The sequence below is a fragment of the Scatophagus argus genome, chromosome 3 (assembly GCF_020382885.2).
Source record: "Scatophagus argus isolate fScaArg1 chromosome 3, fScaArg1.pri, whole genome shotgun sequence".
Taxonomy (NCBI): Eukaryota; Metazoa; Chordata; class Actinopteri; family Scatophagidae; genus Scatophagus; species Scatophagus argus.
This window is the reverse complement of record NC_058495.1, coordinates 558,359-1,686,421: the sequence shown is the minus strand read 5'-3', so window position 1 is coordinate 1,686,421 and position 1,128,063 is coordinate 558,359. Positions and strand designations below refer to the sequence as shown.

Sequence of the window (1,128,063 nt, the reverse complement as noted above, 5' to 3'; positions counted from 1 at the left end):
GCCTATAAAAAGTATCCACTCCCTTGGATGTTTTCCCGTTTATTACTTTTATAAAAGGATTTATGAATAATATAATTTCGCTTTTTTGACAACAAAGTTACAAAAAAACTCTTTAATGTGAAAGTGAAAACACAGTTCTGTGAAGTAATGTCAATTAATTAAAAATATATGATGTAAAATGAGTGACTACATAAATATTCTAACCATTCACGTCAGTATTTAGTAGACGCACCTTTGGCCACAATCACGGGACTGAGTCTGTGTGGACAGGTCTCAGTCAGGCTTGCACATCTGGACACTGCATTTTTACTCCATTCTTCTTTGCAAAATTGTTCAACTGTGTCAGGCTGCACAGGGATTGGGTGTGAACAGCCCTTATCAAGTCCAGCCACAAATGTTCTATTGAACCGAGGTACAGGCTTTGACTGGGCGTCTTCAGAACATTCATCTTGTTGTCTTTGGCTGTAACTATAGCTACCATTAGCTCAGTTAGCTAAATTGGGGATAGCATCAGTGGGCAACACCTCTTATGTGGAGCCTAGATATTTTGACATCTTACCTAGTGATTGATGCGTTCACGTATGGCGTATGCTTTATGATGTTGCAATTAAGCTTGAATTTGGAAGGTGTATGACTGCGTTTTTATGTTTAGTAAGGAAAGGTGTAGAGTATTTATTTCCTTTGTGATTTTGTTTTATTTACTAATTAGATCAAATTCGAAGAGAGCTAATGAAAATGAGCAAACTCATTGGTTGTATGCATCTCCCAGCATATACTACAGGGAGCCTTAGGACAGCTAGGTATTATGAAACAGTGATATCCATAAAAGTCTTTTTTTTTCTCCCCTGCTTAACAACTGCCGCTGGCAGGCTGAGGAGGGCAGTGTTCGTCTTCCTACTGCTGGCACGGAGTCTGCTGACATTTTCACTCCACAATAATTCCTCTGAATATCTCCATATGGTTTAAAATCCTCTGTGGTCTCTATGATGCCTTTTAGTGTTTCCTTTTCTTGTCACTTCAGTACAAATATAAGAAAAGAATAGAAAAGAAAAGATGCTTTTAAAATGAGGTTGATTTTCTTCTGCTTCTGCTTCAGAGAAAGTTGAGAATGATGGGAATTTGCCATTTGGGAATGATGTCACACTGTGTGTATGTGCTTTTGCACCACAATTTTTCACATTTTTTGGGGGGGGAATAAATAGAGCCACTTTGTTCTAGTCTCGAAATAAATAATTTTCTTGTCCACAGTTTTTAACAAAGTGGTGACCCTTGCCTCAGCAATGCTTGGTAACAACTGAGCCTTTTTTATGATGCCTTTTTTCACACTCAATCATCATACTACCAGCAGTTTGCCAGTTTGTTGCCCCTGTCCCAACTTCTTCTAAATGTGTCGTAGGCATCAAATTCACAAAATGTATATACAATGCAAAATCAATGAAGATCATGAGTTAAAACATTAAACGTATTCTCTTCGCCCTTTTTTCGATTGAGTATTCTTCAATAATGTATAGCAAATGATTGCATTCTATTTTCTTTAAGTTTTACACTGCACCTCTAATCCAACTTCTTTAGAATTAGACGAACAAAAACCCAACACAATCAACAGCTCTATATATCCCACCTAACACTCATATTAGATTCTAGTTTTCAAAATTTTCAACACCTTTTATGGTAATGAAATATAGAGACAGTACACTGATTGTACCTACTTACAGCAGTCGACCAACTGCTCCTGTTGGGGTACGGCAACACCGCTTGGACAATCCACACACAGAACTGCAGTAATACTAGAACCAATAATGTGAAAGGTCCACTGATACCCAGAAGATGGTTCCAGTTTACAGTTTGTTTGATGTGTTTATGCTAACTGTATGGTTTAGAAGGAACTCCACTATTTATTTTTTATATGTAATATTTTCAAATATATTCAATTTAGAATTTCCTGCTGTATTTCTCTATATGCAGACAGTGCTTGTGCTCTAAACAGACTCATTAGTGTGTTTGTTTTGACTACAAAGTTATTTTTTGCAATGCTTATGTGTGGGAATGCACTGCACAGTTTTCACCACCAAGTGGCAGCTGTGAGCAAGTAGGAGGTAGAAGTCAGAGAAGAACTACTTCTGTATTTTGTGGTTGTTGTTAGCCCACCATTGTAGGGAGAAAGAAAACTTAGCTAGTAACAGAGAAAATGAGAGGGTAGAGATTAGAACTGGAAGAAACTGTATGCTGACTTTTGTCCTGTTAAATTCATAAATAAAGTCACTACTGTGTAGCGTATCTGACTGCAGTGATACACTGGCAAGTAAACTCAGAGCTTCATAGCATGTAATTGCCTGAAGGAGGAGCATCAGTCATGTAAAATGTGCATTCTGGAGATGATGATTATTTGAGTTTTCTGATTTCAAATATTGCCACTAACAGCTTAGACGCACATTGTCTGTCATTTGAATACAGATGAATCTTAAAGGGGCACATTTATTTTATAATAAAAATGTTTGTCAACTTTTATTTTTTAGTTACAAATACATGGACTGATGCCACTTAAACAGCATTCATACCATACTTGTTTTCCTTTATACAAATGCACATTTTAATATATACACTATGTACACTATACAGACAAAAGGCACCTGACCATTTCACCACGAGGGACTTTGAAGACAATGCATTCTAAATGCATAGACAACTTTGCAGCTTTAACTGCTTCCACAAGATTTTGGAGTGTTTCTGTGTGATTTTTGCCCATTCATGCAGTAGAGCATTTGTGAGGTCAGACACTGATGTCGGACCAAAAGGCCTGGCTCACAATCTCCATTCCAGTTCGTCCCAAAGGTGTTGGATGGGGTTGAGGTCAGAGCTCTGTGTGTGTGGGCCAGTCAAATTCTTCCACACCAAACTCATCCAACCATGTCTTTATGGACCTTGCTTTGTGGACTCAGGAACAGTCATTCTGGAATAGAAAATTAATCATCCCCACACTGTTGGCACAAAGTTGGAAGTATAGCATTGTTCAAAATGTTTTTGTGTGCTGAAGCATTAAGATTTTCCATAATTGGAAATAAGGGGCTGAGCCCAACCACTAAAAACAGCCCCATAAAGAGGCGTGTCTGGATACTTTTGTCTATGTAGTGCACTTGAAATCATTATAGTGTACATTAAATCATTCTACATTCTACAACATTCTACTACATGACCGAACTCTCTCGATAAACTGTTTTGACTGTACTTTAAACTGTCATGATTTATGTTCTGTGGTTGAGGAGGTCTACATATTGATTCCGCAAATAGAGAATATACTTCAGTGTCCTCTGCCACTGGATGCCAAACTTTCACTCTGGTGTGTTTTTCTTGTATCTCCTTCCGGTGCAGACTTGTCGACCATGGGAGTAATGCTGGTGGGGATGTGCCATGTCGGAAAGCTCCATCCTTACTGTAACAGCCAGCCTGAGGTGGGCTGATCCCCAGTGTGTGGGACAGGACAGGACAGGCTGCTGCACGTCTCTGGCACCCTCTTCTTCTGTTCAGATCTGTACTGCAGCTCCTCACTCTCAACAACAGCCTTAATCAAATCCAGTCAGAAGCAGTTTGTTTGGTTTGTGGTTTCTGCAAAGTGGGAAACCCCTTAAGATTCATATCATTCTTTAATAAAACACAATTAGTTGTGTTTAGGGGTGTCCGACCCGTAACCGGTGGATTGCTGGTTCGATTCCCCGTCCCGGTGTCCATGGCTGAGGTACCCTTGAGCAAGGTACCTAACCCCCACTGCTCCCCGGGCGCTGCATACGGTCGCCCACTGCATATTTGCTGTGTGTGTGCACGTCACTTGGGTGGGTTAAATGCAGAGCACGAATTTCATTGGAGTGAGTTCCCTCCAATGACAAGATATGTCACTTTCATCTCTTTCATCTCTTTCATCTATTTACATTAGTTATAATGCTGAACTTCTGACTTGTATTTGTGCACTGGTTTATAATGTGTGTGTGTGTGTGTCTCAGGTGTGTGTGGTGCAGCTGGCCAATACCAAACCCATTATTGTCTATTATTATTTAGGATTTGTCTGCTAATATTGTGGCACAAGCAGATGCGAGCAGATGTTCTTTTAAAATTGCAGTATCCAGTTTTTAGAACGAGGTTGAAAGTTTGCATGCCTTTGAGGCACATTCAGAGTAAAAAATAATTTACTTACTTCTGTTTCGGCATCTTTCTCTCTAGCAGGTGACCGCGAGGATACCAGGAACAGTATTAGACTTTGAGCTCTCCTCCCTGGTTGATTGTGGGGAGTGTGTTCTCCTGTTTTACCTCAGCTATTTAGACACTCTGGAATGTGAGTCATATCAGTGATGCCATCAGGACGCAGCCAAAACCCACTCGCTGACAGCTGACCCAAACCAACACTGTGACCACAGTCCACTTTAAACTACAAGACTTACATTTAGAAGTGACAAAATGTGAGCCATAGGCAGCGTCTCTTTTTAGTGTTCTATCAACACACAAATGTAGATATTCGGTTATTTCTCCATCTACACAGTCACTAAAATTCAGTAGTGCTCATTTTCTCCTACAATATGAATGACACGTTTCAGTATGAAAACATATTACATTGTTGTAATGATGTTTACTGCTTAACAATAAAGGACATAGCATCCAGTCTCACATTCCTAAATTACCACAATGTGCAAGTCCCAATCAAACACATGTGTAACATCGTTCATCATTCAGAGCGCTGATAGTGAGAAAACACATTCCTGTGTTTAACATAATGATTTGGTTCCTGCTGCAAGTTCCAGTTCATTGGGTTTATTGTGTAAGTAACCTCTGCTCTGTGTGTCGACATTTTCATTTACAGTAAAAGTGAATTTCTAAATGTTTGTGCTGCGGAATATCTTAAAGCAGTAAAGACTTCTCTGATAAGGTAGAAATTATCTTTCACATAGTTTGAGCTTAGCGAGAACATGCAAGAGACAGATGCTGATATATGTGTGTTTGAGTTGGATGTGATGTACTATAAATCGCAGTCGTTGTGAAATGCTTCTCTATAGTGTATACAGTTGGAGAAAATTTGTTTTCTTTGCACGACAGTCTTAAATGGTGTGAATGGTGCACATCAGTATTGTGGAACAGACTGCATAGTCATCAGTAGTGTAGGTGCATCCACACATGTCAGGTGTATGTGAGATTTCACGTCCAGACTCTGTTTACATGGATGGTGTCTTCACTACGCATTTTCCTCAAACTGCAATATTTTAACCCTGGATATAATTTTGGACAACATCATGATTTTGAAAAGATTATTACAGCAACTCACTATATATTCGACACTGTATCAAAGCAATTAATGGAATAGCGATGAAATTTAATCAAGGTTTTGTGTATATGGGCACAAATTGTCCAGTTCAACAAAGGTTAAAGATGGAAAATGTCCAAGTACACAAACCCTAAAGATTAACTGTTATCAGTGTTTTACAAAGTGATTTTTTTTTATAGACATATAACTGAAATAACAATCTTTCCCTAATGCTAAACAAAGTGAATCCTACAGGTAAAATTCCATGACTGTCTGATGAACTGAAAATATCTACTTTTCCAACCACAGACCAGAAACCCTGAATTCTGGTGTGAGCGTTCTGGACTTTGTATCCACTCGACCACCTCCCTCGTGATTCCAGTGCGGCTCATAAATGTGGTGTGTCAAAGACGCGTGGTGCGAGCACCAAAGATAGTTGTGGTGAGAGTCATGAAAAAAGATTAAATGTAAATCTAAGTAAATGAATTCCTTTTGACAAAATGTTGGTGCATTTATACTGAAAGAATGTGACATAAATGAGCCCTGGTTTTTATGATCTGCTTGGACTGCTGGTGAACTCTGCATCGTTTCATTCAAATCATCCCCATATTCTGTGCTTCAACAATGTTTTAGACTTGGGTGATTTTCTTAAAGAACATTTTTACATTTTGATAAATTTGTACTTTGCTCAGCCTTCCCAGGTTGCACCATTTGGCTGTATTTTATAACTAACAAAAAAAAAAAAAAAAAAAAACCCAAAACACCAACACCAGTTTCATATGTCATTTTGGCTCAAAGGATCAAAGACGTACAGGATTTTCATCAAGGAGACCAGAGTTTATATCCTGTGTACAAAAGGCAACACTGATCTTTTCAAACTTACATCCATGACTTATCAAATGTAAAGTATTTCAGTTACGTCATGTAAGTAACATAAATTACATCATATGTGTATAATAAAGCTATTTTAACGCAATTATCTTTGATCTTGATGTCCAAACCTAACCAAACTGTGAGCGTAAAACAAATGACCATGCTAGAGCCACATGATGAAAGTCACCTGGCTTTGTCCTTTCCTGTGTGTCAAATACATGGCGTGAAGTGACATGCACAACAAGGCCATTCAATGAGATCACACTGAAATAATGGGGTGTGGAGACCTGATGCAGTCCACTCCTCATCTCTGCCGGGCTCTGCAAGGCTACATTAGCTGTTACTATCAACACATCTGAGTCTTTGACATAACCGTCTGCAATTGAGTTGCATCGTGGTCAATGCAGATACCAGGTTTTGACGCTGAATTAAAATGTGTGGACACCAGCTGGTCTGTTTTGCTCAGAAAAATGTGGCAGAAACCAACACTTAATTCCAAATGTTTTATAGTTGAAGCTAAGAAAACTCAAGCCACAAGTCAGCTGTAGTGGTGGTGAGCAAGTTTGTTAGTCCACCTTTGAGAATGTACCACAGTCCAGTGGAGCAGAAGTGGAATTCCACGTCTGCAATTATTGAACAACAGGGTGCAAAAGAAGTATTTGAGCTGGAAAGGAGGAACAAGTGGGAGGAGTGGGCAAAAAGTCAGGTGATGGTGAAAAGTTAGGAAACAACTAATAGAGCACTGACTCATAGCCAAATCCATTTTCATGTCTCTGTTTACTTTATTCTGAAAAAAACAAACAAACCCAAAACAACAACAGATAGGGCTATACTGTGAATGAGATGATACACAACATGGAGGTAAATATTAGAGAAAGGAAGGGAATAGTAAATAAATGCAGGCATCAGAAGGACAATTGAACAGTCAGCAAACTTGTGTTCTTTAGTACAGGAGACAGCACACAGTACAGCACATCCTTTAGAGTCAACTGTACAACAACTCTCTCATTCACACAAAATCACAATGGCACTGAACAAAATAAATGTACTGGGTATATCCTCAATCCAGGTTACTTGGAAACAGGCACATGTGGTTTCTTACAAAGGGTGGCATAAAATTGGCTGAAGATCCTTTGTTTAAGAAGTAGTACTGTAAAGTAGCTTCAAATTCATTTTCAGAAATCCAAAAGTAATAAAATAAAGGCATACAGAACTAATGACTGAGAAGCTATGGGAACAAATCTCTCTCAGATGGGATGGGAGACTAAAACAAACCCATGAAGTCAAAAACATACATGTGCACAAAGAGGAGTTTTAAGACACTGTAATAAAACATAGATGTAGTAAAAAAAAAAGAATGAAAGAAAGAAAGAATAGAGTAGGTGGTATATACACTGGGGCATTTTAACATGTTATAGGAAGTATGTCCTGAATGATTCTCCCAAAGTCAACAAAACAGACAAGACGAGACAAGGATATCATCTTTGTCAGTCCCCTTGAAACAACTATTTAATAAAATCTTCCCAAACATTTTTGTTTTAAATTCCACACTTATTTATGTTGCTGCAATATGCATGCTGTTGCTGTTCATAAATTCTTTCTTTAATGTCATCTGTTTGTCTGTTTTGAACTCCTCAGTGAGAGGGTTTTGTCTGTTTTGCAGAAGCTAAACCATGGCAAGGCCAGAAGACTCTCCCAAACTACAAGTACTGCTCCCTTTTCTCTGGTGGGGTACTTTTAACATTTGGTCTGCAATTCAAAAAGGAAAAAAAGACACATTTCAGTCAAAGTACAGTCAAAGCTGGCAAAATAAAAATACATTTACAAAAAAACCCAGAGGTCATAGGATATAAGTGTAATCATAAATCAGCACAACAAAACCAGAAAGACTTTCAACACATTGTTAACTTCTAGCCAATAATGGGACACCAGGCTGTGGGAAGTGCAGAAGAGGGTTGACAGGCTGAACTGAAGACCACATCATTTCTTAAATAGAAGATCTGATCACCCAACCTTTGAGAGTTTATATTTACAGGAAAGGCTCAGAAGGTAGGTGAAAAATGAGAAAAGCCAATGCATCTTGGTTCCCATTAAAACCGATAAGGTGCGGATATAGTACTCAGAGAAAGGAAATGTTGTACTGTAAGAGATCCAAATTTAAGTTCTAAGAGGTAAAAGGACAAAAGGGGGAAGACAGTGGTTGGACAGTCAGACAGTCCTCGATAAAAAGGCAGGAGCTGATCAGTCAGGGAAACTAGTTTCACTCAACAACTCTGCCCTGAATTAGAGGAGAGAAGAAGACATTCAGAGAAGAACAGGATTAGAGGACACAAGAGGACATGAGAGACACATCAAGACCTCTCAGATTCTCACAACAGATATGAATTGTTAGAAAGAAAACAGATTCCCTGTGATTATAAAGACGTTAGAAGAAAGTGGATGGAGGTGATGCTGCATGTCAGCTAGCAAATAATATACAGTTTACAGACATTATATGAGATTACATGATGGGCTGATTGATAAACATGAAACACATTACATTAAGTCATTCCTCTGGCTGAACTTAGGATAACTGCTAGTTTGTTAGCTGTTTTTAAGGAATAGTTGGGAAATAAATGTTTTCTTGCTTAGAGTTAGACAAGAAGATTCATACTACTCTCATGTTCATATGCTAAATATGAAGCTAAAGCCAAATTTACCTACAGCTTACCTGACTCTGATGACTTGGTTTTAATTTGTTACTGCTTGCATGTGGGATATTTAATGTCACATTTGTACAATGGGAGGAAGTGGACATGTACATCTTTATATAACTCAAACCTCCAGATTAAAAGCTGTGAGAATGCATCAACGGTGTAATTACTCTCACTGTCAGAAGGGGGAGACAAAAGTATGGGACTGGAGGTTTAAGATGTTTACGTCTTGTTTGTTTTTTTTACCTTTACACAGAGCCTGATACCCCAGTTGCTTTCAGTCTGTATGCTATGTTAAGTTAACTGACTACTAGCTTTAGCTTCAGATAAACATAAGAATGAATCTTCTCATGTAACTCCTAGCAAGAAAGCAAATAAGCATGTTGTCAAATTATTACTCTAAACGTGTATATTTTTTTCCTTTGGACATAGCAAAGGTAGTTTTATTAGACTTGTTGTTGAGCAACCCCCATTCAAAGCACAGCTGCTACTGGCAGACCTGTGTGGCCTGATGGTCCTCTTTATTTAAAGGGCACAAGGAATTTCCTAGAGCCTTAGAACCCCGACCTCTCCAGTCTCAGAATAACAGAGCACTCCACAAACAAGCGTCTACCGAGAAGAGAGGGCTGCATGATTAGGAAATGGGGGGACTGGGAGGCATTCTAAGAAAAGTTAATGGCTTTATTATCTGGGATAGAGATGGACCAGCTCTTTTAGAGACACAAATGAAGGCAAAATGATGTAGGTGGGGGAGTTCAGGAGCCAGTTCTATACACACTGTTGAGTTTTACAAGCTGTAACGTGGGGCCGGTTTGCTGCTGACATCTGTTGCATGTGATCATCATGAAGTAGTCAGTGGTCAGTTCCACTGCAGTGAAGTTATATATGACATGGTGTATCTTTATTTTATTTACAACACCATTCTAGCTTATATATATATGTTTATCAAAGCAATGTCTAATACTGCTCTAGTGTCTTATAAATTATGATGATTTTACTTGTGTAATAAGTACAAATAGCTTAGATTTTAGACGTTGGTTATATGAGAGCCTGTGAGATGAGGGAATGTATGAATCTAGATTGATGTTAGTAAATGGAGTTTGATGATATGCACTGCTGTGAACCTCCTCTCATTTCTTAGTGTTGTGTAAAATGGTGAAATGATCATTAACAGCACACTGTGTACAAAGTAAGCAAACACCTTTTACTAATAGTTCACCTCCACTCCTGCAGATCAGATTGTGTGTTCATGTGCAGCTTTCATCATGTGATTCTTCTCTGTTACAAAATGGCTACCTAAGGCCTTAATGATACAGGACACTGAACACACCTTGTTTTTCATTGTTATTTTGATTGGTTAAAACACACGTAAGCTGCCTCCATCAGGCCACAAACAATGAAATCACATCCTGTGTATTTTAGCTAGAATGTTGGTTTAAGCAACCTGGTGGGAAACTACCAAAAACTACCACTTGGTGGATATTTTATAGACCTTTATAAAACTTATATAGACTTTTATAGATTTTTTAGACTCATTGTGCTTTCAGTAGACTACCTTTGGGCCAAAAAATGAAATAATGAAGAAATTAACAGCTCCTCACAGAGATCTTATTCTGAAATCCTAAACTTTATCAAAATGTTTGCTTTGGACTAAGCTCCTCAACCTTTTCATCAAGCACAAGTTGACAGTTAGTTATATCTTGCTCATTTTTAGCTTCAAAAATAGCATTCCTCTCTCTTGCTTCAATTTAGGTACTGCTAACTGGATGGTCACACCACATAGTTCTTTACCTGTAACTATGCTTTAACTCTAAATGATTTGTTTTCCTGCATGAGATTAAAACACTCAATAAATTTTTGTACATTGGTTTGGGGCTCTCCCTTTACACAACATGACTGCAACAGTGGAGTGTGAGTACACAAAGCAATATGGAGGCAAATTATTGATGCAGCTCCAACCAGGAAGCAAAGGACCTGCTAATAAATGTTCAGCAGTGCTGGTACGTCTACCTCCAGGTCTGTTCTCTCTAGGTATCTGCTGGTAAGGTAAACCTTTGGATTCACTTTAAATTAAGTTTTGCTGTACTAACAAACAAATGTTTTGTTTTGTTGTATATCTCACAAAATGGATGATTTCAGAGTGTGTATAGCTGGGGTATGATTTCAACATCAGCACTAATTTCAAGCTGAACAATGACATTAAGGCACATGTGAGGTTTCTATTCACATGACAAGCTTCTAATAACATAAATTATTTGGGTGACTGACATGAAATATGTAGATTGTCTGCTCACAAGTAATTAAAGTGTGCAGCTTCTCTAGCCACAGAAATACATCCTATTGGTAGGTAATGTGTTTGTGTGTAATACTGTATGTGCACTTTAAGAGTATCTGTACACATATGCCAGTGTGTGAATACTACATGACTACATGAGTGTACGCATCATAGTCTGTTTGTGATGCTTCATTTTAGCAGGTATAGGTATAATTTGTTATAAAAAGTTGCGGTGATGACAAACATGTCCGATGCTCTCTGTTTGGGTGGCTGGTGGAAGAGAAGGGGTTTTACACGTACTCCCTGGCAGTGGAAGGCTGTGACTGGCGGTAATATTGCTGCCCACGCATATCGTCTTTTGAGCACGAGCAGCACAGCAACGAACCACCCAGAACTGTCAGACTGGCTGCTGCCCAGCCTACGAAGAGTGCTGAGCCAAACTCATACCTGTAGAAGAAGGGGAGAAAGTGAAGAAAAGTTGTAAAGATGTATACAATATGGCTGAGAGTATCAAAGGGTTTACTGTTTTTGCTTCTTCTGAGATGTTTTGATTTTTCAGTGCTGATGCACACAGCCAGTGGGTGTTTGAATGATCTATATCAGTTATAATTATGAGTTACTTACAACGGAAGCATTCCTTGTTTATCTGCCATAATTAGAAACTAGTAGGAGCTCAAGAGAGTCGGGTTTATTAGACACAATTCTCAACTGTTGGCAGCTAATGTTAGCTGTTTTCAGCAGCATTATCAACAACAAGGAACTATTAGCAACTAATGCTTGTTTATCAATCTTAATTAGCAAATGGTGGCAGCTGAGCTGCATGTGTGCAAGGAAATGTTAACGGCTTAACCTAGCCATCTTAAATAAGTCACAATTAGAAAGAGTTAGCGTTAAAGCTAGCCATGTATTTTGATAACCTACATTTCTGCAGGACTGCAGGAACCTTACAGTTTTGGTTGTTAGGCCCTTAAACAGACCTTCATTCTCATATAATATTTTCCAATGGTCCTGTAACTTTAAAAATGACTTGTACAGCATTGAACGTCAATCGCTCTTGAATCCAAGCCTCACAACTACTGTAACTAGTGTACTGTACAGCATTGATTACGACCAGTGGCAATGATAGTTTGTAAGTATAGAACAAAAGATGGCAATTTTTTTAAAGTCAAATGAGTGCTAGGCTGCAGTAGTGGGCCGTGCATTTGGAACCTTAGTCCACCTCTTACTACAACCACTATCACATCACAATTATATAAAAAACAAAACATCAATACTATCCAAAAACGTAATATGACAAGGCGTGGCTTTAGAGAGAGGAATTTTCACAGTTAAGACAACTCCAAACCTCTACACTACAACCACAGCTGTGCCATGTACATCATCTGGAGCAGTTCAGAACTGCTAGTCGCACTTGGCTGTGACTTTTGCTCTGACCGACCAATCAGAGGAAGGAAGAATACTGACGCTTCACAGGGCCAGCTAGGAGCGAGGATTCTGAAATCTGATTGGTTAAAGAAACAGTCAATGGCTAATATAGTCTAAATTATGTGGGCCAGCACTACTGATTCTGAAGGCCCTGGGCAGATTAGGCTGACATGGCAACACATAGAGGCTGAAATCTGATTGGACAAAAATCGAACATCCACATACACATACTGGAAGCGGTGCAGCCAAGACTAATGCTACGAAATGAGGAGAATAAACTGTTGGGAATAAATGAATACAATTTCATGGAACAAATATTAGAATTTAGGTTGTAGATGTAGTTCAGTGCCTGTGATAGTGTTTAGGCCAGCAGAGAAGGCCTTGCTGGCGACGACGACCCGCTAATGCTAGGCTGCATAGCTAACTTCAGGCTGGTCTAGAAATTTGAGTTTAAGCTGAGTTGTCAAATAGTTGAATAAATGAGATAAAGAGAGAGTGTGAGAGCAAACATGCATGAGAACAAAATGAAACATCAACCTAACTATTTTAGTGCTGTTATGGAGCCATCAAGACCAACATCTTTCTTTGTTGTCAGTTTTTTAGCTCCACCCCACAACTGTTCATCTCAACGTCATTTAAAACAAGCAGCAGAACTTTTTCATCTGTTATTTGTCAAATTTGTCATACTTTTGGTCATTCCAATATGGATTTTTGTTCCTGGGCTTAGTCCTGGGATTTTTTTTTTCTTGTCACAAGGCGTAAAAATATTGTGCTTACTTGGTCTTTTTTTGACAAATAAGGGATGTTATCTCTTCATGACAATATTAAATAGTGGTTCAAATTTAAAGCAGGTGCAAAACACTCTTTTGAACAGCCTTTGAACGCTACATACACGCTTGCTGAAAAAAATGTTTAGCATTTAGGCCTACCATCAGTTATTAACAAGGCTGTAGTGCTTGACAATCTCAAATTGTAGAGATTTTCCCTGTTGAGTTCAAATTGTAAGAACAATGTTTCTCAAAGCATTTGAGGGGCAACAGCATTCTGATCTAAAGTAAGTTCTTTCACGTACCTGGCATTGGGCGGTGTATTTGGGTTGAAGAACTGATAGGACACCTGAGTGGCATACCAGGACACAGACACTAGTGTGCATAGACCTGTGAAAGTTGAAAAGATTAACAAGAGTGTAACAGTTCTTTGTATCAATTAATCCTGTGTTCTCACTGACTTATGTCTGCGGTCCATGGTCCACGCTTCTAAAATGACCACTTCCTGTTTACAGCAGAGACTCTAATTACCCAGAACACTATCCATGAGACAATCATGCAAAAAAAACAGATCACTGTTTCTAAATGCGCTGGTTGCGGGAGATACTGCACTATATTTTTAACTTAGTTGCAAACTAAGCCAAATTTTAAGAGAATAATCACACCTGCAAGCAGGAAGAGAGCGCCTCCGGTCACAGCAATGCGGGTCTTAGTAGCTGGGTTGTTATCTCCCACCTTAGTGCACTTCATGCCCACCACGCTGACGATGATGCCAATAAAGCCCAGAAGTACTGACACCACCATGAGGGCCCGACATGTCTGGATGTGGACTAGGTAAAAAAAAACAAAAAGGAGGAGGCAGGGGTCACAGTGGGGGGAACAGAATGGAGAATTATAGTGAAAAGTGAAGGAAAGGGAGTAAAGGGAGAGATTGGACAGTGGTGAGTAGAAGAAAACACAACTAGTCTTTCAGCAAGCATTTCTGGACATTGAAGTGATAATTATAAGGGAATGAAGCTCCACATGCCATGCAGGCTTGATTTCAGACCACATGTATTTAAAACAGAAAGCTCATTAGGGAGCGTCCACCACTGCCCTGTTTTCCAGCAGGGTGATTACGGCTTTTTCATTTCCGAGGCGACTTTCTTGGCCAAGCTTTCAGACCTGAAATGATATTCCAAATCTTCTCAAGATCATTCCACTAAGGTTCTCTAAAACCTAATATGCTGCCCACACAGGCCTCAGCACACACATAACTTTGTGGGAGGACCATATTTACCCATATTTACACTCGCACATATGTATAAATACATAATATCTGTAGGTGGAACAAACACAGACGAAACACACAGCTCTCTCTCACACGCAGAGCAGCTGTAGGAGGGCCTGCTTTACATGTTTCACACAGTGGGATTACTGTGGCTTTGTCACAAAGCAAGACTGTTTTAATGGGGCTGTCGCCACAGCGATCAGCAGCCTCAAACACAGCATGAACGTGTTAATGTGAAAGCAGTCTTGAAGATACTGTCAAAATACTGACAGAATATGTCTTATTTAGACCAAGCGAGGGAATTGTCGAAATCCCAGCAGTGGTAGAAAACATGCAAAGTCCAATATCTGGATTCTAACATCGGAAAAAGCTGACAAAAATGGCATTTAACCATTACAGAGCTTTTCATACAGGTTTAACAGGCATTAGCTGTCATAAGAGAAAGGAAAGAAACTATATAGAAGCCACAAACACAAAAGAGACTTGAACCTAAAAAACCAAAAAAAAAGGTCTTCGCTGAAGGTCCAATACTAGTTTCTTTCCCCAGAACTTTCAACTGCATTTTATTGTCTCCAAAGTTTGGGTAAAAAACTAGTTGCAGGACCTTGAGTTGTTTGTTTTTCCTTATTTTTTAACTAATGTTAAAAGATCAAGAGGAAACTTTCATTCCAAAAATTGTTGAACATTTTTCATTAAATCAGAATACCACATGTGGTTAAAATAATAATAATAATAACTTTAAAATATACTGTTAAGCAACAGACTGAGCGGGAGCCTAATGTCAAATCTGTCATTGTGACAGTAAAACACACAACATCATTCATTGGTGCAGTAGTGAAGCAGCGTTTCAGAAACTGATCTGAAGGGATTTATGATTGGGGGAAGAGGATGGAGCAATCTTTGAAGTTTGATTTATGGCTCCAGAGTGCCTTTTGATGAAATATCTGAATAGTCTTCAACAGAGAGAGGTTTGATTTTCTTTCATCCTTTCTGGGCATTCCTCTTTTCTCCTGAGGGCATATAGGGGTTCAAGTTGATGCTAAGTTACGCCACTCTGACCGGTTTCACTGTGTGACAAACCAGAAGGGCATTTGGGGTGAAGGAGAGCCTAAAGGAGGGAGGGAGATAGAACTAGGCTGGCTCACCCACTAAGCTTTTTCTTTCCTGTTCCAAGGTTGGCAGTGCCAGCCACAAGCTTTCAGTGAGTGTGTGTGTGTGTGTGTGTGTGCGTGCTTGTGTGTAGGCACTGTAAGGTCCCATTGTGAGGTCACTTCTGATTGTGGTATGTAATATCTGTTTGCCTACTCACTACCAACTCCAGCCCTTTTCTAATCTACTTCCACCTCAAAGTGAAAACACAAAGTCACTAAAACTAACTTGGCAAAACTGAATTTTCCTCAACCACACACAAGTATACAGGGTGGCGTCCCAAGTATTTTAAGTGGTCAAGACCAAATTACATTTACAAAGACAGCACACGGGAAAAAAAATCTTCGAGTAAGACTGGATGTAGTTGATGTAGTTATTGCTCAGTATGTGGGAACAAATACATCACACAACCTTATTTGCTCTTTTGGATGGAATGGTTATGATTAAACCTGAGCACCAACCTATCCAGGTATTTTTTGAGAGTAAGGCTGTTATATTTTTTTAATAACAACAAATTCTACAAAAAAAATCAAACCAGCGATGAATTTATCCTGCTAATAAGTACTGTGTGTGTTTCACACAGCCTGGTATATCTTCTTGTTCCTAAATGCCACAGAGCTCCATTGTTGTCCAAAAACTATTAAAACACACCGGTGAGATCTGGTGTTACAATGACATGTTCCTCCATTTCCATGAACACATACACACACACAATTCCACACAGTCGTGTTGCCCCAAATACTCAACAGTCCAACTAATGTGTATTCATGTGCGGCTGAAGATAGTCCAAAACAAACTTACTGCTGTTTGAGTAACATTCGCTGAAAACCACCAGTGCCCATCTGTTTAAGCTAATTACTAAAATCAAATATTTGTTTAAAGATTGCTGGTTTTAGGTTTTTTGGGGGCAGAGAGGTTTTGTTCACCATAAGAAACAAACATATTAATACCAGCTTTATCCCTCAATAAGTGACAAATAACAGAACTTGATGTGTATCCTGAGAGAAACAGTATTAACAGTGCTCATTTTACAGTGCAGTGTCCCCATCTACTGACGTTCAGGCTGCATTCAGCAACATGAATGTACAGTACAAAAACCTGACACAAAGTTGTCCACAAAAACACCTTTTCACTCTTTATCAATAATATGCATACAAGTTAATGGTATCATTTGACAGAACGGATTGACATAGGTGGGTCACCGTGTCACGAAGATGATGATCAGATGTGTCTGCTCTGAAGAGCTGTCCTTTCAGCACCACTGTCCACACACTTCTGACCATAACAGCCAACCTTCTCAACCATGTATTATCGTGATCATCATCTCCTTTTTGAGCAAAAATACTCAGTAAACCTTCAGTAGGTCTGACAGTTTCCACTACGATGGCTTGGCTGCATCATTAAAGGGCAGCACAGTCTGATGAACAATTATACCCACCATCACATGCTGCCCCTGCTGTGAATATAGCCTGTGCCTTCAAAACTCAAATCAGCGTTAGGGTTGAATCAAACCAACACCAGAGGAGTGTTTAATCAAGATTCAGACCTAGAGTGCCTTCTCTGACCCCAGACGCATGATTGGATGCTGATCTGCTCCATTTCATAATCTGTCTGAGGAAACACCTGTGACCGATCATGAACGCTCGGTCACGATGTTTCTGTTTTGCGTTCATTCAGAGGTACACAGGCTTAACTCCTCAGAAGGCCTTTCTTCAGGGCTTGTCTTCAGTTCGACTCTGTGCTCGCTGGGTGTGTTAATGGACAAATGGAACAATGTGTGTGTGTGGGGAAGACAGAGCACATTCTGGGAATATCTCTGGAGTTTGGCTCAACACTGGCCTTTTCTTCTCTAACAGCTCCCATTCATCCATAAGGACAATACGTTGTTCTCATTGCCGCAATAGACCAAAGGAGATTGGAGATCAGCTTGAACTCCACAGAACGCCACAGAAAATGTTTTGATATAAATGACTCAGTGAGACAACAAAATGTTTTCAAATTGCCTCATTTGCTACCTCAAGGCAAGTGTGCCACAGCAGGACTCGTAAGCACATTGGTCTCAAGCCACTAGGAAAAACAGACAAACTCAAAGAGTTCAATTATTTTGTTGAAATGACTTCTGTCTGAGCACCCCCCACCCCACCCCCAGACAGTAGATGGATGGATTCCTATAATCTGTGTGCCATTAATTATGAGTCACTAGGTCCAACTTACAGATTGGACATGACAGGGGGCTCATATTCAGAGCTAATTTATGTCTGAACCACACATTCCTGACCCCCTCCCACTCCTCACACATTACATTACATTTCACAATATTTTGGAGTTTTAATTGAACTTCAAAAGAGCAGCATTTTAAGTGAGATTTACAGCCTGTAAATTGAATGTGTCGAGGGATGGCTTGGGGACTTTTTTTGCTGTTGATTAATGTGCATGGTTATTTACAATTACTCTTGTTATCTGTAATACAAAACCATAAATAATTCTCAGGGTAATTTGGGAAGACAAACTGAAGGCAGAGATTTTGGCTGGACCGCTCTTTGGTCACCCTGGCTGAAACAGCCGAAGTTCACAGCCCAGAAAGAAAGCAATGTAAGAATACAGTGTTAAGTATAGAATATGATTCAAAGAATTAGAGAAACCTTTCTTGGTGAGGCTTTACTAGATTATTAGCTTACTTGAATTTGATTCAAACGTGAGCATATTTTGGTAATTATACCATGCTTTGAATATGCTAATTATCAAAAACACATAATGTAGCCTGTGTACAGGAGCATATAATCCTTTAGGAAGAATTTTTAACAAATAGCATTACAATAGTTCTCAAACAGAGTGAGATCAGGGTTAACAGCCAGTGATAGAACAAGCCACTACAAGTTAGTTAGATTGTGCCAAGCCAAATTCAAACATTGTACTCACTGTCCAGCGAGAGCATGGAGTCAAAGATCTTGCACTGCACCTGTCCTGTACTCTGCGAGGCACAGCTCATCCACAGCCCTTCGTACAGACCCACAGCCGTGATGATGGCATCACCAGCGTATGAGGACTGCTTCCACTGGGGCAAAGCAGTGGTGGAGATGATGCCAATCCAACCACCCAATGCCAAGAAATAACCCAGCAGCTGGAGACCTGAGTTGGCCATCCTTATCTAGCTCTGTCCCTCTGTCTGCTCTTGCTATTTCACTCCCTGTTTCACTTGCTTTTTGTGTCACCTGTTCTTTGAGCAGTCTTTGTGGGCACGTCTGTAGCAATCCTGTTATTTCTTTCACTTTTGTCTTCACTATTTGTTCCCTCTGAGCATCCCCTCCTGCCTCTTTGCTTTAACTGTCATCTGCAGAGCTTGTCTGTAGAGTGCGCCTCTTTCTTTCTCTCCAAGTCCTGGGCTGGGTTTTGCCCGTCAGCTGGGACAATGAGTAGATGCCTCCCCTGAGTCCTGTCCTGTCTGATTCCTTGGTCTCTCTCAGGCTCAGTCAAAGTGAAACAAAGACTTTCTGGTGGTCAGTGGTTCAGTTCATCAAGCATCGTCGCTGGGCTGCCTCATTCTCTGCATGGCTTCTTCCAGTTCACTCTCTCTGCTGCTTGCTTACTTTCCCCCACTATAATCTTTCCATCTGCTCCAGGCTCAAGTGGCTCAATGAAGGGTAGCTGGAAAAAAGTAAAAAGAAAAAAAAGCTGAACATAAAAGTGCTTAACAGGCTGACCACAGAGGGATAGGGTGAAGGGCTGGGCTGTGATTGGACTCCTCTGTGTTGTAGCAACGCCTATTGGGAGGGAAGAGAGATGGGCTGGTTGGGAGAATAATTACTGTTTCAAACAGAGAGGAAAAGAACAAGAAAAAGATGTAGCTTGCAAAGAATAGCATTGGTAAAGTCATAATAACAAGTTCATTAATGGATAGGAACTGTGATTTTGAATCTGTATCTTAATCATTCAGTCAAACCCTTGAACAAAATGTCCACTTGCTGCTTTACCTGGTGTTGGATGCATTGATCCTTTAAAAGTTTGCCAGCCCCTGTTGGGGGTGTGGAGGAGGTGGTGGTAAAGTGCAACAAACACACGTAAATCAGCATCTAAACAATGCTTGGCTGAAAAGGACGTGTCACATCCAGACAGGATCACTAGAAATTATGGGCCGCCAAGGCAAGCCTCCCCCCATCACCATGGCAACCACAACAAATGAAGAGAGAGACAGAGTGGAACTGAGCTAGAGTTCACCCAACTGTACATCCTTACAAGTTGTAAATGCAGACACACTCCAGTCTTTTGTGCTTGTGGAGAGCGAGGAAACCTGTTTTCCCACAGTTGTACGCCCTGTGAGCTCTGCTTCAACTCAAGTCATTAAATTGCCTTCAATTCACTAACTAACTAACTAACTAACTCAATGATTCTATTCTGTCAATTAGACTATATACACACTCAGCCTCAGAGACATAGCTGCTTTCTCACATCTGTAAGAGACATGTCTCACCCCGACCCTACACACACACACACACACACACACACACACACACACACACACACACACACATAGCCTGTCTACACAACAACCGTGTTCTTGCCTATGGACACTTAAGGTTTTTTTCAACAGACTTTGGATATGAAAATTACCTACGGAAGAATAATTAGTAGAAATGCAAAGAAAGGCATGAAGAAAAGCAGGATGTTGTTGGTGGTTTAGTTTTTCTGGATTAATAAGCATCCATTTCTCTCCACCGATTTTTCTCGCTTGTTCTCCTATTTTCTGTTTGCCATCTCTGTTTCTTTTCTTACATCTTCTACCAATTTAACTTTGAACTTGAACTTCACCAACCATCACATCAAAAAACAGCAGAACACGTGAACATGCATGTGACCTCACTTATTCGGCACCATGCATGTGTTTAAAAAACCTTCACTACACACGCATATGCCTAAAGTGCACACACATGTATTTACAGAAACAGCCATACATGGAGGTCTCCCCACGGTTCAAACCCTGCTCCAAGCCTTTCTCATTCACACTATTCTCACATGTTTTCCTTTTCAGGATGCATGTATGTGTTCAGATTTGTGGTGACTAATGAAGGGTGTGATGTATGGGGTAAGTTGTGGTCAGAGCACAGAGGTCAGCTGAGCCATGGAGGCGAGAAGAGATGAAAGAGAATCAAAACAAGTGGTTGGGTCTAGTGTGAGTGAAGGGGTGGGGGCTCTTACAAGGCTTTGGAGGTCTTTCTGATTTTGAATCATAACAATCATAACTGTCAATATCTGTACTCACAGTACTTTAAATAGCTCTCTTGATCTTGTGATAAACATTGATCTGAAGCTCAAGGCTGTTTGGTAAAGAGTTTTCTAATGAATAATAAATGTAGCAATGTCTGAAGAATATGAATTTCAAGCTTAACTGAACAACTTCAGCATATTTCTACCCACTTCCGGTTATGCATCACCCTCTTCTTGTTTAAGTCCCTTCCTTTCAAAGTATAGCTATAGATACAGATAGTTCAGTTTGTTTAACAGATTCTGGTAAAAAATAATGGTGCAGTTGCTCTTTCTTTATTAACTTAACTCATGACTTGGGAAAACAAACATGCTAGTTCCAAATGCAGCCATATTTTATTAACAATGTGACTGAAACATAGCAATGACAATGAAGATGAAGATTGTCAGAGCAGGGTTGAAAGGTTTCTGTCAACATTTTGATATTTTTTTTTTGCTTTACATGACTCTACAATAACTTTTTGGGGCCTTTGCAGAGAAGTTTCGAGCATCCAGTATTTGATACTAATTTTTTATTTTTTTAGGTTTAGAGGAGCTGGTAGGTGGATTTTGTTTGGACAGAGGTAGGCAAGTTGTTCCCCTTTTCAGTCTTCATGCTACTGGCTGACTAAGCTATGTGGCTACTGGTTGTAATTTCATATTTAGCCCAAATACATTCATCTAGCTCTTGGCAAGAACCGTAATTCCCAATTTCTTTAAGTTGGGGTGAAGGCTTTTATTATGGTAATTATCATTTCATCTTCCTTACAATGTGTGTGTGTGTGTGTGTGTGTTGTATGTGTGTGTTGTGTGTGTTTTTTGTATGTATTTATAAATAAGGTGTTTACTGCAGTACAAATTTTTTTACAAGAGCGCAAAGTTCTTCATAGATCTGGCTTTAATTCTGCTCTCAAGTGCCTCAGATTGATGCATTTAGCTTAAAGAATGTGCAGGATTTGTAAGTAATGGAGTACCCCCGCAATCTCAGTAACAGCATTGTCTTTTTGGCTGAAACCAAAAGTCATGACTACAAAATGCAAAATGCCATGTCTCTTTCGCTTTCATTTCCATTTCACTGCTGAGTTGGTTTGGTAAAAGATAGGTATAATTACAAATAAAGCTTTTAGGAACATTTCCTGTTCACTTCATTTGATTTTACCTCAAGATTCCTGTACTGTCAGCTGTCAGTTTGGGCTCCACCATTGTTACCAGTGTGGATACATCCTGTCTCTTCTCTCAGCTCTTATCTAGTTGATATGATGGAACCCAAACAGGAAACTAGCAAATGTGGTTAGCACAGTCTCATACCCATACAGATACAATTAAGACATCAGAGGCCTATCAGATTAGCCTGTGTTGTCAGGGTTACCATGAGACACATGTGGACATGTAAACAGTATTGGAGAGGAATTATGTAACACAACAGGCAGGTTGTGGATTAGTCTATTTGAAGAAACACATTATTCAGTGAAGCAGTTTCACTTTGATGTCACATGAAGGAAATTAGTATGCAATCATACATCTGGAAGATACTATATAACTGATATCATTTGGAATGTACACTTGCCCAAGAGTAACAGTATTCCCAGAGACCTTAATTACAGTAACCTATAATTATAATTACAGAATGTCAAGCCTTTCCTGTTAATGTTTTTCACCCAGAGAGACCACATGAAAAGATGGTGAAAATGAATAACGAATGTCTGTACCCCCAAGGAGAACTCTTCTGGTCTGGCTCAAGTGCCCCTGAAGAGACTGTTGGCTGTGCTCATTATGGAGCTGAACAGGGCATCTTTTACCCAAAGTAGACAACAGCAATAAAGTGCTGCGACACACAAAAAACAGCTTGGGGAATGTAGAGGAGAAAAACAGTTTGCTGAGGTTATTGAGGTTTCTAATGTCTTAATTGCTTTGATTATGCCATTTGAACACTTAAATCTTAAAAATACTGTGAGAGGTTGACAGGAGCCCTTTATACTGAGGCAGATTGTTCTACAAATTTTTTTAACCCAGTGTTTCCTAATCTCACTATGGCTGACCTTGGTTTTGCATCAGGTTTCAGATCATCTGTTGGATCAGTGCTTTCTGGTGATGGTAGATTTTAAATGTGTGACTGCTAGGGAAGAAATGGAAGGAGACCCCATCCTTTCTATCGTGTCCCCCCATTCACCCTACAACCGACTTATCCTCTGTCACCTTCCTATCTTTCCATCTTTTCTTACTCCTCCTCCTTTCTTCCAACTCCCTACCAGGGGATACATGGTTCAATGGGTACCGTCTGTTACTCCATCTCTCTGTGGTCTCTCCCCACCTCTCTCCCTCTCCCCAGATTTTCCAGACCCCTGCAGCACTAAGCTGAGCTTAAGAGTCAGCTGAGCTGATCAAAGACCGTAGCCATGTAGTCACTAACAAGAGGAGAGAGTTCCCAACGACACTGGACCTCCCAAGGGTTTCCACTGCCATAGACCTACTGTAACGAGAATTGACATGGAGGGACCCGAGCTGATTATACACTCTGTCTGCATGACTGCATTAGTAGTCGTGTGCTGGACATATGATTACTGTCTGCTTTTGTGAGAAAACATATTTATTCTTATGGAAGCTGATCTGCGTTCATTTTGTTTGTTTGCTCTAGTGATTTTAAATCTGCAGAGAGGGCCGCCTTCCATTATCCAGCATCCCCCCTAGTGTGTAGGAAAGGCCTAGATGTTGTTCCCACCACTCTCCTCCCTCTTCCCCTACCATCCCCTCCTTCTTCTCATCACATCAACCCTTTCCAGTTCCCTCCACATGCTCTGCCCCCCTTATTAATGCTCTAATTAGTCCTAGCGTGCCTTCCCTCCTCTTCCTTCCCTGTTTGTTACCCATTGCTTCTTTTGTAATTTTTTAACTGTGTATACTGTAGCCCTGCTGTTTGTACATGTTTGACTAGGCACTTTGTGTTGGAAATTGAAAGTGGCATCTGAAAATGGTAAATAGTTTGATATTTGATCTGTAATGATGCCTTCAAAATACATACGTAGTACTTCTGCATTACATATCTGAAAAGGTTAAAGTAATGGTGTTTGGACTGGTCTGCTGTCACTATAACTTCTGGGAGAGAAACAAATAGTGATCTATTAACTACTATCCAGCATGGAAGGATGTAATAGCGAATAAGACCTTTAGTCATTACTGTTTGTCAAATATAAAAATGCAAAGTAAAAGATATTGTGTGATCTATAACAGCTAGTATTATGGACTGATAAATGTTTGTTGCTTTGCCCTCTCTCCCTCAGTCTTTGTCTTTGTCCATCTTCCTGTCCTCCACCTCTTGGCACCCTATTACCCACCTCCCATTGTACCATACTGTTACTGGAACCAAATCTCTTGCACCTGCATGTCCAGACTCTATCCGGTTCCCTGAATTCCTGAGGCACTCTGCTGATCTGATCCTCCAAGAAAATCAAGGAGGTGGAGAGCAGGAGGAGAGCAGGAACTTTTAGTGGTGCTGCAGTGCTGGTGGTAATGGGGAGGGCTGCTCTTCTGAAAATGGGTGTGCATTGATCTGGAGCCGGAAGGTTCTTTATTGTAGCCGAAGGTTAACATAGGGCTCTGGTAAATGAATGCTTTTAACAGGCTGCTCAGAAAAAAAACATTTTGGTCTGGAGTGGGGCCTCTGAGTTCCTCTGTAGCCTACAGCTTCCTCTCACCATGGAGTGGGTCCACCTTGGGGCAGAAAGTCAGATGGATTTCAGAAGAAACGCTTAATCCAAGGATTTTAATATCAATTTAAATTGCATGAAACTAGGAAGCCCAAATGAAAACTGTTAATTTTTCTATGATTTTTTCAAAAATTCTTATGAATAATTAATTGATACATAGAAATTTAAATGGATCAAACAGTATGGTCTAGACCTGCTTTATTTAGGAAGTGTCATGAGATAACTTTTGTTTTGATTTGGCACCATATATATAAATTACATTGAATTGAACTAACTAAATAAATTATAACACAGATTTGGCATAATGCAATCAAATGGTTAGGAAGTTCCTGCATTCTCTGAGAATCTTCTTTTAAGATTCTTGTACATTAGTTGGTTATATAACCATGTTCTCAGAGTACAATGGGCGTATGCTGCCATTATGTTGAGGTTGAGCTACCGTCAGCATCAGTCACTTGTTATTCAATTGCACAATGTGTTTCATATCAATTCAATTCAGTTTATTTATATAGCGCCAATTCACAACAAAGGTTATCTCATGACACTTTCCAATTAGAGCAGGTCTAGACCAAACTCTTTAATTAAATTGTAATACGGAGAACCCAACATTCCCCCTTGAGCAAGCACTTGACCACAGTGGCGAGGAAAAACTGCCTTTTAGAAGGCAGAAACCTGGGAGCAGACCCCGGCTCAAGATGAGCGGCCATCTGCCTTGACCGGTTGGGTTGAGAGAGAGAGAGAGAGAGAGAGAGAGAGAGATAGAGAGAGACAAAGGGGGGGGACAGGTAAGGTAGCCAATGTAGAGAAGCCAGTACAGGAGAAATATGATCTCTCGTGCTGGTTCTTGTGAGTAATCTTGCTGCAGCGTTCTGGAGGTAATGGTATCAGAACTGTCACACACATGCCCAGTCAAGAAACAGCCTCTATTTGGTCAGCACTCAACCCAAGGCATCACAGTGGACAGCTAACAATTATGTTAACAACAACAGTATCTGCTTTCCACCCTGACAATGAATAAATACACCAAATAAAGTCTCCAACACTACATTTCAAGGCTGGATTGGAAAATTTCTGAAAAGAAATATAATCACGCTGAAGCTAAAAAGAATGGCACATTGGAATTAAAATATTAAATTAACATTTTGTGTTAAAGTTAAATGTTTTAATTGAACCCCAAAGGAGCAGAGTACTTGACTCCATAAACTGAGTTTAATAAGATTCTTTTCCTGAAATTGACTAAGAAATTTCCACGAATTACACACAAGATAAACATTAGAATAGAGTCACTAAGGAGAGAGATGTCCAACAATGAGTCTGGATGGCAGGTGAGCACAAGTGGTCTCGATGAACTAAAACAGCTGATCTAGCGGCGCAGCGAACAGGTAAGGTTCACAGATGGGGAGATCAGGAATCCAGAACCGGAGCAGGTGCAGGACAGGAAGGGCATGGGCGAGGATGTGAACCTGGGCACAAAAATTAATCCAAGAAAAATCTCAAATGGAGAAATAATCAAAAAGAGATAGCCTGACATAGATACCAAACTGTTGATGGTACAATCGAAGGTGGAATGGATGAGCTGGTTCTTATAAAGAAAGAAGACAGGGTGGAGGTTAGTGTGCAGGTGAGTAAACAATTGGTAGGTAGGTCAGGACTACCCAGTTCTGCTCCAGATTGGCTCACTGCAAGTCACACACCCACACAAACAGAGAGACAGAGAGGGGAGAAGAAGGAGGGCAGGAATACAATCGAAAAACAGTAGGACCAAAGTATAAAGCTAACAGTATCCCCCTCAATGGCCACCACCAGGCAGATGACCAGACTTCTCAGGATGCAGACAATGGAACTCAGAGGTGAGCTGGAGGTCCAAAATGAAAGAGCAAAGAAACCCAGAATGTTTCTCAGGGCCAGAACCTTCCAGGTAATGTAGGTCCCTACCCTGCTGCCTAATGTCTAGCAACCATTGAACAGTAAATGTGAGGTAACTGTCAATGAGCTGGGTGGGTGGTGAGGAGAAAGCAAAGTTGGCTGGAAAGTGGTTCAATTTGGAACAGATGAAATGAGGGATGAACTCTGAGCGAGGCAGATAACTTTGATCTGACAACAGAATGCATGATGATTTTAACAATAGGAAAGGGTCCTAAGGGTTCATGGGGTCACAGTTTTCTAGAGTCTATCTTTAAAGAAATGTATTTAGCCCATAATCAAACTTCCTGACCTACTTGATAGTTGGGGGCCAGTACCCATCAATGATCTATAATCCTCTGGTTGGCCTATGAAGTGCATAGTAGAGCAGCCCTGGCATTTCTCCAGACCTTCCTGCCATGGTGAAGATGATGCACTTAGGGCACAGCCAGATCTATATGAGGGGAAAAGGGGAGGTAAGTGACCCAGGGATGCCTAGAAAGGTGAAAGACTGGTAGTGGAGGTGGTCAGGGAACTGTCTCAGGGTAGATATTCAATCCAGGAGGCAGGACTAGTGGATGCCACACACCAATGAGCCAATTCGAGGTCCAAGTTAGCTCTTTCCTAGGAAGCTAACTGGGATCCCCGGTCAGACCCAGTAGTGTCCGCCAGCGGAATACCATGGAATTGAAAGACATGATTCACCTGTAATTCAACACTCTATAGGGCTAACAGTAGCTTGGAAAGAGCAACAAAACTGACAGCGTTGGACAACCTATCTACAGTGGTAAGGATGACTGAGTTATCTTTAGAAGGTGGAAGTCCAGTGATAAAATCAAGGTGATGTGAGATCAGTAGGAGGACGGTGAGTAGCCTTGCTGTGGGCACAGATGGCACAGATGGACACCTACTCACAAGTGTCTGTTTCCATGGAACCCTCCCAAAAATTATGCTTGACGATGGACAGCATGTGCCCAATCCCAGGATGGTAGGCAAAATAAGTGTGAGTGTGTACCCACTACAGCACCAGGGACCAATCATACAAACATATAGATGGCCAAGGGGGCCAATACCAGGATCTGGATCAAGTTGTGGAGCCTCTTGAACCAACGATTCAGTTTCCCACAACACTGCAGCTACCGCAACACTGAGAGGAAATCATCATTAGAAATTAAGAGAAGTCAAAGCGGCTTAAGAATAGATACCGCCTTGCTTGCCTAGAGTTCAGCCTTTTAGCAGATTGGATATAAGACAAGTTTTTGTGGCCTATCCAGACTAGAAATGGGATCCCAGTTCCCACCAGCCAGTGTCTCCACTCTTTTAACATCAGTGTAAGGGCCAACAGCTCACAATGACCCATGTCACAGTTGTGCTCAGTGGGGGTCAGGAGGAGAGAGAAAAAGGCACATGGATGAAGTCTCCGCTGAGAATCAGCAAGCTGGAAGAAGACAGCACCCATTCCTGTATCTGCGGTGTCCAACTGAACCACAAACTGAGTGTGGTCTGGCTGGATGAGAACTGGGACTGAAGTAAACAAGATCTTTAGCTCAACAAAAGCCTTGGGAATCCATTTAAAGTTTGTCTAGGAAGATGTCAGTTTGGTAACGGGAGCGGCTACTATGCTGAAATTTCTGATGAACCTTCAATAAAAATTTACGAAGCCTAAAAATCATTGCAACTGCTTATGGTTCTGTGGTTGCGGCCAGTTAGCCATCGCCTCTGTAAGTCACACACCCATGCACAGAGATAGAGACAGAGGGGAGGGAATTGAGGGGAAGAACACAGTGGGAAACACTAGGAACAAGGTATAAACCCTTTTTAAACATTTTATTGACTAACACATGGTCTCCCCAACAAATTATTCATAAATGATATAACTGAAAATTATAGAAGCCAACTGCACTTTTGACATAATGTACACATAAAAAGAATTGCTTTTCAAGGTTTTGTTTATGTTATGTTAGGGCTACTGTCACTTCCTGCTCTCAAAATCTGCATGTCGAACAATAAAAAACACAGTTTATGACTAAGTAAAGTGAAGGACTGTAAAAAAAAAAAAAAGATAGTTGTGGTTTCTGGCCATCAACAGAGAAGATGAGAATGGTTAACTATGGGATCCAGCCAGTTCACATGGGTGCATCTCTGGCAAACTCGTCAACACGGATCAGTTAATAATGTTCATGAGTAAATGTAAGCTGAGCAAAGAGAATCCTAAAAGAGTAATAGTGATAGTATAACCAAAGTTTTTACAGTGAAAAAATGGCTGGGAACAGAGGCTATTTTATCATAAATAATTAAATTCAAATTGAGCTGACCCACTGAACCTTGTAAGCAGCAAGAAGTTAACAATAACAAAATTAAATAATAATAAAAAGATTAATATCGTGTTCTTATTTTATGCTATTAAATTCCCAAAGACCTCAGAATTTGCATTTAGTCCAATGCAAACTGAGTACTCCGTTAGCTGAAAAAGAAAGAATTCTCAAATATCTCACTATATTTGGAACAACAAACACCAGGTATATACGTAGAGATACATGTTGCATCGCTATATATATGCTGTTAAGCTCACTGTTAGTTTGTAGTGGGCTTTTTGTTTAATTTTTGTTTTGTATGTTTTGTTTTTTCTTTTACTGTTTAGACCCAAACATAAATAAATAAATAAAAGAAAGAAAAAGAAAGGAAAACAATTTATTTGATGCATATCAGTTCTTGAGACTGCTACTACTTAACTACCACATAACAAATTCATTCGCTTCATACCCAGTTTTCAAACATTTAATCGATATTTGATGTTTACCAAATGTTTGACAGAGATGTTAGAAATCAGTGAAGGTTGCAATGGATTGTTTTAGTAATCCATGATCTTTGAACACAATCAGCATAGTGAGGAAGGGATCACCTGTCGCAGTCATGAGAACTTCAATGTAGTGATGGGGTTTTAGTGCATTTCTATGGTTGTGTCAGAGTGTGTGTGTGTGTGTAGTCTACTGTAGGCGAGCGCAACATCAACAGATGCAGGTAGTGGGAGGTAGGAGCAGAGGCCTGAGGGTGAACAGCTGAAGGTGACTATAGAGAGATTAAAAAGGGAATGTGGGACTTAATCCACTGTTATAGAGCAGTGCTCTGAGTCTCAACTCACTGAGAGAAAGCAAAGAAAAGACAAGCATTCCTCCCAGCCCTCACGGCACAGCACACAGACCAGGGGCTACAGACGCCATTCTCCTGCCATCTGGCCTTAACCAAACACTGAACAGCCCCTCAACCATGATCTACTCTGGGCCCAGCACTCCTCAGACCCCTACGACCTCCACACACTCTCCATCTTCACCACCCTCTCTACTGCCTCCGTTTGTCAGACACTCTGAGTCGACAGACTGAGAGACTGGTGCTGCAGTTTCACTGTATTTTCTGCACTGTTTAAGTAAATACTGCTTCACCACATACTTGTACTGCTGCACACATGCTTTTAATAGATTTTTTATGTTTTATATTTTTTATATATTTTTTACTTCTATTTTTATTAGAATTCTTTGGCCTGTAGACTTCTAACCTTGGTTGGACACAATTTCCCCCAGTGATCAATAAAATATTTCTGATTCTGATTCTGATTGCCCATTTTATGGCAAAGTGTAGGGGATTTCAGTTGTACTTAGCAGTGTGTAAGTGCAATCACAAATTGATTTTCATATATCTTTGACAAAACAATCTCAACACAAGGTCTACTACCTATCTTTTTCAACAACACCTCATGGTCTTCCTCCATAGACGTTTGTTCAGTTTTCAGCACGGCTTTTCTCAGTTTAAATAGCCGTCTATAATTATTAGCAGCACAATGTACTTGTATCAAAAGTAAAAATACTTGATAGGGAACTGAGTTGCCTTTGTCAGAGATATAGTTTGATGACTTAGTTAGTAGTTATTTCTTTAACATTCACTTGAAGCAGCATTTAAAGCTGTAGCGGGTTGAAGTGAAGCTCATTTTAACAGATGAGGGTTTTTTTTTTAGGTAGCCTAACATGTAACAATGTATGCTGTTTTATGTCATCACGTATTTTGTAAAATTTACATCTTCAAAGTAACTAGCAACTATAGCTGTCAAATATGTAGTGCAGTAGAAAGTACATTCATTTCCAAAATCTAGTGAAATGTAAAGTAACATACAGTATAACAGAAGGGTGCCTTCATCACTTTGAATCTCTTAATTGTCTCCTCTCTTTTGTGTTTCTTTTCACATTACAGGAGAGAAGTGAGTTACATTCCTGTCTACTCATATTCAAATATGTGCCACCTGGTTGAAACTGGCACGTTTTCACGCATCCACCAATCGTTGGTCAGGGACTCCGTGTAATGTGTTGGAAGTACACACTCAAGGGTTAACACTCCGATGGGATGGCCATGACCTGGATCCAGTACAAATATTGAGTAGCAGCAAAGTGGAAGTTTGAAAGATCTTTCATAATTCTGAATGGAGGAAATGAAAATCTAGTTCCCTGCCTAGTTTGTAAATGACAAAATAAAATGAAATTTGATTTTTTTTTTTTTTATGTCAGCTTGACTGCAAACTCATAATGCACCTTTGTCCAAATACGGTACATTAAGCAAAGATAAACTCTATGAAACCTTTATAAAGCACAATCTATCACAAGCAAAGTTGCATTCATCTTGTGGATACGTGTGATACAGTGTTCTCTGGCTGGGAATGTTTACCCGACTGTTTAGATACTAGTGTCTACAAAACCTTTCTCACACTCTTTGCCACTTTTTTATTGGCTGCAATTCCAAAAATTTCACATGTGTCTGCTGTCTCGTGAAGGAGGATCTCCCCATCTTTGTCTCTTTAACTTCCACTTTTTGCTTCCAAATCCTCTCCTTTCCTCTCTCTCTCTCTCTCTCTCACACCAACTCTCCTTTTCGATCTGTCTCTCTGTAAGTGGGTGGCTGTGAGTCAAGTATGACCCAGTCTGACTTCACCCTAATGACCAGTACAGACATCTTCAGATAAGAGAAATGAATCTCCAAGAATCACTGCTGCTCACCTGAGGGCTTATGGGTGCTAGCCAGAGCACCTGTAGACCTAAAGAGGAAGGTACAGGTGAGCGGGAATGGGGGCAGGATATCCCTTGAAGGAATAGTAGTGCTGTGTCAGGATGGACTTTAGTCTCCCTGAAATACCACCCAGGACTGCTAATGCATTCTAACAGGTTAATACTTCATGTATGGCAGTACTCAGCATATGACCACAGACTACTGGACCTCTGCTTTCAATCACAATGAAATGGTGCGTGTGTTTGATACTGTGGAGTGTCTGGAATTCATAACAAATCATAATCTTTACATCCTGTTTTATGAGATCCAATAAAAATGTCATTTAGTGCTGTACTCAGGTCCATTATCTCCACTATGCTATGAAACATGATGTTTTGCAAATAATCAGCTGTACTGCTGAGGCACAATCTATGATCTAAACTAAATAGTCCTGTCATTACACTCCAAGACACAGGACTGAAATTACTACATTTATGACGAGGCCTATGAATAACTGCACAACTAACTCTGTATCAGTAATGGCCAGTAAACAGGGTCATGTTTTGAATTGTGATTTATTGAAACACACACAGTAGTATTTTTATTCTACAGATTTGCCTCAAAGGGCTTTTCTCTGCAGCATTCTTACTCCCAGATATAAAGTATAAGTAATTTGCAGCTGATGGGTTGAAACAATATTATAATGTGGTTTAGAAACAGACAGTCCAGTTTGTAACAATATGTTTTCCTGTAACATTGTAATTATATGGGGGTGGTGGGTCAAAATGACAGTTAAGCTTTTATTTTGGAAACAAACATTAACATGGACTTCTTATGTCTGAAGATGCTACAGTGCAACACTTTATTTGCCCAGGCTGAATTAAAGTGAATTACGCGAGAATTCTTGTCCTTGTCCTTGTCCTTGTCCTTGTCCTTGTCCACAACTTGTGAGGGTTTGCGGTGAGTCAAGTTTGATTAGTAAAGTGAAGGTACAATACAGCCACTGCCATAAAAAAACAATACAACAGTTAAACCAGCCATCATTAGCTAACCTCATGGGGTTTCTCAACTTAGTTACTAGGGATGGAAAGTAACTAAGTACACAGTACAAATTAGAGGCCCTTTACTTCAATATTTCTATTAACTTTTACTTTTTACTTCTACATCTCAGAGGGAAATATTGTCCTTTACTACACTACACTACATTTATCTGTGATTAAATTATCATATCATATCATATCAGTAAGGCCTTACTGGTCCTGAAATTCACAAGCTACAAGCTTATTCCTTTATTCTTGCAGTAAATAAAGAAGCAGGATAAAAATTAAATTGAATTAACTTGAAAATGTAAATACTAATGATAATTAATACATTAAAATTAGCTCACAATTTCAAAGCTGTGACATTTAAGTGATGAAAATATTATTGCATCAATAATTATAATCCAGTAATATAACAAACATTATTCAGAAGCATTCCTGCATATCGAGTGCTTTTCGTTTTGTGCTTTTCAGTGGTATTTCTACTTGCATATATGCATGTGAAACACTTACAGCAAAGAGATTTTAAAAAAGAAAAAAGAAAAAACTTAAAACTTGTTCAAGACAACATGCTGATTTCTTTGTGTGATCTAATTTTAAAATGCTCCAAAAACCTTCATTTACATATAAAAATTATGAAAATAAAAATGATCGTGGAGAAATCCCTCAGACCCCTCTACCTGATTTTGGCTACCATGTCATGTACCATGTCAGCTTTCGTGCTACTCTACAGTTTGCTGGTCTTCTATCTGTCTTCCTACACAGCTATACATTCTCAGCATCTTACTGGACCTCTGCTTCCCTCTCAGCTGTGGTCCCAAGCCCAGACCGGCACCGCTGAGATCCCAGTCCTATAGGAGAATAAGGAGACAGTTCATGGTGAAGCTGAAGTCATCGGCCAGGCATCTGTCAGAACAGCCACAAAACAATGGAGCCCTCTGTCCCACTAACACAAGGTTTTAGGCAAGAGGCAGGACAGCGCTGAGATGGACCAGCAGCAGCAATGGAACTGACAGCTACAGTTTGACCTTGTCTTGTACTGTAACACCTCACAGTCCTCCACAGTCAGAGGGAGCCTGTTTGAATAAGGTATCTCCTCCACTGAAACGGGATTTTGTTTTAGACATAAAGCACACAATTCTTCCAAAATAGCACCCTCAGGATGACTGAGTTCTACACACACAAACACATCTCCCAGAGTGCTGAGCAAGGGTTTACAGAGGTAAGTAAAAGGCTGATCTTAAAAGTAGCGGCCAATGAAAAGTTTCCTTTGGATGTGTTGCTGGTAGTTAGAGGAGCAGCAAGACGGAGTTCATGTCAGTCCTTGATCGCCTGCAGTTTAATTCTCCTCTCAGGAGAGTCATGGTCACAGTTAATCTCAGCTCAGTGCCCCACTGTGCCTGAACCTGACCTGCCACCTTCGTTTCCATGCCTGCCACATTGCCATGGCAACAAGGACTGACCATGTGGCACACAAGAGCAGCAATGCGCTCACACAGTCCGTGGTGTTTAAAGAGGAAAAATAAAGAATTTTTAATGCAATGAAAATGTATTGACGTATGGTGTGGCTGTAGGCAGAATAGTCAGAGAAGGCTGTACCAATCACAGACTAGACCTCTGTTGTCTACTGTAACACCCCCCCCCCCTTCTCTCCTACTCTCTTTTGGAGAAACAATGGTCAAATCCTTAAACCGCAAATACACAGAAAAACAAAGTGGCCTGTGTGTGTCTCTCCCTCTTTCAATCAAACAAGAGTAAGAAGATACAAAGAAAGCACTGACAGTATACCACACACACACACACACACACACACACACACACACTCTGCTATGGAGCAGAGGGATCGTGTTCATGTATTCTGTGCTGTAGGAGGTTGGGAGCTGGTTTACGCCCGACAGCTGAGTCCATCTGCCCTTCACATTAATCACATTATGAGCTCAATCAAACTAAAATAAGCCATTTTCTGAAGGTGAATCAACTGTTAGAAGATGCATGTGTATTGATAAGCTACTGACAAAAGTACTGGGACAGACCTCTTTATTGTTGAATTCAGGGGGTTGTTCTTCAGGGGTCGGGCTCGGCCTCTTAATGCCGGTGAAGGGAAATCTTAATGCTTCAGCATCCCAAGACATTTTAAACAAGGCTATGCTTCCAACTTTGGGACAACACTTTGTTGAAGGTCCTTTTCTATTCCAGCATGACTGTGTCCCAGCACACACAGCAAAGTCCATAAAGACATGGATGGATGAGTTTGATGAGGTTGAGGTCAGAGCTCTGTGTGTGCAGGCCAGTCAAGTTCTTCCACACCAAATACCTTTGGGATGAACTGGAATGGAGAATGCAAGCCAGGCCATTTCATCCAGCATCAGTGCCTGACCTCACAAATGCTCTACTGTATCAAAGGGCAAAAATTCCCACAGAAACAAAAAATCTTATGGAAAGCCTTCCCAGAAGAGTGGAAGCTGTCATAGCTGCAAAGCTGTCTGTGTATTTAGAATGTAACGTCATCAAAGTTCCTTGGTGTAATGGTCAGCTGACCCATTATTTTTGTCTATATAGTGCCTCTGTCTCTGTGTGGGTTTGTGTTGGTGTGTTGGCGTGTTGGTGGGAGGGTGGATGTGCAGAAATGCATTGCACGCATGTGTTTCAGAGAAAGTGTTCTGCGTCAGCACTGACTGCACTGTTTGAACAGAGTTGAAGGAATTTTTCACTAAACATTTGAGTCACACACAGTCTGCAGTCTGTACAAGATTTCATATGTAGGATGGCAGTGGTACTATCTCTATACTCAAACACCTCTGTACTCTTCTCTGAAAGAATGAACAAGGACAATCCAGGAATAAAAGATATAACAGATCATAAAGGAACCATATAGGCTGCCCATGTAAATTCAAACATGAAATTATAATCTGTCATCACAGTCTCTATTGTGTTTATTTCATTCCATCTACACCTGTGGTTCCCAAATGTTGGTGACTTAAAGCAGCTGTAATGGATATTTAGATAAACCTACAGATAATGATCACCTGAATGTGCAGCTCTCCTTTGCCTCACAGGGTGTTAGAATGACTTTCACCTCATTGCTTAGCTGGAGCTTGTTTAGCACCAAACAGGAGAAAGACACAGCTGGACACTAGCTGGTGAACATAGTGAAGCATTTAAGCAAGAATTCTGAAAACAGCTAAAAGAGAGCAAATATTTGCCTCTAAATAATTAGCTCAGAATGACTAATCAAAATTTACAATGTAGTTTTATGCTTAATGTTTGGTCATGAGAAGGGTATCAATCTTGTTATTTCTCAGAAAAAGCTAAATGTTATTTTTGTTTAGGGTGACAATATTCTATATATGATTTATTTGATTATTTTCTTAATGCACTAAAATGTAAACAGCATTTTAATGTAACTGGTCAAGGAGCTTATTTTAACTCATTTATGTGTATATGTATTGGGTGGTTTCATTCAGAACAATTTCTGCAAAGTAAATTGCCACCATAGCTGTCAAATAAATGTTGCAACATATAATGGTAAAAATATTCCTCTGAAATGCACTCTAGTATAAAATGTTATAAAGTGAAAGTACTGAAGTAAAGTACGTATAACTAATAAATGTACTTTGTTACTTTCCACTACTGGAAATGATGTGCTTTCTGTCAACTGTGCCACTGTAGAGAAAACAAAATGATTTAGAGAACCGGTAATAAATTACCAGAACAAAGAGCACTTTGGCTGTGAATTACGCAGGCTGAAATCACAGCATGGCAGGATAGCAGCTAAACTACGCAGAATCTTAAAGTGGAGTTTTTGCATCCATGCTGACACCTAGTGACAGCTTTGAGTACTGCATTACACAGTTTAGAAACATCACTTTTATTTCATTGATTCAGACAGATGATTTAAGTTCTCCTCAACAGAAAAAGTCTGCTCATATTAACCCCCACTCTTTAACCAACCTGTGCTTTGTTCCACAACATGATATCACAAATAACATACAACTACAGAAAATTCAGGTTGAACATTACTCTTCAGACACAAAGCTTGTGGATGCCAAACAAAGACAGTTACAGTGATTTAGGCACCAGGCACATTTTCAGTTCACAACACAACATTTTAGTGACGTCTGCTGTGAAACAACAGTGTCTTTGTATTCTTAAGTTATGGCTGACTTTTTTTTTAACAATCAACCCTTCACTCACCTTTCATTCAATCACCCACAGAAACGACCTTGTATAAAATAGTAGACAAACAGACAGCACGTTGACAAAGTCCCAGGTGCTGTTAGATCACAGCTCATCCTTATTGTTTTGAGAGTCTAAGGCTGACGTGGCATCAGCTTTAGCTTTTTTAACCTTTACTGTCTTTTTTGCAGCAGGTTTTGCATCCTTTTTGTTCACCTGCTTGGTTTGTGTCTGTTTTCCATCTTTTTTAGCAGCAGGTTTGACTTTGTCTGCTGTCTTGCCTTGTTCTCCAGCTTTGGCTTTTGCTTTAGGAGCAGCTTTAGCTTTAGCTTTAGCACCTGTTGTTGTTTTGCTGACTGGTTTCTCCTCTGTGTTGTCCTTTGATGAGTCAGCTGGTTTGTCAGTCTGCGTGTCTGCTGGTACACCTGACTGCTGCTCTGCTTGTTTGTCAACTTGTTTACTGTCTGATTTTATCTGGTCACTTTGCGCAGGAGGCTCTGGTGTTGAGGTGTCAGTCACTTCCTTTTTCATGAACTCTTCATTCACAGGGGTAGAAAACATCTTCAGCATATCCTGAGCTTGGATTCTTTCCTACAGGACAGAAAAGGAGACACAATGCAAAATGAGCCAATTAAAATCAAAACGTCAAACTAGAGCCAGGTAAAAACTCGTACATGTATACATGTAGGATGAACAATCGCATGTTACACCTCCATGTAAATCTGTATTTATTTCACATTTGCTGACTCTTATGTGTCTTTGCCATGACAAATGCCCCATTGTGTGTCTTATATTAGATTTTAAATTTAGACAGCTACAGTTATTGTAATTTCCCTTATTACTATAAGGTTAATAATTTGACTTTTCTCTGACAGATCAAGAGGGGGAGTTTAATCTTTATTTCAGCCTTCTCTTTCAGGCAGTATTGTCAAAAAACTGGAGCAAATTTGGCAACTGGCACAATGTCTGAAAAATTAGGTTTTAATTAGTGTACAGCATATTAATGAAAGGTAATTTACAAAGACAAAGTCAATACTATTTAATGAATTTGGGAAAGGGGACCAGTTTTCAAAATTGTTGTATTTGTCTAATTATAGGACATAATTACACTGTATGCAAATTTCAATTAAATTATTGCAAAACAATCAGTGAATTTAATCAAACTTTTTTTTTACTTTACACATGAATGGAGGCTGCTGGTAAAAACCACAGCAGCAACAGATCATTTCTACCTTTTCCTCATGAGCAGGATCCAAGGTGAACCACAGTGCCACAGCACACCTTTGACCCTTGGTGACAGCTTTGACACCGTGAGGGTTTTCCTTCCCCGCCCCAAATCCGACCACGCGGCCGCACTGTGGATGCACCTCAGCCTGGAGAAGTAGAAAAATATAAACCGTGCAATATTTAATATCAGTCAAGCTTGGCATTCATTCATAAACTGCACATTTATAAAAAAAAATATATAGAGAAAAAAAGCTGAAAATATACCGTGACTGTTTTAGCATCCAGCTCAGTGAAGATGAACTCTCCTCCTTCAAAGTCATCGTTCAGATAAAGGATGGCACTGGGAGGGGGGGAGGGGAATTAGTATTTTAAGTGTGTGTCTCATGGAAGGATCAACTGTGCAGTGTACTCACCTGTAGTCTCTGTGTGTGTATGCAGGAGGCTCCTTTATGCACTCGTTCACCTCGGAGACCAGCAGACAGTTGTCCACATGAACAGGATGGCTCAGGTCCTCACGGTCCTCCTGCTTCTCTGATCAACAGTGCAGAGCAAATTTACACCACTTTAGGCCACAACTCTGAACCCCTGCAAGGAGCACTATATTGTAGACTACATGGATGAATTCTTAAATCTAGGCAAAATTAACAATGGATTACATAAGTCACTAATAACTGTGTGTTGTGACAAAACCACAGAGAACTATGAGCCATCTCTTCAGTTCCCATCAGCTCTACAGACCTCTAAACAAGCTCTAACAAACCCACTTTACATCTATACACCGACACTGCACCAAGCAGCAGACAAAGTTAGCTGAACTGAAGATGAGACGGTGGAGACCAAAAACAGGACGGCATGTGGTAGAGCCACACCACATCAGGTTCTTAGTCCAGGCTGTCTATGATGTCCTTCCCAGCCCATCCCACCTGCACTGATCGACTGATACAACAGTGGGGACCCTAGAGCACATTTTGAGCTGCTGTCTTAAGGCTCTGGGGGAAGGCCGATACTGCTCGCAGCACTGCCAGGTACTTAAGACCATCGCTGAGTGCAGCTGTAGTGCCATCACCAGCGGTCGGAGGGCTAAACCCTCAAAGCACACCATCAGATTTGTCAGAGCCAGACAGAAGCCACCGAAGACCTCCAAAGGAACATCAGGGCTGCTCGACACCACATGGGACTGGCAGCTTACTGTGGACCTGGGCAGGAAGCTTAGGTTCCCCCAGCTTTCACCAAGACCACCCTCAGATCTGACAAAGTTCTGGTGTGTGAAACAACTAAGAAGATTGTAAGACTGTCGTGGTGGAGCTCACGGCACCATGGGAACAACAAAGAAATGGTGCCTTCGAGAGGAAGAGGGAGAAATTGGAGGGTCTTGTCAGCGACTGCCACAGATAAGGCTGAAAGGCAATGTGCTTACCTGTGGAGGCAGAGGCCCTGCAGAACAGTCTCTCTCCAGAGCCAATACTGTACTTGGCATCACAGGAGAGAGAGAAAAAGAAGAACCACCCAAGACAACACAGAGGCTGCAGCCTCTATGTGGCTCTGGATCAAGAGGGCAAATCCACATGAGAGTGCTTCTGAGGCACAAATTGAGGCTTTATCAACCTTAGCTGGGTCCCCTGAGAGAGGGTGTCTGATGTTTGATGGTCCAAGGAACATGCCCCAGCTTGGCATCAAAAGATGCATCACAATCACATGAATTGACAAGAAAGTGCAAGTCAACCATCCAGCAAAAACAATAAACATGCAGTCTTCCATTTTTGATCAAGTCCTCTCCAGGCCACTTTGTGACACCTACTCTAATGTATGGTATTATTTTTTTTCAGTTTGTCTAATCCTGCCTTAAATTACCTGAATTCCTAAAGGCTGGCAGAATAAGTACCAGCCAATAACAGCACAGCAGTACTTGCCACAGTAAGGATGGACAAACTGTTGTGGGTAAAAAAGCAACACATATGGATGTCACTGTTTTGTGACCTGCTCTAGCCTCCACAGCAACAGGAGTGTAGAATTTGGATCCATTGCATTGCTATACAAAACTTACAGAAATAACGTCTGAGTTTTGAATTGAAAAATGAATAACCTATGTACTAAAATCAATTATCCAGGCGGCTAGCATTATATAGTAATACTGAGGTAAAAGAAAACAATTGCACCCTGTTGTTAACTGCTTATGAACAAACATACTTTTTCTTGTTTTTAACTGAGTTTGTTTAGGGACGGGGGTGCAATGGTTGGAGGGAATTGGAAAATTTATTTGAGTTGTTTTTTATTTATTACTGTTCACATAAAAATTATGACTCATTTTCCCACTTTATGAGACTAAATTTATTCTGTTGATGGAGATCACAGATATAATAGATCACTTTAAGAACAAACCCCCTGAAAAGACTAGGACCAGTCTTTTCTTCAGACACAAACACCAACAAACTGTCCCTGCCTGACTTACCATCGATGGCAGAGCGACAGACCAGGTGGGAGTAGGAGAAGTAGAGCGGCGTGTCCAGATGGAAGTATGACTCCAACATCTTCTTCACCTTCTCGCTGAGGTCGAAGAACAGACGAGCGCTCTTCAGTGGAACCTTCCCCTCCTGTCCGAGCTGTAGAAGATGGAACCAAAATTTAAGAAGGAGTTTGGTCTAGACCTGCTGTACTTGGAATGTGTCATGAGATAACTTTTGTTGTGAACTGGCGCTCTATAAATAAAGTGAAATGAATTGAATTGGACTGAAACACTATTTAACTGGAAAAAACCAATGTACGCGATATGGACAAAAGTACTGCTGATGGGGTTGAGGTCAGGACTCTGTGTGTGCAGGCCAGTCAAGTTCTTCCACACCAAACTCATCCAACCATGTCAAGCAAAGTCCACACTTTGCCTTGTGTACTGGGGCACAGCCACGCTGGAATAGAGTATAAGTTGGAAGCATAAGATTGTCCAAAATGTCTTGGTGTGCTGAAGCCTTAAGATTTCCCTTCACTGGAAGCCAAGCCCAACCCCTGAAAAACAGCCCCACACCACACCTGAGTTCACTTATAAAGAGGGCTATCCCAGTACTTGTGTCTGTATGGTGTAAGTCTTAAATTAGTTTTCATGAAAAATTCTTGATGTTAGTATGCTGAAAGCATCTGGGTGGCTGCTTTGTAATGAGAGCATCACAGTCTGGCTGAATACTTTAGTTATAATATGCAGCTATTTCGTAACAAACACTCATACAAAATGATGTCTTGACTCACACAAAATGTCAGGGTTTGCCTTTTTTGTGTCTTGTTGTTTTTTCTCCTTTTTATTTTCTCTCCTCCTTCCTGGTTGTGTGAGTTGAGTCTCCCTTAAGGGACCAATCCGGAGCTGAGCTGGGCGTTCCTGTTCTCCCTCACCTGCCTGTTGACACACCTGCCTCCAGTTCACCAATGAACCACCTTTAATCAGTCGCCTTTTTAAGACCATCCTGCTGTCTTAATGATATCCAGATCAGCTGTCCTTGTGTAGTAAATTTTTTCCCTGTGAAGACTGACTCTGCGTTTACCTTATCCTGTTTTTCTGCTCTGCCTAGGTTCACCTGCCCACGCTCTGCCTGCTCGTGTACTGTCCGCCTTAAATCAACTTAGTCAGAATGCTTTTGTTGGCTGGCGTTTATTCATCTTCTGTAAGGAAGACCTCCTCTAGTTCAGTAAATACTTGTGTTTTACCCACTGTTAGTTTCTGTGTGCCCTGCTTTTGGGGTCCCATTTTTGGAGAAACAACACAAAAGTAATTTATCTCAGTCATCACAAGCCTCTAGAAGAGTGTGGTGATGTCTGCATCTGTTTTTAGTACTGTGCTGTGTTGGGATGTTTCTGGGTCATGTAGCGCTTGGCTTCACTGTGACTACAGTGGGAGACGAGGAAAGACCGGTGTGTTTACTGTGTCTAAACATGCTGGCAGCGGACAGCATGAAGCCAAATAAATTTTACCTGTGGAGTTTTTTCAGCGAAAACGTGCCGAATATTGCCAACAATCATCCCGCTTTGCGAATGCTACTTCAGTAAACCAGTGAGCACTGTTAGCATCATAGTATTACATATTATTAAATATTATTACATATTATTATTACTATTATTTATAGTTGCGGCGGAGAGTGGGTGGGGGGGCGCGAATTGTTTTCTTCTTGATGGGGGGGGGGCGCGTAACAGAAAATAATTGAGAAGCACTGGTTTACAGCAACCTAACTATTGCACGTATTATGCCTTTAAGTTGTGCTTTATGGAGCAGGACTTCAGACCTTCACAGCCTTCAGGATAGTGACTCCTTGGAACATCTCACTGGCAGAGTGGGGGGAGTGCTGTCCCCTGTATCCATCACCTTTCAGAGCAGCTGCCTGAAAAATATACACAAGACCAACTGTCAAACATGATGGTACACATAATGAGAGCTAACAGACATCAGCTGACATGAAAAAAACTGCACTGCAGTGCCAACCTCTACAAATAAGAACATCGTTGGCAGAACTTGACAGGTTTCATCTTTCCCTTTTCATATTATGTCAACTGTTAAATAGCTTAAAATTGAAACCTTATCGGAGCTGTAGTGATAACCTCAGAATTTCATTTTCTTAAAGTACCACAGTGCTGTTTCCCTCATGTTTATAACTTTGTATTTCTACTATTTTCAAAAGGTTCCAACATTTTTAGATATTTAAATAAGCTTAAACAAGCTATATTTGTACAGACTTGAAACTTCTTCGGGATAAATGAATTGTGTGATTTCATTATCATAGATGTGATAATAATATAATGATCTTTAAATAGTACTGAATAAAATTTCAGTATTTCAGGCCAGTTCAGAGTTTCTGCAAGCTGAATTTCATACTTTATTGAAATGCACTGTAAAAGCATTTACAGTGTTGAAAAGTTAATGAAATTTCTAGTGAACAGCCAAGAAAATGAAAATCATTTCAAGCACATGAAGTTTCTTTTCAGAGTTTCTTTGTTAATTAGCTGTTGTTGTTGGCCACAGTGGAACAAGGAGTAAATTCAAAACTCACAAACACATCGCTTTATAAAGACGGTATGGCTACTGCTGGTGAAAACAAGGCTGATACGAACAGAGATGTTGACCACAAACGCAAGAAGCTAAAAAGCTCCGCAGAACAGCAGAGTGGTGATTCTCTGTCATTATGAGCAGCCCCTTTCACAATACACATCAGATCCACAGACAGTATACAGATACTGAGTCCTACCATCACATCAAATACCAATGGAACAAAGGCACACTGTTTAAGCATTTCTTGTTTTTGACTTAGTGCCTTGTCTGTATTTACCTATGCCATTTTGTTTATTTTTTACATCTACTTAACAGCTTTGTAGGGCAACAAAGTTAACTCAGTAAATTGTGAGTGATTCTTGGGATTGGCTCACATTGGAGAGGCGTTGCAGCTCCCTGCACTCGTCGTCACTGGTGACCCCATCCAGCAGCACCCGCTGAGAACCGTTCAGCTGCTTGGCGGTCATGGTCACCTTGATGTCATCATGCAACGTGATGCCTGGAGGAGAGAGAAGAGAGAAAAAGTCTGACTGTCAAAGACTTTAGTTTAGTTATTACCGTAGTTTTACACTGTAGCATGTTTAGATACAAAACATTAAAGACTAAATCATGACATTATTGGAAATAAATGCACCATCATCTCACTAACATCTGAACCACTAGAAACCTGGGTGAAATATTTACCATCCTGCGGAGCTAAAAGCTTGGCCATATCTGAAGAATCCTTCTTCTTCTCCTCAACCAGAGTCTCGATCTCCTTCATCAGGTTTCCTATTTCCTCTGTGATCCTTGCTGCAGTCTCTTTGTCGGCTCTGAGACACACAGATAAGCTGAATGACATATGACTGTATACAAAGGTAGAGACCGTACGTTCATTGTAACAATAATGTTATTTTAATACAATTGTATAATTATTAACTACTGCCATGCACGAATGTGTGTGAGGAATTGTCTTCAGTCTTACTTCTGCTTATCTCTCAGTTTCTTAGGCATTACAGTTTCAGGAGTCCATGTGTCCTGTATACAAAATGACAGTAAAGGCACAAGTCAGTGGTCAGCCTGCAGGAAACCACCGCGTTAAAGGAGCAAAGCGTAAAGGATAACAAATGGTTCATTCACTCACTGGATCTACGAAGGTGATTCCGAAGGCCTCGTAGCCAAAGTAGAGCAGCTCTTTTTCCAGTATGGACTGCTGAATGTACTGTTTCACCACCTGGAGGTCAAAAATCAGTCAAACCCTGCTTGACTCTACTGTCTGTATCAACAGAGCAGAGAGGAAAAAGGCATTGGAAGGACAGAGGTCGTACAGATATTTCCAGATGAAGAAATGACATGATGTCACACGAAATGCCGAAATATTTGTGGACTAGGTGGAGTTTTTTGCCCTGGCCTTTGTCTCTCAGGCTTCACGCTGACTGAGCTATGTCCGAACAACCGGCCTTTATTCAATAATTGTTGAGGGGCACTGTGAGAAAAACATTGGTTTGATATTTTAACTTTAGGCACAAGGTCCCCACATGAGAAAGAAATAATAATAATAATGATAATAACAATAATGATAATATTAACAACAATAACAATAAGAATAGAAGAAGAAGAAGAAGAAATACAAATTTGACTTTCCAATTCGTGCATTTCTACTTTATTTAATGACTTTATTTTATGACTGTACATATGTATGAGTGCAAGAGACTGCATTCAAGTTGTTTCAAGGGTTTTTCTGGGTGGAGAATGCATCGCTGTTGTATGGCACATGCCTACGCCCTCAGATTTTTATTCCAAAACTGACCACAGGTTAGAAAGTGAGTTCAGCTGTGAAAGCAAGAGCTATACGCAGCCAGAGACATAATCACTTAGTCATTAGTGCTGGTTAACATCCGTAAAAACAAACTAGAAATACTGTATAGCATGCACATTTAGAGCATCAGGCATTAAAATATTACTTATTGCTTCTTCAAAAAGCAGCAATCATTTGTGCATGTTAGATTACCCATCAGTGCTCTTTAGCATGCTAATGAAGGCTATTTGTTTTTCAGTATATGTTGCACAGGCTGGTGTACTGCTGACAGATTAGCATAACAAACAGCTAAAAACAATAATAATAATAAAGGTGATAATTGCAAAATGTGTTTGGATAAAAGCCTGTCCTGTCTCCTCTACGGACTGTACCTGTCTGGGTAGTATGGTTTGTGCCTTGTCTTCACCCAGCACGGCAGAATAATAAGCCAGGTTCTGGTTCATCACCTCATCATCAGGGTGGAACAGCAGGAAGGTCTTAGCACACTCTATGGCCTGCTCATACTTCTCACCTGGAGAGAAGCAGCGGAGTGAACAACTGGTATGAGGTCTCCAAAAACGTATTACTATATTTTCTGAATGGCCAAAAACATTTTGTCTTCACGTCTTCTGTAAATAAAATGACAATGACCTCATACATTATCCATATGCACCTAATGTATCTGACTGTGTGAGTAATCAGTGATGCTCTAAAGCTTGAGGATTTAGGGTGTGACTCCACTTCCAAAGACATAACAGGGTTAAAATGCATATAAAGTCATTAGTACAGGCTGAAAAAAAAGACAGTGTGGTGCCACTCACTGTTGTAGTAGGAGAACTGCAGGTAGTTGAAATGCGAGGGGAGGAAATTCTCGAAGGGTTTGTCTCGGCCAGTATTCGAGGCCAGCTCTACTGCGCAGTGCTGCTTACAGTTCAGTACCTGCATGTAGTGGTCTGACACACACACACACACATTTACACAAAGGAAAACGGTCAGCAAATTCTCAACCTTCATAAGACTCTATCAAACCCCAAGAATGCACTGTTTCACCTGTTATGGTCTGGAAGAGGTCAGCGCTGTACTCCATGTAGTTGTATCCGTCGTAGTTGTAGGCTCCTTCACACAGCGCTCTGCACTCCTTATCGGCAGAGAAGTACTCGTCTACAGCCACCTCGAAGTGTTCGGCCGCCAGCCCAAATGAGTCGTCGCTGTAGTATCTCTTCCCTAACAGGAACTCGGCCTGACCACAGAGCCAGTGGACATTAAGAATACATGATTACTGGTGTCTTGTTTTATTTGTCTGTTTACAGATAAACCAAATAAATTCAGAAATACTTGTTCATGATAACAGATTTCTATTTGACATTAATAATCTAAATTTGTAAAATAATTAGCAACTAAGGTTATCAAAGGGGCTATAAAGTAAAAAGTGCAATATCTGTCTCCAAAATGGACTGTAGTGGAAATACAAAGTAGCAGAAAATGGTGATACTCAAGTAAAACACAAGTACCTCAAAAAATCTAGTACTAGAGTGAATTGTATCATGATTGTTACTCTAAATTTTGATACTAAGACTTTCGGTTTTATTGCAAATGTACTACACTTCAAATATCTGTGATATGTTTCCATGATTACTAATAATCAATATCAGCCCCCCTGAAAAAAACATGTTGGCTGATCTCTTGTGGGTATCCAATCAGATTGCTTATGTTGTTGCAGAAGGGTGAATTACTGGTGCTATCACATATAAAAGTGTCTTTTCTAGTAACAGCTGGCAAGTATTTCAGAGATGATCAGTCCCCTCTGAAGACTGTCTTCGAAGATAATAGGATAAAAATGTCTCATCAGAGACCTAAAAAAACAGTCTCACCATATGTGTCCCGGCCTCCAAATCCTTGAAGTCCTCTTCCTGCACTCCGGCCATCATCTTGTAGTACTCCAGGTTCTGTCTCATCTCCATGTGATCCGGGTTGGCCTGGAAAAATGTGTTGGCAGCAGCCACTGCCTTGTCCAGCTTATTGATCTGAGAACACACACACACACAGACAAACAAGGATTCAGCTCATACAGATACATCACACAAGTACATCAACTTCATCAAACAGGCTGAACACAGCTTTAGCAGAATCAATAACAGATAAAGAAAGTGTTTTTCTTTTCATGGGCCAAGATTGTGGCATCAGGCTAGTAAGGAAGATGCTGCTATCTGTTTAACTGTTCTTGAACTGATATGTTTTATCAACAATCCTTGACTGATGAAGCCTTAGTCACTGTCTTACAAGGCAATCGGGAATGATCAATCTATTAGCAAAGGCTCTGAGGACCCTAACAACCTGGACCCTTCGACACCAAACCACCTTCTCACATGGAAAAGGAAACTGATTTTTCCTCCACGACTGTTTCATCAAAGTACCACTATGGAAATAGAAGATCTTAACAAGCATAGTACATTTTGCATTTATTCTGGAAAAGGCGGTCCAAAGAACGCCTTGGTGCTTTACAGGGAGGCAAAAGTGAAATGAAACATAGTATTACCACAAGGGACAGCGTTTTGATCAGATGCCACTGCCATACGAAATTCCCAGATGATTGTAAAGGTAATCAAAACGTTTAGCTTTCCATGTATATACATAATTGTTATTGTTATGTCTTGTACAGTCATGAACAGCTATGGGGTGGTTGTGTTGGTGTCATTTCAATGGTTTAGGGTAGCCATGTTAGTCTTTATATTTGCTGTAAGTGAAGGACTAATTGATTGAGGTGTAGCAAAGTTGGAGGGCTACAGTCTTAGACTATGACGTGGGGTAATGTGTTTACTAGATTTAATAGATCAGCTTTTGCTACACTTCAAAAATGAATCGACTGGAAGTTCTACACCAGAACCACATGTACGCCACAGACCAAAACAAATGGTGTGCCAACAGTGCAGTGTGAACAGATGAATTTTCAGTCTGCTACAGAAGATGTGTGGAGCTTCTGCTGTCCTGGTGTCGATCAGGTGGTGAATAAGAGTCCATCACTCTCCTGTTAGCTCTGGTTTGGCCTCCACCAACTCCTGAGAGGAATATCTGGCTTTTTAGCTGCTAAATACTCCACTCCATGCGTCAGCTGATCAATCAAGTTTGAAATATAATACTGTACATTCAGCAAACAAGTCCCTCACTTCAAAATAATGAGCTTGGTTATAAAGGGCTAATGTTATAAAGGCATACAGAAATTTGTAGGTTATATTGACCCTAACTGTGACCTGTAGGAACTGTAACCACCAATCCCTTCACCTGTCTCTCTCATTTCATTGGCCTGTAATTAAAACAAACAAGTAGCATTTTCACATCAGTCACCAGTAAACTGGCTTACAGCAGCAATCCAATGGAAATGATCAACAAAGATGTCATTGCCAAAGTTTTCAAAGCCAGAAATCTAGTTTAGTATTGTGTTTAGTATGATGTGGACAATTATAATAAGAATGATTATAGAATTCAAGGGGTGGTTCTATTTGAGATTATTTTTTCCAATTCAAACCATTATGTTGTCTGATTAATACACACCAGATGTGTTTATTATGATGTTGCTTTCAGAAATATTTTTGAACATGCATCTTGCTTGGTCCCTCTTACTTTACAGCTAAAGGTACTCCAGGGAGCCAGCAAAGGATAATGTCTTGGCAGAGAGTTTATGGGGAGAATTTGAAGAGAACTTGAACGCAACTATCCAGGCCTCCACAAAAGCCGACGTCCTAACGTCAGACTCCATGGAAGTCTGACTCCACCTTAAGACGTGGCATGGCTGTCTTGGTTTAGGGGGGGTGGGGGCATTTACAGTATGCAACTCCACATCTGCTCAAGCTTGAATGGGATTACAAATAAAATGCATTTAGGCTCACTTTGTTCTGGGCCTACGTGTTTTGAATAAAGTTAGACTGGAAAAAAAACGGACGTATTTGTCATGCATTTTATTATGGAACAGCACTGATTCCATTCACTAGCTTTGGACCTTAAAGCTTATTATTATTAAAAGCTATATACCTTAAAATACGCCACTTGTAAGTAATTATACGGGGTCCTCTTGTTGAACTCCAGCTGAACCTCTTCGGTGACTTGATGAAGAGTTGGTGAACCCAGTTTCTCAGTTTCACAGGAGTTAACACAGTCTGCCCGTTTCAGGATTTTATGGAAGAAGCCCAGATCCTCCACAGACCCGGTCCCCGGTATGGGAACTCCCAAGCCGGCCACATGATCACCGAAAGCGGTCTGGTTGGCGCAACTCAACCGGCACTGAGCCTTCACCTTGCGGACCGTAGCTTTGTTCCTGAGCGCCTTCTCCATATTCAGAATAACCGACAACCAGTCCCCCTTATAGTAGGCTTCCACCGCAGTGTCGAAGAGGAAATCATAGGGCTCCAACACGAAGCGACTGCTCACATCGGTGTTCGAAGTGCACAGTGGAAGGAAAAAGCAGAAAAGTATTAGCGCATAACGGAGCCCCATGATGTCCAAATGTCCAAAGCTCTGCAGTGGGACAGGCGTCCGAACCAGAGAGTGCCGCGGCGGAGAGAGGAGCTGGGACAACTTCTTCCTCCGAGGTTCTTGGAGGTGGGGTTTGACCCCCCGTAACCTCCCCCCCCCTCCCCTCCCCCTTCCACACACACACACACACACACACACTCATCCATCATAATCATCCTGTGTTAAAAGCAGTTTAACACTCTGCAGAATCCCAGAAAATCTAAGCAAAGATCATCAATATCCACATTGTAGTCAACACCTATTCCACCAAGCTGTTTATCATACTGACTTCCACATAGAGGTCCAAGTTTGTCAGGAAGTTTAGTTGAACTCTACGGAAGGTACAGATCACAAATAATAAAAATAAAATAAAACATAAAAATCCGACTGACTTTATTCTACTGAAGAAATTGTGTCACTGGTTTTAAGGAAACCGTGTAGCTTTGTTGTTTTGCTATGTCTACTCTCACCTGTGGGAGTTTATAACCCTGACAACTCAAAATGAGAGCAGAACAAACAAACAAACATCACCTGGAAAAAAAACTCAGTCAGTCAGTTAGAGCTTGATGCAAACTTAAATCTGTCTTCTTCCATGGCTTCCAGGTGCATATAGACCTAACAGTAAAATAAATATCACAGATATGAACAAGATATTCCCATATTCTGATATTTTGTTATCAGTATTACAACAACACATCACTTAGCCCAATTTTATTTTATATTATTTTAATGACATTCTCATTTTGGTATAATAAACATGTTTTCAACATTTACAGAGCACCAGTAAACTGAACTTGTCAGTGTGCAAGTCAAAAGGCACACTCTCTGACTTGTGGCGAATGGTTTGAAACAACATGATAAAGGAAAACAACTTGTTAAATATGCTTCTACTATCATTAAGTTTGGCTGGAACAAATCTTGTGCAAGTGCACCAGAAATCATGGGAGAAAATTCAAGTCAACCCTATTGAAAGTCCAGTCCAGCTTTCCTGTACCCGTACTACCATACCATTTCATATGCAACAAAAAGATTAAATGTGTCTCAAAACATAGTATGTCAAATGTAGTATGCCAAAATTAACAGGATGACCTACTGCAGCCAGCATTCTTTTCTGGCTGCTCTGACCCACAATCTTCTGCAGAGCAAAAGATAAATCCCATTGATCGAAAGACTAGACAGATGATAGCTCACTGACAGATGGTAGAAGCTGCAGATGACAGTGCACTCAGATAAGTGTAACATATTATTTATTTGTGACGTTCATTTATAATTAATACACAGATAGACGAGTGTTTAAGGTGCATGACCAAGTTGTATGCAACCTGCCACAGAACAGTGCGTAATAAAAGTAAAGAGAAAAATGCGATTTAGAAGTATTTCGTCTAGTCTCTGCAGCTCTATGCAGGGTGTAAAGCGGTGTGAAAAAGGTGGCACAACAAGGCCCACTGTTGCACGTGGCAAAGATGCTATCTCTGCTTCTTCGGTGTCTCCACAGTGACGTATCTCCTCTTGTTTAAATGCTCTGTGGCGAGGCCGGGCTTATTTTTAAAGTGCCTGAAAACAAATCAAGCAAAGTAAGAATGAGAACAATGAAACATACATAGCTGAAGAGGTGATTTTAATGTCAGTGGGAACCAAGGTGGCCTGTTTAAAATGTAAATTTGTGATAATGAATAGATCCCTTTTAATGTATTTTATACAGGCACAAATCAGGACTACCATTTTAGATATAATGGGGCGGAGACTTAGGACCCCGTGAAGCCTCCAGTAATTTGGTCAAATATTAGCTGGTTACAAAACCAGCAGGTGGAACGAAACATTATATTTCACAAAACCAGACTTTGTTGTAAAACAGAAAGAAGAGAATATGGACATGACGGTCAGCCTTCCCAGTCAGCCAGACAAAACCACCACAGGTAAGAAAAACTCACCAAGTGACTTGCTGTATTAAACGTCATGTCAAATCTCTCCACCTTACTAAGCATTAGAAGCACACTGTCTACGTTACTATGGACGTATTTATTATGTTTAGCTACATTTAGCCCAGCGCACAGTTAACCTGTGTGTCTCAAAGCTGTGCTCGAACAATCACAGCTGTAACATTACACAATGTTGAAATTACTCAAGAGTTTCGTGATAACAGGTGTGTTGTTCCACTCATTATATTACATTACATTATATGTCATGTATGAATAACGATTTGTCCATATTAAATGATCGTTGTAGCCGTTGTAATCGTGCAGCGCAATAAGAGTGATACTAACAGTTGTCAGTAATATTGCTCCCGGTGTTTCAGTTACATGCCTGATATAACAGTGATGTAACTGTGTTTTGCACAGTGACCCTGGTTGAGAACAGCAGCGCCCCTGGCGGGCTGGAACTGGTTAGTTCCTACCAGACCAATAGAGTGGGCGACCCCATGGACCTGGTGGCCCTGGCAGCACAAGTACAGAAGGTGAGGACGGAGATATATTTTTGTCTTTATCAGTACTGTCGAGCGATTTAAAAAAAAATAACCTACTTAACTATGTGCTCTGTGATTAATTAATCGCATACATGAATTTTTGCTGTGAAAGTATTTGAAATGTCTCAGTTCAAGTGAATTTTGGCAGATGGGGGGAATCCATGAACAGTTGGCATAGACCTTATGGTTCAATGTCTCTTTCACTTCAGAATCAGAGCATTTTTTTCACTGTCCATATTCACACTCCCTTAGATGTCAACACTATTTCTCCAATACTCCATGTGCCAGTATAGCTGAAGTCAGCTTGTAAGTTGTGTCAAAAGATGCTGTCTGTAAAACCTCTGCTAATTGCCTGTTCCCGACCTGCGAAACTGGTCTGCGGTCCTTTGCAAGAGATCCATTTTGCAAGAGAGTTAGCACTAACATCAGGGGCTGTGTGAGCTCAGGCCTCCAGGCTCACTGCAAAATGCTTTGTGTCGAGGTGATATTTCAGGTTTGAAATACTCTACAAATGCAGAGAACAATGCTCTTGCCAACAGTTCCGTCTGTGTGGTTTGTAAATGTAAATGTTCCGTTCATGGGATAAAGGACCTTCTGGCCCGATCATGTTACAAAGCCAGCGTGGCCAGAATGGGTCAAAGGGCACCGGAATGTGATTAATCAGCATTAATTTTTTTTAATGCGTTATTTTTTCTATGATTAATTAATCAAAATTATTGCATTATTTTGACAGCCCTAGTTTGTATACTCAAAGTGTCAAATTATGGACAGTAACAGTCCTAAGAATATTTTCAATTTGTTTTTAGGGAGATGATTTCATTAAAGCCAACGCCTGCAACAAACTGACTGTCATTGCTGACCAGATCAGATACCTACAGGAACAGGCGAGAAAGGTAAGGACATCAGCAAAAACACCAGTGCACACAGACAACCTTGTTATAAATGTGCCAGTGGTACACAAATGCTGGAGTTACTCCTGTCTTTTGCATAAGATGCACAAGTGTAGACCATCTAAAAAGGGTTTTTGTGGAATGTGATCCACACAAGACAAAATCCCAAAGAGGTCATGCTCATGTGATCATAATACATGCAAAATCTCAATGGGTAATGTTCAGATTTGATGAATTTTTGCATCCTGATGTTACTTTACAGCAGCCTGTATGAAAATAGAGCAGCAGTGAAAAGAAAAAAGGAAGAGGAAAAACATTTGAGTATGTCACTTTACAAAAAAGAAGTCAAAGCTTTCAACTCAGTACACATATTTTACTTCTTTCTAGGTTTTAGAAGAAGCTAAAAGAGATGCTGACCTCCATCATGCTGCCTGTAATATTGTGAAAAAACCAGGCAACTTCTATTACCTCTATGAGCGGCCATCAGGACAAAAATACTTCTCCATCATCTCACCTAAGGTTGGTATTATACTGACTACTATCAGGTTGTTCAACTGTCTTTGATGTTATGTTGCCCCCGTGTGGATGTGCAGTGTTACAAAATGGCCAAAGCATAGGCAGTTTAGGTTGTATTTGACTTGTTGACATTGTATGAATGACATTTGCAGGTATTGACGGGGATTGTAGTTGCTATGGAATTTATAGAATGACAAGAAGCTTAATGAACAGGGAATACATAAGTTTCATTTAGAGTGTAATGTGCCAGAAAATAATGAATTACACTTTATAGACAAAAGTATTGGGTCACCTGACTAATACACCAACAGGGACATCAATGGCATTGCATTTTCAATGCACAGACACCTTTGTAGCTGTAACAGCTTCGACTCATCTGGGAAGACTTTCCACAAGATCTTGGAGTGTTTCTGCAGGAAGTTTTGACCATTTGTGCAGTAGAGCATTTGTGAGGTCAGACACTGATGTTGGCCTACAGAAAATCCAGAAATATGTACTCAAATTTTTAAAAAACACAATTTTTAAAAACACATGGTTGGCTTGTGGGACTCCTGAGGCAGCTGACGGGTATCGGAGGGCCAAGCGTGCGACAGCCCGAGCGGTTGCGGAAGCAAAAACTCGGGTCTGGGAAGAGTTTGGGGAGGCCATGGAGGAGGACTATTGGTCGGCCTCGAGGAAATTCTGGCAAACCATCCGGCGCCTCAGGAGGGGGAAGCAGTGCCCTGCTAATACTGTTTACAGTGGAAGTGGGGAGCTGCTGACTTCGACTGGGGATATTGTCGGAAGGTGGAAGGAATACTTCGAGGACCTCCTCAATCCTGCTGACGTGTCTTCCGTTATGGAAGCAGAGGCTGAGGACCTTGAGGCGGGTCCATACATTGCCCAAGCTGAAGTCACTGAGGTAGTTGGGAAGCTCCTCGGTGGCAGAGCTCCGGGTGTGGATGAGATTCGTCCTGGGTACCTTAAGGCTCTGGATGTTGTGGGGCTGTCTTGGCTGACACGACTCTGCAACATCGCATGGCAGTCAGGGACAGTGCCCTTGGACTGGCAGACTGGGGTGGTGGTCCCTCTTTTTAAGAAGGGGGACCGGAGGGTGTGCTCCAATTACAGAGGGATCACACTCCTCAGCCTCCCCGGGAAAGTCTATGCCAGGGTACTGGAGAGGAGAATCCGGCCGATAGTCGAACCTCGGATCCAAGAGGAACAATGCGGTTTTCGTCCTGGTCGTGGAACACTGGACCAGCTCTATACCCTCCGCAGGGTGCTTGAGGGTTCATGGGAGTTTGCCCAACCGGTCCACATGTGTTTTGTGGACTTGGAGAAGGCATTCGACCGTGTTCCCCGTGGCATCCTGTGGGAGGTGCTCTGGGAGTATGGGGTCCGGGGTCCTTTGCTAAGGGCTGTGCGGTCTCTGTACTCTCGGAGCAGGAGCTTGGTCCGCATTGCCGGCAGTAAGTCGGACCTGTTCCCAGTGCATACTGGCCTCCGGCAGGGCTGCCCTTTGTCACCGGTCCTGTTCATTATTTTTATGGACAGGATTTCTAGGCGCAGCCAGGGGCCGGAGGGTGTCTGGTTTGGGAACCACAGGATTTCATCTCTGCTTTTTGCAGATGATGTTGTCCTGTTGGCTTCTTCAGGCCAGGACCTTCAGCGTGCGCTGGGGAGGTTCGCAGCCGAGTGCGAAGCAGCTGGGATGAGAATCAGCACCTCTAAATCCGAGGCCATGGTTCTCGACCGGAAAAAGGTGGTCTGTCCCCTTCAGGTTGGAGGAGAGTTCCTGTCTCAAGTGGAGGAGTTTAAGTATCTCGGGGTCTTGTTCACGAGTGAGGGAAGATGGGAGCGTGAGATTGACAGGCGGATTGGTGCAGCGACAGCAGTAATGGGGTCGTTGTACCGGCCCGTCGTGGTGAAGAGAGAGCTGAGCCGCAAGGTGAAGCTCTCAATTTACCAGTCAATCTACGTTCCTACCCTCACCTATGGTCATGAACTTTGGGTCATGACCGAAAGAACGAGATCTCGGATACAAGCGGCTGAAATGAGCTTTCTCCGCAGGGTGGCGGGGCGCTCCCTTAGAGATAGGGTGAGGAGCTCTGTCACCCGGGAGGAGCTCGGAGTAGAGCCGCTGCTCCTCCACATCGAAAGGAGCCAGTTGAGGTGGCTCGGGCATTTGTTCCGAATGCCCCCTGGACGCCTTCCCGGGGAGGTGTTCCGGGCATGCCCCACCGGGAGGAGGCCCCGAGGAAGACCCAGGACACGCTGGAGGGACTATGTCACTCAGCTGGCCTGGGAACGCCTTGGGGTCCACCCGGAAGAGCTGGAGGAAGTGTCTGGGGAGAGGGAAGTCTGGGTATCCCTGCTCAAGCTGCTGCCCCCGCGACCCGGTCCCGGATAAAGCGGAAGAAGATGGATGGATGGATGGAATTTTTAAAACAAAATGGCCTCTACAGGCAAAAATCAGTATTTAGTATGACGTCCCTTGGCACTGAACACATCTTGAACTCTTTTGGGGAGTCTGTCTTAAAGTCTTCTAAAGTAGTCTTCTGGTACATTACTTCAGTGCTTCCCAGAGTTCGTCTTTAGATTTAGACTGTCTTTTATTTCTTTCTCTGTTCAGGTGATCCCATACTGCCTGTATAATATTCAGGTCTGGATTCTGTGGATGACTGTCAGTATTTTATCAGCTACTTACCAAATGGATTGTTATCCATTGTTATTGTTATTGTTATGGATTGATTGTTGGATTGTTATCATGCTAGCATCATGTTACCATGCCAAAACAGGCCAGAAGGAATGGCATGATGAATTAAAACTTCTCTGTACTTTTTAACATTCATGATCCCATCAATTCAGACAACATTACCAACACCAAAGGCAGAAATGTACCCGCAAACCTGGACAGACCCTCCACCATGTTTGACTGAAGGCAGAAAGCACTCATTCTTGTTCTCTCTCTAGCTCTTCTTCTCAAATATTGTCAGTGATTGGACCCAAAAATCTCAAACTTGGATCTGTCACTGCATAATACACTTTTCCACTGATATCCAGAGTTGTGGGTTTGTGAACTAAGATCTTAATTTCTGTCTTTGACATGTGAAAAAGTGCTGCTCATCTCACCAGAGTATACTTTCTTTGTCCACTCTTGAAGGAATGGGGTCCAAGTTGCCCTCATTCTTTTGTTGGTGCATACAAACTTCAACATGACATGTCCTGGACCCCTATAGATGAGGTTGAGAAGAGGGACTCGGAGATTGCCATTCTGGACAAACTTCTCAGCCAGCAGACTGCCTTACCACCCTCCACAGGACCCAACTTCAAGGGGCTCTCTGATTAGAGGACTGCTGGACAAAAGACTGGAATTTTATAAGGACACTGTGTGGAAGCTAACTCTAGTCTTAATGGACATTCTATTAAAGTGACAAAAATCCATACATGGGTTGGAATCTGATATCAAAGGATCTGTCACAAAGCATCTCAGTGACTTTAAGTGCATAATCTCCTGATCCTGAAACAGAAAGTTGTAGAACTTTCTGTTTGTATACATATCAGTAGCTGATATTGGATGTACACGGTCAAAACCTAAAGGATGCTGTTTGAAATCTGAAAAATATCAAACTGGGCTACTCTGGCAAGCCTGAGCATTGACTTTTTAATGTTTAAAAATGTTTACTTTTATTATTATCTTTTATCAAATCTGTTTCACCCTTTTGGTTATCTTTCCATCAATCATCATGGCTATGAAAAGGTGCCCTGACATTTTTTGTAAACAAACAAAAGTTCTGTTTATATTCCATGTTTTTCACCAAAAGGCATTGTGTGTATCTGGGAGGGGGGTTCATCAACCCGATAAAAAGCAGTCTCTGCAAAACTTTAATCTTTTGTTTTTTTTAATGATTCGCCATTTACATCCATGTTAGCTGCTGGCTGCATTGTTCTTCATTGCCTCTGTTGATGTGTTTCCAGTAACAGCTGGAGATCAGCACATAGCATAAAACCAAAACCAGGATGTGAACTGTGTGTATGATTTTAAAAAGAAAAGAAAGAAATGTGGACACCATGTTGCTCAGTAGTGGTACTAGTGGTTAGAAAGTTCACAGGGTGCCGTTAATGTGGCCTACATTCAGCTGTTTCTGGAACTTAGATTTATATAGCAGGAAACTTTGGTGGAGCCATCTATCAGTGAAATCCTGTGCAACTTATGAGATCAATTATATATTTTGTCTTCATTTATAAACTGCAACCAATAAGATGTGAACTGTTTTGACTGTATTTGGTAAATAGAATGACAAAATATTTAATTTTACAGATTTGCTAAATTTAGGGACAGAAGTTTCAGAACTTTATTTTAAATCAACTGTTTCCAAGCAATTTAAGTTTAAGTAGAACTGGAGTTATTAAAGTGATGAGAAATACAAAGATTTTGTTAAAACTCTGCTTTTCTTTTAAATTCAAAACAAAACCATAAGATGCATCACAGTTAGGTGTGAGTGTTCTTCTGTGAGGATGTGATTGTCAGTAAATAAGAATTTATGTGAGGCAGAAGCTGCCAGTTATCTGTGGCGATGTTGAAGTGCACAGCATCTTGCTCCAACCTGATCTTCAGCAGCATGTGAGAGTGGGGTGGGAGGAAGATGAGCACTTTGAACTCTTTTTCATCACGCGGGTCTGATATAAGGTATGGGGAGAAGTGTTTCTCCACCAAGGTGATCAGAGCTGCCTCCTTCAGCTGGCAGCAGAACAGGCTAATCGCACAATCCGACGGGTCCTTCTCTCTGCGCTCAGAGCTCATCTCATCCCATAAATCCTCGAACAAGCTCAGCTTGCCATGTCGTCCCCAGGCTGGGGGAGCAGGCGGAGATGTGAAGACCTGCTGGAAAGACACACGGATGTCCGGCAGGATGGTGAGCCAGGACAGCCCGTCCTGGGTGGTGAAGATAGCGCTGGCATGGAGGGTAGTGGGGTAGGGTCGCCTGGGTTTTAGCCTCAGTCTCACCTTGGGTGGTGGTCTCTCTCTGAACAGACATGGGACGCTGATGTCGCTCAGTTCTTCATAGTGGTCATCTGTGAGGTTGAAGCGCAGGCGGATGCTGAAGAGCTGATCAAAGCGGGAGTCATCGCCTCCAATATGAGTCAGCTGGTAGTTTAAGATGATTTCTGAGGCAAAGCCAGAGTCATCAAACTGAGCTCTGTAGACTTCGAGGACTGCTTTCGCCTCTCCCAGGCAGCTCTCTGGCTCATTCTGGCTTTTGTCACTTTCTTGATCAGTTTCTTCTTGTGGCTCAGGATGGCCCTCAATCAGCTTGAATATGGCTTTCTCAGTTTGGTGAATGGTTAGAATGCCCGTGAGCCCCTCGCCTTCGGCCATGATGCAAGACAATGATCGCTTCTTGACCTGCTGCCCTCTCTCAGCCAAACCCTGTGCCAACACACCAGCCAGCTTCTCTCGGGACAGCGTGGTCAGGAGAGTGTAGTAGAGGCGGCTGTGGTCCTGGATATCGATGTCTCCATAGTGGCAGGTGAGGTGCTGAAGGACGTCTGCCAGGGGAATGAGCAGGGAGTCCAGGCTCGGGTGTACGAGGAGGTGACGGCAAACCCTCAGCAGGTTGTTCCCCAGACACCAGTCACCGCTCGTACAGAGGGAAGAGGAAGATGAAGTGCTGACCCTGGCCAGGAAGCTGAGCGTGCTGTGCTGGAGGATTTCTCCTTCTTCTGCCACTCTTGCTAGCATCTTGAGGTGCCAGCTGAGGTCTTGTAAGGTGAGCTGGGTGAGTGGGGCCTCAGTGATGACTCTCTGGAGACTCTTCAGGAGCCCTACAGCCCAATTGGACTCAGTGATCTGAGTCTGGGTCTGGTCTGCCAGGTTAATGAGGTGCGGGGCCAGGTAGGTGTGGCGGAGGTAGAGCTTACAAAGCTTCTCTGCCAGGTTGTTCGAGTAGCGCTCGATGTGGCAAAAGTAGAAAAGGAAGAGGAAAGCAGCTCTGAAGAAGGTAACAATGATCTCTCGGCTACCTCCATATTCCACAATGTGTAGCAGTGAGCAGAGGTGTTCAAAGAGGTAGGCCAGACCCCTGCCCTCCTCCCCTTCCCCTTCCCCTTCCTCCTCCAGGTGGACCAGAGACAGCAGGTTGAGGCGGGCCAGCATAGTGTTGCTGTCGTTGAACACAGTGGGCACCAGAGTCGAGGCCAGTCGTGGTGTCAGCAGCACAGGGAGGGTCTCGTCACCATCACCGCAGCTGATTGGCCGATTCTCAGGAAAGTGCAGTATACAGTCCATGTAGAAAAGCCTCTCTTGTGTACTCAGCAGTGGGTGCTGGGATAGCACGACCAGCCGCTTTAGCATGAAAGCTTCATCTTCAGCGCTGAACAGGCTATCTGTGAACGCACACTTCATCAGCAGAGTGGTGTGAAGGAGGCAGACCTGGAGGGAGGCAAACAAAGACTGACTATCATTTGCTTCCTTGCTGTGAATTAGTCAGGAAGACTGATACCACTCTGGCTTTGGTATGGTAATTATGAAACTGTAGCTAGCAGCTGGTAAGCTTAGCTTAGCATAAATACAGTACAGTATATAGGGGGAAACCACTGACTGGATATTAAGATGGACAACATGACAGCCGCCCAAAAGTAAAGCCAAAACATCTTTACTGCCATCAGGTGGCTGCCTCCAGAGTAGGTTATAAATCCCTCCCCCTCAATGTTAGCAGATGGGACATGACCCAAACTTAAAATTTTAAGGTTTCTGTTATTTTAGGTCATTGATGTGTGGTAAAGTGTTAATTTTACCGACAAGTTAGGTTTCAGTAAGTTATCTGATGTTGTAAAAGGGAGGTGAAGGGAGTTGGGCGGATGTATGAGCAGGAACTCAGTACCACGGTTCCATTACGCAATCACTGCTGCACAGACTCTGGCTCCAAATGATGTCAACAGCAGAAGATGGCAGGCCTTGTATTTGGGCTATTTTGGCTTCACTTTTGTACAGTGGGATAAAGTGTGGACATACCATCCATCTCCATAAATATCAAAGGGGGAAGACAAACACACCACTAAAAATTATTATGAGGTATTTCTATAGGCCAAAACTTCAGGTGTTACCAGGGAAACAGAGTTACAGCTTTCGAAAAAAACTTTCCATTTTGATTGCAAAATGCATGAAAACATAAATTAATGGTCTTAATTCTTTTTAATTATTTGAGGCAATAAAAGTGGGTGCTTCCATAAAGGCAACTGTCCTCTGCTGTGCAGGTTAGTGTTAGGGTTAGCAGGTTCTAGTCTCCATGTCGTCCATTAAATCCTGATAATAGACACCATGCAAACACAATATTTTCTACTGTACCTGCTTCACATTAAAAGCACCCATCTGGCTGAGTGACTTTTGTTGTGAAGTCGCTCCCAAAGTTCGTGCTACTAGAAATGGCACGTAGCTCATTAAAAATGTGTCTGCAAAAACAGGATCACTGTCATTTTCTGAACTTTGCATGCAGAGAACAGTTTCAAATGTTGCATGGTGAAATGAAACTGGCAGCCAGATCTTTGAGAACAGATGCTGACTATTTTTAAATGTAATTTTTCAACACTGTGAGCACTACTAACTGAATTCAGTTCACATCCACAGCAATAAAGTGGATGCAGAAAGTGTTTGGATCATTTTTTTAAACTGGGGTGAGACAAAAGTCCTACACAGAACATCTGCTCATAAATAGCAACAAATGATTAAAACACATGGACACTCTTTTCTCTACTTCATTTCACGTTCTAACCTCGCTTGTGCCCAGCAGTCGCAGCAGCTGTGATCTGAGTACAGATGGAGGGACACCAGGCACCATGGCAACCACTTCTATCAGTCTATGTAGCAGTGCAGCCTGACACAGAGGAGTGAGGAGGTAAGACTCCTCCAGGAGGCAGGACAGGACTGAACGCAACTCCTTGCAATCAGGCCCTGTCTGAAGAGTGGGCACTGTACCCATGGGTCCAAGGACAAGGGAAGACAGTATGGCTGAGTCCTCATTATTGATCGGGCCCAAGTCTTGCTCTGCTTCCCATGCAGCTGATGTATTTCCTCCCAGAAGAGCCTTAAGATGCTCAGCAACAGCTCCAGGTTCCTGGGTGAGCTGATACACAGCATTCCTTAACACCAGAGTATGAAGTCCTGCACAGGCCTGATGGAGCCACGAGGCTTCTCGCTGCCTGAGCCCACTTAAGAGCTCAAGGCGCTGGGAGAGAAGGCCTGGAGAGCAGGCCTCCAGCTCCCGCAGGCAGTCACAAGCTGTGGCTCGTAGGGAGCGAAGGGCACCATCACCTTGGAGATCAGTGGTGTCCTGGGCTATCTGAAGGAGCAGGTCCACGAAGTCCTGAGATGCACGGGAACGACTGCTCACGCAGCAGGTGCAGACAAGCACAGAGGTGAGGGCTAGTAGGAGCTGACAACGAAACTGGACAGACTTGGGTGGACACTGGATGAACACCGACATGAGTTCCAGGGCTGTCTCCTCACCCACTGAGTCTGAGGTACACAGCAGAGTTGGGTGCTCACATAGAGGGGACAGCAGGAGCACCTGGAGTGGGCGATATGCAAGAAACATGGACTGTGATCACAATGCTATAGACCAGACACGTTAGCTAGAAACTGAAATCATCAGCAAATATAATAAGAAATACTTAGAAACTTCACAGAGAGAGAGAGAGGGAAAGAGAGTAATCCAAACAAGAATACAGTTAAATGATTTCGGAGAAGGTGCACAGGTGTGTTCACGTGTGTTACTACTGTCAATCACTCCATACATAATGGAGTCTCAGTTTCCCAAAGCCCATCTTCATATTATTTATTTGGTCAGTCCAAAACCCAAAGAGATCCAGTTTGTGAACACAGAAGAACAAGAAAACCATCCACTATTTATAATTTAGAAGCTGGAACCATTGGGGATTATTTTATGTTGTCTGACTGTCATAAACAACAACACGTTCTGACTAAAGCTGATGTTCTCTGAATAGCCTCATGAATTAGCACCGGGCACAGAATGCAAGCATTGCAGCACATTTATAAACGATGGACTGGAGATTAAATTATTGCACATTTCACTGTTTTCAGTTTTTTACTTTATTCATCCATTTATTTATTTTACCTTGACACTGTAACTGGCTCTATCATCTCGCAGCTCACGGAGCAGCTCTGCCAAGAAAGCCTCAACTGTTGTCCCGGAGAGGAAGTGAGACGGACTGCGGGAGAAAGCAGAGATCCTCTCGGCCCAGTTCACCGCCATTACTGCTCAAATCCCAGTTATCTGCTCAGTAATTCCGTCCAAAGTCATTGCAAACACTAAACGATAACTTAAATGAAACAAAGTTCTCCCAGGACGCAAGGGTATACCACTAACTTCCGTGTTGTGTCACGTGCACGTTGAGCGTTAACAAAGATTGTCTGTAACAACAGATGACCGATGACAGGCTACGCCAATGGCATGAAACGGTATACACTTCCTGTTTTCTAAGTGGGCGTGGTTTCTCCATCCCCATCGGTCATTTTAACCATAGAGATAATAAATGATATATTATGTCTGTGATTTTAACGCTATTACATTTCTGAGGTCTATTGGCTATTCATGCACGAACAATTCAACACTATATATTGTCCTCCATTTAAAAAATATTTTTACAAATTTTATATTGATGCTCGTTTTTATTTACTAGCGTATGCTCGACAGACGACCAGACCTCGCGAGATTGTGTTTCAGAGAAATCTGATGAGTCTGTCCTAAAAATAATGACTTTTCAGTGTCAGAATGATGTGATATGTGGCTGTGGACATTCGGTCCCCTTGGTGCGGAGCAGGGATATAATTGTCGTCCAATAAACCATTATTTCATCTAATTTTCCTTCAAAATTTGATTGAGTCGGACATATGCCTGGCTTTATGACTAATTATGAGAATTGATCCTACTGCAGAAATTAAAGATAATTTGTAAAGCAATTAAAAGAAGTACAAAAACAAAAGGAAAGAAATCCGTTCACCCTTTCAGTGGGAATTGGTGTAAGGTCTTTTATTCCAGTATATACTAGAAAATGTGATCAGAATGAAAATGATTTATGTTATTTTTCCTTCTCGTAAAATAGCTGCTATTTTATGTTCTGAACTTCCCAGGTATACACTTCGTCGTACTTGTTCCTTCGCTGTGTTCATAATGTTGTTGTAATTAGGGCGGCAGGGGGCGCGGCTGAGCAATGTAGCAACTCTCTCATAACAGAAGAAGAATAAAATTACCAATCAGATGCGTTTTTCCAAACTCAACTAGGAAGTCCCTTTAAGGCGCCAATTTTGTATCGGTGAAATTGAAATTGTCTTGTTGTGTTTTGTCTGGTTTATGCGAATTGCTACAATGACTGAAAACACCTTCCCTGTGTACAGTGCGGATGCTATAGTGAACTTTTATCGAACAGAAGTTCTCACTGGTCAAGAGGCAAAACACTTTACCAAAAGCGACCTGACTCCTTCTCCAAAGGTAACGTCCGTTCACTGATGATAGCGTCTGTTGACTGAAGTTGAGGATTTGACCATGATGAGCACGTCTAAACGTTTTGACAGAAAGCAGTGACACGTTAACGTTAAAAAGAAAGATGAATAACCTGAAATGCTGTAAGATTTGATATCTTGTGTGAGTGAAAAGGACCAGATATAGGAAAGGGCTTTTCTCCATTACAGTTTTTTTGTTTTCTTTTTGTGTGTATACTCTGTGAAAAAGATTGCATGGATTACTGTTTTGTTTCCCAAGAGAATTAGTTTTTGTTTGAAAGGAACGTGAAGGTAATGACCACTTTATTTTAAAATGCAATATAAATGTAACAATGTAAACAATGTAACCCTAAACCTTCCTGACTAGAGAAACAGTAAACAAACAGAAAGTGTATACAGTCCATAGTGAAGTCACAGAAATGCTGCTTACCTCAACAATAAAACAGGATGCATTTATTTAAGTCTCTTTGTTTTATAATAAGCGATTATGAACCGACATAATGCAGACATTATGTGGACTGAGCCTGTGATTTTAGGTTTTGCGCTCTGTGAGTGAGGACAGGAAACTTGTCGAAAGTGTCGAAGTATGAATACTTTCACAATGCAGTATATACGTATCATATCTATATAGTTATCACTAATAATTATCATTGTTTTGTTTTCCAATTGCCCATAAAATAAAATTCTCCATGTAATCACTCAATGTCTCACTCACAACACACAACAATATATTCAAAATACAAGTACTTCAAAAGCATACTTTAGTACAGTAATAGAGTACATTGTACTTCTACTGTATCACTGGTTATTCTGAATTTGGACACTAAGATTTTCATTTTACCTCAAATGTATATTGGTTACAAATATCAGTTATCAGTGTCCCTGATCACTAATCACATACAAACACTTTGTATTTATCATATTGAAAGTTTGTTGTGAAAACAGAATATTAAATCCTCGGGTGTGCATAAAGTACGGCCATCGACTTCTTTTTAAAATATAGAAATGAGAAATTTTTCATTTGGAAGAAAATACATAACATGCATGCCTACCAGCTCATAACAACAACAGCAAATTCATTCTGAACTATTGTGATAAGTGATTTATTGTTTTAGTTATTTTTTGAGAATCAAACAAAGTTCTCTGGTTCTTTCTTCTCCAATGTGAGAATTTTCTTGTCGCCCTGGACTGTAAAATTGTTGGTGTTGCTACATTTAAGCGTTATTTTCACTATAAAGTAATAATTTACTGATTATTTTAATGATTGAGAGTTTTGTTTGTGACATATCAGAAAATAGTGAAAGGGACCCAAAGTCCAAAGCCCCCAAACAATTCATTTTAAAATTAGTTATAAACTGTCAGCATTCAGGCACACGAGATGCTTTCTGAGTTTCACCCACAAGTCCTCTATGGTGAGAGAAACTTCAGATCATGAACACATTAACAGAGCTGTTTTCTCTCCTCAGCCAGAGGCAGTTCAAACTTTGTACATGAGAGTGTTGCATCTCCTGTATCGCTTCAGACCGGAGTGTCACTCCATGGTAAGTGCTGCGTTTGTTGCTAACATGAACCTGTTTATATCCAAGCTGGCAGCACGGTGGTGCAGTGGTTGGCCCTGTCACCTCACAGCAAGAGTTCTGGGTTTGAGTCCCGGTCTGGGCCCTTCTGTGTGGAGTTTGCATGTTCTCCCTGTGCCTGCGTGGGTTTTCTCCGGGTTCTCCAGCTTCCTCCCACAATACCAAAAACATGCACATTAGGTTAATTGCCTACTCTAAATTGCCCCTAGGTGTGAGTGTGAGAGTGTGTGGTTGTCTGCCAAGCTTACATACAAGTTCATTAAGGAACTCTTGATCTCGAGCAGTTTCATGTATTTTTCTTTCCTATTATAGTGTCATTATGAAACAACAACAACAAATGTTTATGTAGGGAACGATGTGCTGATAGTCGTTGTCTTTCCTTGTGTAACAGGTTCCACTTTTGGAGAACATTCAGTATCCGGTGTACCATGAGGGGGCAACTGCTATCACCAGTGTCTACATCCGCATGTCAGTTCTCTTCCTTTTTCTCCTGGATGGAACACAACATGAACTGAATGCAGATTCAAAGATGATGCACATTTCTCTCTACAGTGTATCCATCTATTTCTATCAACACTGTGTATGATTTATTTTTTCCTCAGGCTGCAGTTCCTGCCTATGTGCTTGGTGTATGACTTTTCACTGAATGACCTCCTTGCTCCAAGTAAGTATTTCTTTATTTTTTAAATCTGGTCAGTGGTTTTTTGTTTTTGTTTTTTTTTTAAACTATATCACACATTTGCGCATCTGATGAACTCGTCAGATAAAAACTTGTACTGGCCTCGTTCTTCCTTTACAGAGAAACAGAGGACTCTGACCATTCTGAGTGCCATCATGAACTTTCTTCATTTCCGGAAGCAGAGGATGGAAGTGATCCTGGAGAAGCAGGCCAAATTTGTATGTGAGATTCATATACTCGTGTGTGTGTGTGTGTGAGTGGGTTGCACATATCGTAAAGGTCACCCTCTCTGTTGTTAGAGGTCAGACATGGACCGGCTGCAGGCTTACACCAAGGGCAATTTAGAAGCAGAGAAGAAGATTGAGATGCTGATGTAAGTCTTGGATTACTATTGTCTTGTTTTTGGCGTATTGCTGCTTCCATCTTCTTTAATGTGAGGTTTTTGCTGCTTGTTTGAGATCATTTTAAATGTAATGTTTCTGGATTTCGGACTGTTAATCGGACAAAAGCAAATGAAGAGGGACATTTAATGGTGCGTTTTATTCCATTCTTAAGACTGAACAGTTAATCATTTCATTGAAAACATATTGGGCAGGTTAGCTGATAGTTCTGATTTTTGGTTGCAGTCTTAAAATACTTGAATGATGATGTTTGTGTGGTCATTTGAAAACAAATGCCATGATTACAAACTACTCATTTCACAGTTAATCGTGTTTTCATTATCATTAGCGCTGGGTTCTTCCCACACGGTAAAGAAAAGTGAAAAAGATGTTCTGTTTTCCTAAACATGAAACTTGTAAAAATGAATTGATCATATGAGCAGAGTGATAGATGTTGCTGAACGGAAGGTAAGAATTATGATGTGAATGTAAACACATCCCTACACAGAGCTCCCTCTGTGCCTGTATGTCACAGCCTGCAAAACAGCTCGCTCCAAGCGTTTCTTAATCTGCTACCAAAGTAGTTTGTAAGAGACTGCAGCAAGATCTCTGAACTGTATTTATGTGTGACAGTGAATAACTAAGGCTGCACAGACAACAGGAAAATCAGTGTAAACCTAATCAACTCATTTTTCTTTCTAGTTCATAAAAAGAGACAAACTATGGAGGGAACAATAATATACAGCATAGTGTACAATATGTAATGGAAAATAATGAATATAGGCAGCACCAGTATGTTCTTCTCCTATTTGAGCAGATGTGTTCGTGTCCATGCACTTAGAATGTCATGTCGGTGTAATGAGCAACTGTCCCAATACTTTTGTCTATGTAATGTATTTCTGCTAAGATGTCAAATTGTTTGGAAACATAAGTATGGAATTTTGCAAAGGGGAAATGTGTAGAAGCCAGAACATAATGAGATTCTTGTCCTTTACGTTTATCAAAATGACAAAAGTATCCCTTTGCACACTTTCCCACATGTTGCCGTTTGTCATCGTTCAGGATTATCCCTCCAGAACAGCAGGCTGAGGCTGACGAGCTGGCAGCTGCTCTCTCTGAGCTGCAGGCCAGCACCATGCATGAATGCCAGGAAGTGGTATGTGGTTATGAAACTCTAAACGATTAAACCTGCCGTTCCATGTGCTCTCAGGTGAAATAAATGCTCTCCTTTCAGAATGCTAAAAATGAGAGCATCGCAGAGTGGAAAAGCAGCATCGCAGAGAAGACTCAGAAACTGGTATGTGACATTGGAACGCCATTGCAATTTTCTGAGCAGGAGTGCGCACAGAATGAACACAGCGTCTGAACATTGTCAGGAGGATCAGTGTTCATGTGCGTGCTGTTTGCATGTGTGTGTGTCAGGCCCAGGTAAAGGTGGACCTCAGCAACCTGAAAGAAGACATCGGCAAACTGAAGTCTCAGATTGTGGAGTCCCCGGAGGAGCTGAAGAGTCAGATGGAGAAGATGAGGGAGAACGTCAAGAATATTAAGAATTCCATCGTGAGTAGGAAACAAACTCCGAAAAGTTTGGAGATTAGGCTAGACTGATATGTGGAGCCATTTATTCAGCTGTGCGATGCTTTTGATGGCGCCGATTTCAGGAAGAAACAGATGAGCGTGTGGTGGAGCTGCAGAACATGGTGCAGGGCGTGACGCACACTGAGGCGGAGATCCAGCAGATGTACAACCTGCTGCAGGACCTGGAGAGCAGCATGAACAACAGCAAACAGCGGCAGGAGGAGGTATGAACAGAGTGAACGTGCACTGGATCCACAATGAGCCCTGATCAGTGCAACCCCAGCACACACATCATGGTCATTTTGTTGGATGGAGCAGTAAAGAAATAAAAACCTAAGAAGAACTTCAGGTCACTTTGGACTCTGGGGAACTGTGATGAGCATTTTTCACAATTTTTGAACTATTAGTCAATTAATAGAAAAATAATCAGTAGATTACTCAGAAATGAAAATAGTTTCATTGCAGTCCTGTACTATGCCAAAGGTAAAAGCAGTTTGTTGCACATAATTGCTAAGTATACATGATCTCTGAATCCTCTGAATCCCATCAGTACACAAAGACATATAAAGTTGAAGTAATGAAGTATGTTTATGATACGACTCAACAATTTCAGTTCTATATTTATATAAACTTTGGGAATGTTTTGAAATTGGTCCATTAGATAGCCTCCGCCGGCAGCCACCAACACAGCTGCAGTGGCTGCAAAATAATCCTTGAGGATGACTCTGATTGTCCACTGAACGTGCAATGTAAATAAAAAAAAGAAGAAAAAAAAAAAAAATAAAAAAAAAAAAATATATATATATATATATATATATATTATTTTGACTACTTGCATTCAGGTGTCTGACAACATGACAAAGGATTCCTAAAGAGAAAGATTAACTGCAACAAGTCACCTCCCACAAGATTTCAGAGCGAGACAATGTACCAGCACATACTGTTAAATTTGGTGGGTGGAAACACTATGGTCTTTTCTTTTCAGTTTGTCATTGTGCAGTTATGCATTATCAACCATTTGTGTGTGTGTGTGTGTGTAGCACCAGGAGTTGACGGCTCAATATGAGAAGAAGCAGAAAGAGCTCAAGAACCTGTACATCGAGGAGAACCAGTTGAAGCGAGCTCTGGCCATGAAGCTGGACAAAGAGTCTAAACAGAACATCCGCAGGCAGAAGAAGAGAGAGATGAAGGAGCAGCATGTTCAAGATGTGTTGGGGTATTTCATATCACGATCCAATACAGTCTCAAGGAAGGAAGTCAATGATACTGCTCTGTGATCTTAAAGTTTAACACCAAATGTGACCTGTTCTCCAGGCAGTGTAACCAAATCCATCAGAAGCGTGAGGAGATGGCTGAAAGAATCCAAGAGATCTCTGGTGAGACGCAGCAGCTGAAGGCCAAGATCCAGAGCCTGAGAGACGTCTGCAGCAAAGAGACGGAGAGAGCTCAGGTACGAGCGGGACACCTGTCTGTCTGTCTGCCTGACGCCCCCACGTGTTATCCTCTGACACTAACGTGTTTCACTCCATTGTGTCCAGGCTCTGTATGACACCCTGTCCACTTCAATGGATGAGCTGCACAGAAGGATTGAGATGCACATTGTGGACCTGAAACGTGATGTCACCAAGATGTCCGCAAACTTCTAAACGGATCATTTTACATGTTCGTCATTGTATTACTGTGTGCTATTACTTCTCTGATATGTCTGTTTTTACTGTTCTGACCACTTGTTTCCCTTTTCACCTTTTACTATTTAAAATACAAATAAAAAAAACTACTAACTAATGAAAGTATATGCTGCCGTCTGTACTATTAGTTGATAATAAATCTAATCAGCCCAGTGTGTAGCTCAAAGGCTTCAGAATAAGCAAATATTCCATTCAGGACTGGCAAAACAGTAGGCAAGTTGGGTTTCTTAGTCCCCAAAACATTTTCGCTGTATTCTTCACAAATGAAACAAGCGAGGGGCTGGTTTTAAAATGTTAACAAAACACAAACGAAATGACCCCATACAGTTTGTCTGATGTGTTTCAGGTCCCCAAAAAACCCTGAGCTCCTACACTGATTTGAAGATGTTACACACCATGTACATGTACGTGCATTTCAGCTTGTCCTTGACATGTATTGTTCACGTGTTTTCAGGCATTCACACCATTCAGTTCACTCCTGATAATGTCTTCAAGATAAAAATATGGTAAAACAAGTTATTTTGTTGCAAAGAAATACTTCAAATCAGAAAGTATTTATTAGATTTAAGACAAACTAGTATTTTGTAAATAACAAATTTAGCAGCACCTGTGCGGGTGAATACATTCATCAGTAGTGTTCAACAAATGAAAAGAATGTTGTGTGCTTCAGGATGATGACTTATGGTAGGAGATCCTCAGCATGTCACTGGTCCAGGAGGTGGATTGCTCTCTGATTTGGGATCAGTCTTGTGGGTTATAAATTCTTAATTGATGTCTTCATGTGTCCTTTTTGGGTCTGTCTTCTGAGTTAGGACTTGACTTGCTGGATTTCTTATACGTGGCCAGCTGAGCTTTGTACTCTTTGACCTGAGTCCTCGCCGAATGCAGCTCCTTACGCAGCTCATTGATTTCAGTAATCAGAGTCACATTCTCCTGCAGAGCAGACCAATAATGATTTCTTCAGTAAGTAAGAAATAATGAATGCCATGAGCATTAAACTAAACTGTTTTGATAATTTTGAGAAAGATAAGAAGTGAATTGCTAATGACTAGTCAGAGGAATTGTCCAATCAGTGTTCAATTCAGTTTCAATTCAATTTATTTATATAGCACCTTATACAATTAAAATTGTCTCTAGATGCTTTACAGAGACCCAGACCCTGAACCCCCGAGCAAGCAGACAGTGGCAAGGAAAAACTCCCTTTTAACAGGAAGAAACCTTGAGCAGGACCCGACTCACAAGGGAGAACCATCCTGCTGATAGTCAGCTGGGTGAAGGGTGGGAAGAAGAGGTAGACAGGACAGAGAGGATGAAAGAGAGAGAGAGAGAAACATACATGCAGTAATCATGATGAGTTCTCTGCCCTATAATTTACCTTCATGATCTTGACATAGATTTTGTCATGCTCCTGGGCAGATTTGACCAGCCTTGTCTTTAGGTTGCTAACAGTCCTCTCCAGGTGATCACGCTGGCCACAGAATGCCCTCTGAATGTCTTCGTCCATACTGCTTTTCTCCACCTTGGAAACAGTACACACACATGCTTTACATAGTCCCTGCATTTGTGACGGTGTATGTAATGTATGTCTCTGTTTGTGAGTAAGAATGACCCCTGCACTCTCACATCTCTGTGAACCACTCACTCCATCAATCTGTGGCACATAGCGGGCATAGATCATCTTCACACTGTTCTTCAGTTTTTTTGGCTCCTGGATGAAGCCAACACAGCTATGGAGGTCTGACTGTAGCCGCTGAAGATGTGTCTCCAAATCTTTCACCTGGCCACACAACAGAAGTTTCAGTGAGTACATTCTAAAGTAAGAGTCTTTTTGAACAAGATGCCACCATTCAGCAAGGACACAATAGGTTCATCCCAGATGAACTGTGCCTTGCATGGAAAACGGACAAGAGCAGGCGGCAGCAGCAGCGGGCGGAGACGAGAAGCTGCCGTGTGACCGTTTCCAACAGCCTTCTATTAATCAATCAGTCAAACTTTATTTGTATGGCACTTTTCATACAAACACAATGTAGTCCAGAATGCTTTACACTCCAGAAATACTCACATCCCGTTAGATGTGATTCCGATTCATTAAAATCAGATCCGCAGTCTCTAGTTGTTTTGATTATGTGAGTGAAAGCCTATTAAAATACTACACCGGTGATCTGTGATTTCTGTACATGGTTAACTTCCATTTTACACAAAGTCATGTAAGTGAGAATCAATAAAATCACACACTAGAGTGGCATTATATTGCTGTTGTTTGGTAAAGGAGTATTGGTATTTCTTCGCCCCCAGCAGTATTGCAGGATCTCTTTGTAAAATGGCTTTTGTTGCCAGTAGGAACACAAAGAATTATTAAAGTCGTGTAAAAAGAGACGTGATGTGAAAGAACTACAAGTTGAGAGCTACAGAACAACATTGTTATTATGATGAGAATGCTTAAAATCTAACTTCAACACATCTGCAACATTTGACAATACCAAATAACTGTTAATAAAAGTTGGAAAGTAGCACGTGCTATGAAAGCCGGGAACGGCCTTGGCTGTAATCAATTTTTTAATGTTGTTGCCTAAAGAATTTGCATTTGGGATGAAATGCCTGTTCCAGACTAACGTTCGGTCACTTGAAAATGAAATGAATGAGGAAATGAACAATGAAGTGAGCATATAAAGACTGAAGAACAGTCTGATTAGTTGAGTACACCTTTGATCTGCCAGCTTGAATCAGTTGCTACAGTTGTCAAGACATGATGAGTTCTCATAATATGAAACTAACGTTTTATCTCATTTATCTCATAATGAGATGATTAACCTGCTCCCATAAGAAAACTTAAAAGCTTTATCTCGAGATAACACAACAATTCACTTGTGATCTCAAAGCTAACGGCTTGAAAAAAGAAAAGCATTTGTGTCTGTTCTTAGCTTCCATAACACACAGCATGCATATTATAATCCTAATGTTACAGCAGTGTAGAAAGCAAGTGTCAGGTATGTTGCTCACTTTCTGCATCTCCTTATGCATGTCCTTATCTCTGCTCGTCAGTTTGAGCCTCAGTTCAGAGACGGTGAGCTTCAGCTGAGTGTTGCTCCTGTCGATCTGCACCAGCTCCTCCTCCAGCTGTCCAACAGCAGAAACATGACAGTCAACAGTGCACAGGCTGTTTATCTCCACATAGGAGCACACAAGTGTCATCTGGAACGCAGCTGTTACATGCTGATACCAGTGGAGTCCCCTTATTTTATCATATTTTAATAAACAGTAGTTTTGACCTTCCATTAGTATGTATTAGTATGTAAAAAAAAGAAAACTGACTCATAATTTAAGTAGTTAAGGGGTTTGTTGGTTTCGTGAGTGTTTTAATGAAACCTAACTATGTTCTGTATTGTAGAATATCTTTATTTTAGAAAACCTGTTCCATCACACACACACAGACCTGATGGATCCGTTCCTTCTTCTCATTGATGTCATCTTGTTGAGGCTCAGTCTGTTTCTTCAACTCATTTAACTGGACGTCAAGAACAAACTTCAGCTTCTCCAGTTCCTGGTTCTTCTTCTTCAAGCTGGAAATGGTCTTATCCTGTGTGTGTGTGTGTGTGAAAGCAATTTAGAGGAAGAAATTTACTTACTCTTTTACTAACAAAATATAATACTGTTATGACTCAGCAGCAGGACTTCATCTGAGAATTAGTCAAAAAAAGGTTAAGGAGGACCTAATATTTCTTGTATGTTGAAGCACATTCTGAATATAAAGGTTTTGCTTGTCTGCCCCAAAAACAATCAAGTCTAAATGAAATCATGTATCAGCCCTTTTGGAGAGCATCAGGATCTTATGATTTTATTTTTACCTGTTTAAGTAGAATGCATGTATCTTTTTTTCTTGCTTTACAGATACTCAGTTGATCAAATGTGTTTTTTCTAGTAAACACACTCAAATTCAAAATATAATATCACAGCAGAGAGTAAAAAAGAAAAAGTTCCGCTCCACTATTTTGTTAATGTCATTTCAGAAAATTCTAATATAAAGTGTTTGGCTAGTACTGAACCAAACTTATCAGCTTCAAGATAAATCATGACTTTTAAAAGGTTTAAAACAAAAATACTGAATAAGCAGAAAAAAAGCAAAGGGTAAAGTGTTGTGACATAGGATGTAAAAGAATTGAAACATTGCTGGACTTGAATCTGATCTATCTGAATGTTGGAAGCCCTGATCTCAGCCACCTTGTCCTGATTGGTCTTTTCATGTCCAGATATCTGCCTCTTCAGGTCCTCGATGTCGCTCTCCAGGGAGCGGATTAACCCCAGCAGCCTCTGCCGCTTCTTCTTCAGTTTGTCTATGTCTGCGTCCCTGTCATCGATCTGTCTCTGCAGACTGAAGAGCTGCGATCACACAGTCGGCCACCAAAAGGGAGAAGAGACACATGCAGTGAGAGACTACATGAAAGGCGGATGAGGAGAAAGAAATGGGAAAATATGCTTCTCTAACCTTTTGCGTCATGATACCAGCTTCTCCTTTCAGATTTGTGTTTGTCTCTTTCTCAGAGTGCAGTTTCCTCTCGTACTTTATTTGAATGTCGTGGATCATTCTCCCCTCATCCTCCTCTACTTGCTTTATGATCTCTTTAAACTCCTGAATCTGCTGCTTCGCATCCTCCTGACACTGCACAAAATCAAAGTAGGACAAAAATCATGGACACATGGAGTCCCTGCTATTTCCTGTGCCATCATGTGCTCCTTCCATCTAACCTGAGCCAGGAGTTGACTCTTCTCGTGCAGCTTGGCCTCACAGAGCTGTGCCAGCTCCTCCAGGGACTGGACTCTGCTCTCCTCTGCGGCCTTCAGCTGCTTCTCATAGTCTTCCTGCATCCTTTGATATTTATCCTGCAGATCCTGGTACCTCTCATGCTCCACAATCAGCTTCTGGCTGTAGGACAACTCTGCATATGAGCGATTTACAGACAGACAAACACACTGACTGATCCTTGTAGAAATAAAGATACAGAATACTGTCTCTGGATTGTACTGACAGTGATCCTCTTTTTACCTGCGTCCTTCAGCTCTTTGGAGTGTTTCAGAATAAGCTCTGCAGAACACGCCTGGTGCTCACCTTCCCGCTTTTCTATTTCTATTTTCATGGCCTATAGGTACAGCACATATTATGATTAAACAATACAGGTCTTAAGTTATACAATTCATTCCAAAGACAAATGCAAACTCCAAAGTCAAAGTCGAGCCGTGTGATAGGTGATCAGCAGACCTGTTGCGTTGTTTTCAGACACTCTATTTGCTGGGTAAATTTGTCAGAAAGCTCCTTTATCCTCTCATTGTGGTTCATGTCCTTCAAGCGGAGCTGGTACTCGTTCTCCATATGCAGCTCCTCCAGACGCATCTTAAGCTCCAGCATGCTCTGGGTCTACAACACAGACAGATAGGAACAAAGAGGCCAAATGTCATTTGTTTGTCAAATTAAATCTTAAAGGCACATTACTGTTAAATGCAAGTGATTAGAACAGTCACCAGAGACGCTTTGAAATCCGATTCAAGCGCCCAGCATGCCCTGTCTGAGACTCATCTGTAGAATTTGAATTGCATTTCAAACCACCTCCAAATGTGGTCTGGATCTGATATGCAAAACTCACATTTCATGTGGCTAATTTCTGTCCAAACTTTCTAAACTCAATCTGAATACAATCTGGATATGCCAAGAAATGGATTTGGGCTGGAAATCTGAACAAGGCCTACACTACCTATCAAGCTAAATGAGATCCACTGAGGCCAATTTTGCATGTGGAGAATGGAGACCAAAATGCACACGTACACACCAATGCATACACACACACACACACACAGACCTTCTCTTCCAGGTCTGACTTGGCGACAAGGATCTCCTCAGTGTGCACGATCTGCCTTTTACTCTTCAGTCCTCTGCCCTCCTTATCAATGATCCTCCACATGAACATACAGCCATCTTCAGACACTGTCAGCAGGAACTGATCATCAAACGTGATCAACATCTGAGGACACACAAAGTGAACTTTTTTATTAGTTATATAAAGGTTGACTGACAGTATTCAATTAACATTTAGAGTTGAAGGATTTCTGTTTCTCTGTCAGTTTATTGTGTGTATTGTTTGCATCAACATTTAGATCAACCTTGGTGACAGGGCCACAGTGAGCCTGATACGTGAGCCATTCCTTCTGGATGGGTAACGGGTATTTTATGGCTCTGATGGATCCACTAGAGGTCCCAGTGAAGACAACCTTGCCAGAGTGAGACACTGCCACAGTGGTGTGAGCTACCTCATCAGCAGGAACTTCCTTCAGGACCTGTGGAACCAGTGAACAAGGTGTCAAATGGGGAACACAGTCCTGCATGTCCATGGTCAAAATAATTCATTGGAAAGATGAAACCAAACATTCTGAGGAGGAAGAGTAAGAAGGAGGAAGATCAGGGTCTCTCATTCAAGTCAGTAGTGATTCAGCTTTAACTGGTGGTTCCCAAACATTCTGACATGCGAATGTTTCACAAAAGCAATATTTTATTTTGGTTTATTTTTCCAAACTTCCGAAAGTTGCTTTAATCAATATTTTCACTAACCATGTATCAGATGCTAACATTCATTGTGAACTATAACATGTCTAAGTATCATCTGACTCCGCAGTTGCCTTGTTGTGGTGCACTCTCACTGCTCTCATTAAAATCATTTTTGGACACAGATGATAAATGTTTTCACAGTACACTAGGTGCACAGTGCCAAACCCAGAAACTAGCTGGTGAACACAGTGAAACATTTAGCAGCTAAAGAGTCAGACGTTTTTCTCAGGAGTTGGTGGTGGAGACCAAAACAGAACTAAAAGGGGATCCATGTCAGCTGGTTTTGAGAATAAGCTACTGTTTGCTAACATGTTTGTCACAACGACTTCATACAGTGATATTATGTCAGTGTTGTCACCTCCCAATGCCCAAGAGAAGAGAAAACACAGGTTTAGTCATTTTTATAATTTATGGAAACTCGATGCACTAGTGTGTTGTTGTTGTTGTCAGTGACCTGACAATCTCGGATCTCCTTCAGAGTGAGGTCTGTTCCCACAGCCAGAATAGTCTTGCAGTCTGAAGAGAAGGCAACATCTGTGTAGCTGCTGGACTGCAGAACGCTCTCAGACTCACGCTTGCCGGTCTGTGTGTTCCACTCATATACTGCACCATCCATCCCACATGACACCAGCCGGAAGTCATCCTGGCTCCATTCAATACCACGCACCTGTAAAAAGAAAGGTAGTTGTTGTTTTTGGAGTGGCATGGTTATTGCTTCTCAGTCGTTCCACAAATATGACCTTTGTCTGTCTCTGGTCACTGCCCTACCAAAAGAATACTCACCTTTCCATTGTGGCCCTTCAGGTTGAGAACGTTCTCAAAAGATGTAACAGAGTATATGTGAATAACATTTCCACTCACAGCCGCAAACATGTGGCCACCATGGCTAAAAGAGCACTAAATTGTAGAGAGAGAAAGTGAAAACAAAAAGAAAAAGTTAAGATATCAGAGATTTAGATGCACTGAGTAAACACACACAGATACTTATATGCATATAACCCACCTCTCTGCAGCCACGCACAGTGAACTCCTTGAAGGTGCGAATGTCATCAATAAGCAGGTTCATCAGCCGCAGTTTGTCTGAAAAGCCCACCAGGATGAAGAGGCCAGTGGGGTGCAGAGCCACACTGTGCACCTCCTCCTGGAACTCCTTATAAAGCTCCAGCACTCTAGTTACATTTCACAAAGAGAGCAAATGAAGTAGTCCTCAGCATGCCATACTTACTGCTATGTGAGGTCTGTGTACATAAATAACACTGAACAAAGGACTTGATAAGTCACTTTCCTAAATCGTGTTTAAATAGCGACAGTGATTGTCTGTTGAAAAGCAGAACTTCACCCCCTTCCAGATAAAGGCTTTACATTGATTTATATGGCACTTCACTTGTCAGGACACTACATAAATAAAAAAAATAAAAACACCAATGTCGCTTTCCAGAAATCATGACCCAGTTACTGAAGATATTCCACAGACCTTGCAGTTTCATGTAGAGCTGCTTTCTTCTACTGAACTACACTGTATCATGGAACAGAAGGAAACATGTATCTACTTCCTGATTTTAGGTTGAACTGTTCAGTTGTGAAGAAAATACATCACTCAGCATAGATAAAATAGCAAAGGGCTTGGGCGTGATTTTGTCTCTTACTTTGTTTCATAATTCCAGATGCGAACAGAGTGATCTTGAGAGCTGGTGGCGACGATGGGCTTTCGAATGCAGACGGACAAACCAGTGATGGACTTAGAGTGGAAGGACTGCAACAGGAACTCAAAATGTGCAGGTTCCTCCTGATGGACAGAAGTACAGATACAACTCAGAGGCAACATAAGGATCTAAAGGAGCAGTTAAAAGCAGGAGGTAAAAAAGCAGTGAATTGGAAGACAAGAGGAAGAATGTGCAGAGGAAGCACTGGAAGGGGGAGAGGGGACAAATGTGCATGAAATAAAGACTTAAAGTCACGGTAACAGCGCTGTACTTTGAGCCAATGTTCAAACATTATCTGTGGCAAATTTATGGCAACCATTACAGCAGTTGTTATTTAAGTTTGGACCACAACAGTGAACAGAACAACAATGCCATTCATAAAGCCATGCTGCTAACATGGATAAAAAGAAAAAAAAAGACAGAAAAGAATGATTGAAAAAAGAGTGATAGTACTTACTATAAGAAAATGTGTGGGGAGAGTAACAAAGTCATCTAAATGACTTGAATTAAACTTTTAATTGGTGACTAGCTGTTGGCTTTGGTGACATAAACACTGGCAACCTGCTGTGCTAATGTAGTTGTTTCACTGAAATTAATGAGGAGGCTGTGCTTTTTTTTTTTTTTTTTTATAGCTCTGTTTGAACTGTCAGTGGCGGTGATGGCAGAGCTGACCATGTAGACATGTACCTTGTTCATCTCCACGGAGGACAGACTGAAGCTGTACAGCTGTCCTCTGTCTGTGCTGATGGCTAGAGTCTCCTCTGATGGACTGATGCACATGGTGTCAATCTCCTGGCACTGAGCTGGGGCTAGCTCATTGTCGTATTGGTCCATAGGGATCTGATAGAAAACAATACAGGTATGGTCTTTGTGAAACATCCACTGAACCTGTGGCACCACTGTTAAATACACTGTACTAACCTTTGACCTTTGAGCCTACTAGTTGTGTGACACTGTCTTGATGATGTCAGCTATTGGGTGGCATAAAATTGCCTTCAGCTCCATAACTCAGAATCATAAATTGTATTCTTCAGTTCCCCCGAATACCAAGGGTCAAGGCATCAGCAAATGAGACTGAGGCCTTGGTCATTTGTCTACTTAGCCTGCTGCCAGAAATCTGAGGGTACTATCTGATGAAGATTCAAGCTTCAGATCAAAAAAGTTGTCTGGTCCTTTTTAAGCACATTAGAACCATTTCCAGAATTAAAAAGTCATTCGTGCAAGTATTTTCTCCAGATTTGATGAGTGTAACTCCCTCCTTCTGGGCATAACCCAAAAGTCACTCACTCACCCCCGACTTGTTCAGAGTGCAGCAGCCTTCTAAACGCTTTTAATAAATGACATCACATTACTCCAATCCAGGCTTCTTTCCATTGGCTCACTTTTATTGACCATTATTGATCATTTGTTCCAAAGTCAAAGCTTAAATCTAAAGGTAACCATGCTTTTGCAATCAGGGCTCTTCAGCTTTGCAACACCCTGCCTGAAGAGATAAAGCTTGTACAATCAGGGACTTCTTTAAAAACATCTTATTATTCTTTTAATTAGGGCCCAGACACCAAGGGTGCAAAGGCCTTACTGCAATTCAAGGAATGTTTTATCTCTATTATTCCTCTGTAAAAACTGCATTTTTGCCATATTCAAAAACTCCTCAAATTGCCTCATATCTGGTTAGAAGAACCTCAAGACCCTGATGATCTTTTCAATATGAAGTGGGGTGGTTGGTGACATAAGCTACCTCCAAAACATCACTTGCCTCCAGCTCAGCCACCCACAGAATTCAGTTGTAATAGCTGGGTTTCAACCTGTAGAGGACAGTTGCTATGCATATTTATAACCCAAAATGGAGAATTCAAACTTTTCATTAAAATGTCAAGATTTGGACCTGAATCAATCAGTAACACTACTAAATACCTATTTAAATTGATTTTCAACAGAACAAAAAGTGGTTTAGGGGTTTAGTTACTCTGACTCTATATAATGAGTTTTTGTGGAAAGGACTTGCCGTGGATGCACAGCTAATTTCCACACTTTGTCATGAAATGGCAAGTTGCTGTAACTCAAGCGTGCAATGTCCAATCTGCACCAAACATTAGGTATTGGATAAGAGTGCAAATATCCATACACCAATGTGACAATATTCACTTATACTCATAGCGCCGCCTACAGGCAACAGGTCGTGATGGCCTCCAGCCCTGACGTGTGCGAGGGCCCGTTCAGTGATGTTTGCAGATTTAATTTATTTTATTATGGTTATTTGTATTTATTTAGCATCTTTTACTTAGTAAACTATGTTTATAAAAGTTCTATTGTTACTATTATTATTATTATGATGATGATGATCATTATTATTATTCACCCGTATCTCCCTGCTTCTTCTGAAAGTGTCCTCCTCACGCTTCTCAAAAAAGCAGACAGTGCCGGAGCCCAAAGAGCATGCAAAGCCCTTTGAGTAGGAAAGAAGGGCTGTGATGCGAGGAGCACTCTGACTTTCATCCACATCAGCGTGTTTGAACTTCTTCATCTCCACCTGCCTGCAAGTGAATAAAAGTAAAAGTTTTATTGCTACTGAGATTAACAAAACACTTAAAAACAAATCTTTTCCAGTCCGACAAAATATGCTTACTAGCTTTTTCCAGAGCTTCCAGCTACATCTCATGGTCTTTATCAGCAGGATGAAATTTACACAGGTCTCATCGGGATAGTTTGGCTGTTTTTACATGTTAAAACTGAGCTGTTATTACATGAGTGAAGTTCCACGCTTGGATGTTTGTTTTTGTCAAACTATTGTGTGAGTCTTGAGACAAGACAAACCTTATAACAAGTAAATTAAATAATGTATATTTAAAATCTGCATTTACTGCTTTTGAATAAATTTAATGCAAATTGAACAGGTGTTTCTTTGGGTGTTATTCCCATGATGCCATTTCAACTCACCGTGGCTAACCGTAAACTCTTATCTTACCCATCCTACACATTTACTGTATGTGGCATATGAGTTTATAAAACAGCCTGTGGGTAAACAATGTTGTCTCAGTTTCTGACCTGTCAGCCTTAGAAGCCATGCTAATCTCTCTTCGCAACTCTCCAGATTCAAACACCAGCAGTCTGCCCGTGTCCGTCCCAGCAATCACACGGTCCTCTGTCATCCAGGTATGACACAGGAAGTTAATGGACTCCACCTTTGGGAAACTGCTCTGTTTCAGGGCTCCCTCTGAGTAGCGGAACAGCTTGAACACACCAGTTCCACTCACACACAGTTGCATGTTGTTGTAAGGGTTGAAGCTGACCTGACGGGAAATCAGAGTAATACAGTATGTTCAGATCATGCATCAGTGCACATATAAGAGCTGTGACTACACTGATAGAGAATGGGTCACCTTGGTAACAGGATTATTTGAGTTACTGGTCTTCACTGTTGCCAGAACTTTATGTTTTTCCCAAAGCCAGAAGATCAGCGTCCATTCTGGAGCACCCGATTGGCCTATCAGGTACTTGGAATCAGGGGAGAAAGCCATGCAAACAAACTCCAGAACAGAGGTGTCTCCTGCAGTCAAAACCTTCCTCTTTCTGCCCTGCTCATGCTGCAGGTCAAACACTGTAATGGTGGCCTTCTCACCACACTCTGACACTGCCAGGTAACGGCAGTTGGCACTGATGGCAAGAGCACGCATACCCTGACTTTTCTCTGAGCCTTTAGAGACAATACAAATAGAAACAACTGGTATGAGAAAAACAAAGCTCAAACGGTATAAACAGGAACTCATTAACAGAACTAACATTAGCAAGGTGGGCAAAATAAAAGAAAAGACTTACAGTTTCAAAGAAGATGTCTAATACTTAAAAATCATTCAGCCTACCTGGAATGAACCGCTGGCATCTCTGGACGGTGTTGTAGCACACACAGTTGTTTCCGCTAGGGAAAACGACAGTTTGTTCATCAAAGAAACATAAATTGTTACTCACACCTGTCCGCAGACCGAAGATAAAATGAGACTGCGCGACAACAGTGGCCATTTTCAAGGTAAATTAAAGGTGTCCAATCGGCAAACGGACTTTAAAATGACTAAAACCCACAAAGACTCTTCACACATAACAACTACCCCACCAATAAACATGAATTCTGGCTTTCAAAATACGAGTTTTGAATGCCAGAAAGGAGCACACATAGGACAAAACAATTATGCTAGTGTACGAGTCCCGTCGCTAGGTAACCCAGAAAATCCCGCGAGAACAAGACAACTTTTTCCCACTAACCTTTTCATGACACGCGTCATCTCGCGGGATATCGGCGGTCGTCTATTGCCGTAACTCTTACACTATCTTATTATCCAGATACTTTCCCGAATTATGTTTCATAGGGAAATACTGTACTCTTAATTCCACTAAATTCCCTTGACAGTTATACTGCTAACTTTGTAAATAAGATTTTACAGACAAAACTATTAAACTGATCACCTCTAAAACAGCTGGAGAAGTAGATGTGAATAATGTGATCAGCTATTCTGTATTGGGCTAGTCAGGGGCGCAGTGATAGGACAGCACATTGGAACTTAGGTCACTCATGAGGACATAAGACAATGCCATCGTTAATGAAATCAAGATATGGACAAAGTAAGTAACTAAACCAGGAAGGATTATAATGTTTTGGTACTAAAAGAGATATTATTTTAGAAAATGATAACTGTTAAATTTAGAAAGTAAATGAAATCATGTTAAACCAGTCACTTGTTAGACTTACAGTATTACACCTATGATGCATGGTGCGACATGCCTGAGGTTTTCAAATACCTGCTGTTTGGATCTGGATCAGGCGTTTGACATATCTTTTTCACAGACATAAATACAGGACAACGCTCCAGGCGTGTTTTAAGGTTTTAATGGCATGATTCAGCAACAGTGGTTTTACGTTCAAAACCCTCAGTTCAACACAGCAACGACAGTACAACCACCTGATATTTAACACATTGTACTGTGCAGATGCATGTCCAGAATGTTCCAGAGGCATGGATAATGCACACTCTGTGGTAACAGATTTTCCCATTGGGAGCAATACAGTCTGTTTTAACTTGAACATTTGCTCTGTGATAAGCCACGGTCATTGTGTGTCACTTCCCCGAGACACACTCACAAGCTTCTCTATAAAACTAACAAAAAGGAATGATATTATTGTTATTATATGACCAATCTTTCGCAAATTAATGCGGCCCATTTCAAAATTCTAAATACTTGCCAAATGATGCATTTGGGGAACCATTTTTCTCTCTTCTTTATGCTAAAGTTTCCAAATTTAGCAGCATGAAGTTTGAAAGGCAACCCTTTGAAAGGCACCTGTACATACCAGTGGTAACCTGAGACAAGTCCTATGTGTTAGAGTGTGAAGTTAACATTCAACCTCAGCATATCATGGCCAAATAGTTTAGCAGGTTAAGTGTAAATCTGCTTTCCTCAACAGCCTGTCGTTAACAACAGGTTCAGGCTGCCCCGAACAGCTGAACAGGTTTTTGTTGTCATTGCAACCAGCAATCGTTTACCAAACAATCCTGACGCAACATCTGCTTTCTTACTGGTTCTGAAGATTGGCCATATCACATCTCTCAGTTGTGGAGATTTAGGTGTTGAGCTGTTTCCATTATTTTTCCATTTTATTTTTTGCATATACAAAAAACTCTGATGCTGTAACTCCATGTCACATGGTCAAAAACTTTGGAACAGGTATGCTGACCTTTAGTTGAGATCGCTTTGTCAAAGAAAAAAAAAAGGTTTAAAGGTCTAGTGAGTAGGATTTAGCGAGAGCAATTAAGTATAATGGGTGGTTAGCACTGTCACCTCACAGCAAGAGGGTTCCAGGTTCGAATCCCGGTCTGGGCCCTTCTATGTGGAGTTTGCATGTTCTCCCTGTGTCTGCGTGGGTTTTCTCCGGGTACTCCGGCTTCCTCCCACAATACCAAAAACATGCACATTAGGTTAATTGGCTACTCTAAATTGCCCCTAGGTGTGAGTGTGAGAGTGTGTGGTTGTCTGTCTTTGTGTGTTGGCCCTGCGATTGACTGGCGACCAGTCCAGGGTGAACCCCGCCTCTCGCCCGTAGTCAGCTGGGATAGGCTCCAGCTCCCCCGCGACCCTGACGGATAAGCAGTATAAAAAATGGATGGATTAAGTAGAATACTGAAAATTATGTTTTCATTACCTTAGAATGAGCCTTTAATATCTTAAAGAGACAGGGTGTCATTCATGTTACTTACTACAGTGGTCCAGAACAGACTAAACAAACACTGGCTCTAAAGAGGACCTCTTGTGTTTTTATCCACCGCCTTAGAGGAGACTGTTCAGTCGGTTGCCATCTCCAACCTCATTGCTAGTTGCCACTAAATCCTCCACAGTGAACCTTTAAGCCTGACTGTCACTATTTAAGTTTGCAGGTTTTTTGAATGCCAGCATACCGCTGACAGATAAACAACTGGATGCAAATAAATGATAGATATGAAATGGCTGAATATTGGTTATGTTAATGAATAAGCAGCATGAATATCATTAATCAACACTGAAGCATCCTGAGGGTTGTAAAGTACACACCAATTGTGTTCTCCACATTTAAATGTAGTCGACATTTCATGTGACACATTTGAGCTAGACATGCAGATTTAAATGATTGAAGTACATGGAAAAAAAATGCAGTTTACTTTCAATTCCTATCATTTTTGACCTGTTGGCCACTGGAAGTCAATACTTTTCACAGACTATTTTACGTCCCTTTAAGGTTTAGCTTATTTCAACATTTTCACATTGAGAACTTTGTTGTGGAAAAACATCCATATTGGATCATATCAAAGTTTGTGCAATAAAAGATTTTGTAAAAAACATGTAAGCATGAATTTCCTTTACATGCAATAAAGCCCATTTCTACACTAATTAGCCTTCTAGACTAATATCCTTTTATATTTAAAAAAGGTTTGAGGAGAATATAAGCTACAGTATAATACACTATACACATAAATCTGCTTGTTTTGTGACCACTGTTAAGTCTTCGTTGTCCTCAAGAAAGGTTGTCAGATCATCTCAGGGCCAGCAGGAGGCAGTCCTGTTTAGCAGGAGATGATGAGGGCGTTCAGAGACTGCTGACTCTGTGTTCGCTCTAAAGGTCCACCAGCAGACAGAATCTCACACACAGCCAACTCATGATAGAGCGCATTGAGCACCTCCAGAATGTGGGCTTTGCCTGTACAAAAACAAAGCAGATGTGCCCACCAAGGGAATTATTTTACAGACAACCCAACAAGAGTTGTAATCAATCCCCTGAGTAACTGTAAATTTTAATTATCACATTTCACAGGACTTGGATTTTATTGGGTGTGTGAGCTTTACTCACCATGTTGTGGGTCACTGCAAGACTCCAAAGTGCTGAGCAAGATTTTCCCAAGAGACCTTCGCGAGACATTCTGAAACAGATAGAGCTGTCCTCAGATGGCTATCAGGCAATTAACTAGTGCTTTAACAGGAGGACCTGTAACAGAGATGCTCTGACACATGTTCAGCAAGGGAAATTTATTTGCTCTCAGAGCTATGATCGGTCTTTTCCTGTTCTTAGGGTTAGGTCACAAATGAATGAACAAATATCCAAGCAAGCTAGTTAGTCCTATGACAAGTACGACAAGTTTGCTGATTCAAGAGGTCACAGAGGACTTTTTTTAGCGAATGATAGATAGATTTAGAATAAATTCAGTATTCAGTTAGTGAACATGTTAAATTTGCTTTTTTCCCTCAACAGCCAACCCAGAAAAATTATTTTCTATGAGTATCAGTAAAGAGTTTCAATTCAGATGATGGTCTGACTGCTGCTTACAAGATTTTGCATAATCAAAACAATATGTATGGCCTTTAAAATTTTAAAAAGCATGTTGACTGTTAGCACAACACCTTGGTTGATAACAATTTGAATCTCTTCAGACGCAGTCATGCAGTCACCCTGTATGATAACTAACCAGGTCCCTGAGCTGCTGGAGGAGCTGCAGGATGTCCATTAGCTTCTCCTCCACCAGTGACAGACGGACTCTCTCCGTCTCCAGCATCTGCAGCTCCATCTGAAGCAGCTCGGTCTCCTCTGCCTTCTGCTGCAGCTCCTGCAGGAGAGAGTCCTTCACCTGGAAGACACAATGCAAACCAGTAACCTCCTTCTGCCTACACAGGGTCGGGTCTGACCCTTACCTTGACCTAACTATAATCTCAACCTAACCTTAAAGCAAGTCTTTACCCTAATATTTAATGATTTACTGTTTACGTACACAGTCTTAATGACAAGTGCAAGGATCAAAAGTTCTTGACTTGAAAAGAAAACCAGATACCGTAATCCCTCACACTGTATCACTTGAGCTCACTTTCAGTGTATATGCACTATCTATACTTAAAATACAAAACATTCTAAGAGCAAGACTCTATATAAAGACTGAAACCAACAATGTTAGTCCAGGAAATCCTAATATAATAGCCATATGTAATAATATATGTAACAGTAACACATGCATATCATATCAAAAGTTACCCTAACAGGAGCAAATAATTTAATTTTTGGGAACTATTTTCAGCTGTGGATTAATATAGATATGTTTTAGTGAATATTTACTGAGGAGTAACGGTGTATGTGACTGAGTACAGTGTGTGTGTGTGTGTGATCATAAAGGAAGGAAATAAAGGAACATGTCATCCAATGTCAAAATGTGGTTCACTTACACGTTTATGCAACTTTTCGGACAACGGTGAAGCTTTGTGGAACAGAGGAATGAAATATATCAGGCTTTGGAGACATACTCACTACTTGTTAGGATACTTGTTTTTGGTTTGGATCTTCATGAGATTTGTGGAAATGTTTTTGTAGGATGAACGCAGCATCTTGTTGTTACAGGAGCAGTTGAATATGTCACTCTGTCTCGGAAAAGTACCATTTTTACTCAACAGCCCCACTAAACACAATATAAATATACCCAGTGTAAATGTATGTCAAATGTTGAGGTTAGAGTGAGTTTTCAGCCAACATCGTGTGGGTTTGCCTGCCAAAAATCATGGAAATCCCAGCAGTGCACCTTTACATCATAACACATGAAAGGACAAAGGTCTAACCCCACATATCGTGCACATAAACAAAGCCTCACAGTCAGGACTTTGTTTAGTTTGAACTTTTCCTCTCTGAGTGCTGCGATGTTCTGGGAACACATTACATCACTGTTCCCCTTCTCCTGTCTTCCTGTGTTGTGAAAATACTGCTCAACTGTAGCAAGAAAGCTTTAATTCATGATATTCATATGTGTCATGTGGGACAAGGGGGAGTGTTTTTGTGGTCAGCTCCACTAAGAAACAGCTGCAAACACACCCACACCCACTCACACACATAGAGGGAGGCTCTGGTACCGCTGCTGGTGGTTTGGTTAGGTGGAAGCTACACGTGTGGTTTTGCCTTTGAAGGCCTCTCCTTTCATAACAACCTTCACAAGTCCTCTCTAATCTACTTTCATACCTTAAATACCACCATGAAATGACCACGATGTAATGCAACACAGTACATTGTCCAGAGAGAGCAGTTTCCAGAAACCAGGACAGAGGGTGCTGTAGTAGGCCACCCAGGTGTGATGGTGGTCAGTGGTGGTTTGTACCTGGTCCATGTCTAACTCTGCTTGGCTCTCCTTCAGCTCCAGCTGCTTATGCAGCCTGGTCACCCTCTCCAGAAGCTCCACGACAGCACTGCAGCTCTCCTCACTCCTCAGGCTCCCAAAATTAGACATCAGCTTCTTGAACGCCTTGTCGTCGCACCTGATCAACAACACAGATCCAGAGGACATAAAGTCTATCAGTCTCAGAACTGCAAGAGCAGGCAAAAAGGGTCAGAGTCTGACAAACACTGGGAGAATGATATGTCTTACCACTGCCCATGCAGCCATGCCTGAGCAACAGTACATTGTTTCTCAATGTTTTAATGTGTTTTTAGTCTTTATTTAAGTTCTGTATCGCATGTCAACACCAAGCCTTCTCACTCCACATAAAAATACTACATCTGGTGTTTAAGTCCACCTTTCATGGTATCCTCTACCACCAGTGTATGAATGCTTGTGTGAGTGGGTGAATGCCGGCTTGTATTTGTAAAGTGCTTTGAGTGCTTATTTAGACTGGAAGAGCGCTATATAAGTACAGTTCATTTATTTGATTTGATCTGAGTGTGTCTACAAGTGTGAACCCTGGGATAGATGTTGAAGAGGCTGACTGCTTCTGACCTATAGCACTTACAGAAAACAGGTGGCAATACCTACCTGTGTGAACTTTATATACTGTATATTCTCACATGAAGGAATCCATACAAAATAATAAATTCTAAAGGACTAACACTTTCACTCAGGCTTAAACTCTGTAATTATTTTTTTTAATTCATGATAAATCTGTTGCATTATGTGTAATATGAAATGGAGTGACAAATGGAGAGAGAATTATCACCCAATGCTGAAGCACAACACGCTCTTTAATATCAGTCTATTGCTTTCACGGAATGTTTACTATGTGGTTCACTCTCAACATTGTCATCATGAAACCTTGTTTTCAGGACCCAAACATTTTTTCTCAAACAAGCCTGCATTAATCTTATTTCCAGCTAACTATAACTGCCCAGCACCAAACAGCAGGCAGACAAAACGAATAATGAAGCTATAGTGAAGAAAGCGAAACTAGCAGCTAAAAAGACACATACGTATTTATACCAACTTTGGAATACAAATATGTCAGGACTGGACTGACTATGTGAGAACAGCCAATCAAATGACTAACAAACAAACAAAAGAAAAATTAGATCATGCGATATGACATCATGAGACACCGTGAGCGCACGTCTTAAGAAGAGACAGAGACAAAGTGACAACAGCTTTAACATTAGATAAGTATGCAGTTAAAATGAGACATTTTACTAGTTATGTAGACTAATTATGCATGATTAGATATAATTAATCTCTTTCGAGAGCCTCTCTTTATACAGGTGTTTGTCATTTGTGCGTACTTTATAGATTTCTGATGATGAAGGATTTACAGATGACATATGAGAGAGGAAAGTGACAAATAACGACATCTTCCTTATCCTCATCCCCACCCCAGAATACTCCATGATTCCCATTACCTTTAGATAGGAAACTGAGGCATACCACAAAACAGTATTATATATGCCTTTAGGTAGCTGTAACTTGGTGCTGAGTGATGATATGGATGTGCAGTACCTTTCCCCACAACAGGACAGCCTGGTCAGGATCCTCTTCACCTCGTCCACCTGCCTCCGCTGGTCTCCGGTCCACTTGTCTTCCTCCTCGTCGGAGGCAGCCTGGCCTTCCACTGAGCGAAACAGTTGCTCTTCCACTAGACACCACCGCACACCAGCATCGTTAATATAACCACTCCAACCACCATAAACGTAGAGGCTGGCAGCTATTGTGTAGTTACTCTCTTTATCAAAAGGAGAAGTAAACTGCTATTTAGCAAAAGTAGTCTATTGTATCCCATTCTGTATCAGAGCATTTGCACCATTAGTCAACAGATCTATGGTTTTATTAAGTAGATACAGTGTGCAAGGGCAAGTGGTCATTTGACTCTCTTTTCATGAATATAAATAAAAAAGAATTCTCTGATAATTCCTCTGACCCTTGTGCAGTAAAGAGATGTTGTACTTTCATTAGCAGCTTACTCTTATCTGGGGTTGTCACAGCACGCCCTGTCGGAGAACAGCGGCCACGTTGTGTGTCTGAGTAACATCTCTGGCCCGGCCTGCCGCCACCACTCAGCTGCTGCTCTGTCCTGGTACTGCTTGGTAACTGTAGTTTTGACACTTCCGACCTGAAAGAGAACACCTTAAGTTCAATACAGCTGTTTGACGGCATGGTTTCTGCAAATACATGACCGATCTTTGCTGCTGTGAGTGTCTCTGCACATGAACCGACACTGACCAATGGGCTAAAACTGGTCTTCAAATCTGGACAGATGAGAAAAGTTTAGTCCAAATCAATTTCCAACATAAAAGAGAACACATCAAGTAACACAAGGCAGTGTGTATTAAGCCACATCTACAACTGCCAGGATAATTTTATAGAGGCCTGTGATGTTGTATGCCAAATCTGGGTGGAGTAATTGAAGCCAGACATTGTATCTTTAAGGCATTTTTATAGTAATGTGGGTCAGTGGTGGAATGGTGCTGCTAATGTGCAGGAGTTAGATTGCAAGACGTGAGGTAAAAGCGCAATTGCTGACACTGGATGAGGGCTTTAAACACATGAACAGTTTTCTAAACTCTGTTACATATCTTTTCAAATCCACATGAAAAGATAGCTAACACTTTTATTCTACATGTCAAGTTTTCATTTATTTCAAAGGCAGATTCAAACATTTGCTCCTGAAAAAAAAAGAATGAGACTACAGTTTGTTTGGATCAGTCATTCTGTAATGGTTTGAATTTCCTACGTTTCTCTTTCTGTCTGCTCTTTTGTGTTGGGGGAAATCCGATAGGGGGCCTTCATAAATCTCAGAATAAGTGTTTCCAGATGATGATGTCTTGCCAAAAAAAAAGGACAAAATCTCAAAAATTGGTCTTACCAGGCTGACTTTCTGGAAAAAAAGAAAAATATCACAAAGAACTCATGCTTATGTCCTGTTGATATGAGGCAGACTATCCCGTAAGACAACATTATACTTTGCCTCTGTGTACTATTTGAGGTTTTTTTTTTTTTGTGCAAAGCTGCTAAGAAACGACTGACTTCGCTGACGGTCAACAACTGCAGCATGATTTCAGGCAATCAATCAGAGAGTCATGTTTAAGTTAGCGGGGGCCCACGATGGAGGAAAGAAGGAGTTAGTTTGAATGCAGCTGCTGGCCCTCATGAGCTAACATGGAACTGGTGCACTGACGTGAACACACAAAACTCTGCTGGTTGCTGTGGAGACGCTCACACTCAGGAATGAACTAGTGGAGGGCTTTTTCAAATGCAGGCTTTGGTGTGACTAATTGCAATTTAATTGACAGTGGCTGCAGCCTGTGTCCAGTGAATACTGTAGCAAGGCCACAGCTTCTGGCTCACACATTTGACATTTTTTTTACGCTAATATAAAGAATGACCTCCTGACTGGAGATCCCTGAGTACCGTGAAGTGTTTGGTGATGGTGCCGAGCATAGGAATTCCAACTGGTTGAATACAGACACCCGAAAGTAGCTCATACAGACATGGTGGATAGTGGTCCGATTGTGGGATGCAGCAGACACTGACATAATTTGATCAGCATTTCATTAGACAGGCATCATATCTCTCACCAATGGACCAAATGGAAAAGCAGCATTGGTGGGTTTGACCTGCCAAAACAAAAATATCTATTCATTTGCTTATTTTGCTGAGAGAGGGAAATAGAGAAAGTGAAATACAATGCGGACTTCAAAGAGCAATATAAGTGTCTTTTTACATATGAGTGAGTGATGATAAATTGTTAATGTTGAACTCGAGCAGTTTCTTTCTGCAAGAACTTTCTGGAATATGTTCACAGTATACACTAATACAAACGTTTTCCATCTTCTACAGCGAGTGAGGAAATTCCCCACATTTTGTGCACAGAAACAACTTGAACATGTGATAACTAGAAGTTCCATACCAGCGATATATTGTGAAAGGATTTGCTCATAGTGATGAACTCACAGAGAATTCTAACTTGACAGAATTCTGCTCTATCACGTTTCAGCTAATTAGTTTTGTCATTTAACTTTATTCTTCGGTTTAGTCTCACCATTCTCATTTACCATGTTTACAGCAGCAGGTAACTTGTCAGTGATTCTCATTGTGCAATGCCGACCTAGTATCATTTGACACACAACGTTAGCCACTAGTTACAGACGAGCTGGGGGAGACCAAAACAAAGACAAAAGGAGAGTGTATACTGTGCTTGCATTCCCTAGATTGGATAGACACATGATTTCAAACTAATGCCAATGTTTCTCTGAGTTTTAGCTTTCATTAGCTAATTGGTTTAATATCACATTTAAAATATGAGTCATGAACCCTGCTTCCAGTAGCCAAAAAAAGCTATTTTCCATAAAAAGCCCTGCACTGTTTGCTAGCTGTTCAGTACCATATAGACAGTAAAATTGTTAGCAGTTTAAGAGCTGATATATTTCAGTTAGTGGAGACCAAAGCAAAGCTGGCAGTGAGTGAATACTACATGTACATGTGCAGTTGGTGGGAAGATTCACAACCTCAAATGAATGTTAGCGTTGATTCACATCTGCTGGTAGTAAAGGAACTTGTGAGCACTGAAAACTTTATAAGGGAAATGTTAAAGCTACAGCTGTGAAAGCTTGCTTTGGAGTACTTCTACCCCCCCAGTGGCCAAAAAAAGGGACTAGTGCTGCTCTACAGTAAGGTTTAGTGTTTGGTGTCAACTGTGTCAATTAGAAAAGAATAGAAGTAAGGAAAACTACATTTTCAAGGGCCAACAAGTTAGCTGGAGAATCAAAGAGGAAATGCTCTACAAATGGAGCAGACAGATAATCAATAACATCTTCTGAACTGTCTGTATGGCTTTTCCCTCTCTTTTATCAGGTCCCTGTATAAAAGGCATCCTTTGGCTTATCTATGGCCAAAATTAAATTGGCTTGACATTTAAGTTCTTGGCAGAGAACATGCACAAATGGTTTATATAAATATGGTGAAACATTTTGCTGCCCTAATTATTACTACATCCATCAAAGCACTCACACAGGAGTAAACTTCCACATGAAAAAAGCTCTATTGTGCTATGTAAGGGCATTTCTAATTGTTTTATTATTATTATTCCTATTAGCTGAAGTCTGCAGCCTTTCTTTTGGCCGGGGGGGTCCAACAGTTTGTTGTTAGAGCCGGGACATCCAGACTCCTCCACACACACACACACACACCCATCACTGCTCCCTCTCATCCACTCCCTGAGGAGCAGTTTCCTCTTACAGGCGTCATTGTTCGATGACAGTCTCCTTTCTCTGTAAAGGTAAAAAATGAGGGCACGCTGTAAACCCGAGCTTGAACCTGAAGTTCAGTGCTTGTTGGTGCCCTGCAGCATGAGGGAGACGGGTGAGGGGTCATGTTTACATAGCTGACAGTTATTAATCAAGTCCTCTGGGGTCACACCCATACAGTCACTTAGTGTCTGGGATACAAAAGCAGCTTCAGAGATTTGGTCATTGTTTAGCACTAGCTGAGGACTTTATCCAAAAGCCAATAGCTGTAACACTTACAGATGGTAGTTAAACTTTTCATGACAAGCAACGTGCAAGGAAACCCCCAAAGTCAAATAAATGAGGGTATTAAAAGCAGAGGGAAATGTAGAGGGAGACATGTCCAACATGGGTGGGTGGCATAAGTTTATAAGATATTTTGTGTGTGTTGTGATTCTGCTGATGCCAGCATACCTCCAAACCAGAAAGACAGGGAGAGGGGGCAGTGGTTCAGTGTGAAAATGAATCCATTTGGCAGAGTGAGATTTTGAAGGCTGTTCAAGAACAACAGTAAGGCGGCAGCACCAGAATGCCACTAGTCCCACACATCCCTTGAGTGGCTCCTTTCCACATTATTTAAAGGGGAGGAATGCCATGGTAGCACCTGCTCCACACAATGCTGCAGCTCTTGTGTGGGGGCAGATAAATGGTCTGCTAGCCCTCTGCTCTCAGGCGCCATGCAGCGAGCATGAAAAGGCTGGGAGATTATGCCTCCCCTGGGGCCTGCCTTCAGAGGGCCAAGGGTTAGAAGCGTGCAGAAAAGACGTCTGCAGGAGTGCTGATAAAACAAAAAGTGAGTTTTAAACGTGCACACTTAGGACACATGTGCTTGGGTATGCTCTCGTGAAATCTCTCAACTATGCGAACAGAGACAACTGGAAGGAAGAGCACAATAAAAATGAAGAAGCTCTGGGTGAAAGATGAGCCAAGTTCATTTTAATGAGTGGTTTTGCATCTCTATATCTTCATTTTCTGTTTTAGGAGCAAAAAAGAAGGCGTAAAGTTGAATGAAGCCATGGCTCTTGTGTGGACCGTGAAAAACATGTCCATCATTTCACCACCGTGAACAAACAGTTTGAGTGTTTGCATCTTCCTCCAGATGGTGGACTCTCCTCCCCCTCATTTCTTTTCGTTCCTCTCACTGTGCTTCCTATTGTCTGACCCCTCAGGCCTACAGAGCTCTATAGGCTACACTGACTGATTTAGATCCCCTTTACCTTCTGGAGAAAAAAAAGCTTAACTAAAACTGACACAGTACCAGTATACAAAAACTTTCTTGTGCTAATAAACTCCAGTTTAGGGTGTGACTCCCATCTGATTCTCAGCATCTGTTGAGGTCTAGCACACAATCCAAAGAAATTACATACATGTTATGCAATAACACCCACACATCTTAAGTTTCATATCGATTACTGCATTTTTTAAACCAATGGGATGTTGACGGAAAGTTGAAAGAGCATTTTCAAGATGAAAAAAAAGGGAAATCAATTTAACATGTATATCCACAGCCTATCGTTTTTGGACTGATAAAACAAGATATAGTGTTAATTATTAATAGTCTTAGAGGTGCTGGTAAACAGATTTTGTCCGGCTAACTTTTTCCCTCTGTTTCCAGTGATATGCTAAGCTAAGATAACTAGCTGCTGGCTGCAGCTTCATGTTTGCCTTGCAGACATGGGAGTGGTATCAATCTTCTCATCTAACTGTAATATGTGAACTGGACAATACACTTTGTAGAGTGTGGATCAAATAAATATTGATGAGACTGGGTTATAAGGTATCATAAAGATTGGACTTTTGTCAACAGTTTGCGATTGTGAATCCCCCACAACCAAAACAGATTCTCTGTAGTACCGACATAGATACGCCAGTACTCATAAAAGTGCAATTGTTGATCACACACACACTCACAAAAATTGTGAATCTTCTGCAACCACAAGAGGTTGCTGAGCATAGAGTCAGAAATGTGCACAGAAAATATTAGGCTAACGGGTCCAGAAGCGTGCGAGATTAGCTGCAGATGGACACACACATGGACACACACAGGAGCAGTCACCCATTCTTTCACTCACCACCCAGCCCTGTAACTGTTCATTTCATTACTTGTCACAACAGCTTAGAAATAAGCCGCAGGGATAAAGTTGCTTTCAGTCATCACAGCAGACCCCTTGACACCTGCAACTCTATATGATCCAAGATACCTGACATCGTGACGGCACACTGAAAGAGCAGTGACTTTAATTTTGAAGTAACGATGAAGTTACAATTTATAAGCAAGTTTGAAGAAGGACAAAAAAAAGCATTGCGTCTCACTGGGATCTTAAAGCACATTGCCTCAACTGGCATGTCTCTCTAACTGTGTCTTTGGATGGGATGTGACTGAGCAAGAAGTAAGGCTTTCAGTGGACATATTCATGGGGCTTGGTTGCTAAGATCCACAGGATGGGGCTGCCTATGTGGTATTGTTCATTGTTCAAGGGTCAGTCAGTTGAGCTTCTCTCTCAATGGAGCTTTCTCTTGATAAGTCAGAGCCTTTGTTTTGTTGAATTATTTGCTATTAGGGTGTCAATGGAAGGGTAGTGAAAGGACTTTGGAAGGCATTCTGCATAGATTAATGGAGTTTAGTTTTAAAAGAAGGGTTTCCAAATTTTGTTATTTAGAATCACCTAAAGGCAAGTAGAAGTGCGAACCTCAGTCATATGGGTCTGGTTGTGAGTGACTGTATTGAGTTCATCTTAGAATTCAGCATTATATTAATAACTGGGTAAATGTTACAACCATTAAGAGACTGCTGCCTAAGAAAGAAAGACCTCCAGACATCGACTATATGACTGGACATTAAACCAGTGATGTTGTACTTTTAAAGTCCAATTACACCCTTATTTCCACCAAAATGAACAGTTTCAACAGTAGCAGAGCTCAAGCAAGAGCGACCTGCCACACACAATGCCTGTTAAAGAAACTACAACACAACAAGATTGAAAATTGAAAGAGTAAACCACATCAAGCCCTCATACGTTTTCCAAACATGAAGCCAGAAGTAAACAAAGTATTCTAGGAGGAGTTATAATTAATTACACTTCACTCTTTCCACACAGCCTCTCAAATGCAATAACCCGCAAAGCGAAGCCCCTCTTTATCATGATGTGATGAACAGCACAACACTTGTTTTGCTCAGAGGTGACAGCTGGCCAGGCATAATGAAGATGTAAAAAGGTCTTTGTCTCACCTATGTACTCTCTATGTCTCTCTGACCTTGGGGTATTATTTCCTTTGATGCATCGATGTGGCTCCAATGTAAAATTGCAGGAAAATCTGAAGAAATATCCTTATTTCTACATAAATACATCAAATACGAATTGGTATCAACATGTCAAAAAAAATTGTGCTGCAACTGCAATCTTTCTTTCCAGTGGGTCAGAAGCCAAACTTTTAGAGATTCTGAGGTCACGATTGCAACCCCCACCCTCACCTACAGACCAACTTACACTGTGTTCAGAGTTAGCGCTCAATATTAAATAAACAATTATTAAATAAATAATCCATAAACAATAATATACGTGTTCCACGATTTACTGTGATTAAGGAAAACTAATAGGAAAATAAGATTAAGGAAAATAATGATTTGCTAAATAATTTAAGCTCATCATTAGAAAATGTTATTTTATCATCTTTCATGAAAGTTTTCTTTCTAAATGCCCATTTTCAAAAGTATGCTCTTATTTCATAATTAGACTTGCAATTTCATAAAATAATCATGACTTTAAGTACATTAAATTTGGATTCATAATGGTAGGCTGCGATGCTGAGCCGAAAGCAGCATGTTGAACATCAGGAACAAACCTTACTATTGGACTGACAAGTCAGGACAACAACCCAACTCAAACAAGAACATCATAGGATTAACATCAGACAGCTAACAAGCATGATAACAACAAGAACAAAAACTGGTAGTCACGGAGAAGTTGATAAATAATCATAGAAGACATTCAGTGTTGAATTTCTTATTATGGATTTGTTTTCTAAATTCTTGACTGCTCACTTTCTGCTGCTGCTCTGTCTCACTCACTCAACCACACACTCAACATGCGTCCCACTGCCGTATTCAGCCAAAGTGCGTGGAAAAGTTGCTTCAACACTATGGTAAGAAAGAGTCCATACCACCGCAGCCCCAGTCAAGGATGGACTTTACATGGGTTGCACCAACCAAGTGTAGTCTTAAGTATGTAGTCTTGTGATCTGCGTGATCCAGTGATATGCATCCGTGTGAATGTCCACACAACTATGGCTATGGGTGTGTTACTAGGTGTGTTACTATAGTGTGTGTTATTAGGTGTGTTACTATAGTGTGTGTTACTAGGTGTGTTACTATAGTGTGTGTTATTAGGTGTGTTACTATAGTGTGTGTTACTAGGATACATTATTAACAGTCACCTGCTGTCTTCAGCTTATCTGCAGCTTACTCTGTTATGCAGGATCAAACAAAAAGAAAAGGCAATTTCAAGGACATTTTGATAAGAAAGTAAATGTGCTGTACAGCAAGCACTGACTGGTTGTCAAGTGGTAGCGGCAAAGTGTGAACAAACGCAATAAAGCCTGTAAGCAAACATGGTTGTAAACAATCCCTATTTAAAATCTTAATAATAATGGCTTTGCAAATGTTTTATGAGGAATTAAATGCCCACTTTTGTTAGAACTCAGGGATATAACTAGACTGTTTTGGTGAGAAACACTGTATACAAGCATTTTTTGTTAATGTGTGACAAAACTCCACAAGGTGCAGGAAGGGTAACTGCTCCCAGCAACGGCTACCAATACCTTCCACTCTCAACAAGAAACTGGCTAAGGTGAATATAATTTTGGCCTGAATTAAGTGAAGCAAAAAAAGTGATTCACTTGGATTATCAGCATGTCACAGCATAAAATTTGTATAATTTCACGTGATGTGACCTCAAAGAGTAAAAGCTTTTAAAAGACTGCTGTGTAAAGATAGCTAAAATACTACATGAGACATGGTGCTTTTACCTGTGGTAAAGGAGTTCTGATTCCAGCTGGAGGATGTGTCGCTGCAGCGCTGGGACATGACTAGCCATAGTTTCCAGTTCCTTCACTTTACCCAGGCTGCTGAGCAGCACCTGCCTGGCTTCCTCCACCTTCTTCCTCAAGCCCACCTGCTCCCTCTTCAGGGCTTGGTTACAGTCTTCCAGGGCAGCCACAGTCTCTTTAGAGCTCCACAGTTCCTGCTCCAGTTTCTGATTACACAGCATGGCTTCCTCTACCTGTCGGTCTCTGGAGCTCCCCAGCAGCTCTATCTCATGGATAATGTTCTGCAGGTCCTTCAGGTTGGTGTAGGAGCTGCCTTTCAGGCTGGTATTGCTCATACTTCTCTGGGAAATTTGCTTCTGGTGGGCAACAAAACAGCCTTCCTCTGGTTTGTGTTTGGAGTGGCTTTTCCATAGTCCTACCTAAACAAAAGTGCAACAGGTGACTGGAGGGGACCAGATCAAGATATTCCCAAAAATCAATATTGCACCTGTTTAGTCCCATTCCGGTAGATGAGACTAAACAGGTGTTATGTTGGGATCTCCATCTATCAAGAATTTAAGTTGGATGGAATGTCTTTATTATACATATATATGTATATACTCTTCAAGTCAGCAATTATGTCATTATTCAGGGATGTTGGATTCCTCATCTTTTAACAGACCACTGATTCTGTAAATAAAATTATCAATACAGGTTCACAGGTTTCAGCGCCATTCTCCAAAGTGAGAGGTTTGTGAATTGAAATGAATGCTAATTAATTCAGTTCAGTTTATTTATATAGCGCCAATTCAAACCAAAAGTTATCTCATGACACTTTCCAATTAGAGCAGGTCTAGACCAAACTCTTTAATTAATGCATCAGCCCCTGTAGCTGCTGTTTAAATTCCTCCAGGCAGACAGTTGCTTTGCCTCTCAAGTTTAGCTCAGCCCCCATACACACTATCGGACCATTTGGCCTTCTTTAAAAGGGCAGCAGAGAACAAAATTCTTCTATAGGAACTTTTTTATTAATCACTGAGGCTATATAATAATGTGTAACTAATAGATATACTCACTGCTGCTTTATAGATCATTTATAAGGCATTAATAACAACTTTTTGGTGTTGCATTGCTTGTCTTGGGGCCTATGTAGGAATATTAAGTGGATGAGGGGGGGGGGGGGCATAAGCAATCCTGTATCATGAAACAAGGACTGGTTTTGGCTGCCTGCTGCCACTATTTTTGTATGATCCAACTGATTTATTACTAAACATTCTAAACACGTTTGTGTGATCAGCCCTCTTGCTTAGCACATATACTACGCATAGCCTGCGTTACAAGCGCTCTCACCTGCAGTGCCAAACAGCGGGCGTCACTGCTCTGAAGCGCGGCTCGCATGTCCTCAATCAACTCCCTCAAACTCACATTCTCGTCTTCCAGTTTGGATATGCGATCCTCTGCCTCCTCCAGCGCCACGATCTCCTCATAACACTCTTTGGTGCAGTATCCGAGCCTGCAGCCGGAGGCGTGTCGTCCCTCCAAGAACGGACAAGATCCACGGTTCACACCCACAGACAGCAGCTTCTCTCGCCGCCTCAGAGGGCTTCTCAGGCGGATCTGAGTCTCTATATGCTCGCTGTCCTTCCCGACCAGCAGCCGGCCGTTCTCGTACTGACACCCGGCCTTGGTGCTGAAGTATCCGCACAGTTTAGCGTGGAAGTGTCGGAAGGTGAGCTCGTTGGGTAAATGATCTAAAATACCGATACATTCGGTGTCCTCCGAGTCTTTGTTCAGTCCCAAAACTTCACACAAGATATTAAAGTCCTCCACAGGGATTTTCTCCCTACCTTGGTAGTCCATATGATGGAAAATCTCCTGTAGGTATTGATCTAATCCCGTAGCCAAAACTATTATTTCGTTCTCCACTCCCCGGTCCAGTCCGTAGTGATACGCCAGAGTGCTGACTATCCATTGTGTCCTGCGCGCTGGTCGGCTGTATGGATCAGTGCAATCTATCGCATCCATCGTTTTTTACCGAACATCATATTTCCTTAAACCGAACACTTAGTTTCTTCTCCTGACATCGCCCTACGTGTGTTTCGTGTGCATCCCCTCAGTAGAATTCTCTGAGCAGAGTTTGCGGAGCTGAAATGAGGCGTGTGTTAAGACGGAGCAGATTTGAATTTAGCACTGCCCCCCCCTAAAAAACCAGGGGTCCCAGAAACCAAGAGTCAGCAACACACACATAACGGTCTCAGTGACGTTTGCTATAATTGCCACCAGGTGTGTACACTTTTTTCATGTACTTAAGTTAGACCTTGGTAAGAGATGCCCAAGAGACTAACAGGCTATGGAACAGAACTATAGCCTAATGATTTTTTTTTTTAAGTGAAGAATGTTTATAGCACGTTTTGTCTTTTCCCCCCCAGATAACTATGTTATCCAAATATAAACATGACTTTTGGGGCGAGCTTTGTCTCATGTCATGAATCCTGAATGAGATTCTTTGTGTGATGCTAAGTTGGAGTTACACACACGTGCCATGGCTTCTTATAGCGGTTGATTTTCATGTGAGTTAGCCTGCTGATGCACAGGCTTATAGTACAGTAGAACCTTAAGCTTTTTTAAGCTAATAGTGTTAACGCCCTCATTTTACGTGCAAACTATTTTTAAGCTGAACTACAAGGAAAACAAATCCGAGTCCTTTGTTTTCATAGCGTAGAATTCGTAGTGTGTAGTCCAAACCGTGCACGTGAGTGTGGACGTTACACACCTCACTTCCTTCACCACAGTGGTTGTCATGGCGATGCGTCGCGCTCACAGAAATCACATAGCAAGGCTGAAGTTTGCGTGACAGATTAAACCACTTAAACGCTTTAAATCTGCACTTTTTTATGAAGTTAAACGAGTTAGCGGTCTGGAACGTATAGTTCAGGTAAAGTAAAATCACAACAATAATAAAAAATACCTCCTGTATTTTACAATGAACTCGTGGGACTTCAGACGTCAGCGTTAAATGCGGAGTTTTCATATCAGGATTGACAGGAGCTGAGGTGAGCGCACAAGAGACAAAAAGTAAAACATTGCGTTGTTTGATTATTATCTTACTGATGTCAGTACCAAAACATATAGTTGACGGGGAAACCGTTAATTATTTTTCCAGAATCTGCGAACTTATATTATTGATGAAAAGCACGCGACCAGTGCTGGTTATAACTAAGAGAAAATACAAAAAGTGCTGTCAAAGTCTCATTTTGCGCTCACAATAAAACTGAATACATTGTACAGCATGTTTCCATCAAACTTCCATCAAGGAACTTATTGACAAAGAAGGCATCTTAAATGAAATCTGAACTGCCAGTTATTTTGTAAAACTATATTTTTTAAACTTTTTAAAGACTTAATCAATGCATAGAACCCATGTAAAACCACTGAAGATACTGTATTATATCACATTGAGATATTTCAGCTATTAGATTTGCCCCAGTATGTTGTAAACTCATAGAAATCCCTTGAATTGCCTTTCATTTCCACATGTAAACCAGTCCCAACATTTATAACTCATCAGTGCAATTACTGTTACATAACGAGAATTAATGTTAATTAATAACATTATGATTAAATTAAATTAAATCAATTAATTATATAAAATAAATACATAAAAATAAATTAATTGGTTAAAAATGCAAATTAATAGGGAAAGAGGTCATTAAAGTCAAATTCATTTCTGAATGAATTGGATTAATTGAAGTATCTTTAGTTTTCACTAAAATTAACTGATTTAATTAGTATCTCTGCTACCATACCAAACACCTTGTGTTTTGGGGTATCAAAGCATTAACACATCAGTATTTTGACAGATTTTCTTATTTAATAGCGGCTATATAGGACAGGTATGAATTATTAAAAGTGGTTGGAAGGTGAAACAATTAGCTCTTATTTTTATGAACTTCATATGAAATGTTAGCAGAAAAACTGATTTCATTTCTTACTGTGTTTTCATGCTTTGGAATCAGACCGCTTTACGAACATGTTAGAGACAGGTCTTTGTTCACAGTCAGTCCGTGATAAAGAGGAAGTTATGGACAAAAGACAAGCAGATGTCCCTGAAACGGATCCCATGGAGCATGGTGTCGAAAATAGGTCAGGTTCAGATGAGGATATTACAACACACGGAGATGACAGCTCCTATTACGTCACTTGGACAGTTTACATTGCCCTAGCTGTCCCAAGAGGTAAGTCTAAAACATGTAAACAATTAGCGTGAGCTCCACAACAACACTGAAGTGTTCGTACTAAAGACTAGTTGATGTGGTGATATTATTGCGATGAAATTTACTACAAGTGTAGTGTAAAAAACAAAAATTACTGATTAATTTCATCCTTGATCACATCCACAAACATCTGTCCCTTTTTAGGGGAAGAAGTTGATGTCCCTGAAGCTCCTGAAAAGGCCAAGAAAACAGTCAAAGATTCATCTACTGGTTTGATGAAAGCCCTTAAACCTCAGAACTGCTATCATATTAAATATAAGTTGCCAGGTGATACAGAGACAGTCAAAGTGGACCTAATAACATTTGGGCCAGTAGCAAAAATGTACAAAGAAGATGAGTTTAAGGTAATCTGATGTGACGTGGTTTGTGTGTGTGTGCATGTTTCTGTGTGTGGGTCCATGGAATGAACGATACATGAACATCCTTAATGAACAACAGTAAAGCACCTACACTGTCTAGAGTTAGAGTAAATGACCCATCACTGCACAGGGGTTGTTATTGTCATAACTGGAATGATGAGCTTCAAAACAGCCTTCTCTTGACTAAAATTTAGAACAGTAAGCCTCTAATACAAAGTCAAATGTGTGAATTTTCTGGCAGATTCTGAGAACGTGGCACGAAGGAGATCAGACATGGGTTGGTTGGACCCAGAATTTCAGTGTGAGAGTCAACAGGGACATGTTGATCAGTCTACTTCCTCATAAGAAGATCAAGCTCCAGATATGGAACAGTAAAGATAAGTTGTCCAACCTTGCCCGCTATGACAGACTGAAAACCTTCAGACTGCCACAGGATCAGCCTGAAGATGCAACAGACATGTGTGGTGAGCAAAAGTTTCAACTTGCCCCAAAATGCCCAAACATATTGTGTGTTTTCATGTAAAATGATATAACGATATTGATATGTTCACGGCAAAGGTAGTGTCGAGGCTATGATAAGCAAACTGAGAACCTTATGTGAGAGGAAGTCAAATACATCCCAAAAGTACACAAGTGAAATACTGTTTAATTCCAATTCAGGTGTGGGCTCAGAAACAGGTAAATCTACAATTTTTACATCAATAATTACAGAATCATAATGGAGAACAATGATGCTGGTGTCTATTTACATATGTTTACATAATTTCATGTTAATATAATTTCATGCGAGCTATGATATTTCTATTTTATTCATAACTCTTAGTATAATATAACAGTAACTTGGCTCTTGGCTCACCAAAACAGGATTTAATAAACCCACAACCACTGCGTTCAGCCTTGAGGGTATTACAAAGAATGGGATTGCCTCCATTGAAATCAGTCCCATTTGTTTGCTGGCAGGTGAGTCTACTTTCAATTTATACACTCTACCTCTGAAACACTGTTTTCCAACTTTTGGTCTGGGGAAAAGAAATCTCTGTTTGCAACCCTTTTATTGTTAATCATATTTCCCATTTCAACCTTGGGGTCCACTGTCTTTATTCTATTTTTACAGCCTCAAAGTGGTAAATTTATCTGATAATTCGCTTGAAAAAAAGGCATGGATGAAAGGAAAGGCGAAGAAAATAAATGCATTATAAGTGTAGCAGGAAATGAATCACTGTGCAACCCCTCAGATTTAATTTATTACCCCTTTATGTTTCATTGTGTTTTGGGGTTTGGGACAAAATGCAACGAAATTATAGTCATATGATGGTCAAAGATGTTGTTTTTTTAAATTAGGTATCACTTGTTTTAAGGGTTAGTACTAACTTACTAATTAAACTATAAAATAGAGTCACAGTGGTTCTTTAACATTAATGTACTGCCATAACAGTGTATGATAATCATCTGTTTGTTGGGAATGTTGGGCTCTCTCTATTTCACAATTTAATTAAAGAGTTTGGTCTAGACCTGCTCTAATTGGAAAGTGTCATGAGATAACTTTTGTTGTGAATTGGCGCTTTATAAATAAACTGAATTGAATTGAAACTGAATCTCAGTTTTTCATGTTAAAATGATAGCATTTTCTAATCAGTAGTCAAAAAAACAAAACAAAACAAAAATAAAAACCAAACCAAAACAAAACAAACAAACAAAAAAACAGGACACAAAACAGGACACCTGATGAGAATATCATTGATTTTACAGGTATGGGACCATAAATCAAAGTATATGACAAATTAAAAGTTTGACCTGATGATGGTGCTAGATGAAAAGTCATAGGTTACAATAAATAAATAAATAACAATAAAGTTGAATCTAATCTAATCTAATCTAGTACAATTCATCCTGCGGGAACTGTCTGTGCTAAATTTCATGGAAATCCCAACAGTTATCAAAACATTTCACTCAAAGCTAAAAATGTCACTGACAGTCAAGAAAAAGTAAGGGGATAACCAAAGTCATTAGGAGTAATCCCTCTTTATCTCTGCCAAAGCTCATGGAGATCTATCCAATATTTGTTGAAATAGTTCAGTCTGGACCAACATGGTAGACCCTACTGTCATCCTTAGAGCCCCTGTCTGTAGCAAGGATTGTAAATTTTAAAATTTCAAACACTATGTTAACCAAGTTAACACTTTGCAGTCTCTTATTTTTCTGACTTCCAGGTGAGACCACACTGACTGAACACTTCCCAGTCTTTTCATCTGGTGTATTTGAGGTCATGTGCAACATCTCTCTGGATAGACCATTAATATCTGAACAACTCAAGGCTGCACTTAATCCACTGGTCATCAGAATTTTGTCAGCCACTTCACTGCCTTCATCCCCTGTCCCTTTCCACATCCTACAGGTGTGACTTACATCCAACTTATTGTTCATTAACAAGGTCACAATTCAGATGTGACCTGTGCTGTACGTGTATGTTCAACATGTTTGCTCCTCATTCACTACCTAGGTTTTATGAGTTGACAAAATTTGATTTGCAAGCTTAGATATTAAGGAGTGATCTTGATTTTTAAATTTTCATTTTCACAGGAAAAATGTGTGCCTGTATACTGTCAGTACAAATTTCATAGCTTGAGAACGCACAGAACGCACTATCACAAGCATGGCACCAACATCTACTTCAGTGATGTGAACGTGATCCTGACTGGCTTGATGAGTCCTGAAGAGCTCAACGAGACCCTCTCTGGTTCACCTCTGGAGATAGAGGTTCATGATCGTGACAGAAAGTTGGAAAAAACAGGAAGCACGATCACTAACTCCCATGGTATTGCAAGTCTAAACCTCTCTGAGCTGCTCCATGGGAAGACAAACCTCAAGGTGCGCCTACCAATCAAATGCTGCCCTCCACCTCCACTGTTGGACAGGAAGCAAAGTGCATGCAACAAAAAGTTAGCAGACAGAGCAGGCACCAGTGAGTCAATGCTACAAGGCCATTATATTGAGGCCAATTCTCAGCTCAAAGTCAAGGTTGAGATAGCTTGTCCACTCAACATTAAGAGCGCAGGTTGTGAATTGGAGTTCTGTGATGGTCGCTTTGGGCGCATCATCTACCTCTTTGATTACAACAACTTCGCTGTGATGACCAAGCTGAGGTCCATGATCCTCACGATCAATGCATCAGCTTTCCGCCTGGACTCACGCTCACCGGAAAACATTGAGAAAGCCCTGTCAAATTACACAATGAATTTCAAGCATGATGAGAGCAAGGACCTGGATTATGTTACAGGATTCCACGTGCTAGATAAGAGGACCCACATCTTTGTTCTTGAAGGGTTGAAAAATAATGCAGTGAAGAGAATCTGGGAGGCTGTTCCTACAAAGTAAGCAAATGAACCCTATCTTGCCCTAACAAACCTTGCTAAGTTATCAGCTGTGCTGTCTGCTTGTACAGAGTGTTTAAATTGTATTGACAATTCTGCCATCTGTGTGATGTTTTGCAGACTAAGTGGGAATGAGGAGGAGCAGGTGAAAGTCCTCTACAACTCAAACCTGGGTTTCTTGACGCGCATCTATGACTCATTAGATGTGGGTCTGAGTCCCATCTGTTTGTCTGAACAGCTAGAGGCCATCATGAGCCAGCCTCTGGTCTACATTAGAGGCATGGTCCCACAAGCCTGCTTCCAAGCCTTGTCAAGGTATAGTGAAATGACCATGCCTTTTAAAATTAAAAATATGACATTTACTGCCACCAGCTATTGCACTAAAGCACCACACTGCTCACAAAATTCACTGTAATTCACTAACTGTAAAATGAAGTAGTGCTGATCAAACATGAATCAAGATTCTGTTACTGCACAGCCTCGTTCTCACTTTAAAAGTTTGCTGCTATATTATTGTTTAAAATTTCATATATCTAACCTTATATGGACCATATTTGTGATTTGCATGTTTACTAAAAACCTTGAATATTTTACATCACAACAAACCATGCTATTATGTTTAAAGCTTCATCATCAATTGTTTTCACAGCACTGATATATTATCACTATAAATTGTGTTGCATGATTTCTAGTTGAGCAGCTAAAACCAGTCAACACTGTATCCTCTAAACTCTTTCATGAATATACCGGAAGTTGACACAATATATACACTATATAGACAAAAGTATCCAGACGCACCTTTTTATGGGGCTTTTCTTCAGGGGTCAGGCTCGGTCTCTTACTTCCAGTGAAGGGAAATCTTCATGCTTCAGCATACCCAGACATTTTGGACAATGCTATGCTTCCAACTTTGTGGCAACAGTTTGGGAAAGGCCCTTTTCTATTCCAGCATGACTGTGCCCCAGTGCACAAAGCAAAGCTCCATAAAGACATGGTTGGATGAGTTTGGTCTGGGAGAACTTGACTGGCCCACACAGAGTCCTGACCTCAACCCCATCCAATACCTTTGTGGGATGAACTGAAACAGAGATTGCGTACTGGGCCTTGTCATCCATGAATGGGCACAAATTCCCACAGAAACATTCCAAAATCTTGTGGAAAGCCTTCCCACAAGAGTGCAAGCTGGTATAGCTGGAAAGCTGTCTGCATATTTAGAATGAGGTCTCATTAATGTCCCTGCTGGTGCAATGGTCAGGTGCCCCAATGCTTTTGTCTATATAGTGTACATGGGACTCCATGTATAGTTTTGGATAAAATGTCTACTAAATGACAACAGAGTTTATTTAATTCTGAGAAATATTTTGCCTAGGTTAAGCCAGCTTTGCAAAGTACAGCAACTCACGGATGTGGTGCAGTACAACCTCTTCCCCTCAACTGACATGATTCTCAGCATGAGCAAGGAGTATGGCACTAAGCAAAGGGAACAAAAAGTTGTTGCAGACACTGTGGTGGACATTCCCTGTCTGCCTGTCCAGATGAACAGACGCACGCCGCTCGACACTCACAACAGAGAGTACATGAAGCAGCTGCTGTTCAAACAGTGCAAGGACTTCATTCAGGTGTGTAGGATTAAATCGTTCTGAGTAAAGCCCGACTAATGAACAGATCCACTCATGTGTCAGGAATATTTTCCAGGACAATATAAGAAAGGTGCAAGAGGAAAGTGAGCGGTTACGTAAGCCAAAGACTGCCGTATTAAGGATGGACCGGTGTGCAGCCAGGCCAGTTCACAACTACAGCATCCAGACCTACAACTCAAATGAAAGAGCCAAGGAGCTGCTCTGCAAAAAGATGGCCCAGGTTTAACTATATCGCTGTGTTTTGAACTTTACCACTGTAAACACCACTGCATTAGTTCTTCTCGACTTCATTATCAGTATACAAGGTAATGAGGTTCAGGCCAGAGGAGTTCTGTATAAACAGCTCTCAAGATCTTAACACATCATGTGATAATTCTGTCATAAATAGGTAGCTGCTGAGCTGTTCAGCTTAATAAATGTGCCTGTACAATATAGGCCTAGTTTTGTACTTAACTGAATGTAACAGGTTCAACCAGCAACATACTGGACTTACTCAACTGAAGGCAGAATGAGCATCAAACATCACGGCAGTATCAATGGTGATACGTTCACTTATTGATGTACATACTGTAGTGTACATAATGTAGTGATTTGATTGCCTAGTTTGGAAAAAGTGAACAAACCGAATCTTAAACCTCAACAGGAGGAAACAACCAACAAAGGATTGTTATTTTAAAGGATATTTTAGTTTTACATCCCGCAAAAGTACTATTTGGTTTACTCTCCCAGCTTTCAGCCATGTGTTTATATCATGCCACTTTGTATCTGCTTAATGTGTAATGCTTCAAATACTTCTTTAAACTGCATTACCCCACATTAGTAATGTAGCATGTGCAAACAGTGCCATCCATCGTGGTAATCTAGTCCCTAGTTTACCATGATGGATGGCAAAACTTAAGCAAGAGCCTACTAATACAGTAGATGTTTGTTTTAAAACAGATGTAAACCAATGCCCAACCACATAAGCAAATAACAATTACATCCCTTAATCTAAGCTAGTATTCAAAAACTGGGAGCAATAAAAACAATCTACATGGTGAAGTATTTGAGTACTTTGAGGATCAAGCTTGTGTTCTTTTTCATGCTTTTCAAGATGCCAAGAGTTCAGTGATGAAGAACCTAAATGTACTGTGCTTTAATCTGGTGATAACTTCAGATGCCAGGGCAGAGGTATACCTACAGTCAACAGTATCACAGTGCTACACTGGATCCAGGAGAAGTGATTCCTAAAAAAGATTCCTGCTTCACTGCCGCCTCTATGCTTTGGTTAACAAGTATACGCAGTGACAAGTCCAAAGTGCACCCTAAACTCCCAGATGAGGCTCGTGTGGAGGAGCTGAGGAAGGTGATGTCACTCTTCGTCTTCCAACAGTGTGGAATTTCGCAGGAATAGGAATGCTCGGTTTATTGGCAGTCTCATGACTCATATGATAGCACACAGTACTTTTTATGGCTGGTCCTCTTTTTCAATGACTCAATAATGTATAATATGACGTGACTAATAGCATTAGCCTTGCTATTCTATCCTAGCTATACAGTGAAAGGTTGTGTACGTAACAGAGGGGTGAGTTAATAATACTTCTATTCATTGTGCATCCAGCCGTGGAGAGAGAACATCCTTCACGCCAACACATTGAAGCCAACCCTTTCACGGGATATATGGGCCTCAAACCAGCACCATGAGGACTTTCAGCTCTACAGCAAACCGCCCCCTTTCTTCAGCTCATCTCCTGTCAGCATTCACCTGGCTGGTAGGCTGTACTGCATTAGTGTAACATAAAACACTTTTGACAGCTAAAAGTTTCTTATGTACCGGCCCATGTTGTTGTATGATAGTGATTTTTTCTTTTCCAGTGAGAGGTGAGTAACTCGCCCAGTGTTAACAACTAGGTATGATATTGAGAGATTTCCCCTGCAGACACTAGCTATAAATTTCAGTATATGGTGACAGAATCAAAGAGAAATGTGCTTACAGACTCACCATTTTAGCCTTGAAATTCAGCAGACAAACAAGGGGAAATCTGTCATAAAAAACATGGAAATTTCTCAACCAACAGCCTCCTCAATATACCATATTGTCAAACAGCCACAAGTTGTCACTTATTGCTGCATGGCAGACTGTGAGACGTAGCTGCTGTCTGGTTATTCCATTCCATTACAAACAATTTGAATATTTAGTGACCCATTTACTTCCATTTACTTCTTAAGTCCTAAAGAAATGCTTGAGATCTTTACATACATTACATTTACATGAAATACCAACCGACAATGATTCAGAGGCAGAAGATCTTATGTATCTCAGCAAGCCACCAGGTTGCGAGACAGAAATAAATGGCAGCAAATGGAGCCAGTTCACAATGCCACAACACTCAAAAAACTATATAAACATTCACATCAGTACAACATCATTATTGTATCAATTTGGTTTTCCTTTTCAGATCTCACTGTGTCTTGAGTCCTATTTTTCTGTGATTTTTTCCAGAAAACAAAATCACTTTCTTTCAAGCACCATGATCAGAAGTATTGATGTATAAAGTATGAGAGCTGATTTGAACTATGGAGGTAAATTGATGATGCGTTTGTTTGAAACAGAGGAGAAATACTGTATGTAAGTGATGGAGTGGAAAGTGAATCACAGCTTTGACTCGAGTGTAAATTTGTCGCTATCTGTTAAGTGGAAATTGTTATATGCGGACAGCACAGTACAGTGGTTAGCACTGTCACTTCACAGCAAATGGGTTTCAGGTTCCTGGTCTGAGCCCTTCCATGTGGAGTTTGCAGGTTCTCCTTGTGCCTGTGTGGGTTTTCTCCGGGTACTCCTGAAGATGGCTGCATGTTCATGTGGAGGATCATTGATAAGGAGGGCAGAGGACTGAAGAGTAAAAGGCAGATCGTGCACACTGAGGAGAGCGTATGTGTGTGGGTGGGTGTGTACGTGCACATTTCGGTCTCCATTCTCCACATGCAAAATTGGCCTCAGTGGATCTCATTTAGCTTGATAGGTAGAGTAGGTCTTGCTCAGATTTCCAGCCCAAATCCATTTCTTGGCATATCCAGATTGTATTCAGATTGAGTTTAGAAAGTTTGGACAGAAATTAGCCACATGAAATGTGAGTTTTGCATATCAGATCCAGACCACATTTGGAGGTGGTTTGAAATGCAATTCAAATTCTACAGATGAGTCTCAGACAGGGCATGCTGGGCGCTTGAATCGGATTTCAAAGCGTCTTTTGTGTCTGATGAAATCACTTGCAGGCAGCATGGTGGTGCAGTGGTTAGCACTGTTGCCTCACAGGATTCCAGGTTCAGATTTGGTCTGGGCCCTTCTGTGCAGAGTTTGTATGTTCTCCCCTGTGTGGGTTGCCTCTGGGTACTCCAGCTACCTCCTACAATCCCAAAAACATGCACATTAGGCTAATTGGCTGCTCTACATTGCCTGTAGGTGTGCATGTGTGGTGGTTGTCTGCCTTTGTGTGTCAGCTCTGTGATTGACTGGATACCAGTCCAGGGTGAACCCCGCCTCTCACCTGTAGTCAGCTGGGATAGTCTCCTCCCCCCGTGACCCTGATGGATAAGGGGTTAAGAAAATGGATGAATGGATGGATGTCATTAAAGTCCCTGTTGGTGTAATGGTCAGGTGTCCCAAGACTTTTTTTCTATATAGTGTGTTATGCATTCACATAATAATCCTTTCCCAGTTAGTTTACTGACTGAAGTATAAATATCATGTATTAAACCACTAAGTTCTAGGTTACCAGAAGAATTGCCATTTATGTCTAAAGTTAAATTTGTCTTTGGACACCTTGCAGCAGTTTAGATTTAGCCATGCCAGTCTCCATTCTAATGCTGCTGGGACATATGCAACAAGCTATCCATGTGCCATTTCTTTTCAGTATGTAGATGTGAGTAATTGAAGCCCATCTGGCACAAAGTGACACTGTTATCAATGGTACCTTGCTATATCCTTGCTTTGTTTTCTGATAAAACTCTCCATAATATAAGAAGAAAGAGTGTGCGTTGGCTGTAATTAGCATCTAGCAATGCACCAAATTTAACAGTCTAGGAGAGTCCAAGAGTGGACATTTTACTATACCCATTTTTCTAAGGGGTTTCTCAATATTGAAGACTATTATCAGTGTGTTTTGATTGAAACCCCAGATGGTGGCTGTTTGAGCCAGTATCAGCTTTTTTATGCTGAGTAACACACTTGCAAAGCACACTGGGGAATAGGTTTGGTTGGAGCAGAATCTCAGTGACACCAGCAGCAAACAAAAATGATCTGTTTATGTCTGTCTTGTTGTAATTTATTTATCTGTTAAAGTAAAAATCAGAGTTGTAACTCATTTATACAAACGGTGAAGTATAAAACCTTAAATCCACACAGTTAAGTGGGTGTGTTGTTCCTCAGGTGACCTTCTGCAGCAGGAGCAGTTCGAGGCAGCCAGGGCTCAGTACGATCGCTGGTTCAAGAAGCTGCTTCCAGGCAGCAGCACCAAACCGCCAGGCAACAGATCCTTCCCAGAGTTCAAGTGTCACATGGGAGGAAAGTCAGAAAGAACTCAGGATATACTGAAAGATGAACCCAAGAAGTATTCACTGAGGAAACCAGGCATGATGTTGAAGGTACTGTATTTTCATTTACTGAAAAGACTCAGTTTTGGACACAGCTGATGACACAATGAACACACAAACTGTAAGCCCCAGCAGTATGTGGACAGCAGTGCAATATCTGATGTGACTCCGTGTCATACCCTTCACCCAGAAATCTGTAGGAAATCGGTGTGACTCCAGCGATAAAACACCTATTGTCACGATGAACCAACAAAACTGCTGACATACTTGGGTGTATACTATATGAAAGCAGTGAGTTCTCTACCTTAAGGATATATCACGTAATACAGTCATCTTTCACATCAGAGTCATGGCATCTGCTTTCACCTTTTATGAATTCAAAGGCAAAGCAAGAGACTTTGTTGACCCAAAGGCCACATGGAATTCTGTTTTGTCCTCCGTACTCTGACAATGTTATAGCATACGTCATAAGACTGCTTCTTGCTTCTAGAGCACAATATCAGGTCTGTTTCATCAAACTATCACACAGAAAATGGAGAATGACTGTGTTCTGGTGTATAAAAACTGAAGACTATGCACAGAAAGTTTAAGGTATGGGGGTTTAATAGGGATCCTGTGCAGATATTCTGCCCCCTTTTGCACCTTACAAATGTTCAATTTTTTTAAACCTGGAATAACTTCATAAACCTGCGATAACACTTTCCTACAGCCCTGATTCCAAAAAAAGAGATTATTTGCTAATCCCATTTGACACATTCTCAATTGAAAATGGTACAGAAACAATATATTTGTTTTACCTCATCGACGGTGTTTGTTTTTGTAAATATATGCTTATCGTTAAATTGATACCAGCAATGTTGGCATTGTTACCTAATAACAAGAGGGTTCCAGGTTCAAATCCCAGTCTGGGCCCTTCTGTGTGGAGTTTGTATGTTCTCCCTGTGCCTGCGTGGGTTTTCTCCGGGTACTCCGGCTTCCTCCCACAATACCAAAAACATGCACATTAGGTTAATTAGCTACTCTAAATTGCCCCTAGGTGTGAGTGTGAGAGTGTGTGGTTGTCTGTCTTTGTGTGTTGGCCCTGCGATTGACTGGCAACCAGTCCAGGGTGAACCCCGCCTCTCGCCCGTAGTCAGCTGGGATAGGCTCCAGCTCCCCCGCGACCCTGACGGATAAGCGGTATAGAAAATGGATGGATGGATGATTGCTTTAATAGTAGAGAATGGGTTTTATTTATTAGTTGTGTTTCTGGCCATCTGATGTATGTTAGTCCAATATTCACCCTCTTTTAACTCTGCTTTGGTCTCCGCCAGCAATCTGGCTCTTTAGCTGCTAAATGCTCCACTATGATCTCTAACTGCTTCTGTCTGCTGTTTGATGCTGAGCAGGAAGTGCTCTCTCTCTGAAAACAGCTGCGTGCTAAATCTGAAAACAATGCTATGAAAGCTGAATGAGCGAACTAAGACAGTAAAGCTTGCGGGCTGCCCAGCTAAACAATAAGCTGAAACTCACTATAAAGCTTCAGATTCAGCAGCTGTTGGCTCTTTTTTCTCTCACAGCCTTTGCCTCAACTGTATGTGATGAACTTGGGTGACAACAAAACAGAGGAAAAGAAGACAGTGGCTCTTGCTCCAGGCCCCTGTATGGACTGCAGCCTAAGCAGCAAAAACAACGCCATACCCAGATACAGCTCCCTGTCCAACAAGCACCACTGCCTGTCAGTGGGGGTTTGAATTTTTATTCAAAACATGAAATTCAACAATTACCCGAGAAAACAAACACAGGTGTTTGTGTTCATGTGTGTTATGTTCTGTTTGTTTGTTACAGTGGATTCTGTAAGCAGCGTTCATTCCTGTACAAGCGGAGCTCCCTGCCTCTAACGGATGAGGAGAAGACTATCTTCACTTTTCAGAAGTGTGCACCTAACAAGAAGATGCATCAGCTGTCCAGCCTTTCAGCAACATAGAAGCCAGAACCCCCAAAGCATCTTATATACTGTACCAACTTATATCAAATTGGCTCAATAAAGCTAGTATCCTGTGCAATAACTTATTATAGTACCAAACCTATAGAGCACTTCAGAGAATGACCATTATCCAAAGCTCTCAGCTATTATTTTTGAAGCCATGGTTAATAATACACAGGAACTAAAATCATAAATCTCTTAATTTATTAATCAAGTGTATGAATAATGTCAAGTAAAGTAATTACCAGTGGAAGAGTAGACACAAGTCACTGGGACTATGAATTGAACTAGTCGCATATTGTCCAAACAGAAGAGAGGAGGCAGTATTATGGTCATATGGGAGAACTCAGTATGTTCTTTCAAGAGGGTGAGAACAGACATAGGCTCTTTTCTCCAAGACCTCCTTGGCGATCTTCTTGATGTTGGCATCGTTGTTCTCAGGAGAGTCTGGAATGGATTGAAACGGGAATTACAAAACAAGCCACTTTCACTGGTTAAATACAAAACACAACGTTGTCATCTGTCTGGATCGTGTCACCGGATAACTCTGGATTACATACAGGCCATAAAAAAAAAAACAAAAAAACATGTGCAGTGTGAAAATGAAAAGCAGCAGGGGGTTTGAGTGTTGGTATGTGGGCTTTGGTGGGGAAATTCTGCAACACATGCAAGTCTTTTGTTCTAGAGATGCAGTGAAAAAAAAAAACCCGGTGAGGGGCTGTTCTCAATTACCGTTCTGTGTTGCACTTACGTTTTTGCAACTGAGTCATCAAGTAGTTGTTCTTGAAGAAAGCGTCGCTGCAGAATGTGTTCGCAAGCAGCACCTAGGGAAAAGAACAGCATTCATCGGTCAAAACCTGTAGACATGAATCCAACTGCAAAAGACAGAAATGAAGACTGAATATGACACAGGAGGCAGTTAAAAGCACAAAATGTCAGATTCAATCAAATGTGAAGTGAGACAATTACAAATATTTGTTGGTGCAACACAACTGAAAACATTACGCACAACCTTGTCGAATTAGCCTCTTACTACATGTCGCTGAAATAAGAAAAATTAACACTGAACATGACCACAAACAAACCTTAAAATTAATATTGGAACCAAAGTGAATGAAAGCTTAATGACCGAATAGTTGTTGTTCACGGAATTCAGAACTCAGTTTGAATTTTTAATCTTACGATCCTCAAACAGCAATCATAGGAACGGGATTTGGTTTGACAGGATCTCTGTAGTCAGTGTGTGTTTTAAATAAAACAGGAAGGTGGGCCACTGCATGTCTGCTGACATTTATGCCTGCAGGTCCAGTGGAGAGGAATACTGCAGGAGGAGCTGTCCCTTTGAAACACAGAGGACAATACTAAGCATTCACTGCCTTCTTTAACTCTCTACTGAGCATTTGTTTCCTCTTGTTTGTTCGACATCACCATCTCTGATTACACACAGTGCAATGAACGTGAAGCAGCCTCTACAAAACAGTTATACTAGCAGCGACTGATTTGAGTTAACAACCCGGAGCATGTGCACACAAAAGGCCTAATTAAAGATATTTGCAAACAAAACAGAAGAAGAAATAAAAAAAAGGAGCACAGAATAAGAGGTGACAACATGTGTGTGACATGCTGCTGTTGCTGCTTTCATTGCTTTCAGTAAACCGCAACTTGCTGCATTACGTAAAAGAAGCCTATTCTAATTAAATAACAAAGTGTGTTTTATTAAGTCTGACGCCTTCACTGATCTTAATTAAGAGAGGGACTACTTTCTGAATAATCACATGGTATAGTGTAATAAATGCAACAACAACAAAATGAGACTGTTGTGCATCACTACTTTGAAATATATATATATATATAGATGGACAAAGTGTCTCCACTTCCTCTCACTGTCCAAAAATGAAACCAATATATCCCAGATACAAGCGCTGCCATCTTACACTGGTGACACTATTTGTCAGACCTAACCGATCCATCAAACAGCTTAGTTTGATTCTTCGCCATGTGCTCTAACTTTAAAATGACACTATGTTGAAATGCAGAAATCACATGACATTTGTAAGAAATGAAAAAAACTAAACCACCATCTAGTGGTTGTGTTGCTAAGCTGATATATTAGCTTAAGTTCAGAAGCTGTACACTTCATGGACAAAAGTATTGGAACACCTGACCATTACACCAGCAGGGACTTTAATGATATTGCATTCTTAATACATAGACAGCTTTACAGCTATAACAGCTTCCACTCTTATAGGAATTGGAATTAATTAATTAATTGGAATTAGATACTGGAGTGTTATCTTCCATGAGATATTGGAGTGTTTCTTTGGGAATTATTGCCCATACAGGCAGTAGAACAATAGTGAGGTCAGGCACTGATGTTGGACAAAAACACCTGGCTAGCAATCTGTTCCAGTTCATCCCAAAGGTGTTCGACGGGTTTTGAGGTCAGGGCTCTGTGTGTGTGTGGGCCAGTCAAGTCAAGTTACACACCAAACTCATCCAACCATGTCTTTATGGACTTTGTGCACTGGGACAGTCATGCTGGAACAGAAAAGGGCCTTCCCCAAACTGTTACCACTAAACTGGAAGCACAGCACTGTCCAAAATGTCTTGGCAGGTTAAAGCATTATGATTTCCCTTCACTGGAAAAAAGGGGCCGAGCCCGAAGTAAGTATGGAACTGATGAGTGTAGCAACTGGATAAGGTGAATGAAAAATGGACAAATGGAGAAATGGATTCAAGGTAAACATTAATTCCAGGCAAGTCAAGGAAGTCTATAGCCTTTGAAGATGTGAACATTGGATTCAACTGGAGTAAAGTTCACTGTACATAGCTGGACTTATAACGGTTAGAACAAGACTTTTATCTCACCTCGTGGTCATGATTCCTAAGGCCGATGCTGATGGAGCGGGTGGCTCTGGACAGGACAGCTGTCATGGCGTACAGGTTGATCAGCACATCTGCGACTCTCTTCAGGACAAGCTGTTCATCCACTATAGTCTGACAACATCAGCAGGAAAAAAAAAAAAAAAAACACACACATTTAATTGTTTCCAGCCTCAGTAAGATGCCTCTACTTTCCTGTGTAACTGTAATGCAGCGGAGAAAAAAGTAATCGTTTTGTTATTTATGAGGTAATCAAATCATTTTCCATTAAAGAAGACAGGAAAGATACTTGCAAAATTTGTTCTTGGCTGATCTACATTTGATGCATACTAGGATTGGTACCAAAAAGACATATGTGTTCAGCTTTTGTCTTTTTTTTGTGTGGATGGAACGCTCACTCGCTGCTTCTTAGGAAACACTTTGGATTTTACTCTTAAATTCTGATTAACTACTCTCTGTGGAAGGATTATTGAAACCCCCTATTATCAAGCTGTCCCAATAAGTCTCTTTAAGATTCTCCAGCTCACCCAGAACGCTACTGCACATGTAACAAAAAGTACTATGAGTAAGAAAAAGCAGTATAAGAGATCATATTTCTTTACATCTGCTCCCTGTAAGAATCCAGATTAGAATTAATCTTGAATCTTGCAGGTTCCATGAATAGTGGTTGGATCACCTAATGTGGTCCTGCTTGATGCCCACAACTACCATTATATTACCATTAGAGATTGCAAGCCAGGCCTTTCTGTCCAATTTCAGTGTCTGACTGCTTCACCGCATGAAAGGGCACAAATTCCCACCAAAATATTCCAAAATCTTGTTGAAAGCCTTCCCAGAAGAGTGGAAGCTGTTATAGCTGTGAAGCTGTCTGTGTATTTAGAATGTGACGTCATTAAAAACCCTAATGGTGTAATTGCCATATGTCCCATTACTTTTGTCTATATAGTGTCATTGAACATAAAGACAGGAATAGCCTGCTCTACCTCCACAGATGCTGCTGCCTCCAGTTTCTCCATCTTTTTCTGTGCCAGAATTTCCTTAAAATATTTTAAGTGTCCCAGGTGTGATCTTGGTTAAAAAGAGCAACTTAAACAACAAGTTGTTGACCACTAAACTTCAAGGGCTTCTTTACACTTATATAAGCTGTTTGAACTGAAGATTTCTTCTTCAGCAGCTGACGGCAGTGTAATATAATTCCTCTGAGGGAAATTCTCATGCTTTCGATCATGATGGAAGAAAATGATAGAGGAAGTTGGGATATGGAAAGCTGTCCCACTTCCAAGAGGTTCATAGCTTCTTTGGGAATGCCATGATTACAAAAGCACAGTCATGGAAGGAAAAGAGAATAAAGCAGCTGTCTTAACAGACTGCCGGCACCTCAGAAACACCGATAGAAAGATATGAAGTTCACTGTTGTCATGAAGGAAGAGCTTGTACATTCAGCCATTTGAGACAATTTTTGAGTTTGGTTCAAAGGACCTGGAAATATCTGAATAGCTCTTCTTCCAGAGTGTAAAATCAAACGTTACCTTTCCGTATCTGTACAGCAGGCTCTCCACGGTTGATCCGAAAAGGCTGACATTCTGTTCCAACTTCTTTGCACTTTCCTGACAAAGACAAAGACAAAACTCCTAAGCCTCGTGAAAACAGCAAAGACATCTCACAGAAAACGTAACCTGTACAATTCTTACTGTCAAGCTGGGATGCACCACTCCGTCTTTTCCTGTCAGGCCGAGGTCCACTGAATACGTCAATGAGTTCTTCAGTTTTTTGCCAACCATGCTCAAAGCCAAACCTATGTTCCCTTTTTTCATCTCCCTGCAGGCAGAGCAGAGGAAATCAGAGAGACTGGCTCTGACTGACTCTTCTGGAAGGCTGAAAGAATCTGACAACCTAACAATCTAATTATCTCCCTAAGTTGCTAGGCTTTTACCTTTAAGGTTACGGTTTATGTATTCAACAAAAAGACATTATTATATACATGTACCATATTATACTATACAGACAAAGGCACCTGTCCAATAGAGCAACAGGAAATTTTATGACATTGCATTCTAAACACACAGACAGCTTTGCAGCTATAACAGCTCCCACTCTTTTGGGAAGGCTTTCCACAAGACTTTGGAGTGTTTTTGTGGGAATTTGTGCCTATTCATGCAGTGAAGACTGGCTCGCAATTTCTGTTACAGTTCATTCCGAAGAAGTGCAGTGGGGGCTGAGGTCCAGGCTCTGTGTGGGCCAGTCAAGTGCTTTCACACAAAATTCATCTAATCGTGTCTTTATGAACCTTGCTTTGTGTACTGGGACACAGTCATGCTGGAATAGAAAAGGACCTTCCCCAAACTGTTGCCACAAAGTTGCAAGCATAGCATTGTTTAAAATGTCTTGGGATGCTGAAGCGTACAAAAGGCACTGAGCCCAACCCCTGAAAAACAGCTCCAAATCACACCTGAATTCAATAATAAAGAAACGTGTCTGAATACTTTAATCTGTAGCAGACTATATAGCTTTATGCAATGTTCATATTCTTACTTGATTTTCCCTGTGAAGACCTTGCCAGCATACTGCATTCCAGTGAGAGCAATGTACATCCTCAGGATTTCATTGGTCCCCTGAGAACAGACAACCGAATCTTAAAACGGCACACTATCAGTTTCAAATCTATTATATAAAGCATTGCAGCCCCACATAAAAAGTGGTATCTGTGTGTGTGTGGAGATGTGTACTGTGGGATAGTAAGGATCTACACTACATTTTTATGTCTCAGTGCCAATTTGCCCGATCAATAAAAGTACAAGAATGACTTTAAAATAACATTTGACATAATGTGAAACTGTGAAATTGATATAATTTCAACAGATCCTTAAACTGTGAAAACTACAGAGGAACTGTGTTAAAACGTCTGCAGGTCCCAGTACAGAGAGAATCCTTGACACTTGGGACTTAATGATTCCAGAGTCAACTGTGCCACCTGGTGGTCACAGACAGAATAGATCACCTCATCAAACCAATGACTGTATTATGTTTTAACTTAGTATTTTACAAGTATTGAACTCCAGATTCCCCCAGCAGTCCCACCCACCTAAGATTTGGAATATTTTGTCTCCAAAATGATCATCTAAATCTTTTTTCACAGATTTCTCTAAACACATTCTATTAGAACGGAATTTATTTCTTGTCTAATATTAACATTTTTAGCTCAAAAACGTATGTAAACTCACGTCCTATCCGATAAATATGACAAGGACATGACCTCTGGTGTCTGTGCTGGTAATAATTACCTCAAAGATGGGCAGTATGCGACAGTCTCGGACGTAGCGCTCATAGGGGTAGTTCTTCGTATAACCCAGACCTCCAAGGACCTGAAGAGCTTCACTGACACAAATCCAGCCTCCTTCTGAGCTGAACACCTGAACAAAAGACAGAGAACACACATTATGCAACATTTTGTCTTGCACTGATTTTATAAGAACAGCTTTTAATGACTATCCAACCTTGACCATGGCAGCCTCTATAGAACAGTCTGGAAGCCCCGGTCTGTCCATCATCCCCGCTGTCAGGTATGCCATACTCTCCATCACAAAGGCATTAAGAGCCATCATTGCAAACTTCTCCTACAATAACAAGCAAACACACAACTTATTCACCTGTGGCCAGGCAGAGAAGGGAGTAGAAGGGATTCTTCAGACTGCAATGACGGAAAAAAAGTCCAACGTACCTGAATCATGCCGAAATCAGCCAGGCTCTTGTTAAACTGCTTTCTGGTTGCAGCGTACTCGGAGGTCAGTTCTACAGAAAGCCAGACAGAGAGGATGTCAAACTGAGGAGACAAGAGCCCGAATGGTACTGGATTTTTCAGGCTGATGCTGACACCCTACTAGGGAGTGATAAAGACCAGTATGACTGTATCAGTGGATATAAATCTCACACTCCAGTACTAACAGGCCACTGTCTTGTGATTGACTGATATGATTTTTTTCAGGGTTGCTGATAACACATATTTGGAAAAAAGTTTAGAAAAAATCGTGATGGAATGTAACTGAATGTTTACTTAAGTACTGTCCTCAAGTACTCGTATTTTACTTATGACGTATTTCCATTTTCTGCTACTTTATTCTTCCACTCTGCTACATTTTGGAGGCAAACATTGTACATTTTACTACACTACGTTCACTGCGATCTGTCTCTACTACCGTTTATTGATTGACATATTGGTCAGGGTCTAGAGGATACATTACAAAACTCACACATGTAAGCTCTAAGGATATTTACCGATCAGTTTTTTTATCATTCCAGCTGAGGAACTACCCATACTGAACCTCCCCGAGTTCAGGATGTTCATGGCGATCTGTCCGACAAAAACCAAAAGTTTGGTGTAAGAAGAAATATAACAATAGAGATATAGTCTTATCTTATCTTAGTCTTACAAATAAAGTAAATCTTACCTTGAATCCACCACCCACTTCTCCTATTACATTCTCAACTGGCACTGGGACATTGTCAAAGGACACTTCACAAGCTGAAAAAGTTCAAAACTTTCATAAGTCCACCAAGACCACTCCCATACGTTCATCCGCTTATCCAAACTCGTGAGAGGCTTACTGTTGGAGCCCCGGATGCCCAGTTTGTCCTCAGGCTTCCCGCTGGTGATGCCACCAAAAGCTCTCTCCACGATAAATGCAGAAATTTTGTCTTTCTTCACGCCATCTATGACCACCTCAGTCCTGGCAAATACTGTCATAATGTCTGCCATGCCTCCGTTTGAAATCCATATCTGATAAGATAAGATAAGATGAACTTTACTGACCCTGCAGTGGGGAAATTCACTTGTCGTGGCAGCTCACAAGAACAGAATAAGAGTGCAAAAAGCAAGAAGTGTGCAATAACAGTCACAAAAAATCTAGAGATAATTAATTAACAATTTACAAGTAAACACACACAAATCTGCATAAGGAAGGAAAAGGATTAGACTGTTGAGTTGTACAGTCGACACAAACAGAAAGACACGGGATCTTTGGAGTTTAGGGCAAAACGCGAGAGGATTTGTAAATTCGAAGCGCACATTGAACATTTGCATGCTTGATTCGTCTCACCTTTGAACCGTTGATGAGGTAATGCTTTCCATCTTCTGACAGGGTCGCACGTGTTTGAATGGAGGCTGCATCGCTCCCACTGAAACGATACAATTAGAGTAAGTTAAGCTAATGAAACCATATACTGACACACAAAGTACCATGTCACAATTTTTTTTAGATTGCATTCTATTCCTATATTTACAGCTAAATTAAATAAAAAGACACAAAAATCCCCCAAAGCTAATGTGGTTGCTGTTCTATCTATCTCATCGACACAGATGAACACACAGGGCCAACAGACATGCAATTATAGGAAGAGATGTTAAAGATGCTGTTAGCGACACACAGTGGCAGCCCATACAGTTAATAGGCATAATATACTTCCAAACAGAGGTATAGATGGACAGCTGTTCCCAAGGATCATTGTTGCACCTCCTGCTGTGGTCCTGCTTGACACCAACTGCTATTATTAACATTTAGTAATATTTCCACATTCTTCTTATTATTACTACTAGTACTACTATTATTGTTGTCATTATTGTTTTTAATATGTCCAGTACTCTACTATCATTGCTGTTGCTATGTATCTTTGTCTGTGTGCCCCGTCTCTCCCTCGCCCTCACTCTCTCTCTCTCTCTCTCTCTCTCTCTCTCAACCGGTCAAGGCAGATGGCCGCCCATCTTGAGCCGGGGTCTGCTCCAAGGTTTCTGCCTTGTAAAAGGAAGTTTTTCCAGTTGCCAAGTGCTTGCTCATGGGGGGATATTGGGTCTCTCGGTAAACTAAACTGAAGAGTATGCTCTAGACCTGCTCTAAGAGGAAAGTGTCACAAGACAACTTTTGTTGAGATTTGTGCAATACAAATAAATTGAACTGAACTGAATTGCAGAGGGACACCATAAATGAGATGTGAGATTTCAGTGCCTTTACCTTCCTGGCTCTGTCAGACAGAAAGCTGCGATGTGTTCTCCTGAGGCCAGTTTGGGCAGATACTTCTGCTTCTGGGCTTCGTTACCTGCAATCAGGATCCCCTGAAACACCAAACAGCTAACTCACACAGAGGATACTAAATGTGTAATCACAGACTACACTTTCTCCTCCACATCGCGGACATACAGATGATTAGTCGAAATATGAGAAGAGGTCTTTCTACTAGAAGAGGGTTTCATGTGCTACTCTGTTACACTGTTTTATTTTTACCTTCAGTCCAATGGCTTGATGAGCAGCCAGTGTTACAGCAATAGAGCCATCTAATGAGATGATCTCTGCCAGTCGTGCATACATGGTGTTGGACAGTCCAAGACCCCCTGGGATGAAATGAAATATATTGCCTTCAACTTGTGCCCGTAAGACATGGTTGAGCTATTACCGCATTTCTAATGCATGCAAGAGGAGTTCTGGCAAAACATGTTTACAAAATCATCTACTGGAGTATATGAAACCTACTGAAGACAGGCAAGTGTTTCTTGCAGTTGTTTTCACTGCAGTGCTACAGATCGTAGATAAATGTACATATGACTTTGTTTTATTCAAACATGCATACATGGAGAGATATGTGTTTCACAGTTAGGAGTATTCACACAGTTTGGAATGAGTGGGAAATAGATAAACTACCTAGCTAAAGTGATCAGCATGTTTTGTAATTTTTTTCCTAAAATGTATTTAAATCTTATCTTAGTATTTTTGCTCAAGTACATCTAGGGAATGGGAATCTAACATCTGCAACAGCAAATTGGCCATTTCTAGAGGATACCAGCTGTACACTGTCACTACCCTCTTAGCTTGGTATTTTCAACCTGTTCAACTCAGTATTAACTCAGTTTAACTTCATTTTTAACATGGTCAATATACACTGTTGTCGACTGTAACCAGGCTAACGCTGAACTTGCACTCTACTAGCACAATTGGCGTCAGATCGTACTAATCTTACCATACTCCTCGGGAACCATGATTCCGAACAGCCCAAGCTCTTTCAAGCCATTTAAAGTCTCTGGAGGGATTTTTGCTTCTCTGTCAATCTTTGCCGAGTCAACTGAAATCACAGGCCAAAAAACAAAAAACAAAAAACAAAAAACAAAACAGGCAATTCATCTAATTGTTCAGAAGCAACACAATGCAAGATTCTAATTCACTCATATAAATGCATGCAGCAGGGTGGTAACAGCATTTTCCATTTTATTTAGCTTCTTTATTCTTCTATATTTTTTCTCTCTCACCTTCCTCACTGAAAAATTTTTCCACTGGTGCAACAAGCTGATTGATCTCCTCCACTTCTTCATTTCCAATTTCTGGATAAGGGAATACCTCCGCCTGAAAGACAAACACACCATCACACACTTCTAGAGGGTCATAAATGATGACTGAAACGGGATTAAGGAAAATATGATGCAAATTAGCTCCATTTCAAACAACTACAACAGTTAGATACAATTAGATACCTAAATATCTAATGACATCATCAGGAATTATACCGATTATTAGTATTCAAGGAGACCGATAAGCAATAGCTGGAACCAATACACATTTGAAGTTAAAATAAAATCTTAGTGCTGACATTCAGAACAACCAGTGATGGTTTTCTTTTGTCAAATGCTTCGGTACGGTTTTGAGGTGCTGGTACTTGCCAGTTACTCATTTTCTTTCACTCTACTACATTTTAGAGACAAATATTGAACTTTTTATTCTGCTACATTTATTTGTCAACTTAAGTTATTAGTTACTTTGGAGATTCTGATTGTTAGTCCAAAATCTAAATTAAATATTATCATCATTAAAAACAACATTTTTTAAATTAATCTATTTTATCAGCAGACAGCACACAATATAACTGGGGTCGTAGTACTGTTGGGGTCAGGTTAAGCACCAGAGAAGACTGCTGGCTGGAGTTAAGGATACTGTCTGTCTGGTTCAGAGGAAACATATCAACTGTTCACGCCACTAAGCTTCAACAGACTTCATCTGCTCATGACTAGAATCTCAGTTAAAAATCCACTCATATTTTTTTCAGTCACGTTACCTTGTTTACCTGACCAAGGAACAAATCCTTGGCAAATGCGAGGTTCCTTGAATGAGTTTTAATAGACCTCCGCTGCTGAAGACGCAGCACGTCTTTGCCAGCACTTCTCACATTACAGGCGAGCAGTTGCTTTCCGATTTGAACAGATTTAGACAAGAGCACGAATCTGTTTGCGTTCATCATAATTCTGGCACAGACTTCTCCTTCTTGTATTCCCAATTCATCTACTTTACACAACCACAACCAGCACCTTTCACCCCTTTGTGTCTCATGCTGATGACGTAAAAGATAGTTAGATGATACCTTCAAAGACTCTCGTAAACGGTGATGTTCATTTTAACAATTATGAATAGCCTAACTGTTAACATTTTACAGCATATCCGTTTGACAGCATATTTGAAGACATTAAAGTGCAAAAGAAAACGAAAAAAACCCGTCAGAAATATGGAATTATTTTGGATATTCATTAACTGAACTTAAGCTAGGTTTATTGTCTTTAACTAACTAACCAGGCGGCACAGTGGTGCAGTGGTTAGCACTGTGGTTAGCAAGAGGGTTCCAGGTTTGAATCCCGGTCTGGGCCCTTCTATGTGGAGTTTGCATGTTCTCCCTGTGCCTGCGTGGGTTTTCTCCGGGTACTCCGGCTTCCTCCCACAATACCAAAAACATGCACATTAGGTTAATTGGCTACTCTAAATTGCCCCTAGGTGTGAGTGTGAGAGTGTGTGGTTGTCTGTCTTTGTGTGTTGGCCCTGCGATTGACTGGCGACCAGTCCAGGGTGAACCCCGCCTCTCGCCCGTAGTCAGCTGGGATAGGCTCCAGCTCCCCCGCGACCCTGACGGATAAGCGGCATAGAAAATGAATGGATGGAACTAACTAACCATTCCCTGCACTGTCTGTGTTTGTGTGTGAGTAGTTCATATTTAATCAGCTCACTGTTACATTATTATCAAATGCAAAGCATACCATTAGGAATTTTTTAAAGGGGCACAAAATTTTCCACATTGGGCCCCCCCGTCCACACGCACCCCACCTTCACCCAACCACCCTTAGCTATAATAGCAAAACATAAGCTTCTGGCCATTAGCCCTGTGGTGACACACATGGATTCTCTGACAAGCATTTCAAAATTCATTTTAGACCCATGCAGTCCTCTGTTTTGCATACATATATGCAAGTGTAAATGGTGGCAGTGACTGATAATGACATCTAGTATGCTATCCTGAAAAAACACAGCTCTGCCGTTCCTATTATCCTTAATGCTGCTGAAATGTTAAGCTAGCCAAGTCATTTGTTTTACATTAGTAGCATCATGGTCATTTGTATACATGCTGTCACACGTCAGATCCTCAAGCCGGGCTCTTCTGGATGCTCAAGAGCCTCAGCTGAAGAGTTAATGTGTTTGGGCTTTATCCAAAGAAAGAAAGAAAGAAAGATATTTCTTGTTACAAACCCTCATTTCTGGATCCCCCTGCCTGAGGATCTCAGTCAGTCAGTAGAATAAACAACATCTGTTAAACTGGTCGTTAAAATGTAACTAAAAACATCCCATCTTATCATGATTATTATTGTTGTTTCTAACCATACTTATTTTCTAGTATTATACATGTAGTCAGCTGGGATAGGCTCTGAATGCTGTCATAATGTTTAGTAAATAAACTTGAATAAATAATTTTTTAGAAATACTCATCCTCCAAAATGTTATCAGACAGAAACCATTCAACATAATATTGTATCATGCCTTTTTTTATGTACAGCAGGCTCACATGCTTTTAAATAACTAAATTTGATTGCTTTAATCGTAGAGAATGGGTTTTATTTGTGCCTTCAGTTTAGATTCTGTTCAAAATCTACGCTTCAGCTCCCGTGTTAAAGACTTTACTGCCAGCAAGCTGATGCTCTATTACTAATTCCTTATGAAACTCCTTCACCTGCTGACAAAAAGCAAGAATGACAGCAGAGGAACAGCTGGATCACACTTCTAAATCCAATTTTGGTATTAGTGCGTTTGCTTTGTATTTTTCCTATAATAACCTTCTATCATAAACAGTGGGAGTTGAGTAGTCCCACACAGAAATTAATATCATTTCATCAATATCACAGTTTGATCAAGACTTTGCTTAATGTAGCTTGCAGGATTGAATTTGATAGATGAAGAGGACTGACTTCACTTCAGAATCAGAATCAGAATCAGCACACACTTTATTGCCATTGTAAGTGAAGAGGTTTCACATTACAAGGAATTTGTCTTGGTGATTGGTGCATACATAGAACGTAACAAGTAACATATAATTGAAGAATAAAATAATAATAAAAAAAAAATAGAACAAAGTAACACAAAATAAAATAAGTGAAATAAATATTTTTCTGGAGGGAGTTCAAAAGTGAGGTAGTGCAGGGTGGAGTATAGTGCAAGTGGGTGAGGTAAACAGTGCAAATGAACAGCAGGTGGATAATGACATGAGCAAAATCAATTACTAAGGTGCAGGGCAGCATGTTAGTCAGTTGGTGTTCAACAGTCTAACAGCACAGGGGAAGACACTTTGTGTGCTTTATACAATATATATTATACTATTATATGTTGAATAGATGTATACAAAATGCCGCATGGCTTGGATGAGTCTACAACACGGAATTTGGAAATGGTTGTTGCATGGTGGTGCTGGAGTGCTTGTGGAAGGCCCCAATTTGGAAAATTTAGTCCCGCTGTCCATACTTCCCAATGGCTTGCGTGATCTGATTGCTAGATCAATGGCTTTTTAAATGGGGGTTTGCGGACCCCAGGAGTCTTTTCAGAGTGGGACGAATAATTTGAACATCTGAATGCAAAAAATTTATTTTATTTTTTATTTTTATTATATGGTCTAATTTGTGTCCATTTAGGTGTGTCCAAAGTCTTGATGTGAAAACGTTTTGAGAACCACTAGGTAAGATCAAGCGAAATATCTAGCGTATCTTTTGTCCTATATGTACGTGAATGCAGCATGATGTATCGGCATGAGAGCACATGCGCGTGGACTTGCGTACCGCCCCTTAGAAGAAACCCCCAACCAACAAAGTGTCCACTGGTTATTCCACCAGTTTTGTAGCGTCTCAGTTTAGTTTGAGCTTACTGAAGAAATACAGGAGTTAAAATCTCAATAATTCGACGTTTTGACTTGTTTTCTGAGTTCTGAGTCGCCGTCTTCTTTAGTTGCTACGAGGAGAAGAGAGGACACTGAAGTCACATTTACGTTAATTCATTCATCCACAACAATGGCAGCACAAGATTTTAATTTCTTGCTTGCGACGGATTCTTACAAGGTTTGTGAAGCTGTTTGTGACTGTTTCTGTTCTATCTCGGGCTGATGGTATGCTGATGAAATTTGAATGACGTTCAGTTTATTCTGGGATACAGTTAGACACAAATTTCGTTTAGTACTTCAGTAAACTAAAGTGCAATTCATTGAACATGAAAAATATCGAGGCATTTTTGGTCAGTGGAATGTTTTTACTGTCATACAACGTTGTAGTAGAGACACCAGCAGTAGTGATGTACATTGTTCTGTGTTTTTTTTGTTTTTGTTTTTTACTAAAGTTACTAACGCCCTGTTCTAAACCATTTGATCAAAGTTTAATCCATGAAGGTTTATCTGAGAAGATTTGACCTGGCGAGGAATGGGTGTGTGTGTGTGTGTGTGTGTGTGTGTGTATACACTGTTCAGCTGGAGTTTCGTTATTGTCATGCCAAATATATTGCCCACATCTTACCAAGCGAGTTTGTATAAATGTTGGTTTGATCAAATTTTCCAAACTTTGTCTTGGTGTTAAAAAAAACAGACTTCTTTTAATATAGTCATATTTGCTCGAAGAATTCACAAACAAGACTAAGAATGTGGCCCAGCACTTGGTCAGATCTACCAGGTGATGAACCCAAAAATGAATATGGAATGTACTGTGACTAAATGGAGTCAGTACAGTCCACCAGTTAAAGCTGTGTAGTTAAGCTTAAATTATGCTTACAAACTAACCTTTATCTATCAGTGTAACCACAGGGGTCCATCCTGTCACATTCTGTCGTCTGTCCATGCCCACAAATCTGTAACAGCGACGGCATGCTTGTGTGCACATTTACAGTACACACCAAAATGTATCTACATTTCCTCGCAGAAAACCAAGTAAGACCAGAACCACATGCGTGTCCCCTGTCAGCCCTGCTGTCTGGGTGTGTAATACCCAGGTGTATAATAGTGGTTAAATCTGTTGTGATGCATTTCCAGTAATGCAAGTCTCCCTAGTCAGCTGGGCGGTGGAGTTTTGTGTATTGCAGGACCCAGCCTGTTATGATCAGCTTTCAGTTTCTTTTCTGTCAATCCATAACTTAAACCCTGTTCTGAGTCACCCCACTGCTTGGCTAAGCTATGCTGATATATACAGTAGCCTGTGCTCAGCCCAGTTGAGTTAAATGTCAGATGTCGATGTTAGGTCACATTCAAAGTTTTGCACGGCGGCCAAATGGCAAAGGTCTGACCGACCAGTGTTTTTATTAGCTCCAGTGACTCCTGAAAACAAGTCCAAAGCAGCAACACAGCCAAGAGGGTTCCTCCAATGTGTCTGTCATCACAACCACATAACAGAAACTGATGTGGTACATAGTGATGAGCTTCTCTCGAAGTCCACTGGGGTTACTGCGTTTACACGGCAGCACTTTGGATGATTTTAAAATAAATTATACTGTCTTAACATGAACATACCCCCAGTCACCTCCCATGTAATCATCATTTTATCATTTTTTTTTACTTCAGTTCTATTACTTTTTCACTGACAGTTACATTTTAGCCACAGAAGTGACGGTCCAGTACAAGAACATGTACTGTTGGTGTTGATCAAATTAAAAACAAAGCACCTTCCATGCTTCAACCATGATAGCCTTTCCTTAACTCATCTGACCTTGATTATTTAAATGAGCCCAATGTTTCAGTCACACGTACAGTACATACAATCCCTTTTGGATTTAAAGGTAACCGCACACACGGCAACAAGCTGGTACCTACTAGTAGACAATTCAAAATAATTGCTTAACTCATTAAATGTGTGGTCTGTTGATGTAGAGGAGCCGCTTGTTGTCCTTCAGGGTCAACATTATCTTTCATATAAATCTAATAATTTCTCCTGACAGTAGCAGAGATACTCTTTATATTGGACCAGGTTCTGCGCCTTCCATTAAAATAAGCTGCAGGGACGTCTGTCTCTGTGTCTCATGTCTGTGACAGTGACTGAGTGTGTGTTTCAGCTAGGGACGTCAGATTTGTTTATTTTGCTTTCGATATCCCAAATAACCAGTTAGTTATGGCCCGCACACTGAACATTGCAAGGACCATATTGATATTGCTTGACTATTATTAGGGCCCAAGCACCAGCCGCTGCCTTGCATTAATTTCAGAAATTAGTGAATGCATTAATTCATTATAGTAGGGGTGTTTTATAATCCAGATTATACCAGACTTTTTTTTTGGTTCATTGTATACAGGCACAGTTGACATACAGTCAACACATGCCTCTTTCACTATAGTTTCCACTTATAGTAAGTTTAAATTTGGACACAGGTAAGATGGCTGCCAGATGTAGTAATGTCTGGCAAACTATTGACATTTTCCCTTAAATCTCAGATGCTCACCTTCTCTGTAGCCCTGATAGGACTGTCTTATGTACGGTGTGTATACATCCTACAATGCCCAGATTTCACCAGCTGCTCTTACATAACTGGATCCTCTCGGCTGTGATAATGCTGGTTTCGATGTGGCGTACCTGAATACGTTCTTTTACATTTGAGCACTGGCCGATCGTCTACATGTGACTTGAATGTGTGTTTTGTTTTCAGTTGAAATTGTGTGTTGTGTAACCTGTCTAATAATTAACAGCTGTATCCAGTATGCACCCACTGCACAGTCTGAGAGTACTGTGCACTTTAGCTTTCTCTAATATTCTGAGGAATTCACTGAGGTCTGATACGTCCTCGTGCCTTGCTTCTTGCAGCTCTAAATACTTAATAAGGGTTCAAGCCCAGAAGGAGCTGAAGCCTTCTGAGTTTGTCTTGGTTTAATATTAGGGTTTGAGGATATTGCATATTGTCTTATACTTATTATTTCATTATTATTGTTAATATTTGTCTGCCACAAAAGCTCAAATTGCTGTGAGCTAGAAACATGAAATTTTGCATAATCACTGGAAATAATGGGTGTGTGCTAAGAAATTTGCACACAATTGGCCAGATGGTGGCACTGTTATTGAGACAAAAAAATGTTCAAATGTTCATAATCTCATTATTGCAATAATTGGAACCCACTATGCGTTGTAATGTTGAAACTAGTGTGTGATTGGTCTCACTCCTTTTTAAGCATAATTATTTTATTATAATTTTTTAACAGTTTCTTGTATTTCTCTGTCATTCAGTACTGTGCTGATATTCAAAAAAGGTACCGTTGGATACCAGACACTGGAACTGGTATCGATGTTGGTTCAAAAGTGAAATGGCAGCCAAACAGCCGACTGTTTCATAAGCACTGGCTGTTGGCTGGAAAGGCCACACATTCAAATGTTTCCAGCCAACTACTACTGCTGTTTCAATTCATGTCACCATCACGGTACTTCGCGCTGTGATGGTTAAACTTTGCAATTAAACCACCGATCACCTGTAGAGAATATCAGGAATAGCCACCTCTCACATGTCAAAGGAAAACTGCTTAGTGCACAGAAGGTCTGTTCTTGCTGACAGTCTGTTCATGTCTTGCACTGACATTCTGAGTCATCTAACGAAGCCTTACTTGTATAAAGCATCTATATGATCTATATTATATTTCTCTATTTATTTATGCAGATTTTCCCTTAGATTTTATTAATCCTCTCTTTGAGTTGGAGGGAAGGAGGAAAGGAGAGGGGAACTTTAAATAGGAGGCAGCATGAGGCAGAATGTAAAGCGAATGCTTCTTGATGCTATTTCTTCCACTGATTGACTGGTTGTTGCTGATTATTATTTAGTTAGTGCTGCAGGAGCACAAAGAAAGACTTGTGCTTTAAACTGGCATCATTCCTCCTCACATGGATCCAGGAATCATGATTACTGTAGTTGCAAGTGTCACATTGAGCAGACAGTTCTTCACTTTTCAGCTTATCATTAGTGTGCTAACCACGGGTGTTAGAAAATATTGATAAAGTATTGATTTTTTAATAAATAGTTAACATGCAAAGAGTTATGGCTGTGGTTAATTTAGTATTGTGAGTAAATCCCTGACTCTTTTACTCTAACTGAGGCAAGCACAGGCATATGACATATGGACTTGTTTGCAGTATTGCATTACATCACAGTATATTGAATCATAACCCCTATGTTGTGATGTGATTGTATCACCAGATTGTTGCCGATTCACAGCCGTCATGTTAATTGGGGATTCAATCCGTGCAATGTGACAATACAAATCTGTTTAGTGTGTGAAGAGAAGAATGTGATGAATTGCTGTTGTTAGCTGTACATCTTTAAACATGATGTGTTTAAATCGTATGTAACATTGTAACATTTTATGCTTGATTTCTGTGTGTTTCCTATCTTTCAGATCACGCATTATAAACAGTATCCTCCAAATGTCAGCAAAATCTACTCCTACTTTGAATGCCGACGCAAGAAAGGCTCCCAGTTCAATGAAGTTGTGTTTTTTGGTCTTCAGTATCTGTTGAAGAAGTACCTCACAGGTATATATACATTCACCTCCTCTGATCTGAAAAAAAAAAATCATGTTTACGTGCACTTTGCTGCTAGAGAGGATGTAAGTGAAAGGACGACTGTAATAAAACTGCTATCCAACAGCATTCCTGTGTACACTCAAGCATAGAGGTGGACGGTATGAAGAGTATATCAAACAAATGATATGTACATGCTTTAAGATATGGATTTTGACTTTACCTGCTGACCAGTAGAGCAGGCTTTGACATCATACCTCTGTACCAGGGTCTATAATTACTACCCACCATAAACCAAATGCAGGTAGACTCTCTGTGCAGCAAGTAAATCTGGCTAGGCTTTCTGCCACAATGGCTGGTAAGTATTTGAACCAATAGCCATGTAAGAAAAAGTCTGACGCATTTTGGTGTTGCTAAAAGGTTGCTGTCTGTGTGGAAGTTTACGCACACAGGCATAGCAACTTCAAGGTAAACTCCGAAATCAATACTCAAACTTTCCTTTGTTGAAGTACACGCACCACATCTGTCATTACATTTTTGTTTTGTCACCACAACATTTTCAATAATTACATGCTAAAATCAAAGCAATATCCCATTCATTTTGACAGACAAATTAAAAAAAAGATCATAATAATCGAATTAATTTGTTATCAGCAATCATCAATGTGTTCTTGTAGCTAGAATGAGCTAGAATGGCCTGGCAAATCCAATCCCATATGGAAACAATATTGATTTGTATGCTCTGATCTAAGGTGACTATTTATAAATGCCTATGGTTGCACAGGTGAGGCAGTTTTCCAGTTGAAATTCTTCATGTGACTGAGGTTGTAAATTGGTGTGTTCTTAAAAGGCCCAGTGGTGACAGAAGAGAAGATTCAAGAAGCTAAGCTCTTCTACCAAATGCATTTCAGACAGGCTGTGTTTGATGAAGAAGGCTGGAGGAAGATCCTTGAGGTATACAAAGAGATTTTCGAAACAGATCGAAAGAGAGACATTCATCATCATATGTCTAACCTGAAGTAAATGTGCTTATTATTGTGTCAGAAACATGATGGCCGTCTTCCTATCCGGATCAAAGCTGTCCCTGAGGGCAGGATCATACCAAGAGGCAATGTGCTCTTCACTGTGGAAAACACAGATCCTAACTTCTACTGGCTCACGAACTACATTGAGGTAATCTCAGAATTGTGATTTTAGTGTTACAGTGGAAATACTGCTCTGCGCTGGTTGTCCCATTGTTTTGTCTTTGGAAAAGTGGAAGAGCTACCCTGAGTATGGCATGCCCCTCGAAATTTCCACAGAGTTTAAATTATTTCAACTTTGACTTTATTTACCTTTGGCCATTTGAAGCGCAACCACTAAGATAACAGCTGTATGTCACATACATTATATAGCCCACCCCCTGAAAAATAGGCCAATAAAGAGGGTTGTCTGGATACTTTTGTTTATGGAGTGTGACCTGAAGCAACACATGAAAGCAGGGGAGGTAAAGTGAAAAGAAAACTTGCCTAAAGTCTATAAAACATTAAAAAACCTACCATTTTCTTGTCAGGAAAGTTAAAACCAAAATGGTAGCACTCAAATGCGGCGACCAGCTTAGTGAAAAGATATGGAGTTTATGGCTCAGGATAATATACAATATATCAGCAAAAGTATTGGGATGGGACTGTTTTCCAAGGGTTGGGCAAGGCCCTTTACTTCCAGTGAAGGGAAATCTTAGTGCTTCAGCATCCCAAGACATTTTGGACATTGCTGTGCTGCCAACTTTGTGGCAACAGTTTGGGGAAGGCCCTTTCCTATTCCAGTATGACTGTGCCCCAGTGCACAAAGCAAAGTCCATAAAGACATGGTTGGATGAGTTTGGTGTGGAAGAATCTGACTGGCCTGCCAATCTCAGGCAAAGCACACAGTCACCCAACTGGCATCAATGGCTTAATGCAGGGATAGGCCAAACCAGTCAGTGTACAGCAGTGTGTAGATACCAATTAGTTGGGTTGAAATCAAACATAATTTTTAATCATTTGAATCATCTCGCCCACCTCAGCAAAACTAGAGGAGCTAGAAGTGTCAGGATGTTGAAGTTATCAAAGAGATGTGGTCAATTTAACAGAGCAGACACAAACAGGGAGAACGACTCCATCAAGACTTTCAGTACACCTTCACCCAAAGAACTGGACACTTTATTCACAAATCCAGCAGGAATAAAAACGACTCTGTTCTAAAAGTAAAGTCTGACTTCCTGTTCTAAATATCCTTTATCCAACAGTCCTAACCTCAACCCCATCAAACACCTTTGGGATGAACTGAAACAGAGATTGCAAGCCTGGCCTTTTTGTCCATGAATGAGCAAAGATTCCCACAGAAACACTTCAAAATCTTGCAGGAGGCCTTCCTCAAAGAGTGGAAGCTGTTATAGCTGCAAAGCTGTCTATGTATTTAGAATGTGATGTCATTGAAGTTGGTTGGCTGTTGGTGTAATGGTCAAGTGTCCCAATCATTTTGTCCATATAGTGTATCTCAGGCCCTATTAATGTACAGACATGGTGTCTGCTCCATTTAATCTCACCAAAAAATGTTTGACACACTAACAACGAAACTAGTAAATAGCCTTAAGTTGTGTGCGTGGTGTATAATTGCAATCCTTGAACCAGCAACAGTAACATTATTATAGACTCCTTATGCCTACTACTGACAAAATTAATTGCCTTGTCTTAAACACCTTGCTTTAGCCTGAAAATGACAATTTACATATTCCCAAAATGCATTCAAATCCAGGATGTAAATTACAGTTCCAGCAAGAATTACATAAGAAGTACATCTGATAGGAAATTCAATAGTTTCAGTACTATAGTTTCAACTACATAACTCAGTAGCAACTAGGAAGAAGGAACAAGGATATCTTTGTGTCTGCTATGTTAAAAACAAAGTTCCGTTGTTGATTGAGAAAATGAGTGAGAGCATGAGCAAGCCAGAGACCAATGAGAGGAACTGCAATGACAGAAATAAGTCATTGAGGGACAGGAAAGAACTTTCTTTTCATTGCAGATTCATTTTAAACAAGAAATAAATAACCATCAAACACTTAGAATCATCATTAGCGACATCACCTACTATGGAGACAAGTGCCCAGGAGTTTTCAGTCTCCTTTTCCACCCCATCATTACACCCAGTCAGCATTAAAGTCACACAGCAGTATACAAACATAAGCAGGGTCATGATGTTTCTTATGTTTATTAATCTGTCTAAATTTCTGGGAACGGGTCACAAAAAGGTTCTTTGAACAGAGAATGACCAGACCGGAGGAAACGTGATACAAGGACCAAAATGAAGTGATAGTGTAATATATCGAGAGTACATATAATTTACTAATTCAAAGAAGTGATAATGGTGTGAAGTGCATTTAAAAGAGTCTCATGTGAATTTACTAATGTTTTCATACTCCTATATATAAGTTTTAGGCAGTGCGATATTTACTGGCCTTGGCTTGAAGAGTCCAGAAACAAATTAAATGAATTTGCACAATACTGCTCTAATTGTACATTTTTACATTTAACTGGGGGTAAAAAAATGCTAGACTCTTACAGTAGCAATCTCTGTCCTGTGACCTCCTAGCCCCACTTCATGTAAAACTTACAGTAACTCTCTGAGGTTACTGAGATACTGAGATTTGGACTTGACAGAATCAGTACTGTGGAACTTACCATTTAATCTTCATTTTACTCTTCACTGTCTTTCTCTTCAACTGGCCTTTCCCTTATCTTTTGACCCTTTTGTTTATTTACTCCAAATTACTTACCATCTGTTCTCTTGTCTTCCCATGCTCTTTCCATTTTAACCACCCATTCTGCTGTCTGAAGACCATGCTGGTCCAGATGTGGTATCCGATCACAGTAGCCACCATATCCAGGGAGTTTAAGAAGATCCTGGCCAAGCACCTGAAGGCCACCTCAGGGAGCCTGGAAGGCTTGGATCTGAAACTACATGACTTTGGCTACAGGGGAGTCTCCTCACAGGAGGTCAGGAAGACTTTCTGTATTTGTCTTTATCTTAATAAGCAAAGCAAATGGAACTTCTTCTTTTACTTGTGTCTCTTGCTGCTTTTGATATTGTACTATCCAAACAGTTATTTCCACTGTGACATATGAATTATTACATAATCATATCCCTCTGTCTACAGATAAATCAATCAGCTCAATTCCTCAAAATTCGTGTTGATCTTGTCATACCTGCTTTGTGGCTTTATGGCTGTATCATGCTGATGTTAGTGTCTTACAACTGAGCCACTGAGTTGGTGAAATTTTATTGTAAGAGAATTCTACACTAACATTGTCATAGGTTGCACTTCAACAAGCGTGTTTTTGATAGCATGAAGGCAGACTATTGCCAATGCAATGTTGACTTAATAACTGCGTAGGTCTTTATAGTAGAGTTGTTCAGTGCATAAAGGAACAAATCTTTATCACTCATTCCTCAAGCTGATTTGTACTGATTATAATGGAACTCATCTCCCTCTCTGTTGGAGTATGGCATGTTTTCTGCATGCGAACCTTTTCCTAACCTAACAGGACACTGTGATATATATTATGAAGTTCATGAAGTTGTCAAATTCAGCATGTTAGTACTGGCTTATAAGCTTCCTGAAAGCAACAAAATTCATAGAAACAATCAGGATGTAATAACCCAGTTACAGATTGGGTGCTTACTAATTTGTGAACCTTGTAAATGGAACTCAAAGATACGAAGTGATTTCATAGTTTCAACCCTCTGTTCTCCAGTCTGCAGCATTGGGTGGAGCAGCTCACCTGGTTAATTTCTGCAGTACAGACACAGTAGCTGGGCTGCTGATGGCTCAGCGATACTATGGATGCCCGATGGCTGGCTTCTCCATTCCAGCAGCAGAGCACAGGTACAATACACACAAATGCATGCGTCCACACAGAGAATCAAATGATGGACTTTCTGTGGCAACATCATAATTGATTAGAAAAAGGTTTTGCTTGCAGCTCAGTTATTTTGGCTTTTAATATAGAATAATTGTTACTAATATGCACAGCTGAGTTTTCATTGAACTGTGATGTGTGCTCCATCGGGGGTTGTATCTTCAACTATTAGAACCAGTATTAACACCTTAACCATCAAAAGACTGAGTTCATCACTCCCTTCCTGTCATCCAGTACCATCATCTCCTGGGGAAGGAGCAGGGAGAAGGAGGCATTTGAGCGAGTCTTGGACCAGTTCTCCTCAGGCCCGGTGTCAGTGGTCAGTGACAGTTATGACATCTTTAATGCCTGTAAACACATCTGGGGAGACAAGCTGAAGGAACGAGTGATGGAGCGCAGCCAGGACTCATGTCTGGTCATTCGGCCTGACTCAGGAGACCCTGCAGAGACACTTATTGAGGTAAATAACAGGACAGGATTGGATGGTATCAGGCAACAGAAACAAAAAACCCAAAACTTTATTTGTCATATGTACACAAGTCAACAATAAAATTAAATGTGTTGGACGAGAAATAGCTGACACAGCCAAAAAATGCTCATTCTTAAACAAATAGATAAAAAATAAATATGCTAAAAAAATCAAGATAAAAATAGACTAAAATAATAATTATATTTAACATTTGTAGTCAAATTCCTGTTTTAAGAGGGAGTGTGCTGTGAGGTGAGGTAGTGCGTATAAATGTGTCTGATGGTAAATATTCAGATCTGAGGGTTCAGAATTCTGATGGCCTGGTGTAAAAACTGTCAGGAGAATAGTGTGTTGAATGACTGTGTTCCGGCTGAGAACCATGGTCTGAGACTTAGAGGTGCTGATCCTCATCTGAGCCGCTTTGCACTTGGCTGCAAACCACCCCAGTGCAAGCTTGAGGTCACTGTTTGATGACACCAGTGGGACCACATCATCCGCAAAAAGCTGAGATGGAATCATAAGTCTGCCAAACCTGACATCCTCCCTAACTTAGCTGCACCTAGAAATTCTGTCCATAAGGATTATGAGCAGAACCGATAACAAGGGCAGCCCTGGTGGAATCCAACCCTAACAGGGAACGGGTTGACTTATTGCCGGCAATGTGAACCAACCTCTCACTCCAACAATACACAGATTGAATAGCCTGTAGCAACAGGTCATACACCCCACATTCCTGGAGAACCCCGAGAGGATACTTCAAGGGACGTGGTCCACAAAACACATGTAGACTGGTTGGGAAAACTCCCATACCCCTTCCAGCACCCTTGAGAGGTTATAGAGCTGGTCCAGTGTTCCACAGCCAGAGTGAGAATCACATTGTTTCTCTTCAGTCTGAGGTTTGACGAACAGATTGGCTCTCCTTTCCAGCAACCATACACTCAGAGAGGCTGGGGAGTGTGATCCCTTTGTATTAGGAACACACCTTCTGGTCCGGTCCCTCATCTTGAAATGGGGATCACCACCCTGGTCTGCCACTTCAAAGGCACTGTCCCTGATATCCACGCAGTGTTGCAGAGGCATGTCAGCCATGGCAGCCCTACAACATCCGAGCCTTGAGAAACTTAGTAAAGATCTCAGTGAAGTGCTGCTTTCCCTTCCTGAGTTGCTGGAGAGTTTGAGTTTTTTCAAGGCCAACCGAAAGCCTTGTTCCATGATCTCAAGGAACTCCTCTCATATCTGGGTTTTTGCTTCTACAACTGCCCTAGCCCTGCATTGTTTGCCCTGCCAGTAGCTGTCAACTGCCTCAGGAGTCCCACAAACCAACCATGCCCTGTAGGAGCCCTTCTTCTTCTTGATGGCAACCTTCACCCATGGTGTCAACCCACAGATTTGAGGATTGCTGCTCCAAACAGCTGCATCAGCAGTGGTCAGATCCGCTGATACGATTACAGTGTCGATCATCCACCTGCAGCCCAGAGTGTCCTGGTGCCAAGCGTACTTATGTTGGAACATGACGCTAGTGATGGACAAATAAGCACAGAAGTCCAATAACTGAACACTGCTCTGGTTCAGATTGAGCAGACCATTCCTCCCAATCACACCCTGCCAGGTCACACTGTCATTGCCCATGTGGGCATTGAAGTCCTCCAGTAGAATGATGGAGCCCCCAGTAGGGGCATCTTCCAGCATCTGTCCCAAGGCCTCTAAAAAGGGCGGGTACTTTGAACTGTTACTTGGTGCATAAGTACAAACAACAGTCAACTTTGCCTAACCCAGAGGCGCAAGGATGCAATCCTCTGGTTCACCAGGGTTAAACTCCAACTTACAGGCAGAGGGCCGGGGGGCTATAAGTAAGACCACACCTGTCCTCTGCCTCTCACCAAGAGCAACTCCAGAAAAGAGGAGAGTCCAGCCCCTCTGGAGGAGTTTGGTTTTAGAGCCCAAGCTGTGCTTAGCAGTGAGTCCGAATTTATCTAGCTGGTATCTCTTGACCTCACGAACAAGCTCAGGCTCCTTCCCTACCAGTGAGGTGACGTTCTATGTCCCAACAGCTAGCTTCAACAACCAGGGATCGGATCGCCAAGGTCCCCACCTTTGTCTGCTGCCCAAGCCACACTGCATTTAACTCAGCATCTACAATGGTAATATGCAGGTGACCACTTATTGGTTGTTTTCCAGAAGCCACTATCAGCTCTATAGTTTTGCAGATATTAAGAGAGAGAGGCAGTTGTCCTGACGCCAGCCAGTAAGAGTCTTCACCTCATCTCTGTAGGCTGTCTCATCATTGTTTGTGATGAGGCTGTGATGATGGTTTGTGTCATCAGCAAACTTGATGAGGGTCTTTCAGGTGTTTTTGGCAAAACAGTCATTAGTGAATGGAGTACAGAAGGAAGCTGAGCACATGGCCGCTGTTAAGGATGAGCCAGGAGAAGGTTTGGCTGCTAGTTCTCCCTACCTGAGGCCTGTCAGTCAAGAAGTCAAAAGTCCAGCTGCAGATGGAGGTTCCCAGTCCAAGATCTGTGAGGTTAGATGTCGGTTTTGAGGTAAACTCACTGCCCTATATTCAAACTGACAAGATGACTGCAAACCAAACCATTACAACAGATGTTCAGGTGACAGGTCTATAATCATTAAGATTTTTAGTGGATTTCTTTGGCCCAGAAACAGAAACAGCAGACTTCAAACAAACCAACCATTTGATCTAAAAGAGATCTGAGTTAGAACAGGGGCATGCCCTTCTGCATACTATTGCAGGCTGAGAAAAATCAGGACCTTTAATCAGTCTACTGTTCTGCCCTACACAGCAGGTTATTAACCTTATGTTCAATAATTAACAAGAATAGGTTGAGACCTTTTTATATGACTGGATCATATAATGTAAATTAGGCAGTAAATGGGCAGTAAATTTTGGACTAGTAATCTATCTTTTCTGTAGTTGTCCCATTAGTATTTGAAGTATAAGACCATGTGACACGGTTAGTGTATGTTTGAGTTAAGAAGTGCAGCTTTAAGAACACTGCTTCTCACTCATATCGTAACATGATTTGAAAGCCAGCTTCTCCTAATAATATAACTAATATATAACAACTGTGATTATCTATAAACTCGCCCTTAAACTGTTTATGTCTGTGGATCTCTCGTTTTTCCATGACTCACTGTTACTAACTGTTACAGTGCTTAACCACCGCCTTCAGTGGTTTGCCAACAAGGGATGAACCCACTAGCTAGTAAAAGGCTGCACCTATACTAAATCCTTTATTTTTCACTGGATACATGGCACACAAGCACACGCAGCAGAGGATATTCTATTAATGTAGACAATGTAACATATTTTTTGATTTATGCTTGGTTGAAATACTTGAAAATACAAAAAGTGCACTTTGCCACTCAGAAACTTTTTTTTTGTTCCTCATCAAATTAGTGTTTATCCTTTCAACAAGAGGGTCAAAATTTGTGTCTTTTCATACAGATGGAAGCATACAGATGAAGCTGATATAAAAAGGAGTTTTATCTAGACTGGAACTTTTGCTTCTTCTTAGTTCTTCTTCTAAAGTGATTACTAGTAAATGATTCGTTGTAGACTAACTATGGTTGTAAGATGTTCAGATTGCTCCAGCCTAACACCTACATGTTTGAATCAAACTCAAAAATAAAATCACTGAATTGCCATTTACAGGTCATCAAGATTTTGGAGGAGTGTTTTGGCTGTTCCCTGAACTCTGTGGGGTACAAGGTGCTGCCTTCTTACCTGAGAATCATTCAGGGAGATGGCATTGATCTCAGCTCAGTGGAAGAGGTGAGAAAAACTTTGTTGTCAGGGTTCATCTTGAATCTTATTTAATACATTATATTTTTGTTTGTGCTTCTGTTGCAGATTTACATCTACAGTTTCAGTTTTGTTATCATTACTTTAGTTATTAGAAACACCTTTACTCTTGCTTTCTGTTCTCTTGCTTTCTCATATTCATGAGTGCTGTCCTATAAAAGAAAGAGATTGTCTCTGTTGAAATCCACTATGCCAGTTCTTCAGGTCTTTGTTTAATTTATAACCATGTTTTTTCCCTTAAAAAACAGATTTCTGCTCAAAATGTTTAGTTGATTATTAGTTTGATTTCCTGAAAAATGCTGCATTATATTGTATGTACATTCATTCCTGCTGCTGTACTGCCAACAGTAAAGCTCCTGAAACTGAAATTATTATCACCCAGTTTCAAAGCAAAAATAAATCATGCTGATGCTTCTTATATTGTGTGTCTAGATTCTCGAGAAGCTGAGTGATGAAGGCTGGAGTGCTGAGAATGTTTTCTTTGGTTGTGGCAGTGCTTTGCTCCAGAAACTCAACAGAGACACACTCAGCTGTGCCTTCAAATGCAGCTATGTGGAGACTAATGGAAAGGGGGTAAGTGTGAGGCTCATGCAGCAGTTTTGCTGCGAGAGGTTTTCACATTTCACTCTCTGACTTTCCTGATTAATTACAGATGATTGTTTAGAAATATGTATGCAGAACTGTTATTGATGATGACCAATAACAGTGGCATCATCATAGGTAAAGATGCACTTTTACAGACTTCTTGCAGATTTACACACTACACCCTGGTTCTGACTTTTTTCTGATGTGTTCTTCCAGATGGATGTGTACAAGCAGCCAGTGACTGACCCATCCAAGGGGTCGAAGAGGGGTCGATTATCACTACGGAGGAACTCTGGCGGCTTCTTAGAGACAGTAGAGAGAGGAGCAGGCAAGCCTGAGGAGGTTAGTCCCGGCATCTCTGTTTGTACTAGTAATCAAGGACCTATAGGGCGCACCAGCAGCATGATGGCTGAGATGCATGTTCAGTTCCAGCCAGGGACCTTTGTTGCACATCATGACCCACTCACTCTCCTTTTGTTTTTCTGTCTATTCGCTGTGCAACAAAGGCAAAAATGACTGAAAATAAAATACACTGGACAGCTGCAACTGGGAGTTCAAGCCTTTTATGGTCAACAGAAGCAAAGATTAACACCGTATTAAAACCACAAGCCACAATGAGCAGAAGCAGAAGCTTCACAATGCTGAGGAAAGTCACTTCAGCTAATTTCAATCCGTGTGAAGGAATGAGACCAGTTGCACCCTTATTTCAGCAAAGTTTTCATCACTTAGATAACATCTGTAAACCACATAGTATATACATTGGAGGGCTGAGAAGAATGACCTCTGTTCTCCTCCAGGACCTTAAAATACGTTCTAAAATTGCCATTAAATACGTTTTCAAATGCATAAAATTTGACAAAGTACAGATGCTTGAGAGAATTTTGCCTGAGACTTAGACACATTTTAGACTAGGATTTGTTTCTGTTGGTCTGCTCTGTTAGATCTTCCTTTCCTAGCTCTTAAATGAGACACAGCATAGGTCTTGTCATTAAACTTCTTCCTCCTGTACTCAGTGATTTATCATTACATGCTCTGTGTTCTTCAGGACCTCTTGGTGACTGTTTTTGAGAATGGCAGCCTGGTGAAGGACTACTCCCTGGAGGAGATCAGGAAGAACGCTCGCCTTAGGGACGAGGAGGTGAACCCCATCCTGCACAACGCCGAACAGGAGCTGTTGCACAATCACATCATTAACGGGATTCATTAGATCGAGCACAAAGCATCTTACAATGAATATGACACATTTAACAAGTGTTGAGTATTTAACTGGGCATGCTGAATGGGAGTAAAAAAGTTGTTCCTCATAGCAGTCAAAACCAAGCATTACCACCCACACCTGTCCTGAGGAAGCCAATGATAACACTGTTTTCAGGTACATCAGCTGCTTTCACTCTCACTCAGTAATGCGTGGGCAAACAATTACACTGCACTGTCATTTACATGACCAGATTTGAAGCTCAGGGTCAAATATGATAAGCTAAGTAAATCTAAAAATAAGAAGAGTAACAGTTTAAAGATACACTTTCTCAATCTGGGGGTGGTTGCTGAACCCTTGAACAAAATTAGGGTGTGTCGCTTTGAACACATTCCGCGGTTGATATGCAGTAATTGAGCATTTTCAGGCCAAAATGACGTAAAGTTATAAATATTCATTAGATTTACTTTTCTATGTATTCTTTTTAGAGAAAAGCCTTTGAAGCAGCATTTTGGACCACAGACACTAGCACATACTATGGCAAAATATGAATGTTAACAGTATTATTGATTACACTAATAGTGCTACATCATTATGTATGGGTTACACTGAGTGCTTGATTTACAATAATCAATTTGAAGCTGGGATGAGGGACCTTTTTCAACGTCCAACACTTTCAAGCCCTTGCCAGACAAGTTCACAATATGCTGATTAAGCCTTTCACAGCCACATAAATGGTTCTGTGCTTTGCAGTAGACTGGAGTTTTTAAATCTTGTGTCTATGGAAAATTTCTGGCACACCAGTGATAATATGTTTTCAGTAAAAACTGGTTTTCCAAAGCAGACTAGAGGAGCATTTCTAGCTATAGAGTAGACTACAGCCATGGGCTGCATGCTACAGCATGGAGGAGTACTTTTTGAAGCCGATTACATCATAAGCACATCTGCAGTGTTTTGGTAACTCTCACTGCCAGAAGGGGGAGACATAATTTGCAGTTTTGTATCAGAAGAACAAATTAAATCTTCAGCCCTACCTTTCTGCTCTCTGAAGATGTTCCAACCCTGACTAGTAGTGCAACATAAATGAAGTGTATTGTGCTGAGCCACCACAGTTTGGACAAGGAAACAAAGTCAGTGAAGCTTTTTTTTTTTCTGTTCCATGATTTCTGATGCATCTGGCCCACAAAGCAATAGAATCCCCGTGTTCAATAAAAAAAGACATGATTTAAGAGATAATCATGATAACAAATTCTGTAAAATATATAAATTAAACATTCATTTGTTAAATATTTTGTGATTAGTTAAAGTCAGTACTATTAAATGTTGTTATTATGAACTGTTATTTCATCATCCATCCATACATCCATCTTCTATACCGCTTATCCGTCTGGGTCGCGGGGGAGCTGGAGCCTATCCCAGCTGACTACGGGCGAGAGGCGGGGTACACCCTGGACTGGTCGCCAGTCAATCGCAGGGCCGACACACAAAGACAGACAACCACACACTCTCACACTCACACCTAGGGGCAATGTAGAGTAGCCAATTAACCTAATGTGCATGTTTTGGGATTGTGGGAGAAAACCCACGCAGGCACAGGGAGAACATGCAAACTCCACACAGAAGGGCCCAGACCGGGATTCGAACCCAGAACCCTCCTGCACTGAAGCGAAGCACTGTGTAGACACTGTGTTATGCTTCTCTCAGTCAGTATATTTGTGGACATTATTGTCATTGTTGTGTTTTTTGTTTTGTGTCTCCGTGCGTGTTTTTGTGCACATCAGAGAGAACTTAGCTGGTGTCAGTCTCAGACCAGGTCCGGTTCCACCTGAAATATTGAAGGTTTTGTTTCGCCAAAACTGGGCAAGGGCTCCACATGCAGTTGACAACAACACTGCTGTCATGAAAGAGTTAATGGGGAAAAAGTCATCATGAAATACAAACAGATTTTTGAAAGTCTTGAAACAAGAATGGTGAAAGAACATTTTATTATAATGATAATATTATACTATTAATATAATATTATTATATAATGATATCATTATCATTTTTAAAATCATTTTGCAAATTATAGTTTTATTTATATATACTACTTATGATTATTTATTTGCACTATAACATAATTTATTCATTCATTTGATATTGAACACTTTGGGGTTTGGGGCTTTTTTGAACATTTTAGATGCCTAAAAGGTATTTGGCGTAATTTAATTTCCATAAACGTAAGTTAATAGTGGCTTTGTTCTCTTGACAGAAAGCAGTGGTGGCAAAGGCACATTTTTCTTTTCTTTTTCCACTTCAGCCAAATTTCCTAATGTCGTCTGTTTAATTGAGTTCATTGAGGGCGCTAGTATTTGTTTGTCCTGATGAATTACATTAGTGAGGATGATATCCTGTAGCAACATAAATCTATCTGGAGACAGTTATTTATTGTTGATGTTAGTTTTTCAGCTTTTTTGACATTTTGAATTGGTTTCCAGTTCAACAGTGGTGCTGCTATGAAGGCATACAATAAAGGCACATTGCACTGTTCCTCATTCTGTCAGCATGCTAAAAAGGTGGCATAAATCTGTATGTCCATGAAATAATGGCGAGGTACTAATGTGGAGATGTGACGACTTGTTAAGTAAAATTTAAATTCTCGTGCATTGCAGTTAAATTAGTATTTTATGAAAGTTTCTGATGCTGATCACCCCGAAAACATATCTAAACATTTGAAGGAATTTGATGCACACAAAGTAGTTTGTAATTTTGACTGTTTTACATAATCAACCTAGAACACATAAATGATATTGATGATGCATTTCTATTCATTCAGGTTGTTAGTGTGAAGTTACAGTGATGATGCTTGTGATTTTAACAGCAAGAAACTGCATTTTATTTTGATATTTCAAACCAAACTTTTACATTTTTAAAAGTAAAACGATGTATCTATATCTATATCTACAGATCTATCTATCTATCTATCTAAAGAGAGAGAGAGAGAGATCTATATCTATAGATATATATGTGTACATATTTTAATTCTTTTGGTATCCTTTACGGGTTGCTGTTTTGATAAATGAGTCATTTGTTTGGGCAGATAAACTGTAGAATGCAGACTGGAAGCCAAACTGCCTTTACTTTAAGGTAGGCTAATTATCATGTAGAAAAATGTGGATGTGATTTGGTATTATCAGCCTGGATTGGGGAAACACCTATGTGGGACATCTGTTAATAAAATAGATACTGTTGAAGAGAAGTTAGGGAAAGTCAGTTTTGATTTGCTCATGAACCTTCGCTCTGAAGGTTGGATGGATTCATTCTTTGATATCCAGTGCGACTCACCAGTAATTTTATGATGAAGTCTTAATGTACCAACATTCCATCAACCTGACTTGTCTTTTTTCTAAGTGTCTTTATGAAATGTCTTTCAAGAACCACTACACAAGGAGCATTATAACTTCAAATCGAAGGCACAAATAGGCCGATATATACCCGCATATCTACATGTAAACTATGCTTTAGAGCATTCAGGCCTGCCCCCAAGATGAACTTTACCTTTTAGAAAACATTTAACCCTGCTGTATTTTTATGCATTGAACAAATGACTCCAAAGCTACTGTTGCCTTCTTTTCTTTCCTCCATAATTTTGGCACTTTTAAGGTGTTGGTCTTTCTTGCTCTTGTTTCATACCTTTTTATTTTCTGTTTAAGTGTTTGTCTTTTTAGCAGTCAGCAGTATGTTCAGGTCCCCACTGCAGACCAGAGCCTGTTTTCTCATGGTCAATCAGTACGGATTAGTGGTGAAGTTGTGACGCAGTTTGCTACCAACACTTGACAACACATGGCTTACCTCTTGTGTAGCACTAATCATATGTGTAATTATATTTTGTAAATACACTTTTGAATGAATTTCTTCTAACTGATATGTATCTTTCAAATGTTCTGTATCTTTGATTTTGATTGTTTTACAAACTGAGATTTTGTAAGATTAAAAAAATACCAAAAATGTAATACACATGCATTCTGCTGTGGTGAGTTATTTTGCCAGCTTAAGATTTGCAAAGCTGTCTATAAGAGGGAAATGATGATAGAGAAGTTATCTTTGATCAGGAGATGTTTTTTGACTCACACAAAGCACAAATTTCAAGGTCTGCCTTCTTTCACCTGTGCAACATTGCAAAAACATTGAGAAAAACTCATGTTAGAGATTATATTTCTCCTGTATTGGCTGTCTATAAAATTCTGAATGGAATTTAAAATTCTCCTCCTTACATACAAAGCCATTAATGGTCAGGTACCATCTTATCTCAAAGAGCTCATAGTATCTTATTATCCTTATTATCCAATCCAAGAGTAAGCTGAAGTAGATTGGGAACCAGGGCCTTATCAACCTCCTCTACTAAGGAACCATCTTCCGGTTCCGGTCCTGGAGGCAGACACCCTCTCTACGTTTAAGAGTATACTTAAAACTTTCCTTTTGATAAAGCTTATAGTTAGGGCTGGCCTATGCTGGCCCCTGGTTATGCTGCTATTGGCCTCCTGCTGTGGTCTTACTTGACACTGACTGCTATTATTACCATTTCATCAAATTTCTACACCATTATTATTATCTTTTATTATTATCTACCATTATCTTCTGTAACAACTGAATTTGCGTTTGGTTTTGAATGTATTTCTCAATACCTCAACGCAGTAAGTCCTGTGGGGAATTGAAGGTGTATGTACAAATGATGGATAAAAGCAGAGATGGAAGACAACAGTGAATGAGAGGTGCACTTCTCTTTTGAGCCAGAAGGGGGAAGCAGCAAACAAAGCTTGAGTTGATACATGGAGCTGATGAAGCAGAGGTCAGGAGCAGCTGAGAGTTCTGCATTGAAGTTTTTGTCCAGCTGTGGATGCAAAGAACCACTAAATTAAAAACAACCCAACACACAAACAAACAAAATGTTTAGGCTACCTGCATTTGACTTAAAGTGTCAACCCCAATTACCAGAAATGACCAGTTGTTGGAATTTGTTGTATATCCCTATTAGAGTAACAGATAAACATGTTGCTCATCAATGCAAATTTCCAATGTTGTGAGCAGAACAAACACTTACATGTAGCTTAGCTTAACATAGCTTATATGTGGCACATTCCTATATTAATATGATTAATCACATCACCACAGAGTAAACCTAAGGACAGGTAGTGTTCCATCATGGGAAACTCACAGTGCTAGAGCTGCAACAATTAGTCAGTTTATCTAAAGAAAACTAGCTGTTAACTATTTGGATAATCAATGAATCATTTCAGTCTCTTTTCTTTTCAGCAAAAATGTCAAACATTTGCTGGTTCCAGCTTGTGAAATGTAAGGATTTGCTGCTTTTCTTTGTCATTTCTGATACTAAAAGGAGTAAATGAAGAGTCTTTGGGTTTCGGACTGTTGATTGGACAAAAGAAGCAAGCTGAGGATGCCACTTTGGCCTCTGGAAACCTACAAAGGCTGCACAAACTTTTCTGTTATTCTGTTATACACCGTTTCTATTATTATTCTTGCCGTTTCAGAAGCAGACACAGTCATGCGTTCTCTCCAAGACGTTGGCATCTTCTCTTTCTTTCTTTCTTTTTTTTTTTTTGGTGTAGAGACACAGAGGAAGTCAGATGGTCTGAATGATTGCTCCCCTGTTCATCATCAGTGCCTTAGTTCACATTCAAAATTTAGCTTCATTTTTATAGAATTTCTCAATACCTTTGCTTCTGTCTTGTGGTCGTGCACTTACTGAAATATGGTATTAGATAGAAATGTTTCCAATAATGTTTCAGTCATCTTTAGTTGGTTCCCTCCAAATCTGACCAAAATGCGCTAGCAACTATAATTGACCGTGGCCTCTCAAAGCCAGTGAAGATAACTTAATCTTGAAACTAACAAATCAGTTGGTATTTAAATGCAATAATAATAAGATCTGGTAATAATTTAGATTCTTCTCATTGTCAACAAATCTGAGGGAAGGGTGTAAACTTGCACAGACACATTCCCTCATTACCATGAACATACACGCTTGTTTATTTTTACATGTACTTTTTCCACATACACGAGAAGCGGCTTGTGATTGGAGGGTCACCGGTTCGATTCCCCCACCGGACAGACAGGAAAAATTTGGGTGTGGTAGAGTGATTAATGCGATAAATGCTGCCAACCACCTCCCATTAGCCAGCTGATGTGCCCTTGAGCAAGGCACTTAACCCCCCAATATGCTCCCCGGGTGCTTGATGCTGCCCACTGCTCCTGTGTGTGTTTCACTGCATGTAATTTGACTGGTGTTGCATGTGTGTGTTCAGCTAAGGATGGGTTAAATGCAGAAGAAAAATTCAGTGTGTGTATGTAAATAGATATATACTATCAATAAAGCTGATTCTTCTTCTTCTTCTTCTATATCTTCACTAAAAATGTACCTGAACCTGTCTTTATATAGCAATGCATACAATTCTGTTTGTTGTTATGATAAAGCTACAGTTGTATGTTATTTATCACTTATCTGTCATTACACACAATGAAACCAGAAGCGCACACCCACTCACGCACGCACGCACACTTTCTTGACACCTGATTGGCCGGCTGTTGTCATGGAGATGACAGGAAACGTGAAGTGACGGGCGCGAGAGGAGGCTGAGCTGGAGTAAAAGCGGGAGAGTGTTTATGATGGAGAGCAGAGCGGCTGGACTCAGCCCACAGCACGTTGTCCCAGGCTGGACACACTCCTCCTGTCCTGCGCTCTCGTCCACTTTGCGCTACGGTCTTCTCCTCTTCTTCTTCTTCTGAGTCCAGATATGCCAAGTTGATGGGAAGTTGGAATGACTCGTTGAGCTGACTCTGTTAGTTGCTGTCTCAGCCTGGAGGATGGAGGTGGAGTTGGAGAGTTGTTGGCAGCGTGTGCTCAGGCTGCTGCTCCTGCTCTGCTTCGTGGCTCTGCGCTGCTCGGCCATCGAGACCGGTAAGACTTAAAGCAGAGGGTGGAGAGAGAGGAACGCGGCTCGTTGTCAGTTTGCTGATGTTTGGATGATGTTTAAACCCGGCCGACTATCAGCAGGATGGTTCTCCCTTGTGAGCTGGGTCCTGCTCAAGGTTTCTTCCTGTTAAAAGGGAGTTTTTCCTTGCCACTGACTGCTTGCTCGGGGGTTCAGGCTCTGGGTCTCTATAAAGCATCTAGAGACAATTTTGATTGTATAAGGTGCTATATAGATAAATTGAATTGAATTTAAATTAGTGCACTCACAGCGCACAATAACACTTTTTTTCCCGTTTGACACTAAATACCTACATGAACATTTGGATGTTGAGATAGACCTACTGCGGTATCTTATCACTGACCCCTATAGGCCTGGTAAAAGTAGTCTGGTATGATAGAAAGCTAAGGTCAACCACAACATAGTGGCACTGTTACAGAAGTATTATTTTTTTATTACAGTTTTATTCCTCGTATCCAGCAGACAGATAATACACTTTGTAGCTTCTGCCTTCTTTTGTTTGAAGAGCCATACCAGCGTGTTCAGAAGAGATCGTGTATTCTTCACACAGTTTACAGTTGTGATTACATATAGAATGGACATTTATTATCAAAAAAAGTTGTGTTATTCTTTTGTCGCGATGCACTTTAAATGCATATTGAAAAGTCTGCATTAAAAGTGCATTAGAATTTCAACAATCATGATCAGATGCTTGATGTTCACCGTGCATACGACCACCTCTCAGATTGCAGATGTGGCGCTTGCTGAGTCACTCTCACCTATATGCCTTTGTAGAAAATTCTACTGAAGTACAACATTTGTATTATCAGAAGCTGTTGAATGATGACATTATAGATGATGATTATCCGTCAGGGTCATGAGGGGCTGGAGCCTATCCCAGGTGACTACGGGTGAGAGGTGGGGTTCACCCTGGAGACCAGCAGTCAGGTTGCAAGGCTGACACACAAAGACAGACAACCATTCACGCACACACTCACACCTAGCGGCAATTTAGAGTAGCCCATTAACCTAATGTGCATGTTTTTGGTATTGTGGGAGGAAGCCGGAGTACCCGGAGAAAACCAACGCAGGCACAGGGAGAACATGCAAACTCCACATAGAAGGGCCCAGACCGGGATTCGAACCTGGAACGATAAATAGACCCATTAATACAAATTGTCTATTATGTGACTGATAATATATCAGTCTGATATATATATATATATATATGAAATTATAGATTTTTTTTTAATGTTAGAAATCGGTTCTAAAAAAATATTGCATCCCTGTGATGACATTCGATGATGTTCAGTTGTTTTGGTTTTTAATTTTTGATCTGTCAGCTGTATAATTTATTACCTTGTTTAGCACACAGAACAGACTGAATAAGTTTCAGTGTTTCAGTGACATAATGGAAGCCTGAGTTGAGTCACTGGTGTTAGGATAATACAAGGATAGACAGTGGGCCTGCTGCCCTTTTCCACACAATGCTGTCTCCGAGACATTTCTCACTACAGTGTGTCACCCAGGCCCTCATCTGCCCTCTGCATTTTCTTTTCTCTGAAATACAATCCATTTACAATCATAGCTTTTAACAAGAGTTTTTAAAAAAGAGAATTTTCAGCCTGCAAAAATCTTTACTGGGGACTCGGTGTCCTCTGATCACCCATGTTTTGAACAGTGTCCCCTATGGCTTTCTATTTACTAATGCGGTGCAGAGGGGATGAGCTGTTCCCACCAACAGGGGCTCCCAGGCTTTGGGACATTCCTGGAGGTCAGTGCAGGAGGATCGAGTTGTCTCCCAGGGAAACAGAGCTAATAAACTCCAGTGGTGATTGTAAATTTTCTCATTATTTGGCCTGCAGCCCAGAGGCAGGGGGCAGTGGGTGGCTGGGTGGGGGCTGCTGGAGCCGGATCTGCCCACCCATCTGTCCTGGTCCTGCCTGTGAATGAGCAGTGAGCTGCTCTTCTTGATGTGTGTGAGTTTGTACTTCTACAACAAACTCTGTGTGACAAAATAACTCAATAGCTTCAATGGAATTTTAATGTAGTTGACCTTTCAACAGCATTTTAGAAGATTCTCAGTTATCCAAACCATCCTATATCTTAAAGAATGAAGTCAAGGGCAAGGGTGAGTCTTTCCATGTTAACCACGTTAACTACTAATAAAAAACTGATACTGAGAATCAATACAATAAGCAAACACAGTATCCCAATACTAAAGTGAGTACTTTTTTAAAACTCCTACAGTGGAGGAATGTTAACAAAATAAGGGAATTATATACTGTTTGGAAGAAATCTGCTTAATTTGTTTAACTCGGGCTTGGGTCTCATTTTAACTTCACAAAAAAGGGATTGCAGATTTTGTCCCCCATCACTTAGATTGTAGGCAAGTTAGGAAGGGATCTTCAAAGCCCCCCGCCCCCCGGCTTCAGTGGGGTAAACAGGAAGAATGATCACAGCAAGCAAAAGCGATTTCAGTATTCATATGGGCACCTCACTGTTGTGAAGACAGACCTGAAAAACAGTGAACCTAATCTTTAACATTATTAATTAGTTAATTAAACATATAGCATAATAAAGAGAAGAGCAATAAAATGCCAACAAGCACTGGAGGTCGAGGAAGAGTACGGTCAATATATATATATATATATATATATATATATATATATATGATAATTCTGAAATTATGCCTTCTTATTGCATCTTTTGTCCGATCAACAGTGCAAAAAATGTAAAAACTATGAAAATAATTAACTGATTACCAAAATAATAAAATAACTTTGTTCTATCAATTAATCGATTAATCAGTTTCCTCTGGCTATACTGACTCTTCTGAGATAGTGGTTTAATTTCAGCATTATCTTGACACATCAGACACAGAAGTTTTCTCTTGATCACAACTGAAATGTTAAATTATCGGAATACCGGGTTCTGCACTCAGCAAAAGAATGTCTGAATGACCAGTTTGTTCTGTTCCTTGTCAGTGAACGTGGTGGACTTCTGTGGCCAGACAATCCGGGGTGATGGCATGATCGTCAACTCACATCAGGAATCTAAGAAGTATTACTTTGTTACAATGGGGACTGACTGCCACCTCACCATGCAGGCCAGCACCCCTAAAGACAAGGTTCAGTTTCACTTCCGCTTCTTCCTGGTTTACAGTTTACTACGAGTGGCCCCTCTGAGTCCAGCCCCTGTCCTCCCAGAGTCTCCTCGTGGCTCTGCCCCTCTCAACCCCAGACTGGAGCCCACCTCTGGTGAAAGCTCAGGGGATCCGTGTCATGCTGGCTCATACGTTCAGTTCTACGATGGACGAGACAGGAGCTCTCCTACCCTTGGACCTCCTCTGTGTGGGAAGAGCCCTCCTCGGCCAGTGCTGTCCACAGGAAACTACCTGACCCTGAGGCTGGTGACCAGGGGGACTCAGCCCAGAGTCGACTTTGTGGGGGACTTCACCTCCTTCAGACTGGGTAAAAAACACACAGACATGTCCATCTATGTCACGGATGCTTAATGTCTTACAGGCATTTGAGATATGAGATACACGTACATAAACCAATGTATGACAATGATAAAATACTCATGTCCTCAAATCAGAAAATAATGCCCTGCAAGATGTGTGGTTATATAAAATAATGGTCCTCTATTATTTTATATAACCACACACCTTGGAGTGCATTATCAGTTTCTGTCGATAGCCACTTACCTAAAGGTACAGTCAATCATCATCCATTAAGTTTATAGCACTAAAACTAACCTATCTAAGTTTAACACATGGATACATGGTTAGTTTTGGCTGTGAACGTTAACTGGTAATGTAGCATGAAAGATCAGTATTGTTGCTAAGGTTTCCTGTGAACTATTCTTTTCAGGTGTTTGTTCACTAAAACTATGTGTTCTCATCCTCATTGGTTAATATCAAATAGATTTTTCTGGATGCCACTGAACAGTGTTTACTGAACACAAACAGACTTTAGTCTAAAAGATAGGTCAAGTGAAGTAGAGAGGCAGATTAAGCTTTAAAGACTAACAAAAGACTGTTTCATCAACTGTAGTGCCTAGGTGAGTCAAAAGAATTCATTAAATAGGAGTCAATCAGTGCAATTTGTATAGAAAGTTATTTCTGTGACACTAAAACTTGAACTTCAGCAAATCCCTTTTCATACTCATCCATCTATTTTGTATACCGCCGCCTTTTCATACTCATATACTCCTAATCAAATTTGGCATTAACAGACAAAAAAGTACCAAAAACACCACCTACCTAAACATGCTGCTGACTGACTACACCCATTCATGGAAACAACATTTCCTGATGGCTGTGGCTGTTCACAGGATAATGCACCCTACCACACTGCAAAAAATGTTTCCAAAATGGTTTGTGGAACACAGCAACAAGTTCAAGGTGTTGACCTTGGAGTTGACCTCCAAATTCTCTAGATCTCAATCCAATTGAGCATCTGTGGGGTGTGCTGGAAAAACAAGTCTGATCAAGACTTAAGGGATCTGCTACCATAGTGTACCTTACAGTGTCTAGTGGAGTCCATGCCTGGATGGGTCAGGACTGTTTTTGTGGCAAAAAGGAGATCTACTCATTATTAGGCGGTTGGTCATATTGTTTTCATATTGTCACATACAGTGTCATCTGTGGTTGCTCATCGTGGACTAAATAGAGCATTTATGGTTATTTTCTCCACCTAACCCACAGCATACATAAAAGTTGACATAAATAAATAACACAAGTAATCATGTACAGTCTGTGGGACTGTAAGTGCACAACTCTGACGTACGGATCGAGCAGCTGAAATAGTTCAACTGAAACCCCAAACCATCACAAAGACATGCACAGTTCAGCTTTAACAGCATTTAGCACAAGTATCCGTCACATAGGTTTAAATTATTCATTACCCTGAAGGAACAACAGATCTATACATAATGCCATTCAACAACATAAACTGTACAAAATCAACTAAGCACTCTATTAGGAGTATTCAAAAATATTACCGTATATTATATATATGGAAATACATATTGCCATATCTAGTGTTGGTGATTTGGTGGTTGGTTTGTTACAAATTAATTGTTCTCTACATTATGTCCAATATTTTACAACTTAAGTATATGATAATATTGTTCCTTTATTTTATGCTGGTTTCACTTAATTTCTGTACACTGTGTACACTTGCACTATACTTGAAGATACTTGAAACTTCAGCTGGGCAATTTATCATGCACGGAATTTTACCTCATGGTTACGTGGACATCTAGCTGACAGTTCACAGTGGCATAAAGTAGTACACAAAACTAACAACAGAAACATCTGAACTGCACCGGACTTGAGGCACAACATAAAAAGCTGACTCATGGTTTGTTCATGTACTGCAAAGAGGCACTGAGATCTGCAATATTAGCGTTTTCTTGTAAACAGTGTTACATTGATGAGCTCTGAGAACAAAGTCCATGGGAAATAAAATTGGAAAACGTGTTGCATCAGTGAAAGTAAATGTAACTCTAAACTACATGTATGAAAAATGTAGATGTACACTGTTGCACCAGGCTCATTATTATAGTTACAAGATAATAACATATATATAATGACCTTTATAATAGCCATTTGTGGAACCGTAACAGCAGTGTCACTGATAAAACAGTAAGTTATCAAGTGCATGTAGACAAGTGTTTCACAAGAAACATAGCACTGCTCCAGGAGAGGCTGGGAAGAAGAATACTAGTCACTAGCAAACAAATTGAGGATTGAAATGCATTCAATATGTTTGTTAGTTTGTTTTTGCTTTAAATCTGCATCAAACTCCGCTCACATGTTTTCATGGCTGACAGGATGTTTTCTCTCTTCCCATGATCCCTCAATTATAACCTCCTCCTTCAGGTTTTAACCAATCAGAGTGCAGCAGTGAGCCTTATTTCACCTGCAGGAATGGGAAGTGTATTCCTCTCAGTTTGGTGTGTGATGATAAAGGCATTGACAACTGTGGGGATGGAAGTGACTTGGAGGAAAACCTGACGACAGGTTGTAAAGGTCAGTTATGCAATGTGGTGACACACACTGATATTTAAAGATATACCCCCTGTTTTTAGTACAGCATATTTAGTGTCTCACAGTTAATGCTCCAAAAGGAAGTTTCGAACTTCAGTGTTGTGTTGGCAGGGTAAATTACTGAATTTGCTATAAAAATGTTAATGAGGTGTCTTTGCAGTACAACAAAATATTCTATCATTTGACCCAAATATGTCCTTCATCAGCAGGTCAGCTTTTACCTCCTGAACCTCCACCGGCAATAGCAACCCCACGGCCACCTTTTGTGAATCCACCCACAGTGCCAATTGGCTCACATATGAACTGTGGCATGCCAGACAGTGCTCCCAGTCATGAGTCAGGAACAGGTTAGTGACCATTGTGACATGTTACATATTCCTTAATTCAGCTGGTGGAAACAGTATCCTCCAGCAGAAATCATAATTTCTTAGTTAGTTTGTTTGTTTGTTCGTCTTCTTCCACTTATCCGGGTCCAGGACGGGGCCAGAAGTCTCAGTAGGAAAGCCCAACCCATCCTCTCCCCAGCCACTTCCACCTGCTCATCCAGAGAGATACCCAGGCCAGACAAGAGATGTAATCCCTCCATTGTGTCCTGGGTTTGCCCTGGGGTCTTCCCCCGGATGGACATGCCCAAAACAGCTCCCCAGAGAGACATCCGAGAGGCACCTCAACTTGCTTCTGTTGATGTAGTGGAGCAGCAGTTCTACTCTGAACCCCTCCCGGATATCCAAGCTCCTCACCCTGTCTCTAAGGCTGAGCCCAGCTACCCTGTGAAGGAAACTCATTCCAGCTGTATGGAAGCTGGAATGATCATATTTGTGATCGTGTTCTTTCGGTTACTACCCACAGCTTGAGATGATTGGTGAGGGTTGAGACGTAGGTTGACTGCTAAATTGAGAGCTTTGCCTTTTGGATCATCTCTCGCCACAACAGACTAGTACAGCATCCACATCACAGCAGACGCTACCCCAAGCTGACTGTCAATCTCCCGCTACATTTTCCCTCACTTGTGAACAAGACCTCAAGATACTTGCACTCCTGCACTTGGGGCAGCAATTATCCTCCGACCCGGAGGATATCGACTCTTTTCGGGCTGAGAACCATGGCCTCAGACTTAGAGGTGCTGATCCTCGTCCCAGCTCCTTCATACTTGGTTGCAAACCATCCCAACACAATCTGGAGGTCACTGTTTGATGACACCAATAGGGCTGCATCGTCCGCAAGAAAGCAGAGACGTAATCCTAAGGTCACAAAACCTGAGACCCTCTGCCACTTGGCTGCGCCTAGAAATTCTGTCCATAAAGATTGTGAACACAACTGATGGCAAAGGGCGACCCTGGCAGAGTCCAACTCTGACCAGGAACAAGTTTGACAAGTTACCGGCAATGTGAACCAAGCTGTCACTCCAACTATACAAAGATTGGATGGCCTGTTGCAACAACAATACCGTCGTGGAATATGGGGCAAAACCATGGGCAAGTGTACCCTGCCTGGAGGGTTACCAGGGCCCAGCCTGAACCTGAAGCAGAGACATGGTTATGCTTATGTTCTGCAGTGGGTTGGTTGGTAAACAAATTAACTTAGTTCCCATTTGGATGCAAAGTTTCCTGATGACAGGGCATAAAACTAATGGAGGTGACCAATGAGTTGTTAATTTCACCCAAAGACTCCTAAACCAATAAACAGTGATGGATTCTCATGGCAAAGAGCAGCCTTTTGAGTGATCTCTCTCTATTCCAGTGCCAGAGGTGCAAACACATTGTCTGGGCCAGCCTGTCAGCTTCTGATTGCTTTTAAGACCTTGCCAAGTCTGGCCTAAGAAAGCAGCTATTCTTCTGTTCAAGTGAGAGTGAGACAAGAGGATTCGCATTTGCCTGCTGTGCAAATTGCCAGCTGTTTGTTAGCGGAGATGCATTTCAATACACCCCGGACAGTCTGCCACAGGGAGGAATCACAGACTGGATGGTGCATTAGTTGTTGATGATGGTTGAATTTGTTTTATTTTGTAAGTGTGTGAATGCCGGAAATCTTAACAGTGAGCTTCAGGCACATCAGTATATAAGGTTTATTTATTGCTTAAATGGCTGTTACTGCCAACCCCTTACAGAGTATGTACAACATCCATGTCAAGACTGTTAGCTTTAGGTATGCTAGAAGACATAATTTGTTATTAATATGTTTGGATTTGGACCTGTATCAGACACACAGATTAAAATGATTATGGGCGAGTTGTATTGCTTCTGGATTGTTGGTGTTTGTAGACACTCTTATGGCAGTTGTATGCAATCTTCCCTTCTTTCTGTAGCTCTCAGCCCCAAGCCCGTTACTAAAGACATAAATCTTGATGTAGTTCTAAGTGCAGTTTTTGTTCTCATGTAGGGGTAAATTTAATTTTTGTGAACTACTACTATTACTACTAGCACCTCTGTTTGCACTAATGCTAGCACCACTGAGGCTCTTTAGAGATGAACTCCTCCAAAGGACCGGTCTTATGTCGACAGTAGGAGGGCAAAGCAGAGAGAGAGAGTGTCAGTGTAAGGCAAACAAGGAACAGAGGAGAGGTCCGACCGATCTGTGGCAGTCTCAGTGGTGAATGGTGTGCAAGCTTTCCTCTGTCTGTTGCAGTTTGTAGTGGTAGAATACTACAGAGCTTGAACTCTAAAAATGTCTACTTGAATACTTGTACTTGAATTTGTTTCCGTATGGGAATAGAATGTGCATTACACAGTAAGTCGCTAAAATTATATAAGTGTTTTCCACCTGTATAAATTAAATATGGATGTAAATAAAAATAACTGTATTTTGCTCTTATCCCCAGACTCCCCAGTCTCCCTATCCCTATTGGTTCTCTACATCCTCCTGGGTGTGGTGGTGGGCAGTGTGGTGCTCTGCTGGTGCTGCTGGTCACCTGGCTGGTTCCTGTGGCGCGTCAGCATCTGTCGCTTCTTACCCTGCTGCAACTCGGCATGTGCCTCCTGCCAGCTCTGTGGCCACAGCTGCACGCACAGAAAGGAGCGACTGGCAAAAGTCACCCCACACACACCTGTCAATGGGACCTCAACAGGCACGGTGGCCGCCACCAACAGTGCTGATGAAAATATGCCCATGTCGGCTGTTTAGAGCAGAGAGTCTGTTCAGTCTGGGCATATACGCTAGAGATGTGGGTACAACGTCTTTATGCTGAGCTGTGATCAAAGGTGAACATTTACTGCATTAGGCAGGGAAATAGCACCAAGAATCTTATTAGTGAAGGTTAGACTGATGTGGTCCAGTATAGGAGGCTGACATGAGCACAGCTGGACAGCTTTGGTTAAACCGGGGTTTGCATGCTTTAACAGTGATAATGCAGGTGAGAGTGGTGTGTTTATATTATAAGAAGGTAAAGCAGGGTACAGTATGACTATGGCCTGTAGAAAAGTAAGAATGTATCTGAAAAAGAAAGGTTTTTAGATCGCAATATTGTTAGGATCATATTGTTAGTGTTAGGATCTCTTGAAAAACATTTTGTGTTCACAGCACATTTCACCTGTTTTGAAGTTATCTCGTACATGTTATGATGGCAGTACATTCTGTTTAAGAAGCTGTCAGTTTTCAGAAGACACAGTAAAAAGTAAGTGTGAGTCGTTTTTGGTTATATATATGTTTATTTCTTGTGAACATGCTTTACTTAGAAGTAACAGTTTAGCCATGCAGTGAAAGTATCACGTGCAGTACACAGTGTTGACCAAAACTTTTCCATGGACACGCTCTGAGGACAAAGCCCCAGTACTACAATGTCACCACCCGGTGACAACAGCTGTTCTCCCTTGGAGAAATTTCTTCAGATTTTCCACTCTCCTCCCAGCAGTCTGCTGCTGTCCCACATATAAACCAATGTGAAGTTCTGACAGTGGAACACAAAGTCATTCAGTGTCTTGTCTGCTTGGAGGTAATTAAAAAAGTATGAACTTCAAATGTGCTATTGTGTGCACAAAATAAACTTTGACAAATTGCAACAAAAAACTGTGCTAATTTATCAACCTAAAGTCCAGACAAAACTGCATTTTAAGAATATCTAGCTTCCATATTGTGACTTATATCTGAGCGAAAGGGAATAGGTGGGGCATCCTATATGGAAGAATTTGATTTGAAAAGTAAACCTGTAGTGACAGTGTATGCTCACGGGGCAGCATTATCAGGGAGAGAGAGAAGAGTTCTATTGTATGCTCCACGCAGTTGCTGAAGCAGTCCACACTGAAATGTCCTGCACATAATCTTGTGCTGTCACAGACACCACCTTTCTCAGAGGGAATATATTACAGCTAGCAGGCCAGTGCTTTGGTTTATGACCACACACCTGCAAATGATATGCAAAAGACATAATGACACTCACATCACCCTCAACTGTACATTTTGTGCTAATTATCAAATAGTAGCATGTCAATGTGTTAAACATAAAATGAAGAATATGATAATATTTATTTAGAGTGAAAGGCTAAAAAAGTATAACAGAGACAAGAAAGTATAGAAACAGATACCACTATTTCAATGTCAACTTTCAATGGTTTACTTGTTGGCAAAGAGCCTCCTTGACTTCATATAAAGCAACAAGTACTGTGAGGGGCAACTTGCGTTCATGTGTCCACCAGGCAAACTTTCTTTGTGGCATCCTCTAGATGGAGTACCTCCATAACCTTTCCTCTCCTCGCTACATTATGTATTGTGTAACTACATTACACAATTACTTACTCTTTTTTTTTTTTTAGGGATTTTGACATGTGTTCTTGGTAAGGCATAAAACCTTAAACATAATTAGTTTCTGACCTCCGGGTTGCCAGGCTGCAGCACACTGAGGTATGCAGACTTCTTTATGTGTCTTGCTTTCTGCTGAGACTGTACAGCAATACTCATGTATCTGTATACCTATCAAACAGCACACACACACGACACCAAGTACATTACAGATCCTCTCAGCTCTCACTGACTCAGATGTTCATATGCATCACTCTTTGGAGAAGGTCAGTGTTTGAGAAAGATGGTCTTGCTAAGAACTTTTAAGCTTGCATTTAATAAGCATCTAAAGGTTAAATATGCAAGATCCGTTGCCAATAAATAGAGATCACTTTAGAGCACCAGAGCACCAATATCTCAGACCAAAAGAATGTCTTTCACACAATAAATATGTAAAAACACACACTATTTGTGAAACCTACATCAGAGTGTTAGGATTTGGTATTTTCTGGTATTTGTCCACTCTCCCTCCCCTTCCCTTTCCCCCTCTCTCTCTCTCTCTCTCTCTCTCTCTCTCTCTGTGTGGTGGGTGTGTGTGTGGTGTATCTCACCGGGAGCCAATCCTAAGCAGAGCAGGGCAATCTGGTTTCTTGTACGTGGATTCCTCTGTCCTGCACACCTGTTCATCGTTCTCTGCAGTCAACGCCACCCTCTTCCTGCCCTGCCCCTCCACTATCGCCAGGTTGTCCCTGCTTCTTAGTGCTATTGTGAATGGCCTCTCTGTCTGTAAGTTTTCATTCTCTGTTTTTTTGTGGCACTAATACCTTGTCTGCTTTTTTGCCCAGGTTCACCTACTCTCCCCAGCCTTCCTGCCTCGCTCTGCTGGACTGCCTCAATCGACTGACCTTTCTGTAAGACTCACCTGTTCACCAATCCTTTGTTCTCTCAGACCGTGCGCACTCACCTGTCGCCCGACATCCTCAGCCCCTTTGGAAGTATTAGTCAGAGACCCATATTAGCTAGTATTCATGGACTCTTGTTTAAATATTTGGTAAAACTTCAGTTTCTGAACTGTTCCCTTTGTCTCTTGTGTCTTGCTTTTTAGGTACCAATTATTGTAACCTTAACACAGACCTTAAAATTAGGCATTGCTGGTCAAATTTGAATCAGGATTCTGTTACTGCATAGCCTGTTTAATACTTCAAATGTTTCAGAAACTTATTGTAGTGTACCGTTTAGCTGTTATTTTCCTTGTTAAAGGCTTTTCTGGGAGTTTTTCCTTAGTCGATGTGAGGGTCGAAGGGCAGAGGATGTTGCTGATGTTATGTGAAGCCCTTTGAGACAAACTGCTTGTCAAAATGGGCTATACAAATAAAGTTGTCTTGTCTTGTCTAATAAGTTTCTTACCAGGCTGCCATGTTGACTCATAATCACTAACAAGCACGTACAGCTGTCCCAGCTACCAAAACAAAGAACAGAGAAGTTTGTGATACATCATTCTCTGTTCAGTATGCCATTACTTTACTATATCTTTACATAACATTATTGCTGCTATATTAACTTTCAGTATTGTACATATTTAACCTCTAAAGGCACACATACCGGATTTATCAGTTGCTGTTTGTGAGCAGTCATCAACCCAAAATATCAGTATTTGATGACCTGGGAATAAGACTCAGATTTCAACTGTCTTTTTCCAAAAATGTGCTGAACACAGCAAAATAATGAGAACATAAAAAAAAAAAAAATACAGACAGAAGGCAGGTGTCAACAGATCAGCATTACACACTTCTAGAGGGTTATTGTTTTTTTCAGGAATTCCTGCATAGTATATGTATATGTATATATGAAGTATATGAATCTGACTGACTTTATATGTAATGTGTTAAATAAACTGCGAGAATGAGTCAAACATTATTAAAGCTTAGATTGTCATATACTTGGAAATGTCATTGTATGTTTGTTTTCTGGCTTTCAGCAGCCTCATTTGCAGCAGGCAGATAGAAAAAAATCCCCACTATACACTATCTGCTCAGCAGCAAGCAGGAAACGGACACAGTAAGTTAATAACTGGTGAATATGGTGGAGCATTTAGCAGCCACATACTTCTTCCAGGATCTAATGGAAACCAAACAGGGCTAAAATTAGAGGAAACAGTGAACTTATGTTCATCATGTTGCTCTGTGTCTGCTGGATGTGTAACTAGGCAACTGTTTACTGATAGGTTCACCACAGTAACTTGTTTGTAGTGTTTCCTCCTTCCCCAAATGGCCAAAAACAAAACAAGCTAACAAAAAAACATCAGTTAATACAGCTTTAAAATGGGGTCAGCACTTACAGATTAACAGTGCAATGGTCTCACTGTTAGTCTTTTGTTGTTATGTACATACTGTAGCGTTTTGTTGTTGCAAAGTAGAAATGTACTGCTATTTACTGTTATCTACATTTTCTTCATAGGTATTGATAGCTGCTTTTGGGAATAAACTAAACATCACAATTTATGACATTTTCACCCACATGTCAGTGAAGCTAAACACTACGTACACCGAGGGACAAATCCAAACACATCATCAGAGAGGAGTCAAGTTGTGTGAGTTTGTCACGTTTGTCCCACCTGCAGCTCAGAGACAGCTGTCTAAGATAACTAATGTGACTGGCACCCTGAAAGCAAAGCCTGGGGGAGGGAGGAGGGGGCTGCAGCTCTGTTTGTGTTGCCTCTGGTGGTATCCACTGGCAACCTTTCAAGTCAAATCCCGGTTTCTATGAAACACTGCAAAAAAAAAAAAAAAAAAAAATCTTTCGCAACCCTTCTGTCACTCTGATTTGTCTTTCTGTAATTGTCCTTTTGATCCCTAGTTAAACTGCTAAGTTGTGCAGCTAAAGGGTTCATAATTTTAAAAGTGCTTACACAAGACAAACTTTCTACAGACACATTACTGCCAGAAAATGATTTTTGACCTCTTGAAGCAGGCAACACTTTGACTCTGTTTGCCTTGCTTTTCATTAGCTAAAGAATTTTTCTACCCAGCTGCATAGTTTCACAAATGTATAAAGCTATACAGCAGGAAAAAGAACATTTAAACTGTATTAAATCCATCTTATCTGTAGAATTGAGGTTTAAGATAAAAATCTTAATGCCTAAAGCAACTAAAACTGATCCTTAACTGAGCACAGAGAAGCCCTAAGTGCTGCCTGTACTATCCAGGGTTATATTGGCCTCCCACTCATGTGTGTTCACGTGCCAGCGTCATTGTTCCATTGTTGCTGTGTTATCTCAGTGAGCCATGCTGCTGGATCTATTGCTTGGCTGAACCATCGCTTGACCCTATAAAATCTGCAGTCAGCCATCAACACAGCAGGGGTTCAGAGCAAACAATCAACAGCGCAGTGCATCTTAATGAGTATCTCAGGTTTACACACATTGTTAAGCGTACTTTTACACCTGGTGTTCGCCTGGAACTCAGTGATAATGGATTTACTGACTGTGAGGGCAACCTGAGGCAAAGTTAACAGCTTAAGGATGCAAGTTTTTTCCCTGGGTGTACATATGTAGAACTTACAGCCTTGAGTCTGTGTGGATATAGGTAGCTACAAAGCCACATGCAACATTAATATTGCATTGTACTGTATTCAGGTACTGGAGCTCCAGAGCCCTGGACTTGTGCATTCTAGGATAAAGCAACTGTTAATGTTAGTAGCTACACTTGTGCTACTAAACAAAATGTTTGCTGTGGATGGAGGAGTGAGCACAAAGGAACATGACAGGTTGGTTTAACTGCAAAGCAAGTTTTTTTTAATTTAACTTAAACTTTTAACTTTAGCTTCAGGGTCTGGCAATTATGTGGATGTTCTTTGACACACACCTCCCACCTAAACATTATGGAACGACCCCCCCACCCTTCAATGCACAGGGCCCAGAGCATCCAACATTCTGATGCCGGTGAAAACAAAATACTTCAGAGGTCCTGTGTCCCCTTCTCAGACAAGTCAGAGCTGTTTTGGCAGCACAAAGGGGGTGTACAAAAATAATAAGCAGGTGGTAGCTATTAATGTTGTGGATGATTGGTGTATATCCCTGACAATACAATTTATATATATTAACATGATAAATGAATAAACTGTTACCAATAAGACACATTTCATCTATTCAATTCAATCAATTCAATTTATTTATATAGTTCACAACAAAAGTTATCTCATGACACTTTCCAATTAGATCAGGTCTAGACCAAACTCTTTAATTAAATTGTAATATAGAGAACCCAACATTCCCCCTTTACCAAGCACTTGGCGACAGTGGTGAGGAAAAACTGCCTTTTAGAAGGCAGAAACCACTGGGCAGACCCCAGTTCAAGATGGGTGGCCATCTGCCTTGACCGGTTAAGTGCTTCATCTAATACCCTAACCCCATTTTTATTATGAAATTTGTACGATTAAAACACAGTTAGACGTGCAAAACACACCTGCTGCTAAAGAGAAACAAATTATGCAAAATTATGTCAAAGTACTTGAGAGAGAGAGGCAGATTCCTCAACAAATAAATAAGTAAGTGTGAAGAAGCACCAGGGATGATAGACAAGGTTGAACGTGGCAAAACTGAGGAGATTGGCACGTTTCAAACAAAACTTTAGTTAGCTTAACCTTTAAGTATCATTAGCAAATCCTTTTAAATAGATTGCTCGTATTACAAATTGCAATTTTCGAATTGCTGTGCTTAAAGTCAAGAACCTGTAACTGCCGCAGTCTAATTTGAAAGAAAATCTTTCTGTGTTCTGAAAAAACGTTGGGCTTTTATTATTTATATGTATATATATATATGGGTCTATAACCCTGACTTTGGAAGTGGTTGTCAGAAACTCCATAGGTGTCACAAGGTTGATGGGGGAACATTTTATCCCCTTGTCCCCCTATAACAATTCATTAAGTGGTTACTGCAAAGACTACCTGAAAACTAGTTAGCAAAATGAGCAGATAAGATAAATAGTTGATAATAGCTAAAAGCAAAGGCTGAGCTAAAAGTTATGGATAAACTAATGAAATAGACAACCTAAAGTAGCATAATGTAAAAATGCTTCCCTGGATTTGCCACTCCATGTGTTTGGACTATGAATGCAGTTCATACTAATGCAAGTGTAAACCCAATAATCAATTTTATAAAATGTTGTAACATCCGCTATTATATTGTGTTTTATATGATTAATAGTTAAATAACATCTAGTTTGCAATAAATGAACACATCTGGAAAATAAATAATGGTTTTGATGAGGGGATACTGGAGTTCATTGGGCTGGACCCTGAGGATACAAAAATAGATTGTAAACCATACAGCAAACAAACCAGCGGGAGAGAAGACATAACAAATCAAATAAAATATGATAAATAAAATATCACCTTTATTGTTATGAAAAAAGTGTTGTATATACAGTATTAAAGTTTTCAGCAAACATTGCTCTCCTTGAACACAGGATGTAGGTGGAGTGGCAGATCATATACACCCACCAGACAACAGGTGGCGTTACACAACAGTTTACCACAGCCAGACAGTATCTCAACACAATGCTGTCTTCACATACTCCTCATAACTCCTAACTTCAAGTTCTGAAGTCCTAACCTTTGACAAAATGGACCCTGTAGAGCATAGTTTTGTCTGTCTGCTGTTTTCCTTTTGTCTCTGAGAAAGACAGGCATGCGTAATGGATGTTTTATTTATCTCAGGGTTTTCATGTCTTGTATCCTGACAAGATTCACATTAACCTGTAGATCACTGTTTGATAAAGAGGATGAACTTATGACACATTTGTCAGTTCTTCATGTTTTGTCCATATCTGTCCATGATTTGTTTTTTTTCCATTTGAGTTATGTCAAAACATGTCAGCTCTTCCATGTAGGCTGTCACTGGGGCCTTTGGGGATCTTTCATGCCCAGTGCGTATAGGTACACAGATAAACATTTCTGACAGCATCAGAAGGCGTATTTAATAAGCAGCACAAAACAGCAGGCAGCTCAGCCACTTCTAATTTAGCTGTCTGTAAAGCTTCAGACTATGCACGTGTTGCACAAGTCAGTGGTGTAACAATGAATATCTCAAGTCACTTGGGTTTCACCCCTTTAGGAAGCATGCAGACGGTTGGCCATGCTCCGTTGACTGGGTCTATGAGTCTTGGAGAGGGTCATTGTCTGGGTTGTGGCCCCATTTTCACGAGCCTCCTCCTCCTCCTCCTCCTCCTCCTCTTCCTCCTGGCTCTTAACACTGTGCTGGAGCTCAGCTTCAACAGTCCTCCGCTCCCGTGCCAACATGAGGATCATCTCTGTATCCATCTCCTCACCAGAGGTGAAAGGGTGACACACGGTCTCCACCAGACCGATGACTGTCCCCAGCACTGCGAACACTGAACCCACCAGGTAGACCTTAAGCAAACCACAGCTGGGTTTCTGACTCAGCATCTCTTTGGCGAAAGGGATCAGCTCCTCCATGTTTCCAGTTTCACTGGTTCTGCTGAATATCATATGCAGACCTTGATTGATCTAGATTAAAATGAAAAAAAAATGCAAATGAAGAATGTTTTTTAAAAACTCGTATCTGAGGCACAGACTAAGTCATTTTCAGATGTGCAGAAACGTCCTTTGTCTGTTTCATATCGTTCTAAATGCAATGCTTTTGCCTATTTAAACTAGGGATCAGACTGGTTAATTCATTTAAGATATTGCTTTGGGCTCTGGGAATTACATATCAAATATCAACTCGGCAATAGATCAGCACTTTAAGCTGATCACTTTAATGGATTTACATGTTATAAAATACATTTGACATTTGAATATATTACAATTTAAGCCACAGTTTACTAGGTTAGAGAATAAATACAAAAATAAAATCATTTCCTCTTAAAACAACTTTACGTGTCAGATTTTATGGTAGACTACATGCAACTCCTAGTTATTTGAAAATATACCAATATAACAGCAATCTAATTTCCCATTAACATACAGCATACACACTTTTACTACTGATTTTTCAAAAGAAAATAAAATAACTTACTGTGATATTTGTTTGTTCTAGTCACAGGTTCACTCTCGGCTTGAGTTTGAGTTTAAGGCAAGAACGCACCTTTACTAGATACTGTGGTCATTTATAGCCCCATTCTCTCCACCCACACAGTGACAGCAGCTGAATATTCATAGAGCATGGAGGCTAGTCTCTGGAGAATAAAAAGCACAGCTTTGAGCCAGAAACTTTGACCCAGTTTTGTTTAAGCTTATTTACACAGTCAATACTTTCACTCATGTTCCCACTAATACTGCTTTAGGGATTGTCTAGTATTCAGAAGTGAGTTCCAAGCGACTGCTATACTTTGAGCTAAATTTACAGTGTGTGTATATTGTAGCATGTTCACGAGTGAAGTTATGATGAGGAAGCTGTATAGCCAATATCTCTTTCGATGTTGGTATCTCTCAGTCAGCTTCTACAAGATACAAGATACAAGATAGGTTTATTTGTCACATACACAATCATACACGGTACAATGTGCAGTGAAATTCTTTGTGTCCCTGCTACCAAAAAAATAGGTAAATAATAAAAAAAAAGAAGAAAAAGAAAAGAAAAGAAAAAAAATAATAAAATTAAAATTAACTTTAAAAAAAGTGAAAATGTGCATTATTTACATGAGCTTCTAACGAGAAATGTTAGTACATTTCTGCAAATGTCTCCATTTGCTGATGCTTATTAAGTTCATTTATTTATGTATTGTCAAAGTGGTGAAGATGATTGCTTCATTTTTCGTTATTTATGTTTTGGAGGAGGAAAACTGAACAGCTTTTTTTTCTACACTATGGTGATCTGTAAGAGGACAGGCCACATTAAGAAAATTAACAAATGAACTGGAATATAAAATTATCACTTTCAATTCACAAAAATGTTTCTTGTGTAAAAAAATAAAGAAGCAATGTCTTTCAGGTTTGCATTTTTGTAATTTTCTCATTGACATTGTTGATACTGGTCAGTACTCCATAGCCCTATATCCAACACAAGTTCCTAAACCAGCAAATGAAAGATAATTAGAACTATGACTTCAGTTCATTTTCTGCTGAATATGTTTTAAGGACTAATCCAAATGATGCCACATGAGTTCATTTCAGTCAAAGGTCAAAATTATGTCAAAAGAGAAAAAGAAAAAAAAACAGGAATAAACATGTGATGTGTCTCAGTTGTCTTGTTGTCAGACCAGCACAGTGTGGCAGTAGTAAAGCCATACAGCCGTGCAGCTGACCACTGGGCTGATGGAGTCCTCCACATCAACAGCCACCAAATAAGGGGAAAGGTCATGTCTACCCAGTTACCCTGCAGCATTTCTGCTACTGCAACCCTGACGCTGTGAACTGTGGTCAGAGTGGAGCTGTACAGTATAGTACACAGTGAGGCCCTCACGTACCACATGTTCTTCATGGTGACTAATATGGAGCAGCACAGGAAGTGCAGAAATGTTTGTTTCTGAATCACGTCTGCTGATATCAGGGAAACACTATCCCTTCCTCAGTCTCTAGGCCAGCTGGGGAAACCTCTGACAGAGGAGACGTATCATTACATTCACTCTCATCTTTTATCCTCAATTTATCTTGCATGTTAAGTAGAAAGGGGACCTTCTTTTCTAAACACTTTCTAAACTATAATTTCTGATATTAATTCTCATTTATTGGGCTGATTTGCCTCTATTCATAATACTATTCAGATCCATAATAGACTTTTTTAGTGCATATTGACATAGGTGTAGCAGCTCTGGTTCTGTCCATGCTGGCACATTGGGAAGGAAAGACACACCAATATGGAATCATCATTACAGTCATCAGTATCAGTCACACCTGTGTATTTCCTGCTATTACAAATCAAACTGACTGTCTTGTATAAACTTAAGGCTATGTCTGCAACCATGGCACAAGTGAGATATTCCACCACTGATATTCACTAAAGCACTGTTACACCATCTCTGTGCAGAGGGCAATCATGTCTGTGTAAGGGCCCTGTGCCTTTACACATGACTAGTGCAGCTTTGCTTATCATTCAAAACAAGCACAATTCTTCTCAAAGAAGTGTACCTTGCAAATGTGAGAAGTAGATGATCAACTCCCTGCAGTTCAGATTTCCTGAATAAAGACCACACTTAACAGGGCCTAAGAAGTCACATGACCTCTGGTAGAATGTGAAGGCCTGAGCTGGAATAGGCCACTGTGGTAGCACCCACTGTCCTGTAAGAAAGTCTTTGTTAGTTGATGTGTTTGCTAATGTAGAACTGTAAATCTTATCAGTACAAAGTGCCTTCTTTTTGTCAGTTAAGTCTTGCAAAAAAAACAAATCTGCATTAACTGAACAATGGATTTTCTGTGTCTTAACATACTATTCCTCAAATACTTTCCGTTCCAAAGAAATCTGGTGGATGTTGCTCTGACACTGCAAACTATTTACAGGTCATGTTGCTTGGGTGGGGGAAAAATATCTGCAAGTGCACCAACTTGCAGACCCACTGGTGACTGCAGAGGAGCTGCTTCACCCCTGCCAGTTAATAAATGTATCACCGGTAAGGAGCATTTAAAAACAGGGAAAGATGATTCTGCTGCTTTCTGAACAATGTTGGGGCACTCAAGTCCAGTGGGGGAAATCAAGTCTCCATGTGTGTGAAGATATCTACCAATGTTCTGGTCGTGCAGAGACAAGCACTGTGTCCTGTTTTACATTGTGTTGAAATTTCATCCATTACAGCAGGGCGCCCTTTCCAATCTGCATGAATGAGATTCCCCCTGGACAAGAGGAATCCATGGGATGTACATCACTCTGACAGAGAGATGAGTATCGCTCCACAGTATCAGTTTACGTGCCAGAGTGTGCAACTGTCGGGAGCACAGACTTCTCTGATGGTTGATATAAGCCATTGTGGTAGTATTGTGTGTCCTCACCAGCACATAGAGGGCCCCAGACCTGGAACCCTTTTGTGGTGAGGCAACAGTGGTAAGCACTGCATCACCGTTGTCACCTGTTTCCCTAAGACAAAATAAGTGAACCTAAATTTGTCCACTCAGATCGACCGTGTGCTAACACAAAATATAGCTTCCTGCTCCGAGCACACCAGCAATGGCCAATGGCTCATTAGGACTGAGTACCATTCGATTTGAACCTGTACTGATACAAGTACCTTTGTTGGTACTTTACATGGTTAACAAAAATGTAATTTCATCTGTAAAAAATTAAGTCAACAGCTATTTGAAAACACTGGCATTACCTCAGGATAAGTTAAAAAAGCTCAATTACCCCCAGCAACAGCTTAGCCAACTAGCTGATTAAAAACATGATAATGTTGAAGTTGTTCATACCTCACTTAAAGTTTTGCTGACTGATCGTACTGCTGGCACATAAATGGCATATGGCCTTTGAACTTTAATGATATTGCTACTGCTATAAATAGTACTGGCAATATCGGGATACGCACCAAGCATCAGGCACACTCAAAATATCAGGCAAAATCAGAATACATTTTTCTAGCATTGATCTAACACTCTGGAAGGGGCTTTAGAGGGAGTCCCTAAGAGGACTAAGGAGCTGGTCATTGACTTTGGGAGGTCCAGACCAACACCGCGACCAGTCCTGCTAGAGTAACCCGAGGTGGAGGTTGTGGAATCACACGAATACCTCGGGCTGTGGCTGGATAATAAACTGAACTGGACAACACACACCAGCCATCTGCATGGGAAGACACAGAGCAGGTTGTACTTCCTAAGGACACTGTGGTCTTTCAACATCTGCAGCAAAAACTGCTGTGGATGTTTTGCCAGTCTGTGGTTGTCAGTGTCCTCTTTAACAGTGTGGTGTGCTGGGGAGGCAGCACATCCAAGAAGGACACATACAGACAGGATAAACTGATCAGGGGGGCCGGCTCTATGGTCAGCATGAAGCTGAGGACACTGGACAAACTGCTGGATATTATGGACAATGCCAGCCACCCCCTGCACACCGTCATTAGCAACCAGAAGAGCCTGTTCAGTAAAAGACTGCTCCTTCCCAAGTGTAGGACCAACAGACTTAAGAACTCCTTTGTCCTTCATGCCATCAGGCTTTACAACTCCTCACTCGGGGGGAGGAGGAGGAAATAGAGGGGGAGGACATAAGGTACAGAGGACATAAGGGAAGGAGTGGAGCCACACACTGTGCCATAACTTATAAGCTATATACATATACAGTTCTCTATATTTATTTTATTTTTTGATTTCACTCTTATCTCTGTCTTCTACATTTAGCTAGAGTTTTCTTGTCTTAATTTTAACATATTATTATCCTGTTTGCAAATAGTTGTTGTTTGTTTCAATTTCAATTTCCCTGAGGGAGTCATCCCAAAAGGATTAATAAAGTGAAGTCTAAACCTAAGTCCAAGAGCAGAGAAAATACAACACGCCTTTGACTGACATTTACACAAGACAAGACAAGACAACTTTATTTGTATAGCCCATTTTGACAAGCAGTTTGTCTCAAAGGGCATTACATAACATCATAGCAACATCCTTTGCCCTTAGACACTCACATTGACTAAGGAAAAACTCCCAGAAAAACCTTTAACAGGGAAATAATGGAAGAAACCTCAGGGTGAGCAACAGAGGAGGGATCCCTCACCCAGGACGGGCAGACGTGCAATGGATGTTGTACAGGCAGGAAAGCAGTTAACAACATGAGATATGGGATAGATGGGGAATGTTCAGTCAGGCTGATGGAGGCAGATCCTGGTGGGCAGACTGGGCTGTGACCAGGGAAAGCAGGAGCAGCAGGTTGGTTGATGAGCAGGGACGGCTGGCAGGGTAGAAACACAGGGAAGGAGGTGATGCAGGTGGAGGTTGGTGCCGGTGGATGGAGCTCTGGAGAAATCAGTGAAGACGCAGAGAGAGTGTGAGACACCAAGGCCAGACTACACAGTAATTCAGTTAAATTCAATTTATTTATATAGCACCTTATACAATTAAAATTGTCTCTAGATGCTTCACAGAGACCCAGAGCCTGAACCCCCGAGCAAGCAGACAGTGGCAAGGAAAAACTCCCTTTTAACAGGAAGAAACCTTGAGCAGGACCCAGCTTGCAAGGGAGAACCATCCTGCTGATAGTCAGCTGGGTGAAGGGGGGGAAGAAGAGGTAGACAGGAAGAGAGGATGAAAGAGAGAGAGGCACAACATGCACTCAAAGCAAGCAGATAAAAAAAAAAGTCTTTATATCAGGCAAGAGTTCAGTACACAGAAAATCAGATTAGGGTAAGATGTGTGTGTGTTTGCGTTTATGTATGAGTCTGCAATCCATATTTTACTTAATTAGTAACTGCATTGACAACCTCCTGTGTAGAAACACTAGTCTGTTACCAAGAAATAAATTGCAGCTGTAGCTATCCAGAGCGATTGCAGGCATGACGGTACTTGTTTGAAGTTGTACATGCACAGTATCCTGTGTGTGCGACTTGAGTCAGGAGACACACCCTGTACTTGGACTTAGTCAGTGTGTCTGGAGAGAATGGAGAAAAACATAAGGTGTGTGTTCCATTGGCCCTCTGGCTATGATGTCTTCACACAACACACTAAAGCTAAACACTACCTACAGGGCATGTATTGTGGCTGGAAAGAAATAGTGAGTTTGTCTGTGTGAGTGTGTTTAACACCCCAGAACTGTGTTCTCTTCTCAATGGAACAGTAATAATATGAGCATGCACAATGGTTGATAATGATTATGCTAAAAATGTTTGGTTGATGATGGCACCAGATGGAAAGTCACTGTGCCACCAGAGGGCTTCATCATCTGGCACCCTAAATATTGGATATATACAAAAGTTTACATATTTTTTTAGCCTGCACATTAACAAAACTGATCATTTTTAAATTAGCTCTACAAATGAATGACATCATTTGATCTTACACTCTGATTGCGTTTTATTATACCTTTAGTCTTTGTTTGCAGCTCCTACGTGTCTGTGTTGGTGTCTGCCTGCGTATCTATATGCGTGTGAGTGTGTGTGTGTGTGTGTGTGTGTGTGTGTATGCGTTGATTCATGGACTGCAGGGAGTGGTGGTGAAGGGTGTGACTCTGACACACACTGTATCATACCGTCCAGGTGAGACGGTGTTTATAAAGCAGCAGCCTGGCAGCAACATACAACTAAATACAGCAGATAACACAAGTGAAAGACTGCCAGGTGAGTCTCATATCAAGAAATACAGTCACCTGGATTTCAATGATTGTTTTTGCTTGCTGATATTCTTCTGTTTTCTCATCTTTTCTAGGATTTTTCATAGGAGGAACACAACATGAAAATACTTGTACTTGTGGCTGGTAAGATTTCCATCTTTTCTTTTTTCTCTCCAGTTTTTCTCTAGCATTTTTTCACAAAGTTTGTCCTAGAACTTTCACTTTAAACTTTCACACCATCCACACACACACACTTTGAGCTGATCGTGTGTAGGTTTTCCATCCAAACATCCAAACATTGCCCCAAATGATCACTCCATTTTCTAGCAGAGGGGAGAAACTAACATGAACAGAACTGCTGCTGTGGGTTGGAATGAAAAGCTGCATACTCTGTGTCTCTCTGGTCATGACGGCACATGTTTAAAGAGCTGCTAACCCTGATCTCATTAGTCTGGGTCTGCTTTAGAGCCAGACTAAGTTCAGCAACATTATGAATGGCAATGAACAGAAGCTCTTTCAGCGGTCCATCGATGTAGAGGACTGAGCTAGGTAACAGATTAAAAACTCACGTTGATGCTTATGCTATATTTATAGCTGGTTTGGCAAAAGTTTGATGCGATTAACTGACTTTACTGTGTCTGCTATGCGTTAATAAAATAAACAAAAAACTTTTAAATCCACATGACACAGGATATTCATCAGCCACAGCCATATATTGCATTCCGTTAATAGTTTAAAGGCTAGAAGCGAAGGCAACCAGATTTCATTAAGGCTGCTGAGGACGTTTCACCTCTCATGTGGAAAACTTCTTAAATTCTAAAAACTGATGGGGAGTCCCAGGTATTGAACCTCCAGCGGGGTTGTTACCTCCTGTGCTGTCTGTGCGTCTGTGGAGTGGTTGCTTTGTTTTGCCTATGTATAGGTCAGAGCACTCCTCACTGCGTTTTACAGCATACACCACATTGCTAGTTTGTGACCAGGTATTTTGTCCTTAGGGTGAACCAGTCTTTGTCCGATGGTGTTGCTGGGTCTAAAGTGTATCATGATGCTGTGCTTTGAGAAAATCCTTCTGAGTTTCTTGGACAATCCCACCATATTGGGAACAACAATGTTTTTTCCATCCATTGTTCTGTTCATCACTGGCTGAGGTCTGGTTTTCCATATCTCCTAGATGATTTGACAAAGACACACCCAAAGCTTGGGTAGCCAGATGTTTTTAGTGCTTCTCTGATGTGTGTGAGTTCCTTTTCTATCCCCTCTTCCTTGGAGGAAACACTGTCTGCTTGGTGGTGTAGGGTCCTGATGACTTCAAGTTTGTGATCAAGTGGCTGGTGGAAGTCAAAGAGTACGTACTGGTCTGTGTTTGTGGGTTTTCAGTAGACCTCAATACGCAGGCTTCCGTAATCATCAGTGAGCACCACATAGTCCAGGAATGGTAATTTATTTCCTTTCGTATGCTCCTTGTTGAATTTGATATTGTCCACTGAGTTGATGTGTTCGGTGAAGGCAGAGCAGATGCACTTTAGACCTGAAACACTTTAGACCCAGCAACGCCCTCAGACAAAGACTGATTCACCCTTATGACAAAATACCCAGTTTGGGTATTTTTGGTAAACTAAGCAATGTGGCGCACGCTGTAAAATGTCGTAAGGGAAACCAAACCAGCGCTGCGCATGTCAGAGCACAGGAGAGCTAGCTCGTCAAGACTCGACTCAGCTGTATATCTGCATCTAAAGGAAAAGGGACACTCCTTTGAGGACTCAGATGTTCACATTCTGGACAAAGAAGACAGATGAGTTGAGAGAAGAGTAAAAAGAGACCATCTATGTCCAGATAGAATGACCATCGTTGAAAACACCATCATTTATGTGACCCCAACGACTCACATGATGGAGGGGGACAATGACTCACTAATGAGTCACAGCTTGGCTCATGTTTCTCACATGATGGCAGGAGGTGTCAGTAACGCTCAAGAACACCCCCAAGTTGACAACCCTGCCAGAGATTAAATACCTCGGACTCCCCTTCAATTTTTAGAAATGGAGAAGCCTTTCGGATCAGAGGTGAAACATCTTTAGCAATGTAAAGGAAATCCAGTTGCTGTTGCTTCTAGCAGTTTAACTACCATGACCCAGATGCCTGCAGGACTCATGCCTTTAATAGTAATTTTGTGTCAATTCACATCAGAGAAAAGGTTTGTGCTGTTCGAGTGCTGTGTGCAAAAAAAAATGTTGTTGTATTGATATCATACAAAGGGAAATTGATGTATTTGGTGACTGATGTTGTTCATATAGTTACAACACACTGTAACATTACATTTGCTGTTGTGGTGTCCTCCTCCTCACAGCCATAGCTGCAGTATCACAGGCCCAGACTGACTGCTCTCAGGGGGCTTGTTACCCACCCAGTAGTGACCTGCTCCTTGGCAGGGTTCACCAGCTCCGTGCCTCCTCCACATGTGGCCTGTCAGGCTCAGAGGTCTACTGCACCCCATACCAACAGGTAGGAGAGCAATCCTGTGTTTAAAGGACATTTCATGTCTTCAAAAATGTGAAATGTTTTGGTCATTTTTTAATATAAAAACATTTCATGCTTCCAGTTTCATTAATGTGAAGATTTGGTGCTTTACCTTCTGATTATTTTTCTAGTTTAATTTTAATAATTTTGAAGTTTAGACTGTTAGAAGGTCTTGGAAGGACTGTGAAGGTGCCAGTTTGAGTTCTGGGTAATGACCACATTTCTCGTTATGTTCAGAATTTTTACAAATCAAACCAGCAGCAGATTAATCCAGAACTATTTCAAAGTGAAAATAGTTCAAAATGAGCTCTACCTAAACCAACTAAAACAGTAAAATCCTGCACTTTACTGCATGAGCCAGTACAATCTGATATCCTACAGTCACGGGACATATTGTACTGAAGTGAGTACTTTTACTTTGAGGGCATTTTCCTGCAAATTCGAACATCTTTATTTACGTACAATTTCTATATGTAAAAAGTATTTGTACAGTGTAGTATTAGTACCTTTACTTAGTAAAAAGTTCAGAAAAAGTTACTTCACCTTTTTCCCTGCCGTTAGGGAGAAAGATACACCTGAATTCACATTTGTTTGTGAGGCAGAAAAAGTGAGAGAGCAGGGAAATAAAGAACAGTTACATTTCTAAAATACTGATATTGGCTTCATTAAAACCCATATCAGTTAAATCAGAGTACATACTCAGTCACTGGCTCAGCCAGCTGTGTTCACCTGGGCCACGCGTGGGTCTCCATGTGAGGTTTGCACCCCCAGGAGTGGAGTGTTGCAGAGGTCATGGTGAACAGACGGACGTGCAGGATGGAGGCTGTCATTGCTTTGGCCGGAATGGCTGCTGTCCATTTGTGAAACAGTCTGGTGTCAGTGCCAGTGTATCATGTTGCAACTGTACTCTTTGACCGACGTCTGAAAAATCAGCCAAACCTCCCCTTACTGGATTTACATGCTGATTTTGAAACAAGACTAACTTTCCAGAGCAGAGGACATGAAATTAGCAAGATTCAAGTTGCAGTTTTTATTTTTGCTCAGAAACAAGAGAAAGGTGCTTCTAATGTGAGATAAAAATCCTTTGTTTCTCTAAAGATGTAATGTATAATAAAGTGGACCTCCGTTATAAATTTTGCTGAATTTTCTGCTCACATTATCCTAAATGTTACGTGCAAGTGCACTGGAACTGCTTAATCTAGCTGTAGTTTAAATTTGGTAGTGTGTGTCTGCTGTGCTGTTCCCCAAGAATTTTTAAGAGATTTTTAATGTTTTAGCTTTGTGATAGTGTAAAGATAAGAGAATGGTGCAACACACAGCATGAGGGCAGCAAAGGTCAGGAGCTGGACCGTTGCCCAGTAGTTCCTGAATATGGTTCAAGGTACAGCTGTAGGGGAGACGGGGTTAAGCTGAGCCACAAATTAAGAAAGTATAGTTCACATTAGTCAAGGCCTCTTGATTCAAGCACACCATCGTATTACTAAAGTTATCAATCTGTTCTCTGAATTAAAATAGGTAAGATTTGGACATAATTATATTTTAATCAAGTCAGCGTAAAATACAAAACAACAACAAAGACAACAAACAAAAACGTTTTTAGAATTGTGGATTTAAGCTACTGTGTCAAATTAGAATGGAGCCTGTGGGCCAAAATGTTACAGTGACGTTGGGGCAGGTTGAGTCAATGGCTTAATTTACCTGCATAAGTTTAAACAGGCTACATAGGTACACACTAACCCGTGCATTTCAGTAGTGTTATAGGATTTTCTACAGAAAAGATCAAGATGATGAAGCAGCACAAATGAAAGAAAGAAAAGGAAAAAAAGAAAACAGAAGTGCAGTTTTACTGGATGTTCTATAGAGAGCAGCAAGGCAAGTCGGAGGGCCATTCTGTGGGTGGCAAAGGACCACAAGATAGAAACAATGGCATAAAGAGGTAGCTCAACAAAAGAAGCAAAGGTAAAGTCCCCAGAGGACGATAAGCCAGACTCACCAGTTTTTTGAAGATAACATAGAGTTTGATTTTGCCATCTTCATCAACAAACTTGCAGACCGAGCACACCTTTGTACAATTTTGTCTCCCACATGGCTTCAAAGCCTGCATTTCACAAGTGGAGTGTTTTTTCTGTCCAGTTTTGTAAATCTGTAAATCTGCAAGGGGAGATTTATTTTGAAAATTGACCACAATCTCTTTGCAGAGTCTGTATCTGCACAACTCAGTCCAGTTTGTGCAGCTTGATGGTCCATCAATAACAGACTAGCCACATATGTTAAACAGAGCAGGGCAGAGAGACACTATTGAAATATGCTGTGTAGTGGAATCACAAGCATTGTGTACAATGGCTGGCATCAGTGCCTGTGGCCACATGGCAGCTGGAACGCGAGGCGACTGTGTCCGGTGGAATCAAACGGCAACGGGCTCAAAATAAAGAGAACTAGCATTTGAGTTAACAAGCAAGAATGGCATTTCTATTCCAGAAAACTGTACCCACTAAAAGGCTATTACCCCCAAGAGGGCCCAAATTACCCCATCCCCAAGCTCATTTTAGCCCTACGCTGGAGCAAGCTGTGCAATAGCACTAGTTTATTTTGATGAGCTTTTGTTCTGAAATCATAAAAATTTAGACAACTTGATTTAATGTTAAAAAGAAATCAGCATGTTGAATGAAATTCCTCATCTGGAAAGTAGCTAGAAGCCCCTGCCTTCAGACAAATGTGGAGGAGAAAGTCTGCAAAGTAGAGAACAGAACAATAAGAAACAATAAGAAAATGTTTTTAGGTCATTATAACCATGTCTGTAAACAAAAAGTTGGAAAAACTAGAATAGAAAATGGATAAACAAAAACCAAAATGATAAAATGATGGCAACAGCAATTAAACAAGTCCACTGGGGACTAAGTACATATTTATGACAGTCATTTAGTAATTATCATTGCTCTCTTGGCGCTGAGTTTACATTTTGTAAAGGCTGGGTTGCTTGCTTGGGTGTTGTACCTAAGTCTTATAACGGTAGTGAAAACCCAGGACACGTAATAGATACTTTATCCTTTTACTGTCAAACAGTAATAATATGACCATGTGTCGCTTAGCACGGATTCCATTCCTGGTGAGTTAATATGAATTAAAATGTAACCTGAGCTTCCTGTGTGACAGATTTTACTCACGATTTTATGTCTGCTATAAACTTCACACCCTGTCTTAGAAACAAATACTTGTTTATGCAACAGTCAGCGCACATGCAAACAGCATGTGTTTGCATGTGCGCTGCAGGTGACACACCGTACCAAAAGCCAGAAACCTGGGGGTGTGGGGGCGGGGGAGCCACGTTGAGTCACTTTTAACCTACATATACAAAGTCAAAGAAAATCTTTCTGTCAATCTTTACTGCAGTAAACTGAGATGAAGTAGTGGTAAAACTGATACGAAAACACTCCCGAACACTTTGAGAGAGTTAAATCTTTAACACGTGAGATAGAGAGATAAGATACACTGCACTGCAATAGGGAAAGAAAGATTTACACACTTTCAAATTGAATGCACTGAAGTTAAAGTGAGATCATTTTAATGGGACCCAAACAAGAGATGCACACAACACATATTCGGTTTTCATTTGATGTTTTTGTTAGTATCTTTTTTGGTCCAACTGGACTATACAAACAGAAACAAACAACATCTGTACTGCTAGAACAGTGCAGTGCAGCACATTAAAACATTAACACAATAGAGTACAATTAAAATCCTGCCTCCAGCAGGAAACCCGCCTTACAATCTTTCTGTTGTCTCACACATATTAGCTTGACATATTTCTTTAAAGTTTTCATTTCCATTTCTCTCATGGTTTCAGGTAGTTTAATCCACCTTTGACAAGCCTGATAAGAGAATTCTCCAATCAAGTATCTATCGCTTACCAAATAAAGTGACCATAAATAGCTCTTGCTTTCTTCATATCATGTACATTATGACATAAATTGCACAGGCCTTTGTCAAAAGGTGTCATTCGCAGACAACTACCCTAAAGTGAAGTCATAAAACTGAGCTCAGTATATTGAAAGTGAACTGGGCTTTATTTGAGTGATGTGTTTGACCCTCGGTGGTGAAGAGAGAAGGTGATGATAATTCAAAGACTAAGTTTCTTTAAACTCCCACCACCGTTTGTTAAGAGAGTTACGGTCATACCTTCAGCGTCCTGTTTCGCATTCATGTAATTGAATTAATTTACTAATTACCATTAACTGCCAATGTTTTGCCAGTGTTAACAATATCCTGGAGATTCTTGGGGATTTATTAGCGTTGTGGGAGCACTCAGACAAGACATGCGAATTTGCATCCTAATGTGGATGAGTGAGTTGAGACACGTAGCTGGAAGGGAAAACATTATCAAGGCCTTCATGTTGTAACAGTCAGTAACCCAGAGGGAACTTTTACCTACAGGGACAGCAGCCATAGTCTGTGTGCCAGAGTGGCAGCCATGTCCAGAGTACCAGTACAGAGGGGGAGCTAATAAATATTGACTGCCCAGCTGTCAGTGATATGAGCACTTATGTGGGGAATTGTCCAAATGTATACATAGACAAAAGCACTGGATGTCTCCATAAACAGCACGTACCTTATCGGACTTGGATTAACAACAGCTCCGTTAATGTTAAAAGGAAAAATTTCACCCAAAAATTCAAATTTGGGCTAGATGTTACCTGATCACTTGAATTTAATTCCTGACATTGAATTTGTGTGTTTGTTTGCACATCTACATGCAGTAATACTTTGATTGTTTCAGGGCTCAGTAAACAATAAAATCAAATGTATTGAAATATTGGAATAAATTATTGAAATATTAGACATTTATAGTCATTGAGTGAAAGTTTAGCAACTTCAACTTCATTCTCTCAAGTGGACAAATTCTATATGAGACAATTAACTCCATGTGGTCCCAATCCAAGATTCACTGGGGTCACATTAAATCTATTAAAAGCATGGTCAGATTTAAACTAGGGCAACATTTGTTCTCCATCTGTGACTGGGGCAAAGTTCGCCCAGGTGGTTGACCAGCTGTCACCAGCCCTGTCACAACACAACATAGAGCTTGGAATGTTAGTTATCAGGCTTCCCATCTGAGGCATATTGATTTTCCTTCAACTTTTTGACCTGTTTGGTGATACAATTTATCTACCTAACAGCGTGGAGGCAAAGAGACACATTTGGGAGTTGGTCTTAGGTTCTTGACACTCACAGTGATATAAACTATACGTACATACAGCAAATATTATAATGAAACTCTACAGAAAAGTCCAGTTACTGATGTGGATGTTTGTGTTTGTTTTGTTTAGAGGAGGATGAAATGTTGTCCATGTGACTCCAGGAACCCCAATGGTCAGCTGGCCCATACTGTTCAGGATCTCCTGTCCACTTCTGGACCAGATCGATGGTGGCAGTCCAAGAAAGGTGGGCAAGGACAGGAACAAGGACAGAAAGAAAGAAAGAAAGAAAGAAAGAAAGAAAGAAAGAAAGAAAGAAAGCATGAAATACTGTATTTGATTATCGGCGGCAAAGCTAAACCGTGACCTAAGCAGTGTCCTCAGGCGGCAGGACACAAACAACATCCAGTCTATCTGAACATTTAGGTATTTTCCTGTGAACATCTGTTAAAAACAGTGAATCCTACTCACATGTACAGTGTTCCTGATGGAAATGCTGTTGCTCTTGTTTGTCCTGCAGAGGTTAATCCAGTCACCCTCGAGTTGGACCTGGGCAGCCTGTTCCAGCTTGACAACCTGGTGCTCAACTTCAAGGTTTGATACAGTCTGCAGTCACCGCTGGATCACATTATTCTGTTCACTTCTATCTTCTCTGTTTAAAATCTGATTAACTACTTTCCAAAAATAGTTCTATATTTTATAGTATGGAACACATTCCCTTACAGACACAATGTATTTGTATCTTTATTTGTCATACATATTGAACCTGTATACATATACTACATATACATATATATTAAACCTGTAACTATCTTTTCTTCTTTTCAGGGTCCTCGTCCCAGTGAGTTTATTATAGAGAGGACATTGGATAATGGCAGGACATGGCAGCCTGCTCTCTACTTGGCTACAAACTGTCAAAAAGCTTTTCCTGACATCCCCACGACAACACCTCTGAATCTGGATGAAACATACTGCTACACACTGCCCCCTACTGGAGCAAATCCATACCAAGATCACACAGTGAGGATAAATAATTTCTTGTACCCTGGCTGATTATAAAATTCTATTTGCAAGGCAAACAGTTTTTATTATTATATGGCTGAAGGACAGACAATCAGCAGCTTATTTCGTTTTTTCATTTTCTTCACGTTTCTCTTGAGTGATACATATTCTGAGGTGCCCGAGAGGTTTACATTTAAGTACATTCTTGCTGCATAAAAAATGTTTTCACTGCTTGCAAGCAGAACACATGGCCAACTGAGTTCAAGTTAATCTGCTCCTTTTATAAATCTTCTCCAGGTCCAATTCAGTCCTTTGCGTCAGTATGCTTATGTGCCAGCTCCTAACAGCCGGAAAATTGAAGGTAAGTTTCTGTCTGTCATGCATTTGTTCCTAAATCGTGGCTGATGCAGTACAGGTCAGGGTAAAGGGCTGTAGTCCACTGACTGACAGCTATCTGATCCACAGATGTGTCTGGGTTAACGGGGCTGAGGGTGAGGCTGACAGGGCTTGGCGATGTGCCACGTCTGCCAGGAAGGGCTCTCAGTAGATTCTATGCCCTCAAGGAGATGAGGGTGATGGGCAGCTGTATGTGTCATGGACATGCCAACCGATGCCTGCCAGAGACCTACAACAACCCACTGTCCAACAGCATACAGGTATCCAATTCCATTCCAATTCAGTTTATTTATATAGCGCCAATTCACAACAAAAGTTATCTTGTGACACTTTCCAATTAGAGCAGGTCTAGACCAAACTCTTTAATTAAATTGTAATACAGAGAGCCCAACATATGCAGCTGTTTGAGGATTTGGAGGTTTTTTGGAGAAAAAAATGACTGTAGGACATTTTTTTGTTGTATATAGCTGTGTTCTCCTGCTTCTATTTCTTTTCCAAAGTTTGGCTAAACACATCCTCAACCTACAGTACAGCATGCCTATACTGGACCCTCAGATATGAGACTGATATTGACCTTATCATTGTACCATCAGGATGACAGCAAACAAGAGGACATTACAGAATGCCAGTATTATTTTCAGTCTAGTAGCTACAATGATGGCTCAGAATGGCTCAAAATTTACCACAAATCTGTTAGAATCAGGGTTTCTTTTTACAAGAAATTTTGCTGAACAGTGTGATGCTGAAAACAATGTATGGGTACCCTCAGTATAAATGAAACAAGTCTATTCAGGCCCTATGGCTAGCTGCTTGAGTCGATAAAAACTTTCTGGCCACTGCTGACATTGATCCTCATGCATGTTCAGATCTGGCACAAAGACAACATGCTATTTCTGTAACGATGTTGTTCCAACGTCTTACTTCTACCTACTTCTGACATAGGTTGTTGTTGTTGATGTATAATCGAGATGAATTTCATTTTTAAAATGTGTGCTGGGATAGCTTTTCAAAGTAACAAAGTAGCCCTCATCACCACAGATTCACAGAGTCAAAAGCAGAATTTTCATTAAACATCTCTTCATTAACCTTTTCTCTCTTTCAATTTCCAGGTGAATCCCCAGTGTGACTGCCAGCACAACACAGCAGGTGTGAACTGTGAGCGCTGTGCTGATCTCTACAACGATCTGCCCTGGAGAGCTGCGGAGGAGGGCTACACTCATACCTGCCAACGTAAGACATCAGCCATACCTGCTACACATGTCTGTACACAAGGGTGGCCATGATGATGTCATGGCTCACCATAGACTGTAGAAAAACATGGATGCAGTTTTGTAACGATACCCAGGTTTCTCAAGGCAAGTGCCACAGCTGAGTGTGAAAGGCTCAGCTAGATGTCAAGTCAAGCAAAATACACACAGAATATATTTTATTCTGAGGTAAAAATACTTAATCAATGTAATAATACCTCTCCAAATGCCATCAGTGTAGTACATGTTTATACCTGACCCCTCCTCCATTTCAAAAGAAATGTATTACCCGCTCTTGCCGTAAAATAACTAACAGAAATGGTCTACCATGGATGGCCTGCCAATATTTTGTTTTCAAAAGACAATTTGTCCACACCTCAAATCAAATGAAGAATTATACAAATAAATGTATATAAATAAAGATATCCCAGACTGTTTTGTTTTGCGGGACAAGACTGACCCACAATGTTCTGATATTTGAGTTACATTTTTATAGGTTGTTTGCTCTTTGTTTTTTGTATGTAAAGTGTATTTTTGATGCACAGGAGGTGTTTTAAATTGAATTTACTATTGTTATTTCCTCTCTCCTCAGGCTGTGACTGTAACAACCACGCCCAGCGCTGTCGTTTTGACCAGGCCGTGTACGAGGCCAGTGGGCGGAGGAGTGGAGGTGTGTGTGAGGGTTGCATGCACCACACCACTGGGCCAAAGTGTGACCAGTGTGCCCCAGGCTACCAGCCAAACCCCCGTAGCCAAATGGACCGTCCTGATGCCTGCATACGTAAGTGGTTCATTGGTAAAAATAAAGTTAAAATGAAGTTCTCACCTCAGCGTACCAAATGCAGCACATCAGAATCTGGCAGTAATACGCAGGATGAAGCATCTATTTTTGTGTGGATGCAAACTTTGATGAGTGGCTTATGTTTGTGTTGTCCTTGTTGCTGGCAGGCTGTATTTGCAGTGCCGAGGGAACAATGGATGGGGGGCGGTGTGACGACAGCACAGGCTCATGTCAGTGTAAAGTGAATGTTGAAGGTACCCGCTGTGACCGGTGTAAGAGAGGCTACTATGGCCTAAGTGCCTCCAACCCTCTGGGCTGCTCCAGTGAGTGATCTAACATACTTTTATATAACACTTAATAAAAGCACTGTCTTCTTTTATCAACTCCCTCTGTTTTCAGTTAACTGTTAACCAGCTTGGTCAGGGAAATGTACTCACTACATGTTCATGAACAATAATGGACAAAAAACAGAAAAACATTTAGAAAAAAATTTTGTGACTTAGAATTTTCTGTGCCTTCACTGAAACCCTTTTTGTACTATGACAGTTTCTGCATACAAATCTGATCCAAATGTCCATTGTTTCTTCCTAATGCTGATGTTGCCCCTGCCATCCAGAATGTTCCTGTTCCCCCGATGGGTCCCTGTCAGATGTATGTGATCTAGTGACCGGCCAGTGTCCCTGTCGTCCCCATTTCCATGGCCTCACCTGTGACGTGTGTTCAAAAGGCTACTGGAAACCATTCCTGTCAGGACGCTGCGAACCCTGCAGCTGCGACCCCACCAGGTCATACAGTGATACATGTGACCAGGTATGAGCTCTATCCACCCACGTCAAGTTGTCCAATTGTTTGTTTTTTGTTTTGCGACGGCCCAGTGGAAGCAATTTTCATTTTCATCGTGAAGGTGACACTACTCTATAGAGTACAAAGGCCCATCATCCCCTTCATATCGCCCTTAATTGAGCAATTATTGCAGCTCTAAAATTGTTGGGAAAAGACAGCAGGCATTTCCCACAATGTAACTATGTTCTATCAACAAAACTAAAACATTCAATAAAATGCCAGTGGTCTGTAAATTCTAGTAAATGGTACACAGAAATATTTCCTAGTCCTATATCAGTATCTTCAGTATCTATCTATCTATCTATCTATCTATCTATCTATCAGAATATTAATAAAACATATAGATAAATGTCGATGAATGAGATATTTGATTGTGTTGCTGCTGGATCATTGGTATGAAAGTAGAATGTCTTTAAGAGTAATGACGCTAAAAGCAGCTGTTTCCTTCTTTCCAGGTGACAGGCCAGTGCCAATGCAGACCAAGCTTCGGAGGCCGAACATGTACTGAGTGCCAAGACAACACATATGGAGACCCTCTCTTAGGCTGCAAACGTGAGTCAGCCCTCTGTGACTACTCCATTTATTGTTGAGATGTAGTCAAAACGCACATGACGGAGGTAGTGTAGTTTGTCTGTCTGAATCAAGTTTAAAGCACGTAACATCACAACAGAACCATTGAGTCCGTTTATACCAGAATACTCGGGTCAATACTGTCACTAAAACACGACTCAAGCCTGCAGCTGTAGGTCCACATGGTAGCTTCAGTCAGTTCTAAGGTGGGCCTCTTCATGAGTATTCTAATGAACATACACTTAAACACAAATGCACAAAATGTGTCTGAAAATTCAAATTATAAGTTATTCTTGTTTAGGACGATGCATGTTTGACCTACACTGTTCCAAAATTCAGCACACACAAGCCTCCAGTACACTAACACTGAGAGAAGACTTAAAGCTAAAGCGAAATAGGAGACATCTTGTGTTCAGCAGTTAAGCTTGTGAAATAAGAATTGTTTGCATATTCATACATTCTGTAAGAAATGGGTGCCATTTCAAGGATTTTAATTTGATAATTAGTATTTTTTTATGCTGTACTAAAGCCAGAAAAGATTTCTGTATACCTGAAGTGAGTGTTCACCTGAGGCTGTCTTCTGATCTTCTCTGTTCCTCTCCAGCATGCCGGTGTGACACTGAAGGAACCCTTCCAGAAGTTTGTGACAAACAGACAGGAGCCTGTTTGTGTCGGCCAGGTGTCACTGGGGCCCGCTGTGACACCTGCAGCTATGGACACTGTGACTCCTTCCCAGCCTGCGAGATATGTCCCTCCTGCTTCTTCTCGCTGGGTGCCCAGAGACAGAACCTCAGCTTATCTCTGGAGAGACTCTCCCCCAGGTTACCTTCTCGCCCAGGAGGCGCTGGTGATCTTGGAAACTTTGGTCCTCGAATCCGTGCCCTGGAGGCCAGATTAAACCTGATCCGAAATTCCATCTCCCTTCCTCCAAGTATAGCCAGACAGACTGATGATGCTCTTTCCCAACTGAACAAGCTCAGGTGAGGGACTCAGGAAAGAGTTTTTTTTTTTTAAATCAAACACTAAAAGCAAACCACTAAAAAACAGTAATCAACTCTTCCTAGCTTTTCGATCACTGCTGTCAAAGTGTTTTCTGACCTCCCAGAATGTTATTATTTTTTCACACTATTCGGACGAGAGGCAGGGTACACCCTGGACACACAGAGATGGACAATCACACACACTCAGACCTGTAGAGTCGCCAATTAACCTAATGTGCATGTTTTTGGGATGTACCTGGAGAAAACCCTCTCAGGCACAGGGAGAACATGCAAACTCCACACTGAAGGGCCTGGACCCGACACCACCATGCCGTGCCCTGTTCTCTTGGATTGAAACTCACTGAACAGCTTTTGTTTTTGTCTCATAGGGACCAGGTGGATGAGATTAACAATGGCCTTTCACCACTAGAGAGAACTCCTGGTCTGGACTCAGAACTGGACAGACTACGTGCTCTGCTGGACCGCCTCACTGTGGAGTACAAAGCCAAGAAAGATTCCATAGACAACTCCATGAGTTCCAACAATGCAGGTCTGAAACACAGTGTATGGAACATTGACTGCAGTTGTTAGTGGCTCTAAACAACATTAAAAAGCAACAAAAATTGTTGCCAGTGCCACTACAAATTTAATTCTTCTAGTAAAACTTGAAAAATGCTTACTTACATACTTAACATCAGTTTGGGCAGAATGACTGAAACATCTCAACATCAACACCAACTTTTGTTTCTCAGACAGTCTGTGACAGCATGAATATATGTTGAATTCTTTCTTTTCAGGAGCGTTTTCTGCCATCAAGAACGCCTATGATGAGTCTACAGATGCAGCTAAGAAAGTGGATGCCAGTGGAAACACAGTGAAGGAGTCAGCTGATGTCAGAAAAGAGGCTATGGACCTACAAAACCAAGTACAGCCAACCAACACCAGAGATCTGGACAAACTGAACCAGAACTTGGCCTCCCGACCGGACCTCACTCCTGCTGCCAAACAGGTCAGTAACTACCAGGCTTAATTTCATCAACATGATGTGGTGCAGATCAATCTGTTTATCTGTTCACATCTTTGTCTGTATCTATTCAATTTCAATTCAACTCAATTCAGTTTATTTATATAGCGCCAATTCACAACAAAAGTTATCTCATGACACTTTCCAATTTGAGCAGGTCTAGACCAAACTCTTTATTTAAATTGTACATAGAGAGAGCCCAACATTCCACCCATAAAGACTCTCCAGCTAATCCAGAACGCTGCAGCACGACTACTGACAAGAACCAACATGAGAGATCATAATTCTCCTGTTCTGGCTTCTCTACATTGGCTACCTGTAAAATTCAGGATAGATTTTAAAATTCTCCTCCTCACTTATAAATCCCTGAACAGTCAGGCACCATCCTATCTTAAAGAGTTAATAGTAGCCTATTATCCCACCAGAACTTTGTGTTCCCAAAATGCAGGGCTACTTGTGGTTCCTAGAGTCCTCAAAAGTAGATTGGGAACCAGAGCCTTTAGTTATCAAGCTCCTCTACTATGGAACCATGTTTTGTCACCTGGTATTACACATGACGGAGGTATGGGAGAGAGGCAGAGGGGGTGGGGTGTGAGAGAAGGAGCACACAAGCAGAGATGCATAGCAGCAGTAATAATACCAGAAGTATCGGAAATGTAGATAATGATAATGACAATGAAGTATACAGAAGGTATTATGGTGATTTTGATAACAATAGAAGTAACAATAATGGTAGTAGCTGTACTGAGTTGTAACAGAATTAAATCAGATTATGACTAAACAGTAGTAATCGCAGTAGGTTTCGAGCGGGACAACCGCAGGACCGCAGCAGGAGGTCCAACCACGATTGATAGGAATCTGCGGGACACGAAAGCACAAGGACTCCAGGGAAGAAATTGAGTTAGTAATATGCATTAATGGGACATGAATGTGTGCAGAGGGAGAGGGAGAGGAAGAAAGAGCTCAGTGCGTCATGGGAGGGCCCCTGGTAGTCTAAGCCTATAGCAGCATAACTAGGGGCCGGCCTAGGCCAGCCCTAACTATAAGCTTTACCAAAGAGGAAAGTTTTTAGTCTACTCTTAAATATAGAGAGGGTGTCTGCCTCCCGGACTGAAACCAGAAGATGGTTCCATAGTAGAGGAGCTTGATAACTAAAGGCTCTGGTTCCCAATCTACTTTTGAGGACTCTAGGAACCACAAGTAGCCCTGCATTTCGGGATTGCAAAGCTATGGTGGGATAATAGGGTACTATTAACTCTTTAAGATAGGATGGTGCCTGACTGTTCAGGGCTTTATAAGTGAGGAGGAGAATTTTAAAATCTATCCTGAATTTTACAGGTAGCCAATGTAGAGAAGCCAGAACAGGAGAAATATGGTCTCTCATGCTGGTTCTTGTCAATAGTCATGCTGCAGCGTTCTGGATTAGCTGGAGAGTCTTTATGGATTTACTGGGGCAGCCTGATAGAATGGAGTTACAGTAATCCAGTCTAGAGGTAATGAATGCATGGACTAATTTTTCTGCATCTTTCTGACTCAGGATGTGCCTAATCTTTGCAATATTGCGGAGGTGAAAGAATGCAGTCTTTGAAATATTCGCTATGTGTGAGTTAAAAGACATGTCCTGGTCAAAGATAACTCCTAAATTTCTTACAGTGGAGCTTGAGGCCACAGCTAAGCCATCTGGCAATGCAATATCACTGCATAATTTGTTTCTAAGGTGTTCGGGGCCGAGAACAATAACTTCAGTTTTGTCTGAATTTAGAAGTAGGAAGTTGCTGGTCATCCAGTTTTTTATGTCTTTAAGACATGCCTTAAGCTTGACTAGCTGATTTGTTTCATCTGGTTTCATTGATAAGTACAATTGTGTGTCATCCGCATAACAATGAAAATGTATGGAGTGTTTCCTAATAATATCACCAATGGGGAGCATATACAGGCTGAATAATATTGGCCCAAGGACAGAACCTTGGGGAACTCCATGACTAACTTTTGAGAGTGTGGACGATGTATCATGAACATGAACAAATTGAAATCGCTCTGATAAATAAGACTGAAACCAGCTTAATGCAGTTCCTTTGATGCCAATTAGGTGTTCCAATCTGTGCAGTAATATAGAGTGGTCAATGGTGTCAAATGCAGCACTAAGGTCTAACAGTACAAGGACAGAGATAAATCCCTTGTCTGATGCCAGGAGGAGGTCATTTGTGACTTTGACCAATGCTGTTTCTGTGCTATGATGAGCTCTAAAGCCAGATTGATATAAGTTATTATTTTGAAGAAAGTCATATAACTGATGGGTGACTGTTCTTTCAAGGATCTTGGAAAGAAATGGAAGATTAGATATTGGTCTATAGTTGCTTAAAACCTCTGGATTAAGTGTGTGTTTTTTAAGGAGAGGTTTGACTACAGCTACTTTAAAGGACTGGGGTACATAGCCTGTTATCAGGGACAGATTAATCATGTCTAATAGACAGGTGCTAAGTAATGGTAAAGCTTCTTTGAGAAGGTTGGTAGGGATGGGGTCTAAGAGGCATGTTGTTGGCTTGGATGAATATGCGAGTGAGTATAGCTGATGGGGATCGATAGGTGAAAAGCAGTCAAGATGATTATCTGTTTCTACTGTTGGTTCTAAGACACTAATGTTTGATGTTACATCAGGATCAGCTGAGGTCAGTAGGTGCTGAATTTTGTCTCTAATGTTTAAGATCTTGTCGTTAAAAAAGTTCATAAAGTCATTGCTGCTAAGGGTAGCACTATGGCTCTCTGTCAGCCTGGCTACAGTGCTGAAGAGAAACCTGGGATTATGCTTGTTATCCTCAATTAATTTGGAGTAATAGGCTGCTCTGGCAGTCCGTAGGGCCTTCCTATATAATCTAAGACTGTCTTGCCAGATTGAGCGAGATTCAATAAGTTTGGAGGAACGCCATTTCCTCTCAAGCTTTTGCACATTTTGCTTTAATTTGCGAACCTCTGTATTATACCAGGGTGCAAGTTTCTTTTGCTTTGTGAGTTTCTTTTTTAGCTGTGTGCCACCTTTAATTTTCCTTCTCTTTAGAAAATGCTCAGTTTGTACAGTGTGGCACTAAAGGAAAGGCCATTGGGAAAAGAGTGCAAAAAAGAGTGCATGCCTTTCAGAGCATGAATATGGTCCCTTAAGTTCATTATAATGTGTTCTAAAGGGTTCATCGTCAGGGGAGGATTAATATTCTCAGTCGGTTTCAAGCGATCAATGTCTGCATGTTTGATCCACTTAAATGAGAACTGTCTCAACCCTTAATGCCTAATGTGTGTTTTGTTAAGCCATAGCTTCTATATTTTCTCTGTAAATCATTACTGTGCTTTTTCAGGTGTGTGGCAGTGTACGCTTAGAGCCCTGCACCCCTCTCCAGTGTGAGGGTGGAGAGTTATGCCCACCAAAGGAAACCCCACCTTGTAAAAAGGGGGAAAAGTGTGTGGGTGCCCTGCCTCTGGGTAAGAGGGCTGACACTGACGCTAAGGATGTGAAAAACCAACTGGACGCCCTCTCTGGGAAGATCACAGAGGCTGCAGAGAAGGTGAACACACACACACGCTCCGATGTGTAAATGCCACTTCTGTTATTTCCACAGGCACATCACAAAAGCATAAACATTTTTAGATTTTTAAATAATATTAATAATATTAAATAATAAATAAATTAAATAATATTTCTTTCTTAAATCATTTCATAGCTCCAGGAAACACAGGAGAAAACCAACCAGGTGAGACAGTCAACAGAGAAGCTGTCCAGTAAGATGAAGCAGGCCAGAGATGAGCTGGAGCAAGACTTAAAGGAGACACGTGACGTTGTAAAAGACCTTAAAGACTTCCTGTCGGGTAAGTTTTACTGATACATGAAAGGGAAGATCACTTGATTTCAGTAATAATGACCATTTTGTCTTCAACATTTCCTGTCTGTCTGCCCAGACCCATCTTCCAATCTGACCCAGATCCAAGAGGTGAGTGACTGGATCCTGAACGCCAAACTGCCTCTCAGCCTGGCTGCTCTGAAGAGGAAACTGGAGGAGCTAAAGAATCTGGCAGCCAACCTTCCAGACAGCACGGCGGTGCTGAACGAGGCCGAACCACAGCTGGACACAGCAAGGAAGTTGCTGCAGGAAGCCCAGGATGCCAGGTGAGCCTCCACACTCCAGGACCAGATTACTGTTATACACTTATGATGTTTTCTCATACAGTTATCAGCTTGGCATATTCTCTGCTAGAGAATTTCTGCTTTTGGTAAGGCTATGTTCAGAATAACAAGTCCAGAATGATCACAATTATACTTCCATGTCCCATTTTGAAAATCTCAATTTTCACATTTAATCCAAAATTATTCTTAATGCCAGAAGGCTTCATTTAGGTGCACTTTAGTCTCACAGAAATAGATATCGAGTCTAAATCTAAAAACGCATCTTCAGCCTTTGTCTCCTCCTCCTGACGAAAAGTATGAGTGCACTGTTATGTCTTTGAAGTGGTGATAATGTCACACTGATGTCAAAGATTTTTTCTCTGGTTGCACATTGACAGGGACACAGCAGTGGGAGTAAAGGCTGATGTGGACGGGTTGTTGGCAGGCTTCGGCTCGGTGGAAGGCTCCCTCTCTGATCTGGAGGACAAACTGCAGGACAGCATGGATCTCACAGACAACCTGAACAACATCCTGACCAAGGTAGGAAGCATGGATACATCAAACAGTGGATGACATGGTGGCACTGTGATTCTTATCAAAGTTGCTTGTGAAACATAACTTTAGTTTCAGAGTGTTTCTCTCAATGCAGGCCAAAGACCAGCTGAGACCAGTGGAGAAGGCTCTGGATGATGTATCGACATTGATAAAACCGATGAAACCTCAGCTGGAAGAGCTAAAAGACCTGCTGCGGAATGGTGACCAGCAGGCCCAGGATGCACTGGAAAACGCAGATAATGCTGTGGATGAAGCATCTTCTGCCAGTGAGGTGAGGGATCTGCTGTAGCTGTTCAATTCAGTTTATTTATAAAGCGCCAATTCACAACAAAAGTTATCTCATGATGCTTTCCAATTAGAGCAGGTCTAGCAGGTCCAAACTCTTTAATTAAATTGTAATACAGAGACCCCAACACTCCCCCTTGAGCAAACACTTGGCGACAGTGGCGAGGAAAAACTGCCTTTTAGAAGGCAGAAACCTCGGAGCAGACCCCGGCTCAAGATGGGCGGCCATCTGCCTTGACCGGTTGGGTTGAGAGAGAGAGAGAGAGTTTGAAATATGAATATTTACTTTTATGAGTGGTTGCTTTAAAATCAGTACTTGTGATAATGGCGAAGAGTATAGCTACCAGCAGTCGCCTGTGTCGTGAACTGCTGTTTTGTTGCCACGAGAACTTAGTCTCCTGTATTCATCAAAAAATGACTACAAAGACTAAAATTGGCTGAAACATTTTAATGGGGAGTTATGTTTCTAATTCAAAGGACATACATCATGGCCCTTTCACAGTGCATTTCAGCAGGAAATGTCTGCATTTGGAATAAGTAAATGAAAATGTCCTGGAAAAGCATGTGCTGAAATGTGTGGGAACCTTGTTAAAGTTGCTTTTTAAAGGCGTGAGTTAAATTTGGAATGCATAAGTCTGCAGATGTCTTCATAAATGTGCTAATACAAATATGTCTGTAGGACCTGTTGTCTTTGGAGAAGGAGCTTGGTCGTCTTAAAGACAAGGCTCCATCCAGTGGCTCAGGTGGAGAGGCAGAGCCATTGGAGGAACGTCTGGCGAAGCTGCAGCGTAATGCTGGAATTCTTGCCAACACCACTGAAGACATGATGAAGGCTCTGGAAGGTAATACTACACACAACGCAAGTCAGTGTGTGGCAAAAAGAAAAGCTTCAAATCAAGTTCTGTGAGGACGGAGGACTTTCTGGGCTACTCCTAGTGGTGACTCTGCAATGCGTATCTTAGACTTTTTTTGCCCTCAGATTCTCAGAGGTTATAAGTAGTCTACTTGGAGGGGGGTGGCTGACAGAACAGCTTTCTGTAATTTAGCAGACAGTAAACCTGGAGAAAAAGAAATTATTGGATTTTTTTTAATTTAATTTGTTCAGTTATGTTTGCTGTTATTCATTCAAAGGTAGGTGTTTGTTCCAAATATATGCTACAACATGGTCTAAATGTTTTGTTTTTGTTCTCTTGGCCCTCATTTCTGGCAGGAACACTAAAACCCACAAACTCACAAACCCACAGACACAAACTTTTGTTCTTAAATTTTTAAATTCTTGGTTTTCTGATACACAAATTCAAAGAAGTTGTGCCTGAGTTAGACACTATGATATGTTACATCCAGCTGCAGAATGCTGAATTATCACTCCCTGTACTCTTATCTTGCTCCAGGTAAAGGAGAGTCCCTCAGCGGGCTGCAGGATGAAATCCTTCGCAAGTCAACAAAGCTTGAAGGACTGGATGCAAAGCTTAAAGACCTCTTGGCACAACTTCGAAAGAAAGCTCACGACCTCAGGACCTGCCAGGGCTGAAAGTCTTCATCCCCAGCTGCTGTTACGACAGCCCTGCACGCCATTCATACCCTCCACTGTCAGAAAAAAAATCTTGACTTTATTTTAGAAAAATTCCTGCAGATCTGTGAAACACTGCAATAACATCACACCTCATCACTATCTGTAAAAGAACTGTAAGCAATGTAGGGAATTATTATCTGGGGATGAATGAGACAGAAGGAGAGTTAAGGGAGATGTAAATGACTGCTGCTTATCACAGAATAACTCCTGGAATACACTGAGAATTAAAGACATGTGTTGATGGTACTGTAGCTTCTGTTATTACTACATTCTATGGATACATCAGTCAATATTTGGTCAAAAACATTGTGATATTAAGAGTTTTCATCATTTATCTTGCAAAAGGCTACAACCATGACAGAGCAACACTTAGCCAACTTATTTGTTATGTATTGTATTTGGCTTTGTAAGAACTGGAGAGAAAGTGATTGTTACATTATCTATTTGTCTGGTTTGCATCTGCTGTTTTTTGCAGAATCCACAGTATTCAAATAAAAGTTACTACATATTTATTGCGAAAATAATACAAAAAATATGTATGTGTACGTCACTACATTTGTGAATTCAGAAGCATCCATGACAGAAGTGCTGACAGTGTCTTTACATCAGCTTGTGGCACTTCATGAGTTCAGCTGTTTGACAAGAGAGCAGCTTGTGTACATGCTACAGAAAACACAGCAAACACCCAGCAGTGTGTCAGGGACTCCACCATAAAATAAAGTTTATCTCATTAATAAAATGACAATTTTCCAACCATCATCTTTGTAGATTTCTAATCCAAAAATGAAAAAAACAAAACAAAAACAATATCATCCATAAACCTGCAACAGTCCCAACACTACAGTCAAAGGAACATTCCTTCAAACGGTGAAAATAAAGTAAGTTATATAAGATATAAACCATGACTCTAGTTGGTTCTAGAGCCTGAAAAAGCTTAACAGCTTTATAAAAACTGAGAAGCCATTAGAGGTAAAGGTACAGCCATGTCAGTCTCAAACAAACTCCAAACAATCATATTAGCTTTCACATTGCATATGCCAGCTAAATCTATTAAAAATAAATACATTTACAATGGATGACATTTAGTAACTCATTGACAGTAACATACAATATATAATAGTTTTGAGAAAATAAATGTCATCAACTTAACAGCATTTTGCATGAATTCAAAATGATGAATTTCTGCCTGTGTCTGTTTCACTGTGGTGTCCATTGCCCACAAAGAGTCTGTGTACACTGTAGATACTGTGTGTGTCTGTTGATGGAATGTGTTTTCTGAAGCACGGACCAGAACAGGCATGAAAAAGCTGGGCAGCAGGCGTATCGACACCTTCACGCCAAGATGGATGTCACTGAGTACCATCAAGTAAAGAGACAATCTGGAAAAAGAAAGAGTTAAATGAATTGTCAGTTACAGGTTAGTTTGAGTCCGTAATCTGTATAGCTGGCATCTACATTGTGTGCTCCTTCTCTCATGCCCCACCCCCCTCTCCCTCTCTCTCCTTGTCTGTCTCTCTCTCTCTCTCTCTCTCTCTCTCTCTCTCTCTCAACCCAACCGGTCAAGGCAGATGGCCGTCCATCTTGAGCTGGGGTCTGCTCCGAGGTTTCTGCCTTCTAAAAGGCAGTTTTTCCTCACCACTGCCACCAAGTGCTTGCTCAAGGGGGAATGTTGGGTTCTCTCTATTTACAATTTAATTAAAGAGTTTGGTCTAGACCTGCTCTAATTGGAAAGTGTCATGAGATAACTTTTGTTTTGAATTGGCGCGATATAAATAAACTGAATTGAACTGAATTGAATCTACATTCTGACAGACAGAGATGGCTCTTTACCTGCATGAGATTTATCTCAGACTGGACAGCCATTCACATGACTGAACACACTCCAGACTGAAGTGGCAGGTCCTTCCTCTGAGCCATAGCATCCAGACTGCAACACATCACACAATCAGGATTCATTAGAATAACTCAACGACAAAGACAAAATCACAAGTGATAAGATCAACAGCCAACTTTCTCTGGAGGAAAAAGGTGTTTCCTATAATTGTATACATACTGAAAAAACAGTTCAACAGTACGATATATATATATTGTTTAATCAAGTCAGTGACATATATATATATATATATATATATATATATAAATAATTTGTCAGTACAGTTCTCATAAAAATTATTTCACCTCTATGTCAACATTAGTAATCATTTTGGAAGCAATGGATGATATCATTGCACATAATGAAAAAAGTCTTGGATTTTTACTTAAAAAACTTTCAAAACAAATAGATATTAAATCTTGCTTGACGGATTAGGATTCAAGGAACTTTATTGTCATACCAGCTCACATTCACATGTTTATGGTACAAAATTAGGACTCAGGTCCCGGGAGCAGTAAGTGACTATAAAATATAAAAAAATATAAAAATATAAAGTGCGAATATAAAAATATAAAGTACGACATCGAATATAAGCTAAACAGAAAATAGAATATAAAAGAATATAAAACTAAACATTTAAATAAGCTAACCTTAAATAAGAAGCCGGTTTTAACATATAGCAGCCTAAGTATGCATGTGCAGGTGTGTGCAGTATGAGGTAGTCCAGAAAGTAGTCCTTAATATTGCACTTGTGAGTCCTTAGTATTGCACTTGTGAATATTTCACTTGTAGGTTAAAGTGTTTGTAGTGCAGGGGTCAGGGGTGTGTGTGTGTGTGTGTATGGGTATGGGGGGGGACTACAGGACATGGCTGGAGTTCAGCAGTCTGACAGCTTCGGGGAAGAAGCTGTTCCTGAGCCTGGTGGTCTTGCTCCGGATGCTCCTCAGCCGATTATCCAGTTTACCAAAAGCTAATGCTTGTAAACTGTTTGCTGATTAGTGAAATCATACACTAGGTGTCACCATGGCTCTTTACGTACATGATACTGATATTCTTATGTCCAAAGAAAACAAAGATCTGGGACAATGTGGAATAGTTAAGTGGTTCAAAGTTTCATTTCATTTAAATTATACAATTTGGTATCTTTTCTAAGAGTTATTTTTTTACGGAGGGTCAGTTAGTCAGTTAAGTTAAAAAGACTTAAAACAACTGAAATGGCAAAGAAATCTCTTGGACATAATGTGAAAGCTACTTTGACCTCTACCAGCTTTCTCTATCCATATTACTACAGTACTGCATCAACCTTTTTTCCTACTCTTCAAAACATGCCTAATTTTCTAGTGGCTGGAACAAGGCAGCAGCCCTTACCTCTTGGTTGGCCTGAAAGAAGTGTCTCTCTCTGAATGGAAATTATTGACCTCTCTTGTGTCATCAACTGTGAGGACATTGCCAGGCTCACTGTGACTGGCTCTCAGAGGTGGATGGACATCTCTGTCCACAGCATGAACGGGATTCCCATTTGGGTCGAGGGCATCACCCTCATCGTGGCAGGGCCCCAGCATCTCAAGGTCATTCTGGGAGGAGGACTGTACTATGATGTGGGGCATGGAGAGGGGTGAGGGGGAGGGCTCACTGTGGGATAACTGCAGTTTCTTCATGTGGTGGACTACAGAGGCTGCATTGAAGGCTTGCTGTTGGAATTGTGCACACAAAGAAAGAGGATCATAATGGTGCTACACATCACAATACACATCTTTACTTGACATCAAGTATACTGGTACAGTTTGTAAGCTTTGTAATGATATGATTAGACATGTCTAATGTAAATATAGCATCTACAGCTTTTGACACACAGGCCTTTTCCTGTTGCATTTAGTCCTGGGCTAAAAACATTCTTAGAGCCTTCTTAGCGACAGGCTAAAAAAAGCTTTCACACTGACAGAATTGTGGCACATTGCTAAGACCTTTAGAGTGCTTGGTTTGTTTCCACTTGACATTGTAGGGTTATTCCCGACCTTATTCCTAAGGTTACATAGTTTTCTTAGTTCATTTTAGCTTTTAATGATTGACTGATGGTCTTAATATAAAATGCTTTCCCCAGACAGGCTGTAACATTTTTTCCTTATAGAGAACAGCAGGTCTGGTGAGTCTGAATTGATGATGGGTGCAATAACGGTGACAAGTTGTCATAGTGTAAAAAACATTATAATGTCTATAAACATTTGCTTAACCACCATTGCAGCATAATCCTCTTTGTCACTGTTAACATGCTCAGTATGTTCCATATGCTCCATAAGTATGGCTACATAAAATTGTTTTTGTTTTATATTTGTATTTGTGTGATTAGTTTACAGCACAATGGTAAAATAAATAAATAAGTAAATAAACTATAAATAAACAAAAAGCAATGTATTTGACAAATAAAGTAGTCCAATAATTGTCACGTACCTTCCATTTGGATTTGGCAAAGTTTCTCTCCATCTGTTCACAGACAGACTGATGAATGTCGAGGTCCTTAGCTGCATTTCCAGCAATCCTTTAATCAAGTCAGTGACAGTGAATTTGCAAAACAAAAACAAAAAAAATGTGTGTGTGTGTGTGAGAGAGAGAGAGAGAGAGAGAGAGAGAGAGAGAGAGAGAGAGAGAGAAAGAGAAAGGACTAACCAGGGGTGTCTGAGTGCCTGCTCAGTGAGGAAGCGTTTTGTGGGGTTTTTCTCCATCATATTCCGGATAAAGTCTTTGGCTGTTGAGACAAGGCATGGACAGCCGTTAGAATTTTGCTGCGTACAATATTAAACATTTGGTCACATCCAGTGACATTACATACACTGATCAGCCAGAACATTTATACCACCCGCTTAATATTTTCTAGGTCCCCTTTGTGCTGCCAAAACATCTGTGACCTGTCAGGGGGAGGGACACAGGACCTCTGGGGGTATTCTGCAGTCACCAGGATCAGAATGTTGGGTCCTTTGGGTCCTGTGCCTTGAGGCTGGGGCCTCCAAGTGGAAGGGCCTAACTAGCAGTAGGGTGGATTCAGCTTATTTTGGTGCATCCCACACATTGTCAATCAGGTTGGGAACTGGGGAGTTTACACTGAGGTACACTGAGGGACATTTCCATGAGGGGGGTATATTTGGTCTGTAGCGTTTAGGTGTGTATGTCAAAGAACATCCACATGACTTCCTGAACCCCAGGTTACCATCAAGAACTGCATTGTAGTAGTCTGCATCGATTAACGTTATTCACTTCGCCTGTCAGTGGTGTTAATGTTGTGACTGATCAGTGTGTGTTTCCATTATATAACTTTTATTTTACTGCTACTGTCATGTAAGATAATCCTTTATTGATCCCCAAAGGGGAAATGCGAGATGCAACTGTGACATAACTCAACTTTCAATTTTAATTTAAAACTTAACCCAGAAATTGTAGGCAGGTAAACAGATATATTTAGAAAATCTGAATATCAGGACTGAGCATAGTTCTTCAGTTCCTCATCCTCACCACAGGATGGCGACTGTAACACACAAACTACATCAGTCTATGCTGCCTCTCTGAACTTATTCTGTAGCCATCACATAAAAGATCATCTGATATCAAGTAGAGGCTGATGTGAATGCCTCTGCGGAGTCCATCAAATGCTGATAATGGACACCTCATATGTCTCTCATTATATGTTAGCCTTGTAACATTTTCTCTTCATCAGTATGTTCACGTTTTAAAGTCAGGTAAGTGTTTTTTTGTTTTTTTGTTTTTTGTTTGTACATTTCTGTTCAGGAAAAAAGGTCAAATTAATCCCTCAGGCAGGCAAGAACTGTCCTTGTCCATTAAGTATCTACAGTAATCATATATGACCTAATCCAAACAGGTCAAACCACTACAGCTGTCCTCAGGAGATGATGTGAGCAGGTATGCAGATCTATATTGGGTTAAGCTCTAACCATATATAAACGGGTCCTACTCTCTCCTTAGCTAACACTAAGGTTAAACATAGCGATAACAAGACTTTCATCACTTTCATGAAACAGCCACAGCAGCAGAACTAGTGGAATAGGGTGATACATCTTTATGAAACTTAAACTATAACAGAACAAACAGAAAAGTAGTTAGTCAGACATTAAACCCCAATGGCAATGCTCAGAATCTTGTTGTTGTATAAATATTCATTATAGTCTCTTTAATAATAATAATAGTAAGAGGAGCACTTTACCATGTGCTCTATATGTAGCAGTCAGATTACTACTGTTTAGTCATAATTTATTTTAATTTATCTATCACTACTATGACTACAGCTAGGAGCGGGGTCTGCTCTGAGGTTTCTGCCTTCTAAAGGGCAGTTTTAGCTCCCCATTGTCGTCAAGAGTTGGGTTCTCTTTATTACAAAATTTAATTAAAGAGTTTGGTCTAGACCTGCTCTGATTGGAAAGTGTCATGAGATAACTTTTGTTGTGAATTGGCGCTATATAAATCAACTGAACTGAATTGAATTGAATTAATCCTGGCTCAGGTCCGACCTGATATTTGGATCACTGAATGTCAGTGTATAAACAATATTAAACTCCAAAGGAGAATGTGCAGTCAGATTGGATCTCGAAACATTTTTAAAGTAGTGGAATGTGAAATATTTTCTGCTGTAATTCACACCTGATTCAGAGATGTCATCCCAGAAGGGTGAATGAAAGGCGTACTCGGCTCTCATGATCTTTGAAAACAGACGGGTCTCATTTTCTTCAAAGAATGGAGGGTAGCCGCAAAGCCTGCAACAAAGAGACATTATGTTTAGATTTCAGATCTCTGGGGCTCATGGGCATTGCATTATACAATTCCACAAACCAAACTGATGGAAAAAAATAGAATTTTTCAAGTATTAAATATTTACAGAATATCCTCTGGCCATAACACAGTACCCACAAATGATCAAGGAGACATTTAACTGAAAATAAATTCTCAAATAATAGCTCCAGAGACAACAAATCCTCTTACTTCTCCGGTCTGCTTGTGCATGAACACATACAATGTGCACTATGTTATTGTTGCAGAACAGAACTCACAGGATGTAAGTGATAACTCCAATGGACCAGCAGTCCACTGCTTTGCTGTAGGGTTTCTGGGCCAAAACCTCAGGGGCTGTAGAATGACATACACTAGTGATTCTCATGCAGGTAACAGAGCAAGAACAACCGCTGTTCAAAGTGGATTACGTTTGTCATTAATGACCCCTAATATTTATGTTACTGGTATTTCAGCTGTTAACCTAAACACTTGAGTTTATGACAAAACTGCTATAATCCCATAAAGTTCAATGTTTTCTGGAAACTTACATGAATTTGTCTGGATTATCTTATTCTCTGTCCCCTCCATGAAAATCACACTGTATTAAAATTTTTATGTCACAGATGATATCATGAATCATTTCAACTCCAGTGACACAGCAGTCCTAATGGAAATTAAATATGACTGACAATAAAGCCCTTTTATCTTTTATCAATTAAGTATTTGATACATTTTAACATAAAACATGTAGATGTGTTGTGATATACTGGTAATGACAATAACTGTAATATTAAAAAAATGAAATACTGATAACATGTTTAAAAACACTCCCTCTGATTACAAACACAACAAATATGGATGCCTGAACTGACTTTTTCTTTCTCTTTTTTGAAAACTGATTAACTACTCTTTGACTTTCTCAGCTATTCGATGCGCACTGTTTAATGGAACTTAAATGCTTCCTCTTATGACGATGAATTTTCTTTGTGCCACAGATGCACAATATAAATAACAGTTGATAGTAATTTAACTCTGTGAATATGTATGTCCCTCCACAATAACTCACCAACATATCCTGGTGTACCACAGGCTGTGGACATCACACCATGATCCAGGGTCTTAGACAGGCCAAAATCACTGACCATGATCTTAGCGTTCTCATCTGTGTTATAGTACAGCAGGTTCTCAGGCTGCTCAGAGACACAGAGAGACGAAAAGAGAGAGAGAGGAAAGAGAAAAAGGTCAACCGCTGCTTTGTGGACAGCTTTTTTGTAGGCTTGAGTGTGCGTTATAATCATCGCCACCTGCTAACTCTCCATCCTGATCGGATATGTTGGATTAAGTTAGCCACATCCTAACCCCGCTTTCTGATCTATTTCGCTCTAAATGGAACCATGTTTGACAAAATGTGAGAAGCCGTGTCATTTTCTCATAAGCTTACATACTATCAGACTTCTTTTTGAATCTTGAGGAGTCCCCCTGCTGTTGGAAAGAACGTTTAAGGTGCTACTGCTTTGGCTTCACCTTTTTCATCTCGATTCACCAATAGGATTATGACCGTCATGATATATTTCATCTGTCGCGGTTATTCGTCGAACCATTCCAGTGATGAGTGTGTGTATAAGTGTGTGTCTTACCTTAAGGTCCCTGTGTACTATGCTGTTTTCATGCAGGTAGCTGACAGCCTGCAGGACTTGTTTGATCACTTTGCTGGCATCTCTTTCTGTGTAAACCCCCTTGTCTAAAATGTGATCAAACAGCTCTCCGCCTGACACCCTGCACACACACAAATACACAAAGGAAATCATCAGTGTTTCTATATTTCCAGGAATCTTATTGCCTTGTTCAATCCCTTTGACCTGCCACTTGGACAAAAAAAAACTTCTCTGAACCAGGTTTTAAAATTTAAATGAAGTTTCTGTATGTGTTGATGTGTACTTGAAATGATGCAAAAATATTTAGAAACTCTTCTGATAGGATGGCAAGCCATAAAAAACATGGAACTTCAGGTTCTGTCTGTATCTATTTTAATTCTGTTACTACTCTGTACAGCTACTACCATTATTACTGTTACTAATACTGCTATCATAATCGCCGTAGTATCTTCTGTATACTTCATTATCATTATCTACAGTTCCAATATTTCTAGTATTATTACTGCTGCTATGCATCTCTGCTTGTGTGCTCCTTCTCTCACACCCCACCCCCCTCTCCCTCTCTCTCTTTGTCTGTCTATCTCTTTCTCTCTCCTGCTCTCTCTCTCTCTCTCTCTCTCTCTCTCTCTCTCTCTCTCAACCCAACCGGTCAAGGCAGATGGCCGCCCATCTTGAGCCGGGGTCTGCTCCGAGGTTTCTGCCTTCCATAAGGCAGTTTTTCCTTGCCTTGCTTGCTCAAGGGGGAATGTTGGGCTCTCTCTATTTTACAATTTAATTGAAGAGTTTGGTCTAGACCTGCTCTAATTGGAAAGTGTCATGAGATAACTTTTGTTTTGAATTGGCACTATATAAATAAACTGAAGATCTGTCAAGATAGTATGGAATAAAATGTGAGACGTTTATTATCAGTATTGTTCTGCATGATGCTGAGTCCACTTACAGTTGCATGACCAGGTAATAATGTGTTCGACTTTCATAGAAATCCTCAAGTCCCACCACGTTCTCGTGCTTTATCCTGAAATAGTAACAAAAAAGTTGAGGCATCACTGTCTTAAGTGGCATCTATTATCTGTTTAAAATGTTGTTACAGGCCTGTACTTCAAATTTGGCTTAACTAATTCAGACTAACATGCTATTATGAGGCTAAAATCATCTAAGATTATTTGTTTCTTTGAAAACAGTTTGGGTATTTGTGAATCATAAATTAAGTTATCTTGTCTACTGCTGCTCTCTTATTATTAAATAAAGGAAACTGGAGTACTGAAATTAAACCCTGATCAACATTTATACAATTGGCTGAGTGCTGACCATGTGACCTTGTTTTATGTGTTTCTGCTTTGTTATGCGTGTCATTTGTTCTGGATGAAACTTCACCTGACTTTCATCAGCATGGGCGTGAGTACACAGTGACTGAAATTTCAGTTTTGCGTGAGCTGACTTTATGTCTTTTTGCTCACAGTTTCTCAAACTAAATTTGGTTTGGTTCTTTTTCAGTGAACAAACTTTCATTTTGTTGCGTGTTTTATCAAGTATGGTTAACCCTTCGTTATGATGAATAAACTGTGGTAATCAAATGGTAAAAGGACTGTACTTATACAGCACTTTTCTAGTCAAACCGACCACTCAAAGCACTTTTGTATTACTGTCATATTCACTCATTCAGATGAACAAAACAGATCAGGAGATCAGTTCTCAATAACTTGCATTTTCTCACCTAATATCACAATTACATCAACACTGTAATTATGTGAAAGTGCTCAAAGAACCAAAAGATCCAGACAGATGACTCAGTTATCCAGTTAGAAGAACAAAGAGTGAAGCCGCCAGAATGGGTTCTTTACTGGCAAAGGAAAGAAGTATTGACTTCATATGGAGCAGAACACAATGAAAACTAGCATATGCATGTATGTATGTATGTGTGTGTGTGTGTGTTTTACCTTCTCAGTACTTGGATTTCATTCTCCAGGTTGCTATTAGCAAGATGTTTTTTCTTCAGGCATTTCAGGGCATATAGCTTTCCCGTATTCTTCTCTCTCACCATAAAAACCTCCGAAAAAGAGCCACTGCACAAATACAGAGAGGGACACATAAAATGAAGTGTTGGTTAATCAGAATCAAAATTCCTTTATTTATCCCTGAAGGAAAATTCTTTTTCGTACAGACATTGCACTTGCAGTTTTCCCAACCAAAAAAGAAAAGTGAAAAGTATAAAAATAGGATAAACAAAAAGAAGATACGTATAAATCTAAAAATACAGGTATTTACATGTGTTAAAAATCTAAAAATACAGGTATTTACATGTGTGAAACAATATATACATTGTATATATAAAAGTAAGTGTGTCCGTCACAGTGCAGAGTTTGAAGGGAAATCAGTCTGCAGAAATTCTCATATTAAACTATAAATGACACAATCATTTTTCTTTGTTGGTTGCATTCCTTCACTATCATTCCGGTTAAACGCACTAGTTGTTGTCCTGGTTCAGCATCTCTTTACGTCAAGACAGAGATATGAGTGTTTTAAGGCTAATGGACAGTTATTTGCAAATACTTCTCAACAGAAAATGACTAATTACCCTTGATGTGTGTGTTATTAAATTTGAAGCCTTTGAAACAGAGTCAACAACTGAGGACATTTTTTCATGTTTCTTTGGTCAAGACTTTACTTTTAGCATTAACACAAAGTATACTATAAGTTATCTAAAAAGTGCAACCTGTTTGATGTTAAATGAAGTCTAGGTGATGTCAGTCTGTTGAAGCCTATGTTATAAAACTGAACACATAAACCTTTCTTTTGTTGTTAGTGTACGTGTTTGATTTTGGTTAATTTTGTGCCCCTAAAACCCATGCTATTTTTTTTAATCAATAAAAGGTTGCTGCTCTAACTTACGTGACAAACACAAAATCCCATCATCGAACAAGCTAATCTTAAACAGCAAATTAGCTGACCAATGTGCAGTGTTGGCATTAAACAGGACTATTTGCTAATGGTTAAATGCTAATGTTAGCTTAAATTGTCTGACACTGAAGATCTATTTGCCCAGTAATACCTGAACATTTCACTTTTTGTGTGTCTTTCTTGGATTTTTCAGTAGCAATGTTTATGATTTGACCGTCCCTTGTTATATTTTGCTTCCATCTTAGGTGCTGATTGCTGTGGTGTCTCTTGCTTCAGTTAATTTGTCTGCATAGGTGCTTCTAAGCACTAATTGTGTTTTGTTCAAATGTGCTCAACATTCATTTACTGTGGTGTTTTTCATATTAGGTGTTCATATCTGGCACTTAAATAATTTAGTCATTCTTGTGGTGTTTCTGCACTGCACTTCCCAAATAAACAACTCAGGCTTTGAACAGGCTTCAAAAAAGCAGATGCACACAGGTGCTCTCAATCTGCTGCCTGAAAGTTGCTGAGCACAGTCTTTTTGGCAACACCCATCTACCTCTCTCTTCCTCGCTTTTTAACTGTCACACACCTCAAATCCTCAGGTTTCATTCACAATTCCAAAAAGCTCAGTTAGTCTGTCAGTCTAAATCATCATCATCATGGCAGCCCATAATACAGGTGTGTTGACTCAGACCCATTTCTACCTCATGTCTGCGCACACACACACCTGCACCTGCTTATACAATCCCCCTTCACATACATTCAGTTCACTCATACACCAATATAGTCAGTCAGACTCCTAATCCAATAACGAAGTGGTGCTAGGATGTTCCCGCACTGCTGTTCTGACGTCACTGCTCAAGAAGCACACACACTCGCACACACACATGGGCTCATGGGCCTGACTCATTCACAGCCAGTCCAGGACGGAGAGCTTTAAGCAGCTTTGAAACAGCAAGACAGCTCTGTTGGAGCACCACCTATAGCTGACAACCATTTGCTACTGACCAATGACACAACTGTATGTAAGCCTAAATACTTTCTGGCAGGGGCCGAAGAGAAATACAGTTTACTATATTCAATGATCAAACTTAATTTAAGGACTATGCCAGTGCTTTTTAACTACAGGTCACATATAATCACTTATTAATACTGGTTTGTGCAATGCTGACTTTCCTGATTTTCATTACTTAGTGTGGTTTGTTCCTTCCCGTCCATGCCATGTCTGAAGACATTATACATCTGTGTTCACCGGCCGAGTCAAGTCTCTCATGACTGGTCAACTGACTGTGACATGTAAAATCAGTAGAGTGTCTCTTCAAATAAAAAAATAAAAGCTTTTTGTATAGACATATTATGTTATATACTCTATATGTTATATACTCAGTCAACTAAAGTGCTGGCAAAGCATAAATTGGTATTACTACTGAAACTTAGGAGTCACACAGGCATAGGTGTCAAAAAAGCTGTTTGTTTTGCTGCAAAGCTGTGATCGTGATCTTTATATGATTGACTGAGTTGCACTAGTGGCAGGTGCACTAGCAACAGGTTATCAATGTAAAGCCGTTCCCTAGCAGGTTCAGCTGTGAATAGATTATCCACAGTGTGTAAGAGGCTCCATTGATAAACAAGCTTATAGGGAGGTGGTGAACGGGATTATCCTCATACCACCCTGGTCACAGCCCTCTGAACTTGGGCAAAATAATTTAATCTTACTGTAATAAAGACGTGTGTCCCATTCTTGATGATAGTTCATTTTATTTACTGTCTCTGTGTTCATCTCTCCGTGCCTTTGTAGCTTCTAACAGAATCTGTGTTTAAACTTTGGTTTCTCTCCTGTGTCCCTGTTGGTACTTGGCCAGCACATGTGTATGAAAATGGGCTATAGCAGCACGGCTAGCTGAGCTAACTGACCGACATCACAGTCAGCATGAATACACTTTCCTATCACAGGCTTGTGGGGAAAAAAGTAAGCCGTCGCTCTCCTTGGCTCGACCTGATTTCTTGCAAATGTGACCACACTTTCCCACCATGTGCTCAAATCAAATCACAACTGTTCAAATGAAGTTTTCTGCAAATCTGTTCAACGGGCCACAGAACATTTTTCACTAACCGCCTTTAAGAGTGACTTTTTTTTGCAATTTGCAGCATTGTTCAATTTAATGTCAAAGTAACTAAAAGATTTGCAAGCTGCATTCAACTGCTAGTGAATGTCGACACTTGCGGGACTCGTCCTCCTCCTCTTCAGGTAACATGCTCACATTTCTTTCTCATCTGTCTTTATTGTCATCAGCAGTACTTACGAGCCCATTTTCCCCTTGAAGTCAAACACATCCTTGATGTTACTGATGCTTTTCTTCCAGCTACAGATGATCTCCTTCCGCCCCATCTTGGCTCTGACGTTGCCGTAGACTCCTGAGGCACAGATGACATGAATTACTTACATTTCTTTTTTTTTAATAGGTTAAAAAACAATCAGAAATCAGATGCAATCACATGAATGGAAAGCCGACATTCATTCATTCATAACCCGTCAGGGTTGTGGGTGGAAAGCCAACAGTGTTGATTTAACTTGCAGTGATTTTAAGTTGATTGGTATCACATTTCTTTTCAAGGATCAAGGATCAAGGAACTTTTATTGTCATACCAGTTCACATTTACATGCTTATGGTACGAAATTAGGACTCAGGTCCCGGGAGCAATAGAAAAAATATGAAATAATAAAAAAAAATAAATAATATGAAATGAAAAGTTGAATAAAAAAATAGAAATATAAGCTAAGTAAAAATAGAATATATAGGCTAAGAGACAATATATAAAACTAAACATTCTGAGAAAAAGAAATAAATAAATAGGAAGCCAGTTTAGCATTTTGACAAAGGTGTAATTTAACATGTCTCTGTCCCTCAAATATGAAAATATTAAACTCTAGTCTCAACTCAACTCAACCTCTGTGTCACATCCGAGGCACGTGATTCTTTGAAGGAAATGTGCAGTACGGAAAAAAGAAAAAAAAGCAGAATCAGAAATTTGGTTGGACAACTGATAAATAGATAAGAAGCAGATTTATCTGTCTCATCCTCTCGTTTTCTTACTTTTAATTTAAACATTGTTTTAAAAATAATCAATCATGAAAATAACTGCTAGTGGTGACCAATCAGTTATCAACCACACAATGGTCAAACACACCCGATAAACAAAGCCAAGGGGGGTGGGGGGAGTCATAAGTCCTTTCCTGGTCCTAACCTTTAGCTGTTCAACACCACCTTCCCCTTGAGCTCTGATTACATAAACAGCAGCATGTCCATGACTGAGGTCAGTCCTCACAGGGTAAAGCCCATTTGTACCTATCAGTTACACAGGACTCAAAAGGCAGAGGATTAGGGAGGTAAATAGAAGTGGTTAGTTAATCTTCCCAGACTTCCCTCCTAGTGTCTGTTGAGGGAACAGTTTAGCAGCTGATTCCCTGACAGGACAAAAAACTGGGTCATTTTATAATCTTGCTTCAAAGGCTAATGAGCTCCAAAATTAGTTGCTGAAATGCAGCAAAATTAGGGAGCAGACATCCTAAAAGTGATCTGGCAAAGTGTGAAATTCATGACAGAAAGTCACTGTCACATTTTTCATTTTATTACATTCTGATTATGTAAAAAACGACAGGATATTTCACAACCACTTTGTATTTTGACTGGAATCTTTATATGCTAAACCACATGATTCCAAGTAAATTTAATTTAAAAAAAACAAACAAACAAACTGAAGTGCAGGCTTACAGTTTCACATTTTATTCACGGAATTTAGTGAGTGAAACATTTATTTGTTTGTTTCTAAAGTTCTGAACGTTACAGCTCCTACTGAAGATAGTTTCATCTGTTTCTAATGATTCCAAACATCAAAACAACAAAGAAGAGTTTTAGTTTGGTGGGCTAATCTTCTTTTGAAAAAAATATAACTTCCACAAACAGACTTCGTGTCCACAGTTAGTTTCTTATCTGTAGTGGTTCGATTTTAAACATCAGTTACACAACTCTTCATGTGAGCATAAGGCACATTTCGGACAAAAGAAGATTTAAATGATTCCATACAACTTTGCATTAATCTAGTCCCAAAGGCGTAATAAAGAAGAATGAAGTGTTTACCTGGGGAGCGGCGTGCAGGTGGATGAGCTGAGGTCTCCCTGGGTGGACCTGACTGTTTCAGGTAGTCTGCTGCTCTTCAAGTGCAGGGGGGTGGGGTGGGGGTGGAGCCTCGTCCATTCAGGTTGTCAGACTCAGCAGTCACACAGCATATGCTGAGTTCAAAGAACCTAAACTGCTGCTGCAGAGTGATGTACGTGTTTACATCCACTATCCAATGTTAAAATCATATTGAAGTGGTATCAAAAGTGAAACTAAACAGTTGAGATTTTGTTTTACTTGTCTTTTTAGTGATGTCGTTCTCATGTTGTTAACTGCTTTCCTGCCTGTACAACATCCACTGCACGTCTGCCCGTCCTGGGTGAGGGATCCCTCCTCTGTTGCTCAAAATGCTGTAAAAATGGGCTATACAAACATTCCACATTCTATTCCTTATGGATGCATTCTCGAGTTCTGAACCTTTGTTTCACTTCCACCCTCTACCACCAGCAGAGGTCCCCATTTGATGAGATAATGTTCCATTTTGTATGTTAGAAATGAGAATCTCTTTTTCATTTTACAGTTGTTGGAGAAAACAAAAAAGGACCCGTTGAAATATTGGTCTTTCAGTAGGCTGCCTGTGTGATTCTCTATACCCTGTGGTTATTTTCAATACTCATAATACTCATACAGCTCCAGTGAAGCGCCTTACCAGACCAGTGGAAGCCAACATGCAGTACAATCTAAGTATGTATTTAACTTGCAATATTGACAAAATATTTAACCATCTCTATCTATGTTTTAGATTTATTTTAGTTTCTAGTTTAGATAAGATTTTTGTTATTTGTACATTTTTTCTCTTGTCTACTTCTTTGAGTGTCTTTATGTTTTGTTATCTTTATGTTTTATGTAACAGAGTCATAACCCATTCGGATTACTCTGCTGTATTGTACATATTGTCTCGTGAATATTTGACAGTTTGAATGGGGTTTCTATGTGAATTTATAAATGACTGAGAAAATGATGTTTTAATGGGATGAAATAATACTCAAAAAAAAAAAAAGCAGAGTCTCAGCAGGGCCATGAGAGTTTCAGCTTTTTGTCTGCCTCCAACCCTTTACTTTAAGCTATGGGTGTCACATGCTTTTTGAGACCTCTCACACTATTCAATTAACTTCAATATGGACTGTCCTTTTAGGCTCTTCCCAAAGGGATAGGATCACATCAGAGCCTCAACTGACACAACGCTATACAAAGTCTCACAAAATAGTTAATATGCCCTATACAACACATTTTTATGTGTACAACATCGTCAAAGTTCAAGAAGCACTACTTGACATAGAATATATAACTAGCTGCTTATTATAGTTGAATATATAACTGTGATTACTACTATGGCTGCCCATCTTGAGCCGGGGTCTGCTCTGAGGTTTCTGCCTTCTAAAAGGCAGTTTTTCCTCGCCACTGTCGCCAAGTGCTTGCTCAAGGGGGAATGTTGGGTTCTCTGTATTACAGTTTAATTAAAGACTTTGGTCTAGCAATCAATCCTGGCATTGATGGATAGCAGAAATGGAATGAAACATTTAATGAAATAATGAATAATGAAACATTTTTTGTTTAAAAACATAAACGAATAGCACACAGACTTATCCAGAGACTGTGACTGGTGCTTCAGAGTGGGCTCAATGGGGAACTGTATGCTGCGCCTTAAACCATAAGCTTTTAAACCAGTATTTCAATTTTAATTCAATTCAGTTCGGTTTGGCATTGTTGCATCAGTTCAAACTGTTGATGCTGTATCACATGCTGCTCTCCTTTGCATTACTGGATCGTTGCTGTTGGATGGAGAGAGATAATAACAAAATAATATTTTTGGTGTGTTTTCTTCAAGAGCTGACGTAAGCCAAATTGCCATATCAGTTTGTCAGTTCAGCATGACCGTCCACAGTTTGAAACTGAACTGTAATTATGGTACAAGACTGCATGTTCAGACATGTGACATGATTATGCTGCATTCATACATATCAGAAAAACATTAATGCCCAATGTAATTTATTTGTTATTTATTGTTGTTCCCTATGGAAATATAGTCAATAACATACATTAATGATATGAAAAAGACCTAATCACCAGATTCCATTTCACAAGAAATGGCTCAAAGTTCAACAGCTCATTCAAAAATGGAAAAAAAGGAACACATGAACTATTCAATTCAATTCAATTCAGTTTATTTATATAGCGCCAAGTCACAACAAAAGTTATCTCATGACACTTTCCAATTAGAGCAGGTCTAGACCAAACTCTTTAATTAAATTGTAATACAGAGAGCCCCACATTCCCCCTTGAGCAAGCACTTGGCAACAGTGGCGAGGAAAAACTGCCTGTAGTGACCAGTAGTGGATTACACGGAGGCAAGCTGCCCAGGACTACAATAGGTGGGCACATACCTGCAAACAGATGGCAGATGGCATTAACTAGAATGGGAAAACATGTGTTCTCCTTGGACTTGCATTGTCTGGTTTTACACAACCTGAAGAGCATGGAATATTTGCTAACAAGGTATAGTATCTCAAGTCTGGTGGACATGAGGAAGTTGTACTCATTTATATCTGTGCATACATAAATACACAAAGGGAAAGCTCAAACACATGTGGTTTCAGAGTACAGAAGCACATTATTATTATGATTGTGATGATTAATACTTACTCATCACATATATTTTTACTTCACAGCATCATACAACAGCAAGATGTTGTGAAATTAAATAATTAAACATTAATCCTGTAGCAGTTTACCAATGAAGTGAATAAAGCCAAACTCACTTCCTTCCCTGGTACCTTTTTCTGCAGTCACCTTTAATCTCTGTCCTCACATGCATTGCGTTTTTAACAACAACCTACCTTGCCTTACCTTGTTTCAAAGTCTTCTGTGTAGACACTTTTTCTTAATAATTCAGTTATATTGGAGGATTATGGAGGATTTGATTTCACTGGTAGGAGAATCTGTTGTCATCCATTATCTTGTGTGAGCCTTTTTACTCGCTAATAAAATATTAAACATATATTTATTTTTCAAACTTTTAACTGCCTCCGGTCTCTTAGCCATACACAATGGCCGCAGACAGAATGAAATTGCTGTTTTCAGTTATATAGGAGGATTTAGTTGTTTGAAATGAGACTGGAATATTTTGCTGTCTAGTCAAGACTTAAGGGAATAAAATTTGAATGTCCTCAGATATCTGTTGCTGATATTTTGTCCATACGCATGTGTTATGATATATCCCTTAGATATTATCAGTTAGCCAAGGATGGAGCTGGTTGGAGTTCATGATAGAATATATGCAGATCTAGCTCTAATGCAGCATTGGTCATCTACTATATTCCCATTTTAAAGGCTCCCTCAAAAGAAACCTTTTTTTTCTAAAAAAGAAGAGACAGAGAGAGAGATAGAGAGAGAGAGATTGTACAAAACAAATATCTGAATCTCGATAAAGAGATGTTATAATTATTAGGATTTTTGTGTGTGTATGTGTGTCTCTAGGTGTATAATGGTTATGGTATCAGTCTGGCATGGATGCCATTTGACAGACGCTGCACACCGTAGTCCATGTAATGTTTTCCAGTGTTTGGATGATGTGTATTTCCCTGAAACTCTCAGTTATGCAGCACAGTGTACCTGTAGGCACTATGTATGTACTAGTTGTATATCTTTTATGATATATCAATAATAATAATAGTTAAAAAAAAACAACTTCTTGTCTCTATGATGTAAGTCTGACATCTACACTCTAGTCTCCTAATACTGTTTAACTCTGATGTCTTGGCAAGCATCTTTTGCTCAAACAAGTCTGAGTATTTTCAGGATATGTTATCAATACATTCTTTTCAATAAGCAGTTGTTCTAGTTAGTCAAGCATGTCTTTATATTCAGTTGCCAGACTGAAACCCTCGGGCTGGAAAGTCTCAGTGAACTGACTGTGAGCTGATACTGCCTCCTTGTGGCAGAAAAAAATGCTCCTAAATAAAGGGCTGATGTACAGTTGATGTCCAAATCAGTAATTAAGTTATAAGTTATAGTAAAATATTTTTAGGTACTCTTTGGGCATTTAAGACTGCAGAGTAACAAATTAATAAGTATTAAAATAATAATAATAAGAAGAATCAACTTTTATTGGCAGTATATATATTTTTACATACGCACATACTGAATTTTACTACTGCATTTATCCCATTCTTAGTTGAACACACACATGCAACACCAACACAAATTACATACAGTGAAACACACACAGGAGCAGTGGGCAGCATCAAGCGCCCGGGGAGCATATTGGGGGGTTAAGTGCCTTGCTCAAGGGCACATCAGCCGGCTAATGAAATAACAAAAATAGTTAATTAATGTACTTGTGCATTAGATTAAATGACTGGGCAAGACAGAAATACTTTGAAATTATTGTTTTAGTCATTTTTCAAACAAAAATACCAAACAGTTCTCAAATGTAAGGATCAATGTACACTGAATATTTGGATTTGGATTTCTGGAGTCCTCAGAGATGTTTTTTGTGCAGTGGTTGCTGATATTGCATATGTTTTCTCAGCTTTTGATCATTCACAGTAGTAGCCTGTCAGAAATTTACAAGGCTAAATAACAATAACATTTTCTTTGCGTCATTTGTTGAAGATTTCAAACAAATATAGCTTTGTTTTTCTGTGGTTGTGGAAGGCATTTTCTTTGTGTTCTTGGCATCAAAGGGATTAGTTCATTTTCAGTGTTTATGCTGATTTAAAATTTTTGCAGATTATTTTCTTGAGAAAATGTATGTATACAGCTGAATATGATGTCCATTGCTGAATGTCTTTGGTTGCTTATTTTTTTTTCATCGCTGGTGTGAATGCTAGATGCATTTAAACCTAAGCCAGCAAAGCAGTTTAGCTCCTAGCCATCGCTCAGTTTCTGACTTTTTATTCTTTGATTTTTTTGTGAAAAAATAGATCATTTAGGCAGTTATTGAAATGAAATTATATAAGATAAGAAGAGGGCCCTTCTATGTGGAGTTTGCATGTTCTCCCTGTGCCTGCGTGGGTTTTCTCCGGGTACTCCGGCTTCCTCCCACAATACCAAAAACATGCACATTAGGTTAACTGGCTACTCTACATTGCCCCTAGGTGTGAGTGTGAGAGTGTGTGGTTGTTTGTCTTTGTGTGTTGGCCCTGCGATTGACTGGCGACCAGTCCAGGGTGAACCCCGCCTCTCGCCCGTAGTCAGCTGGGATAGGCTCCAGCTCCCCCGCGACCCTGATGGATAAGCGGTATAGAAAATGGATGGATGGACAGCACAGCCAGTCTTTAGACTGGCTTGAGTTATTGGGTGTTGTTTTCACAGACTACAGACTAATCTCTCTCCCAGTGTTCCATGTTTGTGTACCTAATTTGATTTTTTAAAATTTTTTTTATTGGATGTGAAGTCGATCAAAGTCATCTAAAGAAATTAGCACAGCATGGTGTAACGCTCTGCAGTAAGTTCTGCCCACTGAAAAGAACATTTTGTTTGTATATATAGTCATTTTGACTAGCTAAGAAAGAGTTTCACACATCGCTATATTTGGGGTTGGTTCATTTGTGATGTATTAAATTGTACTGGCACAGACTCAGCAAAAACTGAACTACAATTACTTATAGTAATTGTAGTGGCAATTCTGATGTGAATGTTTTGGGTTTAAGTTTGAGTTAATGCATTCGTGGATCAGCGGTTAGGGTGTCGGACCCGTAACCGGTGGATCGCTGGTTCGATTCCCCATCCCGGTGTCCATGGCTGAGGTACCCTTGAGCAAGGTACCTAACCCCCCACTGCTCCCCGGGCGCTGCACGCGGTCGCCCACTGCCCCGGGTTTGCTGTGTGTGTGCACGTCACTTGGGTGGGTTAAATGCAGAGAACAAATTTCGTTGGAGTGAGTTCCCTCCAATGACAAAATATGTCACTTTAATCTTTAATCTTTAATCTTTAATCTTTTAATCTTTAATCTTATATAATTTTCTGCAGGTCTCTCTCCATCCAGATCTACATGTTGAATTGTATCTGGCCCACTGACAAACCCAATGTCTACTGTCAACATCTGCCCATGTTGTTCTTCTATGTAGTGCTATTATAATTAACTTAAACAACATATCAGCTAAAAACAAATACATCCATCCATTTCCGTCAGGGTCGCAGGGAAGCTGGAGCCTATGCCAGCTGACTACGGGTGAGAGGCGGGGTTCACCCTGGACTGGTCGCCAGTCAATCGCAGGGCCAACACACAAAGACAAACAACCACACACTCTCACACTCACACCTAGGGGCAATTTAGAGTAGCCAATTAACCTAATGTGCATGTTTTTGGTATTGTGGGAGGAAGCCGGAGTACCCGGAGAAAACCCACGCAGGCACAGGGAGAACATGCAAACTCCACATAGAAGGGCCCAGACTGGGATTCGAACCTGGAACCCTCTTGCATTGCTAACCACTGCACCACTGTGCCGCCCACATACAATACATAGTCTTCAGAATTGCAATTATAACAACCTGTCATGTTTGTCCTTTGTAATTTATGATGTTTATTGCGTGTATGTTTCTCTCTCTCTCTCTCTCTCTTTCATTCTCTCTGTCCTGTCTACCTCTTCTTCCCCCCCTTCACCCAGCCGACTATCAGCAGGATGGTTCTCCCTTGTGAGCCGGTTCCTGCTCAAGGTTTCTTCCTGTTAAAAGGGAGTTTTTCCTTGCCACTGTCTGCTTGCTCGGGGGTTCAGGCTCTGGGTCTTTGTAAAGCATCTAGAGACAATTTTGATTGTATAAGGTGCTATATAGATAAATTGAATTGAAACTGAATTGAATTATAGTTCATAAACTATACAAGTCATCTTAATAAGCTTAAGTGAAGTTGGGTAGTATGCAGTACTGAGTATTATGAAATTTGAGTGCAGTTTGCAACAAATAAAGTTTCAGGTTTCAGCTTTTGATCTCACATGTCTGTCAAAAGCTGTAAGGAAATATTTGTTTGTCTGGAGGATGATGGTTCCATAAAGAAAGAAAGAAAGAAAGAAAGAAAAGCTCCTTGCTGGTGCAGTGTTTCTCCACTAGAAGATACAAAATTCAAAGGTCAGCTTTGGGATATTTTCTATTGTTTAGCAGACACATCTTCATTCCAGAGAGAATGGAGGTCCTAGCATGCTCTGGAGAGGAAGGATGGTGGTGGCTGGAGAGAGGTAGATAGATAGATAGATAGGTAGATAGATAGATTTAAATTACTTAAAGAAATAATTTAGCCATCATTTGGTCACAATTTGGTCAATCGATTATTTATTTGGGCTATTTTAATCCAGCAGTGAAGCTTTTATTTTGAAAGCTAAACCGCATTGATTCCGGTCTGGTGCTGTTTAATCTTGTTTTCTTTTGACTCAGCTGGATCATCAGGTGGCCGTTCATCTATTGTGCTCACAGCCTGATCAAACTGATCCCAGAGCTGTATTTGAGCACCGCGGTCAGCTCCGAGCCCAGCCTCTTCCTCCTCCAGGCAACAGAGCATCAACTGATCACCATTTCCTCCTGTTGTCTCTCTGTGCGACCCCTCCCCCTTTATATCGGCTCTTATGATAAATCCCTCTTGTGTGCCAATGACTGACAGACTTCAAAGGCTTGAAAATCAGGCAACCAACTACACTCTCCAACACTTTGCTTTTTCTGGCTGAGCCTGCCTTGTCTGACGGCGGTGTGTGTGTTTTTTTCCTGGAAAGCAACAGTGTGAAGCGCTGATCGGTCAGGGTTAGGTCTCCACAGCTGCCTCTCCTGGGTCTCTCCCACTGTAGCGAACACTGAAGCTGATCGGCATCTTTTTTTTTTCTCCCCGTTTTCTACTTTTGTAGTTTAATCTTTGCAGCAGGAGTAGTCTAAATCCAAGCCCCAGCAGCATGTTGGATCCGTCTTCCAGCGAGGAGGAAGGGGATGAGATAGTGGCGGTGGAGCATAAAGAGGTGGCGGCCCCGAAGAGCCTCGGAGGAGCCCGTCTGTCCCCGGGCCGAGCCGCCGACGGCCACGGCAGCGGAGGGCTCCAACCCCGGGGCCGCGGGTGCGGCGGTGGCCGACCTTCCAGCCCCAGCCCATCGGTAGGTAGCGACAAGGAGAAAGAGGATCTGGAGAAGATGCAGAGAGAGGAAGAGGAGAAGAAAAAGAGACTCCAGCTGTACGTGTTTGTGATGCGCTGCATCGCATATCCGTTCAACGCAAAGCAACCTACTGACATGGCCAGGAGGCAGCAGAAGGTAAGATCAGAGGGGAAAATGAGGAGACAGAACCCAGAGGCAACTTCACAGCCGTGTTTTAGATACACCTTTCACTTATAGAAGGGATAACTAAGATACATGACACCAACTGTTGCTTCCATAGCCGCTCCATGTCGCTGGGTGCTTCTCAGTCGAGTAAGAAGCCCTGCAGTCTGAGACAGTGTTCCTCACACAATAAATCACACGAGGATCCGATCGTTGGTACTTGGGAGAAAAGGTCTCTGATCGAATATGATGGATAATATGCAGTCTGAGATGATGCTGGTAGTTACACTACCTCACTGCACATAAAGCCTCTACGAGAGGCATGACAGTAACTCCACAAGAGGCAAGTCTATCTGTTTGATCGAACATCCTTTCCCTTCTTTCTTCAGCCGACATACTGGAATGATGTTGACAATGCTGCACACAAAGGGTTAAAGCATTTTCAGAAAATATGTGTTAATCCAAACTAAAAGCAGAGAGCAATTGGCAACATAAGGCGAGGCTAAAGGATGATGACATGAGAGAGGGAGACAGAGAGAGACAGACAGACAGAGAGAGAGAGAGAGACTCGTTTCCATCCATTGTAGTAGCTCTTGCATATGTGAATTGCCTCTGGATATAGAAGCATCAGTGCTGTCCCCTCCGTCTGCTGGTCTCAAGCTGAGCTCTTATTAGAACAATCTAATCCACAGGAGAAACAGCTCCTCCACAACACTCCTCAGACATCCTCCATCTGGGAGGGATGTCTCTTTATACAGTATATCAGCTTTAATGTCATATACCAACACAGTACTAGGAATAATAGATTACTGCGTTAGTTGGGCTGTAAAACATTTTAAAGATGCCCATATGCTATGTATTAAAGCCCTTATGAATGATATGGGAATAGAGACAGAGTCAGACAAAAACTGATGGACATATTAGTATAAAGAATATAAAAGAGAGTTGGAGACACTGTTCCTGGAAGACCTACCTGCACTGGAAGAACATGCATTCAGTGACAGTGTGCGTCTGACCCTACACCCTGTCTACAACAGTTGTGTGGTGCAAGCAGCATGTTCTCCACCTGTGTCTACACCCAGGGATCCCTTCAATTGCATAACTCCTATGCAATACTCAGACAAGTTTAAACAGCACTCAACACAACACATAGTCACAGAAGTTGCTGTTTGTATGTCAGTTGTAAGAAAAAAATAAACAAAACAAGACGTGATCCGTTACAAGGAGACGGCTGAAGCGTAGCTGTTTGGCCGATGTGCATGAGACAGACATCTGAAACAAAGGCTGAGCTCTGACTGAACAAAACTCTCCATCAGTCAACTTTCAGACATTAGGGGACAGGAAAACGAACAGATACGCAGTCACCATCATCTCCACCCCAGAATCTTTATAATGGCTAGCATGTAGCTTTAGAATAATCACAGTGTTGAACTTCATACAAACACATCATTTGGCATACAGCGATTATTGCTTTAGAGATAACAGCAGTCTTATGACAGGAAAAGTAATTGACCATTGTCTCTCCCATGTTTCATTTTTTAAAGTATACCAGATTATGTAATACCACGGTATAATAATCAGCAGATATGTCTATTCTGGCTACACACATTTGGCTAAAATAGACAGCCTTTTCTAATCAGACAATAGGAGACTTTCTTTTTTTGTATAATGAAGGATATATGACATCATGTGATTTAACAAGCACGTTTTGAACTTTAAGAACAGTTTGAAGTAGCCACAGTAGCTCATTTCAGTCATTCATAATTTCCTAATCTTTATCCACGGCCATTCATTCAGATGAAGAATGGTCACAGAGCCACACCATCACTGCTCATGTGCATTAGTGCCTTCATGGATTCAAAGACAGAATATAAAGACTAATAATGGTATAGTGTAATGGTTGCATCCTGATAGCCACATAAAGACCACAGTAGCATTGCTGGTTCACTTCCGAATGGGGACTTTTGTTGTATTTCATCCCCCTATTTATTTATTTATTTATCCCTTTGTTATTTATGTGTGTGTGTGTGTGTAAGTGTGTAAAGAGTAATACTTTGTTTGAGTAATATAAGTTTGTTTGACAGTTGAAGGTGTCCTGTGAGTTTTATAGGCATGTCTTTTAGAATGGTGGAACAGAAAAGGCTGACTCAGCACACTGTATCTGTGGCTTCATCGGAGTGACTGCCTGGAATCTTGACATCATTGTGAGGTTGCTAGGCAACCTGCTAAGACTCCAAGAGGTTGCTGTAAGGAAACTAAAAATGTGGGTCGCTGTTTACCAAGAAATACTTCCAGCACATACAGTAACTCATTGTAAAGCCACCAGCTGCTGTTTGTGTTTGAATTGAACAAGTGAGAATCATTGTCTTAACTGGTGTGTTTTTGAACTTTGGATGGAGCCAGGTTAGCCTCTGCACCATCAACCAGGCCAATTATAAATCCTATCCCCTTTTCTCAAACAAGGGAAAATACATTAAAACAAAGTACCCTTTTGGTGTAGGGAATTCCAGCAAGTCTCTACAGAGGCTTTGAGAGTCTTTTTCAGGCGAGCCTGGAGATCGGTCTGCTTGAAATATGTCACTAGTGACTTGGCCGAGTCAGTCAGAGTGGTTAGCTCTTCTCCATTCATATCCTCCTGGAGTAGTTTGGTGAAGGTAGTGGACAGGACAGTGTTTAATATATGGGCAGCACAGCTCAGTCTTGTCACAACATGCAGGACTGCAACTATATTTGCACCCCTGTCTGTCATGTAGATCTATTTGGAGTAGAAGTGCCCAGCTAGTGCCCCTGTACCCCAGCCCGCTCCATTGTTTCACCCCCTCAGCCCTATGGCCATTACAAACATCCTGTGCAAAAGGCAGGCCCTCCAAGTTGGTACTGAAACATTCTCATTCCCACCTCATCACAAACAGCAGCTTGGTCAGTGGCCCTAAGTTTCAAACTTTCTTCAAATGCTCTTCTTAGCCCTGTAGTGTCACTTTTACGCATATATTTTGACATATTATCACTTTTGGACCGTTATTAATTGTGAAACCTGAAACAGCAGTTTTATTAGCTTTAAGCACAAAATTGCATGGTTAGGTATAAGACAAGGAAAAAATCCTGGTTTTGGTTAAGATAAGGATGAAAGCTTATGTTAATAACATATGTAAGTGTCATATTTTATACAACTTATATTTTTTAGGCATGTCACTTAAGTAATGTAATCAGTTCAAAACAAAGCAATATTTGGTTGCACATGGGACTCAGACCCTGATCTCCAGCAGGAAAATCGTTCATCTGACCCAACTGCCTCAGTCACCTCCTCATTGAGACTTTTCTCACATTTTATACTGCTGTACTGGACAGGTGCCTCCAGAAATTATGATAAAGGTGATAAAGGGCCCCAAACAGATAAGGCAAAGGACAGAAATACACATTATTAGATAAATCAGTTCTCCATACAAAACTTTGGAGCTTCAGTTCATGTCATTTAAGCTCCACTACTTTGCCAGAGATATTCTTAAAAGCCATAGACACCCATCTGTGCGCAGCCTGATGTTCTTTAAGAACTGCCTGAACTTAAACAAGGACTTTTGAAGGTCTTTGAATGATTGGGACTGGATTCTTCTGTAACTGCACCAAGCACTGGAGAATTTCCCCAACCTAAAAAGAGTCAGAATGTTGTGTGAAATTAGATATACATCACCAGGGGTAACATGTTGGTTGTGGGCAGGTAGTGTTAATTGTTATTGTTAATATTAAACTAAGATATCTGCTAATTAATGAAAACTCATTGATTGATGTTTTCTTTATTGGCTGTGGTATATGAAAACATATATACACTGATCAGTCTCAACAACAAAACCACTGACAGGTGAGGTGAATAATATTGACTGAAAGTTTGGGCCACAGCATTCATGTGAATGCCACCTATCCAAAGACCCACCTGCAGGGCAGTGCACCATGCTACACTGCAGAAACTGTTCAGGGATGGCAAAGATGACAAGGCATTCAAGACATGCCCTTCAAATTTCCCAGACCTCAATCTGATAGAGCATCCATGGGATGTGCTAGAACTTCCACTGTGGGGCCTCCATTGATCAGACTTGGCTGTGACCTGCCGAAGCATAGACACAGGACCTCTGTGGTTGTTGTGCGGTGTCTGCCAACAGGATGTTGGCATCGGATCCTTTTTGTCCTGTGGGGGGCGTTGGACTACATCCCATGGATGTTTAATTGGAATGAGACAAGGCCAATGCCTAAAACTCTGTGTGTTGTTCCTCAGTTTTAATGTTCTGACTGATCTGTGTATGTCTGTAGTGTAGCATAAATAAAAGGAGTATTAGTTAATGAGTAATTAAAAAAATTTAAATTAAAATTAAAAACTCAGCTGAAACGTCAGAAATGTGACCAAAGCAGTTAGTTGTTTATGTAAATTGTATTACATTTTATTAATCCTATTATTCTGTATTCCGTGACTGTAGTTGAGTTCATACATGGAAGAGCTGATAGGAATACATGAGTAATCTGCAAGTATGTCACTTGAGTCAGGATTTTTATTTATTTTTTTTTTTACTGAATGTAAAATGGCTCATGTGAATAGGTGACAGTTCTTGTAGATTTCAATATAAAGATCTGATTAAAAAAGGGACTCAAAAGTAAAAAGGGAATGTTGCCTGGAGGAATAACAGGACATAGAAACAGACCCAGACCACTGTCCAGTTTTTGCAGTATGAAAAACACATTTTCCAAAATGTCTATTCCATTATTGGACAAATCGTTAAATGTCTCGCCACAGGTACCTGGTGGTAGTTACCTGTAATGATGTTCAATCAATTGTTTGATCAGCATTGTGTGTGTGTGTGGAGATACAGTCACTGATTGGCATGTACCATAAATATAATCTTGAGCAAGATCCCTGGTTGTATAATGATCCATTATTTCTATCAGCATGAAATGAAATTGTGCTTTCTAAGGCATGACACAAAACAATAGAATGCTAATGGAATATTCTTCCTGCAGCTATACCACAACACACCACAGAAGGCTCAGGGAAGTGCTGCTGTAAATCATACAAACTGAGATATCATCCTGACTTGCAATTCTCCCATCAGTGGAGAGAACAGGCAGCAGCCATTAAGATGGATGAACGCACTGCTGTGTCTCTAACAGAGGTCAGCACACAGCTCTGGTCAGTTATGTTATCCCATCCCATAAAGTGCTGACACTTCATCATGTCCAAAAATTTGGCGGTCTGAAGCAGTGGAGGGAACCGTGACTGAAGGACATCCAAGTATCCACTGCTGTTTTGTCATATGGGATTGACCCTCAGACGCCACCCTGTCAGCATCAAGGAATTGCTAAAAATTAGTTAAAAACACTACCTTCCAAATGTTTAAATATTTATTACAGCAAAAACAGTTCAACTGTGAGGTGTGTTAGTTTAGAGAGTTGTGCGGCATTTTAGCGCACTTTGTTCAAAACAGTCTGTGGCTGACTGTGCTGTTCTACACGTCAGAATTTCGGCATGCAGAGACGCAACAACTGTCTATTAAGTACATTTCCATCAGAATCAGAATTCCTTTATTCATCCCCGAGGGGAAATTCTTTTTTGTACATACATTGCACTAACAATTTCCAAGAAAGTGTCAGGTTTGGGCTCAGGCAGGACTCAGACGCAGAGACGGTGTTAAGTTCTACAGCCTTTATTATGATATGGCAGCAGGGAAATACCTCTTGGCAGAGAGAACAAACCAGAGAGCTATGTAAACTCCTGAGGCGCGTCTTCTCTACAAGGAGACGCATGGCTTTAAAATTTCATTTTCTCCGAAGAGAAGAAACCAAAAGGCTATGAAAAATTACAATTGACTTAAGCAATTATTCCTAGGAACTAAAAGTAACTCCAAATGGAGGCAAAAACAAAAGACTGGATAATACTACAGTGAACAAAAATCACTGAGGGGAACCCACATGGAAAGGAAATATATGAACATATATCCAAATATATGCACAATATATGTTGTATGTATTGTGCCATATGTAGGGTCATATATGTGCATGTATGTGGATATATAGGAAATATATGTGTCATATATGACTTATATATATCCACATATATGCCACAGTCAGGTGCATATATGCCATACATAATGCCTATATCTTACATTATTTGCAAATGATGTAATGTGCAAATATGTTCAAACAAAATGTATTTATGATTGTACTTATTGCAGCATGCAGCAGTTTTTAAAGTGGCCTCACACTCGATCATCTGTCATCAACTCGATCCGTACTGCGGCGACGGGCAAATACCGACTCATAAAGCCAAACCGAGACACCCGGCTTAGAAGGCTGTAGGGCTCCAAAGTGTGACAGAGTGGAGTGGGAAAGCCGCAATGCATTGTGGGCTTTGCGTGCAACTGAAAAGTGTGCTTACGCCAGCTGCATGCGTGACGCTGCTCTTGTGTTCTGCTGTTTTGTTTAAACAAGTTAAAACATGATGCAAACGTGCTGCGTCGTTAACTGACACAATCGTTCACACGATCGCTTCGGTCAAAACAAACGATGGGCTGAGATTTTTCTCATTTCCAACAGGAAAGCAAAGCCAAGAACCTCGGCTGATCCTGGTATCTCCATGCAACTGGCCGCTGTTTACATTCATAACAGCTTTTTATCTTTTTTGTTGAAATTTTGCTAAATGAGTTCATTACAGGAAGTGGACTTTAGAATATTTTATGCAACCTAAGATTGTACTGTTGTCATATATTTACATATATATGTATAGTATATATATGAACACCCACGGATGAAACGCACTGGCACAAGATAAGGGAAATGCAGACTGTTTGAACACATGGAGGTAATGGGAAACGTGGATATGGGTAATCAGGGAAGACAATCAGACTGTTGACACATGAGGAAGGGCAAGTGACCTGAAACGAGAGGAGAGTTAGTTTTTCAAAATAAAACAGGAAATGACGACACATAAACTCCAAACAAGACCTCACCACAGTGTGACAGAAAGAAAGTGAAAAATGTAAAATAGGATAAAACTAAAATAAGTATAAAATATAAACATATCAGGTATAATATAGGTAAAATATCCACCTGTCTTTGTGCATGTGTTTGTGCACAAAAAACATGAATGGAAATAGTACATATTAAAAAAAAGGGAAAAAAATCAGAAAATAAAAGTTAGTCTGCGCTGAAAAGGTTGTTGCATCAATAAAAACAAAGAGTGACAAAGAATAAAACAGGCTTAGAAATGATTATGTACATGAAGCATGTGACTTAAATGTTAAGTTTTTGCTCCACTGGAGAGGAACCTTCCTTAAATTAACACACAAATTGAACATAAGTGCCATTTATTCAAAACTAAATAAGTGTCATGCTTTCTGCATGATTTTAGATCCTTTGGGGTGTGACTTGCACTTGTAAATGATGTTGTTTAGTCGCGCCATCTCCTTCTGCAACAGTCCAATGGAACTGAAGAATTAGAGCCACAGAATATAGATGCATCCAGCTCCTAGTATTTGCTTAACAGTCGACTTGAAACACACATTAATTCGTTTTTTTTGTTTGAGATTGAGATTTGAGATGGATGGACACTTAACAGTTGACCAGCATGAGGTGCTTGTATTTCTACATTCTTACTGCATCATCTCTCTGTCACAGTGACTCAAAGAACGTAACTATGGCGACTGTGTGGCTGTAGTCTCCTACTCAGTAAAGAAAAAAGGCAAAATGTCCCCCTGTTGTTCTATATCAGAAAGTGAATGAAAACACAATTTCTGGAAAATAATAAAAGCTCCCTATGGCCTTGTATTGCACAATGTAAACATGTATGCAACAATTCTATGATTTGATGAAATCTGACAGTGAATTATAAATCAAAATGCCATAAGTATACAGTAGGATTGCTCTTACAACTCCATCTTTATGGGTCTATAAGTGTTTTCCACAGTGCTTTTGAACAACCCCAAATGAAACGGCTTAATAATAATAATAATAATATTAATAATAATAATAATAATAATAATAATAATAATAATAACTTTAGATAGCATTCTTTCCAGGCTAGTTCGTGGAGTTCGCAGCACGACTACTGCTGTATCACTCAAAACTTATTTTTAGTTTTAGATTTATATATCAAGATGATGCAGTTTTGGTATCCTAGGTGAGTTTCTTCTGATCCTGTCAGCAGTACTATGATACTTCTGGGTTCTTCTATTGATATCTGCAACCAAGGTAAGAAATATAAATACAGCGTTGGATCAGATTTTCTCAGATAAGTTTACAAAAAATGTTTGAGATTATTGTTTATTCAGTTTCTTTTTTTCAGCTGCCCCTAACAAATACTGTTTCTCCCTATTCCTACATGTAATGTACATGCTAAATTCCATATCTTAGCAGGGGAAGCAAGTCCAGTGAGTCAAAGGATTGCAGTTACACTATGTAGACAAAAGTATTGGGGCACTTGACCATTACATCAACAGGAACTTTAATGACATTACATTCTTAATACACAGACAGCTTTGCAGCTCTAACAGCTTCCTCTCTTCTGTGAAGGCTTTCCACAACATGTTAGAGTGTTTTTGTGGGAATTATTGCCCATATGGGCAGTAGAGCAATGGTGAGGTCAGGCACTGATGTTGGCCTGGCATTCATTCTCCATTCCTGTTCATCCTAAAGGTATTTAGTGGTTTTTGATATCAGGGCTCTGTGTGGGCCAGTCAAGTTCTTCCACACCAAACTCACCCAACCATGTCTTTATGGACTTTGCTTTGTGCACTGGGACACAGCCATGCTTGAATAGAAAAGGATCTTCCCCAAACTGTTGCCACAAAGTTGGAAGCATAGCATTGTCCAAAATGTCTTGGTATGCTGAAGCATTAAGATTTCCCTTCACTGGAAGTAAGAGGCTGAGTCTGACCCCTGAAGAACAGCCCCGTCCCAATATGTTTGTGTATATAGTCTACACGCAGACATGTCAGAAGAGAGACACAGTACAGGGGAGATGCAACTACGACACTGAAAAATGAATCGCTTGTAGGCTTTGATGAAAGCCGCTCACAAAGTAATCCTTGTTTAACTTGCCAAATGAGAGTTACTATCAAGAAACAAAAGCGGATGAAAAATACTGTCGGTTAGCCTGTTAAACAGAAGAAATGTTTCCTCACTACCAGAGAAATTATTCAAAAAACCCATGAATGTTATCAGTTGACCCTAAGCCCTGTCCCTTTGTGGATGGCTGCTGTTTCTCAGTCCAGCTGTTGGATCTGACACGGAGCCCACACTGTTTCTAAATGAGCTCCATGAAGATACTGTATGTAATATTTGGATTTCAGCAATTTCAGACAGAAGAAGACAGAAGGCTCTACAATGTGTGTCTGGAGGATATTTGGTGTCAACAGTTTGACATTCAGCAGCTTAAATGGGGTTAAAATGACAAAGATAGAAGCTAAAGCCCACAGTGTAACAGTGAACCACCACATCACCTGGTGATCAATACAGAAGTTTTCCTAACAGTCACCCAAACCCTTAATTCACTGCGTTCGATGTGGTAGTATTTTAATTTCTTCTCACTTCTCCGATGCCTGACCTCCCTCTCACTCCTCTCCCACTATTTTTCACATCTAACGCAATGAATTAAGGCTTTATTTTGATCAAACAGGAGTTAGTGGTTGTTGGAAGAGTTGAAAGACAAGTCAAAGTGGTTTTGATGAGTCTCATTTTGTTTCTGGTGGGTTTAGCTTAAGATGTGTGTTTTTTTCTTAATATAGTCTGGTGTATTTGGCGGGAGTGTCATAGAAGCTTTTTGTGGTTTAGGAAAAAGGATTTTATTTTTTAATGTTGTAAGACCCTTAGACTCCCAACCTAAAACTGAATAAAATTTGAGTGGGACACAGCAATAGTTGTGGGACCCTGGGCAGAGCTGGCTGACTCTATGACTGGCTAGTTTCAGCTCAGGAGTCAACTTAGTGAAGGGTCAATTGGCTAACAGGCTAACAAAAGCTACAGAATTCAGTGTGATATTTTTTTGTTTTGTTTTGTTTTGTTTTTGCATTAAATATTGCAATTATAGTCAGTCAAACTTGTGATAAGACAACCCTTTGAACATACATCCATCCAGCCATCCATCTGTTTTCTGGGCCCTTTGAACATAGTAGGTCATTATATCTACTGTGTTTTAAACAGTGCTAATGGTTAAACAGTGCTATAGGTGTACGGGATAGTACATGTATGTATAGGAGTATATAATGTCAGGTAAAGATTGGCCTCATGTTGAGTCCATATTTCATACAGAAGACACTAGTGAGTGCAGATCACCCCTACAGTGCTCACTAAAGGTCTTGTTATGTTCTGTCAGTGTCAACATGTTATTTTGCTGTCACCATCACTGTTTCACTGTATGCACATCATTGTCCCCATGAGACTGTCCTGCACTCTGGGGAGTGTGTGATGAAAGACATTTTGGTTGGATGTGCACTGAGGGGCTTTTACTTCACCATCACATATGGAGTGTGTGGGTGTATTTGTTGACACAAATAACCCTATTATGATTTGTTCTCTTAAAAACAGCATTGTATAGCCAAGTAATAAATAATTTCTTTCATTCTGAAAGCTATAGTGCATTGACATACTGAGAAATGAGTTTCAGTTTCAAAAGAACAATAATAAACAACTGCAAACTGAGGTAACGTGGCTTGAGATCATACTGTTGAAATTAAAGATTGAAGATTAAAGTGACATATTTTGTCATTGGAGGGAACTCACTCCAACAAAATTTGTTCTCTGCATTTAACCCACCCAAGTGACGTGCACACACACACAGCAAACCTGGGGGTTAGGTACCTTGCTCAAGGGTACCTCAGCCATGGACACCGGGACGGGGAATCGAACCAGCGATCCACCGGTTACGGGTCCGACACCCTAACCGCTGATCCACGACTGCCCCACACTGTCAAAAACTGCTTCAACTCGTTGGTGCTCCTCTCCACGGAAGTCTTTAGTAAAAGGCGAAAGACTTGTGCGCTATGAAGAGAAACCAGAGTAGGTCCAGAGGTCCAGAGGTCCAGAGGTGTTGACAGTTGACAGTGTTGAGAATCTTGAGAAAGTGTTGTAGATAATTTCATCGTTGATGCACAAAGACTGAAGGCAGATTTAGTAAATTGTGTTAAAACACAAAGACAGTTAGAAGGGCACGTTGTTGTGCTTGCGTTAAGCTGTACACAGTCTCAGTGTCATGGTCGGAATGGTGGTGCTGTGGTTGGGATCCGAGTTTGAGTCCAGGTCTGGGCCCCTTCTGTGCAGGCTTTGCATCTTCTCCCTGTGTCTGCACAGGTTTTCTCTGAATGCTAATTGTTGGCTCTACATTACACCTTGGAATGAATGTGTGAGCTTGTGCGATTGTATGTCTTTGTGAGTTGACCCTGTGATTAACTGGCCACCAGTCCAGGGTGTACCCTGCCTCTTGCTTCATAGGCTCCAGCCCCCTGCAGCCTTGCATGGATAAGTGGTATAGATAATGGATGGATGGGTGAATGAAGCTGTTGAAAAAAAAATATTTTCATAAGAATATTACTGTAAAATATAATGAGCACTGTTTGCCTTATTTGACGAGTATAGCAATAATATTTGACATGGATTTAGAGTCAGTGGCTCACATGACACATTTCACATAACAATATTGAAAGCTATTGAAATAAGTCTAGATTTTTTCCCCCATAAAAATATGAATATAAAATATAAGATACACTAAATCCATGAAAATGAAATGAAGAAAAACTGCAGTTCTCCATTCCCTATCCCGTTTTCCAACACAGATATTGAATACAGAGAAGAAGGTGCATGTTGCTGTGTCTTGTTGTAGTGCTTCCAGCCTCCAGCCATAAAAGCACAAGTGCTGTCTGGCAGCATTTCACTCAGGATAACTTGTAAAGTGTGCAAATGTAATGGTACCATTGACATAAGTAAGACTGTTTTTCTTTATTTGTTTGTGTGTGTGTGTGTGTTTGTACACGTTTTACCTGTAGTTGTGGGGACCCACTTGACTGATGAGGACAAAATGCAAGTCCTCTCAATGTAAATCATAAGATATTAGGGTGAAGACTTGCTTTAAGGTTAGGCTGAGGTTAAGCTAAGGGTTAGGATGAGGCAAGTGATGTTTAACAATATTGTTTATTGTTGTCCTGGTTAAGCCTCCAGGAAATGAATGAAAGTCTATATAATGTACCCAAAAGTGATGGAAACACGGTGTGTGTGTGTATTTGTGCTGATGTCATTCTTTTTTGGAACATCATGGCATTATGCTGCTTCTTCACAATTAATGGGACATACATGTTCACAAATTCATTTTCATTTTTTTTCCTCTGTCCATCATTTACTATTTTAGCAACCACAGTTAACACGATCTGTTGATATTTTCTGGAAAAATGTTGCTGCATTTAAAGTGACAGAAATTAAACAAGAAGGCAAACGGAAACATGTTATCTTTATCCATAAATACGGTGACCAATGTCAGCAAACTGCAACTTAAGAAAACACAGGCAAATAGACAAAACACAAGCAAATTAAGAAAGCATCTTCAATAAGATACAGTATGTGTCGCAGACTGACCACATGCTGCAAAATTTCATTGTGTTTTTGATCAGATTATTTAAATTGGCAGGCTAATAATTAAGAAAAAGGTAAGCCTAGGTTAACAAGCCATGTCTGCAATGATGTTTGAATCATACCATCAAAATGTTAAAACAACAACAAGGAACAACAAGCATGTAAACCTGTATAGTCTACACTGCAGTTTACATTACATCATTAAAGTACTCTTTCAGGTTTAACATTTGTTGTTACCATTACGCCACCCTCTTCTACTGTGTGATCGAAATACAACGTCACATCCCACAATGACGTTTTCATCATAATGAATCATTTTGCCCCCACACTGAACTCACTCAGATGAATGTTAGAATGTTAGAAAAGCGAACTTGGAAGTGGCAAATGCCTTCAGTAGGTCATGCAGAAATGATTATACAAACATCGCATCCCAGCTTTGGCTTCATTCATCACTGACAAAAGAGAAAACCAAAAGATCCTAATTTTGAGAAGGGAAGAGAGGGTGAAAGGACTAAAACAATTTCAGGTCAACTGATATGAGTGCAGAGAACACTTCAAAGACTCTTGAACCCAAGCCATTCAAAAACATCATTTAAACAATCTGTAGTGGTTTAAAATGCAAAGCCATTTAGGGCATGTCCAACTCTCTTTTGCTTGTTAAATGGTGTATAATCTGGTTGCAAAGTAACACACAACGGGCCTGTGTTTAGTCTCATAATTAATCCAAGGTTTGTTTTGGGCCTATGTTAAAGATGAATTTAACCGACCAAAGTGTCATCTCCCATTTCCTATAAAATTGCTATTTGAACAGTTTTGCTGAGGGACAGGTATGTGCTTCTTAGACCCCCAGTCCTCTGCCTATTGAGCAACCTACCTTAACTGTTTTGAGGTTTACATATTTAACTGTGGAGGATGAGGAGGAGGGCTGCTGCGCATCATACGCATGGATCGCAGTCCATTTGAGTCTCTAAACTGGAGACTTTGCATCAGGTAGAAGATAGAGCCCAGTGTCAGAATCAGTCTGTGGGTTACAGGAGGAGATTTAGAGAAAGACAGGGAGTCAAAGTCTAATTTGACATTCTGTGTTTAGATCACATTCTGGAGCTTATACGCCTTCTCAAACACATTTGCCAGTCAGCTGGGAAGTGGGTGGTACTGCACTGGGCTTGAGATGCTGTGGGCTGAAAAGAAATGAAGCCATGGCTGTTCCTTGTTCCAAAGGTTTCTTTCATTTTTAAACCTGTCTCTTGAAGACTTTGCAGTTTGCAGACCGCAGTTTGAAATTTGTCCCTGGTAAAACTGCTTTGAAGACAGAAATAAGCCTTAAGTTAAATTTAAGAATGATAAACCCAACACTGACATATTATCACCTCATGGAGTTGTACAGCAAACGCCTCTGCAAGTTATTCTCTTACACATCCACGTTTGGATTTGGTTGTGTTTGTGGCTGCCTAGAGTGGAAGTAGTACTCTCATCTTGTACTTAGGTAAAAGTAGCAATATCACATTGCAGAAACACTCTATAAATAGGATTTGTAAATTGTAAAATAAATGTAAAAGTACAACTGTATTGGCATCAATATTCAGAATGGGATATTTTAATGTGTGAACACCACTGATGTTGCAGCAGTTTAAAACTGGAGCTAATTTCAACAACTTGAAATTCGTTCGTAATAAAACTATTATAATAAAAATATTACTATGTTTTATATATTACTATATATAGTATATTTTATATACTATAAAATATTACATCTTATGTTACTGATCACAATCTGCAAATAACTAGTCATCGCCTGTAGTCAAATTTCATGAGTGTGCAGGTGATCTATATTGTGAAGGTCATTTGGTCATCATTTCCACTTAAGACATGCTGTATATCAGTGTGAGGCAAACAACATACCCATCATAAATAAACAGGAAAGAGAAGAAAAGGCACCTGAAAATACACCATCAAGAACAAGGCTGAAGTGCCAGAAGTAATTCATACTTTAGGAGAGAGGGAAAGGACGACAACGATGATGACAGAAAGTGTCAGATCTATTGTTGAATGAATTTGTGTATGTTAGTTCAATTTTATAATCCTGTTTTCTAATTTAATCCAGATGTTAAGAATACTAGAATCTGAAGCCCAAGAACAAGAGACTCAAGACAGAGAACAAAAATCAACATGTGACAAAAGTGAGTTGAGCTGACTGCCAAAAGGTGCGCAGGGAACTTCTAGGGAACTTCCAGGGAACTGCCAGGGAACTGCCTAACACTAACCCTCACCTTTTTACATCAACTGCCAAACAACAATAACAACAAAATTATAGACTTAAAAATAAACAAAACAATAAAAGGTATAATATAATAATAATACAAAGATGCATGGTTCTCCTGAATGCTCTTGAACTTCTAATGATACTCTCAGTGTTATATATATAAGAATGTTGATGAGTGCAGGTTTAAAATTAAAGGACAAGACAAGACAAGTCAAGTCAACTTTATTTGTATAGTCCATTTTTACAAGCAGTTTGTCTCAAAGGGCTTAACATAACATCAGCAACATCCTCTGCCCTTCGACCCTCACATTGACTAAGGAAAAACTCCCAGAAAAACCTTTAACAGGGAAATAATGGGAGAAACCTCAGGGTGAGCAACAAGGACAACACACTGACTAAATTGTTAGCGCAAGGTTTTGGTAGTTCTTATAATTCATATCAGCTGAAGAATGATTTGATGACTTTTAAAATGAATAACATGGTACTCTTCAAATTAACTGCTGAGATTGGAAAAAAAAAAAAAGTGTTAAGAGTTTGCAAGTTTGCGAGTTTCCAGGTTAGCCATATGTATCAGGAGAAGAAATGGAGGCAGTAAAATTACCCATACTACCCAAACTGTGTGTTCTAAGTAGTTATATTTCATCATTTTGACTGTTGTCACCATGTTGTCATGTTTCCAAATGTCAGAAAAATGAAAATTGGTTGTGTCTCTAAGCAAAATCTAAATTTAAGTTTTATCTTGAATACCAGTTAGCTAAAAAGAAACTGTAACTGTTTACACATGCCCACATATCATAAGGGATAAGAAATAATTACTATACTATTATTAGGATAAAGAGTTGAATATTCATCATATAACTCTGATCTCACTGATTATCTTGCAAAAAGCAGCTGCAGAAATTCTGACATGTAGACATATTGTCCCTGTCAATCATGTCAGCTAATTGCACTGGCTAACAACCAATCAATTTCTAATGAAGCTCCATTTTCAACTATTGTGCTTTGCCCCAAATCTTTTAATCACTATCTGTATCAGCTGAGCGCTAAACAACTTTTAACTGCTCTCTGGAGGATGGATAATCTTGCTGAAATATGACACATTTCCAGTCAGTACTGATATTCACCATTGATTCTTCTGTCCCTTTAGCTAATGGGAATTAATCAGAGAGCCTAAACCCTTACACTAGGAGCCAAATCTGTGAGAAGTATCTGCAGAACATTATTTTATTGCTGTATATTTATAGTTCATGGGTTCTTCTGTTTAGAACATTCATGTTTCATTCACTGTATTTCTGTTGTATTTTGACACTGATTATTAGAGTTTGAAGCTAGATTCATTTCTTTTAAATGAAATTCACACTGAGGATGTAATGAGACGCAATATATCTGAACTTTATTTCTTCAAGGGAGGTGGGAAATGAAATGTTCATGGTGATTCTGAGTCATTTAAGGCCCTGTGTCCGTATAGCTTTTCTTCTGGCAGAAAATTGCTGGCAGCGACTGAGGAGTGCTGGGATGTAGGCCTTGTGCAGTGAGAGAAGAAAAAATGCTACATGTTGGTTTTGACTGACATAAGCTATGTAGCATACTTAATGCTATGTTACACACACAAAAAAAACAAGTTTACAACTCTTGTAAGGAGGGTAATCTGTGTTCTGAACTCTTTCAATTTAAAAAGTAAAAACAAAAAAAAAAAACTTTCTGCAAAATATTTCATCAAACGCAGAGGCCATCTTATAATGTCTGTATGAATTTCACACATTTTCCCAAAGCAAGAATTCTTCTTTTTGGCTCCTCTTCTCAGGAATTTTTGAGCGGTAAAGGCTCAGCAGCAGTAGAGGCTCCTGTAGCTGTTCACCAGCAGAAACTTTCTTTGGCCAGTGTTATTTAATGTTTCAGTCATACCCAGAAATAATCTTTCCCGTTGGTCAGTGGAAACAAGTGAAACCAAGACTTTGTTTATCCTGCTGTGTGAATCACAGATGTGATGTCATCATATGATCATATCTTATATAATTTGAGATCTCCTGCTAATACTCACTGCAGTTAGGGTGCACGTTTGAGCAAACATTGCACAAAATAGGTGTTGTCACTAAGTGCCATTAGTTACCCATTTGTGGAGTCGTTCATTTATTGATATTCAACATTCAATTATATGTTGAAAAGCTCTGATAAACCCATAGTGTGCCACCTGCCCTGCCCACCATCACACAGAAGACAGAGAATTTGTGCCCAGCTGGTGAACCTGGTGGAGCCTGATGGAGACCAACTAAAGATATAAGAAGAGTAAATACTGAACTTATTTTAATCAAACTTTCAGAAACGTGACTTTGAATGGATGCTAATGTTGCTCTGAGTCTGCTGGATGTTTCCTGTATTCAGGAAATGATTAATTCAGGTTTCACTTTAATATCATGAAAAGTTAAAATAATAACAGCTAGTGCTGTGTGTAGTCTGTATTTAATGTTAGATAAGTAGGCTGTAAACCCATGGGTTCAAAAAGGGCTCTAGTAAAGCTGTGTTGATACACCTACTTGTCATTCTGTGTGATGAAAACATCTCCTTTAATTAAACATGGTCCATATGAGGCCTGTGGTTTGCTGTATAATAAACTACCTCAAACACTGCTGATGATATTATGTAAGACCTGAGAACATGATGCCGACGATGATTCTGTAGATAAACTTTACAGTAATGTGCCATACATGCAAACAAACAAACAAAAAAAGAATAATAAAAGATTTAAATAACTTACATTTAGACTTTTAAGATCCCTGTCTCTGTAGGCAATTTTCTTTAGCCTGTACATGACAAAATAAAATGAGACTTTTCTGACATCACACATTCACACATATCACACAACCTGTTTTATTTTTCAGGCGTCAAAAGAGAAATACCAGTTCTTAATTGGACTAAAGAGTGATAGTATAATGCTTTCTTGTTCCTTCCTCTTTTTTTTTTTATTTACGTTGCTTTGCTTTCCTAATCAGGCCGCGGGGGATTAGCATACCCAGGTGAGACACTCCACGCAGTAACACAATCAGGCCATCTGTCTGCTTATTTTCTGCACCACAATAGGGGCTCTGATGAATCCACTCTTTTCTCTCTTGTTTCGCTGCTCAACACCTCTGCTTCACTCATGTTTTTCACCTTCTTTTTTTGTCATTTTTACCAAATCAGCATGGCCTGAAAGGAGCACTTTACTGATTTTATACATCAAAGACTCTTTGTTGGGGAGTTCTTCTGCAAATTATTAAATTATTATGTTGTGTAAAGCCTTTTGTGGCTCTTGAGGAAGCTACACGAAGTCTGAAGCCTCAAATGATGTTACTTGAGTTAGTGTTGGTGGAATCTGGAAACTGCATGTTTGAAAATGAAGTGAAGTGTGGGTGCGGAGTTAGAAAGAAATGAGCTTACCAGACTTGTGTAGCCTGCTGCTCATCTCTGCTTGAAGCTAGAGGCTGAACACTATCTCCTAGAAATTACATTTGTATAAAAATAATTTGCAACATCCAATATGTGCTGATCAGTTAGGGCTGTAAAAATTCTTATCACTAGCTTTGTACCTGCGCTACACAACCAGAGGAATCTGTAATCTATAAGACAACAAGTGATAATCTATTACAAGATTTTTGCTTTTTGGTTTTCCCAAATTAGCCTGTGATAAGAGAACTCCTTATGCCAGCCCAGTCACAACAAAAAAGACCACAGACAAGGGGAAAGCCATAAAAGCACATCTTAAACAGTAGCATGTCACCCCTTATACTCAAGCTGAGAATCGACTTTTCCTCTAACACTACCTGCTTTCAGTACCTGGGTGCCAGCAAACGCAAAAACCAGAATGTTAAATAAAGGAAAACCTTTTTGAACTCTGTCATCAAAGGCTTACAGCACTGTTGTATGTGTGTGTGTGTGTGTGTGTGTGTGTGTGCCTGTTGTGGAGACAGATCAATAGGGTCTGCATAATTCATGAGGACAGCATGTAGGCTGTTAATGATCATGAAAGCCTTGTCAGTTGGCCTGTTGTGTTCATGTACAAACACACACATGGAGCACACAGATGAACATAGTCCACATGCTTTGGTGTACTGAGGTCCTTTGACACATCCACTTATAGAAAGCAATGAGTGTGGTGTAATTAGGCTGGGGGTGAGTCATCACAGCCATTTAATCTATTGAGTCTCTAATATGATGCTCATCATCACCATCTGCAGGGCCACAGGGCAGTTAGCTTGACGGGTCTCTGCAAAGTTTCCATCAGCAGTGATGTCATATCAAGAACAAGACAGGAAAAATGAACACACAAGACATGGGCACTTCTATACCACCAAAGCACTTGGATTAAGTCAAGCAACATCTGTAGAGTAGCTGCTAGAACAGTAATTAGGTGGCTTAGGATAGCAGCTGAAAACTAAACTGGTAGTAGGTTACAGGCTACAAATTCAAGGTCAAACAACGACAAACAATTTATAAATGAAATAGACCCAGGACATGCTGGAGGGACTATGTCACTCGGCTGGCCTGGGAACGCCTTGGGGTCCACCCGGAAGAGCTGGAGGAAGTGTCTGGCGAGAGGGAAGTCTGGGCATCCCTGCTCAAGCTGCTGCTGATGGATAGGACAGTCACAGAGAGTTACAGAAAATGGGGGGTGAGACAGAGGGGAAACAAAGACATGCAGCAAAGGACCGCTGGCCTGCTGCTATGAAAGGATTTCAACCCTCTGTACATGGGCGGCCCACACTAACCCACTCTGCCGTGTGTCACCCTACTCGCTTGCTTTTAAAAAACACAGAAATCCATCCATCCATCCATTTTCTATACCGCTTATCCATGCAGGGTCATGCGGGGGCTGGAGCCTATCCCAGCTGACTACGGGCGAGAGGCAGGGTTCACCCTGGACTGGTCGCCAGTCAATCGCAGGGCCAACACACAAAGACAGACAACCACACATGCACATACTCACGCCTAGGGGCAATTTAAGGTAGCCAATTAACCTAATGTGCATGTCTTTGGGATTGTGGGAGGAAGCCGGAGTACCTGGAGAAAACCCATGCACAGGGAGAACATGCACACTCCACATAGAAGCCAACTGGAACCATGTGGCACTTTTGTCAGGTACGGGTAGCTGAGAATTTACCCACAGTGCATGTTACTTTGGACAATAGCATCTGCCAAGTGATTAAAGGAAGTGTAAATCTCTAGATAAATGTAATCTCTTTCACATTTGCATGATATATATTCATAGTGATTTATTCTTCAGATTCTGTAAAATAAGGAGCACTGTAAAAGACAGAGGAATAGAGATATCCTGTTTTTCAGCATCTACTATAACTCAAGCTCCAAAACCACTGGATGCCAAATTTCTCTTAATGCAACTTAGTATGGAATATTTTATTAGAAGCTTTCCTCCTTGGTAAGTAGTGAGAACATTTTTTTTTATCCGAAAGGTCAAGGTCAACTCCACTATGATAATAAGAAGAGTGCTTTTGACTCATAACACAAAAGGGTAAAAAAAAAAAATCACATCACATCTGTTAAAATGCAGTCCATGGAAACTGCTCAGGATTAACTGAACCAAAGACCATGTACCAGATTGTTTAGAACTACGGAAGATAATTGACACACATGCTGGCCGTGCCTCTGTTTGCTGATGACTCACTCCTTATATTAATTTGTGAGCAGTGCTAGGTTAGTAAAAATTTGTCTAAATTGAAAGCACTACGCTTTGTGTTTGACATTCACAGCTCAAGAAAGCTAAGCACAGGTTTATTTAATGCCACTGAATGGGAGAAATAGAGTATCTTTTGGCATTCAGCGCCTGATGGCCAGTTAGGAAAATTTGGCTGCATTTCAACTTTTGACAGAATGACTTTACCAGCATCTGATCTTGTGCCAGTAATGAGTGGGTGGTGTGTTTTGAAGCTGTCTGAATACAGCGTCCATACACTCTCAATCACAGTATAATTGCTCTGAGACAAGATTTTGGACAAGTGTGGTATTTCATTTCACATGATGGATTTTAAAGCATTCTTGTGGTTTTGCAGTTTCTCTTAAGATTTCTTCAAGGCCCTTCCAAAGTGTGTGTGTATGTGGTGTGTGTGTGTGTGTATGCTCTAAGCATTTGTGACTGACTTGTATTCATGTGAAATTATTGTGTGTGAGTGTGTGAATACCAGCTTTCACCCTGATGAGCACTTCCTCAGCCTTTACTATTATTTGAAACCTTTACTGGTTTGCTGTGCAGTGCGTAATCTGGGATTACCCATCCATTTGATGTTATGTCATCACCAGGGAGTTCAGCATATTCCCTGCCGCAGGAGGGAGAAAGGGTTAACGTCAATAGTAATATCTGTGAGAGCGGTGGCTCTGCTCTGAGCCCGTCCCATCTCAAAGGATGAGCCCAGCCACACTGCGGAGGAAACCCATTTCAGCCGCTTGCATTTGCGATCTTGTTCTTTCTACTTACCACTACCCACACCTCGTGACCATAGCTGAGAGTTGGAAAGTAGATTGACCAGTAAAGTGAGAGCCTTTGGGCTCAGCTCTCTCTTCAACACAGCAGACCAGTACAGTGTCCACATCACAGCAGAAGCTTGCCCTGATCTGCCTGTCAATCTCCATTTTTTCCCCCTTATTATAGCTAGTTAGCTCGCTAGTTTTAAACTGAACCTCCTCCTGCTGCTGCTTTAGATAATCCTACAATCCTGAAGCATCAGCGTTTCCCATACAGTAGCCTACATACTTGTGCTCTCTTCTAGTTTGAAGTTGTAGAAGTTTTTTAAAATTTGCATTTGGAAAAAACTTTCTGCACCTAGTCCCTTTTGAAGTGAAAATTATGGTGAAGACTTAGAATTAAAATGAAGTAATATTTGTGATTTTTTAAAAAAAAAAAAAAATTATACATGAAAAATAATTTTAGCAGGTACATTTTCATTTATTTATTTATTTTTTTTTCATTTGGTGTCATCTTGTGAAAAGTAAGAACACAAGGTTTAAATTGAGCATGATTTAATTCATCGGTTTAACACAGGAAGCTTATCACATATATTACAAAAGCCATTTGAAACCTTTAATGACTGAAATTGAACAAATCATATCACCACATCAGCCTAGTCTCCGGTGACTGTGTAACATTTGAGACACTAGTTAAGAAACATTTTAACTGGTGTTGTCAACATTAGTAACAGATGCTTGTTTTTTTATAAAGCAACATTTGACTATGAAGATATGTCATTTCAAATTGTGCTAATATGTAAGTTAAATGTTTACATTAATAAAATGATAGGAAATTTAACCAAGTAGGGTCCCTGCTGCTGAATAACAAGGATACAAACATTTAGTTGTTTAGTAAGCTTACTTGTAATCTGCACAATCCTATTTAACAGTTTAAATCTGAGGCAGTTTCTCCTTGAAAAGAATGGCTTGAGAGCTTGTTCTCATATTGCCTCAAGGAAAGTGAATAAATTGTGCATGCGTTCATGGTAACTCTTCCCCCTTCCCTCCTGTGACACTCAAAAAAAACAAAAAGAGATCTAACTCTCCTCGTGTACAACCCTGATTCCACTAAAGGAGGCTGCGTAAAATGAAAATGAAAACAAAATGTAATGATTTGCAAATACCTTTTGCCCTATATTCTATTAAGTACAGTACAAAAACAAGATCATATTTAATTTCAATTTCAATTCAATTTATTTATATAGCACCTTATACAATCAAAATTGTCTCTAGATGCTTTATAGAGACCCAGAGCCTGAACCCCCGAGCAAGCAGACAGTGGCAAGGAAAAACTCCCTTTTAACAGGAAGAAACCTTGAGCAGAACCCGACTCACAAGGGAGAACCATCCTGCTGATAGTCAGCTGGGTGAAGGAGGAGAAGAAGAGGTAGACAGGACAGAGAGGATGAAAGAGAGAGAGAGAGAAACATACATGCAATAAACATCATAAATTACAAGCACAAACATGACAGGTTGTTATAATTGGAATTCTGAAGACTATGTATTGTATGTATTTGTTTATTAGCTGATATGTTGTTTAAGTTAGTTATGATATCACTACATAGAAGAACAACATGGGCAGATGCTGATAGTAGACATTGGGTTTGTCAGAGGGCCGGATGAAGTCCAACATGTAGATCTGGATGGGGAGAGACCTGCAGAAAGATACAGAGAGAGAAAGAAAGGGAGGGAGAGACACAAAACTACGAGGAGAACTGGACACACAGTTAGTGACATAAAATAAAATTAAAATTAAATTGAAACTTTGTTTTTTGTAATTATACACTTAAATTTGTTGCCTGCACCACTTCCTAAAACAGTTGAGACATAAGTGCGACGACACTAATTGTTGGAGTTTTGAAAGTGAAATTCTTTCATATTTTTGCCTGATGTATGACTGCATTTGCTCAACAGTCTGAGATTTCCCTTGTCACATTATCACTGCCAAACAGATTCATTGGTAACACGTGGGAGTATCATGATCCTCAAAAGGCTTAGGATTTCTGAACAATTCTCACTGCAATATTGAAAGGAATTTATTGATTTCACCATCTGCAATCCATAAAAATCATCAAAACAGTTAGAGAATCTGGAGAAAATTCTTCATTTAAGGAAAAAGGTTGAAAACCAACATTGAATCCCTGTGAATCCCTCATGCGGTACTGCATTAAAATCTGAAATGATTTTACAAAGGGCATTACTACATGTGCATGGGAACAATTCAGAAAACCATTGTGGGTAAACACAGTTTACTGCTGCTTCTATAAAGACATGTAAAGACTCTATCATATGTTACTGGCACCCGACCTAGAGGTAATCTGGACCGTCAGCAAGGGTTACATTAGGAAGCGCTGTAGGAAACATATGTGCAGACTGTGAATCGATTGAGGACCAAAATTAGTGTCTTGCTCCATTGCTCATTTATTTCTGAAATACAGTTCCATTCAATTCTCGAACACATTATCTCTATGTTACTTTGTATGTATTTGTATTTGCATGTTGGCACCCAAACTTTTGATAAATTAGATAACAAATGGTGTGAATTTATGATATTAATATAAAATGCTTAAAGGAAAATTAACTGGCTTAACTCAAAATACAAAGATGTACCAAGATAATATAATTCAAAATACACACTCCAATAATTTAATCCAATACCTATAGTGATTCATAACAGCTTTACTAACACTAATTCAACACTAGCATAATATACACAAAACATTTCCATAACAATCTTATGTTACACAGTGTCTCACGCACACTATTGCACTCAGCAGTGCCTCACAATATGGCACAACCACGCCTTTTTAACAGAACAGGATATGTGAAACCAATCTAACAACTTTACAACACATTTTCATATGTTACAAAATGTGAATATCATTTACAGTTACAAAATGAAGGTGTAAAACTGAAATTCATGGACTACACAGCATGATGAGGTTTGCCACAACTGTTCTAGTTAAAATTTTAGCCCATCATTAACAAAAAAATGTGATGGTTGGTGAGGTTTAAACAAATAGCATTTCCATACTGGTATACATGCCAAAAAAAAAGCCATATATCAACAACATCCCAAAAATGCTAATAACCACGCCGAATTCAAATGGATGGAGGAAAAGGTCGTCCAGATTGTTACCATCATTAAGTTTTGAAGCGAGCATCTGTGATGTTTTGGGTGTGTTAGTGTTTACAATAAACAATAAAGTTTATCAATTTGAGCACTGAACGTCATTGTGCTGCGTTCAGTGGAATATCGGTTGAAAGGGATAGGCAAATCATTGCCTTCTGTCTTTACACAGCATCTCAACTATTTTGGAATTAGTGCTGTGGCTACGTTATCTGGCAAAGTGAATTTGCTCCTAAAGAAACCTACTGCTTTCAGGCTGTGATGTCACCTGTCATCTCAGCCTGATCCAGTTACACTCCAGCAGCCACACTGGCAGGAGCAATTACTGGCAGGTAGATAGCACTCGATACCAGACACACACACCCACACACAAATGCATATGCACTGAGGCAAGCATCTGCTCACACAGTGACACACATGCATCCACACAGACACAACTGCACACCATCTCCATTTTCTAGCTCTCAGATGGCAGCCGTAGCGACTGGTCATCCCCCACTCACACTAGACACTCTGTTGACACACTGCACTGCTGTCTGTGTTGCAAATTAGTGTCTTCGATCTTCAAATGTTTCCTGAAGGCAGAAAAGAAAAAAGAAAAGGTTTAATTAGGCCAACAAAACAAAGCTTTGAAGTGTTAAATGTTTGCATAAGAATGTTTTATTCAAATACTTTTTAGGGCAGTGGTCATAAATTACTACTGTTGCTGTGCTCTGTGCACTAGTCTTACTTAATCACAAATATGTGTCTCTTTATTTCTGCTTTGTGTAGAACCAGAGAGAGCTCAAGTCCTGACACCATCTCCAGGCTTACCATCGATCAACTAACTGCTGCAACTCAATCATAGATGTATTAGAAATACTGGATACTGTAGTCAAAGCTAGTGCCCCATTCATTCCAATGAAATTTGCTTCCTGGGTGTATTTTTCAGGCCTCTGTACTTTTGGCACCATGATGCATAAGTCCTCTGTCACAGAGGGTTAAGAGCATGATGCTGAATTCCTCTTATCATTTTTTTTCTCCTGCTGTCATCTTCTCCCTGAGTGGCAGTAGAAACAAAGCATTACATTATAACAGATGCCTCTTAACATGCACAACTGGAGTGGAACAACACTTTCAGGATAGATAGAACAGAGCCCAAGAGAAAAAAGCTATTTGTGCTAAACAGTGCTGCACTACCCAGAGACATCAACAGTCAATATGCCAGTAGACTCTAAGGCCTTTAAAACTTGGTCTCCATTGCTACATAGCATGTAACAAGCTAACCTGTCAGCCCACTCATGGCATACAGTCATACACACTGACATGTGAAATGTACTCTGCTAGTCCGGGTTGGAGTGAGAAGGAGTGGATGTCAGGTCTCATGACACTGAAACAGACAGAGCAGACAGAGATTCAGTTTCACTTTCAATTTATCTATATAGCACCTTATACAATCAAAATTGTCTCTAGGTGCTTTACAGAGACCCAGAGCCTGAACCCCCAAGCAAGCAGACAGTGGCAAGGAAAAACTCCCTTTTAACAGGAAGAAACCTTGAGCAGGACCCGGCTTGCAAGGGAGAACCATCCTGCTGATAGTCAGCTGGGTGAAGGGGGGGAAGAAGAGGTAGACAGGACAGAGAGGATGAAAGAGAGAGAGAGAGGGACATACATGCAATAAACATCATACATTACAAAGGACAAACATGACAGGCTGTTATAATTGGAATTCTGAAGACTATGTATTGTATGTATTTGATACAGCATCTTCCCCAGCAGTCAAAGAATCTCAGCATTTCTTTTGAGCTTTGCCTGCTCTGACCATATATCACTGTTCATTACATGTTTAACCGTGCAGTTCTTGGATATATGGTTAGAAAGAACACTAGAGGCTTTGAGAGGCTGTAATCAGCTTCTCTTGCACTCCCCAAGTAGAACAAATGTTTACGAAATAAAATCAGCAGGGGACGAGAGTTTGTCGAAGTCCGACAAGCTTGTTGACTCGTGACATCTGCTAACGATCACTCAACTGTATAGCAAGTGAGTGAAACACAGTAAGTGTTTGAAACAGGTTTGCAACCTCTATATTTTTTCTTTTTTTGTATTATCTTCATAATTAACAAATAACAGCAAAGATGCTGAGAATTGTTAATGTTAAATAATTGTTTACATCACTTGGCATCCTGTGAAAGCACTCCATAGACATTCTCTCACCTTATGTGATTAGACAGACATGGCTGAATGGTATCTGATGTTAACCACAGCATGAGTGTGAAAAACGCCTGTGAGCCAAGCATGTGCACATTTTCCAGTTAATTTCCTGAGAAAACCTTGTTGCCTTGTCTGAATGTCAATCTCAGATACCCAGAGCTGTCAAGTCGTCATGATAGCCTGAGCACAGCGTATTTTAGTAATTTAGTTTTAAAAAATGGAGTTAGCTCCAAATCAATTATGCTGTAGAAAGACATACATTTTAAAATATGTAAAATGTGGTAATGTTTGTTACTCTACGTTATGACTGGGACCTTTGGAGGACACTCAAGAGCTGTGCATGTTTTACTGTGTCTTTACTTTGTACTGTCCAAAAATTTATATACACTGTATTGAATTGACACTGATTTTTTTCAAACCTAACACAGAGGCTGCAGAACAATGTGAGTTAGAATATGCATGGCAAACTAAATTAGAGATGCAATGGACCTGTATCTCTATTGGTGGTCATATTTCTAAATCATTTCAAATAATTAAAATCAATCTACAGCAGCGAAGATACAGGAGTAAAACAAAGTACAGTGTGTTCACACGCACCACCAGCTATGCCAAAAAAAAAAGTCTTTCCTGTTCAAAAAGTGAAATTTCTTGTGGGAGCCTGGTACTGTGGTGTGTTGGTGTGTCTATGTCATGTCACATAATAAATATAAAGAGCCTTTAGGTTATAATTTCTGTTTTAGTTAATGACGAATCTGAAGGAGTGACTAAATCCAGTGAGACAGCAAACTGACCTACAGTCTACTCACCAGCTGCACATATTTCCCTCTGACCTCATCTTTAACAATATTTAGTCATGCACTGCTGTATTATGGATAAACAGTAGCACACAGCTGGTTCTGCTGTAGTTCAGCTCAACTTTGACCCCCATTAAGGAAGATGTAATCTCATACCACTTCCTCTGCTGCAGTAGCCATGGTAACGGTTACTAGGGCTGCGGACGGGAACTGGCCAATGGGTGTGGAGTCTTCTGGCGTGAAGGGAGCTTCTTATTGGCCATTTCACTGCAGGGCTGTTGCATTTGTTGATTCAGTATGACATATTATAATATGTTATTGGGCACATAAAACATCACAGCGTGTACATGAATAAATCTCATCGTGTGTCTGTGTCTATGACTAGACTGTGAGGTGTAACTTGGGGATCACACAGTGGGATTCAAACTACAGTTACTAGTAGAAAACCAGTAGGCCACTTAATATTATAGACACACCGGCAGCCAACCTCTAAGGACACTGGAGCTTCAAAATAGATCTTTCAAATTAAAGCTCAGTGCAGGTTGTATTTAGAATTCCTCTCCTGGCATTAAACCCATTGAAAAGTTATCTTGGTTCGTCAAATTTACATATTTAGTTGAAGAAATGTCTTAAAATGGCTTTGACATAACACAGATCTAAATAGTCCTTGCCTCTGTCGTGCTCACTTGCAGCTTACAGCATTTACCTGCTCACTTTCTACTCTGCTCATCAAACACACAAACCTTGTTTGTTTTCTGTTCTCCTAGCTGCTGATAACTACACAGTGGTAATATAGGAATAATTTACAAGTTTGGAATCAAAACCAATCCAAAGAACAACCCCAAAGTCAGAATTATCTAAATGAAAATAATATATCATCTAATTCAGCAGCTAGCTGTTGCTATCTATTCTGAGTCCAATTTGCTGTAATTTTCTTCTTCAGCGCCCATATGAAAATTCCTGTCAGCATTTGACATGAATGAGCATGTAACTTGTCAGGCTAATGTTGGTAAGATAGAACACAAGGAAATGAGCTAAACATGCTAGTTTGTATTTGATGTGTTTCCAGAATAAATGGATGGACAGCATTGTGTTTCAAAATAAGTTTTGTGGTAAAACCAACCTATATTTGTGTAAAGATCTTAAAATGACTCAAGCAAACCTGAGTTTTCTCCAGACATTTGCCATTCAGATATTCAGATATACACTGTATTAGACAAAAGTGTTGGGACGCCTGACCGTTACACCAGCAGGGACTTTAATGATGTTGCATTCTTAATACAGAGACAGCTATGCAGCTATAACAGCTTCTTCTCTTCTGGGAGGGCTTTCCACAAGATTTTGGAGTGTTTCTGTGGGAATTATTGTCCATACAGGCCGTAGAGCAATAGTGAGGTCAGGCACTGATGTTGGATGAAGAGGCCTGGCTTGCAATCTCAGTTCCAGTTTATCACCAAAGGTGTTCGAAGAGGTGAGGTCAGGGCTCTGTGTGTGCAGGCCAGTCAGGTTCCACACCAAACTCATCCAACCATGTCTTTATGTAGCTTTGCTTTGTGTACTGGGACACAGTCATGCTGGAATAGAAAGGGACCTTCCCCAAACTGTTGCCACAAAGTTGGAAGCATAGCATTGTCCAAAATGTCTTGCTGAAGCATTAAGATTTCACTTCACTGGAAATAAGGGGCCTATCCTCCTGAAAAACAGTCCTGTCCCAATACTTTTGTCTATGTAGTACATGATAATAAATGAAAACTCACCATTTCTCTTTTTTGCAACTTTGAAACCTAAAACTGAACAAAATAATGAAGTTTACCTACTGAAGCTACACCTGACTTTTCCTCTGATACCCCTCATTTCAGAATATTACTGGTACACTGCAGTTCCAAAGCTATGTATACAAAGCCTACTGATTAGATTTCACTATTTGGTGAATTGTTGTGATCCTGCAATTTTATCTTCCTGTTTCTGTTTTTCCAAACATATGTCTGTCTTGTTTGTGAAAATTAATTTTGCAACTTAGATCCATACAATCCAAGCTTGTTTCTCTGTGCTATCTGCTTTAGTAAACTGCTTCTTGTTAGTTGGGTAAGTTGGCCACTGTACTTGTAGAACACTGAAATAGTTCTGGGAATCTAGCATCAACATTTAAGACTAATAAAGCAAAGACAGAAAGTAAAAAGAAACAAAATTAAAATTTGTTTAATTGCAGACCATCTTAACAGTACATTACACTTTTGCATGCTTTGAAAAAGACAAAACAAACAAAACGTATTGTTTGATTTTAGTTATTAAACAAAATATTCCTCTCGCTTTAGTTTTGGTTTTCATTACCTACAATGACCTCTTTGTCTCCTGTCTGTTCATTTCTCATTTAGATCAGTAAGCAGCAGCTGCAGACGGTCAAAGAACGTTTCCAGGCATTCCTCAATGGAGAAACCCAGATTGTGGCTGATGAGGCTTTCATCAACGCTGTCCAGAGCTACTATGATGTGAGTCTGTTTCATATATTTCACTCTGTCACCATTATACCCACAAGACATATATTTAATGTTGTTTTATCTCTTGTACATACAGTATATATATGTATATGTAGTTTGTATCTGAGCTCCCTGTTGAGAGACTCTTCTCTGTAGAATCTATTAAATACTATATGTTAATTCTATATGATTACTTATACGTAGGTAAGGTATATAAGTAGCAAATTACTATTTACAAGCAGCAGAATGCAACCTTTATGTCCCTTCAGATGTCTAAATTACAATTTGCTAGGTTTTAAGTTCCTGTTGTGTCCCTCCTCTTCTTTAAATGCATCTTTCCAAGCAGAAAAAGTAAAAATAGGTTGAAAAGTATCCAAACCTCAGTGGAGATATCTTGTCTTGGCCCTGATAAATGATGCAGGGCATGCATTGAGCCCCCCAAGCAGTCTTAATAATGTGCTCCCAGATGATCAGGATTCAGTGGGCTTGATCCACCCCAAAATGGAAGAGGGAAATAAAATTTGATGAAAAAAGTCAGTCATCTCACTTTTTGAACAGTCTAGATTGTCCGGTTCACAGTCAACTGAATAAGCTTCAGTTCTTGGATTTTTCTGTATTAAGAGGCTAAAATAAGAAGTCAAAGATCAAGGTCCTCATGCTTTTTATTACTGTGAACAGAGACAAAATAAAAAGACACGATGTGTTTACTTATTGTATATTAAATCAAATTGCAGTCTTTTCCTAATCTTAAATCTGTTTGTAGCCTAAACTCAGATGCAGTTCTCAGTGTGTGGGGTCTGGTCTGGCCCACTTACATGACCTTTATCCATCCTTTATCCAAAAACATTGCACAGAAGTGAACTGTCACAATGAATCGGCGTCTCTGACGCATAAAAAGCTGAACCCCGATACAGAGTGAAAAAACGGGCAGGCAGGCGAGGTGGAGGTCCAAAAACAATAGGTCTTTATTTTCTAAAGCAAACTCAAAAAGCACACTTACTGTGGCATGGGATCTAACGAAAAAATCTGTGGCAAAATCTCCTGGCAAAAAACATGACATGGCAAGACCAGACTAGGCATGGCAAAGGTTTTCTGGCAATACATGAAAAATTAACACAAACGCTCTGACCAAGGAGGCTGGGAAGACAAGGACTAAATAGACATGACAACGAGACACAGGTGACACACATTAGGAGAGAGAAAGCAATCAAGAAAACTAAAAGCAAAGCTACCTAAAAACAGGACACACGGGGGAAGTGACGCTTTTCAAAATAAAACAGGACATGACAAAAACCTTGAACATAATACATGAAAACACATGAGAAACAAACATGAAACATGGCACGTGGACTCAAACATAAAACATGGAAACACAAGAAACCTGACACATGGATTCAAAAACAAAAGGACAGAAAACCAGGACGTGACTGAAACCTGAACTTAAAACATGAAAAACACATGAGAGACAAACATGGAACATGGCACGTGGACTACCAAAAATCAAAAAACAAAGCATAACCAAAATATCATGACATGAACATAGTATGTAAAGAACGTAACAGAGGGTGTTGTGGGGGGAAAAGAAAAAAAAAAAGATTGATTTTCATGAGTTTGTTTGAGAATCACCTGTATGGTCATTTTGGATGTTTGTACTATTGTTGACTTGTATTATTATGACAGATTCAAGAAAAAAGTGAACATTACAGGGCTGTTGTATTAGTCTACATTAGTTCCAGCTAAAAAAAAAAAGCTAGATTTAGTCTGTAGTTCACCGCTGACTTAGCTGGTCTTTTTAAGTCTACAAGCAGAGCTATGTTCAAGTGAACCCTTCCCACTATGTTCACATAACTTAGGAATCACTGCACAACTGCATCAAGAAAAGCTCTCTGGCTACTTCCTATGCTCTTTCAGCCGCTCCTTTCATGGTCCAAGTAAATTTTGGTTGGATTTTTAGGTCAGTTTTGAAAGTAGAACATAATGTAACTACATAACTACATAACCATAAGCTAGTGCTAAACTGAGATAATGATTTGCATTCATTTGGGAAATAGCATAAGTATAGAGATAGTGTCTGAGCGTAATTACCTTGGCATTTGACGGGGTATTTATTGTAGCTTGAAGCATCGCATTAACACTCTAATTGCTAAATTCCAAACAATACTTTCTGAACAGAAAAAGAAAGTTTCTCTCTTAATCAGAGCAAAAGAATTATTGAAAAAATAGTTTTTTCTACATTCTTCGAATGTAATATTTGCAAAAAGTCCCACTTCTACATTAAAATCACTGGATACTGTTAGCCATCTTTGACTGTGAGGTGCGAGACAGCGTTAGTTTTTATTCATCTAAGCTTTAATACAGATGATAACTCTGAAATCAAATATGTTGTTGTTGCACATTTCATAAATTAGAACTGAATTTATCATATCAGCCACGTCAAACACAAGCTCATTTACAGTCTTTCTGATATGAATCAGCTTGAATTAAGTAACTAAATTAGGTAAAATGTCATTCTGTTGCAATGCATGGTATATATACTGTATATGAGGAATAATCTACAAAAGGGTTTAAACGAGTACAGGTTGTAATTTCTTTTACTTAACAGGTAGATGTTATAATTTACTATTATATTTCCAAAATCCATAATGCGTTGCATTACTTTGTTACTGCCAAATTGTTTTTATTGTATTATGGCACTGTGCATGTGTTCTAAAAGCTGATCCAGGAACAAGTGTTGCAAAGGAGGACGTGTAGATTTGAGTGCACTGTTGGGTGCTAGAATAAAAACAAGGCGAGCACCTACGTTGGGTTGCTAGTGCTGACACAATGACTGACTCTTCCTTATCAGTTAATGTGGCAGCACAAGCGAACCAAATGAGAATGTCGTGATATTTAACAGATGAAACTGGTGGCACAGGTTATCCAATTCAATTAAAACCTAAAGCTCTCAGCTTGGCTTTACCCTTAGGCTAAAGCTGACAGAGGCAGACAGAGAGAGAGAGAGAGAGAGAGAGAGAGAGAGAGAGAGAGAGAGAGAGCTAGGGAACAGACAGAAATAGAAAGAACGGAAAACAGAGGCAAAGGGTCACAAAGAGCTTGGTGGTGTCGACAGCTGATGACAGGAATTTACCACCCAACAATCACAAGCTTGTTTACAGTCTTTCAGAGTCAGCTTATACTCAGCACTGAAAAGTTTGGTTTGTGTATGAAATTTTTTGTTTGTTTTTACTGGTGTGATTGGAGGTGAACAGAATTTCATTTGTGCTTTTCACTGTGAAAAGTCTTGAAAAATGAATTGGAAGAGCACTTGGAGAGCACAAACCTAAGCCAAAGTCAACAGTTTACTCTTATATGATATATAGGCTGCAAGCACAGCCACTATACTGGATATGTCTGGATATATATCTAATATACAATTATATCAACATGTGGTTAGGTTTACACACCAAACTACTGAGTTAGGTTTAGGAAAATATCATTGCTGGAGTTAAAAAAATAGGCACTTTTGCATGTGAGTGTATGTTACACAGAGATTTCTAGCAGAAAACATTAAAGCCTACCTACTTCCATGTGCCAAATGCCCTGTCTTGCAATGTTAATGACCGTGAAATATAATTTATGTACCCCAACGGCCAATGCTGCACCCTTCCAAGCTTCATGAAAACTGTCCAGGAGTTTTTCCATCTTGCTGACAAAAAGAAAAACAAATTAAACTTGACCAAAAATACAACATTCTGACAGAAGGTGGGTGGGTCGACCTCCGCCTCCCCCGGTCTGTATTTCAAAGTGTCCTTGAGCAAGACACTGAACTGTAAATGTGTATGTGTGAATGCGTGAATGTGACAGTACGCTTCGCGTGGTCAGTATAAGTACAGTACATTTAAAAGTAAAGGATAACTGCAGTAAGGTGCATATGTGTTACTCGGCCTATGTTACAAATGTTACAAATCACAAATGTATGAATGGAAAAGAAATATGTAAGAAGGAGAGAGAAAGTCGGACTAGCAGAAGGCTCGGTTTTAGCTACTTAATTGTTTTTCTCAGTGAGGCATGAGTTGTGCGGGCTGATGACCACAACAGATGGTGTTCCTGTGTTCTGTCACAACATGAAGGGGGTGAGAGGTATTTCGCCATGATGCTGCAGCTTTACCAGAATCCTTCCCCCAAAGTTTGTTATATGTACGGTATATATAAATCAGAAATATTTTGGATTGAGAAAAATAAAACTGCTTGTCTGTCACAAATTGATTGCAGGTCTTCCTAAAAAGTGACCGTGTGTCCCGGATGGTGCAGAGTGGTGGTTGCTCGGCCAGCGATTCTCGGGAGGTTTTTAAGAAGCACATAGAGAAGCGGGTGCGCAGCCTTCCTGAGATTGACGGCCTGAGCAAAGAGACAGTGCTAAGCTCCTGGATGGCCAAATTTGACACCATCTACCGAGGTGAAGAGGACCCCAGGAAGCACCAACAAAGAATGACGGCCAGCGCCGCCTCCGAGCTCATCCTCAGCAAGGACCAGCTGTACGAGATGTTCCAGCAGATCTTGGGCATCAAGAAGTTTGAACACCAGCTCCTCTATAATGCCTGTCAGGTCAGACCTCAGCTTAATATATCATCAACAACTTTGCATTTTGGAATATATGTGTGATGTGTCTTTTAATGTTTCCTCTTCAGTTGTTAATTCCAAGCCCTTATGCCCAATCTCTGGCCTAATATCTCGACTGGAATTTGAGAACGTCCTTGCCTCAAATCTCAGTGTTGAGTAGCAGATCAAGAGTGCTGTTTTACCATGGATTTTATTTCAATTGGTAATTCTGCGATAATAAGACTGAGTTGTCATTTCATTTCGCATTTCGCATTGGCTGTTTTTTGTTGTTTTTTTTGTGGGAGGGGTTGTTGTACAGTATGTTTGTATGAATCAATCAGTTCTGGCTGATGTATAAATCCAGTTGATGGTATTTTCAGCTCATAGAGAAGCTGCTGGTGGGTTGGAGGAGCAGGTAACTTTTGTGACTTGAGAGTTATTTCTGACAGATGATGACCGTAAGGCACTGGCATATTAAGATGACCTCACCATTTTTAATCCCACCTACAAAGCTGTGAATAGCTATGTTCTTTTTTCAACCAGGAAAACAGTGGCTAATACGGATGCACACACACCTCTGTGATGAGCAGCAGTGGTGCAACAAATGCAGTTACTAGTTTAACCACTTTCTGACTAACATGGTACACTGTCACTTACATTACCATAACTCATCTGCCTTTTTTTGTGGAAACCCTACTTTGATACTTGTTACGTTTTTGTTTGTTTGTTTGTTTGTTTTTTTGTTTTGTTTTTACAGAGAAACCATTCCACACTTCTGGATAATCATTTTCAGCAAATAACTCCACATAAAAGAAAGCCAAAAGAACCAGCTTGCTCTTCACTGTAAATGACTTTAATATTGAGAGCATTACTTGAAATCCACTTAAGAAAACAAGACACAAGTGGCTCTTAACTACTACTGAAGAATTATTTCTGTACAATCTACACTGAGTCCTCCATTCAGCCTTCAGTTGTTTGTCAGCAGCATCCTGTAATCTGAAAAGACAGCAGTCAGCCACACTAGGTTCACTGAGGCGATTGCGAGATTGCGTCACTATGCTGATAAGGCAAAAAAAGTGAACTTCTCTTTTAAAACATGTTACATTTTTTCATGAGCAGAATGAATTAGTATGTAGAGGCTTTTTCAGCTTTTGTGGCAAACTAAAAGGAGGGAAGCAGTCTGAGTATTTGCCAACATGTATATGAAACAGCCCAAAAGCCATTTTGTATTGGCCCTAATGAAGGACGTGCATTCGCTGAGATGCATAGCCATGTTTTAACTGATAGAATAACCAGGAGATAATAACAGCTTTAATTCATTTCCCTGTTGGGTACCTCAGACCTCTCCAACCAAACAAGTGGTCTCCCCAAACTGAAAAGCACCAGAAGTAACTATTTTCATACCCAAGCAGCACTCCTTGCTGTTTTGACTGATTGTTTAGTTAGTGGTTTAAACAGTATTTTCAGAATTAGTCAGTACTTAGTGAGGATGTCAGGGACTCTGATATTGGGTCAATACAGACAAGTCCTTGTGAAGTTTATAAAGCTACTGTTGTGAAAATTGTTTTATTCACCGAAAATCTAAAAGGTATAAAACTGGGCGATATTTACGTGAGCATGTATTTAATAGCGCTTCAGTTAATTTCATTATTTTACATGTACTGATCAGTTTTTGGTTAATAAAATGTAATTCAAATGTCCACCCCATAGATGTATAAAATTCATTTTGACATGGAGAAGAAAGAAAGAAAATCATCACAATTGAGAAAGTGGGACCAGCTAACGGTTGGAACCAAAAAAAAGTGATTGAACTTCAAATGAATGAGCTGGTTATTGTTTTATTGAAAATAGAGAGCAAAGGTGCGCCGCATAATAACTAAACAAGATCTGCTGTTTGTGGTCTCCTGAGAAACAAGGGATTTACAATGGTATAATAGGTTCATGGTGGAAATAATCTTAGCAGTTAATTAAAATCATATTTGATCAACAAGGCAGTCTCTGAAAATCAATATTTTTGAGTCAATTAAGCAATAAATGCAGAAAAAAGATGCAGAAAACATATTATAAACATTTTATATATATATTACAAATATTGTACAGTGTCAACATTCAAGCATGTTGTATAATTTATGTGACACAACAGACTGTGAAATGTTTGTAGGCATAAGCTGAAAATCTTGTGGGTGCACAAAAACACTAGAAACTGGCAAGAGAATCCAAGGATTAAATATACACTACAAACTGTTACATGCTAAATGCCACATTTTTTTATTTGGTTTATGCTGTTGCTATCTATACAACTTATTTGGATTCTCTCCCCCAAAATATATATTTTCCAACATTCAGATGCAATATGTACTGCATTGCCATTCCATCCTAACCAGCTTCATCAGATTTTGTGAGATTGGAAAAACAAAGCATAATACTTTACATTTGACAATGGAAAGTCATTAAATATAATTGCAAGTGACGTGTCAGATGAGGTGGTTTGAGCATCTGATTAGGATGCCTCCTGGGCGCCTCCCTTTGGAAGTTATTTGAGCACGTCCAACAACTGTACTACTTTACTTGATTTATTTTTACTTAAAGTACTACAGATGATATTATAGTAGTTCATAGTTAAAACAACCTTCGAGGTGAATTACAGTATTTTTAAACTTGGGGCCTATGTCTACATATTTTAGACAGTAAATGATATTTACTAAAAGTTTTGGAACTGGTCCAGTAGATTGCCTAAGCTGACAGCTACAACAGGAAGTGTCAGACAGCATTATACAACTTTTCCTCTCAAAGACCCATGGCTGAGTATTTAACTGATTTCAACAAGCGCACTTCTTGCAAGATTTCAGTGTGATATTTCTCCCTGAGTGAGTGTTTCTGGTCAAAAAAGGATTTTATTATTTAACAAAAAAGTCTATCTCTGGGTGGTTAGCACTGTCGCCTCCGAGCAAGGGTTCCAGGTTCGAATCCTACTCTGGGCCCTTCTGTGCGGAGTGCATAGGTAAACATGCACATTAGGTTGATTGGCTACTTTACTTTGCCAATTAATTATATATTTGTGTGTTGGCCCTGTGATTGACTGGCCACCAGTCTAGGGTGTACCCCGCCTCTTGCCTGTTGTCAGCTGGTATAGGCTCTAGCCCCCCGTGACCCTGACAATTAAACAGGTAACAGAGTGCACCAGGTAGATGCTTAGAGTAATAATATCAGCCTGTGGGTGGCACGAACTTTAAGTGGACATAACGTCGATAGTCGAAGCTCCTCAAAGGATTGTGGCATTGATCTGCTCGATTAATTCCAAAAGTTTCCAAAAGTTTGAATCGTTTACACACCAAAATATGTGTGCAATGCCCAATTTCAAAAATACACAGAATTTCAAGAAGTGTGTACAGTGTAAAACAGTCTTGATTTATCTTAATTTAAACCTGTATTTAAGAAACCGATTTTGGTTTTAACAGTTTAAAATTTAATACAGTGAAACACAGCACCACCTCTACCTAAAACTTATAATATAATAGATAACAGAACTGACACAGGACACAAATCAGGTTCTAAATTAATCTTGATAATTTTGCTGGAATTTGCTGGAATCTGCATCCAACAGGTGTTATTTTCTGGCCACTTAGTGTGTATCCTAATATATCCTAAAAACCTCTTTCCAGGGCAGACTATAGAACAAAAAGGGTAATTTTTCTCTTTTCTCCTTTTGTAATGAACAATTTCTAGGGTAACCACTCTGAATTAATGAGCTGTAAGCTGAGAAACCTGCAGCTGTCTCTTGCAATACAACTCTAAAAATAGACATGCGTAAATGGAAAATAGCTGGTCTTATTGGCGATGGCGAGGCTGTTACTATGCATTTCTGATGCTGAAGTCCCAAAGTCCTGAATTAGTCTCCATTTTAGTGTATTACATTCTAATTTAACACGTGTGAAAGCTTGTCATGCTCTCCGGATCCATCCAACAGCTGTGGAGTATTGTTGTATTGGCCACTTAAGTCTGATGTTAGGGGAAATTTATACTGATCTACCTCAAGGAAATTCAATCGAATGCAACTGGACTTAGTTATTTGTCTTTGAAGACGTTTCACCTCTCATCCAAGAGGCTTCATCAGTTCATGCTCGCTTAGTTATTTGTCTTCAAAGACAAATAACTAAGTCCAGTTGCATTCGATTGAATTTCCTTGAGAAAACCATGACCTGGATGAATGAGAATATTCACAGGCCTATACTGATCTACCATAAACTGTAAAAGAAAATTTGTGGATCCCTGGTTTACCATAATTGAAAGAAGATGGGCTATTGTTAGAGACATTCTAACCCCCCCTAATATCTTAATCATATCCAGAAATAAAGCCTCCTGTTTTCTTTTCTTATTTGCTTTATTTGCATTACTGCAATTATCTTTGATAAAGTGTATCTAAAGTGCACTTAACCAAGCATGTCGACATTTTTGGTAATGCTTATATTTGTCACTTTTTCAGTGTAAACACACTACATATTCAAAGCCTCTTTTGAATTACAAAGTCTGCAGTTAGAACACAGCTAATGACCTCCCAATCCAGACAGGCTTTTATTGAGGAATGTGTGCAGAATTGTAAATTTTAATCAACTACGCAAAATCAGAGCAGTAGTTCCATTAAAAAATATTAAAGCAGTGCAGCAGAAGTGGCTTTGCATCATGACTATATTCTTGAACTGATAGGATTAGCATTATGGAAATATATAGCTTGAATGTACAATGTTATTTTATATTGTTTTCTCCCAGCTTTAATTTAGGATGGACCTTTATTAGCACCCAGCATCCAACAGTGGACTCAACATGAGTGGTTTCAAACAATCAATCAAACTAATCCTTAACAAAAATAATTAAGCTCAAACTTAAGCACTCCAAGAGCTAAAACTTAAATAAACACAACATTAAGCAAAAGCAAACACACAGATTAGTAGTGTTGTTTTGCGGGTTAAGATATAAAGAGCTGCGGGATAGTATGAACAGGAGATGTGGCTCTGAGCATATGTTGAAAAAGCTTTGTGTAACATATTTCTTCTTTCTAAATCTCTTCAGTTAAAAGTAAGTTTTGACCTATGTCTTTATTTAGCTGTTTTCTGGTGTGGGGTTTTCCTGTTTCCTGTAATAACAGCAACTGAATACTTTGGGACACCAGGGCATAGAAAATTGTGATGCATTTATGGTTGAACAGTTACAAACCCTGGTTAAGATTAAGTTTTATTATGTGACTTGGTTGTTGTAACTACTATACCTCTGTAATGAAAACATGAAGAGAAATATGTAACCTTTTCGAGATATGTGTAGGCCAGCTATTTGTCTAGCATCTAGGGCAGTCTATACAGCACAGCATCACGTTTTCTCCACTGGAAAGCTTTCATGGAGGTCACAGTTTATCTACAATACAGGCATGTGTTTTCTTCTCAAACATACGCTCATATCCTCATGAGCCACCTGCCCAACCCTACAGTCCACCAGTGCTGACAGTCCTGTAAAGTCATCCCAGGAAATCACAGACAGACACAGACAAAGATGAAAAAAAACTCCTGTTTCTAGAAAATACGAACTTCATTGATGTCACATTGTTGTGCAAATATTTTGTTCTTTTTCTGCATTTCAAAAGAGGATTAAACTGTTTTTAGACATATTTGTGAAAACAGTATCTTAGACTTGAGCGTCTGACTTGGTGTTTCCCAGAGTGAGTGGGACAGTATAGACATATGTGGAATGTAACATATACAGTACATTCAGTTTAGTTTAGTGAGCTTAAATAATTGCAGTTTACAAAGTTTTCCACCATAGCCCAAAGGAAGAAATTAGAGAATTTCACACACAGAAATGTGTTTTAAACAGCATGTTTTGGCTTTACATAGCATTAAAAAAGTCTAAGTGCTGCGTTCATAGATGAGGTTAAGCAATAAGTTGCCCCAGTTAGTTCAAACATATACAGTAGTGTGCTCACTAACATGGCATAACAAAGTACTTTAATCAGCATCAAAACATTCTGATTTTCTTGGCCTTTAATCATCTATATAACCAACAACCCAATCTAACCCTCAGGTATGGAATCAAAAACATCATTAATATAGCAAGGTTAAATCAAAAGCGTGTTAAGGCTTGTTGAGATCCCCCCAGGTAAATGACAGAAGAAGACAGGGTAGAAAAGAGACAGGACTCGGGTGTGAACTGTTCAAGCAGGGGTGGTGACTACAGGGAGGCAGACAGGAAGGGAGGCCCAGGCATTACAAGAAACAAAGACATTTCCACTAAATGAGCTGTTTGTTTTCCAGTTATCAGCGTGGAGAGTAAATATTGTCTTGTTGGTGTGGGAGCTGCACTCTGTGGTTAATAACTGCCAATTAAAATCCAACAGTTCCAAGCCATGGTTTAATTAACTCATCACATACAAGGCGTATGGTTACTCTGAGCATTCACTAGTAGTGGAGATGGCAGTGAAGCTTATTATTATTATTCCACAGTATGTAAGGCTTTCTGAAAGTACTAACAGATGGCTTTGGTGAGTTAAAAGATGCTAGTAAGTTCTGTACAAATATTTTTATGTGTGTCAAACACATGCTCATCATTTGAGGAGGCTCTAAATCCAAACCCACAGCACAGTGTCGAAGCTAATACCTTGATCCACATTGTGATCTTGAAAATCCCTCCACTTAACGAGATGTTAAAACATCCTTTGCCATACAAAATTAAGTCTTGAATTTTGTGCTACGCAGGAGGCTAATGCAGAGTGAGTATAACCTGGAGATAACCGCAGTCAGACACAGTCAAGCACAGATTCAGGTTATGGCAGCTGGGATTTGTCCCCTGCAGTCATCTTTTGTCGCCTGTGGCTCAGGTCAAATGCCTTTGAAGAGGCTGACATATGACTCCCTTTCCCGGTGTGTTTAAAAGCAAGGTGATGCTGCCCTCATTAGTGGAGTGACTAATGTCTGGCCCACGCACAAGGAGCCAAATACGGATCTCTATAGAATCAAAATCAGAATCAGAATCAGCTTTATTTGCCAAGTATGTGTGACAATACAAGGAATTTGACTCCAGATTTTTCTCTCTCCTGTGCACCATACAAAATACAAAATAACAAATAACAATAATAATAAAAATGAAGAAAGTATTTACAAGAAAAAAAAAAACAAGATATAAATATAAACCAAGCACAACCAAGAGATGTGTAAATATGGCCTGACATTGTTTGGGTGTACTTTCCTACAGGTAGAAAGTACAAAAATACTTTATCATAGTCATTTTTTGTCTTTTATGCCAGTAATTGACCACTAAATGGTTTGATGTGTGTTCTAACCAAAGAAGAATGATATATTATTTTTTTTTAGTTTGTCTCAGTTTTATGTGTTAGTTTACTTTTTTTTACCACAAGTTTACAAGAAAAAAACTCTTTAATGTCTCTTTAAGTGAAAGCAGATTTCTATAGAGTAATGTCAATTAACTAAAAATACCTAATGTGAAATAAGTGATTGCATAAATATTCCCCCTCTTTAAAGTGACTGACCTAATTCAGCACAGGTCCAGCCAACTGGTGCTGCAGTAGAGATGCTGCTGATTCTGATTTTATTCCTGGCTACAATTACACCATAAAGACAAAATCACACTCCAAGCAAAAGGTTACATTAAAATTAAATTCATCATTAAAATATGGAAGGAATATGGCATGTGTAAATGCCTAGCAGGCTGTCCTCATAAACTACAGTATAAGTGACTGTGCAAGAAGTTAACTAGACCTTACATACTCTTCATATTTTATGCCTTCACAAGAATTCCCTCATAGTTAGTGTCTATACCAAATTATAAACTACAGATATCTTTAGAATGTCTAAATAGCCTACATCACATAAGTAAATGTATGAATTATCCTTAATGAGAGTAGGGAGAGTGCATTTTTTTTGGAGAAAAACATCTACTGTTACACAGTATCATGTCCTGTTTTACATAAGACAAAAAAACAAAAAAGAAAATATATGTGATGATATATGATGATTTAAATATATTTTATTGAATTTGAAAATGAGCATGAACATTCTGGAGCTGGAATTTATAATATAACTATGTTGCAGTGGTAGGAAACTTTACGTGTGTAGAACTTTCATGTGTTCCCCTGTTTTGCAGTCCTTCTTTGCAGGGCAGAGTGAGTTCTTGATCAGGGCCAGACTCAGATTGCTGCACTACCCTTACCAATGCTGCTGAAGCTGCTGTGTGGGGAAGGTGTTCTCGCTTTCGCCCTTCCCGAGCGCTCACCTCTGCGGCCGTATATAATGTGCTCATAGGGATGACATTCTTGTTCTTCTTTTGCATGTATGAGGCAACAGTGGTGTCCTGAGTCAAAGCAAACTTCGAAAAGATGACCTCTCTCCCCCTTGTTGTAATCGGAGCAGGTGGCAGCTCAGGTTTGTTCCATCTCACAGTGCCAACCATTGTGATTTTCTTCTTCAGGAGTGCCTGACCAAGCTCATGAGAGGTGAAGAAATTGTTACACATCACATTGTGTCCTCTTAGCCCTTCTGTCATCTCTAACACAGCATGTATGCCTTGTTTTCTCTCTGGAGCCCCACCAGCTGGCTTCCCAGTGTATACATGCATATTACAAGCATAACTGGAATGCGCATCACAGGCAACCCATAACTTAGTTCCATATTTTCGGGGCTTGCTTGACACGTACTTGCGGAAAGGACTCCAATTCTCAAGAATTCCACTGTTTTTGCCCTGGGCTGTGTTCTTGCGAGAAAACAATTTCCCCTTTTATGTATGGAAGTGCATAAGAAATTAAAAAAGGAAATCTGATCTGAATATGACAATTTGATATCACAATCAATAACATCAGGGTTGTACATGAGAGGTAGCTGTTCCACCCACTCGTCCCAGACATCCCTGATTGCTGCCTGTTTGTCAGTGACAAACAGGCAGCATCCCATTCATTGTCAAATCTGGTGCGTAACATTTCCAGGGACATGGTGGCTCGAAATATTGGTCTTCCCATCTCAGTGTTCCACAGACTAGAAACAGCCTCACCTCTGGACTTGTACACACCAACCACTATTAGAAGCCCCATGTAGGCATGTAGGTCAGTCACACCCATGGTCTTCCATTGCTGACCGTAATGATCCCCTCCATGTTTGTCATTGCAAGGACAATTTTTTTAATGGCTGGAGGGAGGAAGAGCTGGAGTCATGGAGTCATTCAAATGACATTTTCCACTGTCATCCTGCTCGCAACTTGATGTGGAAGTGAAGACCAACAGATAGCACTCTTTTTCAACATAAACCTCTGCCTTGCTGCCTGCTCCTCTCCATCAGTCATCAGAGGGGCTATAATTTTTCTTCCATGTTGTCTTCCTGATCTGACACATCCTCCTCCAAATCACTATCAACCTCCTCATCTTGGAAGATCAGATCAAAGGCCTGTTGCATGCTAAGTCTTCTGGGCAAATGTGGTGGGAACACAGACAATTCTCGTGACAGTGTCGAGGTCCCCCTTGAGCTCTGTCACCACTGTCCCATAAAACATGGCCTGTACAGTTTCACGGTTGCCATCTATCAAACCATCATTTTCATTGATTTGACCCACGCTGGTAGATTTAAAATCTGTCTCAATAGATATGGGTCAAATTTGACCCAAAACAGCCTCAGTGTATAAAGATTTGTAGCACCTATACAAAAGTATAACATTTTGAAAATATTTTTATTTTTGTGTATTTTGGGTCACTTTAGGAACAGTCATCAAATTTCAGGCTAAAAAGAATGACATGTGGGTTTTTTTGTTTGTTTGTTTGTTTTAACTACTGTCAAATGTAAAAATGGGTCAAATTTGACCCCAACAATATGTAAGGGCTAGTGAGGGAGGCCACCAAGCAGTCCTGAACCGGGTCGGGTACCTGCAGATAGTTGCTCAAAAGGGAGGGTTTTAATGTTGTGGAATTTTACGGGCTGGTATATCCAGGTGGGTAGTTAATTACATACGGGTGGGAATCAGGTGAATCAAAACAGTATTGTAGCCTGCAAAAATATGATATAAGCCAAAATATGTCTGTGAAGATTCTCAGTCATCCAGGTCATATTCAATCAAAAGGCTGAAGCAAGGCGTCTGGACTTGTGAAGATTAACTTGCTTCTAATCTTAGCAATATTACGAAGGTGAAAGAAGGCAGTCTTAGAGATCTGTTTAATATGATGGATAAATGACATGTCCTGATATAAAATATAACGCACAGGTTCCTCAGTCATACTGGAGTCTAAAATAATGCTGTCTAGAGAGAGAATATTATCAGCTATCAACTATTCTAGTTCTGAGATGTTTGGGACCAAAAATAATGATCTCAGTTTTGTCTCAGTTTAATAGTAAAAAATTGGAATTCATCCAGTCTTTTATGTCCTTAGGACATGCCTGAAGTCTGACTAGCAGCTCTGTTTCTTCAGGCTTTAAGGATAAGTACAGTTGGGTGTCATCAGCATAACAATGAAAATTTATGAACCCTGAACCCTGTGGAACACCGAGGTTAACCCTTAAATGTGAAGAGGAAACATCATTAATGTGAACAAAGTGAAATTTATCTGATAAATATGATCTAAACCAGCCTAGCGCAGTCCCTGTGATCCTAATCTCGTGTTCTAATCTGTGTAATAAAATGCTGTGATCTACAGTGTCAGATCCAGCAGAGCAAGTATAGAGACATGGTCATGACACAGGTCATTAGTAACTTTAACCAGTGCTGTTTCTGTGCTGTGATGGGCTCTGAAACCAGACTGAAACACTTCAAACAGACTGTTCCTATGTGGGTGATCAGTTAACTGACCACCTTTTCAAGTATCTTAGAAATAAATGAGAGGTTGGATATCGGTCTATGGTTTGCTAAGATGTCTGGGTCAAGTGAAGGTTTTTTAAGTAAAGGTCTGATAACAGCAGTTTTAAACACCTGTGGTACATAACCTGTTGTTAAAGACAAGTTGATCTGATCTAATAAGGAAGCGCCAATCAGAGGAAAGTCGTCCTTGAGGAGCTTAGTTGGGATGGGGTCTAAGACACATGTACTTGAGTTAGATTTATTAATACTGGAGGTCAGCTCAGGGAGGTCTATGGGTAGGAAGGTGTCCAGAGGTGGATTAGGGCTAAAAGAGGTTTCTAAAGATGGCAGTATATTGGCTATCGTGGATAGATCTTGATTGATTTTTTCTAATGTTAGTTATTATATTGGTGAAGAAACTCAAAGTCTTCACTGCTAAGATCTGCAGGAATACAAGGCTCAACAGAGCTGTGACTCTTTGTCAAAGAGAAAACATGGGTTGTTCTTGTTTTGCTCTATTAATGATGAATAGTAAGCTGTTCTGGCTTTATGAGGTGGCCTTTTATACGTCAATAAGCTATCTCCCCAGGCCCTCTGGGATTCAACTGATTTAGAGGAGTACCACTTCCTTTCCATCTGTCTTGATACCTGCTTCAGCTAGCCTCCTATGATTTGTAACTTTCTTTTTTAGTGGGGCAACCATATCTAAAACTGTGTGTAGAGTGGCTGCAGTGTTGTTGACAAAGCAGTCAATTTCTGCAGGAGTAATATTTAAACCGGTGTGCTCTGTTGTACTGGCACATGGTGCTTAAGGGAGCTGTGATGGGGTTGCATCCCTAAATCTGTCTACACTATGATGTGGGTGTGATTATGACAGTGTGCTGGTTCATTTACTGTCTGAAGGAAACCTATCGAACCTAAGAGTGAATTAAAGACTGACTTAGTGTCACAAAATGGCAGCGTCGCTGACGCAGGAAAAACTGAACCCCGATGCAGAGTCACAAAAGGGGCAGGCAAGCGAGGCAGAGGTCCAAACTTGTAGTCTTTTATTATTAAGGCAAAAAAACAAAGCACACACTTACTGCGGCAGGGGATCAAAGAAAAACTGTGGCAAAAAACTCCTGGCGTAGCATGGCAAGGCAAGAACAGAACAAAGACCCTGACATGAAACTGGAAGACAATGTAACGCTATGACACAGGTGACTGGGAAGACAAGGACTAAATAGACAAGACAACGAAACACAGGTGAAACACATCAAGGGAGGAGAATGCAATCAGGTTTAAACAAAAGTAAAGCTACATGAAACAGAGACACACAGGGGAAGTGACGCTTTCAAAATAAAACAGGACATGACAAAAACCTTGAACATAATACATGGAAACACAAGACACACATGAAACATGACACATAGACTCAAAAACCAAGTGACAGAACCCCAGGGCGTGGCACTTAGGACTGTCAGAGTTAACATCCATATGAATGTTAAAGTCACCCACTATAATGACTTTATCTAACTAAACTAGATAAGAAGTTTGAAAACTCAGACAGGAACTCTGAGTAAGCAGCAGCAGGTGGGCGATAACAACTAATAAAACTGGCTTTTCTGACTTCCAGTTTTGGTACAGTATGATTGTAACTATGCTGCAGCTAGATATCTGTCAATTTTTGAATTTAGGTTAAAAAATAGATCAATAAATGAATCCTAATAATAACAGATAAATGGTCAAATGGAAAAGGACAAACTGCATGCTTTTTGCAGCCATGTTAGTTGTACCATTAGTTCAAACAGGCCAGTGAACGCCCCAGAACAGCAAATGAGATGATTATTCTCTAACAAACTGTCCACATCATGTAAAGCGCAGTGGGGTCAAAAAGCGAGGCACATCCCTTTTGATCAATGTGCCTGTGGCAGTAATGATGGCTGGAGCCAGGAGACAAATTGAATTGCAGGTCATCGCAGCGGATATATAGTGAGGCAAGAAGAAGAGAGTGGGTGTTCTTTCCTTTTTATCAGATGGGATTTAGCCATTAGGGCTGTGGTGGAGTGAGCAGCCACTGAAAGCCTTTAAATGGTCAGAATGGACTAGAGATAACACACTGGAAGGCATGGTGAGTGCTGAAACAGTGAGTCCAGGAATCATAGAAATAATCAATGATGATTTCACTAATCAATCAAAGGGTCTGTTTATGCAAATTACAAATTTCTTCAACAGCAGCAACCCTTTTCAGAAGTCATCTCTTTTACTGTGGATGTAGTAGTATAACATTTTTATTGGAACTACTTCTTATGGAAGGAGTATGAAACACCTATGAATAACAGGACAGTGTTGCTGCCAAATTTTATAAATACCATTATTCAATGCTGTGAGCACCACAAACGATTCATCTGGGTGTAGATCTCCATACCTAGACACCTAAAACTATGTGCATGGATAATTATTGGTAGTATTAGAAAGAAAATATTTTTGCCAATTCCAGTTTCCTATAGTGTTTTTCATATCATTGCAAAACTTTCCACCAAGCTAGCATCATGGTTCTATGGGTGAAAATGTAATATTGCAGCTCAGATAAATGAGATGGACTTAGAAAACAAAGTGGGTGAAAATTACTTGCCCTGCTTCACTGTCATCGAATTCCTGATTAACTGTGAAAGTCATCTTTCAATGAAAATAAAACAATTATTTCATTCCTGTTCATCAAACCTGATGATTAGCAGTTTTAATAAAAAGGATTTATATATTTATATCTCCTTATTTATATTATACCAAATGTTATATCTTTTAGTGTCTTACCTTTCTCGGGGCAACAATATTAAATAACAAAAACTAAAAAAACAAATATAATGAATAAATAACCAAATAATTAATTAAAAAGTGGATTAACTAGACTGTCCTTACAAGAAAACTGACTGAATCTACTGTACAAACGTCTAAACTGATGTTTACCTCTAGTTCTATTTCAAACACTAGAAAACATTAGACAAATATAAATTTTGTCTAAGCTCAGTTTAAATAAAACTATCTACTACTAAACTACTACTATCTACTACTAAAATAACAGCACTGTGAGACCCTTAATGGCAGCAGTGTCTGTTTAGCCACACTTTTCACACAACCTGTGCCACAGTCCCAAGGAGGGGACAGGCTTCTGTGAACTAAATTAAATTTACAGTAAACAAGACGGTGTGGGACGCACAGTATTGCTGTGAAACCTTTGTATTTACTGGGCATATTTGCTCTGAAAACACAAATGACAGTGGAGAGACCAAATAACCCACAGTTGTGTTCCTCATCAAAGAACTGCTGCTGTCCTGGTCAAACAGAGACCTTGAACACTTTGAAGTACATCTCCATGGTTAGGCTCAGCACTTGGCCTCAACACTGTGTGTGTGTATGGGTGTGTGTACTGATGCTGACATGTACTGAAACATTTAAATGGTTGCATGTATGTGAGCACTACACAGACACACAAACACTCCCTTGTGCCCTTTATCCTCTTGTATGTGGTTGCCCTGGCAACTGTACACAGAGGCTACAGTTTATCCCCCTTTCTTTGCCATGCCAACACTTGTCTGCTTATCTAAATTAAGGGCGAGTGATTGCTTTCCTTTTAATCACTATCGAGGTCTGGGCCTGTTAATCCATCCAGAGGAGGTAGCAACCACTGTAAATCAAAGGGGAGAGGAAGGATTAGGGAGGAGTAGAATGACATTAATAATCTAACATTGATGCTCATGATGAACATCTGTCAGTATTCTTGGTCAAATTATAAACTGTTTGAGCCAGGTATGATACGATTACCTGTCATTTTGCTTAATCCTCATCCTACCAAAGTAGACACTACTCGAAGAAACAGCTGTCAAAGCAAAATGTTATTTCTTCTCAAAACATGAATTATGTAATTAATATAATATAAAATAGTATTATTTCAGGATATTTTTGGATTTGTTCTTTAATACAAACTGCACATTTTATCCACAGTTAAATTGTACAAGCAATATTGGTACTTAAAACTTTATTTATTATATAAACTATATTTATTTATTTTATTATTTATAAACTATATTTATTTTCAAGAATTTCCCTCCAGGGATTAATAAAGGAATTCTGATTCTGATTCTGATTCTGATTTACATTCAAGGATTCTGATATTTAGTTTTCAGTTTGTTAGCCTGATTCTTTAATTGGAAGCCCAAGAACAAACCGGAGAGATCTTCAGTTCACAGAAGTACAATTTATTTAGGTCACAGGTAAAGTATGGCAGCGCTGGGCTCGGAGTTACGGAGCTCTTGCAGGATCTCAATCAGAAGGAGCCTGGATATTTGATTGTAGTTTGCATTTGTCTTCTTGGACTGGGTCTACCCAGCACAGAGGTTGGACTTACTCGCAACAAAGGGTCATTGGCCAGTTATCTCTGAGGTGAACAAGCCAACCACTGTTCATGTGCACTTCCTGAAATGTGATATCAAATGTGTGGATATTGTTATTGAGGCGTGTATCTACTGTAACAGACCTAGAAAGATTAGAGAGGATCTTGCAGGTACATCCAAGGACACACAGTAGGTTACATGAGTTCAGTAAGAAAATACAAATCTAAAGTGTACACAGTAAAGGCCAATTAAAACAGGTTATTTATAGTAATATTATAGAAAACATTTTTGTGTCATATTTATATGGGGAATCCAACTGGGGTAATGGTAATCCCAAAATAAAATAAGTGAAATAAAGACACAGTCATTCAACAATGAATGGTGCTTACAAAGAACTATGTACACGACATGCTAAAGCCAGGTATATCACATGATTTGACTCCTGCTGTGTTCAGTGCATGCGGACATGTAGCTGGAAGAGTAGATTTTCCAGTCGAGTGTAACCCTGATTAGATTTATAGTACTCGGAAATACAGGATTCCTTGAATGCATCGATAGTGTATCTGTCTGCTAATTAAAATCCAGAGTGTACCTGAATGCAAACTTGAACTGCAGGTCTTGGGTGTGAGAGCAACGACAAAAAAATAAAATAAAGGAAGAAAGTTCCATGCTGCCATGAAGCACACTGTTCTCCGGTTATGATTAGAGGGGTTTTCATGAACATTGTGATAGAACTGCTGTTAGCAGTGAACCACGAACAGGTACCTCCCTCGAAGACATGGGGTCTGTCGTAGGAGGGGCTCCGCCGGAATGTTTCCCTGAACTTTTAGAACAGGAATGTCCAAACTTTTTGCAAAGAGGGCCAGATTTGGTGAGGTGAAAATGTGTGGGGGCCAACCGTTCAGCCTAACATTCTTTGAACCCTTAACATCAAATGCAAATGAGCTATTTTATGAATTTTTTATTGCAAATGGCTTACTTTTTATTTCTTCACACAGAACACAAATAATTCTAAACAAGTTTTTATCAAAATCACTCTGCCTTTCATATTTGAAGACCGCATAAAATGAAGAAAAAGGCTGTCGGGGAAAAAAAAAAATTGGGAAGATTAAACATATATAGGTTCATTTGAAACATTATATATTATTCACTATTAAATGCTCACTGTAAACCTCTAAATTCAAAACGTGAACAGGAAAATAACACTTATATACACTATAATAACAGTTATCCTGTTCAGAAGTACAGAATATTGAGGGCCATGTGAATCCTTGTATCACTCGCTCTTTCAGTTTTCAATTGACCATCAAAAATCAAAAAACGAAAATATACCATCCGATTTTGAATCAGATATCAAAAATGAAAAAGGCCGGTGTTTTTCATTATTTCAAATTTAGATGCGGATCAAAAATATGAAATGGAAAAACGGCTGCCGGACCGAATTTGATTTTATTATTTCATTTGTCGAGTTTATGAGACCCGCTTTGTCAATTGAAAAACAAAAGAACAAATGATACACGGATTGAAATGACTCAGTGCATGTTCAAGCCTGCACATAAATGTAAAGTGTAGTTTTGATCATCACAAAAAAATCAATTCACTGAAATTTTAGAATTTATTCACCTCAGAAGACTAAACAAATAACTTGCCTTCACTAACGTGAAGGGTGATACTGAGATCTCGACTGCAGTAAATATGCCAGACCTGGCTCCAAAACAGTGGTTTTCATGTGCAAGATGTCACGCAGGTGAGAGTCCCTTTGTCTCGTCCTCACACGCTTTTTGTTAATGTTCATAACCGAGAATATCTTCTCGCACAAGTATGTCAAGCCAAACAAGCTCAGCATTTTCTTTGCAAATGTTCGAATCTCTTGGAACCTGCCTTCATCCAGCTGGCGGGAGCTCTTGTCAACTTTGTTGCTGCCGACTGTGACACTTGGCGTCACACTGCAGCTCAGTGAGCTCCAGCTGCAGGTGGTCTGGAGTGTCATAAGGGTCCACGGAGAAAGGAGAGGAAATCCCCAAAGCGCTGTTGAAACTCTGCAGTGAGAGATAAGATGTCTGCTGCGTACTTCCTCATTTGCGCACTGATATTGTACTGATATTGTATTGTACTGGTCATTATTATATGGGAAATATGTGGTATTGGGCTGCGTTTGTGACAGGTGCCTTTGGAAAAGTAGCAGCTTGGCCCTTGATGTGTGCAATGTGCTGCAGGCCAGTGGAAATTTGAACACGGACCAGACTTTGGACATGTCTGTTTTAGAACCACCTGAGGGTGTAGCAGTCTGCCGCTGAAGGAGCTGCGCAAAGCCTCCACTGTCTGATGCAGAGGGTGAGAGGTGTTGTCCATGATGGATGTCAGCTTGGCTAACGTCCTCCTCTCACCCACCTCCTCCACAGAGTCCAGTGGGCAGCTCAGGACAGAACTGGTTCTCCTGACCAGCTTATTTAGTCTCTTCCTGTCCCGGTCCGTGCTCCCCGGTCCCCAACAGACCACAGCGTAGTGAATAGCAGAGGCTACCACAGAGTCATAAAAAGTCCTTAGGAGGGGCCTGCACACTCCAGAGGACCTCAGTCTCCTCAGAAGGTGGAGGCGACTTTGGCCCTTCTTGTACAGGGCATCAGTGTTATGTAACCAGTCCAGTTTATGGTTGAGGTAGAGACCCAGATACTTAAAACTGTCCACCATCTCAATGTCCGAGCCCTGGATGTTCACTGGTGTAAGTGATAATGTCCTTCTCTGGAAGTCAATCACCATCTCCTTTGTTTTACTGGTGTTTAAGCACAGATGGTTGCGTTCACACCAGTCCACAAAGTCCACGATGACTGACCTGTACTCCGTCTCATTCCCCTCAGACACACAAATAGTGGGAGAAAGTAGAAATACCCAAAAATTCTACTTAAGTAAGATAACAAAGTATTTGTACTTCGTTACTTGACACCACTGGATGAAGTAATGACTGAAGTTAACTCTGAGAGGTGAATAGGGGAGAAGCTGTCCAAACATACTTTAGGTGTGGAGGTTGCTATAAGAGAAACTCTATTTGGTGGAGTATTACTGCCAATCCTCACTCTGATGTTCACAATCTTATCAGTGAAGAAAGTTAAGAAACCATCACTTTGTATCACGTTGGATTGATCTTGTTCCTTTCTATTAATGAGGAGTAATATGCCCTTCTGGTGCTACGAAGTTCTTTTTTATACATTAACAAACTATTTTTCCAGGTTTGACGGTCTTCTACACATTGACTGGAATGTGATTTTCTTTCCAGCTGTCTAGTTTTCTGTTTCAATATGTGTATCTTTGAATTATACCAGGGAGCTACTCTCTTCCGGTTAATGACCTTCTTTTTCAGAGGAGCTATGGAATTAAGGGTCCCAAGAAGTGATGTTGCAGTGCTACCTACAAGAAAGTCTACCTGTGAGGGAGTGAAATTGGCATAGTTGCCCTCCATTGTATTAATGTAGGTTGTAATGGCAAGCTCTGCTGGAATGAGTTCTTTAAATTTAGATACAGCAGTGTCAAAGACATCTGCTGTAGTGGAATTTTTTCCAGGAAAGTACAGTTTGCTAAAATAAATTCAAATGTTATTAAGGAGTGGTCAGACAAGACATGATTTTGGGGAAAAAGTGGAAGGTGGTCAGCCTCAATGCCTTATGTTAGCACCAGGTCATGATATGATTAAAGGAGTTAGTGGGTTTATTTAATCTCTGGGAAAAGCCAATTGAGTCTACCAGTGATTTGAAAACAGAAGCCAGACATGAATGTTAAAGTCTCCCACTACGATTACTTTGTCTGAGTTTATTGCGAAGTATGATAGAAAGTCAGGGAATTCATTTAAGAACTCAAAGTAAGAGAGAAGCCTTAGCGAAGAACCTAGCGATCTGACTACATCTATAGGCAGATCGATACAGAGGTAGTTTTCTAACAAGCTTGAGGACTAAGAGTCTTCCTATGAAGAGGCAGACAGAGCAAGCCTGGAAGCAGGGGGCAGGCAGAAGTGACTGACTCACAGGAGACCCTCGGGCAATGATCTGCAGCGGAAAAAGACAAGTCTTTAGCAAAAAATCCCACAAGGGAAAAAGGCTAACCTATGTGTACCGATGTGTACATATCTGTAGATGACTCATGGGTACAAAAAAATAGTAGTGATTGCAAAAGCTACCATGTAATCCTTACTGGCAACTTTGACCAAGCGTATGAATGAAAAGTGCTTTCTGCCTCTGACAAGCCTATTATTCTTTCTGACAGCACAGCCTGTTTTTGTTCCGAGTTCATCAAATATGACAGCCTGATCAGAGGGCCTTTCCTTCACAATATGACACTTTAGGTAGTCCACTATCATCATTCATAGAGGCACCTGTCTAGTATAGTGAGAAAAGTCACTATGCCACTCTTGCCATATCCACCTGACTGTTTAAAAAATCTGTAATTTTACTGTGTTGTAAAACACATTTTACAATCATCCAAACCAGAGAGAAAGAAAATAAAACTCACCACTGTGGCATGTCTTTCCACTGACTCAGGTTTGATCAAAATAAACCCTTAAGTCACACAGGAAGATGTGAAAATGTTGGGAGAGGGGCGAGAGTGAAGGTGGACATCAGAAAAGCAGTGCAGGAAAACTGTGTAGAGCCAGAATATTTACATCTAAAGCAGTGATTTAAGGATTTGCTTCTACCAAACCAGTTAAGATGAATGTTAGAAAGAACAACAAAGACTAAATTTAGATATTAGATATTTTTTGCATTTTTGTGGCTTATGTTTCAGTCACCAAGCGATGTGGTGGTTCACTGTTACACTGTGATCTGTGGGCTTTAGCTTCTATCTTTATCTTTTAGCAAAGGGTCAGTTAGGGACCAACTGTTCTCTTACTCGTTGGAGCTTTTAAGTTGCTCATTAGTTTTGTTTTGGTTTTTTTTTAATAATGAATTATTTTTTAATAATAATTGGATATAATCCATTAATCTGTTAATTATTTCCACAATGAATCAATTAATTGTTTTTGCCATCAAATTTCAGAAAATAGTGAAAGATGCCTGTTTAAAGAAGTTATTCACATTGCTTGTTCTATTTGACCGAGAGCCAAAAACCTCAAATACTGTCATAAATTATAAAGAAAAGTCACAAATCCTCACATTTGAGAAACTGGAACTACTGAATGTTTATATTTCTTGAAAAAGATTAAAAGAAAGATTAAAACATTTCACTCTGTGTCACTGGCCTCTGTAAGCAGCATGGCTACTCTTGGCCAACTGGAACAGGAAAGTATTGACAGATGGAAGCAATAATATCTCCAAGAGGGCAATTTTCATTATGATTATGGGCACAAGCAGGCCTGCAGGACAAAGTCTGCTGTATATAAATATTAGTATGAATACAGACTCCTTTGTGTGGTTTGGAAAAAACAGAAACACAAGAAACTCAAAGCTTTGACTCATTGTGGTTTGTGCTTTTAATAGCAAATGTATAGATAACAAATTAAAAATACTGACTTTATAAATGTGTGCGCAACCTTTACATCTCTTTACGACGCACTATTTTTGCAAGAAAAATGTTGATAGTGAAATTTATGAGTTCCTAGTGGTTATTTAGTAAAAATGTGTGAGGGGAAATTTGTTTCCTAAAACATATTCATTTAATAAGTATGTTAATAAATACAGTGCTTCAAATGGAATAGAAAGGTGGGAATACTCCAGCAGCTAAATGAGATGTGGCTTTACAAAAGATGATGCACTTTCCCTTTGAGAGTCTTGTCTATCATTGTGAATCCTTTTCAACAGGGACATTTTTTGCACTATTTATATTTTGGTTTTTAGTCAGTTGTGCCAGTTGTCCAATCCAAATTCAGACGTTAAATTACTACTATTGAAGAACACACTCTGTTGTGGTTCTGTTTGTGAAGTGTACTGTCTGTGTTTCACTAGCTGGACAACCCTGATGAGCAAGCAGCCCAGATCAGAAGAGAGCTGGATGGACGATTGCAAATGGCGGACCAGATTGCTCGGGTAAGAGCAATGGATGAATGAGTGGATGGATGGATGGATGGATGGAAGGAACTAACTTTAAAATACATGAAAAAATACTCATTGTCGAACACTTAAGATCAAGGGCCTAATTATTCAGATTTTAAAAAATGATTTAGTGATCTTTTTTAATGGTTTTTGATTCACATAAATCTAGATTTCTTTTTAGAACATATTTTACGAGTTGTTTTTGGACATCGGCTGGATCATGGTCATTCATTTTCTGCTTATCTTCATGTTTTGGACAGCATGGCGGAAGGTTTCCAAGGTTTGCATCTAGAGAGATGGAGGCTATGTACATTGAAGAGCTGCGATCCTCTGTCAACCTGCTAATGGCCAACCTGGAGAGCATGCCAGTGTCTAAGGGGGGAGAGTTCAAGCTGCAGAAGCTCAAACGAGGCCACAACACCTCCATCATGGACATGGGCCAAGAGGACGAGAACACATTGTCCAAATCTGATGTGGTGCTGTCCTTCACTCTGGAGGTTGGTGAACTAGGGTGAAGTTGTTTGTGATGCTGTTTTTTTTTTTAAAATTTTTCTTATTTTAACGGTGTGCATTAAACAGTGTAAGGACAGAAGACGTGTTAGAGACTGTGATCTTTCTGGTCAGAAGAAGGCATTGGTTAACTCCCTTTTAGACTGAATGATAACTTGTGTGCAGTACCACGCCAGTGTGGGTTGGCACAAAATAAAAAGGACTCAGTCTTTTGGTGGTTTAATATGTATCTATCTATGTATCTGAATATTTCTTCTGTGTGCCACAGTGATCTTAAAACATTAGATGACATGGCAAGCATAATAACTTTAATTCACAGGAGCTAGGAGCACAATTCAGTGAATGATTTGCAGAACAGACTGTGCTCCAACATGCTTCTTGAGAGTTTCAAAGAGTGACAGTGCTTCTGTGGCATCCAGATGTATACAGTCTAACCATATGCTCTGCCTTTGACCTTGTACCAGTGGAACACAGCTCTGGGATCATTAATATGCACAATAAATTTCATAGACCAAAAAAGTGGTTTTACAGAAATAGTTGTAGCATTTCAGAAATTAAATACAACATAAAGTTAACCTATGGAGTTTTTTTTTTCTGAGCGAATGTCAGAATAACAAACTTATTGAATGCATTTCCATCCTATTTTAAAACGTACAATTTTTACATCCATGTCTGCTGGCTAGACATTTTTATTGCTATGTTTTCTGGCACATTACCACCACAGACAATCAATAAAATAGTATGAAAGTGTACCATGTTTGTAGAGACCTACACATTAAAAACATTGCTCCATAGTGCAGTTAATGTTAGCACTGTTCAGCAAAAAGCTCCACATGGTAGCTTTAGTGTCCACGTCCTTACACCCTTATGTAATGTCCTGCAGAATATATGGTGGTCCTTTCTACACATTTCTACAATTTCTACTTATGCATTACTCGTTACACATTTCTACACACATCAAAGTATCACAAAGGCCCTCAATCAGGGCGCTAAATGTAAGGTTGATGCAAAGAAGCTGAAAGGTTTAGACATAAAGAGTCCCGTGTCCCATGTCTCATGTCCTGAAGGGAAGTGGCAAAAAATTTTCTGAATTTGAAATAAGCCAAACTACTGTCATATAAATCCTCCTCACAGTGTTTTTGCGTGGATGGTTTCTCACCATTAGTGTCTGGGGTTGCTAATGAGAAGATGTCTCCCAAGATTTCTAGTGACTGACAGACTTAGAACCTCTCCTTAATTGGTTGACAGACAGGTCAATTTCTGCATTGAAAAGGAGAGGGAGATGAATATGGATCTCTTACTGTTCATGAAAAATTCCCCTTCCATTCCCTTTCTCCAGCTTCTTTGGGTGTTTTCCTTCTCAAAGATCTACAAAGTATGGCAGTCCAGCAGCTGCCCACCCCATGATTATTTTACTGCCTCTCTGTTCATTGTTAATTTTCCATCTCTTCTAGACTATAAAAATACAATGTGGGTGAGGTGAGAGAAATTCTATCTTTTGTACAGTGAATGTTTTCATTTGCCTGGCAGCACCTGCCCACAATTAGAGCTTCTCTTGCTGGGGTCTGGCAAAGCTCAGCAGACATTTACTCAAGATGGGCTTCAAGTTATGCAGACTTTGACAATACTCCAATTCAGTCAGCACAAACCCTTTCTAGATTTTTTTGTAGCAGCAGCTTGTGTCTTCCTAATGATTTGATATGTATACCCACTGCTCACTGCAGGTATTTTACCAGATTCAAGGTAGAGTAAGACAAGCTGACAGCTAAGTTCATTCTCTTATCAGTTTGCATGTACATGTTATTTCCAAATTGGGATACTGCAGCTTTGACAATAACAAACAAATAGAATCAGAATTCAGAATTGTTATTGATCAGAATCTTGGCTACTTTCATTATTGTTTTGTGATTGCATAAATGCTGAACTATTTCTTTTCTTCAGTTTTGTTTTCAAACGTAACATTTTTGAGGTAAACAGGTCAGAATGCTTTGCAGAATCTTACATTTACAACACAAGATTTTTTCACATTTTCTACTCTTATTTTACTAATGTGGTCAGGCTCAGCTGCTTCCGAGAGTTTTCATTAAAACCTCATGACCAGTGCAAGCATAAGATGTGTCAAATATAACCTATGTAAATATGTAAAACTCATGACATTTCAGTCCTAAATAGTATATATATTCAAGGTTCATCAGATGAAGTCCAGGATTAAAATTAAAAAGAAGAATAGGCTAATTGTTAATGCAAATGACTGCTAAGTGGTAACGGTTGTGCATATGACAAGAACTTGAATGTGATACTGCATTACACAATACATTAGTCATTTAATTTCCAAAAGTTCATTGTTCCCACTGAAATGACAAAAAGAGAGAAACAATTCATGGACAAAAGTTCTCATCTTCCTGTTTATCCTATTTCAGTTGGAGGGTGACAAAATTCTGTAATAATGCCCATACCTGGTAAATAATTTTGTCGAACTTCAGCCCCCTCCAAGTTACTCTTTGGAGTCTTATTGTGTCTTTTATTTCAGTCGGTCATATAACAGATGTGTTGGTATTAACATACCAGCTACTACTCACCCATCCTGCCCCCATTTTTGTGTGTAACATGTCAGTATGTGTTGCAGGTGGTGATCATGGAGGTGCAAGGTTTGAAGTCATTGGCTCCAAACAGGATTGTTTACTGCACCATGGAGGTGGAGGGAGGGCATAAACTGCAAACAGACCAAGCTGAGGCCTCAAAACCCATGTATGTACACTGCACACACACACACACACACACACACACACACACACACACACACACACACACACACACACACACACACACACACACACACACAAAGTAGGTTTTCATGCCTAATGGGGACATTGCCTAACTTGCATTTTGTCCCCATAAGGTAGGTGAGTCCCCACGTGTAGCTGTGCAAACAGGTTTTTGTCCCCATGTGATCATAAAAACACGCACGCACACACACACACACACACACACACAGTTGTGTTCCCATCACTTTTGGGGACATAACATAGACTTTCATTCATTTCCTGGACGCTTAACCACCTGCTAACCATAACAATAAACATTACTTACCTTATCCTAACTTTTACTTTAATCTAACCCTAACCTCACCTAACCCTAAGGCAAGTCTTCACCCTAATGTTTAATGATTTACATTGTGAGGACTTGTATTTTGCCCCCATAAGTAAGGTGGGAGTATGGCAGGTCCTTACAATGTGACTGTGTAAACAGATTTTTGTCCCCACAACTACAGGAATAAGCACACGCACACACACACACGCACGCAATCTGCTTATCTGCTTATCCTTAATGTTGATTCACGTCACATGTTGTGAGACGCTTTGTTGAAAATCATGTACTACCATCTGCTGGTGACACTAACTGTATCTCTTGACTGTGTGCATAAATGCTCTCTGCAGTGTGCTGTTCCTGTAGTACTCAGTGTGATGTATATCCGTGCAGATTCTCAGTCATTCAGATCATTGTTGTCTTGAGTGTTTGAAGCAAAGGCAACTGGACCTGCTGTTAGGTTCCTGCAGACATTTCACTGCTCCTCTGTGAAATGGGGAGTCCCAGGTATTTGACTTAGTGTGGTTGTCACCTTGGAGGCGGTCCTGAGGGTCGTTGACAACCCCCGCCATCGTGTGAGTCATTAGGGTCACATGAGCCAAGATGTGGCTCATTTGTGAGTTAATTTTCGTTAGGATCACACGGGTCAAGGTGTGAATGGGGGTTAAATCGTCAGTCCATACTGGTTCCTAAGAGGTTGTCTGAAGCTGAAAAAATCACGATGGTATCATCGGTCCTCTCCAGTGCGAAAACACCTCCTTCTGATCTCAGCTATGTAATTCAGAATTCTGGGACCTATTTAAATAATATTAATATGCTATATGTATATATGCTTACAATATTTCTACATGTGTTTTAAAAAACATGTTTATTTCATCAGGGAAAACTCAAATCAAAATTGAATTGAAAAAGCAGTCATATATGCCCCAAAAAACAGATCTTAAGTGTTAAAAGCAGTGCTGGGTTTAAGTTAATTTGTAATGACTCTGGGTGTGCAAGTCTGGCCAAGTTATTTCTTGGCAAAACAATATATTATTGACAGCACAGATTAATACAAGTGCTGTGGAATTATGGAAATTGTGTGCATTAGATTGTGAAAACACTACACACTCATGAGTGCAGGTAAAAGGTTTGATATCAGTCTTCTAACCTCTACTCTTGAATCTAGCTATAGGTTTACAAAGTATGTGTTCAAGACATGATCTGAGATCTGTGAACATGTGGTTTGTTGTTGAATTCATATACATGTATAAGTCTCTGAATATGCTCGTCAAATGTCAGACATTGAGATATCTGAAATTTTTTAACTAGGTGCAAATATGCACATTATTTATTTGTTATTTATTTATTTAGCCTGTTGTCATGTCAGGAACTGGTTAAATGAGGAATTATCATCAAAAGAAAGATTACAATTACTGTATTGTCGAATAGACAAGCAGAATGTTCACAGTCTGTGTAGTAAAATAGATTAAAGGACCAGAATGCTTCCTCCCACAGTTCCAGAAACATGCACATTAGATTATTTGGCCTCTCTGCATTGCCCCTTGGTGTGAGAGTGTGTGACTGTCTGTCTTTGTGTGTTGGCCCTGTGATTGACTGGCGACCAGTGCAGGGTGAACCCCGCCTCTCGCCCGTAGTCAGCTGGGATAGGCTCCAGCTCCCCTGCGACCCTGATGGATAAGCGATGTAGAAAATGGATGGATGAACTTTACCTTTTCCTTTACTCAAACTTTTCAGTTTGACAAAACCCTAAAATAATTCCACTAAAATTTACCATCTCAAAGATACTATGGGCATAAAACTGGAATGTATAACCAAAGAAACACAGTTATTAATTAACAGTTGAATAGAGAAAATGCCAGGTATTAGTTCTTAATACTCGCACAGTCATTAATTCCTTTAAGGTTAATGCAGCTCGCCATTGTCAGCAGAAAGAATCCTCCTATAGCCTGCACACAAGTGAGCACAACAGTTAGCACAATATAGTATAGTTTCATTTTTGCTGTTTCACTGTTCGTAGAATTAACACAACACTTTACAATAACTATAACAACCATTTTGAGCTAAAATGCTTCTTCTTGTTATCTCAGTTTCAAAATAATACAGATCTGACTTTCCACATTTTGTACTGACTAACTGACAAACACCTCATCACATCAACCATTCTTTGGCCTACTTAGAACAGATATAATGTTTTTTTATTGTTATTGCACAAAGTACAACAAGATTGAAATGCCTTAAGGTGCAAGAGAAAATAATGAGAAACATTAAAAAACTATTAAAAAGCTGCATCTAAAACTATAAATAAGAAATATTCAACAGAACAAAACATTCACATTCTGCGGGTATTGCATGATTCATCATTGTTGCACAGTGAGTATTCAAGTTCATTGAGTATATACAAAATATTCAAGCTTTTGCAGCATTCAGTGTGGTTATGGCTCTGGCATAAAAACTGTTCAAACTGTCAGTTTGTGCTTTCAAAGTCTGCCGGAGGGTAGCAGTTCAAACAGAGGATGACCATGGTGAGAAGGGTCCCGGAGAATGTTCAGTGGTTTCCTGAGGCAGCGGGAACTGAACAGATCTCCCAGGGAGGGAAGAGGGCAGCCGATAATCTTTCGGGCCATTGTGACGGCCCTCTGGAGTGCTTTCTTGTCTGCAGCTGTGCAGCTGGAGAACCACACGAGATGTGGTAGGTCAGGATGCTCTCTATGGAGCAACGATAAAAGGACACGTGTTAGTGTTAGGTGGTTCTTCCTCAGTATTCTCAGGAAGTGCTGTGTCTGCAGTGCCTTTTCAACAATGTCAGTGGTGTTGACGCTCCAGGTCAGGTCGTCCTCTATGTGGATACTGGAAGATACTGGAAGAGGCCTTCTCCACACAGTCCCCGCCAATGAACAGGCTGAATGTCCATTTTTTTCTTCCTGTAGTCTGTGATCAGCTACTTAGTCTTGGAGGTGTTCAGTTCAAGGTTGTTTGCTGTGCACCATACTGCTCCACCTTATCACAGTATGCAGACTCATCCTACCCAGAGATGAGCCCCACCACAGTGGTATCATCTGCAAACTTAATGATGCTGTTGCTGCAGTGGGTGGGGGTGCAGTCATGGGTGTAGAGAGTCAGACATACTCTCACCTTCTGGGAGCGATCAGACAGGAAGTTGTTGATCCAAAGGCAGATTGAGTCAGATAAACCCAGGTCTGACAGTTTGGTCTCCAGCCTGTTAGTGGTAGTGTCCTGATTGGTTTCACTTTACAGTGATTTTCAAAACAATATAACACAAAATTCAGCTCAGCCCTTCAGCAACAAATTCTTTTTGCTCACCAGCTAACTTTAAGATTCAAAGATGCAAAGAGATTCAAAGCTTTTATTGTCATATGCACAGAAAGGAAACAGGTTTCTCTGTACAATGGAATTCTTACTTTGCTGTCCACACTGAAGTTTAAAATAGGCGATTTGAGAAGAGCATGCAAAAGTAAACATAAAATATAAACTATGAATAAGTAAGGTAAAGTAAAGCTACATACATAAATGTGCATGTGTGCTACATCAGCTGCTGTGCAAAATTCAGCAGAGAATGAATTGTTGTCCAAAGCTGTCAAGAGGTAAACAGCAAGGTACATGTGCAGTTATTGAATATTAAGGTGTGTTAAGTACCTAATTCACCAGGATAATCCACTTAATGGAGAAGAAACATCCAAGCATTCATTTTGATGACATCTTCTCTCACAACAACCAGGCTACAGTTTAAGAGGTTTCTGTATATCAAAGTACACGTATTGTAAAGGGCAAACACACCTTTCCAAACATGAAAGCCAGCTTGAAAACACAGAGGTGGTGTTGCTTTGACAGTAGCTAACTGCAGTTCCAGGTTTCATCCTCAGAAGCTGAGATTTGAAATGGACTTACAGTTTAACTTGAACCCATTTTCTATGCCCTATAGGAATAATTCATTAGAAGTCATCTGAGATTTAACTTAAAGTTTCCGTTGGTAACATTGTAGAAACCAGCTTACCAGAGTACACTATATAGACAAAAGTATTGAGACACAAGTCTTGAATTTAGATGTGGTATGGGGCTGTTTTTCAGGTGTAGGGTTAGACTCCTTACTTCCAGCAAAGGGAAATGTTAATGCTTCAGCATACCAAGACAAGATAAATTGCTCTGAAATACCTGCTTTAGGCAAGTCTTTAGGTCATCTGTGGGTCGACTGAACAAAGCAAGGAGTTTAAAAACCCTGCAATTTTCAGTTTAGCTGGAACTGTGGTAAACAGAAGCTAAGCTGGTCAGATGCTCGGAGACACACAGTCCTTTCTTTCTTGGTGTTGTACTTGTGTTTTTATGCGTATTGGTGTGTGTGTGTGTGTGTGTGTGTGTAGTTGGGGCACCCAGGGTGACTTCACCACCACCCAGCCGTTACCTGCTGTGAAGGTGAAGCTGTTCACTGAGAGCACAGGAGTGTTGGCTCTAGAAGATAAGGAGCTGGGGAAGGTAAGAAATGACAGTTCTTCTACAGGTTTGTTATTTCAACTGACACAGCTGTTCTACAGTATATATTGTATAGCTCATATACATTACTTATACATTATTTAACTGCTCCAGGTTGTGCTCCATCCGACTCCCAACAGTCCCAAGCAGTCTGAGCTTCACAAGATGACAGTGTCTAAAGGCTGTCCAGACAATGACCTCAAGATCAAACTGGCCATTCGTATGGATAAACCACAGAACATGAAGCATTGTGGGTAAGTTATTGAAGCAAGACTCCAAACTTCAGGGATTTAAAACTGGACAAAGGTTATTATCTCGTAGCAGTAAAATGTAATTTTGTTCTTGTTTAAACGATGCACTGCTCACTAATAGTCTAGCCTAGTCTAGTGTTGATGAGCATGAATTGATGAAGCCTTTTGGATGAAAGACAAAACGTCTTCAAAGACATATAACCAAGTCCAAGTGTGTTTGAGATAGCTATGACCTGGATAAATGAGAATACCCACAACACACTGCTCACCAAGTGTTTTATGTCAAGTGTCTGTTTAACAACAGCCCAAAAGACTGCCAGAGAAAAGCGCTATGACTGTGTGTCTCTAGTATTGAATATTGGTTAAACATGGGTACGTTTTTTTTTTTCCTAGTTCAGGGAAACCACCATGAACATGTTACCAGGGTGGTACTGCCTGTTGTTCTGCAACAGAAGTCTCTCTTCTGGAGGAACAATACAAACATAACCTTTTGGTTATCAGCTTAAAAGGGTGTTGAATCTTTGTGCTCTACGTGAACAAATCCACAAGCTCATCTTGGTTTATGTTACATAAAGTTCTATGCTGATGGTTGGGATCAGGAAGTTACTAAATGGGACAGGAAAGTCTTCCTATTCTGTGGGGTACAACTTTAGGTTGATGTGAAAGTGTCTTATTGCCATTTGCTACAATATAAATATGTCTTCAACTGTGTGATAGTGCCCACTGAAGTAAAAGATGATGTTTTGCTACCCTCTTGTGGTTAACAGTTGTTACTACACAGTCTTGATTTTCAACTGCCATAAAAGTTGTAATATGTTAAATGTAATGAGGATAGGGCCTCTTAAGCATTTTATGTGGAGCCCATTTGATAAGATTCTGAACTGTGTAATTGCCTAAAATTTACATTGCATGGCTAAAGTGGTGACAGTAAATACTAATACAGTTATTCCTACATACTAAAATTATGGGATGCTCATGACAGTAAACCATTTCCTCAGCAGTAATTTGACTTGTCAATGCAGGAATTAATAATGGGTGCATTCCATTTAGCAATTATCAGGTGTTGTGCATGCTTACTCACTGGACTCACTGGATAACTGGACAACTGGAGCTGCCCTTTTCTTTTGCCCTGGGTTTTGGATTTAGAGTTTGGAGTTTGTTCAGCTTACATATTTTCTGTGCCAATACCTACAAGTGCGGTATTTCGGAGCAGCCAAGAACGCTAAGTCTATTAAGTGTGTGAAAGTTTACTGTTCAGAAGCCATCCCAAGTATTTACTCAGACACTGCAATGCTGAATCCAACATGACAGTTTTAACTCCTTCATGTCTGTGATCTGATCCTAAAACCAGCCTGTATACCAACATCTCGGTTGGTGTAAAACAGTAGACTATGATAAGTTGTGGTTTACACTCTGAATCCCGCTGCCTGTTGGTGTTTTTCAGACATGGGACTTACTTCCTTTCTACCTGGTAGGTACCTCACAGGTCTCTAGACATTACTCATGGCTAAAAGAACTTCTGTTGTGTCTCTGTACACATTCAGTGGTCATAACTGTGTCAGAATCCGTGGTGTTGCCACCTCTGAGCATAACAGGCACAGGTTCAGCTTTGATCAGACAAGTTTCCTTTGTCAGAAAGGTCTGCATCATTTCTCTGCTAATAGGGGCTCGACAGCACTAGCAATGCATCACACGAGTGAGTTTAATGACTGTGTAAGTGGCAGTCTGCAGTACTCTGAACTGGAAGGCAAATACCAACCTGAGTTGACTTGTGTGGCAGTGTTTTAGATATAGTGGTGCAGCACACTTCAGGCTTCAAAGCTTTATTCTTCTGTCTGTAGCTGTGATGCCCCCTTCCCTACATATGCTCTCTTTTAGGGGTCTTGGAGACGGCTGCTGGGCAGCCCTGTAAGATACCCACACTGCCTCCCTGTACCATGATACTGATCCCACACAGGACAGGGCCCTCATGTCAACTCATAGATGCTGGTTTATTTAGGACGACAGGCAGAAGCAGCCCTGGGAGGGACTGAGGGGAAAGACATGCTGAGGCAAGCTGAGGTGGGCTAAACAACAAGACCGACAGTTAGGCTTCAAGCAGCAGAGACAAATCAACCTGGAGTCCTCGCCCTCAGATGTTCTTTTACAACAAAACCCCTTTCCTCGTCCTTCTCATTGCGTCTTGTGTTTTCAAGTCAAAACCAAAAGAAAACTCAACACAGCAAACCTTAGTGCGTTCAGATTACATGCTTACATTTGTATGATGTTACATATGTACCTAGTAAGTATATTGCGAAGTTAAAATAAGTCCACACTGCCTTTTGGTTTCACACAGGAACCAAACCCTGGTCTCCTGGGGGGCAATACTTGTTTTCCTGGGATGTTGACAGAATCAACCAATCACAGCACCTCTGAAGCATAGCCTAGCCCTTTACTCTAATGCTGACCTTCTTGGGTTTGATATCTAAGAACATTTATTTTCTATAGCTGGATCAACAAATTTCCCATTCCATTGCTTTCTTGGTGAAAGTTCTGTGTTATGTCAGTTAAAGGCATAACGTGCAACAATCTCTCCACCTCACTTGACCACTTCTGTGCTCTCTCTCTTTGTCGCTTGCACTCTCTCTTTTTCTTCAGTTGTGAAGAAGTAGCCAGTTTGAATTATGTGTTATGTGTATCAACCATATCATGTCAATGAAGTCATTCATTTCATTCATTTGGAAGACAAACCCCAGTTTCCATGGTTAAAGTTCTGTGTTCGACCCATCTGTCCACCCTGACATCCTAGCTTGACTTGACACAGACTGTATCAAAGCTGATTTTAACCTTATCTTACTGTTCTCACTGGGAGAATGAATTAGTCCTTATATTCACATCATTAATCATATAATTTCTCTAAAATGTGTGCAGATAATTTCTGAAAGCCAATTATAATTTCCCCCAAAAATGACAACAATGTTTATTGTTTGTTGTATTAGGTCAAATTTATTGTGAATGATTTTCACAATATATCCCATGAAAGTTAGGAAACGGCAACTTATTGACTATCTATGCTCATTCATTGGTTATAAACGGTTATTAACATTTCTTCATTATTACTGTTACTGCAGCTCTCTTTCCCATAGCAGACAGTTGTCATCTTAAACAGGTGTTGCTGATTAAAGTGATAACAGCTGCATTCTATTTCCAAAAATGGCATGGTTGGTGACATTACAGTGCTGTAATTTTATTTGCCCCAAGAAAGCTCTGTCAGCTACGACACAGAGCACCAAATGAAAGAAATGAAAATGATACGATTCTTTTTAAAAATGTGATGTGTCTGGTTGCAGTAATGGTAATTTACCAGGAGAGGTTACTAGATGCACTACACATCCGCTCTCTGTGTCCTTTCTGTAGACGTGACCTGGTGCATTCACTGCTGTTATTTCAGTTGTGACAGTGCACAAAGCAGCAAAACATTTCATTCAGTCTAAATTAGTATTTTTTCAAATCCCACAGGTACCTTTGGGCCATTGGCAAAAACGTGTGGAAAAGATGGAAGAAAAGATTCTTTGTGCTGGTTCAGGTAAGCACAGACAATGCTTTCAATAGATTGTACTTTCTGGTTCCCACAAAATGGTCAAACTACTGTAAAACACAACAACAAGTGGTACATTGTATACAATAGGTTAGCTGTTTGAATGAGTGTAGTCCCTTCATTCTATAGGTTGTTACTTTGCCAGTCAAGAAAGGAAATTTATTTCTCCTGAATTACAGTCAATTGCAACTATGTTAGCTGCTAGCCTTAGTCCAAACTGACGGTCTGGATGCCATGTGGTTTTTCTTCTCTGCAAATAAAATTATTACAGATATACAGATATTTTGACATGTCTTTGTTAAAATTTTCAGAATGATAATGAAACAATGGAAAGCATTGTTCCTGTAATCTGTTTGGAGCATACTCAACTTGATATCATGTAGAACTGCACTTGACTGAAATACAACAGTGCTTACCAAATTAAATTGATAATTGATGTAATATTTTCTTATATGTTGTGTTCGAAGCGTTTATGCTGCTTAACCAGATGTAGTAACCTGGTGCAGTCAACTTGACTAGAAATCCAGTCAGAGGTACAGCCAAGGTCACATGGCCACAGGGTTGGATCCTTTACCAACCAGGTTCTTGAAGTCTGTTAAACTGGCCATTTCCTTTGTTTAGAGATAGACAAAAGAATCTATGACTGCATCGGTGATGGACTGGTTAAGGTATTAAAGTGATATTTACAGTGCCAATACTCCAACTGGAGAACATTTCTGAACAGGTATATGGGCAATGTTTGGACTTTGCTTTCTGTTGTACTTTTAAAACCTCAAGACCAGACTTGGACTTGAAGAGAATGCACAGTGAGCTCCAAAATCACACTCAAGATCAAACCCTGAGTAGCCTTCAACATCAGCTCTGCTTTATGGCTATTATATTTTGTATTGGCCACATGTTGTGTCTGCAGTAAGAAAGAGAGATGCAGCCAAGCTGTCCTCTCTCGGCTGTCACAGGAATGATGGAGAGGCCAAGCAGGCTTTTGTCAGGAGATGGGGTGGTGGTGGTGGTGGGTGGGGGTGGTTGGTAGCAGCCATTTCCTGGTGGCTCTGCATTGGGAGATGGCCAGCAGGGGAGGGGAAGCTTGTCTCTTGTGTGTTGCAGAAGATATGTCTCAGAGCTACAAGTTGACAGGGGATTGACAAAGTCGAGTGAACACTAGCTGGCCTAACACTTGCAGCTAGAAAAGCCTGAGTGCCGCCAACTTGAAGCCTCTCACTTGCTCCCAGCTAAATATATAGCAAGTGACAAATGCTGGTCAATAGACTGCACAGTTGTGTGTGTGTATGTGGGTGTGTGGGTGTTTATGTCTGTCTGTTGATGTGCATGGAAGTTTGTCTTGAGGAGCACAGACACTGTTTGGATATTGCTGCGTGTGTTTGCGTGCACATGCACTTTTTGCTGCTGTTTTAGAGATGTTGCTTTTTTGTTGTTTTTGTTTGTTTGCTTGTTTTTTTGCTCAGTATCTCTTTTGCACGTGCAAAGAAAGTAAATACTGACCGTTGACATTTTGTTACCCGTGCCTGTCTTTAATATTATGCATTTTGATGTCTTTTTTCTTCATTTCTCAAATATTCACTCAGTTTGACTATTCTTTCGCTGCAAAATATTCACGTTATTTCATCGCGACGGAGTGATGAAGCGATTGCTTCCTGTGTTAAATAAATGTTACTTCCTGTTTGGACACCTTGATTTAAAGTGGAAAATTGTGTCACTGTCATCAGAAATGTATCAGACTGTGTAAATGAATGTGAGACACAACTTTCAGATTACATTTTTGAACAGAAATTATACGGTGGTCCTGCTAATCTTAAATCGATGCCACAGGAAGGGAGCATTAAAACTAGACTGTTTACAGTATATAGGATGTATTTCTTGTTTAAATGTGAAAAAGAAACACCTGTAAAGTCATGGATCACAGCTCTTGTTGAGATTATATTTCACTTTGAGATGATTTCTTCAATTTAAAAGGAGCATATTTGTACCCTCTGCTACAAATTTGATGCCTGTTTGAGAAAGGTTACTCTACAATCAATATTTGGAATTAAAGACTAGTTTAATATGTTTCTCCAGTGATGTAAAGTCATGCATATAATTCATACAAGGTCTCAGTGGTTGGTATGGGAGTGTTTAATGAGTAAATCACATCACTGACTTCTGGGCTTCTTTAGGTTCACGTATGCTGAAACTTTCACCAGACCCAACATCTGAGTGTGGTATTAATGTCTGCTTAGTGTGAGCCCAGTACGCACACACTTTGTACTGATGCTGCTGGATAGTGAACTTCCCTTGGATCAATAAAGTATCTGTCTATCTGTGTAGCTGTGCAGAGTGTCTGCTGTCAGTGGGGGTTCTTCCCATGACTGTGCAGCCAGCTCAGCAAACAAATGACCAGTGATGAAATGTGACTAATTCCTGACTGACACAAGTACTGTAGCTGAGAACAATTTTGAGGTACCTGACTTGAGTATTTGCACATAATTAGGAGTATCTGACATGTTCAACATCTCAGCTTCATTTTCTTGCTTTTCATCCACCGCTTCTCTCTCTCTCTTTCCTTCCTCCACATCTTCCACTTCTCCCTCATTTCCCCATCCTACTCGCTCTTGTCTGTTGTTTAGCACTTGACCATCATCTCTTCCTTTCTCATCCTCCAGTCTTCCTCTCTGTCCTAAAATAACCTCCTCATCCTCCATGCTCCTCCTCCTCCTCCTCTCTCAGTTCATAATCAGCACAGTGGTTGTGGCCTGAGTCACCCCTCCTCACAGCATCCAAAGCAGATTACAGATCAGCTAAATCTTGTGTGTTTATGGTGGACCGAATTTAATTGCACATATGTCCAGAGCTGTCTTTCAGTTCCCTTCGGTTCAGGTCATGTCAATTCAGTTGCTTTTAATTAACTTAAATTCAGCTCAGTTCCCTTCATTTTATTACATTTAACTTTTTTTTCCACGTTAGTTTAAGTCACTTCATTTTAACTTTCTTAACTTCAGCTCAGCTTCTTTTCTTTTTTTTTCTGTTCAATTCAGTTTAATTCAAACAATTTCAATCTAGTTCACTTAACTTCGACTTGCTTCATTTAACACATTCAAATTCTTCACATTTATTTAGCTTCAATTAATTTCACTTTCTGTTCTGTGTCCTGAACAGTAATTAAAAAAATATATCAGTATCTGTATTTATGTGTATTGTTGGTTCGTAAAGAAGTATTTCATGTATGCAAAGATGGTCTGTCTATGCTGGAGAAAGACACTAATATTTTTGCAGTTGGTGTTATATGACCAGACAATACAGAAAACGGTGAATAAATGAGCTGGATGGTGCTTGGATTTGGCTAATCCATTTTGAAACAGGGAACCGTATGACAGGCAGTTAGTAAAAAGCCAACTGTGTTACAGCTAAACACTATAATATTTTTCTGAAAACATTTGAGGTGAGAAATAGACAAAAATGTTGGTGATGTTGGATCGAATTTGAACAGAAGTGTTTTACAGTTTGATCTATACGGCAATATGGCAGTCGCTTCCTGTTCACAGACTTTCTCTATATAATTTAATAGTATACCAAATTATGTTTCTGAAAACATTTTAGGCAACAAAAAAGTGAATGCAGTAACAGAATCTTGGTTCAGATTCAGTCAGCACTTCCTTGTGATCGTTCTGATCCGAGTTCGGTGAGACGAATTTCCCTCTTGTTCCTGTTTGTGTCCATGGAGAAGGGCACAAAAAATGTACAATGTGTAGTTTGCACAACAGACTTTGAGCAGACAAAATGTCGAGATGGTTATCCTTTGAAAATCCACATTGTAATGAAACAAAGCTGGTAGAGAATTGACCAAGTTTCTCCTTAATAAATACTAAAAGAAGCTTTAGCTTTTGGTTTCTGAAGTTTGTTTGTGAACAAATATGCCACATCTAGCAAATCATCAATCACCAATATTCACGTCCATTTGTTCCCGGTAATGATGTGAATATAAACGACTGGAGCAATTGCCTCCTTCTTCCTTTCTCATTCTTCATCACTGTCTCTCCTCCTATCTCTCTTCAATACCGACTGACAGCTCAGAGAGAGAGCGAGAAAGGAAGCTGGTGTTTTGGGGTATGAGCAGAGGGGGGTCGGTAGTTTAGACGCAGATTTGCCACCGTGGTATCCTGGAGGCTGGGGAGCTTGTGTAGCATTGGTTGAGTTCCCTCCACCCTTTACTCTGCCTCAGGTCTCATCAGTGTTCTCGTGGGAAATCTCATTTGTCACACACACACACACACACACACACACTCACACTCGCACACACAGAATGCAGCTGCAGCTCGAGTGAGAGCTGCCACTTGCAGTGGCAGAGGTGGCAACAGTGGTGGATTGGCCAGGCCTGGTGATTTGTGATGACAAGCTGGTATGACTGGCAGCTACAGTAGCAGCAGGACAGCTACTGCTAGGAATCGAGTGTCACTACACTTCCTGCTACCAACACAAGGAGCAATGACAAGACCACAGTCCCTAACCTAAACTAGGGTTTCACTGATATATGGGTCAGTACTGGCCCTTTATGGACAGGACTGAAAGTGTGAAGTCCGATTAGGTTCTAGTGCAGGTTACATAACACCACACAACATGAGAGTGATGAATGGAACAAATAGCTCATTATGATTGTGGTACTTAAGGAAAGCCCACTGGGGTCATTAAGAGCAAAAGTCCATCCTCTGAGAGCATGTGTGTGTAGCAAATGAGATGTGGGTGAAGTTCAAAAGTCAGTCTGAGAGAGGTGCTAGAGGTAAGCTCATTGGAATGTCCAAAATGGAAAGGGTGCATGAATGTGATCAGTCTAAGTGAAATATTTATATGAAAATGTTCTGTGCGAAAGTGAAATTTTAGGCATTGGTGGTACTAGAGGAAATGCTAAGGAGTTGCTAAAGGCATTAGAATTTATCCACGGTGGATAATACCTGCAAACAAAGACAAGCCAAGTTTAATTCTATGGTCCCTAATTCATTTTTAGACATGAACCTGATCAAAAACGATGGAGTTGGTTTGCATGTCTTTCTCTTGTCATCTGGCTGTGTAGCTTGATTTAATCAATCTTGGTCCAAATAAAAATATGCTTCATCTTGTACATTTGAAGATGTTTTTCAACCCACCCGACATGCTTCATTAGGTCTGAGGACTGTGTCAAGGTGTTTAATGCCACATTTGTGTCATAAAGTAGTTAATGTACGTACAGTTTTCCTAACCCTTAGAGTTAAAGTCACATCCAAATTGTAATTATGACAAGGGAAACTATTTTTAGCAATAGCAATAATATACATATTTCTGCATTATGATGTGCTTGAATATTATTTTGGATTTTTGGCCTACATAAATCAAGTAATGTTTAAATAAAGTAATTGTTCTGCACAGTCATAATAATTTCGTTTTGTTTTAGTCCACAGTCCCAAAAACATGGAGATTAGGTTAACTGGCTACTCTACATTGCCCCTAAGTGTGAGTGTGTAAGCGTGTGTGACTGTCTGTCTTTGTGTGTCGGCCCTGTGACTGATTGGCAACCAGTCCAGGTTGCACCCCGCCTCTCGCCCTGTAGTCAGCTGGGATAGGCTCCAGCTCCCCCGTGACCCTGACGGATAAGCCGTATAGAAAATGAATGGATGGATGTTTTAGTGGGCAATTGGAACACCTATTTCCCATCCATATTCCAGTGAATTGTGCATTAATGATGTCAGTAAAGTCTGGTGAAATGTACATTCGAAACAGAGTCTCTGGACGTCTGCAGAAAGCCTGCTTGAGGATCCTTGTGGACTAGATGAGAGATGGATTTGTAAAAGGGTAGTGAAGTCTGAATATTGTACAAGTTACCTCATGACAGTTCTCATAGCAGGACTAGACCATAATCTGTAATACACAGAAAGCTTGAACAGCCCTGAGATAAGCAGTTAAACGGGGTTATAGTGTTACAAGGCTTCTGGGTTTTTTTCAAACTGATTCAATTAGAATATCCATTTGCATTCATATAAAAAAGATGGCTGTATATTCTCTCTTTCTCTCTTGTTTGTGCTCTCTCTTTCTCATACACACACACACACACACACACACACACACACCGATATACACACAGAAAAACTCTAATTATTGCTGGTCATGAACACACATCTTTGCTTATATTATAAACACTATATTCAAGTTAACCTTCCAATTCAGTCACTTCACTTTATTATAATGTGATTATCATAACACATAATGCTCATATCTGACATTAACTCTCTACATGCACCTCGAGTGACCACTTGTGATCGGATCTCACTTCATCACTCTAAATGCAAATAGACTCGTATGTCTGTGATGAATTTATTATAAGATTGAAATAATTAAGAATCTGGGCGGCACGGTGGTGCATTGGTTAGCACTGTCGCCTCATAGCAAGAGGGTTCCAGGTTCGAATCCCGGTCTGGGCCCTTCTATGTGGAGTTTGCATGTTCTCCCTGTGCCTGCGTGGGTTTTCTCCGGGTACTCCGGCTTCCTCCCACAATACCAAAAACATGCACATTAGGTTAATTGGCTACTCTAAATTGCCCCTAGGTGTGAGTGTGAGAGTGTGTGGTTGTTTGTCTTTGTGTGTTGGCCCTGTGATTGACTGGCGACCAGTCCAGGGTGAACCCCGCCTCTCGCCCGTAGTCAGCTGGGATAGGCTCCAGCTCCCCCGGATAAGCGGTATGGAAAATGGATGGATGGATAATTAAGAATCTGTAATAGACAGCGTTTTGCAAAATTCATCATGTTTCTCCCAAACCAGCAATTTAGAGAAGTAGCTTATATTGGTTATTATTTACTGCCTTTGCAAAATTGGACATGCCAGGACTGTTGTCTTCTACTCAGTTCAATTCAGTTTATTAGCCAATTCACAACAAAAGTTATCTCATGACACTTTCCAATTAGAGCAGGTCCAGACCAAATTCTTTAATTAAATTGTAATACAGAGAACCCAACATTCCCCCTTGAGCAAGCACTTAGCGACAGTGGTGAGGAAAAACTGCCTTTTAGATCTTAGACATAATGCCAAGACATTGGGTGCGTTTGAGCATGGTGGACAGAAAACTGTGCCCCCGCTTCTGGCGGGGATCCCGACTCACCTGTGTCGGGCCTTGGCTCTACCTCCTCGGCGGAAGCGTCTCCGCCGCCGCGGCAAACGCGGTGGTCGGCTGGTGAAGCTTAAGGCCTGGCTGGCAGGATCTTCGATCATCTCCCGGACAGAACTGGGATTAATTCATCCTTTCGTTGTGCCCCGGCGTTTCCTCGACCCCATCGGTGCCTGCCTTGTACCTGTCACCGGATCGTTTGCGGGACTCCAGCCTCGCCGCTCCTGCCCTCCTCGGCTTTCCCAGGGCGGGGTGAACCTCCGGCTCCTGAAGACGCTACCACGGTCTCGCAGATCCACCGAACCGCAGCCCCCGGCGCCCGCCAGGATCGGCCTGGTGAACGCCAGATCTCTGGCGAACAAAACGTTTATTTTGAGGGATTTCTTCAACTCTCGCGGCCTGGATTTTCTCTGCGTGACAGAGACTTGGATCGGTCCCGGTGAGTGCAGCCCTCTGATCGAACTTTTACCGTCCGGCTGCTCTTATTTTAACTCCCCGCGGACGTCGGGCCGTGGAGGAGGAACGGCGACTGTTTATAAAAATGATTTTAAATGTAGGCAGCGTGTCGTCTCATCCCCCTCTTCGTGTTTTGAGGCACATTTATTTTGAGGCTGTTCTTAATCCCCCCCAGGTGTGCATAGAGGCATCCCCCAAAATGTGCAATAGTTTCCTGCAGTTTTTTATTGACAAGGTTACTACTGCAAGGGCTCTCATCCCTACTACTGCATCTGACCCCTCTGACCTTGTCCCTTGCTCGGCTGTATTTGATTTGTTTGAGCCTGTGTCCCTGAAGGCCTTAGAAGATGTGGTTGACCGGATTAAACCATCAGGTTCTCCCTGTGACTCTATCCCGCCCCACTTCTTTAAAGATGTTTTCCCCAGTATAGGGCAGACGGTTCTGGCCATTATCAACAGCAGTCTGTCTTCTGGTGTTGTCCCCCAAAGTTTTAAACATGCTGTGGTACAACCCCTTCTCAAGAAACACAGTCTTGACCCTGGTGTGCTAGCCAATTTTAGACCCATTTCCAAACTGCCTTTCATTTCAAAAATCCTGGAAAAAGTTGTGTATACTCAATTGAAATCATTTTTGGATGAGCACGAGGTCCTGGAGGTATTCCAGTCCGGATTTAAAACACTACATAGCACAGAATCAGCTCTATTAAGAGTTTTTAATGATATCCTTTTGGCAAATGACTCTGGAGACTATGTGACCCTTCTACTCCTTGACTTAAGTTCAGCTTTTGATACCGTGGACCACAGCATTTTAGTGCATCGGTTGCAGCTAGTAGGCATCTCTGGTACCGCCTTGGACTGGTTCAGGTCCTACCTGGCAAACAGGACTATGTGCGTAAGCCTTGGTGGTTCTGAGTCCCGCTCTGCTCCGCTGTTATATGGGGTTCCACAGGGTTCAATTTTAGGGCCCCTGCTTTTCTCACTGTACTTGCTGCCCCTGGGTTCCATCCTGAGAAAACATGGTATCTCTTTTCATTGTTACGCTGATGATACCCAGATCTATGTGCCACTGAAGAAGAAGGACGGGTTTTCCTTGAAACCACTTCTGTTATGTCTTGAAGACATTAAAGCCTGGATGTCTTTGAACTTTTTAAAATTTAATGAAAATAAAACAGAAGTGATGGTGTTCAGTCCCAGTGGCTCTTGTGAACCACTTCCTGTCGACTTAGGCCCCCTGCTGCCTTACAGGAAGCAAACAGTTTCAAACCTGGGTTTTAAGATGGACAGTGATTTTAAACTTGACCGGCAAATCGGTGCAATAGTTAAGTCCAGCTTCTTTCACCTTAGGCAGCTGGCAAAGGTGAAGCCTTTCCTTGCACAAAAGCACTTTGAAACAGTAATCCACGCCTTCATTACATCGCGGCTGGATTACTGTAACGCACTTTATCTTGGAGTCAGCCAGTCCTCCCTCGCGCGTCTCCAGGTAGTGCAAAATGCTGCTGCTCGCCTCCTAACTGGAACACGTAAGAGGGAGCACATTACTCCCATTTTAGCCTCTCTCCACTGGCTGCCTGTGCACTTTAGAGTCCATTTTAAGATTCTTTTATTTGTTTTTAAATCCTTAAATGGTCTCGCCCCGCCTTACCTCTCTGAGCTGCTCCGCCCATACACTCCTGCCCGGTGCCTCAGGTCATCTGAACAGTTGCTCCTGGAGTTACCAAGGGCTAAACGGAAGCTCAGAGGGGATAGGACCTTTTCTGTTGCTGGTCCCAAATTGTGGAATGACCTCCCATTATGCATTCGACAAGCCCCTTCACTGTCCGTTTTTAAAACACGTCTTAAGACCCATTTTTATTCCTTGGCTTTTAATCCAGCATGAGACCCTGTTTCTGTTTTTGCTTTAATATTATTTTAACATTGTTTTATCGTATATTATTGTTTTTATATTGTTCTTTGTTTTATATGTCTTATTTCATGTCTTATTTTATGTACAGCACTTTGTGTCAGCTGCAGCTGTTTTTAAAGGGCTTTATGAATAAAGTTGAGTTGAGTTGAGTTTTAGAAGGCAGAAACCTCGGAGCAGACCCCGGCTCAAGATGGGCGGCCATCTGCCTTGACCGGTTGGGTTGAGAGAGAGGGAGAGAGAGAGACAGCACTACCACTTAAATTTTATTTACTCAGTTTTTTAATTCTTCTTTCCACTAAATAAAATGATTACATTCTAGTTGGGGCAACTTGTAGCTAATCATTTTATTTGAGGAAACCAACTGCCATAAATCTTTTAAGTTGCATTATCACAGCACAAACACAGATATCTGATTGAGCTGAAACAATTTATTTAGTTGAAGGCTGATAAAAATTTAATAAGTCACATCAGTTGATTCCATTTACATTGTTGGGGAAACCTGTAACGTAAAAAAGAGCTACCTGGACTGGACTGTAACTGCTCTGCTAATCCCTCAATAATTCTGTCATTAAGGACAGAATTACATGGAAATTGCTTCTGTAAAGGGTGTTTATATAATTGAAAATGATTTATGTTTAAATAATTTCTATCTAGCTAACCCCAAAGAAAAAAGTACATTAGCTCTAATTTCAAAGAGCAGGTCTAGACTATTCTCTTTAATTTAACTTTAATACAAAGAGACCTAACATTCCACCATGAGCAAGCATTTGGCAACAGTAGCAAGGAAAAACGTCCCTTTAGAAGACAGAAACCTTAAAGAAGACCCCAGTTCTAGGTGTGCAAGAACTGTTAGTTCCCATCACCCCACCACTCCGTCAAATTACAGTAAATGTACAAATTATAGTGGTTCAGATAAATCCTTAAATCTGTAAACAAAGAGATCAATGAAAAAACAGCTGTAGTAGACAGTAAAAATCACAGCACAGGAAGAGATTAAAAAAGTGATCATACATAAGACAGGACAATCAAATGACTTGCTGCCATCTTGGATGGGGAGAATGCATAGAAAAAAATGCAATGTTATTAAGAAAATTGTGAGCACTAATAGAGGCACACTAACAAATAATATCTAATAAATAAATATCTAATAAATTTATAAATAAAATGACTTACTTAATGATCATTTTAACATTGGCCGCTCCATGCTCCATCGTGTTACTTGTCATTTCACTCTAACAGCCATGCCATTGCCCCAAAAAGCCTCTAATTACCTTTCCTTTTCCTTATCCTTTTTTTTTGGAGACATCATTAAATGAGTGTTGTGAATAGTAGATTATCTTTTGGCTGTATTTTGTAAGTTATGTTTATATGGCAAGAAAGGAATTAGCAGACAATGGTGACCTCATCTAGGTCATGAGAGAAGACATATTGAATGCTGTTCTGGGTAGTATTTGCACATTGGTGCAGCATGGTTGAACCTTGCATATGCCAGCTACATATGGATGTTTTATTGAATGTGTGAATATACATGTTCCTACTGTGCTTCATTAGACTGCTTACTTTTAACAGTTACAAGGTGGTTCTGGTTTAATTTGTCCTTAAAGAACAAAATGTGACTTGCTTTATATACTATTGCTTTACAGACCTTCTGTGATAACAATTTGCTAACAAAGACGTCTGTGTAAGCAGGAAGAAAGTAATATTACTGTTTGGGTTTTAAAAAATGATATTTAAAATTACTTAACTCAGTATACTATCATGAATAAGTGAGGCATATAGCAATAGAAAGTCATAAGCAGAGAGCACACGTCATCATTTTAGGTCTTGTTTGTTAATTTAGACAACCCTGTTTTATCTGTTAGGATTATTCTTGTGGAGTTGGCCTCAGAAACTGTAATAGTCAAAACATTTATTTATTTTTTTTAATTATTATTATTGTTATTATAGATTAATATCACATGATGGCCAGCTGCACTGAGCATAGGACACATCTCATTCCAAAACGGATTAAGTTAATTTTTCCGTCAAAATTCCAAACAAAATACCCCATAATGACAAAGTGAAACAAGTTAGTTTGATTTTTTTTTTTTTTTTTTTTTTTGCAAATTTATTAAAAATAAAAAAGCAAAAATATAACATGTACATATGTATTCACACCCTGTGATAAATACTTTGTTAAAGCCCCTTTGGCAGCAATTACAGCCTCAAGTCTTTTTGAGTGTGATTTTATTTTTGGGCAGTTTCTCCCACTCTTCAATGCAGAACCTGTCAAGCTCCATCAGGTTGGATGGGGAGCATCGGTGCGTAGCCATTTGCAGATGAGATGCTCAATAGTGTTCAGGTCTGAGCTCTGGCTGGGCCACTCAAGGACATTCACAGAGTTGTCCCAAAGCCACTCCTCTGTGATGTTGGCTGTAGGCTTAGGGGCATTGTCTTGTTGGAAAATAAACCTTCGCCTGAGTCTGAGGTCCAGTGCACCCTGGAGCAGGTTGTCAGCAAGCATGTCTCTGTACATTGCTGCAGTCATCTTTCCCTCGACCCTTACTAGTCTCCCAGTTCCTGCTGCTGCAAAACATCCCCACAGCATGATGCTACCACCACCATGCTTCACAGTAGGAATGGTATTGGCCAGGTGATGAGCAGTGCCTGGTTTCCTCCAGACATGACGCTTGTCATTCATGCCAAAGGGTTCAATCTCTGTTTCATTAGACCAGAGAGTTTTGTTGCTCATGGTCTGAGAGTCCTTCAGATGCCTTTTGGCAAACTCCAGACGGGCTTTCATATGCATTTTGAAATGGTTCTCCTTGAAAGTTCTCCCCTCTCCACAGAGCAATGCTGGAGCTCTGTCACAGTGACCTTTGGGTTCTTGGTCACCTCCCAGACTAAGGCCCTTCTACCCCCATCACTCAGTTTAGTTGGGCGGCCAGCTCTAGGAAGAGTCCTGGTGGTTCCAAACTTCTTCCACTTACTGATTATGGAGACCACTGTGCTCTTTGGGAACTTTAATGCGGAAGAAATCTTTGTGTACTCTTCCCCAGATCTGTGCCTCGACACAATCCTGTCTCCAAGGTCTACAGACAATGCTCTGACATGCACTGTCAACTGTGAGAGTTTATATAGACAGGTGTGAGCCTTTCCAAATCATGCCCAATCAACTGAATTTACCACAGGTGGACTCAACTCAAGTTGTAGAAACCTCTGAAGGATGATCAGTGGAAACAGGATGCACCTGAGCTCAATTTTGAGTGTCGTGGCAAAGGGTGTGAATACCTATGTTCATGTTATATTTTTGTTTTTCATTTTTAATAAATTTGCAAAAAATTCAAATTTGTTTCACTTTGTCATGATGGGGTATTTTGTATAGAATTTTCAGGGAGAAATTTAATTTAATCTATTTTAGAATTAGACTATAACATAACAAAATGTGGAAAAAGCAACGTGGTGTGAATACTTTCCGGATGCACTGTATGTACAGGTTACATACAAGTTATTATCATATCCACATCCTTTGCTAATCTGATTATCCTGTTGGTATTTGACCACAAACTCAGCTAAACAGAAAAACTGCATCTATTTAACTGGTTGCTGCTGCTCTCTACAAATGAGAAAAGAAAAAGAGGAACATCAGATTATTGACCAGCCACTAACAGAGACAATAAATCCACTGTCATTCAGCGGCTTACTAAAAGTTTACTAAAGGTTTTTCTCCTATACTTCTTAGTTAAAGAAATAGTTAATTATCTCAGGTAATGCACTTAATGCATCCTGGAATTGAGCTGTTGTTAAGCTAGCTTAGCATAAAGGCAAGGCAAAACAACAAATAAACCTACCAAGACCCCTAGAGCTGACACATTAAAAATCATATTTTTCACAATCTTCTCATGCTTTCTCTCTACACAAGTAGATTTTGCTTAGTTTGTTCAAGCTCGAGATTTATAGTTTTTGTGTTGTTTTTATACAAAACAATGGAGATGAATGGATTTTAGCCTGTGATTCTCACAGCATTCAAACTATTACCAGCAACATATATTTCCAAAAACAAAATCCTTTTTGTCTGGATAATCCATGGGCATCACTGTAGCCAGTGATACAAATCAATTTATGGACATTTCTGTACTTTCTGAAATAATGAATCATTAATTGTGAACATGATGATCAATAAACTAATAATGTTAAACATGCTAAACAATAACTTCACATGATTAGCTTGCCATTGATACTGTTTACTGAGGGGGACCCTGATCCTTTCATCTTTGATGCTCCATCTACACCAGTGACATGCGGTGAGGTTTGTGGTTGGTGAGGCACTGACTTTCAAAGTCAGATTTACAAACATATAATTCTAAGAAAATAGCATAAATACACAATTCAGTCTAAGAACTGTAAATTTATAGTGGCTTGTATGATTTCCATTAGTGTTGCTCTGTCCCTTTCTTGAAATATGTGTCTCGGCACACCTAGTTTATTTGCTTAATTCACTTGTTGAGTTTGGTATACTCAATAGGCAAGGCACAGGCAATAGATTTCAATGGTGTTGAATAAAATAAATCAATTTATAAAAATTCTCCAGTCCTTTTTTTCATCTGTTCAGGAAGGTATTGCCAAAAAGAGACCATTTCAATTTGCAGTTAGACCATGTAAAAACTGTGGTCCAACATGTTTCAGAAACGGCCAAGCTAGCGAATAAACAGTGTATTGGATTGTTTGGTTGTTGATGTTTTAACTTTAGCAAAAGTAAACCATGTATTAAACTCTCAACCTTCAGACTCACGATCAGCCCCGTCTGTGAGGCAGAGGTACTGGCTGCCTCACAGACGGGGGTCACAGCAAGCTTTTTCCTTGTGGATTTTCGTCTGATCAACAAAACTTAAATATTACACACATACATGAAATACATTACCACGGCTCTGCACTGTATGTATTGTATACTGTATTGTATTTGAATAGAAAATACAGGACTTCAGCGATTTTGACTATAAAAATGATCAAAACTTCTTCTGCATTCATTTTCGTCATGATCAGGTTCTGCCTCACCTGCCTCCCCTGACTGCACGTCACTGATCTCCACCTTCTTTGACTTTTCTCTGAAATATTCTTATACAGAAATCCTCCTGAGTTGAGTTTTGGGGTTCAGATTCAGATACAACACTGAAAAAGTCAGCTTTCAAAAACAAGAAAAAAAGTACAAACATCTGGTGTATATTACTTAAACAAAATCATCTACCAACAAAACAAGAAAATTTAAGATTTTCTAAAACAAGTAAAAATATCTAACCACAGACCCAAGGGGGCTGGACACCAAGGTAATGCCATCCAAGGAAGCTATATCACCAAATAATTTGTTTCTAAGATGTTTAGGGCCCAGCACAATATCTTCAGTTTTGTCTGAGTTTAGAAGTAGAAAATTGCAAGTTAACCAGGTTTTTATGTCTTTAAGGCATGCCTGAAGTTTGGTTAGTTGATTGACTTGATCTGGTTTCGCTGATAAATATAATTGTGTGTCATCTGCATAACAGTGAAAAAGTACTGAGTGTTTCCTAATAATGTCACAGAAGGGGATCATCTATAGGGTGAAGGGTACTGGTCCAAGCACAGAACCTGATGGACTCCGTGACCAACTTTTGTGTATTTTGCGGTTGGAAGGTCTCTGGTGTTAGTCATGGTGGCAATCCTTGAACCCACTGTTGGACACCGTGGGCGAAAGGTGACGTCAAGCTGAGGAAGGAGACCTACAGGACATGGTTGGCTTGTGGGCAACTGACAGTTACCGGCAGTCAAATGATGCAAGGTTTGGGCAGTTGTGGAAGCAAAAAACTTTGGTGTTGGAAAAGTTTGGTGAGACTATGGAGAAAGGCTTTTGGTCGAGAAATTCTGGCAAACTGTCCGGCAACTCAGGAAGGGGAAGTGGCACTTTGTTCACACTGTTTACAGTGGGAGCTCTCTCCTGGGGCGGAAGTTGTTGGTGCAGTTAAACAACTCTGCAGCAGCATTGCCCTGGGGGTAGATGAGATCCTTCCTGTGTACCTCAAGGCTCTGGATGTTATGGGACTGTCATGGCTGACACGCCTCTGCAACATTACATGGTTCAGGGACAGTGCCCTTGCAGTGGCAAACCAGGGTGTTGCTCCCCCTTTTGAAGAAGGGAGACCAGAGAGTGTATTCCAACTATAGAGGGATCACACTCCTCAATATCCCTGGAAAAGTCTAAGCCAGGGTGCTGGAAAGGAGAATCCGTCCGTTAGTTAAAACTCAGATCTAAGAGCAACAATGCAGTTTTCGTCATGGCCAGGGAACACTGGACTGGCTCTACACTGTCGTAAGGGTGCTGGAGGGGTTGTAGGAGTTTGCCTAATCAGTCCACATGTGTTTTGTGGACTTGGAAAAGGCTTATGACCAAGTCCCTCGTGGGCATTCTGTGGGGGGTTCTCTGGGAATATGGGGTAGATGGTCTGTTGTTACAGGCTATCCAACTAAGCAAGAGCTTGGTTTGCATTGCTGGCAGCAAATGAAGCTCGTTTCCAGTTAGGGTTTTACTCCATAAGGGTTGCCCTTTGTCACTAGTTCCATTCATAATCTGTACGGACAGAAGGTGTCAGGTTGGGTGGCCTTAGGATTCCATCTTTGCTTTTTGCGGATGATGTAGTCCTATTGGCATCATCAAGCAGTCAAGCAGGCCTCCAGCTTGCTCTGGGACGTTTTGCAGCTGAGTGTGAAGCAGCTGGGATGAAGAGCAGCAGTTCCAAAACTGAGGCCATGGTTCTCAGCCAGAAAAGAGTGGATTGCCCACTCAGGGTTGGAGGAGAGTTGCTGCCCCAATTGGAGGACTTGAAGTATCTCGGGGTCTTGTTCACGAGTGAGGGTACAATGGAGCAGAAGATTGACAGATGGATCAGAGCAGCGTCTGCTGTGATGCTGACGCCACACTGGTCAGTCGATTTACCGATTAATATATGTTCCAACTCTCACCTATGGTCATGACCTGTGGGTAGTGACCAAAAGAACAAGATCACGGATACAAGCTGCCAAAATGAGTTTCCTTCTCAGGCAGGCTTGGCTCAGCCTTAGAAATAGGGTGAGGAGCTCAGACATCTGGGAGGGGCTCCTCCCAGACGTCTCCTTGGAAAGTTGTTTTGGGCATGTCCATCTGGGAGGAGACCCCAGAGAAAGACCCAGGACACGACAGAGGGATTGTATCTCTCGCCTTGGTAGCCCACCCAGACTATCCAACACAAGCAAACAAAAAACAATGATGGGTCAATGCTTCAAATTTGTCATGAACCTCAGAATTCCATGGTAAACTGCATCAAAAGTATGTAAACTCTGAGATCATACGTGCATGAGGATCACATCACCATAATCCAATAACTGTGGCAGAAACAAGCCACTTCTTGTCCTCAAAAGAGAGGCAGGACTTGATCCTCAAATAAAATTTCAATTTTAGCCTTTTGATCAACTGTTGAATATGATATGTAAGATATTTATTGAGATATAGATTAAATCTGATATCCTGGTGAATTAATGATTTGTGGCATATTATGAGGCTTTAACTTTGCACTTGAAAGCGGCATAAATTTGGTTTTATCTGCATTTTAAACAAGTTTTAAATCATTAAGGCCAATGCTAGCATCAATTGAACAAGAGTTTGGAATGGTGTGGATGTAGAGATGTATATTACTGTATCATCTGCATAAAAATTAGCATTGGAAACGTTCTGGTTAATATTTAAGCATGACTAAAATATTAAATTACTTTTTTCTGTTGAAAATCAATCTGAAGAGGTATTTAGTGTGGTTACTGATTGATTCAGGTCCAAATCTTGACATTTTAATGGAAAGTATTTGAATTTTCCTTTTGTGTTATAAATATGCATAGTGACTGCCCTCTACAGGTTGTCTACAGGTTAGTAACAGCCATTCAGTTAAGAGCCTCATATTTGTACAGTGAAGTCAAGCATATTACCTATAACAGAGTCATAGCAAGGTTATCCTGAGGGCTCTCAAACCCTGAAAACTTTGGAACTATAGATGTTGTGCCCTGTTTTATCGATGTAACACATATGAGTTAATACTTTGAACCTCTAAACATCCCTATGATTATATTTGCTAGGTTTTGCTCCTCTGGGATGTTGCCTTATTGCTCCATCACTTTGGGTCGGACTAAGATATTGCAATGTGTACATATTACACTGTGCGGACGAGCTGACTCCAGTGTTCACAGACATTTTCAACACCTCTCTGGAGTCATGCCATGTGCCAGTCTGCTTCAAAGCCTCCACCATAGTTCCAGTCCCCAAGAAGCCGAGGATCACTGGACTTAATGATTACAGACCTGTGGCACTCACATCTGTAGTCATGAAGTCATTTGAGCGCCTGGTACTGTCCCACCTTAAGTCCATCACAACCCCCCTCCTGGATCCCCTGCAGTTTGCCTACAGAGCCAACAGGTCTGTAGACGATGCAGTCAACCTGACTCTACACTTCATCCTGCGGCATCTGGACTCCCCGGGAACCTACGTTAGGATCTTGTTTGTGGACTTCAGCTCTGCCTTCAATACGATCTGCCCAGCTCTCCTCCAAGACAAGCTGTCCCTGCTGAACGTGCCTGACCCCATCTGCCGGTGGATCACTGACTTCCTGACAGACAGGAAACAGCATGTGAGGCTGAGGAAGAATGTCTCGGACACCCGCACCATCAGCACCGGTACCCTCAGGGCTGTGTACTTTCCCCTCTGCTCTTCTCCATCTACACCAACTGCTGCACCTCCGGCTACCAGTCTGTCAAGCTGATTAAGTTTGCAGACGACACCACCCTCATCGGTCTCATCTCGGACAGGGATGAGTCCGCCTACAGGAGGGAGGTGGACCGTCTGGTGTCCTGGTGCGGCAACAACCACCTGGAGCTGAACGTCCAGAAGACGGTGGAGATGATCATTGACTTTCGGAAAGTGCCAGCTCCATCGCTCCCCCGCACCCTGACAGACACCCCCATCTCCACAGTGGACTCCTTCCACTTCCTGGGTACCACCATCACACGGGACCTCAAGTGAGAGCTGACCATCAGCTCCCTCATCAAAAGGGCCCAGAAGAGGATGTTCTTCCTGCGGCAGCTGAGGAAACTCAAGGTGCCAACCAAGAGGATGGTTCAGTTCTACACGGCCACCATTGAGTCCATCACCTCCTCCATCACTGTGTAGTACGCTGGGGCCACTGCCAGGGACAAGCACAGACTGCAGCGTGCTGTGCGCTCTGCTGAGAAGGTGATCGGCTGCAGCCTTCCATCTCTCCGAGACCTGTACATCTCCAGAACTCTGAGGCGTGCAGGTCGGATCACAGCTGACCCTGCTTACCCTGGACATGGACTCTTTGTGAAACTCTCTTCAGGCAGGAGGTTACCAAAACCTCACGCCACAAGAACAGTTTCTTCCCCGGTGCTGTTAGACTGTTGAACACCAACTGACTAACATGCTGCCCTGCACCTTAGCAATTGATTTTGCTCATGTCATTATCCACCTGCTGTTCATTTGCACTGTTTACCTCACCCACTTGCACTATACTCCACCCTGCACTACTTCACTTTAGGACTACCTCCAGAAACATATTTATTTTACTTATCTTATTTTATTTTGTGTTACCTTATTCTATTTTATTTTTATCTCATTTTATTCTTCTATTATATGTTACTTGTTACGTTCTATGTATGCACCAATCACCAAGACAAATTCCTAGTAATGTGAAACCTCTTCACTTACAATGGCAATAAAGTCTTTTCTGATTTCTGATTTCTGATTCTGATTTCAGGGATGCAATCACAAAATGTCATTGACAGATTTAAGTTTACTGTAGCTGAGAGTTGCTAAAGTGTAAAATATTAATTATAGATGAATTTTTCAGAAGAATTCCATGAAACGGGCTCTTTTTGATGGCTATTTTTATGTTACTGGTTACTGCTAATGCTGATTTTCTAACAGATGACTTACCAACATATGAATGCACACCGTATTTAATGTATTTCCCTCTGAGCCAGCCAATGAGTGAACATATTCTCTTTTTGTTATTGGTGCAGGTGAGTCAGTACACCTTTGCTATGTGCAGCTACAGAGAAAAGAAGGCCGAACCTGTGGAGCTCCTGCAGTTGGATGGCTACACTGTGGACTACACTGACCCCCAGCCAGGTAACAGCAACCATATCACAGAGCTACTGAGAGCAATGCTGAGGAAGAACAGATGTCACAGTTTAATGTGTACATTTGTTGTTAAAGCCTCTGAACAAGCGCAGTTTACCCACAAAGGAGATATGATGCCACTGACGCATGACCAAATGAAATAAAATGTTATTTTGGATAAGAATTACAGATTTCTCTGAATTGGAACATTGTTGGAAACATTTGGCATAAATTTGCTTGGAACAAAAATAAAAATATATAACATTGGGATCATGATTATACATTCAGCATGATACTAGTCTATATTCTTCCTTTTGTGATAGTGAAGGAAGAACAGTAGACTAGTGTACCTATATGACAACAGGACATGTAGTTGGTCACAGGGATGGTATGATGCCCTCCAAAGGAATAAAAAGTGCATCCTGTTGTGCTTAAACATTTACACACTTACTCACATCACTCACAGACACACACAGATCCAAGTGTTCTGGCTTATGCTGAAAAACTGCACAATAGATTGAAGCACTGAGAGAGAGGATATGTAATCTGTAGAACCATATGATAGTGGCAACTACGCTGATCAGCCATAGCATTATAAAAACCTTCCAAACTGCCTATTCTGCCACCAAAACAGCCCTGACACATCGAGCATGAACTCCACTACACCTGTGAAGGTATGCTGTGGTATCTGGCACCAGTCTATAAGTGGCAGATTCTTTAAGCCCTGTAAATTATGAGGTGGGGCTTCCATGGATCAGACTTGTTTTTCAATCCCACAGATGCTCGACTGGATTGAGATTTAGGCTATTTTGAGGCCAACTCAAACTCTTTGTTGTGCTCTTCAAATCAGTGCGGAAGGGCATATTTTCCTGCTGAACGAGGCCACTGCCATCAGGAAATATCGTTTCCATGAAAACACATACTTGGGCAGCAGCAATCTTTAAGTAGATGGTACATGTCAAATGACTCAAGGTGTCCAAGCAGAACATTGCCCAAAGTATAACACTGCCTCCACCGGCTTGCCTTCTGCCCATCTGCACCAGGCCATCCACATGATGGAAAAGAAAACATGATAAGACCACACAACCTTCTTCTGTTGCTGCGCAGTCCAATTCTAATTCAGCTATAAAGTCCCATGCACAACAAACTGTGATGCACTGTGTGTTCTGACACCTTTCTTTCGGAACAAACATTAACTTTTTCTGCAGTTTGAGCTACAGTAGCTTTTCTATTGGACTGGACAACACGGGCCAGCATCAGTGAGCCTTGGCTGCCCATGACTCAGGTGCTGGTTCACTGGTTTTCTCTCCTTAGCCCACTTTTTGTAGGTCCTGACCACTGCAGTGTATGTACCCATGTGTACAAACATAAATGTATGATCTTATCTTATAAGTGGTCACATAAATTAGACTTCTTTATTTGTCCATTCTTCAGGTCTAGATGGTGGTCGGACATTCTTCAACGCTGTGAAAGAGGGTGACACTGTGATCTTTGCCAGTGATGACGAACAGGACCGGATCTTGTGGGTGCAGGCCATGTACCGAGCTACTGGCCAGTCACACAAACCAGTTCCTCCCACCCAAGTCCAGAAACTCAACTCAAGGGGGGGTGCAGCGCCACAGCTCGATGCACCCATATCTCAGTTCTGTAAGTTTTCAACTCTCAGACACTGATTTATCTTAGCTCGTTTGCCACAGAAATGCTGATGATGCAGCATGGAAGTGACACTCATTGATTAGACTCTGTTGGAGAAATTCTTACTGAATCGTCATCATCCACATTCCTATCATAGCCTGAAGACTGTATTGTGGACATATAGTACATATATATAAAACGACAACAATCCATGAACAAAACTTCTTTCTTTTTTTTAAAGAGTGATTTTGACCCATTCTTTTCTCACTCACAGCTTCTTGTGCTTGATGTCTCACTCTTGTCTCTTACTGTACAGTTGTCCTCGCAACATTTCTGAGATATCAGCCAATGATGTCCTTACTTTGTCTTCTTCCTGGTCATGTACTGTACACGGTTTCAGCTGTTACTGTTATTCTTTCTTTGTGTGCTGCTTCACGCTTTCTTGTAGAACTGCTGTAGTGTGAAAGTGTTGGTGGCTTTGCTGTCTGTCTTTATGTTTCTCTGTTTGTTCCCCTTTTCTTTTCTTCTTTCGTGCTTCTTCTAAACTCTGACCCTGCTATCTTGTAGCTGGATTAAAGGGTAAGTGCTTTCCTACCCTCTTTTCTCTTTCCTACTTTTGTTATCCATGCTCTTCCTGTTTGCTATTTCCGTTTGATGACAGAAATACAAGACAAACTAACTGTTGTAATTTAAGATGCATGAAGAAATGATTTGCTTTGGCTGTGCTTCTGTTTGCATATTTGCCTACAAAAGTACAAACGTAGGTCATGATAGAGTTACACAGATGCATGTCAACCTTTTTACATGAACTGTAATGGTTGCTTATGGTTGGCCTATTTAAGATGAGAGTGAAAGAAAGAAAAGAAAGATAGAAAATTTCAGTGAACTGTATCTGTAAAACACAGCGATTGAAATAGAAATCTGTGCAGACCAACATACTTAATAAATGAAAAATTGCTCCCTGTGTACATTTGTGTAAGTGAATATATTGAGTGAGCTGTTTTTGACACAACCACTGGAGTCCCACTGGGTCCCAGCAGCTGGTAATTACCAAGTTAAAAGTGCCAGGCCATGAATAATACAGTGAGGTTGCTGCACAATTAAATCAGGCAGCAATCACTCAATGTTACCAAATAACTACTTGTCAGTTCACACCTGGATCAGCGCAATGAATAATATAACATCATGTCACCCCCAACCTCCCTCCCGACCACTCACTTCCCCAACCAAAATGAAAATAGGCTACATTAAAACATTGTAACAACAGTTAAGAGATTTGCTTTCAGCTGCTGAGGGGTGAAACTGATCTTCACAGTTTACTGTTTTTCTTGTTATGATGACTGACAGTTTACTTTGTTTTGACATATTTCCATTCCATCAAAGAGGATTAAGATTAGTCTGTATTTTAGAAGCTTATTATTATTTTGTCCAAAACAGTGATGTGAATGATAATTCTAACAAAGGAAGGATAGTCTGGTCCTATAATGTATCTGAACAGTGTGAAGTCTAAAAGCACAACCTTATCTTCTACAATTTACAATCATACACAGTTAATTTGCACAGGTTTTGTACGCTCGGTAACAATGAAATGCTTAAACTGACCTCACTGTATCAAAAAAACATTGCCAATATAATTTATTAGATTTCACTGCAATATGCTTCTGGGAGTTAGATCATGATTAAGGTTTTTACAGTTTTGTGTTGATAACTCAAAGTGCTTGGTTAAGGTCAGAGTCAGGCTGCCATATAAGCTCACGCTGCAAAAGCTGTGGAGGTCTCAACAAATTACACAAGACCTCGACTCCCCCTCAGGTCGAGTCGAGTGTCACCGTTTATAACTTCTGTTCAAGAAAAGAGAAAAAAACGTCATGAGAAGAATGAATTACAAGAACAGCAATCAAGTAAATTTGTAGTTTCTCCTCTCAAGTTTGATTTCAGCAAATCACAGTAAGGTCAAGTTTATGTGCTACTGTGGCTTGCAGTGTGTCTCTCTCCGGTCTGTCTCTCTTGCTAGCCTAGCCGGGCAGTAGGCTACATCTCTTGGTCAGTCTGTGTCTTGCTTGCTTGCTATGATTTCTGCAATTTCTTAAAAATCGCTTGGACCTGTGAACAATTCTCACAGATAACAATTAAAACACTGGCAGTGACAGCTGCTATAACTTCTCCCCCTCTGTCACATATGCATACATGTATGTCCAAGCAGGCATGCACACGCACGCACACACACACACAGACAACATACACAACATTTCAAAATAAAACCTCCCAGTTGATAACAGGGTCTGAACAGTGGGCTCCGGCGTATGCAGGATTTTCAAAATAAAAGTACCAAAATGTAATGCTCCATTGCACTAATTAAAAAGCTTTGACCTCAGTCCAGCTCAGACACCTCAACTCCTTCTCTGTACACTTATGCTGCATTCGATTTGTACTCATAAGTCGTTCTCCGAGTTGTTTTCCGACTTTCGAAGCCGGAAATGACAAATAGAAGACCCCCAAAGTCAGAATTCCAACTTGTCATCTCAGTCGACCTCAGAGGACACAGCGTTCACAAACCAAGATGGCTGCCCAGAGCATTGCCTGTAAATAAAAACTGTTGTTTTGTGTGTTTTTAGCTCTTTTGTCTTATTTTGAGTCCAATTTAGTAAGCCGTATACACAATAATATCTTGCTGCTGCCTGTAGGCATATAGCTATGGCCTTGTTAGGTGTGAAATACCAAGTAATGTGTTGTTTATCAACCGGTGCTGCTTGTAACCAGTCAATGTTGCTATTACAACAATGGTTGAACAACATTACAAACTGGTTTTTAATGTGAAGTCACTGCGAGTCCAGAGTTACGATTTACAAGCACAAATTGAATGCAGTATAAAGCTCATATAGTGTAAGTCTGTACACTATATGTCTAATTTCAACACCTGTTATTGTTTAAACTGTCAAACTCCCATTATCCCTGTTATTCCAACTGTACTCTTTCACTTGTTCCTTTATATAATGTTAAGTCAGCAATGCTGTTCAGCTCCCAGCTATATATGAAGCAAAACATTCCATCCTCCAGTTTTTCAAGCAGTGTAGTTGAAGCTGTCCAACGCAACTACAATGTCTTAAGAAACTGAATTCAGTAATTATGGTTACAGTTTAGTAAAGATGAGTTCAACACAGTTCACAACTGAAAATGAAAACACCAGATCTGACTTAGGAGAATAGCCCAACTTACTTTTGGTGTGTCACAGCTTAGTACAGTTAGGTTGAGTTTAAAAATAAATCCAGTGTTGGGTGTTGAGTAATGATGCAATAGTTAGAGAGGTTGGGTGCTAGGACATCAATGAACATCTTCACAAGCATAGTAACAGAAAGATCTAGATGTGTTTCACTCCAGAAAACTGCCACATGCTAAATAGCCCCAGATGCTTTTGACCAACAATATCTGGAGTTCCCCTTGCCTCCCGATTCCTCTTTTCTGGATCTATACATGAATAGCAGCCATCAGTCATTGTCAGGGCCGTCCTTCCTCAGCCCAGACGGACGGGGGTGACTAATGTCACTGCATGTTACTGTCCAGCCCTCCCGCCTCCACTCCCACTCACTCACATCAAACAGACCTGACAGGCCACCAGCTACAGACCAAAGGGGCATCACAATGTCACCTTTTTAGATTTTTGGGGGAGGGTGGGGGGACTTGTTGAGGGGACACAATCAGCTCCCAGCATCCCACTCTTTGTTTTGTTTGTTGATTGACAGCTGGGGTGCCTTCATTGGGCAGTGAAGAGGATGTTGGATGACAAATCTCTTGACTGTTGGGAAGCTTGGTATAACCTTCATTCACGTGTCTCAGGTTTGTCCTGACTGATTGGACAGAATTCGGGCACTCAAATGGCAGAGGAGAAGTTTAGTACACTCTGTAGGTACAACATAGTATCATGACGGTTTGTCAAATGGTCATAAAATATAATCTATAAAATCTGTTTATATGGGTTTGAATGTGCAATTTTTATGTGTCTCTTGCACAAAATCCATGATTGTCACACCAGAATTTTATTTCTGTCTGTGGTTTAAGCAATGAAAGCACTGTGGTTAAGTTTAGGAAAAGATATTTTCAATTTGAGAAACAGTCGCGAAGTGTAAGAATCACTTTGGTTTGGTTAGGTTATAGATTATTATTGTCATATGTTAATAAAGGAATCCGTTTGTGAAACTTGATCTTTAGTATTAGTGTACACTTCTCAAGTTAAAATTTATTTTCCATTTTTGACTTGTTTGGTCACAAAATAAGTGGACAATGTCCATGTACATGAAGCCTATTTACTAAATTTCATCATTGCCAAAACTGAGTGAAACTGAATTGATAGTAAGCAGAGAGTGATTTCAGGCACAAGCTATGCTACAATGACAGATTCTTGCCATGTAGGATGTCTCATGAAGGCATCCATTTAACTGTGCAACCACTCCTCGTTATTGTCCACTGAAATGTCAATCACAAGAGCTGTCATGCTTTTTAATAAAGGTCTCACTACGGAGAGCACAGACATTTTTTGGGGATGTTTTTTGCTTGTTCTTTTTTTCAGAGGGAGTCATTACTCTGTTAGACCGTTAAGCCAGTGTGCTCTTGTTAATGTTAATGTTGAGCAACAACTCAAAGTGAAATAATTGTTAAATCTGAAATGAGTAATGTTATGAATGTGCTCTCCTTCTTCACAAATTATAAATAAAGCACCCTTAGCAAGGCAGTTACACAATATAGACAAATGTATTGGGACACCTGACCGTTACACCAATGGGAAATTTGATTACATTGCATTCAGAATGCATGGACATTGGTGTGGAATCCATCCCTCACTTGGGACCATGGCAGCTTCCACTCTTCTGGGAAAAATGTCCAAAATATCTTGGTATGGTGAAGCATTAAGATTTCCCCTCATTGGAAGTACGGTGCCTTGCTTAACCCCTCACACCCATACAACACCTGAATTCAATAACAAGAGATGTATCTCAGTACTTTTGACTATATAATGTAACTGTTATATGCACCCATGCAGCAGGCAGCAGTAAAATGCTCTGCTGTCAGTGGTTATAAACCTCCCTCTGGTTAGCCACAAACTCTGACTTGGTCTCAATACAAAATCATGCACAGTGGTGCAGTAGATAGTACTATTGCCTCACAGCAAGATGGTTCTGGGTTTGAACCTGCCTGCTAGTTAGGATTTTTCTGTATGTAGTTTGCATGTATTCTGAGTCCTCTGGCTTTGTCCCGTAGTCTAAAAACATGCAATTTAGGTGACTTTGTGACTCTAAATTGCCCATAGGTGTGAATGTGGCTATCAATGATTATTTGCTCTGTGGTGGTGACTGGTGACCTGTCAAGGATGACCCGAACTCTTGCTCAGTATTAGCTAAGATTGGCCCCAGCCCTCTTGCGACTTTGCAAAGGATCAGCAGTTATATGCATATATTTGGATATACGGCATGAACACATTCCCCTGACCTCAGAACTAGCCTTTAACCTCTACAGTAACATGTACTTCATGAAATCTGCCTGAAAAACTCAATTCCACTTCAGCTTCACCCTATCTATTCAGTCAAAACTGGCAACCCTCATGAAGGGGCTATAATGGAGTCAGTGCTGGATACATACCCCTAACTGCACAATTTTAGATAGTTAGATGGATCTTAGTTTAGATAATGAAATGCTGTTACACCAAAACAGAACAGTTTTACCAAACTTGCAGCCATTATAGATTATGACTTTTATGTTTTGCAGAGTTTGAATAAACATAAATTATACACAAATACATGTGTATTTGGTCAGCAATATATAGTTGGGTGATGTCAAATAACATCCACAGGCTTACCAGAAACCAAGGTTTCCTCACAGAACATTGCATTGTAAAGATATGATTAATTTTATTCACTTCACATATCAGTGGGTTCAATGTTGTGGCTAAATGGTGCACGCACACACACACACACACACACACACACACACACACACACACACACACTTTGAAGCTATCGCAGCTTCCACTCTTCTGGGAAGGCTTTCCACCATATTTTGGAGTGTTTCTGTGGGATTTTTTGCCCATTCATGCAGTAGAGCATTTGTGAGGTCAGACACTGATGTTGGACTAAAAGGCCTGGCTCACAGTCTCTGTTCCAGGTCATCCCAGGAGTGTTCAATGGGGTTGAGGTCAGGACTCTGTGTGAGCAAGTCCTCATCCAGCCATGTCTTTATGGATCTGGCTTTGTGCACTGGGGTGCAGTCAAAATGACTTGCTATGCCGAAGCATTAAGATTTCCCTTCACTGGAAGTAAGCGGCCTACCCCAACCCCTGAAAAACAGCCCCACCCCATACCTGTATTCAGTAATGAAGATGTGTATCCGAATACTTCTGTCTATATGGTGTATACAAAAAAGTATATACAGCATTGCTTTATTGAAGGCACTTCATAAGATTACGTGTTTTATTAAAATTCTTTGAGTGCCATGGCAAACTTTATTCTTGTTTTCTACCTACAGTGTGACATTTGTCTTTCTGTTTTTCTTTCTTTGTCTCTGCCTCTTGATTGGACCGGTAATGATTTTGTACAGATGCTGATCGCGCCCAGAAGCATGGCATGGATGAATTTATTTCAGCCAACCCCTGTAACTTTGACCATGGCTCGCTGTTTGAGCTGGTACAGCGCCTCACTCTGGACCACAGACTCAATGACTCCTACTCCTGCCTGGTAAGGAAATGTAACTCACTGTGTACGGTAGAAACAGCTCAGTCAAGAATGAAAAATGTATGTATGGTTGTATTTTTCTGCTTAGTAAATGAAGTAGCTATAAAATGTTTTTGAGTTTACTTATTAGATCAAATGCTCAAGGAGCTTTTGGACTACGACTTCTAGACACAGCATGTCCAGTCAAGTCTTTGACATGTCATGACATGATATGACATGACATACTGTTGATAATGTTAGTTCATACTAAAGTAAAATTTAAAGTAAAATTGGCCATGCGTCTTCTGTGGCTAAAGAAATTAGCATTAGCATGTGAAGCAAGCTGCCTTGGTTGCACTCTTGTATATTACCATCTGTTAATCTCATCAGAGGAGAAACACAGCAGCGTTTGTATGTTTGTGTTACCCACAGGGCTGGTTCAGTCCTGGTCAAGTGTTTGTCTTAGATGAGTATTGTGCTCGCTACGGTGTTCGAGGCTGCCATCGGCATTTATGTTACCTGAGTGATCTGCTGGAGAGGGCGGAGAATGGAGCCATGATCGACCCCACCCTGCTGCACTACAGCTTCGCCTTCTGTGCCTCCCACGTCCATGGAAACAGGTATAAATCAAACCGCTGGCCTGTCCTTCACTTTCTCCACAGGTACATGCTTACCTTAAATGCTAAAATGAATGAAATACAAAATGTAATTTTTTACTGACAAGCCAGTCCACACACATGGGCACATATATAATGCAAATGTGACAGTCCTCTCGCCTTTGTTTTTTATGATTTTGCTTGTTTCTTGCATGCCTATTTGCTTTCACTGTGCATGATGTTTGCATGTTCGTTTTACCTCTTTCTTTTGTCTTTTTTCTCCTGTATAACCTTTTACCTTGTTCACTTTAATTAAACATCCTTCCCCCACTGTCTCCAAAACCCTGCACTTCCCAACAACCACACCTAGTCAGCGTGTTTCTGAGTTGTTAAATTGGCCAGTATCTGAGGCCGAACTCGAACGAGCCCTTTTCCCTTCTGCCCCTGAGCTCCCTGCCCAAACTGCTAAGAGAGAGCTCAGAATCATTGAGTTCATGAGGAAAAAGGACCCCAGAACCCCACTTTTCTCAGGAAGTAGAAGGTGAGTTATCTCATAGTCCATGATGCACAGTCTAACCGAGGCGGTAACACAAGCATCTCCTTTAAAAAATTTTAGGTGCCATTTTTATTGTTAAATGATCAAAATCACTATTATCAGATCGGTTTTGAAACAAGTCAGGTTTAACCCAGTTATCAAAACCAGTTCATGTAAGTTAAAGGCATATATATAATATATGTGATATTTCAGTTGCTTTTTATAAACACACAATTCAAAGTTGGCCAGAATCCGTGGCCCAATTGTCAAGAAAGTGAGCTAACCAGTAAATGAAGAGAAAGGGAGCTGCAGCTAGTGTAAACAAAGTAGTAAATCAGAGAAATGAAATGTTTTGTTCTTATTCTTTCAACCCTACAGATTTTGTGTGAATACAGTCAAAGTGCAAGTTTCATTTTTTTCCCTATGTACCTCTGCTGAGCCTGTCTGTAGCTCACCATGACCGACCTGCATCTTTTTAGACCAGCCTTGTACTGTTGTTGGCTGGGGGCTACTCAGCGCTACACAAAGACTTAGCCACAGAAACATCCTGACACAGCAAACATGAAATAAAATAAGAAAATACAGGCATACAGCGGCAGAGTTGCAGATGCAGAGGAATGGTTCTGATGACAACACAACAACTAAAATCAGTCAATCCAAAAGAACAAAACAACAAAAAACAAATAAAAAAGCAAGCAAACAAAACATAACAAAAGATTACTGCAGCGTTATTGTATTTTAGTATGTGCTTGTGGTTCAGTTCCTGATTTTGTAGATTCATTTTTTTATATACTCAACATGGTTCTACAGGACAGGTCATATACACACACACACACACACACACACACACACATACACAGCACTCCTGGCTTCTGACAGCTCAAGTGGCTAAACACAATGAGATGTAGTTCTATAGGTGTGTGGTTCACAAACTGATTAGCCAACTTTACCCAGTTTCAGCCCCAGAACTGAGCGTGGAGCAGCAAACATAAGCAAAGATTGTTATGCATCACACTGACATCACCCTTTTCTATTTCCACTAAGATTTGCAGTTTGGTCATTTTAGGTTTTAGGACAAGTTTATGTTTGTAGAACTTGTAGCCTCAAAACTTTGTTTTAGTCCATATAAAAGGACATGGCACAAAAAAGGTGAATGTTTTCATATTCATATGTGTGATTCATATATGATTTTCACAGACCAGCAAGTCTTTCCTGTGGCTCTGATATAAAACTAAATGAGGTGCAGCAACATATTTTTAGTTTTAGAGTAGCAGTTTTCAGCCAGAGATCAGATGGTGTGATTTCCTGAAGGTTCTGTGGTATGTGACACAGGAATCATCTGGCCTTTATTCCAGTACGTACCCTCCTATCTGAGTTGCAGTATTTACCTCTTGTCTAATCTGCTATGATGTCTGCAGACATCAAATCTGTCAACATCACAGTCAGTCACTCTGCAGATGAAGTCTAACAAAGATAGACGAGGTCCACTCCGGCGCTGAGGGCAAAGGTCGACCACCCCCCCTCCATGCCTCCAACTAACCCCATCCCTTTTCCATCCATCCATCCATCCATCCATCCATCCATCCATCCATCCATCTGTCCCACTGACAAAGTGACTTAGAAGGACTGAGGCCTTTTCTGATCAACATGGACAGATGGACAACAATTGCTCCAAGAGAAACAGAAAAAAGGAGAGAGAGAAAAATACTTCAAAAGACAAATAAAATAAGAACTGGAGTTTGACTGCAATCTGTGGAGAGAAACATGTTAAGACAAAACAATGCATAGGAAGTAGTTTGGTTTAAACTCGGGCATCTAGTAGTTCTTCCCTCTTGCCAGAGGAGGGAATTCATCAAAATCTATTATTGATTTTGGAAATAAATACACATACATGCAAATTTGAATGTAAATGGAGTTATTTCTCATCCTAAAATCCCTAAATGTCTACATATCCTGATGCACCCACATCAAACAAAGACCTGCTCTGCCAGTCCAGCCTTGGTGCCTGGAGGTCAAAGCATGACAGGTTGACAGGTTGTCATGTGTGACGGCTGAATGTCTCCGCTTCCAACGCTGCTGCATGTGCCCCAGTGCACACACCTCATCAAGATCACCCCCCACCCAAACAAATAAACAAACACACACACACACACACACACACACACACACACGCACACACATACAGCCAACCCCAATCCCTGCTTCCTAATAGCCTGCTGGCCTGGAGGTGCTGGTACACCAAGTTGGATTCAGTTGCCTGGTCGCCTGCTAAAGTGTCAAGAACTGACTTCTGTCCAGCTAAATGTCGACTCAGTTTAGACTGACTGTTTGTTAGGAAATGGCTTTCAAATATACTAACTATCAGTTGATCTTCATTTGATATAAAATAAAATCAAGAACAATCCAACTAAATTTGATGTTAAACAATTGAATTGAAGCAGTTACGGATTATGCTTTACGGTTTAAAAGGTGAGTGAGGCGAAGTCTTACTGATCAGTAAGCATTCATGTGATTTAATGTTTCTCATGTATTGCTGGAGTTGAAAAGTGCCAATTTAAGGAGCAAAAATATTCCAAAGCAGTGATTACTGAAGCGAAAGTGGTAATATCCAAGGATGTGATGTCATATTACGTTAGATCTAACATCTACATTTACATGTTATAATTACCATCCATAGATACACAGTGATTAAATGTAGCTACTACATTTACAAAAGGGCTGGACAGATTTTAGGTACTTTACTTAAGTATTTAGTTTCATGCCACTTAACACTTCTGTAACCTTCTGCCTTTTAAAATATGATGTTTGTTTGAAATTAAACTACCCAAGAGTATGTACAAATATAGCTGAAATGATTAGTCAGTCAACAAAATTGCTGATTGAGTGAAAATGAACTGTTTTCCTTTCTAATAAGTTTAATTATAATCACTTTGAGGTTTGGACTGTTAGTTGAACTAAAATCCTTTGTGAAAGTTTTACTTTGGGCTCTGGGAATTAGAATTTTTACAAATCAGTCAATAATCAATTAACAGTCAATGTCATCAGGAGATTAATCCAAAATAAAAATAATCATTAGTTGCTGTCTTATACAAAATAGTTTCACCTCAGTGAACTTAAACAGTAGAATCCCACTTTAATGCACAAGATGGGATCATGTATAATAGTCTAAGAGTTAAAGAGTCAGTTTATAGCTCAATTTAAATGCTTAATTTTTGGAAAATAACTTTCCGACTCAAATATTTTAGGAGCCCTTCTTTATATTTATCTTTTAATTTTTATTTATTCTAGAATTTATCAAGTAAGTTAACAGTTTTTTTTCCCCAATCCTTTGGTCCAAAGGTCAGGAGGTCAGAAAACCTGTTGTAAAAATGTTCTGCCCAGGTTGCAACTTGACATACTTAGATGTCTTGTTTTATTACACTCCAAGGACATTCAGTTTAATGTCATAGAAAATCAAAGACAGGCAGCAATTATTCACATTTGAGTTTAGAAAATGCCTTAAATGATCATTTAATTAACAAAATAGTTGTAATCAATAGTAATAGTAATCAGTGAATCATTTCAACACTAGACTGATTGATTCTAGAATAGAAAATATTATACACACAAGTAAGGGTAGTATTACACACCTGATAAAGTGTGATTCCCAGTTAAAGTTGCATTTTTGCATTTTTTAAAATAGAAATTTCAGGAGTTTTCTCCAGCAGACATGCTAAATGGTAATTCGCCTTAAGGACTTGATGAGTTTGTCCCTGCATATTAAAGGAGACGTGAACGTGTTGCTGGCTCTGGTCTGTCTGTCACTGACGGCTCATTTGCTTGTTGTCGTCATCGGAGCTGTGAGGTCATGAGGTCAAGCAAACATGAGGAAGCTGCCAAGGAACAGCGCACGGCTGGAAGAAAAAAAGAGAGAGCGCCCCACAGGACTTAATTAGTGTGAAATTTGCTTCTTTCAGTTTCTGTCACAATGTAAAGGGTGAGATTGTGTTTTACTGTGAATTTTTGTCATGATAAAAGCACATTTTTGTGTGAAGCTTGAATGTACTCAGTCAAGATCATTTTTATTTGACTGATACCATGAACACCACTTTGTCATGATGAGGTGACATATATGTATATGTTTATATATATGTATATGTCCGTGAAACCTGTATGAGATGAGACACTGAGTAAACTGGTAAACCTTCTAAAATGTAACACACACACACACGCGCGCACACACAGACAGAGAGGCATGCACACAGTTCAGCAGACAGTGAGAAACTGTCTGCTGAAATGACATCTCAAGTGGGGTTTGGCGGTGGGGGTGGCGTGTGGCGGGGTGGGGGGGCGTGGTGGAGAGAGAGAGCAAGAGGGAGAGTGTCATGTCTCCTGCTTCTCATCATGCTGTCATGGCCACCAGTCCAGTGCCTCTTCTGTCACATGCACTCTGCTCACACTCCACCCAGACCCAACCATGTCACAAACTATAAACACATCAAATACACACACACACACACACTCACACACCTGCTTCTAAAGCTGTAATTAGTATGTGTGCATTGAGGCCTTGAACCTCTGAAATTGCTGTTTAGGATGTTTTAATTACACGTATTTACATTCCAGTTAAACATAACCTGTGTAATGTTAATTTTCATCATAAACTTGGCAGGTAATTTAAAAAAATTGTGTTCATTTGCTGATTATATCTTTCAGAGGGAGTAAACAGCATACGAATGTGTGTCTTGGTGCATGTGTGTGAACCTCTCTATCCACTAGCAATGTGTGTGCAGTGATTTAGTACAGGGAAAGCCCACTATCAGCCTTCAGCTTGTATTTGTAACAAAGTGGCCCTTGATGTACAGTAGTTTTGGTCACCACTGTGATAATCATCAGTCTTTATTGCCATTTCCATTGCCAATCACTACAATTGATGCTTAGTATTGCACAATCCTCTTTGCGGTATAAATATTCTTCTGTACTAAAATATAAGACATTTTGTAGTTTTTCCACAGTGATCCATGGCTGTGGGAAAACTAGTCCCAGTAGTGATTTTAAAATATGTCCCCATATCCTGTGAAGGTGTGGACTGTGTTCTGTGGAACCAAACTATTTAGATCCATGTTCAGGAAATTTTTAAGTGAAGCACATTTGAAGCTGCCAATGTGGTAAGTGCTAAATTTCTGGTCCAGGACTAGAGGGAAGTACTGAGGTGATCATATCTGGTTGTCAAGCTCCAATTAACTTCTATGTCTGGTGTCCCACCATATTCTGTTGTCTTCCAAAAATCTGGGGAGATTCAGAGAGGCAAAAAAATGTTAGAATTTGGGATGCACAATAATATCAGTATGTCAGTGGTGTCAGATGATAAAAGCTGTAAAATGATCGATATTGTCTTGAAATTAACATTTCTGCCTATAAGATCATCCTTTAATAGTATTTTTCTCATGTTGCACAGTCAGTCTGCATTTTGAAAATAACTGTTTGCATCTGTCAGTGATAGGCATAATAAATCTGCAAGAGGAAAGATGTTTTTGCAATTAGTTGTCAAAGTGCTTATGTCACTTCGGTCATTTACAATCAGCCATAATGAAATGGAAAGTATGGACACAGTGGATATCAGCAAATTCCACCACCAAAACTTCTTAAATTTGCTCAGTTCCACAGCACTGAAACACAGGCTACCCGATAAGCAAAACGTTTCATTTCTTGTAAACGTTGTCTTTCAGGCCTGATGGTATTGGCACAGTGACTGTGGAAGAGAAGGAGCGCTTTGAGGAGATCAAGGAAAGGCTACGAGTGCTTCTGGAAAACCAAATTACACACTTCAGGTAGGAACAATATGTACAACAACCATGTGCTGAACCCTGTACTAAACTGGGTTACGGGTTCAAATGGAAATCCGGTCTGTTGCTTTCACAGGTACTGTTTCCCATTTGGACGGCCAGAGGGAGCACTGAAAGCAACGCTGTCCTTGCTTGAAAGGGTAAGTAATCTTTTCTCATGGAAAGATGGATATTTATTTTTATTTTATTTTTCATTTAGTTTAGTACACCGGCTCAGCTGAAACACTTCCTCTATCATCAACTTCAGAATTTCTCATTTGTCTTGTCACAAAAAGGTTTTCTGTTACACTGAAATTCTTGCTGCTGTCTTTCCATTTTAGGTTCTGATGAAAGATATTGTTACTCCAGTTCCACAAGAGGAAGTCAAGGCTGTGATCCGTAAGTGTCTGGAGCAGGCAGCTCTGGTCAACTACCAACGCCTGTCAGAGTATGCCAAACTAGAGGGTAAGTTAGTGCTTCATCGCTCCTCTTTTGCTTTAGTACTGTTGCAGCCAAAATATAGGGTGGGTATTCTGTTTTGATATATGACCCTCAATATAACACCTCCGAACACCTGTTGTGTAAGCCAAAGTAACTGAGAGCATTCCCTGTTATAAAAGATACAGATGTGAAACAGATGCAGAACTGAGAGGATTTCTGAACTCAGTGGGGCAGAGCTTGCAAAATTTGTTTACATTATATGGTAAGCTTGTAGAACGTTGTGTGATAAAATTAAATGTAGTTACCATGTTTTCCAAATTTGAACAAGCAAGGATTTTATTAAATACCATTGTCAAACACTGATTAATCATTGAAGAAAGTAATTGTTTTGTTTTGTTTTTTTTTTTACTTCTGTAAGTTAAAACTAGTGTACGTAAGGCTAGTTGCCACAGATGCGCATTGTAAGGAATGAAGCAGCTATACAGCAATAGTGTATCTTATTGCATTTATGTATTTAAATTATGAATTTTCAAAAAGAAGCTTAACCCCTACATTTTTCTTCACAGTTGCAGAAAAAGTCTCTCTAATCTAATGTGCTTTATGGCATGACAGTTGTTTTAAGTAACAAATGCAATGTTTATTTTGTCTTACCTTTTGCCTATTTTACTAGCAAATGTGCTGTAAGTAAAAATGCATTCAATTCATTGTTTATGCTGACTTTGCCCACCATGCCTCAGCTTCTTTTTCAGCCAAGTCCTACTGCGTCTGTCTCCCACTTGCCTGGTAGCTCAAGTGAAGCTCTGTCTTTACCCTTTTTTCTGCCCTCCCCTTCCTTGCTCTCTGGTGATTGCCATGCTCAGTCCTCTCTTTTCCTTGTCTATTGGCTTCTGCTGCTTCTCATTAACTGCTGTTTAAAAACAGGAAGGCCAATAAACAAGTCATGATGATACTGCCCCACATGGCAGTTGAGTGTTATTTCTTGTTGCATGGTCCAAGTTTTCTTTAGTAGGCATCATACATATTTTAAAAACCAGTGAAACATTTGGAACACTTATGTATTTCTGGTAATTACCTTAGGGCAGATGAATTTTTGCATTTGTTTACATAACACTTAATATTTCACTTTCACTAAACATACTGTACCTGTAACTATAAACTTCTACAGGAACACTGATATTTTGAAAATGTGCTTCTTTGTTGTCTTAGCCAATTGACTTAAACAGATTTATCTGTAAACAGATTTTACAGATCAGTTACTTACCTGTGCATCCAATACAGAGTTAGGGATATGCTTAGTTTGGCTTAGCACAAAGTTCAATTGAAAATGACCAACACCCTTTGCAACCAGGGGCGTTTCTAGAAGTTGACAAGGGGGCTAAACCCAGACAATGTGGAGCTGAGGGCAGGGTGTGTGCCCATTCAGAGGGCACACCTTTTTTTCTTTTTCTTTTTCCCGCTTTATCCCCTGCTGTTCTGCCTGGAACACTACTGCTATTTTAAAATTACTTTATTATTAGGATTGTTAAGCCAGTTGCTCTAGACATATCCGAGGCAGCTGAGAATTCTCAAAGATGTGGCACCAGTATTCAAATGTCAGAATGTACCAGCAGCCGTTATCACAGATATGTGATTACAGTTTGATTGGCTAACATTAGCTGGCTGGCTAATATCAGATATATCCAGGCTGTTACCCTTCGCTAATTAGCTTGTTAGCATTTATCAATATTGTTGGCTTAACCATGTTCTCTGGGTAAAAATATCAGGATGCACCAAGCATGACCAGCATATATCACAGACATAGTTGGTATTGCTTAGCTGTGGTAGGACTGTTGTTTATTGTTGTTTACCTTTTTGGTGTAGTGTTGTTGCTGCTTCTGCTCAGCTGTAGGTCTTGCACAGCAGCAGTGCAACAGACTGACTGAGCTTATACAAGAGGACAAGGGCTGAGAAGTGGCTGAGGAATTAAGTTTTACATTTTTTGTTGATTATAGTCACTTTAATGTGAGTAACTGTGAGTTATAGAATTCTAAAATAATATTACAATAAAAGTACCATGATTTAATTTATCTTTCTGCCGTGTCCTCTGATGCGCTCTTTGTCACTTTTTTCATTACAGTAAGAACTCTTGTTGATGAAAGCTAGATCATATAATGCACGCTGAAAAGAGTTCAAAACAGCAAACAAGCACATTTCCTAAAATGTTGTTGCTGTTAATTACTTTAAACGATCACTTTGAGATGATGTCTGTAAAGAAACTGTCACCTCCCTGAAGACACTAAGGAAGATGAACCTTAGTACCTCAGTTGTGATTGTTGATTAATCCTGAAACACCTGTCCTTCATGCTGATGTGCTTCTTGACCTAATGGGAAAAAAAAAATCAGATTTTACCTCTGTTTGGTGGAACGAATGGTTAATCCATTAGACCCCCTCTCCTTACACACGCACACGCACACACACACACACACACACACACACGAGAGAAGTCTAGATGTCCCTGCTCAGCTAAAACGAACCTGGAAACTGGAAACTCTGTAACTCTATGATGTTTTGCTCACTTTGACATATCAGTAAAAATCATGACGTCATTGCTCAGATGTGAGGTGAGGATTTGATGTAGTTTGTGGACAGATTTTAAAGCAAGGCTCTCAAAGGTGCTGTGTGTAGCATTTGAATTAATTGTTATCGCATTACTCAGTGCATTTTGAAACATCAGTATTATTAAGGTGAACAGAGAAGATTATCCAATAACTTCTACAAGTTTCTACATTGCATTTTTTCTGTAATACTGGTTTATTTATAGCTCAAAGGCAAATTCCTTTACTGTACAAATGTATAGGCTAACTTCAATAATAATGAACTTTAGGTTTTTGTTTTATTGTGATGTATTGATCATTATGATACATTCCATACTATGCATATGCACTATGCATTTTTAGAAAAGACATGACCTGGAGCTTCAGTGTGTCATCAATCAATATTTCATTTACTGTCCATGCTATTGCTATATTTGGAAGTAATTTACTTTCTAGTATTTCTATCTTAAGGTTTTGCTGTGTAATTATTTACAGGCAAAATAAATTTCAATTTCAAAACACAATATGCACTATACATTATTTTTTCTTGCACTGTATGGCACAACCATGTTGTGATAAAAATGAAAGTGAAAAACTTCTTTTGAAATAGTTTATCTTTATAATTAATCATTATACAAGTTAATAAGTAGCAGAAAGATCACACATCATGGCAGTGACAGTAGTGCTGTAGAATAGTTATTTTTAACCTTTATCTCGTTCTGACAAGATAATAAATCAACAGAAGACAGAGCTGTTTGCCCATTGCAAACATGGAGCTACATTTCTGGCAATGTCACATCACAGGAGAATAGAGAGATCTGTAGAAAAATAATATTCTACCCAGTGAAACTAAAGAAACCACTGGTTTGGCACAGAGCCTACTTTACAGACGTTTTGTAATTGCATTGCATAATTCTGAGTAGTTTGCCCATAATATGTTGAGATTTCAAAATGATACATATTGCACCTTTGATGGAGCATTTTAGATTTGAATTAACTCAGTATTTAATACACCATGCTTTAACTGTGTGAAATTGTAAGATATTAAATAGCAGCACAAAAAATGCAGGTGTGGGCCTCGAAAGTCTCATACTGGTCGAAGCCTAGTGACCTCTGTGCTCGTCCTCTCTGACCCTGGCCTTTCGCATGCGTCGGTATCCTCCCTCTTTCTCTGTAGGGAAAAAGAGAGAGATGTATGAACATCCTGTCTTCTGCTTGGCGTCTCAAGTGATGGATTTAACCATTCGTGAGTACTTTCCTCATTCCCCGGCATCACCCCCCACTACTGCACCCTTTTATTTTTCTCTCACAACCAGTATGCACACCAGCAATAACAAATGACCTCACATTTTTGTCATCCCTGATGTCCTTTGTTTTGTTCGTTTCTGTTATTTTGTCTACAAAGTCTACTTGTCACAGTTTCTCGATAAGTCTCAAGCTCACTTTGTCACTCAAAAAAACATGCTAATCTTTCTGTGAGTTTGTTTTTAGTCCTGCCAAAACCTCTTGTTCTTTGTCTGTCTGCGACTTGAATGCATTTTTACTTTGCTTGTGTGTAAATCCTTTTAAGTGTTTAAGACCATGGTACTTTCAAACAAGACACCCACAACCTGCAGTTATTAGACCACCTTATTCAGTTCTCAATCCTCTGAGTGAAACATCTTTGGACCCAGGTTAGACAAACTGTCAAAGGAGTGGTCACACATTCCTATTGTGCACATGCATCTGTCTTTTAATAAAACCACCATTAAAATGTTGATATTCATAGCATATAATCGTTTTAACAGATTTCTCCATACTAATTATGTCAAAGTGAAGACACTTTATGTTTGTGTCCTTTTTTCTCGTTTCTTCTAAAGTCTTCTATATCACAAAGTGCACCTAAAGAGGCTGCAAATTGAATGTTGAATGTGTTGCTACTGAATAGTCAGTCTAACCTTTATCTTTATGTCTGACTCCTTTCTTCTGTAACCTCTGCTTATACTACCTGTACTAAATGATCTTTTCTCTTTTACCCTCGACCTGATGTTTTCCCATCTCTGTCCATCTTCTCTACATCCTTCAAACCTCTTCTTTCCTTTTCTTTAAATGTAACTTTTACTTAGTGGAGAAATCTCAGAAAAAACAGAAGGATCCAGGTGATGTTGTACTGTATGTCTAACCCCTGCTGTTAGCTCATTCCTGACCAGAAACCACCCAGTCTACTTTAAACCATACCGTCATGGATCTTGTCACATCCTTCCTGATACCTGTTCATTGCTCAGCAAAGGCTCAGAGGCTTCACAGAACATGTTTCAGGAATGTTTTGATGGCATTACTGACCCCACCCCCTCCCTGTTGTGTTTTTCACTGCTCTGAATGGAAACCTTTTTGAGATTGATCAGTTGATAGCACAAATAATACCCATGCTTTAAAAGAAAAGAACTGATATAACATTGGCCAAACATGACTGGACAGGAGGAATGAGTTGATGATTGAAAAAAGGAGAGAGAAATTTATAAAATCGTTGATGTCAGTGAAAATCACTTCTTCTGAGTTCAAGCATCCAAGCATGGAAGAAAACAGTGTTTGCATGCTGGTGACATTTAAAGAGTTTCAGTCTGAGAAAATAAAGTGTTTTCTTTTTAAGAAAGGAGTAAATAAAAGACCTTGTGTTTAAAGCCACATGTTCATTTGTAACTATTACAGAATATTATTCCCAATGGCAAAAACTTTTATTTGTAGAAAACTAAAACATTCAGTGAAGCCTATTCATTTGAGGCTAGATGTGGCTGCCACAGTCTCTTTTTTTATTCTATTTTTTAAAAAAAAATGCATTTCTTCTCAAGTTGAATTGAGACCAAGCTTAAGAAGACCACAAAATAACAGCTACTGACTTTGATATTACACTAGCTAAAATTCAGAAATTTAAGTTACTTATTTTATAGTAAGGAGTGAGCAACAGTCTATCCACTGAAATCTGGACATGGCAAAAAGTTAGACAATTTTTGGTTTAAAGAGAACTTCAAAGCTGTTCTAAATATCTGTTTTGACGCTATCAATAACATACCAATCTCTTAACAAATTTCATGTTATCTAATGCATTTTGTAACTTTTGCGTCACTTAAGGTGAGCCACATAAATTTTTTTTCCTCCTCATTTTAGGTGCAAATGCCACAGAATACATATCAGGTGACAATATCTGATATATCTGACGAAGTGAGAAAGTCCACACATGCAGAGAGCTGAGGTGTTTGATGGGTCAAATAAACATGATCACATTGGTATTGGTCATAAAATATCAATTAAAGTGAAGCATATAGTAATGATAAATCCATCACCATCAAAAACCTGAGCTATTAACATCCATTCATCCACTTTCTATACCACTTATCAGGGTTGTGTGTGTGTGTGTGTGTGGGGAGGGGGCACCTATCCCAGCTGACTGCAGACGAGAGGCTGGGGACACTGTGTGGACTCTGGTCGCCAGTCTATCGCAGGGCTGACATTGGTTGCTCCTAACAAACGGCCCATTCTGTGGAAGCTGTCAGCCGTGGTAGCATGACTTAAGCTCCTGCAGACAATCACCCATCGCTCAGCGGTGTTGTCTGCAACATCGCTGAGTCACAATGGCTCCGCAGTCATCGGACCAAACGCAGTCATGACTCTGATATGGCTGCCAATAAAGGAATGTACATGTGTGTAGGGGAGAGTGGGTCATCTTATCACAAGAGTATGTTCTCACACAGGTTATATATCTAACACCAGCAGTTTTTCAAAAGTGAATTACTAGTTGTGCATTTCCTTGAAAAGCATAACATATTGTTAACTGAGATGACCACTGATTTACTATTTTTTTTACATTCTAAAAAAGTTGAACTTGACATTTTTTGCAATAAACCTCTTCTAGTAAAAAATCTTCACAATTATATATTGCTCTTAGTTGAGAAGAGAATAAACTGTCTTGTTTTACTTTTACTAATGTCCTACTTTAAGCTAACTTTAAGAGATAGCAAACAGTAGCAAACATGGCAGTTTGGAGCAGCTGGTCACGGTAATCAAGCCTTAGGGACTTTGGGGTAAGTCATCACATGTAACAACTAAAGAAATGTAGGAGAACCATATCTAAAACACCAAAGAAAAAGAAACAGGTATGAAAAGAGACTCCAGACCTGCTTGACATGTTTTACTTGAAAGTTTGTTTGTTTTGATTTTCCAGTTGTGGTATTGGACTGTTCAGAATTATTTCAAGTTTAACGATTGTTCAGTCTTTTATTTCTGTAGCTGAATTTAATTTTGAATTGGCATTCAAAACCTAACAATGCGTAGATTCTTGTTTAATATGTGGCGTCCCAGAAAAACCTTTAACAGGGAAATAATGGGAGAAACCTCAGGGTGAGCAACAGAGGAGGGATCCCTCACCCAGGACGGGCAGACGTGCAGTGGATGTTGTACAGGCAGGAAAGCAGTTAACAACATGAGATATGGGATAGATGGGGAATGTTCAGTCAGGCTGATGGAGGCAGATCCTGGTGGACAGGCTGGGCCGTGAACAAGGTGGTTGATGAGCAGAGACGGCAAGGCCAGACTAAACAGTATAACAAATAAAGACGGAACAGCAAATGTGTAGAAGGAGAGGAGAGGAGAGGAGATGGCTCTTTGTATTTAGCATCAGTGGCAACGAAAAACTGCCTTTTAGAAGGCAGAAACCTTGGAGCAGAGCCCGGCCCTTGATGGGCAGCCATCTGCCTTGACCGGTTGGGTAGAGAGAGAGAGAGAGAGAGGGAGAGAGAGAGAGAGGGAGTAGGGGGTGGGGGGTGAGAGAAGAAGAAGCACACAAACAAATTATGATAACAATAGAAGTAAGAATAATAATGGTATAAGCTGTACAGCATAGTAATAGAATTAAAATAGATTATGACTAAACAGTAGTAATCCCAGTAGGTTTCAAGCAGGACCGCAGTAGAAGGTCCAACCACGATCCATGGGAACCTGTGAGACGAGAAAGCAAGGACTCCAGGGAAGAAGTTGAGTTAGTAATATGCATTAATGGGACATAAATGTGTGCAGAAGGAGAGGAAGAGGAAGAAAGAGCTCAGTGCATCATGGGAGGACCCCAGGCAGTCTAAGTCTATAGCAGCATAACTAGGGGCCGGCCTAGGCCAGCCCTAACTATAAGTTTTATCAAAAAGGAAAGTTTTTAGTCTACTCTTAAATATAGAGAGGGTGTCCGCCTCCCGGACCGAAACCGGAAGATGCTTCCATAGTAGAGGAGCTTGATAACTAAAGGCTCTGGTTCCCAATCTACTTTTGAGGACTCTAGGAACCACAAGTAGCCCTGCATTTTGGGAACGCAAAGCTCTGGCGGGATAATAGGGAACCATCAGCTCTTTAAGATAGGATGGTGCCTGACCGTTCAGGGCTTTATAAGTGAGGAGGAGAATTTTAAAATCTATCCTGCATTTTACAGGCAACCAATGTAGAGAAGCCAGTACAGGAGAAATATGATCTCTAATGCTGTTTCCTGTGAGTAATCCTGCAGCAGGGTTCATGATTAGCTGGAGCACCTGTATGTGGCATAAAGCCCTTCTTAGCATGCGGTTATTGTCAGACAGCACTTGGCTATGTTTAGACACAAAAACTACATGGTTGTATTTATAAAAAGATTGGTGGTGTTTGGCTTCACATTGGATGCAGGCCCCGGTTTCCTGGATGAAGGTCGTCTTTGGAACACTTATGTATGCCATTACCAGAAGGCTGTTCTCACTGATGTAAACTCAAGCAAAATATCTGTGGTGCATCATATGCACGTATTGATCACAACATCATTAAGAATGAAAGTATTTAATTTCTCCTCAACATTGGCTAAGAAACAAAATGTTTGTGGTTCTCTTCATGCTACACACATAGAGTAGGATGAAAATAAATGAAGTAGAGAAATATATGCAGGTATTCAGGCTTATAGGTCTACACATATAAACCAAGGCAATCATTTTGTGCAAAAATTTCAACAAGATGTCAGTGTGAGCAGCCTTAAGCCAATGGGATAGCATGTCTCCCATCCTGGATCTCTTTCCACTTGTGGTGTTCCAGCTGGTCTGGGTGAATAGGCGTGTAAGTGTGATTGTCCCAAGAAATCTGCTGCTCTTATTCCAAACACCTTCTCCAGTGCTGCTGAGTGTATTTCTCTCATAAGAGGGGTCTGTGAGGTGGACTAGCTGACTGACTACCCCTGCTGTAAATCCTTAAAATGTCCACGGTTGGTTTCTCAAAAAAAATCTCAGGTGAATTTCATAATGAAACAGCATACAAAAAACAAAGGTTACAGTGTGGCCTCTCAGTCCACCATTTGGAGCCTTTAAAGTATGTGTATTAGAGACAGAGTGCCTGGCTTGAAGCCAATTTGACATTAAAGCCAAACAGTGTAACTACAACATGACATGATGCACATTGGCCCAAAAAGACCTTTTCCCTTAAGCTGTGAAAGAAGCAGCTCTAAAGCGGCAGTTGTATTTTTTTGAGCATCACACATGAAATGAGTTGTTTCAAAATGCAGAATGTATGTGGAAGAAAAGGATATAGGGATTTCATAGTTCAACAAGGAAGTGGGATGTTTTTGAGAAGGATGGAAGAAGTGGAAGTTGTGGTGCTGTATCTCATAAAAATCCTTGCACTACATTATCATCCTTATTCCATGGTCTCCTACCAAAGGAAAATAAACATAATTAAAGTCCACACTGAGACCATGTTAGGCAGTCACAAAAAGGAGGACACAATATTCCGACACCAATGTAAGGTAGCAGGTGAACCAAAGAAACCTCAATGAATAAACTTACTCGCAAAAGGAAGTGAAGCAAACTGCAGGTGGCTAGGAGTTCAGGTAATAATTGTCCAAGCACAGAAAATAATCCAAAAATGATGAACTAGGCAGCTGGGAGTGCAGGTAGTAATAGTTCAACAAAATAACACACATAAGGAACACAGAGATCACTGAGAAGCAGATGAATCACAGGGAGCGAAGAAACATGGACAACATTATCTGGCTGTAGTATAAATTCAGTCCTCTTACTTACTTAACGTTCTAAAGGGCATAGTATGGAAGTCAAAGTTACATTCATTGCAGTCTCTATTTATTCTTGTTGTGAATTTCCCCACTGTGGGAATCAGTAAAGATCAATAAAATTCATCTTATCTTATCTTAGAGTGAGATACATCTTCAACATAGAACAGCCAAACTGTAAACTAAGTCAGATACTCTGGAGATAAACACAACATAACCACAACATTACTGCATGATGAGTGTTCAGTGTACATGCTGTTTACATCCCTCATCAAGTCCATGTTTTCTCTAGTAAACTGTTATGTCATAGTGGCGCAGATGTGACTCATTTATTACATACCACTAACCATTACTACTTTCAGCCACCCAACAGTGCTTTCTTGGGACACATTCCTGGGAGCAGTGTTGATAGAAATAATAAAGGAATGAAATGCAGCAAACTTGGAATTACAGTATAACTAGGGCTGGGTAAAATGTGTTTATGTAATGTTGCACATGATTTTTGCCCCAAGAAAATACAGTATACATCACAATTACAACAATTGTAATTGTAATTGTATACAAATACAGTTGTGATTTAAATGAGCCAAAATCTTAGCTGACAGGTTTCTCTACTTGATGCTACTAATGTAATTAATCCTTTTGTCCAAAAGTATTTAAGTCTGATACCCAGCCCTATTTATAATAAGTTGATATGCCATGCTTGTATTTTTAATGTGACTATGAGATTGTCCCAGTGGTTTCGGCTGAGGCTATAGACTGGACTAAGGATCACTTTTGAGGCAACAGCTATATCCAAAATTTGTGAGTGATTTAATCTTTTAGCTTCGGTGTTTGGGAGTAGGCAGGAAAATGTGCATGTTGTTTACTTTTCTAGACATACTATATAAAAGAAAACTCACTTTCACATCTCAGATCAGGGATGTTCTTATATGCTTTTGGTTAGACAGGAGCCTTTGTTTAGAGCAGATACTGATCATACTCGGAGGATGCCCACACTCACCTTTTACCTTTGTGCTCCAGAGAATGTGGGGCGCTTAGTCACCCCTGCCAAAAAGCTGGAGGACACCATACGCCTGGCTGAGCTGGTGATCGAGGTGCTGCAGCAGAATGAGGAACACCATGCTGAGGTCAGTGTGATGATATAGAACCATGCATCTGTGCTCTCTCTCACACACACAGGCATGGTTCACACACCAACTCACACCGAACAAGAATATTTATTTTTGGTTTTGGGGTGAGCTGTAATTGTAAGACAATTTAATGTCCATGTACATAACAATTAGCCTTAATATGAAAGAATTTAATATTTCAAGTTTAAGCATGAACTCAGAATGGAGTTTGATAACAGCATTTGCAGCTAGAGATGATTTGCTCTGTTTTATTAAATCTGAATCTTTCCCCAGCAAATAAAGTGGGACTCCCCTGTCTGTATTCCTCTTTCTCATATTTGACATGCTCTTAGCAAACACATTTGTTAGAATGAAGTTGCTTATCATTAACACAGCATGCAATCTAGTTCATGCAGGCCTTTAGGCTTTTAAAATATTAATTGAATGTACACTATGTAGACAAATGTATTGAGATACACCTCTTTATGGGACTGTATTCCAGAGCCTGAGCTGGGCACCTTGCTTCCAGTGAAGGGAAATCTTAATACTTCAGCACACCAAGACATTTTGGACAATGCTATGCTTCCAACTTTGTGGCAACAGTTTGTTGAAGGCCCTTTTCTATTCCAGCATGACTGTGTCCCAGCACACACAGCAAGGACTTGACTGGCCACAGAAACACTCCAAAATCTTCTGGAAAGCCTTCCCAAAAAAGTGGAAGCTCTTATAGCTTCAAAGCTGTCTATGTATTTAACTGTGTAATGGTGAGGTACCCCAATACCTTTGCCTATATAGTGTACTTGTTCAATTCAGGTCAGTACATTACTTGACATGAAACAAGACGTTACAACCAAACAACCCGAAACACTTTTGCTGGTAACTTTCTCTGGGAGTTTCAGAAGTGGCATGTACAGAGCGAGAGTAATCACTCTGACATGTTTCTGATTATGTGAATTCAAGCTGTTCCAACCATCCCATGTTACAACCGGACCTGTTTTCCTAACCAAGCACAGTGCTTGCTATGGCATGTCAAAACACATAATTTATTATAGCTATTATTCCTATAATTGTTATTTTTTGTAACATACCAATATCGGGATTTTTATGGTAATAATACCAAATGTATTGTAAAAATGATTATTCTTTTAAATATTGTGTTAATTCATGATAAATTATTTTTGTTGGTCAGCAGTAACTTTGTGTTATTTATCTCACATGAAAGCAGCATGCCTATATTATTGTAGGGATTGTCAGTCTGTGTAGGATCCCCAAAGCCAGTATCGATGGCTATTAGTATCAGTTTACGGCTGTGAGACTCAACGGCGTCTTCTGGATATGCCCCACAAAATGACTGTTCAGTACAAACAGCGCTTGTGGACAGAGGACACTGCTAACAATGGCCTGTACAAGATAAGTTGACGATTGTACTAAAGTACAACAAATGAAGTATATATTTTGTTAAATCACACCCAAGCCTTAGGGTAAAGACAGTAATTCTAAAATGAATTCAGTTCTGTGGAATTAAACTAACGCCACACTAATCACAACTGGCCTTCTGGTATTTGATAACCAAGTTGGAGGTAATGTAAGAAGTGCAGTGAAAAGTCTTTGAGAATTTCTCCTCATCAGCCTTTGCACTGCAATGAAAGCATCATGCTGTGTTTTTGCTAAATTGGCTGGAAACCTGTGCAGATATGACAAACTCCATCAGCCTCAGTGTTTAGAGGTATTGAATCAAATTTGTCAGTCACATTTAGCAGTTTTATGTTTGGTATATTGATTGACTTCAGAAATCCCGTTCACAGTCTTTCCGCTGAATGAGTGAATGACTTTGTATTCAGTACAGTTTTTAAAAGCATCAGTATATCTGCAGGGGAGATCAAGATTAGTTTTAGAAGATAAATTGAGCTGCAGAAGTTATTTTATATTACTCCTGAGTGAGCCATCTCAAGTTTTATGTTCATTCAAATTCCAAATGTCCCTCACCAGTGACTACATACTAAGTCATCATACTGTGTCTTACCTACACAGTTGACTATACCTATGCAAAGTATACACCTGGAAGTGTGGTGTAGAAATATCAGGTTTGTCTGTATATTACAACAGGGTTGCTTCTTCTTCTTGGAAAAAACTGAGTTGAAGAGATCCTGAAGCATAACAACAAAACTCATGTAGGCAAAAGGAAAAGTGATGCACTAGTGAAGAAACATGTTTTGTTTTGATTTAAAGATTCTGTAATCTGCTCAGTCTTTTTGTCTTTTTACTGTGAATGCTGTGCATTTTACATTACTGTAAGCTACATTATTTTTGTCATTATTTAACCAAATCAAAATTGACTTATTCCCTTTCTGCTTTCATTTCAATGATTTATTTGGAAATATTTGAACAGGGAAAAGAGGTATGTGATTGTCTTAGTGCTGTGTTTCCTACCCTACTCTAAGTCCTGTGCATGCACTTTATAATACGGCTATTATTGTAAGATAGTCATTAATGTTTCCCTGCTCAGTGATGGCCCAGAATCCCTTACCGCTTGTGGTTGGTGATAATAAAGTGCTTGTGGCAGTGGTTGTTAGCTCCTAAGCTAGCAACAGTTTTGCCTTTGATGATGAAGAACAGAGACAAGCACTTAAGCAATGTGTTTTACATTTACTGACACTCTGAGGAAACAAAGTGCAGAGTTTTAAATGCTGGATGCCTAACTTTCTGTCTCAAAGAATGCAACTCTGTACATTGTTTTCTAGGTGTTTACCCCCAAATCATCCCTGAAAAAGCTAATGTTTCCTGTGATTAGCCATGTGTCATTTATTCTACCAAGTCTAGCACGTTTACCTCTTCCTCCCATAAAGAACTCTTTCCTCTCCATTGGATCCTGCAGCACACACAATGGAGGAAATACAAAGCATGCTTTGGGTGATCATAAATAACATCACTCCCTCACATTTCAGTGAAAATGCATAATGCTGCTGGTCAGAGGATGTAAGCACACTAATGAAGCAGCTTAACCAGCATTGGCGTTGGCATTCACCTGTGGCAAATAGTATCAGTTGCATTTTTATTGTTCAGTTCATGATGAAAACCCATTCAGGAGTTAAGGTTATTATCATTCATTGAAATTAGCTTTTATTTATTTACACGTGTGGTTTTAAAGCTGGTTATAGCTTATCCTATATACTAGCCCATTTTGTGACTCTCATGTAGTCACCAATTTTTAACTTGGAGGCTTTTGCACTTGTTACTGCACCCAACTTAAAGCAATGAGCCACAGTTTTGTCAAAAATGAGAAGTAAAATTGCAGAAGGTTTAGCAGTTCGAAAATCATGCTCATAACCCTCTAAGACATCGGTTTCCAACCTCTTATCCCCAGAGCCCTGTCAGATGATATCAAGTACCCCTTCATCAGCACCACCAGTTATATTCCATATGATATGAAAAAAGAAGGCATTCCAGCACTGTGGAAAGATGCAAAGCAATAAGCTTTTTACTAAAATATAATACATAGTAATCACCAACATTTTAATTAATAACATTTTTCTTAGGAACTGTAACAAATTACAATTACATTTATTTTATAATTTAATTCCGTAATTTAATTACATGTCACTAGTTACTCCCCATTTTTGTTTCACCTAAATGGAGATGTAAGGAGATGCAACTTACAAAACAAGCTCAAATTTTAAATCTTTGGGAATTTATTTGGGGTTACTGAAAAAAGATATTTTTTTTAAAAGATGCAATTTTACTTCAAATTGTTTTTTGACTTATGTTTGTGACTTGAATACAAAATGCAAAAATGACGATTACATGAGTGGCACTGACTGGATGTACTCTTGCCAACTATCCCACACCAACTGTCCAATGCTAAAAGCTCCATTGGCAAGTGCATGACCACCCCACCCACCCCCGCCAACCACATCCCTCCCCCCCATACCACCCCCCCATGGGCACATTCACATTACAGTGTTGCCAGCTTGATGTGAATGAGCAAACACTATAGATCCTCAAGGGTCCCTCTTAAGAGGCCTGGCAAGAGTGGGGGTGCATGGAGGAATACGAGTGTTTTTGATGTGCATGAGAGTAACCTGGTCCCTAACAGTCACTCCACTGTGCCTATTTTATGTGGAGATATGAGTGCAACACAGCTTGCTAGCCCCTTTCTTCTGACTGACTTGCTTAAGGACCTGCGGTTGAGTGTTTAAGTAGTTCCCTGCCATGCCTGTCAAGGAGCTGCTGCTGTTTCCTCTTGTGGGCCAACAGAAAAGTGTGTGATTTTCCGTGTCCAAGCGCTGTTTTTGTGTTATGGGTTGTGAAGAAGCCTTCCCCGGAGATCATACAGCAGTCAAGTCATTGAGGCAACAACTTGACCTCATATGGTGAAAGGGGAGAGAGATAGTGAAGGGTCTTTGCAATAGATCAGTGGAGTTTCATTACATCTTGAGCCTTTATGGTAAATGAGATTGAGCATGGTAATTGTAAATTCATACCCATAGGGGAACACTTATCAGCACTCTCTCTTTGTCTAATTTGTCTCTTTTCTTTCACTCTCAACCTCTGTTTTTTTCCACTCTCACTGTCTGTCCTACATTCCATCCAAAGGCCTTTGCGTGGTGGTCAGATCTGATGGTGGAGCATGCCGAGACCTTCCTGTGTCTCTACTCGACTGACATGGATGCGGCTCTTGAAGTTCAGCCGCCCGACAGCTGGGACAGTTTCCCCCTCTTTCAGCTGCTCAATGACTTTCTAAGAGTGGACTGTGAGTAAGGAGCTATCACTAAAACAATTTAGCACTCAACGCTGTAATGTGAATGTACCTGTGTCTCAGCATTTCTTCACTGATCTGTGTGATCAGGAAAAGAAATGGTAAGTTAGGTTTCTTGCTAAGGTTAATATAAATTATAATATAATATAAATTATGATCTTAAAGAAATAGAAACACATCCAAAAGAAAAAAAACAAGATGTATTAGATAAATTAAGCTATATGTACCATTTACAAAAAATTTCATCTCACTATTTGCATCAGTTTGATTGCTTTGGTGTTTATTGACCACAAACAACTAACATCCCAAATGTACATCCTTTAATCATGTTTCTGCTGCCCAGTACAAATTTGCTGTGTTGGCATCCAGTGGCATCTTTTCATTGGCTTTGTATGTGATTGTGGCTTTTTAAACCCTCCTTTTTTAACATCATTATATTAACTGTGTTCATCAGTTTAAATCCCTAATTTTTATATATAAGCACCTTGCCTTTGTCATTTTGGAGTCAGTTACAAAGGTGGAAAAAGCATAACCATTAAACATTAGTTTGTAAAGTTGACAAGACACATCCTACATCTGTCATATGTGAAGCATCACATCACACTTTCATTCACTGCATGACCAAACAAACCAGACCTTTAATCAAATTATCTCTGCACTGCTAATGTCTTGTTACCTCATTTATTCAGAACAGCTCTTTGTATTTAAGGTTGCTGTGACTATTAAAATTTCTTTTTCATCCATCCAACGTGACACCAAAACACTGTCCTGTAATGTGATTGCCTGACTCATCAAATCCTGCTTTACCAATTTTAAAAAGTGTGATATTTCAAACTGACATCCATATGATTGCTAAGCAATAGTTTTGTTTTTGTGATGTGATCAGTTCAGTTTAAGTTCAATTTATAATTCTGACAGTATTTCAAAGTTTTAATTTTCTTTCCTTTTTTTATTAGATTTCTTATCAGTTTTACTAAAGTTATGTTTTCTTTTAACATTTTATGCACAAAAAGCAGAAAAATCCCCAAAATCAAGACCATTAGATGGTTATAGTGATAGTTTACAGCTGCCGTTGCCCTGTGCGCTCCAGTCTCCCTGAAATATCTCTCAAACGTCCCTGAAATCATTCCTGTCAGTTTGAGATGTCGACTTTTGGCCTGGAGTGGAGCATGTGTCTGTGTATGTGTGTGTGTGTGTGTGTGTGTGAGACAGAGAGAGAGAGCACTCTGACTGAAGATAACAGTCAGGTCTTGATGCTGGTTGCTGCAAGCCAGCCATCTCTCTAATGAACTGCATGTACGTGCCTGCAGGAACACTGTGGAGCTGTCTATGGTCCTGTAAAGGAAACACTTCAGTGCGCACAATGCAGGCTCAATCTGCAGGGTGCTAATTGTCCCTGGGGAATGCTTCCCCCCCTTTCAGTTTGTCAGTCGGGAGTCAAGGAGAAGGCAGAGCATGGTCCACTCATTTAGCTGAACGAAGATGACTGCAAATAGCTCATTATGCTCACTTGTTAGTGTCATCAAATTGGCCACCTTCTCATTTGCTACATATTGTCAATTACGTCAAAATGGCAACTGAAATGCATACCAGTGGAAGTAGCTACACAACAGAGCAGTTGACACAGGGAAAGGAGTTATAAAAAAAACAGATGCTTACTGACTTTCATTTCATTGTGTTTCAAATCGAGTTTATTCATTCAGCTGACGATACACATATGCACTGCGTGCTAATGTAAAAATTCTGTAGTTGACAAACTTGGGTCCTAAAACCCAGATGTCTTAAAAATGAAATCATCTTTAACCTTAAATAAAACTCAGTATTAGTCAACACACACATCTTGGTTAAGATGAACGCCGACTTCTTAAGAGCTACGTAAAATCTAAATTGTAGTTCTTGCAAAAGTGCAAGAACACTATGGAAGCACAAACATTGGAATTCATCGGGCCAAAGGAATGACTATCAGTGACTGAACTAATCTTCCGGCCACAGTGTTATTATGTAGCACAGTAACAATCCACCTGCAATAGCATCAGAGCCACAGAGCTCCCACTGCTCACACAGTGTAACGAGCACAAACACTTTAATAGAGCATATAATCTTGGGGATATCTTTTCCAAAGAAGGTCATCTTCTCTGTTGCCCCACAGCGGTGCACTTATGTAGCAGTAAATAGCCTTAGCACTAGTCAGGCACCAAAGTCGGGCTGCCATGTGAGGAGTTAATGAGGTATAAAGCAGTGGTAGCTGGGCCACGGCGAGCCCTGCGAATATACTCCTGGACACAACACATCCAAGTGGACAGCAGCCGCTCAAGTGGCTAATTGGGAGAGTGGCAATCAGGGAACACAACAAACATTGCACCTACTGTGTATCATCGACCTTGACTCCAATGCCAACACACACAAACACAAACACACACATTCTCAGAGGGGGAGAGAAAAACAAAGAGCAAGAGAGGGAGAGGAAAACCAGACACACTGCATGGAGCCGTGAGGCATCACATTAACACACACTGGCCTCCATTTTATCTCCTGTGGTCTTTGTCAGTGTTGCCTTTTTACCAGTTGGGAGCCGAGGGAGACTGGGGGAAATGTGTTTGATGGGCTGGATTTAGAAATACCCCGAGACTCCAACCTTTTGTTTACAAAGATTGAAAAGTGGATATGCTGTGTCATACCTGCTAATGAAAAGCCAATGTTAGCCGCAAACGCCGACCTCCCCTGTCATTGTTCATTATCACCATTTAGGACATTATTTGTCTTGCTGCCCGAGAGGTTTAATTCGATTCAGTTCAATTCAATGTATTTATATATCACCAGATCACGACAAAAGCTATCTCATGGTGCTTTCCAACTAGAGCAGATTTAGAACAAACTCTTTAATTTAATTTGCTTTGCAACCTAGCATGTACATGAACATGTGAGAATGTGAAAAGGCCCTTCAGGTCACAGCTATACACGTGACATCTGTAGTGACTGAGTAGTATCTGTATCTGTTCAGTCAACCTCCCTAGAGACAATATGTGTCCATAATGATGGCCAAGAAAGAACTCTGGAGCTGAGCAGAGTACTTAAAGGTTCCTGGTGAGGTTTTAGACCTTTAACAGCTCTGTTCCTGTTTTGTTTATCTTGCGCATGTATGTGTGACACAAGTGATGCGACAGACATTCTTGTCACTATTTCTCAAATGAACAGGTGGTGCTAACATGCCTAAAAAACACAGCAATGGACTAGAAAAGACTGCCAAGTGTTACATGTATCATAAAACTGCCATGACACCACACTAAGTCAGCGTTTTGTGCTATGTGCTTAGGCGTGACTTTAGTGTCTTATTTCCTCAGATAATCTGTGCAATGGGAAGTTCCACAAACACCTGCAGGACCTGTATGCCCCATTGGTGGTACGATATGTTGACCTGATGGAATCCTCCATTGCGCAGTCCATTCACAGAGGTTTTGAAAGGGAATCCTGGGAACCTGTCAAGTAAGGAAGCCTTAATTCATCTGGACTTTACCTGTCGTATTCTCCTGAATTGTGGATGTGTTATTTAGGATTATGTAATTTTTACTGTGCAGATCAGTTCACAGATTTAACTTTGGTTTTGACTTTTCATTGAATATTAAGTGTACTTAACAGGATATGAGCCTTTTTTGCTTTCAAAGCTGCTTAAATTCTCTTGTATTTGTACGAACATAAAAACAGTGGTTGCCATCTTATATAAGAATACCTAATTGTTTGTAACATATTCAGGGAGGTCACAATATATATAGCGTATATGGGATTTGTTGTACAAAGATACTAAGTTTGTATTATTGCACCCCTGATCAAGATATTTACTCTCAGCTTTTATCCATTGCTGCTACAGCTGAATGCGCTAATCAATATGCTGATTACAACAGCACTGTTCCGTTTTTGTGCTGCTTCCAGTTTGGTACTAGATACTAATACTACAGTATGAAATACTGCTGTCTACTGATGTTGAGAGTGGATATTTTAAATACAGAATACCTCTAACAGGAAACAAAACAAGGTCAGTGCTGCTCCATGTCAATCACACTCTTACTTTGGAACACTACTTACAATGACAAAACTGAAAACAACACCAAAGAGGTGTTGGGATCTCTGGCCATGCGCTCTGGAGAACAATAGAGCGGCCTACATGTAACCCATAAAGCCTGAGTTAGAGTGACCAACTGTTAGAGCCCCCACTCATGATGTGCAACTAGTCATAAATTCCTGAGTTTAAACTCAGAACCAGCACGGACATTGGCTGCGTGCCAGCCATCTCCACGGGGGTCCGAAGTGACGTCACTCAGGTAATAAAAGGTCACTGCGACCATCAGCATGCGCTTTTTCCCCGTGCGTGCTGTGACAGTGAGAGCTTCTCCAGGCTCTCCAAATGTCCAAACCGCCAAAAGGGAGCAACAATCAAACGTTTTGATTAACATCATTTTAGATCCCGGGTCACAGTTCTGCAACTCGCAGGCCGAGAAACAGACTGCTGTATTTTCTCCGTAACTTTTCCTTTTTTCCTTTTACCGACGTGGATCGCTGAACAATCAGCTGATCGCACGTTAACGAGCCGCGCGCCGACTTTGTTAAGGACGAAACAAAGTTTGTTAACTTTTTCATCGGTGATTTTCTCCGCTGCCGCCGAGAGATCAACACTCCGCATCATCAGAATAACGGACCGCCAGCATCCCGCCGAGGACGACGCTGCGAACGTTTAAGCGGATCATTATTTCAAACTCCGAATGATCGGAGCAACGCAACGTAAGAGGCTTATGTCTGGGCAGAGATAGTGTAACGTAGGGTTGTTTACACATGATTTATGTAACTTTTAAGCGCTGCATTCATTGATTTTGTTTTCCGGTCGGTCATTTCCGCCGTTTCAGCGAGACCGCGCGTCACCAGTTAAAGGACCAATAGCTGAGCAGATAAGCTCCGGTTTACTGACTCCGCTATTGTGTGGTTACACGCGAGTTTCTAAAGAATTAGAGTGGATTATTTTATTGGGTTGTGTTTTCTTGTATTTTCATTTCTATCTTTCCTCACACTCTTCTTTCTGAACGGTGAGGCGAAAGTCCGAGCACGCGATCACGAACCGTAACCAAGGGGTACGTGGCGCTCAAAGGCTTCCGCCCATCGTTCCCTTCTGTGACCACATAAGCAACATCACGTTGGTTATCACCATCTTGGCTCTGAATAATACGGCCGGCGTATTCTTCGGTAGTCATTTGAAGTTTTGCTGAGTCATCACATGCGTGTGACTAGTTTTGTTTGCTGAGTCATCCTTTATGTGGTTGTTCATCCTGGTGTGCTGACCCCTCCTCACGTAGTCCTCCACCATTTTGGTTGTAGTTTCCCCACTCGCCATTCTGGTTGTAGCTCCTCCCCTCATGTGGCCATCCGCCATCTTAATTGTAGCCAGCCACTAGCTTGTTGTTAGCTGCTATCTTGTTAGCTGCTATCTTGCTAACTGCCATTTTGTTTGTTTTTAGCCTGTAGCTTGTTAGCCACCCTCTGGCTAGCATGCTAACCGCCATCTTGTTTGTTTTTAGCCACTAGCTTGTTAGCCGCTACCTGGCTAGCTTGTTAGCCCCCATACTGTTGTCATCATCTCTCTCTGTCACACACACCCATACACACACACACACACACACACACTCCTGCATATATGCACACCTATGTATAGATATACTCTTGTTGCTGTACCTGTGTTATCTTAGTTAATAGTTAATGTGTGTTTATAAAACTTAGATTATAATAGTGTTTATTACAAAGTGATGCTTATCTATGGATGGTTGTTGCTGTTTAATAAATCCTGTTATAGTCTAACCTGTCGTTGCCTGTGGTTATTGTGTATGTACTTGTAATAACAGCTGAATTCATGACAGCCAGTGCTCGGATTCATCCTTCACAATTTTAAGAGACTGTTTTCCCATTAATTAATTTGGCTATTGGTCCCTGGTGACAGGGTGGTGCCCCGATATTTATGTGTATTAAGCATACACTGATTTTACTTTAATGATTATTTCCCATAATCATTGACTCTTTGCCAATAACCAAATTGCTCCTACTAAGTCGCACAACATCATTGGTGCCCCGTGTGAGGCTGTCTTATTCTAGCTGTGTTACAGTATAAACACAATAACAAAAAGGCAAAACCAAACTTTTCCATGGGTCCACCAACATAATTGGGGTCCCAGGTGAGTTTGTCTAATTCCAGCTGTGTTATAGTATCACCACAGTAACCTGCTGCTGACGGTTTAGAGAATTTCTTTTCTTTTGTGTTGTTTTATTATTCTCCTTATTCTCCTCTTTTCTCAGAATTAGAGTGAAGAAGCCGTCCCCTGCATTTTTAATTGTTAACTATTAATTACGGGTACTAAGAGTATTGGTTGTGTTGTGTTGTGATTGCACTAAGAGGTGCCATAGATTGGACAGTGGATTACCTAGGTTAAGTGGCAGAACGCAGGCCGTGTTCTCTTGCTTTCCTGGTTCTGTGAGTCCTGTTTTGACGTGCACTAACTCCTTTAGCATAAGGTATAGTGCTACTGTGTAACCTCAGTTACAACTACTTAGCAGCCAGAGTTAGCCCAGCACATTGTTGATTTTTGTAGGTTTGTAAGCCACAGGTTGAAGCCCACCTGTGCAACTTAAACTTGCTCAGTGTAGCAGTTTTGTGATTTTTGTTTTGTCTGTTCAGTGGAAAGACAAAATGAGCAGTAGGGATTCCCACACCCCAGGAGCCAGAGGCTCCCAAGAGGCAGATGACCTGGACATGCAGGCCACAGTCACTGGCCTCGTGAAATTGGCAGTTAATGGCATGAGTGACCTGAACAGCTACAACGCTAGCACCTGTGATAAGAAAATACAGGAAGTGGTCACTTGTCACTTGTCCCTCATTTCTCAGATGCTCAGTCAGGTAACAATGCTTTATCACCGTAAAGCCCAGTTACAAGCTGCAGAGTATATGGAGCGGATTACAGTGTTGCAGACCAGCTATCATGCTGAGCAACACAAAAACTTGATCCTACAGCAAGAGGTTAAGGACCTTAGGGATCAGCTGAGTGAAGTTAAGGAGGAAAATGAGACCATCCAGCAGGATTGTCCTTATTTAAATTTGCAGCTCCAAACGACGGAGGATCAGGTGAAAGCAGCCTTGATCCCTGATCCGTCTGATATTGGTTCTGACCCAGATGCAGCCCCTGTCCCAGAAGAGATGGTGAAAACGCGAACGGCGGATACCATGGAGGACAAGCTGCGGGCTGAACGACAGGCATCCCGCGCACGGATAGCCGCCACATGTCAGGAGCTTGAGGGTGCTCGACAGACAGTTCGAGCCACACCCACTGATCTGAGGACAGTTAGTGGAGAGGTAGCAGCCCCTACTGAGATGCCCGACATGATCATTGATGACCAGTACACTCCTCCACTGGTCCACCATAGGCATGGGAATGCCTCATGCACAAGAAGTGCAACTTCATCAGCTCTCCAGCGCTCCATACCTGACTTTGCCAAAGGAAGAACCTCCCTGGAGAAAGGTGGACATCAGCCATACTCCTTGAGAGACGACAGGGACTTTGGCCCCACACCGGCCGACATGCCATATCTAGGGCGCCGCTCACGCCCTCACTTTGACCAAACCTCTTCTCCGAAACGAAGGAGGAGTCATGGTTTTTTCCCCCAGATGCAAGCGGGACCAGGTCCCCCGGCATACCAATCACTCCGCCCACAGGGTGGACACCCCAGTCAGAGGACCAACAGTCCTAACTGGTCACAAAACCTGAGACCACCACCACAAGACTCTTGTCAGCCAGACAGAAAGGTCAGGTTTAAATCCAACTCCAAACAGGGTAGGAGGTATGGTGGCAAAGCCCCACTTCCATTTAAAGGGGAAGACTTCCAAAAGGAAAGTTTAAAAGAGCTTATAAGGAAGTGTGGGGCGGAGACGTTCAGATCGACCACTCAGGCCGCCTAGTCACCCAAACATACTCCTAACACCAGAAACCCTGTTCCTTTAACTGCTTTTGTTTTTCCTTATATATATATATATATATTTCCCCTTTTGATTTTCTTATAGCATCACCAGCTGTTTAGGATAGATTAACCCGACCAGCCACGGGGAGGGGGGGGTTGATGCTCACCCACGCCCTGACTCACCTGTGGTGGTCACCATGGTTACAAAACCACTCTCCAGACACTTCAGCAGGTTGCATATTGGACATCCATGAACAACAACACCAGAGGTTAAATTCAAGGATGCCTTACCTGCTGTCATTTTTAATTAACCATCCTCTGAATCGAGCACAAATTCAGGGAAAGGGGGGTCACCTTTTATATTCTAATCTTCAAGTCAGTTAGATTGAACCAATCCCTAAATTTACTGAAGGTAATAAATCCCTCCTTATAATTATCATAGACCTCTAGAAATTAGAGCTAGGCTCTGTTGTAACCATAACTATCATAGACTGGCAGAATGAGCAACTGAAGTCTGTTTTGAATGTTGGTTTTGGCAAGACACTACACGTATGTCATTTATATTGGTGTATCATGAGGGAGACTCCTCATTGTATTTTGAACCTTAAACACATGTACCTGAACCAGGAATATCCACTGGGTCTGCCCCAGCAGCCATTTGTCAGAGATGTGAATGATCTCTGTGGTTTGAGAGTTGACTCACCCTAGCAAAAATGCCAGGGTACCGTGTCTGCAAGAACAGAGGAAAGTGAGATCCTCGCAGAGTGAATTGGCCACCTATGGCTTGTGAATACAGTCACCACAAAGCCCCATTAGCCTACGACCGGCATGATATAGCCACTAAGCTGCTGGCTACATTAGAATACATAGCCAATTCACTGATACTCCTCCTCTTCTTTCTCCTCTCTTTCTTTCCTTGGGTACCTACATTGAGCTATGCTCTTTTAAAATTGTGTTAAATGCGTTGTTGAAATGCCAATTAATCATAGTGGAGTTAGTTAGCTCATTATTCATATCTGCCCAGACTGTGTCTCAACTCTGTCCAGACATTAAAGCCTCAATGAACTCTGAATTAAAGCCTCAATGAACTCTGAGCTAAAGCCTCAATGAACTCTGAACTTTGAACTGTTGATCACTGTGTCTGCTCATCAGCCAACAGGAAGGAAGCCAGAAGGATGACCACCTTCAGCGCACATGGACCATTCGACCTTAGAGAATGTTGCTCTAAAGACTGTGGCCCCTACCCCATTCTTCAGACCAAAGGGGGGATGTTGGGATCTCTGGCCATGCGCTCTGGAGAACAATAGAGCGGCCTACATGTAACCCATAAAGCCTGAGTTAGAGTGACCAACTGTTAGAGCCCCCACTCATGATGTGCAACTAGTCATAAATTCCTGAGTTTAAACTCAGAACCAGCACGGACATTGGCTGCGTGCCAGCCATCTCCACGGGGGTCCGAAGTGACGTCACTCAGGTAATAAAAGGTCACTGCGACCATCAGCATGCGCTTTTTCCCCGTGCGTGCTGTGACAGTGAGAGCTTCTCCAGGCTCTCCAAATGTCCAAACCGCCAAAAGGGAGCAACAATCAAACGTTTTGATTAACATCATTTTAGATCCCGGGTCACAGTTCTGCAACTCGCAGGCCGAGAAACAGACTGCTGTATTTTCTCCGTAACTTTTCCTTTTTTCCTTTTACCGACGTGGATCGCTGAACAATCAGCTGATCGCACGTTAACGAGCCGCGCGCCGACTTTGTTAAGGACGAAACAAAGTTTGTTAACTTTTTCATCGGTGATTTTCTCCGCTGCCGCCGAGAGATCAACACTCCGCATCATCAGAATAACGGACCGCCAGCATCCCGCCGAGGACGACGCTGCGAACGTTTAAGCGGATCATTATTTCAAACTCCGAATGATCGGAGCAACGCAACGTAAGAGGCTTATGTCTGGGCAGAGATAGTGTAACGTAGGGTTGTTTACACATGATTTATGTAACTTTTAAGCGCTGCATTCATTGATTTTGTTTTCCGGTCGGTCATTTCCGCCGTTTCAGCGAGACCGCGCGTCACCAGTTAAAGGACCAATAGCTGAGCAGATAAGCTCCGGTTTACTGACTCCGCTATTGTGTGGTTACACGCGAGTTTCTAAAGAATTAGAGTGGATTATTTTATTGGGTTGTGTTTTCTTGTATTTTCATTTCTATCTTTCCTCACACTCTTCTTTCTGAACGGTGAGGCGAAAGTCCGAGCACGCGATCACGAACCGTAACCAAGGGGTACGTGGCGCTCAAAGGCTTCCGCCCATCGTTCCCTTCTGTGACCACATAAGCAACATCACGTTGGTTATCACCATCTTGGCTCTGAATAATACGGCCGGCGTATTCTTCGGTAGTCATTTGAAGTTTTGCTGAGTCATCACATGCGTGTGACTAGTTTTGTTTGCTGAGTCATCCTTTATGTGGTTGTTCATCCTGGTGTGCTGACCCCTCCTCACGTAGTCCTCCACCATTTTGGTTGTAGTTTCCCCACTCGCCATTCTGGTTGTAGCTCCTCCCCTCATGTGGCCATCCGCCATCTTAATTGTAGCCAGCCACTAGCTTGTTGTTAGCTGCTATCTTGTTAGCTGCTATCTTGCTAACTGCCATTTTGTTTGTTTTTAGCCTGTAGCTTGTTAGCCACCCTCTGGCTAGCATGCTAACCGCCATCTTGTTTGTTTTTAGCCACTAGCTTGTTAGCCGCTACCTGGCTAGCTTGTTAGCCCCCATACTGTTGTCATCATCTCTCTCTGTCACACACACCCATACACACACACACACACACACACACTCCTGTATATATGCACACCTATGTATAGATATACTCTTGTTGCTGTACCTGTGTTATCTTAGTTAATAGTTAATGTGTGTTTATAAAACTTAGATTATAATAGTGTTTATTACAAAGTGATGCTTATCTATGGATGGTTGTTGCTGTTTAATAAATCCTGTTATAGTCTAACCTGTCGTTGCCTGTGGTTATTGTGTATGTACTTGTAATAACAGCTGAATTCATGACAGCCAGTGCTCGGATTCATCCTTCACAATTTTAAGAGACTGTTTTCCCATTAATTAATTTGGCTATTGGTCCCTGGTGACAGGGTGGTGCCCCGATATTTATGTGTATTAAGCATACACTGATTTTACTTTAATGATTATTTCCCATAATCATTGACTCTTTGCCAATAACCAAATTGCTCCTACTAAGTCGCACAACAGAGGAATGAACATATACGTCAAAGCATTTAATAACAACATAATGAATGCGTCTTACACACTGTCTACAGTAGTATTTGGCTGCATTTTTCAAGACATTCTCCATAACACAGAATTGACAGATATGTTTAGTTTAGTCAGTACCCATGCTGAATACTGGATTCTAAATCACTAAAATGCCACTGAACCCAGAGCACTGTGTGTGTGTGTGTGTGTGTGGGTAGGTGGGTGGTTGTGTATACATATTACTACTGTCGTGGGGGCAAAAATCTGTTTACACAGTCACATTGTGAGGACCCGCTTTACTTTACAAAACACAATTCTCCACGTGTGTGTGTGTGTTTATTGGATGTGTTTATAGTTTGTGGCATGGTTGGGTCTGAGTTTTAATTAAAGCTCATGAAACCCCATTTCCACCAATGTGAAAAAAAGATCCTTTTGAGAGGCTTTCTCGAGATAATTACTTATTTATCACAAAGTAACGAGTTAGCATTTCTCAATAATGACTTAGAATCCCTAAAAAATGACTTTGATTCTCAAAATGATGACTTATGGTCTCTCTCCCTCTCTTTTTTTTTCATTTGCATCAGATTTGATGTGTTTTCTGTCTTGTGTTATTCTGTTTCTCTCTACAGGAGTATAACAAGCACTCTGCCCAATGTTAACCTTCAAATGCCTAAAGTACCAAATTTAACAGCGCCAAGTGTTAACCTCCCACAAATGCCCAGCTTTTCTCCTCCCAACTGGATGACGGCCAATTATGACTCAGAGTGTGTATCTTACTTGTGCAACCTGAGACATGCAGGCATGTCTTTGGCATGAACGTGGAATAATAACCCTAACCATAACCCAAAGTAGCTGGATGACCTGTAACATTTATAAATCCAAAACTTTAAAACTTATATGTGTAGAAAATATGCAGGAGGTGCATGCTGTGTGTATATGTAGTAGAGAACAGAAAGTGTCACAGCTGTTTTAAGATTGAAAAGTTTGTTTGTTTTATAATAACATAAATTAACATCATGAAATCACCATGAAAATGAACTAATTAATGGCAAGATTATAAGTAAGCTTTGTACTGCACTTTCTAAACAGAACTTGCAGTACTGTTTAAAAGATATACGAAACATAACTTGAAAATATACAATTATTATTTCAAGAAAATATAATAAAAGATAGCCTTTTTAAGATTTTGGAGGACTGTTCCAAAGTCAATTAGCCTTAACACCCACAGTAATTATAGCAGTTTATAGCAGTTTTATAAATAAATATACTTTTTCTATGTTGTGGTATAAGCAGTTAACATTTTTAACCTGTTTGAACAATGTGTCATAACCTCTGATTTCAGTGATGGTTTTCTATTAATATGTATATGAGCGCTATCATTAAAAGCACTCTGAGTTTCTCAATAAACACTTGACACATCATCTGTAGCACTTTGACAACCTAAGCGAAACACTGTCTGCACCATCAACGGGGATCAAAGGTGTAAAAGTTCCTTCATGTGCTGTAGCATCCTGCAGAGTGTGACGCTGTCACTGCAGCACACCAGTCCCCGTTCCCTCATCTGGATTTTTGTGGATACACATTCAAAAATACAGTTTTTCATTGTTAAAAAAAGCTTCACTTTGTATTTATTAACATGTTCACTTTTGCAAAGAAAAGATCCCATAAGAGGGGACATGTCATAAAAGCCCAAAGTAGCAATCCAAAAGGACCCATGGAGGTTGGTTTATGGGTGTAACAATTAATATTAACAACATTACATAACTGGAGTAATCTGTCATCATACAGGTTTTATACAGGCCCAAAGCCACGTTCATGCCAGAGTCACTGCCTGGTGTGTCCATGGATGGATAGGGCAGTGACTTGGAAGTCCCCACGTTTTCACTCCCATTTGTCTTCATGTGGACTGAAAAGATGCAAACACATAGCCAGGAGACGGAGAATGCAAACCAAAGAGCAATTAAAAGAATTTATTATTTATATTTATTATTAACATTGAGGATATTTTGTATGTTCTACATGCTGCTTTTGTGCATAAGAATTGTTTCACCATTTATAATGACTATAATTTTTCAATTAACTGCTTGTTAATGACTTAATTTATACCATATATGCAAACATATATATATACATACACTGTTGTCTGTTGTCTATGTAGAATATTTGCAAGCACTAAGCATAGCTGAAGTTTGGTGGGAACTTTGTTTTTATGTTTTTTGTTCATGAACAAAAGAACAAATTTAAATTTTTATTTGATGATTGCATATTTTGAATTCAGTAACTTACATTACTTTTTTTTATAATAAGTAATTTTTCGAGATTATAACTGATTTACTTGATTTTCTGCTTCAAGGGTTATGAAACATAGTTCCTGTGCTTCAGACTTTCTGCTTCTTCTGTTCTTAGGCAACACCTAGAACATGGTACGCTTCCCAGTGCTTGAATAGGAAACTTACTTAATCTCCATCTTCTGTTGTTATTTCTAGTTAATTAATTTAGAGCTGCAAAAAGCCTGAGTATTATGTGTTTGGATATACTGTCCAGAAACACCACAGGCTGTGATAATGGTTTATGCAATACATCACAAGATCTAAATTAATGTATTGTCTGATGTGTTTCAACACCCATTAGAACTAAAGCTATTTACAATCTGTAAATATAGTTAAAACTATGTCTCCTCAGAAGTACAGACATGACCTTAAGAAGATACGGTCCTTCTTCTGAACTTGCATCTTTTCATTTTTTTTTTCATATTTACAAGCCTTTCCCTCTGTTACCTGATGTTATAATGCCCTGACCCTGGTTTCTCTCTTCTTTCTGCTGGGAGATGACTGATGAGGGGTCCCTTGTGTCTGAACGTGTCCCTGAACTGTGCTGTTGAAGGAAGTAATAGCCTTAATAATGTCAGTGATAATTAGATATCAGCATCTACAGCACTGCTTTTAATCCTGATCCAAGCACTTCCACTTGACCCGCTACCCCCTTTTTCAGTTCACATTAACAAAATGAGGGCTCCCACTCATCCAGGAAAACCTGTTGTTTTAAGCTGCCAAAAGTCTTTAGACATTGCACAAAATGTAGAAATGTCCTGGAAATGAACAATTTCTGTGTGCAGATATGGGAAAGTTTCATTCAGTGCCCTTGAGCAGCATGTCTGTTGAATTTGAAAACATCTTTAAAAAAAGGATTTCTTAATATGAGTGGGAAGCCTGAATCTAACCAGAGTTTCCCTCTTGTTTCCATTTTTGTTAACTGTAAAATACACATAACACACACAAACACACTCAGTGTCTGTCTGTTCTATGCTAAAATTGTTTTCACTAAACATCACAAAAATACAAGTACAAAGTACAAAGATATTTATTCTCCACCTGCACATTCACACAGTCCAACCCTCCAATATTTCTTTGTGTGTAAATGACAGGATGCATAAATTTTCACCTTTACTCACAGTACAGCGTCTAAAACAGCGTTAACATGGAGCCTGCTTCCCCTCAGTACTGACTATATCAACATGAATACAGTGAACACTGAGCATGGTATATGGTGTGCAAAGGTCCATCTGAGGACAGTAATTGAAGAATTTTTAGTACTGAAGTAGGTGAAAAGCAATGGTAACCCTTGATACCTTAATTGGGTAATTATATCAGATATCTATTATTTCAGTACTGTAGGATAAATACAAATACAAAATAAAAAAACATGACATGATCTAACACTTTACAAGCAACCAGGCTTTTGCATTAATTTACAGTAGCCATTCAAACAATTCACATAATAGCAACATTCATTTCAAAGCTCTTGTTTTGCAAATGCTGAACTCTGATCTGTGACCCTGCAGTAATGGCTCAGGCACATCAGAAGATCTCTTCTGGAAGTTGGATGCCCTGCAGACTTTCATCAGAGATCTTCACTGGCCAGAGGAGGAGTTTGGCAAACACCTGGAGACGCGACTTAAGTTGATGTCCAGTGACATGATCGAATCCTGTGTAAAACGGTAAAATGCTGTTAAATTCTTTTCTTTTTTTTTCCCAGGGGATGCCTGAGTTGAGGGAGCAGTACTTAGGACCTCAGTATTTCTACAATCCTAACTTCAGCCTTATTTATTTCATTCCTTCCTAAAAGGACACGGGCAGCATTCGAGGCCAAGCTTCAGAGGAGCAGCCGGGCCACAGATTTCCGGGTTCCCCAGTCCATCTGCACCATGTTCAACGTCATGGTGGATGCCAAGGCCCAGTCAGCCAAGCTGTGTGCCATGGACCTGGGGCAGGAGGTAGGAGACACAAAGCAATGTTCTGGAACCTCATTTTCTTTAAAACAGAGGGAGCCCTGACTTGCAGCAAATCATTTGATCTTTAAAGTTTGAATCTGCCACTTACATCATGGACGTTGTACAGTTTCTCTGTTTAAATAACTTGTGATTTAAGTTTCATTAGGTTTTGGAATAAAAATTATTTGTCTATTGTGAATGGCCTTCATAGATGGGAATGGGAAAGTCTTTTGTTATTTTTTCCCCCTCTGTTATCTGAATACATCTTTCTTTTTTTCTTTCTTTGTCTTTTAATTTCTTTGCAGTATTCACATAATTTTTCATGTGTCATGTCACCTCTATCTTTCTCCTTTTCCGCTGCTTTTTTTCTCCTCTCTGTCTTGTGAAAGTTTGTAAGAGACTGGGTAAGTGTGGCTAAGAATTCAATTGAAATCTCACCCTCTGATTCCCAAATGTATAATTAGTCATCAGTTTTCCCTGTCTGTGTTCCACCACTTGAATTGTTTGGATTTCATTAGCATATGTGTAGATGGTATTGAATATACATGGAGTAGAAGTGAGAGATCTCATATTTGGCAGAATCTCACGAATGATACCAATTACTGACAATGAATTAATTATTATGAAGTCCTTCACTGCTCTGTAGGTGCTACAAGGCTAAACAAAAGGATTCCTTGCAGTGGTACTTCCTTTGAGTTTCTATAACAGCAGCTGTTTAGCAGGACTTATCATTTCAAAGCTTTTTTTTTAGAGAAGCTGGATTAGCAGGGTTACTTTATGGAACTCGGGTGGCGATGGAACTCCATCGCCAGTTTCCCTGTCACCTTCACGTGCCCACACGTGCCCACACGTGAAGGTGACAAGAAAGGAAGGATGTTCTGCAAATTGCTTTCTGTGTATGATCTCCCATTTAGTTTAGATCTTCATCTCTGAATTACAAATTAAAAAACAAATAATCTGATCAAATCATATAAAGATAAACAGCTATTGGAATGGCTTGGGTAGGCTTTGTGCTGAGCTAGGCCTGGCGATGAGACTGAGCTTCTCATTTGAGCCTCAGTAAGCATATTTAAACAAACAGTGGGATTTTCAGTTAACAACTCTGAATATTTGCTATTGCTTGGACACCAACACATTTTTTTTTTTGATTTTTTTAAGAATCGTGTATGAGGCTTGTACATCTTGTCTTATGGACATGATGGTGTGATTCATGTAGGCCCTGTCCCAAAAATGTCTAAATTGCAGTTCATAAGTAATATATATTGATATAACTGTGATAGTCAGATTTGCCCACTAAAGATGCCTAACTTCCTTATGGCAAAAAATTAATTCAATACAAATGAATACAAATATGATCTGAAATATTAAAAAAAAATGTCTGTTGTTTCCCTTTAATGTGCCTCCATGGCGGGGTTGCTAAGTGTGGATAAGAGTAATGTGTTTTCTTTTCTTCCCCTGTAGAGACAATACCATTCCCAAATTGACAATCTAATTGAAGAGACGGTGAAGGAGATGATCACTCTGCTGGTAGCTAAGGTACAAAACAGAGAGCGTACATTTTAATAAATTTGCATTTGAAGTTGTTGTTAACTGTTCCTGTTAATCAAAGGATCAAAAAGTGATGCGAAACAGCTAGAGACTCAAAAAACAACAAAGTGACACGAAACAACTGCAGATAATCAGAAAAAAACCACATAGAAACATGGAAAGTCAAAATGACCATGAATAGATTAAAATGACTACAAAATGGCACAAAATAACCACAAAGAGACTCAAAATCACTAAAAGGGGGAAAATAACCATACTGTCCATACTATATAGAAACTACCTTTAGATCAAGACAAAAAAGCATGCCTACAACACAGCAAAAGTGAGACTTAAATCAGACATCTAGGAGACAATTCATGTCAAGAGAGACTGGAGAGAGACCTCAGTGTGAACAACATCACAGATATTTTGCAGATGATACAGAGCATTACAGGCTACAAAGCACCCCCCATCATGTGTGAAGCCACACCGTGCTTAAGACATTTTACGCTCGCTTTGATCTCCTCAGCTGTCCTCAGCTGTATACACTGCCTCCAGAGGACATGCCACTCCTCGTGTCCACAGTGGAAGAGAAACCCTGATGAGAATGAAAATGAGTAAAAGTGTCAGACGTGATAACATCCCTGGTCCTATACTAGGAACATGTGCCAACAAGCTATTTGAGATCATCTCTGACATTTTTACCATTTCACTGTCTCAGAGAGTATTCCTACCTGCTTCAAGACAGCCACCATCGTCTCTGTACTCCCAAAAAATCTGCAGTGTTTTATTTATCAGGGACAATGCAGTGAACATAGAGGACACATAGTACAGGTGATGTTTTGCACATAGACTATATAGCATTTAGCTAGTTCACAACTCCAGTCAGTCAGTGTGTAGTGTAAACCAGCGGTCCCCAACCTTTTTTGCGCCACGAACCAGTTTAATATCAGACCGTACTTTCACGGACCGGCCTTTAAAACTGACTCGCACATTCTGCAACTGGATATTGGGCTTCCTCAAAACAGAACCCAGCCAGGTTGGATTGGAAGTCACACCTCCTCCATTCTAGTGCTCATCAGTGAAGCCCCCCAGGGCTGTGTGCTTGGCCCCCTCCTGTTCACGCTGTACACTCACAACTGTAACCCAAATATGGAGAGAACTCTGTTGTAAAGTTTGTGAATGACACCACAATCATTGGCTGGATTACAAACAACAACGAGGGTTTGTATCACATTGTTTGCTTTTATCCAAGTGACTGACAGTAAGTGCATTCAATCATGATGACCCAAACCATAAATTGCAAAAACATGTACATCAATTTCACCAAATATGCAGGACTGCTTCAAAAAGCTACATTAAGAAATAGTAAGATAATCAGACAGAAAAATGGGCCAAGGTGCAGTCTGAACAGATGAATTTTCAGTCTGGAACAGAAGTGTCCTGATGTGTAAAATTTATGCTGTCCTGATATTAGCCAAGACAGCAAACAGTCATTATTTTGTTGAGCAGTACCTGGACCATCTTGGTAATAAGGGAATGGCATGACATGTGACATGGCACTGGCCTGAGTCATTTGTAGCATGAACATCAAGCCAGGGTTTGGAATTACATTTTAACAGTCACTTATCAACAGTGCAGGGTATGGAGAAGCAGTAGTGTGGGAGAATGTAGACCAGGATGGATGATCTGCAGAGGTTGGCTGGCACATGCAGAGATCAGTTATGAGCAAGCTACAGCAGTCTTGGTGCGAGATGATAAGAACCTGGACCATGACCTGTGCCATCTGCTGGGTGGGGAATGGATGTGTCCAGGTGATGCTGTTGAGAATGCATCTTCAAGAGCTGGTTCTTGTTCTACATAGGTTCCTTGCAGTCTGAGCCATGAACACCACAGAGTTGGAGATGGAGACAGATACCTCTCTTGGAATGATGGGTAGCTTATCCACATATCCACTGAGATACAATATGCCAGCTGGGATAGACACTGGGGAAAATGCAGAATGAGTTGAGTGTCATGTACATAGCTGCTGTAGGAAGAGCCATGTTAATTAAGCTGAATAACTTGGAAGGGGACCCAGGGAATACATCCCTCAGTAAGGCCCCACTGTTCAGAGGTGGATGCGAACAGTTCTTGAAGGGTAGAGGTAGAATTTTGTGGTTGACTCTGTTAGATGCTGTTGAAAGGTCCAGCAGGATGGCGATGGAGTGGAGACAATCTGCTCAATCAGTGTGGAGTTACCCTGTGTGAGGGGTGGCCTCTGTGAGCGACCTTCCTTGAAACCAGACTGGTAGTGCGTGAGAAAGTCGTTCAGGTACAGATATACAGAAAGTTGAGTGGAGACAACATACTCAAGTGTTTTACATCAGAAGGCTAGAGTGTAGGTTTCTCTAGTTGCTTTTAGAGTGCTAGGAAATCAACTACAATGGTTCTCAAAGAGACTTCAAACAACCACAGACTCAAAACAATTCCTGGGGGATATTGCTTACAGGTTAATGCTTTAATAATTTAACACACTATTTTATCGCTGGTTGGAAATGAAAATACTCGCAAGAATTTTGAGTGTATTAGCCTGTTCCTACTTTGTGGTACTGCTGCATTCCCATAAGTAATACGTAATAAGTAATTCCATTGCTGCATTTTTTTTCTTCTCTTCACTTTCTCAGTTTGTGGTCATTTTAGAGAGCGTATTAGCCAAGCTCTCCAGATATGATGAAGGAACACTCTTCTCGTCCTTCCTATCTTTCACAGTAAGTATCACATTCCAGTGCACTGCATCAGTTCACCGTACCAGACTAGCGAAAGCAATGCAACATTAGAATTTGTGTCTGTTAGAAACATTAGATTTAGCAGAGTTGCTTCCAAATTACATTTGATATATCATATTGTTGATGCCCATCTTAAATTTAATGATGGCTTAATCAGACTGCATTTTAGAATCTTGTTTTCTTTAATCATCTTTAGTGCAAATTTTCATACAGTATGACCTTTTTTGAGCACAAAATATCGTAACACCTCAGCTGGTATCCAACAGTATTACAAAAGTCAAGTTATTGACTTTGTCTGTGCACTTTTGCAGTTGAACTCACCACATGAGTCACTGTAATCTACATTCGATACAGTCTCACCATGACAGCCTGTATTCTGAAAAATGATGCCACAGCCAAAGTTCTCACTGTTTCTTCACCCACTTCTCTCTCCCTTATGTCAAGGTGAAAGCTGCCTCAAAGTACGTGGATGTACCTGTAAGTGAGACTTATTTATTATCCTGCGTGTGTATTTGTGGACGCTTAAATGCCTGAATCATCTCTTTAATCAACTATGTCTCCTTCAAACATTCTTTATTTATGGCTAGTTTATGTTTTGGAGAAAATGTCCTGCTTGTGGTTGGGTTTAAGCTACTAAAGCCAAAATGTTTTGAGTCCAAACTAATTAAATACAGCAGCCTGATTAGTGGCTCTAAACTTCAAACTATGATGAGCTACGTATCCCTGCAGCATCAGCTTAACGCATGAAGGGCTCTGGTATCAAGTTATTATTATTAAATACGCACTCTCACTTAACAAAACACAACTTAAAAACAAGTTAATTTTGAAATTTGTCACACACAGGAGTGTGAACAGGCTGACTAAATCTTTGGTTCAAGAAAGGTTTGAGAAAGAGTCAAGATTCCTTTACTTAGTGACTTTTGTTAAAATATAAAAACAAGCCACTTTCAGTTGTCTAAAGTGACTCATAACCCATAAATCAATGCATTAATTGGGCAGGGTATCATACAAAAACAAGCAAAATAAGTAGCAAATAAATAAAAAACCATGAGTCGACGGTTTGGCACACAGTGCACTTGCCTATGAGTCTGAAAATAGTGTTCATTTTTTTGATACATTTCTAGCTTTTTTGAATAAAGAATCAATTTTAAATGTATTTGTGATATGAAGAACTAAAAGACCAAAGATTCTTGTGACTACACCTGCAGTTGCTCTGTTCATAATTGACTGGTTAGATCAGACAAGATTTAGCTCTATTGATTTCAGCAGTAAATGTGAATGCTACTAATCAAATTTTACAGATAATGCATCCCATACAATCCACAGATTGTAAGTCAAAAAATTTTAATAATCTGTAGCACTGTTGTTGACCAAGAAGAAGAAGAAGAAGAAGTAGAGAGGGTCACTATTTTGTTAGTATCTACTGCATGTAAAGAAGGAGACAAAGCTGTTGCAAGTGGTGTGATAGACTCTTAACAGTGGCATCACACTCTTTCACTGATTAACTGTAACAGTAGTTTAGCAGAACTATGGTGCGATCAAAACACAGAATAATGGAAATTTAGATAGAAAACAAGATACAAATTCAACTAATGCAGATTAGTTGTGTGTTTGGTGAATTGTAAATTGACTTTTTCTTCTTCTGTTATTATTGTTATTGTTATTGAAACAACATTTCACAAATTATAGGTTTAATGTGGTTTAAATGAAGGCCTTCTGTCCCTAATGATGCATGTTTGTGTATTGCTTGTGCATATACAAATATTTGACCATGCTTCCACATGTACAGTTGTAATCCAGATGGCATTAGTTGCCATATTTCCACACTGAACCCTCCTGTGTTTCTTCCTCCAAATGTCCATTCATATTCATGTGGCCAGGCGGCCATGTTTCATCCCTCACTCACTGTGCAATACACATTTTGAGCCCATGTTGTACAACATGCCCATTCTGCTGTCAGGGTGGCAGTGGTGGTGGTGTGTTTCCTCGTCTGTTTGTGTGTGCGCGCATCAGATCTGTATTAGCTGCCAACACTTCGGCCGTAGCAGCATGCCAAATTTCAAATTAATTCCTTGTCAATGAACGTGACAAGGCACTGTGTACACTAGCAGGGGTCACAGTTTCCAGCCCAGCATGCTAATTGTGTCCTTAATGTACAAAATTAGAGTTTGACTGGTAAAAAAGACACTCATTTACACATTTTAATCATCGCTGCAGATGTGTAAACTAAGTTTAGCAGCAGTTAACGATGAGTTCTTTGTGTGACTTTTTAAGTTTGTATGAGTTTGTGAATAGAGAGAAAGTGAGACCAAAGGTTTGAAAAGTGTGTTATTTTATCTTGAAAATGTTAAGATATGTTCATGCAAGAAAGAAGAGAACTAAGGTGCCATTTACAAATGCATTATCCACAGTGAACAGAGGTCAGAATGGCAGGCCTCTAACAATCTGCTCTCCCACATCAATCCCAACCAAGTGTCTCCAGCTGCCCTGTTCTCTTTGCACATGCCCAGACTATGAGGGCAAGTTCCCAGCCAAGCTCAACTCTCTGACAAGAGCTGACTGAAGAACACAATTGCCTTGTAGTCCTGACTCTGCATCCTTGTCAAGAAACACTGAATATTCCATCCATCCATTTTCTATACCGCTTATCCGTCAGGGTCGCGGGGGTGGAGCTGGAGCCTATCCCAGCTGACTACGGGCGAGAGGCGGGGTTCACCCTGGACTGGTCGCCAGTCAATTGCAGGGCTGACGCACAAAGACAGTGAATATTCCTCTCCTCCAAATAATAACTCACGTAAATCATAAAAAAAAAAAAAAAATCTCAGTTTGATTGTTGATTTCACTGGCTTCCACTTAAATTATGTTAACACATTTTTCATCTAATGCACTTATAACAAGAGACTACAGCCATGCTGGCAGCTTAAGCAGAGCAGTGATTGAGTTGCTAACATCAACTAACATGCTCACAGTGACAATGCAAATACGCTAAGCATAATGTGAAAAACTACCAACCTGTTGACACTGAACACAAGACCTTATACAAATGCAGTCCATTTAGCATCCAATAGATATAGTAATTCAACAGAAAACATAGAGTTCTAGTTGGATAATAAGGTACTATGAGCTCTTTAAGATTAGATGGTGCCTGACCATTAAAGGCTTTGTATATGAGGAGGAGAATTTTAAACTCTATTGTGAATTTTACAGGCAGCCACTAAAGAGAAGCCAGTACAGGAGAAATATGTTTTTATCAGTACATGTCCACCAGAGCTCTGGATTAGTTGGAGTTTTTAGGGACTTACTAGAGCAGCCTGATAACAATGTGTTGCAATAGTCCAGCCTGGAGGTAATAAATACATGTCCTAGTTTTTCTGTATCTTTTTGAGAAAGAATGTGCCTAATTTCTGAAATGTTGTGAAGGTGAAAGAAAACAGACCTTGAAATTTGTGCTATGTGTGAGTGAAAGAACATATTCTGATCAAAGATAACTCCCAGTAGTAGTGTAGTTATACAATAGGATTCAAAACACAAAATGTCAACCTCATTGTAGCGTAGAGAGAAAAAAAAAATAAAGGAATCACCAAAGTCATGAGGGCAGTTGTTTTATCTTTAATTAAAGAGTTTGGTCTAGACCTGCTCTAATTAGAAAATGTCATGAAATAAATTTGTTGTTGGTACTATATAAATAAACTGAATTGAACACAGTGTCTGGGAACCATGAATGTGCAAAGTCTGTGCCAATCAAGTAGCCCAACCAAAGAGAGCTTTACAGGGCTTTTACCTCCCATGGTTTCACTGCATCTTGTTTTATCAATATTTTATATTGTTTCTAGATATCATCAACATAATCACTGATAGCAAAACAAATATGCTCAGCGTTTTGATCAGGCCAACTGTAACAGCATCTAAAGACTGTGGCAGTATGTCACAAAGAATATTTCATTGCTACTGCTGAAAAATGTGGGGGAAAAAAACAAACTAACAACACTTTTGACTAATCAGAGCTAAACATGACAACAACACTTAACAGCTAGCTAAGTAAAAAAAAAATCTTATCTTGTCAGACTGTCATATGTATGCTCCTTTCGGCTCTTGATTTGAAGCTATATGGTGTTTACATTGAGTTAAATATTCAACCTGATACTCAGCCTGACATACACAAGAAAGTGATTTAACTGATTTGCCCTAGTTCTACGTAGTTATCGTGGTTTTTGCTTCTCAAGGAATATTTATACTTTTGTATGTATTTAAATATCACGTAGGGGGACACGGTGGTGCAGTGGTTAGCACTGTCGCCTCATAGCAAGAGGGTTCCAGGTTCGAATCCCGGTCTGGGCCCTTCTATGTGGAGTTTGCATGTTCTCCCTGTGCCTGCGTGGGTTTTCTCCGGGTACTCCGGCTTCCTTTGTGTGTTGGCCCTGTGATTGACTGGCGACCAGTCCAGGGTGTACCCCGCCTCTCGCCCGTAGTCAGCTGGGATAGGCTCCAGCTCCCCCGCGACCCTGACGGATAAGCGGTATAGAAAATGGATGGATGGATAAATATCACGTCTGCTGGACAGGTTGAAATTATGCTTTTATACTTCACCACTTGGCTGAGGTTAGTCTCTTTCTTGTTTCTGTTGCTTTGCAGAAGCCGGGGATGGATGTTGCTGATGGTTATGTGACGTTTGTTCGCCATTCCCAGGACATGCTGCGTGAGAAGGTCAACGAGGAGGTGTACATAGAGAGATTATTTGATGTAAGTAAGCCACAGCACCCTCTCCTGCATCACAGGGAGGCTTAGTAAAGCAAGGTTTCATTCACTTCACCCATGATCATTTGTAGGAGAAGATTAAACATATCCAAGTCGTTCCTGTCAGCAGAGCGAGCCAAAGTGAAATGATTAATCTTCTCAGCTTGTATGTGAGTTTTAATCTGGATGGAGTGCGACATATCCAGAGTTATTTGTGATTTTGTCATATTCAAACAGATTTGAAACATTTTTTTTTGTTAAATCACATTTACCAAATGTGGTTTGTATATGTTCTTAGGATATTATGATATATTCAATATCTTTGGAATGTAAAATAAAATGGGTTTGTTCTGATGGACCTGCAAAAGATTTTTTCAAGTTTAAAAAAAATTCATGCCGCTTTAAATACAAAATTCATTAATACATTGTTCCTATATTTGTTGTGTGTCATTAACATGTCATGTAGCTTCTTCTCATTATGGATGAGAGGGTATGTGCAGTGTATGGAAGAAGAAGCTGACTATACCGTTGCATCAATCAATGTCCTCCATAGCTGACAAACTGTAATTAACTTGAGCTGTCATTAGCTTGCAAAATAGTCCCATGACACTGTTTGCTTCCATTATGTGAGATGAGGTCAAGTAACACCAAAACAATCAGTAAATCCCTAAGCCTCATTGCTTAGCCTCCTCTTAAACTGAAGGATTTCTCCCCAAAATGTGCAAAAACAATCTGTACAGCAGGATGAGATGCATGAGCCACAGCATAAAGCAGGTGTATTTCTACACCTTCTCTGTTCCTCTGCTGGTTTTCAGTGGAGTTTTTTTTTGCTCATCTTGAGGAGAGATTATCTGAAGCAGTGCTTATCCCTTCTCAACCACCAAACATCAGTCAATCAATTGAAACTTTGATACTCTGTCAATCAGTTTGTCACTTTGTTAAATGGCTTAGGCCCATGTTTACAGGCAGCCACCCACCACAGATTGTAATAGAAGCATTAAAAGTCTGAGGTTTATGACTTGTCAAATACTCTGTGCAAAGACAGAGGTGGTGCATCTGAGGAATAGTTCAGTCTTCTCGTCATGAGGTGGTAAACGTGCAACACACCATAACACACTATGAACTCATCTACAGGGAGAAGTAGTCAAGCAAAAGTCGCTGTAATGTGTCTGCCCGAGAACAATACTAAGGTGCTGCAGGTGTGTCTGCAGAACACACACACAGGTGCCTTTGCTGTGACACTTGTCACACACCACCTGTGTGTGTGTTACTATAAAGATTCTTATTGACTTTCTGGCTGAAAGCTCTGTGTTTAGGTGCTGAACACAGATCTTAAATTTTTATGTAAACCTACATTTTTAAATATGCAATCATATCTTGAAGCAATGTGTAACACAGTGCTCAGGGCTTCATTTTCTCGTCAGGGGGATCTCTGTCAGACATACTTCACAGGTTCCAGATAGCATTCAGGCCATCTAGTAAATTGTTCAAGAGAGAGAATATATCAGGGCCTAGCTGGTTAAACCCCTGAGCTAAATAATTTGTATGGTCCCAGAGGGACGCCATACTGTGCTGTGAGAATACTGCATGTACAGTAATCTGGAATCAGAGATTAATGGGGTAATCTTAGATCTCCAACTGAGCATAACTGCACAAACATGTTTACTTTGACTCAGAAGCAAAAATCAACTCTTCTCTAGACTGGATAGATCTTGAAAAAGTTGCTGATGCCCTCATCTCTTCTTGCTGAACATTTGGAATTTGCTTTATCTGAAACAGAAAGCTATCTCCTCCTTTCAGTTTATCTTCTGCTGCATTGCAGTGTTTTCATAAATCTGTTGCTTTATGTAATTTCTATTGTGATTTATCTTCTGGGAGTCCAGCACCGACTGAAACATTTGACTTTGTCCAGACAATATGGACACAGCTCTCACTCTATTTATTTAAGCAGCAGATGGTAAGCAGTCAATTATCAATCTCAGGCTGAACGTCTTCTGGTAGCAAACACACTCATGAATTAACCAGTGTTAATTCAGTTCAAGGTTCATGTTACATTTAGAATAAAACTGGATAAAGAAAATGAAATAGAAAAATATATGCAGTTATTTATGTAAATATATAAATATACATGTATACACCCAGGAAATGAAGGGAGAGCCAGTTCATAAGATCGAATGAATAGTTCAGGTTTGAACAGAGGTCCTAGATGTGAGGATCTGAGAACACACTGGAACATGGACATGGAAAACAGGAGTCGAACAGGAACTTGGCACCCTGAGGCTCAGACGTTGCTTGAAGACGTTGCTTGAGAACAACTGGCATCATAAATTTACACTAGGAAAACTAGCCTGCGATGTCCCTACCATACCATGATCAGGTGAAGGGTGGATGAATGAGCTGGATCTTAAACACACCAGCTAGATGGTGGTGTTGATGTGGTGGCAGCACATCCAGCTCCAAATGCTCCAATACCTTCTTCCATATGGCAGGAGGGTGAATAGCGTGTGTGCTGGGTGTGTGGTGTTATCCACAATACAGTTGGCTTTGCTGATGCACCGTGTGGCGTAAATGGCTGTGATGGAAGGGAGAGGGACTGCGATGATCCTCTCAGCTGTCTTCTCTAGCTGCTGCATGGAGGTGCAGTCCAGGATGGTGCAATTCCCAAACCAGGCAGTGATGCAGCTTCTCAGGACGGTCTCGATATTCCCTCTGTAAAAAGTAGCTGTTTTGAAGCATGTGGGAATGATAGCGCTGCTTGGAGAAATGTTGAAGATGTCAATGAATACATCTGCAAGCTGCTCTGCACATCTGAGCAATCTGTCCAGAGTGTCTGGTCCGGCAGCCTTGTGGGAGTTAACTCTGCATAGAATTTTATTTATTTATTTTTTATAAATATATATATAAACTTGTTGCAAAGTCCATCTGGTGAAATTTAGGGAGAACTGATTTGAGATTTACATGGTTGAAATCAGCAATCCGGTAACAGTCCATCAGGGTGAACGTGCTGCACTTCGCTAATAGTCCGCTAGAGTTCCCAGACTGCCTCCTGAAGACAGTGGTGAATTTCCACAGTAAATAAAATAAACTACATCTGATGGTGATAAACTCCAGTAGCTACGAGCAGTAATTCGAAACAAGCACAGAGCTCTTGCACCATTCTATACTGATATAAACACAAGCCACCACGAGCCTTACTGTAGAGAGCTGCATTTCTGTCAGCACAGAACAAGGTTAGCCCATCTAGCTGAATGGAAGTGAAAACAAAGATGCAGCAGTCTCTGAATCACACTGTGTGGTCTGCTGGAGTCCGGGGAGGTCCAGTTTGTTGTCCGAGGAGAACACATTGGAGAGCAAGATGGACAGGAGAGCTGGTCGACTAGGGTTTGTTTTTAGCCTAGCATGGACTCCTACCCTTTTGCCATGCTTCCGCTTCCTTGCACACCATTCTTATGACGTCCATGTGCTGTGAAAAAGACGTCACAAGACAAAAACAACACCATTTTCATGTCTGGAGTGGCCGCTGTGGGCTACTGCCGCATTGCCAAGACAAGGACAAGGACAAACAAAACTACCAAACAAAACAGGAGATCTGAAGAAATAAAAGAATATTACTGCTGAACTGCAACAACTGCTCTTAATCTTAATCTAAACTTTACGCCTGCTTCTCCTGTACTCGGTGTATATTTCGCAAGAAGATATGTTTGTTCAATAAAACTGAAAAAATAAAAGATTAAAACAAAAATATCGAATGTTTGAAGGAGCATCTACATCTGCCGTGGAAAAAATGTTCAGATGCTCAAATGTGGTGTCACTTAGTTTGACGTTTGACGGGAGAACTATAGAGCCTCTCCTTTCCTGGACCCTACCTAGACACTCCAAGAATATTGATACTACATGAATGGTAGTGATGCTGGAAATAAATCAGATAAGTCAAGTAACACAAATCTTTTAATGAGGTGGTTCAGATTATCTGGATAAACTGTTACCTTGTTTACAATTGACTATGATGTGGCATTGACACTGTGCTTAAAGATATCAGCCATAAACTTTGAATCTGAGCTCAAATAAACCAAATTAATCCTTTAAATAATTAATATGATGACAGAATAAATAAGTGAATCCGTTAGCTGCAGCTTAAGTTATTTTGATGAAGGCTGAGGGGTTGATGAGCTGAAACAGAGAGAATTGGAGAGCACTGGTAGGGACAGGGACATCATCTAATCTGCAGCTAATGTAACTCTCATGTCTGCATCCTGACTGTGTGTGCATGTGTATCCCTCTCTAAAGACTGAACAGTGCAGGCCTGTATACAGTTGCATCTATCTGTCCGTGCCATTGTGTTGAATTGAGGCCTTGAGGTGTAACCCGTCTCCTATCATCTTCCTCTCTGCTGGTCCTGACAGAGGGTGACAGGGAGTTGTCCGGTGCTGGATGTTTGCTGTTTGTTGCTACATCTTGACCCGTTGCTTTGCCATGTATCCTCTTTTCCTCCACAAGAGCATTTCTGCCGGAAATTGTCTCACCCTGGCTTCTCTTTGTTGTCATTCCGTATCAGTTCTCCCTGCGGCGTCACCAAGGCTGATGAAGGTGTCTCTGCAGCTGTGTTGTGCTTTTCTTGTCACGTCACCCTTTTTCATGTACTTCTCTCACGTTTTTGTCTTTTAATCTGGATGAGGATGGCAGTGTACAAGATGGAACATTTGTGATTGACTCTAGGCTGACAGAGACAGAGTCTAGACTGCCTCTCAGCCCACAACTAAAATGACCATGTCTTTTCATGTCCACATGTACTCATTTTTTTATCACATAAATAATAAGAAGAAAGTGTCTAGATAGACCCTGTTCTGGAGTCTGCCACTTGTCCATATGTCACAAGACATTTAACCACAAGCTGCTCCCAAGAGGTAGGGCAGCAACCTTGCATAGAGGATTGAACCCTTGATGTATATGAGTGTGTGAGTAAAAAGCTGAATGAGAAGCACATTATAATGTGCTTTGCATTTGGTTTCAGACAAGTACATTGTAGTAGTGATCAGTTATCTGATTGTGGTGACCAGTTAAAAGCAAATTGTTCATGAACCCCCACAAATTAGTGTTACAGGCAACTAAAGCAAAGCACATACCCTAATGTGTGTGTGTGTGGTGTGTGTGTTGGATTTGGGGGTGGTGTCATCTTCTTAAAATAAGGTCAAGATGGATTCCGCTTAATCTTTGCTTTGTTTGACAGACCCTTCCCTCCCTTGATGGACAGACTTGTTTTATGTGTTTTGTCTGTTTTCCCTGGTGAGGATTACAACCTGTGTCCCATGCATGGACACAATAAGGAAGCTTGTTCCTCAGAAATATTGTTTTAAGACTTACTGGTTTTGTTTAGGTTCTTTCATAACATATTATTTCATTATAAATTTACTTTAGACATTTAGACACATTTGGAAAGTTTTCAATTTCGACTTCAAGTTCACACATTCTCCATCCTCAGCAAGACATTTCGTTTAATCTTACAAATTCTGTTTCTATTACAAATCAGTTTGTGTCGTGTGTGCTAGAGTTCCTTTTAAAAATGATGAAAAGAAAACAGCGCCTTGAAATTAAGCTTTCACCTGTCTATATTTAATCCATTTTCTCTTTTAAGACTATAAAGACATTTTAGGTTTTGGTGAACTGCCACAACACATTTTTTTTATGCCAGTTGACAAGATTTAGGTCTTTCACTCTTTCAGGCAGAAGTCCATCAAGTATCCCAAAGCCATTGTGGTTGACTGTAACAAGATTATATTTCAAATCACATCAACACATCAAGTCCTTTCAGCATGTTTCATTTTACTTATCCCTGTCAGATCTGGAGAACAGCAAAGTGTGTTTGCTCTGGCCTTAAAAACTGAAGGTTGAAGGTAGGCGATCTTACACAGGGTTAGTGGAGACACTTGGCATATGCCTCAAAGTAATTTAGGTTTCTTAAACATGTTTGGCAGGGATTTCTTCCAGAGATGATAAGTCCGAGGTTATATGTCATTTTAACTGGGGTTCTGACATGCTTAAATCTCAAGATGCCTTCTAATATCAGTAAGCAGATTATCTCACTATGGCCTCATAATTTCTAAATATGTGTCAACACTCACGGAGTGAGGACAGATGGGCCCATACGTGGTCTAATGCTGGTAATGTTAAACAAACAACAGCATCTCAAGAAATGAATCATAATCTGAGACATAATAAAAGTGCTAATACCCATGTTCTGACATAGATTGGCAGGTAGGGGGGAAGGACATTTTTAAGTGATATTTGACCCACTTTTCAAACCAATCATACAGGGTGGTGGGAAATCATTGCACATAACATTTTTTCACCTTCATAAGTAAAGGCTGTGTTCCTTTTTGGTATTTAAATCAGATTTAGTTCATGCACTAATATAGTAACCACAGTCCTGACCAGCAATCCAATCATGGAATAGTTTAATATAATGCTGTTGTGAAAATTGCTGTGAAGACAGGTGTCTGTGGTGTCATGATTAAACTTGCATTGAAATCCCTTGCAGAGCAGTGGCTGTTGTGAAGTTGCTTTAATCATATATTTGATTTCATTTTATTATATATGCGTCCATATAAGTCCATATGTCTTTTTAGCAGAGACATTTGAAAACATTTCCCATCCACGCTGAAACCGTAATCTACCTCACCAAACCAGAGCTTCTTTGGAGACATTCTCCATTCTCCTACTTTTGCATTGTAGCACAAACAGAAAAAAAATGATCAAACAATGTTTGTGCTGTTCACAACTTTGTGCTTCATCGGTTATTTTTAGTCTGTTCAGATAATAAGACATTAGAGGTGTTGCCATCTAAGTCTTTCTTTCAGTCTTTCTCTTCTATCACAAGATAGTTTACTGGTAGACCCGGATCCCGTTTTACAAAAAGGGACCAGGAAATGTACTTACTATTTCAGTTTCAATTTATTTTTCAATTTCAATTTATTTATATAGCACCTTACACAATCAAAACTGTCTCTAGATCAGTGGTTCTTAACCTTGTGGAGGTACTGAACCCCACCAGTTTCATATGCGCATTCACCGAACCCTTCTTTATTTTTTTCAAATTCAAGATATAGGCATATTTTTTTTTTACTGGTGCACAAAATGAACCGTGCATGAATATCACCTTGTTCAAAGAACAAAACCAACACAGTGCATGAACTCACAACAAATTACATACCTGCATTACATACCTAAATTCCCCGCAGCACTGATTGGCGAAGCAATGTAACGTGATCATCTGCAGCCAGTGATGGCCAAGCGGGGCGTGTCATCACGAATTGACACGATGAGTCGGGTGTGTGCTCCGCCGAACCCCTGAGAGTGACTCATCGAACCCCTAGGGTTCGATAGAACCCAGGTTAAGAACAACTGCTCTAGACGCTTTATAGAGACCCAGAGCCTGATCCCCCGAGCAAGCAGACAGTGGCAAGGAAAAACTCCCTTTTAACAGGAAGAAACCTTGAGCAGGACCTGGCTTGAAGGTGGGGAAGAAGAGGTAGACAGGACAGAGAGAGAGTGAGAGAGAGAAACATACATGCAGTAAACATCATAAATTACAAGGGACAAACATGACAGGTTGTTATAATTGGAATTCTGAAGACTATGTATTGTATGTATTTTTTTTTTAGCTGATATGTTGTTTAAGTTAATTATAATAGCACTGCATTATCAAGGTAGTATACTACTGTGTCTTTGGGAAAACGTGTTACTTGGAATCCAAAGTGCCAAAACGGACAAAGTGTACATATGCACTTTGTGGTTGATGTGGTTCTGTTGTCTTCATCAGAAACCATTGTGCTCTGCCAAAAAGCAGTAGTTTCAGTTTTAGCCCCAACTGAAAGAGTTCAAGTATCTTGGGGTCTTGTTCTTTGTGGAGGGCGAGATGGAACATAAGATTGACAGGTGATGAGGGAAAGGCACCTGAGTCTCAAGGTGCAGCTCCCTATTTACTGGTTGGTCTACTATATGAGCAGTGTCAGCCTGTAAGAGACTGAAATAAGTTTTCGTTTGCAGCGTGTCTAGGCTTACCTTTAGGCTGGGGTGCAAAGGCTCCCGAAAAGTGCTTGGAGCAAACGTTCTCTTTCTAGTGTTTCTTTTACTGGCAGACTAGCCTCCTCCTTTTGAGGAAGTTATTGTTTTTGAAATTTAACAGTTATCAGTGATAAAAAGAGCATATTTTTGCAACTGTAGTTGTAAAGAATATATATGTGTTTATGTTTGGAAGTAGTTTTTGTTTATTTCTGTGTTATTGGGTCAACATTACTTTTCTTGTTTTTTGTTTATTTGCACATCTTTTATTACGTTTCAGAGCACTGCAATCTCTTACCCACCATACAAATGTAATGAACAAGACATAAAACTTCTACTTTACTTTGACATTTTGTTAGGTATGATGAGATGTGTATGTTCGTGAGTGTGTGTTAGAGGAATAGTGAGAAATTAATTTGGTCCCTCCATCCCCTCTATGGTTTAGCTCTTGAAAGAGAGGCTGAAGATGCCTGGATTAAGACAGCTGTGCTTAAATGATACTGAAGGGGGGACTTAGTGCAGCACATCCTGGGGATCATTGATTAAAAAAGCCTGAGCCAAATCCAGCCCTTCACTGATATACCACAGTTTTCTGCCTCACGACACTCCCCCTGTACCCAGCCCAAGCAACCAACATGCCAGCCGGTTTAGGGGAAGTAGGGTAAGAAGAGCAGGAGGAAGATAGAAATGGTACATAGAGCCAGTGAGTCCTGGAGCCCTCGCCAGGCCTAGGGTTGCAGATACTGGGATTACACAGGTCAATTATACACTTAATCTGCCTTTGCCTGGAGAGGATTAGAAGAGCGGCTCATTGATTGATTTGAAGTATTTCCGCTGACCTTGGGTAGTTATCAGATTCTCAAGCGTGGGGAGATTGCACTTCTGTGTGACGGAAGTTAAAGCGCTTTTTTAATCGCTGTTGCTCCTCCCGTCTTGCTCTGTTCACCAACTGCTGAAGGGCTGTGACAGAGCAGAGAGAGGCCAGGGGTCAGAATGAGCTACAGATTGGAGAATTTGTCATCCTCAGTGTTGTACTTTGGTCACCGTGGGTGGGTATGTGGACGGGTGGGTCTGGGAGGGGTTGTAGGTAGTGAAAGAGAATGCCAGAAGACTAGCGGTTGAGCTGCCGTCATACCATTTGGCTGTCCCGCCACGCTTCACCACTTTGCCGGCTCCGGTCATGAACTGCTGGCACCGCAGCCATGCAGAAGTGAACAGTTTAATCAACATCACTGAGATCAGGCAACACGCAAACTTAACTCCCTCGGCCTGTCGGATCTTATTCTGCTCATACGACTCTCGTGTAAACATAAAAAAAGGGAACAAATTGTTTTTGCTGTCACGGAAAAAGTAAAACCTATTATTAAATAAAATTCTTAAAAATAGCTCAGACAATGGAATCATAATTGACACAAATGCATTAGCAGTAATAGCAGTAAAAATAGAATTTAAAGCTGGAAATGTTTAGATATAAAAGTGTAATACAACATATCATATATAAGGAATATTTGCTTTATCAAAAGATTTCGATGAAAACAGATAATCACTTTTTAGGGATTAGTGATGTTGGTGAAATCTGCGTGATGATGTTTGTAAGAATCTAATATGAAGTCTGATATTGCTATATTTTAACAAGAGCTTAAAAGCAATGAATCAGTCAACTAATAACAAGGTACAAATGCACAACCTGTAAAATAATTAAAGTGATGTCAGACAAAACTTTGTATAGACTTTATAATATTTACTAAGTTGTTTTGAAACATGAATTTGGACGACCGTTTGTAAAATGACGTAAAACATGATCTTACAACAAATGATAAATTGATAGATGTGACCTGATTATTTACTTTCCAATCCTCGATAAGAAAACAGATTGTCTTTAAAGTGTTTTGCTGAAGGATTTGCCCCCTTAACCTTCGTTCATAACAATATGACTGCAATACAGCATTAATGTCCTCTTGGTGTTTTTCATGCCAGTCAGTAATCTCTTTTATGTTGGCATAGAATAACTGTAAATGGATTACACAACCAATAGGAAAGAAAATAATAGTTATAGTTGTAGGTCACACTAACAAAAAAAGGCCAGCTGAGCAGGATAGTTTAAATTGACTGTGTGTGACTGTTCAAAACATGTTCTGAAAAGGTCTCACTCCCGTTTAATGAAGTCTGTAAGCAGCTTAGAGTCCCCAATAATTATTGCAAGAGCATTTTGTCTCCCTGCTTCGTTTCTTTGGCGTCTAAATCCTCTGTGAGCATTCCCAGTGCCGTGTTGCCAGGAGGAAACAGCTAAAGACACTAAAGCCGTGATCATCGTGAGAGGAGGGAAATACAAGTTTAATGGAGACTTCTCTTTTGTCCAGTCCTGCTGGTTTATTGATGAGGGCCGGCGGGGTGAATTGATCGAGGACACACATGTCATCTCTCAGGTCTCTATCACCCTTTACAGCCCCCTTCCATCCCTCTTTCTCTCTGCCTTGTTAAAAAGGGAGGTACGGTGGCATTTGTTTGATTAACTTGTCTGACAAAAGTGACAGCTGCTCACGGGCGTATGTGGATGAGTGGCCCAGCGCCGCTCCCTCTTTGTACATCTGTCAGAGCCGGAGCAGGGCGAGCAGGGTGAAAAGAGACAAATTGGACCCAAAAAGAAGGCCATTCACCTTCCCTAGACCCCCCTCTGGCGCTCCGCCCCTCTATCTCATTCAGGTGCTCGGCGGGACCCTCAAGTGCTTGCTGGCTTATTCCATTTTCACTACCCCTATAGAGTTCCCTGAGCCCACAAGTGTTTTAGCCCTCTTTTTCTTTCCCTCAATCCACCCCTAAGCGGCTCTTTGTAAGTAGAATGGCTCACTTTTCTCAGGGCCTGAAGCTGGCGGCTTTTTTTTCTCTTTTATTGTTCACCACAGAGCCTTTCTGTCGCTCATTGTATGTTTACTCAATGACTGGTTGCTGACCATAATTCCAACTGTTTAGTTCCTCACAACATGCCCCCCACCCTCATCCACCCACCACCCCAAATATACACCCATCCCTTCTACAAACCACTGTGTTTTTATAAAGTTGCTCCTTATTCAGTCTCTCTTGTCCGTTGAACTGACACTTGCAGGAAGAAGGAGACGGGTGTTTTGTAAGAGACCCAGATTGCCAGCCTGAAAAGAAGCCCGGACCTGGGATAAACATTTACCTTTCTCCTGTGATTCTGCACCCAGGGTTGACTGCCATCCGGTTCCTCCGCACTCCTTTTAAGCCAGCTGCCTGGCTAAAATGCCCGCTGAGTCCGTTTTGTTGCCTCCCCAGCTGTGCTCAGGCTGTGGTCAGTGGTCAGCAATGGTTCGCCTTTTGTGTCAGAGGTACAATCAAAACAGTTTGAGACCTGTGAGCTCGTTGAGCCCCAAACTTTACTTTAGTCCTACTTTCAGAGCCCCTCGGCTCCTTCCTCCCCCTCCAACTGAATGAAAAGAGGGGAACAGAAAGGGGGGAAAGAGAGTCAGAGGATGACAATATCCAGTACAAGGTGCTAAGCTCCACTGATCTTCTGTGAACAGCACTTTTCTTGTCTTTCCACACACAGATACATTTGAAAACATGTTTATGTGTCAAATAGAGTTCCCTTCACGCTTGTGTTTTTGCAAGTCTGCCAGCCACACACCAGTCAGCAAAAATTAGAAAATGGTTAAAAGGAAGACACAAATTAGACATTAATCCCACTTTTCACAGAAACTGGTTAGATATGCACAGGTGTGAAAGTCACAGTGGGATGGGACCTAAAACAGACTGTGGCAGCAAGCATTTTCCCCTGCCTTTGCATGTGGTTGAACAACATGTCCTATGACCTTGCCCATCTAAAGGAAACTGAAGCCTTGATGCAACTCCACAATAAGAAGTAGGAATCCACACTCTGAAAGCTTTGCATTTCTGCAGTCTACAGTTCAGCGGAAGCATAAATAAGGAAGCATGAGTCCAGTGAATAAAATGGGTATGTCTGCAGTTGTGTGTATCTTTATTACTGGTGTTGTGTTGTTTCAACAATCCCATGTGTGGAAACCAGGATGTTTTTAAAGACATACTACATGGACAGTTGCACTGTAGAGTGCCTGAATGTCTCAGCGGGGCATTGACCTCTTCTGTTCTCTGTGATCTCTTGTGATATCTTTCTGTTTCTGTAAACTACACAAATATAACAGTGAGCTGACTAGGGACTATAAATGGCATGCTAACTGGCGCTTGTAATTTTAACTCTGCTTGGACACTATCAGATTTTCGAATATAAATTAGGCAGAAGAATTCTACATTCATTTTGATAAATGATGGCATTGACAGGAAAATGATCTGCAGCGTTGATATTATAACCCACAATAATGAAAATAATAAAATTTCATTTATTATTATCAGTGACAGCACCTTTATTGTGAGATGAGCTCTACTGATATATAAAGTGAGCAATGACTGAACTGTGTTTAACTGTATGCACTATGAATTGATATTTGTGAAGAAGGCTGATTATATCAGCTTAGTTTGGATAAAGGGTCAAGGAGGAAAGATGCATTTATCCATATTAGTGTGGATGTGGCTTCAGGGATGACATCATCCAGTACAAGATGCTGAGCTCCATTAGCCTACAGTGAAAAGCTCTATTTGTTCTTTGAGGGTCACTCTTAGTCCTGCTGGTTGGGTGACAAGGTGAGCGTGGAGCTTGGAGGGACGGGGGCCTGGAAGTGTTGCTACTGAGATTGGGTTGGAGGAGGGGCACCTGACCTACTGTGTGAGTTACTATGGTAATTGTGTGTTGTCTTTGTGGGCCCTCTCTCTGCTGAGCTGGTGAGAAGGACTAAAATAGGCCAGCAGTGGGCTCTGAAAAGCAAAGCAGGTAGGATTAGACAAGCTCTTTGTCCAAAGTGCATAATGTCTTGCAGTCAGATTTAAAGCTCCCCCACCCTCACCAACTTTATCAGTATTTGTGTGTATTTTTGTCTCTGTGTGTGTGTGCTTATGTGGGCTACGTGCGTGTACCACTGTAAGCATGTGTGTTTAAAAGAAAAAGTAGTGTTGCTTTATGGCACTCAGCGGTCTTCCTTCTCCTTCACAAGGAAGCCTGTCACTTGGCATTAGTGTTGCCGCACCAGCAATCATCATTCCATGCCTCCTGCTAATTGCAGACACAGCTGGGTCTCAGCAGGACATGGCCCCTCTCTCTCTCTCTCTCTCTCTCTCTCTCTCTCTCTCTCTCTCATACACACAAACACACACACAGCTTACGTACATGGTTTTAGTGTAGCAAAGACAATGCAGACTTTTAATCTCTTCTCGAGTAGAAGCTCAGACATCCACACCAAGTGGTCCGTTAAATGGTTGTTTGACCATGAAAAATGAGATACCAATCAATGGCCATCGTTTCTGCTTATTGGAATGTGAATGAGATAATGAATTGATTCACAAAATTCTTTATTTTACTGAATTTTTGATTAATTTAAACACTGACAACTCAGACTGCAAAGAAAAAAAGCTGGAGTACTTTGTGAAACACAAATAAAACACAATGTGATCATTTCCAACATATGGTCAATTGAAAACAGGTCTTGTACAAATGACTGCATTCTGGTTTAATTTATGTTTTACACAGCATCTTAACTATTTTGAATTAGGGTTATATCTTCATCATCATGCACTTCACTACAAGGGCTCTCTGGTAGGAGTAGGTCATGCATGGAGGTGATGATGTGTTGTTTTATTGTCTTACATCTATTTAAAAAATGTATTTCCTTTGATTTCTAATACCCTCATCATTGAGGGCATAGTCTGAATCTTGGCTGATTCAAGTCATTTGCATAGTCATAAGATAGCCAAGCTATTTTCTGAGGGTGGAAGGTATTTTGTTCAATCAGCAAATCAACACCCTATGCTTCAACCGTACGAAATAAATAAAAACAGAATGCAATGACTTTCCTGATATATAAGGCCTTTTTTTAAAACCTATATTCAAATAAATGCAGTTGTTATTTATAAATATACACTCATTCAGTTGATGCAACATTGCAAAGAAGTTGTGACTCAGGCCTGTTTACCACTGTGTTCCATCACCTTTTCTTTTAACAACACTCAGTAAGTGTTTTGGAGCTGAGGAAAGTAATTGTTATAGTTTAAAAGTAAAATTCTTACCCCTTTCTTCCTTCACATGGGACTTATTAAGTTACTCAACAGGTCTGATTTCTGTTGTTTGTATGTGAGCTTCATAATATGCCGCATATTTTCAGTTGGGGGCGGCACGGTGGTGCAGTGGTTAGCTCTGTCGCCTCATAGCAAGAGGGTTCCAGGTTCAAATCCCGGTCTGGGCCCTTCTATGTGGAGTTTGCATGTTCTCCCTGTCCCTGCGTGGGTTTTCTCCGGGTACTCCGGCTTCCTCCCACAATACCAAAAACATGCACATTAGGTTAATTGGCTACTCTAAATTGCCCCTAGGTGTGAGTGTGAGAGTGTGTGGTTGTTTGTCTTTGTGTGTTGGCCCTGCGATTGACTGGCGACCAGTCCAGGGTGAACCCTGCCTTTCGCCTGTAGTCAGCTGGGATAGGCTCCAGCTCCCCTGTGACCCTGACAGATAAGCGGTATAGAAAATGGATGGATGGATTTTCAGTTGGAGACAGGTCTCGACTGCAGGCAGGTCAGTCTAGCACCTGCACTGTTAAACTATAAAGCCATGCTGTTGTAACATGTCCAGAATGTGGCTTCATTGTCTTCATTGTCGCTGTCCGGTGAAAAAAACGTATCTCCACTTTTTATGTTTTTGACATTTTACATTGTACGGCATGTCCGCATTCCTCCCTAGCAACTGATGTGTTGGGTATTTATACAACCATCAGTCAAACAGATGCGTGTACGTCAATATCAGATTACTATTTGCCCATGATTTATCTTGATTTTAATATAAAATGCAAACCAAAAGCTTTTGTTAGCATAATGTGTTAAGTGGAGATGTAGAATAGCCTGCAATCAAGTTTGGTGGGACATAAAAATGAGACTGGAGGATCGTAAATAACCGCACGTCATTGGAGCGCATAGTAAAAAACGAATTTTGGAGATAAGTTTTTTCACGGGGAAGCAACGATATGTTACTTCAAAACCTGTGCGTACTTTTCAGCATTAATAGCACCTTCAGCGATGTGAAGGTTACCCATATCATGGGCACTAACCATCACAGATGCTGGCTTTTGAACCTGTGCTTGTAACAATCTGGATGGTCCTTTTCCCCTTTAGCCCAGTGGACACAAGGTCCATGATTTCCAAAAACAGTTTGAAATGTGGACTCTTCTGGCCGTAGCACTTTGTGCCAGTCCATCTCGGTTGAGCTCTGGGAAGTTAACAGTATTTCTGGATATTGTTGATTTATGGTTTTCAGTTTGCATGGTGGAGTCTTAACTTGCATTTGTAGATGCTGTGAAAACTGTGTTTAACAACAATAATTTTCCAAAGCGTTCCTGAGTCTATGTAGTCATATCCTTTGTACAGTCATGTCAGTTTTTAATGTAGTGCTGTCTGAGGGATTAAAGGTCAAGGACATTCTGTTTTGTTTTGCAGCCTTGCCTTTAATGTGCAGAGATTTCTGTGGATTCTCTTAGTCTTTAGGTGATGGATTGCAGAAGGTGAAATCACTGCATTGTGACTGCATTGGTACATTGAGAAATGTTATGCTGTAGTTTTTCACAAAGTGGTGAACCTCACTCCTTCCTTGCCAAGTGATTAATACTGTCAATTCAAACAGATGGATCACAAGGAAGTAAAATTCACAGAAAAAAACATTGAAGTTACTAAGTATCCAAACAAATGTACAGTATAATCCAACTTTGAGTACTTGATAGTTTTCAGTTCTCTCCTGGGTAGTCTAGTCAACACTAACAAGTGCTATGGTTCCGTACTTAACCCTACATGTTGAAAGCAAACAACCAGGCACACATGCACACACACACTCACACGCACTCACACACAGGAGAGGCAGAAAGAGGCAGAGTCCCAGGTTGCTTGTAATCCCTGTGTACCCCCTGTGGCAACGCCCCTCTTCAGCTCCAACATTCCTGGCTCTCAGCAGCACAAAAGATCCTGAGCGGCCCCACAAAAGAGGGGCTCTGACCCAACAAATCGGTTAGCTTTTTTGGGGTTTTGTGTGTGTGTGTGTGTGTGTGTGTGTCAGTGGGTGTAAAAATATTTTTTTCTCATTTGTCTGTTTCACTCACATGCACAGATCTTTTGAGCTGTGCGTTCAGATTTGATGCACTCTTGTTTTTGCACTTGGTCTTGCTCATGCTCTTGGATTTGGTGCATGAGCCTGATGTATCTACGGGACTGTGAGTCACTTGCATTCACAAAGTATTGTGTTTGTGTTGTAATACCTATTCTGAAACTAAGTCCTCACCCTAACAAATACCCTCATATCAAAATGTAAAACTAATACAAACTGAACTGAAACTCAGCATATTTAAACAATAAAAAAACAATAGGTAAACCCACTACAGACGCTAACTGAAACTCATCTGAAGAACTGAGAACTCATGTTTCGCTTGTCCTGGAAGGACCATAAACTTCTACTATTTTTCATCTTGGCAGTCCACCAAAATTTGTTTCTAAATAAATTTGAGGGGAGAAATAAGCAGCCCAGTTACTGAATCCCCGTATTAGACAGAAGGTTTAAAGTTTGTTCTGACATTCATGTGGCAAGGGCATAACTGTACTGTTGGAGCTTCGGTTTAAAGAGCGATCATGCTAACTGTTGGTCCAGTTTGTCGCTGGTTACCATGGATGGAAGCTAATAACACCAGTACAAACAAAACAGCAGGCTGAATTCAGGTTTCTCTTTGTATTAACATTAATATTTGTGACAGCCAGCATTCCTAAACTGTGTTTCAGTGGGAGTTAAAAAGCTTACGTTTCTTCTGTGCTTTTAGCTGTCGCATTAACCAGCTCAGCACTGTGTTACACATTTTGTTGATCCGATTGTTGTGGTACTTGGTCTATCCAGGTGGTTCCAGACTAATATGTGAGTTAGTATGGTACCAGGCTGGACAGCTGTAGGTCATGTTTAGTACGTTTACCAGGTTAGTCAAATACATGAAACACTGTTGGTGGTGTTAACTGTCAGGTTCCGACTCAAGCAAGACTCAGACGCGGAGCAGGTCAGGATAAGCGCACACTTTCTTAATTACAACCTGGACTTCCCCAGGACAGAGTGAAATAAACACAAAGGCTATTAAAATACTCCTAAAGAGTGTCTCCTCTAATAAGAGACACTCCACTATGAAACCTTGATTATCTCAAAGGAGATAAAAACAAAAGGCTAGGAAAATAAGTAAAGAAAAGAGCTTCTAATCTAAAGAACTAAAAATCACTCCAAAAGGAGGCAAAAACTAAACTAGGGAAAATAACAAAGAATGAAAAATCACTCTTAGAAGAGGAAAATCCAACTGTGAAAATATATGATCTAAAAAGGAAACCAAAATCACTCCTACAGAGGAAAAAGAAACAAAAGACTATCTAGAAATCCTAAACTAAAGAAAACCTACACTACGAAAGTTACAACAAAAAAATCACTCTGTTAGAGGAAAAAACAGGAACAGAAAACAAGGCAACAGTGATCGCACAAAGACGAAACACACTGGCACAAGACAAGGGAAGCGCAGACTATTTGAACACATGGAGGTAATGGGGAACAGGTGGACACAATCAGGTAATCGGGAAGACAATCAGACTGACAGACACATGAGGAAGGGCAAGTGACCTGAAACGAGAGGAGAGTTACTTTTCAAAATAAAACAGGAAATGACGAGACATAAACCCAAAACAAGACAAGACATCACCACAGTGTGACATTAACAACTTTGAAAGTGAAGCGAAATTTATATTATACATTGTATATTAGTACTGATATCACACCCAAGAGCTAGTAAGTTAGTTAGCTAGTAAGTTGGCTATATGAGAAGTGGTTGTTGGCCCAAATACATGATGACCAAGATTTTAGGGCTACTGCCACCATTACTCACCCTGAACAATGCCTGTCTTTTGATAAAACTACTCTGTGAATATTATACCATCTTCCCTTTTTCCAAATGCAATTATTAGACTAAGACTTTTTCTTAATTTCAGGCCAGTTTACTGTTTAGTACTAAACAATAAAATATGTGTGCCAGCAATCATTAACTGCTCAACTCAGTCAAGAGAGCCGAGAGAGTGACTGAGAGAGAAGGAGTGGAAATGAGAGAACAAAGTGAGTGAGCGATAGAAATTTGTTCCATTGGTTGCATTTTAAAGCAGAAATAAATAACAGTCTGGATGTGTCATGTGAATGCTGCTCCACAATGAAAACAATGAGCGCACGAGCAACACACGTGTGCTGTTGTTTCCTTTTGAGTAAAAACTGGAACTCATACATGGCTGACATTTTCTAATCCACTACCAAAATAGGTTTTTTTTTTTGTTTTTTGTTTTTTTGTTAATTCACTTCAATTCAGTTTATTTATATAGCGCCAATTCACAACAAAAGTTATCACATGACACTTTCCAATTAGAGCAGGTCTAGCCCAAACTCTTTAATTAAATTTTGTAAGATGCAAGATTGTTAGATGCAGTGGAAAGACTAAGCAGCGTTAGTTCTGACTTTTCATAGTTCCTGTGCCTCCTTAGTTCCTGAAACTGTCAAAAAGAGGCATCAGTGAGTGAAGTGAAAGTTGTTTTCTGACATCGGCACATTACAGCTCTGGTGAAACTTGGAGCTTTATGTGTTGTTTGTTGCTTCAAATCTACAAAAGCCAGTTTCCTCTCATTACACTACACGGCAAATGAATGCAAAAGGGTCACGAAAGAGGTGAGTAGGTGGATGGGGAGGGGTGTGTGCCATTTTTTGCATCAAATCCTGCTGGTGGCAGGTCCCCCCCCACCCCGCCAAGCGCCATGTGAAGACGTGGGTGTGAACGCTGGCTTCAAGGCGAGGTTTGTGTGTGTGATGGGTGGGGGTTTTCAGTGGGATGGGTGGGTTGGTGTCAGATGGGGGCAGGAGGTCGTACTGTCTCCCAGCTCTCGCTCGAAGGGGGATGGACCAGCAGATGTATATGTGTGTATGTGGGAGTGTGTGTGTTGTGTTGTGCTGGGCGTGCATGTCGCCTGTGTATAGGTAGGGGTTCATCAGCATGTCGTGAGGTGACAAAACACACAAATGCACACACACAGATAACCAAGTTGAAGGAATGGAAGCCCTTTCTTCAGATGGAACTCGTTAGAATGTCACAGATTTGATCTCTGTCGGGTTATGGCATTATGTATTCAGAGCCATATTACGCTTGTTTTGGCTGTCAGCAAGTGCTAGCCCCCTGCTGATCCCCATGCAGACTAAAAAAGAGAGCTTGGGTGAAATTGTCTGTTCTGATGATTTTCTTTTGTTAGTTCCTGCCAAGAGGAATAAAATAAGAGGGGCCATTACTGCTCATTTGACAAGCTCAACTATCGTCAAAGTGGTTTTCAACTTTATCAACATGTGGACGCCACAATGTCTTAACCCTGGCCTGAAGGACTGTCACCTGGTCCGAGGGTTTAAACTGAAACTGGGAGTTTTACGTGTGACTACGTGTGAGTTGGTTTGCATGTTAGAGACAGTAAAAAGCTTCCAGAAATGGTGTAAAAATACCATTTGGAGCAAAAATCACATGAAGTCATGGCAAAATAATGAATTAATGAAGTCACTTGTACCATAGGGGGAAAAAAGGCAAGAAAACAGAAAAGATGGAAAGGTTAAAGAAGAGAAAATGATGATCACAGATTAAGTTTGTAGAAAGTAATGTGGGGGGGGGTTGCCAACACATTTCTGTAACTTTCCAAAAATGACTAACAAACATTGTTTTATATAAAACCATGTGAGAGAAGGATGTGAGCAGATGCAGTCACCTAAGCCACCTTAAACTGTTGCTGTGCACTCATCGTGGAAGATCATCCAATTTGTCATTCTTCCACAATTTTTATTCTTGCCTCTAACTCTAACCCCGTCCTCTCAGGCTGCATACTGCTGCCCATTGCCATCATCATCATCATCTTCATCCAGTCGCATACAGACCACTGATTGGTGAAGCTCATTGGAGGCTGAATTTAGCTTAGCGAGAAACTCTGCAGCCTGTAGGCAGCACGCAGGGGGGAAAAACGCACTCTCTCTTTTACATGTTTCAAAAAGAAGTACTTTTATTCAGAGTTGACGTTGTTTAATTCTCCTGTGCAGAATTAGTCCCATAGACTGTATTGCAGTCATTTCAGATTTTCTTCATTTTCAGGCTGGCTTTATGTGTTATGGTGAATAATGACTGAATAATGACTCATTACCCAGAGAGGTTGGAAAAGGATATACGTTACTTATCATTTGTTAAGTCAATCATTACTGAAAGCATACACATTCTGTTTCAGTTAATGTAGCAGTGAATAAATACAATAATTAGTTATAATACATAATAATTAGTAGATACAACCAGTTAAAGTGCTTGTTTTTATCACTGACAAGCTCAGATTGTCATTCCTTCTGACAGCTTTATGTTAAGACTCCGACAGAGAGAGACTTTGCTGTTAAAGAATACAATCCTTTTTGTTTAACCAGAAACAGGTGGTATGCCACTCTCCCCAGATCCGCCAGACTCCACTGACAAAATAAGTCATTTTGACATGTCGTAAAACACACATTTTATGATCAGCCAAAGATGACAGAAACAAAATAAAAATTCACCAGAACCACCTCGGCTCGTCTTTCCACTGTTCCAACAGTGACTGACGCAGGTTTGATCAAAATAACCGCAGGTAGATGTAAAAAATATTAGAAGAGGAGTGAGAGGGAGGTCAGGCATCAGAGAAGCAGCACAGAGCCACAATATTTTCAGATCTAATGTTATGAATTAAGGCTTTGTATCTACCAAATCAGAGTGGGTGACTGATGAAAGATAGTCGTATTTTTCAATGCCATTATCTTTTGTCTCAATCACCTGCACTGTGATCTGTAGGCTTTAGATACTACCTTTATATTTTAGCTGCTGAGTCAGTTTGACACCCCAGATGTCCTTCAGACACATATTGTAGACCCTTCTCTTTGCCTCTCTCTGAAATTGTTTTTTTTTTTTTTTTTTTTTCATTTTTCTAAAAATTAGATAATAGTTCTTCAGGGAGTGCAGTTACAGACAGTGTGGGCTCCATGTTAGATCTCACAGCTTGACAGATTAACATTTTCCAACGACAAAGGGGATGGGCTTAACGAAGGGTCAGTTAGGGACTAATCTTAGTTTTACCTCCATATAAAGTGATTGCTTGTTTAGAACACGTTTATTCAAGATAATCCACAGAGGTTGTTGTGAGCATGTAGGAACTATTTTCTTACTACTGTATCACAATGCAGATAGAAACATGCACCTACCAATGGATGGATGGACATTAATGCTGTCCTCCTTGCCTGCACTGTACAGTTGAATGCAGAGCTCTATAGATCCTTCATAAAACCGCTCATAACAAAATCTGTGGATTATTTTGAGCAGTGGGGATATCTGGAAATGGACATAGCTTTTTAGTTTTTCATTTATTTGAGAAAAGGGCACACAGATCTACAGCTGATATGTCCCAAACTCTGCAACTTATACCTAAACACCCATCCATCCATCCATTTTCGATACCGCTTATCCGTCAGGGTCGTGGGGGAGCTGGAGCCTATCCCAGCTGACTACGAGGGAGAGGCGGAGTACAACCTGGACTGGTCGACCTAAACAATTTAAAAAATGTATTTTTTGATTTTTGGGCAAACCGTCCTATTAACCAACATTGAGCATATCAATATTAGAAAAACAGAAAAATATTCAGAGTGTCCAAAAACACTTCTTGCAACTTTACTCAGGGAAGCCATAGGGAGACTTCAGGAAATCCTTAAGCTTCAGAGCAGAGCTGATGCAACACGTAAGCTGCAGCCCACAGCACAGGGCCAGTTTAAACAGCTGGGAAACGAACCCTGAGTACATGCAATATCAAGTACATAGCCCATCTGCATGGAAGCATCTCTGTGATTACTTTGCTATGATGACTCTCTCCAAGACAACTTGAAAATAATGCTCTCCACAAGAGGGGAAGAGTTAGTCTTATATTCATGGACTGGAATATCACCCTTGATTATGTTCTTGCAACAGAATTGATGTGATTTCTGTGCTTTACAGGACAATTTCAGCATGGTTATCTGACTGATTTTGAGTGTACATACAATGACAACAGTAGCGTAAACACTTTTCTAAACCAGTGTTAAAGGAGGACTTGCTGAAGAGAAAATAGTTGTGAGACTATTTTAAATTTCATTTTTACTTACTGGAAATGCAGCTATTCTATTTTCATGAATCCCTTTTTTCAAGGTACGAACTAAAGGTCACATCAGACCAAAGGTTCATAATGAGACAAAACCATTTTAGAATGTTTCACTAGAAGGTTTGGCTTTGCAGTGTAAAAACACAAGTAAACATCATTAAAACCTATCCTTAAGGTTGGGTTCAGACATTGATGGGTTTTTGTTTGTTTGTTTGTTTGTTTTTTCATATTCAAAGGAAAAAAAAATGCACAATTGTTTTTTAAGATGCTGCAAATTATATATAGTTTCATAAAAGACCAAAACCAACAGTCAGTTTTTGTGTCCTGGTCCCCTGATGAGAATTTAAACTAGTTTTGCAATTCCCTTCTGACGGACCAACAGTCAGTTTCACATTCTGAAATGACGAAACTGCTTCTCCATTCAAACTGGCATTGCATATATGTTAAACTTGATGAAAATCACACACACTGTGTGTACACAAGACGTCTCTGACAGACCTCCAAAATGCCAGATGTGTCACCAAGAATACTCATTGCATAACTGTCAAACTTGTTTTTATATAAAATGAAGCAGAATACTGCAGAATAGGACACAAAATGGCTGCTGCAAAAATGGCTGCAGATGGGAGTTGTGTGGCACTGTGCAAAGTCTAAAGAAAAAGAAGAAGTGAAGGAGGAGTGAATGATGGAACGAGGGAGAGCAGTCAGTCAGCGGATCAGTCACTCCAGGCCTGGCCTCTCGGTGGGGGGTTGTGCTCGGGGCGAGATCACAGGCCTGCTGCCACGCCGAAGTCTTCACAGGCACACAGCGAAAGATAGAAAGCTGCTGGCACCAGGTCGCTTCACTGATTCACCCCAGCACTGCCTTGGCGCAGCCTTCTTCTCTTTCAACCATGTTCCACTGACTAAGCTTGACCTACATGTAGACCTGCTCTCTGCTGCTTCTTACAGCCTCAACATGTTTTAGACCAATAACAGTGATCTTGGTGTCCCACTGAGCAGCTTTTGTTCTTTTGTGTTTGCTTTGGCGATTCCACATTTAATCAAAATTCCAAGTAGTTTTAATGTACAATGATAATTTATTGTTACTGCAGAGAGACTAAGTAGGGCGTTAAAGATGTATTCCACAAGGTCGTATTGCAAAGACCAAAAAATTTAGTATGAGATTAATTTGCTGATTGTTCAGACTTCAGGTCTAAACAACATATTTATATCTTAGATTAAGTGAGCACATAGTTAATCTTGCTGCTTCTATCGCCTCTTTTGTGACAAAAACATTTGGAATCATGTTCATGGCAGCCCACTGCTCCTGTGTGTGTGTTCACTGCATGTAATTTGTTGGGTGTTGCATGTACGCTCAACCAAAGATGGGTTAAATACTGGTGTAAATGGATATACTGCCACTAAAGCAAGATTCTTCTTCTTAGCACGAAAAGTGACATGTCACAGATAGATTTCAACTTTAAGAAGTATATTTGAGATGAACATTTCTTCAGCAGCCATGAAGCACCTACACACACACACACACACACACACACACATACATACATAGCCACCCCCCCAACCCCTCACATCAATTCCGCTGTGACCCTGACTGTTGAAAGTCAGTCGACTTCTATTAGTATCAGCCCCCACTCATCATTATCCATCAATTAGACTGGCAACAGCCAGGGCCCACAGAGAAACATCTGTAGCCTTTCGGCTCTGTTTCTACATGGTTGCCGTGCTCTGAGCTCACTGTGCCTTGCAGAGGTCACTACTTAGAGAAGTCTCAACTAAACCGAGCAGTGGAGGAATCTCTGGGCTGAAGCTTGTAACACCTGTACAAAAGATAATGAGGCTCAGGCTGGATATGGTACTAACTGAATTGTGTCCGTTGACTCTCATGGTAAAAAAACACGCTGTAGCTCAGCACTGGATGCTTTGTCATATTCTTACTCTTATTTGGGACAGTGACTCTTTCATCATATGTGTTGATATGAAAAAGCTATGCCTGTTTGATTACATATTCACACATTCATTCTTTTTTTATACAAAGTTATAAATATAATTAATCTAACAAATAATGAAGTATGCTAGACTTCATAGCAGAGTTACCAGTCTTCTGTGCTCAAATGTAAGCAGCATGTCAATGCTAGCTAGCTTGATATTGTTGTATGATTGACTAATATCTATTCATATGGGTCTGAAAACTGCAGGTTTTTTGGTGTTGGATACTATGTAAATAATAATACGAACAATGAGGAGGACAACACTCAGAGATTGCAACAGTCATAGGCAATACAGCTCAGAACATACTGCCCAACTGACACCTAAAAGATTTGTTTCATTGACTTTGACAAGTGCCATTGGCAAAAAAATGCTGCTGTGTGCCAAGAGCATCATAAGCCACACTCTTTATTAGGATCCCCATTAACTGATGCCTCATTGGCTATTGGATCCACCCGGGGTCCACACTTCAGACTTAAATAGATGCTGAGCCTATGGGACTGTCTGATGAGGGCCACGTACGACGAGAGCAGAAACTGTTTCCTAAGCTTGGGTCCCAGTCAGTCTTCCCGACTGACAGATTAACAGAATAGCAGAATACCCCCCTGCTATGGAGAGGTGCCTGCGCTATGCTACGTGTTGTTTTCTAATGGCTTGATGAGGCCATGCAACCAACATGACATGAACATCCTCAGATCAGAGACATCTTTCTACCGAGAATCTGTTTGTCAGCTTTGTCCCTCCAGCTTCTCTCTCAGTGATCGACGAGGAATTTCTGTCACGATGATACATTGCAGAGATGACATCACATGCTTTTTATGCCAAATACACCATGTGCAAAGTACAGATACTAATTTCCAGATTTGTTGATTCATTGTTTTGAGTTTTAAAATGTTGCAGTCTGTGTGCTCTGAAGTTAGCAAGCTCTACACACATTTGATTTTGATTGTGTGCTCGTGTGTCTGTTACAGCAATGGTACACCAGCACTATGAACCTTGTAGGAACATGGCTGACTGACCGCATGGACCTGCAGCTCCACGTTTATCAGCTTAAGATTCTCATCAGGATTGTCAAGGTGAGCACAGCTCCCTTTTGCATTTCTAGACCTCATGTCTAGCTTGATATTCTCGAAAACCAACAGTAAAATTGATAAATTAATTTCTACCAGTAGAATTCTTTTCTAACAGCATAGATGTCATATCTCCCACTACGCTGTATGCTACTGGAAATACGTTTTGCAATGTCATTATTATATATTTTATTTGATGCCATCAGTTTATAGTACCTGTAACTATTTTTCAGTGTTTCAGATGGAAGGATAATTTTTTGGTTTTGATTACGTGGTATTTCCATTATGCACTGCTTTCATTTTTTGATGCTTTTCTAGATTACATTTTGGAAATATTGCACTTTTATACCACTACATTTATTTAACTGCTATAGTAGCTTGTTACTGCGCAGATTTAACATGTACAACATAAGATCATAATATAATATGTGATGTCTTGATATAAATTAGACAACCCACCACCAGATGAAACCTTAAAGTACTAGGTACGTAATCATGCATCAGTAATAATGATCTACTATAACGTCACTGATGTACTGAGAGGTTCAAGCAATTATTTTTCTATTCCACTCCTTCTCACATAATTTAGCTGTAAACCTAAAGGAAAGAAAAAATGTAACTTGTTTTATCTTAGCTGGAAGTGATCCAGTTAGTGATGGAAAGTGTAGTGATGATATCATAGCATGATGATGATGATGACACTGTTGGAATCATGACAGGTCACCTCAATTCACTGTCACACACATTTTGTTGAGTAATCATTCTCCATCAGCACCATCCTCCATAAAGATTGCTGCCAAGTGGGCTATAAAACATGTGTAGTTCACCATGAGGACAGAAAGCTGACGGCCACATGCTTTCAAGGCTACATGTAAGTCTGGAACGATCCATCTGACGCAGTCTGTGGAAGTTACAGCATAATGGACGCAATAAGAGGAGCCAGAGCCATTCTTATTGGGGTTGAGTTGTATTTGGTCTGCAATGTTTAGGTGTTTGGTGGTGTTTTTTCCTGCACATTGAAAAATCCATGAATTGTGGATGGTGTTAAAAGACATGCAACATGTTCGTAAAAGTGGCTTACGATGTATAAGCTATGCCATGAGGTCACGTTGGTCTCTCCATGGCACTCTTTCATTCTGAATAAGTCAAACACTGAATATGTGTGTGCTCATTATTCGCTGTTTATCACAAGGTTTGTCTGGGAAAGTGGAAGCATATTGCCAACCTGACTCAGGTTTTCTTAAACATCCCAATATTTTTACATCTGTGTCTAGTACAGAAATGTATCTGGAATGTTTAACTGAAAGTAAATGACTTGGAAAACATGCGTATTTCCCAAAATGTACGAGTTCCTGAATAAAGGCTTCAGCAATGCCATACCATCTATCTCTCAAAACAATTAACTTCTAGAATGCCTTTGCCAAGAGTTTCTAAATCTTTTGTTTTGTTTGTGATAGAAAAAGTACCGTGACTTCCGCCTTCAAGGAGTGCTGGACTCCACATTGAACAGTAAGATGTATGAAACCGTGAGAAACCGGTTGACCTTGGAAGAAGCCACTGCTTCAGTGAGGGAAGGAGGGATGCAAGGCATTTCCATGAAGGACAGCGATGAAGAGGACAACGATAACTAGAACAAAGGGCCTGAAAACTACTAGAATGTGGAAGCTTTACTGCCTGAGAACACATGCAGCCGTGAGGTCAGAACAGATGGCCTATCATTCAACTTGTTCGCTGATTTATTTGCTTTGTCAGTTTTCCTTTCTGTAATAATTCCACATTTCTGTCTGAAGTAATACAAGAAGAGGTTCTAAACACTCGGAAGTCTGTCCTATCAATGAATTTGAAATTTCCCCTGTAGGCTCAGTAACCTTTCATTCCTCAAAACTAGAATTCTTGCTAACCCTAACCCTATCAGCCAGGTACTTTACTATACCCTACTATAGTATCTTAAATCATTACTCTCTTTAATGAAAGCAGCTCTGCAAGAAAAGCGCTTGTGGTACATTCAAATGTTCCAGGCCTCTATATTGTGGTTCCAAGTAAAATTGTGAAATCGATACATCCATTGATCCAAATGGCATTACAACTGAAAGTATGCTGTCGGTTTCAGGTCAGGCTGTCCAGTCCAAAACAAGATTTAAAACGTTCATAAAGCATTCGCAAAACATTCATGAGATATTTCCAAAATTAATCTGAATGTTCTCAAGCAATATGGATGACCATCTTGTTCCTACATTTATAAACAAGGCTATGAATTTCTTTGTGTTGTGCTAAAAATGTGCTGTGAATTCAGCTACTTTATGATGCATTGCTGTAAAAGGTGTGACGATGATATATATATATTTATATATTTGGTAATGGGTCTGCATCATGTCTCAACCATAAAATCTAAACAAAATACTTATGATGATGTGCTGTGATATGATGTGACAGTAACCGTTTCTGTCTCTTCTCAGCCAGCTTTTTAAAACACATCTGATGTTTCTCTAATGACTGCAATAATACAACACATGAAATTCAAGGCACTGTCTACAAATTGGCTAATTTTAATAGTATTGTGACAAAAATTGAGAACATCATTCGGCATTTAAACATTTACACCTTAAGGAACCATATTGTCTCCCATTGCTTGCCCTCATTATCAATGTCGACACAAATGTTCACTTTGGTACATGGCTTTTTTTTTTGTTTGTTACTAACTGTGAACCAAATAGTTGCTGTCGCATTAGCCGTCTAGAGTCTAAATAGATCAAGGGTAGCATGAGCACAAATTCAACTCCGTGATTATTCTGAATAATGTCGTTTGTTGTGCTGTTTAACTGTATTGTTTTATACAGGAGTCTCCTTATTGATATCAATGGAGTAAATAAAATAGTATTAATAAAAACATTCAGCTTGACACCACACAGGCACCACAAACTACATCCTCCAAAATGACCATACAGCTGAATCAGCGTTTCTTTAAAAAGGTTTAAAACCAAAACTGAGCTTGTGAACCTCCATTTTAATTATTTATTCATTTTATTTGTAAAGACTTGGACAATATTAAAGAAGCTGTTTGAGTCTGAGTTAACTTAGAGATAATTTTCACCTGAAACCAACTGCAGGTAGCATTTTTGCAGGATTCTTTAATTACACTGCATTAATTTTAGCTAGGTTTACCCTCTAATGAGCCAAACCCCTAACAGGAGCCCAGAGAGGCTACAAGTCATCCATAGTTCAGTACAGCTTGTTGGACTGAATATAAAATAAATGACATTTAGACATTGTTAGAAGCTTACCAGTAGTAGTTTTAAGTTTTTAAGTTTGAAAAAAAAATCACCTTCTAGAAAGCCATGCAGGTACACCCACATAAAATTTCCTAGCAAATGCATGTCAAATATCTTGCTGTGGTCCCAAGTGTTGTGTACATGGATAGACTACTGGCATTGCCATCCTTTGGACTGACATTATTCAACAAAACAACAGCTTGAGTAACCTTCACATGTCAATATCATCGGATTAATCTGCATAATTTTGACAAGTAAGTAAGAAATCAGTTTGAAACTTGCACAAGGAGCTTAATGAAACACATGCTCATTTTAGTCATCTGTAAGTACAATACTAATTTATCAAAAAGGAAAGCAAATATATAGAACATGTATGGGAGATGGTATGTGTTTTGTGTGGTGATATTGAAAGAGAGAGATTTTGAACCAAAGAGGATGGGCAGTCTGTCTCTTACAATATCATATACAGGCTTCGATGTAGTCACTTATGGTAACAGTTTACTACCACTGCAAGGTTTTTCTGTTAGAGAGTGAGGCAGTTGCATTTATCCTTTACAAAGAAAGTGATCCTGTGTCACTATTTCAATAATCTCTCTCAAACTGCATATGTATTGAAATCAACACTAACTGCCTCTGCTCTTGCAAGCGTTTGTATTTTGGTTTCCTCTGACTTCTCCTTTCTTTAGTTAGGGTAACATAATTTATCAAGGCAATACATGTATATTTTTGTTTCACCACACTGTTTTTTTTTCACATACAATTCAAATGTTCTGTTTTAATCAAATATCAGTTAAATAATGGAGTTTGTTTGCCATCTGTAATTGTTGTATGTGCCCTGTACTTCATTCCAGGATGTATGATGGGTTATATCTACATTTTTATAACGGATGATGGGAAGTGAAATCTACCTGTACTTTCCCTCTGTCAGTTGTTTTCTATACTGTACTCTTAGAGCTGTGTGTCACCCTGTGTGAAGGTACTGCATGTCCCCAGTATTCACTCCCCAAAGTGTTTTGTGTGAAGTTACTGGTGGGTTCACCATGCTTCTGCCTTGTAGAAGAGCCCACCAAGGCCAAGAACATTTAAATAAAGGTGAATGGCAAACGTGGAAATTGCTTGTCACCACAGTTGTTGTTGTTGCTGTGAATCGACTGATTTAATGTGAATTCAGGACAGAAATCAGATGAAAAGGGCCTGTAAAGTAAGAGTAACACATTTATTTTCAAGACATGGCAGTTGTGTCAGCAGACTGCAAAAATACATATTTGTTAATCCAGGGCATTGACCTCCTTCCCTCCCCACCACAGCAGCGTTTTCTTAAGAAAGAGAGTCTGAGATTAATTCTGTGGATTAAAGAATCAGCCATCTTGAGAGTTGATATTACCATCTAGAAGGAGATTGAAAGAATTGCCAGAGATCAAATCAGCAATGACCAAAATCAAATCAAGAGCACAAGATGGAAGCTATGACTAAAGTCAAAAGGATTAGATATAACGTAGACCCAAATTAAAAGAAGACAGGATATCTTTTAATTATGTTATAGAAAGGGGGGGAATACAAATCCTTCTTAGAAGAGCAGAGAAAAATAACATTTTGGAGCAAATGAGGTAAGCCAAACTGCAAGTGAAATTTGATTTTCTCCATGAATGATATCAATACTCAAAGTATAAACACACACACACACACACACACACATATATACATATATATACATATATATCATTGAGCATTGAGCTATATACATATAGCGAGAGAGAGAGAAAGAGAGAGAAATTAAATAAAGGGGTGTTCAGGGCTTAAGAGAATATTGAGAATTTGGGGTAATATATGTATGTACTAGAACATTAGTTTCAACTCAGCTTAACTGAGGAAGTGACTCCTGAAACTGACGGGATAAGATCAGCCAGAGGTGCAAAATAAGATATGAAATTTTGAAACTCCGAAAATACTCAGTACTCTCTGATTGTCCACTAGTGTCACAGAGTTAAGTTACTGTCCTTAAAAAAACACAGATTTTTGGCTGACACCACAGAGAGAGCGTAAGCCTGATAACAGCCGTGTTTAGTAGCTCAGGTCTGATATGACCTGTTTAACTAGTGAAAATGACAACTATGAGAAGCTGCTACCTAAAGTTTTTGTACACTGATTTTTGCTAATGAGGAAGAGAGATCTATTATTGTCACATACAGACTGAATTGGACAAACGGCAGCCTTGGTTTGTCTTGCAACATCTCTTTCAGTTTCATCTCCATCAGGACAAGTCTTGGGTTTGTTTAACACAAAGACTGGAGGCATCGGAAAACTGTTGAGCTGTTTTTGTTAATCAATAGTTTTTATGCTAAACTAAAGTCGTTCCAGATGTCGCTGAAATGGATGTACAGATTTGCACTTGATATTGATACAGAGACAGATAAAAAGACAATTATTCAGAATCCTAAAAGTGATGCTTTAACACTGGAAAAGAAAAGATTACATTAAGACTTGTTTGAGGAAAGGTTAGGAAGGGTTGAAGAAGCCCTAAAATTTACAATTACATTGGCCTAGAACTGACACGGAGTATGCTGGCATTGGTGGTATTTTCTGATGGATGATGGTATTAAAATGTAACAACGCCAATTACCAAATGGCTTGGTATACAAGATTATAAGACAAACAGCTTCTTTCATTTCATGAAATATTTATAGTTAAGAGTTAAGTTTTACAGGAGTCTAAAAATATGATTTGAGACATTTTCCACAACATTGTTTGGGAGGGCTTGTAGTTAAAAGTAAAATATATTTCAAACTAAACTACAGTTTCTTTCAACATCATATTTTTCATACCCAATAATTCATCCTGAGAAATAAAGACTACCAGCATCTTTGGAGGATGTGAAGCAGAATAGAAAAAAGAAAGGGTCTTTTTACTTAGTGTAACAGAGACTTCACATTCTCTTAAGTGTCTCCACAGAGGCTATTCCTTCATATTCCTTCATATCCTATACATATGAGAATAATCAACAGCAAACCCACAAAGCAGCCCGCCTATTTTACATTCAATCTGCAGTGTCGTTGAGCCGCTTCAGAATATCATTCATTTAATTTCCTCATGAATATCCAGACACGACTGGGCAGTTCTGCGCGAGACACGACACCAGGACGGATTAATGGGCCTGGAGATTTATGCCGGCACGATCTGAGCTGCTTTGGCTTTTAAGCTCCAATCAAGTTGGGAAATGGGAAACAATAACTGTATCAAAATAAAAAGAATCTCCAACTGACCATCACAGTGAGAACTGGCCCAGAGTCTAAGCGCTGACAGGCCGCTGCTGTACTGCGGGGAGTCCTGCAGTGATACGGATGTGAGAACAAGTCGTTTCGACACATTGAGTCCATCAAGCCGTCTCTGACATGATATGTGTGGATAATGACAACAGGAAAATGAAAAGATGAAGCGAGAAATCAGCCCATGTGTAGACATTCAAGTTGCCAAATAAATTGGTCTGTGATTTGTTGTGAGGAGGCATTTCATTTACGATGCTTTTCACAGCGTCCTTTAAGGTAAACAGCATCAAAACAGAGCAGGCCTACAGCCCAGGAGATGTAGTTATTTTTGTATGGTTGCTTTGCGTGCCAGAAGTGTCAAAATTGCCTACCATTTGAGAGGGCAGGTAGATGTCAGATCCTTTTAATAAAAGCGGCCCCCAAAGCCTCTTACCCCTCCCCACCATGTACCAAACCTTCTTATCGTGGCCTTAAGAGGGGACAACAAGCCAGCTGATTAATTTTAGATCTTTTCCATGAAAAGAGTAGCTTACAGTTTAAAGCAATCTTACTCAATGTTCAAGCAAGATTGTTTTTTACCTCAGGGATGAATATTACACACAGGACTGTTTGTCCTGTTTCATGGAAGGCATACAGTAAAAGCCCATATGGGGATCAGCAGTATCACAGTCTTAAACTGGGACTGCAGTGGCCACTATTATTATTAGATGGATGTCAGGAGTTAATCCCACACACACACACACACACACACACACACACACACTGCAGCCACATTTGATTGCGCACACTTCTTTCTTTTCACCAGATATTTTCAGTCTTCAAAGGCTTTTGTTCTACAGACAACAAATAAAAGGCAGGTTTCTTGAAATAATTAGATAATCTATCACAAGAAAACAACTTCATATGATTCATTATAGAAGACTATGACATGCACAGCAAACAATATGAACTCTTTTTGGAAGAATATTTTGTGTGATTTAGGGTATTTAAATTATTATTATAATTATTATTATATTATTATTATAAATGTTCTCAGCTTTCATAGAAAACAAATTGTTCTGGAATATTGTTTCTGTAGATATCAGTGCGATTTGTCAAATCAAAAATTCAAAAATTGTTCTTATTACTTTTTTACTTTTTTCCCTACATTTTGTTGTGCCAGTCGCAGCACCTTAGAAGCACCTATGGGGTTCCCAATACATAAAGAATAAAGGACACCTACACAACTGTAATTCTGGCTAAATCATTTATACATCAACAGAAGAGAACCAAACCTGCACATGCCCTAAAGCCAAGAATTGTCATGACACATATTGATTTATTGCTATTTTTAGAGGTTTTAAAAACCCACTGTGGTGACAAGGTTTGTTTTTAATTCAATTCAATTCAATTTATTTATGGTACAAATTCACAACAAAAGTTATCTCATGACATTTTCCAAATAGAGCAAGTCTTAACCTCACATGAAAAAAGTAAGAAATTGGACATGTTTTGTATTTTATCATTATATTTAATTCATGGCATTTAATGACACTACTGTCCCCAAAGCTACAGAGTGACTGTATGTAGGTACCACAATAACCCCACAGAGAATAATTCCACCTTTAGGGCTCAGCATAGTCAGTGGACCTTAACCTTTTGAGAGATTCAAATCCACTTGGACAAGCGTGCATCATCTGCATATTCTCTGCCAAATACAATAAGGCCCTGATCCCTGTACCAATTATTCCTTTGCAGGCAGCGCCTTAGGACTCAAGTCCTCCAGAATTCATTTTAGTGACTTCAGAATCTTTCACTGCAGACCTTTATGCTGTTACTGGACTGCTGAGCTAGTTGCCAGACACACACCCACACACCTCTGTGTTGATCTATTAGAATCATACAGTATATAGCAGAATAAATGATACACAGCTGCATCAGCCAATGATACAGCTTATGTCATTAAACATTAAACAAAATGGACTCTGGCATGAAATTCTCAAATATGCAATCAGTCCCATATTTTACATTACAAACCATTGTGTTTGCCAAGTTAATGTCAGCATTTAATAATTAAATAATAATGTCATGTTCAGTTAAGCGGTATAGAAAATGGATGGATGGATGGATATCATGTTCAGTATCTTAGCACTGAAGCTCCCAGTAGGAAAATTATTCAGTTCTCTTCCACCAATCAAGTCCTTGAATATCAGAGACATGGTCAATACAGTTTTCTTCACATACTTATGGGCGACAAAGTGCTCTTCAATGGAAACGGTGCAAGAGTAAGCAAACTTGACCAAACCAGACTAAATATTGACAGCTGAATTACATGAAAATATTATGACATCCACTATTAAATCCACTCTTATATGATTAATAGATATATAACATTAATTCAAATGAACACCTTTGGTTGTATTGATTACTAAAAATCATCTGACTTGGCTGTGAGGATACATTGAGAACGACTGGCCCAAACAGTCACTCACAGTCTTGTTTTTGTAATTTTATCACCAGTAGAGTGAAATATGTTGTCCATACTCCCACTTATATTGTCATTTGTAGCACATGTAGAAATGAACCTAGCTAGTTAGCTAAAGGGCTTCCAGTATTTAGATTTTGTGGAAATGTTATTTAATGGGCACTTATTTCAACATACCAAATACATCCACAGTCAGGACTGCATATCTCATTTTCAGGCTGTAGCTTGAGTATGCAGCTGTGTGATGTCAGTAAATATGTGTTGGTATCAACAGACGCCTAGTAATAAAGCACTCGAACACAGTTAGGAAGAAAAATAATTTGGACTAATATACTGTGATAACCCTGTGATACTGTGATAAAGTTAGAGTGAGAAAACAGTAGATGCAAGCTGGCAATGAAAGTTCCCCTACACATAATAAAACACGTATATGTGTGTGGTGGAAAAGGAGAGGCAGATTGAAAGGCCACATGGCAGTTTTTTTTGGGGGGGGCAAGTGTTCAGAGGTGGTGTTTAGGAGACCAGGTGAAAACTTGACAGGCTGAAAAAAACCTCCATAACGCTTCAGGACGAAAACTCAGGCTGACAAAAGGACTCACGCAGGAATCCAGTCAACCAGTCAGTTCTGCTGTTCCACACAGAAACATGCTGCATCGCCTTGACACACCGGGTTTTCCTCTTTGTCGGCAACCCTCGCCAAAAACTTTTCATCTTCCTTCAGAACAGAAAAGAGAAGTAAGTTGACAGTGAATGGCGAACATGAAATCAGCACTTCCAGTTCGTGCATTCACAAAACCACAGTTTGATTTTAGTATCAATGCATTTTATATATAGTGCAATTTGCCACTAGTCTGACAAATAAGATGTGAGATTAACATTTTTTTTTTTAGTCTTTATAATGTCACAAGTCACATTTAAATACCAGGTCTACTCAAACAGATGAGTCAAACTGTTGTACTTTGAGGATACATGACATGTGGACTGGAATAATCTTATCAATGAATGTCAGAAGTTGAGATTAGACCACCGCAGACAATTTCTTAACATTGTAACTGTGACATGTGATACTTTTAGTGCAATCTCAGTATGATGATTTAAGCTCAGTGGACAACAGCCAGTGTTTCAGGCCATTTCCTTTCCCTTGCACCAGCCAATTGAATGGGCCCATGGGTTTGTAATTCAGTCAATTTGTTTCACTCTTTTTGCTCTCCACATGGACTGTTTACCTGCATGCAACCAAAGCCTGATCTAACATGAGTGCTCAATACTGCAAAAGTTGTATTTTGGGTTGCTTTGGTTTTTGGATGACATTTAACTGAATCTTATAAAAGACAGCGTGCCAGGGAAAGATTTGTTTCCATCTTTGTCTCTGGTGTTTTAATAGCTATTGTTTTTAAAGTGAATATTTAGATAATGATGCTTATGGCAGGAGTTCAATCAGATATCATCATGTCTCTCTCCATCTCTCTTTCTTCCTGCTTCGAGCATTCTTTCAGTTAGACCAATCGAATTTTGCCACAGCCTCAGTGAGACAATTATCTTGTTGCTGTCAAACTTTAAAACAGCTCCTTTCCCTACTGTTGTCAGCTGTCATTTCAGTGTCAGATCAATGCAACCCTCTTCCACCCCAGTTCATCTCCAGTTCTCATCACATCCAGCGCCCATGGGTCAGGGATCACATGCATCCAGATCTTCAGCTCACCGCCAGCATCAGTGCCTAGACTCCTTTCAGGGTATATTCCTGTAGAGCTCATTTCATCACTCCCACCTTAAAATAATTACATAATAACAGGGGTCTAAATGAATTGAATAATTGAAAAAATGGATTTAATTACTCTTCAAAGCATCTCTTTCAGTTCATTATCATTAGTGTTTTCTTATCTGAAGATCAGAGGTAAAACCAATGGAAGGCCCAGTCAGTTCAAGTCAGGTTGTACAGCCTACATGAAATCATAATGTCTCCATTTGATTCATTCATGGTCATGGTTGACAAGAAATGAGCCTGAATGCAGCACCAACACAAATCACTTCATTAAAGTAATTCAGTGGAGCACCATCCAGTCTGGTTTTCTTGATCCATCACAGAAAGTGTTCTGACATTATTCAGAACACTGCAGGTTGGACAGTCACTCCTTCAGTCATCTCTAGTTCACTGTCAATAATCACGCTAGCCATTCATCCCTCCCCTTCCATCAAATGTATGAGATCAACATAATTCATTGATGCACATTGAAATTAAGGACTTTGACATAAAAATAAACAGAAGGAGAGATAAACTTTATCATCCACCTCCTTTCGAGCAATGCTCAAACATCATCCACTTGGAGTTGAGTTTGAAAGAGTGGCTTATGTAGAAAACGAGCAAAAAGCCACCATTGCAACATTGTCGCTGGGCTCCACTGTGGATGTGCAACTCTCAGCAGATATGGGAAGAAAACCAGATGCTTGCTCTTTAGCTTCTTCCATCAGCTGCTTCAGTCGTCAAAATGGTTTCAGCTAGTTCCCTTTCAGTTATTGGCATTCCAGCTGATACATAGCAACAGGTTGCAGTATAAAATGTCAAAAATATGCTGGATGCAGGCCCAAGTTTTTGAAATTCATTTTTTAATTGTGAAAATACTTCCTCAGTGCCAGTCATTTATGTTTGTTTATATCCATGTATTTTAGACAATATTGGGGTTTTTTTTAGAATGTTTACCTTACTGATATCAGTATCATTCTCAAAAATCCAGTACCAGCCCTGGAATTTCTAATGCATTTCAAATAACTTCACTGACAGCTGCTGACATTGTTTTGTACTTTATTCTTGTGTTGACAGACTATAAAACGTCATACACCGTCTCCACTATGTGCTCATTAAAGATGTAGTAAAAGTGCTGTTTCCTACAACTTAGAATGAAGCTAACGGCTAGCTCATCCTATAAATCACAAAAAATGTTTTTACAATTTGCCTCAAAAAAACAGCCTGAATGTTTAAATGAGATCATATGTAACGCCGACAAAATGAAATGAGCACTTTCTGTGGGAGAATTCCCTCCCCAGTCACACGTTCCTGTCTCATTTCCTCAGGTTTAACGTCAGTGAAAGTTGTCACCACAGCAGGAAAGTGTGAGGACAACTGTCTGTGATTTCCTCTGCTGAGATGTGTGAGGCTGCAGTTGGGCACATTATCAGCATGTTATTCCATCAGCAGTAGGTTGACATGGAAGCCTGTACTTACTGGGGAATACATGGAGATATTTGGTGTTTCAAGGCGAGTTTGACACTGCAGACAGGATCCGCTCTCAATGGAAATGACACTCTGCTACATCAAAACTTCACAGTAGGCTACACTGGGATTCAATAGCTACCCAGTATACTTTGGTACCATAACAATATTTATATATGCATAGTAACAATATCCTCATATTCAGTTTAATTTAACATCATGACAAAACAAAGCAAGCGTGATGGAGCGGTCCCTCTGCAGACTGTAATGTCTATATGTTAAACAGATGAAACATCCACTTTCTGTGAGAAAGAGTCAGAGATAGCACCAGGCGGGAAACAATGGGATGTTCATGCAGTGCACTGAAGAGTATTGTGTCTGAAATCACTTTTTATTCACCGTCTAGTCCAAAATATTTTCTTTATGACATTCCACAGCGCAATGCATCACCTGGGATACATTTAGTTTCTTTTATTAAGCAGGGTTTATTCATTACTTTGTGAATGGTAAGTTGAGAAAAAAAAAACTGGAACACAGACCAGAATATTGATCTCTGCTCCCACCTCCTGCATACAATATGTTATCGCATTATCAAAATTCCATATGTGGGTCACATTACAATTAACTGACCATTTCCATAACAACTGAGCAAGTCCAGGAGAAAGAAAGAGGAAGGCCAATGATGTGGTCTTAAAAGAAAGTTAGACACTGAATGACACAACACATTCAAGGCTTATTTTCACTGAGGCCATTAATATGCACACGTGTAAACTATTAAATGTTTGCAACAGGTTATAACAGATCTCCGGATCTCATGACAGTGTGTTGCTGAGGCAAAGATAGTTCTTGAACAAAGTTAATTTTCTCCTGATTTGTCCATCTGAGAAAAATGACATTTTAGTGTTGGAATGTTGGAAAGATATGTGGCATATGAGAAATGGGTACAATATTTATTTATATTTGGTGACTAGCCTCCTAAAGGGGTGGGGTAGTGGCAAAAACCCACGTTACACAGATACAGGAAATGTCTTTCAGTGAGTGGGCTAATTTCTGAACTCTCTCTGTTTAAGCTGAGTTCATGGTTCACATTAACTGAAGTCAGGATTTAAAACTTTATTGAATGTCTTTTCTGAAACCCGCAAAGGCTCTTGCATAATCATGGGTAGAAGAATACAAAAACACTTATTGCAATATTTTAGAACCTGGACAAAATCAAAAATGTTAAAAGGAAAGTGCATCCCAAAATCAAAATTGTGGCACTCATACATTTGGAAAGCTCTCCAGCAATCCACCAACTGGACGTTGAGTTCTAGAAGAGGTGATGCTGTTGAGTTTTTCAACCTGTCACCTTTTGCACTCCGAATCCCTTCACATACGCATCCCATATGTTGATTTGTCTATTTAAGTATTTATTATGCTCATATTGTAGATATACCTATACTATAATTTATATCCCATATACATATGTGGTGTGTACATATTACATATTGCAGTTATGTATGTTTACACCTTGCACAGTCTAACTATGTGTGTATGTATGCATGTATATGTGTATGTATGTGTATGTGTATGTGCATATATATATATATTTGTAATTTGTAACATTTCTATGTGTACATATTCTATTAGTATGATTATTAGTATTAGTATTAGTATGCCATTATTATTACTGTCATTATATACCATTGCTGTGACAAGTGTCCTTTAGGCGTATTTTGTTCTATTTCTCTATTCTATTTTTCTACTCAGTATTTCATGTTATTGTGTGTTTTATTGTATTCAAATATACCGGACTTCTGTGACAACCTAATTTCCCCTCTGGGATGAATAAAGTCATCTTTCTATCTATCTATCTACATATATGTATTTATTTGGGACTTTAAGCACCACAAGCGCCATCTAGTTGCATTATATTTTAGAGTGGATAGCTTATATCTACAGTCAATATCTCCAAAACTCTGCAACTCACACCAAAAGAGTGTAGACGGATAAATAACACTACAGGCAAGAAGAAAGCACATAGTTTGGATTTTGCAGTGAATTGCACCCCTGACAGGCACATATGGCATTTACCCTGAAGAGGACATGAAGTTTAATGAAACTGATGAATGATTAAAGGAAGACTGAAACTGAGACTGTGGGTCAACTTGTAAATAACAATAACCCTATAAAAGTCTGCGTTCAGATCTAGAAGTGTTACTGTATGACAGTGAACAGAAACATGGAGCACTGCAAAAGGAAGGAATGTGGGGTAAAGGTTTGCCACTTCCAGCAAGTAGCTGTGACCCTTGCATGCCTGCAGGCAAGAAGCAAGAGTTGCTCAAATCAATGCTTGAGCTAATTACTGTCAGAGCTGAATAGAGGGGTCTGGTTTACAGCAATAGGATCAATGTTTATTGTGTGGATGAGTCTGCAATTGTGCCTGAATAAACTCAAATTAGTGTATTTTTCTCCATTTACATATGAGTAGCACCAAGACAAGAGGCATTAATCCTTCCATGCTGAGATGCAGGTGTGAAACAAAACAGACTAGGGATGTTTTTTAGGGTTATTAACAGGAAAACCAGTGTTAAAGGATGGCAACATGCTAGGTTAAGTATTGCATTAAGTCTATAGGGCTTGGAGGTAAATCACTACCTTCTTCCACCTTCAGTGTTGACCATCAGTGATTAAAAACTGAGAAGGCTGAGCTGGGTTGGACAAGAGCAGTTTTCAGTCAAAACTGTGTGGGTTCCCAACACAAAACCTGGATTTCAGTAGAAACTTTACAGTACAAGAGCTTTTAAGAGGAAAATGTGCAGAAATACTTCTTTTTTTTTTCAAATCAACAGTTCAACAGATCGATAAACCTACAGGTGTGTGCATTTTGACATACATGTTGTGCTGCCAAGCATGTATAAACTCGCAGACTATTATTTTGAATTCTGGTGGCAATGGGCAAAGTGATGCACGACAAAAAGAGAACATTTCAATTTCATCAGATGCTACAGTCAAAAATGCCTAGATTTTTTATTTGAATAATTTGCTCTAAAGTGTGATATGATTTTGGCAACAAGTATAATACTGCATTTACATTTTTATGCTTTGATGCTTCATGTGGAAAAATAATAGTTTCAAAGTTTAAAATGATTCAAGTTTAATAATCAGAATCAGAATCAGAATTCCTTTATTAATCCCTGGAGGGAAATTCTTGAAATAACCTAGATATTTTAAAATGAAATACAAAAATGAATCAATCTGCTCAGCACAGGTGACGTTTATGCCTCGTGTGAAGTGAGTGTGTGGATGCACAAGCAGAAAGATCACTCATAATAAAAACCCATACATCTGTGTACAGGCCTATGTTTGACTGATGTTACAACGTTCCACCAAGTTTCCTCTTTGCTATACAGTGTTACCAAACAGCTAAATGAAACTATACAACAATACAAAAAGTTGAACTAGAATTAGAATTATAACTGGCCGCCCATCTTGAGCCGGGGTCTGCTCCGAGGTTTCTGCCTTCTAAAAGGCAGTTTTCCTCGCCACTGTCGCCAAGTGCTTGCTCAAGGGGGAAAGTTGGGTTCTCTGTATTACAATTTAATTGAAGAGTTTGGTCTAGACCTGCTCTAATTGGAAAGTGTCATGAGATAACTTTTGTTGTGAATTGGCGCTATATAAATAAACTGGATTGAATTGAATAAATGTTCTCTTTTTTAACCTTCAAATATTTGCTGCATTGAGACCAAGAGGCTGGGACGTGTTTCCATATTGTTATATGGTGGCAAAAATCTCATTATGGAAAGACATGAGGAAAATCTCATGTTTAAATGTCATGAGATGTTCTTTTTTACGATGTGAAATTAAACACACACACACACACACACCAGTCCTGGCCTTGACAGACATGTTGCATGAACTCTGCTTGATGCCTTTTTACCCAAGTAAAATGGCCCTGCAAACACATGAATTCAACACAGCCCCTTGTAAAAGAAAAAAAAAAATAAAATAAAAGAGAGACTGCTGTTCATTGTAACTGCCACACAGCACTGTGGATTCCAGCAAACTTCTTGTAGGCCCATGCCTCTTTAGAAAAAATCCACTCTTTTCATTTGTCCTTGTATACCTCTGTCCAAGCTAAGTCTTTTCTTTTTTCCTCTCTCCCTCTTTAATCCGTCCCTCTATTTCTGGGCTGAAAACACAAAACCAGGTTCACGCAGTGCTTTAGTGGCTAAAAGTGAAAGAGCTTGTGTTTTTTTTTTTTTTTTCCTCCCGGCGCGGAGTTGAGCCTTGAATCGCTCTGGAAAATTGCTTCTTTTGAATAGAGGGAAGGAGGAACAACGCTTAATAGGATCCTAAGGGAGTCTCTGCTCTTAAACAGGTGGAATCGACGTCCTCGAATTTATACAAATAGTAAGCACGTATATAAACGAGCGTGGAAAAAGGAGGGGTCCCATCTCCGAGGATTAGAAGCTTTCTCTTCTATATTTAAAAAGGAAAAAGATTACTGTGTTGTTAACCAAATGAGTAGGACATTTCCACAAGTCCTCCATCGCCTGTTTAATTGTGAAAACACCCATTTTCTTGAGGGAAAATGGTTTCATATTTATGTCGCACATGACACATGGTAGCCTATGTAACACGTGCCACCCGCTCTTTCTTTGTGAGGGGGCGTGCAGGTTGATGAGGCCGTCTCCAGTCACCCAGTTAAGAGTTGAGGTGCCCGCTGATGTCAGGAGACAGTGATCCGTGCTCAGGAGGGGCGGGCACTGCCTACATGTGACGGAGAGCAGGCGTCTGGGTTTCTCCACACCCCTCTGACCATTAAAGAGGTAAACTCTGAGACCGACTCAACTTTATTCTCTCGCTTTCTGCCGGAGCTCCCACTCAAACACCTTCTTCTTCTTCTTCTTCTTCTTCTGCTTCTGCTTCTGCTCTGTAAGGAGCCCTGTAATGTCCTGTTAATTTTGTGTGCACTAGTTAATGAGCATTAATCCATCACCCCTGGATGCTATTGTTGCGGGGGGGGGGATGGCCATTTGAATGCAAATGCGTGACACTGTGACAGCAAGGTGCTTATTAAACTGATGTGTCCTCCTGTCTTTTCCGCTGAGAGCTCAGGAGAGTGAAAAGACGCGGGGCAGCTGGAGGAGCTGGTCGGATATACCGGGAGTTGCTCACACCAAGTTCTGCTCTGCTGTAAACAAAACAAAAAACACTAAAATGGCAAGTTCTGCCTCTGTGGAGACAGTGATGTCCTGCGGTAGAACCGGACCGTCCGCAGCTCCCAAGACCCTGGCCTTTTCCATAGACCGGATCATGTCCAAGAGCTCGGAGCCGAAGGGAAGCGCAGAGGAGCGTTCAGATGGGAAGAAGCTGTTGGGACTGTGCTCTCCGATCCCCTGCATGATCCCGTTGCAGCCTTTCAGCTACGATCTGCAAGCCAAGGCGCTGATGAACTACTCGGAGCTATGGAGAGCCAGTATCAGGGGGACATTTTGCGGTTCCGCAGCCGCTCCGTGCAAAGGGAACTGCAGCATGTGCGGCAAAGCAGATCCTGGCATCAAACAGCCGCTTCTGACGTCGGGGAGCAGGGTGGTGAAGCCGCAGGTCATCCACCAGGCCGTGGCCGTTCCCAGCAGCGGCTCGCTCTACTATCTCAACTACCTGGACTCTGCGTACCAGCAGTCGGAGCTGCTGGCCGGACACTGGTTCTCCAGCCCGCAGGCCCAGGCCTCGCTGTCGGCACACCACAGACTCTTGCTGCTGGAGAATGCCAAGCTGGCCGGGGTGGGAGCCGACAAGCTGCCCACACCTCAGTACCCGCACAAGGAACATCTGCCAGGGCAGCTGGACCAGATAGTGAAGGAGAACCACGTCCTGAGCACCGAGAAGAACGGCGTCAAGGCGCACAACAAACTCAGCAGCAGCGTCAGCAGCGCGGCAGATGGAAAACCGAAAAACTTCACGTGTGAAGTGTGTGGAAAGGTAAGCTTATTTTTAAAAGCGTGAGATAACCTACTGTGTGTAAAAAAAATAAATAAAAATATTCTAGTATATTAGCCAGTAGATAACCAGCGCACATTTTTAATGGAAACGCCCATTAAAAACTCTAATTGGACGTTTTTAAGTAGTCTAAACATTATAATTGAAAATAAAAGTAATCTATCAACCAAAGTCTTGCCATGAAAAACAAAACAAATCTCCTAAAAACAAACATAAGCAAACAAAGAAAAATATTTTTAGCTCCACGTTTAATTTCATGGCATCTAAATGTGATGATTTGCCGGAGAAGACTTCCGAGGCGCGCTGTAAAGGCCTGCCGGTGGTGTTGTCGCTGCTGACGGCTCCGCTCAGTGAGATCTTCCCTGTTTTTGTGTCTTCCGCAGGTTTTTAACGCGCACTACAACCTGACCAGGCACATGCCGGTGCACACGGGAGCCCGGCCCTTCGTGTGTAAAGTGTGCGGGAAAGGATTCCGGCAGGCCAGCACGCTGTGCAGACACAAAATCATCCACACGCAGGTGAGGCGCGTACACCTTTGTTTGTTTTTGTCACCACAATGTGACTTTTAAAATTCCACTTTTCACATGGATTTGCTTCTCTTTTCTTTTTCTCGCATCAATTGCTTGTGACCAGGAAAAGCCTCATAAATGCAACCAGTGCGGGAAGGCGTTCAACAGAAGCTCCACGCTCAACACGCACGTACGGATCCACGCCGGGTACAAACCTTTTGTCTGTGAGTTCTGCGGGAAAGGTTTCCACCAGAAAGGTAACCAGTCATGCAATCTTTAAAAATTAAAAAAAAAAAAAAAAACGAATTAGAACGACTGTGATTCCAAACGCTTTTTGCCAGCCTTAATTGTTGTCTTATTAGAAAATGCTTTGGGATATCATAACCACTGTGAGGGTGCTCTACACTGTGTTCATACAGAACAAAAATCGAATCTTTATTTTCTGTTTTGTTGCGTCCTAAAAAAAACCAAAACGAATAAAAACAAAGTGGTGAGATCACGTCGTGTCTGATACTCATCGACTTGTTTCAAGAATCAAGAGACGCCTATTGATTTTTCCTTTTTTGAACGCAGTGCTCGTTTTCCACGTCGTTTCTTCGTTTGTGCAACTGTGGACAGGACGTCGTTTCAAATTAAAATAATGAAATAAAACAGGTTTTTCGGGATTCGGTATACGGCAGAAAATGAATCAGTAACTTTCCAGATTTCTGCGATGTGTCTGTGCTCCATGTTTTTATTTTTTTTTTAGGTGTCCTAATAATAACACTCTGTTTCTAAAATGTTGCTGTAAGCTGTATTATTTTCTTGCGTATTTGGGTTTGAGATCCGCAGGGGGAAAAAAAAAATGTGTGCAGTAATTTCACTGCGTCGTATTTGGCATAAGAGAACAGGAATTTCTTTCTTTTTTTTTTTCCTAAACAATGACAATATAAAGATTAAACTCTGTATGTGGACAAATTCCTGCGAAAGAGCCGAGAACTCAGCATTAGTTCATTATGAAGAAGTTCTTATGGGATTTGTCCACTGCTGAAGTAAATATTCGTAGGAGTAAAAGCATGCACCATATGCTGCTGCTCTTAGTTATCTGTGAGAGTAATGAATGGAGAAATAATTGCAGGCCTACCAATGAGCATGAAGCGATCAGTGGAAATAGGACATGTCACTTTCCACAGACTAATTCTCCCTTCAAGACAGCAGCATTTGCTCCGGGTCAGCTGCTAGACCCCGGCAAAGTTAAGGAATTGGGGCTTTTTATGAGGAGTCGTCGCCGCATTTGATTCTGATAAAGTTTGACAACTTCTTGACTTTCCAACACACAAAAAGCTGATTTAATGAAGGCTGGGCAGAGCAGAGGGAGCAGAGATGCTCTAACTTAACACAATGAATGGCTGACCTTGGCAGGGAAACGCAGGGAGGAAATGAAGAGGCCTGTTTCACTCTCACTGTGCTGTTAGAGTCCCAGTGAACAGCAGCGTGTCTTGCTTCCCCCCTCCTGACATCTCTTATTTGGACTGTAATCTCAGCGGAAAAAAAATCTGTAACTGGTGGAGATCATTCCATTTAAAATATTATGCAGTCTTACAGATTTTATTATTTTTTTTAAATCATGTTGAATTTTTTTTGGGTGGTTCTAGACAAAGTCATGAAAGTATAATGCCCAGAGGTGGAATTAACAGTAAATAATAGTAAGACTAGTTTGTTATCATGCAGATGATGTTTCTGAGAAATTCGATGATTTACTTGTTTAATCTCACGGTTGTCTATTGACGAGGCTTTTCCGTCTAGGATGGAGGGCTTATCTTTTACTAATTCATGGTATCCGATTTTTATTCCATAAATGATCTTAAAGAGAAAATGAATTTAAGGTTTAGTCATTTTTCTCAGGAAGATGTAAACATCATGAAATGCATTTTACACTTAGAAACGACAGAATTTTGATGTGACGTTATTCACATGTTCATGTTACGACTGGTGCTGGAAGAACAGTGCTTCCAAGCTGTTTGTTCCAACTTCTTCTATCTGAGGATTTGTTTTTTGGGTTTTTTTTTCACCACTGAAAAACATGCCAGTCAGAATACATGACTTCTTTATGCTCCATTTTGTAACATTTCTGATGCATGTGTCCATTTTTTTGGGATTTTTCACAGGAAATTACAAGAACCACAAGCTGACTCACAGTGGGGAGAAACAGTATAAGTGCTCCATCTGCAACAAGGCCTTCCATCAGATCTACAACTTGACTTTCCACATGCACACGCACAATGACAAGAAGCCCTTCACCTGCGCCACCTGCGGCAAGGGCTTCTGCCGCAACTTTGACCTAAAGAAACACATCAGGAAGCTGCATGACAACGGCTTCTCTGCAACCACAGAGGCCTCCAGAGAGCTGCAGAGCTGAGGCACGCGACACCGCCAACAAAGCTGTGAGGCCTCCAACGGATCCGCCGACGTCCTGCGTTTGCAGCCGCGCCGAGCAGTTTGTGAAACATCAGAGAGGAGGCGCAGTCCCATAAAACTGGATGTGAACACTTCAGAAGTATTGCAGTAATCCTGCTCGAGTGTCCCGGTATGAACACTGTAGGGAACAACAACACCTTACACTTAATACTGTAGGAATATTATATTGTTTTGTTTGTTTTATTTTTTTCTGTCAGGATTTCTTCCTGTATTGCCAGTTACAAGCATCAAATGGGAGAAATCCTCATTTCCAATGACGGAAATGTAAATAATAGGTTATGGAAATAAAGAATGTTATTTAAAATGTGAATCATTACCATGTTGTGTATTTCACATAAAAATGTTAATGTGAATAAATAAGTTATAACTTATAATGAAACCTGAATGTTGCCATGCCATGTTGTTTCTGTTTTTGAAGGCATTTGAAAATAAAAGCGAACAATATGACAGTTGTACTGTGTATGAAACATTTTCTAGGTGCTGGGTTTTTGCTGACTGATGCAAGACATGACAACGTTTCAGAAAAATCAGGATTTTAACATTTCTAGAAAAAAAATCTAAACACGCCAGGACAAAAAAAAAACAAAATATACAGTAAACACAATGACGATTAGCCAAAACAGAACAGAAAAAAACACAATAGTAATAATAAAAAAAACAGTCAATAAAAAAGAAAACAGCAACAAAAAAAATTTCAAAAATTTCAAAATAGTAAAAAATAAAAAGGTGAGATTCTGTTTTGATTTATGGGTTTCTGTGTTTTGTTATTTTCTTATTTGTTCAATTAATTTCTTTGATGAGAATTTGCTTTCTGTTTCTCTCTTTTGTTGTTGTCGTTGTTTGTTTGTTTTTAAAATTTCATGTCGTGTTTGTCAGGACAAATAAGCTGCTGTACATGCAAGATGAGCTACAGTAAAGGGGCAGTTCTACTTTTTTTTTTTTTTTTAAATAGGCCTACGCTGTATGAGAATGACATCATTTACAGGATGGAGTGGTAGTCTTAAAGCACACAGCACGTACATGTATGTGGAGGCATCCTGCTTGGTGAACTTTATCGCTCTTATTTTGAAGTGTTGTTAGAAGCCCACATATCGACTCGGTGTGGCTCGGCTGTATGCTCTGCAGCCACTTTGCTTCACCGTGTATTGACAGACACGATCTTAATAATGCAGCATTTACACTTGACTCCGGCGTAATGGCACAAATAATCAGAGATAACATGGGCCCTTGAATGGGAATTACATTAACCAGCTAAACGGCTCGGGGAGGCTTGATTGGGGAAAGGGGCGGGTGTGAGGGGAGGAGGGGGGGGGGCAAACTGTCGCATCCGGAGCCGCTCATCAGAACAGGAGATAATGGAGCACTCAGGCCGCAGCTCCTCATCTGGGCCTCCGCGTTAATAGACCACAAGTTATTCTCCTCACGGCTCCTGGAACAATATTATCCCTGCACACATTCTGTTGAGAGGCAGATCCGTGCTCCCAAATGGCGCTCTTTCTATTAACAGCCAATTAGCGCTCAGCCAGGCCGACCAGGCCTGCAGAAGCCTGGCAGAGCTAATATTGCCAGATGAATGCCCTGCTCACCTATTTCATCAGTCTGCAGCACAGACACAGACGTTTACAGCAAAATCCACCAAACTGTTAACTTCGATAACACTGACTAAATGGCTCATGCACCGGCGGTTACACACACACACACACACACACACACACACACACACACACATATATATATATATATATATATATATCAGCACGATATCGTAGCACCAATAACATTCTATGTTTAGCACCCTAAATCCTCCTCTCCTCAAGAAAACTTTTAGACTGAAAGGGCGAAGCTGCAGAGAGGCTGTAAAAAGTTGTCACTTGATGGGAGTGAGAAGGAGGTTTGATGAAGTGAGATGCGTTGCTGGCCAGGATTTAAGAACGAGCCCACCACTGGGGTCAAGAGACCGACCCCCCTGACCCCCCGACCCCGGTTCAGCTTTAGCTTCGTTGTCCATTCTCTCTCTCTCTCTCTCTCTCTCTCTCTCTCTCTCTCTCCCCGTGCGTCCTGTCTGTAACAAGTCTCACTGTCCAATGCCAAAAACGAATTCCAAAACGCAGTCCTAAAAAGCAAAATCAGGGTTACTTAAAAAGCAATTGTTCCACATCTGGGGGAGCCTAAACTACCTACAATGCACGCTTGAAAAATATGTGAAGGAATACACGAGTAGACTGTAGACTCCCATCGGGTTGTTCAAACCTCCAGATTCACAGGAACGTGACCTTGACGTACGTCGAGTCCAGCTTTTGTGTCTGCGTGAATGTTGTCATTCAAATTATAAGATATCATGATGTTTTTTAGTGTTACGGTGCAGGCAACATGCTCGACATCAATGGAGGCAGGTTTATCCAACGCGTTGCAGTGTGTATGACGAGAACAGAAAACACACACAGCAGCTGTGTGTGTGTGTGTGTGCGCACACGAGTCCGCAGCCTGCAGGCTGTGGGACGTGAACAACAGTGTCGGAGCAGTAAACAACCTAAAGGCAAGCGGGTTGCCCTTTTCTCCGCACTTTTTTCCCCCTGTACCTCTCCAACGTCTGAGCAACCGTCTCAACATCCACAAACACGTTAATTGACGGATGGGAGCTTTAATTAAGGCGCGCCCACGCAGAGGAGATTAGAGAGGGGGGGCGCGAGATCGGGAGCGCGCGATAATCGGCTGTCAACAACATGAAGACATCTTTCTTTTGCTCCCTCCGCCACCGGGGGGTCACCGGGGATTCAGGCAATTTACGGGCCACAAAGAAGCTCGTTTGAGACAGGAAGAGAAGAAAAGAGAGAGGCGGACTTTTTGTCTGGCCGATTCAATTGATTGTAAATGGGAGATTAGCGGGAAGCTTCAGCAGCGGCCCATAAGTGCCCGATCGAGGAGGAGAGAGAGAAAGGGACCAATTAAATCTACCAAATGTTAACTTATACCAGTTTCTCCTCAGTTTAGCCCACATGAAATTCCAATTAAAGCGTCCCCGCGCTAGCAGCTTTTTCTTCTTCAGAAGTGGGTGGAAGGGTGACACTTCTGGTCACTGCAGCCAGCAGATGACGTTCCCGCATCCAGCAGATGACGTTCCCGCATCCGATAACATTACAGGCTCTGTGATGTGCCATTTGGAAAGCAAGGCAAGCGCTTTATGGACAAAAATTAGATGAGAAAATGAGGACCCGTGTGCACAGAATTACAACAATTAGTCAACAATAACAAGTAGTCTTGAGGACATTTTTACAGAATGCACTTTTACATTCATTTTAAATCTCAACATTCTAGATTAATATAGAACATTTTAGAAACATTTTGAGGGCAAACAATGAGCCGAACACAGCAGAGCATCTGCTTGCAGTGTTCCAGTTTAGAGAGGTGGACCGGAATTTTGTCTCATTCCTTTTCTAGCTTTGAAAATATTCAAATGGTCTTCGTACATGATCTCCATTTCTGTATTAGCACTTTGTGCGAAGGGCAAATGATCAAATAGAAGAAAATATTCAGTTTCATGAATTGCTGAGGTTGTTGAAATCAAATTTTGCTTATAGAAACGTTGGACAAAGCTCCCTCATTCCCCACTCGGCCCTCGTTAGGGAAGCACTAGCCCTTTGGCACAATGAGCCTCCAGGATTCATTGTAAAGTACTGAGAAGTTAATGAGCAGTGGCTTCTCATCACTCTGTGGCTCTATTCCTGCTTTAAATGAGAAGCCAGTGAAAGGACGGAGGATGGCAAGGACCGCAACTGAAGTAAAAAAGGTTTTATGTTTAAAAACACATGTAAGCTACATTTCTTACAAACAGTAAGTCAGATAAAATGCTTACCAAGGAAAACGCTGTCATTGACCCCCCATTTGGCTTAAAAACATAACCAGAAAGTCCCAAATGTGTCTGGCCTCGGCACTGAGGAATCCAGGCCGTGATGCATGGAAATGAGCTACTCGAGAAGCAGCCGCACACAGATTAAAATGGAAAAGCTGTGGCATTCACTGGCAGCTCATTTACATTCTTTTGCGAAGTCAACTCTGAACCTCTCTACCACCAAAACCTAATCAGAACGTCTTAAAGACAGCTGAGAGCAGCTTGTCCCCGGGATGAGCCTGCCTGCCTCCCTTGGCATGTCAAGGGCATGGTGGGCCGGGGCGAAGGTGCTTTGTGGCTAGCAGGGTAAATGGTGGGCTGCTGGGAACTAAGCAGGGAAGGAGCTCTCATTACTGATCTGTTGTCATATTCTACTCTCTGACATCCGTATATCCCTCCATCCCTCTGTCCATCTGTAGCTCCAGGGTGAAGAGCATAGGGGTAATCATCTAGGTGGTGGAGGAGGGTGAAGTTTTTGCTCTTTAAAACAAGCTGAATAGGGGCTGACAGTGTTGGCTCAGACAATTATTTTTAGTTATGTCTAACCCATTTCAGGACCAAAAACATCCTAAAACTGTTTTACTACCACATTTGTTCTTGTCATGGTGTAAGGTTCCTAAAACAGGGACCCAAATTGAAATTAAATAATTAGCCAACAACTTGAACAATTACATTGTTGAACAATAATATTGGGTTTTTTTTCAATGTCAGTTAAAAAAGAAAAAAAAAAGCAAAGGCAAAGTTAAAGACATGTCCTTGACTCTGGGAAACTTCTTTTGGGAACTTCATTTCTAATAAACTGACAAATTAATAAAATAGTAAACTATATAAACCTGAATAACAAACAGCCTGGAAAATGTTTAACTTTGAACTTTCTGCCTCCTTAGATGGTTTTCAGGCACCTCCACCTGGGAGAAAACCACTGGGTAGATCCAGAACTTGCTGAGGGGACTACATAAATCATCTGGCCTTGGAACACCTTGAAATATCTAAGGAGAAGCTGGAAAACATTGTTGAGTGGAGGGATGCCTGGAATACCCTGGTCAGCCTAATGCCATTGTAGCCTAACTCTAACTAGATAAGCAGAGGAAAATGAATGTTTGTTAAAAGTTAAATGACAGATCAAACAATAATGAAGAATCCTTAATTGCAGTTTGACACAAAATTCAAAAGTCATCATTAACATTTACGGCCATTAAAAGCAAGCTACTCTTAAATGACGAGTCATGACAGGAATCTTTCCTGAATACATCAGAACACATCAGGACACTAATTTAAAGGCTTACGGCTTCCTGTTTGCACTTTTAATAATATAATTCTATATCAGCTTGCATTTTAATTAGCAATTTAATTAATTCATAACTGAAACAATTTCTTTATTATTTTCTAAAGGACACATACATGAAACGTAATTTTACATATGTAACAAATTCTGCTTCTGTAAAGATGAATGTCAAATATTGATTTACACAGAGAAAGCCTATACTGCAACCATAGCTAAACCATCGTCTTACTATCATATTTTTTTTTTCGTTATTTAGTGATGCTACTGACCCGTTTTAGTTTTTATCTATGACACTTGTTGGCTGTTTTAGTGTGTCATGCTACAAGTTATGCATTTCAAAACCGGTAAGACTACAAAAAAAGAGGCCCACGAACGTCCCTAGATGAGACTCGTGCACCGTCTCTGACTGAAGGTGTGCTGTGCATGTACAGATGAATGTGCCATGAAATTTACAAACTCAACTGACTATAGGAGCTCTGTTATCGGCTCAGGTGAGATTCACAGTATGTTACTGTTTGGCCAAAAGCTGCATAAAAATAACACACAAGCCACAGAAGCAATCGCAATGTGACAGCACTTTTGCTGCTGCGATGTTGACATTATGTACAGCACACTACATTTTTGTAAACGGTACTTTTATTGGCCTAGATCGGAACTGAACATTAACAAGTTGAATCAGCAGCAGGCTGAGTGTATTAAATGAAGACAGGTGAGTGCTGAATGTGTGTGTGTGTGCATGAATCCTGGTCCCAATATAAGCCCAATAACCTAACCTAGCAAATACCTAATGCTATAAATATAAAAACAACACTATATAAACATAAAAACAGCAAGAATAAAAAGATATAACCAGTGAACAGGGATGACAACAATATTTACATCGTTATTGTGGAGTATGTATGTTGTACATCAGTGCATTAGAGTAAAGTGCACTTAAACTAATGCAACCTCTTTGCCTGGAAAAAGTACAGGAATTTAGTAGTGACTAAAAATGTTTGAAGTGACCAAATTTTAAATGAACACAGCGATTTGTAATCTTCATCTCATGTTTGAGAAATTTTGTAGCTAGTGTGACCTTTCTCAGATTGTACAGATGCGTCAGACATGAGTACATGTCAACAGGCGGCCAATAGCATCAGACATAGCAGGAATTCATGGCCTGCAGTGAAAACCTGGTCTGAAACGTATGGTGCACGTGTATTAGATATGCAATTTTATTTACCACCTTAGAGATGAATGACACTGGCTCGGGCAGCCATTTTGGGACTTGGAGACAATTTTGTGCTTACTGCGTGCTACAACAAAATCACCAGTTTAACATTGCAAAATCAAACACCGATACTGTCCTATTTACCGGCAAAAATCAAATACCTTGTAGAGCAATCAGTACTATCTGCTCAAATATCTCTTTGTCCATTTAATTAAAAGCAAATTAATTTGATCCTCTGCTGCTGCAAACCAGTGAGCCATTTTCCACATCAAGCTCTGGCTGCACTCAACTCTTTTCTAGTGGCATTAAAGCAGTGTGTCATTGTTAGGGAGGATCAGTTGATTTGGGGATGTCCGGTGCCATGGCTAATCCCTTTGACCTGACCTGGTCCTGCTGGGAAACGTCCTCTCCTGCTTCACTTCAGGCCACCGTGTTAACGATGGACCACTCTGCTAGCTCACACAATTAAGAGACCCCCCTCAAAATTAATGGAACTCACACGGTTCACACAACAAGCTTAAATTTAACTTAAAATACATGCATTTTGAACTTTGTCCCATAAACAGACACTCTTGAAATGTTTTAAATGTATTTAATAATTCATTCGGTAAGTTATAAAACTGGTTATTTTCAAATCATAAATGTGCTCAAGAATTCACAAAAATACAAAAACATCAAATTAAAATGCAGAATTTCAATGAGCCGTTATGTTCGCCACAGACGTGTTTTTCCATTGTTAGCTAGCTAACGTTCCCTTGGATGCAGCGACACAAAACAGACTGGGATCTTGAAACAACAACGACTGTCACAAAATCAAAGGCAAGAAACAAACCGAAAGCCATTTTAAACGCCACTCAGCATGTCATTTTCTTGATCTGATTAGTTTCTCCAGAGCAACCCCAAATATCTCACTGAGTGTAAGCAGAATATTTATTTTGGTTATTGCAACTCACAGTGGCATTGCATATTTACCGCCTTCCTTTGCATTTTTGTCATGTTATTTTATTTTTCTTATTTATTTGAGATGGTGGTCCACAATCAGAAGTGGGCCTTAAAGTTTCGAACCCCTGCCAGGCTCTATAGAACCCAAAAACTGTTTCTGCTTTAACTTTCAGTGAGAAAGAATAAAGTGTGACCTAACAGGCACAGGTGTGGATAAGATGTCCCTCTCTGTCTGAACAGTTAAAGATCTTAATACAGTGCACTGCAGCACACAAGCCCAAACAGACCGTCTGCTTTTTCCTAAATAAAAAAAAAACAACCCATTTTAGTGTTTGCTTTGACTCGTGTGTGATAGCAAACTGATTAGAACGTGATAAAGGACTTCATTAAGAATCAAACACAACACGCTGGTGCCATGTGTGGATCCACGCCCAGGCAGAATCGATATCAACAAAAGGCGCAAAAGTACACAAACACGAAATTCATACGTGTCCTTTCAGCTGCCCACTTAATCATCAGTCGATATGAATAGCACCGCACATTCTGACGGTACCGGCGATGGAAGAAAGACATCTGTGGAAGCAAAATCGATATAGTGACTGAAGTGGAATTCAGCAAGCGCGATCCCCCCACTGAGCTTCTTTATAAGAGCAATAATGCAGCTCAAGTATATTCAAGTCAAGCCGGGGAAGAATTTTCACATTAGCTTCAGTAAGCTGGCTCTGTTTAAGAGCACAAAGTTAAAAAAAAAAAAAAGGATTCTGTTGGAGGGAGTTATGAGAGCTTTGTGATTACAGTGACAAAGTGAAGCAATAGGCTGCTAAAGTTGGAAAATGAGGAAATGTTACACGAGTGTCTGTGCAGTCAGTGGGGTCTGGGCCAGGCTACCTTAAGGCCAGTGCTGCCTCCTCTCAGTGTACAACATGAACCCTTCTATTTAATGTAAATAACATGGCAGCAGTCAAGGCCTTAGTGAAGGGAAGGACAAAGAGCTGGCAGCCTGGGCTCTTAAGTACAGACGACGTGCTCTGATCAAAGGAGAGACCTGGGACTTCCAAGCCTGCACAGGGTCAGAGGGAAGTCTCAAACCAGCGCCACCAGGCACATCATCCACTAACCACTCCTGTTTGTGAAATCTGAATTCAGAAACCGAGAGCATGAAAAACATGGAACTCTTCAACAATAAAATGATGTCATTTGCAATTTAAATCACATCAGCAGTTGATACAAATCTGTGATCTCTCCAGGCTCGAGATCCAAACAAATGCAACAGACTGAAAGTGTGAAATAACAGGCTGTGGAAACACGGCATGCCAAAATATTTTCCCTCGTCTATTCTTTCCCTCCCCTTCACTTGCCCCTGCTACACCCGCAGCATATCACTGAATGAAATGCAGCGTGCAATTACCCATTATCCAATCAACTGGAGTCGACACTTAATCATTTGCGCAGCTTTGGGCTCAGCCAATTATCTGTCAGGGATCTCGCTGCGCTCTCAATAGCTGAACTGCATTGCATAATCGCTATGGCTGCGGATTCATCCACCGGAGACGGAGTAGGGCTGGCGGAGAGCCGCGCTGCTGTCCAAGGGGTCGTTGTTGCTGTCAGTGGCTTGCAGGGTGAACAAGGTCTGGTCGCTGACAACAGCATTGACTCGGGCTCCAGCACCCCGGGGCCTCGGCCATTAGAATACATAATGCAGGGCTAGTCATTTGGAATGGCTCCAGATAGTGCTCTTCAAAACCCTTTCAGATAATTTGCGACATCACCAACCCCCCCCACCCTCCCACCAACCGATCCTGTCACCCATGATTGGACATGCTGCCTTAATACTTCCCCCACCCCTACCTTCCATCAGTCCTGGCCTTGACCTCATGGCATCCTGCCCCTTCACTAAACCAGCACCCCAACATCCAGCCCCTATCAGTCCAGACTGGTCCAATCAGTGGTGGCTGGTGGCTAGTTTAACCCCTGAGGGCCTGCAGTGCTGAGGCCCCAGCTGAGGAGCCGGGGCAGCTGCCAACTACCAGCCACTTCAACCCCAGCTGTCCGGATGATTGCGTTTGTCAAGCCGCCACTCCGCCTCAGCCGGTCGCAGTTCTGATCACTGACAACTGGGGGTTAAAGAGAGGGAGGAGGTGCCACGTGAGGGGTCTTCATTCACCCTGGTCGTGGAGAAGTATTTTTCAGAGGAATGTTTCTCTCGGTACTCGTTTGAGACTGCGGCTGATCTGTACATTCACACAGTTTGATTATATAACCCACACAACTTAGGATGTCCTGTTGTTGTGACCGCATGCAACTCCATGAATCCCAGCAGTCATACAGCATAGGCTCATTTTGCAAAGAACAACTGACGAAACCTCCAAAAACACATCAGTGTCCTGCTTATACAGCTGGAGGCCCACAGGTCACATATCTGATTTTAACACCAAAGTAATGTTAATTTTAAGACTGTATTTTCTATGAGCATTAAAATATATTAAACACACACACACACACACACAGGGAGGATCTAATTTCTATAATTTCCACAAAATAAGACAAACTTCTTAAATACAAGAATGTTTAATGACCTTTTGCACTGTACATTGCATAACTGAGTGAAAAGAAAACATGAATTTCAGCAGACTCTGACTTGAAACAGAAGTCGTCTAATGTGGAAAAAGCACAGATCACCAGACACAAGATATTTATCCAGGACACTGACTCCCTCTAGTGGTTTTGACACAACAGTGCAGATATTTAGGATCACTTTGAGTAGATCTTTTTAGGCATACAGCAGCACTGGAGGTCAGCAAACCATACCATAATACTATACCAATACTATAAATGAGATCATCTCTTGCAGCTATCGAAACTGATCACATTTGTGAGCCACATTTTTTTTTACAGTCAGTGCCTGGAAGACATCTATGCTAACAGCTTCTCGCTGCCAGTCTGGAGTGTAGTTGATACATTCCTCTCTTACTTTAAATTACCAGATAAATGTTACATTTTATCTCTCTCTCTTTTTTTTGGTGACATCTGTGAAGCAAAGCCCCTGACTTATGTCCACCACCGCACAGGAGGATGGTCATCAGGGCACTGGAATCGGCAGGTGATCTTCTGCATCATGAAACCTCACAGCTATCTTTTGGGCTACAGGGGGCATCATCAGCTGCACTGCTCACCTATCGAACAGTCCTGGCTTTTGGGTGAGGAGGCAGACCCTGGGCTTTAGCTCTACTGGCTTTCTGTTTGGGTCTCCTGGGTGGCTGTTCTGGACCATCAGTCGGATGAGGACCTTTACCCAGGAGGAACTGTTCCCAGGCTGGGATAGACTCCTCCACAGATGCCCAGTATTTTGTCTAAAATAGAAAAAGCAATATAAACTTTACATGTGACTCCATCAGGGAGGCCATTCGATCAGGTCTGAAATGAGAACTGCACTAGACAAGGAAGAAAGATGCTGTGGTGTCAAGAGGATTTCAGAGACCCACAGAGGAGAGCGGTACAGCCAAGTTCCATTGGGTAGAAAGGAAACATGCTTCCCTGTATGCAAGTTAGCAGCCCTAATTTACAAAGTGAATGTGCAAAGCTACAAAATGTGTCCTTTTTCAGGACTCCCGCATTCAATTACTGTTTGTGTTCTGCATTTGAACAATTACAAATCAAAAAAAACAGTGGGATGAAAACATGAAAAATATTGGTATGGTCTTTAAGTGGTATTAGATTTTACACTGATCAGCCACTACATTAAAACCACTGACAGGTGAAGTGAACAAAATGAATCAGATTTTTACAATGCAGTGCTCTACAGGATAACCTTGGGTTCTGGCAATCATAATCATGGTCACCTAAACCTTCCAGAGGATCCTTTGGGTCCTGTGCATTGAGGACAAAGCCTCCTGACTGTTTCTGAAATGCGTGGGTGCCCTCTTGTGTGTTTCACTGCATGTTGCATGTGTGTGTGTGTTTCAATCAGTGATGGGCTAAATGCAGAGAAGTAATTTCTCAGCTTGGGATTAATAAAGTATAATAAACAAGTTGTTACCTCCAGAGCCAGAAGGTAGGGGCATGGCAGCTGCCTTCCTCTGAGGCGATCCTCTATCTTCTGTAAATCCTACAGTAACACAGAGCTGGCACAGTCAGCCTCACACTCTTTAATCTTGATGCAAATCTGGTCCCAAACATGAGTCAATTAACCTCAATGTTTGTCTAAGCATTCCACTGTAAAATGACTGTACACTGTGTTCTGAACATTGTGGATGAACCATTTTCAGAAAGCAAAAGCAGATTTAGCGCTTTACACTTGGCACTTCCAAAGATAACATTTTTGAAACTTGTTTGGGTGAATTGCTCAAAGTCACTTCCACATGGCCTCCAGCCTCCTTCCTCCTCTTTTCTTTCATGCTATACTCCAATATCCATATGGCCATACTGTTTAGTGCACTAGAAAAAAATGTAATATGTCCCAATATATAGTGTTGAAAATACTATATACTGGGACATATATAGTGTTGAAAATACAGTACGCCAAGAAATACCACAACGTCTTACTGCAGCTGCTAGACCTTTGCAGTATGCAAACCAGCAGGCTCTTCTGGCTACTCTGACCCACAGTCCTGATGCATCACATCAGCTGAGAGACTCCAGATGGATGACAGCGCAGTAGCTGCTTTTCACATTGCAATATATCTTTACACTTCTTTCCTTTCAGTATCTTCGTCAAATGGTTACATTGTCCGTATTGTATTTACTGTACCATATCTTACACGTGCATTTTCTTTAAACAGAAGATATATATCATTTTTAAGACAGTCAGCAAAACCGTGGCTCTTCATGAGTACGTCACACCAGTGCACTCCTACCTGCAGCAGAGTGGCGTTCCTGCGGAGACTGTCCTCAGACTCCACCAACTGCTGCTTCTTCTGGATCTTCAACTGTCCTCTGCGACTCTCCATCTGCTCCAGCAGCTCTGCTCTCCTTCCCAAACTGACGTCACACGCAGTGGAAAAAGCAACAGGGCTGACGTTCATATTACATGAAGAACCACCAGCAGAACAGTTCACACCGAATGCTGTGCGTATGCTTGTTTCAGCTACAGAATAATACACCTACCATGACAAATGACGATTCAGTGTTAAGTTCAATGTTTATGTCAGTAAACAGAAATGAAAACGGAAACATTTGTAATAAAATAACATGTAGCATCAGCAGAGGGGAGTCAAGCAAAACATTTCTTCAAACTCAACTATCTGGTGCACAAGCACATTGTATGAGTCTCAGCTAACTTTGTTTGTTTGTTTGTTTAACCGATTTGTTTATTCGATTTTCAGCAACACACAAAAGTTTCGGATTTGTGCAAAGTATAACATACATCAAGAAAAATGTTTAGAAAATTCATTACTGATGTTTGAACAACTACAAGAGGACATAACGGGGGGGGGGGACAAAAGACATTAATCACCTAATAATAATTAGAAATATACAAAACGTACATAATGAATAAGAAATAAACAAGTAAACATTCCAAACCCAGCACAGGTACATTCAGTAAGCAAATACCAACCCCTCAGCATGTGGGAAAAGAGTCTCCCATTGTTTTGTTCGATTTGTCAAGTAAACAATTTATAGTACACCTATTGTGTCGAAATGCTAACGAATGTGATTTGTAGACAGTGAAGCATACTGGCGAAAATGAATGAGGTGAGATTATACAACTCCTCAAAAAGCTGAGGATTGAGGACTGATTTTTATTTGAAATGTAGCATAGAGGACCTGGACTCACACAGACATGAGCTCAAACCCTTTGCGAAAGGGAATGGGGCTGAGCAGGAGCCGACATGCGAAGCCTCCCAGTACACCTTCGACTGACCAAGTCGATCAGAAACTGTTTCGTTTGTTCATTAATCTGTCAACCAACAGGAAATCAATCCGCGACAATACGCCACATCGTGGTTGCAGCTTCAAAGTTGAGAACGTCGAATAACACACACTCAATGCATGCTAGCTAACTGCGTGGACGAGGGAGTCGTGTTTCACGGAAGAATTACAGAACCTCTTAACACTGTTACCGCATCAACACCAGTTCAACATGGCACACTCACATCTGCTCGTGTTTCTCAATTAATTCCATTTCTTCCGCTAAACTAGAAGACATGGCTGATAACCCTCCGAAGTGTAGTGAGAAGTCAATAACAATTAACACATACAACCGGAAATTCTTGTACTTCAAAATAAATGCTCAAGTTGTTTTGGATATTTATTTCTGAAAATGCCTGACTACTGTCGCACAACAACAAAAGTTATTTATATCATATTATAGAAACATTTAACATAACAGAACATGACTTGAGGTTTATCGTTCTGTGATCTGATCTAGTTATCTGAAGAAATGATATGTTAATATTTTGAAACTTGTATCCGGAACTGCTAATACTTACACATACAGCTTCTCATTCTGAAGAACTCAGTAACCGTGCAAATTGAAAGATGAAGTAGGCTGCTTGCTGCCCCCTGTTGGTTTTATTTCAGAAAGCAGTTGTTCATCGAGAGGTAAATAGATCTCCTTTGTTTGTATGAGGCATATTACCATATTATTTTTTTGGTGATAGTGAGTTGCTTGTTTATCGATTAATTTGGTCTGGTTGTCACGGTGATGTGTAATGTTTGTGTCACGTGGGCACAGGTGGTGACAGCCAGAGCGTATTAAAGGGCACTCACTCACCTGCACGGAGGAAGGAGGAGAAAGGGAAGCTGGGTAGCCACAGTATTTGTTGACCGCACGTACCGCACGCACGTTTGCATGTTGCATCCAAGATTTCATCTCGCCAGTTTACATATTCTTATGATTGTTTCATTTCCATCTACGCCGCATTTGTAAGCCGAAATACACATACATTTTATATTATACATCATGTCTCTTTTTATATAAAGAATCATCAAGATGAACTGACTCAGCGTGTTTTCTCCAATAAATCACAGCGCGTCATACAAACAGGCAGGGCCCATCCTTCTCCCCTCTACCGACTTCAGGAAGATTTAGGAAGTCGCAGAACACCCTCAGTAGGTTCAACCATACTGGGCAGGTTTCTAGAGTGGAGGCCAGACGAAAAGCAGCAACTGGCCCTCCAGGTTGGGGGTTGGGCGTGGGGGTTAACAACCCCATCCTGTAAAAAAAGTTCTGGTTACAGACACGCATGGAACTCTTAAATATTTTGGGAGTAGAGACTAAATCTCACAACAAATTAGAAACATTTTAGAAACCTAAACACACTGAGCAATTTGATACATACCAACCCTGCTCCAACATATTGTTCACAATTCAGTGTATTTATATAGCACCAATTCACAACAAAAGTTAACTCATGATACTTTCCAATTAGAGCAGGTCTCGACGACACTCCTTAATTAAATTTTGTAATACAGAGAACTCAATATTCCCCCTTGAGCAAGCAATTCGTTCCAGGGGCGAGGAAAAACTGCCTTTTAGAAGGCAGAAGCCTCAGAGCAGACCCCATAGGTGGGCGGCCATCTGCTTTTACTGGTGGGGTTGAGAGAGAGAGAGAGAGAGAGCCAAATGTGAAATATGGTCACAATATGCCCTACTGTTCCTGAGTTATGCATTTGAATAATGGGCAGAAAACATTATGGTGTCACAGTGAAGTTGACCTTTGACCTTTTGGATACAAAGTGTCATTACTTCAGCTGTCATCCCAGTAGGTCGTTAGTGGGTTTTGTTTTGTTTTGTTTTTTGCCTCACCTATGAATTCTGGAATTCTGGATAAAAGGTCCTTTCCGAGGTCAGAGTGACCACCAGATTCTGATCTGTCCAAGTGGACATTTGTACCAAATTTGAAGAAATTCCTTTGAGACATTCCTGAATGGAACATATGTAAGGACAAAATGTCTATGGCCAATCACTTATGTTTCTTCATGGACATAATGTTCATAATTACCAATAATATACTGTACAGTTATATAAAAACATAATTTCTGTCCCTGTACTGCTGCCATTTGGGATTTACTCAGTAGATCCCAGATCTACTCACTCTACTCTTCTCAGTTTTTATTTTTGAAGGTTGTGCTCTTAAATCTAATTTTTGATTTCCAATTTATTGACTCAGATTGAACTGCTCTTAGTCATATTTTTGTAAAAGTATTTTTGTGTTTAATTGATAAACAGAAGCAGATTCAGAATGTGCTACCTACTGAGGTATAATACTGATATATTGATGCTTTTGTTTGAAGAATAATGAAGGCTAATATATTTGTCTTCTCTTTCTGGTTGTATGGTATGGGGTAAAAGAGATTATTAATGAAAAGATATTTTTTTGATTGTTGGTGGTCTGAACCAGAACTAAAACCACAGTAAATACTGAACGTTCAACATGAATATGAAAACCTGAAGAAAAAAAGATATTAATGATAATATAATATTAAATAACAATAATAATTTCCAAAAATGATTTCAGAAAATTACATCAAAACCCATATTTTATTTTATGTATAGCAATACCATTTACATATTAAATAACATTATAATAGAATGCTTTGATATAGCTTTCAATGAAACAAACGAAAGAAAAAGAAATCTTCTCGTCCTAGTTCATGGTACAAAAGGGGAATTAACAGCCACATTTCCAAAAAAGGGTCAATGGAGAGGAAATTATCTGGTGATGTACAAGAGGGCTTTTCTATTGGTCACTTCTGACAACAGAGTTATAGCCTCCAGAGAATACCAAAAGCCAAAAAAGAAAGAAAAGGTCTAAAGAAGAGTGGATAACATCATAATATCACAATCACTGCCTGAACATTAATGGTGGGCATGAAGCTGGAAACTGGAATATGATGATGACCACGAGCTCCACACACAGACCTGGTTTCCACACGATCCACCACAAACAGCAACGTCATGACTGAGTTCAAATGAGCGAGAACAGCTTGAAAAGACTTGTGATTATAGACCAGAGACTTGTGTCAGATTGGAAACCTTGTGAGAGGTCTGGGGTACATGTAAAGTCAAGAAGTCATAAAATAATTAAGTTTCATTTAAAATATTATCTTAGGACAAAAGAGAAATACAGAAAATTGGATTTCAAAACCTGATGAAGCATTTCCTCTGACACAGTCCATACATACACAGTTTCCAGATAAGAGCTTGGTTAGAACTAAACAACTAAATATATGTACATTTGGCGCTGACGGTACAGCCGTGTGTGTGTTTCAAAGGCAACATAAAACACCTTTCATTCCAAATGATAACAATGATCAAAATCGCTTAAAAATGGGAATAGGAAAAGTCACACCAGCATATGTCACCGCAAAATTGCAGAAATCAGTTCATTTCACTAAATGAATACATTCGATATGCTAATCCAGGTCATTAAGCAACGGCATACTGTCTTGACAGAGCTAAACTTCAAGGGATTGGAAACCCAGAAAGTACAAAATGGAGGCATCTATCAAATTAACTGTGACACAGCATTCAATCCGATATCACTCAGCTCTGTCAAGAATAAACTGCCCCACTAAAAGAATGCAGCATACACACCTGATGTTTATTGCATGTATGTTTCTCTCTCTCTCTCTCTCTCTCTCTCTCTCTCTTTCATCCTCTCTGTCCTGTCTACCTCTTCTTCCCCCCCTTCACCCAGCTGACTATCAGCAGGATGGTTCTCCCTTGTGAGTCGGGTCCTGCTCAAGGTTTCTTCCTGTTAAAAGGGAGTTTTTCCTTGCCACTGTCTGCTTGCTTGGGGGTTCAGGCTCTGGGTCTCTATAAAGCATCTAGAGACAATTTTGATTGTATAAGGTGCTATATAAATAAATTGAAATTGAAATTGAGATTGATACTATCCAGGTGTGTATGCTGCTTCCTTGAATAAGTCAGTTTTAACATTTTGTCCTTCTAGCGTCTCAGCAGTAACGGCAGCTTACCAAGCACTTCACGGTGGCATTTTCTGGTGTGACCTGCCACTTGGAAAAAAGAAGAAAGAAGAAAAGAAAGAAAAGCCCCAGAAACAGGAAAGGGTTTGTAGATGTCTTCCTAAAGGTTGTATGGCCTCCATTTCACATGGAGATAACACAAAAATAGAAAATGTTTGGCATAATGGTCTTCTGTCTGCTCAGTTTAACTTTTCATGCTCCTCTTTATCCCAAATGACAGCATATAACAATAACTGCAAATAAGGAGTTTGATGCTTAAGTTAAAGTACATAGATACCGCAGTGAGACTTTTAAGCACCCATTGTTAAGACATTGATACAAATACAGATATAGTGTGAGGGGGAGAAAAGGGGATTGGGCATCTAGCCAAGAGGGAAACTGACAAAAGAGACAGACAGAAAAGCATGCCCAACATTTTTTTTTTGTTTTTTGTCTGCGTGGTGAGGATTCAAGTCTTTGGTAAACATTTTTGAAAAATCAAAATACATTTGTCCTTCCTCGCATTAGACATGTTATCTGTTTTTTGCTGCGTGGAAAAAAAACCCAAAACAAAAAAAAACCAAAAACAACACTTTCACATTTTCATTCAATTTTCATTTCACGCCATCACTTAGAGAGGTAACGAATAGCATAAAATCAGGAGCTAAATGAGAACATCCTTACGTCACAGAAATGTGTGAGTGTGTGGACATGTGTGTACGCGTGTGCAAGGGATCACTGCAGCGAAAGCAGGGAACATTTCATGCTCCGCTCTTTGCTTGTAGGCCACGAAACCACTGAAAAATACGCCTCTGGAGAAAAGGGAGTGAGGAGTGGAGGCTTGGGCCTCGGGAGGGTGGAGCAATGAGCATTTGTCTTTGTCAGTGAGCACAGATCTCCAACGGAATGGAGCTTTTGCTAATCAGCCACTTACAGTAACACACACACACACACACTACACAATACTACACAGTGGACACAGAAGAAAGCACTTTATTTCAAGTTTGTGACAACTGACTTGAAACTCTCACGCCTGGGTACTGTCTTATCAGAGCCATTGATTTCACTGATGCTTTTGGAGATAAAAATGCCTGTGTAAGGTAAAACGGTTTAAGTCTACGTTTTGGTGTGGTTTAATAAGAAGAGCAACAGATTGTCAGGCAATGTGGTCACTGTGTGGCGTGTGACTTGGTGAAAGCTGTCGGTTAGTTTAAATTCAAAGGACAAGGCTGACGATATTCAATAATGATTTTACTGTCGACAGAAATGATCAAAATCAACAGCTACTGGTTGCTAAAAAGTGTTGCCTGTGCAGCCAAACCCTGGTAGGGCTGAATGTGTAGTTTCCAACAAACTATTTCCTCCTGTTTAAGTAAAATTTACTAACATTTGCCAGCTGTTTTAGGAAATTACTAAGTGTCTTTTTTAGTAAACTGTTTTATAACGATTAATATCTTCAGTGGAAACCAGTGAGCTACATTAAGAGACTTTTGGTCCTTTCACAGAAGAGGACAATAAAGCAATGAAAATGGCTAGATGTGTCTTTCACATAGGAGTATGCTCAGGTACAGCTGGAAATTGAATGATCTTTTTATCATTCATTTTCAGATTTACCTCTTAATATTTGAATAAGTAAACAAAGCAAAACATGCAGAAAGCAAAATCCGCCTTTACTTTCAACATATTTAAGCAGCCATTAACAATCATGTGTAACAGAATGATGAGGAATTTTGTGGTTCCTTGTCATTAAACTCAAGAAACAATTGAAATATAATTTGGAAAGCACAAACTGAATGTTTGAATGTTGAATGTTTTCCGCTTCTGTCAACTGGAGTTGGACACATCAGCATTAGTTGATTGTGTTGACAGTGAAAGAGGAACATTAACATTGTTCCATGCTATAGGCAAAGCTTTGTCACGGTAGACATAACTGTATGACTATTGTCTTTTATTGTCTTTTGGCCAAACCTTTGAGCATCAGCTCTTATCCATCAAATTGTAAAACACGATATATATGAGAGTTGTTAAAGGCCGTGTGAATGGAGATGAGAAATGAACTGAACTTTCAATGAAGTTTGGAATTAATAAGTGCAAAGCACATTTTAAACATGCCAGCTCTCTCAGGGCTGTGGGATTCTAATTTCTTTTCTGACTCTACATTCTTACATCATATACAGTTATGAAGGATTAAAAAAAGCTGTAAAGACTCTAAAGCAGAGTTATTTTGCAGTCTTTACTCTGTCCAGATGACGTAAGCAAAATTAAACCAATAGATTAAAACATTTAAAAAATCTAAGTCCACTGTGGTGAGAGTAGACAAACCTGCACTAGACTTAAGCCTGGATTCTATTTCCAAAAGGAGGCGTACAAGGACAGCTGCTGACACTATGGGCACGTACTAGTTCTGCTTGAACTGCTTTCCGTAGTCCAAGCAGTGGTGGCCTTGTGGTCACAACAGACTGGAGGTATGTGGAAGTCCGCACAGAGGTTATGCGAACACCATCTGATGACAAAATTTACAATGTGCAGACCCAAGTGGACCCACGCACACTTCTGGCTAGAGTATGAACACTAAGAAACTAAAGACTGTTTTAACCCTGTTTCAGATTCCTAAAACCTAACCAAAATGTTGCATAGAGCTTGTTTTTGAGTTTGCTGTTCCCCTGCAGACCATACTGATTCAATACTGTGATGACACACACAGATGCATGTGAGTGAATGAAGGCTCCACATATTGCCACTGCATTCTTAATCTGTGCTTGTCTGTCAGAAGGAATTTATGACAAATGAAAAGAAAAATGTGATTTTCATGTTGTTGCATCATCTGTTGTAGTTATGTCACATATTGCAAATGTAAAATTACTCACTAACGAGTGGCATTATATATGTGCATTTTGCGTGAGAGCTCAGATGACATAGCAGCAAACAAGAATGTAGAGGACTGAGGGAGTCCGCTTCCAGATGGCTGGGAATCGGAGGTGAGTGGTGGACCTCAACCAGCCTGAGGTGGGAGACCACAAAAAGGACAGGTACAAAAATCACAAAGTTATTATGATAAGGATATATTTATATATGTATACATACAGTATTTCCATATATTAAAAAGCATAATATGAATTATACAAAGAAATAATAATAAAATTTCACAGTAGCAGTTGTTATACCACCTTAGGTATTCTAACATGGGTGTGACTTGACGCTAGCAAGGAGTGTGACAGGAAAACAAGGCAAAAAAAAAAAACTGTGAAGAGCAAGTTGATTTTAAAAAAACAAATGTTACTTTTCAGTAGCAATATGCTCCAAGATCTTTGTTCTTGTGATAAATGAGTGGTACTATAAGTACTAGAGATGAGCAGGGTGAGGTGAAAAGGAGGAGAGTTTGTGCCTCCCTCCATTTAGTGTCTTAAATTAACTGGGAGGTGGCAAGCAGAGCAATGTCCTTCACAAAAGCAGTTGGTTTAATAAGGGCCAAAGTCATGGAATGTCAAAAAAAGACCTTGAGTAAGAAAAGCCAAGTGTGTCAGCTTTAGTATAGGCAGTAACACTGACATTATATAGTGCAAACAAGAAAAGACAGAAAAGTGTTTCTCGTTGTCTGCCACCACTGTCATGGAACTTAAAAACGCAGGTGCAAACCCTTCAGTAGGAGAACATTAAGACATAAAATGGCGAAAAAAATAAATATCAAAAACTTTTTATCAGTGTAAAAAAGTAATCAGGATATTCATTTTAACCAAGAGTCTGGCAAAAAAGGCCTCAAAAAGTCTTGTCCACAATAGTTCCTTGACGGTTTTTCAAAGTTAAGTGCCTCCTTTGTGGGCTCAGGGACCTCACAGCGGTGTTTGGACCCATAGGACGCCCTCAACTCTGCTCCAGGGCCCCAAAGGGCCTCTCTCAGACCAAAGATTCCATGCTCTCGGCCTGGTCAGACAGGTCGGACATGGACGTCATGGTCCCATTAATGTTCCTGGCCAGAAGACCTGAGCTGTTCTCCTTGGTGCTGACAAGGCTGAGTAGAGCTTTGTATAGGTACTGGTACTGGTCCTGTGGATCCACCATTGACAGACAGAGAAAACACACATAGGGAAGGTAAGAACAATATACTGCATGACCCCCATGTTTTTCACCTTGAGCCATAACCTGTAATTATATCATACCTAAAAGCTTTGCTGAACGTGACTACAAAGCTGCAATGTGCCTTGATACCCTCTTATCAAACATAACTTCACCAAACCGCAATAGATTTATCCACAATAGATGAGGTTTTCTTCTCTTGCCACCCCAGATGCCGAAGCACCAGGAAGCACTGCCGGCTTCTTTCTGGTGCCCAGGTTAACCAAACTGCCTCCCAGCGCTGAACTCTGTGGCTGTCTCATAATCTGCAGCGATTGTTTGCGTGTCTGTTCTATTTTCTCTGCATGTCAGCAAATCTGGCCAAAAAACATCCTGATAATCTATTAGAATTAGCATCACAGCTGTTCCTGATTGTTGTTGTTGATTTTACATACTTATTTGTCACTTTGCATCTAAACAGAGAGCAAAAGAGATGAGCAGACACACACACACAGACACCCTTCCTGAAGATTATCACATAGAACGATGGTCCATTTAATTTCACTGTAAAAGAAGGAACAACTAAAAGTCTATAGGAGGAGCAGGAGCCTGGCACAGAGAAATGCATTTTTAAAGTGAACAACCAGGTTACTGCTTGTGTGTGAACTGACCTCTTGCAGTGCCACTCAGCACTTCAGCCTCGTGAGTGTCCCCACTGATAGTACGCAGTGCATAATATAAAATCCCTAAATAGTCTAAAATAAAGAAAAAACATAGTGACTTTGCTCTCTAAGCAAATTTACTTGCACTTAATATATTAACAAAGGTGAGTTGAGAACTGTTTAACCATATCTCAACCCAGAAATATACTTGTGCATGATCACATTTGTTAATGTGTAAAATCTCAGAGCTGGAAATACAGACAAGTCATCGGCTCCAACTTTACACATCACTTTTGTTCCACTTGCTGTGGCTCTGCCGTGGCATCAACCTGCAAATGTGTGTGGAGATTTGTTTGTGTACCACCCATCAGCAGTAGCACCCAGAGATTTTAAGCTTAACATTGCTGGGCTGGATGCATTGATCATGTTTCCAGCTTACTTTAGATGAAATCAGGAAAATAACAATGTGGTGCCCTAGGTATCATCTCTAGGCATTATTACAGACTCACAATGTCTGTGAAGACCCCTGGCCTCATGAGGTTGATCATCTTGGCCACTTGGTAGACATCGACGACGCCCTCACTCTCCAGCTGCTGAGACAGGGTGGTGAGCGCACACAGCGTACCAGCTGACACTGCTCCCAATCTGACAGACAGACAGTCGCAAACAGCCAGGGTATTGGGTTAGCGTGTATCTCCATAATAATAATATAATACCTTTTCCCCTACTGTTCATTAACCTATTTTTCTGTTTTCCCATGTGTAGTGAAAGGGTAGTGGTAAACTGAAAATGGGAAAGACAAAAAGGTTTGGAACAGGAGCTGACTCCTCAAACTCCTTGCTAAACTTGTCCTTGAAGCCGATGTAGGATGTCGCAGCCTCTGTGAATTAATATATTCTTGATAGTGGTGTGTCAAGCCTGAGCACAAGAGTACTACTGTCGACAGAAACACCATCAGAAGGCAGAACAGACTTCGAAACAACAACAGCATGTGTCCCTCTAATCTGGTGTTTCACTGAATGAACAAATGCGAGGGCACCTTTGACCAGTATGTCCAATAGTTGCGGATGACACGAGAAATAAATCTAATGGTGTTGTTCCCCTGATGTTCAGGTTCAGGTACCACAGCAGAAAACGGAGCTTTTAAACAAAACAAGACAAAACCATATGCACCAACACACAGGGCTGCCTACAGGATGGTGAGATACCTTCACTATGCGAAAGGTCTACTCATCAGTTAGCAGCCTTGTCAGGAGCTCAGTGAAAATTGCTGCTAACGACCCATGCCTGGCTGAATAATGAGCACCCAGACAATTAAGACGAGATTCAAACTGACAATCACTTAGGTAGCAGCAAGCCGGCTGCGCTGTAACATCCAGATGAGTTGCTGAGCACAGCTAGTCACTTTTCTACTTGAGAATGCGAAAAGCAGTCATCATCTTTCTAATGAATATCCATGAGCAGAGCATCTGGATTAGAGTATCATTCAAGAACACAAATGTGTGTCAATACTAAAGTCACTTTCATTATGTTTGATGGGCCAGTTTGCTGAGGTGTCTTGTGTCTCCTCATTGTTGAGCATATAAAAAGTATGTATCATATCTAATTATATTGCTGCGACGGAATCCTGTGGTGATTTAATTGTAACTAATTTTTGAAAATTATAGTCTGAAAATATTCTCATCCATTTCAACAGTACTGGTGCACAAAGACATTGTTAACCTGTAGCAAAGCTCAGTCAGCGTGATGTTGCTAGGTATATTTCTCTGATGTGTTAAAGTTAAAGAGCAGATTTTGACAGTCTGAGAAAGTAAAAGTGTGCATCCTGTCAATGGTTCAGTTTTAATATCTCAGTACACTAAGGATCATCTCTTCTGCCAGACTGCAGACAGTGGTGTTGTCCAAAAACTCAATTACACAGGATGGAGGTCGAGGAGGTAGTAACAACATCTGGTTCAAAATGGTTTAGCATAAATTAGTTTACTTTAATGGTTTGCATGCCTAACACACCAGTCAAGTTGGGGTTTATATCCCTGTCTGTCCACACAGGGCTTCATCATGTGGTGTGACAACAACCACCTGAATCATCAAAACCAGTAAGCTTGTAGTGGACAACAACGCTTCAGATACGGATGTTTCTGAAGCCACAAATTCTAAAATGTGGATGCTTTGCACACATCGTCACATCGTCACATCGTCAGCAGCACAGAGGATCTATACATTCATCAGTTTCAAGGTGGACACCCAAGATTAGCGTTACCAGTCAAGTACCAAATCTCCCCTTCAGTTTCCGAGTTATGGCGTCGAATAATGGACTGAAAGGTGATTTTGCAGAACATTATAGTGTCACAGTGAAGGTGACCTTAGATATAAAATGTCAACATTTCTTCATCTTTCCCTTAAGGCATTCCTGAGGTATTAAGAAGTTTCAAGAGAATGGGAACCTGTCACCCTGCTAATGAAGATGATGACAGTGGCAGTTTGACTGTATGAGGCCAGTTTCCAATTGTAGTGGAATAGTTCAATTGAAATTTTATTGCATGCTCTGCAAAAAGAGCATGCAAGAAAAAAAAACAACAACTGGGACTAGTGAAGTACAGTGTTATGTTAATATTATATTCCAACTCGGCTTTTCTAATTTGACACATCATAATTTGTAGGGACGTGGTAAGAGAATATCAGAGTAAGTAAATTGTCAGACTGACTCATCGTGGACGATGGTTGGTCCATCCCGGCTAGCTGCCTCTTCTTTAATGACATTGATGAGCTCAAAGGTGCTGCTGATGGGTGCGTCTGGGTTCGGCCACTTGGGGCACTGAAAGTGACGAACCTCTAATACGTAGTCATCCTGGTTGACAGATAGAAAGCAACAAATATAGATTACTTTATAAACAAGGTAACCGTAGCGTTGTTTTCTTATACCTTGTATTTGTGGTAGTATGTGGTTTATTTATGTAGCTCTCAAAAAGTCACATGATGAACAGATGCTGAGCACTGGAGAATGACAGAAGGACACGTATCAACAATTTCTACGTAACATTTGCCTAACAGACAGGCTTGTTTCTATTTCACATTTACAGTTAGCCTAATGGGTAACAATAGGAGCCTCATGTTATTCTGTAGATGTTCCATTCAGGTCAAATCCGAAGCAGTTTTGGTGTCAAGTAAAATTTACATAAATCTGCAGACCGAGTACCCAGCTATGCCCGGAGGACATCATCCGTGGTCACCACTCTGTCCTCAACCAGTCTCACAACTTACACTGCATTTGTGAATTTGAATTATGCATGCTTGCACTCCAAACCTTAAACTGCAGACTTGTTCTGGTTAAAATTCGCTTTGCTCTCTGTTGTCAGGCCATCATTTCAACCACAAGCGTCTCCCTTTTCTTTCTCACACAGACACACACACACACACACACACACACACACAAACCTTTGTGGCTTCCAGGATGAAGTCGTGGATGCTGATCTGCTCCTCATTGGACAGACAGAGTCGGTCTTTACTGATAAGCGTGACAGTGAACGTCTCGCAGTTCATGGCCTCCTCTTGACTGGGCCAGTATGCAAACTCATCCTCTGCCTGCAGAAGAGCACAGAGACTGTTTCACTCCTGTGTTTGTTCATTCACTTCAGTTTACAGTGTATCACAGTAGTACTGTAGTATGTTTGCGATTATCAATAGTTGCAGGGGAAATATTTGATATAATAATTGATATTGATATTTTCACTTCAGTGATTGTGTAAGTAACAATGACATCATGGCAAAAGTCAGAGGAGAATAACACATTATCAATTTGACTTGCAGTACCTGCTTTATAAATTGAACTTGCTGCCTCACACCTGTGATACATGAAAATGATGCCTTTCTACCATTTGTGCAGAATTTCTTTCATGTTCATTGTGTTAAGATTGAGCCAATCCCACGTCCAAGGTTAGCAGATTGAATTTAACTATGACCCAAGTTATCAATAACAGGCTTGTTAAAGGAGACACTCCAGTTAGCTAAAGTGCACTTACTGACCTACCATATGACTTGCAATTTGCAAAGCCTCATTGCACAGAAAGTACAGCTGGTCTAAAACTAATGAAAGCTCCTTGTAAAGGAAAATTGCTATACAGGTTAGATAGATAGATATACTTTATTGATCCCAGGCTGGGAAATCACAGTGCAGCAGCAGCAATACACACAATAAGCTATACAGAATATGTTAAAAACAGCAACATATATATATATATATATAAAGTGTATATACAACAAAAAAGCAGTGTAATGTTGTGCAAAATAAAATAGAATGTAAGGTGCAGTGAACTGAGTGTGTAAAACATATAAAGTGGGTGGGTCTCAAAAGAAGATCTCCAACATCTTGCTGCACACGGTTATATTATTAACTGATATTAACTTATTTTAAGTGATACTTTATGGTGTGTATGGTCTTTTAGGTTGGTGTATGTGTGTACATGTTACAAAGTGAGAGAAAAGTCCTGAGGGGTGTACTGCGAAAGGAGGTCAAGGGGTTGCTGAACGATGTTGAGCCTAAAGCTTTTATTGCCACGGTAGGTAAAGTAAAAAGCATGTAATTACAGCAGAACAGCACAGACTGTGTGCACGGGGTTGTGTTGCCGTGGAAACCTACACACGTTCAGTTGATGATGCAGAAAATCATTTCCCCTGATATATTTACAGTATATACAGTATATATATACAGTATATACTGTATATATATAGCCTGTTTTACTTTCCATGCAGCTAATAGAAGAGTGATTAGTCTACTGGTCTTTATCACAGCTAATATTCAATCAATAAAATCCAATTCACTTTGCTTTAGCCTAAAGCTTAAAGCTTAAGAGATTTCCATGTATCCACAATTAAGGAATAGTGGAAGATCTAAAAGCAGTTCATTATATTTAAATATACTGTATTTAAAGTTTAAAAACTCTATGTGCAGTTGTCACATTAGAAATAAACACAAGACATTGAAATTATACTTAGTGGTAAAAATAAATATAAATATATTAGGTTATGAATTTGCAGTATCATCAATTTTCTGTCAGTATTACTCTGCTGGCTAATTTACTGCAACAGTGTTGCTATTTTACTGTAATGATTGTTTTTATATTTGCCATAGATCTCCATTACCACAACCTGCTCCCTTTGACTTACATGGACAGCATACAATTTGTCCATTTTGTGGGGAAAAATCAAAGAATCAAAACACCTTTTTTGAACAGTATGAACAAGCACAGAGCCTGATGACGAAAACCTCAGTTAACATGGAAGGATGACGACCACCATCATGATCAGGGCTTTAGGTTTTGTTGAAGCAGTGCAGACAAAGAAAGCCCGGCTATGTCAAACGTGTTTTGTAGTATCACCCTCTGATTTATTTCTTTCATTTCACCCTGGTCCTGTCACTTCAGGGTTGCTAATTCTGTCTGTTTCTTTCTCTCTCACTTTCCCCAGTCCTGTTTTCAATAGTAAAAATACTCCAAATTAGAATTCCCCTGTTGTAATATTATTTGAGTCAGGATGAATTGAACAATTGATTAACTATTTACAAAAGAGCATTCAAACTGATGCAGCAATGATATCATCTGTTGATTTCATGGATCTTCTGCCTTGTCGAAACCCAAAATGTAACTCAACTGCTGGAAATTTGGGAGTGTTATACTAGCAGCATATAATCTACCCTCAAGAAGAGATGAGTAAAAGACTATAGATGACTGGTAAGTTCTTTCTAAATACACAGCCCTACATCATTTTCATTTTCAAATTTGTAGTCTTAAATCCCAACTCACCACCTTGAATTATAACACATGAGCTAAATTATGGATGTATTCCCAAAACATCCAAAAAGAAGAATCCTACAGTCCTGGTTTCTGAAAAACCTTTAGCTCCTAAACCTGAGAGAAGTTAGAGAACCAGAGGACTCTTGAATGATTGACACCGGCTCTCAGTCAGACAGCTGCTGCAGGTAATGTGCCCTGTGGCACCAAATCCAACAATTGGTGACTTTTAAAACCATATTGAATTTGATGAGTTCATGAAAATCCAGTACAATCCACCACAAGTCAAAATAATCTAATAACGCAAATAATGGATTGCACTATTCTGAGAGTGGAAAAAATCTGCCCATCAGAATTATTAATCAAACCAAATTCACTCTTCACACCCAGTTTGCTTGATAGTGCAGTAAGTGTACAAGAACACCGACTTAATTAAATAAAGTTGTTTTCCTCTCCATCACTGGATTAAAACTAGTGTAATATGGAAAAACTACCCTTTCAAAGTATATGATTTAATGACACAGGCTGGTCACCTGTCAACCAATCACTTGGACATTCCGTAGGTTACTTCAATTCAGGGTCAAGCTGCACTTTCACTTTTCTTAAGAGAAAAGAATCCTCCAGACTTCATACAGCTTTGTCTAGAGCTACAGAGGGCTTTAGACACATGCTTAACATATGTAGTATTACTCCACAAAGCGAAGTTTTAAAGCAGTTCTGAATTTGAGATCAACCTTTGGTGTGTGCATACGAAAATATATGTGTGTTTTCTGAGGGAAGCACACTGTATGACTGTATGTTTCTCATATGTCACGGAACTATGAGACTCCCTCACACAATGTTTCTGTGGAGGTAATTTATGTTAACCACAGTTATACAAATTGGGAGGCGTAACTCTGGCTCATGAAGGTGTAGATGTGTGACTTGTGATACCTTAAACGGAGGCCTAATAGGCAGAAAATACACATACTTGTTGTGTGGGAGGTGACACTAATCACCCTCCACAGTATTCAGTATATGTGTGTATGTGCTTGTGTCCTACCAGTCCATGGTTGGCAGGCAGCATAACAATAATTTGCGCATTGTGGTCCCAGATCATTCTCCAGAAATCTTTTGTGGTGTGGGGCAGGGGGTGCTGGGTAATGATGAACTCATTACTCTGGTAGTAACCCTATAAAAACAAATAAATATAACAACAGGTCAGCTGTAGAATTACTCCACACTGTTTATATCACATTCATCTGGATTCAGGTTACAAAAGTACCGGCTCATCATCAAAGAGTCACCTGCACAGGTAGCAAGTGTTACTCTTAACTTCTACTATCCTTTTAAATGAGCACTTCACAATGTTACACATCAAGGTCAGTTTACCAGTCAAGGAAAGTACTATCCTGCCTAATGTGTGCTGTCCTTCATGCTCTGAAGGAGCCCTTCTTCAACGCTGCAGTGAAGATCATCAGATTCTATGTCTGCAGAGCTTAAGACTTGCACCTTATAATGGAAAGTTTGTGTTATAGACTTAGTCATGGAGTAGAGGTCTTCACAATTACTAAAACAGAGATCTTATCTGTCAGTATGTCTAATACCTAAGTGGTTCTCAGAAGCTCATACGGGTTTTGGTCAACCACATTTTGTATTGGAACCATCAAGTCTTGATTTTGCAGAAAGGACCTAAATGCTGAATCCAGACAACAGAAAACAGGTAGGCAGGTAACAAACACAAAAGAAGGAAGAAGCAAAATCCACAACAGAAAAATACAGACTAAACAGAAAAGGTACAAGGAACACAAAACTGACAGAAAAAAAACAACCTCACAAACTGACAACTCAGGGAGGGAACACACAAGACCAAATAAAAAGTAAGGAAATCAGGGACACAGGAAATTAATCAGCCAATCACAAAGAGAGAGAGGGAAGAGACAAAGACTGTAAAACAAAACATGAGACATGAGGAGACTGGACTTATAAATTAAACAGGATATAACTAAGGTAAAAATATAACTACAGAACTAAATGGACATCACAATCTTTTAGTTTTTTAGTTTTTAGTTTTTAGTTTTTTTAGTTTTTTGTTTATCCTATTTTTATACTCTGCACTTTTCTCCTTTCTTGGTCGGGAATACTGCATGTGCAATGTCTGTAAAAACAAGAATTTCCCTCCAGGGAAGGAATTCTGATTCTGATTCTGATTCTGATCACAACAGGTCCATTTGAAACAGTTCCAAACGTAAATGGGTGCTTCTTTATTTTTAAATTTATTTATTTAATTAATTTAAAAGACATGCAGGATTGAACTGATTATTCATTCGACCATTTTTTAAATATCTGTCTTTCTAAAGTCCTCCAAGTTTACAGAAGTGCAACAATTAATTGATGGAGTACCCCATTAAAGGTACAGTTCATAAATTTATTATAGCAACCCTAAATCTTCAGATGCTTCACTCTTTATATCGTGATTACATGAAACATCTGAAATTTCAGTCGTGTTGCGTCAAAACATCAACAATGAGATGAGAGAAAATTTGGCCGATTGGACGTCAGCTACGATAAAATCAGGGAATGTACTTTGTCTAAATGTACTAGGAGGAGTGTATTAACCACAACCACTGATGCTGACTGAGGACATTTTGACTTGCAATCTGCTGTGAGTTAAAACATAAAGGAGAGAGCAGAAAGATCAGTGATTGACAGAAGAAGTGGAAGTGCTGACCATGACGTAAGAGGCGTTAATGTAATCCGTGCCTTTGATGCTGGCTGCTAAAGGTGCTAGGCCAACCCTCGCTCGCTCCGCTGTTCACAGATAGAAAGAGAGGACAAAGAGGCAGAGATGAAGAATCATCATTTAACAGTTCATTGGAACAGACCAATCACACTGAAGGGTCACTCTGTACGCTTTCATTCAACCTTTTGCTATGATTTGTTGAATGTAGGCAGAAGCCATTCCTGGTTGATGATTCAGAGAACTGTGGAGCAGCCCGTGACTGTCAACAGATTGTGTAACAGCTGCAAAAGAGTAACTGAGCCTTCACACTTTTAAAAACCCATAGCTGAGAAATTCAATTTGAATATTGGTCCAACTGTTCACAGTAATGCTGCCATTTTTCAAGCCAGTTCAAAGTCACTGTCTTCCCTAATGAGGATGCCATAATCTCACAGGTAATCTATTTATTGAACATGGCTTCTAATTGCAGGGTTTTATAGTGAGTTATTCTTCTCTTCAATTTGGTTATTAATTTCATTCCAAACTGAACATGACTTACAAGTGTAGCACTTACATGGCACCACAGAGGAACTTCGATTTTTCTCTTTGTTGCACTCCTTTTGAGCGTTGAAGCACTCCATGAACCTGGCATTACACTGTGTTACCAACTAAAACACAAAAGAAAGGGAGAGGGATGGGGTGGAGGGGGGAGGGGGGCGTTGAAGGGTTGTTTTAGCTGACAAAAAACAATGTCACAAATAACAATTCACCGTTGATTTATGTTTTGTCTTACCTTAACCTGAACCTAGGAGACATTTTTATGATAGTTAACCATAATCTTCTTATTCAGCAGGAAAGCAGAATTCAACAAAACTTTGACATGTTAGCACAAAGACTGGAAACAGTGGCAAGCTATAACACCTATATATGATTTCTAATGACTTGTTTTTATGTTGCATCTTTAAAGCTAGGAAACTAGCCAGCAATACACTCAATAATCACCACTGAGTGTTTTGTTCACAGTTACAAACGTTTGTGGTGCTGTTCTGCAGTAAATAGCTTTGATGCACAGGCTAAAAGGCTGAAATGTGTCTTTGTCTGTTTCTGTATGGCATATCAGTCTGTAATTTTCTGGATGGACTCCCTGTTGACATTGAAGAATACTTCCCAAAATGTTACTCTTGACTCTTGCTGTCCCTTAAGGTCTGAATAAAGTTCTATTAATTTGTACTACAATTGTACTATAATTGCACTGTTGGTACCATATCTATTTTGCACCTTTTATTGTGGATCACAGTGCATGCTTCTTTTTCCTGAAAGCCCATGATGTGACATCTGAATATTAACTACAAAGTTTTTTTGTTAGCACAAAAATGTACTACAAAAAATGTGCTTCAGTATATGCATATGTATCCTCAGATACTTCAAAATACTCCAACAATTACAGAGAGGTTCTGTAACAAATGCAGCTTACAATAGAAAATCCAGCTAAGAACAGGAAAAACACACAGAACCAAACTGTCTCAAAGAAGCTGGGAAAGACCAGAGGAAAAAAGTCCAAACAATGATTTAATTCAGCGGAACAATTACAAAATTCTAATCCTGAAGGCATAAACCATTACCGTAACAAAGAAGGCAATTGTTTAGCACACACACACACACACACACTCCTCCTAGTTTAGACCTTGGACTCCAATGCTGCATATTGTGTAGAATGACAATCCTCATCAAACTACAACAAATATAAAGCAGAGCTGAATGATAAGAAAATCTGAAGAAAAGATCAGGAGAATGTTCATTTCAGGGCTAAATTATCAATACATTATACATAAATTATATTTTATTGTTATTATGAAATTGACACCCCAATTTTAACTTTTAACTAATAATACAATAACCTAATGCAGCTGCACTGATTGAAGATATGTTTATAATGTACTGATTTGAGGTGCTTTTGTATGTAAAGAGGGAGTTTCCTACAAAATGTAGGGATGTGTCTAATCTGAAACTTTAGACTTTAAGCATCTTTTGATCTAAAGTCTGATCTAATTTTTATGCAAATGGTTATAACACGTATTTCAATAATTTATTTCATTGTACACTCAATGTAATCTAAACATAGCACTTTCAGTTTCAGTTTCAGTTCAATTAAAATATTTAAGCCTTCCTTGGACACAAGACTTTTTTCTCAGATTTTAAGCACAGCTCCCTATTTGTGATAAACGGAGCCAATGTATTAAACACTGCATAACTACAACAACAACAATAATAACGATAATATAGCTAGAATGTGAAATAAATAATCAATGTCGTCTGTCCTTTCACCTTGAACTGTTTGTCCAGACGTGTCCGGCCATTATGACCCGCTGTCATGATGCTATTGAAGTAACTGTGAAGCTGGCTGGCTGCCACTTCTGTTTCCTTTCCCAAAATGGCTTCCATCAAGGCATCATGGATGAAGACATACTGCTCCTGGATTAGCCAAAAGGTAACAAAAGTCAAAAAAGGTGTTGGTTCATCCTTCCGACCACATTTTCATCATGGTCCCTGGAGGATGAATTCTAAGGTCTCTGGTAAACCCATGACCTGTCATGCTCTCAGAAACTACACTTAAACTACACTAAACCTTAATATACCTTTAATTAACCTGTCGCTAATACACATTTTACCAAACACTTTCATGTTTCCCAGATCACTTTTTTCCTTCCTTTTCTCTGACATGACCTCTCTGCTTTTGCCTCAGTCCAAATGATTAACTTTGTAACAAAAAAGATATTGCATAATGTAATGGTCTTAATTATTACATTATTTGAATTATTATTTTTTTTTATCAGCAAATAAGAAATTGTTGAGATTTGGTGTTTCCATAACCTGAGCTGTGTAGGGTGAATGGCTTACTAAGATATATGTTTACCCCACGTCACTATCTGACTAGTTGTACCATCCAGCAGAAAACAGTTTTGTGCTAAACCAATCAGAGAAAACAAGGAGGAAAAAAGAATTAAAATTCTTGTCCGTGCTCTCAAACATAGCTAAACTGCCTATCAACAGTCTGATAAACTTTAGTTCACACAGATACAAATATACAGACCTCAGTCTGGACAAGGTAGTTGCGCTGGGTGCGTATGTGTTTGAGGAAGCCGAGTACATTAACCATGCTCTTGTCTTTGATTTGCTGCAGCATGCTGTCTATGACGATGTATGTCCCTGTCCGTCCCACTCCGGCACTGTAACACAACATAGTAAGAATGAAGAAAAACAGGAAAAGCCAAAGAGATGAAAGATGATGTGTCTATCATTCAAATGATCATAAATTATTTTTTTATGCCTTTATTACAGAGGGACAGCAGAAAGCTGTCAGGTCAGTGGTCAGCCCCTTAAATGCATTTCCTCATGATATGCTTTGAATTAACTGCAATCCACTGCCTACTGGCAGGAGCAGTTTTACACTGATGTGACTGGGTGCTCTGCTCTGCTTCTTGCATAATGAGTGGTAGGATGTGTGTGTGTACAGTACAAAATGGTGGTAATGAGTGGTATGCCTGCAGCCACAGCAGTGAGGCGACGTGACAAGTTATTATCAACCATCAGAGTGCAAATGAGAGCAAAGACCTTCATACACATCCCCCCTGAGGTCAGGAGACACTTACCAGTAACTTCTCTGCCTACCTTATTGTGCAATAGTAGAATAACAATAACCAATTTGTTTGCAATGCAGTGTTCTGTAGGGAAACCTGGGGGATCTGGCAAACATGTGGATGATCTTTGACACACACCACCCACCTAAACAATGGTGAAGGATGTCACGGTGAAGTGAAAGTGTGGAAACATTACCTGCAGTGGACAAGCATGGGTCCCATGTCAGGCATCTGGGCAGCTGAGGACTTGCGGATGAAGGTGAGGACAGGTAAGGTGTACTCGGGGACACCCATGTCTGGCCACTGGGTGTAATGGTACTGGAGCACCGTCCGTTCACTCTGGGCTCGTACCATAGGGTTCCCCTTACCAACCTGAATGGAAGACATGAAGAAATAGAACAGATGTGTACTACATTACCTTACTGTTCTTGCATTTACCCACAAACCTTAAAAACCAACTTATCTATAGGCCTAAAGTGATAGTTGATGGCAGAAAACATTATTATCCAGTCACTGTAATTAAACAAGTTTTGGGTTACTGTAGTAGCAGATTCAAGCGCGCGTGGATTCTGGGAGTCAGTTGATATGATCAGTCTTTGCCTTTACCATAATAATGATGAATACAAAATCTAATAGAGCTTTTCCATGGATCAGGTTGGTTCGCTTCAGCTGTGCTGTGTCTCAAGTCCCAGTTCTCTCCTTTAATTCTTACCTTTTTGACTTTGGTGTTGCGCAGTGTGAAGCGGCGAACAGTATAGCAGGCACGAACTTTTGTGCTTTTCAGCGTGACTACCACGTTGCCATACTCTTCGCTGTTCTCTGTTGGCCAGTATTGGTCACATTTTCTCTGTAAAACACACACACACACACACATTAATCAGATTAAATGAATATCAACAAATTATTGTGTTATAAAGCGTGTCAGGTGAGTGTATGTTGAAACAGGAAACTGGTGAGGTATTTTCTCCAGGCCTGAACAGATTCAGACCCCTACCAAAGTGAGACTGAGCAAATAAGTTAAATCTGGCAACCTAATGTATAATATGACAAGCCCTTTTAACATTTAATCACCAACAGTAATAGTACTTATAGATATCATCTATTGCTTCTTTACTAGTTAGAATTCCAGGCGAGCATATCCATAATTTTGACTAGAAGCAATTCTAATTAAAGATATCAATATTTCTCAGTGTTAATTCTCAGTTTCTCAGTGTTGACGGTTGACATCAGCATTTAATTTCCTACTGGTACTGGTAATTGTTGATCATGTTCATTGTAGATATCTGTAGCTTCACAACTACTCAGCCTCTACCACTGACTTCTATTCAAACTTCAAATTACTTTAATTCATTTTTGACACGCAATAATTCCAAGCCAGTGTATCCAGAATGTAATTTAGACTGGTTGTAATTATAATTAAAGAGTAATTAAACCTCTTGGCTTGGCTTAACTTCCACTAACCTGAAAATTTAAAAAAATGCCTCTAGAACGTGAAAGTATCAACTGAGGCAGAGTGGGCAGCAGCTTTGGGGGATGGGGGTGGTTGGTGACGTAGGCTGCCTCCAAATACGTCACCTGCCTCCAGATAAGCCACTCAGAAAATTCAACTGCGATAGCCAGGTTTCAACCTGGAGCGCAGTTGCCATGCATATTCAAATATTCAAAACACAAAATGTAAAATTCAAATACTTTTAAATAAAATGTGAAGATTTGGACCTGAATCAGTCAGTAACAGTACTAAATATCCATTTAAATTTATTTTCAGAAAACAGTGGTTCAGATGTCTTTAATGATATTGATAATGCAATTCTCACCACTGGAAATCTTGATTGTAGATGTCTTCACTTGTTCTTACATTATAGATATCATGAATAGAATTGTAGATATATAAAATTTAGTTCTCACTAATCAAAATGAAATTGCTGATCAATATTGTTCAAGATTTTCCCACATGATTTTGGGCGAACTCAAGGTTCAGTCAGAACTGAATTTCAAAATAGGTACATAAACAGCATGGAGTGTAATCTATATCAGAAATGCAATTATCTGAAATAAGAACTTACATTTTCACTAGTCGCAGTCTTTTTTCAACATGAAATTTCAATAATAGATATCTGTAATTTTTATTCATGAAAATTACTCATATCTAATTCAACTGCTACTTGTCAGGCCTACTGATTAAATATTAAAAGTTTTTAGAGCTCTTAAACCACTGACACATTAGAGGGAAGAGGACTCTCCCAAGACTGCTTTTCTGTGCTTACGAACAACAACGAACAAGTTATCAACAATTTAGAACCTTAAACTTATTTAATTTAATTAAAGAGTTTGGTCTAGACCTTCTCTAACTGGAAAATGTCATGAGATAACTTTTGTTGTGAACTGGTGCTATATAAATAAACCGAATTAAACGTCCCAAAATCTATGTTGAATTTGTGTGTGTGTCAGATATACCCGGCCTTTCTCCACTAAGTTGGTGATCATGACAATGATGCCAGTATTATGTTCCCACACCATCCTCCAAAAGTCCTCAAAAGTAGACTTGAGAGGTCCCTGGGCTGCAATGTAGGCTTTAGGCTTATTATAACCCTAAGAGATGAATGACAGATTATTAGTTTGGCAATGTGTGGCATAGTAAGACTCATTACACTACTACAAGCAAAGTTCTGCCAAAATAACTCTAGATTCTGTATTGATTTTTTCTTTTCTTGCAGTTATTATATCCAAAATGGTTGTCCTTATCATACAAACACACAGACACAGATCAATACTTGAGATGTCCCAACGGAAGCACTCACATCCACATAGTTGGCATTGATGTAGTCCGTGTGTTTGGAGTCCTTCCCAGGAAGCGACCTCAGCTTCACCCTGCTGTGGTCATCTGAGAGGAAAACACAGTGCAGTTGAACAGTGATTGCTTTTGTGTGACTGAAACCGCGGCAAGAGCTGACTTCAACTCTAACCCTAACACAGCGTTGGTGATGTTCTGACATATGGCATTGAAACTGACACTTCCAAAAACCTATTTTACCTGACCATTGTTCAATAACTTTTGGATTTCTATTACCTGACTACAAGCTACTAAGAACAAATTTCTACCCTAGATGTCTGTAGCCAGATTTACTGCAGCGATTCCTTCAGTATTTAGTTCAATATCATGTTTCAGTATGACAGAACACACCAATACTAAGGAAGAGTCTCATGCTACCTGCAGTACCTCTCAAATTGATAATTTTGTTGAAAGTGCTGCAAGCTCACTGAGAACGACACTTGACTCTATTGCCCCCCCAAAAAAATAAAATTATAAAGCAAAAAAGATTAGCGCGCACTCTGAGATCTGTATTATACAGCAAAATGCACAAAAACATGAAAGGAAATGGCATTCATCCAAACTCATAGAATCTCCCTTGTACTGGCAAGACAGTCCTAAATCATGTAGGATTGTCTTCAACTTCAACTGTCTTCAACGGTTCCAAAAAAAACCTGCACCTGGAATCATGTGGAATTTAAAATAAATAAAGTCCACAAATGAAGCGACTTTACATCAGAATGTACTATAAAAGAAGACAATACAAGGTATGCACTATGGTGGACCATGATACTCACAGGCTACTATGTTGATGTATCTGTTCTTGTGCTTGTTGTCAGGGTGGCTGGAGTGCTCTGATGTGATCTTCATATCAGCAGTACACCGCTGAACCTCCTGGGGAAGGATACAGACACAGACACACCCCCGTATCCCATCTGATATGTCTGTACATACTGTAGGGCAAGGTATTTCAAAGTTCACAACTCACAGTTTTTACTTTACTTTCTGTGTGTCCCACATCCACCATGCATGACTGTCATGACTCCCTTTGTCATTCTTCCTATGAGGCTATAGCAAATGTTCCTTTCTTCATAGCTTGTGCTGAAATAAACTACACCCCTTGTGCATCCCTCTCTTCTCTCTAACTTTTTTAATCTGTTGGTCTGTCTATTCCTGTAATTTTCAAATTGTGTGAGCTACTGGATACCTGAAACTCCCCACTTGGATTGTGAACTCTTCTTCAATTTCTGGGGCATTTACTGCTACTTTTGTTTATTTGGCTGGGTGACAACAAAACCATTACAATGTATATGAGACTAAACAGTGATAAATGATACCCTCGGCCTCCCTGATTATGCTCCGTTAAAGGAGGAGAAACTGGGACAGGAGGGATGGCAATGTTGTGAGAGGAGGATAATTTAATTTGAGAGGGGGCTCTCTTTCCTAAAGCATTTTCCAGGGTCTAATGGGCCTAAACCAGGGCACAGGGGGAGGGGGAGGGGAACACACTGCTAGTGTGAGAGAGGTTCTGTTTTCCAAATTCAGTAATTCATTCAGTGGGTGCAGCTCAGACCACCCACTGTTTCTGTGGAGAGCATGGACCAGGAATTCAGAATGATTGCAAAAGTAGGAAACAAAGCACAAGAGAAGATAAAAAAAAGAAAAAAAAGAGCAAGGTATTTTCAAAGACTGCATTTCCAGAAGCAGCAAGAGGCTGGTGTGATGCACTTGAACTGTGATGTAACTAAACTGCAAACTCACTGAAACGTCACTCTAATTGTCTTTGTGATAACCATAATAATTCAGTATGCAGCCTTTTTTGTCTTTCTCTGCTTTCAACATGGGCGGCACGGTGGTGCAGTGGTTAGCACTATCACCTCATAGCAAGAGGGTTCCAGGTTCGAATCCCGGTCTGGGCCCTTCTATGTGGATTTTGCATGTTCTCCCTGTGCCTGCGTGGGTTTTCTCCGGGTACTCCGGCTTCCTCCCACAATACCAAAAACATGCGCATTAGGTTAATTGGCTACTCTAAATTGCCCCTAGGTGTGAGTGTGAGAGTGTGTGGTTGTCTGTCTTTGTGTGTTGGCCCTGCGATTGACTGGCGACCAGTCCAGGGTGAACCCCGCCTCTCGCCTGTAGTCAGCTGGGATAGGCTCCAGCTCCCCCGCGACCCTGACGGATAAGCGGTATAGAAAATGGATGGAGGGATGGATGCTTTCAACATCCATTTAGTGTGGGAGTGTGTTTAGACTGTAGAAAGCCCATATTTCCTTCAAGAATGCTTCTGAAAAACAATATATTTAAATGAGCAGCTGCATTTGAGTTTTCTTAGTCTATACTGTTGAACTATTAACAATTAGAGCTTTAAAATGTGATGGGAATAATATAATGGCTGCTTCTGTGCCGACACAATGGACTGCATCATGTTGGTAAAATGTTCTTTCCGTACTTTATCATAACCTGGCCTCATCTGTATCTAATAATGAGTATGTTTGTATGCATATGTGTCTCTAAAACTGACATCATAGAGTGAACTGACTGGGTATATTATACCTAATACCTGGCGTCTGATTTTTTATTATTTCACTGCTAAATTCACTTTTGAGAATTTTCGAGGTAAGAATTCAACCATGTAGATTTCAAATATTGGCACCTGGGGGCTAGCTAGCAGTATGTACAGTGTGTACTGTACTGTTTTCTGTGTTCATCAGTAATATGTTATAAGCAGCTCAAAGAAATACCAACGCCATGTTTGGCATTTATCAGGTGTACACAAACACAACTTCAAATAAATGCTTATGTTACTCCATAATGACTTGATGTGGAAGTCAAAAAATTCACCTTAACAACTTAAAAGGTGATCTCACAACTAGCTTCTGCTTTTACCAAGTAGCCAATACATCAACTACTGTAGGTCTTTCACATTATCACATTATCCTGTCTCAACATAAAAGGCTTTACTGCTTACCTCAAAGTCACCAGAGAATCCACGTTGGTTATTTGAGTATAGTTCATAGATGTGTTTGATGAAGTGCTTGACTGGAATGGCTTCCATGTCATCTACAGAGAAGAGACAAGACCGAGGTTAAGCCAGCTTCACAGAAACACTAATACCATTTTTATATCAGAAGTAGTGCTTATAAGCAGGTTTTTTAAATGGAAGTAAACATGATTGACTGCTTTCTCATCCTTTCTTTGCATTTGTGTGTGTGTGTATGTCACATTCAAAAACAGGAGATAATAGAAAGCAGAAGATCATATATCTATTCAAGAGACCTTAAAACTTGTTTTTAAAAGTCTTATTTAATAACATTCTGAATGAAACACATTGTTTTTCCGAGTACCTGAATAAGTACTCAAATGGAGGCTAGTGACAGTGTTAGAGCAGCTACTTTGTTAAATTTATTTTAGAGTAGACTGAATGATGTCTGAATGATGATGTTTATGCTTGGAAATAGAAATAGATGGGAAACTAGTTACCTACCCAGAAATAAATGCCAGTTTTACCCTTTCCTACTGAAGATAAAAAACACTGAAAATGAAAGTTTAATATTTGTTTTTACTTTCAAATGTAGACTTCTCGAGTTCTTAAATTGCTCAAATGGTCATGCATATATATTTTGAATAGAAGCAGGTTACGGCAAAATAAGTATTAATTCATATTCAGTGTTTTCTAATATACAGATACGATATGGAAATAGATTGATATAAATCAATTAATCAAAAGGCAAGCGTTAGGGGAATATGCACTAATGGTTTAAAGTGGTGCTTTGATTAAAATCATTCAGGAGAGGAGAGGAAAGCAATTAACAAGCACACAAGAAAGCTTGCTTAAGTCATATTTTATTGTTGTAATGTTTGTTTGTGCTTGTGGGGGCTTTTAGTAGGATGGCACATAACTGCAGCGCATATTTCATCAGATGGAAAATACAAATAGCTGCAAAGTGGCAGTCGTCATTATACACTGACAGCATAAAGAGCTGAACTCGGCCCAGATGATTGGATACCATGGAAAGGATGCAAAAAACATACAGTGGGAGCAACAATTATTTGATCTCTTATTGATTTTGTAGGTTTGCCCACTTACAAAGAATGGAACTATGTATAATTTTAATCATAGGTACATTTTAACATTGAGAGACAGAATATCACATAAAAATCCAGAATAACAACATCATATAAATCTTATTAATTTATTATCATATTTTTGCATGAAATAAGTCATGTCTTCACTTTGAACTATATGAATCCATTTGTATCCATTTTGTCTTTCCACTGACTTTGTATTGAGCCCACCTTTTCTTTATCCTGTATAGTACAGCTGATGGCTACACTTACCACATTTGATCATTTGGGTTTGTAGCCAGCTGAAGTGTTTGGGAAAATACTAGCCAGATAGCTTAATTTTTATCAGGACATTCTTAGGGTTTCATTTTTTTTCCCTGGCAGATCAAGGGTCCTCTTTAAAAGATATGATGTATTTCTACGTATCACAAATAATGGTTAAAAACGAAGCAATGCAGTAGTACACTCGAACAACTGAAAACATACGTTGATGGCGAATCGTCCTTTAATGTGCCAAATAACAAGTGTGACTTTTCATCAGTATCTTTGCCAAATCAACTATCAACATATTGATGACTAATGCTGTATCTGCCCATTGTTTTCACATCCTCATTGTCTTCCGATCCTCGTGAAACAATAATTGTCTGTTTACGTGTGTGTGCATGCATGTGTGGGTGTAAGGTTGTAAATAGCTGCCGCCTGCTGCAGGTTTTAAATCCAGCAGGTCTTAAGGAGGATTATGGAATGTACGAGGCATTAGGTCTGAGCTTATTGAGACAACACAACTAACATATGGTCATACACCATATCCTTGTCTGCTGCAGTGGACTCTGATGTCCACCCACTATGGCTGTCATGGGGGCAGTGGGGCTTATTTCTTGCCTCCATAAAACTGCCTCAGCCTTCCACTGATTATCAGAAAACATATGATACCTCAGGGATGTGAAATTAAAGGTCAATCCAAAACAGGAGCTCCGTGAGCCAGGATTACTGCTAGAGGTGGAACAGAGACTCAATGGCAGACTCCTTTTTTGTCTGTGGAGAGCTCTGCCATGCTGGCCCCACTGGTCCTGGTGTGAATAAGGTCTTTGGACTCAGCCAAGGCATCTCGTAAAGAGGGCCCCAAGCTTTTAATTGATTTGACAGGTTTGGATCCAAATCCTGGACCTAATGTCAACAAGAGCGGGAGCCCCTCCCCCTCCTAACACACACACACACGCAGAGCTTCCAAGACAGCCTTGCATATTTGCTTCATACATACATGCTTACATTTGGTCACTCAAAGGTGCATTCCAAAAATCTAATTGCTAAATATGTGGTGTCATGCTTCTACTCTTGTTCATGCAGCAATTTATTTATTTATTTTTTCTTAATTTACCTGATCTTCAAAGTAAAACAAAAATCAATTTATTCACACAAACCAATCACTTAGAAATGCAGAAAATATCACCATGTTGTGCAATCTCATCCTAACTTGTGCACCTTCTTACCCCTTGGTAAACCTACTGCTATAATATATAGCTAATGTTTTTTAATTGCATAGATGTGGCAGGAAGTCTAAACAAAAGCAGTATTCTAGAAATGAAAGATGGAGCTGCAGATAAGAAAGATGATGAGTTATGGTTCCTTTGCATTACAGTGATTTCCCCAAATGATATTGGCTTAACTTCTTCCCTGAAGTCATTTTGTCATTTTGCAGATTCCATGGATCATAGCTGGACCTGCTGCTGTGGCCGTTCACCTAGAGCCGGGATCGCTGTTGAAGTTTATGCCTGCTAAAAGGAAGATTTTCCTTGCCACTGTTCCCAAGTGCTTGCTTATGATGGAGTGTTGGGTCTGTCTGTATTAAAGACTAAATCAAAGAGTGTGGTCTAGACCTGCTCAATTTGGAAAGTGTCATGAAATAACTTTTATTGTGATTTGGAGCTATATAAATAAATTGTATTGTCCTCCCGAGGGCACTGACTGGCACAAGTTTAAGGAAGCTGCTACCAATGGCGACCACATCAACTTGGAGGAGTATACGTCATCAGTCACTAGCAATACTAGCAAGTGCATTGATGACGGATGTCACTGTATCCGAGACCATCACCACATATGTCAACCAGAATCCGTGGGTGACTACGGAAGTGCGCACACTGCTGAGGGCCTGAGACAGAGCCTTCAGAGCTGGCGACACTGAATACAACAAAAGCCAAACTGTTCTGGCCTATCAGAGAGGCAAAGCGTGCACACGCCCAGAGAATCCACATCCACTGCAAAGACAGTGGGGATACTTGACGCCTGTGGCAGGGCATCCAAGCCATCACCGACTACAGGTCGACCACAACTACCTGCGACGGTGATTCTTCCCTTCCAGATGTGCTGAATGCTGTCTCACTACAGCTGACATGTGGAGGACTCTATGCAGAGTAAATCCATGGAAGGCTGTGGGGTCAGACAACATTCCTGGGAGAGTGCTCAGGGGATGTGCAGACCAGCTATGGATGTTCTCACAGACATCTTCAGCATCTCCCTGAGCTGTGCCATCATTCCTTCATGCTTCAAGGAAAGCAGCATTATTCCCATGCCCAAGAAGTCACCAGTGTCCTGCCTTAATGACTATTAACCCATCGCATTCACGCCCACCATCCTGAAGTGGTTCGAGAGGCTAGTCATGAGACACATCAAGGACCAGCTGCCCCCAACCCTGGACCCTCTACAGTCCACATACCGTCCCAACTGCTCAACGGATGATTTCACCACCACTGTGCTCCATGTGGCTCTCACTCACCTGGACAACAAGGACACTTTCGTTCAAATGCTGTTTACAGATTTCAGTTCAGCATTAAACACTGTCATCCCTCAGCACCTGGATTAAAAGCTGAGCCTGCCCGGCCTGAACACCTCCCTCTGCAGCTGGATCCTGGACTTTCTAACTGAGAGGCCTCAGAAAGTCCAGATTGGCAGCAACATCTCCAGTACCACCATTCAAGGTTGTGTGCTCAGCCCTCTGCTGTTCACACTGCTGACTCATGATTGTGAGGCACAGCACCATTCACATCATTAAGTTCAATGATGACACGACCGTGGTGGGTCTCATCAGCAAGAACAACGAGTCAGCCTATAGAGAGGAGGTGCAACTTGTCCCTGAACGTCAACAAGACCAAAGAGAAGGTTGTGGAGCACAGAGTGACCACTCTCCGCTGAACATTGATGGCTCCACCGTGGAGATTGTCCAGAGCACCAAGTTCGTTGGTGTTCACTCAGCAGATGACCTGAGCTGCTCTATGCACAGTGTGTATTTAAATTCTAGTGTAGCACCTGGTCCCTGGAGGAACGCAGTCTCATTTCACTGTTTATTGTTACTGTAAACAGCTGAAATGACAATGAAAACCTCTTGACTTGACTTCAGCTCAAAACTCCTGGAAGGCTGTTGGCTCACTTTCAAGTGTGACAATATAGGGTCAGAAAGACATCTCTTTTTGGTGTGTTCTTCACTCACAGGAAATTTCCACCATAGTTTGATCTTTTAAAGAAGATGTCTCCACACAACAAAAGCTAAATTTTTTGGTGTCATTTAGCTGTATTCACCAAAGGTAAAAATGTCAAGCTGTACTGCTGAAAAAATAATAGCATAAGTGATGTACACCACCTGTGACACTGATGGTGACTACAGGACAGAGACAGTTCAAACTGACAGGATTAGGAAAATATTTCCTCAACTTCGTAGATCCCATCAGACAGTAAAAAGTGAACATACTTTGGATTTTCTTTGGAAAACCAGCACATCCAGTCAGTAAAAGCTTCTAAAGACAACGTCTACATCCATTTTCATAGCTCCATGGTTGAGTATGAATTATTCTACTTCAGGGTGCATCCAGTAGGGGTTGCTATAAAAGATTATGTGTTTCCATCTCTTTTTGTCACCCACCTTCACAGTGGCCTTCCTGTCTCCTGCCAGCTTCATTCTCAGCATCTTTCATTCGATATACACATTACACATAGGTCTTCATGCTTACTTGTGGCCAGCTGAGGGCCGCAGTGTTATTCAGTTAGTGACAGTAGTCAAACAAACAAATCCATCTAGAACCTTCTGCACTGGCATCAGATGGAAAACATGTGCACATGTATAACTGCACATCAGGGCAGTAGTTCTGCATTGTAATTATAAATGCTATAAATGTTGTGTTTGCTGGATTACCTGGAATGGGGATGACAGGGATAGTCTCATTGCGTACCACTCGGGGTGAGCTGCTGTCTTCCACGTAGAAATGAGCTGTCTGGAAACAGCGCCTGACAGGAAGAGAGAGAGATTACATTTTAACAATGTGTTTTCCTTCTTTAACTCTTCACTAATTCATGCCACAGCTCTGTTACAGTTGCTTATTCTTCACATGACTGCTGTTTTTCATTTTCTATCAAATTTGTTAATGGGAGCTCCAGTTTTTCTCTGTGAAAGGTGTAGATTCTGATGATGAATTCACCAGCTTCCTCTGCTTTGATGCTTTCACTAACCCCCTGCTCCTCATTGTTCATGCAAGCACCCTGCCCTACCAGTACGAAGGGCTGCTGCAACAGCAAGGATCTGATCCCTCAACTACTTCCCACTTGTAAACATTGCTAACTATGTTCAGTACAACGTACAATGAGGCAATGAACCTCTTAAAGACCTGAATTTAAACAGACATTTAGTTTTTGTTTCTGTGGGACACACAACTTCATAATACAAGTCTTTCTGGTGAAGTCCTGACCAAGCAATAGTATGCAGGTATGTGTGTTCTGTTGTTGTTGCTCTCTCTCTCTCTCTCTCTCTCTGTGTGTGTGTGTGTGGAGAGAGAGAGAGAGAGAGAGAAATAAAGAAAACAGATTTCATCGTGGCAGGCAGTAGCTGATAGTCTTCCTCCCCTAAAGTACATACAGAGGCAGAAATGGACTTTGAACTTCACACACAGACACACACACACACAGACTTATTGACTTACTGGAGCTGAGACTTCGAGAAGGTAAATGTGATTTCTGAACAGTGTCACATTTACCTGCTTGTTTTGTCTAATTTCAGAGCATTATCTGTTCTGTAGCTGACACACACACACACACTTGTGAAGATTTACCCTATTTGGGACACATCCTTTGTCCTCACTTGCACCAACTGTCCCAAACAAGCTGTGTGAATGTGTCCCACAAAATGGACTAAGTCAGAGACACACACACACACACACAGAACATGCTTCACTTCAAGTGTGTGTGAGGTCACATGTACTGTACGTATTAGATGTCATACAGGGAAGTCTCCAGGAGGAGACACGTCGGTGTCACAGTCACGTCTTAATTCTGTGACAGTAGCATTGACGGGTCACAAATGTGTGTTTTTTTCACGTCTTTGGAACGAAAATCTGCATCAAGCATTTAGAGACTTTTGAAGCAGATGAAAGAAGCTCTCACAAAGAAAAAACAGCCAGAGACAGAGAGCATGAAAGAGACATAGACTTTAAATGCAACTGTCAGGCTGCAAATGGGGTACGTTTCTATTTACTTCAAATTTGCATGTAATGACAAGACCTAAGCTTTCTATTACCATCTAGAAAAAATAAGTTACCTTTTGAGACCAACCCAAAGTCAGAGGAGGATTGATGAAATCAGTGAGTCTGAGTAAATGTTATTTCAGTGTTCTAAATGGGTCAGTATACTACAGGAATTAGAAATTTTATGTTAGCCTTCACCAGATGATCACAAGCTACACTGAACACTCCATGCATCCAGTGCAGTAACACTATCTTAATTACACTGGATGGTTGTCCCATGTTCTCAAAGTGTAATCTCTGTATGATTGATATGAGTGAGTGATGTTCAGTTGGTACATCAAAAACCTGAGTGAAATTCCCCAAAATAAATGCTTGTCTATTGGCCAAGGAAAAAGATGAGACACCGCTGAATCAGTCATTTATTATGCTTTCCTGACATGTAAGCTCTTTGAGTTGTGTGAATAATGACTATTTTCCATCAGAAACATGGCAGAAGCTTAGCTTAGCATAGCTTAACATTTTTGAGTGCTGCAAAACCTCTGCAGGTGGATACTGGGCTCAATGTTCACATGTACCAATGGTCTTTGTATATCTGACTCTCTTTATCATTTAAGTATCAAAGCTTGGTTAGATGATAACCACATTTTCAAATAAATATGGCACTGGAAAGCGTCACTGTAACGCTGGCACTATTAAACACTTCCATCCCATCGAAAAGGTATGAAAAAACCAAACATAAACAAAATCTCAAGAGTTTCTGAGGAAAATATCACACAGTGTGCATAGACCAAAGAGAAAACGTCTTTCATGACCCAAATATAAATTCCATATTAACACTGAAACAACACTTTACTCGTGCTTTACTATGATCTTTTACAGTTAGTCAAGCATGTAACAGTTACTTAACATCTACTGCATCTGTGCGTGTGTGCGTGTGTGTGTGTGTGTCCAGAACCTCCCTACCTGTATTTGATACAGAGCAGAGAGCTAAGTGCGTTCATCCTGGTGAACAAGCAGAGAGAGAAAAGAAGGGCTGCCGCATGCTGCTGCTGACATGAACTGAGATCGACTGCACGGGGACGAAAAGACAGAAGGAGGGAGGACGGCTCTCCTAACAAGGCATGAAGGGGGCTGCTCCTTCTCTGTGACAGCAGTACATACGCACACACACACATTCACACACACACACACAACTGCCAATCCCAAGCTACTTCCTGGTGCGAGACAGCTGGTGTCATGATGCATTCAATTCACATGGGACAAAGCTGACAGAATCATGCTGTGGTTCAAAGAAACTATTTAGAAACCAAGAGCAGTCACAATTCTTCATATTGTTTGCTTCTGATAATCTTTTTCATCCTTGGGATTTAGAACCTTTGAATCAAACATTTCCTGATGAAGTTAATCTAAACTTCTTGTATAACCTCATCTGATGATTCACTCTGTACTGTAGTAATAAATAACTGTCCACAGGGTTTTATCTGTGAACACACTTCTTTCCCCAATTTTTATTGCTGAAGAAAACAGATATTAAGTGCAATCATCGGTCAAAATCTTCAACCCTTTTCACAAACATTCTTTTATATACATTGGCATACAGAGACTTTTCTAGTCTTCATACCAGAGAGAAATGCATGACTTATGATAGGGACCCAATCCAAAAATACTGGACTGAACGGTTTGGTTTCTAATACCAATGAGAGAGGGAGAAGGGGAGAAGGAGAGTTTGAATTTATTAACCGTAAAAAAGGACAGAAGTATAGAGGAACAAACTGATTAGAGGTTTAATCAGCTAATCAACATAAGCTGTACAAAAGTGTTTAAAATAAGATAAACTTTAATTAGTGGGGGGAATTCTCACTTCTGGGCCTGTCTCAATTAAAGCCCATAGAAAAGTAGGAAAAACCATTGTGTGTGAATGTGTGATGACAATTATGGCATTTATTGTGTACATTTTTGTTTTTATGCTTAAATTCATTTCAGTTTCACTTAATTTCTCTTTTCATTTCACGTTTTTTTAGGCAGAGGCTGTATATAAGCAATGGTGTTTATTACTCAGATGTGAGGGAGAAGCTGATTGACATGGGTGTGGAAGTCATGATTGTCTTCATTGAGGCAGTTACTGATAATTTATCAAAAGCCATGTATCAGCCCCATCAGAGACCCATCTCCTCCCATGAACAAAAACAACCCTCAAAGATTCTCAGGGAAACATTTGGCATCACTGAAGTCAACATCCAGAACAGTCTGAAAGACTCCTTAGGCAAGGCTTTCTGTGATGTGGCTAGAGCGGACACATCTGTCAGCGTCGCACCCAGTTTTACAGGTGCTGCTCTCAAAACGATCACCGATGAGGTCAGCTCTGTTCTGTCAGATACCATAAACGTATCACTGGAAAGAGAATCCTCCGACGTCTGTGCTACCTGCTGCCTGTTCTCCAGTTGTACAGCATGCAAGGAGGTAATGGCAGAAGTTATCCAGAGACTGAAATCCATATTCAAAGCCTTAGGCACTTTGGCTGTTAGACAACAATCAGATCATGAGAGTAACAGTAGCATACTGACAGGTGCAAGTACCATCAAAGTCCAAAAGAAGAAGTCACGGTGGTGGAGCTTCTTTCCCAAATGGAGGAAGAATAAGACTAAGGTGCAGCCCATGTCAGACGAGGAAGTAAAAATGAAATCATCAACCGGTAAACTGTCATGTGGATGCTCATCACCTCCTTATGCCACATCCGACACCTGCTCTGTCCCCTCCAGTAAACTTCACACGTCTCTGGAATTACTTCATGTAGAAGAAGAGGATGCTACATCAGAGGAAATAGAGGACACCCAATCTTCCATCTTGACTGGCTTGTGTCCATCAGCTGGTCTGGAGAATACCATTAATGTCCCAGATTACCAAAAGTGCCCACCCTTCTTTGAAAATCAGACCAATGTGAGAAGGTTTTACTGTCATCAGTGCAGTGGCTTTGACAATGTGCTCACTGCCATCACGGACACCCAGCCTGTAAGGAGGACCAAAAGACCTTCTCTGCGGAAGAGGATACAGATGTTCTTCTGCAGCCTGTGCTGCTGTTCCAAGAAAAATCTTGGAGATGATTAATTTCCACCCTTCCCCTTCACTCGACTACCCAACAATTCCCTCCCTCTCCTTTAATCTTTATCCCTCCAAGAAATGTCCACATAGGGTTTTCTCCGGGTGCTCCGGTTTTCCCCACTATCAAAACATGCATGTTTGCTTAGTTTGCAGGTTCAACAAACACTTGATCAGGTCCTGGACAAAAGCACAGGAAAATAAAAATTAATTCAGTAAATTTCCAAAAGTTGAATGGTCTATGGTGCTGGTTCTCAGAGCCAGAATTGTCTTTATTGCCCTGTAAGTGAAGAGGTTTCAGATTACTAGGAATTTGCCTTAGAGATTGGTGCATACATAAAACATAAAAAACAAGAAACATATAATAATAGAATAAAATAAGACAAAAAGAATAAAGTAAAATAAAATAAATATGGTTCTGTGAAGTGTACAAGAGTGATGTAGTACAGTGTGGAGGTAGTGCAAGTAAGTGAAGTAAACAGTGCAAATGGTCAGCAGGTGGATCATGACAGGAACATATATCAGAGACTGTACTGAAGTAGCTAAAGTGCCGAGCAGTATGTTAATCAGCTGGTGTTCAACAGTCCAACAGCAGAGGGGAAGAAGCTGTTCTTGTGACGTCCGAATGGACCGTAACCTCCTGCCTGAAGGGAGTTTTTCAAAGAGTCTGTGTCCAGGGTGAGAAGGGTCAGCTGTGATCTGACCTGCACGCCTCAGATTCCTGGAGATGTACAGTCGATCACCTTCTCGGCAGAGCACACAGCACGCTACAGTCTGTGCTTGTCCCTGGCAGTGGCCCCACTGTACCACACGGTGATGGAGGAGGTGAGGATGCACTCAACAATCATGGCTGGCACCTTGAGTTTCCTCAGCTGTTGCAGGAAGAACTATGTCGGCGTCTCACTTCTTTGACTAAAGCATGGAATAAATCCGCAGCAGATGCTAAAAAAACTGGAGATAAGACCTCGGCTTCTGGTCGAATGGAGTGAACAGTAGTTAGAGGCAGCTCCACTATACTACGATAAAAAAGCGTCCTGGGCTACTTCAACAACAATATTTTGCAACAATACTTCCACAAAACCCCCTCCAAGACATCACAGCTGGTGATGAAGAGCAGTCAGAAATATACGCAGAAAACTTTACAGGCGTCATCACCTCCAACAAGTGCAAACGAAAAATATGGCAGAAAAAGATTTACCTATCTCTGTGAATACTCTCCGAAGGGAGCTACGAGCTTACCGTGAAGGTATGATGAACGATATAAAAACACATATAGAAAGTATGCATCAAAAAATACAAACGACATATCCTCACTCCGGGAAGAAGCCAAAGAAGACATTAAGACGCTTTGAGATGAACTCTCACAGAAAATAGAAGCAGCAGAAACAACAGACACACAGAAAGAAATGGAAAAATCACTCTGTGACATATCAGACAGGATAACATCTGTAGAAAAAGGACAGGAAGCTTTCAAGAAATACCGTAACAAACTACAAGAGAAATGCATGGATCTTGAAAATAGAAGCCGCACAAAAAATCTGCGTGTAGTGGGAATCAACAAGGACACGAAGGCAGGGAATCCGAGCCACTTTATGGCAGAGTTTTTACAGAGCTGCTCGAAGAAGAAAACTTGAAATCGGCAGTCATTACAGATCGGCCTCACGGAGAACGGAGAGCGGCCAAGAGCTATGATTGTCCGTCGTCACTATTACTCTGACAGAGAGAAGATCCTATCAAATTTACTGTCAAATTAAAAAAAAGAACGAAAGCAATTAAAAAACAAATACTTCTTTAAAATACTTTAACAATACCCCAGATATCACCAGATCTACCATATGGGAGGCAATGAAGGCATACCTTCGAGGGCAAATAACAACAAATCAAAGGACGAAAGCTCAAGAATATGTCCACTCGTCTTCTATGTGTGCTAGACATGGACTTTTACAGTTCAAAATATTACAAAGACTGCATTTATCAGAACTGAAACTGTCAAAGATGTTCCCCTCTGTAGAGCCGTCCTGTGACAGATGTAAATAAGAACCGGCCTCACTTGCACGTATGTTCCGGAAATGCCCTCGCATCACAACATATTGGGACAGAATATTTTAAACTTATTCTTGCTCTATTTGGAGGGAGGTCGGTTACTGTCTTTGTCTTTGTTCTTTCCCAGTTGTGGGTACTCTCATTTTTATTATAATCAATTTAAGTTTATAAATGAACATCATCCTCTTTCTGTAATTACAAAAACTTCAATAAACAGAAGTTAAAAAAAAAAACAAAAAGTGGAAATAACTGGTGTGGTATATTTGATGTTCACAAGCTCTTCTCTGGTGTAAGAGCATGCACATACACAATATGCGCACAAAAACAGACAACATACAGTATATTAGCAAAAAGAGGAACATTACAAGAGAAGAAAATTCATTTCCTGCAGAAAATTCAGTGTGCATCCTAACAGCTGCACTGAAGTGTCAAGGCATTGCTGGAAAATACAGAAATGTGAAACTGAAAATGCCTGAAAATCACCATGAAGCCAGAATGCATTGCGTTGCTCTACTCGAAACGGTAATACTATCAAAAAACTTTAATACTATTATTAGTATTAAATACTATTATACTACCATGTTGAAATTTGCAGTGAGCTGCCTAACAATGCCGACAGAAGAAATGCTTTATATTGACATCACACCAATAAACTAAATCAATTAAATCTAAACAGTATAAATGTATAAAATACAAGCGATAGAAAAAGGTTGAATCGATGCATAACCATCCTTAAAAGGCAAATTTAGTGCTTGAATTGTTTTGTAGACTCAAAAGAAGGACTGAAAAGAAATTTGAAATTTCCAACCACTGACTTACATAATAGTAATGTCTTTAAATAGCTGGACATTTGCAAAAGTAACAGAACTGTACATTGAAGTCAGGTACACACTGAAAAAAAGGTTTGAATTTACTTGATTTTAATGTGCTCATCGGTCCCACACAATCCTAATACGTTAAACCAACATTGTTTTCCTCCTTTACTTAATTATTTCTTGTGAAACAAAAAAAATTGTGTTCACATTAGATTTTTTCAAAGAATCATGCTGAGCTAACGTATTATTTGTTCACAATGTATGACCAATTTATTGTGTAGTGTTAAAATGATTTCATAATGTCCAGGGAACCCAATTTTCAACTGGAAGTTCAGCTTGATTTCATGATGCAACTATTATTCAAAGGTATCATGTAATTTTAAAGTCATGCAGTTATGTTATGCAGAGAAAATAATGCTGGATTCAACATGCACTTTACCGAAAATGGAGGACTGTAGTGTAGTTGCCATGAACTGATTTCATAATCATAGTATCAGCAACAGTGTATTCAAACACAAATACATGATGCACTCAGTTGTTTTGACAGTGGATTTTTAAATCAAAAATAATGTTCAATGAATACATCTTCTGCTCGTGAATCATGACAGGGAATCAACATTTCCGAAAGCAGGACTTCCCTAAATCATTAATAATAATCCAAAATGTCTGTAGGAACATAGACTTTACATTTTCTAAACTTATCTTCATAGTATATAAAGTACAGCAAAGACATGTATAAACTCAATCTAAACTGTTTAACAGTAGTTTGAAGAGTGCAGACAAAATATTTTGAACTGGTACCAGCAATGGTTCAAAATACCAACCAACAGTGAATTGGCAAGAATAACACAGCCTGTAAGCCTATTAAAATAAATAAAGTGTCTTTTAAATATAAAAAAAATCAACATATTCATAACTTGTGTACTTTTCCTTTAGCTTTCAAACGTGAAGTAAGAAAGCTACCCACTTTTCCTATCATCATGTATCTGACATTCCCCTCAATGGTCTGTGAAGTAATCAAAACGTCTGTAGCAACATAGACTGTACGTTTTACAAATGTATCTTCAGAGTATATAAAGTACAGCAAAGACATGAATAAACCCAATCTAAACTTTTCAACAGCAGTTTTACGAGTGCAAACAGTTTGAACCAGAGATTGGCAGTTATGTTTTAGTATGCGCTGTGCATTTCAAAATCTATGTGTCATACTCAAAAGCTCTTCATCGAGTCAAAGGTCGAGTCAAACCTTTGAAATACAGACACGTGACATAGCATATGCATGGAATTAGCAGTGGTAATGTATCAAAGGCCAGCAGAAGGTATTCAAAGAGCAATGTGCAGCACAGGGCATAATGCGCCCTAGTAGATGTGGATCTCTCAGGAACTTTACTCCCTTTGGCTTACTTCCCTTGGTGCTAACTTCTACATAAGGAAAGTGTAGCTGTTTTTTTCGGGGGTTTTTTTTAAAGCCAAGTCAGTATCAAACATAAATGGTTGTGAAACATTTTACCATTTTTTCCTCATGGATACGCAAGAGAAAATACTGTCAGTATAGTGTTCAAACTTGGACATTTTTCGTACCCATCTGGTGCCATTTTTTCAGTGCAGGGCTCCAACAGCAACATCCACGTAGACAAACATTTCACATATGACATGAATTATTAAAACTGTTGGACTGTTATAAATGTTTAGGTTTAGAAAAAGATCATGTTTTTTGGTTAAAATAAGGATGTTAACGTATGTAAATAACATATGTACATGTGTCGCATGCTATGTAACTTATATGTAACTAGGTAACTTACATACCTATTTAGGTATGTAACTAACTTGAACACTTGTCTCCTATGGGAAAGTCCTGCATTTGACAATCAGACTTTCTTTGTACATCAGCACTAAAAAGGCACCTCCAGAAATTATGCCACTGACTAGGCTGCCATATTTAGTGTAGTGGGACTGAGCACTGTAGATGTGACTTGAACACTGCATATTGTCTCGAAATATCAGTCCAGGTCCAATGTGCCTTGTGGGAAGCTTTTGTTTTCTCAAGAAGCTTACAGTTACCTTTTTCCCAAAAGACCTGAATGCAACAGAGCAACAGTACGGGTAATGAGGTCAGTACCAACTGCTGCTGAAAGGCCAATAAGACTGTAGCGGGGGTGGAGTCTGTGTGGAACACAGGGCCATGACCTGAGCTTTGTTTTACAATGGGATTAAACACCCCAACACACCCCAGCACCTGCTGATAGGTCTGTGTGTGTGTGTGTGTCTCAATAGTGCATACCAGTGTAAGAACTCTGAGAGTAAATCTGGATTTTGGTCAGTCTTACCAGACATCGTGAAATACAAAAAAGACCTCTGTCACAGTTTTAATGCCAATAAATTAAGCCCACAAGCTAATGTTGAAATGAGGAAAAAACAAATGTCTCTAGAGGGACCCAAGTGAAAAGACCCCATGATGAGACAGCTGAAGACGCTAAGACTGCCAACAAAAAGAAAACTGCATTCAAAAGAAATAAGAGTCCTGCTCATGACAGATGATTCACATGCTCCAAACCCGCTCTGTGTCATATATGGCTTCATGGCATCATTGGATAGCCAAACACTCTGCATTAAAAGACAAGCCTTTGGAGTTTTCAGAAAGAAAAAACATGAACATGAAGGACAGAAACAATTATTAAAGGCCACCTCATCGACAAATGTGACTGCGCTAAGAGCATTGTACATAGTGGCTAACTGCATTGCTAAGGCTAAGAAGTCTTTTACTATTGGGTTACTAATGGAAGAGTTGATCGTGCCTGCTGCTAAGGACATTTGTCGTGAACTGTTAGGAGAGGCTGCAGTTAAAGAAGCAAGCACAGGTTTCTCTTTTAGCCAACACCATTACTAGATGAAATAGCACAGGACATTGAGGCACAACTGTTAGAGAGGATTAATGGGTCACCATGGTATGCAATCAAGTTTACTGATGTTGACAATAAGGCAGTAAGGCTTGTTCTTGTGCAATGTATATTTCAGGAGGATGTGCATGAGGATATGTTATGTGCATCATTGTTGACAAATAACACCACAGTTGCAGAACTATTCAAGTCTTTGTATGATTGTTTACATATCGGGGAAACCGAATTGGTCCTCTCGTGTTGGTGTATGCACTAATGGAGCTGCTGCCATGATTGGACAGCTTTCTGGTTTCACTACACGGGTCAAGGAGGTTGTGCCCAAATGTGAGTCTATGCACATTCACAGAGAAATGCTGGCTAACCAAAAAATGTCACCTAAACTTAAAGTTATTAACCATGTCAAAATACCTTAACTTGTGTCTGTTAAAACGGCTTTGTGAGGTTTTTCTTCTCTTATACCCAGAAGTTAAATGGCTTTCTAAAAGTCGATCATTGGCCAGAGTGTTTGAGTTAGGTGAGGAAAACAGTCACCCCTGGCAGCACATTTCAGTAACATGGAAGGGGTCACTTACTCATGTAACATATTCAACCTGCTCAACGAACTGCATGCAAGTTGGCGGGTAAAGTGGCTGCATTCAAATCCAAACTGGAACTGTGGGGATGGTGAGAGAACACGGGGATATTTCACATGTTTCAAACATTAGCAAGGATTTTGGAAGAGACTGGGCTTGGTCTTTCATTCTCCCAGCTGTCGCACAATCACGTATCTTTGCTTTTACAAGAGACTGAGTGTAACTTCCCAGCAACAAAAGACGCACAAACTGAGAAGGAATGGATCCGTGGCCGATTCATGAAAATGACTGAATCTACTTTGTCCGTGCTGGAAGTAGATCAGCTGCTTGAGATTTCAAATGACGGTCTTAAAAGTATGCTTGAGACAACTTCAGAATTGTCTTACACAAAACCGGTCCGTGGTGCAAAAAAAGGTTGGAGACCACTGTTGTAAAGCACATTTCAGGCACCCAAGATTGTGCCATTTGATTATTGTAGAACATTCTGTTTTTCTTCACATGCCAGCAATAGTTTGCTATATGTTTCATATTTCAATAGAGGACTGTACTGCTATTTTCCAGCTGGATCCTTTTTTCCCATGACAGGACTTTCAAAGAGGACATGAAAAACTACTGATGACAAAATCAAAAGGTGTCTACTTTGGTATGAACTGTTAAACTACAAGTACTAGGTAACATTGATGATTAATATGAATTATTTACACTTATGAGTGACAAGCGTGCATGTCTATAAAACAGGCATGTACACAAGACTTTAAATCTTATCTGTCCAACCTGAAAGCCTTTGACAAACTATTTTTTGTTAAAGGGAGAAAAATACAGCTGCATTACACAAAGGCTAACAACAACACATGGGTTCATCAATTTAAATCAAGTTAAATATACAAATGAGTATAGAAGCCAAATTTTAAAAAAAATATCGTGTTTAGGCAACATTTAAATGCTAATAATGTGGAGAAAAGTGTCATTCAGCTGTGGAAGAAATATGTAACTGTTGTGTCTTCATTTTCTCCTGCCTTATAGATTTATAGATAGATAGATACTTTATTGATCCCGAGGGAAAATTCAAGATATACTTATATATATTCCACTGCAACTCAGATGCAAATATTTTACTTTATACTCCACTACATTTACATGAGAACTTTACTTACAAATTACTCTGCAAATTTAATAGGATAATGCAAAATATAACCAACAAATAAATTATGATGTATTGTTATTGATTAAGATAAAAACTTATTGAGAAATTCACCAGCTACACCAGCAGATAAATGATATAAAGTAGTTAAACCACCTTCACTAGCTATAGCTATATTTATCTATATATATATATATATTCTACTAAAATGTATCTACTGTGTATCTAATCTTGAACATCTTCTCAATAAATGCCTCAAAGAAAACAGCTTTTCTCAATATTAAGGATCTAACATACATATTTGTATACCCAACCATCAAAAGCAGGTCAATCAAAGGAGTCAAATCAGGGCCAAAAGTTTCATTCATTTGAAAAAAAGATTTGAACTTGAAAGTTGAAATTTTGATTTTGAACTTAAAATAAAATACAACATTGGAACTAGAAATATGTTTTTCTTTTTTTTTTTTCAATTCTTCAAATTTTTCATTTTGAATATAATTTTTATTCAACTCTGAAATTCTTTTGAATAAATGACATATTTTTAATTTTCACTTTCATATATATTTCAATATTTGAGGCCTGATTTTTGTCACCTTCTTTTTTACACTTTCAAATCTTAGTTTCAGATCTTTTTTTTCACTTTCAGATCTTTTGTTCACTTTTGGGTCTCATCTTTTCAGTTTCAAACTTATGGCCCAGATCTGGCGTGGAGGGCATAGCATCAGCTTAGAGGGGTGTGGAATCATGAGTGACATCACGTTGCCTTCAGCAAACATAGGTACTATGAGAAGAATGTCCCCACACTTTCTATACACCATATTCACATTATGGACAGTGGAAAAACTGATGCCATTGATAAGGTTCTGTTTGTCGGCTATTTTTTGAATAGATACTCTGAGAAATTATCCCAAATGTTATAATGATGGGTAATTTTTGTAACATAGGGCCATACTTCAAGGGGAATTGGCTAAAGCTGGAAATTAAGCATAGGACTAGCAGAGTGTATGTTAAGCGTCATATGCAGCTACTAGCCAGTGTCATGCATCGTTGTGCGACAGATGAATACATACAAACGACCAAAATGTCCGGTGGAAAACATGCCAAATAAATAGGTTATTGTGTGACAAATAAAATATGTTCACACCTGAAAGGATAACTGAGACCTTAATATCCCATGTAAACGAATGAGTATAGTATAGATAGTATAGATCCCTTTAAGAACTTTAAGAACTCAGGTCATGCTTCAGAAAGCTCAAATTATTCTCTGTTAATAATTTTAAACTTTAACACTGTTCAAATTTCTAGACCCTTGTTTTCAATTCTAGTGTATGACAATAAACAAAATCTGTATTTTGATTAAACTTGTACAAAATGCAATGCAATACAAAATCGATAGCATTTTCATTTGATGGCGTTATCTGGCATCTTAGGTTAGAGTACTTCATAGATTGGTTGTACAGCTTTACTGAAGTGCTGGAACAAGTGTTCCTTAAATATTTATTTTAAGTGTTTCTTTGATACAGTTTAGGAACTATACCGCAAAAAGAGTACATTTAAAGGCCAGAAATAAAGAGATTAAAGAGTGTTGATTCAGATGTGGTTATCAGTGAGTATACCACGTGGCAAGCGAAAATTAAGCTATATTGTTCAAACTTGCATGTGTCTTACACATCATCACCACTAGCTAGGAATTCTGGCAGTGGTAGACTTACATGGTTACACAAAGAATGTGATTCTTCTAGCTAAAGGTAGCCAACCTCATGTAAATAACTGTAAATAAATGTAACATACTTCTGTTTGCAAAATGTAACAATGCTTCCAAGTTAGATTTAAAGGGGACATACTGAACCCCTTTTTTACAAGGTATTCCAGTTCTTCATGAAATGTCTGTGACATTATTTGGTCAAAATACCACATGAATGAAGCACAACAGCCCCCCCTTTTTACCCTCTCTAAAAAGACCCTTTTCAGAACCAGACATTTTGAGAGCCTGTCACTAGCTGTGGTGGCTGTGTTGTGGACAACCCACCGCTAGTGAATCCAGTGTGGATATTGTTACGTTTGTCGGTTAAGTTTTCCTTTTGGCATTTGTACATTGAACTACATGTTAATTTGCGGAGACATCATTAAGCTGTTCCTCTTACATCAATAACGGTCAAGCTCATTTATTGTAGGTACTAGCCAGCCATGTTCCCTTGCTTAGATTAAGAATTATGCAAACACCTAGTATTATTGAATTAGAATATTTAGCACTTATCACATTGTTTTATCATTGCACTTAATCACATTAATAATGTTATGAAATGTTGGAATTTGGTGACTTATAACCCTCTTAAATAAAGTACACCTACAATGTTGTCACTTTGTAAATATCTTTCTTGCCACATGTGTACTTGTTGGAACTGTGCAGCAAGGCCTACAGAGCCTGAGAATGTATGCTGCAGGGAGATAACACAGCTAGAATGAATGCTAGGTGAATTACATTTCAATTATGCAATTGTTGTCTCTTCAGGTCAGTTTAGTTAAATTATTTGTTTAGATTTTATAGGTACCAAGAAGATATCAGCTGCTTGAAACCCCTCCAGCACGCATGGTGGATCATCCTGGCCTCTGACCTGTGTGTTTGAAAGTGTTCTCATTACAGACTGACAGCATCAGCATCTACAGAGCAGATTATGTGCCTTTACATACATTTGAAACCAGATATTTACACAGGACCTCAAGTCGGGTTGAGATCTGGTGATTGACTTGGCCAAGGTATTGCTTCTTTGCCTTAAAAAACTCCTGATTTGGTTTTGCAGTATGTTTTGGCTCACTGTCCATCTTTGCTTTGATGTGCCATCCAGACAACTTTGCTGCATGTGTCTCAATCTGTGCAGAACGTATATCCCTATTCACACTGCTTCTGTCTTCTGTCACATCATCAATAAACACTAGTGACCCTGTGTCATTGGAAGTCATGCATGCCCATGCCACCCACTGACTACACCATGTTTTACAGAAGATGTGGTGTGCTTTGGATCATGAGCCATTCCAAGCCTTACTTCCATATTTTGTTCTTCCCATCATTCTGGTACAGATTGATCTTAGTTTCATTTCTCCAAAAATGCTTTTCCAGAACTGGTTTTGATGGGTTTTTTTTGGCAAAGTCTAATCTGTCTATTTTTGAACCTTTTGTATTTGAAGTCTTCTCTTTATGGTAGACTTAGATACACCTACTTCCTGGAGAGTGTTCCTCACTTGGGTGGATGTTGTGAAGGAGTTTTTCTTCACCATGGAAAGGATCCTGCGATCATCCACCACTGTTGTCTTCTGTCGATGCCCAGGCCTTTTTGAGTTCCCGGCTCATCAGTGCACCCTTTTTTTCCTCAGAATGTACCAAACTCTTGATTTGGCCACTCCTTACATTTGCACTATCTCTCTGATGGACTTTTTTTTTTCCAGCCTAAGGTCTGCTTCATTTCCATTGAGAGCTCCATTGACCGCATGTTGTGGGTTCACAGCAATAGCTTCCAAATGCAAATGCCACACATGGAATCAACTCCAGACCTGCTGTTTAATTGATGATGGATTTACAAGGGAATAGCCCATGCAGCCCATGAAATCATTTTTGGGTCTATTGTCCAATTACCCTTGGTCCCTTGAAACAGAGGTTTCTACATATTAAAGACCTGTAATTCCGAAAACAAATATGGATGTAATTAACCTCAAATTATTGCTGAGAGTCTGTACTTTGAGCCCATATATAACTGTATCTTGAATATGTTTTGGTAAATAGCTAAAATTACAAAACTTGTGTCAGTGTCCAAATATATATATGGACCTAACCGTATATCTACACAACATTCCAAGTCCTGTCTGGCAGGCCACATGATGCACTATGGCCAGTTTTCTTGTTGTGCTTGCTAAGACACAAAGAATATTATTTTTAAGGCCTGTCACAGAAGCATTTAAACAATGTATACCTAAATTCAGATCGACCTATATTACAAGGGAATTAACCTAACTGTGCAAACATAACAATACTGAGTCAGTTTGCTAGTTATCCAAATGATTGCACGAGTTTTATGATATTTACACTTCTGCTATTTGGCCAATGCAAGCTTTACACTTTAGGCACAGTCAGTTACATCTGCTACGGTGACCATGAGCATTACACACAGTGTCAGGGCAAGAGTCACAGTGTTGACAATATTAATCACACAGCAGCTTGAAAGAGAGTCGATGGTCGCTGATCTTTCCAGTCTAGAAACTTGCATGTTCATTTTGGCACAACAAGTGAAATGGGCCGGATGCTAAATACAATAGTGATTGCACAGCTGTAGTCATATAACACTGGCTTTCCTCTGTACTCATTACAAAATAAACACACGCATTTCCATATGTATTTTCACTCTGATTGCCGTCTGATAAAAGCACAAATTCACGTGTAGCACATTTCACAGATTTCACAAAGCACAGCATGCCAACTAGTTGGCCGTAACTTGACTGCAGGCCTGCTAATGATACATATAAGAAGGGGGCGAGGGGTGAAATGGTCTCTGCGATTCACTGCAGTCTCGGAACTTATTGTGAATTTCAACGTCACTTGCAAAAACTTTAGAGACATCTAACTTACAACCATGTTCTCATTTAACTTTCACGTTATTTAAGTGTCGATGAAATTCAATTTAACCTCAACTTACAAACATAACGTAGAGGCTGTAACTCATAATACAGTGCTATTCACTTTAACTGTTGGCATAATTGTTTTCTGATACTTATGTGTCCTTCCTCTGCACTTTCGCCACGGAATGGTGGCACTGATCCCTCTTTCAAATAAAGTTGAGCTGGCCGAAGTTTGGGAAGAAGTTGGACGCTTAGCGCACACAAACACGTTTTAGAGACTGCTGCTGCAATGTCTCCATCAAAATGGAGCATGGACAATGGACAATGGAACCAACAACAGAGCACTTTCCGTACTTAGCTCTAACTTCAGACATGATCACTGTGAGACAGGCGCTTGCAAGAAGCCAAAAATGGTGAACCTGCGCAAAGGTAGACCAAAATCCATGGGTGGATAGACTCAGGTGTGAGGCCAGATTGTGCAAATAAGCCCCCCTCTTGACATCAAGAGCAGAATCAAAACGGGTTGTTGAATCCCACATTTTCTGATCGAGGCTGCTCACACAAAAGTCACTGGGTTGTCGTATTTCACATTTTATGAGTGAGTAGTTTTTCATAATATGTCCCCTTTAAATCAATCAACGAACACTTCCATGATACAGGGAACAGCACTGCCCTCCTCTAGCCTCTTTCCAACCTGTTGAATCTGAAAGGCTTTTCTCACTGAGCATTATTGTCCCTTTCAAAAAGTTGAAACATCCAGATAAATAGATATACTTTTGTCAGCAGTGTAACATTAGAACTTCTTTCTATTTTAACCAATCTTTTTTTATTATTATTATTTTTAGCACTAAGCAACTCCAGTTCCCTCTAGCTCTTAGAGGTATAGATGCAACAGAGGTTATCTAGCAAACAGCTTTTTAATGTCCGCTCGAAACATATCGGAAGGGTTTCTTAATATTACAGCAGTTTTTTGCCGCTAACTTTCTGTCAGAGCAGTGAAAATTGCTAGATATGAGATAGATAGATAGATAGAAGAATGAAACATTTGTGGTGCTTGTGAACATCCAAACACCATGTTTTTCCATCCTCAGTAATATACCAAGCTTGGTGATGATGTATTTTCCCCTTCTTGTCTTCAACCATAAACAAATGCAGTCAACCATTTGGTGACCACCATCTCTAAAGCAGCAGAGGATGGTGGAGTTGTACCCACCTCCAGTAGACAAGCACAACCAGCAGTACAACGAGGCAGAGGAAGGCCAGAGCTGAAACCACCACCAAAGGTACCAGCCACTCCACATGATCCAGCCCAGTCCCAGACCCTGACTTTGTCTGATGGGTCAGGTTGGTCACTGCACCAGGACGGTCTGCAAGAAAAAGGGAGAAATTATTGAGAGAGAGAGACAATATCCCACAGGCAGAAGCCACAGGGGGGGCAGAATGATGGCAGAAACCTTTCTTTTTTGATGCAGCTTATAGTTAGGGCAGGCCAAGGCCGACCTGTAGTTATGCGGCTATTGACTTAGACTGCTGGGGAACCTCCCATGATGCACTGAGCTTCTCTCTCCTCCTCTAACTCTCCTGTTTAAAGTCAAAGCCTCGTAACTTAGATGCTGTTTTGTTTCATTGCTGCTGTTTGAAGGAGCTGAAATTTTATCACACAAACAGTGAAGTCACTAATGCATATGTCAGTGTGAGAGCAACCATGAGCTGCTGAATACCAACTAGCGTAACAAGATTCCAAATGCAACCTTTATAAAACATACAGAATTGGAAAGGACACATTAGGAGAATAGAAAATTGCTTTTGGGGTGAACTTAAATGTCAACTTAAGAATGAGGCAAAATGATGCCCCATTCTCTTTAAAGGAACAGTCTTTTGACAGCTTCAGAGTTGTCACAAGGATTGAGCTGGCACTTTTCAGTATGCAGTTCTTAGTTGTGTCCCAGCTACATATGTAATATAAATCTAGTTTGAAGTATCCGGTGTGCACACATTAGCCTGAAAATCACACTAAATTTTCATTTTGTTACATTTCATTATTCAGCCTGACTTTGTGTATCAGTTCTGTTATTTTTAGTGGACACTTACAGGTTATCGAGGGGAAGAGTGAGGCCCTCAAAAAGTTGTACACTTTTAAAAACATCTTCATAATGTCAGACTATGACCATGAAGAGAAGCTCAAACAGTGAACTGTAGGAACAAGAGGAAAACACAGCTTTGACTTGAGGAAGAGTTAAAATATGAACAGTGTTGCCTTAACAACTTTTCAGACCTGTTGCAGTAGACTTCATGATACGCCAAGTCTTTCTGATGTTTTGCCTATCCCATTTACAATCATGAATGCAGTCCAACACAACACCAAAGCCACCTGCTGCTACAAGTCTGTGATTGGTTCATTACTTCTCAAACCAGAGGAAACAGCCTTCTGTATTTAAGTCACTAAACAAATCATGGAATCAGGTCATGTTCACAGCTCAAAACTGGCAAAATAAGATCTTAAATTAGATTAGAAATGTCAGTACACATAATAAATTTACTTGCTGTTGCTCCATACTGCTGTCCATCAATACCAATCAGAAAGTAAATTAAGAGCGAAATAACAGCTAACAGTGAGGATTAACCATTTTGTGGATCATCATCAACTGAAAAGTTTTAAAATTTTTGGAAAGAAAAATGTTGCTTTCTTCATGTTAGGATTTCCTATCTTAGATTGAAAGGAAGGTTACAAAGTTTGATTGACACTCACTGGAACATGCCTTGTTTCATTTCCTGTTCATGCTGCTCTTTAGAGCATAGTGTACACTTTATTAGAAATGGAATTGGGGCACAGTTTATTCTCTAAGCTCAACTCTACATATCCTGGATCTGCCGTATCTCTTATGGGACACACAATGATGAAATGGACGAAAATCTCAGGGATATTTCCCAAAACACCATTGTGCTCCTTTAGCTTCGTCAAAAAGTAAAAAAATAAACGGCGAGCCAATGCATCAAATAAGTCAAAATGAATAAAGATCAGTACAGACCAGGCCAGTACCTGACTGACACTCCTGCCCAGAGCCCTGCACACTCTGCACACTTTCTGAGGAAGATAACAGCATCAAAACACACATACACAGAGCTCTCAAAAATATGAGTCATTTGTCAAATCCTATTTGCTTTTCGGTTCCTCAATCACTAACATCACCATGACCACCACCTACCCAGTTCAGCTGTTGCAGCCTTGACGTTGCTGAAGCTGATGCCGGCCCCCATGGCCTTCAATCTGCAGCTTAGCCTGGGCCGGGCTCCTACACTGCACCACAGCCGGCTCGCATCACCACTAAGTCTGCATGTCCTTCCTTATATTCACACACAGACATACACAGTGTAAAACCCGGAGATGCTGCCTGCCTCTGTCCCTTTTCTTTTCCTTCTGCTTTTCTCTACGATTACAGCGGTCTGCCAAAAATAAATAAATAAATAAATAATCTGTTGCCAGCGGCACGCAAACATCAGACACACACACGCACAGCCGTCTGCAGTTAGATGCATAATGCACACTACACACACATAACTATAAATGGAGCAGAGTTTTTTTTTTTTCTTCCCTGCAGCTGAGTCTAGCCTGCAAGCCTCATCTCCTCTCACCATGTCTGAAAGTAGGCCAGCACTCAGATCAGAGCAAGAAGAGAGGGAGAGGCAGAGAGAGGATGAATAGGTGCAGAAGGAGTGAAAGCAAGAGAGAGAGAGAGAGAGAGAGAAAGTGCAGGCACTTCCACAGTCTGCTGAATCAGGGTTCCCACTGTGGGGCCCCAACCAAAACGTGCGTCTTCTGTTTGGACCACCTTTGAAACGTTACTGAGGTGGACGGAAGCTGACAAAAATGTATTTATTTATTTATTGACTGAACTTAAAGAATATCAGTGTTATATACATATAAAGAAATATCCAAGTATTGAACTATCCAAAGTAAAAATGCAGTAAAAGATTCAGTATAACATTATAGGGGTAGCCTGGTCCAGAATTGCATTTATAAATTCATCATATTATTTTGTATGTAAAAGCTGCAAAGTAACTACTAATTCCTCCATCTATCAACAACATAGGATAAAACTACCATACACACAATCTGTGTTACTTCCTCACAGTACCTAACTTACCTTACTCAGACTGGTTTTCAGCAAATGCAGTTCTATAATAAAATGGAGAATTATATATTTTGAGTGCATGCATTCTTATCCAGATTAGAACTTTAGATCATTTGCATTAAAAGGGTGCTTTGTTTAATCTGTCTGGTCATATGACTGTTCATGCCGCTAATCCTATTGCACTCGATCGTAGGCTTAAATTACAGATAGGTTCGGCAGATTTATCATTAGTAAGCTATGATAAACGTAAAATGTTATCTTAACGAAAGAATGTTAAAGAATGTTATCTTAACACATCTGGTTTATGTATTTGGGACTGTAAATTACCATTAATTGTAGCTAGCAGCTCCATGTTAACATCCTGGCTAACAGCTATATAACCTCTTTCTTAGCAGTTTGTTCAGAATAACACTCTCTTGAACTGTAGCGTTTTAGAGTAGAGATAGCTCTAATTAACATAAAAGTGTAGCAAATCAAAATTGCCTAAATATAGAAACAAATGTCCCATATAATTTAACGTTGCGTAATATTCACACAATAGATACAGTAAATATGTAAAGAAACTCAGACATCTTTTTAAATATATTTAGTTATTCCTGACGCTCACAATGAGTTCCAAAAGACAGCTGTCCAAAATGGAACCAGACAGATTTGTTAGGAGATTAGCAAAAGTCTCTCTGCCTTAGAAATGTGGGATTTGTACTTGTTTTTGCCTTGTAGGCTAAAGATGGATGCTTTCTCAGGTACTGAAAGCATGCACTCAGTATAAAAAACAGTTCCCACAATGGAAGCTCTTAGCAAAATGTATACGGTTATCGCTTTCACAAAGTTGTGCAACAACTTTTAAGTTTTGCCCTCGAGTACCTCAAGCTCAAACAGAATAAAATTTGTCAAATGTGCTTCGACAAAGAGATTGTGAAAGCCACTTCCGGGAATATCAGAAAACTTTTGTTCATAAGCTGAAGCCCCCATCTTATCCTGTGCACAACATTCTCAGGTCTCCTCAACTCTTTTTCACTCATGCTCCAAAACTTTCTCATAAAAGCTCTGCAACAAATAGACTTGTTTGTTGTTTTGATGGAGGCGGATGAGAACATGCTGCTTTACCCAGTGAATTGAACATTTACACTTAAAAAACACACAGATGGAACTGCTGACCAGAGCATCATTCTCTGCAATTTCTGCAGTGAGGAATGTCCGTACCATTGGAGTACTTTAAGACTGAAATATCACCTTAACACAAAGCATTTTGCAGCGAACCTGGAAGCCTGAGCTGGCACAGCCCGTGATGCTAACACTAGCAGCCACCTTCATCAAGCCACACTAGACCAGGTGTTCAGATGCAAACTGAGCAAGTCTACTTTTGACCAACTGAGTAACTCCCTTGCAAAATGGCTTGCAATGAACTGCAGAAATATTTTTAAATACTTTCACAACTAAGATGTATGTATGCGATTTAGTTAATTAATCACAGAGCATGTAATTAATTTGAATTTTTAATCGCTTGACAGCTCTAATTATTTAGTTATACTGTTGGCCCTTTGGCCTAAATGCTGTATATTTGCTTGGTTTTTATGAACCTACAAGATTAAATTTGGATTTACTGAGGCTATCATTTCCTAAATACCATATGCATTGCCAGAACCAGCTCATAGAATTTTTTTCCACATCCCTCTTTATCTTATCTTAATCTAAAAATAAATACATAACTGATCTCACACCTCTAAACTTGTGATCAAAGAGACCGCTCTTCTACATCTTCCTCTTACTTGCAACAGCAACGAGATGGGAGCAATAGTGAAAATTGAACATAATACGTGTGAATGAAAAGTAAGTTCACTATTATGTCATGTTTAAGGATTTCGTCAAATAGCCCACCATGTTGGATCCTCCAGATGCTCGCTGCTGACCTTATCCTATTATTTTATTTTATGGTCATGTAAAAAGATACATGGGATTCCACCAACAGATTGCAGACATTTGGAAGAAATAAAAACTTGTTCCAAGTCACCAAAATGTTCCAAGTCACCAAATGACTCGGAACATTTTTCAATACTTTTCTATTGCTACTTTTACAAAAAGAAAGGAAAAGTTGCATTTGTGAAAATCCATTCTTTTCTGCAAAGTATTAAAGTTGATTGATTGTTACATACGGCTTTATTATATTAGTTGTCTCACCAGTATGGATGGAGAAAGGCCAGTGCCTCTTGGCCCCCTCAGCTTTGGGTCTGAATGTCACTTCTGGGTCCTTGGGGATGGGGAATGCCATTTCATTGCCTGTCTCTGTGGTAGTAGCAGGGTTACAGTCAAGGGGATTAGGGGAATACTCCAGCTGGTCTACACCAGGCGGCATATTAGTTGAATCTGGCTCAGTGTGTTTTTTCTCTTTTGCGGTGGTGTCTGGTGTCTCACTAGGAGACTCATTCACCACTGTGCTGTTGTCCTTCCTTCCCGTCCTGCCCACACCTCCTGATCCCCTTTTCCCCTTCTTCTCATCTTTCTCTTCTTCTTCTTCTACTTCCTCTTCGTCCTTATCCTCTCCTTGCTTCTCTCTGTCTTTTCCGTGGCCCTTGCTGTTCTCCCTGTCCTCACCTCCAGCTTCACTGTTATCTTTGGCCATCGTGACAGCACAGGCAGAGGTGGTGGCATCTTTGGTGGGCTCACTGGGCTTGGTGGTCTGGTGAGTGGAAAAGGGTCTGTGGGTTGGTGCTCTGCTTGGCCAAACAGAGCTAGGGAAAGAGGAGATGACACCACCACTGAAGCCCAGACCGGCCAGTAAAGTGCTAGTCAACACAGAAGCCACTGTTGCTTGACTGCCGCTGGAGGATGGGCCGATGCCGGTCGCTATGGAGACAAAGGAAAAGGGGATGCCCGAAGATGTCCAAGTAGATGAGCCTGAGGAGATGGGAGCCATGTCCGCTGAAGAGGCTGGGGACACTGTAGGCTGAAAAGAATCAATTTACTTATTAGAATTTGAAATTGCTGGGATTTCCCGTTCAGTAGTATAAGTTTGAATCTAAGTCAAAATAAACCTGAAGGATCACCATATGATTGAAGATGTAAGAAAGAAAATGACATATTTCTCTTAGAACTGCAAGTGATTATTATTTTCCATCATTGTTCAGTCTCTCGATCATTGTTTCAATTAATCATAAAATGTGGTCCATAAAATGTCAGAAAAAAGCAAATAATGTGGTTAACTTTATTTTTCCAAAGATTAATTTCTGTCCTCCTGAATTTTTTTATTTTCTCATATTTTTTGTTTGGGTTTATCTCATAAAATATTGGATAATTTTTTTACTTTATGGTTACCTATAAAACCCACTCTGATTGAATGGCTCAAAATTCAAATGACAATACAACACTAAACACACTCACAACAAACAGAGGAGTTTCTGTTAAGCATTAACCTTAGGAGAACACATAGAATCTCATAAGTTCACATCTTTCAAAAATAATTTGAATAATGCATGTGGAATAGGAGATAAAAACAAGAAATTTGATTCAGAGTAAAAATAAATCCTAATGATACTTTTAGATGATTTGTATGGGATTAGAACCCTGCCATAATCTGAAACTGAAAGAAAATGTTTTGAAATCTTGAAAGTCAGTGTTTGAAAATTTAAAACCTGAAATAAAGTTTCAGAGTTTCAGATGTGTCACTTTTCTCCCACTCCTTTAGGTTTGCAATAAAAGTGCTGAATGGTGTAAACCTGAGGCTTTCGGAGTTTCGTCCACACCGTTGCGAGGTTGCGATCATGTGATTTTTGGCAGCGTTCTCTCTCACTGCTTTGGTTTGAAACTCTGAAAAACTAGGAAAAAAAACCAAAACCAAAACGGCTCCGGCGGAGGGACACCTGCCTCTTCTAACCTATCGTTTCTTGGTAAAGTATAGTCCAATCACATGCAAGGTCGGGTTGGACTGACAGCGTCAAGCGCCAATGACAGAATGCGCGGTTCGGTCGCTGTTGCCGAGGGAGCCTCTGTTGGAAGTTCGGTGAGCCGTTTTGTTTTTGTTGGGTTTTTTTTTCTAGTTTTTCAGAGTTGTAAACCTAAACGGAGTGGGAGAACAGTGACACATTTGAAACTCTGAAAACGTGACGGTAAAAACAGCTTGTTTTTTGTTGTTAATGGGAGGTTTGAAACTCTGCACAAACAAAATGATGTTTGCAGAAGATTGTAACATTTCAAAACTCAAGTTTCAAGGTTTCAAAACTTTTTTTTTGCAAACATGCACACAGCAGTTTTCAGATCTCATGTTACAAGGTTTCAAAAGATTTTTGCAAACTGTGTGTGGTGGGACAACAATGCCATATTTGAAACTCTGAAAATGTATACTTAAAAACAGCAAGGGTGCAACAAGAGGTTTGACTCTCTGAAAATGTGAGGCTGAAACTCTGTAATACGCATGTTGCACTTCAAGTACAAAATTATGCTTGCAGAGATTTAAACTTTTTTTTCAGAGTTTCAAAATACTCAATGTTTCAAAACTTATTTTCAGACTTGCAAAACTTTATTTCAGGTTTTAAATTTTCAAAAACTGACTTTCAAGGTTTCAAAACGTTTTCTTTCGGTTTCAGATTATGGCAGGATTCTAATCCCATAATTGGAAGCATACTGAAGTCTTAAGGTGACACAAGTCACAGCTGTTTGGAACCACTGATGCAGGCAGAATTTCAAACATTTCAAGTACTTTATCAAATCTTTGTTATGTCTAAATTTGATCCTTTAACAGAATCAATTAATTAACTATTAGTTAATTAATTTCAGTTATCTTATATTTATATAGTCTATAGTCAATCTGAATATAATCATTTGAAGATTATATTTGCTAAGATAATTATGGTATCCTCAAGTTCTTCAGTTTGATGATTTGAAAGAGAAGTAAAAAAAAATCATTTTGATGTATTGTTTTCTACAAAATAAAGCACATGCAATTTATATTTTATTTATTGTCCTGTTATATGTCAAATGCTACTTTCTAATCCTGATGTTTATTCCCTTTGAGACATCCCTGTCTATACAGAGAAGAATAATGCTAATATAAATACTGCTCTCTGCTGGATACATTTGGAAAAGACAAGTGATTCACCTATGCTTTTCTTACCATTCCAGTTTTCACTATCCTTGTTCCCTCAAAGATCCTGGTGGTATTTGCTGAAATACAGAAAGGGAGTAAATACAGGGTAATTCACAGTTAAATGCAGAAGAGAGAACATGGCAATGCTTGAATGCTGTATTTAAAATATCCCTGTGTACATTGCAAGTGCATTAATCACAACATGACGGAATGTAAACCCAAGGTGAAGAGGACTAAATTTTGTACAATGAAATAAATGCATCTCATTGCTGTTCAATTGCTTGCTCCTGTTCTATCCTCTGTTATTTGTGTTTCAGTCTGCAGCTGTTGGAATTAGTTCACATAAATAATCTGAATATGAAAAATCTAATATTATGATAAAAGAAATTCTAACTGTGGGATAAAACTGTTGGCACAATTATTGGACAGTATGTGCTGCATATTGAGAGAGGACTGTGTACATGAAAGAGACATTTACTGATGCTCATATTGACATTTATGATGACATAAGAGGTAATGTGGCAGCAGAGCATTTAGAATGTCAGAGCTGTGTGTGTGTGTGTGTGTGTGTGTGTGCATGTGTGTACATTACCTCTGAAGAGCATGCTCTGGCTGAAGTCACTGCGCATGTCATTCATACAGATGGCTTGGACTCGAAACAGGTACAGCACATCAGGGGAGACAGGAGAAATGATGGCCTCCTGGACAATACACACAACAAACACCAAAAGGATCTTTTCGGATCAAGAGATCAAAATATCTTTAAAAGCAGTTTTTACTTTTCAAATGAACACTATGTAATGTCTGTTTAGCAGCTAACTCAAAAAAGAAGAAAAGCAATAAAAAATAGTGAGACAGCATAAGGTCTGGGTGTTTTTTTAACAGGGACCGTCAATTATTTTTATTGCCCGACACATATGGAAAGCATCACAGTGTTGTGTCACAGGTCACACCTCTTTGGCTTGCAGAATGCTGACATACTATCTATAATCACATCATGCCATGGAGTTACATCATGCCACCAGTGTTTGGTTTAGGGTTAAAAAACAAAGGCAGTATAGAGAGGGGTCTTTGTTGTGGCAATATTGTGCAGTCTCTTTGTATAAATGTCTATTATTACCCCACCTTTCTAGAAGTGGGTGACCGGTTCGATTCCCCCACCGGATGGGCAGGAAAAATTTGGGTTTGGTGGAGTGAGTAATGTGACAAATGCTCCCCTCTTCACTAGTCTTGAGCAAGGCACTTAACCCCCCAATATGCTCCCCGGGCGCTTGATGCTGCCCACTGCTCCTGTGTGTGTAATTTGCCGGGTGTTGCATGTGTGTGTTCAGCTAAGGATGGGTCAAATGCAGAAGAGGAATTCAGTGTGTGTATGTAAAAATATATATACTGTCAATAAAGCTGATTCTTCTTCTTCTTCTTAAAAATGACCTCGATTTCCTTATATAGTTTACTTCATCTGAAGAAGTGACCAGGATTTTCTTAATTCCCTTTATTTGCTCATATTTTCATACTACATCTCCTTGTTTGCTAACTTGCTCCCGTTTGTCCTGTTAAGTTACTTAAGTGCATTTTGATGTTCGTAGAAACTCAACACTTCCTGTGTCACAGTTAAAATAAAGCCCCCCTGGCATTTCCTGGGTAGACTGGATAATACACACAACACACAGACATAACAGTAAACTTCACAAAGGCGTAAATGAGCTCATTGGTTGGCTGGGCGCCAAGAGGAGGGAGAAAATAATGGCTTAATTTGAAAAATGGATTAACCTATCTGCTAATTTTAAATGTCAGTCAAAGTGATGTCAAGTGCACCTGTTTCAGTTATAAATGAATGACGTATCCACAGCACAATTGAAACAGTCATAAATTAGAAGTAAGAGATCAACACTAAGACCAGAACAACAGACCTGGGACCAGCCGTGAGAGACAAATCAAACTGGACAGTTACAAGCACTCCCAGTGGAGCTGCAGTTCAGGTCATTGCCTTTATCAGTCAGGCTGTTCACTGGAAATAAGGTGCTTGTATGTTCTGTCTCTGTTGTAAGGCTGCAACTAATGATTATTTTCATTATCCATTAATCTGATGATTATTTAAGTGATTATTAATCATCACAGTTTTCCAGAGCCCAAAGTGATGTTTTTAAGTTGCTTCTCTTGTCCAACCAACAGTCTAAAACCCAAAGAGTTGTCACTTACAATCATAAATGACAGAGAAAAGGAGCAAATCCTTAGATTGAAGGAGCTGGAACAAACACACACACACATGTGAGCTGGAACCTGCAAATGTCAGTAGCAATTGATAATAAATTATCAAAATAAATGGCAATTCATTTTCTTTGACCTTAGAGCTAAGATTGTCTTTGTCTCTTTGTCATACTGTGTACTGTTCTTAAAGGTCACTGCATGCATGCTGATCATCATACCAGCATTAATAGCACTACCATCCATGGTTAAGACTGGCATTGCTTTATAAACTCAACATCACTCAGTTATTTTTGTTCATCTTTATGCGATATGGGTACAGTGTATTAGACTCTCTGACTATATTCATTTACTGCTTCATTCTTTCTTCGACAATTTCGTTTACACTCTAAGTGTCATTTTTATTTTTAGTTAAGTCTGAGAAAATTATCAGCTACTAATTTAATAAGCTGTTTTTTTCACAGGAGACAATCAGTTCATCACATCACAGTTACGGTGTGCAAAGATCGGCCATTGGAAAATATCTTACTCTGCTCTGTTTTATGGCTTAAGAAGGGAAAATTGGTTCAGACAGCCAGTCGGTCAGGGGAGAGTCACAATGTTGTTTACACAATCACTTTATATCCCCTATATATGCACACATAATTAAACTATGCTGTTAATAATTAAGCATTTTTAATAATCCTGTACATTCATTTCAGGTTTGTCCCCCCTCCAGGCACAAAACATACATGTAGTAAAACATTTTTCACTCATTAAATCTACTCTAATCAATATTTTTATGTGACATTTACAATTTTACACATTTTCAAATCAATTCAATTCAATTTATATAGCACCTTATACAATCAAAATTGTCTCTGGATGCTTTATAGAGACCCAGAGCCTGAACCCCCGAGCAAGCAGACAGTGGCAAGGAAAAACTCCCTTTTAACAGGAAGAAACCTTGAGCAGGACCCGGCTCACAAGGGAGAACCATCCTGCTGATAGTCGGCTGGGTGAAGGGGGGGAAGAAGAGGTAGACAGGACAGAGAGGATGAAAGAGAGGGACAGAGAGGATGAAATGCACTCATTATCATCATGTTTTCATTTTTTTTCTTTTCTTAACAAAAGCCTCTGATAAACTCACTGTGTACGCTACACTCCAATGGACCAAACAGCAGACAGACACAGTTAGCAACCAGCTGATGAATACAGTGGAGCATGTAGCAAAAGTCTGTTGTTTTTGTGCTGGAGATTAAAACAGAGCTCATGAAATCTGCATTTTAGAAGCATAAGGCTGTGAAAATACGTATTAGAAAAACTACACACATGAGTATTTGACGTCATCTTGCGTAACACTTAATAAAACCTGTAACCTAAATCCTGTAGAGCCAGTCCTACATGCTAGTTATTTTATGCGGTCAATTTGGCCAGACTTGCAGTGGCTCCAGCTATGCTGGAGTTGGTGAAGAATGTTGTGATGTATTGAGATTTGCAAATTCACAGAAAACTTCTATATTAACTTTACGACAAACCAAGACTTTGATTTGAATGGACAGAACAGCTCCCTATCCGTCATTTATTTATGTTACTGAGTAATGATATACTAATGTTAAGTTTATGCTTGTCGCACCTTCAATAAAAACAAGCACAAGCCTTCATTTGCAAAGTTGAACTGGTCTTAATTAGAAGTTTTCACATCTTAGCTGTGATAACTGCCACACAACTTGTTTAATCAGTCATGCATTCAAATGAAACTAGATATCATCACTACAAATGCACCATGGAACTGTGCAGACAATCTGCAGGGGTGTTGCTGTTCACACTAACACTGTGGAGAATTACACTTTCCAGCTGACTCTTGCTCTCACAGGGTGGGGTGGAAATGACTGAGTAATTCAAATGGTTTCATGTAAACATCTCTGAGCTTCAGCGTACGGTGACATCAACAGCAGCTGATAAACAAACAGAAAGTCTCAATCTGGAATCACATCACTCTGTCCTTTACAGAACTGTTATACGCAATACCATATTTTTATGTACAAATAGCATACACAAGAAAACTACATTTTTTAAGGCTGCGATATGACAACAGACAGTAAAGTAGAAAAACATGGGATTCTGTAAGATGAAGGTGATGAAATGTTGAATGCAATAGAGGGTTTGGTGGCTGCATGTAACATTTTGCTATGTATAACCTTTTACCAGTCCACTAGCAAAAAAGCTGTTGGGCTGGGTTGCTCTGTCTGTTGATTGGTACACCACTTTTGTTAAAACTCAAATACAACTACAAATGTTGGATGAACTGTCATGATATTCACAGTTTTCTGACAATGACTGACAATCATGGTCCTCAAAGCTCTCATTCCAAGGGTGTGTTCTCATGTCCTTTCGGTTTTGTGCGCACCACAGATGCCAAGGGCACTGTGTCTGGCTGGATGAGTGTTGGTTTCGGACAACCTGGGTTGACAGCAGGTTGATCCCTCAAACTCCACCATGAGGTTTCTGTTTTTGAATGTCTCGTAAAGGGTGGGTGGGGTGCCATGGAATTTGGGTCAGACATGGATGCTGTTCAGTATGAATTGTTGTAACTGTGCCTGGGAACATACACTCAGTTGCCAATTTATTAGGTACGCTTAACTGAGGGAAGAGTTGATCACTGAGTTGCATAAAACTGTGAAATCATTCTAATACTTTGCTCACCATGTTTATATAATGAGGGGGAAATTAATATTAGAGATTCCTCTCATTATCACCCTTATACAGCCCAACAGTACCACACCACATGCCTTACAAAGGTCACACAGATGAATCAACATCTAAAATGAACAGTAGAACCTTCATGAATGGAGGATTTATCACAGCTCTTTTGTGTTGGACTGCATAGTACTACACTAGTTATATTTGGATGTACCTAATCCAGCAAATTTCCATTTCTGTCTATAGTTCCACCCCCACCCTCTGCTCCTTGGCTCATGCCAGTTCTGCCCTGTTGAATCCAGTTAGGAACCTGTTTCTCTAATTTGTTCCCCCTTCCGTATAAGTGCTGTGGTCTATTAAATAGTCCAGGCCAGCACATTTTATTACATAGGGAGTTTCATCTGATTGTGACAAGGGAGACATATGTGGGATTTGGGGTCCCAAAGCCTTGTTGTGACCTAGATAGAAGCATCAAGGGAGAGTATGAGGAATAAGAACAAAATCAAAGGACTGACAGACAGAGGCAGGAAAACATTGCTTGTGGGAAGGGGGGTTGGGCAGGGGGAGAGCCAGGGAGGAAAAGGAGGATGGGGGAAAAAGAATGAAGAATGAAAGTACCGAAAGGGAGGGATATTCTCTTGAGTTAATGATGGGAGGATAAAACACTTCCTGCTCCTCTCTCTCTCTCTCTCTCTCTCTCTCTCTCTCATCATGGCAGATTCGTTGTTCTGAAAGCTGATGCTCCTTCCACAGCCAGAGGGCACTCTGATCCCTTATTTCTGTAGCTGTTCTGTTTTCCCACAGAGCCATTGGCCCAAGGTCATGCTTTTTGCACGGGCTGGCAGCCCTGCATCCCCTCCAGCGTAGCATTAGTATTCTGCTAGCCGACCAGCAGACCACAATGTAAGGGATTCAAACCTCCTGTCTGCCTCACAGCTTTCTCTCATAGCTCATTTTGGCTCCTGATGAGACCATTTGTAATGGAACTGATGGAGGATGTTGCTTGGTTTGTGTGTATGCTGCCATGTGTGTGTGTGTGTGTGTGCTAGTGAAAGCTTTTGTCCCCAGACAAATTAATAACTACTTTTAAAAAACCTATGATGACCTATTTTTTCATAATAAATTTTATTTTGCCAGTGATGCCAGTGATGTATGTGTATTTGTTAAACAAAATCATATTTTTAATGATGCAGTCAGTGCTTATTTTGTATGTGTCAAAACAGTTTTCTTTCAAAACAAGTTATTAGATTTTTCAAAGCCCTTACAGTCATATTTTTGATGATGTAAAATCCTCTATATTTCTGAAATAACACACAAACACACATACCCCCCACACAAACAGACGCATGACGCAGACACACACACACATTTTCTGCTTGTGCAAATGCCATAATCTACAATTACAGCAAATAAAGTTGACTTTGACTGTTTTCAAAGCAGTTCACCGTTGAATATCTGTATGCATGGACATATATCAGATAAGCGCAATATGTTGGAATGCGTGCTGTATCCATTAATCAAGTTTAGCTTTACATGCTTTAAGATTGGCGCAGTGGGTTTTCAGCATACACTATATCTGCAGTGGGGATGAATATGGTGCCAGTTCAACAAGCTGAAACATGCAATAAAGATGGAATACAAGCCAACAGAGATCTTCATCAGATTGTCAGCACATTGTCAGCATTTAAAGAACAAATTCATGCACAGTAAGTACAGAAAATATAACCAAAATCAGAAGGAGAAATGGGTGAGTTTAAAAGTTCATTCAAATAAGGATTTACAGCTCATTGTATATATATATATGTATGTGCACATATATGATGATAAGCAATCTTGTTCAAATTTTAAATTTGGCATATTTCATCGTGCTAATTGTGGAAATGACTAAAACATATTTTCAATGACCTGCCACCCTGACAGATAAGCGGTATAGAAAATGGATGGATGGATGGATATATTCATTGAGACAGGATCTGAACCTAATGCATTGTTCTTCAATCAGCTATCATAGTGTTGAGAAATATCACAGTATAACAGCATAATAATAAGTGTATCATTTCCATAGCGTTCATGTTTGTGAATTGTTTGAGCTCATCAACACAATGCTATTGAGCATGAACTCTCACATATACTGTAGTATATATCTCACAGTGAAGGCCTTTTCAGCACCTGAATGCAATGTAAGTCAACGATGTCCTTTTCAGACGAGCCTACACTTTTTTCCACATCATTCATGTCATGCAACAATAAGACATGACGTGAATACTAAACAAGATCACACACGTATTTCTTTGTATTACTGCAGTGCAGCAATGTGAGCAGCAAAGAGGCATCCAGCCCGCTTTAATCCTAATACTGGAACCTACTCTGATATTATGTCATATGTTTATTTTAGCATTACCAACTCTGCAATACCAGTCTGCATTGTATCACACTAACCGTCCAACTACAGGATCCAGTTTGTACCAGTCTTACCAGTTTGTGTTTGGCGTCAGTGAGGTGTGTCTCCTCATAGCTGTCGTCATGGGCTGTCCAGCTGTAGGACACCAGGAAGTGGAGGATAGGTGGATGGTAGGTGATCTCAGGATGGGCCCAGCGCACCACCAGTGCACTGCCGTTCACATGCTGTACCTTCATGTTGATGGGAGCGCTGCTGCACACTGTGAGGAGGATAGAGGCAACAATGACAGAGAGAAAGGAGGGATGGAGGAAAATGGAGGGAAGGGACAGGAAGGTAGGCATGGACAAACATCAAAATAAAATAATAGGAAAAAGAAGGAGATTGAGAGTGGGAGGAGAAAAGAGGGAAATGAAGGTGAGATGGGTCAGATGAAAAAAAGCGGCCAGGAGGGAGATAGAAAAGCAAAGATGAAAGGATGAAGATGAAAGTGAGCAAGGAAGATAAGAAAGGAGAGAGGATTGAGGGAGAGGTAGAAATATGAAAGAAGAGGAAGAGGGAAGATAAGTCAGATGAACAGATGGGGAAGACGGGTGGGGAAAAAAACAACACTTAAAGGAAAGATAGAGGAAGGGGAGGAAAAAAAGAAGAAAAAACAACAGACATAGAAAATAATGGAAGGGAGGAATTAAGGTAACCAAAGATGTGAAGAAAGAAGAAGAAGAGAAAAGACAGATAAAGAAAAGGGGAATAAGAAAGGGAGAAAGGAACAAATGAGAGGATGGACAGAAAATTAAGAAATAGTGGAAGCAAATATACAGAAGAAAGGAAGACAGGATGATGTGACGGGAAGGAAGGAAAGAAGCAAAGGGATTGCAAGGGAGGAAGAGACAAAGAGGGTTAATTTAATGACAGAAAACATCGGCTCAGCTTATCTTTCAAATACACTCAGAGTGAGACAGCAACAGTGAGTGTTATGTGTGCGTGAGCTGTATTCATGATGTGTTATTAATATTGTTGTGATACTCTGAATGATCCAGATATGCGCACAGACACACACACACACACCCAGAAACACGTGCATGCGCACTCACTCACACACACACACACACACACACACACAGGTTTTGCCAAAAGGCTCCAATAAAACAAGTTCATATATAGTCGTCTTCAGGCAAAATGCAGCCAACCTGCTCTGCCTTCAAATTTGTGCCAGTGGGAGCAGTGGGAGATATGAAAACACGGTACGTTTTATTACAAATTAACAACACACACTGTTCATTCTGATAGGACCAGCCCTGCACTGGCCACTAGATGTCTCTGTTCAGACAGCGAGATTTCCTGCTCGGCTGGAACACTCCATAAATGGACTATTTGATTTCAGATATGAAATATTCTATAGTTATTACAGTAAACGCTCATATGAATATAAATGCTCAAGCCTTTATGTGAAACAGGTGAAGATGGAGGCAGAAGCCTTTTCTCATTTTTCCTGTATATTGCGTATGTATTCCCTATTTCTGTTCTTCTCATGTGTTAATTTTAATTGATGCTGTTAATGAATAACTAATGCAAACGTCCTCCACGTTTACCTCCTGTTTTTACATACTCAGTGTGAGTATGGGCACAGACTAATTCTATCTGCGCAACAAGGGTGACGTTATGCTCACCACTGTGCTCTCATTCATTAATTATATAAAATACTGCTTTTATTTTGCTATTGTTAAGCCACCGTCAGTGAATCTTGAGTTTTCCTGTATGGTTACTGTCTGTGCTGTCTTCATTGTTAAACAACCACCACTGCCAATAAAAAGCTATATGACATGACTGGCAGAAATGTTCAAGGACGAGGTAACCAGTAAACTACAGAGGCCTCTGGCTTTGAACATTGCTGGAAACATTTGGAATAATGTTAGCATCACAGCTCAACAAGAAATAACAAAGGTCTCTATGTTTCTAGACATTTTAATGGAGTAATATTTAAAGCTAAGTCTTGGCCATTATTTGAATACCAGCTTTCACTGCATGTATGAGAATTTAAACTACTGATCTTATCTGTATTAGCATTAGCAGTTAGTCTAATATTTTGACAGGCTTGTCTTGTTGACTCTTTGTGACTTCTCATTAACGTATAAGCAGAATTTCAGAAACAGAGAGAACAGCACCTTCTTTATTGCAATATCTTTTGTGCACTGTGTTTGTTTGGTGTTGGTTTTTCATAGTTTGAGCAAACCTTGCATCTCAACAGAAGAGAGGTCTTAATGTTAAATTATACAACAATAGTTCTGTGCTCATTGCACAAAGCAATAAAGAAACTGTTTTGCACCCTTCCTGACCTCAACTTAATCCAGCACATTTGGGATGCACTAGACTGCTGACTCTGAGTCAGACCTTATCACCCTACATTTGTATTTGACCCCATTAATGCTCCTGTGGCTGTATGGGAGCAAATCCCTGCAGCCAGGTTGTAACATCTGCTGGAAAGCACTCAAACAAGTGTAGATGCTGCTGAAGCAGCAGATTAATGATGACGTGACACATTTGACAATCTCTTATGGCTGCAGTGCTTAGATGTCCACATACTTGTGGTTTAAACAGAAATTTGCTACTCTCCTCACTGTTAGGAAAGAGGAAGTAGTGCATCGCCATTGCACAATGCATGTAATGATTATTCCAAACACTGCATCATATTATGCAAATGTGTAAGGTAATTTTATGATGAACATGGGCTGATTGAGAATAGGGCTCACATGCCTGCTGGAACCAAATTGATTAGTTTGCTCATAAAGAGCTGCAGAGGAGTTTTTCTATTCATAACCTGCAGTCGCTCCCCATGTGGCTTAGCATTACTAAAGCCATTAGTCACACACTTACAAAAACACACACATTCACAAAGTAGAACACACACATACACAGACATCATCTGGGAATCAAGCAGTGAGTGACCTCTTTGCAGAGAAAAATATATTTGACAGATTATATCAACTTCGGCCCAGTAGGCCACACCACTGTGTGTCACAAGTAGAACTCCAGTCCTAAAAGAATATACATTTACATTGGGAATTAAAGTTAAAAAAAAAAAAAAGAAAAAAGAAAAGAAAGAAAGAAAAACAAGTTAACAACTTATATCAGAAAATGTGCACATGAACCACCTGGCTTGTTTCATGACGCTTTCGCTTAAGCACTGTATGTTTGGGCTTTCAGGTTTCTACCACGGCATTGTGTTTCACACCTGCTTAAACCCGTCTAAACTGAGCTTACTGGACACTCCGGCTTTGTTCACACCGTACATGGTGACAAGGTTGCGTGTCACAAGTGCAAACAGTGCAATACTTCATTTGAAAAATGACGACATAATATGTAAATGCATAGTCAGATACAGGACAACCATCTGTTTTTAAACTAACAAATGGATCCAGTGAGGCTCTGAAAACCGCAGTCTCTCATTTGTACACTCATATTTCACTCAGCAAGAAAAAACATATGTGAAAATGACATTCCGACCTGTGAGCAGGGAAGAGCTACACTTTTCTCACTTTTAAAGGAGCTAGGCTTTTTGGTGCTACGCTAGTCTAAACATACTGGACCTATCTTTAGCAGATTCATTCCTTTATTGGTTTATTCAGCGGGGACAGTGCACATTAGTTAATAGTTAAATGCGTCAGAGTTAGCGAAAAGGCTGGTTTTCATCTGAAGTCCCTGGACTGATGTCACAAAATCACCCTAAACAAGAAAAGAAAGTGATGCACAGAGATACAAATCGATTCTCTTAATCGGGGTGAGGTATCAAACATTTCCCAAAATGTCTGCGTCTTCTTTTTAGATTATAATATCAGTAATCAGAAAGGATTATTGTGCTAATCTGGGATGAATTGCTGTTATCATGCCTGTGGTCCTTTCACCTCCTTGTTAGAGGTAGGCTGTATGTGTGTGTGTGTGTGTGTGTGTGTGTGTGTGTTCCTGCAAGCACCCCTGCATGCACACAACTCATATTCTCTGTGTAAATGAAAGGGTTTGTAGCTCTGTGTGTTTGTCAGGGTGATGAAGAGACCCTCTTACGGCTTTCATCAAAGATAAGCGGGCTTCCCCCCCTACACACACACACACACACACACACACACACACACACAGTGGGGGAGAGGTCTGGATGGCAGTGGGTGATGAAGACTGTGGCCCAATCACACAGAACAGAACTTGGTTAGGGAGGTGTCTGACACTGGTAAATTACACTGAGGACATCTCTCTCTCTTTCCATGTGTCTATCTCATAACGTTCTAAGAAGCAATTTGGAGGAGGAGGACATCTTGGCCCTGCAGCTTGTCCACCACAGGTGATCAATGACCAGGTCTTGGTTGAGGGTCAACACTGGGAGGAATTGGGTAGCAGTAAAAGGGCTTGTGCCAGTAAAAGTGCTGGTTCCAAATCCTGCTTTATTAGTCGTGAACACTGAAAAGGTCATGAGCAGCCAAATCACTTGCTGCTGGTTCATATTTTCTCAGAAAAAGGAAAACAGTCTAGATTGCTTCAAACTGCATGTAGGTAAGAACAAGAAGTAAATGTCACTATAAGCAGTTGGACTTAAAGCCAAAGCTGTGAAACAATGAGCTCTGTCCAGGCAAACCTCAGTCAGCACTAAACATGACATTCATTACTGATGAAATTCAGTTAAATCAACCTCAATTGAGCCATCAAGCACATGAAAGCAAAACTTTTAAATGTTACTATATGTGAAGTTTCACTTTGCAGCACAGCTGCCTGTGTGCTGTACATTTACAACACTATGTGCCATTGTGGGCAGCCAGGTTTGAATCCCGGTCTGGGCCCTTCTATGTGGAGTTTGCATGTTCTCCCTGTGCCTGCGTGGGTTTTCTCCGGGTTCTCCGGCTTCCTCCCACAATACCAAAAACATGCACATTAGGTTAATTGGCTACTCTAAATTGCCCCTAGGTGTGAGTGTGAGAGTGTGTGGTTGTCTGTCTTTGTGTGTTGGCACTACGATGCACTGCCGACCAGTCCAGGGTGTACCCCGCCTCTCGCCTGTAGTCAGCTGGGATAGGCTCCAGCTCCCCCGTGACCCTGACGGATAAGCGGTATAGAAAACGGATGGATGGATGTGCCATTGTGTTATAACAGGCAGCCACTCGATGGCATGAAGAACCGTAAATTGAGTAGCACTTGCATTGCTCAAACTACTTGAGGGAGTACTTGTATCCTTTTGTGAAACTGTTATTGGTGCACCTTTAAATATCATTAAGGGACATCATCTAGCTCTTGGACATCTTAACCTTGACCTAAAACAAAACAGACAAAGTGTGCAAAGAGGTGAAGAATAAGTACATTCACCTTACAAGCTCATATCACTTCTTGTTTCAGTAACGGGAAATTTTAACCCGTGCAAATGAACTGAGATCAAGCACTCAAAACCTAAATTGCATCAAAAAAATTTCACTCGTTTATCTCTGAAATTTTGTATTGAAACAGAATTTGTTTTTGAACACCTAAAGAATAAAATATGGAAGCTTTATACTGTTGTGATCGAACAAAGATTTTATTTTCAAAAGCACTTATTCTGTGTCTGTCTCTGGATAAAAGGGTGTGTCTGTCAAAGCAGCTAAATGGATGTAATGTTACATGAAAAATGCTAACACAGGAATGTAAGAAACTATGAGACACATGAGACACTATAGTGTTGATAATTACATGTGGGCATGCAGAGGAGATACTGATCTCCTTTGTAGACCAAACACAACTGAAGATGAAACATTTTGCCCTTTTGACTTCAGTCTTTTAGTGGAAGTAGAAGGAGAAAAAAAGTGATCCATCATTTTCTATAACCATACTGAAGATGAATTAATGTGTAAAGTACAGGTTTTAAAGGGCATCCATGAGAATTAATGACCATGCTCAGAAGAGTACATGAGGCCCAGCCTATGCTGCCTACCTCACCTCAACTGCTAGCCCTGGCTTTTTACACAGTGTGTATACAATAACAGCCATCAATAGCCCCAACACATTCTTTTTTCATATCTGTTATATATTCTACAGATACAGACACTGAAATTGTTGTTAAAGGTGTATGCTGCTGGTATGATGTCGAAATAACTATCAACAGATAGTTTTCACACTTTATTGTCGCCGAGGCTGTGTGACTACACGGGTGCTGAAATGAAATAAAGAGACTCGGCAGGGGTCATGCACTGCTCAGGTAGGCAGTGTGTCTCAGGCGTAATGCTTAGTGATGCAGTATATCAGTCATGAACGGCATAAAATTAATGTGACATAAATTGTAAGTGCAAAGATATTATGAAGTTAAACTTCATTGTTAGTAGTACTTGACATGTCTGAAATCAATAAACATAACTTGCACTCCTTCTCTATTTATTTTTTGGGTCCATTAGTCGTCGTACAACATGACTTATTTATGAGGCTGTGCAGTGTATGTATTTCACTTAGCTGAGCTTAACCTGTTACTTCAGCATCAGTACTTAAAATATGCGAGAAAGGCAAACAGGCCAACTTGTGGTATAATTTGACAAACAACAATCAGCAACAACAAGCCTCTTTTAGACACCCATTAATGGACAGATTATGAGATACTTGTGCATGTATATTACATATATAATGTATTATTTTTCACTAATATATACTCGATATATAATTGCCAAGTCAAACGTAGAACTGAGGCAGTAAATATAAAATATAAATACTGGGGAGTACTGTTCCCCAGTATAAATTTAAATTGCTATGATAGGCAACCACACACCAGCATTTGAAATATTTATATAAATATAAATATACATATTTTGAAATAATATTTTAAATATTAGCATGATCAATTCAACACTGTGATTATGCTAATTTTGGCTCTTTGCTGATCTGGATTACTCATCTGAAGTGGTACTGTGGTACCTATTTCAGCCACTATGGGTTTCCCGAGCAAATTGCATTGTTCAGTGTCTGTAAATGCCTCACTGATTTTATTTATTTATTTTACAAGTTTTAAAGACTGATTTACATTTCAAAACCTGAAATTAGAATAACGCAACGGTGGACGGTAGTATGGAGGTTAGGCCTGTCACCTCATAGCAAGAGGGTTCCAGACTCAAGTCTGGTTCTGGGCTCTCCGTCTTTGTGTGTTAGCCCTGCATTTGACTGCTGACCAGGATGTAACCTTTACACATTGTCAGCTGAGATAGGTTCCATCCAGGGTCCCGTCGACCCTACACAGTTAAAGCAGTATAGGAAATGGATGAAATAAAGCAACGGCAGATAACATGAAAATGAACAGTTATGAGATGTAGCCTACTTCGCATTGCCAAGTTGATAAAAAAAACTGATGGGAGCTGTAGCCCACTCTGCTAATGTATTCCTTTTTGTTTCTATATAGGGCTACATGCATCTGTCATTCAGCCTCAACAAATGTGACCAGTCATTCAGAGATCCAAAAGTAAATGAAGCATCATGGCTGATGAAAAACAGTCACTACCAGCAGGAGGGTGTTGAGGCTGAGCCACAGTAAAATGGAATAAATTAGCACAGGGAGGGTGGCCTGGAAAGAAAATGACTTACGTAATTTAACTGCTGCTGTATAAGTTCTGTACAGGTTTTCTCTCTAAAGTACCACTGCTGTGTTGTGTGATTGTGTATTATCAGTGGAGAGGGATTATAGGCCAGGTGAACACTCTCATACATGCATAGGCTTCCTTCCTTAGCCCACGCAGCTGTAGCTATAGTAGCATGTTGCAGAGAGTGTGTAGGAGGTATGTGGACTGTATGTCTCTCTGTCTGCTGTCTGTCTGCCTGTTGTTTTTCTCCACTAATCCTCCCTATGCCAAGCTGTCCTTTCCCCCCCTTCCTCCCCCTCCTTTTCTGCATTTCCTCTGCCAGCCTTATAGATCTGCTTACAGCAAACATGTCCCACTGCAGCGTTCAAGGACATACTGCACGAGCATGCAGCCATGTGCCAGGACATTACATAGACATACGCAATGTGTGAGTTTGTGTATGTGTGCATATATCCAGCGCACCTCTCTTGTTGACCATATGGAAGTGTGTATGAAGGAGGGGAAGGGACAAATCCTGCTGAGACAATTGACACAGCACAGATGCTAGACAACACACGAACACTTAAAAATGCAGAGAAACATGCATAATGTCATGCACACACACACACACACACACACAGACACAGACACACACACACACTGCACAATGTGTGATGTTGTTTGAGTGGTAATGAGGCAGGAATAGGAGGACGGCTGGTGTTCCTCCCACTGCCTTATGCTTGGGGAGTTACCCAGCTCACTAGTGAAATGACAGAGAGCTAGCCCAGATGACACACACACACACAAACACACACAGAGTCATGTTTCCATCACTTCTGGGGACATTACATAGACTTACATCCATTTCCTGGAGGGTTAACCACCATCTTCCCATAGCAATAGGCGTTACTAATCCTAATCCTAACCCTTACCTTAATCTAACCCTAACCTCAGTCTAACCTGAAGGCAAGTCTTCACCCTAATATCTAATGATTTACATTGTGAGGACTGTATTTTGCCCCCCATAAGGCTGGAGTAAGGCAGGTCCTCACAATGTGACTGTGTAAACAGATTTTTGTCCCCACAACTACAAGAATACGTGTCCACACACACACACATACACACACACACACACACACACACAAACACATAGAGTTTCCTATGGGCATGTGAGCAATACTGAAAATCCCTCATTTGTTAACATTAGGAAATGTCAGCATCCAGGAATAATGTGAGAATATTGGATCAGTTTAGGGTGAAAAGAAGGAAAACTTTAACAGTGCCATATAGATTAGAGATGGCACTAAGCACAAAAAAACTGTCATAGCGTATTAAGTTTAACATATTTTCATGCTCAGATAGAATAGGAATAAAGTGAGCAGTTTAGCAGGAGTACAACGTATGCTATATTGATGTGTATGTTCCTAAACATGACAAAATATCAAATAAATTCACATTGTTGAATACTGTTAAATTTATATTTCCTTCAATTCAGTACTTGTTAAATGATAAACATAATAATGGTGTTAATTATTATCAGAAAATAATCTAATGATTTGTTGATATGGACCAAATAAGGAAGCAGCAATATTTTTGATTTTCAAGACAGAAAAAGGTTTGTTTATTCATTGGTGGCTTGTCTCATCAGTGTGTAGTCTGAAGAGTTAAAACGTTAAAATTATGGGCTAAAATAGTAGTATTATCACTGCCTTCCTTATCAATTAGGACATTTATTGTAATAGAGAAAAAGTGACTGTACACCTGAAACTTAGAGCCTCAGTGTTCCTACCTTTGGAAGCCTCTGTGCCATACGGCCCGCTGCTGCTGTCAGTTAGGTCGGGCAGCCATGCGTCTTTGATTGCTGACTTGAAGACGTGGCGGTTGTCCAAGCTCTGAATGGGCCTGAAGTTGCTGCGCAGATACTCCACTGACTTAACATGGTCTTGTTGCTCTGTGGTGAAGATTGAGTAGAAAGCCTCCAACTGGTGGGGAGTGAACATGGCAGAGAACAGAAGAGAACAGTAAAGACTGGAGAGTTAGTGCCAGACACAACTCATATCCTGTGGTGATTTTCAGTTCATGATTGTTGCATTTAGCAACAGCAGTAAAAGCCACTTTAGGTCAAAAAAATACACAATAATGTACTACAGAAATAAGATGAAATTTTAATGATCCCCAAGAGGAAATGGGTCATCACTGCAGCAAAATTAAGGCTTTACATAAAAACATAAAATTCAAAGGAGAATACTTGAAAAAATGAAAAATATCAACATGCCGAACATACCTTCACTAATGTATGTACCCATACATCAGTGGAAAACATGAATTCTTACTAATACAGTGAAAAATATCACCGGGACTTTTTAAATGATATAGAAATAATTAAAATTAGTCCAAGCTGTAAAGAAAACAATAATTAGGTTTCAAAATGTTCATAATGTGGTTTAGTGATTTTTTAAAAATTTGATATCATTCTCACTATATGGACAAAGGTACTTAGACATCTGACCATTATACCAACAAGGACTTTAATGACATTCCATTCTGAAGTATATAGACAACTTTAACCACAGCTTTCGCTCTTCTGGGAAGGTTTTCCACAAGATTTTGGAGTGTTTCTGTGGGAATTTCTGCCCATCCATGCAGCAGGGCATTTGTGAGGTCAGGCACTGGTGTTAGATGAAAAGGCCACACAATCTCCATTCCAGTTCATCTCCTCCAACCGTGTCTTTATGGAGTTTTGCTTTGTGCACTGGGGCACAGTCATGCTGGAATAGAAAAGGGCCTTCAACAAACTGTTGCCACAAAGTTGGAAGCATAGCATTGTTCAAAGCTAAGCTAAGTCAAGCTAATCTTAGCTACCTATCTATCTTCTCATTCAATTTGCTGCAAGAAAGTGAATAAATGCATTTCCGAAAATGTTGCGCTATTTCTTTGAAATGTCAAGTACATCTGTCAAATCCACAATTTGATATACTGTAAGTAAGCTCAGAAAGGGAGAGTATACAAAAACAAAACAGAGAAACTTATAATAGACTTGTAACTACCCATCTGCCACCCATGTCCCATACCCAGACCTGTTTGGGGGATTACTTCAAAAACATGAACTTTCAGTGAGTGTGAGTCCTTGTGGTTTGCATCTCTGAAGTGATGTCACAGGGGACGGCTGTGTTCTAATTGCATATTCATGTGCTGCCACTCTGTCTTTCAGTCTGTGTTTTGTGTGTCCAGAATAAAGCAACCACAGACACATTCCAAATGGCACTTCAAATGTATGTTGGCCAAGTCCTTGAGATAATTACAGTTTTGATGAACACATTGAAATAATGAGTTACAAGTAATGTTGTCATGTTATCTGCATAAATGCCATCTGAAAGAGCCCATGTGAGTCTAGCCAAAAAAGTCTGGACCAGTAAATTTACTTGCCAAATTCATGCCTGACACATGATGAATGGTAAATCAAAATATTCCAAGTAGGCTGATATGATTATGGAGGTCAACTGCGGCCCAAAGCTACTTAAAGGGCTACTAAAAGGGGCTGATTCTAAGACACAATTGGCCCAACTCCGCAGTCCCCAAAACCTTGCCAAAGCTGGCAACAATGTCTAGGCCAAAGGTGGCTCGTATTTGGTCCTCTGAGGAAAGAACGCTGTAACACCTTGATGGATTTGGCTGAATACTTGATTGGCTTTTGTATACACAGAAATGCCTCTGAAAAGATGTATGTGGCTAGAAGATGCAAACTTAAGGCTGAAAAGATACTGATGTCACTACTTGCATCAAACTGTTCCATTATTAAAGAAGAAATCTGAAATAACATTATTACACTGCGGTTGCTCTGATTGGTTAAAAGTACACACACAAAGTTTTATTTTTTTTTTCCTTTCTTCCTTTTTCCCTTTACATCTGAATTTAGCTGCCATGCTATCAAGCTGTGAACATTTTGTACTGCTTAGTGTTCATGTTGAAGTTTGTCTCTTCCTGCATGTTGCCATTTGTCAAACGCATGCTGGGTGGCAAGACGTGCGACCAGACGAGGATTTGCACTGTGTGACTGAAGTGTCATCTTTCTATCTGTGTTGGCAGATGGATTCCCTGTACAGTGTGTTTGGAAGCAATGCACGCAGATAAACAGCTTGCATGTAAGTGAGCGCTGAGGGAGGGCAAGGTAAATGTTTCAGTGAGCGTTTGTTTCTGAGAACAGTAAATTCTAATTCTTTGTGTGATCTCAAATTTAAAATAAATAAAGTAAATCACAGCAAAATAAATCTGTCTAGTGGGTCCTTTTCCATGGAGCCTGCTATGCTCATACAGTGCCTTAGAAAAGACAAACTAAACTCTGACTCTTAAGGAGTTTTTAGCAGCCACCATATGGGAGGGTGATAGGAGACGTTAAGCTAAGCTAATCGTAGCTATCCTAAGCTAATCTTAGGCAATAGTCATAGCATTTTGGACTGAAATGACATTTCAGCCATTAGGCACTTCTAATGGAATCTTTCTACTTTGATTCAAACACTGTTTCTGAAGACCTTGCACATCAATAGCTCTTATCGTGTTCTGGAAGAAAGTGTGATGCATGGATAAAGTGACAATCTTTGTCATGCTCAGTAGTAGATGAGTTTTTTTTTTTGTTTGTTTGGTTTTTTTCATGAGCAGAACGTGCTTGCAAGCAAACCTAAATCCCAAATCCCCAAGCTGCTGCAAAGCAAATGTAAAACAGCCATAAAACACCAGCGTGCCAGCTCTGGTGACCAGCTTGAGGGATGACTTTCTGAAATGATGAAAGTCAAATCTGAGTGCTGAAGCAAAGGATTAATAAGAAAAAGCCCTAGTCTGAGTCCACTGTTTACTGAACTGGAGTAAACCCTCAGGGTTTAGGCTGGACAAAGAATGAAGGTAACATGGCACAATGAAAGAATAAACACAGATCTATGCACAGCTCTACAGCTTACTCTTTTGTGTTAGGTTTTTATTGCTTTTTATGAAGAGCTTTGTTGTGAACTGTTGATTTACTTTTGGGTTAGCCCAGGCTACATTTCCCATCATTATTTTGTAAAGCTTGGGAAACAGGCAGGGATTTGCTGCCGCTTTCGGTTGAAGGGGGTTCATTGCGGATCAGGTTTGGTTCCTGGGCCTAATTTCCTGGATACTGTGTTCTGAGTTGGTTTCCAAATATCTCCAATAAAAGTAGCTTATGAGGTGCATATACCATGAAAGTTCTAATGATCTCTTCGAGCTATTGTTTTTTGGGCATGAAAGTTATTCTCTGTCTGTGCTGGTTCACTTCCTGCTGATCCCTTGCACATATAAATGTAACAAGAATTATTATTTATCATAAGATCTGCAATACCACATTAACTCTACCTACATCCTGGTGCTGTACCTGTGGACTTCAGATAAAGCTAAAATGTTTTCTGGGTTCAAACGGGCTTCCCAACAGGTGGCATCTTCTGATGGTGAAAAATGACACCAAAACTGCCAAACATGAGTGACAGCTAGCTGTGAGCTGTTTGCTAGGCATTACCTTAACTAATGTGAATCACTGAAATTTATCTCTTGAGCCATTTTTGTTGTGTTGGTGTTTTTTTGGAGAAATTTCCATACGAATATGGTACAAAAATGAAGGCTTGTTTGTAGATAATGATACGATGAGACCATTCATCAAGTTTGTGCTCCACCTGTTTGCCTGTTTTTGGATCAAGCAGGAGTTGGACAGAGTCAGGCCTGGCCAAGGCGACAGCCATAGCACAATGGGTCTTCAGAAGCCTGTGGGTAACAACATGGATACAATGTACATATTTTATGTATTCTAAGACTCAGAGGTACTATATATTTGGATAGTAATCCAGTGATACCTTTCACCTTGTGAACAACTTAGCATAATAATTTATGCAGCTTTAAGGTTCTAGTTCTCTAGTTCTCAAATAACAACAGCAGGTAACTCCTGTGCAATGTCCAAAAACATTTGCTAACCCAAACTGTTATCCTTAAATGTGAAATAATCAGTGCCTTTAAATGTGTGTGTGTGAGAGAGATAAAAAGCATATTTTGTGAGCACGCTCTCCACTACATGGATTCACTTTGTGGACCCAGCTGTTTGTTGACTTACGCTGCAGATATTATTTGTGTGTGTGTGAATGATTACTTTTTTCTGTGTCTTCAGTCTGTCTTTGTCCTCACACAGTGGACTGCAGTAGTGTCTGAGACTGAGAGTCTTCAGACCTTCCTTTACTTTTGGATTCAATGCAGACAGTACTGGCATGAAAACTACAGTGCAGCCTCACTAGGCCATGTTATAACTCCAGTCTCAACATCGCCTTGTATGAGTTGATTTCACTACACCGTCAGAGCAGAAAGCTTAGTTGCTGCAGAAATTAGCAGGGGTTTCCTTAACAGCATAGGCAGCTTATAGGCAGCTTGTATTTGTTGCTATAGGGAATAACAATCTATGAGAGAAACAGGAACATAAAATTTAAAGTCTTCACAAATTGTTACTACTGCCTTCGGCTAAAGATTCCTTTTACTTTCAAAAGCAAAAAATAACAGCTTTAACATACTCTTTATTTATTGCTGAACTCAGCACACAATAACTAATAACTGATGACCCTCAAAGCCAAATGTCCTTTTAATTTTTCTATAGTTAAGGTGAAACCTTTTTTTCCTATTTCAGTTGTTATTGTGTCTGTAACAAAATACATCTGTTTATATGAGTGAAAACATTTAACATTTACTGTAACATTATTTAAAATAATTTTAATTTATAACTTAAATGTATCATTAATGTAACAATGAAAACATGGCATGTCAGAAAACACTGGCTTGTCTCACACAAGGACTTCAGCAGTTGGCTGTTTGACTTATAGCTTCTACCAGACTGCTAAGACTTTTAACAAGAACAACAGGCTAAAACTGAGGTTAAATTTAGTGAAAAGTTAGAGTTGTATACTTGTGTACAAAGGTATGCATTCATTCTGAGCTATCTGGTACAGGATGCTTATCTTGGTCTAAGTGACTGATAGTCAGTTCATTGTGCCTTATGAACAAAATAATTAGTGCTGAATTAAACTTTTAAACATGCTATTATCTGTATACGCTATTATACTGACAAGCCTTGCATTTATAATGTTCCTCCACATCTGCTTCAGTCAGTTTGTTGTGTCTGTGCTCATAAATAGGCACAGGTTGTATGATAATGATTCTTGGCAGTGTGTGTAAATGTGTACGTGTAAACATGAAAACAGAGTGAGTATAAACATAGACGGAGGAACTGAATGTGAAAAGCTTAAACTGCACTGATGGGTCTCATGGTGAAGTTCACTTTAAATAGCGTATATTATATGGACAAGAGGCAGATGACCTTGCTCACCTTATGCCAGCAATATGGCTGCTTTCAATAGATCAGTGTGTCATTACATTTATTTCACATTGAAACATAATCATTAAAATGTTATCTTCTTCTTTTTTCTATCATATTTTGTCCAGATTTAATTTAAACATTGCAGACCAAATTGCTTTCTGAAAATGTCTGCACATCTCAACAGCACTTCCTCATTAACAGCTCATATTCAAGGTGAATGTGAAGTGAGCCCAGCATTTTTTTCTTCCTCGCTCACATATACACATGTCAGGCACACAAATCTGTCCACGTCTGCTCAAAAGGAAGGCATTTTAGGTGAGTTGTGTAAGAGCCTGAACATCGATCCACTCTAAAAGCAGGCCCAAAGCAATGGCTATCGCTCCTGCTGACCTACTTCAAGTATCATCCAAAAGAAAAGACTAGCACTAGAAAGAGAGGAGAGAAATGAAAAAAAGAGCGTTAATTCTTCTTCCAACTCTCCTTTTCTAGTAAATGGCAGGGAAAAAAGAGGGGGAAAAAACGACTTCAAAACAGGCTTTCAAACAAATCAAAAAAGGCTAGCCAATGGTCAGCATTCAACAGCTTGTGAACAGGAAGGATAAACCATACCCCAGTTGCTCACTGCCTTGCTGACTGTTTGTTGAATCATTTCCCCGTTTCATTGGTCTTTGCATCATTTCCCATGTGTGACTTCTTGTTTTGTTATCCTTTGCTTTTTTCACAATATGTAAGTGAAATGCACTAAAGAAATGAGCCAAACTTTGATGAATTCATCTATCAAATGGGATAATCAACTCATTCATCATGGCTATGATCTGCAGAGAGAAAATGAATACTCTGAAAGAAGGTGGACAGCATAGCTTTCATGCCATCTGTGGTGATCACGGTTCACAGGAGAATTCTGTTCCCTGAATTTAGCACTTAAGGCAGTGCCTACTCTCAGGCAACAGGTGTACTGCCCAAAAACAGGTTGTTGCCTCAAGGTTTAAACAAAAATGTCTGTCATTTTGTAAAGTTGTATTTCTTCTCAAAAATAACTACAAAACTTATATGACTTACGACAATACCACAGCAGCAATAGAAATACTGAACTGTGGTTTGTCAGCTTGGGTCGCTTGTGTTTTCACTAACAAATTTTACATGCATGTGGAGAATGTTGATAGTGAGGACAATTAGAAAGATGAAGTTACACTAAATAAAAATAGTTGGGTCCAGTTTTAGTAACACAAATATACAGTGGTATGAAAAAGTTTGGGCACCCCTGATCATTTTCAGGATTTTCCTTTATAAATCATTGGTTGTTCGGATCAGCAATTTCAGTTAAATATATCATATAGCAGACAAACACAGTGATATTTCAGAAGTGAAATGAAGTTTATAGGATTAACAGAAAGTGTGCAACAATTACTTAAACAACATTAGGCAGGTGCATAAATTTGGGCACCCTTGTTGTTTTATTGATTTGAGTACCTTTAGCACTAATTATTGGAACACAAAGTTTGTTTGGTAAGCTCATTGACCCTTGACCTACATACACAGGTGAATCCGATCATGAGAAAGGGTATTTCAGGTGGCCAGTAGCAAGTTGTTCTCCCTTTTGCATCTTCTCTGAGGAGTGGCAACATGGGAGCCTCAAAACAACTCTCAAATGACCTGAAAACAAAGATTGTCCAACATCATGGTTTAGGGGAAGGATACAAAAAGCTGGCTCAGAGATTTAAGCTGTCAGTTTCCACTGTGAGGAACATAGTGAGGAAATGGAAGACCACAGGCACAGTCCTAGTTAAGGCCCGGAGTGGCAGGCCAAGAAAAATCTCTGATAAGCAGAGGCGAGGAATGGTGAGAACGGTCAAACTCAACCCACAGACCAGCTCCAAAGACCTACAACATGATCTTGCTGCAGATGGTGTCACTGTGCATCGTTCAACTATTCAGCGCACTTTGCACAAGGAGATGCTGTATGGGAGAGTAATGCGGCGGAAGCCTTTTCTACGCACATGCCACAAACAGAGTCGCTTGAGGTATGCTAAAGCACATTTGGACAAGCCAGCTTCCTTTTGGAATAAGGTGCTGTGGACTGATGAATGTAAAATTGAGTTATTTGGACATAACAAGGGGCGGTATGCATGGCGGAAGAAGAACACAGCATTCCAAGACAAACACTTGCTACCCACAGTAAAATTTGGTGGTGGTTCCATCATGCTGTGGGGCTGTGTGGCCAGTGCAGGTACTGGCAATCTTGTAAAAGTTGAAGGTCGCATGGATTCCAGTCAGTATCAGCAGATTCTTGCCAACAATGTTCAAGAATCAGTGACAAAGTTGAAGTTGCGCCGGGGCTGGATACTTCAACAAGACAACGACCCCAAACACTGCTCAAACTCTACAAAGGCATTCATGCAGAGGAACAACTACAACGTTCTGGAATGGCCATCTCAGTCCCCAGACCTGAACATTATTGAAAATCTGTGGTGTGATTTAAAGCGGGCTGTCCATGCTCGGAAACCATCAAACCTGACTGAACTGGAGATTTTTTGTAAAGAAGAATGGTCAAAAATACCTTCAACCAGACTCCAGACCCTCATTGGAAGCTATAGGAAGCGTTTAGAGGCTGTTATTTCTGCAAAAGGAGGATCTACGAAATATTGATGTCATTTTTCTGTTGTGGTGCCCAAATTTATGCACCTGCCTAATGTTGTTTAAGTAATTATTGCACACTTTCTGTTAATCCTATAAACTTCATTTCACTTCTGAAATATCACTGTGTTTGTCTGCTATATGATATATTTAACTGAAATTGCTGATCCGAACAACCAATGATTTATAAAGGAAAATCCTGAAAATGATCAGGGGTGCCCAAACTTTTTCATACCACTGTACTGACATTATTTCCAATGGAAACCTGTACCTCAGTAGGGTAGGTAAAAATCTAAGGTTCTTTGATATCTGTGGCCATTACATTACAACTTACACAACCCATGCTAACAATCTAGCAACACAGGAATGGCAAAGAAAGTGCAGCCAAAAATTCCCAATCCTAACATGCTAGCTTGACAGATGTTTGCCAGCAAACTTGAAAGCGGTCTAACCAAACACTGCATTATTTATTATTACTAACTTGACCTTGGAACCGTGCATGTTTAAAACTGATACTAGAGAGGTAAGTAACACATTGTAATCTGTAGATAGCTACTGTATTTGGTGAGTTGGGAGGTAGGATGTGTTGCCATTAGAGGTCTTAGCTCTGCTGCAAGTGCACCTCCTCTGAGAAGTCAGGTGCTTCTTTATTTGAAAATGTTTACCAGTAGGAACTTGTCCTCAGGTGGCCAAAATGTCTCAGAATCTATGAAATGAAAGAAACTTGTGGTAGTGCAGCTTTTTTGTTGATTTCTAACAAACCTGGTCTGACCTTCACTACTAACAAAATCTGATCCTTTTGAGACAAAGTTCTGCTTAGCCTTATTTTATCACTTCAAATTAACACAAAAGGCCTCAGCCTTCCTTGGTGGATTTCTAAATAGCCCTTGTTACTTTGCTAAATTCAAAATATATGAGGAAAATAACGACAGCTCAATCTCATGCTGTGTCAGTCCTGTTTCTATGTGGCTCAGTCGGTATAACTTCAGTTAAGACGTAGAACTTAGGCCTTAAAAAGGCCTTACTTCCTTAGACTTTGCTAAATAAATAACATATATGGATGTTACCCAACTGATCCAAAATGAGCACTTTACAGCTTCAGAAAACAATAACTAAAAGTTTGAAAGCTAAATGAAAATCTGTCTTGGTTACAACACTGGAATAAAATGAATTGGGTGTTTTAAAACCATGCAGCTAATGAGTTATTGGCAAAATTACTTCTGCTATGAAAAGTCAGGGAAAAGTGGTAGCCTTTGTCACTGTGACTTGTATTGTCAGTAATAGCATTTTCCTAAATCAAGGCCCTATTATCTATAATCTTCTTTTGTAGCCAAAAGCATTTAGCTGCATTCTGGCCAGATTATTCTTGAGCTGACTAACATCTGGCAACAAGAACTGAAACATTTTTTATTGATCTATGAGAGAACGAACAAAAGAAACCCAAACAACTTATGCTCCCTCAACTCTGTGTGGCAAAGGGTTAGATAGATAGATAGATAGATAGATAGATAGATAGATAGATAGATAGATAGATAGATAGATAGATAGATAGATAGATGCTTTATTGATCCCGAGGGAAATTCAAGAACTCCTGTGAGGTTGACGTCCGTAGTGCTTGTGTGGGCACTGTATTGATGTGCATCATTCTGTCATTGTTCTTAAAGCTCTTAAAAGCTCTTAAAGCTCTAACACTTTAGCTGGGAGCAGACTGGAAGAAGGTCTAGACACCTTACACATAACACCTCTTGCCACTCACTTAGATTTCTTAATCTTGGCAGCCACAAAAAGTGCTCATCCTGAACGACCAACACAGTTGCCAAAATAGCAAGTTGGCATTTTACATTTATGTAAATGACTGATCCCTTTACTTTGTCTGCTTCATACATTTCATTTCAGTATGTGTGATATTATGCTCAGAGAATATAAGCTGACTATCACTGACAGCCAGGCAAGGGTTTATGACAGCAAAGCAGACTACATCAACTCTTTCCAGCGTGGCCACAAAACTGGACAAAAAACTTCAAACATTTCAAATGTTAAGCATCAACATAGTTCGCATTTACATTTACTGTGATTGTGTTTGAACTTTAGAGACACAACAGGTAGTCTGTGATAAGTTGTTCCATTGTAGAGAATCTCCAGAAATGGTAAATTAATTGTATTAATGTGGTGCTTTTCCTTCGTGTGATTTTAGGCGTAGCTCACTTCAGTACATACACTACAAAGGTCAGGGATCAAACCACTGACCTTCCCATCAATGGACAACCCCTCTACCTCCTGTGACACAGCTGCCTGCCAGAAGTGTGCAACACAAACCCTTGCATGCTTCTGTACAAAAAATGGAAAAAATGTTGCAAACTTCACACTTCTGTTTGCACAGAAAAGTGGATAAAATGCAGAGCAGCCTGGTTCGAGATCTCTGAATCACATCTCCAGTTGCTCAGTTATTTAAAGGAGGTTGGCTGCCATTAATGGCTTTTGTTAGCTGGTTTGAAAAACAATCAACATATCAAATTAACCATATCAACCAATCCAATTGACTAAATATCTACAGCCATGAAAAATACCAACATAAAATGGCTACAAAACAGTGCCTGACATGGATGACATTGATGTACTGTATATGTCCGGGTTGTTGCAGAGATAACATCTCTTAAAGGTGACATGTTTCTTCAGTTAATGAGAAACTTACAAACTTCAGTTTGTATGTTTGTTCAGCTTAGACCAGCGATGTATCACTCTTTCTTTAATTACCTATGATGCACGTGCACACAAGGCTAGGATGTTGCTAGTTCATGCCAGGTCATGCAACTGCTGTTGGTAGCTTATCTTGTTTACATCTAACTATAACTGATCACAAGATCAAATGTAAGACTGACTTTATGATCTCTCCCCCTTCTCAGCATCACAGCGCAGTCAGGCAGGAGTCCTAGTGAGTTACAATGGTTATAGATATGGGGATGCTACTTTTTTTTGCGATTCTCAATAAGTTGTTAAGATGTTATTATGTTGGTTTGCTGTGACATCATGAATCAATCAATGTACCTTAAATGTCAATTGTCATACCAGCTCACATTTACATGTTTGTGGTACGAAATTAGGGCTCAGGTCCTGGGAGCAATAAGTAGAATATAAAAATATGAAATGAAAAATTGAATAAAATAGAAATATGTCATGCCTGGTTTTTTGGTTATGCTTTGTTTTTGATTTTTGAGTCCATGTGTCATGTTCCATGTTGTCTTGTGCTTCCATGTATTATGTTAAAGGTTTTTTGTCATGTCCTGTTTTATTTTGAAAAGCGTCACTTCCCCTGTGTGTCCTGTTTTCTTGTAGCTTTGCTTTAGTTTTCCTGATTGCTTTCTCCCTCCTGATGTGTGTCACCTGTGTCTCGTTACCATGTCTATTTAGTCCTTGTCTTCCCAGTCACCTTTGTCCAAGCGTTGAATGTCTTATGTCATGCCAGGAGCTTTTTGCTTTAACTTGCCATGCCATGCCAGGAGATTTTTTCCCATAGTTTGTCTGGGATTCACAGTCACAGTAAGTGTGAGTTTGTTTTAGTTAGGTTTTGTTTTCTCGAATAAAGACAATTGTTTTTTGGACCTCCACCACGCCTGTCAGCTCCTGTTTGACTCTGCATCGGGGTTCAGCTAATTTCTGCGTCAGCGACGCCCACCAATCTTGACAAAATATAAACTAAATAAAAATAGAATATATAAGCTAAATACAAATAGAATATAAAACTAAACATTTAAATAAAGAAGCCGGTTTTAGCATGTGCAAGTATATGCAAGTATGAGGTAGTGCAGGAAAGTAGTAATAATATTGCACTTGTGGTATAGCACTTGTAGGTGTAAAGTGTTTGTAGTGCAGGTCTGTGTTGTCGGGGGTGGGGGGTCTACAGGGCATGGCTAGAGTTCAGTAGTCTGACGGCTTCGGGGAAGAAGCTGTTCCTGAGCCTGGTGGTCTTGCTCCGGATGCTCCTCAGCCGCCTGCCCGAGGGGAGGGGTTGGAAAAGTAAGTGTGCTGGATGGGTGGAGTCCTTCATGACTAGCACTTAAAAATGTATATTAATTTCAACTGGATTATGCAAACTAAGAATATCCTCTTTCCTCATTTAGAGAAAAAAAAAAGGTGGTGCAATGTCTTTCTGGTGTGCTTTAACAGCAATGCAACTATGGTGTAGACTGGGACTGGAATGACCTCAGTACAATTTACTTTAAGTTTAATCAGTTGTGTTGCCCAAAGTAGGACAGGAAATGAATCAGCCTCTATAATAATTTAATCCCCTTAAAAATACAAAACATTAACTGTTTCTGTCCTCTCCAATGTGAGACTTTTCTTCTCTTTTTAATATCACTAGTAAAATTAATCTCTTTGGGTTTTTGGACTGTTGTTTAAACAGAATATGCTAAATATGCCTAAAGACTGTTAGGGTCTGTTCAGTAGTTTCTCAGTTTCTTTTTCCTCCCCTCCCTCCTCCCTCTGTTTGAGTGTGTGTGTGTGTGTGTGAGAGAGAGAGATGCTTGGAGTCAAGCATCTCTGGAGCAAAGCTGGGAGTTCCTGGGGAAACTCACCTGTGATCTTAGCCTCCATGCATCTGTGTTTTATCTACCTGCGATCAACTCCTCCCGTCTGACTGCTTCAAAAGATCGGCTCTCCCATCCATCTCCGCCAGACTGTCTTCGGCTCTCCTGAGGTGTCATGTCAGTTTTTTTTTGCAGAATCTCCTAGCTCTGAAAGTCTTCCTGTATTAATCCTGTTTTCTGCTCTGTCTGCTGTCCTGCAGACGTTTCTTTTTGTCCCTCCTGGATTAGTCTTGGACCTCGGCCCGCCTGCTTTGTGGGATTGCCTTTTTTCTCATGCTTGACCACACGCACTCAGCTGCTTCCTGGTTTTCTCTGCTTTTGACTCTACCTGTTATAAGCCCGCAGATTACTACAGTATGTTACCTCCTTTCAGTATATTTCAGTAAACTCTGTGAAAATTGTGATTCGGTCTTGTAATGGAAATTAACAGCTCCCATTCAGGGCACACCCAGACATCTCTCACACTTGACAGACACCTCTCTTTAATAGGCTAATTCATCTAGGACATCCAGGCACCCCAGATCCAGACTTTACAGACAACCCTCATTCACAAGCTAACACACTCGGGACGGACAGCTATCCCCCATTCAGAATACCCAAACACCTCTCTTTCCCAGATGCACCTCCCTTCCTCAGACTCACACTGAGACATAAACACATCTTGCTCTCAATTGCTCTTGGTCAGTCAGTTTGGAACTGTTGGCCCTCCTGCAGGAGCTTGACTCTGTGGTCAACATTAAACCAACTAAAAGACTTTCTTTGTCTCTGTTGTTTCTCCTCACCAGACTCAAACAGATCTATTTTTTCCATGACAGGTCTCAGTGTCCGCTACTTGGGGTTCGAATTTCCTACTAAACCTAGCTAAAGACATCCCTTTAGGCTCTGAGAATGTGGGGGCATTTAGGGTTTTACTCACTTTGTTATAATAAAGAATAAAACTGACAGACTAATGGTAATAAATATAATTATTGGTGGCAGCCCTAACTTTGACTTGGTTTTATGAATCTGGGAGAGTGCATATGAGTTGCTTGGTTGCTGCAAGTTTGCAGCTTGGTTTGAAATGATCACCTGATTCTTGATTTTCAGGCTCCCTGTTTGTGCTGCTCTTCTTCATTGCTCCTTCATCTCATCAGTCTTTTTAATGTGTTGTCATTGCCTGCTTTACATTGGCCTGACCTTCCATCTTCAGGGCAGATAAGCCTATACTTTGTCCACATTTGGCTTGCTCCACTGCTGCTCTTAAGTAAACTCATTTAGCCTCATTAGGGAATGAGTCTGCCAAGTAATCTTTAGACTGTGGAAGGAATATAGAAGCTCAAGACTATTTCCACAGCTCTTTATTCACAAACACTGGAAACACTGGGACTGCAGTGCTATTTAAAATGACAACTCTTGTCTCAGTTTATTGCCATTGTCGGTGTCAACTCTGTTTGCAGGTCAAGACAGCTAGATAGGCATCAAAATGAAAGTTTGCATTTTCAGTTATTTAGTTTCAAGTATAAAAATCCACTGCAACTAATACTTATAGGTTCTATTTTTAGCACGTAATATTACAGCTCAGTAATAACATGGTAAAGGTGGTTTAATACTTTGATAATGAAGAGCTAATACTTATGTAATACCATGTAAATACAAGTAATTACCAGGTAATGGCTTGGTATCAGCAATGAGTATATCTGGTTAATATTAGCCTGACATTTTTGTTACAGGGTTAGCGACAGGAGGCCATAAATGCATGGTGATAATGAGGACATTTAAAGATAGTAATGAGGCAAAACTGTTCAGTAATAGCACAGTAATAATGGTAGTCTTCAAGGGGTAAAAAGCTGATAATAAAGGTTTATGTTTTCACAATTACAGGCCACTGTCAGTGTAAAACTTATAAAATCCATTACTGGAAGTCAAATTTGGTATTTGCCATATTATAATAGTGGAATTCATCTGCTCTTATGGTCCAAAGATTCCCTTTGGTTTCAAGGTAATAGTGCACAAATCATACGTTTAATGCTGTAACTTATTACTGGCAGTTATAGTGATAGATTATGTATATTAAATTGTCCTTTACATCAGATGACATAGATTCAACAACAAAGTATAAATAGGCCTATATGGGGCAAGCGAGCTAAGTTAGCTTTCCACTTAGCAAGGCAATATCTGAACAATTTAATTGCTGATCCAGGGTTTAATTAATGCTCTTCACATTAATGGAGTTTAATCTACAACCTCTCTGTAGTAGTATATAAGTATATTTATGTGCATTTGTGTAATTACAAAATATAGTACAATACAATACAATAAGTGTATTCAGCCATGTTGATAAAGCCCAAAAAGCAAAATTAAAAGACAGAGGAGGAGGATTTCTTGTGAGCTAAGGTGCACTATAAACAATAGTTTCTGCTCCCCTGATATCAATGGGAAGTTTGCTTCACCACTGTAGGGCCTGGACAGAGATTTTTTTTTGTTTAGGAGTACCTGGGCTGCAGTCATAATGAGGGACTGACTTTTTTTGGGCCCATAAGTAATTTATGGTCAGTGGTCCAGCATGTCCACTACACACACGGGTCATCAATTCCATGATATCACAATAAATTATTTATACATCCCACAGAAACACTTTCTTAGTGTTTCTGTTCCTATAAGACACATGCAGCATCTACAATCCATTCAGTGATCTCGTATAACAGCTAGTCATTTTGGCTAGTCTTACTATTCTCCTAATACTTTAGTCATTCCAGTCTTATAATAGTTCTGAACTCACGGAAGAAAAAAAAATTCAGTGCAATCAATCGATTTACGAGTAAATTTGTGCTGTGCTTTCACGTTAAGCTGTTGGTGAAACATTCATGTTTACACCACTGACATCTATGACTGATGAAGAAACTGAAAGAGAAAGTTGTCATTTTAGCTGTTTCCCATCATCCAGGGTAATGTAATCCTACAAAACAGCATTTTCCCAATGTGGGTCAAGTCAGACGTGTCATTATCTCGCATTTCGGAAGTCTCAAGTCTTTGAGCTCAAGTCCCAAGTCAAGTCTGAAGTCTTAAACCTTAAATTTTCACTCCTACATATTAAGTCTCAATGCACACTAACAAAATGCAGTGCTATTTTAACTTACCATCATCGTGCAACTTCAAATGCTGAACAAAGTTGGAAGTTGTTGGGACTGTGGACTCTTTTTGATGCACGGTTTGCATACTACAAATCATTCTTTGTTGAAGAGGTTGAATGCACCTTGAAGTTCCAGTTGCCATACAAATTAATGTAGATTTTAGAGTAAAGGAGGTGTACTTCCATGCACCATGCATGTCTATTAAACTCCAGAGGACAGAAGCATTGCCTATAAATTTATGTATATACTCTCGTCATAGTTTTTATTATGTGACTAAACTGGCACCTACTAGTGCCAAGCACTAGTAGATTTTGATTTTGTCAAGTCAAAGTCATCAAGTTTGTGATTCATATGACTTGAGTCCATGTCTCTGCTGTTTTCCTCTGTGCCTCAATTGCACAACAAAATTGCTCAAAATTTTGCTGTGTCTTCTTTGTTTATGGGAAGGAGGATTTTATTATCTTTATTTTTTTTCATTTATAGGTTATTATTTCCTGATCAGAACTGAATTATCTAATTATGGTAAGAAAAAACATGTTGTTGTCAAGATGACATAATGTAATCTTTTAAAGATAACAAATTATACTTTGGGGACATAGGGGAATTAGTTGCACTAAGAGCTTATTAAACGAAATATGGAAGTCTGTTATCCTGAAATATGAGCAGGTTGGTTTGACCTGTCCTTTAATCTGTGATCCCTGAGTGCTCATTTCAAGATACTGGACTTGAAACAGCATATCTAAATTTACCTGTACTGAGGTTCCATTTCTAGTTCAACAACACATACACAAGCTTGAGAAAAAATGACTGTGTGTTATTACAAACAAGTGCAATATTCTCAGTCTTTTTCTGTATAATGTATATGTATTTCTCACCTGTTTGTAGGAGACATAAATAGGTCTGCTGAAGATGATCCACTCCACCACCTTGCTGCAGGGCGGAGTAGTCAGAGAACCGGTGTAGCGATAGTAGCTTCCCAGTGAGGACGGTAGCAAGTCCTTCAGCACAAATGGCTCCAGCACTGTCTCTTTTTCTATATGAGAAAGGGCAGGACAAACTGTTCAGATCAATACAACATTGTGATCGGGCTTTCTGGAGCAGATCCAAGTTCCAGTACTGTTCTACATTCTTTACATTTATGCTATTGATTTTGTTTGCATTGTGCCTGCCACATTCAATGTCCTTCTATTGACAGACATAATTCGACTGAGCACCTATAATTACACCTCTCTAGGTTTTGGATGGCATAAACAACTGGTACAAACAACTCTACAACATCATGTCTCTAAATCCAGTTGCTGACGCAGTTGCTCACTAACAACGGGTGCTCCATACAAAAAATCCCCACTGAAACTGTGGACTGTGGGTAGGAAAGAAATAACACTAAATTAAATGACAAAGGAGGCTTCAAGTAATTCTTGAATTACACTTTTAGTGAGAACAATTCAGATCCCCCAGAAACAAAACAATTAAAGTAAACTGACAAACACATTTACAGGGTAGCTGCTGGCCTTGAGAAAAGATATCAGTTTGTGCTCTAGAGTGGACACAAAAACCTCTGCCATGAACATGGTTTGGCAGAGTGAGCAGTGTGCAAGATGATGTACTGAGATTTGAAGTATCACATCAGAAAAGACTATTAGAGATGGCATAATTCAAACTTCAACAAACAGTTCAACAAACAGTGTTGAAAAAAAAGTATGTTGGGGTCTTAAATTGAGCACAAGTTGGAATGGGTCTTAACCATGTGGGTACAAACTGGATATGAGTCTCAATTTTAGGATAATGCAGGATCCTACTGATGGTGTTACATCATTCACATTGCCATGTTTTGCTAATTTTAACAATAACTTATACACTGTGTTGTTAGTGTGTTGTATCAAGTAATCCTATGTACCCAAAAGAATTTTTGCGTACATGGTGATGGGATATCGTCAACACAAATTAATTGATATTTTGCGTGCACCCATCTTGCGCAAAACAAAACACATTACAATACAATATCAGCTACAAAGGATAAAGAAATTATGATAAGAGATATGTAAACATATGGTGACATGAATGGGAATCAAAGGTGAAGAAGCATGTACAGGCATTTGCAGGGTGGGTCATTTGACAGCGATGGCCATGGGAAGAGGGGGAGATGCATGTCTTTATCTACAAACTAACTCCTTCCTCCTCTTTCTCCAGCTGCCACCCAATGTCAAAAATGTATTTTCAGCTCCATTGAATCTGTGTGGCAGAGTGAGCCATGGTGGGGAGAAAAGTTGGAGATTGGATGAGCAGTGTAAGGTGGACGTAGGTGGGGAGGGAATGGAGGATGACAGGACAGGCCTTCTTCAAGATTTATGCATCTGAATTAGTAGTGTCAAGAACCAGACACACATTTTGGCATGTCTCCCTTCAGAGACAAAACTCAGAAAACATCAGAACACACAGACATAAACTCACTCTTCTCTGCAATATATACGGCTTTTGAAAGAGAAAAAGGATGAGTTTAGCGTGGAAAGGCAAAAAGGTTCTCCAATCTAAATGACAAAACAGGTATCGAAATGACCCATATGAGTTTTCTAGTGTCACTCCCTTCAAAAACTCAACATTAATTCAAGGTGAGTTAATGCTTCATCTTTCCCTAATTTTAACAAAATAGAGCATAAAAGTTCCATAAATAGATCACCCAACAACTGAACTATCCCCATGGCAACTGAGCAAATTGCCTCTCTATCACTTGTGCAAACACTTCCCTATGATTGCAAGAAACAGCCTTTGGGAAGGCACTACACTTGCAACCAGTCTTGCACTGCATTTGCATTTTATTTTTACAAGCTTGCGAGACTGCTTAAGCAGAGAATTCCTAGCCTCTGGAAACTGTTGCCTACCCTAGAGAGTATTCCCAAGGAGGGAAATGAGTTCAGGGTGGAGGCATTCAGATAGATAGATAGATAGATAGATAGATAGAAACTTTATTGATCCCACGGGAAATTCACTTCCCTTGAGATGAAAGTTTTCCAGTTTGTGCTCTGATTACTACTGGCACTGCTGTTACTTTTACTCGCCACATCTTTTCTAGCTCTTCTTTCAGCCCTGGGTGTTTTTTGAACTTCTTGTGTTCCTTCTTCTTGATGTTGCTGTCGCTTGGGATTGCTACAGCTTGGGATTGCTACATCTATCACCACTGCCTTCTTTTGCTGTTTATCAACCACAGCAATGTCAAGTTGGTGCACCATAACCATTTTGTCAGTCTGATCTGGAAGTCCCACAGGATTTTAGCTTGGTCATTCTCAACCACCTTAGAAGGTGTCTTCCATTCTGATCTTGGGACTTCCAGCTCATACTCAGCACAGATGTTCCTATGTGCTATGTCAGCCACTTGGTTATGGCATTCCATGTTTGCTGTTCCTGCCTGCTTCTTACACCCTGCTGTTATGGGCTGAATTGTCTAAGGGGCATTTTTGCACAGACTGCACCTGGGGTCCTATCTGGTGTGGTTAGACCCCAGCTTCTATTAATCTTGTACTGAATGTCGCTTCATGTGCTGCCATGATTAGTGCTTCTGTGCTGTCCTTCAGTACAGCCTTTTACAGCCATTAGTAGGATTTCTTGATATCAGCCACTTGTATTTGTCAGTGGTACATGCTATGCAAGGGCTTGTTCCTCCATGATGTTTCATCCACCTCATCATCATCATTGACAGGTTTCTGCTGCCTGAGATATTCACTTAGCAGTTCATCTTTGACCTGGACCCTGTTCTGCCCATTCAGCTGACTTCTCATGACCTGCCTCACTTTGTGTAAGTATCTGATTGCAACTGACATCTTTAATGTTGCCCTCTGGTAGTTCAAAGTCCTACGTTCTGATCATCTTCCCTGTCTTTGTGACCATCCAACCACACTTATCTAGTCTGAATGACAATCCAATGTCATTGCTGTAGATTTTGGTGACGTGTACTCTTGACTTACAACTCAACATCCATGTAGAGGAGGTGACTGATGGCTCCTCCACTTTGGAACCAGTATCCTGAACCACTCTTTGTGCCGAATACCAGCAGGGATAGCATCATCTTCGTATATGCCACAGTTGATGGTAACTTTGCAAGTTGCAAACTTGCAATTTGTTTTGAGTTGAGAACCCAAAAGTTGTCTTGCAACTTTCCCAGCTGTGAACTTGAGTCAGACTTCTCTGTCATCATTTTAGTGTGAATCATCAGAACCCTTCTCCCTCACCTCCAGTGATAAGTCTAAGAGGCTGCTCCAGATCTAAGTATCCCCTTCATTCATCCCCATCCTACACTATTCATAGCTTAAATACACCTTTCAAATATGATGACATCTAAATGAGATCTAATCACCAAAGACTATTAATTTTGAGCAAATGGATATAGTACATACTGCTAATAAGGTGACACCACATTTGATAGATTCATCATTCACTCCATTTGTGTATTTGAGTGAAATATTTTGAATACTATTTCAAGGTGACAAAATGTGGTGCACACATTTACATTCCTCTGACAACTGACTTTAATCACTTTGGTGGGTTTGAATTTCAGTTTAGTGCAAATTTTTAATTTGACACATAATTTGATTTCAGAACAAATACCTGCAGAAAAAAAGACTGTTCAATGAATATCAACTGTATGGCAAAGATAGTAAATCTAGTACTCATAGCATATTAGCATTGTCACTCTGAGCATATTAGCGTGCTGGCATTAGCACTTAGCTGTTTAGGTTGTAAATCTGTGAGCACAATCTTTTCCTTCAATTTGCATTCAATGTTACAATGAAGTTGAAATATGCTGGGTAACAGTCTACAAATATTGTTCTATCTAGTGATAGGTTTATGATAAGGAAAGAAAGTAATGTGGGTCCTCCTCAATAAATTATCACCATGTAAATAATAATAGTTACAACTCTGTATGAAGGATGAATAATTAAAAAGCAATTTCAAGTTAGAGCATTACAGGTCAAGTTAGTAGAAAAACTGTGAATACAATCTGTTAACAATTTGATAACACCAACTAAATAAATATAGTGTGAAAATGATTAAATTTTCCCTTACATTTATGCATGGATGAAAAAATAATATCCCATCTGAAACAGCAGGTATTATCAGAAAAAAAATTAAAAAATAAGCACTAGTGTCAGAATGAATTAGGTGTTTGTTTGCCTCTGGGTAGTATGCAACCATTAAACATCTATGAAGAAAAAACATAAATTCAATGAGGTAGAACTTTTTTTCTTTGATTTCTGAACTCATGAATAGCACTGCTTTGCGTAGAAAGTGAGTCTTTGAAAAGTCATACAGGGATAGTGATTCATATTCATGTTTTTGTTTTTTGTTTTTTGTTTTTTTTAAATGAGACATTTCAGTTCTAAATCCCACAGTGTTCGGGGGCAGTTTAAAGAATAAAAGATCCAGGGACTCATTTATCTGTACTGCAGTTAGATTGCTTCATTTGCACATGAAATGATGTGACATTTTATGCCTGGATGAGAACTTGGTATTTTGCAGTGATAAGTGGATTTTTACTGAGAAAAAAAATGAACAAGTGACTTCATATTCACTCATATCAACAGATGGTAAATGTTGGGATTTGGGAGGACAGTGACCCAAACAGCTAAAGCTACACAGAAATGCTTTAAAGACAACAAGGTGAATGTTCTGGAGTGGTCGAGTCAAAGCCCATACCTCAATCCAGTAGAGAATTTGTGGCTGGACATGAAAAGTGCTGTTCACACCCAATCCCTGTGCAACTTGACAGCACTTGAACAGTTTTGCAAAGGAGAATGGAGTAAAATTAAAGTGTCTGGATGTGCAAGCCTGACTGAGACCTATCCACACAGACCCAGTGCTGGGATTGTATGTGCATCTGCTAAATACTGACTTGAAGGGTGTCAAGCCATCCAACTGTCCATGCATTTTGTATACCACTTAATCATCAGGGGTGCGGGGGAGCTGGATCCTATCCCAGCTGACTACTGGTGAGAGGCGAAGTACACCCTGGACTGGTTGGCAGTCAGTCGCAGGGCTGACACACAAAGACAGACAACCACACACACACACACATTCACACCTAGGGGCAATGTAGAGTAGCCAATTGTGCCAAGCACGGGAGAACATGCAAACTCCACACAGAATGGTCCTGGACCTGGAACCCTCTTGCTGTGAAGCAACCGTGCTAACCACTGCATCACTGTGCTGCCTTGGGTGCTCGTGGCAGTGAACACCAAGAAAGCTGCCGGCCCAGACAGAGTACCGGGCAAGGTGCTCAGTCTGATGTGAGGGATCTTCAACTTTTCCCTGGGAGTCATCCAGTGGCCCTCACTCCAGTAATCATGAAGTGCTTTGAGGGACAACACATCAAGGACCACTTCTACCCCGACTTTGACCCTCACCAGTTTGCATATTGTGCGAATAGATCCACAGAAGACCCCATTGCCATAGCCCTCCACTCTGCCCTGAACCACCTGGAGCAGCAGCAGAGCTATGTCCGGATGCTCTTTGTGGATTACAGTTCAGCTTTTAACACAATAATCCCGGACAGTCTCACTGCAAAGGACTTCCTCATAAACCGACCCCAGACTGTGAGACTTGCCCCCACCTCTCCTCCACCCGCATGTTGAGCATCGGCTCCCTACAGGGCTGTGTGCTGAGCCCCCTCCTGTACTGCCTCTACACCCACGACTGCAGTCCGACCCACAACAACAACCTTATCGTCAAGTTTGCTGATGACACTACAGTGGTCGGACTCATCTCAACTCATCACTCAAAAATCATCATTGACTTCAGGAAGCACAGCACCGACCCAGCCCCCCTTTACATCAATGGCGTGTGTGTGGAGAGGGTCCACACTTTCAGGTTTCTTGGCATCCTCACCTCCGCCGACATCTCCTGGACAGAGAACACTATGGCTGTCATCCAGAAGGCTCAGCAGTGGCTACACTTCCTGAGAGTCCTCAGGAAGCACAACTTGTACTCCAACCTGCTGCTGACCTTCTACCGCTCATCCATTGAGAGCCTGCTGACATACTGTATCACAGTATGGTACGGGAGCTGTACCGCTGCTGACAGGGAGAGGCTCCAGAGAGTTGTAAAGGCAGCACAGAAGATCATCGGCTGCCCTCTCCCCTCCCTGATGGACATTTACACCTCCCGCTGCCTCAGCAGAGCCAAAACCATCAGAAAGGACAGTTCCCACCCTGGCTCTAACCTGTTTAACCTGTTGCCCTCAGGGACTAAAACAGCTTCTTCCCAAAAGCAATAACCACTTTGAATTCTCATATGCACTGATTCCATAGTCCATTCACCTCAACCACCAGTCTTTTACCTCCTGTGCAATATCTCTCAATGTGCAATATCCCATTAATAATGTGCAATATATATATATATATATATATAATGGCATGCCGTTCAGGCAATTAATATTTGAATATATGGAATGAAACCTCGAATATATGGAATGAAACTCTGAATGTATGGAATGAAACTCTGAATATATGGAATGAAACTCTGAATATATGGAATGAAACCTGACTGACGTCGCCATTGCCGCCATCTTTGTATCTCTAGCTATGTGCAGCGGGCGGCAGAAATGATTCAGCCAGCACGCAATTTGTTTGCAGCTATTTTAAACAATGAAGATTTAGTAAACACACTGGCACCCGTGCACAAGAAAGGAGGCAAGACAAAAGATTTAAGAATAGGTAGGATTTATTTAAAGCTAGATGAGGGCTCTCCGTAGAGTGCATATTTAGCGATGTATCGGTACCGATACTGCGTTAATATACTCATACTTCGCTAAATATGCACTCTATAGAGAGCCCTCATCTAGTTTTAAATAAATCCTACCTATTCTTTCCTCTTTTGTACTGGCACCTTTCTTGTGCAGGGGCGAACATTCGCCAGTGTGTTTATTAAGTCTTCATTGTTTAAAATAGCTACAACACGGGCAAAGATTGCACACAGGTGCTGTTGTGGGGCACTGCTGTGAGGTTGATGCTGATGGCATGGCAATGGCCTGGCCTGTAGGCCAAGGTCCACCCCGTTCCCGACTAAAAAGACAGCGAACTTCATCCTCTGAAGTAGTGTATTGGGCAGTTTGAGTCTCCAGGCGATTTTGGCATTCGCCAGTGTGTTTATTAAGTCTTCACTGTTTTAAATAGTTGCAACCAAATTGCGTGCTGGCTGACTCTTTTCTGCTGTCCGCTGCACAGCTAAAGCACAGCTAAAGATACAAGATGGCAGCAATGATGACGTCAGTCAGGTTACATTCCATATTTTCAGAGTTTCATTCCATATATTCAAGGTTCATTCCATATATTAAGAGTTTCATTCCATATATTCAAATATTAATTTCCTGAACGGCATGCCATAATATATATATATATATATACAGTGGTATGAAAAAGTTTGGGCACCCCTGATCATTTTCAGGATTTTCCTTTATAAATCATTGGTTGTTCGGATCAGCAATTTCAGTTAAATATATCATATAGCAGACAAACACAGTGATATTTCAGAAGTGAAATGAAGTTTATAGGATTAACAGAAAGTGTGCAACAATTACTTAAACAACATTAGGCAGGTGCATAAATTTGGGCACCCTTGTTGTTTTATTGATTTCAGTACCTTTAGCACTAATTATTGGAACACAAAGTTTGTTTGGTAAGCTCATTGACCCTTGACCTACATACACAGGTGAATCCGATCATGAGAAAGGGTATTTCAGGTGGCCAGTAGCAAGTTGTTCTCCCTTTTGCATCTTCTCTGAGGAGTGGCAACATGGGAGCCTCAAAACAACTCTCAAATGACCTGGAAACAAAGATTGTCCAACATCATGGTTTAGGGGAAGGATACAAAAAGCTGGCTCAGAGATTTAAGCTGTCAGTTTCCACTGTGAGGAACATAGTGAGGAAATGGAAGACCACAGGCACAGTCCTAGTTAAGGCCCGGAGTGGCAGGCCAAGAAAAATCTCTGATAAGCAGAGGCGAGGAATGGTGAGAACGGTCAAACTCAACCCACAGACCAGCTCCAAAGACCTACAACATGATCTTGCTGCAGATGGTGTCACTGTGCATCGTTCAACTATTCAGCGCACTTTGCACAAGGAGATGCTGTATGGGAGAGTAATGCGGCAGAAGCCTTTTCTACGCACATGCCACAAACAGAGTCGCTTGAGGTATGCTAAAGCACATTTGGACAAGCCAGCTTCCTTTTGGAATAAGGTGCTGTGGACTGATGAATGTAAAATTGAGTTATTTGGACATAACAAGGGGCGGTATGCATGGCGGAAGAAGAACACAGCATTCCAAGACAAACACTTGCTACCCACAGTAAAATTTGGTGGTGGTTCCATCATGCTGTGGGGCTGTGTGGCCAGTGCAGGTACTGGCAATCTTGTAAAAGTTGAAGGTCGCATGGATTCCAGTCAGTATCAGCAGATTCTTGCCAACAATGTTCAAGAATCAGTGACAAAGTTGAAGTTGCGCCGGGGCTGGATACTTCAACAAGACAACGACCCCAAACACTGCTCAAACTCTACAAAGGCATTCATGCAGAGGAACAACTACAACGTTCTGGAATGGCCATCTCAGTCCCCAGACCTGAACATTATTGAAAATCTGTGGTGTGATTTAAAGCGGGCTGTCCATGCTCGGAAACCATCAAACCTGACTGAACTGGAGATTTTTTGTAAAGAAGAATGGTCAAAAATACCTTCAACCAGACTCCAGACCCTCATTGGAAGCTATAGGAAGCGTTTAGAGGCTGTTATTTCTGCAAAAGGAGGATCTACGAAATATTGATGTCATTTTTCTGTTGTGGTGCCCAAATTTATGCACCTGCCTAATGTTGTTTAAGTAATTATTGCACACTTTCTGTTAATCCTATAAACTTCATTTCACTTCTGAAATATCACTGTGTTTGTCTGCTATATGATATATTTAACTGAAATTGCTGATCCGAACAACCAATGATTTATAAAGGAAAATCCTGAAAATGATCAGGGGTGCCCAAACTTTTTCATACCACTGTATATATATATATAACACTGTAAATAGCACCATATCTATTTTTATATTGTTTTGTTTGTTCTTACTTCATTCACTATTTACACTGCACAATTGGCTTTTAATCTCATTGTACATGTGTATAGTGACAATAAAGGCATTCTAATGTATTCTATCATGCCACCCTGGGTGTCAGTATTTATACAAATACTTATTTTATATTACATATTGTGTTCATGTGACTGTGTTTATGTTTTTAAAGAACAAACAACAAATTCTTTGACATGAGTAAAGCAGAATTCCTGTCACATGAAGCTATTCAATCTTTGACTTGAGACAAAAATTTTATCTCTCTCCCAAAGAACCTGCATGTCTGCAATTCTGTCTGAAGAGGAGGATTCTGGAGGAGAAGAGGAACATGAACATGCAAAGTACAACAATGCATTCGACAGATTTTAGAGGATTATGATCTAAGAAGTCTGTGTTTGGAGTATGTCCAGCACAGAACAATGCAAAAAGGGATCTAAAGTGAGGCTTCTGGTATGTTGCCACTGTTTTGGTGCTGCATATGGTGGTATATATACACATCCCTGTGTCAGCACAACCTCTGTCATTTTCTCTGTTTATTTAAGCATCTGTTCTCATGCTGCTTATATGTTATAGTACAGAAATTAAGTTATTCTTCCTGATCGGTATAAATTACAAGTCCATTAATTCACGATCTCACTTAGTGCACAAAATCTCCAGTGAGTCTGCACTCTGTGACCCTGATTGAAACTATTTAGACACATGATCACTACCTTCAAACACTGGAACCTTAGAAACAGCAGTACAACCAGATAATTATTTTGACCTAAGCTGCACAAAGAAGCTTTATCCTTACTTAGCACCTGTCTATTAGACATGATCAATCTGGCCCTGATAACAGGCTATGTACCCCAGTCCTTTAAAGTAGCTGTAGTCAAACCTCTCCTTAAAAAACACACACTTGATCCAGAGGTTCAGAGCAACTATAGACCAATATCTAACCTTCAGTTTCTCTCCAAGATCCTTGAGAGAACAGTCGCCAATGATCTATGTGACATTCTACACAGTAATAGCTTACTTGAGGATTTTCAATGTGGCTTTAGAGCTCATCATAGCAGAGAGATGGTATTAGTCAAAGTAACAAATGACCTTCTATTGGCATCAGACGAGGGACTAATCTCTGTCCTTGTACTGTTAGACCTTAGTGCTGCATTTGACACCACTGACTACCATTGATCTTACTACACAGATTGGAACACCTAATTGGCATCAAAGGAACTGCATTAAGCTGGTTTCAGTCCTATTTATCAGATCGATCTCAATTTGTTCATGTTAATGATACATCGTCCACACTCACAAAGGTTAGTCATGGAGTTCCCCAAGGTTCTGTGCTCGGGCCAATACTATTCACCCTTTATACGCTCCCCATTGGTGATATTATTAGGAAACACTCCATACATTTTCATTGTTATGCAGATGACACACAATTGTACTTGTCAATGAAACCAGATGAAACAAATCAGCTAGTCAAACTTCAGGCATGTCTTAAAAACCTGGATAACTTACAATTTTCTACTTCTACATTCACACAAAACTGAATTTAATGTTCTGGGCCCTAAACAATTTAGAAATAAATTATCCAATGATGTAGCAATGCTAGATGGCTTAACCATGGCCTCAAGCTCTAATGTATGGAATCTAGAAGTTACTTTTGATCAGGACATGTCCTTTAACTCACACATAACACATTTCAAAGACAGCATTTTTTTCATCTCTGCAATATTGCAAAAATAAGGCACATTCTGAATCAGAAAGATGCAGAAAAATTAGGCCATGCCTTTATTACTTCCAAGCTGGATTATTGTAACTCCCTTTTATCAGGTTTTCCCTGTAAGTCTCTAAAGACTCTCCAGCTAATGCAGAACACTGCTGCACGATTACTCACAAGAACCAGCATTAGAGATCATATTTTTCCTGTTCTGGCTTCTCTACATTGGCTACCTGTAAAATGCAGGATAGAGTTTAAAATTCCTCTTCTCACATATAAAGCCCTGAACAGCCAGGCACCATAATATCTTAAAGAGTTGATGGTACCCTATTATCCCACCACAACTTTATGTTCCCAAGATGCAGGGCTACTTGTGGTTCCTAGAGTCTTCAAAAGTAGATTGGGAACCAGAGCCTTCAGTTATCAAGCTCCTTTCCTGTGGAACCATCTTCCGGTTTCAGTTCAGGGAGTGGACACCCTCTGTATGTTTCAGAGTAGACTTAAAACTTTCTTTTTTGATAAAGCTTACAGTTGGGGCTGGCCTAGATTGGCCTCTAGTTATGCTGCTTAGACTTAGACTCCCAGGGGATCTCCCATGATGCACTGAGCTTCTCTCTCCTCCTGATAAAAAAAAAATCAATAAAAAGGAACATATACTTAAAATTACACAAGTTTAAAGTACAGCATTGTGCAAGCAATGTGCTGTTCTGCATCTTAAAAATGTTTATATGTGAAATCTTGAAAGGTGGAAGCTGGAACATGTTGACCAAACTTGTGTTTCCACAGATAAATATTGCCGTGTTCTCACTCTGAACAGACTTCACATTTCCTGTTTTAAGAACAAGTTGAACTACCTTATTTTTCCTAGTGTATTTTTTCCCGTAAAGCAGCTTACTGCTGGTCATACTGTAGAGAAGTTTGCTGCTAATAATAATGTGAATCAAAAGTCTCCATGTTGGACAAACTGGACAAAACTGGACAAAAATTTTCAGTCATTCAGTCATTTAAAAAATGTATTGTACATATGAATTATTTGAAAATCACTGCCTGACATGGTTTAGAAAATGTCAAACAACATAGCATAAATGAGGTGCATATCAATTATTATGGCTCAACATTTGGTAAAAAGTAAATTGCACTGTGTATTCAGCAGGGAAATAGGACTCCAAATGCAGAAATAGTGAAGTGTTATCGTTGATCACATCCCATTCCTGTTGGTTTCCTTTAACCATCATTTTATAACTTGTCAACTGGCTACAGTAATGTAAAAGATTAATTCATATTATTTCATATAGATTTCATATATTCATATAGAGCAGCAACTTTCCAGCAGAGAGGGCACTAAAACACTACCTGTTAACTTACTTTTCAACCTTTTAATGCCCACGGTGGTATTTTTTGTGCACATTACAATGGATATTTTATCCAATGAAACCAAAAAAAACAGTACATTTATATTGAAAACAGTATATTACTGTATATTATACGCATTATTTATTCTGTAAGTGCTTGACCACGAGTTGCCTTAAAGCATAATATCATCTGTTCCGTGTTCCAGTGTCTCCAAACATCATCTCTGTGGTGTTGCTTGCTTTGACACCAATCTAGTGTGAAGATTTTTATCTACTCTCCTAACACTTCTGAGTATTTCAGATGTGTGTTTTAACAATAGTGATGATTATTTCTTGATATAATGTACAGAATGCAATACACTCAACATTAAAATGAAAAAGCATGAGAGCAAGAGAGCTATCACACTCCACCCCCTCCTCACATTGCCTCTCATCTCTCCCATCCTACCAAATCATTATCAGTCTTTGCATCTGCCTCCAAATCCTCTGCATACCGCGCATAGACAATGGGCTCCTCTCTTTGCTGCCAAAGCCTTTCATGAGTCTGCTATGTAAATCAGACTCAGCCTTTTTACGGGGCTGATTTCACAGGGATGGCGCGGAGCCGCTCACTGGCTAGCTAGTTGGAGGGCATTTGTTCTAGAGAGGTTTCATGTAAAATGCAACAAGGCATGAGGTACAAAGACAGAGGAGTCAGACCTGTGATGCGTGTCTGCCAGACAAGCCCGGCAACAAGAGAAGAGAGTACTGTGAAAAATTTAACCGCCCGCTGCTTCATTGACGAGCACCAGTGGAGAAAGAGCAAATTAGCCAACCACCTTCCCAGTGGGAAAGATGGGAGCATGGCCTTGATTGAACTTGAGTGGTCTTTGTCTTAGATGAATTATAGAGGCAGAGTAGCTTTTCCAAGAAAGCTGGAGATTAAGTGCAAGTATCAGGTGCTGGGGTTTTATCAAGGTTTTATTTGTGTACAGCAAAGCTCTCAAGAAAACAAAAAAGGCGGACAACTGTTTTTGAGTATGGGCATGCAGTGCTAACAAAACTCAATATAAAATCCTCTAATTTGTCATGTGAGGAAAATTCTTATGTGAATATAATATAAATGAGGCAAATGATGCAAAATGCTAAGACCTTGGAAAGAGTACAATCAAAGCTAGAGTACCCTGCAGTTAAAGTTTAATCAAATATCACACATCAGTTGCTGATCCCACTTGTATTTCAGTTTCCTTTGCATCTTTTCTCTATTATGCAGAGCACAATAACAAATCCATGTTATGGCCTCAACTAGTGGCCTCATGAATTTAAATGCCACCTGTCACGTTACTCTCCACATGCATTATACTATATATTGTACAGATTCACTTTGTCCAAAGCCCTGTCTAAATCAGCAGATTGATGTCCTGGAGATAAAGAAGTTCTCAGACCTTCTATTTCTTTTTACATAAGTAAAAGTACCAAAGCACATTAGCATCAAAATATCCCAAAGGTACCAAAAGTAAAAGTACTTACTTGCAGAATAACATATTTCAGCACAATGCATATTATATTGTTACTGGATTATAATTTTTGAGACATTAAAGTGTTCACCACTTTAATGTTGCGGATGGTTCACTTGGTTTTATGTTGGTTTGCCTTCTTATGTAGCTTGTAAGTAGTAGTAACTTATAACTAAAGTTGTCAAATAAACGCAGTGTAAAGTACAATACTTTCTTCTGAGCTGTTGTGTAGTAATGTCTCTCTTTTTATTCCATTTCAGTTTTTATATTACCTTAATGGTGCATCCCTTTGTAGTCGTAGAGGTGATTAACGAAACAAAACAAAAAAATAGTGCCCTCATAGCTCAGTGTGATAAGGCTATAGTTGGCAGTGCTAATTTACCATGCTAATTCCACACCCCTCCTGAGTATGATGAGGAAATTATCAAGGCAAATTTACAGTTAAAATACTATGCCCCCATCAGTGTGTAAAGCCAATCTCAATTGGGGTCCAGACTTTTTCAGTTTTCAAATATATCACAGCTCATGACGGGAGTATTGTTCTGCTGTAACAGTTTGCAGATAAATGTAGGAGCATATTGAAATGGTGAAAATGAATGAATCTGAGGAGTCCTTACAATACTGTTACGCGATTGGCTGATGGCAGCAGTTCTCAGACACAGGATAGTAGGTCAGAATCAAGGCTATCCAGTTCAAACTGGCCTGAGTGGAAATCACTGTACGTGTCATAGCAAATACAGTGAGTGAAATTTTGGACTGATATACTCAAGTTAACATTTGTACACCAAATGTTGTTGACATGAGCCATGGTGCATTGTGATTGGTGTGATTGGACACTGGGACTACCACTCACCATGATGGACCACACCCTTCAGGCCGTGGATTATGGGGTTGACAGCAGGATTATCCTTCCCTCCCACCTGAGGAACAAATAAAGATACAGTGACCATCGGATAGCATTAACAGAAAACGTTACTGCATATTGTAAACATTAGGAACATGAATTTAAAATGAATTGTATTTATTTAATATTATGTGTGACTGCATATGGGTGCATACACTAGTTATATAAGATGTAACATATAAAACACACTCAGTTTTGTTGTTTTTCATGTAAGAGTTCAAAATGATAATTTATCTGTCCCTGTAGCCTCAGATGATATTGTCTTTTGTGTCTTTTCTTCTCAAAATATTAACTGAATTTCATGTTAAGGTAAATGAGAGTTTGTTATATATAATATTATTTACCTCTATTCATTTTTGTATCTCTGTGTTTGTTAGTACTCCCTGCTGCATGTTGTACTACTTGCTACTGCATTGACTGACTCATTTCCCTGCAGGCATGAAGTGTCCACAAGTCTAAGTTTACACAATGCACACTCTTGTGTTTAAGTGTCTGCAGATGTAACCATTTAACTGGAATAATGCTTCCTAGAGTATGTGTTCCAATTTATTATTTTATTTATCATTTTTCTAAGAAAAAAAACAAAAGAAAAAAGAGAGACAGAGATAAATTAGGACAAAAACAATGAATAAGGGGACAGAGAGAGAGAGAGGGTTTAAAAAGGACAAAGGACAAAGGAGATGCTGAGACAACAAGTGCAGTGTAATTAGAAGGAACAAACAGCAGCAATCAACAACATTCTCAAAGGCCCTCTCCATTTGAACTCAAAGAGCGTGTGAAGCCATAGTGACACATCAGTTTCCATTGTCTCCAATTAGAATGTCATTATTGTCACGGAGGTTGGATATCAATAAAACTCGAGCATACAATACCTGAAGAGTAAAATCCATGAGAACACCACATGATCACTGAATTATGATTAATAGGAGTGTTTCATGCTACTATTTAAGTCACAGTGTTGGCTCTGTAGAAAGAAATCTTAACTTAGACCTTAAAAGGTAGACCTGTTTCACAGGAACACATGCCTGGATAAGATGTGTTCGAGGCTGTTCAAAAGCTCTGTTATTCGGCACATTGTAGGATGGCAAGTAAGATCGACAGTCAGCAGAGACAGAAGGACACAGTATTATAGTCAGGTTGCTTTTTATATGTTAAATACTAACAGGAAAAAAAATGCATAAAAAGACCATGTCACTGCTTCTTTTTGTCTGGGGGTGTATCAGTTTTTCAGTTGTGTAATTGTGACAGAATTAATGAAGAGAATAGGAAGATCTGAATTATCCACATTCACTACGACACTGTTTCTGGAAAGAGCTTTGAAACAAAGATGTTCCACTCATCACCAATATACTAGCTGGAGTATATTTTTAATTAACGTTGTTAAACTATTCTCTATTTTAAAACATTTCAAGACCAGTTTGTGTGATTTAGTGGCATTTAGCCATGTAGCTGCAGACTGCAAACTGAACAAAGATCCCCTCGCCTTTCTCTTCAGAGCATGTAGGTGAACCTGTAAATACAAAAGGCCTTTTTTAGAACCAGTTTGGTTTGTCCATTCGTGGCTACTGTATAAACATGGTCTTGTAACATAGATAGATAGATACTTTATTTATCCTGAGGGAAATTCAATTCAATTCTGTGAGAATCTGCTCCCTCTGTTGATATACAAGGCTAATTCTAAGGTAAACACTTTCTTAAAAGACTCCCATTTTCACATGATGATACACAATGAAAACATAATTAGGAATATTATATACATTTCTGCCAGTAGATCCCTCTAAATCTTACATGCTGGACCTTTAATGGATATGTTAATACACTGGCATCCTATAATAAAAAAAAAACTTTGTATGTGCATATATCAATGCCAAGACATATTGGGTTACACCTCAGCATTCCAGCAGTGAAAAAAAACAAAGAAGAAGAAAACTGTTTATTGATCACCAGGGTTTTGCAGCAGTACAACAACAGAAACAAGAACAGATAAAAAAGAGAAATTTAAGTAAAGAAATGACAGCTGCCCAACTGTCCAAAAGCTACAGATGGAGTCACAGTTTTACAACGTCTGCCTGCTCATTTACTAATATCCTTTATATTATCATGTGTGAAAGACGGAGCCTTTCGGGAATTCCCTTTACACACCCAGGCATGATACTATCACCTACCACCAATGAACATGAACATTAAATGTTAAATTTTATGTCTCAACTCCAGCCTCATTTAAAACCTCCATACTAATTGTTTCTAAAATGTTACCACCTCCACCACTATAACAATCAGTGGTAGCAGAAACTGTCCTAATAAAACATTATCGTACACACTCCCAATGATAAATATGCAATTATCAATAAAACTGGTGCCTATATAAAGAAGATATTGAATCATCCAGAGCAGTTAGTATTTTACTTGCAGTTTCAAATCACTGCCAACATCCATCTAACACACTGCATGAACAGCCAACAGACTGCCAAGATGTGCTTCCTCATTTCCCTAGACACTCCGCAATCTCTTCTGTCCCGGGTCTGGCAACAACAAACATTTGTTGACCAAAGGGACCTACGGGACCTAGGTTTAAACAAACACACACACACACACACACATGCATGATGTATGCAAGATGAATTTCTGAAAGACACACTTGTTGGCTAGTTGGATTCAGTTGTCAAGTTTGGTGAGAAGGATTACTGGGATTTATGCTTACACTGCCTGCCTGCTTGGACCATGGTAAAAAGAATAAAAACACAATCTGTTCAATTCCTGCACTGTCAAATCCAAAACAACTAATTTTGTGGATGATATGTTGAACAGAAAAATATAATACAAATATAATTTTTATTCTGTGTATTCGGTGTAGAAATGTATACTCTGCTTTTACAAATGGAATAATGGTAATAGTATTTAGATTTTTTTTGACAAAAAAAAAAAAAAAAGACACTGTAATGTCAAAGTGAAAACAGTTTTCTACAAAGTAATGTCAGTTAATTAGAAATATATAGCTTAAAAAAGCTGATTGCATAAACACTGACACCATTCAAGTCAGAATTTAGCAGGTGCACATTTGGCCGCAATTACAGTGCTAGGACTGTGTGGATAGGTCTCAGTCCGGCTTGTGCATCTCGACAGTGCAATTTCACTTCATTCTTCTTCACAAGATTGCTCAAACTCTGATAAGTTGCACAGGGATTGGGTGTGACCAGCACTTGTCAAGTCCAGCCACAAATTCTCTGCAGAATTGAGGAATGGGCTTTGACTCTCCAGAACATTCACCTTGTTATCTTTAAAGTGTTTCTGTGTTGCTTTAGCTGTATGTTTTGGGGCATTGTCTTGCTGGAAAAAAAATTCTCTGAGAGGTTGTAGTTATTGTGCAGACTGAACCAGATCATCCTCCAGGATTTTGCTGCATTCATTTTACCCTCTACCCTTACAAGCCTTCCAGTGCCTGCTGCTAAGAAGCATCTCCATAGCATAAAGCTACCACCCTGATGCTTCACGGTGCCCACACGGAAAGAAAATATATGAACATATATGTTTTTTATCTATGCCACATATATTTTCCAACATATATGCACATATTCGAAATAGGCCCCCTACATATATGTCTTTCAACTATGTGTACATATCCATATATGCACACATACGTGACAACACTACAATCTTAGGTTGCATAAAATATTCTAAAGTCCACTTCCTGTAATGAACTCGTTTAGCAAAATTTCAACAAAAAAGATAAAAAGCTGTTATGAATGTAAACAGCGGCCAGTTGCATGGAGATACCAGGATCAGCCGAGGTTCTTGGCTTTGCTTTCCTGTTGGAAATGAGAAAAATCTCAGCCCATCGTTTGTTTTGACCGAAGCGATCGTGTGAACGATTGTGTCAGTTAGCGACGCAGCACGTTTGCATCATGTTTTAACTTGTTTAAACAAAACAACAGAACACAAGAGCAGCGTCACGCATGCAGCCAGCGTAAGCACACTTTTCAGTTGCACGCAAAGCCCACAATGCATGCATTCCCACTCCACTACATCACACTTTGGAGCCCTACAGCCTTCTAAGCCGGGTGTCTCAGTTTGGCTTTATGAGTCGGTAGTTTGCCCGTCGTCGCAGTACGGATCGAGTTGATGATCGAGTGTGAGGCCACTTTAAAAACTGCTGCATGCAATAAAACAATCAACAGCTATTGTCTTATACATTGAATTTTCTTCTGCAAACCTCAATCTGCGTTGAATTAAAATAAGTACAATCATAAATACATTTTGTTTGAACATATATGCACATTACATCATTTGCAAATAATGTAAGATATAGGCATTATGTATGGCATATATGCACCTGACTGTGGCATATATGTGGATATATGTAAGTCATATATGACACATATATACACATATATGACCCTAAATAACACTGCACTCAGGTGATCTCCATTTCAGTAACTGTTTGACAACAAGCAGAAATTAGCTGGGCCTCTACTGAATTAGATCAGTCACTTTAAGGAGGGTGAGTATTTATACATTCACTTATTTTACAATATATATTTTTGAATAGTTGACATCTGTTTTCACTTTGACATTAAATAGTTTTTTTTGTACATTTCTGTCAAAAAGGCAAATTATGCTGAATATGAATATATATATGTGAATATGAAAAAGGGGAAAACATTAATGGTGGTGAACTCTTTTTATAGGCACGGTACATGTGTGCTGTGAGGCATGAAAATTATTGAGGAAGCTGCATCCTCCACAGGTGTCAGGATCTGGCTGCTAGATAAAGGCCTCTCACTGTTGCTCACTACCAATTTTTGTTTGGTTCTTTGGCCAGGAGAACTTCACTGGCTAACAGTTCTTGGACAAAAACAACAAATGTAACCAATGTATTTTCTGCCTCAGATCAGCTTTAACACAGTCACCCAGTATTCGTATCTTTAAGGCACTTCACATTCATTCATGGACACGGTGAAGCTCACACAAGAGTATCAGTCCCTTCTTTGGTCAAGGTTTTATAACCTACTTCAGATTGGTATTGGCGGGTTACTACTGTTCTGTTTAATAGCATGTTTCACCACAATTACAGGACAATTGTATTTCTCTTAATTTTACCTTATTTCTAACTGCATTGCAGGTGCACAGCATATGTCTGCAACAAAACTGCCAAAAATTGTTTTATCGTAGCAAAAGGTGATGTGCCAGGAAGTGATGTAATCAATCAATTGATTTGTGCATCTGCACTACAGCACAGGTTTCTCTCAGTGTTTGTCAGTACAGCTTTGTTTAGATGCAGACAAGCTGGCGGCTCTGAACGCAAATGGGTAAGTTTGAGGAGAACGTCAATGAAAAGATAGCAACCCTTAGCTGAAACTGTTCTGCATAGACCTAATGTGATCTTCAACTTTTTTTTCTTTGCGTTTGTATCACCAAAGCACAAGCATGAAAAATATATAAATAAATAAATTACCCATACTAACATACAATATGACATGTATCTGTAACAATGTGATTATGGGTATTTGTATTTCCACCTGGTACTGATCTGCTCTTGTTATTTCACATCTGCACACAAATATGCAAATAAGCAAATTAGGTCATCAGAGAAGACAAACATGTCACCTAAAATGGCACAGCCCAAGTGAGGAAGTGATGCAAGATTCTCTCAAAATAAAGCAGCAAAGTGGAAGGCAAATAATTCCAATCTTGAGGGCAGTGCTTCAGTACCTTTCTTAACTATGCAAACATTATGTAATCTGTAATCACACTGAGTGGAGGAACTTGCTATTAATAGTCCAAGCCCAGATTCTGCCAATGATAAAGTGTTCTTGCATGTCATAACTTTGTGATTCGCAGCCGCTTGTCAGCTGTGCTGGAAGAGCTGTGCGGCGGGTGGGCATCCGGCTTCACCTCATTGTTGCTCTGGGTGGGCGGGGTGGCCAACTGATCCAAACATTTTTGTCCGACGGTACACTGAGCAATCTTTCTAATGTTAGAGATGTGCCGTGGCTCAAAAAAGGTTGGAAAACACTGTCATAACTGGCCTTTCAGAGTCTACTGAACTGATATTTCCACATGTGCTTTTCTTTTTATTCTTTGCAGTCCATCTCAAGATGCAGTTTGGTCAATCCATTAGTGTCCAGTGTTGGAGAAGCCACTAGAAAAAAGTAGCTTTGCACTGGAAAAAGTTGAACTAAAGCAAAACTACCCCTTGGAGAAAATTCAGTTAACTAAAGCTACTTACAAAAGATACTTCAATTGATTATAAAACAACGTTCAAAATGAGACTGTACTTATGACATGAAATCTCTCACTTTAAATATCCTACAAAATGTCATGCCATCACAAAAATGCCACTCAAATTTAAATTTATGTGTCCACTTGTTCACAGGTCACACATAAACCAGAAAAATAAAAACTATTATTATTATTATTATTATTCATGAGAAGTAGGAATATCAGCTTTGATTTTGTATGCAGTTTAGGTTTAGTTACAATATTGCAAAAATTAGGCACGTTCTGAGTCAGAAAGATGCAGGAAAACTAGTCCATGCATTTATTACTTCCAGGCTGGATTATTTTAACTCCTTTTAATCAGGTTGTCCCAATAAGTCTATAAAGACTCTCCAGCTAACCCAGAATGCTACTGCATGATTACTCACAAGAACCAGCATGAGAGATCATATTTCTCCTGTACTGGCTTCTCTACATTGGCCACCTGTAAAATCCAGTATAGAGTTTAAAATTCTTCTTCTCACATAAAAGGCCCTAAATGGCCAGGCACCATCATATCATAGTTAATTGTATCCTATTATTCCACCAGAGCTTTACGTTCCCAAGATGCAGGGCTACTTGTGGTTCCCAGAGTCTTCAAAAGTAGATCGGGAACCAAAGCCTTTAGTTATCAAGCTCCTTCACCGTGGAACCGTCTTCTGGTTTGGGTCCGGGGGGTGGACACCATCCATACGTTTAAGAGTAAACTTGAAACTTTCCGTTTTGATAAAGTTTATAATTAGGGCTGGCCTAGGCCGGCCCCTAGTTATGCTGCTATAGGCTTAGACTGCCGGTGGTCCTCCCATGATGCACTGACTTCTCTCTTCCTCTCCCTCTCCCTCTGCACATATTTATGTCCCATTAATGCATGTTACTAACTCAACTTCTTCCCTGGGGTCCTTGTGTTTTCTCGTCTCGCAGGTTCCCATGGATCGTGGTTGGACCTCCTACTGTGGTCCTGCTCGAAACCTACTGTAATTACTACTGTTTATTCATAATTTATTTTAATTTGGCTACTAAACTACTACTTTGGGGCAGTCGTGGATCAGCGGTTAGGGTGTCGGACCCGTAACCGGTGGATCGCTGGTTCGATTCCCCATCCCGGTGTCCATGGGTGAGGTACCCTTGAGCAAGGTACCTAACCCCCACTGCTCCCCGGGCGCTGCACGCGGTCGCCCACTGCCCCGGGTTTGCTGTGTGTGTGTGCACGTCACTTGGGTGGGTTAAATGCAGAGAACAAATTTCGTTGGAGTGAGTTCCCTCCAATGACAAGATATGTCACTTTCCTTTCCTTTCCTTTTGACTACAGCTACTACCATCATTACTGCTGTTGTTACTACTATTGTGATCATAATCACAATAGTACCTTCTGTATACTCCATTATTATCTTTAGTTCCAGGACTTCTGGTATTATTGCTGCTGCTATACTATGCTGCTAGACCTGCTCTAATTGGAAAGTGTCATGAGATAACTTTTGTTGTGAATTGGCGCTATATAAATAAACAGAATTGAAATTTAATTAGTTGATGGAATTAGTGTCACACATTTTCCTCAGTACGGTCATGGTGATTTCCCTAAGAGTGAGATTTGAGACGTTTATCCATGAAGACGATCTTGCTCTGAGAGCACTAAACAATGCCCACCATTTTGCACATGCATTACACAAGTGTAAAGACCACATCGAGAAGAACCAGTTGAGGTGGCTTGGGCATCTGTTTCGGATGCCTCCTGGACACCTCCCTGGGGAGGTGTTCTGGGCATGCCCCACTGGGAGGAGGCCCTGAAGAAGACCCAGGACATGCTGGAAGGATTATGTCACTCGGCTATCCTGGGAATGCCATGGGTTCCACCCAGAAGAACTGGAGGAAGTGTCCGGGGAGAAGGAAGTCTAGGCATCCCTGCTCAAGCTGCTGCCCCCAGACCCCCCGTGACCCTGACAGATGAGCGGCATAGAAAATGGATGGATGGATGGATAGTTTAATCACATGTGGTTCACCACTCCCCATCACTGTTAATGTCCTGATTGCATTGTGTAATATATATATATATATTTAGATCTGCATTACCATATATTTTTCACAAAAGATATCCAGATCCTTATATTGTAACGCCACATGGAAATACAGTCTTTGTCTGAGGCTGTCCTGCTGAAAGTCTTAGTCATAAAACTTAAAAGCATTTATACATTATTTAATGAGCAAAGCACTGAATGAGAAAGTAGCTTAAGAGAAGCAGAAAAAGTTTAATTGTGGCAATGTCAGACACATCCCCACCGACACAAACACACACACAAACACACAAATACACACTGTGTAATCGTAGCAAACAGCAAAAGAAGATAATAACTTAAGAACTGCAATAAAAAGCTTGTTTTTGGTGCAAGGCAAGACAGAAAGGGTGAGTGAGGAGAAAAATCTGTGTGTGTGAAGGAAAGGAGATTAAGAGAAATAAAGGCAGCCGAGGAGACACAGAAAGAATAGAGACAGTGAGTAGGGGAGCAAAGAATGAAGGACAGTGGGAATTAGCGTTTCATTATTAATGTTTGTCTCTGAAAGCCCACAGGCTTGTCCCCTGAGATCCTCAGCCACCGGGCCTTACATCACAATGTCCTACTCTCTCTCTATCTATCTACCCCTTTCTCCCTATCTCTCACTCTTTTCACACCCTTCCCAGAGCTACAGCTCCCCCTTTCTCTGCAGGGACAAGCCACTAGAGTGACAAATAAGAAAAAGAATATGACATGTCGTCATATTTCTCTCCTCCAGCACTTTTGTCTCTCTCTCTCCCACCCACATCCCTTCCTCCCACTGTCATCCATCCTAGATCCCTCACTATGTATCCTCTTTCTTTTGACTTTCTTAACCTCCTTCTGTTTCTTACAGAGACATTCCTCTTCCTCTCACCTTTGGTAGGAATAACTGCTAACTGAATCCTTGGTATAATGGATGTAAGGGCTGGACTTCTTTCAAAGAAGACATATTTGAGGACAGAATTGCTAATTACATCAGCAGGCAGGGGAAGATAGGACAGACAAGATGCTAGAATTAATTTGCTGTTCTTTGCAGAACTGACAAAAGACGGTCCAGCCTTCATATCATTCATTCTTAGACCTAGGAAAAATGAAAAAAGGCTTCTGACCATGGATGAATGGTCAACCATGGTCAGGTAAGGTTGAATTACTTCTATATTGTCACAGTAGTTTGGAAACAAAATCAAATGAGATTTATGTGTTTAATGAGCAGAGCCGAAGGTAAGCGGGTATAGAACTGTAGGTGAGCGGTGGATAGAGGCAAGGACTGTTTAGATCCATGCATACTAAATGGAGGCAAAGGTGTTACCTCCCAGCCATTTCAAGGTATGAAGGCATTTTCTTCATGGAAAAATCTAAATACACAAATTTAGTGAACAGAGATGAGTTTTCAGGGGCTCAATCAAATGCACATTAAACTGAGGGATTCACCTATGGTCATGGACTTTGGGTCATGACCGAAAGAACGAGATCTCGGATACAAGCAGCCGAAATGAGCTTCCTCTGCAGGGTGGCGCGGCGCTCCCTTTGAGATAGGGTGAAGAGCTCTGTCACCCAGGAGGAGCTCGGAGTAGAGCCGCTGCTCCTCCACATCGAGAGGAGCCAGTTCAGGTGGCTCGGGCATCTGTTTCAGATGCCTCCTGGACGCCTGAGGAGGTGTTCCGGTCATGCCCTACCGGGAGGAGACCCCAAGGAAGACCCAGGACACACCAGAGGGACTATGTCACTCGGCTGGCCTGGGAAAGCCTTGGGGTCCACCTGGAAGAGCTGGAGGAAGTGTCTGGGAGAGGGAAGTCTGGCTATCCCTGCTCAAGCTGTAGCCCCGCGACCCGGTCCCGGATAAAGCAGAAGAAAATTGATGGATGGATGTATAGTGGGCCTTCTGGTTATTCATCGAGGCTTAATGACATTGGGTCGTGTGCTCACGAGCAACATTCAACTGTGACTCTGAAAAACCAGTTGATGACTCATTCACTATCAGAAAATGGTCACGTTTGAAGTTCTTTCTTTCAAAGGTTTTAAATAGGAGTCGAGTCAAACTGTAACATGATGCATTAAATTTGAATGGGATGTAAAAACAGACAAATAAAATAGACATGACTCTTGCTCTTAGTGCATTCACTGTTTGTAATGTGCTCCCTGATGATATAATGATTATAAAGTAAACATTAGTATATACATTTAGGACTCAACACTTCAAAACACATTGCCCTTGTTGTCCTGCATGGAAAAATGATAACATTACAAAAACAGCATAAAGGGATATGTTTTTGTTTTGGTGAGAAAGAGGAGACCATTGACAGTGGCAGTCATTACTCAGTCTTCAGTCTGAGTGATGGTGTTTAATATGTAGGGCAGTAGTCAAGTAGGGAAGGACCATAATAAACACATGGATATTACCTTGCATTTACCCCGTCAGCTGAGGAAGAAATGCTTAATTGATTTAAATAACAATAATGAAATATCTTCTGAAAATCTTGGCAAATTGCTAAAAGCCAACCGACAGCAAATTACATGTAATGAGTTCTGTTTTGCTGCATAACTGCTGAGACTAATGTCTCCTCAAGTGGCGTGCACCGTGCTGAATTGGAAGTGGCTCAGTGGTGGTTTAGCAGTGTCTACATTTACTGCCTAATTACCATCATTGGGGGTACTGGATTTAGAGCAAAATGAAGTTGTATGAGCTCTTTTATGTCTTCAAGCCAAACCTTTCATCACGCTGTTCTTACTCCTGCTCTTACTCCTGCCCCCTTTTTGTCACTGCTACTTTTAATATGAAGAACAGCCCCCCATGAATGGAACCAATTCAAATGGGCCTAAAGGTTGTCTAGGAATGAATACATCCAGGATTTAACTTGAAAATGACTGAAAATGTCTTCATCATACTATTGATTTATTTCTTTTAATAAAAGGCTTATGGGTTTCTTTTTAACTTTGTTTCAAGACCGGAGTCAAGTCATGACACTTACTGTATGACAAGAGGAATTATTTTTATTTAATTATTGCTTGTCATGATGATTTTAGCTAATTTGAAACAAGAGCCTGCATACTAAAAATTCTTCCACTATCTTACGTACAGTACATAATACAGAACAACTTTTTGTCCCTATTGGCATCACATTATTTGTTGCTATATAATAAATAAGATTAGGGAAGCTTCATCCTCATGTTTAATAAACACACAGTTGAAGTTAGAAAATGAATGATCATCTATCACAAATAAAGGACAATTGTTAAAATCTAATGTTGTGTTGACCCATCCATTACCATGACCTCCCCACTGGGACGTTAAGCCTTTCTCCACCAGACCCTTCCCACTCCCACTCATGTGCTGAACACAGTTTGTAATCACACTCACAGCTTAATGAAGCACCCTTCATTAAGGTTAATGGCAGTAGCAAGCTTTGTGACTAACTTCCTTCTTGGTGGAAATTTTCGCAACTATGGTTTTGTATTAGCATCTTTTTGTCCTTTTTCCTTTGTAAACATTGTCTCATTTCACTCTGATATTTATAAGGTGATATGGTTACACGGTCCCTGTAAATATAGAACACCTCAAATACACCAAATTTTCTGGACTAGAGAAGGCTATATTTAATCTTAAATACAGTGTATCTTTAAGATGATTGGCTCTCCAACTAATCCAGAATGTTACTGCACATGTATTGACAAAAACTCATATTAGAGATCATATTTCTGCTGTTCTGGTTTCTCTGCTCTGGCTGCCTGAAAAATTCAGAATAGAGTTTAAAATTCTCCTCCTCACGTGCAAAACCCTTAATGGTCAGGCGCCATATTATCTTAAAGAGCTCATAGTACCTTATTATTCAACTAGAACTCTACGCTCCCAGGATGCAGGGCTACTTGTGGTTCCTAGAGTCACCAGAAATAGAACGGGAACCGAAGCCTTTAGCTATCAAGCTCCTTTCCAATGGCATCACCTTATGGTTTCGGTCCTGAAGGCAGATGCCCTCTCTTCATTTATAAGTAGACTTAAAACACTCCTTTTTGATAAAGCTTATAGTTAGGGCTGGAACAGGTTGGCCCCTAGTTATGCTGCTATAGAGTTAGACTGCTAGGGGATCCCCCATGATGCACTGAGCTTCTCTCTCCTCCTCTAACTCACTGTTGGGATCTCTAGCCGTGTGCTCAGGAGAACAATAGAGAGGTCTGCATGCCCCACAGAGGCCTACGGTCTCCCCAGAAGCCTGAACTAGAGTGACTGACCATTAGAGGCCCCTCCCCCCCGATGTACAAACGCCGACCCGACACGGACATTGGCTGTGGTCCAGCCATCTCCACGGGGGACCGAGGTGACATCACTCAGGTAATAAAAGGCACCATGACCCTCATACATTGCTTTTTCACCGCCATTTCTCTCATGAACCCCACGCACGTGCCCACAAACACGCGCGCGCACCCCCCACACACCTCTCTCCCACAACCCAACCTTTCAATGCAGATGTTCCCCCACCTACAGCCGAGGTCTGCTCCAAGGTTTCTGCCTTCTACAAGGAAGTTTTTCCTCGCCACTGTCATCAAGTGCTTGCACATGTCCTGTCTTGTTGGGTCTCTCTGTCCAAAAAATGAAATTAAACAGTATGGTCTAGACCAGTTCCAACTGGAAAGTGTCATGAGATAACTTTTGTTGTGATTTGGCACTATGTAAATAAATTGAATTGAATTGAATTCGGTGCTAGCAGTACACAGGACACATGGACCAGGTGGGAGCATGCGGGAACCCCGCTTGATGACTTGGGCACACCACTGGAGAGGCAAAGGCATTGGGGGAAGGGCATTATCACTGGTGCCACAATCAAATTCTGAGGTCACTGGCAGAGAATATCGACACAGTGATCCAACCACTCCATTGCTTTTATTAGAGCGGTGGATGCCAGGCATGCCACCAGCTGGCCTGCCCAGAAGGACACCTCACCACTGTTTGGGAATGGCAGCTCCATGTTGACCTAAGAAGGCAGCTCAACTTTCCCAAGAGTATTGCAACTACCTACCTGCACCCACAATTGACTGTCCCTTGGGAAGACCAAATGGAGGAGGCCAATGCAAAGAAGAAAGCTAAATACATCAAGCTTGTAGCACAGCCCAGAAGCAAGGGCTGGAGAGCTCACTGTGAGCCTTTAGAGGTCGTGAGCCTGTTAGAGGCCGGGGCTTTGCAGGCGAGTCAGTGTGCTGAGACTCCTAGGCATGAAAGAACTACAGTGCAGAAAAAAACACCATATAGGGGTGAAAAAGGCCCAACCAGAATTTAAAATAGAATCTAGAATATCTGTTGACTTCCTCCTTCCCCTCGCACTACACCTAATGGCAGAATCCAGTGGCAGAATTATGGTTTTGTGTGTGTGTGTGTGTGTCTGTCTGGTTTGAAATGTGTGTTTAGCTTTATTTTTCTCTTTCCTACTCCTTGTCCTTGTCTTGTGTTACTACGCACAGTGTGTAAGACATTGTGGAGTTTAAGACCAAAAAAGATTTTCCCTCAGTTTCTTACTTATTCTCTCTCCTACCTCTTACTCTACTCAAAAATATGAGACACAGATGCCCCAAGATCATGAAATGAAACTCAGTGGGATTCTCATGTTAACTGAGGAAACAAAAAGCAGATTGTAAGTTCCATGTGATTTGTATCCCAGCTGGGCTTCAGTTTTGCATGTTGCCATGTCTCGCTGAGTCAAGTCAAGTCAAGTCAACTTTATTTGTATAGCCCATTTTTACAAGCAGTTTGTCTCAAAGGGCTTAACATAACTGAGTGTGTTGCACACAGTGAGCCATGCAGCACTGTAAATAAGCAAATAAAAAGGCAATGATAGCTGTTTACAACTGCCATCTATTTCAATATAAGGCTGTGGTGCAATGCAATGCTGGATATTAAAAGCATGATTCCCAAGATCAGCCAAGCAGATGTGGTCAGTTTTGTAACGTGTATGTGATAATTTCATTAATAGCGGACACAGACACAACAAAATGTATAATCACTGCAGGAACACACTGATGGACATTGAGGGAGCATAAATAACTGAGGAACACACAGAAAATTCACTGTCCATTTTTTCACAGAATACAGAGATGAGACAGACAATTTGGTGAGAATAACTGATAACTGAATAAATAATTGAAGGCAGAAGTAAACAGGAAATAATGACTTCCCCTGAAAAATCATGGATTACTGCTTTGTTCAAACAATTAAAAAGGAGTTGTTTTTAACAGTTTTATTCTACTAGATTGCATCGCATTTTACAATGGTTTACTGTGAAAGTATTTCTCATCTCATTTTGTCTTGTTTCTTAACCACTTATCTGGTTCATGGTCTCAGCAGAGCAGCCCAGACTGTCCTTTCCCTGGCTACTTCCACCAGCTCGTCTGGGGGGACACCGAGGCATTCCAAGGCCAGACAAGAGACATAGTCACTCCATCTGGTCCTGGGTCTGCCCTGGGGCTTTTCCCCAGATGGACATCCGTCCGAAACAACTCCCCAGGGAGATGTCCGGAAGGCATCCTGACCAGATGCTCTAACCACCTCAACTGGCTTTTCTCAATTCTACTGTGTGCCCTGGATGTCTGAACTCCGCACCTCCGCACCAAGGCTGAGCCCAGCCTCCCTGTGGAGGAAGCTCATTTTGGTCGCTTGTATTCACAATCTTGTACTTTCGCTCACTACCCGTAGCTTGTGACGATAGGTGAAGGTTGGGACGTAGACTAACTGGTAAATCAAGAGTGGTACAGTACCCGCATCACAGCAGACACTGCCTTAATCCACCTGTCAATCTCCTGCTCCATTTTCCCCTCACTCATGAACAAGACCCTGAGATACTTGAACTCCTCCTCTTGGAGCAGCAACTCTCCTCCATCCCAGAGTGGGCAATCTACCATTTTCTGACTGAGAACCATGTCCTTGGACTTAGAGATGCTGATGTTCATCCCAGCCACTTCATATTCGGCTGAAAACTGCCTGTGTGAGCTGTAGGTCACTGTTTAAGGACACCCATGGGGCCACGTCATCTGCAAAAAACAGAGATAGAATCCCAAGGTCACTGAACCCGACACCCTCCACCACACACCTAAAAATTCTATCCATAAAGATTATGAACAGAACCGGCAAAAGGCAACCCTGGGGGAGTGCAATCCTGACTGCGAACAAGTTTGACTTATTGTCAGTAACATGAATCAAGCTCTCAATACAGAGACTGGATGGCCCAACAAGCCATCAAACCCATATTCCCGGAGAACCCCCCACAGGATGCTCCGAGGGACATGGTCGTAAGTCCAGAAAACACATGTGGACTGGTTGGGCAAACTCTCATGACCACCCAGCACCCTTGCGAGGCTGCAGAGCTAGTCCAGTGTTCCAAGGCTGGGGTGGAAAGCGCAGTGTTCCACTTGAATCCGAGGTTGGACTAAAGGATGGATTCTCCTTTCCATCCTGGCGTAGACTTTCCCAGGGAGGCTGAGGAGAGTGATCTCCCTATAGTTGGAACACACCCTTTACCATTCCAAAGGCACTGTCCGTGATGACCATACTATATTGCAGAGGCTTGTCAGCCATGACAATCCTACAATGTCCAGATTATTAAGGAACTTAGGATGGATCTCATCCACCCCTGGGACACCGCTGTTGTGGAGCTGTTTAACTACCTTGGTGAAATCCACCCCAGTGATGGGAGGTCACACTTCCAGGTCACACTGTCATTGCCCATGTGAGCTTTGAAGGCAGGTCATCCTCAAGGCCATCTCCTTGCGGTGTTTTCTTAATATTCAACTGTTATCAATTTAGTGCTTGCAGCTGTGGCATGATATAACTGAGAGAGCCACATGTTAAGTGGCAATATCGCATAAGAGGCGTTAAGTTGTCTTGGAATTGTACTTTACGGCCTTGCTATGCGTCTCCCCAAGATAGCTTGATATTGTTGCTAGGAGAGTGGTATGTAACAGTGACGACTAAGTCTATTATATGGTATATAAGTACCTAGACTGGAAGAGCAGACTCCAGAATTGGTATGGTAACGCACTCAGTAACATCAGTTCTTATGCTGTTTCTCCTCCATTAAGTGTCATTAAATACTTCATCATAAGACATCAACATATCCAGATTCTCGTTACTTCTGAGCTCAAGGTTTTCTCCAACAAATTGGCATCCCAAATAGGATATCGACAGAACAAAGACTGGTAAGTGCAATTTATTTTCCACTTATTTTGCCTTATCATGTCTGAGTTTGATGATATCTAAAAGAATCTAGGCCTCACAGCCATAATACTCATAATACTTAGAATTGATAGAACCCTTTTCTGCACCGATAAGATTTCAGCTGACACAAGGAAGTTGGAAAATTAATGAAGGAGTGTGTGAAGGCTAAAGCTAAATATCATGAGAGTGCAGATGGAAAAGGCTGCAAATGGATGTCTGATGAGCTGAAAGAGTTAATTGAATGTTTCTGACTATAACACTAGTGGTCATGTCCCCACTCTGGAGCTAATTTTGAGTATTGATTAAAAAAAAAAAAGGCTAACAAGGTAGGGGATCGACATCCTACAAACATAAAAGTTTGCACTAAAACTTTGATGTTTAAGTGGGCTAAAGATCGCTGGTGTGCTGGGGGTAAACCTGTTGAGGCTCAGTTGCTTTATCAACTGTTCTGTGTGAGTGAATGCTCTGTTTCTCCAACATGCAAGCAGGGAGCTGGGCAGCTATAAGTGACCCTACACCTGCCTTCTGCCTTTCACCTGGAGCAACTCCAGAAAAAAGAAGAGTCTGGCCCCTCTTAAGGAGGTTGGTTCCAAAGTCCAAGCTGTGTGTAGAGGTGAGCTCAACTATATCTAGCCAGCAGGTCTCAACCTCACTCACAAGCTTCCTGCCAATCCAATGGGGGAATTGAACCAGCGACCTTCTGATCACAAGCTGATCCCCCAACCTCTAGACCATGGCTGCCCCCGAGGCAGGGTATACTTGTCCTTGTTTTTCCTCTTCATGGTGATCTTTGTGAGTCCTGCTTTGTCTGGCACCTCCCCAGAGACCAATTTGCTTTGGGAGATCCTAGCAGAGGCAACCATCCCAGCAACATAAGTCGTAGGCTCATTAGGGCATTCAGACCCCTCCACCAACAAGGTAGCAGTTCATGAAAGCATTTCCATTAGTGTGAAAAAAATAAAAACTACTGAAGAGCTTCCTCACATTTTAATTACAATCTAAATAAATGAAGATTATATCATATACATATTCAGTCTTTTTTTGATACCCTTTAAATATATACACATACTGTATATGGATTCCCTTCATCAGTGAAACCCAGTGTGAATATTTCATGGATACATGGCTAGTATGCAGCACATAATCACATAAAATATGCACCTTATTTCTCGCCTCAATATAGCTGTACACAGTATGTAGGCCTTTATCATCACTGAATGAAAGAAACCTTGCCTTCATTAAAAAATGCAGCAAAATATTGTGTTGTCGTGGCATCCTGGTATTTTCTCTGAGAGCACCAATTTCCTCCACTGTACAAGAAAATCTGTACGTCCAAACTGTTTTTTCCTCTTGTTTTTACAATTAAATGTGTGAACTGCACTATGAAGAGAAATGTATGTGCATAGTCTGACACTATGAGGTTGCTTTAACATTCATTCTGAAAGTGTAAAAAATTTCTGTGCTCATTGAGAATCTGATTTTAAGAGTCAAGTGTGGTTTGTTGCGATTGACTGGCCACCAGTCCAGGGTGAACCCCGCCTCTCGCCCGTAGTCAGCTGGGATAGGCTCCAGCCCCCCGCGACCCTGACGGATAAGCGGTATAGAAAATGGATGGATGGAAGTGTGGTTTGGTTTGGTGTGGTGACATCATAAACCATTTGAAAGCCAATCCTTTTCAAATATTCAGCATACACTAGTGTGATGTGGAAATCTGAAGCCTCCTTGTGTCCAGCATGTAAACTTAATAATTACTAATAACTTATGTCTATCAGACACACACTAGAAAATAGTTATGTATGCCTTAATACACGTTTATTCGGCAATGAGAGTGAGAAAGAGGAAAAATTACCTGATGTCTCTGTGGTCTCGGTGGAGTGTGTGGGAAGCTGTTAGTGCAGTACAGCTTGGCAGAGGACACATTTAAGCTCAACAATCCAGGAGGAGAGCTTCTCATCAACACAAGCAGAACTTCAACACACACACTAATGATAAAAATGCACCACTGCAAACACACATATACCCTCACACAGTTCAAATTTACTGTAGATTTTTTTACTCGCACAGCAAAATCTACTGAAGTGATGGAACTGCAACACACACATTCAAATACTGTCTCACAGTGTACATTTTAACTCACAAAGCAAAAACTATCGAAATGCATCAATATGATCACTTTTTTTCACACACACACACACACACACAGTTTAAGCCTGTTTTCTCAGGTTATCAAAGACAATCTGTAGCATGTGAGTGGGGCAGGAGAATGAATGGCACCTACATGACCGATGAAAAGTGTACTCCTTTAGCTAGCACCAACACTTTGCTTTTTTGCACAGGAATAAACACACAAGCACAAACGATTGAGATCCATCTCTGAGATTGGAGTTATTGAGGGCACAGGTTCAAATCAATCTTTGAGGCAGCAAGCTGTATTTGCAATATCATCAGGTTGAGCAGAAATGTGTGCATACTAACGTCATAAATGAGAAGGATGGTGGTGGAAGAAAAGAAAACTAAAAGAACACACAGAATGACTCCTGTAGTAGAAGAGCTACTGGAGTTATTGGAGTTACATGTCAGTAAAGCTAGCAGTTTTGGCTGCTTTGAAAATAAAGCTTTTTTCTGCCATTTCATCTTGTTTCTTCAAGGTAAGCAGTTTCTCCTGTTGCCTGTTCATCTCCTCTATTTTGCTTTAAGTGCTGATTTAGCCATTACCGCTAGCTACCTACCCATATTTTAGTAAAACATGATCCTCCAGAGAATCATTCCTTTAGCCCACTGATCTTTCATCCAACACCATCCTCTACTTAAAACATGTATTTTCGTCTTAAAACATTAAAAAAAAAACATCTAGATTAAAATCCACATCTTTTATCTTCCTCTACATGTAAACTTTAAATTACTGATTCTGAACCTGGGGAGCACACATGCATTTATTGAGTCAAATGTGATTTGGAGTAAGCAGCTAATCAGATCTTCATATTAAACCACAGTTTAATGGAGTTTGTGGATGGTAGTAGCTGGCAGAGCTTCAGCAGCTCAGAGGTTTGTGTTTGGATATCAGATGGAAACAAAGATTAGTTTGTATTTTCACAGACTATGACTGGGGTCTAATTTATTCATTTCTCCGTTGTACTCTTGCTCCTGAACCACTCGGGGAAGGAGGTGTATGTGGAGCTCCAAATCTCTGTGGTTCTCCAGACACTGGTGCCTTCCAAGTTTTATCAAATGAATGATTTGATCAGACCCCTCTCAAAATTACATTCTATGTACAAAGTCTGGTTTGGGCTGAGATTAATTCACATTACAGAAGGTAAAAATGCTCATGGGAACACTTATTTGAAAAATGCAAGAGTTTCTAATCAAGAAATGCTTGAAAATTCTTGATTCGATTTTTCTGTGGCAGAAACTATTTTTGATAACCTTGTCTGTAAAGATCCTCATCGTCATCCAAATCAGGATTCATCCAGAGGTACTACATAAAAACTGGACTGATTTCATATTCTTTTTGAGTTATTTCAGATTCATTTTTACCTCAGACATAAAATGTCTGCATATTCAGATGACCAAACTTTGAGAACACTAACCCATGACCTTTCCTCCAGGGCCATCCTAAACTTTACATTTAAGCCCAAAAATCACTCACTCTTCAAACACTGTACATATAAATACAAATATACTGTATATTTACACGTTCTTTGGACACCTCGGTTTGTAATGAACTACATAATCCAAAGGTCACTTTTGCCTTGAACCTAGATAAATTGGTTACTGCCTCAGCAAGCCAAATTACATCTTTAGTGCAAGACAGTGCAGCCTAAAGTTGTAATGTCCTATTATTACAGCACATAAACATGAAGGCCGAGCGGGGAGCTATATGTTGTGGAAAACAATATGGGTAGGATGTGTGTGAATAAAAAAAAAAAAAAAACATGGAACTGATAATACCAATAGAGCATAAAATCAGTTACAAAGGTTTTATTATGCAGTGTGTAATAATGAATAAAGTGACAAACACCAGACAGAAATGTTTATGTTTACGGAAATGAAGCTTAGCCAATCAATCAATTCAATCAGGAAGACTACCTCTTTGCACATGTCCTTTAAGTCACAAGCGTTTTCCCGCAGTCATTTAGTTCCACTATGTCATTTTTCCCTCTTCCAATCACAGCCTGTCACGTTTCTCCTACAGCCAATAGCTAGCAAGCTGTCAAATTTTAAAGGTGTTCTCTCTCTCTGCTGTCATTCAGCTGTCTGTTCAGCCCTGTGAATATTTGCATTGCTGCTTCATCGTTCTGGAGTTCGCTGTCTTTTCAATGATATTGTCTTTCCCTGCTCGTCTAGATAACAGCATCCCACTCCCTCAATTCATCATAAGCACCCACGCTATGTCCTCAAATCGGTGCTGGCTCAAATGTTTATGAGTTATTAGTTCTCTAGTTTAGATCCGGGGGAATTTCTGCAGCTGTTTTATCTCACATGATGGCAAGTCTGATTGCAGTCAGCTTTTCTCCCTTCGCTTCAGCACCTTTAGCAGAAGAGACAACAGTGGCAACTGAGTCTCAGTGCGGATGTAAATGCAAGAGGAATCAGCTGATTTTCATCCCTGTACACTAGGCCTTTGTCTTCATCTGCCCTGCTGTTCTAGCATCGTCTGCTGCTTCTGCGTGCCCGCCTCGTCAGCTGCCGCAGTCGCTCCCATCCCCCACACCAACCACGCCACACCTGACGTTTCCTAACCACCTGCAGTCTGGCGAGTTCCCTTCAAGTCACACATTCCCATCTCCAGATGCTCCAAGATGTTTCAGCAGCTACTCTGCTTCTCAGTTCAATCAATTCAGGTAAGCTTTTCACTCCTTTGGCTGCATCAGTTCTCCAAGGTTAAAAAAAACAAAAACAAAGAACAAAATAAAATTAAATCCCCCTTCACAAGAATGTGATGAGAGATTTTCTCTCCATCTCTCCAGTCTTCCTGCCATCATTAAATCTGCAGAGTTGTAATCTGTTTCGTTCTCTTGACAGACGTGTAGTTTTATGATTTAGCCCTGATCGGTGATCCGTTCTGAGTGAAGGCAGGAACATGTCCCACCTGCGGTAATATTAGGTTACACTGCCTCCTGTCTCTGAGAACTATGGCTGACAGCACGGTGCTAATCTGCTCATATGCCTCAATTTTATGAAAACGCCTGTATTCCCTGAACGCTTTCTTTTCATCTTAATCACACTTTGTCACCGAAACCACCATCTAACTCTTAAACACCGGACGACGCGCAATTAATCTCATTTTACATGATGTCCAAACTGTAGATATGCACAGCAAACGTACAGTTACAGAAAGAAATATACCCCTCTGGCTGCACCAACCAAGAGGGAGTGAGACCACTAGAGGAGGTATGAAATCTTCAAATGAGTCACTTTGTAGCCCTTAACATTGAAGTGGAGTAAAACTTCTACTATCCTGCTTCATGCTTTTGAATTTTTCCTACACCATTCAGCTCTACAGGGCATTAGCATTTGTCCTTTTTTTGCAACATATGGCTATTCTCTGCATTAACAGCCATTTTGCCTGCATGTCGTTACAACTGAAAGTGTCCTGGGTGCACCACAAACTGCACCCAGATTGTCCGGGTTCTTTCCTTCCCAGAATTAGCGCAACTCACATCACAGAAAAAAAATTAAAATACAGATAATGCATATGAACAAACATCATATCATCACATAAATCATTATTACGGCAGTTACAAAACTCTTAACGTCAACCTGGCCTTGTATGTTTCAGACTGAATGGTTAATAATTGTTAACAGATCTGATCTTCACCCAGCCAACTATCAGCAGGATGGTTCTCCCTTGCAAGCTGGGTCCTGCTCAAGGCTTCTTCCTGTTAAAAGGGAGTTTTTCCTTGCCACTGTCTGCTTGCTTGGGGGTTCAGGCTCTGGGTCTCTGTAAAGCACCTAGAGACAATTTTGATTGTATAAGGTGCTATATAAATAAATTGAAATTGAAATTGATCTTTTCCGGTCACTGTTGTTAGATCAGTGGAATAGCATTTCTTTTTCAGTGATAAATAGGGCATCTGATTAATTTTTCCAAGTCTTACAGAGTCATCGTCGAGATCTCAGATCCTCCACCTGCCTTCATCACAAGGAGCTAGCTCTGTTTGGCACAAGGTCGCTGCACATGTATTTAATCCTGCTAGGTTCTATGAGGAAAGATTTAGTGACTTCTACTATAAAGGCTAAAGATTTTGCTTGGGATACTTTTGCAGTGTTTCATGCTTCCCAACGTCCCTGAAACCTGTTCTCTTTGAACCCATTCGTGCCTTCAGCATCTATTGAAGCTGTTCATTAATTCAGGTCCCAGTATATTAATAAGTGCTTTCAGGGTTTAGTTTAATGTCTTTATCAGATCCCACCTTTCCTAGTCTCATCACTATTTCTACTTTAAAGTATTTCTTAGGGAATTTCTAAATGCTCCCTTTCTATACATGTTAACCTATCACACATGTTGTATATATAACAACTGTTTTTTGTATTGTCTGTTTTTCCTTTATATAAGGAGAAGTAGTATAAAAATATAGCTTATATGCTATATTATAGCCACTAAATAAGGATGTGACAGTAATAATAGAGTCCTCTCCCTCTCCTTCTGCACACATTCATGTCCCATTAATGCATATTACTAACTCAACTTCTTCCCTGGAGTCCTTGTGCTTTCTTGTCCCGCAGATTCCTAGCGATCATGACTGGACCTCCTGCTGCGGTCCTGCTGTCGTCCTGCTCAAAACCTGCTGCAATTACTACTGTTTAGTCATAATCTGATTTAAATCTGTTACGACTCAGTACAGCTACTACCATTATTGTTACTACCATTGTTATCAAAATCACCATAATACCTTCTGTATACTTCATTGTCATTATCATTATCTACATTTCCGATACTTCTGGTATTATTACTGCTGCTATGCATCTCTGCTTGTGTGCTCCTTCTCTCACACCCCACCCCCTCTGCCTCTCTCCCTTGCTCTCTCTCTCTCTCTCTCTCTCTCTCTCTCTCAACCCAACCGGTCAAGGCAGATGGCCGTCCATCTTGAGCCAGGGTCTGCTCCGAGGTTTCTGCCTTCTAAAAGGCAGTTTTTCCTCGCCACTGTCGCCAAGTGCTTGCTCAAGGGGGAATGTTGGGCTCTCTCTATTTTACAATTTAATTAAAGAGTTTGGTCTAGACCTGCTCTAATTGGAAAGTGTCATGAGATAACTTTTGTTGTGAATTGGCGCTATATAAATAAACTGAATTGAATTGAAAAGAGCCAGGAGGTTTTCTTGTTGGTTTTCATTGTCCCTTCATTATCACCCCACTGATGATAATGACTGATGATCACAGCGTGTATGTGTCGATACGTGTGCAGTCTGTTACAGATGCTCCCGACTTACTTCACATTTTCTATGTAAAGAATTTTCCCTCGGAGATAAATAAAGAAATTCTGATTCTGATTCAACCTTTTCCTTCAAAGCTATGCTATAAAACTGTGCATCCTGTTATAACAACAAATTTAACACATTTGAATATTCTCATAAGTCTTGCATGTAACTGGTGGTGGTCTCTCTTGCATTTCTAGTATCTTGCCTCTATTGTTATCTTCTCCTTGTGTCTGAATTTCTCTCTTTTTCTATTCTGTGATCACTTGTTAACATTGCATACATCATCTTGCATCAGCATTTGTCCTTTTCTGCAAAATATGGCTATTCCCCTGCATCATCTGAAATGTTGCCTGTCACATTTCCCCTGTTTCATTCAGCTCTACACTGCATCAGTATTTGGCCCTTTTTGCAACATATGGCTATTCCCCTGCATTAACAGCCATATTGCCTGTTGCAATTCCCCTGTATCACTCAACTCTAACCCTGCATTGTTCAACTCAACCCCTGACATTGCTTTCATTCTTACTGTTTTCATTGTTACCCTATAATGTTTCATTGTTCATGAATGCTTTAATTGTGCATTCTCCCTCTGCTGGCCTAGCACTGCAAGGTCAGGTATGGTATTCCTTTCTTTTTTGGGAGGATGTCTCCTTCGCATGGAAGCACCTCGTTTGTCAGAGACTTTCCCATGGTGATCTACTTCCTGCTGGAGTCTAAGTGCCAAAGTGTATTTTGCTCTTCACAATAAATTCATTTGACTCGAATCATCTCATTCAGTTTTCTCTCTTATTAGTCTCTTCTGATTGAAATGCAGCTTAGCAAAAGTTCAATCAAGAAGACTACATCTTGACGCATGCCCTTTAAGACACAAGCATTTTCCTGTGATCCTTCATTATATATATATCATATATATATATGATATATATATATATTTATGCGTGCTCTGAGCAATGAAAAAAAAAACTACAAATTCTTTGTATGTGTACATAAACACTTGGCCACTAAGACTCATAAGTGTTCATAAGTGATGTGCTTGCATTAACTTTACAATGACATATGGCATGACATGTACCAGATTGGGTAATATACAGAAGACATGTCTTTATGATGCAGCTGATATACATTTAGTGTAAATGCTTGCAAGCATATGCATATGTTTGTCTGCACAAGACATGCACAGAACCTGAGTGCAAGGGAGTAAATGAGACACTATATGCACTGACAGAGCGAGAGGACTTTGAGTGAGAGGAGGAAATATTAACTTGGAGTTAATGGTCCAAGTAAAAGCTCACTTAAGTAATCGATGGCCTCAAGTGAACTTTTTGATCCCAGTTCACCCACGGCTCTACTCAACAGGTCTGTGAGGAGTTCACTGGTGGCTGTACTTGCTCTACAGCTTTTACAGCTAGTACACACAACCCATCACAATACTCCTAACTGAATATCTGAGTTTTTAGTTTCCAGAAAAGCCAACAGCAAAGAGCACAATGAAGAGAGCGCTGATACACACAATGCAGGCACTGAGGGACATGTACAACCACATACTGACCCCTGACCTTACAGTGATCCTCACTGTACCTCAAACAAAACTGACCTTTTCTTGATCAATTTTGACAAGACAACTAATAAACTTCAAAATTAAGTTCATTTTTAAATAGTGAACATGTTCTTGTCACTCATTTCCAGGAGAGGGTCCATTGGCTTCATGACATTAATTCACATCTGTCCAATAAACCTCAGCTAAATGAGGTTACAAGAAAGAATATCAAAATAATAAGACCTAAGCAGTAAAGTGAGTGCACAACGCTTAGATTTCCCTTGTTTACAGTTATGGCTGTCCGAACAAACCGTGACATGAGGATAGTTATATAAACACAGAAGTTTCGTTTTGGGTGTATTCTAAAGAAAAAAAAAAAAAAAAAAAAATTGTTCCTACCTGAAAAAACACAGCCATGGCTGCGATGATCCTCTTCTCCCTGAGCGCTGCACTGAGGCTGTCGAAGTCGTCTGAGTTGTACAGGTAAATTTGCATCTGTGAGAGAAATAAAAATTAGGTTGGGGGACACATACTTTAGGAGATTAAACCTTCACACTGAGCTGACGACTAACACCTCCCTCACAATTAAGAGACTGAACTGAGATCATTAAACTAGATGTCTTCATCTCTCTTGAAATTTGTAGCAATAATGTTGGCATATGCAGAAAGAAAATAATTAAATACATGTACTGACAGATTCTACTCTCATAGAATAATAGTGCATATTTTACTTTGAAGTGTACATTAAATAAAATGAACTGTTCTATAAAATCGCTAACACTATTAGGACATCTTATACATACATTGTCCATCATCATGCACATGACTGTTACATCAAGAAGTTGCGACCCTCCCAACGGTCTAATATAGGCTGACACTCTTGATTGTTTTAAAGACATTCATAAGAGGATGCCTCAAACCTCCTGCAGTTACAAGTAAAACTGAGGTTCACTTACTCCTGATAATATGAATATCCACTTTTCACACAGACTTCACGCACTACCCTATTCAAACCCAGCGATGTTGTGTTCTTTTTATGTAATCTCAGCTCAACAAATATATGACATTGACATTGAGAGGGTTGACAGTTTTAAGTATCTGGTGGTCCACCTCAACTTGTGTAGGAAGGAGCTACAGCAGGTCCTTCATTCCCACTGCTGTTAGACTATATAATTCAGTGGTCTAGTCTTCTTTTCCTCCCTTATGAGGACTTGTATATAGCTGTATATTGTACTGTGTTTACTGTACTTGTAAATTGTTAATTTATTTTACTTCTATATATTTTTGGAATTGTTTTTGCACACTTTTTGGTTTTTGCACTCTTTTTCTGTTCTTTTGAGCTGCCACGACAAGTGAATTTCCCCACTGCAGGACCAATAAAGTTCATCTTATTATCTTATCTTGTATTAGCTACACATCTCCTCCACTGGACCACTTCCCTCTGCTAAAATGTGAAAACAGTCATCCATATTATCATGAATTTTCTGACATAAGTCAAAATCATATGTTCAATAAAGTGAAAGTGGCACTAAAAATCTCAAGTGAGTTTAGTGGACTGTGTAAATACACTATATATTCCTGGATACAGTTCTGGGCAAACAGACCTACTGCTCAAAACCCTTTCACTACACATTCGCTGCAAAGTTTATGCCAAAATTAAAAGCAGTCATGACTTGAAAAGACAGCGTAGTAAGAGTTGACATGGAAAGAGTTGTGAATATGGCAACTGGCCCAATTATCCTTGCTGCTCACTTTTACATAGATTTAGAATGTCTTCATATACTTTTCACTTGTCACTGAAACATTACCCATGACCTTTTTCCAACAGAGCTGCAGTGAATTCAAATATTCCATTGCTGAGAGCAACACCTGTGAAGAAGTACTGCTCTCTTTTAATAAGATTTGGAACCGTTGAAAATGCCCAGCGGCGGCACGGTGGTGCAGTGGTTAGCACTGTCACCAAGAGAGCAAGAGGGTTCCAGGTTTGAATCCCTTCTGTGTGGAGTTTGCATGTTGTCCCTGTGCTTGCGTGGGTTTTCTTTGGGTGCATCAGCTTCCTTCCACAATACCAAAAACATGCACATTAGGCTAATTGGACACTCAACATTGTCCCTAGGTGTGAGTGTGTTGGTGTGTGTGGCTGTCTTTCTTTGTGGCGGCCCTGTGGTTGACTGGTCACCACTCCATCTGGGATACTGATACTGATTACACAGTATTAAAAATACATTAAATACAAATCAAATCTTTGAAAGACATAGGTAAACTGTGGGCCATCACATGATTTTGAAATCAACCTTTAGATTTTGGTCGGATTCTAGGAAATGTGGCTTTCCCTTGCACAGTGGGTGTCGCTGGTAAATACTACTTAAGTTAGTATTCCCGTTTCCATGTTGATAGAGTTAGGACCTTGGAAGTTAATACTGGAATACTTCAATCTTATCCAAGGGCTTAGAACACTGGAAAAAAAATATTCATCCAGTACACACTGGTGGTCGGCCACCTTTCTTTGAAATCACACTTGACAGCACCCACAGATAACTCGGTTAACACTGTTTTCATCTATAATTTAATCCATTTAAAGATTTTATTTCAGACTTTTTGTCCAAGACTTGAGACTTACAAAACAATGACCTAGCCCACCTCTGCTATTTTCAGTGATGCATCAAACTACTGGAAACACAGAAATCCCTTTGACCTTGTCAAGTTGAGTTGGACTAGCACTCAATGGGAGTGGAGTTTAATGGCACAGAGGAGCCAGATATATTGAACAAACATTACATAGTAGGATCAGTTAATGGCTTTCTATTCTGGAATGAAATTTTCCAACATGAAATTCCCTAATAATATATTGAGTGGCCAAATTCTCCATATTTCCACATTTGGTGTGTGTGTGTGCATGTACATAAAAACTGCATTTTTATGTATGTATTAACGTCATTTCTTGTGTCACAGAACACATTTCTGCATGCCAAAAGCATTTCTGGGGGCTTTCTTTTTTTGCCAAGATCAAGACTGCCAAGATCACTTGAGTAGCATTTTCTCCAGCTTGCTAATCCTCACATAAAGAGCCTTACACTTCACCTTTTGATCTACTTGCAAAGTAAACAGTTGTCAAGCAGCCTGATAAAGAGTATGTTTGGTGAATTTATAGCAGAGACAGCTCAACTGGAGCAACATATTTTCCTAAACGAGTATTAATTAAAGTCATCACGGGCGATTGTGTTTGTGAATGTAGCTCTGAGACGGCAGCTCAACAACTACAATCTCTTTAAACACAGCTGAATTTCTCAAATGATGGTGATTTGTATTTTCTCCCATAGTGAAATGTGAGACACTGATGGTGGATAAACATTAAAGCTGAGTTTAACCCTTGTGGTGTTCACATTTTTGTTATTCAGTGTTCGTGGGTCTGGTGGACCCGCTGCACTTTGGGGTTTTTAATTCAACGCAATCAAACAATTTCATGTTAATAGATGTTTACTTCATCCAGTTTAAAAGCAATTTACTTTATCTTTGTTAGATCACATTTATGAATTAAAGTGTTGAAAACCCCAGCAAGGATAAGAAAAAGAAAAGCTCAAAAGAAGAGTTGATGTCCAGCATATTGGTAATTCCCATCCATGTTGGCCCTGGTTGCATCCTGATCACATTGGCAGCCATACGGGGTGGCTCATTTCTTGGGCAAGAAGACCATTCAATTTCACCATTTTTTGACATCCGTATTTCTTCATTTGCTAGCTGCTGATGGGCTTGTTCTGGTACTGGAGCTGATTGCTAACAGGGCTGGTCCAGGGGCTGGCTGCTGACAGCCTGGTCTGTGAAGCCTTTTCTACGCACATGCCACACTTTCTGTTAATCCTATAAACTTCATTTCACTTCTGAAATATCACTGTGTTTGTCTGCTATATGATATATTTAACTGAAATTGCTGATCCGAACAACCAATGATTTATAAAGGAAAATCCTGAAAATGATCAGGGGTGCCCAAACTTTTTCATACCACTGTATGTAGGGGGGTATACAGTGTGTGGTCATTGAAAATTTGTTCTGATATACGTTCTTCACAGAAAATGCGCGAAAGCCAGTAAGTGTGAGTTTGAAAAAATAGTATCATTTTGATTATGATAAAAAATTGTAGATGCTGTAGATGTGGAAAAGTAGATTTGTTTAGCTCTGGTAGCGCCAGTTCGGTGACCATTTCAAATATAATTGGGAAGTTTAATATAAAATGTCTCATCCAAGATAAACACTGTTTAACCCTCTGTCCTCACATTCATAATACATTCATAACTACTTAGTGTGAGCAAAATACACTTAATTTTAATGTTGAACAGCTCACTTCATTTACACTGCCAGTATTTTCCAATGAAATATTCTGTAAACAGTCAAGAAATAAACCAACTTATGAAAACGGTCATCATCACACTACATTAAACTATTAGTTCCCTCATTTGGAGTCCAAAACCCACCTAGGGATGTCACAGGATAAAGTTGAGGGTCCACAGCTTAAATATCATACTGTATGCAACTTGCAGTGAAGGGTCACAAGCAGACATTGCCTTGCATAAAGACAGCTGTCTACCAAGAATATATATGGAAACAGAGTAACATTAGTAATGTCAGTATTCTCTGTTTGGGAGGAGGTTGGGATAGTTGGATGGTGCAAAAAAAGCTTGTGGTTGGGATGGAGGATACCGTTAACTTCCCTTCGCCAACCAAGAGTCTCTATTGATTTTGACCATATCCCCCAATACAAAATAGATATTTTGCCTAACCTAAACTCCAGTGATTTTAAAATGCATACTACACCCGCCCAACCCAAATATGATCTCTTCTGGCTCCGAAACACCAAGATTGTGACATTGGCAATGCCAAACTCAAGGCTTCAAAATGGTAGTATCAGGATCTGCCAGTGTCGTCCCCATGGTTCCTTTAGTCCTCCTCTGTCCCCCTTCCTTAATGTTTTGATCTATCCCTGTTTATCTCCCTCTCTCTGTGGTATGTGTGTCTGGAATTGGGTATGGTGACCTACTTTTGTTTGCTGTCTCTTCACCTGTGCATCTGTGAATCATTGCCTGCAAACAACTCCACCCCCTGCCTGCTGATGAAAAGGACTCTCCCACTCCATCACCACCAAGTCTTCCGTCACTCACAGTGGTAACACATTCAGGCCAAATACTGTTTGTGCTTACTCTCTGTGATTTTTGCCTTTTCGAGATTTCTAATATTTTATCACCTGGTTCCAGGTCCACTTCAGCTTCCCTTCTCTATTCGCTATGCCCAGCTACACCTCGTGTTCTCCCAGGATCTCTCTGGTTTTTCCTGGAATCTAGTTTTATCTGGTCTTTCCAGTGATCTAGCGAGTCCTGTGAACACTGGTCACCTGATTTCTTCAGCTTTATTCAAGACAATTTCTCCAGCTGTCTTGAACACCCTTGCCTCATCCTTCACATCAACGAGCTTACTCTTGTTTGTAATTTCTTTTCATTTTTCTTTGGATATCTCAAATGTTCAGTTTTCTCTTGAGCAAACCAGTATTAAACTGGTGAACTTTTATTATTGTGTCTGTGTGTGGTTTTCAGCATTTTGGGTCCAAATTCAGTTCAAAGAAAACCTTAGAGGATGATCTGGCCTGAAAGCTTTGAATGAACGGTTAAATAATTAACTCGCAACTCATGATCAACCGCATGATTTAAATGCTCTTGTCTCTGACTGTTCATCTAGATAATCGACTTTGACAGCAGGGTTCTGAAAAGAAAAGATCAACTGCTCCACAGAAAGTTTCCCTGCCCCTTCCCTGGCTGTACAGTGTTACTGGTTGTTCGGAACCACCCACTGTCACCATCCTGGATCTGGTGGAACTGCTGTGTAGATGTGGGTGTGCTGATGAGTCAAGCCGAAACACCATCTTGTCCACACTGACTTCAAGTAAACACAACACTGGTTTCTGGCCAGTTATCCATTCCTCTGATGGCACTGATAGACTCTTGTGCCGAAGAACATCTCTTAGATTGGAAACTAGCTGCTCAATGTGTTTTTCCCTCAAGCCACTGCCTACCCTCTTACTGTCACTGCAGCTGACGATAGACTCTTGGCTCAGGTAACTTCTTCTCCCTAGTTCTTTCCAGCAACCATTCTGAGTTAAAACTCCACAATCCGCAAATTGATTGGGCCACCAACCATATCATTAGTTGGAGCTCCTTTTGTTATTTGACCTGCCTCCAGTCTGCTCTCACCCCTGTGAGTGATTCGGTCTCCAAAACCACTAGCGCTAGAGAACAGCCAGATCTGCCTTTCATTTCCCCTATTTATCATGATCTGTTGGAGGTGTTCAGTAAAGACAAGGGCATGTTACTTTCACCCCACTGTCCTTACGACTGTGCAATACATATTTTACCTGAGGTCCCCTTTCTTCCAAGTCAGCTGTGTACCTAGAGATGAAATGGGGGCAATGGAGAAGTACATCTGTGCATCGCTAGCTGCCGACATAATCTGTCCATTCCGCTTTCCTTTAGGAACCGCTCTCGTTTTATGTGACTAAAAAGGACAAAACCCTCACACCTTGTATTGACTGTCATGGGTTGAATAACATTATTGTTAATGACAAATACCCTCTACCTTTGATCAGCTCGGCTTTTGAGCCCTTACAAGGTTTTAACTTAGTTAGATTAAACAATGCCTACCATCTAGTGCGAGGAAAGTGATGAAAGTAGGTCACCATTCAAAACACCCCTAGGTCACTCTGAGTACCTTGTAATGCCTTCTGGTCTGACTAACACTCCCGCTGTCTTCCAGGCCTAAAGTCAATGATGTGCTCTGAGACTTTCTCAGTCAGTTTGTATTCATTTACTGAGACAGTATCCTATTCTTCTCCAAAGATGTTGAAGAGCAGATAGTCCACGATTGTCAGGTGCTTCAAAGACTCTTTGTAAACTCTTTATAAAAGCTGAGAAAGATTAATTTCACGTGTCATTTGTTGCCTTCTTCGGCTATATCATTGAGGGTTAGGACTGATCGCCACACTAATGCCAGGACTCCCATTTGTACTTCTCATTATTCTTTTGATATTTCAAGTACTCAGTTCTTGTGTAATTGAACCCCTTGAAACCAACATTAAACTGAATTTTTATATCTTATGTGGTTTTCAGCATTTTGGGTCCAAAGTCAGCTCAGTGAAAATGTAATAAGTAGTCCACAACTAATCAATGTGGGTTTTACACTTGGTTTCCTTCAAGTTGTGGAGCCCTCCCATTAGGGGTATCAGATCAAAAGTAAAAGGATAACTTTGGAAGCCAATGACAAATTTATTGTTTCACATTTGACGTAATTATTTATCAGGCCAGACTCCGTCAACATCGTTGGTATGACATCATCAAAATAATAATCCTTTAAGTAATAATAAGAATATAATAATAATAACAATAATAATAACAAGAATCCTTTAAGTAGCATAGTATACAATATATACATGTAAAAAAAAAAAAATGTTAAAATGCCTAATAACATAAAACACTCCTGTATATCTGGCATTGTTGGAGTTGTGGCTTTTGTGTTTTACATATAAATGAATTCCTTTGAGGCAGAAATTGCACAAACATTTAGTGCTATCATGAGAGGAGGAACGAGGAAGGATGCATAGTGACCTGACTTTATTTCACACTATCTAACTCCAGACCTCACTTCAACAATAGGCTCCAACACCTGAGGTTACAGATGACAAGACTAAAGATGATGAGAAAGATAAAGCAAAAGAGACTTGTGCCATGGTATAATACTGAGGTTTGCATCTAAAAGCAAAATGCGCAAATGCTTGAAAGGAAATGGGATTCCTCCAAACTCACTGAATTTTGTTCAATCTGGCAAGACAGCCTTAGATTGTATAGGAAGGCCATACAGACAGACAGAGCAGCCTATTATTCAAAATGAATTGAGGATAACAAACATAACCCCAGGTTTCTGTTCAGCACTGTAGCCAGGCTGACAGAGAGTCATAGTGCTATCAAGCCTTGTATACCTGTAACCCTCAGCAGCAATGATTTTGTGACCTTTTTTAAGACAAGATTTTAATCATCAGAGACAAAATTTAACACCTACTGACCTCAACTGGTACTGATCTACCTTCAAACACTGGAGCCTTAGAAACAGCAGGGCAACCAGATAATTGTCTTGACTGTTTTTCTCCCACTGACCTTTATCGGTTAAATTCATTCATATTTTCATCTAAACCAGCAATCTGGTTTCATCTAGGCCACATCCCAACTAAGCTGCTCAAATACGTTTTACCCTTACTTAGCACCTGTTTATTTGATATGATTAATCTGTCCCTAATTACAGGCTATGTATGCTAGTCTTTTAGAGTAGCTGTAGTCAAACCTTTCCTTAAAAAGCACACATTTAACCCCGAGGTTTAAAGCAATAGACCAATATCTCACCTTCCATTTCTCTCCAAGATCCTCGAGAGAACAGTCACCAATCAGCTATGTGACTTTCTACATAGTAATTGCTTATTTGAGGATTTTCAATCTGGCTTTAGAGCTCATCATAGCACAGACACAGCATTGGTCAAAGTCACAAATCACCTTCTATTGGCATTAGACAAGGGACTTATCCCTGTTCTTGTACTGTTAGACTTTAGAGCTGCATTGGAATACCTAATTGGCATTAAAGGAACTGCATTAAGCTTGTTTTAGTCCTGTTTATTGGCTCAATCTCAATTTGTTCATATTAATTATGCATTGTCCAAACTCACAAAAGTTAGCCTTGGAGTTCCCCAAGGTTCTGTGCTCGGGCCAATACTATTCACTCTTTATATGTTCCCCATCAGCGGTATTATTAGGAAACGTTCCACACGTTTTCATTGTTATGCAGATGACACACAGCTCAAGCTCCACTGTAAGGAATCTAGGAGTTATTTTTGATCAGGACATGTCCTTTAACTCACACAAACTAGACTGGTGCAAGAACGTGGACATGGTCTACAGAAAGGGCCTGAGGTCCCTTCAACATCTGCAGGACGATGCTGAGGATGGTTTTTTACACATGTACATACCTGTATTTTTATTTTAATTTTAATTTACAAATGTGTTCTTAAAAAATTTGAACACATTTGTAAATACCTGTACTTTGAGATTTTAGTTTTTGTTTATCCTATTTTTATACTCTTTTATACTCTTTATACTACTCTTTATACTCTTACTCTTTTCACCTGTCTTGGTCGGGAATACTGCGTGTGCGATGTCTGTAAGAACAAGAATTTCCCTTCAGGGATAAATAAAGGAATTCTGATTCTGATAACACACGTTTCAAAGACTGCATTCTTTCACCTCTGCAATATTGCAAAAATTAGGCACATTCTGGGTCAGAAAGATGCAGAAAAATACTACCATGCATTTATTACTTCCACGCTGGATTATTGTAACTCCCTTTTATCAGGTTGCCCCAGTAAGTCTCTAAAGACTCTCCAGCTAATGCAAGACACGCTGCTGCAGGATTACTCACAGGAAACAGCATCAGAGATCATATTTGTCCTGCACTGACTTATTTTCATTGGCTGCCTGAAAAATCTAGGATAGAGTTTGAAATTCTTCTCCTCACATATAAAGCCCTGAACAGCCAGGAACAATCATATCTTAAAGAGTTGATAGTTCCCTATTATTCCACCAGAGCTTTATGTTCTCAAGATGCAAGTTTACTTGTGGTTCCTGGAGTCTTCAAAAGTAGATTGGGAACCAGAGTCTTTAGTTATCAAGCTCCTCTACTGTGGAATTATCTTCCGGTTTCAGTCCAGGAGGGGGACACCCTCTCTATGTTTCAGAGAGTAACTATCCTTTTTGATAAAGCTTAGGCTCAGACTGCTGGGGGATCTCCCACGACACACCAAGCTCTCTCTTCCTCTTCCTCTCCTTCTGCACATATTTATGTCCCATTAATGCATATTACTAACTCAGCTTCTTCCCTGGAGTCCTTGTGCTTTCTCGTCTCACAGGTTCCCATGGATCGTGGTTGGACCTCCTGCTGCGGTCCTGCTTGAAACCTACTGCGATTACTACTGTTTAGTCATAATCTATTTTAATTCTATTACCACTATGTGCAGCTACTACCATTATTACTGTTACTGCTATTGTTATCATAATCACCATAGTACCTTCTGTATCCTTCATCATTATCATTATCTACAGTTCGAATACTTCTGGTATTATAGATGCTGCTACGCTTGTCTGTTTATGTGGTCCTTCTCTCACGTCCCACCCCCTTTCCTCCCCTCTCTCTCTCTCTCTCTCTCTCTCTCTCTCTCTCAACCCAACTGGTCAAGGCAGATGGCCGCCCATCTTGAGCTGGGGTCTGCTCCAAGGTTTCTGCCTTCTGAAAGGCAGTTTTTCCTCGTCACTGTCACGAAGTGTTTGATCAAGGGGGAATGTTGGGTTCTCTGTATTACAAAATTTAATTAAAGAGTCTGGTCTAGACCTGCTCTAATTGGTGTCATGAAATAACTTTTGTTGTGAATTGGCGCTACATAATTAAACTGAATTGAAATGAACTGAAAGATCCGTCATTTAAGTCTTTGTCTTTGTCTATGCCAAGATAGTGGCAAAGAGATTGAGAAGGCCCACATATGGTGTGGCAGTGAACTGAATAAAGTAAATGTCGATTTGTTTACCAAAAGTATCCAAATGCAAATTGGTGAACAAATGTAGAAAAACATGACATCAACCACAGGTTTTGACATTCTAGATGGCCAGTGTTAATATTCTCAAAATTAGTAGAAGATATAAACATTCTAATAATATTTCCACTTATTTCCACTATTTACCATTTAGTGAATGTGAGCTTATGAAAATTTTGTCACTTTTCCAACATTTTAACTTTTCCATTATGTCATATCAAAGTAGAAGGAGTACAGCCACATGGACAAAAGCTAAATATTCACAATTTCTCACCACAACAGAAATGGAATGGAATCGAATGGAAAGATCATTTCTCTTCCTTTTCTTATCAAAATAAAAGAACACTTCCATCCAGAGGGAGTCAGCTTTTTTTCCTCTTTCTCATCAAGTAATGGGGAAATCTTCAGATAAAGAATATGTTATATCGATTTCTCAGCTAATTTAATATCAGACAACTTCAAAGAAAAGCTTCTACAATATTCAGCTTTAATATAATAAGTAGAGGGGGTGATAACAAAATAGACAGAGATTTGTGCCTAATGTGATAGCTAACATCACAATACTCAACAGTAGGAGAGTGTTAACCCTTATATGTTACAGTAACAATGCACTGACACACTCAGTTACCAAAAGTGCGTGCACAAACACACACACACACACACACACACACAAAAGAGAGAGAGAGAGAGAAGTGGGCAGAACAAGAAACTGTAAAAAGTTAACTAAAAACTAAAATTAAAAAGTACATTTATTTTGGTTGGTCATTAACATATCTCATTAAAATCATTATTTGAGATGTAGTGGAGTAGAGGTTTGGAGCAGTGAGAATACTTAAATAAACTACATTGACCTCAACAATCATCTCCGTTTTTTACTGAAGCTATTACTATTATTACTAAGCTATTATAATTAAGTACTTGAGTTATTGTACTTTGTTATATTTCACCACTCCTCAAACCTATGTAACTTGTGAATCCAAGACAACTGATTTTCATGAAAGTTCAGATGGTTTTTATATTGGAGTCTTTTGTTATGAAATGAATGTGAATGGAGTTCTTCTCATTAGCACTGTTATGTGCGTGTAAATTAAGCCATCAAGATAACTGTCTAACAACATAATGTAGTTTTGAGACACAGGCCTCAGTGAGCTGCAGTGCTGGGGTTTGCTAGTTGATGTTAGAAGGCATAAATGTACTGGTTAAATCAGTCAGACTAATTTAGCAAACGAGTTTTGAAAACAAATAAGAAAGTAAAGTGGCTGCAACACTACATTAACATATATGACACCTTTTTGACAGCAGGCATGTCAATGAAATATGTCACAAACTCAGCAGACACAGGCAACATAGTAGCATGAGAAGACTTTTGAGGTAGACCACTGCCCGAAGGAAATGTCGTGTCAGTCACTCCTTTGTTTTTATAAAACAACGTTTCAAAAACATGTGTCCTCACAGAAACACTCTTCATTCTTTTCAACCATCTTCAAGCGTCTCATGGGACAGTTCTGTTGCCTCAGGACAGAAATGTAAAGCAGGAGGTACTCAGGGACTAGTGATGCTGCCACGACCCCACTGTGAAAGCTGCGAGACCGGGCACAGCAGCCGGTGATCCCCCCTGAGGGACTTACAGATCTGAGGCACCATAAGCAAGGCTTTGTATGAAAACAGACAACAGAATGCACCACATGGAGTGCACGTCCTTGCTCAGAGGAGAGAGAGGACATCAAGAAGATGGTTTGATGCAGTCTCTCAACCTGAGCCACACTATGAGATTTTGAATTCCTTAGCCCTTCTCACAGCCAGAGAAGGGTGTCCATCAAAGGTCATACTATGTAGCGTTGTCGGTCACCGATGCAGCATATACATTGCTTTTCAAGTCCCTCAGCATCACAGCTTTGCAAAACAGATCAGAGACATGGGGACAGGGCTCTACAGTCTGGGTTATGAGATATGTTTAGAGCACGTTTCGACCTCACACAATCTATCTTAAAAACCCAATTGAAATGCATTAAATGAGAAATGGCCCTGAGAGTCAGCTGTGGCTTTTTCAATTTCATGAGCGTTACTTTTTAATAAAGGGGTGGGCAAAGTATTGCTTTTGCCCAAAAAAGAAAAAGAAAACATAAAAAAGGTGGCAGGGACCCCTATCAGCAAGAAAGATTATTAAAAATGGTAAGGAACAGGCTCTGCAACTGGGACAGCATCTATTTGCCCTCTAGGCAGCATTGAGCTTTTAAAGAATGACTGTAGTGCTTTTGGTGTCATTGAGGACAGGCTCAAGGAAATATAACATTATTTTAGGAATGACATGTGTTCCCTATCCAGAGGGAAAGCCAATCATAAATAAAAGAGAAATAAATATAAAAACAAGGGAGTGCTGCCTCACAGTCATCTGTTATCTTTGAAGGTTTAATGGAATGTAGCTGCTGAGACAGAGAGAGAGAAAAAGAGAAAGAACAAAAAAAAGAGACAGAGAATAAAAAAGAAAGGACAAGAAATGAGAAGAGCGCAAACAGCACAAAGGCAGGGAGGCTTGATACAACAATAAGACAAGAAAATCTCCATGGATACCGTTACTAATAAAATCAGCAGCACAGAAAAACAACCCCCATCATCATAATGTGGTTATGTACAAAGCACTTGTGTTAGCCTGCAACATCCAGTTACACTGATTTGCTTGTGTTGCGTTACAGCAGAAGAGAACAAATGCTGTTTTTCATCCACTTTGTCTGTCTCTCAGTGTAACAGCACAATCCCTCTGCACCCTTCCATTCAATACTCCTTCTCTTCTGTCACTGACACGCTGCTACTGCTGCATCACTTCAGACAGCTGACTGCTCACCTTGCCTTTCAAATTCAAATGTTCTCTGCATAAACACCTATTAATGCCTGCAGGCACTCCATTCATAAACAAACACAATTTAGACATGCACACGAATCCCCACTCAAGCTTTGGGTAACCCCAGTCTTTTGAATACGTGGTTAAGTTTAAGTGACAGAAATGAGCCAGAGATTTGCGCAAAAGCAAAAAATGACATCTTTGAAAAACACTCACAGCAAACAAAAACAAGTCCGTAATTCTGAAAGTGTCATATCCTGCCAAACTTTCCTCATTACAACAGCATTCGTCTTTTATTTAAATATGGACAAACTAAGGATGTAAATCACCATTTTCATCATGTTCAGATATTATGTAAATTTTTTACACATGATCATTTCAATTAGATCATATTCTAAGGCCTGGAAACAATATGAGACAATATCATATGCACATTTAACAAAATCAGTTACAGCAGAAAAAGTCTTAATCCCTTTCTTTTCTTTTCTGCTAAACAAACATAAACAGTTCTAAATCATTGTATCAGTGAAATTTCAAATAAAGATGTATCTTAAAGATGATGATATGGATTGATGTTTTCACTGTTGTCACATTGGATTGTTGATCGCAAAATCAGTATATTGATCCAGATTATTGGACTGTTACACCCCTAATGAAGACTACAGTCCTACCTATGCATCACTTGGGCTGATATTGGTTTAATAATAATAAAATTATCATCAACCACCAAGCTCAAATCTTCCAAACACTCTTGTTACTATCGTGGTTAACACTGTCAGCAAACTTCTGAGTGGGTTGAGAGATTGTAGGCCATCAGCACTGTAACCTATATATGTCACTGCTTTTTGCTCATGCCTGAGTGGGAGTTATCATTTCAAAAACCCCAGAAAACAACATGGATGAAGTCACTCTCTAACACAGATACATCGATATCAGTACATATGTAGGCCGAAATGTATTAAATCAGAACAGTTGCTGCTTACATTGGCCTTGAAATGGCTCATACTTTACTTGTGCTGTACACGTGTCAAGATTTTTAAAACAAGTAAAAATCCACAGATACATCAAAAACACGTGAATCTGTATGGAAGTAAAGAATATATTTTGAAATTGTTTTCTCAGTATGTAGGGAAATGTGTTTAAATTTAGCAAATACCACTGAAATAAGGCTTTATATTTGGAAAATATATTTTCGTATGAATACAGATACACTGAGCGAGGCTAGACCACCAAACTAGCAAGTGGGCAATGGTCCCATACTTCACAGTCCCTAATGACTCTGAAGGCCCAAGAGTCATATGGTGGACCAGTTGGTTTAAGGATAGGACTTTCTTATGGTCTTGTCTTGTAGATAGGTTTTGTGTCGATAATATAACAACATAAGTGACATATTTTTTGTCATTGGAGGGAACTCACTCCAACGAAATTTGTTCTCTGCATTTAACCCACCCAAGTGACGTGCACACACACACAGCAAACCCGGGGCAGTGGGTGACCGCGTGCAGCGCCCGGGGAGCAGTGGGGGTTAGGTACCTTGCTCAAGGGTACCTCAGCCATGGACACCGGGACGGGGAATCGAACCAGCGATCCACCGGTTACGGGTCCGACACCCTAACCGCTGATCCACGACTACATCTCGGTGAACAGGGTTCTATTGCTGTAGTTTCCCATCAAGTTAAATGATCACGCCATCTTGTTTCATAGATCACAACATTCAGTTTGTTAAATGTAATCCATGTTTGGTTGTCATGTCAAAAACTATCTGTATATTTTGCTTCAGCCTCTAAGCTACATGTGTTGACATGTATTTATATCCTCATGGATGGGCTGAAGAGGAACATATGAGCACAGGTCAACATACCTTTGCTGATGTGACTTGAGCTACTGTAATGTAGTGACTGTCTAATGGCCATACATTGCATAAGCATGACAGTTGTAAAACCCACAGTGCCAGCTCGCTAAGATATTTTTGACTGTTCAACAAATAGATGCCAAATAAAAGTTTATGGTGTGAATTTACTAGTTGAAATGAATGATGCTGTTCATGCTGAGCAAGCTGATTACAGTGCTGTTTACTTTGGAGCTCACAGTCAGGAAATTATTACCAGGAACCCAGAGAATCAAAGAAACAAGTGCTACCAAAAATAGCTAAGTATGAATTGATCTGCTTTATTATAAGCCAGAAAGCTATTGAATTTCACATATTTAAGCCAAGATCACTGCCCTCTGGTGTGATTAAACAATGTATAATGAGCAATCAATGTATTAAGCTGCAATGTTAAACACACACACACACACACAGGCACATACACTAAGCACTGATAGAAACAAACAGTTCGCATACAGCCCTTTGCAGACAAATAGTGTGAAGAAATGAAAACTTCTGCCCAGTGTTATCATTATTCTTGTGATGATTTAGGGGCTGGGATGAGCTTTCCATTTCCCACACAGCAAAGGTTGATGGGAAATAAAATCCCATTCATCAATGACACATCTTTATCTGTGATGCAAAAGCAAAGACAAGTGCGTGTGTATATGTGTGTGAATGAGGACCCAGTTCTGCACATATGCGCTCTCTCTCTCTCACACACACACACACACACACACACCACCCATGCTCTCAGCCCCCCTATCGCGTGTTAATTTACAGTGCCTCTCTTATCTAGGCAGGTGGGTAAAAGCTGGCAGAGCAAGTTCTGGAGCCACACACACTCGTCCCTTCCCCCTCCATCTCTTTATCCTTCACTCCTCGTTTATCATGTCCCTGAGGCTTCAGAGCGGGTGGAGATAAAAAACAGTCTTGGCAAGAGGCAGTCAGACAGAATGGATAGCTTAGCACCTCCACTAGCTAGCTCAGATAACACTGTCACCTGATGGTGGTGTGTGTGTGTGTGTGTGTGTGTGTGTGTGTGTGTGTGTGTGTGTGTGTGTGTGTGTGTGTGTGGTGGTGGCGGGGGGGCGGGCTGCCTTCCCGCTGTCATTAAAAGGAGAATGTGATATCTTTGCACATAATTTGGGTGATGATGAAAACCTTCTGAATGATGTACAAGATGACCACCTACAAACAAGCTCAGCGACCGCGTAAGCAGCAGCTCAGCTTGCAGCACCTCCTGCCTTCCTGAGTCCACCAAGGAGTACTGGAGAAGTACTGATTTTCAGTGCGAGACTGCTGAGGTCCCTCATATGAATTCTTGCCCAGGCCAAGTAGTGTTTAGGCAAGTGCAATGCACCAGTTGGTTTGTGGCAGGTCGTTTAGTTATCTAAAAGGATAACGACTTTCTTATGACTTTGTCTTGTAGATGAGCCTTGTATCCTAATCTTGTTTTAAGAACATTATTACTATTATATTTAAAATATTTATCTATTTATCTTGCATTAAAAGATGTTGTCTGCTTAGCAACACAGAAAGTAAGCACACAACACACTTTTTATTTTTAAAAAAATAATTTTTAACTACACGATCAGATGTTAATTCATTGTAACACAGAGTGATCCGTTGTTCATATAAAAACAAAGATTAGTGCAGTTTTCCTAAAATTAGAGCAGGCTAAATGGCACAAAGCACAGTTAGGACAAGCAATCAAAACCACATCAATAATATAACAACATTTAGGCGACAATAAAGCTGAGCTTTACCAAGTCTATGGTAAATGCTGTTGTCTACGACATAAGTAACTTACATCACTGATGTTAAATATCTCTGGCATGCTACATGTTAGACTTACATTTTTTGCCCTGAAGCTAACCATCATTGGTTTGAGAGCTGCAGGAAGATCACTTTGTAATCCATTCTTGAACTGCTGTGTCTTTTGGAGAAACTGGTAAAAAGAATTCATAACAATAAATCTGACATTGAATGTCAGAGGTTGTTTTATTGCCCCTATTTTTTTATATGTATTTATTTGTTTTTTGATGCTGTCCTTTTATTGGGTTTATTTTTTTTATTTATTATCTTGACATTTTGTTTTCTTATCTTTAGAATTTTTTAACCTAATCAGGTTTTGAGTCTGTTTTTCCTGAGATGTGAATTGAATGTGTTTTGTACATAGCTGGGGTCAGGTAAAGTTTGAAGGTGACATACTCTATTAATGTGATAAATCACATTCACACATTCAAGAATTTCCCTCCAGGGATTAATAAAGGAATTCTGATTCTGATTCTGATTATACTCTTCCAAATCCAACCAATTCTTTAGACATAAAAAATCAGTAACAACCTTAACCTCATCCTTCCTACCTTGTCCATGCAGTGATCAAGCTATTAAGTTAAACACTAAAAATTGTACAAAACTCATATGTGTACTTCACAGATTAAGTCAATTACTGAACTCAACAGCAGAGAAAACACTTCCTTTGCCATTAAGACTGACTTTGCCATAAACTGAATAGGCTATCAGTGTCGTGTTGTTTTTGTTGTCAGATGTCAGAAGGTTTTGTGTGAAACTGCTGCTGTTGAATGAAAACCTCACAGCTTGGTTTCCAAAGCTCACAGCTTGGCTTCCAAATTTAATGGAATGTTTAAAATTTCCTGTCCTTTTTACAGGAAACTAAAACCAATCATGACATATTTTAGTTAAAGGGTAAAAAATGAAGAGTGTGATGAGTTCATTAAGCTTGCACAGAAAAGACATGAAACAATGAGCAGTCAGAAAACAAGTCAAGCTTCACCATTTTGCTCCATTTTTACATCAGAATCTAATTTTTAAAATGTAGGCTACCAAAAATCATTGACCATTACCATCAACAGAAACTTTGTATGTGGAAGAGGGGTTGATCTTCAACATTTCCATACCTATCTATCTGTGATCTATCAGATAGATAGAGATAGAGATATCAACTACACTTCCTCTGGCTTTAGAATACCTCTGGGTGAATATCTTAGATTTTCACTATCCTCCAAACAAAGAACACCCTCAGTGTATCTGTGTAAGTTTGTCAGTTGACCCTGATATTGGCTTGACAATTGAGAATCAACTACACAACCTCTGGCTTTAGAATACCTCTGGGTGAATATATAGGAGTGCACACATACACATAAACACACACACACACACAGAGAGTGACACACCAGCTAAAGAAATGTGCTGTTCTGCTTGGCAATCCTGTGCTTGGAATATTAACCAGAGCATTACTGTTTAAAACAGCAGGTAGGGGAGCAGCAGGTCCCTACTTCATCATGCTATTCAAGGGCCCTATTAGGCTACAATTACTAAATGGCAAGGCTTGTAAATCATACATCATTCATGTGGAGGACTCTGAGAAGGCACAAGAACACTCCTCTTCACTGCCACCCACTGCAACACTGTGAGCTGCTGAGAGGTACTGGTGAAGAGACAAGGAAAGGAAATGGAATGGAGTCAAAGGGAAGGGAAAGAAAACAAGGAAAATAAATGAACAAACAGAAAATGTAATTAAAATAGTATAAACAAAACAAGAGAAATAAAAGACAGAATCCTGTGCATTTTTCATGAGCTTTCATCTGGAGTCACTCAGAATATGAACCACACAAGACACCTCATTGTTGAGAAGACAGACTGCTTTTAAACTGTATGAACACATTTGCACCTTTAAGAAGATGATCTTATCTGATGTTTCTTCTATTTTTGTTAGGCCATATCAACTTCTCCCTTCTGTCTCACACTGTCATATTATGGGTTTTAGTCAGTGTAAACTTATTGCAAGAAATGTGCATATGATAGCAAGGGCCAAGATTTTGGTATTGGAAGCATTCTGGTTTACATTTGTAGCATGAGTGATATTGACCAATCAGGTTTGAGCAGCTTTTGATTGTATATAGGCACACAGTCTGTGCAGAGAGCAACATAAGTGGAACTCATTGGTCAAAATGAAATCTTGGCATCCATGCAGCTATCAATTTCAACGGCAGCTCCGTTAGCACACATGTGGTTGTCTGGAATGTAAACAATAACTGGTGTTCAGAAAAGGAAATCTTGGCTAAGCTATCTGAATATCCAGAGGCTAAACTGTCATCAGACAATAGCCAATAGGCTCCAAGGCTTAGAATTGCAGCTTGTAGGGGCCATTGACAGGGATTTAGACCCCCCTTCACACAGTTGGGGTGAAGCAGCCTGCCACTGAAGGAGCTGCCCAGTGCTTGCAGGGTCTCATGCATGGAGTGAGAGTAGTTCACCAGCAGAGAGGAGGCTTGACTATCATCCTTCTCTCTCCCACCACCTGCACTGGGTCGACGGGGCTTGCTGCTGCCCCAGCAGACCACTCCATGGACCACTCCATGGAATAGGGCAGATTTTCACTGAGTCGAAAAAGGTTCTGAGGAGCAGACTTTAGTTTCCCTTCAGAAAAGGCTGTCTGACAGCAAGTCATACATACACCTAAACTGATAAAATTACACATAAACTGATACTTTTTTACTCACTTTGTTTGGTGACTACAATGCAGTTTGCTGCCATCGAGTACACGTTAGCTTCTTTCACTGGTACTACTGCTGTTCCTGCTGTTTAACTAATGTAAATAATGTTACTATGGATATGTACTTTATACAACCCCACTTCAAAGTCCCCAGACCATACTTCTAAGTTGGGATCTGCCATGACTTCATTAACATTTTTTTTAATGGGCATAAATTAGCTGGGAAAACGACATCACACGTCACATCAATACTGACTTCTGTTCAACTGAAGTTGAACAATTCAGATTTTCATCCATTTTCTGCAATATCATCACCTGCAGAGCAAGCCCCTGCATAATTAATAAGGGAATAGGACCATGTGTCTAATTTTAAATGGGCTTGAACAAAATAATCTGGACAACAAAAATGTAGGGCTGACATATTTCACTCTGTTTACACACTGACTGTCAGTGTGGGAACTAAACAAAAACATGATGTTTTCCTTACATTTATCTTGCTGACCTTAATTGGCTGATTTAACACCTGCCTATGCTGGCCATGTAGCGTAGGTAAAGTCAGCTGCAGTCACTGTCTATGATCTCTGCAGACACACTTTACAAGTCATTCAAACAATTAACAATACTTCATACTAAGTTTTGTCACTATTTATGTGCTAGTACAATTTTCAACAAAAGTCCATAAATGAATCAAAAGTGAACTGGGAATACTTACATATTAAGCTATTAAGGTTAAGCTCTTGAAAGCCCTTAAGGTCTTTTCAAGTTTATCTAAAACACTGATACTACTACTACTTCTACTACTAGTAATAATAATAAAAAATGATGATAATAGTTTAGTTTTGGTTTTATTTGCATTTTTTTAAAATTTGTGCTTCTGAGATTTCCACTCAAATATAATTGAATTTCAATTATTTATGTTTATTTATTTTCTTACACATGGTAACTTTATCAAGAATATGAATGGATGAATGGATAAAATAAAAATGTTAATGTTAGAAATCTAATATAAATGTATTAATCAATTTTGTGTTTAAATGGTGTATTAAGAAACTCAGAGAAACTTAAATTAATAAATAAAATGGAAAATTATTAAAGACAGAAAGGAAAACATAAATTAACAGAATTAATGAATTTATTAAGTCTACAGTTATGTTTCCTGCATAGCCCAGGCTCCAAAACACAACCATGTTCGTTATGGAGAAATTACATAATTAAATTTGACCAAAAAGTTGCACAAAATCTTATCTATCAGCAGCTCTGCCACAGAAAAGTGGTCTTGAAAGACTGACCAGTTGATCCATTTAGCCAGAACTGAATTTGGCGCAAGGCAAGTGTGTGCATGTGTGTGTGTGCTAAATAACATAGTTAAAGAATTAATGGCTCAGTCAGTATGAGAAAGCATGCTCGATTTTCTAGAACTTCACACGTGCTACATGGACTCTTTTCCTCACAGATGTCTCGCTGCGAAATCAATTGTGATGGCACATTATGAATGCAGTTTTCAAACAGCAAACAGCCCCAGAAAGCGTTGCCATGTCTTCATATTTTCAGCAGAATCTTTGAATTCCTGTCCCCAGGCAGGTAAGCAATATTTCTAAACTAAGTAGTGAGGAGAAATTCATCATTTACATGTAGAGCTATCTCAACCACTAACACAAAGGCACCTTCATTCAGCTCTGTGGAAAGGTCTGTCGGGAAAAAACAAAGAGTTTGGAGTGGAAGGAGAAGATTACAATATCAACCCAAACTGTCAGCGTGCTGATCTTCCAAATGTCAAGCAATACATATTCATCTGTTTGGCTGGCTGCAGTAACGAGGCAGTGCTCTAGGAGAAGTCCAAACAGAGATGGCTGACATTTCAGCATTCAAGAGATTGACAGCTGTATATAAACAACATGGAAATACACACACTCTCAGGAAGACCTAGACACACACACTCATATTTATACACTTATCATGTTGCAAAGAGTTTAGTTGGATGATGTTAAACCTGGATGGTAAACAAGGGTCTCTTAAGTTTAGGTTATGCTAATACAGAGACCACAGGACTATTCCAAAACAGTGCATTGAAATATCCTGATCTTAACCTTATACTTAACAATATACTGCCATCTTTAGAAACCTCTTTTAGTCCCACACAGCCATCATATGACTTGTTAGAGTCTCATGTGTCCAGGTGTGAATGACTTGCTCACCCCCTATGGCCATAGTGTAGCTCATCAAATGGGTCATCATGTGACTTGTAAGGGTCACCAGTTCCTGGAGGGGGGCAATCTAAGTCTCCTGGGGAGGGATCTCAAGCCTGTACTTTAGGTGGTTGATAGGTGGTGGCACAGAACATTGTCTCTGTTGAGGAAAGGTAGTTCCAGGTGGACATAGATTGCTTCCTTCACCTGTCTCTCAAACCATCTGTCTTCCCTGTCCAAGATGTGAACATTGTTATCCTGAAATGAATGTCCTCCTTAAAATGTAGATGATGATAGATGGATTGCAGAATCCTGGCCAGTGGGGTTGGTCCTCCTATGTTGGGTCATAGTCGCTTGAGGAGCAGTTGTTTGGTGTACAGTTCATTGCAGTCCTCGCTAAACTGGACCACATATACGATGTTGCGTAATTGCTACCTAAAGCATATTTTACTTGATGGTTTAGGCAGCTAGCATGAGCAGGGTAGTTAACAAACTGATAACTATGTTACTAGTAGTAGTTAGTAGCTATGCTTTGTGATGTTAATTTGCCTTAAAATGTTTATACTGTACCTTCTTGGCAATTTTGAACCATATACCTACCTTTTAAACTCAGTCATAGTCCCTCATCTTATATGAGAGCTCCTCCTGGTGTCATCCCTTTGCACAAATTCAAATTGATCCCAGTAACTGACAGCCTATATAAGGTCTGGACTACCAGATTTTCCTTCAGAAACATATTTATGAGGTCTCAAACACCACAGCCATATCTACACCCATATCAAAGATATTTAACTGCTTACTAGCAGGAGTCCTTTCGTTGGTATGGCAAGACTCGGTAGAATTTGCTTACCTCCGCAGGGTAACGACGGCCGTTGATGCTGTGTTCAGAACCTTCAGATCCATTACTTGGACCCCAATGAAACTCCACTTTTTCTGCCTTAAATCTCCCTGGTAGCCCTGCACCTCGAACGAAATAATCATCCTTCAATATAATGGCCACTGGAAGGGAGACAGAAAAACAGAAAAAAACAGAGACAGAACGACAGGGTGAGTGGTCATACATCACTGCACATCTTTTTCAAAATACATAGCAATCATTCCTCTCAAAGAAACAAGATGACAGAAAATTGGTGACTTGATGTGAAGGCAAATTTCAAAAATAGTTCAAAAACGTGAGGATATATACAGTTTGAAAGCTCTTTAAAGTCTGAGGAGACACAGACAGATGCAGTGATCTATTCTGAGGGCATGCTAAAGGTAGATATGTACTTATGTTTTAGAGATGCTTAAAGGAAGAGTTTACACAAGACCATTCCTGTCATTGTCCTTCAACTTAAGACAAATTCTCAAAAGAGAGGCTAATTTGCCATGCAAAATCATGCTCCTCAGCCAGCATTAAGTGCCCTTTCAGGGTCCTTTATTATTCCATCAAATCTTGCTGAAATTCAAGAGGGGGACTTATTTTCTTATCCTTTGTGAAAGGATGTTCCATTAGCCAATGTAACTGCCTCCCTCCCATACTTCATCAGAAATGACTCTGAGGCATGAAGTATCATGTATACCTCATAACACATGGACAAGCCCACTTTACTTACTCCGTGCTTATGAAAAGTTAATAACACATGACAATGAATATATACATTCACAGGTAAAATAACTCAACCAAAACTTTTCAAAGAATTGCTTCTTATAACTTGAGCCTTATTTTCACTGCTTTGGTTATCATTTTTATCACTAGTAACAGTCAGCAACAACAAATTGTTGACTAGGAAAATGGGAACATCACTACAATTAAGTTTGTTCGAGCAAGACGCATGAGCAATCAGATAATCAGACAGACCCCTAATTATTGTCTAAGAGGGGATGACTTCACCAATTCGTTTCATGTTGTGTCTATATGGGACAAACCTTAAAATTCAAATAAATAAATTCAAATGAAATTAAATAAATTTAGTGCTAAACTGACAACTTCACTGCTAACTTTTCCTGTTAAACTTAATTCATTTGCCAGTCCACTTCATTGCCATTCTCTGCTGCTCACTCTGTCACTCGTTCAGCCACTTTTGCTACACACTCAGCTTTTATGTTTTCACCCTTTCATCAACATTAGAAAAGCCAACCTAGAAAGTAACTGACTATCATTAATATTTTCAGAAGCTTCAAACTGTACCCAGCAGCAAAAAACTGGCACACTGCAAGTAGTTGCAAACAGCCACAATTCCTATCACTTTGATGATAGGAAATCTTTGGTCTGAGCAGGGTTTAATTGCATAATTTTGCTTGTAGGTTTCTGACTTAACAACCATTCATTCTGCTTGTTGTAGGAAATGGTAAATAGTAAATACATGCACATTTTTGTTGATGGTTTAAAGATCCCTAACAACTTACATCTTGCCTAAAATCAAATATTAAAGGGCTGTACAGTTTAGTGAACATACTATCCCTGGATGTAGATACAGAAAAACTTTTAATTCATTCATATTTGATATTATTATATTATATTGACTTTTTTATTAAATGTCAGTCAGTTTGTTCTGTGTGTGATACAGGTTAGTGTGTGTCAACAGCAGTTGAAGTTTTACGCCTTTGCCAACCAGACAGACTTTGAAGGAGTGTAATGAAGGGTAACGTACGTCTCTGTGAAATTAAAGGGGGGTCACATAAAACCTCAGCTGTCTCGCTGCCTTAACTCACTTCCCATTTAAATCTAACAAGTCAGTTAAGAGGGCTGGCCTAAGTTGGCCCTTAGTTATGCTGCTAGGCTTAGACTGCCTGGAATCTCCCATAATGCACAGGGCTTCTCTATCCTCCTTTAATTCTCCTTCCACACATATTCATGTCCCATCAATGCATGTCACTAACTTGACTTCGTCCCCAGAGTCTTTGTGCTTTCTCATTTCTCAGGTTCCCATGGCTCGTGTCTGAACATCCTGCTATGGTCCTACTTGACACTGACGACTGTTATTACCACATATTATATTTCTACATTACTATTATTACTACTATTACTACTACCATCATTATTATTGTTAAAACTGTGATTGTCATGTCAGTACTTGCGTTATTGCTGTTGCTATGCAGCTCCCTTTTCCTCCCCACTTCCCCGGGGAGGAAGAGGTCATCCCTCAGAACAGACTTGTCATCAAGGCTTAGAAAGGGTCAAAATGCAGGCCCTACGCAAGGAAGTTCCTATGTTAATCTCTAGTTCATTAGTAACTGTTTTTGAATTGTGTTTTGTTTTGTTCGGGTTTTTTTTCTCTGTAGCATAAGGGGTGATCGAGTAGCGGGGGCTGGAGAACAACAAAAAACAGTGAATATGACATGCCAACTCAAAAAAAATATTAAAGATAGCATCATATAATGTTAATGGAATACTCAACCCAATTAAAAGGGCTAAGATATTAAGGAAGTTGCAATTGTATGTTGTGCAATCCTTCATATGAGGTAAGATGGAAAGACACTGAATGCTGCATGTCGGCCAACATTCCATTACAGACCATAATAAATGATAATAAACTGAGAATGCATCTTAGAGAAGACAAGAATCCATGGCTTGGTCTATCCCTTAACATATGGTATGAGACTACATCAAAGAATGACTTGACAGAGCAGAGTAGATTATTGAGATGGATTGGACATGATTCAGATTTTATACCTAATGCATCTGATAAAACATTCAATAGATGGAGAAGGGGACCAAGGGGAAGGGGAGTTGGTTAAGAAGAAGGCTTTTAGAAGTTTTTAAGACATAAAGAATGGTTTAAATAACCAGGATCCACAGATATTTGCAAATAAGGCACTATACAGAACAAGTAATAAAAAAGATTGATTTAGATGAGATGGAAGTTATGAAGTTATCATGATTATGGCTGACTGTTAATGAGATTATGACTGTTTTAGGTGTAGGTGGTTGGAACTTAAAATCAATAAAAAGACAATTTAAAAAAAATGAATAGACTTAAGAGGAGCTGAGGGGGAAGAACTCTGCTCGATAAGATCAAAATAATTTAATGAGCTAGCTCTCAGAAAATTTTGATAATGTCAGTGAGGGATAAGGTATTTCTGGCTGACATAAATCAAATTTTCTAACACACACACACACACACTAACGTCTGTCTAAAGATATTATAGCATTTTTTAATTAGAGCTCATCAGCAGTTAAAAAGAAGCTGTTTTGAAGAAGACTGAGTTTTCTTTGCTTTTCAGCTATGCCATGCCTTTGACTCCGCATTCCAGGAAATAAACGTTAAAGCTGAGGTGAAGAAAACTGAACCGAGTTTGTTCTGCAGAAGGGTGGGTTTTATCCAGCCCTGTCTACCTTCAGCTCCATCAGCAACATCTCCACAAGGCGATCTCTCCACAGATAAAACACTCATCTGTCATTTAGAAACAGTGCACAATCCATGCATAATTCGTGGCAAAAACGCAGGGACATTTGTCTTGTTAGCTATGCATTATGTAGCAGGGGGAGAGCAGAAGCTGAGCACCATTTTGTTTCGCAGCTGTTGTTTGTGTTAGCATTTTTACATGGCTCGCTACATGCTGCGGACCTAAAATCCATTTAAATTATGCTCTGCTGTGTTTTCTACTTTGCAGGTGGCCATCAACATCATCATCATCCCTTCTTTCTCTCTGAGCAGCCTGTGGTCTGGGGGAGATGATTGAGTCACTGAAGGCCATGCCAGAGAATTTCTAATCTTGACTGGGATGATGAGATTTTCTCTTTCTCTGTCTGAATCTCTCACTGTCTCAGTCATGCTGTTTATGCTTGCATGTGTCAGCACCAGTGATCCTCTGCCTGAGGGTCAGGTGGTCAGTCCATTCCTGCAGGGGATTACAACACAGTGTGTTTACCTCACCTGATAGAGCTACCTGCACTCAGTCACACGTCTCACATCTCAGCCACTCGCTCGTGATCCAGTGACTGGTAGATGGACAGAACATTTACTCACTCTCTGTGACTCAGCACAATATTGTAACACCAGGGTCAGTAACACATAGATAAAAGGGACTCATTTTTTTGTTCTTTCTAGTTATTTGATGATGACTTGATGAGGCAATTTAAGTCAGATTTGTGTAAATTTGAAAACAACAGTATTCAGTGTACAGTGCTGAGGACAACAGCTTGTTGTTGCTTATGTTAGTGATCAAACCAAAGTAATAAAACAAAGTGGGGAGATGTCTCAGCCTACCCCAGCCTCAAGTCTCAAAAGTCAACCGTGAGTCCAGTCTGTACAAACAAGTGAGAGTGTTGTGTAGTCACAAGCAGATGCTCATCACAGCCTCGAGCTCGCAATGCAGAAATGGTCCCTCACGATTATGGTTTTCTGCTCGTGGGTTCTGTACCATACCACTTCAATTCAGTTTTATTTAAAGTGCCAATTCAAAACAGAGTTATCTCAAGACACTTTACAGGTGTGTAAACAACACATTCAAAAAAAGGAAGAGAATCAGAGAAAAACAGGTCCCAGGGCAAAACCCCACACTGAGTAAGCATTTGGCGAGAGTGGCGAGGAAAAACTTCCTTTTAACAAGCAGAAACCTCAAGCAGAACCAGACTCAGTGTAGACGGCCTTCTGCTGTGACCGCCTGGGAGGGAGAGGGGGGAGAGGAGAGATAGGGAGATGGAGAGAGAAAGGAGAGGGGGATAGGAGAGACAGGGAGGATAGAGAGAACAGTGCAGAGCAGGAGAAGCAGGATCCAGGCAGGGCCCGTTAGCACAAACATGAAATAATTATCAGGTGAGGGGTGATATTTTTTCAGTCATCAAGGCAAGCAAGCAGCTTCCAGGTTCAAATATGGTTCTGTGTCCTTCTGTGCAGAGCTTGCGTACAACTGTGGATGTGTCCCTCATTTAGTACAAAGCAAGAATGTGAACAATCTGAAAGCTGGAGTACTGTGCCATGGGGTCACAAAGACTAGTTGTTTTAGGAGGGACTGGGATTTTGATGAGGATCGCATTGTGAAAATTGGGCCCTGCAGGGTATGGGGTTTCACAGAGAAAGCAACTTATTCTGCTGTTGTTTGGACTTGTGGGTTTGGTCGGAGGGGATTTGCAAAGTAGTGCGAGGCAGTGGAAAGAGGCAGAAGATTTGGTATAGGTTTGCTCAGGTTTTAACTTTTCCTGTTTTAAAGGTTTTAGGATGTTGAACTCAAATATGTTACTTTTCGGTAGATTTTAAAAACTGCTCTGGAGTGAATATAAGCTACTAGCACTAATTTACTTCTTGACAGAACCAAGCAGTTTGCTTCTAGTCTTTGTGTTAAGCCAAAGGTTAAACACGTTCAGACCTGAGATCTGTTAGACAGCAAACATTAAGCAAGCAAGCATCTTCATTTCTATTGCACATTTCAAAAACCGAGGCAATTCAAAATGCTTTACACAGGCAAAAAAATCATTGACAACTTTCAAATAAATAAGCATTGAAAACCAGAAATAAAATCAATTAAGACAAAGTGAAATGAAAACTGATTTTAAAAAGTGCATTTTCCAAAGTGTTATATAGTATCTGTTTCCATTGTGCTCTGGCTCACTTTGGCCTCATATTCCACCAAGGACGAGCTCCAGCATGGTGCCCACAGTGCTGACCAGATTTTTACTGTCAAATGATTTCCAGTGAAGAGGCGGCACATCAGCAGAGTGAAGGAGAGGGCATGACTGATCGCCACCAATGCTGAGCATGTTAGAAACAGCGTGCGGCAAAACCTGTTTTTCTAAGTGATGGAATTACCCAAGACCACCTAAGCATCATCTCAGTCTCTCTTTCAAATCGCAATGGTGTACATGTATTACTATCACGCAGTTTTAAAATATTCTAATTCTTTACTTCAATAAGTAAGTGAGTATTAGGTCCGTAACACAAAAATCTGCATCAGTAAAAGTACAAAACTGTTACTAACAAAATGCAAAGTTCATCATAATGCAAGATGAGTGTTTGTATTGTTGGACTGGTATTGGTTGTGTAAATATGGAAACAATGTATGTAGCCTCATATCAGTTTAGCTGGTAAATCTGAAAACAGTGTGAGTAATTTCTTCCCCCACAGGTTCTAAGTAATGTTCCCACGATTACTAAACCTTGTCATTTATGCAACTAAATGATAACAGATGGGCAGTAATGCTGACATATCGTAGGACAAATGAGCAAAAACGGAATATTGAGGAGAAAATATCAAATGTAATGAGTGCGATATGAATTCTGTATTTGCTTATGTGTTACAATCTCCATTTGAGTTTAACTGCTCTTCTTCCTATCGTGTTGAGTGGAGCCAGCTGGTTGGGATATCTGATTTGCATCCCTCATGCCTTCTGAAGCATGATGTATTACTAGCTTGAAAAACAACAACAAAAACATTAATTAAAATTTTCCAGAATTTGGTCATTTATGTAATGGAATTATCATGCTCAGTAAAAGCTGGTGTAACTGCTAACCAGCATCTGTTGCAGACATTGTATTTTTGACTGGCTCCCAGTATGGATGTATTTAATCATTGTTTTTACATTCGTGAAGCCTTTGCCCTCACTTTCAACTTAATTAGTTCACTTGCCATCACATGACTTGAGCTGTGGGAACTTATAAACAGCTGTAGGAACCAGTTGAGTCAATAACTGTGTTAGTAATGCTCAACCTACCACAAATGGCACTTGGACATGCACAAATTGTACTGTGTTTTGCCAGAACATTAGATAAGATATCAGACTATCATGTGGCCTGTATGCTATAATGTGGGGATAGCAGATCACCACCATGAAAGAACACAGGAAGTGATAACCAAGTGTTGCGTAATTGTAGACAAATGAATCAAATGGGGATCCACGAGACAGCTCTGTAAGAAATCATTGATTGAGAATCTAAGCAAAAAGATGATCTGGTCATTAAATCACGACATAACAGCTAATGTCTTCATAAAAACAACAACAAAAAAAATCATGTTCTGAAATGCTTCATAGCAACAGTATATTACACTGAAATGCAATAGCAAGATTCAAACTCAAGTTGAAGATGAGATACTTTCAACACAATTCTATGAAAATTGGTGATTGTCATGGCTCACAAATGATGAATTTTTCAGATATCTTTCACTCATCTTAGAAAATAAACTGAGCTACACACTACTGATATCCACAAATACACACTCTGCCATCTGCAGTCTCATAGTCTGCTGTCCCCCACCTTCTGTTGCTTTACAAAAGTGTAATCCAACACCTTCTCCTCGACTGTTCCCCCTTGTTTCTTCACCATATTAACTGCCTCCAACATGAACAAATTCTTATGCATCATCTATACTGCAGCCACAATGATTAGCTGCCCCGCCCCACATCTCTTAGACCTCAAAAGCAAAGCCATTACCATAATCACAGACACACCCTCAACCAACTCTTTAGACTTGCTTCCATCTGGTTATATATATATATATATATATATATATATATATATATATATATATATATATGTGTGTGTGTATGTGTGTGTGTGTGTTTGTGTGTGCGAAGACATTTGTGGACATGGATGGAGAATAGGGAACTGTTGGAATGCTACTACACCAGACAGAGAGAGGATACGTGCAGACGCTCTGGGATATATGGATGCTTCGAAAACCAACATTCAAGATTCAAGAGTCTTTATTGTCATTATGCGAGCATAATGAAATTTTGTAAAGATTCTCACCTTAGGCACACATATACACAGCACAAAAACTTAAAATGAACACTTAAGAAAATATAAAGATATAAAACACAAGGCAAAATAGATAAAGTGCACTTAGTGCCAGTCTATGGTATGCTGTGAGTGTTTCATTGTGTGTGAAGGTGTGTGTATGTGGCTGGGGGGCGGGGTGAATGTGTGAAGTTCCTGTATGGGGGTGGGATGTGAGTGTTTCACTGCAGGGAAGCTATTACTTTAACAGCTCTGGGGAAGAAGCTGTCCCTGAGTCTGTTGGTGCTGGTTTTAATGTTCCTGTACCGCTTTCCTGATGGAAGCGGAACAAACAGTTCATTGCCCGGGTGGGTGGGGTCTGTGGCAATGCGTCTGGTCTTTTTCTGGACACAGGCAGCGTAAACTGAGTCCAGATCTGGTAGACTGCAGCTCACCACCCAGGCTAAGTCCTTCCTCAAGGATTGAAAGAGCTTTATTGTCATTTCACACATGTAGAAACATTAGGGGGAACGAAATTAGTTTCCCTGGTCCCGGTATAAGCCCAATAACTACAAATACTAATGCTATAAATATAAAAACAACCCTATATAAATATAAAAACAACCAGAATAAAGCAGCAGGGGCTACAGAGGTCCTCCAGAGTTCAACAGACTCACAGCTTCTGGGAAGAAGCCTTCCTGATGAGGCAGGAAGTGTTGTTGCTCCAGGTGAGGTCGTCCGTTATGTGGATGCCCAGGTACCTGAAGCTGGAGACCATTTCCACCGATGTACAGGGGAGGAGGGGGGAGAGGTCTTCCCCTTCTGAAGTCCACGATCATCTCCTTGGTCTTTTACACTTTGATGCAGAGGTTGTTCTCTCTGCACCAACCCTCCAGGTGTTCCACCTCCCGCCTGTAGTCGGACTCGTCGCTGTTGACGATGCGGCCAACCACAGCTGTATCATCCGCAAACTTCACGATCAGGCAGCTCGGATGTTGCGCTGAGCAGTTGTGTGTTAGCAGGGTGAACAGGAGGGGGCTCAGCACGCAGCCCTGGGGAGAGCCGGTGATGGGGGAGGAGGAGATGTCGTGGATCTTCACAGTCTGCGGCCTGTCCATCAGGAAGTCCAGGACCCAGTTGCAGAGGGTGGAGCTCAGTCCGAGGGTGCTGAGCTTCCTGTCCTGTGCTGTGCAACTGCCATACCACACAGTCACACTGAGACACAGGATGCTTTCAATTGTGGCCCTGTAAAAATTTGCGAGCAGCTGAGAAGAGAGTCCAGTCCGCTCCAACTTCCAGAGAAAGAAAAGCTGTTGTTGGGCCTTTTTCACCAGGTGTGAGGTGTTCACTGACCAGGACAGGTCAGAGGAAATGTGGATGCCCAGGAACTTTATGCTGTCCACCCACTCCACCGCCTCCCCAAGTATGCAGAGGGGAGTTCAGTCTTCCTGGACCTCCTGTAATCCTCTATGACCTCCTTGGTCTTGCTGATGTTCAGGATGAGGTTGTTTCTGGAACACCACTGTGTGAGGTTCTGGACCTCGTCTCTGCAGTGGGTTTCATCATTGTTGGATTATGAGACCCACCACTGTGGTGTTGTCCGCAAACTTTACGCTCCATGTTTGTGGGGTGAATAGCAGAGCAGTCGTGTGTGTACAGTGTGAATAAGGCAGGGCTGAGTACACAACCTTGCGGTGTGCCAGTGCTGAGGATCAGTGGGGCAGATGTAGACTCCCATATCCTCACCACCTGGGGCAAACCCAGGTTGTGGAGCTTCAGAGCCAGCATATCCAGGGGAACAGTGTTGAAGTCTGAGCTGAAGTCCACAAATAGCATCCTAACATAGGTTGTAGGATGCTGCAGGTGAGCAAGGGCCATGTGAAGTGCTAACGAGACAGCATCCTCCGTAGAGCGGTTCTCCCTGTAGGCAAACTGCAGACTGTCCAGGCCAACGGGGATGGCGTCCTTGATGTATCTCAGGAGGATCCTGTCGAAGCACTTCATGATAACCGGGGTCAGAGCGACAGGTCGGTAGTCGTTGAGGTTATGGTTGATTTTTTGGTCACAGGTACAATGATGGAGGACTTCAGGCACACAGGGGCCGTGGACAGCATGACTTTAGAGTGCGTTCTGACACCTTGTCTGTACCTGCAGCCTTGATGTTGATGTTGATCCTCCTCAAGGCGGAGGTCACTTGGTGCAGCTGCAGGACGAGAGGCTGCTGCTGCACCTCTGACTGAGGAAGGTGTGCAGTTCTTCTGCTGCTTGGAGAGTCAAAGCATGCAAAGAAGCTGTTTAAGGTGTCAGGCAGATTTGGGTCATGGCTGACCTGCTGGTCGTTGTGCTTGTACTCCGTGATGGTCCTGATGCCTTTCCACATGTTACATGGATCGTTGTGGTTGAAGTGCTCCTCAATGCGCTGCTTGTGCCTGTGTTTAGCCAGCTGGATGCCCTTTTTCAGTTCTTTTCGGGCCCTGCTGTAAGCCAGCCTATCTCCTGACCTGTAGGCTACATCCTGGGGCTTTTAGCGGGGCCACCCTGTGCTGTCCACCCATGGCTTTTGGTTAGGAAAAACCATGACTGTCTTTGTAGGTAGGACAGCATCAGTACAGAACGTAGAACGTAGTAGTAATAGAACGTAGAACATAGAACAACACAGCTGACGTGTACTCTTCCAGGTCAGCGTCTGCTTTCCCAGTCTGTGTGCTCAAAGCAGTCCTGTAAGGCTGAGAAAGCCTCCTCACCTGGATGGTTCTGGTTGTGGATTTGGTCCTGCAAATCAGAAGTCTACAAAAAACACTAGGCAGGGATCAGCTCCACAGAGATGAGGTCAGACATGCCCAAGTGAGGGGCAGCTACAGCCTTGTATGCCCCTGGGATGTTGCAGTAGACCTGGTCCAGTATATTGTTGATGAATTTGTGGAATTTGGGGAGAACAGCTTTTAATTCCACATGGTTAAAGTCCAAAGCTGCGATCACAGCCGCCTCTGGGTTAGCGACCATTTGGCTGTTAATCAGGCATATAGCTCCTCCAGCGCTAACTTAGCCCTCGGTGGAATGTAGGTCACTATGATCATGACAGAGCTGAGTTCTCTAACCAGTTTAAACGGTCTGCACTTGCCTCATAGCAAGAGGGTTCCAGGTTCGCATCCCGATCTGGGCCCTCCCTGTTCTCCCTGAGCCTGCGTGGGTTTTCTCCGGGTACTCCGGCTTCCTCCCACAATACCAAAAACATGCACATTGGGTTAACTGGCTACTCTAAACTGCCCCTAGGTGAGAGTGTGAGAGTGTGTGGTTGTCTGTCTTTGTGTGTCAGCCCTGCGACTGACTGGCGACCAGTCCAGGGTGAACCCCGCCTCTCGCCTGTAGTCAGCTGGGATAGGCTCCAGCTCCCCCGCGACCCTGACGGATAAGTGGTATAGGAAATGAATAGATAGACGTAATTATCTTTTTGCACTTAAATATCGTGACTCTAGGGGTGTTAATGACTGGGGGAAAGCTACTATTTTTTATCTAGAAATCCTTCAAGACTACTGACTGTGGTCATGCTCTGACTTCCTAACATCACCAGCAGATCCAATTGGCGTATGTTGTATATTCATCGCATACAGCACACATCATTGATTGAGCAAATGATGGGCTGCAACACATTATTGTGCCAAACACACAGCTGTGCTCTGGCAGCACTCAGCATGCTGTCAATAGCCATGCCAACCACCTGTGGCCTCTGCCTATCAAAAGCCTTTCAAGCCCATTTCTCTACTGATGAGAAGGGAACATTCATCTTAGTGACAACCTGGAATTGTGAAAAATACATGTAGATCACAAGGAGGGTGCTCAAGATGCCAAGAAAGCCAAATGCAGATGGCCTGGTGCTGAATCCCACAGACAGTGACACCTGCCATGGCACTTGTGGTTGATGCATGTCTGAATGAAAACAGGATGTGTAATTTTCATCATACTGACTTGCTGCATATTGCACCTGTCTTGTTTCATAATCGTGCAGAGATCAGATACAACGGATGTTTGACACGCACATGCCAATATGAGCTGGGATTATTAGATATGTTACACTTCATTTTTTCATTCACTGTGGTTTGTCACAACATTATATGGTTCCGTATATTCATTTCTAAAGAACTGACGATATTTCTTTGACGAACATGTGTATTGTTGTATATGACTACATATGTAGTCATATACAACATATACTCACAAAAACTCAATCTCTCAAAGTTCAATCTGGAAAGGCAGCCATAACTCATATAGGAAGGTCCCATGGACTGCCAGAGCAGCCTATTATTCAAAATGAACTGAGGATAACAAACATAATCCCAGGTTTCTGTTCAGCACTGTAGCCAGGCTGACAGAGAGTCATAGTGCTATCAAGCCTTGTATCCCTGTAACCCTCAGCAGCAATGACTTTATGACCTTTTCTCCCACTGACCTTCATCAGCTAAATTCATTCAAATTTTCATCTAAACCAGCAACATGCCTCTTAGACCCCATCCTACCTAAGCTTAAACTTGATCCAGAGGTTTTAAGCAACTACACCAATATCTAACCTTCCATTTCCCTCCAAGATTCTTGAGAGAACACTTGCCAATCAGCTATGTGACTTTCCACATAGTTTATTTTGAGGATTTTCAATCTGGGTTTAGAGCTCTTTAGAGCATTAAGCTGGTTTCAGTCCTATTTATCAGATCGATCTCCATTTGTTCATGTTAATGATGCAACATCCATACTCACAAAGTTAGTCACAGAGGTCCCCAAGCTTCTGTGCTCAGGCCAATACTATTCACTCTTTATATGCTCCCCATTGGTGATATTATTAGAAAACACTCCATACATTTTCACTGTTATGCAGATGGCACACACTTGTACTTGTCAATGAAACCAGATGAAACAAATCAGCTAGTCAAACTTCAGTTGTGTCCTAAAGACATAAAAACCTGACTTTCAATTTTAAACTTCTAAATTCAGACAAAACTGAAGTTATTGTTCTGGGTCCAAAACACCAAATTACATAATGATATGGCAACTCTAGATGGATAAACCTTGGCCTCAAGCTCCCCTGTAAGGAATCTAGGAGTTATCTTTGATCAGGACATGTCTTTTAACTCACACATAAAACACATTTCAAAGACTGCATTCTTTCACATATTGCAAAAACTAAGCACATTCTGAGTCAGAAAGATGCAGAAAAGTAGTCCATGCATTTATCACTTCCAATGTGGAAATGGAACCATCTTCCGGTTTCAGTTCAGGAGGTAGACACCCTCTCTACGTTTAAGAGTAGACTTAAAACTTTCCTCTTTGATAAAGCTTATAGTTAGGGATGGCCTAGGCCGGCCCCTAGTTATGCTGCTGTAGGCTTAGACAACCGGGGGACCTCCAATGACACACTGAGCTCTTTCTTCCTCTCCCTCTCCTTCTGCACACATTCATGTCCCATTAATGCATATTACTAACTCAGCTTCTTCCCTGGAGTCCTTGTGCTTTCTCGTCTCACAGGTTCCCATGGATCGTGGTTGGACCTCCTGCTGCAGTCCTGCTTGAAACCTACTGCCATTACTACTGTTTAGTCATAATCTATTTTAATTTTCTTAGTACGCTGTACAGCTACTACCATTATTATTGTTACTACTATTGTTATCATAATCACCAAAGTACCTTCTGTATTCTTCATCATTGTCATTATCTATAGTTTCAGTACTTCTGGTATTATTGCAGTTGCTACACATCTCTTTTTGTGTGGTCATTCTCTCACTCCCACCCCCTTCTCCCTCTCTCTCTTTCTCTCTCAACCCAACTGGTCAAGACAGATGGCTGCTCACCTAGAGCAGGGGTCTGCTCCGAGGCTTCTGCTTTCTAAAAAGCAGTTTTCCCTTGCCACTGTCACCAAATGTTTGCTCAAGGGGGAATACTGGGTTCTTTGTGTATTACAGAATTTAATTTTAAGAGTATGATCTAGACCTGCTGTAATTGGAGATAATTACAGCAGATGAGATGAGATGAGATAACTTCTGTTTTGAACTGGTGCTATATGAAAAAAATGAATTGAAATTGAATTTAATATGTTTTAATGTTCATAAATGTGATTTCTTTGTGATAAGTGAAGAATTATTAAAATAAAAGAGTGATTGGATTCAGCTTTATAGATATTAGCTGAATCCATTCTTTGCAGAAGAAATCTGTGAGAACACAACTGTGTTAAAAACACTATGTAAGATCTGTCAGTATCCCTTCTTGCCTTCCTGGATTTCCAAGTCTACAGACCATACTTACCTCACCAGTGCCTTGGAAATCAGTCTGTAACCTTGAGTCACTAGTTTCACAGTTTGCCTAATACCTTCAGTTGACTCTCATATTCTTTTTTGCATTAACACACTTTCTTAGAATTTAACATAGTAATTAAATAAAATTTTATTTAATTAGTACATTTTAGTAATACTGTCATCTTCTCAGAATTCAGCAATCAACCCTGCTTTCATATACTACTAAAACCTTTGGCAAATATGTTACACTGATAATGTGCAGCAGAATCACATCCTACATCCTGCCTGTGGTTAGTTTAGACTGCAAAATACTTTGCTTGTGGTTAGTGAAAGATCATAGTTGCTCGTGTTGACCAAAATATTTCAGCCACAACAATAACCAAGTGCTTTGAATTTGTCATTATTCTTTCATGGCAGTCTGTCATGAAAGCTGTCAAGTTTTCACATGGCATCTAATGTCCAAACCTGATGGTGGATGGGACAAAATATACCATGAATGTCCTAGCAAAACTGATTGTAATTGGAGCAGTAGTAGGATAAACTAGCAATCTAAATAGGGCAAGATAGAGACTACATTTTAAAGACTGGAAGCACTGGGGACATCAAAGGTATTGCTTAACAAATTATATCAACATCTATTTGTTAACCAAAGTTGTATATAGGCTTAGTTTTTTTTTCCTTTTTGACTTTTACAGCTTCCAATAGTCAGTCTGTGTAAGCTTATCCCACATAAACCTGAAAAAAATCTGATCTGTAGCAGGAGACTGTCTTATCTTTACCTGTTTTGCCAGTGTTCTTCATAGATGTCTTATTTGAGGACTCAGTATCAAAACCCTCCAGTGTCAGTTCCTGATACTCTGCTGATACTTTGGTGTCCTGGTCGACAATGTTGATCGGTGACTGGTTTCTCTCTCTGCATTCTGGGTAAGCTGAGGCCCAACCCTCATCTGGTCCATATATACCTGAAAAAAATAATAAAGGAACAAGGTCTCATCACCAGAAGAATACAATGTGATATGAAACTGAGCTGGCATTAGAGGGGTACATGAAAGAAAAATGACATTTCAGAATCATCTCATGTCCTCTGATTACAGCTGAAAGTATGTATGCACTGCCAAGTCATCTGAATTCCAATTAAACACTGCATACACAATAAACATCATGAGTCCCAGTGAGGCAATTGCTGGAAAAGCAGAACATTTTCATTCATGTGGTAAATAGAGAATATCAAAATGTCATCATTATGAGGCCATGATGTGTCCCGTGCTGCCTTTTGCAACATCTTACATTTAAAATCAATTATATATTCGGTTTTGCATTGCTGACCCATCTCAATCTACTCTCAGATGACCCAGCGTCAGTCACAGTATTACTGAACTGACAGGGAACCCAAAACACCTCAGTTGAGTTGTGTGAGAGCCAATGTCTGGATGTGGTTGCCTGAATGTGTGTGTGTGTGTGTGTGTGTGTGTGTGTGTGTGTGGAAGAATCCTTTGACAGTAAATGTGCACAGAGTGGAAGCCGGAGGCCAGAGGAGCATTGGAGACACTTTTTGCAGAGGCTGTGAGGAAAAGAAAGGGAAGGGAAGACCAGTCCAGAAATGTCACTGTACTCTGCTTTAACACCTGAGTGTTTATTCAAAGAGCAGGATGTTGCCTGAGGCATGCCCACCCCACCCCTAAACACAATGTGTAGGAGAGCATTAAAAAACTTTTTTTTTTCCTATTGAAAGTCAAAATTAAACTGCAATTTCTGGTTTCTGTTTCATAAGGTAAAAAAAAAAAACAACATTCAAAATCATACTCATGTTTATAAAATAAACTTATTTGAAACCTCAACTTCTAACATAACTATACTCAACAGTATATTGTGCAATTCATTAAATTTCTGAAGACAGTAATAAATATTTTTTAAAACATCAAAAAGGTTGTTGTTTATTTAAAACTATTTCTGCTTTTAGTAACCCAGTTTCCCATAAAACATAGCCAGCTGGACATAATGGGCCTAAACTATGGCTGTAATAAGTGCAGGACAGTTGCAGGACTGTGAACAGTGTAGTTTTTTGGACAGAAGAGATTACACCTATGAACAGAATACTAATGTATATCACTGGCATTGAAGAAACCAAGTTGCCTTGTCATATAAGTACATTTTTCATGTAAGTGTAGTTTTTATTTTGTTAACAAATTAATTCTTTTCAATTTGTCAATTCCAAAGTTTTTAACCTCAAATAACAAATGCCTTAGTAGACACCAATCCGAGAACATGGCTCACTTTCTCAAAGATAAGTGGAAGACAGAAAAAAAAGAGAAATTATGATAGAACTAAACAAAGAGAGCCATCAGACTTTGGCTCTGGTAAATAGTCAATGTGCTTACATTTTCATACACTGTTGCTATGGCCAAGTTTCATCTTATTTCAAAGGTGTCGTCAAATCACTGTAAAACCAGTCAAATCGCTATACCTCCCATCATCTCACTATAAACTGGCCTCTATTCTATTCATTTTTATGTGACTAAGTACACATACCTGTTGCAGAGATAGAAAATGTAGATAATAGATAATTGCTCTACATTCAACCCCACTGCATGAATGACCACAATTACATCTGGTTGGTACAGCAACAAGAATAATCCAAGCTAGGTTTAAGGTGTGTCACAGATGTGGTTCTTTATTCATTCATCTTGGCAAACAGCACAGAGTCATCAGAGCAGCAGCACACCATGTTGTTAAAATGGCGCCTATATATAGTGTGTCTCAGCTAATGACCCAGGAAGATTCCACCCACGGGGATCCACTGCCAGTCAACATAAGTAACCCACCATTTTTCTTTCTTTATATACATACAAACATATTCCATAACCTATACACATCCATTTACACCAACTATTACTAAAAACAAACACATCTAAATCACCTTACATTTGTTGTACTACACTGCACACATATCCATCACCCCACACCAATTCACACTTGGTTTTCCCCTGGAACTATAAAATCGGTGTCCGTTGCCTGGGGAAGCCTTTTGCCCGCACACCCTGAAGACACAACAATTGGTGAGTACACAACACTTTTGATCTTCTTAGTACACACTCTGAGCAACCCGGTACAGCTTAGCTTACCTCATTTCTAATCAATTAAATATACGCATTTAATACTGTGTCCCTCTCCTCTAGGTGAAACTGCATGGCCCACACAGTACCTATCAACAAAGTCAAAGAAAAGGCCAATGAATATAATCATAAATATTCAATAAATAGGGTAAATATATCCATATAAATGTGTAAACAAGCAATGTGTTAAAATGTATTGTGCAAATCTTCAATAAAGTGCTGTTGCTCTTAGAGTGTCTGTGCAGTTATTAAAGTGCATATGTAGTCATACTCAGTCAAAGTGCGTGGTGCTATATGTGCAAACCAGGTGACGACGTGCCCTTCGTCGCACCCACATTCAGGTTTTCTCCTTCTTGTTCAGCACATAGATGCCTTTTACCGTCCAAGAAGTTCTTTGAGCAACACAGACCTGTAATTCTCCTGTCACTGGAAACTAGTTGATCTCTACAATGTGGAGGACGAGTTGGAGCCATTAAAAGCAGTTTTCACTGAGACATCATTTAAAATCAGGCAAGATGTTTTGCTATAGACACATAGAAAACATGCTCTGCCCTCTCAAATAGTGCCATAGTTTTTTTTTTTTTTTAACTGTGCTAAGTCCAAGAAATGACAGAAGATAACCATCCTGTCTCAAGCATATTTTTTGAGTGTTTCATTGAATTACTGTTGAACTGTCCAAATGTGTTGTGATCTTGTTACTAAAGGCTAGTGTTGCAACTATGTTTGTTGTTAAGGCTACATCCAAACTAGTGCAAACTTTTAACTCTAAAACAGATTTTTAAAACAAAAACAATCTCCATTTTGGCGACTGTATTAGCACCAATTCAGATCATATCTCCTTCTATACTGAGGTGCCTGAAAACACGTTTCATGATTATACACTTACACAGGGGATCCCCATGCTGTTAGGAACAAGGAATCAGATAGTCTGCTCTGCTAGCCCAAAACATTCTACAGGTGATTATTACCTTTCTACCTTTATCTTTACTTGTATGGTCATACTTTCAGTTTTTACTTTATAAAACTCCCTGTGTCCCGGGCTGTCCTATGGATTCAGTGAAGGAGGTGGGTGAGGTGAGGATGTTGGTCAAGCATCCTGAACATCTGGTCTCATCCTCTTCATGAGTTGGTGGGAACCTTCAGTAGCTCCTTAAGTTGCAGTCTGAAGGAAGAAGAAGGGATGCTACTGAAGGTCCTTTGTCCTGACAGCAGTCAGAGTCTACAACAGCAGTGTGTTCCAGGACTGCTGCTGTGATTCCTCCACTTCTACAGGACTACCTACACCCTCAGGACAATAGCTTGAACTCACTATTTATTTTCTCTTCACATTTGCACTACTTGTACAAAATAGACCCTTTATTTTTCCCACTTCTTCACACCCTGTGTGGTACTTTTCCTTTGTGCAAATTGGTTTAATCTTTGGTGATATTTGTTGTGCACAGGTAGGAGCAGATTTGGTTATTAGCAGACATTAGCATTAATGATTATAACTTGACAGGTGAGTTAAAGACTTATGGCCTAAATCTTAAAAGAGAGTGAAACAACCAGGTTTTGGTGGGGTGCTCCCTTTTGGCAACCAGGACACCAAAGAAAGCCTGGAATAGCTTTCACTGTCACGACGGCACCTGGGGAAGAGCCTGGAGAGGTGCGAGCAAGGAGGCTTTTATTACCTGCATGACATCACCAGAAGGGACTGGGGACTCCTGGGGATCTAGCCCAATGAGGAGCCAGAGTTTGAATTTAAACTAAGATTTACACCTAGGTGTGAAGAGTGAAGATTTGGCACTCATTTAAACAAAGAGTCACAAAATCCAGGTTCCGGCTTCTGGGATGACATACAGGCCTCTGTTGTTAATCTCAGGACATGGCCTGAGATCCAAACATGTTCATGATGCTTACAGAACTTCTTCCATCATCCCTCTCTATCTCAACTGTACATACTCTATGTCTATATCACCTACACAAACGGATATCTTTTGTACTTTTAATTTGATATATATTTTTCTTTTTTTAAGAATAGAATAGAATTATCTGTAATGTAGGATTGTCTTGTGGTGCTAAATGTTGGCTTTTGTAAGGACTAAATTTCCCCAAGTATTATGTTATCTTAATATATCTCACAGGTAACTGAGGAAACAGATAATTTTTCCTGAAAACATTACAAAAATAATGAGGCAGGAAAAGCTTACTACTCTTCACAAAATCCTCCCAGATATTCAGGGCTATTCCAGGCTATTTTTCTTATAACGTTGTCAATAACATTGTGTTTGTGCCTTTGTATTTTAAATGTCTACCATTGTCTTTCTACATACACACACATATAGAATATAACATCCATATGTACAATATAATATCACAATGTATTGTGTCTGTATAATGCCTTTGTGTCCAGCTGCACTGCAAAATGCTAACAGGAAGCAAATGAGACAAAAGCTAAATGACACAAAATATTTTACTGGGACCTGGAAACTACAGTTTTCTAACCACAAGCCTGCCCTATAAGCTTGAAGCTTTAATGACAGATGATTAGTACATACTTTTTACCAGATGATTACAAAAAATGTAATTGTTTATATTATGGCAATTGTGTATGTCTTTTTAGAGTACTACTGCAGTGCTTCTCACTGCTCCTTTGGTTTTCACGATACGTAAATCACACACTGACAGCATCTGATAAATCGAGATCTCTGAAAGTCTGAAAGCCATAGGGAAAGGTGGCAGAGGCTTTTCTTAGTCTTGGCATTGTCACTAAAATAACTTGAAGCAAGTCTATTTTAGAGAGCAGTCATGCAAGTGTGAGTGTTCTAACCCTGATGCTACACTCCATTAGCCCTTGAATCTGCCAATGAATCTGTATAAAGGAGGGGGTCAGCCCTCAGTATATCAGTAACACTGAGTGTATGTGTAAGACTCATTGTGAATTCTCTGGATTTTCTCTACCTGATGATACACATCTTCTCCTTAACTGAAAAATGTTCTATATTTTCGAACACGACATAGTATCTACAACATACTGTAGATCTCTAAAAGGACATTTTGAAGCCTGTAGCTGAGGGCTATATTTTTTTTTAGCAGAAATTTGGACCAACAACCAACAACTTAATAGACACCTGTCAGTCAATATTCTTGCAATGATGTCCCTTTGAGCCCTTGTTTCTTTTTAATCTTTATCTTTTTAATTTATCCTATTTATGAATATACTGTATATATGTCTTTTTAGCAGCAAAATGGTCCATTATGTTTTAGTCACAACAGTAACACCGAAACTGTGTTCCAGAGCTGGTGAGAGAATCTGACATTAGAGACTATATTATTATCTATATCCCATTTTGTCATGGAATCAAATACAAAAGCAACTTGATATTCTTTATATTGTATTTTTATAGGAATGTATGTATGCCATTTCTTACATCCCACTCACTTTTGTCCTCTCACTGAAAGATCATTAATATCAGCCCAAGGATCATAGCCATAAAAATAATCTTTAATATGTATGTCTGATCACAACTGGATGATTACATTGCCAGATATCTACATGGCTGTATGCCCAAACCGGCACCTTAACCCTTTTGGGATTCATAATGTGGTATGATGAAACACAAAGCTGTGGGAAGTCACAGAATCTTTGAGGGCAAAAGAGGTAAATAACAAAAAAGAGAACATTAGGAGGTGGCTGAATATATACAGGGAGGTAGTAAATAAAAAGCAGATGAAATCAGTGGCAGAAAGCATTTTACTATGTATGTGAAAGTCAATGTGATGTATAGGTTATAGGTATAGGTTGTAAATGTTTGTCTTTGGTTGTGCAGATTAACCCCACAGAATGCAGACCATCAAGTAAACCATGCTGGAAGCTGCAAAACATACAGTTATTCAAATGAGAAATACATCATAATTATATTGTCTGCAGATGTACTTATGTATACTTGAAGGATTTAGGTTTTGTGAATTTAATTGCATATAATTTCTGAATTAAACTTGGTGGACCATTAAGAAGCTGTTTGATGAAAAATATTGGATTAAAACATGCCAAATAATGGTTCCTGTTTATGTTTGGTGAAGACTTTGGGTGTTTATAGTGTTTCCGTTGTTCATTTGCCCCTGTGTGGAAGGGGTGGACCCAAGTCCATGCTTACAAATTGCTGGGAAGCTGTCTGTGGATCTGTCCTAAAAATAACAAAACTGTTTCTTGACATGTTGTGCAATGTCCTGTTGTGTTATTTGTTGCTCTGTCAAGAGCGTGTCACGGACCTTGTCGGTGGTCCCCTGTGGACAGACAGTGACTACCTTCCAGGACAGGGGTTGTTTCCAGGCTCTCTCTCTCTCTCTCTCTCTCTCTCTCTCATGTTTGAATACAGCAGCCCAATTCGTCATTTGATTAAATTCTGATGTTTATACTGCATTGGGTATAAAAACAACACCAAATCATTTACTGTTGTTGAATGTGTATCAAAGATATTGTGTGTACCACAGACTCCTTTTAGATTATAATAAGCACTTTCATAACATTTCAGTTAGAAAAAAGCATACAAGTCAGTTTCCATAGAATCACAGTCATAAACTAATTTGAAAAAGTTTCATAGAAATCGTCAAGATGTAATCAGCTTAACAGCTCTCAGCAATCACACACATTTTCTTCACCAAATGTTTTTCTCCTTCTGTGAACTCATCTCTTGGTTCATGTTTTGTAGATGACAGCAATATTTCCTCAAAGTAATGTCAGGCATTTGTGTTGAAGCACTTCGTGAGCTTCCCAGTTTTCTGTCTCTTTGTCTCTTTTGTCTCTTTGGCTGTCAGTTTTGATCAACACTGTCACAAGTTTGGATTCAAGGTGATTTCATTTGTTTTTTAGTCACTTTATTGTCCGCATTCTTTAATCTCCTAATTATCCATCTTTTGAAACAAGACAGTCAGTCTCTTGCAGATGTGTCATTCATTCATGGCCAACACTAAATGCCTGAAGAAGACATTGGCTACAAATTGGCAGTGTCAACAAAAACTGATCCAAACTCTGTCTGAATATTTCCATCTCGCCCTTCCTTTCCTGCTCACTCACACATGTTCCCACTATATGCACCCCACTTGCTCTAAACTCTGCCCTTAATTGAAAGCAATACTGGGCTCCTGGGCTCCAAAATGAATTTGTGTATGATTACTCATGCCCTGGTGCATTGCGAGTACCGGGTAATGTCTGTTTCATTGAATTAGGCGGCATCCTGTTCTCCTTCTCCTCCCCTTCATGTCCGTCCTTGCCCAGGGGCAGCTATTGATCAATACAGTCTGGCTTTCATATAAGGCTAACATTACCTATGGATCCAGACAGCCATAGCCCAGCCAGCAAATGCGGCTGAAGGGAAAACATGAAGCGATTAGCTACTGCCTTAATACAGCTAATTTCCTCTGAAAGGAGCAGTAAGGGTCAGTGCAAAGGTAAAGGAGGAAAAAAAGGAGACTGGCTCGACTGCGCTAGTGCTTACCTCAATCATACACCTGGCTAATGGCTAAGAAGCTGTGTGCTGAATAGGCAAACTCATAGAGGTGTGCTGAACCTAGAAGTTTACATCCTGAGTTAAGTTTCCATTATGCTTCTGCATTGGCTGCATGCTAGGAGTTTGATGGGACCCATCAAGTGCATAGTCATACTTACACAATGTTCTAAAATTTTGAGTGTTGAGTCTGCTATAGCAGCCAAATTAGTGACAGGTAGAGATGACAGAGTGAATGAGTTGCTCTGTAACTGTAGTTTAACTTTGGAACACCAAAGACCCCACAGCTCTTTGTGCACTGTTATTTGGCAAGGCCTGCTAGGATCTAACATTTTGAAGAAATAATAATATATACAGTATGTACAATTATGTTACTTACACTGCTACTGCTGTCAACTGTCAGAGGAACACTCTGACCCTCTTATGAAATACTCATGTATTAACCAGAAGCAAATGAAACAATTAATAAATCCTTGTACATCCAATATAGAAACAAGTCAGTGTATAGATGCATTTAGCTGCCCTAAGCACAAAGACTGTAAGTAAAGGGGAACTTCTGAGCCTGCTGTAGCCTAGTCAAAAGTGAAAAATCACTGACAACAACTGTGAAAATGTCTCATTTACATCTTCATACCTCGTAAGAGGGTCATCAAGAGTCAGCTGGGTTTTCTTTGGAACAGAGCTCAAACCTGGCAACCCTAGTAAATTAGGATAGAACATCTGAAGTACTGCATGGAGCCACTGGATTGCAAACAATGTGGTTTATTGAGTGTGTTTTAATGAAAGATACAGAGAGAGAAGTCAAAGGTTCAAAGGATAGGATAAGGTTCAAAAGATATAAGGAACAAGGGAAGGAACTCTTTGTGGATGTTTCTGTTCCACAGAAGATGACAAGGAAGTGCATCAAGTAAACCATTTTCTACACTGGCATTTGTCATTTTAGACCTGTGGCATTCTTCTGGTAACACTTGTCAGTTTCTTGCTTTTTCACTGAATGTTTTGTTTGCCCTCTGGTGATTTGCTGAAAACTGCAGTGGATTGATTGTGTTGAACATAAATGCCTCTGTGTATGTAGCTTACAACTCATCTGTAGAGGCCCCTGCCATGGTGTGTCTCATGCAAGAATAAACAAAAATCAGCCGTTAGAGTCACGCTATAGACCCAATTTTGCCTTTTTTTTTTTGTATTTTAGGTTTAGTTTGTTCACAGCTGTTCATTTTAAAAGAACAGCAGATAATTGGAAAAATTCAACTCTTGACCAACCAATACTATTTCACTCAGTAAATCGTGAGCAGTTGTTCACCTTTAGGGCTGGCTCCACTTTGATGAACTATGAATTACAAACTTTTTGGTTCTTAATGAAGGGTTCAAATGTGTGCATTTTTTAAAAAAATGATTATACTTATCAGCGGTTGAAGGACAGAGGGAGTGCCCTCTTTGCAAGAATGGGTTGCAGAAATGGCACGAGTTGCAGCATTTGAAAAAATGGCATCTAAACAACTGGGTAGACTGGATCTAAAGGAAAATGGGCTAAATACTTCTATTTCTTGAAGGGCCCCTGAAAGGGGATATATGGTGTGGAGATAAGTTCAGAATTTTAGTGTGGAGGTTTGTGTACTTGTGCTTCTTCCTTTTCTTTTTCTTTTTTTATTATTATTATTGATGGAACAGCTAGTGTGGCTGTAACTACTAGGAATAGGTTCACTATACATGAAGGAGCACAACGTTAAATATTAACAACCAACGAAGGATCGGTGTGTGGTGGTGATGGTTTAAGGGGGCTTGTTTGTTTTGGGGGGGTGCAATATGCTTTGAATCTATCATCCTATTATGCCATGCTTTGTTACAATAATCTTTTTATAATTTTTTTTTAAGATCATTTACATTCTTTGTGCTGCTTGGGCAGCTTTGGTGGGCCAGATGTGTTAATGATCACTGCAGGAATGGAATATACATGCAAAGGCTTGCTTATATTGCGTATTTGAATTCTTGGTTTCACACATTTATGTCTGTCAAATGGAACTGTTCATTACACAGAACACAGAGAGATGAGAAGATTATTCATTACCAGCATAAAGTTTCCATCAAATACACAACAACATGAATAATATTCCTCCAAGTTAACTTTGCTCATGTACAGTTTGTGTACAGCAGCTAGTGGGGGGCGCTGTTGTGTGTTTTCACTCCAGGTGAGGATTTGAAAATGAAGAATTACTGTGTCACTGACAGCATCTAATACATTTCACAGTTTTGGCTCTTCTCTGACAAATCCAGCTGTCCTCAACATCTAGACCAACTCATTTTGATTTCCTGCATTGATTTCCTGCCATTTCCCCATGAATCCTGATGGAGTCAGCACAGGAAGAGAAGATCTCTGCCTGCTGAGAGGATGTTCCTGCCAATTGGAAAAAAGACACACACTATAGAGCCTTCCATCTCTCCCTTTCTCATTATTTCCACGCTTGAGGAGACCTTTTCTGATGTGAGCAGTTAATTGTAGGAGATGGACATATGGCAAGAACACATCTCATTTTCCTTGACAGAACAAGAATCACCACGAAAGATTGCTCTCTGTTTTTCCCCCCAGCCTCCCTCTTGTCCTTCGTCTCATTAGGCACACCTCCATTTCACTGTTATTCTCAAGTTTTTTCAGATATCTTCTGACAGCAAATTTCTCCCAGAGGTGTTTGTCTCTTTGTATAAAAACAATATCTGTTGTCTTTAGAACCATGCAGCCCATAATTGTGATCTTTAGCCAGCTTTTTTCCCCCATACAGTCTTGAGTTTGTTTAAGCTGCAAATTGGAATCTTGGCAGGCTTTTCATTGAGTAATGGCTGAGGTCAAAAGCACAGCATCTGCTTCAAAATGGCTTTTAATTGACTGAAAAGCCTCAAACTCTTTCAAAGGTCGGAAGTGGCAGCCAGGTGTATTTACAAAGTAAATAATTGACGGAGATGAGGGGTGGACTCTGTCTCCTGAGGGTTGCTGACTGTCTGCAACAGAAGATGCACAAAAGCAGCAGGTATCTCAGATAAGAGGACAGTGTCTTCCTCTTTCCTTCTCTCGATGTCCACCTAAAAGGACAGTGAGTCTATAATATTAGCTTTCCTTTATTACCTGTTTGATTATATTCATATCTCCATTTGGAATGATCTGCCATGTCAGCTGTGAATTCACTCAAACGGGGACAAAACAAACAAACATTCCCATTTTTTTGTTTTAAATTGGACTTAATCGAGTTTTACGCTACATGTGCTTACTATTGGATAAATTCTATAGGTGGCAAAGGTCCCTTCATAGATAGTTAGGTCTAAAACACTGAATTTAAGTATTTCAAGTATTTTAATTACATGTATTGTATGAGTTCAGTGTATTAGTCAGTGTGAATAATTTATATAGCTTCAGTGTGGTTTATTACAAGAGACAAAATAACTAATTTGATGCATTATTTTAAGTAAAGTACTTAAATAAGAAGCACTTGAATAAACACACATTTGTGTCATTTGCGTAGAAGTTCAGTTTTTTGACAGTATATATATTTTTACATACACACACTGAATTCGTCTTCTGCATTTGACCCTTCCTTAGTTGAACACACACATGCACACACACAGGAGCAGTGGGCAGCATCAGGCGCCCAGGGGGCATATTGGGGGGTTAAGTGCCTTGCTCAAGGGCACATCAGCCGGCATTAATCACTCAAGGTTTTAAGTTTCATTCATGTTACGTTTATTCACATTCATGGTTTCCTCAGACTCAGACCCTCTGCTGGAAGTTATTGCAACAGGTGACCAAATTAAACACACTGTTACCTTAAGTTATGCATTTCTCAGGGTTTTCGAGCATTAGCAGTTTACTTTTTATTCTTTTTTCACTGCCGACAATTTGAGAAACAAGGTGTTTATTGCATCCTCTGAAACTTTGATGCTAATAGAATTATAAATGAAAATGTTTATCTCATAGATGGGGCCCCTGCACCTTTCTTTAACAAAACCTAGGAATTGAAAAAGATGATCAAAATTAAAGGGGAAGAAGTTATGCAACAGCTCCAGAAAAAGTCAGATATCAGAGCACATCAAAGTGTTCTGTAAACTGTGGTGAACAATGTCCCAGGGAAGCAAGAAATATTTCAACGATTTGTGTCCAGCTGAAAAACTAGTCACTTTTTCTGGACATTTTATAGTAAAATCAGCTTTGACTAAACCAGTGCTCCTGACTGTACCACACACACCTCCACTTTACACTGTTGTGGAAAAGTTGACAGCCTCCATAAGTGAAACAAGTTGAATATTGATCGCTGAGATGTACAGTGTCAGGAAGAGGAGGGATGTTGATGTGTCACCCAGGGATGCTGCAGGCATGATAAAGCAAATATTTTGTGTTGTTACCTTTAGCCTTAATCCATAGCAGATGTCTCAGACAAGATATATGGGTATTTCACTGCTGTGTAACTTGGGTTAGTTATTTCCTTTGAGATATGACCTTCCAAGGAAACATCTGTTCCTCGTAACTGCTCACGCTAGGAGTTGAGAGGTAAGAATAATAACACAAACACATTTGAAATCCATAGTGGATAGAAAAATAAGTGATGGTGATGATCCAACACTATGTAAAGCTACACTAATCAATATTTAGAAGAACAGTGGGTCAAATTACTATGCTTAATATAAAATGTGTAGCTCTTAGCGATGAACCCATGAATTCAACTGCAGTTTTTAGTGTCAGAATGTTGTTTTTGTCTCATGGCCTACAAATGTGTTTGACTCAGTCACTGCTTGTCCAGATCTCAGGGGTCAGTGGAGAAAGAAACTGAGCTGGCAGAGCTAAAATGAATATTAGATTTACCCTAATCGGGTACTTAATCACACATGCTTAACATGAATGTTGCTCTTGGATGTGTAAATGAGCAGCTGTTTACTGGCAAGTTCACTATAACAACTTTCTAAAAATAGTGTGCAAATTATGTGTTAATGTTTCATTTACGGGCGGCACAGTAGTGCAGTGATTAGCTCTGTCGCCTCATAGCAAGAGGGTTCCAGGTTCGAATCCCGGTCTGGGCCCTTCTATGTGGAGTTTGCATGTTCTCACTGTGCCTGCGTGGGCTTCCTCCCACAATACCAAAAACATGCACATTAAGTTAATTGGCTACTCTACATTGTCCCTAGGTGTGAGTGTGAGAGTGTGTGGTTGTCTGTCCTTGTGTGTCAGCCCTGCGATTGACTGGCGACCAGTACCCTGACGGATAAGCGGTATAGAAAATGGATGGATGGATGTTTCATTTACTGTTTGTTGTATTATTTAGTTACTGCAAAGTGGCCAAAAAAACAAAAAAGCAAACAAACAAACAAACAAAAAAAATCAATAAGACAGCAATGCAAATGCCACAGATTTTCTTATTTATTTCAGAATTAATGTCATTGCACCAAAAAAAAAGAACAACGTGATTTGTTGTGCACACCTAAAAGAATGATATTAACATGCACACACACCCACACACTCTACATAGCAGCAAGTAGATAAACACGCCTACACATCCTCACACCCCAAATAATAAAATATAAGTTCATCATGTCAGACATCATAACTATAAATTATTGCACAATTGTTCAATATTGTAATACATGAACATAGCCAGTGAGGTGTATAAGTAGGTGATGGTTCAGGTTGAGTCTATGGTGATGATGATGCAGTGGCAGTAGACAGGGAGTGTTTATTAGAGTTTAGGTCACTGACTGCTCTGGGGAAAAGCTGTCTTCCAGTCTAGAGGTGAGGGCTGTAAAGGGCCTGTAGCGCCTACTGAGCGGAAGCAGCGAGAAGAGCTCATGAGAGGGGTGAGTTTCATCTTTCAAAACGCTGCTGGCTTTGCAGAAGCCGTGTGTTCTGAAGATGTCATCCAGTGTAGGCACTGGATGTGAACAATTCCACATATACATAGCTGCAAGCAGCTAAAATAAGACTGTTTCTCCTTGCATTTTGGAATTTCTAACCTAACAACAGTGACTGGTGATCATCATATACAGCTAAACCAGGTAGTGTTAGGGTTTGGGTTCTGGTGTTCTTCCGTTCCCCTCCCTTCTTTCCCTTTTTTTCTGAGTGTTGCTGTGGGTGTGTCTGAGTGTTGCTGGGATCCCATTTGGAGCTGAGCTGGGCGTTCCTGATCCTCCTGCCTGCCTACCTGCTCACCTGTTCCCCTTTACTGCAATCAACTCCATCTTTACTCTGCTGCCTTTGTAAGAGCGGTCCGTCCTCAAGAATTTCCCTCCAGGGATTCAAGAATTTCCCTCCAGGGATTAATAAAGGAATTCTGATTCTGATTCTGATTCTGATTCTGTCCTCTACACCATCGCCAGATTGTCCGGCCACTCTACTGATATCAAGATTGGCTAACTCTTTGCTTTCCTGGTTTCTCCTGTGTTTGTTCCCTGGACTAATCCTGTGCTGTTTTGTCCTCAGTCAGGTTCACCTGTTTCCTGCCCTTGCTCTGTCCCAGAATGACACTGCTGGCAAACTGGCACCAGCTTGATTTTGTAACAGATGGCATCAGTGGATCCCATTGTGTACTGCGACCTCTTGGACGCACCTGCCGCCCCACCTTGCCTCTCTTTTGCATCTCAGTTAGAACTTTATGTAAGTTAGACCACTAAGATTCTTGCTTTGTGTAACTTTAACTTCTCCAGTAAGCTTTATTACAAAACATTCCCTCTGGTTTCGAGGGTTCTGCTTTTGGGGTTCCACTTCTGAAACCTTAACAAGTAGTGGTTCAGCTGCACATAATAATAGTAATAATAATAATAATAATAATAATAATAATAATAATAATAATAATAATAATAATAATAATCTGCACAAGACTTAAATCTATCACTATGTTGGGATTTCAGGCCATGTCCTGAGATTAACAACAGAAAAGCCTGTATGTCCCAGAAGCCTGAAGCCAGGATTTTATGACTTTGCTTGAATGAGTGCCAAAATCTCACTCTTCACACCTAAGTGTGAGGCTTAGAGGCTTAAATTCAAACTCTGGCTTCTCATTGGGCAAGAGGCGCTGGGATCCCTGGGCGTCCCTGGTCCCTTCTGGTGACGTCCTGCGCACCTATGTTTTTTCCCCGTGCGCCATTGTGACAGCGAGAGCTACTCTAGACTTTCCTTGGTGTCCCGGTCGCCGAAAGGGAGCACCCCATCAAGCTTGCTTGTTTCAATCTCTTTTGTGTTAAGACTTACAAATTAACGCACTGTTGCTGCCTGAAGAGCACACAAAGGCCCCACCACCTTCAGTCAAGGATCGCTGAACACATGGGAGTGGACTCATAACGCAACATAAGAGCCTTATGTCTGGGCAGAGACTTGGTTAGCGTGTTCATTTCTCTTAACTGTGTTGTTATAGGACTGCTGTGTCCTTTGTTGTTGAGCATTCATAACGTGTCCTTAACTTATTACCGGTAACTGCTTTGTTGTTCCGTGTCCTATATATTTTTATGGGAACGCCATGTCCTTTGTTTGCTAAAGTTAAGTTGATCTGCTTATTGTTTTGTTTACACTCTGCGCGAGTGTTTCCCTTGTTGAGCCAGCCAATAAACTGATATTTGACCAGTTGAAGGACCGCTGTCAAGCCCGCTGAACGACAGTTTGTCTGTCTTGTTACCGTGTGGTAAAATAAGCCAGCTTGGTGTTCGATCACTTTGTTCCCCTTTTGTTCTCCACTGTCTTGATTCAAACCCCTACGGTGGAGCTGCCATGTTGAACCCGGTGAGACACGTCACTCACATGACCTCATTCATCCTCTTTGCTCTCTCTTTTGCACACACACACACACACACACCACATCCATGCTTTTGTTTTGCTGTAATATAGGTGCTGCCTTTGTTTGTTGTTTAGTTGTAGTCCATAACAGATATGTATTGTTTGGAAGTGGTGTTGATTGTAAATTAATATGGCTTTTATTAATAAATTCTGTTATAGCTTAACTGGTCGTTGCTTGTGATTATTTGCATATTGGTGCGGCAGTTGCTGGATTCTGACAGCTAGAGCTCAGATTCACTGTTCATTAACTACTGTTAATGTCTCTCAGATATTGACACTTCTCAGTGAACACCAGATTGAGACTGTTTTTCCAGTCTGTTGGTCCCTGGTAACAGGGTGGTGCTCTGTAATTGAAATCAGTTGTCAACAATTTAATATCACTAGAATGTAGAATAGAATTTTAATATCGCTATTAACGATTATTTAATAGTGATAAAATTGTCTGCTACTAACCAAATCTGCCCTACCTGTGCACAACAACTAAAAATCAACATTAAAGCTCTCGCAGTTACATTAAAGACTGAAGACAGGCATGACAGAGGAAGGGGGAAGAAAAAGACAGCTCTGCCAAATGAAGAGTGAAACAGCAGGGTAGGTACTGCACTGTGTGGATGTGCAGGTGAATTAAATCCTCTGAACAAGGTTAGCCAGAATCAACCCGTTGCCTTACATCATTCCAGGATATATGGCTGAATGCTTTCTTCCTGTATCCATTAAGCCCCAGAATCGTGTTATGTGTGTGTCATAACACTTTTGAGTCCAGAAAAAATATTACTTTTTATCTTTTTCATGCCTTGGTGGTTAGTCTGGAACACCCAGCAAATCCACAAAAACTGCAACAGTAAATACACCCAAACTTTTCCACAGTTCATTCCATATTCTTAACGATTGATCATGAATCAGCTGGTGATTAATATTCATAAATGTGTAATCTGGAATCAGTCCAGTGAATTTACCCAGTGATTTGCCTGGTGCAGCAGCTAATTGCGTTAACTGCCTAAAGTGTCTGTCAGCATTTCTTTCAAAATGGCTGCATCATTATCTCCTCTGAGATGTGGCTTGTCACTCAGTGTGGCCAATTACTGTGCTCCATCATCAACACATGTGAGAGGAGCTGGGGAAATGTGCCCCCCAGTCATAATAAGGGATGATCAGTGGCACACGAGTGTCAGAAAAATAACAACACATCCCCTGGGGATCAGTCCCTTGGAACATTCAACACATGATCAGAAATTATTCATGAGCTTCTCACGAACCAATCAGAACCGCACTATTTTCACACCCAGAGCTCCATTAACTTTAATGACAAACATATGGTGTGGTAATTCTAATTGGCATTTTTTCGCTTTACCTTGTCACTCAGATTTTTTTTTATTTTTTAATATCACATATATATATATACACACATAATTTATTTTATTCCATGGGGATGCTGGATTATAGTCAAAACAGATGAAAGCCTTCATAAAAAGTCAATTTAAAAGGAATCCTTAATCATAACCAAACACATAAAGGCAAATACTATCAAATCAAGCTATAACAAAAAGTAAGAATATAAATGAATGAATATGGAACATAACAAAACAGAACATGAATGATTTATTGGTGCAGGGAGCAAACAGAGCCTGATGTGGATGTGTGTGCTGGATATAGGTTCCCATGGGTGCTGACTCCTATCACCTTGAACTCGAGAACCATCCATTCCACTTTGTGACCAATGGGCAGAAGCTGACCAGAGTGAGTGCACATGTGAGCAGAAAAATGTAGAAAAGTGTAAAAAAAAAAAAAAAAAAAGTGTAGACGCTGAAATGGCACTCAGCCCTAATTAGATAACTCTGTGTACTTTTTGTTGTGTCTATATGTCTATGCGTGTGGATTGAGAGAGACAACATGAAAGAGAGAAATCAGGAGGGGGAGAGATTTTATGGACAGAAGGTCACTGGGGCTTCCGGCTTGCTATGGGCAGTCAGTAAGCCTTGTTGAAGGCACTGTCACAGTCCATTTCACAGCTGTCCAGGTCCTCTCTCTGACACACAAATACACATACACACACAGTTTGTGTCTCTATCACTTTTGGGGCCATTATGTAGGCTTACCTTAGGTTTAAACACCACCTAACCATAACAATAAACATTATGTGCTTAATCCTAAACTTTGCCTTAACTTAACCCTAACCTCAAACGTAACCTTAAAGTCTTCACCCTAACATTTAATGATTTAAGTTGAGGGGACTTGCGTTTTGTCCCCATAAGTAAGGCGAGACTTCACAATGTGACTGTGTAAACAGATTTTTGTCCCCACAACTACAGGAATATGTGTCCACATGTACACACACACACACACACTTTGAAGATGCTCTACACAAGATTAGCATGCCAAAGCAAAATATGCGAGTGGATCTCACGCATGTCACAGTTATACTGAAACGTGGTACAGCTTTGAATTTTTGAATTGAGTCTGATCAACCGAAACAAAACAAAATACAGTGTACAGCAGTACAGAAGTATCTGCTGCCATACAACTAGATTATGAAGCAAGTTCTTTTATATGTCCGTAAATGAACATCAATGAAACTGCTCTGAACTGGCCTTTCCTTTATTTTCCTATGGAGAAAATGGCGGTGCCAGTGTGGTGAAGTGTTGCCCTTGAATCATCAAATCATGAATAAAACTAAAATAATTGTAATTACTCTAATAATTATTATGACATATTTAGCAGTATCCAACCCTCTCAACTCTGTGTCACTGGGGCAAAGAGAAGTGATTTCACACATCATCCTATGTCCCACTGACCCCATCACTCTGCATGCCACCAACCATTAATCCCATCTGACTGTCCAACTGAGTGTTGGAGACTGGAAAACAAAACGCCCTTTCTGCACATTACGGCAGCTTTCACCACCTGCCCACCATCTCACACACACACAAACAAAAACAAGTCAAGAAATAAACTCACACATCCACCCTGATTATGAATTTCCTCCACATCCACATCACCTCCCACCTCTGTCATGTCTCCTCATGATGTATTATGAGGGACAGAGCAGACAAACACTGATCCAAGCATAAATATTATAACTTCATGTTTTTTTTACTCTTTACCTCATCTTTGCCAAAAACAAGCAGGGAGTTTTTCCTTGCCACTGTTTGCTTGTCTGGGGGTTCAGGCTCTGGGTTTCTGTAAAGCACCTAGAGACAATTTGCTTGCAAAAGGTGCGATATAAATAAAACTGAATAAACAAGTTACTGTTTATTCTCAGTCAAAGGAAGGGGTAACGTACTGTGGTGTCGCAGATGACACCATTGTGATAAGTCTGATCTCAAACAACAACGAGGCAGCCTATAGGGAGGAGGTGGGGCAACTGGAACGCTGGAGCCATGACAACAACCTAGCCCTGAACTCCAAGAAGACAAAGGAGGTGATGGCGGCGCCAGGGCAACCATCAATCCATCAGCATCAGAGGTAGTCCAGTGGAGGTAGTCCAGAGCTTCAGTTTCCTGGGAGTGCACATCAGCCAGGACCTGTCATGGGCCACCAACACATTTGCAGGGGCCAAGAAGGGCATCCAGAGGCTCCACTTCCTGAGGACCCTGAAGAAGGCTCAGCTACCGCAAAAACTGCTGATCAACAGGTGCACCACTGAATCCATCATCACATACTGCATAACAGCTTGGTACTCCAGTTGCTCCTCAGACAATAAGAAGGCCCTCCAACGCTTCATCAAAACTGCCCAGCGGATCATTGGCACCCAGCTCCCTCCGCTAGAGGAGGTACACCACACATGGTGCGCAGGTAGAGCAAAAAACATACTGAAGGACCATCCCCACCCAGGTCACAGGCTCTTTACTCCGTTGCCATCCGGGAAGCGCTACAGGACTATGCGTACCCACACAACTCAGCTTAAGAACAATTTCTAGTTTTCCACCGCTATCAGACTTTTGAACCCCCCCCCCCCCCCCGACTACCTCAGTCTTACTGTACCCAATACGTCCACCCCTTAACACACACCCTAGCATACATTCCATGCGGCAACCCCAGCACTCATGGGTTTTGTGCAATGATCACTGTTCTACCTCTACTACTACATAACACCTCAGTGTATACCAGTACTACTCTGCTGTACAATACTACTCGTATCATACTGTTGCACAATAATACTACTCTGTCGTGCAATACTTGGACTTGCGCAATTACCACTTTGTCGTGCAATACCACTCTGCTGCTGTGCATATTCTGAACCTTATTCATTTATTCCTTGCAACTGTAAATTTTCTTAGGTAGGCTTTTATATATGTTTATATTTTTAGCTGTATATATTGTTGTACATTTTAGAACCTTTATACTATTTAATTGCTCTTATCTACTGCTTCTTACTCTGTGCATCTGTTGGCCTGCTTCGAACGACATCTCACTGTACTTGTATAGTGACAGTAAAGATTTATACTCTACTCTATAAGTTGTTTTGAATTCCATAACGATCAGCTCTTGAAAGAAAATGAAACATGGATTTATTTACTATTTTGTTATGTTTTTGCTTACTTGTTTTGCTTAGTTGTTAAAAGATCTGGGTACTTGTTCAACTGTTGATGATTCCGAATGACTGTGGTGTCTCCTCAATCTAATAGCCATCCAACCCAAAATATTAGTGTGTGACCACCTGAGAATGAGACTCAACAATTAACTGTACTTCTCCAGAATCACTGATTCCCTGAAATGTCCCAAATACAACAAAATAAGAAGAAAGGCAGAGGAGAGGGTCTCTGCAGACACAGATGCAGACACTGCATACAAAAAATATGCTGATATTACATGCTTTTACCTAAAGTTCTGAATGATTCTGAGTATTTTCACTGTAGTGTCAGTACTTTTACTCAGGTTAGGGATCTTTATCTCAAGGATCTTTAAATTTTTATCTCAGTTCTTCACAAAAAGACATTTCATCTTGTGTGCATGACTTTAAGTGTTGATGACAACTGAATGTGATTGGATACCTTGGCTATTAATGACAGTAGGTGATATAAGATGTGATAAACAAAACCTAGCAAGTTGTTGGCTCCGGACCAGATGGATAATGGCTGTGGGTTGACAGTGACCCACACATTAAATGGCAGAACAATGCATTGTTTACACATTTTTTTCAGATGGAAACCATAGTCTCCAAGTCCAGGCACAACTCTCAAAGCCAATAAAGAACATCCAATATACCTGTCTCTCAAATTCATTCCTGCGTTGGTCTCTAAACAGTGCATAACAAGCCTACTATTGTTAAATGTCAAAATTAATCCAAAACATCACAAAAATGTGAAAACAAAACAATTCAATTCATTGCAGTGCAGTGCTTTTCCAAAGTGGAGTAGCCACATGCTTTATTGATCTGATGAGTTACAGCCTAAACAGGCTTTTCATACATGCATGCATACATATAGTACACGTATAGCCATATTCTTGTTATATGACATTAAAAAAAAGTTTGTTTGGTTTTTTTCCCATTTTTGAATATCAGCACAGTGGAGGACAACTTGAAGCTCTGTAAACTCCACTGGTTAACTGCAAACATGCCTGTGGTCACGCCATAATAACAATTTGAAGAGACAGGGTTTCTACTGACAGCAGCGATATGTTGCCTCCATCTGTAAACCTGACATGTGAATAGCTTACACTGCATAACTGCACATCTGGACATGTTTCTGGATGTGTTCTCCCATCTGTACACTTAGTACTGATGCTCACTCACTTGCTGAACTGTTCCAAACCCATAAATGTGTCAGTAATTATGTTTTGTTGATTTAGTCTGATTGTTGTGCAATTTTTTTTCTAATTTTTTCCCATGATAGGAATGAAAAAAGCTAACGGTGACTGTCTATGATCTGTTTGACTAGTTCAGAGATTATTTTTCAAAGACCTGATTGAGCAACAAAAAAGAATGTCCAGGACATTTGTTCAATTTATGGACTATACAAACAAAGGATGCACAATACTGTACAGTGTACAAAACATTAAGATTAGTTTGTCATTCTAACAAAAGAAAGAGGATTACCTCAATAAACCCAAACACATTAATAATGCATAACAATACAGTACAGCTTCCAAATTAAATAGAGCAGCTCACACCTTAGACACTCCAACTGACATTGGATCCTTATTTGATTTAATCACTCTTTTGGTTTTCGGTTTTTGGTTAAACTATAAAACTCAGATCACTTTTACGTGAGCAAAAATGTCCAGAATGTCCAGCTATTCAAACACTCTTGATTATAATCCCCTGAGTACAGAGGGTGGTTCATCTCCGCACTCTTCTAATCTGAATTTAAAGTGATACAGAGGGACTAATATCTTGAAAAAGCAGCACTGTAACAGCTTATGGGTTAAATATAACAAATGCATTGATTATGTTACGTGAAAGCTGAATGTGAAACCTCTGTAAATAAAAGACAAATTGCAATTGAAATATCTCAGGCTCCCAGCAGTGAGCTATTATTAATGCAGGTTGGTTTGCACAGTGAATGAATTCATGGCTGCTAAGCAGCTGCACCCACACTGCTGTACACTTTCCTCTCTTTGCTTCTCATCTCAACAAAACACACTGCAAATGAGTGTGGGATGAGTAGTGTTGCAAAAGTTTGTGATAAACAGCTGTGTGGGAAGACTTGGAGGTGCTTTAGGTTGATCACCTTCTGAGTAAAGGGAAGTCAGCCTAATTCTGGCTTTAGTCTCACCACTCAAAACTGTTTGTCCACGGTTACGTTTTAAGGTGAAAAAAACAAATTAAATCAAATTAAATTAGCATGGTTTCAGGGCTTGTCAAAGGGAAGTAATTCACACTCAGACAGACACTCTTCTGCTGCAAATTACAAACACAAAGGAAAGAATGAACCTACTGTTTAGCCTGTTCAAGTACAATTTGTTTCATCTTTTCAGATTTATCTTTTTATTCAGTTTCCTTCTGTGGAATTTTGGTTTTTGTAGGTTTGTAGAATTTTCTTCTAATTAACTAAATACATTCCCTGAAATACCATAATAAGAAAAAGTTTAATTGCTGTCAAACAAAACACATATTTCACCATTTGTCTAATCACTCTGAGAATAAACATCCACAAGTTCCCTCAGGAACCATTAACATGGTGCTCATTGTAACATCTGCTCTTTCTTTGTAGTTATCAGATATTTTCTTCAGTATCACCAGTAATCCACTGACTGTGTATGGCCCGCAGTTACACTAAAAACATGGATGAATATAATTTAGCATGACTTTCAATGGTGCAGATGCATCAAAGTGTGAAGGTCTAACACACAGCAAACCAACCATAGCAATAGTCCCTGTTGCATTGTATCACACTGTATGGAAATGACATCATGCAGTGCCACTCAGCTGTCTTTGACAAAACCAAATGACTAGGAAGTGTCTGAAATATCAATTTACATAGTTAAAATGAGGTATCTATTACATTCTCTATATAATGTATCTATTATGTACATGATAACACCTCAGCAGTGTTGTTCTGAAAATAACAATTTAGAATGACATGTCAAATAAAGACACTACCTAAAATGAATGTCAATATAACATGAATATTGATATTCAGTATGACATTTATAACAAAACATACAAAAAACTAAACAAAACTCTTTAATGTCAAAGTGAAACATACCTCTACAAAGTAATGTTAATTAAAATAATATATTATGTAAAATAAATGACTGCATAAATATTCCCTTCAAGTCAGTGTTTATTAAATATACCTTTGGCTGCAATCATAGCACTTAATCTGTGTGGGTGGGTCTCAGTCTGGCTTTCACATCTGAACACTGCAGTTTTACTCCATTCTCTTTTGCAAAACTGCTCAAGCTGTGTCAGGTTGCATGGAGATCAGGTATGAACAACCCTTCTCAGGTCCAACCACAAAGTTTCTAGATCTAGAGATCTGGGATTTGACACGGCCACTCCAGAACATTCACCTTGTTGTCTTTAAACCAACCCGAGCAACAGTTGCTGCATGCAGAGTCTCTCTCATCTCAGCTGCTTTTTTAACTTCTTCAGAGTAGTCATAGATGTCTTGATGCCTCCGTCATTAGTCTCTTCTTGCAAGGTCATTCAGTTTATGAGGACAGCCTGCTCTCTGCAGGTTTACACATGTGCCATATAGCTCCATTTCTTAATGACGGATTTAACTGAACTCCAGTGAAATTTTTCATATCCATCCTCTGACTCACACACTTTCAATAACCTTTTACATGGTGTAATTGTAGCAAGGAATACTGATTGACTAGTAACTGGACTTTTCAGACACAGGTGTATTTATACTACAATCACTTGAGATGCATTCACTGCACTCAAGTGATCTTCTTCTCATTAGCAATTGAATAGACCTCTGCTGAATTCAGGTCAGTCACTTATTTATAATATTTATGCATTTACGTATTTTATAATATATATATTTAATTAATTGACATTACTTTGTAGATATCTGTTCACTTTGACATAGTTTTTTTTTATCAGAAAAATGCCAAACGACATTGACTATGCTTCATTCATAAAACCTGAAAAAGGGGAAAACATCCACCTACTACCTGTTTTATTTCTTGGTGTAGATTCATTTTGAAAACTTGTGTCGTACTCAGGCTAACTTAAATGATACGTGGTCCTCCCTAGACCTCTAAACAAAACTGATTTACCCTCCAAAATCATGTCTTGCAATCATCATTGGGAGAACATGTAATTACCTCCAAAACCCGTCGCCATGTGCTTGCTCATGGGGGTTTGGTTGGGACTCTCTGTTCCAAAAAATTTGGTTCGGTCTAGACCTGCTCTAATTTGAAAGTGAGACAACTTCAACTTGTGATTTGGCACTGTCTAAATACACTCAATTGAATTTAATTGAAAGCTAATCTCTAGTTAGCAGCAAGATCAACTAATACACACAGATTACAATGGTGTATACACGGTCTACCACAGCTTGGGTCAAAACACGCCATTGTCCCCTACAAGCACTGTCAGCTGTTTGTGCCATATAATATAAATGGGCTCAGTGGTTTTGGTCTGAGATCCCAATGCTCTTGTTGTTCTAAAACAAGTTGTCAAGACAAATAAAGTTGTCTTGACATCTGGTGGCTGAAAATTTTATGAAACCTTTAAAGAAAGTAGCAAAATGTATAATTAGTCTGTTTTAATAGTAGAAGTTACATAGTTTTGTACATAGTGTAAAGGGTGGCTTGATTTGACAGTAACATTATAGTGGCCAACATGTCGTTATAGGTATCATGTTTTCTGTGTTTTTTGGCATGGAGATTGTCAGATACTGTGGTTAAATAGTGTGTCTTCCATATTGAATTTGGTACACTTTGAAACCATCAGCATGATCCATCGCAAAGCCCTAATCTGTATGCTGGCCCTGCTTTACCACTGAATGCATTGTGTGTGCATGTTGGTGAATATATGTACACATGTGTGTGTGTGTGTGTGTGTGTGATGGGGGTTTTACAAGCCGAGACAAACAGCACTGATCCGGATTGTGGATATAAAAACTTTTCATTTTCATGGCCCTCAATCCCTTTGACCTTGCTTTGTTCAAATCCTCCTCAGTCGCACTGTTCCTGGTTTGCTGTGCTATTATTATTTTCGTTGTTTGTTCCTTTTCTTTTGTTGCTTACAAATAAAATGTAATAAAAGTCCCTTGGGCAACAGAGGTTAACGTTTAATTCTAACAGAGATTTAACTGAGGTTTACTTGGAATGTACTTTCACTTCAGAAAAAAAGATGCGGCAGAGCTACAGAAAAAGTGAGACAAATTATTGGCCCTATAAACAAAATGAAAATGAAAATCTATTATTTATTTATTTTTATCAAAGTAACATTGGGAGGTAATTTCTGAGATGTTCCAAGCTATTCTCCAAAGCCAAGGTGATGGAGAGGAGGCAGGCACAGGGAGAAATTTTGGAAAAGGGTTAATACCAATCTAGTCAGTGTGTGAAAGACCAAATCTAATGAACAACTTCCACATAAAAAATGTCAGAATTATGGCATCATTCAACTCATAAGGATGCCTAGAGTAAAATCAAGAATTACACAGAATGACCTATATTAGGTTTGCAGGTTGGCAATATGGAAAAATCACCAGTGAGCTGTCTCTCACTATGAAGGGGCAGCTCAAAGTGTTCATATGTAACCCTTTAGTGTACAAGGTCATTCATGTCAAGGATAGTCTTGTGGGGTAGCATGGTGGTGCAGTGGTTAGCACTGTTGCCTCACAGCAAGAAGATTCTGGATTCAAATCCCAGTCAGGGCCCTTCTGTGTGGAGTTTGCATGGTCTCCCTGTGCCTGCGTAGGGTTTTTTTTTTTTGTAGGTTTTTGTAGGTTTTGGTACTCCGGCTTCCTCCCACAATCCCAAAAACATGCACATTAGGTTAATTGGCTACTCTACATTGCCCCTAGGTGTGAGTGTGAGAGTGTGTGGTTGTCAGTCTTTGTGTGACCAGTCCAGGGTGTACCCCACTTCTCGCTGGTAGTCAGCTGGGATAGGCTCCAGCACCTCCACGACCTTGAATGATAGAAAATGGGTGGGTGTTCCCGTTAACCGCAACTTACTACATTTGTTCTCCCATTGACAGCTCAAATGCATTAAGCTCTTAAGGCTCAACTGACAGGAAAGGAAAAATATTTGATTTCAGTGCATTTCCATCAACCAGTTTTCTAGCAGATAAAGTACTTTATTCTTCAAGGACTACACAGCTACTTCATGCTCTTCTCTCTGAGCGGAAACAGCTGACTAGTCATGAAATTGAAATGTTTGCTATGTCACAATTTACTCAGAGAAAGTGTTTCCGTTTACCACTGAGTGCATTAAACTGCTGCCATCACTTCCGACATTTCCATTGCTTTCACTGCAATAGGCATTTCAACATCATTCAGCTCTTACCCGTCACATGTGAGCTCAAATACTCTAACTGCCTACAAACAAACTGGCAATTGCACATCTGCATGCTCTTTCACTTTAACTGATTTCAGCAGCTTTAAGCTTACATGTCATGTAAAACCCTTCCAGCTTCAAATCTCATTTTAACTCCTTTCAGTAATGAAATGTAGTTTTCATTAAGAAGGCCAGCCATGTTGTGGGAGAGGAACTGGACTCTCTGACAGTGGTGTCTGAGAGGAGGATGTTGTCCAAAATAAGGACTATACTGGACTTTCTCTCTCACCCTCTCCACAATGTGCTGATCAGCTACAGGAGCTCGTTCAGTGAAAAACAATGAAAAACAACAGATCATACTCATGCCTTACGGATTTTTCACAGTGTTTCTGTCACTTCATCTTAATTTGCCTCGTCTTCACAGTTCTATGGTTTCTTGGGAAAACAAACATGAACATTTGTAGTTTTTGTGATGCATACCTGGACTAAAGTGTGTTCTATGCAATAACATCTTGTGCTCTGATTGCACTTCACTAGAAGCAATTATTTCACCAATTATTGCATATTTCAGCACCCTCACATAATATAGTACATGCAGTAAAGCAATATAAACATATGCATTAAGTCCAATCTCTATATTTGATATATTATCAGGTATGCTAAAGCTGTATAAACATTTAGTAATTTGAAGAAAATCACTTTTACCATTGTCATGCAAATGTATGCAGTAAGGTGCATCTAATCTAATCAGGTCATCTGGACCCTGTAGAGTTAAACAACTTTTCTATTATATACTGTTTGCATTGTAATGGCAAGAATGTGAGTTCGCGTGCGCGCACACACAAACACACACAGAGTCATGTTTCCATCACTTCTGGGGACATAACATAGACTTACATTCATTTCCTGGAGGGTTAACCACCATCTTCCCATAGCAATAGGCGTTACTAATCCTAATCCTAACCCTTACCTTAATCTAACCCTAACCTCAGTCTAACCTGAAGGCAAGTCTTCACCCTAATATCTAATGATTTACATTGTGAGGACTGTATTTTGCCCCCCATAAGGGTGGAGTAAGGTCGGTCCTCACAATGTGACTGTGCAAACAGATTTTTGTCTCCACAACTACAGGAATATGTGTCCACACACACACACACACACACACACACACACAGAGAGAGAGAGCCTATCCCAGCTTGAGCTCAGCGATATATCAGCAGCTGAAGTAGATCCATTGACCCCCTACTTGTACTCTGTGTGATTGCTAATGCCCAGAATAAGACACCCTTAAGCTTTCCTGCCTATTACCACTGTGCTTCCCCTTAGCCATCACTCTTAGCTATGACACCCCCTGTGACAGGTTTTTAGGTTTGCCAAGGTAATACCATCATCCTTTGTTGTATCAATCGAAAAAAAATACACCCAGTTTTCGGTGATTGCCTCATCACTCAACTTATCTAAAATGTGGTGAAAGAAACTTTCTTGTTGTTCCAGGAAAGGTCATTATCATTAAATAAAGTTAAACAAGTTAAAAAAAAACAAAGCTCATCTATTAATTATAATTACAAATGAATGACAAAAATTAAAAGAGGATACACCTTTTTGTTAATAAACTGTTTTTCATCATTCTTGGAAAAGTGTTAGTGTCAGGTAATGTAACAACTGACGTGTGCAGTCTTGTTACTCACAGAACAAATTGCATTTTGTTTGTAGTCATTCAATCCAGCCACCAAAGCAGCTAAAATGGAGCAGGAATCATTTTGAAAACATACCAGAGAGCAACCGAAGTAAAGCCCAGTGTTTTCTGGAAGTCTTTCTTGTACATTTGAACTCAAAGAGAAAAACATGTTCATTGCCATTTGGTATTTGAGTTCACATGTTACCCTTTTAGTGACTAACATTCTGTAGGAATAGTTTTAATACCGTGCAAGAAGTAGCATGATGTTCCTCACACTGTTGTCACTTGTCAGAAGCAGTCGATAGTAAGATGCTCATTGAGCATGCCATGAACAACAGCTGTCTTTTTAGCCATTCTGGTAATCTATCAGTGTTTTGAACATCCTGAATACAGCATGGATTACTAACAAAGAAGTCAGTCAGCAGCAGAGCCTCACCTGCCATCATGAAGAAGAAAACAAATAATAAAATAGAAATAAGAATTAATAGGTGTAAACCTGCAGAGGTGAGGCAGTGCAGAGCCTCCCCCAGATGGCGCAATCCTTCACAAAGTGGATTGAGAGCGTGTGCACTTGGCGTGTGCTTGTTGCCATTTCTCTGTAGGTTTCCAATATCCTGCTTGAAGACACTTTTATTATACGTCTTAATTGCCATAGTGTTCGGTAATGTATTTCATTTGTAATATATAATATTTAATGTAATATTTAAGTTTTGTTGATCAGACAAAAATCCACAAGGAAAAAGCTTGCTGTGAGGCAGCCAGTACCTCTTCCTCACAGATGGCGGTGATAGTGAGCCTGGTCGAGAGTTAATACATGGTTTACTTTTGCTACCAAACAATCCAGTACACTTTTTTTTGTTTTTGTTTTTTTCTCGCTAGCTTGCCCATTTCTGAAACATGTTGAACCACAGTTTTTACATGGTTGAAGTGCAAACTGAAATGGTCTCTTTTTGTCAGTACCTTCCTGAACAGGTGGAGAAAAGGACTGGAGAATTTTTATAAATTGATTCATTTTATTCAACACCATTGAAGTCTATTGCCTGTGCCTTGCCTATTGAGTATACCAAACTCAACAAGTGAATAAAGCAAATAAACCAGGTGTGCCGAGACACATATTTCAAGAAAGGGACAGAGCAACACTCATGGAAATAATTTAAATAATTTGAAATGTATTCAAAAATACATCCTTAATTGATGGAAAACAAGAGAAAAGATCTGGCTACCTTTAACCATGGCCATGGATAAAAGAAATGGAAACGTGTATTAAAAGGATTCTCTGAATTTATTTGCACACTCTTCTTTTTTTCTTTTATTCTGGACTGTAGATCTGCAAGAGCAATGCTTCCTCTGAGCCGCTATACATTTAAAATTCTTCAACTGAATTGTGATTTTATGCTATTTTATTAGAATTATATGTTTGAAAATCTGACTTTGAAAGTCAGTGCCTCCCCAACCACAAACCTCACCGCATGTCAATGTCTTTCCTCAAGGTAGGAATATCATGTTGCCAAAAAAAAAGAAAAGAAAAGAAAGAAATCAAAGTGAGAGCAAACAGTGTTTGACAAATTTCTTTCAAAAAAAAGGTAAACACAACTAACAAAGTTTAAGAATGGTTTAGGTTTATATCAGCAGTTGTTTACAGTCAGCCAGGGAATTTAACATTAACTTGATGCATATTTGCATTGTTTAAATCAGTCAGTTTCATAAGTTACACAGCATTATAGCTACTATGTTATATGACATATCTGTGAACATTACCTAGCACATGGCCCATGGCAGAAGAAGCAGAAGCAGGTTGAAAAATGTGACACAAAGTGAGCACAGCATATGACCACTTATAGTTATTAAATGCAACCCTTTGAAAATGAGGTGCTGCTGGTTCATTTCAACTTTAGAGTAATATTTAGCCCTTTTCCCAATAAGCAGCAAAAGCATAGTTATTTAAAGCTCTGAAGATGTTGAACAGGTTTTGCAGGTAGGTTACAGCAATAGGGTTGGTGTGGTCTGCTGTTGTGGGGCCCAGTGTAATACCTTTTCATGGCACCTAAAGTCCCTCGTGGCACCACTGACCGAGAATCTTAGTTACAACACTTCTTTTTTAATGAGCATGCATGAGCTATCTTTCAACACTTCAAGGTGTGACTTTCATTATATCTTAGCTGCCAGCAGTAGTGGGCCATGCATTTGGAACCTGGGTCTTCAGTGGGGACATACCTGACTTAGTCCACCTCTTACTACAACCACTATCACATCACAATTATATAAAAAACAAAACATCAATACTATCCAAAAACGTAATATGACAAGGCGTGGCTTTAGAGAGAGGAATTTTGCATGTTGAGGATAATTAACATTATTAATACAACAAGCAGTTCAGAACTGCTAGTCGCACTTGGCTGTGACTTTTGCTCTGACCGACCAATCAGAGGAAGGAAGAATGCTGACGCTTCACAGGGCCAGCTAGGAGCGAGGATTCTGAAATCTGATTGGTTAAAGAAACAGTCAATGGCTAAAATAGTCTAAATTGTGTGGGTCAGCACTACTGATTCTGATTCATATTAGGCTGACATGGCAACACATAGAGGCTGAAATCTGATTGGACAAAAATTGAACATCCACATACACGTACTGGAAGCGGTGCAGCCAAGAGTAATGCTACGAAATGAGGAGAATAAACTGTTGGGAATAAATGAATACAATTTCATGGAACAAATATTAGAATTTAGGTTGTAGATGTAGTTCAGTGCCTGTGATAGTGTTTAGGCCAACAGAGAAGGCCTTGCTGGCCCTGACGACCCGCCACTGGCTGCCAGGTATGAGTATTATAGCAATGTCCAAGTGAAAAACATTGGCAGTCAACATTATCTTAAACAAACAGAATCTGCCTGGCCACTATTTTGGTACTTCAAACAGAATCAATCAGAAACCTATGGCAGATAATCATCATCATAATCATTAGGTTTTTCTATTATCATTTCAAATTTGACTAAAACTTAACCAAAAAAAGACTACAAAGAAAATGAAGTAGTTCTGGAAGTAGTAAAGGCATAAATAAAAATAAGGAACTAAATGAAGTTATGGCTCTGCCTGCTAACACTATGCATTATTCTGAGTAGGTACTGTGAGTGTGTCAGTGTGAGTGAAAAGCACGTATCATCGATTCAGCGTCCGTACATACGCTGACAGACTAAAAGCAGTTGGGAGTCACTGCGCAGTGAGACTGACATATCTGCCACGCACACATACACTGATGACATGATCTGTTCTGAGAGGTCCCTGTGAGAATTTTCCTTGAGTAAGGTGGCAGAGTGTTAGGTGATGAATAAGAGCAGGTAGTCAGGCCCTTCAGTTGGCCCATAAGCTGATGGCATTGATTTTTGGTTCATCGCGAACAGTCTTTAGGGGAAACACAGCTATCGCTTGCAATGCACACTCTGAAAAACACACACACCCTACTGCACATAGAGTGGGCTACAAGTGTGAGCTGACTCATATTGGCTGGTAATGTAACAGCCAACCTCTCCTGCAGGAACAGAAACACACTCCTGGTTAGAAACAATACTAGGGCACTGGCTGAGCTCTCAAGAGCTGAAAAAAAATCTTTTCTCTATCTATTTCTTATCTATTTTTATATATATATATAAAATATATATTAGTGTGCTTTATGTTATGAATAATCATTTTTAAAAAGTCTTACCCACTTTGATGTTAATATAAATAAGCGTTGAGCTCAGACAATGAGCTGAATGCTGTTGGGTGTGTGTATCAGTAGTAGTAGTAGTATTCCAGAAATTACTGCATTTCTACTCCTGAACCTGTTTGGTTTTCAGAGGAAGCTGACTAAATAACCTAGGCCCTGTGACCAGATACAAGACATCTCGTCTCACAGGTTCATATTTCTACATTATTATTGTATTGTATTGTTATTGTAATTATTATAGTAGTTACTGTACATATCAATATTATTGACTGTAGTTCCAGTACTGTTATTATTGTTGCTGTGCAGCTCTGTTTGTGTGCCCCCTCTCTCACACTCTCTCTCCTTTGCTCTCCTGCTCTCTCCCTCTTCCATTCCTGTCTCAACCTAACTTCAGACGGCCGCCTACCTGGACCCAGGGTCTGCTCCAAGGTTTAAGCCTTCTGAAAGCAAGTTTTTTCCTCGCCACTGTCACCGAGTGCTTGCTCATGGGGTGATGTCAGGTCCCTCTGTATTAAAAACTAAACTAAGTTCTAAGAGTATGGTCTAGATCTCACCTTTTTGGAAAGTGTCATGAGATCATCATCGTTCTTTGGCACCATATAAACTGAACTGAACTGAATCAGGTTAAAAAGGCAGCACCTAAAAATGAAATATATATGAAAAAGGGGGAGGAACACATCATCAAAATGTCTTTTAAAGGAATGATTTAAAAGGCAAAAGTGAAGATTTTCTGCTTTTGGATACTGAGTAAATGAGTGAATGGACAGCTTCAATTCCTCAGGCAGTTTATTCTGGTTTGGGAGTCCTGCTGGCACGCAATCACTGAGCAAAATTGCAAGAAAAAAAAGCAAAAAGTAAAAAAAAAAAAAGAAAAGGTTCAAGCAACTATGCCTTGGAGAATAAACTTCTTTGAGTAGTAGAAAATGTCCCTCTGGAGGGGCCTCCGCATATATGTGATGAAAAATGAAAAGAACTGCATGGAACATATTACTGTCTAGACAATCTGGCTAACTCATTCCCAAAGTATCAAACCTCCAAAGACTGAGTGTTTTACCACCAGCAGATGGAGAGGAAAAGAAATGACGTACACGTGGCTAACCTGAGCTGGGTTAAAATGCAAACACAATAGGATCCACCAGCTGGTTAACACACCAGAGACTCCAATGACAAAGTTTGTGAGCTAGCAGAGATTTGTAATTGATTTGTTTTTCCCCGCAGCACACCAGCTGCTGGTGCCATATTAGTTAAACTGAGTGTCAGCCTCCATCTGAGGAAGACTCTCAGGATAACATGGTTAGTTGCTCTCCCAGGGTAACACAAGGGGATACTGTAAGGTCAGCCATGAATATTAGACATGGTGCTGTGAAGAAATCTTTTAGAAAGCAGGAGATGTTCCAAACATTTGAATGGAAGGTACTGAAGGCAGTGTTTTGTTGGTAACAACTGGTAAGAAGCAGAGCAAAGTATTCCAGCAGGAATATGTGCATGGACACTACCTAACACAACAGCACCATATTACACTGCCATTGCATGGTTTTGTGTTCAGCTATGATCACTTTTTTGGTGGCCCACACAATGCATTGTCACAGAAAGGTGCTTTTGCATTTATCTCATGAACATGAATGAGAAGACTGTGCTTTTTTACGCAGGTGTCTGTCTGAACACGGACTTACAGTATGCCTCTTTAAAGCATCAACCTTCTCTGTTCAGGCTGCAGCTTTGGAGCATGCTGCCTTAGCATCTTAGACAGCACTTCCACAAACTGCTTTAATCTGAAAAACATTAACTAAATTTATGAGATATTCTGCTTTTTTTCTCCAATTTAATTGTATTTCTGTTTTTTTATTTCATGTGTGTTATACTTCCTACCTCCTTATTATATATACAGTTGAAAACAAAATTATTAACCCTCCTATGAAATTTAAAGTTTTTCAAAATTTTCCCAAGTGCTTTCTTGATATAGCAAGGGATTTTCACAATAGCATTGCTAAGCATACTACTTTTCTTTAGACAACATAAATTATTTCTATTTGCACACAATAACAAAACTATTTCAGAAAAAAACAAAAATTACAAGGGTCAATATTATTACCCCCCTTAAGAACTCACCTTTTTATTGAGCCATAGCACAAACCACTGTTGTGCAATGATGTGCTCAAAGACTTTAAAATCAAGTCAAAACTGAGCGTTATCTCCCAATTTACACACTGTATAAGAACTTTTAGCTGTCACTTGAAAAGAGCATCATGCCAAAAACAAAAGAAATCAGTTTAGACTTGAGAAAAAGAACTGTTGATGCTCACAAAGCAGGAGAAGGACATGCAAAGTTATCACCATGTTTCCAAGTGTCAAGAACTGGAGTGACAGGTACCATCAAGAAATTCAAAGGGAGCCACACAGTACAGAACAAGCCTGGTAGGAAGCGAAAGACTCAGGAAAGAAAAGTAGTGAGAGATGTGTCCAAAGACCCCAGAACAACCGCCAAGACACAAGTGAAGGACTTAGCCAAGTCGAGAATTGTAGTCTGAAAGAAGGCAATTACTAGAGCTCTGCACATGAATGGATTGCGAGGTTGCAGATCAACAAAAACTTCACCTCCGCAGAGGAGACACCTTCAAGCCACACTGAAGTATGCTAAGGACAATCTGGAGAAAGATTATGCATACTGGAGACATGTCCTTTGGTAAGATGGGACAAAGCTAGAGCTTTTTGGTCATAGAGACATTGCTTATGTTTGGAGAAAGAAGGTAGAGGCATATAACCCAAAGAACACCGTCCTCACAATGAAACATGGTGGGAGGGTTATGCCGCGGGGTGTTTCAGTGCGTCTGGAACTGGGAATCTCGTCAAGGTGGAAGGAATCAAGAAGAAAGAAGGACGTGAAGATTCCGAAAGAAAATCTCAAGCAGTCAGCAGCAAAACTGGGTGTGGGTCGTCGCTTTGTCTTCCAACATGACAACCCGTTGGAAGAAATTCATTTCGATTAATTAATCATGTAAGTAAGTAATTAATTTTTTTAAATCTCATCTCAGCCTTTATGTACATGTATATACTCAAGATGATGTCATTACAGAAATGCATTTTATTTTGTTCCCTCCGCTGTGACTTCATTTGACCCACATCTGTATCCTTTAGACAGCTACTCCCTGCTCTTTCAAAACGAGGTAATATGGTCTTAACTTCCTCACTTCTCTCAAGTGTGCTGTAGTTAAAACCCCATCAACACACCACGCAGCTTCCTTCCCCACGTGCTCACCTTTGGCCCTCCACATGATATGTACCATAAATCAGCACTGGCAACAAATAACATTACAATGATTCAGTAATGGATTGCACCTTTCAGTGGGGGTATGCGCGATCCATTAAAATTCAATTTAGACCCCACACTTATTTCTCCAAACAAGTAAAAGTGCCAGTCATCATTTTGTGATGCAGGGAGAGACTCAGGCACTTCTGGGCTGGGGAGATTGATGAGAAGAGATATTAACACTTCATTTTCAACGCCACTGGAGATAGCCAGGTCTTAATGAGATAAATGGACTGAAAAGAGAGTTAGAAGGAAAGAGAAAGAGCAGAGAGTGTACAGACAGAGTGAGAAAATATAAAGATCCAGTGAAAGTGTGAGGGGTGTTTGAGCACCAGGCATGTCTGACAAGGTCTCAGGCCCAGGGCAGGAGATGCTAGGAAAGGGCGAGTGGGGATGGATGAGGGAGAACACGAATGCTACATCTTTTACAAGACGAGCAGGTGGACATTGGGTAGGCCACTTTCCTGTCATGATAGGTTTTCACTTAGTCTGTAAGATTTCAGGCTGAAGAAGAGCCATTCAACAACAATTCACCTCATAGGTCCATGACACACTGGGAAGAAGATAATGAACAGTAACTCACTGCCTGTCTTATGCCATAAAACTGATTTTAAAAGCTGCTGCTACATAAGAACACACACTCTTAAAAATAAGATAATTTTTGATTTTCGAAACTGATTTTTTTGGATAGATTTGTAAGTGTTTTCCAATCATAGAAGCATTAATACACATTTATCATGTAACCATTTCAATTTCACAAAAAAAATCAATTATTGTATGTGTATTGAATAATTAAAGCTAATCAAATGAATTTTCTTTCATTAGTAATTGGTGGCAGTGGAACAGGTTGATAAAACATTTGATCCATGTGCCTGTCAACGCATCCATTAAGCATGTAGCAACATCAGCATTAATTTGGAGTCATGTTTGTGGAGGTGTGTATAAGTTCAAAATTCAGTCTTCATTTAGCACTGCTTTTGGTCTCCACTAATACTGTGTCTGTCTCTTTAGTTAATAATGCTATATTCACCAGCTAGATCCTGATGGCAGGGAGAATGCAGTTAATCAAAGAGCTGTTTTACTGACATAAGGTCGAGGGAATTACATAATTCTTTGCTGATTTCTGATTACCAATCACTTCTTTCACAATTCAAGCAATCATCTGATACATTGTATATACAAAATATTGCTTAGTTTTAAAACTGAATTAAACTTTCTTATCATTGCACAGCAACTGAAACATTGATTTTGTGCAATACAATACAGCAGCATACGTGCATATCACAATCATATAGAATCACATTTCAGTGATTCTTTACAATCTATTTAAAGGCATGTACATTTTCCTTGTTCTGTTGTGAGGTATTTATTTGTTTTTATGTGTTTTTTCAATCTCTAACTTTACTCGCCATGATGATTCGTGGTTTCATCTGCTCTCATTTCACTCGGCCTCCTCAGTAGGCAAGGTGTTGAAGTTCTTCAGTTGGAGTTCATACATGATTTTCTTGCCTCTGATTCTAGTTGTTAGATGCATTTTATTTATTTATTTGCCCTGATCTGCTCTCTAGCCATTAGAGAACATGAGTCTGACGCTGGATTTAAATTGCATGTGTTTAACATACATCTCTTAACCATTCACTGAGCTCACATTGCTGAAGTTATTTTCCTGCTTTATGCATTTGATGCTTACAGTAAAGCAATCATCCAGCAGAGCCCTTTAAGGCATCCTCATGTTTCAGTGAAGTACTCAGAGCTGCATGCTCTGGTCGCATCTCAAATTGCAAAGCTATTAGCCACAGAGTGGCCGTTGTTTATAGCCTCAGCTTGTTAGAGCTCTGGCTCCCTTATGCTCCTTAATGCATTTTGTACAGCTTTCATCATCTTAAATTATTAATGTGTGTTGTTCTTTACTGTTTAATGTGCAACTTTTTATATGCCAATGCCTTGGCTTCAAAAAAAAGAGATGTTCATCTTAGTGTAGTTTAAATAAAGGCCAAATGAATGTAAAATAAAAATCTAAATAAAGCCAGCAGATCACAAGTTCAAGTTAAGCTTTTAAAGTGTTATAATTTAGTTAGCTGGAAGAAGCAGGGGTTAAGTAGGGGTGTTGCCACTCATATACCCCTCTTTCATCTAACTGCAACAGTGCATTTAAGTGGTCTGTCTTTGTGGTCTGTCTCCCTGAAGTTTTTAAGGCTGCATATTGGTCTGTCCACATCAATATTCCCCAGTAACTAACAGACTAACACAACCCCCTGTTGGTATTCTAAATGTGCTGTACATCTCTTATACATTCTGAAATGTAATGAAAGCAATCACATACATAAGTGTGACATATGTGAGTATATGTTCATATCTAACATGCGGAGATGCAGTGGCATCACTAGAATGAACCATAAGGGTGAACATCTTTAGCTGTAGGGAGGATATAAAATTCACTGTCATCATATGTTCATGAAACGCGGGGTGACATGCATGTAGCTGCATGTTAAATAGTCTTCTATGATAATAATGTTTCTTGTTTGACAAGCTTTTTCTCCAGACTGATAACAAATTCACATTTTACATGCAGACAGATTCCATAGAGACCCTAACATCAGCATCTAGCCTGTTGAGTGGACTTCCTGCTATATCCACCGTTCACACACACATCCATGCCTTCGGGGAATGCTTTGGCTTTTAGAATGTCCTGTCCTGTCTTGTGAGTGTCATTTTTTTCTTCACAAATGCAGATCTGATCCTTAAATACCTGGCCTCAGTATAGCACAAGACATACTACTGTATACTAAGTATGCTGTACAAAAAAGAAAAAAGAAGAGAAAAGAGAAAGAGAAATGGCATGAAAGAGAAAAGACTATATATTAAATTCTTACTCTAAGCAAAACAAAATCCATTTTGCAAAGCATTATTACAGTTTCAGACACTTACAATGAACATTTGTATGTGACTACATTTGATTCTGATCTTAAGGTCTCTTTAAGTTAATAATATGCAACAATTTCATTTAAGTCAAATTACAGTTCTGGGAAGTGAAGATGGAATCATTTCATATTTCCAAATAATTTAATTGGGTTTCAGAAGTAGATCAATCTGTGAGAGGTCCACAGAAATGAACAATAAGCATCAAAGATGGTGTGCTTAAACACCAGTAAAACAAAGGAGATGGTGATTGACTTCCAGAGAAGGACATTATCACTTACACCAGTGAACATCCAGGGCTCGGACATTGAGATGGCGGACAGTTTTAAGTATCTGGGTCTCTACCTCAACCATAAACTGGACTGGTTACATAACACTGATGCCCTGTACAAGAAGGGCCAAAGTCGCCTCCACCTTCTGAGGAGACTGAGGTCCTCTGGAGTGTGCAGGCCCCTCCTAAGGACTTTTTATGACTCTGTGGGAGCCTCTGCTATTCACTATGCTGTGGTCTGTTGGGGACCGGGCAGCACGGACCGGGACAGGAAGAGACTAAATAAGCTGGTCAGGAGGGCCAGCTCTGTCCTGGGCTGCCCACTGGACTCTGTGGAGCAGGTGGGTGAGAGGAGGATGTTAGCCAAGCTGACATCCATCATGGACAACACCTCTCACCCTCTGCATCAGACAGTGGAGGCTCTGAGCAGCTCCTTCAGCAGCAGATTGCTACACCCTCAGTGGGAAGTAGGAAGGAGCTACAGCAGGTCCTTCATTCCCACTGCTGTTAGACTATATAATTCAATGGTCTGGTCCTCTTTTCCTCCCTTATGAGGACTTGTATATAGCTGTATTGCACTGTGTTTTCTGTACCTTGTAAATTGTTAATGTATTTTACCTCTATATTTTTTGTAACTGTTTTTTGCACACTTTTTGCTTTTTGCACTCTTCTTCTGTTCCTGTGAGCTGCCATGACAAGTGAATTTCCCCACTGTGGGATCAATAAAGTTCATCTTATCTTATCCTATCTTATCTTGTGATCGGAAGGTTGCTGGTTCGATTCCCCCACCGGACGGGCAGGAAAAATTTGAGTGTGGTGGAGTGATAATGTCCCCACCCCCCATTAGCCAGCTGATGTGCCCTTGAGCAAGGCACTTAATCCCCAATATGCTCCCCAGGCACTTGATGCAGCCCACTGCTCCTGTGTGTTTCACTGCATGTTGCATGTGTGTGTGTGTTTCAATCAGTGATGGGTTAAATGCAGAGAAGTAATTTCCCAGCTTGGGATTAATAAAGTAACTTAAACTTGAGGATTTCTCTTTAAATCGCTGTGCTAGGAGTTGTCCCCTGCTTCCACTCTTGGTGCTAAGCTCGGCTAAACACAACACCGGACATACAACAGTGCAACTAATATTAATCTTCCGTTATGCCTGAGTTAGAAAACAAGCGTTTGCCATAATGTTGCCCTGTTCACATGGCCTTTAACTTCTCTCTGTTGGAGTGAGAGCAGTGTTAAATGGACCACTTGCTGTGACTCTGTGACCCTGGCTGGAGCTCCCACTGAAAGAGTTCGACTCAGCTAAGTGAACAGCAGACAACTTCATTATGCTGCTGTCAGGAACACACAGGCTGGGAACAGCTTCAGCTGGTCACACACACACACACACATACACACACTGACACACCCATGCTGACAGTTTTCGTCTGCTGGTTAATGTTTTTTTTTGTTGTTTTGGTTTTTTTTAAGGTATGTTTTAATTAAAAAGAATATGTTTCCATTTCCATGCCCCATTATCTTGACTCCCGGTCCTGGTTTGCCCCTCTGGAACTCACCAGTTCTATACTTTAACATTAACAATTTGCCTATTAAGTGTCTTTGTTAGCCCCCTGCCACCCACCAAAGGAACATATCAATATTACTCATACCAGTAAGATTACATGTACTTGGATGGATGGATGATTCTTTTTCTTTTCTTTTCTTTTTTTCCTAGATAAACCTTCTCAAAATTATCTACGCAGAGAACACAAAAGCTGTTATTCATCTTGCTGCTCTGTGTTTTCTCTTACCTTTAAACTGTTAACACTTTTGGAAACTTACAATATCTTACATTTCTTCTCCTGTTTTAATTTTTTTAAATAACTGCAAAACATTAGGTATCCCATATAAAGTCCTGAATCTTTGCTAAAATAAGCACCTTTTAAATGGAATTAGCTGCTAAACTCCCTTCTACCTTCATTCCTCTTGGAGATTATAAACCTTTATTAGCAGATGTTTTTTAAATGGTTTATGGTCTTTTCTTATTATTGGTTACTAATTGCTTGTAGTGTATGTGTAATTTCCTGTAGGCCTGTTGTGTTTGGCCACTGTCCATTTGTTCCCAGGTGTTTCTTGAAAATTGATCTTGATCTTGAGCAATGTCATGTTCAATGGAGAAAATGTAAATATATATATATATATATATATATATATATGTATATATATATATATATATATAATATAAATAAATAAATAAATAAATAAAAATCAGAAAAAATACAATGTTGAAGGTATATTAGAAAATATAACTTTACCTGACCAATTTTTCATGGTGATATCACCGACTGAGACTGACTACATTGTACTGTCTTCTTTACACATCACACATCATCAATTTAAAATAATTCAGAATCCATTTAATACAATGTAAAGTGTAACATGAAGCACTTTTCATCAAGCATTATTCATCCCACATGGCAGCTAACTGACTTGCCGTGAACTACTGTACATGTGTTCATTCTTTTCTACAGTGAAATTGCCACTCATACTGCATTGCAACTTTTATTATTAGATCTGTGTTATGGATGTCAGTGAGGTCAAAATTCAGATTACTAGAAAAATACTTGGATCAGAAAACCCAGCAAAACATCAGGGCAGTATATGTATGAATAGAATTCAGACTGCTGCAATCATTATCTTGCTGTGTATAGTGTAACACTTGTGAGTTTGGTGTGAGACTTGCATGACACATCAGGCTTGTGTTGCCTCGGCGTTACACCAGTCTTAACTCCACCACATAAATCCTACCAATCCTACCTCAGTCACTATTCTATAGGCAGCTATTAGAAGCCCAGACAACAGCCTGACAGCTGATCATGACTCCTCTCTAAAGACACATCTTATGAAAAGCCAGAGCCAGTACTTTGCAGAGCAAGAACAAAAGCTATCTCAGATCTCACCCTAAAGCTGTGCCAAGTGCCAAAAGTATCTGCCTGTCATCTCTATCTTTACCAGTTATTGTCATAATGCAGCTCTGTAAGTAAGTACATGATAAATGTTCTCAGTGGTGGAGGTGGAAGTATTCAGATTCTTTATAGAAGTGAAAGTACTACTATCATGTTGCACAACTACTCATTTTCAAGTCCTGCATTGAAAATGTACCATCCATCCATCCATTTTCTATACTGCTTATCCAGCAGGGTCGCGGGGGAGCTGGAGCCTATCCCAGCTGACTACGGGCGAGAGGCGGGGTACATCAGTGGTCGCCAGTCAATCGCCGGGCTGACAGACAAAGACAGACAACCACACACTCTCACACTCACACCTAGGGGCAATGTAGAGTAGCCAATTAACCTAATGTGCATGTTTCTGGTATTGTGGGAGGAAGCCGGAGTACCCGGAGAAAACCCACGCAGGCACAGGGAGAACATGCAAACTCCACATAGAAGGGCCCAGACAGGGATTCAAACCTGGAACCCTCTTGCTATGAGGCGACAGAGCTAACCACTGCACCACCATGTCACCCTGAAAATGTACCTTTACTATTATTATATACATGATATTCTCAGATCATTATTAGTTATGCAATGATGTAAAAGTAGGATTTTAGTTGAGGTAGAGCACATTTTCAATTATTTTGTAAAGGACTGCAAATAATGATGATTATCATTTGGGATTAATCTGCTGATTATTTCAGTCACAAGCAATGAATTTTTGATGTAAAAATTCCAAACATTCTGACAAATATGGTCACAATGATCCAAAGTGACACCAATCCAAACCGTAAAGTTATTATGAAGAAATAACAACTGATAATTTTTAAAGTGTTAACAAAACAGTTACCAATTAATATTCTGCTAATAATTAATCAACTGATCATTTCACCTGTGTAAGTTTAGTAACTTACAAGTAAACTTTCCAAATAACTGTAGGAAAGTACAAATGCAATATTTTGCTCTTTTATTGTGGAGTAAAAGTAGAAAATGGCATGACAATTAAAATAACAAAGTGCAAGTATCTCAAATTTGTACTTAAGTGAATGAAAAAAAAACGTGGAATTGAGTTGGTACTCTTCATTTAAAGACATAGAGATTTGTGAGATCAGAATGATGCACACATGCATGCACACACACACACACACACACACGATTGCTAATACGAATTGCTAAGCTGTACCTCAGACATGACCAATTCTGCACCAGCAGATGTTTTCAAAAGTACCATTTTGAGAAATCCTATCCATTCAGTGTTTGTCACACTTGTTCTGTGCATGTGCATGTGCATGTGTGAATTCTCTCATTATTAGCAGGTGCCACGCAGTGTTAGCCAGTCCTGCTGGGAGGGCCTCACTGGGAGTCTTGGCCTTCTTTGTGATCACTCTCTTGCTCACCTCATTAAGTTGCCACCTCCAACTCAATTATTCACACCATTTAGCACTTGGTCATTCTTCCCTTTTCTCTACCTCCTTTTTCTGTCTCTCTGTTTCTCACCTTTCCTTACCCTGCTTTTTATTTTTACCTAATGTACAAACCCATTTTCAGCCATCTTTTCAGTGGCACTGGAAGTTATTTTAATCAGATATTTCAATTAGTCCAAATGTGAGTCGCTCAGTGACATGCCATTGGACAAAAAACAACCAAATGACTTTTGTTGCTGTTTTTTTTTAACTGAAACCTCTTGCATACCACAAAGTCCAATCAACTATGTAAGATTAAAAACTGTTACAGAACCAAATCTCACACACTGCCCAGCACTTGTACTCATTGGATTACATACCAGAACTTCCAGAACTAAAGAATTTTACCTAAACAAGAAGGAAAGGATTGAGGGCCTGAAGCCAGCTCTTTTGGTTTCTCCAACTGCTTGAGTCCTTTATATCAAGACCACAACCTGTGCTACTGCAGTAGTTTAACTGGAATGAAAGACATCTGCATGTTTTTTCCACAGCACTGTTGTTTTAATTCATAATCCAACCTCAGGGGGGTCACAAGCCAGTACTTTACTGTAGTACAGTACTGTACTGTACTTCTTGTGGCAGTCCCAACCTCGGATAAATGGATAAGGTTGTGTCAGGAAGGGCATCCTACACAAAAGGGTTAGGGTCCTGGGTTAACAATTATCTTAGCAACTTAACAACTTTTATCATCTGTGCTGTCGACCTACAGGGTACTGGTGGAAACCAGGCTACTGTTGGTTGAAGAAGGAGAGGAGGAAGGCATGCCCATGGGCAGAGATAGAAGAGGAAAGGCAAGAGTTTAGGACTGAAAGTAGGGACTCTGAATGCTGACAGGTAAAGGCAGAGAGATGTAAGATATGATGCAGAGGAGGAAAGCTGATATTCTGTGTGCCCAGGAGACCAGGTGGAAAGGTAGCAAGGCTAGAAGCATTGGAGCAGGGTTTAAACTGTGGTGTGGATAGGAAGAGGAGGGGTGGTCCTGAAGGGTGAGTTTGTGAAGAACATTCTCGAGGTGAAGAGAGTGTCAGATAGGGTGATGAGTCTGAATCTGGAAATTGAAAGTGTGATGTTGAACACTGTATGTGGTTATGCTCCACACGTAGGTTCTGAGGAAGAGGAGAAGGCCAAGTTCTGGACTGAGTCAGAGGATCTGATGCAGGGTTTTCCCAGAGATGAGAGAGTGGTGATTGGTGCGGACTTCAATGGACATGTTGGTGAATTGAATAGTGATGATGAGGAATTGGGCAGGTTTGGTGTTCAGTTGGGGAACTCAGAAGAACAGAGGGTGGTAGACTTTGCAAAAAAGTATGAAGATGGTTGTAGTGAACACTTTTTTCCAGAAAAGGCTGGAACATAGGGTAACATATAAGAGTGGATGCAGGTTTACATAGGTTGAGTGTGAGGGAAAGATGGAAGGAGTACTTCGAGGAACTCATAAATGAAGAAAATGAAAGGGAAAGAAGAGTTGAAGAGGCGACTATTGTAGAGCAGGAGGTAGAAAAGATTAGTAAGGGTGAAGTTAGGAAAGCTTTGAAGAGGATGAAGAGTGGGAAGACGGTTTGTCCTGATGACATACCTGTGGAGGTATGGAAATGTCTGGGAGAGATGGCAGTGGAGTTTTTAACTGGTTTGTTTAACAAGATCTTAGAGAGTGATGCCTTAGGAATGGAGGAGCAGTGTTTTGGTGCTGATTTTCAAGAACAAGGGAGATGTGCAGAGTTGTACAAACTACAGAGGTATCAAGCTGATGAGCCAAACAATGAAGTTGTGGGAAAGAGTAGTGGGAGCCATCCTAAGAGAAGAAGTGAGCATTTGTGAGCAGCAGTATGGTTTCATGCCGAGAAAGAGCACTACAGACGCAATATTTGCCTTGAGAATACTGATGAAGAAGTACACAGAAGGACAGAAGAACCTGCATTGTGTCTTTTTAGACACATCGAGAAAGCATATGACAGGGTGCCGAGAGAGGAGCTGTGGTATTGTATGAGGAAGTCTGGAGTGGCAGAGAAGTATGTTAGAGTGGTGCAGGATATGTATGAAAGTAAAGCAGTGGTGAGGTGTGCTGTAGGTGTGACAGAGGAGTTCACGTTGAAGGCGGGACTGCATCAAGTATCAGCCCCTTCTTGTCTGTTGTGGTGATGGACAGGTTGACAGATGAGGTCAGGCAGGATAATGTTGTGATCTGTAGTGAGAGCAGGGAGCAGGTGGAGAAAAATCTAGAGAGGTGGTAGTTTGCTCTGGAAAGAAGAGGAATGAAGTTTAGCAAAGCAAGACTGAATATGTGTGTGAATGAGAGGGACCCGAGTGGAACAGTAAGGTTACAGGGAGCAGGGGTACAGAAGGTGCTGGAATTAGGGGTAGAGCAGTCCAGAGCATCAGGGACTGTGGAAAAGAGGTGAAGAGGCATGTGCAGGCAGGACGGAATGGGTGAAGAAAGATGTCAGGTGTGTTGTGTGATAAAAGAGTATGAAAGAATGAAAGGGAAGGTTTACAGGACAGCGGTGAGACCATTGATGTTGTATGGTACAGAGACAGTGGCTTTGAGGAAAAAACATAAGGAAGAGCTGGAGGTAGCAGAGCTGAGGATGTTGAGGTTTTCTTTGGGCGCGATCAGGCTGGATAGGATCAGGAATGAGTACATTAGAGGGACAGCTCATGTGAGATGTTTCAGAGACAAAGTTAGAGAGGCCAGGTTGAGATGGTTTGGGCATGTTCAAAGGAGGGATAGTGGATATATTGGTCAAAGGATGCTGATGTTAGAGCTGCCAGGGAGAAGGTCTAGAGGAAGACCAAAGATTATTTTTATGGATGTAGTGAAGGAGGACATGAAGGTAGTTGGTGTGAGGGAAGAAGATACAAGGGATAGGACGAGTGGAAGCAGATGATTTGCTGTGGCAAGAATTGTGGCAAGAATTTCCCTCCAGGGATTAATAAAGGAATTCTGATTCTGAAAGGAACAGCCAAAAGGAAGACTGTTGTTTTAATTCATTCAGACACACCTTCAGTCTCATAGATGGACACACATTTATTGTTTTCAATGGGCCATCATTTGATTGATTTTTTTTTTAGTGTGTGAGGGAAGGTTTTTTTTTTTTTTTTTTCTTTTTTTTGTTTTTTTGTTAGACTTACTGAGAAAACTGAGAACAGACTTTGCTCTCCAAGTACAGCACAATAGACGGCAGCTCAGACCTTTCTGTGTCCCATCACCATCAGTGCTGGCTGATCAGGCATGGCACACGGTGGCCACACCGACACAAATGTTGACCATGCTCATTAAATAAATGGGCCTTTAATTGATTTCAGTCAATACCCTATCCTCAGTGAAGATGTGCATCTACCGATCGGAAGCAGGCTCCAGGGGACCAGAGCTAACAGCTTGAATAAATGAAGTGTGTGGGGGTTCAGATAATGCCCATCTTTGTAAATGTGCATGGGGATTAGTTTGACTTCAGTTCAGCTCTTAAGGTAGCCAACATTGATTCCCAGAAGAGGGTTAGCCTCCTGATAAAAACAGTTAATCAAAAAAGGTTGTAGCTTCTACATTCTTTTACATCAACCATGTTCCTGTTCACATCACCTCTGTATGTCCAACACATTATTATCCCAGGTTGTCACATACTGTTTCTCAATCACACCCTTATTTATCTCATCCAAACACACAAAGTACAATTTGGTGTCCGCCAAAAGTCTTTCCAACACATGCTAAACTTGAAATAGCACTTTGGTTATGTTTAGGATAAAAAAAAAAACTTATCTTTTTCTGAACCTAAGCCAGTGATTTTTTAGGGTAAAAAACACTGGTTTAAGTTCAGGATAAGATCACATTTGGTGACATTTGGTGTCACACAGAACAGAAACCTCAGTCTCCTGGGTAAAAGTTTGTTACCTACCACTGAACCCCATCCTCCACATCTCTTGGGATTTTTTTTTTGATTTGACTTTGACATTCTTGTCTATATTGATGTAGATATTTTGTGATAGATGTGCCAAATGATAGTATTTGACATAGTCGCCATTTTTAATTTTGATGAAATAAATATGTGGGAAACATACCAACACAGTATGTTGGTTTTGTAAGTACTGATCGACTGAGCAAATAATGCAGAACCAAATATGGATTCATCCACTGCTATAAAATTGTATGTGTCCTGCTGTATATCAGAGCTCCTCAGAGCACCAATGCATGGGCCAAGGTATACATCTATTGGTAGATTTCCTTAGTTTGTACTTTCTCTTACAGGAGCAAGTGAGCAGAAAGACACTCAGCGGTTATACAAGGCTGCAGTGGCAATCCAGATTTTTATTTACCCACTTGACCGATGGCTCAACAGCATACATTTAATCCAGGGGGTCAGACAGTGATCCACAGTCTAAGTTAACATTATGACTGAAAATGTAATTTAACTGTTGTAAATTTGGAATTGTCAAATTCAAAATTGTTTCTGCTCTGGGAAATGACTTTATTCAGCAAAAACCATGGTACTTGGTCTATATGATGTAATATGTGATTTTGATGTAGGAGTTGCAACTCTCATGTTCATTGAGACAGTTAATGAACTTTTAACAATATTTTTAAGATAGTATTTTTTTCTACAATATCTGTGCTACGGACAAGTATGATATGTTGAGGTAGGGAGAGGGAGTGGACATACTGAAATAAAAAGAGAATATTCTCTTAAGCAAATCTCAGGTATTGACCAAAAAAGAGATGATGTACCACCAAGTGGTCACCATTAAAGTCCCTGTTCCTGTGTGTGTGTGTGTGTGTGTGTGTGTGTGTGTGTGTGTGTGTGTGTGTGGTGTGTGTGTGTGTGAGACACAAAGCTTCCTCTCTTCTGGGAAAGCTTTCCACAAGATTGTGTGTGTTTGAGTGTTTCTGTGGGATTTTTTGCCCATTCATGCAGTAGAGCAATAGCACCCCCCACCCTTCACCCCTTCTTTATACGTTACGTGGTTCCTAGGGGACATTTGTGCAGTGCTCTTGCAGTAAACACGCTTCATTACATGGTCTTTTATTTTCAAGCAGCATCCAAATCAATCCCTGTTTTCCCTTTGATCAAGTGTGCCAGAGCTTGTATGCTGCATAAGCATTGCACATTTTATACAGACGCTAGCATCAGGCCCTTGAGAAATGGATATGACTATGTTACAAAGATGACAGCAAAGTGCGCCTGTTATTATCAGTAGAGTTTCAGTTTGTGTTCTTGCAATACCCTTGCATTACTTTCCACTGTAATCTTTTCTAAGAAAGATACAAGTAGTGTCTTTTACTTATTTGGGTAACCTTCCCAGAAAACTGAAGGGGGAAATAAGGATCATAGACGGGGGGCGATAAAGAACACTAAAATGTTGGATAGTTTTCTTGATAATACCCCAGACAGTGAGAAACCCTTCCAGATATACACACTCCCTTGCTCTTTTGATACCAGACTGTATCATATGAAAGACTGTATCTCTCCCTTTAATTTCCACATAATCATCTCTCGCAAACACACACACACACACACACACACAGTCATGTTTCCATCACTTCTGGGGACTTTACATAGACTTACATAGATTCCTAATCCCTAATCCTAACCCTTATTTTAATCTAACCCTAAACTCAGCCTATCCTTAAAGCAAGTCCTCACCCTAGTATTTAATAATTTACATTGTGGGGACTTAAAGCGGGCAGTAAGTAAGGCGGGTCCTCACAATGTGACTATGTGAACCGATGATTGTCGCCATAACTACAGGAATACGCATCCACACAGCCTGACAGCTCTCTCACCCAGCATGATGCTAGGAGACTAGCTCGTACAATCACCATTAGTAGGAATTATAGAACTCAAATGTTTTTCCTCTGCCTTTCCAGCTGAAGGCACCAGGAGCAGAGGTTAACCCTTCACTAACTATCTCACCACTCTCTTCTACATTGTTGGATTATTTTCATTTTTTTCCCCCCACCTATTTTGAGAAATGTGTTAAATTGTGACTAAAAAGACCATGGATACAAGAGAAACAGCTGGATGTCTAAAAGAAAAGAAAAAAAAGCTGGAAATCATATTTTAACAACAAAAAAAGTGTATTTGTTGGAGACTATTTACAGCAGTGGATGAACCCACATTTGGTTCTGTAGCATTTCCTCTTTCAAGGTATTTGTGGGAATGAGTGAAAATTGATTACTGCTTGTGTGTGTCCATGGTAAATTTTCTATAACAATGGAGTGCTATTTGTTTATTATTCAACACAACATATTTAGTTACATAAGTTCATTACCTGTTATGAAAACAACATCACAGCATATGCAAGAGAAGAATTAGAAGAATATTACAATTTATGATTGCACTTTAACACACAAAACACACACACACACAAACATTCTGTAGACATGCTAAATGAGACTGCTGTTTGTTCCTGTGCAAGAGCAGAGTTTGCACTATAATTTCAGGTAATCAGCAAGAACATGTCCAAAATGATCAGCTTATTTTAGAGACAAATATCTAAAAATGATTCTACAATTCACATTACCCGAAGTACAGAGCTAAAAAAGGGAAAAGAATGATGCATTTGTGATAACTTAACTACTGCAAAGGACTTATGATCACGAGTGGCACAGTGGTGCAGTGCAGTGGTTAGCACTGTCGCCTCATAGCAAGAGGGTTCCAGTTTCAAATCCCGGTCTGGGCCCTTCTATGTGGAGTTTGCTTGTTCTCCCTGAGCCTGCGTGGGTTTTCTCCGGGTACTCTGGCCTCCTCCCACAATAGTCAGGTTAACTGGCTACTCTACCTTGCCCCTAGGTGTGTGAGTGTGTGTAGGGTCTGTGACTGACTGGCGTCCAGTCCAGGGTTTACCCTGCCTCTTACCCTGCCGTAGTCAGCTGGGATAGACTCCAGATCCCTGTAACCCTGACGGATAAGGGATGAATGAATTATTATCATTTAAGAATTTCTGTTAAACATAGAAACAAAAATAACATTTTTTTAAAAATACATTTAACAGCTGTTGTGTTATCCATCACACAACTTCAGCTCAAATTTACAAAGACAACCTTAAAGACTGGCGTGTTTTAGAAGACCATACTGTGTATTAGCAGGAAGATTTACAGCCCGACTGCCGTTAACTGTTTGCAGACCTCAACACTGTGTTTTATATTTTACATTGCCACTGGCAAGAAATCTACTGCATGGTACAAAACAGGAGAATAATGACCTCCACATACATTAACTGCACCGTATTTTTAACCCACAGTGGGCCCTTTTCCTCTACGTAAATGTTAGCATATAAGCTTAGACAGGCACGAACCTGAAGCAGAAGTGGTTGACTGAATTTCATCAAGACTTCTGCTGAGAAAGGGACACACTCTGTGACAGGCAGCCCTCCGCCCATAGCTTGCTCTCTGCTGTCCTGAAATATGTAGATGATGTGGAAGCCTTCCTCTGACTTTAGATGAGCTTGTCTTCTATTCATCTCATCAGTGATTATTCAGAGGTTAGCACCAGCTAAAACATTTAGGAGTACGGGGAGACACAAGCTACTTTGTAAAGCAAATCTTTAAGAATGAGAGAGGTGCGGCATTGACAACAGCACAAGAGATACAAAATATACCCGCAAGCAGCAATGTGTGGGTTTCACTTTATCTAGTATATATCTAGGAGTGAGACCAATCACACATCCATCAAGCAGACTGCTGAATCTGTTAAAATGTCTGTCAAATTTTAAATCAGGCGGACATATCATATGAGCACTAGGGCCTTTCCAAAACGGCATTTTTGAGCCTTAATTACAGTGGTGCCATTTGGCCCATTGTCTGCAGCATTCCAAACAATAATGAGAAAAATAATAATAATGATAATAATGAAGTGAGACAAACACAGAAGGATCTCTAGAAGCCACAATGATCATTACACACCCAAATATAAATGTCTTGGACAGAAGGAACAAGATTATTTTACTTTTCCAGCCTCTCCCGTTGTGGGCCTAAAATGTTTTTCCTCGTGATAAAGCAAAAGTGAAAGTCATCCACTCGTGCAGTTCATACTTTTGGGAATCTAAATATGCTCAGAAAATTGCATTGCAATCTGCATGTGTATTAATAATAGATTATAAAATACGAGATCTTTTATGCAGTTATTTCACCTGAGGGTGGTAAGGTTGAATAGTTCATGGAATGTCCTAAAAAGAAAGTGTCCATCCTCTCTGGAGCATAAATTTGTTTTCCAGATTTCATGTTTAAATCTCAATGTAATATTCTTTTTTGTACAATCCAGTAGTTTGACCTTACTTGGATACAAGTGCTCTCCCTTGGCCAAAGAACAGGGCAGACCACATACTGGATCCTGACAAATCATACTTTGCCAATATGAATGATCTGTGAATTGCCAAGGCTCAACTTTACTCCAGTTGTAACACCAACAATGTCATTCCTCTTTTCATTGCCTTTTCATTGTAGTCATTATATAACTGTTCATTTTACTAAACCTAACCATTGTATCAATCACTGATCAGAAATGGGTCTGAGTATGAGGATTTTCTCATTTCCCACCCCACGACAATACAGTGTTTGCCAAGACATTATGATCCGTGTTGGTTTCTTGTAATGACCACAACATTTCCCTAACTTTAACCAAGTGGTCATAAGAACCACTTTGAAAAGCAGTAACATCAGCATATTTGTCATTTAGGTGAAGCACTTGTTCATCATGCAGTTGACAAACAAACTGATCACCATTGCTGCCCTCAGTAATACTAATTGCTGGTTAAAAATAAAATCCAAACAAATTATTAAACTAGAACATTATAAGTAAAAATCTTAAACCTAATTCAAGGAAATGAGCTGATATTAGAGTAGGGTAGAGGACCAACACTGATAATAGCAGATGTGGTGTTGGAGAAGGGAAGGTTGGAAAAGAGAAATCCACTTCCATTCACAGTGTGTGTGTGTCTGTGTGTGTGTGTGTGTGTGTGTGTGTGTGTGTGTGTTGCGGGGAGGGGGGGGGGGTGTCTGCAAAGAGGCACAAGGAGAGCTGAGGCAGGCGCAGGGAACAGGTAATTAATGGTATTCAGGCCAGTCTCAGTGGGAGATAAGCCAAGTCCCTCTTATTGCACACTTTCCCCAGGCCTTCCCATTACCTGGACCAACATAATGACTTTCTGAGCAGCTCAACATACTGCTTAGCCTCTACAACACTTATCCTCTCTCTCTCTTTCTGCCTCACTCTCTAGAGTGTAAGGGAAATGGATGAGAAACATGAAAAACAAAATGGCTGTCCTTCACCACAGCAGAACATTTCAATGCTCTGTGGTGGCACTAATTATTTCTATGTCATGTTTGTCCCCTCTCATAATGGATGTCATAATTATTTTTAAATTGGGTGTTAACAGGATGGAGAAATGTAGAGGGACCAAAGGAATTAAAATTAAAAAAAAAAATCTAAGAGGATTTCCCTTTTTAGGTCAGCTTTCATGTTGGACAACTACAAAATACAAGAGATTATTTGTGGAATGATTTTCTCAAGATTTTGTCAGTTAGGATATGTATTTGCAACATGAGCAATACTGCTGGGTAAGCCTGTTGAAATTCCCAAATAGCATGGAAGACTATGGCCTATTAAAGCAGCTGAAGCAGATGCTTTGCAGACACATCTGAAGTAGCAGTGAGCCTTCGAAAGTAAATACCTCACCAGATGAGAGTGAGCAAACGGTGCACTGCATGCTGAGTGCAGTGGTTTGTGTGTGCCTGAGGATGTTTTGTGTGTCCCTGGGTTTGGACTTTTGGTCCTAAGCATACAGCTTTCTTTCCGTTTGTCATTTTGTTGCTGGATCTTCATTGAGGTGTGTTTGCCCATAAAATGATTGTGGACACACATGACTGCAGAGATAATAAGTTCATTCCATTTGTCTTGGTTCACTTGTGTTAAAGCTCAATGTGTTCGCATCCTCATGTCATTATCAATATTATATTACACACAACAAGCCACTCAATATCTTTCATTTTTCTGTAACTTACATTCAGAGGACATGTGAACACTATTCACGTGCCTCTCAAATTCTGAAAATTTGTGTGCACTAAAACGGTGGTGTGCAGAGGGGGGCCCTGCGGGGAATGGTCCTGGCTCGGTTCTACAATGCAGACTTCACACACAACTCAATGGTCACCTGCAGAAGTTCTCTGATGATTCGTTGATCGTAGGTCTCATAACCGAGGAGAATAATGCTGAGTACAAAGAACTGATCCAGGACTTTGTGGATTGGTGCCAGTGGAACTCCTTCCAGATCAGTGCAGGAAAAACCAAGGAGCTGGTGGTGGATTTCCACAGGCGTGGTTACTCACTCCCAACACCGGCGAACATCCAGAGAACGGACATTGAGATAGTGAATTCCTATAAGTACCTAGGTGTTTGGAGTGCAGGGGGCACTCTTCAGGACATTTTTTGACTCTGTGGGAGCAACAGCCCTGTTCTATGAAGTGGTCTGCTGGGGCAGCAGCATCTCTCCTGCAGACAGGAAGAGGCGGGACAAAATCAACAGGAAGGCCGGCGCTGTCCTAGGGAGCCCCCTCGACCCAGTGCAGGTGATGGGAGATAGAAGGAGGATGAGAACAAGTCCCAGCCCCCTGCATGAGACTCTCAGAGCTCTGGGCAGCTCCTTCAGTGGAAGGCTGCTGATTTACACAAGTGTGTGAGGGATTGTTACAGCAGGTCCTTCCTCCCTGCTGCTGTGACATTGTGCAACCAGCACTGCTCCCAGCAGACCCCATGCACTCCACAACAAACGGAATCTTAAGTAAATAACTGTGCCAAAATCCACCATCCTAGTGCAATATAGTACATTTTTTACTGCTATTTAAGAATTGAGAAATTCTGCAAATATCATATGGATGTATGTGGAGGTGGATGTGTGTTTTGTTGGTTTCTTTAAAAAAAAGGGTGGAAATATCTTCATATGTTTTTACTTTGTATATCTTTTTTACTTGACCTACCTGCGCCTTTATTTTGCTATCCTTTGCGGCTGTGGCAATATGACTCTCCCCAGTGTTGGACTAATAAAGGCATATCTTATCTCATCTTATCTTATCTTAAAGAATGCCGAATATTGTAAGAGGATGGCAGCTCTCCACTGGATGACTGCTCCTTTATATCAACTGTGTCAGAGAGTGTGACTTTTGACATGGGCCCTGTCTCTGCACATGGAATCCCATAATCTAGCTTCTAGGTTTGTGGGTCTATTTCCTATCTCAAAAATAATTAACACAGTGGCTTTCCACTTTCATCTCCCAAGATCCTTATCTAATCACCTGTGTCTTATTCCATAGTATTTAGTATTTAAGCTCTGCTCTCTCTATTTCCAGCGCCAGTTTGTTAGGTTCTGTAGTGTCACTCGCTCCACCAATTCCTCATGTTTGTGTTCCTGCTTTTAGACTGAGTTGTGCAGTTGGGTCTTATTCTCTGTGGTCCACTGGTTGTAAGAGTCGCCCAGTTGTTGCTTACCCTCTTTGCATCCTCCTTAAAATCACAACAAGAAAGAAAGGAGTGTTTTTGTTGTTATTGCTAAATGACATTTATTTATTGAACAAAAGACTTCAATAAAGCATGTTTAAAAAAGACCGTTTTTATCTCCTGCACATCCGCCCGCATGTGTACATGTGGGTGTGCCAGCATGTGACTGCAGCTCTGGGTTTTTTCTCCTCGCAATGAATGTGCACCCTGTGATGTGTGTACTTCAGAGATTGTTTTTTGTGTGGTGTGTGTGCATATGTGTGTGGGGGTGGCTGGCTGAGAGAAAATGGGTCATGGGTGAAACAATAACAATTTAGAGAAGAAAAAATGAATGTGCCTGTTACAGTTTAGGAAAAATACACGGCTTTGCTTTTAACAGTCTTCACTGGGAAAAAAATGGACTGAAAAACACAATCAATAAAAAACAAAATGCCACAGAGGTTGGCTTCATGATGACTCACAGACCAACAAACAGATGTATGCAGCAGCTGTTTTAGAGATTCACAAGAAGTTTACGTTGTAGATTTTCTGCCATGCAAGCTAAATTATGTTAACATACATTAATAAAGAGAACATGAAAACACTTATGCTACTTAATAAATATGTGAAGATCATTTGCTGAGTGTGGTCCTGTGCATATGACCATACAGTAAAACGCTGCATTTAACTAATGTTCTGTTCTTTAACAGCTTAACAAATTTTAAAGGTCCAGTGTGTTGCATTCAGTGGCATAAATGGAATGTAACATTCAGAATGAGGTTTTAATTAGTGATTAATCATAATAAAATAATAAGTTCAGTTTTAATATAGGGATTTTTATTTTCATGCACGTCCAGACACTGCAAATAAATAATTGATTCAATTCAATTTCAGTTCAGTTTATTTATATAGCAATAATTCACAACAAAAGTTATCTTATGACATTTTCCAATTAGAGCAGGTCTATACGATATTCTTTAATTAAATTTTGTAATGCAGAGAACCCAACATTCCCCCATGAGCAAGCACAGAACTGCCTGATGGTTTTAACTTGATCCTTACTCTTTATTATTCTTAGAAAAATGACATTACGTCAAACCAGATAGATGTACAGAATAATATAGAATAATCTTTTTTGTTTGCTGTTGTTTTACCAGAATTTGTTTTACCTGCTTGGTTGTGGTGCATTTAATGTCTTACTACCAGCTAATATTTGTTATATTGTTTGTATGTATATTTTCTATGAAAAGACCTTTAAAAGGTTCGTTTGATGGTTTGGCATAAGGTGCATATTTTGCAGGAGTCTGTATGTCATTCAGCTTCTCATTCAGCCATACACACAAACACAACACACTTCCACACTGAGCTATAAGGCACATAACCACTGAGAGCAACGTCTTTCTCAAGGACACCTGAACAGGGGGAGCCATGCTGTGAGCGTGACAGCACACTTCTGAACTACCAAAGTGAGGTCAAAAGAAAACAGCTAATCTCTTCTTTACCTCAACCAATTGGTAAGGAGGGTGTTTAACTGGGTAACTGGTTTTTCCGTTGATCTCAACAGGATCTGTCTGTAACTGTGATTGCGTAATACAGGTGTTGTCATTGACATTCTGTTGTGTCTCTCTTGTCAGATGACAGCACCAGTGAAAAATATCAGCTATATGCACATCAGTGACAAGGAGACTTGAAGGCAGAGGAGGTTGCTCAGCCGAGTCTGGGAAAGGCTGACAAACACCTGGCATTTTCAAAAACCTTGTCCATGTGATTTTCTGTTTTCAAATTCATCCATTCAAGAGAACATTGTGAAAGGGGAGTTAGAAAATATAGGTAAGAAGAGGTAGAACTATGCTGTTTTAATTTTAAAATATTCACATTAAACAGAGCAGTAGCACATTACTTCCTGAAAACCTTAAAGGGCTAATTACTAATAACTAATTGAGGTCTTAAACTTAACAGTATGAGTATATATGAGTGATCTAACCGGTTCAAATAATAAAGATTAGACTTTCAGAAAAATGATGAACCGGTCAAATCTGACTCACTGGAGTTGATCACAAACCACATCTACCCCCACAGCCTTTTAAAATGCTGTACAACTTACTGTATCTGTGAGTTTCAAAATCTGATTAAACAGCTATCTGAACGGCAAATAACTGATTTGACAAAGCAATGATGCTTGCTTTCAGAGAAGCTTCTGCTGTTACTGCCACAGTCATACAGTGCTGTTGTTCATTATGAAATTCTGACATACACAACACTGAACAACAAAGGGGTTGATGAAGAACATTTAGGCAGTCACTGGAACTCGTGAAAAATAGTCCTCTGTTTTGGTTTGTTGTCTTCTGAGGTTGAAAACAATCAGATGTTAATGCACTGAGTTGCAGTTATATAATAATACACATCAGTGAAGAAAAAATAAATTGGAAAGGACTGCCAAAGACAATTGAAAAGCAGTCACAGCTTTGGTAGTGTGCTCATTATTCAAGCATAGTCTAATAATGATGGCACTGAATGTCCAATAATAGTTGCTTTCTTGTCTTATATTTTCTCTGAAGACCTAATTTTGTTTTTAAATCTGCTTATTCATATTCATATACATGACGTATAATGTTAACACCACTTCTGCAGCAAGGCCATGAAGCTCATCCGCTCTATTAGCACTATGATCAGGTCTTCACCATTACTAAAACAACAAAATTGTGTTTGTTGTTCCAAAAGTGGAACTGGACCTTTTTCTGCTCACATCATGTGAATTGTATGAAAGACAGTGATCAGAAACCTGGACAACATGTTTACATGCAACAACATCCTGCTTCCTTTCACAGCAACCAGCTAACATGTCCAGGGTTTTCCACAACCAGGAAACAGACTCATATCACATTTTGCAACCAGAATGTTTACTGACACTATAAGAACGTGCTGATGACAATCTGAATTTAAAAGTTTCATTTAATAATGATTTAGACCTTCACACTTCCAGTCTTCACTTAATGAATTGGGCACACAAAGACAAAAACAGAATGGTCCAAAACCCAGCTATAAAAAGCTCAATGTTCAGGAGCCTTGGCTATGTTCAAAATCTGACCTTGTAGTGGTTAATTACAATTGACAGACGAAACAAAAATAGAGCCAGTTAGCCATCTCAGTTTTAAAAGGTATCCTGGCCATGTAGCACATGTGTTGTTTATTTTCTATACATTTGCCTTAAAGAATGTTCAGAAGTTCTGAACCACCAAGTAGCATCCTCTGCTATTTCTTTCCAGTTTTTCCTGTTTTTTCCCCCATATTTAACATCAAATAGTTCACAATCTGTCAAATTTACATGGCATTAATGTGTATTGCCCAGTAGAAATAAATGCTAGTCTGCAGTCACTGTCTGTCTATGAACTGTACATACAAGTTCAAAATGTAAGCATTTTCACAAACTGGCTGTAGATTCAACAGTAAATGCAAAACATCAATTTGATTACACCAGATGGGAAATGACAGGTTATCGCTCAAAAGACAGCTGCTCCACAATGATTTCCAAATTTTGACACTGTCCCTCCTCATTTTTCTTCCATCATGACTCTGAGAACAATGTACAGACAGAGCCCTGCCCCGACTGTCTTACTGCCTTGAAGAAGTGCACTGGCAACTGCACCTCATTGATTCCTTTATTATTGCTCTTCTCATGATGACATTTCCTATTTTGTCAGTTCAGCTTTTTTCTTCCCTCTGATTTCAATTGCTGATTATTCCGCATCAGTCGGCTCTGATTTGATGAGGGAGCCAACAGAGTTATTGCTTCCCTCATTCACAGTTATTGCTCTCCGCTCTCCCCAAGCCAGCCTGCCTAAGATAGAACAGAGAGCCAAGTAATATCGACGGAGAAGGCAACCAACATTTTGACACATCAGCAGAAGGCTGTGACTGACAGAGGACCATACCACCATGTATGGAAGTGATCCCCATTGTCCAGGAAAATTATTTTTGAAGTGGTTCAATCAAGCTTTGTTGGAAAATTTCCGTTTGAATTAAGCAAAGATAATAAACCCACTAAATGAATTGTATGAAACAATTGGAGCCTACACTTTAATAACTGCACTTGTTCATATCTCATTTGTAGTCACATTGCGAATATTTTTCATTTACATTTTATCTACTTGTTCTCCTGATTAGAATAGCAATTTATTTTATTTTTTTATTTGTAAATCATTGCTCATTTAACTCGGGTAACGGAAATGGAAATGGTTTTGTGATGGTTAAGGACTGTTTTTCACTGATTTCATCAGATTATCAAGAAATTTGGCAGGTTTCAGTTCATAAATTTGTTTCAGAAGAGATACAAGTCTGTGAACCACCACGTAACTAGTTTTGAACCAGGAGGACACTGATGAGATATATATTAAATAAATATGTGGTATTGTGTATCACCAATTAAAACACAATGGGTTGTTAAATGCCGACGCATATATGAGAAAACAAACTGCACTGCACCCTTAACCTACACACTCAATCAATATCACCAAGTACATCCCAAAACTCAGTAAATCCAAAAAATGGGATACTTTCAATTTATGTCACTTTCTTATGACCTCTGCTTTGCTGGTAATTGGACAGTTCAGAAAAAGAGTCATGGTGTCATGGAATATGTAAAACCTACACTGTAAGACCGAACAGTAAAAGCTTGTTGGTGAAACTGAGTTGCGTTAACTCAAAAATGTAAAAAAGTTATTTGAGGATTAATGTTCTGAGTTATTAGTACATATTTTAAGTTTTAATCAGAATTACTACTGAAATAATTTGACACTAAGCCCTCAACGTCACACATGCATACTTGCTTCTTCTTCTTCTTGCTTGGAAAAGTCCGCCATGTCTGTTACTTCCTCAGGTGAGAGTCGGGCCACTTTCTTCACTTGGCTCTCAGCACTGTTATTCTTCTGTTATGTATTTAGGTACTACATATTAATGTTGCGTGCATCTTTTGGAGTGCATTAAGTGTTTTAGTGGTCATTATATGCAATTGATAAATGTATAAGATTTGAGCTAACATAAGCTTAAGCCAGCCATCATTTATCATCTCTTGTGAGTGGTAGGTTTCACACTAGTTTTATGCAGTACTCTTATATGTTCTTGTCTTAAGGATGTATGGTCTAATGAACCAAACATTGATGACACAACAGTGGGACTCCTTTTGATCAGTGCCAGTTCCACAGATGCCATGTTCTTCCACCCAGAAAAGACTGCTGTTGTGCTTAAGGGTAACGTGGTCGTTGATTTCCCTGCTTTTGCTGATGCATTTGTAATGCTTTTTGCTCTGATTTGTGCACTGCATCTGAGTTACCCTGTAGAGCTGGCCAATACCTTTGACTTCATCCAAAAGGTTTTGATGGGCCTGGAAGATGGGAAGCTGAGACCCAGGGTGTTGACCCATAAAAATGACCTTTTGGCAGTGGAATAATCTCCCCATATGAACAAACAAAATTGACTTGAATGACTTTTGTGCACATACTACTGTCCTTTCGGAACTACCTAAGGCTGTTTTAAAACATTGTAGTTCGTGTACTTTAAAATTAGTATTGTTCAACAGCATGTTAATGTTCAATTTAAAATTTGAGGAAATGTTTATATACATGTATAAAACACATAAAGCCATTTTGCATATATTCTTTCATATTTCAAGTGTTCCTCTTGTTAAGTAAATGTATGCTTTTATAAGCCACAAAAAATCATGAACAGTAATGTCAGTACTGGATCTTTACAGTTTTAACTGCCAGCAATATTTTTTGAGGTACTTTGAATTTGAATTTGTTACTGCCTTAACTGAGTTCGATGCTTTAGTATCTCTGAAATTGGAATGGTTCATGGCAATATTAGATAGTTTCAAAATCACTCTAGCCATTTATTAAGACCAATGTGCTGTTTTAGAAGTAATGGTGAATAAATTATTTGTTTGTATTTAGGTTGTCTTTTTGAGTGTTCTTAATGTCAATTTGTGGATTTTACTACTTAAAAAAATTATGTAATCAGTTTTAAAAAATAAATTAAGTATTCATCATCTGGTTTTGAGTTGATATTTAACTACAGTGGAGTTTATAAAACTTAATTAAAACTAAATCAATTAAGTTAACATTAAGTAAAATAATTTCTTGCAGACATTTTCTTTGTATAGTTAAATAATATATTTTGTAGAGTATAAACAAAAACAGGTAGTTAAGATGAAAGTGAAAGTGACATATTTTGTCATTGGAGGGAACTCACTCCAATGAAATTCGTGCTCTGCATTTAACCCACCCAAGTGATGTGCACACACACACACAGCAAACCCGGGGCAGTGGGCGACCGCGTGCAGCGCCCGGGGAGCAGTGGGGGTTAGGTATCTTGCTCAAGGGTACCTCAGCCATGGACACCGGGACGGGGAATCGAGCCAGCGACCCACCGGTTACGGGTCCGACACCCTAACCGCTGATCCACGCCTCTGTAAGTTAAGTCTACTTACACAGCAATGTTAATTTAACTTACAGGATAAAAGTAAGTTTGTATAACTTAAAATCACAAGTAAAAGCTACTCAATCAAAAAAATTTACATTTACAACCATCCAACTTTTTACTATATCTACTTATTTCCACTAATATGCATCAGACCACACATCCTATCACTGTGTTAGGCTCCTCTATGCATTTCTGTGCGGGTAAGAGCTGAATTTCAGCACACAAATGTGTTTTCATCTGAAACGTGGGACTGTTGCTTTTAGTGTGTGTGTGTGTGTGTGTGTGTGTGTGTGTAGTTAGCTGGGAAAGGCTCCAGTCCCCCACCACCCTGATGGATACGCAGTATAGAAAATGGATGGATGGATGAATCATCTATGAGAACACAAGGTGAACTGTCTATAAACATATATTTCACAGCTCAGACCTAATAAAACTTTTGAATAAAGCTTGTTTGGATGCAAAAAATGACAGCATATGGGTCTCCCATTCATTTCCAGGTTGTTCATCATCATGGCACCAGGGAGTGGAAGTTTGCTTTTCATGTTTGTAGGAGAGAGCTGCTACCTTTCACAAATAAAGATTTAATTATCATAGCCAGAAGAGTAACAAACAGCAGATTCCAGGTACAACATCGGTAGTTTCTGTTTAGTTTTAATTTAATTTATTGTGCATATTATAGTATGCACAATAAATTATGAACGCACACACACACACATACACACAAATGTGTGCAAAGTATGTTGTGCTTATTACAAAGCATCTTGTGATGAAAATAAAAAATATAATGAAAAGCAGTGTACTGAGGAATTTCAAAATAAATTATTTTTCTACACTAGAAAGCATTTTGCACACAAATAAATGCACATCTCAACTGAACAGAGAGCACTATTTACTTGTGAAATAGAAAGTATTTGTTGCTCATGGTTTTATAGTAGTATTGGCCAATGGTTATTTACCATATGTAACATGGAATTGAGCTATATTTCTACCCCACACTTCACTGTAAAGATGGCACTTTACTTACTTTCCTCATTTTGCATTATACATTGTAATATAAAATATCTTCCTCTCCTTTCCTCTGCAATTGTGTGGCTAAAATGAGAAATGTTTGGCTAGTTTCAGAAATATTTATTACTGTGGGGTTCTGTCTTGTGCATCGGATGCTCTCAATAGAAAGGTTTCAATGCAAACTCTGTCACAGATCAAATTAAGATTTCACAGTTGAATTTTCTGGAAGTGCCTTGAGCTTGTGCTATTTTCAGTGTACAGTTATTAAATGATGAACAGGTGTATAAACTTTGCCTCCTTTTTACAAAACACTTATCTACTCTCAAACTCTATTGTAGATGCACACAACATGGTGTGCGTGGACAGGTTATGTCATGAATTAAAGCATCACCACATACAAGCAATCCTCACAATAGAACCAGTAGTTAATGTACGTATATGGCTGAAAGATGTTTTTTAACAGCAGCAAAGTGTTTTGTAGAATTTCATTTACTAGGTGCACACATAGACAAACATGTATACATTTAAGTTAGGTCCTTTGCAGCTCTGGTGCCAAGTCTGCAGGGTGTAGAGCAGACAGAATAGAGTATATTGTGTACCAAATCAGTGCAGCAGCATCCTCGCTATAATCCATTTACTTCTCCACAGAGAAGAAGCTGAAGTTGAAACTCAGCAGAGTGAAGCGACGGGTCAGACTGCATGTAGTATATTTCAGAAACTCTAACTAGAATAAAAATAACATTGGAACTTTTGTCTCTGCAACATCATAGGTTTTTGATAAATCTTTCACAATCTCTGATTCCTCAAAGTCACAACTCAGACTGGCTTTCATATTTAAGACTAAATTGCAGAGACCTGCAGTTAAAGCATGAGATCGTCTTGCAGTCTGTGTCACACCACAGGTTATTTTAGAGTCAAAATCTACAGATGATTTTTAGCCACCTTAAAGGGGTTGAAATACCATTAAAACTGAGTTAAAGAAAATATATATATATATTGGATGATCATATTCATGTGTTTGGGGGCTCTGGGCTAAACATTTGCTGCTGAGCTCATACTAACTGCTCTTTTTACAGTACGTATAGTTTTTCTCAAACTTCAGTTTAGTATGATACAGAGTACACAGTGGACTATTAATAGGAGTTTCATTCTTTGCCTCAAAACGCAGACAAACCAATATTCATATGCTGACAGGGACACAGATAGCATGAGACATAACAACAGGCCAAAGCATCCCAATGAATAGTGTTCTTAACTTTGGCTAGAAGTTCATTTAACCTGTCCTTCTTTATGAAACCTTCATGCATTTTCCTGAATATAAAGAGAACATAAGCACTCTGCCAACACTGTGATTTGATGTCAAAAGACTGTGATGATTATTAAGATTAAATGGAAAAATGAAACCTCCAGTTATTCTATTTAATACACTTTAATGCTCTTTATGGGCTTAAATCTTTTCAGATTTTATGGGTTCCTGTGGAACTTCTGAAATATCTGAAATATGCCCAGTTGTTTGCTGTAGGTCCTGAATGGCATCCTATTGGCTGACACTGTTGTCTGCCTTGTGTTGCTCATCAGCCCGGATAACAAACAACTCGGTTCCACATTAGACTTGACAAATCATCCGAAGGACATATTAACAGGACAGGGGACGGTGCCACCCCAGGTGTAAACACTGTATTAATCACACTGTGCCTATCTGTTGGACTGCCACAGCTCCTTCCTGTCCCTTAACCTCTTTCCATGCAACAAGCTAAGGCAGACATACAAGGCAATAGTCTGGCTTTTGCTCCCCTCCTGTTATTTCACGCTGTGTGCACCTGCCAATTGAAGGCCTGCACCCTTCAGACAGGACTGTGTGTGTGTGTGTGTGTGTGTGTGTGCGTGAGTGTGAGTGTCTAGATGGGTGGGTGGGTTTGTGTTTTTGTGTTTCAACAGGGAAAGTAGGGCAGCATCAGGACCGGAGGGCATGGAGGGCGGCCTCAGGGATACACAGCACAGACAGCAGGGTGTTTGAGGAGGAACAAAGTAAGTGTTAAAATGTTTATGACAGTGTGCATGTGTTTGCGTATGCCCTTGTACTTTAATGAGTGTTTATGTGTTCCTTTGTGTATTTATAGAGGAAAAACAAATCCACTCTCTGTGTACTCTCCTGCTGCAGCCACACCTATAACTGAAGGCTTTTATAGGTCTGTTGAAAAGATATAAAAGCCATCCATCTCTCTTTTTTAAAAATAAAATATAATGGAGTTATTATAACTTAAGTTAAGAAACAAGACCACGCCATCCACCCTCACTAATTAAACCACCACCAATCACCTTTGCAGACCTTTTTACAGGAATATAACCTCTTTGTCCTCCGGATGTCTGAAATTATCATGACCATTTGGTTGCAATTTTGACCAGTATACTGTTTCGTCAGATAGTTAAAGCTGAGCTCGGTCTCAGGACAATGATCTGTTCAATGATTGATTCGTGGTCTCTCAACCTCCTCTGTCCATTGCCATCTTCACTTCAACATGGCCATCTACTCAGCCATCACTTCTACACTCCATAATCCAATGTCCCTCAATACTGCTTCATCCACTATTCCCTATCCAGCCAGACACCACCCACTCCAGTGAATCCACACCAAGGTTGTAGCCATCATGGCCAAGTATCTGGTAAAAGTTGGTGCACTTTTATGTACAACTGGTCATTCCCCATGGATGTCCAGGATGATGACACACAATCCTCACCCATTGCACCTTCCCTCAGACAGCAAATACTATCGGGTAATTACATAAATCTTGCACATTTCTCGCAACCTTCTGATCCACCTGTCAATTTCATGCTCCCATCTTCCCTCACTCGTAAACAAGACCCCAAGATACTTGAACTCCTCCTCTTGAGGCAGGAATTCTCCTCCGACCTGGAGGGGGCAGACCAACTTTTTCCGATCAAGAACCATGGCCTCGGATTTGGAGGTACTGATTCGAATCCCAGTCGCTTTGCACTCAGCTGCAAACCTCCCCAGCGTATGCTGAAGGTCCTGGCTCAAAGAAGCCAACAGGACAACATCATCCGCAAAAAGCAGAGATGAAATCCTGTGGTTCCCAAACTGGACACCCTCTGGCTCCTGGCTGAGCCTAGAAATCGCGTCTATTTAAATAATGAACGGGACCAGTGACAAAAGGCAGCCCTGCCAGAGGCCAACATGCACTGGGAAGAGGTCTTAGCAAAGAGCCCCAGACTTCATACTCCAGGAGACCCCCCCATAGGATGTCGCAAGGAACACTGTTGAATGCCTTCTCCAAGTCCACAAAGCACATGTGGACCAGTTGGGCAAACTCCCATGAACCCTCAAGCACCCTGCGGTGGGTATAGAGGGACCACCACCCTGGTTTGCCAGTCCAAGGGCACTGTCCCCAGCTGTCACATGATGTTGCAGAGTCGTGTCAGCCAAGCCCCACAACATCCAGAGCCTTAAGGTACCCAGGACAAATCTCATCCACTCTCGGTGCTCTGCCACTGAGGAGCTTCCCAACTACCTCAGTGACCTCAGCTTGTTTAATGAGTGAGTCAGCCTCTGAGTCCCCAGTCTCTGCTTCCATGACAGAAGGCGCGTCAGCAGGATTGAGGAGATCCTTGAAGTATTCCTTCCACCGTCCAACAATGTCCCAAGTCAAAGTCAGCAGCTCCCCACTTCCAATGTAAACAGTACTGGTAGGGCACTGCTTCCCCCTCCTGAGGCAGCGGACGGTTTGCCAAAATTTCCTCGAGACCGACCGATAGTCCTTCGCCATGGCCTCCCTGAACTCCTCCCAGACCCGAGTTTTTGCTTCCACAACTGCTCAGGCTGCAGCACGTTTGGCCTTCCATCGATATCCGTCAGCCGCCTCAAGGGTCCCACAAGCCGACCAGACTCAATAGGACTCCTTCTTCAGCTTGACGGCATCCCTTACTTCCAGTGTCCACCACCGGGTTCGGGGATTGCCACTGTGACAGGCACCAGAGACCTTACGACCACAGTTCCGAGCAGCAGCTTGCACAATGGAAGTGGAGAACATGGTCCACTCGGACTCAATGTCCCCGGCCTCCCTCAGGATCTGGTGGAAGTTCTCCTGGAGGTTTGAGTTGAAGACCCCTCTGACAGAGGGTTCCGCCAGATGTTCCCAGCAGACCCTCACAGTGTGTTTGGGTCGCTAAATCTGTCCGGGTTCCTCCTCCCCCAGCGGATCCAACTCACCATCAAGTGGTGATCAGTTGACAGCTCAGCCCCTCTCTTCACCCAAGTGTCCAAAACATATGGCAGAAGGTCAGATGACACAACCACAAAGTCATCACCGTTATATTACTGTTATTGTTATATTATACACACTGCACCATTAAACCAAGCATTAACAGCTGTTTTTTCCCTGCATTATACTGATATGATTGGACTCCAGGACTGTCCTTGCTCTCTCTTTTCTTCCTCTGTACTCTATCATTATTGCTGCCCTCCTTTGGGGGCATTACCACTGTCAATATCATAAATAATATTGACAGAAACTTCAAAATTCTCATTAAAGTTATTCTTTGAATTTTTTCCAGTCACTTTTTAAAGTGAGCAACAACCACAGTGACTGAAAAATACCTAAAGGGCTTTGAGCTGCAGTTCTTCTAATGGCCTCTAGATGTTTGAGACACTGCTTCAGTTGTGTAAAATTCCAGTTCAGGTTTTTTTGAATAAATCTGCAACCTTCCTGTGCAAGGAAAACTCTATCTAACAACACATAGGTTTGTAGTATGGCTTTACATTGTTCCAGAAAAAGAATGACATTTTCTTTCTCATTTTAGTTTTGGCCTGAGACACCCATGAGCCTCAGCTGGCTTAGAAGCCAGAAGGTGTGAATCAGAACTCTGGCATTGCCACTGTGATTGTGAACAGAACACTGTGCCATACTACTACTTTCGACTCTTTGAAGTCAAATTGACTTTAAATTGCTGAATGTTTCTCAGGTTTCTACAAAAGGTAATACTCAGCTTCTGCTCACTATTGTGCTGTATTCATATCATATAGAACGAATGACAGAGATGGGAAAGTTTCCCATGTTTACTTCTTATAAACAACAACAGAAAATGGTTTTATACAGATTCAGAGTTAATTACCATGAATGAATTCCAGCAGTTTCATGTTGGTTAGCATCAGGTTGGATATCCAAAAAGCAAGGCTTCTTCTATACTTTGTTGAAGTGAAAAGTGACATGATAAAGTAAAAGATTTTTCATTTTCTTTGCACAGATCACTATTATCTCTGTCATTTATGCTGATATAATAAATTTGATTTGATCTCACCCAGTAAAGTACAGAAACCTCTATAATCAAAGTGAGTACACTCTAGAGTCTCACTAATGAGTACAGTCCAGAGTCTTACTAATCATATGAAATGGACATGTACGAGAAGGTCTAATGCAGACAGCATTGGTGGACAGATGGTGTCTATGTGTGCTGCATATTACACCAATGGTGCAAATGCTGCTGTGACTGTTGTCTAAGCAAATCATTGCAAGTAATTCCACTCCCACTTATCATGCCATTCTTGATGACAGTTTTAATTTTACATCTGACCATGTATGAATGTTCCTTTCATACTTCTCCCCACCAGTAACTACCCATCTCAAACATGAAAACAAAGATGACACAAAATAAAGACACTCAATTAACATCTATTTAAGTTTTACATTTTTTCCAAACAGATTTAGAGTTGATAAAAGATACATTTCTCTTTTATTTTTACAGACAGAAGCAACCTGCTATGCTAAGAGGTTCACTACTTCCAATGTTTCCCAATTAATGGAGGCCAAACACACACTTCATGGCTTCACCGGATATAAAAAAGTAAAACCGATATCAGTGTGACTCTGCATATGACATAAACATAAAGCAGTCGTGAGAGCACATGACTGATTTCTGTGGACTTTGGATTTTCAGTTTCATTGGTTCACATTCGCCGATTTTCTCCCTCATCTTCTGAATCTCTCCTTGAAGTTATGGTTTCAGATGACCAAATGAAACGAACATGTAAGCTTGAGTAAAATTACAGATTTCTCTGGGTGTGAACGTTGTTGAAAACCTTTGGGATAATGTAAGTACACAAGACAACAAAAGTTTAGTAATTTTTAGACATTTTCATGTACAAATGTTACATATTATATCTTTTACAGGCTATTCTTTCTCTCTGTCACAAACAAACAGACCCCACACAACACGCTGACATGTGCAGGTGTGTTTAAGCTGAGTTGAAGAAACAAAGCAAATAAACTTAAACCACTTTAGTTTGTGATATAACAAAAAAATTTAAACGTGTCTTTGGTTGTTATAGTCTGGTTGTTTAAACTTAATGCCATTTCTGATACATGAAGAAACATGGCAGTGTCCTGTTGGTCTATGTTGTGTGTAGTGTGTGTGTGTGTGTGTGTGTGCGTGTGTGTGTGTGTGTCTGTCGAGGAGGAACGGATGATTGTTCAGCTGTGAAATTCATGCAGTCCCCTTCAGACCCTCAAGGAGAAGCTGTAATTTATTCTCTGAAGCACTACTGCTGCTAAGAACACTCACACATATACAGTATACAGAACACACACACACACACACACACACACACAGTCAGATCTGACTAGCTGTGACTAGCTGTGTAAATCCTTCATGCTCTATGAAGGAGAGCTTTTCTTTAACCAGGGTGTACATTAATTAGCAGCACAGGGCTACCGCCTCTCATCTCCAGGGGCCTTGGGGCTCTATCTCAGAGACCCCTTTCTCCCTTTTCCCTGTTGCTACCCACCCACAATGCATCTGTCCCAGTATTCACCAGTGCCTTGTAAAAAGCCTCTGCACTCAGACCAAGATGAACATTCTAAAAACTGTACTTAAATAAGAAAGAAAATCTCTATTGTTCATGTAGAATGCACACACACTGTAGACAGCACACAGTGCTCTGTGTAATTAAAAGAAATCAAAACAAACAAACAAACAAACAAAAAAACAAACAAAAAGCATTGCAGCATCTATATACATTAATGTAACCTCCTCCTACCTTACAAAGTACTCTTACACAACTGACAGCTTGTTCTTATATGCAACAAAATAGGGGGTTGTAAGATGGGAGGCAGTGGGTGGGTAAGGGCTATAAGATCAAATATGCTGTGTCCTTTCTCCTGCTAATTGGAGGAAACTGGTTTCAGAAAAAAAAGAAAAGAAATAAGAGCTGGAGGCTCAGGGAGGTCTAGAGAAAAAGTCTCATAAGAAGATGATCATACCACAAAAGCAAAAAAAAAGAGGACAGTGCATTCAAATAATACGTGTACTCAATTTAATTATAGGTGATTGGAATACGAAGTAAGAATTATTGAGAGTAACTAAATAGGTGGTTAGCTTAATCTAATCACAACCATAGTCCATTGGGGGTGCGTATCAAAAAAGTATTCAACCGATACCAAACAAAGGAATCGTGTCATTCTTCAATAAACATGCCAATCATGGTACCAAGGTCAATTCAGTTTATAATTATTTATATATATATATATATACATATATATATATATATATATATATATATTTGGACGGACAGACAGACAGACCAGCCATAAAACTAAAATAATGAGCGAAGAGAAGCTAAAGTGTGTGCTAGAAGTGGAATGAACTACAGAGTTCATCATTCTCTTCGGGTTCATCCCTCATATTAATGCCTTTTAGATAATCTGTAGTTAGTAATCTGATCTATTGTTGCTATAATACTGAGTAATGCAGCTCAGTAGTACAGTAGTGCAACTTTACAGAAGCAGAGAGAAAAGAATTTTCCCTCTAGGGTAAATAAAGGAATTCTGATTCTGATATAGTAACTATGGCTTTATATATATATATATGCATACAGTTGAAACCAGAAGTTTACATACACTGTATAAAAAGACACATATTCTTTTTTTTTCTCACTGTCTGACATTAGGTCAATTAGGATTACCAAAATTATTTCTATTTTCTAAATGCCAGAATAATGAAAGAGAATGAAAAATAAACAGCAGAGTGAATGCAAAGCAAAGGCAAGATGAAACATGGAAAATAAAATGGATTTGAAAAGGTCAAATTTGTTTTTCTCCATATGTTCAGTTCAAAATACTGTTACTGTTGTTGATCTTATTCATCTTCTTTTTTAAACTGCCATGTACATGACTTGATAAGTGTGTATAAAGAAAATTAAAAAACTTGCAAATGTCTTTCGTAGGCTAAGTTAAAATGTTTCACATTGTAAAAGCAATGTGCTGGTAGTAGCAATTTGTATTTATCATTTTTGAGTCTGTAAACCAGAAGTTTACATACACTGTATAAAAAGACACATAATCTTTTTTTTCTCACTGCCTGAAATTAAGTCAGGTTAAACTTTTCCTGTTTAGGTCAGTTAGGATTACCAAAATTATTTCTATTTGCTAAATGCCAGAATAATGAGAGAGAGACTTTTTTAGACAATTTTTTATTACTTCCTTCAAAGTCAGAAGTTTACATACACTAAGATTACTGTGCCTTTAAACGATTTGGGAAAGCCCAGATGATGATGTCATGTCTTTGGATGTTTCTGATAGGTTTATTGACAACACATTGTATTTTAAGGCACACCTGAAATACACTGCTTCTTTGTGTAACATCATGGGAAAGTCAGAACTAAAATGCCAGATTACAGTTTGCAAATGTACACAGGGACAAAGACCTTATTTTTTGGAGACATGTCCTGTGGTCTGACAAAGCTAAAATCGAACTGTTTGGCCATAATGACCATCATTACGTTTGGAGGAAAAAGGGGGAAGCTTGCAAGCCTGAGAACACCATCCCAACTGTGAAATGAGGGGGTGGCAGCATCATGGTGGCAGCTTGGGTGCAAATGGGTCTTCCAAATGGACAATGACTCAAAGCATACTGCCAAACTGTTTACAAAGTAGCTTAAGGACAATAAAGTCAATGTTTTGGGTGGCCATCACAAAGCCCTGATCTCAATCCTATTGAAAATTTATGGGCAGAGATGGAAAGGCATGTGCGAGCAAGGCGGCATACAAACTTGGCTCAGTTACATCAGCAGTGTTGAAGTCACATGCTTTGTAAGATCCAGCCTTCCAGTCCAACCTTCTCAGTACCAGGTTTCATTCTTTTCTGTTTCCCTCTTTTCATTGCTCCTGACAGACAAGCGTCAGTAGCAGTCCTTGTCAGGTGAGTGTAAACATAGGTCATTGGAACTGTTTGAACAAACAAATAACGCTATTGAATTTCTCACAAGGACAGTCTCATTGAAGCCGTTTGCTATTTGACACTTCAGCAGTGAGTCCCTGCATGCAATCTGAGTCACGTGGAGAGCTGCTCACATTCCTCCTTCTGCTCTAAGTCTACTGGAAAGGTCAGTGGGATAATTAGGGCCATCTGAGGCTGGCTCATCCCTCCCTGGTCAGGACATCAGCTGCATTTTCCAGTCGGACCTGCTCTGTCCTTCAGCTACAGCCCGTCATTCAGACTGCCTTAGTTTGGATTGCGCTTGGCTGGACTCTCAGGAGGGAAAGGAGGGTGGGGGTTGTGGAGCTGGGTAGCTGGGTGAAAGACACTGCAAGTAGTGTCACCATTAAGACATTTCATTTTGCAAGGCACTAACCTAATAAGTCCTGCTATTTTTCCATCCCCACCCCCACCCCCACCTCTGTGCCCCACCCGCACATATCTCCAATGTAATAAGTAATTAGTATCCAGCACTGCTTCTGCTCAGAATGTGAAGAAAGAGGGAATAAGTGAAAGAAAGAGAGAGAGGAAAAAAAGAGCCCCTGGCTATTTCTCCTGCTTCCTTCTCCATCCTTTTCTTCCCTTCATTTTTCCTTCATGTGCTAGAGGGTTCTGTGAAGGCAAAAAAAAGGTAAAGGTTCCAAGAAATTAGAAGCAACAGAGCCAGTGCGGGGGACTGAAGGAGAGAGACTGTTTCTCTACTTGTATCCTTGTGAGATCCACTCAGTTTAAAAGCTTCAGAGTGAAGAAATTTTGGTCATATTCTCTTCTACAAGCAACTGGATTCAGATTTTGACCAAATCAACCAAAGTACAGATCGCACCACCAGAAACACACTTATTTGGCATCTTGCCAACAACCAGGAAATGATCTTATGTAAACTCTAGATTGTCTATGAGACAAGTCATATAGCTCTCTGCTCAGTCATAAAGCAGAGCAAAGCATAACATACAAATATCACACACAAATCAGAGCAATCTGGTTGACTTTATATCTAGTGATGGAAGTATCTCCTTTATCCATAGATGTGAAACCTGCAGAAACCTACTTAGAAACCATAGCATAATAAGTTAACTTGTAATGTCAGATTTTGCGACATAATCATAAAATACATAATTTTCTTTCTGTATCATCGACAACCTAGTGACCATCTGGAACTGTATTTATGGTTACAAATGGTTACAGCAGATGATGCTTATAGCTAAAGCAGCGTGACTTTTAATAGTAATGACAAAGCTGAAAATAAATAAATAAAAAATCAGTGTGCAACAGCTTACTGACAGAATCCAAGGTAACCACAGATGTAACATGAGAACATTGGAGCCCAAGATTGCATCCATTAATTCCAATGAGGGTTGTTCCAGATGTACATAAGCCAATAAAGATTCCTCTCATTTTGGTAGGCTTCAGGATTGTGAATAGCGATGGGCGGATCAGTCCCGTGATTACACGCTACTCATTTGGGCATCAATTTCTCTAATAAAATGTCGATACTAACTAATAAATGCCAAATAAAAGTGTATGCATTACTTCCAACTGTTTCAGGTGACTTACTCCAATGTTTTGTGTCGAAACACCCCCTGCGCAGCAGCATACTGAACTGGTCCATGTAACATGACATGGAAAGCCAAGTGAGTGAGCGAGCTTTGCTTTGCAGCCACAACTCGCTGAGCATATGAATGTTACTTCAGAGAGGAAAGATTCAGTTTTACATATGGTCAGTTTAAGTGTGTTTTATTTTTACAATTTTTTCAATTCTAATTTATTTCATTCATATTTGTGTTATTTATTTTACTTTTATTGTTTTACTTTGTACTATTTCTGCAAAGGCCTGAGCTATTTTTGAATTGTGCACATAATAAATTTGTTAAATGGCCAGTATTTGTCATGTGATTTGCCTTAAAGTGTAATAATATTTTGACCGAAAAAAAATCACCAATAAGAAATTATCAGTATATGTATCGATGAAATTACAAGAAAAAGTATTGGTATCATATCTTAAAAGTGTGGTATCGCCCATCCCTAATTGTGAGAAATGATCGACTTTATTTGCAGTTAGCTGAAGCGGTCCTGTCAACAGTTACATTTGTTGAGAATGGAAGTGTATGAGGAAAATGCAGGTTTTCTTGCCGCAGTACAGTACTGCAGTACTTTTTTTATTTATTACAGTAGTACTGTGAGCAGCCACGATGGCTACATTATACTTCCTGTTTTGATCACCCACAGCATTCACAGAATGGTCCTTCAACATGGTTCTTATAGCAATGAAACAATGGCACTATCCTCTCTTCACTCATATGCATATGCAATTTTTATTTTGTTATTTATTTTCATAAGAACTGTCTGAGAACATGTATAGTACTACCTACACACCAAATTAAGTAATTTCCCGGTAATTGTCTACCAGGAACTTACTTAATTTGCGTGTTGTGTCCAGTTTACTGTGTGAGTCCCATGGTTTACTGTGTTCACTGCTGGGGTTCAACAAAGAAATTCAATTCACATTGATAGAGTAAGATGAAAGACTGCAATTTCAGTGTTGCAAAAACTGCAGCATGGTCTCCTCTAAACATGTCCAAACCATTTCATTGACATTGTGATCTGAAGGGGTGTGACTGGGAGGAACGGCCTGCCTGATCCAAACCTGAGCGGTGTTCAGCACCAGGACATCCTAGGTTCCAAGTCGATAGTCGACTTTGTAGTCGTGTCAGCACATCTGTGACCATATGTTCTGGAGACTCAGGTGAAGAGAAGAGCAGAGCTGTCAACTGATCACTACATGGTGGTGAATTGGATTGGGTGGTGGAGGAGGATGCCAGATAGACCTGGCAGACCTGAGCAAACAGTGAGGTTTTGCTGGGAACATCTGGCCTATCACTCTGTCAGGATGGTCTTCAACACCCACCTAAGGCAGAGCTTTGACTGTATCCCAAGGGTGACGGAGAACATGGAATGAGTGGGCCATGTTCTGCATCACTGTAGTTGATGGACTCTCCTAGCACTGAGGTGGAAGTCGCTGAGTTAGCCCTAGGGGTGGATGAGATTTTCTCAAGGCTATGGATGTTGTAGGGCTGTCATAGCTGACACACCTCTGCAACATTGCATGGCCATCCGGGACAGTGCCTTTGGCATGGCAGACCAGGGTGGTGAGGGGGTGTGAGGGATCACAACCCTCAGCCACCCTGGGAAAATCTACGAAAGGGTGCTGGGAAGTACAGTCCGTTCTTTAGTTGAACCTCAGATTCAAGAGGAGCAAAGTGGTTTTTGCCCTGGTCGTGGAACACTAGACCAGCTCTACAGCCTTGCAAGGTTGCTGGCTGGAGGGGTCATGGGAGTTTGTCCAAACAATCCACATGTGTTTTGTGGACTTGGGAAAAGCTTACGACTGTGTCATTGGATTGGCATGTTCCACCCAGCTATTGCACCTTGGAGTTTTGTCAACTGATAGGACTCTTCACATGATCATAAAGTGAAGCGAGAACACTGAGTATGTAGACCCATTTCTGCCACTGTAATAAACAAAAACAGGATGATAAACTATGAGAAACTTTCTCAAAATAATGACACTCATTATAATCATTTGCTAAATATTTTTTCTCATCACAGTGACAGAAATGGGCTTCCATAAGGGAAGATAAATCTGCAGACTGAGTGATTTCCCCAGTGGAGAGAGGAAAAACAATAACAAGGTTACATCTGCTCTGGCTGCCTATCAACTTCAACTTCAAACTTTGTTTATTACAAACACTGAAATTCTTTCTTGTGTTTAACCCATCACTAAATGAACACACACAAGCAACATGCAGTGATTTACAGTGCAGTGAAGCAGCGGGTGATGATGTCAGGTGCCTGGGGAGCAGTTGGGGGGATTAGGTGCCTTGCTCAAGGGCACCTCAGTTGTTACTAATGGAGGGGGAGAGTGTTGATTAATCACTTCATCCCCATCCAAATTTTTCCTGCCAGTCCAGGAGGTAATCAAACCGGCTGCTCACAAGCCACGGCTGCCACGGCTGCTTCTCTATTGTCAGTCTCTTCTCTCTGTGTCTTGTTCTCACATGTACTGTACATCAGGGCACCTTGCTTACATAAGCAGTGCCCGTGCCTGACTGAGACTTGTACTTTCGTCTGCTTATGCAATATTATTTCAAGGGCCTCACACACACACACAAAATTTCTGAGTTTGCTGGGACCAAACATCCTCTCCTCAACATTCAGATTTGTGTGTCAGCACAGAAAGAAAAATCCTTCAACTAAACCTGTTCTCACAGCAGCAACTCATGAATGCACCATCACCTGTGGTTCCACCTCATGTTTCGCAACATTTAAATCAATTCTTCAGTGATTCTGTTTCCCCGCCACTTTCTGTGATGTGAGATCCGAAGTGCTTTGCTCATAGTCAAACTACAGGGTAAAGGCAGGGTTACGTGATCAGAGATTCAGGTTCCTGTCTATCTGCTGAGGCCCCTTGTCCTTATTAATTCCCTTCCCAGTCAAGCCCTATGGTTCATTAGAGCCCTTGGTTGTCCAACTTCAGGAAGATCTTTCATTTTGCACCCATCACTGCTACAAAAGGCTTCAAAAGCACATGCCACAGCCATTGTTTCTGCTGACTATCTCTGCTGTGATCAAAAGGACACTCAAATGTTTGGCCTTTGGGTTGAAACATTAAGAATTAAGAACTTCCTTTATTTTCCGTTATCATTGTAGGAGAGAGTTAAACATTAGGTATGCAAACTTAGCTGCCAATATGAAACTTGAATGACTGTTGGAGGACACATGAGAGCACATGAAAATCATTTAGTTGACCGTCCTAGTATAAAATCACAAAATGGAAATGTAAGGAAAGCAGAATACCGGCCAAGTCTTGAATAAAAAGCTATTTTCTCTGACAAAAACTAAACAGACATGACATTAACAACTAACAAGTCAAGTACTTCTACCTGCATTTAACAAGTGAAAGAAAAGAAACAAGATCATAATAAAAAGAGGTTGTCTGACATCAGATAATTAGAAATGCAGCATACAGCTGCCACAATACCAACTCAGTTTATGCTCTGGAAGCAATGTTGTCAAGCAGCACTATTTCACACACTCAGCTGTGACAACCCATCATCTGTGATACATAAATCATTACTTTTTGAGGCTGGGTAGGATATCAAAGCAGTCCTCATTCAGCCAGTCAGCTTATCAAGGCAGTTGGCAGAGGTTGGCAGGGCGGGACAGTAACACAATCTGCTGGCAGGCAATTGGCTGGAGGGATGGACAGCCTGCTTAATTTTTCAAACAGCAACATAATCATCATGGACGGGAAGTTAATGCTTACTTTGCATCTTTGTTGCATAAAATTAAAGTAAGTCTTTTTACTAAATTCACCTGCTATGCACCTACACTCCATTGGTGTCCTGCAAGACATAGGATATAGAATAGACTTCAAAATCCTTCTATTGATTTATAAAGCTCTCAGTAACAAAGTTCCGTCCTATCTGAAGGACCTCATTGTTCCTTATTGCCGCAGTAGAACACACTCCCAGAATGCAGGTCTGCTAGTGGTTCCCAGTACCTCTAAAAACAGACTGGGAGGTAGAGCCTTCAGCTACCGTGCTCCACTACTGTGGAACCAGCTCTCTCCATGGGTCAGAGAGGCAGACATGAGGCCAGACAGCAAAAGGAATCATATCTCCTGCGTCTTAGCTTCTCGTCACTGGCTTCCCGTAACTTTTAGAATAAACTAAAATTGTCCTAATTACTTATAAATGGACTAGCCCCACTATACCGGCAGGATCTAATAGTCCGATATATTCCCAATAGAACACTCAGATCACAGTGCAGGTTTACTTGTAGTTCCGATCTATCATTTTGTTAATTTTTTTTTTTTAGATAGGGATAAATAAAATATGAAGAAAATCACCCATCATCAATGCATAATCTAATTGGAACTCCTTTAAAATAACATATGCCATACACAAATGGTAACAACCATTAACTTCACACTGAATGCATTCAAGAAAAATTGGACATTTTAATGTCCTTTCCATTTGGAAGTTATTATAACAAAGTATATTTTGTTTTTTTGCAGTGCTGTTTTTCAGGTTGATTTAGCAACTGTGCAGTCCAAGTCATAAAAAATGAAGTGAAAATATCATAGTTATCACAACACATACAACTAGTGATTTATCCATTGATCCATTTTCTGTACCGCGTATCTGTCAGCCTATCCCAGCTGACTATGGGTGACTGGTCACCAGTCAATCGCAGGGCTGACACAAAGACACACAACCATACATGTACACACTCACACCTAGGGGCAATGTAGAGTAGCCAATTAATCCAATGTGCATGTTTTGGGGATGTGGGTGCAAGCCAGAGTACCCGAAGAAAACCCATGCAGGCACAGAAATCCACACAGAAGGGCCCAGACCGAGATTCAAATATGGAACCTTCTTGCTGTGAGGCTAACCACTGCAACAGCCCTTACTGTCATCTCATCCTCATTATATACATAAAAATAGACATATACAAACACGTCACCTGTACAATTATTTCTGTACCCTCTGTAGTTCATGAGGTTATAAACCCATCAGTTCCTCATGGATCAAATAAAGAGAGAGATGGGAAGAGACATGAAGAGATATGTTACTGCATGGAAACTCTTGGCTCCTGCTGGGTTTGGATGACCTGTGGTTTCAGAATCAGAATCAGAATTCCTTTATTTATCCCCGAAGGGAAATTCTTTTTCGTACAGACATTGCACTTGCAGTTTTCCCGACCAAGAAAGAAAAGTGAAAAATATAAAAATAGTGTGTCGAGGTGTCTCCCAGATGAATGGGGATTGGACATGGAGGTGGAAAGGGGCAAGTCCTTACATCTTTGTTCATTTTGTGTTGGATTTGTGACAGTGGTAGCACTAGTGATGGTACAGTCACTGTGGTAGAAGGATGAGAAGGACAATAGTGTATGTGGTTTGGCACTGCTGAGACCTTCTGTCTGAGTTGCTCAGCTTCTGTATTGGGGAATTGGTTGCTCCTTATAGCTGTTTCTGTTGGGCTCCCTGTTGGATTGTAATCTGGTTTCATTTCTGGCCTGTCTGGCTTGTAGGGTTTGGAACTTCCGTTTCTGGCGTTCTTTACCCTTACTGTGTTGGATGGTTTGTGCCTTCTCTATGAACTTGGAAACCTCCTCCAAAACTTCACCAGGAAGAAGAAAAGTAAGTTTCTCAAGTAGCTGGTCAAGCATAAAATTCAGGGCCTCGATGGTGAAGTGAACTTGTCTTATTTGTTCATTGAGGAGATGGTTCTGGGCCTTCTGAAGGATGGAGGTGGCTCTCTGGCCTTTCACCATGGATCCAAGGTGTAATCTCTGGGGAACACTTCTGTGTTGTCTGCACCTTAACATGAACCGTGGGTGGTTCCTGAAATCCGCCAGTTTTCTGGTGGTCCTCTCGTACTCCCGCACCAGGCGAAGGGTGTCCATACCAAAGTGCGTAGAAACATGTTGTTTGAAGATGACAAGGTTCATATTCTAGCCAGGGAAGACAGATGGCTTGAGAGAGAAGTAAAAGAAGCCATTTTTGTTAACCTTCACTCAACAGAGGAGGTGGGCTCCGCCACAACCTGTCCCCCACTTACAGGGCCCTTCTGGCTTCGATGCCCAGGAGATTCACAGCCTAGGCTCATTCTTTTACTACTCAGGTGGCAACCACTCAGTCAACAATTTAGGGGGGTCAACAGCCCGTCAGACCAGTTAACGACCCACTTCAGGGATGAGCCTATAGCCTCACAATCCCTTTTGTTTAGGAATACAGTGACCACAGAGGTTAAATAGTCTGCACTCCCCACCAAAATTTAGAACTGAAGAAGCTTCTTGGATGAGAGGCGAAACGTCTTCAAGAACCCTAACAAGTGCAGATGCCATAAAAATTTACTACTTAAATAGTATACTACCATAAAGAATAATTTAGACCACAAAAGGTCCATCTCAGTAGTACAGTACAAACGTGACGTACTTTACATTTCTACATCATTATATTTCAGAGGGAAATGTACTTTTTACTCCACTACATTTGAGAGCCGAGGAAACTAATATTTTTAAACCAATTGTTGTGCAAAAATGCTTCCTGTTTACAGCCTGTCAAATGTGAGAATTATTTTAATTTTGAGGTTTGGACTAGGTTTAGGACTACATTCTAAACCCATTTAGAATTTGATCATTTGATTATTTGAGAAAATAGTCAGCAGATTAAACCACACAACAAAACAAACAAAAAATTCCTTAGGCATTAGTCAGTTCTATACAAAATAATTCAAAATGGGCTCCACCTCAACCAACTACACCAGTATGAGTAACAGAAAACTAGTCAATTTAGCCATTTTTCTTTTGTACTTGTACATTTTCCTAAATCTAGTCTCACACTTTTACTTAATCAGTATTTTCAATGCAGGACTGCACTTGCTGCTTGTTATGGAGCATTTTTACTGTGTGAAATCAAGGAATCAAGGAACTTTATTGTCATACCAGCTCACATTCACATGTTTATGGTACGAAATTAGGACTCAGGTCCCGGGAGCAGTAAGTAGACTATAAGAATATAAAAATATAAAGTACAAGGTAAACAAAAAGTTGAATAAAATAGAAATATAACCTAAATAAAAAATAGAATGTAAAAAGAATATAAAACTAGACATTTAAATAAGACATTTAGCATATAGCAGCATAAATATGCATGTGCAAGTGTGTGCAAGTATGAGGTAGTCCAGAAAGTAGTCCAGAAAGTCATCTTTAATATTGCAAGTAGTCCTTAATATTGCAAGTAGTACTTTTACTCATAAAGTACTTTGCTCAAACGTAATTAATTCATAAAGTATCTGAATGCTTCCACCACTGATCTTAGAACATCAAAAGGCTTGTTTGAACCATCAATAGTGCTGTTTTCCATGAGGTGCCTTAAAATAAATTAAGGGTAATGAAAAGACAAGTTTAGACTTTAGATTTAAAAAAAAAACTTTGAAAAGACAATCAAAACACAACTTTTAAAACATTTAAGACTAAATGTTAGACCTTCAAAAGTCCAGCATAGATCATGGGAATACCAGTTCAGAACATAAACACACCAGTCAACACCATGTTGGGATGGGATCTCATGCCATGTGCTGAAATTTAACAACAGAAAGGCCTGGTTATAGTTCTAGAAGCCTGAGTTTTACAGCCTTTTGTTTAAAACAAGCACCAGAACATCACTCATCACAACTAGGTGTGATTTTTGGTTTAAACTCAACTCTGGCCTTTCACTGGGCAAGACACACTGGAATTCCGGGGGATTCCCCGTCCCCTCCGGCGATGTCATGCAGGTCTCTCTGCTCCTCTATGCTTTTTTCCTGTGCGCCTTCATGACTGCGAGAGCTATTCCAGAGCCTGGAATAGCTCCTCAAACCAAGCACCTCAAATCAAACTTGGTTATCTTACCAAAAAACAAAATTTAACTCACTGGTCAAACAATAAGCCTGTCTTTGTTTCTTTTTGTTTATCCGGATTCTAAGAGATAGCTGCGCCCAATCAGCTGATCTTGCCCTTTCACCGAGGAAGGATGGACAGACTTCCTCAAAGACAACAGATTACGTCTTTTTCTTCAGTTGAGTCCACTCCACTGTTTTCCCACTGTCTGTTCAGCGTACCGTAGCGGCATACGGTTAAACCTTAACATTGATAGAAAACCTCTGTGTTCATTGTTTATTGTAGGACCACCCCTGTTGCTCAACACTTGTAACACCCGAGTTACTTGTTGTTTTGTTTACACTCTGCAGTTGTGCTCTTTCCACATCCCGAATGTTTTTCTTGTCGAGAATATTGCCACCAGCCACCAGTTGAAGGATCGGTGTCAAGCTAGCCGGTACGCCTGCCTTGTTACTACGTAGTAAAATAACTGGATTTATTGCTCATTTTGCTTATTCTCTTCTTTCCTTTCTTTTACTAACTCACCTACACACACTTTAGGCATCCATGACCATCTATATGGATCAAGAAGTAGCACAAATCAACTTTGCTCTATCTTTTTGTTGGACACGTGTGACAGCATGTCTCACACGTGTTTCTCCCCTTTGATCCCCACTCTCCTTGTTCAAACCTTTACGTTTGAGCCCTCCATATTGAATCTGGTGAGACATGTCACTCACATGACCTCATCCACCATCTTTGCTCTTTCTCTCTCTCTCCCTCTCTCTCACACACATGCACACACACACTCACACGTACGCACCACATGTGTGTTTTTGCTTTGCTGTAGTATAGTTGCTTGTGTTTGCTGCTTTAGTTGTAGTCCATGACAGATTTTTATTGACTGGAAGTAGTGTTGATTTTTAATTGATATTACTCTAATGAATACATTCTGTTATAACCTAACTGATCGTTGTTTGTGATTGTCATTAGCATGACAATGGCTGGATGCTGACAGCAAGTGCTCAGAAACAACACTAAAACTTCCCAGTTTGGTTATTGATCCCTGTTAACAGGGTGGTGCCCCGTGATTAACAGAAGAATTTTCTGACTAAGTATGATTATCTTTAATAATCATTAATATTCTTCTAATAATCAAATCTGCTCCTACCTGTTTCACAACAACCATTAATCATCAGCTGCAGAAAAGTGATGTAGGGCATCAAAATAAAATAATATTTTGTCCAGAGTTAGTCCTAGTGCTGAAATTTGCAACAGAACAGAGTCAAAATATTATACTAGCTCTCATACATCTTCAATAGCATGCTCAACTGGAAAGAAATTGGCTGCTACCTGTGGAGGATTTTAAGCAGTTTAAGAAATGCAGTGAGTGCTGCCTGAAGTGTGCCTCCACCTTAAGCTTGGGTCAACTATTTGAATGCATTATACTAATCCAGGCATTTCCATATTCCAAGTAACTTGCATGCCTGCGGGCTTCTGATTAGCCGCGTTCTACTGTATTTTTTACGCTGTAAAAATACTTCAGATGGTGGAGTTTGGATGACAGTCCAGATTTGGCATGTGTAATTACACCAGTTTTATTATGGGTTGTGAGGTTACAGCAGTTCACAGTAATAATTAACACAAAACAAACAACAACAAAACTCACTGTTAATAATGATAATGAGAGGAATTAAGTAGATGAGATTTATTTTGTTTACGACTTCTGTGAATTTTATATGGCATTTATGACCAACCCAACAGCACATTGCTCAATTAAACTCTCACACACCCTGCCTTTTAGCAAAACATTTTCCAATTCTTGTTCAGTTGGCACACATATATGTCCCTGCTTGAGTTTACTCAAGCCCATAAGTGCACATACAAACATACTGAAGAGTTTAAGAAAGATGCATTAATGCACATTACAGAAGGTGTAGAGTCACTGTGATTTGTCCCACTGCCTATAAAGTGTCGAACCTGGAGGAAGGAAAAACACATATGTGTTTGCCCCACATGAAAGAGCAAATAGAATATTGTTTTCATGTAGTGTATGACCTTTTCTTGTTATAAAGGAGGAGCTGCGAGCAAGTCTTCCTCTTTAATCTACAATAATAAGCAGAAGGTCACTGTTACAGAGTGAGAAAGTTTACCACCATCCAAGCATTTCAAGATTCTATTTCAAGGGTCAGAACTTGGTGTCTGGATCCCTTTCCTGTAGAACTCTGCTGCTGGAAAAGTTCATTAAGGAAATCCATCATGGTCTGTTTAAAGACCCAGTTTCACCTCTTCAGTCCTCATGACTACAGCTTTATGAGCAGTGTATGTTCAGTGAAATAGCAGGTGAAGGCTTTTTTTTTTTTTTAAATTTTGCATTTTCTTTGTTTCCAAATACCTCACCCATCTCTACCTTGCTGTTAAAGAACTTTTTCAGCTATGTTGCTTTAATTTGAAGTTGGTAGCCATTGTTTAGTTTATCCAAGAAGCAATTAGTGTTATTGTGCAGCAGACAAAGACTTTTGTTGAAAGGGGTTTTTCTGTGTGCTCTGTAATGTCCTGACACATCAATATCTCTGCAGGTTACAGCACGTAACACAATGTAGCTTGTTAGTTCTATTTTTCAGGTCAAGCAGGGTAATTTGCCTCTGAGGGGACCAGTGGGAGCAATTTCTAACACTCTTTTATCTATTTCTGCATGAACTTACTTTTAAGTGCAACCACAATTAGTCACTTCCCACTCAGACAGTGATGTCAGTCCTCATTCTGTGTTTTCAAGGCGTGATCAATCAAAAAGAATTTTCTCACAGAGCAACGGCTTTTCTGAAGTGACTTAACATCCGTTTAGATGCATCTCAATCTTGGATTTTGTTCCACACTGAAATAATTTTACATTGAATAAGTCAACTAAAAAAGTTGTGATACATTCATCTGGATTATCTGTTCCTCAAAGCCCCTAAAATGTTGATAAAACACATTGAAAACTTGCTTTTAGAATGAGTTTACTTACACAACAAGCATCAACTGTGCTACTTGATGGTGACCTTTTAGCAAATTTATTTTGCATTGTCAAACACATGCTGTAAACTTCCTGTGCTCCCATTTATCAGTGTTGTATGAAAAGAAAAAACTTTGTTTTTCCAAGATTTAATCTTAGTACAGTAAGTCTCAGTAAAAGCTTCAGGGGCAGTTTAATATTGCACTCCTATAAATTTTTAAGACTAGTGAGTTTCATAGTTGAAAATCAAGCAGCACAGGCATGGATACTCTGACATTTATCTTTTTTTTTCATAGCATGGCTCCAAAAACCCTGGACCCTACCCCTTCTATAATGCAACTCCACAGTCTTTTTTCTGAGCACTTTAAGGCCTGACGAGCTCCCCCATGTCTACCATCCCACTGTAAAGCTTTTTGTAAAAATGTGGTAGACCAATAAGAGATCAGCTTAATAACAGCTAATTATTTTTTCTGATTTTTCAAAGCAGAGCTTTTCCCAGGCTAAGTGCCATTCCTCATGGCGACTAAAGTAATTTTCATGTGTAAAATAATAAATAATATATTCAACTATATAAATAGTTGTGCTTGCATATTATATGCATATCATAGAAGAGTGAACTGTTGGCCTTGGTGGCGGTCTGTATACCTCTAGTTTTATTTATGCCACTTTTGTTCACACAAAACATGCTCTATGTACACATAGTCAGAGTTGATGTTAAAGCAGTATTCATCACTTTCTGCCCATGACGAGGCAGAAGACCATCAGAAGGAGATGACAGACATAGAACCTATGTATTGTTCCTTTATAAAGTTGTTATGCCTAACAGTAGCAAACAGTTGCCTACATGTCCTCAATCATTCTTTTTTAAAAAAATATGCAGGCAATGTATAAGATGAGCTACTTAACTGAAAAAATCTAAATCAATCACTGGTGGCAAAATGGCATAGATACAGGGTTACAGATCTAAAGCCATAGATGTACTATATTTATCATGAAAAAGACAAAAGACAGAGAAACCTGTTTGTGTGTTTGTCTGACAAACACACACTCTCTCTCTCTCACACACACACACACACACACACACAGTCAGTTAAAAAAAAAAAAAAAAAAAAAAAACCTTTAACAAAGTGTTCTTGATGAGACCCATGTGGTAAAGAGAGAAATAGTAGAATAGGATATGGTCCAGAGCACTTCAGGCTGAGAGTTCCTGCAGGAAAAAAGTCATTGACCTTAAAGCCTCATCTGAAGGATGAAAGTAAAAGGCTTGTCAGCTGGAAGAGTAGCTCAGGCTTCCATTCTTGCCATACGTGGAAGGTCTTTTGAGACAGATCTCATGAAAAAAAATATGGAGTAAATATAATATAATGCACAAACAAACTGTAAAAAACCCTAGATTTTTAGATTTATACTTGTCTTGTTTTTTATCCTGTTTTATATCTTTCACTTTTCTTTCTTGGTTGGGAAAACTGCAAGTGCAATGTCTGTACAAAAAAAAGAATTTCCCCTCGGGGATAAATAAAGGAATTCTGATTCTGATTCTGAATTTCGCTTATCTTAAAGTTCCTCGAGATTGCAAGAACTATAGGCCGATTAGTTTAATAAACTGTGATTGCAAAATTTTATCTAATATTCTGGTGTTGAGGTTGAACAAAATTATGATCAGTCTGATACACCCTGACCAGGTGGGCTTTATTCGGTCCCGTTGCTTTACTGATAATACAAGACGCTTCATCAATATTATGTGGGCCATTCAAAGCGATACTTCTGTACAAGATGCCTCTCCAGCAGCAGCCCTCTCCCTGGATGCCAAAAAGGCATTGGACAGGGCTGAGTGGCAATTCCTGTTCTCTACTCTAGAGGCATTCGGCTTTGGTGCAAAATTCATCTTTTGGATCAAGCTCCATCCCAGAGTTTCTGAAACAACAAATCATATTTTTGAAAATTTTAGACCAATTCTCCCACCTATCTGGCTATAAAGTCAACTGGACAAAATCAGAGGCCATCCCTCTGTCTCCTTACTGCCCCAAAACGTTGTTCCTACCTGGTGGCTTTGGCTGGCCTCAGTTGGGAATCAGATATCTTGGTATTGTTTTTCCCTACTCATTGTCAGATTTGATACGAGTCAATTTCGAGCCCCTAATAGTCAAATTTAAAACAGATATAGAACTGTGGTCTCCTTTATTCTTGTCTTTCTGGGGAAGGGTTAATGTAGTTAAGATGATTCAGTTATCTATTGCAGGCACTTCCTTTAAAGATACCTCTGGGCTATTTCTGTAAGCTTGAAAAATTATGCAACAAGTTTTTATGGAATGGCAGACGTCCCAGACTTAAGCTGAAAAAATTACAGAGACCAGTAGATTCGGGGGGTTTGGGGGTCCCGAAACTGATTCTTTATCATTATGCTTTTAGTCTCAGATATATGATCCATTGGGCCCTGCCGCCTGAAAGGTCTCCTCCTTGGTGTGATCAGTTATGTAGCCCACTTCCCCCTTTACACCTTATTACCATAAAACTCTCTTCTGAAACTCAAACCCACCCTGTTGTTTCATTTTTGAAATAGGTTTGGAAGAGAACTGTGTCAATACTGGGTTTCAGTTCATATCTCCACACCATGGCCTCTATTTGGCTTAATCCACATTTGTGTATTGATAAATCCCTTTTTTGGGGGGGGTCTTCGGGTGAAAAATTGCATTATGAAGCTGGGAAACCTATATGAAGGAGGAGCTCTTAAATCCTTCAATGACCTCAGAGCCCAGTTTCAGCTACCTCAGAATCAATTTTGGAGATATCTGCAGCTCTGGCATCTGCTGAGCAATGCCTTTGGATCTCCTGCCTCGACTCCCCATGATGTACACTGGTTTATTCATGCTTTAGAGGTCTTTGGTAAAGGCTGCAGGGCTTCAACTTTCTATTCAATGCTCCTAAAGAACTCTAATAACTGGCCTCCAATCCTTAAAACAGCTTGGGAGACTGATCTTAATGTACATTTTACAGACTGTCAGTGGGTCGGAATTATGCAAAATACTAAAAAAAATATAGCTAGAGAGCTTAAGACAAGACTTATTCAATTAAAATTTTAAACAGACTTTATTGGACACCTTATAAATTATATAGGGCAAAACTTGCACAGTCTGCAGATTGCTGGAGATGTGGCAGGGGGGAGGGTACACTCACCCACATGCCCCCAAAATTCCCAAAATTCAGGGCTTTTGGGGAAGAAATACATCGGTATGTCACACAGATTGTAAAGCACAACGTACCCTTCAGCCAGATGCTATTTATTCTGGGCGACCCATCATCATTTCTTCATAGCCTTCCCTCACACAATGCTGAATGTGTCGTGTCCCCCCCCCCCCCCCACACACACACACACTTTTTTCTTTGTTCGGTGGTAAGACTAGTTCTTCTCTGTCATACTCAATCCTCTCACTGGGTGATCCTCATGTAGATGGTTTTTTTGTTTGTTATTTTTATTATTATTTGTTGGTTGCTCTTCATACCACGTGTCTACTCTTCTTCAGCTGTGTCTCTTTTTGCGTATTTATTATTTTGTTTTGCTTAAAAATTCAATAAAATTCTAATCATAAAAAAGAGCCATTATAATAACTAATCTTCTATGATTTAATTTAGTCATTTTTATGAGCGAATGCATGCATACATTTACATGTAGGAGAAAGTAAGTAATGTTACCAGCTCACTAAATCACAACTGCAATACACAATATGAAATATAGTTGTAACTAAATAATTCATTCTAATTATGCAATCCATTCTCCAATTTATGATTCGTTTCACAATTACGGTATATTTCTTAGAGTTTTATTTTATTTCTCTTGTACTTTCCTCCTTCCCAGCAGAAATGGACTTACTTACCCATCAGTCTTTGCTTGCAGTAGATAATAAGTTAGAGGATGTTTGAAGCAAGTTATAGCACATCAAGAGCAATCACAGCTGCTGAGACACTTAGACTAATTCAGATTTACTGCATTGCATTATGAATGCTTCTTAGTCCAAATGGGTACATTGTTACAGTAAATGTTTATGTGGGTCTTAAAGTGTTCTGTTAGGACCACTCACAATCAATAAAATCCATATGGTGTGCCTTGTAAAAGACAAACACTGGCACATAATAGCTTGGCAAAAATCACCATAGTTAATACATATAATTCACTCACTGCTAAAATCACGAGTAAAAAAAGTGTAATGTAGTAAGGAAGTAACCTTTCAAGCAGTAGATGTCAAATGTTTACCATTTACTAAGGAGCATGTTTTGAAAGAGTTTCTAACTCATTTAAAATGTGTATTTTTGGTTGATCACTCTCTGGCTTCCGACCTTTTCAACACTACCTCCTTAAGGGGAATAATGGCATTCCATCTGGCCAATTTTGCCAAATAGAATGTCAACGACCAAGGAGAATCATAAGTCTGTTTATTAACAGCCTGTATAGTGATTTAACAGCCTGAATAGATTTTCATTTTGCTGTAGCTTCTGGCAGCTTCATGTTCTTGTGTTTGCCCTAAAGACAGAGATCACACTGTTTCAGGCCACTGTCTCTCTTTCAAAGTAAAGCTGGAGATTTTTCAGCCCTCTTGAAGACAAAATGCAATCCAAGCCCTGTGGGCATTGCATCAAAGGAACTGCAATATCAAAGCAATATATGTGAACAGCTGCAGTGATTTTGCAGGAATCCTCAGTACCCCTGATTTGCAGCTTCATCGCTCAGGTACACATCCTCCAGGCATGGCACAGTACAGAAACCTGGGAGCTCAGGGACTTCTCTCACTGAGATCAGAACATGTGCAAGCAGGCGTGTGTATGTGTATAATGATTGGATGGTAATACCTTGAAGGTCAGAGTTAGTCTTGCATGCTAATAGACGTGAAAAAAAAAGAAAAAAAAAACAGGAAAAGGCATGTGAAAGGATTTTACAGTCACATAGGAAAATACAATAACCTCTCCATTCAGTACAGTCACTGGTCTGCATGGAAATAAACCACAAGAGCAGAGGACTGCTTCTTTTTTGTTATTTTGGGAATGAAATGTATGTTGTTGATGTGTGTTTTCAAATGTAATGGTATTCTAATGTTTGTGTGAAATTCAAATAATACAGTCTGTGACAGTTCATAGATATGTAATGTAATTTGTCAATGAAAAGAACATAAAACAACATAAAATACTACTATACTATACTATTATACACTGTTAGTAATGAACCATATTTACAGTGTATGTGTGTTTGAAATTTGCTGAGACTTTGTATGCTTTCAAATGGACTGCCACCTTGGTTCTGTTGTAATGATCTACACAATGTTCATGTGATTGCGGTTAATTTAAAATAATCACTCTGAAACTGCTGTATTACTCATTCACTTACTCTAATAGAATATACGAATGAAGGCAGGGACCCATGTAATTAATGCCAGATAAAGGCAATGTTTAATATTGCACTGACCTTGACGAAAGAATGAACTTAAAAACTTTAAACTACTAAATTGAGTTAAGGAGCTATATTATAGAACTTCAAATAAATGTGCACATAGAAGTTCCACCTTAAAGGTGTTTATGCGTGTGTGTGTGTGTGTGTGTGTGTGTGTGTATATATATATGTGTATATATATATATATGTATATTACAGGCTTTGACAATGTAATGTTCGTAGTTTACATTGTTACATTATGTTCATGACAAGTGGCTTCTGAACAGGCATGGTGTGAAACTCAACTTGTCTTCAAAGTGTGAACATGAGCTAATATCAGCTGATTGCTGTTCCTGACAGACAGGTAGGTGAGAAGGGAACGTGGCAACCAGTATTGTTCAGAATGAACAAAGGATGAGGGAGGGGAAAATGAGGGGAGAAAAGGGGAAACGGTGAACTTGTGAATTGGAAATCCAGTCAAGCCTGACTCCTCTTAGTCTCCAGGTAGGTCTGTTGATATGATAGCTTTCCTGGTACAGTCTAACCTCAAGCCCGTGAATATTGTAACAGTGGTTTACTGTAATACCAAAACACAATAATATGTGCTCTGTATTGACAGGAATACTGTGTTAATGGAGTGAAAGGAAAATGGTTAGTTGTTTACTTGATGACCTCCATGGTGAGCACCAAACGCAGTGAATTGTAGTTACAAAACTAAAGGGAACAAGACAAGAAGATAAATTGCTGGCAGCAAGAAGTGAGATGAGTCATGAATAAAAGGCTCCAACAACACAGTCGCTACCCTAGAATGTCCTAAAGCAAGTCCATGGTTGCTTGCTAAAACCTAAACCTTTCTTTATCTCAACAATCCAGCATAAAGTGTGTGCTGTCAAGCCTCCACAAACAGGGTAACTGCTTCTGTGACAGTTGAGTAAAAGGGTTTTTTTTTTAACCCTTATCAAGTGTTATCCAAGGTGCATTTAGTTTGCATAAAGTTTCCTCCTACACAAAAAAACCTGTCCATGACACTTCTTATTGTGACTTCAATCAAATATATATATATGTATATGTATATGTATATAAGGAACGAGACCAACAAAGCTTTCAATGCTTTCAATGGAATGGAGCTCAGATCCCGCACTCTTCCCCCATGAGAGTGAAGGATGAGTGCCATTCACAGGAAATAAACTAGGGCTATGTTGTTTTAATCCTTTTAGAATTTTAAGATTACATACCTGTTCTAACCTGTTCTAACTGTTTTAACCTTTCTTGATTCTTTTAAGTCAGATGTGTTTTTAATACAAGAATGTAACCTGGAGTCATCTGTATAATTGTCCGTTTTTGAATACTTTTGATTTTACCTTTATATTTCAACTTAAAAATGTTTTACCTTGCCTTGTTTGGTATCATTTTTTTCAGAACAATCTCTCAAGTGTGACTTTACTGTTAATTTTTCATTTTGACCTACTGTATTAACACACTGGACCTAAAATCACACAAAAATGTAAAATCCGAGTGGGAAAAAGTTTGATTTTTCACTGTGAAAATCACAAAAATTCTTAACGAACAATTTTTATAACTTAGAATGCAAATATAAATTGTAAATTTGAAATAATTATGTGCAAATTTAGCAAACAAGAAGTTATTTACAACTATTCACCCTAAAATGCAGGAAATGCGTCAGGCGTTTTATTGTACAGTAATGTACAGTACAGATATGGCACAACACAATCAGTGTCACAATAAAATACACCACAAGTTATTTGTAACTCCAAAGAGCAGAAAAATGACTAAACTACACACTAAACACACTGCACTACACACTAACTACGCTAAACTACACTCCAAACACGCCAAATGTCATAAATCATATCTCAAAAAGCGCTCTCGCCATTCACAATCTCTCGTTCGCTGCCGTTTCTCCGGCAACTTTTCCCTAGCAACAAAATGCCATGTGTGGCCAATCACACATTCTGATTGGTTCCTGTGGTGTATTTTTTGACCAATAGGAAAGAGGGTGTCATGTTTCCTTACAACGAGCCGATGTTTACAGCGTCTTCTTGCACCAAGCGCGCACACCGAGCGCGCACCGAGCGCGCACCAAACATGGCGTTCTGGAAAAAACATCGCGTATATTATTTATCATAACTCGGGTTTTACTTGACATGTTAAGACACTAAACACACTTCGCTACACACTAACTGCGCTAAACTGCAATCCAAACACGCCAAAGGTCATAAATCACTCAAATCTCAAAGCTCGCTCTCGCCGTTCACAACCTCTCGATCGCTGCCGTTTCTCCGACTTTTCCCTAGCAACAAAAGGCCATGTGTGGCCAATCACACATTCTGATTGGTTCCTGTGGTGTATTTTTTGACCAATAGGAAAGCGAGTGTCATGTTTCCTTACAATGAGCCGGTGTTTACTGCGTTTTCTTGCATAAAACTCGCACCAAACGTGGCGACAGTGTTCAGAAAAAAACATCGCGTATATTGTTTATCATAACTCGGGTTTTACTTGACATATTAAGAAAATTTAAAAACTTGTATATAGTTTGAAGTGCTAACTTTTGACTCAAATTAAAACGGAGACTCAGCGAGGCTGCGTCTTGCAGCTACGTCATCTTAAATCGGTGACGTCAAAAGGACGCGCCGGCGCGTCCGTCGACTCCTAAGGGTTAAACCAATACAGCCAATGGGAAAGGATGTGGCCAGGAACCTCCATTTTTGGGGGCAGCTGTGGCCTAGAGGTTGGAGAAGCGACTTGTGATCGGAGGGTCACCGGTTCGATTCCCCCACCGGACAGGCAGGAAAAATTTGGGTGTGGTAGAGTGATTAATGCGAAAAATGCTCCCCCCTCCATTAGCCAGCTGATGTGCCCTTGAGCAAGGCACTTAACCCCCCAATATGCTCCACGGGCCCTTGATGCTGCCCACTGCTCCTTTGTGTGTTTCACTGTATGTAATTTGCCGGGTGTTGCATGTGTGTGTTCAACTAAGGATGGGTTAAATGCAGAAGACGAATTCAGTGTGTGTATGTAAAAATATATATACTGTCAATAAAGCTGATTCTTCTTCTTTTTGCATTAATAGTGAGTGGAGGAGTTTAGTGTCACATTTCTCCACAGCGGCCAAGATAAATGCTAAGGTCATCCTAAGTCAGGATCAGCCATTGTGCAGTGGATGAAATTGCACAGCTTATGCTGTATGTTGAAAGCATTATTTGAATATAAAGCATGAGAAGCCATTACTTGATAAAGGCTCCAGAGCAACAACATTGAGTATACTGTAATTTACCATTACTATTAGTATTTACTATTAACTGATGTTATCGATCTAAAATGAAGGTATATTCAATAAGTGTATGACTTATTTCTCACCTCAGATGTTTTCAGAAACACATTTCCATGAACTATTTTTGCAATATGAGCAAAGGTATGCAAACAAGCCATCATATTGGTTTGTTTTGAAATCCCGGTAAAAGCGTACACTCAAGATGCAGCAAATCAGCGTTTCCCTTTGAGGACTGGTTTCCTGTTTGGGAACATCACCGATCGAAATCACATGCCGGAACATCCACAAACACACAATTTTGGGAAGACTCATGATGCAATGCGTTGAAAATCCTGCTAGTGGACACACATTACACACCTCCAATTGTGTTTGCAAGTTTCTCCTGTGCTTCCCATGAACTGTCTACATGTTATCGATCTAAAATGAAGGTATATTCAGACGCTGCATGATTTATTTCTGGTCTCAGGTGTTTTCAGAAGAACATTTCACTGAGCAGTTTTCGAGATATGAGCGAAAGTTTCCAAACGAGCCACCAGGTTCTTTTGTTCTGAAATCCGGGAGCAGACAGCCCACACACGAAAGCGTTCAGACAATCAGATACAGCCAGGAAGAGTTTCTCTTTGTGGGTTGCATTCCTGTTTGAGATCATCATCTATCAACTCCGCCTACTTGCATGTCCACAAGCATGCAATTTTTGGAAGCATCGCAACCCCTGGCATTGTTTTGTGTTGTAGAAAAACAAACTGTGAATACAGATTAACATCTGAGAAAACCGATGATAAATTTGCTCCTGATTTTGGAGCTACTTTTTGAAATTTATTGTCTATCTGTTGCTGATACATGGTCTAAGGTTTTGTTTGTTTTGTTGGCCAAGCTTGTGTTCAGTTCTATTGTCTTTAAGACTGCATTTCTGTGTCAGGCTGCAGAACTGTCTGGCAAACATGTGCAGCTCCCAATAAGAAATTAAACCACTCTCCTTTGGCCTAGGTAGAATGCACTGAATACTTTAAGAAATATGGAGCAACCATCACAAACTGATTTCCTATGAGGCGTAGTAAATTAATCTCACAACACAAGAATATAGGCAGCCAGCGACAGGCAGGTGTTAAAGAGGGCAGAGTTCAAATGAATGAACTGTGAGGAAAGTTTGAAGGCCAGGACCCTTCATATGGTTATTGTAAATGCATGTATATTAAAATCAAGTTGCAATCATGAAAGCAATTTGAGAAATGTTAGTGGGATCTGACCGCATTCAGGGAGGGTGTATTGATGATAAGTTGCGAGCCATCATTGGAGTCAACCCATCCCAGCTGAGATCTGTTGGAAAATACTGCATGATGGGCATAATTACCACCAAACTATTCCTCCTTAAGATCTTGCTGTGAACAAAAATGATATGACTTAACCAGTGTTTTATTATCGATATTTAACTTTAGAGTTGAAAAGTGGTATTATTGTTGTCATAAAGACAACTGGATCATTTTCTTTTTTTTCTTCACAGCAGCACCTACCAACAACACAGGAATAAAGTGCAAGTTATACTAAAATGAAAACATGAAAGTGGCAAAGGATTCACTGGCTATTAACTCAGCTAATATAATGCTTGATCAGTCCAGTTAACATGAAGTGAGCGTGACATTTTATGGTTTTAGGCTGGCCTAAATATGGTGATGCAGGTTCTTGGGCCAGATCAGCCAGGTCCTGCTCAAGGTTTCTTCCTGTTAAAAGGGAGTTTTTCCTTGCCACTGTCTGCTTGCTCGGGGGTTCAGGCTCTGGGTCTCTGTAAAGCATCTAGAGACAATTTTGATTGTATAAGGTGCTATATAAATAAATAAATTGAACTGAACTGAATCAGAGTATGTGGATGATGAAAAATACTAGGGAGTAACTTAAAGATTAAAGTGACATATTTTGTCATTGGAGGGAACTCACTCCAACGAAATTTGTTCTCTGCATTTAACTCACCCAAGTGATGTGCACACACACACAGCAAACCCGGGGCAGTGGGCGACCGCGTGCAGCGCCCGGGGAGCAGTGGGGGTTAGGTACCTTGCTCAAGGGTACCTCAGCCATGGACACCGGGACGGGGAATCGAACCAGCGATCCACCGGTTACGGGTCCGACACCCTAACCGCTGATCCACGACTGCCCGCCAACTTGGGACATGGTGGGACAGCCCAGTCATCCAGAGAGGACAGACAGGAAGTCCATTCAACCCATAGATCACCCTCATGAAATGCAGAGAGGTGGTGATGACACAGCACTTTTTTCTTTGCTTGCAGTCAGGTAATACTCTGTGAGAGTAAGTAGCATGACAATGTTGTAGCACCAAAAAAGGTCATGGAAGGCAGTCAGGGTAATGCAGACCACTATGACAACAATCTTTGCTTTACCTTAACCAAGTCATTTTTGCACCTAAGTTTAACCCACCCTCAAGCACAAAGATGACATGATAGAAAACTCTCTCACAAGTCTTTTTTTATGATGGCCATATGTTGGCACTGAAGAAACAGTGTCATCCCAACAATGGTGGCACCATATCAGAAAAAGCTCATATTTAAGAAAGCATTTGCCAATTCAGTTGGAGGATTTGTTCCACTACCAGGGAGGTAGAGGATGGAGAATAGCCACAAGGGTCACAGAGTGATGATTAGGACATTTCAGTTTATGTCTACCCCAAAACCTGGATGCTGTATCACAAATGAATCCATATAAGATACACTGTGTCTTTAGTTAGTATTAGAATGCAACAGTCTATTTGCAGAAATGTCTTGTACCAAGAATGAATTCACCAAGTTGGTGTAAAAGCAGTTATGTGTGAAGCCCTAACAAAGGCACAACAGTGATTCCACTGTCATGCATGAGAATGAAAGCATTAATGTCTTGGTGCGGTCATCCATGAAGCAGTCCCAGTTGCTGATACTCTCACAATGGCAGCAGTATAGGTGCCAATGAGCAAATATGGGTCGGTCGCACTCCAATATTATGATCTATTTATTATTATGACTTATTTTGCTTTTGTGAACCTGGGGTCCCATCCCATTTATCTGCCTCTGGCAGTTCCACAGGGAATGCTATGCTGGCTAACTCAAATCTCCCCTGACACAAAGTGCCTTTGAATGTGCTCTTGCAAACACAGACATAATTGCATGCTGAGCCATAATTGCCCTGCTTTATTTGCATTTGAATGGTGGGAAGCCATGCATGGGAGGCCTTGGCAAGAGAAATATCTACACTTCTAACCGTGGCAAAGAACACAAGGAGAGAAAAAAGACTAGGAAAAGGGAAGTATTGAGGGAAGGAAGCAGCAAGAGAAAATGAGAAAGTCAGGGGAGAGCCTAGAGAGTAAACAGAGAATCAAGGAAAATACCAAATCAGCAACACTTAATCGAAAATAAGAGGGGGAAGTAGAGCAGTAAAGATAAACAGAAAGAATGTTAGGTTAGAATGAGAAAATGAAAAAGAGAATCTTCGATTTTAGGAAATTCAAAATGTCTAAAAGAGACAAAAAAAATTAACTGGATGGTCAACTTACATGTGGCTGACATTGAGGAAGAGTTTAGGTTTTAAATTTGATGTATTTTATTGCTGAAAAGAACAGCAAAAGTCTCTAAAGACCCAAAAAGTACACCTGTAGCCTCCAAGCCAATGTGAGGGCACAGTGGTGTGCATGACTGACTGAAAGCCTCTGGGGCACCTAAACATGATATGCACAGATTTGTTTTGGTAAGTGTTTCTTACAAGCCTGTGATAGTCCTAGCATTTTATATTTGGGATTTTAGCCATGATAGGCAAGAATAATGATAACACAACTTAGCATCTAAACTGACTCGACATGAGGAAAAGTTTCCAAGACAGTCAGTGAGCTACAGCTGAGAAGCTAATTAGCTACCTAGCCTGGAAACCAATTGGTGTGCACTTAGTTTAATCAAAGATCCAAGTTGCATGGCATGTCAGTGCTTAGTAAGGTTGGTTGGTAAGAATGCCACATGCGTTATAAAGCTAACTTGGGTTGTTGTTCAAAGTCTATTGTTGTGATGTATGACAGCTGTGCTCTGGCTGTTAGTGTCACCATTATGGTGACATAAAGGTAAGGTACATGGTAACCCAGGTTCTCTGATCAGCGTGTAATACACACTGTGAGGAAACCAAGAAGACAGAGCTGCTCCCATGGAGAATGGAATGGCAGAAGAATTCTAGTGAGACATCAACACTGCCAGAGTGCTCACCCATGTGCTCAAATGAAGAAATTACACTATGTATGTATACACCCATGTCTGAGGCAAGATGCCACTGAAGGGAAAGTGAGCTGTCTCCCTGGAGGCAAAGATATCGACTACAGCTTTGCCAAGGCAGTCCAAGATCTCATTTACCACCTCTGCATACCATTGCACCATCCATTCTCCAGGAAGGGGTCCCCCTCTGGAGAGCTGATCTGCTGCCTGGCTTCCCTGGCCTGGCACATGCATCTCCCTCTAGGACTTGTAATGTGCGTGTGCCTACTCCCATATAGTCAGGGCCAATCTGCGCAGATGAGAGGAGCCCAAACCCTCCTGTCAGTTTATGCAAGATGCTGCCACTGTGCTGTCTGTCTTTACCAGCACAGGACGGTTTTGCAGTTCTGATAAGAAATGCCAAAGGGCAAGGTAAACAGCTTGTAATTCCAGCAGATTGATTAACAAGGGCCCCTGCCACTGGCCAGAAATGCCTTTGCCCCTTTGGACAGTTCCCCAGCCTACCAGAGAGGTCTCTGATGACAACACCTATCGACGTAGCATGAGACCCAGAGCACTGCCATGCATCGAGTTGGCTGGTTGCTCCCACCAGAGGAGAGCTATGTGTGTCACCAACACTCTGGCTTGCAGATTATCTGTGGCCACAGTCCCAGGTTCAGGAGGCAAGGGGAGATTTCGAGAGGTACACCAAGGCACCTAAGGTCTGGTCCACAGGTCACAAGCCAATGCTCTCTTGACCATGTACTTGACCAAACTGTTTCAGTACCACTTCTACATTTGGAAGCAATGGTATGTGTTGTCCTCCTCAAAACGGGAAAGCCCAGTGACTTACTTCATGGCATCTCTGTTCCCAGCACCTGAGTAGCCCAAGCAATAAGCTAATCATAGAGGGGATTAGAGGAGAGGTGGCTGCTCCTGCTCTTCCTCTATCTGCTTTTCCTCCATTCCCTCCTGTGCAGGAGGGGAAAACGCCCACTCAGAACCAGATCCCAGAATGTCAGTTTCACCCACATCTAATGGATCTGATGTTAGGTGTGACTGTTCCAGTTGTTCCTGCCCTATAAGGAGGGGAGGCGAGGAACTGGTCAGTCTCTAAAGCTGTTACCACAGATCCTGTTGACCCTGTCACAGCTGGGGCATATAGAGCCCAGGACCCCACCCTCACATCATCACTCCAGACCACTAACCTTGACAGCTTAGCCTGAGGCTGCTGCTCAGTGGCAGTGGTTGGGCATTTGCTTGAGAAGACCAGAGCCCTGGCCTCTTACTCTGGCTGGCAGGATAAAACAATTCATGCAGGAAGTTGGATCCTAACTGGCCATGCGGGCATGGTTCAAGCCTAAGAAGTGCGCACGATGGTCATGACCATCTTTTTTTTCCCCCAGCATAAAGAGGTGTGGCCTTGCCATACTCTGTTTATATATTATATTACTTTCTTTTTTCTCTTTTGTCTTTTTATTTATTTTTTTAGCTTATCTACTGAATGGATTGCTTGTGAACTTCGGAGGGAAAATATGTGTAGCCAACAGAGGTATCATTTACTCCCCATACACCCAGCAGGCAAAGTGAATATGCACCCAGTGGCACTATTCACCCTACATACAGCCAGCAAACTGATGACCTGCCAGTTACACACACAGATGTAGTACTGAGATACACGCAGCCTGCAGTCGTCAACTTGGTCAGATACCGCAAGACAGTCGGCTGTGTGTGCGTGAATGACCACCGACGCACACAAGCCAGCCCATGCCCTAATGTGCTGTCTGCAACAATCAACAGGAGAGCACACCCGTCATGACCTCCAACCAGGTTAGATTTCAGTTGCCGTCAATACACACACACCCACCACGCTGAAGGCTAGCGCTTTAGCGACTAGCTGGGGAGCAAGTCTACATACTTCCACTGACAAGATTTGATTCCACGTAAGACAGTGGCTGCAGGGCCGTCTGGCAAAGGCAAGAGATAGTCTTGGCTTAATAGAGAGCTGGCTTTATACAAATACTGTAAAAAAAATGTTTTTATTGGCGCTGTGCAAAAAGAAGTAATCAACCAAAAAAATAGGATATGTTAGTTCCACTCTTTTGGGTAATGACAATGGACATGTCATTTCTAAAATACATTTGTGTGCTGTAGTAAAGAAAAACATGCCATTTATAAATAAATTTGAACAAAATATGAACAGATTTAATTCAAAAGTCAGTACTGATTTAGTCATCAGTTAATGAGTGACACCTATCCTGACACTTGTACATTTCTATTGCAGTAGATCGAGTGTGTGTCAGTGGTTGAGGCTGGAAAGGAGGCCAGTGACAGCAGGAAGGAGAAAAAATGTCACAAGACAGAATCAAAAAGTAATAGTAGCCCTTGATGCACCTCAGCACAATTAGTCACTTACACTGACACACACACAAGTAATTCCCATGATTCTGTTGGCCAGCTGTTTAAAAGATGTCCTCACAACTCATCTTAATCCCTACCACTCTACCCTACCAGCATCACCTGGCCCTGTCTCAGCCAATCAGAAAGGCCATTAATCACACCTCATGCAAACACTGTCACCCAAGCTGCAGCTCGAGCTCCATCATTCTCTTCTCCCGCCTGGCTGTCTCACCCACCTTACCCCACTTAACTCATCAAGCATGCCCTGGATTTGAGAAATGTCTTTTCCTCACCTTTCGCTACTGACATTCCCCTTCTTGTCACCATGAATGGCCCCTGACCTACCACACTCAGATGAAAATGTTAGCCCTGCTTCACGCTGCTACAGCACCTCCTGTGACTCTGAAATTTACACAAGCTTTAAAACAGAGCAAAGACTAAACTCATCAGTTTACAGCTAGGTATTTGACAGTGAAATAAAATCTTTTCTGAACCATAACCAAAGGGTTTTAAGGCCTATACAAATCAAAGTCATAACATAAAACGCCAAACTGTGATCAACCTTCAACGTATCAAACATAGTTTATTTTAACATAGCTCTGGTTTGCACGTACAGTAAAGACATTTATTCTGGTCACTGGTTTGAAGCATTATTATATTATCATATTTGGAATACTTTATTTTTTCTCAAACATTTTATGCTTTATAAGCCTCCAGATTTTTCTATAGCTTTATTATCCCACACTATAACTGCCATAAATTCACCTTTTATTTATCCTGACCCATTTCTTTTTTCCATGCTCGCCATTGCTTTAATATCACATGAAGTCTGCCTTCCATTTGTTTCATGATCCTATGAAAATCAGCCTTTAAGGCCTTGAGGCCCTGCTTCAGTGAGGTAATCCATCACAGTCAACATCACGTCAGCTTTTATTCCTGTCAACACTGAATTACTGTGGCATGGTACCTCAGAGTGCTGTTTTATTTGGGAAGTCAGCACTGTATGCAGTACTAACTTGAACAACAATGAAAGCAGAGATGGTGTTCACAATGATGGATTACTGAAGTTTAACATGTTTCAGGTCTTGACTTTTATACTTTAATGAAATGAGTGGAAACTACTGGCTTTCTTGTCACATTGTAAACTTCATTGAAAACACTGAACCTCTGCTCTAGCAGTTACAGTGTGCCAAAAGCTTCTACCCATCTATTTGAAGTCAGTCAGACAGTCAGGATTTGTTTACAGGCTGATTAACAATCAAGGAAACTCAAGTCAACAGTCCCAACATATTAGATGAATTCAGGAAGCCCCTAAAGATCAACAGTTTTGTACTCTAATCAAAACAATTATATCAGCTAATTTACTGGCATGATTACAAGGAATTCTGCCGATACAGAAAAATACATCCATTTATAAATATGAGAAATGCCTAATTAATGTGACTACTCATCAGATTATCATAAACAAATTATATCTCACCTTTTCTTTCAGTGCTGGCGTAATTTATTCTCTCATTGACCCTATTCCTCCTCTTATAATGTCTCAGTGATTTTGATTTAATGTTGGATATGTAAGTGATTATATGCTGATATGGACAATCATAAATATTATAAATAAAACTGGTAATTTTCCCCCAGTAGTTTGTTTTCCATAAATCCATACTAAAGAGAGTGCGTACCATTTATGTATCATGAATATAGATAGATAGATAGATAGATAGATAGATAGATAGATAGATAGATAGATAGATACTTTATTGATCCCGAGGGAAATTCAAGATTCAAGAATATATACAAAGGAAAAAAGGAGTACTGTTTTGTAGTCATTGAGGATCATCACTGTGCTCACTAACTATTCAGCTGAGACTATTCTTCACTGCGAGCTGGTACTTGATTTCCATTGCAGAGACATGTGAAATTGGTTGTCATTTTAAACTGTAATGTTTAACAATAGTTACACATAGTGGTTTGATCTATGTGATATTTCTGTCATGCTAATCTTATGTACTATGTGCGTTTTTGATGAAAACACAAAACCAAATCTTTCTAACAGTGACAACTCAATGCTGTTGATAGTTTCAAACTGTCATTTTCTTCTGTGGCCCAAAAGGTAATTTACATCTCCAACCTAATGCTGGTGAAAGCGTTATTATTATAGGAAAGCATCAAACATGCATTTTAGATGAGGTATATGTATACATTTTGAAATAACACAATGGAATAAATAATTATTTTTATGTTTTTATAAACAATAAACAAATATTGTGATTGGTTATATTGGTAGGTTATTAAATTGTTATCATTAATTTATTAAAAGTTTATTCTAAGGATGTGTTTTGATGTTTTCATAAAAACAGAGGATTCTCTTTTAATGGTACTAGAGGCTTATGTCATGCACATTAATTTGATTTATTTCACCTATTTATTCCAGAAATATTGATATTTATTTTTTATACCCTTAAAACAGTGAGCCTATTTGTTGTAATAGGAATGAAATCATGCACCAAGAAATTGGCCCAAAATCATAAAAGTACATCAATTTTAACTGCAAAATTTATTTTCTAGATTTGGTACTTCAGTTTGCATTCCCTGTGAGCTGTGCAACATAATTCTGGGGGGGCTGAAATGTTGTCTTATTTTTAAATTTTCAAACACAACTGGAAAGCCTTGTAAGCTGCCATCTCATTTAATGAATATGCTGAAAATGGACTGAATTTTACTTCCAAAACTTATATCAATGTCTTTGCTTTATTTTTGTCTTTACATATTGATATATAGATATACAGCCACCAGTACAAAAATTCCACACCACACTAAGTCAGAAAGCTATAGAGAAACACCATCTTCACAGACAGAAATTTTAAAAATGAGATACATAACATCACACAACTTGTCTCCTCTCACAGTAGATACAGTATTATTCATGATAAGGATTGCCAGATTTTTCTGAAAATAGACCTCGAAGAACTTTGTCCCAGTAATTGGACTGACGTCACTACTTTGAAGTACTTCTTAAGTAAGTAAATGAAATTAATTACTGAGGTGAAAATGTTACTCTGTTTGCTTACACACATACACATACGGGGACAGAAACAAAGCCCAGTTCTCTCTGAGTTGCATTAATGTTTCTCTGATGGGACAGAGGCAGTGATGAGGACAGTGTAAATATAATATATAACACAGACATTCTTACCTGAATGTGAGAAGATTTCCAGCAGGACCAAGGTCCATGGCAAACAAGAGAACAGAAGGAGACAGAATAAAACAAAGATACCATTAGAGGGTATTCAAATGCAAGTCAGGACATCTCTGTTAAAAGAAAGACAAATGCAAAACATGAATATACAGGAAAAATGAGGTGCATCAGCGTCCCTGCACCTGCATCGTGTATTCATTTGTCATCACCTCATTACTACAGTGCAGAAACACTGCCTCACAAAACTCTTTCAAAACTTCACTGAAATAACTACAAAAACAATCATGGAATGGAAAAACAAGGCTGTTTGTTTCAGTTGCATTTTCCAAATGCGACACACATTTTTTTTTATCCTCTTGCCTCTAGGAAAATGCTTCAACTTGACACTGCAGCAGCTTATGCATGGCTACATTAATCTGCATAAGAATAAAAATACTGCAAAACACAGACACTGACAGATGTTTAATCAAAACAGTTAGCACACAGGGAATATCGCACAGGGAATATCGCATAAAAAACTGTTTAGACCTTCTATATATTCTGCTGAATTGTGTTACATTATCCTAAATTTTTCCAACAATTTTAAATCCAGAGAAATCTGTAATTTTATTCAAGGTAACCATGCATTTTATTTTGACGCTATAAGTGTAAGACTGGTGGCCAGTGCGCCCTTTAGTAACATCGATATTAACATCAGTTAAGGATTTACTGAGGAACAATCAGAATGAAAATTTTGAGTTATAGAATGAAAAGAGACTATGTAATGTAAAAAATATGCTGAATTGACAATCCTAGTGTCCAATGTTAATGAGGTGCCATCATACTTAAATATATATATATATATATATATATATATATAGGCATAAGTACAATGTGCTGAGCCACATCAAGCTCTACCTGTGTAGCTGTACTTTAAGAAGACTTTCCAAAAGCAAAGACCATATCCTGGTGTATGATGTCATTTCCCTTGGCAGGGTGCAACCCCTGACATCCCCATCCCAGTGCAATCATAGCATTTATTTCGAGCCCAAACAATTTAACAGTCGAGTAGGCCTCTCTCAACATCTGCTCAATTATTCAGTACTGTGCATGTGTAGGCATATCAACTTGAGTGCAAGAGGCAGAAAAAGAGAGGAAGTGAATGTACATGTGTTTGTATGTGTGTGTAATTATACGAATACGTGGAATTTGTGGTGTGCATCTACATAACAAAGCAAGTTCACTCCTTCTTGTCAGTTTGTTTACCTACAGTATCTTAAGAGCTAAATATACACTGCGTAACGCACAGTTCATGTGTCTGTATGTTATGTCAGCACTGCAGGAAGCTGCACGGAGCAGAGGAAAACAGGTTTGTTGGCTACCAGGCACAAGCAACAAGGAAATTGGCAGAAGGCCTAAAAGTAAGCTTTTATTTAAGCTTGAAAAAAAAAATGCTTCTGATTATAATTTGGTACTTTGTCTATTGGGGAATTTTATGAGTATTAGCAGCTCTCTAAACAATGCACAACTCAATTTCTGGAAGTTGCTCTATGTGTGGCACCAAGTGCATTGCAGTGTCATGGAAATCTGATTCCCCTCTTCTTATTGACAGATATTTGAGATGAATAGTTGCATGCATCCCCCTGGAAAAAAATCACATATTGTCTTAGAAAACAACATAACACCTTTCTCAATATCTGGCAGCCATATTTAGATCATATTGATACATCTCTTATACCAAATAATTAATGTAGTTGTTTGACTCTGTACACTGACTGACATGTAAGAGTCTGATATGTGACATGTGAAAATGATATTATATATTTATTTATGGGCGGCACGGTGGTGCAGTGGTTAGCACCTCATAGCAAGAGGGTTCCAGGTTCGAATCCTGGTCTGGGCCCTTCTGTGTGGAGTTTGCATGTTCTCCCTGTGCCTGTGTGGGTTTTCTCCGGGTACTCCGGCTTCCTCCCACAATACCAAAAACATGCACATTAGGTTAATTGGCTACTCTACATTGCCCCTAGGTGTGAGTGTGAGCATCTGTGGTTGTCTGTCTTTGTGTGTCAGCCCTGCAATTGACTGTCGACCAGTCCAGGGTGAACCCCGCCTCTTGCCTAGTCAGTTGGGATAGGCTGTAGCATCCCATGACCTTGATGGATAAACGGTATAGAAAATGAATGAATGAATATTTATTTGTCTTAAATTTTGAATATATGTACACAGCTATTTGGTTCCTATTAGTTTGTGGTGGCTTTGTCACTGATATAATATACACAGTAATTACATTTAATTTATTTGTTGACCAAGAATTGAGTGCCAGCCTCCAGGACTTGACAGATTTCTATACTCACTTCTGATAATTAGATTAAACAGAACAAGCCAACAAACGTTTCCCATGAGAACAAATAGCTGTGGATTCAAAAGGTGTTAGTATCATCATTAGTATCTCATTCTGTATCGGCTGGGATACCTAATGACTTTAATCAAATGGAACCAAAGTGAGATGGAAGTGAACTCAACTCTGAGTTGCTGGCAGCTGATAACCTCTATGGATCACCAGTGATGCTAAAACTGTTAGAAATCTGGGGTCTCTTTTACAAGCCTTTCAAAAAAGTGAAAAAGGCCCCTATGATGTTTGCAGGAAACGATACTTTACGCTTCTGAAAAGAATGAACAGCTCATAAAAGCATATAAAAAGTATGATTAGGTTTGATGGTGTCAAAGGTCAGTCACATGGAGAAGACCAAGCAGACCATAATGAAAAATTTTACAGTCATATTGTTTAAGTTTTATGACCACACCAGCTTTGTTTTGGCTTATAGGCCATAGACTGAAAGCTTCTGAAGCAGGATATTGATGATTTAGTTAACGTAATAACATTTTTCCACCTTATTATGCAGGCTGCTCATTGAGCAAACGGTTGTACAGCAACATTACTCTTACTCTCCAGTAGTGATGTGAATGAATTACAGGTAGTTCTGTTCATCCAGGGAACAATGAAAACATCAGAGAAGCACAGAACAGGACACTGAACATCATCATGAATCAGACGATTATTTAAATAAAAACATTTGGTGTTAGCCAGATGTAGAGCTTCTTTTTTGATTGACAGTGGATGTGCATGAGCATAAAAATAGTCTCATCAATCTGTAAGGCTGTTGAAACTGAAATAGTTACTATTTAGCTTCTGTACATACAATCAAAACTTAAATATAAGTTAAATATAAATATAATATATATTACTGGTGAACACTAGATTATTTTCTATTTAGAAGTGTACATGTGCAGATGTGGATACTGTGGGTGTATTTGTGCATTTCATTTCTTGTGTGTATTGATTGTAATGATTGGTGGGAGCAAACAACATGTCTGTTTGCTATCTTTACTGTCATCTCTGTATGTGGTGGGTTAAGTGTGATGGATTCTGTGACAAGATTTATGGTTGGTCATGCCAGAAAATTACACATTATGATTTGAACCTTCATCATTACAGGGTGTGTTTAAAATTCAGTGCACAAAAGCACCTGGATTAAAACATATATAATATATATATATTTGAAGAGTTTGAAATTTAAGCAGGGCTAAGGAGTACAGATTTATGTTCTACCACCTCTGTCAGAGTGTGTGTCAGTGAGCTGCTTCAGTGATGAAAAGTGGCCCATTTCTCATACATGAAGAAAGCAGCATGGGCTTGCAGAGAGAGTAAGGTGACAGTCTAACTTTCTGCGGAGGTCTCTACTAGCCAGGGGCACAAACCAGGGTAAATGTCACTGTTTTTTCATCTCCCCCTGCATTGATCTCACACTCGGCTGTTCAAACGGCCACCGGACGCCTTTATGCCCCTAATGAAACCAACGCATCGCTCTGCCTTCCTCATAAAAAGTCCTACAAATGGAAGGAAGGCTGAGCCCAGACATATACATTCAAACACACACCTGGCTTTGCCAGACTTTTTTTATGTAGACCATTATCTTAATTAATTTTCCAGGCTATTTGACCCAAGAGGAAGAGGCTGAAATAAACTTCTTTCCCTGTTCTCCTCACCTCACCTTACTCTACCCCTCTGCCTCTGTTGACTTTCTTTTCTTTCTTTTACAACACTCCTCTTCCTCTGTTCTTTCACTGTTCCTTTTATTAATTATCTAACCTATTTTTTGTTCCTGTACCTCTCAACCCTCTTCTCTCCCCTTTTTTGTCTCAATAATACTTCACTTGCTTTCTTCACCATTCTGTCTTTTCAGACACCTATAACACAAATTAAGTATTCCTATTGAAACATGGAAGTACATTTGAAACTGATTTAAAACAAAACAACAAAAAGCTGACAAAAGCAGCCTCCTCCCTTTGTGCACAGTCAATGAAAGCTGACAAAGTATACAAGGGCAGTGCAAGAACGTAAGACTTGTAAAGAAACTTTGAATGCAATTATACTGTGCTGTGATAAGCAGACAGAATGTATTTTCTACAAACAGACCTGCTGTGTAATTATTTCAGCATCAGTATTTCTTCCAGCATGTAACACCAGATGTGTTTGTGTTGCTGATTATGTTTAATTCTTTTAAAGACTTTAAATCTGAATAATTTATTTTATGAAGATTATGATCTTTTTGTACTTCCTCTGAGTCCCTTACTCCTAGTCTGCATGACTGTGCCCCGTGCACAAAGCAAGGCCCATAGACATGGTTGGATGAGTTTGGTGGGGAAGAACTTGAGTGGTCCTCACAGAGCCCTGGCCTCAACCCCATTGCACTCCTTTTGATGAACTGGAACGGAGATTGTGAGCCAGGCCTTTTCATCTAACATGAGTGCCTGATCTCTCTATTGCTCCACTGCATGAATGGGCAAAAATTCCCACAGAAACACTTCAAAATCTTGTGGAAAGCCTTCCCAAGAAGAGTGCAAGCTGTCTATGTATTTAGTATTCAATGCCATTAAAGTCCCTTTTGGACTAATGGTCAGGTGTCCCAATACTTTTGTCTTTGTACTGTACACAGTGCAAAACCACAAACCAGACCCAAAGAGCTACACTCTAAAATGAGAAAACATCAAACTGCACAAAGGCAATAACCTCCTGCGTTTCTCTGTAATATTGCGACATAGTATCAAAATAAAAGTAAGGCTAACCCCATTGTGGCTTTTGGCTTAACCTGTTATGCACTGCTGAATAAATTCTGTCTATTAAAAGTTTATTCAGAGTTTTTGCCATCATCTTTATCAGTACAATAATACTACCCATTTGAGTAATTATTGAGATTCTAGAGTATGGCAGCATCCACACCATGCAAAATTGGGCTTGAATTTCCCTCGGGATCAATAAAATATCGATCGATCGATCAAGTCCCCCCACCAACAAACTTTAAACAAAGGAGGCCTACTCTGATAGCAGGCCTGTCCTCTGGTCTACATGCACAAGACAAAGCCTGAGAAACCATGTTTTTTCCTCTCAAAATGAACAAAGAAACTCAGTCAACTAACTTGCTGAGCTGCCCCAAATCCACAGCTCTCATTGGGTGAGGTCTGCCAAGACCAACTCTCCACCACGACCTAACCCAGGGAAGTGGCTGCCACATGTTGCTTCTGACTTAGTATCCACTGTGCACAGTGGGTCTGCAGCAGACAGAAGTGTCTTCAACAGCTGCCTCTAAGATAAGGGTTTCATCATGTGTCAAAAACTCTAGCTGGTTTCGTTTTTGTAGAAATGAAGAATGAGTCTTTAAGACCATGTATAGATTATATTATTCTGTTGGTGTAAAATACATTAATGTATTTTACTTCATTTTGTACATGTTTTGTACATGTTTGAGGCAGACATCTCCTTCAAGAGGTGCAGGCAGGAAGTAAAGAGGCCTGGTCATGTGACAATTAACTAGTTACATGAAACTGGGCCCATGATAGAAATGGAATGTTTAACAGTCCACATGTTTAACAGTTTAACAGTTCTAATGTTAATGTTTAACAGTTCTCCTCTTTGTTTCAATTGTGGATGGGTTAGAGTTAATCTTATTTAGATTTTTATGCAAAAGTCCCCTTTTTCTATTTGATTTAATGAACTTGTGTGATTGAGGGACAGACACAGTCTACATGGGATTTTGGGTGAGTAACTGCTCAAGGGGAAGCGCAGAGAGGCGTGTCGGACTGCAACTCTGCTTTGGGGTCTCAGCTCTGGGTTGTCATGGTTTTGGTTTACTAAGAAACTCTAGAAACTCTCCTCTAGATATGCAAGCTGCTCCATCCAAAGTAGGATGAATGTTGTCTCTCCTAAGTAGACCAGGTCTTCCCAAGAAAGTCAGCCAATTATCTACAAAGCCCACATTGTTTGCTGGACACCACATGCAGCTGAACATGTCATCACTGGTCAGAATGGGTAGGGACCCAGAGAAAACTAGAGTCTGACAGTCTTTGCAGATCTACACACCGACTCAGCATTAATTTTGGTTACCTCCCGCTGACACGGCCAAGTGTCAGTACCGCTGACATTTTTAAATGTGATTCAGTGTTGCCCGCTCTGGCCCCAGGAATACATTTAATGATGGTCACCAGTGTCGTTAACTTCAAGTTTCTCACTATAAAACTGCCATTGACCAGAGTTGGTTTAACAGGAGGATAACAGGAGAACCACTTTAAAAGGTGAGCTTTTGAAATCTTGGGTTGCTCAGGTACTGCCGGGGACCAGCGAGAAGGAGCTACACTGGGTTGACTAGCACCAGCTACTGGGGGCTGGCTAACTACTGAAGCTAATGATGATGTTTCCATGTTATGGAGCCCCTTTATTATTCACTAAGCCTCATCTCCAGTGTAGCAAATAAGCTACATTTATTACGCTAATTATTACGCTAGCTAATCATCTGAGTTACTGAGCAAGAGAGAGCAGGGGAGTGAGAGGGAGGGAGAGAAGCCATCACTAATCAAAAAGCTAAGCTAATTAGCAGAAATTAACTAATGCAAAAGGACTGTAATATTAGCGAGAACATTGCTCAAATAAGAACTGTGAGTGTTTGAGTTGAACAGATGTGGGTTCAAAAGAACAACAGGAGAATAAAATTGTACACTACCAGTAACAAACACTTACTGTAGAACCTCAGCCAGAACAAAATGTAGCCACTATACACCACTGTACACAAGATCTGGCCTTTGTGTCAACAGACCCACTGCACCTCGGCTGTTTTTAGGACTGCAAGAGCAGAGCTGCTGAGTGCTTCTCCTTTTGTTCCCTCCTTTTTTTCCCTCTTTACTAACACACATATATGTTAACACACAGCTGGGGTCCCAGTGGAAGTGTGAGCTCCAGCTTGAATCGTCCTCGGTCACTAAGGACAAATGTTTGAAGTCCTGTCTGTTACTGTTTTGCTTTCCCAAACTCACACGTGAAGTAATTCCACCAAGTCACATCCACCATTTTGTTCCTCCTCACCTGTACATACATCTACACGTAAATACACCACCCCAACACACACACACACACACATATGTAGCTTGCTTGATGTTTAGAATTATAGTTAGTAGTCCTATCATATGCGCTGACTACTCCAAACTCACACACACTTTTGCACCATTTCTTATTTTTCTGTGTGTAATGATAAAGAACTGGTGCATTTTTAGGTGAACACCCCATCTACAACTGAATCCACTATTTTGGTTATTGAGCTGGTTTATTTGCCAGTGGTGCCCCATTTCTTATTAATCTTGGTTAATAAGCTTTATTTATTTTCTCAATAATTCTGATTACTGCTAACCAAAATTGCTCTGCAAATTGCTTGCAAAACTGCACAACAGGGCAAAAAATAATGAGCAAGTTGTAGACCAACCAACACTAAAATATCTGCACAAGTATTATTATTGTTGGCAATGTCAACCAAAGTTCCAGATCTTAGGAAATAACTTCGTGACTACCAAGTGTGTTATTAGGAATTCTTCTTTTTATTATAATTATTAACACTGAATGAAATATACCTACTATCTCCAATGCTTCATGCTTTGCTCAGCATGAATAAGAGCAAATACGCATGAATGGCAGTGAGTTAATTCATGTTCTGGACTGGGTGAGTAATTGTGTAGTCTTGTGGCTGCTGCTGTATGGCTCAGGCTACAGAAGTGACACCCAGGCTCCCAAACTGCCTTCACCTTTGTTTGTGTGCGTGTGTGTTTGTGCATCCACCTGAATGTGTTTCAATGTGTGTGTGTGTTCAGTATTTGAAAATGTGTGTAATTCTGGGGTCATCTCTGGGTCACGGCAAAGAGGAGGATTGCTCTTGTGGTGATTTATGGCTCTCGCAGCACTGTCAGACAGGCCCTATTTTCCCAGAGGTCTTTGCAACAGAAGCCAAAATAACTCCTTTTCCTATACAAGTCTGCCTCTTTCCTGCCAGCAAACCAACACCATCCCACCCCACACTCTTTTTACTCTGCAGCTTGTTATTATTTTCTCTCAGTCATTTCCTTTTTTTGGCATTCAGGGATGTAGTAGAGGGTAAAGCTGCCTAAACTCAGTTCACTCACCTTTCTATTTGTGAAAAAGAGTCTGTTCTGACTGAAAGAAATTTTTATTGCCTCAGTTCTTAAAGTGCGTCATATTAAGGTTGTGTGAAAATGATGCAAGTCATTCGAGAAATAGATCATTTCAGGCCTGATTTGGTGTTGCTATTGCAATATGGACGTTTCCTTGGGGAGGTGTTTTGGGCATGACCATGTGGAAGGAGACCCTGGGGCAGACCCAGGACTCTCATGTCAAATCAAATGTTTAAGACACTCAGTCCACATTGTTTTTTTTGGGTTTTTTTGGTTTGGTTTTTTTTTGTTGTTGTTGTTTTGTTTTGTTTTTTTGTTTTCAAGTGGTCAGATTGGACTTCCAGACATCAGCATTAGCTGCTGCAGTAATAATTCAGTTTATTTAAATTCAGTTTATTTATATAGCACCAATTCACAACAAAAGTTATCTCATGACACTTTCCAATTAGAGCAGGTCTAGACCTAACTCTGTAATTAAACTGTAATATAGAGAACCCAACATTCCACCTTGAGCAAGCACTTAGCGACAGTGGCGAGGAAATACTGCCTTTTAGAAGGCAGAAACCTCAGAGCAGACCCCGGCTCAAGATGGGCGGCCATCTGCCTTGACCGGTTGGGTTGAGAGAGAGGGAAAGAGAGAGAGAGAGCAGTAGAGAGAGAGATAGACAGACAAAGAGAGAGAGGCAGAGGGGGTGGGGCATAAGAGAAGGAACACAAGCAGAGATGCATAGCAGCAGTAATAATACTAGAAATATTGGAACTGTAGATAATGATAATGAAGTATACAGGAGGTACTATAGTGATTATGATAGCAGTAACAACATAGGTGTGAGTAACTACTTTACTGGTGGTGCCGCTTTCCAATGGAGAAGATCCATTATCTCACTCTACCAACAGTCATGCTGTAAAGTCATGGACAGTTCTTTTACAATCTATCTGTTGAGTGTTGTTCACCATACTGCTCTGCTAGTAGCACCGTGGATTCTGCTTGGCTGCTCTCATGCTCTTCCGTCACTCTAGCTTTGTCTCTGTATTCGTTGTTGTGTGCTGAGTTGCAAATGAGACAGAAGACACTCTGAGATCTGAATTAAGTGCCCAGCCAACTGGTCTAAGACACATCTGTAGAATTCCAACCAACAAATACCTCACACCACCAATATACCTCTTCCCACTTGTGTTCTTATGTTTGTATGTTTACCAGAGCCAGATGAAATTTTACACAGGCAGACTAGCCTCAGCACCCAGATGCAGCAAAAATAACACATTGCTTTATAGTGGAATGAACGTGGTAGCCTTTAGGGATCATTAGCAGATTTAGATTCTTTGGTCTTAGTACATGACGATGGCTGGTTTAGAAATAGACTTTCCTCCATGAATAAAAATGATCAATCCATCCTTTTGCTAGTTCAAATCTCAATGTATTTTTTATAATAATGTTGTCTCCTTTCCTTTTAATTATCATCGACTCAGTTTTCCAGACTTACATGTCTAAATAGTGTATAAATCTGCACCACTCAAACCCTTTAATTTCTCTGCTCTGTCTTTTTCCACATGTATTCTCTTCTGCAGTCTATTCCTGTGTCATCTTGTTTCTGAGAGCATGTTACTCCCCACATTACTGACACTGCTGAAGGATCCTTCATATCAAGAAACTATCAAAAAGCCCTTGACTCTGCACCCTGGCATTTACCTGTTGCAATTTCCTCATTTAGTTTCAACAGCAGATTCCTCTCTCACAAATCAATATGGGAGGACTACAGGCCGCATGAAAGGAATGAGTGGCAGAGGTATTAATCATTATCAGTCATCTTGAGATAGATGGTGAATAAAAAAAACATGGGAAAGATTATATGATATCTGAGTATCTCCCAAACCAAATAATCAGACAAACAAACAAACAAACACAATCATTCATTATCCACTTTGGTTCTCATAACTGACATGTTTCATTGACACCAACCACTGTGCCCCCATTCTGCACTACTTGGCTAACTCTAGTCTTATTAATTACCTCAGTAGCCAATGAGGAAGGATAATGCAATTCTGTGGTTGCTGGGTGCAGTGACCAAGTGAGGTGAATGGAAAGTGTAGCAGTCAGCTTCTGAAAGCACAAGCCGTATTAAGCTTGGCTTTTGTTCAGAGGAAAGGCTTGTCAGAGAAAGCAGAATATAAATTCTAATGATATCTGCACACAGATCAGTGAGTATCAGTGGCCGTGCTTAATGAAATTACATCAGGAAACACTACCCCTTCAGATATGTTGCACTTGATAAAACTTCATTAATTTACTTGACCTTTCCTCAACTCATTAAGAGCACAATTAATCACTGGATAAAAGCTATGTTGCCCTATGTGTATGACACTTGAGGGATGCTCTGCTAAAACATATTATATCCAAACCACGTAATGTTATCAATACTGTTACTATCTTGAGACAAATGCTATTCCTGGACCAAAAAAGACTGGAAATAAATATTTACAGACTACAGAAACTGATTCTCATCCGTCAAATGTTGAGTCTACAAAACCAAATTCACCTTTTTACATCGTAGAAGAGCTCATCCCACATACTATGACCCTGGGTCTTTATTTGTATTGCATATTTTCTGTAAGCTGTTCTCCTCCTAGCTGTGTGTTGGTATGTTTTATTGTCTTGTCTCTGAGCTGCAGAAAGCGACTGTTGATTGGAGGGAATACTAATGGACGTTGTTTAAAAATGGCGCTGTCCTTGTCAGCTGGCTGACTTCTTTTTCTCCATGGCACCCAACCTGATCCTGCTGATGATAACCTCTGTTCTGATGTTGGATGTTTGTACTGCGGATAACTTCAAACTTGATCCTTATGTAGATATTGTAAATAGTCCTGATCTAAACAGGCAGTCTGAGTAATTGCAGTGGTGGGTAGCCCTGTTTGTTTTATCCTTTTCTTTTGTTTTTTCTCCTGTTTCAGGTCAAAGAGTTTAGGTTAGAAAGCTTGTTGTTTTTGTGAACAAGGAAGGCTAGTTTGGGCTATCTTTGGTTTATCTCAAGATTGTGGTGCATCAAGTGGTGCATGTTCATAGGCTGCAGCATCAGGCAAAAATCATACTAAACTGCTACAAAAAGTTATAATAAAGCTACTAAGTGCCAAAGTAATTGCACATTAGTATCACTTACCTTAGAGGTAGTTAATGAAAGTAATGGGCAGACAACTAACATACATTTCTACTAAAGCCTTCCAGCATTCTCTGTCAGTGGATGGGAAATGCCAGTGACATTGCTATTCCAAATGGGATAAAATTCATGGAGGTGCTCACGTAATAATTACAATCATTGAACCTCCCCTGGTGATAGTAAAGATATTCTGAGAGGGCTCACTGTATGAAGGCCACCTCAGTGTTACGACAGAATTAAAATGATTTCCACCAATGCTTTTGTGACCCTTGAGAATAAGTACTTCAGAGGATGGAGGACACACCTCTCAAAAGCCGTTCTGGAAATACCAATTTTTTTAACCACTTTTATTTGTGAAGTTATACTGTACATGCACACACACGAAAGCTAGATGAGAAGTAACTGAAAATATATGACAGATGACAAATATTCATTGAAAGACTGTAAATGTAATACCATAATAAACTCACATATTTGCAGCATATAGGTTGCCCAGTCGTAGGACTGGTGCTCTCAGAAGTGAATTAAGGATCAAGTGTTAAAATCTGATTAAACAAGGACTGTTGTGGGATTATGAAGGGTCAGCTGTCTTCATTTAATACCCACCTTGGGAAAGCTTTAATCTTCCATACCAGTGGATGTCAACGAGAAAAGGAACGACCCGAGAACAACATGGGGCTAATTTCACTGCCAGAAGAAGTGATGAGTTCCTTCAATGGACAGTCAGGGGTCTTATTACCTTAACACTCCTTAGTAATGAAGCATGAAACTCATTCGGCACACACACACACACACACACACCTGATATAGAGCAATAATTACTGTCCCCTCTCCCTACTTTCCCCTGCTATTTCAATGGGTTAGCAGTCACCACAATTATTCAGCAGATGCAGATGAGATGCATGACATATTTTCCATGGCATAGAGTCATGGCCCTGACATTACACTTTAATAGAGACACTTGAGCTTCAGTCAGACAATGTGCAACTGTTACTGCTTCATTTATTTTTTTGATTTCTTTCTCTCTATCTCTATCTTTCCTTTCTTCCTGCAGACATGATGCTGTTGCGCCCAGACAGCCAAGGTGATCTTGACTGACGCCAATTATCTGCATCTTTGTGGAAACGCTTGGGGAGAAAAGCAATAGGTTTACTCTCTAAACACGCCTGGCATAAGGACAGAAATCAATAGGCACTCATGTAATTCACTTTTGGGCAGATAACAAGGAGGTGGGAGGAGGGGATTAATGAGTTGCTGACCAATGAGAAGAAGAGCAAGCACAAGCCAGAGGCATACTGGGCTGACCTGGAATGGAATTTATATGTTTCCGAGAGAGAAGAAGTGCATCAACTTAAGTGTAGTTTGGTTATGCTACTAAAAGTTGTTGAATTGGCACTAGTACTGTATCAACAGCCCCAGATGAGACTGACAAGCCATAAATCTGCTGCACATTTGAGGACAAAATGGGGTTTTGATGTTTTATATGTTCTTTGGCTGCTTTTACACTGCCCCAGCACTATGTGAGCATAACATTTGAAGCATATACAGTATATCTGACCTTTTCAGTCCAAGGTTAGGCAAGAATCCAGATTTAACCTTTCTTTCCGGTAGCTCCCGACCAGGGAGGCTGGGTGACTGTACGGAGGAAGCACAGTCCTAAGTACAAACCCACGGTTTATCCTCAACCTGTTCACGTTTCCAACATCTTCTCCCCACTTAGCGACACACCCTCTGGGCAACCAACTCTTGTAATTTTTGCACTGCATTTATCTCTCTATTAGATTCAATCGGCTTCTGTCAGTGTGTACATGAACCCGCTCAGTGTTTTAATCACACTCTTGACCTTGTTTTGACATACTGCATTGAAATAGAAAATGTAACCATCATTGAACAAAATCCTCTTTTGTCTGGCCATTGTTTAATAACTTTTGATTTTGTATTACATGACTGCATACCACCAAGAAAAAACACCTACACTACCTAACTGTCTGATAGTGCTATGATTCCTTAAATTTAAGGAAGCGATTCTATTATCATTTAACTGCAGAACATTACAATACTAAAGAAAAGTCTTATGCCAGTTGTAGTCCCTCTCAAATTGACCATTTTGTGGACAGTGCTGCAAGCTCACTAAGGATAACAATTGACTCTATTGCCCTACTAAAAAAGTTTCGCATAGTAAGAAAAATGCGCAAAAACCATGGTGTTCCTCCAAACTCACAGAATCTCACTCAATCTGGTAGTTTTATATGTGTTATGTGTGTTCAGTTTCCTGCTCGGTCTGTGATTCCTTGTGCTCTATTGACTGCCCCTGTTTCCTTGACCTGTTCAACCTGTGCATAGGGCTTCCTCAACTATGTGTCTTTTCGAGATTGTTTGTGCTACCTCAGTGTGCTAGACTTTCCATCCTTTCCTTGTGAGTTTTCCTGTGAACTGATCTCGTTTGTATACGACTACTGATTCTTTGTTTTACCCCACCTGTACCGTTGCTCGGTCCTTTTGATTCTCTTTGATTTTGAAGTCTGCCTGCCTTATTTGGATTTTGATTGTTGCCTAGTCCCTGCATGTACTGGTGTCCCTTTTTCAGACTGTGTTTTTGGATTTCTGACCCGTTTTTGGCCTGTGGATTAAAGCTTCTGGATTGTGGACCTTCCGTTGCCTTGGTGTGCTTGTGTCCTCTCTGCAGCTGAGTCAACGTGTTGGGACATTACAGTACAATCTGGCCATGACTGATTCAGCAGAGAATGTGGCAGTCCATTCTGCTCTGGCGTCACAAGGAAAGCATCTACATGAGCATGAGCAAACCCTGACTGATCTATCTGCTGGAGTCAAGAGACTCCACATGCGACAGTCTTTCGGTCCTTCATGTCTGAGCAGCTGCAGTCTCTTGCGGCTCAGACACAGCAAATCCTCAGCAAATCAGGGTCTTCCTCAGTCTGGGATCTTTAATTGTGGTCAGACGTTCTGCCAATGTGTATTCTCGATTTAGTGCCAAATAACATTCTAGTTTGCTTTGAGTTTTTGTTGAGTTTTCCCCATAGGGGATATACCTTTCCTTTTGTTTGGTGATAATTTGGTTGGGCCAGAGTGTTTTGAGGTAGGGAAGGGTTGGTGGTCAGACTCAGGACCAGCTGGCTGAGGGCGCTCCTCTCCATGTTCTTCTCTTGGCTTTGCAGGGCTTGGTGGTGGTATGAGGTGGGGTCACTAGTTTTGAGGTGTCTGTAGAATGAAATGGCTCTTTTCTGGATGTCAATTGGAAGAGGCAACTGGCCCAGTTCAGCTCTGCATGTGTTACTTGGTGTTTTTCTCTGAACTTTAAGTATGTATACAAAATTCGGTGTGGAAGGTTTCAATTTGTTGCTTGTCCCAATTAGCAAAAGCCTTATTTGACTATCTCTTTCTCTCTCTCTATCTCTCTCTCTCTGAAACTAAACATCAAATGCACCATCTAATGCGAACCAAATAAATACAACTCCATGTGACATGAGGGTTTCTTGGGAAAAATTGCATGGAATCAAAATATAGTGTTTGACTACCACATACTACTCTTTACAGACACATAAATCAGGCTCTGGGTTTCTGTGAAGCACCTAGAGATAATTTTGATTGTAAAAGGTGCTATATAAATAAAACTGAATTCAAGTCAAGGCAGATGGCTGCCCACCTATACCCAGGGTCTGCTCTGAGGTTTCTGCCTTCTAAAAGGGAGTTTGGTCTAGACCTGCTCTAATTGGAAAGTGTCATGAGATAACTTTTGTTGTGAATTGGCGCTATATAAATAAACTGTATTGAATTGAATTGGTCCAGACCTGCTCTAATTAGAAAGTGTCACGACATAATTTCTTTCTGAATTGCTGCTATATAAATAAACTCAATAGTATTGAATTATTCCCTACGATAACAAACCAGAACCCTACTGCACCCCCATCCAACCTTGACCACCACCCCTCTCATTTTCAATTACACACTGCTGAACATGTGCAGCAGTGAAAGGGAGCTCGGAGCAGCAGCATCCATTACAGGCCAGCATGGAGATAAAGCTGATAGCACAGCTGCAGCCACCAGCTGATTCACACACACAGAGATATAGTAACCAGGCATGCATGCTCTTTATCTCTCTGTCACACGTACATGGACCCAAACAACCACACACCGTTTTTCTTGCTTATGTGTTTTCTAATTCTAATAAACCTTTTCTTAAACAAGCAGTTAAAAAAATCAGTGGGGATTATTTTAACCTTTCAAAAAAATCTACTTGTTTAATGAATGTCAAAAATGAAAGAGCCCTTTCTCTTTGTATCATTGCAGTGATCTGCAGAAATTGTGTCACTCCTGGGACAAGATGACAGCGATAGCCCTGAAGCAAATCACGTCATTGTTGAAACAGACAACAAATCTTCTACTGCAGGAAATATCTCCAGTTAATTATTAATGTTTCATCTTACACTGACTTTTTTCTATAAAATTTGTTGAAATACAAGTTGAAATATTGATTATCTGATTTATTTGAATAGTTTTAACAAATGTTACTGCTTCATTTTTCTGAGATGAAACTGGGTGTTTTCAATCTGTGTTTTTATCTGCCTCCTGCATCCTGTCCATGTCCCCTGATCTCAACCTTTAACTTGGTCAATAAATACACTCAGAGAGGCCGAGGATGCTAATCTGCCACCTGCTCAACAGGAGCGATAACTACTCAAACAAAAACACTCAGACAGCCATTGGGAGTCTTGCACAAGGATGCCTCAACATGTACACCCACACTGATCAGGGATTGAACAGCTAACCTTCTGAATGGTGGACAACTGCTGAGCCACATGGGGTGGCTCAGGAGGTAGAGCAGTGAAGGAATGCTAACCAAAACTACAAAAGCAAGAGCTAAGTAGGCTGTAATTAATCAGTAAGATGAAAACATTTTGTGCCATGCACTCCTTTCTAACCATAATGTTCTTTGTTTTCCTCCTGTAGGAATGACCACAATTACGTCTGGTTGGTACAGCAAAAAGAATAATAAAAGCTAGGTTTAAGGTGTGTCACAGATGTGGTTCTTTTATTCAATCCATCTTGGCAAACAGCACAGAGTCATCAGAACAGCAACAACACTCATGTTGTTAAAATGGCGCCTATATATAGTGTGTCTCAGCAAATGACCCTGGAAGATTCCACCCACGGAGATCCACTGCCTGCCAACATAAGTAACCCACCATTTTTATTTCTTTGTACAAACATATTCAGTAACCTATAAAGACCCATTTACATCAACTATTACTATAAAAACAAACACATCTAAATCACCTTGCATTTGTTGTACTACACTGCACACATATCCATCACCCCACACCAATTCACACTGTAAAATCTGTGTCCATTGCACACCCTGAAGACACAAAGACTTGTGAGTACTTCTTGATCTACTTAATGCACACACTGAGCAACCCAATACAGCTCAGCTTAGCTCATTGTTTAACCAATTAACACGTATTAAATATACGCATTTAATACTGTGTCCCTCTCCTCTAGGTGAAACTGCATGGCCCACACAGCACCTATCAGCAAAGTCAAAGTCAGACCTGAAAAAGAACAATAAATATAATGATAAATATTCAATAAATAGGGTAAATATATCCATATAAATGTGTAAACAAGCAATGTGTTAATGTATTGTTATGTATTATGTTATGTACTGTGCAAATCTTCAATAAAGTGCCGTTGCTCTTAGAGTGTCTGTGCAGTTATTAAAGTGCATATGTAGTCATACTCAGTCAAAGTGCGTGGTGCTATATGTGCAAACCAGGTGACGACGTGCCCTTCGTCGCACCTCCTTTCATTCTTTTTCTTTCCTTGTCATCTTTCTATCTGCTGCTCTTAAAAGAACTCTCTTTTAATCTCTGTGCTCTCCATCTGCTATTTTCACTCTCTCCCTTCAGTCATGATATACTGAGTTCATTCACTATGTAAACACACACAGGTTCTCTCTGTCTCTTACTTCTTACCAAGCACTAACCTACTCTACCTCTGCTTTGTATCCTCAGGCGTTGTTTGTCCATGTCAGAGCTAAGCTGCTTGTTTCAGGGTATACACTCCACGCCACCACTGGAAGCTGTGTCGGGCATATTAAATAGGCTGCAAGCTAATAAAGCCAGACGCTGTGAATTTTAGCAACCACAATAATCTGCCCTGAGCCTTTGTAAGAGATTTACTATGTGTGTTGGTTTCTCTGCTTATTCCTGTTTGTGTCTGCATTTTTTTTTCTCCTGTGAAATTGATATTCTCTCAAGCTAATCTGCCACTTAATTTGCAGTATATGGAGGTTTGTCATGTTGAGTGATGGTTTCAGATGTCTGCAGGTCTAATCAAGCTTGATTCACAGATGCGGCCAACACGATTTTTAAAAAGTCAAGCCGTCTTGCGAAACTAAATCACTAAAAAGACTGTTCTGTTACAGCTGCCCTTTGAATTTACACAGATTTAAAAGCAGAACCTTTAAGGTCAGTGTTAGCAATTTTTCCCTGTGCAGAATGTAAGGAATTTAAGTAAGAGTAAAATCCAAAAATATTTTCTCTCTCTTGCTTTGTTGGCTGCATTAGTTAGGTTGTGTCTGTGTTTTTCTTGTGTTTGGGTCAGGAAACACACTGACCACTATGGCAGTCCCTTCTCAGCCTGCTGCTGCTCCTTTTGGAGTCATTTCCCCTTGTTGTGCACAGGAAGGAGCACATTTGGTTTTTAGCAGATAATCGTTAATACTGATGCAATTGTTGATAACTAATTTCAACGGGGCACCAATTATGTTGTGAGAGACAATCTCACACAAGGCACCATTTGTGTTTTAAAGTACAGGGTACCACCCTGTTACCAGGGACCAATAACCTGACTGGAAATAGTCTCAATCCGGTGTTCACTGAGAAATGTCAGTATCTGAGAGACATTAACTGTAGTCAAGTACACAGCGAAGGCTTTGAATCCGAGCTCTAGCTGTCAGAATCCAGCAACTGTCACACCAATATGCAAATTATCACTAACGACTAGTTAAGGTATAACAGAATTTATTAATAAAAGCCATATTAATTGAACACCAATTCCAATCAATAAATATCTGTTATGGACTACAACTAAACAACACAAGCAACTATATTACAACAATCCTTGACTGAAGCTGGCGGGGCCGTTGTGCGCTCTTCAGGCAGTAACGGTGCGCTTATTTCCTTAATGAGTAGTGGGGAATCAGCGGAATTGATTCACTTGAGAATCCATTATGTCCTGACGAAGTCTGTTCATCCTTAACGGGTGAGATCAGCTGATTTGACGTAACTATCTCTTTGGATCCAGGTAAACAAAAGAAAGAGGAAAATAAACGGTCTTGTCGCTCACCTGGGCTTGAGCATGAGGGTTATAGGCTTTTCTCCTAAATCTTAAAATAAAAGAGAGTGAAACAACCAAGCTTGATGGGGTGTTCCCTTTTGGCAACTGAGACACCAAGGAAAGCCAGGAGTAGCTCTCACTGTCATGACGGCACATGGAGAAAAAGCATTGAGGTGTGCAGCAAGAATGCTTTTATTACCTGCACGATTTCACCAGAAGGGACCGGTGACCCCCAGGGATCCTGGTGGTTCTTGCCCAATGAGTTTGTACAAGGATATATGCAGGAATCCTGAGGTTAATTTCAATACCTTTTTAAGTCTTTTTAAAAAACCTTTCAAAAAAAATGTTAAGACCCCATCACCACCGCTGTTGTTAGCAACACCTCTTTAACAGTTGTAGTTTGCGATTTAACAGAAATGAGGTAAGCTGAGAAGGAATAAAGCTCGAAAGAATAAATTAAACCAAAAGTAGGTTTATTGACATTCCCCTTAGTACACAACAAGTAACAACACAAGTAACAGCCCGGCTAGCTTTGTTGATGTTATCAACAAGCTGCTGCTTAAGGTACGGTGCTAACCCGAATCTCATGATGTATCCAGTTTTGTCCTTGCCACAGGTGAACGTCTTAGCAATGTCTGAATCCGGAAACAATAAACTTAAAAATATCAGAAATGCCTTTGGTGGTGGTGGTGATTCACTGCTGTGTTGAGACACCAGATAACCTCCTTGGTGTGCCGCCCATAGCCACTCTTATCAGACGATGAGGCAGAGGTCACGGTCGTAGCTGTGTTGGCTAGCTCAGCTGTCACGTTATCAGACGGTCGTGTTGCTGGTGGACCATAAAAAGATGCTATTGACAGCTGATGCTGTGAGCGGCCAACAGCATACTAGCCATCTTGTGGCTAGTACCTTGCATATGGGACTTTGCTGCATTTATGCCCATCGATGCTACGCTTTTTTTTGCAAAGTGTGCAATAGGCCTTCCAGCTGTTATTTTCGACCGGCTTTATCCAGTCTTTAAATTTGGGCGTCTCGAGCCAGGAGTCAGAGAATTTGCACTTCCCCATTTTAGGGCCACCATGAAAAATGTCCCGTACAAAAGAGACAGGCAATGGACTGTACCAAGACATGCTGGACCCTGTTCCAAAGCCTTGGTACCTTGAAAAAATTTGTAAAACTGGTGGAATTGATCCATATGAGCACGTGCAGTGATATTTATCTGGGTTTGCACATTGTATTATCATTTGTTACCTCATTTGCAGTGATATTTATCTGTTTGCACACGATGTTTTGCTGTTGGCACCTTATTTGCACTGTTACTGGAACTTTAACAGTGAAACTGCACAGCACAAGAGTGTTTGTAATAATCTGAAAAGACTTTAAAACAAGAAGTGTTCAGACATTATTGCTTGAGTAAATAGCATGGTCTCACAGAGGACTTCTTATGGTTCAATTAAAGTAGCTGGAATATAGTTTCATATATTGCTACTGAACTACAAGGCATACAGGCATAGTTTTATTGACTTTCTTTATAAAGTGTAGGCCTGGTGTTTGTCCTCATATGAGCAAGTAGCAGGTGAGGAGATTTTCCTGTCTGACATATCAATGACATGTTAAGGATAAATAAAAATAAGCAGAGGAAGATTATCAGCTATTCATTTTATTTTCAGAAAAACACCACCAACACCAGTCTGAAAATGCCGTGAACACACCAACATGTGTCGGGTGATTGCATTGAAAGTGACGTTTGGTTGTCTCACGGCTGCTATCCAGGCCATTCGACTTCTCCTTGTTAGCTCACAGATCCAAGGTCCTTGGCTCTGGAAACCCACTTATAGTGGTGATTTAATTAGTTCATCTCTGTTACAAGTTGCCCATATTTACATGATAATAATTGTATCACACTGTTAAAATAATAATATTTAACTGCAAACACTGAGGTCCCTGTCCCCCGGAAGTACAGCCATGCAGTTTAGGGAAGGTTAGGCAGTAGGGCTTAGGCCCTTATCTCATGTGTGGTGCATCCAGAAGAAGGTGGTGTTTACTAAACTTTATATGGCCTCCTCTGGGGAACAACAAACTTAATCACAATCAAGTGTCATACTATATAAGATTTTATGCAGTTAAAATCATATACCCAATATAACCATTGCTGAATATTACACTGTTGTATATGTTGCTGTGATATAGTCTTTTCCACCATAAAGTTAAGATAAACTGGATGACATCACCATGGCATTTGATGGATTTGACAAAACCACACAAGACATTTTACAACAAAGTTGATTAGTATTCCTTGTAAGCTGATGTCATTAGTGAATGTGGTGGTATTTCAAGGTCAAGGTCATGGAGTTTCTTTGTAGGACGCTGAGCAATGAAACAGCATTGCTCTAGGATGCTATATGGTGCTGCATAACAGGAGTACACAGCATAAAAAATTAAAATTAAAAAATAAAAGCAAAATCCATCTGTTTAAATGTGAGACAGTGCAAATACAAAGTACAACAGTACAATACAACAGTACAACAGTATAGTTAGTAAGTGTTTTTGAGTGTATGTCCATGTGTATGTTTGTGTCAGTCTAGTCCCTGAGAGTTGAGGAGTCTGATATGCTTGGGGAAAAAAACTGTGGCAGAGTCTGGTTGTGAGGGTCCGAATGCTTCGGGTAAAGAGCATTGATCATATCTAACATGTTGGTGATTGCCTGTTCCTGTTGTTGCCAGCTTCTAAAAAATATCAAAAGCAAAATCTTTTCACTTTGGTCTCACCTCTGCTACAACCTCTTGCTAAGGTGCCCTGAACTGACTTGAAACACACCTGACTCTCATCAAAACTAAGCCCAATCCTTATCAAATAAAAATGGCTCAGCGGAGTATCCGCTCCATGATGTGTGGTGTTTTTATGATGTTTCGATTTAACTGATCCCATTGTGGCATGGAGGATCAATTGAAGACGGACACCGGCAAAGAGCTTTAGATTGGCTTTGATCATAAGAAACTATGAGCCCTAAGCAAAACCAATCCACTCCATCTGCTGCAATAAAATCAAATATACTAGAGAGGAGTATGCGTAGAAGACAGTGCAGCATGTACTGGTCATATTGACTTCTGTGCTTTCATTTAAAGCAGGCTGAGTCCAGATATATATATATAAAAAGAATATGTTATAAGAGAAAATGACAAATTTGTTTCTCACACAAATGAACACTAAATTAATTAAGAATTAATTGCTGCTACAGTTCATGTGCTTGTTACGGCCATATGTGTTCCTTTGCGCAGTTTGTCCCTTCTCTCCTCCTGTCCTCTCTACCTCTGACCAGGTGTTCTGCATCCTATTTGTTCAATGAGGTGCCCTTGTCCTAGAAGGGAAGTGCTTATAAAATTGTCTTTGCCAGCATCTGAAGGGGAGGCTTCTTGAGAGGGGACTGCTGGTATTGATTCCTCTCAGCCTGGGCTCTGTCACTGATGTTGTGTTTGAACTTAGCATCTTTTAGTATTGTTAATTTAACATCTTGGTTATTTTTATTTTAATGTTAACAGATCACATAGAGTTGACTGTTTTAAAGGTGTCTTTTTTTTGTGGTTGTTCAGTGTCAGTGTTGGAGTGTTGTTCGCCCCATGACATGTTTCATTCCTAATTCACCAAATATGGCCTATTCATCAACTAACTGGCTAATGACATTGCATTTTCTACCACCTTTACAACCACATAGTATAAATGAAAGTGTCTCTGAATGAAATGGTATTACTGTGTCAGTTTGCAGCTGACTCTTCCACCTTTTCTTTGCCATTTACCATTACCATTACCATTACCATTTACTCCCTGTATATGCCAGTGGTCACCTGTTCAGCTAGGGGACATGTGTTCATTACCTCACCTCACAGCAAAAAAAAGTGTTGTGCACAATGAAAAACATATTGACAGTCTCACTATTCTAGAGACTTTCAGTAACCAAGCTAAAAATGTTACATTTGCCTCAAGGATGGCACTAGAGCACAGGTTATGGGGTCAGGAAAATTAAGAAGGTTCATCCATTGGGTATAATTTATTAGATTATTGTATTATTTATTTTGCTAAAGACAAAAGGTGAAAGGGTCAACAAATTATCAAGTATCAACCTGTGTAGACTGGAATTAGTGCCAGGGACTTTCAAGTTTGTTGTTTTCAAATATAAGGCCTTGAGCAAGTTTAGGCCGTAAGAGCAAGAATTATCAAGTGGAACTAACAGCGGAACAATGCTACTTTATCTTTCCAAAATATTTAGGTGTTGGCTACATTTTGCAGATGACTTATCAAATAACTAAAAAAAAAAAAAAAAAAAAGTTCATTAGTAATACTGAAAATTAACAAAATTCCACCAGCACTTGTGTATAGCACATAATGGAAGCATAAATATGATATGAATGGAGATGAACACAACATTTAAATCCATATCAAGAATTTCCCTCCAGGGATAAATAAAGGAATTCTGATTCTGATTCTGATTCTGATTCTGATATGATCCAGAGGTATTAACTCAAACATGGAGGACTGAACTGTACTGCAATATCTATTTATATCAAAGTGGTAATGGATCAACAGACCAAATGACATCACCATCTTTAGACACCCCCAGTGGACAGAGGCTTGAGAGTATTTTTTATGACTAAACATGCCTGCAGTGTAACCTGGTGTTAGCCAATAGCAGCATCACAGGGATTCCCATTTGGCATCTTTACTGAATCCTGTTCAGTGAAAATGAGAGAGCTAAAATGCTAATTCCATGGTGGATTAGGTATGTAGGGATGAAGTTAATTTGCTCTGCATGCAGAAGAGCTTGTGTGAGCTCAGAGGGATGATCCAGGATCCCATTCATTCTCCTGTTATGACATATGGTGACTATGGTCGGGTCATCTGAGGAAGTAAATGGGCTCTGCCGATAGGCTTAGTAGGAAGACACACACGCTCAAACACACATCCATTCGCTGAGGTGTTTGAACAAATGCATGGGCATGACAGCGACCCCCCTGTCCTTGTGTTGCTCCTGAGTGTAATTACAATCTTTAAAGATGAAGGATCACTTACTATTAATTAATCAATAGACAACACACAGGGGGGAAGAAAGGGAAAGCAAACGCAAGCAGTTGGTAAATTTCCAGAATGAAATACATCCATTTTCAAGAGGTAAAAATCATTAACTGATATTCAGCACTCTGTAAATCTGAAGTGTACACAGAGCTGTTTGTTGAATAAAGTGACATCAGTCTGTCAGTCAAGGGCATAAATTACCTACTGTTTTGTAAAAAGAGGACAGTGGGTTTAAAGTTCTCTTTACTACCGTCAGTCATTGTGTGTTGCTCGCAAAACCAAATTCTATGTACTCTGATGCCAAATTCTATTGGTCATTGTAGTACATGACATACACTAAAAAGACAAAAGTATTGGGGTACCTGACTGTTACACCAACAGGGACTTTAATAACATCGCATTCAAAATACATGTACAGCTTTCCAGCTATAACAGCTTCCATTCATCTGTGAAAGCTTTCCAAAATATTTTGGAGTGTTTCTGTGGACATTTTTGCCCATTTATGCAGTAGAGCAATAGTGAGACCAGACACTGATGTTGGCTGAAACATCAATCTCATCAAACATCAATTGGCTTGCAATCTCCATTCCAGTTTATCCCAAGGGTGTGTGATAGGGTTGAGGTCAGGGTTCTGTGCAGGCCAGTCAAGTTCTTCCACCAAAATCATCCAACCAGCCTGTCGCATCAGCTTCCTGTTGACATGTGAATGTACCAAGCTGCTATGTTGACACCCATTACCCTCTGGGCATTAAAAAAAATTATCTTATCTTAACTTATCTTATCTTACAAGACTTAATGGTCCAGTGATTCATTTACAGTGGCCATGTACATCACCAAGATTATCCTCTGAGCACTGAGTAAACATAATAACTTTCCACTGCTGCTTCTCGTTACTGTGTGTGAAAAATAACTGTAGATAGAATTCTTGAATGAAAGGTTTTGCTATATGTTAGAGCTAAGGCCTTATAAAGCTTGGCTTCTTCCTTCTTCAAAGAGAATCACACACACACACACACACACACACACACACACACACTATGAGTCATGACACAGGGCTCTCATAGCCCTCCAGTTATGCTTAGCAGATCCTCAGTTAAAAACACCTTTGATTCCTGATGTGACGCAGCAAAATAAGGCACATTTATGTACACAGTCAAATATGTTCACTGTTTCTCACAGTGAACATATGTCTTCTTAAATTCATCCAACAAAGCTAAGGAGGGATCAAATCGAATTCAAATACAGGAATTTTACAATGTGGAGTAACAGATTCATGATAGCAGAACAAGTTTAGAGAGTGAGGACCATCAAGTACTGAGTGTGATCAAGGCTTTTCAGACTCCAGAGAAACTTGGTCTCTAGATTTGGGCAAGCAGAAGGGCTTCATTTGCTATCTAGCTTCAAAGCAGCTTGATCTCAGTTTTGGCAGTATGTATTGCTTGCATGCAAACTCCAACTGAGACAAATTCCACTGAAATTAACCTCAGAACAAAGCATCACCCTGTCAGACTGCACCTTTAGAAATAACATCCAGGTACTTCCAGTGAGCTCAACTTTAACTTTCATTAAGTGAGTATAGCGTTAACAGATAAAATTGATATTCTGACATGTTATTTTTTTCCTCAATGTGACATGTTTGTTTTTGACAGGATCTGCCGAAACATTTAAAAATGAAATTTATAAAATAGTTCCATATTCTCTTCCTCTTTTCATCTACTGTCACTTGTCAAAAAGGAACAATATATGGAAATATTCAGTAGTATACAAGTTTCTGGATTGGTCACTTATAACTAATCAAAATTAATAACCAATAATTAGCATGGCTGTTAGCTGTCCACTGGCTAGTATTTAGACGAAGCTTGTGTATTCCAGTAGAAGTGTTTGACCAACACTTGGCATTATAAAATTATTTGGAGGGAGTATGTCATTGTTTTTCAACCTACAAAGTCTATCTCATTTAATGAATTAGATAACGGTGAAAGGCAGGAACAGGAAACAGTCTTGTCATAGACAGAGATTTAGTATTCCCGTGAATAGATATAATTGAACCTTCTCAAAACAATGCCTTTCTGTGAATCTCACTGTCACTGTACCAAGACTGAATTCAATATTGTCAGAAACAAAAAAGCAAAATATCATCATCACTGCCAGAACTGAGAGACTCCATTGTTGACCAGAATCAGGGAAAAATGTAATGTACTACTTGGTTTGGGATTTATTGTGCATCATTCCTTTGAGAAATTAATGCATACAAAGATTTTGGCTTTTTGCAACCTATGTACCCAGTGTGCAACAGCTTTTTTATGGAGGTAAAATCTTTCATGAGTTGGACTAATAATTTGTCAGGCCAGCAGTGCCCACATACCTGAACTTGTCTAGTTTAAAAAAAAAAGTAGTAGCCACTGTAGTCATCAGTGGTTGGGGTCCAGGTTCAACAGGTTCAATGATGAAATGTCTAAATGTTGAGAAATATGTCAAATATGGGTGTGTCCTGTTGAACCTCCAGTACTCCAAAACTGATGGAAATGTTGGAGGAAAAAAAAAACACCTAAACTGAATTTCCCAAAAGCATTATTTTACATATAAACTGATTTTTCACTTCGCCAAATTGATAATTTAATTAGTTTCATTTGTGCTGACGGAATTTTTGCGAATACACTGCTTCAACAAAAAGGTAAGACAATGGCAGCCACTTCTTCTGACAGTGGTGGTCTGCTCTAATCACAGACTGAAGAAGGACACATCTAAATATAGAAACAAGCAAACTGCAATTAAAAACAAAAATATCTGTGAGTAGTGTGTGTTCATATGTACGGGTGGGGGTTGGGTGGGCAGGCTCTTTGTTCTCGTTTGAAGAAATCCTTCCAGGATATTATCACTTATGAACAGACTAATAAATGTATGTGCTACAGGGTACAAGTGCTCTCATCAATTATGTTTCACTTATGTTCAGAGAACTGAAAAAATAAATGGCATGACAATTATTGTAATCAAAAATGACACATCACGACACTGGGAAATATGGTCTAGCTACAAAAATAAGATCCAAGATTTTATAATTTTATTTATTTATTGTCTTCAGTGATTTTCAAAGTAGAGTTCCATGCTACTACACATTTTTCCAAGATATTTATAACATGAATTTCAGCTGCCAGCTGGTATCAAGACATAACACAGTGACGTGATTATATTGTTGTTGCACATTTAAAGCTTTCATATTGAAAACATTTTAATCTAATTTATAGTTTTCTGGGACTTTTAACTTAAATGATTAAGCTCTAGAAAACTGTGTCAAAAAATTTCAAGTTTGCTTGATTTTTGAGGACACTGGCAACCCTGTTGCACACACACACACACACACACACCACACACACTTAAAAGCCAGCTGGCAGCAAAAAGCTTCATGTTTTGGCAGCAACACAGCTGCCATCCATCAGTGCTAAAACAAATCCTTCAATCCCAGTCAAGACAATATTTATCCTAGCCACAGCAGCGTACATTAATTTATTTACAATTCTGATATACTGATGTGGTTTTTTTCAGCTGAAGCAGGTGATAGATGGCTGGATGGGTGAAAGGAGGTGATTTGGTGATTTAAGATCCATTTCTGGGTGCTAAAATTGGTTCTTGCCAGAGTAATACATCAAAGGGAATTAAAAGGTGATTGCAGTATATGTGTGTGTAAACTGCAGTGTGTTTGTGGCAGTGAAAAAGAGGGGAAATGGGTTGGTTTGATAGTAGCAACACACACACACACACACACACACACACACACACACACACAGGGCAGATGGATTAAGATGTGGACAGAAGGAGAAATTGCAAGATAAGAATGGGAAAGAGATGGAGAAGACTCCCATTGACCTTAGCCTAATTCATGTTGCCCCTACACACACACACACACACACACACACTCACACACACATAGACCCACCCCTGCTTTTTCTGTCGCACTAACTGTGAGTAATGGGGCACTTGTCTCGTCATCATGGCTGTCATGTCAGACACAGTGGATAAATGATATCCAAGAGAACAGGCCAGTTTGGCTCAGAATGGGAAGAGAGGGGGCTCACCCTGAGTTCTAGTCATAGGCTGAAGCCAGAAATCCTCCACAGACAATGATAAAAAGGAAAAACACAAAAAACACTGTCTTCCTGACATTACAGTATTTAGCCCATGATATATTTCACAAGTCGGTCTTGCTGTCAAACCTAAAAATATTCATATCGTAATTTTAACATTACATCATTCCACAACACAACATAAAAACTACCTTTTGACAATCTTGCTATACTTTCTTGTTCTTGTGTCTTGTGCTGGGAACCATCAATTGATTGGCACCACATTTTGTGATTTATAAATTAACTGGAGTGGAAGATAGAGACGCTTGATTGATGGAAGTCTCCGCAGATGAGCAGGAGGGACTGTGGATGCGGTGTCTACATCCTGGTAACTGCACTGTGGAGCTGAGAGTGGAGGAGCAGAACGGCTGGGGGCTGGCAGTGTTTATTTATGAAAGATCGTGCAACTTGGGTCACGTCTCTGTAAAGGAACAAGTCTGCACTAAAAACGCTGAGTTACTTGCTGTTGGCATTCAGCCTTATTACGTCCCAAGGGAGTTCTAGCACATTATTGTGTTTAATGTGTACATCCCTCCCTCGGCCGATGCGGCAGCCACCTGTGAGTTGCTCCACAGTGCAGTGACCAGGATGCAGGAGAGGGTCCCTGTCTTGTGGAAGACTTTCTGTGTGGTTCTGGTTCCTATGACTGCATGCCACAAGGAGCCAAACCACTACAGACCTGTCACCTTGACCTCCCACCTGATAAAGACCATGGACCATGGATCCCTTCGGCTCATCCTCAGCCACCTTCGCTCTGTGCGATGGACATGCTGCAGTTTGCTTACAGGCCAAACATCCGGGTGAATGACGCTGTCATCTACTTGCTGCCGCGTGCTGACTCACCTGGAGAGTGCTGGGAGCGCTGTGAGAATCATGTTTTTTGACTGCTCAAGCACATTCAACACAATTCAACCAGTCCTGCTGAGAGGGAAGCTTGAGAGAGCAGGAGTGGATGGACATTTGGCTGCTTGGATCATCGACTACCTCACCAACAGGCCACAGTATGTGAGACTGCGTAACTGTGTGTCTGAGGTGGGGGTCTGCAGCACGGGGGCCCCCAAGGGAACAGTGCTCTCACCTTTCCTCTTCACCCTCTACACTTCGGACTACACCTACAACACCAGCAGATGTCACCTCCAGAAGTTCTCTGATGACTCAGCCATTGTTGGCTGTGTGTCTGAGGGGAATGAGACGGAGTACAGGTCAGTCATTGTGAACTTTGTGGACTGGTGTGAGCGCAACCACCTGTGCTTAAACACCAGTAAAATGAAGGAGATGGTGATAGACTTCCGGGGAAGGACACCACCACATATACCGGTGAACAACCAGGGCTCAGACAATGAGATGGTGGACAGTTGTTTGGGGGCAGCCGTGGAGAAGAGGTTGGAGAAGCGGCTTGTGATCGGAGGGTCACCGGTTCGATTCCCCCACCGGACAGGCAGGAAAGATTTGGGTGTGGTGGAGTGATTAATGCGGCACTTGATGCTGCCCACTGCTCCTGTGTGTGTTTCACTGCCATGTAATTTGCCGGGTGTTGCATGTGTGTGTTCAACTAAGGATGGGTTAAATGCAGAAGATGAATTCAGTGTGTGTATGTAAAAATATATATACTGTCAATAAAGTTGATTCTTCTTCTTCTATTCTTCTTCTTTTAAGTATCTGGGTGTTTACCTCAACAATAAATTGGACTGGTCACAACACCAATGCCCTGTCAACATGCCCTTCCACCACTATGCTTATAGCCTGTATAGCAGTATATTGTACGGTGTTTACTTTAAAACTGTTAATGTTAAAACTCTTTTCATTTTTGAAAGTATTTTGCACACTTTTGATTTTTGCACTCTATTCTGTTCTTGTGAGCTGCCAAGACAAGCTGGCAGCTCATGCTGACATGCTGCAAAAAGCATCAACAAAATGCAGCTTCCCCTTTCTGAGTTGCCGGATGGTTTACCAGAATTTCTTCGAGGCCAACCAAAACTCTTTGTCCATGGTCTCAATGAACTCCTTCCACAGGAGTCCCACAAGCCAACCATAACCTGTAGGACTCCTTCTTCAACTTGGCACCCTTCACCCCCAGTGTCCACCAGCAGGTTCAGGGATTGCAGCCATGACTGGCACCAGCAACGTTCTGACCTCAGCTTCGAACAGCTGCCTCAGCAGTGGGGGCACAGAACATGTCCCATTTAAATTCCATATCTCCCATCACCCCAGGAATGCAGTCGAAGCTCTGCCTTACGTGGTAGTTGAAGACCATCCTGAAAGAGTCATCAGCCAGATGTTCCTAGCAAGCTGTTCATTTAGGTCTGCCGCTTCTATCTGGCATCCTTCCTGGTCACCTGATCCAACTCACCACCAGATGGTGATCAGCTGACAGCCCTACGGCTGCAGATCTGCTGATATGACTACAAAGTCAATCTTCAACCAGTGACGTAAGGTGTCCTGGTGCCAAGTGCGCTTAATGGACACTCTTATCTTAAAACATGGTGTTTGTTGCGGGCAACCTGTGAATAGCACAGAGGCCAATAACTGAACAACACTCATTTAGATCAGGCAAGCCATTGACCATGTGAGCACTGAAGTCCCCCAGTGGAATGATGGAGCCCCCAGTAGGGCATCTTCCAGCATCCCTTCCAAGGACTCCAAAAAGGCTGGGTACTCTGAACTGTTCTTTGGCACATTCGCACAAACAACAGTGACAACCAGTTCCCCAACCTGGAGGCACAGGGAAGCAACCCTTTTGTTCACCATGGTACATTCTAACAAACAGACAGAGAGCCAGGGAGCTTTAAATTACCCCACATCTTCACTCCGTCTCTCACCCAGAGGATTTTGGTTCCAGAGCCCAAGCTGTATTGGTGACGCCGACTATATCTAGCTGGTACTTCTCAACCTCACACACGAGCACAGGACCCCCCCCCCCCCCCACCCACCAGTGAGGTGATGTTCCAAGAATTAGCTTGTGTCATAAACAAAAAACAAAACAAAAACAAACTAAAATAAATAAGTAGACTTTAGTTTTACAGCATCAACAGCTGCAAAGTTTAAAATTCTCTAAAAGCTATCAACTAAAATCAGTTTCTAAATCAATTTCAGAGGAGAAACAGGGCTTGCATTTGTAGAATCAATTGACATTTTACAGTCACTTTGGTGAGGTGAATATTGTGGATGCAGCATTTCTATTCCTGTCTATGTGAATCCTACAACTTCAGAATCAGCCCTGCCTGGTACATGACCATTTTCCATTTCAATCGATACAGTTCTCTGTCAGCGAAGTCTTGTACAGCATGAAGAAGAGTGACTAAGTCGCTTTTGCAACAGGACCAGTCATCCTCCTTGTGGAAAATGCAGTTTCACTCTGGCAGAACCTTTTGTGATCTCTGTTGTATCTCCAAACCAATAACCCTACATGGAGAATGCTCTGCATGGCTGCCCACAATCACAATATAGTGTATGCTGCACGCACACACACACACACACACACACACACACACACACACACAGACACACACAGATCATTAAATAGTTATTAATATTGCTTCAACTTCTCCCAGTCACCCTGCACTTGCATTGTACAGTGAGCATTTTTGTTACTGTTATCACAATTATTCAAGATGCGCTATGTAGACAAACATATCCAGACACACCTCTTTATTGTTTGTTTTTAGGGGTTGCCCCCCTAGGCCCCTTATTTCTAGTGAAGGGAAAACTTAATGCTTCAGCACAACAAGACATTTTGGAAAATGCTATGCTTCCAACTTTGTGGCAACAGTTTGAGGAAGGTCCTTTTCTATTCCAGCATAAGTGTTTCCCTGTGTCTAAACCAAGGTCCATAAAGGCATGGTTGGATTAGTTTGGAAAAACTTGACTGGCTTGTACAAAGCCCTGATCTCAACCCCATGGAACACCTTTGGGATGAACTAGAACGGAGATTGTGAGCCAGACCTGCATAAGGACCCTGAGGCAGCTGTTGGAGTGAAAGAACATTCCTTAAAGCTACATAGGTATTCTGAAATATACCAATAAAATAATAATAATAAATCTAAAAGAAACAAACAAACTTCACAGTAAACTGGAGAGACATGATGATGATAGCTTGGTGAATGTTTGTCTTCATTATGTAGCTCATTTTAGTTAATTTCAAGATTATAATTTAACAAAAAAAATAAAGTGGAAAAACTCCTGGTTAATGTAATATAATATGTACGTGACCATTTCTACTGCTTTAGTAAAATCAACAAAGTAATTATGTTACTTTCGATGCTTTGTTGTTCTGGTTCCACCATAAAGTAAATCAAGTCAGATAAAACAAAAGTAAAATATTATCATCCTATTTAAATCACAGTAAGTATGTGTCCATTAATGTCTCAGCCAACTGGACATACTTTGAATTTATCAGAAAACAGCAGAGTAGGAGCTTGGGCCACATGGCAGTCACATGGAGATTTGAGAAGAGTTTTAAAGTCTGAAATGCAGAGAAAAATTCATGAGAAAAAGGTGTGAGCCACTGGGCAAGAATCAGGAAGCAGGTCGGCATATTGCAAAAGCTGCTAGCTGACGAGCAAATCATGAGGAGCAAAACATAGATAGCTGGAGGAAGGAGGAACAAAATTCTTGGAACTAGAGACTTTGAGAATGGATTCAGGTTCCTGGTACTCAATGTGGGACAAACACACAACTTAGTATCAGCAAAACTGACGAAAAACAAAGAAGTCGAGATCAACTCTACTCAAGGCAAGATGTCTGTGACTAGCAAAGGCTGGTTACAAACATTTCAGCAATGACCTCTCACTTCAACGATGCTCGCACCACCGCGGCCCAGAAAGACCCAGATCTACCCATAATGTTGGTAAGACTGTCAGCTCTAACACAGTCTCAGACAAACTGGACAAAGTTAAGAGGGTCTGTAGACTGTGAAAACACCCTCGTCAAGGAAAACTGATATGACTCTGGATTTTGCTTCTGGATGAAACTAATTGTTGTGAAATATTTGTGCTGTAAATACCACAGTAATGATGATTAACGTTTATATCCAGAGTACGGTACCTCAGATTTGTTTTGTTTTTATTGCGCAAGTTATAAACTGGCACAGTGGTGGCTTTTGATCCATTCACTGTGATCCACTTTGCTTCCCTACATATTGAAATGGCTCCATACTGCCAATAAAAGGGATAAAAGTCCCTTAGTTCATGATGAACAGTGTGTCTGAGGGCTGCCACAGTGGTGCAGTGGCTAGCAGTGCCCCTCACAAGAGGGTTCCAGGTTCTAATCCTGGTCTGGGCAGAGTTTGCATGTTGTCCCTGTGTCTGCGTGGGTTTCCACGGGCACTAAGACTGCCTTCCATAATCCTACAAACATGCACTTTAGGTTAATTGACTACTCTAAGTTGCCCTTAGGTGTGAGTGTGTGTGTAGTTGTCTGTCTGTTGTCTTTCTGTGTCAGCCCTGCGACTGACTGATGACCAGGGTGTACTCCAGGTACCCCACCTCTTGCCCTTAGTCAGCTAGGCTCCAGTCCCCCTGCGACCCTGATGAACAAAGCGGTATGGAAAATGGATGAATGGATGACTTTTCCCAACAGAAACGTTTGAGGGCCTTTTAAATTGAAGTGCATACAGGAAGTGTTTGTAAAGACAATGCAGTAGCTTTGAAAAAAAATGAACTATTATATGGTATTTACATAACTGTTACAGGCCTGGCACTAATACAAGCCTGCCTCATATTAAAGCCTAGTACCTTATTTAGTTGAGGCAAATAAAGGCTCTAGTCAGTATGTGAGGAAATAAAGTACTAATCACTGTGCTAGTCAAAATCAGTGTGTGTTTTCAAAGGAAGGACTGAGAGTTGTTAGCTACTCCCCAGCTAACAACATTAGATGTATAAAGTCAAAAATAATTGGTAATCAAAATACAGCTAAGAATGAATCAAAAGGTGTTCTAAAACAGCCTGTATTTTGCAGACAGACTTTGCAGACAGATTTTTTGCTCTCTGTCAAACTTGCACACTCACATACACACTTGCACGCATATAAACACACACACACATGAGCAGATAAACACACCTTGTGTTTAAACGGATATAAGACCCTGCCTCTCACTAGTGCAGTGTTGTCAAAGCCTCGTCAGATGATGTATAACAAGTCTTGGAAATCTTTAGCTGAGTAGATGTGAGCTAAATGAATTAATAATTTATGTTTGATGGAGTCTTTTTAATATTTCAGGCATAATTAATAAGCAGGAGCATTGCTTCCCCTCAGCAGAAGAAATCACACTCAATGTCAACAGCAGATAAATGAAACTGTGTACTACCCCAGTCCACTATCTCAAACATGCACACACATACACTCACGCACATACACACACATGTACAGGCATGCACATACATACACACACACACTAACACATACATTTCTACATACGGATACACACTTGGATAGATGAGGCTGGAGGCCTCGGGTGTAGCCTGGCTTACTGGCTCGTACTACAAGAGCGAAGAATGAGTGTATACAATCACACATATACAACTTTGTGAGTGATGTGTGGCAGTACGGATGTGGAATAAAAAGAGATATGGAGGAAGAGTGGACATCTAAGTCCCTATTAAGTTCAAATACGACTTTCAGCTCTCAGAAAATTAATTCACAAACAGGACAGAGACTCACATTATCAATACACAGCAACACTGGATCTTCTCACAGGCAGCATTGTGGGGAACAGCTTTAAATAAAATACAACACAAAGACATATACTGGTAGCTGGATATTATCAGAGTACAGCAATGAAGAACAGTCCTGAAATAAGTGCTGCTTGCTCCAAGTAAACCATAATCAGTTTCAGAAACACCAGCCCTTTCAGTTAATCCATTCACCTCTGCCTGTAGCAAGGAGGTGTTGCTATTGCGAGGGATGGATGGAAGGGGGACTGGGGCAAAGGGGGGTGTGCTAGTTCAGCATCAGACTCGCTTGATTGCACCGCCCTCCCCAGCCACAGGACTGTATGAGGGGTCAGTGATGGAGGTCAGCAGAGATGGAAAGGAGGAAAAAAGCACCAAACAACATAATACATTACTGACGGAACTGAGCAACAGTTCAGTCAGGTCACTCTCTCTACAGCACATGGTGATGTGCTCGTTCACTCAATTTCTCCAACACCATTGCCAGGATCAAAGTTCCATTGGGGTTCAGACAATAAAACAAGATCGACCTACGTGAGTACATTTAGGATTAATGGCCATCCAATAAGAGGGTTTATATATTGCTGTGACGGAAACTGGGGTCTTAGTCAAATCAGTTCTCTTTCAATTTTACATACTTGTACATGATGCTGAATAACTTCTCGTGATATAAACTGTTTGAATTTTACAGTGCCTGGCGGTTTTTGTTCAAGTCTTACAGGACAATTAGTGAGCAGTGAACTGAGGCATCCTTGTGTGCCTGAAATCTCTCCACAATAGCTAACTATGCTTTCCATTATTTTATTTTTTTTAATATTTTTTGTTATTTGTTTTTTTTTTCTTTTGTAAACAAATAATGCTTAGGACCTAATAACAAACATACAGTCAATGCCTCAGTTGCTCTCTAAATCATATTCACTTCTGGAAATCTCCTCCCAAGCCTCCAAATTAGACAAAATTTACTTTAAAATAAGTTTACATTTACTTTACTTACTTTTTGGACTCTCCAAATGCTCTTTACTTTAACTTTCATAGTGAATATCATTCCAATAAAACAAACATTCTAAAGGATCTACCTTCTAGTCCTGCAGGTGCATTAATTTAAGTGTATCATATTGTATTGTATTATTCATTCAAACATGATGATTTTGTGTTGTGATTCCTTTTCTTACCAGCATTGTAAAACAGTGCCATAAAACTGGCAGGAGCTGCCAGTCTCCACATCAATGGCCTCATTTGTTCACCCTAATTATTCTAATGTGTGAAAATTAATGTGCTAATGATTTATTGATGCTAAAATGCTTGCACCTCTTGCTGAGAGGATCAAATTAGCAGTGAAAATTTTCACAAAATCACATTTCATGTGTGTATGGACTCCTTACTCCAGTCAGGGCTGACCTTTATATAGGCTAGAAACACTGAAGAGGAAGTAGAACACTCACACCTGTGGTTTTCATTGGTTCAACGTATTTACCACTGACTGATGACAATCTCAACACAAACGCCTGGTAGATACAGTTGTCTCACACAATTCTTGTCTTTACAATTTGAAGAACAAGAGGGCTCAAAGTATGAAACTTAATTGTTGCGTAGTGAGAGTGTGAGCTATACAGGCAAGCAAGAAGAGAATTTGAATGCAGGAAAAGGGAGGAGCAATCAAGAAAGGAGACATTCAACTTCCTCTGCTCTCCATGGTTGTCTGTCTGTCCCGGTCACAACCAAATGTGTTCTTGGAGAGAGAAGAAATTAGATCAGAGCTGAACAGAATGACAGGAAGAGTAGAAAAATATTTTAAACACTAAATGAAAGGCATGACTGAGACTCAAGATTCAAATACATAGATCTCTTTCCATACAGGAGGTGCTGAGTAAATCTGTATATTTTTTTTGACAAAAAAATACAAAAATTGGCTATAGCTGTGAAACAACAACTGTGTAACAACTAATGATTGCTCTGTGTCTACTAGATGTGTTTGCTAACATGATTCTCATAACAGTTTAATAATGTGTTAGGATTTATTTCTTGTGGCTGTTTCTACTCTTTGCTGTTGTCCTTGTCTGTGCTCCCCTCTCCCAGTCATTTGTCAGCTCGTGTTTAAATAAGCGAATCTGGTCCAACGCGGGGCTGAGCAGGGCGGCGTGGACCAGTCTCCCTATGAGCTGCTTACCTGCACACCTGCCTCTCATCTGCCTCCAATCAACCAACTCTTTCCATGGATATTATATCTGCCCTCACTGTTGGATCGCTGGTTTGTTTGTTGTACTGTTTTCTGTGTTTGCTCTTGGACTGGCCCTTTGGACGTTTATGGATTTTGTTGCCTGGAAATGGGTTGTTTTTCATTTGTAGACATTTCCTCAGTAAAGACTTGTTTTAACATTTTCTGAGTTGTGATCATCTGTTCATTTGGGTTTCATCTCAGTAAAACCTTAACAGAATAATCTGGCCATACATGGACCCCCCCAGACCAAATTTCTAGTACAAACTTTCAACAAGCCATGTCCATGCACAGCGCCATGTTGGGACACCATAATTAATCATTTAATTCTCTGCTCGAGAGTCAATTTTTTCAGGCTGGATCAACTCACCTGTTCAGGTAACCACTCACTCACTGACCAGATACTCTCATGCTACAGATCCGCCGCCATTTTCAGACGAGCTGGATTGGATTTTTTTTCTTGAAATGCCTCTAGTCGTCTTTTGGCTTTAAGACGGGGGAGTCGTAGCATCGCCAATTACCGCCAATTAGTTCTGGACCTGTGCAGCTGACTCCCACTAGAATGAGGAAGCTCTTAAGGGAGTATTTTGAAGGAACTGAAAGCACAATGAAAGGTGATGCGTAACGCTCCCGAAGGACCGAATGACCTTCTTTCCCTTATTTGTCTGGACAATTGGATTTGATGCAGACAACAAGAAAGGACAGCGACTCACAATCTGCTGCCTTGCTCATTACTCCCCGTCCCCAGTCCCTGGCTGCCAGGAGTTACTGATAGTCCGGAACCTCCCCGCCCACCTCCCTCAACCTTGGAACCCGTGCAATTGGAAGGATTTCAGCTGACCCTTGAAAAGAGGCAGTGGTGTCGGATGGCAGGTAAGTGCCTTCATTGCAGCCAAAAGGGACATTTTTTGGCAACTTACCCCAGTAGGCCAAAAGAGAAGGCTCACCAATAGGTGTGGGCAGACTGCTGAACTGAGCCCAATCAGCCCTCACCTAGATTGAGCAGCATGTAGAGTAGTCAACTGGTCAACCTTTTGTCGCTCAGGTTGTTTAAAGTCTATCATCCCGCCCGATCCGGAGACTGCCATAGATCATACTCTGCCACCTGATCAACCTGTCAGCAGTTCCCTCTGAGTATCACGACCTTAAGGAAGTATTTAGCAAAACCAAAGCTCTGTCTCTCCCTCCTCATAGGCCCTATGACTGTGCCATTGATCTGATCCCCAGCGCTCCATTACTGACAAGTGTATTATTCAACCTCTCAAAGACCAAACGAGAAGCCATGGAAAAGTATATCCGCGACTCACTGGCTATTATTCATCCCTCCTATTTACCACACTAGCGATAACATTAGCCAAGTCCCGACTTTGAAAACACCCGAAACGTTCAAAGCTACTATCTGACACCATTTCGGGTGTTCAGAAACGACAAATAGAAAGATAAGCTTGACAAAAGCAAAGCGAATTGCAAGGAATGCCAAATGGAAGTGAAGTATTGTGGAACTATGACCAACCTCAGGAACCACATGCTGCGATATCACCAAGATGTACAAGCCGTCCACCGGGCCGCAACAGATGAAACTCAAGCAAACTCTACAACTGCCAGCCAATTCTGCACGTTCTCTCAAAATAGCTGAGGCGATTGCGGGCTTCATTTGCAATATGCACCCATATTCCGTTGTTGAAAACGAGGGCTTCAGGTGACTAATGAAAGAAACAGAACCACACTACGTTATGGTATCTCGCAAATGTTTGTCTGAAGAAGTCATCTCAAACATGTAGTCAGTCAAAGAAAATGTGAAAAGTAAGCTTCAGTCAGCAGTAAGGGTGGGCGTTACAAGTGAATGCCCATTCTCTGCACCCTCACCAACACTAACCTGAATCAATATTGGATCTGATTGGATCATGATAATCAATTCTTGAAATTTTAATCGATATCCAGTCCTAGTTCTGCATGTGTTTCGACTCCATGGCATGTACAGACATTGTCTCTGACCGAAGACCCGAGTTCGCCTCCCAGGCGTGGAGAGACTTTTGCTCTGCCTTAGGGTCCTTGGTCAGCCTGTCCTCCAGGTTCCATCCTCAGACCAATGGTTAAACTGAATGCACCAATCAGGACCTAGAATCTGCACTTCATTGTGTGGCATCTGCCATCCCTGCTTCATGGAGCAAACATCTTCCCTGCATTGAGCAACCACATAACTCTCAAACCAGCTCAGCCACCTGATTGACTCCACTTAAGTCTTCGGTGCGAGTATCTACCACTCTTATTCCCTTCCCAGGAGGCCGGCTTAGCTGTTCTGTCAGGGCAGCACCATCTTCGACACAGCCACAGAATTTGGAGGGAGACCAGGACTGCTCTGCTGCAGACAGTTGAGGCTAACCGAAGGACGGCCAATCAACACAGGATTCCTCCTTTTTCGAAATCTAGACGATGATGAATTTCTGTTATTTTAAAATTTTTTAATACATACATATACATATTCATATTCATATATTTAATTAAGAAGAATTTTGTATTTTTTTAAAAAACGTTACATTTCAGGTTTTATTGAGCAATATGTCCCCTATCTTTTCCTTTCCATTTTTCTCTTCTGCAGAGATTGTTGAACAAAGAGATCCCTCAGACAGGACAAAGTAATATTCTAATACAGCAGAGGGATAAGGATGGTTATTTGTTGCTTTTTTGTATTTTTATTGTTTATTTGTCTTCATGGCAGCATTTTTCAACAATAGCTGTTCAGCCTGTTGATATCTTAGATGTTTTTTTTTAATTGCCATTGTTGTGAGTTGTTTTTTTTTTAGATGTTAATTTTTAAATGGTACACACCTACACCAGGGATTCACAGGAAACATGATGCAGAAAGCAAAACATCGTCGGGTTTTAGGAGGAGAACTTTATTACCCTTCTTTATTAAAACGTGCTATGGCGGAAAAACGTTGCTATTTTTTTAAAATAAACACAAACCTGTTTAGACAACTCTAAATCAGCTAGCAGTGTCTTTTGCATGATAGTAGATAGATACACGAAGTAGCTTGTCTTCTTAAGATGATCCAATTTTAAAATTTAATTTTTTAAAAATTAAAATTAAAATGAGAATCAAATCTTTCTCCCTGATGACTGTGAGGCTGAGCAATTATGTCAACAAAAATGATGTCAAAAATCTCATTGCCAGAGGCCTGACATCTCAGTGTGACCTACTCATCTACTTATCTACTCAAGACTCATTACGCGCCTCTCACTCTTCTTCCCTCTGTCTGTTTTTCTGTGTCTCACGGACACGGAATGAAACAAAAAAATTAATCAAACAGGAATAAGTCATATTCAATTACAGAACAGGGATATTGGTTTTACAGTAAACTGAACAATTATGTTACAGGGCTACAGTGGCAGATGTGCAAGAGGCCCCATTTTAGTGGAGTGTGTTGTCAGCAGTGTCGGGTCATTCCATTACAGCTGTAGACGAGGAGGGAGGCTGCCACAGCATACTTAATTAAACTGCACACAAACACACACACACACACGAGTTGAAAGGCATTGATTACAAAAATTGCATATTCATCTAACCATTTCTCCTAAGGACTTGTTCCATATATATTCCATTCCTTAATTAATGTACAGCCCTTTTAAAAGGAGTCAAAAGATTTATTAATGGAGGAGGAGAATACAATAACTACATAAAATACATTAGTTTACCACCATACCATCAACCCCTGTTTAGTTTTCTTTTTAACCACTCAAAGTCAGCATGTAAGAGTCACTAACGCCCTCTCAGAATACAGACTGATCAACACAGGTGCCCCGCAAAGTTGTGTCAGCCACCTAGTCCTTTTTTTCACTTTATACAAATGAATGTTAAACAGTCACCCTGGGAACTTTGTTTTGTTTGATTGTCATAGTTCTCTGGTCATATGCAACATACCCGTCGAGCAGGTCAGCTAACATAAGTATCTTGGAGTTCACTTGGACAACACCTTCAGCTGGAATGACCATGTTGAAAGTATGTGATCTCATTCACAGAAAACTTCTTATGAAGACTTAAGAGTGTATGGTGTAGACACATGTTTTCATTTTATCAGGCTGTAGAGAACTTAGTTTAATATGGGATGTCAGCATGGTTTGGCAACCTTACTGTAAAACTAAAATCTAAGCTTGCGCGTCTGGTACACACTGCCATGAAGGTGATGGGGAGGAATGATTTAAAGTGTATCAGTTAAAATATGTACAATGTAAAATGTAGTTGTTGGATTTTATTTCATTTTACTTTGAAGAGCTACAGGAAGTGCTGTGCCTATATACTGTTGCTGGTTATTGTTTGTATTAGCATTATGCATGCGAAACCAGACGTGAATTGTATGTAGTCCATCTATGAATAAATTGTTCTTAGGCGAGATCAGAAAATAGTGACCAACACATTCCATATTCACTACACAGAATGTGAGCTCTTGCCCTCTGGCAGATGATACAGTCTCCCACTGTAAACTTAACTGCTTTAAAAATTCATTTGTTCCTCCATCAAAATGTTACTACATTTTGATACTACTTTATGGTGTAGAGACTATGCAATAATTTTAAGGTGTTTTACTTTGGTGGTTTCTACTGTGTTATATGTGTTATGTGGAATGTTCTTCCATAGGATGTGTGCAATATTGCTGGGCAATTTACTGTTGTGATGACACAGCTGGTGTGTACTGTTTGTTGGCTGGTTGTTTCGTAACTGTTACTGTGTTAAGACATTTATGGGTGCAGTTGTTGAGGCCAAGACAAATTTCCCTCAGGGAACGATAAAGTATATTGTATCGTATCCTATGGTATCGTACTTCTAAGATAATAAAACATTCAGACTTGCCATTAAATGTATGTATTCTCAATTTAAGAGTAACAAAGAAAAAATGCAGTGATTAACTGAATTTATTCATTTATTTTACCAAAAGACTGTGGTGGTCTACGTTCACTTGTCAAATTTAGTTAAATGAAAGATGTAAGAGGACCTCTTTTGAATGTCCACCAGATGCAATCATTAAAGGGTAGTTGCTGAAAATCAATTTAAATAGATATTTAGTTGTGTTACTGATTGATACAGGTCAAAATCTTGCCATTTTAGTGGAAAGTATTTGAATTTTCCGTTTTGTGTTATGCATAACGACTGCCCTCTACAGGTTGAAACCCAGCTATCACAACTGAATTCTGTGAGTGGCTGAGCTGAAAGCAGGTGACATTTTAGAGGCAGCCCACATCACCAGCCACCCCATTTTCCACACGTCCATCACTGTGTGGGTGGAATCGGCCACAGGACAGGAACAGATTACCATTGATAGTCAGGATCAGAGGCAATCACTGGTACCAACCTGAGCTCCGTTTAGGACTTAAACATCTCCAGAGTCAGAAAGCATCAAGTATCAGAGTGTAAAATTAAAATCTAATCTTTGATATCTTTGATATTTTAACATTTCTATACAAGACGAGAACTTCAAGTTTACAAGAAAATTAATTTTAAAAGATACAGGTTACCGAAGGAGTATTGTAAGCAGTTTGTAAAGTTGGTTCAAAACCTTGACAGAAAATTCTGTCATTTAAAAAATTAACCTGTACATTCTACAATGGAGAAAACCTCACTTGTCGCTGACATGTTTCCACCCCTTTAATTGTTATTTTCACATTGTCTCATTGGGGTTCACCCCCTGTCAGAGTTCCTTCCCCATGTTCTCACCTGATGTTCCACAGTGGCCCATTGCTAATGAATTATTAGCATAAGAGACAGAGGGTGGGATGTCACCCTCTAGAAAACAATCTTTGTAGCAAGCTGTGTTAGCTAGACTGATCCACATGAGCACACTCGCTTGTCTAGCGAAAGTCCAACTTAACTGGAAAAATATTTAACTGCAGGACTATGTTTGGACTGAAAACGTCCATATGTACTCCAGATACACGCAGATAATCATCTTTTTACTGGCCACTGACTTAACGACCCAGAAACTTGTCTACATTGTTAAAGACAGCAACACCCGTTTTTACTCGCATTACCTCTCAAGATTAAACTAGCACTTAGCATACAATTCACGTCTGGTTTCGCATGCATAAAGCTAATACAAACAATAACCAGCAACAGTATATAGGCACAGCACTTCCTGTAGCTCTTCAAAGTAAAATGAAATAAAATCCAACAACTACATTTTACATTGTACATATTTTAACTGATACACAGGTACCTTTAAACATTTTTAAATAATCCATAAATTACCTGTGATTTTACCCATTTTTAAGTAACATTAAGCTTAATTAAGCTTTTTAGCTCCTTTTAAACTGTAGCTAATAGAACTCTATCTTCTATTAGTAATGTATTTACACTTTTGTGTGGGTTACATCTACATGAAGGTAGACAATGTAGGTTCATTTTAATGTGTGTGCGTGAACTTGTTACTGGTATAGTTGCTTGTATTGCAGAAATTATCCTCATCAGAGGAAGTAAAAATGAAGTGAAATCAAAAAGTACTGGGTAAATGGCAGCAACTACAGATTTCAGAGAAAGTGACAGTGACAGAGAGCGGACAAAGCTGGAGTCACCAACAACAAATTACATTCTTATGCAAATATGTAGATTTCAGGTAAAAGTAACTCAGTATTTATGTGTCTTAATTCTGTTTTTCTTCAACATATCAGTGTTTTTACTGATTAAATGCTAGGGATTTTTTTATGTAACAGAAAAGATCAGTTTTGTAATCAGTATATTGAAGCAGTAGACCTGCGGATAAAAATATGAACGTTTTACTGATCTGTCACTCTATTGGTATGACAAAGATAGGAATGACTAAAACTACATAAGGATAGGGGAAGATGACAATCATTGCAGTGATGGAACACAAAGCTGAGGTATTAGTGTAAAGCTTTCTTTAACACTTTTCTTAAACTGAGACTTTGTTTGCAGTCTGCTTCTTTGCTAAAATCTAGTGTTAGTTTATACACTATTGTGTTTAGTAACTCCCATCCCTCTTCCTCTCCTCCCCTCCTTCGCTAAGCCAAAACACATTTCTGCACTTCATTTGCATCCACCCTGCTGCTGTTCCCATCACTGCTGAATTATGTCTTCATCAGGGAAAACAACACAAGTCAAAATACTTCACACAAGCTGGAAAGTCAGTTGGCTCTGCTTTTGCAAATAAGATGCTTGGAGGCACAAAGCAGGCCTACACAAAGAGTACATTATGAGACATTACTGTCACAACTGATATCTCTACAAATGTAAAAAAAATCCCTACAATATACTCAAGAGCACGGAGTTTTTAAGTGTATGAGAAAAAGTGAGATGGCATCTTAAATTTTAATTCTAGGTATTCAGCCCACGAAAAGTTTTAAGGCCTATTTCATAGCAGCTAATGACCTTCCATGAGATACTACTAAGATTACAGCTTTTTATATTTTACCCATCTCCTTTTTATATATTTATTCCCTAGTGTTCAATAGCCAAAGCAGTATTTCCCCAATGTGCCTCTGAGATAAAGAGATTGTTGTGATTTTATGAGCTGTTACAGTCACCATTGTCCTTGAATGCTTGCAGCTCTGGGCACTGAAATCTCTGTTCATCACTTTATTCATTCTGTTTTACTTTTCTTGTGCTTATAAATTAAGAATTTCACTATGTTCCAACTCAAACTGAAGCATCTGGACATATTTCTGGTTTTTGTTTGGTTTTGGTTTGTGTGGTCTTGATGATTAGAATAGACTCTTACAGTTGATGTATTTAGATTTATTGTAACCACCACATTAACATTTACTTACATTCATTTGGAATCTGCGCGGGCGGCACAGTGGTTAGCACTGTCGCCTCATAGCAAGAGGGTTCCAGGTTCGAATCCCGGTCTGGGCCCTTCTATGTGGAGTTTGCATGTTCTCCCTGTGCCTGCGTGGGTTTTCTCCGGGTTCTCCGGCTTCCTCCCACAATACCAAAAACATGCACATTAGGTTAATTGGCTACTCTACATTGCCCCTAGGTGTGAGTGTGAGAGTGTGTGGTTGTTTGTCTTTGTGTGTTGGCCCTGTGATTGACTGGCGACCAGTCCAGGGTGAACCCCCGCCTCTCGCCCGTAGTCAGCTGGGATAGGCTCCAGCTCCCCCGCGACCCTGACGGATAAGCGGTATAGAAAATGGATGGATGGATTTGGAATCTGCTTTTGTCCAAATCTAGTTACAATTGAGATGCTGCCCAAGTCACAGTTGATCAAAGCAAAGCCTTCAGGAAAGTGCTTTAACATTCAATTCCACAAAGGTGAGAGTTAAATGTAATTAAATGACTTAAATGTAATACAAGCAGAGAGGAGAGAAAAGGACTGACATAAACTGTCTTTGGGTGGTTGGAGACCAGATGTGTTGCCCCATTTTGGGTCATTTGCAGAGGTTTTATTGTGCATACTAGCAGCACAGCCAGAAGGCTATTTCAGGTGAGAGATGAGCATGTGTACAAGGAGTGCAGCATACTGACACAAGACCCAACTTTTCAGATGTTTTGGAGGGCAAAGCAACATGACAGAGGGACAGATGTAACATGTGCAGTGGAGGTTAGTTGATCCTCAGTCACAATGGTGAGAGAATAAGGTAAAGCTGAGCTAGATAATAATCTGGCACTGAACAGAATGACTGGCTAGGATCAGCAGGAGTTCATTCTCAAAGAACTCAGACCTCAGAGAGTGAGTTGAAGGTGACCTTCCTTATCATCTATTTTGAGATATCACTGAGGCAGACTGAGAATTTGAATTTGAGTTTGTTGTTCTTCTTTGATGAAATTAAATTGATTCAATGACACGTCACTTACAACACATAACACAGGGGGGTATCCTGTAGCTCATAAGGGACAAACTTAAACAGTCAATACACAACAGAGCCATTTTGTTTTTGGATGCAAGCAGAACTTGAGGTCACTACTGTGACTGAATTCTTTGTTGCTGTATTTTATTCTTAATGCATTTTTGAGATATAAGTAGCAATGTGCTGGGCAGATGTCACACTGATCAACACCATTCCCTGTTAATGCAACTCATTTAGTTTTATAAGAAATGAACTCCTAATGTTTATCATTAACAAAAAAAATAACCACTGTACTATGCTTGGAGTTGTTTTGTTTTCTCTTGTACCCTACCAGATTCATTAGCATGTTCCTTTATGGAAACAGCCAACAAATAAACAACAAATAACTATCTACCTCGTATAGTTTGTTTATCATCTCAGTTTCTCAGCCTTGGGTTCAGGACACAGAATGAGGGTGGTAACACAGGAAACAGAAGACTTTGTTTGAAATATGTGTTTCAGCAGTCATAATATAAAACTGTAACTACTAACATTCACATTATGAATTCATGACTCAACTAGAAACGCTAAACAGCATTATCGTTATTAACACATCATGTAAAGCAATACAGCTGAATCTCTCGTAGTACTTGCTGTTTGTATACCATATGTAATGACAATATAATGAACTGTAGCGCTTCTAAAAAGGTCCAACAAGATGCTCAGACACAGATGGTTCCAAAAATTCTCCAGTTGGATATCAAAGTGTGCCAAAAACCTTTGCTTCTCTTTGCAGAGATCTGGAAACTACTTGTTTTTCAAGTGAACTGACCAAACTAATGTATCCAGCTGAATGACAGACTTATTTTAGGGCTCTTCATCATGGCACAGCCAGGTTACCTGATATACACTTGATGGATATTATCCTCTAAGTCTTCAATAGAGGTCAAGGCTACTCAAGGACTACTTGAGGGGTGTGGAAATATTATGATGGTTGAGGACATAAAATTGATGCATTTTTCTCAAAAAGTCAGTTTGATCCTGTGTTAGACACGCAGCCACTGACGCAATCACAGAGAGTACTCACATAATGTATCACCCCTCACACCTTGCACGGACAGCTCAATTGGTTGCTTCCATTCAGTTAATAAACAAGCACTGTGTGCACACACATACACAACTATGGTATTTATGTGATGACAGCAGCAATATAGAAGTAACAAGGTTGATTGAGAGCTGTTTTCTTTGTCCTCTGTGTCCTCTCAATGCGTTGAAGTTCACCCTCAGATCAGATCATAGCTGGTTTACTCACTCTCATAATTTGATCGATTGGTGGACTGACTATAATAAAGGCAAAGGATATAACTGACACGTAGTGTAAACTATAAAATCAAAGTGGGTGGACCCCTAAATATTACAACAATGTATTTTAGTCAAAAGTTCCAAAGCCATGCACATTAATCTGCCAGGGTCTGGCTTGCAGTCAGTGTGTAGCTAGTTAATATTTAGGGAGCTCTGGATACGCTAAATTCTTTAGAGAAAACGATGTGTTCAAATAAATGTATATGTATATGTATATGTATCAGCCAATGGACAGAGCCAAATCTATGGTTGAAACGATATCTAAAAATTTACATCACATTCCAGACTGAAGTTGGTTCTGTTTATCTGGTTTACCAGCTGTTGCAAGAATTATGAGAAAACATCACCAAAGGAGACAAAAACTGAAGTTGGGGATCTGTGGAGAGCTATCATGTTCATCCTCACCAAAAGGAAAAACAAACAAACAAAAACCAAACATTTCTATATGAACCATCATGAATCTTTATTTCTTTATGGGGGCATCGTCACATTGAAACAGGAAAGAGCCTTTCCCACACCATTAAAAAAGTATCACTGCATTCTAAGTAGCAATAATACTAATTGGAACCAGTGGGTCTAGTTTAAATCATAACAAACAACCTCATATTTTGGCCAGCTAGTGTATGTTTAATCTGCTTGTTTGCTTTTTACAACCAAATAGTGGCTAATATTGCCATGGTTGGAAATTAACTTCTTTGTTGACCTGCCACTTGCCACAGTTTTTATGCTGTTTATTTAATTCATCACTGTTGCAGTTCAAGCACCTGCTATGCCCATTTTTTGGATGCCTCTGTGCCAGGTAAAACCTGATACTGTGTCTTCTGGTATGGCCTAGTATGCTTTGTGGTGCCAGTGGCGAAAATGTGAAAACTTTTGATATTTTTTTTAGCCTTTCGCAGAAAAGTAGCAGCTATGTCTCAGCGTGGAAGTAAATGCAAGAGGAATCAGCTGATTTTCATCCCAGTAGACTAGGCCTTCCACTTTCAGGCCATCATCAGCTGCTTCTGTATGCCCGCCGCATCAGCTATCGCAGCCGCTCTCATCACACCTGCCACACCAGCCACGCCACACCTGACCTTTCCTAACCACCTGCAGTCTGACGAGTTCCCTTCAATTCACAGATTCCTGTCTCCAGATGCTCTGGAGTCTCTACAGCTTCTTTGCTCCTCGGTTCAGTCAATTTAGGTAAGTTTTTCACTCCTTTGGCAGCATCATCTCTCCCCGGTTAAAATAAATAAATAAATAAAATCTAATCTTATTTCGCATGACGAACAAACTGTAGTGACAGAAATAAATATACCCCGCTGACTGCACCAACAAAGAGGCAGTGAGACCACTTGAGGAGGCATAAAAATCTTCAAATGAGTCATTTTGCAGTCCTTAACATTGAAGAGGAGTAGAACTTCTACTATCCTGCTCGTTGCTTTTGCATTTCCCCGCACCATTCAGCTGTGCAGTGCATCAGCCTTTACCCCTTTCTGCAACATATGGCTGTTCCCCTACATTAACAGTCATCTTGCCTGCAGGTCACTACAACTACAGTGTCCCGAATGCACCACAAACTGCACACAGAGCGGCCGTGTTCTTACCTTCCCAGAATTATCACAAATCAAATCATAGAAAAACAAAAATACAGATAATGCATATGAACAAATATCACGTTGTCACACAAATCATTATTATCCATCCATCCATCCGTTTTCTATACTTTTTATCAGTCAGAGTCATGGGGAGCTGGAGCCTATCCCAGCTGACTACGGGCGAGAGGTGGGGTTCACCCTGGACTGGTCGCCAGGGCTTACACACAGACCGACAACCACACACTCTCACACTCACACCTAGGGGCAATGTAGAGTAGCCAATTAACTGAATGTGCATGTTTTTGGGATTGTGGGAGGAAGTCAGAGCACGTAGAGAAAACCAATGCAGGCACAGGGAGAACATGCAAACTCTGCACAGAAGGGCCCAGACCGGGATTTGAACCTGGAATCTTCTTGCTGTGAGGCGACGATGCTAACCACTGTTTTACAATTCCCCAAGGTTGACCTGGCCTGGTAAGTTTCAGTCTGAATGATTAATAACTGGCTGTTGTTATTCGATTTCATCTTTCAAGTCACTGTCATTAGATCAGTGGAATAGCATTTCTTTTTCTACGATGAAATAGGGCATTCCTCCGATTCCACTGGGGGGACTCCTTTCTCTCTTATTTTCTGAACTACATCGGATTCTGAGGCAAATTACTACTCTTAGTAAAGTCTTACAGAGTCATCGTTGAGAGGTCAGCTCAGCTCCACCTGCCTTCACCACAAGGAGCTAGCCCTGTTTGGCACAAGATCACTGCACATGTATTTAATCCTGCTAGGTTCTATGAGGAAAGATTTAGTGACTTCTACTATAAAGGCTAAAGGCTTTGCTGTGTTTCATGCTACCTAATGCTCCTGAAACCTGTTCTCTCCGAACCCATTCATGCCTTCAGCATCTATTGAAGCTGTTCATTAATTCAAGTCTCAATCAATTCCACTTTTCCTAGTCTCATCATTATTCCAACTTTAAAGTATTCCCTGGGGAATTTCTAAATGCTTGTTTACCCGTTAACAGGCACCATATCACACATCTTATGTTGCATGTTGTATTGCCTGTTTTCCCTTTATATAAGGGAAAAGTATAAAGGAGTATAAAAATATACATTATATGCTTTATTGTAACCATTAAAAGAGGATGTGACAGTAATAATAGAGTCAACAGTTATTTGTCATTTCAGCTGTTTACAGTAACAGTGAACAATGAAACAAAACAGCGTTCCTTCAGGGACCAGGTGTTACACTAGAATTTAAATACACACTATACATAGTACAAACAGATGCAAGACTATACATAATGCACAGGACTACACATAGTGCGCAAAGACTGAACCAGACTATTCACACAGCACAGAGATTATACAAGACTGTACATGCAGCACAAAGACTATAGATTCAACAACATGGAGCAGCACCAACCAGAACATGGCCCTGTTATGGAAAGTCTGAGACAGCCATAAAGTGTAGGTAGGTACAGTATTGTACTTGTATTGTAAGATACTATTATATAAGATATTTTAACAACAGAATTCCAACAGTTTAGTTGCATGCAATGATTATTGTGTGCAGAAGAGAGTGTTTGTTTTCTGCAGCATATGGTATTTCCCTGCATTAACAGCCATATCCCTCTTATTCTAATTTCCGCTGTTATTTTGGTTTTTCATCCTTGCATCATCATTATTCAGTACCATTTTGGTATCGCTTCTCTGGTTAGCACTCCTATTTTCCCAGCTTTTCCCTCGCTCTTGGTCTTATTCCCTGCCGTTGCTTTCATTCTTATTGTTTTCATTGTTACCCTATAATGTTTCATTGTTCATAAATGCTTTTAATTGTGTATTCTCCCTCTGCTGGCCTAGAACTGAAAGGTCAGGTATGACATACCTTCTTTTTTGTGGGGAAGTGTGATTCGCATGGAAGCATTATTCAAAATCAGAATTCCAAACTTGTATTATTAACATCTTATAGCTTATTTCTTTTACAATTATTTGATAAATGGGCCATACTTACTTGTACTTACTCTTCTAGTGCGACTCAAAGAGTTAAAGCAAGGCGTCTGAAGTTGTGAAGATTTGGCTTGAAGACGTTTCGCTGCTAATCCAAGCGTAGATTCGTTAGACTAACGTCGTTAGACTCAGATAGCCAGTCGTTAGACACAGAGGACCATCACTGGCAGTCAGACTACATAGACAAATTTGCAGGACCATCAGATCCTTTGTTTTAGTTAGTTTCACTTAGACACTCCCACTGAGGTGTATATATTTGTTCCCCACCCGTCAGTTTTTTCAGAATGAAGCTGCTAGGATTAGTAGCGAAACGTCTTCAAGCCAAATCTTCACAAGTCCAGACGCCTTGCTTTAACTCTTTCAGTGAATATGACCTGGATGACTGAGAACCTCCACAGATATTTCTAGTCTGACTGACCACTCAAAGCAAACTGAGCATTCACCCATTCACCCAGATTTTATACATACTATGCAAGGTATCTGCACATGGGAAGAATCTAACAATTTAGATAGGGGTTGGTGGACAAACAATGCAGAGCAGTGTAAATATGTATGTATGTATTAAATGTATGTGTGTGTGTGTGTGATTGTGTTGAACAGTTTGAATTGTATATGTTGGTATTTCTTGTCTAATTTGTGACTTTAATTCTCCTACATATGAATTTCAATTTTCAGATGTGAAAAAAAGAAAAACACCACTTACTGTCAGGCTAATAAAATTGCTTTCCCCTTTGAGTGAAATGACAGTACAGCAAATCATCAATTTCCATCTTCATTTTCCCACTTCAAGGCTGCAGGACAAAGGCCTAAGAGCTCTCTGATGGTGGCTGGTGCTGAATGGTAAACAGCTTGACAAGGAGCACGCAAATTAGGTTTGCCTGTCTTTGACAGCAAACCTTGAAATTGTGCAGATCTGAAAATTAATGTCCAGTCAAGCAGTCAAGTGTGTGTGTGTGTGTGTATCAATGGTATAAGACAGGCATCAAGGGATTGTCATTGCCAACATGTGGGTCATATCGTAAATGCTAAAATGCTAAAAATAAGTATTTCAGTAGGTACAACTTCAAAGGAGTGTTGGCTTTGAGGTGCAGGTGGACTGTTGAGTCCTGGCCGGAGATGTTGGCTCTTCTGTGTTGTGCCATACGTCTGTATGTATAAGTCATTCCTCACTGCACTGCACTGCATATATCACGTTATCTAGTTTGTGTCTGGGGGTTTTGTCCTCAGGGTGTACCAGTTTCTGTCTTAAAGTGTTGCTGGGTTTGTAATGTACCGGAACCTAGTGTTTATTGAAAATCCTCCTGAGTTTCTCTGATACTTCTGCAATGTTTGGAACAGTGATGTTCTTCCTCCTGTTGTCCTCCTTATCTGTTGTCCTCTTTCCTGCTACCTTTCAAGAAGGCCCAGTTTGGACAACCACGTTTTAAGTGCTTTCTGGATGTGGTTCTGTTCCTTCTCTTTGCCAGTGGGGATTATGGGGATGTTGAGTGCCCTGTGTTGGAGGGTCCTGATGACCCCTAGTGTGTGCTCTAGAGGACGTCATCATGGAAGAAGATTAGCCCACCCTTGCATTTACAATGATTGCACGTGCTATTTCCAGTCACAAAAGTCTCGCCAAACACATGTGAGGCAGCTTGGATTTAGTAGCAGTGAACCGGTGAACGTGAGAATTAAGAGCCAATTATGTGACTTTGATGAACCGGCAAATGATAAACTACATATTCTTCATCTTGGCACACATTTGAGAAATAAGAAAACTGTCATTTGCCCATATAATCATAGTGCTTTTAAATCAAGCGTTCAGTCCAGTTTTAAATCACACAAAAGTTGATGTCATAACTCCAACTCTATACAAGACTTTAAAACAGAGCTTCTTCATGGCTACCAAAAGAAATTGAATACACTGAAGATTGTGTTGTAGATACTGCTGCACAAATAGCACACACTAGCAATCATTCTGTGGATGGAAATTTTGACTTCTATTCAGATGAACTGTACTGTGTACAGATTCAGGTACTTGTTTCCTGTGTATTTATTCTTTCTGAATGCACACTTATTCTTTTTGAATGCACATCCTTCCCTCATCCTTGCATGCACTGCACTCTCTATATCCTGTTTGCTGCTGTAACATAGTAATTTCAAAGTTACTAATAAAGGATTATCTTATCTTATATCTTATGATGATGGAGATGCTAACTGTGAACATGGCAATGATATCAGTGAAAAAAATAAGTCAAGACTTGGATCTTTGCTTCTACGCATGCCAGCAGTCTTACATGTATCAAAGTCACAAAGGAAATGATCGAATAATTTCAGGAAATTGGTGTTTTGGCAGGTGAACTTTCAAAAAACACAGTTGAAGTGGTTCTTAAAGAACATAACGTGAACACAGATGATGCCACACTTAATTTAGTGACTGAGACCCTCCAGAAAATCATCCTCTTTGCTGTCTTTCAGAAAGTGGTCCTCTTGGAACTAAATACCAAAGACTCTCATTTTCTATGGTAAAATTTGATGTTATTGACCCAGTTGAACATGTTTTAAATGGTCTGCACAAGAAATCCTTTGTATCTATGGTTTCTGGTTGAGTGAACATTGGCGTGTCTTTAGCTGCCACTGCTCCGTGGCCTCCTAGTAATTTTAATTTCATTGTCTGTGGACTCTGCAATTATCTGTGTGTGGACCACTTGTTAATTCAGTCCTCCTTTTACAGTATCCGAGCTGACATCCATAGCCTACCTGCTGCTTCCGCCGCTGTCACAGCCATGACAACTATGTGGATTAATTCTGTGTGGATTGTGCTTGCCTGGACTATCCTGTCTTTTATCCATCATCCATCAACAGAACTGCTTCAGAACTCTGCCGCTGAGCTTCTTAAGCTACGCCTGCATCTGCACGGGCAACCACCACCAGCTCTGCTCCTGCACCTGGACATCTTATACATGCCTTGTTTGAGGTACATTCACCACGGCTCCCGTCAAGGCTTCCAGTGCAATGGATCCATCTCTGTTGGGTCACTCTGGTCCACTGCTCAACGTCCACCAAGGAACACCAGTAGACCGCGCTGATCAGTGTGTTAGACCGCCTAGCTAGGTCAGTTAACACGGCTGTCAAACTCAGCAGCACTACTGTCAACATCGATCTTTTCAGCATCCGCTCACTCAAGAAAAAGGGGCATCTTGTGCAGGATCTTCTCATTAACCGTAAGTTTGACTTTTTGTGTCTGACTGAAATGTGGCAGCAGCCAAATGACTTTACTCCACTGAATGATGCCAGTCCTCCATGGTTTGTTTACATCATAGATCATTTACATGGACAATGTCAATAATAATCTCATCAAAGACTTCACATCATGTTTGGACAGCTTTGGACTGCAGCAATTTGTTAACTTTCCCACACATATTAAAGCACTAATATACACATATTTTGGACTTAATCTGCTGCTGAGGTGTTAAACCTGTTGACTGCAAATCAGATTCCCTGCCTCTCTTGGACTACATTCTCTTATCGTTCAGTGTCAATCTCCCACTCTCTAAATCCAACCTTCCCCACACTATAACTTTCCGTAAAATTAAGGACATCAACTTGGACAATTTATCCTCCAGTATCAATAGCCTCCCCAGTGCTGTTTTTCTACCCCAGATAAACTGCCCTCACATGACAACAGCCTCCATAACCTTCTAAATAATCTTGCTCCACTCGAAACCAGATCTGTCACATTTACTCTCTCTGCACCTTGGTTCACTCCCACTCTTCGACAGTTAAAAGCAAAAGGATGTCAACTTGAAAGACTACAAGAAAACCAGTCTCCCTGTGCACAAGGACATGTATTCAAACCATATTCTCCACTACAAAGACTGCATTTACAAAACCAAATCCATCTACTATTCTGGTTTAATTAATTCAAGTGAAGGAAACTGCAAGGCCCTTTTCTCCCTCCTTACAAACATTACAAAACCCCCAGATTCACTTCTTCCTCACCTATACTCCTCTGGTTTCTGTAGTACTATGGTATCATTTTTCTCTTCAAAAATCGAACATATCCACCAGCAACTTACACCCACTTCTGCTCCAGATTCACCTGCCCAGTTCTAGTTGCCCCCACCCATTCACTCTGAGCATTCACCCTACCCTCAGTCAATGAAACTTTCAAACTTTTTTAAAAATCCAAATCCTCAACCTGCCAATTAGACTCCCTTCATACTGTTCTTGTAAAGTCCACCCTCGTCTCTGTGTCCCTTCTCATCCATTCTTTCCTATTTCAAATCTTTTCATCTACAGAATTCATCTACAGAACTCTTGAAAACAGTTGCTGCTCAACTCCATACCCATCTATCCTTCAGTGATTTACATGGACAGTTTCAGTCTGGTTTCTATCCCCTCCATAGCACTGAAACAGCACTTCTCAAAATCACTAATGACCTTCTTCTTGCTGCTGACTCCGGTTCACTATCCATTATCCTCCTGCTTATCTCAGTGCAGCCTTCGACACACCATCCTTCTGGATAGACTTTCCTCTATTTGCATCACAAACACACCTCTCAAATGGTTTCATTCATACCTTTCACGCCATACTCAGCTCATTCACTTGAAATCACTCATCTCCCACCCAGTCCCCGTCACCACAGGTGTGCCCCAGAGCTCTGTCCTGGGGCACACCTGTCCTTCCCTCAGTCCTCACTCCAGTGCCATTCTTGTCTACAGCCTAGTCACCTCCCGTTTAGACTACAGTAACTCCCTTCTGTTTGGTCTCCCACAAAAATCCGTCCATAAACTACAACTGCTCCAAAATTCAGCTGCTTGTATCATAACAGGCACCCCCTCCACCCATCACATCACCTATCTTTGTCCCTGTACTGTGAGACCTTAGTGCTGCAGTTGATACCGTTGACCAGTCTATCTTAACAGACAGATTGGAACACTTAACTGGCATTAAAGGAACTGCATTAAGCTTGTTTCAGTTTTATTTATCAGACCGATCTCAATTTATTCATGTTAACGATGCATCGTCCATACTCACAAAAGTTCATCACAGAGTTCCCAAAGGTTCTGTGTTCGTGCCAATACTATTCACCCTTTATATGCTCCCCATCGTGATATTATTAGAGAACACTCCATATATTTATCAATGAAACAGATTAAACAAATTAGCTCGCCAAACTTCCGGCGTGTCTTAAATACAAAAAACCTGGATGACTTGCAATTTTCTATTTCTAAATTCAGACAAAACTGAAGATATTGTTCTGGGCCCTAAACGCCTTTGTAACAAATTATCCAATATATCCGATACAGTAAATCTAGATGACTTTACCTTGGCCTCAAGCTCCACTGTAAGGAATCTAGGAGTTGTTTTTGATCAGGACATGTCCTTTAACTCACACATAATATACATTTCAAAGACTGCATTCTTTCACCTCTGCAATTTTGCAAAAATTGGGCCCTTTCTGAGTCAGAAAGATGCAGAAAAATTAGTCCATGCATTTATCACTTCCAGGATGGATTATTGTAACTCCCTGTTATCAGACTCTCTAGCTAATCCAGAACACTGCTGCATGATTACCCACAAGAACCAGCATTAGAGATCATATTTTTCCCGTACTGGCATCTCTACATTGGCTGCCTGAAAAATCCAGGATTTAGAGTTTAAAATTCTTCTCCTCATATGTAGTGCCCTGAATGGCCAGACACCATCATATCCTAAAAAGTTGATAGTACCCTATTATCTACTGTTGTTATTATAATGACCAGATAGATAGATAGATAGATACTTTAATGATCCCAAGGGAAATTCAGTTCATAGAACCTTCTGTATACTTCATTATTATCATCATCTATAGTTCCAATACTTCTGGTATTATTGCTGTTGCTAACCATCTCTGCTCCTTCTCTCGCCCTCCACCCCTCTCAATCTCTGTCTCTCTCCCTGTCAACCCAACTGGTCAAGGCATATGGCCGCCCACCTAGAATCGGGGTCTGTTCCGAGGTTTTTGCCTTCACAAAAGCAGTTTTTCCTCGCCCCTGTCGTTAAGTGCTTGCTCATGGGGGAATGTTGGGCTCTCTATATCACAAAATTTAATTAAAGTGTATAGTCTAGTCTACTCTAATTGGAAAGTGTCATGAGATAACTTTTGTTGGGACTTGTTGGGAAAAAACTGAACTGAACTGAAAATTGAAAAGTAATCCCCCTTTTTTTCAGAGAGGAGTTATGTATTTCTGTCGTATTGTATATTGATGAATTTGAAATATGTAACCTTTTCGGAACATCAATGAAAAAAAAAATAAAGTTACTGCAATTTACTGGGTAATTGCAGACTTGCCTATCAGATAGAGATAGATCAACCTTATCCAGTACATACTTTGTAGTACTGTGCAATAGTAATGATGTGAAGATTTGGTTACAAAGTAACCCAAAAATCTTTGTGTACTTGAAAACCAGGAATTTTATATTGAGAATCTGGGTACCTGTATCAAAGGCACAGTCATTGTTGTGTCATCAGACAATTTAGGAGCTATTTTTTTGGGGGGGGGTTCAAAAATCATTTTTGTTGATAAATTCTGTAGATTCTGCTTAGCCAGGTAAGATGATATTCAGAGCATCTCTGTGAGGCATGGTTTGTTTTCACTGAGAACAAAAATACCCCACACTGAAGCTGTTCAGAGGGTCAGTGAGGGTTTTGTTATTGATGGAGTGAAAAGGAACTGTGTCCTGAGCAACCTACTTTCACTGTGTAACAGGGTTTCCACCAGACTTCTTGCATGACATATTGGAAGGAATAGTACCTGTGGAGTTCTTCCTGTGTTAAAGACATAGACTGACAAGAATTACTTTCCCTTAGAGGAAATGAATACTGACATTCAACATTTTCCTTACGAATTCTCAGGTAAGACAAATAGGCCAATGCCGACAGGCAATTCCGAAGACCTTTGGGTCAAAAAGAACGATCGGTGGCAACGACAAAGAAAATGGGTCACTTTTGAGGCTGCTGCCCTTGCTTATAGGCAGCAAAGTACAAAGTTCAAGACAAAGCACATCTATTTTGAGAAGGTTGTTCCTGATGTTTATAATTTGCAATCTTTAGCATCCAGGCACCAGCTCATGTTGGCATATTACATGGAAATAAAGAAAGGAAATGAAGAAAATATCAACTGTCTGTCCTCACATTTTGAACCCCTCTGTCAAAGACACTGTCAAGAGGAAATTTGGAAATGTGACTGCTGCTTCTCTTGCAACAACTGTCATCTTACATGGGACTCAGTACACACAGGGAATGTTTTTGTCAACTGGAAGCACTACTGGACTTTCTGATTTTGGAACAATTGTTAATGTACTGATTATTGAGAACAAACCCTGTTCTGTTGTGGAACCATACACAGCTTGGTACACATAGCACTTGAGATGCTATGGAGTCTGCAGAAATCCCTCTGCAAAACTGCTAACCAGAGAACCTCAACGGGGTTGGGTCTTCAATGGGTTGTTACTGCTGGAAATTCAGGTTCAAGTTCAAAATGGGAAACTACAGGAACAAACTCCATGGGGCTGGATGTTGGCATAACATAAAGTTATGTAAACTAGATATTGTAGGTAGACTGAACTGTAGCTGAAGTGATTTCAGCTTTGAGTTAAAAGAAGCTAAAGATTATTAACTCAACTTGAGAGTTCAATTGGAACTGAATTGTGACTGAATTATATTAACTGGACATTTTAGGTATAACTGAATTAATATAACTTATTTGACTAGAAATACTGATTTGTTTGAAACTGCAAAGACAACTTGGGATAAATTGAAGACAAGTTGTGATGCAATTATTTCAATCAGCTTGAAACTTTTAAAGCAGCATGGACACTTACTTTTTAAGTTTAAACAAGTAGTCTTGTTTTTTTGTTTTATTTTTGTTTGGGTTTTTTTTGTTTGTTTTTTTGCAGTGTACATTACACAGTATATTGGTATCAGTGGTCAAAAATCAGGATCAGGCACTATTTAGTTCTGTAGTGCATGATTGTATTTGGTGCTTGATGCTTCTTATTTATTGTGTATCATTGTGGGATAATAAACTTGCAAAGTAAAAGAAAAGAAAGCAAATAGTTGTTGCTATTTCTGTGTTCACTCAACAAAGAGAATTTAACAATGCTTCTAAGTTTTTGTCATAGTCATTCATTTTAATTCTTTCAGTATTTTTTCAAAATGATACCCATGAGCATCCGCTGTCATTTTGTGGAGAACAGATCAGTTACACTTGTAGCAAATTCAGAACATTTAATTTTTAAGATACATAACAAAGCACCACACATTTGTTAAATTAATTCAAAATTCACCCAGAATCTAATCTAATCTTTGTTTAAGCTACTGAATATTTTTGAATACTTTTAAAGATTTAAACTCAGAGATTGTATATTTCTCCCTTAAATGCTCCATGGGAGTCATAGTTGACATCTTGCTGTTTTGTTGCAACCAGTAAAGTTTTTTAATGAAATCTGTACATTTCTTATTTTTATCATGTTCCATAGTAATATATCTTATAATATATACCTGCCAGAGATCGCCCCTTGGTATACGAGGACCCCATAAATCACAGGTTAATTTTCCTTAGTGAAACTCAGGCATGGGGTGACTGTGTGAATCACAGTCTTTTTCTGTCTCTTTGTTTCTGTCTCACAGTTTGGAGTCTGGACTCAGATAACTCTTGTGCCTGGGTTTAATCTGCTGTTCTGATCAGGCAGAGGGCAGACCAGCCATGGCCCACTGAGGTCCTGATTGGAGTCTGTCAGGCCTCTGGAGGGAGTGATGAGAACAGGCTAATTAGGACAGAAAGAAGTTTAGGAAACTTTGGAAAATTCATCAAAGAGGAAAGAACATTGAGAATAGAAGAGAGTGTAGATTTTTCATGTAAATAATGAGAATGAAAACACACTCAATTAGAATTCACAATGCTCTTTCTCTTAAAGGAACAGTTAATCTAAATATGAAAATTCAGTCTTTATCTACTCGCCCCCATACCGATGTCCAACAAAACATTTCTGCTTTTTCAGAGCAATGCACATACTTGCGCCGCTAGAAGAGATCTACAGGAACTGTCAACCTCTGCATACCTCCATGTTTTCCTGCCAGTCTGGAAGCTTGAGTCACACACGAATAGAGAGTTCTTGTTTTTCTTTTTTAGTGCAATGCATAACAAGATCCAAGCTTCAAGTTATTCAGAAGGTGTTTTGCTGTGAAGCTCCAGAAATGTCTTGCAGACCAAGAAAATTCACCCAAGCTACCATCGACATGAGGATGAGTAAATAATGACTAAATTTTTGATTTTAGATGAACTGTTCCTTTAGATGACTCTAAAAGCCAAATAGAATACCAAAATAGGAAAGACAAAAGCATCTTGCAAGTCGTACTGTCAACAAAACTTACTTAGCTAAAATAAAAAAAAGAAAATTAGAACATGTTTGCTCCCTGTGGCTCTTACTGTGACATTAAAACATATATATCCACCAATATGTCAGCTTCCTGTCTCTCCATTGTTTCCTCTGTTGCCTGGATGCTGCCCACCATTACATCAGCATCTTATGTAAGAGCCGCAATCAAACATGTGTGGGGGACAGCAGGAGAGCATTGGTACATCTTAGCATCAGAGGCAGCAACACTGAGTGAAACTGTCACCAGCTCCATTTTTACCCACCAGCTCCCATGTTCTCACAGGCACGATAGGCAACCAATTAAGGTTAGATGAGCCAGCGGAAATATTGAACTAAATAAACTAAAAGATCATTTGTGGCCCAGGGCTTGTGTCACTTGCATGGTGAAAGATTAATGCTGCTCCTCTAAAAAACTAAAGCCTCTAAAGGGGCAACGGAAGTGCCTTTTTCTCTTCTGAAGCACTGGTAAAATAAAAAAGGCCAGAAGATGCCTTGAGGCCAGAAGAGCACTGAGGAGAGATGAGTAGGATTGTATTTGAGAGGGGGAAAAAAAGAGACAAGGAGAAAGACAGAAGGAGGAAGACGAAAGTATTACACTGACAGTGGCACATAAGTGCTTTCCCTTTAAAATATATACCCACACACTCCCACACACACCTTTGTACTACTGTACTTGTGAAACTATCAACTAATAAAATTTCTAATATCTAACCTTAAGCCAAAAATGGTTGAGACTCAGTTGGGGGCATAGGCAGCTTCATGAAATAAAAGCTTACCACAGATTTCTTCTAATTATTTCTACTTTTCTGGTTTTTTTTTTTTTGTTTTGTTTTTTTTTAACAAACTACTTTGGTATATCAGTGTAACTATACTTCATACAGATGTTTCACATTTAACGCCTCCAAGGAAAGGAGAAGATAATGCACTTTGAGCCGTAGGAAGGTTTTTAATGTGATGCTGGAGGTGTTGAGTTTCATTGACAGTTTCTGAGCAGAGATTGAAAAAAAAAACTGCAAGCAGAAGCTACTGCTCTTAATTAGTAGGAAGGAAGAGTATTTTTTTAAAAAAGAGAACCATGGAGCAGGAGAGCATTAATGACATGACTTTGTTGTTGTCCTGATGAAATAAATGCTGTGGGAATGTGCATCACCCTGCATTTATCAAGACAACAGGTAAGCAAGTAGGATGTGTTGAGTTTACATTAAGAGGAACTGTTTCTCTAACATAAGTCTGGTAAAAAGGAACACTTTATTTTATCTGTAGTTGGGGCAAAGAAAGGCCACATTTTGAGAATTTGCAGTAATGTAATGTATTACCAATAAATAAAAAAGGATATCTTGACAAGTATGTATTCCTGTTTCGAATTTTCTATATTAATATAATTTTGCACATTTTTGCCATTTTTATCATGTCAATAAACTCTTGGGATTTACGATTTTGATTTGAGATATATTATTTAGTATGTGGGTTCCTTGACTCTTTTCTTGTTCTAAGGTTTTGAAATTCTGAGAAATCCCATTCTTTGATCCAGAATTCTTCAGCTACCACTCGAAATTTTTCAAGTAAATGTTGCACTGCCGCATGCACCAACTCCCGAACACAATGTATATATGATCTGGGTTGCATTCAGTTGCTTCCCAGTTTAATGTCTTCCCGAACTCTGGCTTTTCAGCTACTATTTGTTTCATTGTTTCTAACTAGGCTCCAGCAAAAAGCAAATATGAAAATGAAAGGCTCACCACAGTTTCCCTATCGAGAGACTGGTGAGAAAGAACGCACAAGAAATAGAAAAAGAAGTATTGGCTCAGACACACACCTGAGTAGGCCCAGTAGGTCTCCTCAGTAGCTGCTCTCCGGTGTCGTGTCCCACCAGCAGTGGCTCTGCGTAAGCTTTGGATAAGGGCTTGGGACTTGACTTGGCTTCCTGTCAGCGCTGTAGGGGAGGAGAATATGCGAAAAAGCAGGTTAGTACTGTATCAGAGCTTCAGCAACATTCTGCTATCCTGCCTGGATACCTGCTGGGCTGGAGGACAACCAACTGTGTCCTTAGCTGCCTTACCATGCAAGTTGCCTCATAATAACATTCACTGTAGGAACAAAGGTCAACAACAAAGAGTAACTACACTGAGGAAGTTAACTGAACAGAAAACAGACCACTGTTATCATTAAGGACAACCTCAGTCCTTAGGACCAGTTCATGCAAAACAGCATCGCAAGTCAGACCATTTAGTATCATCATAAAAATACCTTCAAATAACAGACTGTATGCAAAGAGGGAAAACAGAAGGAAATAAACAGATTAATATTAGCTTTGCCTGTTATTGAAGGTCTGCTATGCTTTTTTCTTGTTGTGACTGTAAACAAAGGGCTTACTGTGTTTTAATACAATATATCTTATGCAATAATAATGAAAGCTGGGATGCACAGTGTCTAAAGTGCTTGTGAATGACTGAGCCTGTTGAGGATACCCCTTTCATAACCAGTCATGATACTATCACCTGTTACCAACAAACCGGTTTACTTGTGGAATATTCCAATATTTTTTATTTATTTATTTATTTTAGCATTCCACAATTTTCCCAGTCTTTTGTGGCCCCTGTCCCATCTGGTTTGAAACATATTTCTGGCATCAAATTAATATTAGCATATATTGATAAAAGTTAAAAACGTTGATACAAATCAAACATGTATTGTCTCTGTACAGTTTTCAATTGACTTTGTGTTAATTCTAATTACACATTCTGTTTTATTTACATTTTACACAGCATCACAGCACCACATACACAGTCTACTATGTGGGCTGGGAACTTGAAAGCTGAAGGGAGCATACACATACCACATTCCACACAAGGGTGGAGGTGAAAATGGGTGGTCAGTAGGGACCCAGAAGAAGATTTGTGCATAGGATGCGAGAGGTTAATCTAACTGGGGTCTTTTTTTTTCTTCACTGACACTATTGTTGTGCTATTCACAGTGACCACTGACTATTTTGGGTTTTTTTTTGTTTGTTTTGATGCCTCCTATTTCTGACTGCCTGGAAATGATCAACACAAGCCGTTTGGGTAACAAGTTAATGCAATAACAGCTAGTACTACATGATACTTTATCAGTTCCTGATTAGGCTTACAGGGATGTATCACAGTTACATTTCATTGGTATTAAACATAGTTATTAGTAAAATGTCCCTTCTCACAGTCAGGCCTATTGCTGCAACTCCTTAGAATAAAATTTCTCACGCATTTCATTGGGGAGTAAAAAGTTAAAATAATAATAAATAAATAAAAAAAAAATCAAGACTCCCTCTGCTGTTTTCTTAAAACTTAAAATCACCTCCTTTTATGCTGAAAGACCCTCTTGATTCCTGCTACAGAAAAGGCAGTGATGGAACGCTTGTCTTTTTTAAAGTGGAGGACAGGATTCATGACAGCTTCTGTCCTAATGGCTTCACTGTGCTTTGTGATTTGGCCTTTTAAAGATCTTTCACAGGAAAAAAAAAATATTTTCATTTAAGATTATTTTAGACATATTCAAATGGCTCAACTTTCCATTTATAGCATGTCTAACAACTCTCCTTTCTCTTAAAAAAAGTCATTAAAGTCCATGTTGGGGTAATGGTCAGGTACCCCAATACTTTTGTCTATATAGTGTATGTACACTGAGAGTTTTCCCACCAATCCCTTCGTCCACCAAAGGAAGAACGTAGTGGCAACCACCATCACTCCCCCACCCCACGGCTATCTCCCCATCTCTTTCCTCCTCATCCTCCCCCCTCCTCTTGTTTTAATTCTTTGGGATGTAAGCGTGGTTCGTGTCTGTGAATGCCAATGGGAGGCTGCTCTATGGCTTTTCTATGAATTACATTATTGATTCCCAATACTGCTCAGAACAGAAAATGTAATTATGCACAGACCCCACCCTAACCCCGTCATCCTCACCAAACACATCTTCCCTCTTTCTTTTTTTGTCATTAACTCAGTGTTCTTTCAACAATTTGTCTTTCACTCTTGCCTTCAGCAACCTGCACCCCTCCCCCCCAACCATCACCAGACATCTCTAAACCCTCTGAGCATGTTGTCCATGTGCATGTGGTGACAGCCCTGGCTTTCCAGAAGTGCTCTGCAGTCTGTCAGTAATTTATGTATAGTGTTAACAAAACACAGAGCTGAAGTCCCACCCTTTTTTCTAAGGCACAGATAAACACAAAAGCTCATAATACTTTTAGTTATTTATTTATATTTTTTAATTTATTTTTATTTTATTTTTTTTATTGCAATTATTTATTTTTTATAGATCTTTTTTATAATAACCATTCTCCATGTAGGCCTGGTTTTTGTGTGAGATGCTTTGGGGGTTCCTACCACAGCGTGTTTAAATAGGCCATAGATTTGGATGGGTTGATCTACTTTTTTGAATTACTTTAACCTGATCCCTTTTTTTTATTATTTTGTTTAAAAATGTGTTTTTTTTTAAAAGTATTGCCTCCTTCTCTCCTTTCCCATATCTTCCTCCTCCATCTCCCATCACCAACCCATCATATCTTTGCTGTAGCCATTCAGAAATGTCCAGCCATTTAACATGCTTTATTTATCCAGAGCTAATGCAACATTAAGGTGAGCAGACAGACAAACTGAATCTACATCATGGAAGGGGCTCTCCTATGGGCTTCAGACACAAGAATGACAACATATACTGTAACTCAGAGGCAGCAAAAAGAGACATCAAGCGGATTGAAAACAGAGGTGAAGGACATTGAAGGAGATGAGGAGGGTGAGGAATGACAGGTTGAAGCTAACACACAGAAGAGGGGGAGGATACCATGAGGATAAAGGCAGAGAGATGATCTTAAAGACAGCCAGAGAGGGGGAGAAGGAGAAGCAAGAAAGAGAATCCTCTTTCTTGAGAGAGTGAGTGAGAATAGCACATAAATAGGAGAGGAATTAAGCACCAATGACAGATTGCACTCCTCTCCTAGCAACAGTTACCGGGTCACTGATGGACAGCCCACTGCATAGCAACCAGAAGAGGATGAGAGGAGGAGAGCTGAACGGAGGCCCACTTCTGGGCTGAGGGGGCAAAGCAGAAGAATGGAGAGAGGATGAAAGGGGTGGAAGCTGTCATCGTGTCAAGTGGAAAATTTTCCAAAAAAAAAATACTATATTCTGCACTCTGCTGTCTGTAGATTTAAATGTTAACACTAGAGGCATTTAGCTGATGCTCTTTCCCACAAAGACTGCAAACGCTCTGGTAAAATAAAGACATAAAGGTCTGAAGAGAGTGTTGGAAGTTCAGTTTTGCACATTGCTGTGTCAGTCTCACTACATTTTGAACTCTAAAAAGAAGAGATCTACATGAAGGCAGAGCTGCTGTTATGACAGCAAGATCTGAACATTCTAACTACAAGGTCTGTTGTCAGAAGAAGAAGGCTTGATCGTGATGAGGACAAGCTTTCATTACTGTTCCACAGAGAGTTATCACATTAGGAGACATGGCTGGAAAAGACTACGCAGAGAAAGACAAGCTGTCCTGGAAGAAACAATGAGATGTCTTGAATGTCACATTGTCTCACCAAAGCAGAAAAATTCTCTCTAATAAAGTTTAAACACAAATCCTATTTAGTGTCCACACACTAATGGCATCTGTAATGCTTTACTATATCAAAAACAGCTCATCCAGTTCAGCGCTCTTAGCTGTGTTGAACATTTCTCTTTTTAACAAGACAATAGTTTAGCAAGAGGGCCTATTAAAATAATAACATAATTATGGGACTGATAGTAAATGTCAAGGTGTCCAGATACAAAAAAAAGTAATGAACTATTTTTACAATTAAAAAAGCTCCACAACACACGCTGTTGACCTTGTGTTGTGATGTCAACTATTTGCAGTAGTCTCTTTAACCAGTAGTTAGGTCTGTGCTAATGTGGTGGGAAACAGCAGCATTGTTTCTATGGTTAATAGTTCAATGCACTTAAGGTACTGCTTTAGAATGAACCATGTTTTAGGTGTCCTGACATAGAGATAAGATAACTTCAGAAGACACCTGCTTCTCTGACTTACATTTCTATAGTACAACAAGAATGGTTCCTTAGTAAGACAGAACGCTTAGCTGTGACTTTATTTTTATTACAATATTAAACAAAATAGACACACACAACCTAATGTTTAGCAGGGCACAAAATGAAGCACAACCACAATTTTTTTGCTTGTTAAATACTAATTAGAAATCTTTTTTTTGATATACTCACAGTACTATAATTTTCTGATAATGAAGTTTGTTGATATTTTCTTACACAACCAGTGTTGTAAAAAAAAAAAAATGTTCGCTGTTTGGTTTGCACTTCCTGTCTTTGTCTGTCTTGACGCTTGCTTGTTCATTAAAGACCGTGAGCTCTTGTTCTGAGACATGCATTTGAGTCCTGTTCACTGAGCCTTGCCAAACCTGAAAACAGTGTCATCTACTTTTGGATTTCTACATAAACTAGTGCAGCTGGTCCACATGGATATAGATTTTTCCATTGCCTCTGCACCTCTGCCCTCTCAGACGAAACTCCCACTCAGAGCTCATCTGCACCACCACAAAGCACCGAGAAAGAGGAGGAGAACATTCATGCCATATATACGGAAATATATGTTCCATCCCAAGGTTAAAATGCCACACAGAGGCCAAGAAAAATTTGCAGCAATTTGTGGGTTTTAAGCAATTACTACATGGAGATGAACATCTTTTGAAATGTCAACAATACCATAGCCAGTGCCATTATAATTTATAATGTTCTGTATCAATGTCATTACTTTACCTCTGATGTTTCAATATAGCCACAAAGTTGATTCTGTAAACATCTCTGAGGTGCAAGGACATTTTATGGAGTTGAGGGCACTGCTGGTCACAATCTTAAATGCACCATTGCTTTTCGCAGAAACACGCACTTTGGTTTAATCAAATACAACATAACAAGATTTGTTACCAAGTCTTCAGTGCCAGCTTTCTGTATTTGACACCGTTTAATGCTCACTGTTATGGACACTATTCAGTCAGTTGCAAAAAATACATTGAAATTCCCCAGCCTTCGCATCCACACACACACACACACACACACACAGTGCCTCAGTTATTTTCCATCATCAGACATATTAAAATGCTCTTCCTATAACATCACCACAGAGGCTTGTTGAGCTGTGTAGAGTCCCGGTCCAGTGCGCAGGTTGTGGGGTTATTACTGCCACTACATGTTTCCAGTAAAATCAAGGAGCCACTGGTCAGACTCAGCGGTCTCCCAGCGGTTTATGGCTCTAGGGAGGGTGCTCTTTGTACCCACATTAAAGGAAAATGCCCTTAGAAACACACAGAGAAAAAGAGTTGACACATTCCCCCTCAAGCTTATCAGCTCATAAAAAGAAAGAAATCAATGATCTTTTCCCAGCTTTCCCTGTGCAATAATTTGCAGACAAGCTTATTACATATTTGTAAATGAGGAGATTTATAAAATTATTAACATAATAATAATCCAGTTTATTCAAAATTAATTCTGACTTCTTTTACTTTGGATGATCATTCCACCATGTAATTTGAGCGTATAAATTCCTACCGTAAAAAGCAAAAGCAAGCCTTTTTACTACGTAGTGACAAAATGCAATGAGTTGCTATCCTCAAGAAAAAGTTTGTAAAGATGGAGCAGCTGGTGGATCCAGTACAGTTTACAACAATATTGCTGAAACGTGAACTCTTGCCTACACAGGTGCAGTGGTGAACTTTGGTGGACATAATCTTGTTACTGAGACATGCTGCAAACTTGCATTTGCACAAACACAATAAAGTTGCATGGCACATACATTTTAGGCATGTAGTAAGGTAATTTATTTTTTCTTTGACACTCTCCCTCGCTGTGCACTACTAACATGAAGGAATGTACTGCCAGGAGTCAATAAAGCTTAAAGGAGATGGGACTTTGGCAGGCCTCGCCTTTTGTGTCCAGTCACACTGCTGCTCACACAAAAGTTCCTCTTGAGAAGAAAAATGGACAACACTGGTTCCTGTCATCCATCACAGGGGGCCATTTAGTGGAATTGCAGAGTGTTTGCTCAAGGCTCAATTAAAATGCATAGCCTATCACTGTGTTTCTGTGCTTAACCTTGGCTAGCCCACTTCTCACTTGATCTCTCTTCACTTGACTTCAGAGAAAGTGAACATTATGGTGTTCAAATGCATTGGGAAGTACACAGACTTCCATACACACACACATGCACAGAGAGAGAGAGAAGCTATATGTATACCAGGGCTGGCCAAGTCAGTCCTTACTCTTGTGATTCACTTCATTAGCATTCTTTACATCTCCTTCCAATGCTCTTAGTACTGAAGGACATTTACCAAACACACGCACTGACACAAGGCTATCCTTAACTCCACCTCCAATGTGGACCTTAACTCTGGACAAGGTGTGCTGCTTTATCATAGCAGTAGTGATTCCACAGTAAGCTGGCAAGGAGGTGAAGGGTAATGGTCCCTGGCACTGAAAACTGAGTGGGTGTTTTCCATGTGTGGGGTGTGGGGATGATTGGGTGAAAGTTGACATAGTGGATCAAGTCTAGAGCAACCAAAACTAAAAGTCTAAATCTCTACTATCAGCTCTCACGATACTGCAATATTTTTGATCACAGTTTGCTTCAATTATCAGAATTTTGTAAAACAATAACACAACATATTGTTATGTACAAAATTCAATTCTACTGAGGCGGGGTTCACCCTCGACTGGTTGCCAGTCAATCGCAGGGCCGACATACAAAGACAGACAACCACACATGCTCACACTCACACCTAGGGCCAATGCAGAGTAGCCAGTTAGCCTAATGTGCATGTTTTGGGGACTGTGGAAAGAAGCTGGAGTACCCATCTTTGTTTAACACATTTGATTTATCATTTTTAACACTGGCCTGACACTGCAGGAACAACCAGCCTGCAAGGCCACCCGGAATCCATCTAGTGCTCCCAATGGCCGGTCTGGGTCTGAGTACTTATAATAGTCATGCATTTAAAAAGTTGCTTTGTACAGAAGTATTGCAACCAACAATTCAAAGTGTAAATACTAAACAGGAAAGGTGGGAAAAAGAACAGGAGGTGTGATATTATGGAGGGACAGCAGAAAGGGAGGGCAGGCTTTTGTGGCTGGCTGGATGTTGATCAGAGCAAATCAGGGAGAAATCATTCACTCATGGAGTCCGCCCAGCATGAATTCTTGTTTTCTAGAACCTTGGCCAAGGACAGAGAAACACAGCAGCAAACACACACACATACACAGAGAAGCTATGAAGCCCAGCAAGGCACATCATCATCTATGAAGCAGAAACACTGGGAGGTAGTCCCATATGAGATGGACAGGGCAGGAAGCGTGGCTGCATCATATAGCACGAAGAGCTCTTTAATGTCATGGAAAATGCCCTCACAGACATGCCTCTCTTCCAAAGCACCACCCATCCTTCCCACCCTTTCTCCTCACCTTCCTGTAGCTTATCGATTGCATATAGACAGCCAGGCAGGCAAGCAGGCAGGCTGCGAAGCAATGCCAATCACACCTTCTTCCCCTCCATCCACACATGTACTCATCGCGCATACACACCCACACACACACACACACACACATGCTTGGCTAATTAATAGCCTCTGTTCAGTGAGACAAGGTCACAATGCCAGGAAGTTAAACACAATACCACAAAGCTGACACCTCTGCTGGGACACGAGACAGAAGCTGCTAATGCACTCCCCTATTGTCCTGTCCCACTGGAAGCTGTCCCCTGTCCCCACCTTTCTCTACTTACAAATACCCACTCCCTGTTTTGTTTTGTCTTTTCAGTGCATGCCACTGTGTTAACAGCCAGCATCTTTAAAGGTCATATCAGTCCCACATTAGATACAAGCGGGTGTAACTATCTGCTGTCTGCGTGTTCTAATTTTTTGTTCTGTTTTGTTTTCCATTGTTTGTATATTCCTATAGCAAGCCTTTTCTCTCAGACTATGTCATGTCATGTAACTACTATGTATCAAGAGATTTCATTTGGTAATGTTTTGACAAGGCACCTGTTTGTATTTAAGGGTCAGCTCATTCATCCATTCTATGCCAGATCATACAGTCCCATATTTGTGTCATGCCAACTTGTCCTATGGCTCTTGTGCTCTTTACTCTTAGTAACTTTGATAACCTTGTGCCTCAAGTCCCATATTCTCTCCATGTATTCGGTAACCACACTCGGCTCCAGATTCACTCTTCAACCATTCCACTCCAGAAATTGCTCCATAGATTACTTGCTCTGTTTCCAGCCACAACTTGCTTACAGAAGATCATTCGGCCCTTTCTGGAAAATCACCACTCCATTTTCCCTACTGAATCAGATCACAGACTCATTCCTAAAGACTTAAATCTACATCAGATTAGAACAACTGCCAATCCATCTTGTTTGCAATGTTGGGATCTCATGCCATGTGCTGAGATTTAAACAATAGAGAGGCCTGCATGTAGTTTCAGAAGCCTGAGCTGAATTAAGTTTTGTTTAAACAAGAGCCAAAACCTCACTCATTGCTCCTAGGTGTGAAAAACTCAAACTCTGGTTTCTCACTGGATGCGACATGCCGGAAACCCCAGCGATCCCTGGTCCACCTGGTGACACCATGCAACTTATAAAAACATGGCTGCTCCGCTCCTCCATGCTTTTTCCACGTGAGCAGTTGGGACTGTGAGAGCCACTCCAGGCTTTTCTTGGTGTCCCGGTCAGCAAAATGGACCAAAAAAATCAAGCTTGGCTATTTTGAGCAAGACTGCTTACTTGGATCCAAGGAGATAGCTGGGGCAAATCAGCAGATCTCGCCCACTATCAGATAATGAATTACCCCCTGTTCTGATTGAGTCAACTGAGTTGTTTTTCTTCACTACTTGTTGAGAAATTCAGACTGTAACTGCCATCATGGGAACACACAACACTCCCGCCATCTTCAGCCAAGGACCATGGTGAAGCCACAAGAGTGGACTTCACACACACACACACACTCCGATCTCCGTTGTTGTAGGACCGCCGGGTCAAGCCATCCAAACTACAGTTCGTCTGCTTTGTTACCGCGTAGTAAAATAATCCAGTTTATTGTGCTTTAGTGGTAATTAGGATCCTCCCTGCTCTATCTGCTTCTTCTCTTTCCTTTCTTTTACTAATCCACCAACACACGATTCATATCTGAGTCAATATCTGAGATATATATAATATCTCAGGTACTGACACTTCTCAGTGGACACCAAATTGACACTGCCTTTCCAGTTTGGTTATTGGTTACTGATAATGGGGTTGTGCCTCGTAATTAACATTACTTGGTAATAATTTTAATTTTATTTTGCACAACAGTAATGTTTACGTTTACATCATTTACTACTGTTCTGTATGTGTGTGTGTTTGTGTGTGTGTGTGTGTGTTCTACACTGTGGTTCCTAAAAAAAACTTTTGTCACTGAGCTTGTGTTTAAACTGATTAATAAACGTCTTGAAAAGTTGGTGTTCTGAATCAGAATGCATAACGTTTGGGAGCCTAATGTACATACTAAACAAACAAATCAGGTAATAAAATCAGTCAGTCAGATGTCTGCAGACTTGCATACGAGTCTCAGTAAATCTAAAAGCAAAAAGTACAGGGTTGGACTTGCCACACTGCACTCTTTAATCAGTGACACAGGCAGTGAATGATGTGTGCTCTCAGTGAAATATTTTTCACCCAACTCTAACTTAAGCTATAAATTAAACGACTAAATGCCTGATGGAGCAGAGTATGGGGCTGCTGAACTTAAACCAGAAGGCATTTGTCCTCCCCGTAAGACTTCAGAGCGGGGAGCTGTGGCTTTTCTTTAGGAATATTCTAGTAATAATGATGTACTCTCTCTGAAACTAGCTTTTTTCTCTTAATAACATCTTCTCATATGACATTTCAGTGTTCACAGATACATGCTTGTCCTGCAGGCTTTATTGTTCAGCAACAGGAAAATGTCAATGCATTTGGCACACTGACATGCTGACAGGGCTGCATCCACACTCTCATGTGGCTTTGTTCTCTTTTTATTTTGAATCACCAAAAAAATATGTATACCCTCATGATGGTTTTTAGGATCAGACATACTAGATGATCAAACCCAAAACCAGGAGCCAATCAGATGTCAATCTGATGTATACAGTTGTTCCTTTTTAACAAATTTGATCAATTTTTCTTCATGTTTTGATTTGGAATAGAATGTACAGTGTCCCCAATGCATTTACGTGTATGGAAATAAAAACTATTATCATTGAGCTTGAACTGTACATATAAGTATATGCGTGCAAGTGCTACTTTGTGTTTCTTGGTATTTTGTAAAGGTCTTGTTTTAAAGCTGTGTTTAGGACTATCAAAGTTAATCATCTATTTCATCTATTTACCTATTGAAAAAAATGCATTAAAACCCAGACACACCCCCAGCCCTCCTGTCCATGAGATTGTCCCACAACCAATAACATTCCTATCACTGCTCTGAGTGTCTACACTGGATGTTTTTCAGCCATGCTAATGCGTAAACATACTGCACAACTGGTGGTCATACCAAATTCAGAGAACTGTAGTTGTGCAAAAGCTTATGATCCACTTGTGACTCTGATTCTGATAGTGAGAGCAAATATAATGTTTTAGATAGATAGATAGATAGATAGATAGATAGATAGATAGATAGATAGATAGATACTTTATTGATCCCGAGGGAAATTCAAGAAAATTTTAACTTGCGATATCACAAATACAGTAACATTGAATTACAAAGAACATGTATGATTTAAAACCAGCTGTGACACCTTGCATCCTTTTTCTGGTGTCTGCTGAGCTCTACAGCCTTGAACAGGTTTCTGTATTTCAGAAAGAACTCCCAATAGAACAAATTAGGTGCATAAAAGCTGCATGAGCTAATGCATGCTGGGCTGTATTCAAGAAAGTGACAATATGGCGTATGCTACACAAAGCCCAGGCTTTTCATGTGAGTAAATGTGCCCTGTTAGGAGAGTTGTTTTTTTTTTTCTTCCAAGCTCCTATGGTTAAGTGGCGGCTTTAATTAAGCACGCATTTTTGTGCAGTCATTCAGTAGACATTGTTAAGTCAAACAACTTAGTTAAGTGTTGCATTCAGTGCAAATGTGGCTTAATTGGGAGTTAAAAGTCTGACTGTCTGGTTTTTAAATCTAATCAGTATGCCTCTGAAAGGAAAGTCTGCTCAGAGCAGCCTATACTTTAGTTGTAATGTTGCAGTTAGACAGTCGCTTGTTCTTTGAGTCTGTTTTGGTTTGTTGGTTTCAGTTTTGGTTTAGTCATAGCACTGCAGCTAACTGTATGGCAATGAAGTATTACATTTTCCCACTAGCATAACTGAGAAAAGCATGTGAGCGATGATATCAAAATTAAATGGAACTGAGCCGATAAAAAATCGACTTAATAAAGAGCACAGCAGTATGTAGACAGTCATAAGAGCAGCTATACACACACTAGGATTTAATTGGTGCTAATATATGTGCTCTGAGATTTAATAGACCATATGAAGGAAATAAATAAAGGACAAAATGCTAAAACTTGTATATAGAAAGAATTTAATAGAATATGCTTTTCTGTGCGACTGAGCGAGCTAAGATCCACTTTTGCAAGGAAGGTGTCACAGAAAAAGGTTGAGAAAGTGAATGCATCTCAAATTCACTTCATGACTGAATAAAGTGCAGTTTTGTAGTGATGATATAAAACTGACAAATGCAACAAATGCCCCTCACAGAACCAACAGGTGTTTTCCCATTGTTTTCTTTTCTTTTTTCCCTTTTTTTCAGCCTGTTGGTGAGAGAAATCATGATTAGCTTTCAGCTAAGCAAATCAGTTCTTTATCCTAACAATGGTTTGTGCAGACCTGGTTTCTCTTCCTCTGTGATGCATACAGACTACTGCCACATGACAGAATGGAGAATTATTTCCCCCCACAGGCTCACAACATATTGTATCTGCTAGTTGGCCAAACCTGATGAGTGTACTAAAGGAGAACTAGAGGCTGACCACAAAAAGAGAGTTGGCAACTGAGGATAAAAGGGAAGGAAAAGGGCAAATGCATAAGCATTTCCCTTTTATGTGTGTGTGTGGGGGGTGTTTACAGTCGCATTGTGAGGACCCACCTTACCTTTGAGGACAAAACACAAGTCCCCACAACTTTAATCATTAAATATTAGGGTGAAGACTTGCTTTAAGGTTAGGTTGAGGTTACAGTTAGGTTAAGGTAAGAGTCAGGATTAGGCAAGTAATGATAATAATGAATTGTTATTGAATGTAAGTCTACGTAAGATGATGGAAACTCGACGGTGTGTGTGTGCATGTGTGCGCGTGTATTCCTGTGGTTGTGCACACAGTTGCATTGCGACGACCCATATTACTTATGGGGACAAAATGCAAGTCCCTACAATGTGTGTGTGTGTGTGTGTTTTGTGGGCACTGAAGTACTGAACAAAGAGTTGTAGATCAAACCCTACACGCATTACTTTGTCCTTGCATCATCTGGGATGGTGAACGGATTAACACTTATTGCATCAAGCCGAGACACCTTCCACCTTGCAATTATTGCCTGTTCAATTAAAGGGTGAAAGTGAAGTCAAGCACCACAGTTTTTCCCAGCTGAACAAAAAGAATCATCAGGATGGTTGAGTGCCATGTGGCATTATAGAAAGGAACTATAACAAAACGTGATGAAGAACAGAACTTCCTACCTCTGAATGCACAAATAAGGATATCAAATGCCGAAAAAAGGCAACCCTGTGTAAAACTGTGCCTCAAGCTGAAAAGAGGAGAGGAAAAAAGAGAAAGTGAGGGAAGAGGAGAGAGGGAAAGTAAAATCAAATGCATACTTGATATAAATTTTCAGTGGAAGATAAGGAAGGCCAAGCACATGAGTGATTGTGAATCGATAGGATCTGGGCACACCGCTCTCCTTTGTCGCCAAAGAGTTAACCTTACCGGTCAGCACTGATTCAATATGCCTCAGTGACCAATATGCCTTTGAGCCCAGAGGCACACAAACAAACTTCCTCATTAACAACCTTCATTAGTGAATCACTGCTTCCCATCTCCACTCTAGGTTCTGTGAAGTATTTTCTTTGAATCCCACACATACACATACTTGGACTTTCTGACCTCCCACTGCTCAGATGATAGAATGAAGATAGTTCTTTCTCTTAGAGAGTGCAAAACAGAATGTTCTCATTACCCCTGCGATTACAGAGCTCTTAATGTGCCACGTAGTCAGGACCAAGAATCAGTTTGAAATCAGTTATGTAGAAATGACAATATCTCAAACATTTTCTAAAATATAAAGTATTTGAAATAAATTCTGAACACATTTACTGGATGAGACTAACATTTTTGAACCCTAAAAATGAACCCTAGGTTCAAAGGGCAGACTGACACTGTGTATCAATAATTGAAATCAATAAAAGATGATGTGCCATAGCCCCATCACTTTCTGTCCCTTAGCACTCTTGGCAGTGTCTTTAAACATACTGAAAATAGTTTTTTCTTATCCTTTCAACAGCTCCATAAGCTATGATTGTGAGAATTTGTAAAATTATGATAAAACTGTGTTGTTGGTGTTAAGGTTAACCCTAACCCTATATAAAAAGTTAGAAAATTATGTGTCCAGAACATAGGCATAGACTCAACACAAAGACTGTGTTCAGACCAACACAAGCACTGTTTGGATACATGTAGCACCTTTTAATTCAGAACACAGTGTTAGCACAGTAGAGCTATATATAGAGAGAGCTAGATATGTAGAGCTGTATATATATATATATATATTTCCCTTTCTTGTAAATATTTTATTCTTCATTTTATTATTATTATTGCTATTTTGTATTTTGTATGGTGCACAGGACAGAGTAAAATCCGGAGTCAAATTCCTTGTATGGTCACACATACTTGGCAAATAAAGCTGATTCTGATTCTGATTCTATGCAGTGTTATCTACCAGTTCAACTGTTTTGAAACCGAGCCAACACATTGCACAAGGGCATACTCCTAGTGGATTGAGATGTAACATGAGTGAGATGATTGTACTATTTATCTCACAATCAGTGGGACAAAATGATGGACATTGTGATAATGGTGTCTGATCAGCCTTAAAAATCACATCTGCACATTGCCCAGAAAGACTGGTGGGGGACACGCCTATCACAAAATATTTCATGGGTCTGGAAGCACAGAGAGGTTGAAAACACAAAAGATTAACCAAAGTTAAGAAAAGACAAAGAAATAATTAAATTATATGTACCTACAAATGGGGTGTATGAAATAATATGTCTAAACTGTTTTTGGGTGTAACTGAGAGAATCAAAGGGCAAAAATAAGAAACATCAATCCACCCTGTCAAAGGTGAATGACTGGACAATATCCATTTTTTAATAAAAGACAATCAAACACTAGGACTTTGCCATGGGACTTGACAGACCAGCAGGTGTGATGCCTAATTGACACCATAGGTCTACCTTGACTCCTACTTTTTTTTTACTTCACTTGCTGTTCCCCCCTTCAAGTATCCTTTTTGTTAACCCATCTTTGTTTCTCTCTTCACTTCCCTCTCTTACTCCCCTTGAAATCACCTTACCCATATATGACTCTGGAAGAGGGAGGCAAAAAAAAAGAGAGCTGACTGACCTGAGATTCACACCTCTTGACAAGATTAAGACACTCAATGGATAAGATGCAGCATGCTATGTTGTCACCACTGCTGGTGCTGGGGCTTTTGAAAGTACATTTAAAATTATTAAGCCGATAAACAGAGTTTTTGGCAGGCAATGAGAGTTTGTGGAGCATAATCTCACACAGTGAGGATGCGCTTGAATGCTGGACAGTGAGAAATTCGATATTCGAAGCTGTTCCCTGGCTGAAAACCCATCTGCTGGCGACAAGGCTTTTAAAGCAAACACCACACGGGCAAATATGGCTGACAGGCTAGCTGCTTGCTTTCTCTCGGAATATGTCTGTATATCTGTTCTCAAAGGTGTGTTTTTGACCCTCTATACATCCAACAATAATATGTGTGTTGGGTAATCGGACAACAGTCAGACTGTGGAAAATCTGTGGGAAAAAGCTCAGTAACTCACTTCACATCTTACTGGTTTAGCTCTTCAACTTCTACTCTTCAACATTTTTCATCTCAGCTTGATCCATCAACACAAAGAGTTCCAAAAGAATTTTTCATGGATTCTGCTCAGATAAATACAATATAAGCCCTACTTACACCAGATGAATATCAGAACTCATTTCTGCAAACAAGAGAAACCCAAAAGCTTGTTGAAAAAAAAATAGACTACAGATGCTTGTCCTGATGTGAAAAAACAAAAAGATGAGAAGATGTGCATTCTCGGCAAGATCCATCCCTGCATGAAGACAGTTGCTCTGGCCTCTATGTTGCACAGCTGCCTTTATACTCTCAATTACAAGCACTTATCCACAGTAATTAGTAAGACATCGTTAATCATCAGCTGCAGGCAAGTTGCGAGTAATTTGAATTTCTAAATTCAAAATGTCTTAAATATACACTTCAAAAACATCCGAAGACACCGGAGAAATGTACTGTAGCATGAAAAAACAAATTTGTCTTTTCTGTGCTTGGTGATTCGTCACCATGACACGGCTCTTGGACAAGTCAGCAGCCACACTGATGAGTGCAAATGCAAAAATAGACTGTCAATTATACGTTGAGTGTTAACCTGCTTCCAGCAGTTTGTGATAAGGTGTGGGGGACTGGTGAGGTGAATCCAACTAATAAATGACTAGAGCCGTTGGAGTCACTCCTTGGAACGACAGATTAAAAAAGATACCTGGCAAATGTATTTCTCTTGGGAGTAGCCCAATCTAATTATGGAGGGAGATGAGGGGCGGAGGTGGCAAGTTAGGAGCTTGAGAAGTGGCTCAGTGTGTGTGTGTGTGTGTGTGTGTGTGTGGATGTGTATTCCTGTAGTTGTGAGGACAGATATCTGTTTACACAGTCACATTGTGGGGACCCACCTTACTTTTAGGGACAAAATGCAAGTCCTCACAATAGCAAGTAATGTTTATTGTTATGGATAGGTGGTGGTTAAGCTTCCAGGAAATGAATATACACTTATGTAATGTCCTCAAAAGTGATGGGAAACACTACTGCTTGAGAGGTGGGACAGTGTGTGAGTGTGTAGGATGCAGAGTTAACTCTTGGAAGGCTGCTGGACCAGACAACATTCCTTGTGGAGTGCTCAGGGAATACACAGACCAACTAGCAGATGTCTTCACTGACATCTTCAACATCGCCCTGAGCACTGCCATTGTTCCCACATTCTTCAAAACCACTACCATCATCCCCATGCCAAAGAAGTCTCCGGCGTTCTGCCTCAATGACTACCGTCCCATCACAATTACACCCTTCACCATGAAGTGCTTTGACAGGCTCGTTGAGGCATATCAAGACACGGCTGCCACCCTCATTGGACACCCCTGCAATTCGTATATTGTCCCAGTCGCTCCGTAGAGATGCCATTGCCACCACCCTCCATCTGGCCTTTCAGGTAGTTCAGACAGGGGTCCACATCTCCAACACCACCACACTGAGTAAGAACAAGTCAGCTTACAGAGAGGAGATGAAACTGCTACCATTCTGGTGCAGAGCCAACAACCTGTCTCTTAACAAAGACAAAACTAGAGAGATGGTTGTCGACTTCCTAAGAGGCCAGGGAGATCACACTCTGTTGACTATTGACAGATCTTCCATGGAAATTGTTAAGAGCACCAAGATCCTTGGTGTTCACATAGCAGAGAACCTCACCTGGTCCCTCAACACCAGCTCCATCACCAGGAGAGTCCAATTGTGCCTCTATTTCCTCAGAAGGCTGAGGAAAGCCCATCTGCTGCCCCCACCCTGACCACCTTCTACAGAGGGACTACAGAGAGAATCCTGAGCAGCTGTATCACAGCTGTATCACCATCCAGGACCACACCTCCCTGCAGCGGATAGTGAGGACAGCTGAGAAGATCATCGTCTCTTGCCCCTCCATGACAGACATTTACATCACACGGTGCAGCCGCAAAGCCAGCACAATTATGGATGATGTATTTAACCAGAAATCCTTTGCCGTATTTGGCTGTGAATCATAGAATCATTATTTAATACATTTAATAATAAGAAGCTGCTGCTTAAGAGCATAGCAAAATAAAAGGCTTACTATTGGGTTGGTTCTCAACTGGGCGGGCACGAGCACAGGACAGGAGGGGGAAATGTCAAGAAAAATCACCGACTCCCTGGCTATTAGTACAAAGGAGATGCAGCAGTTTCCCTCCGTGTCGAAATGCAAGTGGTTGGACAATTGTAACACACAAACAAATCAACCACACAGTTTCATTTCAGATCTGCCAATTAAAACAAAGGGTAGTATTTTGAACCTGTGACGTGACGTCACTGCAACTATGTAAGCGTCCGCACAGACGTGATATAGCCCTTCACTCTAGTTCTCTTCCAGGTTTGTTTGCGCCATCTCTCTATCAGTTTATTTACTTTAAAATCCCAAACAGTCTTTTTAAAGACTAACCCCATCTCAGCCCTGGTACGTTATTTTTTATTTAACTGCTAGGCTGCTATGGCTTTTTCACCGTATTGTAACACAACTACAACATGACTAACCACACACACACACACTCTCTCACTCACAAAGGACTGCAATCATCAAGTCATTAAATAAAATCTGCATTGCCTGCAAAAATCTTAATTGTGTATTAAAGATCGTGTCTAAGTCCCAACTCTGATTAGCCCCCTATAATATAGTCTCTCAATATAGCCACACACACACACGCACACACATCATTAAATCATAAACTTTGGTGTAAGCACTAGTTGCTAAAAAAATACCAGTTCTCTTTGACTCCGTGCTTAACCAAGCCGTGCAAAGCCGTGCTACCCACAGACAGGGCAGGTCACCATCATTCTGGGTAGCACTGATGCAGGAATACCCTCAACTCTTGAAGATTCTCCTCCCTTTCGCGTCTACATATTTGTATGAGTCAGAATTCTCAAAAATGACTGCACTCAAAACTAAATACCACAATCATGCACAAATCGAGGATGATTTGAGGTTATGTTTAAACATGTTCAAGCATTGCGCCAAGAATTGAGGATCTTTGCAAGGCAAAGCAGGTTCAGGTCTCACATTAACATCACCTACCTGCAAGCTTCTGTTAAAAATGCAGATGATATGCCTACTATTAGGCCTAGTAATAATAATACTACTAATAATAAAAATAATAAAGCATAAATTCTTATCAGAGGTCTGGTGCCAATTCCCAAATATAGCAATAGCCTAGTAATGATAATAGGCCGACCACTAGGCCTGCTACTACTAATAACAATAATAATAATAATGATAATAATTGGCTAATTACAATACAAACAATAAAGCATATACTTCATATAATAGTCTAGTAATGATAATAATAATAATAATAATGCCTGCACGCTCACATTAGAAGTCTGGGGGGCCCAACTGCATTGAACCAGCTTTGGATCGGGGCCCAGCTTGCAAAAGGTTGAGAACCCCTGGACTAAAGGAAACCTCATGGGTAACTGAAGTCAAAAGGACTCATCCACTGATGGCAAACCTGATGGGCAGGTTTACATTTTGACTTGCAGGTGACTGAGAGAAAGAGCATGCCCAATATGGAGGGCGTTCAGGGCATGGACATAGACAGGGTAGGTCACCAAGACTGTAACGTGTGAATTTTTCTGTTTCAAAGCAAAATGGCCACTAGGATCAGAATTATTAGCATTATTATTCACTCTAAGACACCCAAATTTTTCCTGCCAGTCCAGGGTGGAATCAAACTGGTGACCCTCTGGTCACAAGCCACTTCGCAAACCTCTAGGCCATGACTGACCCATGGCTCAAGGCAAACAAAACACAGGGCAGAAGTCAAATACAGTGGGGCTACTATATAGAACTAAGCTATCATGGCTACAAGTCAGCAAATTTAGTGCTGTCATGGGATTTCACAAAATTTTGACTGTAGCACTTCTGAAACAATCCTGCCTGAAAGGCATCATTATCCTGTAAAGTCTAGACAGAATGACAAAAAGAGGCTTTACTGAGTTCAGGTAATGGATAAAAACTATTGTTTAAAAAAGAAGTGGAGATCAAAGCTGCCTCACCTGTCACAATGTGAACAACTGAGAGTTTAGTGTTTCCAGTTTGATGACAGAACAGTTTTGTCAGTGATGAAATCCCACGTATCAGTCAGCCCACCGAGGGAGATGCTCCTCTCCTTTGTGTGTGTGTGTGTGTGTGTGTGTGTGTGTTTGTGTGTGTGTGTGTGTGCGCGTGTGTGTGTGTGTACATGTAATCCTGTCTGATGGAATTAAACACCTCACATATCACACTCAGTGCCAGAGCAGTGAAGAGACTGACTGAAGCAAATATCACACATACACACCATGCCTGTGCATGAAGAAAGAACTGATGGAGGCTTAAATTCCACTCTCCGCACAACAACAACACCGTGACAGCACTAATGTAGAGAAAGAAAGTTATTTTAAAGATTCACAAAATAAATCCAGGTATTGCAATCACAGTTTATTAGAATATAGGCACATAATGCACCTTTGTTTAGTCTTTCATTTTTGAAACCTTGCATTAAGTAAGTTAGCTCTTTTTGAGCCATAGTTTCCCTTTGCTAAAAATCCACTAATTTGTACAGTCTTCACTGAAACCCTTGAATCATTCCACTTAGAAAACAGTGCAACAAAGCACTTAACAGGTTTGAAATTAATAGACATTAATGAATAAATTATATTGCAATCAGCAATCATGAGCCAGAAGCTACAGTGCAACTGTTTTCTCAGTTTTGAAATGCCCTGTAGACTGTAGTCAGATTGAAAATAACCACCATCCTGTTGCTAGCCATAACTTACATTACAGTATTTACAATATGTCTCCCAAGGAAGAGTCATGTTACAGGTAGTTCATCCAATCAGCATGGAGACCTGCTTACATCACACTATTATCTTGTTCAGATAACAGATTTGTTAGTCAACGATATTATGAGTAGTTTGGAAACAGAGAAAAAGAAAAGACAATAAAAAAGAGTTTAAGTATTGCAGTCTCCACAATTTACCTGAAAAGTAAGTTGTGGACCACTTCAAGATTGATCATAGTTACATCAACAATAGTTACATCACCCACCCCAATACATATACCATGTACGTAGTTCACTGACAAAGCTAATTAGTGCAGAAAATACTCATAGCTGAATATACATGATTTTACAATGTAAAAGAATTTAGGTGTTATAGTTTAAAAAAATGCAGATATGCAAATTGTAAATACAACATTTACATCACAGGCCGATCTTGTATTATGTTCACATGGCTGTGACTTCGCAGACAGCCTTGTGATGACATAATATTCCAAAGAACGTGTTAATATACTTCAAGGGAAAGGAAGCAAAATCCCTTGATTACATTGAAAATCCCCAGAGGAAAATGAAGAGCTGCTATAAATAAAAACAATGTTCTTATAGGTTGTTTTGGAAGAAAATGACAAATTGCCTGTTTAAGCATTACAATTCATTCCTGATCTGGAAAGCAGAGTACCTTTGCTTTCTGAATGAATTTTTATAAAGCTTTCTACAACATTTTATATTCTTCAACAGCGGATAGTTTGCTCAGTCTTGTCTTCCATCATGTATGTGTCTGCTAAAGGTCCAGTGAGTAGGATTTTTGAAGTTCAGTATGGTCACAAACTGCGAAAGAGGACGCCACATATTTTATGAAGGACTCACTTCGGCTTCATTGGAACGCCACAAGGTTCGCCTTTATTTTCTGTCTTCATTTAGCTGCTTGCATTGTTTTCCTCCTCACAGCTATACATGCATATAAATGGCTCGCACTTAAACAGCCCTCACCTGCCATATTTCAGTCTTTCTGTCTGCTGTGCATGGAAGAAAGTAGAATGAAGTCTCATTCCTGACTGGGTCAGACTGACAGCAGGGCCATAATTCACTAAAAGTACCTTTCACTCACAGGTGTATACACACACACACACACACACACACACACACACACACTGTCTCTCCAGCCCATGTATGCATATGTGCACAGACCTGACCCCTCCTCTCCTCTGTGAGACTGTTAAAGGAGAGATAAAAACGAGGAGATGATGAATTTACTGGAGGAGTGCTTTGTCCCCTATTCTGTTCCCATCACCGTTGGCTGAACAGGAGACAGGATGATAGATGTTCAACCCCTCCTCAACCCTCCACCCCCAATCCCACAATCCTGCCAGTGCTTAATGGTGCATTCCAATAAACCTACATTCAATCTACACATTACTGGTACAGCTCCCTCTTATTGACCGGGCCAGTTATTACTTTCTAATGGAGTCAGTGCCAATCTGAAAGTTAAATTTGAGATAGAATCAATAAGCACTGGATAAATGACTCGGGGAGTAAATTATATGCTTAACCTGGTCTGCTCATGCCTTTAACAAACGAAAACGCAAAAACAAAACAACGGATTGAAAAAGAAGCATGATTTCAGTGAGAGGCATTAGTAGTGAGTGGTTTTATTTTTCCCAGTGGATTATTAGGGCTTATGTCTACATTATGACAGAGTAAACTGAGGGTAATTCTTCTTCCTTCAAAACATGTAATCAAACTCTGTTTTGTCAGAGTGCTGCTGCAGCAAATGTAAATAGCCATTAGCATCAGTCAGAAGAGAGAAAGGTCAATAGTTGTTCATAGAAAGGCAGCAGCAGAGACAAATATATTCAAAACTGGCCTGGTCTATTCACCAATGATGAAAAGGTGAAGTTTACCTATAATTGAATTTAAGCCTAATTGAAAACCAAGAGATGACACAGAATGCAGTCAAACATCTTATTTCAAGTAAAATAAAACATTTAGCATCCACGCAAACTACAGTGCATAGGTTATCTAAAAACAACTGGGTATGTAATCTGTATGTATCTGAATTATAAGTCCTTTTGTACATGAGTGCAAAAGTCAACTCATTTTTCCATTCACACACACAGGTGTGTGTTTGCGTGTGCACACACAAATGGACAGGAAGAGCTGGCAATCAACTTTATGATCATTTTTTTTCTTCCTCTTGTAGTCTCAGTGTTTTGAAGTCTTGTGTTTGTCCATACAGTGTGTGTCGATCCAAAGAAGGAGAAGAGGAAACTGTAAGAAGGAGAGTAATGGAACGAAAAATGGAAAGAGAGCGAGAGAGAGAGAGGTTGTGGTGAAACTGGCAAGTACATAAAACCCACCTTCCATTTGAGTCTGCTAATGTAAACACTCGTTACAGCATGATTGATAACCACACATCAGACTGCTGTCTCAGTCTTGTACCTCTGCTCAAATACACACAAACACATGCCACCAGATTGTGTGTGTGTGTGTGTGTGTATTTAAGCCACAACAACTAACCGCTTAACAAGATGAATGAAAACACACTCTCATAGCAAACCCATGATGTGGGGGCTACAATTATCGCAGTGTGGATATGCAACACACAAACATTCAGGTACTTACACACACGTTGTTCAGTCTTCCTATGCAAAACAGCAGTGAGAGAGGGAAACAGCAATCAGAGAGGGAAAAAGATTTGAACTTCAAGGGCACACAAAGCCTTTAGCTTCAAAGCAAGTGGAGGAGACAAACAACAAGCCAACAAACACAGAGCCGAAGAGGTACTTACAGCAAATCCCTCTCCTCCTGACCCCTGACCAATAACCTTGACCAACACAGGGCCGATCTGGGGTCAACTACAACATCTACAACAAAATCTTTGAAGGTAGTCGAGCCGCTGGCTCAGCAAGACATGAGGGATTTCACAAAGAAAGAAGCCAAAGTTTGATTGCATGCTGGAGTTTAGTTTTAGACCAAAGCAGGTCACTGACTTAGTACAAAAAGCCAAGAGGGTCAAAACTAATTTGCAAAGTTAGCTTAGCTTAGGTTTCAATAACAGAAGTAAAATTGTGGTGGTTGCTGCCTTTGGTTTGCTTTCATTAACTTTGTTTCTGTTAACATTATTGCTTTTACTATTACTAGATGTTGTTGTATAGTGCTGTAACAGAATGTCCCAGAAGAGATTTATGATAGAGGTGGGATAGCCAACAGGGACCCAAGTAACCAGGTCCACAAAATTTTGCTATTAGAGCTGAATGCTTTTGACTCAGTGGCACATGTGAAAGTGTTTCTACATGTACATGTGTATTTGTTGGTGTGTGTGTGGATCCATCAAACTCATACATCCAATGTTAATAATCTAGTGAGTTTTAATCTATTAAAAACAAACCAAGCAGCACAGAGTCATGAGACATACAGTATATGTAGAACATGTTAATGCTACATAGCTGGTATTTACTTATTAATCTAAATGTATTCAGTGCAGTTGTGTTAAATGAAACAGATTATCTTTCAGAAAAAACTGATTCAACTCGAGAAAAATCCAAAGTTGTATTGGTAGCAGCAGTAGCAGCATTTTTTTTAGTAGTATTTGTCAGACCAAACAAAAAGAAGTTCAGTTGTATGAAACAGCAACGGTGCAAATAAATTAGCACTTAAACTAATTCACAAATGGAAATCTGGAGTCTCGTGAGTCTTTGGAGTCGAAAGTATACTTCTAATTTGTGTATTGTACCGGCTCAGATGGGGCTATCACCTAAATCCCCTTGCAGGTTCATCTGACCACAAACTTAACAAGAGAAACAAAGAGAGAAGCAGTCAGATGAGCCAAATTTGAACTGCCTGTCACACATACACAGGCACATGCATAGTCAGTAGCTATCAACTAACACCTACGCAGTTGTCTTTTGTTGTTATTGTTGTTGTTTGTGACAAATGAATACATACTGTAAAAACACTCCAGCAACAAATTCAAACAGAGAGCAAAAAGAAATCATTTTACAATTTGAAAGCAATTTACGGGTCATAACTTTTCTCATTTGAAAGTTTTCTATACCATGGTGAAGAATACTGTCAGTACCCAGAGAGTGGTGAGGTTCCATCCCCAGCAATGCTTCTCATTTCTCTCCCTCATTCTCCTCCACACACATACATTCACTCACTCCATTCATTAGGCCCCTGTACCTGTGGTTTAGAGCAGTGTGTGATGCCAGACATTCTCTGTGGGTTAGGATCTGTTTGTGGCCTGGTGGAGGTGGAGGTGGTCTCCACAGGCTAATTACTCCATTTAGTGTTAAGGTGAGCTGCACTTCAGGTAGAGCCAAGGAGGACTAATTATGAAGCAAGCGATGTGCAGGCTCCAGTTAGGTGAAGATTTAAAAAAAAAAAAAAAAAAGCAAATTGCAACAAAAGACACACCTGTGGGAAATTATCAAGCAAGTGTAGAGAAAATTAAATGTTTATTTACTTGAAAAAGAGAAATACAGAACACGGGTAAATGATTTGTGATGAAGATGATTTGAAATAGGTTGTTGTGGTTTTTACTAGCCCTTTGATAATGAAGGGCCTTTTTCCTTCTCACTCGTAGTCAGCTGGGATAGGCTCCAGCCCCCCCCACCCCCCCACGCAACCCTGACGGATAAGCGGTATAGAAAATGGATGGATGGGCCTTTTTTCCTCTACAGAATTTCATATCAGGGGAAAAAGAAAAGAATTGTTTCTGGACAGAACAAAAATCCCAATATCTGCTAACTAAAGACCATGAAATTGCAGCAGCATCAAGTGCAAGCTTTTAACAACAGTCACTTCACTGAGAGGTCAAGAGGTGAAAAACCAAAGAATGAGAGTGACTGGTCCAGTAAATCCTTGGTTTTGTCTATGCAGAATTCTTTTTAATGTATTGGAACACAGTTTAACTCAGACAACATGGAAAACCAGTGGCCGTTAGCCAATATGATCTGCCACATGTAAACAATATTTGGCTCAGATGCAGTTTACAGCTCATAACAACATTGCGCTTTTTTTTATGTCACCCAGAGCATTATGGAAATCTATTGGCTAAAACACCACTCTTTGAACTGGCAGAATCCAGAATATACAGAACCTTTACAGTGAGTCACACAAAAACAATTAAGTAAAAATAGGAAACAGAACAGCAATATACAGACAATGGCAACAAACGGGGACAAACCAGAGAACAAACACTCCAACACAGCCACAGTGATAGTTCACAAACTCTATCCCTGTTACCACCAAGCTGAAAAATAAACAGTATCCGCCATAGACACTGGTATTAAATGGCTGTGTTGGAGTTTATTGAATGTATTAAATAAGAAGATGCTTACCCATCCTGCACTCCCCACACATGCACACACACACACATTCCCTTGAAGCTGTTCAAAGCACAGCAATTCAGGCTGTAGGTTCCCCACGTCCTCTTTGGTTTAACAACCTCACCTCAGCTTAGTCATTTATAGCTGCAGGAGGGAGGGCAAAACTCTATGCCATTTAAAGTATTATTTATCTGTTCAGCCTAAGTTCAGTGACAAAATCATTCTGTCTAGGTGAGGAAAGTGGTTAGGAAGGGATGGCAAAAACAAAACAGTCGTCTTCCTGTATCACTCTGAAAGAGATATGCCTCCTGTTCATCTTCCAGAATTGTTCCTCTGCTTCAGAGCCATTTGTTTTCAAAGGCCTGTGTGGAAAATGGCCACATGAGTCCAAGCCAAAAACTTTACCTTCAATGTGACTGACTCAGTCTAAGCCAAACCTCAATAAGGTACAAACCCTCACAAAGATTTGACAGGCTTTGTAATCAATTTCAAATTTGCCTTTCATGTCAGCTCAGAAAGTAATCATCCATTTCTGTCTAGTCAGTCATAGATATACATATATGCATGAATATATTTTTTTGATCTAAAGCAAAGTCTTCTATTTATTGCCACATATTTATGAAAATGGAAAGCAAATGGTCATTAAAAACAGCAGTGCAAGCCTGTGCTCACTACTGTGCCATATTGTGCCCATGGCACTTTCATGTCTAATCAAAGATGAAAAAGCCAAGTTACTATCAGTGATATCAAAGGCCTCTTCTGAAACACAATATAATCTTGTATCTATCCTAATTATGGGCTTCTTTTTTGTAATAAAAACAACTCACTTCAAAGAAAAAGAGAAAGTGTATAGGCTGTGTGTGACCCAGAGGAGCACTGGCACAACATACACAAACACACCAACACAGAGGGACTTAAACCAACAAGCTCAGCTCAGCCAAATCAAGACAGAATCAAGCAAGCAAACTTTATCTCGCTCTTGATTTCACTTTCTGTGCAGTTAGAGAGCCTCTTCTCTTTTCTGAACGACAATTTCAACTTGAGTAGGAAACAAAAATAGCATTAACTAGGTGATATTCAATTTCTGTTTTCCGCCAGATTTGCTGTATTTGTTCATTCCCAGTGATTCTGACACTAGCAGATTCGTGGACATGCCAACTTCCTCTACAGGCCTGAGGAGATTGGCTGAAGACCACCACGTGTGTCCTCAAAAACACATGGGATTACCAGCTGCATTTCTGCCACTGCCTAGACAACTTGGTTAGTTTGAGTTCTCGGACAAAAGGTCAACTGACTCATGAAAACTGGCTGAAGTGTCCATGGTGGCGGGCAGGGAGTGTTTGGAATCCAAATTCTACAGAAAACTTTGAATAAGATTCATGGCCAACAGCCAATATTTAATCAAACAGAGAGAACTGTGTTCCTAACATCTTTCCATTTAACCAAATATGGATTTTTGCTGTATGCTTTGGGTCATTGTCTTTTAGTAAAATAAATCCTCTCCCAAGTCGTAGTTCTCTTGCAGACTTAATCAGATTGTCCTCCAAGATTTCCCTATATTTTGCTGCATTCACGTTCCCTTCTACCTTTACATGCCTTCCAAGGCCTGCTGCTGAGAAATATTCCCACAGCATGCTGCCACCACCATGCTTCACAATGGGGATGGTGTGTTTGTGGTGATGTGCAGTGTTTGGTGTCCTCCCACCAGCTCACTGCCTCCCATCCTGTCTAAGCACCACCAACCTTTCCTCCCTTGTTTCCTCTACAGTGTGCTTCACAGCTGACCAGGTTGCTGGTCCTGATGGTGTCAGCCCCAGGATACTCAAAGTTTGTGTCCCCCAGCTGTTAGGAGCACTTCACCATGTCTTCACCTTGAGCCTGATTCATCAGAGGGTCCCTGTGATGCGAAAGACGTCCTGCTCATTCCTGTTCCAAAGACGCCATGTCTTAGTGGTTTCAAGGGCTACAGAGCCATGGCATTGACCTTCCACATCATGAAGATTCTGGAAAGACTTGTTCTGAAGCAGATAAGGAATATGGTTGAACCACTCCTGGACCCCCTCCAGTTTGCCTACCAGCCCTGAGTAGCAGTTGAGGACCCCATCATCTACTTGCTGAACAGTATCTATGCCCATGTGGACAAGTCGACATGCACTGTGAGGGTCATGCTTTTTGAGTCCATTTAACAACATCCGCCCATCTTTACCAGGTGAGACAATAACAGCTGTACTTTGTCGCGTGGTGTGAGCAAAACCATCTACAGCTAAATGTGAACAAAAACCAAGAAACTGCTAGTTATAAGGAGGGTTGAGGTCGTACACACATGATGATGCTAAGGATGTTTTATGAGCCAGTGGTGGCCAGTGCTGTCCTGTTTGCTGTTGTGTGCTGGGGCAGCAGGTTGGGGGTAGTGGAAGCCAACAGACTCAATAAAGCTATAAGGAAAGCCAGTGATGTTGTGGGGATGAGGCTGGACTCTCTGATGGTGGTGTCAGAAAGGAGGATGCTGTCTAAGCTACATACTATCTTGGACAGTGTCTCCCACCCACTCCATAATGTCTTGGTTAGGCACGGGATTGGCACTTTGACTGGTGAAGAATCAGAGCTGTTGTATGCAGAACTTTGCTTCAGCTTCAGCTGCTGAAGTTCTTAACTCCTACAGAGTAATCATAGGTGTCTTGGTGGTCTCCTTCTTGCTCAGTGAGTGAGGAAGGCCCGCTCTAGGCAGATTTACCTGCCACATTCCTTCCATTTTGTAATGATAGCTTTAACTGAACTCTATTTATTTTTTGTTTGTATCTATCCAGTGACTTTTCAATAATCTTTCCCAGAGTTGCTCGGAGTGTTCTTTTGTCTTCATGGTGTAATTGTAGCCAAGAATACTGATTAACCAGTGACTGGACACATATGTCTTTATACTACAATCACTTGAGACACATTCAGTACACTCAGGTGAGCTCTGTTTCACTAATTGTGAGATTAGGTCATTTAGGTGAATATTTATGCAATTAATTATTGTATATATTTTTAATTAATTTCTTTGGAAAATTCTGTTTTCACTTTGATGTTAAAGATTTTTTGTGCATATATTCTTTTATTCTAAAATTCAAATTCGGTTGGCTAAAATTCCATATATAAAAGAAACAGAACGACATGGATACTTTCTATAGGTACTGTATTGCTGTTGAAAACTCAGGCATCACCCAGCAAATCACAAACTGCAAACGCAGTTCATCATTTAGAAGTAGGACGAGGGACAGTTGTCCACACTTTACTGCAGTCTAGTACCAGCAGCCAAGAACAACTGTATGTTGTACAGTTTGACTGGACAATCAAGACAAGCTCTGACCAGCCTCTGATTTGTTTTATGAAAAGGAAGAGAGTGTGCTCTCCTCTTTGTACGTTGTCATAGTTTTTGCTGATATTTGTACAGCTATATATAGCTCCATGAAAACCCAAGACATGCTCAGGACAGTGTTACCTCTCCACAGCAGAATGCAGGGCTTTTTCCTATTACCTCCTTCCCTTTGTTATTTACCTTGTGCTGTGCATTATGGTCAAAGTTTGTACAGTGTGTGTAGGGATTAGTGCACTCTGTGTACATGCATGGAGCAGTGTTTGTTCATGTTGTTCATTGTCAGCAGTGCAAATCCAAACAACCATTCATGTCCTGCAGGGCCTGTGAGCTCTGAGCTTAGCTGGTCAGAGGAGGAAAAATGTACTGAAACTGGGTAGAATATACCATCAATTTTTAACCCATGGGTGCAAATCAGTAGGATGGTTCTCCCTTGCAAGCCAGGTCCTGCTCAAGGTTTCTTCCTGTTAAAAGGGAGTTTTTCCTTGCCACTGTCTGCTTGCTCGGGGGTTCAGGCTCTGGGTCTCTGTAAAGCATCTAGAGACAATTTTAATCATATAAGGTGCTATATAAATAAATAAATAAATTGAAATTGAAATGACAAACTATTGTTTTGTTTTGTAATTGAGCATTTAGTCTAAAGTGAAAAATAAAATTCCTAATCTACAGTTAAATAAATGAGATATGAAATTAGCTAAACAAAAAGTCACATGATTCATTACTGAACAATCTACTACCCAGCACTGCACCTTTGAATGCCTCTTGATTTCCACAATCGCCCCATCCACACATTCTATATACCGCTTATCTGTCAGGGTCGTGGGGGGACTGGAGCCTATCCCAGCTATCTATGGGCGAGAGGCGGGGTACACCCTGGGCCAGTCAATCGCAGGGCCAACACACAAAGACAGACAACCACATGCTCGGACAATGTGCAGTAGCCAACTACCCTAATGCGCATGTTTTTGGTATTGTGGGAGGAAGCCGGAGTACCCTGGAGAAAACCCACGCAGGCACAGGGAGAACGTGCAAACTCCACACAGAAGGGCCCAGACCGGGATTCAAACCTGGAACCCTCTTGCTATGAGGCGACAGTGCTAACCACTGCACCACCGTGCTGTCCCAATAGCCCCATTGATTACAGCTTCCAGCAAACTTTCCACCACCAGCAGCACCACCAAAACTGAGTTTCACTATACTGAGCCAATTCACAGAGTTTATGAATATGAAACATAAGAAAGAGGAATGAGTAAGACAAGCAGTGAGAGACAAATGAGAAGATGGGAAAGAGGAAGAGAACAGCTGCCTGGATGAGAGTAATGAAGGAGAACAAGTTCGCTCTGATTGGAGTGGGTAGTGGGGAGTGTGTGGTTTGTGTGACAGAAGCCAGTTTGTTCTTGATTTCACTGTGAAGTTATACAGCAATGACACCTCCTACTGTAACTATGTAAAGCTCTGATGGGCAAATTTGAGTCATAGCAGCCAACAATCTAAAAATGCAATGAGGAAATGAGACCAGTCAGGAAACTGCCCGGAGGCCGCTAAGCGCCTAGCGCCTATTGTTAAATGCACAACACACTAAACAGTCTGACAAGAGTGTCACACAAAAATTAATCTGGTACTAATAATAGAGAAAGTAAACTTTCAATTAACCCTTTTAATGTATACCAAATTACATCCAGGAAAATTCCAAGGAAATACCAAGATACCAGGATAATCCAGCCATGGTCTCCTGGCAAATCCATAAAAATAATATAAGATAAGATAAGATAAGATAAGATAAGATAAGATAATCCTTTATTAGTCCCATAACTGGGAAATTACAATGTTACAGCAGTAAACAGGATATAGAGGGAGCAAAGCATGCAAGGATAAGGGAAGGATGTGCATTCAAAAAGAATAAATACATAGGAAACAAGTACCTGCATTCAAAAAGAATAAGTGTGCATTCAGAAAGAATAAATACACAGGAAACAAGTACCTGCTGCTGTACACAGTACAGAAAAGAAAAAGACTATTCACACTAGAATCCAAACCTATAAAGCACTGAAAAATGCATACATGGACCCTAACTTAAACCCAGCAGTAGAAATATAAGATAAAATAAGATAAGATACTCCTCCAGGAACCACCACCTTATTGTGGTAGAGGGGTTTGAGTGCCCTAATGATCCTAGGAGCTATGCTGTCAGGAGCTGTTTGCCCCTGGTATTATTTCCCAAGGCACGAAGGACCAAAGGTCAGGGGAGGAGGACAAATGGCAGTCAAAAATAGCAAGAGAGAAACTGTCCCTTTTAACACTTCCTGGTGCCAACTGGATTTGGAAGATTTAAAGTATGTGTTATGTGCTATCAGAATCTATGTCAGGATTGTTGTATGCCTTCGCACACCATTCAAGCTGCAGTTTACATCCAAACTCATATAATAAATGTATTGACTGAGAGAGAGTGTTCCATTACGCAGTGCAACATCTGAAGCTCAAAGCCAATGACCTTGTGATGGACTACAATGCTTCAGATATGGATGTCACTGCATAGAAGCTCTGCAGTTTGAAAATTTCAATTAAATCATTCTTGAGATTCTTGAGAACCCATCCTGAAAATATAATGCCTTTGACACATAAAAGTATTGTGTTTAATAGACACAAATGTTCACAAACTCTTTTGCGCAAAAAATACCAAAAATTCCAATAATTTTATTTTTCAAAATAGGCTTTTCCATGGGAGTCGAACTCCCCATACATCCCTGTCAAACCCTGGGTGTATCCCTAGTTGGACTGATATACTTGTTTGATTATCATTTAAAAACATGAAAATCAATAACTTTTTGTATACATTTTCACACTCAGCAAAAGGATTCAGTGTTTCAAGGGCTGTCTTTAACAGAATTCAGATCAGAGATGGACAACAGTGTGCGAAACACAGCCAGGCATCACACCAGCTGATTTCACTGATTATCATCCAACCAGAGAAGAGGTAAAAGTAATCAGTAACGTAAGCATTTTGCATGAAATGAAAATTTGAGGAACATGAGCACCCATCACTGATTCTACATGCCTGACGAAGGGAAATTACTGGTGCAAATATTGTTTACTACAATAAAAATGATAGAACCAGAGTGGTGGGAAGATCTAGCTTGAATCTTCCATTCAAATACAGTCCCAGTGAAAGAGGAGAAGCTTTATTCTTTATTTTTTGGTTTTCCTTTGAACTGTAGAACATAAAACCAACTAACACATAAAAGATTTATATTAAGCATATACAGGACCATCAGTTGCTGCCCAGAGTGGCAAAACAGGAATAACCAACCATATCAATTGTAGTTGTAGTGGGCGTTGAAAACAGTAGGCAAGAAGTTGACTCCAGCTTGACGCAGTAAATTTAATAATAATAATTGGTGACAATAACAGCATATTAGATCATGTTTACACAAACATTAAACATGCACACAGAGCCACACAGTTTCCACATCTAGGCCAGTCAGACCACATCTTTCTTCTCCTTACCCCTGCATACACACCTCTGAGAAGGAGCACAGCCTCACTTGTTAAGACCATCACCACCTGACCTGAAGTTGCACTTTTCCAGGAGAAAAAGTATTATTTACAGGAGGAAAATAGAGGACCACCTTTCCAACAACAATCCTCAGCAGGTGTGGCAGGGACTACAGCAGCTGACCGACTTCAGGGGACAGACCAGCACAGCACACTGGTGGAACAGCTGAACACGTTCTTCTGACGCTTCAAGACTACACCACAGCAGCTTGCAATTACACCACCTCTGCCTCAATCTGTTCCCAGCTCCAAACCAGTGACTGCGCAGGCACAGGATGTGGCACAGATATTCAGCAGGGTGAACCCCAGGAAAGCGGCTGGGCCCAATGGTGTTCCCAGAAAAGTACTAAAGGCCTGTGCCGACCAACTCTCCCAGGTCTTCACAAAAATCTTCAATCTGTCTCTGGCACAGGCTTCCATCCCTGTCTGTCTCTCCCCAAGGCTGCGTGCTGAGTCCCCTGCTGTACTCCCTGTACACACATGACTGTGTGTCCACATCAGACAGAAACGTCATTATAAAGTTTGCTGACGACACAGCCATCGTGGGGTTAATCTCCCAAAACAAGGAGGAGGCCTACAGGAAGGAGGTCACCCACCTGGAGAGCTGGTGCCAGGAGAATAACCTCCTGCTGAACGTCAGCAAAACTAAGGAACTGATTGTGGACTACAGGAAGAAGCAGCAGAAGGACATCCGTCCACTCTGCATCGGCGGGTCTGAGGTGGAGAGGGTGGACAGTTTTAAATACCTCAGTGTGACCATCGCACGGGACCTGTCCTGGTCACTGCACATTCACAGAACTGTTAAGAAGGCCAGGCAGCGTCTGTTCCACCTCAGACGCCTCAGAGACTTCAGGCTCCCCCTCAAGGTGCTCAGGAACTTTTACACCTGCACCACTGAGAGCATCTTGAGTGGGAGCATCACCACATGGATGGGCAGCTGCACAAAGCAGGACCACTCGGCCCTTAGGAGGGTAGTTCGCTCAGCTGCAGCGATGCAGGTCGAGAGCTGAGAAGATCCTCAGGCAGCCCCATCACCCCGGACACTCACTCCTCTCCCGGCTGTCATCAGGACCACTGAGAACCCACTGAGAGGATGAAGAAAACCTTCTTCCCCCAGGCCATCGTCTGCTCAGCAGTGAGCGTTAATCTGGACAATCCTACTGGACTCTGTGGAGCAGGTGGGTGAGAGGAGGACGTTAGCCAAGCTGACATCCATCATGGACAACACCTCTCACCCTCTGCATCAGACAGTGGAGGCTCTGAGCAGCTCCTTCAGCAGCAGACTGCTACACCCTCAGTGCAGGAAGGAGCTACAGCAGGTCCTTCATTCCCACTGCTGTTAGACTATAATTCAATGGTCTGGTCCTCTTTTCCTCCCTTATGAGGACTTGTATATAGCTGTATATTGTACTGTGTTCACTGTACTTTGTAAATATTTTTTTACAAAAGTATATTTTTTTTGCACACTTTTTGCACTCTTTTTCTGTTCTTGTGAGCTGCCACGACAAGTGAATTTCCCCAATGCGGGATCAATAGAGTTCATCTTATCTTATTTTATCTTCTGATTCTGATTCTAGTATTCACTCCTGTCTCCTCATCAGCTTGCTACGTCGATCTTGTATAAAAATTCACAAAGCATTGAGGACACAAAGCCACGAGACACTGCATCCAGATGTACTTGGTTTTTCTTGTGCATGCTGGATTATGGCATCTGTTTGCGTTTTTTGCCTCAGTGACCCGGGGCCAGTGCTCTCCAGGGCCAAACCTGATTTCAGGGGGTGCTTTGGACACTGCTATGCGCTGTAACGGAGGTGGGGTGGCACTGGGTCTTCCTCTTGTGTGTGCCTGGATGGAACCTGCATTTATTAGCGTATGAGCTACAGATTCCTTTGAAATGCAGAAGTTTTGTCTTCTCCAATTCAGACATTCCGTACAGGTGTCAGGCATTCACAAAGGTCACGTCCAAGAAATGAAAGAACACTCAGGGATACATTGCAACACATTGATCCATGAGATCTACTCCTCCCATATGGTGATTGTACAGCTTCACAGAAAATGGCCTTTGGATGTTGAGGACCCTTTTTTCTTTCTTTACTGCAGATGATGAATTTTCTAGAACACCAGAGTCAGAGTGGTTAGTATGAATTGTAGTTGATATAGCCATGATGCATGATGTCCAATTTGAACGTCCGAATTGAACGGATGATCAGTCGTAATTTTCTCCCAGTATGAAATGAATACTTGGAAAATTTAATAATACTATTACTCTTTAGTTGTTACTTGATGTTACCAATGTTTTTTACCTGCAAGGGTCTTCTACTGAAGAAGGACTGACAAGATATACCCGAGCTGCATGTCTTGCCCTTCAACTTCTGATCCCCAAATCCAACACCACCACCAAAACCAGAAGCTCCAAGACACCCCCATAATCTCAAAGTGATAGAAACGTTCAATATATCTCTTCTGAGATGATGTCCAATCTAGGGAGAACAATTTCATTTTAACCCTTCATATTATTATCAACCAAGAGTACATGAATATAAATTCATTAGCTCTAAATGTCTGTATGTTTTATTTCCGCTGCTTCTCCATAAAGATATCAGATTATATCTTTTTCTTCTTCAAAAAGTTATTTAGCATATTCATTTTTCTTCTGTGTACTGTATTTGCAGACAGTAAGGTAGTAAGGAGAACAAAAGAAATGAAGGATCCTATTACTTAAATGAGAGTCTGGACTGTAAATATGCTAACTTCCCCAAAATGAATAAATTGGGAATCACTTCAGTCCTTTTAAAATTAGAGAGAACCTGAAGAGCAGGTAATTAATTGGCAAAAGGGAAGCAAGTATAACAAGCTCCAGATTTGTACCTTTACACATTCAGATGTGTAAGAAAAAAAAGTAAAAAGGTGTGTGTGAATAAAGTGTCAAGGCACAGTATTTTATCTGAGCTGCTAATTGATACAGTAAAAGAGTAGTCACCAATTAGATGATTAATAAGGCTGTCAATAGTCTTGCTGTACCACTGTCCACATAAGAGTCAATGGGAAGAAAATGTGATCCCATATCTCTTCAAGACTACAATGTTTGCATTATGAAAACACTAGACTGTGAAGGTCTGAAAACTGTGTTACAGGGTCACTAAAATTCTGGACCCAATCTGAAACTGATGGTCCCTGAAAGGCAAAGATATATTTGTGGGAAAAGACACCAAATCTCTAATTGATCACACGCAACAACAATACACTGGATCACTTCTACTTCACCATAAAACCCTCCCACCGTTCCATCCTCAGCCCAGCTGTCACCAGTGTTTTTACACATCTTCAACCAGTCCATCTCTGAATGTCGTGTGCCATCTTGTTTGAAGACATCCACCATCATCCCAGTTCCAAACAGGGACAGGATAACGTGCTTGAATAACTCCAGACCTGTCGCTCTGACATCTGTGGTCATGAAGAGCTTTGAGAGGCTCATCCTGTCCTTCCTCAAACCAATCACATAGCCCCTCCTGGACCCCTTACAGTTCGCCTACAGAGCAAATCGCTCGGTGGACGATGCCATCAACCTTACCCTCCACCACATACACCAGCACCTAGACCAGCCAAGCTCGTCAGGGCCCTGTTTGTGGATTATAGCACGACCTCGGCAACATCCTCCCAGACCGTCTGCACACCAAGCTGCTACAGCTGCAGGTACCCCGTCCCATCTGTGAGTGGATTACTGATTTTCTCACTAACAGGAAGCAACAAGTGCGAGTCGGTAGCCACCTATCGTCTGCCCTCACCACCAACACCGGAGCTCCACAAGGTTGTGTCCTCTCCCCTTATCTGTTCTCCCTGTACACCAGTGACTGTTTCTCCAGCCATCCCTCCATCAAACTGGTTAAGTTTGTGGATGACACCACAGTCCTAGGCCTCATCAAGGACAACAATGAGTCAGTGTACAGGAACACAGTGTCACAGCTGGAAGCATGGTGGACACTTCACAACCTGGAGCTCAACATCAACAAGACGGTGGAGTTGATCATGGACTTCCATAGACACTCACCCTCGCACCCCCTACTTCTCAGCAACAACATTGCAGTACAGGTGGTGGACTCTGTGAAGTTTCTGGACACCACCACCACCAGTGACCTGAAATGGGAGACACACTCATCTAAGGTCATCAAGTGGGTGCATCAGAGAATGTTCTCCGTGCTCCGTGAGATGCACATCTCCCCTAAGGTTTGCACCCAATTCTGCAGAGTCACCATCGAAATCAATCATCTCCTCCACTGTGTGGTACCCCGCATCCTCTGCCCACACCAAGAACAGACTGGAACGCATTGCGCAAACAACCAGTCGTCTCATGGGCCTCAAACAGGAGCCTGTGTGTGTTCTGCACCCAGCACACCCAGCTCACTTCCTGTTCACAACCCTCCCATCAGCCGCAGGTTCAGGTCCATCAAGACCAAAACCACCAGACACTTGAAAAGTTTCTTTCCCCAAGCCATCTCCATCCCAGTTCCCTATCCTTAACCATTCCCAAGAACAATTGAAATGCCAATAGCACACACCCCAATCTCTGTATGCACCATCTATGAAAATACCCATTCTTGCCTGTATATATTTCTAGTCATTGTATATATTTCCGGGCATCTCATTCTGGTCATCACATTCTGTATATATCTCACCTTAATTCTATATATTTTTCAAGACACAACCTTTTTTAACTTTTTAACTGTTTTTTTAATTTATTGTTATGTGGCACTGTTGCACCAGCTCAAATTCCTGAGTACATTGTACATTGTGGCGAATAAAGAGATTCTGATTCTGATGATTCTGATACTGACATTTAAATAACAAAAACAAAGTCTCATGCATGTGTCCCACAAGAATTGTAAATCTGTCTGCATCATTTTTAAAATGTGGTGCTGCAGTTGTTTGCAACATAAACAGTGGTTTTGAGAAATAGGCCTCTTGTCAGGATTAACAGATAATAGTTGGATGAGTGGATGGATTTTCTATGGTGATGAATACAAAAGAGCCTTATACTTAGCACAGTCAACACCAGCCTACATGACTGAATAACAAAAAAAATAAAAAATAAAAAACTCCCACACAGAAAGTGAACTTCATCACAAGTATTTCCTTAAGGAAAAAATCTGTACTGGTCTTTAGTGACTGACAAACGAACACAAGGAGGAGTGGAATAAAAACATCACAGCAATTAGCACTGAGCAGCGCAGAGGAGGGAGTACATAAACAACATTTTAAATTCTGGTCCAGGACCTGTCAGACCTTTGGATATCAAATGTTTGCTGCTCTTGACAAATGAGGTCCAGTGAGTTTAGCTGAGGATGTGAAGCAAGTCTTGCTGATTCATGACAGACAATGGCTCTACTGCCGGCAGGGTATGTCCATGAGATCTGGAACCAGTCGTCATCAGCCTACAAATGAGGCTACTAATACTGGAAACAGTTGTGCTGCTAATCCAACACACACAACATTATACACATTACAAGTCCATAGCAGAATTTCAGTCAGGACAGGATGTCAACAGAGAGGGAATGGGTGCAATCAAAATAGAACTCAGAGCCAAACTCTAGGGTGAGTGAAAAAAAAAGTGGGCTGAAAGTGTTTTTTACAGCCTCTTCAGGAACTTTTCCTATCTCGTTGGGACACGCCACACACCTATTCTCCATAGAATTCATTGATAATTTATCAATTTCCATATGTTTAAGCCTTTGAGGGTTAAGTACTCTTTGCTGAGGGCATGCTCGTGCATTCCCATAAGGGAGAAGATTTGACTAGATGCAACCACAGTTCTGCTCAGATGAGACGAGAGGAGCAATTCCTTTGGGATCATTCCCCTTTCTGCTCCACTGTGGCATTAGGCAAGAGGTAGCAGGGAGCTGACAGCAGAATCCCACAGGACTAAAATTAAAATAGTGCTAGAAATTCCTGTTGCTAACTGAGCATACATTATGTTGTGAAAACATCTTTGAACCTATATAAAATGTCTACACATGACTTCATGCACATTTAGCTTGCAGCTGGAGTTATACACCAAAATGCAGATTGCTGTGAGAAACAGGTATGGAATCACATCATACATGTGCATGTGCTGCTTTAAGCTTTATAAATAAGCCACTTTACATGCAGTTGCTCAGTAATCAGGTAACACATTTACATACAGTGGAAGAAAAAGGTTTTAAACCCCTTAAGTAGTAATACCACAAAGTGAGAATAAATGGAAACTTCACAGTTGTATCCTTGCACCAGTTCAATTGCAACGTAGTGAAGATTTTCCAAAAAAATTATTAAATTGTATTCATTTTCTTTTTTTCCAAAGTGGTAGTTGTTGCAAGATTGACCTGCATGATTCCAGTGACTAATTTGCAGTGAGAAACATGCTGTCTACACTTCAAGACTATTTTTTACAGAGGAGTAGAAAGGACACCTCAGGTGACTGGCGTTGTACCACGTGAGCTTCATCACATTTTACTACGACTTATATGTGATGATCTTAATCTATGATCTTAGATTATTGTTATCATTGCACAATGTGTATGTTGCATTTCATGGCTGTAGATGTTTAAGGTTGAGCTCATCTGAACTACGAAGATAAGTGCTACTACTAAGATAAGATAAGATAGATCCATTGTGCTGGTTGTACAGTCTCACAGCAGCAGGGAGGAAGGGCTTTTGGTAACGCTCCTTCACACATTTGGAGTGAAGCAGCTTTTCACTGAAGGAGCTACCCAGTGCTGTCAGAATCTCATACAGGGGGTGAGAGTCCGTTGAGTTGTGTCTGAAGTGTGCAGTGTAGAGGGTGAAAAGGAACATAACCAGGAACGTTCCCTGCAGGGGTGCTGGTCTACCCCTGAATGCTCCAATTTGTCCCTCAGCAGCACAGGCTGTATAATGTTGAAGGTGCTGGTCAAATCAAACATGATTCTCGCAGAGCTCCCAGGCTTGTCCAGTTGAGAGAGGGCCCTGTGCAGGTGGAAGATGACTGTGTCATCCACCCCAATGCCAGGCTGGTAGGCGAACTGGAGTGGGTCCATCGATGGGCTCACTAAATGGCGAAGGAGTACGAGGATCAGCCTCTCCAGAGTCTTATGCTCTTGGCTAGTTTAATCTGGAGATTAAACCTACACAGGTAGACTGAAAGTCCACAGGTTCAGTCTCTGGACTGACAGGATAAACAGGGGTAGGGTAATGCCTCAGTATCACTGATATTGCTTTAAAGTGTGTATACTTCCAAAGACTTCCATCCCCACAATAGCAGGGCAGTGAAGGCTCAGTGAAGTTGGCAGTTTCAGATGTGTAGAGAACAGTATATAGGTTTGTGAACTATGAGGAAGCATAAATTCCTATCTATCTATCTATCTATCTATCTATCTATCTATCTATCTCAGAATCAGAATCAGAATCAGAATTCCTTTATTAATCCCTGGAGGGAAATTCTTGTTTCTACAGACAATTGCACATGCAGTATTCCCGACCAAGAAAGGAGAAAAGTGCAGAGTATATAAATAGGATAAACAAAAACTAAAATCTCAAGTACAGTAGTATTTACAAAAACTGTATTCAAAAAAGAAAATTTAAAAATACAGGTATGTGCAATGTGTAAAAGTAGCCAATATGTACATTGTATAAACATCTATCAATGCTTGCTCCCCTCTAGCTCTGGGAAACGCGTCTTTGCTGGTTGCCATAAACACATCACTACTTAGTGCCCACAGACAGATTTAGAAACTTGATCAGGCTTGATCAGCACTTTGTGAACGTTTTTTGGCAAAGGTTTGAACGCAATGCCCAGAGAAATCTGTAATTTTATTCAAGTTAACAGCGCATTTCACTTACTCACTTGTCAATGTAACTTCCAGGACAGAGTGAGAGAGGGACTACCCATAATATGAACAAAACTAAAACATTACCTGGTCTGCCTTAATCATGTCTGATTTTCATTGGCAGCGATTGTTGTTTAACAGTGAAGACTGCAATTCCCATGATCCCATTCTTAGCAGGAACACAAAGCTTGGTGTTTGAACATTTCCTTCAGAAAGGAAACAATGTAAATGTACTATGTTAATTGTGTGATGCCGTTCATCAGTTACATAGTACTATTATGGGGTAGCCGTGGCCTCGAGGTTTGAGAAGCGGCTAGTGACTGGAGGGTTGCTGGTTTGATTCCACCCCATACTGGCAGGAAAAATTTGGTGGAATGATTGATCAATGCACAACCCATCCCCCCCCACCCTCCCATTAGTCGGCTGATGTGACTAACCCAATTTTCTCCCCAGGCGCCTGACATGGCAGCTCACTTCTCCTGTGTGTTTCGCTGCATGTTGTATGTGCGTGTTTCAATCAGGGATGGGTTCAATGCAGAGAAAGAATTTCGGTGTATGTATTACTAACTTCTAACTTGTCAGTTTACGATGCTCTTGTTTGCCATGTCTGAGAGGAGCTCAAAGCTAAACATCACGTCATTTCTATGGGGAGCAAGCGTCTTCAGTCTCTCTCTCTCTCTCTCTCACACACACACACCTCATAATGTTTTGTCAGAGCCTCTATCTCATGCAGCAATCAGAGCAATCCCCATACAATAATTGGCCTATTAGTTTTGGCAATGGCCATGAGGGAAGGTCCTGCAGCCATTAGTGCTGCAGCAGCCACTGATCGGAGAACCCTTTGACTAGTAAGTTGGCTGACTGACCGGGGTGTGGAAGATATAAGAGGCAAGGATGACTAAAGCTGGACCATTAGCCAACTAAAACAATTGTCCATACACTGTCAGCCTAATGACACACACTGCCTCTCTGACCAATTACTCATAAGCATGCAAGGAAAAGTCAGCAGTGTACATTCAGATGCTGTCTTTGATTAGCCCTTGCTGCTGTCTCTCTGCTAAGATGTCCTGTCACATGCAAAACGCCTGCATGGCATTTAAGGCCATTTGATGTTAAAGCGTTTATTTACAGCTCTGTGTCTAGTGCCACTGAGTGAGATGGCGAGGAATTCCAAAGAGCATGCATGCAAGTGATTTATATTTTTTGGGCACCAAGAGGAAGATGTGGAAAAGGGAAAAGTGGCTGCTGTTCATATCGAAAGCCTACCACAAACTTATTAAAATGACTTATGGCATGAACACAACTCTCATTCAGTCTCAGTTATTAATTCTGGATCAACGTGTATTTCATGGATGGGGTGGAGGTGAGGCTGTCATGAATAAATGTGTTTCAACAAGACAGGAACAGGACAGGAGCACAATGAAGAGGCAGAGTTAAATAAAATGGAGGGGTTGTTAAATGGTGTAAAGAAAAATTTAGTTATTTTATTAGTTATTAGTTGGTGTTAAGTTAAGTTATTAAATGGTCTTTTTCTCATGTGCAAATTTGTCAAATTCACACAAGCATGAGAGTGAAGATGTCCCTCCATAAGCAGACATGAAATGCAGTATATCCAGTAGTATATCCCAAGATATCAAAGACAGAACAAACACACTAAAATAAAAATTCTTCTTCTTAATCTTCACAAAATCTTTGTGATTCTTGTGGTGCTAAGATCAAATGGTTTTTCATCCTCTCTAAATATTGGGTGTGCTCAGTAAATTCCATGGCAATGTGACATTTCTGTTATGAAGTGTCTTTATGGCAAATCCCTTGAGAATCACAATTGAAAAAGGGTCATTTAATGTCCAGAGAGATAAGAGCTCATTCTGTGGTAATCAGTGTTACAGCAGACATTGCTGTACCACTTGATATTAATATTCTCCAACTAAAATCTTTAAACTTTCAATATGACTGTAACATGAAGGTCAGGGAGTCCACAAAATCAGTAGAAAAGATCCTTGTCAAAGTCAGTGTTTTATTCCTGTAATGTCAATGATTACAATTTGGATAGCCAAATTCATGACCCCATTACATTCTTACATGTTTGTACAAAAGTGATGAGACCACTAAAAATTCCTGTTGAGTCTAAGCACAGATTAGCATTTTGCTTTGCCTCTGGTGGGCGACTCTCTTTTCTTTTCCTGTTTCTGTCCCCTCCACGTCAGGCTCTGACACCCATCTTCTTCCACTGCTTTTCTGATCAGTATGCCCCCTAAGTGCAGCCTGACTAAAGGCATATTTCACATTTGATTTTACTTCATACATTCACATTTTTAGGATCTCTTGTATACCTATATATATATATATATTATAGTACAAGCTCTGGCTTCTTGCATTTGCTGGATCTGGTTTCCTCTTCTTCAGCCGTTACTGTCTCCTCCCAGCACATCTTAAGTCAGTCAGCTGGGCTCTTTGATGTTATTTTGGGATCAATATGTTCTGGAAGCTAGTGAGCCACTCTCATGCTACTGCAGGGAGAGATGGAGGGAGGGAGAGGGGGAGGAGGGAAGCGTGAACCAGATTTTGTGAAATGACAAGATGAGGAAGCATTGTATCTCTGTTTTCCTCAGGCCACTTAAAGCTGTCTGATGCCTTTTCTCACCATGTAGTGTGCACCTTTTATGGAAAATCAATTCTGGGAGTTACCAAGCAAGTGAATTTCAAGGCTGTATGTGTTTGCACCCTGCAAGTTTGTAGATGCATGAATATTATGGATGCAATAATATTCACAAGTATAATTAAGTACTCCTTGATAATGTAAATATCACATAATATGATAAATATGATGTGACAGCTGTCTTGGGATTGTTTTTGAAGGGGACGTCTCTTTTTTTATTGAGAATATGTTTTACTTGTGTAATGAGACTGAATAAACATCTGTGGAAGAGTCAGCATTTGCAACCCTTAGAAGAACGCACATTTAGTAATGCATGCACATGCACACACAAACACACACACACACAACACCCCTTCATGATATTACCTCAAGCCAAAGTCCCTCAGCCACATTTCAATCTGCATTCATATTAATGTCAAAGCAGCTGAGCAGCCTGTCACCCCAATGAATAGCCATTACCAATCCATTTGGAATGGGTTATCATCAGTTGGCAGTGGCCACAAATCCCATTTCACCCCTTCTACAAGCTCTAACTCTGTCCCTCACTCTCTCCTGCACTGACATTATCTGTTACTGGCAAAAAAAACAAAACAAAACAAAAACACTCTCTGTACACTATCACACTAACTCACTTAGTTGCTGTTCTAGATTATATTATCATCATCAGTATTTTACTAATCAACCATTTCTTCCAGTAACTTAAATGAATTGCATTAAAAAGTCAGTGTATATACTAATGAAACATCACGCCTCTGAGCCCTGAAGTCCCAAGTCCTAACAAAAAAATAGTTCAATTTTGCAAGCTACAGCCTGCACATACATCTGATTATCAATTCTAAAGGCTGCTTACAACATACAACATTATACAACTGCTTACTCAGTATCGTTTTACTAACATTAGCAGGTTTAATGAGCATTTTTATGTCAGTTAAAGTAAAAATCTTCATATAGAATCAACAACAGACATGCATTTTAAAGAAAAGGAGAGACACCAGCTCACCCAGTTTGTTGTTTACCTTACCCTAACCCTAACTTGTGCACTAAAATCGGTCTGTCTAGGTACAAGTATAAGCAGTCCACTCAATGTTTCTGTCTCATTATAAGCTGCACACTCAGCCTCTCTGTCCCACTGCACTCTTCAGAAAACCTTTTGAACTGAAAGGGGGTCTGTAGTCACAGCCCTGGCCGAAATGGTCAAAAGCAGCAGAAGGGCCTCACACACCTCACTGAAGATAGAAAGTCCTTAGTGACCACACAATTGGTCACGTTTGCATTTAGCATGCTATCCAGACCCAGCAACCACCTATAGATCACGTAGCATCCTAGGTGTGTTTGATTTGGTTCTATTAGCCTGCCCGCCAGTTGGCACATTGAACCAGAGATTCGTTAACAAGTTGCTGTGGCCTGGAGCGATCCTAGCTAAAATTGGGAAGAGGCTGGGTGCACCCTGTATAGGTCGCCAGTTTATCATAGGGCTCACATTTAGACCATGTTTACCACCACTTAACCTAACTGGAATCTCATGGACCGAGCAAAACTGGGGATACATGGTTTTAACGAATAAAGTTTACAAATTCATTAATTAAAAAAACAACTGAAATACATCATTTGAAGGTTCTGAGGTGTGGATGTCAGTATAATCCATGTGTCAGCAGCTGAATGAGTGTTAAGTGGTGCGGAGGGTGTTATAAAGTGCAAAACTTAAAAATTAACCAAACCAAAGCCAACCAAACAAATCCATGGTGCTGGATGGATGATAGAGAGAGAGAGAAACAGAGAGAGATAAAGAGAGAGAGCTGAACTGTGACAACCAGATCTTATATACCACTGGGGGACAGGCCAGGTGCTTGCAGGTGCAGTAATTTGTCCTGCCCACAAGACGTTGCAAGACAGCAAACAAACAAGACAAACAACAAAAGGGGAAGGCACAGCAGACTCTAGAGCATACAGGTAAACATGCAAACACAGAGAGGCCCTGGCCAGGGTTCGGATCCAGAACCTTGTTGCTGTGAGGCATGGTATCTGCCTCAGTGATATGACTGCGTCAAACCTTCATTTTACTGCATTTCTGTGCCACCATTCATTGAACATGCACATACAACATGTTTGCTCTATCAGAGTAACTCAGCAACATCTGTTGGTAAGGGATTAAGCCTAAATCAATAATATGTTACCATAAAAGGAAAGTACTAAAAACATGTTCTCTGTGTATTTATGACATTGTGACAAACTGCATGACATAAACAAAGAATCAGATGAATGAATGAAAGAGAGAGTACGTGGAGAGACAATACGCAAGTGTTTCACCCTGGCAACAGAGGATTCTCCTTTTTGACTGACTAGACATATCAGGCAGTGTTTAGATGTTTCAGATACTTTGACTGCCTCAGTTTCAGGTAGCCCCAGCAACTACATGTTTCAGTGCAGGTTAACTGTGTAACTGCACAAGTACTACAGATACTTTGAAAACATAAAAGCCAATTTAAATACTAAGGGGGGGGGATTGGTAACAGACAATGAAATGTTCTGATATAAAAAAATCACTGAGTGGGCCACAACAAAGGTGAATAGTGATGGTTTTTTGTTTGGTTGTTTGTTTATTTTGCACTGATCTCAAATAACTACTGCATTAGTCCAATGTGCCATAGTTGTAAAAGAGGTGATTCATGATTGTAATTAATTTTCTGAGGGTTATATTATTAGATCTTGGTAGAATTGAAGAAACAGAAGAAGAGGAATCACTTTATTGGCAGTAAATATATTTTTTACATACACACACTGAATTTGTCTTCTGCATTTGACCCATCCTTAGCTGAACACACATGCAACACCCAGCAAATACATGCAGTGAAACACACAGGAGCTGTGGGCTGCCACTATCAAGCGCCCAGGGAGCAAATTGGGGGTTAAGTGCCTTGCTCAAGGGCTAATGGAACGGGGGCAGCATTTTTCACATTAAGGCCATGGCTGCCCCCAAATTAGAAACACTCCTTGTCGGGGAATTGAACCCCAGTCTTCCATGGGATAGGCAGAGACACTGTCCACTATACTAACAAGGTTGAACAAGCAAAGTGTTATGGGGAGATCATTAGGCTAGTATGGCTAGGTTAAACAAGGATGGTAAAGTTTGTTTTTATCCTTACCTCTTATAATGTGTTGATGGAGCTATGGTGATGTGTATGTTTTGTGAATCTTTGTGAACTGTCAGTTAAAGCATTAATCCAACATTAGCTGGGAATGCTACATGTATGGATGATTATAATGATGAGGATGTTGATGGGGTAGAGATCACTGCAAAACGCTGACTGTAAAGGTGGTATCACATGATTCTCAACATCCAGTGCACTTACATGTCCTTTATAGAAGCAGCTTTATGTTTATGCACAAATGTCTACAAATCACGACAAAATATTGTGCGTTGTTGTATTGATTATTTATTCATTGTCACCAAGTCAGCATTAACATTTTTATCATACTTTTTGTCATGGGGGCAGCCGTGGCCTAGAGGTTGGAGAAGCGGCTTGTGATCGTGAGAGTCACCGGTTCGATTCCCCCACCGGACGGGCAGGAAAAAATTTGGGTGTGGTAGAGTGATTAATGTGAAAAATGCTACCCCCTCCATTAGCTGGCTGATGTGCCCTTGAGCAAGGCACTTAACCCCCAATAAGCTCCCCGGGCGCTTGATGCTGCCCACTGCTCCTGTGTGTGTTTCACTGCATGTGTGTGTTCAACTAATGGGTTAAATGCAGAGGACAAATTCAGTGTATGTATGTAAAAATATATATACTGTCAATAAAGCTGATTCTTCTGATTCTTATCTATTCATCACAGTTTCGTTGCCATATATGTATATGCTAAAGAAATACCTGGTTAAAAAAATCATTTTGCAAACACACATATTAAGAATCTGTTTGATATGTTGAAAAAAACTGAAACCCAACACCAAAATACATCCACAAAAATATATTTTGCCAATGCAAATAGATACTGTGTGAACATAACCGCACAGACACATACGCAAAACCGTGTCTTTCTTACTCTTTATCCATTCATCCATCCATCCATCCATCTCTCTGCCTGCCTGTCTGTCTTTCCTGCTCGGTAAGCACAGCTCAGACTAACTGCTTGCCAGTTGCATAATAAATACAGCCTGCTTGGTTCACATGGGATCACAAGCCTCTGCATTAGCATTCCTTACACCTTACACATGCGCACAAACACACCAATGCACAAGCATGGCTGACAGCAGTGACATCACTGGGCTTGTCAACCTACACACCCTCAGCCTTTATAAACAGAGCCAACTACAAACATCTTGCTTCTTTCACATCCCCGCGTCACTTTAAATTTATTTATATTTTAAAAAAACTGAGGCCAGATAAATTAGCAGTCTACTTTCCTGCAAACAGAAATTAAATTTAATAAATGGTTAATTTCTAGAGTGAGATCTCTGAGCTAAATGCATTGTATTTCGTTTTTTTCATTTAATGGTCTAGAGTTGCTCCAATTGGAAAGTGTGATGAGATGTTGCTGTCATTTGGGGATACAAAAAAATTGAGTTGAATTTTGTTCACAAAATAAAGACAGAAGACAGACAAGCACTGAATTGAAAAAGCTGCATCCAGCAACAGCAAAAAAGAAGTAGTCAAACATAATCACACACACACATGGACACACACACACATAATAAAAAAAAAAAAAAAGATTTGAAATAGAACACACATTTGCACCAACTCTGAGCACTCGCAACTTGTGCTCAGAGTTAGTGAAGTCAGCATACTGAATCACGATCGATGCGTTCACATTTGCCAATATACTTATAAATACAGTAAGATGATAACATTCTATGTGGTTTTTGTTCTCCTTGTACCAGTGTGGACTGTGACTTCCTGGCGACTAGCTGTAAGTGCCATATGCTAATGCCCTGTATTTGCAATTAAAATGTTTTGAGATGTTTAAAAACAAAAGATTTGTGTCACACAATTTTTATAAGACTCAATATTTTTAGCGTTTGATTGTGAAGTATAAAAATTATTATGATTATGAGATTATGTTACCGTTTACGAAAATTGATTTGTTATCTGTGTTCAGTAACTGACTCCATTTTGAAGTAATTTCACCCAGCCCTGTCAATGAATGCATGGGTAATGAGAACATGTTCTGTAATACATTACTACATGTTACTTCCTTACCCTAATCCCATTTCATTAAAGTTTATCAGTTTTATTGTGATCTTTTTGTGTGGAATGTGGGCTGATCGACTGGTGTAACTTGCGGTGTGATGTCAGTGGTTGTCATCTTTTTCACCCCGTGTGTCTACAGGTTTTCAACACACAACAAATATTTGTTTATGAATGGAATGAGAACAGTGTGAATGTTGCATTGTAATAAGAAGAATGGAACATCATGAGTCTTATTAGTATCAAAATAAATAATTCATGGTGTTACTCATTTATTAATGTTTTATTTTCATAAATTTTGAGATTTAGCATTTTATGCCTGTGTTTTATTACATTTTGGGATTGTTTTGTTTCTAGTAAAGATGATCAGAAGTCATAAAGAGCATCCATTGCCACTGATGAACCACTTGTGGTAATTCCAACAATGTGTGTGTAACATTGCTGTATTCTGGTTTGAGTGAGTTATGACTCAGAAGAAGTTATTCAAATTTAAAATGTGTCAATCACGGTCATGGGATTAATGTCCATGAGAGATTCATTGCATTGGTAATTCAGTACATTGGATTTATTATGCAACCTTTTTGACAAAGTATTCAGGTTGCATACTCAGCTTTAATGAACAATCACATAAGTTTTATCCACCTTCAAGCTGTCCATTCTCCCTCCATCTTCTGGGATGGATCTGAAGGAAGAGGAGAGGAGAGGAGAGAAGAGGAGAGGAGCCATGTGCTACCACCAATGATGCCTAATTACAGAGATTAGAAGTGTAGGGAGTGACTCACTACAATAGCAGCTCTGACCTAACTGCTAATGTTCTCCACCCAGCCCATTTAATCCAATTCCCATCCATTATCTTTAGCCTCTCTGTGCTCGCTTCCCCTCCATCCTGTAACTTATTGCAGAATATCATCCTTTTTTTCTCGTCACGTTTTTGGATGAGGAAGGGAATCAGATGTGCAGATGCGACTGAAAGATGGTGAAAGATCTGACTTTTCACTCTTCCTCATGTTTCATTTAATGCATGCATTTATCAAGAGCAAACTAAATCACTGGCATTGAATTAAATAAGGTGGTTGGAAATGAAATGTCTTCAACTAAATAATCAAGCTGACAACTAATTAGCCTAGTGATAGTTCAATGTGCACTTCAGTTAACAGTACATCTATAGGATGTACTTAATTTTAGCAAATGACTAACTAGCACTACCCATAACAATCCATTCAGTTTACCAGTCCAGTCAAAATGTGAATTCTTTTGAGATCCACAACAAATTAATTAGATTTATCTTTTTAACATTTGCTATGTGCATTTATCAGTATGCCTACAGGTAAGATTCTATTTAGAGTTGTATTTCTTTATGTGAGAAAGCAGGAACAGTGCTGGTTTAGCATTTGCCTGGATTTAACCTGTAAATGAGATGCGCAAAAGACCATATGTTGTATCCTACATATAAAATAATAAGTGTAGCCTGTTCATCTTTTCACACCTTTGTCTAAAATGCTTCAAAATATTGGTACTACGAAAGGCAAATGACCACTATTTCAGTTTGTTTGTTTTGATGATCGACTAGTGATGATCAGCCCTTTGCTTTGAAAAAAGAGCGAAAAGAAGTAAATGAAAAAAAAAAAATCAAAAGTGCAGTATGAGGTTTGTTAGCATCAGAGTTTAGCAAATCTGAATACTTTGCACAAGAGTACCAGGTTGGCCACCATTTTGAATTTTGACCAAATATCCATGAGCAGTCTTGCAATTAATAAGGCTGGATCCTGATAACATCAAACAGCTTTGTGATAGTAATAACAGCAATACCTCATTACTGATGTGGGAAAAAGGGCCATTACAGAAGAGAGCAGAGTTACAATGCCTGAGGAGAACTAAAACAGTAATGAAACAACAAAATACAGAGCCTTTATTAGTCTTAAAAATACATTTTTGGTCTGACAATGTACCAGAAAATGAAAAAATATGTCAACAAATGAATATGTGATGTGCGATTTAGTAGGTTTAGTAGGTGACATTTACAGGTGCTATAATTTCCATCTTCACTAAGAATTGCATAACACAAATATAATATAATATATATAAGGTCTTTACCATGTTTTTTTTTTTTAAATCTGTAATTAAAATTCTAATACACTGTGGGAGTCAGTTCAAAAAATAGCATGTATAAGAGTGGGAGGTTTTCAGTGTGAAGCCTCGATATAAACTCGCAGTAGGTGAAGGTGAAGGTCTGTTTAAGCAAGAAAAAGCGAGTATCAGCAGTCACCAGTCAGCTCCATCATCAATAGTTCAGACAAGCTTCAGTACCACATCAGAGAGGGCCCTTTCAAAGCGTTCAGCAGCACTAGGCTGCTCGGGCGGGCAGCAGAGGCAGGCTGAGGTTGGGTCAACCTGATAAGACGTTCAAACTCACTCCCTGGCTGAGCTGGGAGCCCAGAGTCTGGAGAGCAGAGGACATAATGCCTTTGATTTGCTGCAATAGTCGAACTCCTGTCTGCGATAGAAGCTCAAATGGATGATTTCATGGACAAACATGTAACAAAGTACATGAACTCAGGCACACACAAATCCAGAAATATTATTTTAAAATTGAACCCCAATAGTAAAAAGCCTGAACTATGTGTCACGCTTTTAAACCCACAAACTTTACAGTGACAGTGAATTAGGTTTCACCAGAGACAGTCGGGGCAAACACAGTTTAGAGATGACATTTATATGTTTCAGTTGAAAAGCATTTCAACTGCTCCAGATGGCCTGCACTGAGGTAGCTCAGGATTAGGGAAAAATAGAAACAAATCAAGCACATCATCCCCCAGAACAAAATGCAGTGCGTCTCTCAATATCTACAATCTGGACTTTGTAATTTCTCATGTTCTCTGCACGTAAATACTACGCAAAATCCTAGAACTTAATGCTCTAAATAAGATGCATAAAAAGGAAATCCAATGCGATCAATAGCATGACTATACCTTAAAAATCAAACAAAAAGGTCTAGCACTTTGATGCAAAGAGATATGTGAAAATGATATTGTGTGTGGCTACCTTTATGTTTCATTCTCTTGATCATTTATACTGGACAGTGGTATGAATAAAGATGTATCACCAATCGAAGTCAAGTTGTTGCATTCATTTCCCTCCACAATTAAAACATAAAAGTAGAAGAGGACTTTGCATTCAAGTCTGCATGTGTTCTGCTGATGACTGGGCGGAACAGCATAAAGCCCTGACAGGATCAGTCTTGACACTGTGTCTCTGCAGCTCAGAAATGGCTCTCAGAAGCAATTTATTTCACAGTTATTATTCTAACAATTATCACTCCACTTATGAACAATGACTTTCTCCACTCGCAGAGGGATAGATAAAGGGGGGTTTAACAGAGGAAAATAATTTTGGTAGCCACAGCAGCTGAGATGATGACCTCCCACTCACTCGTCTCCTTTCTGACTCTTCTACCTGTGGTATACAGTGATGCTGCTTCAGGGTTAAGCTGCTTTAGGTACAGTTCTCACATTTGTGTTAAAATGTTCTCATAGAAACATAATGTGGCAACCGTACATAGGGTGAAGACAGCAGCCGTGTAAAAGGGGCTAATGTAGTACAATTAGTGCAAAAAACAAACCCTTCATGGTTTCCTAAAAAGTCACAATTTGTAAGCTAAATGATTAATCAATTAGTCAATAAAATAATTCGAATTATACTTGTTAGTGAGTGCCCTCTAGTGATCCAAATAGTTGATAACATTTTGAAATGTGACACTGTTAAATCAGTCTGAGGTATACATACTAAAATCAACCTGCTAATGTAAGCCATTACACGATTTTTTTTTTTTTAAAGGAAGCAGGTTATAGAGATTTATGATACCTGTGAAACACTATGGCCACTATGGAGGCGAAAACAAAGGAAGCAAAAGTGAGGCTACAGGGTCGGCCTGCTAGCACGGCTAAAGAGACAACCTCTGAAACCACCGCATCCCAGCCTTTTCCTCACCAACGTCAGATCCATTGTGAATAAGATCGACGAGCTGAGACTATAGATCGCAGCCAACAAGTGTATCTGCGACTGTTGCAATAATAACAGAGACCTGGCTACAACCATCTGTAAAAGACTTGGCTATCGAGCTAGCAGACCGCACAGGGGGGTTGTGCATCTATACCAATGACAGCTGGTGCAGAAATGCAGAGACTATAGACAGCCATTGTTCCCCAGACTTGGAATATTTGACTGTGAGATGCAGACCGTCTATCTACCCCACGAGTTTACCATCGTCATGGTAATGGCTGTATACCACCCGATGCTAATGCTAACATAGCTCTGAGGGAGCTATACAGAGCAGTTAGCAGCCAGCAGAACTCTCATCCCAGCGCACATCGTAGCAGGAGACTTTTGCTGAACTGAAGTCAGTACTCAGTACAGTACAGTCAGATTCAACCAGCATGTTAAATGTGCAACAAGGGGTGTAAACACGCTGGACAAAGTCTATAGCATCCAAAAAGGCTATAGAGCAAGACCTTCACCACATCTGGGTCTGTCAGATCACATGTCCATGCTGCTGATTCCTGCATACATCCCCCTCAGGAGGAAAGCTCGCCCAACCACAAGGACTGTAAAAAGATGGCCAGAGGGTGCACTACACCAGCAGCAGGACTGTTTCGAGAGCACAGATTGGAGTACACCTCATCAACGGCTGAGGGCGATGCTGCGCTAGTGGAGGAGCTGAACCACTTCTTTGCATGCTTCGAGGAGGAAGGACCCAAGGCAGCCGCAGCTTGACCACTGATCTGCAACAGCTCCAGCCTCATGGTGCAGGAACATGAGGTGAGGGCCACACTGAGGGCGGTGAACCCCAGGAGGGTCCTCAGAGAGTGCACAGACCAGCTGGCCGGGGTCTTCACCAGGATCTTTAATGAGTCACTGTCCCAGTCCTTCATCCCATCCTGCCAGTCAGACCAGTTGCTCTGACACCTGTGGCCATGAAGTGTTTTGAGAAACTGGTACGATGCCACATCATGTCCTGCCTCCCACCCACATTTGACCCACTTCAATTAGCATACAGAGCTAACAGATCGACAGAGGACGCCATCTGCACAGCATTCCACACCACCATCTCCCATCTGGAACTGCAGGGGTGCTATGCCAAGCTGCTCTTTGTCGACTTTAGCTCTGCCTTTAATACTATACTCCCGGACAGACTGACAGAAAAACTGCTGAACGCGGACTCCCAGCCACCACCTGCTGCTAGATGAGAGACTTCCTCTCAGACCTTGTACAGACAGTCAGAGTTGGGCCTCATTTCTTCACAACCCTCAGCCTCAACATGGGCTCTTTAACCGCTGCTCCATTGAGAGTGTGCTGACGTACTGCATCTCTGTGTGGTTCTCCAGCTGCACCATGGCACACAAAAAGGCACTACAGAAGGTTGTTAACACCACCCAGAAGATCATCGGCCACTCTCTTCCCTCCCTACAGGACCTCTGCAGCACCTGCTGTCTCAGGAGGGCACGCAGCATTCTGAGAGAGAGTACACACCCAGGACACCGGGTGTTTGAGCTGCTGCCCTCTGGCAGACATTTTAGGATGCTAAAAACTCTGACTAATAGACTGAGGAACAGTTTTACAACAGGGCCATAGTCCTGTTAAATGAAAACATCTGACACTATCATGTGTCGTTCCAGCCACAGGCAAGACAGGTGCAATGAATTTTTTTTCTACATAACTGTGCAGCCCTAACGTGCAATGTTTTGTTTTATCATTTTTTATTGTGTATATAGTGTCTCACTTTTTTGATAAGTGCATTTTTAGCCTTGCTTAGTTAGTTATTTATCACTTATTATTTATTTGATACTTTTGCACCGAGGGGAGAACTGTGCCCTAATTTCGTTGTACTAATGTACACTGTACGACTGTGCAATGACAATAAAGACTCTATTTTTATCTACATGTGGTGTAGCTTGATGTGGCAAATGCCAACGGCTTAGCACTGCACAAGCTGAGTTTTTCCACATACCAACCAGCATAACATTATACTGTAGAAAGGTTTCAGTAGTATCCACGTGTTTCTCCCTTGAAGGTTTCACGATGGGATGGCAACAGCTGGAATAGCAATGGGATGCTCCATCTCGCCAATACTGTTAGTCGGTGCATTTGAGATTATCCCCATTGGAGCCAGATGTATCACCAATCGAAGTCAAGTTGTTGCATTCATTTCCCTCCACAATTAAAACATAAAAGTAGAAGAGGACTTTGCATTCAAGTCTGCATGTGTTCTGCTGATGACTGGGCGGAACAGCATAAAGCCCTGACAGGATCAGTCTTGACACTGTGTCTCTGCAGCTCAGAAATGGCTCTCAGAAGCAATTTATTTCACAGTTATTATTCTAACAATTATCACTCCACTTATGAACAATGACTTTCTCCACTCGCAGAGGGATAGATAAAGGGGGGTTTAACAGAGGAAAATAATTTTGGTAGCCACAGCAGCTGAGATGATGACCTCCCACTCACTCGTCTCCTTTCTGACTCTTCTACCTGTGGTATACAGTGATGCTGCTTCAGGGTTAAGCTGCTTTAGGTACAGTTCTCACATTTGTGTTAAAATGTTCTCATAGAAACATAATGTGGCAACCGTACATAGGGTGAAGACAGCAGCCGTGTAAAAGGGGCTAATGTAGTACAATTAGTGCAAAAAACAAACCCTTCATGGTTTCCTAAAAAGTCACAATTTGTAAGCTAAATGATTAATCAATTAGTCAATAAAATAATTCGAATTATACTTGTTAGTGAGTGCCCTCTAGTGATCCAAATAGTTGATAACATTTTGAAATGTGACACTGTTAAATCAGTCTGAGGTATACATACTAAAATCAACCTGCTAATGTAAGCCATTACACGATTTTTTTTTTTTTAAAGGAAGCAGGTTATAGAGATTTATGATACCTGTGAAACACTATGGCCACTATGGAGGCGAAAACAAAGGAAGCAAAAGTGAGGCTACAGGGTCGGCCTGCTAGCACGGCTAAAGAGACAACCTCTGAAACCACCGCATCCCAGCCTTTTCCTCACCAACGTCAGATCCATTGTGAATAAGATCGACGAGCTGAGACTATAGATCGCAGCCAACAAGTGTATCTGCGACTGTTGCAATAATAACAGAGACCTGGCTACAACCATCTGTAAAAGACTTGGCTATCGAGCTAGCAGACCGCACAGGGGGGTTGTGCATCTATACCAATGACAGCTGGTGCAGAAATGCAGAGACTATAGACAGCCATTGTTCCCCAGACTTGGAATATTTGACTGTGAGATGCAGACCGTCTATCTACCCCACGAGTTTACCATCGTCATGGTAATGGCTGTATACCACCCGATGCTAATGCTAACATAGCTCTGAGGGAGCTATACAGAGCAGTTAGCAGCCAGCAGAACTCTCATCCCAGCGCACATCGTAGCAGGAGACTTTTGCTGAACTGAAGTCAGTACTCAGTACAGTACAGTCAGATTCAACCAGCATGTTAAATGTGCAACAAGGGGTGTAAACACGCTGGACAAAGTCTATAGCATCCAAAAAGGCTATAGAGCAAGACCTTCACCACATCTGGGTCTGTCAGATCACATGTCCATGCTGCTGATTCCTGCATACATCCCCCTCAGGAGGAAAGCTCGCCCAACCACAAGGACTGTAAAAAGATGGCCAGAGGGTGCACTACACCAGCAGCAGGACTGTTTCGAGAGCACAGATTGGAGTACACCTCATCAACGGCTGAGGGCGATGCTGCGCTAGTGGAGGAGCTGAACCACTTCTTTGCATGCTTCGAGGAGGAAGGACCCAAGGCAGCCGCAGCTTGACCACTGATCTGCAACAGCTCCAGCCTCATGGTGCAGGAACATGAGGTGAGGGCCACACTGAGGGCGGTGAACCCCAGGAGGGTCCTCAGAGAGTGCACAGACCAGCTGGCCGGGGTCTTCACCAGGATCTTTAATGAGTCACTGTCCCAGTCCTTCATCCCATCCTGCCAGTCAGACCAGTTGCTCTGACACCTGTGGCCATGAAGTGTTTTGAGAAACTGGTACGATGCCACATCATGTCCTGCCTCCCACCCACATTTGACCCACTTCAATTAGCATACAGAGCTAACAGATCGACAGAGGACGCCATCTGCACAGCATTCCACACCACCATCTCCCATCTGGAACTGCAGGGGTGCTATGCCAAGCTGCTCTTTGTCGACTTTAGCTCTGCCTTTAATACTATACTCCCGGACAGACTGACAGAAAAACTGCTGAACGCGGACTCCCAGCCACCACCTGCTGCTAGATGAGAGACTTCCTCTCAGACCTTGTACAGACAGTCAGAGTTGGGCCTCATTTCTTCACAACCCTCAGCCTCAACATGGGCTCTTTAACCGCTGCTCCATTGAGAGTGTGCTGACGTACTGCATCTCTGTGTGGTTCTCCAGCTGCACCATGGCACACAAAAAGGCACTACAGAAGGTTGTTAACACCACCCAGAAGATCATCGGCCACTCTCTTCCCTCCCTACAGGACCTCTGCAGCACCTGCTGTCTCAGGAGGGCACGCAGCATTCTGAGAGAGAGTACACACCCAGGACACCGGGTGTTTGAGCTGCTGCCCTCTGGCAGACATTTTAGGATGCTAAAAACTCTGACTAATAGACTGAGGAACAGTTTTACAACAGGGCCATAGTCCTGTTAAATGAAAACATCTGACACTATCATGTGTCGTTCCAGCCACAGGCAAGACAGGTGCAATGAATTTTTTTTCTACATAACTGTGCAGCCCTAACGTGCAATGTTTTGTTTTATCATTTTTTATTGTGTATATAGTGTCTCACTTTTTTGATAAGTGCATTTTTAGCCTTGCTTAGTTAGTTATTTATCACTTATTATTTATTTGATACTTTTGCACCGAGGGGAGAACTGTGCCCTAATTTCGTTGTACTAATGTACACTGTACGACTGTGCAATGACAATAAAGACTCTATTTTTATCTACATGTGGTGTAGCTTGATGTGGCAAATGCCAACGGCTTAGCACTGCACAAGCTGAGTTTTTCCACATACCAACCAGCATAACATTATACTGTAGAAAGGTTTCAGTAGTATCCACGTGTTTCTCCCTTGAAGGTTTCACGATGGGATGGCAACAGCTGGAATAGCAATGGGATGCTCCATCTCGCCAATACTGTTAGTCGGTGCATTTGAGATTATCCCCATTGGAGCCAGGCAAGTAGCTTAAGGTCGATAGCTACCAACTGGCAACAGACTACCTGCACTGAGAAGCTACATGGATGATATAACGATCATCGCTCAGACAGCCCTGTGCACATCAAGTCTGCTGAAGCATCTTGATGAGCTGACAACATCGGCAAGGCTGAAGAGCAAGCCTTCAAAGTCTCAGAGTCTCTTGCCCCGGAGAGAAGTGAGAAGCGACAGAGTAGTGCTCACCGCAGGAGGAGAGGAGACCCCATGGTTGGCAGAACAACCAATCTGGAGCCTTGGGACGGAATACACTGCAGGACTCTCTGACAGACCAATGGGGAAACTGCTGGCCGATGGTCTGGGAAAGATTGATAGCAGCCAACTTCCGGGAATGTACAAGGTGTGGTGCTATAATTTCACATTATTCCTCTGGATCATGTGGCCACGTAAGATCTGCAAGAGCCCATCATCATCACTCAGCAAGATGGATGGACTAACAGTTTTAACAGGAAGTGGTTGGGTGTCCCTCATTGCTTCCCTGACTTTTTAGTAAAAATGCACTGCAACTCCAGTCTTGGGTACAGGCAGGAGAAAACACGCCTTGTACTTGAGCTGAGTGAATCCAGGGATCAGCTGGTAGGAAGTACAGAGGAAGTGACCTGAACAGGGTGCAAGTGGAGGTTGACGAAGCCATCAGCACGCTGCAGCACAAAGAGGTCCTAGGGAGAGTGCAGAGCAGATGGGCAGGAGTGGGTGAGGGAGACCCTCTGCTGTTCTGACCCAAAGCCACAAGGGAGCAGAGGAAGATTATGAATGTGGAGGAGGTCACACAGGCACACAAGGACTGCTATTACATCAAGGCAGTGTCGCAGAGCCAGCAAGGAGCCTGGTAAAGATGGAAGGCCACCACAACTAGGGACATCAGCTGGGGAGAGATTTGGTGAACTCCACAGACACGGCTCAGCCCTATCCCGGGGGTTTGGTAGTGAGGGAAAGTGCCCATTGTGCAGTAATATAAATGTAGGCCTTCAGCACATCCTGGCAGGGTGCAAGGTTACATTGGCACAGGGGTGCTTCAGGTGGTCCACGGCCACAAAGGTCATTATTACTGAACTCACTGTCCCGTGGGAGGAGGGAATACCAGCAGTAAATGAGTTCAAGTGGCTGAGTCAAAGAATTTCCCCTTCAGGATAAATAAAGGAATTCTGATTCTGATTCTGAGGTACACCAAGCTGGCAGCAGAGTGCAGGGAATTCAACGGAATGGTATTAATCCATCCAGTGGAAGTTGGATGCAGGGGCTTCCTAGGGAAATCAACCATCTAACTTCGCCCACAGGTGGTCAACAAACAACAGAATAAGGCAGTGGTGACAGGTAGGCAAGTTTAACAGTATTCAGGAATGACACTTAAATATTGTCTTTATAGTTATTCATAGTAAGTTCAAGGAGTGTGTATTCTGTAATGAGCTTCATACCCTTCATATTTTCATAATTTTTTGGTCACATGGTTTTCTATCCATTCATCTATCAATCCATCTGCTTGCCCCCATTAAGAGCGTGTCTGCAAAACTCTTTCGGTAGCAGACCACAGTACAATGCATTTTATTACAGGCTCTGATTAGGTTACTGATTAAATACTGATACTGATGAGTCACTGAGCTGCAATTCAAAACAGCACATCATAATAATGTCAGTTTACACTAATTTTGATTTACAAGTACCATCACCCGTCTCAGCCAAAAAGCAAGTCAGAGTTAATGAATGAAATATCAAGTCCTAATATGGCGACTGGTAAAACATGTTTATGCTGGCTCATATGATTGTTTACTAGTCTGCTCTCTACGTATTTTTTTAAGATTATGGGAAGGTCATGGTCATAGTTAAATGCAACCAATTTAACTAGTTTGCAAACAGATAGAACACAAACACAGTCCTGTGTGTCTAAGTTGTGTTGTACCACACATGAAAGATCCAGCACGGTAAGAACTTCAGCTAACTCACACAACTCTGGTTTTGTGATGCTGAGGAGATTAAAATGGCCTTGATTTTATGATCACCAGAAACAATGTTCATTATCTGTATGATTCAGTGTATATTCATATCCGCTTCTGTTTTAGCATCACAGCAAATCCTCACGCTAACAAGCTGTTTGGAGCACACACACTCTTTGGGTCTTTTTGGTAATGCCAATTCGAAGCAAACCCAAATGGCTTCAACAGATAATTCCTCATCCAAACACTGTTCATAGCATTTGGCAGCATTTGGCATTTGAAGCCTGTAATGATTCTGCTGACATCATTGCAGGCCTTCAGCATGCAGCAACAACATCAACAGATGAAAAACAGGCTTAACACTTAGTTTTACTGCACATGTCAATGCAATTATTGCCTTTAATTCATCTGCAGTGTTGCAAAATTGGTTTTCAGGGTATCTAGTTTTGTGAATTACTGGAAAACTGAAACCAAGGCTGAATTAGCCTACTCATCATGCAAAGACAGGAAGTGCCCCAGGGCCACAAATGCTTCCTCTTTAATGTTCAGTGTTCATCAGTTGGTTTAGAGTAAATATTACATACTATTGAAATATAATACCAACTGTGGAGGGACTTGAGTGAACATCTTTAATTTGAGAATTATTTGTTATGCTTGTACTGGGTGATGTAGGTTCAAACCTGAAGCAGAGATGAGGAATGAGGAGGCTAGAGAGGTCTGATAAGCTCAGTCTTATCTATATTACTTTATTTATTTTATTTTATTTACTGCATTTTCAAACTTGTTTATTTTAGGTGAGATTTTGTGCATTTGCCTGGAGAACAACAAATGCTCTATCCAAAAAAAAAAGCTTTTATTGCTGATATATATATATAGGGAACAGAGAAACAACAACAGAGAAACATTAAAATCAGGTTGATAATTAACTGTTTTAGCCCTAAATTAATTTCTTCGTCTTCCTTTTCTTCCTCTCTATCAATATAGAGATATATAGATAGATATATCTATAGAGATATATAGATATATCGTGACTTCATGTCATGCCATATGAACTACTAAGTGAAAACCTCAGGCAGCAGAAACCTGGCAATGATGAGAAGGAGGTGGGCGATCCATCATGGAGGGACAAGCCCCTGCATGGCATGTACCACCGACAGATAGAGGCTGATATCAAGAAATCCTACCAATTGCTAGACAAGGCTGGACTGAAGGACAGCGCAGAAGCAACTTACTTAAAATAAGAACAAAAAGTGTTGTTACACAAATGTTGGTCAACATTTGTTTAATCTGTAATCAGTCCCTAACACAGACTTCAGGACAAAGAAATATCTAGAATAAAATAAGAACTAAGCAGAAAAGCTGTTTTCTGGCCTCTGGTACACACACTGAATTAATCTGCTGTCCTGTTTTCTCTCCCTCTGAGTCTGGTACATAGAAAGTACCTCAGGAACGTCGGGCTTGGCTTGTTTCCATTCGATTCCCCCTGCGGGTCATCCATCGGCCTGGGGACGTGGCAGGCCAGAGCGCCCAGCCCCAAGGTGATTAATGGAAGAAAGATGACTGCAGTTTGCAGCGTAAATCTAAAGGCGTTTCAGGTGGAACATGGGTGCTTGTCTAGCAGTGAGGAATGGGGGAAGGTTTCAACCAAACCACCACTGAAACCTCTCTCCTTCTCTGTCCTTACCTCATTTTCAGCAAATGTCTCAAAACAGAGGAGAGTGGCAACCATTGGAGGGAGGGCAAGAGAAGGGATGGGATGGGAAGGGAAAGGATGTTTTTGGAGGGCTACAAAATAGAATGTAAGGACAGAAAGCTACACTCAGAGAAAAAAGTGACAGAGCCTGAGAGAGTTATCGTGGAAACTTGCGAACCCTGAGGTGATATTAGTGAACCCCATCTGTTGAACATCTGGAGCAAGGAGCCAAACGCTGGGGGGCTTGCTGAGGAAATCTTAAATTTAAGCAGTCATGCCCTCACAGAGGGCAAGACAAGCCACACTTCTGCTGAAATGGATGGGTCGGCAATGTTTCGGTGGGTGGTGTGCGACCATCTAAACGATTCCCCAAACCCAAGCTTTTCCCACAGAAAGCTGCATTGTAAACAAATGATTAATGTAATTCACTTCTCCTGTCAGTGGTATTAATGCTGTGGCTAATTGGTGTATCTCATTCCCAACACTGCCATCCACACTATTTGTACTGTCTGCTTCTCTGTTGCAAATTCCATTGATTCATTAGTATTTAGTTTCGTTCACAATTCAGCCGCACAATGACTATTCAGACTTGACTGGACTATTGCATGAGATGATTTAGCCACAAGAATCAAGCACAATCAGATTGACAGCTTAAGTGTCTTGCACAAACCAGTTAATTATTTATTACAACATTTTATGATAAAAATGCCCAAAGCAACATTTTCGGTTGATTATTATAACCTGAAAATGATTGATTTTTTTCATCCACAAATTGCTGCATTACATGTCATGGTCTACTGCTTTTGTCCATATGTATCTTAGAGAAGGACAGGTGGAAGTGATGACAGGGAATGAGATGTCCTTGATAACTGGAGGCTGACTGTGTTATAGGATAAGTCAAAGTTGGTATTAGAACTGAACTGACCTGTTCAGTAGCATAACCATGGCATGTCCATGTAACTGACAAATTTCATGCCTGACTTCACCTCGCCTGTCATACTTGCTCTGCAGGTGGAGCTTTTCTCCCTTGAAACAATTTCAGCTCTTGCTTCTCCTTGCAAGACGCTCAACCATTTCCTTGTGTCAAGGGGATTGTTGCATTAGTTCAGTGTCAAACAGCCAGTTTTTATTAGTGATGGGAGTGAAGATAGGTGTGCTGCTTTGTTGGTCTATCTGGCTCAACTGAAATGAAATTTGTTAAAGACATATATTCATGTCATGATTTTGAACAGAAAAACCAAGATAATGTATTCTAATGACTTTGACAGTCCTTTCACTCTTTATTTAGTCCCACCATTAGATTCCTGTTTTTCAGAGTCTTGATAACTGCACCGCATTGCATTTTGCATTTACATCACAATAACCGCCAAACATATAAGAGTAACTTTGGACCTTAACTTTACTGGCTGTGGATTTGTCCAACACAAGAGTAGCTAATGAACTGAACACATTACCCAATGGGACAAACAAGACCCATGGTTCATTTTGAGTCCTGGAAAAATAAGCTGATTTACTTAATTTGAATATGACATGCTCGACGAGTTGGAATGTATCAAAATCCACCACCCATCTCAGATGGGGGATGGGGGTCAGTGAGAGAATTGGCTTGGAGAAAAATGAAGTAAAACAAGACATCTTGAAGAGAACAGAGTACCTAAGAGCAAAGAGCTTTTAAATTACAACATAGGCGTAACACAGAGATAGGGAGAGGTCACTAGAGATTGAGAAACAAGAGAGAGCAGTGATGTTTAAACCACCACCCCTTGGAACAAAGACAAATTGGGCTACCCTCACTATGCCCCCCAAGTCCCTATCTCTCTCTAGGGAGGAAGCCAGCATCTCCCAAGCATTAAAGTGGAAAAACCAATGCCACTGCAAGAATTTAATGAGGAGGTCTCTGCACTGTTCTCTGCTCAGTCTGTGACACAACACTTCTTGGCATGTAGTGACTTTCTCTCTTTCTCTCTTCTTTATTCACTGCCTTTATTTCTACTGCCTACACTGGAGCATTGGAGTGGATATCCAGTCTTGAAACCAGCTCAGGCCCACTCCATCCTCAAGAATACCATGCTTCTCCTCAGCACTGAATGTTACACACTTCATCAACTCTTCACTGTACAGAAGGGGAAGTGTGAATATTCACTTGTTACTGGGTTTGGATGAATGTGTATCTTAAACAGAGTTGGATGAAAGGTGGATGTATTCTGCATAGTTTCAGAGCTAATTACTGCCTTACAGTTATATGCCTCTGACAACTTCAAAGCTTTGATTTTACTTCCATAATAATTACAGATTTCAGTAATTTGCTTAGGTTCACATGCACTAAATAATGTTACTGCAAAAAGCCCAGAAGCTACAAGTTCTAAAATATGGATGTTTCGCACACATCAACCCAGCATCGCATAAGATCTACACAGTCAGCAGTTTCAAGATAGACACCCAAGATTAGCGTCACAAATTCAGTATCTGACCAAATGTGAAATATGGTCACAATCTCCATTTCTGTTCTTTAGTTACACGTTTTATCTTAATTTGCATATGAAGCGTGGTGGTATGACCAAAAAACTGTTTTGTGAGGTCAGTGACCTATAAACAAAAAAATCAAGGTCAATCTATACATTCAAATTATAGATATGAATTTCACCCAAGAGACCAGAGTTTATGTCCTGTGTACCAAACATGTGATATTAGACGGACAGATAGGAAACCTGAAAAATGTAATGCCTAGCGCGGATCACAGCAAACGCTTATATGTAAAATGTCAGAGAACAGCGAAAAATTCTCTCCAATCATGCTGTGTACAATGCTACATCATGATTGTCCAGGGTGTGGAAAGATCATGTGGTCACAACATGATGATAGCACACTCACTCGACATTTTTATCCTGTTAGAAACTTACAACTGGTGAACAGCACAGAGGGCTATACTACGAGACAGACCAGTCAGAAATAATGAACATCATGATGGTGATTGGGCGACACGGTGGTGCAGTGGTTAGCTGTCACTGTCACCTCATAGCAAGAGGGTCCCAGGTTCGAATCCCGGTCTGGGCCCTTCTATGTGGAGTTTGCATGTTCTCCCTGTGCCTGCGTGGGTTTTCTCCGGGTACTCCGGCTTCCTCCCACAATACCAAAAACATGCACATTAGGTTAACTGGCTACTCTACATTGCCCCTAGGTGTGAGTGTGAGAGTGTGTGTCCAGGGTGAACCCCGCCTCTCGCCCGTAGTCAGCTGGGATAGGCTCCAGCTCCCCCGCGTCCCTGACGGACAAGCGGTATAGAAAATGGATGGATGGATGATGGTGATTATCATCTTTATTTATTAACTCAGACTTTCTGCTCAGGTTCTATGCATGTTTCCTTAAAAAGGATTTGGTGTGCTGGCTGACTCTTCTTCTGCACAAAATGGACTGTGCTGCCTACTACAGTCCAGGGGGAAAAGTTGTTATAATGGAGAACTATGAAGCATGAAAAAAAATATAGCTAAAAGCTGCACTGTTGCTGTAAATAAGCAGAGCTGGCAGAAAATTGTTGATTGCGCAAATTAATAAGTTAATATTTTACCTCTCAGTGCTTGATTGATTAGTCTCAAACTAATCAATTTTTTTAATCAATTAGCTGCAATGCTACCCATGTTAAACGGACGCTGACTACAATTCAGAACAATCCGCCTATCCACAGCGGTCTGTAGTTACTGTGCCTTCGTCTTTCTTTTAGTGTAAGGATGAGATGCTGTGTAAAAAGTGTTAATATTACCACAAGCAATGTGGGGAAAAAGATATTCTGCATCACCAGCTGAATGCAGGCAACCACAATGTGATGAATACAGTTTGCAATACTCTGCTATAATTAGAAGACTTCATTCTGTGATTTTACTAACAGGATTCAGAAAGTTTGCATATACAACATAATCCTTCAGCTGAGAATATGAACCACTCATAATGAATATCATGAGGAAAAGAAATGGCAGTACTGCTTAGCCATTTTAATCAGAAATTCTGAACATAACTTCCTCCGGACCAGGTTAGGTGTGCAGCATAAGTTACCAAGATGTTTCTAACCAGGTTAAAATAGAGCTGCCCTAGTGACCTCACTAACCCATTAATCTTGCTTCATAGTATAGCCCGCTGGTCAAATGCACCATCAGTTTACTCTGTGTACAAATTGCACCAAGCATTTTTGACTTCTAACTCAAATGACCAGGTTGACATATGAACCATTATTTTATGTCACTAACTGTGTGTCCAGTTTTCCTCGTAATTTTGTGCCTCTCCCCATCCAGATCTAATCTAATGTCAACATGTGCCCATGTTGTTCTACTATGTAGTGCTATTATATCTAACTTGAGCAACATAACAGCTACAGAACATATACATACAGTACATAGTTTTTCAGCATTCCAATTAGAACAGCCTGTCATGTTTGTCCTTTGCAATGTATGATGTTTATTGCGTGAATGTTTCTCTCTCTCTCTCTCTTTCATCCTCTCTGTCCTGTCTACCTCTTCTTCCCCCCCTTCACCCAGCCGACTATCAGCAGGATGGTTCTCCCTTGTGAGCCTGGTCCTGCTCAAGGTTTCTTCCTGTTAAAAGGGACTTTTTCCTTGCCACTGACTGCTTGCTTGGAGGTTCAGGCTCTGGGTCTCTGTAAAGCACTTGGGAGACAATTTTAATTGTAAAAGGTGCTATATAAATAAAACTGAATTGAACTGAATTACTACACTAGTTTAGTAACCCTAGGCAGCTACTGTCTATATTTAGGCACTATTTAATGTCCATTTCACCTGTATTGTTATGTAGCATAACTATCATCTGTACATTTCCTCTTGTAAATTATACCCATAGTGCACATATCCATGTGTATAGTATGTTCATAGCACCCAATCTGTAAATTGCTTCTAAATTATTGATATAATATACAATGTACATACTGTTAATTTATTTATTATATCAGCACTTGCTGCTTTTTGCACTTCTGGTTGGAATCTAAACTGCCCTGTACATGTGTAATTACAACAAAGTCGAATCTAATTTAATCTAATCTAATTTATGCTTGTTTTACCTCTACTTGACTCTGAGTTTAATATTTCTGTCTGTACTATATCATATAATACTGTTTGAAAGCTCTTCATTCAAATGATAAGAAACGCATATTTGTGAAAGAAAAAAGCAAACATGTTTATATTGTGTTTTATGTTAAATTAACTTCCTAAATCTTAATCGGTGAATAAAATCTTAATGGTTACATGAAAAACAAAATGGATGCAACAGAAATGATATAGACACTTGCATTTTTATTTCATGTAAGACAAATAAAATTGTGCTTTTGCCCCATTTCCACCCAACCTTCAGTCAACAAAAATAAATTTAATACTGATCAACATAAATCCATGTTATTGAATGAAAGCTCCAGCATTGACTTTAAACTGATTATGGTTGAATGACTCAATGGAGGTTCATGGAGCTGTACACAACACAAGAAATGAAAGAGCTGAAAAAAGGTTTGTGCTGCCTTTCTAAATATTTGATCAAGGGACAAATCATGGGCAGCCATGAGATTGGAAAGCAGGCAATGAGTTTTATTTTGGAGCTGCTTTTGTAAGGTTGGAAGAGAGAAAAAAAGTAATTTAAGGACCAGGAGACAGGAGAGCTTGATGGATGAATATTCCCAACACTGGTCTGACTGAGTGGTAAAATAAGCCTTATGAATTAATGCTTAGTGATAACCCAGAGTAAACACACAGAGGGCCACAGCTTAGCTATTTAAACAAAAACACCTTCTGATTATATCAACTTCTAAACAAAGATCTAACTTTCTACATACCCTTAACTAAAACCATAATTGTGAAAATATATGGGTTTCATTGTGGGGACATTTTACACAATACTCACAGGTCTTATTTAAACATTTTCACTTGAATAAAGAGAAAAGTTAAAGTTGGCAATAAATATAAGTAAATAAAAGCAGCTCATAGCTATGAGTCAACAGCAATACAGCATTGCACTCATTATAAACCTATGTAACTTTCACTGAACAGTAGTTAAGTGACTCAGTTACACATATGAAACATTCATCTTAAATTTGCTAACCAGCTGACACTATAATATGCATTACAAAAAATAATGTGATTAGTGTTGTAGTGTTGTTATGTCAAAGGTCCAGTATGTTCCATGTGGGTAATTCATCCTGTGAAGAATTTGTACGTCAGAGCTAAATTTTATCGTAAACCAACCAATCTCAAGAAATTTCAATTTAAACCAAAAAATGACAACCTTTTGGTGGTAAATCCTGGGGATAACAAAGTCAGAAGGATTTATTCTGAACTGAAGTAATAAATACCTACATCTTTCTGACTTACATCTCCAGTTTTGATGCTAGCTTTATGCTAAAAATTTGTAGTCTCTAAGCCCAAACTGAGACCTGGTTGATGTCATTCAAGCAATTTTCTGGCCTATTTATTTCTAACTTACATGGACCTCTGATTGCTTTTGATGCTTTTTTAATGGACTACAAAATACAAAACACAAAATAAGATACAGGCTATAAACATTTTTTCCTGTGTCTTAGCTAATGGTGGCCATTTATCTTCACAACACTATAATATCGTATTTATTTTCTCATTAATAACCAAGGAGGAGATTTTAAAAGGTGTCCTTATATGTCTTCAACACTTTGCATGTTGATGCCGACTTTGAGATTCCTCCTGATTACTAATTTTCATCTCTTAATTCATTAACGACCTTTACAGTAAATACTACTTTGTGAGCACTTCACAACTGTAAAATAAGTTACTGTGTGTGTGTGTGTATGTGTGTTTTCCATTCTGTTGAGAAACGGGATTTAACTTCATGGCCACTACTTTAGGCTGCGGTCAGAATAATAATCCACGGTCACAGAAACATGTTAATGTGACCACAGAGAAGAAACCCCGGGGGCCGCAACAAGGATCAAGTACTGGTGCCTGAATAAGAAAGATGGTAAGAAAGAAAGGATGCTGAAGAAGAAAGAAGAAACGAAATAAGGATATCTTTATTTTTTATTTTTTATTCTATTCTATTCTATTCTATTTTTTTTTTTAACTTTTATCTTTTATCTTATTATTTGTGTATATTTGTACATGTTAATTGTATTTTTGCACAGTTGTTAAAAGGAGTGTTGTTTTTTCATTTCACTGTGGATGCACATCCACATGTGACAAATAAAGAATTCTGATTCTGATTCTGATTGAATGAAAGACAAAAAAGAGGAAAAAAAACAGCAAAACACAAAAGCAGAGAGGAAAATGAAAAGAGTAAAAGAAAGAGTAAGAAAAAAATAGAAAGAATAAATGCGCAAAAAAGTGAATGAAAAGAAACAAAGAGGAATAACAGAACAAGAACAGGAGATTATAGGAAAATCAAATTAGCAGAAAAAATAAGAAAGAAGTGAGATAAATAGCCAAAATATGTAAAACATGTAAAGGAACCAAATAAACAGCTCACTGCACTGTTCAGTAACACGTTTCTCATTGACACACCAAACATTATATTAAGATGATGACATTTCTTTCACCTTTCTCAGGGAGAAAGCAGCTGCTTCCATTCCACTGTCAGCAAGGATGACTGATGGAAGCCAAGTGAAGTGCATTTCACCATTTAAAATGAGAAAGCATTCTGGAAATGGCAGGAACACCCATCTACACCTTTCACCAGTGTATCGGAGAGCTGTCACAGTTCCAGAATGAATGCCCACCTATCGAGCCTGACAAAAGGACGCAAAGTGTCTCAAAGTCCTGACATGTGCCAAGGTGGTGGCAAAAGGAGGAGGAGGTGCCTGTGACAAAAAAAAAAAAAACACCTGCCAGCCATCAGCCACCTGCCTCTCAAGAATAGCTGTCAAATTGAATCTTACAGCTTCCAAAACAACTGGCAGTCTCACAAGTTTCAATCTACAGGGCAGCCAGTGTGAGAAGTCTCTCTTTGGCTTTCGTCATGTCCATTTGTTTTCCATCTCATCTCCTCCTCCCCTCTCGTCCCTGCGTTTGTTTTAGTGTCACCATCAGTTAGGATCGTCAGCCTCCATGCCAGCCGACAGCCTGTCAGTCTAAGCTCCTTTTAACACTTAGCAGCCCTGCACAGTGACACGTTGGCTACCCTGGCATGGCGCTTAGCAAAATGGAAAAAAGGGCTTGGCTACATACACCTCTCCATTCTCATCAGCATCCTGTGCTGTCATTACGTCTTTCTCGTTGCTTTTCCCCTCTCTGTGATTCTGCCTGCACACATCCGCAGCTTGCAAGGATATCTTGCAGAATTTATTGGTTTACAAAGAGGGAATAGAGAAAAAAATAAGAAGTGTACAGGTTTTTTTGCTAGAAGTATATTCAACTTACCATTTACTCTGTAGCTGTTGCCTAGTCAGTGATGCTTTCAGAAAGCAGCTCTGACAGGAATAACTGAGCTAAAATTTGGGATGCCAATTCCAGAAGAAATATATGAAAATATATGAACATATATGTTTTTATCTATGTCACATATATTTTCCAACATATATGCACATATTTGGAATTGGCCCAGACCTGTCTTTCAACTATATATATATATATATATATATATATATATATATATATATATATATGTAGATATATTTATTTATATTTGGATATATGTTCATATATTTCCTTTCCGTGTGGAAAGGGGCACACATCCTCCTCCTCTCCAAATTATGTGGCAGTGGACTTGATTAAATGAATGTGGAACAACGGATAAGGAGAAGCATAAGAAAAAAAAATAGTTGAAAAGTGGTCCTTATTTTCAGTAGCCCATTAAGTCTGAGAGGAATGGAGCCCAGCAAGAGAAGCAGGGAAGACTGGTCTGTCTATCAAGTATTCCTCATTTTCGAGCTGCACTGTCGGGCCTTGAGCTTATGAGATGCAAAGGAAAAAGAAACTGATGAGAAACAGATTAAAAACCTAACAGGCATGCTCAGCTGAGCAGAAATCCTGATCGAAAAACAAGACGATCCTCTATGCTCGACTCCACTCGTTTTCTAGAGACATCATTAGCGCCTCTGCGCTTAATGTCATCATTACTATTGTTATCATTATCAGGGCTATTTATCTTTAGTTTCTCCCTTTGTGCAACAAAACAGCATCATTTCCTGCTGAAATCAATAGCAATTGAAGGAATGTTTTTTTTTTTTTTTTTATCTGGCTCCTGATTGTTCTCTCTCTTTCTCCCTCTCTGTCTCTTTCTCTAAAGCAACTACCTCCTAATAACAAGGCGACAGATACCAAAGGAGCATTCTACATGGATAACTGCCTGATGCCACCTCCCCCCCACACCTCTCGCACACACAAATATGACTTGGTATCTTTTAATCAATCTATTAAGGAAAGCCATGGTAGTGTTGACAGGTCCTGCGCTGACTGATAAAATGACCTGTGAGCTGTAGGCTGTAAGCATTTTAGTGGCCACAGCAGAGGCCAGATAATAGCTTGGTGAGCACTGAGATGAGGATGATGATAATGTTGGCAACTGAGGGCCACGAAGCATATCCAATCCCTTCCCTAAATGTCAACCTTCCCCCCGTATCACTGCAACACAAAGGCTCAGAGGAAAAGGTTCATGACACGGAGGCCTGCTCTCCATGGTTAACAAACTGACTTGTCTTAATTGTTCTCAATTCTCGGTTTAAAGGAAGCCGACAAGGTGCCCGCGTATGTGCATACATACTCCCGAGAAAGAAAAGGATGGTGAAGTTAAAAAAAATAGGGTGGGGAAAAAGACAGAGATAGATGGAAGGATGGATGTATGTGTTTGTTGGGGTGAAAGGATGTGCTAGCAGGCACTTGTTGTTAGATTACTATGACTGTTCTGTTTTTCCTCCCAGCCGGGAGCGACAGGGCCCATTCATTTTTCGCAGCAGAAAGCGACAGATTGAAGGCCAAACATCCCTTTCTTTCCCTGTTTCTTCTTTCTTCTTCCTGTTCTGTCTTTCTTTCCCCCTCTCTCTCGTGTGCTTGGTTAACCCAGGGCTGAAGTGCAGCCTGGTGACAGGGGCGTGATGCCTCAACACTGACACCGCACATTGCAGACGGAAAAGGGAAAGTGATGCCCTCTGTCAGCTAGCGGATGCCCCGCGGCGATGTTCAGTGCTTTCAATACCAAAAAAACAGATGTTTGCAAGGATGAAAACCGGCCATTATGTGGACGACTCGGGGCACGTTGGCAGCAGTGAGGCCACCCGTGCAGACAAGGCAATGCAGCACAAACTTCCTGTATTTCCATAGGCACTTGGCTGAATCATTGCGGGTGTTGCCTTGCAGTAAGATATGACATTATTAGGTGGTTTGAGTGAACAATGCTCTCTGCTCTTTGAAACCTCACAGGATAAAGCACTCACCCTGTATTGCACTAGAAGTTGAGGCCGTAATTACAGGCATCACAGCCTTCCAGCTGGGGAACTCGTAGGACTACAAAGATGGGTGGTACGCTTTTTGAATCAGAAGGCAAATACAAAATTGCAAATACATGTAGCGAGATAAATCACTGGCGTCTTTCTCAGATGTGAAAAGGAAGTAAGAATCACATTTCATTTGATTTGGTCAAATTAACAAACCAGGAAAAATTCTTACAATTCAGAGACTACATTCATACTTTGACAACAAAGACAGGAAACAACATAGATAAGGCAAGTAAGAGATATGGTTTTACAGACACACCGCTGAGCAAGAACTCCAATATCATAGGAGATGACAATAAATCTGACCATAACCACTCTCTTTTTCATCGTCTTGTTCTTTATATGATACAATATACACTAATGAATAAACACATGATGCATTTCCATTTTTGTAATCTCCATTTTAACATGTTTTGTGGAATACTGTATCCATTTATAGTAATAATTCTAGAATGTAATGTTATGTGATCGTCTTTGTGAATCTAAACCTTGTCTTCAATTTATATTATACATGATAATTCTAATGTAGTGATCTCCTTTTTTCTGTCACAGTACTGACACTCATTTGCAAGTTGATTTATATGAGAAACAGGTTGAAATAACTGCATCCCCCAGTAGCAGATTTTTTTTTTCTTTGTTTTTTGATTTTCTTGAGAGAGAAAGACTTTTAGGACTCAATAAGATACAAATTGATATGATAATGTGAAAGCTCGAGTGCAAGGAGTCAACATATATGTGAAAATGTGTGTATTTGGATGTATGGGTATATTTTTACCTTTCAGCACTGTACAACTGAGAACCTTTTAACATTCTTTACAGAACCTCTTCCTCTGTCATCTTCACTTGACATTAAAGTAAACCAGAAATACTAAAGATGAATTTTTTAGATGTTCTTTTTAAAGCCGACTGTACAACATCAGCCACTGAAGCAATCTACATTTGCATGTTGCCCACAGGTGACGTATATTTTTTTTATGAAAAAACGATCTTGCTTTTCCAGCACTGCTGCCTCATAGAGGGTTCCAGGTTCGAATCCCGGTCTGGGCCCTTCTATGTGGAGTTTGCATTGAGTGTGTGCGTGAGTGGTTGTCTGTCTTTGCGTGTCAGCCCTGCAATTGACTGGCGACCAGTCGGTCGCCCGTAGTCAGCTGGGATAGGCTCCAGCCCCCCCGCAACCCTGACGGATAAGCGATATAGAAAAAGGATGGATGGCTGGATCTTGCCTTTCCCTGTGCTTTTCCAAGCCAGCCTCCCAGCTTAGAACCTTATAAATAGAAAAGAAGAGCCGACTGGAGGTAAGAACAGAAGCGCTGAGAGTCCGTGGATGTTGATACCCAGCAGGAGAGAAGCATGCTCATCTCTGTTTCTACATCATCTGCCAGTCGTTAACATCACCCGACCACCTTGGGCTTGCTTGAAGCCAGTATCATGACAGCATGTGGTCCAGCCAAGGGGAGAGAGAGGAGTGAAAGAGGATGTCAAGTAGACAGAGAGATGGACAAAGAGACTGCTGGAGAGAGATTATCGGTGTTCGGCATCCTGACCACTGGATTTGCCTTTTGGAGGGAAATTTCTTAAATTTGTCATGTTGCTACAGGATCATAAATTGATGTCTGAATATCTATCCATCATTTGTCCATTTCCTTACACTCAAATGAAACAAATACTTCAAAGTAAAAAAAAAAAAAAAAGAAAGGTTTTAGATTTTTCAAAAGACAAAGTGGTATTCAGCTGATTTTAAAACATGTCATTTTACTGCGCAAGAAGCACTCACACACTAATTTCCTCATGTTTAATTTAATTTAATTGTGTTTTATTTTATTTATTTGACCCATTGACATTTATCTGACAGCAACAGTTTTTCAAAGATGATCAAAAATCACATCTATCTTTAGATTGATTCCTTTTAGTTTTAATGCACACAGTGAAACCAAATGGTTTCACCTGTTAGTAAGCCTGTTCTTAATCAGTTACGACTGATCATTTGTTAGATAAAAAATACAGGGGATGACAAGGCACACCCTAAAAACCCTGAATGTCTAACAAGAGCCCCAAAAAATTGAAAGCCAGTCTATCAATCCAAACAATAAAATAATAGTGGTGTGGGCAGCAGGGCAGTGTCATGCTCTCTGACTTCTCATTCTGTGATTGTGTGCTTCATAATATATCTTAGGACTCATTAGAAATATAGGAGCTATTCTAGGCAAGGTGAAAAGTAGGCTAATACTGTCGCTAACTGGCTCTGTCGTAAGGACTCACAGCCATAGACGACTACAAGACTTGCTGAATTTTAACACCGGCCCCCTTTGATTTCTCTCATTTCTGTAAAGAAATTGAAGTCTGTTTCGTTCACACCAATTTGAGAGCACAGTGTTGTAATATAGTGTGAAAATAGGACAGTGTCTAGGAACTTTCTGTTCTTATAATGTAAAGCCTTCCAACTTTAAAGCTGTCCTTTAGTCATCTTACCAACCAAATCACACTTCAGAGCTTCTCCATATTCTCTGGCAGAGTGAAACTAATAGTGAACAACCTTTCGATCACTCTACATTATGGCCATATCTTTCACTTAAATGCCATTAGTTATGCCTAAGTCCCAAAATACAGATACAGAGCTTTTTCACCAGATATACTGGGATATTAATCAATTTGTCCATTTCATCCATTTATAAAATATTATAATATATACATATAATATAATATAATTTCAGGAGGTAATGGTTAACATGAGACGATCGTGAATTTGACACATAAATCTCTCTAAGAGGCATTTCTGGGATCTTCTAGAGTTGGGGGAATGTAATGTGTATGGACCGTCTGGTCAAGGTCAGATTGGATTTGTTGAGTTCATTTTCCAATTTAATGCAAGAGATTTCTCCTCTTCACAAACTGAGAGTGACGGCAATTGAGAGGGTGTTGTTCCTTTTCAGGTCTTGGATCCTGGACCTCACACACTCTACGGACCAAGAGTCTGGAATATAGCAATAACTGAAAAAGAGGTTTTAGTTCACTTTAACAGCAGGAGAATAGCCCAATTAGAGTAAGTAAGCATTTAGGACAGTGTTTTCCCCCAAGCAGTGAGGATTACACAGCATTATCCATATCTCGGGTCAGATCTTATTATTTGTCATGTGGATCCCTTACTTGACAACCCCAAAAACAGACATGAGTTCTGCGCGCCCCTCTGCAAAGACCTGAGCCTCAACAGCAATTTTTGAGTTGTGTGTCTGAGTGTATGAAGAGGCTTCACAGCCCTGCTGTCTCGCTTCAGGCAGTGAGATAACAGCTTTGGCGTGCGTGCCGCCGGCTAACAAGGCATCACATCTTCCTCGTTTTATCCACCAATCTGACCCAACAACCAGCGTTCCCTTCCTCCTGCTGCTTTAATGGCATCCCAGCTCACTGAGCCTTATACCCGTTTAGTTTCTATTTAAAGGGTTAAAAGTGAAAAAAAAAATAAATAAAAATATGGAAATGGAGAGCCAAAGAGATAGTTATGCATTCCACTAGAGGGAAGAAAGTAGGGGGAAATAAGCGTCTGTGATAACGCTGTGCTGGGAGAGGGGAGGGGGGAGGGGGCGGCTAAGAGGTCACTCAGTGGCATACAAATCCTCTCTCTAACTGCCTCTCGCATCTCCGACCGTTCCCAGTCGACGTGCCGGTGCCGGGGAGCGCGTCAAACCCGCAGGCACAAAATATTGCCAGACTATGACCTGCAAAATTTCCGTGAGGGGGATGCATTCTATTATTCTATTTTGTGTGAGACGCATCCTGACAAAGGCATCATGATACCACATTCCTTCATGGACATGAGCATCAAAAAGCCCATGTTTGACTAGAAGGGGTACGAAACTTACCAGGATGACACTCTGCCTGGAGGAGCACGAAGGCTGGCAAAATGACAAGGAAAATCCACCAGCAGAAACAACACGACTGCAGTAGCTTCCACATGGCAGTAATATGCACGTCGACATGCAAACAATAAGCTGCAACAACTGTTGACTTTGTCCCGTTTTCGGGCTAATCAGCGACGCCTTCGCTGCGTAAAAAGCAGCGCCGGCGACGTATAGCACACGGAGACTGGACACGGTGGAGGTGGAAGGCGGATGGATTTTACAGGTCCAATAAAGAGTCTTTCCGTCTCAAAATCCCTCCAATATTAGCCGAAATGAGCACAACACTGCGATACTGATGATTGTGCAAGAGCGTGCATATACAGTCAAAGCAGGTGCCGACAGACTAGCAGCGATGGCTCACACAGCGCGTCGTCGCTCTTGCGGCTGCGGCGGTGGAGGCAGCGCTCGTCGCGTGCTGGGAGAGTGGAGAGTCGATGTTGGTGGTGGTGAAGAGGCGCTGGAAGCTTTCCATTCCTCCGTCCGTCCAGGAAGTAGCGTGAGAGCCCAAGTCTGGCAGAGACTTTCAAACTGTCTTGAGGAGAGAGAGAAAGACAGAGAGAGAGAGAGAGAGAGAGAGAATGGAGAGAGAGAGAGAGAGAGGTCATTCTTCTGGATCCTAGTGCCGACGTGAGAACGCATAGTCGTCAATACACACATGTCCCATAATAATAGGTAATAATAGAGCTGGAGGGGGCTGTTAATGACCTTAAAATAGATCCACATTAGACAAAGCATCCCCTTTTACCATTACAGGATTTTGAATCTGTTCAGCTATGATTCAGTCATGGACATCAATTAATTCCACGTGTGATTATGCATTTGTATTACTGTAAAAGCAAACAAACATAGAACAAAAAAAAGTGAAATGTATTCTGTTTAGCTTGTGCCGGGTTGGGACATCCCCTCCTGGGGAATTTTACTGCTGGAATCACCACATAAATTCAGCAGCAATGCGTCTCTGTTCCTTTGCATAATCCATAGAGTTCACCTCTTCTTTTCTCTCCTCTGAGTGGAGGTGGACAACAAGGCTCCATAATTACCCTTACCCTTATCAACATTATAGTAATAATTTACTGTCTTTTTCACTTTCTCACGAGACTACAGTGGAACCATCAAAACATTACAGATTATGATTGTGTGTCCAAATGCAGCAGGCAAGCCAGCACCAATACAAAACCTTCTGCTGGTACGCTTAATGCCAGACAAACACCACGGCTTGTGCACAGTATTATTCAAATGTTACTTTATCACCCATATCTGTTTTCATGGTCACATTTTATCAGAAAGAGATTATAAAAAAATGAAGTTCTTGTCTTGTTATTACATTGTGTCTGGAGTGTTCCTGCTTCATTAGATACTTCTCCTGCAGCTCTACTGATGTATAAACTATAGGAAGAATACAACAGATAAAGAATCTGTTGACATTTTCTATTGAAGCAACAGACATTCATCTCACATTGTAGTGTCAGTCTGCATTCACTGTCCAAGGTTGTACATTTAGAGTAAGGACCAAACAATACCAAGGATCATCAACAGTGCAGGAGATGACACAGAATAGAGACAACTGTAAGGAGACTGACTCAAACTCAGCTGTCATTTCCATCCAGGGCTCATACATGTACGGGAATGTACCTAAATCATATTAAAATGTTGCCGCAGTTCTTATCAACCAAAACAACAAGTGCACTGAAGCTAAAGTAGAGTAATATGGTGTCAGTGTGAGCATTTAGGTTCTGACAGCAGTCTGGCAGAGGAGTTCTTCACTATGGCTCATCAACAGAGGCAGAAGAAGAGAAATTTACAACAGGGACAAATCCCATGGTCCTGCAAGACTATTGGTTAAAGGCTGTTATCAGCTGACAATTAGACAGCCCAGTCTGTCATTGAGTAAGCTAAAAGTGTGTGTAGAGGTTACATGTAGCTGCCGGGTTTTTGTGTCCAGTAGATGTTTATGTGAACCAGCACACCATGCCAGGGACGTGCACAGACCTCTGGTGGGGCAGGGGCTCAGTTTATAAAAAAGGGCACAAAACATTTCAAGCAATTGAACTTTATTTAAAACTGAATTTCAATAACAACTTAATTTCTGCCTGTGTGTGTGTGTGTGTGTGTGTCTGTGTGATGTCCCTCTTTTGATGCTGAATATTGGTCCTCAAAGCAGCAGTTTTCGGCTTGCCATGTTCTTGTAAATGTCTATGACAACACTGTGTTCAATAGGGATATCTTTCTCAATTGCCAGCAGCAGGAGATCCGACAGCCTTTCTTCGTGGCAAAGGCTGTGAAGTTTTGTCTTGACAAGCTTAAGGGTTCATTCAACTGTCATGCGTGCAGATTATCGTGTTATGGCGATTTAGAAAAGGTTTGCCTACTCCCCCTGCTTTATGAATTAAGTCAACTAACTTAAGGTTAAGTCAGGGCTACTATAAAATGGTAGTAGAGCCTGGTTCATCTTCTAGAATATTCGAAGCTGCCACATTACTAAATCGATGAGGTTGCTCTACATTACACAACCCAACGCAAAAAACAGCCCTAAACAATGTATTAACTTGTCCTTTCACGAATCATACAACATGAATGGTCAGAAAAGGAATGAACACTGTGATTCACTGCGACCTTACCATGCGCCTCTCCTTCTTGCATCGTCTCACTTGATGGCCGCGTGCACACGCTTTCGATGGGTTCGCTGACCATGTGACGTCATGAATCGTGGCCGCAAGGTATTTAGGTGTAAAACGTTTTTCCCCCCAAATGTATAACTTCGCATATGATTTAGGAGACATTGTGGAGAACTTAGCTGTTGGAACTCATTTATTTATTAAAAGAAAATAATAATAATAATAATAATAATAATAAAAAAACAGCCCTGTCAAAAGGGCACTTTGAATGTCCATCAGGAAAAGGGCAGGTGCCTGAGCCCCTGTAGCCCCCCTTATCTGCACGTGCCTGCACCATGCTCATCACAGGCACTTCAGGACCACACTCATTTTTGCTTTCTTATTAACAGAGTATTATCTTTCATAAATGATCACAACAATTAGTCAAAAGGCACTTCTTTCTTTTTGTGCACAACAATTATTTTCTTCACTAAGGGCGAACTGTGGCAACAAAATAAGAAACTAAATAACTAAATAATACTAAACAGGATCAGATCCATTCATCCATCAAACAGCAGTTACGGGAGGATGAGATCCAAACACGTCATTTCAAAAACAGTAACTAATAACAGCCATTCAGTGACATTTATGAAGTTTACCTGACATTATGAGCTACTTATAAAGGACAACACACATTCATTCAGAGTCACGTTTACTCCAGTTTTACATGGGCTACTAACTTCATTGGCAATATTAAGTTCATGACAACCACTTACTTGCAATGTGAAAGTATAGAATGTAGGGCATCTCCAGATCCACCAGTCATTTCAGTTTAAGAAGTTATACTGTTCAATTCATTTCATTTTAGTTCCGGCAACTAAACTAGGGTAACAATGTTTCTAAGCAACTGAGTGTGATAAGGAGGCCCAAAGCACTCAAGCACTTGTAGCCCTTATTTATCATGAAAATTGATTATTGGTTTTACAGTGAGTGACACATCAGGCAAACATATGGTTTTGCAGCACGATACACAAAAAAATATTCATGCATGAGCCTCAGTAGTTTTGAGATTAGATAGATAGATAGATAGATAGATAGATAGATAGATAGATAGATAGATAGATAGATAGATAGATGACTTTATTCATCCCAGAGGGGAAATTAGGTTGTCACAGAAGTCCGGTATATTTGAATACAATAAAGCACACAATAACATGAAATACTGAGTAGAAAAATAGAATAGAGAAATAGAATAAAATACGCCTAAAGGACACTTGTGTGAAAATAAATAATAGTAAAACAGTATCAGTATATAACAGTATATAGTGGTAGCAGTAACAGTATATAATGACAGTAATAATAATAATACTAATAGTATATGTACACATAGAAATGTTACACACACACACACATATATATATTGATATATATATAGAGAGAGATATATATTGATATATATATATAGAGATATATATATATAGATAGATATATATAGATATATGCACATACACATGTACATATACTGTATATATACATACATACATATGTACACATAGGTAGACTGTGCAAGGTGTGCAAACATGCATAACTGCTCATAGCTGCTCTTTAGCTTGTCCAGTGTTTTGTGGAGGGCGTGAGCAGGATTGTCCATGATTGCCATGACTGAACCAACACAGAGAGGATGAGGAAAAGCTTCTTCCACCAGGCCATCCGTCTGCTCAACAGTGAGCGTTAATCTGGACAATCCTACTCCCACTAGATGTGCAGGTGGGAGTAGGAGTAGGAGTAGGATGTTGGAGTAGGATGTCCCTGTACTCAGGAGGTGGTGGGGGTAGGCGACAGTTTGTTTGTTGTTTGGAGAAGCAGTAGAGGGGCCGCTGGGGGTGGAGGGGTTGGAGTTGAACCTATTGAAGAGCGTGTTCAGCTCGTTAGCATGTTGTTCATTCCCCTCAGCTGCACCCCCACCTCTCCTCTGGAAGCCGGTGATGTCTCTCATCCCACTCCAGACGTCCCTGGTATTGTTCTCCTCCAGTTTGTGTTCCAGTTTTCGTCTGTATTTGTCCCTGCCTTCAGGTCACAGGTTACCCGTGGTTTGTTGTTTGGGTAGCAGTGGACCTCTTTAGTGGGGATGGTGTTGTCAATGCAGAATGCTTAAACTTCCGCTACTTCATCCTCTGTTTAAGCCCTGTCCTGCAGCCTCGATGTCTCCTCTTAAGCGCCTCAGGTATGGTGGTTCTCTCTCCAGCCGTGAGAGTCAGGTACTTCAGCCATCAGCTGATCGCGGGTATAAACAATGCCGGCGGTGTTGCAGGCATGGCTCCCAGTGATCCGGAGAGATCCGAGTGCAATAACAATGAGGAAAAAGTGTCCAATCCATTGGAAAAGCATCTCGCTGTTGTTGCGAAGATGCACAGAACAGTGTAATAATAAAAATAAAAAGCTAAAAACAAATGCAATAAAAATACAAAAAACCGACAGAAATACCCGGAGCTACTACAACAGGCTCCCACTAGGATGGCGCCATCTTGCTGCTGCAGCTGATGGCCAGTGAGTAGATGCACATGCATGTTCATGTCGTATGCTGTATGGCATATGTTCACTTGACAATACAAGTGTTCAAAGGGAGCTAAACGGGAATTCAAGAGCATCACAGGTAAATAGCACATACTGTTGGTTTTCACATATCTAAATACAAATACAGATGACTAAGATCATAGTGCAGTTTGTTATGTAAAATGTGCATAGTGTATATATCAGAAAATGATTGTTCCATTGGTCTTTGTCGTCTGAAACTATGAGGCATTTTACTTTTCTGACTACAGACCATTTACATTATTGGTTCTGACTGGTAATGCAATGCGACTCCACTCACATGCAGAAATTAGTGTAGCGTTGCCTCTTTGGTTGCAAAAACATATCAGAGATAATTTATATTACATGCAGTCATCCACGAAACCACTGCCCTGTTGATAGCTTATTGAGGATGTATTTAAAAAAAAGAAAAATGGAAAGCAATGCCACTGTTTGTTTCAGTTCTCTATACTTTTCCTCAAGCGCCATGTTGAAGCACACTTGCTTCCCCGAGTAGGTTGATGTGAGAGAGTTAAAACAGAGTCGTTGAATACCCTTAAAACAGAGTTATTTATTTTAGAAACAAAGATCTTTGGAGATCCCACCTCAGAACACAAGTCTGCTTCAGCCAAACGCCAAGTGGGATCTAAAGCCCTCAAGGAAGTACATCATTATATATACTTTAAGATAACACCGGTTGTTAATCTCAGCACCCCCCTCCCAGAGGGGAGGGGTGGTGTATCTTCGCCTGTCGGTCAGAGTGACTTGAGATATGATGTCCTTCTCCTACTATGCATGATACCTCTATCTCCCTCAGAGTGTGCAGTACAAACAACCAGTTCTACATGATTATAACATTATGAATTATACCAAAGCATAAAACAGAATAAGGCACGTTAAACATTTATTAATCCACAGCCACCAGCAGGTTGATACTCTATCCTCTTACAGAAGAAATCTTAATAACTATTGAGTGGATTGCCATTAACACACATACTCTTCATTCTTGCAGCCCTTGAGATGATTTGTAATGATTGCAGTGTTTGATTTTTTTCCCCATCTTTCGCCACCATCAGGTAAATATTTCAATTTGTTCAACACTTCAACAATTTAGTTAACTAAAAACGCAAGCAGAAACTTACCATTGTCACTGTGAAAACGAAAACAATAAACCAACAATAACATGTAGCTCAAAGCACTGCTGTGCTCCAGTGTGTCTTCGTGTGTTATGTGTGTTATGATTTATCCTCATAATTACATGAAAATGAGTTGTCACTTAAGAGTCTTAGCTGGCAAGGTGGGTAGTGATCAAACCCAGTTTAAAGAAGTCACAGGGAAGCTGAGTTGAGTACTTGAAATCAAGGACTAAGGACAGGATTCATAACATAGGAGAAGAATCCAAAGTTGTGGAACTGATGATTGGCAGAAAGGAACAAGGCACAAAAAGGTGAAAGCTGAATCCAGACAGAGTAGACAGTCTGAACACGGAACTGCACATGAGCATGGACCTTTGTAGCAGAGAGTAGATCTGAACCTGAGACACATGGAGAACAGTATTACTAAAAGTTTTAAAGCCCAGCACAATAGCATACACAATACTAGAGGCCTGAGTCACAATACCAGATAAAGGCACTGGACGACCTAGTGAAGAGTGGATGAATAAGCTGTATTTAAGTAGTGCAGGAAGGAGGTGGTGTTGATGAGGGGATGAGAAAAAGCTGTACAGCAGAGTTGGCAGGAAATCCAATCAGGGAACCTCACCCAGACTGCAGTTGTCACCTAGATGTTGTTTCAGCAACTGTCCGGTCACAGCAGTTCAATGCCAGAGTGGTCACAGTGATTTGATTCCAGACCAGCAGGAAAAAACTTGGGGGGATTGGAGAGATTGGTGCTCCATTAATAATGTGCCCTTGAGCAACCCCTCCATCCCCTCCAACTGCTCCCCCACACTCCTGTGTGTTTCACTGCATGTTGCATGTGTGTGTTCAGTTAGTGATGGGTTAAATGCAGAGAAGAATTTCAGTGTATGTAAAAATATATTGGCAAATAAAGTTTGAAGCTGAAGACAAAGGGAAAACAGACAAACACAAGACAGGGGAAACAAAGGACAACTAAAGGACAAACACAAAGCAGAGGAAACAAAGGAAAAACCTGATACCTGAATTTGAAGACTCATGCTTGCTTAGTAAAACTTAAATCGCAGCATAGGGAGGAGCCTTCAGTCAGTGGAGAAATGTAAATAGTCCTTTTATTCAAGTACTCAGCTAAGTACAAATTTGAGATACTCAATTATTTTCTTTTCACATCACTTGCTACTTCTACTCCTCTACATTTCAGAGAGTACTGTACCCCTACTTTTTACTTCACTGCATTTATCTGACAGCTTTAGTTACTAGTTAATAATTAATATTTAACAATCAGCTAGTATTTTTGAAAAATAATAAGAAAATAATCAGCAGATTAATTCATAATGAACATCATGAACTACAGTCTTATACAAAGTAGTTCAAAATGATCTTGACCAGCAACTTCAACAGTAAAATCCTGATTTAACACGAGTCGAAATAATCGGGTGTTTTAATGTTAGTGTTAGTTGTCTTGTTTGGGTAAATTCCAATAAACACCTCCTGTCTACAGCTTCAGGTTTTTGATATTGAAACTGTGCTGATTGCACACTTCATTTGCCAGGGTAAAGAGTGCGAAAGGTACATTTAGTACACACTCACTTGTATATACAATGTTCATATTGGCTACTTTTACACATTGTACATACCTGTATTTTTAAATTTTCTTAAAAAATTTTGAATACAGTTTTTGTAAATACTACTGTACTTGAGATTTTAGTTTTTGTTTATCCTATTTTTATACTCTGCACTTTTCTCCTTTCTTGGTCGGGAATACTGCATGTGCAATTGTCTGTAGAAACAAGAATTTCCCTCCAGGGATTAATAAAGGAATTCTGATTCTGATTCTGATTCTGATTCTGATTCTGATTCTGATTTAGCAGGCACATTTCCTTGTACATTAATAAAAATATTTCCTCATTATGTTCCTGAGAATGTTTACATATATATGTTTACATCAGAACATATTTACTGTTGCAAATTATAGGGTAAGAACATTTCTTGTGACAGGCTAGCAAGATGAGCAAGATGATGATAATTACTGTAAAAAAAAAATGTCTGTGAAATTAACAGTGAAATTCTGTAAATTCCTGACATCAAAAAATTGCAAATAGAAAAACAATAGAACAGTGTGAGGTTTACAAGGGGTTACATTATATTTTGCTGGCATGATATTGCAATAACGCAGGCTAGTTTCATGCTAAAGGGTGTCCTAAGTTGTCATCCAAGTCATCAGGGGTAAAACTTTTAAAAGCTGTTTCTTATAGTTTGCAAAAAATTATTACCTGCCATTTTTGCAGGAAAACACCAACAACACTGAGGGGTTGTAGAGTTCATAGGAACGAACCCTATTGTTTTTTTCAAATGCGCTGGTGCTGACTACAAGTGGACATTTTGTGCTTATGCAGCTTTTAAAGCTTTGTCGAGTTCATGTGTCCACACCCTCTGTTTCCCCTAGGGCCGCTGTTACAGATTTGAAATGTGCCCTTCCACTGTGTAAGTGCCAATTTCATACAGTGAAGGAACTTCTATCCCATTTCAAGGACCATGTAATGGAGGATCAACCTGCGCCATGTCCAGTAACTGGTGGAAAAATACATTCAGTGTAAAATCATCATTTACTGCTCATATGTCCAGGAAACATGCAAACACGCAAGTTTGGTGGGAAACATAAATGACATGTACAGGGAACCTATTTTTCAGCATTCTGCTGTCACTGCATGTGAAAATGCCTCACAGAGCTCAAGTGCAACAGCAAATTAAAGCATTGATTTCAATGAGACCTTTCTCAGGAATATATGTATGTTCAAGCTAACATTGCAAGGACAGCTCCTTCTTCCAGTTTCAACAATTCAGACAATTGTTGAAGAGATGCTAAATGAGCATGAGCTGGGACAGGATTACACTTTAAGTAAACTATGTTTATATTGACGAGATGACATGTGTCTCACAGATGATGGGATTGCTTAAATCTGTGATTGTGTGAAAGATTCAGATCTGATCTCTGTCTGTCATAAGGGACCATTGAGAACAATATAATGAAGAGCTCGGGCATTCAAAAAAATGTTGAAATTAGGGCTGTCTACCGATTAAAAAAATTAACTCGATTAATTGCAAGATTACTCTGTGATTAATCGCGATTAATCACAGCTAATATTATTTGTATTTTGTTGGGGAGATAAAACAAGTATGTGGTGTTGGAAATAAAGAAATGACAAACTAGTTTGAGAAATCAATTTCTCTTACTTTATTATTACACAGTTAGTCCTTCAACTAACATATTATTGTGCCTTACATTGGAGACAAAATGAACAGTCCTATTTTATGGTTAAACCTTTAACATATTGTGCCTGGCATTACAGAGACAAAATGGACAGTCTCAACAGTTTCATAGCCTTATAGTCCTCTCTTAACAAGTTAGTCCTTCTCTCTTAACCAGTTGCTCAGGCATATTAACTTGTTGACATTCTCAGATGACAGAGATGACCTCTTCTTGTGAACAATGTGGCCTGCCAATGAAAACAGTCTCTCACACGGCACTGATGAGGCAGGTGTAGCCAAGTACCTTTGTGCAATAGGTGCTAGCTCACTGTAGGCACCTGTATGTGTGGACCACCACTGTAGTGGACATTCCTCTGTGTCGATACTGGGCTCTGCTCTATACCTGTCTAGAAGTTTGTTTAACAGTGCCTCATCATCAGACTCAGAGTCTGCCATCAGTAGGATGGTGGCTCTGGCTCCACTTCAGCTCTGGGGGGCTCTCTGTTGTTCAACACATCATTCAGCATTCTCCATACCTCCTCCCTCTCGGCTCTTGGTAAGCATTTGAGGTCCTTGAATCTGGGATCTAGAGCCGTTGCTACCTAGAGCAGTGCTTCTCAAATAGTGGGGCGGGGGCGCGGTGCGATGCCAGGGGGGGCGCGTGTGACCCTGGGGAACATGCTTTTTTTGCCGTACTAGAATAAAGTGTAATTGCACATCCACTACAGTAGTTGGCAGTGGCGCTCTCATTGTCAGAGTGTGCGCAGGGATGATTAGCTCTATGGTGTAGCGGTTTTTTTGCACCGAGCAGGCGATATGAAGTGCAGTAAACGAACCCTTAAGAGACAACATGAAGAAATTTTTAACAGGGATGAGAAGAAAGGCGGAGAGAGACGAAGATAATGAGAAAAAAGTAACTCACCCGAAAGCTAAGACGAGGAAATATGACGAAGCATATGTAGCGTTTGGCTTCACTGTGACTATAGTGGGAGACGAAAGACCAGTGTGTTTACTGTGTCTAAACATGCTGGCAGCGGACAGCATGAAGCCAAATAAATTAAGGCGCCACTTGAAGACATTACATCCCAATCATGCTGATAAGCCACTGGAGTTTTTTCAGCGAAAACGTGCCAATATTGCCTTCTTGCTAGGGGGGGGCGCAACAAAAAATAATTGAGAAGCACTGACCTAGAGAGAGAGAGAAAGATAGAGAGAGATAGATAGAGAGATAGATAGATAGATAGAGAGAGAGAGTTTAATATAAAGTTTAATATGCAGCAAATACAGGTAGCCTACATTGAAATTACTGCTTCAACCTAGCCATCTTATCAGTTCACCAATTTATTTGTTTGTTTATTTTGACAGGAACAGTTCACAGCTCTCAGCTGTACTAGTGTTAGCACAGGCTAATTTTCATCTGTGACAGCCATGACATGTTTAGGTTCTCCTTCCGCTTGTTGAGGTCCTCTGTGAAGGTAGTCTTGAAGCGTATAACATAAGCAGGACCATCATCTGAGACCTCCATCTTATGCTGGAGGTGACAGAGTGCAGGTAGCACTGCAGAGCAGGACAGGTATTTATCACCACCTAGGAAGATAGTGACATACCTACAAACAGAATGCAAACAGAAGAGCAACAGAATGGCTACACTTTTCATTCAGATAACATCCATCAAAGAAACAAGCCTAGAATTACTTCTAAAATATAATACCAAAGTGACTATTACTTGTAGGCCTATTACACAACATAAACTTACTTACTTACTTGCATGGTTCAAGCAGTGTTTCCAGTCTTGCCAGCCTGTCGTATTCAGCTGTACTTAGCAGGGCCAAGTTGTGCTTCTGCTGTGCTAGTGTTGCCTTCACTGGCGCTTTGTTTTGAAGGACCCGCTCTATCATTCCCAGGGTCGAATTCCAGCGAGTAGGTACATCCTGGATGAGTGGTTCTTCGTTTTGACCATGAGAGGCTTGCTGTGCTTTCAGTTCTGCTGCGTTTGCAGGGCTGTGTTTGAAATATGCAACTATTTTGCGGCACTTGGCTAACGCAGTATCAAACCCACTGTGACTTAGAGACACTGTGATTGATCTCTGTATAATGTGTGCTATACAGGGCAGATACTCATAGGGTAAGCTCCTTGCTCCAGCTATCATGTTGCGAGCGCTATCTGTTCCTATAATTGTGACCTTATCAGCCATTTTCCACTCATCAGACACCTGAATGAACTGCTCTGCTTTGTCTTTCTTTGGTTTTCACCACACCTAATGCGAACGACTGCAGCTGCCATTTGTCATCAATAAGGTGTGCTGTTACACTGAGGTAGTTCTGGTTATTCACGGACTCACGGACTACAAGCGGAATGACCAGCAGGTCAGCCATGACCCGACCCTACCTGACACCTTAAACAGCTTCTTTGCACGCTTCGACTCTCCGAGCAGCAGAAGAACTGCACACCTTCCTCAGCCACAGGTGCAGCAGCAGCCTCTCGTCCTGCAGCTGCACCAAGTGACCTCCGCTCTGAGGAGGATCAACACCAACAAAGCTGCAGGTCCAGATAAGGTGTCAGGGCGCACACTGAAGTCATGCGCTGACCAACTGGCAGGAGTCTTCCTGGACATCTTCAACCTGTCCATACAGCTGTCCACGGTCCCGGTGTGCCTGAAGTCCTCCATCATTGTGCCCGTGCCAAAGAAATCAACCATCACCTGCCTCAACGATTACCGACCTGTCGCTCTGACCCCGGTTATCATGAAGTGCTTCGAAAGGATCCTCCTGAGATACATCAAGGACGCCATCCCCGTTGGCCTGGACAGTCTGCAGTTCGCCTACAGGGAGAACCGCTCTACGGAGGATGCCGTCTCGATAGCACTTCACACGGCACTGACTCACCTGCAGCATCCTAACACCTATGTTAGGATGCTATTTGTGGACTTCAGCTCGGCTTTTAACACTGTCCCCCCGGACATGTTGGCCCTGAAACTCCACAACCTGGGTCTGTCAGACTCACTCTGCTCCTGGATCAGGGACTTCCTCACCAACAGGCCCCAGGTGGTGAGGATAGGGGAATCTACATCAGCCCCACTGATCCTCAACACTGGCACGCCGCAGGGTTGTGTACTCAGCCCTACCTTATTCACACTGTACACACACGACTGCTCTGCTATCCACCCCACAAACATGGTCGTCAAGTCCGCGGATGACACCACTGTGGTGGGTCTCATATCTAACAATGATGAGACCCACTACAGAGACGAGGTCCAGAACCTGACACAGTGGTGTTCCAGGAACAACCTCATCCTGATCATCAGCAAAACCAAGGAGGTCATAGTGGACTACAGGAGATCCAGGAAGACTGATCACGCTCCCATCTGTATACTTGGGGAGGCGGTTGAGCGGGTGGACAGCATTAAGTTCCTGGGCATCCACATCTCCTCTGACCTCTCCTGGTCAGTGAACACCTCACACCTGGTGAAAAAGGCCCAACAGCGGCTTTTCTTTCTCAGGAAGTTGAAACGGACTGGACTGTGTACTCAGCTGCTCGTGAACTTTTACAGAGCCACAATAGAAAGCATCCTGTGTCTCAGTGTGACTGTGTGGTATGGCAGTTGCACAGCGCAGGACAGGAAAGATTTAGCCCGGGTAGTGAGGACAGCACAGGGGATTGTGGGCTGCAGTCTACCAGATCTGGACTCAGTTTACAGTGCCCGAGTCCAGAAGAAGGCAAGACGCATTGCCACAGACCCCACCCACCCGGGCAACAAACTGTTTGTACCGCTTCCATCAGGAAAGCGGTACAGGAACATTAAAACCAGCACCAACAGACTCAGGGACAGCTTCTTCCCCAGAGCTGTTAAAGCAATAACCCCCCTACAGTGAAACACTCATACACATAGTCTGGCACTAAGTGCACTTTGTTTTTATCTACCTCACTCTGTATTTTGTATTTTGTACTTTGCATTTTATATTTTTATTTTTTTTTTCTAAGGTGTGCAATTTTAATTTTTTCTATTTATAAGTGTGTTTTGAAGCTGAGAATCTGCACAAAATTTCGTTATGCTTGCATAATGACAATAAAGACTCTTGAATCTTGAATCTTGAATCTTGTATCTTATTCACTGATGTCCAGTGGTCGCCAGTCAATGTGAACAGAGCTTGCCAACAGCTCCTTTTTCACAACCTTTTCACTGTCGTAGAGTGGATTCTTGCCACAACAGTACCCCTGGAAGGTGCTCTTTAAAATGGGTCACCTGAGGCAATCTGAATGATTTCGTGAAGCCCCTGATCTTCAACAATGCTGATGGGCCTGCAGTCCATAGCAACCCATTTAGCCATTGCATTTGTTAGTCTAGTTGAGGTTACTTTGCTGACGGGTTTACCCTGGTTGCACTCTGTTATTTTAACTTGGCGGACATGACTTCCAGCAAGCTCTGTGCTACTGCTCCTGCTACCACTAGCATACATGAAGTGCTTGGCCTTGAGGTGATATTTAAGGCTCGTTGTGCTTCGGTGATACGATAAAACATCACGGCAATATTTACAGACAACTCTAGTCTTGTCTAAATCCCCACCTGGAGTTTTTATGAACAGGAACTGATTGTGTATAACGCCTATGTCCGACACCCCCTCCTCAGCCATCCTTCTCTGTCGTTGCCAGGCTGCATGTGTGGGTGGCGACACAGAACGTAGACTGACAAGATACAAGATACAAGACAGGTTTATTTGTCACACACACAATCATACACCGTACAATGTGCAGTGAAATTCTTTATGTCCCTGCTACCAAAAAATAGGTAAGTAAAATTTAAATTATTTAAATTTTAAATTAAATTATTATTTTAAATATTGTTAAATAGAAAGCTTATAAAAAATAATTAAAAAAGTGAAAATGTGCAGTATTTAGATGAATAGTATTTACATCTAGTGCAGGTGGGAGTAGGATTGTCCAGATTAACGCTCACTGTTGAGCAGACGGATGGCCTGGGGGAAGAAGCTTTTCCCCATCCTCTCCGTGTTGGTTCTCATGCAGCGGAACCGACGGCCTGATGGCAACAGGAAGAAGAGTGAGTGTCCGGGGTGATGGGGCTGCCTGAGGATCTTCTCAGCTCTCCACCTGCATCATTTGATGTAAATGTCCTGCAGGTCGGGTAAAGTTGTTTTGATTGTCTGCTCAGCTGAGCGGACTACCCTCCTAAGGGCCGAGAGGTCCTGCTTTGTGCAGCTGCCCATCCATGTGGTGATGCTCCCACTCAAGATGCTCTCAGTGGTGCAGGTGTAAAAGTTCCTGAGCACCTTGAGGGGGAGCCTGAAGTCTCTGAGGCGTCTGAGGTGGAACAGACGCTGCCTGGTCTTCTTAACAGTCCTGTTAATGTGCAGTGACCAGGACAGGTCCCGTGCGATGGTCACACTGAGGTATTTAAAACTGTCGACCCTCTCCACCTCAGACCCGCCGATGCAGAGTGGACGGATGTCTTTCTGCTGCTTCCTCCTGTAGTCCACAATCTGCTCCTTAGTTTTGCTGACATTGAGCAGGAGGTTATTCTCCTGGCACCAGCTCTCCAGGTGGATGACCTCCTTCCTGTAGGCCTCCTCCTTGTTGTGGGAGATTAGCCCCACGATGGCTGTGTCGTCAGCAAACTTTATAATGATGTTGCTGTCTGATGTGGACACAATCATGTGTGTACAGGGTAGTACAGCAGGGGACTCAGCAGCACAGCACGCAGCCTTGGGGGGATCCAGTGTTGAGGGTGAGGGGTGGTGAGCGATAGGGGCCCACGCGTACCACCTGTTGTCTGCCAGTAAGGAAGCTGTGGATCCACCTGCACAGGGGTTCAGTCCAAGATCGCACAGCCTGGAGGGGACTATGGTATTGAATGCTGAGCTGTAGTCCACGAACAGCACTCTCACATAGTTCCCCATCCTAGAGTCTACGTGGGAAAGTGTCTTGTGCAGCAGGAAGGTTATGGCGTCATCTGTGGATCTGTCTGGGCGGTATGCAAACTGAAGGGGGTCCAGGGTGGGGGGCAGAGAGGAAGTGATGAATGTTTTGACCAGCTTCTTAAAACATTTCATCACCACAGATGTGAGGGCTATGGGGCGATAGTCACTGGGGTTACTGGGCTGGGTTGTCTTTGGGACGCAGACTGCAACAGACTTTTTAAAGCAGATGGGAATCACACACTGTTAGAGGCAGAGGTTGAATATCGTTGTAAACACTGGTGCGAGCTGTTCAGCGCACGCTTTGAGGACCCGACCGCTAATGCCGTCAGGCCCTGCTGCTTTCCTGGTGTTTACACTTCTAAACATCCTCCTCACCTCCAGCTCCGTCACAGTGAGCGTCACCTCTCCGCCGGCTGGGAGCACAGCTTCTAGCCTGCTGTCCGACTCGAAGCGTGCAAAGAAGTTGTTGAGCTCATCAGCCAGAGAAGCATCGACTCTCATCGCGGGTGGATGTGTAGCTTTGTAGTCTGTGATAGTGCGTAGTTCCGGCCACGCCGCCCTGGAGTTGCTACCCTCCATCTGCAGCTCCAGTCTTGAGGCGTAGCGGCATTTAGCCTCCTTCACCGTCCTACGGACAGCGTAGGTGGCTGCCCTGTAGAGTGTCGTGTCACCGGTGGCGAGTCCCGAGTTGTAGGCAGCGGTGTGGGCTCTCAGCGCGTCGCGGACAGTTTTGTCCACCCACGGCTTCTGGTTGGGAAAAGTTCTGATGGTGGCTGTTGGTGTTATGTCTTCCACCATTTTCCCGATAAATCCCACAACCGCTTCCGTGAACTTGTTGATGTCACCACCCGAGCTGCACCAAAACATCTCCCAGTCTGCTGAATCCAGTGCGCCCCGCAGAGTGGCCTCTGATTGGTCAGTCCACCGTGCTACTTCTCTGACTGCAGGAGATTCCTGCTTCAGCCGATGTTTATATTTCGGCATGAGAAGGACTGCACTGTGGTCCGAAAGGCCAAACGGAGGCAGGGACTTGGCCTTGTAACCACCCTTGAAAGGAGAGTAACAGTGGTCCAGAGTACTCTCTCCTCTGGTGGGGCAGTCGATGTGTTGTTTAAACTCCGGTATCACCTTCCTCAGGTTAGCACAGTTAAAGTCCCCGGCCACGATGAGGGCTGCATCAGGCTGGTTAGCTTGATAGGTGGCTATAGCCTCATGTAGCTCGGTGAGAGCAGTGTCCGTGTTCATCTGAGGTGGGATGTAAACAGCGCTGATGATGACCGAAGTAAACTCGCGGGGCAGGCAGAAGGGACGGCACTGGATGGTTAGGAGCTCCAGGTCAGGGGAGCATGACTGTTTGAGAGACACAACCTTTCTGTTGTCACACCAGTTGTTGTTCACCATCAGACACACACCACCTCCCCTTGATTTACCAGACTCACCCGTCCTGTCCTTGCGGTGAACTGAGAAGAACTCCGCTGGTTGAACGGCGTGGTCCGGAGTCAGGGGGGTCAGCCATGTCTCAGTGAGGCAGATGACGTTACAGTCCCATATATCCCTCTGGAACTTTATTCTGGCCCTGAGTTCATCGAGCTTGTTTTCCAGTGACTGGACATTGGCGAGTAGGATGCTGGGCAGAGGTGAATGGTGTGCTCTGCGTCTCAGTCTGTTCCTAACGCCGGCTCGTTTCCCTCGGGGCCTTCTCCGTGACCTGCGGCCTGAGCGTCCATTGTTGTTGTTGTTGTTGTAGCCTGCCCGTAGGATGTCGACAGGCCAAGTCCGGGATTAAGTTGATAGGAGAACAATTTGAGTACTGTGCTCCAAGGTTAATTAGGGTCTGTCTGTCGTATGTGTTACGACCTACAACGGGATGGCTTAACAAGTTAAAAATTACACTAAAAACGACTATATACAAACAAATCTTGGGAGCAGGTACGACAGCGGCCGACCTCACCAGCGCTATCTTGGAACAGATAATTAATCATGTGTTAATTTTTCATTAATGTGTTATTGTTTCCAGATTAATCGCATGCATTAATTTTGACAGCCCTAGTTTTTTTTTTTTTATTTATTTATCTTTTTTTCTCGACAGGACTTCCTGTTGCGGTAAGCGTCCTACGTCACTTCCTGTTGTTGTGTGTTAGTGGTGGTACGAGCAGCTCCGTCTGCGCTTTAATTAAAGATCGCTTAAGTTGTTCTAATATTCGCTGTAGCGAGTAATTTCACACTGTTACCTTGATCGTCTGTTCTAGTCATAGACTTCATCACTCACTTTATTAATTTGATGCTAATCTTATAACCGATTAGCATTTGCCAAATTCCGCTAAGCTAGCTTAGCCTGTTCATTAGCGATGGCTTCTCTGTCTCCCTCTCGCTCTCCTGCTCTCTCCTGCTTGGTGTGTCAAATGTTTAGTTATTCCTCTGCCTCCTTTAGTGAAAGTGGTAAATGTAATAAATGGAGTTTACTTGTAGCGCTGGAGGCGAGGCTTAGTGAATTAGAAGCACGGCTCCGCACCATGGAAACAAAGTCTTTAGCTACTGTTGTTAGTCAGCCCCCATTAGCTGGTGCGGACGGATCTAGTGTAGCTCGTAGCCTGCCCCCGGTAGTTCCCGAGCAGCCGGGAAACCAGGGAGGCTGGGTGACTGTACAGAGGAAGCATAGTCCTAAGCACAAGCCCATGGTTCACCCCCAACCAGTTCACGTTTCCAACAAGTTCTCCCCACTCAGCGACACACCCGCTGAGAAACCAACTCTGGTAATTGGCAGCTCTGTAGTCAGAAACGTGAAGTTAGCGACACCAACGACCATAGTCAAATGCATTCCTGGGGCCAGAGCGGGCGACACTGAATCTTATCTAAAACTGCTGACTAAGGAGAAGTGTAAATACAGTAAAATAGTACATAATAATACATGTCAGCGGTAATGACACTCGACTGCGCCAGTCGGAGGTCACTAAAATTAATGTAGAATCAGTTTGTACATTCGCAAAAACTATGTCGGACTCCGTAGTTTTCTCTGGACCCCTACCCAATCTGACCAGTGATGATATGTATAGCCGCATGTCATCATTCAATCGCTGGTTGACGAGGTGGTGTCCAGCAAACAATGTGGGCTTTGTAGATAATTGGCAGACATTTTGGGGAAGACCTGGTCTCATTAGGAGAGACGACATTCATCCCACTTTGGATGGAGCAGCTCTCATATCTAGAAATCTGACTGACTTTCTTATTAAACCAAAACCCTGACAACCCAGAGTTGAGACCAGGAGGCAGAGTTGCAGTCCTACACGCCTCTCTGCGCTTCCATTACAGTTACCCACCCAATATCCCATAGAGACTGTGTCTGTCCCCGGACCACTTAAATTATTGAACCAAATTCAAAATTTTGGGGGGCTGCCGTGGCCTAGAGGTTGGAGAAACGGCTTGTGATCGGAAGGTCGCTGGTTCGATTCCCCCACCGGAAGGGCAGGAAAAATTTGAGTGTGGTGGAGTGATAATGTCCCCACCCCCCATTAGCCGGCTGATGTGCCCTTGAGCAAGGCACTTAACCCCCAACATGCTCCCCGGGCACCTGATGCAGCCCACTGCTCCTGTGTGTTTCACTGCATGTTGCATGTGTGTGTGTTTCAATCAGTGCTGGGTTAAATGCAGAGAAGTAATTTCCCAGCTTGGGATTAATAAAGTAATTTAAAAAAAAAAGAGGAGTTATACATAAAAATCTAATAAAGATCAACACCAACACCTCCACAGCTACAACAAATAGGAGAATTAAATGTGGACTGTTAAATATTAGATCTCTCTCATCTAAAGCTGTACTAGTGAATGAGTTAATATTGGACAATAATACAGATTTATTTTGCTTAACCGAAACCTGGCTTCGGCCAGAAGAATATGCCAGTTTAAATGAATCCACTCCCCAAAGTCATATTAATACCCACATTCCTCGAGACACCGGCCGAGGAGGTGGAGTTGCCGCCATTTTCGACCCAAACCTATCATTTAGTCCAAAGCCCAAAGTCAACTACCATTCATTCGAAAGCCTTATTCTTAGTCTCTCACACCCTACCTGGAAAGCAATACAACCAATTTTTATTGTTGTAGTGTACCGCGATCCTGGCCCATACACTGAATTTTATCGAGTCTGGTCCTTATCGAGTCTGGTCCTTAAAACTAAGAAAGTTATTATTATGGGTGATTTCAACATCCACGTGGACGATAGTAATGATAGGCTTCGCGCAGCATTTGTCTCTCTCTTAGATTCAATCGGCTTCTGTCAGTGTGTACATGAACCCACTCATTGCTTCAATCACACTCTTGACCTTGTTTTTACATATGGTATAGATGTAGAACATTTAACTGTCTCTGAACAAAATCCTCTTCTGTCTGACCATTGTTTAATAACTTTTGAGTTTATACTATTTGACTTCATACCACCAAGAAAAAACTCCTACACTAGATACCTGTCTGATAGTGCTGTGGCTAAATTTAAAGAAACAGTTCTATTGTCATTAACTTCAGTATCATGTCCCCATACGAGTGAACAATACAATAATCCCTCTCAAATCGACCATTTCATGAACAGTGCTGCAAGTTTACTAAGGACGACTTTAGACTCTGTTGCTCCGCTAAAAAAGAAACTCATAAAGCAAAAGAAACTTGCACCCTGGTATAATACAGAGGTTCGCAAATTAAAGCAAAATGTGTAAAAACTTGAGAGGAAATGGCGTTCCTCCAAACTTATTGAATCTCGCTCAATCTGGCAAGACAGTCTTAGATTATATAGGAAGGCCCTACGGACTGCCAGAGCAGCCTATTACTCAAAATTAATTGAGGATAACAAGCATAATCCCAGGTTTCTCTTCAGCACTGTAGCCAGGCTGACAGAGAGCCATAGTGCTATCGAGCCTTGCATCCCTGTGACCCTTAGCAGCAATGACTTTATAACCTTTTTTAACGACAAGATCTTAAATATTAGAGACAAAATTCAGCACCTACTGACCTCAGCTGATACTGATGTAACATCAAACACTAGTGTCTTAGAACCAACAGTAGAAACAGATAATCATCTTGACTGCTTTTCACCTTTTGATCCCCATCAGCTATACTCACTCGTATATTCATCCAAGCCAACAACATGCCTCTTGGACCCCATCCCTACCAACCTTCTCAAAGAAGCTTTACCCTTACTTAGCACCTGTCTATTAGACATGATCAATCTGTCCCTGATAACAGGCTATGTACCCCAGTCCTTTAAAGTAGCTGTAGTCAAACCTCTCCTTAAAAAACACACACTTGATCCAGAGGTTTTAAGCAACTATAGACCAATATCTAACCTTCCATTTCTTTCCAAGATCCTTGAAAGAACAGTCGCCAATCAGTTATATGACTTTCTTCAAAATAATAACTTATTTGAAACTTTTCAATCTGGCTTTAGAGCTCATCATAGCACAGAAACAGCATTGGTCAAAGTCACAAATGACCTCCTCCTGGCATCAGACAAGGGATTTATCTCTGTCCTTGTACTGTTAGACCTTAGTGCAGCATTTGACACCATTGACCACTCTATATTACTGCACAGATTGGAACACCTAATTGGCATCAAAGAAACTGCATTAAGCTGGTTTCAGTCTTATTTATCAGATCGATTTCAATTTGTTCATGTTAATGATACATCGTCCACACTCACAAAGGTTAGTCAGGGAGTTCCCCAAGGTTCTGTCCTTGGGCCAATATTATCCATCCATCCATCCATCTTCTTCCGCTTTATCCGGGACCGGGTCGCGGGGGCAGCAGCTTGAGCAGGGATACCCAGACTTCCCTCTCCCCAGACACTTCCTCCAGCTCTTCCGGGTGGACCCCAAGGCGTTCCCAGGCCAGCTGAGTGACATAGTCCCTCCAGCGTGTCCTGGGTCTTCCTCGGGGCCTCCTCCCGGTGGGGCATGCCCGGAACACCTCCCCAGGAAGGCGTCCTGGGGGCATTCAGAACAAATGCCCGAGCCACCTCAACTGGCTCCTTTCGATGTGGAGGAGCAGCGGCTCTACTCCGAGCTCCTCCCGGGTGACAGAGCTCCTCACCCTATCCCTAAGGGAGCGCCCCGCCACCCTGCGGAGAAAGCTCATTTCAGCCGCTTGTATCCGAGATCTCGTTCTTTCGGTCATGACCCAAAGTTCATGACCATAGTTGAGGGTAGGAACGTAGATTGACTGGTAAATTGAGAGCTTCACCTTGCGGCTCAGCTCTCTCTTCCACGACGGGCCGGTACAATGACCGCATTACTGCTGTCGCTGCACCAATCCGCCTGTCAATCTCACCCTCCCATCTTCCCTCACTCGTGAACAAGACCCCGAGATACTGAAACTCCTCCGCTTGAGGCAGGAACTCTCCTCCAACCTGAAGGGGACAGACCACCTTTTTCCGGTCGAGAACCATGGCCTCGGATTTAGAGGTGCTGATTCTCATCCCAGCTGCTTCGCAATCGGCTGCGAACCTCCCCAGCGCACGCTGAAGGTCCTGGCCTGAAGAAGCCAACAGGACAACATCATCCGCAAAAAGCAGAGATGAAATCCTGTGGTTCCCAAACCAGACACCCTCCGGCCCCTGGCTGCGCCTAGAAATCCTGTCCATAAAAATAATGAACAGGACCGGTGACAAAGGGCAGCCCTGTCGGAGGCCAACATGCACTGGGAACAGGTCCGACTTACTGCCGGCAATGCGGACCAAGCTCCTGCTCCGAGAATACAGAGACCGCACAGCCCTTAGCAAAGGACCCCGGACCCCATACTCCCAGAGCACCTCCCACAGGATGCTACGGGGAACACGGTCGAATGCCTTCTCCAAGTCCACAAAACACATGTGGACCGGTTGGGCAAACTCCCATGAACCCTCAAGCACCCTGCGGAGGGTATAGAGCTGGTCCAGTGTTCCACGACCAGGACGAAAACCGCATTGTTCCTCTTGGATCCGAGGTTCGACTATCGGCCGGATTCTCCTCTCCAGTACCCTGGCATAGACTTTCCCGGGGAGGCTGAGGAGTGTGATCCCTCTGTAATTGGAGCACACCCTCTGGTCCCCCGGGCCAATATTATTCAGCCTGTATATGCTCCCCATTGGTGATATTATTAGGAAACACTCCATACATTTTCATTGTTATGTGGATGACACACAATTGTACTTATCAATGAAACCAGATGAAACAAATCAGCTAGTCAAGCTTCAGGCATGTCTTAAAGACATAAAAACCTGGATGACCAGCAACTTCTTACTTCTAAATTCAGACAAAACTGAAGTTATTGTTCTGGGCCCGAACACCTTAGAAACAAATTATGCAGTGATATTGCATTGATAGATGGCTTAGCCGTGGCCTCAAGCTCCACTGTAAGAAATTTAGGAGTTATCTTTGACCAGGACATGTCCTTTAACTCGCACATAGCAAATATTTCAAAGACTGCATTCTTTCACCTCCGCAATATCGCAAAGATTAGGCACATCCTGAGTCAGAAAGATGCAGAAAAATTAGTCCATGCATTCATTACCTCTAGACTGGATTACTGTAACTCCCTTCTATCAGGCTGCCCAAATAAATTCATAAAGATTCTCCAGCTAATCCAGAACGCTGCAGCACGACTATTGACAAGAACCAGCATGAGAGACCACATTTCTCCTGTTCTGGCTTCTCTACATTGGCTACCTGTAAAATTCAGGATAGATTTTAAAATTCTCCTCCTCACTTATAAAGCCCTGAACGGTCAGGCACCATCCTATCTTAAAGAGTCAATAACCCTATTATCCCACCAGAACTTTGCGTTCCCAAAATGCACGGCTACTTGTGGTTCCTAGAGTCCTCAAAAGTAGATTGGGAACCAGAGCCTTTAGTTATCAAGCTCCTCTACTATAGAACAATCTTCCGGTTTCGGTCTGGGAGGCGGACACCCTCTCTATATTTAAGAGTAGACTGAAAACTTTCATCTTTGATAAAGCTTATAGTTAGGGCTGGCCTAGGCCGGCCCCTAGTTATGCTGCTATAGGCTTAGACTGCCGGGGGCCCTCCCATGACGCACTGAGCTCTTTCTTCCTCTCCCTCTCCTTCTGCACACATTCATGTCCCATTAATGCATATTACTAACTCAACTTCTTCCCTGGAGCCCCTGTGCTTTCTTGTCCCGCAGATTCCTATCGATCATGACTGGACCTCCTGCTGCGGTCCTGCTCAAAACCTACTGCAATTACTACTGTTTAGTCATAATCTGATTTAAATCTGTTACGACTCAGTACAGCTACTACCATTATTGTTACTACTATTGTTGTCAAAATCACCATAATACCTTCTGTATACTTCATTGTCATTATCATTATCTACATTCCGATACTTCTGGTATTATTACTGCTGCTATGCATCTCTGCTTGTGTGCTCCTTCTCTCACACCCCACCCCCTCTGCCTCTCTCTCTCTCTCTCTCTCTCTCTCTCTCTCTCTCTCTCTCTCTCTCTCCCTCCCTCTCTCTCAACCCAACCGGTCAAGGCAGATGGCCGCCCATCTTGAGCCGGGGTCTGCTCCGAGGTTTTTGCCTTCTAAGAGGCAGTTTTCCTCGCCACTGTCGCCAGGTGCTTGCTCAAGGGGGAATGTTGGGCTCTCTCTATTTTACAATTTAATTAAAGAGTTTGGTCTAGACCCGCTCAAATTGGAAAGTGTCATGAGATAACTTTTGTTGTGAATTGGCGCTATATAAATAAACTGAATTGAATTGAATTGAAATACATTGAGCCTAAGAACGATGATGAAAATATGACACAGGGACAGTTGTGGCCTAGACGTTGGAGAAGCCCATCCATCCATTAACCAGCTGATGTGTCCTTGAGCAAGGCACTCAACCCCCAATTTGCTTTCAGGGCACCTGACAATAGTAACCCACTGCTCCTGTGTGTTTCACTGCATGTTGCATGTTGCATGTTGCGTTTGTGTGTTTCAATCAGTGATGGGTTAAAAGCAGAGAAGTAATTTCACGGCTTGGGATTAATAAAATAAATAAAATTAAAAATTTTATTAAATTAAACAGAAATTTTCCTACTTCATTCCTGTGAAAAAAAAAACTATGAATTATGGAAGAATTCAGTCATGTGAAACAGACTCAGATCTTTTTGGTGACATAAGTGATGGATAAAACTTGAAGTCAAACCAGTTCTTCATTAAAAATCTGTATCAAGATGCATTTGAAATTGAAATCCCCTTGGGTCTGCAAAGAAAAAACACAAAGTGGTAAGTGGTCTTTCTGTGGCAAATTTACCTGCTCATGTGTGGTCTAATACTGACCATATGTTCCTTGTCCTATTGCTGATCTCCAAGCTCAAGATAGACAAGACATAAAAGGCATTAAGCTAAACTCTGTTTTCAATACTAAATCTCTTCGTGTTTGCCAGCCTGGTCTTCCACCTTGTTTAGGTCACAGCATATTTCAATTCAATGTCATTTCAATTTTATTTATATAGCACCTTTTACAATCAAAATGCAATCAAATTTACAGAAACCCAGAGCCTGAACCCCCGAGCAAGCAGACAGTGGCAAGGAAAAACAGGAAGAAACCTTGACCAAGATCCGGCTCACAAGGGAGAACCATCCTTCTGATAGTGCCAGGTACAGTAAATGAGGAGAAGAAGAGGTAGACAGGATAGAGAGGATGAAAGAGAGAGAGAGAGAGAGAGAGAAACATACATGCAATAAACATCATATATTGCAAAGGACAAACCTGACAGGTTGTTTCAATTAGAATGCTGAAAAAGTATGTACTGTATTTATTTGTTTTTTAGCTGATATGTTGTTCGAGTTAATTATACTAACACTACATAGAAGAACGACATCGGCAGATGTTGACAGGAGACCCTTGGTTTGTTGGAGGGCCGGATGCAGGTCAACATGTAGATTTGGATGGACAGAGACATGCAGAAAGATACAGAGAGAGAGGGAAGGAGAGACACAAAACTATGAGGAAAACTGGAAACAGAGTTAGTGACGTAAAATAATGGATCATAGGTCGACCTGATGAGAGGATGGGAGAGGAAGAAGAGGAGAGGAGGTGGGGGAACTGCTTAGCGGATCATGTTTGTGTCCCCCAGCAGCATAGCTATGATAGAGATTAAAGACTAAGAATTAGTCAGCCCAATTCTACCTGTAGCTGTATGTCAAGAAGTGACTGTAAAGATACCTATCAGCCCAACACACTTTGTTTGAGGCTAACTATATGCTTTCCTAAAAAGAAAGGTTTTCAGTCTGGTCTTAAAGGTGGAGGTGGTGCCTGCTTCTCGAACCCAGATTGGCAGCTGGTTCCACAGTAGCAGTGGCTGATAGCTAAAGGCTCATCCTCCCATTCTACTTTTATGAATTCTGGGAGGAAGAGCCTTTAGCTATCAGACACCCCTACTGTGGAACCAGTAGGGGTGCTTTAATCCAGATAAAGGCTAGTCCTCTCATTCTACTTTCTGGAAGCTACAAGTAAACCTGCACTCTGTGAGTTGCACTCTGAGTGTTCTTTTGGGAATATATGGGCCTATTACTTCCTGCAGGTAGAGTGGAGCTAGTCCGTTTAGGGCCTTATATGTAGGAGAATTTTATAGTTTATTCTGAAGCTAAGATGGGGGAAATCTGATCCCTTTTGCTGATTCCTGTCAAAACTCTAGCTGCTGCATTCTGGATCAGCTGCAGGCTATTAATGGAGTAATTTGGACATCCTGACATCCTTGTACTGGAGGCCAAAGTAATGCCATCCAGAGAGAGAATATTATCAGCTATTCTAATTCTGAAATGTTTGGGGCCAAAAACAATGACCTCAGTTTTGTCTGAGTTTAATAATAAAAAATTGGAGGTGATCCAGTTCTTTATGTACTTAAGGCATGCCTGAAGTCTGACTAACGGCTTTTTTTCTTCAGGCTTTATGGATACAGTACAGGTGGGTATCGGCATAACAATGCTTATGCCGTGTCTCTGAATAATATTTCCTAGACGGAGAATGTATAAGTTGAACAGGATCGGCCCAAGCACTGAACCCTGTGGAACACCGTGATTAACCCTTGTACATAAAGAGGAAACATCATTAATGTGAACAAAGTGAAATCTGATAAATATGATTTAAACCAGCCTAGTGCTGTCTCATCTGTGTAATAAAATGCTGTGATTTACAGTGTCAAAGACAGCACTGAGATCCAGTAAAACAAGTATAGAGACAAGTCTGCAGTCTGATGCCATGAGGTCATTAGTAACTTTAACCAGTGCTGTTTCTGTCCTGTGATGGACTTTGAAACCAGACTGAAAGGTTGGATATCGGTCTATAGTTTGCTAAGATGTCTGGATCAAGGGAAGGTTTTTTAAGTAAGGGTCTGATGACAGCAGTTTTAAACACCTGTGGTACATAACCTGTTGTTAAAGACAAGTTGATCTGATCTAATAAGGAAGCGTCAATCAGTGGAAAGACGTCCTCTAAGAGACATGTAGTTGGGTTAGATTTATTAATACTGGAGGTTTACGCAGGGAGGTCTAGGGAGAGGAAGCTGTCCAGACGTGGATTAGGACTAAAAGCTGCTCTAACTGTTTCTAAAGATGGCAGTGTATTGGCTATCATGGAGAGATCTTGATTGATTTTTTCTCCAATGTTAGTGATTTTATCAGTGAAGAAACTCATAAAGTCTTCACTACTAAGAGCTGCAGGAATACAAGGCTCAACAGAGCTGTGTCAGCCTGGCTACAGTGTTAAAGAGAAAACGTGGGTTGTTCTTGTTTTGCTCTATTAATGATGAATAGTAAACTGTTCTGGCCTTACGAAGGGTCTTTGTATACGTCAATAAACCATCTCTCCAGGCCCTCTGGGACTCACCTGATTTGGAGGAGTACCACTTCCTTTCCATCTGTCTTGATACTTCCTTTAGCGTTTGGATATTTGAATTATACCATGGAACTAGCCTCCTATAATTTGTAACCTTCCTTTTTTAGTGGGACAACCATATCTAAAACTGTGTGTAGAGTGGCTGCAGTGTTGTTGACAAAGCAGTCAATTTCTGCAGGAGTAATATTACCCCAGTGTCCTCTGTTGTACCGGTACATGGTGCTGAAGGGAGCTGTGATGGGATTGCATCCCGAGGTCTGTCTATAGTTTTTTCAGAGAGGCATCTGCTATTGTAAACCTTTTTGTTGTGTGCAGTTAGGTGTGTTAGAGTTAGTTCAAAAGTTATAGTGAGTGGTCTGAATGGAGAGGGTTTTGAGGGACAACTAACAGGTTTTCAGTTTCTAGACCGTAGATGAGAACTTGGTCGAGGTTGTGATTATGACAGTGTGTTGGTTCATTTACTTGCTGAAAGAAACCTATTGAATCTAAGACTGAGTTAAAGGCTGACTTAAGACTGTCAGAGAGAACTCTAAGGAAGCTGCAGCAGGTGAGCGACACGCAACAACTAATAAAACTGCCTTTTGTGGCTTCCAGGTTTGGTGAGACAGGCTGAGAGTGAGACTCTCAAATGAACTATGGATAGATTTAGGTTTGGGATTAAGCTGAAGACTGGAGTGGTAGATTGCTGCCACTCCTCCTCCTCTGCTTTTGCCTCAAGAAACGTGATAGTTAGCATAACTAGACAGAGTTGATTCATTTAAACTAACAAACTCTTTATCCTGTAACCAAGTCTCAGTGAGACAAAATATATCAGACTGATGATTAATAATTAAATTATAATTATTATGATTTAGAGTGGAAAGATCGTATATTTAACAATCCACATCTGATTGTTTTATTTTTTGTTTCAGAATATTTGCTAGTGTGTATTTTTTTTTTTTTTTGGTTATTTTGATTAACACTTCTTAACTTTTGTGCTAGTTGGACTGTGGAGGACAGGGGGATCTATCTATCTATGGGATTATTAAACTTAGTGTTACTGTGTGCATTTATATTTTTATTTATTGCATTTTTAGTGTCTAGCAGTCCTACAGAGGCAGCAGAGAAATGTGTAAGACAATGATTCTGCTTCCTGGCCTCCACCCTGGGTTGTCAGGGAGTTGGTTATCTAATAAACTTGGCCATATTGGTAGAAATAAGAGCCGCACGAGGTGGGATGAATGCCATCTCTCCTAATAAGGCCAGGTTTTGCCCAGAAAGTCTCCCAGTTATCTATAAAGGCCACGTTGTTTTCTGGACACCACCGTGACAGCCAGCAACGAAGCGATGACATGCGGCTAAACATGTCATCACTGGTCAGATTCGGGAGGGGACCAAAGAATGCTACAGAGTCCGACATAGTTTTTGCCAAATTACACACCAACTCCATGTTAACTTTGGTGACCTCCGACTAGCGTAGCCGGGTGTCATTAACGCCGACGTGAATTACACTCTACTATGTTTACGCTTATCTCAGCTTTACCCTCTATGTCACCCACCCTGGCCCCCGGGATACATTTAACTATTGTCACAGGTGACAACTTCACGTACTGTAAAAGAGAATCACCTATAACCAGGGTTGCTTTCTCAGCGGGTGTGTCGCTGAGTGGGTAAAAGCTGTTAGATACTTTAAGCGTGTGGTGGGGAACCACAGGCCTTTGTTTCGGGCTACGCTTCCTTTGAACCGTCATCCAGCCTCCCTGACTTCCCGGCTGCTCGGGGACTGCCAACAACAGCTAAGCGAGGGCCGTCCGCACCTGCTAAATGCTGCTAGCTAACTGCCGAGGCTACTGGATTATGATCTAGAGCAGGGAGTCAGTTCTCTAGCTCACTTAGCCTCGCCTCCAAGGCTATGAATAAGCTACACTTTCTACACTTCTCACTCTCACTAAAGGAGGCAGAGGAGTAACTAAACATTTTACACCTTGCAGAAGACAGGAGAGGGAGATGCAGAGGGAGTGAAAGTGCAAGAAGCCATGCTAGCACTATGCTAAGCTAAGATGAGCAACAAAGACAGAATGGAGATCGACAAAGGAAAGAACCCAGAGGACTGTGCAGTTAATAAACGTTTACTAAAGTGCTTGTGTACTTCTTTCTTAAAACCAACCTTAGTAAAAGAAAACACAAGGTATGCTGATTAGAGTAAATCCACAACACCCAACACCTGGTGAGTGAGCAGTCAGAACAGAAACATGATGTGACGCCAGACACCCAGGAGGATCTGATGCTCTCACAAGCCATGTGCTGTCTCTGAGGAGTCAGAGCTTTCTGGTCAAGCCATTCAAAACTGGAATTTTTTAATAAGAAAACGAAAAGCATTGCACTGATTAGTCTGACACAGATGAAGTCCCTCCAGAACAGAGAGCAGCAATCCAGGACACTTGTGCAATAAATTAGATTTAAAATTCCTGCTCCTTGGTGAGTAAAACTAACTAGAGGAAAACTATTTCTATTCTTGACCAGCTTACCTGCCACGGTAAGCGTCCTATGTCATTTCCTGTTGTTGTGTGTTACTGGTATTACTACCAACTCCATCTTTAATTTAACCTTGCTTAAGTTGTTCTACTATCTACTACAGCTAGTAATTTCACATTGTTACTTTGAACACTTGTTCGATTCAAACACTTTATCACCAACTTTAGCAATTTCCCGCTAATTTTATAATCATTTAGCATATGTTAAACTCCGCTAAGCTAGCTTAGCCTGTTTATTAGCGATGGCTTCTCTGTCTCCCTCTCACTCTCCTGCTCTCTCCTGCTCTCTCCTGCTTGGTGTGTCACATGTTTCGCTATTTCTCAGCCTCATTTAGTGAAAGTGGTCCGCACCATGGAAACAAAGTCATTACCTGCTGTGGTTAGCCAGCCCCCATTAGCCAGTGTGGACTGATCTAGTGTAGCTCCTTCTAGCCGGGCCTGAGTAAGCAGCCGGGAAAGCACGGAGGCTCAGTAATTGTACGGAGGAAGCATAGACCTGTCCCCCAACCACCTAAATTAATTAAATCACATACAAAAAGAGGTGTTATGAGTCATTCTCCGAAACAGGTGCCATTTCCACTTTGCAATTTGTAAAATTTTCATGCAGAGCAAACTCCTTTTTTCAAAATCCACAACATGAAAGACATATTAATCCTCCAAGTGTCACACAGCGGTGAGGTATTGTCTCGTTTTGGTTTTATGTCTCGTCATTTCCTGTTTTATTTTGAAAAGTAACTCTCCTCTCGTTTCAGGTCACTTGCCCTTCCTCTTGTGTCTCCGGTCTGATTGTCTACCTGATTACCTGATTGTGTCCACCTATTCCCTATTATCCCCTGTGTTCAAATAGTTTGCATTTCCCTTGTCTTGTGCCAGTGTGTTATCGTCCTCGTACGTTCACCCTAGCTCTTTTCTCGCCACAGCCACAGCCACAGCCACAGCCACAGCCACGATACTATTCTTTGTTTGCCTTTTGGTTCTATCCTCTGTACAGAGTGACTTTTCGTTGATAGTTTCATAGCATAGAGTTTTTCGCCCATAGTTTTGAGACAGGGTTTTTTGTGTTCTGCTTTCTTTTTCCTCTAGAAGAGTGATTTTAGTTCGATAGTAGTTTTTCCTCCTTGTGAGTGATTTTTTGTTTCTCAGAAAGATCTTTTCCTTTAGATATTCATTCCTCCTATGGGAGCGCTTTCTTTTGTAGACAGAGCAGATATTCACCTCGGAAAGTTTGATAGCTCTTTTGTTTCTACCCCTGGTAGGTTTTCATAGTCGCGCGTCGTCTCAGGACGATACTCAGGTAATTTGATAGCCACTTGTTTTTTCACTCTGTTGTATATCTCTTGACGGAGCATTTAAATAAAGACTGCTGTTGCGCAACTTCCTATTGAGCCGGAGCCTGACACCAAGAAAACATATTTTCCCACCTCAGACATAAAATCCTTATTAATAATATCCTTTTTATTTAGACCTTGTAGCCATTTTTGTACCACCCCGTCACGGACAATATGTACACTACTTGAGTGATGGTACATTAAATAAATTTAAAAAATGTAATGTTTTGCTGCTAGTAAAATGTCCTTTTTTGGAAACCATCAATACAGTATGTAGTTTAATCTGTTTTTTTCATTTGTAGGCTCATTAGCCGTGAAATATGAATTTCACATGTCAACGGTGTCATTGTTTTTACAAAAAATATAGATCGACTTCAAAATTTGAAATAAAACTTATAGTCCTTTGATTAGTCCACAAAACAAGAACGTTATTCAACATTAATTTATGAAGCATTTCACTGTTTCTATCAATTTTTTAACAAGATGACCCTGTGACGGGGTGGTTATTGCTGTGACGGGGTGGTTCACTGTGACGGGGTGGTATGGACAAACTGTCTTTTTATATGATCTGTTGGTATTGTGACATTAGACACTTTTGTTAATTATGGATATGAAAGTAGGCATGACTTAATGATACAAGAGCCAAAATATATTCATACACACACACACACACACACACACATATAAACATGTATATATATATATATATTTTCATACATCACATATCAAAAATTAGGATTTATTAATACAACAAGAAAACAAAACAACAACTTACTAAAAAAGTTTTAGTATATTCATATACTTGTAATAAACTTAGCAAATACTGATCATTTAATATGTGAATAACATGAAATATGCAATATTCAAAAATTTGATTAGCATTTCATTCTCCTTAAGGACATTTTAACAGTAATTATGAAAAATGGTTCAAAGGCAAAGAACAATTTAACTTTAACTCTTTGAAAAGAAACGTGGACCGAACATTCAGAAATGAGCATATTATATCAGGGTGCTCCTAAAAAGAGGGGGAACTCTTGAAAGCCTCGGAAGCATCATGAAAGGGACTGGGAAAGTCGCCTCCATACATCTTTTTGAACCTCCATGTGACGGGATGTCACAGGCTGAGGTGCTTGAATGATTTCAAGCACCTCATCGAAGAGGTACCAGAGGATGTCCTCTCTTGCAGGCCAGAAGAACCTGTTGACTCCAGCACGATGCATACATTTCACAAGGGCATGCGTCTCGTCTATATTCAGGATGATCCCTGGATAAAGATCATTATCATATTTGAGAACACACCACTTCCCAAGGAGATCTCCAGACTCCCAAGCAATGGCTTCTGTCAGCCCCTTTTGGGCTGTCTGGTTAAAAGAGAAGTGCTTTGTTGTGAAGCACTGACATCTCAGCTGCTTGTGAGTGGAGCACATGCAGCTGACCTCTCTGTAAAAGATCTCCCCTGGAGTGAATGTTACCACCTGGTGGGTTCTCATTGTAGATGGCACTGGGGGGATCTGGCCTGGCATTCTTTCCAATGCCTGCTCCACTGCTTCATTCTCAATATAAAACAACTTGATAGTTGAAGTGTTTTCTTTGAGGGCCTTATAAAGCTCACGGGCATCAGGTATGTCCCGGCCGTTGGTCACCATGTTGGTCTGCTGTTCTTTTGAGGGTCCCCCCAACACCATTAGGGGCCCCCTTGCCATGGCTTGCCTCAAAAAAGTTCCATGTGCCGCCTTTCAGACTACGTCTTGCAAGCTCTGTACTGAAAAGGAAGAAGTTCCCTTTCTGTTTGTACTGAGTACATGGTCCATCACTCAGAAAGTGTAGAACTGATACCTGCGGATATGTGACTTGCAGATAATCCAGCACCGGATTCATGTGCTCCCATATAGCTGGAGGGCTTTTGTGTTTGGAGGATGACACAGTGCAAAAGCAAATGGGCTCTTTTTCACCACCAATGTACAAAACACCAGTGTGCAGAGTAGCTTGTTGGTGTGAGGAGCCAAAGTGGACAGCTTGTATCTCTGAACTGTATTTGCATGTGTAGTTTTCAGAGAAGTCAATGTAAATCACTGCCTCCCCTTTAGACATGTTTTGTTTTAACTCTCTGCAGTAGGAGTACTGTTGTTTTATGTTGAATGTGTGCCTTTTGAATTTATGCAGGAGAGTGTGAAATAACTCCACAAGATTGTCTTGTGTATCCTCCATTGTTTTCTTCACTGTGGTCTTGACTGTGGTAGGCCCCTCCCTTGTATCTTCTCTTTCTTTCTCTGCTGTGACCCACTGAGTGTATGCAACCTTTGTCAAGCCATCAAAACTGGAGAGCTGAACAGTCTTGTCTTTGCACTCTGCACACTCATCATACATGCACATTTTGCTGGAGGTGTCACAGGTTATCATTTTGGTCAGACTCTCAAGATCTGAGGTACCAATGAGCCTCAAATGATGCAACTTCTCAACAACAAATCTGAGATTTTCATGGATCTTGCACAGACAGGTGTTGCAGTCAGAAAGAGTGGGATGTACAACCCAAAATGGCCGAAGCTTACAGAAAAGGGAGTATGATATGTTACGTGTGTTTTCAGCAAGAAATTTCTTGTGGAGATTTTTCATCGTGTCAACCAGAAACCTTTTCTGTTTCTTCACCTTGTTCCTGGTAATTGTTTGCTTTCTTCCTGTCGTTATCGGACTTCTTCTTCTTCATCTCGAGTGAAGAATGTTTTGACTTTGGACTTGAAAGCAGTGGTGAACCTATTTGTGGGTTGTCTGTTGGTGGTGCAGAGGTTTTCACTCTGAACATTGCGGCGCTTCTTTGAGAATCCTAGGGCATTCTCTGCAAATCCTTGTAGCCTGTACTTCCTCACAATCCTTCCCACTGTTACCTTTGCGATTAGTTGTTTTTCTTTTTCTTTTCTTGCTTTAGAGTACTTGTTTTTTATATCTGCAATCAAGGCTTCGTGATACAGTAGTGTTTTTCTGATTCTGGAGCTTACTCTGCTTTTCTGAGTCAACTCATATACTTTTGAACGAGGTGATTTGTTCTTATTTCCTATTATTGAGCGCTTATATCTTTTTCTGTATTTGTCAGCTCGTTTTCTTTCCTTCTCTAGTGATTTTTTTAGTTTTTCAATTTCTTTGCGTAGTACATCTCTGTTCTTCCTGGACATTCGCTTTCCTTCTTTACTTTGCCTAAAACAAAACAAAATAAAAATTAATTGGGTTACTTAGTAGGTCAGTCATGCATACCATATGTAAACAATATTTCATCAATGATAGGCTTGCTTGTTATTCTCTACATGTGTCCATTTATTTTCAGTCCTAACCTGCTTACTATCCTGACCTTGAAGACCCTAGCTGCTGCTCTGGCTGTTGGACAGAATTTGGACTCTGAGGAGGGGTGGCCAATTGCTTCCTAGTCTCTGTTTTCTCTTTCCTCTTCTTGTTTTGCTTCCTCCACTTTTTACGCAGCTGACGTTTCCCTCGCTCACTTAGATCCTTAATCCTCTTCTTTTTTCCTTGCTCTACATCCCGTCTCCATCTCTGACGCTCACTCTCTAAGTATTTCTGCCTTTTCACAGGGTCAGCATCACAACGTGCACGGCATTGACGTTGTCTCTCAGCAGCACTTAATGGAGCCATGCTGGAGACAGATCTGTTATGAAATGTAACATTATTCTTTCAACACAAATATTTTGTAACACATGTGATCAAGACTTTTATTCTATGTATTGAAACTACAGTATTACATAATTTGGACATAATTTTGTGAGTGAGTTGAAGAAGAACCACCCTGTCACATCCCTTACCACCCCGTCACAATAAAACATGTGACGGGGTGGGAAATTTCATCCTAAAATGGCCGCTGTTCTCCAAGTGGTCAAGTTCCTGACCTAAGTGAGTATACTTTCAATTGAAAATATCATTTTCTTTACATTAATAATTTAAATTACTATTTTAAATTTTTTAATAAAAAACAGTTTTCCCTATCAATATTGCATGACGGGGTGGTTGGGTTGAGCTTGACGGACCTCATCTAAGATGAAAAAACAACAAAAAACCAATGAAAAAGAATGTCAGAACTTGCCTTCTTTGTTCCTGGCTGCTCCAGAGGTTCAAATTATGTCACTTCCTCTTTGTGATGTCACTTAAAGCAACAGACAAAACTGGTGAGTGTGACGGGGTGGTAAGACAAACTGAGGGACGCACACAAATAATACAATTTTTACCAAAAAGAATGTTTTTATTTTGAATAAATACATTTTAAGAAATCAGTGACACACTTATACTCGTGGAAATAATAAAGGTTTGATAAAATTCTGAATTGTATTTGGTGATATTTTGGATGCAAATGTTATGTTGGTCAATATGGACATTTGAAAATGGCCATGTACTCATGAAAATGATTAAAAATAGTATGTCACTTTCAAAAAATATAGTATTTACTCATATATCATGTTAGCAAGAACAATGAAATTAAAAGCTTTAACCTGTTTGTGCAGATAGGGTTAAAACGGACCCGCCGGCGGGTCCAGATCAAATTCGGGGATTTACTGCTCATATACGTCTCCCATTTTCGAAATACAAACAAAATACCCATATATCTATCTTCTGTCATGTCAGAGCTTTGTGCTAAAGGAAAATTGGCTTATGTTATAAATACGTTATTCAGAAATAGCCACATTAGCTTAGCATAGCAATTCCCATTGACAAACACAGGAAGTAACATCCTTCTAAAACATTCATATTTATAAAGTTTTAACATTTCGAGTGAGCGCAAATGAAGGCATAATGTCATTATTTACCTTTTAATCGTGTGGAAACTGGTCTTCATTGCATGGGAAAGGTCAAAACAATGCTTTATATCCTTAGTCATTCCATCGTGTAAAATAGTCGTATTTCCCCATAAAAATCCACCGCGGTCTTCTCTAACTCGTTCTGACCAGCAATCGCAAATTTACTCGTAATGTTATACATGAATAGAAACTTGAAGATGTCCTCTACAAAACCAAAAGGTATTTATTTGTAATCCGCTGAGTAATTTCCGAAGCAGACGCTGTGTTTCATGTGTGCGCCGTGCACCCGAGTTGTAAACGCAAAAGCATCGTCCAACTTTCTTCCTTGTTGCCGGGGTCAGGCTCATCTGAAGTGATTGACACCTCTTTCAACGAATAGTAAACCGACAAATGAACATTTAGGGGGTAGGGTGTCATGATTGCCCCAATGATGTCTGTGGACAGGAGGCGTGCGTAAAGCCCTGCGCCAATGATGTCTGTGGACAGGAGGCGTGCGTAAAGCCCTGCGCCAATGATGTCTGTGGACAGGAGGCGTGTGTAAAGCCCTGCGCCGCAGCTGAACTCAGCGGGAGTCATTGACCGACGTCATTACGCATGTGTAACCTGGCGAATTAGCAAGTGTCACCGTGTTGTTGGCAAACTTTTGTTTGTTTGGTGAAGTTTGCAGTTTGAAGTTTGCAGTTTGCAGTTCCTGCAAGTTTTTACCTCTACACATCATGGCCAGGCCTAAACGTCTGACTCTTGAAGAAGTGCACGCAGCACTTTTTCAGGCAGACGACGATTTTGACAGTGGAGAGAGTGATGCTGAGTCTGTAGCTGCGAGTGCAGACTCCGTCGAGGAGGACGCGTTTGAGGACGGTGTCGACGTCGTCCTCGACATGTAAGTGACTATGTTTATAAATTCAGATATATTGTTTCAGATTATAATGTTGTCAAAGTTGTGCATCAGCATACTCATACCTAAGCAGTGAATCAGTCCAAATAGCAATGTCCAAGCTTCAGACTAGTGGCCTTTACAACTTGTTATATCCAGTATAGCATAGGAATATTATAGGGATAATATAGTATATAACACTACTTAGCAGTAGGATAGAATACAATGCAGTACAATACAATAGGTATTGATATGTTATTATGTTATTGTTATTGATGGGTTATTGTTTATTTATATTTATATTTATACGTATTTGGTACAAAATAAAAAAAAATGCTTTACAATGGGAATGCTTTATAAATCAAACCATTTTTGAATTTGAATATTTGTGTTCCTACAGTGCTGAACCACCAGCCAGTCCTGTCCCTCTCTCCCTTCATCCCAGTGACCCTGTGGAAGGGCCCTCTACATCATCTCCAACAGCAGTGAAGCGTAAGTGCAAGCGCAAGCACAAGCACACAGCTTTAGCAGGCACCAGGACACCTCAGTGCCGTGCCAGAGCTGTGGCGCAGCGCAAAACCACAGCCTCATCAAGCCCCCCTGCAGTAGTACACCCCGACTCTGCTGAAGAGGACAGTGAGGTGGAGGAGGAGGAACACTGGCACTCGATGAAAGAGGATGATGTGGAGCCTCCTCCACTACCATTTCGTCCCAGGAGGACCCCTGGGGTGCAGCTGGATCCTCATGTGGAGTACAGTCCATGTGATCTTTTCCAGCTTTTTTTTCAGCAAAGAAGTTGTACGTGTTTTGTGCAGGAACACAAACATCTACGCTGCAAAAAAAATAGCTGGTGGCCAGAAGAGGAAGTGGAGTGATGTGACCATTGATGAGGTTTACCACTTCTTGAGCCTTGTCATCTATCACGGCCTGGTGAAGACAACAGCTGGGCGTGATATGTGGAGAAGGGGCCGTTTGTACAGTTTGGCTTTCCCTGCGTCCGTTATGCCTGGATACCGCTATGAAGCAATACTGGCGTTGTTTCATATGAGCGATCCAGCTGATGACGTCGCCAATGACCTGCTTCGAGGCCAGCCTGGCTTTGATGGTCTCTGCCGCCTCAATCCACTTCAGGATCAAATCCTGACTGCCTGCAGAGCATACTACCATCCACGTCAGAACCTCTCGGTGGACGAGCGTATGGTTGCCACTAAGGCAAGAATTGGGATGAAGCAGTTCATGAAGGAGAAGCCCACCAAGTGGGGGTATAAGCTGTTTGTGCTGGCGGACAGCTCAAATGGCTATACTTGTGACTTCACCATCTACGAGGGAAAGGCAAGGACGCCGTCTGGCCAGGGCCTGAGTTTTGATTCTGTGGTGAACCTGCTCAGAGTCCCGTATCTCGGCACTGGGTATGGTGTTTTTGTGGACAACTTTTACACCAGCGCCAAGTTGTTTGTTCACCTCCACGGAATTGGCTTCGGCGCCTGTGGCACAGTCAGGGAGAGCAGGCTTGGCTTCCCACGAACCACCATCAACGCCTTGCCAAAAGCCGCTGCCCGGGGTGACATGAGGTGGATCAGGAGTGGGCCATTGCTTTTTGTGAAATGGAAGGACACAAGAGAAGTAGCAATGTGCTCCACCATCCACAAAGCCTACACAGGGAAGACCAGCGCACGGCGGGTGAAAAACAAGCGGACTGGCATCTGGTCAACAGAAAACATTCCCATCCCCGAGCCAGTCAGTGCATACAACAAGTTCATGGGGGGCGTGGATTTGTCCGATGCACTGATCAAATATTTTTCTGTCACCCAGAAGACCAGGAGGTGGTACATGAAGCTCTTCCTGCACTTTGTGGATATCGCTGTCGTGAACAGCTTCCTCCTCTACAAGGAGATGGCAGTGGCTAAGGGTGAGAGGGCCCTCACTCAAAAGGCCTACAGAGAGGTGCTGTGCTGTCAGCTTGCTGATGTGGGGCAACAACAGCCATGTCCACCAGCAGAGACTTCCGTTGAAGCCACTGGTGGGCCATCTACCTCTGGCCAGGAAAAGCAGAGGCCAAAAGGGTGCTTTCCTGTCCCCATTGGAGCCCCCTCTTCAGATCCCAGACTGAAGGCAACCGAGGGCAGGAGGAAGTGTGTCCACTGCAAGAAGAAGACTATCTTCATGTGCAGGTCCTGTGAAGTGCCACTCTGCATTATTGTGGACAGACTTTGCTTCACAGAGTGGCATGATCTACAGTGCACACAATGAAGCACTCTTTTTGTAAATAGTTGTAAATAGTTTCCAGTGTGTTATTTCAGTGTTCCAGTGTTCCAGTTTTTATTTTTTATTTATTTATTTTTATTTTACACAATTTTTGCCTCCTAAAATCCAACCCCTCGTCCACGTCGTAGGAGGTGGTAACAGCATATTGCAGGTATGTAAGTAACTGTGCTGGCAAACGGGGCTCTGGTATGGACTGTTTTCACTTATATACTCACAATCACTCCAAAACATATTATTTAGTAGGTACTATATAGGTATTTATAGGTATTTATAGTATTTATAGGTACTGAAGTTCTTGTGAATTTTAGTCTGGAATGCAGTAAAATGTATTTGTACTATTTCAAAATGAAGGAAAAAAAATATTACAATCACCCCCTTTTGTATGGTGCAATTTTTTTTTTGGAGAGCTTGGAGAGCTTTTGGAGAGGTTTTTGGAGAGGTTGGAGACGCCTATTTGTACCCTATGGAAATGGTTGTGTAGCACCTATGTACTTTTATGTATCTACTTCAAATTTTGGATTTTACTTTCCAAGACCATGTAGAATCAGGGCATGTACAGTTTGACAGTTTGATCTTTTCTTATCAGCCTTGAACTCACTGAAAACTAAAAAAAAGTTAGACGATTTTTACTTTTTTGACATTTTATGCTATGTATGATCTTCTGAAATGGACACTTAATGAGTAAAATAAACAGCTAGACATCAATACATGTCTTGGCCCATGTGTCTTCTTTAATTTAAGCCCCCATTTAGCCATGTGCTACATGTATAGCATGAGATAATGAATGCTGAAGGCTATGTCTACAAAACGTCTCCAAATTTTGCTGAATTCCTATTTGCAGAAAGGGGTTAAGCTTTAGAAACATACTTTGGCGCATTTTTTGTGCCTTATACACTTCATCAAACGTTGTGGACCCAAATGGCACTGGTTTGGTAGAATGACTCAGTAATAGTTTTCAAAATATTGCTATGCTGATTGTGGCCTAGACTTTCAACCTCCTATGTGAACTGTGTCCTATGTGAACTGGCATGATCTATTTACTTTTCCCTCCTTTCCCTGAGGACTTTCTCTCTCCTTACAGGGTCTGCATTCAGTCTTTCCCTGTACTTGTGTGTCCTCTCCTTGATGGACATATCTGCCTCACTCTGACAACAAATGCAGGAAAAAGGGAAACTATGGGAAACTGTAAAATATGGTTGCATGAAATATAAAATTGAAGTAGATTATTTATCATATAGATATTTTTTTTCGATCAAACTTTGTAAATAAATAAATAATCATGTAAAATAAAGTGAATGTCATATGGTCTGACAGATGTGTCACATGGTGTGACTTGGAAAAAACAGTCACACCATATGACAGTGTCACATCATATGACATTCTGATCAGTTAAGCTAATTTATTAGCAAACTAAAAACAGCTAGCCAATAGTTACCATGTAATTAGTCACATGGCAGCAATGCTTTTTAAGAATTAATAAGTAAAATCTGTGAGAAATATTCTTTTTTTTTTCTCAGTTCAAAACCTGAGAGCCCTGAAATAATGTCACACCATAAGACACAAAACATTGACCACTGCTGGTGACCACAGCTTTTTAACCAAAAATCAAAAAAGCATAACTCAATTCATGACTTTGCAACTCCACTCCAGAGATGTTACTGTAACTTCCTGGTTGGGTGTGCCCCCCCTCATCATTAAGATGTCCAAATTATTGCCCATTCAAAATATAGATTATAGTGTCACACCATATGATGACCATTTTGTGGACAAAATGTATTTGGACAGAATTGAAATATGCTCTTATTTGTGAGGGCACTCATATATGCCGGACAGTCATACCATATGACATTTTTGATGTTTGGATCAAAACTCTAAGTAGAAATCTTAATATACCCACAACACCTTTGGTAGAATTGTACTATATCTTGTCAGAGGAACAGCATTTAAATATATATTCTTAAAAAATATAAATTTTTACCAGTATGTGACACATGGACGGTCGGAATTGTGTTATTTGTCAACCACCCATCTAAGGTTCCAGTGTTTGAAGATCGATCAGTATGAGCTGAGGTCAGTAGGTGTTGAATTTTGTCTCTAATATTAAAATCTTGTCATTATAAAAGGTCATAAAATTATTGCTGCTGAGGGTCACAGGGATACAAGACTCGATAGCACTATGGCTCTCTGTCAGCCTGGCTACAGTGCTGAACAAAAAAATTCTCTCACTCTGAAAATTTCAGTTTGAGCCAGGAGCGTGGTACACTGCAACAAGAAAAATTGGTTGTGCTGTTTTCCAGGTTGCGTGTGAAAGACTAAGAATAAGGCTTTTGAATGAATGACATTTGACTTTAGGCTTTCAACTGAATAGGCTTGGGTGAAAAATGACTGCAACTCCACCTCCTTGCCCAATGGAGGTGCAGGAATGTTAATATGACTTGGGGTGGGGGGATTCATCTAAGCTGACATATTCTTCTGGCCGAGGACAGGTTTCGGTTAAACAAAATAAATCTATATTATAATCCAATATTAATTCATTTACTAGTATAGCTTTAGATGAGAGATCTAACATTTAACAGTAAACAATTAATTATCCTATTTGTTGTAGCTTAGGTGTTGGTGTTAATATTTATTAGATTTTTATGTACTGCTTACTATGACTAGACTATGATAGAGAATCTGTCATTATATATAGCCATTATATATTTTCCTTTAACAGGTATGAAGAGAAGAAACAAAAAGGAAAAATTAAGCCCTTCAGTGACCTGGATGCCTTAATAATAATATGCCTTAATGCCTTAATAACTAATACTGAATACACAATGTTAAGAGGAGTTTATATTGAACCATTAAGGTTATGTGAATGCTGTTATTATGCTATATTTAAAATTCATGTGTAACCTGTTTCCTCAACTGTTTTGTTTGTGTGTTAAATACATATAAGATACTTTTTGCATTGACATATTGTGGTGTGGTGCAGTTTATCATATTGCGTGACACTCATGTCATTTGGTGCGACGTACACAATTGTGACAAAAAAAGTCTTTGTTAGTGGTAATTCATGAAAATATCAATAGAACACAAGGAAATTGGTATCAGCAAGAGTCTCAAGCAACTTCTTACTGTTGTTACAAGGTTTAAGAGAATTAATCTTAAATAGCTTAAAAAGATTGAGGAGCAATGTCCTCCGTTGGATGATGATTTAGAAAAATAAACCGAAAAATATGAAATTTTCACAAGGAAATGTTAAATATCAAAGTCATGATTAAAATGTTTGATGAAGTGAGTTTGAAAAAAAATAAATACCTCATTTTCACTTTTAAATAGCTTTCATGTCACACCATATGACAATTAAAGGCACTGACAGAGCAAATTGATGGTGTTGAGGAGGTGAGAACGGAGTGGTTGTTCTGAAGACATCATAGAGATGGTCGTCCTTCTGCTGTTCTACTTTCATAACAAAGAAGATGTGATGTTCTGTTATGTGGAGGACACATGTCTTGCAGGGGATGTACAGATGGTTTACTTGACTCCTACCATTGCTGTGGGTGGTAAGTTAACATTTGTTTATTTGTTTTTTCTTTCATTCTCTTTTTTAATTTTCTGTTCATTTTATTTTCTTTTGGTCTATTTGGACACGTTCTGGTTTTGTTACAGTAAGCTGTTACAGTGGTTAGTTTTAATATTAAAAACTTATAAATATAATGTGTCTTTGTAAGTAACTTATAAATATACATTATATGCTTCAATATGAATTGTTTCAGCAACATAAATCTTGTTTTACTTTGTTTTAATTATGTGTATTTGTTGTTTGTTGTTTTTGATCCTGCTATTCCTCCAGACGGTTCATGCTGAGTGTGGATCGAGCCACTGTACACAGAAACATCCCCTCCTTCATTTCGGCCCTGTGCATGATGTTTGGGAGCTATAATTATTGCTTCAACATACATTACCCACTGGAGCTGGCATCAGTCCTGGAGTTTCTGCAGAGGTCTTTTTGGTTTTACATTTTCATTTTATTGAACTGAAACAAATCTGAAATAGCTGCTGTAGTGACTCACAGGATATTTTTTACTATCACAAGTAGCTTTAATGAAATTCCTTAAATAAATGGTGATTAAGGGTACTAAATATACGATCAATAAAACTTGCAATAAAAACTGCACCAGACTTCTTCTGTCTCGAAGCTCACGAGGCCACACTCCATGAAAGCAAGCAAACATCCTGGGCATTCTCCAGTTGTTTACTATACTGTGTACTGTACTATGTTGTACATTTGTTCTGTACATCATGTATATTGTAACGTGATTGAAAAACCAGCATATAGGCTTTTATATTATAATGTATTCCTTTATTCCCATAGTGAGAACATTAGATTGAAGTTGTGAAGTAAACATCAGGTAGAGCTATAGTGTGGAGCACATTACTGCTAGGCGGCTTAGCTTAGTTTGCTCACTCTGTAATGTATGATAACATTACAAAAAATACTGTCTGAGCAGATAACAGCAATCTGCGAATGATCTGATTGTAAATTGCTTCTATCAGCGTTATGATTGGTAAACAAATTGATGCAGTGTAGCTATGATACGGCTAGTTTGCTAAACTAAGCTTGCTGGCTCTCTAATGTTATCACTATGAAAATACATTACAACAGAAATATATCTTAACTCCTGGGGCTGATCTGGTCGATAAATTGTCTAGTCTGTCACATCACATTTACTGTTGGGAAGATCACCCCGTTGGACATATCTACATGTATAATGGATCATGTTAGCCTGTGGTGGCAAGCTAGCCAGTTGACTTGTCCATTCAAAGTATTCTGCTCGTGACAACACTGTCAAGCAAGCTAGTTACACAACATTGCATAGCTGCAAGTTGCCATTGTTTACATACTATAGTATTAGCTTCTTAAGTAAATTGCACACATCAAGTCAGCCAATTTATGGGCCAGTCAGCTGCGTGAGATTCCTTGTTATACATGTATTTTACTAAACATAATCTTACTGAGTAAACAAGTTAAGCTTACACTGCATTTGCATTAGCATTGCCAACTTCATTATGCAACTAGCAAAGTAATTTGCAAATGACAAGCAGTCATTTGAGTCGGTGTGTAATTTGGCAAAAACCATGTCGGACGTAGCATTCTCTGGTCCCCTCCCGAATCTGACCAGCGATGATATGTTTAGCCGCATGTCATCGCTCCGTCGCTGGATGTCACGGTGGTGTCCAGAAAACAACGTGGCCTTTATAGATAACTGGGAGACTTTCTGGGGAAAACCTGGCCTCATTAGCAGAGACGGCATTCATCCCACTTAGGTTGGTGCGGCTCTTATTTCTACCAATATGGCCAAGTTTATTAGACAACCAACCCCCTGACAACCCAGGGTCGAGGCCAGGAAGCAGAGTGTCACACCGCGGTGAGGTCTTGTCTTGGGTTTATGTCTCGTCTCTTCCTGTTTTATTTTGAAAAGTAACTCTCCTCTCGTTTCAGGTCACTTGCCCTTCCTCTTGTCTCCAGTCTGATTGTCTTCCCAACCACCTGATTGTTTCCACCTGGTCCCCATTATCCTCATGTGTTCAAATAGTCTGCGTTTCCCTTGTCTTGTGCCAGTGTGTTTCGTTCCTCATGTTCACACCAGCTCTCATCCATGCCACAGCCTTTGTATGCGTATGTACCTCGTGTTTCGTTATATTCTAGCCTCTGAAACAGAGTGAATTTTTGTTGTAAATTTCATAGTCAGGTTTAGCCATAGAGAATTGTTTGTTTATGTTCTTTGGTTTTTCCTCCTCTATTGGAGTGATTTTCAGTTTTATTTCTGTTTGTTATCTCAGATAGATTTCCTCTATTAAGAGTGATTTTTAGTTCTTAGTAGTTTTTCTCTAGATAGTTATCCTCTGCTTAGAGTGATTTTTTGTTCTTTGAAGTTTTTGTTTTCCCTTCCTAGTTTGTTTGATTTTCCTCCTGTTGGAGTGATTTTCTGTTTACGAATTTGTAGTATTCTAGCCTAGTTAGATCCTTGAGTCCTAGATAAGTTTCGTAGCCTCTTGTTTTGTCTGTAGCTCTGTGAGAGGTTGGATTGGGGATCTTCTTAGAGAAATAAACTCTTTATTCTCTCACTATCTCTGCGCCTGAGTCCTGTGTAAGCCGAAACCTGACACAGAGTCGCTGTCTTACACACCTCTCTGCTGCTTCTGTAGGACTGCCGCCCTCCGTTAAAATTAGAATAAATAAAAATCTAAATGCACACAGTAATACTAGGTTTAACAATCCCATAGAAATAGTGTCAGTGCCTCGTCCTCCCATAGTCCAACCAGCACAAAATTTAAGAAGTGTTAATCATAATAACCTCATAAAAATACAAACTAGCAAATATTTCGAGCCAAAAAATAGGACAGTCAGATGTGGATTATTAAATATACGATCCCTCCACTCTAAATCCCTCCTAGTCAGTGATCTAATTATTGATCATCAGTCTGATATATTCTGCCTCACTGAGACTTGGTTACGGGATGAAGAATATGTTAGTTTAAATCAATCAACTCCATCTGGTTATATTAACTATCATGTTCCTCGAGGCACAGGCCGAGGAGGAGGAGTGGCAGCAATCTACCACTCCAGTCTTCACATTAACCCCAAACCTAAATCTATCTATAGTTCATTTGAGAGTCTCACTCTCAGCCTGTCTCACCAAAACTGGAAGTCAGAAAAGCCAGTTTTATTAGTTGTTGTGTATCGCCCACCTGCTGCTGCTTACTCAGAGTTCCTGTCTGAGTTTTCTGACTTCTTATCTAGTTTAGTGCTCAGTACAGATAAAGTCATTATAGTAGGTGACTTTAACATTCATATGGATGTTGACTCTGACAGTCTTAAGACAGCCTTTAGTTCACTCTTAGATTCAATAGGTTTCCTTCAAATAGTGAATGAACCAACACACTGCCACAATCACACACTCGATCTGGTTCTCACCTACGGCCTAGAAACTAAGAACCTGTCAGTTGCCCCTCAAAACCCTCTCCTTTCAGACCATTCACTTGTAGTTTTTGAACTAACTCTAGAAGACTTTACAGCACACAACAAAAAGGTCTATTACACCAGATGCCTCTCTGAAGATAGTGTAGACAGATTTAGGGATGCAATCCCATCACAGCTCCCCTCAGCACCATGTACCAGTACAACAGACCGTACTGATTTAAATGTTACTCCTGCAGCAATTGATTCTTTTGTTAATAACACTGCAGCCACGTTGCACACAGTTTTAGATATGGTTGCCCCACTGAGAAAGAAGGTTAGAAATCATAGGAGGCTAGCTCCTTGGTATAATTCAAATATACGAACACTTAAACAAACATCAAGACAGCAGGAGAGGAAGTGGTACTCCTCCAAATCAGCTGAATCCCAGAGAGCCTGGAAAGACAGTCTATTGGCATACAAAAAGGCCCTTCGTGAAGCCAGAACTGCCTGTTATTCAACATTAATAGAGAAAAACAAGAACAACCCACGTTTTCTCTTTAACACTGTAGCCAGGCTGACCAAGAGTCACAGCTCTGTTGAGCCTTGTATTCCTGCAGCTCTTAGTAGTGAAGACTTCATGAGTTTCTTCACCAATAAAATCAATAACATTAGAGAAAAAATCAATAAAGATCTTCCCAGAATAGCCGATATAGTTCCATCTCTAGAAACCTCTTTTAATCCTACTCCATCTCTGGACAGGTTCCTGCCCATAGACCTCCCTGAGCTGACCTCCAGCATTAACAAATCTAGCCCAACTACATGTCTCTTAGACCCCATCCCAACTAAGCTCCTCAAGGACGTCTTTCCCTTGATTGGCGTTTCCTTCTTAGATCAGATCAACTTATCCTTAACAACAGGTTATGTACCACAGGCGTTTAAAACCACTATCATTAGACCTTTACTTAAAAAACGTTCACTTGACCCAGACATCTTAGCAAACTATAGGCCGATATCCAACCTCCCGTTCTTATGTAAAATACTTGAAAGAGTGGTTGCAAATCAGTTGATTGATCACCTACACGGGAACAGTCTCTTTGAGATGTTTCAGTCTGGTTTCAGAGCCCATCACAGCACAGAAACAGCACTGGTTAAAGTCACAAATGACCTCCTCATGGCATCAGACCACGGGCTTGTCTCCATACTTGTTTTGCTAGATCTCAGTGCTGCTTTTGACACTGTCGATCACAGCATTTTATTACACAGATTAGAACATGAGACTAGGATCACAGGGACTGCGCTACGCTGGTTCAAATCATATTTAACAGAAAGATTTCCCTTTGCTCAAGTTAATAATGTTTCTTCTTCATATATAAGGGTTAGCCTCGGTGTTCCACAAGGTTCAGTGCTTGGACCGATCCTGTTCACTTTATACATGCTACCTCTAGGAAATATTATTCAGAAACATGGCATAAACTTTCATTGTTATGCTGATGACACTCAGCTGTACTTATCCTTAAAGCCTGAAGAAACAGAGCCATTAGCCAGACTCCAGGGATGTCTTAAGGACATAAAGGACTGGATGACCTCCAGTTTTTTTTTATTAAACTCAGACAAAACTGAGTTCATTGTTCTAGGCCCCAAACACCTTAGAAATAGAATAGCTGATAATATTCTCTCTCTGGACGGCATTACTTTGGCCTCCAGTACGACTGCAAGGAACTTCGGCGTTATCTTTGATCAAGATGTGTCATTTATTCATCACATTAAACAGACCTCTAAGACCACCTTCTTTCACCTCCGTAATATTGCTAAGATTAGGAGTGTCCTCTCTCAGAGTGATGCTGAAAAACTTGTCCATGCTTTCGTTACTTCTAGGCTGGACTACTGCAACTCACTATTGTCAAGATGTCCAAATTACTCCATTAATAGCCTGCAGCTGATCCAGAATGCAGCAGCTAGAGTTTTAACAGGAATCAGTAAAAGGGATCATATCTCCCCCATCTTAGCTTCTCTTCACTGGCTTCCGGTAAAATTCAGAATAGACTTTAAAATTCTCCTACTTACATATAAGGCCCTAAATGGACTCGCCCCATCATACCTGCAGGATCTAATAGTCCCATATATTCCCAATAGATCACTCAGATCACAGAGTGCAGGTTTACTTACAGTTCCCAGAATTCATAAAAGTAGAACGGGAGGACGAGCCTTTAGCTATCAGGTACCCCTGCTGTGGAACCAGTTGCCAATCTGGGTTCGACAGGCAGGCACCACCTCCACTTTTAAGACTAAACTTAAAACCTTTCTGTTTAGTAAAGCATATAGTTAGCACCAAATAAAGTGTGTAGGGCTGGTAGGCATAGTTTCACTCACCTCATGATATATAGCCACAGGTAGAATAGGTCTGACTAACTGTTAATCTTTAAATCTCTATCATAGCTAAGCTGCTATAGGCCTATGCTGCCGGGGGACACAAACGTGATCCACCAAGCAGTTTCCCCTCCTCCTTCTCCTCTTCTATCCTCTCCCCTCGTCAGATTAACATGCAGTTCATTATTTTATGTCACTAACTGTGTGTCCAGTGCTCCTCGTAGTCTTGTGTCTCTCCCTCCCTTTCTCTCTCTCTCTCTCTCTGTATCTTTCTGCAGGTATCTCTCCATCCAGATCTTCAAGTTGAACTGTAGCCGGCTCTATGACCAACCCAATGTCTGCTGTTGACATCTGCCTGTCATTCCTCTGTGTACCGACTATGGGCGGGGTGGTTCTCTCTACGGGCCGAAATCGAACTGATAGGATAGTGATTCTCAACATCACATAAAAAAAGAATACATGAATGTTACAGCAGTTCATTATAATTTTTATTACTATAATTTTCTTATAACTCAAAAAGTGAAACTAAACAGTTGAGATTTTGTTTTACTTATCTTTTTAGTAATGTCATTTCTCATGTTGTTAATTGCTTTCCTGCCTGTACAACATCAATTGCACGTCTGCCCGTCCTGGGTGAGGGATCCCTCCTCTGTTGCTCACCTTGAGGTTTCTTCCATTTTTTCCTGTTAAAGGTTTTTCTGGGAGTTTTTCCTTAGTCGATGTGAGGGTCGAAGGGCAGAGGATGTTGCTGATGTTATGTTAAGCCCTTTGAGACAAACTGCTTGTAAAAATGGGCTATACAAATAAAGTTGACTTGACTTGACTTGACAAGCTAACCGATTTATTTGATTCGGATGAATTAGATACTGTTATCCACTCTTATTCTGCCACAGTAGCAAAGGAGGATAGGGAGCAGTTTCTTTGCATTAGCCATAACTGAAGCAAGGCCATTGGGTGTAAAAAAGGATTCAAGGATTCAAGGAACTTTATTGTCATTTCACACACATTTCACAATGAAATTAGTTTCCCCGGTCCCGGTATAAGCCCAAAAACAAAATACCTAATGCTATAAATATAAAACAATACTATATAAATATAAAAAACAATCAGAATAAAAGATATAAACAATCAGAATAAAAGATATAAACAGTGAACAATCGTGCTTTCAATAGATAGTCCACAGGTTGTTACAGGCAAGCCAAGTAAAGTCTCATTTTTCAGGTCCTATCACAGTTCTCTTAGACATTGGCAACAAAAATCAATGTATCGTATGTTTAATCTTGGGTTTACCACCTTTATTGTTAATTTTTTACTTACGTTTTAATTACTTTATTTATTTTAAATTACTTAATTTTTAATTATTGAGTTATTCTATTATTAATCATCATTTGTTTTTCTTCTATTTCTATTTCTCCATCAACCCAGAGAAGGGCACTAAAGTTGAGAAGAAAAGCACATCTCGTCTTCATGTGAACCCAAGAGTCCTTACCTTGAACCAGGAACTTTCAGATCACGAGTGGCATGATGTCTGGAAATGGTCCAAACTCAGTAAGACTTAAGGCGTTTGATGTTCTGTCCCACACACAGGTTAGTTTCAGTTCCTCATCTGCTCAGTTCTTCAAGCTTAAGAAGTGAATTTCTGTTTCACAAATTTTTAGTTTTAGTTTAGTTTTACACTTTATACTTCAAATTTTAATTAGGTGTGAGATAGTATTTTGTAATGAATACATTTTATAGAAAATGAAACTGCAAATTTTATCTTATAGTTTCTGTAAAATGCATTGTAAATAGTCATTTAAAACAATAATACTGTTGTTTTTACAGAGAAAAACTGGCAGCTGTGGTTGCCAGAATAATTCTGTAGAAAATACAGTAGAGATGTAAACATCTTAACAGGACATCCCATAAATTTTACTGTTTAAATTTGTTAAACCTGTAAATCCAACAGACATTTTCTGCTGAATTAGCATGACAATGCTGCTATTAAACCAATTATTTCTGTAAGGTTAACATGCAGTTGATGCTTTTTAATAATAATTTAACTAACTTTATATGTAAATTTCCAGTTGACTACATTCATTTCATTGCTGATATGAAGGTAACAGAGGGTCAATGTGACTGAGCTCATGCTTCTGCTCTCCTTTCTCTGTTTCAAAACTGCATGACTTGCTTGACCTAACTGAAGGTTTTCTAACTCTTTGCCATCTCCTGTAGTTCCATGGCTAACAGCATGGTTCTAGCAGGGATTCAGGCTCAAAGAGTAGGACCATGAGCAGTACAACTTTTAGCTAGCTGGACGTCCCAGCAGAGTCCTGTCCAACAAAAGAAGGATTTCTCAGAACAATGTAAAATGAGTAAAAAAATAACTCTTACCTGCTCACTCCAGACTCTCTGCAGGTAGGGGGTTTTAATTGAAGGAAAGGAAGCTTAAAAGGAGCAGAAAAGAAATGGAGCAGATGAGAATATTTGTATGGGGAAGAATGCTAATTTATTACCCTGGTGATTGTGCTGTTGAGATCCAGCAAAAGTTGAAAAGGCCTGTGCTGAACCTGCCTGGAGATTCTTGAATCTTGAATACCTGGAAAAGGGCCTAGATTCTACACTGAGGGAAGGATTTGCACCAACTAAAACAACTGGATCTAGGTAATGGAATAGATATTGTCGTTACTGGGATCACTTTGGTGGACACTATAAATATACTACAGTGGGAAACTGTTACAGTCCAGTAGGTGGTGATAATGCAACTCATATAGGAACACACTCCTCTGTCGTTGTCCAGTATGGACAGGATCTTATCCAGGGTCCTTTTTTCTGCTACTGACAGTACAGAGTCCAGCTCTGTGCCCACCACAGATCCTGCCCTCTGCACCAGTCTTTCCAGCTGTGTTGTGTCCCTCTTCTTGATGCTGCCTCCCCAGCACACCACAGCATAGAAGAGGACACTGGCCACTACAGTCTGGTAGAACATCAGCAGCCTCCTCAGGACATACAGACAACTCTGTGTTTTCCTGTGGATGGTGTCCGTGTTCACTGACCAGTCCAGTCTGTCATCCAACTGCTGACCCAGGTACTTGTAGGTCATGACGACCTCCACCTCCATGCCCTCAATGGAGATCGGTGTGGGATGGGGTCTGTTCCTCCTGAAATCAACCACCAACTCCTTGGTTTTGGATGTGTTGAGTTGCAGCTTGTTAGCCCTGCACCATTCAGCAAAGTCCCCCACCAGGCTCCTGTACTTCCCTTCCTGTCCATCCTCAATGCATCATATTATCACAGTATCGTCTGAGTACTTCTGCATGTGGCAGAGCTCCGACTGGTACTGGAAATCAGACTATGATCAGAGTGTGAACAGGACCATGGAGAGCACTGTGCCCTGAGGTGCTCCGGTGCTGCTCAGCAGGGTGTCAGACATGCAGTCACCCATCTTAACAAACTGCGGTCTCTCTGAGAGGTAATCCTCCAGGAGATCAGGTGTGGGTCCACTCTCATGTTGTGCAGCTTGTCTCTCAGGAGGACACGCTGGATGGTGTTGAAAGCGCTGCAGAAGTCGAAGAACATGATCCTCACAGCACTGCTTCCATTGTCGAGGTGAGAGTGGGCCTTGTGCAGCAGGTACAGGATGGCGTCGTCCTCCCCTGCCTTTGCCTGACAGGCAAACTGCAGGGGGTCCTGGGCATGCCGGGCCTGGGGTCTAAGGTGGTGGAGCATCAGCCGTTCCAGTGTCTTCATCACTTGTGAGGTTAGGATGTCTGGTGTGCAGGCTCTTGGGGACTGGGACAAGACAGGATGTCTTCCACAGGGTTGGAAAATTCCCTTCCCCTGGTGAATGCTCATGCTGAAGATCTGAAGGAGGGCTCCATAGCACATGTCTTAAGCATTCTCGGGCACACCTTGTCCGGGCCGGCTGCCTTGCTGGGGTAAAGTTTCTTCAGCTCCTTGCTGACCTGGTGACAAGTGATGTTGGGTGTTGAGTGGATGAAGGGGGGAGCAGACTCATTTGCATGGGGATGGGTGTGGCTGGGTGTTGAGTGGGTTGAGGGGGGAATGGAGACATTAGTATGAGAGTCAAACCTGTTGAAGAGCTGGTTGAACTGGTTTGCTCTCCCTGTATATAAAAGTGGCAGTAGAGGTGGAGGCAGTGGTGGCTGGCTGCAATGGGGTGGGGTGATGGAGGGAGAAAATACAGGGTGCGTTGACAAGGGGGGCTGCAGCAGGGATGACTGGGCTGGGAAGGGTTAGATGTCTGATCGAACCTGTTGAAAAATAGGTTCAGATCATTCACCCACTTCTGGTCCCCCAAAGCCTGGGAGTCCGGTTCATTGAATTCTGAGGGGTTCATACACAGGCAGGAGATGAACCAAGTTGTGGTCTGATCTCCCCAGGGGCGGGAGGGGTGTTGAATTATATGTCTCCTTGATGTTGGTAGTAGATCCAGTGTTTTATTGTCTCTGGTGTGGCAGGTGACATACTGGGTGAATTTGGGCAGAGTGGAAGAAGGAGGAGAAGGAGAGGCATGATTAAAGTCCCCAGAGATGAGGAAGAGGGCTTGTGGGTGTTGTGTCTGCATCCTGCTCATGCTTATCACAACAATGTGCGAAAATTCCTGCGGTAGATAATATGGCTTCATGCTAACAGCTAGCACTTCAGTGCCCTTGCCGCAGAGCTGTTCTTTAACAGTGATGTGTCTAGACTTACACAATTTGTCATTCACAAACACAGCCAGCCCTCCTCCTTTCTTCTTACCTCTCTCCTGTGTCCTGTCGGCCCGTTGTAGATTAAATCCACCCAGTGAATCCTGAGTCAGTGAGTTCAGCCGTGTCTCCGTAAACAACATGATGCTGCACTCCCAATATTCCCTCTGGTTCCGGGTCAGCGCCATTAACTTGTCTATCTTATTGGGAAGAGATCTCACATTTCCCATAACAATGGACGGGGGGACAGGTCTGTACCATTTTCTCCTAGCATGACGTTGGACTCAAGCACGAGTCCCCTGTCTTCTCCTCATCAGCTGGGGGACGTCGGGTTCCTCAAGGGGCAGCACTGCCGTGTTACGGAGTGCTAACAGCTGATCCCTAGAGTAAACAATAGGGGCCATGGCTGCTCAAGGGGGGTCCGGACACAGAAAGTTTAAAAGTTGAAGAAAATTCAGAGTAAACCTAGCAATTTTGGTGCCCATAGTGCAATTGTTGTTTTCATAATAATACACTGAAAAATAAATTAAATGACTTAACTAACAACTACTAAAAAAATGAGCGAGAGCTGCTGCAACTGCAGCCGCCAGGGGGTGGCGCATGCACAAAAAGCTTCAACCTAAAAAACATACAGTTTTAACATGATCCCTGGTTTGCAGCAACACACAGTGCCAACTGTTAATTGGTGACAGGGTTGATAAAACAGCCAAAAGACGGATGTCTAAACTTGTCTTGTTCATTCTTGCATTGTTGCATTCTTCTCTCTTTTCAGCTTAAGAATCTCCATTTAAGCTGAATTCTTCCAATCATGCAATACCACATCTCTCCATTAAATGCTCTCAATGTGTTTTGATGGCTCTGGCCATGATCTGGTCAGTTCTCTCTGTTAAGTTATAAGTAAAACGTAATGATAATTTAATGGTATCTGTGAAGCGGTGGAGACATATCTTGATTACAGTTATGATTTGGGTGGCAAGACTGACTGGACCAAGTTGGACAGAAACTTTTGGCACAACCTTATATAAATGTAGCATTTCTTCTCTGATGCCTTTCCTTTTTGCTTTTTTCACAAAGATGACAGTATCAAGGATAAGGATTGTACAGTCACAAACACATTTTTCAGTTTCTGCAGGATTTCAAGGGTTTGCCTTGTGACGTCAATCATACTATGTTCTCCTTTAGATTAGATTAGATTAGATTCAACTTTATTGTCATTACACATGTACAAGTACAATGCAACGAAATGCAGTTTATTCACATAAGTCTTTCTGGCTTCAAAGACTAGAAACTAAGTTTGAACTGATGAAAATAATGTTTGTGGGCTTTCTCAGCTTTGTAGATCTTAATAATATTCTGTTCTACTACCAGCTCATCCAACGGCTTTTTTCCTGCCTGACTGCTTTCACCTGCATTTACAGCGCTGCTAGCAGCTTGGCTCTATGAGTTGCACTTTCCACCGTTATAGTTCACCCCACCACTCCTCAGACTGGAGAATTTCAACAACTATTTGATAGGTTACCATTATGTTTTGCACAGACATTCCATGTCCCCAAAAGATTAATTCTACTGTTTTTGACCCCTGATGTGACATTTAAGTACCTCTAAGAAGGAACTTTGCTATGCCCTTAATCTTTACCTACCGCCACCATCAGGTCAAATTTCACTTCATCACTAAAAAAAAAATAATTAAAAAAGTAGGGAATACTAACCATTGTTATTTCTAAACAGCAAATATCAGCATACAGCGTACTGACATGCTAAACTAAATGACATATGCATTTATTATTTCCATACTAGCATGCATGCTCACATTAGCTTTCAGCTTAATCACCCTTCTTTAAGAAGAGTCTTGCAGAGTTGCTAGCATAGCTGCAGCCTCTGAGCAATCTTCTGCCAGACAGTACATCCGTAGCACATTGGCTACTCATTTTATCCCCCCTACTTGCAGCACAACCATGCGGGCTATTTGTTGAAGGTGTACAGAAGCCTTTCTGCACATTGATGTAAGAGGCTTCATTTACCCCGAGTGTGTGGGATTCAAAGGTATGTCAGAGTACAAAATGTAAACGCCAGGACAGTGAAATGTTGAGCTACTAATGAGCCATGACCTGGTCTTCTGGAAATGAAGAGGTCTCAGTCGTGACCACTCAAGTTGGCAGAATAGCCATAGATCCATCTTCATTGTCAACATCATTGGGGCTGGCTGCGATTCTACCAATGGAGTCTGGTCTTGGAACTAGCCTCCAGCTTGCTCTTGGCAAAGTTCATTCCATATTACAGCAATGGTTATTTAACGGTGCACTGGACTAATAACAAAATAACACATTCTTAGCTCTTTTCACAGGGTTTCATTTTTTTGATTTGACATAGTTTCAAAGAATTCATATATAGGTCTGTGTATACCTGGGACACTGCTTCTGGAGTGGTTTTGTTTTTATTAAAACTAACTAACTTTTGATGCTGTGAAGTGCCATAGAGCAATTATATTTATCTCTATTGTGTTAAGTAGAAATAAATCTGAATGAGATGGGGGAAATACTGAAAAACTGGGAAAAAATATGTTTGGATGTCTTGAGTAGTAAATTAGAGTTGTTGTAATTTTGGTGAACTAGTCCTTACAAATTTGCTGTGTTGGTATGTCAGAATCAGTAGGAAAATTCCACGGACTATGAATATACATCCCAAATTTCATGGCAATCTGGTCAGTAGTTGACAAGAGATCCTGTTCTTAACAAACAGACAGACTGACCTTGCCATGGATATGCCTCACTGCTAGCCTTTGCTGGTAATATTTTAAACTTTTAGAAAAACAGAAAAGATGGTTGCATTGAAACTTTGAATGTGGTAAAATCAGAATGATGATCCTGCTTCGGAGGGAGTGCTGTGAGATAGAAATTTGACTGGGAGGATTATGATTCTTTCAGTAGGGAGACATTTTAACAACATGTCAGTCTGTAGTGCCGCAAATGCAGGATCATTCTTGCCTGACTTCTCCTTTAACACATCTGCTTGACAATTCATCAATACATCTTTCGACTACTATCAAGCTCTCATGCCTGGGCTGACAAATTGTTACTTTTATATGACAGAAGTCTCTTATTGCGGGTTGTCTGACAATGAAAGCTCTTTTTCACTTTCATATCAATTTATTTACAACGGATATAAAAAGTTTATAGTTTTTTGCAGCTGCTCAAGTGTAATGCTAGGTCTATCTTTCATCCATTTAAACAGATCCAAAATCGCCCTTGTCTCTTTATCTCCTTTAAATTAATAGGGCTGTTAATGTGTCTCACGATGGCTGTCATGTGCAACTCACTTTACACAGGTCCCATCGGAATGGGGAATATGTTAAAATTCAATTCAAGGGTCAAGACAAAATGAAGGGAGGCATACTAAATAACAGCATATTTGAATTAGTCATTAAATTGCCCCTTTTGTGACACGACAGCAATTTTGTTCTCTATTTCAGCTTTTCTGTTGATGCAGCTGCAGGTGACCTATAACATGTTATCCGAATCCGAATCCGAATTATCTTTATTGCCCTGTAAGTGAAGAGGTTTCACATTACTAGGAATTTGTCTTAGTGATTGGTGCATACATAAAACATAAAAAACGAGCAACATACAGTATAATAATAGAATAAAATAAAGTAAAATAAAACAAAGTAAAATAAAATAAATATGGTTCTGTGAAGTGTACAAGAGTGAGGTCGTACAGAATGGAAGTTGTGCAAGTAAGTGAAGTAGACAGTGCAAATGGTCAGCAGGTGGATCATGATATTAGCATAGAACAGTGACTGTACTGAAGTAACTAGTAGTTATGCATGTTAACATCAGTTCAGTTAACATGCATAACAAAAGTGTGGAAAAACAATATTAGGCTTATTTGGCTGCATCTAAAGGATACAGTGCTCATTATGATGAAGAAATATTTGAAACAAACAACTAATGATGATTTTAGTGGGACATAAAAAATCCTGAGGGTAAGGTGGAGCTCTTGAGTTTAAGTGAGTGAAATCAAGGGGTTATCCTTTGAAATTTAATGAAAAACTGACCAACATGATATTCCTGTGATGTCACCATGTCAGCATCCACAGACCACTGACTGGTTATTGTACCGGCACTGAAGTGTTGCTATGCTTCTAACATGGAATGTACAAGCATTGTGTGTGTTTGTTGTGAATTTCTGTTTTCTTTATTTTGACAGTGCTGTACTGTGTAGACTGTGGGAGAATGGGGATGGATGTAATGCTTTTTGTCTCTGCACCTTTACTTTGCAGTGTTTTTATATTAGAGATTTGAAATTTTGACGTAAAGTACCCTGACATGGTTAGTGCAAATATAATTTTACAACCTCTTCAACTATATCACAAAATTTATTAATTTATGTTAAATGGAAGAAGTTCTGTTGAACCTGTCCCACTACTGGGGTAAGCTGTACCACAACTAGAGGTAAGTTGTAAAACTAAGTGTAATGAATTAAAAATTGAGATAACACCACAAAATTATGCATAAATGTGTTTAGACATAACACCAAAAATGCTAAAGAATGACTTTTAAGTTGTTTTTAGACAAGAATGATTTTAAGTAGTGAAACTGTAGTCTAAATTATCAGTAGGCTAATGAACTGTTGTAGAACACTGGCTATTAGATGAAGCAAAGAATTGTTTTTATTTGCCTTTGACAGTAGTGCTAATATTGACACCTTTATGAGAGCCTTTGAAAAGTATGCTATACAGTGAACAACAAGGGGTGCACGTGTGTGTGCACAGATATGCAGTGAACAAAACAGGGGTGCATGAGTGTGTGTTATCCATCCAGTCAGAGTCATAGTAGTGACAGATGTATGTAGGTCCACCAGGGGTGCAGTCTTCATGGGAACAGAATTTGCAATATAAACGCCTGATCCATGTTTCTTTTGGTTTGGAGTTTCTAAAGGCCTCCATGTCCACATTGTACAGGTACACCCCTATCAGTTTTCCTGTCCCACTGTCTTGGTATGCTGAAAACAGGAGTAGAATAGAGAAAATGTATTTAATTGTAAGTGTGGGGTTGGTTGCAACACTTTTTTGAGAATGTGTTACAATCATCCCCACCGGTCAACCATTGTTTGGTCAGCAAGAGCTCCATGATGGTGATGAAATGCAGCCGTGGCCTAGAGGTTGGAGAAGCGGCTTGTGATCGGAAGGTCGCTGGTTCGATTCCCCCAGGAAAAAATTTGAGTGTGGTGGAGTGATAATGTCCCCACCCCCCATTAGCCGGCTGATGTGCCCTTGAGCAAGGCACTTAACCCCCTTAATTGCTTGTTTGCAAAATATCTTAACTTCTTCACACAGCCCCGAAATTTCACGTGTACAATCAGGAGGGAAATCGTCACACATGGCACTGATGAGATGATTATTAAATTAGCCCATTCAGATGAAACTGATGCTGTTACAACCATCCATTTGTTTCAACCATCCCTGGTCTCCCCTATTCATAGACATCCGGTGACGTTACCGTGTAATCCCGCCGCCATCTTTGGGATCACCCGAGGACAACAATGCCATCTATCTGCTGGGCGGTGGGCTGTAGCAATGTGGTGTAATTTCTATGTAAGTTGTGATGAACTAAAGTTATAGTATGCAATGCAATATGATAGCATGGAGTAGTCATGTTATGTTTCCATTAAGATTGAAAGAAAAGCAAGATACAGCTGTATTAAAAGAATACACCTGGTTAAGGGCCTGTAAGCTATAGAAGGTAAAACTGTAATTGTGAAACTGTTTTATGGTAGTGAAACACTGTCTATGGTAGCTACACACTGTCAATGTAATCTCATTGTAACTGCTGTAAACCTGAAAAAAAGCATTTATTGTAATCCTGCATAAAACAATTATTTTTTAAAAAAATAGCACATAAAGAGGCCTGGAGATAATAGTGTCAGATGCCAGCTGAAACTTAGGCTGAAATTGGAAGGCAGCTCAGAGAGGAGAACTAGTGGTGTAAACTGTGCACAGAAGCACATAAAAATATAATGGTGTAAACTGTGCACAGAAGCACATGAAAATATAATGGTGTAAACTGTGCACAGAAGCATATAAAAATAATAAAATAATGAATAAACAGGTGCAGGATGAGGTCAGTGGAAAGTCCCCAGAAAACCTAATGGTGTAAAAGTCACCACCCAATTCAGGACAAAAAGACAAACCTATTGGAGCAAATAAAACAAAGTTGGCAAAAGGGATGGACAATAGGCGTGGAAAGGTCCAAACCTTAAGGTATATGTGAAGCCACCAGTCATTCAGAGAGACCCTTCATGTGTACCTAGTGTGCTTTGTGAACGGTTTTTCCCTTTTTTGCCGGCATTAAAGTCTTTGCTGCTCAGAATCCTGTCTCCTGTTGATGATTCTACTGGACTTCGAGGGAAGATTTTCCTGAACAATTGGACACAGCTAAAACAGCTAAAATTATTGTGGTGTGGCTTTGAGTCTCTGCTCTGAGCCTACACGACAGCAACAGCAAAGCAAACAAATCTGGACACAAATTTTACAATATACCCCAAAACCCAGGAAGACGACAGAAATGGCGGGCTGCCATCAAAAGGGCAAAATGGACACCAACAGAGCATTCCAGACTGTGCACTGAGCACTTTATTTCTGGTAAGTTGACTCCAGAATTGACATTAGCTTAGCTAGCGTTACATGTTAGCAGAGAACAGTCACAGCTAAAGTTAGTGTCACACACGGTTCAGTGTTCTCATTCCATATTACATGTAATAATGTATATCTTGACAATAAGCTAGACTTGAAATGCAATAGTAAGGCTGTCTACCAGATCGTTTCAGAGTAGATTGTACATTTTGAGGTAACTTTTCTTTGCTGGGGCTTCAGAGTTAATGACACTTAATAAATCTAACACACGGGTTAAAAGGGCTGGTTCTGTTCTGTGCTTGTAGCATACTAGCATACTGGACACATTAAGCATTATTATTGAGAGGAATACTCTGCTAAAACTGCATGCAGTTTACATATTTCTGTATTTAGCAGACGCTTGCTCTACCACTGTCCCATTGTATAGTAGTATGGATAACATCATGGGTTACTAGATATTTACTGAGTTTCTAAAATCTCACTATATCTCATTTTGCCGCTGTAGGTCAGAAGAGCGAGAATCCACTGAATCCAGACTACGTACTAAGTTTGTTTTGCTTATCTTACACCTGAGCAACGGTGTAAAGAAAGAAAAATAAATAGCTACAGCAAATTTGAGCAAACACAAGCTGTCAAAAGAAAGAGAGGGACACACGATCCTGGAGTGGTGGCACCCTGTGATAACAGTGGTGACAGTGGAGATGATAGTCATCAGAGAGCTGATCACAGCTACTGTAAAGATAACCCTGTGTATGCTGAGAGTGTACCATGCTCCAATGAAGCCTGCCAAGCAACTGTGAGCAGACTGACAGAAGAGTGTACTGCACTGCGGTCTGAGGCCTGTGAACTTAGGGAAAAGGTCAACAAGTTATACTTGCCAACATACCTTCAAGGACAATGATGACATGGTACAGGACTTAACAGGCCTTCCATCCTTTCCCAAGCTGATGGTTGTCTTTGCCTTTGTGTCAGAATTCCTCAAGGTGGGATCTGGACTGTCTGCCTTCCAACGCTTTGTAATGACTCTAATGAGAATGAGACTGAACTTACCACTACATTTCTTGTCACATATATTTCATGTGCCAAAGTGTACAGTGGGCCGAATTTTTAACAGTACATTCATTGTCTTGCATGATAGGTTGTCTGGATTCATATGGTGGCCCAGTAAGGAACAGATTCAAATTAGTTTCACCTAATGATTTGATCCTTGCAGATCGAGGGTTTACAGTAGGAGATGTGGTGGGATTGTACAGTGCTCATCTCAAAATACCTGCCTTCACTAGGGGAAAACAACAACTGCATCCACATGAACTTGAGTATTCAAGGGGACTAGCAGCTGTCTGAATCCATGTTGAACGGGTGATTGGGCTTGTTAGAAACAAGTTCACAATTTTACAAAACACAATACCCATTTCTCTATGCCAGTCTGCAGCTCCAGGAGAGCTTACATCTCTTGACAAGATGGTCAGAGTCTGCTGCGCTCTGTGTAACATTTGCCCATCTGTTGTCCCCTCGCAATAGCATCGATGTAAAATTGTGTTACCTTATACTTAACAATTCTATTAAAAACATTTTAATGTGTTTTTGTACAAAGCTATTACTAATACACATTTTTTGCATGTAACTCATTAGTTACATGCAAATGTGTTTGTTTTGTTTTACTTAACAAGAAGTCTATCACGATAATATACAAATCAATTATTGTACGTGACATCTTGATGGGAAGTGTGGAAATAGAAAAAGAAATCTTATTAAATTACATAATAATTCAGAAATGTATTTATTGTGCATGTTCATCTTGTTGTAATACATTTGCAATTCATTGTGGATTGATACTAAATTTATACATTCAACCTTTGGTAGTGGATGAACAGATAAAAAAGCATGCCCTCTGATTCAGGGGTGATACAATAGCCTTAAGGCAAGTCTTGTGAAAGTGCATCTGTGTCTGCAGGTTGACCACAGTAGCATCCCACTTCAGGTGGCTGTACTGTCCATGGGAGTAAAGCCTGGTGCTGTATACCATTTTCCCAGCAGCTCAGGTAGCTCTTTCATCTTGATGAAATTCACCACTTTGTCATACGCAGTATAGAAAAAGTCTCAATCGTAAGGAATACGTTGAGTAAAAAGTTCCTGTGGTGTCCAAATCATCAAGTGACAGTAACTCACCTTTGCAATGTGCATTTGGGCCTTCACTTCATACATATACTTAGGGTTGTGTCTCAGTGCCACAACCCCATCCTCTCCTATGCCAAGACAGAATGATGAATCCCTGCAACAACAACAACTTCAACAAGAGAGCACCTGGTTTTGAGGTGGCATTTTATCTCTAAAAACACCATCTCCATGGCAAGCGCAGGTAACCATTCCGTCAAGTGATGCTCCTATTCAGGGGAGTTCTGGGTTGATGAAAAATCCTGAAGCCTTCACTTTGAAGTCTTCATGGTGGGCTTTCATTACAGCAACATAGCTTTCCTTTGCTCTGTTCTCGTTGTCTGGGCCCCATCTGACAAAGATTGCAATGTAAGATATGTATCAAAATGTGAACATTTACTACAAGATGTTGTATTCTCCGAACAATAAAACATAACTTATTTACTGACTTAGAAACATTCTATACCACCTGTAAGTGTTAGAACAAACAATACCAATTAGTCTTTAAGTATGGCTATCTAGCTTTAAATTCTCAAGACATGAACAGCAGCCCTATGCATACCGTTTCTTTTGAAACTGCTGTGTAATAGATGTACCTTGTTGCCTCAGTGGAGAACTGAAAACATGGGGATAACAAACTCTTTTGATCAGGGATGTGGGTGTGTTTGCTCTGGCAGCCTCACTGAAAACTGATGTTGTGACTCTTCCTGTCCTCTGATCACACCAAATTCTAGATTTACTTTCCTCCCTGGTCTCCTCCTCAACTATCAAACACTGTCGGGTGGTGGTGGTGGGGGAGTTATCCATAAGACTGAAATACAGCTGTACTAATACACATTATGTACCCAATATTATGACCAATACACATCAATCATTATGAATAGTTCACTTCAAAACCTTTAATGCATGCCTGGCCCTATGGTAAACAAAATAGAGAATGTTTCAATTGTTTACCTTTTGCTTTGTTACATCAAAGACCTTGACACTATCATGTAGTAGCAAGGCATAGTCTGTCTCTGGGCGGCTGGTTGAGTACAGTGTGGAAAGTGGATTTGGCAAGTCCAGTTCCATCATCTTTGGAACATACCTGCGTGTGTGTGTGTGTGTGTGTGTGTGTGTGTGTGTGAGAGAGAGAGAGAGAGAGAGAGAGAGAGAGAGAGAGAGAGAGAGAGAGAGAGAGAGAGAGATTAAAATATTCACTCTTAAATCTTACAGCACATGATTGATATCCATCTATATCTATACTTTAAAGTGTACAGGAACAGGGCAGTCAAAACAAGGCACTATTGCCAAATGGTAGCATATTAGCACAACATAGCATAGCTAACCTTGCTGGGTCCGTCTGGGTCCGTCTGAACCACTAAGCATGCCAGTAGCACAGAAGATGTAAGTAAACACTTAACTTACCTTTCCTGTAATTAAAAAAAGTTTCTTCATCTTCAGATGATAAATTCGAGGATCATTCACCCATCCTGATGAAGTGTAGGTAAGCTTCAGTGCTCTTGAATGGCTTGAGGGACTTATTGGTGGATGGAGAGGGATTGAAACTATATGAAAATGTCACCAAAAACGATGTTAGCAAGTCATCAGCAGACTTCAGCGGCGTCAGTAATCCCGTTGGAAGTTCGTACGGATCGAAACCTAAAATGCCTACTTTACTGACATAACGTTGCATTTTGTTAGCAGCGAGATGAGCGATTTTCGTCTGACTACCCATTCCCCTCAGGGCGCTTCGGTCCTAAAGATGGCGACGACAACAAAAAAGTCACGTGACTGAAACCCAGGAATAATATTTTCTTGTCTACAAGTCTCTCTTAAAATTTGCGCAGTCACACTATCTATTTAAATAAAGAGTTAATTGAAGCAACATTTCAGTGATATAATTCTCTGTGAATACATTTATTGATAAGTTGTCAAAATGATCCCTATCTGCTTTAAACGCAACGTAAACCTCGCGTCACTTCCCCGTTGGTTATTGTAGTTTTAGAAAAGTGGCACAGGCGTATTTTCCTCACTACCCCACGCGTATAAAACTACATTTCCCATAATGTAAACGCACAACTCTGTCTGACAGAAGGTGAGTGTATACAGTGTATATTTGTTGTCTGAATGTGCTGTTAGAAGTGTGTCACGTTAGTAACTAATTCAGCGACTTTAAACGCCTTGGTTGCTTTGATGTTCTGTCACTGTCAACAAGCATATGCATTGGTATGTCTAGCACACGTGGTTAACGTGCAGTAAAACAGGACATGCGTCCTCCTGTTGTAAGTCCTGTTAAAGTGGCCAACCTGGCTTACTCGGATGTTGTATGGTGGAAACGGCGACGAAACTGCAGAATACTCAGGTATTCTGTGCATACACATGACGTTTTAAATGAATCCGCTCCGCCAGTTGTCTGTCAGCTTCGGTCAAAGTAAATATCAGCTCTGCTCCTATTTGTTCAAGGCTCACACGCTAGCCGAATTAGTCATTGGCGTGTACTGCTTTGATTCCGAATTTACAAACGTTATAGTTAATCCGCCAAAGTGAACATCTTAGCGAGAATATTGTAAAATGACTTGACGATAGGCAGGACTCGTTTGTTTAGTTGAGCTGGGTGAAACCCTCCACGTGGAGCAGGAGGTTGTTTCGTATCATGCATGTGAGCGGCGTATTTCATGTATCTATGGGCAACCTGGGTTCATACATATGCCGAATTTTCCACTAAAGTTTTGGGTAATTGCGTGAATAATTTACGTTATTATCAATAGAGCGATATCTTAAGTACTCACAAGCTATTCAGCCATGTTTTTAGATCATTGCAGCCATTAAATCATGCATTCGCATACCGTATGAAGTAAGACGTATCTCTTTAAAGTCACTGTGACGTGATTGTTAGGGTTAGTGATTGTAGTCCATTCATCTGGACAGGAAGAAACACCTCGTTTAAAGTTCACACACTGTCCTGTATGCTTATGACTGTTTTTGAATTGTGAATTGCGGCTGTTTGTCAGGCTCTATTTTCATAAAGCTTTAGTCACCAAAGCTTTAGGCTTTTCATTTAGTTATTAAAAAACAGGTGTGTAGTATCTTTGCATGATGTTGTGTGGGTGGCAAATTTTTATTAAATCCTGTTTTTACAGGGTTTGTTATGAATGAAGTTTTTACTGCTTAAATCGCACTCACTTTGCACTAATGCAGCATGTCTGGCATATGCCTAGTCACTGTATTATTTTGTTGAAACACTAGGTTTTTCATGCTGTCATATCCAGAGTATAAATTTTGATATTTTTAAAAGTGGCATTTTAATTTTTTTCCATGTCATGACTTGAAATAATTGAGTGATGGAGAAAAAAGTGATAATTGATTACTAACTCACAAACACGGTGGACACATTACAGCAACTGTGTGAATTTCTTTCTTCCCTTGTAAACTTTCTTAGTCTATAATTTTGAGAACAACAAGGCTTCGACAGGCAAAAGTCAGTATTTAGTATGACGTCCCTTGGCACTGAACACATCTTGAACTCTTTTGGGGAGTCTGTCTTGAAGTCTTCTAAAGTAGTCTTCTGGTACATTATTTCAGCGCTTCCCAGAGTTCTTCTTTAGATTTAGGCTGTCTTTTATTTTTTTCTCTGTCCAGGCGATTCCATACTGCCTGTATAATATTCAGGTCTGGATTCTGTGGATGACTGTCAGTATTTTATCAGCTACTTACCAAATATGATTTCACTACATTGGCAGTATGCTTGGATTGTTATCATGCTGAAAAATAAAACCATGGCCAGTCAGGACAGAAGGAATGGCATGATGAATTAAAACTTGTCTGTACTTTTCAGCATTCATGATCCCATCAATTCAGACAATATCGTTAATGTAACGCATAAACAGGTTGTAGAATCCACGTTAATGTAATGTAACGTAATGAAATATGTTTACAGCAGGGTTAGAGACTGTGTATGGTGTGCTGTGTGTGGCTGTGCCTTGTTCATGAGGCTGGTTGCAGAGGGGAAGAAACTGTTCTTGTGGTGTGAGGTTTTGGTCTTGATGGACCACAGCCTCCTGCCAGAGGGGAGTGGCTCAAAGAGTCCATGTCCACGGTGAATCTTGCCAGTCTGCCTCAGGGTTCGGGAGGCTTACAGGTCCTGCAGGGAGTGCAGATTGCAGCCAATCACCTTCTCAGCAGTGCGAATGATATGCTGCAGTCTACTTTGGTCCTTAGCAGTAGCAGCGGTGTACCAGACTGTGATGGAGGAGGTGAGGATGGATTCAGTGGAGGTGTAGAAGTGCAGCTGAATTTCTTCAGCTGGAGCAAAAAGTACATCCTCTGTTGGGCCTTTCTGATGAAAGAGCTGAAGTTCAGCTCCCACATGTGGTCCTGGGTGATGATGGTTCCCAGGAAGCAGACTCCACAGTGTTGACTGTGAAGTCATACAGGAGGATGGGAGCTGGTGGAACAGTGCACTTCCTGAAATCCACAACTATCTTCACTGTCTTAAACACATTCAGGGCCTTTTTTTATTCCAACATGAAAACAAGGTCCATAAAGACATGGTTGAATGAGTTTGGTGAGTAAGAACTTTGGTCAGCTCGTCCAACATGCAGACATATTGTGTTATTGCGTTGTTCTGAGCACATTAGTTATACTCTTTGACTTTTGGAGATGCATGCCGGATGTGCCATTGTTTCAACAGAGTTACAGCAGCTTATGGTAATTCTCATTTGACAAAAAGTGACTCATACATGTTCTGTTGGACAGTCATTCAAGAAATGCTTTTGATTATTATTGTTTATCCACACTTAAAAAGGAGTGATGTGCTTCTTTTGTGGCTTCATGTCAAAGAGACTATTTGTGTTTGAAATGAAAAGCATTGATTGCTATTAGATTTTACAAGCTTACAGTAGAACTCTAGACAAAGTTTAGATGCTAACTGTAAAAGGCACCATATTAGGTTTTGTTGAAAGGCCAAATATTTGTGTTGGGGTAGTGGGCTTGTTTGAAGTATAGAGCAGCCGCATTGAGAGAGAACAGGGAAATGTTGATTGTCATGCAGGCTGTGAGGAATAAACTTCTGGTCTGTCTCATCATCTTTAGGTAGGTCCACAGTACAGTATCTGTTTCTCTTTTAGTGGGTTCATTAATCTTTAACCTTATAGTATGTCAACATGTGTCTGGGACTCATGAAACCTTGTTACACTCGTATAACATGCCTGGTCTGATCAGTTTGACCTTTGTGTATCCTGTTGGGGGTTTTATCATACATATAATGCAATAACCAGTACCTGACTTTCTGCTCACTCACATTTGTTTTTTAAAAAGTGTATTGCACAATTTGAAAATATTGGTGTAATTTGACATTGGCGGGATGGTAAAATAAATAAATAAATAAGTTTGAATGTATGAATTTGATACCAATAATTTCAAGGGTCCTACACATCAAAATTTAGACAACAGTAGAACCAACTGGAAGGACAATCCTCTGAAATGAGGTGTGGAAAGTACCTAACAGTACATAGCAGACACTCTTATTTACAAAGGTTATCAGGGCACATTTTTGTAAAGAACCATTGGAGGGGAGGGGTTGGTACTCCAAAAGAGTATAGAAAAACGTCCACAAATGCAGTAAAATCAGTCTTGAGGACCGGTATCAAGGCTCATTTATTGTGTTTATTGATAAATATAATCACAGTAAATTATCTACACCAGATCTGCAGAGATCTGTTCATCATTTCAAGACCACAGGCCTAAGGCTTCATCTTACAAATATCGAAACTCAATACTAAGTGCAAGATAAGGGTTAGCTGCATTAGTACGGACAAAGTTCTTCAATTCTTGGACACCACCAGTGAAACTGTGTTTTGTCCTCTAAAAAACAATGACGATAAATATTGTCAGGATTCTTCTGGCTGTTTCTCACACCCTTGAAATCATTTTAAAATGGAAGCAGCAAAAAGCCGGAGACTGGCTACTTGGGGTAAAAATTCCTCAGTTGTAATTCAGCTGCTGTGTCAATGTGTGCGCATACTGCTAGAGGTCAGAGAAGCTGCCAAATGATTTTCACTGTGGGGTCATAAGGTCACCGTTAAGGTGAGGTGAATAGGCCTTAGCCAGACCTGAACCTGAATATCAATTCTCCATCTCTTTCCCTCAGAGCTGCTCGCATTTACATCAAAAATCACATTCTTCCTGCTTCTCCCACAGGCAAAGAGAGCAGAGCAGACGGTACATTCTGTCTCAGCCACGAACACAAGCAGTCTACTGCAGCACTGAAGAGTGATCCTTAAGAGGTAAAGATTACACAGCTCACTCTCTACCTTTTTGGATATCAACCAAAAACTATTATTATTTATTTGTGGTTGGTTTGGTTTTGGATGTTTAAGCCAAGTAATTACTACTTGTGTAAACTTAACCACAACACTGTTTCAAAGCTGTTTTGAAAGATTTTCTTAGCTTTATGACAGTCATTGTGTTCTGTTAATTTCATACTGAAAGCAAGTTTTACATCTGCAAGTTTATTTTTTAAATTGTTCTGTTGATACTACTGGCTTGACAGATAGAGTGTTCCTAAATGCAGTCACTGCTGCATTACTACTCAGCAACAACATGACACTTTCAAAATGGTCCACATTAACATGAGGTGTATACTGTTTGTGATTAAATTATGCAAACTCGCCAGTGTGGTCCTTAAATGTGGAGTATTCACTCTTAGTAATAAATTAAAGCAAATCAGCTGCAGCAACAAACCCTTGTGCAGAGCTGTGAGCAAGCAAATGGTTTTATCAGTTTTTATCAGTATCTGCAAGCTCACAGCACTTCATACTGGTCCTACCACTGATTAATTCTGCCTTCATTCATTTTGGAGAAGAATTGGAGTAATTGCTGCAGCAGGCTTTGCAGATTCTGCAAAGGACAAGTTCAGAATCATGTTAATAGTTATCAATAATGTTTGTTAAATAAGCACTGTAAAAAGAAAATCATTAATGAAAGCAATAATTAATAGTTTCCCTCCAGTGGCTGGTTTGAAGCCAGACCTAGTCTCCAGTCTTGATATGAAACAGTTCTTCATGAGATTAGTACTGTTTTAGGACAGAAATGAGTACTGGACCCTTTGTGTTGAGCTGACGTGCTACTACCTCCCAGAGGGAAACTGTTCACATCTCCCACATACTTTAATCCACATGCAAGTAATTTAGCCTGTTGAGTACAGACAGTTATGTTCCTTTTGCAGTATGACTGAAGAGGTGCTCAGATAGAATATTTGTGAGCTTTGTTCCCATCCATCCATTCATTCATATATACATACTTTAATCCATTCATCTTCCATTTTGCATTTTGTTTGGGGTCGGGTCCCCCTCCCAAGCAATCTTTTGCAGTTCGTTCTGGGACATTCCCAGGCCAGATGAGATATGTAATCCCTCCAGTGAGTTCTGGGTCTATTCTGGGGTTTTCTCCCAGTTGGACGTGCCCAAAAAATCTCCAAAAGGAGCTGCCCAGGTGGTTCAGGCATCTGATTAGTTCCATCAGGTTCTTGATGTACATGCAAAAAACCCAAGGTGTCTGTTTAGGAGTTAAGTGTATTTTCTTCAGACTTGAGCACATAGCCACTGCATGTACTGGACATTGCTGATGTGCTGCTGTCGTGTTGATTTCACTGTGCAGCAGGTGTAGACATGGTGTGGGATCAGTGTCAGGCTTATCTCCCAATACATGTCTTATTGAATTTAATGAAAAAATGATATCAGTGCTTTTTTGAAAATTTTCCGTGGACCCAGACCATCTCACAGAACCTTGGTTATGGCTGTTATTGGCTTGAGGATCTCAGGCATGCAAACTTAGTGTCCTCTTTTATCATTATTTTTTTTAAAAATATGTTCTTAAACCTAATTTTATCTTATGGCTTTTTATTAATGAGGTTATTTGTTATCTGCATCCTATCTATGATGTTGAATGTGTATGTCATTAAATAATTAACATATTGTATGTTATCTTTATTTTGGCTCACTCTGTGCAGTAGAGTGTAAAAATCAATGAGGATTTAAAGTCATTGATGACCTTTTAAGGTATCCAGATGCAATAAGGGAAAGTAAGATCTTTTTAAGTCACATGCCTACTTTTTTTATGCCCTTCAGCTGAATTTATCCTGTTAGTGCTGCTGCACTGGTGAAGGCTCATGTCTCTTGGCAGGAGCTTAGTGTACATCATTGTCAGGGCTTGTTGAATGGGGAAGACATAAAGACACCACAGCTGCCTGTCTGCAGATCCCAGCAGAGGATCATCATTTATCCCCACCAAGTAGTTTGTGCTCTTAATCCATCTGAAAACCAAGGCTCTCACTCTCAGACATATGAACTACTTAAATTCTGGTCATATTTGGTTGTTTCACTCCGACAATATTACGCACCTTTTAAAGCAAACCATGTTTTACGTGTATGTTTACATGGATATGGTTCAGTATCTTCTAGTTTTGATCCTATTTTTGATCTGATATTTATATGAATCACTGAGAAAACTCACTCCACTAGAGAATCAGAATCAGAATACTTTAACCAAGATTAGAAATCTACAGGCCAAAGAATTATCATAAAAATAGAAATAAAAATATACCTAGAATACAAAAATAAAAGAAAGTATGTGTGGAAAATAGTGCAGCAATACAGTGAAATTGCAGAACCAGTCTCTCAGTCTATTTACTCAGAGTCTCTGACACCCTGAGGGAGAGTTGTAAAGTCTGATGGCCACAGCCAGGAATGACCTCCTGTGGCACTCAATGAATCAGTGTGCTACTGAAAGAACTTGTGTGCCTAACTAGGACACTGTGGAGTGGGTGGGACAGTGTGTAACTTAGACAGCATCCCTAGCTGCTCCAGAACAACACTCTCCGGAGTCTTCATAATGTGGGAGGACAATGCCACAGGACTGTAGACCTTGAAGCGATTAGGATGTGTCATCTTTTAGTACTGGAACAAGGCAGGACGTCTTCCGCAGCACAGGGACCCTCTGAAGACTCAGGTCCAAGGTGAAGACATGGTGAAATACGCCACACAGCTGGAGGGCACAAGCTTTGGCTACCCTGGGGACTAGCAGCCTTGCTTGAGTGGAGTGTCCTCATCTGTCTCCTCACCTGGTCAGCTGTGAAGCACACCGTAGAGGAAACAAGAGGGAAATGGGATGGCAGTGTTGAGACAGGGTGGGCGGCAGTGAGTGGGGATGGAGGGGAGTTGGTGGTAGCCGACAGCTGACAAAAGCCGAGTCTCGGGCTTGATGGTTTGGGGCCACGGTGTTAAATCTGTTGAAGTACAGATTAAGTTCACTGACCCGATCCACGCTGACCCCGACTCTGTTGCTAGCTGGACAACGGAAATCGGTCATGCCACTCCATACCTCCTGTATTTGTCCTTGGCCTCCCTGACTCTCAGGTCCTCTTGTATCCTTCTCACCTCATCCCTATTACCTGCTCTGAAAGCCCTTTTCTTGACATTCGGGATGGTCTTAATGTCCTTTGTTTCTCCATGGCTTGTTATTTGAATAACAAAGGACAGTCTTTGCTGGGTAGTGCAGTCCACACAGAAATTGATGTAGTCTGTGATGAGAGACGCGTAGCAGGGGTTGAGGTTCACAAGGTTGTGATGTGACCTTCCCAGTTGGGTGGGGGGAGTGGGAGCAGCTGTATGCATCCTTAACATTTGCATACATTATTGCTGCATTCGATTTGCACTTTTAAGTTGTACCTCTGGACTCGTAGTGACATCACATCCATTAAAAATTGAGTTGGATGTGTTCTATTTGCCCCAACACAAGACAGCAAATTTGTAATGTTATCCAGCCATTGTTGTTATGACAGCATCAACTAGTCACAAGCAGCACCAGTTGATAAACAACACATTACGTGGTATTTCACATCATAGCTATATGCCTATAGGCATTTGTAAGACAGCATTGTGTATACCTCTTACTAAATTGAACACAAAAAAAAAGAAAAAAACACCAAAAACATGCAAAACACAGCTTGGTTGCTCTGGGCAGCCATCTTGGTTTATGAGCTCGGTAGCCTATGAGGTTACATGCCGACGTTGGATTGGTGGTGGGAGAGATGTAAAGAGCAGCCACGATAGCATGTGAAAACTCCCTTGGCATGTAATATGGTTAGAGTCCAACAACCAGGAGTTCATTGACTGTAATGTGACCAGGGTTGCACTCAGTTGTTAACTAGAACAGCAAGTCCTCCTTCTCTACGCTTACTTCTCTCTGTGCAGTCCCGGTCTGCCCAAAAAGTCTGAAAGACTTCAATGGAAACATTGTTGCCAGGTATAACCCAGTGGAGCTGTGTTTCTGTAAAACACATAACACCACTCTCCCGGTACTCCCTCTGACTCCTGAGTGGCGCTGCTAGCTCATCCATCTTGTTTGCTAGCAACCTTACATTGCCTGTGACGAGCGAGGGGAGACACAGCTTATATCTACCCAGCTTTTTTCCCTCGTCACTTTGTTCCTCCTCTGCATCCTCACTATGTCTTCCTGTGTCTTCCGGCTTCATGCCGATCAGCTGATCCCAGATGTAAACAAAGCGGCCATGTTACAGCTGCACGAACATAGCAAAACGGATTAAAGATAAATCCAGGGTGAAAAAAATTAGCAAAACCCTCACTGCTGTTCTTGGCTTTACCTAGAAAAACCCAAGAGAACTACTACTACTACTTGGCTCTGTACTGTGTTTCTGGGTCTTGTGAGATGGTGCCCCTGAGATTCTGCCCAGATTGAAGGGATTGGGACAAGAAAAGGAAAATAATTTCTCCTGTGAACTTGAAGACTGATCTGATGTGATATCTACACTGTATTTTCAGCCTCACTTTTTTTCTTCTTCCTCATCTTATCGGTCTTGAGAGAAATTCTTGTTTTCTCCCTGGGTGTCCTTTTTCAGCCATTCTAATCAGCCCTTTTAATTACTCTATCACCCACTCTTCACCTCCTTGTCACCTCTGGGAGTCTTAGAAATAGAAAGGGAATACTGTGGGTTGATGGCAGGCAAGGGGCTCATCAGTGAGACACTGGGGAAGCTGGGAGTTGCGTGGCCTTTGCCAGTCTATCAGTTCTTATCCCACTTAGAGATAAAGGTTTGTCCTGCTGAGCAAGTTACATTCGCATGCCAGTTAAAGTGAATGGATTTTTACCTCACTTTGACTGCTGGTGTGATTCACTATATAAACAAAATGTTGAGACCCACCTCTTTATGGGTTGGGCTAGGCCCCTTACTACTCTTGCTACAGTTGTTACCTCGGCAGTGTCAAACTTTGAAGTGTTTCCTTTAAACTGTTTGAGCAAAAATGTAAACGTAGGCAATGAGGTTTGACTGATTTGATACTTTTGAGCTCTCACTGGTTTTTAATGTCTCCTTTTCATCTCCGGTTCTGTTTGTTTAAAATCAATGTGAGAATAATATGCTTTGCCTTTTCGTAATGGGGGTAGGTAACAATCATCGTCATATTCCAGGCTGAGCTGAGAGAGCTTTTAGTTACAGGCATATCTTGCGTGTCTTTTATCTTACATGCAGAGTCACAACAGAGTAAAAATAGTCATGATTTTGGTTGGAGTAAATTTTTAATTAACCACAGTACCTTGGTGTATTTCTGCAGTTGTTTAGACATGTAAATCTCAAACATTGCAGATTATTTATTTATTTGTATTTGTTTTGTCATTTTTAATGGATATAACAACAATGAGTGACAGCAGAGAGATGTGTGACATATAGGAATATGTTGGAATCTGGAATACAAATTTGTGACAGTGTTCTTTGTGCACCCTTATGATCCCAGGAGTTATGTTGTTGGTTTGCCCCCGGTAGGATGTCCCAAAACAAATCGGTACTGGAGGAAGGGTGAAACAAAGCGCAGTTCACAGAGATCTCTACAGTTGAATCCAGATATTTACATACACTTCAGAAAAAAACACAAAACTTTTTTTTCTTTACTGTCAAACATTAAATCATAGTAAATTTTTCTGTTTTAGATCAATAAATATTAAAAATCTTTTGCATTTGTTAAATGTCAGAATCGAGTGAGGGAGATTTTTATGGATTTTTTTTTTTTAAATTACTTTCATCAGCCAAAAAATTTACATACACTTCCTTAGTGTTTAGTAGAATTGCCCGAAAACTGTTTCACTTGGGCCAAACTTTTTGGGTATTCTTCCACAAGCTTTCTGCAATAGTTTGCTGGAATTCTGGCCCACTCCTCTTGACAGAACTGGTGTAACCGGGTCAGGTTTGTAGGCCTTCTTGCTCGCACTCGCCTTTTTCAGTGCCACCCACAAATTCCATATGGGATTGAGATCAGGGCTTTGTGATGGCCACTTCAATAACTTGACTTTGTTGTCCTTAAGCTACTTTGTAACTAATTTGGAGGTATGCTTGGGGTCATTGTCCATTTGGAAGAACCATTTGCACCCAAGCTTTAACTTCCTGGCTGATGCCTTCAAATGTTGCTTCAATATATCCACATAATTTTCTTTTCTCATGATGCCATCTATTTTGTGAAGTGCACCAATCCCTTCTGCAGCGAAGCAGCCCCACAACATTATACTACCATCCCCATACTTCACAGTTGGGTTGGTGTTCTGAGGCTTCAAAGCTTCGTCATTTTTCCTCCAAATATACCGTTCATTCATCAGGATCAAGGAGCTTTTATTGTCATACCAGCTCACGTTTACATGTTTATGGTATGAAATTAGGATTCAGGTGCCGGGAGCGATAAGTAGAATATAAAAAATAAAATAAATGGTCCTTCCTGACCAGCCGGGAAGTGTTGGCATTCCAGGTGAGGTCCTCTGTTATGTGCACACCCAGGTACCTGTAGGTGGAGACCACTTCTGCAGCTACTCCGATGTGCAGGGGAGGAGTAGGGGGCCTGTCCCTTCTGAAGTCCACCACCATCTCTTTGGTCTTTGTCACATTGATGCAGGGGTTGTTTTCTGTGCACCACTGCACCAGGTGTTCCACCTCCTCTCTGTATTCTGACTCATCGTTGTTGTTGATGTGTCCAACTACTGCTGTGTCATCTGCAAACTTCACGATGTGACAGCTGGGATGCCTCGCCAAGTAGTCATATGTCAGCAGGGTGAACAAAAGGGTGAAGAACCAGTACTGAGGGTGATGGAGGAGGAGGTGGAGTTGTGGATCCTGACAGTCTAAGGTCTGTTGGTCAGGAAGTCCAGGACCCAGTTCCCAAGTGTGACTCAGACCAAGGGTGGAGAGCTTCTGTACCGGGGTCTGTGGGATGATGGTGTTAAAGGCAGAGGAGAAGTCCAGGAAGAGCAGACAGACGTAGGGGTTTCTGCTCTCCAGGTGGGGACCACTGATGAGATGGTGTCATCCGTGGAGCGGTTTTTCCTGTAGGCGTGTCCAGCCTCTCGAAGCACTTCATGACTACCGGTGTCAAGGCTATGGGTCGGTAGTCATTCAGACCTGTCACTGTGGAACACTTTGGAATGTGGACAGTAGTGACAGTCTTAAGGCAGGTGGGAATGGATGCCAGTGTCAGTGAGGCTTTAAGGGTCTTCCACACATCTGCTGTGGACAGAGGGGCGGGTCACAGGGTGGTGGTATATGTCTAGTGCGGGGGGGGCAGGATCCTCAAAGCAAGCGTAGAACCTGTTGAGTTTGTCTGGCAGGGAGGGATCCCTTGGGCATTGTGCATCATGCACTTTATGCCCTTCCACATGCTCCAGGGGTCGTTGGCGGTGAGGTGCCCCTGAATTTTACAAGCATATGTGGCCCTCGTGATGTCTGCCATCGGTTCTCTTTTCGCCACTTTCAGCGCTGATGCCTCACCTGCCCTGAACGCAGCAGCCCTAGCTTTCAGGAGAGCTCTCACCTCAGCGTTCAGCCAGGGTTTCTGGTTGGGAATGCAGGTTACTGTCCTGGTGGTGGCGACATCATCAGCCAACCAAAGAACATTCCTCTCTAGGACTCATAATCCATCTCTTCCTTCCTTCCTTTTGTTTAAAGACACAATAAACTTAGTGTATATTTCTGATTTTGATGAAAATGATTCTAAAAATACATAAAAATTATCCCCCGCTCGATTCTGACATTTAACAAATGTTAATATTTTTTGATCTAAAACAGAAAAAGTTTACTCTGATTTAATGTTTGACAGTAAAGAAAAATAAGCTTTTGTGTTTTTTTCTGAAGTGTAAGTATCTGGTTTCAACTGTATGAAAGGCAAAACCAAGGACAAGGGTACCCTGCCTGGAGGGTTACTGGAGCCCTGCCCTGAAACCAGGCCTGGAGAAAGGGCTTGCCTATGAGTGCCTGTTGGCCAGGCCTTTGCCCATAGGGCCTGGGCCGGGCCCAGTCTGAAGCAAAGACATGGGTCTGTCCACCAGTGGGTCCACCACCTGCAGGGGGAGACAAAGAGGTCTGGTGCAGTGTGGATTGGGCGGCAGACAAACGTGGAGACCTTGGCAGTCTGATCCTCAGTTCATGAAGCTAGCTGTGGGGACGTGGAATGTCACCTTACTGTTGGGGAAGGAGCCTGAGCTTGTGCGAGAGGTTGAGAGATATTGGCTAGATAGAGTCGAGGTCACCTTTACGCACAGCTTGCGCTCTGGAGCCATTCTCCTTGAAAGGGGTTGAACTCTGCCTCTGCCTCTGAACTCTGTTGAACTGGAGCTGCCTTGGGTGAGAGGCGGAGGGCAGGAGTGAGCTTACTTATCGCCCCACAGCTCTCTGCCTGTATGTTGTGGTATACCCCAGTGGATGAAAGGGTTGCTTCCCTGTGCCTTTGGGTTGGGGAACGGGTCATGACTGTTGTTTTATGTGCCAAATTACAGTTCAGAGTACCCTTCCTTTTTGGAATCCCTGGGACAGGTGCTGGAAGAAGCCCCTACTGGAGATTCCATTGTTCCACTGGGGGACTTCAATGCTCACATGGGCAGTGTGACCTGGAGGAGTATGACTGGGAGAAATATCCTGCCTGATCTGAACCCGAGGTGTGTTCAGTTGTTGGACTTCTGCGCTCGTCACAATTTGTCCGCAACTAAGACCATGTTCAAACATTAGAGTGTCCACAAGTGCACTTGGCACCTGGACACCATAGGTCACAGGTCGATGATCTACTTTGTAGTCATATCAGTGGATCTGCGGCCGTATGTTCTGGACACTTGGGTGAAGAGAGGACTAGAGCTGTCAACTGATCAACACCTGGTGTGGAGTTGGATCAGTTGGTGGGGGAGGAAGCCAGATTGACCTGGCAGACCTAAACAAACAATGAGGGTCTGCTGGGAACATCTGGCTGAGGACCCAGTCAGAATGGTCTTCAACTCCCAGAATTTCGACTGCATGGCGGCTGTGTTCGCAGCTGTGGTCAGGAGGTCTCTGGTGCTAGTCACACTGGCAATCCTTGAACCTGCTGATGGACAGCGGAGGTGAGAGGTCCCGTCAAGCTAAAGAAGGAGTCCTACAGAGCATGGCTGGCCCAGTAGGATAGTGGTGAGAAAAAACTTCCTTTTGTTGTGTGAGCTGATTGCTTTCCTCTGGCTTTATTAATAGATACAATTGGGTGTCGTCAGCATAACAGTGAAAATTTATGTCAGTCAGATCAGATCTGTCAGATCAGTGCTTTCTGATCACATTGCCTAGTGGGAGCGTTATAGATTGTGAATAGGATTGGGCCAAGCACAGAACCTTGTGGAACACCATGGCTAACCTTAGCGTGCATGGACGAGTTGTGATTTACATGTACAAAGTGATGTCTGTCTGATAGATGGGACTTGAACCAGCTTAAAGCAGTTCCATTTATACCAGTTTGATTTTCTAGTCTCTGTAAAAGAATCTGTTGGTCATTGGTATCAAATGCAGCACTGAGATCCAGAAGGACAAGTACTGAAACAGAGCCCTGATCAGAGGCCATTAACAGGTTGTTGGTGACTTTTACCAGTGCGGTCTCTGTGCTGTGATGTTCCCTAAAACCTGACTGAAAGACTTCAAATAGGCTCTTACTATGGAGATACTCGCACAGCTGACTGGCAACGACTTTCTCCAAAATTTCTGAAATAAAGACCAGGTTGGAGATAGGCCTATAGTTTGCTAAAACCCCTGGATCAAGAGTGGCTTTTTTAGCAGGGGTTTGATTACAGCAACTTTAAAAGTCTGTGGGACATAGTCTGATGTCAGGAACAAATTAATAATGTCTATTAAGGAGGTTCCAAGTAAAGGGAACACTTCTTTAAGTAACCTAATAGGAATAGGATCTAAGAGAGTGGGTGAAATTTAGAGGTGGATTTAGAGGAGGAAAGGATAGAAGCTAATTGTTGGTGGCTGATACGAACAAATTCATCCTTTTTTGTTGAACGCCATTTCTTCTCTATGTGTTGTGATCTTTGCTTTAACTCACATGTTTACTGAGTGTACCATGGAGCAGAGCTTCTTCGAGTTATAATCTTTTTAGATAGAGCCGCAATTAGGTTAAGCATGCTGTGCAATGAGCCTACAATGCCGTGGCAACTAGAGGTAGTGCATGAGTCCCCTGACACACTGAGCCTGGGTATTGTACTAAGAATCGATGGAACTGCTTCCTTAAATTTGGCTATGACATTATCAGACAGACATCTAATGAGAGCGCTTCTGCTCAGTTGTGTGCAATCAGCTAAAATAAAATCAAAAGTTATTAAATGATGCTCAGCCCTCAAATAAAATTAAAGTGTATGTTTTTATGTTCAATTTTTTTTTCATTTCTTTCATAGCTTTCTCTGAAGCTGTCGCACAATTTTCACATGCTGCTTTTATAGAATTTAATGTAGGTTAAAATTCTTTAGTGTGCATGTGGATGATTTATCTCATAAGCAGAGCTAAAGGTGGGACAACATACCTATCTGGGGGCTTCTATGCTCTTTTTGTCAATAGTGCAGGGCCTCTCTGCCAGTATGATGCTGCCACATGGGCCTTATCTGTAATCAGTCTACCTAACATCCTGAATCATGACCCCCATATGTTTGATCACAGTGTGACAGAGAAGTCTTATTAGTCCTCTCAGTAATTAAAGCTGTCTTGTTATTTTCTATTCCCTTCTCCCCCCCAGCGCAGCCTGAGCACTACTTTTCTCCATTCATTGCTCCATCCTCTCTGTAATTATCCATCTGCAAGGCTGTGGGAAGCTGGTGAGATTGAAGGTAAGTGTATTTACTGCATCATGTCAACAATAAAATTGGCTGAACCATTGATTTTCTTTTTCTTTTTTCTTTTAAGGGATGTAAGACAGTTGATTACACATACAATAAACACTACATGTTGTGTTCACATTTTTTTCTTCAGTGCAAACTGCTGCACACACTGCTGGTCTAATAACTTAGCTGACAACATTACTGTGTTCAGTGGCTGTTATTACATGGAGGGTTCATGGTGTAGCATTGTGCCCATATTGAGCATTCATAGGGTAGTGCAGGGGTCTATTGAGTAGATCCTTGTTCTTGTTGCACTTTAATGAGCACACAGGAGACAGTTTTTATTTATTTATTTTTGAAAAGCAAGCTGTATGCCCTCACAACCCTGCATGAATAAGCGATATAGAAAATGAATGGATGGATACGAACATACACACACATACGAACATTTCTAAAAATAACTAGACCTTTTATATTTTGTTGAGTTATCTATTTTACATTATCCCAAAGCTTTCCTACAATGTTCAAACCCAGAGAAATCTGTAATTTCATTCAAGCCAGCGGTGTGACCAAATGTGATGTTATCTTATCTGTGAACATTTCTGGGTCAGAGCAGATAGCTTTTCAACAGCTTGGTCGTTTAACAGTGAAGACAGCAACTCCCATTTAGTTAGTTTTACAGTTTTTGAGAAAAACAGATGGACTTTAGAAATTCCTGCCATCTCAAAGCATCTGAGCAGTTCTGCTCAAATGAGCCTATTTTTCTTAGGCCCATTAAGCTATAAGTCAGATACAGCTGATTTTTCAAATTTTTAACTTTAGATGGTTGCTGCAGTATCACCATCAGGTCTATTCGCGTATAATACCAACTGAGTAAGTTTGGTTTGGGACTGGACCTCTGAGCAAAGTTTGGTTTAGTTTCATTGGAAGGCAGGTTTCCTAAGGGAAGGAGAAGAAGAATTCTGCATTTACTCTACATACTAGCAGGCATGAGAATACAATATTGTCTGCCAGCATCTATGACAGCTATTAGAGGCTCTGACATCAACTACAAGATCTCACTTTGTCACTAAAAAGAAGTGAAACTGGAAGGAGATGCAAATGATTATTTGAAATATTCACATGCTAGGAAGTAGGGGCGTTGCCATCATTTCAGAAGTGAGGGAGGACAGATTGTTTGGGAGTAAGATGATTTCTATTTCATGTTTCATTGATAGATCCACTCCCATTTACCTGCGCATTTCCTTAGCAGCAAAATGACCCAAACCAAACATCCAATACAGATAAATAGGGAAAAGGTAATCTTCTGCAGTGGGCAGCAGTGGTACCACACAAGACAGTTCTTTAAAATGATCAAAATCATAAATGAAACTGAAAGCTTGAACTACCTTGAGCATCTGCATGGTAAGCAACCACATAATTTAGTGCCATGAAAATGAAAGGCGACACAGTACTAAACTTAAAAAGTTTAGCAAAACACCATTTCTATCAGCATTTACCTTAGTGCCATGAAAACAAAAACAAACAACATGTTTAACAAGTTCAGCAAACGTTATAATAAAATGCATGTAGAAACTGTATTTAGGTCAAGAATAACAGCACAGAGGATAATAATCTTCAGCCTATCCTATGAAATGTGCAAAAGGCTCTCCATGACAGTCGCTGCTGCTGGCTCCCTGTCTTAACCCTTGACGGCTGTTTGCTCCCTGCCCTTTCTATTGCAAAACAGTTATATATGTGCAAGGCTATAGTGAAATTCAGAGCACAAATGAATGAGAGTGGATCTATTTCTAGCAGAAAGCTGGCTAGCAGGCTTGACATCATGTAGCTGATGTTATTCAGAACATTTCTCCTCAACTTACATGGGCTGATTTGAAAAAGAAATGCAAGATATTTTGTCGATCAGTACATGGCAGCAATTAATTTCTGCATATAATTATGTCCTGTTTTTCTGTGTTCATATTGTACTAGCTTGGCGCTTTCAGTGGCAGCAGAGGGAACATATGTCTGTGTGGGGAAAAAATGCACATAATGCACATGCTTCTGGAGCATTCAAGACAACTTGGAAAAACAAGCACCAACAACTTTAAAAATGAGTTAGACGGTTGTCCAGTTTGGAATTACAGGTCGGTAAAGTGCTGGGCACAGAGGAGACACATCCGGGACGTGCAGGGTAGGGCTCGGTACCGAACTCCGTTTCTTTTATCGCACCAACCAAAATGCTTCGGTAGTACCAAGTATCGAAATATGCTTCGTCGTTCGGTACCAAGGCATCAATCACGTGATCAAGACCTGATCATGCTGCCGGTGAAAAATGCCACAGAGGTCAAAAGTGTGGCTCCATTTTAGCAAGATTGATGCCAATAGTGCGCGATGCAATACATGCAAAAAAGTCGTCATTGCTAAGGCCGACAACACGGCTAATTTGATGAAGCGCCTGACTGTGTGCGGAATCAGTTTCAGAGCAGGAAGTTGGTCTGTGTTTGACTGCAAGAAGAGCGGACCGCAGCCTTCTCCTCTCAGCATTCAATTTCGTGGTTGTGACAAAGCCTGAGCGTATGGTGGCCGACAAGTACAAACGCACTGCATAAACAGAAACGTGCTGCAAATACAGAAACATGCTGCATATAGGAAAACGGATGTAAAAGGAAAACGCTGCAAATACAGAAATGTGCTACGTATATACTACTTATTCTTTTTACTTTTTCTTTGACATTGATCCGTCCGTTGTCTGTCTCTCGGGCAGACACTCAGCACTGCCCCTAGAGGCCTGGAGCACTTCCGTGGTATGGCTGGATATGCGGTTTCTTTTTGCATTTGTTTCTTATTTGCAGTGCGTTTCTGTATTTGCAACGCCTGTCTGCATATGCAGCGCGTTTGTACTTGTAGGCCACTGTACCGAGCGGCCTGATTCAAAATCTCCACCTTTGCAACGGTAAGCTGGAAATTATTCGTTTGTTTTTTCCCAAAGCTGAAAAATAAAACTCAAGATTTGTACTGTAATGTGTAATGTAATTTTCTTTTTCTTAGAACTGATATTATAAAATTGGTATCAAATAAAGTATTGTTCAGGAACCGAGATAAAGGTATTGGTATTGGCCCCAGTCCCAACCCTGATTCTGTTGTGTATGTTTGCAAATGCATAAACACACCTTTGACAGTCAAAGGTATCTGTGCTTATAACATTCTCTTTGCACTTTGCAGTTTGTATGAATGACTCTCCTTTGGCTCAGTGTGCACGTTGTGTTCACGCTGACTTTCAAAGCCCTGTGTCTTAGTAACAGTATGTATTATAATAACTACATGTAGTGTACATGTTGTTCACATAACATAACTTCACCTAAGAATGGATTCAATAAAAGAGCAATGAACGTGAGGATCTCTGCTCACACTGAGCACAGTCAGTGCAGTGGCCATGACAGTTAACTTAAAGCAACAAACCACGGGGGAAGGCCACTGTGTGAAGGCTAATGCGACGTACAACAAGAAGTTTTGCTCTCAGCCATAAGTTGTAATCAAAAATGGTGTCACATGGTCTCAGTAAATGGCTTTGACTGGCTTATTGAGTGCTGTTCAGCCTCCAGATTTTGTCGCATTGTGATGTCAATCTGGCCAATCTAATCAATTGTTTAAGCATCAGTTCCATCCCTAACACACTTGTTGGAAGCTCCAGCTCCAGAAGAAAAGATGTTCCAGGTGGACAGCTGAGAAGACAAGATGTTACAATGACACATGCAGGTTTTCAAAACTGCTAAATTCAACTCCTAACAGATTATTTATACCACCAGTTCCCTGAACTGACACACCCCCAGATGCATGAAAAATATTTATTCAGTGTTTCTTAATTTAAATGCCTTAATGATTTAACTTCTTAAAAAAGCATTTAGTATCCATTAGGTCACTGAAAATTCTCATGTCATGTGACATGCTGATCCTAATCTTGGGGATACAGCTCCTGTTGAATTCCAATCATTTTTAGGAATGCAGTTTTCTCATGCAGTCCTGGTGGATTTAATCCCTCCTTCCCTCCCACAGCACAGCAGTATCCAGTCAACAACTGTTTGATCAGGGCTGCACTCCTCTGTGCGGCTAACTTTCCTCTGTGTTCTATTTGTGTGGGCTGGCGACTCCACACATCTAACAGTTTTTCCAGTTTTTATTATTATTATTATTTTTTTTCACTTATATAAGGCCCGCTAACCCTCAGGATCTGAGTGCTGCTTTCTGTTTATTATTGACTCTATTCACGTTTGCTGTTTAGCTGAGAGGAACAACAGGGTCCTTCAAAGCCAGTCCAATATAACACACTATTCTGTCAGCACTTAATTGCATTGGTACATTTGGAGCAGCAGCAAAATGTTTAATGCAAGAAGCTGAACAGGTGTAATTACTATTCATTTGATGAGTTGTGAGATGATCACCGTTGTTAATGTGGTAATGTACTTCAGAGGAAACCGACCAGCATTAGCATTTTTACAGCACGCTTATTTCCATCCTGAGTATGACCATCAGGATCACCACCTTGCCCACATCCTTATTATCATCATCATTACTGTTGTCATGAGCATCACCACAGTTTCTACTTAAGTATGAGCTTGCTGCTGGAAATGCTGCAGTGTCTCAAATATTACAAATAATGCGGCCTTGTTTTATCTGTGTAGAAAACAAAACATGCTTAACAATCCTTAATATGTGTTATAACTAAGGCTTAAAAGTTTAAGTTTAGATCTTTTCACTCAACATTTAAATTTTATATTTCTACAGCAACACATTTTTACTTCCTAATTCTTGTAGCTAAAATTACCAACTACTACTTACCAGATTCAGATTTTACTTGTAAACATACTATTATTTCACTCTGTCTTGTTGAACTACAACATTAAAATGCTGTAATAAAGTAGTGCGAGTGGTAGTATTAGTAACAATACTATGATGTAATATATACAATGTATATAATATTCTGAAAAGGGTAATTCTGCATAATGAAACGTATTTTAGTCCATTTTGCTCTGTGTCCGGCTTAAACTTTTTATTGAATATTTTAACACTGTTAAATTAATATTATTAGTCTGATAAGATGTCATGTATGCTAACTATTGGACCAGAATCGGCTTCCAAAAATTGTAATTTCATTATGCTGAATCTGTGGACTGTGAGCTGTTTGTCAGGTTTTTCTCTCTGATTTAAGTATAGTACGGCTCTTGGCCTCCTTTACTTACAGTCATTCATTATATGTAACAACTGAAAGGTGAAATGAAAAATGACCAGAACCACATGTAAACATGATCTAGAATGGCATTGTTTCCAAATATTTATTATTTATTAGCCTGAACAATAAGAAATAGGTGTGTGATAGATGCAAAATGCAAATGAAATCATTACCATGTAAGTACTGTAGATGACCTCCTGAGCCTACACAATGGCAGATCCATGTGGCTAAGTATCTATGGCAAGATGTGCACTGTGGCCTGCAGGTAATAATGGGATTTCTGTAAACTGTCTAAGAAAGATACAACCCAAACTATTTATACTTTAGAACAATTTTGCCAACTCAACATAAAACCAAATAGAAAAAACGAAGTCACCTGAGATACAAAACTAAGTGCAATGACAATACAAGCTCTGTGTTTCATTCTGTCTGTATCTAAATATGAGTAAATTTCAGATCACTCTGAAATCTTGGTTAATTTGGAAAAGTTCAAATAGTAAACTTGGCACACTGTTTTGCTTTGTTTTCTTTTCTTTTCTTTTTTGGCATTAAAATCATTCCGAACAGCACAGTTTGTTTTCCATTCAGTTTTGACTGAAACATATGCAGCATTATTTGGATTTTTTATGGAGAAAAAAGGCACAGGTTAGAAATGGAGAGATGGGGAAAGGCACAGGTTACTCCTCTGATATTTCTAATGTTTTTGAACAGTTCTCTTTATTCTGACTAGCTAAAGAATAGTCTGGTAATCACAAACTTTAAGGCATTGTCTGGGGAAGAACTAGGTGTGCTTTTAAGATTACGCTTTCTTTTTTTTTTTTCTTTTTTGCAGTGGTTGTGCTATATTCTCCAATTTATTTATTCAGATTTTTAAGGAAATGGAAAGTTTTACACATGCCGTCGGTGAATAGTTATACTACTGCTCAATCCAGAAACCTTGACAGCTGAATGGTAGGTAATTTCTATATCCAGAGAACCATTATGTCCAATGGATCTCTAAAGACAGGGCTTTTACCAGCTGCAAACAACTTTTCCACCTCTTAAAGACCCCAGTTATGAAAAGGAAAATAATAATAAAAAAAGGTTGAAGTGCCCAGATTCATTATGCAAAATGGAGATACATCTTGAATGTGTTAAAGTGTACTTATTGAAATCACCATTTTTCAAGTTAAAAGGAAAATTGCTTGAGCTTGAGTTAAATTGCTGTCTAAAGCCTTCATCGCAGGTGCACTTGATTGTGGTTATGAAGCTTTCTCTAGCAGCAGCAGGAATTCAGGCATTCTCGATCAAGGCTGGAGAAAACCCATCACCTGCTTCAGATAATACATATGCAGCTTTAATTTTTTTTATCTTTGCAAATCTGAGTTAAACATTCAAGAGAGAATAGCTTCCTCTGCTGTAGTGATGCATGTGTTCACACACTCATTACTTAAAAAAATCTGCCAAAAGGTTCTTCTTTGGTATGGAAGCCAGGAGATATAGAATGAAATGTATTTCTACAAGCCCAGTGCCCTGTAGCCCTTACCAACCCTTTAGAATGAGAGAGAAACCCTTTGTCAGTGTAATAAAGAAAAACAAACTGGATGCTGTCTGAATTTGGTAAAATTTTACTACTTGAGAGTTTCAAGGACATTGAAGTAATCTGACACCAAAACACAATGATTTTGCCTAATACAAATTGGATAAAAGATAATTGCTGCTGTGAGCGACGCGGTGGTGTAGTGGTTAGCACTGTCACCTCATGGCAAGAGGATTCCAGATTCAAGTCCAGGTATGGGCCCTTCTGTGTGGGGTTTGCAGGTTCTCCCTGTGCCTACGTGGGTTTTTTCTGGGTACTTCGGCTTCCTCCCACAATCCCAAAAACATGCACATTAGGTTAATTGGTTACTATAAATTGCCCCTAGGTGTGAGTGTGAGAGTGTGTGGTTGTCTGTCTTTGTGTGTTGGCCCTGTGATTGACTGGCGACCAGTCCAGGGTGTACCCCGTCTCTCGCCCATAGTTAGTGGGGATAGGCTCCAGCCCCCCATGACCCTGATGGATGGATGTTAGTCATGGTCTAGTTGCCAAAAATTTATATGGTAATGAAAGCAAGTATGTTGACAATGAATGTTTTGCTGATGTCTTCAGCATGAACAATGTAACAAAAAATGTGTTCTTAATACCTTGATTTAAAAAGTGTTATAGTGACTGTGTTTTTGGTTTGTTGGTTATTGGCACTGCCAACAAAATAAACTTATATGTCATATTTCACTGACTCACTGATTGACTGAGTGAGTGATGAAGTTGCTCCACAGGTTGATTAAGTGCTGGAGTGTCCCCAGTGGATGTTGCTGTTTTACAATGACTCCATGCATGAACTTTTGCTATGTACTGTTAACTCCAGATTCTATGAGTATTCCATGGCTGTTGCTAGCAGGTTCATCCCCTGCTGACATTCACACGGGACTGAAGACTTTTTGTCTACACCCACTTATTATGGGGTCCCACCTCAATCTCACCTTATGCAAAATTGAGCAGAAACAGGACAGCCCCCCAAAAGAGCTTTTTTCAACCAATTAAAGGAACCCTAGGGAACACAGCTTAGCAGGCTGTGACTGAATCTGAGTATGGTATATAACTAATGTTCTGTTTCACATAGGCTTTGTGACATAGGGAAAAGCAGGATGTGGCTCATACCCTACTGGATCCATCAAGTACCCGCCAGCAGAAATACACCCACTCGGTTTAGAATCAGTAACCATTCCATAGCTTGCCAATGTGTCACAGTGCAAAGGTGCATCACAGTGAAATATATGTGCACAGATGGCACAAAGGCAGTACAATATCCAGTGGGAATCAAAATGGGAAAAAAGACAGAAATACAACCATTGGCATTGGAGAGGGAGAGGCAGGGTTTGGATTAAGGACTGTTGATTTTTTTTGGAACGATCACTCCCCACGCCACCTTTTGACCTTTCCATCCAGACCACCCGAGGAGGAGACAAGATCCAGGATGGGAGCCGTGCTAAACCAGCTTAGACATAAGGCTGCTCCTTGATGAAGTCATGTCACAGGAAATTGGACTCAGACTTGTCAAGCAACAGAAAGTCAGCGACTGCTGTGGTCATGTCTTTAGAGAGACCTCTCTGCACCACAACATTAAGCTGTGGCTCCTGTGTGTTCATGGCCAACAGAGGACAGAATTATGACAGTGTTTCCCAGATGGCAGTGTGGTATTTAATGTGAAGATGCTGACCATAATTACATCACCATCTTGTAGCTACATTCACCAAATAAAACAAATGGTCGACTTAATTGTTTCCTGGGTATTACTTGTAAATAACATATGTAAATATTGAATGTATCACTCTCCTACTGTGTCTGTGTGTAGCATGAAGGTGACTACAACAAGGACAAATAAATTACCTTTATTCTTGATAATATTTCAAAAAGGATTTTCAAATTGTCACTTTTGTTTTAATTATGTTTTATAAAGCATTCTAACTTCTCAGAATTACAGTGGCAATTACAACATTTTGGAGATGGGAAAGGTGGACTGGCATTTTAATGCCATATCCTATGCATCTTGTGTGTGTGTGGCTGAGACCGAAAAGCTAAAACTTCCCCTATAGGTATGTAACTGTGATCAGGCTCAGGTCAGGCTGTAGTGTATGATTCATACTATTTTTATGACCCATATGAAAGTAAGCATTTTCAAATGTAGCATTTTGAAGTACATTCAGCAGCTGGTAACAAGATGATAGCCTCACTGATCCATCTTATTTGTTTGTATACTTTCGGTGACTTTCTAATGAGCCGGTGGATCCATCACCATCTGTTTACCCAAACGTACTGTTTGCCAACAGTGCAACCTCAGAGGAGGGTTCAGCCCACACCATCCTGTTGTTGTATGCAGAAGTCTTTAAGAAACTGCTTAAAACATGTAGGTTAGTTTTTAAATTGATTTTACAGAGGCATATAAAATTATCCAAGCGAGAGTCAGAGAGTGAGAACCAGTTGTTGTGGCAGTTGTTAATAATGAAGAAATAATAATGATATTAAATTAAACTGCTATGATTCCGTGCTACTTATGTCTTTTGGTTGAGAGATCCTGTGGGCATGCCAGTCAAAACTTCTGTTACTGCAGTTACTTTAATAATTGCCGTAACAGGATACACCTTTGTATGCCCCTGTATACTCTAAGTTGTAGTTCTCTTTTTGCTTCAGATCAGCACGGCAGTGACCATAGGCTTCTTGCTACCTTTGTCTTTGACTCTGTTTTTATTTCATTCAATATGGCCATTTACTCAGTCTTACTTATTTAACTTCACAAGTTAGCATCTTTAGACTGTTTAATTGGGTCTGGGTAGAAGTAGAAGTAGGGTAGAAGTAATTTGCAGATATATAAGTTGTAAATATTATAATGTCAGATTACAGATAAAATAAATTAATTCAAAAATCTCCAGCTAAGGGTCTCTGTAGCATGTAATCTTCAAAGTAGCTAGTAACTATTAGAAACTTAAGTAATCAAATAAATGCAGTGGAGTAAAAAAGCTACAATATTTGTCTCCAAAACACCAAAATGTAGTATAGTGGAAGCATAGAAGAAAAACTCTAAGCTTGCAGCTATGCTGTACAGTGTCAGTTTTGAGAAATGTCAGAATGTCTAACAAATGCCTGGTGAAGTGTAGCTCTATGATGTAATTAGAAAAGAGGATTTTTGCAGCAATGCCTGAGACTTACAGTGTCACACTAGTCAGTGTATTATATGTGTAATTTCATGTTATAATCTGATTGGTTCATTCAAGATTTCTCTGTGAGATTTTGTTCTTAATGAACATCCGCGAGCTTCCAGTGCAATGACTTTAACACAATTGCTCTTTTGTTTGTCACTGATGGATTACATTTGTAAGCAGTTATTGTGCACAGGTGGACTGAATTAATGTAATGTATAAATGGTAAAAGTGTGAAAGCAGTGTACAGTGCTGTGTACAAGCTTTTACTTTATTTTTCTAAGAGAGAGAGAGAGAGGCCTCTGTGCATGTGGCAATCACTACATGAAATGGGTGTGATAATTTGGATTGTCTTTTTAAGATGGTTAAAACAAAAGTCTGATTCTGCCATAGGAAAGATTTAAAGCATATTGTCACAAACTGGCTGAGGGAGTGTGATAAGGGGGAAGTCCATGCAAGACATCTTTTCAAAACAAATGTGATTAATAAAAGTTACGGTAGTTAAAAAAGTTAAAACTATACAAAGGATGGATCAGCAAACCCAGCAATGAGAGCAGTGTCAAGGACATACCTGTGCATTAGTAGTTAAAGTAATTAAATTAGAAGAACAGGTGCTTTACTCCCAAAAAGAAATAATTTACCTTGCAGGAATATTTAAGGCAAAGAGGTAGAGAAGCACATCAATCCAAACCACCAAGGAAAATCTTTTCTCTACTGAAACCTGCTAAAAGCTAAAACTCTCAATTCTCTCAAACTGAATAGGCCTACAACCAGTAAGAGCAACAACCAGAGCAGATCTGTACCATGACCTCCATGTTTACAACAAGCATGCTGCTGAACAACACAATATGTCATTGGAATGACAGTCTGTTACCAGAATTCATAAAATAATGGTGACATTCAGTTCTTGAATTGTTTGCTGTGGTAACAGTGGTATGGCAGGAGTATGTCAGCTTTTCAGGCTGAGGACAGGGAAGGGCTTTGATAGAAACATCTCTCATCTTTCCACAAATGTACAACCTCTTGTCTCCTAGTCATCATTACTGCAATCCTCCATGGTTGGCTTTGTCCACTATTGCTGACAATTGATGAATAATAATGTAGCACTGACATGAGCACGCACAGTGGGAGAATAAAAGCATATGAATTCTGATCTGATTGTTCACACAGTCATCGCAGCACTCAGAATCATATATGTAGCTGGTTTAAGACCACATATAAAAGAGGCGCATAGCAACACTGAGATCAGATTTTATGTGGTTTGTGCTGTTCACGTTGTCATGAAAAAAAGCCAGAAAAAAATCTGAGTTACATGTAAGCTAAATTAATAAATAAATCAAATTTGAGTCTTTTTGAACTGTCTAGCTTAGGTGACTAAAAGGTACAGAAAGTTATTGGCCCAAGGATCTCCTCAGCTGGCAGCGATCAAACAGACTACAATGTAATCCTTGAGGGGAACTGCACCTCAAAACATACCCGCTAAACATGCATGTTTTTTACCACTGACATGCTTATATTGTTGTTCTTGACCTTTTTGTTGAATAATCAGTAAGTAAGCTGTATCTAATGGCTATGGCAGTGGACTCTTTCACAACTATCATTTTAGTTCTGTTTAGGGTTCATGTAATGTGTGCATTGTTCAATAATTGGTGCCAGGTGATTGTGCCATGTTTTGATGGGGCAAGGCACTTAAAAACATCAAAATGGAAGGCCTTAATATTTGATACAAACAGCTGTGGATGGTAAAAATCAACTCCAATGCAGATTGTGTTACTGCACTGAAATCAAATTGCTAATATGCAGGAAAATGTGTCACCTGTTTGAATAATTTATATCAAATTGGGTGAATGAATGAATATTTTATGATTATGGTGTTTTAAGGGCTCATCCCAAATTGGATTACAAGACACATAACACTAATTCAGTTTCAGCTGATCATATCATGTCATCTTCATAGGAAGGTTAACAGGTAGCTTGGTGATTGTTGTTGGTTGGATATTTGAATGTGAATGGCACAGCTGACAGGCAAAAAAATTAGACTTTGCCAGTTTATCCCAACTTTTAAGAACTTGATATTAATGTTTTTCTCAGAACCTTCAGGGTTCAGAGCTAAGTGGCATTTTGCCCTGGGGGTCCAAATCAAAGGCCTTTCTTACTGTTTAATGAGTTAAACACACCTTCCATTTAGTCTTATGCCTTCGCCACTCAAAGCAAATAGGATAGTTTCCAACAGTGGTGCGATAATATTTCAAAATGAAAGAGCGTCCCGTAACCATGTTTTTCAGTGCATGAGAAAATTGTTAAATGGAAAACCCCATGCTCATCAACATTTACTTTCTAACTTCTAGCATGGCAAGAATGCATTACATCCAGGTTTTAGTCAATTATTTACTGAATGCCATCAAAATACCAGAAAACATACAATAAAATACTCCTGATACCAGTGGCCTTGTAAAGCAGCTGGACCATAGTGTACATTCTTACACTAAAACTATTGTTGCTATCACACCAGCTAATGTGCCTGAATTCCTGCTGCTGATGGTTCACTAAAAAAGCAAACTAATGATGCAATAGAATAATTAAAAAAGAAAAGGAAAAGAAAAAAATGTAAACTGTTGGTGGAGCAAGATAAAAACATCAGGGAGTTACTCAGTTTCATCTTGGCTATTCATTCAATCATTGTCAAGATATTTTTCTCAATTTCATTTTATTTCATGAAGAAAATCTCCCTGCCATCCCTCTAATGTAGTATCTGTGTCTTCCTCAAGCTTGTGTCCTTTACTAGAGCCCTGAGAGTTTTAGGGTTCTGCTTGGTTTCTTGACTCTTTCTAGGACCTTGCTGTTCTGGACATAGACCATATTATACTCGGAATCTGTCGGAGCCACTCTTCCAGTCTGAGGGTCACAGCCCCCAGTGCTCTGATTACCACTAGCACCACTGTCACTTTCGCTCACTACATCTTTTCTAGTTCTTCTTTCAGCCCTTGGTATTTCTTAGGCTTCTTGTGTTTATTGTTGATATTGTTGTCACTTGGGATTGCCACATGTATCACCACTCCCTTCTGCTGTTGTTTGTCGACCACCACAATGTCCAGCTGATTTGCCATCACCATTTTGTCAGTCTGGATCTGGAAGTCCCACAGTATCTTAGCTTGGTCATTCTTGACCACCTTAGGAGGTGTCTTCCATTGTGTGGTGTGGTTGACCCCAGCCTCTATTAATCTTATAGTCATCATCATTGCCAGGTTTCTGCTGCTTCAGGTACTCACTTAGCAGTCTAGGGGCTATCTTCCTGATATATTCTGGACATGGGGTGAAACCTTGCATTCATCAGAAGGAGCTTCCGTGTCTCGATGTCAGTAGCCTCTATCTCCTCCTTTGACCAGCTTATTCTACCAGCAGGATATCTGATGACTGGCAAAGCGTATGTGTTGACAGCCCAGACCTTGTTCTTTAGCTGACTTCTCAGGACCTGTCTCACTCCATGTAGGTGTTTGATTGCAGCTGACTTCCTGCAGCTGACTTTGTAGCTTTTCCTAAACATCCATAACACTGCCTTCTAGTCAAATTCAACCCCCTCCCGCATGTTTTTGGACTGTGGAAGGAAAGTTGACCACCCAGAGAAAACTTTGTTACTGTAGGAGCATGCAAACTCCTCACAGAAAGTTTTTTTAGGACCTGGGAACCAATGAGATCTATCAGAACTGACACTAAAAGGCTTCCAGCACAAGAGAATTAGGCTGTGAAATGCCTCCCAAAGACACAGTACCATCATGAATTGTCAGGAAACCTTCAGCAATTTCTGCAGGCTTTTGTGCATCATTGTCTCCTACAGAAAGCTTCTCATGAATTTTTACACATTGAGTGGTTAACATTTCTTTTTTGTCAGTATGGCTCTGGACAGAAAATCTTCAGTAGAATTTTTCAGAGAAGACTCTGTGTCTTTCCTGCACAAATGTGTAATACTGTAAATACCCCACTTCATGTGTTGATTTAAATCTTTTGACCTAACTATGCATTAGCGACTGATTGAACATTACCTTGCACAAAGTGAAATACTGGAAAGAAATGCAGCCTCAAGGGCTAGCTTCACTTACTCACCATATAAAACCCTTAATTTTGGCCAAATATATCATGCAAAGGTTTAGAGTTAGCTCTGTTTAGGAAGTTATTCATTACAGCAATAGAAAAATATACCCTATGTGTTTTTTTCTGCATTTTTATGTGGATGAGACTAATACAGTTTACAGTTACTAATTTTGTTCTGCCTAATTCTCTTTTAATTATGGCAGAAGGTCTGACATAAGAATTAGACTGCATTGTGAACATCACATTTAGTTTCATGCATGTAGACCTGACACTCACAGATAACCAACTCTATTTGCACATTTTATCGCAACGAAAAAAACACGCACGCATAATTAAAGAGTTAAAGGTGAAAAAAATTGCATGCATGTGTTTGTGATCAGAACTGAAAACAGAGAACCATTCAATCTAGACATTTTAGGTGCATTTTCCAAGTATAAGGAAAAGGGTAAAAATGGATAAAGGGCACCAGCAACTTTTTTCAAATGTCCCAGGGAGGAAAGACCATAACTAACTTTTAGGAAGGCACAGGGTTGTCGCCGCTGCTCTTTTCAGACTGTGACAGACTTCCCTTTTGTCACCGTGGAAATCAAAAAAAATTGTTTGTGGTAACAGATCAGCTGGACAATGAATGTTACTGGCATTTATCATCCCAGTTAGTTGGCTATCTAGCTAATGTCAGTCATAACTAACATGTAGCATATTTTTTTCTCTTACAACATGTGTCCTACTTTATCTGCTTGGCAAAAATGATTTGTGGACATGGTCCCAAAATGAGCAGTTATCTGTCTTTTGGTAAAAATATGTAATATGTCAAAATGTGAGTGAACTGTATTGTTACATCTCTCAAGCATGTTTCCTGTTGATTATTTAACAAAGCCATGTATCCTTGTGAAAAGTCTGCAGTATCCATACGGTATGCCTTCCTATCAGAATGTCCTTTATGGTGTGTTTTTCTTTGCTCTCCCTGCATTCTGTTTGCACTTGTAAGTCACCTCACATCCATTAAAAACCGAGTTGGATTAGTTCTTTTTGCCACAACACAAAACAGCTTGTTTGTAATGTTATTCAGCCATTGTTGATATAGCAACATCGACCGGTTACAAGCAGCACCAGTTGATAAACAACACATTATTCAGTATTTCATGCCATAGCTATATGCCTATAGGAAGCAGTGAGACAGTGTTGTGTATACGGCTTACCAAATTGAACACCAAAAAGACAAAAGAAAAAAATCAAGCAAAACCCACAGCTTTTATTTATAGTTGATCCTCTGGGCAGCCATCTTGGTATATGAACTCTGAGGCCAACCAAGTTGATGAGTTGGAATGCTAACTTCAGGTGGCATTCAGTTTGTCACTTCCGGCTTCGGAAGATGGAAAACAACGCGGAAAATGACTTAGGAGTACAAATCAAATGCAGAATCTGTGCTCATTCTCTCACACACTGTCTGTGGCTTTGGCTGATCAACAGACAAATGCAGCCTCCCTTGACCAGGCCTTAAGTTACACTGCTGTGTTTTTCTTTCATGTTCAGCCATGTTATTATCCAGGATTTTTCATTGAGCAAACACTTTACACTTCACCTGCAAAACTGTCCAGATGGATGACAGGGGGCATGCGTGTATTCCCATGCCATCTGCTCATTATCCGCATGCTGCCCCCCCCCCCAAAAAAAAACAAACAACAAAAAAAAACAAACACACACACACACACTACATTGCCTGCCCTTGGGCCTATGGAGATACAAGACATAGTCACAAACACATACTAGAATACTAGTTTGCCTGGGTCTCACAATAACACCCTGCTGAGAGTCAGATCCTTTTGTTTTTTATTCAAATTCATCTTAAAACATCTTTAACAGAGAATGCCCATGCTATCTTTCATTCATACTGGACAAATGTTACTTGGAGATCTCATGATTTAAGAATTTACATTCACATCTGCATTCTGCAATGTATTTGTGTGGGGTAGATTCAAATCCACAAGATGACCTTCTTGTAATGCCTATGCTGAGCGGCTGTAGAACGCCCCAAAATGTGTACACATAAAACAACCTGTTTGCATGACTGGCATTAACTGGGCTTCTTGTGGGATTTGTATAAAAGGCCATCTTACAAGTTTAAATTTTCACAGGCTGAATGCTGTGGTTTACAGCATTCAGCTGTATAGTGGATGTAGCCTGTGGGTCTTACAAGTCAGGTCATTATGAAAGAGACTTAAGCCTAGGTTACTTTTAATGGCCAGCAGGGGGAGACTCCAGTGGTTTCAAAAAGGAGAAAAAGAACACATCTCACTTCCCACTTGATATATTACCCTAGGAAACTGTTTTCTTATGAGTTTATGGACTTTGTTGCTACTTGCAAGTCTTCTTCAGTGTAGCCTGATGTTCATTTTGTAAATGATGGTCTCATTAAGAATAAAATACACAATAATACATGTCATGTCTTAGGATGTGGCTAGCTTGTGATTGCCAAGTCGCTACCACAGTGTTGTTCTTAAATTCTTGCTCAGAACCGGTCAGGATAGAGGCCTAGCGATGCTGTTCCAGCTTCAACATCTTGTCCATATTATGCTCCACTGGTCATAATGCCTAACTTGAAGCTTCAAAATGGTGATGTCAGAATTGGTTTGTGCTTGGTTTGTCCTTCTCAAAGATAATGTTGGGATCTGCTGAGAAATGTTGTGTGTGAACATTCTAAAAGAGTGTGTTTATTCACATGTTTGTGTTTTTGGTGAATGATTTATTGCAACTAATGAACATGAGTGTCATGAACTCCAACAAAAGCTGGCAAGTTCAGGCACTACTATGGCTACTACTATGGTACTACTGGCACCCAACTTTAAATGGAAGAAGACAGTGTTTCATAGAAACTCATATAAAACAGCCCAGGGGAGTCTGTTTGAAGGCGTTGCCTAGAGGTTGAAGAAGCGGCTTGTGACTGGAGGGACTGGCAGGAAAAATTTGGGTGTGGTGGAGTGATTAATAATGTTCCCCCTCCCTCCATTAGCCAGCTGATGTGCCCTTGGGTAAGGCACTTAATCCCCAGTTTGCTCTCCAGGCACCTGACAATGGCAGCCCACTGCTCCTGTGTGTTTCACTGCATGTTGTATGTTGCATATGTGTGTGTTTCAATCAGTGATGGGTTAAATGCAGAGAAGTAATTTCCCAGCTTGGGATTAATAAAGTAAATAAAATTAAAAAAATAAATAAATTAAAAAAATATATATAGAGTACAAGAACACACTTTTTTTCTACTTTACTATGCATGCTTCTGGTCATCTAGTGGCCATGAAACAGCATTTTTGCAGATGCATTTATGTGCAAAAGATAAATTAGATGAATAGAATAACATTTTGAATTCCAAAATCAAAATAATTGGATTTGTTTGCCTTTTTTGTCCATCTATCTGGTTTTGACACTTTCCTGTCTTCTGGACAAAGTTTGCCTTCTTTCTAATCCTTTACAGTGTGGCCACCAAGAACTCAGCTGAATCATATTCTTGTACATCAAGAACTATCTACACGGGCCAATGCTAACCAGCTCCACAAATTTCAGCTCTATTCCAATTATAGTAGTCTTCAGGGGATCTCTTGCCACCACAAGCAAGTGATTGAATCAATCTATGGATAGATACAGTGCCTCTTCATAACTGTGCAGGCTTCAACAGCCGTCCCTCCACCCAGCACTCTGACCCACCCACCTCCAGCTGCTGAGCCCCAATTCAATTTCAATTCAATTCAATTCAGTTTATTTATATAGCACCAATTCACAACAAAAGTTATCTCATGACACTTTCCAATTAGAGCAGGTCTAGACCAAACTCTTTAATTAAATTGTGAAATAGAGAGAGCCCAACATTCCCCCTTGAGCAAGCACTTGGCGACAGTGGCGAGGAAAAACTGCCTTTTAGAAGGCAGAAACCTCGGAGCAGACCCCGGCTCAAGATGGGCGGCCATCTGCCTTGACCGGTTGGGTTGAGAGAGAGAGAGAGAGAGAGAGAGAGCAAGGGAGAGAGGCAGAGGGGGTGGGGTGTGAGAGAAGGAGCACACAAGCAGAGATGCATAGCAGCAGTAATAATACCAGAAGTATCGAAATGTAGATAATGACAATGACAATGAAGAAGCCAGAACAGGAGAAATATGGTCTCTCATGCTGGTTCTTGTCAGTAGTCGTGCTGCAGCGTTCTGGATTAGCTGGAGAGTCTTTATGGATTTATTGGGGCAGCCTGATAGAAGGGAGTTACAGTAATCCAGTCTAGATGTAATGAATGCATGGACTAATTTTTCTGCATCTTTCTGACTCAGGATGTGCCTAATCTTTGCGATATTGCGGAGGTGAAAGAATGCAGTCTTTGAAATATTTGCTATGTGCGAGTTAAAGGACATGTCCTGAGAACCTTGGGGAACTCCATGACTAACCTTTGTGAGTGTGGACGATGTATCATTAACATGAACAAATTGAAATCGATCTGATAAATAAGACTGAAACCAGCTTAATGCAGTTCCTTTGATGCCAATTAGGTGTTCCAATCTGTGCAGTAATATAGAGTGGTCAATGGTGTCAAATGCTGCACTAAGGTCTAACAGTACAAGGACAGAGATAAATCCCTTGTCTGATGCCAGGAGGAGGTCATTTGTGACTTTGACCAATGCTGTTTCTGTGCTATGATGAGCTCTAAAGCCAGATTGAAAAGTTTCAAATAAGTTATTATTTTGAAGAAAGTCATATAACTGATTGGCAACTGTTCTTTCAAGGATCTTGGAAAGAAATGGAAGGTTAGATATTGGTCTATAGTTGCTTAAAACCTCTGGATCAAGTGTGTGTTTTTTAAGGAGAGGTTTGACTACAGCTACTTTAAAGGACTGGGGTACATAGCCTGTTATCAGGGACAGATTGATCATGTCTAATAGACAGGTGCTAAGTAAGGGTAAAGCTTCTTTGAGAAGGTTGGTAGGGATGGGGTCTAAGAGGCATGTTGTTGGCTTGGATGAATATACGAGTGAGTATAGCTGATGGGGATCAATAGGTGAAAAGTTCTCAAGTTTTTGCACATTTTGCTTTAATTTGCGAACCTCTGTATTATACCAGGGTGCAAGTTTCTTTTGCTTTATGAGATTCTTTTTTAGCGGAGCAACAGTCTAAAGTCGTCATTAGTAAACTGCAACTGCAGTAGACTGCAACTCTGCCTCCTGGTCTCAGCTTTCTCATCCTGAACAATATTCTGGAGATCCAGATGCATGTTAGCCTTTCATTACCCTGTGCTTCCTCATCTTCAAGTTCTAGCCTTCCTTCTTTGTTCCGCCTTCATCTGAGCATTCCTGGGTGGCCCTACATCATTTCGTTGATAGAGTCAGAAACTAGGTTAAGGTTGAATAAGAATCTTTGGTATCATCATCCGCAAAGTTGTCCGTCACTGGACTGCAGAGAGTGTTCTGTCTTCCTATCACCAGAGAGGGAGACACTTCAAAGTCTGTTTGGTGACACAGTTAAAGTGTGGCTGGTTGCTCCATTGAAATTTACACTGTATCCTTTGAAATTAAGCCTAACTCTCTCTCTATATATATATATTGGTTTCATGTAATTACAAATCAGTTGGTGGCTCAAGATGCCCCCATCGACTGGGGCATTCTGATTACTATGGTCTTCTGTGGGAGTGACTGAATGCCCACAGTCACCCCCCAAAGTCTACCACACTTACCAGCCTTCGCTCGAGCTTCATCCATAGCCAGAACTTCCAGCACCCCTAATGATTCCCTGGAAACAATGCTGCTGGGTGGGACTTGTCTCTCCTCAGTGCAACAGTAACATCCCTTGTGGGAGAACAGATACATAACCTGTGGTCAAACGAGCCATTTTGTCTTTTGTCTCTTGCATTTTACAAGGAAATGCCTTCTCATCTCTTGCTTCATGTCCAGCTGGTCCTGGCTGATCAAACTCACACCAGAACCTAGTGTTGCATAATTGAAAATACAATTAACCACACATAACAAACGGTCATTATTGAGTACATAGTGTGAGTCAGCGGAGGAGGTAGTGAGAATGTCCTGTCTCTCACACAAATGTACTTTGTTGCTTCACATTTGAAAACAAAACTTCTTTAATTTCAAAGTAAACAAGGAAAACAGGTTTCTACAAAGTAGCCACAAATTTTTTGTTGGATTGTTGGGATGCTATGATTCATGCTATGTGCTGAGATTAAGACAACAGAATGGCATATATGTAGCCCCAAACAGCACCAAAAACCAATCAGTCTCACCATCATCTGGTTCAAATTCAACAACCCTGGCCTCTCATTGGACAAGACTCACCAGAATCCCCTGGACAAGACTCACTCTCTCTTCCGGTGACATTTGTGCCTTTTCCCAGTGCACTGTTGTTACTGTGAGAGCTAATCCAGGCTTTCCGTCAGTGACTCAGTTGTTAAATGGGAGCATCCGATCGAGATGTAAGACCAAGGCCACTCGTCTTTAATTCACTGGTGGAGCAACAAAAACAAGACCTTAACAGGGGTCAATGCACAAAAAGCAGAAGGACCTGATAACATCTCAGGGCATGTGATCAAAAAGTGTGCTGATGAGCTGAGAGATGTTATATCCACCATGCTGCGTACAGTTCTCACTCACCCAGAAAACAAAAACACCTACACTAGAATGCTGTTCATTGATTTTAGTTGCAGTTGCAGGTACAATTGCACTCTTCCCTCAGCCGCGTTGTTTAAATATATGCTGTAATTTTTTAAAAATAATTTTTTAATCTGTGCTTTTAATGCTACTTATGTGTTATTAAGTGTTTCTTTGTGTTTTTGGATGTTGCAGTCGACTCCCAGGGAAAACATTTCATAACGCCTGCGGAAATGTATGGTAAAAATAACAATGGATTTGATTTGATTTTGATTTGATTTTACCTGAATCCGAGGAGATAGCTGCACCAAATCTCGCGTGTTGCCTGCGGAAGGATGAAAAGTTGGGGAGAGAACAGATTAGTAACTTTTTTGGTTGCTCTGATGCCATCTTCTTGTTGAGCACATGTATTAGACCACGCTGTTCCTCCTCTGTTCCTCATTCTCTATGCTCAAACCTCACAGTTGAGCCTGGTGAGATGTCATCCACCATCTTTATCCTCTTTCTCTCCCTTTCTCACTCTCTCTCACACACACACAAACACACACACCACATGTGTGTATTTTCTGTTTTACTGTATGATAGTTACTTGTACTTGTTTCAGTTTCAATCATAGGTTATAACAGTTTTTATTGGTTTTAAGTAGTGTTGATAGTACTTATATATTGCTTTTGCTGATAAATTCTGTTAGAGTGAACTTGGTCGCTGTTTGGGATTATTTGGGCATATTAGTGTGACAGCTATTGGATTCTGACAGCTAGTGCTTCGATTCAGTCCTTCACTGTTCTCTCAGATATTGACACTTCTCAGTGAACATGACATTGATCCCTAGTAACAGTATTTGTTGATAATTTTATGACTTTTAATAATCATCTTGATAATTATTAATGAATCTGCTGATAACCAAACTCTGGCCAAATGCTCCATTTTGGTCTTATCAGACCAAAACACCTTCTTCAGTTGACCTGGGAGTCTCCCACCTGCCTCTGGGTGAACTTTTGTCAAGATATGAGATTTCTTTAACAATGCCTTTCTCCCATAAAGCTTTGACTGGCGAAGACAGGTGATAACAGTCATTGTATGTTGAGTCTCTCCCATCTCAGCTGCTGAAGCTAAGTTCTTGCACCTTCATGGTGTAATTGTAACTGGAAATACTGATTGTCCAGTCACTGGACCTTCCAGACAAAGGTGTCTTTACACTACAATCACATGACGCGCATTCTGCACACTCACTAATTTATGCACTCACTTATTTCACATTATATATTTTTTGTTAATTATTTAATTAATTAATTGACATTACTGTTTGTGTGAAATCTGTTTTCACTTTAGTTAAAAAGCTTGTGTTTTTTTGTAAAAATCTGTAAATTTTTGCCAAAAAAGCTAAATTGTATTGACAGTGATTCCATTCATAAAAGCAGTAAAAAGGGAAAACATCCAAGAGTGTGAATACTTTTTATAGTCACTGTATTAGATACATGAAAGGTAGGCTCTCGCGTTAGTAGATGAAGTAAATGGACAACAACCTCTTTTCATGCATTCCAGATGAAAGCATTAAAAAATACACACACACAAAACATTGACAATCTTGACGTCACACCTCCTCCTGTGTTGATTTCTTTTTTTTCTTTTGCATCTGCAATTGTTTGACTTAGCATTCATTCAAAAGTTTTGATAGTTGACACTATGTCTGAACATATTGCATATGCAGTGACCCTGAGGTTACAATATTGTACATTATGTGAGTCAAGTTCCGCTTAAGGTAGCAGAGAAGCACATTTCACCATAAATTACTTCTGGCCAGTGCATTATAAATGGATTTAGTGTTACAGTCCGAAGTGTGGCCTTGGAGTAATTTCCAGACATGGAACATCTGAAATCATCAGCCATAAACATGCACTCCACATTTCTCTCATTACTTCCTGGCAGGAAGTGGTCCCGTTGGTCCCTCATCTTGGTTAATGGTGGCTGAGTGGCTCTTAGGACACTCGTATAATGACCTGTAATGCATAAAAACTCACCTACTAGGTCATTTTCTTCCTCTCTCAATCCTAATGTACATTTGAGAGTCCCTCCAAATGTGTTATTCAGTCCAATGTGTGATGGCCAAAAAAAAAAAAAAAACAAAAAAAGAAAAAAAATTCCAGGCGAGGAGGTGAAATGGATGGCATTGTGGTTGGTTGATTCAGGGCTGGCGGTGATGGGTGCTTCTTGTTACAGACATACACTGTATAGCAGAACAATACATTTGAGATGTAAAGAGAAGGAAAATCAGTATTTCCTCGGAGACTCCTGTCCCAGTTTCCACCCTTGTAGCCCTAATGTGCACAGTCGTGTGAAAGTCTTCAGGTTGTCCCATTTTTATTTCTGTTTTGCTGGGCATTTCGCAGGTGGAGAAGGTCTCTTTAATAGAACCAATGAGATACAGGAAGACTGCTGACAAATAAGAGACTGTTAAAACTTATTTTGGCTACAGCTCATGCTTGTCTCATTCATTCAGTTACTACTCCCTGATGTGCTTATCATAATCTTAGCTCATTGCAGATATGTGTAGAGTCACATTTCTATGTATTTTGCACCTATAAAATGTGGCACTTAACATTTGGGAGAATGTTACCGACAAGTATTGTACATGCTATCATTTCATCTTCTCCCCAAAAAGTGATACAATTTGATTTGGGGCTATTCCTCAACTTGAAATTGTATCATGCTGTTTAATTAGTGGACATTTTTTGGAACCACCCTTCTGTCTAGCTGTTCTCAGCTGGTTTAACTCTTAACACAAAGTATTATGTGACCACAGTGTACTGTGTTCGGCTTAGGTGTACATTTGTCTCTAAGCTTATCAGCTCAGGAAGGACGTGAATACCTTCCATCTTTTTGTGCCTGTGTCACACATATCGTCACAAACACCGTTTCTGTTGCTCACCATACAGACAACGCACAGCACTCTCTTGGCAAGACTAATGATTAGTGATTGCTTGCTATATAGCAACATCACAGCACTGCCAGCAAACCTGTAAACAGGTTTGTTTGGGAAGAAGTCAGTGAAGTTCTTAAAGCTTTGCCAGTCTCATGTATCACTCATTCCATCTGGCAGTATCCTTGAGATATTTGCTCATACTGCATGAAAAGGCCTAAAGAGACATTACTGAAGCTCAAATTGATTGCAGAACAATCAATTTGAGCTTTTGCTGAAAATAGACAAATGATAAGCATGTTAGCTTACTTGTTTATAATACTGTTTTGATTTATGTACACTCAGATAATGGCTGTTGTACATATTTGTATTTCATTTGTATTGCTGCTGTGACAGTGATAGCTAATGGGAATTCAAAGAAATAAAGATAATATCATCAACATTATTCACAGCTGATATACTAATAACACCACGCTGCCTATTAAATTGTGTTATATTTTTGTTATTCACATAATTACAAAATAGCTTGTCATTTCTATGTACTGAAGCACTCACGGAATTCAGTCGTAATAACTGGGATTCAACCTGTAGAGGGCAGTCACAATGCATATTAATAACATGAAACAGAAAATTCAAATACTTTCCACTAAAATGTCAAGATTTGAACTTGAGTCGATCAGTAAAAGCACTAAATATCTATTTGAATTGATTTTCAGCTGAAAAAGTGCTTTAGGGATTTGGTTACTTTTTAAGGTGTACCAGCCAGCTGTACACATTGTTGTAAGAGGTATCTGCAGGTGAAATGAGATGGATGTGAAAAACAGAGGTGCAAGATTGTTCAAAAGCTGTTTAGATTGTTTTTCTTGTTGTGTCGCTATTTTGCAGTCTACACAGTGGTCTGTAAAATGTCACAAAGGTGACAAAGTGATGAATTTAATCTTTTATTTTTTTTTAAATAGGACCTTTACTTCCCTGACAGTGTTAATTTAACTTTAAAGCTTGTTTCAGTTTGAGTTCTATAGATTAATCATTAGTCATCCTTCGCACCTTTAATAATGATGACTGGCGATCTGATTTTGGCTCTTGAAATTATCCAATCCACTTTTAAGATAAATCATTGAGGTTGTGGTATTTAATGTCCTCTTATTTCTATTTCCAATCTTAACATAATCTCAGTGAATAGATCCATGTTAAGTGAACCAACCAGTTCAGTTCTGTAGCCAAATATGCCATTGGACAAATTACTTAATATGCTATTCCTTGGGTGATGTATTGCAAATGATGTTATACAAGTTATAGCTAGTGGCATGACAGATGACAAGCATGTGCCAAGAAAAAAAAACATCTTCCATGAAATATTGTGTTGTAATGGTTAAAACTGAGAAATTCATAGAGCTATTCAACTCTGGCCATGGTCTGCAAGGCATTTCAGAATTTCGAAACGTAAGATTTAGAATGTGGATTGTGATTGCACCTTCGGGTACATATAGTGAATTAGTGGTATAGGTGCAATGATTGGCCGGCGTCATGCGTTATGACAGCCATTCTGATGTTGTGTGAGAACCTCACTGATGCAACACAGGCAATTGTTTTTTTCTTAGTCCTCCTTCTTGTTAACAGGTCTTCCTGGTTAATTATAGAAATGGAAGTGAAGTTTGTACACCCGTTTACAGAACGATTGAGACTTTAATACAGAGCCAGAAATATGCTTCATAAATCTGATGAAAAGAAAAGTCTTTGGCCATCAGAATCAGAATCAGAATCAGAATTCCTTTATTTATCCCTGAAGGGAAATTCTTGAAACACACATACACACAGTTTTAGCCTCGATTCTACACACGAACAGTTTTAGGCATGCAACCCAAGAGAAGTGAGTAAGTAACTAAGTGTTATGGAAGGGCTAAAACAGAGACTCTAAAGAAGAAGCTGATTCACTGAGCCAATGAAATAGCTAATAGCTAAAAGGAAAAGTAGTGGGGAAACAAAAATGCAAATGAGAAATTACCTTTTAAAATGATTTATTAATGCCTGTATTCTGAATTCAGTCATTTCTTTTTTCATGTATTTTCAAAGATCTTTAAATTCTATTTTTCAGTGATGAATTCATTAGTGTATTTTTGAATATTGTACTTATTGACCCTTTTATCTTGTTTTTGTAAATCACTTATTAATTTGAACTATTTGATGGATTAATATTCAATTTCTATTTCTCTTTTTATTGCCTATTAAAATATCAAATAATTAATTACTTTGTATTTTATTCTCTATATTTATAAATAAATTAATTAGATTGCAGACATTTGTTAATTCCTTTTTAAATTGTACAATTTGTTATTAATTAATTAAATTTATGACTAGTTCCGTAACACTTGTGGTTCTGTATATCGACATGAAGGTAGCGTATGCGGTAAATGTAGTTGTTATTCAGTCTATGAACACTGGTCCAAAATAAGTTCCAGGATTGTCATTTTCAGTTTAAAGTGAAGCCACCAGAATTAAAAAAGCAAGACCTTTTATTTCACAAAAAATATCATACACAGATATTTCATCTGTAAGTAAAAATATCAGCGAGAGAGAGAAAGAGGAACAGACACACAGAATTGAGCTTCCCATACATTTTAGGGGAAACAAGCAGCAAGTCCTCAGTGAGGATTAGCTCTGGTTTAAAAGTGTAACTAATTACTTTCTGCTCGGCAAGCTAGAGCCACACTCCAGTGTACCAATGAATATCATTAGATTGGAGGCTGAGGTAACCGAGATAAACACTCTCATCACACTATGGCTGATGGTAAGTAGCATGCACACATCTGCAGGAGAAGATGGTTTCTCTCTTGTGCAAGCTTGAATCTCTTGGATTGTAATTTGGCCTTGGTCCTACATCTTTCCTCCACGGTCTTCTGAATTTAGATAGCTCTCACGTTCCAAAAATATTGTCCCCATTTAATTTATTAGCATTTTGAACCAGAGATGCTGAAAATCTGTAGCCAATGACCAAAATTGGTCTGGCCACCTTAAACATACTCTCGAAGCATTAGGCACTTGAGATGCAAATATATAAATCTGTTCAAACAATGTAGATATATTTTTTGTATTTAGCAGTCAGTAAGAAAATTGTCAGGGTGACTGTCGCCCAAACTAACAAACAAGACAATATTAAATAATCCAAAAACTAACTTACCTGGCTCAAAAATAAATAAATAGCAAATAACATACCTAACTCTCTGACAAAAAGGGCTTCCCACCTATACAGTTACCAGAACTCCTGAAGAAATCCTTAGAGTATTTAGTGTAGTATTTACATACATAGGGCTACAACTATACTCATAGAATCTCAGCTTATGATAGTCGTGGGCGTCTTTGGCCGAAGAATGTAGCCTTAACAGTAAAATATGACACATGCTCGATTACAGTCATGGAACGGATAGTAAATCATGCCTCCTTCTCACTGTCAGTCTCCAGATCTTCCACTGGGAAGAATGGAGTCAGTAATGGAAGGAGCTGTGTCAGTGGACTCTCCCTGCACTGCATCTCTCCTCCACACCCAGGTCTAAAGTGTCCAGAGCTTCCTGGTGGTGAAGGCAGTAGGTTTAGCCCAGCTGCCGTCATCATCGTCATCCTCCTGTAGCGCTGCAAAGGCGTCTGCTCGAAGGCTGTATTGCATTTGCAGTGTTGAATGGTCCATAGCTCTTTCTGCCTGTGCTATCATTGTCTCCTCCTCCCACAGCTCTACTGCTTTTAATTGCCATAAACTCATGCATATTCACTCAAGTGTCAAGCCCTTTGCTGGTGATAGATTGAGGTGTGTATACAATTTGCATAGAAATGATGCACTTGTTTTTAGTTGGAACAACAATCAGCTCTTGCTGCCCTTCTCTTCTGGACCATCTGTGTGGCAACACACATGTTCAACATGGGGAAGGTGATCCCGACAGTCAACACATCTTTGTAAATGTCAGGTTCCATGTGTTTAAGTAACTGAAAAATGAAAAAAAAAAAACAAACATAACAAAAAACTTTCATCTTATCAGCTAATTCTCAACACAACAACATTAATACATGGCAAACCTTTTACAGTGGTATGAGATTCAAATTTGAGACCCTGAGTACAACAAATAGGACTGAAGGACTGAAATAACTTGCTAATCCGTGACTGTTTACTTGCAGCATGTTCATTTTATGTTCAGCTGTTCAACTATTCAACTGAAAACAACTTGAGTGCAAATATTTCACATCATCAAATTTATAGATTAAACAAGCATGTATATAAAGTAAATATATGCTCATTCTGAATTTGATGCCAGCAACACATTTCACATTGTTTGGAACATTCTACAGGTGAAGAGGTTCATTGGTAACAGTCATGATTGGGTATGAGAGACTCAGTCTCCCAAGCAAAGTTGGGGTGAAGTTCACCACATTTTGTTAAAGGCACCCTTTAATGTCTGTAAGAAACACACTGGGCTTTAAACTAGCTCCACATACATGTGCGTTAATATCGGATTATTATGTGCAATGCAAGGTCGTTGCCCATCCAGACACAGCTTTGTTAAATCTGGATTTATTTTGTCTCACTACGAAGACTTACAGCAGCATCTTGTTGCACCACATCAGTTTCCTTTTGGTTTACATCTGCTTTCCCATTAGATAGTGAGGTAGTGCATTGCTTCCTCTGGCATGATAATCTTTATAATATCCTGTAGTATATGATGCTGATCACCATATGATCATAATTCAAAACTTGTAGTTTGTTAATTTTTGAGATGGGAAAGAAGAACATCTGTGTGGTTTCAAAATCGTTTTCGGATTTTACAAGTCCACCAAGACACCAAATATATGCTTCTGACGGCTTGCATTCACTTGTTTTGTCGGTGTCCTGTGTCCTCAGGAAAGTGCTCTACATCCTGCTTGTGTTCATTAGTGTGTAGTTTTGCACATTCATTTAGGTTCATAATATGTTTGATGACAGATCAATGAATAAGCAATCAGCAGCCTCGGGTTGTTTTGTGTTAAAACCATTGATGGTATGTGGTGACCCGCAGTGACTTCCCCGCTCCAACAACATTTAGGGATTCTGCGTAGTCAATATGTTTGATGTCTCCAGCTGAAATGTGCATGACTAATATCGATATCAAAGCCGAGTATGCGTGTCATATTCATTCTCATCCTCTGAACTCCTTTGAAATGTCTTAATTAGTTTCAGTTTGTTAACTGCATATTGCTTTGAACATCATTTCGCACTACTGATTTGCTTTAGACAAAAATAAATAAATAAATCGATAAATAAATAATCCCAATACTCAATACCAAATTCCTAAATTAGTTTATCAGATGGAATTAGATTGGCTTTTATCAGATGGGCCTTGTGATGGATTTTATTTGATTGTATTTCTGTCTGTTCGGCACCAACATGCACAGCAGTTTAATTAAAGGAGGGGAAAGCCTGAACGTGAATGTAATTGAAGAGTAAATTATATTATTGTATTTGTTCAGTCATGTTGCCCTGTGGGTATACTCTGGATTTCATTTTACCCAGTCAAAACCCCTGAGAACCCAGCTCCCAGGCATGACACTCAAATGCACACAAAGAGAAGCACAAATACACACATTCACATACACAATGTTCGTTTCACTGTGTCAGTAACATGCGTTGAAGAAGCCCCCTAGGCATATAAAATTAAAGCCTTTCACTTATTCATTTGATGCGCTGCAGATTAATAAGTTTACTTTCAGCAGCTGTGTTGAGGGGAAAAGAATAAATAATAAGAAACAAAAATTAAGGAAAGAAAACTGAATTAATTAGTAATACTGTATCCAAGGTAAGAGCAGATAAGGAGATATGCAATGTGCTTTGGCTCCTCTGTATTTCATTGTGGTTTGTGGACACACACTCTTCCACAAGTCATCCACTTTTAACCACTATATCAAGTCCAGTGAACCTCAGTTAGAGCTGCAAGGCCTACTGCAAATGAACATCAGCACCGCAAAGTTTTGCATTGCCACATCCTTTCAGTTTAGCGAGGTATTTAGCAAGACCAAAAATGACAATTAACGCAGTGGCAGTTGGGTTAATTTGAATGTTTATTAAGGCCAAATCCTGACGAGATGACCACTGTCAAGACAAGATTTCTGAATTGGAAAAATGGAGCCTGGTTGCTTCTGTTTAATGGCTGTCTCATTCTCCCAGCCCCGTCTGGGATGTAACGTAATGCGAGCCTGAAACTATTATGAGCAGGAAGTTGTTATATGTATTATTTATTTAAATAAATATTTTAAAATCCATGTTTTGATCAGTAGTAAGCGTAGAACTTCAACCTTTATTTGTCAGTATATTTTTACATACACTGAAATTCTCAGCATTTAACCCATCACTGACTGAACACACAGGAGCTGCAACACACAGGAGCAGTTGGGTGGTTAGGTGCCTTGCTCAAAGGTACGTAAGCCATTGGTAATGGAACATGTATTAAACACTACAAGTTTTTTTCCGGTTGACCCGCAGAAAATTGCAAAATACATTTATATATATACACACACACACACACACACACATATATACTTCTCACAAAAAGTTAGGGATATTAAACTTTCAGGTGAAATTTCAGAATGGCCCTAAAATGCTATAACCTTTGCGGGTGAACTTAATTTGACCTTCTCTAAACTTTTGCATGCACATGTCCAACTGTTCAGTGTTTCAGTACTTATTGCATAACGTGCTGTTCTCTAACAAGGTGATTAACCACAAAGATCACAAGTGTCTGACCCGTGAATCGACCACTAAATGTTCTGGTTCAATGACAATTTGTATTTAAACAGTCCTCTTCATCATGCTGTTCACATTTTGACACCTAGCAACTGATCAACAGTACCTGGCCACAGCGAGAATTCAAATGGGATGTTCTCAGAGGGAAGTTGCTACTGAGCTTCGAGTGCCACAGAGTGTCATCAGCAGGTTGCAACAGAGACACAGAGAGACTGGAAGAGTCACAGAAAGGCATAGAAGTGTACATCCTCTGACCACATCCCATGCTGATGGATGCTCATTGTGAGCAGTGTCCTGTTGAACCGGATGATGAATGCCACTCAACTCCAGGCACGTTTAAGGGAGGCGAGAGGCACCTGAGCGTCATGTCAGACCATTGGAAACCTCTTACAACCTGCAAGGGTACCTGACCACACCACCAGATGCAAACATCAAGGGAGCATTTGCGCTAGATGAGGAACAAGTGGGCCTCAGTGCTGTTCTCTGATGAAAGTTGATTCGCATTGACCAGAACTGATGGCTGCAGGCGAGCCTTTGGAGGTGATGGTGTTACAGTCTGGGCAGGTGCATCTAGTCAACACAGAACTGCCCTACACCTTGTACATGGTACTGTGACAAGCCGATACTACCTGAATAACATCATTAATTCAGTTATTGTGCCTCTGCGTGAGCAACACAGGCCTGATTTCATGGACGACAATGCCCCAGCTCATCAAGGTCAAATCATCAGGGAACGGCTGCTGGAGGCGGGGGTACCCCAAAAGGTGTGGCCTGCACTTTATCCAGACCTGAATCCTATAGGAAACGTATGGGATCAGCTGATTTGTCATGTAGGGGGTCGTAACCCTGCACCCCAGAACCTCAATGACGTGATGACAGCCCTTCAAGAAGAGTGGAATACCGTGACTCAGCAGATATTAAGTTGACTTGTGAACAGCATGAGACATCGTTGTCAAGCTGTAATTGATGCTCAAGGACATATGACACGTTATTGAGACAATGACATTTTTTTGTTGTGGTACACCCACCACTGCTGTTATTTTTGTTTCAATAAATTGCCTGAGATGAAGAAATTACCATTGCATGTTTCTACTTAAATGCTATATATGAAATATAATATCACTGTAGCATGAACTTTTTACATTTTCCATAAATTTTGAAAGTCAAATATCTCTAACTTTTTGTGAATAGTGTATATATATGTGTGTGTTTGTGTGTGTGTGTGTGTGTGTGTGTGTGTGTAAAACTGCTACCATCTTGCAAAAGACACCATTGCTGTACAACACATCAGCTTCTTTCCTGAGAGTCTGTGAGACTCCTGAATTGACCCTCCACTTTAGTTAGTCTGTGTGATGAATGGCAAGAGGAAATTTAATTATATTTCACAGTTTAATTAAGTTCACTGAGTCATATTTTATCAGCTTTAAAAGTAGCATTTATAAAATGATTAATAAAACATTTACATAACTTGAACTTAATCCCTGCATTTGCTTAGCTCTCCAACATACATATATAAAGTGATTTATCGATTAAATGGGTTAGTCTTTTTTTTTTGTTTATTTTATCAAATTAACTTTTTTTAACAAATATATGGTGCTGTTAGATTGCTACTGTACTGCCCTGTTAATATAGGTGTGTCCCTCCTGTGCAGGAAGCTGGAGTGGCAGTGAAAAATGAATGTTTTTGAAATACTAAGTGCCAACTAAAGTGAATCTATGCAGAACTTTTGTTACATAGAAACACACATTTTTGGAATTTTGACTTTAGACTTTACAGCACTCTGGAATTATTGGAAATGTTTGGCTCAGCCTTGATGTCGCTAGATGCTCTGATATCCTCCATAAGTTTTGGTAGTGACTTGACATTACTATCTTAAAAATACGTTTGAAGTTTGTGGATGTTTGTTAAAATCCACAATCGCTAGAAAGTGGTAATGTTAGCTCACGTTGGCTGGCTAACTCAACAGTGACTAGAAAAAGCCTCTGTTGCAAGGTCGTTATTAGGGTTGCGCCCATTGCTGGAGTAGTAAGCTCTATTTAGTTACATAGCAGTCTATAGAATGAGTTTTCATGCTTTGTTTTTACTTTCTCATATCCCCATGACATTCTCACTGTGCAATCTGTCATCGTGTTATGTATTGATTCTTTTTTGCTGTACTACTACTTGTTTTTCTTCAAATATAGCACTTGAATTGTATGTCAATTCTCTATTTGGATTGCATGCTTAGTAGGTTAAACCTATTTGAAATTATTAGCTTTAAAAGTTGTTCTTTTGTCAGTGGGAAAAAGTTTGATGGCTAGATCTCACTCTCACACTCAGAAATTCAATCAAGATTAGTGTAAGCCTCCTATAAGCTTCAGTAATTAGTGCTCCTCCAAGCAGTGCAAGCTTAGCATTCAGCTAAATAAGGGCTGCTGCACCAGGCTTAGAGTAATTGCCTTGCTCTATAAATCTTCATTTCTCTTACAATTCATCCATTGCATCCAATTGATTAAAGAATTTAACATCCGCATGTTGGCACAGTTTTTAGTTCTTCCCTGTGAAGTTTTTATCTCAGGGTATCATGCGACACAAAGAGGAAATGATGCTGTGTTATGAAAGCATGAAAAGCATGGTAAGTTCCCACCTCCCTCTCTGCCCTTGGTGTTGTTTGTTGCAGATGTGCAAACAGTGCATAATGATTTGAATTATAATATTGTGTGTTTTTATGCTGTCACACATAATTAACGCTAACACAAAACAATCCTTGCCAAAAATTTAATAAGCCGTCATTGTTTACTGTTTGCATGGTTTTAGAGGTGTTACCACCTATGGATTAGCTTCTATATAAGCAGCTTTTTATGAAACAAAAATAATGACAAGAATTTAAAGATTAAATGACTGATAATATTCCTGTCCTCTGACACAGACTCAGAAAGTGTGTTTGTATGTAGGCTCCAGGTGGATTATCTCTTTTTTATTACAAATGAAAGCTTGTTTTAGGTTAAATATGTTCACTGTCATTTTTGGCCTTTAATTAAAAAGCAGACTAAAAGGGTAATGTTCCATCAGTGTCCCCCTGAGGCTTCACCCTTCATTTCACTGCAAAATACAGACCTGGAATTAACACACAAATACAGTATATTTGCATTCATAAAGCCTTGCAGTTCAGAGAGATAAACATTGATCTCATCTTGGGACTGGTACAACAGGAAAGGTTGTAAAATCTAGTGAGCTCATTTTCTGAGCAATATGTATTCAGCATTACTATGACAAGATATTTGTTACATCGTATGATATCTTGCTCTAAAAGGAGGGGGAGGAGGGGGAGGTTATTCTGTTAGCTTTGGCAGTAAGTGAGTACATGTCTACAAAATGTGTCATGAGAGAACAGCCTCGTGCACAGTTGTGCACTGTATTTTCTGTATTTTGTGAGCACGCTGACAAGCCTGTAGCTCCACAGAGGTAAAATGGCTGTGGACTGTTGGACAGTCTGTCCTCAGTGAACTTCTGAGAGAAAGACTGGAGCCAAGGCAGCATTTCTCTTTCTTACTGTACAGAAGGAAAGCGATTCAGCATTAGATTTCTGAAGAAGGTGCAAAGAGTTATGGATACATGACTTTTATTATTCAGGAATTTATTTATAGTACAAGTAGAAATAAATATGCATTCAAATAACCAGAGGAAAAAAAAAGACAAAATGTGTTCATTATAAATTGTTCTTGACTAAGGCTTGTTTACCAAACCTCAACTAAATAAACACCAACTGTATAAAAGTATTTTTAAAAATAACTATATACTGTGAAAGGTGAGAAATGTTCAAACGAAAATGAGTTGAATAAAATAAACAGCAGCTAATGAACATGTCTTTGGCGAAAAGCTTCAAAGACCAGCTAAACTAGTGAACATGGTTACACAGAGTAGCTCTTTTTTCTTCTGTTTTGAATTACCTCTCAGTACCATTTAGATCTGCCGGTGTGTGTGTGTGTGTGAAGTTGCCCAGGGCAGTCTGCATCATAGACGAGCTCTGTGAGGAGGCTGTAATCATGACCTTTCTGAAGAGGGTTCTACTTAGTTGTAGTTTGGATTTTGGAGAGCTCTTAAGCCCTGATCAGAATCAGAATCAGAATTCCTTTATTAATCCCTGGAGGGAAATTCTGATGTGAGCTAAAGACTTTTTGTGACACTTACATGGAGCTAATTTCCTGCCAAACAACAACAACAACAATAAATAAATACATACTGTAAATAAATAAATTACATATGCCCTAAGTTTCATTAACACAGCGCATACATACATATTTGTGACACACCATCCTCAATTGTCTGTGACATTAGTAACCAAAAGGGTAACAACTATTTAAAAAAACAAATAAATTAAAATAAAAAACTCACAGATGGGGAAAAATGAACTGACATTCAAGTAAGACAGAGGAAGTGTGTAGCAGCGAGTGACTTCTCTCTGTGTTGTTAGTGCTGTAGTGATTTGTTTGTACTGTGGTGCAGGTGAATTGCCTATAAATGCTGTGAAACAAGTCTCAAGACAGCTGATTTTGAATTCCGCTCTGTGACTGGATTTCACTAAAAATGGTGATGAGTGTCATCCTGCATCGCATTTTTGTCTTGAGGGAAAAATTCTACCGCAAAGCTCCATCTGAGCTCCTGGCACAGGGAAGACAGACACTGTTATACTTAATGTGTGCTGCTCAGTGGCAAAAACAAGTATGCTGATACCTTGCTTAAGGTGACATTGTGTAATTTGCATGCCTCCACGCTGGAAATAGCTAGCTAGATAATTCATTCTTGTGAAACTAAATGGCTGGCATCATGATGGATGGCTGCTGGTGAATGTAGTGCAACCACTCAGGAACTATTCATCAGATTTCTGGAGATGAATTTCATTTACAGAGAAAAATGATGGTCCTTCAATGGTTCTTTGCTATGGGTGGGGAGCTATATAGAACCCACTGCCATAAAAAGAACCCTGTACAGTTCTTTTGAGGTTTTTTATATGTTCTTCAGCTTAGTTTAATTCAGGTGAGGATGAAATCTAATTAAAACAGAAGCTACATTGAAATACAGTGTTAACACATTCAAGCAGTGGTTCTCAACCTTTTTGCCCCTAAGGCTTTCCTTTGTCTAAGGAAATATTCCTGGTCTCCCACTGGAGACATGCCTGTCATTGTAGCTCCATCTGTACAGTGCAGCCAGCCCAGCTTGTTCTGTTTGATCTCAGAAAAGCATAAAAGTATTTCAAAAACTGCTTTTTACCATTTTATTAGCCTTCAGAGGTTAATCTTTACTTAAATTTGCTTTGATGGCAAGAATATGAGAGGGATGGCCATTTTATTTTAGATATTTAGGTACCTACTTTAAATTATTATCAGGTACATGGAAGAAAAATAGAACAGGGTCTGAAATGAGCACCCAAATGAAAATATTGGAAGGGGTTAGTGCCAACAACAGCAACGTGTCTTATCACTGCCAGCAGTGACTGAATAGATATGTTATCGGCACTTTGATTCACCACACCTATCTCATAACGTTACATCTTCTCCACTCCAACTGGTAGTTGTTTGCTGTGATGGTAACTTGTACCTCAGTTCAACAAATGTTTTTGAGGTACGTGGAAACATTCCTCAAAACATAACAGGAACATATGTTCAGTCAACTTGAATACTCATGGCCAACCATTTAGAGTAAATGTGACATCTTCAGAAAGTTCACAAGTTTGAACTTCTTGTTATCAAGTGACATTGTGATGGTGACTGATAATTGATTGTGGTAATGATGATCACAGGTAGAGTTAAATGAAATATTGTTTGGTTTGCATGCAGCAGAATGAGATCTACCTGAGGTCAATGATACCAGATATAGGTGGTGGAGATCTAGGTTGTGCTGTAAACACTCAGAGCTGTCACTTGCAGTTTAAATCCTGCCGCAGGAGAAATGATTGGAGAATGAGAAAAACGTATAAGAGGGTGATTGGCTGTACTCTTTGAAGTGTTTATATACTACCAAAAAGACATTCCTTTCATGATTAAGAGCCAGTGAGGCACTTTTTAGTAGGATTTAACACATTTTTTGCTGAAGCAATACAGTGCTATATGGTACCTCTAATGGTTCTATAAAATAACATTTGATAATGATGCTATACACCATTTAAAGATAGGTTCTCTATTGTACCAAAAGAGGTTCCCCTATGAATATGAGCCAAAGAACAACTTTTAGTGCTTTGTAGCACCATATTGACCAAGGTTTTGGTGAGAAGCTCATCTACTTCACTACATACCCACCCACAAACAAGCAATGACAGTGATCAAATGAGCAAGTCAGGGATGTCAACACTGAATTTCTTTTGTGTCAGATATTTCAAGACTTTTATTACAAACATTTTGAAAAAAATATTGTTTTCTGAACCTCAGTGGCGTGAACTAGAAGAGAGCCTGTATGTACTGACTGTTTCCCATGCTCTTTGTCATATGGAATAAATATGCACACCCTGAACTCTGGTGGCAGCTGCTAACATGCTTATTTTACTCTGTGCCTGTTGGATGTGTAAGCAATTGTTTGTGTTTGTCCGCTTTACTTAATGAGGCAAAACCACTCTGTCATTGTATGCATTTAAAGCAAAAGTTTCCATCTATCACTGTACCAAAATCGCATCACACTGGCAAAGAGCAAGCATTTTTATCTTTGATTTTTTTCCATCACTCTGTGTACTACACATACATATTTGTAATGACAATGAAAGCTCCTTGACCTTGACCAGTTCATCGCACTCCATTTTGAAGCATTTACTGCGTGTCTAAATGTGTTATTGTGTGAAGAAAACCTACATGTCTAAATGATTTAAAATCAATGTAGGGGTGATGTAGTCCAAGCTGAATCTTTAGCGTTTTGCTTGGTACTGAAGTGGATGAGCTTCACAATAAAAACTATTCTCAACATGGAATTAAATAGCATCTAAAATACTGTAAAAAAGTTAGTTCAGACCAGACTGGACAAGGGAAGCAGACAGCAGCATTTCATCCAGCAATTTGTAATTATAAGGCGAACACTGTTGTGGTCAAACAGTGTTGAATGTGGTTCAGTGCTGTTTAACATAATTTCAGACATAACATAGTTTCACTGATTTTAAACATGAAACTGTTTTATTTAGTCCATCCATTTTCTTTCGCTCTTCCGGGTGGACCTCAAGACGTTTCCAGGCCAGCCGAGTGACATAGTCCCTCCAGCATGTCCTGGGTCTTCCTCAGGACCTCCTCCTGGTGGGGCATGTCCGAAACACCTCCCCAGGGAGGCGTCCAAGAGGCATCCGAAACAGATGTCTGAGCCACCTGAACTGGCTCCTCTCGATGTGGAGGAGCAGCAGCTCTACTCCGAACTCCTCCTGGGTGACAGAGCTCCTTACCCTATCTCTAAGGGAGCGCCCCGCCACCCTGCGGAGGAAGCTCATTTTGGCCACTAGTATCCGAGATCTCGTTCTTTCGGTCATGACCCAAAGTTAATGACCATAGGTGAGGGTGGGAATGTAAATTGACTGGTAAATGGAGATCCTTGCCTTTAAGCTCAGCTCCTTCTTCACCACGACGGACCGATACATCGACCACATTACTGCTGTTGCTGCACTGATCCCATCTTCCCTCACTCGTGAACAAGACACCAAGATACTTAAACTCCCCCACTTGAGGCAAGAGCTCTCCTCCACCCTGGAGGGGGCAAACCCCCTTTTTATGGTTGAGAACCATGGCCTCAGACTTGGAGGTGCTGATTCTCATCCCAGCTACTTCATACTCGGCTGCAAACCTCCCAGTGCACGCTGAAGGTCCTGGCTCGAAGAAGCCAACAAGACAGCATCATTAGCAAAAAGCAGAGATGAAATCCTGTGCTTCCCAAACTGGACACCCTCTGTCCTCGGGCTGAACAGGACCGGTGACATAGTGCAGCCCTGCCGGAGGCTAACATGCACTGGGAACAGGTCTGACTTCCTGCTGGCGATACGAACCAAACTCCTGCTCTGGGAGTAGAGACCGCACGACCCTTAGCAAAGAGCCCCAGACCCCATACTGCTGGAGCACTTCCCATAGAATGCCACAGGGAACACGGTCGAATGCTTTCTCCAAGTCCACAAAACACATGTGGACTGGTTGGGCAAACTCCCATGAACCCTCAAGCAACCTACGGAGGGTATAGAGCTGGTCCAGTGTTCCACGACCAGGGCAAAAATCGCATTGTTCCTCCTGAATCCGAGGTTCGACTATTGGCCGAATTTTCTCTCCAATACCGTGGAATAGACTTTCCCAGGAAGGCTGAGGAGTGTGATCCCTCTATAGTTGGAGCACACCCTCCAGTCCTCCTTCTTAAAAATAGGAACCACCATCCCAGTCTGCCAATCCAGGGGCACTGTCCCCGACTGACACACGATGCTGCAGGGGCATGTCAACCAAGATAGCCCCACAACATCCTTAAGGTACCCAGGATGGATCTCATCCAACCCCAGTGCTCTGCCACTGAGGAGCTTCCCAACTACCTCAGTGACTTCTTTCAGTTTACGGGTTTGCTGTGTGTGTGTGTGCACGTCACTTGGGTGGGTTAAATGCAGAGAACAAATTTCGTTGGAGTCAGTTCCCTCCAATGACAAAATATGTCACTTTAATCTTTATGTGGGCATTAAATTATTAATGGTATTATAACTAACAAATGACAAGGAACATGTATAAAGTACAGTTTATTCAGTAACTTTTACTGAAGGGCTGTTTCAAATATCAGGAACACACATTTAGGAACACAGTAAAAAATGTAAATGTAATGTAATGTAATGTAACAGAGTTTATAAACAAGTTATTTATGATAAATTGTTAGCACTGTTGTTTTGGTTTTGGGTTCGAGTCCGGGTCTGAGCCCTTCTGTGTGATGTTGGCATGTTCTTCCTGTGCCTGCATGGGTTTTGTCTGGGTACTCTGACTTCCTCCCTCAGTCCCAAAAACACTCACATTAGGTTAATTGTCTACTCTACATTCCCCCGAAGTGTGAGTGTGATTGTCTTTTTGTGTCAGTCCTGCAACTGACTGGTGACCAGTCCAGGGTGTACCCTGCCTTTTGCCCGTCAGCTGGGATAGGCTTCAGCCCCCCACGACCCTGCAGAAACAAAAAATGAGATAGATATTCCAGGTGCTGCAACAAAACTGTCTTTTGTTTTTCTGTAGAGGATGGTTTGGATGCAGCACAAATAAGGGTCATACTGGCATTGGTACTGGTATTGAATAAGGATCATACTGCCAGATAGTAGCACTGGCATCTGCGAGAGGTATAACCGATCATCCATGCTCTTTTGGTGCATCATGAAGACAGCATCTAGGTGTTGCTGACACATCAATTACTGACATCCTGGGGACATAGGGGCAATCAGCAAACAATTGTAATCCTACATCTTGCAGACACATTCAAATCTCACATCAGTAACATTACCCGGTCTGCAGATTTTCATCTACACAACATAAATTGTCTCTGTCCCTCCTTCACCGAACACACCACTTCTATCCTTGTCCACAGCCTCGTCACCTCCCATATTGATTATTGCAATTCCCTCCTCTTTGACCTCCCTCACAAATCCCTCCATAAGCTTCAACTGGTCCAGAACTCAGCTGCTTGTATCATCACCAAAACTCCCTCATTCCACCACATCACCCCCATCCTTCATCGGCTCCCAGTTAAATTCAGAATAGAAGTCAAAATTGTCCTTTCTTACATTCAAGGCCATCCACAACATCGCCATCTCATCCCGCTCCCTCAGATCCTCTTCCTCCATCCACCTCACTGTGCCCTCTGTCCGCCTCAGCATCATGGGGAGCAAAGCAGCTGAAAGTTCTGCTCCCCAACTCTGGAACTCACTCACTCTGGACATCCGTAACGTTGACTTTCTCCCTCGGTTCAAATTCAAACTCAAAACTCACCTCTTCAAATTAGCATACTCCCTCTAACTACATTGTCCCATCTTACACTGTATCTTGGTCTTATCTGTTGTCTTTGTATTTGTTTTATCTTTGTCTTATTTGTTTTTGTCTTGTAATTCTGTGCACGACTCAGAAAAAAGGACCCAAAAGCACAACTTTGGATCAGGACTTGATCCAGAGTCCTGAGAAACAACTGTGAGAAACAGTGAGAAATGTAGTGGTTTCTCGCAGGATTTAATGGGGCAGTACAAGGTTGGTACATGATAAGGCAGTCAGAACAGGGAAACAAATCCAATGCTAGGCAAAGACAGAACAATTACCAAACAAAAATCTAACAAGCTGGATAGCCAAAACGCTAGGGAGAATGCTGGAACGTATGACCGTATGGTACATGACAAACTGGCAGGCAACACTGGGAGAACACAGGTATAGATAGACACTAGGGAATAGGACACAGATGGGATTAATCAGAATCACAGTGGTGGGAAAAGACAAAGGCAGGAGGTGTACAGCCCTTGGCAGAAATACTCTGAGATACAGTGGGAGCTATATAAACTCTCCTGAGGTGAGGTAGTCCTCAATGAACAGGAATAAATGGAGCGAAATGGCTAAAATAGTTATTTACACCTATATCTAGAAAACAAAAAGTCAAAATTTTGTTTTAGTTTTTGCCAGCATAGTATTGATTATGTATCAGAATTGAAAAGAAAAAATACGAATGCCCATTCATTTTTCTTACAGGAGAGACAGTTTTTGCCTCACAAAATGCCAGCATATTGCTAATGGATGCTGATTGCTTGGTTAAAGAATTACAACTAACAACGTTACATTACCGAAAGCTAACTTCAGTTATCATATATTTTGTGTTATAGTCCTTACGTATTTTTCTAATGATAGCTACAGCAAATGCTAAAAGCGTGGTTAAAACAAAGCAAAAACTTGCTACTTGATTGATGTTTGAAATCAAAATAGTGAACCTGTGTGTAATGCAAATGCAAATACTTAAATAATAATACAGAAAGGTACAAAAAAGCCATGAAATTCTAAACTAATGGAACTGAAATTTTATTATGCCATAAAAGTTACATTTTGGGGCTACAGCTCCATTAGTCCCTCTTCAATTTGGACTGCTTTGCTAGCGCCCCCTACAGTGGGAGTTGCTTTCATATTAGCAATTATTTGGTTGTGACTGGTGAACTATTTCCGGTTATTTTGGAAGTGACATGATGTAAACAAAGAATTGATTTGCTGAATTAACTACTGTCAAATGAATTATGTACATGAATTATCTCAGGAAAAAAAACACTTTTAACATAGTCATTAAAAAAAAAACAAAATCTGCTCACTCAACATCTTGCTTGTGTAATAGAACAGGAAGTGTAAAACAGCAAACAATACAACAAGTAATAAAACCAAATTAAAACCAGAAACACAGTCCACCTGGAGAGTGTGTCATGTCTGTTATCACAAATCAAAACACTATTGTCCATTTTTCAAAACATAGCCGTTTACTATTCAAAACATACAATTGTATACTTGAAACCTTTTAAATAGGTAATTGGTATTCTTTTAGTTTCACTTCAATTTTTATTTTTTTCTCACAAATGTATTTTTCATTTCCATTGTTGCTGGATGGTAATACAGTGTAGCATTAACAAATTTCTGGACAATTATTGTGCACATTTACTTTTGATTGATTGCTGGAGCTTTTTGAAAATTGAATTCAACTTGAATGTAACTTTAATGGACTAGTTATTTATGTTTGTCTGATGTGTATTGGCTGTTAAATTCTAGCCCTCCACAGTAACAAGTTATGGTTAAAATCAACCTGAGAAGCAGTTATTTTTGAAACACAAACAAAAGTCAGTGTTTCACAAGTTTCACACTTTGATGTTGCAAGTTCATGATGCATTCCATCCTCAAATGTCAGCACCCAAAATTTCTGACTTTGACACTTCTCTATAGTGCTGTAAAAACACTTCCAGAGAATAATATACACATAGAAGCTGATTTTTCTGGTAAACTGAAATTGAACACAGTCATGTGGAAAATCACAAAATGTGCAAAATCATTGGTATAGTCCTTCACAGTAACATATAGTTGTAGCTGACTGTTGCATTTGACCAACTATGACCAAAATAATCACAGATTATACATCTTTCTTGGTGATATTATTTAACAATCCAGCTGATATGCCTTGCAGACTTTCAGTGGTGCCTGTTAATCTTCACTCAGTGGATTTAATGTTGATGACAGGGATATATTTGTCTCACCCTGGGGTCCCTATGCCATGACATGTCAACCCAAGTTTTGTTCCATTGCTCTCTGAAAAGTGTTTCCAGTTCCCCAGGGCTGAGAGATTGCTCAGTTATCGTCAGGAGAAGAATATTTTAGTCTGGCATTCAACATGTCATGGCAGTTATCCAGCGGGATGCTCGCAAGCCTGTTGGAAAGAGACAGTCCAAATATTCAAGGTCGAGTTGAAAGGTTGAGAGATGGACAAGATAAACCACTGAAGATGTATGGCCAACACATTAGTATTTTTTAAGAAGAAGAAGAAGAATCAACTTTTATTGGCAGTATATATATATTTTTACATACACACATACTGAATTTTACTTCTGCATTTATCCCATCCTTAGTTGAACACACACATGCAACACCCAGAGCAAATTACATGCAATGAAACACACACAGGAGCAGTGGGCAGCATCAAGCGCCCGGGGAGCATATTGGGGGGTTAAGTGCCTTGCTCAAGAGCACATCAGCCGGTTAATGAAGGGGGGGGGAGCATTTTATCGCATTAATCACTCCACCACACCCAGATTTTTCCTGCCCGTCCGGTGGGGGAATCGAACCGGTGACCCTCCAATCACAAGCCGCTTCTCCAACCTCTAGGCCACGGCTGCCCCCGTTAATCATTTTATACCACATTACTTTGTACACACTGAACTGAAAAGGGAGCTGTATTATCCATTTTGTCCTGTATGGGCAGGGTTTGTGTTCTGGTAGTGTAATAAAGTGAATACTGCTTAGAAAGGCTTTTGAGGCAAGAGCCTGGCTGGGCCATTAAATAAACACTGGGCAGTGAGTGTTAGGACCACACCATCGAAAGATAACCTGTTCTCTGTCTTGACCTGCACTCTTTTTCTCTTTACTAGTACTGGCCAGCTTTATTAATATCAAATGTTGTTTTCTCAAACCACATACATACAGAACAGTGCTTGTTGAAATCCTAGTAACAGAGTGAAAAAGAACCACGCTTTGCTTAAAGTGCATATAAATATACAGCCAAGAGGCCATGTTTAGTGACATTTATGTCTTTACATACCCATGTATTCACAATCATGGAAATAGTGCTGAAGTGGAAAAAAGAAAAGACTTGTAATCTGCTACTGCTACTGGGTAACTATTAATTCTACTTAATTCTAAGAAACATCAATTGCAACTTTGGGAAACTACTCTTAATTGCAAATGCAAATGTATTTCAAATTCTAGATGAACTGTTCTTCTAACACTTTTGTCCAAAGTGAATTATTTATTTGGTGCAAAACATTCATAATACCCAGAAGATGACTTTGATGGCACCAACATAAACCCTGATAAATTTGGGTATCATGCACTATAGAGACAAAAGTACTGGGGCACCTGATCATTACACCAAGAGGGACTTTGATGACACTGAATTTAAAATATGTAGACATTAATATGGAGTTGGTCCTGCCTTTGCAACCATAAAAGCTTCCAATCTTCTGGAAAGGCTTTCCACATCATATTGGAGCCTATCTGTGGGAATTTTTGCTCATTCATGCGGTAGATCATTTTTGAAATCAGGCACTGATGTTGGATGCAAAGACCCAGATCACAATCTCTGTTCCAGTTCATCTTGATAGGGTTGTGGTCAGGGCTCTGTGCAGACCAGTTAAGTTCTTCCACATCAAACACATGCAACCATGTCTTTATGGACCTTGCTTTGACCCTGGGGCACCGTCTGGAATAGAAAAGAGCCTTCCCCAGACTGAAGTTGGAAGTATAGCATTGTCCTGAATTCAGTTGTAAAGAGCTGTGTCTGTATACTTTTGTCTATATAGTGTATATCATGAAGATGATAACTTCAGTAATTGTTGTATTGTGTGCGGTCCATAAAGTATAAATACTATTTATCTATTTATTTTTGTTGAATCCCTGATGCTACTTGTCAGGATACCTATAAGATGCTTGAAAAAATTTTAGCCAAGATTAGCTGTAATTAGCATGGTAACATGCCAAATGTTAAATAACATCAATTACCAAATACCAGTTACTTCAATATAATCACTTGCTTTGAGCTGACTCAAAAAGCTTTTGGCAAGTTGTCTTTGGACCCACAATGCAATACACACTACGCAGAAACAGTGGAAATAAAGTAATACAGTTTTTAATGTTCACAGTCAAGTTCTACAAAGCTGGCAGGGATTTCTGAAGTGGCAATCCAAGGATGGAGAGGCAGGAATTTCTTGAGGGGGAGCCTACTGAGAGCATGGAGAAAGTGGTCCTAAGCTGGACTTCAGAGGCTGGTAGATCCAGGAAGCTATCTAGGAATTGGGCATGTTCAAGAGGAGACGAATGGAGACAGGGCCTGACACACATGGAAACAGGAATTCTCATGGAGCAGAATACAAACCACACGTGCTTGAGTTGTATTACCATGGAAAGTAGCTGTATGATCTGGAAGGGAGGAGATGAATGAACCAGTACTTGCAGATGCAGCTAGAGATTGGTGGAGTGAATTGTCAGGAAGACAACCTAGGTAACCATGTGCACCTTCAGATACACTTGTAAAACACACAAGAACAGGGGAAGAAGGCAAATGGGGACAGACAAAAACAAGAGGTAGGGGAAACAGATATAAACACTAAGGAACTAATGGAAAACTAAATAACGTGACAAAAAGTACATTAATCTATTTGCCCTTCTTCTCCCATCTGTGTCCACTGTGTCCCAAAGTATCTCAGAGGCAGCCCCCATAATTATGACCCCATAGACAAAAAGATGAATGTGCTGAAACAATAGATTGAACACATTTGATCTGGTAAAACTGAGAAAATAATTTGAAACCTGGTAAACTTACATTATTAAAAAATGTAAACATATACTGACTTTACACTATATTTAATCTTAATTTAATATTTAATCTTAACACATCAAAACATCCATAACTATTACAGCATGTATCACAGAAAAGCACACTAAAAACTACAAGCACCAATATGTACATATGCAGCCACAGGCATAGTCATAATCCAATGCGTTTTAACATTATTTGGGTGTGAGATTTTAAAACTCACCTAATCTGTGTCTCTTAGCAGCACATTTCTTAAATGCCACTAAAGGCACAACTCAGCGAGGATTGAATTGCCTGTCACCTTTAATAAAACAACTCCAAATCCCTCAGTGAAAACGCCACAATGAAGTCTGACAGACCTTGTGTTACCCTCTTAATACAGGCTACTGTGCCCTTGAATCCTGACATAGATATTGATATTCACTGGGCTTGTTTATGCAGATTTAATGAGATACAACAGCAAACCATATTTAACAGGGTCCCCTCCATTGGTCTGCATTACTTGTGAGCTTTCATTTGAGCCATAAATTGATGACTCCAGTTTGATAGGAACTGAACTGGCCTTATTCATGTCAGAGCTAAGGGATAGTGAGTATAAGCGAACAAAGTAGTAAATGAGGTGATAACAAGCATAATTTATACTGATGTTGTGCTATAAACTATTTATGGGTTGTGTTAGTGATTGTCAGATTTATATTGCTATCCAAGCTATAAAAAAAAAAAAACCTTCTAAGGTGAAAGTCAGAAACAAACAAGAACACATTACAAGCTGTAGTCCCAAGCCAGCGTATTGTTTGTCTTGCGTCCTGTGAAGAGGCTTAGGTTCATTTAATTTCATTTCATTTCTCCTCTAATTGTCAGTTCAATAATGGGATCTTGTCTGGATAGCATGTTTTTTGACCACTCTCAGAAGACTAGTTTGAAGGTTTGTTGGGGTTTTGAACATTCACCCTTCCCAAAGGATCACTGTGGGAATGCATTAGAGGACTTTTGTTCATTTTAACATTTCTCAAATACCATCTAAAAGCTCACTGTTCACTTTGATGAGATGAGATTCAAATGACCTTGGAGAGCATTTGCTGTCTTAATGAACTGCATTGGTATTCACCCATGGCACGGCTTAGCCAGATTGATCTGTAGTGGTTTCCCTTGTTTTTTCCCACTAAGATTTACACATTTCAGCAAGGGCTTTCCAAGGCTGCTGCATGAGGAGATGGACTTTGAAGTGAGGCTGTATCTTACAGTGAGAGCAGCTGGAGCTATAGTCTTCTCACATGTCTATCACTAACCCTTTCATCCTCCTGGGCACCAGTCTTCAGCCCACCTGGGAGCCCTGGAAGCCCATGCCTGTTAGAAACTGTGATCTGTGCACTTTTCCCTGTGTTTCATGCCCTCCTTTTTGGTTTGCATTCAAGTTACATCAGCTTCCATTATGAGTTAGGGAATTATATATTTGTGCAAAACACCCTGGTTGTCTTAAAACCATCTCAAGATACCTGATGTTTGACTGAATTCCTGCCAGGATCAGTTGCATGCTAAGATTATTACTATATGAATCACTGTTGTTGTGTGGCAACAGTGCAAACCACCGCACCGCCATGCCATCCATCAATTTTCAAATTTTTAAATCAATCTCTTACAAGTCTAACTTTAAAGACGCAAAATAGGTATGGCTAGCTAGCGAAAATGCAGACTGTAATAAATGTGTGTCCACTCATGAATGGACAGGGGAACCTCTGATGCTAACAAGAACTACTTTTTGTATTGATGAAGCATTAGGGATGGGGTTATGCTAAGTATGACTCCAGTGCATCATCAAGCCACCATTTTGACCTTCCCAGAAAATCCTGAATCTAATACTGTGCAAAAACTGTTGGACCAGTGTAATTCCATAATTCATTTATGATGTAGTTCACATTCATTTCACATGTTTTGCAACTATTTTCTGACATATTTAATGTATTTTGAAAGAAATCTTGGAATTTGCTTTACACGGACTTTAAAGCGTAACCAAACCCCAGAGTCTTTGCATTAGTGAATTAGAAATTCAAAAATGCTTCTAGAACATGGAAAAAAGTATTAACATAGGCAAGGCTGGCAGAGGAGGCTAAGACATGCCGTCATTGCTTGACATATACAGTCAGTGTTTGTGTCCACCTCTCACCCACTCTTTGTATTTTTCCATAGGCATATTTATTTGTGTTTGTGTATTTGCGCTTAAATTTCTTTTCCATTTGCAACAGATGCTCTTGTGGTCACCATTTGGGAGAAAATCACAGTATTGCAGTAGTGTAGAAATCTTGTGCTGCAAAAATTTATTGAACTTGAGCCTAAGAAGAATCAGGAGTCATCAGTGCGAAATGCTGCATGTGATGGCACCCAGTTCTGACCAGTTCTGAGATATTCCAAAAGTAGTCTTTTATACAATTGTGAGAGAGTGCTCAAAATAATTATAGCCGCCTTCCGAAAAAAACCAAAAAAACCAAAATGGACAATAAGGAAGGGGCTGAGCATCTACTCCACCGATGAAATCACCAAAACAGGACAGAACAGTCAAGATTTGCACAGTGAGTGTCCAGTCATTTACTGTTGTCAAGGCCTTGGTATCAGCCAACTCTCCAGCTGTCCCTGGAAGAGATGCCAGGGTGTCGGCATGACCCAAGTAAGCCTTTACTCTAAAAGGAGAAAGAGAGAGAAATAAAAATAATTCCCTTATAATCCTTTCATCTAAAAGGAGAAAAGAGTGACAAGTAAAAAGAATTCCCTTACAGTCATGACACTAAGTTGTCTCTCTGCTGCAATGAGGTAGCAAAGGTAACGGTACACTAAGAGCCCTGAAAAAGATAATATCAAAACCCAATATTGCTTCTTGACAGTAGCTTAGTGTGTGAATACACTGAGATTATATTGCATTAGCTCATGTCTATTGAATATGGTAAGTCAAAAAAACAAACCCAAAAAAAAAAAAAAAAAAAACCCAACAGGCATTTATTTATATATTTGCTCAAACATTCTGTATATGTATAATGCACCTAGTTTACCCATCTGTACTTGTATGGTTTTAATACCATTATCCTTTATAGTTATCCATTCAATTCAATTTCAATTCAGTTTTATTTAAAGTGCCAATTCATAACACAGTTATCTCAAGACACTTTACAGGTGTGTAAACAAAAAAAAGAAAAAACAACCAAAAAGAAGAGAATCAGAGAAAAACAGGTCCCAGGGCAAAACCCCACGCAACAGTGGCGAGGAAAAACTTCCTTTTAACAGGCAGAAACCTCAAGCAGAACCAGACTCAGTATAGACGGCCTTCTGCTGTGACCGCCTGGGAGGGAGAGGGGCGAGAGGAGAGATAGGGAGATGGAGAGAAAAAGGAGAGAGAGAGAGAGAGAGACAGGGAGGATAGAGAGAACAATGCAGAGCAGGAGCAGCAGGATCCAGGCAGGGCCATGGAGAGGGTTCTGGATCCAGCAGCACTATCAGTGCAGTAGGCAGGGCCATAGAGGGCAATCTAAACCTATAGCAGCATAACTAGGGGTTGGTCTAACTATAGGCTTCGTCAAAAGGAGGGTTTTAAATCTACTCTTAAACATAGGATGTCTGCCGTCCAAACTGAGGCTGGTAACTGTTTCCACAGAAGAGGAGCTTGATAACTGAAGGCCCTGGCTCCATATTTAGAGATTCATGGTATTACCAGTAAGTCTGAATCTAAGGAACGCAGCACCCTAGAGGGCTAATACGATTCAATGAGATCAGTGAAATATGATGGTGCCAGACCATGCACGGCTTTGTAGGTTAGGAGGAGAATCTTAAAATTCTACTGGAAGCCAATGTAGAGAGGCCAGCACAGGTGAAATGTGGTCACGCCTCTTAGTTTTAGTCAGTACACGAGCTGCAGAGTTCTGAATGAGCTGCTGTCCTGAGGGACTTTTTAGGACATCCTGACAAAAGAGAGTTACAGTAATCCAGCCTAGAGGTAACAAAAGTATGAATGAGCTTCTCAGCAGCATCTAAGGAAAGGACATGCCTGATTTTTGCAATGTTATGAAGGTGGAAATATGCAGTCCTCGAAATTTGCTTTATGTGAGTGTTGAAAGGCAAGTCCTGATCAAAGCTAACACCCAGGTTCTTTGCAATGGTGCTAGAGGCAGGAGCTAGTCCATTATGAAAAGCTATATCATTAGCTTAAGATTGTCTAAAGAGTTTTGGACCAACTAGTAGAACCTCAGTTTTGTCTGAGTTCAACAGAAGAAAGTTGTGGGTCATCCAGGACTTAATATCTGCAACACAAGATTACAGTTGTAAGTTGTGTTCGCTGAGTGCTTTCATCTGGCTTCATTGATAAATACAGTTGGATGTCGTCAGCATAACAGTGAAAATTTATAGAGTGCTTTCTTATCACATTGCCTAGTGGGAGCATATAGATTGTGAATAGGATCAGGCCAAGCACAGAACCTTGTTCAACACCATGGCTAACCTTAGTGTGCATGGACGAATTGTGATTTACATGTACAAAGTGATGTCTGTCTGATAGATAGGACTTGAACCAGCTTAAAGCAGTTCCATTTATACCAATTTGATTTTCTAGTCTCTGTAAAAGAATCTGGTGGTCAACAGTATCAAATGCAGCACAGGTCCAGAAAGACAAGTACTGAAACACAGCCCTGGTCAGAGGCCAATTAACAGGTCGTTGGTGACTTTTACTAGTGCGATCTCTGTGCTGTGATGTTCCCTAAAACCTGACTGAAAGACTTCGAATAGGTCGTTATTATGGAGATAGTCGCACAGCTTACTGGCGATGACTTTCTCCAAAATTTTTGAAGTGAAGACCAGGTTGGAGATAGGCCTATAGCTTGCTAAAACTCCTGGATCAAGAGTGGGCTTTTTTAGCCCAGGTTTGATTACAGGAACTTTAAACCTCTGTGGGACATAGCCTGATGCCAGGGACAAATTAATAATGTCTAGTAAGGAGGTTCCAAGTAAAGGGAACACTTCCTTAAGTAACCCAGTAGGAATAGGATCTAAGAGACAGGTTGTTGATTTAGAGGAGGAAACGATAGAAGCCAATTGTTGATGGTTGATAGGAAGAAATGAGTCCAGGTATGTATCTGACTTAGTGGTTATCTCTAATGCGGCTGCATTGACAGACAAATTTGTGGTAGGTGATGCTAGGAGGTCTTGAATGTTATCTCTAATGGTTACAATTTTTTCATTAAAGAAGTTCATGAAATCACTGCTACTGAGATGTGGAGGAATGGATTTCTCAATAGAGTTATGACTCTGGGTCAGCCTGGTTACAGTGCTGAATAGAAACCTGGGGCAGTTCTTATTTTCTTCTATGAGTGATGAGTAATAATTGGCTCTGGCTGTACAGAGTGCTGCCTTGCATGTTTTTAGACTATCTTGCCAGGCCTGATAGAATTCATCCTTTTTTGTTGAAAGCCATTTCTTTTCTATGTGTCGTGATATTTGCTTTAACTTGCGTGTTTCCTGGGTGTAGCATGGAGCAGAGCTTCTTCTAGTTATATTCTTTTTAGATAGAGGCGCAATTCATCTAATAAATAATCATTGTTTTGGGGTACATAAAATTATTCCCTTTTTTCACAAATGTCAAGGAGGGTATGGCTGATGCAGAGAGCTGAACCCCAATGCAGAGTCAACAAGGGCTGTCCAAAACAGTCCAAGGTCCAAAACAATAGTCTTTAATCCAAATCGAAAGAACTCAAAACAGGCACATACTGTGGCACAAGGATCAACAAGAAACTGTGGCAAAAAAGTCATGGCATGGCAAGCAATTCCAGAACATGAAGACAAAACAACAACCTGACAAAGAGTGACGGGGAAGACGAGCACTAAATAAACAACATAACGAGAGACAGGTGAAGCACATTAAGGGAGAAGAAAGCAATCATGATAAACCAAAGCAAAGCTACATAAGAAAGGGACACACATGGGAAGTGACGCTTTCAATACAAAAACAGGACATGACAAAAACTTAGAACCTAATAGATGGAAACACATGACAAGATAAACATGAAACAAGGCACATGGACTAAAAACCAAAAGACAAAGCATAACCTAAACATAAGGTGTGACAACAAAGCATGAATTAAAAACTAAAACTGACCATTAGGGCGAAACTGTAGTGCTGTGGTTAGCAGCACTGTCACCTAACAGCAAGAGGGTTCCAGGTCTGGATCCTTCTGTGTGGAGTTTGCATTCTCTCTGTGCCTGCATGGGTTTTGTCTGGGTACTTCAGCTTCCTCCCACAGCCGCAAAAACATGTACATTAGGCCAACTGGCAACTCTACATTGCCCCTAAATATGAGTGTGCAAGTGTGTGTGATTCTGTGGTGTCTTAGAGCCGAGGCTCCTGGCCACATAGAACAAAAACTCAAAAAAGTTTTAGCAGTGTTCAATTGTTCAAGAAAATCTTCTTCTTTAACAAAATCTTCGACAAGAGTCAGAAGTTTGAGCAGCAAGTCTTTAATATTGACAAAAAAGGAGAATAGTTCAATATGCACATTAGGTACACATGAAGGGCTTTGACTAGAATGGCTGGCGTCTTTTGCTTTTGTACTTTTGGGATTTGAACTTATCCATGTCTATTGTCCATCCCCTAAGCACTACATCAGTCTTCACTCATTACACCATTAGGTATTTTTCCAACCTGAGTTTTTTAAAAAGAAGAATCGCTTTATTGGCAGTATATATATTTTTACATATACACACTGAATTTGTCTTCTGCATTTAACCCATCCTTAGTTGAACACACATGCAACACCCAGCAAATTACATGCAGTGAAACACACAGGAGCTGTGGGCTGCAACTAGTTAGCTAGGGGCATTCCATATGTCCTATTTCACATTCTGTTTAATTGTTCCTCAATTTCTAGGTCATTTTTGGGGTTTTTCACTTTTATTTTTAATAATTTTAAAGACAAATTACACCAATATTTCTCTTTCTCAGGCCCATTTTCCAATTTAGCCTAAGTTATTAGTGAGGACATCAGACACCATTATTTCTTGGCTTTTGCTTGTGATATTTTTTTATTTACACAGAAGTTATAGTGAGGTTACATAGACAGAGAGCGCACAAGTTCTTTCACTGCTGTACCTTCTTAATTTTGCTTTCTTAAATCCCAATACAGCACGACTACTTCAAGTTGTCACAAGGCATTGCATGCTACATTTAGCACATCACACACACTGTCAGAAAATTATACCACAATTGTCTTTGGTGTCAGCCCTGTGATTGTCTGGTGACCAGTCCAGGGTATACCCCACTCCACGTCGCCTGTTAATCATCTGTTTAGAATGGAATGTTTATAGGGAAACTTAGGTGAGTAATCATGTGGATGTTCTTTGACACACCACCACCCACTTAAACTTTGCAGACCTATCTGTGGGTAATGAAACACTGTTAGTGTTTAAGTATAATATACATGCTCTGGTCTTTCAGCTAAGATCATTCAGAAAGCAATCTTTTGAGTCACATCTACAAGTACATAAGACCAGCTGTTATAGGCAAATCTTATTCAGAAGATTAATGCACTAAATAATGGCATTTAGTGCAAATACACTGATCAGCCACAACATTATGACTGAAACTGACAGTTGAAGTGAACAACTTTGATTATCTTGTTTCAGTGGCACCTGGCAGTGGGTGGTACATATTAGGCAGCAAGTGAACATTTTATCACTGAAGTTGATATGTAGGAAGCAGAAAAAAATGGCCAAACGCAAAGATTTTAGTGACTTTGACTTTAATTTTCAAAGCTCACTGTTGGATGTGGGGAGAGAAAGCTGCCCCGTATTGTCTGATCCAATAAAAGGGCCATTATAGCCATTTAGCCATTAGCCATTTTAGCTGAAAAACCTCTTCCTGGTTATGGCAGAAAGATGTCAGAACACACAGTGCACCACAGTTTTTTGTGCATGGGGTTGTGAAGTCGCAGACTGGTCAGAGTGGCCCAGCCAGAGCCCAGACTTGAATCCCATTCAGCATCTCTGGAGAGATCTGAAAATGGCTAAGCACCGACGCTCAACATCCAACATGTTGGAGCCGATGTAAACAACTTGTCCTTTAGAATGCAAAAGAATGTTACATGTAATGTAACATGTAATGAAATGTCTTTACTGGAGAGATAGTCTGTGTATGGGGTGCTGTGTGTGTGGCTGTGCCTTGTTCATGAGGCTGGCTGCAGAGGGAAGAAACTGTTCTTGTGGCGTGAGGTTTTGGTTTTGATGGATTACAGCCTCCTATCAGAGGGGAGTGGCTCAAAGAGTCCATACCCAGGGGTAAGAGGTGAGTTTCCCAGCCTCACGTGCTGCTTCCTGTCAGACAGGAAGTCTGCAGGTGGAGTCTTGGTACATTCAGCTGAGAAAGCTTGTTCTATAGCACAGCCAGGATGATTGTGTTGAAAGACTGAAGAGCTAATGCATGGAAATAGGATCCTACTGTAAGTTCTTAGATAGTCTAGGTGCTGGAAGATAAAGTGGAGGGCCATATTCACAGCACTGTCTGCAGACCTGTAGGCTCTGTAGGTGAACTGCAGGGGATCCATGAAGGGGTATGAGAGGGTCTTGAGGTGGGACAAAACAAGGCACTTAAAAGACTCCATGACCATAGAGGTCAGGGCGACGAGAATGTAAACATTAAGTCCTGTGGTCTTGGTTTTTTGGGGACAGGGATTATAGTGGAGATCTTGAACCAGGCTGGCATGTGGCATGTCTCCATTGATGTGTTAAAGATGTCCATGAATTCTGGAGACAGCTGATTGGCACAGCACTTCAAGGAGGATGAAAAAACGGAGTCCACCCCAGGTGCTTTGTGGGGGCTCTGTCTCTTACAAAGTCTGCTGACGTCTCTTTCCAAGATGGTGAAAGACTGTGTGTTGGAGGGGGAGATGATCTCTGGAGTGGGAAACTATGGAGAGTCAGTGGTGGAACAGGTGAAGGTGATGGGCTGGAGCTGTTGTCAGAGTGTGTCATAGGAGATTGGTACAGGAGTGTCCCATTATCTTTCAAATTTACAGTAATGCTGCATTATTGTTTTGTTTTTTGTAGATATAGTAAGTTCACCGTTGAAGAGTAATTGCAGTGTATATAAGTATATAACTAGCAGCAGAGAGTATATATAAATAAAACATATAGATATATAAAGGGAAAAGAAGGTCATTAATCAGAAGAGAGTAGCTCCCACTACAATTCAAATCTACACATCTTGAAACAGAAAACTAGACAGCTGGAAAGAAAATCACATTCCAGCCAATGTGTAGAAGACCGTCAAACCTGAAGAAATAGTTTATTAATTTATGAAAAATAACTTCGCAGCACCAGAAGGGCGTATTACTCTGCATTAATAGAAAGGAACAAGAACAATCCTAGATTCCTCTTTAATGCCGTAGCCAGGCTGAAACAAAAACCATAGTGCTGTTGAGCCATGCATCTCTCCCGACTCTCAGCAGTGATGATTTCTTAACTTTCTTCATTGATAAGATTGTGAACATCAGAGGAGAATTGGCAGTAATACTCCACTAAATACAGTTTCTCTTATAGCAACCTCCACACCTCAAGCATATTTGGACAGTTTCTGACCAGTGCTGTCTTTGCTGTAGGGAGTTCTAAAACCAAACTGGAAATCCTCAAATAAGCTATTATTATGGAATGTGTTCATTGCTGGCAGTCCTCCAAAGTGGAACTGATTCATGTACGCAGCTAAATAGGATCTTTCAAACATCCCTGGGGAGGGCTTCCCCAGTAATATTTGCGATAATGTATTTCATGTCCAATGTATTTGTTTACAGCCAGATGTTACAGAGTGGGCATGTTAGGACTGTGGCAGGAGTTCTGAGTTCCCCTTCAACACGGAACTTACCAATTAATTCAACCGACATTTCTATTCTGTTTGACGCAGAGTGTAGTACAAAGCTCATATCAGACATATCAATGTCAACATGCCGATTCTCTTATGATTGTCAGTCCACCCAAAACGCCAGGCTGTTTGATGTGTGCTGTATCCAATCCAATTTTGATATATGTTTTTATGTGGGCTGTGTATGCATATGTGATTCTGAAATTCATGTCAAAAGGACAGCAAGCAGGGACAGCAGATATATAAAACATCAAAATTTCAAAGTTTCACGTTTGTCTCATGTCTTTGCTGAACAAATTTAATATGAATGTGAGATGACATCTAAACTCTTCCTGGTACTGATTAAGAGAGATGTAGCGACTGTTGGGATTTCAGGCCATGTCCTGAGATTAACAACAGTATGTCGCCAGTGACCTGAAGCCAGGGTTATATGACCCTTTGTTTGAATGAGCGCCAAAACCTTACTCTTCATACCTAGATGTAAGGCTTAGTTTAAATTCAAACTCTGGTCCCTCATTGGGCAAGAGCAACCGTTGTCGTGACAGTGAGAGGTACCCCAGGGTTTCCTTGGTGTCCCGGTTGCCAAAAGGGAGCACCCAATCAAGCTTGGTTATTTCATTCTCTTTTATTTTTTACATTTAGGCCACAAGTTTTTAACTTGCCGGTAGAGCGACAAAAACCCTTTCATTTAGGCCTAATTAACCTGTAATTGATTAGCATTTGTACTCTCTTCGAAAATTAATGTAACTTTATGTTATTTTTGTTAGCCGATGTCTATATAAATAGACTTAACTATGTCATAAATTGACTATGTTAATTTTTGCACACACAATATAATTCTCACTAAGACTGTACACTGCTGTGCCAATGCCAAACCTTGGGTCACTAAGGACTTCAAGGCACTGCTGAACAGAAGGAAGGCTGCCTTCAGAAGCAGTGACAAGGAGGAGATTGGCAAAGGCAAAGAACATTACAGGAGGACGCTGGAGAATACACTTGCTCAGAACAACATGGGAGAGTTGTGGAGTGGTATGAGAGCCATCACCACAGCCATGGAAAAAAGATTGACCAGGTGATGAAAGGAGACCTGAATGAAGCCAATAAGTTAAAGCTGTTTTTTAACAGGTTTGATGAAGTGATTTCTGCCCACTCTACACCTAATTTCTGGTAGGACTCTCCCCCCACTGGACCCTCATCTCTGTCATATCTTTCCAGCCCCCACTACCAGCTTTGGCAGACTGGATGTGGGCCGCCAGGTGATGACCAGGCGTCTGTAATACTTTCTGAGCAGTTCAAGTTTCTTCTGCGTAATAGCAAAAGTGCCAAGAGTGGCGGAAGCTTGGTTGGTGTAGTGGTAGTACTCCTCCCGCAGGGCCTGGCAGAGCACTGAGTAGCGATCTCTGGTTTCCGGTGGCACAGTCTCCATGAAGACATGAACGCTTCTGAAGGTGGCCTTCCAGATCAAGCGGACTTTCTCATGGGCAGACGCATGGGATAGATCCAGGGCCCGGTTTTTCAAAAGGTTTAATCCGGATAAGATTGATCGGAATTTTTTTTTTATTATTATTATTTTTTTTTTTTGCTATCCATGATCACGTAATCCATTTTACTTTTGAGCTGGTTTTTCAAAGCAACATCGAATTGGATCAATCTGATCCAGATAGAAACTTTTCAGGATCATCAAATCACTCACTAACCAGCACTCAAATAGGATAGGAAATCACAATGTAGAACTATAGACTCCTGCATTCTGCCAGAACGAGCAAACGGGATGTGTAACAAGGGACACAATAGTTAGACACTATTTGTAATTTGGATTTGTTTTGGATTTCAAAAACCAGTGATGCCATTGCCATTGCTTTGTTATTCTGTTTTATCATTGCATGCATCACTAAAAATTAATCTAAAAACAAAACAAAAATATATTTGATTGTGATAAATACAGATTAATTAATGATAGAATGAAATATATTATTTGTGGTCAATATTGACAGCTGTTTGGGGGATTATTTTATGATGCCAAACTCTTTCTACTTTGCTGTAGGCCTATACTGAAAGGCTGAATACTAATCACTGTAGCCTGATGGATGAACAAATAAAATTAAAACCTTATGAATAAATAGTATATCTTGTAGGCTATACTGCATGATCCAAATATAGTGTTATTTGATACAATTTTAAAGTTTCATTATATTTTGTCCACACTGAATCCACCCTTCTGATGGGATCAGTATAATCCAGAGTTTTTGGATCAAAGTGATCCCAATCCTACTAAAAGGTTTTTAAAAAGGGGAGATATGGGGCCCTTCTTGTTTATGAGACACCCCCATAGCTATGTGGAGCAGTGCAGGTGTGTACTGGTCAAGTATGATCAAGTCGGACATCTCAGTAGGGGCTGCCGCCTCTTGACTAACTGTCCTCAGATCAGTGGGTGCGGCTTGAACTGTCTGCCGAGCACCCTCAAGCTCCCAATGTAAGGTAGCTTCCCATGCTTGGGATGCCTGTAGTTCAGCCCGCAGCTTGTCCTCCATGGAATCCGTGGATTGAGTATTAACAGTTTCTTTTCGGACAAGGGCTGCATCTGGGTCAGAGTTTGAATTTAAACTAAACCTCAAACCGAGGTGTGAAGAACGAGGTTTTGGTGCTCATTCAAACAAAGGGTTGTAAAAATCTGTCTTCAAGCTTCTCGGAAGTTTGAAAAGAACATTTGAACCTGAAAGCTGAAATTTCAGTTTTGAAAATAAATAAATAAATTAAAATAAAATAAAAATACAACATCGTACTGGGGTTAAAAATATGTGTAGGAAGTATTTTTCAGTTTAAATATAATTTCATTCAGCTCTGAAATTCTTTTGAATAAATTATCTATTTTCAGTTTTCACTTTCTCACTGTCTCACAATAACACAAACTAACTAATCGATTGAGACAGGGATACTCCAGCAACTCCTGTGTCCTGCTCAGTAAAATTACCTATTAATTTTAATTAGTGAATCTAGGCACACATGAAATGAAAGTAGAGTTAAATATCTGGATTGGAAAGAAAGCTGAACCTTTTACCCTATTAGTCACAACAGAATGGAAATTATTTCATGGTTGAAATAAGAAAGAATTGTCTTGGTTTTTGTTTGCATCTATAGGTCCATGTCTTCCTCATTACATGAGAGTTTTTTTTTCCAATCACTGCACTTGTTTGATCACATTACCCTTAAACTCCTTTTATTAGTCCCCAGATATCTCCCTATCTCTTTCTGCGTATAATACTTATTCTTGCTGCAAGACTTGATAAGTGTGCCTCAGTGATATACTGTTCACTCTAGACCTCCCATCAGAAAATTGAATCTAAATAAGATTTCCTTTTCACCACAAGAGGCCCATTTGTGTTGTGTATGATATACATGAGCAAGCTACATTGCAAAGATGTTGTTGTAGATGTAATCCTTTAATTACAAGGCAGGTTATGCTACTCTCTATCTCTGCAAGTTTCTCTTACTCCTCAGAATACCCTGCTACCAGACAGCTTCATCGGTTATTTCCTTCCCAGAGAAATGAAGAGATTGCAGATAGGAGGTCTGTCCTCTTTCTTGGCTAAATCAAATTTGTGCAGATGTGATTAAATCCCCTTTCAGTGGTCAGCCTTTCATTATCTAAACAGACACTCAGCTACCTCACATGGTAGACAGGTGAAATGATGAGGATTTATTTACTCTTAATTGATTTTACATTGACCTCAGGTAGTAAGTGTGATCTTTTGCAAACAGGCCAAAGCTGTGGTCTAACAAGCTCTTACTGGATTGCAATGGATTGTTTAATGTCTTATCAATACCAAACAAGAGCTGACCTCTACCTGATTGGCTGCTACCCTGAACCCTGCTGTGACTGGTCTTCTTCAACAGTGTCTTGAAGACTGCAGTCATTCATTGTACGACCATGTTAAAAAATTTGTCTTTATTAGGATTACAGTGTATTAAGCATTGACATAAAAACAACATGTCTCCATTTCCTACTACTATCCTAAAGTAAAGCCAGAATACCCCAGATATGAGTGCTACCATCTAATGACTTCATTGGAAACCCAGGAATGTGTAGGCTCGAATTTCCGCCCATACACCTGCCTGAACCAATCGCAGACTGCACTGAGCGGTCAATCATGACGTTTCACCCCTTTTTATAACATCAAATAACTAATTAAAACCACACTTATCTTAACTAAGCTTCACTTCTCTTTTGAGGAACTCTCATGTTGTCCACCTTGGTACAAACAAAAACCTTTTTTTTAACTATTTCATGTTTCCCCAGACAAGCTCTTATTATTTTGGATACAAAGACCATTTCTGTAGCACAAGCATCAAGACAAACACATTTAAACTAGATTTAAGGATATAAATGGCAAAGTCATTGTTTTTCATTTTAAAAAGAGATCATTGGAGTCTTAGAAGCATTGTTTTATGGGCCACTATGGGGTGTGTGGCCAGAGGTACTAAGGCTTTTGCATAATACAAGTATGACTGATTAAATATTCTGGTCGATTTACTGAGCATCAAACTATTGTCATTGGTCATTTTTCTGTGGAAAATCAATAAAGAGCGCGTTCCATCAAAATATCTTGGGTTAGTTCACTAAAAGTAAATAGGTTAATACTGTACACACAGCACTATAGAATATGGGAGGTGCCATGGAGAAAGAGAGAAAGAGAAAACTTTACTTAATTTAAAATTTTAATGTTTTTTTGTTTCTTTTTAATTCTTGCTCCTGATTTAGTAATTGAAGCTTTCCAAAATGTATTTGTACTCTCAATTTAATATTGTTTTTGGCTCAATAATCAACATAATTGGAATAAATGACATTTACCTTTGTTTCCCCTGACACACATACTTTGTTACTATCTAAAGTACAGATAGTATATAGTGGCCCTCTATTGTCTGTTACCTTTCTGATATTTAAGGTGAGAAATATCTATAGTGTGTTTATCTATCCATTTGCGTCTGTTCATATGTCTGTGTATTCATTATTTAAGGGGCTGAAGTTGAGCTTATGGGTTCAGGGAATCTATGCTGTGAAAGCAATTTGAGATTAGAGCTGTGGGTGGCTGCCATTTACACCAGCCATACATGTAATTGAGGTTGCCCTCGGTGTGTGAAGTCAGAGCAGCTAAGCGCACACACAGGATTCAGTCGAACAGTGGTTGTGGTACGTGACAGCAGCAGAAGCAAAGGGCTATCCCAATGCAGGAAAGTCAGAGGATACAATAGAATGCAATCACTTCAAACTTTATTTTGTCAGTATATTGTTTACATACACCGAAATTCTTTCTCTGCATTCAAACCATCTCTGATTGAAACACACACACATGCAACATGCAGTGAAACACACAGGAGCAGTGGGCTGCCATGTCATGCAACCGGGGAGCAATTGGGGGGGTTAAGTGCCTTGCTCGTGGGTACATCAGCCGACTAATGGGGCGGGGGGAGGGTGTGGGGACAATTGATCAATCACTCCACCACACCCAATTTTTTCCTGCCAGTCCAGGGTGGAATTGAACCGGTGACCCTCCGGTCACAAGCCACATCTCGAACCTTGAGGCCATGGCTGCCCCCCCAAAAGTCACATGATATATCACATAACATTCAACATGTGACACAACATGTTTCATTCATTTCATGTTCCAATTGCACTGATCCATTTTTAGGACACCTGGAGGCAATAGATATAAGTTAACAGTGAGTTAACATGGTGAGATTCTAAGCAAACAGTTCCCTTTTGTCAAATACATTCAGCTGACAAAGAGCAACATTAACATTCAGATGAATCTTAATTCAGTATTCACTCTGCTTTTAGTTCTAGTTTGCGCTCCCAATTCCTGTAAAGCAAAATATATGAGCATATAAGAGCAAAATGTATCTCTTTAGCTGCTTAAATACTCCTATGTTTCACTAGCTTGTGACTGTTTGTTTGTCAGAACTTTCCACTGAAAACAGTTTTCTACCTAACATGAGGTTGAGAGAACAGGGTTAGTAGGTCATAAACCAAAATGATGGGCTACAGGAGACTAAACATCTTTGTGTAGTTTAAACAAAGGAGTAGAGATCCATTTTTTGTAGAACAATAAGCACTTTTCTATCCACATGTTGTTAGGCACATTTTCAGCTTGCACATCAAAAAACCTGAGTAGGAAACACAGAAAAAGTGCCCCTGTGCTTCTTCTAAAATCTTGCTCAAAAGGCAAAACTAAGATTATGTGAACACCAACTACAACAAACAAAAAATTATTCTTTCTTCTTGCTCTGAACTATATTTGATACCAACTGTTGCAACCACCAAAAGTAGATTTTAAAAAAGCACACATGGTTGTGCTTGGACACATTTGAAGTTTTGGGAAATTTACATTTTTATTGTAAACCCTAATACTCTGAAGACATGGTCCGGTGTTTCGATGAAGTTTTCAGAAAGGAGGCTGGGAGGGAAAACATGCAAAGCAAAGCTTCAAAGCACTTTCTTTAGTTCTTGTCGTATTTTTAATTTCTGAGGAATTCATTTTTAAGCATTGTGCTCATGGGCTGAACTGAATTAGGATCACAAAAGGGGAACATTGAACTATGCTTTAAATCAGTCAGACCTGTTTGCACCCTAACACATTCTCATCCCAGGCGGTCAGATAGTTTGTCAGTGCCTCTTGTGTCTTATACAGACGCCCCTTTATCTGTGGCCAACACATAAAGCCCTGTACCCCTCATATCTCATGCAGTTGCACAGAGTACCCTTTTTTTTACCTGTGGCCCACATGCAAAGCATTCCTTCCACAAAGCTTCTCTAACATGTGATTCATAAGAAATGGTAGTTTGGTTAGGTTTAGGTGCTAAAACTATGTAGTTAGTTTTAGGAACAGATCAGTGGTGTTTGATTTCATGCAAGACATAAAGGTCTGTGGGAAAGTGATTATTTGATGAGAACTTTTCTTCCCTCTGCCAAACACCTAGATGACGTCAGAACTACAGCAACTAGAACAAAGATTCTCTCTCAAAAGTGAAAGAATTGCATCTCCATTTTTACACCTCTTTCACACGATGACACTAGAAGTCAGTGGCTCTGAGCACCTGGCTCCAATCTCACAAGCACTGTATTGACCAGATATTGATGGTTTAGAATCAGCACAGCAAGTGAATAATGTCAGAATGTCCTGCACAGCTACAGTTCTAAAGGAACTCACTGATACCAAAGTTGATTATAGCAAAATTTCCAGTGTTTTATTGGCACAGATGTTTGATTGGACCATCTCCACTGCCTTGAGGAGTGGTGAAACTGCTTACCCCAGCATGGTGCAGAGGCAAAACATTTACCCATAATGGATCATCACAGACAGCTGGGGGTAAAAAGTACATTTTAAACGTCAGCTATGGTGTAGAGGGCCAGGTATTGTTTGATGGTAGTGAAAATGGCTGATTAATAGAGGTAGTCTTGTGCACTGAATAGTCCAGGCTAGAGGGAGAGAGAGCACAAGCTTTAGCCCCTGATCAGGACGAATTCTGTGTGTGTTTTTGTTTGTCTTGTCCATAAGGTGGTCTTGTTGGGGGGTGGCCATGGGTGTCCCTTTGACCATCAGTGTGAGATACACACAGTGTGCTGTAAATAGGCATGAAAAGGGTGTAATGCTTCATGGCTGCTTACTCAGTCAATCAGTGAAATAAGACATTTTCTTATTGTCTGTGTGTGTCTGTGTCTGTAGACAGCTTAGCTTCACCTTTGGTCAAAAAAAGCCCCACACAGATCTGCAGCTCTTTACACTTCAGTGACAGAGAGAGAAAGCAGGCAGAGACAGAGATGTAATCTGGTTACTATGTTTTCAATGAACTCCAATCTCACTCCCTGCATGCCATATTAACTGGGGTCTGCACAGCATAGTCCAAAGGCTGACACATAAAAATGGCATAAATATAGCTAAATAATAAGAAAGTAAGGAAATACGGGCAGAGAGCACTGTGCCTGTTGATAAATACACCCTTACAGACTTCTAACGTGTCATAAGTGGTGATTGAGAAGAATTATTTTAGTGTGGGTTTATGCATTTTTTAGGGAAATTCTGCGTAGTATACCTTTAAATCTCCAGTCAGCTTTTGAGCGGTTTATATCTTTTATTGGTAATCTTTAAACCTGCATTTGATTGATGATCTACAATCCATAGCAACAGATGGCTGGTTGTAGAGAAAACAATATTGTACTTCAAAATAAAAATGAGTGCCTGAAAAAGTACTTCGAAGGCCTTGAATTGGATTTACAGCTTTGTATAAGAACCCTGTCTGTAGTATGCTGCAACTTATTTTTTGGAGTATAAATATCACAGGTCAACCAAATTTCACACCTTTTTTTATAGACCAGGGGTGTCCAAACTTTTTTCATGGAGGGCCACATGCAGAAAAATATATGAAAGGCTGGGCCACTCACTAGAGATTAGGTTTATCACGTCACCTCTAGTGTATAGTCAGTGCATTGAATTTGACAAAATCCATCAAATTTAGGTAGACTATGCTTGATAACTGAATATGCTTAAAGGAAAAAAAAACCTACATCACTTTCCATTAATGAATTTTCATTTATTTTATTTTATTTGTTTCAAAAAGGATTGTCAGCTCATTTGCAGCAGCCTTAGATTGCTTCTTAGTCAGGATGGTGACTCCTCTTCATAGCCCTGTATAAAGGGTGAAAATAAGATGCAGTTATTGAGGTTTTATTAATAAGTTATTAAAGTTGTTGACACAAACTAACATTTGCTAGAAAAATGTTATCAACTTAAATTGTCTGAAGTAATTAAATAATTGAGCTTGTGAACACATGAATACTGTATGATATATTTTAGCTCACCTTTAATAGGAACAGCGTTGCACGTAGTGGGAGCAGTGATGCTGCGCTTTAGACCGAAGCATGGCTGGCAGGTCAGGAGTGAGTTTGGTGGTTGAGATGTGAAGGACATCACGGAGGTGGCTGTCGGTCATTTTGGTTCTCAGTCTGCTTTTGTTCAGAGTTAACAGAGAAAACGTTTGCTCACAAATGTATGTTGAGCCGAACAGACTCATCATCCTTTTTGCGTGACGGCGCATCAGAGGAAACTCGATCGTTTCCAAGCGCTGGTAGAAGTCGGGGAGGGAGAGCAGCAGATGCTGATTCTTCAGAGAGTCATCACACTGCATTTCAATAAGCTCCAATTGCAGACTCTCTTCCACTTCTTCTGCATCCATCAGGAAGGGAGTTGAGAACAGCTTGATTTCTTTCTCAATGGCAGAGAAATCTTGGAAACGCTGACTGAATTCTGTCTTAAGAGATGTGACCACAGACACACATTTTTCTTTTTTTGCAGAAAGGTTGGCGTTTGGAAAACCACACTTAATTTCAGACAGCGTGGGGAAGTGCGCAACATTGAAGTTACGCAGTTGTGTCTCAAAGAGACGGAGCTTTGCGCCGAATGCTTTCATGTGCGCGTAAAGCTGCGGCACAAGCTGGTCTTTGCCTTGCAGGCTCTTGTTCAGTGTGTTAAGATGACCAGTGAGATCAACTAGAAATGCCAGGTCTGCCAACCACAGAGGGTCACTTAGTTCACGGAGAGGCTTGTCCTTCTCTTTCAAAAACTGATCAATTTCCGATCTCATGGAATAAAACCGCTGCAGCACGGAGCCGCGGCTGAGCCAGCGCACATCACAATGGTAAATAACGTCCCCGTATTCAGCATCAACATCAGATAGGAAAGCTTGAAATTCTCTGTGATAGAGCCCCCGTGCCCGAATTATGTTCACAGTTTTCACAACTGTATTCATCACATCATCAAGCTGGACTGTCTTGGCACAGAGGGCTTCTTGGTGGATGATGCAGTGCATTTTAACGGCCTCACCTCCGCTGTCCCGTACCTTGGCGCTCACCATTGAGGCCACTCCTTTGTGCTCGCCTGTCATTGCCGGAGCCCCGTCCGTTGTAACTCCACACAGTTTGTCCCATTTAAGATCCATTTTGTCAATTGCATCTGACACAGCTTCAAACATGTCCTTTCCCGTTGTTGTGCCCTTTAGACTCCTCAGATCAAGCAGCTCCTCCGTAACGCGAAAGTTATCATCCACTCTTCGCAGAAAAATCAGCAGCTGCGCGGTGTCTGTAGCATCGGTGCTCTCATCACATGCAATGGAGTAAAAGTCAAAAGCACAAGCTTTATGTGACACTTGGTGTTCTATGTTAGCTGACAAATCTTCGATTCGCCGCACAACTGTGTTTCTGGACATGCTCACGTTATTAAATTCCTGCATCTTTTCTGGGCACATCGTTTCTGCGACTGTGACGAGGCACTGTTTTATAAAGTCGCCATCTGAGAAAGGTTTCCCGTGCCGCGCTATGAGTTCAGCTACCCTGTAGCTTGCTAATGTCGCACTTTCTTGTATTTTGTTAGCACGGAGAAAGCACTGCTGTTGAGCCAGCAGGCTAGCTGCCATCTGCTTAACTTTCTCTTCCCGCTCAGCACCAGTGTAGGACGTGTAGGTCTGATGCTTGGTTTCTTCGTACATTATAGTCTTTCATCACTGCAACACTTTCATGGCAAATCAAACAGACACATTTCCTATTGACTTCCATGAAGAAATATTCATTTTCTGCACTCACTTGCTATCTTGCGTTTCTTTGGTTCTCCCATTTTGGTCACGCGCGGCAAAAGTTTTCTTTTATTCATTTTATTTAGGGGAAAACTGAGGGCAATATTCAATTATATTTTTAAAACTTGCTGCGGGCCAATAAAAAATGGGCCACGGGCCGCAGTTGGCCCGCGGGCCGTAGTTTGGACACCCCTGTTATAGACCAATCAGTTATAACATTATGAAGATTCACCAAATATTTAGTAGGTCCCCCTTTTGCTCCCAAAACAGCTCTGTCATATGAAGGCATGGACTAACCACTAAACCTCTGAAGGTTTGATGTTGTATCTAGCACCATTGAGATCTAGAGAATGTGGAGTCCAAGTCAGTGCCCCAAACTTATTGTTCTGTTCCTCTAACCATTCTTGAACCATTTTTACAGTGTGCCAGGGTGCATTATCCTGCTGAAAGAGGCCACTGACATCATGGAGTACTGTTTCCGTGAATGGGTGCAGTTTGTCTGCAACAATGTTTAGGTGGGTGGTACGTCTCAAGGTAACATCCACATGAATGACAGGACCCAAGGTTTCTGAGCAGAACAGTGACCTAAGCCTTACTGATTCTGCCGACTTGCCTTCTTCCCATAGTGCATCCCAGTGCCATGTTTTACCCAGTTTACCAACGCACACACACACCTTGCCATCCACATGATGGAAAGGAAAACATGATTGATCAGACCAGGGCACCTTCTTCCATTGCTTTATGGTCCAGTTCTGATACTTACATACACATTGTAGGTGCTTTTGGCGGCGGACATGCGTACCCTGATTGCTCTGCGGCTACACAGCCCCATACACAACAAAGGGTGACGCTCTGTGTGTTTTGACACCCTTCTGTTGGAACCAGCTTTTTCAGCAATTCCAGCTGCGGTAGCTTTTCTCTTGGATGAGACAACATGGCCCAAATCCCCAACTGCATCAGTGAGCCTTGACCCTGCCACGATGCAGTTTTCCCTCCTTGGCCCGCGTTCGGTAGGCCCTTAACACTGTAGATTCAGGACCATCCCACAAGAGCTACAGTTTTGGAGATGCCCTGACACGGATGTCGAGCAATCACAGTTTGGCCGTTGTCAAAGTTGCTCAAATCCTTATGTTTGCCCATTTTTTCTGCTTCCAACACGTCAACTTCAATGACAAAATAGTCACTTGCTGCCGAATATATCCCGTCCACTGCCAGGTGCCATTGTGTGGTGTGCTTCGCTTCTAGCACTTCATCCACACCTCTAGGATCGACAGCAACGGCATTGGGATGCCATTCAGACTTGATAAATGTGGTGGGATGGTATCAAAGGGAGGAGAAATGATCAAAATGAGGGGATTTAACAGCCAGAAGGCAACATTGCAGATGTACAGGAAAGCTGCAAATACCTTGGGATCCCACAGGCCAATGGAAACTATGAGGAGACTGCAAGGAAGTTAGCTATAGTCAAATGCCTAAAGAGAATGTGTCCTGAAAAAATCAATTGAAATCATGGAAGCACAAGAACAGGCACTTAGAACAAGATCAATAGAGGCAGGGGTATACCATACCAGACAGGACCCCAAGTGCAGGCTGTGCAAAGATGTCCCTGAGACAATGCAGCATATAACAGGAGGGTGCAAGATGCACAGAATGCACTGTTATGAAAAGCCATAACCAGTGTATACTGTTGTGGAACGCCATAAGCAGTGTATACATACGTGTGTGTGTGTGTGCGTATGGGACATGACCTTGGTGTCCTCAAAGGGAGTTATGGCCTGTGTGTGAGTGTGAGCATTCTCAGTAAAAGGAAGACATCAGTTTAGTTTTTGTAGCTGAAATGGATGTTGGCATTTACAAACTGGAGGTGATAAAATCTGTGTAAAGTAAAGAGTAAGTGGGTCATCTCTCCACGCAGTGAGCTAATTGCAGCATTCTAGTTCTTAATTGTGGAATTGTCAGAGTGCATTTGGAATGCTAATGCAGGAGAGACAGCTGGTGAGAGAGAGTGGATGAGTCTTCGCAGACCAAATCCAAATTCACCCACGGCCCTTTCTCTCTCCCTCTGTCCCTCTCTCTCTCTCTCTCTCTCTCTCTCTCTCTCGCTTTTCTCTCACTCTCCGTCTCTCTCTTCCTCTCCCTATCTTTCCCTGCCCCTCTCCCTTCTTGTTCACACCATGGCTCACTTTCTCTCCCTCTCTTTTTCTCTGTAGTGGCTGAGCAGTTCAGTTAGGAGGATGGAGAGATTTGGGAGGAAAGAGGGAGGTAGCACAGTGCCGTGATTATTTTCAGGCTCCAGCCTTCCTCCTCTTCTGTCTCTCTTGTTCTTCCAGGATGAGACCACACAGCCCACCGAAATGGAGCTGTGTAATTGCTTAGGCGTAATTTAACCCCATTACAGTAAGTCATGCACACATTTTAAAAACCGGGACATTCTCTCGCAGTCATCATTTGGTCTAATTAAATTGGTCATGGCATCATGTAAAATGGTCATTCCCTAGCCCGACTCTCACACTTCTCAGACAGACATGCCTCACTATTTTAGCAATTGTTTCAGGACTTTTAGGTAACCTTTGAGCCCAATGGTTTTTAAATTTGTATTAAAATTCAAAAACTTTTTCGAATTTATTTGACAATAATATGAATATTATTTTGGATGGCACATAGTGCAGTGGTTAGCACTGTCGCCTCATAGCAAGAGGGTTCCAGGTTCGAATCCCGGTCTGGGCCCTTCTATGTGGAGTTTGCATGTTCTCCCTGTGCCTGCGTGGGTTTTCTCCGGGTACTCCGGCTTCCTCCCACAATACCAAAAACATGCACATTAGGTTAATTGGCTACTCTAAATTGCCCCTAGGTGTGAGTGTGAGAGTGTGTGGTTGTCTGTCTTTGTGTGTACCCCGCCTCTCGCCCGTAGTCGGCTGTGATAGGCTCCAGCTCCCCCCGTGATCCTGACGGATAAGCGGTATAGAAAATGGATGGATGAATAATATTTTAACCCGATGAATCAGAATTCCTCAACAATCAGAATATACTCATCACCATTAAATTCTCTTTCACTTAAAAATGCATTTTGTTATTATAGGTGGCCATGCTATTTACTGTCATGATAGCATGAACATTTTCAGTATAAATAAAGCAACCTGCTGGAAACCAGTAAAAAAAATTGCAAAGTATCATGCATCTTATTATCTTATTAGTCTTCAAGTATGAAAACTGTTTATTGTTGTATGTTGTATGTTATTGTTGTATGTATGTATGTCGTTTATTATTGCTGGCTGGCTTACCTCGATGTTGTTAACTTAGCCCAGTTTGGATGAACAGTTCCATGGAGCATTAACTAATGGGAAAATTAATTGTGAAGGACTATGACTCAACGGTTTGAGTCATATAGAGGCTGTATTCTTTGGTTGTGCCTGTTACTTGAGGTGAAGAGTCATCCTCTGTGCATCTGTTTGTTTTGAATTCAGGCTGGTGAGTGTCAATTTTGACAATATGTTAAAAATTTTCCTAATAACATAAATTAGCAGATAGACATATTTTTAGTACTCAGTCAGGGATGTTACCAGGCCTTCAGCTTTACTCATGTTCACTTTCTCTGCCACTCAGGCAGCATCTCTGAACATGTGCCAATCTGTGCACTCAAAACTGTGCTTTCAAGCTGCTGTAGCTTCATCTGTCCACACTTTAGCAGATTCAAATGATGGTTTGACTCTTTATACTAGCTTAGATAAGTTGGCACAAAAAGCAGGGGAATATTGTCTGATATGCAAATGGAGGAGGGCTTTGTACCTGCCAGGAATGTTGAACATCATCAAGGGTATTTCTTCCCTTGGTTGGGATGTGGAAATGCTGTTGTAGGTAAAACAGTTCTATTCAAATTTAACTGTGCTGTAGCAGTAGAAAATTGAAATTAATCACCAAGAACTGTAAGGTTCTGCCCTTATCCATAATAGGATATATGAACGCCATTATCAAGATTTCTTGTACAGTAATTATTAATTAATTGATTTATTATTATTATTATTATTATTGTTAATTAATTATTTGTGGGGGGGTTTTTTTCAAGTTCGTTTTCATTTCATTTTTCAAGTTCAAGTTCAAGTCAAAATGCTGTTCACCAAAAGTGAAAATAGAAACCTTTCCATTTGAAATACCTTTGGACCATTTTGAGTTTACAGGTGCACTCGAATGCAAAGTCCCTGTCAGCACGCACTTTGCCATACAAAGGGATGCAGATTTCAGAGTTTACAAGATGACCTTAGTTTTCTATTATGTATTTATGTTGGTAAAAACATTTACCCACCAGTGAGGCAGACAGCGTTCAAAGCTTTAGTCACCAAATTGAAAACGTAACTTTATTTGGCGCTTGGAAGGAAGAATTTTAGACTTAAGAAATGAAGGGGAATAATTGGTTTGTGAGATGATTTTTTTAAAAAAAAAAAAAAAATCGTTTAATCATTTTAAACTGCAAGTGTTTTTTGATTTTGTCATGTCTAAAGTTGTCTAATTTGTGACTAGAGTCTCACTCAAGACTCGAGTCATGTGACTGGAACTCAAATCTCTGACATTTTTCATCCAAAGCCATCAGAATACACCTTTATCAGCTGTCACCAGCACACTGGAATTTTGAACACATATAAAACTGATCACCTAGGCATATCAAAGTGTGCAACAAATGTTAGTAATACTGAGCAGCCATAAACACAAAGTTACAGTGTGCGCTGCCTGCAGTGTCATTCCGTATACATGCAACCAAATACAGAGTATCACACAAAGTACATTCTATGAACTCAGCTCTTTGTTGAAACAGGAATTGCATGAAAATCTCTGAATGTAATTATCAAGGATCACTCTACACTCCTGAGTGTGTTTTGGCCTTTGGCTAATAGATGTCTGTCAAGAAAAAAAATCCAATCTAGAATATGGTCTTCAATATTTTAGAAGCACATTCTTATTTTGATACAAAATTTGCATTATTTAGAGGCTCAAATATTTTTTGATTTCAAGAGATTTTCATTATTAGCTGCGTATCATTATTCTCATTTTTGTTTATGAGTGTTGGAAACAGAAATATAATGTGTATGTGTCAGCGTTACAGTTGTGTAACAGTTGATAGAGGAGTCAAATGTGACATCATCTTTCTATCTTGGACATGGGCCAGTAAGCTCTCCATCACAGTAGAGAGCTACCATGAGAGAAACAGTGGCACACAATAATGTCTTTTTTTGACTCTACTGCGATTGCTTTCTGAGTAAAAGGAAAATCGTGAACTTAATTTATCTTCTTAATTCCACAGACTGATATTTTCCACCACAAAGGTCATATTTTGGTAAAACTGAGATTTATGAGGATGTCAAACCTTGAGGGCTGTTTGAGAAATTGATAATTACTTTTTATAAGCGAGGTGTTGGATTACAGGAAGTTTTTAACAGTTCATATATGTCCCCCTCAGCAGCTCTGATACTGAGCCTTTTACCTTTTAAATAGGCCATCATTAGCCACACTTTCATGCTTCCAAATTTAACTGCTCAAATTAAAAAAGGATACATACCAGAAATTTAGTCAGGCTAAAGTGTGACTGCAAACTTTTCATTCCTTGCCTTTAACATTGTTAACACTAACAGTGACTTATATTGACAGTGTAGTTTTTGGTCAGAAATGTGGTGTGTAATGCATCATTAAATCAAAAGCAAATCAAAAGCAAATCCTAAAAGCTAAAGGAAAACTAGCGCTTGGACAGCACAGACCTCTCCCAAGAGCAAAAGTCTAGTCTTCTGTAAAATCTGCAAGTGGAACCATTATATATATATGAATATATTATGTATTAGAATTATTTGAAAATATGACTGTGCCTCACTGAAACCTCATCATCCCAACTATGCACTCATTGTACACTTCTAAATTGGAATACTTGTGTAAAAACCAGAATATACTTCATAATCATGTATGGATGTACAAATATAAAATGTTCAGACTGAAGTAACATCATGAATATGGCAGCTTTGTTATCAAAAACTGTATTTTCACAAGGAAGAAATTTCTACTTGAGTCAAATTTGCAAAATTTGCAAATAGGAAAAAAACCTTATCAGTATAATTAGCTGCATAATATGCAGTAATGGGCATTTGGGCATCTACATTTAATAAAGGCTCACTACACTGAAGCTGACCCCAGGAGAACTGTTCAACATGTACACAAGATACACCTGAAGAGCTCTGATCTGAAATGGCTAGTGTTTATCCACGCCTGTTGTCCATCCTCTAAACATTGTATTAGTCTTAACTTATGACACCATTAGATAATTTCACAACATATATTAGCAGGTGACGTTCCTTGTGTCTTATTACATTTCCCCATCCCAGATATTCCCTAATTATTACGACACCCTTAGTGTATGTCCTCTTTTTATTTAATAATCTTCTTTGGACAGATTACACCAGTATTTCCCTTCCTTGTTCTGGTTTTCCAGTTTTTAGTTATTACCAGTTCAAGACACCATTATGTCTTAGGTGTTGCTTGTGGTATTTTTTAAAAATAATAGTTTTATGCAAGTGTTCTTAGGTTTACATCGAGGGTACAGTGAGGGTACATGGACAGAGTTCACAAGTTCATAATAGCTATTGCATCCTTATTAACTTATTAACTCATTTCTTTCTACGTCATACTAATGTACTTCCTTAAATTAATACGGCATGACTATCACAAAGTATTGCATGCCATTTTCTTCTGCACATCACATATCTTGTCAGAAAAAAATTATACCACAGTGGTTAGGAGTAGCTGTTAGCTGTGTCACCAGACAGCTATAACTCAGTACATTTCCTGTGTCAGCTGAATTTTTTTCCCCCATATTCTGGAGTAAGATAGTTAACTATAGACTCTCATTCCTATGTGGTCAAATACAAATGCTTTGGGTTAGTGTACAGTTGGTTTTTGTTGTTATGACCAAACTTTTTCCCGAATCACCTTCTGCACTTAAATGTGTGCAAAAAACTGATTTGCTTCTGGTGCCAAGTAAGACAATCTTGAAATGCAAAATTTCAGATGTCATGTTCAGTAACAAAACCAGCCTTGTGCCACCTTAAACGATAAGGACCAGAGACTTGATGTCTAAACATGATGTAGAGAAACTTGTCCATGCTTTTATCTCTGGGAGGCTGGACCATTACAATGAACTGCTCACATGTCTGTCTAAGACAACAATCAGACAGCAAAAAAGCTCATACAACTCCAGTTCTCAGATCACTCCACTGGCTACAAGTTTCTTACAGATTCAACTTCAAAATTCTGTTTTTTGTCCATACACTGATCAGCCATAACATTTGTACATCCTGCCAAATATTGAGTAGGTCCCCTTTTTGGTGCCCAAACAGCCCTGATCTGCCAAGGCATAGACTCCACTAGACCTCTTAAGGTATGCTGTGGTATTTGCCACAAAGTCTTTAAATTGTGAGGTGGGGTTTCCATGGTTCGGACCTGTTTTTCCAGCACATCCCACATATAATCAATTGCGTTGAGCTCTGGAGAATTTGGAGGCTAAGTCAACACCTCAAACTCATTGTTGTGTTCCTCAAACCATCCTTGAGCCATTTTCCCACTGTGACAGGGTGCATCATCATGCAAAAGAGGCCATTGCCACCAGGGACTACTGTTTCCATCAATGGATGTGCTTGGAAAATGGGTGTATGGTGGAAAAGAAAACATGATTGATCAGTAAGGTCACCTTCCATTGCTGCATTGTCCAGTACTGATACTCACATGCCCATTGTAGGAGCTTTTGGCAGTGGACAGGGGTTAGCATGGGCATCCTGACTGGTCTGCAGATATGCAGCCCCATACTCAACAAACTGCAGTGCACTGTGTGTACTGAGTCCTTTCTGTTGGAACCAGAATGAACTTTTCCAGCAATGTGAGTCACAGTAGCTCTTCTATTGGGTTGGACAAGATGGGCCAGCCTTCACTCCCCACATGCTGCAGTAAGCCTTCCTCCTCCATCTGTCACCGGCTCACCAGTTTTCTTTTCTTGGCCTTCTTTTGGTATGTCCTATCCACTGCAGACCAGGAACATCCCACAAGAGCTGCAGTGTTGGAGATGTTCTGACCCAGTTGTCTAGCCATCACAATTTGGTCCTCGTGAAAATTGCTCAAATCCTTATACTTTCCCATTTTTTCTGCTTCCAGTACATTAACTTTAATAACTTTAAAGTATTATCAATGTTATTCACTTAAGCTGTCAATGGTTAAAATGTCATGGCTGATTGGTGTAAATCACTGAACAATTTAGGTCCAAGATATGTCTTGTATGTGCTGGCCCCCTTCAAACTCTCAGGTTGACTGGTTCTGGATTGGCTGGCTGTCCCAGAGTCCAAACTAAATGTGATGAAGCTGTCATTTGCTTCTATGCTACTCTAAGTACCTTCAAATCCAAGCTAAAGACCTACATGTTAAACATTACTTTTAATTGATTTTCTTTTAAATCAGATGTATTTGTTAATTTGTTTTATTGTGTTTGTTTTGTTTTGATTTTGGATGCTTTGATTGCTGTTTTTTCATTTCACTTGCTTTAGGTTGCTTCTTCCTTATTTCTTCTACTTTTCCCTGCATACTCTGTAAAGCACTTTGGATTGACTTTAGATATAGAATGTGCTCTAAATAAATAAATTTACCCATTGTCATAGCTTTCCATATCAGCAAGTAAAAAAAAACAAAACAAAAACTTTTTGTTTTTTCTTAATTTGCCTAAGTGCTGGTATAGGCATTACAGTGAGAGTTTTTGTTTCTTCTATTAATACTGGATGACCACCAGTTGTACATGTCTGGTGAAAACAGTCAGAGTGAGATAGAAGGACATTCGAACAACAATCTGACAGAGTGGAAGCGGGGAAGCAAGGCTGCATGTCCTGGTCTGGGTTAAAATGGTGTATTAGATTAAGCAGGTCCACACCCTCAAAACATTCTTAAAGATATATCCATACCTCCTTTCTCAGTGCGAACATTAGATGAGTCGGATCCTCAAATAAAAAAATTCTGTAAGATTCTTCAGTGAGGGCATCCAGCTTCATGTAGATGATTCCGAATCCTTGTTCAGTCTCTTGTTATTGACAGCAGCTGTCTCTGCATGTCTTCCAGGCCTCTGCATCAGTGAGACATGTCGACCCTGCGCTTTGGACAACATGTCATCAAGACTTCGACTGTGATCCTGCAGACAAAACTGTCCTTTGCTCTGGTTAACAGGAAGCCTGTGGTGCCTGGACGTATCTTTTATTACTTACAGGTGAGAGGTGGGCCTTCTGAACTCAGTATTGTTTGTGGATTGAAGTGTGTGTTAACACCTGAAAGACTCTCTGAGTCTTAGTATTAATTTGGATAGATACTGCAGATAGAAAAAGAGATAGATAAAGAAATTTCTGACTTTCCGTTCAGATGTTTTTTCTTGAGGCTTCATGAGTCATTGACTTTGTAATCCACACTGCAGCAGGACACCATATATCCATGTAAACACATATTTATTCAACGTAACTGCAACTCTCTGTGATTTCCATGCAACCTGGTTCGAATATATCTAATACTATAATGAAGTAATTTTGAATCAAAGTTTTCCAACTTCAGGACAATGCATGTTCCCTTCCAGCTGCACAACATCTCTAAGTGTGATATAGAGATATCTGATTTGCCTACTTCATTCTGAAAACAATGCTTAAAGCACATGATTCATCAATATGTGGGATATAAGTGTAACACAAACAAGGGAATAAACAACCCCCCAAAAAAACAACTTAAAAACATCTTAATGAGCTCTCAATATGTGCTAAAACCAGCTACCATTAACTAGTGGTCCTGTAAATCACAAATGTAATATTCCTTTTGTTTTGCTTTGCAAGCTTAAGGGACGTAATTATTTATGTTAGAGCAGATTGAGCAACATTCAGATGGGATCACGTTCTGTTTGGTTTAGCTCTTAGAACTTTCTCCAAGTATATAAGTTCAAAAAAGTAATAATGTTCAACATCAGTGAATATGGTTTTTATCTCTGCTGTAAGACTTAGATAGATTGTAATTAACATTTTATGTGAAAGGATGAATACCTCAGCTGTACTGTATGTAGCTGTTTATTATGCTGGGGTGGCGTACAGCAGGATGGTCATTGTTGTACATGAAGCCCTCACATAGTTATCAGGGTGACATTGGCTTTGTGTTGGCATCGTGAATTAGCCTGAGTTCACCTAAGTTCCACAAATAACTGCCGTTCTGTTGATCATCCTTCAGTCATTATGTAAATCTTTAATATCAAATTTCCTGAGGGCGACTGTGGCACAGGAGGTAGAGTGTGTTGTCCACTTATCAGAAGGTTCCTGCGGTCTTCATGTCAAAGTGTCCTTGAGCAAGACAATGAACCTTGAAACAGAGCAATGCTTTCTGATGGATAGCCTCAGTGTGCGAATGTGTGTGAATAGGTGAATGCGACAGTAGTATGAAAGTGCTTGGTGGTCAGTACAACTAGACAATAACTGTACTGTAAGTACTATCCATTTACCACTTACTGTGGAAGTCTCTGGGGAGATGATTGACTTGACCTCATGTCAGTGACGTGCAGTCAGTGGAGGCAGGCATCATGAAGATAATAGATAATAAAATAAGAATTAATATTTTCCACTGCCCTGTGCTTTAATGCAATTTCGGTGTGGTTTCGACAAGTTTTGATCGTTTTTATAGTCAAAATCGCTGAAATCCTGTATTTCCTGTTCAAATACAATGGAGAGACGAGAGGTGAGGCAGTGCAGAGCCTCCCCCCAGATGGCACAATCCTTCACAAAGTGGATTGAGAGCGTGTGCACTTGGCGCGTGCTTGTTGTCATTTCTCTGTATGTTTCCAATATCCTGCTTGAAGACACTTTTATTATACGTCTTAATTGCCATAGTGTTCGGTAATGTATTTCATGTATGTGTGCAATATTTTGGTTTTGTTGATCAAACGAAAATCCACAAGGAAAAAGCTTGCCGTGAGGCAGCCAGTACCTCTGCCTCACAGATGGGGGTGATAGTGAGCCTGGTCGAGAGTTAATACATGGTTTACTTTTGCTACCAAACAATCCAGTACACTTTTTTTTGTTGTTTTTTTTTCTCGCTAGCTTGCCCATTTCTGAAACATGTTGGACCACAGTTTTTACATGGTTGAAGTGCAAACTGAAATGGTCTCTTTTTGTCAGTACCTTCCTGAACAGGTGGAGAAAAGGACTGGAGAATTTTTATAAATTGATTCATTTTATTCAACACCATTGAAATCTATTGCCTGTACCTTGCCTATTGAGTATACCAAACTCAACAAGTGAATAAAGCAAATAAACCAGGTGTGCCGAGACACATTTCAAAAAAGTGACAGAGCAACACTCATGGAAATCATACAAAAATATGAAGTACCGGGATCAATAACAAGAACCGATAATTGGAGGGGCAACAAAGACATGCCCAAATGTTACGAGCATCAGACTGTTTATCACAGTCGTTTTTTAAAAGACTCTGTAAGTGGAGTACATACTAATACTATTGAAGGAAATTAGTGCTCGCTTCAAAAATACATCCTTAATTGATGGAAAACAAGAGAAAAGATCTGACTACCTTTAACCATGGCCATGGATAAAAGAAATGGAAACGTGTATTAAAAGGATTCTCTGAATTTTTTTCCACACTCTGTGGAACTGTGGAATTGCAAATATGCTTCCTCTGAGCCACTATAAATTCAAAATTCTTTGACTGAATTGTGATTTTATACTATTTTATTAGAATTATATGTTTGTAAATCTGACTTTGAAAGTCAGTGCCTCCCCAACCACAAACCTCACCGCACGTCACTGCCTCATGTACATATGAACTCAACAAATTAATTGGGTTTGGCTTCACTCTGGAACAGTTGGGCACTAATACACACAACTGCTCACTCACGATAGACCTGCAGTGTTCTTGAAATCCCAAATAAATGTGTGTTGAGGTCACAGCAAGGTTTTATGTTATCCAAATGATAGAGAAGTTGCACTGCTAAAATGTGCTTGTCTACATTAATCTATTTGTAAAAGTTCTTGCATAATATAGGGGAAAAGAATGCAAATGTACACAAATGACTGGTGTGTGTGAGAATATGATGGTGTTGTAGAGCCACGTTGTTTCTCAGCTCCACAGTGTGTTGAGTTGCATGTTCTCACCACAAGCTTGCCAAGATAGAGACAACCAAGATTATGAGATGTAATTGAGTGAGTGTAATTATACTTTAAAACTTCAATAAGCAATCATTTTTTTCAACATCTGGGTGCTGAAAACTTATTGAGTGGTCATGGGTGATGAGAGTGTATAGTTTTATCAACAGCAGCTCAACAGTGTTTGAAACAAACATACCCAGGTTGTGGGGGCAGTAGCCTCAGCAAGGAAGCCCAGACCATCTTCTCCCCAGCCACCAAGATACCAAGGTATTCCCTGACGAGACATACAATCCCCCTCATGTCTGGGGTCTGCCCTGGGGGTCTCCTCCCAGATGGGCATGTCCGAAACAACTCCCCAGGGAGACATCCACGAGACGTCCCAAACAGCCCAAACCACTTCAGGTGGCTCCTCTTGATGCAAAAGAGCAGTGGCTCTACTCTGAGCCCCCCCTCTCCCTTTTACCGACTGAGAACCATGGTCTCGTATTTAGAACTGCCAATCCTCGTCCCAACCGCTTCACCCTTCCCAAACCGTCCCAGTGCAAGCTGGAGGTCACTGCTTGATGACACCAATAGGACTACATCTTCCCCAAAAAGCTGTGCCTAGAAATTCTGTCCATAAAGATTATGAGCAGAACTGGTGACAAAGGGCAGCCCTTACAGAGTCCAACCCTAACTGGAAACAAGTTTGACTTGTTGCCAGCAATGTGAACCAAGCTTTCACTCCGGCAATACAGAGACTGGACAGCCACCCATAACAACAGGCCATCCACACCATACTCCCAGAGAACCCCCGAATGATGCCCTGAGGGACTCAGTCGTAAGCCTTTTTCAAGTCCACAAAACACATGTGGACTCCCGTGACCCCTCCAGCACCCTTGCGAGGCTGTAGAGTTGGTCCATTTTTCTACGACCAGGACGAAAACTGCATTGTTCCTCTTGATCTGAGTTTCGACTAACGGACGGACTGTCCTTTCCAGCACCCTGGCGTAGACTTTCCAAGAGGCTGGGGACTGTGATCTCACTATAGCTGGAATACACCCTCTAGTCCAGAGCCCAAGCTGTGCATCGAGGTGAGACCAACTATATCTAGCTGGTATCTCTCAACTTCTCGCACAAGCTTCCCCACCAGTGAAGTGACATTCCATGTCCCAACAGCCAGTAAATTTCTTTTAGCAATACTAAATTCTAAGCAGAGGAGTGATAAATACGACATTATTCTTTTGTAATGATGGATAAAATATAAATATAATCGGAAACGAAAACATTTTGTTGTTGAAGCTTGTTTCTAAAGATTGTTCTCTGCAGTGGAGATAAATGAAGACCACGATCACTTGTTACAATAACAATCCGTTACCTATGACTATGGGTCTGTAATAAAATGGAGTGAAAACTGAGAAAAAAAAATAAAACTGAGGGTTCAGAGAGATAATGCAGTCATTAATAGCACAGCCTAAAAACAAAATGCAATCAATGTGTTTACTGACAGCAGTTTAACAAAGTACTTCAGGGCCCATGTGGTCACATTCTTTTACACAATCATGTTTGATAAAGTAGTGAATTCCACCCTACCCTTGCTTGTAAATGACTCACCTTTCTAAAAATGCACCTTTCATACCCAATCATGATATGATCACCCGTTACCAATGAACCTATACTTACCTGTGGAAGGTGTTGGAAGTTGAAGGTGTTTTTTGAGCATTCCACAACTTTCCCAGTCTTTTGCTGCTCCTGTCCCAGTTTCATTCAAAACATCAAATTTAGAATAAGTATATATTTACAAAAATCAAAACATGAAATATACTGTCTTCATACTGTTTTTCATTTAAGTATCAAGAACATGTCAAAATGGATTAGGAAATTATCATGTGTATGTGATGTGTAATAAAGCGTCCCTGACAGTGGTCTTCAGTAGAGTCAGTGTCTATCTTATTGTTTCTCTCTGACTTGACTTGAACATTCGCTGCTCTGTGGAGCACTTCCTAAAGCCCCCTCTTGTTGCCTGGCAACTGATGCAGTCTTTGCTTAAGTGAACCTGCCCTTGATATAAAGGCAGCTGTTTAGTATACTATTGAATCTTTGTGAACTCCCTGTTCACCTCCCCCAAAACAAAACTTTTGTCTAGTCATCATTGTATCCAACCAGCATGAGTGGGAGAAAAAACTCATTTGCATGATTTCCATTGCTGATTTGTTTGAATAATGTTCTTGTTTTCTTTCCGAAATGATAATCAGTTCTTGACTTTATACTCAACTTCTCAAGCTCTGCTCTCGCCTCACATAACTCCACCAGGGAGACTTCATTCTTTGCTCTACTATACAGCTCTATTCTAAGGCCATACAGTAAGTTATCATTATTTCAAATCAAATTTCTCTTTAAATATTACTCCTGATTGCAGAGGATTTACATATTTTGAAGCCACAGAAGAGAGTATTGTGTCAAAAGCAAAGGTTCTAATCAAAATCAGTCTGCCAAATAGATCTGTGCCCTGAACTGTAGCTAAACTCTGATTTGAAGAAAAGTAAAACAAAGCCACAGTAGAAATTCAGATATTGCAAAATGTATCTCTTAGGCTATATGATTTCAACATCCACAGCATAGTGTGGTGTAATGTGGGAGGAACATGGTGACAGCAGTAATATATACACTATATTGACAAAAGTATCCAGACACACCTCTTTAGGGGCTGTTTGTCAGGGGTTGGGATAGGCCCCTTATTTCCAGTGAAGGGAAATCTTAATACTTCAGCATACCAAAACATTTTGAACAATGCTAGGCTTTGTCTGTCTTTTGGCAACAGAACTTTTCTATTCAGCAGTGTGTACCAGCTGTGCCCCCATGTACAAAGCAAGGTCCATAAAGACATGGTTGAAGGACTCTGGTGTGGGAGAACTTGACTAGCATGCACAGAGCCCTGACCTCAACCCCTTCGAACACCTCTGGGATGAACTGGCCTCTCTATTGCTCTACTGCATGAATGGGCAAAAATTCCCACAGAAACACTCCAAAATCTTGTGGAAAGCCTTCTTTTAATGTGTTTCACATTGTAGTTTGGTGTAGTTTTTCAAAAGCTATATCTCCTTTTCACTGGTAGCACTCACTTCACTGGTAATACCTGAAGGTTTGACTAATACCTGGAACAATCATTCCTGTCCTGTTAAGTTCTAGTGCAATGCCAAACGTTAGACCCGACTTGGAAAAGAGAGATATTTCTAGTTCGCTCTGCTCTGGCTCAGCTGTGAGCCAGAAAGCTACAGTTATGCTAGCAAGATTCAAAGTCAGTAATGTTACCTACACCTCACAAACCGTAAATATCCTACAGGTGACCTGATTGGCCATCTGACAAGAGACACTCTTCCTCACAAAACTTTACTTGGTCAGTGGGAGCAAACGGTTGTTGTCTTTTCCTCATTTGTAGATTTGCTTTTTTAAAAACATAGCAGGAAAAACAAGGGATTCTGCGCAGCTGAAACTCAGGAGTGTGTGTTCAGTCAATTAACAAACATTTATTAATAGGGAATAAAGAAGGCTCAGGAGACAGCACCCTTAATTAATGACTAGAACAAGAAAACATGCTTCAATTTGCAGTAGTGATTCACAGGATCTAAACGCATATCAGGTCTGCCACTCATCTGTTCTAGTTAATATGGACTAAAAAGATGGCAAGTGATTACTGAATGAACATCTTTTTATGCCCAAAGAACCGATTCCACATTGCATGATGGAGAGCTGTTCCTTCTTTGCACCGCTGACACTTGAAGAGATGGCTTACAAATGAGCCTCCACCACAGGGCTAATTTCCTCTGGTCACTGGGCTCCAATAAGAGAAAGCCAGTCTGATGCTGCTCTGCAAAATGTCCGAAACAACATAAACATATTATTTAATTAGGTATCTTCTTTGTCAATGAATTCTTTGGACCAAGAACTAGTTTCACGCATGTAATAATTCTATTAAAATGTATAATTTGTAGCACTTTTTACTTAAGTTGCAAGTGGCGGTTAGGGAAAGGGTTGCAGTTAGCAAAGCCACAATACTGTCTCTCATTATCCAGAAGCCTTGCGATAGGACTACATCTTCCCCAAAAAACTGTGCCTAGAAATTCTGTCCATAAAGATTATGAGCAGAACTGGTGACAAAGGGCAACCCTTACAGAGATCCTCAAATGTCTATTACAGTAATGCGATGGTACTATTGCAAATGTCAGGGACAATAAAGAAGTTATTTCCTTTTTCAGCTTCTGTTCTTTCCAGACATAGTCCTAATACTAACATACACAAGTAAGTTAAAGTTGCGTAAGTTACTTTTTTTTTTCTTCACTAACAGTTAAACACTTCTACACAGTGCCATTGTATTTGTCATGTATTTCTGAAACTTATTCCTCTTAAGACAACTGCTGTAGCTTGAAACTATTTTATCTTATCATACTAGATAAACACCCACTCTTTAAGATTGTGGGTAAAATGACTGGGTTGCTTTCATCCTTGCTATTCTTGTGCTAGTTCTTATTTTCTTTCTTAATTAATATAAAATTTAATCCAATAATTTTGTCCGTTTTGACTCATGCTTGTTGTTCTCTGTTGTTTCGAGAAAGTGTTGATATTTTATCTGATTTCACTCAGTTATTCTATGTGTCTGTGTTCTGAGGCTTTAAAGGACAAAATTGTCCTGTCATGTTGTCTCATTTCAACCTTCTGTTGGTCTGTTTCAGTAACAAAGTTACTGTATACATGTAGGCAGTGTAGTATCTAGCATTTAGCATATTGCCACAAATGTGTATGCATTTTATTTCATCCTCTGATTCACATCCTCTGTTCCCTTGTCAGGATACATGAAACTGACAACCCTCACCCACCTCCACCCTTCAACCAAAACACACAATACATCCCTTCATCCAAACCCCCCACTATTCTGTTTCCCATATTCACCCAACTGTGCATGTATCACTGGTGTTTGCATGCCAGGAACCATAAAAACTAAATTAGGTCATCAGTTTCTCTGGGCTGCAGGAGGTGCTGAGCTTTGACCTTTTCCCCCTGCTTGTTCTCTGGTGTGTTTACACTCATATCTGGCCAAGGGGGTTTGTTTGTTGGCCAAGCCCCCACAGAACTCTCACAGCCCACTTCAGTCTGGACAGCAGGCATCTAAGGCCATTGCAGGAAAAGGCACCAAGGCACAGAGGGAGGGGTGGGATCAGATATGCATACATCTACACAACCACCCTTAAAGGAAAAAGAAAAAAAAGACATGTGTTCAAGCATGCAAGCCATGGTCTGGTAATAGAATCCAACTTCTAAATCCAAACAACAGCAAAGTAGTCACAATGTATTTTATCTATTTTTACCAGAAAAGGTATAAATTAGGAAGCTTCATCATAACATTAGTTAAAGTTAATGTAGCCTTTATTTCTTTGTGCCACACGTATTTACTTTGAAGATTTAATTTCCATCTGATAGATTACTTACCTTGGAGAATTCTTTTTGTGTATTTTATACAATGTTTGGCTTTGATGTTTGACTTTTTCACTTGTGCATTTTTCATATGCAATGCTTTATAGACACTACTTTGTTCTTTCTTCTTTGTAATCGATAGCTCACAGATCTCACTGGAACTCAACTCCATCTTTACAAAACAACAATTCATCTGTGCCTGGAAGATTTGAACTTTTTTTCAGGAACTCGGTCATTGTTTAGAACAATTGCCTGCACTTTTAAAGATATACTTTATGTAATGGTTACTTTGAAGTGCTTGCAGTGTTTTTGCAATTTAAACTCTGAAAATATATATATATTTTTATTATTATGACCTGATATCATAAGACATGATGAACTGACATTACTCCTGACATGATGATTGCTATAACATGAAAACAGGAAGCTTTGCATTTCTGCATACTTGATTTTTTGCCTCTGCTGAGCTGGCTTTCAACCCTAGCTTCTCTCGTCTTATGCGGAGATATAGCACACAGATAGGGATGAGCAGCAAAAACGATAATGACGGTATTGGAAGGATAAAAAACAGTGTTAACAATAATAATGATGATATTAGTAGTGGTGGTAATAGTAGTAGTAATAATGTAGAACTATGACAAGTGGTAATAACAGTCATTGGTGTCAAGCAAGACCACAGCAGGAGGTCCAGCCATGATCCATGTGAACCTGTGACACAAGCACAAAGCACAAAGACTCTGGGAAAGAAGTCAAGTTCGTGACAGGCATTGATGGAACTTGAATATGTATGGGAAGAGAATTAGAGCAGTAGAGGAGAAGGAGTGCATCATGGGAGATCCTCTGGCAGTCTAAGCCTATGGCAGCATAACTAAAGGCCATCCTAGGCCAGCCCTAACTCTAAGCTTTATCAAAATGGAAAGTTTTAAGTCTGCTCATGTACATAGAGAGGATGTCTTACTACACACTGAAACCAGAAGATGATTCCGTAGAAAGGGAGCTTGATAACTAAAGGCTCTGGTTCCTATTCTACTTTTGTTGACTCTAGGAACCACAAGTAGCCCTGCATCCTGGGAGCATAGAGTCCAAGTTGGATAATAAGATACTTGCTAAAGTTTCAAACTAGAGATGGACTCCAAAGCAGCAGACAAATGAGACAAATTAAAAGCTTAAAGTCTTTAATTGCATGTTCTCCTTGTGCTTTCCCTGTTTTTTTTCCGGGTTCCTCCCACAATACCAAAAACATGCACATTAATCATCAACATAAATTGGTTACTCTACATTGCCCCTAGGTGTGAGTGTGAGAATGTGTGGTTGTCTGTCTTTGTGTGTCAGCCCCATGATTGACTGGCGACCAGTCCAGGGTGAACCCCGCCTTTCGTCCATAGTCAGCTGGGATAGGCTCCTGCTCCCCCGCAACCCTGATGGATAAGCGGTATAGAAAATGGATGGATGAATGGATTATTTTGGATATATTGTTTGATTCTGTGAATAACAGTTCACACAACCTCATAGCACAAACAGTAACACCTGCACACACATTCTCATTTCAATGAGAAATGAAAATGAACTTGATTCTCCCCAAAAATTGTTACCCTTACACTGAACCTATTATCAATATTTATAAGCATGAGAGAATTCCATGTTCCAACATGACAAAGCAAGGTCCATAAAGACATGGATGAGCAAGTTTGGTGTAGAATAACTTGACTGGCCTGCACAAAGTTCTGACCTCAACCTGACAGAACACCTTTGGGATGAATTAGAGCAAAGACTGCGAGCCAGGCCTTCTCGTCCAACATCAGTGTCTGACCTCACAAATGCGCTTCTGGAAGAATGTTCAAAAATTCCCATAAACACACTCTTAAACCTTGTGGAAAGCCTTCCCAGAAGAGTTGAAACTGTTATAGCTGCAAAGGGTGGGCTGCCGTCATATTAAAGATTAAGAATGGGTTGTCACTTAAGTTTATATGCGTGTAAAGACAGATGAACAAATACTTTTGGCAATATAGTGTATCTCCCAACTCAACATTGCACACCAGATACACCCATGACAACATGTTTTTACACATTGTAAAAAAGGTTGCGGTTCACAAACAATAAATACAGAAGGCAACATGGTTTGCTTCAGCTGACAAAGTATAACACACAAAATGCCACAAGCAATTCAAACCATGTGAAAACCTGGGAAAGCAAATACACTGTCATGCCTGGTGTTTTTTGGTTATGCTTTGTCTTGATTTCTGTCCATGTGCCATGTTCCATGTTTGTCTTGTGCTTCCATGTATTATGTTCAAGGTTTTTGTCATGTCCTGTTTTATTTTGAAAGTGTCTCTTCCCCTGTGTGCCCTGTTTTCATGTAGCTTTGCTTTTAGTTTTCCTGATTACTTTCTCCCTCCTGATGTGTGTCACCTGTGTCTCGTTGTCATGTCTATTTAGTCCTTGTCTTCCCAGTCACCTTTTGTCAGAGCGTCTGTATTTTTTCCCTCCATGCCATGCCAGGATCTACAGTTTTGTCTATGCCATGCCAGGATCGTTTGTTTAATTTCGCCTTGCCATGCCTTGCCTAGTTTTGTAGCTTATGCCACAGTAAGAGAGTTTTTGAGTTAGCTTTGTTCAATTAAAGACTATTGCCTGGACCTGCCTGCCTGCCTGCCTGCTTTTTTGACTCTGCATCGGGGTTCAGCTCTTTTTGCGTCGGCGACACCGACCAAACTTGACAGAACGCTCTGACCACAATGAACCCCGCAGAGTCTCCGTTTTGGGGCACCAGACTGGCAATCAGGCCCCCTCCCAGTCTGGGCCACCTCTGGAAGTTGCACATGCACCGCTTGAGGTCCAGGGGAGGTCTGCACCCAGCGACAGGCTTCCCACAGCCGGTGCAGACTCCGCAGACTGAGCCGCCTGCCGTCACGGAGGTCACCGTTCCTGTCCCTGTTCCTGCTCCGCGGACTAAGCCGCCGGCCGCCGCGGAGGTCAAAGTCCCTGTCCCTGCTCCACGGACCAAGCCGCCTGTCGCCGCGGAGGTCACAGTTCCTGTCCCTGCTCCGCGGACCAGGCCGCCTGCCGCCGCGGAGGTCTCCGTTCCTGTACCTGCTCCGCGGACCAGGCCGCCTGCCGCCGCGGAGATCTCCGTTCCTGTACCTGCTCCGCGGACCAGGCCGCCTGCCGCCGCGGAGGTCACAGTTCCTGTCCCTGCTCCGCGGACCAGGCCGCCTGCCGCCGCGGAGGTCTTCGTTCCTGTCCCGGCCCCACGGACCAAGACACCCGCCGTCTCAGGACGCCATGTTTCAGCTGGTGGACCGCAGCCCACTGTTCCAGGTCTGGGTCCACCGGCACCCCAAGCTACGTCAGGACTCCATGCTTCAGCTGATGGACCGCAGCCCACTGTTCCAGGTCTGGGTCCACCGGCACTCCAAGCTACGCCAGGGCCCCATGCTTCAGCTGATGGACCGCAGCCCACTGTTCCAGGTCTGGGTCTGTCTGCTTTCACGCCTCGTCTCGCCAAGTCTCCACGTCTCGTCAGGTCACCACGTCTTGCCGCCAAGTCTCCATGTCTCGCCAAGTCTCCACGTCTCGTCAGGTCTCCACGTCAGGTCACCAAGTCTCCACGTCTCGTCAGGTCACCACGTCTTGCCGCCAAGTCTCCACGTCTCGTCAGGTCACCACGTCTTGCCGCCAAGTCTCCATGTCTTGCCAAGTCTCCACGTCTCGTCAGGTCTCCACGTCAGGTCACCAAGTCTCCACGTCTCGTCAGGTCACCACGTCTTGCCGCCAAGTCTCCACGTCTCGTCAGGTCACCACGTCTTGCCGCCAAGTCTCCACGTCTCGTCAGGTGTCCACGTCAGGTCACCGGATCTCCACGTCTCGTCAGGTCTCCATGCCTCGTCGGGCCGCCACAGAGGCGGTTCTTTGTTCGGCCGTTGGCCCTGACCCAGCATTCAGGCAGACCGCCTGAGGCCTCGTGTTATGTTCTGGCCCAGCATTTGGGCAGGCCCCCTGACTCATCAAGCCCCACCTGGGTGTTGAACTGGGGCCGCCCGCCCGAGATTGCAGGTTGGGCCACTGCCCTACACCAGGGCTGAATCCCTGACTTTGTTTTTTTTACTTGTTTCATGCCTCTTTGGTTTTCCCCCCCTCCAGCCACCCAGCCTGTGTTAGACCTGTGTTTCTTTTTTGAAGGGACATCTGGGATCTGTCCCTTAAGGGGGGGGTTCTGTCATGCCTGGTGTTTTTTGGTTATGCTTTGTCTTGATTTCTGTCCATGTGCCATGTTCCATGTTTGTCTTGTGCTTCCATGTATTATGTTCAAGGTTTTTGTCATGTCCTGTTTTATTTTGAAAGTGTCTCTTCCCCTGTGTGCCCTGTTTTCATGTAGCTTTGCTTTTAGTTTTCCTGATTACTTTCTCCCTCCTGATGTGTGTCACCTGTGTCTCGTTGTCATGTCTATTTAGTCCTTGTCTTCCCAGTCACCTTTTGTCAGAGCGTCTGTATTTTTTCCCTCCATGCCATGCCAGGATCTACAGTTTTGTCTATGCCATGCCAGGATCGTTTGTTTAATTTCGCCTTGCCATGCCTTGCCTAGTTTTGTAGCTTATGCCACAGTAAGAGAGTTTTTGAGTTAGCTTTGTTCAATTAAAGACTATTGCCTGGACCTGCCTGCCTGCCTGCCTGCTTTTTTGACTCTGCATCGGGGTTCAGCTCTTTTTGCGTCGGCGACACCGACCAAACTTGACATACACACCACAATAAAGTGACTTGTGTCCTGCATCCTCCCTGCCATTGTTGTTTAACAGCGCGAAAGTGACTAGGTACGTGACAATTGAACGAGAGACCGGTCCGAGAGTAAACGTACTGTTCAAACTTACAGCATCGTTCACGAACGATGAACGAGAACCATGAATGATGATCGAGAACGATGAACGAATGTAGTGCTCGCCACACAGCCTGAGCTGCCTGGTGGTCACGTGACAAAAGAACGAGGACCTGAGGATGCACAGTTGAGTGAGTCATGAACCAATCATTTCTGTTTCCTGTCCTGCTGACTGAGCTTATGCAGCTTCCTGTCATGTAGCAAGAGAAGGTACTGCATGAAAATGAACAAATCGCTCACTTATTACTCCCGAGTCATATAAAAGATTAGTTCATATTGAACAAATTGTTCACGAACGAAACATCACTAATAAGCACTACATGTTCAAGTGTCCGTTGCAAGATAATGAACTATGAATTGCTCCCAAAGGCGTGAATACCAGTGTGTGTGTGTGTGTGTGTGTGAGAGAGAGAGAGAGAGAGAGAGAGAGAGAGAATGGTTACTCTTCCTAATGACCTTGCATGGTGACCCCTTCCACGAGTGTATGTGTGTGAATGGTTGAATGTTGAATTGTATTGAAAAGTACTTTAAGAAGTCCATCAGAGAGATATATAAATACAGTTCATTTACCATTTTTTGAGGTTTTCTTTTTTTAAACTGTAATTTTATTGATACTTAATCTCTGGTATACTATGTAGACAGAAGTATTGGGATGGACTGTTTTTCAGCGATTGGGCTTGGCCTCTTACTTCCAGTGAAGGGAAACCTTAATGCTTCAGTATACCAAGGCATTTTGGTCAATCCTATACTTTCAACTTTGTGGCAACAGTTTGGGTAAGGCCCTTTTCTGTTCCAGCATGACTGTGCCCCAATGCACAAAGCAAGGTCCATGAAGACTTGATTGGATGAGTTTGGTGTGGGGTTGGGATAGGCCCCTTATTTCCAGTGAAGGGAAATCTTAATACTTCAGCATACCAAAACATTTTGAACAATGCTAGGCTTTGTCTGTCTTTTGGCAACAGAACTTTTCTATTCCAGCAGTGTGTACCAGCTGTGCCCCCATGTACAAAGCTAGGTCCATAAAGGCATGGTTGAAGGACTCTGGTGTGGAAAAACTTGACTGGTCTGTACAGAGCTCTCACTTCAATCCCACCGAACACCTTGCAACACCTTGCAGGCTTTGTTGTCCAACATCAAAGCTTGACCTGACAAATGCTCTACTGCATGAGTTGGCAAAAATTCCCGCAGAAATACTACAAAATCTTGGAAAGCCTTCCCAGAAGAGTGCAGGCTGTTGCCAACTCCATATTAATGTATATGTATTTAGAATGTGATGTTATAATGGTCATTTAGCAGATGGACTTAGAAAACAGGAGGTTTAGAGCAGAGGTAGGGTGCAGACTAACCAGGTGTTTATTTCACCCACAGAGAAGACATAACAGCAAATAATAGATGAAAACTGTCGACCATCGGCAGCATGTGGTCCTGACTGCAGCAGCTCTTGATGAATACTGGCAGCCTCATATGGTCTGCCACTAACCAGGACCTCAGCCATTACCAAATATAGGGAAATCCAGCCCTCCCCTAACATCAAACATTACAACAGTATACAAATACACTGAAATGAATTCCCCCTATACCAGCATCAAATACCATGTGTGCTCTCAATTTATATGACATATTACAATAAAGTGACAGAAACAAGGAAAAAGATTTTACACTGCACTCTCTTCCTAAACTAATAACCACATGGTTTCTCTTAGAGCCTTAAACTGGTGATCAGCTCAAGCAACGCATTTAAGGCAACAGTTTGGAACCGGTTATATCACCATAACCACATATTAGCCATACTAAATTCATCTATCTTTACAGGTTAGGACTCCATTCAACCCCTTAGAGGCACCTATCACAGCCACAAACTTAATCAATCAATACGTACTACATTTCCAACAGAGCATTTAATGCTCTGTACTCATAATTACACATGATGTTTCCCCTACTAATGTTACAAAATGAAAAGAAAGGTCATTGACAAAACCTACCAAGTTAGGAGGTTAGAATCTGCATTATTGTCACTCTCTTAGCTAAATGAACAAAAATAAGTCACCATCACCATGGCAACCATTATGTGAACCTGAGAGCATAGCTGATTTGGGTGAGCTAATTAGTCTTTTTAAAGATATTTCCAAGTCTCATCTGCTCAGTCAAGTGTACTGGTGTTTCAAATCACAAATTTACTAATAAGACAATTCCCTGCTATTCAAACTTCAAATATTCTTTCCGCTGCTTCTCTGTACAAATTCAAATCAGCAATTCAGTTAAATCTAAGCTTTTCAACAAACATCAATATATCCAGAAATATTCAACATCTCTTATACATTATTGCTATTAATTGGCCTTTCAAGGCAGCAGTTCACTTTAGCATATGCCATTCAACATCTTTTATACATTATTGCCCTTATCCCAAGCCAACTTTGCAGTTTAGCCAAAGCTCTTTGACCGCAGCATTTACACCCACAATGTCTCCACAATTTACATTTTCTAGTTACTTTTAATTACTTTATTTTAAATGTAGCTGGGTTATTAAGCCTGTCTGCACTGATTATGTGAGCAAAGCAAGCCTCCTTTTCCTAGCAACAAAATCATTATTCGAGAATTTGTGTCAATCAAGCATGGGTTTGTTTGAAGGTTGTGTGTTTTGTGATTGTGTCTGTGTTTGGTCATCTCATTTCCTCCTCCGTGTGTGCATTCTTCTCAGCATTTTTATTTTGATCCTCTATGATGTGTTTTTTTGTCTTCCTCCCTCTTTATCACTCTCCTGTCCAGTTGGCAGATGATTCACAATGCCCACACCAGGGGCTTAGGTGTGGAAACAGTAATAATAAATTTAAAGGCACTAACTGTGTCTCTGGTACTTGTAAATTCTAATTCTCTCAATGACATACACTCTGATCTCAACCACCACCCTCACTGACTTTTATTAATAGCAGAGGCTGAATATCACATGAGACAGCTCTGATTATTTTACTCTTTTAAGCTTGGGTGGAGCTGGAGGCCGTTGTGGCTGAATTAGACTAATGTTTTGACACACTACTGCTGGAGACTTGGGAGATAGTAGCAGAGAGGCAATGGCCCCTTTACTGATTCGCTGAAAGACTCTGGGAAGACAGCAACTCCCATAGGCCATCATCAGCTGGATGTGTCTTAAAGAAGCTTGGAGGATATGTCAAGTTAATGTAGCAACATAGCATGTAAAGATAATGTTGTCTAGCACAGCAGGTTAAGTGACCCATGTGAATTTCAGTCACATTCATCACAATGCTAAATTGATCTTTCTGTGGGTTTGGTTTAGTTTGATTATGGTTTTGTCACAGACTGTGCCCATGCATAAACAAGAAAGCCATAAATGAGACAGAGCTGAGGCTGAGTTACAGTGTATACGCAGGCATTTCAGTTGTGTTTTCCATCCTTCGCCTTACGTGCATCTCACAGAACACTACTATTTCATTAATACAGCTGTCCACACAGGCTGCATAATGACACACATTTCACTTGTGCTATAAGTGAATACATGACTGGTTGAGGAAGCATTTTGTTGCAGTACAGATAAGATACTTTTTTCAAGCATGAGTATCATTCAAGTAAAACATACAACACATTTGTGTAGATGCAGAAAATGGATGGAAATGAAGGTTTGGGAATGGCTTTGCTGGATCACCAAACACAACTTTGTCTAATACAAATTACTGAAAGAGAAGATTAACTCAGGTAGTTCTATATTGTCTTCACCCTCCACAGACACTTACGCAAGCAGAAACCAGTTTTGCAATACATCCTTGATATTACATTGGCAGGGTGTTGTTTGGCTTCAGATATAGGTGAGAAGATAAAATAAAATCATGAAGGTCCTGTTTAAGTAATGAAATTATAAGTTTATCTGACTCCAAAATGGTACAATACTTGGTTTTTGTTGTTCAGACGGATTTAATCATAACAGCAACTATCATTTTATCCCTTGTTGTGACAATTGTGCGGCTAACAGTAAGTAACACCCTATAGTGTTTTCATGTATTAGATTGGCTTTTAATACAGCCTGCTGTCAGTCTGCACACTAAGACCTAATGTAAGGTACAGGAGGATTGTGGTCATGAACAGAGGTAACACTGAAGTGTTGACAGCTGGTACAGGATGAAATGGGACATAAACTCAAATTCTCAAGGATAAAGGCACAATTTAAATAATTTCAATCACTTTCTTTCTGATGCCTCTTACTTTACAAAAGCCATTAGCAATAACATAAAAATAGTCATTAAGTGTGGAATTAGTTTTACTTTTTATTTCCTATCTTACGAAGGCAGCAGGTGTGTTATAATAGAGTAGAACTGCAAATTAAAATATACTTTAAAGCAGAATAAATAAGCTGCAGACTCCAACAAACAAACAAAGGACACAGGCAGCAATATGCTGCAGCTTCTGAGGTAAAATATCTTGTCACCAGTCTGCTTGTGATATCCGAAGATTCATACCTGCCTGGATGTCACAAAGTTGTGTGTGACCACCTTCAATTATCTTCCAAGCTGTATACAGTATGAGCTGTGTAGATCTGACTCTACACTGAGCTGATCATTTACACACTCACGTCTCTCATACCTGATATCCAAAGCACTGAAAAAAACACCCCGACAATGACAAAACTGTGCATTGAATTGTTCTGTTGTTTTTTGTCACGTATGGAGGCCCAGTGGTGGCAAAAGTCAATAACTGAACTTCTAAAGAATAAATGCATGACTGAATACATGTTTAAATAATTTGGTCAGTTGAAGACAATCAAATGGAAAATGAAAATCATTCAATCATAAATGTCTCCACCATTTCTGCCCAGTCTGAAATACTCTTAACACATTCTTGATTGCTTGGATTGCTTTTGATGTTGATGTTGATGTGTTTTTGATTTATTTATTTTAAGCCTTAAATTTAGATTTTCATGCACTAACATATGTACTAATGTAAGGTTCTTTCATGGCTCAGAAAATGTATTGTTTTACAATTGGTTTCATCTGGCCAGAGGCTCACTTCTGTTCAGGCTCACAAGTTAACTCCTTGCTGAGGAAGCCTTTGTTCACTGCTTCATCCGTTATGTGCTTGGCCAGCACTGCCTGTTTACACCACTACATTATTTCTTTCTTGTTTTTCAAATTTTCAGCATAATTGAGAAATTATGATGAGGAATACCCCGTTGCTCTCCTGTCAGCCTCCCTCTTTTCATGTCCTCTGCTTTGTGCAGCAAAGACAGTAAACATTTTCTGGTTTACTCATAAGGAAAATGTGACTTTTACAAGAGAGATCATCTATCCACCTCAATCAATGTGTTCATGCAAATGTGTCAGCATGTGTTCACGCTTAGTTGAACCTTAGTTGAACACACACATGCAACACCTGGCAAATTACATGCAGTGAAACACACACAGGAGCAGTGGGCAGCATCAAGCGCCCGGGGAGCAAATTGGGGGTTAAGTGCCTTGCTCAAGGGCACATCAGCCGGCTAATGGAGGGGGGGAACATTTGTCTCATTAATCACTCCACCACACCCAAATTTTTCCTGCCCGTCTGGTGGGGGAATTGGACACGTGCTATCAAATTATTGAACCTTTATGCTAATAGATAAGGGGGTGATTATAATAAACACAGGATTCCCTAGAAATAGCTATAGACTGTTCTTAGCAGACCAGATGACATGAGGCAGATTATAGAATGCTCATTACAACCATAGGAGATTTGAGACTTGGACAATAAATAAATAAGTACATACATACACACATGCATAAAGCTGTAGAGCTAAAGATTATGTAGAATAACAAAAGAATACCCCATTAAAGTGGTATGAAATGCTGTACACTTCCTGTCTTGTGCCTTACTCCCCATATCATAATGCATTGCTGAGGTCTGTTGCACGTTCAGGCCAATACAATAAAAGATACAATTAAAATGTTAATGTTTGCCTTATTTTGCCAGATATTGTGAGGTATGTTACTGAGCAAAGTTAATTTTCTCCTGATTCTCTGGAAAATGCCCTTTTAGCATCATGATGTTGGATGCTACATGTGAAGCTTGTAAAAAACTAGTCCAGTATTTACCTTGGTGACAGAAAGAATAGAGTGAATGAGTGCTTTTATTGTCATTATATGCTTATATACAGCAAAACTAGGAATCCTGCTCTACTGGTGTATTTTCACATATAAAAAAGAACACAAATGCAAGACACAACAATAGATATAATAAAACAACTTTAACAAAACAATTAAGATTACTATATCTTAATAAATAAAAAGTAAAACCACATTGCAAGAATAAATAAGTGATAATAAGATGAAGAAGTAAAACACATAAAACCACACTCACAAGACAATCAAGACAATAATTCTACTAGTTTCTGTCTTATTGCACACATGCAATTTCAGGACTTAGTAGCATTTAGTGCAACTATGGTTCTGGGATAAAAACAGTTTTTGAGTTCTGTTTTTTTTTGTGATTTTATTGTCCTGTAGCATCTGCATGAGGGCAGCAGTTCAAAGAGATAGTGATAAGGTTGGGGCCCCCCTGAGTATGTTCTGGGATTTTTTGAGGCAGCAGGAACTATTCAGATGTTCCAAGGAGGGGAGAGGGCAGCCGATGAGCTTCTGGACGAAGGTGACGACCATCTGCACCACTTTCCTCTGTGTTACAGTGCAGCTAGTGAACCAGACACACATACACAGTATGTTAATATGCTTTCTACAGAGCGTAGGTAAAAGCATACAAGCAATTTTTCAGTCAGATGGTTCTTCCTGAGGATCCTTGGAAATAAAGTCTCTGCTGTGCATTCTTTATTAGTGCTGTGGTATCAGCACTCCAGGTCAGATCCTAAAGTCTGGGACCCTCCACACGGTCCTTGCTAATGAGTAAGTGCTCCTCCTGAAGTCAGTGATCAGCTCTTTGGTCTTGGTCTTTTTAAGGACCCTTGTCCCAGTATACAGACTCATCCCACTCAGAGATGAGCCCCACAGCAGTGATGTCAACAATAAACTTGATGATGGCATTTCTGGGGTGCACAGGCATACAGGCATGAGTGTAGAGGGTGCAGAGTAGGGGGCTCACCACACATCCCTGTGGAGAACCAGCGCTGAGATTGAAGGCTAAGGAGATGTAGGGGCCCACACTGACCCTCTGGGAGTGATCTGACAAGACATCCTTTATCCAGAGACAGATGGAGTGGGATTGTCCTAAATTTGCCAGCTTGGTCACCAATCTGTGGGGGAAGATGGTATTAAATGCAGAGCTAAAGTCTACAAAGAGTAGTCTTATGTAGCTCCCCTGCTGCTCCAGGTAAGTCAGAGCAGTGTGGAGAGCTGTGGTCTTGGCGTCCTCTGTAAACCTATTAGCTCTGTATGCAAAATGGTGTTGAATATGGGTGGGAAGCAAGTGATGATATGACTCTGAACCAGTTTTTAGAAGACCTTCAGACTTTGGGTGACAGTGCCACTGGACAGTAGTCATTTAGGTTGGTAACAGTGGGCTGAGTCTGAGTCTGTGCTCACACTCACATTCACTCCCACTGAAATGGGAAAAAAAGAGCCCCCTTGTGGCTGCTGTTTTAAACTGAGGTTTGCCTTTACCCCTGGCTTACAGTGTACAGTTGGTTTGATTTTTCTGCAGTATCACGATAAACTCATGTAGTAACTAATTTTTCAGCTCCTTTTGTGTTCGATTACGTTTTTCCAGCCTTGCTGGCACAGGGGATTCATGTCACATTTTTGATCAAAGTGCCATCACACTGATATAAAATCAGTAGGAGTATTACATTGGTTTGCATGGCCCCGACATTTGTAAAGCATGTAATAAATGCAATGTTCCTGTGTGTTAAATTAAAGGTGACGTGGCTCTATGTGTTGTTTGTTGTGTTAAAGGACTGCTGTGACTTCAAAGTGTGCCTTTACTATTATAAGTATTGTCCCTCTCTTTATAGCTGTCTTCATTCATGACAAAACGCGATTTATCAAAGTGTTATTTACAATAAAGAAAGGTGGTATATTTCTGTTAAATGCCTGTGTGGTTTTCAGAGATAGATAAATAGCACACGGTGCAGTCAAAGCTAGAATTCAAAACTTGGCTGCAAATATTGGAAAATACCGTGAATCCCACTGGAAATAAGTTTTCATTAAACAGATAGTTATAATGATGTAATTAAAATGAAGACAGTGCGAATGAGGGAAATGAGTGAGACTGACTCTGAATGACTGTATTCCTGAGACCAATCCAACACATTTTATTAGTCTGCTGCCATCCCCACCTTGAATAAATATGCTTCCTGATGGGTCTCAACACTACCAGCCATTGTAGTGGAGTCTCAAATTAGATGTTGGTTATTCTGGTCATCATAATGAACCCACTGACTGGGAGCGCTCAACACAGACTCACAAATCCACAGCAGCAAATGTGTGAACTCCCAAAACCTAGTTCTGCAAATAATTAGGTGTTTTAATGAGCGGGACTTGGCTATAAATAGGTGTGCATTTTTACACATTTAGAGACTGTTAAATGTGCTCAGATATCAAACACAACAATGTGGTTGAAGGGAGTGTAATTTTATCTTCTCAGGTCATATCCATGATTTAAAGGCAATTCATAGTAGCTCAACAGGGTAATTTTTAACATAAGGATCCAGTTCGTTTAGCAGTTCAGGTCCTGTATGTATAACCGTCTTGATTTGGGAGATTTCTTCATTTCTTCATTCATTTATTCCACATTTTCTTATAAATTGTCATCCATCTGTGCATCCAGTGTATAAACTATTTAAAACATTACTAGTCTACTGGGTAGGCCCTCAGTGAAGTTCAGTTAAAATTTCAGCAGGCCTCCTAGGCTGGCCTGTCCACACTGTGCAGGTTGAAGCCAAATGTGATGAATTTTGGGGTGCACACACACTTTTTTCCTGTGTGAAGACATCATCATTGGCTTTCTGACTTCATCACATAGTTCTTGAAATTTTCTTTCACATTTATCTGGTGATCAGTGCTCTCTGGTTCAGTATATTTCTGGTTTCATTAACTGTTGTCAGTATGTTAGCCCTGCTGCCTTTATGATCCTCCTTTCTCTTGTTGAACTAGCTTCTTCTCCACAAACTTCTACCCCAGTGAAGCTCTGGGCATAACTCTTTGGCAACCAATGGCAACTGGCATTGACGGTCATTCACAGACTCTCTTGGTGATCGTAAAAAGCATTGTTAAGTAGTAGTGCTGGTTCTACTGCATCACTGTCCACACAGACAACCACTGCTGTCTGAAAAATTGGCCAAAAATATACCAGTATATTAAATTCAATACTAACAAATCAATTTGGTTTGGCAGGTGATCTACAGAGACTGATATCTGCAGGTTATACTGCGTTATATGTGACATTTCAGCATTATTGCAGACCAGAGTAGAATCCAAACACATTATACTGAATCAAAGTCCACACATTGGACACTGCCTGTTATACAAATTATAACACCACACGCAGGTGACATTTTAAGCCGCATACTCTTAATCAGGCAATCTTAACGCATGAATTGACACACTGAAATACCTGTGACATAGGTCCCATGCCAGTGACATGTGATAGATCGTATAGTTAACAGAGCACCCAATACACACAATGTAGCACAACATGATGTCATGCACAGTACATTAGTCAGTCATGTATAAAGAAATAAATAAGCACATCCCAATCCCAATCTGGGTCTCTTAGAATCCTCCACAAGTATTGCATCACATAAGTATTTAATTATTGTAGATGCAATATTTTTTATTTACCATGACCTCTGTACTTGGGGGTGGTCAGGGGGCACTACTACATTCAGTATCAACTGAATGTAGTGTCTCCTCTCTGGACTTGGAGCTCTTTGAAACTCTGCCCTCTTGTGGCTGCAGACCTACCAGCAGCTTCTTCTCTGCTGTAGCTGCTGATTTATCAGTCTTCATTTTGTTTCATTCACACATGCTATACCAAGTCATTTTTATCTTTGTTTTTGTTCTGTAACGAATATGAAATTCAGCAGCGTACTATACTTGATATGCAAAGTACTGTAAGAAAATTTAAAAATATAAAATACAAAAAAATTACAAGTACAGAAACACACACACACTTCTTTATGTTGATGTTACAAAGTTACCTTTTAAATAATATGTAATAATAAATCAAAGTAATATATGATCTGTGGAATACATATTGTCTGGGTGAGCCCTATTCACAGGTTTACTTGTTTAACTTCCTGTCCAGTGTTGTTTGAGGCAGATGGCCATGCTCTGTGGCATCCTATTGTCAACAAGACAGTGAGTGAGCTGTCTGTACAGCATCTTTGTCAATTGTCACCAGGAGGGAGATCCAACGGAGCAGAAAGACCCAGGGTTATTGAATCCTTTTGATAGTGTCAGTGCACAGAGAGCTTGTAATCTGTTTCCCCAGCTCCAGCCCTCTCACCCTGTGTTACTCTTCTGCCTGCTGGACAAGTAGTTAGTCACAGCAGCAGACTAGGCCTTTTCGTCGACTGTGTTGACTTGTTTGGCAAAGAGGTATCTTTATTTTTGGTTTACTGAGTGTAAGATTGTTCTAGTGGAACAGATGTTGCATTGTGAAATGTACTCCAGTGTGCTCTAATAAAATGTATGTTTTTGGTAATGTTAAAATCAAATATTTGACAGCTATATTGCATGGGACACATCTTGGAACATCTCAAACTAAGTGTCTCATTGTGACATGCATGAGTGCAGATTTTGTACCAACTAGAGCTATTTTGTCCCAGATCTTAATGATTTCCCATCTGTCAAAGAGAGGCACCTTAGCCTTGCAGTGAAGACACCAATCATGAACCTAGTCCAAGTCCAAGACACCACCCACGAATCCACTTTTAGTCCACCCAGAGACTCACCCTTCTGCTTGGTTGATGAACCTGAAGCAGCTGTCTGACATACCCTCTAATGTTCTTATTCATATGGCCACTATCAAAGCACGTCTCTAAATGCATTAATTTCCCGATGCTTGCATCTTTAGATACATTGAAGTCCCAGTTTGATATTAATTCCTAACCTTATCTTGGCATGTTTATATTCTATAATCATGTCATAATACCATTATGCATGTCTTTGCATAAGCAGGAATGTTTGTCTCAGGCTCCTTGCACAGAATAAACAAATCTGAAAATAAATGATAAATGTTCCAATGTGGAATTGAAGTGAATTCAAAGTTTGCAGTTAAGACAGCTTCCACTCTTCTGGGAGTTTTTTCACAAGATTTTGGTATTTCTGTGACTATTTGTGAGGTCAGACACTGATGTTGGATGAAAAGGCCTGGCTCAGGTCTCTATTCCAGTTCATCCCAAAGGTGTTCCATGGGTTTTCAGGTCAGGGCTCTGTGCAGGGCAGACAAGTTCTTCCACAACAAACTCATCAAACCATGACTTTATGGACCTTAAGGATCTTCCCCAAACTTTAGAAGCATAGCATTGTCCAAAATGTATTGGTATGCAGAAAGATTAAGGTTTCCCTTCACCGAAATTGAGGGCTTAGCCCAACCACTGAAAAACTTCTACAAAACAATAATTCAATATAATTTAAGGCTTTTTCAACATTTTACTACTTGAGTCACCTGAGTTTTTGCACCTGATGGAGATAAAATTTGCCATTTCTTTAGCAGCTAATTGTTGAGAAGAAGCATCTGTTATCTCCTAAATTATCACTCAGTGGGTGGTAAACTTACCCTTAGGGGGAAAAAATGTGTGTACAAGTTACATCTTCATTCATTTTTTGATCACACCTTCAAATGAGAAGCAGTAATATTGACTGAGGTGTTAAAATGACATTAAGTTTTACTTCTGAGCTACTGTAGGCATGCTAGTTTTTTCAATGAATAACCTTGAAATCTGATTAAAATCAAAAGTATTAAGAGTTGCATGTAGTCATGTTTGCATATATTTACCTGATTGCCCCTTTAAATGAGAAGCAGTAGTTGTGAATGAGTTTTCAGTGCCATGTATGCAATTGTATTTGGCCTATTCCTACATATTTAGATACTAATTATGGAACAATATTGCATAGTGTTTTGTGTATGTGTGTGAGTTAGACTGGCTGAGCACAACCCCCTACATGTGTTACATGTGGATTTGTAAGCTACTCGATGAAATGTCAAGACTGTCATAATTCCCATAATTCATGATTCCTCTGCTTTCATTAGTTTATATGAAATTTTGAAGTGCCTCACCATTCAAATTGTACCACTTCCTGTATAAATAAATAGCTGTGTGAAGATAAAGGCTATAGGAGCATTTGTTACTCATTTATATGTATCAGGCGATATTTTCTGCTTTTATTCTTTCATATACGTGTAGCATCATTACCGGTTGACACAGCTCTGAATTTTAAACAAAGCCTGCTTGTCTGACCACCACTACTCTTTTGGTGAAGTTGAACCTTCAAAATACTTGTACTGCTGCTGTTCTAAAGCCTGAATGTGCAGTATTAATTAAAAAGACTACATCAGCGTGTAATTGGGGTTTTTATGGGTGAAGTTGAGGGTCATAACATGGATCACCAGAGGGCTCCAAACTTTCTTTTAATGTCCCTGCTGAAGTTTAACAACTTGCCATCTCGACTCCTTTTTGGAGCTCTTCTTCTGGTCACAGAAATTGTCTTCACTTTCTTACACTTGGAACATAGTCTTATTCATTATGGCTGGATTCATAAAGAATCACTGCTGACACTTTGCTTAGATCTAGTATAAACATTTCAGATGAATGTCTAAGACCATAAGTTGCAATCATCTGAAGCAAGATGTATTTGCTCTGTGTCTCAGTTAATTAATGCTGAGGGCACTTCAAAAAGAGACTTGTGTATTTGGGAATTTAACAATACCACAGATATTTTACTTGATAACTTCAGATATTACTTCAGCAATAGCTGTAGCTAAAGTTTTAGCTAAATACCTAAAACAAAGACAGTTCTGCCCAGGCATTGGTTGGAAATGAAGCAAAAGTTCAATAACAATCGACAGTCATAACAATCAAAACTGTAGCCACACACAGCATCAGATATCCATCCATCCATTTTCTATACCGCTTATCCATCCTGTACAGAAAGGGCCAGAGCAGACTGTACCTGCTGAGGAGACTGAAGTCCTTTAGAGTGCAGGGGGTGCCCCTCAGTACCTTTTTGACTCTGTGGTGACATCGGCCCTGTTCTGTGAAGTGGTCTGCAGGGGCAGCAATATCTCTTGTACAGACAGGAAGAGACTGGATAAAATCTTTAGGAAGCCCAGCTCCATCCTAGGAAGCCCCACATGCACTGCAACCCAGTGCATGTGGATGCGAGAAAGATGATAGCCAAGCAATGAGCATGAGACTCTGACAGCACTCAACAGCTCCTCCAGTAGCTGCTTCACCCCAATTGTGTCAATGAGCATTACCATGGGTCGTTCCTCCCTGCTGCTGCTCCCTGAACTGCTCCCAGCAGACCCTATGCATTCCACAACAAACTGAATCTCAATAAATCACTGTGCAATAATCCCCAATCCCCTAGTGCAGTACAGCAACTTTTACTATTAATAATTTAAAAATTCATGAATTACTGTAAATATCATGTGTTTTTGTATGTTTCTCTTTTAAAAAAAAAAAAGGAAAAAAGTGTAAATATTCCCTTGTTTTTACTCTTTCTATTTATTTATTTAGTTTTTACTCAACTTACCTGCACCTTTATTTTTGCTATCCTTGTGCTGCTGTGACAATCAGAATTTCCCCTCTGTGGGACTAATAAAGGCCTGTATCTTATCATCATTTTCTTAAGAATGTGGTCGCATTGTATGGATTGCTTTTACGCTTGGATGAGATTTGATCACAATGGAAGCCTGACTACCTTAAGAAATCTGATGTCTGATCTTACTACACTGGTAACACTGTTTGCTATATGTGTATCATTACTTTTTACAACTCCAGTAAATAATTAACACGATTTTCCTCAGAATCAATAAAGTATCTGTCTATCTATCAGTTTTTTACATATACATATGTAAACTGACACTTTTTTCAAAGTCTTGGAACGGTGTAGCTTTTTTTTTCAGACTGGAAGTCCATAATGTAGCAACTTTTCCTTGATTATTTTTTTTTACTTATCTTTCTTCTCAATTTGGTAATTTCCTTTTTAGTGGCAGGATAAAGAGAAGTCTTTGATATCCACCCAGAAATACATAAGCATCTAGGAGATACTGAAAAACAAAACATCATTTGAATTATGTGCCTTTGAAGCTCCATTCATGAGCACTTTTCGCATATCAGCCAGCATGATTTGAGCTGCACCTCCAAACTTTGTTGTTGGTGGAACAAAGTCTCTGTGCTTTTGGAAATGTATGGATTTACATCCCTATGTGTGTATATTTTCCTTTGTGCATGTGTGTACACTTGTCAACCTGTGCCAGTGATAGGTCTATGTCTATGTTTGTATAACAAACAGAATCCCTCGCCGACCCCTCCTAGCAGTGAAATGGTGTAACACTTCTATTATGCAGAATAAATGCTGCAGTGGTAAGCCATTGCTGTGTGTATTCCTGTGATAAGCTGATCACAAAACCAGGAATTTATGATACTAAATTAAAGAGCAAGAGTATTTGCTCAGTCAGCTATTATTTAACAGATAATGGGACAGGGTAGAGACAGGAAAGAAATGTTTCAAAGCTGGGGCTTCTACACTTTTGACAGTAAAATACTTGAAGTTTTTATTCCAAGCTTTGAGACATTGTTATTTTACTCTAGTGAGCCCGAGTATGACAGCAAAAAAAAAAAAAAATCCTCCAAGCATCACTCATCAATAACAACCTCTCTTGTGTCAAACAGACAAAGTAAATGTAATATAATTGTAAAAGCTGCTTCTGTCTTTTTCCACAGGCGGTGTGAGAGGCTCTTCATCAGTGCTTCTGCCTGCTTTACAAACCAGTTTGAACACAGCTAATTCCATAACAGTTTAGGTAATGGGGCTTTTGGTCCTTTAGTCCAGTCCAGTTAAATTGATTTTGTGTTGTTTTGTTTTTTTGGTTCTCTTTTTTTTGCTACAGCATTTAGAACTGCTCTGTAAATCACTTAAGTTACAACGTGTCTCATTTTATGTTTCATGCTCTTTTATGACAGCACCCTCTCTGTGTGGCTAGAAAAGTGACTTTATATTGTGGCATTAAAAATTAAATTTGATATTAAAAAAACGTACTTGTGAACATGGCACTAAAACACCTGCCAAAGCCATCGTTGTATGCAAGTTTTTGGTCGAGTTTTCTCATTTTTATGCAGAGGTAAATCACATTCTCTTGCACTTCTGGAGGAGACACATCTGGCTTTAAAGTACCTTAAATACAAACATACCTGTGTCAGTATAAGATGAGAGAAACTGCAGAATGTGGCATAGGTTACCAATAGAGAAAGTCCCAAGAGGGTTGGAGGTCAGAGCTGAGTGCTGCATCGCACTGGAGATTGATGTTTGAAGCCTGTGTGAAGGAAAACACGTCACCTGTATTTTACTAACTATGAAAGTTGTGTACCCAAGTGGTGCTTCAGGTTAAGCAAGTTTTAAGATTTTGCCCATCAGTCACAAAAACGAAAGCGTACCTTGAAAGCAAAAGCGTACCAAGTACTGGTAGTTATCCTTGTCTGTAAATGTTGCAGATGTCCTTGTTAGTCTCACAAAATTTGCTATTCCGAGTGAATGGATTTGTAAAATGTTGAACATTTAACTTCCCAAACCACAAGCTTTGTCAGATGCGTGTCTGTGTCGAGACTAGCAGTTGTGGCTGTGTAGCCATATACCAGGGTCAGCAGCTGGTAGAGCATCAGAGTGCTGTCAGCTCCTCATGTTCTTGATGACCCTGTGTCACCCACTCACCCTGACAATGTCAGGGCAGCTTGGAGTTCTGGCTAATACTACAGGTAACACCACAATTTTTACCTGAATCACACTGGAGTTAAAGATGAAGATATAAACCACAAGTGACCTGCACATCACAGGGAAGTAAAACTCTCTTCTGAAATTAATGTCATGCAAAAATAAGATAAGATAATCCTTTATTAGTCCCATAACTGGGAAAATACAGCAGTAAACAGGATATGCAAAGCATGCAAGGATAAGAGAAGGATGTGCATTCAGAAAGAATAAATACGCGGGAAACAAGTACCTGCAACTATACATAGTACAGAAAAGAAAAAAGACTATTTACACGAGAGTCCCTCAGGTTATGATCAGTGGATGGATTAATTATTGTACAGACTTGTTTCACGGACTAAGTATTTAGGTACTGATCCTTGTAGTAGTGTTACATGAGTAAGGATTATTGCACAATTATTACTACACATGTATTATTGCAGGTCTGGTGTGACCATCTGTCCCATTATTGCACATGATTTATTGAATGTTAACACATTCATCAGCTTAAATGTCCAGTCCATCAGCTGTGAATTTTGTGGAGTCTGACAGCAGTGGGCAGGAAGGAACGGCGGTACCTTTCAGCAGTCTGTCACTGAAGGAGCTGCCCAGTGCTGTCAGAGTACCCTGCATGGGGTGGGAGGGGGTCTCCAGCATGGACGAGAGCTTGGCTATCATCCTCCTGTTACCCACCTCATCCACTGAGTCCAGGGGGCAGCCCAGGCGGCCCTCCTCACCAGTCTTTCCAGCCTCTTTTCGTCCCGGGCAGAGATGCTGCCTGCCCGACAGACCACACCGTGAAAGATGGCTGATGCCACCACAGAGTCATAAAAGCTCCTGAGGAGTGGACCCTGTATTCCAAAGGTCCTCAGCCTCCTGAGCAGGAAGAGTCTGCTCTGGCCCTTTTTGCACAGGGCATCAGTGTTGTCAGTCCAGTCCAGTTTATTGTTGAGGTGAACACCCAGGTACTTGTAGGAAGTTACTCTCTCGATGTCTGTTCCCTGAATGTTTACCAGTGCGGAAGGGTGTGTTGCCGCCTGCTGAAGTCCACGACCAGCTCCTTGGTTTTACCAGCATTGATTTGGAGGCGGTTCAGTCTATGAATCCTTGGAGTTCTCTGTACTGTTGGTCGTCTCTGTCTATGATGAGACTAACGATCAAATGGTGTACTTAAATATTCAATTCAATTCAGTGTATTTATATAGCGCCAATTCACAACAAAACTTATCTTGTGACACTTTCCAATTAGAACAGGTCTAGACTAAACTCTTCAATGAAACTTTGTAATACAGAGAATCCAACATTCCCCCATGAGCAAGCAGTTGGTGACAGTGGCGAAGAAAAACTGCCTTTTAGAAGGCAGAAACCTTGAACCAGACCTCTGATCCTGACCATCAGTCTATCTATAGATAATGATAATGATGAAGTATATAGTAGGTACTATGGTGATTATGATAACAATACTAGTAACAGTATTAATGGTAGTAGCTGTACAGAGTAGTAAGAGAATTAAAATATATTATGACTAAACAGTAGTAATCACAATAGGTTTCAAGCAGGACTGCAGCAGGAGGTCCAACCACAATCCATGGGAACCCGTGGGATGAGAAAGCACAAGGACTCTGGGGAAGAAGTTGAGTTAGTAACATGCATTAATGAGACATAAATGTGTGCAGAAGGGAGAGGAAGAGAGAGCTCAGTGCATTGTGGGAGATCCCCTGGCAGTCTAAGCCTATAGAGGCATAACTAGGGCCTAGCCTAGGCCAGCCCTAACTATAGCTTTATCAAAAAGAAAAGCTTTAAGTCTACTCTTAAATGTAGAGAGGGTGTCTACCTCCCAGACCGAAACTGGAAGATAATTCCACAGTAGAGGAGCTTGATAACTAAAGGTTCTGGTTCCCAATCTACTTTTGAGGACTCTTGGAACCACAAGTAACCATGCATCTTGGGAACATGAAGTTCTGGTGGGATAATAGGGTACTATCAACTCAGTACTAAAATATGATGGTGCCTTGCCATTCATATTTTAGTACTGGACATTATATGTGAGGAGAAGAATTTCAAGCTCTATCCTGGATTTTACAGGGAGCCAAAATAGAGAAGCCAGTACAGGAGAAATATGATCTCTAAAGCTGGTTCCTGTGAGTAATCGTGTAGCAGTGTTCTGGATTCGCTGGAGAGTCTTTAGAGACTTATTGGGGCAACCTGATAAAAGGGAATTACAATAATCCAGCCTGGAAGTAATAAAGGCATGGCCTAATTTTTCAGCATCTTTCTGATTCAGAATGTGCCTAATTTTTGCAATATTGCGGAGGTGAAAGAATGCAGTCTTTGCATTCTAAATTCTTTACAGTGGAGCCTGAGGCCAGGGTGTGTGTCATCTGCATAGCAGTGAAAATATATGGAGTGTTTTCTGATAATATCACCGATGGGGAGCTAACTTTTGTGAGTATGGACAATGCACCATTAACATGAACAAATTGAGATCGATCTGATAAATAGGACTGAAACCAGCAATTAAGTGTTCCAATCTGTATAATAAGACAGAATGGTCATCTGACGCTGGTAGAAGGTCATTTGTGACTTTGACCAATACCGTCTCTGTGCTATGATGAGCTCTAAAGCCAGATTGAAAATCCTCAAATCAACTATTACTATGTAGAAAGTCACGTAGCTGATTGACAACTGTTCTCTCAGGGATCTTGGAGAGAAATGGAAGGTGAGATATTGGTCTATAGTCTATAAAGGACTGGGGTACATAGCCTATTATTAGGGACAGATTGATCATATTTAATAGACGGGGGCTAAGTAAGGGTAAAACTTCTTTGAACAGCTTAGTTGGGAAGGGGTCTAAGAGGGATGTTGTTGGTTTAGACAAAAATATGAATGAATTTAGCTGATGAAGATCAATGGGCGAAAAGTAGTCAAGATAATCATCTGGTTCTGCTGTTGTTTCTAAGGCTCCAGTGTTTGAAGGTAGATCAGTACCAATTGAAGTCAGCAGGTGTTGAATTTTGTCTCTAATGATTAAAATTGTCATTAAATGTCATTAAAAAAGGTCATAAAGTCATTGCTGCTGAGGGTTACAGGGATACAAGGCTTGATAGCACTATGGCTCTCTGTCAGCCTGGCTACAGTGCTGAAGAGAAACCTGGGGTTATGTTTGTTATCCTCAATTCATTTTGAGTAATAGGCAGCTGGCAGTCTGTAGGGCCTTCCCATACAGTCTGAGGCTGTTTTGCCAGAATGAGTGAGATTCTGTGTGTTTTGAGACACGCCATTTCCTTTGAAGTTTTTCTGCATTTTGCTTTAATATGCAAACCTCATTATTATACCATGGCACTAGTCTCTTTTGCTTTATGTGTTTCTTCTTTTAGCTGGGCAATAGAGTCTACTGTTATCCTTAGTGAGCTTGCAGCATTGTGCGCAAAATGGTCGACTTGAATGGACTACAATGGGCATAAGACTACTCTGTAGTATGCAATGTTCTGCGATACTAGTACTTGATACTGAAGTAAATGACAACAGAATCGCTTCCTTAAATTTTGCCACAGCACTATCAGACAGGTATCTAGTATTGAGTTTTTTCTTGGTGGTATGGAGTCAAGTAATACAAATTCAAAAGTTATTTAACAATGGTCAGATAAAAGAGGATTTTTGAAGACTATTAAATGTTCTATTTCAATGCCACATGTCAAAACAAGGTCAAGATTGTGATTGAAACAGTGAGTGGGTTTATGGACACACTAACAGAAGCCGATTGAATCTAATAGAGAGATAAATCTCTCTAATATATATATATATGCATCAGTAAGAAAAGCACAATTAAAATATAAAACTTATAGTTCTTCTCAAACATAGTGTACATGAGGAAAGTAATCACTTCTACTCGACTCTACTCATTACTTTGATCTTAAGTGATTAAACCTCACTCATTGGTACTTATCTTTGGTATTACAATTTGTCTGATGGATTTTAATGAAAATATGGGCAGTATCTTTGTATGTTATAATACCCTTCTTCATGTTATGTGCTTTTGTGTTTGTGCTGTATTTATTCAAATGTGAATTTACAGTGCAACTCAAGTATACTGTATATATGAGAGTCACATAGCTAAATAAATGTACTGAAATACATTTATTTTAAATTCATACCTCACCATGAGTGGTGAGACTGATGCACAAATTAATCTCCAGCAGCAAAATGACAAAAAAACATTTCCAGAGTTTAACTGTACCAAAACCACTTATAAGAAGTTACAACAGAGAAGAGCATTAAAGGTGTTATCCAAACTGTCTGCTCCAAATAAGAGTGTAGGATATACAATTCATAGAATCATCTGAGAAGGGAATATCTCTCTTTGGTTGAACTGCTTGCCAAAACAAAGACAGATGGAACCTGTGACAGGACACAGTACATCATTAACACACAACAGATTTTATGTCAGGCTGGTTTTCTCTAAATCTGAGTACAGGAGGGATATATTTGAGATTTCCTTTAAATACAGCACAGTACAGTACAGTCTCTTTTGAAATAAAGATATAACTGCCTTAAATGCTATACTTGATGTAAAAATATACACTTTCGTCTTGCTAGATGTAGTACCGGTGGGAAGTTAGCCAATTGAACCTGGGTGTAACATCAATGAAAGTTTAAGAAAGTTTAAGATATCAAATGTAAATGCTTAGGTCCTGGTGCCACTGCAGTCTCTACTGCTTTACATTAAAACTCTGAGAGCTGTCTATTTTTGGAATTTCTGCTAGAGGACCTGGAAAAGCATGGAATGGAACTGCTTCTTGTAGAGCTGCTCAATTATGGCAAAAAAAAAAAAATTGTAATCACAATTATTTTTGGTTAATATTGAGATCATGATTATTGAACAGGATAACTCATGGACTTATTAAACATCATGCATTTATTGAAAAAAAACAAAACAAACAACTACCACAAGAAATGGTTTCCTTAAAGGCACTCAACAACAAAATCATTAAAGCAGCACCATTGGTCTTCTATTATGAGTTCTGCTGTATTTTAAGGCTGTTTGGTCATCCACATCATAGAATGTGATTTTGACTTTCTTTTTTCTTACTTCTGAAACAAAACATGGAAGTTTGGGATTCTCTTGAGCTACTTCTTGTATTTGTTTTACATGGACACTTCTCCGTGTGTGACATGTAGTTCCAGTTACTGCACTGGGAGTAAATCTTGGCCACAGAAATTAGTCCAAAATGTAACTTTGTTTGTCATCTTCACCACACTTTAATGCACTCGAGCTGTCAACTGAAAAACAATGTTTTCCATTCTTGCAGTGCAAATTTTTGGAGTGTAACATGTAGTGCAGTGAGTCAAGGTAAAGCCAGCCATCGCATTTCCATGAGGCTTTTGAAGACATGAGCCTGGGGTCAAATCAAATCCCCATGTCCTTCCCCACTGAGTACAAAAGCCTTTATCTATATCCTATCAGTGTTCTTAATACAGCAGATAAACCCACCTCTGCTCTGTGATCTCAAATACCTGTCATTTGCTCCATACGTAATCCTGCTCCACAAGTATGTGCCACATACATACAAGCTCACGTAAGAGCGTTAGCTAGTATGTTAGGTGCTCAAAGTCTAGATACCATCTTTAATACCTGCCAGGCATTGTCATCTGCTTTCATATGTCATAGTTCCCACAGCTCAGCCTTGAATGATTAATGACTTGTTCCCTCAACAACAGCATTGCCAATATACAGTATAAGAACGGATATTAAAATTAACATGTGACAGCCAACAGAGAGATGATGTCACTTATAACATTGGTAGGAGCCTTCATCAGGCTCCAGCTCATCTCAACATTTTTAGGTATTTATCTCCGAGGGGAAATTCTTCTTTCTTACAGTCATTGCAATTTTCCAGACCAAGAAAATGAAAAGATAGGAACAAACAGAAGAAAAAAAATTTAAAATATTTCTTAATAAAAGTTTTAAAAAATTGAATATTTTTATATATTTTTAAAAAACTAAAAATATATAGTAAAATGTAATACATATTTATATATGTATACAGGGAAATGTATGTCCATGTGTCTGTTACAGTACAGAGTTTAGTAGTTTGATGGCGACAGGCAGGAATGATTTCCTGTGTCGCTCTGTGGTGCATCGTGGCAGTATGAGTCTGTTGCTGAACGAGCTCCTGTAGCTGATCAGCACATTGTGGAGAGGGTGAGAGGGAAAGTCCAGTATAGTTCTTATTTTGGACAACATCCTCCTCTCAGACACCACTGTGAGAGAGTCCAGTTCCTCTCCCACAACATGGCTGGCCTTCTTGATGATTCTATTGAGTCTGTTAGTGTCCCTCACCCTCAGGCAGCTGCCCCAGCAGGCAGCAGCATATGTGATGGCACTGGACACCACCGACTCATAGAACATCCTCAGCATCGTCCTGCAGATGTTGAAGGACCTCAGTTGCCTCAGAAAATAGAGGTGGCACTGGCCCTTTCTGGAAACAGTGTCCATGTTCTTGCACAAGTCCACTTTGTGATTTAAGTACACCCCAAAGTACTTTTACTCCTCCACCACCTCCACACTGGCCCTTTTAATGTTGGGTCTTTGTCACATTGAGCTGTAGGTGGTTTCTCCTGCTTCAAGTGACAAAGTTGTCCACTACGGTCCTGTACTCTCTCTCATCACCTCCAGTAATACATCCAACCACTGCAGTCATCAGAAAATTTCTCTGTGCAGTGCTTAAAGTCTGTGGTGTAGATAGTTAAGAGGAAGGGAGAGAGGACAGTCCCCTGTGGAGCCCCGGTGTTGCTGATCACTCTGTCTGACATGCAGCATTTTAGGCGGACGTACTGCGGTCTGCCCGTCAGATAGTCTGCAATCCAGGACACCAGTGGGGCATCTACCTGCATCACTGTCAGCTTCTCAGCCAACAGAGCCAGTCTGATAATGTCAAATGCACTTGAAAAGTCAAAGAACATGACTTTCACAGTGCTTGTCGGCTTGTCCAGGTGAGTGTAGACTCTGTTGAGCAGGTAGATGATGGCATCGTCCACTCCAAGGCGGGGCTGGTAGATGGACTGAAGGGGATTCTGAAGGGGTTGGACCATGGGCGGGACCTGTTCCAGGATGAGCCTTTCCAGGGTCTTCATGATGTGTGACGTCAGAGCCACAGGCCTGTAGTCCTTAGGGTCACTGGGACGCAGCGTCTTCGGGACAGGAACGAGGCATGACGTCATCCACACAACGGGGACCCTCTGAAGACTCAGACTCAGGTTGAAGATATGATGAAGTACTACACTTAGTTGGGTGGGCAGAGGCTTTCAGGACCCTGGGGCTCACACCATCTGGGCCTGCAGCTGTCATCTCACCTGGTCAACTGTGAAGGTCACTGTGGAGGTGACAGATGGAGGAGGGGTGCAGGTAATTCCCAGGAGAGAGCGGTCCACTGTGAGCGGAAGGAGAGAGAGAGGACTGGGTCGTTGCTGCCATACTGCTGAGGAGTCATTTGCGGCATGAGCTGGGGTCACTGTGTCAAATCTGTTAAAAAAACTGATTCAGCTCATTCACCCGTTCCACACTGTGATCAGCTCCTCCACCCTGTAACCAGTGATAGTCCTCATGCCACTCCACACCTCTCTCGTGTTGTTTTGCTGAAGTTTCCACTCCAGCTGCCTCCGGTACTTCTCCTTGGCCTCCCTGATTCTTGATCTCAGGACTCTGTATAGCTCGCACCTCTTCCTTGTTGCCCGCTCTGAAAGCCCCCTTCTTGTGATTTAGGATGGCTTTAATGTCCTTGGCTACTCACAACTTGTTGTTGGGGTAACAGGTCTATTGTTCCTTTGCAGAGAGGGGAATATAAACAGTCACCGTGACAACATGTGAAAACTCCCTGGGAAAAGTAATATGGCTGTAGTCCAACGCCACACAGTCACGCCACATCCTGGCTGCAGATGTGCTCCTTCACTGTGATGTGAGCTGGATTACACCACTGGTTGTTAAAGAGCACAGCAAGCCCGCCCCCTTTTGTTCTTACCGCTCTCAGCACAGCCCCTGTCTGCACAGACCGCATGGAAGCCTGTCACTGTTGCATTGTCATTGGGTATATCCTGGTGCAACCATGTCTCATTAAAAGCACATTAAAATGCACTCCTGCACTCCCTATTCCCTCTGACTGTGGGACAGTGCCGTCAGTTCGTCCATGTTGTTCGCGAGAGACATTTCCCTTGACGATAGAGGGGAGGCACAGCTTAAACTTCCTCGTCATAAGCCTCCTTCCCTTCTTCGTAGCTTTTTTTTCCTCTGCATCCCCTGTGTCTTGCTCCAGCATTCAGTAGGGATTTCTCTCTGTGTTTTCTCTGGAGCGGTGGCGGGCTTTAAGTCCATCAGCTGATTCCAGGTGTAAACAATGCGAACAGCGTGGAGTTGCATCGCCACACTGAAAGGAGTTGGGACGAACAAAATACAGAAAGACCCACAACTTTCCTTGGTGGGTGGTAGGAAGGAAGAAAAATGTTGTCCAAAAGTAATAAAGTTAAAGAAGTAGCGTAAAATAATAAAAACAATAGAAAACTGTAAAGAAGTCGAAAATTTGCACTGTTTACTTTTGGCTCTGTCAGTGGATTTTGGGACTTTTCTCCTACTGTTTTTGTACACTTTTATACCCCCCAAATCTGTCATTTAGTCCTCCTAAAATCCAACCTTAACTCCCATAAATTGCAGTTATTTTGTATTAGCAAAATAGATTATGTTGAAACAAATGCAGTATGATTTAACACCTAACCTCTTCTTGCATACTAGGTACCATTTTAAAACATAATGCGTGTTTTATTTCAGCTATACCATGTTGGTGCCTTGATGTTATTGTTACCCAAATGTGTGTAACTTATTTCATTAGAATTTTTGCGGCATCAGTGTTCTGTGATGGCTACTGCACTAACATGGCAGCATTGGCTGTTCATAGTCCTAACTCCTGTTAATGATTCTACAAAGCCCCAGTCTACATTCAATTACAGAGTTGTGTTTTTGTTGTGCCATAGTTCTCACTTTGTGCAATATCTGTGCAGGGCTATGCTATGGTTAAGTTTTGGGAAAGTTTGCAATTAGGATATAAAAAGATGAGGCCTGTAATGGAACAAGTCACATATCTTACAATATGATGAACTATACCCCATTACTATCTTTGCCTCCACACTGTTACTTTCCTCTAAAAAATACATTGGCACTGAATACTTCCATTGCCTCTAAATTGTAGGTTGTTGGATTGTCCAATATGAAGATAATTTCATGGGATAATGGGCTGATAATAAGTGAATGCATAACATACAAACTTAATCTCTATCCCAATATAATCTATCCCTCCCAGTATGCATTAATTCAGAACTTAAGGTTCTCCCAGTATGCATTAGTTGAGATGTGGGGCACGCCTTGGACAGCTTAATTGACTGACCAGTTGATCAGGTCAGTTATCTGTCCTTTCAAAGTAACTGAGATCAGCCTAAATAAACAAGTTGCAGGCACTTCTGCAGGCAGCCTTGTGAGTTTTGGGAGGGTGGAGAAAAACTTAAGCCTGTACTATTACTCTTCTGTAACCGGTAACACATTTCGCTACACTGATCACCTAGGCTTTTATTAGCACCGTGAGTGCTGTTTATTTGGGTTTTGATGATAGACATTCATCAAGTCTGTCCAGACACAGGCATGTGTGCAGCCAAACACAGCTGCAGTTGAGTAAAGCTTTCCCTCTCGACAGTTTCATCAATATTCCCTCTCATCAGAGTGTTCAGTCAGCTAGCGTCATTTAAAGGCCACTGCTGTATGGCTAACTGCCTCATTAAAAAGTTTGGAGGTTCATGAAGTGCACATGGCGGAGCCCGGAGGGGGCCCGAAGTTGACGGAGCTCGGAGACCCCGAGATGGTAGCCTCCGGAGATCAACTTGCGTCAAAAACTCTGACCCCAGTCGCTGACCCTGTCTATTTACACTCTGTTCAAACAAGAGAGAGGAGGAATTCTATGCTATCTCTCTGACTCTGTCTGTCTCTCCACCACCACCACCTCTCTCTCTCTCTCTCTCTCTCTCTGTCGCTCTCGGCTGTGAGTCATCTGACTTGCTGACATGAGAATGAGACAGGATAGAACAGAGAGCAGATAATGATATTAGTTATAGTTAGGAAAAGGAAGAGATGAATGGAAGAAATGTGTTTTTGTCCACAGTGTCGTTTTTCTACAGAATCATTAATTATTTTATTTTTTAACCTAATTGGACTGTCTTCAAAGAAAATTCTTATCCGCTCCTGGTGACCTGTCGCAGACAGACAACAATGTAGCCACAAGATAGGGATAAGATGGAAAACACTTGATAAGAACACTGAGCTGCCCTTGCTAAAGTACATTGATTTCTTAAACACAGATTGTGGGCAAGAATCTTCTGCTTTTAACAATGCTCCTTAGGGGAAGTCGCTAGAAACACTTTCCATATTTTAATAGTTCTTATTTTTAGGTTCATATTGTGTAGTTTGTAAGTAAGAAAGCCTAAGATGCAGTGAACAGAGATGGATGATTTAAGATTCCATAATGAGATTTGTTGTTTTAGATTTTCTCCTCCTCCCTGAACGCAACAGATTTTGTCTCAGGTCATCACAGAGCAATTCTTGTGCATGACTTTGTGCATCTAATCCAAATGCACAATGTAGCCTTTCTTTCATGTGACTGAAACATTAAGTACATGTAACCCTGCTGTTTATTAACTACATTTTACATTGCATATTTGTATTGGGATTCAAGTTCTGTTATTTTTGTGTATTTAATTATTGAAACTTAAAACAAAAAATTTTTTTTTTTATTGCTTCTTCAGAGTGATTGACCAGCCCCGCTCCTTTTTTCTGTCAACCTTACCATTATGAAGGTCTGTCCATCCATTCCTCACTGTTGGGTGTCAGTATTGATTGTTGCTGCCTATTAACATTTTTCAGAGACGTTTTTGCATGCTATTTTATTACTTAAGTTACTTGGCCAATTGAATCTTGCTTTGTGCAATACCCACACCTTGTGATGAATCACAATAAATGAATAAATTAAACAGCATTATCTCAGCCATCTGGAACCCATAGACACCTCAACTATTAGTGAAAACATTCGAATATTTAAAAAAAACAAACAAACATTGGACCACCTTTTGGTTTATTTCTGGCCAGTTTTTCACAGCCCAGTGATAAACCTTTTGCTGACATACACCAGATTCTGCACTGACTCTATGAGGACCCAGGGGCAGACACGTGATCTTCAGTTGAGTCCTGCGGCCCATCTGCTTTTCCAGCTTTAATTTTTTTGTTAACAGCTTACCTTAAACAGATTACATTAAAATAAATCTGATCACAGGTAAGACATCACTTTGACTGGACTCTGAAATCACTCATTCAGACTCTCCAGAAAACCTTTGCTGACTGGCACAACACTGCATTATCAGCCTTTGTTAAATTTTAAATTTTCAAAAACAAAGGCATATTAGTATTATTACTGAATAAATGACTATAAAAATAAAAATTAAATGATTCTCGTGTCTCCACTACACGAACTAAACAATTGTGAGTGACTGCATGAACAGAAATGATGATGCTGTCATGTTTGTCAGTTTAGAACTGACGGTGCACACTGAAAAGACTCAAAGTCTACTTTCATGCCCAGCGGGGAAGATATTTTTGTAACAGTAGGATAGAGAAGACTGAGATCTTTGACATTTCAAAACGTGATCACCTTCTTAAATATTTTATTTTTGATAACAGCCTCAACTTTGTGAGTGACTTTAAGGCAGTTAGGATTGTTAAAATCTCAAATGTTATTAGATTCCACAGGAGTCACAGAGTGGGGCCACAACACTCATGCACTCATGTCTGTGTAGTCAAGTTAGCTGATGCCAGAGAAGCAAGATGTCAAACAGATTTGTAGTAAGCTGTCCTGACAGAAAGGCTGGGAATGAAAAAGCTGAGGATGCATCTGTGCTGCAAACTAGTCTGGTGACATGTGGCCATGAACCATCAGGAAGATGTTAACTGTGAACAGATGGACTCCCATGGCTAATGTTCAACAACCATATTTACTGTATTTTTTTGAAAAGAAAAATATATATATATATAATTTGCCATTCCTCTTTCTTGTAATGATCAGATGAATCATGGAGACAACTTCATTTCCACGTATTTTATAACCCTTTTTACTGTGGACCCCGTGTCGTTGGAATATTTGCAGAGGTTTTATGTTTATAATGTACTGTGAATCTTTCATTTGCATAATGTGTGAGATGAAAGTGTGACCTGTTAACACTGATCACCAAACACAGAGATCACATACCATGCATATGGCAAAAGCATTTGTCCTCAACAACCGGTGATCGACCTGGGATGTAGACGTCGTGCTTCTCGTCAAAAAGCAGTCTTCTCCTTACTCTATCCATATTGATGAATGCATAACACCTATAATACTACTTAGGACAGTAAGACCAGCTTACTAGTAGAACATCAATTTCAGGGGTTAATTTTAAAAATGCAAGTAAATGTGGGATCACAAGCAGTCCAACAGTAAGTGCAACCTGAAATTATTATCATCTCTGAGTGACAGAGAGCTTTAATTTAAAATGCAAGCAAAGGTAATTTGCATTTTTTTTTTTCTGTTTGGATGACCAGTGTATGCTTTCAAACACTTCAATTCAGAAAAAAATATTGAGATATTGTTCCCATAACTGATCTTCAGTTTGGAAAAATATAACCACTTTGTAAACCGCTGCAGTCATTACAGTTCATGTCAGGCCATCAAGCTGTAATGATCTCAGAGCCTCATCTCTTGCTGACTACTGAAACAGATATGGCATGAGGTTAACTAGTCACCCTGCTTGTCACATACATACATCCATGTTATTTCTCATGCACTACATGTGCCATTTGTCCTAGCAAAATTTCTTTCAATTTGATTTCTTTTTTATTTTATTTAATTTCTTTCATCTGCAGTGCCAGTTGCTTGTCAGAAATATATGGCATCAGTCAGGCCACAGTACAGAGCCTTTTTGGGGAACACATCCTATCTCAACACTGCCTTACAATATTTTTGCAGCATTCGCAGCCTGCTTTTCAGCATAATGGCTGTCTCTGCATGCAGACTTCGTTTTGTGACATCCGTGGTTAGCCGAGGTGCTGCTGAGGTGAGCATGGGGAAATGTGGCATCATTTGAGAGTTAAGCAGAGCTCAGCTCAGGACGGAAAGTGACAAGGTCATCTGGAGAGGTTTTTTTTCCTATAATGTTTCTCGTATGACCTGACCTCTAAAGAACCATAATTTAATATGCATCATATATGCCTTGTCCTCTTGCCAAGGAATCAGAGCTGAGGAAAAAGAAAAAAACTCAGAGCCTAATTAAGATGTTAATAAAACTGAAAATCTAATGATTATATTACTGACTATGACTTTGCTAGCCTATGTAGTGAAACAAGTGGTACAGATATTGCTTTTAAAACTGCTCAACATGAAGAAATGACAATGAAGAAAATGACCACTGTAGCTGATTAACTTAATGTGGCCATTCTACACTGTGATTTTTCCTCCATGTGCCATCCATATTTACTTCCTCTCCAGGGAGTTAAATGAGGGAGGTGATAATCTTAGTGTTTCATTAAGGCTTCAGTTACAACAATAAGCAGGCTTGACTGTCAGGCATGTACGTGACTTATTAAACATCTTCGAGGCTTGCAGATCGGCACCTCCTTTGATCAGTAATGGCGGGCAACTTTCCCACAACTAATTGATTACTCCCAGGAATACTGGAATATTCTTATTTCACTTTATGTGGGTGTTAATTCCTTTTGCTTTTACACAACCTTCCCCAGGGCAATAAAGAAGCCCAAACTTAATCAAAGTGCCCCCAGCCCTCCTCTCCCATTGGACATGAGACTTATCTTGACTTGTAACTTTTACAGGCAGAATGTCACGGTCCTGACACAGTAACAGACTGAGGCTTGTGGGTACTGTAAGGATAGGAAAGCAGACTGCTGCTGTTTCCCATTGGAAAACTAGCAATCTGTTGGAATCCTTTTCTTTCTTTCTTTCGTTTTTGGTTGGGGGGTGGCTTATTAAAGTGGGTCCACTGAGAGCTGTCGTGTTTGGCACTAACTCCTTCTTTAAAGCTCCAAGAATTTTGAATGTGTTTTTTCCAACTTTTTGTGTTACTATGGTATATGGGGCAGCTGTGGCCTAGAGGTTTGAAAAGTGGCTTGTGACCAGAGGGTTGCTGGTTTGATTCCACCCTGGACTGGCAGGTAAAAATTTGGGATGTAGTGCTGTGATTGAAAGCTGATTCAAAGCCTTCTAGGACCAACAATGCATTTTATCATTAAATGAGGCCTTTCTTTGTCATCATATCCAAGTGAAAGAAATTTCAGCACTGGGTTTCCTTAAAGCAAGAGAAAACAATGGGAAATCTTCTTGCCTTAAACTCCTTATTAGGATTTTTTAGAGATTCTCAGCTTAAAGGCACACGTATAAATAGCACAAATATTTAAAATGAGCGCTTATTTAAAAAAATATATAAAAGAGCTAAAACACAAGGCAAAGTCGATAAAATGTCTCATAGCATACCATAGACTGGTATGCTATGAGACACTTTATCGTGTTTGATTGTATGTGTGTGTGTGTGTGTGAGTGTGACAAGGTGTGTGTGAGAAGGTGTGTGTATGTGGCTGAAAGGGGGAGATGCATGTGTGAAGTTCCTGTAGGGGGGTGGGACGTGAGTGTTTCACTGTAGGGAAGCTATTACTTTAACAGCTCTGGGGAAGAAGCTGTCCCTGAGTCTGTTGGTGCTGGTTTTAACGTTCCTGTACTGCTTTCCTGATGGAAGCGGAACAAACAGTTCGTTGCCCGGGTGGGTGGGGTCTGTGGCAATGCGTCTGGTCTTTTTCTGGACACAGGCAGCGTAAACTGAGTCCAGATCTGGTAGACTGCAGCCCACAATCCCCTGTGCTGTCCTCACCACCCGGGCTAAGTCCTTTCTGTCCTGTGCAACTGCCATACCACACAGTCACACTGAGACACAGGATGCTTTCAATTGTGGCTCTGTAAAAGTTCACGAGCAGCTGAGTCCAGTCCGCTCCAACTTCCAGAGAAAGAAGAGCTGTTGTTGGGCCTTTTTCACCAGGTGTGAGGTGTTCACTGACCAGGAGAGGTCAGAGGAAATGTGGATGCCCAGGAACTTTATGCTGTCCACCCACTCCACCGCCTCCCCAAGTATACAGACGGGAGTTCAGTCTTCCTGGACCTCCTGTAGTCCACTATGACCTCCTTGGTCTTGCTGATGTTCAGGATGAGGTTGTTTCTGGAACACCACTGTGTCAAGTTCTGGACCTCGTCTCTGCAGTGGGTTTCATCATTGTTGGATATGAGACCCACCACTGTGGTGTTGTCCGCAAACTTAACGACCATGTTTGTGGGGTGGATAGCAGAGCAGTCGTGTGTGTACAGTGTGAATAAGGCAGGGCTGAGTACACAACCTTGCGGTGTGCCAGTGCTGAGGATCAGTGGGGCAGATGTAGACTCCCCTATCCTCACCACCTGGGGCAAACCCAGGTTGTGGAGCTAATTATTCCAATATTCCCAGATTTGCATTGGAGTTTTTAGAGCCTTGGATGTGTAAATGCCTAAACCGCTACCCACACACCTCTAGTGTAAAACTATCACGATTATTGACCCTTTTCATCCTTTAATATAAGACTTTTGTGAGCAACTTAATTATTTGCAATTTAGTGTAACATTTGTTTACTGTGATTTGTTCAGGTAACTGAATTCTGTCATTCTTGTTTACATGAAATTGCACTTATTGTAACTTGGTCATCCAACAGCCAATTGAAATACTGATAATGTACCTTTGAAATTCTGACTACTAGAATCAGATCATTTTTGAATCAACATGAATAACACTAACTTTCTGCAGGTATTGTGAAGTGTCCAAGTCATCGCAGTCCCAGCAGAACCCCCTAAGTGGAATGCTACAGTCATTAATGTCAGAATCGTCCAGCATGAACTTAATTCCTAGAGATACTGAGCTGGTAATTCCACAGTATATGGAACTTCTGTATTGTTTGCAGAGCCTTCCTGTCCTGAGCTGTGCATGAACTTTGCCCATTCTGATGTTTCCAGTCAGGATACTTTATATTGCTTCTCTGTAAAAGTGGGCACAGGAATTTAGCCTTTTCCTTAACAAATACAGCAATTTCTGCGCTTTCTTTACTAGGTTGGAGATGAATCATAATCAAGACAGGTTCTCTGTGATGTTGATTCCCGGGAAACTAAAATTGTCCACCTGCTCAACCTCAGCTCCACTGATATGGATACAAGTGGGCCTTTGCCTCTTTGTTTGGTTATTCTCTGTGCACACTCTCCAATATTGTTGATTTCTTAACCGCACAGAAAACAGGACTCAGATGCACGACTCTCAAAGACAAACTCATAGTCTTTAGTGTCCTGAGGGTTCAATGGGCAATCCAACAGGAAAACAAATCCAAAAGAGTAAAGGCAAGTTTGAAACAAACAAAAAAAACAGCATAAGTCCAAAAAAACAAACAGACAAATGGCACAAGGAAAATGATGGACACTGAAGTACTAAGATTGTCACAGTCTGCTCTGCCCCTCTCCTGCTCTGCTGCTCAGCAACACTAATCAAATTTTCTGAGCAGATATTATGGTCAACATCTTAACTTTAAAAACTCAACATCTGGTAAATGTCCATCCACTTTTCACATTTGCATTTGACACATCCCTCCACCATACTAGAGTCTTGTGCTCTGTCAGCTCAGAACCTGTTCTGTCCATTGAGTGCTATAGCTTGATCATCTTGAGCAGCTTTACCTTTGTAAAGATGTGGGCACAACAGGGACAGCTTGGCTCAGGAGGTAAGAGTAGGTTACCCACTAACTGTTAAGTCAATTGTTCAATCCACTGTCAGTGTCTTCAGGTAAGATATTGTACTCCAAATTATAACCAATGGTTCTTCCATAGGTGCGTGAGTGTTTGTGTTGGTGGAATAAGAACGTTGAGAGTTCAGTTTAAGATGATAAAAGAGCTATATACTGTAAACAGTGACAGTTTGTCATAACAGTCTCTGTTCAGCCTCTCTTCATACTTTTTTGCAGTGATGCTGGATGTGGATCATCTGGCTGGTTGGTCAGGAATTGCAGTGGGCAGTTATTGCTTCAAGTTTGCCAGAGTCTTTTTTTAAAGTGTTTCTGTATAAGTTTAATGTGTTTGAGTAACAAAGGTGAGAAATTAAAGTGAAAATGTGGCAAAATTAGAGGAAGCTGGGCAGCACGGTGGTGCAGTGTTTAGCACTGTTGCCTCAGAGCACAAGGGTTCCAGGTTCGAATCCCAGTCTGGGCCCTTCTATGTGGAGTTTGCATGTTCTCCCTGTGCCTGCGTGGGTTTTCTACGACTTCCTCCCACAATCCCAAAAAACATGCACATTAGGTTAACTGGCTACTCTAAATTGCCCCTAGGTGTGAGTGTGAGAGTGTGTGGTTGTCTGTCTTTGTGTGTTGGCCCTGCGATTGACTGGCGACCAGTCCAGGGTGTACCCCGCCTCTCGCCCATAGACTGCTGGGACAGACTCCAGCTCCCCCGCGACCCTGACGGATAAGCGGTATAGAAAATGAATGAATGAATTTGAGGAAACTACTTACCACTGCTGTCACCATAGAAATATCACCATGGTAAATGCTGGTTACTTTATTTTCTTTTGATTTAATTTGACTTGTAGTACCTATGTTGACTTGGTAATCTACAGAACCACAAGCTATTAGCACATTCCTTAAAAAGTAATGAAATGTACATAAATATAATAAATAAATTGATGTTCACACTCCTCTGCTCCTTATCTCATCTTCCCCAAAACAATTCTCTTTCCTCAAATGAACTACACTACCTACTTTGTTTTGTTTATAATATGGCTGCTGTCATTATTTAATGATACTCATCCATTAGGTAAATTACTTTTTAGGGTGATTGCAAGAATTGGAGCAAGGTTCGGTCCATACGTGATGGTAATGACTCTGGGAGGCCAGGTCTTACGCAAAGAAATTCTTGAAGAGAAATCTTAATCAAGATGTGAGTCAGTGCTGCTAGAATTAACAGTGGTCTCAGTCAATTAACTGTTGTTTTTCTCTCAGTTTTGCACTGCATTCAGTGAATCGTATATTTTAAAAGGTACATCTGGTCATTAAAACGTAAAGCAAAGCTCTGAAGATGTGAGTTTGGTATAATTTGGTCTCTGCTTCTCAAAAGATTTCTTTGTTTTGTTTTTTTTTCCATCCATGCTTTAGGCTCATTATGTTATCGTGATTAATTAAAACCATAAAGTAAACTGTTTCACACTTGATAGGATGCCATAGTAATGTCAAGTGTTTTTTTGTCAAGTGGTTTTTCAGCTGCTTACAGTAGTACAGTAAACAGTGAAATGAGACAACATTCCTCCAGGGGCCAGGTGTTACACTACACTACATGAGAAGTAAAATACATCCTGTATATAATTATACATATATTATACGTTATAACCCTATATAAGACTATACATAATGCACAAGGACCATATACAGTGCACAAAGACTATACACAGTGTTAAAGAAAGCAATAAACAAAAAAGGAACAGCACTGACCAGAACATGGTTTTGTGTGGAATGTGTGAGATAGCCATAAAGTGCAGGTAGGACAGTTAATGTAAACAGTATAAACAATATAAATTGCTAGCTGAAAAATAAATAGTGATTGCTGTTGGTTTTTAGAGTACACCTAAGATATATAAAACACCCTTGAAATGGGAAATGCCATCTACAGTGATGTAGCTTTCCATTTCTTGTTGAGTTGTTGATTGTTTATGTGGCTTTTACAAAGGTTTAAATGAGGAAGTAAGATGTTGAATTTCACAGCAGTGGCAAAAACTGTGTCTCCGGTCATCCCACTGATTCAGACAGTTCAGTTGTTTTTAAAGATTCATTTGTACATGTACTGAGCACCTCTTGTGCTAATCAAAAAAAAGGAAAAGAAGCATTAAATTCGGGTTTGTCCTTAGATTATCACAATCAGGGCCACCGTGGGCAATAATCTGATTGATTGAGATATACATACACTGATCAGCCACAACATGAAAACCACTGACAGGTCAAGTAAATAACATTAATCATCTGTTTACATATCAGTGTTCGGCAGGGAAACCTTGGGATCTGACATTCATGTGGATGTTCTTTACCACACACCACCAACCTAAACATTGCAGATCAAATACACCTCCCTCCATGGCAAGAGCTCTTCCTGTGAGCAGCCTTCCCCCAAGTTGATACAGTGTACTACTTCACATTTCAAAAACAACTCAGGAACATCTCAGTGACCCAACAACAGCCTATAGGCTCCCAAGATCCCAAGCTGATTAAGAAAATATGGGATGCAATAAGCCCAGGACTCAAAAGATCCAATATTCTGATGTTGGTGACTACAAAATACTCAAAGCTGTTTTGGCAAAATAAGGAGGGGGGAGGCATATAAAATATCAAGCAGGTGGTTTTATTGTTGTGGCTAATGGGTGTATAATTTTCATGCCATTTGTGAGTTTTCAGTTAGCTAATTTCTTACTACTGTACTGAACTGAATTAAACAAATCACAGACATGTGTTCCGTTTTAATGTGTGTGCTAAGACAGCTCTGGATCCAGATGCAGATTTCTAAATTTCCAGCTAATTCATTCTTTGTTTGATATTGCTATGGTATGATTTTGTTAATTATCAGAATCAGAATTCCTTTATTTATCCCTGAGGGGAAATCCTTTGTGAAAAGAGTAGCATAAAGTAATAAAAACAACAGAAAACAGTAAAGAAAGTCAGGAGCGTCTGTAATTCAATTCAATTCAATTCAGTTTATTTATATAGCGCCAATTCACAACAAAAGTTACCTCATGACACTTTCCAATTTGAGCAGGTCTAGACCAAACTCTTTAATTAAATTGTAAAATAGAGAGAGCCCAACATTCCCCCTTGAGCAAGCACTTGGCGACAGTGGCGAGGAAAAACTGCCTTTTAGAAGGCAGAAACCTCGGAGCAGACCCCGGCTCAAGATGGGCGGCCATCTGCCTTGACCGGTTGGGTTGAGAGAGAAGGAGAGAGAGAGAGAGAGAGAGAGAGAGAGCAGGAGAGAGAGAGAGAGAGAGAGGCAGAGGGGGTGGGGTGTGAGAGAAGGAGCACACAAGCAGAGATGCATAGCAGCAGTAATAATGCCAGAAGTATCGGAATGTAGATAATGATAATGACATTGAAGTATACAGAAGGTATTATGGTGATTTTGATAACAATGGTAGTAACAATAATGGTAGTAGCTGTACAGAGTCGTAACAGATTTAAATCAGATTATGACTAAACAGTAGTAATTGCAGTAGGTTTTGAGCAGGACGACAGCAGGACCGCAGCAGGAGGTCCAGTCATGATCGCTAGGAATCTGCGGGACAAGAAAGCACAGGGACTCCAGGGAAGAAGTTGAGTTAGTAATATGCATTAATGGGACATGAATGTGTGCAGAAGGAGGGGGAGAGGAAGAAAGAGCTCAGTACGTCATGGGAGGGCCCCCGGCAGTCTAAGCCTATAGCAGCATAACTAGGGGCCTAACTATAAGCTTTATCAAAGAGGAAAGTTTTTAGTCTACTCTTAAATATAGAGAGGGTGTCCGCCTCCCGGACCGAAACCGGAAGATGGTTCCATAGTAGAGGAGCTTGATAACTAAAGGCTCTGGTTCCCAATCTACTTTTGAGGACTCTAGGAACCACAAGTAGCCCTGCATTTTGGGAACGCAAAGTTCTGGTGGGATAATAGGGTACTATTAACTCTTTAAGATAGGATGGTGCCTGACCGTTCAGGGCTTTATAAGTGAGGAGGAGAATTTTAAAATCTATCCTGAATTTTACAGGTAGCCAATGTAGAGAAGCCAGAACAGGAGAAATATGGTCTCTCATGCTGGTTCTTGTCAGTAGTCGTGCTGCAGCGTTCTGGATTAGCTGGAGAGTCTTTATGGATTTATTGTGGCAGCCTGATAGAAGGGAGTTACAGTAATTCAGTCTAGAGGTAATGAATGCATGGACTAATTTTTCTGCATCTTTCTGACTCAGGATGTGCCTAATCTTTGCGATATTGCGGAGGTGAAAGAATGCAGTCTTTGAAATATTTGCTATGTGCGAGTTAAAGGACATGTCCTGGTTAAAGATAACTCCTAAATTTCTTACATTGGAGCTTGAGGCCACGGCTAAGCCATCTATCAATGCAATATCACTGCATAATTTATTTCTAAGGTGTTCGGGGCCCAGAACAATAACTTCAGTTTTGTCTGAATTTAGAAGTAGGACGTGGCTGGTCATCCAGGTTTTTATGTCTTTAAGACATGCCTGAAGCTTGACTAGCTGATTTGTTTCATCTGGTTTCATTGATAAGTACAATTGTGTGTCATCCGCATAACAATGAAAATGTATGGAGTGTTTCCTAATAATATCACCAATGGGGAGCATATACAGGCTGAATAATATTGGCCCAAGGACAGAACCTTGGGGAACTCCATGACTAACCTTTGTGAGTGTGGACGATGTATCATTAACATGAACAAACTGAAATCGATCTGATAAATAAGACTGAAACCAGCTTAATGCAGTTCCTTTGATGCCAATTAGGTGTTCCAATCTGTGCAGTAATATAGAGTGGTCAATGGTGTCAAATGCAGCACTAAGGTCTAACAGTACAAGGACAGAGATAAATCCCTTGTCTGATGCCAGGAGGAGGTCATTTGTGACTTTGACCAATGCTGTTTCTGTGCTATGATGAGCTCTAAAGCCAGATTGAAAAGTTTCAAATAAGTTATTATTTTGAAGAAAGTCATATACCTGATTGGCGACTGTTCTTTCAAGGATCTTGGAAAGGAATGGAAGATTAGATATTGGTCTATAGTTGCTTAAAACCTCTGGATCAAGTGTGTGTTTTTTAAGGAGAGGTTTGACCACAGCTACTTTAAAGGACTGGGGTACATAGCCTGTTATCAGGGACAGATTGATCATGTCTAATAGACAGGTGCTAAGTAAGGGTAAAACTTCTTTGAGAAGTTTGGTAGGGATGGGGTCTAAGAGGCATGTTGTTGGCTTGGATGAATATACGAGTGAGTATAGCTGGTGGGGATCGATAGGTGAAAAGCAGTCAAGATGATTATCTGTTTTTACTGTTGGTTCTAAGACACTGGTGTTTGATGTTACATCAGGATCAGCTGAGGTCAGTAGGTGCTGAATTTTGTCTCTAATGATTAAGATCTTGTCGTTAAAAAAGGTTATAAAGTCATTGCTGCTAAGGGTCACAAGGATACAAGGCTCGATAGCACTATGGCTCTCTGTCAGCCTGGCTACAGTGCTGAAAAGAAACCTGGGATTATGCTTGTTATCCTCAATTAATTTTGAGTAATAGGCTGCTCTGGCAGTCCGTAGGGCCTTCCTATATAATCGAAGACTGTCTTGCCAGATTGAGCGAGATTCAATAAGTTTGGAGGAACGCCATTTCCTCTCAAGTTTTTGCACATTTTGCTTTAATTTGCGAACCTCTGTATTATACCAGGGTGCAAGTTTCTTTTGCTTTATGAGTTTCATTTTTTTAGCGGAGCAACAGAGTCTAAAGTCGTCCTTAGTAAACTTGCAGCACTGTCCACGAAATGGTCGATTTCAGAGGGATTATTGTATTGTTCACTCATATGGGGACATGATACTGAAGTTAATGACAATAGAACTGTCTCTTTAAATTTAGCCACAGCACTATCAGACAGGTATCTAGTGTAGGAGTTTTTTCTTGGTGGTATGAAATCAAATAGTATAAACTCAAAAGTTATTAAACAATGGTCAGACAGAAGAGTGTGATTGAAGCAATGAGTGGGTTCATGTACACACTGACAGAAGCCGATTGAATCTAAGAGAGAGATAAATGCTGCGCGAAGGCTATCATTACTATCGTCCACGTGGATGTTGAAATCACCCATAATAATAACTTTATTAGTTTTAAGGACCAGACTCGATAGGAACTCTGGAAATTCCAGTAAAAATTCAGAGTATGGGCCAGGAGCGCGGTACACTACAACAATAAAAATTGGTTGTATTGTTTTCCAGGTAGGGTGTGAGAGAGTAAGAATAAGGCTTTCAAATGAATGGTAGTTGACTTTGGGCTTTGGACTAAATGATAGGTTTGGGTCAAAAATGGCGGCAACTCCACCTCCTCGGCCGGTGTCTCGAGGAATGTGAGTATTAATATGACTTTGGGGAGTGGATTCATTTAAACTGGTATATTCTTCTGGCCGAAGCCAGGTTTCGGTTAAGCAAAATAAATCTATATTATTGTCCAATATTAACTCGTTCACTAGTACAGCTTTAGATGAGAGAGATCTAATATTTAACAGTCCACGTTTAATTCTCCTATTAGTTGTAGCTGTGGAGGTGTTGGTGTTGATCTTTATTAGATTTTTATGTATAACTCCTCTTTTTGAATTTGGTTCAATTAATTTAAGTGGTCGGGGGACAGACACAGTCTCTATGGGATATTGGGTGGGTAACTGTAATGGAAGCGCAGAGAGGCGTGTAGGACTGCAACTCTGCCTCCTGGTCTCAACTCTGGGTTGTCAGGGTTTTGGTTTAATAAGAAACTCAGTCAGATTTCTAGATATGAGAGGTGCTCCATCCAAAGTGGGATGAATGCTGTCTCTCCTAATGAGACCAGGTCTTCCCCAAAATGTCTGCCAATTATCTACAAAGCCCACATTGTTTGCTGGACACCACCTCGACAACCAGCGATTGAATGATGACATGCGGCTATACATCATCACTGGTCAGATTGGGTAGGAGTCCAGAGAAAACTACGGAGTCCGACATAGTTTTTGCGAATGTACAAACTGATTCTACATTTTAGTAACCTCCGACTGGCGCAGTCGAGTGTCATTACCGCCGACATGTATTACTATTTTACTGTATTTACGCTTATCCTTAGTCAGCAGTTTTAGATAAGATTCAATGTCGCCCGCTCTGGCCCCAGGAATGCATTTGACTATGGTCGCTGGTGTCGCTAACTTCACGTTTCTGACAGAGCTGCCAATCACCAGAGTTGGTTTCTCAGCGGGTGTGTCGCTGAGTGGGGAGAACTTGTTGGAAACGTGAACTGGTTGGGGGTGAACCGTGGGCTTGTGCTTAGGACTATGCTTCCTCTGTACAGTCACTCAGCCTCCCTGGTTTCCCGGCTGCTCGGGAACTACCGGGGGCAGGCTACGAGCTACACTAGATCGGTCCGCACCGGCTAATGGGGGCTGACTAACAACAGTAGCTAGAGACTTTGTTTCCATGGTGCAGAGCCGTGCTTCTAATTCACTAAGCCTCGCCTCCAGCGCTACAAGTAAACTACACTTATTACATTTACCACTTTCACTAAAGGAGGCAGAGGAATAACTAAACATTTGACACACCAAGCAGGAGAGAGCAGGAGAGCGAGAGGGAGACAGAGAAGCCATCGCTAATGAACAGGCTAAGCTAGCTTAGTGGAATTTGGCAAATGCTAATCGGTTATAAGATTAGCGTCAAATTAATAAAGTGAGTGATGAAGTCTATGACTAGAACAGACGATCAGGGTAACAGTGTGAAATTACTCGCTACAGCGAATATTAGAACAACTTAAGCGATCTTTAATTAAAGCGCAGACGGAGCTGCTCGTAACACCACTAACACACAACAACAGGAAATGATGTAGGATGCTTACCGCAACAGGAAGTCCAAGCCTGTAACAGACTACACACTTGTTGACGCATTGGTACTATAATTATATACTTTTTTATGCAAGTTAGCCACTTCCACAAGCTTGTTCAGGGGTGTTCCCGGGCCAGACAAGAGATGAAGTCCCTCCATCGTATACTGGGTCTGCCCCGCGGTCTACCCCCAGATAGACATGCTTGAAACATCTCCCCAGGGAGATGTCCAGGAGGCATCCTGACCAGATGCCTGAACCACCTCAACTAGCTCCTTCCACTGCAGAGGAGCAGCAGCTCTACTCTGAGTCCCTCCCAGATGTCTGAGCTCTCCACCCTATCTCTGAAGCTGAGCCCAGCCATCCTGCAGAGGAGACTCTACTCACTGTACTATTTCAGCAATTTATATTCACAATCTTGTTCTTTTGGTCACTATCCACATCTCGTGGCCACAGGTGAGGGTTGGATTGTACTGGTAAATGGAGAGCATCACTTTTCAGCTTAACTTTCTCTTCACCACAACAATCTCATGCTCGATTTCTCCCTCACTCTTGAACAAAAACCTGAGACACCTGAACTCCTCCACTTAAGACAGCAACTCTCCTGTGACCTGGAGAGGGGAATCCACCCTTTTCCAACCCAGAACTATGGCCTCAGACTTAGAGGTGCTGATCCTCATCCCAGCTATTTCACACTTGGCTGAAAACTGTCCCATCATCCACAAAAAGCAGACGGAATCTCGGAAACTCTGAGATAGACACTGATACCCTGACACCCTCTGGCACTTTGCTGCACTTAGAAAGGATTTTGAACAGAACCGGTGACAAAGGCCAGTCCTGGCAGAGTCCAACCCTGACTGGGAACAAGTTTGGCTTCCTGCCAGCAATGCAAGCCAAGCTCTCTCTCTGACAATGCAGAAATTGAATGGCCCGTAGCAACAGGCTGTCCACCCTGTATTCCCGGAGAACTCCCCACAGGAACAGGATACTTTGAGGGACACAGTTGTAAGCCTTTTCTAAATGCACAAAATACATGTAGCCTGGTTGGACAGTCTACCCCCTTTAGTACTCTTATGAGGCTATAGAACTAGTACTGTGTTCCACAGCCAGGGCAAAAACTGCATTGTTCCTCTTGAATCTGAGGATGTAAAATATGGACTCTCTTTTCCAGCACCCTGTGATTCCTCCTTAGTTGCAACACTTCTTCTGGGGGACCGCCACCCCAGTCTGCTGCTCCAAAGGCACTGTCCCAGATGTCCACGCACTGTTGCAGAGGCTCCACCTTAGGTGGGAGTTAAAGAACATCCTGACAAAGTTCTCAGCCAGATGTTCCCAGCAAACCATCACTGTTTGTTTAGGTCTGCCAGGTCTATCCAGCATCCTCCCCTGCCACCTGATCCAGCAGTAATCAGTTGTTAGCTCTGCTCCTCTGTTCACTCTAGTGTCCAGAACATATGACTGCAAATCTGCTGATGTGACTACAAAGTCAATCATCAACCTGCGACCTAGGATGTCTTAGTGCCAAGTGCACTTGTGGACACCATGATGTTCAAACATGGTGTAAGTTATGGACAAACTGTGACTAACACAGTTTGAAGCACAGTCCAAAGACTGCATACCACTTGGGTTCAGATCAGACCTCCCTGTCACACCCTGTCAAACTATCATTTCCTATGTGAGCACTGAAGTCCCAGTAGGAGTACCTCCTAGCACCTGTCCCAAAGACAAAAAGGGAAGGTCAGGGCCCGTTCCCCAACCTGGAAGCACAGGGAAGCAACCCTCTTCTTCACCAGGGTAAACTCCAACATGCAGGCAGAGAGCTGGAGGGCTTTAAGCAAACCGACTCCTACCCTCCACCTCTCACCTGGAGCAACTCCAGAAAAGAGACAGAGCAGTCCAAGCAGTACGTAGAGGTGAGTCCAACTATATGTAGCCATATCTGAAGTGAAGGAACATCTCTGTACCCCGGACATTGAACTGCTGGTGGTGGGTATGCGTCCGTATTATTTACTAAGGGAGTTCACGTCTACCATTGTTATTGCTGTTTGCATCCCCCCCATCAGCTGATGCAGCAGTGGCCTGTGAAGTCGTCAGTTCCACTGCAGCCAAAATAAACACTGAACATGCGCGTGCATTCATGATTATTACAGGAGATTTTAATTATGCTTCACTGGACAAAACTGTCCATAACTGCCCCAGCAGAGACAATAAGACACTGGATCTCCTGTATGCTAATGCCATGGATGCATGGATGCATTTGCATCTAGATGGTGGGGGAGTTCTTTGATTTCTCCAGTGCTTTCAACACCATACAGATACCTGGGAGTGGTGATCGGCAACAGAGTGAATTGGACATCTAACATTGAGGCTGTGTACAAGAAGGGGATGAGCAGACTGAGGAAAATCCTTCAATGTCTGCAGCAAGATGTTAGAGATCTTCTGCCAGTCTGTTGTTGCCTGGCTCTGATGCTGCTGCCCCAACAAACAGCATCAGACCCAGACATTAACAGACTTGATAAGATCATCAAGAAGGCTGGTTCTGTGCTTGGTCGTAGGCTAGACACTTTTGAGACCGTGGTGGAGAGGAGGATGCTGAATAAATGAATGTCTCCTCAGGATGGGAAATTCCTCAGCATGAAGGTACAGTTTGTAAAAGTCCAGAAGAAAGGAGGTCCATCTGGAGGTTGTCTGGCACATCAGATGTTTGTACATTAAATGGCATAACAAACATGTCTAGTTCCTTTTGTATATTTTTCACATCATGAAACCTGTCATCAAATGCCTGAAAGAGTTTTGCACACTCACCAGAATATTCAGTAGTAACGTCAGGGTTTTGTTTTTGCAGGGTGGGAAGTCAAGTCAAGTCAAGTCAACTTTATTTGTATAGCCCATTTTTACAAGCAGTTTGTCTCAAAGGCCTTAACATAACATCAGCAACATCCTCTGCCCTTCGACCCTCACATCGACTAAGGAAAAACTCCCAGAAAAACCTTTAACAGGAAAAAATGGAAGAAACCTCAGGGTGAGCAACAGAGGAGGGATCCCTCACCCAGGACGGGCAGACGTGCAATGGATGTTGTACAGGCAGGAAAGCAATTTGCAACATGAGAAATGACATTACTAAAAAGATAAGCAAAACAAAATCTCAACGGTTTAGTTTCACTTTTTGCTACCACCTCAATATGATTTTAACATTTCACAAGTTATAGGAAATTTATAGTATTGAAAATTATAATGAACTGCTGTAACATTCATGTATTCTTTTTTTTTTTATGTGATGTTGAGAATCACTATCCTATCAGTTCGATTTCGGCCCGTAGGGAGAACCACCCCGCCCATAGTCGGTACATAGAGGAATGACAGGCAGATGTCAACAATACACATTGGGTTGGTCATAGAGCCGGCTACAGTTCAACTTGAAGATCTGGATGGAGAGATACCTGCAGAAAGATACAGAGAGAGAGAGAGAGAAAGGGAGGGAGAGACACAAGACTACGAGGAGCACTGGACACACAGTTAGTGACATAAAATAATGAACTGCATGTTAATCTGACGAGGGGAGAGGATAGAAGAGGAAAAGGAGGAGGGGAAACTGCTTGGTGGATCATGTTTGTGTCCCCCGGCAGCATAGGCCTATAGCAGCTTAGCTATGATAGAGATTTAAAGATTAACAGTTGGTCAGACCTATTCTACCTGTGGCTATATATCATGAGGTGGGTGAAACTATGCCTACCAGCCCTACACACTTTATTTGGTGCTAACTATATGCTTTACTAAACAGAAAGGTTTTAAGTTTAGTCTTAAAAGTGGAGGTGGTGTCTGCCTGTCGAGCCCAGATTGGCAACTGGTTCCACAGCAGGGGTGCCTGATAGCTAAAGGCTCGTCCTCCCGTTCTACTTTTATAAATTCTGGGAACTGTAAGTAAACCTGCACTCTGTGATCTGAGTGTTCTATTGGGAATATATGGGACTATTAGATCCTGCAGGTATGATGGGGCTAGTCCATTTAGGGCCTTATATGTAAGTAGGAGAATTTTAAAGTCTATTCTGAATTTTACCGGAAGCCAGTGAAGAGAAGCTAAGATGGTGGAGATATGATCCCTTTTACTGATTCCTGTTAAAACTCTAGCTGCTGCATTTTGGATCAGCTGCAGGTTATTAATAGAATAATTTGGACATCCTGACAATAGTGAGTTGCAGTAGTCCAGCCTAGAAGTAACAAAAGCATGAACAAGTTTTTCAGCATCACTCTGAGAGAGGACACTCCTAATCTTAGCGATATTACGGAGGTGAAAGAAGGCGGTCTTAGAGGTCTGTTTAATGTGATGAATAAATGACACATCTTGATCAAAGATAACGCCGAGGTTCCTTGCAGTCGTACTGGAGGCCAAAGTAATGCCGTCCAGAGAGAGAATATTATCAGCTATTCTATTTCTAAGGTGTTTGGGGCCTAGAACAATGATCTCAGTTTTGTCTGAGTTTAATAATAAAAAATTGGAGGTCATCCAGTCCTTTATGTCCTTAAGACATGCCTGGAGTCTGGCTAACGGCTCTGTTTCTTCAGGCTTTAAGGATAAGTACAGCTGAGTGTCATCAGCATAACAATGAAAGTTTATGCCATGTTTCTGAATAATATTTCCTAGAGGGAGCATGTATAAGGTGAACAGGATCGGCCCAAGCACTGAACCTTGTGGAACACCGATGCTAACCCTTATATATGAAGAGGAAACATTATTAACTTGAGCAAAGTGAAATCTATCTGTTAAATATGATTTGAACCAGCATAGCGCAGTCCCTGTGATCCTAGTCTCATGTTCTAATCTGTGTAATAAAATGCTGTGATCAACAGTGTCGAAAGCAGCACTGAGATCTAGCAAAACAAGTATGGAGACAAGCCCGCGGTCTGATGCCATGAGGAGGTCATTTGTGACTTTAACCAGAGTGCACAGTGTTTCCCCTTTCCAGTTGTACTTGCCACAGCCTTAACTTCACTTTCACATTTTTCACATTTGAAAGCAGAGAGCTGACGAGCTGGTTGGGACCTTGCAGCTTGATGTGTAGCTCTGACAGGTTCTTGGTGATGTCCACCATGAAGGCCAGATCACTGAGGAATCTCCATGAAGTGTCTCACTTCTTCCCTGCAGTGCATAAATCCAGTGTATAAAAAATTGTTAAGCTTCAGGGAATGTGCACACAGACTCTCTTGATGTATGATACAGTGGCATACAACAAAATCACTTGGATCCAGACTCAGACAGCAGTCAATCCTTTTTGTGTGCCAACCATTGCCGGTGCTCCATCAGTGGCGATGCCGCTCAACTTTTCATATGGTAGTTCAAAATTGTTCATGGCCACAACAACTTGTTTGAACAAATCCTCACCTTTAGTAGTGTCATGCATGGCTTGCAAAGACAGCAACTCCTCGTTCGTTTCAAACTCGGCCCGAAATCCCACGCACAAAAATGGCTAGCTGCACTGTTTTTGTGATGTCTGTTGTCTCATCACAGGCCAGAAAAAAATACTCAAAATCTCTTGCAGTGTCCTTCAATGTCTCTTCAATATCTTGTGCCATATCAGTAATCCTGTCTGCAACGGTTCTACGAGACACACTGACGATTTGAAATAATTTCCCTTTGTCAGGCACGAGCAGCTCTACGGTGGCTATGAGGCACTTCTTCAACTTTCCTTTGGCATGAGGTTTCAGCTTCGTGGCTATTAATTCACTCACCACAAAACTTGCACGCGTAATATTCTGTTGACAGTTTCAGTTGCCATGATACATCCACTGTCATCCGTGTCAATCAGGTAATAATTTACGTCACGTGCTGTATTCACTGACCCCGATGCTGACTCGGACATACATAGCCCGTCTGTTTTATCTCAGGAAACTAATGACTGTCGATATTTTTTTCCCTTATTTTTTCATTTATTCATACTATAAGTGCATATAAAATCTATCTATCTATCTATCTATCTATCTATTGACCTCATGCACAAGCTCATGCTCCTTCCACACCAGAAAGGTGCCATTGCATGTTCCAACAGCTAGCTTAAACAAGCTGAGATCAGACTGCCAAGGTCCCCGCCTCTGTCTGCTGATCCACACTGCACCTGGCCCTTTTGATTCTTCCTGTAGGTGGTAGGCCCACTCGAGGAAACTGAATTAATAAATAATAAACACAATTTACTCTTTTTTCTGAATAGCTGACATTTGGTTGGAGTAGAATGCATCTAATTTTGGTCTCTTGCATCAGAAGGTTCCGTTCTGCTGATTCACATATACTCCTTTTTTCAGACATGTAGGTGTAAAAACACTGAAGGCATGCACACATACATGCACACACACAAACACCATGCCTTGTCTTGTTAAACATATTGCCTGTGTTGCAAAGCATGTGGGCAGGGTCCACTGAGAGATGTCTCTCTGTGGTGATGGAGTGTCTGCAATGCCTGGTAGGAAACAAATGGCACTTCTTTGTGTGCACACACATGGGCAAACATATTCCACTGATGGTAACAACACAGCTAGGCACCGACAACTAATCCACACTAATTCACACACTAAGCACACATCTGCCAGAACTTGTGTCTTTATAACAACTCTGTATTAATGATATTCACTTCCTCTGGACTCTTATTTTTCTTTTTTTGATATAATTGTTCATCTTTTCAATATTGTGGTAATATTATTGTGATATTGTATGTATTGGATAAAAAATAACTTCATATCTAAAACCTAATCCCTCACCAAACTGTTGTATTAAAGAAGTGGTTAAAATAAAGTTTGCAAGAAGGGCCACAGCTGACACTCAAGTTAGGTGACTGTCACAAGGGTCCACATACACACAGGTGTAAAGCACAGTCAAGTTTACACATGTACACAGATACAGTGTCAAGCTGAGCAGTAGTCAGTGGTATCTGATAGGAAAATACTGAGCCTCCCTTTTGTTTCCATGTCAGAGGGCATCACATTAAACAGACAGATGCTTTTCACTTGACATATCTATCACCTGTAGCAGAATACTGACCATCTGCTCTCTGCCTGGCTGTCTGGTCTGGGGATTGAAGTCCTCTGGAAAATTAGAACGGAAAAGAAAACAGTGCGCTCAGCATTGACACATAACTCCTGTTGCTGAGCAGGCAACCATTGTGTTTTTCATTTAACTGAAGCAAGTGGATAATGAATATCTTTTGTTTGTTTGTTTGTGTGCAGTTCAGTAATGTTCCATTGTATCTGCATATAGTTTCCAACCATGACAAGTAAATGTTTCTTATCATATCCTTTTTGGATTATTAAAACATAGTTTAGACAAATCTTTTTTTCACATAATAGACTATTATTAGAAAAAAGGTATAATAAATAGGATAATTACCTGCTTCCAAATATTCTATTATTTCTTATGATCAAACAATTTGTTTGGGTTATCCTGCTCATACTATGCTCAGTTTATTATCATTATTATGAAAATATTAGTAATTTCCCTCTGTTATTGGTTTAACCTGATGAGACTCTCACAGTGCTCTCACCATGAGACAAACAGATAAATTTATCCCTCCATCAGCTGTTAGCATGTCTGTAAATGAGCTGGAAGCCAGCTGCTCATCTGCTTTTCACTCAAGTGATCTCGCCTCAAAATGAAACAGTGTAAACTGAGTCCAGCAATATGATTTGCTTAAAGATATCATCACTAATAAGTTGTGCGCCATGTCATCATTTTGCTTAAACCACTTTACCCTGTACATGAGGTTGTGGGTCCCATCCTCCTATACAGATTGCAGGTGCACACATCAGCCTTCCACTTCACTGTTAAGGGAAGTATCAGTATAAGACTTTAACTATATCACTGTCTTCCTTCTCTTGCCTAGAGGACAGTTCACACCAATGAATTTCTTTTATGTCCATCATCTTTTGTCAACTTAGACATAAGGTAGCATGTTTGGACAGCTGAGCCTCTTGAAGTTTGGCCAGCTGGGAATGCAACACAACCTGTCAACAGGGTTCAGCACATACAAAACAGAATTGTTCTCAGGCCAAAACTGAACTAAATGGAACTGAACTTTGCACACAGTGCACACAGTGAAAATCGTGGCGCGCGTCTCAGCTCAACAGAGAATGTAGCCATTTTTATTTTTGATGTTCCATGTTTTATTTATTTCACTTTTAGGCATTGAATTAAAACATGAATGCCTGTGAATGCTGGCCAGTATAAAATTCCTGAGAACATGTTGCATGGCCTGTTCAGCACCTGTTTCTAAATGTGAACTCTAGATTGAGATTTTGTGACAATTTTTATTATCTTTTCAGCATTATTTTTCAAACATACATTGTACATCACATCTCTTTGAATAATCATCACATAATCATCTCATGCTCCCCAATTCTTCTTTAATTTATCGTTTATTTTATTTCCCATTTTTTAATGTGAAAAAAGTTTATACAAAATGGATGTAAGCAACAGATTCCATAGATAAAGATTCATTTTTTTAAAACATAACCTGCTTTTCATGTGCAAGATTCTAGCCACCATCATATCTTTCCCAGAGTTTGCCACTTGTCAGAAGCAATAAAAAATATAAATATAAAGTTGGTTAATGTATTAGGTTAATACTTGTAAATCAGCAGTTGCTTTTCATAACATTTCATTCCTGAAAGTTTGAGCTTTGAGATATAAGATAGTTCTAAATTAATGATAGCAAATATTTACTCATGGAATCTAAAGCAATCATTTCTCAGGGATTGTGGAATAAATAAGTCTCCTTGTTTGGAAATTCTTTGTATTTTTGTTCAGTTTTATTTAATTATATGAAGCTATGATTAACTGTGCTGCGGCACCAGTATCACTTTTGCTTTTGAAATTTAAAATTAAATGCATTTCTTTCTTTGAGTATATTAGGTGAAACCATTTGTTAACAAAGCCCTTGACTGTGTACTGTCTAATCACTGATCAGCACAGATGAGGTGCATGCAGTATTGATGCCTCTTTTAGAATGATTCATTATTGCACCATGTAAGGAAACTATGGCTGATCTACAGTAAACATGAGACAACAGCTGCATCACTGACCCTGATTGACATCACTGCTAAATGTGCCCTTGGCTTGGCCCATTGCTGTAAATGTGAATGACTGAGTATTAAAGAGGCAGTTGAGGCATGTATGCTGCACTTGGCCAGCTCCACATTGCCAAATTAAAAGGACATACATTTTAGTAGGCGCCGGCCTCGTTCATGGCATTTACTACTTTCTGATTAATGGCTCAGTACTCCCACTTCAATAGCCCATGAATAATTCTGCTTCAGTACCAAAGTCATGATTAAGTGTATTCAATGAGAAGAAAAACAAAATATAGATGTGTGAGAGGAACATGGTGACAGGAGATTCATCTGAGGTATCTGAGGACAAAATTGGCAATTTTAGTCTGACAAGGACCTTAACCCTTTCTCCTAGAAATGTTTATATATTTACTAAATTGTTTTCATAATTGCATTGTGGTGACAAACATAATCACTGCCTGGGCTATGTTAAGATACTTCTATGAGTGTATGACACTGTTGTGCGACTTAGTAGGAGCAATTTGGTTATTGGCAAAGAGTCAATGATTATGGGAAATAATCATTAAAGTAAAATCAGTGTATGCTTAATACACATAAACATCGGGGCACCACCCTGTTACCAGGGACCAATAGCCAAATTAATTAATGGGAAAACAGTCTCTTAAAATTGTGAAGGATGAATCCGAGCACTGGCTGTCATGAATTCAGCTGTTATTACGAGTACATTCACACTAACCACAGACAACGACAGGTTAAACTATAACAGGATTTATTAAACAGCAACAACCATCCCTAGATAAGTATCACTTTGTAATAAACACTATTATAATCTAAGTTTTATCAACACACATTAACTATTAACTAATATAACACAGGTACAGCAACAAGAGTATATCTATACATAGGTGTGCATATATACAGGAGTGTGTGTGTGTGTGTGTGAGAGAGAGATGATGACAACAGTATGGAGGCTAACAAGCTAGCCAGGTAGCGGCTAACAAGCTAGTGGCTAAAAACAAACAAAATGGCGGTTAGCAAGCTAGCCAGAGGGTGGCTAACAAGCTACAGGCTAAAAACAAACAAAATGGCGGTTAGCAAGCTAGCCAGAGGGTGGCTAACAAGCTACAGGCTAAAAACAAACAAAATGGCGGTTAGCAAGATAGCAGCAGGATAGCAGCTAACAACAAGCTAGTGGCTGACTACAATTAAGATGGCGGATGGCCACGTGAGTGGAGGAACTACAACCAGAATGGTGGAGGACCACATGAGGAGGGGTCAGCACACCAGGATGAACAACCACATAAATGATGACTCAGCAAACAAAACTAGTCACACGCATGTGATGACTCAGCAAAACTCCAAATGACTACCGAAGAATACGCCGGCCGTATTATTCAGAGCCAAGATGGTGATAACCAACGTGATGTTGCTTATGTGGTCACAGAAGGGAACAATGGGCGGAAGCCTTTGAGCGCCACGTACCCCTTGGTTACGGTTCGTGATCGCGTGCTCGGAGTGTGAGGGAAGATAGAAATGAAAATACAAGAAACACAACCCAATAAAAGAATCCACTCTAATTCTTTAGAAACTCGCGTGTCACCACACAATAGCGGAGTCAGTAAACCGGAGCTTATCTGCTCAGCTATTGGCCCTTTAACTGGTGACGCGCGGTCTCGCTGAAACGGCGGAAATGACCGACCGGAAACTAAAATCAATGAATGCAGCACTTAAAAGTTACAGAAATCATGTGTAAACAACCCTACGTTACACTATCTCTGCCCAGACATAAGCCTCTTACGTTGCGTTGCTCCGATCATTCGGAGTTTGAAATAATGATCCGCTTAAACGTTCACAGCGTCGTCCTCGGCGGGATGCTGGCGGTCCGTTATTCTGATGATGCGGAGTGTTGATCTCTCGGCGGCAGCGGAGAAAATCACCGGTGAAAAAGTTAACAGACTTTGTTTTCGTCCTTAACAAGGTCGGCGCGCGGCTCGTTAACGTGCGATCAGCTGATTGTTCAGCGATCCACGTCGGATGAAGAAAAAAAAAGTTACCGAAAATTACAGCAGTCTGTTTCTCGGCCTGCGAGTTGCAGAACTGTGACCCGGGATCTAAGATGATGGTAATCAAAACGTTTGATTTTGCTCCCTTTTGGCTGTTTGGACACTTGGAGAGCCTGGAGAGGCTCTCACTGTCACAGCACGCACGGGGAAAAAGCGAAGGCTGATGGTCGCAGTGACCTTTTATTACCTGAGTGACGTCACCGTAGATTCCTTAGGGATGGCTGGCACACAGCCAATGTCTGTGCTCGTTCGGGGTTCGAACTCAGGAATTTATGACTAGGCGTACGCCATAAAATAGATTTCTAACGGTTAGTCACTCTAAGTCAGGCTTTATGGGTCACATGTAGGCCTCTCTATTGTTCTCCAGAGCACATGACCAGAGATCCCAACAACACATTACATTATTAAGTAGAGCGCTGGAGTTGCAGGGAGGTGGTTGGGGTGAACTCTGGTTAGGTTTAGACAACAAAAGCACAAATGCAGTACAAGTGACACATCTCATATCTCCCAGTCATGTTTTTTTCTGTGTTTCTTGTTTTACTTTGTCATTGTCTTGGCGTTTAAGTGATGAAGCGAACTCGTTCTCATCCTAGGGGTCAGATACCACCACACTAGGGCACCCCTTTAGCCTTTCTAATGCATGGTAACATGAAATGTGTTTGCTGGTTCTGCTGAACCCCTAAATCTAATGCTAAAGGGCCTAGAGCCATTGTCTGATGAAGTCCCATTCCCTACTATTTCACTACTCACAACTACTGCCCTAGGGCTCAAGTAAGGGCTGTTATGATACCTCCTGCCTATCCACTAGGTGGTCAGGTTTTTCAAAGCTTAACACATACAGTATGTGTTAACACACCAGTGTGGACATCAATGAATACCTTCTCTAATCTCTGTATAAAATAATAAGAACATGGTAACTTATTAATAGTTTATTAATGGGATTAGTATGTGTGAAGAGGTCTCTGCTCCTCCATAGGAACTCCCTGGCTGTAGAGAATCTCTGCACACAGTGTCTCCTGTTCCGACAATCATAAGGCTACTTCCTCTTACTCGGGGTTATAGCATAACTGACAACTAGGATGGCTAACATAATAATGTGTTATGTCATCATAATCGAGCAATGAATTTTCAAATACGTAAGACAAGATTTGAAAATGCAATAAGCATTTAAGCAACAAAGTGATCTTTCAGTTTATGAAGCAAAGCAGCTACCTTTTCTCTGCCCTCTTCATTTCCTCTTTTGTACTTGTTTGATCTCTTGATGCTTGAAGCCTGGGAGGAATGTGCGTCTGACCTTTCCTCCCTCCTAACAAAAGGAATTTTGGTTAAGGTTAGGCACAAAAACTACTCAGTCAGATTGAAACATTCATGACAGAGTGCTGGATAAAGAGATAGAGACAGCAACTTCACACTCTGGCTGACAAAGGCTGACACGTGCTGCAGATAAATAGAACATCTCACACTTACTTTTAGAGAGTCATAAATGATCATTTAGAGGGAATTACTTTTCTGTAGTTGACACATTGTTTCTTAATTAACTATTTATTTATTTTAGGTCCTTCATATTATACCTGTTCAATCTATGACAATAAGCCGAAGTTGAATGACTACCCACTGATGCTGACAAAGCTCTATTTCCATGTGATAAATAAACTTTCATCTTAGCCATAGGGAGAGCAAAATAGTGTCTTTTTCATTGCTTATGATATTCTTTACTCCTCACTTCCCCCTTCTCATTGTCTTAATAGTGTTTTTGTTTGTTTGTTTTCTGTGTGCCTTTTCTCTGTGTCAATTGTTGTTGCATCAAATCAAGTCTGACGACAGAATATGTGTTGCTATTTAAATGCGAATTTCCTTTCTCTACTTGAGAAAAGCTTACTCTCTCTGGTGAGATGACAGTAAAACAGCCACCAGTATCTCTTGCGTGGTTCCATTTTTTGCAGATGATGACTGCATATGATTATTTTTCTCTCCCTCAATTAAACACATCCACCATGCATAACACTTACACCACTCTTTTGATTTTACTTCCCAAGGTACTATGTCACCTTGTGCTTATGACCAGTATATAAAAGCCCTGTACTGTATAGATATGTTGACAGCAGAGCCAGTAAAAATCTTTGCATATGCAATGCCTGTTTCCACAGAGATCTGAGTGTAGCCTAAACATATGAAGTGCCTATCAGCAGTGGATTTTGTTTTGTTTGTTTGTTTTTTGGCTGTCTTGTAGATAGGACCATATGTTTTCTGTGGCAATCAACCTCCCTCGATACATTGATATTATTCTAGTCTTGCGCAGATATTACTGCGTTACACTAAAGGACTGAATCTCTGAGCAGCTGGAAGGCATCTTCTGCTAAGGTGCATTCTTCTCTGTGTGTGGGACATCAGTACATGGTTCATTTATTTGCAAATAGTTTCTTTTTTAAAACGAGTTCTTACCTTATTTGTGATACAAACTTAATCAGTCATAACAGCTGAACAGTTTTGTCTTTAGACGTACTTGGATGACATCATATAAACTTTTTTATGATATAGTTAAAACTTCCTTTTAACTATATCCCAGCCTCATGGCCATTAAACTTTGAAAAGATTTTTGCCCTGTAATGGTATTGGTATTGGTATCTAAACTTAATGTTATAGCCATACTGCAAGCTGCAACTGCATACTGAAAATATTCCACCCTCAGTCCCCCCATTCCACCTTTAAAAATAACAAGCCAATCAAGTCTGATAAGTATAAATAGATACTAGGTTTTGGCTTCAGGTGGGACACAAATCCCAGTCTTATATATGAACATCCTGTGTCTGACTCACCCACCACAACATGACCCATAAATCTTCCTTATCTATACTCAGTACAGTCAGGTGGGACTTGTGCTTAAAGTTAACATCACATCACAATGACTTGTACTAACAACAAGTAGTAACCAATCATAGCCACCACGGTAGAATGAGCCGATCACAACACAGCAGTCAGGTGTTACACTCTTGGGGGAAAAAAATAACATGCAGTGTGTTTTGCTAATGGATAGGGTAAGGGAGCCATTCTCACCCAGGTGTGACCAAACACAACATTTTTTGTGTTGCAATATCTGCACATTGTAATGCAAATTGATTTGGAAGGTCTGGATTGTATTATCAAAATCCAGCGATGCAATGGGGTCAGGTTATACAGATTACAATGTTTAAGCACAAAACGATACAAAAGAAATTACTAGTAGTTACAACAAACAAGAGGATTGCCCAAAATGGTTGAATGTGAAGTTGATGTGCCAACAAGCAGGCTGTTCTAGATTTGTGTTGTTGGGAGATAAATCTGCCAGGCCTGCAAAATTCAGTCAATAGCCAAAAAGTAAAGTTAGCTACAGCTGCACAGTCTGCATGCTAAGATCTTGGAAGTGCAATACAAAGGATCCACAACTGAGTCATCCTAACTGTTAACAACTGGCTTTTATGATAGATTTCTTCCTATTCAAACTGGGTAAACAAATGCTTGCCAGAGAGCTGATACAGTCCAATTCCCAGGAGACAACAGGAAAGCATTGCAAAACGCCTTGCAATCAACGTACACTATCCGCATAACTCAGTTAGGGCCTCTGCGTGACTTTGAATGTGCTTGGGTTTTTTTTTGTTTTTTTTCTCCCACACTTCAATCTCATCTCCCTTCTCTCATTTTTTTCTTAATATGAAGAACTTGCTGAATGATTTTTTTTTCTTTTCCCCAGCTTTATTCTTAAAATTGACGGGAGTGAATAAAAAATGAGGCTTGAAGCTCTTATTGGAGCCGCTTATCTCAGTCATCAGTTTAGGATACATCTGGACATATGGAAATGTCATGCAGACATGCAGACAAGACATAAGAGAGTAATTTTGCTGTTCTAGCACTTTTCCATGACTTCATACATACAAAATAAGAGAATTCTGTGCAAATGTGTCTACCTGCTTTATTCCAGATACTTCAGTTTCTGATTTCAGTGGACTGTGCATTTTTGCAGACATATTTAGAAACTTGAAATAATTTGTTTTTAAAACCACAAGGTATAAAGAAAAAACATTAAAACAGTACATATTGATCAGTCATCAAATGCATCACTGTGAGTTTTGTAGTTCACAGGTGAATAAGGACTGAGTAAGGGTCATTTTGCTTTAAACATACTATATACATATAGGTATGCAACAATTCCCACACAAAAGCTAAATGAGATAGAATACCTCCGCTCATATTGAATAATACATATTCTACCTATTATTGGGATGGTGCTTTGTTCATTAACAATAGGCAATGCTGAATTTACCCCAGGGGCATGAATAAAGTATCTATCTATCTATCTCTCTCTCTCTCTCTCTCTCTCTCTCTCTCTCTCTCTCTCTCTCTCTCTCTCTTTCAATGGAGTTGATTAAGATGGTTATGAACTGACTAACCCCAGGAAGCAGAACACTCACCACACAGTAGGTCTCAGTAAACTGAAAGCCTTTATTGCAGACAAGAAACTAGAAAATAGAGGCTCTCTTTACTGAAAGTCAGAGTCCAAAAAACAAACTGCAAAAACCAACTGCTCAGGAGATCCTACAAGTGGCAGGGTGAGTGCAATGTGGCCATAAGGCTTCGCAGATTTGCAGGCGGACAGGGACAGGAGTCCAAGAGGAGGACAAAAGCTGATCAACCAAACATGCCAAACCAAAGGACTTTCATTTACCTAACAGTGTTTTCAATTTTACATTGTATACTGACCAAGCAGTTCTGAATAATGACTAGTTTCTTTCTCATTAACCCTCATAAATGAGTGTGCAGCCATGCTGAGATTGATGTTATTGCTCTAATGATGAGTTTCAGAGTAATCGCTCTAACCTTCACTAAATCTTGGGGGTTGAATAATCATAAGCATTTTACACTTAAAACATCTGTCGCAGTGAGCTGGTCTTGAAGCAGTGGGAATTTAAGTGATTAGTTATCTATTGATCAAGGCCTGTTTATGTTTGATCAATCAAAGTGGGTGCTTGTCTAAAGATAGTATAGATCATCCTGACTGATTCTCTCTCATCAAGGGACCACTGTGAATACCCAAGACACATTCCTTTATCAGATGATATACTGCTATGGATTGCCTTGATTAAGTAGATGAAGGTGATTGATTATTCATAGCTCCGAAGTCTCTAGATGTGTCTACATATCTTTTTGAGGTGAATCTATGTATGTTAGATAGAGATCAATATGAATTTATTTAGAGAGAAAATTATTTTGTAACTTTTAGGATTATCAAGATGAAGATGGTATTGTATTCTATTATCACAGAAGTGATAAAAAGCTATAGTCTGATGCAGCATAGCGAAACCTTGAGCAGGACCCGGCTCACAAGGGAGAACCATCCTGCTGCATCCTGAGGAGAAGAAGAGGTAGACAGGACAGAGAATGTAAGAGAGAGAGAGAGAGAAACATACATGCAATAAACATCATACATTACAAAGGACAAACATGACAGGTTGCTATAATTGGAATTCTGAAAAACTATGTACTGTATGTATTTGTTCTGCAGCTGATATGTTGTTCAGGTTAGATCTAATAGCACTACATAGAAGAACAGCATAGGCAAATGTTGACATTAGACACACAGGTTTAATGCAGGTCAGCATGTAGATCTGGATGGAGAGAGACCTGCAGAAAGATACAGAGCAAGAGAGGGAGGGAGAGACACAAAACCACGAGGAAAACTGGACACACAGTTAGTGACACAAAATCATGGATCATATGTCATCCTGATGAGAGGAGAGGAGGTGGGGGAGTAGAGATGGTGGTGGTATTGGGGAGGTGGGGGAACGGCTCGGAGGATCATGTTTGTGTCCCCCGACAGCATAGGCCTATAGTAGTGTAGCTATGATAGAGATGAAAAATTAACAGTTAATCAGACCTATTCTACCTGTGACTATATATCAAGAAGTGACTGTAACTATACCTATCAGCCCTATGCACTAACTAAGGCTAACTATACTCTTTACTAAACAGAAAGGTTTTATGTTCAGTGATCTGAGTATTCCATTGGGAATATATGGGACTATTAGATCCTGCAGGTATAGTGGAGCTAGTCCATTTCAGAGATGTTTAGGGCCTAGAACAATGACCTCAGTTTTGTCTGAGTTCAATAATAAAAAATTGGAAGTCAACCCGGCCTTTATGTCCTTAAGACATGCCTGGAGCCTGGCTAACGGCTTTGTTTCTTCAGGCTTTATGGATAAGTATAGTTGGGTATCATCAGCATAATAATGAACGTTTATGCCATGTTTGGGAATATTTCCTAGAGGGAGCATGTATAAGGTGAACAGGATCAGCCCGAGTACTCAACCCTGTAGAACACCGAGATTAACCCTTATATGTGAAGAGGAAACATCGTGACTTAACGTGAACTCTATCTGACATATATATATGATTTAAACCAGCCTGGTGCTGTCCCTGTGATCCTAGTCTCATGTCTCTACTTCATCTCCACTTCATTGGGTTTTCAGTGGGGTTAAGGTCAGAGCTCTGCGTGGGCCAGTCAACTTCTTCCATACCAAACTCATCCAACTTTTTATAGACCTTGCTTGCACAAGGACCTTACTTGCACAGGGGCCCAGTGATGTTGGAACAAAAAAGGGCCCCAGAAAGAGTTGTGTCTGGATACATTGGCCATATAGTTTATCATCACCTTTTAAGTTGTCTCGGTACATTCTTCTTCACTACGAGCCATTCCTTGTGAAAGGGATGCTGTGTTCCTTTGTGTGTGTGTGTGTGTGTGTATTTGTTTTCTGTCAGTGTCGCAAAAGGCGGTGAACAGGACTTGGAAGCATGGGGACATAACAAACAAACTGAACAGAAAACAGAATATGTTCTGACAGCTTGCGATATTTGAACAAATGTACAAACCACGGCATTATGTCTTCTCTTTACAGAGTTTGCAAAATCAAACTATGAGCTGCATGTGGTCCAGACAGAACCGCAGTGTTTGATTTAGGTGTCAAAACATGTCAGAGGGAATGACACCAAACAGGAATATCTGTGCATTTCATTTCTAAATGACATGTGAAAAGGTTCCTGCTGCACTGTGAGTGACTGTGATTGTGGAGGCAAAGTGATGAGCTAGATAGAGGCATGGGCTGATGGTTTTAGATGGGGAAACTAAGGGCACAGGGACTGTGGATAATAACCACTGAGTGGGATTTCTTTGAATCCATGTGCTCCCGGCAGCATCACATGGACAGCTGCAAAAATATCTGAATACAGCTGAGTGATGGTGGCACACTTGGTGATGCTTGACAAATGGAATAATGAATCCTGACAACCAACAGTTGTTACAAAGGTTCAGCATTTGTTCAGATTCACATTTGAGTCTGAACAATTCAATCTTACATTAAGGGGTTAAAAAAACAAACAAAAACATGTTTCTATAGATCACATCTGGAAAACTCTGCCTATACATTACTTTTTGAATCAGCCTGGATTATGGACTACAAGTTTTGGAGAATTTTCAATCAATCAACTAAAATGAACAGGATATCATAAAATCCAAGGCTCAGTAACGGTTGGCTGTATGACATTTACTTTGTGCTAATTTGTTTACTGCCATGAAAAAAAAAATCAAACCTGACATTTACGTGGTAAAAGAACTTTCCTTCTAGTCTGACTGACTACTGCAGCACTTTACAACACAAACCAGTATTCACACTCTGGTAGCAGAGGATACCATGCAAGGTGCCACCTTCTCATGAGGAGCAATAATCATTCAGATGAACACTCAGCAATTTGGAGTTCAGGGTCTTGCCCAAGGACACTTGAACATGTAGACCGCAAGGGCCAGGGACTGAACCACTGACCTTCCATTTGTTGGACACCTCTACCTCCTAAGCTACATTTTAACTGCCTAGGGATGTATCAAGATGATCACTGTAAAAAAAATGGCAAGGCTTTTCCTCTGCTTTTGTAAGACAGTGTCTTGTGCTTTTGTGGCTTCAGAAAAATTAGTGCAATTCGATGACTTCCTGAGTTGAGGTGCTAAGATTACTGTGATTACCAGTAAAGGTAGAGGTTAGGTGATGTGAAACAAAATGAGATAGTGGAGGCTAGTCTGGTCATTGCTACTTATTTGAAGAGCAGTCAGGGTCATAGGTCAACATGACACACCTAGGTATGTTTCTCTCTGTGTCTAAGATCAAACAGAACTTTCAAGTCTTTAGCTATTGACTAAACAATGCTTGCTGAAAGTCTAAATAACAATCACAATCACATCACAATATTCCCATGATTAATCATAAAAACATTCATCCTAAAACTTGTGAAAACTGTGCTCCAGTGATAAACATCAGATGTTGCTGAGACATTGTGACCTTCCCACTGTTCGCTGACAGAGTTCTGTCTGCAGCTCCTTTGTCAGCAGCCGCTGTTAAAGCACTCATTTCCACAAAGTGATCTTATATTAGAAAGTGGTAAAAAGTTGTATTATGAGTTTGCTGAAAATTCCAAAAGATTTCTATTCAGAATGCCGAACTATGTAGCCATGTGAAGCATAGTGCAGTAATTGCACTTTATCATTTATTTAGAAAAACAGGACATAGTAACTAAGTAAGTTTTCTTTAAGCTGAACCTGGAGATAACTGTACTGCGCACTGAGTATTTACTGCATAACATTCTGTACTACAGGCTGGAAAAAAAATAACAAGAAGTTAGTTTGCTCCAAATGACCTACCGAAATAAATGCGTTGTTATACCTTGCTACAAATATACTTTGCTACAGTTTTCATGATCCTTATTGCACAGTAAGTGTGTGCTTTTGAGTTTTTCTTATAATTAAAAGAACTATTATTTTTGGACTCCTGTTTGCCTTCCTCTCTCTGTGACTCTGCATCGGCCCTTTGCATCAACGTCGACACCGTTTTTTTGTGACGGATCATAGTTATGAACACAGCTTTTATTCAGCAAGTAGACACTGACACCAGCCTATACATTCATCATACATTATATTTTATGGATCAGACTGTTTCCGATTAACTGTCTATCTTTATGCATAGTAAAATTTTGTCGTCTTTTTGTCACATGAAGTGAAATCAACAACCAGAGACTGCAGGTGATAGAGTGTCAACATGGTCGAACCTACTTCAGTGACAATTCTGTTTTGCATCTGTTCATGGTGCTGAGTTCTGAAAATGAAAATGTTTCCTTTATGTATTTGACTTTTCAGCAGCTTCCCATTGGGTTTGCTCATAAAACCAATTGATTCAGTCCAAATCACATCCTTTTGTACATAACCAATGAGAAATAATTTTACTGCACCATTGAGAAAAACATGCAAAATCAATACAGAACATAATACCAGACTTTTTATTCATATCCAAGCCCTTGTTAAATTCAGTTAAAACATAAAGAGTTCAGTAAATAATTTTTTGTAAGTTATTTGCGGAAAAATCAAATGTTCTGTTCAGAATGACATGCTATTTGCCAACAATGAGTATGACATAATTAGTCTGTGTTATTTTGAAAAGATTAGTGGTTGACTTAGAATAGCATGCAAGGTCAGCTGGTTTTTCTATTTCTAAATTACAAAACCTTTAGGCCTAGTGTCACATGTGAGTGACGTACAGTTTACTGCTTCATTTTAATGTAGGAATTTTCCAGATCTTTACTGTTGTTAAGGGTGTCATTGCCTACCTTTATATTGCTTAAATCTCATACTGAATAATTTGGGACTATTCAAAAAATGTAATGAAACCCAACTGGCTTTAGACTGATACATATCTGCTGAAATACTGTGGTTCAAGCCCTTGAGTAAATAGCTGCATAGAGTAAAAACAATATTGTCTCTCATAGGCACCATTATGTCCAGCCGCTCACATATTTTATTTGAGAAATATCAACTTGCGCCTTCAAACAAAAGATTGCCACAAGCTTGACTGAACAGACTAGTACTCATTTGATCCTCGGCCTGTCAAATTGTTAAATCTGAGTTTAGGTTCCAAGAAGGCTTATATATTCCTGTGTGGACTAAGCACTGAATGTAAAAGGAAATAGTAGTAATAGTAGTAAGAAATGAGTGACTTGATGGAACTGCAGCTACCTTTTCATATCTAATGTAATATATGGTCGTAATATTAATAATAGTTTTCTTATTTGGTTAAATGTTTGGTCGATGTTTCATTATTTATGAAACCATGATAATTAAGTGCAGTCAATAGTTCAGTGATAATTGTTACACTATTTAGCTGATGCTTAACAGAGCTTTGCACTTTTCTTATATCGTCAGGGTGCAGTTACTGGATCAATCTGCATGTAGATCTATTCTAATTCCCCTGAATTATTGTCATTATAACATGGCACCAAGCTGTCCGTCAAGCCCACAACAAAGTCACTGGGAGTACCTTTTCTCCCCTTTTAGTCCTTTAAAGATATGTCTCCTCTGTCCCAGTCATGCAAATTAGCCCCAGGCTAGGAATGCAGTATTTAAATGTATTTAAATTAAATTGAAATATATTGAGATGAGCAGTTCTGCTGCCTGAGAGCCAAATCACAGTGATTGCTGTGTGCATTCATGAGGCAATACTTTTTTTTCTCTTGCACCCTCTGAGGAGATATTCATAGTCAGACACCTGCAGCTGACTTATCTATCTCATTATACTTTCTTGCACAGCCTTCTGACAGTCCTGTCTCTGCTGATATCACAAGGTTCTTATATAAAGACCTCCACAACAATAATGTGTGCACCTTAGGATCAAAGTGGATGCATAGTGTAGTATTAATCATTCAAATACTAATGATTCAGATATGGCACAAATGCAGACAAAGCCATATCTTGACTGTGGTCAAAATATCAGAGACCCCGAGCCATTCCAGTATTTAAAACAAGTTGAACATTTACTTTATAATGTATGTGAAAGCAGTTTGCTCCTGAAATTGAAGCATATCCTCTGTTAGTGTTGCAAAAAGAGAGAGAATAAATTAGTTATGTATAAATCTTTCAGAGTTGGAATCAGCCTTTTACTCTTCCAGACAAACATGCAAAAAGCATCAAATTTACATTGCAATATTTCCACTTTTGTGCTCTACAAGATCCTGTGAGATGGTTGGTAAGAAATCAGGAATCCACACAAATATAAAGAGATGACACCCAGACCCACTGTGTACATTACCCTTTACCCATTGTTGTAAGAGCAACTTGCTGAGTTTCTGTATTCGGTTGTGTTGTATGCTTTGTAATGCATGTGCACCAGTGCTGTCATGTTAAACACTCTATGTAAATAGGTGTTGCTGTGCAGCTTTTCAGAATCAGAATCAGAAGCCTTTATTGTCATTGTATAAGGAATACAGCGAAATTGTAACAGCCTTATAGTGGTGTTATTCTAAATCTACATTTAAGTATGTAAAAGACAAGACAAGACAACTTAGACAAGACAACTTCCCATTTTTACACTCAAAGGGCTTTACATAACATCATAGCAACATCCTCTGGATGGATGCAGAGCTGTATTGCACATTGCCATATTGCACAAATTTGGAGTCCGGGTTTGGTGTGTGGTTAGTGTATGTGTGTGTTCAGTATGGTGACTGCTTGTGGGAAAAAGCTGTTCCTCGTTCTGATTTATCTGTATCACCTGCCAGAGGGCAGCAGGTCAAATAGAGGGAAGGCAGGATGGGTGTGGTCACTGACAATGCTCTGATGTCACTCTGTTGAGGCAGCGTGACAGGTAAATGTCCTTCAGGGAGGGGAGAGGGCAGCTGATGATCCTCTGCGCCGTCTTTACCACCCTCTGGAGCCTCTGCCGCTCTGCCTCAGTGCCATGGGAAAACCACACTGTGATGCAGTAGGACAGGATGCTCTCGATGGTTGAGCGGTAGGAGGTTACCAGCAGCTTCTGAGCTACATTGTTGGAATGTGTGGAAGCTGTGTCCCTCTGTATGCATGTTTAATGTTTGTGTGAACATGGTCTGTTATGTTGTTCCCTCTGGTAGAACACTTGACATATTGGTAGAAGTTAGGCAGGACAGACTTCCAGGATCAGGTTTGCCTGATTAAAGTCGCCAGCAATTATGTGTACACCGTCAGGGTGAATCTTCTGTAGTTTGTGTATTGTGTCTGATAGCAGTGAGAGAGCTATGCTAATGTTAGCATCGGGTGGTATGTAAGCAGCTGTGATTAGCACGACTGTTAGTTCTCTGGGTAGGTAGAATGGACGACATTTAACAGAAAGAGACTCTATGTCCGGTCAACAGTGTTTGTGAGTGATTAAGCTATCATTGGACCACTCATTATGCACATAGATGCATAAACCACCTCCTCTGCTCTTACCCGAGCCTTCTTTGTTCCGGTCGCTGCGGTGAACAATGCGGTTAGTTAGCTGGATAGCCGCACCAGGGATCAGTGTGTGTAGCTAGGATTCGGATATTACCAGAACACAGCGGTCACGGACGTAGCGATTCACTTCCATGAGTAGTTCCAGGTCATCCATTTTGTTGTTCAGGGATCGTGCGCTGGTGAGGAACATACTCGGAAGAGGAGGTCCGTGGGGGTTTTTCACAGTCTTCCTAGTAGGCCTGAGCGACATCCCCGTTTCTGCTTCCTGTCTCTCCTCCAACAGCTTTTCCTGTTGGCATAGATTTGTGGTCTAGTACACATGGTAATATTTAACAAATTGGAATACAATCAATTATTAAAGTTTATCAGTGATTCCCTCTCAGCAAATAAAGCTCAGGTCACTCTGCAGTAAAAGACCAACTGTTTCTGAAGTTTCTGATTCAGTAACCTTAGGCAAAGGTTGGTGACAGGGCCTGCAATTGCTAAAGTTCTTTAAAGTAAATGGTTGCTGTTGGGTTGTGAAAAGGAAGACACTGACGATTCACATATACAGTACAGCTAAAACTCATTAACATGAGTAAAACCAAATAATTAAGCACTGAATTAGGGAGTGAAAATAATTGACTCTTCATACTATTTATAGTTTCTGCTGTCTTTCATCAGTATGTTGATGAAAGAAAACTCTTAGTACTTCAGTATACCAAGACATTTTAGACAATGCTATGCATCCAACTTTGTGGGAACAGTTGAGGAAGGTCCCTTTCTATTCCAGCATGACTTTGCCCCAGTGCACAAACCAGGGTCCATAAGGACATGGTTGGATATGTTTGGTGTGGAAGAACTTGACTGACCTCCACAGAGCCCTGACCTCAAACCCCATTAAACACCTTTTGATCAACTGGAACGGAGATAGCAAGCCTATTTATTTTATTTTATTCTTTATCAGCAACTGTTGAATTGAGAAAAGTTATCAGAAAAGAAGAGTGGCATATGTATAGCCATACAGAGGGAAAAAAGGCTATCTGATAAAAGAGATACATTTCTTTTACATCCTTACATTATTCCCCATTTTGTTTCCCCTACCCAGAATTACCTGTGGGGGAAGTAGATGAAAAATAGGAAGAATTTACAGTCCAGTAAAGTTTGCATTTAAGACTTTCTGACAGCCGCAGGGTTTTAGGGAAAATGGAGAGAAGGATTCTTCATTGTCCCTCCAAACTGCATGGTGGAAAGCAGAAAATGAGGTCCTGTTAACCATACCCTCCCAGGGGATGAGCTTTGCGTGGTGCCATCACATGCCACCTCCTCACCACTAATCATATTTTACTACTGAATGTGACTATTTATGAGGGACAACCCACTACTTGATACATTTTTAAACCATAATTATGTTTATGGTTTTAAAGTGATTATCTGTGATTACCTTTAATTTAAGGGTGTTTTCACACTTTGTCCCTTTCGGCCGTCATTTTTTGCATTTTTTGCATGTATGTGAACACTTCAGCCCTTGAGCCTTGCCATAGATAGATCACATAACACTGCAGTTGAAAAAACAAAATAAAAACATAATGAAAAGATGACAAATGGAGGAGGAGGACAAGTTGTTGTGTGGATCGAGGAGGTAACAACAGCTCTGTTACAAATATGGAATGAGGAACATATCAAGAAGCAGCTATTTACTACACACAAAAATGCTAAGGTTTTTCTCTTGTTCTTTTCTGAAATAAAAGCGAGGACCTTCAGAAGGCACAGCACTACTGCATCATAATCCAAATCATGATAAATCAAAGCAGTACAGGTCTGAGAGTTCCAAAGGAACTATAATGTGAACAGAAAGAGGACTGGGGCCTCATCATAGCTGAAGAGGACCCAAAAGAGAAGTGGGTCTTCTTTCAAATGAACTCACAATGTGAAGGTAAAAAGAACGGAGCCCCTTTTCTGTTGATTCACTTTTTGGTCCACTTTAAGGCGGCTGTGTTTTGGTTCGACAATATGTTAAAACATCTTAAAAGTCAAATGGTTTTATGTAGTGCAATGTGGGAAAAGCAAAATAGTACGTGGTTCACAGTTTAGCAGAGGCTCTGAGGCTGTTTGCCAACATTACAGACTTCTTGAAGTTTTAATTAAGAAGAATTAAGAATTAAGAATCACTTTATTTAATGAAAAGGCATGTTGTAGTTTATGTGATTCACAGATAGTTTGTTTGTTCCAGCCTTCCCTGGGAAAATAAAAGGTCTGTTGCGTTTATTTGCAGTGTGCAATGTTTGTCTTCTTGACCACCCAATAAGGCACATTGATTAATGGGCCCCAGGTGAACTAAGCAACTTAATTAACTCTTCCAGTGTACATGGGATCTTCATCACAAATGGTGTCTTTCTTTGCTCTAATGGAGTTTCTAAATAGCTTATGTGCATAGAGTTTGTGTTAAGTATAACCTAAAGCATAGAGGAATGGCTGCTGTGAAGAGAAGGCTCAGTTGAGAAGATGTTGGAGGTGAGCTACCGCAGCCCAGCAACATTTTGTTACTGGCCTTCTGGCTGACAAAGCTGAGCAACAAGTCCAAACCCTTTGCATTTCCAACATGTCAGACAGTGATTTATACGGTCCTTTTGCTACAGCAGTCTTCCATGCTAACGGACCCCTAGACTCTCATCAGCCTGGTCGTGCTGTTTGGGCCACATTTCCATGCAGCGGTGCATATCATTAAGTCAGTGTCTGAAAAGACAAAAAACATCACAAGGCATGCTTCCTGGAATTTCTCTGATCAATGATGGGACTACATATATGCAGTAGCAGAAGTTTATTCTCCAAGGCACAATTGCTTGAATGTGTGCCAACAGAACTCCCAAACCAGAACAAGCTGCCTGAAGAACTGAAGCTGTTCATTCACTCATTCACTCAGTATCCAAAAGCAGAACACCTTCACTTTTGTATTTTAAATCATTCCTTAAAAGACTTTTTTTGCTGTTGTTCCTCACTTCATTTATATTATATTATATTTAGTTGCTCCCTTTTTAACTTGATTGGGACCACCGTGATAACGGCCAAAAACAGAGACACCCTCCACAGCACAGCACAACGGCTTTCTCAGCTGCAAAACAGGATGGTGAACAAACAAATGTCATATTTATAAGTCTTCTCCTAAATGGCAAATTCTTGACAGTCCCCGACTTTCCCTTTGTTTTTCCCAACACTTGGACAGTAACATTTCTGGACTGGCTCATCTCCATGACAACCACAGAGCAATTATGCTCAATTTCAGAGCGTCATTCAGAGTGATGGTACATACGGATTTTATTTAATTTATCCAGGAGTAGCTGCAGTGCCCACCAACAACCTCCAGTGCCTGCGTGGGTTTTCTCCGGGTACTCCAGCTTCCTCCCAAAAACATGTACATTAGGTTAACTGACTACTCTACGTTGCATGTGTGCATGTGTGGTTGTCTGTCTTTGTGTCAGCCAGCCCCCCACCACATTTGTCAGCATGTGTTCATGCAAATGTGTCAGCATGTGTTCATGCTTAGTTGACCACAATACCAAAAACATGCACATTAGGCTAATTGGCTAATTAATTACATTGCCCCTAGGTGTGAGTGTGAGAGTGTATGGTTGTCTGTTTTTGTGTGTTGGCCCTGTGTTTGACTGGCGACCAGTCCTGGGTGTACCCCGCCTCTCGCCCGTAGTCAGCTGGGATAGGCTCCAGGAAACTGTTTTATACATTACAGTTAGCTTGACCCCCTTAGATGATTTCATTTGACATTTACTAGAAACAGGAAAATGTATCCCTGTGTACATAGGTTAAACATTTATATATCAAAAAGCAATGTATACCTCAAGAACTGTACTGAGAGCTACAACAAAAAACAAACAAATAACTTGTCTCTCCATCAATTTATTAACCTCAAGGATTGAGTGAACACAACTCTTGAATTTCTCAGAATACTTTTCAGAACAGTGAAAGAAATTGTGTTTTTTTAACATGCATATTCATAACATGCACTTTACAAACATTAGAATAGAAAACGCCTTTTAGTGACACCAACTTTCCTCTGATGGGAAGTTGCAAGATTGAGGCCCTCAGGCAATGCTACAGCTACTGGGGAGGAAAAATGAACGTATCTTACCCCAGTCCTGACCGCCTGTCAACATCACAGAAACATCAATAAAGTTTTTTGACCTACTGGTCACCACACCACTCGTGATCTGCAAATTCTTGAATCAGTGTGATGACTAGGAGGTTCGCATTAAGACGGGCTGTTTTTGTCTTCTCCACTTTAGTGCCCTTCTCTGGGTTGATGGAGAAAAAACACCTGTGGATATAAGACAGATGACTGTATTAAATACAAAATATTTTCACATTAACAAAAGTCTTCACAATGATAACGCTTTAATTGAAGTCATCACTTTAATGGCACTTATAATAGGTACAATCACAAATCCTATAAGCCCAAAGTCACTATAGCAGCTATTTCCAAGTTCAATAAAGTGAAAATGTTAGACAAACCTAATCAAAGCCAAAAAGACACACCTCTGCAGAAACTTCAGGGTTGAAGCCAGGCATGATGGATAATGGATGTTTAAGCAATAGCAGCTCCCAAACATCAGACACAAGGCAGAAAAAAAAGAGGGGATGTTGTCCTGTACGATGTGTTGATCCACACTCAGCATGAACCGTTCCTGCAGTTTTTGCTCTGACTCAGTCGTCAACCCATCACAGTTTGGCCCTTGTCAAAGTCAATCAAATCCTTATGCTTGCCCATTTTTTCTGCTTCAACCACATCAGCTTCAAGGACAAAATGTTCACTTGCTGCCTAATATATCCCACCAACTGCCAGGGGCCATTGTAATACTCACTTCACTGTCAGTATTATGGCTGATCAGGGGAGTTAACTCGTGTTGGTTTTTTGTCTCTGAACTGAAAGGGGATAGAGTACTACCTACAGAAAGATGTTATAATATTCTCCGTTATTCAGGTCATAGCTGTCTCAAGGAGATTGAACTAAATGCAACTGGTCTTGGTTATATGCCTTTGTCCTGTCTTCAAAGACAGCTGACCAAGTCCAGTTGTGTTTCATTGAATCTCCTGTAATTTCCCATCTATCTATCTATCTATCTATCTATCTATCTATACCAAACTTTAGCATAGTGTAAAATCACTTGATCCAAAGACTGCTTAGCACAACAGAGGAAGGCCTACAAAAGGAACTTGTCTGTACTACTTCAGATTCATGGTCTGAGAAGGTGACTGAAGCTGAAAACCACAGAAGCATTATGAATGTCTGTGCAGCAACAGCAAAATTCACTCTCTATCCTGCTGATGCTTTAAATCATTTTTAGTGAAGGCTCTTCTGTCAATGCCCTGAGGCTGGCAGCAATATTAATTCTTTATCAGAATACTTATTATGCTGCAAGTTTTCCTTTGAGTTTCAGACTTAACTCAAATATACATTTCCAGGTCTGGGTTGAGAGGGAAGTGGCAAGTAGAGGAGGATGAAGAGAGGTAGAAGAGTAAAAGAGAAAATGACAGAAAGGACTGAGTAAATAAATAAATAAATAAAAAGAATAAAAAAAGAAAGGGATGTGGATATGAAGGTGAACAATAGCCAGAGACTAAGAAAAGGGAATCTTATTTAACAGGAAAACAAGACAATTAAATTGTTTTTTGTGTGCTTTTGTGCAACTGTGTGTGCCAACATCTGCTTGCTTCTGAATAAATTATGTCATTTAAAGGAAAAGTGGACAAAATGATGATCTACAAAAACATGAGCATATAGAATAGACAGCCATGAATCATGGCTGTGATGAGCCTGTAAGCCAAACAAACTTCAACTTCTTTGTTTGCTGTTGAGATTAATAATTACATCAAATTAAGACCCTTTACTTCAGTTAAAGTTGAAAAAATGATAATTGGCATCCTTTCAAGCACCTTTGCTTTGTTATAGGCTTCCTCTAGTACAAAATTTGTGCAATTGTTTGTTCTCTGAATCACACAAAGAGAAAAATGTCTGAGCTATTATGGTTTAATGGCAGAGCCTGGGAGTCCCCATTGATTGTGGATACAGTATATTTACAGTGTATAGACACAATGGAAGGAGAGTGTGATAGCTTTGGCCATAAGTATTAACTTGTGCCTAGTTTCTTTTCTTGTATTTTGTGTTTCTGTGTGTGTGAAAGTGTTTGCTTTCTGCCTGTGAAGCTTTTGATGTCTTTTTTCCTGACTAGATTTGTGTATTTGGGCTGTATTCAGACTCCAAACCTTTCTGCAGTTGCTTTGTGTGAGAGATCTATTAGCTCTTGTTACAGTTTTTCACAATTGTTAAAACACATTTTTGAATCCTCCTGTCCTTTTCTCAGAATTCTAAACACAAAACTTTTTTCTTAAACTACATTCACAAAACCTCTGAGTCTTTTTGCAAAATCATACCATCACCTCAAAATAGTTTTACATGTGCTCAAAACCGAACAATGTTGTCAGACCTTGCAGAAATCGGACAAAATAGAAAAACTGCTGAGCAGTTATTAAACACTACACCAAAAAAATGAAAACGCAGTATAGCAATAGTATAGCATATGCATTTTGCGTCTCCAAAAGTAAATAAAAAAGATTTCACAATTTACTCTGATTTAGCATTTACTCTGCATTCAAACATAAACTATAGTATAATAGGTAAAAAACATCATCCTGAAATTGACAAATACAAATGAAAATGTACAGTCTATAATGTACTGTTAAAGGTTAAAAAAAACAAACAAACAAACAAGAAAAACTCAAATGACGATCACTGAGCTTCATTGAGCATCATGCTGTCTTTGGGTTGGGTCAGGCCACAGCACTTCATCCACATCACATGCTATATTTGCCCTTGCCAAGCGACGGGAGGAAAAAAACCCCTAGTGTGCCGTACCCAGCCCTGACACATCTCCTCGCCAATGTCATCACAGGCTACTTCCATGACCTCAAGAAGATTAAGCCTGGTGTAGGGCTGTCGCTCATACACCTTCCATCTCCAAGTGGAGAAAAACTCCTCTATTGCATTGAGAAAAGGAGAGTATGGTGGCAAGTATAGGTTAATGAAACTCAGATTCATATTGAACCATTTTCTGACTTGGACAGCACGGTGAAAACTGACATTGTCCCAAACTATAACATAAATAGGTCGCTCAATCATCTCCTGTTCCTGCTGTTCACTTGCAGACAACATATTTCTAAGACCACCAAGAAAGTTGACAAGGTGCTGGGTGTTATATGGCCCCAGAGTGGCATGATGGTGAAGAACACCCCGGTTGCTTATAGCAGCACACAGTGTTACATTACCACCACGCTGGCCAGGGACTTCAACAATGGCTCGTTGGCCAGTTATGTTCCTACCTCTCCTCCTTCTCTTGGTGAGATTGAAGCCAGCTTCATCAACAAAAATGAATTCATGGGGTCTCTCCATGGCATCCAGTTCATCCAGAACACAGAGAATCGGCTGATGTTTGGCTGGACTCTTTGGCCTGCCTCCCTCATGGTCATGCCATGCACCAGTACATGGTCTATGACTGCAGCCTGAACTTCATCAGAAACTGGCACTCTTCCTCTCCCTCCTCTTCCTCTTTCTCCTTCTTGTCCTCCACCTCTGCCTCCTCTTACATGCACTTGTCCTCTGTCCTCTGTGTCTCTGATCCATTGCTGTCATGAGCTTGCAGGACCAACCTGCTTGCACTCCAAACTGGCTTATATTGGTTGTCATATTGTCATGACATGATGAGAGACGTGTGATCAATTTTGAATCGTTGCGTTTAATGAATGACGTGTTCCACTTGTTGTTACCGTTATGCATCACAAGTGCATCACAGTGACAACTGTGTTTTATTGCATGATAATGTGTTTAGTGTTTTGCAAAAGGAAGAACTGAGATCTGCAAATAGAGTTTTACTAGGTGAAGATGGTTTATGGTTTTGTCAAAAAGTCAACTGAGCAATTGATTTACCCTACAGAAACTGTGGGGGAAAGAAACTATGCTGAAATACAAATGAAAGTGTCCAGCCTACGTTCACAGGATTTTCACAGGATTCAGAGTCTTGCTCTTTTTCTGGTGAGGGGATTTTTTTTGACAGTACATTACAGTTTGAATCACAGTGGCATTATGAAATGAAAGTAGTCCTTTAAGAACATAATTTTGAAATAATATAAATATTTAAAATATAAAATAAAATAAATAAATAATAAGTATTTATTTAAAATAAATAAGTGTTTTTATTTAATTATTGGGTTTATTGTATAGCCATATTTATTTATTTCACTTTGAATAAAACTGCTCTCCATAGAGTATGGCTATGTCACCGCCTATACCATCTTTGTCATAAACCAAGCCAGATCCACTCTCAGCCGTGAACCAATTACTGTATGCCCCATATACTATGAACTGGTAAATACTGTTTGAACTGCGTTTACTATTTCTGTTGACTGTGAAATCAGGAGTAGATTCTGTTTATAGATGATTAGTTCTTCGTAGAGGAGCTTGATTTTATGTTTGTGCAACATTTTGGGTGTTTTGAAAAAACTGAACTGGAGTCAACTGAAACTGAAGTTTGTTTATTGATTAAAATCACAAACTAATTGTCAGAGCAAATTCTGACTCCGACTGACACCCCAGACTGAGTCACAAATGTACTACTGCATGAGAGGGTGATATTCCCACAGAAATACCCCAAAACTTTGTGGAAAACCATTCCAGAAGAGTGAAAGCTGTATAGCTTGAGACACCTGATCATTTCACAGCATTCTAAATATATTGACAATAATATGGAGAATGCAGTGTAATGATCAGGTGTCCCAATACTATATAGTGTACATTTAGCAAAGCAGCCAAATATGTTAAAAAGTCAGCTGGAGTCAACAGTTTTCAGCCAGCTAAGTGCAACTGAAAAGATACTTACACATATTGGCGCACTGTTTAAACATTATATAACAATATATTAAAAAAGATATTTAGAAATTTATTATATAATTTGCTGTCCATGCCATTTTCTTTTGTCCTGTGTGAAGTAAAAATATAGCCTTCCTAATTATTGTTTCATAATCTGAGCATGGCTGACTTGGCAGGCAGAGTAATACTTTTCTTTAAACTTAAACCCCATGTATACTTTGGTATAATGGAACTGGGAAAGCCTTTCTCCTGTTCTCGATTTTTGTGGTAAATTAGGCAAAACATATCCAAATGTTCTTGAAGTTGATATTACCGGTCAGTCATCGGACAACAAGGTTCACGTTTCAGACACTGCACAAATTTCTGTGTAGGAGATATGTTTTAATCTCAAGACATCTACATCAACTATCTTGGACTACCACCTGATTGTGAAAAGGCTGCTTATCTGTAAAAACATGTATCTGCATTTTATATAAATCATTTTTATAAAGCTCTAAATCTACACAGAAACACTAAAATAATTTCCAAATGTCTTTAAGTTGTTAGTCTCAGCTGGTTAAACCTCATCCTATCGCCTGGGAGTTTCAGTGGTCTGTGCAATATCTTGCTACCTCTACCTGTTCCTATTACTGCATCCTTCTGGATAGAGACAACAGATGTTGTACATGGAATATGGACATTCTCACCTGCATATTATTCATTTTGGTGAAACCAGACTGAAGTAAAACATAGTGTTTTTTTTTGTTATTTGTCCAGACAACTGTTCCTTTGTCAGTGAGTGCTCAGTGTTCAGTTTAAGTCAGGCAATAGTTCTCAGTTTTTCTCAAGGCTTAGAACTTATATCTGAAAATGTGTTATTTTCACTGCCAGTATTTTGCAGGTGGAAGTTTTGGATGACAAGAAAAGCTTTTGCCTACTAGTTGTCCTAGTCCTCTCATAGAATTATTTCCTCTCCAGCCAGGGAAATGTTGCTTGCTCTTTTATGGTCAGAAGCTGAGGTTTGTAGCAAAAGATTTTGGTATGTGAGGAGCATTGTGGTGTTTTGCTGTTTCCTGACAAGGCCTATTGCTTTGACAGGTCTCCGTCTCCAATGTCACAGGCGTTCTGACTGCTTTAACCTTGTGATCTGGAAAACAGCCCTTTCTGTGGGTGACAGTCCCTATACATCTGACATAACAGCTACATAGACAGAAAAGCAAAAGAAAAACAAAGAGCCAAGTGGTCTGATGTCCTTATCGAAAAGCTTTTGGAAGCATTTACCACAAAAATGGATTTCTGCCCTTTCGTTCTTTCCACCCCATCCTTGACTCTTTTGTTTAATCATATCAGATTTAGAGGCCTATTCAACACTGATAGAATTGATTGTTGCAGACAAAGCTGCCATTTTCAATCTTGTCTCTTGTTTCTAGATCCAGTTTTAGTATGTTAGAGCCCTTAGAGTTTAAATTGATCTGAAGGAATCAATATACTTTTGAGGACAAATCTGAAAAGGAAATGGGAAATACTCTGACTTAGTCAGATTAGCTCTGACTTGTCTTGAACTGATTTTAGTAGGCTCACAGTGTCTGACTTCTTCAATATGACTACTCATAACTCAGTTCATTTATTTATTCATTTATATTTTTCCACAACCTGGCTGTTTGCCATGAAAAAGAAATTTATGAATTTGTCTTTTCATATGCCTATTTGTTTTTCCTGACTGTAATTTATTTATTACACTTCTGGAATGTGGCAGAATTGGCCAAAACATGTTTTCCCACAAAGGCTTAAATCTACCTCCTGGTTAAATACCTTATGGTAGCCCTTGTAATCGGATGTGCATAAACAAATTGCTCCTGAGAAGCCATCTCAAAATAACAGTATATATATATATACATATATATATATATGTATATATGTATATATGCATATTATGGCATGCCATTCAGGAAATTAATATTTGAATATATGGAATGAAACCTCGAATATATGGAATGAACCTTGAATAGATATACATACATATATATATATATATAGGTGGTTGTTGGATGTGTGAGAAAAATGAACATGTATTTATTATCAACTCCTTTATGGATACACAGTTAGGATAACTGATGAAAATGTATACAACAGCCAGGCGGTTTTTATTTAGGTCTGTGGTGTCAGATGGCTGCCCTATATTTCCAGTGTAATGTGTGAAACCAATCATTTGTAAATATGCTACTCAGTTTTGACTGTTTTTAACTATATCACATTATTACAATAAATTCAGATTACTTTACTATATTTTACTGTTTACCATTTATTTACGACTCATCTGTTATTCTCACTGCACATATAAGATAATGTTAAGGTGCATGAAAAATAGCGTAATCATTCCATTACAGTGTTGGGTTATTGACTGACAAGCGTGATCACTGAAGAGGACGGAAATGGAACAAGAGTGAAGCAGAATAGCTCCATAAAGTATGGCTGTAATTCGTAGGATATACGGTTGCTGGAACAGAGCAATGTAGCTGACAGCAACATTAAATCACAGATCAAACAGTGACTGTATGTGTGTTTGCCTTGGGATATGGTTTATACCCAGAATGAACTGTGGCAGGTAACACAACAGGACCTATACCATGATTAAATGCTTCAGAAACTGAAAAAAAATTAAAGGAAAATAAAATTCAATGCATACGGTCAGTGTAATATTAATACAAAATATTTGAGGGAATATTTAAATATATAACTTCCATTTCAATCCAGATCACAGTCTCACATATATCATCTGCTATCACTGATCCCAGATCTGTGCTATGTGCTGACTTTACTTTCACACACATTCTGTTGTCATCAAAAATTACATGTCTTCATGTGAGTTTTCTGGAGGGAATACGGAGTAGCATTTGCATAATGTCAAGCACTGTATCTCCTTCTTATATGCTTTTTTTATCCTCTGCTTTTGTCTGCATTTCAGACAGGGTGATATTTCTATCATAAATCATGAATGCAGCAGAGCCCCTGAAAATATGCCCTCCAGCAGAGGGGCTGTGTATTTATAACAGAGACACATAACAACATGTTTGCTTGCCCTTGTGTTCAACTAAAGGTTCTCCTCATATCGTAGATCACATATAATATGGCTGTAGGCACTTGGGAGCTAAACAACTTTGACCCCCCAGTCCGTAATATTTTGCCAAAGTGTCAATTTAACCTGATTGATTGTACAGATTCAATTAGATTTTAGTCTCCTGAAGTGGGACATGGTGTCAGTTGCTGCTCATGATCAGCTAGATTCCCTTGTGTTGTTTGTTGCCTGCTTCTGGAGTCATGGTTGGGGGTGTGTTTTAGGGCCACAAAACATTAACTCCACCTAATTAATATCCAAAAGTTCACAGTGTTATTCTAGACATGGAACATTTATATTTCCATTTCACTGGAAGGAATTCCATTGTGGAAAAAAGAAATCATGGTTTTGGTCAATAGATCTTGGTTCTGCATGGGAATTAAACCCCAGTCTCCTGTGGGACTGTGTACTGTGTCTGGCCCATCCACCCATCACCTTTATTTCTTAATCACTGTTACTTACAACTTGTGCATTTTGGTTAAGCTATGTAATTATAAAATCAACACACTTGTTTTACTCAAAATCATAAGTTTCCTAAATCCAACCAAGCATATTTTGTGCCTAAACTTAACCAAGCATTTTTAGAGCCTAAACCTTATCAAAATACAAATGTTTAAGAATGAAATTTATGTCACGTAAATTCCATTCTGGGCAGCACAGTGGTGCAGTGGTAAGCACTGTCGCCTCTGGGCCCTTCTATGTGGAGTTTGCATGTTCTCCCTGTGCCTGCGTGGGTTTTCTCCGGGTACTCCGGCTTCCTCCCACAATCCCAAAGACATGCATGTCAGGTTAATTGGCTACTCTACATTGGCCCTAGGTGTGAGTGTGTGTTTGTCTATCTTTGTGTGTCGGCCCTGCGATTGACTGGCTTCCAGTCTAGGGTGTACCCTGCCTCTCGCCCGTAGTTAGCTGGAACAGGCTCCAGCTCCCCCGCGAACCTGACGAATAAATATAGAAAATGGATGGATGGATAAATTCCATTCTTATTGGTACAGTGTTGCCAGCAACAGAAATACCTCACTTCAGATGTGGCCTATATACATTTCCCCAGATTACACCCAATTGAACAGTCCTCAAAAAAGTGTAAAAAGTGTCAAATGGTAAATCTTGTAAATAAAAGTTCTTAAAATTGTCATCGCTTCATATTATCATAGAAAGGCTCTTTCTGCCAATCACTGCAAATCATTCTTAAGTTTATTCAAGGCTGGTGGCTGCTGCTTTAGTTTTCCTGAGCCTTACTTTTTCTCATTCATCGACAACACACCTTCCTATTCGCTGGTGCCTTTACTGTGTCTGCTTCATGGAGAACTGACTGGGAATCAGGTAGGAGAAGGGATGATATGCAGTAACAGGACTCCCACTGGGTGTCATGCCTGGTTTTTTGGTTATGCTTTGTTTTGATAGTCCACGTTCCATGTTTGTCTCCCATGTGTTTTTCATGTTTTAAGTTCAGGTTTATCTCACGTTTTGGTTCTCTGTCTTTTGGTTTTTGAGTCCTTGTGTCATGTTCCATGTGTGTCTTGTGCTTCCATGTATTATGTTCAAGGTTTTTGTCATGTCCTGTTTTATTTTGAAAAGCGTCACTTCCCCTGTGTGCCCAGTTTCCATGTAACTTTGCTTTTGGTTTTCCTGATTACTTGCCCCCTCCTGATGTGTGTCACTTGTGTCTCGTTGTCTTGTCTATTTAGTCCTTGTCTTCCCAGCCACTGTTGTCAGAGCGTTAGCGTCTATTCGTGAATGTCCGTTGTGTCATGCCAGGAGCTCTTTGTGGTTTTTCTTCCATGTCATGCCAGGAACTTTCATTTTTGCCTTGCCTTGCCCTGTCTTGCCATGTCAGGAGTTATTTTGCCACAGTCTGCTTAAGTTTTGAAATCACAGTAAGTGAGTTTCTTTTTGAGTTTGCTTTCTAAAATAAAGACTATTGGTTTTCGGACCTCCACCTCGCCTTGCCTGCCTTTTTCACTCTGCATCGGGGCTCAGCTCTTTTCTGCGTCAGCGACGCCGACAATTCCTGACACTGGGCTTGAGCAAAGGACATTGCCATTATACGGTCAGCATTTTAGCGTAAGTGAAATCCATGTCAGACATGGGAAGGTCCACGTGGCTTGTTGGCGGGTAAGCAAACAGTTAACCAGTACACCTTCTACAGTTTTTAGATAGACTGAGAGTGTAGTCGAGAAATCAGTAGCCTCATTAGGCTGTAGTTGGCATGGGCTTACTAATGTGTACTCACCTGGCTCTGGTGTGCTGGTGATGAATCAAGTGTACTTGCAAACCCATCTGCATTTTGACCAACAACACCTGGTTAGTCACCTGTTCTAGGTGAAACAATTTAGTGAAAAAAATTACAACAACAAATGAACAAGGAGTGCCCAGTCTTTTGATTAATTTGATCCACTCCATCTCCATTTAACTGTTTGTCAGACTGAAGACTGATGCATCTGTTTCAATTAGATAATATTGCATGTTACAAAAAACATATTTTTGTCATCAGCTTTATAAGCGACTGAGCACACCAATTATAATTTGCTGTACTTTTTCATATATCATAATTATATGGGTCTGCTGTGTCAAGCATACAAACACACTGATTATTGTGCATCATACTTATTTTGCGTGCCTAATGTGCAAAGCATGTGAGCACACCTGTTATTTACTACATTAATTTGTTTTATTTATTATCAACACACTACTAGTCCTGCAGTGTTGGCAGCAGATATACGAAAAATACATAAAAGCATGTGGATAATTCATCAGAAATAGTGTGCTGTTTTGGTAATGATAACTTTTTTTTTTTTTTTTTTGCAAAACTTCCCAAAAAAAATCCCATAAAGAATATGGGAATATGGGAAATTTTGTTCCGAAACTTATTAGTTTTTCCAACATCATGTTTCTGTTAAACAATTTCTTATTAAAATGGGGGGAGGGGAATTTTGCATCTACAACTTTTTTGTATACTGCTAGGTAGCTAGCTGGCTATGTAGATGGCTATGCTGGCCAGGTGGGAAGATGAGAAAGCCTGATAACTGACTTCAAAATGGAAAGACCCAAATGCAGACATGGACACGGGGTGTTAAATAAATAAGGGGGATTTTAATAAACTTACTCAGAGAGAAGTGAAGCAAGCAGGGCAACACAAAGGACTAAAAGCCGCAGGAAGTCCAGGTAATAAAGTCCACAGAAATAATCATCCAAATGAAAGCAAGACAGAGACAGCAAAGTAATCCATAGGATGAAAAAAGAAGCAACATTGATAAACCCTGGAAACATGCAGAATCAAGATGCAGAAAACAGAGAGAAGATACACTACAACTTCCATAAACAATGGAAAATAGACACAGGTGAAATCAATCAGGGTGGGGTAGGCAATCAAAATTGGAAGGAAAGCAGACAAAGACAGGAAATGAATATCTAGACAAGACACAAAGGAGAAAACTGCAAAATAAAACAGGAAACAAACTAACTAACAAACTGAAACTCCAAACTGACATTGTCAGCAAGCACATCTCAATAAGCTCAAATGTGGGCAGTAATTGATAAGCCTGAAAAACAAGGCAAGGGTTGGATTACTGTAATTTGAATCTTAAAATACACACAAAGTAAAATGTAGTGCAGCTTATCAATGTGGCTGGATCCCAACATGTAAAAAAGAAAAGAAAAAATCCATCCATCCATCCATTATTCTGTGCACCCTATGAACACCTTGGACAAGTTGCCAGTTTATCACAGGGCTGACATAGAGAGACAAACAAACCATTCATTCTCACATTCACACTTACAGACAATTTAGCCTAATCTGCATGTCATTCATATATTCTCCAAAACATATAAACATGTCCATCCATCCATCCATTTTCTATACCGCTTATCCGTCAGGGTCGCGGGGGAGCTGGAGCCTATCCCAGCTGACTACGGGCGAGAGGCGGGGTACACCCTGGACTGGACGCCAGTCAATCGCAGGGCCAACACACAAAGACAGACAACCACACACTCACACTCACACCTAGGGGCAATTTAGAGTAGCCAGTTAACCTAATGTGCATGTTTTTGGTATTGTGGGAGGAAGCCGGAGTACCCGGAGAAAACCCACGCAGGCACAGGGAGAACATGCAAACTCCACATAGAAGGGCCCAGACCGGGATTCGAACCTGGAACCCTCTTGCTATGAGGCGACAGTGCTAACCACTGCACCACCGTGCCGCCCATAAACATGTCCTTTGCATTAATATATTGTTATTTCACTGTGTAATTAATTGCATGGTCAAGATGTTTTTATTGTCATTACAACCATGTGTGAGCAATGAAGCAATATTCCTCTAGGATGCTACATAGTGTTACATAAAGAGAGTACACCTAGTGAGTATAAAAATAAAAAAACTTGCAGAGTCTGGTTGTGAGAGTGCAAATGCTCTGGTACCTTCTTCCAGATGGCAGGAGGTTGAAGAGTGTGTGTGCTGGGTGTGGTGTCATCCACAATACCGTTGGCTTTGTGGATGCGTGGTATGGTGTAAATGTCTGTGATGGAGGTGCAAGAGACTCCAATGATCCTCTCAGCTGTCTTTTCTATCTGCTGCAGAGAACTGCAGTCCAGGAACGTGCAATTCCCAAACCAGGCAGTGATGCAGCTACTGAAGACACTTTTGATAGTTCCTCTGTAAAAAGCAGTCAGAATGGGGGGTTCAACAATTTTCTGTGGGATCTATAAAATTCTTATCTTATCTGAAATTGAACTAAAATCTATGAACAGTATTCACACATAAGTGTCTTTATTGTCCAGGTAGGAAAGGGCCAGATGGAAGGCGGGGGCATTGGTATCGTCTGTGAAGCGGCGGGGCCAATACATGAACTGCAAGCAGTCCAGTAAGACTGTCAGCAGGGTCTTGATATGCGTCTTGACGTGCTACTCAAAGTACTTCATTATGATGGGTGTGAGTGCGATGGGACAGTAGTCATTGAGGCAGAACACTGGAGACTTTTTTTTTTGGTATGGAGGACGCGGCTTGGTACACATGAAAACAAAGCCACAGAACTCCTTCATCATGGACATCTAGGTAATATTGCAATGGTGACAGACAGACACAGATCAAGCACAAAATTAAACTTATTTCTTTCTCAGTGTCTCAACATGACTGAAAGCCGGACAATAAAGGCTTCATTATTTTACAAAAAGTAAATCGTAAGCTTTTATTACAAAAAATGTGAGCTTAATCTACTTGATTTTCGTACCATTTAAAGAAAGAAAGAAACCCTTTGATATTTATTGTGTGTAGATGAATGCCCATGGCAGTCGCTGTGTCATTTTCCAAGGCATGATTGGGTGATGGGAGCTGTTTTAGGGCAGCTGTAATCAGGCAGGAAGAGCCACTTGTGCCAGTAACAGTAATGGATCTCTTTGTTTTGGCTGTCCAAGATTTGCAACTGCCAAGGGAAAGGCCATTTTGATTAATTTAAGAGCCTGCTGCCTTCATCATAGTGTGTGAGAGATGGTGAGAAAGAGAGACAGAGAGAGAAAGAGTATGTGTGAATTTGTGGTTCTGTCATTCTCTTCATTCTTATTTATTATAGAAACTGAGCTTCTTTTCAAAGCAAGGAAAGGCTTTATCTCAGTTTTGTTTCTGTGACATGCAAAGTTATGAGACATTTATTACAAGATGTTACTCAGACTGTGAATATCAGAATATTGCTTCTTAAAGGAAAACTGCACCTATTTCACATTAATGGTCAACAGTATAGTGGAAAGTACCTTTAAAAATAGCTTTATAAGGTTTATGCTGGCTCTGAAGGAGCTTTGTCAAGAAAATAAACCGTGTGATGATGTGTTGTTGAGGACCATTTACTGCACTATGTCAACTTATAATAACTGATAAGATGGAGTTTGGTCCATTACTCTGTGGAATTTGGCAAACAAACTGTGGTTGTGAGTGTGGGGCATGTGTTTTATATCTGCTTTATCCAGTTCACATGCCTGGGTTGGCTGATCCCCCCCAAAGCCTGTGTGAGACAGAGCAAAAGGTTGCAACATACAACTATTATTATAACGTGCTTACAAACCTCTGTAATCCTGTCACTCTTACTCCATGCATTGAAAAGAGTTCAGGGTGATTGGTGGCAGTCTTGTGGTTGGGTCCCTGAATTTTTCTGTGGGAAAATATGTGATTGCAATAGGAGAAGAGCATTACCCAATTACCCATAAATTCCAGTACAGGACTATGCCTATACCGATACCTAATTAGGGTTACAATATTGTAACCTTTGGTTATAAGCTTTTGGTTTTATAGTAAAACCAGAAATTTTAGCTTTGGAAATGACAAGAGTTGAACAACTGATAAGACATCCCGACAAATAGGTAGTACACGATGTATTGCATTGCATTGTTGTTCTATTGTTGTTCCACAGCGCATGCTGGATTTTGCATTTCAACTTTGTTTTGGTGGCCTCTCTGCCATAACTCAGTGTTTTCCACTGAGCTTTGATGGAATGTTATCACCATCTTCATTACTTGTTTGTTTTGTAAGGTCAACATTTCCAACACAGTGGTATACCTGTTTTCATCAAAGATGAACTCACACAAAGATTCAGAATTGTAAAAGTTATGCAGTCTGTAGCCATGATCTGCCAAGCAATTAGAAAGATAGACGATTGTCTGTCAGGACAGCAGCTGCTCCATATTAGGGCTTCATGTTAAAACAATACCTGGTCTCACAATCAGGTTATCAGATATCAAATTATGCCATATTTTACTGTTTTTGTGAGATTGTGCACTCTTGTGGCGCCCATGCCACAGAAGCATAAACTTATCAATGCAAATGTTTGTTTTTTCTGATTCATTTTACACAGAATTTGGATACAAGGTTATCTAAGATAGGGCAGACTTTGTATAGCCTGTTAGTACCATTGACTGGCCTTACTTCTTTATGACTGAAGTGAATAAGATCTCAAAAAAAAATCTTGTTAAAGTATGGAGGTACGAACTTTTCATGTGCATTTCAAGTTTAGGCTTATGAATGAGGAAAAAAGTCCTAGCAAGATTTTCATCTAAACATGCATGAATTCTAGCATGTGGTGAAGCACCATTCTCATCTTTAATACAATGGTCAGCATACATGTTGATCTAATCAACAATGTTCTGAATCAGTTCAATGAACAACTGTTCAACCTGTTAACAATAACATGTATGAGTAGATTATGAAAAATTAATAGTGTGTTGAATGTGCGTTTGCAACTTTGCAACAGATGATATCAAATACCACCTGTGTCAAACATTTATTAGAGCTCCACAAATACACATTTGAAACAACTGTGTTAGCGTGGTCACTCCACACACCCTCTGGCTTCTCAGTGTCACCTCATCAGGATTTGAGGATGATGAAAGGGACACCTTAACTCTCTAAACTCTGTGCCTGAAATAATGCGGTAAAATATCAGAATGAAGTGGGTAATATTATGTGCACAAAATGATACACACATTAGAAGTAAGATATCATCAAACTAAATAAAACACTATCTAAATGACCATAAATTGTCTTATCTCTTGTACCTCTGGTGGGTGGGAATGAAGATACAGATCTGAACCTCAAATCTCTTTACTTGAGCCCTAGCATGAACCCTAGTAGTACCCTAGCATGAACTATCTGGATTATCCACAGGTTGATAACTGGGTGCCCTTCATCTTTTTCCATGTCTTCTTTGTCCAAGTCTCATTGTACATGTAATGTAGTATGTAGTGTAATATGTCAAGTAATGATGAACACTGGACTGTCAGAGTCCAAATCCATCAACAGCTCCAGGATTTTCATCAATGTACACCTCTTTTCAGGGGCTGACAGAGATTTACATTACTAAGAGATGCACTGATTTCTTCAGCTCAACACAATGTTTGCAGTTTTCTGTCTTCTCCCCTTTCTGTTTCTGATGGAGCTTCTTCTGTGTTTGTTTCTGTGTTTTATTTTTGGACATGGAAGTGCTGTACTTACAAGACCAGCACCCACTATAGTATAACAGGGAAAACAAAAAAACTTTTCTTTATCAGTGGTCTTAAAGATTTAAGGAAACTAAAGCTAGTAAACATGGTATTTGAATTTGTGGGGTTCATTTGTGTTGATTTCATATAGAGTTAACCCTAATCTGACCCTTACCCTAACTGTTATTCATCTGATGTACTGGTGCAATGATAATTTTGTGAAATTTTGAGGGGACAGGACAGGACTTCATTGTGTTCTTCCTTGAGATAAACAACAATGAGACAGACCAATTTAAGCTATATAAAGTCACCTGTCTCCTATATAAAGTTACTTTATGTCAGCATTAGCAGTATTGCTCCCTCAGTTCAGAGAGAAAGCTAAAGATAAAACAGCAGAGAATGGAGATCGAGTAATGCACCTCCACTTCTATGATAAATAGACATATAACATAGGTCAGTTATTCTCAACCAGTGGCAGTGGTACTGTCAGATGGTTAGACTAAAATTCTTCTCTTTTTTTGCCAGTGTTAACTAACTAACACTTCCCTCAGATACAATGACATAAAATGAGTTAGTTTTTGGAAAAAACAAAAAAAAATCAAAAAACGTCCTCAGCATGGTGTGAGAAAATATGACTATAAATACATTAAATCTGGATTCATAACAGCAGGCAATGTTACTGAGCCAAGCGCAGTGTGTTGAATGTGGTGAAATCCCGTGGTGGGCATGGTCATGTTATATGCTATATTTGTTTGTATTTCCCATATTTTATTGTAAGTGTATCATGCACTGTGGGATTCAGTCCTGGTCTTAATTTTGTCTTGGTCCTGGTCTCAACTTGGTCTCAAATCTGAAAAGTCATGGTCTTTTCTCGGCCTTGATACAGTTAGTTATAACTTGGTCTCTGCTTAGGTGTCCTTGACTACAACATTAGCAATGGCAGTAGAGTCTGTCATCACCACACTTGTCAGATGTGGGATGTCTCCCACATCTGGTCATTTTCCAGTGTGAACAGCCCTCACTATCAAACAACACTAGAATTAGTATGAAATGGAGAATTGGTGTGATACATGTGAGACAGAGAAGAGGAGGTAAGCCACTGAAAGGGGTGTGTAAAAATTAAATTGGGGATGTGATGGGCACAGGGACAGATGTTTTCCCTCAAAGAAATGATTGCATTTGCAATGTAAAACCAATCTGCCTTGTTCTTATTACATGCACTACAACCTCAGGAGTGAATCAGACAAAAGCAGTCAAATAACTGTTGTGACAAATAATAATGGGAAATGAGCAGACGGTTTTGTCGCTATATGGAAATGGGGAAATGGTTGGCCTCTTCGATCTCATCCTTGAAATCCCCTGACTGGAGCGCTGGGCTGGAGAAGCTGTTCAGTGCTGAAGATGAAATTGGCTCAGGCAGAGACATATGGAAAGCTCTCCTCTCTTATACAACTCTCAACTCTCTCTGTATATATACAACAGTTGTGGAGATGAAGTCATACCCCCCGGTGTGTGTGTGTGTGTATGTACATATTGAAAGGTGTGTATTGGCATATAATGAAAGGACTGAGATATTGGCGCCTTTTGATAAGTTTCTTTGTTGATTAGGCTGAGATTACGAATAGAATATCAGGTTTGTGTATAGTCCGTTTCCTTTGGGTTTTAGGTTACAGGCGGAGATGACAAAAGCTTTTCTGGGGTCCTACAGCCCAGTGTGTTCTGAATGTTCTTTGAATAATCATTCAGTGGTGATTTATCTTCGTTGTCAATTGCATATCATTTAGCATAAAGTAATATTGTTCACAGTGATTGGCAACAAGTCTGCATACCTGAACAATCAAGTAGCACGTTTGCCAGTATCCTTTAAAATGACCCATATAACTTTTCAAAAATTAATCGTGGTCACTGATCTGTTACCTGAGGTGGTTAAGATTTAGTACAGTTAGGGATAACAGACCTTCTAGATTAAACAAACCACAACTGTCACAGTGAATATTCGTCCAAAATTGAAAATTAAGTCATTGTCTGCTCTGCCCGTGCTGATGGAAAGTCTGGTAAACCTTCTTGTTTCTTATTTTCCAAAACATTTCTGGAGATTCACAGTAAATCTGCATCTCTGTAAGAGCTAATGAAGCTTGGAACTTGTTTTAGAACTGCAAAAACAAACAAACACAAAAAACTAGCAAAAAACAAACAAACAGAAAAAAACCCCAACATAATCCAAGTCTCTGGAAGCTGCAAGATCATTAAATAACTTGGAAAAGTTGTCATTTAAACCCCTTTTTAAGGGTGTAGTCATCACTATAACTGCTAAGTGAAAACATCAAGGTTCACCCTCGTTGAGGTAGGTGCACAAGCTTGTGTACTTTTCACATACTTTTAGTACTTTTCAAACAAATAAGAAAATTTCAGACAGGGTATGCGGTGAAAATAATATCTTGTCAAATCGATTTGGGATCTTGGGGTTTGGGAGGCTTGGAAAGCTGTACAAAGTCTTTTTTTAAGTTCCAGAAATGGCTGATTTTTTTTTCTGGATGAATTTTAAATGCCCAACCATCTACCCTGACCTCTTTGCTGAAAGCAGATTTATATTAGAAGCATAATTTGTCTTCAACCATTGTCCAGTGACAGGGTCTTCCATTATAGATAGAGTCTGTTTGCTAGTTCACATGACTAATAATTGTATGTTTTGGATCTTGGTTGTACTCTGACTGAGAATAAAAGCAAATGGAAAAATATAAAGTAAATTTTCATAGTTCTCCTTAACCTTAAATTCCCCTTAACATATCTATATCTATATCTCTATATATAGATATAGATATATATAGATATATTAAATTTGTCAATTTTCTTTATTTTTTGGTTAAGAGCAACAGAGGAGATGTTAGGTCTATGCCTCTCTGTACACATAGCACACAGGCCATACAGTAGTAGATAACCTCTTAAGATTAATGTCTTTGTCAAGAAACATTTTTCATCTAGCTTGCAACACAAAGTAAACAATCTTGGTCTATGTACACTCAAGTGCTGGTTTGCCTCATCTTTCATATGGACAAGCTTCATCACGATAGTGGCACAGAGAAGAGAAAGATATCAGCTCATGTGACATCTGATTTCTTCCCAGTGTGAGACACACATTCACACACATACAGAGAGAAAAAATGAGCAAACCGATCATTTGTATCTCTGTTTGTGGCTCTTGAGATGAATGGCTCCCAGGCGATGCCACTGTGGCATGAAATGCTAAGAAGTAATGATCTTCTCACAACAGGATGCTGTTCCATGAGAGGGGAATCAATCCGTTATCCCTTTGGATGAGCTTTATTTTATATGATTCTTTAATACGAGTTTATACATAATCTGCCTGAATATTTTGATGGGCAGCAGGGTGTCAGTTAATTTCTGATAATACAAAGCTACTATGTAGTTCCAGGGAAACTGTTCTTCACCTTTCTAAATGAATGTGATGGCTGCAGGCTCCTCCACAATAGAAATAAATTACTAAAATAAATAAATTAAATTAATTGATCATCTTACATTCACTATTCAACTCACTACTTCCGGCTGCTGCTGACAGTACACATGGACTTTCATCCTATAGCGAAAATCTTGAGATTGATTTGGGGATAATGACACAGCTTTATAGCTAGACGGTCTTGTTGTTAAACATGCTGTCTGTTCGTCAACTGTACGTGTTAAGAGTCAGGAATTAATGGACTCTGCAGCCTCCGTGTCTTTCATTAATTGCTGATAATGGACATGGTGTCGGACATTATCCTTTATATAATTTAGACTTGCCAGTAACACCCACACTAGAACCACACTTTCCATAAAGTCAGGGATTCCCCTCATCTACCAGACATCTTCAGTCCACCTACTTCCCATCTCCCATCTAAATGAGCAATTTGGAAGAAAATCCCATCAGCTGACCTTACCACTCAATCTGCTCGGGAAGAGAAATGGGAGTCCAAGGCTGATGTCTGTCCATCCAACAGGTCCCCATCCTGTATCAAGCAAAGTTATCTGCAAATTTGATAATGGTGTTCATTCTATGGATTGGTGGGCAGTTGTGTGTGTAAAGGTGATGGTAAAATTTAAGAAGGACAGATTTCAGGTTTGCTTGATTAAAGTTTCCAGCTAACCAGCAATCTTAGAATGAAACCAGGTCTCAGTGATGACCATTACCAAGCAATTCTGCACTTCCTTTTGTGCCATGAAGATCAGCTCCAGTTGCTCATCTTATTGCCCAGTGATCTGACGTTTGTGAGGTAGATGCTGGGCAGTGTGAGCTTAAATGGAGCTTGCCTTAGCCTGGTTTGCACGCCGGCTTGGCAGCCTCAGTCCTGTCTCTTTTTCCTGCTCTTCCCCCTGCATCACCCACTCATTACAGTAATCCATGGGGACCCTGCTGGATGAATAAACTCCCTGGGGATCTGATCATGTTGAAAAGTCTTGATAATATCAGGTACATCAGGTTTTAGGGGTTTGGTTTGGCTCCTTGGCCTTTGACGTTATGTCAAAAACATTGTGGTGCTACTGAAGTAAGCATGTTGACCAGCTAGCCCTGCCCCAACCTGTCTTATAATACCAGAAAACAGTAATGCACCTCCTGAATTCAAATTTCTCTTTTTTTATGAACTGAGTTGTCGAATCATTGTGAAGCACAGTTCATGTAAATGAGATATAAATGAAATATAACTCAATGAAATATCTTAGTTTGTCTTTTCTCTATCACCTCTGATTTATTTGAAATAAATCCAGAGTTCACCAATTAAGATGTGAAAATAAATGGCTCTACATATAATTTGTAGATGTCCAACCCTCTCACTGTCACTATGCCACGTCATGTCTGTCTTCCTGTTCCCACTGCTATGTCAGTGATAGTAATCATTGGAGATGCTATAAATCTTTCAAGGGCTAAGATAACTACAGCAAACAAGATAATGAGCTGTAGTTGAGTGTTATTCTAATTAATAAAATATATTCTGTTGAAGACTGTTCTGAGACTAAGACAGTTCTTGTTAGAATTCTAGCAGCAGCATTCTGAATGAGCTGCAGTTGACTCAGCCTTTTTGAGAAGACCACACAAAAGTCTGTAACAATAATCCACTGCTGGAGACGAAGGTATGAGTGAGTTGCTGTAGTTCTTAGTCTTGCTATGTTTGAGATGATAAAATGCTGATTTAGTTATGGCCTTGATGTGGCTGCTGAAGCTCAAATCTGAGTTAATTAAGATGCCCAAATGACCTCAAGCTGAAAAATGACTTCTTCCCTTCTTGCTGCAAAAAACAGTAGTTTCTGTTTTGTCTCTGCTTAACTGATGGAAGTTCCATCAAGTGTTCCAAGAATTGTATTCTGGAGGACACCACATGTAATGGTGGTAAGCTTTGATTTGTGATCACCAAAAACAACATAGCCCCTCCCTTCAATATATAACGTGAACTACCTGAAGACTGTACGTGATTATCCCATTGTTAAGTTTTAGAAAGAAATCCTGGTGTAAACAGGATTCCAAAGCAGACCAAAACCAAGGTGAGTTTTAACTGTCTTTATGAAAGACTCAAGTTTTTTTTTTTTTTAACTACGTACAATTCCAGGGGAGTTGAGTAACTAACAGTTTCTTAAACTAACTACATCCCAAGTCCAGGTGGCAAGTGCTAGCGGGCAAGCAGCAGAGTCCAGAAAATGACAGGAAAACTAACCAAACCAAACCAACCAAAAAACACGAACCAAGCAGAGTCAGGGGGTCAAAGCTGGGCAGAGTCTGAGGCACGAACCTGAACAGAGACAAGAGTTAGATCCAGAGAAATATCTCCACTGAGATTAATCTCAGAAACAGGTCTGATAACAATAACATAAGCTGATGGTATAATCTGGCGAAGGCAGAGGAGAGAGACCGTCTTTAAATATACTGAGCTGAGAGTGGAGCTGATAGCAGGTAATGCTGAACAGGTGCACAGGACAACAGGAAAACCCTGCCCAGCTTTGCTCTAGATTGGTCCGTGAAGGAGGTCAGACGAACACAGAGAGAGGAGAAAACACAAACAAATCTACAGTAGCGTGATTTTAACCAACCAAAACCAATGTTTTACCTACGTCAGTACTGGCACATACTGAAAAATATTGTGAAAAATTAATTGTGGAAGAGATGGACAGAATCAGAAGAGTACAGATGTGAAAAAGAGGGCTCCTCAATATTACGCACTATGGTGACTTCAAATGGGATGTGTTTTTGAGAAATTCCATAAGATGGAGCTGGTATTTGGAGCCAGCGTTGGGGTGTTATCTAAATCATGAATTGTATCGATCTTGTGTTTTGTGCTTAAGAGCTGTGATGCACACCACTGTCTTTAATGATGAAACCTTCTGATGTTGGTTTGCTCTGTCACTGACTCCTTGTTACTCAGCTTGATATTAGTCATTCAGAGTTTATGAAAGTGTCCATTTTTGCAAACTGAACCAATTAAAAAGGAAGTTTATAATGCCTGATGGTGCAGTAAATGCACAGAACAGAGTATATTGTAACCTGTCATAGCTGCAGAATGCACATAGTTTGAGCATGGTGAAGCAGAGAGTGCATAGTATAATGCAGTAAGACTCACTATAATGTATAAGAAATTAGACAGATAGATAGATACGTTCAATAGTTTTCAGTAGAAATTCAAAAGTTTCAGATGGTGTAGGAAATTATTAAACTGTGAATTCTGTCTTTGGGTGATAAATATTTGAATGTGTCTTCAGAATATAATTCCTTAACAAAAATTGTCTAGATGTGTTGGTCTGCCCTCTGAGACCAGTAGAGCGTTTTCGGGATCTTCAGCCAGATGAGGTGGCAGATTTATTCCACACCACTCAGAGAGTCGCCAACCTGGTGGAGAAGCACTTTCATGCCACTTCTCTGACTATTGCCATCCAGGTAAGACCCATACTTAGGAATGGTTCATACATACTGTAGCATCAGTTAAGTCACAGTAGGAGCTCATCTCTGAAATGTTAAATTAAACTGTGATGAAATCTTCACAAAGCAATTCAAATAACAAAATTTTTAAATAGGACTAGGAAGAAAACAAAAAACAAAAACGGATTCTGGGGTTTGAACTTTGAATGCAAATTTCATAGTTTAAATGAAAAGGAGGAACAAAATATGTTTCAGTTGAATCTAAAGAAATGTTAAGGGAAATAGGACTGAGGAGATCAAACATCAGTGTTCTCAAAAAATACAGTGTCTATACAAGTATTCACACCCTTGGATGCTTTCCCCTTTTACTGCTTTTATAAATGGAGTCATAGTCAATATAATTTTGACTTTTTTTTTTATTAAAAAAAATTACAATAGAAAAAATCTCCAACTCCAACAATAATTAAAAATATATGATGTACAATGAGTAATTGCATAAATACTTACCCTCTTCAACATGACTAACCTAACTCAGCAGAGGTCCAGCCAGTTGGTGCTAGTAGTCTAACAGTTAGTGAAATGGAGATCACCTGAGTGCAGTGAATGTGTCTTAAATGATTGCATCAAGACACTTGTGTCAGGAAGGTCCAGTCAGTATTTCATACAGTTAAGTTTCAGCAGGTGTGATGGGAGAGACTACATACAACAACCGTTGCCCAGATTCTACACCAGTCAAAGGAGAGAAAACTACTGTTGAAGAAAGCTCATATTAAATGTCAAGTAAAGTTTTCCCAAAATGCATGTGGGAGACTCTGAGGTCACCTGGAAGTCTGATTAGAGCAAAATGGAGGTTTTTGGCCCCCACACTAGACACTATGTGCGGCAGACACCAAACACTGCACATTACCCAAATACACCATTCCCACCGTGAAGCATGTTGGTGGCAACATCATGCTGTGGGAATGCTTAGCAGCAGGCCCTGGGGTGCTTGTAAAGGTAAAGAATCAAATGAATGAAACAAAATATAGGGAAATACTGGATGACAATCTGATTCAGCGTGCAAGAGAACTACAACTTGAGAGAAGATTTATTTTCCAGGAAGACAGGGATACCCCAGGGATACAGTGCAAGCCACACAGAAATAGTTAATAAACATCTAGATGAATGTGGCTGAGTCAAACCCCAGATTTCTGTGCAACAGAGAATTTGTGGCTAGTCAAAAAAATAAAAAAGCTAGTTTATCTTAACTGTGATCCCATTTATAAAAGCAATTAAGGGAGAAAACATCCAAGAGGGTTAACGCTTTTTATAGGCACTGTCAGTTGTTTATGTTCAAAGCAACCACAAGAATTAATGTCAGCACTGTATGTTTCTGCATGTATATGTTGAAACTTCACATTTGGTACGTTAAACCTGTCAAGTGTAAGTTTAAACACAGTGCTGTCAAAGCACTGTGTTTAAGGTCTGGTTAGGTTAAAAAAAAAAAAAAAAACACACAAAAAAAAAAACACTTGCTTACGATAAGAAAAATATTGTCAGGTTTGGACGGCGTCGCTGACGCAGAAAAGTACTGAACCCCGATGCAGAGTCAAAAGGAGGCGGCAAGCAGGCGTGGTGGAGGTCCAAAAACAAATGTCTTTTAATTAATTAGAACAAAAACCAACTAAAAAGCTCACTCTTACCGTGGCATGGCATGGCATGGCATGGCATGGCATGGCATGGCATGGCAAGGCAAGGCAAGGCAAGGCAAAAACAACAAAACGTTCCTGGCATGGCATGCGGAAGAAATGCAGACGCTCTGACAATGGTGGCCCGGGAAGACAAGGACTAAATAGACAAGACAACGAGACACAGGTGACACACATCAGGAGGGAAAAAGCAATCAGGAAAACTAAAGCAAAGCTACATGAAAACAGGACACACAGGGGAAGAGACACTTTCAAAATAAAACAGGACATGACAAAAACCTTGAACATAATACATGGAAGCACAAGACAAACATGGAACATGGCACATGGACAGAAATCAAAAGACAAGGCATATCAAAAACCCAGGGATGACAGAACCCCTCCCTTAAGGAACAGATCCCAGATGTTCCTAAAAACAAAAAGGCAGTTCAAAAACCAGGCTGGGCGGGAGGAGGGGGACCAGGAAGGAGGGAAAAACCAAAGGGCATGAAATCAAGAAAAACAAAGTCAGTGCTTCAGTCCTGGTGTAGGGCATTGGCCCAACCTGAAATCTTGGGCGGGCGGCCCCAGTTCAACACCCAGGTGGGACTTGTCGCGTCAGGGGGTCTGCCCAAATGCTGGGCCAGGACACAATGTGAGGCCTCAGGCGGTCTGCCTGAATGCTGGGTCAGGGCCAACGGCCGAACAAAGAACCGCCTCTGTGGCGGCCCGACGAGGCATGGAGACCTGAGGGGATGTGAAGATCTGGTGACCTGACGTGGAAACCTGACGAGACGTGAAGACTTGGTGACCTGACGTGGAGACTTGGCGGCAAGACGTGGTGACCTGACGAGACGTGGAGACTTGACGGCAAGACGTGGTGACCTGACGAGACGTCGAGACTTGGTGACCTGACGTGGTGACCTGACGAGACGTCGAGACTTGGCGAGACGTGGAGACCTGACGAGACGTGAAGATCTGGTGAGACGAGGCGTGAAGGCAGACAGACCCAGACCCGGAACAGTGGGCTGCGGTCCATCAGCCGAAGCATGGAACCCTGGCGTAGCTTGGGGTGCTGGCGGACCCAGACCTGGAACAGTGGGCTGCGGTCCATCAGCCGAAGCATGGAACCCTGGCGTAGCTTGGAGTGCTGGCGGACCCAGACCTGGAACAGTGGGCTGCGGTCCATCAGCCGAAGCATGGAGCCCTGGCGTAGCGTGGGGTGCTGGCGGACCCAGCCCTGGAACAGTGGGCTGCGGTCCATCAGCCGAAGCATGGAGCCCTGGCGTAGCGTGGGGTGCTGGCGGACCCAGATCTGAAACAGTGAGCTGCGGCCCCTCAGCTGGAACGTGAAACTCTGGCGTAGCTTGGGAAGCTGGCGGACCCAGACCTGGAACGGTGAGCTGCGGCCCCTCAGCTGGAACGTGGGACTCTGGCGTAGCCTTGGGAGCTGGCGGGCCCAGCCCTGGAGCAGTAGGCTGCGGCCCGACAGCTGAGGCATGATGCTCCGAGACGGCAGACTGCCGCACCCTCGGGGTCTGGACTGAAGCACTGGTCACCGCAGCGGCTGGCTGCCTGGTCCGTGGAGCAAGGACAGGAATGAAGATCTCCGCAGCGGCAGGCGGCTCGGTCCGCGGAGTCTGCACCGGCTGTGGGGAGCCTGTCGCTGGGTGCAGGCCTCCCCTGGACCTCAAGCGGTACATATGCACCTTCCAGAGGTGGCCCAGACTGGGAGGGGGCCTGATTGCCAGTCTGGTGCCCCAAAACGGTGACTCTGCGGGGTTCATTGTGGTCAGAGCGTTCTGTCAGGTTTGGACGGCGTCGCTGACGCAGAAAAGTACTGAACCCCGATGCAGAGTCAAAAGGAGGCGGCAATCAGGCGTGGTGGAGGTCCAAAAACAAATGTCTTTTAATTAATTAGAACAAAAACCAACTAAAAAGCTCACTCTTACCGTGGCATGGCATGGCATGGCATGGCATGGCATGGCATGGCATGGCAAGGCAAGGCAAGGCAAGGCAAAAACAACAAAACGTTCCTGGCATGGCATGCGGAAGAAATGCAGACGCTCTGACAATGGTGGCCCGGGAAGACAAGGACTAAATAGACAAGACAACGAGACACAGGTGACACACATCAGGAGGGAAAAAGCAATCAGGAAAACTAAAGCAAAGCTACATGAAAACAGGACACACAGGGGAAGAGACACTTTCAAAATAAAACAGGACATGACAAAAACCTTGAACATAATACATGGAAGCACAAGACAAACATGGAACATGGCACATGGACAGAAATCAAAACACAAAGCATAACAAAAACCCAGGGATGACAAATATTTTGGCTTTGTCAACACAAACACAGATGGAAAATGTCCCCCACTTTTTATTCTGGCAACTAAGACTAATATTTGAAACTTGTTCAAATACTTGAAAAGACACACTCTAAGATCAGCAGCAGCACAAAATTAGGCCTATTAGTGTATTCAGTGTGGATCAGTTTTGCTGTTGTATGATGCAAGCTAAATACAGATCTGACTTTGACACCCAGACAGGTTCTTGTGGCTTATTCTGTATAACTGGTGATATATATGCTAATATCAAAATAGCACCTTGCTCATTCTGCTGCCCTGTCAGGGAAAAGTGTTTCACAGGTAAGGAGAGAAAATGGCGGGGAAAAAAAGAGAAAAAGGCAGAACAGCAAACAGTAATCCTTATCTGGATATCATTTTCTTTGACTGAGGAGGTGATGAGAAGTGTTGGTAGGAGATTAGTTGTGACAGCTTCCAGGTTAAAGGCATCACATTAAAGGAGAATTCTCTGCAGCAGGGAGCAACTGCCACCCCTGTGACATATAACAGTACCACACAAATCAACCTTGCAGGAGGACTGGTGCTGAAAAAAAATATTTTTGCATGTTGACTTAAACGCTCAATTTTTGCTCAGAATGTTTTTTGCTGAGAATGGAGCTCAGCAGATTGCCATTAAAGATAAAGATGGTCCCACAAAATGAATTAATTAAATTAGATAAAGTCAAACCTCAGTGAAGCAGTGAAAAACACAGTGGAAAGATTTAATTTCCATTTGTTCTATATGTTTCAAACCCACCAAGTGATGCGTCCATGCCAGTGAAAATCATGGCTTGAGGCATTTTATTTTTCATGCATACATTTGTAAGCACATTGGTTTTGCTGTGATGTGTCATTTTCACAGGTGAACATACATAGGTGATTGTTTTTTTTCCCATGTGGAAGCAAATCACAGCACATGAAATCACATCTAATTTGCTTCTTCACATTTGAATACCAGATTTTCACTAATTTTTATATGCAATTGGCGATTTTCTTGTGACATGTAAAAAAAAAAAATACACATGTGAAATGGAAATTTTTACAAGTGATTGTTTTTTTCCTACTTATGAATGAAAAGTTCTGTGTAAGAAAGTTACATTTTCACATGTGAATTAAATACACTCATATGTGATTGTCCTCGTTTTTGGGGAGCAGGGGGGCAGGGGGGTTGGTAACAATTCCACCCTGACATACAAAACAAGTGATTCTAGAGACTATACCATACAGTTGTTGAGATAAGATAAGATGAACTTTATTGATCCCACAGCAGGGTAATTAACTTGTCGTGGCAGCTCACAAGAACAGAATAGAGTGCAAAAACTAAAAAGTGTGCAAAACAGTTTTCAAACCACATGAACATTATTAACTGTATGTATCAGTGATAAGCTGATAATCATACATCAGCTCCATTATTCTTGAATGCATGAATACATGCAGGGTTATCCACTTTCAACAAAGATTAGATGTGGAAAAAGGCCAGAGAAAAAGATCTTTTTTTTCCTGCATTTTCTGCTTTTGTAGGGAACAACTTCAACATCAGCCATACTGAAGTTTTATTTTATTATGTGAAGGTTTTATTTAAGTGTATTAAAATATAATTTCTCATCTTGTCTCTGCTTGAAGAAAATGGAATAAAAATTGGTCGTAAAGAAATGAATAAAGGAGACAATAAAACAAACCAGGGGGAAAATTGTTTTTTATAGTAAGGAAATCAAATACTGTAGCTCATCAGAAATTAAAATCTCTCTTTGAATTAATAATGTAAAATTTTTCTGAATTCCCAGCTCTTTTTTAATTACCTCTCTCTCTACCCACCAGGACGGCCCTGAAGCTGGACAAACCGTGAAGGTGAGAATTGAATAATTCACCACTTTTAAATATGTCATGAGGTCTCCACAATAGTTATGCACTATTAAATAATCATCGTATTTGCAGTGCTAAACTCTTGGCATGGCTGAATAATTTAGAGGTCTTTTCTACAAAGTTTAAATAATTTTTGGTTTGGTTGGAGACCGTATGGAATAATTCAGTGGCTATCTGTGGACTCACTGAGATCCATATAAGTTAAAGAGAGGAGGACAGGATCGTCACCAGTCTCTCCAACTAAATTCTATTCTGGACCCTTCATACACTGGACTGTTATGCTTTTTTGGTCCCAAATTGATTACATTACTTTACATTCATTTTGAAGATAGTGTGAAATCCCTGAAAACTTACTTTTTTTTACAAGAGATTTGTGTCTGTATTCATGTTATTTGTGATTTTCTCACTGATATGAAGTGGTGTTGGATGGAAAAGGTGATGCCTTGTATGTCAGTGCAAAAACTTAAGAGCAAACTTACCTGAGAAATTATAACAAATTATAGTCAAATTTGCTCATTCTGCACTTCCATTGTTCCAGATTAGTCGGATAATGGACTAAAAAGAACATTACAATGTATAAGAGCAGTTATCAGTTAACTGTGTAATACCATTCTGATTTTACTGTATTTTTGTTTTGTTTTGTTTTGTTTATTTATCAGGACGATAGAAAATCTGACTGAATTGTTGTCCTTTATCCTTAGTATCAACTCATAATTTTTAAGCCCTAAAAGTGTCATTGATAAAGGTTTTATTTCAGACTAGAGGACAGCAGCCCTGCCATTGACTGGCAACCAGTCTTGGATGTACCCTTCCTCTGGCCCGTAGTTAGCTGGGATAGGCTCCAGCTCCCCACAACCCTGACGGATAAAGATATATAGCGGTATAGAAAATGAATGAATGAATGCATAGAAGAGAGGAAAGCACGGTAAAGCTTATGAAAGGAAAAAAAGCAACAGATGCAGTTTTGGTTGAGCAAATACTTTCAATGAGAAGAACCAGAAAACAGGTGGAAGGTGAGGTGCAATGCATACATCAAGTAAGCTGAGCGTGTGTGTGAGATGTGTGTGCAGGTGAATAAAACAAGATGGGAGAGTGGATGGAAACGAGGCGTACGTGACCTTAATTTAATGGTTTCTCGTCAATATAAATGTGTCCTTAAAATGATAGTGGCAATCCAAAAAGGAGATCGTGCTTCCACTTGGACCATCTAAACGCCTTGAATGGTGTAAGCATAAGGGTATGTTAGTTAGTTAGTAAGGAGGAAGAGGAAGCGGGAACAGAGGAACGAGTAACATTCACAGTCTACAATGTACAATGTGTAAATAAACAATAACATGCAGTTGCAGCATGCAGTCTTCCTGATGCTATGTAGCAAAGGGGAAAACAGCAATTAACAAAACAAACACACTCTAATTAACATCTGCCCAGAGCTAAAAGCCTCTTACTGGGTTTTTCCTTGGGTGGAGTCAGTATGTGTGAATCCTCTTGATCCTTCCATTTGCACAAAGTGTTGAGCCTGCATCTCTGAATAGTAGCTACCGGCTAATCTACTTGATTAGGTAATCTTAGAAAGATGTAGAGCAAGTTAGCTACAGGTATCCGACGGACTGAGAGGGGACAACCGGTGAAGATAGGGAATCCAGATGGTGTGCGTCTTTCTCCACACATATGGGGGTAGGATATCTGCTCTACCAGCAAAGTGAAATCCTAAGGCCTAGGTTACATCTAAAAACCTAAAGGTGTCCAACAGCACTGTGTTCAGAAATGAGCAAACACAGTAGAACATACTGCTATACAGGCTATATACATATCATAGTGGTGGAAAGTGATGATTTTGCTAATACTGTAAGTATTGCAAAGTTCTGTAAGGATAGGGAAAAAATGAGGATGACACTGTTGAGTTGTACAGTCTAACAGCAGTGAGAATGAAGGACCTGCTGTAGCTCCTTCCTACACTGAGGGTGTAGCAGTCTGCTGCTGAAGGAGCTGCTCAGAGCCTCCACTGTCTGATGCAGAGGGTGAGAGGTGTTGTCCATGATGGATGTCAGCTTGTCTACATCTTTCTCTCACCCACCTCCTCCACGGAGTCCAGTGGGACAGCGCACAGAGCACAGCGTAGTGAATAGCAGAGGCTACTACATAGTTATAAAATGTCTGTAGTAGGGGCATTTTATGACTCTGTGGTATCAGGATTAAGGTCAGATTAAAATTCAGAATGAATATAATGTTTTTTGTCAATGCTTTTTATGCATTGTTCTGATCACAGTGTGTCTAAACTAAATACTGGTGAAAGAATAAGGCATGTGCTTAATTAACTGAAAGCACTGTGAAAACACAAACAATGGAAGAATACATTTCAACTATTTTGTAAAACCATTAAAACTCAAAAATTTAAGGGTTCATTAACCTTTCAAGAAAGACATATCAAGCCTGAGAATCTGATCTGACAGTCAGTCCATGCAGCCATTGGCATGCAGAGGCATTAAAATAAACAGGGTTCAAACAAATTCCCAAACATTTTATTCTTCTTTATATCTCAACATTTCAATTTTTATGTAAACACAAAGAATACCATGAGAGAGTGTACAAAAGTTTGCTCCTTTAACCCTATGACTGTGGACATTGGGAACATACATAAACACTTTTCCCTTTACACATAGTCAGACAACTCTTTGGGAACTGATTTAAAATATACCACACTCAGATGTTCCAAACCCACAGTACTGAAATTCTCTATCCACTACTCTAAGTCATTCCATACAGATGTGAATTCACCTTCAAAACACTCTTCAAAACAACTGCTTTCCAAAGTGCACGAACCTGTCCCTCGGTTAGTACCAAAGGCAAAAGTCGTACTACATCCCTCTGCCTAAAAAAAGCAATCTCTGTTGTGTGCCCTGAGAGAACAATGTCTTTTTAAAAGAACTTTATTTTTCCAGTTCTACTAGAGCTTCCATTTTCATCTGCAGATTATCTGAGATGAAATTGCTTTCATCTAACAATACAAACAAGGTAAAAGATTAACATATTTTTGTTTGTGTTCAGTTAGAATCATGCATTTTAGCATTACTGGAACATCAGAAGTTCTGAAATATTCTTGTAGACCCTTTTGCTGAGGGTTTTACTGCAGAAATACGGATCAGACAAGCAGTGAATCGAGGCAGTAATAGAGAAGCTGTTGTTTCCCACTCATCCATATCTCACTAAAATAATCTACATATTTTACCAAGTAATTTTTACACAAAGCAACTCTTGGTGTGGAGACCTGTCTGGTCTTTTTATGAAAACAGATTATCTTAGTGCATGTAGAACACCTGCTACAGTAGTAGCCCACCCCCATCTATCAACTGGGTTATTGCAATCCGGGGCCTGCACACCAGCAATAAAAATGGTCCTTTGATTGAATAACAGCGAGGCAGGCAATAAGAAAAAGCCAAATGCACTTTTATAAAGTCACTTCCTCAAGTCACACAGACACAAGATAAATCTCTGTGTTTTGAATTATGGAACAGGATTTTATTTTTCGACTTTTGGAAAACACAGCATTATTACAGTGATGTTTATCATGTGGAAGGCGATGTATAGATTCTGTTTGTTTGCTAAGCAAGTCTGTCCCACAAGTCTCTAATAGGTTTTTATTGATAGAAATGATTAGATGTAATATTCACAAATCCCACAGGAATGTATTTTTTTAAATGGCTATGGAAGGCTGAGTGAGAAGCACAGTAAGCAAGACACAAGAAGGACATGAGAGGGATTTTTTTTTTTTTATTTTGAAAAGTCTCCACATATTCTGCATCTGAGCAAATTGTCAGTCCATCAGAGTCTTTAGCTATATGTGCGAAAGTCTGACCTAGTCAAAACTTACAGATAACAGACTAGGGCAGTTATTTAATGTCCACTTAAAAGAAGAAGAACAAACATGAACAAGAACATAAACAAAACCAAATAATATCTTGTAAGCCCAGAACCTTTTGTGCCTGCATATAACCAATCAGGAAACAACACTATGATGTGGCCACCTCTTAAGTCAGGGAATCAGTGTCATATTTGCAATTTTACAACACAGGGTTCCAAAATAAAATGTAAGCTATCAACCCTTCATACACACAAAACATGTATATAAATATGTTAATTCAGAGTAAAAGAAAATAAAATTTTAAATACGGGGCAAACTTAGTTGAACGTGTGCCTAATGTGAGGAGACTGATTCTCTGCCTGAGTTTGACCTCAGTCCCCCAACTTAACTTTTTGACATACTTACAAGGGTCAAGGAAACTCATAGATAAAAAAAAAAAAAAAAAAAGCTTGCTCATAACAGTGTTTTAAAAAACATGTTTTAAGAGAATTTTTAAAGTCTGTCTATGTAGAAATCAATGGGACATTGTACTGATTTTTGGCATCTAATTATTTAAAGTGCTGTAGTGAAAGAAAAAATAGACCTGTGTCTACATGCAGATATTGATGGCCTATGGTCATCTATATCTATATGTATCTATAGGGATAGCTGTACCTATTGACACTATATGGACAAAAGCTTTGGGACAAAGCTCTGTTATTGAATTCTGGTGTTTCAGTCAGACCCATTTCCACAGATGTATGAAATCAAGCACCAAGTCACACAGTCTGCATTTACAAGCATTTGTGAAAACAATGGGTCATTCTGAAGAGCTCAGTGAATTCAAGCATGGTACTGTGATAGGATGCTACCTTTGCAAGAAATCAGTTGTGAAATTTCATCCCTGCTAGATATTCCATGGTCAACTGGAAAGTGCAAATGTTTAGGAACAGCAGCAGCTCAGCCATGAAGCGGAAGACCACGTAAAGTCACAGAGCGGGGTGACAGAGTCCTGAGGTGCATAAAAATCACCTACACTCTGCTGATTCCATAGCTGAAGAGTTTGAATCTTCCAGTAGAATTAATATCAGTACAAAAACTGTGTGGTGGGAGCTTCATGAAATAGGTTTCCATGTCTGAGCAGCTGCACAAGTGTCAGATGGAGTGGGGTAAAGCACACTGCCACTGGACTCTGGAGCAGTGGAAACTTGTTCTGTGGAGTGACGATCAAGTTTGGTGAACTGATGGGCCAGCCTGGGTTTGTCCCATGCCAAGAGAATATTACCTGCCTGATTGCATTGTACCAACTGTAAAGTTTTGTGGAGAAAACATAAATGGCATGGAGTTGTTTTTCAAAGTTTGGGCTAGGCCCCTTACTTCCAGAGAAGGGAAATATATCGCCCTACATCAGGCAGCAGCAACACTGCAGATGCAAGAATCATAACAAAACAGATGTCGACTGGGTCAGCAAAGTCCATGTGAGGTCCTGAAAAGTCAGCTAAATGGGAAGAACAAAGTTGAAGCCATGAATATGTACACCCAGCAGTCATCAGATACCTTGCTGGTATAATAATCTGGCCAAAGCAGGAGATAGAGGCCCTTGGATCAAGACAAGGAAGCTCCTCACAAAGAGGACCCCAGGTGCAGAAACACTTCAAAACATAACAGCAGGGTGTCAGACTGGAAGACACCTCCTGAGAGAACCATTCAGCTGAATTCTCAGGACCTGCCTCACTCTGTTTAGGTATTTGATTGTGGCTGACTTCCTTGCAGCCTCCTCATGGTTTGCTGCAGGATTCCAAGGTATTTGTAACTGTCCTGAAAATCGGTAATGTTGCCTTCTGGTAGCTCAGCCCCCCTCTCTTCTGAACATCTTCCTTCTCATTGCTGTAGATCCTGGTGATATGCATCAGCGAGTCAATCTCGAGTCAATCTCTCACTCAATCTTGGCATACAGCTTGATGTTATCCATGTGGAAGAGGTGACTGATGGTTACTCTATTTCTTGCTGGTTTTTCCAATTGTATGAGTCCCAGCTATAACTCTGGAGACCACTGTTCACATCACATTTCAACACCACAGTCCTCAACTATGACCACACTCTCTCCTTAAGCTTAAGCAGCAAAAGGGTCATGTAAATCAATTTTGTATCAATTTATTTCTTTCATTTGTTTTCTTCCCTTTACCTGGGTCTGGGTCGTGGGGCCAGCAGTGTCAGTAGGCAAGCCCAGACCGTCCTCTCCCCAGCCATGTCCACTAGCTCATCCAGTGGATTAACAAGGCATTCCCAGGCCAGACGAGAGATGTAATCCCATCATTGTGCTCTACGTCTGCCTGGGGTCTCCTCCCAGATGGACATGCTCAAAACCCCTCCACAGGGACATGTCTGAGAGGCATCCTGGCCAGATGTCTAAACCACCTCAACTGGCTAGAATTCTCAAATGCATTTTAAAAGACACTGAGTTTTTTGAGATGGAAGACTGACCAGCAAAACTACACACATTAACATTATACTGTATCTGCCTATAAAGGGATGGTAAGTCACTTAACATCCATTTATTCAAAAACACAATTTAATTCCTTGGATTTCAGTCCTTGATTGTCTTGTGGTTCCCATTAAATGCCACACTGTAAAGCTTTTATGATTATTTTTTTCAGCGTCCACTATTTAAATATTTTCATTAATTCCTCAGCTTCAGTAAAATGTTCACCACTCCAAAAAATTCAAGTTTGATGAATATGAGGAGAATTTAACATCAAACTGGACATATCCTCTGTTTTGTGTGTAACATCTATTGAGATTGAAACTATTCTGAAGTCATCCTCGTTGTGTTGTTAAGAAAAATGTGTTTGTCAGCTTGGCAGCCTGGTGGTGTAATGTTTAGCACTGTTACCTCTCAGTAAAAGGACCCTTCTATGGGAGTTTGCATGTTATCCCTGTGCCTGCCTCGGTTTTCCCCAGGTACTCTGACTTCTTTCCAAAACTTACACATTAGGTTAATTGGGTACTCTGCATTTCCCCTAGGTGTAAGTGCATGTATGGTTGTCTGTCTTTGTGTATCAGCCCTGCAATTAACTGGCAACCAGTCCAGGATGTACCGCCTCTCGTCCGTCGTCAGCTGAGATAGCCTCCAGCCCCTATGCAACCCTAAAGGATAAGCAGTGCTGAAAATGGATGGATGGATGTTTGGCAGCTTTTCATTCTGGTTATTTTACCAATTCACATATGATTTACTGGAGAAATTCACTTTGCATTCTGGTGATGTGGGCCTGTCAGATGCACAATGCAGGACATTGTGAAAAGAATATTTCCCTTCATATAGTTAATTAGGGCTCTCTGCTTTGATCTAGCAGACCTTTTTCTCCAATTCTATTAATGGGGATATCTGTTTGTGACAAGGTGTATTTGTTCTGCTGTCAGACCAGGTTCCACCTAAGTTCATCAAATTGATTTAGCTATTTTCCTTGGTTGTTTCTGCAGTTACATTTAAATGAAGAGATATCTGGTTGGATTATTGGGCAGATAGGATTTGGCAGAACATACAAAGCAATAGCTGAAAAATGGTACAGAGATACGAGCTTTGTTAAAAAAGCTGATTTTTGTTCTTTTTAAGTGTTATATTTCTTTTTTTTAGTGACATATTAGTAACATTTTTGAAGCATGTTCATCTTCAGACCAAAACATACACTTTTACTTTAATGACTGTAATAGCCCTATGACTTTTCCTCAACAAGTCCTCCAGCCTACAGAAAATTGCACAATTTGTCAATCATCATTGCCTTCCTTCCTGAACTACACAGAATTTATTGATCTGACACCTACTGATAGGACTACTTCATTTGTCAGTCCCTTTATATCTGGCCATGCAAAAATGATGCTTACAGGCAATTACATAACAATAATCTGCCACCTCTATACTGACGATCTGGCTGATTTAGGTATAGTGGTGGACTCAGCTTGTCTGAGGGACAGGGGCAAAAAAAGAAAAAAAGAAAGAGGGCCCCAGCTATATGTGTTTGGGCACTAACATGTTGACAGTTGTAAAACCCTGGTTAAAATTAATATTGTTTTGTGACTCAGATTTTATAACTATATCTCTGCAATAAAAACACACAGGGAATTTTTAACTATTAATCAGTAAAAGTCATATGTCCCTGCTCTCTTTAAATCATCTATCATTGTTCATGTCCCTAAGAAAACATTGGTTACTTGCTTAAACGACTACTGCCCCATCACACTGACATCTGTCATCATGAAATGCTTTGAGCTGCTCATCAAAACACACATTTGCTCCAGTTAGCAAGGACCAACAGGCCCATGAATTATGCCATCACTTTGGAAACCCACACTGTGCTCACTCACCTGGAGAAAAGGAATACATATGTAAGAATGCTCTTTATAGGCTACAGATGGCATTAAACACTATTATTCCTCAAACCTCACAAATGTGAACTTTTTCCATCAGACACATGTTCACATGGACTACCACAGCTCACACCTACTTAACAGGGCTCTGAAGTCTCATCCAACAAATTTACAGTGCATCCAGAAAGTATTCACACCGCTTTGCTTTTTCCACATTTTGTTATGTTACAGCCTAATTCCAAAATGGATTGAATCAATTTTTTCCCTCAAAATTCTACACAAAATACCCCATAATGACAAAGTGAAACAGGTTTGCTTGAATTTGTGAAAATGTATTAAATAATAGTATATATATATATATATATATATATATATATATATATATATATATATATATATATATATATATATATATAAAATAAATAATAAATATAACATGTACATAAGTATTCACACTCTGTGATCAATACTTTGCTGAAGCCCCTTTGGCAGCAATTACAGCCTCAAGTATTTTTAAGTATGATCCTATAAGTGTAGTGGCCACTCCTTCTAACTCTGCATGCCACTAATGGAGCGGGTGTCTTGCAACGAAAAAATCCTCAAAACTCAAAGTTCTTCATTGAAAAGGATTTACTAAATACACATGGCAAAGATACAAAAAAACCATCAGTAATTATATTTCCATAGTAGAGGTCTTGGTTGTATGTCTCTTAATCAGTTCTCATATTGTTGTGATCGATCAGAAAAATTGTATCACCTCCACACTCAACGGTCTGCTACACCTAGTGGTTAAACTATGCATTTCACAACAATGAACTAAACAATGTTCTAGCAAACAAAGAATAATGTAAAAAGAAACACAAATTTCTTCACATAGCTTTTACACTTTTGGCCCCTAATTGTTTATGCTGTGTGCAGAACCAATTACCAAATTCATATTTAAACAAGAGCCATCAAACATAACCTCAATCCAACAGTTTCTGACAAATATAACTAAGGTCACAGGTTGTCACACATCATACACATAGTTCAAATATTCAGACTTTCAGATCAGTCCAGTTAAAGCGTACGAGTCATTAATCCTTGTATCAAGCAAAGCTTACTCGGAGGTCTGTCCAATGTGCTGGTCTTTGTCTGCACAATAGAGTTTCAGCCTCACATTTTCAGAGAGTCAAACCTCTTATTGCACCATTGCTATTTTTAAGTATACATTTTCAGAGTTTCAAATATGGCATTGTTGTCCCACCACATTAGTTTGCAAAAAACTTTTGAAACTTTGTAATATGAGATCTGAAAACTGCTATGTGCATGTTTGCAGAAAAGTTTTGAAACCTTAAAAACTTGAGTTTTGAAATGTTAAAATCTTCTGCAAATATCATTTTGTATGTGAGCTCTGGGTGCACTGCTTTTTGTGTGTGCAGAGTTTCAAACAAACCGTGCTGTTTTCACCCTCACGTTTTCAGAGTTTCAAATGTGTCACTGTTCTCCCACTCCGTTTAGGTTTGCAACAAAAGTGCTGAAATGGTGTAAACTTGAGGTTTGCAAGGATGAAATTTTATTTTGAATGTACCTTTGCGCTCGTAACTTTGCAACATCCGCTTTTCGGCGTTTCGTCCACACCGCTGCGAGGTGGCGATCACGAGATTTTTGGCACCGTTCTCTCGCTGCTTTGGTTTGAAACTCTGAATTTCACACTCTGAAAAACTAGAAAAAAAAACCCAAAAACAAAGCGGCTCCTGGGGAAGGACACCTGCCTCTTCTAACCTATTGTTTCTCTGGTGAAGTATAGTCCAGTGGGACTGACGCTGACGCATTCTGTCACTCATTGGCACATGATACTTCACCTACTTCACATTTCAAAACTCAAGTTTCAAGGTTTCAAAACTTTTTTGCAGACATGCACACAGCAGTTTTCAAATCTCATGTTACAAAGTTTCAAAAGATTTTTGCAAACTGTGTGTGGTGGGACAACAATGCCCAACAACCATATTTGAAACTCTGAAAATGTATACTTAAAAACAGCAAGGGTGCAACAAGACATTGTGGGCCATTGTCACTCACAAGTTGTTCAGGAAAACCGAATCAACTGAACATTTCACCAAATTTCTCAATGGTTTTCTCTAAGAAAGATATTGCATAAGATATTGTCATTGTATTTCTCCAGTTACCCTGTAAATATTTACAAAAAGCCTGATTACTCACTTGTCACTTACTTTATAATGATGCGTGCTTCATTTCATTTTTATTATTTAGTTTGTACTAAGTATTGCACTGTAAATGACTAAAAATCTATGGCTGGAGTTTGTTTGTTTCTGCAATATATTTTTTTGTATGCGTCAGATAAAGCAGCGCCTCAGGGATATTACCACATGACAGTGGGGGGGGGTCAGTTAAATTGTTTAAAAATACAAGGTAGCAAAGAGTCTATGTGGTGTGCAGGTTGCATGCTGTTGAAATGCACAGTGTGATTTGTGGCATGACAGTAACACTCCACTGTGAAGTAATGAAGACCCTCTACGAGAACCGTCTGTGTCACATCAGTCTGTCAGTTAACTCCATTTAGAAAAAGAACCTGTTTCTCTAGTACGGGATTACATCTCAACCATTGCTTCTCTTGTTTGTTTGCTTACAGCATGTCCACGTTCATGTGCTACCCAGGAAAGCAGGGGACTTTGAGCGAAATGACAATGTATATGATGAGGTAAGATGGCTTTTTGGACTTCTAACTGCTTTATGTGTACAATAACATGCTAGTTTCATATCCAGACAGCTTTATTTATCCAAGAGAGGCAGTTTGGCTTCTTACGGTCTACCCAGACCTTACATACAAGAAGTGTAATGAATATATGAGATACAGTAAGTCAGTATATAGTCAACAGCTCACACTGTCACCCTCATGGCCACAAGAATGATGACTACACAAGATGGACAAAGACTTTATTGTCAAGTTTAATATAATAGAAGTAAAAAAAATAATTAAAAACATTCAAAGATGCATTGCATATTACATTACGTTATACAACTGCTTTGACTTGCAGCTGAGTGAAGTACCATCGAAAGTCTAAACCACATATTATGAGCAAACACAAGGATAACAAATGATGAATTTTCCGGGCAACTGCTGTCAAGGTTTAAGAGCCTGATCACAGAAGGAATAAAGGACTTAGAATAGCAATTTGTTTTCCTGGGGGGGCTCTTTAAAACACCAGCCTGAAAGCATTACAGTGACTTCCCGTGAAAGGACATGGTCATTTTGGAAAGTAATTCCTTTAGCTTTTTGGAGCACACACTTCTCCCAGAGGGAGCACAAGTCTCTCTGCTGCACACTGGTTATTTTGCAATACACCTGAAAAATACTGTTTAGGCTATTCCTGTTTTTCACCAAGAGACCATCAAACCAACAGATCAAGGAAAAGAATTAAAAGACTTTAAATAAATTAGATAAGATAGGATGAACTTGATCCGCAGTGGGGAAATTCACTTGTCATGACAGCTCACAAGAACAGAAGGAAAGAAACAGGAAAGATAGAAAGAGAGAGAGAGAGAGAGAGAAAGATAGACAGACAAAGAGAGAGGGGGGAGGGGGTTGGGGCGTGAGAGAAGGAGCACACAAGCAGAGATGCATAGCAGCAGTAATAATACCAGAAGTACTGGAACTGCAGATAATGATAATGACACTGAAGTATACAGAAGGTGCAATGGTGATTATGATAGCAATATTAGTAACAATAATAATGGTAGCAACTGTACAGAGAACAGAGTAGTCCCTGCTGTCTGATGCAGAGGGTGAGAGGTGTTGTTGGGGCAGCCGTGGCCTAGAGGTTGGAGAAGCGGCTTGTGACCGGTGGGTTGCTGGTTCGATTCCCCCTGGACTGGCAGGAAAAATTTGGGTGTGGTGGAGTGATTAATCAATGCAGCACTAAGGTCTAACAGTACAAGGACAGAGATAAGTCCCTCATCTGATGCAAGTAGAAGGTCATTTGTGACTTTGACCAATGCTGTCTCTGTGTTATGATGAGCTCTAAAGCCAGATTGAAAATCCTCATATGAGCTATTACTATGTAGAAGGTCATGTAGCTGATTGGAAACTGTTCTCTCAAGGATCTTGGAGAGAAACTGAAGGTTAGATATCGGTCTATAGTTGCTCTAAACCTCTGGGTCAAGTGTGTGCTTTTTTGAGGAGAGGTTTGACTACAGCTACTTTAAAGGACTGGGGTACACAGCCTGTTATCAGGGACAGATTGATCATGTCTAATAGACAGGTGCTGAGTAAGGGTGAAACTTCTTTGAGCAGCTTAGTTGGGATGGGGTCTAAGAGGTTGTTGGTTTAGATGATAATATGAATAAATTTAGCTGATGAAGGTCAATGGGAGAAAAGCAGTCACGATAATCATCTGGTTCAGCTGTTTTGAAGGCTCCAGTGTTTGAAGGTAGATCAATACCAGCTGAGAACAGTAGGTGCTGAATTTTGTCTCTAATGTTTAAAATCTTGTCAAAAAAGGTCATAAAGTCATTGCTGCTAAGGGTCACAGGGATACAAGACTCGATAATACTATGACTCTCTGTCAGCCTGGCTACAGTGCTGAAGAGAAACCTGGGATTATGCTTGTTATCCTATATTCATTTTGAGTAATAGGCTGCTCTGGCAGTCCGTAGGGCCTTCTTATACAATCCAAGGCTGTCTTGCCAGATTGAGTGAGATTTTATGAGTTTAGAGGAATGCTATTTCCTTTCAAATTTTTGTGCATTTTGCTTTAATACGTGAATCTCAGTATTGTGCCATAGCGCTAGTCTCGTTTGTTTTATGTGTTTCTTTTTTAGCTGGGCAATAGAGTTGATTGTTGTCTTTAATGAGCTTGCAGCACTGTCCACAAAATGATCGATTTGAGTGGACTACAATTGGCATAAGACTTTCCTTTAGTATTGTAATGTTCTGCGGTACTGGGGCATGATCCTGAAGTAAATGACAATAGAATCGCTTCCTTAAATTTAGCCACAGCACTATCAGACAGGTATCTGTTGTCTGAGTTTTTTCTTGGTGGTATGTAGCCAAGAACTATAAATTCAAAAGTTATTAAACAATGGTCAGATAAAAGAGGATTTTGTTCAAAGACTATTAAATGTTCTATTTCAATGCCACATGTCAAAACAAGGTCAAGAGTGTGATTCAAGTAATCCAAGAGTAAAACAACTTAAGTGAGGTTAAATTAAAGAGCAGTACGGAGCTGGCAGTAACACCAGTAACGGTGTGTGTTACTGGTTAATCAGTAACACACAATAGGAATTGACGCAGGATGCTTACTATAGCAGTCAGCACAAATACAGATGTACAGATTGAGATTGAGATGATACATTGATTGATTGAGTCAGTTTACTGACTTTATAAATCTTTTCAACTTCTAATATAATTACTAGTTTTTAGCCAGTGACACATAATCAAATGTAAATTCATGGTGCCTTACATTGAGGTATGTTTGTTGTTTCCTGCTTGTGGTTCCATTCAGCACTGGGTGTTGTATGAGATCTGCACACACAAGAGCTCTAATAAATATCTGTAAAACACATCTAAAGTTTTAATGCATGGTGAACTAAACATGACCTCCTTGAACAATAAGTCCCTCATTCTATTCCTGCAAATGGAGTTGGCAAATTGGTAACCTCTTTGATTTATAGTGGGAAATAAATAAATAAACGGCATTGGGATGGTGGATCTCTTTATCTTTTACTACTGCATAACTGACATCGTTCTGCTTAAGACTGCTGTGTTTATTTCAAGACATTAAACACACAATTCACTGATAAAGAATTGATTCACCTGTGGCTCCTATTAGCTGTAATTAAACATCTGAGAGATAAGTTTGAACAAATATCATTGGGCCCCCTGGAGTCAGACTCACCAAACCAATGAACCACAACACTTGAGTGAAAAAATAATGAACATGCCTTTCAGGCTCCTTTAAATTTAACTGTGACATTTTGAATTTGTAACAAGAGAGAATGTAGCAAATGAATATCAATAACTGATGGGTTTGATATGAATGTTCTAATAGCCATGTCTAATGGAAAAGACTTTACACTTCCTCATCGTGCCTGAGGGAAAAATAAAAGGTGCAGTTCCACAGCAGAGTCTCAGCCTCAAAACATAAATAGGTTTGTTTTTAATTTGCATGTGGACATAAGGGTTATTGTGAGAGCAGTAGCACCACCACTATTTGTATTTTCCGTGTCACACCCAGCAAATGAGAGCATTATTCTCTGAGGAGTTTCTCTTCATAATGAATAATTGCCTAGTATTTGTTTCTCTGATACCTCATCATTGTTAAGTGTTTTATTACCCAGATTTAATACATTTATTGGTTCATAAAGACTATTTAAGAGGCAATAGAGCAGATGAAGCCCTTTTCTCTGCATTGTTGAAAAGGGGAGGAACCACAGACAGCTGCTTACAGTCTCATTGGGTTTTGGATGTTTGCAGGAAAACATTACATGATGATTTTGCAAGAGACAACGTCCATTTTGTGTCCATTTTGTACTTAATTTATAGGGCAGATGCAGATGCATTCAAACTTTGCAAGAGGGCTCATTGGGATGATATGATTAGCATTAAAATTATTTAAATTTTAAGCCTTGTGGGATACTGTCATTGTTTTGCAAGTCATAAGTCCTGCCCCTAAAGTGAGTCAAGTCCCAAGTCAAGACAGGGCAGGTTCAGTTCAAGTTCAAGTTCAAGGCAGTTCAAACTCAATAACAACCAGACTCAAATCAAGATCTAAACTTTAGTTTCCAGTCATTAGCAAAGCAAACTGAATGGCATTTAATATATAACATTTTTTAAATAGATTTCCAAACACTTAGCTTTGTAAATGAACAAAAACATTGCATGTTCTGGCCATGCAAACTGAATCTGTGAGCATAACTTTTAGAAAGTCACTTATAAATGGAAATAATGCTGAATATGAATTACAGTGCAATAAAATTAAATACTTTTGTCACAAAATGACAGACTCACAGCAAGTCCCTGGTCTGCTCCATCTCCCTGTCTCATTCTCTACGTCTCACTCCTTTCTTTTCGTATCGCTGTCTCCCTGTGATGTAAATGATGGCACATTTATTTTTCTTTTCAATGTCACCTTGCTCAAACAGAGTTGTTACAGTGTGTAATATTTGCTTGAAATGTCTTTTTTTGTATTTCCTTTTTTTTCCAGCACTTCTACTCTTTGCGTTTGCTTTATTCACGTTAGTCCTTTGAAACTCCAAGTAACAGAGGCATTATCAAGTCTTCTTCAAGTCAAATCTGTTAAGTCTTTTGTGTTCTTACTTGCCACTTTTCACAGCTCCATGAACCTTTCTGAAATCCATAAATTTTCAATCAGATTGCTTCTTTTGTCCAACTAACAGTCCAAAATCCTCCAAAAGACTCTATTTTTACTATCATAAATCACATTGTTACTGTCATAAATTAAATGATATTCAGTTACCAAAATAGTTGCCAATTAATCTTCTTTTGATGGACAGATTGATTAACTGACTAATCATTGCAGCTTTACATTCATAGCTGCAATAGACCACTCTCAAGTAACAGGACCTGAATGTTTCTAAGATCAAGGAGATGGTAGTGGACTTCCAGAGGGAGAGGCAGGGTTTTCATTACTCGCCACTCAAGATCTATGGGATTCTGGTGGAGAGGGCATACAGCTACGGGTACGTTGGAGTTCTTGTCTCTTGTCATTTGTGGACAACTCATATCTACATATTCATGAAGAAGGCTTGGCAGCACTTGTACCACCTCAGACAGCTGAGGAATTTCAACATCTTTGCAACGCTGCTAAAGACCTTCTACACAGCTACCATACAGTCTGTTGTCTCTGGGAATATGATATGGTAACAGCAGCTCCCAGAACAGAAAGGACCTGAACAGGGTAATCCAGTGTGCCAAATGCACCACCAGGATTGCATTGCCTAATCTCCAGAGCACCTACATCAGGCGTGACAGGGCTACTGCACAGAGGATCATCAAGGATACTCACCACCCTAACATAGTTTATCTATTTATTGTATGTCTTATACTAACTTTTCTTACTTACTATTTCTCTTATACTATTTATACTTTACTTTCACTTGCACAGTCAGGAGTGTTATATTTCACTGCTGCTGTAGTCTGTACAACCATGCATGTGACAAATAAAGCCTCTTCTACTTCTTCTTCTTCATAGTACAAAATATCTCAATTTATAAACAAAAATAACAACAAGTTACTCAGCTCTCATACACATATTTGCATGTGTAGCCTAAAGAAGCACTTCTGTGTGACAGTGAAATCATTCCCCAATCCTTTCTGCTAAAACCTACAATGTCTCTGCTACAGAGGAGTACAGACTCAAGCCCAAAGCAGTTGGGATCTAAATTCTTTTGTTACTTGGATTTGAGTTGAATTATAATTTTAAGTGAAATCATAGTTTGTCTTTCAACTGTCCAAATCTAAGTGCATACCCAGTAGCGGTTTCTCATATGGGCGAATTGGGCGGCTGCCCAGGGTGGCAATTGGCCGGGGGGACGCCCCCCTTCAAAAAAAAAAAAAAATTAATAATTACTTACTAATTGGTGCCCCCTGGCATTGTGATTACGCCCCTCTGAGAGCGCTGCTGCAGTTACTGCAACTGTGCAAGAGGGGGGTGGGGGGTGGAGGTAGGGTCACTCACCGAGGTCACACCACTGGAATAAGGAGGTGGGGGAGCGGGGATCCTCCTAATTGTGCTACAGTAATGCAATCAAAAAGCACTCAAAGTAAATTTCATTCATAACACTAGATAGTTGCTTACTGTAGGCCTGTTTCAAATTTCATACTCTCTTGTTTATCGTCTTTGGGTTGTGTGAAGGCCAATAATACAGCCTTACTATTCAAAGATGAGACTATCTGTACACCACCAATGTGTTGGTTTAGTCTTGACCCCTCTGTCACGTCAGAGGGCATTGGGGGATGGGTAGCATAACCTGTTGATTCCTGAGACGACTCCGCTAATTAGCATAATGGATAAAAAAAGACCAAAGCCATCAGGTGCTTATTTCAGGAAGAAAAAGAAAGAAGAAGAGGAGAAACGGTCCAAAGACAAAGGTATGTAGCTAATGTTCCCTCTGTAGCGTACGACTGTAATTACGTTATGAAAAGGGGCTGATTAGTGGTTATTAGTTTCTTTGCTATTTTGTTTGCTAGTTATAGTTACCTGAACATTATCTAGATTAACATACATACCATATTTCGGATGCAATAATTGTGTCTACAATTAAGCTACCTTTGCTGTCATTGATTTGTGACCATTTGGTTATCACTGCGTACTGTATTTGGCCATCGGGATTTTCCGTGCAGTAAGCTAGCCTTAAAAAGACAGACGTTGCCCACATTTCGCTCATTATTTTCTGTCTCAGTATAACGTTAATAGAATTTGGGCAATGTAGCATTTCTGTCCGTTTGTTAATATGTAGGTTAATAGCATGTAATAGGCGTATTGACATTAAGTGATAGCCAATGTATTTAAGCGTGTCGTTCATGCATGTTTACATTGATGCACTTTTCCAGCAACACTGCTAAAATATTTAGGAGGGCCTCCTGCCCAGGATGAGTCTCCAGCAGCAGAGGCCTCATCTGGAGCAGAGGATGAGGAGATCCCATCCACCTCTACGGCTGCTATGGCTTCTGTGGCATCTCCTGCCATGTCTCAGGAAGGCCACGAGGAGTCTGTAGGTGGGCGGTATTTTGCTGTCATTTGTGTGTGTGTGTGTGAGTGAAGATAGAAGTAGCAGTGTGTTTTATCTGTGAATTTTAGCTGCCTGTACACATTTTCTCCTGTTAGTTGTGATTAATCCAATTTTGCTATTTCTTAAAACCATGTTTTGTTTCACTGCTGTGTGCTTTGAATAATGTGCCAAATCAAATGTGCTGTTTTACAGACCTGGACTCCCACAAAGTTCAACTGCCACTGGGGAAGAGCCTCTTTTAACAGACCCTGCAGACTGGCCATCACCTCTGACAGACAGCATAAGGACTGAGTTGGTGCGCAGAGGGCCAAGTAAGGTGGCATCAGATTTTTTTTTCCTCAGAATGAGAGTGATGGGAGATCTTGTCACCACCAGTATTTTAAAAGGACACTCGTAAACGGTGAAAATATTGATAGAAGCTGGTTGATCTACTCAAAGAAAAGCAATGGCCTATTTTGCTTCTGCTGCAAATTGTTTTCAAAGAAGCAGATTCATTTATCAAGTTCAGGATTTACTGATTGGAAACATGCAAGTACTCTACTCAGTGCACATGACAACAGTCCAGAACATCACAATTGCATGACAGCATGGAAAGAATTGTCAGTGAGATTAAAGAGGGGGGAGACCATTGATAAGCAGGAGATGGCACTACTGGAGGGTGAAAGGGTGAGATGGAGAGCGGTCCTTACACGTCTCATTGCTATTGTGCATTCTCTGGCAGTGCGGAATTTGGCTCTTAGGGGACATAATGAGACATTGTTCTCACCATCAAATGGGAATTTCCTGAAAGAGGTGGAACTTATGGCCATGTTTGATCCTGTTATGAAGGAGCATCTCAACCGCATCCAAGGAGGAACAGCCACACACACCAGCTATCTTGACCATCACATCCAAAATGAGCTCATTGATTTGTTGAGCAGGAGAATAATTTCAGAAATCGTCAGTGACATAAAACAAGCCAAATTCTTTTCCATAATTCTAGACTGCACTCCAGATGTCAGCCACACTGAACAACTGTCAGTTGTAATCCGTGTTGTGTCACTATCGGACACCCCCCACATCAAAGAGTACTTCATGGGATTTCTAGAAGCTGAGGAGTCCACAGGCCAACATTTGTCATCCCTGATACTAGGGAGACTAGAGGAACTGGAAATTCCTTTTAAGGACTGTAGGGGGCAGTCCTATGATAACAGGGCTAACATGCGTGGACAGAACAAGGGGGTTCAAGCAAGGCTCCTTGAAAAAAACCCAAGGGCCTTGTTTGTGCCATGTGGGGCACATACCATGAATCTTGTTGTGTCTGATGCAGCCAAACGTTCAGTTGATGCCACCAGTTATTTTGGCATTCTACAGAGGCTCTACAATTTGTTTTCTGCTTCCACCCAAAGATGGAGCATACTCAAAGAGCACACTAATCTTACAGTAAAGATGTGGACGGATACAAGGTGGGAGAGTAAGGTTAAGAGTGTGGAGCCTATGCGCTACCAGGCTGCAGCAGTGAGAGAGGCATTACTGGAGGTTAGAGAGCACACCAAAGACTCTGTCATCAAGTCTGAGGCCCAGTCCTTATCCGAGGAGATGGGATTGTACCGTTTCAGTATTTGCTCTGTTGTCTGGTATGACATACTGTCTGAAATACAACATGTCAGCAAACTCATGCAGTCTCCCAACATGCATGTGGACTTGGACCTTAATCTTCTTAAAAAACAGAGAAAAGTCTCCATGCATACAGGGCAAGTGGTTTTGCCTCAGCACAAGCAGCACTTCTCATATGAGTCATGTGTTGAACCAATCAGTGATGCTCTGAGGAAACTGGAGATTGACTTTTTTAATGTAGTTGTTGATGCAGCCACATCCGCTATCAAAGAAAGATTTTCAACTTTGGAAAATGTAGCAGAGAAATTTGGAGTTTTGACAAATTTCTCTAGCCTTTCTGGTGAGGAACTCTTGGAGCAATGCAAGGCGCTTGGCACCACACTGCACTTCAAGGGGCATTTTGATCTGGACAGCACAGAGCTTGTCAGGGAAATTAATAGTTTCCCCAGCTTGCCATCAAAAAACATGAGCCTTCTAGAGACAATTACTTTCATGCATGAGAAGGATCTATCAGAGATCTATCCCAACTTTTGGACTGCTCTCAGAATCGCCCTCACTCTACCAGTCACTGTGGCTCAGGCAGAAAGGAGCTTCTCAAAGCTGAAGCTGATCAAATCTTACCTGAGGTCAACCATGTCCCAGGAACGTCTTACTGGCCTTGGGATTATTAGCATTAACAACAAAATTGGGGAGAAGATTTCTTACAGTGACGGTGTTTACGAATTTGCAGCAAGAAAGGCCAGAAGGGTCAGGCTGTAGTTCTGTATGTGAGAAGGATTTAGACTTGTTTTTTTTATTGTTGTTATTAATATTCAGTTATTCTTATTTCTTTGTTGTGCTTTTCTGTGCTTGTGATGTGAAATGTGTATTTCCTTGCACATATTTATATATTTATTTATATATATTTCTAAAATTTTATATATTTATGGTTGTGCACTTTAAACTGGTTGTTTAATATTTAGTTTGTTTTATTTTATATCATAATAAATTCTATACATATACTTTTCAGCTGATGTTTTTTTTTGGGTTGGGCGGGGGGGCAAACACAGGCACTTACGCACACATACATGCATGGACAAATGTACATACACACATACAACATAGCTTATTATGTAAGTATCACTTAATTTGTCAAATTGGTTTTGGAGCAGTTAGAGCAACGAGCAGTTTATTAATAAAAAATTAGGATTAGGTTGACAAATAGCTTTGATTAAGTAAACCACATTTGCCATGTTACACTAGCTTAGCTTGCTATATCTCTCTGGGGGAGTAGCTTCAGTATAGTGATATATTGCTTTTAATGTAGAATAACTGGTACTTTCCAAGTACCTTGTCAAACGCTGATCATTTGCCAGATCACTGTGAAATTTGAAATGTTGGGCTAGGACACTTACTTCCAGTGAAGAAAAATCTTAATGCTTCCACTTTGTGGCAACAGTTTGGGGAAGTGCTTTTTCTATTCCAACATGAATTCAGTTTCAATTCAATTTATTTATATAGCGCCAACTCACAACAAAAGTTGTTTCATGAAACTTTCCAATTAGAGCAGGTCTACACCAAACTCTTAATTTAAATTGTAGTATAAAGAACCCAACATTCCCCTTTTTAAGAAGTTCGTGACATATTTTGTCATTGGAGGGAACTCATGCCAACGAAATTCATGCTCTGCATTTAACCCACCCAAGTGACGTGCACACACGCAACAAACCCGGGGCAGTGGGCAACCGCGTGCAGCGCCCGGGGAGCAGTGGGGGTTAGGTACCTTGCTCAAGGGTACCTCAGCCACGGACACCGGTACGGGGAATCGAACCAGCGACCCACCGGTTACGGGTCCAATACCCTAACTGCTGATCCACGACTGCCCCAAACACTTGACCACAGTAGCGAGGAAAGACTGCCTTTTAGAAGGCAGAAACCTTGGAACAGACCCCGGTTCAAGAAGGGCGGCCAACTGCCTTGACCAGTTGGGTTGAGAGAGAGAGAAAAAGAGAGCAAGAGAAAGAAAGATAGACAGACAAAGAGAGAGAGGGAGAGGTGTGTGAGGCATGAGAGAAGGAGCACACAAGCAGAGATACACAGCAGCAGTAATAATACCAGGTAATACCAAGTAATACCAAGTATTGGTATTAGTATTCAGCTGTAGATAATTATACTGACAATGAAGTATACAGAAGGTACAGTACTATGGTGAATATGATAGCAATATTAGTAACAATAATAATGTTAGCAGCTGTAGCAGAGTAGTAACAGAATTATAATAGATTATGACTAAACAGTAGTAATCGCAGTGAGTTTCGAGCAGGACCACAGCCGGAGGTCTGACCACGATCCATGGGAACCTGCAAGACGAGAAAGCACGAGGACTCCAGTGAAGAAGTTGAGTTAGTAACATGCATTAATGGGACATAAATGTGTGCAGAAGGAGAGAGAGAGGAACAAATAGCTCAATGCGTCATTGGAGGTCCCCCGGCAGTCCTATAGCAGCATAACTAGGGGCCAGCTTAGGCCAGCCCTAACTATAAGCTTTGTCAAAAAGGAAAGTTTTTAGTCTACTCTTAAATGTAGAGAGGGTGTCCACCTCCCAGACCGAGACCGGAAGATGGTTCCATAGTAGAGGACCTTGATAACTAAAGGCTCTGGTTCCCAATCTACTTTTGAGGACTCTAGGAACCACAAGTAGGCCTGCATTTTGGGAATGTAAAGCTCTGGTGGGATAATAGGGTACTATTAACTCTTTAAGATAAAGAGTGGAGAGTGGAGAGTCTTTACAGATTTATTGGGGCAGCCTGATAGAAGGGAGTTACAATAATCCAGCCTGGAGATAATGAGTGCATGGACAATTTTTTTCTGCATCTTCCTGAATCAAAATGTGCCTAATTTTTTTTTCTAGTCAAAGATAACTCCTAAATTCCTCACAGTGGAGCTTGAGGCAATGGATAAGCCATCTAGCATTGCTATATCACTGGGTAATTTGTTTCTAAGGTGTTCAGCGCCCAGAACAATAACTTCAGTTTAGTCTGAATTTAGAAGTAGGAAATTGCAGGTCATTCAGGTTTTTATGTCTTTAAGACATGCCTGAAGTTTGACTAGCTGATTTGTTTCTTCTGGTTTCATTGACAAGTACAATTGTGTGTCATCTGCATAACAATGAACATATATGGAGTGTTTCCTGATAATATCACCAATGGGGAGCATATAGAGGATGAATAACTTTTGTGAGTGTCGACGATGTATCATTAACATGAACAAATTGAGCTCGATCTGATAAGTAAGACTGAGAACAGCTTAATGCAGTTCCTTTAATGCCAATTAGGTGTTCCAGTCTGTGCAATAAGATGGAATGGTCAGTGATGTCAAATACAGCACTAAGGTCTAACAGTACAAGGACAGAGATAAGTCCCTTGTCTGATGCCAGTTGGAGGTCATTTGTGACTCTAAAACCAGATTGAAAATTCTCAAACAAGTTATTAATATGAAGAAAGTCATATAGCTGATTGGCGACTGTTCTTTCAAGGATCTTGGGAAGAAATGGAAGGTTGAATATCGGTCTATAATTGCTTAAAACCTCTGGGTCAAGTGTGTTTTTTTAAAGAGAAGTTTGACTACTACAGTTCCAGTGTTTCGATGTTGATCGGTACCAGCTGAGGTCAGTAGGTGTTGGATTTTGTCTCTAATGTTTAAAATCTTGTCATTAAAACAGGTTATAAAGTCATTGCTGCTGAGAGTCACAGGGATACAAGGCTCAATAGCACTATGGCTCTCTGTCAGTCTGGCTGCAGTGCTGAAGAGAAACCTGAGGATAACACAGTTCCCTGGGGGTCCCAGACACACCTCTGTAGTCTCACAAACTGCCCTTCAGATAGTTATAGATCAGGCATGTCAAACTGGTCCACAGGAGGGCTGGTGTGGCTGCAGGTTTTCTTTCCAACCAAGTAGCAGCACACCAGACTTGACTCATTTGATCAACTGATCTCCGTCTTCAGACAGTTGATTGGTCAAACGGTGTGCTCTTGGTTGGTTGGCACAAAAACCTGCAGCCACACCGGCCCTCCTGTGGACCAGTTTGACATATGTGTTATAGATCCATGTGACCAATGGAGCATCCACCTGTGTATCCCCCAGTTTAGCCCTCAGTAGTCAAGGTTGGATGGTACTGAAGGCATTTGACATGTCAAAGAACTTGACGTGGACTGTGGTGTTGTGTCTATCCATTGAAGAATATGCTTTCTCTGGCAGGTAAATGATTGCATCACGCCAACATATGGCTGGTATGCAAATTGCAGAGGGTCCTGTGATGAGCATTGTTGTGCACTAGTAGGAGCAATTTGGTTATTGGCAAAAGAGTCAATGATTATGGGGAATAATCATTAAAGCAAAAATCAGTGTATGCTTTATACACGTAAATATCGGGGCACCACCCTGTCACCAGGGACCAATAGCCAAATTAATTAATAGGAAAACAGTCTCTTAAAATTGTGAAGGATGATTCCGAGCACTGACTGTCATGAATTCAGCTGTTATTACAAGTACATACACAATAACCACAGACAACGACAGGTTAAACTATAACAGGATTTATTAACCAGCAACAGCCATTCATAGATAAGTATCACTTTGTAATAAACACTATTATAATCTAAGTTTTATCAACACACATTAACTATTAACTAGGGATAACACAGGTACAGCAGCAAGAGTATATCTATACATAGGTGTGCATATATACAGGAGTGTGTGTGTGTGGGTGTGTGTGAGAGAGAGAGAGAGAGACAGATGACAACAAACAAGGTGGAGGCTAACAAGCTAGCCAGGTAGCAGCTAACAAGCTAGCGGCTAAAAACAAACAAGATGGCGGTTAGCAAGATAGCGGCTAACAACATAGCAGCTAACAACAACAAGCTAGTGGCTGACTAGCTAGAGAACTACAACCAAAATGGTGGAGGACTACATGAGGAGGAATCAGCACACAACGAACAATCACGTAAAGGATGACTCAGCAAACAAAACAGCTAGTCAACACGAAAGTGATGACTCAGCAAACCCAAAATGACTACAGACAAATACGCCGGCCGTATTATTCAGAGCCAAGTTGGTAATAACCCACGTAATGTTGCTTATATGGTCACAGAAGAGAACAATGGGCGGAAGCCTTTGAGCACCACGTACCCCTTGGTTATGGTTCGTGATCGCGTGCTCGGACTTTCACCTCACCGTTCAGAAAGAAGAAAGAGGAAAGGAGGAAAAGATAGAAATGAAAATACAAGAAACACAACCCAATAAAAGAATCCACTCCAATTCTTTAGAAACTCGCGTATCACCACACAATGGCGGAGTCAGTAAACCAGAGCTTATCTGCTCAGCTATTGGTTTTTTAACCGGTGACACGCGGTCTCGCTGAAACGGAGGAAATGACCGATTGGAAACAAAATCAGTAAATGCAGCACTTAAAGTTACAGAAATCATGTGTAAACAACCCTACTTTACACTGTCTCTGCCCAGACATAAGCCTCTTACTTTGTGTTGCTCCGATCTTTCGGAGTTTGAAATATTAATCCGCTTAAATGTTTGCAGTGTCGTCCTCGGCGGGATGCTGGCGGTCCGTTATTCTGATGATGCGGAGTGTTGATCTCTTGGCGGCAGCGGAGAAAATCACTGGTGAAGAAGTTAACAAACTTTGTTTCGTCCTTAACAAAGTCGGCGCGCGGCTCGTTAACGTGCGATCAGCTGATTGCCCAGTGATCCACGTCGGTAAAAGGAAAAAAGGGAAAGTTACAGAAAAATACAGCAGTCTGTTTCTCGGCCTGCGAGTTGCAGAACTGTGACCCGGGATCTAAGATGATGATAATCAAAACGTTTGATTGTTGCTCCCTTTGGGCGGTTTGGACACTTGGAGAGCCTGGAGCAGCTCTCACTGTCACAGCACGCACGGGAAAAAAAGCAAAGGCTGATGGTCGCAGTGACCTTTTATTACCTGAGTGACGTCACCTCGGACCCCTGTGGAGATGGCTGGCACGCAGCCAATGTCCGTGCCGGTTCTGAGTTTGAACTCAGGATTTTATGACTAGGTGCACGTCATGAGTGGGGTCTCTAACAGTTAGTCACTCTAACTCAGGCTTTATGAGTTACATGTAGGCCGCTCTATTGTTCTCCAGAGCGCATGGCCAGAGATCCCAACAGCATACTAGTGGTCTAAGGTATGCCAGGACCAGTCTTTCTATGACTTTCACTACAAAAAGTTAGTGCTATTGGTTTGTAGTCATTTTGTGCCTCAGCATGACCCTTCTTGAGCACCAGAACCACTTAAGATGTTTTCCATAATACTGGTACTCTCTGAAGATGCAGGTTGAGGTTGAAGAGGTTCTGAAATACTCCACACAGCTGGCTGGCACACTTACTCAGCACACAAGGGCTGATGACTGCTGGATCAGCAACCTTTCTCTGGTTCAGCCTCTCTAGCTGTCTCCTCACGTGTATAGGAGATGTGTAGTCCAGTCTGGCAGTTGGGTGGTGTAGCGGAGTTTTTGATAGGTGCACCCCTACCTGTCCTCTGGACCTGACCTAAATGCTCTCTTCTTTTCATTAAGTACGGTCTTCATGTCACTGTTAATTCAGGGTTTACATACAGAAGCCAGTGTACTGTCGAGACGCAGTTTGTTAGTCCATCGATTTCCTCACCATGTGGTTTATAGAGGGCATTCCAGTGCACCACGCTGTGACTCCATGACCTCATGAGACCATTTCCTCATGGTCTTCACTGTGGCTGGTCGCCGCTGAACCACAGGCTTGTATCATGGTGTGACCAAGTTATGATCTGATTTGCACAGTGGGCAAAGGGCAGTGTAAGTGTATCCTTAATATCTTCACACAGCAAGTCTAGAGTCTTATTTTCTCTGGTATTGCATGTGACAAACTGGTAGAAGGTGGGCAGTGTGGAGGAGAGAGAGACAACTTTGAAGTCACCTGTGATCACAGTGAAGGCACTCGGGTGAGTGGAATCGCAGTTACGGGGTATATGACATCACATGCCACTTTCGTGTTCCTGGATGGAGGGATGTAAACATTAATGGTGAACACACTTGTGAATTCCCTCTGCAGATAGTATGTGAGCAGGGAATTCACGAGTGTGATCACAATTACATCCCTACATCTGGGGACCCTTTCGCATTTCTGGATGAAAGGATATGGGAATGATCTATCCACATTCTCGGATCAAGGGACGTAAACAGATTAATGTGATTAATGTGCCAGTGAGATATAGAAAGCCTAATCCAAAATTTTCAGTGTTGAGAAGATGGTTCTCTTTTAATACATAATGGACCTCATCTTAATACATAATTGATACTGCACATATATTTGAGGTTACAAAAAAAATAAATCAGTTAATGTTAATGCTGAATGCTTCAGTACCTTTTGCAAGATGGCAGACGTTTGCGTGATGGGTGTGCAGGGTCATCTACAATGCTGATGTCTTTGCGGATGCAGCGCGAGGTGTAAATGTCATTGATGGAGGAAAGAGAGAGACACCGATGATCTTCTTAGCTGTTCTCTACTTGTTGTAGGTCTTTGTTATCAACTGCAGTGGAATTACCATATCAGGCAGTAATCTAGCTGCAGAGGATGCTCTCATTGTTTCCCCTGTAAAGCCTGGACAGGATGTCGGGGGATCCTCAGGAAATGGAGCCACTGCTACTGCTTTATTGACATTAGAGCTGGTGTTGAGGGACCAGGTGAGGTTCTCCAAGGACCAGGTGGAAACCAAGGAATTTAGTGTTCTTTATGATCTCCACAGAGGAGCCATCAGTGTTCAGCAAACACTATGCTCTTCTGAAGTCCACAACCATCTCTTTGGCCTTGTCCACGTTCAGAGACAGTGTGTTGACTTTACACCAATCCAACTTTGCACCTCCTTTCTGTAAGCTGACTCGCTGACTTCTTGCTGATGAAACCAACACAGTCATGTCATCAGCCAACTTAATGAAGTGATTTATGCTGTTTATTGTCTCCCAGTAATGAGTCAGCGGTGTGAACAGCAGAGGGCTGGACACACAATGTGTGGGGTTCCAGTGCTCAGTGCGGTGGTACTGACTCAGCTTTCTGGTCTGCACATCCCCTGAACACTCCGACAGAGACGTTATCTGGCCCAGCAACCTTTCGTGAATTTACTCTGCATAGAGTCCTCACATCAGCTGTGGCAAGATGTAGAAGGGAAGGTCTTCCTCACTGCCACTTTGTTGTGTGAATCAAAATGTGCACAGAAGTCGTTCAGTGGATCTGGGAGGGAATCATCATCGTCACAGACAAGCGTTGTCGTTCTTTAGTTGGTGATGGCTTGGATGCCATGCCATAAGTGCAGAGTGTCCCCACTGTCCATAAAGTGACTGTGGGTTTTCTGGGCGTTTGCATGCGTCACCTATCTGATTGCCCAGGACAGTTTCAATCTCACTGTAGTCAAGTGCTGCCCTATTGCCAGCTATTAAGACTCTTTCTTTGGTCCTCAGCAGTGCGCACTTCCACAGTCATCCATGGCTTCTGGGTGTGGTAATGTTCTTGGAGTCAGGGACGTCATCCATGCACTTGCCAGTATAGTTAGTCACTGATGAGTCATACTGAAACATATCAATTCATATATCAGTTCAATTCAATTCATAGCCTACACATGATTCAATTCAATTCAATTCAGTTTTATTTAAAGTGCCAATTCATAACAGAGTTATCTCAAGACACTTTACAGGTGTGCAAACAACACATTCAAAAAAAAGAAGAGAAACAGAGAGAAACAGGTTAAATTCAGACTACCTTAAGACATGGGGTTTATGTTTTTGTTTTTGAGCATCAGTTCCCTGTGACAGGTGTAAGAATTTTGTAACATGCTTATGATACTACAATTTCCTCCATGTTCATATTTAATTGAACTGATCATGTGCAAAGGAAAAAGCATGTGATATCATCTTACTACATCATGCTACTACTAATGTTAACAGGGATTTTGTCCATATTGATTTTATTGTGTGTCATAAGATAAGATGAACTTTGATCCCGCAGTGGGGAAATTCACTTGTCGTGGCAGCTAACAAGAACAGAAGAAGAGTGTAAAAAGCAAAAAGTGTGCAAAAACAGTTGCAAAAAAATATAGAAGTAAAATAAATTAACAATTTACAAGCTACAGGAAACACTCATTTTAGCTAGGGAAACATTTCACATAATTTTTCAACGCCACAATACGAAATAGCAAGCAAAATAAATAAACAACAAAAAATCATTGCATGGTCATTTTTTCTTTGTTTTTTGCAGTTGCAGAAGCATGATCAAGAAGATGAGGATATTCCATCCAAGTGGAGATCAGAGGAGGAGATGGCAGCAGAAGCATCAGACATGAGGAAACAGCTTGAGGAGCCCTAACTGGTAAAATTAAAAGGGGTGAAACAATAGAAACTAATACAAACAATACTGATTAACCCTGACTACAACAGACTGGGATTAAAGTGATTTTGGATAGACTGACAGAGTGGAGACTAGCCAGTAAGAAAACAAACAAAAGGCTATCTAAATGAGTATAAAATAATGCCACAGAATGCCAATAGCAGAACTGTGCACAATATTAATATTTCATATAATCTAATCCATCTTCTACTAATCAATAATAAGGTGAAGATGTGGCTCTAGGAACAAACAATGTCAGGCTGTCTAACAGTCCACCACTTTGGTCTACGTTGAAATGTCTCACCAGCTACTGGATGGATTAATTTTATTAAAACTTTTAAATTCACATTGTAGAAAGAGTGTATCCTAATAATGACGTGAGTGCTGGATTATTGTTGTAGTCCAAACAGCAGATCAAAATGTGGACGTATTCCTTGAAACACACTTTAAAAACAAAAATATTGGGATGGGGCTGTTTTTCAAGGGTTGGGTCCCTTACTTCCAGTAAAGGAAAATCTTTATGCTTCAGCATACCGAGACATTTTAGACAGTGCTATGCTTCCGACTTTGTCCAGTTTTGTACAGTTTGGAGGTGGCCCTTTTCTATTCCAGCATTACTGTTCCCCAGTGTACAAAACAAGCTCCATGAAGATAGTTGGAAGTTAGTTCTTCTCTCTCCCTCCACCTCTACTGGGTTGAGGGGGCTCCCTAGGAAGAGGAGAGTTGGCCTTCCTAATGAATTTATCCAGCTTCTTCCCGCAGTACAGAGTGTGGTACTGAGGAGTGCCCCTGCACTCCAAAGGACTTAAGTCTTCTCAGCAGTTACAGTCAACTGTGGCCCTTCCTGTACAGTGCAATGGAACTGTCTGTCCAGTCCAGTTTGCTGTTGAGGTGAACACCCAGGTACTTAAAAGAGACTACGATCTCAATATTCATTCCTTGGGTGTTCACTAATGGTTGGGGGTGAGTGTTCATGCCTGCAGAAATCAACCACCAGCTCATTTGTAAGCAGCATGATGCTACACTCCCAGTATTCCCTCTGGTGCATGGTCAATGCTGCTAGCTTGTCCATCTTATTGGGGAGAGATCTTACATTCCCCATGAATGACGATCAACAGGTGAATGGGTCTGTATTGTCTCCTCGTGGCAAAGCATTGAACTCCGGTACGGCTCCACCGTTTACCACCCCTCAGCTCTCAAAGGACATCAGGTCTCTTCTGGGGCAGCACTGCTGAGCACTAACAGATGATCCCTTGTCTAAACAATAGAGCAGTGGCTGACACAGATTCCAAAAGTGAGTCAACTTTGGACTCCATAGTGCAAAGAAAGTCAAAGTTACAAAAAAAGTCATAAAAATAAGAGACATATATAAAAGGGCACTATCTCTTAAGAAGCACTTAAAAGAAGCAGAAAAGAGAGTAGGAGCTGCAAAATCTTAAAAACTTACGTGTAAAACTTATTAGTAATTTAATCACAATTCAAATTTACTAATTATTTTGTAAAAATGCTTCATTTTCTTCAAGGTGTTTTTTACGTAGATGAAAATGTACTAAGTCACAAAAAACATCAAATGTATTTTTCATATAAATGTAAAAAGTAATCATAAATGACAATTTTTTTAAGGGATTTTGTAGTGTTATTTTATGTTTCACATGTTTTCGTTTCATGCTCCAGTTATTTTTTGGAAAGCATAAACTACAAGTTATTTACATTTCTGCCCAGGCCTGTGTCCAGTTTTCCATGAGATGGTCTACAGCAGCTGGAGGATAACAAACCTATTAATGTGGAACTGTATAGTCACCAACATCTGGATTCTTTTGTTGTGTTGTGAAGGTTTAATGCATTTCATTTTCAAAATAAAATGCTTGTGATTACTGCCTACCAATCTCTGAAACAAACAAGAACAAGGAAACCATTAACCACCACAAATGATTGTTCTATTGACAAAAAATGAGTCATTACAAATAATCTTGTTGAATCCAGTCATGCATCATCTTACCAAAAATCACACCGGATATGAGATGTCAGTTGTGCTTTAGTACAGCTGAAGTATCCATTCATTCAGTCACACTGACTGCCAGATGTTTCTGGGAGCCAGCAGACCTATCAGCTGTATATTGGGTTGTTGAAAATGGATTTTTTTCAGCGGGCTGGTCAATGTCAGAAATATCATCAAAACTGCTGACTGAAAATTCATGACCAAAACAATGTTGGGACACTTTGTAAATTGTAAATAAAAACAGAATGCCATCATTTAAAAACAAAAACTGTTTACCAATAATAGTGTTCCTGAGACCATGTAGTACAGTGGTACGCTAAATATATTTAACATTGACAAGACAGCGCAACATTGCAAAATGCAGAGAAAAAACTGAGCTGTTGTGTTGTGATAACACCCACTCCAGCCACAGTCTAGGAAAAGCCTGAATTGGAGGCTTTGATTGATTACATAATAATTATATATAGTTATGAGTCTGGCTAAGATCCTCTGCCAGCACCTCTAGATAATGTGAAATTCATGGATGTCTCCCCAGATTCACACACACGTCAGCTCCCAAAGCATCTTGGATGAAAGAGGAGAAGGGAGAACACGTCTGGACTTTGAACTGTTCTGCTAAATGTGGACAGTTGTGTCATTTGATTGACGTTGAGTTTCAATTTTGGGCGGTTTTAAATGTTTGACAAGCTTGGCACTTGACCCCAACTCCCTAGGTTAAGGGGAGGCTTTCACATGTAAATGAAAATGCTGTGAGCTATAAAAATGTAAATCAGAATAGTAGGTCAACCTTTTTCTGAAAGCTGCTTTCTCCATTTTAAGAAAATCTCTGGTATAGTTAGATCAGACTAAGTAGAATTACAGACTCACAAGCTGTAGCTTGAATATATTTTCTGTCATGGTTTAAAGTTTATGTGTAGTTTGTTTCCTGTTTTATTTTGTAGTTTATGTCCTCTTGTGTACTCCTTTGTTTTTTTCATTTCATGTCTGTAATTCCTGAATAATTAATGCCACAGTTGGATGCCCCTTGAAATAAAGCTGAAAGTTTTCACTTTGCTGACATCTTGAGTGTTTCATTTCAAATTCAACATGGTGGTGTGCAGAAGTCAATACCAAAAATTATACTTGTGGCAATATATGAATATATATTTACCTAACTGTATATCAGGCTCCGAGCCTGTAGGCAACTTCAAGTTATGAGTGCTCTCTTGTCCTTAAGGTCTGTCTCTGGATTAGGTTAGGTTAGGTTTGGACGCAGCACCCCGCAAATGACGGGTGCTCCGAGGGGCACGGGCTCTCGGAGTTCCAGGGACCATGTTGGCTTTTTTTTAAAAAAAATTATATATTTGTTGTGTTAAAATTCCCCCTAAAACCTTGTCAGGTTGGATAAAACCCATCCAACATGCATTGCCATTGGGCCCATGAGCAGGTAAGGCTGCAGAAAATACCTCTTTTATCAATAAGCTCCGATCTCCCAGGGTCTCCGGACACTATGTTTGGAGTTGATAAAATATCTGCGTACTGAGTTCCTTATGGAATACAGGCTGCAAGTTAAAAATAATTATTATGTATTTCTATAAAAAACATCCATCCACATATATATATATATATCTATATACACCCAACCCCCGTATCTATATGTACATATACCCATACATATGTACCCACACACACACACACAAACATACATATACACATACACATACATATCTATACACATACATATATATATATATATATTACAAAAGAGAAGAGGGGGGAATAAATAAATGGATAAAAGTTTTTTAATTAAAATCATAAAATGAATAAAAAAATTATTAATAAAAGTGGAGGGGTCCCACCTCCCCTATAAAATCAAAAGCAAAAAACTTTAAGATTAAAATGCACACTCATAATAAAATAAGACATAAAAGTAAGTGCTTAATATACAAGTGCCACACAAACATCAAATTCAGTGCTCTGTTCAATTCATAAAACCAGAGAAACGCATGCATAAAATCTAATACAAAAATATTTAAAATAAGTGTCCATTCTTATGTTAAGAATGTGGGATCTAAGAGAATAAAATCTGAATCTGAATAATAAATAAATATAGAGAAATAATTCAATAAATAAGTAGATAATATATATTAAAAAAATTTTAATATAAAAATAAAAATAAAAATAAAAACCCTTTTCCCAGCCGCACTGTGATTCAGTCAACTTCCTGTGGGAAAGAGGCCCTGGGAGATCAGGAGATCAGTATTACTAATAAATACTAAAAACATACTTTACCAAATGGAAA

General features: G+C 40.3%; 21 protein-coding genes, 1 long non-coding RNA gene and 2 pseudogenes across 50 annotated transcripts; 10 read left to right on the top strand and 14 right to left on the bottom strand.

The window, feature by feature from the left end:
• Positions 1-6,917: 6,917 nt before the first annotated feature.
• Positions 6,918-19,864, bottom strand: cldn19 (claudin 19). Of its 2 annotated transcripts, none has more exons than XM_046380455.1 (6): positions 19,708-19,864; positions 18,656-19,381; positions 13,983-14,147; positions 13,623-13,707; positions 11,426-11,572; positions 6,918-8,435 (listed from the first exon to the last, which is right to left on the bottom strand). In XM_046380455.1, the coding sequence occupies exons 2-6, from the start codon at positions 18,876-18,878 to the stop codon at positions 8,399-8,401; spliced, it is 657 nt and encodes a 218-aa protein (XP_046236411.1). In that variant the 5' UTR covers positions 18,879-19,381; positions 19,708-19,864; the 3' UTR covers positions 6,918-8,398. The 2 variants fall into 2 exon arrangements, with proteins under 2 accessions (XP_046236411.1, XP_046236402.1); XM_046380446.1 differs by having other exon boundaries at positions 6,918-7,906; positions 19,708-19,863.
• Positions 19,865-36,392: 16,528 nt separating this feature from the next.
• Positions 36,393-49,435, bottom strand: p3h1 (prolyl 3-hydroxylase 1). Its single transcript, XM_046380435.1, has 15 exons — positions 48,878-49,435; positions 46,723-46,875; positions 45,902-46,091; positions 45,673-45,804; positions 45,244-45,383; positions 44,198-44,287; positions 44,039-44,091; positions 43,759-43,886; positions 43,449-43,573; positions 42,314-42,409; positions 40,501-40,651; positions 38,465-38,582; positions 38,316-38,391; positions 38,057-38,197; positions 36,393-37,415 (listed from the first exon to the last, which is right to left on the bottom strand). The coding sequence occupies exons 1-15, from the start codon at positions 49,337-49,339 to the stop codon at positions 36,930-36,932; spliced, it is 2,541 nt and encodes an 846-aa protein (XP_046236391.1). The 5' UTR covers positions 49,340-49,435; the 3' UTR covers positions 36,393-36,929.
• A 1,668-nt stretch (positions 49,436-51,103) lies between these two features.
• On the top strand, positions 51,104-57,098 carry c3h1orf50 (chromosome 3 C1orf50 homolog). Its single transcript, XM_046380419.1, has 5 exons — positions 51,104-51,273; positions 51,697-51,812; positions 52,628-52,714; positions 53,099-53,230; positions 56,373-57,098. Exons 1-5 carry the CDS (start codon positions 51,225-51,227, stop codon positions 56,556-56,558), a joined length of 570 nt encoding a protein of 189 aa, XP_046236375.1. The 5' UTR covers positions 51,104-51,224; the 3' UTR covers positions 56,559-57,098.
• ap5b1 (adaptor related protein complex 5 subunit beta 1) lies at positions 57,094-62,663 on the bottom strand. The gene is made up of 3 exons (XM_046380398.1): positions 62,344-62,663; positions 60,982-61,776; positions 57,094-59,642 (listed from the first exon to the last, which is right to left on the bottom strand). Exons 1-3 carry the CDS (start codon positions 62,479-62,481, stop codon positions 57,702-57,704), a joined length of 2,874 nt encoding a protein of 957 aa, XP_046236354.1. The 5' UTR covers positions 62,482-62,663; the 3' UTR covers positions 57,094-57,701.
• An 824-nt stretch (positions 62,664-63,487) lies between these two features.
• On the top strand, positions 63,488-69,732 carry nuf2 (UF2 component of NDC80 kinetochore complex). Its single transcript, XM_046380407.1, has 13 exons — positions 63,488-63,717; positions 65,195-65,269; positions 65,697-65,773; positions 65,908-65,969; positions 66,105-66,202; positions 66,284-66,357; positions 67,427-67,520; positions 67,599-67,661; positions 67,787-67,924; positions 68,026-68,166; positions 68,983-69,158; positions 69,257-69,392; positions 69,481-69,732. The coding sequence occupies exons 1-13, from the start codon at positions 63,580-63,582 to the stop codon at positions 69,586-69,588; spliced, it is 1,380 nt and encodes a 459-aa protein (XP_046236363.1). The 5' UTR covers positions 63,488-63,579; the 3' UTR covers positions 69,589-69,732.
• Positions 69,733-69,856: 124 nt separating this feature from the next.
• cfap57 (cilia and flagella associated protein 57) lies at positions 69,857-82,151 on the bottom strand. 2 transcript variants are annotated; one of them, XM_046380378.1, is made up of 21 exons: positions 81,786-82,151; positions 81,306-81,619; positions 80,971-81,215; positions 80,285-80,459; positions 78,613-78,765; positions 77,869-78,008; positions 77,226-77,391; positions 77,006-77,119; positions 76,677-76,889; positions 75,781-75,954; positions 75,480-75,641; positions 74,885-75,040; positions 74,672-74,765; positions 74,374-74,564; positions 74,114-74,287; positions 73,849-74,007; positions 73,064-73,207; positions 72,631-72,747; positions 71,273-71,407; positions 71,006-71,149; positions 69,857-70,563 (listed from the first exon to the last, which is right to left on the bottom strand). In XM_046380378.1, exons 1-21 carry the CDS (start codon positions 81,940-81,942, stop codon positions 70,408-70,410), a joined length of 3,483 nt encoding a protein of 1,160 aa, XP_046236334.1. In that variant the 5' UTR covers positions 81,943-82,151; the 3' UTR covers positions 69,857-70,407. The 2 variants fall into 2 exon arrangements, with proteins under 2 accessions (XP_046236334.1, XP_046236343.1); XM_046380387.1 differs by lacking the exons at positions 69,857-70,563; positions 71,006-71,149; positions 71,273-71,407; ... (2 more) ...; positions 73,849-74,007; positions 74,114-74,287 and having other exon boundaries at positions 74,409-74,551.
• A 1,876-nt stretch (positions 82,152-84,027) lies between these two features.
• efcc1 (EF-hand and coiled-coil domain containing 1) lies at positions 84,028-100,152 on the bottom strand. The gene is made up of 8 exons (XM_046380365.1): positions 99,326-100,152; positions 97,976-98,415; positions 89,630-89,778; positions 89,169-89,304; positions 87,570-87,726; positions 85,908-86,066; positions 85,295-85,364; positions 84,028-85,144 (listed from the first exon to the last, which is right to left on the bottom strand). The coding sequence occupies exons 1-8, from the start codon at positions 99,998-100,000 to the stop codon at positions 85,011-85,013; spliced, it is 1,920 nt and encodes a 639-aa protein (XP_046236321.1). The 5' UTR covers positions 100,001-100,152; the 3' UTR covers positions 84,028-85,010.
• Positions 100,153-100,552: 400 nt separating this feature from the next.
• On the top strand, positions 100,553-114,157 carry cfap92 (cilia and flagella associated protein 92 (putative)). 6 transcript variants are annotated; one of them, XM_046380311.1, is made up of 16 exons: positions 100,553-101,028; positions 102,033-102,210; positions 102,394-102,593; positions 102,850-103,072; positions 103,167-103,286; positions 103,473-103,568; positions 104,819-105,003; positions 105,189-105,979; positions 106,100-106,294; positions 107,349-107,598; positions 107,675-107,839; positions 108,776-108,964; positions 109,220-109,370; positions 112,028-112,242; positions 113,751-113,908; positions 114,019-114,157. In XM_046380311.1, the coding sequence occupies exons 2-16, from the start codon at positions 102,057-102,059 to the stop codon at positions 114,155-114,157; spliced, it is 3,231 nt and encodes a 1,076-aa protein (XP_046236267.1). In that variant the 5' UTR covers positions 100,553-101,028; positions 102,033-102,056. The 6 variants fall into 6 exon arrangements, with proteins under 6 accessions (XP_046236267.1, XP_046236258.1, XP_046236274.1 ...); XM_046380302.1 differs by having other exon boundaries at positions 102,019-102,210; XM_046380318.1 differs by having other exon boundaries at positions 102,013-102,210.
• acad9 (acyl-CoA dehydrogenase family, member 9) lies at positions 113,883-125,417 on the bottom strand. The gene is made up of 18 exons (XM_046380351.1): positions 125,129-125,417; positions 124,329-124,422; positions 124,043-124,144; positions 123,313-123,419; positions 123,043-123,143; positions 122,134-122,212; positions 121,643-121,814; positions 121,486-121,559; positions 121,313-121,388; positions 120,759-120,829; positions 120,535-120,654; positions 120,322-120,450; positions 119,573-119,652; positions 118,732-118,858; positions 118,570-118,647; positions 117,026-117,154; positions 114,909-114,981; positions 113,883-114,604 (listed from the first exon to the last, which is right to left on the bottom strand). Exons 1-18 carry the CDS (start codon positions 125,309-125,311, stop codon positions 114,504-114,506), a joined length of 1,896 nt encoding a protein of 631 aa, XP_046236307.1. The 5' UTR covers positions 125,312-125,417; the 3' UTR covers positions 113,883-114,503.
• A 2,732-nt stretch (positions 125,418-128,149) lies between these two features.
• nampt2 (nicotinamide phosphoribosyltransferase 2) lies at positions 128,150-145,314 on the top strand. Its single transcript, XM_046380276.1, has 11 exons — positions 128,150-128,432; positions 132,719-132,854; positions 133,693-133,796; positions 133,887-134,015; positions 136,700-136,858; positions 137,618-137,748; positions 138,017-138,242; positions 141,928-142,047; positions 142,510-142,650; positions 142,879-143,004; positions 143,708-145,314. The coding sequence occupies exons 1-11, from the start codon at positions 128,385-128,387 to the stop codon at positions 143,867-143,869; spliced, it is 1,482 nt and encodes a 493-aa protein (XP_046236232.1). The 5' UTR covers positions 128,150-128,384; the 3' UTR covers positions 143,870-145,314.
• Positions 145,315-150,467: 5,153 nt separating this feature from the next.
• ldlrad2 (low density lipoprotein receptor class A domain containing 2) lies at positions 150,468-161,442 on the top strand. Of its 3 annotated transcripts, XM_046380260.1 has the most exons (6): positions 150,468-150,812; positions 153,813-153,888; positions 153,991-154,298; positions 156,716-156,865; positions 157,090-157,230; positions 159,702-161,442. In XM_046380260.1, exons 1-6 carry the CDS (start codon positions 150,719-150,721, stop codon positions 160,001-160,003), a joined length of 1,071 nt encoding a protein of 356 aa, XP_046236216.1. In that variant the 5' UTR covers positions 150,468-150,718; the 3' UTR covers positions 160,004-161,442. The 3 variants fall into 3 exon arrangements, with proteins under 3 accessions (XP_046236216.1, XP_046236211.1, XP_046236203.1); XM_046380255.1 differs by having other exon boundaries at positions 153,813-154,298; positions 157,093-157,230; XM_046380247.1 differs by having other exon boundaries at positions 153,813-154,298.
• A 5,517-nt stretch (positions 161,443-166,959) lies between these two features.
• LOC124054350 (G0/G1 switch protein 2-like) lies at positions 166,960-168,787 on the bottom strand. The gene is made up of 2 exons (XM_046380236.1): positions 168,630-168,787; positions 166,960-168,118 (listed from the first exon to the last, which is right to left on the bottom strand). The coding sequence occupies exon 2, from the start codon at positions 168,098-168,100 to the stop codon at positions 167,702-167,704; it is 399 nt and encodes a 132-aa protein (XP_046236192.1). The 5' UTR covers positions 168,101-168,118; positions 168,630-168,787; the 3' UTR covers positions 166,960-167,701.
• Positions 168,788-174,689: 5,902 nt separating this feature from the next.
• LOC124054325 (laminin subunit beta-3-like) lies at positions 174,690-196,149 on the top strand. Of its 3 annotated transcripts, XM_046380200.1 has the most exons (23): positions 174,690-174,795; positions 174,884-174,932; positions 177,136-177,290; positions 182,630-182,744; positions 183,018-183,091; positions 183,326-183,517; positions 183,797-183,860; positions 183,965-184,155; positions 185,005-185,125; positions 185,735-185,923; positions 186,091-186,246; positions 186,540-186,733; positions 187,222-187,318; positions 187,941-188,316; positions 188,706-188,866; positions 189,114-189,325; positions 192,688-192,894; positions 193,051-193,195; positions 193,286-193,493; positions 193,889-194,030; positions 194,140-194,316; positions 195,010-195,172; positions 195,722-196,149. In XM_046380200.1, exons 2-23 carry the CDS (start codon positions 174,908-174,910, stop codon positions 195,859-195,861), a joined length of 3,504 nt encoding a protein of 1,167 aa, XP_046236156.1. In that variant the 5' UTR covers positions 174,690-174,795; positions 174,884-174,907; the 3' UTR covers positions 195,862-196,149. The 3 variants fall into 3 exon arrangements, with proteins under 3 accessions (XP_046236156.1, XP_046236163.1, XP_046236168.1); XM_046380207.1 differs by lacking the exons at positions 174,690-174,795; positions 174,884-174,932 and adding an exon at positions 176,848-176,982; XM_046380212.1 differs by lacking the exons at positions 174,690-174,795; positions 174,884-174,932; positions 177,136-177,290 and adding an exon at positions 182,295-182,517.
• LOC124054344 (calcium/calmodulin-dependent protein kinase type 1D-like) lies at positions 196,047-211,288 on the bottom strand. Its single transcript, XM_046380224.1, has 13 exons — positions 211,227-211,288; positions 209,391-209,502; positions 206,142-206,267; positions 205,145-205,219; positions 204,187-204,325; positions 203,616-203,739; positions 202,828-202,903; positions 202,421-202,533; positions 200,441-200,519; positions 200,225-200,312; positions 199,145-199,467; positions 197,734-197,830; positions 196,047-197,282 (listed from the first exon to the last, which is right to left on the bottom strand). Exons 2-12 carry the CDS (start codon positions 209,474-209,476, stop codon positions 197,767-197,769), a joined length of 1,293 nt encoding a protein of 430 aa, XP_046236180.1. The 5' UTR covers positions 209,477-209,502; positions 211,227-211,288; the 3' UTR covers positions 196,047-197,282; positions 197,734-197,766.
• Positions 211,289-218,579: 7,291 nt separating this feature from the next.
• On the top strand, positions 218,580-392,424 carry cadpsa (Ca2+-dependent activator protein for secretion a). 6 transcript variants are annotated; one of them, XM_046380171.1, is made up of 30 exons: positions 218,580-219,493; positions 249,344-249,457; positions 253,697-254,029; positions 275,136-275,216; positions 275,483-275,719; positions 278,359-278,480; positions 283,199-283,310; positions 283,422-283,561; positions 287,057-287,123; positions 306,678-306,786; positions 308,212-308,424; positions 314,998-315,134; positions 315,543-315,730; positions 321,950-322,051; positions 322,143-322,206; positions 322,387-322,510; positions 326,238-326,306; positions 333,123-333,229; positions 335,601-335,609; positions 337,805-337,961; positions 341,309-341,450; positions 349,836-349,970; positions 353,048-353,203; positions 353,332-353,479; positions 354,938-355,012; positions 357,670-357,753; positions 358,216-358,248; positions 362,404-362,511; positions 387,861-387,965; positions 389,417-392,424. In XM_046380171.1, exons 1-30 carry the CDS (start codon positions 219,143-219,145, stop codon positions 389,588-389,590), a joined length of 3,996 nt encoding a protein of 1,331 aa, XP_046236127.1. In that variant the 5' UTR covers positions 218,580-219,142; the 3' UTR covers positions 389,591-392,424. The 6 variants fall into 6 exon arrangements, with proteins under 6 accessions (XP_046236127.1, XP_046236137.1, XP_046236118.1 ...); XM_046380181.1 differs by lacking the exon at positions 335,601-335,609; XM_046380162.1 differs by lacking the exon at positions 326,238-326,306 and having other exon boundaries at positions 218,581-219,493.
• LOC124057211 lies at positions 230,429-230,537 on the bottom strand (annotated as a pseudogene).
• Positions 392,425-404,121: 11,697 nt separating the features above from the next.
• On the top strand, positions 404,122-409,584 carry fezf2 (FEZ family zinc finger 2). 5 transcript variants are annotated; one of them, XM_046380119.1, is made up of 5 exons: positions 404,124-404,523; positions 404,822-406,130; positions 406,532-406,666; positions 406,782-406,914; positions 408,805-409,584. In XM_046380119.1, the coding sequence occupies exons 2-5, from the start codon at positions 405,366-405,368 to the stop codon at positions 409,053-409,055; spliced, it is 1,284 nt and encodes a 427-aa protein (XP_046236075.1). In that variant the 5' UTR covers positions 404,124-404,523; positions 404,822-405,365; the 3' UTR covers positions 409,056-409,584. The 5 variants fall into 5 exon arrangements, with proteins under 5 accessions (XP_046236085.1, XP_046236075.1, XP_046236065.1 ...); XM_046380109.1 differs by having other exon boundaries at positions 404,124-404,555; positions 404,811-406,130; XM_046380100.1 differs by having other exon boundaries at positions 404,124-404,974; positions 405,264-406,130.
• Positions 409,585-418,992: 9,408 nt separating this feature from the next.
• Positions 418,993-422,999, bottom strand: c3h3orf14 (chromosome 3 C3orf14 homolog). Of its 3 annotated transcripts, none has more exons than XM_046380077.1 (4): positions 422,869-422,999; positions 421,294-421,417; positions 420,477-420,545; positions 418,993-419,790 (listed from the first exon to the last, which is right to left on the bottom strand). In XM_046380077.1, exons 2-4 carry the CDS (start codon positions 421,384-421,386, stop codon positions 419,614-419,616), a joined length of 339 nt encoding a protein of 112 aa, XP_046236033.1. In that variant the 5' UTR covers positions 421,387-421,417; positions 422,869-422,999; the 3' UTR covers positions 418,993-419,613. The 3 variants fall into 3 exon arrangements, with proteins under 3 accessions (XP_046236033.1, XP_046236013.1, XP_046236023.1); XM_046380057.1 differs by lacking the exon at positions 422,869-422,999 and adding an exon at positions 422,533-422,660; XM_046380067.1 differs by lacking the exon at positions 422,869-422,999 and adding an exon at positions 422,214-422,526.
• Positions 423,000-426,951: 3,952 nt separating this feature from the next.
• On the bottom strand, positions 426,952-831,082 carry LOC124054264 (receptor-type tyrosine-protein phosphatase gamma-like). Of its 2 annotated transcripts, XM_046380034.1 has the most exons (29): positions 830,508-831,082; positions 755,225-755,341; positions 591,228-591,410; positions 576,386-576,534; positions 553,858-553,953; positions 527,973-528,039; positions 513,344-513,501; positions 496,571-496,763; positions 487,315-487,499; positions 480,545-480,653; positions 479,980-480,029; positions 477,051-477,816; positions 471,953-472,106; positions 454,247-454,338; positions 448,967-449,058; positions 446,796-446,892; positions 445,988-446,070; positions 445,644-445,778; positions 443,902-444,036; positions 443,386-443,561; positions 442,643-442,778; positions 441,877-442,023; positions 440,126-440,219; positions 439,561-439,640; positions 437,893-438,021; positions 434,500-434,646; positions 433,770-433,912; positions 431,574-431,709; positions 426,952-430,393 (listed from the first exon to the last, which is right to left on the bottom strand). In XM_046380034.1, exons 1-29 carry the CDS (start codon positions 830,599-830,601, stop codon positions 430,244-430,246), a joined length of 4,293 nt encoding a protein of 1,430 aa, XP_046235990.1. In that variant the 5' UTR covers positions 830,602-831,082; the 3' UTR covers positions 426,952-430,243. The 2 variants fall into 2 exon arrangements, with proteins under 2 accessions (XP_046235990.1, XP_046236000.1); XM_046380044.1 differs by lacking the exons at positions 755,225-755,341; positions 830,508-831,082 and adding an exon at positions 592,978-593,495.
• Positions 831,083-867,319: 36,237 nt separating this feature from the next.
• On the top strand, positions 867,320-870,047 carry LOC124054258 (piggyBac transposable element-derived protein 4-like). The gene is made up of 2 exons (XM_046380022.1): positions 867,320-867,408; positions 867,803-870,047. Exon 2 carries the CDS (start codon positions 868,081-868,083, stop codon positions 869,650-869,652), a length of 1,572 nt encoding a protein of 523 aa, XP_046235978.1. The 5' UTR covers positions 867,320-867,408; positions 867,803-868,080; the 3' UTR covers positions 869,653-870,047.
• Positions 870,048-892,056: 22,009 nt separating this feature from the next.
• LOC124054249 lies at positions 892,057-894,373 on the bottom strand. The gene is made up of 3 exons (XR_006842339.1): positions 893,867-894,373; positions 893,414-893,546; positions 892,057-892,811 (listed from the first exon to the last, which is right to left on the bottom strand). It is a non-coding gene; the product is annotated as an uncharacterized LOC124054249 (long non-coding RNA).
• Positions 894,374-894,383: 10 nt separating this feature from the next.
• Positions 894,384-1,126,836, top strand: fhit (fragile histidine triad diadenosine triphosphatase). 6 transcript variants are annotated; one of them, XM_046379966.1, is made up of 9 exons: positions 894,384-894,536; positions 898,640-898,725; positions 909,516-909,601; positions 984,572-984,696; positions 1,088,806-1,088,951; positions 1,094,767-1,094,796; positions 1,105,647-1,105,715; positions 1,123,655-1,123,765; positions 1,125,506-1,126,836. In XM_046379966.1, the coding sequence occupies exons 4-8, from the start codon at positions 984,591-984,593 to the stop codon at positions 1,123,760-1,123,762; spliced, it is 459 nt and encodes a 152-aa protein (XP_046235922.1). In that variant the 5' UTR covers positions 894,384-894,536; positions 898,640-898,725; positions 909,516-909,601; positions 984,572-984,590; the 3' UTR covers positions 1,123,763-1,123,765; positions 1,125,506-1,126,836. The 6 variants fall into 6 exon arrangements, with proteins under 6 accessions (XP_046235922.1, XP_046235904.1, XP_046235912.1 ...); XM_046379948.1 differs by having other exon boundaries at positions 909,511-909,601; XM_046379956.1 differs by lacking the exon at positions 894,384-894,536 and adding an exon at positions 894,543-894,803.
• On the bottom strand, positions 957,552-959,371 carry LOC124057117 (annotated as a pseudogene).
• LOC124057116 (general transcription factor II-I repeat domain-containing protein 2) lies at positions 973,819-975,361 on the bottom strand. Its single transcript, XM_046385252.1, has 2 exons — positions 973,909-975,361; positions 973,819-973,823 (listed from the first exon to the last, which is right to left on the bottom strand). Exons 1-2 carry the CDS (start codon positions 975,359-975,361, stop codon positions 973,819-973,821), a joined length of 1,458 nt encoding a protein of 485 aa, XP_046241208.1.
• Positions 1,126,837-1,128,063: the final 1,227 nt, after the last annotated feature.

What these genes read in the sequence shown, in the direction of transcription:
- c3h1orf50 (XM_046380419.1), top strand. Translation starts at nt 51,225, where the DNA reads ATGGACATGACGGTCAGCCTTCCCAGTCAGCCAGACAAAACCACCACA. An exon ending in GCCAGACAAAACCACCACAG is followed by an intron (nt 51,274 to 51,696) that starts GTAAGAAAAACT and finishes TGTTTTGCACAG; the next exon opens with TGACCCTGGTTGAGAACAGC. An exon ending in TCTCCATCATCTCACCTAAG is followed by an intron (nt 53,231 to 56,372) that starts GTTGGTATTATA and finishes CCACTCTTGAAG; the next exon opens with GAATGGGGTCCAAGTTGCCC.
- cldn19 (XM_046380446.1), bottom strand. Translation starts at nt 18,878, where the DNA reads ATGGCCAACTCAGGTCTCCAGCTGCTGGGTTATTTCTTGGCATTGGGT. An exon ending in CTCCATGCTCTCGCTGGACA is followed by an intron (nt 14,148 to 18,655) that starts GTGAGTACAATG and finishes TTTTTTACCTAG; the next exon opens with TCCACATCCAGACATGTCGG. An exon ending in CGCTCTCTTCCTGCTTGCAG is followed by an intron (nt 13,708 to 13,982) that starts GTGTGATTATTC and finishes CAACTTTCACAG; the next exon opens with GTCTATGCACACTAGTGTCT.
- LOC124054350 (XM_046380236.1), bottom strand. Translation starts at nt 168,100, where the DNA reads ATGATATTCAGCAGAACCAGTGAAACTGGAAACATGGAGGAGCTGATC.
- ldlrad2 (XM_046380247.1), top strand. Translation starts at nt 150,719, where the DNA reads ATGGAGGTGGAGTTGGAGAGTTGTTGGCAGCGTGTGCTCAGGCTGCTG. An exon ending in CTGCTCGGCCATCGAGACCG is followed by an intron (nt 150,813 to 153,812) that starts GTAAGACTTAAA and finishes GTTCCTTGTCAG; the next exon opens with TGAACGTGGTGGACTTCTGT. An exon ending in CTTCACCTCCTTCAGACTGG is followed by an intron (nt 154,299 to 156,715) that starts GTAAAAAACACA and finishes CTCCTCCTTCAG; the next exon opens with GTTTTAACCAATCAGAGTGC.
- cfap57 (XM_046380378.1), bottom strand. Translation starts at nt 81,942, where the DNA reads ATGGCCACTGTTGTCGCGCAGTCTCATTTTATCTTCGGTCTGCGGACA. An exon ending in AGTCAGACCTGGAAGAGAAG is followed by an intron (nt 75,041 to 75,479) that starts GTCTGTGTGTGT and finishes TCTGTGTTGTAG; the next exon opens with ACCCAGAGCATGCTGGAGCT. An exon ending in AGAGTCAACTCCTGGCTCAG is followed by an intron (nt 74,288 to 74,373) that starts GTTAGATGGAAG and finishes GATTTTGTGCAG; the next exon opens with TGTCAGGAGGATGCGAAGCA.
- LOC124054258 (XM_046380022.1), top strand. Translation starts at nt 868,081, where the DNA reads ATGATGTGGAGCCTCCTCCACTACCATTTCGTCCCAGGAGGACCCCTG.
- LOC124054264 (XM_046380034.1), bottom strand. Translation starts at nt 830,601, where the DNA reads ATGTGGAAGCTACTGCAGTCGTGTTGTTTCTGCTGGTGGATTTTCCTT. An exon ending in CCAGAGCATGCTCTTCAGAG is followed by an intron (nt 480,030 to 480,544) that starts GTAATGTACACA and finishes TCTGTATTTCAG; the next exon opens with CAAATACCACCAGGATCTTT. An exon ending in GCCTTTCTCCATCCATACTG is followed by an intron (nt 472,107 to 477,050) that starts GTGAGACAACTA and finishes TTTTTCTTGCAG; the next exon opens with ACCGTCCTGGTGCAGTGACC.
- LOC124054325 (XM_046380200.1), top strand. Translation starts at nt 174,908, where the DNA reads ATGAAAATACTTGTACTTGTGGCTG. An exon ending in AATACTTGTACTTGTGGCTG is followed by an intron (nt 174,933 to 177,135) that starts GTAAGATTTCCA and finishes TCCTCCTCACAG; the next exon opens with CCATAGCTGCAGTATCACAG. An exon ending in CCCTCTCTTAGGCTGCAAAC is followed by an intron (nt 187,319 to 187,940) that starts GTGAGTCAGCCC and finishes GTTCCTCTCCAG; the next exon opens with CATGCCGGTGTGACACTGAA.
- nuf2 (XM_046380407.1), top strand. Translation starts at nt 63,580, where the DNA reads ATGCGAATTGCTACAATGACTGAAAACACCTTCCCTGTGTACAGTGCG. An exon ending in TGCATGAATGCCAGGAAGTG is followed by an intron (nt 67,521 to 67,598) that starts GTATGTGGTTAT and finishes CTCTCCTTTCAG; the next exon opens with AATGCTAAAAATGAGAGCAT. An exon ending in AGAATATTAAGAATTCCATC is followed by an intron (nt 67,925 to 68,025) that starts GTGAGTAGGAAA and finishes CGCCGATTTCAG; the next exon opens with GAAGAAACAGATGAGCGTGT.
- efcc1 (XM_046380365.1), bottom strand. Translation starts at nt 100,000, where the DNA reads ATGGATGCGATAGATTGCACTGATCCATACAGCCGACCAGCGCGCAGG. An exon ending in CCCGCTGTTTGGCACTGCAG is followed by an intron (nt 98,416 to 99,325) that starts GTGAGAGCGCTT and finishes ACTTTTGTTTAG; the next exon opens with GTAGGACTATGGAAAAGCCA. An exon ending in TGTGACAACCCCAGATAAGA is followed by an intron (nt 89,305 to 89,629) that starts GTAAGCTGCTAA and finishes GGTGGTGTCTAG; the next exon opens with TGGAAGAGCAACTGTTTCGC.
- LOC124054344 (XM_046380224.1), bottom strand. Translation starts at nt 209,476, where the DNA reads ATGGGGCGGAAGGAGATCATCTGTAGCTGGAAGAAAAGCATCAGTAAC. An exon ending in GAAATCCAAGTACTGAGAAG is followed by an intron (nt 205,220 to 206,141) that starts GTAAAACACACA and finishes TTACTATTTCAG; the next exon opens with GATAAAGCACGAGAACGTGG. An exon ending in TAGTACACAGGGACCTTAAG is followed by an intron (nt 203,740 to 204,186) that starts GTAAGACACACA and finishes GTCTCTGAGCAG; the next exon opens with CCTGAGAACCTGCTGTACTA.
- nampt2 (XM_046380276.1), top strand. Translation starts at nt 128,385, where the DNA reads ATGGCAGCACAAGATTTTAATTTCTTGCTTGCGACGGATTCTTACAAG. An exon ending in TTGCGACGGATTCTTACAAG is followed by an intron (nt 128,433 to 132,718) that starts GTTTGTGAAGCT and finishes CCTATCTTTCAG; the next exon opens with ATCACGCATTATAAACAGTA. An exon ending in ATCTCAGCTCAGTGGAAGAG is followed by an intron (nt 142,048 to 142,509) that starts GTGAGAAAAACT and finishes TTGTGTGTCTAG; the next exon opens with ATTCTCGAGAAGCTGAGTGA.
- c3h3orf14 (XM_046380057.1), bottom strand. Translation starts at nt 422,585, where the DNA reads ATGTCTTCTAGTTTAGCGGAAGAAATGGAATTAATTGAGAAACACGAG. An exon ending in GGAACGCCACTCTGCTGCAG is followed by an intron (nt 420,546 to 421,293) that starts GTAGGAGTGCAC and finishes GTGTTACTGTAG; the next exon opens with GATTTACAGAAGATAGAGGA. An exon ending in CCTACCTTCTGGCTCTGGAG is followed by an intron (nt 419,791 to 420,476) that starts GTAACAACTTGT and finishes TTTCTATTTTAG; the next exon opens with ACAAAATACTGGGCATCTGT.
- fhit (XM_046379966.1), top strand. Translation starts at nt 984,591, where the DNA reads ATGTCGACCCTGCGCTTTGGACAACATGTCATCAAGACTTCGACTGTG. An exon ending in CTCTGACTATTGCCATCCAG is followed by an intron (nt 1,088,952 to 1,094,766) that starts GTAAGACCCATA and finishes TCTACCCACCAG; the next exon opens with GACGGCCCTGAAGCTGGACA. An exon ending in ATGACAATGTATATGATGAG is followed by an intron (nt 1,105,716 to 1,123,654) that starts GTAAGATGGCTT and finishes TGTTTTTTGCAG; the next exon opens with TTGCAGAAGCATGATCAAGA.
- ap5b1 (XM_046380398.1), bottom strand. Translation starts at nt 62,481, where the DNA reads ATGGCGGTGAACTGGGCCGAGAGGATCTCTGCTTTCTCCCGCAGTCCG. An exon ending in GAGCCAGTTACAGTGTCAAG is followed by an intron (nt 61,777 to 62,343) that starts GTAAAATAAATA and finishes CGCCCACTCCAG; the next exon opens with GTGCTCCTGCTGTCCCCTCT. An exon ending in GACTGCTGGGCACAAGCGAG is followed by an intron (nt 59,643 to 60,981) that starts GTTAGAACGTGA and finishes GCCTCCCTCCAG; the next exon opens with GTCTGCCTCCTTCACACCAC.
- fezf2 (XM_046380119.1), top strand. Translation starts at nt 405,366, where the DNA reads ATGGCAAGTTCTGCCTCTGTGGAGACAGTGATGTCCTGCGGTAGAACC. An exon ending in CGTGTGAAGTGTGTGGAAAG is followed by an intron (nt 406,131 to 406,531) that starts GTAAGCTTATTT and finishes TGTCTTCCGCAG; the next exon opens with GTTTTTAACGCGCACTACAA. An exon ending in GAAAGGTTTCCACCAGAAAG is followed by an intron (nt 406,915 to 408,804) that starts GTAACCAGTCAT and finishes GATTTTTCACAG; the next exon opens with GAAATTACAAGAACCACAAG.
- p3h1 (XM_046380435.1), bottom strand. Translation starts at nt 49,339, where the DNA reads ATGGGGCTCCGTTATGCGCTAATACTTTTCTGCTTTTTCCTTCCACTG. An exon ending in AGCTGCAACGCCTCTCCAAT is followed by an intron (nt 42,410 to 43,448) that starts GTGAGCCAATCC and finishes TATATTTTTCAG; the next exon opens with GCAGCTGCTCTGAAAGGTGA. An exon ending in ATCCTGCTCATGAGGAAAAG is followed by an intron (nt 37,416 to 38,056) that starts GTAGAAATGATC and finishes TCTGTCCTGTAG; the next exon opens with GAAAGAATCCAAGCTCAGGA.
- cfap92 (XM_046380291.1), top strand. Translation starts at nt 102,006, where the DNA reads ATGTTAGAGACAGGTCTTTGTTCACAGTCAGTCCGTGATAAAGAGGAA. An exon ending in TCCCTTTCCACATCCTACAG is followed by an intron (nt 105,004 to 105,188) that starts GTGTGACTTACA and finishes TCATTTTCACAG; the next exon opens with GAAAAATGTGTGCCTGTATA. An exon ending in TGTCAGCATTCACCTGGCTG is followed by an intron (nt 109,371 to 112,027) that starts GTAGGCTGTACT and finishes GTTGTTCCTCAG; the next exon opens with GTGACCTTCTGCAGCAGGAG.
- LOC124057116 (XM_046385252.1), bottom strand. Translation starts at nt 975,361, where the DNA reads ATGTACGAAGAAACCAAGCATCAGACCTACACGTCCTACACTGGTGCT.
- cadpsa (XM_046380171.1), top strand. Translation starts at nt 219,143, where the DNA reads ATGTTGGATCCGTCTTCCAGCGAGGAGGAAGGGGATGAGATAGTGGCG. An exon ending in CTGTCCAGAGCTACTATGAT is followed by an intron (nt 249,458 to 253,696) that starts GTGAGTCTGTTT and finishes AATTGATTGCAG; the next exon opens with GTCTTCCTAAAAAGTGACCG. An exon ending in GCTGAGGCCTCAAAACCCAT is followed by an intron (nt 278,481 to 283,198) that starts GTATGTACACTG and finishes GTGTGTGTGTAG; the next exon opens with TTGGGGCACCCAGGGTGACT.
- acad9 (XM_046380351.1), bottom strand. Translation starts at nt 125,311, where the DNA reads ATGATGAACGCAAACAGATTCGTGCTCTTGTCTAAATCTGTTCAAATC. An exon ending in AAAATTTTTCAGTGAGGAAG is followed by an intron (nt 124,145 to 124,328) that starts GTGAGAGAGAAA and finishes CTGTGATTTCAG; the next exon opens with TTGACTCGGCAAAGATTGAC. An exon ending in CATGGTTCCCGAGGAGTATG is followed by an intron (nt 123,420 to 124,042) that starts GTAAGATTAGTA and finishes ATTTCATCCCAG; the next exon opens with GGGGTCTTGGACTGTCCAAC.